Here is a 985,480-nt window from a genome sequence, read left to right as displayed (position 1 = left end):
AGGCTGCATACTAATTTGCTCTTTGCATTTTAAAAATTTTTATCTATTTTTTTGAAAAATATATTCATATATTTCAAAATTCAAAACACAGAAAAAGGAAACAATGAAGTTATTCCCACCCCTGAATCCAGTCATCCATTTCTCTCCCTAGCAGCAGCCACTGTTGCCAGTTCTTGTTTATCCTGCTCTTTAAGTGTGGGCATGGAGTGTATAGGTGGAAGGAACTCAGCTGTCATCCTCATTTTCACTGAGGAGACCCAGAGCCAGGCAGTGATGTGCCCAGGCTCCTGTAGCTGCCCCATGTGACTCCCAAGAGGTAAGTCCAGGCCTTGGGATGCTTGGGACCCACTGGCTGAACAGAGACATCAGGGCCGTCCAGTCACCTCTTACCATTTGGGCATCATTCATTGAGGCACGGGTGTAGCTGTCTTTTATGGGGTGCTGCTCTGTACTAGCCACTGCGTTAAGAACTGCTTAGTTATAATCTCATCGAATTCTCACAATAATTCTATGATGCAGATGTTATTACCCTAATTTACAGATGCAAAAACTGAGGCTCAGAGAGGTTAAGTCCCTCACCTAAATTACCTAGAAACAGCACTCAAGTCCAGGTCTATCTGCATGGCTGTGCCGTTGATCTCTACGTCACATCTCCCTCAGTTGTAAACTCTGCACAGTCACTCCCCTCCAGCCCTTCTCTCATGTCTCCTACTACCTTCTTTATTCTGACTTTTTTTCTCAACAACCCCAATTTCACCTTTAAGAAATGGCAGCATCTATATTGATCTAGGTACCAATCCTTTTCTTCCCTTCTCTCCTTGATAGAGCTGGAGTTCTTAAAGGTGAGTAACAAGTTAGTAAACATGTTGCTAATGGGTGCATAAGTCCCCCTCCCTGGTAGCACTTGCTGGTTATAGGGACAGACGGGAGCTTTTATTATTAACAAGGAGAGAAAATTAAATTGAAATAAATATAATATTTATTAACATTTTATGGAGCTACCTGAAGTTCAAAAGCCTTTTGAGCTGCGTCAGTCATTTCCCCCAGTACACTTAACTCCGGAGAAAATGATAAGCAAATTCTTAAGATCAGTGCAAACTGGGGGTGCTCAACTGGGTTTGCACTGATCTTAAGAACTTGCTTGGGGGTGCTCAACTGGGTTTGCCCTAATCTTAAGAATTTGCTTATAAAAAAATTAAGCTTATTGGCAGGGCGTGGTGGCTCACGCCTGTAATCCCAGCACTTTGGGAGGCCGAGGTGGGAGGATCACAAGGTCAGGAGATCGAGACCATCCTGACTAACACGGTGAAATCCATCTCTACTAAAATACAAAAAAGTTAGCCGGGCGTGGTGGCACATGCCAGAAAAATGCCAGCCTCCCATCCCAGCTACTTGAGAGACTGAGGCAGGAGAATTGCTTGAACCTGGGAGACAGAGGTTGCAGTGAGCCGAGATTGTGCCACTGCACTCCAGCCTGGAGACAGAGTGAGACTCCATCTCAAATAAATAAATAAATAAATAAATAAATAAATAATAAATAAATAAATAAATAATGTTTAAAAATTAGGCTTTTTAAAATAAAGGGGAAAATTCAGCCACTTGTGAAGGCCCCATACTTCACTAATTGAGGCACAAAGATGCCTCTTGTCTTCAGGGTCTCCAACATGATTCACTGTTGCTCTTGCCACTCTGTCCTTACCTATTCCTGGGGCCCAGCTCAGGGAGCCATGGGCATTGGGATGGCAGGAAATCCAGTGGACCCAGGGGCTGTCAACCTTGTTTCCCTTCCATTTTCTGCTTTCCTCATGGAAACCAAGGAGGGGCTTCACGAGCAGGACAACTGTGGGTCATTTCTGCCCTGCATGGGCAGGATGTGGGCTTCTGCTAAGGAGATCCAACACACATGCCCCAGGCTTCTCACTGCACTCCAGTCCTACACAGGGTCTCAGATCCCATTGTTAGGTCTTTTTCTTTGGGTTAGACCTAGGCTTCATTAGTTCTGCTTTTAAAATGAAAACTACTTTGGCATGGGGAGTAATTTGTTCCCTAACCTGCTGAACCAGTATTTATAGTGTACCTACTGAGCACAGCACTGCACTAAGGATTAGAGGTGAAGAGATGAAGACAGCACACACTGGGCACCTTCCAGGCCCGGTGTGAGGTATGTTATGGGTATTATCTCTAATCCTGCAATTCTGCAAGGTGCTATCACCCTACCTTACAGATGAACAAACAGGCTTGGATAAGGTAGGTAACTTGCCCCAAACCACACTGTAGGAAAGTAATGGAGCCAGGATTCAAAATCAGCTGCGCTAATTTCCCCATGAGGTTCCCTGACAAGCAAAAGACAACTGCACAGTAGCGTGTGGGAACTGTGTTGGGGGCCCAGGACAGCCGGGAGGAGGGAAGGCAAGTGGCCCTGTCTGGGAGAGTGGAGACACCTGGGTCAGGTTTTGTAGGGTGCGTGGGTGTTACATGGACTCCATGGGAGGGGTCATGGAGGAACAAAGGACCCCAGACCTTCTGAAGAACTGCAAGATGTCTTAGGTAGGCTGGGAATATGCTGGGGGAGACACAAGGCCTTGTTTCAAAACAATGTACTTATCATCTAGACACTGTCCTGGTTACTTCAGGGACACCATTCCAGTTAATCTTCCCAGCAATACTGGGCCCTATTTTACAGACGAGCTTATATGCTGTGTGAAAGTCACATGAACCCCAGAACTGGGATTTGAACCCAGGTCTCCCTTACGGCAGATGCTGTGTGCGTAATCTTCATATTACGTTGGAAGAAGCTACCTATTCAAGGCACATGCATAATGGCTCTTGCCTCAAAAGCCTCTTTGCTGATTATGTGTCCAAGCCTCAAACAGAGACACACAGCCTATCCACAGGGCAGAAAAGTGGCATCAGGCCTGTCCTGGAAAGGCTCAGACCTCTCTGGCCTCAGATCCCTCCTCTGCAAAGTGAGCAGGCAGCCTGGGTCTCAGGGATTTGGCCCCACTTCAGTGCGCCTGAAGCTCTCTGCCAAGTGCCTGAAGCTCTCTGCCAAGTGCTGAGAAAGGGCACTGGTGAAGAGAGGTCAGAGGAGATGTGTGACCGTGAGTGCCCTCATCCTTGCTCTGGGCATGAGAGTCAGCCTAGGATGAGGGAGTTTGGCACAGGGTTTTATCCTCCACTGTATTCTGCTCTTGATTCTGGGCAGAAGATAGCTCCTGCCTTGCCCTCAGTGCTGAGTGACCTTAAGAATCTCTGGGCTCAAAGCATCCCCTTTGAGAGTATTGTGTGTCTTCAGCATTGACTTCGATACCTGGCATGGGGTATGCGCCAGTGTTTGCTGAATGAACGAGAAGAGGTGGGGAGTGGAAGCAGGGATGCCTTCTACAGGCCTCTTCTGAAGCATCCTAGGCCTAGCCCACTCTTTGCAGGGCCTCTCTGCCCCATGTTGCCCCAACTCTGAACAGGGATCAAAAGAAAGCCTGGTGGTTCAGGTCTTCCCAGTACTCTGGGAGCTCCTGGGATGACAAGCATTCAGGGCAGAGTCTCACTGGGGCCCTCAAATATGGCATATGGACACAGATTCTCATGCCATTCCAGATTTCTGGTCATCCAAATTCTTCCTGTCCTTAAGTCCTAGCCCGGGGTCCACCTGCTCCAGGGGGTCTATTGGAAACTGAGCACCTGTTTTCTGACTTTCTAGTGCCCTGAGTGGGAACCACTTCATTGGTTCTTCATAAGGTAGGTAACTTGCCCCAAACCACACTGTAAGAAAGTAATGGAGCCAGGATTCAAAATCAGCTGCGCTAATTTCCCCATGAGGTTCCCTGACAAGCAAAAGACAACTGCACACTAGCGTGTGGGAACTGTGTTGGGGGCCCAGGACAGCCGGGAGGAGGGAAGGCAAGTGGCCCTGTCTGGGAGAGTGGAGACACCTGGGTCAGGTTTTTCCCATGCTGTTGTGTGTTGTTCTGTATGTAGGTATTGCCCTAGCTAATGGCCCCGAGGATCAGAAGTAAATGGTCTGTTTCCAGTCTCTCTCCTAGCAGTGGACTGGTCAAAGAGAGTAGGCAGGGGCAAAGTAGAAGACTAAGGATTTAAATGCAGTGTGCTGAAACATCAGTGGGTGATAAAAACAAGTGGGTAAAAAAAGGTATCAGAAACAACATTTACATAGCCTCAAAGTATACCCCCACAAGATACTTATACATTACAAAGGGAAAGTTAGTACTTTTATTATATAAGGAGAAACCTGGCAGATACCACCTTAACCAGGTGATCAAAGTTAGTGTCATCTGGAATGTAACATGTAACAAATGCTAGCATGGGCCTCCTGGTCAGATGTGCTCAAAAGGAGACTATCACTTATTCTTGCTGAGAATGCATAACCGGAATCTAATCATAAGGAAACAAGACAAACCCAAAATGTTCTAGGAAGTAAATGGCTTGTGCTCATTTAAAGAGATAAGACAACTAAATGCAACCTGTGATCCTGGGCCAGAATTTCTTTTTTTTTTTTTTTTTTTTTTTTTTGTTGTTTGTTTGTTTTTGGTTACAAAGGATATTAGTTCAACAACTGGCAATATTTAAATAAGATCAGGTACTGTGTCGGCATTAATTTCTTAATTTTGATACCTGTACTGTGGTTATAAAAGAGGCTGTCCCTGTTTAGGAAATATATGCTGAACTTTTTGGGGAAATAAGGGTATTAGGTCAGCAATTTACTCTCAAATGTTTCCAGAAAAAAGTAATAATACAGTATGTATATGTGTGTGAGAGAGTGTATGATAAAGCAAACAAGTTAAATGTTAACACTTGGGGAATATGAGTAAAGGGTATAAAATAATTCTTTGTATTATTTCTAAAAGTTCTCTGTAAGTCTAACTTCAAAATAAAATGTATGAAAAAAAAAATGGCTGGTGTGAACATTAGCTGGGTCAGCCTGGGGAGAGTGGTCAGTCATGTGGACCAGGCATTGCAGAGACCAGTCCCCACCCGCTTCCTTCCTTAGACAATGTGCTGGGTAACATGAAAGGAGAAACCCCCAAACATAGACATGGGAAGCTTGCAACCTCAGCAGTCCCAGCAGCATGATCAGGCCACCATGGTTTCTCCTCCAGCCCAGTAAAAAACACTAGCTATGGCTCAGAAACAATTGGGGATGCCCTTCCCACCCCATCCCCAGAAGCAGCCTGACTGGCCAAACAAGAAAATAATATCACTAGTTGTTCAGTTCGGAAGAAAGGGACAGATTTAGAAATACTAGAGGTGGAGGATGGAGGCTGGGGTGGGGAGTACAAGAAAGAAGGGCAGAAGTTACCCACAGGCACCCCTCATGGAGTCAGATGGCCATGTGGACCACAACTGAGGTCCCAACTCTGGAACGGCTCTCAGCTCTGCCTGATGCTGACACTCCTCAAGGCTGAGATCTGGAGAGCCAGGGCCATTGAGGCAGAGGCATCTTAAGAAGCCAGGACCTTGTATGGGGGATGAGGTTCTAGGCTGATGGGAGAAACAGAGGTAAATGACATTCTCAAACTGAGGCAAGTGTGGCAGTAGGGTGCCCTGCTGGAGGCACTGCCTGAGGTGGTGACAAGTGCGGGAGGCAGCGATGGTTGGGAGCTGGCAGGCCCAGCTTCCCAGCTCTGCCTGGCTATCATGGAATCCCCCACTCTCCATGCTTCAGAGGGGCCCACTGTTCCTTGCCAGTCTCCAGATAAATTACAGCCACCTGATATGTATAAAGAGGTTTGCAGTTGTTTACTCAGCAGGTGCATGAGCATCCTTTCATCAGATCCCCATAGATACTGTGCCAGGCAAGGCAGGCATGCATACATGTGCTCTCTATGTTTTGTAGACAGAGGCACTGAGTGGTGACGGGACTTGTGCAATGTCACACAGCTACAGAGAAAGAACTTAAACCTAAGCCTCTGATGGAACACTAAGTAAACTGCTGCCAAGGATTGCAGTCTGTGCAGGTCTCATGGGCCTATGCAAGCATGAGCCTTGCTGCTCCTCCAAGTTTAAACACCAAGCCTAGCATTCAAGGCTGTCCATGAGCTTACTACCTTGGGGTTCTTTTCTCCATGGCTTTGAACACAGTGCTCCTCCACTTGGGAAAATTCTGATGGAAGACCCTGACCCAGTGGTTACTGCTCAGGGCTCTGTGACTACACTGACCTCAGGGAACTCATAATTGCAGCTCAACTTGACCTTCTGCCTTATTGCCCTGTCCTTTGCTGGAAGTCTGGAGCTATGTTGCTGAACTTTGGCTAGCACATAGTGGACAGTCAGAAATGCTTCAGAATTCACCCAAGACCAGTGATTCCTGAATTTTTTTTGGATCACAGATCCCTCTGAGAATCTGGTGGAAGCTATGAATCTTCGGATCCAGGTGAGCTCTCAGGTGAAGACTGAGGTGAGGAGAGGGTGCTATATGCAGCGCAGCTCTCTGCCCAGACTGATGTTCCTGGCAGGGCTTTGATACCATGCGGAAAGACAGCTTCTCTTTCCAACAGAGCCCCACTCCCACACCCGTCCCTGGACAGGACAGCGCAGAGGGCCACTAGGATGCCCCATTTCTGTGCACAAAGGCTGTCCCTAAGCTCAGGTGGGAGATTGAGAGGATGCAACCACTCAATGCCTGTTCCTTCCATCTGGCTAAGAAGCAAGCAGAGAGGCAGGGAGAAGTTCTGCTTGTGATCACTGCTCCCAAGTCCGTTCTCAGACTCATCGCTGCTCAACTGCTTTTTTTTTCCCTCCAACACAGTAAATCTCATTCTATTATTCTCCAACTTGTAGTAAGCTGTGTCATTTTGAGAAGAAATACATAATGGTATATTAGAAGAATCATGGATCTTCTCATTCATGCTTAGAAAAAATTTATTACAATGTAAGAAAGTCTGAATAGCATGAATTTATTACAATGATTTAACACTTCTAGCACTTGAGTTAAAAATGCCCTTCCATAAATAACGGTCCCTGGAAAACATAGCAAATTTACACAGTTTACCATTTCCCAATGTTATATAAACCCAACAAGCTTAAATCACCTGCAGCTGAGAGGAGAACACAGGAAACTGGAGCTGTGAAGTTCATCCCATCCCAATGGACAGCAGTGAGGAGTGAGGGTCAGTCTCCCTTCCTCCGGCTCCCTCATCTCGGCATGGGACTGGCCAATCTCAGCACTTAAAGAATGGGGAGAAGAACAGGGTGGGGCAGCACCTGGAAGAATCAAGGAGGGCAAACACCAATCTTATAGGTGCAGAACAGGTGAAGGGCACGGGCCTAGGGCATCCTGGCAGAAGTCAGGCCATGGGCCATTGTTGGTGTGCTGGTGCCAGGAGGTGTCAGTTAAGGCTGCTCGACTTTGGCCTGCAAGGAAGAAGGGAGGGAGAGGCCAGCTCTGATGTCCTGGTTAGATCTCGAACAGTGCCTGTCCTCTGGCCAACCACCTCTTCTACTTTCTTACAAACACCAACACTGCTTCCTACTTCTGGGCCTTCTGGTTCCTCCGTGTTCCAAGGACCTCCCTCTCTGCACTCCCTCTGGCTCCACTGGACACCCTGCCTTGCCCTACTTTCATGGACACTGTGGCCTCATCATTCTTGTTTTCATCTGGGCTAGTTTCCAGGTCTACATCAGCATTCCAGGCACCAAACCTGTAAGGTAGAAATGGTCACTTCTCATCTTAACAAATATTTTTATGCATTATTATACACAAGGCTTAGAGAATATAGGCAACTTGCCGAAATCTACACAGCTCACAAGTGGTAAGGTTGGGTTCTCCAAAGTGAATATATGTTCTCTTTGAACACTTTACATTCTAATAGGGTATACAAACAGTGCACACAGCAATATGGGACAGATTGAGGTGGGCTATAACAAAGGCTCTACAGAGTTCTATGGGAACCAAGAGTATATACTGATGCCGGAGAGATTAGGAAACTTCCATGGAAGTGATAACTGAGCTAGGTCTGGAAAGATTCACCCGAGAGAGAGGGACCTGGAAAAGTCACATAGGCAGGAAACAGCAGTGTGTCCTTGGGAGACGGCCAAGGGCTGTGAGCTGCAGAGGGGAGAAGGGAGGGTAAGAGGCTGAGAGTTCCGATGTGCCACTCTAAGGGGTACACTCGTTTCCTGTAAGCAGTGGCGGACTTGTGGATTTTAAGCAGCAAAGTTACAAATCTTAGATTTGTAAGAAAGAAAATGCTAGTGAATGTGGAGATGGGACTGAAGAGGGAGCAATGGAGGTATCTCCCAGCCCCACCAGTCCTCTGAGTATGGCCCCTACTTTCTACTTTCTTTAGAGAGCTGCAAGAAGGCAGGCAGGAGTAGTCCAAAGGGTACCGGACTTTGGGGTCACAGAATTGTTATATTTTCTTCCTCCCTCCTATGTGCCTACCCATCCACCTATTCGATAAATAATGTTTGGGAGCCTATAACGTGCCAGGAGCCATGCTGAAATCTGAGGAATTAGTGATGAGTAAGACTGATCTTTTTCTGGCCATCCTGGGGCTTACAGACTGAAGGAGAAATCGCAAAAGTAAACAGGCCATTCCAGCACAGTAAGAATTGTGATAAAACATGTACAGAGGGCAGAGAAAGCTCCTAAGGTCAGGAAAAGGATATTTTTTTTTTTTTTTTTGAGGCGGAGTCTCGCTCTGTCGCCCGGACTGGAGTGCGGTGGCCAGATCTCAGCTCACTGCAAGCTCCGCCTCCCGGGTTTACGCCATTCTCCTGCCTCAGCCTCCCGAGTAGCTGGGACTACAGGCGCCCGCCACCTCGCCCAGCTAGTTTTTGTATTTTTAGTAGAGACGGGGTTTCACCGTGTTAGCCAGGATGGTCTCGATCTCCTGACCTCGTGATTCGCCCGTCTCGGCCTCCCAAAGTGCTGGGATTACAGGCTTGAGCCACCGCGCCCGGCCAAGGAAAAGGATATTACAGTGCCTTTAGGAACTACCGGAAGCTCAGGGTGGCTGAAGCATGGAAGTCAAGAGGAATAGAGTAGGAAAAGAGGGCTGGAGGTCTAAAGGCTGCAGTGGGCCATATCACCAACAGCCTTGTGCAGAAGTACAAACACAGAGGGCAGTGGGAAACTAACTAATGCTTTAGGCCAGGGTGTGACATGATATGGGTAGCTTTATGGAGAATAATAGGTTACCCTTACTGAGTGCTTATTATATCCTATGCTGAACACTCTACCTGCGTTAGTGCACTTAACCTTCACAATAACTTCATGAGGTAGGTTCTGCTGTGATCCCCATTTAAAGATGAGTGAGGCAGAGAGAGTCAAATGTTCTAGGATGAATCCAGGCCATCCGGCAGGAAGACCAATAAAGAAACTGTTGTACTAGAGAAGCATCAGCAAAGATAAGAGAGAAGTGGGTAAGTTTAAAAACAGGAAGTGAACTTGATACTTTTTTTTTTTTTTTTGAGATGGAGTCTTGCTCTATCACCCAGGCTGGAGTGCAGTGGCACGATCTTGGCTCACTGCAACCTCTGCCTCCCGGGTTCAAGTGATTCTCCTGCCTCAGCCTCCTGAGTAGCCAGGACTACAGGCACGTGCCACCATGCCCAGGTTTTTGTATTTTTACAAATACAAAATACAGAGACGGGGTTTCACCGCATTAGCCAGGATGGTCTCGATCTCCTGACCTCATGATCTGGCCGCCTCAGCCTCCCAAAGTCTGGGATTACAAGTGTAAGCCACCATGCTCAGACGGACTTGATACTTCTTGAACATTGACTAGAAATAGGAAAGAGAGGGGAAGAAGTGAAAAATGACCCTCCCACCCCACTTTCTGAGTTTGAATTCTATTTCTAGTTGGTGACCTTGGCAAGTTTTGCTAAACTTCATATTCATTATTGGTGCAAAAAATCACCCTCAAGTTTTAGGTGTGCATAGATGTATACCTGGCCTCATTACATAAAGGATATGATGTAGCTTACAAGAATAACCCATATAATGGGATAATTTTGAAAACTATGAGAAAAGGCTTCGTCTCATAAGGACCTGAATAAGATGTTGCACAGGGCCCAGCTGAGGATCTGGCGCACAGTTAAGTGCTTCAGGAGTTTTTGATGCTTGCCTGGCACCCACCGGCCTCCACTCTACATGCTCAACATTCTGGATTCCTCTCCTCCTCCCACAGGGTCTGGGTGTTCATCCTTCTTTTCTAACTCTATCACTTCCAGGTCATGACCCCACAAAGACATACAGGCATACCTCAGAGATATTGTGGGGCTAGTTCCAGATCACCACTATAAAGCATATATCACAACAAAGGGAGTCACACAAATTTTTTGTTTCCCAGTGCATATAAGTTATGTTCACGCAACTGTAGTCCACTGTAGTGTGCAACTGAATTGTGACTAAAAACAATCAACACATATTAACTTAAAATACTTTATTGCTAAGGATCATCTGAGCCTTCAGTGGGTTGTAATCTTTTTTTTTCTGAGATGGAATCTTGCTCTGTCTCCTAGGCTGGAGTGCAATGGTGCAATCTCAGCTCACTGCAACTTCCGCCTCCCGGGTTCAAGAGATTCTCCTGCCTCAGCCTCCTGAGTAGCTGGGATTACAGGTGCCTGCCACTGCACCCAGCTGATTTTTGTATTTTTTAGTAGAGACGGGGTTTCGCCATGTTGGCCAGGCTGGTCTTGAACTCCTGACCTAAGGTGATCCACCTGCCTTGGCCTCTCAAAGTGCTGGGATTACAAGCATGAGCCACCATGCCCGGCTGGGGGTTGTAATCTTTTTTGGCTCATGGAGGGTCTTGCCTTGATGTTGATGGCTACTGACTGATCAGTGTGGTTGTAGCAATTTCTTAAAATAAGACAACAATGAAGTTTGGCACATAATTGACCCTTCCTCTCAGGAAAATGTATCTGCAGCATGTGATGCTACTGGATAGCATTTTACCCACTGTAGAACATCTTTCAATATTGGAATCAATTCCCTCAAACCCTGATGCTGCTTTATTAAATTTATATAATATTCTAAGTCCTTTGTTGTCATTTCAATTATGTTCATAGCATCTTCACCAGAAGTAGATTCCATCTCAAGAAACCACTTTCTTTGCTCATCCAGAAGAACCAGCTCCTCATCCGTTCAAGTTTTATCATGAGATTGCAGCAATTCAGTCATAGCTTTAGCTTCACTTCTAATTCTAGTTCTCTTGCTATTTCCACCACATCTGCAGTGACCTCCTTCATTAAAGTCTTGAATCCCTCAAAGTCATCCATGAGGATTAGAATCAACTTCTTCCAAACTCCTGTTAATCTTGGCATTTTGACCTCCTCTCATGAATCACAGATGTTCTTAATGGCACCTAGGATGGTGAATCCTTTCCAGAAGGTTTTCAATTTACTTGGCAGAAATCCATCAGATAAATCATTATCTATGGTAGCAATAGCCTCAAAAATGTATTTCTCAAACAGTAAGATGTGGAAAGTTGAAATTACTCCTTGATCCATGGGCTGCAGAATGGATGCTGTGTTAGGAGGCATGAAAACAACATTCATCTTGTAAGTCTTCATCAAAGCTCTTGGGTGACCAAGTATATTGTAACAACAGTCATATTTTGAAAGAAATCTTTTAATCTGAGCAGTAGGCCTCAACAGTATGCTTAAAATATTCAGTAAACCATGCTGTAAACAGATGTGCTGCTATACAAGCTTTGTTGTTCCTTTTATAGAGCACGGGCAGAGTAGATTTAGCATCATTCTGAAGAGCCCTCGGATTTTCAGAATGGTAAATGAGCAATGGCTTTAACTTAAAGTCACTAACTACATTAGCCTCTAACAAGAGAGTCAGTCTGTCCTTTGACGCTTTGAAGCCAGGCATTGACTTCTCCTCTCTAGTTATGGAAGTCCTCAATGGCATCTTCATCCAACAGAAGGTTGTTTCATTTACATTGAAAATGCATTGTTTAGTGGAGCTACATTCATCAATGATCCTAGGTAGATCTTCTGGATAAATAACTTGCCATAGCTTCTACATCAGCACTTGCTGTTTCACATTATACTTTTATATTATGGAGATGGTCTCTTTCCTTAAACCTCTGCTAGCTGCAAGCTTTTCATCTACAAATTCCTCATCTAATGGAGATGGTCTCTTAACTTCCTCATCTCTCTCAGCCTTCACAGAATTGAAGAAAGTCAGGGCTTTGCTCTGGATTAGGCTTTGGTTTAAAGGAGTGTCCATACAAAAAAGTTTTGAATGGGCCAGGCACGGTGGCTCACGCCTGTAATCCCAGCACTATGAGAGGCCGAGGTGGGCGATCATCTGCGGTCAGGAGCTCGAGACCAGCCTGACCAACACGGAGAAACCCCGTCTCTACTAAAAATACAAAATTAGCTGGATGTGGTGGTGCATGCCTGTAATCCCAGCTACTGGGGAGACTGAGGCAGGAGAATTGCTTGAACCTGGGAGGTGGAGGTGTGGAGGTTGCGGTGAGCCGAGATTGCACCATTGCACTCCACCCTGGGCAACAAGAGTGAAACTCCGTCTCAAAAAAAACAAAAACAAAAACAAAGTTTTGCATGGATCTTCATAGCAGCATTCTTCATCATAACAACAACAACAATAACAAAATGGGGAACAACCCAAACGTCCATCAACTGATGAATGTATAAACAAAAATGTCATAAATTCACGATACCATATTAATTTGGCAATCAAAAGGAACCATGTATATGTGACAGCATGGATGAACCTTGAAAACAATATGCTGTGAAAGAAGCTGGTCACAGAAGACCACATAGAATATGATTTCATTAATATGATGTGTCCAGATATGCAAATGTATAGAGACAGCAAGTCAATGGTTGCCTAAGGCTGGCAGTATGGAGGGTGACTGCTAAAGGGTATGGGTTGCTCTTTGGGGTGATGAAAATTGATTTTCTAAAATTGATTGTGGTGATGGTGGCAACTCTGTGAATATACAAAGACCACTGAACTGTACACTTTAAATAGGTAGACTGTACAGTATTTGAATAAATCTTATAAGGCTATTACCAAAAAAAAAGTAAAAAAAGGAAGTAGTGTCTATAGGCTTTGGTTGCTGATTGGCCAGGAGTGCTGAAAAGTCAAGAGTAAAATCTTGACTTTGACTCACCTCTTTAAACTGGGCTTGGGTGAAAGCCAGTTTGTGAGGTATTAAGGGGCAATGAATCCAAGACTGCTCCCTTTAGAAGTCTTGTTGTAAAAGGAAAGAGAGAACCACAATAGTGGAAAGAAGGGATGAGAAAGTCAGATGAAAGTCTGGGCTATTCACAGGGTATTTTTTTCAAATTACAGGGGATCTTACAGTTGATTGAAGTCCCTTCATTTCCAGACTGGGTCTCCAGATTCCTAAACATCCAAATGGTGTTGCCAGTAATCTATGAGCAATTTTCATTTTCAGTTTGGGAGCTGTTTGAGTAATGATTCTGTTCCTGCTACCTGTGCCTTGGAGGGGCAGGTGTGAAGTCTCCTTATTCAGGTGCAGGTGCCAGCCTGGCTTTGTCTCTGTCTTAGTTGAATCCATAGGTGTGATCTCAGAATTGAGCATTTTAGGCACTGAAGCCCTCACATACATTCTTCCAGCAACTAAAGGCAACTAGGCAGGGCCATTTTTCTTGTCTTAAAGTGCTGTGATATTTCTTCTTGCTGAGCAGCTATGGGGCTAGGCACAGAGAAGAGACTTAGAGGTGCACATAGATTGAATATTCTGTTCCAACAAGCACACAATCTAGAGGCGGCTTGGTGTCCACATGATGTGAGTGAGCAGGGGCCACAGCAGAAAAACCTACTGGGATGTGACAAACCATTTCCTTTCTCTCAGTCGACCACAGGCTCCTGCTGTTTTAACAAGTACTGAGGAAAATAACATTTTGATAACCTGCAGCTCTGCACTAGCTTTCAAGCTATGCCTCACTGATCTGATGAGAGATGTTCAAGGGACAATTCAATATCAAACCCATATGGGGAAAATAGCCATAGAGATGATTTATTAACTTAAAATCTCATACGTACATAAACATTTGCCAACATTCAAAATACACTCTAAGCTGAGGATAAATTGTGAGTTGGAAGGAGTCTGCCACAGCCTCCATCTCTCTGCCCCATCAGGCCTCTCCTCTCCCCTGATTCTCTGGCCAGCAGATCTCTATTGTGAACTTGGTGCCAGAAGCAGAGACAAGTGAACAGTGGCTCTGAGGGAGAAGAAAGAGTCCCTCCCACCCCATGACATTTGGGGTGCTCTAGAAAATCCCCATCATGAGGATCAGGTTTGAATAAACACAAGTTTGCCTCCTGGAAAGCGGACTGTCAGCAAAAGCTTTTCTGTGATTCACTTTGGTTCTCTACATCAAGCACCGTGGGCCTTACTTAGGGCGTTCAAAGGACATGCTGTATCCTTTTCCATTTTGTAAACATTGACTGGTTTTTCCTTCTTAGGAGGTGGGCAGCAGGGTGGGCAATGCTGTGGCATTATCCGCAACACCCTCGGCATGTGTCCCGTCTTGCTTTGGGGAAGTGTCTAGAGGCTGGATGAGCAAATCCCAACCAGTCAAGGGTGGGGGACCTGACAGGGAGGAAAGGCAGATTCCTTTGTGCCAGATCCTTTCTCTTGGGATAGTCTGCAACAGCTTTGAGGCTCTACAACAACCTTTCATTCATATGTATGCATATATTTCAAAATAAATTTAAATCGATTAAAATGTTAACAGGTACTATTCAATTAATAATGAAGACATTAGATTATATACAAATTTACATCCTATTGCCCTTGCACCAACACCAACAAAATGTCCACAGCTTAGAAAAAGGCAACTGGTGAGGAGTTTGGCATGTGAAATATGTATTGGCTGATACTTTGCTGAAAGTCCATCTCTGCTTTTCCAAATTGGCCACTCATGGAGAGGCAAAGAAGCAATTAAACTTCACTCTGTGGCTGTGATCCCCAAAAAGCCTTTAGTTTAGACTATGTTTATTATTTTCCAAAGGCAAACAAGCTTCTTAAAGAAACTGTGATCCTTTTCTTGATCCTCTGGCATCTTCTCACTCCAGAGTTTTAAGGACACTGGAGTCTGAAATGGGTGACTGTGGGCATGGGAGTAGTCTATGGGAGTCAGGTACACTTAAGCTAGTCATGACACAGGGGGCAAAGAAAAGAAAGTTCTGGAAACCTAATTTTAACTGAAAAAATGGCTGAGGACTCTTAGTTTGCCATCCACCCATTTCTGCCATACCACAGAAAGCTCCACACTCCAAAGGCTTTATGATTTGGGATCAAACTGATTTGGTTACTCTCAGAGGTGAATTTTATAAAGAAATTTTAATCTGTAATGATTTTCCAACTTTTTAAGGGAATGACTACAACTAGTCAGTCCTGACTTTATGTTTATTTCAGAAGAAAAATATAATATTGGTGGGCTCCATTCTTTTCTCCTCCAAAGAATTAAAAAACCCAAGTGAAAGAAGGCTGGGTGGAGGTGACAGCACCAGGCTTAGCATGAAGAGACATGAGCTTTGGATCTATCTGGACAAGGAGGCTGCTTAACAAGGCTTTTCTAGATTGAAATAATCTAGTTTCAATTAAAATAATAATTCAGGGAAGCCACACAGACTCATTGCATGCAGGCTGCCCTGGGTGGTCTGACTTTATCTACCAACACTGACTAACAAAGTCTTGCTCCCAGTTTAAGTTGGGGTTGGTAAAAAGGAGAGAAAAAAAGTCACACCCTCCAGATCAAATAAAATTCCCAAGTAATACACATCTGGGAACACACTCTCCCCTTGCTTTCAATGACTGGAGAGTTTTGAACTCTGGCTAAACCACGCTCATCATCCCCATTAGCTTGAGAGGCTACTAGGGACCACTGCAAGCTGAAGGACCCATCTCAAGAGCTCTGTGGGAGAAAAGACAGCAGATAGGATGAGGTCTGCACTGCATAACTTCCATAGGCTTTCTCTGGGTCAAAACGAGGCCCAGTGGTGGAACATACTCTGGCAAGTTGAGATGGTTCTTTGGGGCCATGAGCAGAGCACTTGTGGGGCCTGGTCACCTTGTATCCTTTAATCCTCATGGAGGAAAAGGGAGGGCCAGAGGAAGCCCATCAGCTTGCAGCAGCTGGTGTCACTCTCTCTCTAGTGGCATTTTCCCTAGACACAACCATGGGAAGTTCACAGGAGCGCGTGTGATGGGGGGTGGGAGGTGGGGTGAATAAGCTGAACACTTGAGTCAACAAAAATACCTAGAGATTGATTGTTCTTATTCATTCTGGAATATTGGAGGGGTAGTCATCTGAACACTGGTAGAAGAGTGCTTCAGGTTTGTGCCTCCACTGAATTTCCCCAGGGCTAATCACTCCCTGACATGATTTAGTGCTGCTTGCTCCCAAGGATTGGCTGGGTCTCACCCTCTAGCCCATTGAGCTCTTTGGTTATGGGATGGGCAGCTGCCAGGCTGATGGCTACTGAGACTGACTCACAATTGGCCGTCAGTGTTGTTTGTGATGGCAGGGGCACCAACTCCAACTTCAGAATTAAAGGACCACTTATAGAGATGTAGTAGTGACAGAACAGGATGAGAAAGATGTGAGGGTTTGCCTTTCTGAAACTGCTTATGTTTCAAAGGGGTTACTTTTAGAGGGATCCTTCAAAGGAGAGGTTTTTTTTGTACATAAAAGTGAGTCAGCCTTTTCTAGCAGAAGTATGAGAAGGAAACACTCTTGAAATGAGGCTGAATATGCAATGGTTTCCACCAAACAGAAAGTATCCTATGTTAATTTTCTAATCTGTTTAGCATAAAACAGATACCATCTTCCATTCCTAGCCCCTTAGTGTGTTATCGAATGCCTGGTCTGATGGAAAACACCCTGGGTTGTTAGAATGATTTCTATATTCAATACATAACAGGATGCTAGTGAGATAGGTCCCTGTGAAAGGAGAGACACAATTACTTTGCAATGAAATAATTTAAAATGCTAGATTGGTATGTGGGGAAACCCATAAATTTCCTAAGAAAATTTTGCAATATGTCAAATGAAAAATATATCTTCCAGAATCTGATTCTCCTCCAGCTCTTCAGGGGTTCTGTGCATCCCCATCTTCTTCCAGGTTGATTTTGGAAGACTGAGTCGGAAAGTACCATGATTCCAGGCCCCAGCTTCTCTGGAGGGACAGCGCTGAGGTTTGGGAGCAGAGTTTGGGCTCAGAGACTGAACCAAATCCAACAAAGATGTCTCATACCTGTAAGACATATAACCCAGACAGGAAAGGATCAGATTATTAGAAAATGAGAATCCAAGCCCAGCAGAAATGGGCTGTCCAGGGCAAGAATCAGATCACAGACCACATTGTGTGTAAGATGCTGCTTAGGGGAGCTTTTGTGAAGGTAAACACCAGAAGGACTTGAAGAACCTAGGCCCTGCTGCCTGTCCTTAAGCTCTTCTCTTCTGCTGACCTCTAACATTCCTTTATAACTTATGAAGAGAGATTGTAGAGTGGGAAGAGGAGTCATGATAACAGTAATGATATTAACAGTGACATTTACTGTAGGCTGTCAGGCACTGTTCCTAACACTATAAATATTTAACCTTCTTATAACCCTCTAAAGAACCCTATGAAGTAGGTACTGTACTACTCTCATCTCCATTATAAACATGCCATGCAGAAATTAAAGCTCAGGGAAGTAACTCATCTAACAGAAAGAGTCTAGAATTGAACCCAGGTGGTTTGTCTTCAGCACTCTCATCCAGGACACTAAAGCTGCCTGTCGAAATCTTCACAGACAGACAGACTTGGTTCAAATCTCTGTTCCACCATTTGTAAGCTGTGTAATATTGGGGAAGTTATTCAGTCTCTCAGTTCAGTCTTTTCATGTGTAAGGGGCTAGCAAAACTCCAGGGAGGATTAAATGAATTAATTGATAATACATAATAGGCACTGAATAAATGTTAGTTCCTTCCTGTTAACCCCCTTCCACTTTCTCTAGAAGTTTGGGAAAAGATTCTAAATCTATAAAGACATCCCTCCAAAGAAAGACTGCCTTGTGTCCAGCATTCTTATCAGAAAGGGTAAGTGTGGAGCAGCTTTGAGGTAAAGAAACAGTCTGGGGGCCGGGCGAGGTGGCTCACACCTGTAATCCCAGCACTTTGGGAGGCCAAGGTGGGTGGATCACTTGAGGTCAGGAGTTCGAGACTAGCCTGGACAACATGGTGAAACTCTGTCTCTACTAAAAATATAAAAATTAGGTGGGCATGGTGGCATGTGCCTGTAGTCCCAGCTATTCAGGAGGCTAAGGCAGGAGAATCGCTTGAACCTGGGAAGTGGAGGCTGCAGTGAGCCGAGATTGTGCCACTGCACTCCAGCCTGGGCAATAGAGCAAACAAACAAACAAACAAACAACCCAACCAACCAACCAAACAAAAACAATCTGGGGTACCACATAGGGCCCTAAGGGGTAGCTGGGGCCAGAACCTAGCTCCAAATTAATGGTGGTGACAATGGCAGAAGCAGCAATGGTGGGAGGCTGGGTTGTCTGTTTCCCAAGCCCACCCCTGTGGCAAAAATGTCATCTTTCTGGCCTGAGAACTGGGATAGGAACTGCTAGCATTAAGGCTATAAATGCCAGTAAATTATTAGAAAATAAAAACATACACGTGGACATTACAATAAAGCATATCAGAGAGATATTAGAGTCCTTCAAAGAGTTTAGAATCTCTGGTTTTAAAAACTGCTACAACACTGCAAAGTGAATATCCACAGGCTTGGAAATAAAAATTAAGGATTGTTGTATTCGACAGGAAAACACCCATTATTCTCATAAGCAATTTCTAATGAACCAATTATTAATGAGGAATACAATTTTTAAATTTAATTTGTCTTTGTAATTGAAGATGCTGCCACAGAAAGCATAAACAGGCACTGTGAATTACAGACAAATCATTAAGTGATTTTTGGTTTCTTGTATGATCTCTATATGTTACAGGACATGCTAGGGAAAACATTAAAATTACATTGTATAGATTTGTATTTAAAATTAAATTTCAACATGTATGAAAAGAATGTGTATGAAGAGTTAATTCTTTTTAGAAAATCTGATTCCCAAAAATAATCACCTCTATATAAACTAAAATTCATATTTGGAAATACTTTATTAGAAATCTATCCAAATGTTGGCACAGCCTACAAAATACTCTTAGCAGCTCCACTGTCAGTTGCATCAACAGAAAGATCCTTCTCAAAATTAAAAATTACAAAAAATTGGGGGAAACAGTTCCAAGATGGCCAAATAGGAACAGATCTAGTCTGCAGCCCCCAGCGTGATTGACAAAGAAGACAGGTGATTTCTGCATTTCTAGCTGCGGCACCTGGTTCAACTCATTGGAACTGGCTGGACAGTGGATGCAGCCCACGGAGGGCGAGCTAAAGCAAGGCGGGGCATTGCTGCACCCAGGAAGTGCAAGGGGTCGGGGGATTTCCCTTTCCTAGCCAAGGGAAGCCGTCACTGACAGTACCTGGAAAATTGGGACACTGCCACCCAAATACTGTGCTTTTCCAACAGTCTTAGCAAACGGCACACCAGGAGATTATATCCCACACCTGGCTCAGCGGGTCCCAGACCACAGAGCCTTGCTCTCTGCAGTCTGAGATCAACCTGCGAGACAGCAGCCTGGCAGGGGTAGGGGCATCCGCCATTGCTGAGACTTGAGTAGGTAAACAAAGCAACCGGGAAGCTTGAACTGGGTGGAGCCCGCCACAGCTCAGCAAGGCCTGCCTGCCTCTGTAGACTCCACCTCTGGAGGAAGGTCACAGCTGAACAAAAGACAGCAGGAACTTCTGCAGACTTAAACATCCTTGACAGCTCTGAAGAGAGCAGTCGTTCTCCCAGCATGGGGTTTGAGCTGTGAGAATGGAGACTGCCTCCTCAAGAGGGTCCCTGACCCCCATGTAGCCTAACTGGGAGACACTTTCCAGTAGGAGCCCAGTTCTGCAATATTTGCTGTTCTGCAGCCATGCGCTGGTGATACCCAGGCAAACAGGGTCTGGAGTGGACCTCCAGCAAACTCTAACAGACCTGCAGCTGAGGGACCTGTTAGAAGGAAAACTAACAAAACAGAAAGGAATAGCAACATCAACAAAAAGGACATCCACACCAAAACCCCATCTGTAGGTCACCATCATCAGAGACCAAGGGTAGATAAAACCACAAAGATGGGGAGAAACTAGAGCAGAAAAGCTGAAAATTCTAAAAAACCAGAGCACCTCTTCTCCTCCAAAGGATCACGGCTCCTTGCCAGAAATGGAACAAAGCTGGACAGAGAATAACTTTGACGACTTGACAGAAGTAGGCTTCAGAAGGTTGGTAATAACAAACTTCTCCGAGCAAAAGGAGGATGTTCGAACCCATCGCAAGGAAGCTAAAAACCTTGAAAAAAGATTAGACGAATGGCTAACTGAAATAAACAGTGTAGAGAAGACCTTAAATGACCTGATGGAGCTGAAAACCATGGCAGGAGAACTACGTGATGCATGCAGAAGCTTCAGCAGCCGATTCGATCAAGTGGAAGAAAGGGTATCAGTGATTGAAGATCAAATGAATGAAATGAAGTGAGAAGTTTAGGGAAGAAAAGAGTAAAAAGAAATGAACAAAGCCTCCAAGAAATATGGGAATATGTGAAAAGACCAAATCTACATTTGATTGGTGTACCTGAAAGCGATGGGGAGACTAGAACCAAGCTGGAAAACACTCTTCAGGATATCATCCAGGAGAACGTCCCCAACCTAACAAGGCAGACCAACATTCAAATTCAGGAAATACAGAGAACACCACAAAGATTCTCCTCGAGAAGAGCAACCCCAAGACACATACTTGTCACATTTACCAAAGTTGAAATGAAGGAAAAAATGTTAAGGGGCAGCCAGAGAGAAAGGTTGGGTTACCCACAAAAGGAAGCCCATCACACTAACAGCAGATCTCTCGGCAGAAACTCTACAAGCCAGAAGAGAGTGGGGGCCAATATTCAACATTCTTAAAGAAAAGAATTTTCAACCCAGAATTTCATATCCAGCCAAACTAAGGTTCATAAGTGAAGGAGAAATAAAATCCTTTACAGACAAGCAAATGCTGAGAGATTTTGTCACCACCAGGCTTGCCTTATAAGAGCTCCTGAAGGAAGCAGTAAATATAGAAAGGAACAACCAGTACCAGCCACTGCAAAAACATTCCAAATTATAAAGAACATCGATGCTAGGAAGAAACTGCATCAACTAATGAGCAAAATAACCAGCTAACATCATAATGACAGGATTGAATTCACACATAACAATATTAATTTTAAATGTAAATGGGCTAAATGCCCACAATTAAAAGACACAGACTGGCAAATTGGATAAAGAGTCAAGCCCCATCTGTGTGCTGTATTCAGGAGACCCATCTTACGTGCAGAGACACACATAGGTTCAAAATAAAGGGATGGAGGAAGATCTACCAAGCAAATGGAAAGGAAAAAAAAAAAAAAAAAAAAAGCAGGGGTTGCAATCCTGGTCTCTGATAAAACAGATTTTAAACCAACAAAGATTAAAAAAAAAAAAAAGAGACAAAGAAGGCCATCACATAATGGTAAAGGGATCAATTCAACAGGAAGAGCTATCTTAAATATATATGCACCCAATATAGGAGCACCCAGATTCATAAAGCAAGTCCTTAGAGACCGACAAAGAGACTTAGACTCCCAAAAGATAATATTGGGAGACTATAACACTCCACTGTCAATGTTAGACAGATCAACAAGACAGAAGGTTAACAAGGATATCCAGGACTTTAACTCAGCTCTGCACCAAGTGGACCTAATAGACGTCTACAGAACTCTCCACCCCAAATCAACAGAATATACATTCTTCTCAGCACTGCATCACACTTATTCCAAAATTGAGCACATAGTTGGAAGTAAAGTACTCCTCAGCAAATGTAAAATAACATAAATCACAACAAACTGTCTCTCAGATCACAGTGCAATCAAATTAGAACTCAGAGTTAAGAAACTCACTCAAAACTGCACAACTACATGGAAACTGAACAATCTGCTCCTGAATGACTACTGGGTACATAATGAAATGAAGGCAGAAATAAAGATGTTCTTTGAAACCAATGAGAACAAAGACATGACGTACCAGAATCTCTGGGACACATTTAAAGCAGTGTGTAGAGGGAAATTTATAGCACTAAATGCCCACAAGAGAAAACAGGAAAGATCTAAAATCAACACTCTAACATCACAATTAAAAGAACTACAGAAGCAAGAGCAAACAAATTCAAAAGCTAGCAGAAGGTAAGAAATAACTAAGATCAGAGCAGAACTGAAGGAGATAGAGACACAAACCCTTAAAAAAATCAAGGAATCCAGGAGCTGTTTTTTTGAAAAGATAAACAAAATTGATAGACCACTAGCAAGACTAATAAAGAAAAAAGAGAGAAGAATCAAATAGATGCAATAAAAAATGATAAAAGGGATATCACCACCGATTCCACAGAAGTACAAACTACCATCAGAGAATACTATAAACACCTCTATGCAAATAAACTAGAAAATCTAGAAGAAATGGATACATTCCTGGACACATACACCCTCCCAAGACTAAACCAAGAAGAAACTGAATCCCTGAATACACCAATAACAGGCTCTGAAATTGGGGCAATAATTAATAGCCTACCAACCAAAAAAAGTCCAGGATCAGACAGATTCACAGCCGAATTCTACCAGAAGTACAAAGAGGAGCTGGTACCATTCCTTCTGAAACTATTCCAATGAATAGAAAAAGAGGGACTACTCCCTAACTCATTTTATGAGGCCAGCATTATCCTGATACCAAAGCCTGGCAGAGACACAACAAAAAAAGAGAATCTTAGACCAGTATCCCTGATGAACATCGATGCAAAAGTCCTCAATAAAATACTGGCAAACTGAATTCAGCAGCACATCAAAAAGCTTATCCACCACAATCAAGTTGGCTTCATCCCTGGGATGCAAAGGATGGTTCAACATACTCAAATCAATAAACGTAATCCATCACAAAACAGAACCAAAAACAAAAACCACAAGATTATCTCAATAGATGGAGAAAAGTCCTTGACAAAATTCAACAGTCCTTCAGGCTAAAAACTCTCAATAAACTAGGCACTAATGGAACGTATCTCAAAATAATAAGAGCTATTTATGACAAACCCACAGCCAATATCATACTGAATGGGCAAAAACTGGAAGCATTCCCTTTGAAAACTGGCACAAGACAGGGATGCCTTCTCTCACCACTCCTATTCAACATAGCGTTGGAAGTTCTGGCTAGGGCAATCAGGCAGAGAAAGAAATAAAGGGTATTCAATTAGGAAAAGAGGAAGTCAAATTGTCCCTGTTTGCAGATGACTTGATTGTATATTTAGAAAACCCCATTGTCTCAGCCCAAAATCTCCTTAAGCTGGTAAGCAACTTCAGCAAAGTCTCAGGATACAAAATCAATGTGCAAAAATCACAAGCATTCCTATACAGCAATAATGGACAAACAGAGAGTCAAATCATGAATGAACTCCCGTTCACAATTGCTACAAAGAGAATAAAATACCTAGGAATACAACTTACAAGGGACATGAAGGACCTCTTCAAGGAGAACTACAAACCACTGCTCAATGAAATAAAAGAGGATACAAACAAATGGAAGAACATTCCATGCTCATGGATAGGAAGAATCAATATTGTGAAAATGGCCATACTGCCCAAGGTAATTTATAGATTCAATGCCATCCCCATCAAACTACCAATGACTTTCTTCACAGAATTGGAAAAAACTACTTTAAAGTTCACATGGAACCAAAAAAGAGCCTGCATTGCTAAGACAATCCTAAGCCAAAAGAACAAAGCTGAAGGCATCACGCTACCTGACTTCAAACTATACTACAAAGCTACAATAACCAAAACAGCATGGTACTGGTACTAAAACAGAGATATAGACCAATGGAACAGAACAGAGGCCTCAGAAATAATGCCACACATCTACAACCATCTGATCTCTGACAAACCTGGCAAAAACAAGAAATGGGGAAAGGATTCCCTATTTAATAAATGATGCTGGGGAAACAGGCTAGCCATAAGTAGAAAGCTGAAACTGGATCCCTTCCTTACACCTTATACAAAAATTAATTCAAGATTGATTAAAGACTTAAATGTTAGACCTAAAACCATAAAAACCCTGGAAGAAAACCTAGGCAATACCATTCAGGACATAGGTAGGGGCAAGGACTTCATGTCTAAAACACCAAAAGCAATGGCAACAAAAGCCAAAATAGACAAATGAGATCTAATTAAACTAAAGAGCTTCTGCACAGCAAAAGAAACTACCATCAGAGTGAACAGGCAACCTACAGAATGGGAGAAAATTTTTGCAATCTGCCCATCTGACAAAGGGCTAATATACAGAATCTACAAATAACTTAAACAAATTTACATGAAAAAATCAAACAACCCTATCAAAAAGTGGGCAAAGGATATGAACACACACTTGTCCAAAGAAGACATTTATGCAGCCAACAGACACATGAAAAAATGCTCATCATCACTGGTCATCAGAGAAATGCAAATCAAAACCACAATGAGATATCATCTAACACCAATTAGAATAGCAATCACTAAAAAGTCAGGAAATAACGGGTGCTGGAGAGGATGTGGAGAAATAGGAAGACTTACACTGTTGGTGGGACTGTAAACTAGTTCAACCATTGTGGAAGACAGTGTGGTGATTCCTCAAGGATCCAGAACTAGAAATACCATTTGACCCAGCAATCCCATTACTGGGTATACACCCAAAGAATTATAAATCATGCTACTATAAAGACACATGCACACGTATGTTTATTGTGGCACTATTTACAATAGCAAAGACTTGGAACCAACCCAAATGTCCATCAGTGATAGACAGGATTAAGAAAATGTGGCACATATACACCATGGAATACTATGCAGCCATAAAAAAGGACGAGTTCATGTCCTTTGTAAGGACATGGATGAAGCTGGAAACCACCATTCTGAGCAAACTATCTCAAGTGCAGAAAACCAAACACTGCATGTTCTCACTCAAGTGGGAACCGTACAATGAGAACACTTGGACACCGGAAGAGGAACATCACACACTGGGGCCTGTCGTGGGGTGGGAGGAGGGGGGAGGGATAGCATTAGGAGATATACCTAATGTAAACGATGAGTTAATGGGTGCAGCACACCAACATGGCACATGTATACATATGTAACAAACCTGCACGTTGTGCACATGTACCCTAGAACTTAAAGTATAATAATAAAAAAAATTACAAAAAATTTTTGTAATCTCATTTGGTAAGAGTGACTGATGTTGCTTTTAAATATATCACCTAAAGTTGTTAAAACTGTAAATTCTGATGACTTAATAAATGAATTTGGGCTGGGCCCAGTGGTTCATGCAGTGTGTGCAGTGGCGCACGCCTGTAATTCCAGCACTTTGGGAAGCCGAGGTGGGTGGATCACTTGATGTCAGGAGTTTTGAGACCAGCCTGGCCAACATGGTGAAAAACCCCATGGCTACAAAAATACAAAAATTAACTGGGTGTGGTGGCTCGTGCCTGTAGTCCCAGCTATTCGGGAGGCTGAGGCAAGGGAATTGTTTGAACCCAGGAGGTGGAGGTTGCAGTGAGACAAGATTGTGCCACTGAAGCCTGGGTGACAGAGTGAAACTCTATCTCAAAAAATAATAAATAAATAAATAAATTTGAAGAAAAGTGAGTCAGAAAAACTTAAGGTTAATCAAGTTATCACATTAATAAAGTATTATTTTATCATATAAAATTATGATACCCAAAATATAATTTTTTCCTATCTGTAGTTTTTATCATTCATATATTACTATTACCCTTCATGCTTTATTGATGTCCTTTTAAAGAAAAAATCTTTGTATTCCAGCACCTTTAATTGCACTTTTTCCTTCTTTCTGAACAAGGGGCCCCACATTTTCATTTTACACTGGTCTGGCAAGTTATGTTGCTGGCCCTGCCCTCAAGTCCCAGGCAAGATTTGACTACTGTCTCAGGCATGGAAATGTCATGACATTTTCTATGGTATGAAAATCTGTAAATTCAAATCCTTTCTGGCAGATTTTTCTTTTGCAGCTTTTATTGTCACAGAATGAAGGCAATATTTCAATACAGTTATCTGTCATTCAAAACAGTGATTTCTGTGTTCAATCAACACATTCTTTGTTTAAGGTGTAAACCTATGACTGGAGTACTGCTTCTAGGAAATTTTTGCTTACGAGCAGGACAGACCTACTTCATGCTCAAGGAATGAGCTCTGTTTGAACTTTCCTTTGAGATACATGGTAATCTTGTGGTTATATCCATCTCAATATATAGATCATTAAATGTTTTTTAAAATCAAACAATGGAAAATCTACACTTTTCTATCCAATTTCATGCTTAAAATAGCTAAGGGGAGGATATTCTGAGTGAGAAAATAATCTGCTGCTTTCTCTATTAAAAAGTAGAGCCAAAATAATTGGGAAAGAGAAAATAGATCAGAAATAAACCTTTTAGAGATGCAAACTGAAATCCAGAGCAACAATAAGGATTTGTGTTTCGTCTAAAGACTGATTTAATAGGTACCAACATATTCAATCATTTGAAAGAAAACTGTGGGTTTCAAATTCTTTCAGAGTACTCATCACTACGAAATATAGTAACAAAAATTTAAAACATGGAAATAATGACCCACCATACTATAGAAACTTAGATCTGACATATTAGGATAAGTTATACAATAGCAAATTACTTTCGGAATTCCAATGGCTTAATACAATTCAATTATTCTTCATGCTCATCCTATACACTCAAAGTAGGTCCAGGCAGACAGTGGTTCCATCGCCTAGAATGTGGGTTTCTCAATTGTCTTGGCAGGAAAACAGACTGAAGAACTGTACACAGGCTTTCCATAGCATGCAAGTGACAAAACACTTCTTATATCTGACTGGCCAGAATCCAGTTATGTCTCTCCAGAAGGAGAGAACTGGATATTGGCAAACACTACTAATGCCTACCCATGGAGGAATGAGTCTTAACATAATCTGGAATAATTTTCTTATCTTATTGATGAGGAAACTGAGGCCCAGAGAGGTATAAGTGAACTGAATGGAGTCACAGGGCAAATGAGTGGCAGAGCCAAGTGGTTTTTAACCCAGGCCCCTTGACTTCCCAGACTAGTACATCTTTAATCTTTCCATCAAGATAAGTAAGAGGTGACACTAAAGCAAGAGCAAAAGAAGGTTGCAGTTACCAACTACATTTTATTTTAAAAGTATAGCATAATTAGTTGTAACTGAGCTATCTTTTCCTCCAACAAATTAATCTACTCAAGTACAAATGCTTATCTTTATGATTATGCTGTTACCATAAAAATTCTACTTCTCTCTCTAGGAGCCACATTCAATCATAGATTAGACTGCGGCAGAAGAATCAGAAAGTGTGTGGTAAGCAGGGCTCCGATTTCAGTTGTACCTCATAGCTAATTTTGTTCAATAAGTTTACTGACAGTACTTTTGCTATCAAGAAAAAACAAATGATTTGGCAATTAAGAAGCAACAATATACCCAAGATTATTCCAAAAAGCAAAGCTTGAGAAATGACCCAATTTAATACAAGAATTATATATGCAATAAATCAAAATAAAAAATGAATTCCTATGGGATTTTACACCAAATGTCAGAAAAGAGCAGTGTATTTATCAGCTGTGTTCTATGAGCAGTGTGTTTTAGGTTGCTAAGGAGACATGTGATAGGAGACTATAAAGGTTGATTAGCTTGGCCTGATCCTGCTGGGGCTCTGTGGTAGTCAAACAATTTAAAGGGACCTACAACTTATCCATATCCATAAAGTACCATCCCTTGAAAAACCCAGACGATGTTTTAGCCATAGGTATTAACTATATTGGCCTGTCTTACCTCTGAACTTCACAGAGCCGGTACGCATGAGTTACCTAGGCACACAGGCTGAATTTAATAGCCTCATTATGGAGAAGAGATAAACAAAAGGCTTATCTGATCTGCTCTGCCAGTCCCATCCTGGAGGTAATCTGGACCAAGCTGGAGTGGCATTAATTCCGTCTTCCTAGAGCTCTTTCGTTTGCCTCTGAACTAGCAAGATAACAAGACAAAATCCAGAGGAGGATGTAGCCTCTGCTGATTTGACTTGACTCCACGTTACCAACTCAAGAAAGGCCAGTCTGATGTGGTGTCCAAGAATAGTAGCACATGGCCTAGAAACAAACTGATTTTATGGTCCATCCATGGACTGCACCTGATGAGAAACTAACGATGTTACTGGACCTTTCCCCTCCCATTTCCTTTTTTGATTTTTTGTGATTTCAGTAGACATCTCCTGATTTTCCTTCCATATCACCAACATCCTCTTCCTTTCTTGCCTTTTACATGAAAGAATGCCCCAGGGCTCAGTCCTTTGCTCTCATATCCTAGGTGATGCTATTCATTATCATGGGATTTAATAACATCTATATGTTAATGACGGCTAAATGAAGAGCTCCAATATCAACCTTGTCCCTGAGTTCCAGACTCACATTCCCAACTGCTACTTGATATATTTACTTGGAAGTGTAATGGGCATCTCAAACTATCCAAAACAGAACTCTTTTTTTTTCTCTGAATCCCACTTCTCTCAATCAACCCAGTGGCTCAGGCCAAAAACCTGATGCTGTTCTCTATTCTTACCTCTGTGCCTTTGCATGTGTTTCACCCTCTGTGTCGGATGCCTTCTTTCAGATCTTTGCTTGCTCTCTCCATTCATCCACGCCTTCATTTAAATGTCACCTCCTCAAAGAGGTCTTCTTTAGCCACTCCATCCGAAATAGCTATCACTCCACAGTCACCTTATTGCTTTATGGTTTTTATTTTGTTTGTATCACTCAATACACACACACAGACACATAGACACACACACACACACACACACACACACACACACACACACACACACTATATATATATATCCTATTGCCCCAATGGTATGGGCTCCATAAGAGTAGGGTCATTATTTTATTTACTGCTGTTATCTCCATGCAAAGCATGGTATCTGGCACAAGGTAGGTGCTCAGTATTTGTTGGAAAAAAAAACAAAAACAAAAACAAAAAACCAATGGTCTTACGACTTAAGGTTCAGCACCTTTTTCCATGGGCAACTTTTAAAAAATCTTTAGACAGCTCATCAATTTATTTCAAACATTCTGGAAAGCATTACCCATCCATCAATTCTTTGTTTACAAAAAAAGGATGCTTACACATATGATTTGTGCAAATTACTTTTTTCACTTAATATATTGGGACCATTTGTCCATATGATATTTTACATTATCTTCAATGACTTCAGATTACTTTACCTCCTGGATGTGCTCTGATTTACATTAATACAACCAATGCCCTGGTAAAGAGTAATTAGGTTAGGTCCACAAGTCCTTCAAGACTAAATCAACTGTCTCTTGTTTCTTCAGCCAATACCCAGAAGGTACTTCCCATTCCAGTTCATCATAGGTTAGCAAGCTACTGCTATGATGTTCTGTAATATCTCTCCCTTTATTCCCAGCCCTCCTCCTCACTCCCATTGCTTCTGGAGCTTTTGCTTCACAATATACACTGCTATATTTTGCATTCTTTTTAGATTATACCTTCTATCTCCTAGTTTTAACTGAAACCTGGCTCTTTCTTCAGGTCAATGCTTCCTTTACATCCTTCTGAGTGGAAATCGTTTATATTCAACATGTGCTATATATTTTAGGGTCAAGAGGTAGGACTGGAATCATTTCTTTTGGCCCAGTCTCTCATTAAATTACTATTCCTTTGAGGATCCTGTCATCTGCTCTGTCATCCTCAACTGTGAACCCACTTGCCCCCAGTCACTGAAGATGTTAACACCTGATTCACAATATTCCCCTCCAATTCAACCCTGACCATCATCCCTGCTAATGTCAGCATCACAAGAATGACACTCAGTCAATATTCTGATGTCTTAGTTTTTCGACCTTCTCTCAATTCAAAAGACTTTAATGGCAAGCCTTTCCAATAGTCCTATCCTAGAACTTGTCATAAATTAAAAGTACATCTCTTCTGAATTCAGTAATTCAAATATCCCAGGTACTTTCTGATGCCCATAGATTACTCTTCAAGCTTGGGTTTTCAGCCATTCCTACTATCTCTGCCTGCTAGTCCCACCAGACCAATGTAGGGGGAGGAGGGAAGGTGGTAAAAAGAAAAGAAAGTTTTATCTGAGGTATGTGAGCTCCTTTAAATTTAAATTTTAAAAAGGTGAGTTCTGGCCAGGCGTGGTGGCTCACGCCCATAATCCCAGCACCTTGGGAGGCCGAGGCAGGAGAATTGCCTGAAGTTGGCAGTTCGAGACCAGCCTGGCCAACATGGTGAAACCCCATCTCTACTACAAATACAAAATTAGCTAGGCATGATGGCACATGTCTGTAATCCCAGCTACTTGGGAGGCTGAGGCAGGAGAATCGGTTGAACCCGTGAGTGGAGGTTGCAGTGAGGTGAGATCGCGCCACTGCACTCCAGCCTGGGCAATGAGCGAAACTCCATCTCAATAAATAAATAAATAAATAAATAAATAAATAAATAAATAAGTCCTCTTGCACCACAGGTGATTGCTCCCTCTGACCTATTCACGTGCTCCAGGTGACTGCAGAGTTTGCAGAGATGTTTGGGCTATAGCTTAGGATGTGAAGTGACCTCACAGGGCCTCACCAAAAGAACTTTTTTAGAGACTCCTCCCCATTGACTCCTCTAGATAGGTACAATATGAAGGTTTGGACCCTCATACCTCTGAGCATTCTGCTGCCACCTGGCAGTTACAGAAAACCCAAGACACATAAGAGAGCGATTTACAATTACTGGGTGACACCTAGAGGAGTGATACTCATAAGCAGGACACTTGGACCCAAAACATACATGGCCTTGGTCACTTTTGAAAAGTTCCTAAATTATGGGAAATCAAGCTTCAAAATCTGAGCACTCTTTTTAGAAACACTAGCTGGGTATATATATAACACTTACGGGATGTCATATTGTAAATATCTAGGAAAGTTAGGAACGACATAACCTGGGGTGGTCATAAGCTGCAACAGCCAAAATGGGGATCTTTTGAAATGGCTAAAACAATTTATTTGCATGCACAATTGGAAAAAAGGCTAGTTTCAGAAGCAGACAAATTGATGGGGGACGTACTTCCAATGTCATCTAGAAACTTCTCAAAGAAGTTTTGAGAAAATTGACTCAAGAGGTAAACAAAGAATACCTGAAACTATTTCTGAATTTAAAAAGACTTTAGAGGTTTTCTCCTTTTCACCTCCAACTACTCTTTCTCTTTCTACATTTTTGCCATCATATTCTCTCTTATCTGAACTCCCCTGTTCTGATTTGCCTTTTCACTTATCACCACTGCCTAAGGAAACTCTCCAGGTCTTTTCTAAAAATGTAGCTTGTAAGAGAATTCAGCATTGTACTAAAAGGCCAGATGAATCTGTACTTTATTATTTTCAAAGGTTTGAAAAAACCTTTAAGCAATATTCTAGATGGCTGGTGCTAGCCTCCAAGATCACCAGAATGATTTCTTTATAAATTCTATGTTCCTCAATGGCTTAAATGAAGACTTGGTTATCTTAGTTAAAAGACACCAGCTTTATTGGGTGAATATATAAATACCCATGAGTTTTTAAGCCTGGTCGATCAACTTTCTAAAACTCTTCAGAAAGAAGAAAACACTAAGGCCCCAGAGATTATGAATTTGCAACGACAACAACTGACTAGTCAAACGAGGCCTTTTAAGAAAAGATATGTGCCTCTTTCTAATGATCAAACAGGTGTTTGCTTCTATTACAAAATGCCTGGCCATTTCAAACAAGATTGCAGAAAACTTAAATGACAGCAGGAACAAAAAGACAGGACCCCCACAAGATGAATAGGGTTGCTCTCTGAGGATACAAAGGGGGCTTTTTGCATTTCTGACTAATACCTAGGAGAAACAGAAATTGTTATAAATGGAGAACAGGTATGTTCCCCATAGATACTACCATAGGGCTACTACTATAGGGCTACTCTTTCTGTCCTCAACTCTACCACCTTAAACTGTCCTCTTCCTCAGAGTAATGAAATTATACAAATGGCAGGGGTATCTACTCAATGTATGAGTACATACAAATCCCAGACCTTAGAATTCCAGGTAGGCTCACTCAGTGGTCTTCTTTCCTTTCTGCTTGTTCCCTTGGCTCCCAGATGTCTTTTAATTACAGATTTGTTTTGGAATTTCACAATGTACACATTTCCTTCTCTCAAAAGGGGGATTATATTTAAATTAGGAACAGAAGGAGCAAACAGAACAACTACAGAATGAGAATAAAGTTACTGAGAAATACAGATCCAACAAATATTCTTCTAAGCAAGGACTAAGGAATGATACTGATGATTTACTGCAAGCTTTGCCAGACCATTTATGGTCTCAATATTCCACTGAAATTGGTAACATACATTCAACCACCCCCATTGAAGTGGAAGTAAACCTGAGTAAACCTTTACCCAATATTAGACAATACCCTTTTAATGCCCTGCTGGACCTCATGGTCCCCTAGAGATGTAAATCTTAGCATGTCTTTGAAATGTTAACATTTGGGGAATTAGTTAAGCAGCATTCCAACTGAAATCAGATGGAAAACAGAATTAAAATTATTTAGGCCACCACAACATTCCTTCCCTCAGTGGATACCTTTAGTTCAAGAGAGAAACATTTATAACAATTAGCTTGCATTATTTGTTTTAAATTATTTGCATGACTCTTGACCTTTTGGAGTGCCTATCTGTGTCCTTTCTACAGAAGGAAACCGAACTGTTCCACTCTAAAGTATGCGGAATTATTGAGCTAAAAAAGTCGAAAATGCATGGGAACATTCTGTCCCCTACCTTGTATGTCTGATGGCAGGACAGAAATGTAGAAAGAAATGGGTTTTGTTGCCTGTCTTTTACCACCTAAAGAGAGATCCCTTTATAAGGCTTGCTTATTAGCTTAGAGGCAGCCTCAGATAATCTAGGAGCAGACTTTACTCTTCCCATAACTTACCTTCCCACATTTTCCCACCTTTGGCACTATCCCCATGGCAGCTTTTGCTTTCCTGTTTTACTGTCTCTTTCAGTCCTCCTTCTGGTCTTACTGTGTAGTCAATCAGCTGAGAAGGTGAGACCCTAGATGACATGGTTGGACAGAAATGTGGGTTGTACCCCATTTGTGACTAGTGAGACTGTTTTCTTTCAGCTGTCTTTGGGACCGTTTCTGGATCTGTTGAGGATTGAGGACTGCACTGCACCTCTTTGGAGATGCCTTGTGCGTCTTTGGTAAAGGAATAACCTTGGTTAAGGCTTATTGGTTTTGCTGAGTCTCTTGAGAAGGTGCCTTTGTTTTTTTTGTTTTTGTTTTTTTTTTTTGACTGAAACCCCTTTTTAATTATGTGTTTGGTCTCTCTGTTTGCTTCCTTTCATATTGACATGATTTTAGTGAAGAAAAAAATATAAAACTTCATTAGCCTTTTGGAAACCTTAAACTCTTTCTCTGTGCTTTGAATTACATAAGGTAAATTTACTACCTTATGCTCTAAAACAGTAAGGGCTTTGGCCATGTGAGACTTTAACCTGTTCCATTTACAAATGCACAGTTTGAATCCAACTATCCTTTTAAACCAGGGAGTTTTACCAGTTTTATGACTAAAAATTTATAATCAAAGCTATAAAGTCTTTGTATTTTTATGTATACCTGTGTACATGTCTGTTCGTATATTGTCTATGATACCAAATTGACTTATAAATAAGTGAACATTCATAAATAAGCCCAAATACTTTTCAAGTTCACATGAATTAGTAATCTTTGATAAATAAAACCAGTTTAAAAATTGTTAGAATAAAACAGGAATGTTTTCAGAATTGTCAGCATTAAATATAATTCAGACATTTTGCCAGAGTCTACTGGTTTGACAGGTTTAGGTTGTCTCGGCTAGATGTTTTAAGGTCATAAAACTCTTGCTTCTCTATTTGTAGATACTTCCTTGTCTGTAAGCTTATGTCTTAAAGCTCTCTTAGAATCTGGGTTCTAGGCAGGCAGCCATGGAAAGGCCTGGGGACATATGTATGACCACAGCACCTAGGCCAACAGCTGCAGGGCAAAAGCCAAACCAGTATGCCCTCCCTGGCCCGAATGTGCCTCCTGGCCATGCTGGGAAGGGTCATATATACCAGATGTTATCCTCACAGATCTATCTTTTGTCTTGGGCTCTGCACCTGGTACTTAACATTAACATTGCATACTTCCTAGGCTTTTCACTGAAAATTAGGGTTACTAGGAGTTAACCTTGTAATTAATATATGTAATTAAAACTACTAAAAAATAGAAACATTCGATATACAGAATATATAAGAAAAGTCAGATGTGTTTTTGGTAAGGAAGGTTTGTGTGGTCAGAGCTGACGGAGATTGGGTGGATCTGTTTATAAGGTTTTGTTAAAATTAGTTTTAATATTAACAATACGTTGACATAAAGGTAGAATTTAGTTTTCTCTTTTGAATAAGATTTTCATATAGTATTAATAAGATATAATAAAAGACTTTGGTTTACCTTTTGAGTGAACTTTGAAAAAAAAAGGAAAAGGGGGATGTCATGCTGTATTTATTAGATCTCTTGATTGTTTGGAAAACTGAGTCTCTTTTCTGTCCAAGAGTAAAGGATTTTGCTTTTTGAAATCTTTGAATTATAAGTTTGGCTAAATGAATACTCATTAATTTATAATGACCTGTGATCTTACTTTTGATATCAAATGTTTTAAACCTTTGATATTTGACATACTCCCCCAAATCAAATTTACATTAAAATCATGCAGGACACATTGTCAAATAATAATGGTGTTTAACCTTGAGTCATATTTATATAAATATGTTATTAATATGCATTCCAAAATTGTATGATATTCTTAAATTCTGATATCTTGGTATATGTCATCAATCATATTGGTGATTATTACGTTAAACTGTTGTTTGCCATAGAAATCATCAAATTTCCTTGTTAATTGTGTCTTTAACCACGGCTACTCTAAGTCTTTCATCATCCAGTGACAATTATTGTTTTACTATGATTCTTCCCAAAAAGTGGTTTACAGTTAGCTACAGTCCAAAATTTGCTTTTTCTTCAATGAAATTCATGGAAAAGACACTGACAAGTACTCTTGAATACAAGTTTGTGGTAACTTTGGAGATCATACCATGGGACCAGGTAAAACCCTTTAGAACTCTAAATAAAACAAACAAACAATAACTGCAACAGACTGATGGGTTATGAAGATTACCAACCCAATATAAAGCAGAAGAAGAATTAATTACATAGGATTGAACTGATAGAAGACTGAAATAATTTTGTTATAACCTTTCATTTGAAACACTTCTGATTCTTTTTATATATTTTTTTTTGGAATCAAGAAAATGTTCTTTTGAGCCATTCACAGCTTAAAGCAACTGGGTAAAGTATGCTTTTGTGAAAAAAATGGAAACATTTACCTTTCTCTAGGCCTGATTTCTCCAGAATTTAGAAAACATTCATCAGTATTCTTTTTTTTTTTTTTTTTTTTTTTGAGACGGAGTCTCGCTCTGTCGCCCGGGCTGGAGTGCAGTGGCCGGATCTCAGCTCACCGCAAGCTCCGCCTCCCGGGTTTACGCCATTCTCCCGCCTCAGCCTCCGGAGTAGCTGGGACTACAGGCGCCCGCCACCTCGCCCGGCTAGCTTTTTTGTATTTTTAGTAGAGACGGGGTTTCACCGTGTTAGCCAGGATGGTCTCGATCTCCTGACCTGGTGATCCGCCCGTCTCGGCCTCCCAAAGTGCTGGGATTACAGGCTTGAGCCACCGCGCCCGGCCAGTATTCTTATTTTATGGCAATATAGTTGTTCACATAAGTTCAGTCAGAATCTGTTCTCTTTTGTAACAGGATACAATTGGAAATGCTGGTTATTTCACCAAGGCTTTGATGAATATAATATTTTTAAATGTGACCAGACTGTTTTGAGGAAATGAGGTTCCTTTTAGAAAGCCACCAGACTTGGTAAAAGACTGGTCCAGTATCTTGTCAATACAGTTCCCTGATACAATACAGAACCCCTACGGGGTTCCTGACCTTGAGGTAAGTAAAGAATGTCACTTTCTGACAGGCCAGGAATCTCAAGATATTTTGGGACCTCAAGAAGAGTTCACCTATTTTGTACATGTATTACAGGCACAGTCTGATGGTGAATCCTTGGCTTTGCTTCTTAGACTTGAGAGGTTTTTTTAAAAGTCTAATCTAAAATTCCTTATTAAAAAGTTCCAGTAAAGCCAACTTAAAAGAATACTATATGGCCAACCACTATTCTTGCTGCCCTTTATGCAATCATACCAGCTATAGTAAAACTAAAACGTATTTTGCAAATAAGCTGGCCTTACTATGACTTCTCTTTGGTAAAAAAGGGGGAACTGGAGAGAGAAAAATTGTATTTCAGAAGAAAACTAACATACCTGCTATTAGATTCCAGCCCTGTTTTTATTATTTTTCTACAACTTATACTGAATCCTGAATTATTTCCTGGCTACAAGTCTCTAGAAAAAAAAGAACCTGATTTAAATTTTCTTTGCGATGTTTTTTTCGTTGGCACTCTAGTAGAATAGATTATTTTTCCATTATGCACACAGAGTTTCTTTTTGATTGTAACCTTGTGTGCAATGTATCTCTACTATTCAAATTACTGTTATGTATCTCTCATTGTTTTACTTTTGAGAAAACTATAATCGTGGAATTATAAAGACTAAAGATGATTCAACAAGCAAAGCCGCGATATAGATCAAAGATTTAACTAAGATCTTTTTGCCACTCTGTGATGTCATCCCCATTTAGATTTTGGGTGCTCCTAAAAATTCCTCACTGAGACATCTCTTCCTTCTCCCTTATGTTGGGATGGGACTCATCAGAAATGAGCCCTCTTGGCTACAAGAGACACCTTGATACTAATTTTTTGACCATCAATGCTTTCAAGGAGAAAGATTTTTGATCAAAAGGGGGAAATGTGGGTTGCGGCGAGGGAGAGGGAAAGAAGAAAAGAAATTTTTATCTGAGAAAGGACAGCTCCTTTTAATTATCAGGCCCAGAGAGGCACTGCAATGAAAGAGAAGTCATGTCACTGCCCCTTGGGCTAAATAATCATCTCTTAAAGCCACTTGCTATGTGGACTCTAATGGACACCAAGAAGCCACAAAATGCTATACACTGGATACCATAACTAATACTCTACAGTTCAACAATATACAGTAAATCACTATTCGATGTTATCAATGAGAATGTAAACCAGTGAGATTTCCTGTCAAACAACTTTGTATCAGCCCACTCATTGTTTCTTTTGCCTTTAAAAACCTTTTGGTAACAAATAATGATGGAGCATTCCCCAAGGCAACTTGGAGGTGTGTCATGGGCAGCTGTCCTCACTTGGCTCAAGTAAACTCTTCAAATTGTATGTTGTGCCTCAGCCTCTTCCTTTTAGGTTGGCAGTATTAATTCAAACAGAGATTGTTCTAAAAACTGGGAATAAACTGGTGAACAGGATATCCAAAATCTCTCCTACTGGGACATACTTTCTTCTCAACCCTTCATCCAACTTATCCCTTCTCTAACCTAAATTTCACTGTTCGGCATTCCAGTCATTCTTTTTTACAATGCTCTTAAAAACATGTCCTCCATGAAAAGACACTTCTCAAAAGAAGACATACATGTGGCCAACAATCATATGAAAAAAAGCTCAAATGACTGATCGTTAAAGAAATGCAAAATCAAAACCACAATGAGATGCCATCTCATACCAGTCAGAATGGCAATTATTAAAAAGTAAAAAAATAATAGATGCTGGTGAGGTTGTGGAGAGAAAGGAATGCTTTTACCCTGTTGGTGGAAGTGTAAATTATTTCAACCATTGTGGAAGACAGTGTGGCGATTTCTCAAAGACCTAGAGACAGAAATATCATTTGACCCAGCTGTGTCAAATATACCATTACTGGGTATATACCCAAAATAATATAAATCATTCTATTATAAAAACACATGCACATAGTTCATTACAGCACTATTCACAATAGCAAAGACATGGAATCAACCTAAATGCTCCTCAATGATAGACTGGAAAAAGAAAATGTGGTACATAAACACCATGGAATACTATACAACCATAAAAAAGAATGAGATAATGCCCTTTGCAGGAACACGGATGAAGCTGGAGGCCATTATCCTTGGCAAACTAATGCAGGAACAGAAAACTAAATTCTTCATGTTCTCACTTATAAGTGGGAGCTAAATGGTAACACATGGACACACAGAGGGGAACAACACACACTAGGGTCTACCAGAGGGCAGAGGGTGGCAGGAGGGAGAAGATGAGGAAAAATAGCTAATGGATACTAGGCTTCATACCGAGGGGATAAAATAATCTGTACAATAAACCCTCATGACACACGTTTACCTATGTAACAAACCTGTGCATCCTGCACATGTACCCCTGAACTTACAAGTTAAAAAACAAAAAACGTGTCCTCTGTCTTTTTGATCTCTCCCCACAAATATGGCAAAGACACAACACTGGAGAAATCCAAATATCTCTCTTTTTTGTGAATTATAGTTGGGTAAGTTAGTGCAGATAAAATGAAAACAAAAACAAAACAAGCAAACAAAATCAGGTCCAATATAGATACAAAGTCACCAATCTTATGTGTGTGTATGAAACAGCTTCAGACAAAGTGACTACATTTCTTGAATCAGCTGTTTTGGTCTCCTCATTTCCCCATTTCACTATTTACCCTAAACAGATGGCCTCGCTTCCCACTTCAGAGAAGACAGAGGTCATCAAACAGAACTTGCCTTTACACTATCAAATTTAAAAGTCTCTCATTTCGGCACTCATCATTTCTTCCTTTTACATTTAAGGACACGATCCTTCTCTTAGACAAGGGCAACCACTTTCTTTATGCTTCTTAGGAACCTTTTAGTAATGCATATTTGCTCTAGAACTTTCAATATTTTCTTGCTTACTGGATAACCAAGAGTACTTAAGAAGTACTCTCCTTTCCATAACCAAATCGTTTCTCAATTGATTCCAATCTGGCTTCTACCTTCTACCACTCCAATAAAACTGAAATTATCAAACTCACCAATGACCTGCCTGCTGCTAAATCCAATAGATTTTTTTGTAGTCCTTATCTTACATAATGACACTGCTGCATACAATGTGGCTGCATCACTTCTTTATTTTATGAACTTTAAACTGTTTTGTTGAAGTAAAACATACAGAAAAGCATATCTATTTAAAGTATGCAGCTTGGTGAGTTTTAGTTTATTTAGAGTTGTGCAACTATCACCATAATCTAATTTTAGAACATTTGCACTGTCCCCAGAAAGACACCTTGTACCCATCAACAGTCATTCCTTACTCCCAAGCCCCTCTCAGCCCTAGACAGTTACTAAACTACTAACTGTCTCCACAGATTGGCTGGACATTTCATATAAATAAATTCATATACTACATGCCCTTTGTGACTGGCTTCTTTCATTCAAGGTTTATCCATGTTGTAGAATGTATCATTACTTCATTCCTTTTTGTTGTCAAATAATATTCCACAGTATGAACATACCACATTTTATTATCCATTCATCACATGATAGACATTAAGTTGTGTCTACCTTTGTTCTATTATGAATTGTGCTGTTATGAACTTTCACATATAAGTTTCAGCATGGACATCTGTTTTCATTTCTCTTGGGTAGACATCTTGGGGTGGGATTGCTGGCCTACATTGTAACTCTATGTTTAGCCTTTTAAGGAACTTTCAGAGTGTTTTTCAAAGTGGCAGTACCACTTTACATTCTCAAGAGTAGTGTATGAGGGACCTATAAATGTCAGTATGTGGAAATGTTTTTCTTGGACGATTAAGCTTCTTTAGAAAAGAATCCTTCAATATTCTGCATGAGAGGAAGATGTGGTCTACTTCTGCAACAGGGAAGGAAGCTAACCTTTCGATTTGTAGACTTTGAATTAATCTCATTTTCAGCCCTCTCATCTTCCAAAGTACATAACACTACTGAGTCTTTTCTTCTCTGTTTCTCCAGGAAATTAATATTCTGCCTGGGACTAATATTCCATATATGGCATGGAATATGACCATAGTGGCAACAGTATTGGATTTTTTGATTCTTGTTTTAAATTTCCACTTCATACCATTTTTGCTTCTACCCCACACTTGCCATTGTTCATGTTGCTCCTAAGTAGAAGGAAAGAAATAATAAGGTCAGAGCAGAAATAAATGAAATTGAGACAAAAAACTTTTAAAGATCAACAAAACAAAAAGTAGGTTTTTAAAAAAGATACACAAAATCAACAAACCTTTACCTAGACTTAACTAACAAAAAAAGAGAAAAGACCTAAATAAATAAAATCAGAGACTGAAAAAAAAAAAAAAATTTTGCATCCCAGCAGGGCTCTGGGGGGGGGGGGGGGGAACAAACAACTGATACCACAGAAATATAAAAGACCATTACAAACAATTATGAATAACTATAGGCCAATAAACTAGAAAACCCAGAAGAAATAGAGAAATTCCTGGACACATACATCATGCCAAGATTAAACCATTTATAGAAAACCTGAACAGATCAATAATAATTAATGAGATTGGAGCCATATTTACATGGCTTTTTATAAGTCTCCCATCAAAGAAAAGCCAAGACTCTGATGCATTCACTGCTGAATTCTACCAAACATTTAAAGAAGAACTAATATCAATTCTATTCAAACTATTTCAAAACACTGAAGATGAGAAAATACTTACAGTAATTCTGCAAGACCAGCATTACTCTGATACCAAAACCAGACAAAGACACAACAAAAAAAGAAGACTACAGGCCAATATCCCTGATAAACATAGAAGCAAAACTCCTTAACAAACACTAGCAAACAGAATTCAGTAATACATTAAAAAGATCATTCACCATGATCAAGTGAAACTCATGCCAGGGGTGCAAGGACGGTTCAACATACTTGAATCAATAAATGTGATACATCACATCAACAGAATCAAGGATAAGAACCATACGATTATTTCAACAGACGCTGAAAAGGCATTCAATAAAATTCAACATTTCTTCATGGTAAAAACCCTCAACATATTAGGTGTCAAACATACCTCAAACTGATAAAGGGCATATATGACAAGTTCACAGCTAATATTGCTAATATCATACTGAATGGGAAAAACTGAAAGCCTTTCCATTAAGATTTGGAACAAGACAAGAATGCTCACTTTCACCAATTTTATTCAACACAGTATTGGAAGTCTTAGCCAGAGCAATTAGGCAAGAGAAAGAAAAGGCATCCAAATGGAAAAGGAAGAAATGAAATTCGTCTAGTTCACTGATGACATGTTCTTATATTTAGAAAAACTCAGAGACTTCACCAAAAACTCTTAGAATTGACAAACAAATTTAGTCAAATTGCAGAATACAAATTCAACATTCAAAAATCAGTAGTGTTTCCATACTATAATAGCGATCAATCTGAAAAAGAAACTAAGAAAGAAATCCCATTTACAATAGCTACAAAAAATACTTAAGAATAAATTTAACCCAAAAAAGAAAGATCTCTATAAGGAAAACTATAAAATACTGATAAAAGAAGTTGAAGAGAACATTAATAAATGGAAAGATATCCAATGCTCATAGATTGAAAGAATTAATACTGTTAAAATGTCTACATTACTAAATGTGACTTACAGATTCAATGCCATCCCTATCAAAGTATCAGTGGTATTCCTCACAGAAATTTTTAAAAATCCCAAAATTCATATGGAACCACAAAAGATCCCAAATAACTATAACAATCCTGAGCAAAACAAACAAAGCTGGAGGGATCACAACTAGCCAGTATCTAACTTTGAATCATACTAAAAACCTATAGTTATCAAAACAGCATGGTACTGGCATAAAAACAGACACATCGACTAATGGAACAGATAGCAAACCCAGAAATAAATCCACACACTTAACAGACACTCATTTTAGACACAGACATCAAGAACATATACTGGGGAAAGGACAGTCTCTTTAATAAACGGTGCTGGGAAAACTGGATATTCATGGGATCTCCATCTTTAACCATATACAAACATCAACTCAAAATAGGTTAAATACTTAACTGTAAGACCTGAAACTTGAAACTACTGGAAGAAAACATTAAGGAGACACTACGGGACATTGGTCTGGGTAAAAATTTTTTGGGCAAAACCTCAAAAGCATAGGGCAATAAAAGCAAAAATAGACAAATGTAATTACATAATGCTAAAGATCTTCCGCACAGCAAAGGAAACAACAAAGTGAAGGCTGGGAAGGGAAGACGGTGTAGCAGGATGAAGAGAAGTTTATTAATGGGTACAAAATTGCAGTTAGATAGAGGAATAAGTTCTAGTATTCAACAGCACAGTAGGGAAGTTATAGTTAACAATAATATATTTCAAACTAGCTAAAAGAAAAGAATTGGGAATTCTTTCCAAACACAAAGAAGAGATAAATGTTCGAGGTAATGGATATCCCATTACCCTGATTTGATCCTTATACATTGTATATATGTACCAAAATACCACATGTACCACCCAAATATGTACAACTATGATATATCAATAAAAAAGCAACCATAGGCTGGGTGCGGTGGCTCACGCCTGTAATCCCAGCACTTTGGGAGGCCAGGGCTGGTAGATCACGAGGTCAGGAGTTCGAGACCAACCGGACCAATATGGTGAAACCCCATCGCTACTAAAAATACAAAAATTAGCTGGGCGTGGTGGTGCACACCTGTAATCCCAGCTACTCAGGAGGCTGAGGTAGGAGAATCGCTTGAACCCAGGAGGTGGAGGTTGCAGTGAGCCAAGATTACATCACTGCACTCCAGCCCGGGCGACAGAGTGAGACTTTTTCTCAAAAAACAGAACAAAACAAAGCAACCATAACAAACTATTACAGGAATAGAAGAGTGAAATGATTAAAGAGAAATCTATAACCAGTTGAAAGATCTAAAAAATCATTTGTATGGGAGAATTTTCTGCATGGAAAAAATGCTACACAACCTATGTTAAAAGACTAAAAACAAGCTGGGAAAAACATTTTGACATATTACAAAAAGGATCACTTTTCTTCATATGTAACAAGCACCTATAAATAAAAAAGAAAAAGACTAATAACAGTGGAAAGTGGACCAAAAATAGAATTCTTTGTAGAAAATATAAATGACTCGAATATAAAAGTTTACTCTTTGCAATTGTAACTACAAGATACTATTTTCACTTTTCAGACTGGCAAAGTACCAAACTTTTTGATTACATTGTAAAAAGTGTCTGAAAATAGACACTTTCAAATATTGTAGATGATACATGAGTTGTATGGCCTCTATTAAAACAATCTGGCAATATCTATCAAAATTTAAAATGTACTTATCTATGATCCACAATTCCATTTTTAGGAATTTATCCTACAGATATCCTCACACATGTATAAATGATATATATAGGAATATTCATTGCAGCAGTGTTTGCAGTCACAAAAGAGTGGAAATAACTCAAATATCCATTCTAGTCGACTGGTTAATTGCATTGTAGTACATGCATATAATGGAACACTGTGCAGCAATTTAAAAGAATGAGGTACATGCATTCATATATACAGCTAAGACTGTATATGCATAAAGGACATGTGGGAAATTAGGAGTAGTTAAATCCAAGAAGTGTAGGAGGGTACTTGGTTGAGAGACTGGGATGTGAGGAAACCCACTCTTCACAAAATATACCCTACGAATTTGTCCTTCTTAAATAAGGCAATAATTTTGAAAACAATTCAGTTTTCTGTTTCTCGCAAGTGAGTATTTAACCCAGCTGGACATGAAATACCTTAATAGGTTCCTTCCATAATCTGTGTAGCCTAGCATTTTGTCTAGGAGAACAATATGAAGAAATGATTTGAAAGGAAGCAGATTTTTGTGGAGATTCCTGGGCTAGGAGTAAATAAATTAAAATGTCCATGGGTGGTTCAAGGATTAAATGGGTTGTTAATATTCATCTGAAATTATGAAACTGTAGAAGTTTTTCCTGAGTCTCAAAGTTTTTTCTTAACCTTTTTGGTAGCAACATTTGACCTAACTCAAATTTACATGGTGACAAAATCTGACCCGAACTGATGAGACTATATTCTTTGTTTATTCCATTTAATATGAATAATCATACATTATGCTGTACCTCATACGGTTTATGTACAATGTTGCCTTTTAAAAAATTGAATTCTGAAATATATTTCAAAATTAGACTAGAGACTAGAACTGATTGGCTCCAAGAGTTTTGGATGAGGGACTGTAGGCCTGTATCCTTTTTCACCCCTGGCTGTTAGTCCCAAGTTAAGTCTTCATACATATTATCATTAACAGAAATAACTTTCGAAAAGTTACTCTATCCTCTTCTTCAACAATGCCCACCAATCAAGGTTCATGGCATGCTTACTCTTGGCTTTTTTGTTGTTCTTTGGGAGGTTTGGTGAAAGGCTGTCACTGTGCAACAATGAACCTTTGATCTCAGAGATTTTGATATGAAAAGCAAATTTGGGCAAATTTGATAATTTGTACAGCTATAAAAATAAAATTATTTAAGAAGAATTTTTCTTCCTTTCATTTCTTTCTTTTCCTCCTGCATGCAGCTAAAGCTACAGATATATTTTTAAAAATTACCTCCTTTGATCTCCATGCCTGTACTTCCAAATACTGGGAAACTTAAGATATCTTAAGTTTTATGAAATTTTGATGTTAGATAATGGTCATTTAATATAAGATGTTCTATGGAATTGTAACTTCCTACTAATTGTTAATTAAAGCCTAATTAGTATGGCTGGAAGGCAGTATGATAAGTGAAATTTACAGACCCTAACCTTGATTGTATTGAGAGACAAGCACTGTTGGACATCTTGGAGTCAGAGAATATTACTTGCTAGGCTCCAGTAGGAAAAGCCGTAAGCTGACTGCTGGAGAACAGAATGCAGAAACCAAAACCAAGAGAAAGAAGTGCCTGCCTTGTAAATTCTACCAGGTCAAAATGATTGTAGTTACTCTGTTCATCAGTGTGCACTTTAGAAAGTTCAGGGTGCATATGGATATACATCCATTCCATTTTATGCTACACATTATTGAAAGCACATTCCATAACATAAATTATTCATGAGTGCATTGTTTGAAGTTTAAGATTACAAAATAGAATGGCAGTGTTCTACTTTACAATTTTTTATACTTTCAAAGAGAAAGACAATATGGATAGATGGACTTTATAACCTTTAACACAAACCTATCACAGAGAACAACCCAGCAGACAAGAAACACTCTTGCCCCTCCACACACAACACACACACACACACACACACACACACAAATTTCTTGTGTGTGCCACAGACTTATCTTTAGATGTAAGTAAAACCAGGTGTTCAGGGCTGTTTCAGTGGGGACAGGACGAGCTGTTTTGGAGGTTAAGGTGTTTTGCTTGGCCTTAGTACCACAGTTGAAGCTGGGAGACTAGGACTGATTTGTGAGCAAGCTGAAACCAGAGTTCTTCAGAAGAGACCTGAGATTCATCCAATTTAATACAGCACATTATACCGCACTGCCCTCTGGTCACAAGGAAGTTGACAGAGGTTGCCAAAGGGCAAAATAATGAAAGAGACACTAGTGAATACATAAAGAGCTCACCCACTTTGTTGATAAGTATAGATGGCTCCCAGAAGAGCCATTACTTAAAACAGTTGGTCAGGATTGTGAACTCAAGGACTGTTTCCTTAATTCTTGATACAGCTGTGTGTTTGGGTTAACATATGATTCCACTTAGTACATCAGATGAAAATTAGAGATGCGGGAACATCCAGCCTTTTGGGATAGATAAGATCAACCATATACAGGTCAGTCATATACAGTGTGTTTCCTGGAAAAGGCAGTCACCCAACTTCCCTATTCAATGAAAAATGGAAGACCGTGAGTGAAGCAGCTGATATACTATGAATGCAAGCCATGATGGATTGGCTTTACAGTAACCAGGATGTTCTCCCAAGGAATATGCCTCTGACTCAAATATGATAAAAGATGTGACTAGATTGTACCTAATGTTATTCCCAGGATACTTCATGACAGGGAGAGAGTAAGAATTAGTGCAGGCACATGTAAAAGAAGACTCTAAAGTGCTACTTGCTTGCCACTTTGACAAGAGTAGTATTTCAGTGAATGGATATGGTAAATACGATGTAACATATGTAATGAAGTGTTTAAATGCACATATATAAAAGAAGTTAGGTTTTTTTAAAAAAATAGTGCAAGAAACTAGACCTGATTTACTGTCCCTATTTCCTTCCATAGGCTTTACTGATGTTAAGAAAATTAGAATGATTCAGCAGACAGGGAGGAAGGGAATGGGAGTCAACAGAGAAACCAAGTGTAGCCACATAGGTAGAGATATTTTTATTGTTGTTAAACAAGAAATGAATAAAGCAGGAATGGATGGGAAAGAAACCAGAGTTTTAATGGAGCATTACCAAGACTGGGGACCAAGCAGGGTTTCTCCCAAGTGCTCCAGCAGTAAAAAGACCCAGACAGACTCACTATCTATCCCAGTTTGAAAGAATTTGAAACTTTCATAAAAAGGAAAAGCCCAATGACTTTGTTACTGACACACAAGAGGTGTCAATAGGAAGGACTGAATTTGATGAAGATCGATGGAGAGGCAAGGGTCTCCTGGCTCATTATAGTTGGCACTGGACCAGCAGAGTAATTAAACCTCGCATCCCTTGTTTGGGTCAAAATCAATGATAAATTGAAGGAAAGAGATAAAGAATGAATAAATGGGGTATGCTGAGATAAAAATCCAACATTATGTTGGTGTCTCACAAGAGGCTCAGAGAAAGAATAATAACTTTCTTTCTTTCTTAGCTCAAACTCTGGATCCCAGAAAGGTGAAGAAATGTGGTTTGCCAAAGCTGCCTGTGCTTCTGGAAACTGACAAAGTAGAATGACAACCGGAAAACTCGAGTAGCACCCTCCAGGAAATGCCTTTGTTCTGCATTACTCCTAGCCAGAAAGATTCCACTTAACCATTTCTTCCTCTACAAAGAAATTCATTCTAATTGCTTGATTTAAGTTTAATATATATTTTTCTCACCTCAAAAATACAGGTAGGAGTCATTTTTAGAATACAGCACATATTTTGTAGCAGTGATTTTTAATACAGACTAAATTTCTGTATAGATCCAATTGGAAATATATTCATATTGTAGCATTCCTCATGTAAGTTATGAGAGAAACATGTACATTCTCCTTCCAACAATTCAACCCTGGGGGACCAACTACAGTTTCTCCCAAGTGCTCTGGCAGTAAAAAGACCCAGACAGATCTGGTGAAAAGGCCAATCCAGGCAATTTTATTTAGCATACTGAATTCCTACCTACCTCTTTATTTATTCATAGAATGGCAAACATAAGGAAGAGTTTTTGCTTTTTTAGTTTCCAGATATTTCACAATTTAGGATAACTTTATCTAAAGAAAGAGAAGCGCATAAAAAGTGAAAGAAAAAATAACTGGAAGGAAATATACTAAATACTAAAATATTAACAGTGGTATATAAAGTGGATACAGTATATACAGTGTGGGGGGGTAGGATTACAGGTAACTTAAATGTTACTTAAAAAAAGTCTATAGTACCACTGCAATTATCCCAAAGAAATATAAGTGCTTAAGTGATTGCTAACAAATCACTGGTATCAGTTTCCTTAAAAACTCATTAGCAAACAGATTCTTGAATAAACCCTCCCTAACCCCTATAAATAGCCCTCTAAAGAGAGATTATAGTTGGTTTTATGAGGTGAATGCTGGGTACCCATGCCATAGCTAATTACTCTTATTCAGCAGTTTAAACCTAACTTTGGGACCATGGGCTGAAGTTGGTGGCAATAAAGTAAACTTGAAATAGTTTGTAATAGGCCATATACTATTTCATAATTTTTGTAAAGCCTACATGGATATATTCCTTAGAAATTAATGTTAAATAGCTTATAGTATTAAGTTATAATTTGAATTCTATACTATCTTCATCTTAAACCTCTGATATGAAAAACTCTGTATACAGGCATTTGATTTCATTTTAAAAATAATTTATTTTAACCAAATATCCAATTTAAATAATAAGGTCTGACTTTTTTCCCACCATGTTTGCTATTAACCTTTTCTAGACTTGTCCTTAAACTGATAGCTTGCCCTACTACATTAGATTCTCTCTTTCAAATAAATAGTTGTGTGAAGGAGAGACTACTTTTTATACCTAATACTTGAGGACATCTTGTGTTACAATCAAGAAATGTATAATCTGTGCTAATGAAACAGTCCTAGTAACCATGGTTAACAGAGAGGCGTTTTCTTCTTTTGAGCCTTGGGACTATCCTCACCCATACGGAAAGCCATATTAGCTGAAAAGAATTCTTTTTCTTCCTTCTTTAATAGCAGCTTTTGCCAACAGATTTTTACTTAACTCTAGAGATCTCAAATGGATCAAATTTACTTTCTTTCAATCTGAAATGAATGTGATACAGAGATTTACTCTTCATGCAACAACAGGAACAGAGACAGCATAAAGGACTGTGAAGTCTGCAGGGCGTGAAATTAAAATTTTCACATTGATACAAAAGATACTGCTGAAGTAATGATATAATGTTATAATCCTGCTATGAAATCTTCCAGTTTGGATAAAAGTCAATGCCATGTGACCTAACATTGATACAACAGTAGAAACATTTTGCTGTTCACAAAAATATTTATATCCTAAGATAAAAGACAGAATAATTAGGGAAACCTGTGGCGAGGACTGTGGTGAGGCATAAACTTACTGAAGGAGACAGTTCTGGAAAAGCGATGAAGCTCTAGCAGCGCTGAAGCGGGAACAAAGGGAAACTGTAATCCTGGCTAAGGAGGCCCCTCCAGGAGCATCACAGCAATTCCCAGTGACTCCTAACCCTCCCACCGTCCGCAGAGGTTCCACTGTTCCAGTGGTTTCAGGCCAGTTCCAGTCTTTGTTCTGCCACTAACTATCCTGTTAATTTGTTATCAGTGGTTTGTATTACAATTATGATCCATTCCTGAGATGATGCATCACTTCAGCTTTTACCAGAATCTGGTTCTTCCCCTACTAGTCTATTTCACCCAGAAGACAGGAGCTGGCTGTGGGGCATTATCAACTGGTCTAGAGAGAAGTTTTATTTTAGAGGCAGCACGTTTCTCAGTCATGAGCCAGACTGTGAAGACAGCAGACCCAGGCTGGATGGAATGAAGGGATGCTGACTAAGGACTCCCCTCTGAGCTATCTGGCACAGCACTTAGGCCTATCTCTGCCAAGACGGCATCACTTCATTAATGGAGAACACGTAAATGCATTCGAGTGAAAGTCCATACTTTCATTTGAAGCTCAAGGCCAATTGCTCTTCAGCTTCAAAACCAACTTGGAATCTTTCTTTTATGGGTAATCTATCTTACTTTCATTAGGATTTGTATACCAAGGAGCTCATTTATATTCTATAAACACCATTTGTGGTGAGTCCATTCAGTATCTGGTAGGGCATGTGTCCCAGGCAGATGCTTCCAGACTCCATTAGGTTACACCAAGCACTAAGTACTTCTGTAAGATAGACATCTTCCAGGGCATAGGAAAGAGATAGCCCCTGTTAAGAAACAAGTTGAACAGCCCTTTCCGAGGCAGGGACTGGCTTCCATCTTGGCTCTTAAAAATGCTTCATCAGGGTTGCTCACAGCCCAAGGGGGGTGGGGAAAAACCCTGAGGTACAATTCCTAGCATCCCTTTATTTATTCAAAGTAAAACATTAAAAAAATCCTCCTGGCAAGCCTTTTATCTTATCTTCCTTATTATATATTACTATTTAATATGAGCATTAATCCAGAATATCTTTCAACTGTCAAAATGTAAAAGGATGAATTATTCATGCATGTTAAGAAACACAACTGTATACAAGACTTGTACAAGACATGCAACTCTATACAAGTTTTGTCTGCTTTCTATATTGCTGTGCAGGTATTGGGCTTGAAATTTCCTTTTTCAATCTAATTATTGGCTCTGGGTTTCAAGTAGCCCATGTGGTGAGAAGAGCTTGATGCAGGGTCCTTATTCTAATACAAATCCCAACCCACCTCAGAATCTCTCAGCTTTCCCATAGGAAGAAACAGCTTCTCACGTACAACAGCAATCACTCTCCCCTTGTCTGCTAAGAGGCTTATGTTCCAACCAAGTTGATAATTTATTAGGATTTGGGGATGGATTCCAAGCAACACGACAATAAACTTTTTTTTTTGAGACAGAGTCTCACTCTGTCACCCAGGCTGGACTATAGTGGCATGATCTCGGCTCACTGCAATCTCTGCCTCCCGGGCTCAAGCGATTCTCCTGCCTCAGCCTCCTGAGTAGCTAAAACTACAGGTGCCCACACCACGCCCAGCTAATTTAGTAGAGACGGGGTTTTGCCATGTTGGCCAGAGTGGTCTCAAATTCCTGGCCTCAGGTGATCCGCCCACCTTGGCCTCCCAAAGTGCTGGGATTACAGGTGTGAGCCATCGTGCCTGGCTGATGATAGGCTTTTAATCTCAGTAATAGTCATACTTTTTTCAGTATGCACCCATGATAACAAGAAAATCAATGAAAGCCTTAATAAGCAAATAGAAAATGTGTTGGCCAATTGCTATTGAGCTTTGAAACCAACTTGAAATCTTTCTTTCATGGGTAATCATTCTTTCTTTCACTAGGATTTGTACACCAAAAAATTAATTTATATCCTCTAAAAAGGCATAGTAAAGATGATTTGGTGAGAACATAGATCCAGAAATCTTAAGCCTAATGAAAATAACAGTGTTCACGAATTTCCCTTTATTTATTTATTTATTTATTTTGATAGTGTTTCATTCTGTCACCCAGGCTGATGTGCAGTGGTGTGATCGTGGCTCACTGCACCTCTAACTCCTGGGCTCAAGTGATCCTCCCACCTCAGCTTCCTGAGTAGCTGGGGCTACAGGCGCACGCCAGCATGCCTGGCTAATTTTATAAATTTTTAGTAGCAACAAGGTCTCACTATGTTGCCCAGGCTGGTCTCAAACTCCTGAGTTCAAGTGATCCGCTCTCCTTGGCCTCCCAAAGTGTTGAGATTACAGGCGTGAGCCACTGCGCTCACCCTCCTGTTACGCTTACAAAGACAAAAATTAGGTGGGCATAGTGGTACACACCTGTAATACCAGCTACTCAGGAGGCTGAGGCAGGAGAATCCCTTGAACGTGGGAGGTGGAGGTTGCAGTGAGATTGTGCCACTGCACTCCAGCCTGGGGGACAGAGCAAGAACCTGTCTTTAAAAAAAAATAAAATAAAATGACACCCTTGAAGCCCAAATTGAGGTCATCAGTCACACTGAAAAATGTGACCGTATATTAATGTCAGCTACATGCTTTGCCTTGGGGAAAGAATGTTCAGAATTGTGCCTAATAGTATCAAGAATGCCATTAAACAAATAACTTTCATATATAACTGTTCAACGATAATTTTTATGGTTAAACTCATAAACAGTTACGGACAATATAAAATGCTAAAATGAATTTCCCCACAAGAAATAAAGAAAAAGTAAGCTGAAGGAGAAAAACAGACTGTCTTTTCTTTTGGGGGAAGGCATAGCCCATTAAGATGAAAATGTTAAATATATTAAAAGTGGTGTGTGTGTGTGCACGTGTGTGTGTGTGTGTGTGTATATATATATCAATAGGTATATATGTGTCTATATATTTAAAAATATCAACAGAGTATGCAAAAATGTCCAGCTGAGCTGAAGATACATTAGCCAATTACCACTAACTACTTGATTCTATGTCTTCTCCATTATAAGTAGTCTTGCTGATAGTCTTTGATTTACACAGTGGCATTCTTGATACTATTAGGCACAGTTCTGAACATTCCTTCCCCAAGGCAGAGCATGTAGCCTACATTAATATACGATTGTGTTTTTCAGTGTGACTGAAACTTCAATTTGAACTTCAAGGGTATTATCTTTTTCCTATGTCTTTCGGTTGGTGTCCTCCCTATAGTAAGATCTGATGTTTTCCAGACATGATTTTGTTCAAAATTTAAAAAGTAAACCTTCGGTATGTTCACAGAGCATGATCTCAAGACATGTAAACTGTACTGGGTCCCTTGTCAACAGGGCAGTGCTTCCCATGGAATTGCTCTATGACATGCTGTGAATGACATGGGGTCTCTAAATTACTGACCATCACGAAACCCAAATTTTTTTCTTTTTTTTGAGACAGAGTCTCACTCTGTCCCCCAGCCTGGAGTGCAGTGGTGCGATCTCGGCTTACTGCAAGCTCCGCCTCCGGGGTTCAAGCCATTCTCCTACCTCAGCCTCCCAAGTAGCTGGGACTACAGGTGCCCGCCACCACGCCCAGCTGATTTTTTGTATTTTTAGTAGAGACGGGATTTCACCATGTTAGCCAGGATGGTCTTGATCTCCTGAGCTTGTGATCTTCCTGTCTTAGCCTCCCAAAGTGCTGGGATTACAGGCGTGAACCACCAGGCTCGGCCAACCTAAACATTTTTAATGGGAAATTTAAACCATGTTATTCTGAAATACATTATTTAATTATTTTTGGAAATGTTCATTTCTTCATACTTTATTTTCCAAATGTGTAAATTACTCTGAAATCAAGAAACAGATGTACCTATTTTTGTGTTGATTTTTATATCTAAACAAAGGGTAAAGTTCAGACGGATAGGACAGAAGCCTGGAAAACTTAGGTTCCATGTGAAGGGACTTTTTCAAAGTTTTGCTGCTAGCAAGCTGTGGAGGCAGGATAAATCCAGATCTTCGGCCTTTAACTCTAATGCCCTTTCCTCTAAGCTCTGCTGCCTGTCAACATGCAAGGATTTTAACTTGAGAAAATGCAAACAATAAACTAGCTGCAGACCAAAGCAGAGGTTTAGGAAAAGCTCGCTGATATGGCTGAACATAAGACAATGAAATGGCTAAGCAAAGCATATCTGATATCCTCGTTGATACTGACATTATCTATGCAATTAACTCCCAATGCAAACAACATGTTGACACTACTCACACTCGGAAATCTGCTATTATCCCGTCTGGAAATACCCTGAAAGCCAAGATGTTTTCTAATCCTTACAAAATGGAAAAACCTTAAAATAGGAGAAAATGCAAGGAAGTTCTGGGATATAAAAGAAGTACAACTAGATGTATAAGGTGGGCAGAAACAATGGATTTTTTGGAGATATGGTGAAGACATAAAGCAAAAAGATGTCTACTGGAATGTCATGGATTGGTAAGTTAAAAAGAAACATTCACTTTGTTTGCGACCATTCACTAATTCATCCAGCCAACAAATATTTATTGAATGTCTATTATGAGCCAGGCTCTGCTCTGGTGCAGGGATGAAAAGAATAGAAAATAACAGAAAAAAATACTTGTGCTCATAAAGTCCACATCCTTTGTGATGCAGGAGAGGAAGGGGGAGAGACAAACAATAAATAAAATACACTAGTAAATTACATGGCATATTAGAAAGTGATTAAGTACTATGGAGAAAGATGAAGCACAGATGAGAAAGAGAGGTAAAAAGTATCAGGAATGTTTCCTTACAAAATTTTCTCTTAAAACTTGCTGAGGGTTCCCTCACAGATGATGGGTCCATCCAAGTTTTTTGTAGAGAAGACTGACACCAACAATATGTCTTAGTAATTAATCCCCAATTTCAACAATTTAAATTGATAAGTCAAGTTCTTTAAGGGCTTCTTAGTTTTTTTACTGCAGGCTTATTGATGTATTTTGATAATCCCTTGGGAGGAGGATAATGATGACTAATAAAAATTGCTAATGGAAAGAAGATGCCCTGGGCTTGGGTAGGGGACAGAAAAAAGAAAGGGAGAATGTTGGTGTGCTTGGGTTAAGAAGTAAGGAGATGTGCAGTTCCAGAGCAGGGGCTTCCAAACATGTGTCTTTAGACAAAGTGCATCAGAGTCTTTTTGAAAAATCAAAAATACACACCACTGGAGCCCATTATGGGCAATTCTGATTCAATGAATCTGGGATGAAACCTAGAAATAGGTATTTTTAAAAGATTCCTAGTGATTCTAATGTGCAGACAGATTTTAGAATCACTGCTCTGAAGGGAATTAAATCCTTTCAGAATCTTATGAAATGGCTAACTATGAGGACAAAATCAATGATCAGTAACTTCGGTCAGTCCTTGAGTGACCCTAGAAACAGATATCCTAAAAACACACACACACAAAATCTTAACCCTATCATCTATACAAGAATCTTACTTCCTACCCTCCTCTATTTAGAAGAAAAACAAATGGAGGGGAAGTCTCCAAACACTGGAAAATTTGCCAACATTGCATAAGGAAAATCCTTTGAATGCAGGGTCATTCATAAACACGTGGCTTGCTTCTAAGCCACATTTTGGCAGAGGCACTGTCACTCAGGGCATTTGGCAGAGGGGCCAGTATCACTCACATGTATTGTTTTAGATGCCCAAAGAAGTCTTGTTTCCCAGAGCACAGAAGAAACCTAACACTGAGTGCTCAATATGGACAAGCATCAAGTTAAAGGCTTTGCATACACAGTCAAATTTAATACTCTGAGCAAATTTATAAAATAGCTATTAATATTCATATTTTCACATAAGGAATTAGGTATATGGAGGTAAAGTAACAGGCATGTTTGCAAGGTCAATATAAAAAATACAATCAAACTGCCCACCTTTGAGATGAATCTAACTCTAATTCCTAACTCTGTTAGGGGATACACTCATAGTTTGGAATCACAAGAGCAAGGTCCAAATCCTAGCTTTTCCTAATTGCTTGAGTGACCCTGGGAAGTTCTATAATGACAACTACTATTTATGGAGCACTCAGTCATGCACTAGGCCTGTGCTACCTACTTTACATAAACTATCCTGCTTAATCATCATGACATGCCTATGAGGGAGATATTACTCCCATTTTATAGATTAAATTAAATGATTTGTTCAGAACCACATAGCTAGCATTCAAACCTAAGCCTATAAACCACAGAGTTATTACACCTGGGCTTTTAATTGTTCTGTAATGGTCTCTTGGAGCTTTACTTTCTTGTGATTTTAAGGATTACATCAGGTAACATATAAAATAATTCTTACAAAAGCATTAAAGCGCCTAAGGAAGAGACATTAAAAAATATTTCTTAAAGTTGAAATTAAGGGAATTTGATAACCTTGGACCAAATGAACAACTCTAAAATGGCAGTTCATGAGGCTAAAAGCTGTGAAATGACAGCAGGAACTGGCAATACTGAACAGATGTCACCAATCATAGCAGTTTTCAGAGTTCAGTACCCTGGAGAAGACCCAACAAGGAAGGATAATCCTCATCTATTGCTAGGTTGACAAAGGAAATCAGATATTTATGTTATACGGGCCAAAAGTAACTTTAGGGTTTTTGCAACTACTTGGAACTACTGAGTGTAAAATTTTGAAATGTGTTTGTCTACTATAAATGTGTTCCTTTTGTCTTCTTTTTAAAAATTGTTTCTAAACTTATGGAAGTAATACAACATTGTTGTAGAACATTTGAAAAATCGTGTGAAAAATAAAATAGCTATTACAACCTCCTCATCCAGAACTTAGGTCTTTAGAAAGATTTCCTGAAGCCAAGGAGTAGAATTCTGAATGAGGAGTAAATATAAGCTGTTGTAATGTACATTTTCCCAAGTACAATATATTCTTTCTATAGTAAGAATGTCTTGACAAGCTCCTTCAAGCTGAATTCACTTCTTGGAATTTGCTACATCATTATTATTTCTACCTAGCCTATTTGTCTTTATTTTCCTAACTTACACACTATAAACCAGTGTGTGTAAGAGGAATGGATTCTTATATTAACGGCTTTTAACAGTGGGAATTACAGTATTTTTAGCCCAACATCATGACTTAACTAAAAGCAATATCTTTTCATCAAACACCTAAGAATTTCCATGCATTCTATTGTTCTTGGTGGTACGGCAGTGGCCTGGAATTCCAAGTTTATCAACCCAACTAAATGAAAATCCTTTTGAATGGCTGGGATTTTTACCCTCTTGGTTAAACATGGTAGACAGGCAAGTTTATAGCTTCATATTTTCTTTTACATGCTCAATACATTATTTTCTGAAGTTTCCAGATTAGTCCTTTTTACTATAATCAATTTATGTGCATCGTTTCATTTGGTTTTAATTTTATTATTTACAAGATACTCAAAATGGAAAAGTTATGGTTAATGTCACTTTGTGTATAGTGAATACACTGTTACTCTGAGGGCAAGGAAAGCTAAAATCACAGTTCTCAGCCTTACAGCTCATACTTTAAAAAGTCATTTTGGAAAAATAAGAATAAATTCTATCTGATATTTTGAAGCTGAGCTTTAACAGTCATTAAAATCTTGACAATAATATGTAATTTGTATGGACATATATTACAAATGGGTATATCTGTATACGCCCAATGTAATACCTGATATATAACTGGCATTTAATCAATAATAGCCACTATCATCACATAGGGTCATCACTTATATGCTCTATTATATACACGCAGCGAGGTCTGCTATTCAAACCTACTATGAAAACCCCAGCAGAGGTTTGTGATCTTAGTTTAGCTTATCCCTCTCTCCTGCTGGGAGGATAACACATGATCATTTCCTCTGCTAGGAACATGAGAAAATCTGGTTGAGTATTTAAAACATTTAGGTAAATGTATAGGTGAGAAGATAGTCTCATTAAAAAAAAAAAACCGGTTTTGTTACTATTCTGGACACAAATGCAAGTAAATATTGCAATTTGGCTGCTATGCATAATCGAACCACAACACCTCCACTTCTCTGTGTAACTAAGTTTCTTTCTATCAAGTTATACAAACAAAATAAATTTCAATGTTAAAGTAAGTTTGTCTGATTCCTACCCCAAACTGGAATTTTATCAGCTCAGTGCTTATACTTCAGAATCGAATCCAAGTTTCAGCCACTGTGGGAGAATGAAAAAACTCTGAAATTTGTGATTAGAAAAGCTAGATTCATGTCTTCTTTTCTGCTTCCTACTATGTGACCTTGGTCAGTTACTCAGTCCCTTTAGTTCTTATCTCCTCATTGTCAAATGGCATACTACTACTACTTACCTCACAGGATTGTGGTGCAATTTAAATGAAATAATGTACCTAAAATCATTCTGCCAATGCTAAAGTACTATGCTAAGAATTGTGAACAGGCAATTATAAATTTCGGTATTGTATTTTTGTTCCCAGTATAAATATGTGTGTGTGTGTGTGTGTGTGTGTGTGTGTGTGGCTTTTGAATCACCTCACAGCTGTCAATCCAGAATTCTGTAGCTGAGATAAAATAGATCATTGTTACAATCAGGCAGAGCATATTTATATGATTTTCCCTTCTCTTCAGCTTGAATGGTTACTGGCAATGTGATATGGGAAATGAAATAGCGTCTGACTTGCTCACTGGGCTAAAGCCTTCGTTTATAACCTACAGAGAATGAAGAGGAAAATCTTCTTTCTGGCCCAGCAAAGGAACAAAACACCATCAGTTGTTCTGGTACTTTAAAGGCTGTGCCATCATATCTGGAGCTGGAAGCAACTGGATTTTCATGTTAAGTTACTTAAGATAACAATAAAGAGAAATAAATACTGTATTCACAACAGAGACAAGATTCCTTCCAGACTGGGATTGGTAGAGTACCAGGTTTCAGATACTTCTGAACCTAGTTCCTGGCTCTTAGTCTCAGTGGGCCAAAGATCACACAAGCCACCTTCTAGTCAGCTGTGTTTAAACAGCTGCCTTGTGAGCATGGCTGTGCACAGGCAACTGTACTACAGAAAGCTCAGCAAGGCATAAGCTTACAGCAACATTTTCAGAACACATTAAGTATATGGTTGACAGCAAAGGAAGGTTTTTAAAAAAACTCAAACTAAACTATTAACATAATAACATGGAAATAAATCTATGTACTCATAGCCAACTGATATTTGACAAAGGTGTGAAGAACATACAATGGAAAAAGGACAGTCTTTTGAAAACTGGATATCCACATGCAGACATGCAGAGAGTGAAACTAGACCCCCTATCTCTCATCAGATACAAAAAATCAAATCAAAATGGAATAAAGGCTTAAATGTAAGTCCTCCTGAAACTATGGAACTACTTGAAGAAAACAAAGAGGAAAAGTTCCATGACATTGGTCAGGAAAATGCTTTCCTGGATATAGCCTCAAAAGCACAGGCAACAAAAGCAAAAATAGACAAGTGGGATTACATCAAAGCTTCTGCACAGCAAAGGACACAAATAACAGAGTGACAAGACAACCTGCAGAATGGAAGAAAATATTTGCAAACTATCCATCTGATAAGGAGTTACTATGCAAAATATATAAGGAACTCAAACAACTCAATAGCAAGAAAACAAAGTGAGTAAAAAAATAGGTAAAAGACCTGAATAGACATTTCTCAAAGGAAAACATAAAAAAGGCTACTGGGTACATGAAAGAATTCTCAAAATCAATAATCATCAGGAAAATACAAATCAAAACCACAATGAAATATCACTTTACTCCGGTCAGAATGGCTGTTACCAAAAGGACAAGACAAGTGTTGGCAAGGATTGGAGAAAGAAAACTCTTGTATACTATCGGGTTGGAATGTAAATTAGTACAGCCATTATGAAAAATAGAATGGATGTTCCTCAAAAAATTACGAAAAGAACTACTACATGATCCAACCGTCCCACTGCTGGGTATATAGCCAAAGAAAATGAAACAAGTATGTCAAAGAGATATCCACTCCATGTTTACTGAAGCACTTACAATAGCCAAGATATGGAATCAACCTAAGTGTCCATAAATGGATGAATGGATAATGAAAATGTGGTATATATACACAGTGACTACTATTCAGCCATAAAAAAGAATGAAATCCTGTCATTTGTGGCAACATAGATGAACCCGAAGGATTTTATGTCAAGTGAAATAACCCAGGCACAAGAAACAAATACTGAACTGGTTTGTCTTGGCCTCAACTGCTTTCCAACAAGCAATCTCACTTGTATGTAGGATCTAAAAATGTTGATCTCATGGAAGTAGAGAGTATGATAGTGATTACTAGAGGCTAGGAAGAGTGGAAGGTGAAGACATGGGGAGAGAGGGGTCATTGGGTACAAAGTTACAGTTAGGAGGAATAACTTGTAATGTTCTATTACGCAGAAGGGTGACTATGGTTAACAATATTGCATTGTATTAGGTTGATGCAAAAGTAATTGCAATTTTTACCATTACATTTAATAGGAAAAAAACACAATTACTTTTGCACTAACCTAATCTATTTCAAAATAATTAGAAAAGAGGAGTTTGAATGTTCTCACCATAAAGAAATGATAAATGTATAAGGCAACGGATGTGCCAGATTCTCTGATTTGATCATTACACAACATATGCCTGTATTGAAACACCACAATGAATCTCATAAATATGTATAATTATGATGTATCAATAAAAATAAACTATTTTTTAAAAGCTCCCAAATAATTTATCAAGTCCCTCAAAGCACGTACTCAAGCATTCCCCAAATCCGGTCAAGAAAAAAGAAGCTTCACAAAATCAACACCTTTCCCCATCAGTAACTCAAAAAGAAACAAAACAAAGTAAAACAAAACAAAAACCTTTAACACTTTTCTGTTGTCATTAAAACTCATCTTAAAAAAAAAAAAAAAAAAGCTAAAAAAGTCAACAGTACATCCTAGAAATAGGCTAATTCCAGTTCCAGTTCTGAAAATTCACTAGCTGGGTATGATTTGGTGAAATCTCCCTTTCTTTCTTCACATCTTACACACAGACACACAAAGGCACAGGGAGAGCACCAGCGGTAACTGTTTGTAGAAGTCATAGAAGAATAGAGAGAAGTGACCTTAGTAACTTTTTACTTCAGGGACTGAGAATCTAATCCTGTTGCTGTAGGCCTGGTGTGCCTCTGTTTATCAGGGTCCAACAATCATCATGTTACCATATGACTGAAAAATATAAAGTCGACAAATATTTTTAAAGGTGACAAGATTTCTGTTGCATTGAGCAATCTCAGAAGATACTATCTTCATTTTAATATAAAATGTATCGGATCTACATGCCTGAACAGAAAAAGACACCAACATGTAAAGGATATACAGCTGTAATAGGCCTTCTTTCCCAGTCAAATTTGAAATAAAAGACCTGAAGATCCAAAGCTACATTAATGCAAATTCTGCCTGTTGCAAGTATACTTTTTGATTAAATTGGCATACATCAAGTACAATTAGAAAGGCTATTTATAACGAAGAAATACATAATTCTGCATCTTAATGTAGATGACAATTACAGCTGATGGTTGCTAATTATCATTACTTCTTTTGCTTTGAGTGTTAGATATTTCCTGTATGATCTTTATTGTTGGCAATGGACACACCTAATTCTGGAAGGCACAAAATGGTTAATTATCAGTTATATCTGTGCTCATAACACATTCATTTTAGGAGCAAATGGTAACTTGCCCAGCTCTGGTTTCACACTGGAGACTAAAGGATCAAGTAGACTTGGTAAACTCTGACTCATTCATTTGGTAGGAAAGGTATTTATTTAACTTTCTTTTAGAGTCAAGGCTCACCTACCCCGAGGTGTTCAGAATGACAGGGAGAGAGCCCCTCCACTCCTCTTTCCAGGTGGAGTGGTCTGTGGGGCATTGCTTGTTCCATTCAAGTAGAAATGAATGGTACATTTAATTCAGCTTCACCACCCTCTTATGCCAAGATGACCACTGTGCTTATTCTCTTAGGCAGCTTAGAGGGTGTGTGATCAGTGTGGAGAGCCAGAAGTGAAATGGAGAGAAAGAAACATTGCAGCTTTCAGCACAGAAAACTATAATGCTCCCTTTGCTTATGCTGTAAATTACATATTTATTTTGTTAGCATGAGATAGATGAATATTTCTACATATAAAGGTGCCCAGCTAAAATCCGTATAAGTGATATTAACGTCTTATGGTTAGTATTATTGAACCTTAAAAGCAATAAACTTTACGAGTCAATAAATATTACATTTGCAACATAGTTAACATTCCTTTACTGTCTCTAGCACTTATTACACATTGTAACTGCAAGTCTACAATACATTATTCATATTTGGGGTGTCACCAAGTGATGGATTGCTGTAGGAGAGGCTGTCCTTTAAATAAATCTACAAATAAAAATGCAAATGTTAACATTTTCAGGCACAACTTTTTCCATCTTGAATGGGGAATGAAAATTTTACATAGTATTGACAGCCGGCAGTGAGAACAATTAACAACTAACACTGTGAATGAGAAAGATACTCTGCCACACCTGTTTTTTTCACCAGGACATGGAATGAAATGGAACTTTGCTAGGTATTTTCAGAGAACAAAGGAAAACCCGTCTCCCACTGGCATCTGTCTCACCCCCATCCTTGTTTGCAGGTCTTGAAAAATCTTGGAATTTAAGGTGGACAGGGGAAGAGCTTTTACTCTCGTTCCCATTGGTACTTTCAAAGGTCTGTTGAGATAAAGAACAATAGGCTCTTCTCTTACATTAAGAGTTTGCATGTAACTGATATGTAGTCTATTAAAAAAATGCCTTTTCTACACTTTGAAATAAAAACAATTCAAATTATCCTGATTCTGAAATCTGGAAGGCCACCACTATGCCTTCTTGGTAACTGATTTTCATAGTACTGATTTTTTTTTTTTTTTAACTCTGAACTTCGTATAAGAGACTTACATGATGCCATCATGCATTTCTAAGGATAAAATCTGGTGTGCTACACGTTGTTTTATTAATACAAATGCTCATTACCTAGGAAGCTTCTCAGAATCTATATTTAGCTGATCTGCAGTATTAAGGACAAATAGATAATACTTTTTTAAAGTCTGTAAATATGACTCTTCAGAGCAGTTTTAACCTGGGCTTGTAAAACTCTACAATGTTGATATGGTCCATTCAAAAGGTATGTGCTGAGGATGTTTTATAAAACTCTTACTGGGGAAACATTGTATTTCATTTTTTCATACTTCCCTCTAAACTGAAATGCAACTATCAAAAACATTAATATATTAAAGTGGTGTTAAAGATCTCATTCTAATCTTTAACAACAGGAAAATTAACTCAGATTGAAAATCCAGATAATCTTCCTTCTTTACCTCTAATTCCTCCAAATGAATCCCTCAAGGTGAGCTAGGATGGAAACCCTCTGAGCACAAGCTTTCAGCCACAATGTTAAGGGATCCAAAGAGGAAGCCCCATCAACATTTCAGAACCACAACTTACTGTGGGTCTTTGGCAGAGTGTCAAAAACAGTAGCGTTAAAAATAAAAGAAAGCAGCTGGGCGTGGTGGCTTACACCTGTAATCCCAGCACTTTGGGAGGCCAACGCGGGCGGATCATGAGGTCAAGAGATCGAGACCATCCTGGCAAACATGGTGAAGCCCTGTCCCTATTTAAAAAAAAAAAAAAAAAAAAATTAGCCAGGCATGGTGATGGGCACCTGTAGTTCCAGCTACTTGGGAGGCTGAGGCAGAAGAATTGCTTGAACCCGGGAGGTGGAGGTTGCAGTGAGCCGAGATCGCAACACTGTACTCCAGCCTGGTGACAGAGGGAGACTCCATCTCAAAAAAAAAAAAAAAAGCAGCAACAGTGAAAGGATGTGGCAAACTAGTTAAATTCTCTTTTTGATTGTGTGTGGCCTCCAAAATAGAGAGGTTGTCATTCTCAACTATTACAATATTTAAGATTACAAGGTTTGGAGTCTGAAATGCTGACTTTGCCTGTTATTAGCTATGTGACCTTAGACTGTTTTTCAATGTCTATGAGCCTTAGTTTCCTAATTTTAAAAATGGGGATAATAGTACCACCTCATAAGGTTGTGAAGATTAAATCAGACAATGCATATAAAGGGCTTGGCAAGGTCCTGGGGGACATGGCAGATACTTAATAGATGGCAGCTACTGTTATTATCTTTTGTGTTGGGGTCATTTCTCAAAAGTTCTTTAAGATGCTTACCTTTCCAGCTCCAGAATTAAAGGAATGACAAAAAGAGCCAAAATAGGATGAACACACTGTTTCCTAGGTTTGGCTTCTGTGGAACAGCATATCTATAGGCACTGGTCTGGAATACAACTTTTTAGAGGAGGAATAAATAATCTTTCTCTTCCTTTTGAAATTACTTCAAACCAAAAGAATAAATTTTAGAGTACATCTTTAAAATCATCAGACTTGAGACCTGTAATTTAGGCATTTCTACTTTGCAAAGCCAGTGGACTTTAAATTAACTACAAATTAAGTCTTAACATTTATATTCAATTCATTGGATAAGCTGCTATGAATTTCAGTGCTTAAAACCAATCATATCCCTGAGGAAACATAAACCAAGCCCTTTTGGTATTGATGTTTATATATTCAGCCTTAATTGCATAATGTGGGAGTTGGTTTATTAGATATAAGAAATTTAAAATAATACATTTCTTTCCCTGACTCCAGAAAAGGCTGATCAAATGCTTAACCCCTCAAATGTGTCTGGTGTAAGTAAATGTTGGTATTCCTTTAACTAGTACAAAAGCCACTATCATGTTCAATATCAATGATTTCAGCTAGTTAAACTTATAGTCTAAGTGTATAACTCCTCTGTGATAAACTGGAAAAGACCTGCTGCTAAACAGACTTTCTGGTGAAGGATAGGTTTAGCTTTATTTAGGTTTCTATGGAAGCCCTTCCCATTACCATGATCAACTAACAAAGAGAATGTATAAAGAAAAGGACTCCATATGGTTCAAACTGGCCAAATCTAGATGCTTCAAAAGAAGGACCTCTCTTGAGAAAGAATCACTAAGAGTTGTCAAGATTTTTCCATTCCTTATTAAATAAACTTCAAAAAATACTCTCATAGGGAGAATATTAAAAACTAAAGAATCTCTGAAGCTTACCGGGAGGTGGTGTGCTGTAATGATGGTGAGGCTGTGGTGACAAAATCCTTTAGGCTTCCTGTTGGCATAGGAGATGTGGACGCATCTTTTCTAACTCCTGTCATTGTACCTATATGAACAATAAAGAAAATAATTTGGGCATTCGATAAAAGAAAATGGAAAAGTTCATTCTCAGTAAATATATAAGACATTATAGGAATGTCCAAGCTTCAAAGGTAAGCCACTTGTTTCCCTGAAATGTAACAATGGCATATGAAAAACTCTCTTCAGTTTTGCAAACATGGGAAATCTATAATGTACTTTAAGAAAATATATTTGTGCAGTGACAGACTAACCAGAGATTTTGTTTTTAAACCTGATTGCCTAGCAAACCCCTGCTGATCTTGATTTACTGTGAAAATGCCCAAGGAGGTAGGATGTTTTATTTTGTTCCCTTTAACTTTCATAAGAAAGATTCCAGCACTTTGTACCTCTAAACCCTCCAAATTGCATTGATCCTCTTTAAAACACTTTCAAGATATATATAACTCTGGAAAGTTTCTTTTAGAGAACTCAACATTGGCTAAAACACACATCTTAATTGGAAGATATGCTCAAGTAGTATTCATTCGAGTGCCATGGGAAAGTTCCTAAGCAATAGTTTATCCTCCCAGGAACTGCCTGACTTGGCCTCAATTCCTTTCCAACAAGCAATGTTCTGTTTGTAATTCCTTTTCTCTTCTGCAGTGCGAAATAAAAAGATGGTATGCACAGAAATATTATTTTTATTTTATTTTTCAGTTATTATTAGTTTCTAAACAACATAAAATACCGCTATATTTATCTTGGAAGACTATAAGACTCACATTCACAGTTCTTCTTTTGGTTCTTTGAAAACTGTTATCCGGGATGCGTGAAGTTATTTGGGAAGATCCACTCTCTGACAAAAGGGAGAGTATTCAAATAACCAAAACTTTGGAGTGCTGGGAATACCAGACCCTAAAATGCCAGGAGTACAGTATGCTAACTTTGGGAATGGCAACAGGTTGCGTGTAACCTGAAATCATCAGGCATAGAGAAGGCTAGAGTCTTATGGCTACAGCGATTAGCATCAAAACGATCACCATTATCCTTGACTTCAAAACCTATACTCTTTATGTCAACTATTCTCTACTCTGTTTGTTTGTCTGTTTATTGAGACAGGGTCTCGCTCCATCACTAGGTTGGAGTGTAGTGGTGCAATCACAGCTCACTGCAACCTTGACCTCCTGGGCCCAAGTAATCCTCTTGCCTCAGCCTCGTGAGTATCTGGGACCACAAATGTGTGCCACCATGCCAGGCTAATTTTTTATTTTTATTTTTGTAGAGATGGGGTCCCACTAATCTATTATGTGTAGATGTAAAAGACCAGCCTCTAAATGCACAATTCAGTCTTCTTTATATATAGAAATCTGTGGTACCCTCAACCCAAACAAGTACATATTAATACTGGCCAGTGCCAGGATTAAGCTCAGGCTTAGTTAATAGGGAGCGGAAGGAAGGTATGAGAGTAAGGACACAAGACACTCTTGACAATCACATAAAGAGACATAGAGGATGGGCTCAGTGGCTGACACCTGTAATCCGAGCACTTTGGGAGGCCAAGGCAGGAGGATCAGGCCAGGAGTTGGAGACCAGCCTGGGCAACATAGCAAGATCCTGTTTCTATAAGAAATAAAATTAGCCAGGTGTGGTGGCATGTGCCGGTAGTCCTAGTCCCAGCTACTCAGGACGTTGAGGCAGGAGGATCCCTTGAGCCCAGGAGGTTGAGGCTGCAGTGAGCTATGGTCATGCTACTGCATGCTAGCCTGGGCAACAGAGCAAGACTGTCTCAAGAAAAAAACAAAACCAAAACCACAGATAACACAAGGCAGTATAAGGTAATATACATACAATATGCTTAGTGTGTATATAAGTTTTATTGAGGTATAATTTGAGTATCATAAAATTTACTCATTTTAAATGTAGAGTTTGATAAATAGTAACTTTATATAGTTATGAAAGCATGGCTACAAACCATTTTTTTTTAATTTGCATGGTACTTACATATTTCTTTCTAAAATCCAGTTTTAGAATATTTCCTTGCTTCAGAAGGTTCCCTCTTGCCCATTTGTAGGTAATACTTGCTCCCGGCCTTAGTCTGGTACTAGCCCCCTCTCTATCTCTATTGTTTTACCTTTTCTAGAAATTATTTTTTATTTTCATAAAAACTTTTTGTGATAATATCTTTATAACAAATTTGCAGATAGGGAAAATAAGCAATAAAGAGCCTATGTGACCTGCCCAAGGTCACCGAGCTATAAGTGATGGAGCTAGTATCTATGTCCAAGATGACCCGAGAGCTTTGGCCATTATGTTATGCTGCTGTAATAAGTACTATGAAAAGTCTGAGGAATTAAGAAATGGGAGAGTTCACATTTGGCTATAGGATTTGGGGAACATTTGATGCAGGAGGTAGGATTCTTTGATAGGAAACAATGACAAGTATGAAATGGGAGACAGAGACTTACATTAGCAAAAGCATTAAATTGAAAACCTAAAGGCTTAATATTTCATTTAGTCAGGAAATATTTATGGAACATCACTATGTCCTTGACCCTGCTAATCACGTTCAATGCAGTATCTCATTAATCCTTACAACAGTCTTTAAATTATATTATTGTCCTTATTTTATAGATAAGGAAGTGGAAATTGTAAAAAGGTCAAGAAGCATGTCCGATATCACCCAGCTGGTAAGAGCAAAGCTGGATTTTGAATGCAATCAAGGTCTGTTTGGCTCTGTATGGTAAACTTGTAAGCATTATTTTAGAGGAACTCAAAAATAAAACAGTAACAACAATGATAAAAAAAAAACCAAACTGGTCCTTGGAGAGATTAATTTTGAGGCAGAATTTAGAATAGAGTGGAATAGATAGAACAAAGGCAGGCAAAGCAGTTCACTACTAATACAATTGTCTGGGTAGAATCCTGGGTGATTAAGAGGAAATTAAGATGGACAAATAGGGGTAGAAACAACTGAAAGGGATTTGTGAGTGAGGTGAAAGGGAAGAAGAAATGCTTGGTAGTGACAGAATATAAGTTATCTTTTTGGTCACTATCACAGAATACCTGGGGACAATTTAAAGAAGGAATTTAAAACAGACTTTTAAATTTTAACAGGAATTTAAAAGTCCAGGGACTTTTATAATTGAAGAATTATACCTCATAATTGTAGGCACAACAATGTATATACGTGTGCTCATTTATTTTTCTGAAGAAATAAACCATATATTTTACCAAATTCTGAAAGGGAATGGGACCCTGAAAAGGATAAGAATGATTGCTGTAAAGCACAGACCAAGTTTAACTGTTCTTTTTTCTTAATTCTCTAAGTTCTATTTCTTATTGCATTTCCACAAAGCTATATATCAGCTTTTAATTGTATTTGTTCCCTTTATAAATTTTATATAGTATTAAGTATACCAACAATTACAGTTATGCATATTCATGGAACTCTATATTCCCGTATATTTAAACACACACACACAAACACAGACACACACACACACACACACACACACAATAATAACATATGCTTAAAAAAAATAAAAATGCTGGCAGAGTGCAGTGGCTCAGGCCTGTAATCCCAGCACTTTGGGAGGCCATGGCGGGTAAATCATGAGGTCAGGTGTTTGAGACCAGCCTGGCCAACATAGTGAAACCCTATCTCTACTAAAAACACAAAAAATTAGCTGGGCCTGTTGGTGGGCACCTGTAATCCCAGTTACTCAGGAGTCTGAGGCTAAAGAATCGCTTGAACCTGGGAGGCAGAGGTTGCAGCGAGCCAAGATCGTGCCACTGCACTCCAGTCTGGGAGACAGTGCCAGACTCTGTCTCAAAAATAAATAAATAAATAAATAAATAAATAAATAAATAAATATAAAAATAAAAATGCTGGTAAGAATATTACTAGGCTGATTGATTTCATATATAAATGTGTATTTTATATACATGTAATATATGTGAATGCATTTACATAAACATGCACATATATTTTCACATGCACAGATGGAATTGATTATAATGGATCATGTTCTATTTAGATATAACTGGGTATATTTCATGGTAATTTTTTTTCTTAGAGCTCAATGTTTAAGAAAACTCTGTTTCTAGGCCCTTTGTTTTATTTTATATTTTTTAAACAGCTGAGCCATATTATCTATTCAGTTTAAACAAAACCAGTATAATCCATTCCCAGCTCAAGAAAGCAAGCCCTGGCAGCACTGCCACCCAGATACATCACCAATATCCATCCCCAGTCACAATTCCTTCTCGCCTCCGGGGACCCCAACTATTCTAATAATTATTTCCTTTCTATGCTTTATAGTTCTACCATTTATGTGTTTGGTTAAATATGTCATTTAGCTTTGTTGCTTTTGAACTTTATAAAAATAGAAACGTATTATATATATTATTTTTGAGACTTCTTTTGCTTAAATTGTTTGCAAAATTTACCTATGCTGATAATTTTTATGTACTGCAGTTTTGTTGTTTTATTTGCTAAGTACTATTCCATTGTATGCATTTGTGACTTTTTATCCATTCTGCTATTGAGGGACATTTGGAGTATTTCTGGTTTGGGGCTATTATGAAGAATGCTGTTGTGGCAGATACTGTCAGTTATCCACCAAAATGTACTCCTTCCTTCTTCCTAGGTACACAGCTAGATTATATTCCCCAGTCCTCCTTGTAATTATGTGTGGTCAGGTGGAAAGCCAGTGGGTATTATATGTGCTACTTCTGTTGTGTCCTATAACAACTTTTCATGTGTACTCTTCCAATACCTCTCCTTGTCCTTGGTGACCTACTATAGCAGAGTCAACAATTTCCTATACAGTTGGGCAGATATCATGAAAGAATGTTGGACTGTCACATGCTTTTTCTGTGTAAACTGAGATGATCATGAGGTTATTCCTTCATTCTATTAATGTGTATTACGTTCATTGATTTTTGTATGTTGAACTGCCTTTGTATTCTTGGGCTAAATCTCACTTAGTTATGATTTATAATCCTTTTAATATGCTGTATTTGGCTTGTTAGTATTTTGTTAACTATATTTTCATCCATATTCATAAAGAATATTGGTCTATAGTTTGCTTTTCTTGTGACATCTGTCTCTGGCTTTGATATCAGGGTAATGCTGGCCTCTTGAGGGGGGCAGGGAAGTGCAGGGAGGAAAAGGGCAGGGTTCCTGGTGAGGGTTCCACCATTGGGCCTGTGCCCATGGACCAAGGTGAGGACAAGCACTCCTGATTGGCACCCAAATGTTGCATTTTCCAAGACCACTCTGGCCTGCCACCCCCACATCCTGTGCCCATAAAAACCCCAAGACCCTAGTGGGAAGGGACAGAAGCTGGTGGATGTCAAGAGGAACACACCGGCAGAAGAGCACACAAGCAGCTGGACGTCGAGAGGAGCGTAAGAACATACCAACAGGCATCAGGCAGATACCACTGGCAGGCCACTGACTGGTGGAACGATGTAGACAGCAAGGGGAATTTGGCCAGAGCGGTTGGAAGAGAGTCCAGATGCTAAGCAGCCCAACTCCAGGGTAAAACTACCTTCCCACTCCATCCCCCTTCTGACTCCCCATCCATCTGCTGAGAGCTACTCCTATCACTAAATAAAACCTTGCATTCATTCTCCAAGCCCACATGTGATCCAGTTTTTCCCGTACACTAAGGCAAGAACCTGGGAAACAGAAAGCCCTCTGTCCTTGCGACAGGTAAAGGGTCTGATTGAGCTGGTTAACACAAGCCACCTATAGACGGCAAAACTAAAAAAGCACACGGCAGCATAAGCCCACTGGGGCTTCAGGAGCTGTAGACATTCACCCCCAGATGCTGCCATGGGGTGGGAGCCCCACAACCTGCCCGTCTGCATGCTCCCCCTAGAGGTTTGGGCAGCAGGGCACTGAAGAAGCGAGCCACTCCCCCGTTACAAACCCTGCGAGGGGGATAGGGGAACTTTTCCTGTTTCATTAGGATGTATTCCTTCCTCTTACATTTTTTAGAAGAGTCTGAGAAGAATCTGTGCTAATTGTTTAAATGTTTGGTAAAATTCATCAGTGAAGCCATCTGGTCATGGGTTTGTTTTGTTGGGAGGTTTTGATTACTGATTCAATCTTTTTACTTGTTATATAGGTCTATTCAGATCTTCTATTTATTCTAGATTATCTAACTTTTTGGTGTGTCTATTGTTTGCCTCATTGTTACTTTTTTAAACCCCAGGCGCCAGTGGTGTGTCCATCTGATTTTCAGTGTTTTCAAGGAATGTCCTATATGTAGCCACTCTCTGCCCAGAGAAAGTTTAGTCAAACAAAACAAAGGCAGGCTCCAGGTCTCAGCCCTTTAGGGAATCCACAGACAGGTTAAAACAGAGAAACAATCCCTTGAGAACAGGGTCTGCTGTGCTTCTCCAGAGGGCAGATACTAACACCTGGAACTCAGGCTGCCATCTTTTAGACTGCTGCCATGCTGGGAAGAGGGGAGGGCAGGGGCACCCAATCTTTTGGCTTCCCTAGTACACACTGAGAGAACTGTCTTGGACTACACATAAAATACACTAATGATAGCTGATGAGCTTTAAAAAATTGCAAAAAAAAAAATCTCATAATGTTTCAGGAAAGTTTACAAATTTGTGTTGGGCCGCATTCAGAGTTGTCCTGGGCCACATATGGCCCACGGGTTGTGGGTTGGGCAAGCTTGGGGTAGGGCAAGACTAAGTTAACTCTAGAAGAGTCCTCCTACAATGCTTCAGTAGCTTCTCTCCTAAGAATTGGTTTTGTTTCTGTAAATCTTTCACTATCCTCCAGAGTTCTAATAAGGTAGATTCTGACAGTGTTTGCAAGATTTTTCAGTGTTTCTTGGGAGAGATGAAGCCCTGAAGGTACCTACCACACCATTTCCACTGATGTCTTCCTGATGCATGTATGACACTAGCGTAACTCTGATACCCAAAGCTGACAAGGTCACTACCAAAAAAAAAAAAAAAATTACCACCCCAATATCTCCCAATCAGTGTAATCATTAAACTACCTTCTGAGAAGAAAAAAACATAACATGATCATAAGCACAGAAAAAAAATTTGATGAAATTCAACACCCCTTTATGATAAAGACTTTCAGCAAACTAGGAGGAAACTTTCACAGCCCGATAAAGAGCATTTTCAAAAAGCCTCCAGCTGCCCTGGCGTGGTGGCTACCTGAGGTCAGGAGTTTGAGACCAGCCTGACCAACATGGTGAAACCCTGTTGCTACTAAAAATACAAAAAATTATCTGGGCGTGGTGGTGGGCGCCTGTGGTCCCAGCTACTCGGGAGCCTGAGGCAGAATCGCTTGAACCCGGGAGGCGGAGGTTGTGGTGAGCCGAGATTGTGCCATTGCACTCCAGCCTAGGCAACAAGAGCAAAGACTCTTGTCACAAAAAAAAAAAAAAAAAAAAAAAAAAAAATTAGCCGGGTGTGGTAGTGCACACCTGTAATCCAAGCCACTCAGGAGGCTGAGGCAGAAGAACTGCTTGAACCCAGGAGGTGGAGGTTGCAGTGAACCGATATAGTGCCATTGCATTCCAGCCTGGGCAACTAGGGCAAGACTGCTTCTCAAAAAAAAAAAAAAAAAAAAAGCCTCCAGCTAAAATCATACTTAATGGTGAAAGACTATCTTTTCCCTACAAGGTTGGGAACAAGGCATGGAAGTCTACTTTTTTCATTGTATTCTATATTGTAATAAAACCCCTAAATGGTCTGATTAGATAAGAAAAAGAAAGAAAAGGCACAAAAATTGTAAAGAAAGTGGTTATGGACTTAGTTGTGCCTTCCCTAAGTAATCTGAAGTCCTAAAGTCCAGGACACCTCAGAATATGACTATATTTGGAGACAAGACCTTTAAAGAGGTAGTTAAGTTGAATGAGGTCATAGGGGTGGGCCTGAGAGTGGCTGGAAGCGGAAGCGTTTCCTGGGATGCACACACAGAAAAGGCCACGTGAGGACGCAGTGAGAAGGCAGCCATCAGCAACCCAAGAGGAAAGGCCTCAGGAGGATTGACTAGAAAAGAGGATGAGGATTTATTGAAAATGGAAATGTACTATATCTTAATTGGGGTAGTGGTTACACGGGTATATATAATTTTCAAAATTTATCACACTATACATTTTTTTAAAGCCTCTACAATTTAGCGTATATAAATTAAACTTCAATTAGAATACAAGACAATAGAACCCCCTCCCCCCATATTTTCTTGACTCCTAAGGCAGCACTTTTTTTTTTTTTTTAAGACAAGAGTCTTGCTCTGTCACCCAGGCTGGAGTGCAGTGGAGTGATCTCGGCTCACTGAAACCTCTGCCTCATGGGCTCAAGCAATTCTTCTGCCTCAGCCTCCTGAGTAGCTGGGACTACAGGTACACACCATCACACCAGGCTAATTTTTTCTATTTTTAGTAGAGATGGGATTTCACCATGTTGGCCAGGCTGCTCTCGAATTCCTGACCTCAGGTGATCCTCCTGCCTCAGCCTCCCAAAGTGCTGGGATTACAGGCATGACCCAGCACACCAGACCAGTACTATTTTTAAGAGCCCACTCTACTGATTTCTCTTTAACATTACCAATTGATCACCATAAGAACTTTGAAGAGAAAAGCATATATTTTGCTTAAATCAATATATCACTGCAGGTACTGAGGTGAAAAAGTCTACCTGAGTCACAGAATAAGGGCATTGAAAGAAAAATCAATATATACAATGTTATGTTAATTCATTCAACAAATGTATAATGAGTACCTACCACACCACAAGTTAAGCAGTGTTGTAGGAGATGGGGATACAACAGTGAACATATGGAACTTATATTCTGAGGGAGAAGATACAAAACATATATAATAAATAAGTAAACCACATAGTGTTTTGAGAAATTTCTTTCCATTTTAGAGAATGGGAAATGTAGACCCTCTGGTTTAGGTGATAATATTTCATATATATCAACATCAACTTTTAATACTAGTCTCCTACATTTGAATTCCTTTTTTTAGTGGACTGGCCAGGAAAATTTATTCTACATATCTGGGTTTATTCATAGCCCTCTATGATGCTTGCATTCTATGTGCTGTTGATAAAGACATCAACTTTTGGCGTATCTTCAGCTGAGATTTCTGGGTATCAGAAGTAGTATCTTAAGGTACCTTTATGGTTGAACAAAGAATAATGATCATGATTGTAATAATAAAAGAAACATGAGAAATGCTCCTTAGAGGCAAGATAGAAATGATTTCTGTACTTTGGACACTCCAATTGTTCATTTCTTTAAGCATGTCACCTACTTTAATCCACCTGGGGTTATGAAGAGTACTCACATCATTTTAAGCACAGGCTCACTTATAGGAACAACTAGGAGCTTCTGAGATTATTCTTTACTTCAGCTGAGTCTAGAATAATCATCGTCCAATGGGAAAAAAAAAAGTGTTTGGGAGTTACTAGGGGATCTCAACCAGTGGCAGCTGCTATATAAAATCATATAACCTAAGAAAACCCCAAAGGCAAAATGAAGGGCACAATCTATACCATCAGGTAAATCCAAATTATCCTAGGTTCAGCCTCTGCCAACATTTTAAGGGAATTTAAGAGTTTCACGAAGGAGGAATGAAAAGGAGGAAGGGAGCGGCCAAAGTCAGGTTTTACAGCCTGACTTAGGAAGGAGCAGTGCCAAGCTCAGAAGTTTAACATTTTAGTTCTGGAAATTACGCGCTCAGTGGCTTCACAGCCTCTGCTAGCCCATCACCATAACAAGAAAAAAATGCCCTCAGCTTTGAGGGTTCTGATAAAAGGGAATATCGATGATTGCTCAGGAAAGGGAAGTTCTAGGCACGCTGGTGGAAAATGTTTTGAGGCTGCAAGGGAGGAAAAAAGAGGAATGAAGATCGGGTGTTTCCAGATTTATGCCTTTTAAAAGTTCTTTATTCAAGTTTAGATTTTCCCAAGTATTATCTCCCTGTTTGACATTGCTCAATAAAAGCAACTAAAACTGATGAATGAACAAGTTTATATATCTTAAGTGTAATTTTGACAATACTGTACATATCTTTGCTATCATAAGGTTGTTTCTTGAGACAATAGTCTTTTTTTTTTTTTTTTTCCACGTGTTTAGCATCATAAAGCTGGCAGAATGGTGAGGAGGATAGGAGAGGTAAGGGAGTAAGAGACTGGTAATAAAGATTAATGGTCCTGTAGTAAATGTCCTATGTAGTACTTAATGAGTAAAGGATAACAGCAGAAGAAACAAAAGATATAAGACAGAAGAAAAGTGTATTAAAAAATTCACACACACTAAAAAGGGTAAAGCAATTAAGAAGGTGCTAAACCAAGCAGTGTAACTTAGGTGATTAGTGCTAGGTCATCGGCCTTATGATAAACAGGGTTTCCAAGTCTACTGCGCATCCATGGAAAGTTTATATCTCCCATTTGGTTGGGTGCCACAGCAAATGCCAATGTAATAACTTTGCCCTGTACTATAATCTGCATACACTAGCTGTGCAATGGGCAGAATGGCTCAAAGGGGGGCAACTTTAGCCTCTTTAATGGTCATGCAGATCATAATTTTGCTAACAGCTCCATATTAGAATAAAAGAGAAGGAAAATACAAGACGGTCTTCTTTATGAGTAGAAGAGTCAGTAGTTTCTGTGAATGCCTTAAAATAAAAACTCTTAAAAAGATGAAAAAGTTTCTATTCTTTTTTTTTTTTTTTTTTTTTTTTTTTTACTGCAACACTACAACCTTCCCCCACTCCCACAAAAAAAAAGGGGAAAAAAACCTAATGGAAGAAAAAATAAAACCATGAGTGAAAACTGTTCCTGAAAACTTTGCAGAATTGTAACAGCTTTCTCTTGGTTAAATTGATTGGTATAGCAACATTATAAAATGACTATTAGGATTCATTGTGCACAACAGAAAGTGCTGAAATGTCAGCAGACTATACAGCGAAAAGTAATGGGTTCTGAACCCCTGTTAGTCAAAAATGATTTTGTTTCAAATTAGAAATTGATTTTTTTTTGGACACAAGCCCTTTTCAGGCTTCTGGCTTCTGTAGCTAGGCCCAGGAGAGATTAACCTCCACCACAGCAAGGGCTGGCCTGATGATATCTTTCTCAAAGTGCCTTTTCAATTGCTGCTTTCTACTGTTGCTGTGGTCTTAACCAATAACACAAGTTATTTGTTCTTTTGCTATTACACTATATTTTTTATCATTTTGCCATTTTATCTTAGTGCTGCCACACAACACAAATTTGAAGACAAGTTAACCGAAGACTGTGTTAAGCTTTGCAGTGTAACCACCACACCAGTTGTGACTAGTTCTTCGCTCTCCAAAGTGCAATGACTAAGAACAGAGGAAGCTGAGGTAAGGGTTTTCCATTTCTGAAGGACTGCTAACAGAGAAAGTAAAGATTCTACCTCATAAAATTTCTTCAATTTAAGTTTTATTTTTGGAAGCAATGTCCAAAAAGAAACTTCTAAGTTGTTCTAAAGCAATGGAAGTCTACAAAACTTTTCTTTGCCTTATGTCAAACAAAACGTACTTTTGCTTTTATTTCAAATTGTGGATAGTCCTCCCTCCCAAAATTTGAACGAATTATCATCTCTCAATTATGTGGAATAGGATTAAACAATTTCTAGATTAATCATAATCAAACCGAAAAAGCATGACAGAGCTAGTAGCAGATGAAAAAAGGCAGGGAGATATACAACTGCAAGATATCACAAAGCACTGCCCAATTTCCAAATAAATAAATGTAAGAGTGGCTACAGAGATTATGAAAAGTAGGTTGCATGACACCAGAGGTAGAAAGGTGCTGGCCCAGTAGAAAAACAGGTAAGTAAGAAGGAAATCAGGATTAATGGTTGTGAGAAGGGAAAAAAGACACCTAGGAAAGAAGTGTGAGCAAGAGAGGGCTCAGACGTCTTTTTGGGCCTTTGTTTCCTGTACATCTTTTCTGTACAATAAAGCTCAGACTTGCTCCATTCTTTTCCAAAGTCGATCCTGTAAGGATGCCAGGATAGATTAAGCCAAAAGCTTCTCCTGGAACTGGGAAACAAATAAATTTGCTTCACTCAACATTTAACATACTTATTGATAATTGATTTCTTTAAAATCTACCACATATAATAGGAAGTGTTACTGACACTTAAAAAGACTGCTAGGCAAAATATGCTTTACACTTTTGAGATTTTGCTTTAGTCACAATATGGGGAGTTGTCCATGACCTCTCTTCCACCCTCCCCATGATTCTAGTCAACTGAGGATTAACTGTAGTTGTTAGCGTTTATGTTTCCAGGAGAGATTTATGTTCAGTATCTTACCCTTTTTACTCACTTGGAACATTATTTTAGTCTATGACCATACTTACTGCTGACTAATTCTTAACAGTTATTGCTTGCAAAAAGAGGGACAAGTTGGATACAGTTTTTCATTCCAGTATTCTAAGAAAAATGCAGATACAATTCACTAATCTAGTAAATGTGTTACCTGTGGCCTTGCAGGCACACTTCAGTGCGTAAACATTTGACTTTTGCTCAGCATTGTAGGAAATCTTCTGAAATTCACTGGCTAGCAACTACCTTCACCTACCAGCTTCTCATTTTGCCACTACAGTTGTTAAACTTACCTCTTTGGGGTCTATATGTATCTTTCTTTTGACATGACCACTGGGCATCATCTTTCATATGCGAATGAAACCCAACTGTCTTCTTCTCCTTCCTATTCTCTCCACTGTTTGGGGTGTCTTGGTACTTTTTAATGGATGATGATGTTCCAAGCAGCCAGCCATCGCAGTTTGACTTTAATAAACTGAAAGAACAACGATGAATGAACTGTTGAAGGCATAGAAAGGGACATAGAGCATACAGATATTTAAATTCAGTATGGGTTTAAATGCAATTCATTAAGAACTTTCTTTATCTTACTTTTTACTGAGGTGTAATTTAAATAATTTACTCAACATCTATTTTGTGTCCTGTCACAACAATTTTGGAAAAGAAATGGTCTTTATTCTCAAAAAGCTCACACTGGGAGTTGGGGAAATAAGATTCAAACTGATGAAACAGCTAATAAAGTCGCAGAGTATGACTAAGAACCAGGCTATCTATAGAAATAAAAAGTATGCTAAAACAAGACTTGCATATCTAAGATGTTTTCCAAGTACTAAAAATGAACACTAGGGATTAAAATATCACCAATGTGCCTCACACAAACGCATTTGTGTTTCTAATTTTCAATTGTTATCAGTATTTATTATGTACCCAGAGTATGTAAGAAGTAGTGTAACAGTGCATGTAGAAGAACTAGACTCCATACTTACATAATTTCATTGAAAGGTCAACAAGACAAATACACAATAGGTATTTTAATGAAAATGAACACATGTACATACTTTCTTCTCTATTAAACTGTGTTCCCACCATTAGCACATTTCCTCTTATATTTTCTTATTTTAGGGAGAAATATTCTAATGATGTGTTATCTCTCATTGTTCCCTCTTCATGTTTGTTCACAACAAACTCATGACACTTTGGTTTTGTCTTCCCCATGCCCATAAATAATGTGAAAATTAAAGAAAAAGACTTGGAAATGCATAGAGGCAGCTACTGAAAACACAAGATTCTAAAATTACAATGTTTAAACTCCTCAAAAGCAGAGGGAATCTCCAGACAAGAATAAGCTGAATGGAGTGTTGCCAGGTCTATCACTTATTCCAGGTGACCTTTGACCAGTATTCAAATCACATAATCTTAAATAAATGTCTCTGGTTTATACTGATCAGAATTTTTAGCAGTGTTTGCTCATATCATAATTTATTAATAAAAACCAAGAAAGTAAATGGTTTTATGTTCAGAATTATATAAAGAAAATAAAATCATTAGTTATATGGCTTAGTAAAGTAGGCACAAGGAAATGTATAAGTGATACTCTCTCCTTTTTTTTTTTTTAATCAGAACACAGAGATCATTTTCCTCTGCAGACCAACCAGAAGATGTGTAACTTAGGGTTATATAAATTGCACTCATGGAACAGGAAAATACAGAAAATAAAAGTACCTTATTGTGAATGTTATATAAATTTATGTCAACCCAGAGGCCCCAAACCCAGGCAAATCCAATGACTACATCTCTGCTTGTTCTTGTAGAAAAATTAATGTGACCCCAACCATTGGCTTCCCCAAAATTGATTCATTCTCAGCTCAGTCGAACTCCCAATACTGACTGCCTTCTGCTTCTTTACAGCATTTTCACAGAAGCTTGCATTTTCACAGAAGCTTTTCTGTACCTTTATTCAAAATTCCATCTTGGTAATCCTCCATCTCAACTGGGAACTTGGCTTCTAATTTCCCTAAAATAAAGATGACTACATGAAAAATTTCTTCCTTCATTTGTATTTATTTCCATATTCACCCATCCTCTTCTAATGTCTCAAAAAAAATTTACCTTTTATTTGCACTCTTGATACCATCTTGACCCATCCCCTCTGTGACTACGGCCTGTCAATCATCTCTTTTTCTTATAATTTACAAACTCCTCCTCTAAACTGGATTCTTAGGGCTACAAACAAGAGATCTTCCATTAATACCCCGTGTCAGTGAGCGTGTGGGAACAAGAGCACTTTAATACCTATTGCAGGAACTGCAAATGGGTATCACCTTTTTGTGAGTGACTTGTCAACACAAAATGAAAATGCATCTCTCCTTCAACAGTTCTACTTTTATCCCACACTTGAGGCCAGGAATTTGAGATTGGACTGGGCATCACAGCAAGACCCCATCATTAAAGAAAAAAAAATGTTTTAAATTAGCCAGGCATGGTGGCATGTGCCTATAGTTCCAGCTACTTGGGAAGCTGAGGCAGCAGGACAGCTTGAACACAGGAGTTTGAGCTTACAGTGAGCTATGATCATGTCACTGCACTCTAGTCTGGGAGAGAGAGTGAGACTCTGTCTCAGAAAAAAAAAGGAATTTCTCCTACGGAATTACATGAACAACAGCATGAGGATATTTGTTCAAGGATAATCACTGGAGAATTATTTGTAATAGTGAAAAATTGAAAGCAAATATTCAATAAGAGAATGAATAAATTATGGTACATATTCATCATAAAGAACACTATTCAGCCATTAAAAAGAATGAGGTAATTCTTTTTTTGTTTTTTTGAGATGGAGTCTCACCCTGTTGCCCACGCTCGAGTGCAGTGGCACGATCTTGGCTCACCACAACCTCCGCCTCCCAGGTCAAGCAATTCTCTTGCCTCAGCCTCCCGAGTAGCTGGGAATACAGGCGCACACTATCATGTTCGGCTAATTTTTGTATTTTTAGTAGGGATGGGGTTTCACTATGTTGGCCAGGCTGGTCTTGAACTCCTGACCTTGTGATCTGCCCGCTCGGCCTCCCAAAGTGCTGAGATTACAGGTGTGAGCCACTACGCCCGGCCCAGCCCTGGTTCCTGTTCTTAAAGAGATGTTAGTGGGGGAGATAGATGTGGAAACAATTTTTAATACCATATGCCAAATGCAGTAATTCAGGAATATGCTGGATGTTATGAGAGCGCAAGGGCTAGGCACCTAACTTTATTTGCATAACAGAAGGGAGATTCCTGAAATATTCAAACTTAACTTTGGAAGATAAGGAAAAACGTAAGAATGTTCTAGGTAAAAGAAAAGAGTATTAGCAAATATACCAACATATGAAACTTCAGCTCATATTTTGGGAAAGTTAAATAGCTAGGTATTGTCACAGCATTAAATTTTCAGTGTGTGATAGGGAGGAATGGAGATGAAGCAGGTGAGACAGTGCAGGTCAGATAATGAAAGGTTGTGTTTTCCATACTGAGGGGCTTGAACGCTATCTTGTGGCCAAGGTGGAGTCACTGAAAGGCTCTCAGGAGAAAAATGACATGATCCAACCTGAATTTATAAAAAATTATTCTGGCACCATTTAGAGAATGGGCTGCAGGAAACTGAATGAGGTAGAAGGCTGCTGAAAGAGCTCTGGTGAGAGATGAAGGTTTCCAATAGAGAAGCAGTAGTAGGAACGGAAAGACATCGTTCAAGAAATATTTAGGATTTACAAAGGACAGAACTTGATGTAAAAGAGAGGGAGAGAAAAGTCAAGAACGACTGGCAGAATTTTGGGTTGATAAGCAATACAGAGGAAGATTGGGGAAGGGTGGGAAAAATTAAGTGCAGCTTGAGGTGCTTATGGAACATCTGAGAAGATATTTCAAGAAAGTAATTTGATCAGTTACTCCATGGCTTTTTGCTATTGGCTGAGTGAGTTTAGAGGTGGTAGGGTTGAGGGAAACAGAGTTGAGAAAGAATATGCTTCAATTTCAATTTCCTTGGTGTAGGAGGAGATACAGTCATTCTTGTGAGTAAAGTGGGTATTGAGAAGACAGGTGAAGGTTTGGAGTTTGTATTGAGGGAATTTGAAATAGAAATGAAAAGAAAAAGATTTTCCTGAAATGTTGAGGCCCTAACAGAAATAGAAATCATCCATTTATAGCAGGGCTCAGGTGCAGAGATTAAAAAGCAGAGAAAATGGTGTGAGAGCTCGAACTAGGGTTAGGATTTCACTGGGACAATGCAGCTGACTGGGGATCAAGGGAAATAAATATACTAAAGTAGTTTAGGTCAACCATTCGGTCCAGGAAGAAAGTGAGGCAACAGGGACTGAAAGACTGGCAGAAAAATGAAGGGAAATAAATAATTTAGCTATCCCTTTAAGGTAAAGCAAAAATAAAACAGCAACAACACCACAAATAAAAAACCCTTGGTATGGTATATGTGAGAAACATGAGAACATAAGCTAAAAAGGAAGAGGCTGGGATGACAGACTCAATGATTTTTCTGATGAAACCATAGTGGGTGATAGCAAACTCTGGGTGTGGCCATGGATGACGCTGCAGTGAATTGAGGAAGGCAAAAATTCTTTAGCTATGGCAATAGATAGATCAACCATATGCATATTGGGATCTCACAGAATGATGGTAGGAGTTATGGGGGAGAAAGTGACTTTAAGTGGGATGTCAAGGTCCTAGTGAGACAATGATGGAAAACAAAGGATGGAAAAGGATGGACTGCTGCAGTCAAACTAGACATATATTTAGATTCACATAAATAAAGAGATTTGCAAGAAAAATGCTGGCACTCCTCTCTCTGTTGTTTATCAAATGTGACAGAAAGAATGGCCTCTATTAGAAGTGGTGCTCTCAGAAAAGATGCTGATTTTAGGCAGTGATTCACAGCTTGGCAATACATTTAAACAATCTAGAGAATTTTTAATAGGAATGGTGGACTGAGTCCCACCCACTTGTCAAAACTGAATTAATCAGTATAGGGTGGGACCTGGATATTGTTTGCTTTCCTCTCTCACTCTCCTTTCCTTTAAAAAAAGCTCTATAGGTGATTCCAATGTCCAGATAGGATTGAAAATTACTGAGTTATTGTGAAGAGTGGGAGAAAACATTCTTTTAGAAAAAGGCATGATGAAAAGAGTGCATTCCCTATGAAACAGGGATTCTCTAAGGCACCAGCAGGAAATCCTTGGGGGACACCAGGAGGGAAAGGGGTGTTAGTGATGTGAGGAAAACTAGGGGAGGAAAGGTAGACATTTAAGGGAATGAGAGTATAAGAAAAAATAGCACATGAAATACTCAAATTTTGGCATTTTTTTTTTTTTTTTTTTTTTAAGAAAAAGAACAAGTCCTTGATTTAGAAGACCATAAAATCTAGGTTGGAGAAACAGATAGGTACCTATTAATTCCTCTGTTAATTTCCAATGGCCTGATTCAGGTGCTGGCCATATCATACCTAAACAATTGCTATATTGTCCAGTTTCGGAACCAGCCCTGGAACCAGCCATTTCTTTGAAAAGGTCTGGTACCTTGTATTGGGGGGGGGGGGGGGGGGAAGCTATTGGATTACCACAGCTTCCAAGTCTTTGCTGTGGATATGGAAAGAGAATATATGTCTGTACCTATATAGTAATTTCTATATATAGGTATCTTATATTGAAAAACATGAGTTTATACAGAGTTTATACTAGTATCTTCAAAATTCCAACTCTAAACCAACAGGGTTCATTTTAGCTTCTTCTCTTTCCATAGAAATATCCCTTCTCCAACAATGGAAAAAACTGGCCATTTTCCATAATATAATTGAAGCGGCATCATTCATCTGGGGTAATACCCGAGGTTTGTTGCCCCAAGCCAAGGAAATCAAGGATGCAGACACACAAGGAATAAGTTTAAGAGCAGGAGTTTAATACGTGAGAGAAAGAGAAAAGCTCTCTCTCCTGCAGAGAGAGAGGGGCTCCTGAGTGGTTTTTCTGGTTCTGTGGTTAAATGCGTGGGGTTTTATAGACAAGCCTGAGGAGGCGGTGTCTGACTTACATAGGACTCAAAAGATTGGTCGGACCAAGTGTGCCATTTTCACAGTGCATGAAGAAGGTGGCCACCCCACCCTAATTTTTTATTATGGAGGTGGGTTCTCTACCTTGCCAGCAGCATGTTGCCTGTTCCTTTATGGTACATGTGGTTGACAAAGAAAAGGCAAGATGGAGCCTCCATGTTGAACATGCCTGGCTTCCAGGTAACCTTTTCCTATTGGCACAGCTGCCAGCATTCACCCATGTAAGCTTCCAGCTTGGTTATCTATGTCTGCAGCTCGATTTTTCAGGCTGCTCTTTGTTAGAAAAGAAATGATCTAGGGGCTGCTTTTTGTTAAAAGGGAAGCCTTACTGAGGACTCTCTTACCCTCTCTAACTGCTTAAATAATTTCCTTTCAGCTCCTGTACCATAATTACTTACTTAATACTTTTGTATTAAAATAATATTCTGTCACCACAGCTATTCATCCTTTACCAACCTACTCCTCTCACACCACATGCTTCTGGGCTGCTTCTGCCAGTGCGCCTCTGTATGGACACTGTGGACACTGCAGGAGACAAAATGTGCTACCCAACAAAATGAAGGATTGTTGGGCTCAGGACAATTAAGAAAAAGCAAACACAGGAAAGCTCTCTGCCCTCCCTTTAACTGCCTAAAAGGTGAACACAGATTTACAGAGACAAAAGGTACCCTGCTTGCCTTCTACTAGGGAGAACAAAGGTTAAACACTGAAGGAAACTTTAGATCCTCATCATCTGGAGATGACACCAGGGAATCTACATGAACAGGCTTTACCAACTAGCCTTTATCTGTCATTTAGTTTCCTTGACTCAATTTGCTACCTTTAGGAACTTAAAGTCCTTTATCTTTGTCTCGTTACTTTTCTAAAATTTTACTGTTCCTTGTTGAAGATGCTATAAAAGCTGGAATGAAAACTACCTCTTTGATAACTACTCATTTTCAGAGTTTCTTCCATGTACATATGAAACACACATGCTAATAAATGTACGTTCATTTTTCTCTTGTTAATCTTTTTTTTTTTTTTTTTTTTTTTTTTTTACATAGGTTCATTCCAACTAAGAGCCTATGAGGGTTGAAGAAAAAATTATTCTTCCCCTACAACCCATTCCCTACCCAGCCATGACTGGGCTACTCCTAAGGAAGCTCTCCTCATCCCTCTGGGTAACAAGACCCCATGCAAGGTCAAACTCCACATGGATACTTCCTTTTCATTCTGCTCAAGCTCCACCACACACCACCAGTGCAGTTCCCACAGGGAAGCCCTCCTCACCGTGCACAAGTTCTGATATTCTATGCCCAGCTGTCCTCTTCTATGGATGCCCTTCTCATACCACTCACATTCTAATGCCTCAAGATCAAATTATTTTCTGGCTAGGATGTGAGGTAGCAATCAAGGTTCATTTCTTCTCCATATTTATATCCAATATTTCTAGCATTACTTGTTTAAAAAACTTTCCTTTTTCTACTGAATTGCTTGGCACCACTGTCAAAAAACAGTTGAGCATATGAGTGTGTGGGTCTGTTTCTGGACTCCATTCTTTTCCATCAATCTATTTATGTATCTTAAGGTGAATACCAACCTGTATTTATTACATAACTTTAATTTACATACGTAAAATTAGGTAGCATAAGTCCTTCAATGTAATCTTCTAGAATAACTTAAAGACTGTCACTGCTATTCTAGTCTTTTCACATTTCCATATAAATTTCAGAATAAGTTTGCCAATTTCTATAAAACAGTATGTTGGTATTTTGACTGAAATTGCATTGAATCTAAGATTCAGTTTGGAAAAAAATTTTGACATTTATAACAATACCAACTGGTCAAATTCAAGAGCATATATTTCTTTCCATTTAGTTTTCTTAAATTTGTCTCAGCAGTATTTTGTGGTTATCATGTACAGATATGTTGCTTCTTTTGCTAAATTTATTCTTAATCATTTGATGGTTTTGATGCTACTATAAATGCTTTCTTTTATTTTCTATGCTAATTACTGCTATTATATAGAAATAAATTTTATTTTTATACATTGAATTTGTATTCTGTGATTGTGTTAAATTCACTTAATTCTAGTACTTGTCTCTGTAGCTTCCTTAGTATTTTTCCATGTATACAATCATGTTATCTCAGAATAAAGACAGTTTCGCTTACTTCTTACCAATCTTTTTGCAATATTTTTCATGCCTGATCACACTAGAATCTCCCATACAATGTTGAATAAAAGTGAACAAGAGTGGACATCTTTAACATGTTCCTAAAGGTGTTTATTATTAAAGAGATGTATCTCTGTTGACACTATCATTTTTCTAGCTTGATGCGAGGTCTTTTTTTTCTTCCTACAATGAATAGGCACTGGATGAGTTACGTCAAATGCTTTTTCTGCATCTGTTTGAGATGAAGTTTTTCTTTAATTTTTAAAACGGATTAAAATCTTTTTTATTGTGCTAATATAGCAAATTACATTGATTGATTTTCAAATGTTAAGCTGACTTTGCATTCCTGGGATAAAGCCTATTGAGTCAACCTGTATTACACTTTTTACATATTCCTGAACTTAAATTGCTGATATTTTGTTAAGGACTTTTTTGTGGGTTTTTTTTTCTTCCCGCATTTATGTCCATGAATTTATGTCCATGGGGAAGACTGGCCTGTCATTTTCTTTTCTTCTAATGCCTTTACAAGGTTCAGACCTCACAAAAGAAGTTGAGAAAAGTTCCCTCTTCCTATAGTCCAAGTGGTTCTCAAGTGTGGTAGGAGGAGAGAATGTTGCCACACAGAAGGCATATGGCAATGTCTGCAGAGGTGTTTGATTGTCACAACTCAGGGCTGCTATTGGCATCTAATAGGCAGAGGCCAGGGATGCTGCTTAACATCCTACAATGCACAGGACAGCCTCTCACAACAAATAATTATCTGGTTGAAACATCAATAGTACCAAGGCTGAGATGCCCTGTTCTAGTCTCTGAAATAATCTGTGTAAGACTGACATTATTTCTTCAATAGATACTAGGTAGAATTTGCAAGTGAAGTTTTGATAGGTGTATAGTTTACTTATGGGAAAGTTCTTAACTAGAAATTAAATTTCTTTAACAGATATAGCGTTATTCAAATTTTCTACTTTTTTGTACCAATCTGGGTATATTATTGACTTACAGGAATTTATATCATTTAAGTTGTCAAAAGTGCTTGCAAAAAATTGTTCACAACAATACTTAAAAATATAATTAAAACGTATAGTGATATACCCTTTTTCGGTCCTGATATTGGTAATCTTTTTTCTTTCATAGTAGGTTGATCATCTTGAAAAGGATTATTAATTTTATTTACAGTTTCAAAGAATCAACTTTTAGTGTTGTTGATTTCCTATTTGGTTTTCTGTTTCATTGCACGACTTACCAAAGAGTAGCTGCTACAAGGTTGAAAGCAGACATAAAAAAAAATTACCAGACATAAAAAGAAACAAAATGCTAACCATAGTCAAGGAAAAAAAATCAATAATTTAAAATCAATGAAAAGATGGCCCACATGTTGAACCTGGCAGGTAAGAACTTTATTTAAATTAATGATTATAAATATGTTACTGGACAGTCTTCGTCTGTTTTGTGTTGCTATAAAGGAATGCCTGAGACTCAGCAAATCTTAAAGTAAAAAGGTTTATTTGGCCCACAATTCTGAGGGCTGGAAAGTTTAAGATTGGGCATCTGCACCTGGTGAGTGCCTCAGTCTGTTTCCATTAATGGCAGAAGGCAAAGGGGAACTGTACTGTGCAGAGAGTACATGGTGAGAGAGGGGGAAAGAGAGGGGTGAGATGTCAGCTCTTCTGAACAACAAGCTTTCATGGGAACTAACAGAGTAAGAACTTACTCACTCCTGAGGGAGTTAATCTACTCATTAAGGTTCTACTCCTATGACACAAACACCTTCCATTAGGTCCCATCTCCAAAACTGGGGATCAGATTTCAACATGAGATTTGGAGGAGACAAACATCCAAACCACAGCAGACATAAAGAAAAACATGGTTTTAATGAGTGAATGGCCAGGCAATTTCAACAGAGATACCAAGTCTAAAAAAGAACCAGATGGATTTTCTAGGACTAAAAATTACATTGATTGAAAAAAAATTTAAAACGAAGATAGAAGAACAAAGGGAAAATAAATTATATGACCGAATCAATAGAAATGACCCAATTTGAAGAACAAAATGAGGAAAAGATTGAAGAAAAATGATTAAAGTCTCAGGTGTCTTAGAAACAATATTAAGCTGTCTAATAAATACAACTGGAGTACCAGAAAGAGAAGAGACAGAGAATGGAATAGAAAAAAATACCTGAAGAAATATATCTTAAAAAAAAATGGCAGAATTTTCCACAAATTTGATGAAAAACTTTGACCTACAGATCATAGTCAAACTGTTGAAAACCAAAATAAAAATAAAAAGAGAATCTTGGTGACAACCAGAGAAAAATGTCAATTACATAGAGAAAAATGATGATCAAGGACAGTCAATATGTCTTTAGAACAATTATGGCCGGAAGACATCGGTATCTTTAAAGCTCTGAAAGGAAATAAATAAACCTGTCAAACGAAATTCTACATCTCATGAAAAGATCTCTCTAAAATGAAGGAGAAATACCATTTCCCAAGGAAGAAAATCAGGGAAAAGTTGTTGCCAACAGACCTGTGTTATGAGAAATAATAAAATGTTTTTCATGTTGGAACCTGAATCTGTGCAAAGACATGAAGAGCATCAGAAATAGTGCATATGTAAATATAAAAGGCTGTATTTTCTTAGTCTTCTCTTAATTTCTTTAAAACAAATATAAATGTTTAAAGCAAAAACAGTATCACTGAGATTCCTAAAGTATTAAGACCTAATGTATATGACAATAATGTCACAAAGAATGGGGAAGTAAACATACGTTAGCAATAAAAAATGCCTTACATTCTACATAACATTGCACAGCATTAACACTACGTAGACTATAGTAAGTTAGGGAAACATATTGCCATCTCTACAGAAATCACCAAAGAAAACGCAAAGCCATATAGCTAATAAGATAATAGAGGAATTATCCTGAAGGAGCTAAAAACAGAACTACCATTCGACCCAGCAATCCCATTACTGTGTATACACCCAGAGGAATATGAATCATTCTACCATAAAGACACATGCATGCCAATATTCATTGCAGCACTATTCAAAATAGCAAAGATATGGAATCAACCTAAATGCCCATCAATGGATTAAAGAAATGTGGTACATATACACCACAGAATACTACACAGCCATAAAAGAAGAAGATCATGTCTTTTGAGGGAACATGGATGGAGCTGGAGGTCATTATCCTTAGCAACCTAATGCGGGAACAGAAAACCAAATACTGTATGTTCTCACTTATAAGTGGGAGCTAAATGATGAGAACACATGGACACAAAGAGGGGAACAATAGACACTGAGGCCTACTTGAGGGTGGAAGATGGCAGGAGGTAGAGGAGAAGAAAAAGTAACCATTGGGTACTAGGCTGAGTACCTGGGTGATAAAATAATCTGTAAAACAAACCCCCATGATACAAGTTTATCTATATAACAAACCTGCACACATATCCCTGAATGACAAAGTTTAAAAACTAAAAAAATAAAGTATTATCCTCCCCTTTCCCCAAAAAAAGGAGCAGAAAAGGAGAAACAGCAACAAACAAAAAAAGATAAACTAATAAATTGGGAGTGGGGGAAGAAAATGGTAGACCTAAGTTCAACAGTATCAATAATTAAGTTAAATTTAAATGAATTAAGCATTCAAATGTCAGACTAGAGAAAAATGCAGAACAAAATCATATGTTGTTTACAAGAGTTAACACTTTAAAAATAAAATAACAAATAGGTTAACATAAAAGGATGAAAAGAGATAGGCCATGAAAACAGTACACATGAAAGGTTGGAATGATTATAAAATAAATTAAATGTTAAGCAAGAATGTTACCAGAGACAAAGAGAAATACTTCATCATGATAAAATGGGCAAATAATCAGATAGACATAATAATCATAAATACATATGCATCTAGAACAATGCTTCAAAATACATATCGTGAAACTGATAAATCTGAAGGAAAAAGTAGAGAAATTAAAATCATATTTGGATATTTTAACATTTCTTTTTTATCAGTTGATAGTACCAAAAAATAAACCTCCGGAATTCAGCAGGCTAAAGAAGCAGTGAATAATACTATTAATTGATTTGATCGAAGTGACATGTACAGAACACTACACTCAACAGCACACTTACACATTTTTATAAGTGCATATGGAATACTGACCAAGATAGATCACACCTTGGGTTATAAAATAAAGTTCAATACATTTCTAAAGAATAAAAGCTTATAGAATATGTAATCTGACCACAATGGAGTTAAACTAAAAATAAAAAACATCTAGAAAAATCTTTCTAGTATTTGGAAATTATTTAACATACTTTTCTTTTTTCTTTCTTTATTTTTTGTGAGACTGATTCTCACACTGTTGCCCAGGTAGGAATGCAGTGGTGCGTTCATGGCTCACTGCAACCTCCACTTCCTTGGCTCAAGGGATCCTCCTACCTAAGTCTGCTGAGCAGCTAGGAATATAGGCATGTACCATCATGCCTGGCTACTTTTTGTATTTTTTGTAGAGATGGGTTTTCACCATGTTGCCCAGACTGGTCTCAAACTCCTGGGCTCAAGTCATCTACCGGCCTCAGCCTCTGAAAATGTTGAGATTACAGGCGTGAGCCACCACAACCGGCCTATTAAACACATTTTTACATAATCCATAGGTAAAGAAAATCACAGGATAAATTAGTAAATATTTTTTAAGGAATGACAAAAATATATAACATATTAAAATTTGAGGGATAAAGAAGCAGTTCTGGCTGGGTATGGTGGATCATGCCTGTAATCCCCACAATTGGGAGGTGGAGGCAGGAGGATCACTTCAAACCAGGAGTTCAAGACCAGTCTGGGCAACATGGTGAAACCCCATCTCTACAGAAAAATACAAAAATTAGCTGGGTGTGGTGGTGTGTGCCTGTAGTCCCAGCTACTCAGGAGGCCGAGGTGGAAGGACTACCTGAGTCAGGGGAGGTAGAGATCCAAGATCGTACCTCTGAACTCCATTCTGGGTGACAGACTTAGACCATGTCTCAACAACAACAAAAGAAGCAGTGCTTAGAGGAAAAACAATTTCAGTGCTGGTATTAGAAAAGAAGTTTAAAATCAGTGATGTAATATTCTATCATGTGAAGCAAGAAAAGGAAGAGCAAACCAGATACAAGGTAAGGAGAAAGAAGGAAACAATATAGAGTAGAAATCCATAAAATAGACAAATAAAAACACAAAAGAAACATAAAATTGGCCTCTTGAAAAGATTAATAAAATTGGTAAACCCCTGTACCAAGATAAACTAAGAAAAGGAGAAAACTCAAGTTAGGAATCAGAGGTGGTATCACCATAGAGCCTACACACAGTAAAAGGACATTAAGATTATATCATGAACAACTTTATGCCAATATATTTAATGAAATGAATACACACGTCTCTTAAAAAATATAACTTGTCAAAACCAACTCAAGAAGAAAATATAAGTAGCTTCATATCTGTTACAGAAATTGAATTCACAATCAAAGATGTTCCCACAAAGAAAACTGCCCAGATAGATTCATTGGTAAATTTTATCACATATAAGAAAGAAATATTGCCAACCTTACATAAACTTTCGGTATACAGAAGAGGAGGAAATACTTTGCAACATATTTTGTTACTGTGTAATACCCAAGATATTATGATAAAATAATATAAAATGGTACCATATCATGGCAAAGTTAGTATTTTTTTCAAAATATAACATTGATTTAACATTCAAAAATAAATCCAGGTAAGTGATACCACTGAAAGAAAAAAGGAGCAAAACCACAGATTATATCAATAAATGCGGAAAAAGCAGTTGACAGAGTTATGATTAAAAACTCTCAGTAAACTAGGAATAAAAGGAAACTTATTTCAATTTTATAGAGGACATCTACCAAAAACCTGTATTTAACATTTTACTTATTGGTTAATTACTGAAAATCTTTCCCCTAAGATTGGGAACAATGTAAGGATGTCTTCTTTAACACTTCCATATTGTTTTGAAAGTCTTAGACAATAAAATAAGGCAAAAAAAAAAAAAAAAAAAAAAAAAAAGAGAGAAACAAAAGGCATAAAGCTTGGAAAGGCATGAGTAAAGCTGTTATTATTCACAGGCAATGTGATTGTGAATTTCAATATCCTAAGGAATCTACAAAAACAAAACAAAAACATAAATACTGGTAGAATACGTCCATTTAACAAACTGCTATATATAAAGTAAGTCTTCAAAATAGTCTTTATATATCATTAAATTCCACAAAAAATGTGTAAGACTGGTAAACTGGAAACTATATGGCATTGCTGAATTAAATTTAAAAATATCTAAGTAGGCCAGGCATGGTGGCTCACACCTGTAATTCCAGCACTTTGGGAAGTCAGGGCAGGCACTTGAGGCCAGGAGTTCGAGACCAGCCTGACCAACATGGTGAAATCCCATTGCTACTAAAAATACAACAATTGGCCAACTGTGGTGGCACATGCCTGTAATCTCAGCTAGTGCAGAGGCTGAGGCGCGAGAATTGCTTAAGCCTGGGAGGCGGAGGTTGCGGTGAGCCAAGATCACACCACTGCATTCCAGACGGGGGGACACAGCAACACTCTGTCTTACCAAAAAAAAAAAAAAAAAAAAAAAAAAAATCAAAGTACACCCAGAAATAAACTATTTTCATGGAATGGAAAACTCAATATATTTTAGGATGTCAGTTCTCCCCAAATTGATTGAATCATAATTCAATTTCCTTAATAGAAATTGATAAACTACATCTAAAATGTAAAGAACCTAGAATAGAAAAATAATTTTTAATAAAAAAAGTAAGGCTTGAAGGTTTACTATACCTAATTTCAAGATTTACTATAAAGCTCAGGTAACCCAGAGTGTGTGGCACTGATATAAGAATGGACATACATATCAATGAAACAGAAGTCCACAAATCTGTGTGTGGGGTGTGTGTGTGTACACATTCAACTGACTTTTGAAAACTTTGGGAGGCTGAGGCGGGTGGATCACCTGAGGTCAAGAGTTCAAGACCAGCCTGGCCGACCTAGTGAAACCCCTTCTCTACTAAAAATACAAAAATTAGCCAGGTGTGGTGGTGTGCGCCTGTAATCCCAGCTACTCAAGAGGCTGAGGCAGAAGAACTGCTTGAACCTGGGAGGCAGAGGATGCAGTAAGCCGAGATCACGCCACTGCACTCCAGCTTGGGCGACAGAGTGAGACTGCATGCCCCCAAAAAACAAAAACAAAAACAAAAAAGAAAAAGAATGAACCTTAAATGTAAAAGTTAAAACTACATAACTTCTATAGCAAAACACAAGAGAAAATCTTTCTAACTTTCATCAATATTAAAAATTCCTGCTCTTCAAAAACACCATTAAGGAAACAAGAAGTTAAGTCACATACTGGGAGAAAATATTCACAATACATCTGTGAAGACTTTGCATCCAAAATATTAAAAGAACTCTATGTTCAATAATTGAGTTGTTTATCCAATTAAAACTGGTTAAAAGATCTGAACAAATATTTCACAAAAAGTTATATGAATGGGCAATAAACATCATCAGGAGAACTGCACACTGAAACCACAATGAGATGCTATTTCATACCCATTAAAATGTTTACAATTAAAGTGATAATACCAAGCTTGGCAACGACATGGAGCAACTGGAATTCTGCTGCTTTGCTGAGAGAATTGTTATATAGCTTTGGAAAACAGTTTGGCAGTTTCATGTACAGTTGAAAATAAACTTACAATATGATACAGTAATTTCACTCCTAGATATTTACTTAAGAGAAAGAAAACGTGTCCACTAAAGACATGTACACAAATGTTCACAGCAGCTCAGTTGTTTTTTGTTTTGCCAAAATTTGAAAACAATCCATATGTCCATCAACAGATGCACTGATAAACAAGTTGAAATATACAATGAATTACTTCTAAGGAATAAAAAAGTAATGGACTACTGAAACATGGAGCAATTTGGCTGTATCTCCAAAACATTACGGTGAGTAAAATATATCAGACTTATGCATATTGTATGATTCTATTTATATGAAGATTTAGAACACGCAAAAATATTTGAAGTGATATATATCAGATTATTGGTTGCATGGGTCAGGGACCTTCGGAGGGAAACTCATCAAAAAGTGGTATAAGGTGATTTGTGGGGTGATGAATACTTTCTGTCATAATTGGGGTTTGGTGTTAAATATACAAGTATATTCCTTTGTTAAAACACATCAAGCTTGATATGTGCATTTCAGTGAATGTAAGTTATATTTAAATAAAACTGATTAACAATAAAGTTGAAGACAAATGCAGAAAACCTTTCACCAAAGAACTTTTAAATATACTGAGATGTATCAAAATTAAGAACTATGTAAGTTATTTCTCAAACCAGAAGCACCCAGATAACACACTGAAGAAACATTCACTGATCATGTACTTTGAACCATTCACTGTGCTAGGCACCACAAGTCAAAACCTATTTGTCAGATGATCAGTGTTTCTTATCAGTTCACACAGTCTAGATAAAATGCATACGATGAATTATTGTTACTAGAACATCATTCCCTGATATGGATGGAATTATTAGAAATAGTTTTCTGTCATTCTTATTTAGCATCTGATGGAGCTGTTAAAAGTGATGAAAAAATAATCAAAATCAAGATAGCGGAAGAAAGTTTAAATCCTTAGCATTTAGGCTTGCTACACTGTAAGTCACCCTTAAGTTCCTAAGATTTTACTGAACTCTATTTCCATATTTTAATATTATAAAATACAAAATGAGAATCTTTGAGTAGCCCTGATTTAGGGTCGGGAAAGGAAAAACATTCTCAGTTCTTGAAGTTTAATGAAATTCTGGTAATTCAGAGCACCTTGAACTTTTCTTGCTATTTTGCCCAAATCTTATATCGTGATAGTCTGTCTGAGCTTGAATGGCAAATTTTAAATGTCATTCAGCACCAACTGAATACCATATGTATTTGCATTTCTTAAAAAGTAGAAAAAACATTAACCTTTTGTTTTATTGAATTAAAATGCCATGGAAATGCTGTTGTAGTCTTGGGGGAGACTGAAATACTTTTACAAAGAAGAATAGCTGTCATTTATTAAGACAACAATTCCTTGATAGGATGCCTTCTGACAAAAAGCAGATTGGTATTCTCATCATAGAAAAGGCATTATAAAAAAGAAATCTAGCCTAGACCTCTGAGACTTGAATAATTTAAAGCTGCATTTGGTGCAATTTGAATTTTTCTTTAGGGAGGCAAAGTTAAATACCTTTAATTTGTTCTAATTATTTCAAATTTGCAAGTTAATTATGGCTGATCATTAAATAACAAAAAGGACTATCATCTCCATAGAGTTTTACCTCCTACCCTCTGCATTACTTAAGCTAGATTTTAGTATGCATGAATTAACTTTCTAAATAATCACACGGTTTGACTAAATGGCTCAGTAAAATGAGCTCTGATCCTCCGAATAAGCATTAATGGACATTAGAAATGCTACTGGGACTCATGTTACTTACATTATAAGTATTTTTAATGGGGCCTTATTTACTAATCTTTATGTACTGTTCAAGTTAGAACACCATATAGATACATTATTCTGCTTTACTGGAGGAAAAAGTCTTATCTTTGAGACAATAAAATCAAATGTCCATTTAACACCAACTAAATTCACGTTAAAATTAATGCGGGGATGAGATGATGGGATTTAACTTGTTTTAGCTAGCTGCTCATCTCAATAAATCAATCTAGCAAAAATCGTCTGCTTGGTCTGTAAACGAAATATTACAGGTCTACTGATGTGCTAAGTGACTCAAGTAGCAAAGGCAGGTCCAATAATAACCATAAACTAGCATTTAAATTCCACGTGCTATTTGAAAGGAAGAATTCCTGATTTCTGATGTACTACTTTCTAGTTACCATTTCTGTGCATACTTGGCTGCCAATGAATACAAGCCAGATGTCACATACCATACTGCTTAGAATTCGTCTTAAAGGTAATTTTCCTAAACATCCCAACTAAATCTTCATATTTCTCAGCAATGGACCTGTGAATGAAGAAAAATTTTGAGACCAAGATGTTTAAAGAACAACATTTCGGCCGGGCGCGGTAGCTCACGCCTGTAATCCCAGCACTTTGGGAGGCCGAGGCAGGCGGATCAGGAGGTCAGGCTAACAAGGTGAAACCCCCGTCTCTACTAAAAATACAAAAAAAAAAAAAAAAAACAACAACAACAAAAAGCCGGGCGTGGTGGCAAGTGCCTGTAGTTTCAGCTACTCCGGAGGCTGAGGCAGAAGAATGGCGCGAACCTGGGAGGCGGAGCTTGCAGTGAGCTGAGATCACGCCACTGCACTCCAGCCTGGGGGACACAGGACTTTGGGACTCTGTCTCAAAAAAAAAAAAAAAAAAGGAACAAAATTTCATACATGAAATGTACTGTCAAATCTTTCTGCCTTGCCACTCCAAAATTATCAATATAAATTTTATTTCCATATATCCAATAATATCTGAGAGACTATTACGTGTCAGTTCTGTATTCAAGCATGGAGGTACGCAAAGGAGTAAGTGACTACCTTTGGATATTTACAGGTAAAAAGGGTGAAAGCCTGTAATCCCAGCACTTTGGGAGGCCGAGATGGGCGGATCACGAGGTCAGGAGATCCAGACCATCCTGGCTAACACGGTGAAACCCCATCTCTACTAAAAAAATACAAAAAACTAGCCCCGCGTTGTGGCGGGCGCCCCTGCAGTCCCAGCTACTCGGGAGGCTGAGGCAGGAGAATGGCATAAACCCGGGAGGCGGAGCTTGCAGTGAGCTGAGATCCAGCCACTGACCTCCAGCCTGGGCGACAGAGCGACACTCCGTCTCGGAAAAAAAAAAAAAGGGAGAAATAGGCAACTAAACAATGAATACATAATGTGGCAGGTGTTACGACGGCAGTATGCAAAGTGCTACATGAAGCAAGTAACAAAAACAGGAAGCTTGCAAGAAGAGGAGAATGGGGGCGGAGTCATGAAGGGAGTGAGGTACGAAAAGTTAGTAAAAAGGAATAATAATTTACTAATATTTACTATGCAAAGGCACTGGCATGGTCCCTGGCTTCAAAAGATGTGACCATCATAGTGATTAATTTACTTATGCCAAGTCTCTTAGGTGTACTGGCTAGAATAATGGTCTCTGGACAATAATAGATAGAAAGATGTAACTTAGATGTGTGGTGCAGCAAAGAGAAGAGTCTGACCCCGAGGAGCACTTAGGGCAGCAGAGTGGTCAAGAACATTAGCTTTGGTGTCAGACAGAACTGGATATTCTATAGCTATTTCTAAGTTCTGATAGATGTAATTTCCTAATCAAGTTACTTAACCTCTCTGGGCCTCATTTCTTCATTTATAAAACAATGTATTAATAGTATGTAACTCATAGGGTTGTTGTGAGGATTAAATGAATTAATAATAAGATATATAAAAGAATGCTCAACACCTATACACTACCTAAATGCTGGCTTCTATTATTATCATTATTTATGTTACTATTAAATGAGGAAACATTTAGAAGGCTTAGAGCAATATCTAGTATATAGAAGGTGTTCAATAAGTATTATAGACTAGCTGAAGAGATAGATGTTATAATTGCTGAGAATTATAGAGAAAAAGTAGGTCATGGGGGGGGTAGAGATAATTGGATTGGATCCGGAGATGTTGAATTTGAGGGATGTGTAAATCACTTTGGCTAGTTACATTATCACACAGTTATAAGGACAGGTTTGGACCTCAGGAGGGAAAAGCTGGAACCTGAGATAAAGATTGTAGAGTTATTGGCATAGAGATATGATCTAGTCATGGGAATGAATTAAGTATCCCACAGAGAAAGAGGTCTATTGAGAAGGGGAAAGAGGATGAAACTGTCAATATTTAAACAGTATGTAGAGGCAAAGGAAGCAAAATCCAACAGAGAAATAATCTCCAATAGGGAGATAAGCAGAGAAAGAAAGAATAGTATCAAGAAAACATGGGAATGAGAGAGATATCAGAAAGGTTAGCTATGTCACCTGCTATTGAGAAGTCAAGTACGATGAGGATCAAAAAGTAAAAAAGATTTGAGAATTCGGAGGATACTAGTGACCATGGAAGCATGGTTTTAGTTGAGTGATATAGTAGACCAGGAATAAATGGAAGGTGAAGAAACGGAAAATACAGCTTATGCTCTCAAGAAATATGGAAAAAAGAAAAACACAGCTCAATAGCAAGGCAAAAATGAGGTTTTTTTTGTTTGTTTGTTTTAAGGAGAAGGATCCTTGAGCAAGCTTATAGGCAAAGAGAAGGAATGAAAGTGGAGAGGAAGGGCCTGAAGATATAAGAGGTACTGATGCAGGAGACATTTGGATTTGAGATCTCTGGGGACCTCTAAGCAGTATTCCCTGATGGGCCCATTAAAATATGAACTCCAGAGAAAGACTGGTGCTTCACACAAAGATGTGATCCTGCTATATAATTAGAGATTAGAGCAGATCTCATTTTGAGTGAAGGAACACTTCATACTAGAAGGTGTTACTAGATTTTAATTTGCTCCTTTGCTAAAAAAGAAAAAGCTGGAATTTCATTAATTAAAATATCTTCAATTCTGTCCAGAAGCAGCAGCAACTGAGGGAAAGTTAAGAAAAAAGAGGATGATGATGAAGCTATACTAAATAAAACACTCTACTGTAGTGATCACTAAACAGCTAAATTGGCATTGTATTGCTGAAACCCTAGAAAGGCCTCGAGAATTTCTGTATGATCTTCAACAAATAAAATAGCTCTTTAAGTCAATTAATGTATATTTCAATGTAGAATAAGTCCTTTTAAGTTTTTAAAAAGGTAAACATATGGGAAGACAAAAATGTCAGTTCAATATAAACTAAGGAAGACAGGTATAAACCAAAGTATGAAGACTGTCCACCACATGATTAGTTTCCTAAGGGCAGAGACCAGGCCTTACTCTATCCTGAATCCCTGGCAATGCCTTCCATGTGGAGGTACACAGATAAGAGGCCCAACATACATATACTGATGAAACAAGTTTAATTTGGAGGACATTTATGGGATTAGAACAACAGAACTCTGAGTTAGTTGTTAGCTCTTTCTTGTATTGTGGACCGTTCTCAGTCATTCTTAGATTTATAATCCATATTTTAATTTCATTCAAGCATGTACTTATGCAGCTTCAAAGATCTGGCACAAGACAAGAAAGACATTATGAGCATATATTTACAGTATGCCAAAAATATCTTGCAAATGAACCATAACTATAATAACAAAATTTTAGAACTGAGAGTAGTCCAGTATATGGTACCAAAGGCCTATAAATTTATTGGAAATGTCAAAGAACCTCATGTTGGTCAGTTAAGGATTGTGGTTGAAATCTCCTTTAAGAAAACCAAGGTCCACTGGTGAATCAACACACAGCTAGAGTGTTACTGAAGATACAAGGTAAGGACCAGCCTACATGCCTATCTCAAAAGCAGTGTTTCTTAAAGTGTGGTACAAGAATGCAAAACGTATTTTCCCTTTTTTCTCACCAAACTTCAAAACATACTATAAGGTTACAGTAACCAAAACAGCATGGTCCTGGTACAAAACAGACACATAGACCAATGGAAAAGATAGAAAACCCAGAGATAAAGCCACATACCTACTGCCATCTGATCTTCAACAAAGTCAACAAAAATGAGCAATAGGGAAAGGACTTCTTGTTCAATAATGATGATGGGATACCTGGCTACCTTTTAACCATATACAAAAATTAACTCAAGACAGATGGAAGAAATATTTAAATGTAAGACCTCAAACTATAAGAATCTTAGAAGAAAACCTAGGAAATATCATTCTGGACATCGGCCTTGGGAAATAATTTATGATTGAGTCCTCAAAAGCAATTGCAACAGAACAGAAAATTGACAAGTGGGAACTAATTAAAGAGCTCCCGTACAGCAAAGGAAACTATCAACAGAGTAACCAGACAACCTACAGAACAGGAGAATATAGTCACAAACTATACATCTGACAAAGGTCTAATATGCAGAATCTACAGAGATCTAAAACAATTAACCAAGCAAAAATCAACCCCATTAAAAAGTGGGCAAAAGACAGGAACTGAAAAGAAGACAGACAGCAGCCCAAAAACATGAAAAAATGCTCTGTATCACTAATCATCAGAGAAATGCAAGTCAAAACTATAATGAGATACCATCTCACACTAGGCAGAATGGCTATTACTTTAAAAGTCAAAAACACAACAGTTGCTGGTGAGATTGCAGAGAAAAAGGAACACTTATACACTGCTATTGTGAATGTAAATTAGTTCAGCCACTGTGGAAAGCAGTCTGGAGATTTCTCAAAGAACTTAAAACAGAACTATCGTTCGACACAGCAATCCCATTATTAGGTATATATCCCAAAGAAAACAAATCATTCTACCAGAAAGACTCATGCACTCACATGCTCACTGCAACACTATTCACAATAGCGAAGGCATGGAATCGACCTAGATGTCCATCAGTGGTATACTGGACAAAGGAAATATGGCAAGTATACACCACGAAGTACTACACAGCCACAAAAAAGAATGAAATGATGTCCTTTGCGGCAACATGGATGCCACTGGAGGCCATTATCCTAAGCAAATTAATGCAGGAAAAGAAAACCAAATACTGCATGTTCTCACTTATAAGTGGGAACTAAACACTGGGTACTCTGTACATAAAGAAGGCAATAGACACTGGGAACTACTAGAAGGTGGGAGGAAGGGACAGGGCAAGGGTTGAAAAACTATTGGGTACTATTCTCAGTACCTGGGTGATAGGGTCATTTGTACCCCAAACCTCAGCATCAGAAGATATACCCAGGAAACAAACCTACACATGTGCCCCTGAATTTAAAATAAAAGTTAAAATTATTCTTAAAAATTTTAAAAATATTTTCACAATAATATGAAGGTGTTATTTGCCTTTTTCACTCTCATTCTCTCAGAGAATATAGCGAGATTTTCCAGGAGGTACACAACATGTGACATCACAGAAGAGTGAACGCAGAAGAAATGAGAATACAGCTATCTTATTTTAAGCCAGAGATTAAAAAGATTTGCAAAAATATAAAACAATGATATTTTTCTAAGTTTTTTTGTAGGAAATATTGCAATTTTTCATAAAATATATTGTTTATAATAGGTTTATTTTTACTTTTAAATCAATAAATACGTATGATAGTAAATATTAATAGATATGACATTAAATAGATATGACCTATATAAAACTTCTTTGGGGTCCTCAATAACATTTAAGAATGTAGCCAGGCATGGTGGCTCACACCTGTAATCCCAGCACTTTAGGAGGCTGAGGATGGCAGATCACGAGGTCAGGAGTTTGAGAGCAGCCAGAACAACATGGTGAAACCCTGTCTCTACTGAAAATACAAAATTAGCCAGGTGTGGTGGTGTGTGCCTGTAATCCCAGCTACTTGGGAGGCTGAGGCAGAAGAATCGCTTGTTCCTGGGAGGCGGAGATTGCAGTGAGCAGAGATCATGCCACTGCACTCCAGCCTGGGCGACAGAGCAAGACTCCATCTCAAAAAACAAAAAACAAAACAAACAAACAAAAGAATGTAAAGGGGTCCTGAGATCAGAATGCTTGAGAATTGCTACTCTATAGCATGATAAATGATAAGTTCATAGAAATAATTACCAATATGTTCTTTGGAAAATATAATATGGTATCAATATGAAAGATGCCAGAGATCAATGGCAATAAAAACTTTTCATGCAAATGTTTTTAATTTTAAAATTCAGCATACAGAGGCTGGGCGCCGTGGCTCATGACTGTAATCCCAGCACTTTGGGAGGTTGAGGCAGGTGGATCACCAGGTCAGGAGATTGAGACCATCCTGGCTAACAAGGTGAAACCCCATCTCTACTAAAAATACAAAAAATTAGCCAGGCATTGTGGCAGGCATCTACAGTTCCAGCTACTTGGGAGGCTGAGGCAGGAGAATGGCATGAACCTGGGAGGCGGAGCTTGCAGTGAGCTGAGATCATGCCACTGCACTCCAGCCTGGGCGACAGAGCGAGACTCCATCTCAAAAACAAACAAACAAAAATTTAGTATATAGAAAAATTGACTTTGGGGGGGGTATATAGTTTTATGAATTTTAACACATGTATAGATTCTTTTAACCATCACAATCAAGATACAACATAATCCCATCACCCTAAAAAACTCTACTATTCCAGTGTAGTCACAATATGACCCTATCACCCAGGTACTGAGAATAGTACCCAATAGTTTTTCAACCCTTGCCCTGTCCCTTCCTCCCACCTTCTAGTAGTTCCCAGTGTCTATTGCCTTCCCCTCCCTTACCCTAACACTTACAGCCACTATTTTCTCCATTGGTAGCTTTTTTTTTTTTTTCTTATTGCCTGGGCTGGAGTACAATGGCACGACCTCCACTCACTGCAACCTCCACCTCCCGGGTTCAAGCAATTCTCCTGCCTCAGCCTCCCAAGTAGCTGGGATTACAGGCATGCACCACCACACTTGTCTAATTTTGTATTTGTAGTAGAGATGGGGCTTCACCACGTTGGCCAGGCTGGTCTTGAACTCCTGACCTCATGATCCACCTGCCTTGGCCTCCCAAAGTGCTGGGATTACAGGTGTGAGCCACCACACCTGGCCACTATTGCTAGTTTTATCTTTTCTGGAATGCTATGCAAATGGAATCAAATAGGATAGAATATTCCAGACTGGCTTATTTTATTCAGCACAATGTCTGTAATATTCATTTAAGTTGTTGCATGCATCAATAGTTCCTTCCTTTTCATTGCTGAGTAGTATTCCATTGCATAAATTTACATAGTTTATTTCACCTTCACCCATTGAAGGACATTTGTATGGTTTCCAACTTGTGGCTACTGCAAATAAAGTTGCTATGAGTGTTCAATTAACTAAAGGAAACTCTTAACATTTCAGTCAAAGGTAAAGTAAGAAATCTTCCAGGCCTTACCACTGATAATAGCAGTTTGAAAAGGAGCCCTGTTCCTGTATTATCAATAAAAATTTTGTGATAAACTTTAAAAATACCATCCAAAGTTTCCTAAATCAGACTAAGTAATTTACCTTAAGGGAATGCATATTCCCCATTTACTGAAGAAAAATCAACTTACCTTCCAATATGCTCCTTGATAATTTATCAGGAGTTCCAATTCCAATTGGCCCCTCTCTTCTGCCCATGCAATAGATGGACATAAACCTCACCTGACCAACGTGCATTACAAAAATAACCCATTCTCTGGCATTTACAGAATAATGGTTTATGTTTTGACTACTAAATAAAGCAACCAGCAAGAGGATTCCTTGTCTCCTTGGACCAAACAGTACCAAAAGTCTCTCTCTAGGGCTTTTGTTATTACACTCGATAATGACAACCAAGCTGATAAAGTAATATGTATAATCAAATAAACTTCTGTAAAAATCCTGAATAAAGCATGCTACAAGACCTTTTGTTTTCCGACACACAATATGACCATGAGGATATACACACCATATTCCATCATAAGGGCCTCAAAACTGGCCCTAGGATAGAAGGCAGCTTTGGGTAAATAAACAGCAATTCTGAAATCCTTTTTTTTTTTTTTTTTTTTTTTTTTGCCAGTGGGTCCTATTCATAAAACCATCATCCACGAAAAGTAAGTAAGAATGTAATAGAAAGCAGGGCAAAAGTAAATTAATAGCATTTTAGAGAGATTTTAAGAAAACACTTAAAAGGACACATAATTAGAGCAGCCAGCTTTGAGCTGTAAAATCCTGGATTTCTTGTCATTTGTATGGGCTATGTATGCCCTGGCATTCATTTGACCCCAGAACCCTCCAACAGTATGAAAAGCCTCAGAGTATGAATTAGGATAAAATGGGAGTATTTAGTTACCCCAGAGTGTGACTAGTTTAAAGTAAATCAATCATGCTACCTTGATGTCTTAATGTTAACAGTTATACGTAATTTACATGATAGTCTTTTTTTTCTTATATAATGTTTGTTGCTACAGGCATTACTGCATAGTTGCCAAATGAACAATAGTTTTGAAATTCTGCAATTTGAAACTGTTAGCTGTTGAGCTGTGTTGTTGGGCAAAAAGGCTTGTGTGTCTGTGCAGCAAGTGTGTTTCACCAAAAAATGCTCACTATTAGGTGTGATGCTGGGTTGTTTATTGGGTAGATGCAGGGGATTGCTAAATATGAATATATATAATAATCATGCAGGCATCAAAAAACAAACTATGACTGCAGTTTATATAGTTCATTCATCTGGAGATGCAAACCTCTCTTACAGTGTTGAAAGGCGCTATAAACACAGAATCAAAGAATCACAAACTATGGTTCATAAGGTTGACTTCAGATGCACTACTCAGCCATCATTGGCACATACTTGCTTGAGAAAGCAAGGGAAATTTTGATACTTCTTTGAATCTCCAGTGGCCCTAAAGATAGGCAAAACTATTTGCTAAAGATAATGACAAAGCATTACAATAAAATGTTTACTGAACATAGTAATATGTTACAGAACACGCAAGTCTCATAAATTAATTCACACAAGTATAACTCAAGCATAGAAAGGATCTTGTCTTGTTGTTCCCAAACATTATTGGAATCACCCAGGGAGTTTTCTGAAAATACACATTCCCAGGCCCTACCCCTATTGTGATTTAATCTATTTTAAAATTTGATGTGATGAGTAAACGCAATTCGGAATGCAATAAAATTTTATATAAATTCATATTATTATTAATTACTCAATAAAATGATACTGAGGTTATGACAAATAGGACAGGATGGAGCACAAAGCCCTGGAACATATGGCCAAAACCAAGCCCCCAAACCCTAATAGGAAACCTAGAAAAAAATCAGTGTATCATTTGAGTCACGGGGTTCCAGAGATGAAATCTTCTAATTATATTACGAAAAGACACACACTCTTTTTTTCTTATCCATGGGGCATTTTAAGAGCTCTTGTTCAAAATGCCTTTATTTTATTTTTTGTTTTTGAGACGGAGTCTCGCTCTGTCACCCCAGCTGGAGTGCAGTGGCGCTATCTCAGCTCACTGCCAGCTCCGCCTGAAATCGGGATTATTTTTTTCTACCATATTTCTCTGATCTCCCAGTTCAGAAACCTTGTAAAAATGAACTAAGACTAGGCTAATATTTCTTTTTTCTTTGAAACGGAGTCTCACTCTGTCTCCAGGCTGGAGTGCAGTGGCGCAATCTTGGCTCACTGCAACCTCCGCCTCCCGGTTCAAGCCATTCTCCTGCCTCAGCCTCCTGAGTAGCTGGGATTACAGTCACGCACCACCATGCCCAGCTAATTTTTGTATTTTTAGTAGAGATGGGGGTTCACCATGTTGGTCAGCATGGTCTCGATCTCTTGACCTCGTGATCTGCCCGCCTCGGCCTCCCAAAGTGCTGGGATTACAGGCATGAGCCACCATGCCCAGCAGACTAGGCTAACATTTCTTCTGGTGGTAAATCATTTAAAAAATAAGTAATACATGTATATGATTAAAAACTTTTAATACCGCCCTATGCTCAGCACAGCATAAATGAAATTAACTTTCCTGCCCTATGCTCAATTTTATTCCCATTTGTTTCACTGTGAGTTCTTCCTGTGGTTATACTATATATTATACATAAAACCCACAATGCCATATATTATCCATAAACCTCTATTTCTTAATTAATCAGCTTAGGAGCCTTTCCATTTCTTTATAGGAAAGATGAATATTTAGCTCAGACCCCTCCCTCGTCTTGTATCTCACTTTACTAATTATATCATTTAAATTCTATTAGTTAACAAGACATACTTCAGTAACATACCGAACCCTTTATTTCTTATTTCACCAACTTTAATTGGTGAAATTCTCTCTTAATTCCGTACTAGGTAGGAGGAAGAAATTCGTTCTCCATACTTCCTTCCACCCTTCTTCACAGACTTCACCTCTGGCCTTCTGTCAGCTACAGCATCAACTCTACATTGTTGGTATTCACGTTGACTCTCCATTCTGCATACAATTCTCTCCTGTGTTTGTCTATAGACTAACTCTGAAACTAAAACCCAATAAATATCATTTGCCATATTATGATTATGTAAATATCCACTATGGAAGAAATTAGGGTGGCTAACTCTGAAAAGAAAATGTAATCAAATCTTCTCAATCTCTTCCACCGAAAGAAAGAAATCACAACCTTAGGGTCAAATAGGCTCTCTATTCCTACACTCCTTCAATTTCTCAGAATCATGCCACAAATTAAGTTGTTTCATACTTGTACACTTTTTTGTTTAAACTTTGTTTCCATTGGACTTACTAAATATTCATTTAAAAAGCAAAATGAAAATAACTATTGACTTTTTTCTTATCATGTATATCAGCTGGTGAAGAGCTATGCTGTTTGTTTTGCAGTAGTGGCTGCATTCCATAAAATGGACATACTGTAATTTATGCAGTCATTCTCCTAATGATGGAAATTCAGGTTCTTTTCAGGTGTTTTTTTTTTTTTTTTTCACTGCAATAATGCTGCCATAAAATATTTATCCACATATTTTGTTTTGATAATTTTACATCCAAGGGAAAAATTAAAGGAATGGAATTGAGGTCAATAAGCAGATTCATCTTTAGTTTTTTTAAAAAAATACTGAGGTATGGTATAATAAATTAATAAAATTTATCCTTTTAAAATACAAAGTTCAATAGTTTGACAAATGTATACAGTTATGTTACCAGCGTCACAATTAAGGTGCAAAATACTTCCATCACCTCAAAAGTGCCCTTAGGTCCCTTTGCAGTCATTTCCCTTACTCCATCCCCTGCTCCTAGCAAGCACTCATCTGTTTCCTGTCTGCATAGTTTTGCTTTTTCTAGAATTGCCAATAAATGGATCATACCATATATGGTCTTTTTTGTTGTCTTTTTTTCCCATTTAGCATAATGCTTCTGAGGTTCACCCATGTTGTTACACATATTATGTGTTTGTTCCTTTTTGATATAAAGAGTATTCTATTGTATGGATAAACCAGTCTATTATACGTTTGCCAGTTGATGGACATTTGGCTTGTTTCCAATTTTTGGCTGTTAGAAACAAAACTGCTATGAATATTCATGTACAGGTCTTTGTGTCCTTGTTTTTCCAATTGTCTTGGGGAAATACTTAGAAGAGAGATTGTTGGGTAGTAGGTGAGTATGTTTTATTTGATTAAAACTTCCTAAACTATTTTACATAGTGGCTGCACCATTTTGCATTCTCATCAGCAACATATGAGAGTTCCCATTGCTCCACATCCTCCTCAGCACGTGCTGTGGTATGATTAGTGGTTTTTGTTTGTTTGAGACAGGATCTTGCTCTGTCACCCAGGCTGGGGCGCAGTGGCATGATCTCGGCTCACTGCAACCTCCGCCTCTCAGGTTCAAGCATTTTCATGCTTCAGCCTCCCGAGAACCTGGGATTACAGGTGTGCACCACCACACCCAGCTAATCTTTTTGGTATTTTTTAAGTAAAATCAGGTTTTCTTCATGTTAGCCAGGCTGGTCTTGAACTCCTGGCCTCCAGTGATCCACCAACCTTGGCCTCCCAAAGTACTGGAATTATAGACATGAGTCACCAAGCGAGGCCTAAGTTGTGATTTTTGTGTTACAGAAAATCTCTGCATAACACAAGGTCACAAAGATTTTAAAAAATATTTTCTTCAACTATATTGTTATAGCTTTTAGCTTATATATTTAAGTGTGAGTTAAATATATGACTGTTACTTTTTGTATATTATGTCAGATAAGAGTCAACTTTTTTTCTTTTTTAATCCAATGATCCAATTGCTTCAGCATCATTTCTTTCCTCCACGGAATTACTATGGTACCTTTGTTTTAAAAAATATCAATTGACCATATATATGTGGGCCTATTTCTGAAATGTCCATTCTGCTCTACTGATCTATATGTTTACTGATATTTCAGTACTGACTTTATTACTGCAGTTTTATAGCAAGTCTTGAAATCATGTAGTGTGTTCTTCACAAAAAATTTATTTTGGGTGTTCTAAAGTCCTTTGTATTTCCACATAAATTTTAGAATAAGCTTTAAATTTCTGCAAAAGCCTGCTAGGAGTGTGATATGGATTGCATTGAATCTACATACCAATTTGGTAGAGAATTGACATCTTAATGACACTGGGTTTCTCATCCATGAACCTGACATTTCTCTCCATTTATTTAGGATTTCTTTTTCAATTTTTATTTTATATTATTTTTGTTGTTTGTAGAGGTGGGGTCTCCCTACATTGCCCAGGCTGGTCTTGAACTCCTGGGCTGAAGGGATTTTCCTGCCTCCATCTCCTAAAGTGATGGGATTATAGGTGTCAACCACTGCACCTGGTCATGGGTTTCCTTCATCTCAGCATTGATTTGTAATTTTCAGTGTACAGCTCTTGCACAGATGTTATTAGATTTATCTGTATGTATTTCATGTTCTTTAATGGTATTATAAAAGTGTGTGTTTTTTAAAAGATTGCAACTTCTCATTGTCCTTTGCCAGGACACAGAGATACAATTCATTTTTGTATATTCTTATATTCAAGGTTTTTTAGCTGCAACCTTGTTAAACTCACTTAGTAGTACTAGTAGCTTTTTTGCTGATTTCTTAGAATTTTCTAAGTAGATAATAACATCATATATGAACAAAGACGGTTCTACTTCCTTTCCAGTAATGTAGCCTTTTATTTCTTTTTCTTGCCTTTCCTTCTAGTGCAATGCTGAATAGAAGTCAATAGAGTGAACATCTCTGCCTTGTTTCCAGTCTTAATAGGGTACAGTGAAGTCTTTTACCACAAAATATTTTAACTGCAGGTTTTTTATAGATCAGTCTTACCAAGTTGATGAAGTTCCCTTCTATTACTAGTGTGTTGAGAGATTTTTTTTTTAAATCATGAATGGATGTCAATTTTTTGATTTGTTGAAACAATCATGTGGTTTTTCTCTTCTAGCCTGATGATATAGTAAGTCGTATGATTTTCAAATGGTAAGTTAACTTTGTATTCTTGGATAAAACCAACTTGGTCATAAAATATTATTCTTTGTGTAAAATGCTGGATTCGACTTATTAATATTTTGTTGAGGATTTTTGTGTCTATTTTCATGAGAGATATTGGTATGTAGTATTCTTTTCTTATAATCTTTGATTTTGGTATCAGAGTAACGAAGGCCTCAAAATGAGTTTGAAAGTATTCCTTCTTCCTTCATTTTTTTGCAAGAATTTTTATTATATGTTCCTTCAATGTTTGGTAGAATTCGACACTAAAGCCATCTGGGACCTAAGCCCTCTCGGACCTAAGTTTTCTTTGGGAGAAAGTTTTTTAAAACTATAAATTCAACTTCGTAGATATAATCTGATCAGACATTCACATTATCTATTTTTCCTTAGCTACTTTTGGTAGTTTTCATCTTTCAAGGAAATTTTCTGTTTCATCTAAGTTATTGAATTTATTGTCATAAAGTTGTTTATATGACAGGTTGAGTATCACTTATCTGAAATGTTTAAGACTAGAAGTGTTTGAGTTTTTTTAGATTTTGGAATATTTGCATACATATGAGATATCTTGGGATGGGATCCAAATAAAATTCATTTATGGTTCACATATACCTTATATACAAAGCCTAAAGGTAATTTTATACAATAATTTTACTAATTTTGCACACGAAACAAAATTTGTGTACACTGAACCATCAGAAAACAAAGGTGTCAGCCACTCATGAGGACAATCTGTGATTAACATCACTATCATTTCTGACTCTGAAATTTATATGCTACTGATAAGCAATCATTATTTGCACACATTCACACACAAGTACTTAACAGTAAAAAATATGACATATCATTAACACAGGGAAAAATTAATATGTTCACAGTAACTAAGCAGCACGGTAGCAACATCAGAACATCTGTACCAGCTGTTAAACAATAGCAACCGCAAGCTGTGTGTGCCTGTGTTTTGACTGCAACTTGTCACATGAGGTCAGATGTAAAATTTTCCACTTGACCTCATATCAGAGCTCACAAAGTTTCAAATTTTGGACCACTCTGTATTTCAGATGAGGGATGCCCAACCTGTATTTCCTTATTAACTTTTTAATATCTGTAGAAATGCCTCTGCTTTTGCTCTTGAGGTTGGTAATTTGTTGTCATCTTCCTCTTCTCTTGATTGTTCTGAGAATAGGTTTGCCAATTTTATTGACCTCTTTAGAGAACTACTTTTGGGTTTCATTGATTTCTCTATTATTATTCTGTTTTCTAATTCATTGATTTCTGCTCCTAACTTCATTATTTACTTCTGCTCACTTTTTGTGTAATTTGCTATTTTCTAGTTTTTTAAGGTAGAAGTTTAGATCACCAATTTAAAACCTTTTAAATTTTTGAATATAAGCATTAAATGCTATAAGATCCCCTCTAAACACTGTTTTAGCTGCACCCCACAGGGTTGTTTGTTTTTCGAGATGGGGTCTTACTCTGTCACCCAGGCTGGAGTGCAATGGTGTGATCATGGCTCACTGCAGCCTTGACTTCCCAGGCTCAGCTGATCCTCCTACTTTAGCCTCCTGAGTAACTGAGACTACAGGCATGTACCACCATGCCTGGCTAATTTTTTGTAGAAACAGCGTTTCACCATGTTGCCCAGGCTGATCTCAAACTCCTGAACTCATGCAGCTCACTCACCATGGCCTCCCATAATGCTGGGATTACAGGCATGAGCCACCACGTCCAGCCCACAAGTTTTTATGTGTTGTGTTTTCATCTTCATTAAGTCATATGTTTTCCATTTTAACTGTGGAGTCAGCTTGCTTTACAAAATATATTTTAACAGATAAACATCCTGCCATTTTTCCTGCCACTGTTTAATTTTTGTCAATATGAAGAATGAGAAGTGAAACTTCACTGCTTTTTTCCTTGATGCACAAGAAGCCAGTCATGTAAGAATCTAGGGATAGATCATTTCAGGGAGAGGAAACTACAAGCATGAGTGGACTGGAATGATAATAAGCTTAGCATATTAGAGGAACTGAAGGACCACTGTGGCCAGAACATCCTGAGCCAGAATGGCAGTTGAATAAAATCAGGTCAGATAGGTATGTAAAAGTCACAACACGTATGGATTTGTAAACTAGGGTAGAGTTCAGATTTCTATTTCAAGTATGTGAAATAGAGAAGTACATAAAACATACTTGAAATAGAAATAATCCTTGGAATTGACATGACTGTGATGTACATTTTATTTATTTATTTATTTATTTATTTATTTATTTATTTATTTATTTATTTGAGACAGAGTCTTGCTCTGTCGCCCAGGCTGGAGTGCAGTGGCTTGACCTTGGCTCACTGCAAGCTCCCCCTCCCGGGTTCACGCCATTCTCCTGCCTCAGCCTCCCAAGTAGCTGGGACTACAGGTGCCCGCCACCACGCCTGGCTAATGTTTTGTATTTTTAGTAGAGACGGGGCTTCACTGTGTTAGCCAGGATGGTGTCGATCTCCTGACCTCATGATCCGCCCGCCTGGGCCTCCCAAAGTGCTGGGATTACAGGCGTGAGCCACCGCGCCCGGCCCGTGATGTATGTTTTAAAATGACCATTCTGACTGTTTTGTCTAGCATGGCTTGTAGGAGTTACAAGGAGAAACAGGAAAATTGGTCAGCAGCAAACTACGATAATCTGGGTGGGAATGGTGGTAGTTTGGATTAGAATGGAAGTCATGATAATGGAAGGATGATGGAAACGATAATTTTGGAAATAGAATCAACAGGACTTACTATAAACTGTATGTAAGGGGTGAGGGAAGGAGAGAATTAAGTCAAGGTGGTTCATAAAATTATTTACTTGAGCAACTGGGTACAAATCTATTTGAAATGAGTGAGAAGAAAGGTATAAGTTTGGATTTTCCGAACATCTCTTTTAATTTTTTATTTTTGCCCACTAGTATTCCGTGTTTTTGTCTTAGCTTAGTATTTTGCAACCATAGTATTTAGTCAACCAGGTATTCTGGAGGAGAAAATGGTAACCATATGTGTTCAATATGCCTTCTCAGATCATAAATCATTTTATAACTAAGAATCATGTTTGGAATTAATGTCTACTTCATTGGCATATAGTATATAGAATCTCTCAAATTTATACATCTCTAGCCTCCTGGCACCTATATGTTTTTCCACAAATTTTCAAGGTTACTAATAAAGGATTAGCAAGCTTATTAACGGGAACTTTTACTATCCTGACATGTATGTAAACTAAGCTGCAAGAACTGAATTTATATATCTTATTTACATATGTGTGTATTTTAAATAAACACCTCACCTATTTTTTGCTTTAGTTTTCTTGTACAAACGGTTGTTCCAATCTTTCTAGACCAAAGATCATTTTCTCGAAAGAAAAGGAAAAACTGAGTACTGTTTCACTCTCTTTGACGCCTATCCTCAGTTTGTTCTTCATCCTTTAAACCAAATCACATACTCTATTTTAGCTATCCATGGCATATTTTAAAACCCTAAACTTATTTTGGGCTTTATTAAATTTAATGTATTCTTAACGGTTTTTTAAACTATCTCATGTCCACCCTTATGCACATCCTATTTGTATACCACAATCTAAATTTTTTCTCTTAATTTCTCAATAAATTGCATTTGCATGATTAGAATTACACTTTTGATAGTTTGTCAGCTCTCTTGACTTTTCTCCCTTTGAGTTGCAGGTCAGAAAATCAAGCTTCTCTTTTTTCTCACTTTTTAAAAAGTTTTGGTTACACATCTAATTATGATCAATTTTTAATTTGTCATAACTAGGCTGCACATGACAACTCTACCGGTTGCCCTCATCTCCTTTTAGAATGTGAAATGCTAACTAACAACAGGCAGTCAAGAATTCTTAAAAGTAGAATAAGACATTCAGTTTTTCTTCTCTCTTTGATTTTACTGAAATGCTCTCTAGTATACTAACAAGTGAGAATTCTTTCTCACCTAAGTCTCACAGCCATCCTGTGAAGTTTTCTTTACAAAGGCTGGGGAAACCAAGGGTTAGCAAGGTTACGTATTTGCCCAAGTTCTACAACTAGCTATTGGCAGAGCTGAGAGGTAATCCCAGGTCTCATTCCATAGCTTGAGCTATTAAATCATTGCACTGCACTGTCTTATAACATACATTACCACTTCAATACCCTAACAGGTCTGCTTTCTAAAGAGACAGTACAAATTCATTATTTCTAAAATCAGCCAGAAACACAAAATTATCAAGTATGTTTTCTGTGTCTTCCTGATCATCACTCTTTCCTTCACTTTTCAAGTTCTTCACAGAAGTTGTTTCAAACCTTCAACCTCACTATCCATCAGCCCTATATGTTCCTCACCTCCTGTACTATACTAAGCAGACCATCTCACCTCCAGATTCACAGAGAAAATTGAGAATACCACATGGAAATACACTTACTACCTGCTGGCAAACCCATCAACTGCAACATACTTGTCCTTTCCGCATTCCCTCCTATTACAGTAGTAAAGTCTCTTGACTAACGATAATTTTTCCACCTGTGATTCAGATTCTAGGTCCTATATCACTGGGATCTCCTTTGATCAATAATCCCCTCTCCTGTATTTCAACATCTTCATATTGCTTCCTTGCCATCTACATTTAAATATCTTTGTGACTTACTTTGCTTAACAAAACCCACCTTTGACTCTAAGTCTGCATGCAGCCACAACTCCCTGCTGCTTCTCCCCTTCATGGCTAAGTTCCATTACTACTTCCTCACCTCCTACTCAATCCAAAGCCCATTATCTTCCATTCTATCTCTGTTACTAAGTACAATGGACACATTTTCATCCTTATCACATAACCCTTTAAGCGTGACACAATAATTATTACTCCCTTCTCGAAATTCTTTTTCCCTTTGACTTTTATGACACCATTTTCTCTTGGTTTTCTACCAGTCTTTCTTACTGTTTGTGTTAGTCTCCATTGCAGACTCCTCTTTCACAGCAAATTCTTGAAATATCGCTATTATTTGGGATTCAATCTAGCCTCATGTCATGTCATCTAAATGCACTCAAATTCTAAATGTTTAAAAACATTGTGCCAACCAAATACTATGTACTATGTCTGTAAGTCTGATTTAGCCTGGAGGCCAGCGGTTTCAGTTTTCTGTAATAATCTCTCTTGGAGATTATTTGGGTATCCTTGGTTTCAATGGCCATTCACATGTTTTACACACACACAGACACACACACAGACACACACACACACGTTCTCTGTCAAACATCTCCTTCATTCATACATTCACCTAAATAACAAATAGGAGGCCTGCATCTCTTCAAAAAACTTAAGTTCTAGTGAAAGTGTTTTCACTTTATTTTCAACATGTCTACTATCCTAAGTAATATGTTCAGAGTTTTATCCTACTAGCTCTTCTATATTCACTTTAACATTCTCTTAATTAGGAAAGCTAGCTTTTGATGTTCTTTCCAGTCATTATATAAAGTAATTCACCTACAGCTAAAAATCATTTTTCTACTTGTCTGAGGACATGATCCTATACCTCAAATCTATGTTTGTGATATACAGTCACATCGTGATTCCCAGAGAATTATTTGATTTGAAGAGTCTCAACAGGTTTTTTGTAACAACAGATGGATGGATGGATGGACGGACGGACGGACAGATAGATAGATGTCCTAACATGATGGCACACTTTCTTTAGAATTATGTCAGATCTATATTAGATTATCTCCAAATGGATAAGCGAATCATCAACTAACCTGATGAATTCCTCTTATAGAAGACAATAGAGTTCCTTGATTTTACAATAACTTAGAAATTTTCTTTGCCGTTTTCGTGATTTTGAAATGGTTGGATATATACATAATGGTAATTGGATTTATTCCCTTTCTGTTCCTCCTCTTTTACATATGTTTATTTAGTTCACACATTCATAAAATGAGAGAGTTTGACTATATCTCTATAGGCTCTTTAAACTCTAAAACTTGAAAAATCCAACTTCATGGTTTTGGTTTTTATTCTTTTCATTACAATTTTTCAAAAAGCAAAATCTCTGTAAGTATGATAGAATAGAGCTTGTCTTTCCTCTCTTTAAGCTGTCATATTTTTCCACTTACCTCTTACCTGACAGTGCTTTCCTCCACTTAAGGAAGCCAGAAATTTCTAAAATCTAGATGCTTCTCAGAATCTTACAGTTTCCAGATTTCTTTTATATTAATTTTTTCATTCTCTCTAGAAGCTCTTCAAACTTTCTAATAAAGTGGAGCTTTATAAAGTATCCTTTTTTTTTGGTTTTCTCTGAAAGACACCTGCTTGCCCATAAACCACTTATGATTCAAAGACCAATACAGCAAAATTTCTGTAGTAATAGAAATCAGAATAGAAAACTACTTCACAGCTACGAATTTCAGTTTCAGGCAGAACTAGAGTCTCTCTGGCTCTCCTTGAGAGTTTCTGGGCTGGTTCTCTGGATGAACTACCAGATCTTCTTTGTCTTAAGTAAAATTGTTCATTTCTTACACCATCCAGCACTTCTTTACCACCTTTACTAACAAGGTGACAAAGATTATGTAACCTCTTTATCAAACTACCAGGAATTCTAAATAATTACTCATCTCTTCTCATCCCCCTTTCTTTGCTACAAGGTCAAGTTGCTTTTTTTTCCCCATTCCATCTCAGCCAAAGTAACTTCTGTGTATCATTTTACAAGGAAACAAATAACCAAATAAACGACAAAACACCTGACATTACTGTTCTCATGCAGGGCATTTTAGTAAATGTCACTGGGACTCAGCATAACTAAATTCTATTTACAATCCTATCTTTTCTTATTGCTAAAGTATTGTAGCTACCATTAGATCACACTGAGGAGTCACAGACTAATTGGTATGTTGTAAAATCAAAATGAAGTTTTTAAAATATCTATGCTTCCCCTGCCTCTGATTCAATTGCATGTTATTTTGTCTTTACACCTTTGGTTTTTGAAAATAAAGCGTTTATTTTGCAGGAGTTTTAGATTTCCAGGAAAGTTTCAAACATAATCAGAAGAGTTTCCATATACCCTTCATCCAGTTTCCCCTGAAGTCAATATCTTACAGTACTACATTTGTCAAAATTAATGACATTTTTTACAGGCTCATCTTTCCTTTTCTTTGTCCCATCCCTACAACAAACCATTTCTCTAAGAGCTTCTTTTATTGGAAAATGGTATTTAGAAACCAGTATCTGGGTGCTAGGTGAACTCACTGCAAGTGGGTATGACTGCTTATAGGCCATTTCAGCAGACAAAGGTAGGAAATACACATCATGTATATTAACACAAATCTATACTTATTGTTGTATATGATCACTGTCATTTTATACATACATTCACACACACCTAATCCAGTCTATCACTGATGGACATTTGGGTTGGTTCCAAGTCTTTGCTATTGTGAATAGTGCCGCAATAAACATACGTGTGCATGTGTCTTTATAGCAGCATGATTTATAATCCTTTGGGATGGCCGGGTCAAATGGTATTTCTAGTTCTCTAGATCCTTGAGGAATCACCACACTGTCTTCCACAATGGTTCAACTAGTTTACAGTTCCACTAACAGTGTAAAAGTGTTCCTATTTCTCCACATCCTGTCCAGAACCTGTTGTTTCCTGACTTTTTAATGATCGCCATTCTAACTGGTGTGAGATGGTATCTCATTGTGGTTTTGATTTGCATATCTTGGATGGCCAGTGATGATGAGCATTTTTTCATATGTCTGTTGGCTGCATAAATGTGTTATTTTGAGAAGTATCTGTTCACATCCTTTGCCCACTTTTTGATGGGGCTGTTTGATTTTTTTCTTGTAAATTTGTTTAAGTTCTTTGTAGATTCTGGATATTAGGTCTTTGTCAGATGAGTAGATAGCAAACATTTTCTCCCATTCTGTGGGTTGCCTGTTCACTCTGACGGTAGTTTCTTTTGCTGTGCAGAAGCTCTTTAGTTTAATTAGATCCCGTTTGTCAATTTTGGCTTTTGTTGCCCTTGCTTTTGGTGTTTTAGTTATAAAGTCCTTGCCCATGCCTATGTCCTGAATGGGATTGCCTAGGTTTTCTTCTAGGCTTTTTATGGTTTTAGGTCTAACATTTAAGTCTTTAATCAATCTTGAATTAATTTTTGTATAAGATGTAAGCAAGGGATCCAGTTTCAGCTTTCTACATATGGCTAGCCAGTTTTCCCAGCACCATTTATTAAATAGGGAATCCTTTCCCCATTGCTTGTTTTATCAGGTTTGTCAAAGATCAGATGGTTGTACACGTCTGGCATTATTTCTGAGCACTCTGTTCTGTTCCACTGGTCTATATCTCTGTTTTGGTACCAGTACTATGCTGTTTTGGTTACTGTAGCCTTGCAGTATAGCTTGAAGTCAGGTAGCGTGATGCCTCTAGCTTTGTTCTTTTTGCTTAGGATTGTCTTGGCAATGCGGGCTCTTTTTTGGTTCCATATGAACTTTAAAGTAGTTTTCTCCAATTCTGTGAAAAAAATCATTGGTAGCTTGATGGGTATGGCATTGAATCTATAAATTACCTTGGGCAGTATGGCCATTTTCACGATATTGATTCTTCCTATCCATGAGCACAGAATGTTCTTCCATTTGTTAGTCCTCTTTTATTTCGTTGAGCAGTGGTTTGTAGTTCTCCTTGAAGAGGTCCTTCACATCCCTTTAAGTTGTATTCCCATTTTATTCTCTTTGAAGCAATTGTGAATGGGAATTCACTCATGATTTGGCTGTTTGTCTGTTATTGGTGCATAGGAATGCTTGTGATTTCTGCACATTGATTTTGTATCCTGAGACTTTGCTGAAGTTGCTTACCAGCTTAAGGAGATTTTGGGCTGAGACGATGGGGTTTTCTAAATATACAATCAAGTCATCTGCAAACAGGGACAATTTGAATTCCTCTTTTCCTAACTGAATACTTTTATTTATTTCTCCTGCCTGATTGCCCTGGCCTGAACTTCCAACACTATGTTGAATAGGAGTGGTGAGAGAGGGCACCCCTGTCTTGTGCCAGTTTTTGCCCATTCAGTATTATATTGGCTGTGGATTTGTCATAAATAGCTCTTATTATTTTGAGATATGCCCCCATCAATACTTAGTTTATTGAGAGTTTTTAGCATGAAGGGCTGTTGAATTTTGTCGAAGGCCTTTTCTGCATCTATTGAGACAATCATGTGGTTTTTGTCATTAGTTCTGTTTATATGATGGATTACATTTATTGATTTGCATGTATTGAACCAGCCTTGTATCCAAGGGATGAAGCCAACTTGATCGTGGTGGATAAGCTTTTTGATGTGCTGCTGGATTCAGTTTGCCAGCATGTTATTGAGGATTTTTGCCTCAATGTTCATCAGGAATATTGGTCTAAAATACTTTTTGTTGTGTGTCTCTGCCAGGCTTTGGTATCAAGATGATGTTGGCCTCATGAAATGAGTTAGGGAGGAGTCCCTTTTTTACTATTCATTGGAATAGTTTCAGAGGGAATGGTACCAGCTCCTCTTTGTACCTCTGGTAGAATTCGGCTGTGAATCCGTGTGGTTCTGGACTTTTTTTGGTTGGTAGGCCATTAATTATTGTCTCAATTTCAGAGCCTGTTATTGGTCTATTCAAGGATTCAAATTCTTCCTGGTTTAGTCTTGGGAGTGTGACTGTGTCCTGGAATTTATCCATTTCTTCTAGATTGTCTTGTTTATTTGCGTAGAGGTGTTTATAGTATTCTCCGATGGTAGCTTGTAATTTTGTGGGGTTGGTGGTTTTTTTTTTTCTTGTGTCTATTTGATTTTTCTCTCTTTTCTTCTTTATTAGTCTTGCTAGTGGTCTATCAATTTTGTTGATCTTTTCAAAAAACCAACTCCTGGATTCATTGATTTTTTGAAGTGTTTTTTGTGTCTCTATCTCCTTCAGTTTTGCTCTGATCTCAGTTACTTCTTGCCTTCTGCTAGCTTTTGAATGTGTTTGTTCTTGCTTTTCTAGTTGTTTTAATTGTGATGTTAGGGTGTCAATTTTAGACCTTTCCTGCTTTCTCTTGTGAGCATTTAGTGCTATAAATTTCCCTCTACACACTGCTTTAAACGTGTCGCAGAGATTGTGGTATGTTGTCTTTGTTCTCAATGGTTTCAAAGAACATCTTTATTTCTGCCTTCATTTCGTTATGTACCCAGTAGTCATTCAGGAGCAGGTTGTTCAGTTTCCATGTAGTTGAGCGGTTTTGAGAGAGTTTCTTAATCCTGAATTCTAATTTGATTGCACTGTGGTCTGAGAGACAGTTTCTTATAATTTCTGTTCTTTTACACTTGCTCAGGAGTGCTTTACTTCCAACCATGTGGCCAGTTTTGGAATGAGTGTGATGTGGTGCTGAGAAGAATGTATATTCTGTTGATTTGGGGTGCAGAGTTCTGTAGATGTTTATTAGGTCTGCTTGGTGCAGAGCAGAGTTCAAGTCCTGGATATCCTTGTTAACTTTCTGTCTCGTTGATCTGTCTAACGTTGACAGTGTGGTGTTAAAGTCTCCCATTATTATTGTATGGGAGTCTAAGTCTCTTTGTAGTCTCTAAGGACTTGCTTTATGAATCTGGGTGCTCCTATATTGGGTGCATATATATTTAGGATAGTTAGCTCTTCTTGGTGAATTGATCCCTTTACCATTATGTAATGGCCTTCTTTGTCTCTTTTGATCTTTGTTGATTTAAAGGCAGCTTTATCAGAGACTAGGATTGCAACACCTGCTTTTTTTTGGTTTCCATTTGCTTGGTAGATCTTCCTCCATCCCTTTATTTTGAGCCTATGTGTGTCTCTGCACGTGAGATGGGTCTCCTGAATACAGCACACTGATGGGGCTTGACTCTTTATCCAATTTGCCAGTCTGTGTCTTTTAATTGGAGTATTTAGCACATTTACATTTAAGATTAATATTGTTATGTGTGAATTTGATCCTGCCATTATGATGTTAGCTGGTTATTTTGCTCGTTAGTTGATGCAGTTTCTTCCTAGCATCGATGGTCTTTACAATTTGGCATGTTTTTGTAGTGGCTGGTATCAGTTGTTCCTTTCCATGTTTAGTGCTTCCTTCAGGAGCTCTTGTAAGGCAGGCCTGGTGGTGATAAAGTCTCTCAGCATTTGCTTGTCTGTAAAGGATTTTATTTCTCCTTCACTTATGAACCTTAGTTTGGCTGGATATGAAATTCTGGGTTGAAAATTCTTTTCTTTAAGAATGTTGAATATTGGCCCCCACTCTCTTCTGGCTTGTAGAGTTTCCGCTGAGAATTCTGCTGTTAGTCTGATGGGCTTCCCTTTGTGGGTAACCTGCCCTTTCTCTCTGGCTGCCCTTAACATTTTTTCCTTCATTTCAACTTTGGTGAATGTGACAATTACGTGTCTTGGAGTTGCTCTTCTCAAGGAGTATCTTTGTGGCGTTCTCTGTATTTCCTGAATTTGAATGTTGGTCTTTGCTTTGCTAGGTTGGGGAAGTTCTGGATAATATCCTGAAGAGTGTTTTCCAACTTGGTTCCATTCTCCCCATCACTTTCAGGTACACCAATCAGATGTAGATTTGGTCTTTTCACATAGTCCCATATTTCTTGGAGGCTTTGTTCCTTTCTTTTTACTTTTTTTTCTCTAAACTTCTCTTCTCACTTCATTTCATTCATTTGATCTTCAATCACTGATATCCTTTCTTCCACTTGATCGAATCTAATACTGAAGTTTGTGCATGTGTCACGTAGTTCTCCTGCCATGGTTTTCAGCTCCACTGGGTCATTTAAGGTCTTCTCTATGCTGTTTATTCTAGTTATCCATTTGTCTAATCTTTTTTCAAGGTTTTTAGCTTCTTTGCTATGGGTTTGAACAACCTCCTTTAGCTCGGAGAAGTTTGTTATTACCGATCGTCTGAAGCCGCCTTCTCTCACCCTGTGAAAATCATTCTCCGCACAGCTTTGTTCTGTTGCTGGCAAGGAGCTGTGTTCCTTTAGAAGACAAGAGGCGCTCTGATTTTTAGAATTTTCAGCTTTTCTGCTCTGGTTTCTCCCCATCTTTGTGGTTTTATCTACCTTTGGTCTTTGATGTTGGTGATGTACAGATGGGGTTTTTATGTGGATGTCCTTTCTGGTTGTTAGTTTTCCTTCCAACAGTCAGGACCCTCAGCTGCAGGTCTGTTTAGACCGTTTGCCTGGGTATCACCAGCAGAGGCTACAGAACGGCAAATATTACAGAATAGCAAATGTTGCTGCCTGATCCTTACTCTAGAAGCTTCATCTCAGAAGGGCACCTGGCTGGATGAGGTGTCAGTCGGCCCCTACTGGGAGGTGCCTCCCAGTTAGGCTACTCGGGGTTCAGGGACCCACGTCAGGAGGCAGTCTGTCCGTTTTGAGACTTCAAACTCTGTGCTGAGAGAACTCCCTTCAAAGCTGTCACACAGGGAAGTTTAAGTCTGCAGAAGTTTCTCTGCCTTTTGTTCATCTATGCCCTGTCCCCAGAGGTGGAGCCTACAGAGGCAGGCAGGCCTCCTTGAGCTTCGGTGGGCTCCCCCCAGTTCGAACTTCCTGGCTGTTTTGTTTACCTACTCAAGTCTCAGAAATGGCGGATGCCCCTCCCCCAGCCTTGCTGCTGCCTTGCAGTTCTAACTCAGACTGCTCTGCTAGCAGTGAGCGAGGCTCCATGGCCAAGTGCGGAATAGAATCTCCTGGTGTGCTGTTTGCTAAGACTGTTGGAAAAGTGGGGTATTAGGGTGAGAGTGTTCCGATTTTCCAGGTACCCTCTGTCCAGGCTTCCCTTGGCTACAAATGGGAATTCCCCGACCCCTTGCATTCCCAGGTTAGGCAATGCCCCGCCCTGCTTTGGCTCTTACTCCATGGGCTGCACCCACTGTCCAACAAGCCCCAGTGAGATGAACCTGGTACCTCAGTTGGAAATGCAGAAATCACCCATCTTCTACATTATTCATGCTGGAAGCTGTAGACTGGAGCCGTTCCTATTCAGCCATCTTGGAACCTCCAATAATCGTTTTTAATGTTGTTATTTGAAGGGTAAGTATGGCTTAAGACGATGTGTATGAGTGCCAAGTTGACAAGGTGTGAGCTATGATGGTCTTCTTTATGTGTCAACTTGGCTGGACTAAAGTTCCCAGTTATCCAATCAAACACTAATCTAGGGGTCGCTGTGAAGGTATTCTGTAGATGTGATTAAAGTCCATAAAATCCTAGGTAATCAGGATGTGGCTGATTCAATTTCTTGAAAAACCTTAAAGGCAGACATGAAGCTTTCCTGAAAAATAAAAAATTCCCCCTGTGGATAGCAGCTTCAGCCTGTTCGTAAGTTCCAGTCTGAGCTTCCTGATAGCCTGCTTATGGATTTCAGGCATGCCTAGCCAGCATGGACAGCTGTATAACCTAATTCATTGCAATATATCTTACATTATTTATCTCCTACTGGTTCTTTTTTCTCAAGTTGACTTGGATTAATATGATACTCCACCATACCACATAACAAAGAAAGTCTCTCTTTCCATCCAATAGACCAGGACTCAGGTTCAAGGTTAAAGAATTAAGGTTTGCACACACCGACTACCAAAGGAGACAACGCCAAATAGCAAAAGTAACGTAGAACTCAATCCTCTTCACCACAGGAGCAATATGAAAGACAAATGAGTTGAGTTCAATGTAAAATTTTTTCTGTAGGATTATTAAAAATTAGCACTCTTTCGTATGTTATTCCAAGTTCTTCTGAGACGGCAACCACCTAAAACAAACCACCATAAACCAGTAAGATTGCACCCATGTTCTCAGACACTTTATAAACAAAATGTATGCTCAGAAACAGTCATTGTTTCTTTTCATTTATCTTCACATAAACTTTTGCCCATCTTATCTACCCAGAAAATTCCAAAAACAGAAGAATGTGTGTTAAATGTCTGTGTTTGTTTGTTCATCCTAAGTGTATCCAGTTGCGCTGAATCCCAAAATCAATTTAAAGAAACTATTTCCATGCAGTTAGAAAAGTAAATGGAAGCTATAGCTATCTAAAAATAAAAACTTTTCATGGCATCAAAAATTTTATATCCTTTCAGAGAGAATTTCTGGAATTTCTGAAAACAAGAATAAATTGACTTAATAATCACTTCTTAACCTTGCTACCTTCACTATTTACAGGCACATAAAAGTCTTATAGGCAAACGTGATGTTTTGATAAAATGCTTTTGGCTTCCATCTATTTTGCCTTATTCCTTAACTCTCACTTTCTACTGCAAAATACCTAATGTACAAATATTTCAGTAGTATAAATGAAACACTGAAATACATTTACAGATTTTTTTTCATTAAAAAAATCTTGGCCTAGACACATTTTATCAATTAGATCATAATATCCAGTAACAGTCTTTTGGATTCTACCAAAGATCTGATATAACAACTAAATATGCAGTTGTAGGCTGCAGACTAATCTCCATTTATTGGAGCCTGGAAAAGAATGTTGAAAAATAAGTGATTTTTCTTTTCTTTTCTTTTTTTTTTAACCAGCTGAAACCTTCAAGTCCACTGTTTTTCTCTATCTCCTGGGAAATAATGTTCACTATCTAAGATGCCACCTCTGGTCCACAGTGTGACAAGAGCTCATACGTTTCACATTGGAGCAGAATAAGCAGTTACTGTGTAGAAAGAAATCAAACTGCTCTCATTCCAAATAAATTTGGGAATGAGGTTATCAAAGCAAGCAGACTCCAGAGGCAATGAAACTTCCAATTCTCCAATCCCACCTATATTGTTTCTTCTAGGAAGAAAATTACTTTCAAAAAGATTTGTGTAAGTACATTAGAACAAAGGCTGAGAACCACCAGTACTCTATCTATTCATGTGCAGCAGATAAAGTGTAATGTTTACACAATTTATTAACCAACTTCTTGTATTTAACCAGTGGTAGCAGCAACATTTTTCAGGAAATTTCTCGAATTTCTATAGATAATGCTCTCTACCACCTACTTTCATACACATATAAGTCGTGCCCTAGGAAAAAAGAATGCAGTCAGATAATCTAATATCCTGAAAAAAATCTATGAATTGCCATTTGAGAAAATATTTATCCCACAAATTATGTACTAATATAACAAATATGATTGAAAAATTATCTAGAGCCAAGAACATGTAGTTATTACATACAAAAAAACAAATTCTTACCATATGCTATGCCATATATGAGGGTCAACATGTTTTATTTTTCCCTTTAACTGTCATCAATCTGCAATTAACAAATAATGTTTACACAACAGCTTGGGAGAACCCTAAGTAGTCTTACATTTCAGTCTATTAGCTATCATTTTAAAACCAGTATCTGCATATGTTTATTGCGGCACTATTCACAAAAGCAAAGACTTGGAACCAATCCAAATGTCCATCAGTGATAGACTGGATTAAGAAAATGTGGCACATATACACCATAGAATACTATGCAGCCATAAAAAAGGATGAGTTCATGTCCTTTGCACGGATATGGATGAAGCTGGAAACCAACGTTCTAAGCAAACTATCACAAGGACAGAAAACCAAACACCGCGTGTTCTCACTCATAGGTGGGAGTTCAACAATGAGAAACACATGGATACAGGGTGGGGAACATCACACACCAGGGCCTGTTGGGAGGTGGGGGGCTAGGGGAGGGATAGCATTAGGAGAAATACCTAATGTAAACGATGAGTTGATGGGTACAGCAAACCAACATGGCACATGTATACCTATGCAAGAAACCTGCACGTTGTGCACATGTACCCTAGAACTTAAAGTATAATAACAAAAACAAAACAAAACAAAAAACACCAGTGTCTGTGGCAAGGGTAGAGAAGTGAGGTGTCCTGGTATGGAATGTAAGAATTAAAGCTTTGCTCCTGAAGGCTATATAAGGCCATGCCAAGGCATGGAAAGAACAGGTACCAGATTGGTGATGTGCTAACCATCTCACTTATTGTTTACAATGAAAAAATGCATACGTTGATTTAATAACACAAATTTATTAGAAATTTAAACTGTTCATTACATATAATTTTTAATTTCAATTTTTATTTTAGATACAGAAGGTACATGTGCAGATTTGTTATATGGGAATATTGTGTAATGCTAAGGTTTGGAGTACAGATCCCATCACCTTCGTAGTGAGCATAATATCCAATAGGCAGTTTTTTAACTGCCTGCCCCCTCCCACCATAGAAGCCCACAGTGTCTGCTGTTCTCATATTTATGTCTATGTGTGCTCAATGCTTAGCTCCCACTTATACGTGAGAACATGCAGTATTTGGTTTTCTGTTCCTGTGTAAATTAGCTTAGGATAATAGCCTCCAGTTCCATCCATGTTACTGCAAAGGACATGACTTCATTCTTTTTTATGCATAGTATTCCCAGAAGTATATTTACCATATTTTCTTCATCCAATCTACCACTGGTAGGTACGTGGGTTCATTCTATGTCTCTGCTGTTGTGAATAGTGCAGTAATGAACGTATGAGTGCATATGTCTTTTTGGTAGGATATATACCCAGTAATAGGAGTGCTGGGTCAAATGCACTTCTAAGTTCTTTGATAAATCTCCAAATTGCTTTCTACAGTGGCTGCGTTTACATTCCCACTAACAGAGTACATGTGTTCCATTTTCTCCACAGGCTTGCCAGCATCTGTTTTTTTTTTTTTTTTTTTTTTTAACCTTTTAATAATAGCCATTCTGACTGGTGTGAGATGGCATCTCATTGTGGTTTTGATTTGCATTTGGTGATGATAAGTGATGATGAGCATTTTTTCATGTTTGTTGGCCACTTGCATGTCTTCTTTTGAGAAGTGTCTGTTCATGTCCTTTGCCCATTTTTAATGAGATTATTTGTTTTTGGCTTGTTGAACTGTTTAAGCTCCCTACAGATTCTAGATATTAGACTTCTGTTGGATGCATAGCTTGCGAATGTCTTCTCCCATTCTGTAGGTTATCTGTTTGCTCTGTTGATAGTTTCTTTTACTGTGCAGGCACTCTTTAGTTTAATTAGTTCCTACCTGTTTATTTTTGTTTAAGTTGCAATTGTTTTTGGGGACTTAGCTAAAAATTCGTTGCCAAGGTGGATGTCAAGAAGAGTATTTCCCAAGTCATCGTCCAGAATTTTTATACTTTGAAGTCTTACATGTAAATCATTCATCTACTTTGAGTTAATTTTTGAATATGGTAAAAGATAGGGGTCCAGCTTTAATCTTGTACAGATGGCTGGCCAGTTATCCCAGCACCATTTATTGAATAGGGAGTCCTTTCCCCATTGCTTGCTTTCGTTGGCCTTTTTGAAGATCAGATGGTTGTAAGCGTGTGGTTTTATTTCTGAGTTTTCAGTTATATTCCATTCATCTAAGTGTCTGTTTTTGTACCAGTATCAAGCTCTTTTGGTTACTGTGGCTTTATAGTATAGTTTGAAGTTGAGTAGTGTGATGCCTCCAGCCTTGTTCTTTTTGCATGGGATTGCTTTGGCTATTTGGGCTATTTTTTTTAGTTACATACGAACTTTAGAATAGGTTTTTCCAATTCTGTGAAGGATGCATACATTCTTGTCATCTGCATATGTAATATACTCTAAGATTGATGATATGCTTGGTCACAAAGTAAGCATGAATAAATTCAAAAAAATCGAAATCATACCAAGTACACTCTTGAACCACAGTGCAATAAAAATAGAAATCAATACAAAGAATATCTCTCAAAATGACACAAATATATAGAAATTAACTTACTCCTGAATAACTCCTGGGTAAACATCAAAACTAAGGCAGAAATAAAAAATTCTTTAAAATTAATGAAAACAGGCATACAACATATGAAAGTCTCTGGATGCAGCCAAAGATTGTTAAGAGGAAGGTTTTTAGTTCTAAATACCTTCATCAAGAAGTTAGAAAGGCCTCAAATTAACAATCTAACTTTGCACCTAAAGGAACTAGAAAAAAAAAAAAAAAAAAAAAAGAACATTCAACCCCAAAGCTAGCAGAAGAAAAGAAATAAATAAAACTAGAGAAGAACTTAACGAAACTGAGATGGAAAAATCCATACAAAAGATAAATGAAACCAAAAGTTGGTTTTTTGAAAAAATAAGATAGACACCCCTCCAGCTAGATTAACAAAGAAGAAAGACGATCCAAATAAGCACAATCAGGAATGACATATGTGATATCACAACTGATCCCACAGAAATATAAAAGAACCTCAGAGACTATTATGAACAACTCTATGTACACAAATTAGAAAATCTAGAGGAAATGGATAAATTCCTGGAAGCATATAATCTCCCAAGATTGAATCAGGAAGGGATTAAAAGGCTAAATAGACCAATGTCAACTTCTCGAATGGAATCAGTAACAAAGAACCTAGCAACCAAAAAAAGTTCTGGACCAGAAGGATTCACAGTTGAATTCTACTAGACATATAAGAAGAACTGATACCAACCCTACTAAAACTATTCCAAAAATATCAAGTACAAGGATCTCTTACATAACTCATTCTATGAAGCCAGCATCAGCCTGATACCAAAATCTGGCAGAGACACAACAACAACAAAAAAACAAACCTCAGACAAACAACAAAAAACAAACAAATCCTTCATGAACATAGATGCTAAAATCCTCAACAAAATACTAGCAAATCTAATCCAGCAGCACATCAAAGAGTTAATACACCATGATCAAGTAGACTTTCCTGGGATGAAAGGCTGGTTCAACATTTGCAAATCAAATATGATTCACCACATACACAGAAGCAAAAGCAAAATCCATATGATCATCTCAATAGACAAAGAAGTAGCTTTTGATAAAATCCAACATTCCTTCATGATGAAAACGCTCAAAGCCTAGGTATTGAAGGAATATACCTCAACATAGTAAGAGTCATCTATGACAAACCCACAGCCAACATCATACTGAATGAACAAAAAGTTCATACCATTCCCCTGGAGAACTGGAATAAGACAAGGATGCCCACTCTCATCATTTGTATTCAACATGGTACTGGAATTTCTAAGCAGAACAATCATGCAAGACAAAAAAATAAAAGGTATCCAAATACGAAAATAATAAGTCAAACTCTCCATCTTCACTGATGACATGATTCTATATCTAGAAAATCCTTAAGACTCTGCCAAAAGGTTTCTAGAATTGATGAGCAGCCTTAGTAAAGTTTCAGGATACAAAAATCCACGTGCAAATATTAGTGCCATTTCTATATACCAACAATATCCAGGCTAAAAATGAAATCAAGAACATAATCCCACTTACAATAGCCTCAAAGAAAAATGAAATACCTAGGAATGAATACATCTAACCAAGGAGGTGAAAGATACCTACAAGAACTACAAAACACTGGTGAAGGAAATCAGAGACAACACAAATAAATGGAAAAACATTCCATGTTCATGGACTGGAAGAATCAATATAGTAAAAATTGTCATACTGCCCAAAGCAATTTATAGATTCAGTGCTATTCCTATGAAACTACATATTATTTTAAAAAATTACATTACTAGTCACCAGGACATAGGTCTCATAAAGAGGATTTAGATAGTATTTACTCTCATTTGTTTTATCATTATATCTATTAGGAATACAGAAAGCGATTCTGGTAAGACATCTTAGAGAATTCAGTTTTGTTTGTCTGTTTCTTAAGAGAGACAGAGTCTTACTCTGTTGTCCAGGCTGGAGTACAGTGGCACAACCCTGGCCCACTGCAGCCTCTGCCTGAGCTCAAGCCATTCTCCTGTCTCAGCCACCCGAGTAGCTGGGATTACAGGTATGCACCACCATGCCTGGCATTTTTGTATTTTTAGTAGAGATGGGTTTCACCATGTTGGCCAGAATGGTCTTGAACTCCTGGCCTCAAATGATCCACCCGCCTCGGCCTCCCAAAGTGCTGGGATTACAAGCGTGAGCTACTGCGCCTAGTGTAAGGGGTAAGTAGGCAGGAAAATCTTGAGAAGAAAAGGGGAAAAGTTTATGTACTCTAAAAGTAAGCAAAGGTTTGTACCATTATTTTGTTCTTAGTGACATTTAATTCATTTTGAATTTTGAACAATACGAAACACAGGGAACAATTTTTAAAAAGTATTAGTGAGATATAATTTATGTATCATAAAATTCACCCATTTAGAGTGATTTTTAGGCCAGGCTCGGTGGCTTATGCCTGTAATCCCAGAACATTGGGAGGCCAAGGCAGGCTTGAGGTCAAGAGTTTGAGACCAGCCTGGCCAACATGGTGAAACCCAGTTTCTATCAAAAATACAAAAATTAGCTGGGCGTGGTGGGGCACACCTGTAGTTCCGGCTACTCAGGAGGCTGAAGCAGGAGAATTGTTTGAACTTGAGAGAGAAGTTGCAGTGAGCCAAGATCTCGCCACTGCACTCTAGCCTGGGAGACAGAGCAAGACTCTGTCTCAAAAAAAAAAAAAAAAAAAAAAAAAAAAAAGTGATTTTGAGTTAAGTTGACAGTTGTGCAAGTATCCTTACAACCTAATTTCAGATTATTTCTAATGCCCCTAAAAGAAACTTCATATCCATTGGCAGTTGCTCCCAGTTCCCACTCCTAGCACTACTAGGCAATCACTAATATACTTCCTTTATCTCTGTATTAGACTTTTCTGGACATTTCATACAAATGAAATCATAGCATGTTTTCAAGGTTTATCCATGTTGTAACATGCATTAGTACTTTTTTCTTTTTATTGACAAATATTTCATTGCATGGATAAATGACATTTTGTTTATCCATTCACCAGCTGCTGGACATTTTGGGTGTTTCCATTTTTCAGCTATTATAAATAGTGTTGCTATGAATATTCATATAGACATTTTTGTGTGGATGTATGTTACCTAGGAGTGGGATTGGTAGGTCACTTGGTAATTCCATGTTTAAGGGATAATTTTTTTTTAAAAAAACCTTTTTACACTATAATTCTTCTTTTTTTTTTTTTTTGAGACAGAGTCTTGCTCTGTCAGCCAGGCTGGAGTGCAGTGGAGCGATTTCTTTTCACTGCAGTTTCTATCTCCCAGGTTCAAATGATTCTTCTGCCTCAGCCTCCCAAGTAACTGGGATTATAGGTGCCTGCCACCAAGCCCAGCTAATTTTTGTATTTTTAGTAGAGATGGGGTTTCACCATGTTGGCCTCAAACTCCTGACCTCAAGAGATGTACCCAACTTGGCCTCCAAAATTGCTGGGTTTATAGGCACGAGCCACTGTGAACAACCTTTACACTATAATTCAAAAGACCCTGAGAGATATAGGACATTTCCAATCCTTGAAAACATCTCTATTATGGAAGTTACGTAACATTCAATTAATAACAAATACTTTTCTCCAGTAGTGCTCTGTTTTTTTTTTTTTTTTTTCTTTCTCTCCAAAAAGACAGCGTCTCATTCTATCATTGCCCAGGCTGGAGTAGAGTGCAGCATTCATAGCTTACTCTAACTTCAAAGTCCTGGGCTCAAGCAATCCTCCCATGTCAGCCTCCTTATTAGCTAGGACAACAGGCACACACCACCACATCCAGGTAACTTTTAGAGATAGGGTCTTGCTATGTTGCCCAGGCTGGTCTCAAATTCCTGAACTCAAGCAATCCTCATGCCTTGGCCTCTCACAGTTGTGGGATAACAGGCATGAACAACCACACCAGGCCTAGTCGTACTCTTACTGAACGTCTCGGGACACAATTTTACAATTTTACTGATGGTTTCTAGAGTGTGTAGGGTACACAACAACAATCCCCACTCATGTTAATCAGTCATGTTGTTGAAGAATTTTCAAAGGGACATTGGAAGAATTTTCTCTTTTTGCCTGAGCAATTCTTTAGGCAAAAAGGTTAGTTGTGGGTTACAAATTGCAAAGAATTAAAGAGAAGTCAGAAAGAAGGGGGAGATAACCGGAAGAGAGTTGCTATGCCAGTTTTTATTGATAATTAGAAATAATTGTAAAATGATACTGCCACACTGATCTCCAAAATGGCTCTAGTAATTTGCATTCCTAGCAAGAGTGTATGATACTCCTTCCCCACACTTTTTGATATGATTAAAATTTTCTATTTTGCCAATTTATTGAGAAATCTTCTTTCATTTTTTATTGTTACATATTAATCATACATATCTATGGGATACATATGATATCTTGATACATACATACAATGTGTAATAATTGAATCAGGGTATTTAGGATATCAATCACCTCAAATATTTATCATTTATCATTTCTTTACGGTGGGAAAATATCAAATCTTCTAGCTATTTTGAAATATAAATTATTGTTAACCATAGCCAGCTTCCTGTGCTATCGAACGCTAGAACTTATTCCTTCTGTATGTGTGTACCCATTCATCAATCACTCCTCACCTGCCTTCCACACCACCTTTCACAGCCTCTCATAGCTAGCATTCTACTCTCTACCTCAACTTTTATTTAGCTCTCACATGAATGATATCATGCAGTATTTCTCTTTGTGTGCCTGTCTTATTTCACCTAAAATAATTACCTCCAGTTCCATCTATGTTGCTGCAAATGACTCATTTTCATTCATTTTTTACAGCTTAACGGTATTTGTGTATACATACAGCACATTTTCTTTATCCATTCATATGATGATGGACCCAGGCTGATTCCATATATTGGTCATTGTGAATAGTGCTATAATAAACATGGGGGTGTATGTATCTCTTTGATAACTGATATCCTTTCCTTTGGATAAATATCCAATAGTGAGATGGCTGGATCACGTTGTAGTTCTATTTTTGCTTTTTTGAGAAATCTCCATATTGTTTTCCACAATAACTGCACTAATTTCCATTCCCACCAACAGTGTATGGGAGTTCCCTTTTCTCTACGTTCTTGCCAACATTTGTTATGTCTTGTCTTTTTGATAATAGCCCTGCTAACTGGGGTGAGATGATACCTCACTGTGGTTTTAATTTGCATTTCCCTGATGATTAGTGATGCTGAGTATTTTTCCATGTATCTGATGGCCATCTGTTTGTCTTCTTGAGAAATACCTACTCAGTTATTTGCCTTTTAGATGGGATTGTGTTTATGTGTGTGTGTGTGTATTTGCTATGGAACTGTTCCTTGTGTATTCAGGATATCAGTCCTTGTCTGATGAATACTTTGTAAATATTTTCTTCTACTATACAGGGTTTCTTTCCATTCTGTTGATTATTTCCTTTGCTATATGGAAACTTTTAGTTTAATACAACCCCATTTGCCTGTTTTTGTTTTGTTGTCTGTGATTTTAAACTCTTAGCCATAAAATCTTTACCAAGACCAATGTCCTAAAACGTTTTCCGTATATTTTCTTTTATCACTTTTATAATTTTAGGTATTATGTTTAACTCTTCAATCCACTGTGAGTTAATTTTTGCCTGTGGTGAGAGACAAGGGTCTAGTTTTATTCATCTGCATACAGACATCCAGTTTTCCCAGAATGGTTTATTGAAAAGACTGTCTTTCCCCAATGTATGCTCTTGGCACCCAGTCAAAAGAAAGATGGCTGTAAATATGTAGATTTATTTCTGGGGTCTCTATTCTATTCCATTGGTCTATATGTCTATTTTCATACTAAGACCATGCTGTTTTGGTTACTATAGCTTTGTAATATACCTTGAAGTCAGGTAGTGTGATGTAACCTTTTGCTTGGTATTACTTTGGCTATTTGGGATCTTTTGTGATTTCATATGAATTTTGAGATTTATATTTTATATATGTGAAGAATATCATTAATATTTTATAGGGATTGCATTGCTCTGAGTAGTGGAGTCATTTTAACAATATTCTTCCAGTCTGTGAGCATGGACATCTTCCCATTTATTTGTGTTCTTCTCCATTTCTTTCAGCTTGCATTGTATTTTCCTTGTTGAGGTCTTGAAACTCCTTGGTTAAATTTATATCTGGGTATTTTATTCTTTATTATAGTTACTGTAAATAGGATCACTTTCTTGATTTCTTTTTTAATGAATTCATTATAAGTATACAGTACTGTATTTATTTGTCAGTTCTAAGAGTTATTTTGGTGGCGTGTTTAGGTTTTTCTATAAATAAAGTCACATTGTCTACAGAGAGGGAATATTTGACTTCCTCTTTTCTAATTTGGATACACTTTATTTCTTTCTCTTGCTTGATTGCTCTGGCTAGCACTTCCAATACTATGTTGAATATGAGGGGTAAAAGCAAGCATCCTTGTTTTGTTCCAGGTTTAGTGGAAAGACTTTCAGCTTTTCCCCATTTGGTGTGATATTAGCTGTGGGTTTATCATATACGATCATTATCAAGTTGAGGTATGTTTCTTCTATGTTTAATTTGTTGAGGGTTTTTATAATAAAGGATATCGAATTTTATTAGATATTTTTTTCTCTGTCTATTGAGATGTCATATGGTCTGTATCCTTTGTTTTGTTGATGTGATATAGCACATTTTACTTTCCTTCAACTTTTAAGTTCAGGGGTACATGTGCAGGATGTGCAGGTTTGTTACATAGGCAAATGTGTGCCATGGTGGTTTGCTTCACAGATCATCCCATTACCCAGGCATTAAGCCCAGCATCCAATAGCTATTCTTCCTGTTGCTGCCCTCTCCCGACCCCCGCCTGACAGGTCCCAGTATGTTCTCTCCCACGTGTCCATGTGTTCTCAGTGTACCACATTTAATGAGTTGCATATGTTGAAGCATCTTTGCATTCCTGGCATAAATCCCACTTGATCATGGTGCATTATCTTTATGATGTGCTATTGGTTTTGTTTTGCTAGTATTTTGTTAAGAATTTTTACATCTATATTATCAAGATTAATGGCCTGTAATTTTCTTTTTCTGTTGTAGCTTCATCTGGTTTTGGTATCAGTAATACTGGCCTCATAGAATGAGTTAGGGAGAATTCCCTCCTCTTCAATTTGTTTTGAATATTTTTTAAAGAATTGGTGTTAGTTCTCCTTTATAAGATTGATAGAATACAGCAGTAAAGTTGCCCACTTTGGGCCTTCATTTTGTTTGGGAGACTTTTTATTACCAGTTCAATCTTGTAACTCATTATTGGTCTGTTCAAGTTTTCAATTTCTTTCTGGTTCAATTATGGTATATTGTGTATGTCCAGGAATTTATCTATTTCTTCCTTTCCAATTTGTTAGCATACAGTTTTTCGTAACAGTCTCTAATGATTCTTTGTATTTCTGTGATATCAGTTGTAATGTCTTTTTTGTTTTGATTTTATTTATTTGGGTCTTTTCTTTTTTCCTTGGTTAGTCTAGTTAGTTGTTTATCAATTTTATCTTTCCAAAAAATATAATTTTTTTATTTCATTGACCCTTTGTATTTTTTTTTCTAGCCCCTACTTAATTTAGTTTTGTTGTAATCTTTATTATTACCTTCCTTCCACTAATTTTGAGTTTGGTTAGTTCTTGCTTTTCTAGTTCCCTCTTAGCAGGGCTTTTGCTGTATCCATAGGTTTTGGTATGTTATGTTTCCATTTTCATTTGTTTCAATAATTTATTTCCTTCTTAATTTCCTCATTGACACAATGGCCATTTGGGAGCATGTTGTTTAATTTCTGTACATTTGTACAGTTTTTTAAAGTTCCTCTTGTTATTGATTTCTAGTTTTACTCCATTGTGGTGAGATAAAATATCTCATATGATGCTGATGCTGATATTTTTGAATGCTAAGATTTGTTTTGTGGCTTACTATATGGTCTATCCTGGAGAATGTTCTGTGTGCTGATGAGAAGAATGCATATTCTGTTCTGTAGTTGTTGGATAAAATGTTCTGTAAATGTCTGTTATGTCCATATGGTTTATAGTGCAGATTAAATCAGATGCTTCCTTGATGATTTTCTGCCTAGATGATCTGCCAATGCTGAAAGTGGAGTGTTGAAGTTCCCAACTATTGTTGTATTTAGGGCTATTTCTCTCTTTGCATCTAATAATGACTCTTTGTATGTCTTGATGCTACAGTGCAGGGTGTATATGTATTTACCATTGTTATATCCTCTTGCAGAATGGATGCCTACACCATTATACTAAACTAATGACCTTGTTTGTCTTTTGATTTTTTTTGACTTAAAGCCTATTTTGTCTGATATAACTATAGCTACCTCTGTATGCTTTTGGTTTGCATTTACATGAAATATGTTTTTCCATCCCTTCACTTTATTGTGTCTTTACAGGTGAAGTTACTTTCTTGTCGGCTGCATATAATTGAGTTTTGTTTTTTAATCTATTCAGCCAGTCTATAGCTTATAGAATTTAAACTGATTACATTAAAAGTTGTTAGTGAAGAGTGAGGAATTGCTCCTACAATTTTGTTATTTCTTTTCTGGCTGTTTTGTATACCCTTTGTTCTTCTCTTCCTTTTTTGTTATCATTACAACTTGGTGTTTTTTTTGTTTTGTTTTGTTTTTTTGTGGTAACATTTGGCACCTTTCTCTTTCTCATCAGTGCATATGTTTCATTAGTGACTGTTATACCTATGGATGTTTTCATGATGGTAGACATTGACCTTTCACTTCTAGATGTAGAACTCCGTTAAGCATGTGAATGAGAGTCATGAAAGATTCCCTCAGTTTTTGGTTGTCTGTGAAAGACTATTTCTCCTTCATTTTTGAAGGATAGCTTTGCTGGCTATAGTACTCTTGACTGACAGTTTTTTTTTTTTTTTTTTTTTTTTTTTTTTTTTTTTTCCCATCAGCACTGTGAATATATCATCCCATTCTCTCCTGGCCTCTAAGGCAGGGGTCCCCAGCCCCCAGGCTGTGGACCAGCACCAATCTCTGGCCTGTTAGCAACTGGGCCGCACAGCAGGAGGTGAGTGGCAGGCAAGTAAGCATTACTGCCTGAGCTCTGCCTCCTGTCAGATCAGTGGTGGCATTAGACTCTCATAGGAACGCAAACCCTATTGTGAACTGGGCATGCAAGGCATGTAGGTTGCGTACTTCTTATGATAACCTATGTAATGCCTGATGATCTAAGGTGGACAGTTTCATCCCAAAACCATTCTCCCCACACCCTGGTCTGTGGAAAAACTATCTTCCATGAAACCGTTCCCTCATGTCAAAATGGTTGAGACCGCTGCTCTAAGGTTTCCCTTGAGAAATTCACTGTTATTCTTATGAGGATTCCTTTATATGTGATTTGATGGTTTTCCTTGCTGGATTTTTAATTCTTTGCCTTTGCCTTTTGATAGTTTATAACATGCCTTGGGAAAAACCATTTTGGGTCAAATCTATTTGGGGAACTTTGGGCTTCCTAAATCTGGATGTCTAAATCTCTTGTAAGACTTGGGACATTTTCAGCTACTATTTCATTAAATAAGTTTTCTATACTTTTGCCCATCTCTTCTATTTCTGGAACTGCTAAAATTAGAATATTTGGTCCCATTACGTGGCCCTATACATCACATGGGCTTTCTTGTTTCTATTCTTTCTTTTTTGTCTGACTGGATTATTTCAATGACAGTTTTCAAGTTCAGAAATTCTTTCTTCTGCTTAATCTAGTTTATTGTTGAAGCTCTCAATTTTTAATGTCATTCATTGGATTCTTCAGTTCCGGGAACTCTACTTGGTTCTTTTTTTATGATACTGATCTCTTTGTTAAATTTCTCACTCATATCATCAGCTGTTTGATTTCTTTGTATTGTCTGTATTATTTTGTATCTCATTGAGTATCTTTAGTATCATTATTTTGAGTTCCCTTTTTGGCATTTCATAATTTCCTTTTCTTGGCATCTGTTCCTGAAGAATTATTAATTATTATTGTATAATAATTAACAATTATTGTTACATTATTGTAACATTCCTGAAGATGCTATGTTACCTTGCTTTTTCATACTTCTTGTGTCCTTATATTGATATCTGTGCATCTGGTCTTATAGTCATTTCTTCCAATTTTATGGGTTCACTTTTATAAGAAAAGGGTTTTTCCTATAAATGTATTTATAGTGGGGTTGGCTGAGTAGGGTGCTTTGGCTTTGATTCTGGGTGACTGCAGTAGTGTAGTCTTCGTATTTTTTAGCTGTAATTAGTGTCAGCAGTATCTGATAGTTCCTCAGTGGCTTAGGCTGTGGTTGTCAGTGTAAGCTGTGGCAAGGAATTAGTGTTCATGGTAGCTGGATGAGTGTGCCAGTCTCAGTCTCTCCAGTGATTTATGCAGGCACTGAGAGTGTCAGGTCTAAGCAGGCCATACCTTGAGCATCCAAGTGGCTTGTTCTGGCACTGACAGTGGCAATAGTTGTTTGGGCAGGTAGACAGGTCCTTGGGCCCCTGAGCAGCATGTCTGGCACTGGCAGTGGTAAGCCAATCCTCAGGCCCCTAAGTGTTGTGTGCAATAGCCACTGGTGTCAGTGATGGGCTGAGCAGGCCAGTCCTTGGGATTCTGGGATATGTGCACATTTGCCAGTGGTGAACAGGATGGGTCTGTCCTTATGCCACTGGATGACATTTGTGAGTGACAGTAGTGGTGAGTATATTAGACCAATCTCCAGACCCCTGGAGATTGTGTGCAGGTGGCGGATGGCAAAGAAAGCCCCATCCTCAGGTGCCCACAAGGTGTGCATGGGCATCAGTGGTGGCAAGTGGGGTGGGTCTATCTCCAAGTCTCCCAGATTGTGTGCACAAGTGCCATCAGCTGCAAGCAGAACAAGACTGCAAGACCCACAGTAGTAACACTGGCTTCAACTAGTGGGGTGGGTCAATCTACAGGCTGACAAATGGTATGCTAGAGTGCAAAGGTGGTAGATTGGGTGGATCTGTTCTTAGGCCCCTGGGTGTGAGTGTGGGCACCAGTGGCAGCAGGCAGGGTGGGCCTCTCATTAGGCCTTCCTATGGTGCACTTGGTTGTCGGTAGCAGTGAGCAGGGTGAATTAATCCCCAGGCCCCTAGAGAATGCACCTGTGTGCCAGCAGCAGTGGGCAGGGTGGGCATGTCCTCAGATCTCCCAATGGTGCATGTTGGCAACAGCTGTGACAGCTGGGTGGGTCAGCCCCCGGGCTACCAGATGGCATGCCTGGGCACTGCTGGTAGTGGGTGGAATGGGCCTATCCTAAGGTTTCAGATGACATATGAGTGGGCCACTCCCCGGGCTCCCTGAAGGAATGTGCTGTTCTGTGGTCCTGCTGCTGGAGGAAGCAAGGTTGCTGTCAGTGGCAGCATCCCTAGATAGGCAGCTCTCAGGCTATGGGGAGCACATGCTTTGGCTCCCTTTGTCCTGGGGCCAGCTTCCTTGGTGTGCTGAACTGCCTGTTCCCTAGGGTGTAGGACAATATGTGGACAACAGTGCTGGATATCTGGCTTCACTACTGGGTCCAGCCAGCATCATGACAATTTAGCCCTCTAGAAAGATGTGGAGGATGTCAGCAGGGCTCCAGAGATGTGAAGATGCAGGGGTTCTTGGGACCTAAGGCAGAATGTAGTTCGATGGAGGCTGATCTCCCAAAATGGCAGAGAGGTGCAGCTGCTTGAGTCTCGGGGATATGTGGGACCCAGTATCAACTGTCTCGCTGGAACAATGCTGTTGCATGGGCTCCAGGTAGCTGCCTATACTAGTCTCAATGCCCGTAAGAACTGAAGAGCTCTCCCATAGCTAGAATTATAGGAGCCCATGGTGGGAATGTAGACCACTGGATATCACTTGCTAACTCTTTCCCTATAATGAGGGCAGAACTTAAAGAACATGGTGGTGCTTTACTTCACTTTATTTTCCCTGTTATGAGCTGATCCTGGCCAGACTGGTGGCTTTGCTTCTCTCTCCTTCTGTGCCTCAGAGGTTCCCTGTGACTTCCCTGTTGAATTCCAGTGCTTCTCTCCAAGAAGCTCTATTTGACACTTAGTTATTTACTTACTGTTTTGATCCTTCTTTGTAGAGGAGATGAGTTCTGGTGACTCTAGGTATTCATTTTGAACTATTATTTTTTGCTTTGTTTTCCCTGATTAGTTGCAGAAGGTTTTACAGATTTATTATTTGGATTTACCTTTCTGAGAATTGCCTATTTAAGGTAGTTTATCTTATTGATTCAAGAGAATGTCTATATTCTGGATGTATTAGTTATTCATCATCTTCTGATGATTTCTTATTATACCTTCAACTGAGGCTATTTCAAGTTTATCAGCATCCTCCTCCCTGATGTTCTCCTCATTGCCATCTTTCTTAGGAGACTTCCTTTCATACTTAACTGAGAACGACTGAGATTTACAAAATTAGTGCTCCAGTCAAAGAGACAGACATGTTCTAAGGTTTAGGGGCATCTGGGCACATATGACCTAAATTTAAATAATTATGACAAAAATATAAGACTATACACAGCTTCCAAAAAAAGTCCTAAAATGCCTCTGAGAAGATCATATACCTTTCAAAATCACACATTATAAGGATTTCAAGAAACTCTGGCAAGTGCTTCCAAGTCTGACAGTCATTGGTAAGCCAAGAATTCTCACATGGCAGGCCTTAATTATTTAATCTAATGTGAGGTTGAAAGAAGTAAAGACAATGAATTTAATGTCTATTTGATTCCATTTGCTATGTAAATGATGTTGTCTCCACTAACACCAGGAACTGGTAGAGATACGTCAGGGGAGAATACTGTAGAGAATTGAGAAGGCTTTGTAGAATTATTAAACAAAAATGCCCACTAATTTTAGAAAATACAATCAAGAATGGTTATGAGAATGATTCACTTACTTTGTACCTTACAGGCTCTTCGGCTTTAACACTAGAACTCCCTAAATAAAATTTAATTTCAAGCAAATTTTATTTATTTGGATATTTAAATTATCTTAGTATTAGAAATACTCTGCTTTTAAAATATTAAACTTACTCAATTAAGAATTTGGGACTAAAATAAATGAGATAATGAGAAACTGAAAACTTTTTTTAAAATTAACAATTCATTTTGAGTTAATTATATACAATTACCAAAATCTAATTGCAATTTATTTCCTATTGTCTGTGGGAAGAATCACAGTCAAGGGAATTTACATTGCTGCCTTCCTGCATAAATGCTACAGAATGAAAATAAATAATACGTGAGGTCTTAACGACAAATAAGAGCAAATGGTAAGGCACAGCTGAGCTAAACCATTGGAAGATAATTATCACATTAAAGATGGTAATGATTTCAAAAGTCATAAGTTGTTTCTAAGTCCTCTGGTTTCTTTTTTAGTTAGTTTGTTTGATGTTAATGTATTGGTTATACAAAGATAACCCTTAAAAATGAACAGTTTTGTAATTTTGAATACTCCTATAAGATATGACCATTTTTGTACTTTTATATAATACTGAGCAATTCAACAAAAATTTTTATTGTTAAGAAAAGAAAAACTACCTTGCTAAGTGCTTTGGATGATATAAAAAGTCACTACCAGGCAGGTCTCAGTGGCTCATGACTGTAATCCCAGCACTTTGGGAGGCCGAGGTGGGTGCATCACCTGAAGTCAAGAGTTCAAGACCAGCCTGACCAACACGCTGAAACACTGTCTCTACTAAAAATATAAAAATTAGCTGGGCATGGCAGCATGCACCTGTAGTCCCAGCTACTCAGGAGTCCGAGACAGAAGAATTGCTTGAACCTGGGAGGTGGAGGTTGCAGTGAGCTGAGATTGTGACACTGCACTGCAGCCCAGGTGACGAGACTTCATTAAAAAAAAAAAAAAAAAAAAAGCCACTACACCTTCAAGTACCCTAATAGTAGAATAAGGTAAATATACAAATATCTATCATCTATACATAATATAAGGGCTATAAAAGAAACACAAAGAAAATATTTCTGGAAGAGGTAATATTTGAGATAAGTCACAAAAGACAGGATAGAATTTTGATAGGCTAGAGATAGGGACCTATCCTCCCTACCTCAAACACACAAATACACACATATATACGTACCCTCCCCCACCACACCCTCCTAGGAACTTATTAATAGAACATGGGTACCTTTGGGGCAGAATTACTATGTTTACTATAGCTCTGATAAATAACCATTATGTTCTGTTAAATGAGAAAAAAGTGTTCAATTTGATTTCCAAAATAAACATAGATGTTGTATATATTTGTAAGCATAAACAAAGGCTTAGAAGGATACATATTAGAGTGCTAACCCTAATTCAACCAAGACAGTCAGGACAGTCAACAGAATAGAAAATGAAAAATGACCGATATTTTCTTAATACGTCTGTGATGTTTTACTTTTTACAAGAGAAATGTTGATATTAAAACTTTTTTAAAGTTCAATTAAAAATTTTTAAGGTGGTTTATGAAACAAAATTTATAATATAAAATTATATATGTTCATGAATAAGAAATAATAATACATACAAAAATTACCTCCAGATGATGAGATTATAGGTACATTTTATTTTCTTCTTTAGTATTATCAGCATTTTATATTTTTTCTACCATAAGCAAGTAAGAAAGTAAATCAGTAAAGACACAGATAAACATGAATAGTATTAAAAATAAAAAAATTTAAATTAAAAAATACATATCAACTAAGGAAAAAGTATAATGTCCCTACATAAAAAATATGAACATAGGAAGGAAGTGAAAATTCCACAAAGAAACACAAAACATTAATAAACATAGAAAAGTATTCATTCGAATTGAATACAGAGTGACTGCAAATTACAAGATTCCATCTTTCTGCCTACTAAATTGTGAAATATAGTTTAAGTATACAAATAAACATTGGAGAGCTAATTCACATGACTGATTGAATACACATCTCTATTCTCTTCTAAAACCACTGAAAACTAATACTAAAAGAACAAAAAAGTTATAAAACCTATGAAGCTGCAAAGTGAAGACAGCACAACAGAGAAGAGATGTTAATAGAATTTTAGAAGGCTGGAAAGCAGGTGTATCAGTTGAAACTCAACTAGCCAAGCAGTAAAGTCAAAACTGAAATATCTGCTAGCTGGGGCTGAAAGATGCTATAAGCTGAAACATGTCAGAGAACTCCTGAAAGGCTCAGGGACTGGTGTAAGCAGGTAGAAATGCAGATGGTACTAAAAGCACAGCTGATTTAAAGTCTCTACAGCAGTGAAAAGCCAACGTGTCCTCCTCTATCCGTCCCCATTGTATGACGACGACTGGAGGTTTATCCCCCAGACGAGGCTCAAAAAGAATGACCTTGAACTTGGGGGCCTGAAATACATTGAGGGCAGAAATCCATATAGTTAAAAGGGAGATTAAGTGAAAGCCTATGTAACAAGTGATGAGCCCTTTTTTTTTTACTCCCCCTGGCTCCCCACATTGGCATGAAACTTAAATAATGCTTTGATCGCTTATTTTCACACCTGCAAGAGATTTATCCATAGGGAAACTGATCATCCCAAGAGAAGAAAATCTATGGATAGTAGCAAGAGCGCCCAACGTGCCTACCTGATCACGGTGAAGTCCATTAGCTGACAAGCACTGCTCATAATATACTTAGAGCTTTTCATAGTTTTTCATCGTTTTGCTTCACGGTATAGGTGGATCATCAGACATTTGTGGAAAAAAGCAATTTGAACTTGCTGAAAATAGACACAATTCACCAGGAAGAGATAAAACTTCAAAAATTATTACAAATATTCTCAGAGATAAGAAAAAAAATTGCATATGTAAAATGAGAATGGGTTTTATTTTAAAAAATGGCCTTTCTAAGAATAAGATGTTTTCAGAAATTAAGAATTATAACGCTGGGTGCAGTAGCTCATGCCTATAATCCCAGTTCTTTGGGAGGCTGAGGTAGGTAGATCACTTGAGCCCAGGAGTTTGAGACGAGCCTGGGTAACATGGTAAAACCCTGTCTCTAAAAAAAGCATACAAAAAAATTGGTTGGGTGTAGTGGCATGTAACATGGTAAAACCCTGTCTCTAAAAAAAGCATACAAAAAAATTGGTTGGGTGTAGTGGCATGCACCTGCAGTCCTAGCTACCTGGGAGGCTGAGTGGGGAGGATCATTGAGCCCAGGAGACCAAGGATGCAATGAGCTGTGATTGTGCCGCTGAACTTGAGCCTGGGCAACAGAGTGAAACCCTGTCTCAAAAAACAAACAAACAAAAAATCGATATGAAATATAGGAGAGAAAAATAAGAAAATCAGAGTTTATTCTAAGAGAGTCAACATCTCAGTAAGATGAGTTCTTGAAAAAGACAATACATTAGCAAAGAAAATTTCTCTAAATTGAAGAAAGCTTCCCAGTTAAAAGATTCTGCATGAATGGAAAAAGGTGTAACTTATGCATATCAGCATAAACTTTTAGAATTTTAGAGAAAGATAAGTCCTAATAGTTGTGATGGGGAATAGGTCACATAAAAAGATCAAGAATCAGACTGCAACACACTTCTTAATAGCAACACTAGAAACTAGAAGGTAATAGAATACAACCTTCAATCCTTTTTGAGGAAAACTATTAAGTCAGAATGCTATATAAAGTTAAACTATAAATTAAACATGAAGATTGACTAAAGACATTTTTTCAGAGGTGTGACACAAAAAAATTACTGCCTCTGTACTCCTACAGTAAGCTACTACAGGGCATGTTCTAGTAAGATGAAAGGGTATAAACCAAAAAGAGAATAGGATGCTATCTAGGAAAAAAGGAATATAAGATAGAAAAGAAAGAAAATTTCCAGGTTGATAGGTAAGGAAATTTCAGATGAAATCACTAGACAAAACACCTAGAGAATAATAAAGTTCATACTAGAGCAGGATTTTATGGAAGTCTCTAGGAAGGATATCTTGTAAACTCTAATTGGTAAACACTGTATATATTTATTGTATGCAAAATGATGTTTTGATATACTGTATGTATTCATTGCAAAATGATTAAATCGAGTTGGTTAACACATCCATCATCTTACATATTTATATATTTTTGTGGTGAGAACATTTAATATCTACTCTCTTAGCAATATTCAACTATACGATACGTTATTATAGCCATAGTCACCATTTTATACAACAGACCTCCAGAACATATTCATCCTCACTGAAACTTTGCAGTCTTTGAGCAATATCTTCCTATTCACCCCCTGCCCCTGCCCCTAACCCCCCAGGCCCTGGTGACCACTGATTCAACCTTTTTAGATTCTACATATAAGAGAGATCACACAGTATTTGTCTTTTTGTGCTGAATAAGGCATTTTTAAACTCCAGAGAAAATAATTATACAAAATTAAATTTAATAATAGTACATAGTTCAGCTGTGCATACAATATTTACAGTCATAAATATTTTGATATAGATATATTGAGAGGACAGAGGGAAGGAAATAGCACACATAGGGGTATGTTATATATGTAGAGAGAAATATGGAGAGAGGGAGGAGATGGAAAAAGGGAGAAAGAAAGGTAAAGAGAGGGAAGATAAAAGGGAGAAAAGGAGGGAGCAAATAGTTATCAGTGAGAGCTAAATCATCAACTTCCATAGCAGAAAGTCAATACTAATGACTACATAAGTCTGTTATTCAGAAATATGGATAAAAATACTAGAAGGAACAGATAAAAGAGGAAACATCTAAAACAGTCAAAACTGCTTGTTGGAAGAGGAACGTCAGCAAGATGGCAGAATAGGACTTTCAAGGACTTGTCCCTGCCCCTCCCATCTCCCCCATCAGAAATATCAATTTGAATAACCATCCACCTACAAAAATACCTTTATAAGAGCTATATAAACCAGATGAGAGATTATAGCACCAGGTTATAGCACAAAAATAAGAAGGAATGTATTGAAGAGGGTAGGAAGAACAGACTTACATTACTGGCAGTACCCTTTCCCCAAACTCTGGCAACACAGTAGACAGAGATACCCTCTGTTTGGGCAGGAAAGAGAGAGAAGTGAGAACCAGACTTTACCTCAGATGCTAACATCAGGCCCACCTCAGTAAAAGCTAGAGTTGGGCAGCCCCTCCTGGTCCCAGACTCCAGGCCAATACTACATAATGAGCATTCAGACCTGCCTCAGCACCAGGTGGGATCCTCCTATTCCAAATTCCAGCCCTGCCTCAGATTCCAGACCAGCCCAGAGCCAGGTCAGTCCACAAAACCCAAGTTTACCCCCGCCCCAGTCTAGATTGGCATCCCTGACCTCTGGTACCAGGCCTGCCCCATGCTAGGTCAGTCTTTATGGTCCCACCCTGAGGCAGACCCAGGCCTGACACCACAGAACCCAGTGCTGGGCTGGCTCCGCAGACCCAGGATCCAGGACCCAGTTTCAAGGCCTACCCTTTAGCTCCAGGATCCAGATTGGTTGTTGCGGACCTAGCCTCTAGGCCAGCAATCACACAAAACAATTTGGCAATGTGAATCAAGGATTGTAAAAAGATACATATATACTTTGTACTAGTAATTCCACTTACAGGAATCTATAACAAGGAAACAGGTAGAGATAAAGTTAAAACATTTATTTAGAGAAATGTTCTTCAAGGCAAAATTTATAATAGCAAAACCATGTATTATCTGATAACAGACTAATAGATATATATTGAGCACAGTTGCCAGGCAATACATATTTGTCGAATGAATTAATGTTTTCACAGAGTATATAATAAGACCAGAAAATATGATACAGTGAAAAAAGTAACATAAAATTCTGTATAAGCATAATCCTTAATACTCAACATAGACTATAATACCGCACCAAAAAAAAAAAAAAAGAAAGAAATAGAAAAGAGCTCAAAAGATTATCTCAAAGCTATAGGATTATGAATGATTTTTATTTTGTTTTTCATACTTTTCTATATTTTTCAAAAATTTATAACAGGAATGTACTTATTCATATGGTCACAAAACTGTATTAATCAATATAGAGCTATAAATGTATACCAAATATATCCTAAATATTTATGCCCTTAATATTCTTGTTTTCACTAAGACTTCAGGTTTACCTTGGTCCAGAGTCACTGCCATTCATATCCAGTTTGAGTTCTTGGGGTTTAGTAAGCTCTTTTTCAGCAACCACTTCTCTCGACTTAAACAGAGCCTGAGCTCTTAACCTGTAAAAATTAATTTTAAAAATTTCTAATCTTGTGAAGCCTGATAACCTGAATGATAAACTCTGGAAAACCATGCTCTTTCAGCTAGACCCCCAGAAATTATTTTCCAATTAAAACTCAGTCAAAAATAAATGAGTTAAAAATAAATGAGCAATTCTTAAATATACATAAACAAACACAAAATGATTTCATAGTAACTTAAATTTTCTTTATAGGAAAGGTAGGGAAGATTAAGTTGGTTAGAATATCATTTAAAAATTCAAAATTGTAGACACTTCAATAGGAGTACTTTAAATATCTGCTGTAGAAAGTTAATTCTTCTCTCTATTCATTGTAAGCAAGTATATTGCAATCACCAGTGTATCAATGTGAATTCTAGTAACTCTAATTATCACTGACCCTGACCAACACTTATATGGGAAGCACCCACTTCTCATACTGTCATTTCAAAGAATTAGGGGCACAGCTCACTAACCAACATATTTTCCCTGAGTCAAAGACGAATTCTTCCAAAAGAATTGGAAGACACTTTATCCATCAATGCTTACTTGGCCCTACATTGACATGTACTGAGGAGGGAAAGCCATTGAAAAACTCAGCAAAAAGGTCTTCTACTGGGAGTTTGAGTGTCAGTCACTGGTATCAAATATGTGACACTTATTTTCTTGTCTTTTAAGAAATGTTCTCTGGTTATCGTAAAAGTATATTCTTTAACTATGAAATCAAACTCCGAAGTGTAAAAACATTATTAAAACAATATTGTCATTTTCACCATTGTCAAAAGACATTCTTATAATTCCAACTAACTGGTTGGAATTAATGTACAAAGTACATGGATTAATTCCCTAAAGGAACTTACAGTTTAAGACTAATATTTGGTGGTGACACATAGGTAGGAAAATGTAGATGCAAAATGCCCAAATCAGGGAATTACGAGAAAAGTGAAAAAAAGCAGCAATAATATCAGTCACAGTAGCCTCTACAGCAGTAGAGATGATCTTGATGACAGCAACTACCTTTAAGGAGTGCATTTTATATATACTATTGTACTGATCCTTACAACCACTCTATAACACAGTTACTTTTACCATTATCTATTTATAAATTACTGAAGTGACGGCCGAGCCAGGCACATAACTCTCTCAAGGTGACATATTTTTCACTGGTGAACACTGAATTTTATCATAGCTAGGTAGAGAGTACATGTAATAAGGCATATTGTTAGAGTAGGAGACAAAGGTAAGTATTTATAATTAGCCTTGATTTTTATTCATTATACATACACTACTTTGCTCCAAAAATGACTTAAGGTGGTTCTTGGCACAATCATGAATAATATTCTGGATAAATCTTCTCTGATCAACCTGGAAAGTGCTCACAAAGATAATACCCTTTCGAAAGCTGTTACTGACAATCATGTAGTAGCAAGGTGGCAGAACAAATCATTAATTACAATTTAAGTAAATGTCAATGTCATGCCAAATTTATTCTAAAATGACAAGCTTGTCCCAAGATTCTCAACTACTGTAACAATTCTGTGCTACTCATTTGGTATTCGATTGGATTGCCTTCCCAATATTTTTCTTGAACATTCTGAGCACTATAAACAACGGCTTGTGTACAGAAGATATTAATTCATGAGTTTAGTTGAAGTGAAATTCCCTGGGGCCAGGCGTGGTGGCTCATGCCTATAAGCTCAGCACTTTGGGAGGCCGAGGTGGGTGGATCACCTGAGGTCAGGAGTTTGAGACCAGCCTGGCCAACATGGCAAAATCCCATTTCTACTAAAAATACAAAAATTAGCTGGGCGTGGTAGCAGGTGTCTGTAATCCCAGCCATTTGGGAGGCTGAGGCAGGAGAATCCCTTTGAACCCAGGAGACAGAGGTTGCAGTGAGCCAAAATCACACCACTGCATTTCAGCCAGGGCTACAGAGTGAGATGCTGTATCAAAAAAAAAAAAAAAAAAAAATTCCTTGGGGCAGGTAAATGACAAGCTCAGTAAAGATATATAAAAGTTAAAATTATATATATATATAATTATATATAACATATATATATATATAATTATATATAACATATATATATATATATATATATATATATATATATATATATATATATATATGAAAGAGTGAGATTGTGAGTAATATAGCAAGCCAAGGTCAAGTCTTGCGTATTTTAATACCCCTCACATAGAGTTTTGTGCAGAGTAGAGGGCTTAGTAAATATGTGCTCAGACAAGAAGAATGAAACTCAATTACAGAACACCATTACACATTAAACAATAAGGTGCTAATTTTGGACATATTCAATAACAAATTATTAGTTATGTGAAAAAGAAACCAGACCTAGAAATTTTAAGTAGTGGGATTTTGACTGTGTTATAATGAAAAGTCAGGGTGTGGATAAATGGAAAAGTAGGACAGAGATATTTAAATCAGAGGAAAACGTAGAGCTTGAGAAAGAAACATGAATGATATACTGAAAAGATCTCAAGGAAACAAATCTGCCTTTTGGAAAAAAAAATTTATTTCTCAGGAAAAGTGGGACAAATGGGTAGAGAGGTAGTTCCAAATTATAAAAGGCTTCAAATTCTAGGTTGAATAAACATAACCTAATACAAAATTATTAGGGGTTTTTAAAATTCAGAAGTGGCACAATAAAAGCAATGTCTTAGGAGGATTCATTTGAGATAGATATTCTTGTTATATGATACTAATGTGCAGAAGGTTGAATTTCAGAACCCAAAAGTGATAAAATTACATAAACCTAAAAAGTAGGCCAGAGAGTAGGGCAACTTTCAGCCTAGAAATATAAATTGTGATACCGATTAAATAAATGGATAGATTTATGGTCCTAGTTCTGGGTTGCACAAGCTAACTATGGTAAAACATGGTGGCAGTAAGCAGGAGAACTAGAGGTGAAAGCTGTTCAATTAAAAATGTCTTGGCGGGGTGCGGTGGCTCATGCCTGTAATCCCAGCACTTTGGGAGGCTGAGGTGGGCGGATCACTTGAGGTCAGGAGTTTGAGACCAGCCTGGCCAACATGGTGAAACCCTGTCTCTACTACAAATACAAAAATTAGCCTGGTTTGGTGGCGTGTGCCTGCAATCCCAGCTACTCGGGGAGGCTGAGGCAGGAGAATTGCTTGAACCTGGGAGGCAAGGGTTGCAGTGAGCCGAGATCGCACCACTGCACTCCAGCTTGGGTGACAGAACGAAACTCTGTCAATCAATCAATCAATCAATCAATAAATGTCTTGAGTCTCTGTTTCTCTGGGCATCTCACTTGGATTTGGATTTTTTTTTTTTTTTATTGTCTTGATTGGAAATAACTTTGTTTTAGGATGAGAGCAACATAAGGATACATGAAATGGCAGACCTACGACTGGGATGAACAAAGTCACCAGAAACCAGCATGACTAGTTCTTTTTTTTTTTGAGACAGAGTCTTGCTCTGTAACCCAGGCTGGAGTGAAGTGGCGTGATCTCAGCTCACTGCACTGCAACCTCTGCCTCCCGGGTTCAAGCAATTCTCCTGCCTCAGCCTCCCAAGTACCTGGGATTACAGGTGTCTGCCATCACGACTGGCTAAGTTTTATATTTTTGGTAGAGACGGGGTTTCACCATGTTAGCCAGGATGGTCTCAATCTCCGGACCTCGTGATCCACCTGCCTGGGCCTCCCAAAGTGCCGGAATTACAGGCGTGAGCCACTGCGCCTGGCCAAGCATGACTAGTTCTAAAGGTGGCCAGTGTTACAGCTGGGTACTGTCTGATAGTTTGGATATATTTCCTTCACAAAGGCTAACCAAGAAGACTGAAAATGACCCAAAGTAAATAAAGTAAAACATTGGGGCTCCTAAAGCCACAAAGCAAATAACTCTTTCCAAGGATAATACCCATCTAACCAAAAGGTTGCATTGTAGTCAAATGCCAACCACTTTCAAGTAAAGGAACTCAACACATGAGATGACAACATGGTCAGCTTAAACTGACAATTAGCATAAAGAGATCCGGGTTCCAGAAAGATCTCAAGCTATTTTATGTGAGTAGTTTTCCAGATGGTATACGTTTTTATAATTTAAAAAAAGTAACAAATTTCAAAGGTAATAACAGAAAACAGGCATTCTCTGCCTATCACCAGAGTATACTGTGAACCTTCCTGGTCATTTTGCTTTCTTAAGTACTTTTGTTCAATCCACAAAAATCTAATATTTGAATAAAAAATAATAAAATATAACTTGATAAAATGTAATTCACACAGTTTCTGGATAAATGAAATTGGAAGAAAATTAGAAACCATTAGACTTATTGAACTGTTTTTTTTTTTTTTTTTGAGGCAGAGTCTTGCTCTGTCACCAAGGGTGGAGGTGCAGTTGGTGCAATCTCAGCTCACTGCAACCTCCACTTCCCGCATTCAAGCAATTCTCATGCCTAAGCCTCCTGAGTAGCTAGGATTACAGGCGCCCACCACCATGCCTGGCTAATTTTTGTATTTTAGTACAGACAGGGTTTCACCATGTTGGTTAAGCTGGTCTCAAACTCCTGACCTCAGCTGATCCACCCGCCTTGGCCTCCCAAAATGCTGGAATTACAGGCGTGAGCCACCACGCCCAGCCTGAACTTTTACATATGTATTTGCTTTCCATTATTTAATAAAAATCTCTAGGGACTTACAGTTCTGAGACATGATGAAATAGCTGCACTTCTCTCTACCCCTGTACAACTAAAAATCTTAGACATTATACTTGAAACAAACAAAAGGATACTGTAAAAGGTAAGAAACGGAGGCCAGAAAAACAACAACATGGTGAGTTTCCTGGGCTTTGTTTTTACCTTAGAAATCTTGCATGCGGGAGAAGCTGGCAACCTAGAAACTCTAAAGTCACAGAGGAAAAAATAGACTGCACTCTCTGTCTAAAGGATCAGGAAAGGAGCAGTCTATATTGACAGAAAACTTTTAGACAATAACTGTCCTACTACAGCCAAACATCATGGGAAAAACTGTGGTCTCACTTCCCTCATTCCCACCAGCAAAGGTCCAGTGGGAGGCTAGACTTCCGTTTTCCAATGGTTCAATGAGACATCTTAAATCTTCACTGGGGTGGTGTTGGACAGCCAAGATCAGTATCTCACACCATAAACTGAAAATGTCCAGAATGCAATAAAAAATCACTCATCATGCCACAAATGAAGATAATCTCAACTAGAATAAAAAGACAACCAGCAGAAACTAGTGTCAAGATGACGTAAATGTTGGCATTATCTGATAAGAATAGTAAAGCATGCATCATAAAAATGCCTCAAAGGCACTTATGAATATGCTCTTTGAAAGGAAAAGAACAGAGGGCGGAGCAAGATGGCTGAATAGGAACAGCTCCAGTCTCCAACTCCCAGCGCCAGCGACACAGAAGACCGGTGATTTCTGCATTTTCAACTGAGGTACTGGGGTCATCTCACTAGGGAGGGCCGGACAATCGGTGCTGGTCAGCTGCTGCAGCCCAACCAGCGAGAGCTGAAGCAGGGCGAGGCATCGCCTCACCTGAGAAGCGCAAGGGGGAAGGGAATCCCTTTTCCTAGCCAGGGGAACTGAGACACACAACATCTGGAAAATCAGGTAACTCCCACCCCAATACTGCGCTTTAAGCAAACTGGCACACCAGGAGATTATATCCCACACCTGGCCGGGAGGGTCCCATGCCCACGGAGCCTCCCTCATTGCTAGCACAGCAGTCTGCGATCTAGCAGCGAGGCTGGGGGAGGGGCGCCCGCCATTGCTGAGGCTTAAGTAGGTAACCAAAGCCGCTGGGAAGCTCGAACTGGGTGGAGATCACAGCAGCTCAAGGAAGCCTGCCTGTCTCTGTAGACTCCACCTCTGGGGACAGGGCACAGCTAAACAACAACAACAACAACAAAAACAAAAAGCAGCAGAAACCTCTGCAGACCCAAACGACTCTGTCTGACAGCTTTGAAGAGAGCAGTGGATCTCCCAACACGGAGGTTGAGATCTGAGAAGGGACAGACTGCCTGCTCAAGTGGGTCCCTGACCCCTGAGTAGCCTAACTGGGAGACATCCCCCACTAGGGGCAGACTTACACCCCACACCTCACACGGTGGAGTACACCCCTGAGAGGAAGCTTCCAAAGTAAGAATCAGACAGGTACACTCGCTGTTCAGCAATATTCTATCTTCTGCAGCCTCTGCTACTGATACCCAGGCAAACAGGGTCTGGAGTGGACCTCAAGCAATCTCCAACAGACCTGCAGCTGAGGCTCCTGACTGTTAGAAGGAAAACTATTAAACAGGAAGGACACCTACACCAAAACCCCATCAGTACGTCACCATCATCAAAGACCAGAGGCAGATAAAACCACAAAGATGGGGAAAAAGCAGGGCAGAAAAGCTGGAAATTCAAAAAATAAGAGCGCATCTCCCCCCTGCAAAGGAGCGCAGCTCATCGCCAGCAACGGATCAAAGCTGGTCAGAGAATGACTTTGACGAGATGAGAGAAGAAGGCTTCAGTCCACCAAACTTCTCAGAGCTAAAGGAGGAATTATGTACACAGCGCAAAGAAACTAAAAATCTTGAAAAAAGAGTGGAAGAATTGATAGCTAGAGTAATTGATGCAGAGAAGGTCATAAACGAAATGACAGAGATGAAAACCATGACATGAGAAATACGTGACAAATGCACAAGCTTCAGTAACCGACTCGATCAACTGGAAGAAAGAGTACCAGTGATTGAGGATCAAATGAATGAAATGAAGCGAGAAGAGAAACCAAAAGAAAAAAGAAGAAAAAGAAATGAACAAAGCCTGCAAGAAGTATGGGATTATGTAAAAAGACCAAATCTACGTCTGATTGGGGTGCCTGAAAGTGAGGGGGAAAATGGAACCAAGTTGGAAAACACTCTTCAGGATCCAGGAGAACTTCCCCAACCTAGTAGGGCAGGCCAACATTCAAATTCAGGAAATACAGAGAACGCCACGAAGATACTCCTCGAGAAGAGCAACTCCAAGACACATAATTGCCAGATTCACCAAAGTTGAAATGAAGGAAAAATCTTAAGGGCAGCCAGAGAGAAAGGTCGGGTTACCTACAAAGGGAAGCCCATCAGACTAACAGCAGATCTCTCGGCAGAAACTCTACAAGCCAGAAGAGAGTGGGGGCCAATATTCAACATTCTTAAAGAAAAGAATTTTCAACCCAGAATTTCATATCCAGCCAAACTAAGTTTCATAAGTGAAGGAGAAATAAAATCCTTTATAGATAAGCAAGTGCTTAGAGATTCTGTCACCACCAGGCCTGCCTTACAAGAGACCCTGAAGGAAGCACTAAACATGGAAAGGAACAACCGGTACCAGACATTGCAAAAACATGCCAAAATGTAAAGACCATTGAGGCCAGGAAGAAACTGCATCAACTAACGAGCAAAATAACCAGTTAATATCATAATGGCATTATCAAGTTCACACATAACAATATTAACCTTAAATGTAAATGGACTAAATGCTCCAATTAAAAGACACAGACTGGCAAACTGGATAAAGAGTGAAGACCCATCAGTCTGCTGTATTCAGGAGACCCATCTCACATGCAGAGACATACACAGGCTCAAAATAAAGGGATGGAGGAAGATCTACCAAGCAAATGGACAACAAAAAAAAGCAGGGGTTGCAATCCTAGTCTCTGATAAAACAGACTTTAAACCATCAAAGATCAAAAGAGACAAAGAAGGCCATTACATAATGGTAAAGGGATCAATTCAACAGGAAGAGCTAACTATCCTAAATATATATGCACCCAATACAGGAGCACCCAGATTCATAAAGCAAGTCCTTAGAGACTTACAAAGAGACTTAGACTCCCATACAATAATAATGGGAGACTTCAACACCCCACTGTCAACATTAGACAGATCAATGACACAGAAAGTTAACAAGGATATCCAGGAATTGAACTCATCTCCGCAGCAAGCAGACCTAATAGACATCTATAGAACTCTCCACCCCAAATCAACAGAATATACATTCTTCTCAGCACCACATCACACTTATTCCAAAATTGACCACATAATTGGAAGTAAAGCACTCCTCAGCAAATGTACAAGAACAAAAATTATAACAAACTGTCTCTCAGATCACAGTGCAATCAAACTAGAACTCAGGACTAAGAAACTCAATCAAAACCGCTCAACTACATGGAAACTGAACAACCTACTCCTGAATGACTACTGGGTACATAACGAAATGAAGGCAGAAATAAAGATGTTCTTTGAAACCAATGAGAACAAAGATACAACATACCAGAATCTCTGGGACACTTTTAAAGCAGTGTGTAGAGGGAAATTTATAGCACTAAATGCCCACAAGAGAAAGCTAGAAAGATCTAAAATTGACACTCTAACATCACAATTAAAAGAACTAGAGAAGCAAGAGCAAACACATTCAAAAGCTAGCAGAAGGCAAGAAATAACTAAGATCAGAGCAGAACTGAAGGAGATAGAGACACAAAAAACCCTCCAAAAAATCCATGAATCCAGGAGTTGGTTTTTTGAAAAGATCAACAAAATTGACAGACCGCTAGCAAGACTAATAAAGAAGAAAAGAGAGAAGAATCAAATAGATGCAATAAAAAATGATAAAAGGGATATCACCACCGACCCCACAGAAATACAAACTACCATCAGAGAATACTATAAACACCTCTACGCAAATCAACTAGAAAATCTAGAAGAAATGGATAATTTCCTGGACACTTACACTCTCCCAAGACTAAACCAGGAAGAAGTTGAATCCCTGAATAGACCAATAGCAGGCTCTGAAATTGAGGCAATAATTAATAGCCTACCAACCAAAAAAAGTCCAGGACCAGATGGATTCACAGCTGAATTCTACCAGAGGTACAAGGAGGAGCTGGTACCATTCCTTCTGAAACTATTCCAATCAACAGAAAAAGAGGGAATCCTCCCTAACTCATTTCATGAGGCCAACATCATCCTGATACCAAAGCCTGGCAGAGACACAACAAAAAAAGAAAATTTTAGATCAATATCCCTGATGAACATCGATGCAAAAATCCTCAATAAAATATTGGCAAACTGGATTCAGCAGCATATCAAAAAGCTTATCCACCATGATCAAGTGGGCTTCATCCCTGGGATGCAAGGCTGGTTCAACATTCGCAAATCAATAAACGTATTCCAGCATATAAACAGAACCAAAGACAAGAACCACATGATTATCTCAATAGATGCAGAAAAGGCCTTTGACAAAATTCAACAGCCCTTCATGCTAAAGACGCTCAATAAATTCGGTATTGATGGAACGTATCTCAAAATAATAAGAGCTATTTATGACAAACCCACAGCCAATATCATACTGAATGGGCAAAAACTGGAAAAATTCCCTTTGAAAACTGGCACAAGACAGGGATGCCCTCTCTCACCACTCCTATTCAACATAGTGTTGGAAGTTCTGGCTAGGGCAATCAGGCAAGAGAAAGAAATCAAGGGTATTCAGTTAGGAAAAGAAGAAGTAAAATTGTCCCTGTTTGCAGATGATATGATTGTATATTTAGAAAACCCCATTGTCTCAGCCCAAAATCTCCTTAAGCTGATAAGAAACTTCAGCAAAGTCTCACGATAGAAAATTAATGTGCAAAAATCAAAAGCATTCTTATACACCAGTAACAGACAAACAGACAGCCAAATCATGAATGAACTTCCATTCACAATTGCTTCAAAGAGAATAAAATAAAAAAAGGTGGACCTAGGAATCCACCTTACAAGGGATGTAAAGGACCTCTTCAAGGAGAACTACAAACCACTGCTCAGTGAAATAAAAGAGGACACAAACAAATGGAAGAACATACCATCCTCATGGATAGGAAGAATCAATATCGTGAAAATGGCCATACTGCCCAAGGTTATTTATAGATTCAATGCCATCCCCATCAAGCTACCAATGAGTTTCTTCACAGAATTGGAAAAAACTGCTTTAAAGTTCATATGGAACCAAAAAAGAGCCCGTATTGCCAAGACAATCCTAAGTCAAAAGAACAAAGCTGGAGGCATCACGCTACCTGACTTCAAACTATACTACAAGGCTACAGTAACCAAAACAGCATGGTACTGGTATCAAACCAGAGATATAGACCAATGGAACAGAACAGAGCCCTCAGAAATAATACCACACATCTACAGACATCTGATCTTTGATAAATGTGAGAGAAACAAGAAATGGGGAAAGGATTCCCTATTTAATAAATGGTGCTGGGAAAATTGGCTAGCCATAAGTAGAAAGCTGAAACTGGATCCTTTCCTTACTCCTTATACGAAAATTAATTCAAGATGGATTAGAGACTTAAATGTTAGACCTAATACCATAAAAACCCTAGAAGAAAAGCGAGGTAATACCATTCAGGACATAGGCATGGGCAAGGACTTCATGTCTAAAACACCAAAAGCAACGGCAACAAAAGCCAAAATTGACAAATGGCATCTAATTAAACTAAAGAGCTTCTGCACAGCAAAAGAAACTACCATCAGAGTGAACAGGCAACCCACAGAATGGGACAAAATTTTTGCAATCTACTCATCAGACAAAGGGCTAATATCCAGAACCTACAAAGAACTCAAACAAATTTACAAGAAAAAAACAAACCCCATCAAAAAGTGGGCAAAGGATATGAACAGACATTTCTCAAAAGAAGACATTCATACAGCCAACAGACACATGAAATAATGCTCATCACCACTGGCCATCAGAGAAATGCAAATCAAAACCACAATGAGATATCATCTCACACCAGTTAGAACGGCAATCATTAAAAAGTCAGGAAACAACAAGTTCTGGAGAGGATGTGGAGAAATAGGAACACTTTTACACTGTTGGTGGGATTGTAAACTAGTTCAACCATTATGGAAAACAGTATGGCGATTCCTCAAGGATCTAGAACTAGATGTACCATATGACCCAGCCATCCCATTACTGGGTATATACCCAAAGGATCATAAATCATGCTGCTATAAAGACACATGCACACGTATGTTTATTGCAGCACTATTTACAATAGCAAAGACTTGGAATCAACCCAAATGTCCATCAGTGACAGACTGGATGAAGAAAATGTGGCACATATACACCATGGAATATTATGCAGCCATAAAAAAGGATGAGTTTGTGTCCTTTGTAGGGACATGGATGCAGCTGGAAACCATCATTCTCAGCAAACTATCACAAGAACAGAAAACCAAACACCGCATGTTCTCACTCATAGGTGGGAACTGAACAGTGAGATCACTTGGACTTGGGAAGGGGAACATGACACACCGGGGCCTATCATGGGGGGGGGAGGGATTGCCCTGGGAGTTATACCTGATGTAAATGACGAGTTGACAGGTGCTGACGAGTTGATGGGTGCAGCACACCAACATGGCACAAGTATACATATGTAACAAACCTGCACGTTATGCACATGTACCCTAGAACTTAAAGTATAATAGTAATAATAATAATAAAGAAAGGAAAAGAACAGAAAGTCTCTGAAAATAAAGAGAAAACATAAAGAAGAACTAAGTGGAAATTTTAGCTCTGGAAAAAAGATAACTGAAAAAGACAATAAGTAAAATTTAAAAACTCAATGGACTGGCTGAAAAACAGAATGAAGAGGACAAATGAAAGAACCAGAAATTTGAGAATAGAACAAGAGAAATTGCACAATCTGAACAACAAAGATAAATAGACTAAATACACACAAAAAAGCCTAAACAGAATGTCAGAGACATGTGGAACATTTTAATAGTTGCCATTCTGACTAGCGTGAGATGGTATCTCACTGTGGTTTTGATTTGCATTTCTCTAATAATCAGTGATATTGAGCTTTTTTTCATATGTTTGTTGGTCGCATAAATGTCTTCTTTTGAGAAGTATCTGTTCATATGCTTTGCCTACTTTTTGATGGAATTGTTTTTTCCTTGTAAATTTGTTTAAGTTCCTTGTAAATTCTGGATATTAGAAACTTTCTCAGATGGGTAGATTGCAAAAATTTTCTCCCATTCTGTAGGTTACCTGTTCACTCTGATGACAGTTTCTTTTGCTGTGCAGAAGCTCTTTAGTTTAATTTGATCCCATGTGTCAATTTTGGCTTCTGTTGCAATTGCTTTCAGCATTTTCATCATGAAGTCTTTGCCCATGCCTATATCGCAAATGGTATTGCCTAGGTTTTCTTCTAGGGTTTTTATGGTTTTGGGTTTTACATTAAGTCTTTCATCCATCTTGAGCTAATTTTTGTCTAAGGTGTAAGGAAGAGGTCCAGTTTCAGTTTTCTGCATATGGCTAGCCAGAGATCATGTCCTTTGCAGGAACATGGGTGAAGCTGGAAGCCATCATCTTCAGCAAACTAACACAGGAACAGAAAAGCAAATACCACATGTTCTCACTCATAAGTGGGAGTTGAACAATGAGAACACATGGACACAAGGAGGAGAACAACACACACCAGAGCCCGTTGGGGAGTCCGGGGCAAGGGGAAGGAACTTAGAAAATGGGTCAATAGGTGCAGCAAACCACTGTGGCACCCGTATACCTATGTAACAAACTTGTACACTCTGCACACATATCCCGGAACTTAAAGTAAAATTAAAAAAAAATGTGGAGCCATAACAAAAGATTGTAAATTTATGTCATTAGCTAGCCAGAGGAGGGCATGAGGTTCAAAAAGTATTAGAAAAAAATAATTAGAGAAAACTTCCTAAATTTGACAAAAGACACAAAACTATAAATCAAGAAGCTGATCAAAGTTTTTATAGGATAAAGAAATCCATGTGAAGACATATCACAGTGAAATTTCTTAAAACTAAAGACAAAAAAAACTTTAAAAAGCAAAAGAGAAATTATATTTTATGTATAGAGAAAAATAATGCAAATGACTGTGGAAAACATCAGGGGGCAGAAGAAAATGTCACATTTTTCAAGTGCTGATAGAAAAAAAAAAAAGCAACCCTGTCAACTCAGAATCCTATATTCAGCAATGGTAATAGCCTTTAGAAATGATGTAAAAATGAGAACGTTTTCATACGAAGCAAAACTACTGCAGGCTTACCCTAACGAACAGTTTAACAGAGCTCTAAAAACAAAACAACAAAACAAAAGATAAAAGAGGAAATCTTGGAACATCAGGAAGGAAGAACAATAGAAAAAAATAGAAATACAGATAAATATAATAGATTTTTTCTCTTCACTTTCCTAAATTACTCTGTAACTTATTTTAAATTTGATGATTTAAGCAAAAATTATAATATTTTATGATGTGGTTCTTAATGAAAGACTCTGTTTAGGTTTTTTTTGGTTTAGTCTATTTCTGTTGTTCAGATTGTAAAATTTCTCTTGTTCTATTCTCAATGAGAAACTCTTTAAGACAATTATAAATGGGGGAGGGTAAGGGAACTTAAAGGGAGATCAAATTTCTACATTTAATTTAAACTGATAAAATATGACACCAATAGACTTTGATAAGTTATATGTGTTTAACAGAATATTTAGAGCAACCAATAAAATAAATCTATTCAAAGAAATATACTCAAAAACACTACAGTGGTTTCTTGGTATCCTCAGGGTATTAGTCCCAGACCTTCTCCCATACCAAAATCCCACGGATTTACTCAAGTGATGTGTATGTATATATAATCTTTGCACATCCTCTGGTATAATTTAAATCATCTCTACATTACTTATAATACTGGTAATACCTACTATAATGTCAATGCTATGTAAATATTTGCTATACTATATTTTTTATTTATAATAGTTTTATTATTGCATTATTTATTGCCCCCAAATATTTTCAATCCACAGTTGGTTGACTCCAGGGATATGGAGGGCCAACTATATGGGAAATCATATACAATTTACATTAAAAGTAAGTGTCTGGGCCAGGTACAGTGTCTCATGCCTGTAATCCCAGCACTTTGGAAGGCTGAAGTAGGGAGACTGCTTGAGCCTAGCAGCTCAAGACCAGCTTGAGCAAAATGGCGAAACCCCATCTCTACAAAAAACAAAAATTAGCTTGGCATGGTGGCACACGCCTGTAGTTCCAGCTATTCAGGAAACTGAGGCAGGAGGATCACCTGAGCCCAGGAGGTCAAGGCTGCAGCAGTGAGCCATGATCATGTCACTGCACTCCAGCATGGGCAACAGAGTGAGAGCTTGTCAAACCAAAAAAAAAAAAAAAAAAAAGTAAATTTCTGAACATGACATACCAATTAAAAGAAACTGGCTGACTTAAATAAATGCTGTGTCTAAGAAACTGAATTCAAAATCACAACATATATATGGTGAAAGTAAAAGGATGGAAGAACACATACCTTGAAAACCTTAATAAAATGAAAGTAAGAATGGCTATATTAATATCGGGTAAAGGAGACTTTAGATAAAAAAAGATTACGAGGTAGGTGGATCACCTGAGGTTAGCAGTTAGAGACGAGCCTGGCCAACACGGTGAAACCCCATTTCTACTAAAAAAAAACATATATATACATATATATAAACTAGCCAGACATGGTAGTGGGCGCCTGTAATCCCAGCTATTTGGGAGGCTAAGGCAGGAGAATTGCTTGAACCCAGGAGACGGAGGTTGCAGTGAGCCAACACAGTGCCACTGCACTCCAGCCTCGGTGACAGAGTGAGACTCCATCACAAAAAACAAAAACAAAAACAACAAAAAAAATAGGAACCGAGAAAGACATTACATAGTGACAAGATGGCTGATCTGCCAAGAAGACACAGCAAATTTAAATGCGTAAGCAGCAAATAACAGAGGTATAAATATATAAAACAAATACTAATAGAACTAACAGGAAAAATAGATAATAGATATATCATAATTGCACCTGGAGATTTCAAAACCCCTCTGTCAATAAGTGATAGATGTAGGTAGAAAATCAGCCAGAATATAGAAGAATTCAACAATACTGTCAAATAATAGGATCTAATTTACAGAACACTCCACTCAACAGCAGAATATATATTCTTTTCAAACATCGTGGAACATATATCAAGACAGAACATACCCTAGGGTCCTTAAACAAACTTCAACGAGTCTGAAACAATGAAAATTATACAGTGTGTTATGTGAGCACAGTGGTGTCAAACTAAAAATCAGTAACAGAAATAAAACAGGAAAATCTTTAAGAACTTGGAAACTAAATATAGCACTTCTAAATAACCCATGAGTCAAATAGGAAGTTTCAAAAGATACCCCAAAAAAACACTGAATTGGATGAATATGAAAATGCAACATATCAAAATTTGTGGGACACAGCTGAATCAGTGCCGAGAAGGGAATTTAGAGCACTAAATGTTTCCAGTAGAAAAGTGAAAAAGTCTCAAATCAATATGCTTTCACCTTAACAAATTAGGAAAAAAGAAGAGCAAAGTAAATTTAAAGCAAGCAGAAGGAAGAAAATAATAAAGAGCAGAAACCAATGAAATTGAAAACAGAAAAATAACAAAAACTAAATGAAACAAAAAGCCAGTTATTTGAAAGATAATTAAAATAAACCTGTGGCAGGGTAGATTATCCAATAGATAATTTGAATAGCCTTGTAAGTATAAAGGAAATTAAACTTGGAATTTACAGTCTCAAAAAATAAATCTCCACGTCCAGATGGTTTCACTGGAGAATTCTACTAAACATTTATGGAAGAATTAACACCAATTCTACACAATCTCTTTCAGAAAGCAGAAGCAGAGCAAACATGTCCCAACTCATTTTATGAGGCCTGCGTTACCTTGATACCGAAACAAGACAAGGACAAAGGGGGAAAAAAAAAAACGGAAAACAACAGAACAATATCCCTCATCAAAACTAATGCAAATAGGCCAGACACAATGGCTCACGCCTGTAATTCCAGCTACTCAGGAGGCTGAGGCATGAGAATCTCTTGAACGCAGTAGGTAGAGGTTACAGTGGGCTAAGATCACACCACTGCACTCCAGCCTGGGTGACAGAGCAAGACTCTGTCTCAAAAAAAAAAAACAAAACAAAACTGATGCAAATATTCTCAACAAATATTAGTACATGGAATTCAGTAACATTTTTAAAATCATACATTATGACCGAGTGGGGTTTATTTCAGGGATGCAAGGCTGGTTTAATATTTAAAAATCTATGTAATTCACCATATTAACAGGGCAAATAAGAAAAGCATATAATCATAAAAGATACTTGACAAAATTCATAAAAGGTATTTGACAAAATTCAACATCTATCTATGATAAAACTTTACATAATCCATAACAGAAAAAGTGGATAAATTGGACTTTATTAAAATTAAAAATTTTTGCTCTGTGAAAGATCCTATTAAGCAATTGAAAAGGCAGAGTCAGGAGCAGTGGCTCAAACCTGTAATTCCAGGTTTAGGAGGCTGAGGCAGGAAAATTGTTTAAGTTCAAACCACCCTGGGCAACAGTGAGAACCTGTCTTTACCAAAAGAAAAAAAAATTAAAGATAAACAAGAACAGACAAGCTACAGACTGGGAGAAAATATTTGCTACTCACATATCTGACAAAGGACTTATATCTAGATATATGAAGAACTCTGCAAACAGCAAAACACCCAAATGATCCAATTAGAATATGGGCAAAACTGAAGAGAGAATTTACTGAAGAAGATAGGAGGACAAACAAGCACACACACAAAAAGATGTTCAACATCATTAGCCATTAGTGAAATGCAAATTAAGACTGCAATGAAATGTCACTATACACATATTAGAGGAGGTAAAATAAAAATTAATGACAATACCAAATGTCAATAAGGATGTGGAGAAAAGAAACACTATATAATAACAAATTAGCAATTCAGCTTTTCAAGCACTGTTCTTAGGAAGAACTGTTAAGGGAAGAACAGCCCACATGTGGATGGGTTTATGAGAATTCGTCATTCAACAGGTCATGCTTCACGGCCAGAAAGGGTTAAATTTAGAAGACTCCCATCACTTGTTATATTTTATATTATGGCAGGTAGACATAAATTTGGAATGATGACAGCTAATCTCACTGCTTTACAATCTAATTCCACACCCCGAAATCTCAAGCTTTTACTTAATGCCTAATATTGTCCACAATGATATCAAACAGCCAAGGATTCTGCATAATGGTAAGATCATTTTAAAATGTCTTTGGAACCCAGCAAAAATTACACCAGACTGCTCAGAAATAGATATTCTAAGCTATCAGTTTGGAAGGCAAGGTAATCTTTGAAGTCTTTCAAAGAATAAAGGGGAATTTACTTAGTAGACGTAACTGATACGCATCTTGAGCAAGCCAAGATCCAGAAGAACCTCTGGTTCTACACATCTGCTATAGTAATACAGCAATTTGACACTGTGTTCTTCAAACTACAGACGTTGCTAAAAGAAGAGGCAGGACTCGGCCAGGTGCGGTAGCTCACGCCTGTAATCCCAGCACTTTGGAAGTTCTAGGCGGGTAGGGTAGATCACGAGGTCAGGAGTTCAAGACCAGCCTGGCCAAGACGGTGAAACCCCGTCTCTACTAAAAATACGAAACTTAGCCATGTGTGGTAGCGGGCGCCTGTAATCCCAGCTACTCAGGAAGCTGAGACAGAGAACTGCTTGAACTTGGGAGGCGGAGGCTGCAGTGAGCTGAGATCGTGCCGCTGCACTCCAGCCTGGGCAATAGGGCAAGACTTCGTCTCAAAATAAAGAAAGAAAGAAAGAAAAAGAACAGGCAGTACTCACCAATTGTAATCCAGTCGAGACTGGTGAAGCTGTTGCTGTTTTAGAAGAAGCTTTGTCTCCTGCTGGGCCAGCAGATGCTGAAGGCGTTCCTTTTCAATTTCCAGCTCCATTTTCTGAAGCATCAGTTGCTGCTTTCTATCTTCTGAGATCTGCTTTTTCAAAGCTTCATTTGGTTGCAGCGCCCCTCCACCATGCAACAGAGATGCCCAAGACAGCCCACAATAACTGCATGATTCTGGATGTGTCTTAGGATGTTGAGGGGCCATGTTTGTAGAATGGCTCTCATGAACACGATCTGCAGCAAGTCTATGACCACAGCACTGACTAGGAGCAGGCTTAAGGTGTGGACATTCCTTCATGTGCAATTCTTCTTGTGGCATTTTCTCTGTTGGGACTGCATCTACTGGTTTTCTCCCTGGAGATTCGTAATTACATGTTGTGGTCTCTGATGGTATCTTACCTAGATCATCTTTGGGATGATGAAGGGTTACTGGTTTCAAAGAATTATTCCTAAATGCTATAAGGGATTCTGAAGCTGAATCCTGGATTGCAGACTTAGGTCTTTGCTTAGTTTGATAGTAGGTCTGCGGTCTGGCTACACTCAAGTAGGAACCATCCAGTTCCACAGATGAACACTGGAGAGTGCTTTTTCTATTGGATACCTAGAAAGAACCATAAGATCACCTGTCAAATAAGAACACAATATAACAAGTTCTTTCATTCAGTTTTTCAGAAATCAGTGATATATGTTTACCAAGCCAAAGTTGTTTTGTCTTAAATATTAAATTATAGCATTCACACAGTTAAACAGACTTGTGCCCCAAAGCTACATCCATTATCAAACAATCTACACTTCCGTAAATCCATATAAAGATAAGAAAAATAAGTTGCTGCTACATGTTGCTTAAGCAAGATCTTTGGTGATTTCAGGAGTTGCAAATAATGAGAGTTACATAAAATCAATTTTGAGAAGAGGTAAAAGCCTTAAACATTAACATCTTAAAATGTTTACTTTTGAATACTGAGCCAAGAAATCCATTCAGTCACCTTAAATATTCTTTGCCATTACACGGCATGAGATTTGATGTAAAACATTTCACCTTATACTGAATAGAATGTGACTTACTGGTAGAACTTTGATGAGGGTTTATAAATATCTTTACAGAACACAGATAAAAACAACCACTTTCAACAAAATAGGATTCTAACCAAAAGCAGTTAAATACAAAAAGTATTTAATTTCATCTACAAACGTAAGTGATTTTTCAATTAATCTATTCAAGTGATTAGTCTGATAGAATTTGGGCAGAAAGGAAGCAGTTGCAAATTATCTCTGACATGTCAATAAAGTCAGATTTTCCAACATTTTAGCTGTAAGTCTGTTCTATCGGTGAGAACAAAACTTAATCTATATCAGTGATTCTCAAACTTTAATGTGTAGCAGAATAACCTGGAGAGTGCTTGTTAAACATGAAACTATAGCTTAATCCCCAGAGTTTCCAAATCTTTCTGTCTGGAGCAGACTCAGAGAATTTGCTCATGTTGCTGATCTGGGACCACACTTTGAAAACTGTTGGTCTGTATCATGGAACATCTCCATCTCCCTTACTGTTGAGCTTAGCTTGGGAAGGTTGAGTTGTTATACTTAGCTCATCTGTGAACATCATTACTTAGTATGACTAAGCAGCTTTTCTTCACAGTGTATTTCAGAAACATGGTATATCTAGGTTCCAGGTTGTCCAAAATGAAATATTATAGTTTAATGTAAATGTTGTGTGTGTTACAGAAGAGCAACTTGCCCATGAAGGTGGACACTTGTAATTAACAAAATAATAATGAAAGATAATGATCAGACTCTTCCAAGGGTAGTCCTTTATAACATAATAACTTCCCCTCAATTTAGATCTGGAGCACAGCAAAAAAGGGCCTCCAAGTCCAATTACTTAACTAGCAAGATGGGTTGTTTGAAAATGTGTTATTCCTACCAGCTGTTATTTCTTTTGAGCAGTCAGAGTATAACCTTTAACACAAATCTGAAAGGAACAAATCCACTTATGGAGGGAGAGGCCTTGTTTTCCAAGGCCTTTTTACTCCAGATACATAGATTCAGTCTTTTTTTTTTTTTTTTTTGAATTTTAAAATTTGTTTTATTATGTCCCCAAAGTACCTGTACATAGTTTAAATAGCCAAAGAGTGCAAATACAATTATAAAACAATAAGTGAGAATCAACTTTCACTTATTCGCCACTTAGAAAGACAGTCAATTTTAATACCTTTTTTGGCATTTTTCTAGAGTTTCTTTATGCAAATACAAGCAAAATTATGTATTTTCTCCCCCCTTTTTAAAAATTTAATTTTATTATTATTAAACTTTAAGTTCTAGGGTACATGTGCGTAACGTGCAGGTTTGTTACATATGTATACTTGTGCCATGTTGGTGTGCTGCACCCATCAACTCGTCAGCACCCGTCAACTCATCATTTACATCAAGTAAAACTCTCAGTGCAATCCCTCCCCCCTCCACGCTCCCCATGATAGGCCCCGGTGTGTCATGTTCCCCTTCCCAAGTCCAAGTGATCTCACTGTTCAGTTCCCACCTGTGAGTGAGAACATGCGGTGTTTAGTTTTCTGTTCTTGCGATAGTTTGCTGAGAATGATGGTTTCCAGCTGCATCCATGTCCCTACAAAGGACACAAACTCATCCTTTTTTATGGCTGCATAGTATTCCATGGTGTGTATGTGCCACATTTTCTTCATCCAGTCTGTCACTGATGGACATTTGGGTTGATTCCAAGTGTTTGCTATTGTAAATAGTGCTGCAATAAACATACGTGTGCATGTGTCTTTATAGCAGCATGACTTATAATCGTTTGGGTATATACCCAGTAATGGGATGGCTGGGTCATATGGTACTTCTAGTTCTAGATCCTTGAGGAATCGCCATACTGTTTTCCATAATGGTTGAACTAGTTTACAATCCCACCAACAGTGTAAAAGTGTTCCTATTTCTCCACATCCTCTCCAGCACCTGTTGTTTCCTGACTTTTTAATGATTGCCATTCTAACTGGTGTGAGATGATATCTCATTGTGGTTTTGATTTGCATTTCTCTGATGGCCAGTGGTGATGAGCATTTTTTCATGTGTCTATTGGCTGTATGAATGTCTTCTTTTGAGAAATGTCTGTTCATATCCTTTGCCCACTTTTTGATGGGGTTGTTTGCTTTTTTCTTGTAAATTTGTTTGAGTTCTTTGTAGGTTCTGGATATTAGCCCTTTATCTGATGAGTAGATTGCAAAAATTTTGTCCCATTCTGTGGGTTGCCTGTTCACTCTGATGGTAGTTTCTTTTGCTGTGCAGAAGCTCTTTAGTTTAATTAGATGCCATTTGTCAATTTTGGCTTTTGTTGCCGTTGCTTTTGGTGTTTTAGACATGAAGTCCTTGCCCATGCCTATGTCCTGAATGGTATTACCTCGCTTTTCTTCTAGGGTTTTTATGGTATTAGGTCTAACATTTAAGTCTCTAATCCATCTTGAATTAATTTTCGTATAAGGAGTAAGGAAAGGATCCAGTTTCAGCTTTCTACTTATGGCTAGCCAATTTTCCCAGCATCATTTATTAAATAGGGAATCCTTTCCCCATTTCTTGTTTCTCTCACATTTGTCAAAGATCAGATGTCTGTAGATGTGTGGTATTATTTCTGAGGGCTCTGTTCTGTTCCATTGGTCTATATCTCTGTTTTGGTACCAGTACCATGCTGTTTTGGTTACTGTAGCCTTGTAGTATAGTTTGAAGTCAGGTAGCGTGATGCCTCCAGCTTTGTTCTTTTGACTTAGGATTGTCTTGGCAATACGGGCTCTTTTTTGGTTCCATATGAACTTTAAAGCAGTTTTTTCCAATTCTGTGAAGAAACTCATTGGTAGCTTGATGGGGATGGCATTGAATCTATAAATAACCTTGGGCAGTATGGCCATTTTCACGATATTGATTCTTCCTATCCATGAGCATGGTATGTTCTTCCATTTGTTTGTGTCCTCTCTTATTTCGCTGAGCAGTGGTTTGTAGTTCTCCTTGAAGAGGTCCTTTACATCCCTTGTACGTTGGATTCCTAGGTCTTTTATTCTCTTTGAAGCAATTGTGAATGGAAGTTCATTCATGATTTGGCTCTCTGTATGACTGTTACTAGTGTATAAGAATGCTTTTGATTTTTGCACATTAATTTTGTATCCTGAGAATGCTTTTGATTTTTGCACATTAATTTTGGATCTTGAGACTTTGCTGAAGTTTCTTATCAGCTTAAGGAGATTTTGGGCTGAGACAATGGGGTTTTCTAGATATACAATCATGTCATCTGCAAACAGGGACAATTTTACTTCTTCTTTTCCTAACTGAATACCCTTGATTTCTTTCTCTTGCCTGATTGCCCTAGCCAGAACTTCCAACACTATGTTGAATAGGAGTGGTGAGAGAGGGCATCCCTGTCTTGTGCCAGTTTTCAAAGGGAATTTTTCCAGTTTTTGCCCATTCAGTATGATATTGGCTGTGGGTTTGTCATAAATAGCTCTTATTATTTTGAGATACGTGAGATACGTTCCATCAATACCGAATTTATTGAGTGTTTTTAGCATGAAGGGCTGTTGAATTTTGTCAAAGGCCTTTTCTGCATGTATTGAGATAATCATGTGGTTTTGATTTAGTTTTTAGTGAAAGCTAAAGAGAAGATAAGAGAAAGAAACTAAGCAGACGTAAACAATTGAAATATCCGACAGCTTCCACTAACACTTCATCTTCCCTTAGGCTTTCATTCAAAGTCCATTTACGTTAACACTTTACTTTCTTGCCATTTTCTATTTCTATTCAAACAAATCCAAAAAATCTTCTGTGTACTGAACACTTATATTAACCAAAGAAGAAAAAATTCTTAATCTTCTATCCATATCCTCTGAAATAGTCTTTTTCACGCACAATTATTTGAATGCTAAGGGAAGCTTATTTGCTCAATGCTGCAACAGAAATACGACTTCTTCTGTAAACAAATATATTACAACTTCTGTATTAGTTTCCTACTGTGGCTATAACAACTTAGCACAAACTTTGTGGCTTACAATAACACAAATGTATTATCTTACAATTCTGGAGGTCAGAAATTAGAAATCTGTTTCACCGGGCTGAAGTCAAGATGTTGGGAAGGCTAATTCCTTTGGCTCAGAAGACAGAATCAGCCTCCTTGCCTTTTATAGCTTCTAGTGGCTACCTGTATTTCTCACTTTTTATAGCCCTTCCTCCATCTTCATGGTGTATCACTCCAACTCCTGCTTCCATCATCATCACACATTGCCTTCTCCTCTGACTTCTTCTGCTCCTTCTTAGAAGGACCGCTTGGATTTGATTGGGCCTACCTGGGTAATACAGTTAATCTCCCCCTCTCAAGAGCCTTAATCACATCTGCAAAGTCTCTTGCATTACAAAGTACCTTGTAACACATAATGTGACATTTGGGAATTAAGACATGGTCATATTTGGGGGGTGCGTATTTTCAGGCTACCATGCCTCCTGTCAAATAAAAAGTAATTTAAAACAATTGAAATGGCTAGCTACTCCACAGACATAAAACAAATGAATGAGAATAAATGAGATCCCTAGTATAAGGGGAGAAAAATCCCACCAATTTATTTCGCAATAGTTGCAAATGATGGACTGATGGGTAAAAAGTATCAACTAACAGAGATACACAGCTGACATCATGTTTCTTATCCTATGATAAAAGAATGAAGGCTATTACAGTGATTAAGATTGTAATTGAATGTAGTAATGCTAACGGATTTCTATCTAAATGAGAATGTGTCACATCTGAGAAGACTTGCTCTTCTTCAAAGAACACATGCGATCCCGTACAACAAACAGATGACAAGCAATAGAACGTGGACCAGTGCTGGGCAAAATTTCTAATATGCTACTTCATAAAAAAATTAATTTATTTTACATCTAAAGGGAATCTCTAGTCCACATTAATCTCTCCTACTCTGAACTTCTACAGTACTTACTGCCAGCACATACATTTAACATTTATCACCTGCTACTTAGTATGGTAAACTATCTTTTACTAGAAGGTCAGAAATTACTAGAGATATATATACACATTTCAAGTGACAGCTAAGTTTTTAAAAGGTCCAGGAATTAAAATATTTTATATTATATATTCAAATCCATATTTTATAGTCTCATTTTTGTTTCATAACATTATTTACATATGTCCATTTTTAGGTGCTGACATATTCTACACTTATTTTAATGGTACTAATTGTGAAATTATCCACAAAATCAAATATCTGGAATAATTTAAAATTTTTTTCAGGTAATGTTTCATGTTTTTGAGAGGTAGTACAGCTTAATTATTTTAATGCACGCTTTGCTCAGAGAGCAGTGCTCTGTCACTTACCTGCTGGGTTACTATGCATGTACAATAGGCAGAATTCTAAGATGCTGCCCATGATTCTCACTCCCTAGTGTATGCAATCTTTATTATTTTCTCTCCTTGCGTGTAGGGAGGACCTGTGAATATGACAGGATATAAATCCTGTGATTATATTACATTTTATGGCAAAACAGACTTCATATGTAACTAAGGTTCCTAATCAGTTGACTTTGAGTTAATAAAACGGGAGACTATCCTGGGTGCGCTTGATCTAATCAGGTAAGCCCTTTAAAAGAAGGTCTTATCCTGCTCCCTCATCCCAGGTTGGAGATTCTCCTGCTGGCCATGAAGAAATAAATTGCGATGCTGTGGGAGGGCCAATCAAGTGGCAAAAACACCCGGAGCAGAAAGCAGTCTCTGGTCAACAGCTAGTAAGTAAATGGGCCATCCATCATACAGATGTAAGAAATTAACTTCTGCCAACGACCATGTGAATTTGGAAGAAGACCTTGAGTGCCAGATAAGAATGCAGGCCAGCTGAACTTTAATTGCAGCATTGTTAAGAACCTAAGCAGAGGACCCAACTAAGTTGTGCCCATACTCATGACCCTCAGAAACTGTTGTGAGGTAATAAATCTGTGTAGCTTTAACTTACCAGGTTAGTGGTAATCTGTTACACAGCACTATAAAACTAATATAGCACCTTAATCAAATTGCCTAAGCCTCAGGTTCCTCACCAGTAAAACAGGGATTAAGAAAAGCATCTATTTCAAAACTGAATGTGGTGGTGAGAAAGATGGGCAGTTATCAAGGGCACCGATTTATAAAAGTCCAATTTACAAAAAAGAAAAAAACCCACTCACATTTCTTTGAAGGAGAGCATTGTATGTGGTGTGTAGATGAGGTGGGGGAGAAATCCCCAAAGGGCATGTTCAGTTACAACAGGTTATATCTAAACTTCTTCTAAAGTGAATGAGTTCAGTAACTTACCTTTATTATGCTAAAGTTGAGTTTGCAGGTCAGGCCAGAATTGAATTGCTTGAGATAACAGAGAAGTTATTCATTTTTCTCTTTCATACAAAAGATGTCACTCTTACACTAACATCTTGCACTGCCTCTTAGGGTTCTTGTAATGATTAAATGAAGTAATTCATACAAAGTGTTTGGACCATGTCTAGGTTAGTATTCAAAAGAATGTTTCCCATTATTATTAGTAGTAGTATGATTCTTGTCATTGAATTCTGACTCAACAATTTTGAAGGCAAGAGCTGTATTTATCCCTCTGTATGCATTGCACTGGGGCTTGCACACAGACATTCTCAATAAGCATAGTCTGCTATATAACCTTAACAGAAAAATTCAAGATGGGGTACGGGTCACAGTAACTAAAGGAAGAGGAAGAGAATAGAAATTGAAAACCCCCTGTAAGAATCTGAATATAAAAAGTGAAGCTATTTTATTAGTAGAGTTGAAGACAGATGTTAACTTTAGGACACAAGGAAGTAACAATGGTCCTGAATGAAAGAGATGTGTTTTTCTTTCTGGAGCTGCTCCAGGATTTCTGTACTTGCAAATATAACTTTTCTTAACTAAGGCTAAAACCAACGCAAACTCCCAAATGGCTGCCTCTGGCATATGGGTTTAATATGATTGTTTTCCGAGATATAACACTAACTTAGAAACCAAAATTTTTTTTTAAACATTGAGGCATAATTTACAATAAAATGCAAAGATCTTCAGTGTACAGCTTGACGAATTTTTATATTTGTATCTATCTGTGTAACCATCACCTAGATCCAGTTATAGAACATTTCCATTACCCCAGAAAGTTCCCTTGTGCCGTTTCTAGTCGATAGCACCTACTCAGACTCCCAGGGATAACCATCATTCTGACCTCTACGACCACAGATTCATTTTGCTTATGCTAAACCTCATATAAATGGAATCACAGAGTATGTCACTCTTTTGTGCCTGGTTTCTCTAGCTCAACCTAATTTTTTAGCTTCTTCTATGTTGTGTGTTTCAATAAACAGTGCATTCTTTTTATCACTGGGTAGTATTTTTCTTTTGTTTTTCTTTTCTTTCTTTCTTTTTTTTTTTTTTTTTGAGACGGACTCTCACTCTGTCACCCAGGCTGGAGTGCTGTGGCGCGATCTTGGCTCACTGCAACCACCGCCTCCCAGGTTCAGACGATTCTCCTGCTTCAGCCTCCTGAGTAGCTGGGACTACAGGTGCATGCCACCATGCCCGGCTAACTTTTGTATTTTAGTAGAGACAGGGCTTCACCATGTTGGCCAGTATGGTCGCGATCTCCTGACCTCATGATTCACCTGCCTCGAGCTCCCAAAGTGCTGGCATTACAGGCATGAGCCACAGTGCTCAGCCCGCTGCACAGTATTTCATTGTATGAATATATCACAACTTATTCACTCTTTTGTTGATGGATATAAAATTGTGTCTAGTTAGGGGTTATTATGAATAAAGCATGTATGAATAGCCTTGTATTAGGCTGGTGCAAAAGTAATTGCGTTTTTGCCATTAAAAGTAATGATAAAAGTCTTTGTTTTAGATATATGCATTTATTTATCTTGGCCATAGGGCAGGCATATGTTTAACTTTATTAGGCACTGCCAATCCAGTAAGTTTTCCGAAGTGGTAGTTTGATTTCACATCCCACGAGTGAAGTGTAAGAGTCCCAGTTGCTCTGCATTCACACGAACACTTGGTAGTGTGTTTTTATTTTTAGTCATTTGGTGTGTGTGCAGGGAAATCTCATTGTGGTCTTATTTTGCATTTCTCTTATATGTCATGATGTTGAACAACTTTACTTACGCTTTTTGGTCATGTGAATGTCTTCTTTTGTGAAGTGGTTGGTGAAAACAAGACCTTTAAATAATTCAAAATAAGTTTAAAAGAGATGGAAAATAAAAAAATGAAGGTCAAGGAAGAACTTTGTACAAATTATTTCTCTAAACAGTCATCTTCACTGACCACTGAATGCCCTACATTTTCCAAGAACAGCCTGTCATCACTTAGGCTATTTATTATTATTATTATTATTATACTTTAAGTTCTGGGATACATGCACAGAATGTGCAGGTTTGTTACACAGGTATACATGTGCTATGGTGGTTTGCTGCACCCATCAACCCATCATCTACATTAGGTATTTCTCCTAATACTATCCCTCCCCTAGTCCCCGTCCCCCAACAGGCCCCAGTGTGTGATGTTCCCCTCCCTGTGTGCATGTATTCTCATTGTTCAACTCCAACTTATGAGTGAGAACATGCAGTGTTTGGTTTTCTGTTCCTGTGTTAGTTTGCTGAGAATGATGGTTTCCAGCTTCATCCAGGTCCTTGCAAAGGATATTAACTCATCCTTTTTTATGGCTGTACAGCATTCCATGGTGTATATGTGCCACATTTTCTTCATCCAGTCTATCACTGATGGGCATTTGGGCTGGTTCCAAGTCTTTGCTATTGGGAATAGTGCCACAACAAACATACGTGTGCATGTGTCTTCATAGCAGAATGATTTCTAATCCTTTAGGTATATACCCAGTAATGGGACTGCTGGGACAAATGGCATTTCTGGTTCTAGATCCTTGAGGAACAACTCACTGTCTTCCACAATGGTTGAACTAATTTACATTCCCACCAACAGTGTAAAAGCATTCCCATTTCTCCACGTCCTCTCCAGCATCTGTTGTTTCCTCACTTTTTAATGATTGCCATTCTAACTGGTGTGAAATGGTATTTCATTGTGGTTTTCATTTGCATTTCTCTAATGATCAGTAAAGATGAGCTTTTTTTCTTATGTTTGTTGGCCACATAAATGTCTTCTTTTTATAAGTGTCTGTTCATATCCTTTGCCTACTTTTTGATGGGGTTGTTTAATTCTTGTAAATTTGTTTAAGTTCCTTGTAGATTGTGGATATTGGCCTTTTGTCAGATGGATAGATTGCAAAAATTTTCTCCCATTCTGTAAGTTGCACTTAGGCTATTCTTAACTCAGAGCTTACTATGTAGTATGCGAAATGTTTTTACATATTCAACCTTAATTCTGTAAGGTAGTTATTATAATTAGCATTTTACAGACTGGAAATGAGGTTCGATGAAGCAATACAACTTTACCAAGGTCACATCAACACTGCATGTGAGATATAGGAAATACCTCACTCTGTTACTAGTCTTCTGTTACTCTATACTGTTCCTTCTAAAAAAAAACCCAACTTCTTTAACGTGAAATATAATAAACAGAGAAATGTTTACAAAACAAATATGAACAGCTCAGTAAATAATCACAAGGCAATACCCGTGTAACCAGTATCCAAGAAAAAAAAAAAAAAGCACAACTTGCACACAAAAGACCCTCCCAGCCCCACACAGTTAGTACCCTCTACCTCTCCAGTCAAAGGGAACGACTATTCTGACTTTTAGGGGAGTTAACTTCTTTGCTTTGAACCTTTTGTGCTTAAACATTCATACTAGAGTTCAGTTTTACCTGTTTATTTATTTATTTATTTTATTAACTTTTTTTAAAGAGACAGAGTCTTGCTCTGTTACCCAGGCTGGAGTGCAGTGGCACGATCTTGGCTCACTGCAACCTCTGCCTCCGGGGTTCAAGCAATTCTCCTGCCTCAGCCTCCTGAGTAGCTGGGACTACAGGCGGACGTTGCCATACCTGGCTAAATTTTTGTATTTTAGTAGAGATAGAGTTTCACTGTGTTGCCCAGGTTGGTCTCAAACTCCTGAGTACAGGCAATCCGCCTGCCTTGGCCTCCCAAAGTGCTAGGATTACAGGCGTGAGCCACCGCGCCTGGCCTACTTGTTTATTTTTTAAGTATAGATGGAATCATATGATATATATTCTTTTCTGTCTGGCTTCTTTCATCTAACATTGTATTTGTGACCCTTATTTATGATGTTGCATGTAGCTAGAATTTATTCATTTTTATACCTATGTTACAGAGGAATGTGGAGTCCTGATAAGTAAGCAACAACGAGGAAGGCGTCTCAGGTGGGGGAAAACAATTGCTCTGAGACAGCTAATCACAAACAACCTGCTGGGCCAACCACATTACTCTGCACATAACCCAAGCAGCACAACCTCATTCCACATGTAGCCCCTATAGTATGACCCTAGAAAGCTTCCCTATAGTCCCTGCCTCTTTGCAGACAGCCCTTCTCTGTTGTGCTGTCTGTTGCACCCTTGCAACATATATCCATACCTTCTCTAATAAATCTGCCTCTCCTTACCTATGACTGTCTTGGTAAATTCCTTCACCACCTGTGATGCTGGCCTCAGCCAGTTGCAACCATGACAAGGTCGGCAAACTTTTTTTTCTAAAGGGCCATACAATAAACATTTTTGGCTTTGCAGGCCATGAGATCCTTGTCATAGCTGCACAACTCTGCTTTTGTAGTGCAAAAGCAAGAGAGATAATACATGGACAACAGTTGTAGCTGTGTTACAGTAAAACCTTATTTATGGGCACTGAAATTTAAATTTCATGCAGGCCGGGCGTGGTGGCTCACGCCTGTAATCCCAGCACTTTGGGAGGCCGAGGTGGGCGGATCATGAGGTCAGGAGATCGAGACCATCCTGGCTAACACAGTGAAACCCCGTCTCTACCAAAAATACAAAAAAAAAAAAAAAAAAAAAAAAAAAAAATTAGCCAGTCACGGTGGCGGGTGCCTGTAGTCCCAGCTACTCGGGAGGCTGAGGCAGGAATATGGCGTGAACCTGGGAGGTGGAGCTTGCAGTGAGCTGAGAGCACACCATTACACACCAGCCTGGGCGACAGAGCGATACTCTGTCTCAACAACAAAATATATAAATAAATAAATAAATAAATAAATAAATAAATAAATAAATAAAATAAATAAATTTCATGCAATTTTCCAATTTCATGAAATATCCTTTTCCCCCAACCACTCAAAAACATAAAAAAAAAACATAAAAATCATTCTTAGCTCATGGGTTGTACAAAATCATGCAGTGGGCTATATGTGACCTGCTGTATGTAGTTTGCCAACTGAACTTGATGATTATACTAAATATTCTTTCAACTGAAGAATTCTATGAATAGGCATTAAAGAATTCTATGAATATGCTCAAAACCCGGTAAGAAAAGTGAACAATATGACTTGAAATGTACTACATATTTACATTGTTTTCTGTGTAATAGAAATGAGCTAGATGAATGAACAAATGACATTTAGCAGAAAAGCATGTAGGGGGATATACATAGGCTACAAAAACAAACTGTATAATTAAAAAAATTTAGACAGGAAAACAATCTACAGATTATAACAGATAAAAAAGTTAAGTTCACAGTGATAGCATATTATAATTTGTCTTATATAGGCTGGGCGTGGTGGCTCATGCCTGTAATCCCAGCACTTTGCGAGGCCAAGGTGGGTGTATCACTTGAGGTCCGGAGTTTGAGACCAGCCTGGCCAACATAATGAAAATACATCTCCACTGAAAATACAAAAATTAGCTAGGCATGGTGGCACGTGCCTGTAATCCCAGCTACTTGGAAGACTGAGGTGGTAGAATTGCTTGAACCCAGGAGGTGGAGGTTGCAGTGAGCCGAGATCAAACCACTGCACTCTGGCCTGGGTGATAGAGGGAGACTCCATTTCAAAAAAAAAAAAAAAGAAAAGGATTTGTCTTATACAAAAGATACCACAATTCTTGGCTACTAAAAGTGACTTCTGCCAAAGGCGACTTCTAACATGGTGTGCTATGGAATCCACAGCATAAAATAAAGATGAGGAGAAAATTAAGATATCTTTGGTTTACGACAGAATTGAAGCATAATATCTCCTAACTTGGGTAAGCACAGGCTAATGACTAGATAAAAAACACCAATGACAAAAGAACAAGGATTAACAAAAAAAAACCTGTGAGAGAATTCGTTTGGATACAATGAAGGATTTTCTAATATTGAAGATAACTACATTGCTAAGTTAGAAAAAGATTTTCTAAATCTTTAAGATAATTTTAAAAATATAACATTTTATAAAGACTGCAGAGAAAATAACAATGCCTATTTATAAATATGTATACGGCTGCATATGTATGCACACATATACATGTACATAAACTCATACATGAACACACACCAAAAATCACATACTATTCTTATGATAAGCCAAGATTTTCTCGTGTTCTCACGTGTCAAAAAACAATTGCAGAATTACTTTGTGAAATCCCATCAACAAGTAAACAGTGATGTTCTATAAGATTCTGTATATCATTTTTATGGGTCTGGCTAGTCTCCTAAGGAAAGAGATGAACTAAACTGCAGTAGTGATTTCTTACAACAGGTTGTTATTAACTTTAGATGTTTAGGATGTGACTACTTCCAAAGCATTTATAAGCTGTTAACCACAGGATTACTCAATAATACCAACAGTTCTTATTGCTATTCATTCTCTGATGATAAATAATAATTTCCTATCCTAACAAGCACTCTATAACAATCCTCATATTACCACTTACAGCCTTACAAGAATGAAAAAAATCTAATTTTGTAACTTCAAAATTTCCCTCTCTGCTCTTTATTCTACTGAGAAGTCAGTAGTTCAAGACCTAAATAAATATTTCTAAACCTAAACTACCATGTGAGCCAGGTCATTTTATCTCCCAGAGCATATGGAGTTAATGTAAAATAAGGCACAGAATGACACAATGCATTTTTAACACTGGGCATACATGGACCAGTTATCAAGTTGACAGAAAATACGTAATGCAACAGCTGCACTGTGTGGTTTGCCAAAGTCTCATCCCAAATAAATGTTCATTTTCCTCCATGCAATTAACTCTCCTTTACTGGCAGATTTTGCTAGAAGATCATCAAGGTAGATTACCTTCTAGCATATGAACTAAATACTTACAGGTGTTATATCATCAGTTTAACTTATAAACTTTTGCATTTAGCAAGACATTCAAGCAAATGAATCATCTAATTCATGAATTATTTATAAGAAATTCACAGCATGCTCCTGGCATCATCCATGGCCTTTTCCAGGTCATATGACACCAATTAGAGCTGAATTTTAAATTATTCAATAACTTGAACTCTCTTGTCATTTAACATATAGATATCAATGCAGTAAACAAGTTAGATCTAATGGGCCCAGGAGGTTTAAGCGCCTTCACCACTCAGCAGTTGAAGCAGTACGCCATCAATGGAAGAGAAAATAACAGAATGGAGCAGTCAAAAACATTTTCAAGGCTCTCATAACTTATTCTAGTTCCCATAGGGATTGCAGCACAATTAAGGAATACTGAATCTAAAAGACATTAAAGTCAATAATTATGGAATTTAAAAGAATATAGGCACACAGAAGGCACACAATAAAGTGTAAATAACAGAATAGAACACTAGTAACACATACGAAATGTCAGAGCAGATGCTAGGATATTTGTACCATTGGTCTGTCATTATTTTTAACAGTAACTACCAGATTCAGAAAAGGCTAAATCTCATGATATTTTAAAAAAATACAGGAGGTTCATGTGCAAATACTTCGTGTTACATGGATGTATTGCATAATGCTGGGTTTTGGCTTCCAGTGAATCCATCACCCAAATAGTGGATATACTATCCCAGAGGCAGCTTTTACAACCCTTTTCCCCACTCTTCCACTCCCATTTTGGAGTCCCCAGTGTCTACTGTTTCCATCTTTATGTCCATGTGTACTCACTGTTTGGCTTCCAGTTAAAAGTGAGAACATGTGGTATTTGACTTTTTGTTTCTGTGTGAATTTGCATAGGATAACGACCTCCAGCTGCAACCATTTTCCGGCAAAGGCTGTGATTTCATTCTCTTCTACGGCTGCATACTATTTCATGGTGTATTTACACCAAATTTTCTTTGTCTAATCCACCATTGATGGACACTTAGGTTGATTCCACGTCTTTGCTATTGTGAATAGTGCTGCAATAAACATAAGAATGTAGGTGTCTTTCCTGATTAAAAGATTTCTTTTCCTTTGGGTAGATATCTAGTAGTGAGACTGCTAGGTAAAATGGTTGTTCCATTTTTACTTAAGAAATCTCCATACTGTTTTCCATAGGGGACAAACTAATTTACATCCCCACCAACAAGTTATAACTATTCCCTTTCCTCTGCATTCTCACCTATATCTGGGTTTTAATTTTTTTTACATTTTAATAATAGCTATTTTGACTGATGTGAGATGGTATCTCACTGTGCTTTTGATTTACATTTCTCTGATGACTGGTGATGTTGAGCATTTTTTCATGTTTCTTGGCCACTTACATATCTTCTTTTGAGAAGTGTCTGTTCGTGTCATTTGCCTACTTTTTAATGTCTTTTTGTTTGTTTTGTTTTTTTCTTGTTGATCTGATTAAGTTCCTTATAGGTTCTGGATACCAGACCTTTGTCAGATGCATACTTTGCAAATACTCTATTCTATTTGACATCTTCTGGCTCTGTGTAGCCAACCAAATCTCATCTTGAATTTTAATCTGAATTGTAATCCCCATGTGTTGGGGGAGGAGCCTCATGTGAGATGACTGGATCATGTGGGTGGTTACCCCCATGCTGTTCTTGTGATAGTGAGTTCTCACAAGATCGTGAAGAAGAATATGTTTGCTTCCCCTTCCACCATGACTGTAAGTTTCCTGAGGCCTACCAAGCCATGTGGAACTGTGAGTCAATTAAACCTCTTTCCTTTATAAATTACCCAGTCTTGGGTATTTCTTTATAGCAGTGTGAAAATGAACTAATACACTATTCTTTAGGCTGTCTTTTAACCCTGTTGACAGTTTCTTTTGCTGTGCAGAAGAAGCTCTTTCATTTAATTATGTCCCATTCATATATTTTTGTTTCTGTTACATTTGTTTATGAGGTCTTAGTCATAAATTCTTTGCATAGGCCAATATCCAGGTGTGTTTTCCTACATTTTCTTCTAATATTTTTATAGTTTTAAGTATCACATGTAAGTCTTTAATCCATCTTGAATGTATTTTTATATATGGTGAAAGATAAGAGTCCAGTTTCTTTCCTCTGCATATTGCTAGCCAATTTTCCCAGCACCATTTATTGAATATCCTCTCTCCATTGTTTACCGTTTTTGACTTTAGTGAAGATGAGTTGGTTATAGATGTGCAGCCTTATTTCTGGGTTCTGTTCCATTGGTCTGTGTGTCTATTTTTGTACTAGTATCATGCTATTCTGATTAGTATTTCCTTGTAGCATAGTTTCATATCAGGTAATGTGATACCTCCAGCTTTGTCCTTTTTGCTTAGGATTACTTTGGCTATTTGCACTCATTTGTGGTTCTATATGAATTTTAGAACTGCTTTTTCTAATTCTATGAAAAAGATGTTGGTAACTTGATAGGCTTTGCAGTGAATCTATAAATCGTTGTGGGCAGTATGGTCATTTTAATGATATTGATTCTTTCCATTAATGGGCATGGGATGCTTTTCCATCTGTTTTTGTCATCTGTTATGTTTCAGCATTGTTTTTCAGTTCGTGTAGAGATCTCACTTCCTTGGCTAGCTGCACTCCTAGGTATTTAATTTTTTTTTTGTGGCTATTGTAAATGGCATTGAGTTCTTGATTTGGTTCTCTGCTTGAACGTTATTGGGGTATAGAAATGCTATTGGATTTTTGAATGTTGATTCTGTATCCTGAAACCTTAGTGAATTTGTTTATTGATTCTAGAAGCCTTTTGGAGAAACCTTTAGGGTTTATTTATTTTATTTTTATTTTTTTTTCAGACGGAGTCTCGCTCTGTGGCCCAGGCTGGAGTGCAGTGGCGCGATCTCAGTTCACTGCAAGCTCCGCCTCCTGGGTTGACACCATTCTCCCACCTCAGCCTCCAGAGCAGATGGGATTACAGGCGCCCACCACACGCCCGGATAATTTTTTGTATTTTTACTAGAGACGGGGTTTCACCATGTTAGCCAGGATGGTCTCAATCTCCTGACCTCGTGATCTGCCCGCCTCGGCCTCCCAAAGTGCTAGGATTACAGGTGTGAGCCACTGCGCCCGGCGGTTTATTTTTTTAGGTATAGGATTATGTCATCAGTGAACAGAGATAATTTGACTTCCTCTTTTCCTGTTTGGATGTCTTTTATTTCTCTATCTTGTCAGATTGCTCTGGCTAGACTTCCAGTACTATGTTGAACAGGAATGGTGAGGTGAACATACTTGTCTTGTTCCAGTTATTAGGGGTAATGCTTTTAACTTTTCTCCAATTGGTAAGATGTTTGATGTGTATTTGTCATAAGTTGCTCTTTTTATTTTAAGGTATATTCTTTAACACCTAGTTTGTTGAGGGTTTTTATCATGAAGAGATGTTGGATTTTATCAAAAGTTTTTTCTGCATCTATTAAGGTGATCATATGGTTTTTAATTCTGTTTATGGAGTGTATCACATTTATTCATTTGCATATGTTGAACCATCCTTGCATCTCAGGAATAAAATCTACTTGATTGTGATAAATTATCCTTTTGATGTGTTGCTGGGTTTGGTTTTCTCATATTTTATTAAGAAAATTTCTACCAATTTAATCAGGGATACTGGCCTATAGTTTTTTTTTTGTTTGTTTTTTGTTTTTTGAGACATAGTCTTGCTGTGTCACCTAGTCCAAAGTACAGTGGTGTGATCTTGGCTGACTGCAACCTTCACCTCCTAGGATCAAGTGATTCTCCCACCTCAGCCTCCTGAATAGCTGGGATTACAGGCACCCACCACCACGCCTGGCTAATTTTTGTATTTTTAGTAGAGACGGGGTTTCACTGTGTTGGCCAGGCTGGTCTAGAACTCCTGACTTCAGTGATCTGCCTGCCTTGGCCTCCCAAAGTGCTGGGATTACAGTGGGAGCCACTGCACCCAGCCTGGCCTGTAGTCTTATTGTGCCTTTGCCAGATTTTGGTATCAGGAAGATAATGGTTTTGTAGAATGAGTTGGGGAGGAATTCCTCTTCCTTGATTTTTAAAAACAGTTTCAGTAAGATTGGTACCAGCTCTGCTTTGAACATCTGGTAGAATGTAGCTGTGAACCTATCTAGTACAGCGTTTTCTTTGGTAGATTTTTTATTACTGATTCAATTTCATAACTTGTTATCTGGTCTGTTTAGGATTTCAACTTCTTATTGGTTCAGTCGTTGGAGGGTGTGGGTTTCCAGGAATTTATCCATTTTCTCTAGGCTTTCTAGTTTGTATGTATAGAGATGTTCACAGTAGTCTCTGAGGATCATATGTATCTCTGTGGTATCAGCTGTAATGTCACCTTTGTCATTTCTGAGTGTGCTTATTTGAATATTCTCTCTTTTCTTTCCTTATTAACCTAGCAAGTGGTCTATCAATTTTGTTTATCCTTTCAAAGAGTCAACTGTTTCATTGATCCTTTTTATGTGTTTTTTTTTTCTTGGCTCTCAATTTCATTTAGTTCTGCTCTAATCTCTTATTTCTTTTTTTTTTTTTTTTTTTTTTTTTTTTTTTTTTTTTTTGAGACGGAGTCTCGCTCTGTCGCCCAGGCTGGAGTGCAGTGGCCAGATCTCAGCTCACTGCAAGCTCCGCCTCCCGGGTTCCCGCCATTCTCCTGCCTCAGCCTCCCGAGTAGCTGGGACTACAGGCGCCCGCCACCATGCCCGGCTAGTTTTTTTTTTTTTTGGATTTTTAGTAGAGACAGGGTTTCACCATGTTAGCCAGGATGGTCTCGATCTCCTGACCTCGTGATCCGCCCGCCTCGGCCTCCCAAAGTGCTGGGATTACAGGCTTGAGCCACCGCGCCCGGCCCTGTTATTTCTTTTAAACCTTATATTATTTAACCATTACTACATTTCATGAAAGTTGAAATTGGTTGAGTTGCATAAAAATGAAGAGACATCATGGAACAATTGACAGTATGCTCCACGTAGGGTCAAAAGACCTTGATTATAATTCTAATACTATTAGTTAGGAGTTCTGCTGTTTTAGGTAAGTCCCTTTACCTTTCTTAAGCAAGTTTAGTCATTTGTAAAAGAGAGGTTTGGTTTGATGATCTCTATGGTTTATGCTATGTTTAAGAGCTGAAAAACACCAGGATTAAGTTGCTGTACATCAAAGAAATGAAAGAAAAAAAAAAGGCTAGATGAGAAATCATACCAATCAGTAAACATTCAGCTATCAATGAACAGACCTAGAGCAAATTACTGAATGTGTCTTGGTTCTATTTCCCCTAACTCTGTTACTGCCTTATGTGATTCACATGCTGAATAACTTAAATCAGCATCTCAATTTATATATCTGGTCATTCAACCTGAAAGAGACACAACTGAAAGTTGAATAAGACAAATGAATAATTGTGAGGATATTTATTTTTGATAAATATATTGATGGGATTTAAAAGGGACAACCATTTACCACAGAAATATGTAACAATGGTACTGATCCAAATCACTTTCACATATATAAATGTAGTTGCTAAAAGAAAAAAAACAGTCTTATACATGGTTTTCTAAATGTATATGAGAAAGAAAAGCATAATGCTAGTTTGAATTATTTAATGCAGATCAGAAAAAGGTGAAATAATTTTAGAGAGAAAATGAGACATAGGCAAAGACAAGGGAACCCCATGGAAGAAATGGTGAGAACAATCTTCAGAGGTATAAAATAAAAACAAAACATGAAGAAGAATAAAGCCAACTAATACTAAGATTCATTTAAGGACACAGCATAAAAAAATGATCTATAAGAGGTATAGACCTTTTTTCTTTTTCTTTCTTTCTTTCTTTCTTTTTTTTTTTTTTTTTTGTGGTGCTACCCTCTTGGTTTTATGTTTATAGAGAGTATCCTGAGGCTACCAGGGACCATTCACTGACCTCTTTTATGTCCTCCAATAACAATCAGGCTCAGGAATAGAAACCAGAACTCAGTATAGACTGATGCTTCAATGGAGTTCTTTTAAATTCATTCAAAGACGAATTTGTGTCATATGAAGGCGAGTTTTAACAAACAATTCTTAAGACATTTTCTAGAAAACATAAAATTAACACTATCTGCACAAACCCAGCTGTCCCTGCAGGGGAGATCAGAGTTTATATTGCATTTATGCTACTGGTTAAGGAAAAAGTAGGTACACTGTATTTCTGAGACACACAAGTCTCTGAAAAACAGTATTTAGGAAATACCAAAAATATAACCCATACTCTATTTGTAGACAAGTAAGAGAGATGGAAGATGAAACTGTTATTATACCAAGATTTCCCAAGGTGAATCACAGCCTTATTACTAAAGATCAGAGTCTTTCTTAAGCCTGTATGTTCACTTTTTCCTTGTGTAGGTGGCTATAGACCAGGGATATTAAAGAGACTGAGTGAGAAGCATTTCTGAAGGTACAGAGAACTACCAAACCGAAGAGATTTAAGATGGCCGTCTTTGGAGGGTTAGCCTTTCCTTGGGGGTCTCAAGATTGTTTAGAAATCTTAGTCTTTTAATTAACATAGTGACAAATTCTGACTTTTAAAAATTTAGGGTATTGTTTATTAGTTAGTTTGGTTTACTGTAAAAAAACAAGAGAAGATACTTTATTTAGAAATAAAAATAAAATGAGTTTCCTAGTGCTCAAATGTCCTAACTTCTTTTTCTATTCTTTGAAGTTCTACTCATGATTCAATACTGAGTTGGCATCATTTCCCTCCATTGTGGTTTTCCTACGTCCTCAGTTCAGAGTAGTTGTGCCTTCCCAGGCACCACAAGAGCACTTCATTCCTTTATTGCTGAACTTATTTCACCCTGTTGCAAGATAGTTAAGTGTTAGCTGTTTTCACATCTCTAACTTTCCTTGTGATGTTTAAGTATTTATTTACAGTTCTCTTAAACTGTGAACTCTTTGAGGGCACAGACCATGTAGTTTTATTCATTGCTTTATCCTCAATAAGAGACAGCAAGTGCACAATACATAATAAATAATGGCTTTTGCATAGATTTTGGCGCCTCTCCAATATATTGTATGGAATTTGGGTGATAAAGAAAATGTTACTTTCAACCTCATATTTCAATAACACCATTCTTTACAATTAAAAGACACTTAAATTAATGAATATTTGTTGAATGAACCAACAAGCAGGAAGCAGGAGCAGCAACAGCTAAACGGACTAACTTGTATCCTAAGGAACTTAATAGGTAACTTAAAATGTATTTAGAATATTCCAGCAGCCACTCACAGTTTATAATTTCTCAGTCTAAGTGCTTAAAGACGGATAAAAAGTTCTATGAACACAAGGAAAATTTCAACTGTCTTAAACAGAGGCCATAAAAATAGTCTTTTTAGTTTAGATCAGTAAAATAGTAAATTACTAGGGGCAATTTTTGTTTTTGAGATGAGAATTTAAACATAAGGCACACATTATTATATTATCTTCTACAATGTTCCGTGAAAAGGGTTTAAAACTAGAGATTGTATTGGACAACTAAAAAAATATGTGCTGTATCAACCTAGAGTAAGGATAGGCAAATAGGTTATAAGACATAATACTTGAATAAAAGGCAACTGCCTCAGGACTCCTACTTTGATTGAGTTGTTAAAAAAAAATCAGCCTTAACATAAGTGACTCTCACATCATAAAGAAGGATAGAACATTTGGAGACATACAGCATTACATTCAGAAGAGAGATTTATGGAAATCTGGGACAAGCAGGGCTTTAGAAAATGTAAAGTTAATTGCATTTCCCCCAAATCCTTTTTCAGTTAATGTCGTTATCCAATGTGTGAAAAGATACTACCAAACAAATACAGTCTTACAGCTATTCAAAAATACTTAAAAATAAATATTTTCCTTCTGTTCACTGATTTGAGTGCTGCTCTAGGACTAAATAGGAAAAGAAAGGATTACAATGCTGGACATTTTGGAAGGAATGATTTTTTTCAAGTTATTAAATGGAAGGTACATAGGAATAGCCAAAAGTTTTACAGCCAAAGGCCAAATCTTGTCTATTTGGCTAACATTATAAGGGAGTAGTATGCATAATAAAAATATTACGAATAAACACATTCGGTGTTATTATACTCCCTCTTTAAAATTTTATCCAAAAGTACAGGTTGCCACCTTGAGATGAGCAGGCAGGATGGGGATCTGAAAGTATCTGCCGGATACTGTGTTAGGTGTCAGGCTTGGTAAATCAGAGTCCCAACCCTCACAGCCCTCAAATTTTGGCAAAATGGAAAAACCATGTTATGTGATAAAGTCTATCAAGAGTGCTACATGTAAAGAGCAGCAGTAGGGGAATTAGTTTTGCCTTAGTGAGGGCAGGGAAGTTGAAAAAGTTTCATAGTAGAGTTGACATTTATGCAAAATTTTGGAAGACAAATTGGGGTTAATAATAAAGGTATTTGTGAGGGTGTAAGGTGTAGGACATTTCTGGTAGAGTGGAAAATATTAGTTGAAGACAGGGATGATGAAAATAAATGTGTAGGGTGAACTCTAGGGAGTCCAGAGCTTAGTGAACAGGGCAATGGCAAATAGGTGCAGCCAAAATTTTAGGAAGGAGCCAGTATAAAAACGGTGTCAGTGCCATGGAAGAAGTTTCACTTTTAATTTCTTATGCCCACCTAATATAGCAGAGGGCCAATGAGCCAAGTGATGGGCAGTGGAAGGAAATGAAATAATAAAGGGCAAATTATCTCAGTACCCAAAGGAATCAAAACATGAAGTTTACATGGAGAGATAGTAGAAGACAAGAAGGAAGGTCTAAAATAGACCACAAAACTAACAGCCTAAACTGAAATAATTGTATTAAAATTAAAGTGTTTCAATCTGCAGGTTGTATTGAACAATTTTTGGAGATTCAGGAGATTAGGCAGATGGTAGATACCTTGCCAAGGCATAAAAAGGAACCACTCACTGCCTATCCAGGCTGGAGTGCAGTGGTGCAATCTCGGTTCAAGTGTTTCTCCTGCCTCAGCCTCCTGAGTAGCTGGGACTATAGGCATGTGCCATCATGCCCAGCTAATTTTTTGTATTTTTAGTAGAGATGGGTTTTCACCGTGTTGGCTACGCTGGTCTCGAACTACTGACCTCAGGTGATCCACCCGTCTTGGCCTTCCAAAGTGCTGGGATTACCTGTGTGAGCTACCGCGCCTGGCTGGAACTACCTTTTTATGTAAAAAGCAGGCACCAACAACCTTTCTAAAATTTGTTGATTAAGTACTCTATAGAATTTCTTCAGGGTCTAGAAGAGCAAAATTCTCAAAATGTTTAGGCAGAATCTATTGTGGATAAGAATGCAATTTTTGCATTCTTCCTGCAAGAATGAATGACAGGAAAAAAATTTTTTAAAAATTAGTTTGAAGGCACTGAAGTGTTACTAAGGTGTTGAGAACAGGAAACAGCCAAGATAAACAAAAAAAGATGACATTAACATTAGTTGTTGCTTTTCTGTTCAAGACATTTTAAATGAAATTTAATTTAAAATGTAAAAGAAGTGCTAGTGGAGGAGCCAAGAGGGGCTTTGGAAACAACATTTGGATTTCAGGGCTTACCAAGAAAGAGAGAACCTGTTCAAAAACCCAAGGCTTTCAGATGGGTCTCCTGAAAAGCCATCTAAGAATAAAATAAAAAAATAGAAAAGCCCTCATAAAAACTAACATCAAACATTAAATTCATTCAGTCCCTGACTGAGTTAGTCAGTTTTCTCAATGGTAACAGCCAAACTGTTTACTGAACTATAATTTATGGCTGTTGAAATTATTAATAAAAATTTTTACAAAAGTTTCAGTCCATGAAGATTATGAACAAACAAACAAAAAAACCCAAACATAGCCCTTCACCACAGACAAGTTAGTTTGGGATGCACTGACCTAAATTATCTAGAATACAGTCAGTTCAGGTGTAACATTGTTCTGAAAAGGTGGACCTGTTTCAACATGATTCACATATTCGGTAAAAATCTGAACACAATGCAAATTTCATGTTTGCTTAAACACAATTCTTTTTGTGCAAAACACTAGGTGAACACATAGACTTGCACCCACCTGATGTGAGCCACAGTGGAATTTACAAAAATGCACATCTGAAACAACCAACATTTATCTCGGTTCCTCACATGTCTTATACTACAAAGTCATATCATTCTATTCAACATTTGTGAACTTTGGAATATAAGAAAATACTCAATTAACATCTCCCAAATGCCTGAACATCCTGGTCAAAAGCATCAAACAGTACATGTAAAAGGAAAGCTTCAAATATTGAGAAGCCTGAAATAGTAAAGTATTCTGAAAGAAACAAGAGAATCTGGTATCTCTTGAGCAATAAACATTAAGGAATCTGCATTGAGGATTATCAGACAACTCAGCAAAAATTTGTTTTAAGATTATGACTGATATAACTTCAAGTGCTATAAAGTCAATAAGAAAACAGCCTATGAGATGATGGAAACTTGCAGAACAAAAAATTTTTTAAAAAAGAAAGCCTAAAGACAAAAAAAAAAAAAAGAAATGGAATGTTTGGTAAGCATTGGAAATGAAGACCAAAGAGCAAAATAACTGATTTCACAAAAAGGAAGCACTATTTATACAGAAAGATCTTAAATGTAAATCACTAATCTTGTAGAAGTGGCTCCTTTTCATGCTAGTAATAGCTAGACTACTGGTTTCAAACAGCACTACAGCTGCTTGGTACACCTACAAGTGTAGCTGAGAAGCTGCAAAAAATTTCTAGCAGTGATATAGGAGTTAATTGAAGAAGGCTACACATTGGATTAAATTTTCCATTTTGTTAAAACAGGTATTTATTATAAAGGTATACCTCAAAAGACCTCTATTTCAAATTCAAAAAAATATCCCTCAGGAATTAAGGACAAAAGAATTCTTACTGAGATTTTTAGTGCTAACTCCTAACCCAGGTCAATCTTCCCTATATGATATTATAAGTTTCCTTCTTCTTTCTGAAAACCCAACTTCTACTACTTGACAATAACTTACAAGATACAACTCTTATGATACCCACTTAAGAAAACTTAAAGTCTATTTCAAGGTGGACTGTCATACTGATAGTATACATATTTATTGTATTTATTTTTAACATTTAACAAGTGTGAAACTTTGCTGCTACTTTTTATGATTCTTATTTTTTTAAAGTGTTGTTTTTTGTTTTTGTTTTTTTTAGATGGAGTCTTACTCTGTTGCCCAGGTGGAGTGCAGTGGTGCAATCTCAGCTCACTGCAACCTCTGCCTCCGGGTTTAAGAAATTCTCTGCCTCAGCTTCCCAAATAGCTGGGATTACAGCTGTGTGCCACCATGCCCAGCTGAATTTTTTTGTATTTTTAGTAGAGACAAGGTTTCAGTATCTTGGCCAGGCTGGTCTTGAACTCCTGACCTCGTGATCCACCTGCCTTGGCCTCCCAAAGTGCTGGGATTACAGACATGAGCCACAGTGCCCAGCCTAAAATTTTGAGTTTTTTGGCCCAATATCATTTCCCACACAAGCCTTGTGGTTTTGCAGAGTTTGGTTATTTTTAGAAATACATATGTCATCTTACAGGAGACCTGAATATACTCCTTTCCTTTACCATGTTCCTGTGAGCTCCAACTCTGAATAAAGGAAGGGAGATGATGGATAGGATCCATAGTTACTGTTCTTGAAAAAAAAGTCTGCATTCCCCATAATTCCAGGAACTACCATTATAAATCTTAACAAAGATGAAAAGGAATACTCTCAATCAATAGTCTAAAATTCTCTAGAATTATAATAAAACAATTACATTATAATCAAACAATGATCTAGGAATTCCCTCAAACCCAACCTCAAAAAGTGAATGCTAAACAGAGCTTTAAGTAAAGTTGGGAAGCAAAAACTTGAAGTATTTGGTCCATGGTTTGTTAAATTAAAAATCAACACTATTACACTCGATGTTTGACATGTGAGATATCTTAAAATATGGTACTTTCCCCCACAAACCCTGAGTTTTTATTATGATTTTGCATACCATAGTTACTTTTAGGAATACATAAGTCACCTTATAGTAGAACTGACTGGATGGGGCAAGTAGGTGTTTGGCAGTCAGATATTTAACAAGGACACTGGGGAATGAGACAGCAACAGGGTGTCTTGATAAGCTTCCTATATACTAGGTGGCATAGAAGGAGGTATACATGTTCAAGTCTGTGCCCACATTCACTACAGACTAAAAGAGGGCCTTAATTATCTAAGTGTCTCTGTTTGAACATGGTATCTTGCTCAAATACAGAGAAGACATGAGAAGGAAGACCAGAAAGTAAAGGCATTGCTCAACTCACAGACAGGACCAGTGACAAAGGGTTGAAGCCAGAATGACTTGAGTTGTTAGAGCAAAACGTATTAACAATAATCATCTGTTTTCAAATTAAGCTATGCTGACTCAGGGCAATCCTCTATGAAGCTAGGCTTTAAAAAAAAGGTTGAGTAGTTACATCAGTGAACATATGTTGCAGGGGAGACAAACTGTACAGAATGAATCCAGGTGAGTCACTAAAACAACAAAACGACAGCAATAACAACTTTCAAGAGAAAGTATCAGAAGCCTAAGATGCCATAATATATTATATCAAATGTCCAGTTTTCAAATAAAAAATTAAAAGAAGTGCAAAGAAACAGAAAAGAGTGACCCAGGCTGGGGGGAAAAAAAGCCAATCGATAGAAACTGAAACTGTTTCTGAGGGAGCCCAAATACTGGACTTGTAAAGAAAAACTTCAAAGTAGCTATAATAAATGTGTTGAAAGACCTAAAAGAAAACATTTTAAGAATTAAAGGTAAGTATAACAATGGCCACAAACAATCTCAATAAAGAGACAGAATTTTTATTTTTACAACAAAGAACCAAATGGAAATGCTAGCATTGAAAAGTACAAAAAGTGCAAACTTCAGAAGGTGGTCTCAACAGCAGAAGAATCAGTGAACTTAAAAACAGATCAGTAGAGATTATTTAGTCTAAAGAGCAGAAAGAAAAAGAATGATAAAAGCTAACAGTCTCAGAGACCTGTGGGAGAAAAAGCATATCTAGATACATGAAATGGGAGTGCCAGAAGAAGAGGAGAGAGATAAAGTGTCAAACAAATATACAAGAAAAAAGCAAACAACCCCATCAAAAAGTGGGCAAAGGATATGAACAGACATTTCTCAAAAGAAGACATTCATACAGCCAACAGACACATGAAAAAATGCTTATCATCACTCGCCATCAGAGAAATGCAAATCAAAACCACAATGAGATACCATCTCACACCAGTTAGAATGGCAATCATTAAGAAGTCAGGAAACAACAGGTGTTGGAGAGGATGTGGAGAAATAGGAACACTTTTACACTGTTGGTGGGATTGTAAACTAGTTCAACCATTATGGAAAACAGTATGGCAATTCCTCAAGGATCTAGAACTAGATGTACCATATGACCCAGCCATCCCACTACTGGGTATATACCCAAAGGATTATAAATTATTCTACTACAAAGACACATGCACACGTATGTTTATTGCAGCACTATTCACAATAGCAAAGACTTGGAATCAACCCAAATGACCATCTGTGACAGACTGGATTAAGAAAATGTGGCACATATACACCATGGAATACTATGCAGCCATAAAAAAGGATGAGTTTGTGTCCTTTGTAGGGACATGGATGCAGCTGGAAACCATCATTCTTAGCAAACTATCACAAGAAGAGAAAACCAAACACCGCATGTTCTCACTCATAGGTGGGAACTGAACAATGAGATCACTTGGACTCGGGAAGGGGAACATCACACACTGGGGCCTATCCTGGGGAGGGGGGAGGAGGGAGGGATTGCTTTGGGGAGTTATACATGATATAAATGATGAATTGATGGGTGCTGACGAGTTGATGGGTGCAGCACACCAACATGGCATAAGTATACATATGTAACAAACCTGCACGTTATGCACATGTACCCTAGAACTTAAAGTATAATAAAAAAATAAAAATTAAAAAATGAAATGAATATTAAACTTCTGTGTTTGCCATAATTGTCTAGTTTAGAACACAGGAAAATTGAGGCTAAATTCCATCATGTTTAAAATAACTAAAAACAGTGTTTTAGTTTGTTTTGAAGGAAGATATAACTATTGAAGGGACATGAAATTCAGTAATCTGCCTTAGGATTCCTGATGTGTGTAGCTAATTGTGAAAAAAAATATTTTTGTTTAAAAATTGTGGGTTTTTTCATATTCAAATTTTTATTGATGTATAAATTGTTAAAATGTATTTGGAAGCATTTTAATCATAAACGTGGCAAATTAAAAATATATATATATATTTGGAAAAGTTATAGTCAAAAACATCCTAATTTTGACTAGAAAAACATTAATCGGCACATCCAAGAAGCTCAACAAATTGTAAATAGGATAAACACAAGGAGATCCACACCTAGATAAGTCCTGGTCAAACTATCTAAAGCTAAGACAATGAGAAATTCTCCAAAGGAGCAACGGAAATGCCTCTTTACACACAGAGAACATTATATTTAACAGCTAACATCTTACGAGAAACAATGAAGCCAAAAGGCAGTGGGATGACATATTCAAAGTTCTGAAAAAAATAAACTGTCAACTAAGAATTTTATATCCAGCAAAACGAATCTTCAAAAACGAAGGCCTGAAGGCAAAATAGACATCCGCATATCTAAAAACAAAATAAACTAATGACAAAAGACTGAAAGTGTAGCTGCTGGTAGACCTACCTTTATAAGAAACGCTGAACAAAATCTTTTAGGTTAGAAAGAAATTACACCAATTACTTGAGTCTACAGAAATAATGAATACCAGAAAACATCATCTTGTAGGGAAAGGTGTATATGTATTCTTAATTACTTTATAAGACAATTACATAAAATCATTAAGTATAAAACAGTATTGTTGGGATTAAAACATAAATATATGGCTAGGTGCAGTGGCTCATCCCTGCAATCCCAGAATTTTGGGAGGTAAAGGTGGGTGCATCACTCGAGCCCAGAAGTTCGAGACCAGCCTGGGCAACATGGCAAAAACCCAACTCTACAAAGAAAGAAAAAAAACTAGCTAGGTGTGGTGGTGCATGTCTGTAGTCCCACCTACTTGGAGGCTGAGGTGGCAGAATCACCTGACTCTGGGAAGTTGAAGCTGTGATTGCACTACTGCACCCCAGCCTGGGTGACAGAGCAAGACCCTATCTCAGAAAATAAAATAAACAAAACATAAAAATATTATCTGTATGAAGATAACAGCACAGCAAATAGAGGAGTAAATGTTACACTGGAACAAAGTTTGTAATTTTATTGGAATACTGTTGATATTCACCTTAAGAAGACTGTAATAGGTTAAGAAGCATATTGCAATCCCTAAAGCAATGATTTTTAGAAGCACCAAAAAACAGTCAAGGAATTTAAATGTTATACAAAATGTACACACACACACACACACACACACACACACACAAACACGAACACAAAAAAGGCAGTAAGGAAGGAGTACAAGAGTAAGACATCCATGGGCATATACAAAATAAAACAGCAAAATGGAGGACATAAATCCAACCATATCACAACTACATTGAAAGCAAATAAATTAAGTCATTCAACCAAAAGACAAAGATTGTCAAACTAGATAAAATAAGAAGGTCCAAATGTACATGGTCCATAATACATTTCAGATTCACACATAAATAACTTGAAGTAAAAGGATGGCGAAAGATACATCATTCAAATAGTAAATACAAGAAAAATGAAGTAGTTATACTAATATCAAACTTTAAGCTTGAAACATGATTATATACGAAGAAGGTGATTTCATACTGATAAAATAGTAAATTAATAAGAAAGACATAATAATTATATATAAGTCTAACAACTGAGTCCCAAGGCACAAGAAATAAAAATTGACAAAACTGAAAAAGAAACAATTTTATACTAACAAGCATCAGACTTCAATATACCATTTTCAATACTTGCTGGAACAACTGAACAAAAAATCAGCAAAGATATAAAAGATTTGAAGAATACTATTAATCAACTTGACTTAACTGACATCTACAGAATGCTCTACCCAACAATAGCAGAATACACATTCTTTTTAATAACATATAAAATAGTCTTTAAAATTTTTAATTTTTTTTAAATTAACAAATTTGTCAAAAATTAACAAATTTAAAAGAATTGAAATCACAGAAAATATATTCTCCAATCATTATAGATTTAAATCAGAAATCAACAACATCATTTTGGAAAAATCCCCAAATATTTAAAAATTAATATACATCTAAAATCATGGATTGAAAAGGAAGTCAAAGGGAAAGGAAGAAAATATTTTCACTGAGTAAAAATAAAAACAATGAATATCAAAATTAATATTTAGTGCAGCCAAAGCAGCAGATTTATAGCTTTAAACATCTATATCAGAAAAGGAATAAAAAAGACTCAAGTCAATAACATAAGCTTCTAAATTAAGAAGCTAGAAAAAGAAGAACAAAGTAAAACCAAAGCAAGCACGAGAGAAAATAAAAATTATTAGAGAAAACAAAAACAAAATTGGAAAAAAATCAATGAAATCCAAAGTTAGTTTTAGAAAAGATTAACACAGTTGACAAACTTTTAGTTACACTTATTAATAAAATAAAACAAGATAGGCCGGGCGCGGTGGCTCAAGCCTGTAATCCCAGCACTTTGGGAGGCCGAGACGGGCGGATCACGAGGTCAGGAGATCGAGACGATCCTGGCTAACATGGTGAAACCCCGTCTCTACTAAAAATACAAAAAACTAGCCGGGCGACGTGGCGGGCTCCTGTAGTCCCAGCTACTCGGGAGGCTGAGGCAGGAGAATGGCGTGAACCCAGGAGGCGGAGCTTGCAGGGAGCTGAGATCCGGCCACTGCACTCCAGCCTGGGCGGCAGAGCGAGACTCCGTCTCAAAAAAAAAAAATAAATAAATAAATAAAAAATAAATAAATAAATAAAACAAGATACAGATGACTAAAATCAGGAATTAAAGAGGAGACCATAAAGTCAGACTGCTGACCTTATTGAAATTAAAATAAATACTACAGAAAACACATGGCAACAGATCAGACAACTTAGATGAAACAGATTACTAATAGAAGATAAGTTACTGAAATTGACTCAAAAAATATAGAAAATCTGAATAGACTCGTAAGTAGTCAAAATTTTAAGATGGACTACATGCTCTTCACCTTTGGTGCTACTAACCATAATTACACTGCATCACATGGCAAAAAAAAGATCATTCAGAATGGCCTAATCACACAAGCCCTTAAAAGAAAAGTTTTCTAAGAGTGGTGGCAAAAGGGGAAGTCAATGAGATTTGAAGCATAAGAAGGATTTGACATGCTGTTGCTGGCTTGATGGTGGGGGCCAGGTGTGGAGAAATGTGTGCAGCCTCTATTAAGATGAGAGTGGCCCTTACATGGAAGACTGCAAGGAAAAGCAGACCTCAGCCCTACGTTGCAAGGAACTGAATTTTGCCGAAACCTGAATGAGCTTGGAGGCAGATTCTTCCCAAGAGTGTCCAAATAAGAGACCAGTCTAACAGACACCTACATTTCAGGTCTGTAAGTATCCAGTGGAGAACCCAGTGAAGCTCAACTGGACTTCTGACCTACAGAACTAGACAATTAACTGATAATATATGAAAAAGCTGCTAAGTTTGTTATAATCTGTTTCACATAAAAAACTAACAGGCCGGGTGCGGTGGCTCATGCCTGTAATCCCAATGCTTTGGGAGGCCGAGGCGGGTGGATCACAAGGTCAAGAGATTGAGACCATCCTGGCCGACATGGTGAAACCCCATCTCTACTAAAAATACAAAAATTAGCTGGGCGTGGTGGCGTGTGACTGTAGTCCCAGCTACTTGAGAGGCTGAGGCAGGAGAAGTGCTTGAACCCAGGAGGCGGAGGTTGCAGTGTGCCGAGATTGTGCCACTGCACTCCAGCCTGGCAACGGAGCGAGATTCCATCTCAAAAAAAATATTTAAAACAAAAACAAAACCAAAAAAAAAAAAACCTAATAGAACCTCAAAGAAAAAACTGAATTGGTATTGAAAAAACATTTCCACAAAAAAAAAACTCAGACCTAGTTGTCTTTACTAGTTAATTCTATCAAATATTTAAAGAATTAACAACAATCATTCATAACTTTGCAGAAAGTTGAGGAGGAAATACTGTTAAACATATTATATGAGACAACTATTACCGTAATACCAAAAATATACAAAGATCTCACATAAAAACAAGGACCAATATACTCCTAGGAATGTAGACCTAAAAACCGTCAACAAAATATTAGCAAATGAAATCCCATATAAGATAAAAGGACTTATATACAATGATCAAGTGAAGATTATACCAGAAATGTAAGGTTGGTTTATTATCAAACAACCAATTCATGCAATGTATAAGGAAAATGAAGAGCAAAACCCCAAAACCAAAAGATCATCTCCATGAAACAGAAAAAGCATCTAACAAAATTCAACATTTACTTATGATAAAGACTGTCAAAAAACTAGGAAGAAAGATAACCTTCTCAATTATAAGATAATCTATAAAAAATCTGCAGCTGTATGTTTCACTTAATGTACTTAATGGTGAAATGGTAAAAGACAATGCTTTTCCTCCAAGATCAGAAACAAAACACATATGTGTATTCTTGTGTCTTCTGGTCAACACTGTGCTAAAAGTTCTATTCAGTGCAATAAGGCAAGAAAAAAAAGACATATATTATGAAAAGAAGGTAAAACATTTTATTCACAGGTGCCATAACATATCCTTTATGTAGAAAATCCTAAGAAATCTACAAACAAAACGAAACTACTAAAATAATAAGTTCAGCAAGGTCACAGACTACAAGATCAATTACACAAACACCAATTATATTTTTATATACTAACTATAAGCAATCTTACACAAACATCCATTATATTTTAATATACTAACTATAAATGATCTGAAAATAAAATTAAGAAAATTACATTCAGAATAGCATCAAAATGAGTAACATTTATATGAATAAAGTGAACTAAAGAAGTGTAAGACTTCTGATACAAGAGTCAAAAAGAAATTATTTAGGCAGATAGTGAGGGTAAGAAAAGTCCTTGGTAAGGTTTCCTTTTTTATAAAAAGCAGCCCCAAGTCATTTCTTCCCAAACAAAAAGCAGCCTGAAAAATCAAGCTGCAAGCATAGATAAGCAAGCTAAAAGCTTGCATAGGTAAATTCCAGCAGCTGTGCCAACAGAAAAAGGCTACCTGTGGGCTAGGCATATTTGACATGGCAGCCATCTTCCCTTTTCTTTTCTTTCTTTTTTTTTTTTTGTTTTTGTTTTTGTTTTTTTGAGATGGAGTCTCACTCTGCCACCCAGGCTGGAGTGCAGTGGCACAATCTCACCTCACTGCAACCTCTGCCTCCTGGGTTCACGCCATTCTCCTGCCTCAGCCTCTCGAGTAGCTGGGACTATAGGGGTGTGTCACCACGCCAGGCTAATTTTTGTATTTTTAGTAGAGACCAGGTTTCACTGTGCTAGCCAGGATGGTCTCGATCTCCTGACGTCTCGTGATCAGTCCACCTCGGCCTCCCAAAGTGCTGGGATTACAGGTGTGAGCCACAGTGCCTGGCCCATCTTCCCTTTTCTCAACTATGTGTATAGTAAGGAGCAGACAACATGGTCTGGTCAGGTAGAAAACCCATTTGCATATTAAAAAGATTAGGGTGGAGGATGGAGATGGGGTTTCACCACATTGGCCAGGTTGGTCTCGATCTACTGACCTCAGGTGATCCACCTGCCTTGGCCTCCCAAAGTGCTGGGATTACAGGCATGAACCACCATGCCTGGCCAAAGACAACCTTCTTTCATATATTTAGTAATATTTATTGGATACTGATCATCTATGAAGTGTGTTCTAGGTATTGTGGAATCATCAGTGAAGACAAAGAGCCTGCTCTAATAAAAACCCATATTCTAGTGGAAAGAGACAAACAAGTAAAACACTAAATTACGAGGCCAATGGTAAGTAGTATAAAGACAATAAAAATAGAGCTATTTGATGAAAGGTAATTGGGGTGAATTATAGTAACTAAATGAACCCTTATGGCCTCTGGTACTTGCCTTAGGATTTCTTTCTGCCATTCTTATAAGATCCCACTTACTAAGATATGTAATCTGTCATTAATGTGAGAGATCAACCCTTCAACTTTATCTCATTTCAGATGGGCCTTTTAGAGTCGATTAGCTGAAAAGTCATTTGATTTGAGGAGAGATTTTTTAATACAAGTCCCTATATAATACTTATGGCAATATATAACCAATGAACAATAGAGTTTGTAGAAAACAGGTAAAAATAAATAACGTTATTAAGTTAACTAAAGACAACAGAAAATACAAGCACTTCAAATACTGGGCCAGATGTTGCTTTCTTTACTGCTAAGAGTGAGTGATGATGAAAATTCATAAAGCAAGAATATTTATAATATATGGTTTCTTAGGGTCTGTATATCATTGTGAGGTATAACTCTTCAGCATATTTTGGCTGATGTCATAATTATGATGATCAAGCTATTTTGTTATTTGCAACAGCTTGAAGAGCACAAAAAATAAACTAGTTCTTTAATCTAGACTAAATGTGAACCAGAAAATGGGGGCCCTGCTCATGGAAAACTGTCCTAAAATGTGACTTCAGGTGTATGTGTGTGTCTGTGTGTGTGTGTGTGTGTGTGTGTGCATGTAAACAACACAAAGCTGAACTCACTTTTCATGTGGAAAGAAGGTGGCCTTTGGGCATTTAAACTATGAGGACAGCCCAGGCAATGACCCCAAATAAAAAGAGCAGGTGACCATGAGCATGGACCAGGCTTATTGGCAACAGTCTTCATGTTTCTGCATGTCTCAACAAGAACTAATCAACTCAAATTGTGTAGAATAGCTGTGCATGCCAAAAAGTTATGATCTGTTTAATATAGACCATCTGTCCAAACGAGTTGTATGTAAAAGGCTTCTACCAATCAGTCTCACCTAGGTAGACTGGCACAACTTCAATAAAGATAGACAGCATTCAGGGTCTATATCAGGCTTAGTAGCTAAGTCCTAATGATACAGTGATTTAAATGAAACCCTAGTCCAGTCTTTTTTTTAAATTACTTTGTGAACAAAAACTTTCTCTTACAGAGAGAAGGTCAGGACAAACTGCTTCTTTCCTATAAGTCATTAAATTTGGATGTAACAACGTTACCTTTCAATGCTCCAGAAACAACTCAAACCAAGTGTGGTTTCTTTCAGAGCAGTTTTCTGAGCAAAGAAGCAAGGCAGCACCAAGAATATCTATAATCAAATGCTTACATAACAACGTGACCCTTTTTTGGCCATTACTGGGACAACAGAAGTGGCCACTACTGGGACAACAGAAGTAGCCATTCAGATAATACCTTTCTACTATTCTTAAATCTAAATCTGACTCTAAACATAGAATTATCTTTTCTGAAGGCATACTTTGATTTGAGGCAAAGGCAGGAGAGAAAGCTTAGGTGCCATAGAAAAGTAGTAAGGAATGAAAGAGAACAGTGAGAAGTAGAAGAAAGAAAGGAGGAGAGAGAAAAACAAAAGAGTAACAATTAAGTCAGAAAAAGTTGTATTGATAAAACATCTCACTTTAATACATTTCAAACTGGTTTTATAACCCTTTTAAGCTTAAAGACTCTTTTATTGTGTGTGCTGAAAACAGTGTATTTGATTATCTTAAACCAAACCAAAATTAGTTTAAATCCTATCAACATAGATCAAGCTCAGAAAAAAATCACATCATACAAGAATGGATGAAAGTATAATATGGGAAGACTTGTGGACATGAAGCTGAGTTTTGCTTATTTTCTATCTTGGAGACCCTTCTTTATTTTTTAGTGCTGTGTTATTTAAGCACACTGGTCATTTCTTTTTTTTTTTTTTTTTTTTGAGACGGAGTCTCGCGCTGTCGCCCAGGCTGGAGTGCAGTGGCCGGATCTCAGCTCACTGCAAGCTCCACCTCTCGGGTTTACACCATTCTCCTGCCTCAGCCTCCCAAGTAGCTGGGACTACAGGCGCCCGCCAACTCGCCCGGCTAGTTTTTTGTATTTTTAAGTAGAGACGGGGTTTCGCCGTGTTAGCTAGGTTGGTCTCGATCTCCTGACCTCGCGATCCACCCGTCTCGGCCTCCCAAAGTGCTGGGATTACAGGCTTGAGCCACCGCGCCCGGCCGGTCATTTCTTTTGATAGAAAATATTTCTTTTTTTTTTTTTTTTTTTTTTTTTATTATACTTTAAGTTCTAGGGTACATGTGCATAACGTGCAGGTTTGTTACATATGTATACTTATGCCATGTTGGTGTGCTGCACCCATCAACTCGTCAGCACCCATCAATTCATCATTTATATCATGTATAACTCCCCAATGCAATCCCTCCCTCCTCCCCCCTCCCCCCTCCCCCCTCCCCATGATAGACCCCAGTGTGTGATGTTCCCCTTCCCGAGTCCAAGTGATCTCATTGTTCAGTTCCCACCTATGAGTGAGAACATGCGGTGTTTGGTTTTCTCTTCTTGTGATAGTTTGCTAAGAATGATGGTTTCCAGCTGCATCCATGTCCCTACAAAGGACGCAATCTCATCCTTTTTTATGGCTGCATAGTATTCCATGGTGTATATGTGCCACATTTTCTTAATCCAGTCTGTCACAGATGGACATTTGGGTTGATTCCAAGTCATTGCTATTGTGAATAGTGCCGCAATAAACATACGTGTACATGTGTCTTTGTAGTAGACTAATTTATAATCCTTTGGGTATATACCCAGTAGTGGGATGGCTGGGTCATATGGTACATCTAGTTCTAGATCCTTGAGGAATTGCCATACTCTTTTCCATAATGGTTGAACTAGTTTACAATCCCACCAACAGTGTAAAAGTGTTCCTATTTCTCCACATCCTCTCCAACACCTGTTGTTTCCTGACTTCTTAATGATTGCCATTCTAACTGGTGTGAGATGGTATCTCATTGTGGTTTTGATTTGCATTTCTCTGATGGCCAGTGATGATGAGCATTTTTTCATGTGTCTGTTGGCTGTATGAATATCTTCTTTTGAGAAATGTCTGTTCATATCCTTTCCCCACTTTTTGATGGGGTTGTTTGTTTTTTTCTCGTATATTTGTTTGAGTTCTTTGTAGATTCTGGATATTAGCCCTTTGTCCCTATCTGCCCCAAGGAGATAGATAATTTTGGAAAATACATTCATAAAACTGCATGTAAAGGACTCACCAGCAATTTGAATAACAGATGACATCTCCATTACACTAGCACAGAGGTTCTCAAACTTTTGTGTTCATGAAACTCAGCTGGAAGGTTTGCTAAAATGCATATATCTGGGCTCCACCTCCAGACTTTCTAATTTAGTAGGTATGGAGTAGGGCCTGAGGATTTGCATTTTTCAAAAGTACCCAGGTGACGCTGATGCTGCTGGACTGGGGAACACATTTTGAGAACCATTGCACTAGCAAATACCTTCTGGCATCATGATGGATTCTACCTGGCTATGGGAGGTAAGCATTCACTTCAGATGTTTTCAGTTCCTCACCTGATACAATGAGGTGCACACAATTTCCTTTCCTGCTCTGGCCTCCTCCCCTATGACTGGTCTATATCTACATATCTATCACCAATTATCCTTTTGAGAATACTGGAACAAATAATTCTTTCCCATTAAGGTAAATATCCTCTGTCAATAAATTACCTTTTCCTTAAAGGTCTTATGTGGTGGTCTATAGGTAACTAATAAAAGAAAATCACATGGAGTCCTTTCTAATTCTTATGCTTTCCTCTCTATTCACATTTTGTATCCATTACTTTTCAATGTGCCTTTTAGTCCTGCACAGTACCACATTACCTCATATTGCTCTTTTGTTTTACAATATTGACCGAATGCTTTACTTCCTAGTTCATCTGAATTCGCTTTTATTTCAAGGCCAAATGTATTTACGAGAAGAATACAAAGAAACCATTTGAATGTAGAGCATTTTTAAACTGTTAGTAACTATCTTTCATATTTCTTTATTATTTAAGAGTATTAATAGATTTTTACAAAGCACTGTACCATAAAAAAAGCAAATGAGATATATCTGATAAAAGCACCTTCTACTGGGTGAACTCAAGGTTATTTGTATTAAGAGTTAACTCTAATTCAAATAAGGAAATGTTAAAAAGCTAAAGCAGTTGCCCAAAGGAACTTAACCTAGAGAAAACCATGAAGTTTGATTCCCAGCCTGACAGCCAATATTTCAGAAAACAAATCTGTTTCTGTAGTTCTTATTCAACTCTTAATTCCATTTTTTTTATTTTAGGCTCTCAAAATAAATACTTTACAAGACTCCTATTATATATCACTTTGGGCTGTCTTTAATTACAAGTTACAACAAATCTGATAAAAGTGTAGTTTCTCTTTCCCTAAATTTTCCCATTTAAGTACTTTTTGGCCCAGAAGATTATATACCTTGTTTTCCTATTATACCTTCTTTAAAACAGCAAAAACCATTTAATACTGAAATCTCTATAAGTTTTATTACTATGCACTTATTATGCCCATGATACACTTTCCTCTCCATAAAGCCTTTGTTTTCCTAAGAATACCACAAAATTTGTATGCTAAAATTCAACACATTTAAAAGATGGTTTCAGTTAGAATTATTATTTTGGAGTATTTTGGAGTAGCAGGAAACACACTTATCTACCCAGTAGAAAAAATTAGAAAGTTAGACAAAATATACAACTGGTCTGAACAATGTCTGAAACCAGTTGTTTTACATATTCTGACATTTTATACATTCAGATATTCAAGCAGTGTACGTATATGATCCTGAAAGATGGCAAACAAATGAGCTAAGTCCTAAAATGGAAATAAATTTGTGTTTAGATAAACAGTCCAGACTATGGTTCAGTGAGAAAAATCCTAAGCAGAACAAAGAAGTCTTGCTGCAGAGTTCAGGGAGGTTGAGGTGGCCAGAAATTGCATGACAGAATCCTTAGAAAAGAGAGTGCTACACAGAAAAACAGTTGAGTAATCAGCACAGAAGCCTTCTTGAGTTTTGCTAAGACTGCACATATGTAGAGTGAAACTCAAATTGTTTAGAAAATTGTTGTTACCAGGGAGTTGTAAATGAAACACTTCCCAGAAGTCACAAAGTACAAGGATATGTTCAAGTTTTGTCTCGTCAGAATGGTTGATCCCAGGACACTCAACCTTACTGAGAAACAGAAAGAGCTAAGCAGTTGTTAGAGAAAAGACTACCCTACAGACTAGCCTTAACAAAGCTTAAAAACAAGTCTTAAAAAGATCTGATCTACAAACAACTTAAATGCCTGTCAGAATTAACAATGTAAAGGAACACAATAAAATCAAGATAATCATTAATGTAACATCTATATTGATAAGCATCTAATAAAAACTTACAACATATATGATGAAATATGACTAGTAAGTCAACAGAAAAACACCTGGAGATGACAACTGATAGAATTAGCACATGAGGATTTCAAAAGTCCTATTATAAATAAGCTCATCATAATTAAGAATTTAAAGGAAAACATGAATGTAATGATAATAAAAGATATTAAAAATAACCAAATGGTATTTAATAGGTGAAAAGTAAAAATTTGACATTATAAACCCATGCAACATCAAGCACATCATTATCATATTTCTAAAAACTAGTGAAGAAAGATCGTAAGAGTAAGAAGGCTTAAAAAGACGTTGCATACAAAGGAACAAAATAAGAATGACAGCAGAATATCATTTATTTAAAAAACATGCAGAGGGGCACGATGGCTCATGCCTGTAATCCCAGCACTTTGGGAGGCCGAGGTGGGTGGATCACCTGAGGGCAGGAGTTCCAGACCAGCCTGACCAACATGGAGAAACCCCGTCTCCACTAAAAATGCAAAATTAGCTGGGCATGGTGCCACATGCCTGTAATCCCAGCTACTCAGGAGGCTGGGGCAGGAGAATTACTCGAATTCGGGAGGTGGAGGTTGCGGTGAACCAAGATCGTGCCATTGTACTCTGGCTTGGGGATCTGTCTCAAAAACAAAGAAACCAACCAACCAACCAACCATGAAAGCCATAATAAATGAAAAATGATACAATATTATGAAAGTGATGAATAGAAGCAAAAAAACCAAGTTGCTAAGTCAGAAACATTTCCTTTAAAAACTGAAAGTGAAATAGATACAAAAGATGAAAAAAATTATTCCAGAAGAACTGCATGACCATAAACAAACACCTATCTCCAGGTATAAGTAAAATGATATTAGATGAAAACTAGGATCAAAAAAAAAAAAGAATGCAAACCGCTAGAAATGGAAATACAAGCAATATTTTTCATATCAATTTAAAACGATTGTTAATTTAATGCAATAATAATAAACTTGTGGTGTACACAACACATGTAGAAGTAAATATGTGACAATAATAACAGAACAAATGGAAGTGGGAAATTGAAGCATTCTTTTATGCAGTTATACATTAGACATTACACATGATCTGGTAAATATTACTTGAAAGCAGACTTTTTGTTTTTGAGACAGGGTCTTGCTCTGTTGCCCTGGCTGGAATGCAGTGGTACAATCACAGATGACCGTAGCCTTGACCTCTTGGGCTCCAGAGATTCTCCTGCCTCAGCCTCCTCAGTAGCTGCGTCTACAGGAGTATGCTACCATAACCAGCTAGTATTTTTGTTTCTTTCTTTACAGAGTTGGAGTTTCACCATGTTGCCCAGGCTGGTCTTGAACTCCTGGGGTCAAGCGATCCACCTGCCTCAGTCTCCCACAGTGCTGGGAATACAGGTGTGAGCCACCACATCCAGCATGAAAATAGACTTCTAAGGGTTCATATTGCAAACCTGGAAAAACCACTAAAAAATTAAACAAATATAATGAGTACAGAATAGAAATAATAAACACCAAAACTACACAGTTATTTAAAAGAAGGTTAAAAAACCCTAAATATGAAATTGAAAAATAGAAAATAAATTAAAAGGTGATATAACTGACTCCATGAAGTTGATAATTGCCAGGGTAAAGGATCTAAATACTCCAGTGTTAAGTCCAGAGACTGTCAGGCTAGATTATAAATCAAAAGCAAACTATGCACTATCTATGAGAGCCCTCCTTTAATTATTAAAGACAAAGGTGGAGAAAAAGTAGAAGGACTGAAAAGGACATATTCCACAAATACTAATCATAAAAAAGCTGAAGTGGCTATATTAATAACGTATTAGGTATATTTCAAAAGAAGTCATAATAACAGGGATAAAGAGGCATGTTTCAAAGTGATAAGAAGTTAATGCACCAAGACTATATAACAATCCTAAATGTGAATGAATCTAATAGCTGAAATTTAAAATTCATGGTGGAAAGATGGAAAGGAAAAAAAAAAAAACACAATCATGGTTGGAAATTCCAAAGATCTCTCTTAGTAACTGATGGAAAAAGTGTACTAAAATTCAATAGGCATACAGAAGACCTGAACAACACTATAAGGGTATATACCCAAAGGATTATAAATCATGCTACCATAAAGTCACATGCACACATATGTTTATTGTGGCACTATTCACAATAGCAAAGACTTGGAACCAACCCAAATGTCCATCAGTGACAGATTAGACTAAGAAAATGTGGCAAATACACACCATGGAATACTATGCAGTCATAAAAAAGGATGAGTTCATATCCTTTGTAGGTACATGGATGCAGCTGGAAACCATCATTCTGAGCAAACTATCGCAAGGACAGAAAACCAAACACCACATGTTCCCACTCATAGGTGGGAACTGAACAACAAGAAGACTTGGACACAGGGTGGGGAACATCATACACTGGGGCCTGATGTAGGGTAGGGACAAGGGGGAGGGATAACATTAGGAGAAATACCTAATGTAAATGACGAGTTAATGGGTGCAGCAAACCAACATGGCACATGTATACCTATGTAACAAATCTGCACATTGTGCACATGTACCCTAGAACTTAAAGTTAAATAAATAAATAAATAAATAGAAAAATATTGACCCTGCTGATAAACAGAACACTGCATCCAATAACTGCTGATTAAATTATTTTTCATGCAGATGAAAGATTTATACCAAGATAGGCCATATCATATGATATGGTGAATACTTTCAAGCCTCAATAATTTCAAGATAATGAAATTGTGGAAGACACATTTTCTGACAATAAGGGAATTAAATTAGAAATATATTACAGAAAGCTGTCAGAGATTGGGCAATATCTGGAAATTAAGAATCTTATGACTATAAACTGTTCAAAGAGGAAATAACAAGAATACTTCAGAAATATTTTGAAATTAATCAAAATTAAAACACAATAAAATGTAGCTAATGGAGTTCGGAGGGAAATTTATAGCTTTAAATGTTTATATTAGAAAAGAAATTATGTTTCAAACCAATAATCTAAATTCTCATCCTAGCAAGTTAGTAAAAAAATGCAAACTAAAACTGGAAAATATATGAATGAAGGAAAAATAAACATAAGGGCAGAAACAAATGAAACAGAAAATAAACAACAGAGAAAATCTAATAAAAGATGTTTTGTTAAAAAAAATCAATGAAATTGGACGGGGGCGCCCAAGATGGCTGAAAAGGAACAGTTCCAGCCTCCAGCTCCCAGCCTGAGCGACACAAAAGATGGGTGATTTCTGCATTTTCAACTGAGGTACCAGATTCATCTCACTGGGGCATGTCGGACAGTCAGTGCTGGTCCACGGGTGCAGCGCCACCAGCGAGAGCTAAAGCAGGGCGAGGCATCGCCTCACCTGGGAAGTGCAAGGGGGAAGGGAATTCCTTTTCCTAGCCAAAGGAAATTGAGACCCACAACACCTGGAAAATCAGGTAACTCCCACCCTAATACTGTGCTTTACCAACGGTCTTAGCAAACGGCACACCAGGAGATTACATCCCACACCTGGCCTGGAGGGTCCCACACCCACAGAGCCTCCCTCATTGCTGGCACTGAGATCTAACTGCAAGGAGGCAGCGAGGCTGGGGGAGGGGCACCTGCCATTGCTGAAGCTTAAGTAGGTAAACAAAGCCTCTGGGAAGCTCGAATTGGGTGGAGAACACCGCAGCTCAAGGAAGCCTGCCTGCCTCTGTAGACTCCACCTCTGGGGACAGGGCATAGTTAAACAAAAAGCAGCAGAAACCTCTGCAGATGTAAATGTCCCTGTCTGACAGCTTTGAAGAGAGCAGTGGATCTCCCAGGACGGAGGCTGAGATCTGAGAATGGACAGACTGCCTGCTCAAGTGGGTCCCTGACCCCTGAGTAGCCTAACTGGCAGACATCCCCGACTAGGTGCAGACCGACACCTCACACCTCACACGGCTGGGTACACCCCTGAGATGAAGATTCCAGAGCAAGAATCAGAAAGCAACACTCCCTGTTCAGCAATATTCTATCTTCTGCAGCCTCCGCTGCTGCTACCCAGGCAAACAGAGTCTCGAGTGGACCTCAAGCAGACTCCAACAGACCTGCAGCTGAGGGTCCTGACTGTTAGAAGGAAAACTAACAAACAGAAAGGACACCCACACCAAAACCCCATCAGTACGTCACCATCATCAAAGACCAAAGGAAGATAAAACCAGAAAGATGGGGAAAAAGCAGTGCAGAAAAGCTGGAAATTCAAAAAATCAGAGTCCATCTCCACCTCCAAAGGAACGCAGCTCATCGCCAGCAACGGAACAAAGCTGGACAGAGAATCACTCTGACGAGTTGAGAGAAGAAGGCTTCAGTCGATCAAACTTCTCAGAGCTAAAGGAGGAACTATGTAACCAGCGCAAAGAAACTAAAAACCTTGAAAAAAGAATGGATGAATGGATAACTAGAATAATCAATGCAGAGAAGACCTTAAAAGAACTGATAGAGATGAAAACCATGACACGAGAACTACGTGACAAATGCACAAGCTTCAGTAACCGACTCGATCAACTGTAAGAAAGAGTATCAAATCAACAGAATACACATTCTTCTCAGCACCACATCACACTTATTCCAAAACTGACCACATAGTTGGAAGTAAAGCACTCCTCAGCAAATGTAAAAGAACAAAAATTATAACAAACTGTCTCTCAGACCACAGTGAAATCAAACTAGAACTCAGGACTAAGAAACTCAATCAAAACCGCTCAACTACAAGGAAACGGAACAAACTGCTCCTGAATGACTACTGGGTACATAACGAAATGAAGGCAGAAATAAAGATGTTCTTTGAAACCAATGAGAACAAAGATACGACATACCAGAATCTCTGGGACACATTTAAAGCAGTGTGTAGAGGGAAATTTACAGCACTAAATGCCCACAAGGGAAAGCAGGAAAGATCTAAAATTGACATCCTAACACCACAATTAAAAGAACTAGAGAAGCAAGAGCAAACACATTCAAAAGCTAGCAGAAGGCAAGAAATATCTAAGATCAGAGCAGAACTGAAGGAGATAGAGATACAAAAAACCCTCCAAAAAAATCAATGAATCCAGGAGATGGTTTTTTGAAAAGATCAACAAGATTGATAGACCGCTAGCAAGACTAATAAAGAAAAGAGAGAAGAATCAAATAGACACAATAAAAAAGGATAAAGGGGATATCACCACCGACCCCACAGAAATACAAACTACCATCAGAGAATACTATAAACACCTCTACGCAAATCAACTAGAAAACGTAGAAGAAATGGATAATTTCCTGGACACTTACACTCTCCCAAGACTAAACCAGGAAGACGTTGAATCCCTGAATAGACCAATAGCAGGCTCTGAAATTGAGGCAATAATTAACATCCTACCAACCAAAAAAAGTCCAGGACCAGACAGATTCACAGTCGAATTCTACCAGAGGTACAAGGAGGAGCTGGTACCATTCCTTCTGAAACTATTCCAATCAACAGAAAAAGAGGGAATCCTCCCTAACTCATTTTATGAGGCCAACATCATCCTGATACCAAATCCTAGCAGAGACACAACAAAAAAAGAGAATTTTAGACCAATGTCCCTGATGAACATCAATGCAAAAATCCTCAGTAAAATACCGGCAAACCGAATCCAGTAGTACATCAAAAAGCTTATCCACCATGATCAAGTGGGCTTCATCCCTGGGATGCAAGGCTGGTTCAACATTCGCAAATCAATAAACATAATCCAGCATATAAACAGAAGCAAAGACAAGAACCACATGATTATTTCAATAGATGCAGAAAAGGCCTTTGACAAAATTCAACAGGCCTTCCTGCTAAAAACTCTCAATAAATTCGGTATTGATGGAACGTATCTCAAAATAATAAGAGCTATTTATGACAAACCCACAGACAATATCATACTGAATGGGCAAAAACTGGAAGCATTCCCTTTGAAAACTGGCACAAGACAGGGATGCCCTCTCTCACTACTCCTATTCAACATAATGTTGGAAGTTCTGGCTAGGACAATCAGGCAACAGAAATAAATAAAGGGTATTCAGTTAGGAAAAGAAGGAGTCAAATTGTCCCTGTTTGCAGATGACATGATTGTATATTTAGAAAACCCCATCGTCTCAGCCCAAAATCTCCTTAAGCTGATAAGCAACTTCGGCAAAGTCTCAGGATACAAAATCAATGTGCAAAAATCACAAGCATTCTTATACACCAGTAACAGATAAACAGCCCAATCACGAATGAACTCCCATTCACAATAGCTTCAAAGAGAATAAAATACCTAGGAATACAACTTGCAAGGGACGTGAAGGATCTCTTCAAGGAGAACTACAAACCACTGCTCAGTGAAATAAAAGAGGACACACACAAATGGGAGAACATACCATGCTCACGGATAGGAGGAATCAATATCGTGAAAATGGCCATACTGCCCAAGGTCATTTATAGATTCAATGCCATCCCATTAAGCTACCAATGACTTTCTTCACAGAATTGGAAAAAACTGCTTTAAAGTTCATATGGAACCAAAAAAGACACCCCATTGCCAAGATAATCCTAAGCCAAAAGAACAAAACTGGAGGCATCACGCTACCTGACTTCAAACTATACTACAAGGCTACTGTAACCAAAACAGCAAGGTACTGGTACCAAAACAGAGATATAGACCAATAGAACAGAACAGAGCCCTCAGAAATAATACCACACATCTACAGCCATCTGATCTTTGACAAACCTGACAAAAACAAGAAATGGGGAAAGGATTCCCTATTTAATAAACGGTGCTGGGAAGACTGGCTAGCCAGAAGTAGAAAGCTGAAACTGGATCTTTTCCTTACTCCTTATACGAAAATTAATTCAAGATGGATTAGAGACTCAGATGTTAGACCCAAAACCATAAAAACCCTAGAAGAAAACCTAGGTAATACCATTCAGGACTTAGGCATGGGCAAGGACTTCATGTCTAAAACACCAAAAGCAACGGCAACAAAAGCCAAAATTGACAAACGGGATCTAATTAAACTAAAGAACTTCTGTACAGCAAAAGAAACTACCATCAGAGTGAACAGGCAACCCACAGAATGGGAGAAAATTTTTGCAATCTACTCATCTGACAAAGGCCTAATATCCAGAACCTACAAAGAACTCAAACAAATTTACAAGAAAAAAACAAACAACCCCATCAAAAAGTGGGCAAAGGATATGAACAGACACTTCTCAACAGAAGACATTCATACAGCCAACAGACACATGAAGAAATGCTCATCATCACTTGCCATCAGAGAAATGCAAATCAAAACCATAAAACCATAATGAGATACCATCTCACACCAGTTAGAGTGGCAATCATTAAAAAATCAGGAAACAACAGGTGCTGGTGAGGATGTGGAGAAATATCAACACTTTTACACTGTTGGTGGGAATGTAAACTAGTTCAACCATTGTGGAAAACAGTGTGGCGATTCCTCAAGGATCTAGAACTAGAAATACCATTTGACCCAGCCATCCCATTACTGGGGATATACCCAAAGGATTATAAATCATGCTGCTATAAAGACACATGCACACGTATGTTTACTGCAGCAGAATTCACAATAGCAAAGACTTGGAATCAACCCAAATGTCCATCAGTGACAGACTGGATTAAGAAAATGTGGCACATATGCACCACGGAATACTATGTAGCCATAAAAAAAGGATGAGTTTGTGTCCTTTGTTGGGACATGGATGCAGCTGGAAACCATTATTCTCAGCAAACTATCACAAGAACAGAAAACCAAACACCGCATGTTCTCACTCATAGGTGGGAATTGAACAATGGGATCACTTGGATACAGGAAGGGAAACATCACACACCGGGGCCTATTGTGGGGAGGGGGAGGGGGGAAGAGATGGCATTAGGAGATATACGTAATGTAAATGACGAGTTAATGAGTGCAGCACACCAACATGGCACATGTATACATGTGTAACGAACCTGCACGTTGTGCACATGTACCCTAGAACTTAAAGTACGATTAAAAAAAATCAATGAAGTTGATCCAGAAAAAAGATGTGAATAATAAAAATCAAAAATGAAAAAGTGGCAAATAGATACAAGTGCACAGACATTAAGACAATAAAGGAAATTTATGAATGTTGAATTTTACTACATATAACATCTAAAATGAAATGGACAAATTCCTTGAATGACAGAAACTACCAAATTGACTGAAGACAAAATGTAAAATCTTAATATCCCACATAAATTACAGAAATTAAAGTAGTAATTTAAAATATTCTCACAAAAAAGCCCACTCCTGAAGGCTTCAGTGGTGAATATCAATCATTTTTAAAAGAAAAGGTCATGGATCAACTGAGAATATAGAAAAAGAAGAAAACCGTTTCCAACAGATTTACCAAAGCCAGAATTACTCTCATCCCAAACCAGACAAAATTACCAAAAGAAAACAGAACTACAGAATAATATTCCTTATAAATATAGATGTCTGCACATGGTACATACTTTAAAACTGACCACACACTCAGACCTAAAACAATTCTCAAAAAACTTGAGACCAACCTGGCAACATGGTGAAACCCTGTCTCTACAAAAAATCAGCCAATCATGGTGGTGCTTGCCTGTGGTCCCAGATACTCAGGAGGCTGAGGTGGGAGGATACCTCAAGCTCAGGAGGAGGAAGTTGCAGTGAACTGAGATCATGCCACTGCACTCCAGCCTGGGTGACACAGTGAGACCTTGTCTCAATAACAATAAGTACAATCAGAAATGACGAGGCAGATATTGCCAGCCAACCCCAAACAAAACTCTCAGAGACTATTATAAACACCTCTAGGCACACAAATTAGAAAACCTAGAAGAAATGGATAAATTCCTGAAAATATACAACCTCTCAAGATTGAACCAGGAAGAAACTGAAACCCTGAAAAAAACAATATTGAGTTTCAAAATTAAATCATTAATAAAAAGCCTACCAACCAGAAAAAGCCCTGGGCAAGATGGATCCACAGGTGAATTCTATCAGACATACAAAGAAGAGCTAGTACCAATCCTACTGAAACTATTCCAAAAAATCAAGTAGGAGGGACTTTGACCCTAACTCATTCTATAAGGCTAATATAATTTTGATGTCAAAATCTGGCAGAGACACAACAACAAAACACTTCAGCAAAATATCCTTGATGAACATAGTTGCAAAAATCCTCAACAAAACACTAGCAAACCAAATCCAGCAGCATCTCAAAAAGCTAATCCACCAAAATCAAGTTGGCTTTATTACTGGCATACAAGGTTGGTTCAACATATGCAAATCAATACATGAGATTCATCACATAAACAGAACTAAAACCAAAAACCACATGATCATCTCATTAGACACAGAAAATATGTTCAATAAAATTTATCCCTTCATCTTTAAAACCCTCAACAACTAGGCATTGAAGGAACATACTTTGAAATAAAAAGAGCCATCTATGACAAACCCACAGCCAGCATCATACTAAATAGGAAAAAGTTGGAAACATTACCCTTGCAAACCAGAACAAGACAACGATGTCCACTTTCACCACTCCTATTCGACACAGTACTGCATGCACTAGCCAGAGCACTCAGGCAAGAAAAAAAAGAAAAAAAATACAAGGCATCTAAAAAGGAAGAGAGGAAGTCAAACTATCTCTCTTTGCAGACTATACGTTTTTACATCTAGAAAATCCTAGTTTCTGCCCTAAACCTCCTAGAAAAACAACTTCAACAAAGTTTCAGGATACAAATTCAATATAGAAAAATCAGTAGCATTTCTGTTCACCAACAATATCCAAGCTGAAGGCCAAATCAAGAATGCAATCCAATCACAAAAGCCATACACAAAAAATAAAATATTCAGGAAGGTAAAAGATCTCTATGAGAATGATAAAACACATGGATGGAGCTAGAGGTCATTATTCTAAATGAACATAATGCAGGAACAGAAAACCAAATACCACGTTCTCATGTACAAGTGGGAGTTAACATTGAGAACACATAGACACAAAGAAATGAATAACAGGCCAGGCATGGTGGCTCATGCCTGTAATTCCAGCATTTTGGGAGGCTGAGGTAGGAAGACTGCTTGACCCAAGAGTTCATTTGTTCGGGACCAGCCTGATCAACATAGCAGGACCCCATCTCCACAAAAATTTTAAAAAATCGGCAGGGCATGGTGGAATGTGTCTGTCCCAGCTACTGCGGAGGCTGAGGCAGGAGGATTGCTCAAACCCAGGAGGTTGAGGCTACAGTGAGCCGTGTTCATGCATCTGCACTCCAGCCTGGGCATCAGACCAAGACTTTGTCTCACACACAAAAAAGAAGGGAATAAGAGAAACAAGGACTTACTTGAGGGTGAAGGACTGGAGGAGAGTGAAGATTGAAAACTACCTATTGGGTACTATGCTTATTACCTGGGTGATGAAATAATCTGTACACCAAACCCCCGTTACATGCAATTTACCCATGTAAGAAAACTGTACATGTACTCTTGGAACCTAAAATATAAGTTGGAAAAATAAATAAATACAGATGACGTTCAACTGTTGTGGGGGGACATTGGAGAGATAATGAAGTAATTAGTTGCTTCTTGCCACTCTGCTGCCAAAGTGTCCATATACAATCCTTGTCAGCTGTACAGAAATTAAACCCAATGGTTGACAGGTCTTCCCAGATGTGAATAAAACAAAAATGAATCTTCTTTCAGAAATGTAATATTTAATAGCTTTGAGGTAGAACTAAGAACGGAAAAAGCTACAATCAAGTTTACTGCAATCTTACGCGGTAAAATGACAGAAAAACTCCAATACAGATTCTAACCAGTCTCTCAACCGTATGAAAAAATATGACGATCTTCTACATCTGCAATACAGAAGAGGAGCCTGGGCAACATAGTGAGACCTTGTCTCTTCTTTTTTTTTTTTTTTTTTTTTTTGAGACGGAGTCTTGCTCTATCGCCCAGGCTGGAGTGCGGTGGCCAGATCTCAGCTCACTGCAAGCTCCGCCTCATGGGTTTACGCCATTCTCCTGCCTCAGCCTCCTGAGTAGCTGGGACTACACACCCCACGGGCAGCTACTTTTTTGTATTTTTTAGTAGAGATGAGGTTTCACGGTGTTAGCCAGGATGGTCTCGATCTCCTGACCTCGTGATCCACCCGTCTCGGCCTCCCAAAGTGCTGGGATTACAGGCTTGAGCCACCGCGCCCGGCCGACCTTGTCTCTTCTAAAATTAAAAATATTAGCTGGGCATAGTGGCACATGTCTGCAGAAGTCCCAGCTACTTTGGGGGCTGAGGTGGGAGGATCGCTTGACTCCAGGAAGTCAAGGCTGTAGTGAGTCCTGCTCATGCAATAGCACACCAGCCTGGGCAACAGAGCAAGACCCTGTCCCAAAAAAATAAATAAAAATAAAAATAAAATACAGAAGAAGCCCAGGTGTGGTGGATCATGCCTGTAATCCCAGCACTTTGGGAGGCCAAGGCAGGAGGATCACTTGAGCCCAGAAAGTTGAAGCTACAGTGAGCCATGATTGTGCCACTGCACTGTAGCCTGGTCCACAGAGTGAGACTCTGTCTCTAAAAAATAAGAGGAGAAAAAATACAGACAAGGAGAGTGTGATTGTTTATAAGACATTAGCAGTGGTATTCAGTGACTGTAGAGTTTACTCATTTCCTGTAAGAGACTTGTATAGCAACATACTCAAATTACTTTCCTGATGGACTAAGGAAACTCTATCCTAAAGCCAACAGAACGTGTGATGGCTTAAACTGTCATAAATATTTTTTCATCTTAATATGATTCTCATCTGTTCATGCAACAATTTCTTAACAATTTAATGACAGCAAAACTGCAGTATGAGACTATCTCTATTTCTTATTTTCAGATTAAATATAAGAAACTGCAGAAGCTATGGGAGTAAATTTGAGACCGTGATAGGTCTCTAAATTCCTTAAACAGCCATATAAAATACAATGTATCAAGCAAAAGTAATTATAAAGTACTTTTTGGAGTTTTTTATTAGAAAATGTATGCAATTTAACACCCAAAGGTCTTTAGTTTCCAGGTCGTATTATTAAGTATCAGCCTTCTGTAAGGGAACTTTGCTGTCATACCAATAACAGAACAATGCACCAGCCTGTTCAGTTTTCCAAAAGGAACATGTAGGTCTCCTAAAAGTGTAATTCTATACTGAGACCTCAGACACTTTTCCTTCTAAAGTCATAATTCTAACACTTAAACTGGGAGTATAGTGGGTGACTAGGGTCTAAACCATGGCTCTAATCCTGGTGAGTTTTCTTATTATATGAGTTTTAAAATATTAAAATCTATACCTTCCTTATCTGAATACTACTCATTTTTCATCCATCAAGAAATTTATCCAGACACTCATCAGATTAAAAGAGAAATGGACAATTCTTATACTGCTGAGTGTTAACAGCAGGTCTGCCTTTCTTAAAATCTTCTCCCACTTTAATTTCAACAAGGCACATGCTAGGGGTCCTGCCAGGTCAAGTGCAAAGTTAATTCCTCAATTTGTTTGTGTATTGTGTTATATTGTGTTGTATTATATTGTATTGTATTGTATTGTATTTTGTTTTATTTATTTATGAGACGGAGTCTCACTCTGTTGTCCAGGCTGGAGTGCAGTGGCACTATCTTGACTCACTGCAAGCTCCGCCTCATGGGTTCACGCCATTCTCCTGCTTCAGCCTCCTGAGTAGCTGGGACTACAGGTGCCTGTCACCATGTGTGGCTAATTTTTTTTGTATTTGTTTTAGTAGAGACGGGGTTCCAACGTGTTAGCCAGGATGGTCTTGATCTCCTGACCTCGTGGGTCTCGATCTCCTGACCTTGTGATCCATCTGCCTCGGACTCCCAAAGTGCTGAGTAATTTTTTTTTGGTTTTAAGGAGCAGAAAGTTTAATAGACAAGAAAGAAGAGAGAAAAAAGTAGGAAGAAGCTCCCCTGTACAGAGACAGAGGGAGGGGGGCTCCAAAGCCAAGAGAGGAGACTCCAATTCCTCAATTAAAAAAACATCATTTAAGGAACATTCATGTTCTAACTGGTTCATGGTAACTTTCAAGAAACTATTTTAAATACCAAAACAAATGCAAAGAAATCCTAATACATAATTCATAGAAGCTGTGAAATGCCATATTGAGAATCAGAACTTGATTGTTATGCTAAGGGCATTTTCCTCTTTAAAAAGAAAAGTTTCTCATACAATAGGTTTCATTATAAGAACATATTGATTGAAACTAGTTTCATTGCCACTAATGTTCTGCTTAATTTTAAAGATAACATAATATTGAACAGAATAATGTGTTCTATTAATAACATTTTATTGAAAAGAATAAACTGATTTATGGCATTTGTTTGTCCAAATAAGCACACAGATCATATGCTATAAATCTTCTTGAGTCTAAACAGCAGGCTGAGATGCAACTTGATAAAAATAAAAAGTTATCATAAAACATAATGAAAAATCCAATTTGAAAATTAAACAGTGCACTGCCCAGCTTCATGCTTTGTTTAGGGTCTGAAGCTTGCAATGAAGATGAAAGAGCAGCTCTAGTATAGTTAAAATGGCTATTGTGAGTCTTCATTTGGGGAATCCTATACAAATAATTAAAATCTGTTAGGGAAAGTCTGGTCATTTCGTTTCTTAGGCAATTCACTCTAATCTCATTGAAGGTACACTTTAAAGTGAGGCAGCTTATTTTTTACTTAAAAATACTTTAAAAGTTGAATTTTTATTTTGTGGGGGTAATACGGGGCAGAAATTAACACAAGACTTGTGTTCACAGACTAAAGTATTTTTCCCTGAAGCTTTAGTTTTGAATGAGCCAACTCAAAGTCGTTCCTACGTGTGTATGTGCAAACAGAAACATGGACATACACAAACTATTTCGAGCAGATGATATCTGAAAGGATGCCATCAAGCCATTCCTCTAAAAGATGACCCATACACCTTCTGGAAAGCAATGTCTGCATTTCACAGCCAAGAGATAGGATATTTGCCACTGACTCTACATAAAATTGATCATTTATCTGTAGCTGATTTCCCTTACACAGAAAGCTGTTACAGTTCTCTTACATACTATTTACCATTCTGAAAAATTCCTGTTTGTCTAAATTTATATACAGTATTCTGAATATTAGGAAATCTAACATGCGCTGTAATCTTTCAAGTTAATTTTGCATGAGAGAAGTTATTTAACTATTTTTAAGAAATACTTATGTTTCGGCTGGGTGTGGTGGCTCACGCATGTAATAGCAGCACTTTGGAAGGCCAAGATGGGTAGATAACCTGAGGTCAAGAGTTCAAGACCAGCCTGGCCAATATAGTGAAACCCTGTCTCTACTAAAAATACAAAAATTAGCCAGGTGTGGTGGCGTGTGCCTGTAATCTCAGCTACTCGGGAGGCTGAGGCAGGAGGATTGCTTAACCCGGGAGGCAAACATTGCAGTGAGACGAGATCACACCACTGTACTCCAGCCTGGGTGACAGAGTGAGACTCTGTCTCCAAAAAAAAAAAAAAAAAAAAGAAAAGAAAAGAAAAAGAAATACCTATGTTTCACCTGCTTGCTGCATCCAGCAGCCTTAGTCATCCCACCCCACTCCACCTGTGCAGAGATCTTTGCGCAAAAGGCCCTCTGCTCCACGCTGAGGCAGATCTCCAGGCATTTGGAGCATCACTCACCTGGACCAGCAGACTGGCCCGCATCCCCCACCCTTCCTATGTGAACATCCTGGTACAGGAAGACCCTCTCTGCTTCATGCCCAGGCAAATCATCAGGCATTTGTTGTACCCACTCATCTCTTTCAGCAGCTTAAGCCACCCTACCTTTCCTGGACATAGATCATGGTATAGTGAAACCCTCTACACCCCATGCCCAGGCAGATCTCCAGGCATTCAAAGAAACTGCTTGCCTTGTCCAGCAGTCGGAGATACTCCACACCTCCTACGAAGAGATCCTGGTGCACAGGGCCTTCTCTGTTCCATGCCCAGGCGGATGGTCAAGACATCTGGAACACCCACTTGGATTAAAAGTGTAGGTTGCTGCCCATCCCCATGCAGAGAACTTGGAGCCAAGGAGGTTTCACAGTTCAATGCCTAGGCACACCTCTGGGCGCATGGTGGCCACCACCGTTGGCACTGGTGCTTGTGCCTGCCATAAGGCAATCTGCGATCTGTAGGTGTACCTGCCTGGTCCAGATCTGCTGTTTCTGGTTCTTGCCTCCCAGGCCCGCGGGTTAATCAGGGAGCTCACACCACTGTGCATTCCATGAACCAGCTCATTGCCTAAGGCAACAGAGAACTTCTGCCAGTAAACAAGGATCAAGTATATACTCAGTCATGTTGGCTGCAGTAAGCTCTGACCTATAAGTGCCATGTATCGGCTTATAGGATGAACTGCACAGCCAAATGGAAGTGCATAGGGCTACTGAAGCAAAGCCAAAAGCCAAAAGACCCTACCCAGCATTTTCTACAGTCACACTCCCAGGGAGCGGGGACAGGAAAAGGTAAAGAAAATAATAAAACAACAATAACACCATAGGGAAAAAGAAAATATCCTGCCTGCACAAAAATAATTACAAAAAATTAGAAGGGCCAGCATCATCAGATGAGAAGGAATCAGAGTGTGGATTCTGGCACAATAAAAATTTTGAATGTAGTGATACCACAAAAGTACTGAACTAACTCTACAGCAATGGTCTGTAACCAAAACACAAACTTAGAAATGGCAAATAAAGAATCCAAAGCAAGGCTTGCAAGGTAGCTCAATGAGATTCAAGACAAAGTTAAAAATGAAAACAAAGAAACTTCTAGAGCAATGTAGGAAATGAAGAAAGACATAAAAATCATATTAAAAAAATCAGTCAGTGCCTCTAGAATTGAAAACTTCACTTAAGAAATTTCAAAATACAAATGAAAGCTTTATCAATAGACTGGACCAAGCAGAAGAAACTGTTTCAGATATTGAGGACTGATCTTTCAAACTAACCTAGTCTGGCAAAAGTCTGTGAGAACCCTGGGATTATGTAAAGAAACCAAGCCTTCCAAGTATCAGCATTACTAAGGAGAAAAAGGAAAGAATCTGGAAAATATACTTGAGGAAACAGTTCAAAAAAACTTCTTTAATTATGCCAGAAAGGTAGACAGGCAGACAGAAGAAATCTAGAGATCACCTGGAAGATGCTATACTAAATAATCACCAAGGCATATAATAGTCAAAAGGTTCAAGGTCAATGCTAATGAAAAAAATCTTAAAGGCAGCTAGAGAAAAAGCATGAATCACAAAAAAAGGGAACCTCATCAGGCTAACAGTGGGCTTCTCTGCAGAAACCTTACAGGTCAGGAGAGATTGGGAGCCTATTTTCAGCATTCTTAAGGAAATAGAAAAATTCCAAGCAAGAATTTGACATCCCACCAAACTTAAGTTGTTGAGGTGAAGGAGAAATAAAATCTTTTCCAGACAAGTAAGCACTAAGGAAATTCATTACCACTAGACCAGCCTTCCAAGAGATCCTTAAAGTAGTTCTAAGGATGGAAACAAAAAATGATACCTGCGACCACAAAAACACACATAAGTACATAACCCATGAGACTAGAAAGCAAAAACACAATAGAAAGTACAAGGCAACCAGCTGAACAACTTCAAGATAGGATCAGAACCTCATATATCTATATTAACCTTGAATATAAATGGTCTAAATGACCCACTTAAAAGGCACAGAGTGGGAAAGCTGGAGAAAAATACAAGACCTATACATCTACTGTCTGCAAGAGATCCATCTCACACATAACGATACCAATAGGATCAAAGTAAAGGATTGGAGAAAGATGTACCGCATACATAGAAAACAAAAAAAGAGAAGGGATCACTATTCTAATACCAGATACAACAGACTTTAAACTAACAATCCTAAAAAAGGACACAGAAAGACATTACATAACGATAAAGGGTTCAATTAGATAAGTCTTACCTATCCTAAGTACAGACATACACAACATTGGAGCACCCAGATTCACAAAAACAAGTACTTCTAAACCTATGAAAAAACTTAAACAGTCACACAATAGTATTGAAGGACTTCAACATCATACTGACAGCATAAGACAGATCACTGAGGCAGAAAACTAACAAAGAAATTCTGGACTTAAACTTCACAGCTGAACAACTGGATGTAAGAGAAATATATAGAGTACATGACCCATCCACCACAGAATATACATTCTTCTCATCTGCACACAGAACATACTAAAAGACTGACTACATTCTTTACAAGAAAGCAAGTCTCAATAAATTAAAAAAAATTGAAATCATATCAACCATACTTTCAGACCACTGTGGAATGAAAATAGAAATTATTATAACATCAGAAGACCTCTCAAAACCACTCAATTACATAGAAATTAAACAACTTGCTCCTGAAGGACTTTTGGGTAAAAAGAAGACATACTTCTCAAAAGAAGACATACAAGTGACCAACAAACATAAAAAATTCACATCATCACTAATCATCAGAGAAATGAAAATCAAAACCACAATATCATCTCACACCAGTCAGAATGAGTATTAGTAAAAATGTTAACAAAACAACAGATGTGGGCAAGGATGCAGAGGAAAGGACTGTTTATACACTGTTGGTGTGAATGTAAATTAGCTCAGCCACTGTAGAAAGCAGTCTGGAGATTTCTCAAGAAACTTAAAACAGAATTGCCATTCAACCAACCAATCCCATTACTGGGTATGTATCCAAAAGAAAATAAGTCATTCTACCAAAAAGGCACATGTACCTGCATGTTCACCACAGAGCTATTCATAATAGCAAAGACATGGAATCAACCTAGATGCCTATCAATAGTGAATTAGATAAAGAAAATGTGGTACACATATGCCATGGGATACCTCACATCCATAAAAAGAATGGAATCATATCCTTTGTAGAAACATGAATGCAGTTGAAGGCCATTTTCCTAAGTGAATTAATGCAGGAACAGAAAACTACATGTTATCACTCATAAGTGGGAGCTAAATACAAGGTACTCATGGATATGGCAACAATAGACACTAGGGACTACTGTGGGGAGTGAGGGAGATGGGCAAGGTATGAAAAACTGTTAAGTACCATTCTCAGTATCTGGGTGACAGGATCATTTGTACCCCGAACCTCAGCATCATTTAATATATCCAGATAACAAACTTGCACGTGTACCCCATAAAAATAAAAGCTGAAAACAAAAAGCTCTATGTTCTATGTTGATTACCATTTTATACATGAGGAGCCTGAAGCCTATAGATTATTTAATTTTCCAAAGGTCATATAGGTGGTAAATTGTGGCACTACATATTATATCTAGGTGATTTAACTCCCTAGTTGAGCTCTTGTTCCTAATTCCAAATACTAGTGCCTCGCTACCCTATCCTGTCTCTGAAAGTTCACAGGACTGACCATCCAGGTGCTATTTTAATATGATGAAAGTATAATTTATTAACTAGCACCAAAATGGCCTTAAGATGTTAATGAAATTTCTAAATATATGTGATTGCCATCCAGGGAGTTATTAATGTCAGCAGAAATAAACAATATGGAGAACTACCTCTCTATTATTTTTACTCCATTTCTCATAATGTCATGAGCCTTTGATACTCCACTGAGCATAAAGCTGTCCCAAAAAGGGACATACACTTTTCAATTCTGAAACAATAAAACAGAAGTTTCAGGGAAATTAAAAGAAAGAAATAGCTATGCTTTTAGTGCAAATTTAAAATCAGTATTACAAAAACTGCAATATAGATTATTAGCTTTGGTAATAGGATACACTTAAGAGTTCAATGTTAAAATAACCAGAATTTATTAAACTACACTCCAGAGTGCAATTAGTCTCTAGCTTAAGGAACACCCACAGCCTGGTTAAATCATTCATCTACTGTGTAAGATACCATAATTTGTTTAAACAGTCACTTATTAATGCAAAGTTAGATACTGTGTTGACTATTGAGGCTTGGTTCAGTCTACTTCCCTCCATACAATTATAAAATTTGGGAATCTATAAATCACACATTCTACACTCCCTTGCAGTCAGAGCTCTATGGATGTCAATTAGGTTCTGCCTATTTCACATAATTGTGGAGGTTTCCTTTTTGTTACCACTGGCAAGGACAATGGTGAAAACACAAAAATTCTTCCCAACAGTGACATCCCAGGGAAAGTATTTTAGATTTCGGGGTTACAAGAAGCAGTTGTGGAAGCAGCAGAAACACCAATGACTTGTTGCTCTGGCCTCTAAACGCCTAGATTTCATGAATGGGAGTCTATGTCTCTAGTTTCCTGTGTGTTTGGAAACAGTTGTGACAGTGGCAAATAGATTGCTTCTGATTCCAACACAGCTCCAGTGTTGGTCTCAGAGAATTACTCTCTTAGTATATTAGTTTTATATTATTCTGAAGTCACTACTGGAAGTCTAACCTAGAATGCACTTCTTCAGTCCTTTCAAAGATTTAATATACTTATTTTCGAGTATTACATTCCTTCCTGTCAAAATACCTACAAAGGTAGTTTCTATTTCCCATCCTGAATCCTGACTGACAATCTTTTGATATTACTAAAAATGTGGTTTTTTTCTTTTTCTAAATTCAAGTACAATTTATACATGGTAACATTCATCTTTCTTACTGTATAATTTTTCAAGTTTTGAGAACTACAACTGGGTAATCATCACGAAAATTAAGGTAATTTCATCACACTAAAAATTACCCATGCTCCTTTGTAATCAACCTGTCCTCCAACTTCAGCCCAATTATTTATGTCTCTGTAGTTTTCCTTTACTGGGATGTCATACAAATGGATTCACACAGTATATAACCTTTTGAGCTTGGCTTCTTTCACTTAGCATTTGAGATTCATGTATGTATATTGTGCGTGCCAAGTTATTTCCCTTTATTGCTGTGTAGGATCATTTAAATTATTTCCTGTTTTTAGTGAGTATCAATAAAGCCATTATAAAGATTCACATACCGGCTTTCATGTGCGGATAGATTTTCATTTCATTTGGGTAAATACCTACAAGTTAATTCAGGTGAAAAGCAGACCTGGATTAGGATGAGGGCAGTGAAGTTGGTAAGAAATGGTAGGAATTGGGATTTATTTACAATGAAGAGTGCACTGGATTTGGTGATGGATGAGATCTGGAGTGTGAGAACAGAGAGAACTCCAAAGACTTTTTTTCCTTGAGAAATAGAAAGAATGGGAATGCCATTTACTGAGGTGGATAGGTAATGTAGTGGCAGGTTGGGGAGGAGAATCAGGAGTTCAATTTTAGCTATGCTATGTTTGAGATATTAGTGGACAGATCACATATGCACTGTTTCCTTAATTAGACTGAAACCCTTTAGGGCAGAATCTGTATCTTTTACTAACATACGGTTTCCTATAATAGCAAGGGAATAGAATTTAGATTAGAAGATTTGGGGGTGTTTTTCAGTCCCTAAATTTCTGCAGTGAGAGCTAGGCTGTCACAGTTGTAAATTTACAAGTGCACTAAGCTTCTTGTATCTCACAAATGGCTACTTCTAGGGTGGCTGTAATTTAAGTGAATATGGTACCACATGTATATAACCAAAAAAATGTACCACTTCCTTGAGAGCATGAAGAAATTTCATGGTTAGAAAATTTTTCTATGTTGAATATTTCATTTTTTTTTGTTTCTGTCAATTATTGCTATATATACCTCTATCCTCTTAAATCAGACAAACAACTTTAATTCCCTAAGTCACAGTATGGTAGAATCTCAGATGACAGTATCATTTTAATCAGGTTCCAAGGTTAGACATAATGTTTAGCTTTGACGTAGCCCCAGTAATCAGAAAGGATCTCCAAGAGCCCCAACAACATCATCTCTTATTCTTCCACAGTACAGACAATGCTTATCTCCATCACCTTCCCTTTAGTGGATCTGCAATGAAGACTAAAGCACTTTGTTAAATCCCTATGTGATCCAAGCTAACTACAGTGACCAAATTCTGGCACCAGAATGAATACATTTAATAGCAACAGAAAAGTGTCTCATTAAAGAGATCCACAAAATGGTATCAATTCCTTTTAGGATATCTTTTTTTTTTTTTTTTTTTTTTTTTTTTTTTTTTTTTTTTTTTTTTTTTTAAGATGGTGTCTCAATCTGTCGCCCAGGCTGGAGTGTAGTGTTGTGATCTCGGCTCACTGCAACCTCTACCTCCTGGGTTCAAGCGATTCTCCTGCCTCAGCCTCCTGAGTAGCTGGGACTACAGGTGCCTGCCACCATGCCCAGATAATCGTTGTATTTTTAGTAGATACGGGGTTTCACCATATTGGCCACACGGGTCTTGAACTCCTCACCTTGTTATCCGTCTGCTTTGGCCTCCCAAAGTGCTGGGATTACAGGCGTGAGCCACTGTGCCCAGCCTTAAGATATCTTTATTCTCTAAGCAAGAGGCAAATTTACTACTGTAGCCCAGGAATTCTGATATTTTGCAAGATGTTATGTTCTTCTACTCAGCAAATATATTTTCCGTGATATGCCTCTTTGCTCAGCTGTATCATGGTAAGCTTTTCCTTATTCTAATGCCTAAGGCCTTTTCATGACAATTTCGATTTCAGCTGCCTAATTTTTATGACTAACATTTTCTGAATATACACTCTCAGATAATTAGGAACTATATATGGGAAGAGAAACTCATTGGTTTAAACAAATTAGGTACAGGTATTTTCTTTTCCTTGTAATGAAGTCTCTAGAAGTACACAATCTGGGGCTATTTCAGCAGCCCTACAATGCCATCAGGGATTTCAGTTTCTTTTATCTTTTGGCTCATACACAGACTATCAACCTTATATTCATGAAATGGTTGCTCAATCTCCAACATTAGGACAACATTCCACAAAACAGAGGCTTTCAACTTGACCTGTTGATATTTGGACCAGATAATTCTTTGTTCTGTGGATGGTCTTGCACACTATAGGATGCTTAGCAGTATCCCTGGCCTGTACTTGCTAGGTGACAATAGTAACCCCCAGTTTAACCACCAAAAATGTCTCCAGATATTGCCAAATTTCTCCTGGGGGTCAAAATCACCCCTAGTTGAGAACTGCTGCCGGAGAAAAACTGAGAAGGGATGAAAGACAAAAAGAGGAATGACAGTGGTGCCTGCTATACCCACTCCCTCTTCCTGGCCCTCTATCCTCTTAATGAGATTTCCTAGAAGCCCTGTGGAACAACTTCTTACATCTCACTAGCCAGAACTGTACCTCAGTGCCACCCCATCTGCAAAGGAAGTTGAACAATGTAGGTTTTAACTAAGGACATTGTCATTTCCAGTAACAGTGGCATTAAGAAAGCAAGATAGTAAAGAAATGGATAATAGGTAAGATAATAGCAGTGTCTATCACAGAAAGTGTTTCAGTACCTTATTTTCAAGACAATTTTCTTCCACTCTTTAAACTGACATTCTTGACTATATGCTTGCAGATGCTCCTAAGATTTTTAAAAGAAGGTGTATCCTCATTTGTGTCTTATGAAGAACTTTTCAAGAGGACACTTTGCAGAAGTTGCCTTTTCCCTTGAGAACTGGTTATACTTTCCTAGTTCTGTTTATGTAATCTCTTTTTCCTCTCCTTCTAGGACTCCAATGACATAAAAGTTAGACCTCTGATATTATACCAAAGGTTCTTAAGGCTCTTGTGTAACTATTTTCCCTCTCTTTTTCCTGTTCTTAAGCCTGTATCCAGTTTCAAGTTTCTATTGACCTATCTTCAAATTTACTGACTCTCTCCTTTGTTACTCCATTCTGCCAATTAAATCACCACTGAATTTTTTAATTTTGGATATTGTATTTGACAGTTCCAAAATTTCCACTTAGTTCTTTTTTATAGTTTCTATTTCTCTGCTGAGAACTTCCATCCATTAATTTCAAGTGTATTTACCTTTATGCTATGGATAGTTGTTATAATAGATGCTTTAAAGCGTTTGCCTGATTATTCTAAAATCTGGTTGACTCTGGAGTTTACATTTCTTAATTATCTTTTCTCTAGAGAGATGGTTATAATTTTCTGGATGGTTTTTTTTTTTTTTTTTTTTTTTTTGTAGGTAGCACTATTTTGAATTATATCCTGGACATTTAAAATGTTATGTTGTGCAGACTGTGGGTCCTATGACTTGTTGTAATCCTATAGAGCATATTTTGTTGTTGTTTTAGCAGGAAAATCAAGTAAGTCTGGTTTACACCCCAAGTTCTTTCTCATGTCTGAGCAGTGGTTCTAATTTGAGTTCAGTTCAGTTCTCAAGGCATTGCCATAATGCTTTGGGTCTGCTTTGTGCATGCATAGCATAGTACTTGTGTTGGCCATACATAAAATGAGGGAACACCCTTCTCCAGAGCTTTCTTGTCTGACATTTCCCCCATACTCAGTGGCCCAAAGTACCCCTTTTCCTGGTTCCTCTTGTGGCAGTGCAGCTGCAGCTTGGCAACTGGGTCTGTCTTAGGTTAAAGCTGGTAAAGGGAGACAAAACTTGGAAACTGCCCCCAAACTCTTTGGAATGCTAAGCTCATTTACTTGGTTCCTGTGGTGCAAGAAAATAAGGTTTCTATCAGTTTTAGTTTCCAGTGCCACACTGCTACCTTCACAACTGAAGGCAAAACCATAAGAAAAAAAGAAAAGAACTTCCCAAACTAGGAAACTCGTTTCCATACAGGTTGCTCCTTTAAGTTTTGACTCCTCACCACCATCTGACTGCTTTTGTTTACTTATATAGTTGCTTTTATATTTTGTCCATAATTTTTAGTTTTAATCAGCAGAAAGGGGAGGCTATAGTGGGCTTATCCCATCTTGGCAGGAAGTTCTTCATGCATTATTTTGAATTATCTTTCTTACAGCCAAAAGCCTTTTGGTGGCTTCATTTAGTTAGAAGGTTTTATTGCTATTCTTACTTTTTAGAAACTAGTCTAGTTTTACTTCTCATCAGATTGGCTCATCTTCTATTTATATTATCATTGAATTTCTAAGAATTTTCCAGAAGTTATGACTTGGAAAACCACAGGCACTTTGAAATTTTAGAGTATATATTACCAGCACGCTTTCTTGCAAGCGTTCTCTCATTTATTTTATTCTTGCATTCATTTGCTCACTTAAATACTTGTTCTTTCAGTTGAACAACCAGAACCTTCACAAGCACTATACTGATATTAAAATAAGCATGAGTGATGACAACATTAAAAATGCCTCATGCCTTCTCAGTACACAATTGTGTATATAATGCCAGCAAGGAGGTATCTGCTGAGAGTAGCCACTCAACAAAATGATGTGTGGCCAGCTATCTTTGCCTTATCAGTTAAACCTCAAATGCAATTTTCCAGAATATATACAGTTTGAGGTGCCAAGAAGCCAAGAAAAAAGGATATGTTTACTCAAAGCAGCTTGATGTCCTCTTGTTCTGGACTACAAGTGTCCTTTCCTTAGGATTCAATGGCATGCCAGATGGAAGGTAATATTTAGAATTGAAAAAGGGAGACTAGTGGAGGAAGACAGCTGGTGCTGTTTTTAAAAAGTCCTAGCAACAGAGGCTAGTCTCAAGAAATCTTAACAAATAAATGAAGTAAATGATATGTAACTGCATCACCTAAACCAATGACTTTGACACTTTTGTTATTACTCAGGCATTGCTCTTTTGAGTTTTGTTGTGAGTCATAACAAAAACTGCATAAGCAACAGCCACCATTTGTTAAATAACTGTTAAATAAATGTTTTTGATGTGCCTGATTACAGAATAAAGACATTTTCACCTGAATGCCTCTTAAAATGAAGATTACAAATTTACAGAACTGAGAAGACACTTACAGAGTACCTTAAATTTTTAAAGCTTTAAAAATAATAGAAGAATGTTTAATATAACTTACTACAAATAATTTGTTTTAAATGTAACCTTTTTGGGGGTGTAAAATAATCTGAGCATTTTAGAAAGCTGATACTACTTAGCTATCTTTTATTGTTTTATGTGTAAAATTTTCTCCTTGATTAGCAGTTTGTGAGACTCAAACAAGTCTACTTTTCTTAATTCAGACCTGTTACTCTTGACTTTTAGGAAAAAAAAAAATGATATGTTTACACACTATATATCTTCACTACTAAAATCACATTTTGCAAAATAAATTTGATTTTCAGTTTTTTTAAGGAACTTTTTTATTTGTACAAATTTATGGCATACATGTGATACTTTATTATGCATATATAATGCCTAGTGTTCAAGTCAGGGTATTTAGGGTATCTGACACCTGATTACAATACATTTTCGTTAACTATAGTCACCTTACTCTGCTCTCAAACACTGAATTTATTCCTTCTAATTTAGTGTATTGTACCCTTTAACCAACTTCTCTTCATCCTCCCTCCTCCCCTCCACTCACCATTCCGTCTCTTATCCTTCTGCTCTCTACTTCCACGTGATCAAATTTTTTGGCTCCCACACATAAGTGAGAAGATGATGTGATATTTTTCCTTCTTTGCCTATCTTATTTCACTTAAGATAATGACTTCCAGTTCCATCCATGTTGCTGGAAATGACATGATTTCATTCTTTTTATGGCTGAATAGTATTCCATTATAGATATACTACATTTTCTTTACCCATTCATCTATTGATGAAAGATTAGGTTGATTCTAATATCTATGCTTTTGTGAATAGTGCTATCATTAACATGGGAACACATGTATTCCTTTGATATTTTTATTTCTTTTCCTTTGAACAGAGACCCAGTGGTGGGATTACTGGATCAAACAGTAATTCTATTTTTAGTTTTATAAGGAATCTCCATACTATTTTCCTTAGTGGCTATACTACTTCACATTCCCACCGACAGTATAAGAGTTCCCTTTTCTCTGTATCCTTGCCAATATCTGCTATTTGTTGTTTTCTTAAATAATAGCTATTCTGACTATGGTAAGATGGTATGACACTCTGGTTTTGATTTGCATTTATCTGATGATTAGTAATGCTGAGCACTTTTTCATACACCTGTTGGCCATTTTTCGGCCTTCTTTTGAGCAATGTCTACTCATGTCCTTTGCCCATGTCTTTTTTGAATTTCATATCATCTTCAAAATTTTTTATTTCCATAAGTTTTGGGAAAACGGGTAATTTGGTTACATGAGTAAGTGCTTTAGTGGTGATTTGTGAGATTTTGGTGCACTCATTACTCAAATAGTATACACTGAACCCAATTTGTAGTATTTTATACCTTACTCCCCTCCCACCCTTTCCCCCAGGTCCCAAAAGTCCATTGTATCATTTTTATGCCTTTGCATCCTCATAGCTTAGCCATCATTTATAAGTGAGAACATACAATATTTGGTTTTTCATTCCTGAGTTACTTCATTTAGAACAACAGTCTCCAGTTCCATCCAGGTTGCTGCAAATGCCATTAATTTGTTCCTTTTTATGGCTGAGTAGAATTCCATCATATATACATACCACAATTTCTTTATCCACTCATTGACCGATGGGCATCTGGGCTGGTTCCATATTTTTGCAATTGCGAACTGTGCTGTTGTAAACGTGCATGTGCAAGTATCTTTTTTGTATAATGACTTCTTTTCCTGTAGGTAGATACCTAGTAGTGGAGATTGCTGGATCACATGGTAGTTCTACTTTCATTTCTTTAAGGAATTGCCACACTGTTTTCCATAGTGGTTGTACCACTTTACATTCCCACCAACAGTATAGAAGTGTTTTCTTTTTACTGCATCCACACCAACATTCATTATTTCGTGATTATGGCCATTCTTGCAGGAGTGAGGCGGTATCTCACTGTGGTTTTGATTTGTGCTTCCCTGATCATTAGTGATGTTGAGCATTTTTTCATATGTTTGTTGGCCATTTGTATATCTTCTTTTGAGAATTGTCTATTCATGTCCTTAGCCCACTTCATGATGAGATTGTTTATATTTTTCTGGCTAATCTGTTTGAGTTCCCTGTAGATTCTGGATATTAGTCCTCTGTCAGATGTATAGATTGTTATATAGCTGGAAAAAAAAATACTTAGGAATATACCTAACCAAGGAAGTGAAAGACCTCTATAAGGAAAATTACAAAACACTGCTGAAAGAAATCATAGATGACACAAACAAATGGAAACACTTCCCATACTCATGGATGGGTAGAATCAATATTGTGAAAATGACCATAGTGCCAAAAGCAATCTACAAATTCAATGCAATTTCCATCAAAACACCACCATCATTCTTCACAGAACTAGAAAAAAAAATAATCCTAAAATTTATATGGAACCAAAAAAGAGCCCACATAGCCAAAGCAAGACTAAGCAAAAAACAAATCTGGAGGCATCACATTACCTGACTTCAAACTATACTATAGGGCCATAGTCACCAAAACAGCATGCTACTGGTATAAAAATGGGCACATAGACCAATGGAACAGAATGGAGAACACAGAAATAAACCCAAATACTTACAGACCACTAATCTTTGACAAAGCAAACAAAAAATAAAGTGGGGAAAGAACAGTGTATTCAACTAATGATGCTGGGATAACTGGCAAGCCACCTTTAAGAGAATGAAACTGGATACTCATTTCTCACCTGATATAAAAATCAACTCAAGACAGATCAAGGACTTAAATCTAAGACCTGAAATTATAAAACTTCTAGAAGAGCCGGGCACGGTGGCTCAAGCCTGTAATTCCAGCACTTTGGGAGGCCGAGGCGGGCAGATCATGAGGTCAGGAGATCGAGACCATCCTGGCTAACACGGTGAAACCCTGTCTCTACTAAAAAATACAAAAATCTGGCCAGGCGAGGTGGCGGGCACCTGTAGTCCCAGCTACTCCGGAGGCTGAGGCAGGAGAATGGCATAAACCCAGGAGGCGGAGCTTGCAGTGAGCCGAGATCCGGCCACTGCACTCCAGCCTGGGCGACAGAGCGAGACTCCGTCTCAAAAAACAAAAAAAAAACAAAAAAAAAACAAAAAAAAAAACTTCTAGAAGATAACATCAGAACACCTTTCTAGACATTGGCTTAGGCAAAGACTTCATGACCAACAACCCAAAAGCAAATGCAACAAAAACAAAGATAAACAGGTGGGACTTAATTAAGCTGAACAGCTTCTGCACAGCAAATGGAACAGTTAGCAGAGTAAACAACTCACAAAATGGGAGAAAACTTTTGCTCACTTTTTAATAAAAGTTCTTTTCTGTGGAGATGTTTGCATTCCTTGCACATCCTGGATATGAGTCCCTTGTCAGATGAACAGTTAGCAAATATTTTCTGTCATTCAGAAGGTTGTCTGATTACTCTGTTGATAACTCCTTTTGCTGTGCAGGTTCTTGGTTTAAGTCCCATTTGTCCATTTTTTATTTTGTTGCCTGTGCTTTTGAGTTCTTATTCATAAATTCTTTGTCTAGACAAATGTCCAAGAGAGTTCACCTCAGGTTCTCTTTTAGAGCTTTTTTATTTTGGCTTTGAAATTTAAGCCTTTAAACCACTTTGAGTTGATTTTTGTGCACGTTGAGAGATGGGGGTCCAGTTTCATTATTCTTCATGCAGTAATACAATTTTCCTGGCACTATTTTTGAAGAGAATGTTTTTTCCACAATGTAAGTTGTCAGCTTAGTTAAAAATTGGTTGTATACGTGGCTGATACTAATAAGTGGCTTATTATCTGGGTTCTCTATTGTGTGTCATTGATCTATATATCTATTTTTAAATCAACAGCATGCTATTTTGGTTCCGATGGTCTTACAATACATTTTTTTTTGTTGTTGTTGTTATTTAGTTTTTATTTCATAATCATAAACTTAACTCTGCAATCCAGCTAGGCATGGGAGAGAACAAGGAAAACATGGAACCCAAAGGGAACTGCAGCGAGAGCACAAAGATTCTAGGATACTGCGAGCAAATGGGGTGGAGGGGTGCTCTCCTGAGCTACAGAAGGAATGGTCTGGTGGTTAAGATAAAACACAAGTCAAACTTATTCGAGTTGTCCACAGTCAGCAATGGTGATCTTCTTGCTGGTCTTGCCATTCCTGGACCCAAAGCGCTCCATGGCCTCCACAATATTCATGCCTTCTTTCACTTTGCCAAAGACCACATGCTTGCCATCCAACCACTCAGTCTTGGCAGTGCAGATGAAAAACTGGGAACCATTTGTGTTGGGTCCAGCATTTGCCATGGACAAGATGCCAGGACCTGTATGCTTTAGGATGAAGTTCTCATCTTCAAATTTCTCCCCATAGATGGACTTGCCACCAGTGCCATTATGGCGTGTGAAGTCACCACCCTGACACATAAACCCTGGAATAATTCTGTGAAAGCAGGAACCCTTATAACCAAATCCTTTCTCTCCAGTGCTCAGAGCACGAAAATTTTCTGCTGTCTTTGGAACCTTGTCTGCAAACAGCTCGAAGGAGATGCGGCCTAAGGGCTCGCCGTCGACGGCAATGTCGAAGAACACGGTAGGGTTGACCATGGCTAGTACTACAAGAATTTCCTCGGCGGCAGCGTCTGCAAAAGCCTACAATACATTTTAAAGTCAGGTAACGTGACGCCTCTTTGATCTTTTTGCTCAGGATTGCTTTGGCTATTCTGGGCACTTTTGTGCTTTCATATGAATTATAGGATTGTCTCCTCTAATTCTTTGAAGAATGATGTTATTTTGATAGAAATTGCACTGTATCTATAGATTGCTTTGGGTAATATAGTCCACTTAATGACATTAATTCTTCCAATCCCAACTGTGGGATGTTTTTCATTTCTTGTGTAGTCTTCAATTGCTTTCATCAATATTTTACAGTTTCTCTTGTAGAGAACTTTCACATCCTAGGTTAAATTTATTCCTACATATATATTTTTTGGAGTTATTGTAAATAAGATTGCCTTATTTCTTTCTGGACTAGATCATTACTACTGTACAGAAATGCTACCTGCCAGGTGTAGTGGCTCATATCTATATACCCAAAACTTTGGGAAGCAAGGTGGTAGGATCACTAGAGACCAGGAGTTTGAGACCAGCCTGAGCAACACAGTGAGACTCCATCTCTACAACAACAACAACAACAACAACAACAAAAAACATTAAAAATTAACCAGACATGGTAGCACATGCCTATGATCCTAGTTCTTCAGGAGGAGGCGAGGTGGGAGGATCACCTGAGCCCAGGAATTTGAGGCTGCAGTGAGCTATGATCACAACAGAATGAGATCCTGTCTCAAAAAAAAATAAATAAATAAAAATAAAAAAGAAAAGAAAAAGAAATGCTAGTGGTTTCTGTACATCAATTTTGTGTCCTGTAATTTTACTGTATCCATTTATCAGCTCAAAGAGCTTTCTGGTGGAGTCTTCAGGTTGTTCTAGTTATAAGATCATATTATCAGCACTACCAAGGAACAATTTGATTTCTTCTTTTCCAATTTGGATGCCTTTTATTTCTTTCTCTTGTCTGAATGTTCTGGCTAGTACTTCCAGTACAACCTTGAGTAAGAGTGCTGAAAGTGGGCATCCTTGTTTTGTTCCAGTTCTTAGAGAAAAGGCTTTCAGCTTTTCTCCATTCAACATGATTTTAGCCTAGGGTTTGTCATATATGATCTTCATTATTTTGAATTATTTTACTTCTAGCCAAGTTTAATGAAAGTTTTTATCATGAAGGGATGTTGAATTTTACCAAATGCTTTTTCTTAATCTATTGAGATGATCATATACTTTTTGTCCTTCATTGTATTGATGTGATGGTCTACATTTCTTGATTTATGTATGTTGAACCATCTTTGCATTCCTCATGTAATCTCATTTAATCATGGTGTATTATGTTTTTCATGTACTGTTGGATTTGGTTTGCTAGTATAACGTTGAGGATTTTTGTATTTCTGTTCATCAGGGATACTAGCCTGTAATTTTCATTTTGTGTGTGTCTAGATTTGGTATCAGGGTAACACTGGCCTTGCAGAATGAATTAGGGAGAAATCTCTCCTTTTCCATTTTTTGGAATAGCTTGGGGAGAATTTATATTAGTTTTTCTTAATATGTTTGGTATAATTTGTCTGTGAATCTCTCCAGTCTTGGGCTTTTCTTTGTTGGGAGACTTTTTATTATTGACTCAGTCTTGCTCCACATTATAAGTCTGTTTAGGTTTTATATTTCTTCCTGATTCAATCTTGGTAGGATGTATGTTTCCAGCAATTTATCAATTTCCTATAGATTTTCAGCACATAGTTGTTAAAACTGGCCCTGATGATCCTTTGTATTTCTGTGGTATCCATTGTAATGTCTCCTTTTTCATTTCTGGCTTTGTTTATTTGGACCTTCTCTCATCTTTTCTTAGTTAATGTAGCTAGCGGTTTATCAATTTGGTTTACCTTTTTGAAAAATCCACTTTTCATCTTGTTGTTTTTTAAGTCTCTATTTCATTTAGGTCTGTTCTTATCTCTATTATATCTTTTCTGCTGATTTTGGATTTGGTTTATTTCTACTTTTCTAGTTCCTGCAAGAGGATTGGTTAATTCTTAATTTGTAATCATTCTACTTTTTGATATAGGCATTTATTTCTATAAAAGTCCCTCTTAGTGCTGCTTTTGCTGTATCCTCCAAGTTTTGATTTGTTGTTTTTCCATTTTCATTTGTTTCAAATCTTTTTAAAATTTCCATCTTAATTTATTCATTTTCATGATGGTCATTCAGGAGCATATTGTTTAATTTCCACGTATTTGTATAGTTTCCAGAGTTCCTCTTGGCATTGATTTCTAATTTTATTCCACTGTGGTCTAAGAAGATACTTGATTTCATTAAAAAATTTTTTTTTTAGTTTTTTTGTGGCCTAATGGTCTATCCTGGAGAATGGTCCTTGTGCTGATGAAAGCAATGTATATTCTGCAGTTGCTGGATAGAATGTTCTGTAAGTGTTAGGTCCACTTGATCTAAAGTCCAGTTTAAGATGAATGTTTATTTGTTCATTTTCTGTCTTGATGATACAATGCTGAGAGTGGAGTGCTGAAGTCCCCCACTATTACTGTATAGAAGTTTATCTCTTTCTTTAGAAGTAGTAATACTTGCTTTATGAATCTGAGTGCTCCAATGTTAGATACATACATATTCAGAATTGTTATATCCTCTCAGTGGATTGATCCTTTTATGATGGTAAAAAGACCTTCTTTGTCTTTTATTACTATTTTGACTTAACATCTGTTTTATCTGATACAAGTATAGCCACTCCTGCTCACTTTTGGTTTCTGTTTGCATGGAATATCTTTTTTTGTCCCTTTACTTTTAGGCTACCTGTTCTTTACAAGTTAGGTGAGTTTCTTGTATGCAGCATATGGTTGGATCATTTTTTTTATCTATTTAAATATTCTGTATATTCTGAGTAGAGAATTTAATTCATATAAGTTCAAGTTATAATTAATGTGATAGGCTTTGTTCCTGTCACTGTTAATGGTTTTCTGGTTGTCTTATATATTCTTTGTTCCCTTCCTCTCTCTTAGTGTTTTTCATTGTGGTTTGGTGGATTTCAGTGATGGTATCATTTGGTTCTTTTCTCTTTCTCTTTTGTATGATTGCTTTACCAGTGAGTTTTATACTTTCATGTGTTTTCATGATGATAAATGTTTGGTAAATGTTGGTCTGTCACTTCCAGGTTTATGACTCCCTTGAGCATTTCTTGTAGGTCTGGTCTAGTCGTACCAAATTTCCTCAGTGAAAGATTTTATTTCTCCTTCCTTTATGAAGACTAATTTTGCTGGATACAGCATTCCTAGCTGACAGGTTTCTGTTTTGTTTTGTTTGAGCCCTTGGAATATATCACCCCATTCTCTTTGAGCTTGGAATGTTTCTCTTGAGAAATCCACTGTTAGTCTATTGGGATTTCCTTTGTAAGTGAGCAAATGATTTTCACTTGCTGTTTTTAGGATTTGCTCTATTTTTGATTTCAGACAGTCTGACTTTAATATGTCATGAATACCTTTTTGCATTGTATGTGCCTGGCAATTGCTGAATCTCTTATATCTGAATATCTAAATCTCTTGCTAGACTCGGGATGTTGTCACTTATTGTCTCATCAAGTCGGTTTTCTAATCCTTTTCTGCTTTGCTTTTTAAAACACTGATAATTCAAATATTCAGTGGCTTTATGTCCCAAATATCCTGAAGGCTTTGTTCTTTCTTTTTATTCTCTTTTATTTTTATCTGACTAGATTATTTCAAAAGACTCATCTTTAAGTTCTGAGTTTGTTCCTTCTGCCTGATTTAGTCTATTTTTGAAGTTTTCAAATGTATTTTGTATTTCCTTCAATGAATTCTTTAGTTCCAGAATTTCTATTTGGTTCCTTTTAAAAATATCTTTTGCTTTCATAAGTCATTCATATCCTAAATTGTTTTTCTGATTTCTTTACATTGATTTTTATGATTTTCTTGTATTTACTGAGACTTTTTAAAATCAGTATTTTGAATTCTTTATCTGGGATTTTGATAACTTCTTTTTGATTGACATCAACTGCTCCACAAGTATTATAATCCTTCGAAGCTATCCTATTTCCTTGCTTTTTCATGTTTCCTGTCCTTACCTTGATATCTGTACTTTTAGTAGTTGCTTCTTCCTATTTTTGAATTTACTTTTCTAGGGGAGAACTTTTTCCTGAAGGTGTATCTATGAGGCTGGTTGGGTAGAGCACTTTGGCTTTGATTCTGGGTGCATGCAGTAATGCAGTTTCTGTATGATTTCTTTGGCTGTAAATGGTGTTAGCGGTATCTGATTTACTCAGGGGCTAGGGAGTGGTTATTATGGAAGCTGTGGTAAGGCTGTGATGAGGGAGGACTTGGATTCCAAGTGAGCCAGTCTTCAGGCCACAGTGGTGGCAGTGGTGGACTAAGCATACCTATCTTTATGCCATAGTACAATGTACACTGGCACCTGCATTGGTGGTTATCAGCAAGCCAATTTTTGGTCCTTCACATGGTTTGTTTGGATTCCAGCAGGAGCAGTGGTGTACTGGATAGGTAGGCCTGGGTGATTGCAGTAGCAGTGGCGAGACAATTCTGTGGTTCCTGAGTGGTATGCATTGATGGTGGTGGTGGCTGAAATTGGCTGAGCACACCAGTCACCAGGCCCACAAGTGGCACCTACAGGTTGGTACCATCTGAGGTGGTAACCGCTGGAGGCTTAGGCCTAATTTCTGGCTTCTAGGAGGAGTGCTTGGCTGCCTAAGGTGGTGGATTGGGTTGGGCAATCCCCAGGATCCTAAGCTATGTGTTCTGTCTTGGAGGGGGATGCAAAGTTGAGCTGAGTGGGCTTGTACTCAGGCTCTCCAATGATGAGAGCAGGCTATACCTATGGTGGGCAAGGTGGGGTGATCCTCAGGCCTAAGTCAGAGCACATGGGAGAGGAGAAGTAGGAGCCACACTGAGGCTTCTGTCACTGAATAAGATGAGGCCAGCCTTGGTGGCCACAGCCTAAGCCAGTGGGTGGGGAACGCACATCCTTCTCATACCCGAGTCCTGGTTGGGGTCACTCCCCAGCTCTGGTAGTGGTAGCCCATGCCCCGCTTACACCACAGTACCAGCTGCAGAAGCCCCACCCTATCTGACGACCAAGTCCCAATGGAAATTTGTGCTCTGCTCACTTACCAGCACTGGCTGCTGTGGCCCCCAGATTGCTCATTTTACAGCCCTGGCTATAGGAGCCCTCCCATCTACAGCCCGAGTCCCAGTAGCAACAGCCTGAGTTTCCCTAACACCTTGGTCCTGGCACTGCTGGACCCTAGGACAGCACGTAGTCTGCCAAAGCTATGTTTGAAACTGGTGCCTTGCTGTAGCCACTTTGGTCTCAGAAAGGGTGTGGGACCCAGTGCAAGCTGCCTCCCTAAAGCAGTTCCATCCCATGTTTACTGGCAGCTCCCCATGTCAGTTTCAGAGGTTTGGAGGATCAAGGGGCTCTCCTATAGCCAGGATTGCACAATTCCAGACTAGAGTTATGGGCTGCTGGAATTCTCTCACTCACCCTTTCCCTGTGTTGGAAAGTAACCCTTAGCTGCCTTTTATGAAAGTCATAGAAGCTAGCTGTACAAACCAAACCACAAAATCTTAATAAGAAAGGAAGAGAGGGAAGAAGGGAAGAATTAAATATACTCCTTCCTAAATCCCAAGTCTTAAAATAAATCATTAAAATGAAAAAGTAATTATTCACAGTTAAGTGTTTGAACTAATGAAGCCAGACTCAAATGGGTCATACCAGTTACAGAAAGACCAAAATATTTCCTGGAGGACTGTCTACTAGTCTTCCTTTAAAAGTAATTTTTTTTTCACAGGTGGGGGTGGAGAGGAGTGGAGAAAGAAGGAGGCAAACCTAGTAAGAAGCAAGTAGTTTAATACTAGAAAGTCAAAGCATCAATCAGAAACCTCAGAGTAGCTTCCTTCTATTTGAATGTCTCATGGTGTCACAGACACAGACAGAAAAACAAAACCAATGTGCATATCCACCTTAAAGACAGGCAGTGTTTTAACATATCAAAATGTTTAATTCTAGGCATAAGAAATTTTCTCCTAAAAACTTGCCAAGATAATACATGCTATCTTCAGCCTCCTTATACAGTGAAGACTAGATGAAATACATGTTATTTTCTCTCTTGAAATTAGAAACATTAAAGAAAAAGTACAGCAAAATAAAGAAAGTATTTTAGAGACAATTCTTTAGCTTTTCTCAATCTGCAAGTCTTAATGCCAGAACTCTAATACAGAAACAAAGTACACCCCCTTCCTCCTACTTCCCTCATCCCCATTTATTCACTTCCTCTTGGTAAGGGTTGGAATTCTAACTAGAAGCCTTAAACTATGGTAAGATGTTTATTTTTCATGTTATCTTCTCAGAGCTTTAAGGAAAAAAGAAAAAAAACTCAAATATTTACTTACCGTTTTTAAAATTTAGAGCCCTTTTAACAGACTCAGTAATCAATCAAAACAATCATAAACATTCTAATATACTTCAATAACAGCCAAACAGTGGTGTTGGAATCATGCCTCTACTCATTACAGCTGTAGTAATTGACTTTCAGCAAGTTATTTAATCTCTCTGGTCTCCATAAAAGAGATAATAATGGTGCCTACCTCATGAGGTTAAACTGAGAATGACATGTCTATATATAAAGAGCTTAAAACGGTATGTGGTATAGAATAAGTGCATATAAGTGTTGATTATTATTGTTGTACTGATGTTATTAAAATAATTATGAGTCTAACAAGGTAGACAGTGGGAAAAAATGAATTTTAGAGTCAGAGGTTTGAGGAGTATGACTAATAATACCTGTGTAATGTTGGGCAAGTTACTTAACCTTAGCAAAGCTATTTCATCATTTGTAAAAAGTAGACAACAATACCTACTTTTAACATTTTGAGGACTAATAGAAGATAATGTTTGTAAAGCAAGTGGCACAGAGAAGTGACCAATAAACAAAAGTAATCATTATTATTGCTGTCAGCCAACTTCTCCCTAGACAAGAAGGAAGTTCTTTTGTCCCTTGTAGAAGCTGTACACTTTACTTTGAGTTCCACAAGGGAACCTGGAAAAATGCAAATTTAATTTTACTAAAACTCACTAGTGAAAGGAGAACTTTCCTACACCCTAGAAAAGGAGGAATAGGAGAAAGGTATATTTATCTAGAGTTTTTCCCAATCCAATCATCTGACAAAGTACAAGAAATAGTTACCCCACTAGAGATTTGAGCAAAAACACATCAACATAGCAGTTCATTGTATATGCAATTTTAAGAGCAGTCATGTTATTTTGTTGTTTTACTACTGTGTCAGTAATTCTTCTCTATTGAATTTTTTTCTTTTGAAACTTGTAAAAAATAAAATCAGAGCTCTGATAAAATTGGTAAATTTTTACAGTAAAGGAATGGCAGAAAGGAATGTAAAAAAGTATAGACATGCAGGGATGGACCAAAAAATTGGGAATGATACCAACGAAACTTTGAATGTTAGAAAGTGGGTGAATGATGCACACGTGCATTTATTGCAGCACTATTCACAATAGCAAAGACTTGGAACCAACCCAAATGTCCATCATTTATAGACTGGATTAAGAAAACGTGTCACATATATACCATGGAATACTATGCAGCCATAAAAAGGGATGAGTTCATGTCCCTTGCAGGGACATGGATGAAGCTGAAAACCATCATTCTCAGCAAAATATTACAAGATCAGAAAACCAAACACTGCACGTTCTCACTCATAAGTAGGAGCTGAACAATGTGAACACATGGATACAGGATAGGGAACATCACACACTGGCGCCTGTTGGGGGGTAGGAGGCTAGGCGAGGGATAACCTAATGTAGGTGATGGGTTGATGGGTGCAGCTAGCCACCAGGGCACATGTATACCTATGTAACAAAACTGCACATTCTGCATATGTACCCCAGAACTTAAAGTATAATAAATAAATAAATAAAAAGAAAGGAAGTGGGTAAATGAATTGGTAACTCATTTAGCATGAACAAATCAGAAACCTAATTCACAAGTTGGCTAATTGCTATTGGCTCAGCAACTGGAAACACTGGGTATTACCAGAAATGAGAGTAGAGGCAAGGCTGAAAAGAGGTGGGATGATTAGAAGTCTATTTAAGAAGGAGACAGTATGTGTTAGAAAGAGGTAAGCCATTAAAAGGTCTTTAAAAGAGAAATATGTATAAGCTACAATAAGCAGAATGAGTAAGGAAAACACTCTAGACTATAAAAACTACATGAAGAATTAAACAGATCACAGGTTTTCAGAACTAGGGCATTAAAAAACATGTGATGCTAGGAGTCAACCTATGCTCTGCCACTAATTAGCTATGCAAACTACAGTGCTTAAGTTTTCACTTCTAAATGAAGTAGTTGGATGAGATGAGTGGTTCTCACCTAGGGTGTACATTAGGATCACCGAGGGAGGGAATATCTTCTAAAAAAACACATGGTTGGAGTCCTGTCCACTGAGATTATGACTCCTGGTTATGTGTGATAGAAAAAGCTCCCTTTCCACTGAAGATGATCTAAAAAATTCTTCCAAATTTCAATAGTTTATACTTCAAATATCAAAGAAAAATAGATATAATTGCATTCATTCAACAGAAACCATTGTGGGCTTTCCTTTAGACTAGCTTGCAGCACACCAGGGACAGGCACAGAGGAGTAACAATATGAGATTTATTCCATTAATCAATGTTTCTCAAATGAATGAATCTATGGTATTGTCATGAGTTTAATTTTCTAACTCAACTAGGTTCATTTTAATTAAACTACTACAGGGTATAAATTTTCTTGAAATGGAAAATATTCCTAAGTCTATCCTAGATGCCCAATCAACTGATATTCCTCAGTTTCTCACAATTGTTGTAATTCTTTCATCATAGAATCGTAGTTTCAGCTTTTCTTTTCTTTTCTTTTTTTTTTACTCTTCCATTTGTAGTATTTGAAAAGTAACAAATGAACACAGTACCAGAAATATAAACAGTTATGGAAGGAAATAAAACAGAAAATAAAACACCTGTTTGTTACTCCCAGTACCACTCCATAGAGATAATTAAACCCTCTTCTCCATTTCTAACTTTAATCATCTTAGTGTTACCCCCAAAACTTTAAATATGATTAGACTTTTCTTTCTTCAGTTACAATTACGTATTTATTAATCAAGATCCAGTGATTTCCTCCCAATGACAGAATTTGCCTCACTTATACTACATCCTTTAAAGTTTTTTATAGTTACATCTTTATATGTCTTTTATATCTTTATAGTTATGTCTTTATCTTTAGTTCTTAGATACATTACCTTTCAAACTTTGAATAAGTGTAATCTCTACTTGATCCATTACATTACACTATATTTCTTGAATTTCCTGTCTGTACAATGAGAAAATCAGTATGCCTTCCTTTCACTATCCAACTTTTAATAGCTATACCATTTATTTCCCACCATCAAGGTTTTAGCATTTGTATTATATCCAGATATTAGATCTTCCATGTTTGTTTACAGATTTATTCTGAAAACAAAAGTCTACAAACATAAAATATATAAATACTTGTCACTACAGAAACAGGGTATGTGATTAGAGCCATAGAATGTAAGACGTCAGACTGTGGTTACTAAAACAGATACTTGAAACAATGTTCTAAGTGTAGAGGCCAATGGAATTTCCTTTCTAACATTCAACTCCTTAGAATCATGCCTCATTTTAGCTTGCTTCATCTTGAACCATGACTTCCTTGTTCAGCTTTTCATTTTACTACTTTTTTTTTTTTGAGACAGGATCTCACTCTCTCACCCAGGTTGAAGTGCAGTGGTACGATCTCAGCTCAGGCAACCTCGGCCTCCTAAGCTCAAGTGATCCTTCAATCTTCGCCTCCTGAGGAGCTGGGACTACAGGTGCACACCTCACCACACAAGTAATTTTTCTGGTATTTTTTGTAGAGACAAAGTTTCACCATACTGCCCAGGCTAGTCTCAAGCTCCTGGGCTCAAGCGATCCACTTGCCTCGGCCTCCTAAAGTACCAGGATTACAGGCATGAGCTATTGAGCCTGGCCTGTTTTTATTAAATTTTAAGTACCACTTTCTTCCAGTTGTCAGGAACACCTGCTATACCCTCTGCCAGGAACATTCTTCCTCTGGCTGTTTATGTCGCTGGTTTCTAATATTTGAGGTCTCAGCTCAAATGTTATATCCTCACAGAAGAATTAGAGCTGTCTATCACATTATTTGTAAAAATGCTCAATTACATACTGATTTCTTCTTAAGTAGCTTCTTTCCAGAACTGCTGCATGGCTGTGCTCCAGCAAAATAAAAAAGGATCCAGGAAAGAGGAATATGTGACATTTAAGATACAGCAAAACTAAACCAAAAGTATAGTATAAAGAAAGGCCACATATAGAAAGAAAAAAAGAAAAAAAAGAAAAGAAAAGAAATTGGACCTTTGCCTCAGATCAATTCCCAAAATTAATTGCAAGTGAATTAGGAACTTACATGTAAAAGATAGAACTATAAACCATTTAGAAGACAATGTACAAGAATATTTTATGCGTTGGAGGAGAAAAAGACCCAAAAAATACAAACCACAAAATATGGGTAAATTCTACTACCATTAAATTAAAAATTCCATTGATCAAAAGCAGCATAAAGACAGCAAAAAAACTATAAATTGGTCAAAGATGGCTGTAACACACATAACCAACAAAGGATTAACATCTAGATTATATGAAGAACTGTTACAAATCAATATGAAAAGACAAATTACTAAAAAGTGGGCAAAAACTTGAAAAGACATTTCACAGAAAGGAAGATGACAAAATGCCTATGAAAAGATGTTCAGTTTCACTAATAATCTGAGAAATTCAAATTAAAATCACCATTAGATGCCATTTGTGATAGTCTGTTACAGTGGTGGCCCCCCAAACAACTACAACTCCCAGTAGTCCCTTCTGGCTAAGCTGTCCATTTTAACCCAGAGATACATTCCCAGCTCTGGGACCGATCTGTAAAAATACCTGGTAGCTTCAATTTTTGCACTCTGGGTAAGAAGTCTAGCTACTTTGTTGGATAAATCATGTGAAGACTCTACATGAGGAGAGAGGCCCTGAGCCAACATAGAGGCCCAGCCATGGTAGAGCCATAGTTAACATGTCAGCTCCATGTAGCCACATAAGTATGACCACAGGCACAATCAGCAGAAGAACCACAGAACTGAACCTAGCTCAAATTCAAGAATGGTGGTTGTCTAAGATTTGTGGTGGTTTGTTAAGCAGCAATAGATAACTGAAACTGAATTTATTTTATTGTTTTCATCTTCAAAAATCTGAAAGATGAAAAAACTGTCAAATATCCTGAGGAAAATAAATCTACCCAGTAAAGTCTCAAGGTTTTTGTGGTGGTGGTGTTTTGTTAGCATACAACTAGCAGGCACTTGTGGTTAGTTAACAGAATTCATAATATGTATTATTAACAAGTTCTTTGGCACATGGAAAAATTAATAAAGAAGAAAAATTTTGAAGACTCAAGTAATAAAAGGCAGAGTCTAAATCGTAATTTGCCAACTATAATGAAATGATTAAACAATGTTAAACCTAAAGGAACCCTATATAGCAATAAGAGAAAATGCAAAATAGGTTAAGTGACAAATACAGAATTCAAAATTGTAAGCACACAACTATAGGACTATGTTTTTCAAATACAGGTAAAAATAATAAGGGTTATGGATATTTTCCTTAATCTTTGTTTTTCAAGTTTTATACAATGTAACTTACTTTTATAATTTAAAATATTTACTTTTTAAAATAAATTAAGGACCAATAAATAAATAGAAATAACAGACAAGAATGAAGAGCAAGGAGAGCTATTAATTCTTTGGAAGATCTAGAAATCACAATTAACTGTTCATACAAAGAGCTATCTCAACTGAGTGCAAGGCAAACGCTGCCATTCCCATTAGTAATATGTTATAAATGTACAAGTGACTTTTTCTCTCAACATAGCACCTGTAATTCAAAATCTACCATTTAAAACACTTTTTTATATTATCTGAGTGTGCATTTCCATATTAGGGAATTTAACAAACAGAAATACAAATGTTCAAAATTACATGTACAGGGATGTTCACTGCTGTATTCTCTGTAATAGAAGAAAATTAGAAAAACACCAAATATAAATATAACTATATATATATATATATTTAGACGGAGTCTTGCTGTGTCACCCAGGCTGGAGTGCAGTGGTGAGATCTCAGCTCACTGCAGCCTCCACCTCCCGGGTTCAAGCAATTCTCCTGCCTCAGCCTCCTGAGTAGCTGGGATTACAGATGTGTGTCACCATGCCCAGTTAAGTTTTGTATTTTAGTAGAGATGGGGTTTCACCATGTTGACCAGGCTGGTGTTGAGCTCCTGACCTCAAGTGATCCGCCTGCCTCAGCCTCCCAAAGTGTTGGGATTACAGGCGTGAGCCACTGCGCCTGGCCCAAATATATATTAATGCATATATAAATTGATTAAAAAAATTTAGTAAGATTAAATAAAATATATCCACACACTAAAACACTGGGCATTAAAGAGAATGCAATTAATATATGTTATTCATGTACTCCTTGGGAAAGTAAATAATACATTTTATTAAGTAAGAAAATGAACTTGTAAAAATTATATGGATAGGATTAACCCATTTTTTCTTAAAGTATTGGACACTGTCTAGAAAAAAATATAGAATAATAAACGTTAATAGTAGTTATTGCTGAAGGAGAATATAGAAGACTTAGAATTAACACACTATATATTTCTGAATTCCTTCCTAAGACCAGAATGTATTAGTTTAACAATAATGAAGAAAAAATTGTCTTAAAAAGTAGTATCCTGGCTGGGTGCAGTGGCTCACACCTGTTAATCCCAGCACTTTGGGAGTCCGAGGCAGGCAGATCACGAGGTCAGGAGATCGAGACCGTCCTGGCTAACAGGTGAAACCTCATCTCTACTAAAAATATAAAAAATTAGCTGGGCGTGGTGGTGGGCGCCTGTAGTCCCAGCTACTCGGGAGGCTGAGGCAGGAGAATGGCGTGAACCCAGGAGGCGGAGCTTGCAGTGAGCCGAGATCGCACCACTGCACTCCAGCCTGGGTGACAGAGCTAGACTCCATCTCCAAAAAAGTAAAAGGGGGGAAAAAAAGTAGTATACTAACAACAGGTCATCTTAAAAAAGTATATCCTTTGTCTTCCTTGGCTCATGGTCACAATGACTAAAAATTTCTCCAGCTACTTCTGGCTTTCCTGGGGCTGAAGGTCTCTTCTTAATGATTTAAAAAACCAAAAAGCTATGTTGGATGGGAATAAAAGCAGAATAATTAAAAAAAAAAATGGAATCGGAGCTTCTGTTAGTTCCTCTACATTTACCTATGTTCTCTAACACACTGTCCTACCCAAGAGCAAATGCTAGTCCAGACAGGCCACAGCTCTAAGTTTATGCAGGAATTCTGATGAATCCAAATAACAGCTTAACATTGTAATCCACTTTATCAAATGTTTTTTCTCTTGTGCTTTTAAAGCAAATGAACACTGATGGCTACAAATTTTATTCTTACAAGATTTTAAAAAACCTTTTTTCCACCAACCTCATTTTTATCCTCAAAGGACCCAATTTTGGTGAATAGGTTACCCCAAGACAGAGAAATGAAAAACAAATGTGATAATTTCTTAATTGACAAAGTATTCAGGCTGAATGTCATAGGCATAAAAGACAAATAACTCAACATAAAGGTATTCTCAAATAGGCAATATTCTTGGTTTTCACCAGAATCTACTTCACAACATAGGTAAAATCAATTACAGCAATAGCATGATAATAATAGGGAAGTGAACTGTCATAAAGCATTTACCGCACGCTAGGTACTGTTCTTTTTACATTTATCAACTCACTCAATTCTAACTGATAATGTATTAGGTATATTCATCACATTTTTCCCATTTGCAGATGAGGAAATTGAGACTTAGCAGTGTTAACTAACCTGCCCAAGGTAACAGTAAGCAGTAGAAATTATATGTATAGGATGATACATGTATAGGTAACAGTAAGTTGTAAAAATTATATGTATAAAATTAACCTATTTTTCTTACTGATAGGAACCCAAGCATATTGGCTCTAAAGTCCATGCTCTTAACTGGCATTCTGAAAGAATCCTTGAGAAATGAGCAGAAAAACAACTTGTTCACTAAATAGCAAGCCCTAGAGCAAGACAATAATTGAAAATCAATACTACCAAGTATGGCTTAAGGAAGTAGAATAATGCAGCTTGCCAAATGGTCACTTATAAAATCTTTCACACACACAAAATGGTTTGTAAATAACTATGAATTGTATCTTAGAATACAGCCAAATGTCTAACATTTCCAAGTTACGGTGACAGTTGTCTATTTATTGATCTGGACGGTAGTAATTTATTGCAGAGTAAATCAATGAAGTTTGCACAATATCTACCTGCAGCGTAACAGGCATATTAAAAAGAGTTGAAACATGGAAATTTCAGGTTTTACAGCTGCTTCTTCAATCTATATACATTTATGCAAAGACGTCTCATCTGAAAACATTTAAATGTCAAATTATCTGGAGAAAATATTCATATAAAAATTATTTTCAGAAACTGTTATTTAGGCTAATGTCATTAGAGTTGATTGCTCGTATATGTGGACATCATTCCAGTTTCTGCAGGTTTCAAAATACAAAGAGTGACACTTAAAGCCTGTGTCATGTGCAATTAAAAATAAATTAAAATGGGAACATTTCCACTTTGTCAGGAATATACAATTTGTTAGGATAATGGCTATACTAACTGCTTACAAATTTCTTTTGTGAGTATTAAATATATCATGCACTGCCAAAATTTATTTTAGGAGAAAAGATAGAGCTGAACTAGGGCTGGACAATTGCTCTGATCACAGTAAGGCCAGGCAGCTAGAACCTTAAAGAAAAACCATGCAGTTTTTTCTTTTTTTAAAACAGCATTGCTGAGATATGATTGACATACAATCACCTGCACATAATTAAAGTGTACAAGTGGGTACGTTTTTGGCATATGTATCTATCCAGGAATCATCACCAGAGTCAAAACCAAGAACATATCCACTATCTCTAAAAGTCTCCTTCTGTCCCCTGTAATCCCTTCCACCCACTCCAGTACTCCTGAATCTGTCCAACTATGCAAGAACTAATCTACTTTCTATCATTGAAGATTACTTTGCTTTTTCTAGAGATTTATATTAATGGAATTATACAGTATATAGACTGCTAAGCCTAAATTTTTAAATTCAGCTGACTTTGATATTCATTCATGTTACTGTATCAGTAGTTGCTTTTCATTGCTGAGCAGTTTTGCTTTATATAGATATACCACAATTTATCAGTTCACCTGACGAACACTTGGGTTAAGTTTGAGGTTATAAAAAAAAAAAAAATAAAACCTGCTGTGAATACTAGTGTGTAACTATATGGTTTCACTTCTCTTGAGTAAATACCTAGTATAATGGTTGTACTGTATGGTAGGTGTATATTTTGCACTTTCTTAATAAGTTAAAATATTTTGCAGGGTAGTTGTACAATTTTACCTTCCTCTCAGCAGTGTGTAAGAGTTCCAGTTCCTCCACATTCTTGCTTGACAGGGGAAGCCTTTTTAATTTTGGTCATTCTAATAGCTATGTAGTGGTATATAATTGTGGTTTTATATTCATTTTCCAATAACTAACGTCGAGCATCTTTTCATGTGCTTTTCTCAATGGTTGTTTTATGGATTGTCCTTCTGGTATTGTATCTAATAATCTATGACTAATCCATGGCTGCAAAGATTTTTCCTGTTTTCTTTGGAGGGTTTAATAGTTTAGGTTTTATACTTAGGTCTATGATCCCTTATGAGTTAATTTTTGTTTACCAAGGTATATGGATCCACAGTAGTTTCTTTTTGCATATGCACATGAAACTGTGACATATCCATGAGGATATGGACTTGTTGAAGAGAATATTCTTCCTCTGTTGAAAGTCATTTGCATCTCTGCCAAAACATCAGTTAGGTATATTTCTTTGGGTCCGCTTTTGTATTCTCTACTCTGTTTTACTGAATTGTCTATCTTTATACCCATCCCATATTGTAGGTTTATAATAAGATTGATAAGTAGTATTAGCCCTTTGAATTTGTTCTTTTTCAACATTGCTTTGGGTTTTCTAGGGTTTTACCATTTCCATATAAATTACAGAATCAATTTGTCAATTTCTACAAAAAATGCTGGCTGAGAATGTGAATGGAATTGACGGAATCTTTATTTCTTGAGACAAGGTCTATCCCAGATGCACAGGTTGGAGCGCAGTGGTGCGATCCTGGCTCACTGTAGCCTTGAGCTCCTGGGCTCAAGCAATCCTCCTGCCTCAGCCTCCCAAGATTCTAGGACTACAGGCAATCACATCTTGGTAATTTTTTCAAAAAGTTTTTGCAGAGAAAGAGTCTGGCTGTGTTGCTCAAGCTGGTCTTGAACTCCCGCCCTCAAGCAATCCTCCTGCCTTGGCCTCCCAAATGCTAGAATTTTAGGTGTGAGACACTGTGCCCAGCCCGTCACTGAACATTTAGATTACTTTGGAGAAATAACACCTTAACAGTATTGCATGTCCTTAACCTCATGAATACACGATATCGCTTCCTTTTTTTTTTTTTGAGACAGAGTCTTGCTCTGTCTCCAGGCTGGAATGCAGTGGCGTGATCTCTGCTCCCTGCAACTTTGCCTCCTGGATTCAAGTGATTCTCCTGCCTCAGCCTCCTGAGTAGCTGGGACTACAGGCATGCACCACCACACCCAGCTATTTTTTGTATTTTTAGTAGAGATGGGGTTTCACCATGTTGGCCAGGATGGCCTCGGTCTCTTGACTTCATGATCTGCCTGCCTCGGCCTCCCAAAGTTCTGGGATTACAGGCATGAGCCACCACTCTTGGTCTTTTTATTTAGGTGCTCCTTAACTTCACACAGCAATATTTTGTAGTTTTCAAGTGTCTAGGTCTTTGAAATTGCCACATTTATTTCTATGTATGTAATGTTTTGTAAATGGTATTGTTTTAAATTTTTGATTTCTACCTGTTCATAGCCAGGACACAGAAATACTACTGATTTTAATACATTGATGTTGTATCCTGTAACTTTGTGAAATTCACTTATTAGTTCTTGTAACATTTTTTGCAGATTTCAATGCATCTCTATGTAAGATAGTCATGCAACTTATAAATAAAGAATATTTTGCTATTTGCTTCTCAATTTGGATGTCTTTTATTTATGTTTTCTTGACTTATTACATGGCCTGAAACTTCCAGTACGATGTTGAATAGTTGTGGTAAGGCTGAATATCCTTGTGTTGCTCCTGACCGCTGGGGGAAAGCATTCCGTCTTTCATCATTAAGTATGATGTTATTAATAGATGTAGAATTTTCATATAAGCTTTATCAGGTTGAAAAAGTATCCTCACATTTCTAGTTTGCCAAAGGTTTTTATCAGTAATATAAGTTAGATTTCATCTAAAAAATTTTGCCCCTATTGAGATGAACACATGGTTATTCTTTTTTAGCTTATTAACATGCTGAATTGTGTTAACTGGTTTCAAAATGCTAAATTAAACATGTATTCCTGAAGTAAATGGCACTAAATAAGGAAATATTGTTTCTAAAATATTGTTGCATTTGATTTACTAAAAATTTTGTTTATAATTTTTGCATGTAGGTTCATGAGGGATATGAATTTTTTTGTCTTTGGTTTTCATATGAGGGTATTACTGGCACCATGCAATGAATTGTTAAGTATTTTCTCTTCTCTAATTTTCTGGAAGACTATGTAGAAAATAGAATATTTCTTCCTTAAATATGTGGTAGAATTTACCAGTGATACCTCTGGGCTTTGAGTTTTCTTTGTGAGAAAGCTTTTTAACTACAAATTCAATTTCCTTAACAGATATAAAGCTATTTAGGTTATCCCTTTTTGTCTCTTAAGTATTCTCATAACGGCAATTACATCAAATTGGTTGATAGCATTTTTTAAGTGTTCTACATCCTTAGATTTTCCTTGTTGTATTAACCATTGAGAATGTGGTAATGAAATGAAGTATAATTGTGGATTAGTTGGCTTCTCTTTGAAGTTACATCAGTTTTGGCTTCAAGTATTTTAACTCTGTTTTTTAAGTATAGAAAAAACAGTAATACTGTTCCTAGTAATACTCCTTGTCTCACAATCTATTTTATTCTACATTCATACAGTTACTCCAGTTTTCGTTTGGTTACTATTAGTAGAGTACATACTTGTAAGTTATTTCTTTAAATTTCATGTGGGTTTCTTAGAGGCAATTTATATTTATGTCTTGCTTTTCCCCCTCTAAATACCATTTGACAGTCTCTGCTTTTTAACTGGGGTGCTTTGATCACTGACAAATAATGTGATTATTTATATATTAAGTTGAAATCTGTTATTTTGATTTCTATTTGTCCCATCTATTCCTTTTTTTCTCTCCTTTTCCACCTTTTCTTAATTTTTTAAAAAACCAGTATCATCCCCTTTATTGATCTATTTGTTATAATCCTGTTATTTTAGTGGTTGCTTTAAGGTTACTATTATATAGCTTTAGCTTATCACAGCCTATCTTCAACTGATATTACATCAGTTCACATATAGGATAAAAACCATACAACAAAATATCTTCATTTTTCCCTTAATGCAATATTTGTCATACACTTTACTTATATATATGTTAAAACCCCTAAAGTGAATATCGTTATTTCCTTTAAACAGGCAATTCCATTTAAAATGACTTACATAATAAAAAAAATTATATATTTACCCATTAGGTTATGTTTTGGTGCATGCCATTAGTTTATCTATATTTCCATCTGCTATAATTTTCCTTCTTTATGAAACACTTCCTTTAACATTTCTTCTAGTGTGGACTCCTGGTAATGATGTTTTTTGGCTTTTATATGTCTGAAAATCTCTACTTTGCTTTTGGCTTTCAATATTTTTTTTCTGGGTATAGAATTCTAGGTTGACAATTTTTTTAAAAGTACTTTTAAATGTTGCTCTAATGTGCTCTTCTTTGCACTGTTTCCTGAAAGAACCTGCTGTCATATTTATCTATTTTCCATTGTATATAATATGTATTTTTTTTCTGGCTGCTTTTAAGATACTTTTGTTCATCACTGATTTCAAGCAATTTACTTTTGGTGTGCTTCGGTATACATGTGCTTAGGTGCATCTTCTGCATGTGTCTGAGGTTCATTAAGGTACTTCAATCCATGGGTTAATAGTTTTCATCTTTGGAAAAATTTTGGCCATTATTTCTTCAAAAGTTTTCTGCTCACAACTCTCCTTCAGGAACTCCAGTTACATATATATATTTATATGTAAGTACATATATATTTTTATACATTATATATACATTAATTAGATCACTTAAAGTTGTCCAACTCAATGATTTTAGTTAAATTACTTTTTTCTGTCTAACTGCTATATCTCCAACTCACCCATTTTTTCTTCTGCAATGTCTAATCTCCCATTAATCCGATCTAGTGTATTTTTCTTATTGGATATAATGATTTTCATACAAAAATTCAATCTGCTGGGTGTGGTGGCTCATGCCTATAATCCCAGCACTTCTGGAGGTTGGGGTGGATCATTTGAGCCCAAGAGTTCAGGACCAGCCTGGGCAACAAAGTGAGACTCAATCTCTACTAAAAAAAATCAAACAATTAGCCAGGTGCCATGTTGTGTACCAGGAGTCCCAGTTACTTGGGAGGCTGAGGCAGGAGAATCTTTTGAGCCTAGGAGAAAGAGGCTGCACTGAGCCATGTTCACACTACTGCACTTCAGCCTGGGTGACTGAGCAAGATCCCATCTCAAAAAACAAAGAGAGTTCAATTTGTGTCTTTTTGGTACCTATATGGTACTATTTGTCTTTATAAACCAATGGAATATCAGTATAATAATGGTTTAATGATCCTTGCCTGTTAATTTTATCATCTGTGTCAATTCAACTGATTATTCTCCTGCATGGGGGCTGCATTTTACTGCTTCTTTGCAAGACCACTTTGAATTCCCAGTGTTGTGAATTTTATCTTCTTTGGTATTGTATACTTTTGTATTTCTATATTCTTGAGGTTTATTCTGTGACAGTTTGGTTACTTGGAAACAGCTTGATTCATTTAGATCTTTCTTTTCTGATTTGTTGAATGGGTGTGGAGAGGTGTTCAGCCTAGAGCTATGTATTTTCCATGACTAAGACAAAAATCTAACTGGAATATTCTACCCAATGCCCTATAAATTATGAATTTTTCTTTTGCTGATAGGAACAAGCACTATTCCCAAGCATTATTTTACTAATATGAATTCTAAAATAAATTCCATCTCTACAAGTTCCCATCATTTGTTCCTCACCAATTAAGTTTTCCTTGTTAGTCAGCATATTAGTCTGTTTATATGCTGCTGATAAACACATACCCAAGACTGGGCAATTCACAAAAGTAAGAGGTTTGATTGTGAGAACAATCATGGCAGAAGGTAAGGAGGAGCAAGTTCTATCTTACGTGGATGGTAGCAGGCAAAGAGAGCTTGTGCAGGGAAACTCTCCCTTATAATACTGTCAGAACTTGTGAGATTTATTCACTATCATGAGAACAGCACGGGAAAGATCAGCCCCCATAATTCAATCATCTCCCCTGGGTACCTCCTACAGCACATGGGAATTATGGGAGCTACAAGATGATATTTGCATGGGAACACAGAGTCAAACCATATCAGTTGGAATTAACTCCAGAATAATTATACTTCTTGTTACTTCCTTTCATTTCACTTAGGCCAGTCAAAAAAATCACCAAATATTCTAAAAGTACAACAGTGAGTCTTCGAGCATATGCCCAATTGTTGTGCAAGCAGCCATGCAACCTGCCACTGCTCTCTGGGATTGCTCAACCAGTAAACTGGACCTGGAACATTCTCTATACGGAAGCTGAGCTGTTGCATGGCCCCAAATTCTCTTTCCTTATGAAGAGAAACATCATATGGACCGTGACCAGCCCCACCAGTATATCTGTCCCTTGTGGAAAGGGAACTAGGTTTTCACCTGTAGCATGAGAAGGGTGCATGTAGTCTATTGCCCTGCATTGGCTATAAGGAGAGACTCACTGGGCATGAAAGACCAGCTGTCTTACTGTATGTGTGCTGCAATAAGAGAATACCACAAGCTGAATAATTTATAAAAAAGAGAAATTTATTTCTCATAGTTCAGGAGATGGAGAAATCCAAGATCAAGATGCCAGTTTTTGGTGAGGGCTGCTCTCTGCTTCTAAGATGGCACTTTGAATGCTGCCTCCACTGGTGAGGAGGAATGCTGTGTCTTCACATGGCAGAAGGCAGAAGAGCAATAAGGGAACTCACTCCTGCAAGTTATTTTTATAACAGCATTACTTTGTTCATGAGGGTGAGACCCTCATGACCTACATATAATACCTCCCATTAAGCCCCACCTCTCAATAATGTTGCATTGGGGATTAAGTTTCCAACACATGAATGTGTAGAACATAATCAGACCATAGCACTGGTATACACTATAGACAGTGATCTTGCTGAGTCTCTTCTCCTTTCTGTGAGTAAAGTATTGTTCCAATCAGTGACTTGTGGGTTGAGTCTTCCTTTGCAACTCTGAACCCACTGAAGATGCAGTGGACTGAGGTCTATGATCTCCAGTTTCTGGTGATTGGCATTGTTATTGCTGCTACCAAACTCCATTAATGGGAATCCTCACTTGGGACTGGTAGCTGGATCTTCCTGCTTGATACAAATATTATATATTGGAGTTCCTATTACTATAATCTCTTATTTCTATACCAGCCTTTATTCTGTTTTTTTTTTTTTTTTTTTTTTTTTTTTTTTTTTTTTTTTTTTTTTTTTTTTTAATGGCAGCATCATTTACTTCCTATTCAGTGGACTCCCACAGTTACATCACTTCCATATCTCTTTCCTATTATCTTCACCCAAATGCTTTTAACTGTGACCCTACCTGATGAATAAAAGTTTCTTTATTCTTAAATTACTCAGAAGTATGAGCTGACATTGATTTAGACTAGATTTAATGGTTAAATTTACTTCTCAGTCTGCCCATATAATCATCACAGTTTATATCTATAATAAACATAAAACCTTCTCTGAGGTGCTGGAGGCTCAACTTTAAGGTTTCTAAGACTTAAGAGGCATACCAATAGGTATTCATATAATCTTCTTTCTTTTTATTTTATTCATTTTATTTTTAAATTTTATTTTATTATTTTTAGAGATAGGGTCTCACTCTGTTGCCCAGGCTGGAGTGGTACAATGGTGCAATCATAGCTCACTGTAGCCTTGAACTCCTGGGCTCAAGTGATCCTCCCACCTCAGCCTCCTGAGTAGCTGGGAATACAGGTGTGTACCACCATGCCCAGCTATTTTTCAAATATTTGTAGAGATGGTGTCTGGCTATGTTGCCCAGGCTGGTGTTGAACTGGCTTCAAGTGATCCACCTGCCTCAGCCTTCTGAAGTGCTGAGATGATACACATGAGCCGCAATGCCCGGTTCATATAATGTTCTTTCAAGGCAAAACTAGTCTGCAGCTTTAAGGAAAAAATAAATCTGTCATTAAAAACTCAAATGCAACTATAAGACTACAATCTTGAAGTACTGGGCAAAGCAAATGCCAAAAGAAGAAAACATGGCAAGGAGAAATAGGAACAAAGATCTGGTGCTCTCGTGTACAAGAAACAGAAATGGCCACGTGAGGTGAAGGAATAGACAAACAGTATACTATATTTCTATTAATCTCCTAATGACAATAATGATCACCAAAAGAAGATAGTAAAGAGACTAGACATAAAGAAAGTTAAAAATATGTTAAAAGTTCCAAGTCTGAATGCCGACTGAGGCATTTCTCACGAGCAGAAAAGTTACCATAGCTGGCCTGAGCCTGCTACCCTTAGAAAGTCCTGCTTACACAGTTGGCTCTTGGCTGGCAATATGAAAACTGATTGATTTCTGAACTGTTTCCACAATTTCCTAACTGATATTCATATCTTACTATGCCTAACCAGTTTATACAAACAATGTGGTTCATGCTGAACATCTACTTTCCTTCTGAGAGTCTGGAAATTGACACACGTAGAGGGTGCCTATGTGACCAGCCCCCAACAGAAACTTTAGGTTCTGAGTCACCAGTGAGTCTCCTTGGTAGATTACATTTCACAGTAGTTGTCACAATTCACTGCTGGAGGAACAAAGCATATATTGTATGATTCCATTCAGAGATGATGTCTTATAAGATTGCACGGGCTTTCTTCCAGACTTTGCCTTTTCCCTTATTCCTTTCATAGTAATAAGTCTTGGCTAGGCACGGTGACTCACACCTGTAATTTCAGCACTTTGGGAGGCCGAGGCAGGCAGATCACTTGAGGCCAGGAGTTGGAGACCAGCCTGGGCAACATGGCAAAACCCCACCTCTACTAAAATTACAAACATTAGCCAGGCATGGTGGCACACACTTGTAATTCCAGCTACTTGAAAGGCTGAGGCATGAGAATCTCTTGAACCTGGAAGGCGGAGGTAGAAGTGAGCCGAGATTGCACCACTGCACTCCAGCCTGGGGGACAGAGTGAGTCTCTGTCTCATAAAATATAAAAATAACATAACATAACATAACATAACATAACATAACATAACATAACATAATATAAACCTTGACAGTGAGTATGACTATATGCAGAGCCTTGTGAGTCTTGTCAATCACCAAACCTGGGGGGTTGTCTTGAGAACCCTGAAACACCTTGTTTCTGGGTTTGATTAATGTGGTCCCACATCTTAAAAACAAACAAACAAAAATGACGTTAGGGTGGCACACAGTTCCAGTTGGGTGTCCTTCTGTAAGAGATAGCGCTCTCAGTACTCAGGCAAATTATCTGAGAAACAGGGCACCAAGTAAGAATAGCCATGTAAGAGTATCAGGAAAACAGCAGTCACTCAATCTCTCGAGCTGGCAAGAATTCATCAAACATTTATTTCACACCGAAAGCAGAGCTAAATGTTTAAGGCTACACATTTTTGAGAGCTCTGAACACTGTGTAAAGGTGTAAGCTGGACAGAGCAACAGACTGACAAAATCAAAAGAGCATTAAACTTAAAAAGTTAGTATCCTGACTCAGTCTGGAAGAACTGAAGCTACCAACACAGTTAAGCTAGCCAATGAACAGGATTACCTCATGATGCCAATTACAGGCCTTTAGGGATACACAGTGAAAGAATGAAGAACAGTGGATTAAGCCTTCAAGTTGCTCCTTTTGTGCATCAGTGCTAAACAGTGCTGTAATTGGGGAGGCACACAAGTTACCTTGTGTTTCTACTTATTTCTAGCCTATTCTCTAAACATGCTGCCTCCTTAAGTAGTATGTTTCTATCTGAATGATTAAAAAGCATGATTATCCTTGAAGAGGTCCTTCACATCCCTTGTAAGTTGGATTCCTAGGTATTTTATTCTCTTTGAAGCTATTGTGAATGGGAGTTCATTCACGATTTGGCTCTCTGTTTGTCTGTTATTGGTGTATAAGAATGCTTGTGATTTTTTCACATTGATTTTGTATCCTGAGACTTTGCCGAAGTTGCTTATCAGCTTAAGGAGATTTTGGGCTCAGACGATGGGGTTTTCTACATATACAATCATGTCATCTGCAAACAGGGACAATTTGACTCTTTCTTTTCCTAACTGAATACCTTTATTTCTTTCTCTTGCCTGATTGTCCTAGTCAGAACTTCCAACACTATGTTGAACAGGAGTGGTGAGAGAGGGCATCCCTGTCTTGTGCCAGTTTTTAAAGGGAATGCTTCCAGGTTTTGCCCATTCAGTATGATATTGGTTGTGGGTTTGTCATAAATAGTTCTTATTATTTTGAGATACGTTCCATCAATACCAAATTTATTGAGAGCTTTTAGCATGAAGGGCTGTTGAATTTTGTCAAAGGCCTTTTCTGCATCTATTGAGATAATTATGTGGTTTTTGTCTTTGGTTCTGTTTATATGCTGGATTATGTTTATTGATTTGCGTATGTTGAACCAGCCTTGCATCCCAGGGATGAAGCCCACTTGATCATGGTGGATAACCTTTTTGATGTGCTGCTGGATTCGGTTTGCCAGTATTTTAGAACTACAAACCACTGCTCAGTGAAATAAAAGAGGACACACACAAATGGAAGAAGATACTACGTTCATGGATAGGAAGAATCAATATCGTGAAAATGGCCATACTGTCCAAGGTCATTTATAGATTCAATGCCATCCCCATTAAGCTACCAATGACCTTTTTCACAGAATTGGAAAAAAACTGCTTTAAAGTTCATATGGAACCAAAAAAGACACCCCACTGCCAAGACAATCCTAAGCAAAAAGAACAAAGCTGGAGGCATCACGATACCTGACTTCAAACTATGCTACAAGGCTACAGTAACCAAAACAGCATGGTACTGGTTCCAAAACAGAGATACAGACCAATGGAACAGAACAGAGCCCTCCGAAATAATACCACACATCTACAGCCATCTGATCTTTGACAAACCTGACAAAAACAAGAAATGGGGAAAGGATTTCCTATTTAATAAATGGTGCTGGGAAAATTGGCTAGCCAGAAGTAGAAAGCTGAAACTGGATCCTTTCCTTACTTTTTATACGAAAATTAATTCAAGATGGATTAGAGACTTAAATGTTAGACCTAAAACCATAAAAACCCTAGAAGAAAACCTAGGTAATACCATTCAGGACATAGGCATGGGCAAGGACTTCATGTCTAAAACACCAAAAGCAACGGCAACAAAAGCCAAAATTGACAAATGGGATCTAATTAAACTAAAGAGCTTCTGCACAGCAAAAGAAACTACCTTCAGAGTGAACAGACAACCTGCAGAATGGGAGAAAATTTTTGCAATCTACTCATCTGACAAAGGGCTAATATCCAGAACTTATAAAGAACTCAAACAAATTTACAAGAAAAAAACAACCCCATCAAAAAGTAGGCAAAGGATATGAACAGACACTTCTCAACAGAAGACATTTATACAGCCAACAGACACATGAAAAAATGTTCATCATCACTCGCCATCAGAGAAATGCAAATCAAAACCACGATGAGATACCATCTCACACCAGTTAGAATGGCGATCATTAAAAAGTCAGGAAACAACAGGTGCTGGAGAGGATGTGGAGAAATAGGAACACTTTTACACTGTTGGTGGGAGTGTAAATTAGTTCAACCATTGTGGAAGACAGTGTGGCAATTCCTCAAGGTCTAGAACTAGAAATATCATTTGACCCAGCCATCCCATTACTGGGTATATACCCAAAGGATTATAAATCATGCTTCTATAAAGACACATGCACATGTACGTTTATTGCGGCACTATTCACAATAGCAAAGACTTGGAATCAACTCAAATGTCCATCAGTGACAGACTGGATTAAGAAAATGTGGCACATATACACCATGGAATACTATGCAGCCATAAAAAGGATGAGTTTGTGTCCTTTGTAGGGACATGTATGGAGCTGGAAGCCATCATTCTCAGCAAACTATCACAAGAACAGAAAACCAAACACTGCATGTTCTCACTCATAGGTGGGAATTGAAAAATGAGATCACTTGGACACAGGAAGGGGAACATCACACATCGGGGCCTATTGTGGGGAGAGGGGAGGGGGGAGGGATAGCATTAGGAGACATACATAATGTAAATGACGAGTTAATGGGTGCAGCACACCAACATGGCACATGTATACATACATAACAAATGTGCACGTTGTGCACATGTACCCTAGAACTTAAAGTATGAAAAAAAAAAAAAGCAAGATTATCACGCTTACAAAAGCTATCAGAGTAACCAGGAAGATACCACACTGTAGGGGGTATTTATCAGAGTTTTATTTTAATCAATACTCCGTATGAAATGAAATAAATTTACTTAGCAAAATTGAATCATTGATATGCCCTGGGAGACTGAGATCACATAAGAAGTCAAATAATAAATTCCAAATCCTAAATTAATCTGAAAGCTCCACTTTCAGAGATTTCCTTCTGCTCAGCATTCTTAAGATTTAGCATCACAAAGTTAGAGCCGGAAAGAATCTTAGATAACAGCAAATCTATGTAAGTATTTGAGAAAAGAAACAATGTACCACTCCTGTGTTATTTAGAATAAAATATAATACACTGTTTTGTCATCCATCCAACCATCCATCCTTCCTTTCTTCCCTCATTCTATGTATCTATCATATCTCTTTAATCAGGCTAAGTCACTAAAAAAGAAGACACGGATTTACTTTGAGATTTTGGTGGCTACTGCTGTAACTTGTAAAAAGCAGGAACACAATAATTTTATTTCATTTTGATATTGAAATTTATATTACATTTGTTTCACAATTATTCAACAACAAAACTGTCTACTAATGAAAAGGTAAAAACATACATAATATATCACCAATTCTTTCTGAAAAAGATCTCACCTGAGCTAATAAGCTCAGTCACGACTAGCTTATATCTCCTTAAAGAGTCAACATATTCATTATAGGAACTCATAAATTTCTTACATCCAGGCAGTAATTGCTGTTCCAGAACTACACTGTCCAATATTATAGCCACAGGTGTCTATTAATATTAAACAAAATTCAGTTCTCCTCAGTCTCATCAGTCATATATCAAGTGCTCAAGAGCCACACATGGTGAGTTGCTACCACACTGGACAATGCAGAGACAGGACAGTTACATCATCACAGAAAGTTCCGTTGTGCAGTACTGCTCTGAGAGATTTTTCTCTCAGGGTAGTTTGATTGGAATAGATTTCTGAGTCTTTCTCTGTTTTGCTTATATCCCATGACATACCTAATCCAGAGGCTTTCTATAATGGCAAGCTGTAAATATCTAAGATAGACATAAAGGTAAATCATAGGTACAAAATTAAACAATAGAGTATTTAAAGGAACTAGAGAGGAGGAAAAATAATTTTATCTCTATCCTTCATAGTTCTTAACTGGAATTCTCTGTAACAAAAGACAGACCAACAAGAGAAAAAGAAACACAAAGCTTTAATAATTAAGGGGAGAAATGATTTAGTATTCACTGAACAATAAAAGTTAAAAAATCAGTTGGCAAGAGGGTTTAAAATTTAACTTTGTTAACAGGCAGTTGAAGGAAGTTAACTTACGAGAAGACTTAACTCCCCAAGTAGAAGCACAGTCAAATATTACATTTCTGAGGTTTTATCTGTTTACCTGAAGTGTTCTTGGCAAATTGCTTTGTCAGCAATGCTCGATATATATGTCAGTATTTCCATCCAAAATAAGAGAAAAGGGTGTTTAGAATTATAGCTTGTACTTTGGTCCTTGGATCAATAACTTAGCTTTGAAAGAGTTCAATGGATACCAGTGACTGATATCAAATAATATCAAAGGATAACCCAATTCTCTCTCTTCTGCACTCAAGACTTTTTATCTCAGCACGGTGATACTAACTTTGCAAAATCCAGTACTACTAATCTGGCTATTTATATACCATAATCAATAGAACTGGTTCCAGATCAAGACTTGCTGTTCCAAGAGCAAAAATTCACTCATACTTTGTCTGAGACAATCTGCTTAGTACTAGATTATACTTCTTATCACATAATGCCCTATGACAGATGGCACAGTTTTAGAGCCAGAGTCCATTAGAAATAAACAAACAAAAGAAAAATCCTTTGTGATGCAGAGAAAGGGAAATGCTTATATACTGTTGATGGGAGTGTAAATAATTACAACCTGTATGGAAAACAGTACAGAGATTTCTCAAATAACTAAAAACAGAACAACAATTCAATCTAGCAATCCCACTACTGTGTATCTACCCAAAGGAAAAGAAATAATCACATAAAAAAGATACATTTACTTGTATGTTTATTCCAACACTATTCACAATAGCAAAGATATGGAATCAACATAAATGTCTATCAATGGATGATTAGAAAAAGAAAATGTGGTATATATACACAATGGAATACTATTCATCTGCAAAAAAAGAATGAAATTATGTCTGTTGCAGTAACATAAATGGAACTGGAGGCTTTTATCTTCATTGAAGCAACTCAGAAACTGAAAAATACCACATGTCCTCATTTAGAAATGAGAGCTAGATAATGTGGAATAATAGACACTGGAGACTCAGAAGAGTGGAGGCTATGAGGGGGGAGCAGATAATAAAAAAATTACTCAGTGAATATAATGTACATTATTCAGGTGATGGATACACTAAAAGCCCAGACTTCACTACCTACGTAATATAGCCATGTAACAAAACTATACTCAAAACCCTAAAATTTATACAAATCAAAAAAGAAAAAGCCTTCTTCTGAAATGGAGAATTGAGAACCAATGTCCAACAGATATAAGAGCAAACAACCCTGAGCCCAAAAAAGGTGAACATAAACCTAAATTTTTCAGTATGTTTTGACCATTGTGCCCAATCATATCTAATTTAGATAACATATAAGCTTTAATGTTATTAATATTACATTATCAGTTTAAATACTTTTCAGGTTTCATTTTGAATCTGTAACCTGCTAGTAGAAAGTATGTGTCTTCAGGTCAATAACCAGGTATTAAGGTCCAGATTACACTGAAGAATAGATGTTTTGAAGATATATATGTGTGTGTGTGTGCGCGCGCGCAATTATATATAAAACTGTCTCCCTGGTAGCAGTTATCAATCAATCAGAAACCACTAACTGGAAGACAATAGTAAATACATGTCTGTAATGTTGATTTGGTTTTCAACTATTTTGAGACTTGTGATATTTCACTAATTATTTATTATTATTCCATTTATCCTGACATGAGGATTCAGAATGGGTATGCACAATTTTAAATGGAGTGTACAGAGAACAATGCCTTCTCTCACATTAGTAGCATCTGGGCTATAATAACTTCTGTCATCTGAATAAATGGCCATAAAACATGCAATAATGAATAAAAATATGAAAAAGCAAAATATTTTAAAAATCCAATAAAAACAATCCATTCTGCAGATTAGTCAGCTACCACGACAGCATCTTCAACACAAAATTGATACACTCACATAGCAGACAAAACTTTAGATAACTGAAAATAAAGATATAAATGTCCACAAAACAGAGAATTTTAACTATCACCTTGTTGGTGATAGTGACTCAATGTGTGTTCGTCTGTACTGTTTAAGTGTGTGCACCAGTGGCCCTCAAGTATACTCCCAGCATTTAGTATTTTATACTAGAGGGGAGGAAGAGAAGTTCACTTACTGGGACAGGAATGGGACAGGAGAGACAGGCTGGCTGCCAGATAACCCACTGGATATAGGGGACACGCTATCCATGAAAGACCAATGCCATCATTGAAGCTGATCGTGCTGTTTCTTTTTTATGTGAGTTATCTGTTGTTCCATCCAGTGCTTGATTGTTTAGTGTTTTCCTTGGCTACTCTGACACCAAAAAAAGTAGGCAGAAGTTTTGGAACTTCCATTACCAATAGCTGGCATTGTGATGATCTTTGATCCTTCTATGGTTAGACCCCTCCCCTTCTGTGGTTAGACCCCTCCCCTGACATGGTAACCATATACATGATATTCTGCTCTTCCTCTGCATTAAAAGGCAATACTTCTGGCCACTACTAATTATAAAAGAGTAAATTATATAGTGTGATCTATTGTTGAAGTTCACATATAAAAAACACTGCACCCAAAGAAGACAAAAACTGGTGCTGAGAAAAATCATTAACTGAAGCTAGGTTTCACAAAAGGTATCCTGAATGATGGGTTAATGTTGAGCTTAATTTTTGTGCATGGTGTGAAGGGTCCAAATGTACTTCTTTTCGCATGTGTTCAATTGTCCCATCATCATTAGTTGAAAAGATTATTCTTTCTTCCCACTTAACTGCTTTAGCACTTTTGTCAATAATTAATTGACCATCATTATTAGGGTTTATTATTTGAATTTATAATTTTGTTCCACTGATTTATATATCCATCCTTATGGCAGTACTACACTGTCATGAATATTGCATGTATTTTCTTTTTAAACTTTTATTTTAGGTTCACGGTACATGTGCAGGTTTGTTATACAGGTAAACTTGTGTCACAGGGCTTTGATGTACAGATTATTTAATCACCCAGATAACAAGCATAGTACCCAGTAGCTATCTTTTTCTTCTCCTCTCCTTCCTCCCACCCTTTACCTTTTGATAGGCCTCAGTGTCTGTTGTTCCTCTCTTTGGGTCCATGTATTCTTAATTTAGCTCCCACTTACAAGTGAGAACATCTTGATTTTCTGTTCTTGTTAATTTGCTAAGGATAATGGCTTCGTGTTCAATCCATGTTTCTGCAAAGAACATGATCTTGTTGATTTTTATGGCTGCATAGTATTTCATGGTATATACGTACCACATTTCTTTTATTTATTTATTTTTTTGAGATGGAGTTTTGCTCTTGTTGTCCAGGTTAGAGTGCAATTGTGTGATCTCAGCTCACTGCAACCTCTGCCTCCTGGGTTCAAGTGATTCTCCTGCCTCAGCCTCCCGAGTAGCTGGGATTAAAGGCATCCACCACCATGCCTGGCTAATTTTGTATTTTTAGTAGAGACAGGGTTTCTTCATGTTGGTCAGGCTGGGCTCCAACTCCCGACCTCAGGTGATCCACCCATCTTGGCTTGCCAAAGTGCTGGGATTACAGGTGTGAGCCACAGCACCCAGTCTGTACCACATTTCTTTATCCAGTCTGCCATTAATGGGCATGCAGGTTGACTCCATGTCTTTGCTATTGTGAACAGTGCTGCAATGAACACATGTGTGATTGTGTCTTTATGACAGAGCAATTTGTATTCCATTGGGTATATACTCAGTAATGGGATTGTTGGGTCGCATGGCAGCTCTGTTTTTAGATCTTTGAGGAATCACCACACTACTTTCCACAATGATTGAACTAGTTTACATTCCCACCAACAGTGTATGAGTGTTCCCTTGTCTCCAAAATCTCGCCAGCATCTGTTATATTTTAACTTTTTACTAATACCATTCTGAGATGGTATCTCACTGTGGTTTTGATTTGCTTTCTCTAATGATCAGTAATACTGAACTTTTTTTTCTTATGCTTGCTTTAATAAGGTTGTTTTTTCTTTTAAGATTTTTAAGTTCCTTACAGATGCTGGATATTAGACCTTTGTCAGAGGCACAGTTTGCAAAATTTTTCTCCCATTCTGTAGTTTGTTCACTCTGTTGATAGATTCTTTTGCTGTGCAGAAGCTCTTTAGTTCAATCAGATCACATTTGTCAAATTTTGTTTTTGTTGCAATTGCTTTGGTGTCTTTGTCATGAAATATTTGCCAGTTCCTATGTCCAGAATGGTATTGCCTAGGTTATCTTCCAGGGTTTTTATAGTTTCGGGTTTTACTTTTTAAGCCTTTAATCAATTTTGAGTTGATTTTTGTATATTGTGTAAGAAAGGGGGCCAGTTTCAATCTTCTGCATATGGCTAGCCAGTATAAACCAGCACCATTTACTGAAAAGGGAGTCTTTTCCTCATCGTTTTTTTTTTTTTACCCCCAGCATTCTTGAAGATCAGATGGTTGTAGGTGTGTAGCTTCATTTATGGATTCTCTATTCCATTCCATTGGCCTATCTGTCTGGTTTTGTACAGTACCATGCCTTTTTGGTTACTGGAGCTCTTTAGCATAGCTGCAGTATGCTAGCGAAAGAACTTTGTTCTTTTCGCTTAGGATTGCCTTGGCTATTCAGGCTCTTTTTTTGGTTCCATATGAATTTTAAAATAGATTTTTTAGTTCTGTGAAGAATGTCATTGGTAGTTTTATAAGAATAGCACTAAATCTGTACATTGTTTTGGGAACTATGGCCATTTTAACAATATTTCTTCTTCCTCTCAATGAGCATGGAATGTTTTACCATTTGTTTATGCTCACATCTGACTTCTTTGAGAAGTGTTTTGTAATCCCCAACGTAGAAATGTTTCACCTCCCTGGCTATCTATATTCCTATGTATTTTATTGTTTTTGTCGTGATTGTGAATAAAATTGCATACCTGATTTGGCTCTTGGCTTGGTTGTTGTGGGTGTATACGAATGCTAGTGATTTTTGTACATTGATTTTTGTATTCTGAAATTTTGCTGAAGTTGTTTATCAGCTTAAGGACTTTTGTGCTAAGATTATGGAGTTTTTGAGATGTAGAATCAAGTCATCTGCAAGCAGGGATAGTTTGACTTCCTCTCTTCCTATTTGGATGCCTTTACTTCTTCTTCCTGCCTGATTGCTTTAGCCAGGACCTCCAATGCTATGTTGAACTGGAGTGGTGAGACAGGGCATTCTTGTCTTGTGCCAGTTTTCAAGAAGAATATTTCTAGCTTTTGCCAATTCACTAACATGTTGGCTGTGGGTATAACATAGATGGCCCTTATTATTTTCAAGTATGTTCCTTCAATGCCTAGTTTGTTGAGAGTTTTTAACATGAAGCGATATTGAATTTTATCAAAAGCCTTTTCTGCACCTATTTAGATGATCATATGGGTTTTGTCTTTAGTTCTGTTTATGTGATGAATCACATTTATTGCTTTGCATGTGTTGAACCATCCTTGCATCTTAGGAATAAAACCTATGTGATCATGTTGGATTAGCTTTTTGATGTGCAGCTAGATTTGATTTGTTAGTATTTTGTTAAGGATTTTTACACCAATATTCTTCAAGGATATTGGCCTGAAGTTTTCTTTTTTTTTTCTTTTTTATTATTATTATACTTTAAGTTCTGGGATACACGTGCAGAAAGTGCAGGTTTGTTACATAGGTATACACGTGCCATGGTGGTTTGCTGCACCCATCAAACCATCATCTACCTTAGGTATTTCTCCTAATGCTATCCTTCCCCGACACCCCTACCCCGCAACAGGCCCCAATGTGTGATATTCCCTTCCCTGTGTCCATGTCTCCTCATTGTTCAACTCCCACTTATGAGTGAAAACATGCAGTGTTTGGTTTTCTGTTGCTGTGTTAGTTTGCTGAGAATGATGATTTCCAGCATCATCCATGTCCCCGCAAAGGACATGAGCTCATCCTTTTTTATGGCTGCATAGCATTACATGGTATATATGTGCCACATTTTCTTAATCTAGTCTATCATGGATGGGCATTTGGGTTGGTTCCAAGTCTTTGTTATTGTGAATAGTGCTGCAGTAAACATACATGTGCATTTGTCTTGATAGCAGAATGATTTATAATCTTTTGGGCATATACCCAGTAATGGGATTGCTGGGTCAGATGGTACTTCTGGTTCAAGAAACTTGAGGAATCACCACACTGTCTTCCACAATGGTTGAACTAATTTACACTCCCACTAACAATGTAAAAGCATTCCTATTTCTCCACATCCTCCCCAGCATCTGTTTTTTCCTGACTTTTTAATGACCACCATTCTAACTGGCATGAGATGGTACCTCATTGTGGTTTTGATTTGCATTTCTCTAATGGCTGGTGATGATGAGCTTTTTTTCGTATGTTTCTTGGCCGCATAAATGTCTTCTTTTGAGAAGTGTCTGTTCATATTCTTCACCCACTTGTTGATGGTGTGGTTTGTTTTCTTCTTGTAAATTTAAGTTCCTTGTAGATTCTGGATATTGGCCCTTTGTCAGATGGGCAGACCAAAAATTTTCTCCCATTCTGTAGGTTGCCTGTTCACTCTGATGATATTTTCCATTGCTGTGCAGAAGTTCTTAAGGTTAATAAGATCTGATTTGTCAATTTTGGCTAATGTTGCCATTGCTTTTGGTGTTTCAGTCACAAAGTCTTTGCCCATGCCTATGTCATGAATGGTATTACCTAGGTTTTCTTCTAGGGTTTTTATGGTTTTAGGTCTTACATTTAAGCCTTTAATTCATCTTGAATTATTTTTTGTATAAGGTGTAAGGAAGAGGTCCAGTTTCAGTTTTCTGCATAGGGCTAGACAGTTTTCCAAATACCATTTATTTAATAGGGAATCCTTTCTCCATTGCTTGTTTTTGTCAGTATGTCAAAGATTAGATCGTTGTAGATGTGTGGTGTCATTTCTGAGGCCTCTGTTCTGTTCCACTGGTCTATTTATCTGCTTTAATACCAGTACCATGTTGCTTCGTACAAGGTACAGGTGACTGTAGCCTTGTAGTGTAGTTTGAAGTCAGGTAGCATGATGCATCCAGCTTTGTTCTTTTTGCTTAGGATTGTCTTGGCTATATGGGCTCTTTTTTGGTTCCATATGAAATTTAAAGTAGTTTTTTCTAACTCTGTGAAGAAAGTCAATGGTAGCTTGATGGGGATAGCATTGAGTCTATAAATTACTTTGGGCATTACGGCCATTTTCATGATATTGATTCTTCCCATCCATAAGCATGGAATGTTTTCCCATTTATTTGTGTCCTCTCTTATCTCCTTGAGCAGTGGTTTGTAGTTCTCCTTGAAGAGGTCCTTCACATCCCTTGTAAGTTGTATTCCTAGGTATTTTATTCTCTTTGTAGCAATTGTGAATGGGAGTTTACTCATGATTTGGCTCTCTGTTTGTATATTATTGGTGTATAGGAATGCTTGCAAATTTTGCACATTGATTTTGTATCCTGAGACTTTGCTGAAGTTGCTTATCAGCTTAAGGATATTTTAGGCTGAGACAATGGGGTTTTCTAAATATACACTCGTGTCATCTGCAGACAGAGACAATTTGACTTCCTCTCTTCTTATATGAATACTATTTATTTCTTTCTCTTGCCTGATTGCCCTGGCCAGAACTTCCAATACTATGTTGAGTAAGAGTGGTGAGAGAACATCCGTATCTTGTGCCGGTTTTCAAAGAGAATGCTTCTAGCTTTTCCCCAATCAGTATGATATTGGCTGTGGGTGTGTCATAAATAGCTGTTATTATTTTGAGATATGTTCCACCAATACCTAGTGTATTGAGAGACTGAAGTATAAAGGGGTGTTGATTATTATCAAAGGCCTTTACTGCATCTATTGAGATAATCATGTGGTTTTGTCATTGGTTCTGTTTCTGTGATGGATTACATTTATTGATTTGCATATATTAAATCAGCCTTGCACCCCAGGGATGAAGCCAACTTGATCGTGATGGATAAGCTTTTTAATGTGCTGTTGGATTCGGTTTGCCAGTATTTTATTGAGGATTTTCATATCAATGTTCATCAGTGATATTGGCCTGAAAGCCTGAAATTTTCATTTTTTTGTCGTGTCTCTGCCAGGTTTTGGTATCAGGATGATGCTGACCTCACAAAATGAGTTAGGAAAGAGTGCCTCTTTTTCTGTTGTTTGGAATAGTGTCAGAAGGAATGGTACCAGCTCCTACTTGTCATCTGGTAGAATTCAGCTGTGAATCTGTCTAGTCTTGAGATTTTTTGTTATGTCTCTAGCAGGTTTTGGTATCAGGATAATGTTGGCCTCATAGAAGGAGTTACGGAGGAGTTCTTACTTTTCAACTTTTTAGAATTGTTTCAGTAGGAATGCTACCAGCCCTTCTTTGTATATCTGGTATAATTTGTGAATTTATCTGGTCTTGACATTTTTTTGGTTGGTAGGTTATTACTGATTCAATTTTAGAGCACATTATTTACCAATAATGTTTAGAGATTCAATTTCTTCCTGGTTCAGCCTTGAGAGAGTGTATGTGCCCAGAATTTTATCAATTTCTTCTAGATTTTCTAGTTTGTATGCACAGAGGTGTTCATAATAGTCTCCGATGGTTATTTGCATTTCTGTGGGGTCAGTGGTAATATTCCCTTTTTCATTTCTGATTGTGTTTACTTGGATCTTCTCTCTTTTCTTCTTTATTTGTCTCCCTAGTCGTTTATCTAGCTTATTAATTTTTTTCAAAAGACCAGCTCCTGGCTTCATTTATCTTTTGAATGTTTTCTTTGTGTTTCAATCTACTTCAGTTAAGCTCTGATTTTGACTATTTCTTGTCACCTGCTTCCTTTGGGGTGGTTTACTCTTGCTTCTCTAGTTCTTTTAGTTGTTATGTTACGTTGCTAACTTGAGGTCTTTCTAACTTCCTATGTGGATGTTTAGTGCTATAAATTTCCCTCTTAACACTCCCTTAGCTGTGTCCCAGAGATTCTGGTATAGTGTATCTTTGTTCTCAATCATTTCAAAGGACTTCCTGTTTTCAGCCTTAATTTCATTATTTACTCAAAAGTCATTCACAAGCAGATTGTTTAATTTCCATGAAATTGTATAGTTTTCAGAGATTTTCTTAGTCTTGAATTCTATTTTTATTGTACTGTGGTCTGAGGGCTAATATATGCTTTTGGTTCTTTTGCATTTGCTGCAGATCGTTTTATGTCCAATTGTGTGACCAATTTTAGATTAATTTGTACTCAGTGCAGATGAGGAGAATATATATTGTGTTGTTTTGGGGTAGAGAGTTTCACAGATGTCCATCAGATCCATTTGGTCCAGTGTTCAGGTCCTGAATATCTTTGTTAATTTTCTGCCTCAATGCTCTAATACTCTCAGTGGGGTGTTGAAGTATCTCACTATTATTGTGTGGAAGTTTCTTTGAAGGTCTCTAAGAACTTGCTTTATGAATCTGGGTCCCCCTGTGTTGGATGCAAATATATTTAGGCTAATTAGGTTTTCATGTTGAATTAAAACCTTTGCCATTATGTAATAGCCTTCTTTGTCTTTTTTGATTTTTTTATTTTTCTGATACTAGACAAGATGTTTAAAGTCTGTTTTGTCTGATATTAGAATTGCAACCCTTACTTTTTTCTGTTTTTTATTTGCTTGGTAGATTTTTCTCCATCCCTTTATTTTTAGCCTATGGGTGTCACTACACTTGAGATGGGTCTCTCGAACACAGCATACCATTGGGTCTTGCTTCTTCATCCACTTTGATACTCTGTGCCTTTTAATTGGGGTATTTAGTTCGTTTACATTCAAGGTTAGTACTGATAAGTGTGGATTTGATCCTGTCATCATGTTGTTAGCTGTTTATTATGCTGATTTGTGTGGCTGCATTAAAGTTTCACTGGTCTGTATACTTAAGTGTGTTTTTGCAGTTGCTGGTCTTTCCTTTCCATATTTAGTGCTTCTTTCAGGAGTTCTTGTAAAGCAGGTCTGGTGGTACCAAATTCCCTCAGCATTTGCTTATCTGAAAATGATGTTATTTCTCCTTCACTTATGAAGCTTAGTTTGGTCAGATATGAAATTCTTGGCTGGAATTTCTTTTCTTTAAGAATGTTGAATATAGGCCTCCAATCTCGTCTGGCTTATAGAGTTTCTGCTAAGAGTTACACTGCTATTCTGACGGGCCTCCCTTTCTGGGTGACCTGTCCTTTCTAGCTGCCTTTAATATTTTTTCTTTCATTTTGACCTTGGAGAATCTGACGATTATGTGTCTTGGGGATGATATTCTTGTGAAGTATTTTGCAGGGGTTCTCTGCATTTCCTGAATTTGAATCTTGGTCTCTCTAGCTAGGCTGGGGAGGTTCTCATGAATGATATCCTGAAACATGTTTTCCCAATATGTTTTCCAAGTTATTTCTCCTCATCTTTTTCAAAGATGCCAATGAGTCATAGATTTGATCTCTTTACATAATCCCATATTTCTTGAAGATTTTGTTCATTCCTTTTCATTTTTTTTTTTTTTTTTTTTTTTTTTTTACTGTTATGTGACTGTCTTATTTCTAGGATTCCAGATGCCCATGAAGAGACTGAGTTGTTCCTTGCTTGTTCAACTCACCCACTCCACAGGAGTCACTGAAGGCCATGAACAAGTCCCAGTGTGCAGTGGCCCTGTGCAGGGCTCCCAGCTTCCTCCCCTTTTAGCCCAGCATCTGTTTCTTCCTTCTGCCCGCTCTCAATACCTTCCTTCTGAAGATCTGCTAGGAGTGTACCAGTTTTCCTGATGTCCTAGTCCTTTGGTGGGAAATGTTCCTCCTGCCTGGGTCTAGTTGGCCATCTTGGAGCCCTCTGTGTATATTCTTTCTCTATTTTTCCAAAAAAAGTTACCATAAATGCAACAGCTTAAAATAATCCAAATTCACTAACTCACAGTTATGTAGGTCAAAAGGCCAGACCAACTCGACTAGGTTCTACATTTAGTTTCTCACAAGACTGAATCCAGGTTGTCAGCTGAGCTGTGATCTAATTTGGAATATCTGAGGAGGAAACTGATTCCAAGCTCATTCAGGTTGCTGACAGAATGTAGCTCCTTGTGGTTGTAGGACTTAAATCCTCATTTTCTTGCTGTTAGCCATGAACAATCCTCAGCTTTGAGCCCCATTCATCTTTAAAGCTAGAAGTGGTGAGATGAATCCTTTCCATGTTTCAAATCTCTCTGATTTCATCTTTCACTCTCAGCTAAAGAAAACTCTCTGTTTTTCTTATTTATCATATTGGGCCTACCCAGATAATCTTTTTAAATATATAACATAACATAGTTGCAAGAGTGAAAGCATTTTGCCAGGGGGCCAAGGTCATGTGAGCCATCTTAAAATTCTACCTACTATACCATAGTTTTAGAACAAATTTTGAAACTGAAAAGATTAATCCTCCACTCTTCTCATCGTTCTCAAAATTGTTTTGGCTTTTCTTACCCCTTTGTGCTTCCATATAAATTTTAAGACTGTTTTACCAGTTTTTACAAAAAAGGAATTATCGAAATCTGCTGGCATTCTGATCAGGATTGCAACAAATCTGTAGATCAATTTGGGGAAAATGGCCAATCCATGACCATGGGACCCATTTCCATCTATTTAGATGTTCTTTAGTTTCTATCAGTCATGTTTTAATGTCTTCAGTGTTAAAGTCTTGCACTTCTTCTATTAAGTATATCCGTATTTTAATTGTTCATTGGTAATCAGCAGATATAAAACTGATTTTTACATATTGATCTTATATCCTGCATCCTCACTGAACTCATTTATTGATTCCATCACCATTTTTTTGTGGATTTCTTATGATTCTCTACATACAGTATCATATTTTTTATGAATAAAGATGGTTTTACTTCCTTTCCACTAACTTAATTCCAGGAGTATACAGAAAATTCACTCTAATATAGCTCCCTCCCTTCTCGTCTCCCTTGTGCAAATGTATACACACGTACACACACACACATGATCTTTATATCTTGTAAGCTCAATACAGGATTATTATTGTTTTATTCAGGTGTATAAAATTGTTTAAGAAAAGGGAAATACATATCTTAACTGGTGCTTTTTATTTCTTTGTGTGGATTTGAGTTACTGCTTCATGTCATTTTCCTTTCATATAAACAGACTTCTATATTGTAAGGCAGGTAAACTAGTACTCTTAGTCTTTGTTAATGTTGAAATGCCTTTATATCACCTTAAGTTTTGAAGAATAGTTTTGCTTGATTGTCACAGTTTCCTTTTCCCTCAGCTCTTTGAATAAGCTGTTGTACTGACTTTTCCTGCATTGTTTCTGATGAGAAGTCTGCTGTTATTCCTATTCTTGTTTTTTCTTTGTTTGTTGGTTTTTGTTCACCATGGCAGGCCTAGCAAGGAACAATTCTTGTTTTACCTACAGACCTTTTAGTCTGTGAGGAGTTTAATAGTATAAAGAGCTTCACATATTCTTTTTTTTTTTTTTTTTTTTTGTCAATTAGAAGTATGATGATGCTTCTGGATTGTCAATAAAATCTAGGCTTATAAGTGGTACTATAACTTGAAGATAGCCTAGTATTAGATAGAATTAAGACACATATTACACATTAAGTACACGTTAAAAAGAACAAAATAAAATTAGATAAAATTTTAACCAAAAGAATATACGAAAGTAGTTGCAGAATAGGAAGCAGTCATAAGACTGTGTGCCCGTAAGTACTATAAAACTTTTTTTTTTTTTTTTTTTTTTTTGGCCAGGCACAGTGGTTCATGCCTATAATCTCAGCACTTTGGGAGGCCAAGGTGGGTGGATCACCTGAGGTCAGGAATGTGAGACAAGCTTGACCAACATGATGAAACACCACCTCTACTAAAAATACAAAAATGAGCCGGGTGTGGTGGCACACACCACCATGCCTGGCTAATTCTCTTTTTTTGGTATTTTTAGTAGAGACAGGGTTTCATCATGTTGACCAGGCTGGTTTTGAACTTCTGATTGCCTTTTAATAACACTATAGAGACAATAGTGATAACAACCATCAATAGACATTAAATTTGTACTAAGCAATGATCCATCTTTAGTACACTTCAGATTCTTGACCAGTCTGTGACCCAGACCTACTAAGAAATATGGAACAAGTAATCACAGGGAAAATAAAGAAGTTTCTCTAACAAGCCTTTTACCAGATCAGAGGAACTGAAATACAATATCCATTGCCCATGGTTAAAAAGTAATCATTTTACCAATTTTAAGGAAAAAAAAAGAAATTCCAAGAAAATTATAAAGCTACTTTATATCTACCTGCCAAAGTAATGCAGAGTTAATAAAAATGGTAAAATAGGCTTACCTACCAACATTTTCAAAGTGGAGTAGGAGAAGCTATTCAAAATGCTGCCTACGCTTTATCTTATTACAAAGAGTACTGAGGAAATACGACAACTTTTGTAAAATGGTATAGGCTACAAATAAGACAAAAATGGAAGTTATGAGCATTATAAGTGAAGTAACACTAAGTTTAGATTTAAAAAAGAGTAACACTCTTCTATAACAAGAAAAGGCTATATTATAAAATGTACATTGACCAAAACTATGGTTATCAGACCCTACCATGTTCAGAACTAGGATTGTACTATAGCTATAAGTACTATAGGATTGTACTATTAAGATAATGGGTCAATATACACACATGAAATAAATACTACAACCTGAATAGAACAAGTGAAGAATCTCTCTAGAACCCACTATGAAGAACTTATAATGCTGAATAAATTACAAAAGAAATGTAGAATGCAGTTATCTTTAAGAAAAAGAGAAAGAGGATGGGGAGAAAACAAGAAAAAAAATCACCTTGTAAATAAAGCCAACTTCTTTTCAAGGAAATGGCAGATGTCAAAAACAAAAATCATAAGCTAGGGCATTCTTCTGGAGAACTGTGGATTTAATAAACTACAAGCAAAACCATAATATGCGAGAGAGTAACCAATACGAAGAAGAAACAGAACAAGTCTCTCAAAGTCAAATAAATGCCTCATGAAAAAGGATCTGCTGCCATCGCCATCATAAAATCTGAAGGTAAAATTTTTTAAATTTTAAGAATAAAATTTTATGTTTTATCTGACACTGTGGCTCCTTAACAAGGAAAGAAAATAGTTTCCCACCATCTCTCTAGCATATTTGTGCTCTAGAGTTTAACAATCTGTATGTCAGATTAAGAGCCAAGGAGAGTTAGTTACAGAAACAAGAATATCTAAAGCCAAATTTTAACAATTTTAGTTACCTCAAATTTTTCTTGTCTTTCCTTCTTCACAAACTATAGTGCCAGATTGGCTTGGTTCATATCTTGGCTTTGCCAACCTGTTAGCTGTATGACCTGGCCGATTCATTCATTCTGCCTCTGCGAGAGGCATAAAACAGAGATAATAACCTACCTTATTTCAATGAGTTAGGATTAAATGATTTAACATGTATTAACAAGTAGTATGTACTACATAAATGTTTGTTAAATACAAATTAATGAAAAATTAGTATTTCTTAAGCCAAGACCTTTGTTAGGCTCCGAGTGTACAAAAACCAATGCAACAAGATGCCTGTTTTCAAAAGCTGATAAGGGTGATAGATGAATGATGTAACAACGATTACAAAATAACAAAAAAGGTGACACTACAGAGATGGGCACAGTCTATTTGCAAGTACATAAATAGAACATGTAACTTCATGACAAGATAAGTGGGAGGTGGGAAGAGAATTAGGTCAGTGACATCACTGAGGTTTACAGTCTTCACAATGATGCCCTTACTGCAAGGAAATAGACTTATTGGGCAAAACCTCCAAGAAATCACTAGCTTAAATACAAATCAATAACACCTAAGAAAGTTTTATTTTCTTCCAATTTCAAAGTAAATAGAAAAAGGTCTCCTCTAGATGTCTTTAGGACTCCCTGGTGACTATTTCTTCACTATCAGCTCTGTATCCTTTTTTTTTTTTTTTTTTTTTTTTTTTTTTTTTTTTTTTTTTTTTTTTGAGACGGAGTCTCGCTCTGTTGCCCAGGCTGGAGTGCAGTGGCCAGATCTCAGCTCACTGCAAGCTCCGCCTCCCAGGTTCACGCCATTCTCCCGCCTCAGCCTCCCGAGTAACTGGGACTACAGGCGCCCGCCACCTCGCCCAGCTAGTTTTTTTGTATTTTTTTATTAGTAGAGACGGGGTTTCACCGGGTTAGCCAGGATGGTCTCGATCTCCTGACCTCGTGATCCACCCGTCTCGGCCTCCTAAAGTGCTGGGATTACAGGCTTGAGCCACCGCGCCCGGCCCAGCTCTGTATCCTTACGATAAGACTATTAATACTGGTAAATGAAAGATTCCTCCATCTCAACTCCCGTATCCTTGCCAAATGGATTGGCCTTCCACTTTGTGCCCTCGTCACACATTTATGTCATGAAGAAGCAGTAAGTAGAAACTAAAACCGAAGGTCTGAAATCTGATCTTCCAACTACCATTTTCTCTTACCCCTTGAAAAGCAGTAAGCAAAAGCCACCTTAAAAACTGCCTGACTTGTTTTCAGTGTAGCAGGGAAACTTCACATAAACAATCAAAAATAACTGCCACCTTCCTCTGCCTCTTTTCATCAGCTATGTTTTAAGAAAACAGAACAAAAGAAAATATTTCAGATCAAAATGCAAACAAACCATTTATACTTTGGCTATTTCAATTTTGTTGATCTTTTCAAAAACCCAGCTCCTGGATTTATTGATTTTTTGAAGGGTTTTTTGAGCCTCTATCTCCTTCAGTTTTACTCTGATCTTAGTTATTTCTTGCCTTCTGCTAGCTTTTGCATTTGTTTGCTCTTGCTTCTCTAGTTCTTTTAATTGTCAAGTTAGGGTGTCGATTTTAGATCTTTCCTGCTTTCTCTTGTGGGCAATTAGTGCTATAAATTTCCCTCTACACACTGCTTTAAATGTGTCCCAGAGATTCTGGTACGTTGTGTGTTTGTTACCATTGGTTTCAAAGAACATCTTTATTTCTGCCTTCATTTCGTTATTTACCCAGTAGTCATTCAGGAGCAGGTTGTTCAGTTTCCATGTAGTTGTATGGTTTTAAATGACTTTCTTAATCCTGAGTTCTAATTTGATTGCACTGTTGTCTGAGAGACAGTTGGTTGTGATTTCTGTTCTTTTACATTTGCTGAGGAGTCCTTTACTTCCAATTATGTGGTTAATTTCAGAATAAGCGCGATGTGGTGCTGAGAAGAATGTATATTCTGTTGATTTGGGGTGGAGAGTTCTGTAGATGTCTATTAGGTCCACTTGGTGCAGAGAGTTGAGTTCAATTCCTGGATATCCTTGTTAATCTTCTGTCTTGTTGATCTGTCTAATATTGACAGTGGGGTGTTAAATTCTCCCATTATTACTGTATGGGACTCTAAGTCCCTTTGTAGGTCTCTAAGGACTTGCTTTATGAATCTGGGTGCTCCTGTATTGGGTGCATTTATATTTAGGATAGTTAGCTTTTCTTGTTGAAATGATCCCTTTACCATTATGTAATGGCCTTCTTTCTCTCTTTTGATCTTTGTTAGTTTAAAGTCTGTTTCATCAGAGACTAGGATTGCAACCTCTGCTTTTTTTTTTGTTTTCCAATTGATTGGTAGATCTTCCTTCAGCCCTTTATTTTGAGCCTATGCTCTGCACATGAGATGGGTCTCCTGAATAGAGCACACTGATGGATCTTGACTCTCTATCCAATTTATCAGTCTGTGTCTTTTAATTGGGGCATTAAGCCCATTTACATTTAAGGGTAATAGTGTTATGTGTGAATTTGATCCTGTCATTATGATGTTAATCCCATTAATTGATGCAGTTTCTTCATAGCACTGATGGTCTTTATAACTGGGCATGTTTTTACAGTGGCTGGTACCAGTTGCTCCTTTCCATGTTTAGTGCTCCCTTCAGGAGTTCTTGTAAGGCAGGTCTGGTGGTGACAAAGTCTCTCAGCATTTACTTGTCTGTAAATGATTTTATTTCCCTTCACTTATGAAGCTTAGTTTGGCTGGATATGAAATTCTGGGTTAAAAATTCTTTTCTTTAAGAATGTTGAATATTGGCTCCCACTCTCTTCTGGCTTGTAGGGTTTCTGTCAAGGGATCTGCTGTTAGTCTGATGAGCTTCCCTTTATGGGTAACCCGACCTTTCTCTCTGGCTGCCCTTAATATTTTTTCCTTCATTTCAACCTTTGTGAATCTGACAATTATGTGTACTGGGGTTGCTCTTCTCGAGGAGTATCTTTGTGGTGTTCTCTGTATCTCCTGAATTTGAATGTTGGCCTGTCTTGCTAGGTTGGGAAAGTTCTCCTGGATAATATCCTGAAGAGTGTTTTCCAACTTGGTTCCATTCTCCCAATCACTTTCAGGTACACCAATCAAACTTTTCACATAGTCCCATATTTCTTGGAGGCTTTGTTCATTTCTTTTTACTCTTTTCTTCTCTAATCTTGTCTTCTCGCTTTATTTCATTAATTTGATCTTCAATCACTGATATCCTTTCTTCCACTGGATCAAATCGGCTATTGAAGCTTGTGCATGCATCACAAGGTTTTTGTGAGATGGTTTTCAGCTCCATCAGGTCATTTAAGGTCTTCTCTACAGTGTTTATTCTAGTTAGCCATTCATCTAACTTTTTTCAAGGTTTTTAGCTTCCTTGCAATGGGTTAGAACATCCTCCTCTAGCTTAAAGAAGTGTGTTATTACGGACCTTCTGAAACTTACTTCTGTCAACTCTTCAAAGTCATTCTGTCCAGCTATGTTCCATTGCTGGCGAGGAGCTGCAATTCTTGGAGGAGAAGGGGCGCTCTGGTTTTTAGAATTTTCAGCTTTTCTGCTCTGGTTTCTCCCCACCTTTGTGGTTTTATCTACCTTTGGTCTTTGATGTTGGTGACCTAGAGATGTGGTTTTGGTGTGGATGTCCTTCTTGTTGATGTTGATGCTATTCCTTTCTGTTTGTTAGTTTTCCTTCTAACAGTCAGGTCCCTCAGCTGCAGGTCTGTAGGAGTTTGCTGGAGGTCCACTCCAGACCCTGTTTGCCTGGGTATCACCAGCGGAGGCTGCAGAACAGCAAATATTGCAGAACAGCAAATATTGGTGCCTGGTCCTTCCTTGGGAAGCTTCGTCCCACAGGGGCACCTGCGTGTATGAGGTGTCTGTTGGCCCCTACTGGGAGGTGTCTCCTATTCACGCTACACGGTGGTCAGGGACACACTTGAGGAGGCAGTCTGTCCTTTCTCAGAGCTCAAATGCTGTGCTGGGAGAACCAGTGCTCTCTTCAGAGCTGTCAGATAGGGACGTTTAAGTCTGCAGAAGTTTCTGCTGCCTTTTGTTCAGCAATGCCCTGCCCACAGAGGTGGAGTCTGCAGAGGCAGTAGACCTTGCTGAGCTGCAGTGGGCTCTGCCCAGTTTGAGCTTCCCGGCCACTTTGTTTACCTACTGAAGCCTCAGCAATGGTGGACGCCCCTCCCTCTGCCAGGCTGCAGCCTCGCAGGTTGACCTCAGACTGCTGCGCTAGCAGTGAGCAAGGTTCTGTGGGAGTGGGACCCGCCGAGCCAGACATGGGAGAGAATCTCCTGGTCTGCTGGTTGCTGAGACCATGGGGAAAAGCCCAGTATTTGGGCGGAGTGTCCCGTTTTTCCAGGTACAGTCTGTCATGGCTTCCCTTCACTAGGAAAGGGAATCCCCCAACCAGAAGTGGGTCTTTAGGGCTTATTTCACATCACATCTGATAGGGCTCTGAGCATTCATTTAATTATATAACATATACCATTTGGCAATATGTATATAAATGTTTATATAAACACTCTCCTATATACTTATATGATCAATACATGTATGCAAGCATATGCAAAATATCCTAATATTCTCCAATTAAAGTTTTTCTAAGTCCACAATTAACTTTCATTATTCTAAAAAATAAACAAGTATTAAGAAAGGCTTATTTATGATTTCCATAGGGACAATAAGTAACAAACAGCCCACCTTATCTTCTTCATTAAGTAACAGAGCAGTGTTTTCTTTACCCTTCTGGCTGTGCTTTCATCCAACCAGAAGCTTCCCCACTGACCCACACAGACTTCTTCAAGTAATCATTCCTTACCTTTGGTCCCAGGAACAGGAGGAGAAAGGAAAGGGGGAGGGAAAGACATCAACTCAATCACATGCAGTAGCTACATGTTTTAAAACAATATTATATACTGTGAGGAAATTAACATAAAAAGCAAATGGCTCTTCTGACACCTTGCTGATCCACTGAAGACAAGCAAAGTAAAATTAAAGATGCTTACCTGCTGTTCCTGCATTCTAGCAGCACCAAGTTCTGAGAGAGACATGGTGAGCTTCTCTTGTTGTTCTGATAAATATTTCTGATACAGGCTTAGAAGTTCTTGGCATTCTCTATACTGTAGCTGAAGAGGTGAGGTTGCAAATTAAGGTGAAAAAATCAAAAAAATGATTCAAACTGCATCCATCAATGCTGCTTTTCATATTCCAATAAACAGAACAGAACCAGAAATGCAATCATATTTGGTGAGACAGTCATAAGCATACAGTCTTCGGATAAAAGTTACACGTATTCCTCCCCCAAAATCATAAAACAATATTTCAAAAAAAGAGTAGCAAAGAACATCCCATTTGAAAACATATTCCTTGATTCTTTAAATTTGAATAAAAACAAATGTAGATACATGCAAAGGAACCCTTACCTCACACCATATTAAAAAAGCAAAACAAGCTGAAAATGTACCATTGATCTAAACATAAGAGTTAAAACTATAAAACTCTTAGCAGAAAATACAAAAGTACATCTTTGTGACCTTGGATTAGGTGATGATCACTTAAAAGCACAAGTAACCAAATTAAAAAAAAAAAAAATAGATAAATTGGACTTCAAAATGTCAAATGACTGTGCTTCAAAGGGCATTATTTGAAAATTGAAAAAAATAACCCCCTGAGTGAGTGAAAATATTTGGAAACGATACAGTAAAAATTTGTGTCCAGAATATATAAACACCTTGTAAAACTACACAATAAAAAGATAATGAGTATAATTTAAAAGTGGGCAAAGGCTTTGAATAGACATTTCCCAAAACAAAATATGCAAATGGCCAAGAAGAATAAGAAGAGATACTCAACATAGCCATCAGGGAAAAGTAAATAAAAAACACACTGAGATACCATTTTGCATTCACTAAGATGACCATAACCAAAAAGACTAACAAGCACTGGCAAGGATATGAAGAAACTGGAACCCTCCTAAATAACTAATGGGAACATAAGACTGCGCTGCCACTTTGGAAAATAAGTTAGCTGTTTCACAATGTTAGAGATTTTTTTGACATATGACCCAGCAATTCTACTCCTAGGTATATACTCAAGAGAAGTGAAAATATGTCCTGAAGAATATTAAATATATAAGCAAAGACAACTTTTTAAAGAACATATGTCCACACAAAAACTTGTATATACATATTCAACATGGCATTATTCCTATGGTAGAAAAGTAAAAACAATCTCAATGTCCACAGATAAATAAACAAAATGTGGAATATTTATAAATGGAATATTATTCAGCCATCAAAAAGCAATGAAGTACTGCTACAAGCTACAACACGGATGATCCTTGAAAATATTATGCTAAGTAAAAGAAGCTAGACACAAAAGGCCATATATTGCATGATTTCATTTGTATAAAATGTTCAGAACAGGCAAATATATAGAGACAGAAATAGATTAGTGGTTGCTAAGGGTTAGGGGAGAAGAAATGGAGAGCAACTGCAAACAGGTATGAATTTTGGTGGAAAGGTAATAAACATGTTCATGAATTACAAAGTAGTTATGTTTGCACATTTTTGGAATATACTCAAAACCATTTAATTATATAGTTCAAAAGAGTGAATTTTATTTTACATGAATTATACACAATAAAGTTATTATTTGAAAAAATCAGTATGGGGTACAAATAGTAACACTGTTCTGATGAGAGTACTGACAATTTACACAGAAAGTTCCTAACTGTATTAAACATAAAGAGAGTATAATTTGGTATTTTTTGTGCAGTTTTTCAGTTAAGTCAACATTTCATTAATAAAACCATCACCAGGAAATATTCTGAACCCATATCTCCCTCCGTTTTTTATAATTTTATAATTTGGTATAAAGAACATGGCAATTTAACATGGGGTACCCTCTCTCACAACTCGTAAAACTTGCCAAGCGTTCAATATGAAAATACTGAATCAGAAAACGTCAGATAACTTTGTAGACCAGTGCCTGGGAGACAAATAGTTCTACCCAAGAGAGAGTTCTGTTCCTTATTTTTCTTTGTGGTAATTTCCTCCCCAGGCTCTTCATCCCTTCAGTACATTTTCAAATCTCCCCTTAACACTTACTTATGTATGCTATTGGTATAAGAATTACTATCCAATGAGATTTATTCTGTATAAATACTTTTACAACAGGTCATCATGATTAAGGGTCGAAATACTATTTTTTAAATGTCAAAATGGTGTCTGGTTTCAGTATTTCTTAACATTTTCATAACCTAATCATTGCTTCTGGGCAGATTCTTGTGCTAATAACTTTTGCCAATCATGACTGCATAAATAACCAATTGCTTCATTGTTCTCATTATTAACCTTTAACAAAAAAGGAGCCAGAGGTAGATGATAGAAGAGGAGCTGGTTCACAGGGAAAGGACAGGTTACTAAGCTTAGATAATACAATAATTAGAAGAGCTTGTTGAATCCTTGGCATCTTAAATAACAATAGTATAAATGGTAGTCTAAATAGGTTTTCAGAGTCAATGTACATTAGACTAGGCTGGTTTTACATTTCCATGGAAAGCAAGCTCTAAAAGATAGGAATGATTTGTGGTGGTCCCAGGAGTCTCTGCCAGCTATTATGTATATAAAAGGAGATTTTTATTCTTGCTGTTACCATAGGCAGTAATTTTTATAGTAGGTGAACATATTAGTCTGGTCACAGAATATGAATTTTACTCTAGAAAAATCAAGCACAATTATATAGCTTAGGAGTAAAATGTCAGCGTTTGAAACAAATTACAGGCAAATTCATTTACATACACGCTATGTGGGAGAATATGAAAACAGGTAGTCCTGCCTTTATCAATTTGTAATGTCTTTCTTGATATAGCAGATTTCAAAATGTACCCTCCCCCACCTTCCCTTCCTTCCTAGCACAATGAGACTTCAATCCTCCATCTGGAGAGAAAGATTTATGTTAGGAAAATGTGGACAAAATGCCTTCTCAATGATTTGGGGGGTACAGTGAAAAAGAAGACATATTTAACTCCATCCTGGCTGACTGACAGAAAAGGATGAACTAGATGTTGAAAACCAAACTTAAGGGAAAGTGTACACCAAACTATGACATGAATATAAAACTCTGTAGTCTGCCTAACTACTGTTGAAGAAGTGGAAGACACAGCAGTCATTGCAACCTCTTCAAAGAAATAAGGCTTCATTAGGTAACACAAATAAATAAATAAATATAAATTAGTATTAAGCAAGATTACATCAAAACCTAACCATCAAATTAATTAACTGAAATGGCTGTGGAAAATAATCATTTGGTAAAGCTTAAAATCTTAACACTAAAATGCATTAGATAGATAAGTAAAAGTAATGCTAAGAGCAGAATGAATAAGGGGATGAGTTAAAGAATAAAAACTGTGTGAGAGAAAAATCACAAGTAGAGAGCGGAAGGGTCGGAGATAGGATATACTACTAGGAGGCTGCCGAAGTAAAGAAAGATTATTTTAACTGAAATAATTCCCCTGGCCTACCAGCGTTCACCCCCACCACTTCACCTCACCCTTGTCTCTGACACCTGGGATGCTTCGACTGGTACTTAGTAATCTTGATCAGAACTAATGTTTACAGAACTAATCTTTACAGAACTAAATGTAGAGAGGCCTCTGTGAAAAGACAAAAGGTGAATCATTAAATTAAAAGAAAAAAAAAACATTCTCCTTTTTTGAAGCCAAGACTCCTTGGAAAAACGGTTGAACCCCATTTTGGGGTAGAGAAAATATAAAGTAAACTTGGAACATATTGTTGTGCTGTAAAATGCTAGAAAGTGTTCAAAGACAAATAGATGAGGGCTTATCACAAGAGTAGGAGATAGCAACCAGGTGCAGTGGCTCACGTCTGTAATCCCAGCACCTTGGGAGGCCGAGGCGGGCGGATCACGAGGTCAAGAGATTGACACCATCCTGGTCAACATGATGAAACCCTGTCTCTACTAAAAATACAAAAATTAGCTGAGTATGGTGGCAGGCACCTGTCATCCCAGCTACTCGAGAGGCTGAGGCAGGAGAATCGCTTGAACCCGGGAGACGGAGGTTGCAGTGAGCTGAGATCACTCACTGCACTCCAGCCTGGCAACAGAGTGAGACTCCATCTCACAAAAAAAAAAAAAACAAAAAAAAAACAAAACCAAGACAGTGAAAATCAGCCAGATGTGGTGGTGGGTGCCTGTAATCCCCGCTACTCGGCAGGCTGAGGCAGGAGAATCGCTTGAACCCGGGAAGTGGAGGTTGCACTGAGCTGAGATCATGCCATTGCACTCTAGCCTGGGTGATGAGAAACTCCATCTCAAAAAAAAAAAAAAAAAAAAAGTGAAGTCTTTCTTTACAGAAGAAAGCAAACTAATTAGAACAAATGGTCAAAATTTTAAATCACCATTTTAGAACTCCCAATGTAATAACTAATACAGGTAAGGATCATTAAAGGATACTAAAACCATTAGGTGAAAGGTTAATGAGTTAGATATTCTTAAGGAGTCATAATTACTTACAGTAAAGAACAAAATGCATCTTTCAACAGTACAATCTGGTGGTCAATACTCAAAGTAAATTAATTCAGGATCACTAATAAGTAGAAAACCAGAAATTATGTCCAATTGCAGGAAGCTTAAATGTCCATTTGGTAAAGCTTAAAATCTTAACACTAAAATGCATTAGATAGATAAGTAAAAGTAATGCTAAGAGCAGAATGAATAGTTCTAGGCATCATCACTTATGTTTTAATCTGAACCTAATCAAATTTGTAAACCTAACTTCCACTTCACAGAATTTAGAAGGAATAAAGGAACAAATTAAATGATACTGTAAGAAACAATCACACAAATCCAGTATATGGGAGATTTTGCAAAGCACTTGGCCTGAACTCTTCAAAAGGTCAGTGTCATAGGGGAAAAGGTTTGGGGCAGGAGGCTTATTTTAGATTAAGAGACCAAAGACACAACAAAATGCAACCCATGAAGCATGACTGAATCCTCATTCAGGGAGAAAAACAGAAAAGACATTATTGGAACAACTAGAAAAATTAGAATATGGACTCAATTACAATAAATATTATGGAATTACTACTAATTTTATCAGGTATCATAATCTGGTTTACAAAATAAAATGTTCTCATTCTTATGAGACAAGTCTGAGGTAGTTAGGAGTTACATGTGACATTTGCCACTTCATTTAGTTCTGTATTAGATCAAAATTACTAAGTACCAGTCCAAGCATCCCAGGTGTCAGAGACAAGTGGCATTTCCTATGACACACAGAAAAACAGGCAAATAAATTCTTATAAAATTTTATATCTGTAAGTAAATTTATAATTTATATAAAGTTCTATTACATAGGTATATATTTCTATATTTATATAGATCTATATACATTTATATACATATATTCAGTTGTTGGCATTGGCTATATCTGCTTTGCCCCCTCTGGTGTGTATTTTTATATAAATATAGATATATTTATATAGCATATAAATATATATTAAGTACATTATATTACAAATATAATAATTATATATTTATATACAATTATTTATAAATATTAAATATTTATATTATACACACACACACACACACACACACACACGAGAGGGGGCAAAGCAGATATAGCCAATGCCAACCACTGAAATCTATGTAGAAGGTACATAGTGTTTCAATGCCATATTGTCAACTGTCTATATATCTGAAAGTTATCATAATAAAACATTGCAGGAAAACTTTTTTTTTGTTATGGTTTTTGTTGTGTTTCTCTCTTTCTACTATTACTCAATCTCTTCTTGTCTTCCTACTTCTACCACAAGTTATCATGTGAGAAGCAGAAACTTTGAGCATCAAGTCAGCCTCCTAAGAGTTCTCTACAATCAGGTGTCCTTAGTCAGTAAGTCAGGTGACAAACTGTTACTATGATCCAAGGATATACTAACCAGAACTGTCCTTGGAGCCAGGAAGTCGCACATACAAGACAGCAAAAAGGCCATGCAAAAAAGACCTGCCAAGCTTTCTTCCAGTCATTTAACAAATGCTTTCTGAATACAATGTAACAGGCATAAGATGTACAAAGGCAGTGCTGTGGATTCAGTAAAAGCACAGACTTAGGTGTCAGCCCAACATTCTTGGCTCAAATCTTAACTCTGGTACTTAGCAACGATGTAACTTCTCTGACATCTCCATCTGGGGATAATATCTACCTCACCTCACAGGGCAACTGCAAATGTAAATGATATAAATAAACGAAGAACAGTTAGCACAGTGCAGGGCACAAAGTATATATTCAATACATTTTTTTTAAAAAAAGGACATCAAGGCTTAGAGAGAGGGAGATATTTAAACAAATAAGGATAACATGTTCCAGGAGAAATATTTATACACTAGAGTACAATGAAGATTTTAAAAAGGTGGGGTGAGTAGTTCACTTTGACCACACTGGAGGGAAATTAGGAAAGGCTCCAGAGAACATGTGACATTGAAAACAAATTTTGGAAAAGGAGTATACAGATGTACCAGGTAGGGAGGGTGTGCATTAGCCCTGGCTGAGAAATCACCAAGATCTAAGGAATGAAAAAAAAGATCAATATGTACATTAAGAGAACTGAAAGAAGCATGCCATGCATGGTTAACTGGTCCTGAGTGGGACAGAATGAGTGAAGAGGCTACAGAGATCAACAGGGGCTGGATGTCAAATGTTACCCTAAGTTATTTAGATTTTATCTCTATTTAACTCATTGATGTCTTACAGCTAATTTGCATTTCATAAAGATACCTCTGGTAGGAGACTAAAGGATGGATCAGAGGGCTGAAGACTAGAATCAAAGCAACCAATTAGAAAATCCCTATAGAAGTCTAAGCAAGAGATGAGAGGGGCATGAGCTGGAGTAACAATGATAGAAAATAGGGGATGGGGGTTATAAAGGGATATTTAAGGCAATGTCAGCTTACGAACTGGGTGACAAGATGTATGAGGAGATATGTGATTCCATTTATAAGACAGAGAACGCAGAATAAAGAAAAGGTCTGGGGAGAGTGCAACTTTACAACACAGAGTTAAAAATGCTCGGGAGAGTTTAGTGGAGGTAGCTAAGAAGGGACACTTGGATCCCTGGGCTTAAAATTCAGAAAAGAAGTCTGAGTAGAAATAGACATTTGGGAGTTAATCACTTTATATGTGGTGGCTAAAGACATGAGAGTGGGTAAAATTGTCCAGGGAATGTATAGATTTTGTTTGTTCATTTATTCACTCATTCATTCATTCTTTCACTCAACAAATAAGTCTATAAGGGCAGGAATTTTTGTTTTGTTTACCACTGAATTCCTTAGCCTACATAAGTGCTCAGTAAATATTTATTGAATAATAAATGAGTACATTAACATCTGAGACTGAATGAGATGCCAGACATACAATAATGAACAAGACTAACACTATCTCCTTTAGGGAGAAAGAATGGCAGGTAATCAAACACAAAGAAGAACAAATGAAGAGTAATGACAAGAACATTATGTAGTGTTGTAGGAACACTTTCTTTTTTTTTTTTTTTTTTTTTTTTTTTTTTTTTTTTTTTTTTTTGAGACAGAGTCTCGCTCTGTCGCCCGGGCTGGAGTGCAGTGGCCGGATCTCAGCTCACTGCAAGCTCCGCCTCCCGGGTTCACGCCATTCTCCTGCCTCAGCCTCCCGAGTAGCTGGGACTACAGGCGCCCGCCACCTCGCCCGGCTAGTTTTTTGTGTTTTTTTAAGTAGAGACGGGGTTTCACCGTGTTAGCCAGGATGGTGTTGATCTCCTGACCTCGTGATCCACCCGTCTCGGCCTCCCAAAGTGCTGGGATTACAGGCGTGAGCCACCGCGCCCGGCCAGGAACACTTTCTAAAAGGACCCAAATGGTCAAGGAGCCAGGGAAAGCCTCTTAAAGAAAGGAATGTTCCAACTGTGAGACGAGAAGGAGGCCGATGTAACAAGTAAAGGGCAGGTAGAGAAAAAAGGTAAATAACAAAGATAAATAAAAAGATGAAGTCAACTGTGTCCAGTGTTGAAGAGCAGCCACCCCAGTTAAAGACTGAGTTGAGAAGCTACTGGTGACCCTTGCAGAACATCAATTTGACATTACTTTGTTGTCCATCATCTCCCCCGACTGTTTTGTTAGATGAGCAGTTAGGCTATTTTCTTGTCAGGGAGGGAAGCTTTACGAAAGAGAGAGATGCTTTATTCAGGATCATCCTCGGGTAAGAATCTGAGGTAAGGCCATCTGGCTCCAGCTGTAAAGCAATCCATTACTCACAGACTTTTGGGGAAATACAGAGCCCAGAGGTTTTCACTATGGCAGGTACTTCCTCTACTCTGAATGCCTACAAACCATACATTAAGATGGCATATCATTCTAGGCATAACATTCTGCCTAGAATGTTTTGCCTGCCCCGAATCCTAGATTCCTACTTGTCCATTAAAACTTAATTTTTATGTCACCTCTTCCTCCAAGCTTTCACTGACCTCCCAGGCAGAGTTAAGCGCCTTTATCATAGTAAATACCATTAAGTTAAAATTATTTGACTATATCACTATCACCTGAAGCAGACTATGTTTTCCTGGAAATCATATTGTACTAATCTTGGTATCTCTTCAGCACATAGCAGGCACTTCAAAAATGTTAGAGGAATGAGTACAGAAATAAAAGCAAAGGAGCTCCTATCGAATTTTCATGTTGGTTTTGAGTTTGGAATGGAAACAAACTATAGATAGACAATGTGGCCTTTAACCTAGCCAAGAAGATGCTTAAAATATTGACTCATTAAAAACTAAAATTTTTTCTAACCTAGCAAGATTTTCCCATCTTAAATATGGTTTTTGATCATGTCAGATTCCTCACCTTACAATCATTTTCTTTTCTCCCTTTTGAAAAAAAGAGTACACATTTTCTGATATAAAAATTGAGGTCCAAATTATACATCTAGTTTAGTACTCACTGATAAAATATGCAACTGAAAATGGATTGTTTGTAAAAAGAAAAACTGATTCCAAGATCAAGTGGTTCACAGAGCTAGGTAAGAATTTCACATAAATATTTATACCTGTTTATGAAGTTGTGCTCTGTGCAGGAGTACAATCCACTGATACAAGTATGAAATCTTCCATTTAATTAAAAGAAAAATTTATGGCAAATTTGGTGTATGACCATGTTATTTTTCAATTTCCTGGTAACAGTTATCCATTGGGGAGGGTAACAAAGCACAAAACAGCAGAAAACTCAATGCCCTGGACACTTAAAGAGGGAAACAAGACTCAAGAGACCCACTCATACTCTTCTAGACTGTAATTCATTCTGTTTGATCACCTGAACAAAAACATAAGCCATGAAAAGATAGCTAATTAGAGTAAACTAGCTCCTTGAGAGTTATCTAAGTCCCTACCTTGTTTCTTGCAGAATTGCAAATCAAGAAGGGGGGGGGGCGGGGGCTGGTAGAAACAGACTTGAAATTGAGATGCTTTACATTCTGTCTTTTTTTCAGGTCATCAGACCCTATGGATTTTAGAAACTACCTACATAATGGAGACCCAAGGTTTATTTCTCCAACTTTAAAGGTAAAGACACTTATTTAAATCCAGACATCCTAAACAGCAGGCTATCAATGTGCCAGATGGACCAGAACTTTGATTTCATGTTTTTATAGTTTCCTTTTCACAAAATAAGAGAATATATATTTTCAAGCATTCACTGTAGACATTAAAGACAAGGTTGAGAAAATATTTCTATTGAAAACCATGCATTTTCTCTTGCTTCTAACATGCTTAAAAATTTATCTTTTGTTTAAAAGATCTATGTTTCAGCTGGACCCAAAGGAGAAATATTTTCCCCATTTGGAAAGGCTCCTTTAAAGCAATTCAGCCTTTCATGAGTTACAAGAACTACCTTAGAACTGTAGAAGAAAAAAAGCTATCATACCTCTCCCCCAAGAAGTTTCCTTATCAAGTGAATTGCACAACAATAACTAACACTTAAAAACTTCCAATTTCAGAAAGGGAAAATTCCTGACAATATAGACTATGGAAAATGGTCTGCACACTAAGCTCTCCAGACCCTGAAAGGCTGTTCAGTGAAGTTGTGTGAATAATGCTTTGTGAAGTATAGTGAAATATATCAGGCTGGGAACTACCAGTTTCAACCATGAGAAACAGTCATGTTGCAGAGGCTTATGCCTGTAATCCCAGCACTTTGGGAGGTTGAGGTGGGCGGATCAGCTGAGGTCGGAAGTTCAAGACCAGCTTGACCAACATGGAAAAACCCCGTCTCTACTAAAAATACAGAATTAGCTGGGCATTATGGTGCACACCTGTAATCTGAGTTACTCAGGAGGCTAAGGCAGGAGAATGGCTTGAACCCAGGAGGTGGAGGTTGCAGGAGCTGAGATTGTGCCATTGTACTCCAGCCTGGGCAACAGAGTGAGACTGTCTCAAAAAAAAAAAAAAGTGCAGTGGCTCACATCTGTAATCCCAGCACTTTGGGAGGCCAAGGCGGGCAGATCCCAAGGTCAGGAGATCAAGACCATCCTGGACAACATGGTGAAATTTCGTCTCTACTAAAAATACAAAAATCAGCCAGGCGTGGTGGCGCATGGCTGTAATCCCAGCGAGTCAGGAGGCTGAGGCAGGAGAATCAATTGAACCAAGGAGTTGCAGGTTGCAGTGAGCCGAGATCGCGCCACAGCACTCCAGCCTGGCGACAGAGCAAGACTGTCTCAAAAAAAAAAAAAAAAAAAAAAAGAGTCATGTCATTCTACTTCACATCTTCAAACAGAAGAGATTTGTTCTTGCCATTAAATTAAAACATTTCATGAGTTATCAATTTCAATACATATGATACCTCTCTTTCTTCATACTCCTACAAAAATAAAACTCTAAGCCCCTCAACTGACTGAATGAAGGCTGCTCTTGGCTGAGGGCATTCCAAAGTAAACCTGAAAACAAGTTCAGTCCATGATGGGAAGGGGAGGTCAGCCATGCTTCATTATACCCTCATCCCTTTGGAATTCAGGCCCAGTTGACCAATATTAACATTAAAACAGAGATTTTTAAGACTGGCAAAGCAGTCTCTTTGCAGCAATGAGATATCAAATTCCAACCTGACTCTAGTATAGCATCATATGATAGATATCAGGCACTGAAAAAATCAAAGTGTTTTACCCCAAAATATATTTCTTTGACTTATTTTGAAATGGTCCTGCAAAGCTGTCTCTTGTGGGGAGAATCTACATTATGTTGAGAATCCCCTTCCCTTTCCAGTTCTTCTGTTCCTGAAGAGATTAGTTGTGAGTCTAGAACCTTTTAAACATTTGAATAGAAAACACTTGCCATCTATTGCTTCTAAGGGTGGCCACCTATGAGGTATAATAAAAACCTGCACAATAAAAACCTTGGTCTCCACAATCCCAGACACTCCTTTCTATTGATTCCTAGTCTTAAGATAATAACTCTTTTGACCAACTGCGAATCAGAAAATCCTTGAATCCACTTATGACCAAAAGCCTGAGTTGTCCCACCTTTCCAGACCGAATCAACTGGTACACTTTACATGTATTGATTTATGTCTATCAGTAAGTTGTCCCCCTAAAATGTATAAAATCAAGCTGTAACCCAACCACATTGGGCACATGTTCTCAGGACACCCTGGGGCTGTGTCACAGGCCTTGGTCACCCATATTTGGCACAGAATAAGCCTCTTTAAATGTTTTACAGAATTTGACTCTTTTCATCAACATTCCTATATTTGTCTCTTCGAATTATTTTATCTTACTGTGTAATACAATTCATTTGTTTTTTTTTTTTTTTTTGGAGCGAGAGTCTTGCTCTGTCACCCAGGCTGGAATGCAGTGGCGTGATCTCGGCTCACTGCAACCTCCGCCTCCCAGGTTCAAGCGATTCTCCTGCTTCAGCCTCCCGAGTAGCTGGGATTGCAGGCGCCTGACAATTCATTTCTTAGCGGAAATGTAAACCGAGTTTAAGTGGTCCCTCAATCTTCTTTCTCCCACACGAAGCAATCCGGTGACATCAAGTGTTTCTTATACACAGTATTTGATCTTCCAGCACCATCATTTTTATGCTTGTCATCTTTCTCTTCTTCAGAGATTTCATCAGAGTTCTCTTTTAAGAATAAGATACTATCATCACTTATTTCACAATTAAACACCTATCACCAGGAACAGATGCCTGAACTAGAGTATCTTTGAATAGCTCAGTCAGTATAACCTCTACTTGAAGGTGGGGGACTTCTAAGTGCTTTAAAGATATTATATTTAATTCCTATCAAAAGAAAAAACCCATGATGTACTATTACTAATTTTATTTTACAAATAAATCTACAGCACAGAATGGTTAATAATTTATCCGAGGATAACCTAGCAGTGAGCTGGGATTTAGAATAAAGTCTTAGATCCACTAGAGCAGCATTCCTTAAAATGTAATGTACAAAACAATTACCTGTGGGTCTTGTTGGAAGGCAAATTCTGATCCAGTAGATCTGAGGTAGGGTCTAACAAACTTCTGCGTAATGCTGATGTTGCTGGTCCAGGGAACATACTTAGGGTATGCATATCATCTCTAAGAACCCTCTTTCATACCAGTAAGAGGAGGCCCATCCTTCACCTTTGTGTTTAAATGTAATACATTATTGGACTCATTTGCTTCCTCCCTTTAAGCCATTCTTGGTATATCTTTCTGAGTTTATTTTATCTGTTTTGGTCAACTATTTTTGTTTTGGAAGGAAACATATAGAAAATAAAATAAACGATGTAAAATAACCACTTTCTTCTTTAAAAGGACGCAGCATTCTGAATTTTTAGGGCAGTGTAACATTTCTATTTTGGCTAACTACTGAAGTATAGGTTGAATATCCCTAATCTGAAATCCAAAATTAGAAATACTGCAAACTCTGAAATGTTTTGGGCACCAACATAATGTCCAGAGGAAATGCTCATTGCAGCATTTTAGATTTACTGATTAGGGATGTTCAACTGGTAGGTATATTGTAAATACTGCAAGATCCGAAAAAATCCAAAATCTGAAACACTTCTGGCCTCAAGAATTTTGGATAAGGGATATTCAACCTGTAATATCAATTAGCAAATACCACCTGTAGTGCTTAAGAATTTATACTGGGGGAAGAGTCCATGAGAAGTAAACAACCACACCCTCTCTCTTCTATTTCCAAAAAGATATCCATCTTCTATATCACCCATCCACACTTTTAAACATAAGTTTACAGTATCATTTCTAAATTCAATTTAACATTGCTAGACCATTAGCTATGGCCTTGGGGAACAGCATTCTCACCAGAGTTGCAAGTACTCTGTAATGTAGTATGAAAATATCACCCAGTATTAATAATTCTAACTGAAAATCAAACACATTCAATAAAACTGTATTAACTAGAGTGAAAAAGGAGAGTTCTTACACAATGGAATCACAGTTATCATCTTAAGGTTAAAATTTTAAAAGTAGTAGGAATATCTCATTACTTGTCTCTTTGAAAATGACTGAGGCTATTGACCACACATGTAAATTACTGCTCAGAGAAAAATTAAGTAACTTCATGGGGAGGTTTATTGTCTAAACTCAGCAAATGCCACAAAGACTAAGGCAAAAAAAAACAAAAAAACAAAAAAAACAAAAAAACAAAACTTTATGAACAACTTCACTTCAATGGTTCTTAATATAATTAAGCTTGGACTGTTCAGCAGAATGATACTAAAAAACAGGTAAAAAAACCAGATTTTTTGTTTTACCCTCTATTCAAGAAATGTTATAGAGGAATAGCCCAAAAATACTCAAAGACAAAAGTCTCACAAGATCACTAAAATCAAGGAGCTAGGTTTTACTTTACTATTTTAATACTACATAAGTTAGCCCATAAACATTTAAAAGAACAATCCCTGAGCGAATAGCTTTTTGCTACTGTCCATAAGCATTCAAGTGTATCTTAAGAAAAGCCCTTCTCAAACAAAGCTTTCTTCTTAAGCTGCCAACATCTCTCTCTCTTCCTCATTATTACCAAAGCTCTCAAAAAATTCATCCAAATTCACAGTTTCTGTTTCCTCAGTTCCAGTTTAGTTTTTGGCCCAATACATTTTCTGTCACTCACTCTATTTAAACTGGATTATTGACAAGTATTCTCTAATCTATTAATTGCGAAATATAACAACCTAATTTGGGGTTTTATCCTCTTTGCTGGCCACTTCCTTCTTCAACAGATCTCCTCCCCTGGTTCCCCAGTTACTGGTTCATTCTGTTTCTTCCTTACTGATTGCCCCTTAAATCTCTTTCACTGATATCCTTTTCTTTATCCATCATTAAATGGACATATTCCCTAAAATACTGTCCAAGAACGTACTCTGTGCTACTTCCCCATGACCTTATTTTTTTTTTTTTTTTGAGACGGAGTCTCACTCTGTTGCTCAGGCTGGAGTGCAGTGGCGCAATCTCGGCTCACTGCAAGCTCCGCCTACCAGGTTCACGCCATTCTCCTGCCTCAGCCTCCCAGGTAGCTGGGACTATAGGCACCCGCCACCATCCCCAGCTAATTTTTTTGTATTTTTAGTAGAGACGGGGTTTCACCATGTTAGCCAGGATGGTCTCGATCTCCTGACCTCATGATCCACCTGCCTCATCCTCCCAAAGTGCTGGGATTACAGGCGTGAGCCACCACACCTGACCCCCATGACCTTATATTCTACCACAGCTTCAAATTCAATATAGAGGCTGGAAATCCCCAAATTTCTACTTCTTAGCTATTCAAGAAAAACAGTATGACATGAGGTTCTATAGCAGTCCCATTTTTACAAACATGATTATTATCCAGTAGAGTGTGTACACATATTAGGTACTATGTAGTTTATGAAGTGTAGGTAAGACAATTGATAAACATCCAATTCTTTCAATCATTTTCAGTATTTTCAAAGTATTATGTTGAATTTTTACATTTAAATAACAAGAGTTAATGCTCCAAGAAAGTTTATCATCCTACTACTGTTTACAGCATCATATTAAATGATGTCATTTTTTATCAGGAAAGTGCTAATACACACCAGTTACATTTGAAGGAAACATGAAATTTCCTTTACTAGAGAATAATATGTCATGATTAGTTCCTGACCTGAATACTCTTTGAAGTGAATCCAAAATTGCATATGGTATAATACAAATGAATTAAGTTAGGGTAACCTATATATAATAAAAGAGAAACCACACTGAATAAAATTAAGGACTATGTTATCCATCATAATAAAATATCTACTTTTTCTCCAACTGGCATCAATTAAATTACAGTACTATTCAGTTTTCCAACACCCAAATGACTTGTTTTCTAGTTCTATTTATACCACCTATGCAAAAATTGTTCAAAAATAACTTAAAAGCAATGAACAATGCTAAATAACTCCCCACTCTGGTTAAAAAGACTGATATGATCTACTTATATTAATGAAATAAAGATTACAGGCACTGCATGACTATTGGATTTAACATTATCAGTAATGAAGCAGTTTCTTTATCTGGCCCCTAGTTCAGGTAATGGCTCTGAAATATGTAAACCATGTAGAATGACAGACTGTGTTTTAAAACACACAGATCACCACTTGGGCATCAGCAGGTATCAGTGGTGAGCAGTCAACGCCATCAGCTAAGAAAGGTTTTATAATGAAAGTAGTTGTACACTTAAATAAAATACTACAAACAAAAACTTTGTTCCTTTATAAAAGGCAAATCTATTATTTCATAATAAATATGTAACAAAGTTGGATTACAGCAATCATTATAGCAAGGGTTAGGTACTATTTATAATATCTGACATTCCCTTTCAATATACATGCCCCAAACAAACAAGGAAGGCACTCTGCCCAGGTACACTGTTAGCTCCTTCAGCGCACACAAAGGATTTAATATAAAGATGTCCGATGGGCCCTAATTCCTATACACAGAGAGCAGTCTGCATAACACTGTAACAAATTCTAATAAGGCTAAGGGAAGTAAATTTGCTTTGGCATCATTTCTAGGGCTGCTTCCTGGAATAAAATTTGGGAATGTTCTGTCTCTACGAATTGGGAGAAGTTTTAAATTAACATTTGTGTCGATCAAGTCACCTGTTAAATCTCCCTTTTATTAAGTAGTAAGAGTCACAATAATGTAGCTAAAAACAGTCGCTCCCTAGTATACAGACATAATGTCTCAGCTATATGATAGCTAATTTCTACCATACACAAGAGATCAATTAAAAGTGAAATGCCAGGTCTAGTGGGTGGCACAAGACTAAGCCACAGAAAGGGTTACTCCTATTAAAAATTAATCTAGGTTTTGTTTTCTCATTAAAAAATACATTTAGGTTACAAAATTAAAACAAAAGCAACACTGCATACTTTAGCTGTCTTTTTCTACTAAATTGCTTGTAACAGTAACTATAAAATGATAATTTACCACACCTGTAGCTGCAAAACTAAGAAAAGCACTGGTCAGTGGTGCTGCGAATTGTGAACCTACTACTCCCCCTACTGCCTGTGGAACTGAATTGCAGTAAAATTAAAGGTTTGTTCTATTTCTCTAACAAAGCGTGAAATTTCATATATAGTCAGTTCTGCTATACCACTTGTTTAGAAAACCAAAATTCGTTCCTGTGCATTTGATGTATTTGGAAACAATTTGAGCGTAACTTGAATATCACTGTGAGAAACACGAGGTGCAGGTAGAAAACTACATCTAGCTGACCAAGCCCAGTAGAAATATTTAAAATATGTGCCAACAGGCCTCACATCTTAAACATCTTCAGTTCACTTTGTGTTATGAGCCATACCTACTAATAGATGGTGTTACAACTTTATGTTCCACTTCAGTAACCCTGCCTATACCATTTTAACATAACTCACAAGCTGCAACCCTTTCAATGTTAACTTCCACAAGCATACTTCAGTATTTTCAAGGCAAAGTATCATATTTATTGTAGTATTTATGAATTTCTTTATAACATAATGCATGTACAACTGTTCTATCATTTTTATTAGGGGCCTTTTTTTCTTAATGTTTTACTAAACAATTTTTTTTTATTGTTGTACCTCTAAACCTATTTTCCCCATAAGCTTCATGGGGTCTTGAGTAATGATTCTGCATGGTATGGTGATTTTTAGAAATGCAAATGTCTCCTAATAGTAGAACTGACCATACAGTAGTAAAATGTAAATGCCTCTTCTATATTTGTGAATAGGGTAAGAGTAATTATGAATAAATATCAAATTTTATAATTTTAAAAAATATGTTTTATAGGTCTATTTCCATGAGAGTATTACTGACTTTTTCCATCTCATTTAATTTATATTTATATAAATTCCACCTCCTGGGTTCAAGTGATTCTCCTGCCTCAGCCTCCTGAGTAGCTGGGATTGCAGGTACCCACCACCAGGCCTGGCTGATTTTTGTATTTTAGGTAGAGAGAGAATTTCACCATGTTGGCCACACTGGTCTCGAACTCCTGACCTCAAGTCAGCAATCCACCTCGACCTCCTAAAGTGCTGGGACTACAGGCATGAGCCACCACACCTGGCCTCTATCTCCTTTTAAAAAGGCTAAAAAGGCTCTCTCCCTCCTCAGGTACAGAGCTTTGTAATTATTCAGGAGAAAAAAAATTATACGTGTGTGTAGATATACATATTTTTAAATACGTTAAAATATATATATTGAAATCTGTCCCTTTTGCTATTCAAACTATTAATCATACCAAACGGTTTGTGTCCCTGCTCTAATTTGACAACCACGATCTTTCCAGAAGCCTGAGGTGAGTAAACGTCCAACTGACTCAAAAGACGGGATGATTCCTTATTTTGCGTTCATTTATCAATCAAAATCTGAACTGGTCAAAAGTCGCATAAGAAAAATGAGCACTCGGCTAGGCGTGGTGGCTCACGCCTATAATCCCAGCACTATGGGAGGCCGAGGCGGGCAGATCACGAGGTCAAGAGATCAAGACCATCCTGACAAACTTGGTGAAACCCCATCTCTACTAAAAATACAAAATTTAGCTGGTTGTGGTGGCACGTGCCTGTAATCCCAGGTACTTGGGAGGCTGAGGCAGGATAATCTGAACCCAGGAGGCAGAGGTTGCAGTGAACCGAGTTCGTACCACTACACTCCAGCCTGGTGACAGAGTGAGACTCTGTCTCAAAAAAAAAAGTAAAATGAGCACTCCATCTACCAATGATGAATGCAGTTTTTTATAGGCTGTCTTCTGAAAAATACATGCATTACATTCATATAAAAGGGAAGTCAGGATAAAACTTCAAGAATTCATAGCCCTTCACTTAGTTAATAGTCTTACATCAAATGCTTCACAACTACAGCAAGCTTTGTCAACGGCATACCTTTCTTATCAGAGTACACTTCATGAATAGTTTGTCTACATTCGGTTTAACCTTTCTATATAATCAACCTGCCATAAAAAGAGAAAAACTTACTGTCAGGAAGGAAGTCTAAAAGTGTGGTCCATGGACAGCAGCACTGGTATCATCTGGGAGCTTCTAAGACATGCAAAATCCTGAGCCCCACTCTAGATATGGATTCGATTTCGCTTTTTATCAAGCTGCCCAGGTGATTAACGTGTACCTTATAGCCTGAGGAGTACTGGTAACAAAGCACTGTCTAAACCACTATGACAAAATTCTAGGCTCCATTTCTGCTCATCTGGCACTTCTGATGTCAAGAAAAGCAGCTTTTCTGTCTCCAAAGTTGTATCTTTTTATAAGAAATTAACTGGAATACTCATTTTTTAAAATGTGCCATTTAGTCAGTCTTTCCCACCTTGTTAGAATACAGTGACTTTGGATCACAAAGGATAAAAAAAATTCAACCATTTCTCTTTCAAAAGACATCTGGGATAAAATTGACTAAATATGTCTAAATGTTAATTTCTAAAAAGACAGTTTCTTATACAAAATAGATATTTTTTCACATATACATGTAAAACAGCAGACATTTGTTCAAAGAAACCCTGGTGATCATCTCAATAGATGCAGAAAAGGCATTTGACAATATTCAACATCCTTTCATAATAAAAACTCTCAATAAATTAGGCACAGAAAACAGGTACCTCAACACAATAAAGGTCATATATGAAAAGCCCACAGCTAATATTATACTCAATGGTGAAAAATTAAATGCTTTTCCTCTAGGATCAGAAACAAGAAAAAGATTACTGCTACAGCACTTTTATTCAACATAGTGCTGGAAGTCATAGCCAGGGCAATTAGACAAGAAAAAAAAGTGAAAGGCATCCAAATAGAAAAGAAGTGAAATTGTTTGTTTGCTGATGACATAACCTTATATTTAGAAATCCCTTAAGACTCCATTAAGAAAAAATTAGAGCTGATAAATGGAATTCAGTAAAATTGCAGAACACAAAATCAATACGTAAAAATCAGTAACATTTCTTTATACTGACAACAAACTATCTAAAAAAGAAAATAAGAAACCAGTCTCATTCACAATAGCATAAAAAATAAAAAATAAAATAGGAATAAATTTAACCAAGAAGGTGAAATATCTGTTATACTGAAAATTATAAAACACTGATGAAATTGCTGATGATACAAATAAGTGGAAAGGTATTCCATGTTCATGGATTAGAATACTGTTAAAATATTCATACTACCCAAAGAGATCAACAGATTCAATGCCATCCTTATCAAAATTCCAATGTCATTTTTCTGAAAAACAGAAAAATAGGAAAAACAACCCTCAAATCTGTATTACAAAAGACCCCAAATAACCACAGCAATTTTTGAGCAACAAGAACAAAGCTGGAGGCATCACACTATATAACTTCAAATCTATTACAAAGCTAGAGTAATCAAAACAGCATGGTACTGGCATAAAAACAAAAACAAACATATTAATCAATGGAATAGGATAGAAAACCCAAAAAATAAACCCATGCATTTATGGTCAACTGATTTTCAGCAAAGGTGCCAAGAGTACGCTATGAGGAAAACACAGTCTCTTCGATAAAGGGTATTGGGAAAACTGGATATCCACATGCAGAAGAATGACACTAGACCCCCTATCTCTCACCATATACAAAGATCAAATTAAAATGGATTAAAGACTTAAATGTATATCCTAAAACTACAGAACTACTAGAAAAAACACAGAGGAAAGTCTCTATTGGTCAGGACAGTGAATTCCTGGATTTGACATCAAAAGCACAGGCAACAAAAGTAAAGATAGACAAATGGGATTACATCAAAGCTTCTGCACAGGAAAGGAAACAGAATAATGAGACTACCCACAGACTGGGAGAAAATAGTTGTAAACCATACATTTGATAAGAGGCAAATATCCAGAAAATAGAAGGTACTCAAACAACTCAATAGCAAGCAAACAATTCAATCAAAATATGGGCAAAGGACCTAAACAGACTTTCCTCAAAAGAAGACATACAGATGGCCAACAGATATATGACAAAATGCTCATCAACACTAATCATCAGGGAAATGCAAATTAAAATAAGGTATTGCCTCATTCCCCTCAGAATGGCTATTATCAAAAAGATGAAAGATAACAAGTGCTGGTAAGGATGTAGAGAATAGAGATCCTGTGTGAACTGTTCATGTGAATGTAAATTATACAACCATTAGGGAAAGCAGTACGGAAGTTTGTCAGAAAATTAAAAATAGAATTGCTATGTGTTCTAGTAATCCCACTTCTGGGTATATACCCAAAGGAACTGAAATCAGTGTGCTGAAGAGACACCTGTACACCCATGTTTATTAAAGCACTATTTACTACAATAGTCAAGACATAGAATTAACCTAAGTGACCAAAGAAAATGAGAAATATATATACAATGGAATATTGATCATCCATAAAAAAGAATGAAATCCTATCATTTGCAGCAACATAGATGAAACTGAAGGTCAATATGTTACGTGAAATAAGTCAAGAATGGAAAGACAATATTGCACATTCTCATATGTGTGAGCTCATATATGTGTAGATCTCATGAAGACAGAGAGTAGAATAGTGGTTATCAGAGGCCATGAAGGGTAGTGGGGAGGTGGGAATGAAGGCAAAAAAAGGATATATATGTAAGTACTACTACAGAACTATATACTTAAAAATGGAAAGGATGGTAAATGTGGTATGTATATATTACCTCAATTAAAAAATAAAAGGTATATGTAAGCATGCTTCTTAAACAATTATTTGTCAATTAAAAATTAAATAATTCATATGTTTGTTGGCCACATATGAATGTCTTCTTTTGAGAAGTATCTGTTAATATCCTTTGTCCACTTCTTGATGGGTTGTTTTCCTTCTTGTAAATTTAAGTTCCTTGTAAATTCTGGATATTAGACCTTTATCAGATGGGTAGATTGCAAAAATTTTCTCCCATTCTGTAGGCTGCTTGTTCACTCTGATGGTAGTTTCTTTTGCTGTGCAGAAGCTCTTTAGTTTAATTAGATCCCATGTGTCAATTTTGGCTTTAGTTGCAACGACTTTTGGAGTTTTTGTCATGAAGTCTTTGCCCATGCCTATGTCCTGAATGGTATTGCCTAGGTTTTCTTCTAGGGTTTTTATGATTTGGGGTTTTACATTTAAGTCTTTAATCTATCTTGAGTTAATTTTTGTATAGGGTATAAGCAAAATGGTTTCAGTTTTCCTGCAAATGGCTAGCCTGTTTTCCCATCACCATTTACTGATTAGGAGATCCTTTCCCCATTGATTGTTTTTGTCAGCTTTGTTGAAGATCAGATGGTTGTAGATGTGTGGTGTTATTTCTGAGGTTTCTGTTCTGCTCCATTGGTCTATATGTATGTTTTAGTACCAGTAGCATGCTGTTTTGGTTACTGTAGCCTTGTAGTATGTAGTTTGAAGTCAGGTAGCATGATGCCTCCAGCTTTGTTCTTTTTGCTTAGGATTATCTTGGCTATATGGTGTCTTCTTTGATTCCATATGAAATTTAAAAGAGAAATGCAAATCAAAACCACAATGAGATACCATCTCATGCCAGTCAGAACTGGGATTATTACAAAGGCAGGAAATGACAGACACTGGCAAGGCTGCGGAGAAATAGAAACACTTATATGCTGTTGGTAGGGATGCAAATTAGTTCAATCATGGTGAAAGACGGTATGGCGATTCCTCAAGGGTCTAGAACCAGAAATACCATTTGACCCAACAATCCCATTACTGGGTATATACCCAAAGGAATATAAATCATTCTACTATAAAGACACATGAACATGTTTACTGCAGCACTATTTATAATAGCAAAGACATGGAACCAACCCACATGCCCATCAATGATAGGGACTGTGGTATATATACACCATGAAATACTATGCATCCATAAAAAGGAACGAGATCATGTCCTTTTCAGGGACATGGATGGAGCTGGAAGCCATCATCCTCAGCAAACTAACACAGGAACAGAAAACCAAACACCACATGTTCTCACTTATAAGTGGGAGTTGCACAATGAGAACACATGGACACAGAGAGGGGAACAACACACACCAGGGTCCTGTTGGGGGGTGGGTGGTGAAGGGAGGGAACTTAGAGGATGGGTTGACAGGTGCAGCAAACCATCATGCCACATGTATACCTATGTAACAAACCTTCACATTCTGGACATAAATCCCATTTTTTTTACAAGAAATAAAGGGAAAAAATTAAACAATACAAAACAAAAGAAAAAACCCCAGCAATACAAATTTATGCCACATGCCTAGGGTATATTTGATTAATTAGATAAACATTTTTTTTAAAACTGTAGAGTTAACATTTTCTTCCCTAGTTATATATAAACACAACAAATTGAGTGTCCTGGCTATATTTAATTAAAATCCATAGAAGAAAGGTTTAATCATAGCATCTTCATAACAGTTGTGATAGGACTATTTATAACAGAGTTTTACCGATACCCATTATTATATCTCATTAATACATGCATATTGCCACATAATTTAAAATGCCAAGAACCTAGGAATTCTTTGATCAAATGACCTTTGTTCTTTCAAGTTACCTTTCCCAAACTCCTAATATGCACACACACACACACACAGTATATACTTAACACAGACTAGGTGGGCTGCTTAATTAGGACAAGCAGTGCAAAGTACTGAGGGACACATCCTTCTCCTTCCTAATCTGTTTCTCACAAATATGTCTGTATGATGAAGAATACTATGGAAGGATCACCACCCCGCACCCCCATAAAAACAACAATAACATCAAAAAGAGTGAAACAAAGACTAATATAAAGCCAAACCAAACAAAAAACAAAATCCCCACTATCGACTATATGGTTTTATGACAGCATAAGGCATTAATGGCCATATGATATCTGGAATGGCAAAAATGGCATAATTTGGGCAGCTTTTAACAAGACGGGGAAAATGCCCTTGTTACTTAAGACATAAGCTGAAAGGCTTATACCAAAGGAGGTCTATATTTGCTGTTTTATTAAGTGACTTCATATCAGGGTAAAAGGAGAAGAGGAAAAAGGGAGGACTTAGATATCTTATTTCCAGTGGATGATTTCTACTCAAAAGATTCTATCTGGGAAGATTTAGTAGGCCATCACATTCTGTAACCATTCAAGTCCACCACTGTAGTGCAAAGTAGCCAGAGACCATATGGTATCAAATAAATGTGGCTGTATTCCAAGAAAATTTTACTTACAAAATCAGGCAGTATCCTGGATAATTTGGCAAGCCTTGCCCTAGCTTACCTGAGAACTAAAAAGACTATGGCTGTAACTTTCCCAGGGTTTCCAAGAGAAATAGATTGAAGAAATGATGAGTAAGAATTACGTGGTCTCTGGAAAGACAATAGTGTCTAAGTTCACAGTGACTGGTTTTTAAAGTGATTTGCCCTTTGAGAACTAACTTGGACCAATATGTAAATAAAAGCACATATTTCTTATACATCTTCTTATACTGCCATAACAAATGAAAATGTAGAGGTAACATAGACAAAGCCACAATACTTTTCCTTTTTCCAAGCTTTGTCTTTGTCAATTCTAAACTTACATTTATTAAATTAAGAAACAATTATCCTTCAAAGAGTAAAAGTTAGTCTCACAAAAATGGTAATATGAAAAGAAAGACCACAAAAAAAATTTAGAGGAGAGGGAGAAGATGGCCAATGAGACAGAGCCAGGAAGCACTGCTCCCACTGAGGGAGACCAAAATATGGAGTAAACAAACATACTTTGAGCCAATTTCCAGAGAGGAAACATCAAGAGTTGAGAGGTGACACAGATATCAAGAGTGAGGAGGGAGGAAGCTGCCTGCACGGGGTTGTCAGATGCTAGTTCCCAGCCCTAAATGGCTCCTAAGGGGTAAGTGAAGGGAAAGATGGGCAGTCCACTCTTGCTGCAGACCTCTGGAATCCTAGCTGCAAGAGATCCCATGACACCCACAGACATTTGAACTGGTAGGGGGATCATCCTGGAGAGTTAGGCAGAGACAGAGGTACAACCTGTGCAAAATGTGGGGACTTTTACACACGGGGCAGCTACAGTGTAAAATGGCCATACGTGCCTATCCCCCAAAGTTCTCCATCTCCCTGGTTAGCTCTAGCTCTAGCCAACTGCAAGGCCAATAGAGAACAAAGTTGGCTTCCATTGGATTGGGGTTCATCTGTTCTGTAGGCTCTCCTGACTGACAGCCCTCTCAAGGCCCCTGCCTGGCTGCTTGACAGGATAGTGTGCACAATGCAGCCTCCCCTGTCCAGCCTGGATGCTTTACCTGCAGCTCTATCTAAGTACCTTCTCAGTGGCCAGGAAGCACCCTGGATCCCCTAGCACAGCTGGTGCCCGACCCAGAGGGTGTGGAGGACACAGCTACAGGCTGGTCCTGGCACCCCAGGGCTGCATTGTGCAGCTCAGAAGTGCCAAGCTGAGATCTGTGGCTGGGACTCAGTTACTTTCAGAACACTGTGAAGGGTGAAATGTGCAGGGAGGTGGGCTGGTACAGGAGGAGGGTGTGCCTCCAGGTGCAAGGCTGGTCTGAGAAATATGACCCATCTACTAGCCATGTTATCTACCCAAGGGGGCCCCGTGGCCTGGAACACCTAACAAAGGAAACTTGAGCACAGCACAGCATAGCACCACTGATTGGAGGGGGCTCCACCAAGGCCCGGAAGCAGATCTGGTTGGGGGGGTCATCTCTCTCTCCACCACCACCACCACAGAGCAGGGCTGCAAACATATGGAAAAATAAGAGCCACACAGTTAAGAAATAGATACATATACGTTTATGGAAATGTAGAAATGTATTTATATTTATATTTTAATATGTGTATATATTATTAACAAGAGATCTTCAATGTATTTGTTATTTGTTTTCCTTAGAAATTGGGTCAATATTCATTAGTCCTAGATATGTGTGTTGAATGCAAATCATTAAGGTGAGATTAGGGCTACAGAATTGACAAAGTATTTGGAAAAAAAGAAAGTCTCTTCTCAGAGCAATTCTTGGTACTAAAGCCAGAGTTTAAAAACCAGTAACTTTCAAAAACCGCCATCTTGTTGTATTTGTGTCCGCTAATTGTAAATTTTTCTGAAATCTGTGTTTTTATTATTTTTCTTACAACTACAATGAAGACAACACTGTTTACTAATATATAAACAGCTGAATAGATTAGGTACCTATGCCTATGGAGAAGTGATAGAAACCCCACTGTTCTGTGTCTTGTAATCCAAGTTTAAACCAAGCAGTGATGGATCTACTTTATAAAATAATAACAAATTGACAGGAAAATCGATCTTGAATAGTTGAGAGTTTTGGAGACTTCCTATGTAACTGAACAATGGGACTTTAGGATTTGCTATGGAGCAATCCAAAAAGAAGCTCCGAATATGCTACGGAGCTACCTTCCCACATTTACTGCTCAATTTCATTTCTCTTTCAGGGTAATTATAATAAATGTCAATTATGGAAATACTTAGATAAAATCTTGGCCAGGTACACAGGCTCACGTCTGTAATCCCAGCACTTTGGAAGGCTAAGGTGGGTGGATCGCTTAACCCCAGGAGTTTTCATGATCAGCTTTGAACAACATAACAAAACCCAGTCTCTACAAAAGAATACAAAAATTATCTGAGTGTGGTGGCATGTGCTTCTGGTCCCAGCAACTTGTGGGACTGAGGCGGGAGGACTGCTTGAGCCAGGGAGGTCGAGGCGCAGCCTGGGTGACAGAACGAGATCCATTTCAATAAAAACAAAATAAAAATCTCAAACTTTTTCATTTGAAAGATAGATTATTGGAAACGTTTATGATCACTGAGGTGTTTAATACAATCTTTGTCATAAAGACAAGAGCATTATAAGCTCACTTTCAATGAAAATTTACTTATTTTGTTCATATTATATATCTTTTCCTCTGTGCTCCCTTGAAGATGTAATATAAACTGATAGAAAGTATGGAAAAGGCCATTAAATATAAGTGCATACGGTTTACGTGTTTTATACCTGATTATATGTTAAATTATACATCATACTTTCTGTGAAATATACTATGCAAGGTAGAATTCTATGTGCAAAATCATTGTTACAGAGAATATATAAAAGCAAAAGTAAACTATTTAATGTTAAAACAAATAAAACTAAAAATTAAAAAAAAGAAATAGCGAAGCTTGGTAATTTTCAAAAACTTGCATCACAGTATATATTCCCTAAGGCAAAAAACAACAAAAATATTGTGAAATGTACATTACTGGCCACTTTATTTGTGGTTTAAAATATAAGTTGGAGAGTAAATTAATATTTCACATATCTAAAAGAGGAATAAAAAAATGAAAATACGTGATAGTGCTAAGCAATCTTAAGAATGAGGTTAACTAGAAATGTAAGTTCTCTCACTACTTGCAGAGAAAAAGGTCAAGATACCTAGATCAGTGGTCCCCATGCTTTTTGACACCAGAGACCGGTTTCATGGAAAACAATTTTTCCACTGACACTGCGGGGTGGTATGGTCAGGGGGAACGGTTTTGGGATGAAATTGTTCACCTCAGATCATCAGGCATTAGTTAGATTATCATAAGGAGCATGCAACCCAGATCCCTCGCATGCGCAGTTCACAATAGCGTTTGCACTCCTATGAGAATCTAATGCTGCCACTGATATGACAGGAGGCAAAGCTCACGCAGTAACGCTTGCTCACCAGTTGCTCATCTCCTGCTGTGCAGCCAGGTTCCTAACAGGTCACTGATGAGCAATGGTCTGCAGCCCAGGGGCTGGGGACCCTTGACCTAGATTCTCTTTATAAATTCAAATTGGAGCCAAAGATCTCTTTATGTTTGGCAGTTTTTTGCCTGTTTGTTTGCTTTTCATTGGATTGATGTTGGGTAAAAGCAAGAGGAAATCCACAGTGACAGTCCTAGTGACTGCCCTATGCACAATCAATGGAGGAATATACTGAATGACATAAAGACAGCTGGTAACAAAAACTGGAAACTAAGGCAAAAAGTAGAGCCCTAAGCTTGGAAAGAAAAATGTTCAGTCTAATCATTACAATTATTATTAGTTGCTATGGAATTATCACAGCACTAATGCCATACCATAATATTCAGATTCATGTTGGAATGATGTGCTCTTTTTTCATTTCATATTTAAATATAAGAAGAATTAAGGCAAAAAATGAGCGGCCATTACTTTTATCTAATTTAATCAAAGGACAGAACAATAATTACAAAGTAGATACTGTAACTAGGTACAGAGCACAATAGGAGACCAGCTCTTCTAATAATACAGAATCAAAGCATTATGATGTACAACTAGCCTATTACAACAGCACATTTTATAACCATCTTTGTAAGAATCAAAATGCCCATTAAAGAATATACTCCTATCCATTCATGTATTGCTACGATTATTTTTAAAACTACTATTGCTAAATTCAAAATGAGAAAAGACAGTTGTATACATATGAAGTATTTCTTCTTAGAACTATTTAACTCACCTATAAAAATATGTCATAAGAAGGGAGGTCTGTGCTGTTTAGAATATAGAAAGTCTCAAAAGAATATTGCTTCCACACTAACAATGAGAGCCAGATAATCTGCTAAATTACTAGTAACATTTTTGGACCTATAGGAAAGTTGTGGTTACAAGGCAATCAGGTGAACTGAATTCCAAAGGATGACATGCCGTTCTAAGGACAGAGAGACAGGACAGAATGCAGAATTTAGAATCTGAAACCCTGAGGAAGAAAAGGCCATTAAAGGCAGATATGAATAAAACAGCTGAAATTTTAAACTAATTCTTGAAGGCTAAGTGGGAGCTACTGTGACAGTTTATAGACATTTCTGGGAACAATAAACACAAGAGAAGTATGTAGTCTCTCACTAGATCTTTCTCACAGGTCTCTACCAGTGGCTTACAAGAAATAATGAAGGTATAACAAGAGGCCTGAGAGTCCTTCTCAGTAGTACATGTGTACAAAACTCTGCACACATCTTAGATCCTTCTCTCATAGAAAGCAAAGGCTGAAACTACTAAGGAAAGGTCAGAAAACACTATCACCCAACTGTCTTACACAGTTTGGACTGCTACAACAAACTACCATAGACTGAGTGGCTTACAAACAACAGATATTTATTTCTCACAGTTCTGGCAGCTGGAAGTCAGGGATCAGGGTGTCAGCATGGTTGGGTTCTGGTGAGGAGCCTCTTCCAGGTTGCAGACTGTTAACTTGGCCCTATATTTCCATGTCAGAGAAAGAGGGCTAGAGAGCTTCCCGGAGCCTCTTTTATAAGGACACTAATCCCATTCATGAGTGCTCCATCCTCAAGACCTAATTACCTCCCAAAAGGCCTACCTCCTAAAAAGACAATGGGGGATAAGATCCCAAAATATGAAATTTAGTGGGACACTACTATTCAGTGCATAACACCTACCTATGACCAGGGACAAAAACACTAGTAAAACTTGTCAGTACTCCAGGACCCACGCTAAGTACAAGATGGCAGACACCCACCACTAGAGAAATTTAAAGTCAGGCACATTGAAGGCAACTACAATTAACAATAAAACTGAAATTCACTTCAACTATTGACTAGAATAACTCAAACCACACACTAAATGCCTACCTGATAGAAGAGAGGGGCCCATTTCTGAGCATAAATATGACCTATCTCAGTGTGTGCAGTTCTTTAATACAACGTCAGACATTAAAGTAAATGTTAAGGAAAAAGAAACAAAAGCCGGGGTGGAGGGAGGGTGGAAATTCCATCAATACTCAAGAGATAAACTAGTCAACAAAAGTAGATTAAGATATGACTGAGACATTGGAATTAGCTAAAGGGAACTTTAAGATAATTAAAGTATTTAGTGAAAAAGATGAGCACATGCTCTAACAGATGGGGAATTTCAGCAAAAGGAAGCTTTATTAGTAAGAATCAAATGGAAATGCCTGAAATAAAGAACACAATATAAGAAATAAACATTTGATGGCCTTATCAGAAGCTGGATACAGTATGGGAAAGAATATAAGAACTTGAAACTAAGGCCGCAGAAATTAACCAAAATGAAACACAAAGAAAATAAGAATAACAGACTATCACAGTTCTGTGGAAATATATCAAACATGTATAGTTGGATTTTAAGAAAGACAGTGAGAGAAGGGAGCAGAAGGAATATCTGAAGAGAGAATGATTAAGAACTTTACAAAACTAATGAAACACAATAACACAGAACAAAGAAGTTCAAAGAACTTCAAGCAGGATAAATGCACATGCGCACACACGTGCGTGCACACACACACACATATTCTCTCTCTCTCTCTCTCTCACCCCTATACATACCATAGATTCTGAAAACCAAAGCCAAAGAGAAAATGTTGAAGACATTAAAAAATTTTTGAAGTACTGAAACAAGTGTATCCCGCCAATGGCAACAATATTCCACATTTGTCAGACTTAAAAACTACAAAAAATAAAAGCAACAACAGATATTGTACTTACTAACCACTAATATACTAGACACTGTTCTAAGTGTCACGAAAACCCAAGAGGTACAATTATTTTCATTTTACAGATGAAGAAACTGAGATACAATAAAGTTAAGTAAATTACGCAGGATTACAGAGTTGGAAGCCATAGAACCAGGACTTGAATTCCAGCAGTGTCACACCAGAGACCATACTCTTAATCACTAGACCATTCTGCCATTTCCACCCCAAAGGGGTCAATCTTCATCTCAATAAGGCACCACAGACAGCAACAATTAATATACTGCCAGCACTACCACCACCACCATACTCTCATACACATTCTGCCCAGTCAGTGCTCTTAAAACAGAAAGCAACACTGATAAAATAAAAAAACAGAAACTACTTATATCCATACTGGGGCTTGCAGTAAATATTAGCACAGGTGACACATTTCTTTCTAGATTAGATAAATGCTTCTACACCATAGAAAATCTGGGCTTTATTATATATATGTATTTCTGTGTTGAAATGCACCCACTTGTTCTTACGAGGGCACTCCCATCGGGAACAACTTCTCTCTTCCCTTTGTTTTTCTCCTTCTCTCTCTCTTTCTCTCTTTCTTTTTCTCTTTATTTCCTCTCTTTTTTCTTTCTTTCCCTTTCTGTGTTTCCTTGTTTCCTCCCTCCCTTCCTTCTTTCCTTTCTTTCTTTTTCTTTCCTCCCTCTCTCTCTTCCCTCCACCCCACTCATTTCTTTTTTTCTTTCTTTATTTGAGACAGGGTCTCGCTCTGTCACTAAGGCTGGAATGCAGTGGCATTATCACAGCTCAGCTCACTACAGCCTCAACCTCTCAGGTTCAGGTTAATTTTCCCACCTCAACCTCCCAAATAGCTGGGACTACAGGCACACACCACCTTGCCTAGCAATTTTTTTTTTTTTTTTTTTTTTGGTAGAGATGAGGTTTCGTCCTATTGCCCAGACTGGTCTTGAACACCTGAGCTCAAGTGATCTGCCTGTTGCTACCTTCCAAAGTATTGAAATTACAGGCGTGAGCCAGTGAATCTTGCTTCCTTCTTCCCTTAAATCACAGTGAAAATAATCATACCAAGGAAAAAGTTATTACTATTACCAAATTGTTCCTGCTCATTCTCCAAGTAACAATCATGCCATAGTGCTATGATCATTTTAATAAGCTTTTTATTTTAGAATTATTTTAGATACAACAAAAAAGTTGCAAAGATACTACAGACAGTTCCCATATACCCTTATTCAGTTTTCTCTATTATTAATATTTTACATTATCATGGTACATTTGTCACACCTAAAACACCAACATTGTTACATTACTGACCCTTTTACGCTGATATGGTTGGATATTTGTCCTCTCCAAATCTCAAGTTAAAATGTGATTCCCAATGTTGAAGGTGGAGCCTGGTGGGAGGTAACTGAATCATGGGGGCAGATCCCTCATAAATGGCTTAGCACCAATCCCCTTGGTGATGAGTTCTCTCTCAGTTTGCAGAGATTTGGTTGTTTAAAAGAGTTTGGGACCTTCCCATTGTCTCTCTTGCTTCTACTCTTGCCATGTGCCATCCTGGCTCCCCATCACCTTCTGCCATGACTGTAAGCTTCCTGAGGCCCTTAGAAGAAGCAGATGCCAGCACAATGATTCCTATAAAGCCTGCAGAACCATGCGCCAATTACACGTCTTTTCTTTACAAATTAAGTAGCCTCAAGTATTCCTTTAGAGTAATGCAAGAATGGTCTAACACATACACCTACTCTGTATTGAACAGTAGCTTAAAAATCAATTAGTAAAATGAAAGAGAAGATACAAATGTTGTATGGAAGAATTTCAAATATATATGTACATTCTCCACCTTTAGGAGATGGACCTTAATTCCCATCTTCTACTCCAGAGAGTGATTTAGACTTAGTTACTTCACCTGAAGAGTAAAATATGGAAAGGGAAAAATAATACTACAGTGGAGAAACATGGAAAATACTACTTAAACCAAGTGATCAAAGCATCACCAATACTTTGTGGGTCATGTGTCCCTGATACGATGTGTGAGAATGGCAGTGCACTTCTGTGGTGTTCTTTCCAAAAACAATAATTTAAAAGAGAGAGAGAGAGAGAGAAAGAAAAAGGAAGAAAGTGAGTGAAACCAGTTTTTCTCATTCCTGTTAATAATACAACGTTGCCTGGTGCTGCCATCTGCTATTACAGATTACATCTCTAGAGTCTGAGGAAGGCATGACAGCCAGGTATGTAGAAATAAGAATGATAAATTATTCTTGCTTAGACTACAAACATTTCCCATTTCTCAGATAATCTATCCTTCCTCCAATCAACTAGCACCCAAAAAACTTAACCCTTTTGAACAAGAAGCTTGCCTCATGGTAAACTAAACATGAAAATGTCTATAAAGCCCCACTCTCAGAAGACCTGTACTCAACAACAAAACAATACTAAGGAAAAAAAAAAGTTGAGATAACTCATAAGAAAAGATGAAATCAACGTGGAAAGGGGGTTGGAGAAGAGAGGAGGAGAAAGAGAAGAAACTAGATGAAATAAATACTATCTGCAAAACTAAGCATTCCAAAGAAGTCATTTGTACGAAACATATAAGGAGACCCAGGCTGGGCACGATGGCTTACGCCTGTAATCCAAGCACTGCGAAGCTGAGGTAGGAGGATCACTTGTGGCCAAGAGAGTCTGAGATCAGTCTAGGCAAAAGACAGAGGCCCCATCTCTTAAAAAAAAAAATTAAAAATTGGCCAGGCATGGTGGCATGCACCTGTAGTCCCAGCTGCTCAGCAGGCTGAGGTGTGAGGATCGCTTGAGCTCAGGAGGTTGAAGTTGCAATGAGCCATTGACGGCACCACTGCACTCCAGCCTGGGCAACAGAGTGAGATCCTATCTAAAAAAAAAAAAAAAAAAAAAAAAAAAAAAGAACCAACTTTTTTGAAGAAGGCTAAAATGTAACTAATGTAATTAGTTTCAACAACAATGATCTATTTGTACTGTACAAAAAAAGAAAAAAAGGTTCCAGATTTGTTTAGTGTATTCTAGATCTCCCCAGGAAGAAGATATTCAATTCATGGTCTGCAAAACACCAATATTCTATTTCTTTTCCTCAGTCAGCTCAGCCCTTCTTCTTTCTTGCCTCGTATCTCCACTGTTCATATAATTCCAATGGGTCCTCTAGAATCCCTAGTATTCTGCCATCATTTATCTTTATTATCTTCTGTTTTTACCTAAAATCCTCCCTCCCCTTTCCTTATCTTAAATTATATATAGATTTCACAAAAAACTAATCATAATTCTGTAAACTTCCAAAAAACTTTATAGAGTTGGCAAAATACTTTCTCTCATATTGCCGTAAGTATCTTTATAATAAAAATACCATGGTGTATTATAATTTCACATATGAAACAAGTATAACTCACATGTGTGAAGGCCGCGTCAGTTCTCCCAAAGGGTATGCCCTTTACAAATTCACCGCAGCGTGAAGGTCTGAATTTGCTGGGTGTTTCAGAATACTTCGTAAAGGTCCCAAATGACTTCCTGTTCAACAAATCCAATATATGCTTATGGGTCTTTTATATGACTTCTCTGAACCAGCAACCCTCCTTGAAATGTTACCTTCTTTGGGCTCTTTTGGGAACCACCCTTTATTTTTCTTCTCTAGTTACTCATTTTCATTCTTATTCTAAGGCTCTATCTTTCTACACCTAATAAATATTGGGGTGTGTCCTTGGCTTTGATTTCTACATGCTGTATGTTCTCTCTGGGCAATCTTATCCAAATTCAAAGCTTCAAAAAGCCAACTATATTCTGGTGATGCCCAAAAGCACATATCTGATCCTGAGTTTTATCAACTCCAGACTCTTAATTAAATTGGGCCTATCTTTAAAGTTAATGTGGTCAAATTTATAGTCATACTCGTTTTCCCTTTTCAAAGTCCCCACCTAAGTCCTATCTTGTTTCCATATGCTTTTCCCCACATAAGTCCTATCTTGTCTCTATATGCTCAATCCAGAAATCAGGGTCATTCAGATTTTGTTAGCTCCCACACCAAATCCTCCTATCTTTTTTCCTCTAAATAGCAGTCAAATGTCTCCTCCCTTATATGCTCATTGTCTCATTATAGCTCAGCCCTTACCACCACTCTCATCTGGACTAGTTGTCTGTTAGAGAGTGAGCTCATAAATACTGATTTCACCCCTCAAATCTACCTTTTATCCTGCCCCCAGAAATATTATTTTAAAACACAAATCAGATCAATTCACCAGCATCTACCCACACTAATCAAAACCAAACAAACACAAATCAGATCAACTCAACAGCACTTACCATCACTAATCAAAACCAAAAACCACCTCTCCACCCTAGCTGGTGTCCCCTAGGGTAAATCCAAACACCAATGCCATTGAAGACATTCAATGGTTTGGACTCAGTTTGCCCTTCCAGCATAATTCCCTTCCAACTTGCCTTTGCCACTTCCGTCTCACCACTGCAACCTACACTCTCATCAAATCAGAACTCCTTAAGTTTCCTAAACACATTATGATGGCTCTGTCCAACAGAACTTTGTTGAAGTGAATGTTATTTATGTTCTACGTAATACCAGTCACATGTAGGTAAGTGATAACTTAAAATGTGGCAAATGTGACAGGCACAAAATTTATTTTACTGAATTACAATTAATTTAAATTTAAATTGTCACATGTAGCTAGTGGCTACCATATTATACAGTGTAGCTCTATGCTTGGTATTTCTGTGTATCTTGGGATATGTCTCTCTGTCTAGAATGTTCTTTTCTTTACCCTTCGCTTGCTGGTTTTTAAGTACAAATACAATTTGTTTAATGATATACAGATATTCAACTTATCTACTTGTCCCTTTCATGTAAATTGTAAAGCTTGTATGTACAAAGTTACTTATAATAATCCCTTTTTTTTTTGAGATCTGTAGAATCTGTAGAGATGAGACCTCTGTCATTACTAATTTGGTAATTTGTCTTCTCTCTTCTTTTGACTGATTAATATGACAGAATTTTAACAATATTATTATCTTCTCAAATAGCCAGGTTGACTTCATTGTCTTTATTGCTTTTCTGTTGTCTGTTTCATTGATTTCCTCCATGATCTTTATTATAATCCTTCTGTAAACTTCTGGTTTCATTTGTTTTGCTTTTACTAGTTTAAGGTGAAAGCCGATTTTACTGATTTGAGACCTTTCTTCTTTTCTAATGTAGGTTTTCAGTGGTAAAATTTCCCCTTAAGTACTGCTTTAGATACATCTAAGTAATTTTAATAGGTTGTGTCATGTTTTCATTTTCATTTAGTTCAAAATACTCTCTAATTTCAGTCTGGGTTTCTTCTTTGATACATGAAGTCAAGAAGTGAAAAGTAAGAAAAATTAAAGGAAAAAACAATCATAAACATCTTCAACACTTCTTGACATGGAGGAATACTATATATAATATTAAAGTATATCAATATATTGCAATACCTTGTAAACATTACGTATTGCAATACTTTAATAACAAAAGGCACCAAGACTCTTCTCAAGGCAGTATGTAAAATGACCCCCAAATAATCCCCACTATGAAAAAAAAATCTAACCTAAGTAACTTGAAAAATGAAACTCGTATATGCTCATATGCTCATTACCTCAACACTTGTATTCCCCATTAAATACTAAATGGTCCACCTTCTTGAGAATTCTGTTGAGTTAAAAAGTTTTTTATTTTTAAAAAGGTACTCATAAAAGGAAAGAAAAAATTATCTGCCCAGGTCTAAATATAGACATTTTAAAATGTAACCAATTTAGAATGGCATTCGCAGGCCAGTCAAGTAAATCAGAATCAATTTAAAAAAAGCATCCTACGATAAAAGCACACAAACCCCTGTGGCAAAATATAAACAAACTTTTCAATAACTGAATCAGAAAGAATGATTAATATGATGGATATTAAATTATTAAATAATTATTAAATTATTCATGAATAATTTTCCATGATGATGTGGGAATATCCAAATATAAAATCTACTACTGAAAAAAATCAGCATATCAACTACATGCTTCAGTTAAAGAGCCAGACCAAGTTGCCAACTGAGAGATGGTATTGGCAAAGGTGGATAGATATGTTTGAATCAAGTTAAAGTATGGAACCATACATACAATAAAAGGAAGACAAGGCAGAGCCTACCTACTTAAGAACTGTATGGTCAGGAGGGAGACAACTACATTCCAGACACAGCAAACGACAATGGCATTAATACTTGGAAAAACCTAAGAATAGTATTAAACGCTATTCCTATCCTGCTAAAATCTAGGTAATCTTCAAGAGAAAATTAAAAGGGAGTGCCATGACTTGACTAGCTACATATACGTTGTCTTTGTTTAAAAAAAAAGTATTCTCGGGAGGCTGAGGCAGGAGAATCGCTTGAAGTCGGGAGGCGGAGGTTTCAGTGAGGCAAGATCGTGCCATTGCACTCTGGCCTAGGGGACAAGAACAAGACTCTGTCTCAAAAAAAAAAAAAAGTATATTCAAAAATTCCCAAACCACTTCTGAAATAAGTACTTTAAAATATGAGAATAAGGGAAAGCAAGTACTAGGGGTGGGTTCTTAGAATAAAACACAACCATAACTAGGGAGCTTGACAAAATTCAGTAACTTATATGAATCTTGGAAGATTCTGATAGTGAAAAGAATGAACCACACAAGTCATAGCAAATCTGTAAATTGGATGTCTGTTAAAAATGTAAAGAAAAGGCCAGGCGCTGGGCTCATGCCTGTAATCCCAGCACTTTGGGAGGCCAAGGAGGGCAGATCATGAGGTCAGGAGATCAAGACCATCCTGGCTAACACAGTGAAACCCCATCTCTATTAAAAATACAAAAAAGGCCGGGCGCGGTGGCTCAAGCCTGTAATCCCAGCACTTTGAGAGGCCGAGACGGGCGGATCACGAGTTCAGGAGATCGAGACCATCCTGGCTAATACGGTGAAACCCCGTCTCTACTAAAAAATACAACAACAAAAAAAACTAGCCAGGCGAGGTGGCGGGCGCCTGTAGTCCCAGCTACTTGGGAGGCTGAGGCAGGAGAATGGCGTAAACCCGGGGGGCGGAGCTTGCAATGAGCTGAGATCCGGCCACGGCACTCCAGCCTGGGCGACAGAGCGAGACTCCGTCTCAAACAAAACAAAACAAAACAAAACAAAACAAAACAAAATAAAAAAATTAGCTGGGCGTGATGGTGGGCGCCTGTAGTCCCAGCTACTCTACTCGGGAGGCTGAGGCAGCAGAATGGCATGAACCCAGGAGGCGGAGCTTGCAGTGAGCCGAGATCACGCCACTGTACTCCAGCCTGGGTGACAGAGCGAGACTCCGTCTCAAAAAAAAAAAAAAAAAAAAAAAAAGTAAAGAAAATTATAACCCCTAATTTTATAGGCTATTTTTCTTCTCTAATTCATTTTCTATTGCTAAATTTATGAAATTTAAAATCAAAGATGGCTTAAAGTAAAAATATATCTAGAATTTCATTCAACCTGATCTACAAAAAATTAAATAAAATAAAAAATAACCCTCTGGTAATCATGACCATAAATACTGTCTTTTCAGGAGCTTCTGCTTCTACCCAAGATTAATAAACTGGGACAAAATCGTCCTCATGCTATAAACAACTAGAAAAATGAAAAAAAAAATGTATGAAACAACAGTTTCAGACATTGGAGAAAGGACAGAGGAGGATATGCTGCCAGAGAAAAAGTAAAAAAATTGGGTGACTCCTACAATCATCCCAGCTTGTTGCCTTCAGACAGTTGCCAGGCCACAGCACAGTGAAAGGGAATACTAATGGAACCTGGTGGTCTTGCTGAGTTACGCAGAGAGACTGGCATGCATGGAATCTAAGGATGCTAGCTAGACTTCACAGGGCAGAGTACTAGAGAGGAGAAAGCTGCACAGAGAGCTCTGGGGGTCTGCGAAGGGATGCTCTGATCTTTGGCTGAGTATTAATCCATATACTTATGGAATGAAATACCCGTGGCCAGTGGAAAAAAAACACTGGAAAGCAGAAGGCTGAACAACTGCCAGAGTTCACACAGGGCCAAAACCAGGTAGCACTGTCATCAGCCAGAATACAAAAACTATATAACACACAAGATATTTGATACGGTCCTCAGAGAGGCCATATCTTAGTAATGGGGCTAAATTAGCCCCAAGAGAAAGGTTGACCTGGACACATTCTAATAAAGCTTTAATGCAAGACCCACATTGATTCCAAGTAATTGTATGAACAAAGACTAAAACTTTGCAATCCTAAGCAAAAAGAGCAAAGCCAGAGGCATCACACTACCTGACTTCAAACTACACTACAAGGCTATAGTAACCAAAATGGCACAGTTCTGGCACACACACACACACACACACACAAATGACACATAGACCAATGGAACAGAACAGAGAACCCAGAAATAAAGCTTCACACTTAAAACCTCTAATCTTCCACAACGCTGACAATAATAAGCAATGGGGAAAGGACTCTCTACTCAATAAATGGTGTTGGGATAACTGGCTAGCCACATGCAGGAGAATGAACCTAGGTCCCTGTCTTCTACCATATACAAAAATTAACTCAAGATGGATTAAAGACTTATAAGATCTCAAACTATAAAAATCCTAGATAAAAACCTAGGAAATACCATTCTGGATATTGGCCTTGGCAGAAAAATTATGACTGAGTTCCTAAAAGCAATTGCAACAAAAACAAAAATTGACAAGTAGGACCTCTGCCCAGTGAAAGAAACTATCAACAGAGTAAATAGATAACCTACAGAACGGGAGAAGATATCACAAACTACGCATCCAACAAAGGTCTAATATCTAGAATCTATAAGGAACTTAAAAAGTTAAACAAGCAAAAGCCAACTAACCCCATTTTAAAAAATGGGCAAAGGACATGAACAGATACTTCTCAAAGGAAGACATAGATGCAGCCAACAAATATATAAAAAAAAAGTTCAACATCACTAATCATTAGAGAAATGCAAATCAAAACCACAATGTATCATTTCACTCTAGTCAGAATGGCTATCAATAAAAATAAAAAATAAAAGATGTTGGTGAGATTGTGGAGAAAAGGGAATGCTTATACACTGCTGGTGGGAAGGTAAATTAGTTCAGCCACTGTGGAAGGCAGTTTGGAGACTTATCGAAGAACTTAAAGCAGAACTAACATTCGCCTCAGCAATCCCATCACTAGGTATATACCCAAAGGAAAATAAATCATTCTAACAAAAAGACATGTACTTGCAACACTATATGTTCCTTGCAACACTATTCACAGTAGCAAAGACATGGAATCAACAGTGGACTGGATGAAGAAAATGTGGTACAAAAGTGTAACAGACTAAAAAATCATGATCACAAGACAGGAATTGTTAGACTGTATAAAAAAGCAAGACCCCTCCCCCAGTAAAATACACACACACATACATACATACAGCAAAATGTAACTACATGCTATAAGAGATATACTGAAAATAAAACAGACAAGCTGCAAGTATAGAGAATGAAACTAGGCATAATGTACAAACAATAACCATAAGAGAGTTTTGTGACCATATTACTATCAAACAAAATGGATTTCATGAGAAGTATTAACAGGTATGAAGGAAAATTTCATGATGATAAAACCGATCATGCATGTATACTAATAATAAAGGAATAAAACCCTAGTAACATTGTTTTAAATAACACCGTCAAGTACCTTAATGCAACTGACAATTAAATTAAGAAAACCCTACCCCAACAGCTGTAAAATATACAAGTGCACAGAGAATATTCATCAAGACACACTACATACTGGGACAGAACACAAGTTTCTCTAAATTTTAAAAGGCTAAAATTACACAGAGTATTCTCTCTAAACACAAAGAAATGTCAATAACAGTAAGAAATCAATAAGAATATACTTCAGAATAACTTATATCAAAGAAGGAATAAATCACCTGTTAAAATAATTCAAACCGAATGATAATGCAAATATAGTACTTCATAATTTGTGAGATATAGATAAAACAAAGCTTAAATGGATATTTATATCTTCAAATGCTTATTAAAAATATAGAAAGGTGGACACAGTGGCTCACACATGTAATCCCAGCACTTTGGGAGGCCAAGGCAGGAGGATCACTTGAGGTCGGAAGTTCAAAACCAGCCTGGCCCACATGATGAAACCCCATCTCTACTAAAAATACAAAACAGTTAGCCAGGCATGGTGGTGCCCGCCTGTAATCACAGCTACTTGGGAGGCTGAGGCAGAAGAACTGCTTGAACCCAGGAGGTGGAGGTTGCAGTGAGCCAAGATCACACCACTGCACTCCAGCCTGGCTGACATAGCAAGACTCCGTCCCCCCCCCAAAAAAAAGGCTTAAAAACAATGATCTTCATTTCCATCTTAAGATGCTATAAAAAGATGAGCAAATTAAGACCAAAGTAAATGGAAGGAAGGAAATAAATACTAGAGCACATATCAAAAAAGTAAAAAACAAACATGAAGGAAAAGTAAGAAAGTCAAAAGAAGGCTTTTTGAATATAAATAAAACTGATAATACTCTACAAGACTGATGAAAAAGGGGAAAAATCAGAGACTGATTAGATGCAAAAAAAGGGGGGTATATTTATTACCAGTATAAGGCAAAAAGAGGATGTGTTACTACAGATATGACACAAATCCAAAGAACAATTAACAGGAGTCCAACTTCCTGTAATGAAGTTGTCTCACAATATTGGAACCAATCCTCCCATAAAAAACAACTTAGAGCTCTAGACATAAAAACTCCAAAAATAAATAAATAAATAAATAAATAAATAAACCCACAACTATCTAAAATCACTGGAGATGAGCCAGAAACAGGAAAAAGGGAGGGGAGTTGCCAACTAGAAGGGACTGACAGTGGGTGAATTTTCTGTTCTTACGACTTTTGCCTGAGTGTAGGCCTCAGTCAATCCTGAGCAGAAAGGCTAAATCTCCGATAAAAATAATCTGTTGTTAAATCAGAGAACAGAGTTAAGGATGACAACGTCAGATGGAAACTGACGAGGAATATTGAAGGAAGGAGAAAGGAACTGCACAAATCCTACATATTAAATTATGTCTAAATCTCTGTCTGGCATATACACACACAGAGAAGTCTCCAGGCAGCTCCGTTAGGACTAAATGAACTAATAAAAGATTTCAGCTACTGCCCAATCTCAGAAAACAGAGTTTGGAGTCTGAATTGAGGCAAAACAAAATTCAAAACTCCTCAGAGGCTTGACACTGTGGTTTGCGCCTATAATCACAGCTACTCAGGAGGCTGAGGCAGGAGGACTGCCTGAGGCCACAAGTTCAAGACTGACCTGAGCAACATAGTGAGACCCCATCTCTAAAAAGAAATTTTTTTTTAAGTAGCTGGGAGTGGTGGCACACAGCTGTAGTCCCAGCTACTCGGGAAGCTGAGGCAGGAGGATTGCTTGAGCTGCCAGGATGACATATCAAGACCCTGCCTCTTAAAAACAAACAAGACAAAACAAGAAAATCCTCCTCAGAGGACTACAACAGAATATAAACTGTCTACAATATGTCATTCATAATATGGAGGAGATATTCCAAACTACAAGAAAATGTGACCCATGAAGGAAATCAATGGAAACTAAGCCTAAAATGACCCAGATTGTTCTTTTCCAGCTGGCTATTTTGACTTTGTTATAAAAATGCTCTGATCTTCCATCCATTCTAGAAGGAGGATGTTATGAGCAGGGATTTTTGATTCTCATTATTTTTAACCCAGTGGACTCTGATGCTAAGGATTTTTTGTTTTTGCTTTTTTAACCCAGGGAATTTTTTGTTTGTTTTCTTTTTAATAGTGGACCTTTTGACTCCATTACTTTTCTTTAAAAAATAAATAAATAAATAAAGTGAGCTGAGTACAGTAGTACATGCCTGTAGTCTCAGCTACTTGAGAGGCTGAGGTGGGAGGATCACTTGAGCACAGGAGTTTAAGGCCAGCAAGGGCAACATAGTAAGACTCCGCCTCTAAACAAACAAACAAATAAAAATGGCAGCTGTTTTAACAAATACGTAATAAACCACATTCATTAACTGTTGTCAGGAAAGAATACTCCTCTCTGTACCTCCTTACTTATCTGTACGATGGAGATGATAATAGCTCCTGACCCACATGTAAGGATTAAATGGGTTTATTTCTATAAATCGCTTGGGACAATGACTGGTACAAGTGATCAGTAAATGGTAGCAGAATTTAAAAAATAAAAAACAACAACAAAAAAAAATGACCCAGATTTTGGAGTTATCTAAAAGGGATTAAAAATAGCTACTATAATTATATTCATAAAGAATAAAAAAGAGAAACTATAAAAATAGTAAAATGGATATTTTTAAATTGAAACATTCAGTATCTGAAGTGAAAAATTTCACTGACAAAGTTTTAAAAAGAAAATGGAAGATGTCAGAAGATTGAGTCAGTAAGCTTTAAGACAGATCAATATGCATCACGTAATCTAAGAAACCGAAAGACAAAGGATTTTAAAAATAAAGAGATTCAATGAATTTTGCAACAACATTAGCAGATATATATACACACACACACACACACATATATATATATATAAATTGGAATCCCAGTGTGAGAAAAGCAAAAAAAAAAGTTGGAAAATATACTGAAAGAAATAACAGCTGAAATTACTTCAAATAGTGGAAATATATAAATGTTTATGTTCAAAAAGCTCAGGGAACCCCTATAAAGAAAACAAAACTACATTTAGACACATACACTGAAAAGACAAAGAACACTACACACGAGTGAAAAATGATATGATAAATTCTAATGGGACATACTTATCAGAAACAAGGGATCTACCAGTTTGTATTCACTCACTCACTGAAAGACATTTGAGTTGTTTTAGTTGTTGGCAATTATGCATAGTGCTGCTACATACATGTTTCTACAGTATGTTGTGTGATCATAACTTTTCATTTCGGTAGGATGAATGCCTAGGAGTGGGATTGCTGAGCTAAAAAACTAAGTTTAACTTTTATAAGAAACTGCCAAATGTTTTATTAAAATGCTATACGATTTTGTATATGTATGCCATGAGCAACATATGAGAATTTCAGTTCCTCTGCATCCCTGACAGCATTTAATATTGTCAATATTGTTTTTCACTTTACCTATTCTAGAAGGTGTGTAAGATAATACTATCTCACTGTAGTTTTCATTTGCATTTCCCTAATGAGTAAAGATTTTGGATATGTTTTCATGTGTTTATTGCCGTATCTATGCTGTCCTTGGTGAAGTGTCACTTAAAACCTTTGCCTTTTTGTTAGATTGTTTTCTTAATGTTGAGTTTTCAGACTTCTTTAGATACTCTGAATATACCTCTGAATATTAATTTGCAAAATTCTTTTTCCCCAACCTATGGGAGAATAGTTTTTTTTCCCCATTCTCTTTAACAATGTCTTTCAAAGATAAAACTTTTAAAACTAAATCCAATTAATCATGTTTTTTCTTTTATGTATCATACTTTTGGTATCATATTAGAAAATATTCCGTAACCCAGGTCACCACTGCAATTTTGTCAAAACCACTGACCATACTTGCATGGGTCCAGTTCTGGAATCTCGGTTTTGCTCCATTAATCTTTGGATCTGTTCTTTCACCAGTACTGTACTGGATTACTATAGTGTTACAGTATGCCTTACAATTGGTTAGTGTGAGTTTTCTTTTTTCATCTTTTAAAAAATTATTTTAGCATTCTAGTTCCTTTAACTTTCCATATAGATTTTAGAATCATCTTGTGAATAGCTGCAAAGAATCTTGCTAGAATTTTGACTGGGATCTCCTTACCAATCCAGAATAATTAACATCTTCACTATGTTGAATCCTCTACTCCACAAATATGGTCAATCTGTTCATTTCTTTCATAAGTATTTTGTAGCTTTCAGCATACAGATTCTGTGTATATTTAATACCTGTTTCATTTTGAGGTAAAGTATCATAAATAGTGCTATTTTTAAATTTTCAGTTTCCAATTTTTCCTTGTGATATTTGTATGTTTTTCTTAGATCCTATCTTATTATTATTATTTAATTTTTTTTTGAGACAGAGTTTCCCTCTTTTGCCTAGGCTGGAGTGCAGTGGCATGATCTCAGCTCACTGCAACCTCTGCCTTCTGGTTTCAAGCAATTCTCCTGACTCAGCCTCCTGAGTAGCTGGGATTATAGACGCCCACCACCACACCTGGCCAAATTTTATATTTTTAATAGAGATGGGATTTCATCATGTTAGCCAGGCTGGTCTTGAACTCCTGACCTTGTGATCCACCCATCTCGGCCTCCCAAAGTGCTGGGATTACAGGCATGAGCCACCACGCCCAGCCCTGGATCTTGTAATAGTATTAAACTCACTTAGTTCTAGGAGGTTTTCTGATTTTTGTTTTATAAAATTCCTTGAGGGTTTTATTAAGATAATCAAAACTTAAAGCTAATACCTAATCCTCTTCTCCCACCAGGCCCAAGATTTTCTGCTGTCTTATCACAGCGCCTTCCCTTATGGAACACATGTTTATATGCTTTGGCACACAAAAAAGAGATAGATTTAGCTGAGCAGGCTTTGTTTCTCGCAATTCTTCACTCCATCTGTATTATATTTACAGATACTATGGTAAGAAAATGAAAAACTAAAGTGGCTACACAAATCACCCTAAGAATTTGTTATCATGAGACTTTCTTCTTATATATTTTCAGGTAAAATTTATACCACTTACAAGGTACAAGATGACAATCGAGATTACAGAGATTACCACATGACAGCATCCACAAGGTACACGAAAAAAACTCAAATCTACTTTGGATAAACCTACCTTAATCACAAGCCTCAAAAAATCCAAAAGATAAAATCACAAAGCACACAAGCAATTCACAGTCAAAAATTCAGTAAAAACACAGGAAAACACTGATTGTGATCTTCTTTCAGATTCCACTTCTGACACCACCTGTCAACTTAAGTAACAGAAAGAGGCGCTCTAAAAGAAAATGATATATATTTGGGAATAGGGCATTGCAATGGGAATACACATGTCATAGTAAACTATGTGCATATTCACAGAGGTAAAGGAAAAAAGATTTTTAAAGGAAAAATGATCAGGATTACATAATTGTTTTGAGAGAATAATCCTTGGCTACAAAGATCAATAACAAGGATGACTACTAGTCCAAGGTTGGGCAGTTGCTTTCCTCTAAGTAGTGTATTTTGTGTGTGTGTGTGTGTGTAAGGTTGTAATTGCCTTTGATCATCCAGGAAAGATTTATGGAAGAGCCTCTTCTCAAAAAAAATAAAATAAAATAAAATGAATCCCCAACATACACAGAAAATCTACAAGGTTCTTAAAGAGAAAACTTCTTTTGTAGAGACAGGGTTTCACTATGTTGTCCAAGCTGGTCTCAAACTCCTGGCCTCAAGTGATCCTCCCACCTTGGCCTCCCAAAGCACCGGGATTTACAGGTATGAGCCACTATACTCGGCCCCAAAGGTTCTTCGGAACATTATATAAACAGAAACACTGCCAGCTTAAATTGAAAGGGGGAAAGAGAAGACGAAATTTTAAATAAAATTTCAAAAAAGACTCTCAGACTCCCAAAATACCACAGGCAGGAAACGGGCTGATGATACTGCTCAGCCACAAACATGTGCCACCTTTCATGAAAAAGGAAGGATGATCTAAAGGTCAGAGCCCTGAGCCCACAAGGGTGGAGCCTCAAATCACAGAGGATGTTTTTCCCAGGCTGGATTACGAAATTGACTACAACGGGTAACTCCATTTCTCCTATTTTCTCCTTTTTTGAACGGGAATGCTTATAATTTCTATCCCATCGTTGCCCCACCATTTTGGGAGCAAATAACTTGTCTGAATTTCAGAACTTCACAGATAGATAGGAACTGTACTTTAGGAAAGATCACTCTCAGACTTTCACCCATGCCTAATCTAGATGACTGAATTCATAAGGGTTGAAACTATTGAGCTGATAAGATTTAAAAGAGATGTTGGATATTGAAATGATGCTGCAATGGGAATGCAGCATTAAACTTTGGGAATGTTGGGATGGGGTGAATATATTTTGCACGTGGAACAGACATAAATCTCTGGGGGCCAGAAGGCAGACTGTGGTAGGTAGGCAGAGTAACAGTACACCCACAGATGTCTACATCCTAATCCCCAAAACCTGCAAATATGCTACATTACTTGGCAAAAGGGACTTTGCAGATGTGATTAAATTAGGAATGAGAAGATTATCCAGGTAAGCCCAATGTAATCACAGGAGTCCTTATAATAAGAAGAAAAGAGAGTCAGAAAAGGAGATGTGACAATGTTAGATGTTGAAGTGATACAGAGCCAGGAGCCAAGGAATATGGGCAGCCTGAAGACAGAAAGGAATTTTCAAACCAGACATCTTTCCTAGAGCCTCCAGAAGGGTAACAGCTTTGCTGACACCTTGATTTTAACCCATTGAGATTGATTTTGGATTTCTGACCACCAGAACTGTAAGATAAGAATTTCTTTTGTGTTAAGCCACTAAGTTTGTGGTAATTGATACTGTAATAGGAAATGAATACACATACTTTCAAGAATGCATATAAACAGAAAATTTTAACTTGAAGATTAACAGAGATTTGAAGGGAAAAAAGGTGTTTCAAGGTCTTAGCAATAATCAACTAAAGAATATTAAACTTTAAAACATATAGAACCACGGAGAAAGAATAAGTAGTTTTTTCTCACTCAGGCCTTCAAAAATTGCTTGGATTTTCCTATTCCCAGTAAAATATTTAATAGTAACAGTAATAATTTTGATAATGATAATGTTAAGGAGCTCTTTCTGAGTGCTTACTCTGCACCAGGCACTGTGCTAAGCTTCTACATGCATTTGTTATAGCATATAATCTCAACTGTATAAGGTCGAAGCTGTTACATATCCACAGACCATAAAGGGATAAACTGTGGCTTGAAAGTAATTTGATAAAGTTCATGTAGCTAAAAAGGAATATATAGTTGCGTTGAATCTAAGTATGTCTTGTACTTTTTTCCACCACTATACTACACGGCTTCATAGTATGTCTTTCATTGAGTCTGTTTCTTGTCCCAATGCTTTAGAAAGCAGATGGCTTACTCCGTAAGAAAGTGAAGTAGTTCAAAAAAGGAGGTACTCTACATGGAATGCTTTTGTACAAGGTTACACTGAGGTAGTAGAAAGTTAAACCTAAAGAGAAAATAGAAATCTGGTTAATTGATATGTAACCAAGGCATTTTTTTTATTTAAACACTCATTAGTATTCTCTCCTGCCTTGGAAAGCCAAGTATTTTAGAGTAAAGAATGTCATGCCTATTCGATGGCTTACAAGAATTCATAGTCACAATTTGAATTCCTAATTAGAGTATTCTCATAGAAGAGGTAGAATAGCAGGCTAAAAATGCCAAGACCTTAGGAATTACTGTAAGGTGATTCTAGTAATTTTTATAAACTAAACCTAGGCATTGTTTATTGTCTTAAAACATTATCTTTTCATCATAAGATAGTGTATAAAAACTAAGGGGGCCTTTGGTAGATCTGGGCAGCTTCTAGCATAAGGCTAATTTTCCCTCAGAATTTCTGCCAAACACTAAGGATGTGAAAGGGAAGAGGGTAAAATGTAATCTGTGGTTCGTAAGTCAGGAAAGCCACCATTGGAGGGTGGCAGTGATTGAAAGGAGGTACAAGGGGAGCTTTGGGGTACTGATAATATATGGCACATATCTACAGTGGGCAGCTAGGGGGTGGATTAGTTTCAGACTCTTCATTCTTTTCCTGGGTATATTTCTCATGATGATGACAGAAAAGCAAGAGGGCAAGCAGAAATACTCAATGCCTCCTGTTGAAGCACAGGTTTGAAAACAGCATATTAGCTATCACTTCAGCCTTATTCTATTTGGTCAGGGTAAGTTACTTGACTATACTCAAAGTCAACAGAAGGGTAGATATATGTATCTTCAAAGCCATATGGAAAATTTGATATAGGAAGCAGAAAAAGCACTGGGACCAAATCTACCATACAGACTGTGATTCAATTCTGGCACAACTAAGTAAGCCTAGGTGGATAAGAAAGCTTACTCCAATTTGGCTTTGAACACAGGGATTCTTCTGTGAACTTAAACTATAAATAAAGTTCATTTCACAATGCTGTACATTATAAAAAGGGGGAGAACTGCTCAATTAACATAAAATTTATTATAAATAATTCACAATTTGATGTTTGTATACAAATAATCAGTAATATATATTCTAGACTCACACAGCTGCAAATTCTGCTCTGCAATCCTAAATAAATATATTCACACTGGTCACACAGTTTCCCAAGTTAGTTTGCAAAAACTTGGTAATAATTAGTTATTAAAAATCTTCATGGACCAGGTGCGGATCCCAGCACATTGAGGCCAAGGGGGATACTGCTTGAGCCCAAAAGTTCAACCAGCCTGGGCAACACAGCAAGACCTTTCTTTCCACACACAAAAAAATTTAAATTAGTCAGATGTGGTGACACGCCAACTGTAGTCCTAGCTACTTGGGAGGCTGAGGTGAGAGGATTGCTTGAGCCAATGAGCTCGAATTACAGTGAGTTATGATTGTGCCACTGCACTCCAGCCTGGGTGACAAGGCAAGACCCTGTCAAGAAAACAACAAAAAAAAAAATTTATAGGTTCCAGACAGTCGAATTATCTGTAAGTTGCTAAAATAAATAAAAATAAATTACTTTAGCATCTTAAGAGCAATGTCTTCCTCAAGTCAACTATAATGACAAACAGCCATTCCTCCATAAGGAGAAAACAACTAAGTTTTACATATTCCTTTTTTAAGTTAGAAAGAAATTTGCTGTTTTTATTGTAAGTTAGTTAAAATTGATATAATTTAATGAACCAATTCAGTTAATTCTTAAATTCCTCTATTACTCCAACTTGAGACATATAAATAAAAACAATGATAAAATTTTAAAAATTTCTTGAAAGACAAACTACCAAAGCTTACTCAAGAAGAAATGGGTAATCTGAGTGGTTCCATATGGATTAATTCCATATAGGGCCTATAAGAAATCGAATTTGTAGTTAAAAATGCTTCCAACAGACAGGGGAAAAAACTCACTCCAGGCTCAGAGAGCTTCTTAGTAAATTTTAACACGCATTTAAGAGAAGAGATTAAAACTCATTCTATACAAACTCTTGCAGGAAATTGAAGAGGGGGAAATGCTTCCCAACTCATTCCTTCAGGCCAGCACTATGATGCTACAAAACTAGATGAAATCATTCCAAGAAAACTAATGACTGTCTCTCATTAAGCAAAAATTCTTAACAACATATTAACTAATAAAATCCAGTAACACATAAAAGGATAACATTTCACATCAAGTGGGCTTCAGCCCAGAAATGCAAAGCTGGTTAATATTCAAAAATTAATCATTAGCAAAACTATATGATCACATCAACTGACACAAAAAGAGCTTTCAAGAAAATTCAACATCCATTTGTAACTAAAAACTATCAGCATACTAGGAATAGAAAAGAACTTCCTTAACCTAAATAAAGGTATCTATGTTAAACTTATAGCTAAAAATCACACTTAATGGTAAGAGAGTAATTTGCTTTTCCACTAAGATCCAGAACAAGAAGAGGATCCCCTTTACCACAGCTTTTACTCAACACTGTACTGGAAGTTCTAGTTAGTGCAACGAGGCAAGAAAAAGAAATAAAACGCATACAGATTAGAAAGGAAAAGATGAAACTGTCCTTATTTACAGATAACACGATTGCTCACATAAAAACTGCAAAGAATCTACACACACACACAAAAAAAACCTCATAAAACTAAAAAAATGAGTTTAGCAGTCATTGGACACTTTATTCCTTTATACCAGAAATGAAAATTTTGGGTCTGAAATCTTCAAAAACTACCAAAATAATAATAATAATAATAAAGCATGACAACAGATGCATGATCTGCAAGCAGAAAACTACAAAAGACAGAAGAAACTTTTTACATCTAAGTAACTTGAGAGATGTACCACGATCATGAATTGCAAAGCTCAATATTAAATTCAATTCTCCCTAATTGATATATACATTCAACACAATCTCAATCAAAATTTTACAGCCTCTTACAAAACTAAATACAGTGTTACCATACACTCCTGCTATCATGCCCCTAGGTATTTACCTAACTGATTTGAAAACTTACGTCCACACAAAAACTTGCACATGAATGCTTATAGTAGCTCTTCCATAATTACCAAAAGCCAAAAGCAACCAAGATGTGCTTTAATAAATGAGTGGATTATTACACACTGCATGCTTATATCAAAATATCTCATGTACCCCATAAATATATATACCTACTAATGTACTACAAAAATTAAAAGTTAAAAAAAGTAGATTAACAAACTATGGTATATCCATATAATGGACTATTATTCACTCTTAAAAACAAATGAAATATTAGGCAATGAAAAAATATAGATGGATTTTAAATGCATATTGCTAACTTTAAAAAGCCAGTCTGAAAAGGCTAAACACTGTATGATTCTACTTATATAGCATTCTTCAAAAAGCAAAAACTATACAGATTCCAAATAAATCAGAGGTTGACTGAGGCTTGGGGAGAAGGCAGAGTTAAATAGCTGAAGCACAGAATATATTGTAAGGTGGTAGATTAGTTCTGTATGATACTGTATGGTGAATACATAACACTTTGCATTTGTCAAAACTCTACAGCAAAAAAGTAAATCTTAGCGTAGGAAAATATTTTTAAAATCATTTAGGAGATTGGAGGATTCTAGGATGGAATACAAACTACTAGCTATATTACAAATGTATGGTATGTAATAATCTCATTGAAAGAGGGAAGGAAAGCTGTTTACCTAAGTTAACTTTAAAAATGAATGGTGATAGAGAGTAAGACTAAAGGTAGAAGGAAGTATACATTAGCACCGTAGTTTATAAGTTGTTTCCCACGGAAATATGAGTTAATAATTCTAAAATCACTATAAATCTATACTGGGACTGAGCAATTAAATAGATGGCAGAAATTGGGAGGCAGGGTTCTCACTGAATGAGAAGTTATAGACAAGAAAGGCAAGAAAGCTAGAATAATCCATGTCAAAATTAATTGGCATTGAAGACATCAATCTGAGCTCATGTTTAGCTGACAACTTAACACTGTGGTCCTCAATCTCCATCTGCCATCATGATAACCTGAGTACCTGTCAGCACTATGAGATGTTACCCAATAATTTCCAGATATAGAAGACAGTGGATGGGCTGTATCTTGAGGCAAAAAGGAAGGTGGTCAGTAGAACAAAGGGTAACCGCATTCATTGGTAGAAATGACAGTATAATGACAGTGGAGAAACATATTTTAAAAAATTGAACAGAAAAATACAACTTGCAAAATAAAGACATTTTTGTAAATTCAAAGACAATGAATTCAAAACTACAATAACTATTAATGAAAGTCTGCCAGATAGAAGGAAGTAATAACAAAAATGTGGACTATACGAAGTCACGCAGAGCACAGGAAGTAAATTTATTTTCCTTATTTAAATATCCTTACAAGGCCAGGCATGGTGGCTCACGCCTGCAATCCCAGCACGTCGGGAGACGAGGTGGGTGAATCACTTGAGGTCAGGAATTCGAGACAAGCCTGGCCAATATGGTGAAACTTGTCTCTACTAGAAATACAAAACTTAGCCATGCCATTGTGGTGGATGCCTGTAGTCCCAGCTATTTGGGAGGCTGAGGCAGGAAAATCGCTTGAACCCGGGAGGCAGAGGTTGCAATGAGCCAAAATCACGCCACTGCACTCCAGCCTGGGAGACTGAGCAAGACTCCGTCTCAATAAATAAACAAATAAATAAACAAATAAATATCTCCTTAAAAGATAATTATTTAACAAAAATAAAAATAAAATGTGGGTATAAAATTAAAATGTATTTTGATAATAGCACAATGATCAGAAAGAGAAAATAGTATTATACTATAATAAAGTAGCTAAAGTAGTATAAGCCATCACTGGAAGGTTGATTTGTTAAAGGTGTATAGACACACCTTACAGCAACCACTAAATACAGAACAAAGCCACAGCTAACAAGCCAACAAAAGAGATAAAATAGAAATTTTAAAATATTCAATTGATCCAAAAGAACACAGAAAAAAAGGAAAAGAGGAACAAAGGTCAAATGGAACAAACTGTAAAACAAACTCAAACCTAACTGTATCAATAATCAAACAAAATGTAAGTGTTCTAAATATCCAAATTAAAAGTACAGATGTCAGATTGGAATAAAAAGCAAGAATCACATATGATCTGGCTATAAAAAATGCACACTAAATACAAAGGCACAATTAGTTTAAAAGTTATAGCATATAAAAAGATACACCATAATAACACGGATCAAAAGAAGCTAGAGTAGGTCCATAAACATTAGGTAATATAGATTTTAGGGCAAAGAATATTACCAGGAATAAACAAGGTCATTTCATAATGATAAAGGGGTCAATTCATTAGGAGAAGACAATAATCTCAAACTTTGTGCATCTAAAAGTGGAATTTCAAAATATAAGGAGACAGAACTGTGAAGAGAATAGATAAATCCACAAATATATTATACTCAGAGATCTTAATACCCCTTTCTCAATAGCTGATACAAGTAGGTGAAAATCAATATGCATATAGAAGCTTTGAACCACACTTCTGACAATTTCAGGATAATCCACTTATATTAATAATATTATGCTATGTTAATATAGCAGCAAATATAAAGCTATGATAATAATAGTAGTAATAGCAGTAATATGCATGTTAATAGACTCCACATTCCATCATCGTCCAAAGCTACAAATTTGTGAGATCTTAGAAAAGAAAGCAAAAGCGAAAGCATATATTTAGCTACTGCCCATGTCTTTTACATTGTTTTTTGCAAGAAATGAGTACAAACAGTGCTTTAATGTACAGATCACCTGGGGATCTTATTAAAACACAGATTCTGAAAAAGTGAAGTCTGGCATGAGGCCTAAGCATCTGCATTTCTAACAAGCTCCCTATATTGTTGGTGATGCTGACACTGCAAACCCATAGACTCAGCTTGTAATAGCAAGGAACTAGAAGATGGGAAGAAAAAGAGTAAAGATGCCAGGGTCACTTTAGCTTTGCATACCTCTGGAGATTCAATGACAGAAAATAAATAACACTTTTTGAATGATTCTAATGTGCTCAGTCATGGTACAAAGCATTTAATATGCATTCTTTCATTTAATCTCCACAATAAACCTGCTGGAATGAGTACTATTATTTACTCCTCATTTTGCAGAGAAGAAACTAGAATTTTAGCGAGGTCAGTGATTTGTACACAATACAGAGTTCTTTACCTGCCTTAGCAGAGCACAGGTGTTGAAGCACTAAATGAACTCCATGGAAATTTTCTATTTCCAACATTTCCCCTTAAGTCACCTCAATTTTACATTTCCCTTTCTTTTCGGTCCTTCTTCCCTTCCCCACTGGAAAGACCTAATCATTTAACCACAAAACCGAGCAGAGAACTTTCACAATCGAACTGGCAAGAATTATGTTAAATATATGGCATTAAACTTCTTTTGGCTGATTTTTTCCATTGTATTTTAAAGAGATACTTAATATTCTGCCTTAAATAAAATATAATTGATACAAAATTCAAGGCAAGATATCTGAAAACTTCTAACTTTCACTGTAATGTCAAATGAGACCTACTGTTATTCATCTAGCTATTACAGTGATGATTAAGTGACAAACATGAATATGCCACACACACTGATGATTTTGGAATGAAGCAATATTCTATATTATTCTAAAATATTCCATAATAAACATGTATTGTTTTTAAAGTCAGGAAAACATGTTAAAATTTTTTAATTGAATACGGCATTAATTATCAAGTAGTCCCTAATCTCCCATGTCCTTAAATACTAGCACTAGGCATAGAGTTAAGGAAAAATTAAGAGATATATATTTGTAAACATCTCCAGAAGCTACAGAATTCTAAGGGTAATTATCCTAACAATGGAAAAAATAAAGAATATATTTGGTGAAAAATCAAACATTCAAATTAAAGTTTCCGTGAAAAGATGCAACACAGAGGATGCCAAAGAGTCCCCACAGCCTTGTAGAACAGGTGGAGCTCAGGCATCTAAGGGTGCTGGAGGTTTATTTCTAAGTACTTTCATCACCTCTAAAAAAGAGGTGGTAATTGTGTTTCCCTGGTTATAAAAGAGGAAATAAATATAACCAAGCAGGTAAAGTTCTCCCAATTGGTTGATATCTTATGGATAATACCTGACTTTGTCTAGAATATTTAACTTTACAAAAAACATACAGAGAAGCTATCATAAAACATAATGTAGAATTATTTTTCCTTCTGAGATCAACAATTGAAAACCAATGGCATAGCACTTAAAACACACCTCCTTTGCTGTCTTGAAGGTGGTAAAGTGTTACAGCAACAGAGATATTCAGGGACATGCTGTTAGACTAAATATCACGGCACCTTAATACTAAAAAGGCAAATGAAATCTTCATTTCAATGTTAAACGTTTTTCCAGAAAAAGAAGAAATCTGTAAAGGGAGAAAAAATGTAAATGGTATTTTTTGGTGACAGAATGTGTTTCTTCAGTTTTGTGGCAAACTGCCCCTACCACCACCCGCTGCCTCAAAAAAAAATTGTTGGTGAAGAATGCAACCACAAATAGCTTTATAAAGAGATGAAAATATTGCCTCACTTCTAAGTGAGGCTGGATTTTCAGAATTTTTTTTTTTAACTTTCATATGATGTCTGGTCTGGCAACACATGTGGTAACAATGAAGGCTACATTTTTCCCTACATAGAAGAGCATGTCCAGTGTTTCCAACATGATAGTTCAAAAGATTCAACCACTGTGAAAAGTGCTAATGTCAGACTATTTTAAGAGATTATAGAGAAAAAATGAAAAATCTGGAATAAAAATAAACAGCTATGAAACTCCACCTCTATAGTAGTTTCTTCAAAATCCTTACCATATTTCTTTCCTGGCAACTCCTCAAGAAACAGAAGTCACTGCAAAAATTTTGTTGCCTCCTGACCTGCTAAGCCAAATAACACTTCTATCCAAATAATCCTTTTATGCTGTATCAGTTTTATGCTATATCAGTTCTAATATATTTTTAGCAAGTAATTTGGGGCAGGAACTCCTCTCAAAGCTGCTTCTTTACTCGATCTTTCTAGACTGCCAACCTTGCATTTTGAACTGTGCAGACTCAGCTCTAGCACTGCAGGTCCATTAAGAGTCAACAGTAAAATGCCGCCCTGAGCTGTCAGACACAAGAAAGGAAGAGGACCATAAAGACCAAAAACTGGCAGTGACTTCATGTTCACCCTCTCACTGCCAAAAAGATCTGAAACAACTCTCAAAACAATTCTTTAGTTGGTGGCTCATGTTTAAAATTTTCCAGACATCTGACTGACAGCATTCACAAAAGCATCCACAAGTGTTGAAGAAACAAAAGCTAACAGTGCACATGGACAAACTGATAGTGCTCCAAAAGGCAGAAAGTTTTGCCATAAATCTGTCCTTCCATATTAGTTCTGCTGTCACATTTGACATGCCTCCTCAACCAAGTGACTCATAATTTTACAATAAACATTTTTAAAATGTAAACAAAAAGCTAAGATGTCCAAGAACATTAACATAACAGCTTCCACCATAAGGTATTACAATCAGGGTTAAGTGACTAAAGAAACAAAAACATAGAGAATACCTTAAGAACTAACATCGTGGCCAGACATATTCAAAGCCACTGAAAAACTCGCATCTAAAGATAAACATTTTAGAAGCAGAACTCTAAATATTCATAAGGAACATGATATTTATCAAGATTCACTTCTTCATTCAAGACAACAAAACCAAACCTAGTCAGATATATAGTTACTCATAATGAAGCATTTTGAAGAGACAATCAGATTATAACATTTAATCCTGAAAGTTTTATTTCATAAACCTATTTATATAGAGACAGGCTCTGTATCTAAAAGTGCGAATTTTTAAAAATTTTCTTTGCCATTTGGGGGATGGAAAAGCATCCCTGATTTGTATATTAAAGCACAAGCATCTGTCCTACTGATGATATTCTAGGGAAGCACATTAGCATAAAATTTAACGATGTCAAATAAGTGGATGTGAAATAGGGACTGCGTAAAGACACTATTTCCAAGGCTGACAGAAACATCACTGTTTAGAAATGCAAATGAAACCATTATGTTCAATAATTATATGAAAATATGAACAGTTCAGCATGTTTTCCAGCCCTGATGGCGGTTAATGGGATGTACGCTTATGTAAATAACTACTATTAAAGCTAATGCTGAAAAAAACTAATAAATTCATACTAAAGCAACTGATTTAGTATGCTTTTAAACCCCAGCAGTGCTCACTTATTAGAAAAGAGTGCATTATTATGTTTAGAACTCATTACTGCTACAAGTCACTGCAACTCCATCAATTACCATGTATTAATAAAAATGGGACACAAACAAAAAAAATTATTGCCTCTCAGCAGTTTTCTTTAAAGACAAAATCTAGGGGCATTACCATCATGGGGCCTTGTAGGTAACTTATCCACATGATAATCTTTATTACTAAAACAGTACTTCCAACACTATCATCTCAGGGTATTTTGATCATAAGAAGGGCTAACCTTTATGTAAAATTATCAACATTTTACAATATTGACCATTTTAACAACAATAAGAAAATTTTAATATTTGAATTGCATCTCTAAAAACTTAAAATATATTTGGCACATGGTCTGTTTTTTCAGAGGGAGGCTAAGAAATGAAAATATGTAGTGGTAATCATAACAGTGTAGATGATAGATGATTTCATTCCAAGAAACTGTCTAACAGAAATCCCATTCCATTCTACACTTAAATCTCAGTGAATTCTGTGTAACCAAAGGATTGAATTTTTAAGAACAAGCATTAAATTTCACTCTTGGCCACAAGCTGGATTTTCTTGCAATATATTAAATATTTAATACAAGATATTAAGAACTTAAAAATTCTCATTCTTTAAAATTCAAATTTAGCTGGCACCTTGCAGCAAGAAAATGCCGACAGAGCAGGAATTCAAATATAGAAAATATGCCTTTGCTCTTACTCGACTTCTGCCAACTTTCCCAATTTATTCTATTTTTTTTTAACATATGTAATTTAACTGATCCTTCATTCTTTCCTAGCAGTCAGGAAAACAGAAAACATTTCAGCATCTTTTAAATGTGAACTACATTTGCTAAATCTCAAATGCAGACCTGATACATATCATGAGTATATGTATATTTTTAAATGATAATTGCCACATCAGTCCAATCATTTGCAGTTTTTAGCTCACATGTTTATTCATCTCGAGACGCTTTTATTGCAATTTAGATATACTATCACCAGGTGGCAGTAGAGTGCTAGATTATGCAGATTCAGCAATAAAGGGCAAGTTTTCTCTTGAATCAGATCTTTTCTGATCAAGTAACTCTGATTTAATAATTCATTCATGCAGCATTTATTTATTTATTTATTGACTACATACTATGCATAAGGTAGTGTATTAGAGTCTCAGTATACAATAGTGTACAAGACAGAAATAATGCCTTATGAAGGAAACAGACAATAAACATATAGCAAAAGTCAAGTACTATAAATAATCGTGTCCATTCATGATTAGTAAAAGCAAAAAAACAAGAACAAAAATTCCTGGCAAACTAAGAATAAAAGAGAAATTATTCAGTGTGATATAAAAGTCATCTACCAAAACCCGAAAACCTAAATGTGACATCAAACTTAAGGATGAAATATGTATTTCTTCCTAAGATACAGAACAAGACAAAGATGTTCTCTTCTCATCACTTTCAGTTAAGACCTAACTGGAGGTGTTGCAAGAAGGCAAGAAAAACAAAGGGCATAAAGATTTAAAAGAACTAAAATTCTTTTCATTTGCAGATGATGTGACTGCAAATAAAACCCTAAGAAATGTATAAAACAACTATTAGAATTAGTAAGTGAGAACTTAGCACGGTCAAAAGATATAAAATCAACATATAAAACTTAATTGTATTTCTAAGTTCAACAATGGAAAAACAAAATTAAAACCACAGTTAGAAGAAACTTTCCAAAATTAACAGAATCTGCTAACTAGAATCTGCAAATCATGGTGGAAGCTTGGAATGCCAAGATTTAAGAAAAGTGTGGCTCCTATAATCCGTGGAGTCACTACACCGGCCTAAAATTGCTGGCACCAGATGAGTTTTATATGAATAAAAAATAAACATATATCTTGTTTTGAATATTGTCACTTTGGCCGTTCCTGTTATCTGTGCAAGGAAGATTGATCCTGATATAGCTTCATAAAACATTCTCAAGTAGGTTCCATCTAATCAGAGCCTTCTCAGCTTGATTTCTGCATTATTGTCCTTGAGATCTCTTCAATGCCTTGTCAGAACACATGATGCTAAGACTCTTTAGCAATTCCTAGCTGACTTATTTTTAGCAACAAACATCCTTACAACTGCTTCAAAAATTCAAAGGGATGCTCCTCACATAATCAAAAAAATTTTTTGCTTCAAAAAGCATATTATCTCTTCAAAAACCAGAAAGCTACTTACTTTTCAGGCAAAAGAAATCTGAATGAGGACTCTAAAGGCAAAACAAAAAAATATTCAAATAGAAGATAACATCTGAAATAAAAGATAACATTTGAAAGATATATATCAATTATGTCTTCACATCCATTTTTTATGCTATAAATTTTTTCAGGCCAAGAAAATATTTTGTAGTCTTTATATATTTTCATAGAACTTCCTAATTCTAAACCAGTTACATATTTTAGATCATTTGATAATCCTGTGTGATAAATAGTTGAGTTTCCAAAATACTATTGTGCTTCTTATTTGAGATAAGTCATATTTGAGACATCAATTTGTAATTAACTAAAGATTTACCAACAGGGCTTTCCATGTAATTGTTTTTAATTTAATAAGTGGGGGAAAAAAGCTCCCTTAGCAATATATCAAATTACTTCTCTGCCATGCCAAGTCACTATATAATGTTATACAAAGAATATACTTCTAAATGTTGTGACACCTCTCAATGATTAAGTTCACTATCATATTAAAGCCTCCTCTCACCCCCTTTTCCTCTACACTGCTGAACTAGTCCTTGTGCTTTTAGCCTGGTTCACTGATGCCTTGGGAATATTAATGTGAGACAGAGGTGGCTACTTGGAAACTTTTCTCTGAACTCACTAGTAACCATTCTCTTGTGCCACCATATCATAGGTTGTGCTTATTGTCAACTTTTCTCCCATGCAAATTTCTCACTAGGGCAATTACTATATCTAACCTCCACTTCCGTTGGTTTTCTCTCTCTCTCTTGTCTTTTTTCCTCCTTTGCCTCTTGACACTTTTCCTGTGTTTATCAGTTTTGTGTGGAACAAAGTCTCATAGGTACAACTAAAAAAATAAAACACACACATTATAACAACTATTTGAAAAACTGACCGGTTTAACTGAAACACAGTCTTGTCTTTAGATGCCTGGATTTTCCAGGCCACATTTATTTACAAATTCAAAAACTGCTTGGGGCTGTTTTGACAGGAAGAACTCTTTCTCCATTTGGCTCTGCTCTTCATAAGCCTGAGGGTTCAAGAAAATAAGATGCTCAATAGCCTGGTAATCTGTATTAAGAAAAGATAATAAAACTGGGGGAAGGTGATAATCCTTACCATCCTCTATAGGAAGATACAATTCAGATATTCTGTTGACTTCTAATTATTTCATGAGAATACCATAATTATATTTACTATTTCTAAAAAATTAGTTTTGAAATGCAAAATCTTGAGTACAATTTTTTTTTAAGTTATTGCATCAGTCTGTAACTGAAGTGAGAGTATTACCATCTAAATCATTTATTCATAAGTTAAGGCCATCCTAAGGTTAAGAATACTAAGACGAATTTGCTACTGATTAATAATAAAGTCATTCTTTATATTCTTCAAATGTAAAGCAATTACAAGCTGTGGTATGGCAAATAGATTTAGCTGAAAAGAGTACATCAGATAGCCCTTTAAGGAAAATCAGTAATGTAAAAGGCTAAACAATAATCCTAAATAATACCCTGAATGATAATTATGAGATTGATTTACTGATTTATTTAAAGTCTATTTCTTCATACAAGAACTGTTGAAACTTTCCAAAGTAATTTTAAATGATGCTATACAGGTTTAGTACCATTTACCCAGAACAGAACCATCACTGAAAAAAGATAATTAAACAAAGATGTAGCAAATAAATGTATTTTGAATTTCAGTTTGCTGAGCTTATTTATATGTGAGTATCAAAAAGAAATGAAATCCGTAGCCACTAGAGCCAGCTGAGAAGTTCCAATCCACATTTATTTGAATTGCAGTATCACTCACTATAAAGCAACATAGAAGTTGCTCTGTGAGGATGTTAAGGTTCCACGTCTGGGGCCTTCAGTAAATCGAAGACATCAAAACCAAAGCAAAATCAAGCTTGGAAAGTTAAGCTATTTTTTAATTATAAAATGAGTACATCATATATATTAAAAGGGTCTCAGAAAATAAGGCAACGAGATTGCCAAAAATCAAATCTCATCAAAAAATAATATAAAATATTTAAAAATTATTGTTCAAAAATGTATTAACACCCAACCAAGAAAATAAAGTAAAATGATCAGAGAACGGTATCTGAAAATACACTAATACTAGAAACACTACCCTCCACAAATACACTGAAAAGCCTTTTAAGTTGATACTTAGAATAAAAATTACCAAAGAACTAAGTACATATTACGTACTGTCTTAGTCTGCTCAGACTGCCATAACAAAATACCACAGACCGGGAGGCTTAAACAACAGAAATTTATTTTCTCACAGTTTTGGAGGCTGGAAGTCCAAAATAAGGTTTGATCAGGTTTGGTTTCTGGTGAGGGCTCTCTTAGCCTTCAGGCTGCTACCTTCTTGCTGTGGCCTCACACAGGACAACGTGGGGGTGTGGTGTGTGACAGAGATCTCTCTACTCTTCTTATAGGACAACAGTCATTGGATTAGGGCTCTACCATTATGACCTCATTTAACCTTAACTGCCTCCTAAAAACCCTGTCTTCAGCTATAGTCTCACTGGGGGTCAGAGCTTCAACATATGAATTTTGAAGGGACATAATTCAGTCCACAGCGAATACTTAAGTAACAAATACATAAGCAAACAAACCTTGCTAAGCCCAGAATAGCAGGCAAAGGGGCTGAAAAGTACAATCTCTTCTCACACTACTCCAAAAAATACATGTTTAGCAGTTACATAAACTTATTAGAATTTTAAAAAAATATTTGTCTCATTTTTACAGAAGAAAAACTGAAAATCAGAAAAGGTGCTAGATGAAGCAGATCTTTAAAATCTCTTCCAGCCTTAAAACAAACCCCAAAACATCCCTTCACATAGATGCCCTTTGGCATGAGAGTATCTCCTTTTCTTCATGGCCTTCACTTTCTCACTCCTACTCTAGCAAAGCAGCTTATTATTCTAAAATGTCATTGAAATGCTCCTGCATTTAATGATTTATCAAAGTCACAAAGGCATAAAGTAGCTGATCCAAGATCTCTTACAAGTTTTCTTACTAAAAATTCAGGGCTGTTTCAAGTACACTACAGTGCCCAAAGAACTGTAAGAAGATATACAAGTTAGGGCAGCTGGTACAGGTATGAATGCTGAGAGCCAAATACTATTTTTAAAAATGTATTGGGGAAGATGACTTTAAACATTTTTGAAGAAGGAAATTAGTAAAATGAGCAATGACAAAGAAACAGAAATTAGATGTAATAAGTAGGAAAATCCAATGAGCCTTTCTTAGCTGGTATGTGGGGGCTATAACAATGAAGGTCACACATGTTACTTGACACCAGTAATGGAGGGCTTGAATGTCAAAATCAAGACTATGTATTTGGTCCTTCAGGCCATTAGAAGCTATGGAATGGTATGAAAAAGCCAAGAGATGTAATAAAAACAGAACTTAAAGCCAGACACAGTGGCTCACGTCTGTAATCCCAGTACTTTAGGATGCTGAGGTGAGAGGATCACTTGAGCCCAGAAGTTCGAGACCAGCCTGAGCAACATAGGGAGACCCCATCTCTACAAAAATTAGCCAGGTGGCCAGGCGCGGTGGCTCAAGCCTGTAATCCCAGCACTTTGGGAGGCCGAGACGGGCGGATCACAAGGTCAGGAGATCGAGACCATCCTGGCTAACACGGTGAAACCCCGTCTCTACTAAAAAATACAAAAAACTAGCCGGGCGAGGTGGCGGGTGCCTGTAGTCCCAGCTACTCGGGAGGCTGAGGCAGGAGAATGGCGTAAACCCGGGAGGCAGAGCTTGCAGTGAGCTGAGATCTGGCCACTGCACTCCAGCCTGGGCGACAGAGCGAGACTCCGTCTCAAAAAAAAAAAAAAAAGAAAAAATTAGCCAGGCATGGTGATGCATGCCTCTGGTCCCAGTTACTTGAGAGGGCTGAGGTGGGAGGACTGCTTGGGCCTGGGAGTTAAAGGCTGCAGTGAGCCATGACTGCACCACTGCACTCCAACTAGATGACCTAGTATGACTCTGTCTCAAAGAAAAAAAAAAAAAGAAAGAAAGAAAAGTAGTCCTTAAGAAAAATTAATCTGGCAACAGTAATGGAATGAATTCTTTCAAAGGACAGTTGGAAACAATGGAGGCAAGCACACAAGGACACTATACAGTAACAGAGGAATGAAGTGAGGTAGCAGTGAAAATAGCAAGGAATAAGGTTTCAAGGGAAAATGAGTAGGATGTGGTGACTGAATGGAGATGTCAAAATACAAGAAAACTGCTGAAACATTCTATGTATCTGGATTTTCTGGTAACTTAAGGTATATGCTTTTGAGTACCAAAAAATTTTTTAACCAACTTTGAATAAAAAGCACCACAAAATATATTACACATTTTTATAAAATTGTGCTTTAAAAAGTAAGGTTTATTGATATTTGTATCATTCACTGCTGCAGAGATAATTTGGTACAGTGAAAAAAGCAGAACACTTGGGGTCAAGAAATTTCAGTCTTAGCTCTGCAATGGGCTGTTTCATTACCTTTCCAGACCTGTAAAATGACAGTAAGAGTATCTGCCTCATCTAAGTTAACCAGGTTATTATGAAGATTAAAAATGCATAAGTGAAAGTGCTCTGTAAATAGAAAAGCAATATAAGAATGCAAGATGTCTTAGTAATAAAAGCACTACTAGTTCTAAAAGAATAAAAACAATTTAACATTGTCCTGCCTCTAAATACTAAGTTGTATTTAATATATGATGTCCTTGAGATATATCTAAGTGGGCAGAGTTCTATAGGCTGCTGTGTATTTTTAGTTCTTATGTGCTTTTTAGTAGTTTTTCTATCAACTCCTCTGTCAACTTCAATAGTCTCATTGCAGCTCCATTCTCTACTTATAATTTTCTGCTTTAAATCTGCAATTAGCTTTAAAACTAGATACCAAATAATAAGTTTATTATTATCCATATGACAGCTTTAAAAATTCTCATATAAGAAAAGTTCTACTGGGTGTGGTGGCTCATGTCTGTAGTATCAGCACTTTGGGAGGCCAAGATGGGAGGATCACTTGAGCCCAGAGGTTTTAGCCCAGCCTAGGCAACGTAATGAGACCCTTGTCTCTCTCTCTCTCTCTCTCTCTCTCTCTCTCTCTCTCTCTCTCTCTCTCTCTCTCTCTCTCTCTCTCTCACACACACACACACACACACACACACACACACAAACAGCTAGGTGGGGTAGGGTACACCTGTAGTTCCAGTGACTATGATGGCTGAGGTGGGAGGACTACTAGAGCCCACGAGATCCAGGCTGCAGTGAGTCCTGATCACACCACTCCAGCCTAGGCGACACAGCAAGATTCTATCTCAAAAGAAAAAAAAAAAAAGTTAGAGAGAGAGAGAGAAAAACAGAGAGAAAGTAAGTTCATACATTCATACATAGGGGGCTAGAGTGGGTGAGGAGTGCCTCTTTCTAATTCTTATTTCCTGGATGAATTCCAAAAAAGTAAAGTGTAAATATAACTCATTATTAAAGAGTAACTTAACCCCTAGAGACTCTTATTGGGATGAATTTTAGTATAGGGTTACATTTATATAATTTTTAAAAATAATTCCGACTTTTATTTTAGATTCAGGGATACATGTGCAGGTTTGTTACGTGGGTATATTCATGATGCTGAAGTTAGGGGTATGGTCACCCAGGTAAGTACATAGTACCCAATAGTGAACATATAATTTATTTACTTTCTACAAACTTTTGTCACAATTTCTTCCTGTGGTTAGCATTAATAACTAAATATTTTTAAGAGAACAAAAATAATCTTTAAGAATGGTTTAGACAACAATAAAATAACTAACAATCAGTTCTTTCTTTAAGAATGCTTATTTCTCTGTAATACAAATGGAAAGAATCATTCAAACTGTTAGTTTTATATAAAATGTCATTCCAGGACAATTTATAATAACAATGGTCCAAAATCTGCTAAATTTATACAGCAACATAGAGTAAATAAAATGGCCTCAAGAAATACAACTTCTGTAGTATTCAAGATGATTATCAGATCAGTAAAACAGTATTTTCTAGGGCTTGTTAAATGGAACAAAATGGCCCTATCCAAGTACACAATATATTCTTTCACTAAATAATTCAATTTGTAAACAAACAAACAAAAAAAAACCAAATACTTATTCAAAACAAAAGGTCAAGATTCATCAAAATTGATAAGGTGTTTATATCAGTATACCACACTGCCAAACACCAAAATACCCTTTCTTCTTCCATATCCCTTCTCTTCTACTTAGTTTTCTTCATTTTAAGAACTTTAGGTTTTTTATTTTCCCAAAACTATTTCAAAGACTAGAACATCTGCCTTCTCTTCTGAAGGGCCAGAAAGATACATTAAAAAGGAGAGACCTTTTCTCTTGACACATTTTTTTTGTGTGAAAATTTTTTCTACCTCTCCTCACATACCACTCCACTGAGATCTATGATACAGCCTCGTGCAGTATGGTTCCTATCCTTGTTAAAAGTCTAACAGATGATGGTGACAAATCAAGATAGTCTGGCTCCTATGCAGGGATGAGTTAAATACAAAGTTTTGGATAGCTCCAGGGTATTACTGTTATTAGCAACCAATGATTTCTTTCACAGAATCATATAAAAATCTTATGAATTTTCTCTTACCTATTTTCAGCACAGACACTGTGGGATCTTTGGCTCATTCTTAATACAGTCCTCGGAAAGATTAAAGCTAGTTCCTTTAATGTAAACTAGTTCAACTATTATGGAAAACATTATGGAGATTCCTTAAAGAACTAAATGTAGAACTAATATTTGATCCAGCAATCCCACTACTGGGTATCCACCCAAAGGAAAACAAGTCATTATATGAAAAGGACACATGCACATGGATGTTTATAGCAGTACAATTCATAATAGCAAAAATATGGGCCCAACCTAAGTGGCCACCAACCAACAAGTGGATAAAGAAAATGTGGTATATATACACCATGGAATACTGCTAAGCCAGAAAACAGAATGGAATAATGACCCTTGCTGCCACTTAGATGGAGCTGGAGGCCATTATTCTAAATGAAGTAACTCTGGAATGGAAAACCAAACATCGGTATGTTCTCATTTATAAGTGAGAGCTAAGTTATGAGGATGCAAAGGCATAAGAATGATATAATGGACTTTGGGGACTCAGCAGAGGGGGGAAGAGTGAAAGTGGGTGAGGGATAAAAGACTAAATATTGGGTACAATGTACACTGCTCCAGTGACAGGTGCACCAAAATCTCAGAAATCAGTTATTAAAATAACTTATCCATGTAACCAAAAGCCATCTGTACCTCAAAAACTACTGAAATAAAATAATTAAAACAATTTTTAAAATTATATGTATTTCTTGAATTTCAGATATGTGTACATAATTCATATTTTCACTTTTTGGACTTCTGATTCTTAGGGTTTATTCTGGTGTATGGTATGAGGCGTGAGCTCCAATTTTATCTCTTTCCAAATGACTCTCCAGTTGTCACAATACTATTTATTACAAAGTTCATCCTGCTGTCACAGTTGTGAAATGCTATCTCAATTATATTCTTAATTTGCGTATGTAATTGAATTTACATTTAAACTTTCTATTCTTCTATAGTAGTCTGGTTGTTTATTCATGTACCATGTTTTGATAGAGAGCTAATCACTTCCTTCTTGGCTCTTCTTTATAAGAGGCTGATTAGTTAATTTTGCATATTTCTCTACATGGATTTCATAGCCAACTTGTCTAGCTCCAGAAAAAATCTCATTCATATATACATTTTTGGAAAATCACATTACACATATATGAATTAGGAGAATATCTGATATCATTTTTTGTTGAGTCATCCAAATGAACAACAAGGGCTGTCTTTCCATTCATTCAACTCTGCTTTTGTCTTTCAGGAGTCTTTGAAATGTTCCTCCTAAAGGTTTTGTACATTACTGTTAGGTTTATTTTATTACTGAGACGGAGCCTCACTTTGTCACCTATGCTGGAATTCAGTGGCACAATCTCAGCTCTCTGCAACCTCTGCCTCCCAGGTTCAAGTGATTCTCATGCTTCAGCCTCCCAAGTAGCTGGGACCACAGGCATGCACCACCTTGCCCGGCTAATTTTTGTATTTTTAGTAGAGACAGGGTTTCACCATGTTGGCCAGGTTGGTCTTGAATTCCTGATCTCAGGTGATCCGCCTGCCTTGGCCTCCCAAAGTGCTGGGATTACAAGAGTAAGCCACGGTGCCCAGCCATATTTTGTTGTTGACATTTTAAACTTCTTTTTCTGCCATTTTAATCTTCTGACTGGTTATTACTTTTACATAGATAGTATCATTGATTTGGATTTGCCAAATTAAGTTTCATACCATATGCAAATAAAGGTGATTTTGCTTGAAAGAAAGAAAGAAAAGAAAGAAAGAAAGAAAGAAAGAAAGAAAGAAAGAAAGAAAGAAAGAAAGAAAGAAAGAAAGAAAGAAAGAAAGCAAGCAAGCAAGCAAGCAAGCAAGCAAGCGAGCGAGCTAGTTCCTTTAAAATTCTTTCTTTGAAGAGCAGTTTCTAAAATGACGACCCATGAAATGAGCTCAAGGATGTGAGCTACAAGCACCTCTAAAGCCCTTCAGTTTACTAAGTCCTAGTCAGAGAGGTAACAGAAACAAACCAAAATGTGGGGCGGGGGAAGAAAAAAAACAACACAACTCAGTTTGATTTCTGGGAGAGGAAACTAAAACTTGGTTTCCTCCCAGTGAGCACTCAACAGGTGCTAGTGGTATAGAGAGGTTTTTCCTTCCAGAGAGATCAGAAGATAAAGCAGATAAAGCAGAAGACAAAGCATTCTTCTACTGGGCTACTAAGCAGCCCAACCCTTGCATAATCTAATGAAAATCAACAAAATCCCAATGAAGAAAGGCACAGAAATGAGAAACCTGGGCTAGTCATCTCATCCCTGCTCCGTATTAATAATAGTAGAAATGAGAATTGCTATTTTTTTTATTCAGTGGCTACTTAGACTAGGTCCTTTACACATATAATGTAAAGAATCTATCAAATTCCAATAGGCCTGCAAAAAAGGCATGTTAGTTATCTACATATTATAGATGAAAGACTCAGAGAAGTTGAGTAACTTTCCCAAGGGATCAGATAGCTAGTCAGTGCTAAAATGGGATTATGACTCTAAATCCCACTGTGCTTTCTTTGCTGTCACTTTCCTTTGCTATGCCAGTTAAAACAGTGAAGTCAGCAAACATTAGACTTTAATACTTTTCTAATATAAGCTTTTAATACCACTGCTCACCACTGATCTGAGTCATATGTTCTAGAAATACAATTAGCTTAAATATTAATCAAATTTTATAATGGCTACATCCTCTGTGTCTTACACTATTACATGCTAACATGTTTCAGAATTATTGTGATTGTACATATTTCTCTTTAAGTTTCAGATTTATCTTTCTTTTCATACTCATCCAGCCAGGCAAAAACCTACTAAGTTCATCAGACTGCTTGGCTTTGTAAATGGCACATTCATTTATATGGTTAAGTTATCCAGAAATAAACTTCCTTTGCTTAAAGACTGAACGTTACTAAGACTTTTTATGTTTTAATAATAAATGCACAATTTTCTACGAGAACAAACCCTTCAACAGGCTGATCCTGATGCACACACGTAAAATATGTTTTCCTTTTTACTAAGGCACTGGTCTGTGTTTGTACAGTTGATCAATAAATCAAGTTACTCAAACTTTTAAAATAAAAATCCCATAAATGTTGGTAAAATACATCTTTAAAATGCCAAAAATCAGAATTAATGGATATAGTTTCTCACACAGAAACAGACTTTAAAATGATCTGAAATTATCTGATTTCATGTATACGTTAAGAGTCTGAATCATTCATACATGATAGGTAAATGTATCCGTAGTTAGAATTATATTATTTTAAATTATAATCTTGTTTTATGTTTCTAAGTTTTATAGAGGTTTATGTACTATAAAATCATCTATATTAACCTTTGACAGGTTTATTCTGGTTAAAGGAGATTTGCACCTGAGTGATCTACTCAGAATAAAAACCATAAATATCATTTTAAAAAAATCATGTCTTCCTTTCTTCCTTCTTGATAATAAAGTTTTATAAATACTACCTATATTTTAGTGCTTAAAAAAAAAAAACCTTAAACCAGTTAGACCAACTAAAACATTTTAATTTTTGACAATGGTATAACATTTACTCCAATTCTTATTCACAATAATAAAGAAATGCCTATTTTACTATATGTAAAATAAATCTGACTATGCCACATGACTAAAAGTCTTTGAGTTTACTCATATATCTTTTCCTTTCCTTTCTTAGCTTGTAAGATAAATCATGAACCAGCAAACCTTTACTGTAGAGTCAAATAATAAATATTTTAGGTTAGGAAAGGCATAGGGTGTTTGCTGCAATTACTCTGCTGTTGTTGCACAATAGCAGCCACGGACAATACATAAAGCAATGGGTATGGCTGGAATTAGCTGGCACCCTACTGGATGTGGCCCATGGTAGTAGTGTGTTCACCCCTGAGTTAAATCATGAGGAAAACATGAAAAATAGTGTCACTACAATCACCCAGGTATCATAACATTTAGCTTGACAAAAGAAACCATTCACAGCCATGCAAAGTATAGACTGGTTTAGCACTGAATAGAATTAATCCTGACCCAGAAAGTGCTAAATATAACAGTCTACTTGAGTTAGATTCTACTTTTCCAGATAACCACAAAATTTTCTTAAGTATTTTACCAAACAAGGGCCCACTCTAACTGTGGCCAGGTTTTCTAAACTGTCTACTACCAACCTCTCTCACCTTTCCCCAACTCATCCCAATTCCACTGTATGCTACAGATTTTTTGTACCAGGAAGGTTAAAGTATCACCACCTCCTCTCCATACAAAGAGTGAATTGTATTTCCCTTACCTCTGCTACCAGAGTTGGGGGCTGACTTCATTTCCAGTCTTCTGCAGTGCTGCCTTCTACTACGTAAGTTGGACAAGTTAAATGCTCACTTTCTTAGCCTCCTTTGCAGCCTACCATGGCCACATCATAAAATGCAGGACCTTTATAAATATCATATAAAAGACCACTGGGTGGGGAGTAGAGAGTGCTCTCATAAAGTTGTTATGTTTTTTAAAGGAGGGAGAGGGAGTCATAATTACCAGGACCTCTTCCCCTTTTCTGACTGCCTTAATGGAAATGTAATGCCTAGAATCTGAGCAACCATTAAAAAAACCTGAGAGAATTGTAAAGATGCCAGCACTGAAAATATTAAACCACTGAATCTTCCATGATCTCCAGAGTTATTGTTATGTGAGAAATAAAGGAGTTTGTAAATTGAATTTTTTTTTTTGCAAATGAAAGCATTTCTAACCTACCATCTCTAGAAAATGCTAGGACCTGGAGTACTACTCCTCATGAGAAGCAGAAGAGTAAATAAAACTGGCTGAGCACTTTGTTATGAATTCTGACTAAACAGCATTCCTTTAAATCTGGAGAAAAAAGTAGCAGGAAGAAAAACACAAAAGACAATCTACCTGGAGGGTCAATAACCAATGGCAATGAAGTCAAAGTGGGCAAAAAAAAAAAAAAAGAGAAGGTGGGAGATGATTATCCAAATGCTACAGATGTAGAAAAAAATAATAACTGAAAAAGCACTGATCTAGAATTGTGGGGCCAACACGCCTTCTTAATGTTATACTCAGCAAATCAATTCTGAGAATTCTGATTATATTATTTTTCTATCATGAACTTCCACTGATTGGAAAATAAAAGTTCAGGACTCTGTTTTTGTAGCTACAGTCTTGTGTTTTTCAAGCTAATTATTATAATTTATCTTTATGCTTCCATTTCTCTGGTATTCACAAAGGCATAGTTACTGTCAGTACATGACCATTTTTGACATTTGCAGAATCTTTGAAACAATTATTAACAATCAAGTTAATGATGATACTGCCAATAAAAACAATGGTTGTTTCATGCACTCACACACTAGTTTAGCTGACAGCTCCATCACTCTAACTTTAGGGACTTCTCTTCTACATGAGTATTGCTGCATACAATACCCAAAAGATAAGTAATTCTAACTATTCAAAAGAAATTTCAGAAATAGCTTATTTTAACACATCCCTAAAATATGTTTTTACTTATAAATAATGCTATACACACGCACACACACACACACCCCTCTAGGTCTAAACCCAATAGTTTTCTGCTCCATAAGAAGGATTTGGCAGCTTTATGTTGCCATGTAGACACTTATCAATTACAACATCTTCACAGTAAAAAGAATTTTTTTTTAATTTTTATGATTTCAGAGAATTCCTAGGACTGTCAAAGCTTTAACTAGAAAGAATACTAAACACAAAGAGGCTCCAGCTCAATTACAGCAGAGGAACAGAATTTAATAAAGTTCCAACACTATATTTAAATGACCAAATTTCTTATTGTCCTTTTTAGTTGATAAGTATGTGCTTAGCAGCATAACAGCAGCAGCAAAACAGCTGGAGGGCATTATCAGGCACAAAGGAAGCCAGAGCACATACTGGTAAGTGTCGTTCTGATTGCCTAGAAACAGCAGCACATGCAGATTTACTCCCTGTTACAAATTAGAACAACTATTTCTCTGGAGTTTACATTGTCTTCATGAAATAGTCAAACTTCCTGCACGTTAAAAAAGAAGACTTTCAAAAGGATATCTTCCCTTTCTTTGATGATCAGTTCATTCTGTTCTTCCAACTGCCTGATCTTCTTCTCAAATGACTCCTGCTCAGCTTTCAGTCTTTCCTCCGTCACTTCCTTTTCCTCACTTACTCTGAAAGAAATAATAGAAAAAAATTTTAACATCTATCAGAATAAAATTAAATATGTGCCTATAGCTGCAGTGTACAAAAACCAGACTTATTCCAAAGGTATGAAGAATTCTTCAGGAACACTCTGTTCTGTTTTTGTTGTTGCTTTTTAAAAAACTTAATCTCTCATAAGGCAATCTTTTTCACCTTTGTAATAAAAGACGCATGTAACTTTTACATTAAAAATGTTTTCAATCATCAGAGACATCTTAAATATGGAAAGTCCTACAAAGGACGCAGGTGCCAAATTATAATCCAGGACAGAAATATATTCCAATTTTTAAAACATGGGTTTCATTTTTTTTTGTTACCAAAACAGGTACAATCAATGGATTTTGATTTACATTTTGTATACGTTTGTTTAAATCCTATTAATAAAATAAACAAAATATGTACTTTAAATATTTTACTAAATATACACGGGCAATTTTACTTTTTCCTGGTACCAATACTCTGCATTCTTTAGTAGCATATAAATAGTATGATTAAATAAAAAGATGACAGTAACGTAAAGGAAGGTTTGCAGTACATGTTATTCTTAGTCCAAAAAAAATTATAAAGTTAAAAACATTAACTAAGAAAATGTTTAACTCTGAAAACGATTCCAACTTAATCAAACCAGAAAGGGATGATTTCTGACAAGAGCACAGACAGAAAAAACAAACATCTAGGAACAAACAAACATGAACAACACCAACACTTTATTTGCAATTCACTGACGTATGTATTGGGACAACCCTAATTTTCATTCTACTCTGTGTGCAGAGACATTAACCCCAAATTTCTGTTACTGGTACTTATTTCTCCAAAGCTCATAGAATGCCACATATCCTATAAGATAACAGGAATAGGTGTAAGTGAAGCCCACAGGGAATCTAAACCTTTTCTTTGAGCTACTAAATGTACTTCTGCCCAGAACCCTACACTACTAGAGCAACTTCTGTATAACATGAATCCCATAGGTTTTCCTTCTTGCCTGCCCTCTGGTAGAGATACTGTAATCAACCGGATAACTGAAAACTAGAATCATGAATGTTCAAGAGTTGATTGTATCTTGTCTTTGAAATAATTTGTGTGAAAGCACATGGCACATAGTACTGCTCAATAAATAGGTTTATTTCTTCTTACTTATCATAGCATTCAAGTCATTTTCTCTGGCCTATATATTATTTATGTTTACCATACAGCACTAGGCCCATGAATGAGACCCAGGCCCTTCTTTCAAAGAGGGTAATCTCAAAGACTGATATATTTACAAAGAATTCAGACAACTAAACAAATATATACACACAAAGAGACTTTATGCTCTGTTAGCAGGTTATCCTGCTTCCTTTGTTCCCATCTCTTTACAATGCCTTCCCTTTTCCTGTTATTACTCTGAAGCCCACTTGCAATAACATCTTTCAAAGTAACTTTGACAAAGTCTGCTTATCTCTCTGGGCATTATTAATCTCACTAAGAAAGAAAAAAGGCTAGACTAGACAATTTTAAAAATCCTTTCCCACTGAAGTTCCAGAACTTCTTTCACTATATTATAAATATTTGACTCTGTGTGTGTGTGTGTGTGTGTGTGTGTGTGTATCCTTTATAAATATGGAAACCATTTGTAAAGAAGGAAAATGTTACCAAACATTTGGTCATGGAACAAGACATATAATACTATGGTTTAGGTAAAAGCTATGCCGATAGCATGACAGAGTAATAAGTAGATTAGAGAAATATTAAAAAGTATAAGGACGTGAAATTTGGCATGAGACTACAGAAATGCAAAACAAAGTAATGAATCTGTAGGACGATGCATAAAACAAAGAAATGAGTGATGCTGTATACAGGTTGAGTGGCCCTTATCTAAAATACTTGTGACCAGAAGTGTTTCAGATTTGAAATAGTTTCCAATTTGGGAATATGGACATTACCTGATGGGTATGATGTAGGCCTTTTTTTTTTTTTTTTTTTTTTTTTTTTTTTTAACATTTTAAACAGTATCTTTAAATCACAGAGCATAGAATAAGCAAACAAACAGTGAGTAATGCAAGGAGGTCTTGTTCCCACGTGGGACACTGTGAGGGGCCTGCTGTTGGCATGCCCAGCCTGCTCAGATGCCTCTGTAGGATTGCTGGCGCGAGAGAATCTGGGCAGGCTCAAAAATGCTCTATCACAGCTACAGGGGTTTTGGGAGAGTCTTTTTTCCCTTGTGGAGGTACACTAAATAAACTGTGTGCTGTATGCCTGTGTTTTGACTGTGACCTGTCACATAAGGCGTGGTGTGAAATTTTCCACTTTTAGCATCACGCCAGTGCTAAAAAAATTTCAAATTTTGAAGCATTTCAGATTTCGAATTTTTGTATTAGGGATACCCAATCCGTATTGTGAGCAAAGAATAAACACTGTCAAGGTAAGAAAATATGTAACAAAATCCCTCCCAGTTTAGACTGGTAAAATCTTGAAGACACAATGAAAGAGGAAAATCTATAAGTAGATATTGAAACATTTATTTTCATTTATTTATTAAAAGGTATTTAGTGAACACCTACTAAAGGAAAATGTAATCACAATAATTTTGTTCAGTAAAGAGTTTCCAAAAGGGATCTAAAAAATGGCTTTCTGTAGTTTCAATCCCATTCATAAAAGCCATTAGATATATGAAGAATGTCCCAAAGATTAGTTTCTTCAACAAACAATGCTCCATGGTCATAGAAAACAGTAACAGAAAAGCAGATCGCAGGTTTACCTTAACATTAATCTAAATGCACAGATTATCTCTAGAGTCCAGCCAGGTCAGAAATTCCCTAATGTCAGAGTCTGTGATGAGCTCTTCCCAAAATGTATTCTATCCAGATAAAATCATTCTTTTCTAAATTTAGTTTCTGGAGTATATTTGAAATATTTGTTGCTATGTTATTAAGCAGGGCTTTTTCTTTTTAATCTCTTCTGTTATGCTGCTATGATTTGACTATCCTATAGCAATTATTAAGCCCTAGAAGGCTATAAAATTAACAAGCTGTATTAAGAAAAAAGAGCAACATTTTTTTGATAGGCCTATCTAAAGATATGCATGGCTTCTTTGTGGTCCATTAGCATACTTAATATGAGCTAGTATATTAATATAGATTTTCAATGTAGAAGACCTGCCAATAAAGCAACCTCAAGATTTGATATTCATTATGAAATCTGTCTTATGTTCAACAGTATTTCCAATGAAGTATATGTAACAAGAAACTATTTGGTATCATGGTCATATTTTTCATCTAAGTATTCTCAGACCACAAAGTAAAATAAAAAGACCTAATTCTGTATCACATTTTAAAGTACAATAGTTAGTCCTCACTTCTCCATAGTTTCACTTTCTGTGGTTTCTGTTACCTAATGTCAACAGTGGTCCAAAAACATTAAATGGCAAATAGCAGAAATAAATAATTCTTAAGTTTTAAACTGTGCACCCTTCTTAGTAGCATGATGAAATCTTCAGCCAGTCCACTTATGTCCCACCTGGAACATGAATCATCCCTTTGTTCAGCATATCCACACTGTGTACGATTCCCGCCTGTGAGTAGCCATATGGGTTATCAGACTGACTGCTGAGGTATATCAGTGCTAGTGTTCAAGTAACCCTTATTTTACTTTCATTACAGTACATTGTTACATTCATTCTATTTACTAGTAGTTACTGATGTTAATCTCTTACTATGCCTAATTTAGAAATTAAATTTTATCATCAGTATGTGCATATAGGAAAAAGCATAATATATACAGAGTTTCAGGGGGTCTTGTAACATATCTCCTGCAAATAAGGGAGGACTACTGTACAGCAAAGAGCTACTTAACACAATGAAAATCTAAATATATAAAAGTGAACTATTTGACTAATAGGATAAAATACATCTCCTTCCAGACAGAAGGAAATGTAGTGTTGATTTGTTAATTATCTACAAGAAGGGCAATAACCTGGTCATAAAGAAATCATCATTGTTGGTAATACCTCAGAGTAGTTCTCAAAAACTTCCACAAAATGTACTCTTATCTAACAGGTAGGAGAACTGGGTGGTTGGGCTGAAAATCAGGCCAAAGTACTGAATTTATTTGAAGTCTTATGCTTTACCTTAAACATTCATGCATATTTTGTATTCCTCGCCATAAAACTATTCTATTTTAATATAAAAAGTTTCCCCATACTCACCTATTCTAAATTTTTTAATAAAACTAATGTTTTAGAAAGGGATTTATTTTATGACTTTGCACACTCCTGATATTCTTCCAAATACTCCAGAAATTGGTACTTTTAAACGAATGTGAAAGACAACTTCAAGTCAGCAAACCTATCTCAAAGAGAATTCTAGCTCACCTAATAGTCAAACAGATAAGTTTCTTCCTTATTTAAATATCTACCATTTGGGAGCTGGGTATGTTGCTTGTATTTTGTAAATTATGATGATCAACTTAGTGGGTAAGATTTGGAAAAGGAAGGAACAGATTTCAGAGTATGCCTAACAAATAGAAAAAAATTAAATTGTTTTCAAGCAAAAATAATTGCATTGATAAAGAAGGGATCTCTCATTACAAAGAAATATTTCAGTGAAATCAATTTAACTCCCTCTTTACAAATTTTAATGTTTGGCTGTTATTTAAAATGTACTGCCTAAAGTAACATAAGTGCTTTCAGGTTCAAAGATACAGCAATACATGTGTAAAAGGGCTCTATGAACTACAAACCAATATCTCTTATGAATACAGACACAAAATTCCTTAACAAAATACTAGCAAACAGAATCTAGGTAGATAAAAATAATTCTACATGATTACAAATTAGGATTTATCCCAAGAATGCAAAGTAGTTTTAATATCCAAAAGCCAATTAATGTAATATACAATATCAATAGAATAAAAGACAAAAATCACATGATCATTTAAATAGATGTAGAAAAGCATTTGAAAAAAATCCAGGATCAATTTATAATTTTAAAAAACTCAATAAAGAGAAGAGAAGGTAACCTCCTCAATCTGATAAAAGCCATCTATGCAATAACCCACACCTAATGTTATCTTAATAGTGAAAGACTGAATGCTTTCCTCCATGTTCAGGAACAAAATAAGGATACCTGCCATCATTGTTTCAATTCAACACAGTGCTACAGTGATAGTAAAAATATTAAAGAAAATAATGAACAATTCTTAACAATTACATTAGGGGGAAAAAGGAAAGACATCCAGATTCCAAAGGAAGACATAAAACCATCACTATTTCATATGATGTGATTGTGCATAGAAAAAGTGAGGAAACTCACTAAAAAAACTATTAGAACTAACGAGGGAGTTTGGCAATGTTACAGGATCCCAGAAAAATGTATATTCATATTCTAGCAGAGAATAATCCCAAAATGAAATTAAGGAAACAATTCCATTTACAATTTCATCAAGAATAAAGTTCAAAGGAACAAAAATCATACCTGAGAGTAACTAAACACTTGAAACAAATTAAGACCTAATTAAATAAAAACCACATTCATTATTGGAAGACAATATTGTTAAAACAGCAGTCTCAAAGTTGATGTACAGATTAAGTGTAAAAATCTCAACTGGCTTCTCTGCAGAAAGTGATCCCAAAATTCATATGGAAATGAAAGGGACACATAATATCCAGAACACTCTTGAGGAAGGGAGAACACAAAAGATTTGCAATTCCCAATTTCAAAACTTACTGCAAACTACAGTAATCAAAACGGTGTGGTACTGGCATGAAGACTTAACACATGGATCAGTGGAACAGAACTGAGAGACCCAAAATAAACCTTCATATTTCTAGTAAACTGATTTTCAATGAAGGTACCAAGAAAATTGAAGAAAAAATAATAACCTTTCAAAAAAAATGCTGAGGTAACTTGATGTCTACATGCAAAGGAATAAAGTTGGACCCCTACATCACACTATATACAAAAATTAACTCAAAATTAATCAAAGACCAAAATGTAAGAGCTAAAACTATATACTCTAGAAGAAAACAAAGGCATATATCTTGAAGGGACTGGTGTATGAAATAGATTAAGCCTGAAAAACTCAACAATAAAAAAATCCCATTGAAAAGGATATAAACAGACACTTCTTCAAAGTAGAAACACAAATGGCCAACAAGCACATAAAAATATGTTCAACATCATTAGCCATTAGGTAAATCCAAATCAAACCAACAATTAGATACCACTTCGTACCTACTAGGATAACTATAATTAAAAAAAAGACAGATAATAACAAATGTTGACAAAGCTGCAGAAAAACAAAAACCCTTGTACAGTGCTAGTAGGGATGTAAAATGGCACAATCACTTTAAGTCTGGCAGTTCTTCAAAAAGTTAAACACAGAGTTACCATACAACCCAGCAATTCTACTCCTAGGTAGATACTCAAGAGAAATGAAAACATATGTCCACATAAAAACTTGTACATATATGTTCATAGCAGTATTATCCACAATAAAAGTACAACAACCTGATATCTATCAATGGATGAATAGATAAACAAAGTGTGTCATTGTCTATACAATGGAATGTTATTCAGCAACAAAGAGAAATTAGGTAGTAATACATGCTACCTACCATGTGAATAAACCTTGAAATCACTATGCTGAGTTTTAAAAACTAGTTTTAAAAGATCACATGTGGCCGGGCGCGGTGGCTCAAGCCTGTAATCCCAGCACTTTGGGAGGCCGAGACGGGAGGATCACGAGGTCAGGAGATCGAGACCATCCTGGCTAACACAGTGAAACCCCGTCTCTACTAAAAATACAAAAAATTAGCCGGGCGAGGTGGCGGGCGCCTGTGGTCCCAGCTACTCAGGAGGCTGAGGCGGGAGAATGGCATAAACCCGGGAGGCGGAGGTTGCAGTGAGCTGAGATCCGGCCACTGCACTCCAGCCTGGGCGACAGAGCACGACTCCGTCTCAAAAAAAAAAAAAAAAAAAAAAAAAAAGATCACATGTATGATTCCATTTACATAAGATATCTAGAACGGGCAAATTCACTGAGAAAGAAATCAGAGCGGTGGTAGTCTGGGGCTAGGAAGGATTGGTGGGAAGTGTGCAGTGAGTGCTAATGCATATAGGGTTTCATTTTGGTGTGATGAAAACATACTAAAACTGATTGTGGTGATGGGTACACAACTGTGAATATGCTGTTTAATAAATGGAATTATACATTTTATTCCTACTAAGGAATGACCTTCTTCTTTCCTTTTAAGTAAAGTTTAAGTAGTTAAAAACTCTAAATGAAATAAGAATTTTTAGATGAAAAGTGAAATACATAAATTTCTATACAATGAATATGGTAGATTCGATATGAAAAATGGAAATAACAAAAATAAATGTAAATACAGGAAAAAGATTAGATATAAAGAAAACTGATCTAAGTACATACTGTTTTAAAAACTCTAAGAATAGGGTCAGGTGCGGTGGCTCACGCCTGTAATCCCAGCACTCTGGGAGGCTGAGGCGGGCGGATCACGAGGTCATGAGATCGAGATCATCCTGGCTAACACGGTGAAACCCCATCTCTGCTAAAAAATAGCTGGGCATGGTGGTGGGCACCTGTAGTCCCAGCTACTCGGGAGGATGAGGCAGGAGAGTGGCATGAAACCACGAGGCGGAGCTTGCAGTGAGCTGACATCGCACCACTGCACTCCAGCCTGGGTGACAGAGCAAGACTCCATCTCAAAAAAAAAAAAAAAAAAAAAAAAACTCTAAGAATAAAACTCATTTTTCAAGAAACAAACGATAAGAGGTAGTATGATAACAGTACTTAAAGCTGATCAGATATTTGATTATTTACATGCTTAAGTTGGTAACCAAGAAAAAAATGTTAACTTTCTAATACTTACTGGTCATCACTTTTAGTTCATACGTACTCATTTTATAATGCAGCCATACCTTGATACCAAAATTTGACTAGGGTATTATGAAAAACAAAAATTATAATCCAATCTATCTGATAAGTATAGCTGAAAAATATTCTAAAAAACAATTCACAAGATGAATCCAGATACATAAAAAAAGATAATATGTCTAACGTGGGTTTACTCCAGGAAGGCAAGATTTAACAGTTGAAAATTAATTTATGTATTTTGCTATGTTAACAGAATAAAGGAAAAACCTCATATGCTCATCTATAATAGTAGAAAAGGCATTTGTCAAAATTCAATCTATTTACAATAAAAACTCAACAACCTAGAAACAGAAGAAACTACCTCAATCTAATAAAAAGAATCTTTAAAAATGAAAAATCCTACAGTTAACATATGTCTGAGGGTAAAACAAAAATTTGTCCCTCCCTACCTTTGCACTTCAGGAATAAGGCAAAAATGTCAGTTATTACTATCTCCCTCTGTTCATTATTGACTGGATGTCATAGCCAGCACAATAACACAAGAAAATAAAATGCCTATAGACCAAGAAAAAGTAAAATTTTTATGTGCTGATGAAATGATTGTATAGAAAATATTAAGAAATCTCCAGGCAAGATGGCCAAACAGAAACAGCTCTGGTCTGCAGCTCCAGTGAGACCAACACAGAAGGTGGGGGATTTCTGCATTTCGAACTGAGGTACCTGGTTCATCTCATTGGACTGGTTAGACAGTAGGTGCACCCCACGCATGGCGAGCAGACGCAGGATGGTGCACTACCTCACCCAGAAGCACAAGGGGTTGGGGAACTCCCTCCACTAGCAAAGGGAAGCCCTGAGGGACTGTGCCATGAAGGATGGTGCTATCTGGCGCAGACACTACGCTTATCCAACGGTCTTCACAACCCACAGACCAGGAGATTCCCTCGGGTGCCTACACCACCAGGGCCCTGGGTTTCAAGCACAAAACTGGGCGGCGATCTGAGCAGACACCAAGCTAGCTACAGGAGTTTTTTCATACGCCAGTGGTACCTGGAACACCAGCAAGACAGAACAATTCACTCCCCTGGAAAGGGGGCTGAAGCCTGGGAGTTGAGTGGCCTTGCTCAGTAGATCCCACACACACACAGAGCCCAACAAGCTAAGATCCACCGGCTTGAAATTCTCGCTGCCAGCACAGCACTCTGAAGTCAACCTGGGACTCTCCAGCTTGGTGGGGGAAGGGGCACCCACCATTACTGAGGCTTGAGTAGGCAATTTTCTCCTCAGAATGTAAACAAAGCCACTGGGAAGTTCGAACTGGGTGAGGAACCCACCACAACACAGCAAAGCCGCTGTAGCCAGACTGCCTCTCTGGATTCTTCCTCTCTGGGCAGGGCATCTCTGAAAGAAAGCAGCAGCCCCAGCCAAGGACTTGCAGATAACACTCCCATCTCCCTGTGTCAGAGCACCTGGGGGAAGGAGTGGCTGTGGGCACAGCTTTGGCAGACTTAAACATTCCTGCCTGCTGGCTCTGAAAAGAGGAGCGGATTTCCCAGCACAGTGCTCAAGCTCTGCTAAGGGACAGACTGCCTCTTCAAGTGGGTCTCTGACCCCCATGCCTCCTGACCAAGAGATACCTCCCAGCAGGCATTGATAGACACCTCATACAGAAGAGCTGCAGCTGGCATCTGGTGGCTGCCCCTCTGGGAGGAAGCTTCCAGAGGAAGGAGCAGGTAGCACTCTTTGCTGTTCTGCAGCCCCCACTGGTGATACTCAGACAAATAGGGTCTAGAATGGACCTCAAGCAAACTCCAGCAGACCTGCGGAAGAGGGGCCTGACTGTTAGGAGGAAAACTAACAAACAGAAAGCAATAGCATCAACATCAACGAAAAGGACATCCATGAAAAAAACCCATTCAAAGGTTACTAACATCAAAGACTAAAGGTAGATAAATCCACGAAGGTGGGGAAAAACCAGCACACAAAGACTGAAAATTCCAAAAACCAGAATGCCTCTTTTCTTCCAAAGGATCACAACTCCTCACCAGCAAGGGAAAAAAACTGGACAAAGAATGAGTTTGACGAATTGACAGAAGTAGGCTTCAGAAGGTGGGTAATAACAAACTCCTCCGAGCTAAAGGAGCATGTTCTAACCCAATGCAAGGAAGCTAAGAACCTTGATAAAAGGTTACAGGAACTGCTAACTAGAATAACCAGTTTAGAGAAGAACATAAATGACCTGATGGAGTTGAAAAACACAGCACGAGAATGTCGTGAAGCATACACAAGTATCAATAGCCGAGTTGATCAACCGGAAGAAAGGCTATCAGAGATTGAAGATCAACTTAATGAAACAAAGCGTGAAGACAAGATTAGAGAAAAAGGAATGAAAAGAAATGAACAAAGCCTCCAAGAAATATGGGACTATGTGAAAAAACCAAGCCTATGTTTGATTGGTGTACCTGAAAGTGAGGGGGAAAATGGAACCAAGCTGGAAAACATACTTTAGGATATTATCCAGGAGAACTTCCCCAACTTAGCAGGACAGGCCAACATTCAAGTTCAGAAAAACAGAGAACACAACAAAGATAATTCCTCGAGAAGAGCAACCCCAAGACACATAATTGTCAGATTCATCAAGGTTGAAATGAAGGAAAAAATGTTAAGGGCAGCCAGAGAGAAAGGTCGGGTTGCCCACAAAAAGAAGCCCACCAGACTAACAACGGATCTTTCTGCAGAAACCCTACAAGCCAGAGGAGAGTAGGGGCCAATATTCAACATTCTTAAAAGAATTTTCAACCCAGAATTTCATATCCAGCCAAACTAAGCATCATAAGCAAAGGAGAAATAAAATCCTTTACAGACAAGCAAATGCTGAGAGATTCTGGCACCACCAGGCCTGTCTTACAAGAGCCCCCAGGAAGCACGAAACATGGAAAGGAAAAACTGGTATCAACCAACGCAAAACTCTTCGGTATGCAAAAACATACCAAAATGTGAAGACCATTGACACTATGAAGAAATTGCATCAACTAATAGGCAAAATAACCATCTAACATCATAATGACAGGATCAAATTCACACATAACAATATTAACCTTAAATGTAAATGGGCTAAATGCCCCAATTAAAAGACACAGACTGACAAATTGGATAAAGAGTCAAGACCCATCGGTGTGCTGTATTCAGAACACCCAACTCATGTGCAAAGACACAGAGGCTCAAAATAAAGGGATGGAGGAATATTTACCAAGCAAGTAGAAAGCAAAACAAACAAAAACAAAAACAAAAACAAACCAAAAAAACAGGGGTTGCAATCCTATTCTCTGATAAAACAGACTTTAAACCAACAAAGGTCAAAAAAGACAAAGAAGGGCATTACATAATGGTAAAGGGATCAATGCAACAAGAGCTAACTATCCTAAATATATATGTACCCAATACAGGAGCACCCAGATTCATAAAGAAAGTTCTTGGAGACCTACAAAGAGACTTAGACTCCCACACAATAATAGTGGGAGACTTAACACCCCACTTTCAAAATCAGATCAATGAGAGAGAAAACTGACATGGATATTCAGGACTTGAACTCAGCTCTGGACCAAGCAGACCTAATAGACATCTACAGAACTCTCCATGCCAAATCAACAGAATATATATTCTTCTCAGCACCACATAGCACTTATTCTAAAATTGACCACATAATTGGAAGTAAAACACTCCCCAGCAAACACAAAAGAACGGAAATCATAATAAACAGTCTCATAGACCACAGGGCAATCTAATTAGAACTCAGGATTAAGAAACTCACTCAAAACCACATAAGTACTTGGAAACTGAACAATCTGCTTCTGAATGACTACTGGGTAAATAATGAAATGAAGACAGAAATAAATAAGTTCTTTGAAACCAATGAGAATAATTACACAACGTACCAGAATCTCTGGGATACAGCTATAGCAGTGCTTAGAGGGAAATTCATAGAACTAAATGCCTACATGAGAAAGTGGGAAAGATCTAAAATCATCATCTTAACATCACAGTTAAAAGAACTAGAGAAGCAAAAGCAAACAAATTCAAAAGCTAGCTGAAGACAAGAAATAACTAACATCAGAGCAGAACGAAGGAGATAGAGACGTGAAAAACCCTTCAAAAAAAAAAAGCAGTGAATCCAGGAGCTGGTGTTTTGAAAAGATCAACAAAATAGACAGACTGCTAGCCAGATTAATAAAGAAGAAAAAAGAGAAGAATGAAATAGACACAGCAAAAAATGATAAAGGGGATATCACCACTGATCCCACAGAAATACAAATTACCATCAGAGAATACTATAAACACCTCTACGCAAATAAACTAGAAAATCTAGAAGAAATGGATAAATTCCTAGACACATACACCTTCCCAAGACTAAACCAGAAAGAAGTTGAATCTCTGAATAGACCAATAACAACTCCTGAAATTGAGGCAGTAATTAATAGCCTGCCAACCAAAAAATGCCCAGGACCAGATGGATTCACAGCCGAATTCTACCAGAGGTACAAAGAGGAGCTGGTATCATTCTTTCTGAAACTATTCCAAACAACAGAAAAACAGGGATTCCTCCCTAACGCATTTTATGAGGCCAGTATCATCCTGATACCAAAACTCGGCAGAGACACAACAAAAAAAGAAAATTCTAGCCCAATATCCCTGATGAATATCGATGGGAAAATCCTCAATAAAATACTGGAAAACTGAATCCAGCAGCACATTAAAAAGCTTACCTACCACGATCAAGTCAGCTTCATCCCTGGGATGCAAGGCTGGTTCAGCATACACAAATCAATAAACGTAATCCATCACAAAACAGAACCAATGACAAAAACCACATGATTATCTCAATAGATGCCGAAAAGGCCTTGGATAAAATTCAACACCTTTTCATGCTAAAAACACTTAATATACTAGGTATTGATGAAACATATCTCAAAATTAAGACCTATTTATGACAAACCCACAGCCAATATCATACTGATTGGGGAAAAGCTGGAAGCATTCCCTTTGAAAACTTGCACAAGATAAGGATTCCCTCTCTCACTGTTCCTATTCAACATAGTATTGGAATTTCTGGCCACAGCAATCAGAGAAGAGAAAGAAATAAAGGGTATTCGAAGAGGAAAAGAGGAAGTCAAATTGTCTCTGTTTGCAGATGACATGATTGCATATTTATAAAACCCCATCGTCTCAGCCCAAAAGCTCCTTAAGCTGATAAGCAACTTCAGCAAAGTCTCAGGATACAAAATCAATGTGCAAAAATCACCAGCATTCCTATACACCAATAATAGACAAAAAAGAGCCAAACCATGAGTGAACTCCCATTCACCATTGCTATAAAGAGAATAAAATACCTAGGAATATAATTTACAAGGGTTGTGAGGGACCTCTTCAAGGAGAACTACAAACCACTACTCAAGGAAATAAGAGAGAGCACAAACAGAAAAACATTCCATGCTCAAAGATAGAATCAATATTGCGAAAATGGCCATACTGCCCAAAGTAATTTATAGATTCATTGCTATTCCCTTCAAGCTACAATTGACTTTCTTCACAGAATTAGAAAAAACTACTTTAAATTTCATATGAAACCTAAAAGAGCCCATATAGCCAAGACAATCCTACGCAAAAAGAACAAAGCTGAAGGCATCATGCTACCTGACTTCAAACTATACTAGAAGGCTACAGTAACCAAAACAGCATGGTACTGCTACCAAAACAGATACACAGGCCAATGAAACAGAACAGAGGCCTCAGAAATAATACCACACATCTACAACCATCTAATATTTGACAAACCTGACAAAAACAAGCAATGGGGAAAGAATTCCCTATTAAATAGTGTTGCGAAAACTGGCTAGTCATATGCAGAAAACTGAAACTGGACCCCTTCCTTATACCTTATACAAAAATTAACTCAAGATGGATTAAAGACTTAAACGTAAGATCTAAAATCATAAAAACCCTAGAAGAAACCCTAAGAAATACCATTCAGGACATAGGCATGGGCAAAAGCTTCATGACTAAAACACCAAAAGCAATGGCAAACAAAAGCCAAAATTTACAAATGGGATCTAATTAAACTAAAGAGCTTCTGCACCATAAAAGAAACTATCATCAGAGTGAACAGGCAACCTACAGAATGGGAGAAATTTTTGCAATCTATCCATCTGAGAAAGGACTAATATCCAGAATCTACAAGGAACTTAAACTTACAAGAAAAAAAACCCCATCAAAAAGTGGGTGAAGGATATGAACAGACACTTCTCAAAAGAAGACATTTATGGGGCCAGCAAACATAAGATAAAAGGCTCATCATCACTGGTCATTAGAGAAATGCAAATCAAAACCACAATGAGACACCATCTCACGTCAGTTAGAATGGCGATCATTAAAAAGTCAGGAAACAGATGCTGGAGAGGATGTGGAGAAATAGGAACACTTTTATACCACTGGTGGGAGGGTAAATTAGTTCAACTACTGTGGAAGACAGTGTGGCGATTCCTCAAGGATCTAGAACCAGAAATAATATCTGACCCAGCAATCCCATTACTGGGTATATGCCCAAAGGATAATAAATTGTTCTACTATAAAGACACATACACACATATGTTTATTACAGCACTATTCACAATAGCAATGACTTGGAACCAACCCAAATGCTGATCAATGATAGACTGGATAAAGAAAATGTGACACATTTATACAATGTAATACTATGCAACCATAAAAAAGGAGGAGTTCATGCCCTTTGCAGGGACATGGATGAAGCTGGAAACCATCATTCTCAGCAAACTAACACAGGAACAGAAAACCAAACACTGCATGTTCTCACTCGTAAGTAGGAACTGAACCATGAGAACATATGGGCACAGGGAGGGGAACATCACACACTGGGGCCAGTAGGGGGATTGAGGGACAAGGGGAAGGATAGCATTAGGAGAAATACCTAATGTAGATGACTGTTGATGGGTGCAGCAAACTACCATGGCACATGTATATTTATGTAACAAACCTGCACGTTCTGCACATGTATCCCAGAACTTAAAGTATAATAAAAAATAAAACAGAAAAAAAAATTAATTAAGGAATCTACAGAAAATATATTAAAACAAGCAAATTAAGGAAGATCAGTTATTGTGGTAGGCAACCTCTGCAATACAAACCAATGATCCCTGTTTCCTGGTATCATGTCCTTGTTTAATACCCTATCCTCAAGTATAGCCTTGATCTAGTGACTCTCAAAATTGATGAGATGTCACATCTGAGATTAGTTTACAAAAAGATAGGGACTGCTGTCTTGTTTACTCTTGCTCATTCTGATGGAAGCCAGCTGCCATGTTGTAAGCCACCACAAGGAGAGGCCCTGGAAACATGTTTCTAGAAATTGCAGGAAGGGTAATCATTGCATGTGGTAGCACAATGTTTACCAACACTATCATGTTTAACAACGTGTAGAGTAGGAAATATGCCAAATGATCTGGGTGACTTATTTACTTAAGGAGATTTCCAAGTACCTGCTGAAGATGCCACCTGGTTTCTTTTTGGTGCTTATAGTAAACTGGGAGAAGAAAGAGATAAATTGAAGGAAAGATATTAAACCAAAATGAGCCAGGACTTCACACTCAGCCTGCCCATAGCAAAAAACATGCTAAAATTAAGAAATGTCTTCTGAGAAAATTCCAAATCCAGGAGAATACCTGGAAAAACATGCTCTAGAGATAAAACCAAGGGTGAATCTTTCATTAAGACCTCAGAAAGATCAAAGTTGATGCCTCAATACAGTCACACAAAAGACACTTTAACGTTATTAAAGTTGGGCCTCACAAAACCTTTCAATCAAACAATAGGGCCTCCAGAAAGCTTACCAGGGTTTTAAGTTGCTAAATTTTGTGATAATGTATTAGGCAGCCATAAATAACTAATACAGATTTTAGCATATTAATCAGTTATTTTAAATTCCTCATCAGACTGTTCCAACATTTATGCCATAACTGCACCAGTGTCTGTTGCTCTCTTTGTGTACATGTTGTTTTCTCTACGTTTTCATATGTCTCATATTTTATTGCTATCTGGACACCTTGGGTAGGAAGTAGAGACTGAAGTAAATAATTTCTATTCTTGGTAATGGGGAGACTTTCACTTTGGCTTGGTTTTCAGTGTATGGGTTGTGTTACTTTAACAGATGTTAGGCTGGTTTGAGGTTTATTGTTGCCATAGTTACCCACAGTGCACCACAAGTTTCAAATTCCTTCAGGGATAACTTCCCTTCAGGTGGGCCAGGTATTCCTTCTCAATGTCTGTTCCATGTTCAGCTTTATGAGTTCCCTCTTAGAGGGTCCATCTAATGAGTTTCTCATCAGTATTTATCTACTACTTTTACTAGATACTTGTTAGTCTGATGGTGGGGGTCTGGGTTGGGGTGATATTTTCTGTTATTCTAATCAGGCCTGTGCTAATCAGACTCGTATGCCTAGGGTCTTAGAAGTGCTACTGTTCCTCTTCCATAGTTCTCGGACCAGCATATAACTCTGCCCTCCCCACAGGTTATTTTTTGCCTCCCCGTGGACCCTCCACCCAGCCCCACCACCACCCAGTGGTTTTTACGAGTATCCTAAGGATAACAGTTTATGTTGCTCATCTTCCTGAAGTTATGTTTTTTGGTCGCATAGGGCAGATAGAGGAGAAGGACTCAGGAGTTTTGTTTCTTTTCCACGGCAACTACTGTTCCCCTCCCCAAGGCCTGGACCAAGAGAGATGCTTTAGCAGGGCTCTCACCAAGTGGGGCCTAAGGAGAAAAAGCCTGCAAGAGAGTTCAAGCTCTCCCATATTTGCTGCCCATGGGGCTCTCCACTCTTACTTGCCCACATGTGGCCTCCATCAAGCTGAAATCTTACCCATTTCCAGTTGTGTCTGCTGCAGTTTAGCTGGGACTCACACCTGTCTTTCGCTCTCAGCATAAGTTTCCTTAGATTTCTGCTTGATTGGTTGCCCTTCAACCTTAGCTCTCTGATCGTTTCAAGAAATGTCCTGGGTTTTCAGTCTCTTCCACCTTCTTTTTAAACTGTAATACTGGCAGCAATGTTCTTTACTGTCACTCAGACATACCTACATAATTATTTACACATACCTACCTACTTGCTTACATATTCAATTGTTTTCACTCTTATGTTCCTAACATTTCCTATTTCCAAAGCTGGAACAATTTTAACAACAAAATAAATAACAATATTAGATTATAATCAATAGAACTGTATTAATTATTAAAAAAAATAATTTCACAGTGGAGAAACCTGCAGACACCACCTTAATCAGGTAATCAAGTTTAACATCATCAGCAAAAAGGCATGTCAATTTCAGGTAGCCCCTGATATGACCTATTGAAAAGGCACATCACTTCTGTTGTTATCTTGCCAAAAAATATATAATCTGAAGTAGAGATGGAAGTAAATTAATTTCCATACTTGATAGCAAGCAGACTTTTCCTTTGGCTAGCCTAGATTTTTAGTGTAGGAGTTGAGTTACTCTAACAGATATTAGGCTGATTTGAGGTATATAGTTGATGTAAGTCACCCACAGTGCACTATAGGTTTCAGATTCCTCTAGGCACAACTTCCCTTCCCGTGGGCCAGATATTCCTTCTCAATTTCCAATTGAGAGCTAAGGTTGAAGGGCAACCAACCAACCAGAAATCTAAGGAGACTTACATTGACGGGAAAATACAGGTGTGAGCCCCAGCTAACCTAGGGCAGCCACACTGGAAATGCGTAAGACAATTTCAGCTTTATGGAGGCCAAATGTAGGCAGGTAAGAGTGGGGAGCCCCTTGGGCATTCTAACACCCATTTGAATCTAATCTAGAGAGAACATCACATAAATCTGTATTAAAGAACATTCTACAAAACACGTAAGCGTCAAGGTTATGAAAGACCGAATTGAAGAAGACTAAGGAGATGTGACAACTATATACAACTTGAGATCTTGAGTTGACTATTGAATCAAAAAAGTGACATTAGTCAAATGACACTGGTGAGATATGAGTTTAGTTAAAAATACTGCACCAATGTTAATTTCTTAGTTTTGATCACTGTACTTCTGTAATGCAAAATGTATGCAAAGCTGGGTGAACCTTTCCATAAGTTCTAAATTACTTCAAATAAAAAGTTAAAAATAAATAAATCCCACCCAAACATAATATGGAGCGTACCTATGGGGAGGATAGGAAGGGATGCATTGTCAAAGAGGAATTTTACTTCATCTGCCACTATTTTATTTTAGTTTTATTTTTTAATGGAATAATTTTAATATGTATATTACCATAAATAAAATTAGAAGAAAAGTCATATTTCAGAATAAATAAAGATGCAATGTTTTGGCCTCTTCAAGAGCTAACATAAAATGTCACTCAAGTGTATATAGGTATCTTAAATTAATCAATTACTCTAAAAACTACCAAAACAAATTCAGTATTACTTGACAAAAACTGATTATCTCTTCCACAAATGCTTTGAAACATCAGATCACAGAGCAAAGGATCAATAATTGTTTTTCAATCAAAACCTGAAAATTAATATGGTAAGAATAAACACTTTCAGGCGGGGCACAGTGGCTCATGCCTGTAATCCCAGCACTTTGGGAGGCTGAGGTGGGCAGATCATGAGGTCAAGAGATCGAGACCATCTGGGCCAACATGGTGAAATTCTGTCTCTACCAAAAAATACAAAAATCAGCTGGACGTGGTGGTGCACACCTATAATCCCAGATACTTGGGAGGCTGAGGCAGGAGAATCGCTTGAACCCAGGAGGCGGAGGATGCAGTGAGCCCAGATCACGCCATTGCACTCCAGCCTGGTGACAGAGTGAGACTCTGGTCTCAAAAAAAAAGAATAAACACTTTCAATTATCAAGTACTAACATGAGAATACTCAATTCTCAAATGTCTTAAATTCAAGCCATAGTTCCAATTTTGAGGTAGCAACTTAAATAAGTGCCATATATATATTTCTGGTTACCTCTTCTCTTCTCCCTTCCCTTAGCTCAGTGCTACTTCCGTTCTTCTGTTTATTTCAGGTCTAAGAAACCTAAATTCACTACAAGAGGCATATAAAAAGTAAACTATGAAAGAGAAAAACATGCACATGAACATGAAAACTGCCTGAGAATAGCTATAGCATATACTTGCATATCAGATGTACCTGTAGTGGTAGCCTTTCAGCTTTTCATAACCAAAATTTGACCCGAGCATAATTCTGAGTAGATCTAGCAAGGTCACAGGAAATTATTCACATTCATATGGCACTGTACATGTTTCCAGATACTATGTAAAAGAAAAAAAATGCTATAGAAAACTAACTTCTTTTAGGAGGTAGGGTCTGGTTAGAACCAGAAGAAAGAATGTTGCGTGTACATTAGTTACTCAAAAGATGTTCTTTTGATTACAGAGCTCAGAACAGACCACCTGAAAATGGATTTTGACATACTGCCTATAGTATAAATTCCACTAAAATTCAGAGAATGCCTTTCTACCTAAAACAAATTCAAGGTTCAAGGTTCCTTTTCTTAAAATTTTCTATGTAATCCATTATAAAGACCATTGTATACTACCCCCTTGACCCCAAACAAAATCCATAAAGGCTTCTGATGGGAAGACAAAAAAAAAAAAAAAAAAGAAAGAAAGAAACCCGAGTCACTGAAAACTTAAGCCCCCTAATTTTCATACTGTACTGCAATCAATGCACATTTAATTTCAACAAAAAATTTACAATCAATTTAAAAAAATAAAGACCAGAATAAATATAAAATAATAATGATTTACTCATTTTACAATGGGAAACTAATGGTGCTACACTTTCTATTTTTCTTCTGAGAAATGTCAAGTACAAATAGCAAACTGTCCTCTGGGAAAAATCAAAGTATCTGTGTCTAAAAAAGAAACATGTCCTCAAATGAGTTAGTGCCCAAGTATTCACTGGGGAACAATGCATTACTTGACAGTATGGGCTTAGAACATGAAATACTGTAGAGTTTTTTTAAGGCCTCTTAGAGCATAGCTCATATACATCAAAAATTGCAATTGTGGCCTACATTGTTCTACAACTTTGAAACTTTTTTCCTTTAAAGACCAGGTCTACAGTACAATCTGTGCAGTAGTCTATGGTATCCCTCCCTATCTTAAAAAGTCTCAGTAACAAAATGCAAATGAATATATAGAGAATTATAAGCATCTTTCAACACAAACTGTAGTATTTTGCAAAGCCATTCATTTTTCAAGTCTCCAAAAATGACAGTGCTTTCCCCAGCTATGCAAACAATTCATTAATTTTATTGAAAAAGACTTTCTGAGGTCACTTAATTTTGCAATCTTGAACAAAAAGAATTCTTTCTATCTTAATACCTCCTAGAAAGATCAATCAATATTCCACTTATCCTTCTGCAAATGTAAATCAATGCTGGACACCTCAGGGAAACCCCTTCATTTACTTGAAACCCATATATCAACTCATCCCTTAGCACTCTCTTCTACAAGCTAAATAATTCACTATACCCCTAATTTATCTTTGTGGCTTCTGTCTTTCATTAGCCCATAAATTCAGACTCACATTTGTATTCTATTCTTTTATTAGCATGGCTAAAACAAGCAAAAAAGTTTCCTGAGCATATACAGATTGTTAAGGAGATATCCATAGATTACAGAAAACCATACCAGGCATTTTCATGTTTTCTTGTCAAATAGCACAAATGGCTGAATCACATTCAAGTGAAATTTAACTATGAACCAGAGATTTCTTTATGTTAGTCTATGGGGCCTAACCAGTAAGTCTTTCTTTAATATAAATTTCTAATTTGTTTTTATTCTTAGACACATAATATCCTGCACTTGTTACTAATGTCTTTCACCCTGTTTGAATGAATCAATTATTCCGTCTATTATAGCAATTCTAAAATTTATATATTTTATTCACTTTTATTTTCACTTTTATTCACATTTATATAGGCATCTTTACTGTTCTTTCATACATTGTATCAATAAAGATACTAACTAAAGAGGACCTCACAGAGAGGGCTTCAATTAAACCCTCCAAGATACATGAAAGCCACTCTTGGCCATGCTCTTGTAAGAATGCTTCAAAGTTCACACCATTAAAAAGAAGTTATAGTTTTTGCTTTGACTTTATACTGCATGTCACTCTGTAATTGAAAAGCATGCTATATTAGGCCATTCTTGCACTGCTATGAAGAAATACCTGAGACTAGGTAACGTATAACAAAAGAAGTGTCATTGGCTCCTGGTTTTGCAGGCTATACAGAAAACACAGTGCTGGCATCTGCTTCTGGGGAGGCCTCAGAAAGCTTTTACTCACAGCAGAAGGCAAACTGGCATTTCACATGGTGAAAGCAAGAGCAAGATGGTGGGGGAGGTGCCACATACTTTTAAACAATGAGATTCTGTTGTTGTTTAAAAGCTAAACCATTCATTTCTCATGTGCTCTCTGTGCTGTTCTTGTGATAGTGAGTTCAGTATCACAACAGCACAGAGAGGATGGTGCTAAGCCATTCATAAGAAATCCACCCCCATGATCCAATCACCCCCCGCCAGGGCCCACCTCCAACACTGGGAATCACATTTCAACATGAGATTTGGGAAGGGACAAATATCCAAACTATATCACATGTTATTTGTTTTATATGTTGTGTTGAGAGCTGCTGAATATTATCTCCTTCTGAAAATGTGCTTGTCAATAGACTGTGTTGGGTACCAAGCACTCTCAGTGACTTCTCCTCCAAAATAATGTTAGTGGATGTGCCTAAGTGTTGAAACTCTTTAAGTATGCTATACTTGAATATGTCATACCGATACATAAGTTTTTTTAAATCTTCTGACATTTTTCTCCCACTTGGTTTGACCTTTAATATAAATTAAACATCCTTCATGCCTCACAGCTATTATTTTCTAAAAAGATGTAAATCAAGACAACTTTTAAAACTTCAGCCTCCTAGTCATTCTCTATTAATACTTTCTTACTATTCTCTATTTATCCAAAAGTTGACTGATTAAAAACCCAACATATCAGGCAAGATAGGCAGAATACAAAAGAAGCAGAGGGTTTGTCTTATTTTATATGACATAATTGGGAAAAAAGTATATAATGTGCTTATTCATTAACAAGGAAATACACTTAATGTCTTTACTCAAAGAGATAACTTTTTTCTCATCTGAAAGTTGAGCTTTCATTCCTTTTTTTTTTCATTTATTTTCCACTTTCCTTTTCCTTCCTGAACAATTAAATCCTAAGACCATAATGACAAGTAGAGTCAGAATCTGAGTGGGATAAAGAGAACATCTGTACAGAAGAGTTTCCTGGGGTGGGGTGTCGGGGCTCAAGCATCCCTTGGCTGACAAGGGCATCCACATATGGGGGTGATCTAATACCAGCCCAGTGTTAGAACCTAAGTAAGAGAAGAAGGACATCCATGTGGAGAAGCAGCCAAGCGCAATGTGGCAGAACCAAAGTAAGGTGAGGTGGGTGTCCTTGCAGGAGGACTGGGGTGACTGAGCATGGAGATTCAGAGCCCAAGTATGGGGAGGAGTGGATCTATGTAGGGGTTGGTAGTGGGTACTGGTGAAGATTAGCCAACAAAGGCTTAACCTGAAACAGGGTATTAGAGCTCAAAGAGGATGAGGACATATACTCAGGGGGGCAGCCCCATGTGTAGCATCAGAGCCAGGCAGACAGCAGGGTTATCCTCAAAAAGGGGCAGTCTGATGTGGAATGACAAAGTCTGAGGTGGGTAAAGAGGACATCCACACAAGGGAGCAGACCAACAGGCAGAGTCAGAGCCAGAAAAAGTGTAAGGAGGACATGACCACAAAACAGTGGCCTGGTGTGGGATATGACAGCATAAAGTGAGTGGATGATCTAACATGAAGAGTCAGAACCAGAAAGGTATAAGGAGGGCATTCAGGCAGCATGTATCCTGAACTGGTGTGCTGCAACACAAGCAGGGAGAAGAGGGCATCCACCAGGGGGTGATGGACTGAAACAGGAGTCAGAGTTTCAGCAAAATAAAGATGACTTAAGTGCAGCAGAGGGAGTAGCAGCACAGATGAAAAGATTAGTTACATATAGGATTACTAAACAAACCAAAAACAGGAGAGGGAGAATATATTAAAGCTAACAGGAAGCAGATCTCTCAAAGTCACTCAAGAGAGTTACAATTATAAATGTTTTCTTCAAGCACTCATGAACATTCACCAAGATCAACTATATACTACATCATAAAACAAGGCTCAAAAACATTTTACAAGTTATTCTCTATTCATAATAGAACTAAACTAGAAATCAGTGATAGAAAGATGAGAAAAATCTCCATACGATTGGAAATTACATGGCATGACTTAAAAAACTGACGGATCAAAGAAGTCTCAAGGGAAATTTAAAAAAATGCATAGAATTGAATGAAAATAAAATCAAAGAAGAATGAAATAAAAATGAAAACAATGAATTAAAATAGCTAGGGTACAGTAAAAGCAGTGCTGAGAAGAAGGTGTATAGCATTAAATGCTTACACTGAAAAAGAATGATCTCTAAGTTCCTACTATAAGACATAAAAAAAAAAAAAGAAGAGGAAAATAAGTCCAAAGCAATGAGAAGGAAGGAAATAATAGAGGTAAGAGTAAAAAAAAAAAAAAAAAAAAAAAAAAAAGAGAACAAAAATTGAGAAAAATCAACAAAATAAAAAGCTAGTTCTTTGAAGAAAACGTCAATAAACTAAATCTAGCAAAACAAACGTAAAAAAATTAAACAAATCACTAATGTCAGAAATGAAAGTGCAGATCCTGAAGTCATTAACTTAGAAACTAGCTTAAAAAAAAAAAAGAAACAATTGTTGAAAACCACAAGCTCCTAAAGTTCAACCAAGATGAAATAGACAACTTGAATAATCTTAAAGCCATTAAAGAAATTGAATTTTTTAACTAAAACGTTATATTAAATCTCCAAGCCTAGATGGTTTCACTGAATATTTAAATAAGAATTAGCAACATTTTTCCACAGTTTATTCCAGAAAATAGAAGAGGGAACACTTCCTAACTCATTTTGAGACTAGTATTACTATAATACCAAAAACAGACCAAGACAGTACCAAAAAAAAAAAAAAAAAAACCTACAGACCACTTTGATATAAAAATTACCAACAAAATCATAGAAAATCAAATCCTGCAACACATAAAAACAATTATAACAAGTGAGGCACTACAGGTATGCAAGGCTGATTCAACTTTCAAAAATCAATCAATGTAATCTACCATATCAATAGGCTAAAGAAGAAAACTCGTGATCATATCAATTGACAGAGAAAAAGCATTTAACAAAATTCAGCATGCAATCATAATAAAAATCTTATAAAACTAGGAATAATGGTGATAAGTTGAATGCCTTCCACCTAAAATCAAGAACACAACAAGGATGTCCTCTCTCATTATTCTTACTCACAGAGCACTGGAACTCCTACTTAGGACCAGAAGTTTAGAAAAAGAAATAAAAGAGATACCCATTGGAAAGGAAGTCAAAAAACTGTCCCTATTTGCAAATGACATGATAGTCTACAGAAAAGAATCCCAAAGAATAAACAGCAAAACTCCTAGAATTAATAAGTGAGTTCAGCAAGGTTGTAGGAGTCAAGATCAACAGACAAAATTCAATCATATTTCTATACACTGTCAACAAAATGTGAACAGCAGAATTAAAAATTTAATACCTTTTACAATTGCTCCAAAGAAAATTAAATATTTAGATATAAGAAAACACGTACAGTATCTGTATCCCGAAAATTACGAAAAGCTATTGTAAGAAATCAAAGACCTAAATAATTGGAGCAATATACCATGTTCATAGATGAGAAGACCCAATACAGCAAAGGCAGCGATTCTTCCCAAATTTGATCTATAGTTTAACGTAACACCTATTAATGTAACAGCAGAATTTTTTGTAGACATTAATAAGCTTATTCCAAAACTATTATGGAAAGGCACAGGATGAGAAGAGTTAAAATAATTTTGAAAAAGAAGAATAATATAGGAAAAGTCATTCTACTTAGTATTAAGGCTTACTATATAGTTATAGTAATCAAAGCAGTTGGCAAAGAAATAGACACATAGGCCAGTGGAACAGAAAAAAGAACCCAGACAAAGACCCATATGAATATGCCAATTTCTGACAAAAGTGCAAAAAAGATTTCAACAAATGGTGCTGGAATAACTGCACATCAATCGGAAAAAAAATAAAGAACCGCAACCTCACGTTATTCAAAAGTTAACTTGAAATGGTCATGGGCTTAAAAAGGAAAAAAAACTGGACCTGGTTAAATTAAAAACTTTTGTTCTAGGAAAAATCCAGTCAAGGGGGATGAAAGGCAAGCTACTGACTAGATAAAAGTATTCGCAAAGTACATATCCAATAAAGGATTTTTATCTAGAACATATAAAGAACTCTCAAAATTCAAAAGTTACAACAACAAAAAAAATTCCAATAAGAAATGGGGCAAAAGGAATGAATAGACATTTCACTGAAGAAGATACAGAAGGAAATAATAAGCACATGAAACAATGTCCAACATCACTGCCCATTAGAGAAATGCAAATTAAAATCGAGATGGGATATCCCTAAGCACCTACCAGAATGACTAGACTAGAAATTAATTATAACAAATGTTAGCAAGAATGCAAGAAGACCTCTTGCATTGCTGTTGGGAATGTAAAATGGTGTAATAATTCTGGAAAATAGTTCAGTAGTTTCTTACGAAACTAAACATTAGTTACAGTATCCCAAAGAAATTAAAATGTGATGTTCACACAAAAACCTACATATGAATGTTCATAGCAGCTTCATTTATAACACTGGAGACAACATAAATGTCTTTCAACAGGTGAATGATCAAACAAACTGCGGGACATCTGTATCATGGAATATCGGTCAGCAGTAAAAAGGAACAAATTATTGATACACGCAACAACATGAATGGACCTAAAGAGAATTACGCTGAGTTAGAAAAAAAAGTCAGTCACAAAATGTTACATACTGTATGATTCCACTTACATAGCTTTCTTGAAATGACAAAATCATAGAGACAGCCGATTAGTGGTTTCTAGAGATTAGAGAAGGCAGATAGGAAAGAAAGTATCTGTGTCTACAAAAAGGTAACATAAGTAATCCTTGTAAAAAAAAACAAAAACAAAAAAACGGTTTCATATCTTGACTATGACAATGGTACACAAATCTACACATGAAAAAATTGCACTGAATTAAAGACATACACAAATAAACACATGTAAAATTGGCGAAATCTGTACACAATTGATGAATTCTATCAATGTCAATTTCCTGTGATATTGTACCGTAATCAAAACATTACCATTGGTAAAAGGTACCTGGGCTTTCTCTATGTTATGTCTAACAACTGCAGGTGAATCTACAATTATCTCAAAATAAAAAGTTGTTTCTTTTTTAATGTAACATCTTATTATTTCATTTTTGTCTTTGTGAGTCCTGGGTTAGAATAAAATAAATGGGACTGGGCACAGTGACTCATGCCTGTAATCCCAGCACTTTTTGAGGGCCAAGGTTGGTAGATGGCGTGAGCTCAGGAGTTCAAGACCAGCCTGGGCAACACGATGAAACCCCATATGTACAAAAGAATAAAAAAATTAGTTGAGCGTGATGATGCAGGCCTGTAGTCTCAGCTACTTGGGAAGCTAAGATGGGAGGACTGCTTGGCCCAGGAGGTTGAGGCTGCATTAGGCCATAATCACATCACTACTTTAGCCTGGGCAACAGAGCAAGATCCTGTCTAAACAGAAAAAAAGAAAATAAATGTCCATGAGTTTGATACTGATAAAAATAAATAAAATAAATACTGTAACAAATAAAGAAATAATAATAAGGGAGAGTTCATCCTTAAATATGAATTCCAATTAATAAATGCAAAACAAAGGAAATATAAAGTAACCATTAGAACATCACTGTAATAATTGCAGGCAAGTTTCTTGGATGGATGTTTATAGTGGTGGGTAAAGGTTTCAGAACAAACAGTATATTTGAATAGTCTCAATGGATCTCCCCCAGGATATTAATTAATTACACAGAGAAAAATAATAACTTTTCAGGGGAGAAACCTAGCACACTATACACTGGCCAAGTGACAAAAGTTAAAACCACCAGTGATAAGACATATCAACACATCAACTTCATGTACCCCCTGACATAATGTATCGGAAAACAATATAATCATGAGAAAAAACTAAATCGAAGGAATTACTACAAAACATCTTACTAGTACTCTTCAAAAGTGCCAAGACTTGGAAGTCAAGAAAAAACTAAGGAATTGCCACAAACAAGAGGAGACTAAAGAAACATGAAAACTGAATGCAAAACAGAATACTAGAAAAGAACATAGTTGTTTAAAAAAAAAAAAAAAAACTAGTAAAATCTGAATAAACCCTCTAGCAATTAATGCTACAGTACCAAGGTTAATTTTTTATAATTTCACCATGATTATTCGGGATGTTATCATTAGAGAAAGCTAGGGGAAGGGAAGAGAACCCTCTGTACTATTTTTTTTTAAAAACAGCTTTATTGAGATATTTTTTCCATATCATAAAGTTCACCCATTTAGAATATCCAATTAAATGGCTTTTAGTATATTTTATGGAGTTCTGTAATCATCACCATAACCTAATTTTAAACATTTTCATTCTGCCAAAAAGTTTTGTACATATTAGGAGTTCATTTCCTATTCTCCCACCCTGTGATATTTTTACTTTTCTATAAGCTTAAAATTATTTTAAAATGTTACAAAGAGCAGTGATATTATGCTGAGTTAAAATTTAAATATACATATAAACGCACAGAACTGTAACATGTAACATAATATATACCAAGAAAGGAAAATGTAGCTCTTGTGTTCTAAAGTTCTTGCACTGTTTAGAAAAGCTAAAAGTGCCAATTAATATTCAAGGACTGTGATTAGTCAAGAATGTGTACTACAAATCTCCAGGGTAACCAGAGGTTCATTTAACAACAATGAAAAAAAAAGCAAACTATAATTGTATAAAACTAATAAATATAGAGTCAAACACACAAGGCAAAATTGATAAAACTAAGAGAAATAAGACTCAAATCACAGTGGGAAACTTTAAAACATCTTTCTCAGAAATTTATAAGTTAAAAAAATCACTAAGTAAATAGAAGATTTGAACATAATCAAGATGACTTAATGAATATAAAAAGAACGACGCCCTCAACAAGCAAAAACATGTATTGTTTTAAACATATATGAACATATTCAAAATACGACCATATGGTAGGCTAGTAAAGCAAGTTCCAAGATTTTTTCAAACTAGTAAAATCACGTAAAATACATTCTTTTCACAATTCAATTCAGATAGCTATCAAATATACACAGATCCCCAATTTGTTTACAAATTAAGAAGCATTTAAATAAAACATGTCAAAAATTAAAGAAAATTTTAAATGGTAAAATAGCAAAATATACAGATCAAATATGTATATTTGTAAAATATAATATTAGTAAAATATTACATATCAAAATATGTGGAATAAGAAAACGTTTAGAGGGAAATACAGTGTTATAAGCATACATTAAAAAAGAAAAAAGGAAATGAAAATCAATGAGTTACATATCCATTATAAAAAGTTACGGATAGAAGAATAAATTCAACTACTGTAAAAAAAAAAAAAAGGACAGTAAAGATAGAATAAATTCCACTCCTGTAAAAAAAAAAAAAAAAAAGACAAGAATAATAAAGAGCAGAATTTTTCAAAGCAAAAAATACAAGAAGGCAGAGTGCAGTGGCTCACACCTATAATCCCAACACTGTGGGAGGCTGAGGCAGGAGGAGAGCTTGAGCCCAGGGGTTCAAGACTAGCCTGGGCAACACAGCAAGGCACTGTCCCCAAAGAGAGAAAGAGAAAGAGAGTGAGAGAGTGAGACAGAGGGAGAAAGGGAGAGAGGGAGGGAGGGAGGGAGGGATAGATGGAGGAAAAGAAGGGAGGGAGGCAGAGAGTGAGGGAGGGAATTAATCATTTTTTTTTAAAGGCACATCATTTACACAATAACTCTGAACAACTTCATGCCAATATATATGAAAATTGAAATAAATTAATCCAATAATAAGATTGAGAACAGAAAAAAGAACTCAACAAACATAAATTTATTAAAATAAGAAAACAAAACAAAGTCATCAGAACGCTTCAGGTGATGAAAGAAAACTAAAAAATAAAAGAGACATATTGAAACAAGAATAGAGAGGAAACTGCACTTGTTAAAACGAACAATGAAGGTGGGGAGGAGTATAAAGATACACACAAATATTAAGATATAATAAAAATAGTTCAATACTGGCATGCAAATGGATAGAATTATAAACATACAAGATTCAATTGCTTATGGAACATATTATAAAAACATAGATTTAATTGCTCATGAAGTTGTATGTACAAAAAAAGACTGTATCTCAATCCAAGGGGAAAAAATGAAAAATTTAATAAGTGGTACTAGAATTCTTGGAAAGTCATATAAAAAAATTAAATCCATTCACTAGGAAAAATTACAAATGGATCAGAGATTTAAGTGTAAAAAAAGGCAACCATAAAATACTTACTAAAAGTATTAAGAGAAAACATGTGTTAATCAAGCATACTAGGTCATGCTGGTATCATATGCTGATGATGCATCATGTGGGATAAAAAGGGAACTTAACCTCTGTGGAATTCTTCCCAAAAACCCAGTCTAGTCCTAGAAGATATCAAATTCCAAATTAAGGAGCAGTCTACAAAAAAACTGACCAGTATTTTTCAAAAGTGTCAAGGTCATGAAAAATAAGGAAAGCTGTATATAATGGGGAAGATTAAGAAGATATGACAACTAAATGCAATGTGGCATACTGAATTGGATCCTGGAATGGAAATAGGTTAAGAGTTAAAAACCAGGAAAACCCAAACAAAGTTGACAGGCTAATTAACAGTACTATACCAGTGTTAACTTCTTAGTTTTAATAAATATACTATAGCTATATGAGCTGTAGATACTAGAGAAAGCTGAATGAAAGCTAAATGGGAACTCTCTGAACTATCTGTTACTCATGTGTAAGTCTAAAATTATTTCAAGATAAAATGCTTAAAGAAAAAAATAAAGTATACCATGCAAATGCTAATTTAAAAAAAAAAAGCTGCCATGGATATATTAATATCAGAAAAAGCAGACTACAGGACCACTAATATTAGCAGGGATAAAGGGGGGCATATGATGATAAAATAGTCTATCAGGAAAATATAATAATTGTAAAAGTACATTAATCTATTATTACAAGTTCAATATAACTGAAGCAAAACCGACAAAAATGAAAGGAGAAACAGACAAATCTACAAGTACAGCTGGAGATAACGGCATTCCTTTTTTGGTAATATGAATACCATATACAAAGAGAAAAAAAATCACTATAAATAATGAAAACTTGAATAAAACTATCACTCAACTTGACCTAATTGGCAACCATAGACCACTATAAACAATGATAGAACAAACATTATTTTCAAAAGCACATGAAACGTTTTTCAAAATTGGTCATAGCCTAGCACTATAAAACAAGTTTCAATAAATATAGAAAGGCCAAAATCATATAAAGAATAGTCTCTGACCATAAAATAATTAAATTAGAAACAAATTTTTTAAAAAATTTTCTGGAAAATCCCAAAGTATTTAAAACCACCACCATGGAAGGGTAACATCGCAAAACATAGCAGAGTAGGGAGCTCCAAAAATTTCTCTCTCCACTGAAGTGACTGTTAAGCTGGCGAAAACTAACCAAATCAACTTTTTCAGAACTCTGAAAGCTAATCAAAACTCATAGTAACCATGGGAGCTCTTAATGAGGAAAGAGGCTGGGAAATTTTGGTAAAAGTATGGTATGGTGTTTTCACTTGTCCACCTACCATTCATCCCCCATTCCCCAGATCAATGGTGGCCGCCAGGATGATGGCTCAATCTTGGTGAGGATTGCTGGTACTAATGGGACAATATGGACCTTGTTATCAAATATTTGTGGTTATTTATTTTGACCTGACAGATTGGAAGAGACGCTTGCTTTTGTGTCAGCTCCTTCAGGCTAGAGCTGATTTCCAAGCACTGTCTGTCAAAATCATTTAAAGACATATACTACTCACACATACCTGGCAAAAGAGACAGCAGGTGGGGCAAGTAGATGGACCAAAAACCTTAGGAAAGAGAAGAATGAAAAAGAAGATATTTGGTAAAATAAGGACTTTGAGTGACTTCCGCATATACCAGGGAATCCAGAGTGTAATGCATATGCTGATAGCCATACGCATGCTCAGAAAAAACCTTAGAAAAGGTACACACCTCTGGCTGATCTTTAGGCTCAGTGCAAGCAGTAGCTGGAGGCTAATGCACAGTTGTAGACTAACTGGCTGACTATTGAAGGAATACACCTGATTAGAGCCAATCTAAAATGATTGGGAGAGTATGTTTTTCTCTTTTTGGCTTCAGTGGTTCAAGGTCAAGTCACTGGCTGACATTGAAATAACAAAACAAAGACCTCAGAGACTCTACATGACAAGGAAGTCTTTGTAAAAATACTCTGGAAAAGTCACTAAGCAAACAGGAAACAGCAAACCTCAACAAGCAACAAGTGCAAACTCTGGGAAGGTGAAGGAAATCTAGTTCCACAATCACCATATTATAACATTCACGATGCTAGTTGTGAATAAAAACTACAAGGCATAAAAAGAAATAAGAATTTTTTACCCATTAATAGGAGAACAAGAAGTTAATAGAAAGCTACATTGAGATAGCTTAATATTGGATTTATTAGGCAAAGACTGGAAATCAGCTATCCTGAATATACTCAAAGAACTAAAAGAACTATGATCAAGAAACTAAGGAAAACCAGGAAAACAACACCTGAACAAATAGAGAATATCAGTAAAGAGAACAAAATTATAAAAAGGAACCACCTAGAAATTCACGAGCTGAAAAGTATAATACTCAAAATTTTAAAATGACTAGAGGAGTGCAACAGCAGATGTGAGAAAGAAAGCACAAGAAACAGTCAGCAAACTTGAAGGTAGGACAATAGAAATTATTCAATCTAAGCAGTAGAAAGAAAAAGTGAAGAGAGTTTAATGGACCTGTGGAATGACATCGAGGGTATCAACATGCATATAATGGAAGTCACAAAGGAAGAAGAAAGAAACAGGCAAAAAGGCATGCCTGAAGAAATAATGTCCAAAAAACTTCCCAAATTAGATAAAAGACATGACTACACATCCAAAAATGTCAACAAACTCCAAGGAGGATAAAGAAATCTGCACCAACGCATATTACAATAAAACTGTCTAGAATCAGACAAGAGAAAATCTTAAAAACAACAAGAGGGAAATGATTCATCATACACAAGCAATCTTCAGTAAGAGAGTCAATTCCTAATGAGAAATGATGAAGGCCAGAAGATGACAAAATGATATATTTTAAATCCTGAAAGAAAAAAAAAAAAAACCTGTTAACCAAGAATCCAATATCTGGAAAAATTATCCTTCAAAAATGAAAGGAGAGCTGGGACAACTGGGTATCTTCATGCGAAAGAAAGACAGTGGATGCCTCCATCACATCATATATAAAAATTAACTCAAAATGAATTAACTACTTAAATATAACAGTTAAAACCATAAATCTCTCAGAAGAAAACACAGGGATGTAAATCTTCACGACTTTAGATTTAGCAACAGATTCTTACATCTGACACTAGAAACACAAGCAACAAAATAAAAAATTAAGAATTTAGACTTAATCAAAATTTAAAACTTTTGTACTTCAAAGGACACCACCAAGAAACTGAAAAGAAAACTCAAAAGAATTGGCAGAAAATATCTGTAAGTCATATAATCTGATAAAAGTCTAGTAACCAAACATACAAAGAAATCTTACAACTCAACAACAACAAACAATCCAATTTAAAAATGGAGAAAGGACTTGAACAGATATTTCTTCAAGGGAGATACACAAATGGATAACGAGCACATGAAAAGACCCTCAACATAAACAGTCATTAAAGAAATACAAATCAAAACTACTATAAGATATCATTTAAATCTATCATTTAATATAATAAATGGAAAATAACAAGTGTTGGCAAGCATATGAAGAGACCCAGAATCCTTGTACATTGATGGTAGGACTATTAAAACACTCTGCAGCTGCAGAAAACATTTTCACAGCTCTTCACAAACTTCAACATAGAATTACCATGCAATCCAGCAATCCCATTCCTAGGTATATACCCACAGGAATTTGAAAATGTACTCAAAATACATCCTTGTACATAAATATTCATAGCTGCACTATATACAATAGTCAAAAAGTGAAAACAAGCAAAAAAGGCTATCAACAGATGAATAAATCATAAATTGTGGTAAAACTTTACAATAGAATCTGATTTAGCATAAAAAGAAATGAAGTACTGCTACATATTACAACACAGATTCACCTTGAAAACATTGCGAAAGAAGCTAGACACAAAAGATCACACCATATAATTACATTTATATAAAATATCAAGAATAGGTAATCAATAGAAACAGTAAACTAGTGGTTGCCAGGGGTTGAAGGGAGGAGATATAAATATAGTAACTGTTAAATGAGTATGAAGATTTTTTTGGAGTGATGAAAATGTTCTCAAACTAGATAAAGATTGTAGTTGCACAACACTGTGTATATACTAAATGCCACTGCCTTGTGTACTTAAAATGAATGATTTAACATTACGTGAACTTAACTCTCAAAATTAAAAAAAAAGGGAGGGGATGGGAAAATTAAGACATTCCCAATGGAACAAAAGCTGAGTGGGTTCATCACCAGTAGACCCATCCTACAAGAAATGCTAACAGCGGTCCTTCAGGCTAAAATGAACAAACATTAAACAATAACTCACAGCCATTCAAAGAAATAAAGAAAACTGGTAAAGGTAACTAGATAAGTAAATACAAAAGTCAGTAGTATTGTATTTTTGATATGGAACTTCTCTTATTTTGAATATGATTCAAAAGACAACTTAAACAATAATCATCAATCCAAGTTAATGAGCACCATATTAATTCGTTCGGGCTGCCATACAAAGTGTGACCACAGACTGAGTAGCTTGAACAACTGAAACTTATTTCCTCACATTTCTGGAGGCTAGAAGTCCAAGATCAAGGTATCAGCAGGATTAGTTTCTTGTGAAGTCTCTCCCAGATGGCTGGCAGATGGCTGCCTTCTTGCTGTGTCCTCACATAGTCTTTCTACTGCATACATGCATGTCTGGGTTCTAATCTACTCTTCTTACACAGGTTAACAGTTATGTTGGATTAAGGCTCACCCATATTATCTCACATCACCTTAATAACCATTTTGAAGGACCTGTCTCCAAACACAATTACCTTCTGAAATATTGAGGATTAACACTTCAACATATGAATTTAGGGAGGACACAATTCAGCCCATAAAAAGCACACAGTGGGCCAGGCACGGTGGCTAACGCCTGTAATCCCAGTACTTTGGGAAGCTGAGGTGGGTGGATCACCTGAGGTCAGGAGTTCGAGACCAGCCTGGCTAACCTGGTGAAACCCTGTCTCTATTAAAAATACAAAAAAATTAGCTGGGCTTGGTGGCAGGCGCCTGTAACAGCTACCCGGGAGGCTGAGGCAGGAGAATCACTTGAACCCAGGAGGCAGAGGTTGCAGTGAGCTGGGATTGCGCCACTGCCCTCCAGCCTGGGTGACAGAGCAAGACTTTGTCTCAAAAAAAAAAAAAAAAAAAGCACACAGTGTATAAAAATGTAACTAATGACAATAACAACATGGGATAGAAGATACAGCTGTGTAAAGGCAGAGTTTTTAATGTGCCACTGAAGCTAAATTGGTAAAAATTCAAATTAGAGTGTCACAAATTTACTGTGTTAACTGTAATCCCCAGGGTAATCACTAATAAAATAACTTAAAAAATATATAGAAAAAGAAATGAAGAGGGAATCAAAATGACACATTAGAAAAAAATCAAACAAATGACAGCACTACTGGGGTAACTGAGGAACAAATAAAGAAATGTCTTTTCATACACATATGCAAAATAGTAATTCCTTCTAAGTAATTACTTTAAATGTAAATGGGTTATACTCAACAAATAAAAGGTGGAGATAAATCTTTAAAAATCATAATCTAACTATAGGATCTTTAAAAATCATAATCTAACTACAGGTTTGTATTCCCCAGAAGACAATCACTTTAAATTGAAAGACATAAAGGTTGAAAGTTAAAAGATGAAAAAATGTATTCCATACAACATGCAAATATTAACCAAGACAGTTTAGTTTGCTATATTAATATCAAACAAATAGCCTTTAAAACAAAGAATGCCATAATAGGCAGAGATAGTCAATTCCTTAAGAAGATACAAAAATTATAAAAATATACACCAAACAGCACCTCAAAATATATGAAGAAAATATTAACATAGCTGAAGATAAAATAAACAGTTCTAGAATAATAGAGAGTTCAATAACACACTTTCAATAACATATAGAACATCTAGACAGAAGAAGAATAACAAAGTATGGCAGACTGCCACAATTACTATTGCGGACCTTCATTACAGCTGCTCCTACTGTTACTGTTTGAGACCATCATTACAGCAGTTACTACTGTTACTGTTTGAGACCATCATTACAGCAGTTACTACGGTTACTGCTTGAGACTGTCATTACTAGACTAAACAAAGAGATGAACATAGAAATGATAACAAAAAAACAAAGAAACTGTTTTAAAGAAAGTTCCAGGGGAAAAAAAGAGCTCCCTGCTTCTAGTGAGCAAAGGCAGCCCCTGAGCTTCCACAGCCCTTCCTATTTATTGGGTAGCAAGGGCAGGGAAGAGGAGGTAACGATTGGTCAGCTGCTTCATTGATCACAGGTTCAAGTTATTGCTAACAGGCTTCAGATTTGCCTAATCACAAGAAACACTTGTGCCTCAGTCGTGACTGCCCTCAGCATTCCTTCTGGGCAGCAGACGCAGTTTGTCAGATTGCCAACATTCTGCATTTCAAGATACTTTCTAATTTTCCTTGTGATTTCTTCTTTGACCTATTGATTGTTTAAAAGAATCATTCTGCATTTATGAGAAGCAGTTTGCTGTTTACTCATATAGCCTCCAGTGGCATACTGAGTTGATCACAACCCTCATTCTTTCGGCCTGTAACAAGAAAGGACTTGAACAACACTATAACCAACTAGACCTAAAAGACATATACAGAACGCTCGACCAAGTAACAGCTAAATACATACTATTCCCAAGTGCACATAGAACATTCTCCAGGATAAACCATATGTTAGGTCATAAAACAAGTCTCAATATGTTTTAAAAACTGAAAACATACAAAGTACCTTTTCCACCATAATAGAATAAAATTCTAAATCAATAACAAAAGAAAAAACAAAAAAAATGCACAAATATGTGGAAATTAATACACTTTTAAACAATCAATAGGTCAAAGAAGAAATCACAAGGAAAATTAGAAAGTATCTTGAAATGAATGAAAACAAAAACACAACATACCAAAACTATGGGATGAAGCAAAAGCAGTGCTCAGAGGAAAATTTATGGCTATAAATTCCTACCCTAAATTAAAAAAGAGATCTCAAATCAGTAACTTAACTTTACCCCTTAAGGAACTAGAAACCAAAAGCAAACTAAATAAAAACCTAGCAAAAGGAAGAAAATAAAGATTAGAATAAAGACAGAGAACTAAAAAAAATACAATATATAAAAACAAAACTTGGTTCTTTGAAAATATCAACAAAACAGACAATTTTTTAGCTAGGCTTATGAAGAAAATAAGAGATAATGCAAATAAAATTAGAAATAAAAGTGGAGACATTATTACCAACTTTACAGAAATTAAAAAGTATTATAACAGAATACTATGAACAAGTGTATGTCAACAAATTAGATAACCTACATAACAAGGACAAATTTCTTAAAAAAAAAATTAAATAACCAAAACTGCGTCAAGAACAAACAGAACATCTGAATGGACCTATACCAAGTAAAATGATTGACTCAGTAATCAGAACCTTCCCAACAAAGACAATCCAGGGACCAGACGGCTTCACTGATCAATTCTACCAAACACTTAAAGAATTAACAGCAATCCATCTCGATCTCTTCCAAAAAAACATAAAGTGAGGAAATACTTTCTAATTCATGTTATGAGGCCAGCATTACCTGATGCCAAAGCCAGATAACGACGTTATGAGAAAAGAAAACTACAGACAATATCCTTTATGAACACAGATTCAAAAATCCCCAACAAAATGCCAGGAAACCAAATCCAAAAGCGTATTAAGTGATTTTATAACATAACCAATTGGTGTTTATCTCAGGAATACAAGGATGATTCAACACAAGAAAATTAATCAATGTAATACAGCATATCAGCAGGAAAAACAAAAAACAAAAACATGACCACATCAATTGATGCAGAAAAGCTTTTGACAAAATCTAAAACCCTTTCATGACAAAAAACACTCAAACTAAAAAAAGCATGAGTTTCTTAACATGGTAAAGGGCACTTACGAAAAACCCACAGCTAACATGTTATTCCACTGATGAAAAACAGAGCTTTCCCACTTAGATCAGGAAAAAGATGCCTGCTTCTGCCACTCCACTCATCCATGTACTAGAAATTCTAGGCAGAGCACTAAGGTAAGAAAGAGAAATAATGAATGCTGGTGCAGCCCAACTCAGTCCTGCCTGGGACATGATTCATCCTTTGGCCAGCACATCCACAGTGTATAGGCGTTAGTCATGTAGTATCCCTCTCGGTTATCAGATTGAGGTAGGACGGTGCTTGTGGTTAAGTAACTCTTATTTTAGTAAATAATGGCTCCACAGCACAAGAATAGTGATGTTGGCATATTGTGCTTATTGATCTATTTGATTATTAGTTATTGTTGTTAATCCCCTATTGTGCCTAACTCATAAATTAAACTTTATTATAGGTATGTAAGTATAGGAAAAAATATATATAGGACTTGGTACTATCAGCAGTTTCAGGCATCCACTGAAGGTCTTGGAACATATTCCCCAATAAGGGGAGACTACTGTATTTAGAAAACCCTAGAGAATCCTCAATAAATAAATAAATAAGACTATTACTGCTAATAAACAAATTCAGTAAAGTTTCAGAGTATAAGATCAACACACAATAGCCATTTGTGTTCCTCTACATCAGCAATGAACAATCTGAAAGGATATTAAGAAAACCATCTCATTTACAAAAGCATCAAAATGAATAAAATACTTACAAATAAATTTAACCAAAAAGATAAAAAACTTATACACTGAAAACTATAAACACTGCTAAAAGAAATTACACAAGACCTAAATATCGAAGACATTCCATGCTTACAGACAGGAAGACTGAATATTGTTAAGGTGACATTGACAGGTTTAACACAATCCTATCAAAATGCCAACTGCCTTTTTTGCAGAAATGGAAAAGCTGATTTTAAAATTAACATGGCAATGTAAGGGATTCCGAATAGCCAAAACAATCTTGAAAAGGACAAAGTTGGAGGTCTTGTACTTCTTGATTTCAGTGCTTACTACAAAGCTATACTAATTAAAACAGTCCATTAATGGCATAAGGACAGATATGCAGATCAATGTAATAGATCTGAGAGTCCAGAAATAAACTTGTACACCTCTAGTAGGTCAATTTTTGACAAGAATGTCAAGACCATTAAATGGGAAAAGAATAGTCTCTTAAATAAATGGTGATGAAACAAATGAATTTCCACATGCAATAGAATAAAGTTGGAACACTATGTCTCACCATATACAAAAATGAACTCAAAATGGACCGAAGTTCTACATATGGGATCTAAAACCATGAAATTCTTAGAAGAAAACATGAAGGTAAATCTTCATGACCTTTGATTTAGCAGTAGTTTCTTACACATGATACCAAAAGCAATTATCAACAAAATAAAAGTTAGAGAATTTAGATTTCTCTACCTTTTCTTTTGTACTTCAAAGAACACCACTGAGAAAATGAAAAGACAACCCACAGAATGGGAGAAATATCTGTAAATCATACATCTGATAATGATCTATCATCCAGAATATCTAAAAAACCAGTTACAATAACAAAAAAGAAAAACACCCCCAATTTTTTTTAAGTGGGCAAAAGATTTGAATAGACATTTATTCAAAGAGGATATATACAAATGGCCAAAAAGCACATGGAAAGATTTTTCAGCATCACTGGCCACCTTGGAAATGTAAATCAAAACCACACAATACCACTGCATATCTACTAGGATGGCCATAATCCAAAAAATGGTGGCAAGAATGTGGAGAAACTAGAATCCTCACACATTGATAGGAATGCAAGATGGTTTGGCTGTTGTAAAAATACTTTGGCATTTCCTCAAAAAGTTCAACATAGAATTACCATAAGACTCAACAATTCCGCTCCTGGGTATATACAAAACAACTGAAACACATTCTCAAACAAAACTTGTATTCAAATATTCATGTAGTTTAAATAGCCAAAAGGTGGAAACAACCCAAATGACCATCAAAGTATAAATGGATAAACAAAATGTGGCATATCCACACAATGAACTGTTACTCAGTCAACCTTGAAATTATGCTAATAGAAAGAAGCTGGACATATTAGGCCTCATATTCTATAATTCCAGTTAGAGAGAATAACCAGAGTCAGCAAATCCTTAGAGACAGAAAACAAATTAGAAGCTGCCAGAGTCACAGGGGAATAGGAAAATGGGGAGTAACTGGTGAACAGTTTCCTTTGGGATTATGGAAAATGTTCTAGAACTACAAAATGGTGATGGTTGTATAAAACTGTAAGTATACTAAACGTCACTAATTATCAATTTATGTCATGTGTATTTTACCACATTAAAAATACATACATACTATTTTCACTTAAATGATGAGGTAAAATTCCTGGCTATACAAAGTAGAACAGTGGTTACTAGGGGCTGGTGAGAGGAGTAATGAGAAGTTGTTTAATGGACATTGAGTTTTACAGCAGATGAGGAAGTTCTGAAGACTGGTTGCACAACAATGTGAATGCACTTACCACTACCGAACTGTACACTAAAACACTGGTTAGAATAGTAAATTTTATGTATATCTCACTGTAATTTTAAAAATTAAATTAAAATATAGTAAGACATTTCATGAACACTACAAATATTTCTGATGATACAAATATATTTAACAAAATAACAGGTAATCAATTCAACAGAGTAAAAATAAAAATAAACAAAACATGACCAAATGAGGCTTAAGCCAGGAACACAAGGTAAATTAAACATTCAAAAATCAATCAATGTAGTTTACCTCATTAATGGAAAAAAGGAATAAAAAAATTACATGTTCAGCAATAAAAGATAAAAAAAATTGACAAAATTCTACTCCAATTTATGACTAAAGATAAAAACTCTCAATAAACTAGAAACAAAACTAAATTTTCTCAATTTGATAAAGAACATCTATTAAAAAATCTACAGCTTACATTGTACCTAATAGTGAAAATAGTGAAAGCTTTAAGATCAAGAACAAGAAAAGGCAAAGATGTCTACTCACCCCTTTCATTCAACATTGTACTGGAAGTACTACCCAATGCAAAAGGGCAAAAAAAAAAAAAAAAAAAAAAAAAAAGCATCTATGGATTGGAAAGGAAAAAAGCAAAACTGTTTTTATTTGTAGATGACATCTTTTATGTGCAAAATCCAAAGGATTCTACCAAAAAGTGACTGTAACAAGCAAATTTTAAAAGGTTGAAGGATACCAAGTCAATATATGTTTAAAAATCTATTTTTTCAAATGAGCAATCAAAAAATTGAAAATTGAATGTATAATAAAATTTTAAATAACACCCTTTACAACAGTATAAAAGCCACAAAAAAAACTTTAGGATACATATAACAAAACCTGTAACCTGAAAATTACATATCTCTGCCTAGAAAAATTAAAGAAAATTTAAATAAATAACTTTTTGTGAACTGGAAGACTCAATAATGTTAGTTTTCTTCAAATTGATCTGTATGTCCAAAACACTTCATCTAAAACTCCAGGAAACAATTTTCTGTTAGAAATTGACAAGCTGATTCTAAAATTTACAATGAAATGCAAAGGACCTCAAAGAGTCAAAACAATTTTCAAAAATAAGAACAAAGCTAAAGGATTTACCTGATTCTAAGACACTACAAAATTAATCAAGTTAGTACAGTGTTGGCATAAGAATAGACATACACATCAGTGAATGAAACAAAGTCCAGAAATAAACCATGCATATATGTTCAATTGAGTTTGACAAGGAGGCTAAGGTAATTCTGTAGGAAGTCTTTTCTAACATAGAAAAAAAAAATCTTTGCAATTTGTGATGGGCAGGATTTCATACACAGAGCACTAAAAACACGGACCACGAAAGGAAAAAATTGATAAATCGAACTTTGTCAAGATCCAAAATTTTATCGAAAACATTAAGATAATTATAAAGGAAGCTGCAGACTGAGAATAAAATGCATATTTGACAACTCACGTACAGAACATATAAAGAACTCTAATACCTCAATATTAAGAAGAGAATATGATGGGTGAAAAATAGGGGAAAAAGATTTGACAGACACTTCACAAAGGAAGAATGACACATTAGTCACATTATTATAATGTGATTATCACACCAATAATCACATTAGTTACCAGGGAAACAGTAATTAATTCTACAAGGAGAAACCACTATACTCATTCGAAGGGCTAAAATTTAAAATGACAATACCAAGAGTTGATGAGTATACAGCATAATGGAATTCACGTAAGTTGCTAGTGGAAATGCGAATTGGCACAATCACATTGGGAAGCGGTTTGGAAGTTTCTTACAAAGTTATAGACATACTTAACATATAATTCAGTATTTACTGAAGAAAAATAATTATGTTCATGCAAAAACTTGTACATGAATGTTTATGGAAGCTTCATTCATAAAAGGCAACAATCTAAACAACCCAAATGCCCATTAATAGATGAAGAGATAAACAAATTAAAGTATGGGCATATGATGAAATACTATTCAACAATAAAAAATGAACACTCATACACAACAACTTGAAAACAACTAAAAACATTATGCTGTAAAATAAGCCAGACACAGAGGTCAAATATTGTATGATTTCACTTACATGAGTTACCTAGATTACTCAAATTTATAGAGACACACAGAGAAGTTATTACTAGGGGCAAGAAGGAAAGGAGAAGGAGGAGGTATTATTGAATGGGTACAGTTTCAGTTTGTGATGATAAAGTTCTGGAGATGGATGGTAGAGATGGTTGCACAGCACTGTGAATGTACTTAATGCCATGAACTGTACACTTAAAAACGGTTATGATGGTAAATTTTACGCTAGGTGTATTTTACCACCCCCCATCCAAACCATTAGGTAGAGGGAAAAAAGACAGTAAAAGAGTATATACTGTGTGGCCATTTATGTGGTGTACCAGAACATGTAAAACTAAACTATAATAATGGAAACTATATTAATGGTTGCCTGGGATGGGGGAGAAAGGGAAAACTAACTGGGATGGGGGAGAAAGGGAAAACAGACTATAAAAGGTCTAGAGGAAACTATTTGGAGTAACATAAATGCTGTATATCATGAAAAGGAAATCTTGTATATCTTACATTTGTCAAAACTCATTGAAATCTACACTTAAAATTGGTTCATGTTATTGCATGCAATTTGCACTTTGACATATTTATAAATAAACAGATTGATAAGCAAGCAAGTATGCTTGATAAAAAAATAAAATGCAACAGAGTAGAAAATAATATAGACTATTCTTTCTAGAAAAAAGGTTATGTCTTGTAATGCAAAGAAGGCAGTGACTAGGGGGAAATATATAAGGAAAGGAGCACTTTTAAGATAAAAGAGATATAAGTATATTTAACTATTTCAAACCAGATTGAAAATTCAGAGGGAAAAGAATATAAAAACTGGAAATGTTTTGTTGCCACTGCTTTATATGAGATTCTGTTCTCTACAGTCCCACGTCAATCGAACAGTCTTACAAATAAAAAAACAAAAAAGCGAAGAAAACATTTCAAAGTATGAGTAGACAAAAGTAGACAAAGTAGACTGAAATATCCAATAGAGGAAACTCAGCAAATTTTAAGAAATCAAGAACACATTATTCCCATATACTTGTATGTTAACAGTAAATATAGTAATAATGGGATTCTTTAGCAGTATAAGCAGATTTTTACTAACACTGAACTTGTATTAACACACTGACCTTCTACAAAGAAATTACAAAAAAAGAAAACCTAGTATATTTTATAGGAAGTAGAGGGTTATTAAATACCAAAATGACATGCTCTAATATTTCAGGTATTCTCCAAGCTTGGCAGCTCAAACAAAATGGGTCAGCAGGACAATAATGGCAACTTAGGACCATTAACAAACAGAGTCAAACAAATAGCAATAGCTTTTCAATACCATCAAAACATATTTAATAACTCCTCATCAAAGGACTTGTTATGTATTAAATAGCCTCACAAGAACATCATCTTCAAATACTGAGGATAACAATGAAATGTTTTCCCAATAAAAGAACACTGAAGTTAATGAAAACTCTACTTTAGAAAGTAGGACAGCCAAAGAATTCTAATGAAAGAGATCACTACTTATCTCAGGTAGCATATCAAATTCAGACTAAGGCATGTACTTTGAATTCTCACACCATATATTCTGGCTTCCAAAACATCACTTTTTTATAGTCATCTTTGATACTCATGATTCTATGATTTAGAGTAAGGTAATTTTTTAACTTCAGTCTTTTTAAAAGCCTCTACAAACTTTATGTCAAGGCTTCAACACAAAATACATTCAAAACATACCTAATATTGTTATCTTTATTTGCAATTCAATGACAAAAAGTAGTACTATTTTATCAACTTTTATGGTCTCTCCATAAATTTAACTTTTACAATTTATTTTCATCCATTTCTCTACAGATACCTTCATTTATTAAGTACTTTTTAAGACCCCCCAAAACTGGGGATGTATATCTGACAAAGAAATTACACGTACAAAGTAGATGTGTCTCATACACATCATTAATAAACTGGAATAGTACTCCCAAAGAGGTAAGAAATATCATTATCAAAATTCAAAATCCATTAATTGAAAAGCATTAGGAGTTAGCAAGGCAACAACAGATAGTCTTGGGAGTGAAATATTTTTTCTTCAGGTGCCGACGAAAAATCAAAGGTAACTGCTATGCCTCTGGTTACAACAATATCAACCTACTTCAACAGTAGTTTCCAAAACTTCCCTTAATAGAGGACTGCTACAAATCTTTGCATCAAAAAATTTGGAAAGTTAAGTAAATAAGAAAATGTAAATTGGAAAGTAGTTTGCTTTTGATGCTTGTTTTTTAACCTTTTTGGGGGGATTCTGGCATCACAGAATGTCTTTTTTCTAAAACTCTTTGCTACCATAAGATCAAAGATATTACGTCATCAAAATACATTTGCAATTTTCTGTTTTCAATCAGAATTGTCTTTTGTATAATAAGTCATTTCATATAAAGTTTTATCTCACCTGGCCAATTCTTTAATTAAGTTTGCAATGCGTCTTTTGTCTTCAAGACATAAATCCTTCAGTGATGCACTCTTTATTTCTCCCCTGCAGGAATTCTTAAAAAAAAAAAAAAAAAATTTAGTTACACTTTTTCTAAAGCCAATTTTTAAAGTCTTTTCGAGAAACCTAGGTTCAAGGTGAAATTTCTTAGATATCTTTTATCTGGTGGAACACTATCTACCTGTTTCAATTTAAACCTACTGTGAACTAAAAACAGGCTAAGGAACTGACTGTCCACTAGGACACTTCATGAGATTTACACAGAGAAGCAAACAGAAAGAAACTAAACGCAGATGTCCCCCACTTAAATACTAGGGTGTATTAGGGAAACAACTTTCCCTTTGTGAATGTCATAGAAACAAACACTCAACAGAAGATACTGAGAACTGTTATTACGCCATAGTCCCCACGCTGCTTAAGGGTATACTAACAGCAGCAGAGGCACCAGTTACTAAGCATTCAAAATATCCTAATGTTCACCCCAAAGACTACTAAACCAAAGAGTAATAATAGCAATAGCTAACAATTACATCTAGTGCTCACTGCATGCCAGGAATGTCGTTAAGTACTTTGTACTTACTATTCCATTTTATTTGCATAACAATGCTATTGAGTATTAATAGTTACTATTCCTATTCTACTTTAAGGGTACGTATCCAGGATTATAGCAATTACACAGCAGAATCAAGACTCAAACACAGGTTCCAGAGTCTATGCTCTTTAAACGCCATATTATTCTAATCTTTTGTGCTACAAAAAGTTTTCCCCGGTACCTCAGCATCATTAAGAGGAGTCCTTAAAGAGACATAAACTCAGGAAGTCATGAAGGAATCGTAGGTAACATGTAAAAGGAAGGAGCTACAATCCTTGGCATTTGCACAACCACCAAAGTTAAGTTAGTCCAATTACCTCAAGTAGCCAAGAATAACTGAAAATCCCTAAAGTGAATTCTGGAAATATTAATAGCCGAAGGTGGGAAAGAGAGTAGGAAAAAAATGGAGAAAAGAAGATAAAATAAGTTCAGTTTTAGAAATGCTCAATGTAAGATGCCAGCAAGCCATTCATGTGGAAATGTCTAGGCAGGAAGCTGGAAAGGTAGGTCTAGCTTTCAAGCTAGAGAAAATCATAAAGATTTAAAAGTCAGTTGTATGGTATTATGGACAATGTTGAGATTTTTTTATTATTCTTTATACTTTTCTATGTTTTAAATTTTTCATTAATAACTATGTATTTAAAATTAAGAAAACAGTATTTTAAAAATCATCTACAAGTCCAAGAAAATTGGCATTTGATTTTAATTTCAATTTAAGTAATTGGATTTTAATTTAATTTAAAGTGGCATTTGAAAGGACAAGTGGAGAATCAGAAGCATATAACATTGTAGGAGAAAACAAGAAAGAAAAAGTTTCAAGAACGGTGTGGGTTCAACAGTGCTAATGATCAAAAAAGACAGATAGACTGGAGGAAGAAGGCAATGGATTTGGCAATGGAAGAAGTTGCCGATAACCCATGAAAAGGCATTTCATTAGTGATGCACTGAGTAAAAGAACAAAAGAGAAATCTTTGTACCTAGGCAAAAAAAATTAGCGGCATTGTGTTTACAACAGCAAAAATCTGAAAACACAAATGTCTATTAACCAGAGAATAGTAAAACTGTGGCTGGCATATTGATACAATGAAAATCTAGAGGTACTAGCAGCTACGCTACTAACTTTCCCCCTCAAAACTACCCTTCCATCCTCTGCTTTGAGTGTTAAGGCTAAGACTCTGGAAACACCATTTCTCCTTTGCCACCTGGTGCTCTCTTGAACCTACCAACACAAAGAACTAGATGAAGACCAGGAAGAAAGAATGAAGGATATTTCCTTCCTGTTACTGACAGTGTCACCCCTGAGTTCCTTACCCTGGCAAGTACTGCTGATTCCAGTTTGCAATTTTTTCCAGCCCTTACAGAACCAGCCTTTATCAGGCCTCCTCAGGAATGTCAGTACCAGCCAGGTTAGTGTCCCATCACCAGAGGTCCAAGTTGCAGCTTTAAGGGGCCCCTCCTCTAAGCTTTTAAGTTTCAATAATTCCAACTTATTCTGCCCTCTCATCCAGTTCTAGAGATTGTGGTTGTTTCTTACAGTTACTACTTTCATGCTACCTTAATGTTCCCTTTTTGCCTTTTTGGTTCTCTAGCACTATTCAATAATTTTTTCTTTAAAATATTCTAAGTTAAAATAACTGACTAAACCCTGAGACATCAGTGAAAAGAAATGAAATATAACTACATACAACATAAAGAAATCTCACATAACATTGGAAGAGCCATAGAGGGGGGAAAAAAAAAAAAAAAAACAAGAAATCTCATAAACATAATATGAAATAAAAAAGCAAATCACACAATACAAATGGACATGAGCTCATTTATATAAAGTTCCAAATATATATGAAATTAAACACTGTTTCAAAAAAAATATATTTACACTATAGGATAGGGCTTGGTAAACCATGGCTGCAAGCCCAATCTGGCCCACTGCCTGTTTTTGTAAACAAAGGTTTATTAAAACACAGCCATGCTCATTCATTTGCATATTGCTCATGGCTCTTTTAATGCTACTGTGGCAGAGTTGAGTTGTTGAGACAAATATTATGGCCTGCAAAAGCTAAAGTATTTACTTTAAAGTAAAGTAAAGTAAAGTAAAGTATTACTTACTATCTGTCCAATTTACAGAAAAAGTCTGCCAACCCCTGATATAGAAAAACAAAAGAATTATAAACATAAAGTTCAGAATAGGAATTACCAAAGAAGAAGACATGATAAGGAAAGGCCACATATCTACAGTCACTTGACTGAGAACAACGGCATCATCGCAATTCAGAGGAGAAAAAGAATCCTCTTCCCAATAGATGGTGTTGGGCCAAAACTGACAGTCTATTGACCCAGTACTGGCAGTCTATGGGCCCAACACCATCTATTGGGAAGAAGATTTTTTTCTCCTCTGAATTGCAATGAACTGTGACCCTTACTTTACACTACACGTGCATATTACTTCCTGATGAATAGTAGGCTTAACTGTGAAAAATAAAGCAATATGGCCACAAAAGAGAGGAACTTGCTGCAGAGTATAATCAGCTAACAGTCTCCAGTTGCCAAACCTCTGGGATCCACTGCAGTGTTCATGCCAATGCCAATGACTGGGAACAGTAGAGACATTAGAACTGAGCTATTTCTGATCCAAATGGCACCCTCAAAAGTCAGTACTTGCTCTGGGGTTCCTCACTAGCAAAATGGACACTATCTCAGATTGCACGGCAATCTGAAGTCTGAGGTTCTTCCTAGTCAATCTTCCTTCTTTTCCTCTCCTGTCACAGGTGCCGGACTGTAGTGAAATCTGAAAACTCCCCTTTTCTATTCCTGTTCATTCTACTCTTTATGCTTTATAGGCTTTTCCTTCATTAAATGTCTTCCATTTCTAATTCCATCTTGCGGTCTGCTTCCCAGAAGACTTGAACTGACCTAATTACCACTGTGAAATCCTAATGAATTAAGGATACTGAACATCAATACCAACAAAGACTACATGCAGAAAAAATCACAAGATGGCCAGGCGTGGTGGCTCACGCCTGTAATCCCAGCACTTTGGGAGGCCGACGTGGGTGGATCACGAGGTCAGGAGTTCAAGACCAGCCTGGTCAACATGGTGAAACCCTGTCTCTATTTATACAAAAATCAGCTGGGCATGGTGGTGCATTCCTGTAATCCCAGCTAGTTGGGAAGCTGAGGCATGAAAATTGCTTGAATCAGAACCCGGGAGGCAGAGGTTGCAGTGAGCCGAGATCGCACCACTTCACCTAGGCTATAAAGCGAGACTCTGTCAAAAAAAAAAAAGAAAATCTCAAGACATGCTCTTCAATGAAAAAAAGGGAAAAAAATGCACATCACCATTTCTAGTCTTAAGAAAAAGCATACACAGACACACATACCCCCTATGTAAGACATCCTCTTCTAGCCCCGATGGAATAACAGGAACCAGATTTACCCTAGTTTCAGAAAACAAAACAAAAACCTGACAAAAGACAGGAAACAATAGTTTTCATTGGATAGCAGGCAACACAGAATTATGATCACTGGAACTGCAGAGCCAAACAAGGTGAGCCCTACAACTGTCCCAGCTAACTGCTGTGAAGAGTTTTCAGGGCTAAGGTCAGTAAACCCAGACAGAGCCCAGCAATCTTCCTGAGTTGAAAAGATACAGCTGGGAGTCCAGGAAAGCCAAGGTTTCTAGCGTTTGCAGGGCAAAGTAATGGCAAGGATAGAGCTGTATAGGAGAGCTCCAGGGATCTGCATAATCCCTTTGCATCAGCTACTGAGCACTGACCAGCATATGTATGTGAGAAAACTACTCATCCCAGGGAAAAAGTCGAAAATGAACAGTGGAAACAATGTCTGTAGCTAATACAGCATAGGAGAACAGTCTGTTCCCACCAACCAGAGTGGAAAACCTTGTAATTTAAGGGGCATCAGGAAGAGTATTCAAAAGGGTATGCCCTACAATGGGCAAAATTACCCCTATACTAAAAGCTGCTCTGGCACCACCTTTAAAAGCTCAAAACCAAGCTTGGAAAGAATCAAATTACTTCCAAATAACTTATCACTGTCTCAGAACCCAAAAAGGCAAAATGCACACTGTCTTGTGACATCTAATAAAAAACAACCAAGCAGGCAAAGAAGCAGAAAAATACAGCCTATAATTAGGAGAAAAATTGCTCAATTGAAACCTACCCACAAATGACTTGGATGATAGAACTCATAGTCAAGAATATTGAAACAATTATTATAACTGTGTTTCATATGTTCAAGAACCTAGAAGAAAGCATGTCAAATGCGACATGGAAGGTGTAAATAAAAATAAGAGACCAAAACTGAATTTCTAGAGATAAAACTACATTGTTTCATATGAAAAATACACTGGATGACATTAGTGGCAGGTTAGACATTGCAGAAGGTTAATGAATTTGAAGACACAGCAACAGCAATACAAACTATCCAAGGATAAAAAAAAAATTTAATGAAAAAAATATGAACAGAGGATCAGAGAGCTGAGAGGGTAACTTCAAAAGGCCTAATATTTTGTAACTAAGGTCACTAGAAAGAGAGGGAAGCACAAAAATATCTGGAGAAACAATGGCTGAAACATTTCTCAATTTGATGAAAACTATAAACCCACAGTTCCAAAAAGCTCAACAAACCTCAAACAAAACAGATACTTAAAAAATTACTCCAAGTTAGGTTGGGCATGATGGCTCATGCCTGTAATTCCAGCACTTTGGGAGGCCGAGGCAGGGCAGATAACGAGGTCAGGAGTTCAAGATCAGCCTGACCAACATGGTGAAACCCCATCTCTACTAAAAATACAAAAATTAGCCGGGTGTGGTGGTGCGTGCCTATAATCCCAGCTACTCAGGAGGCTGAGGTAGGAGAATCACTTGAACCTGGGAAGCGGAGGTTGCACTCTAGCCTGGGCAACAGAGCAACATTCTATCTCAAAAAAGAAAAAAAAATTACTCCAGTGTATACTGTAACCAAATTGCTCAAAACCAGTGATAAGAAAAAAATCTGAAAAGCAGCCAAATTTAAACACACACATACACAAAAATAAAGAGGAATAAAAATGACAGCCAACTTCTCAAAAACAATACAAGCCAGGAAACAGTGCAACAACATCTTTAAAGCACTAAATGAATAAAACTATCAACTCAGAATTTTATAACCAGTAAAAATATCTTTTAAAAAGAAAAGAGAAATAAAGACTTTTCAGGCATACATGAGCTAAAAAAATTATTTCCTAGTATACCTGAACCAATGTTAAAGGAAGTCTTTTAGGAAATCTGGATACATGCAAAAGAATGAAATCACGAGATTTCTAATTGTAACTACATGAGTAGATTTAAAAGACTTCTGGTGCATTTGTAAAATTTCTTTAAAAGGCAATTAAAATAAAATGCATCCAAAATGGAATAAAGGCATCCAATAAGAATATGTAAACTATCTCTATTCACAGACAACTTCATCTTATATAGAGAAAATGGTAAGGAATTCACAAAAGAACTATTGGATTAGAAATAGTTTGATAAAGTTGCAGGATACAAGATCAATTCACAAATCAACTGAATTCTATACACTAGCAATAAACAATCCAATAGGGAAATTCAAAAACAACTGTGTTTCTAATAACATCAAAAAGTATAAAACATTTCCTGACTCTATAATGCCTACGGAAACAGAGGGACCCAAAATAGCCAAAACAATCTGGAAAAAGAAGAAGTTGGAGGACTTATACTTCCTAATTCCAAAAATAAAAATATAAATCAATGGAACAGAATACAGAGAGTCCAGAAATAAACCCTTGCACTTATGGTCAACAGATATTTGACAAGGGTGCTGAGAAATGCAAAGGGGAAAGGACAGTTTTTTTAACAAATGCTGGGACAACTGGATAGCTACATGCAAAGGAATAAAGTTAAGCTACCACCTCACACCATATATAAAAATTAACTCAAAATGGAATGAGAACTAAATACAGGAGCTAAACCTTTAAAACTCTTAGAAAAAAATGTAGGCACAAATATTTGTGACCTTGGATTAGGCAACAATTTCTCAGATATGACACCAAAGCAAAGGAGACAAAACACTAGATAAATTGATGAAGTTTTCATCAAAATTTTAAACTTCTGTGCTTCAAAGAACAACAATAAAAAAGTGAAAAGGCAATGCATAGAATGAGAAAAAATATTAGCACATAATGTATCTGATAAGGGACTTGTAGATGGAATTTAGAAAGAACTCATAATTTAACAGAGCAAAGACAAGTAACCCAGTTAAAAAAGGACATGACTAGATACTTGTCTGAAGAAGATATACAAATAGCCAAGAAGCACATAAAAACATGCTCATCATCATTTAGTCACTAGGGAAATGCAAATCAAAATCACACTGAAATACCACTTCACATCCACTAGGATGGCCATCCTCAAAAAACACAGACATAAATGTTGGCAAGAATGTGAAGAAATCTGAATCCTCATACAGTGCTAGTCAAATGTAACATGGTGTAACCACTTTAAAAAATAGTTTGGAATTTTGTCAAAAGGTTAAACATAAAATTACATGACACAGCAATTTACTTATAGGTATATACACAAGAGAACTGAAAACATATGTCTACACAAAAATGTGTATATGCATGTTCATGGCAGAATTATTCATAACAGCTAAAAAGTTGAACATGTCCACTGACTGATAAATTGATAAACAAAATGTATATTCAGACATAAAAAGGAATAAAGTAATGATACAGCATAGATAAACCTTGAAATCATTACGCTAAATCAAAGAAGCCAGTCACAAAAGGCAACATATTATATGATTTCCTTTTATATGCAACATCAATAACAAGCAAATCTACAGAGACTGAAAGCAGATTAGTGTTTGCTAGGGGCTGAAATGACTAGGTAATGAGGAGTGCCTGCTAATTGGTATAGGGGTTCTTCCTAGAGTGATAAAAATGTTTTGAAAATAGACTGTGGTGATGGAGCCACAACTCTGTGAATATAAACACACACAAAATCAAAATAATAAATCGTACACTTAAAAGGGTGAATTTTATATGCAAATTACATCTCAATTTGAAAAAAAAAGACAGTTAACTATTTAAAGCAAAAGTAATACATGTTTTGGGGTCTGTGCATACAAGTAAAATGTATGACAACAATATCAAAAAAGTCAGGAGGGGAGAAATAAAGTACAATGTTGAAAGGTCCTTAAACTATAGGTGATGTGGGAAAGTATCACTTGATAATAGGCTATGATAAATTAAAGATGTATACTATAATCTCTAAAGAAGCCACTGAAATAATCCAATCCAAAGTTACAGCCAATAGGACAAAAACATGAACTTAATCTAAAAGAAGGCTATTGTTCAATGTAAAACAAATCAATCATTATGTGAAAAAACATTTTTAACTTTTTTTGATAAAAACTTGCAAATTCAACTATTCACACCCTAGTGTGAAGTGAGTACACTGGTACAAGTAACATAAAGTAGGCCTTTTGACTCAATCACAGTAAAATCCCGTAGTAATAAAAGACACACTGGAAATATCTTTGAGAACATAATTCACAGACTAAAAAAAGTTTTCTATAAAAGGTCTGATAGCAAATGTTTTTAGCTTGTTGGCACGCAGTCTCTGTAGCAACTCTGCCATTGTAACACAAAAGCAGCCATAGACAATTATGTAAAACAATGAGCACAGTTGTATTCCAAAAAAACAGTTATTTATAAAACAGGCAGGAGAAGGATTTGGTCCACAGGTTATAGATTCCAGAACATTTATATACATGTTTTGTGTAGACATCCTAGTGAGTGTGAAGTGGTACTGAACAACTCTGGTTGCAGAGGGTAAACATAACAAAAATTAAAGTAAAATAAACTGGTCAGATAGGACATGTGCCAAAGGAATGCACCGATACTATTAATATGCCCAGACATTGATTTGTCCCTCATCTTTACAAGGGATAAATCAATAATGTGGCATAGTAATAGTAAGAAAGATAAAGATATCATAAAGATTCAAAAGTAATAATCTTTATGATACTATTTTCCAACTGAGGGAAATAATAAGGGCTAATTTTCTTTAATAATGTATCTTTCTTATGTAAAAGGGTTCATCCATCAAATAAATTCACAAGAATAAAAATCAAAAAGGATGCCTAATTAAAAAAGCAATTCTTGTCAGTTTGATTTACTAACGCCACACAGATCAGAAGGTAGTTCTTTTGAGACATATCAAGATAATACATCATCATGGCTAATGCTTAAAGCAAGTCATATGTTTTAGAGCAAAACCCTTGAGTAATCTAGATAATTTAGGCTCAAACTTGGCATCATCAAAGGATCCTGGAATCCCCTTTTTAAGAATGTTTGTTTATCACCTAGTATACTTCCAAAGGTTCTTCTACCCTTTTTGGTCAGCACTCATAAAGACTGGAGAACAAGGAAAAAAAAGACTAAAAAAATACTAACCTGTTCATCTACTGAATCTCCTGTGCCTTTTAAGGACTCCATAGAGATTGAAGCATCAGTCGCCCTGGAAGTCTTAAGTTTAACATCAGCTTTTGGACTTGTCAGCTTGTGTCTTGATCTGACATTTCCTTCAGTAGAAATGCCTAAGGATTTCCATTAAACAAGATTTCAAAATTATATCTTATTATCTTAAAGCCTCCCCCATCACCTGCTTCCTTGGAATCCTCTACTTTAAGGGACGTGATGGAAGAAACTCTCCTTATACTTTATAAACTTAATTTTAAAGCTCTTACTATATGAATCATAAAAAGAATATGTTTTAAAGAAATATACTAAAGATTGAATTGAAATTTGTTTTTATTTTTATTTTTTTAAAGAGACAGGGTCTTCCTATGTTTATCCAGGCTGGACTCGAATTCCTGGGCTCAAGCAATCCTCCCACCTCAGCCTCTGGAGTAGCTGGAACTACAGGATCAAGCAACCATGTCCAGCTTAACTGAAATATTTGTAAAGGGTACTGTTAATGTTCATAAGTCACATTAAAACCAATAAATTACAATATGCCAAATATACGTTAACTTAGAGGGAAATCTATATTTTTCACCCTATATAATGAGGGTGCCTTCAATAGTTGCTTTACTACCATCTAGTTACAACCATTAAACTCAAAGTGTCTCTTACATATACCCTGTATCAAGCAGCGGTCATACTTTTCTTTGAAATATTAAATTTGGCTATTATTTGTAAAAGAAAAAATAAGAGAAGAATCTTTGCCCCTTACCACATGAAATGTTCTACAAGTTCGTTAAAAGCTGATTGGGCCAGCCAATCCCAAAGATAAGCCAGTATTTCAAACCTCAATAGGGCTATGCCAAATATTCAAAAAACAAATTTTAGGTTTTGATGTACTGCTCTGCATCCAGTTAGTTATACCTGCAACACTGTTCTAATAGCTTTATTTTCTTCTAACATTTAAGGACCAAAGTGAGCTTCCCAAATTTTAACATAGAAAATCATACCTGGAACATACACTACTGATTGTTCTTCATCAGAAACTATGCAGGAGAACATGAAGGAAAATACAATATTATCCAGCATCCAAATGCCATTTCTGTTCTGTATAACTCTTATAATTCATAATTTCTTTTGACCTGGGAATTTATAACTAACTTTTAAAAACAAAGTTAGAAAGCAAAGTAATTGAATTAAAAACAAAGTTAGAAAGCAAAGTAATTGAATTAAATGTAACAAAATTAATATTCTCTAAAAATTCACCTTTATATATTTACAACTACACATCTTATAAAAATCTTGGAAGGTCTTGTTCCATGAAACTTTTATCCACTCTCAAGTGGGTTACCCTGCAATATATACTCTACTATTAGGTTCCTTTTCTTTGCCTTTCCTTTTGTAAACAAAAAGTTAAGTGCACCAGTTTGGTCATATTGGGGAACTGACAATTCTGAAGAGTAAATAATTTCAAGATGGTTTTTAGCTTTGAAGAAAAAATGCTGAGGGCAAGTCAATCATGCAAACACAAAGACATTATTCAATCTTCTACAGTGCATTCATAAAATATCCCAAGAAGCCCTACTATTTAAAAAGTAGAAGAAATTTAAGACAAAAAGAACCATTATGAGTTTCAAAGGGAGAAATTTAGAAAGGCTATGATTGTAACACACCATTTTCAACTGTCACCTTGATCCAACTCAACTCTTCCTCTCCCAGAATTATTGCAATAAGCTCCTAACTGCTCTCTGTCACTTCTGGGCATGTTCCCTTAACAGCCTATTTTTTTACACAGTGGTTAGAATGATCATTTTAATACTTACGTCATTTCTAATTTAGATTAAAAGCCAAAGTATTAACAACAGCCTACCATGCTCAAGATCTGATGCCTATAACTTGTTACGTCTCTGATCTCACTCCCTACTACTATTCCTCTCACTCATTCCTGGCTTTCTTAAAATTGTTAACGAGCTATGCAAGCTCCTACCTTATAGCTTCTGCATGTATGATTTATTCTACCCAGGAAGCTCTTTCCCCAAATATCTTCATGGCTCACTTTAGGACTTAATGTCACATGTCATGTCATGTCACCTTCTGATTGAAGCTTTCACTTCCTAACCATATAGGTACCTGAAATTGCAAAACTCTCTCTTCCCACAACCTACCTACCTCCCCTACTAACTGTCTCTTTCCTGCTTTATTTTTTCTCCACAGCACCAATAATCACTGAACATGTATTTTCCTTATCCATGACCTAATCTCATCTCACTAAAATGTAAGCACCAAGAAGGTGATGACTTATGTTTTATTTTGTTCAGTGTTGTACTCTCAAACATAAAAGAATGTCTGGCTCCATCTATGAAAGAATAAAATTAGTATTTATTTAATTTTATGAGGCATTGTCCAACAACCTTCAATGTTATTTTTCTCTGATTCAAAATATGCAAACAAAACTTTTTTTTTTTTTTGAGACAGAGTCTTGCTGTGTTGCTCAGGCTGGAGTGTAGTGGTGTGATCTCAGCTCACCGCAACCTCCACCTCCCAGGTTCAAGCAATTCTCTGCCTCAGCCTCCCAAGCAGCTGGAATTACAGGCACCCGCCACCATGCCCAGCTAATTTTTTTGTAGTTTTAGTAGAGACGGGAGTTTCATCACGTTGGCCAGACTGGTCTTGAACTAATGACCTCGTGATCCACCTGCCTTGGCTTCCCAAAGTGTTGGTATTACAGGTGTGAGCCACCGCAACCGGCCAACAAAATCTTTTACTTTCAGCTACATCCATGCCAAACTTCTTTTCGACTATATAAAACTCTAAATACACAACTTCAATTTTTTAAAATAAGGATATCTGAAATTGCCTCTATCCTTTCTAATAATTTGTAATGTATTTTCATCTCATTATATTAAGAACCCAAATATTCACCTCCTTCAAATGTAGAATTTCCCAACAAATGTATATTTTATGGGGAAGTCAGACACATTATATACCAAATGTATAGTGGCCCTACTAGTGGGTCATTTCTAGATTATTTATAATACCTAAAACAATGTACATGCTATATAAATAGTTAAATTGTATAGTTTAATTTGGTTTTTGTTGTTGTTGTTGTGCTATTTCTTTTTTTTTTCTTAAATATTTTCCATCCACATTTCAATGAATCAGCAGATACAGAGGGCTAACTGTAATTAGAAACCCAGGCAGAAGTGGTAGAGAGGAAGATGTACCTCTATTCCAGACCTCCAGGATTTGAAGGAAATAAGCTCAGTACGGCCCATTCTACTCTTAATTTGCTGAGTTTTACCAGCAATACATGTATATGTAATTACTTTCAACCAGAGACTTTCTGGGTATTATTTTTACCACAACATAAAGTCTTTGTTTCCATTTGAAAACTCAACAGTAGAGATTATATTGTTATGTTTTGACCAAGTAACTTGCAGTTCATATTTTTTAATATCAAGTCCCTGATATTGCTAATGGTAATACACTTGAGTGCATTTAAGCAGTCAAATTTAGGTACTGCTGAAACACTAACTCATTCTGACATTACTAGGAACTGTAACGAAGGTCAAAGGCAACTTAAACTGAAGGAGCATATTTTGCTGGAAGATTTAACCCATAAAATGACAACCCCACACACTCATTGTTTACACATGAGGTACTAAAACATACCTTATGCAAAACAGCACTGCTGAATCACACTGTGCATAACTCACAAGCACAACAGTTAAAAAAAAAGCGGGGGGGCATTCAGTCACAGATGATCTGTCCTCTCATAATGGAAACATCAAGGACTAAGAAATCTCTCCATCACATTTCTCTATTTGTTTACGTGAAGTATTGAAAATCTTTTTTCAATAATGTGAAAAGAATACCAGATTATAGGTACATACTTTTTGGTCTTTTTCTATTGAAAATTCTACTATAAAGGCTCTAGGGTGGTCTGGGAAATAATCAATATGACAAAGGGATCAAGATCCAAAGACATGTAGCTAAATCAAATGATGAATAACTATCACTATGCTTTTCAGCAAATAGTAACAAATTTACATTTGACATTGCTTACAGTGACATTCTCTAGGGAGATTTAAAATGAAAATATCTGAGGCTCGCTGTTAACTGGTCATTATGTGGAACAGACTGGGGGAAAAGGTGACACTAGTAACCTTGCAATTCCTTTCATACATCTGAATTAGATCTTATAGGATATAATCACCACCATTTTTCCCCTGTACAATTTCAATTCCTCACTATCAATGAGAAGACAAATATTTTACATTAAATGTTGGGAGTCAGAATACAGGAGATAAGGGGGTATATACGACTTCTACATAAAACAGGGAGTGATATAACTACATGAGTAAGTGAAAGTACTGGGTGCGAAGACCAAGAGCATAAGTTCAGTCCATATATCTATTAATTAACTTATTCAGTCCCACTGCAATAGCTTGTTCCCCCCAACCATTGATTCTATATTTGAACAATACCATAGGATGCTATAAGCTAATAATCTTCAAGTATCTCCTCCATCACAAAATCCTGTCAATGCAGAAGCAGCGTTTCTTGAGAAAAGACTTATCCCAATTTCCTAACTTCCTAATTCAGCCCAGTTGTCCACAGTGTACATATTCTCTTCTGATAGGTAAAGGAAAAAATGTTTAATTTGCACACTGCACTAGTATGCTCTCATCCACAGTGTATGTACATGATTTCATTTCCTTTTCACCAACCTATCAGAGACAAATGGTAAGTAAGTGCAACGGTCTAGTAAGTGCAAACACTAAACACGAGCAGCACAGAATACAAACATATCCCTCTCTCTACACAAGACACTAATCCTAGTAACTCAACAGAGGAGTTGATAACACAGTTTTGGAAGTTTCACCGGGAGCTAAGAAGAATGCCCAAAGAGTGATTCTACCAAAGGTGACAGCAACGCCTCAAATAAAGCCATCACCAATCCTAACCAACAGAAAAAGAGCTGCCTCTGCAAGCGCTCAGTAACACTGACTGCCCTCCCTCTCTCCAGTAACCCCTCTAAGGAACGTGAAGTAAATTATCAGGACCAAAGCTCAAGCGATAAGTCTACCTATTCCAGGGAAAAAAACACTCCTGTCACACAAACATCTCATCACTGCCGCTGAACTGGTAATACTACCACCGGACTAAAAAGTTCCACTGCTTCTCCACCTCACAACGATCCAAGAACTTCAATGACTGCCAGTGACCCACACCCTACACGTAAGTCAGCAATACTTGCAGACACAATGATTCCCATCTTACGCAGTAACCAGCACCACCAGACCACATCCCAGTAACCAAGCTCCAAACCTCTCCTAAAATCCCAGTATTAAAATATATCATCACTGGAGGGCCTTTGAAGTCCGACAAGGTCCTGACTTGTTCCTACCAACGCAGACTAAACAAAAAGGCTCCCTGTCCAGCCAACACCCACTCCTCCCTTAACCTCGAGCTCGTTTCGCACAGTCAGCGTGGGGGCACTCTGAGAGGGTGGGCAGAGGGATCTCGGAGGGCCCTCCCAGCTCCAGGCTGAGCCTGGACTCTAGGCTATCTTTCTCGAGCTCACCGCTAGTGAGGGCTGGGAAGCATCTGCGCCGTGTCCCCGCACCTGGAGACAGTACCAGTCTCTCGGCCACCTAACACCCAAGCAAGGGGAAAGCCCAGCACCTAGACTGAGGCCGAGCAGCACGTCCTCGTCCCCGGGGTTAGTTCGGAGCTTCTCCTCCGCTCTCAGACTGCCACGCGACGGCTCGCCGCTCGCCGCCCCGTGGAGGGCGCCGGCGCCCCCTGTCAGGCGGGCAAAGGATACAGTCCCGGCTCCAGAACGCCGCGGCACCGGGGCGGGAGGGGCCCGCCACGTCCGCCATCTTGAAACAACCGCCACTCGGGGCGTCGAGCCGGGGCCGCCACGCCTCGGCCTGCAGGCTCGGTCCCGATTGGCCGCACCACGCAGAGGCCCGCCCCCTCCTGCGCGGCCGGCCCTTGCGAGGCGAGAGGGTCGGAGCGAAAGGGAAGCTGCGTCCCGGAGGTGCGGTGTGGGGCACCGGGCGGGGCCGCGGGAATCGGCGCCCCGCGGAGCTGCTGCTGTCAGACCAACCCCGGGCCCCTATCATCACTGCGCCGCGCTCTCAGGCGCCGAGAACTACAGTTCCCGGCATGCCATGAACTTGGCCTCGGCGCTGAGGCGGGGTCCGGTCCTCTACCCGCTCCCGCCGCGCGCGGATCGGGTTCGCGAGCCATGGAGGAGGAAGCGTCGCCCCCGGGGCTGGGCTGCAGCAAGCCGCACCTGGAGAAGCTCACCCTGGGCATCACGCGCATCCTAGGTGAGGGGTGGGGGCACGGTGCCGAGAGGGTGTGGAGGAGAAGGAAGGAGGAGTGGAGGGATGAGGTGTGGGGTGGACGGCGCGACGCTGGCCCCTGAACAGGAGTGGACATCGCTGTTGTGACTTCCGTTGTTACGGAGGAAAATGGGGGACCTGGGTTTGTGATTAGGCCTTGGAAGTGTTTGCCAGGAGTGTTCGGAAGCAAAACTGGGAAGCCTGAAGGTTCCTCCACTTACCGCCACCCAAGGTCCCACCCTGGAAGGACGTACAAAGTCGTGCAAAGGGAACACAGCAAGCACCTGACGGCTGGGAGGTTGGATCTCCCCCTAGGAGGCATTCTCAGCCAGGGCATTCTCCCCGAGACCCAAGCCCTTTCTCTGAGAGAAGTGATGCACCCGACCTGCCAGGGCGACAACTACTTCGGGTCTGAAAGGATTCCAGCCTTGCACCACTGAATGACTTAGAGTGTTTCTTTTATCGAACATTTCTTTGTTTGTTTTTTGAGACAGTTTTGCTCTTGTGGGCCAGGCTGGAGTGCAATGGCGCGATCTCGGCTCACTGCAACCTGCGCCTCCCTGGTTCAAGCAATTCTCCTGCCTCGCCCGGCTAATTTTTTGTATTTTTAGTAGAGACGGGGGTTCCACCATGTTGGCCAGGCTGGTCTCGAACTCCTGACCTCAGGTGATCCACCCGCCTCGACCTCCCAAAGTGCTGGGATTACAGGTGTGAGCCACCGCGCTTGGCCTATCAAACGTTTCTTTAGTACTCACCACTATGTTAGACTGTGAGGTTAAAATATGAAAAAACACAGTTCTGTGAAAAAATAAACAAATGAGGGCCCTAGGAGTGTGAAGAGAGATCAGTAATCTGCTGTTACTCAGAGATGTCACAGAGGAAGGGACTGATCTTATCAGGGATGTTAAAGAACATGTCACAGAGGAGATGATGCTAGATTTTGAGAGACATATGGGAGTTTAGCCAGAAAACCAAGGAGGAGAAAGGTCTTTTAAGAAGGCTGAAAACCATGCTTCAGTGCCTTCCCATCACAATTACAATAAATCCAAATGTCTGTACCATGACCTGCAAGCCCCTGTATGAGCTGCTCTAATCTCTTTCTGACTTTATTTCCACTCTTTTGCCCACATGGCCTTCTAGCTGTATCTTAAACACACTAAGAGGGTTCCTGCTTCAAGGCTTTTGCAATTTGCTAGTCCTTGCACCTGGAATTATCTTTCTCTGAATGTCTCACTTCTTCAGGTCATTCAGATCTCTGATCAAATGTCATCGCTTCAGAGAAACCTTCCCTGAATATAGTTTGAATAACCACCGTCTTTCTTGCTCTCTCTTTCCTTACCCTGCTTTTTCTTTTATTCCTATAGCACTTTAACTACTTGAAATTATGTATTTGTTCGGTTGATTTTTAAAATGTGTGTCTCTTTTAATAGAAGAAGTCCAAGACCAAGTGTGATTTAGGAATGCGTGGTTTTAACATACGAAAATCAATTAATAGCTGGGCAGGGCAGCCCATATCTTTAGTTCTAGCTACTGGGGAGGCTGTGGTGGGAGGGTCACTAGAGTCCAGTACAAGTGCAGCTGGGCAACATAGCAAGACTGTGTCACTAAAAAAAAAGAAACTTAAAAAAAAAATCAATTAATATAATACAACTTACGAATGGAATAAGACAAAAACTGCATAATCATCTTAAAGAAAAAGCACTTGACAAAATCTAACATCCTTTCTTGATTAAAAAAAAAAACCAAACTAGAAATAGGATAGGATAAAGGACCTAGACAACCTGATAAAGGACGTCTATGAAAAGCCCACATCTAACATCATATGTAATGGTGAAAGACTGGCAGCTTTCCCCTTAAAATCAGGAACAAAAATTGTATTAGGGTTCCCCAAGATCACACCAGATTCAATGATTTGATGCAAGGATTACAGGACTCAGGAGATAGTCCTACTCATGGCTATGATTCATTACAACAAAAGGATTTTGGCAGCCTGATTGGCAGGCCTTTCTAAGGATTATTGTCTCAGGCCTGCTATGTTCACTCTTTTATGCACAGCAAGAATTCCACTTTTATCACTTCTCTTCAACATTGTACTGGAGTTTCTAGCTAGGGCATTAGGCAAGAAAATGAAATAAAGACATCCAGTTGAAAAGGAAGAAATTAAACTATCTGTTTGCCGATGACATGATCTCGTATATAAAAAGTCCTAAAGAATCCACAAAAAAAGAAAAAACCTATACACCAGCAATGAACAATACAAAAATAAAACTAAGAGAACAATTTAATTTATAATAGTATCAAAAAGAATAAGATGTAGCTGGCACAGTGGCTTACACCTGTAATCCCAACACTGGGAGGCCAAAGTGAGAGGATTGCTTGAAACCAGGAGTTGCAGACCAGCCTGGGCAACATAGTCTTTATAAAATATTTTTAAATTAGCCATGTGTAGTGGTGCATGCCTTAGTCCTAGCTACTCAGGAGGCTGAGACAGGAGGATCACTTGAGCCCAGGAGTTTGAAGCTACAGTGAACTATGATCATATCACAGCACTCCAGCCCAGGCGACAAGAGTGAGACCCTATCTCAAAAATAAATAAATAAAATAAAATAGGAATAAATTAACACAAGATGTCCATGAAAAGTACATAAGACTGTGGAAAGAAATTGAAGAAGACCAAAATAAATAAGAAGGCATACCATGCTTATGGATTGGAAGAGTTAATATTGTTAAAATCTGTTACTCCCCAAATTGATCTACAAATCTCAGATCTACAGTTTCCATCAAAATCTCAACTGTCTGTTTTGTAGAAATCGAGAAGCTGATTTAATCCTAAAATATAATATAGAAATGCAAGAGACCCAGAGTAGCCAAAACAAACTTTTCTTTCCAAAACAGGAAAAAAGTTCCTCTTACTCACATTTCCCTATACTATATTTGAGATGATGGAAAAGTTCTGGTGATGTTTGTACAACCGTGTGAATGTACTTTATGCCACTTAACTGTACACTTAAAATTGACCAAAATGATGGATTTTATGTTATGTGTATTTTACTACAATTTTAAAAATTTAAAACCACAGTTGTCTTCAGAGTGGTTGTGGCATAAAAATAGAAATCTAGATGGATGAAATAAGATTGAAAGTCCAAAAATAAACATCATATTTATGATTCATTGATTTTTTTTTTTTTTTTTGAGACGGAGTCTCGCTCTGTTGCCCAGGCTGGAGTGCAGTGGCATGATCTCAGCTTACTGCAAGCTCTGCCTCCTGGGTTCTGGCCATTCTCCTGCTTCAGCCTCCTGAGCAGCTGGGACTCCAGGTGCCTGCCACCACACCCGGCGAATTTTTTGTATTTTTGTTAGAGACGGGGTTTCACCAGGTTGTTAGCCAGGATGGTCTTGATCTCCGGACCTCATGATCCACCTGCCTCGGCCTCCCAAAGTGCTAGGATTACAGGTGTGAGGCACTGCACTCAGCCTAATTCATTGATTTTTGACAAATATGTTAAGACTTCTCAATGGGAAAAAATAGTTTTCCAACAAATGGTTCTAGATTTCCACATGTAAAATAATGAAATTGGACCTCTACCTCAAATGATATACAAAAATTAACTCCAAAAGTATCTTAGACCTACATGTAACAGCCAAAACCATAAGACTCTTGGAAGAAAACAGGCCTTAGGTTACTTTTTAAAGTGACCTTGAATTAGGCACTGAATTCTTACATATCACAAAAGCATAAGCGACAAAAGAAAAAGGGCTTAATCAAAATTTAAAATGTGCTTTTAAGGATACAGTCAAGACAGTGACAAAACAATCCAAAAAAATAGGAGAGGATATTTGTAAATCATATATATGAAAAGGGACTTACAGATCTGCAAAGAACTCTTACAACTCAATAAAAGACAAATAATTCAATTTTAAAGGATCAGGGTAGACATTTCTCCAAAGATACACAAATGGCCAGTGAGCACACATAAAGATGATTATCACCATTAGCCATTAGGTAAATACAAATCAAAACCATAATGAGATTTCACTTCATACCCACTAAGATCGTTATAGTCAAAAAGACAGATACAGCAATTGTTGGTGAGGGTATGGAGATATTATATACTGCTGGTGGGGATGTAAAATGTAAAATGGCACAGCAGCTTTGAAAACTAGTCTGGCACTTCCTCAAAAGATTAGAGTTACCATATGTCCCAGCAATTCCATTTTTGGATTCCTTTTCTGGATTTCATTTCTCCAAGAGAAATGAAAAGATATTTACATGAAAACACTTGCAGACAAATGTTCATAGCTGCATTATTCATAATTGTCGAAAGTGAAAACAACTCAACGTCCATCAATTGATGATATATAAAATGTGATATATCCATATAACAAAAAAAAAATTTATCCATAAAAAGGAATGAAGTACTGATCCTGCAACATGGATGATCTTGAAATCAAAGTGAGAGAAGCCAGTTGCAAAAGCCACGTGTATGATTCCATTTATATGAAATGTCCAGAGTAGACCAATCTGTAGAAACTGAAAGTAGATTAGTGGTTGCCAGAGGCTGGTAGGAAAGGGGACTGCTAATATAATAGGTATGGGTTTCTTTTGGGGGAAAGGATGCATAACTGAATATAGAAGTCACTTTATAAGGGTGAATTATGGTATGCGAATTATATCTCAGTAAAGCTATTTTTAAAAAGGAATTCTAAACACGGTACTATTAGAATTCCTACTCTAATCCACAGGACTGTGAAGATGATGAGACACCACACCTCAATTATGTTACATTAAATGGCAAAAGCAAGATTATCCAGGTAGGCCCGATCTAATCACATAAGCCCTTTAAAACAAGCTGTTAACAGGGAAGTCAAAGAGATTTGAGGCAGGAAAAGAATTTGTTAGGCTGTTGCTGACTTGAAGATGGATGGGACCTTTTAACAAGAAATACAGGTGGCCTCTGCAAGCCGAGAGTGGCCCCAGCTGACAACAAGCAAGGAAATAGAAACTTCAGTCCTGCAACCAAAAGGAATTGAATTCTGTCAATAACAGAAATGAGTTTCCAAGATGACCCCAAGATCCAGATGAAAATAGAACAGTTAAAATACCTGTCAGCGCACCTGGTGTAAAGAAAGACCAGTGATTTCAGCCTAAGCAGAGAATCCAATCATGCCATGCCAGACTTGTGAGCTACAGAACCGTGACTTAATAAAAGGGTGTTGTTTAAAGCTGCTAATTCGTGGTAATTTATTACTCAGCAATAGAAAACGTTCCCCCAAGTGTTTGAAAGAAAAGAGCAAATGATGTGCACGTCAAAAAGAAACACAAGTGTAATACAGCACACATAATTATGAACTATTATGATAGCGTTTAGACCAAACATATCTGTCATAACAATAAATATAAATGGTCATGGCTGGACACGGCGGCTCATGCCTGTAATCACAGTGCTTTGGGAGGCCAAGGTGGGAAGATCACTTGAGACCAGAAGTTCAAGACAAGCCTGGGCAACATAGTGAGACCCCTGTCTCTACAAAAAAAAAAAAAAGAAATTTAAAATTAGCCCAGTGTGGTGGTGTGCACCTGTAGTCCCAGCTACTTGGGAGGCTAAGATGGGAGGATCACTTGAGTCCAGAAGTTTGAGGCTGAAGTGAGCTATGATTACATCACAGCACTCCAGCCTGGGTGACAGCAAGACCCTGTCTCTTAAGTATATACATATAGGTTTATGTCACCTACTAATAGAAAAAGATTTAAACCTGACTCACAAAACCCAGTTATTTGCTGTTTTCAAAAACATACCTAAATCAAACTAAATCAGAAATGTTAAATATAAAAAGATGGATGCATGTTTCTGGGATCCCACAACCACCCACACATTTAGATCCACCAGATCCACTGCAAAGACTCACAGGACTCAGAAACAGTTTTAATCCCAAGTATAATTTATTACATTGATTAGCAGGAGGAAAAGACATAGAATCTAGAGGAATCCATGCACAATCTTCTGAAGTGTTCCATCTTGTTGGTGGTCACATACAATACACTTCTTCCTTAAATAGTGAAATTCAACAATATATGTGCAGTGTTTCTTCCCTGGAAAGCCTGTTTAAGCCTCAACTTCCAGGGGTTTATTGAATGCTGTTCACATTGGCAAAACAACCAGCCACAGCTCTCAAAATTTCAGACTCCCAGAAGGATAGCTGCAGAATCAAAAACTGTTAATGCTTTTGCTGCCACAGCCACCGCTACAACTTCCAGCCCTCTGAGACCAAAACACCTGTGAAACTATGCTTGCAAGAAGACCTGGTCTCCCCATTTTTTCTCTTTCTCGTCTACTGATTCCCTTCTTCCAGGTTTTATGAGTGTATGTTTCCATGCAGGCATCCCAGTCACCAGAGGGAGTCTTAACTGCAATGGAATCTAGGAAATGAAGTCTTTAGCTAACGAGTCTAAAATAAAGGAAAGCACGCCAGCGGGGAACAGGAGGAGGTGTTAATTGAGCCGGTCTGCAGTAACTGCCACATCATCCTTCAAGGCCCAGATCAGCTGTGTGCAGTTTCTGATGTTTTCTATCACTTGTTCAGTCTTTGTCAACCTCCCTCTGCCTTCAACTCCTGTGGCCCTGACAGTCAGTATCACCTAGTTTAACACATAATTACATATTATCTTGAGTTTTCACTTTTGTTTCATGTTTGCCTTATTTATCTAACTAAGCAATAAGTTTCTTCAAACAGTATCTCCTACTTAAATTCCTAATCTCTGGTAGTAATTTCCCAAAGCTTAGGACATAGCAGGTCCTCATTAAATACCTCAGAGAGACTGTTTTTCACTAGAAAATATATTCCAGTTATCAATAACTGAATAACAAATCATCCCAAAACATAGTTTGCTTGAAACAACAATTAACCATCTCTCCCAGCTCTGTGGATTGACTGAATCAGCTGGGGTAGTTCTCATTTGGGGTCTCTCAAGTGGTCACAGTTAGATAGCAGCTGGGACTGGGATCATCAAATGGCTTCTGCACTCGAATGTCTGCCCCCCTCAATACTTCTCAGTATGCCCTCTGTCTCCAGTAGAGTAGCTTGGATTTAGCATGTGATGGCTCAGGAATCAAAGAAAGGCAAAGGGAAACTGCCAGTTCTCTTAAATTTTAAGTCCAAAACTGGCCCACCATTTCTTCACCATATTTTATAGGGCAAGGCACTCTCAGGCCAACTCCAAACTCAAGAAGTTGGAGAAATAGACTCAGTTCTCAATAAGAAGTGCTATGGGCATGCAGGGAAGGAAGGAATTGATAGCACCCACCTTTGGAGTAAGCTACCACAGAGAGTTTTAATCCACGGCATATCACACAGTTACTTAGAGTGGACTGTGCTGAGTCTAAAGATCTGAGTTTCGTATCTCTTACTCTTGCCATGCAGGTTATTCCAGCCAGGCTGCTGACAAATGCTTGTCATTGGTCACAAAGGCAGGACAGGGAGAATGGCTATGCGTATTCAGATATTGCTTCTCATATATGGCATCCTGATAGGCCAAGGACAATGTATAATTTCTTTTGCTTTCCAGTACATCCGCAAATGTTTTTAGTTATCTCACCAAAATGATAGGCTACTAAGACAACATGATAAAAACAGCATTAGGCTTGGTGTCCACAACTTTGGTCAGATATTTCATTTTATGAATTATTTCACACCCTTGAACCTCAGTTTCCTTATCTTTTAAAACGAGGGTAAGGATACCTGCTTCACAAGATTGTTGAAAGATTAAATGGGATAATTTATGCCAATTTCCTGTAACAGAGCATTATACAAATGGAATTTACTGCATGCCTTTCTCTTCCATATCCCCAATACCTTCTCCTCACCAATTCCGAAGTACTATATTGGATACAGGAGTCTCTACAATGGATACTTCCTAAGCAACTTACTATCTGAAAGTTATTAAAGTCAATATGTTGGCCAATTACCTTATCATGAGAGTATTCCAAGCTTAACTATGATATGACCCCATCTGCAGTAGCATCACAGTAGTTTTGTCTGAACCTATAAGCCTTCCACGTAGGCCTGTTATAAACAGTAAATAATTGTATGTGTCCTCTTTCAAACCTAAGATCTCTTGTGACTTACTGAAGGTGAAGGGAAGTGAAGACCCATCTAAGGTCATACAACTAGTAAATGTATAAAGCAAGACTAGAATAGGTAGAGTCTAGAATTCTTAGTTCCTATATTGGGCTATTGCTGCATCCCAAGATTTGAGTTTCTGGCAACTTGGAGGAAATTGTATATGCATGAAAAGGGCACTGGCTTAATTATAGGATCAGTGAACCACATAAAATGATTAGAAGTCTCTGTCATAGTCCTAGAGATTTTAAAAACTCAAGCTACCCTCCTGTGTCAGCCTCCCGAGTAGCTGGGAGTACACGTATGCACTGCCATACCTAGCTACATGTTGTCCTGTTTATGAGGGCACCAATGACTGGACTAGGGGTCTACTCTACTTCACTATGACCTCATCTAAACTAATCATGTCTGCAGTAACTCTATTTCCAAATAAGGTCATATTCTGAGGTACTGGGGGTTAGGACTTCGACATCTTTTTTTGTGGGGGTGGGGACAGAATTCAAGTCATAACAGCGTTTATGACAAATTTTAAGTCTTGGATTAAGGACTTCAGAATCTTGAGTCTGCATGGCCACAGACAAATGGAGAATGTTGTTGGAGGTATTGAACTCTGTAGTATTCCCAGGTGGCTTCTGCTGTCCCTCAGAGTGAATGATAGAACACAGCTCCACAAAGAGAAGCAGACCAGATTATTTGGAGACCTTTTCCTACTTCAAGGATTTAGAAATATGACTTACTTTTTTTCTTAGTATATTTTTGGATAGAATCTATTTTTTATGTTAACCCAGCTTTGAAATCCTAGACCTCATAGAGTAGAAGGTTATGTTCAAGATGAGTTTTATTTAGAAGAAAAGTTAATAAACAAGTTTTATGTCTTATAAAAGTTAGTGGGTTGCTATTCTTCATTTCTTTTCACTTTATCCTGAGTATATAGATTTAGCTCACTGAGAATTTCAGTGTAAAATCACTAGGAATCTACAATCTCTGTTTTTTGTTCAATAAGATTAATGACTGAGCAATGACAGTATAGAGCACAGTCTGTGCATATCCTTTCTATCAGGTAGACTACATTGCCCTGGGTTATGGGACCATGCCTTTCAGAGGCCAACCAGTTCTCTGCTTTGATCACAGAGGTAATAAGTGTTTATGAGAAGGATTGGGTGTTCTTAGAGCAGTCATCAACAGTTAGTCAATATCTAACATAGAAATGTATAACAGTGGACCAGCTGCAACTCTACAGACTCTTTTTTCTCCTCCAGAATCTTCCCCAGGTGTGACAGAGGTGACCATCATAGAAAAGCCTCCTGCTGAACGTCATATGATTTCTTCCTGGGAACAAGTAAGTGTTGCCATGTGAAGTCTTTACCTCCCAACAAAGAGAGGTCAATGTAAATGTCCCTGAGAAGGAAAGATTAGGGGAGGAAAAGTACTTATCTCAGACCACAGCTGCTTTCAACATAGAGTTTACCTTTTCTATGTTTCTGTCCAGCCCACTTAACAGTTCCTTTCGTTCTATGCCACTTACCCAGCATGGAGTGTCTCCCCTGAGCCCTACTCTCCTATAGAAGCAGTGGACATTCAAAGTTGTATAGAACAAAGCTAAAAATCAATTAAGGAAAGAAAAGGATATATATTAATAAGTGTCATACTGTCCAGAACATGGTTAAGTGTTGCACATAACTACTAAGCAGATTAAAAGCTAATGCTTTCCAATTTTCCTCTGAACTTCAATTCATTTATTCAATAAAAGTTTTAAGCTTCTACAATGGGCCAGACGTTGTGCTTGGTGTTGAGCTGTGGGGATTAAATGGTAATTTTTTTAAAAGGCACTGTTTTTACCTCTTGATCTTACTGCCAAAGACATAGTATAGATTGTTATGAATGTAATTACAAACTGGCCTGAGTACGTGAAAGACAGGTAAAGGAAGCATTGCCTGGAGACCTGCTCTAGTCTAGAGGTTGAGAAAAGTTTTCCCAAAGAAGCAATAAGAAGTTGTTAACCAGGTATATGGGATCTAGGAAGATGAGACTTTCAACCTCTATGAAGGCTTCAAGATGAGAAGGATTACATTGTTCTGAGATCACGAAGAAGGAGCATAGGAGAGCAAGGGAGAGAGAGCTCACCAAAGACCAGGAAATCCGGGGCTTCATAGGTTTTCAGCAGTTTGCTCTTTATCTTAGAAGCAAAGGGGAGTCATTGAAATGTTTCAAATAGGGAACTATGAAGTTAGATTTATACTTTGGAAAGACCACTGTGGCTGTAGAGTAACAAATGGATTTGACTGGGGCAAGTGGCAACAAATTGCCCTACCATTTAATAAGTACCTGCTAACACTTACCCCATAAGTCATTCCATACTAAATAAATAAAAACCCTGCAAGGTAGGTATTGGTATCTCCATTTTATAGATGAAGAAACTGAGGCTGAAAGAGTTTAAAGAATTTGGCTGGCACAGTGGCTTACACGTGTAATCCCAGTGTTTTGGAAGGCCAGGGCAGAGGATTGCTTGAGGCCAGGAGTTCAAGAAAAGCCTGGACAACATGGCAAGACTCCAACTCTACAAAACAATAATGTTAATTAGCCAGGTATGGTAGCACACACCTTTACTCCCAGCTACTGGGGAGGCTGAGGTGGGAGGATCCTGTGACCCCAGGAGGTTGAGGCTGCAGTGAGCTATGATCACAGCACTGCACTCTAGCCTGAACAACAGGGCGAGACCTTGTTTCGTTGAAAGAAAGAAAGAGAGAAAGAGAAAGAGAGAGAAAGAGAGAAAGAAAGAAAGAAGGAAGGAAGGAAGGAAGGAAGGAAGGAAGGAAGGAAAGAAAGAAAGATTTGTTCCGAGTCACATAGCGAAAGAAAGAGAGAGAGAGAGAGAGAGAGAGAAAAAGAAAGGAAGATTTGTTCCGAGTCACATAGCGAAAGAAAGAAAGAAAGAGAGAGACAGAAAGAAAGAAAGAAAGAAAGAAAGAAAGAAAGAAAGAAAGAAAGAAAGAAAGAAAGAAAGAAAAGAAAGAAAGATTTGTTCCCAGTCACATAGCGAAAGAAAGAAAGAAAGAAAAAGAGAGAGAGAGAAAGGAAGGAAGGAAGGAAGGAAGGAAGGAAGGAAGGAGGGAGGGAGGGAGGGAGGGAGGGAGGGAGGAGGGAGGAAGGAAGGAAGGAAGGAGGGAAGGAGGGAGGGAGGGAGGGAGGGAGGGAGGGAGGGAAGGAAGGAAGGAAGATGTGTTCCGAGTAACATAGCGACCAAGTGGCAGAGCCTGAATTTGAACTTACAGTTGCCTGCCTCTAAGAACATGTCCTTTCTGCTCTGCCAGGCTGCCGCTCTGACAGAGGACAACACCATGGGAGTCTTGCCCTCAGCAGGCAAGCAGTCCTACCAGCCTGACTCCCCTCCCTGGGCTGAGCCAGCAGCAGCTTTTCTGGCAGCTCAGTAACTGGGAGTTGATCCAGGACCTCAGCTCAGCAGCATCCCAACTCTTCTCGTTCAGCCCCCACCTCCATTTCTACTCACAGCCCATCATAGGAAAAGGGAATTCCAGAACAGTGTCTATGAAACTCTTATTGGCTGATTCTGTCAACACCTGTTCCTGATACTTCTGTGACTATGCCATTGTGGCCTCGTTGACGTTTTGTTTGTTATAAATAACAGTAAGAGAAAAGATATGATGGAGGACATTCCTCTTGATTCTTTTTGGGCTTAAGTCAGCCCTTTAGGTATTAGTAGAACTGCCAGGCCGGCGCGGTGGCTCACGCCTGTAATCCCAGCACTTTGGGAAGCTGAGGCAGGCAGATCACGAGGTCAGGAGTTCGAGACCAGCCTGGCCAATATGGTGAAACCCCGTCTCTACTAAAAATACAAAAATTAGCCAGGTGTGGTGGTGCACGCCTGTAGTCCTAGCTACTTGGGAGGTTGAGGCAGAAGAATCGCTTGAACCCGGGAGGCAGAGGTTGTAGTGAGCTGACATTGCGCCACTGCACTCCAGCCTGGGCGACAGAGCAAGACTCCATCTCACAAAAAAAAAAGAACTGCCTTAGGGCTCTTTTGTGAGAGTCAGATCCTGGTGTTTTCGTGTCTGCTGAGGACCTGCATTGGAAGATGAGAGGACAGGAATGCCTTGTCTAGGGTGGAACACTATTAAGTTTCTTTGGAATAAAGTGATTCCTGAGGCATATTCTTCCTTGTGTCTTGTACCATACAGTCCTTAGAACTCTTTAAGGAGAAGACATTACCCATTTGTCCCAGTTTTACTTATACTGTAGTTTCTTCATTTGGAGCTGCCTTCCATAGCTGTGTTTCAGGGATAGAGTCTGCAGGGGATCTCTTGGGGTCTAATCTGCCTCCTGGACAATGCAACTTTATTGGGTTCCCTTTTAGCTTAGACTGACACTTAGGGAAATGCAGTTGTAGTGCTAGATAAATAGCCATCAGAGATCTAAAAGGATTAAGGGGTAAGCGTGAGAGAAAGAGATTTTTAACTAACTGAGACAGTTTAATGGAACATTTTCTTCAGACATATTCAGTTGGGAGAATACCTATGAAGGTACCTAAAATTATCAGATATATAGATTTGGAATTTTCCTTTGAGTTCTTTAGTTAAAGTATCTCAGATCTAAGTTCAAATATGCCAAATCTAATACACAAGCTAGGTGTGGTGGTGCACACCTGCAGTCCCAGCTGCTTGGGAGGCCAAGGTAGGAGGATAGCTTGAGGCCAGGAGTTCAAGAACAGCCTGGGCAACATAATGAGACAACTCCTCAACCCCTGTCTCTTGAAAAGTAAATAAGTAATAAAAATTTTTAAAATAAGATACGAACAGCATCCGGATCAGTAATGTAAAAACGTTTCTTTCACCTGAGTTCAGCATGTCTGGGCTTGTAAAGGCCTGTGGGATGCTTGGAAGATAGCCTTTGGGGTGTGTACTTTTGTTTTAAGATTCAGTTTTTATGTAACACTATTTTTTTCTGATTATGCTAAACAAAACAGTCAAAAAGGTGTATTGAAAATAAAAAAAAAATTTTTTTAAATATCTTCTAGGATTTTATCACCTAGACATAACCACAGTTGGTGTATTTTTGGTTATGTGTGTGGGTGGAGGGTAGGCAATGGGATCCTTACAAGTCCATGAATGGGAAGTGGTCCATGGACTCCTTGAAATGTATGTCAGATATGTTTTTTGGGGGAAGTGGGAGGAAAAGGCTTTTTCAGATTCTCAAAGGAACTCATAACCCCAAAAGTTTAAAACAAGTTTTTGTATAATGTTTTCATTCAAAATGGGGCAATACTCGATGTGCTATTTTCTTACCTACTTTTATCTCCTAAGCAGTGGAGGGTAGAAGTTTTGGACTGCTCTGAAACTCCCTTGTCTCACTTTCTCACCCTAGAGGTTACTAAAGAGCATGTTGCCACAGGAGCAGGCTTGATAAGCCACCCCTGCTGTGTGCCTGCTTCCAGAAGTGCTTGTACCAGAGAAGCAGGAGGATCCCAAGGGGTTGATAATTCCTGCTTCTTTAGAGAACTGACCCTAGAGACCCATCTCCTTGGAGACACCTCATTTAGAGCCCAGCCTCCCTCTGGTGTACCTGGTAACCACAGCTGCATAAATACCTTCAGATAAAGCTCCCCGAGAAGGGGCCCTCTGCCCCTTTAGGCAAATATAACTCTGTGGGAAGCTCACAGATACATTATACTAGTAAGGATATGGAAGCATTTTGATGTGGGAAAACCAGACTAGAGTAGAAGTCTTATGCCAGCTCTGGACCCTTGGCTAAGTCATGTAACTTCTCTGGATCTCATGTTCATCATGTATGAAATAAGTAATTTGAAATCAGTGTTATTGAAGGACTCGTCCAGCTGTAATCTAGTCTTTCATGATTCTGTACTACAAATCCAGTAAGAAAAGTTGACAACTGAAACCTAAATGATCATATACCTGCTGTAATCCCCTGAGGTTGGAGGGAAATGTGAACAACCTTTTTCCATTTTTATATATTTCACCATTTTTTCTTCTTAAATACACAATTTCAGTTTGCCTGCCTCTGTGCAGCTGTATGATTCATGTTCATTGTGCCTGCTACCTGCCTTTTGTCGTGATGGTCCATAGTAAGGCCCAGTGCCTACACTGAGCTTTTCATCTTTCAAGCACCAGGAAAGCATCTGCCTCTTAGTTCTAATGGCATCCTGATGCCAGGAGAGTTCTGTTATTATTAAGCATTTCAGTGACATTTCATAGTTGCAGATGGCTTTACAATTCTTGATTGGTTACACCCACCAATCCCCAGATAAAAATTCAGTTTACTGATAGTGAAACCATGGTCCACAGAAACCAAACGATTTAGCAGAATATCTCCTTTTTTTCAGGCTCAGTTTTTCTACAGTCTGCAGAGTGGGTTCTGAACCTTCTTGAAGAGCTGTTCCTTACATGCCCCACTGTGAATTTATGATAAGCATTTCCAGTAGAAGAAATCACCCTGCGACACCATGTCACTAGTGACCCCCTCACCTCATGCTCTTATTCTGCCTGGGAGATTCTCTATATTCTCCACCAGTCAACCCTTCTCTCTAGCACTTCTCTTCTTTCTGCTGGCAGCTTCCCCATAGGGGCATCCCATCTCTTTAAAATTAAAAACAAAAAACCTTCAACGTATGTCTCCTTCTAGCTATTTAGCTATTTGTTCCTTTTCATGCCAAGTGTGTAGAAAAATTGTCTACACCAGGGGTTGGGAAATGTTTTCTTTAGAGGACCAGATAGTTTATGCTCTGGTGTTACAGTCTCTGTCACAGCTACTCATTTCTGCCATTGTAGCTGTGAAAGCAGCCATCAGAAGTACTGATACGCATGAGTGTGACTGTGTTCAAATGAAACATTTTTACAAAAACAAGTGACAGGGTAGATCCAGTGGCCATGGTTTACGAATTACCATCCTTCCTTCATTTCTCAATTATTCATCCTGCCACAGCCTCTCTTTAGTCAGCACCATTCTTGGATACCATTCTGTCAAAATCACTAGGACCTCTCCATGGCTAAAGACTGACTTCATCTCACTTGGTATCGCTCCTGCATGCCTCCCAGTTAGCCAGTCCCTTCTCTGCTAGCCTCTCCTCCCTTGGATGCAGAAGCACAACTCTGATTCTTTCCTTCCTCGCAGACTTTTCCCTCCTAGTTCTCTTTGCCCCTTCAGCTCCACAACACTTACCTGTTCAACATTTGTCTCTATATAAATAGGATTATGTTTGATTTAAGGAAAGATAAACTAGCAATAGCTTAAGCAAATAGGAATTGATACTTTTCATGTAACAAGTCCTGAGGTAGACAGTTGCAGTTGGTTCATCAGCCCTGATAATGTTAAGCTGTTATCTCTGTAATTCTTTTGTCCTTTTTCTTTATGGTGCCTCTGAGTAGAGGAAACACACACTGTTTTTCCTCTCCTGTTATTCCGCAACAATCAACACAGAAAATTTCCATGACCAAATGTGTGTGTGTTGCAAGGGGGAATTCTCAAACACATCAACAAGCAATCAGTTCTGCAGTGAATGCCAGCTGGGTGTCCTCCAATTCAATTCCGACACTGTCTCCCTGGAGATAGTGTCAGATCCCGTAGGTTAAGGGCTCAGTCTCACAGGACTGCCCCTCACTTCCAATGCCAACTGCAAGTCCCAGGTTGTTTTACCTGTGCTGCTGACCCACCAGCTATCAATTGGGGTTCCTATGACCCCCTCCTCAGGTTCAGCTAATTTGCTGGAGTGGCTCACAGAACTCAGAGGAACACTTACTTAACATTTACAGGTTTATTACAAAGTAAACGATGAAGAGATGCACAGGGCAAGGTGTGGTGGGAGGGCGGGGAACTTCCCTGCCATCCGAGAGCATGCCACCCTACAGGAACTTCCATGTGCTCAGTTGTCCGGAAGCTCTTCAAACTCTGTCTTTTGCCATTTTATGGAGGATTCATTATGTAGACATGATTGATTAAACCATTGGCCATTGATGATCAACTTACCCTTCAGCCCCTCTTCCCTCCCTGAGGTTAGGGGGTGGGGCTGAAAGTTCCAACCCACTCCCTGCCTTGGTGGTTCTGGTGAGAATCCCCCATCCTGCAGCTACCTTGGAGATGCCAGTCATTTGTGAAAAAAGATATCACTTTGGAGATTCCAAGGATTTTAGAAATTGTATGCCAGGAATCTGGGACAGAGACCAAATATGTATTTCACAATATCATAGTGGCAAAATAACTGCTAAAGTCTCAGCTCTCATTTCCAAGCTCAAAAAACAAAAAAGAGGTAAGGGATGTTCCTAGGCACATCTGTCACCTTTTAACAGGACAGTGAAAGTTTTCTTAGAAACCTTGTCTTTTGGACTTGTGTTTACATTTTTTAATGTCCAGCACTAATTGCAGGAGATTCTGCAACCTAAGCAAAACAAAAGGGTTCAGTTAACGAAGCCCTCCACCTCCCCTAAGGTGGAAGTTTGAGAATATATTCGGGAATTCTCTTGGGGATCTCACACCATCCCTCCACAGCTCATCCAGGTTTTCCTCTTTGTGGAGTGTCCTCCCTCAGAAGAGTTTCAGGAGGTGCCGTCGTGCTCACTGCCACAATTTCCAGCAGTGTTCTCATGCTTCTTGATGGATGTCCTGGGCAGCTCTTCAGCCCTGACCCTGGTTGCAGACCAGCCAGAGAGCCAGCTCAGCGAGGACCAGTACCTATAGAAACATTGATTTCTGTCCTGTGGCCCCTATGCTGACCTGATCCTGCATCTGCTCCCAAGCTGGGAAGTGGCCTCTAAAAGTAAGGGGAACAATGGGGTGCAGGATTGTCCAGGAGTAGAAAAGGTGAGTAGAAGGCAATGGACAGCCCCTAGCCCTTCCCTTAAGGCCCAGTGCTATTGATTGTCTGGAGTCTTGTTGATAGCTCCCAAAACAAAAAAGTGGCTCAGGTCCTTCATCCAATGAAGGAGTAACAGAGCTTGTGGTGGACTCTTTCTAAAGTAGCTTAAAGAAACCATTGTAGATTGTCTCAGGAGAAGAAAGATTAAAAATTAGGAACTATGGGACAGAATCACCATTGGGCTAGAGATTGCAGATACCATCTTGATGCAATCAGCTGTTATTTCAGACACCAGTTGGTGTTATTCTTCCTTGTTGGCTTTCTCCCCGGACCCTCCCTCCAACCCTGATAATACCCTTGTCCATTCACTTTCTGCCAGTCTTCCTCCTCCCCACCCTCCTATTACAGCCCCCAAAATATAGACTGAGCATGAATCTGTGCAGGAAGAAGCCCTCTGATGTGGGCAGATTGCCCCCTGTGGAAAAGCAAACTCTTTTCAGGTTGGTTAGAGGAGAAATTTTAAAATGGCAGTAACTGAGTCACTGGCCAGAAAAAAAAAAATGGTGAAATACCTTAAAATTAGGAGAGGTTGTTTATGTTTCTCTCCATCCTGAAAGGACTAAAGCAGGTATGTGGTCATTTAAGTTTTGGTTGTGAACCTTTCTTCCTGGATTTGCCCCACTCGGAAGAGCTACATGCAGTAGGGAGGCTGGAGCACTGCAGACCCAGCAACTGTCCCAGGGGTGCTTGGGGCAGAAGGGTCTGCAGCAAAGAGCAGCAGAGCCAAGGCCATTAGTCATTTAAATTAGAATGACAGTGAGGGATTGATGTTTTTCATGAAGTTGGTTTACTTGAAAATGTTTATGTATATTAGTATGTGAAATGTGTATTAAATATTGGATTTCACAGATTTTTTTCTATTTGTATGAATTTTGAATAATTGTAAAAATTACTGGTATAAAATAATACCAAAATCTCTTTCTTGGGTGAAATAAATACCATAACAAGTGTTACAATTACTATTACTGAAATTATTCAGCCTGACTTACATATGAAATATGCCAAATAGTCCACCAGCCCTCAGCCTGGATCTCATGGAATCCCCATTAAGACAGGCTGACAGACAGTAGTTTCCTCGTCTTCACCACTAGATGGCACTAGTGATCAAAATGTCAGAGGGATGCTGGCCTTTTGGAGTGACAAGAGGAGCAAGGACCTCGTCAGAACACTGGTAACTGTAGGCTTCCTGTACCAGGGTTTTAGGGGTGGGAGAAAGGCATTCTGCAAGTGCATTTTTTCTGCTGAAAGCACAGATAATGTGGCCACACAGGAGGCAATAGGAGCAAGCCCCTAACTCCAAATAGTAGGAAAACAAATTAGTCCAAGGAGTCTGAGAGTCTCTTAAATTTCACATCTGTGAGACTGGGTACTAAATAGTGGACACAGAAAAAACAAAACTTGATCAGAACATACATTTTAGTTCATAAATAAAGGAAATTTAAAACGTTTCATTAAAATGACAGCTGTTGTCCATTTAATAATCTAAAAACACTGCTTAAAATCTCTGGCAAGCTTGAAGCTTTCTCTTTATCTATAGTTCCTGAAGATGCTGTGGCTGTGAATAATAATAATTTCCTAGTCTCCTCTCTTCCTGTCAAACTCACACCCCCTCGTACTGCCAGTGTTCTGTATATTAAGTCTTAGAGTTTATTCTTGAACATAGATTCACAGAGTGACATGTTCAAGGTCACTCAGCTGCTGGCAGAGTTGGGAAGTGAACTCAGATCATCCTACATGATGCTTTCCCACGCGTTGGGTACCTAGAACTGACTGACAGGATGACCTAATGCAATCCTGACATAAGCAGTTGTCAGTATCACATCTCAGAAGGGTCCAGTAAGCCACAAGCTTGGATAGTTATTAACATGTTGCCTCTTTGCCTCTATAACTACATCAAGAAGTCACTCTACGGGGCCTAGGAAATGAATTGGAGAACTCATCCTTTGCACACTCCAGGGATTTGAGTTGGCTAGGGAAGACTGGTCATACACACACACAGATGTGAGTTACTTAGAATATAGGGCTTGTTCCTGGTAGCTCCTGAAAGGATACTGAGCTCCTTCTTTGTTCTCTCCGCCAACAGTTTGGATGATTTCGTGTCCATGGATATGTGAAATATTTGAGTATATATGGTTACCTTCTAAGAGCTGTCAGAACTTAGACATTGCATAAGTTTTCTGGGAATGATATACTCTTCACTTTTAAGATGCTCTTATTTGTCCAATAATTTGTTTCAGAAAATAATATATGAGCATGGGTCTGAAATATATGGCATTGATTGCTTTGCTTGAACATTGTCAGACTTTACCTAGGACTTGCCCTCTCACCATGTTCCCCTGTCTCCTCTTCAGCTTGATCCCTTTGAGCTCCGTTGCCAGGTGGCTGCCCATTGAGGCATAATCATGGCAGAGCAGATACCTGGTTTGCTTTAGCTGCTGAAGGAAAAAAAAAAGGCAAACTGGAACTCTGCTTGCAAGACCCCAAGTGCCTCTCTAATAGAGTTTTGTAGGTAACTATCAGAGCCTTCCTATTTCAGGGACCTATAACATGGTAAACATGTCTCCAGTGCCTTGAGGCATGGCCCTGTAGCCTCTTTCCCAGCCCTGACCTGACACTTAGATGCTTTATGATTCTAGAAGAATAACTGTGTGATGCCTGAAGATGTGAAGAACTTTTACCTGATGACCAATGGCTTCCACATGACATGGAGTGTGAAGTTGGATGGTGAGTCAGTCTCCTTGCTGTAGGGGAACATTTCCCTGGCTGAGAGATTGAATGGGACAACTCTGAGGGCCGTTTGATTTTTGAGTCTTTGAATCTGGATGGTTTTCATGGGTACTCCTCAAGTGTCATGTCCAGAAGCTGTGATTATGTCACAAAACTAACAGATACCATCATTGCTTCACCCACCACAAGCCCCATGACAGTCTAGCAGTATGGAACTGGATGTTCAATTTAGAGTCTACCTGTAGGAATAGGGTGGAGAAAATCATTAATTACTACATAAAAAACCCTAGCCCCCTCACACATAAAGCCTCAGAAGACTCCACCTTGGAGCAAACCCCTCTGGGTAGGCTGCATTGACGGTCTCTAGTGTTTATGATGGGGGCCACTTAATCTCTTTCAGGCTCCTTCCTTTATTCCCACCATCATAAAGAACTCAGGGCCCTAACCCTCAAACCAGAATCTTTGCTTCTCTCCTTCACATCACCTCAGCCTAAGTCACCAGCTATCTCAATTCACAGGCTGCCATCTTTATCCTTTAATGTGTCTAGGACAAAACATGTGTGAGGATGTGGGAACTCACAAGTTTGTACATGTCAGATTGTTAAGTACTACGTAGGCATGAAAGGCAGTGCTGAACATTTAGGTGAAAACTCTTGAAAACATTTCATAGGCTAGAAAGCCCTGTCCAGCCACAGGAGCCCAGCCCATTCCTGGCACAGATTCCCCAGTCCCTCCCCTCCAGTCCATTATTGTCTCTGACTCCAACCAAATCTACTTTGGCCTTGGGAAGTACCCTACATTTCCCCACTGTGACTTCTGTTGCACTGCATATCTACAGAGCAGACCTCTCCCCTTCGTTGCCTCGGCCTTCTACCTACACACCTGAGTTCCCTGTTTGGGTGATTTCCAAAGCCTTCCTGTCTGTCATGCACTACTGGGAGGTACTTTTTTTTGTTTTGTTTTGTTTTTTGTTTTGAGATGGAGTCTCCCTCTGTTGCCCAAGCTGGAGTGCAGTGGTGCGATCTCTGCTCACTGCAACCTCCGCCTCCTGGGTTCAAGAGATTCTCCTGCCTCAGCCTCCTGAGTAGCTGGGATTACAGGCATGTGCCACCACACCTGGCTAATTTTTGAATTTTTAGTAGAGACAGGGTTTCACCATGTTGGTCAGACTGGTCTTGAACTCCTGAACTCATGATCTGCCCACCTCGGCCTCCCAAAGTGCTGGGATTACAGGTGTGAGGCACCGTGCCCAGCCTGAGGTACTTTTTTATAGCTTGCTAGTGAATATTGAACATTAGCTTTTATCTTAGAATCATTTCCTCCAATGGCTTAGAAACCATCCTTGTCACCAGCATCAGAACATGGCTGTGGCTTTTGGTATCTGGAGCAACACAGAGGGGACAGAGACTAAGCCAACTGGCGGACTCTCCCTGGCCCACATCCTTGGAACAGGCTAGCCCCTTCACAAGCCTGCTTCAGAGAATAAACGTTTCATGAATGAGTCCCAGTTCATTGTTGTAAAACCTTCTCTAATTTAATCTCCCCAAGCCCAGTCCTCTTATCCCATTACCATAACCATTATATACTGAACAGCCTAAGTCAGTGACAGAAAAGGCAACAGAGGCATCTTCTGCTGTTTGCCTGTTTAGTGGTCTTTTCTTCTTATATATTCCATGGTCTATATACAGGTTGTTTTATTGCTTTAAGCCATTCCAGTTTTTTCAGCAGTCAAATAAAGAAAATATGCAGCTTCCTAGTCCATATGTACACCCTAATCACAGAAGACTAGAACCAAGCAAGAAGGCTGCCAAATTCTTATCACTGAGTAAGGGAAAATGATAAAGAGAAGGGAGGAAATTTTTTATCATGAAAGCTTATAACAAGAAGAATAGAAGGGGTCCATTATATAATCAAAGGTATTACTCCTTCAGAAAATGTTTATGCAGAATACTTCCTAAACAAAGGAGAAAGGAAGCAAAAACATTTTAAAGTCCTTTACCCTTCAGATGTCCCTAAGCTCAGATTTCCCAGTTCTTTGTTGGTATTCCTTTTGAAAATTTTCTTCAACTCTACCCTAATACATACAATGGGGGCTCTTCATCACCCATGGCCCCCACTTCCTTTTTTGTATGAAAGGTTGGTACTTTGGAATATGCAGTGAGTAATCCTCTTCTTCCCACCTTCCATCAGATTCCTCAGCCATGGGGCCAAACAATACCTGGGCTTAGGTTATTCAAGCAGAATCTTGTGATAACCATTGTAACTAGGCTGTTACTCCATGTAATTTTCCTTACACATGTTCCCCTAGAGCACATCATTCCACTGGGCAGCATGGCAATTAACAGCATCTCAAAACTGACTCAGCTCACCCAGTCTTCCATGTATTCACTTCCTAATGCACCCACTCTGGCAGACCTGGAGGACGATACACATGAAGGTAAGAAGAAGATGCCAGGGTTGGTATCTTTGTTTTGTTTCCAGCATCCAGCTCCATGCCTGGCACATAGTAGGTACTTAATGAATCTTGGTGCATGAATGGCACATAGTAGGTACTTAATGAATCTTGGTGCATGAATGAATGTTAAAGATTAAACTTCACTCAACATTTCAGTATCAGGAGGATTCAGAGAACACAGCAATCTAAATACAGCTCCTTTCCTCTCCATTCTTACCTCCAGGCTCTTTGCCACTTCTCAGTGAAATGGCTCATAAGTCAAGTGGCTGCTAAAACCTAGGAGCAGCTGGGTATAAGTGAGGACTTAGAGTTGTTTTAGTCGTATATAACAGATGTAGTTACAATGTTTAAATAGAAATTTATTTTTCTCATAACAAGATATCTGGAACTAGGCTGATGTAGCTGCTTGAGAAAGTCAGTGATAAAGTCTCCCTCTGGCACTGTGCTGCACCAGCCTTTGGATTTGGTTTTCATCCTTATGGTTGAGGAAGGTGGGCTTTTCCTGTCAGGAAAAAGACCAGTAAAAGGCAAAGGGCAAAATACCAGGCTGTTTGCAGAATCTCTCCCTTTTGATCAAGAAAACAATAGTTTTCTCCACAGCACCTCCTGATAGCTATTAGAAGAGTCAAATGGCAACCCAGGTTGCCAGGGGTCTGAGAAGGTAAATACTTTTAGTTGTGCAGTATGGCTTCCTTGAACAGAACTGGGCTTTCATTAAGAAAGAAAGGAGAAACAAACAGTGAATAGTCAACTAATGTCTCCAATACTGACCTGGGGGTTCACTAAGCCCTGGCAGAGAAAATTGGTGTAAGGCTTTCTCCTCTGATTGGATGAGCAATTGAAGAATAGTACCAGAGGAGTTCAGGGGCAGAGGCTGGACAGTGATGGGTCCTGGAAAGAGCCTGTCACACAAAGATCTGTGGAATTTCCAGGGGTAGGAAAAAGGTCTCACTGTCTTTATATGTGTGGGGTGGGCTTCTCTAAAAGGTGAAGAAGTAGTCAAACAGGTGGGCTAAGTCTTCCCTGCTCTTGAGGCTGGAAGAGAAGTGGTAGAGTAGATAACAGAGAGGCTTCCTGGGATCACATTGTTCCACATACAATTGGAGATAAAAACCACTTGGCCTTCTGACACCTGCTAGATTCATGCATTTTAGGATAGTGCAACAAGTATACCTAAGTCTCATTAAACCTAAATGGAAAAACAGTGGCTTTTCTCAGGGGACTCAGCAGTCAGAGAGAGGATGATCGGGAAAAAATAGAATACACAATCAGCTGGGTGCAGTGGTATGAGCCTATATTCCTAGCTACCTGTAAGGCTGAGGCAAGAGGTTCACTGGATCCCAGGAGATTGAGGCTGTAGTGTGCTATCATCACATCTGTAAATCACCACTGATCGTTTGAGCCCACGAGTTTGAGGCTGTAGCATGCTGTGATCACACCTGTGAATAGCCACCACACTCTAGCCTGGGCAAAATAGTGAGATCCCATCACTATTTTAAAAAATATATACAACCAGAGAAATAAAACTGCTAGAGGACACAGATAAAAATATAAATAAGAACAAGAATACTTAAGGAGATTTAAGACAACATAAAGTGTTCTATGGATAAAAACAAAGATTATCAAACAATTGACTACATGAATTGTAGAAGAGTGTATGTATTTTATTGAGACCTGAGTTAGCCTGAAAAATCAAGTGCAAGAATATCTTAAAGCATAGATGAATAAATTTAAAAGAGGGGAATTATGAGGGAAAAGGTAGGAATTAAGAGAAGTGGAAAATAGATTCAGGATACTTTCCATTGGAATTATAGGTGCTCAAAAAAGAGAGAATGGATGGAAAGGTAGTAAATACATACTAATAAAAAAAAACCTCTCTGCAGATGGAAAGGGCTCACCTAGACCCAAGTTGAGCAGATGAGAAAACACAGACACCTATGCATATCCTGATATGGAGAAAATTACAAGCTTCTAGGCAAAAATAACAAATTACTTGTGAGGGAATAATAAGCAGACTGACATTAACTCAGCAGATGAGGACACACAACCCCATGAATGAGAACCAGCACAGAGAACATGTAACACATCAGCAGTGGTTACCAGAGGCTTGGGGTGGGGAGACTGGACAAGGAAAGGGGAAACGTTGGTCAACAGGCACAGTTTCAGTGAGACAGGAGGAATAAGTTCTGGTGATCTATTGCACAGCATAATGACTATAGCTAATAATGTGTATTTCAAAATAGCTAAAAGAAAGGATTTTAAATGTTCTCACCACAAAGAAATGATAAATACTAGTGGTGGGTGTGCTAATTAGCCCAATGTGATCTTTCAACAATGCATAGACGTCTTAAAATAGCATGTTGTTCTCCATCAATATATACAATTATTATTTGTCAATTAAAAATAAAACTTTAAAAAAATTAATTAAGAAAAAAAAAGAGGGCCAGGTGCGGTAGCTCACACCTGCAATCCCAGCACTTTGGGAGGCCAAGGTGGGCAAATCATGAGGTCAGGAGATCAAGACCATCCTGGCCAACATGGTAAAACCCCGATTCTACTGAAAATACAAAACTTAGCCAGGTGTGGTGGCGTGCACCTGTAATCCCAGCTACTCGGGAGGCAGAGGTTGCAGTGAGTCAAGATCATGCCACTGCAGTCCAGCCCGGCAACAGAGCAAGACTCCATCTCAAAAAAAAAAAAAAAAAGCAAGAGAGATCCATTGGTACTACTAAGAGTGACGTCATTAGATATGGAGTACAAAACGATAGGCTTATATGCCCCCATGGAGGTAAAACCAAACTAAAATTTCAGGGAGGAACTGAAAAAAAACAGTGACATTATAGATTTGAAGAAAAAAAAATTCAAATATTGACATTGGGTTTATAATATGGCAGAATCTCTTTTACCAGAGCAAGGCTTCTGCAGATAATACTCTGCACTCTTGAAGGAGTTTAAAAACATGTGTCTTAAAAGACTGGAGAGTAGTCAAAAGCAGGCAGAAGCTGAAGTGGTGTCTACAGTTGGCAGAAAGGAGCCACACTGAGTTTTCTGTTCTTACGACTTTTCACCTAAGGGCAGACAGACCTCAGTCAGCACCAGGCAGGGCTGCTAAAACTTGGTGGGAACACATCAACTGGACTTTTTATTTCATCCAAGATGGAGTAACAGAACAGATTTATCTACCCACCTGGAGCAACAGTGACAAAGAACACAGACAAAATACATAAAACAGTGATTTTCAAGCACTGGCAATCAGGCAACAAAGGACAGTGAGCCCTGAGAGATGGGAAACAAATAAGGTGAGCCCTACAATTTCCCTAAAGAGAGATTCCAATCCACAGCATAAAGAGGGAGACCTGGACGGCGCAGTGGCTCACACTTGTAATCCTAGCACTTTGGGAGGCCAAGGTGGGCAGATCACCAGGTCAGGAGATCGAGACCATCCTGGTCAACACGGTGAAACCCCATCTCTACGAAAAATACAAAAATTAACTGGGCATGGTGGCATGTGCCTGCAATCCCAGCTACTCGGGAGGCTGAGGCAGGAGAATTGCTTGAACCAGGGAGTCAGAGGTTGCAGTGAGCTGAGATCATGCCACTGCACTCCAGCCTGGCGACAGAACAAGACTCCCTCTCTAAATAAATAAATAAATAAATAAATAAATAAATAAATAAATAAATAAATAGACCCAGCAGGACCCATAGCACTCCCTGAGTTAGAAGACAGAGCTGAGAGTCTAGACATCTAGAGTTCACAGGACAAAGTAACAGATAGGTGAATGCTGCATAAAGGGAAAACCCTAGAGATCTGCAATATTTGGAAAAGAATTGATAAGCACATGTATGCGAAGAAACTGTCCAAGGCCAGAGGACAAAACCACTCATGGTGATTAGGAGGAATAATGCCCAGTGCTCACACAGGACCAGGAATAGTGCCTGCGTCAGCCAGACAGGCTAAGACACCTCATGATTTGGACAGCATTAGATAGAGTACTCAAAAGAATGTTGCCGCAGCAATGGAAAATAATTAGCCCTAAGTAAATATTGCCCTAGTCCTGCCCGACAGATCTTAAGAGGGGTTTCTTGTTATCATTTGTGTTTCTTGATTACGCCTGTAATCCCAGCACTTTAGGAGGCCGAGGCCAGAGGATCACTAGAGCCCAGGAGTTTGAGATCAGCCTAGGCACCATAGTGAAACTCCATCTCTACAAAAAATTTAAAAATTACCCAGGTGTGGTGGCCACGCCTGTGGTCCCCAGCTACTTGGGAGTGTGAGGCAGAAGGATTGCTTGAACCCAGGAGGTCAAGGCTAAGAAGGAGGAGGGCCTAAAGTATCTGTTTCCAAGTAACTTAACTGTGTCAGAGAACAAAGCTCAAGAATATTTACAGAAATATAAAAATATCCAACACTCAGCAATGCATATATAGTAATAGTTACTGTAACTATATTCTCTGTGTCAAAAAAATAAGAACAGACATGGAAGATACGTGTGTGTATGTATTTGTATGTGTATATAGAGAGAATATATACCCCCAAATTATATCCATCCCAAATTTAACTTTTAGAGATGGAAACTAGTTTCTGATATGAAAAATGCAGTGGATTGGATTATTAGTGGCTAAGACATTGCAGAAGAAAAGACTAGAGAACTTCAACACATAATAGAAGCTATCTAAAGTTACACAGAAAAAAAAAGTATTTATAATGAAAAGAGTATCAGTGACCTGAGGGATAACACATGGTATAACGTATGTGTAATTGAAGTCTTTGAGAAGAGGGGTCAGGGGCTAGAAAATATTTGAAGAAATAATGGCTCAAAAGCTTACCAATTTCATGGTAACTATAAATCAACATATCCAATAACCTTCATAAGCAAGGAACAAGAAACGTAAATGGTAACAAGAAACACCATAATCAGATTTTTCAAAATCAAAGATAAAGAGAAAATCATAAATGCAGCCAAAAGGAAAAGACAAATTACATACAAAAGAACAAAGATAAGGATAACAGCATATTTCTCCTTAAAAGCAATTCAAGTGAGATCAAATACTCAAAGGAAAAAATAGGTTGGTCAGTGGTTCACACCTGTAATCCCAGCACTTTAGGAGGCCGAGGCCAGAGGATCACTAGAGCCTAGGAGCTTGAGATCAGCCTAGGCACCATAGCAAAACTCCATCTCTACAAAAAAATTTAAAAATTACCCGGGTGTGGTGGCCACGCCTGTGGTCCCCAGCTACTTGGGAGTCTGAGGCAGGAGGATTGCTTGAACCCAGGAGGTCGAGGCTACAATGAACCATGTTCACATGCCACTGCACTCCAGCCCAGGTGACAGAGTGAAGACCCTGTCTCAAAATAAAATAAAATTAAATTAAATTAAATTAAATTAAAAAATCAACCCACAATTCTATACCCATTGAAAATATCTTTCAAAAACAAAGGACTTCCAGTCTGTCTCCCTGGATCTTAAAAAGGTCTTTTTGAAAAACAATCTGGCAACATCTATTCTTTTGCAGGGAATCTGTCCCATATAATGAAAGCACAAGAATATAAGGGCATGTACCGAGATTATTGTAGCATTCACAACCAAGTAATGGTAGGTAAGTGCCTATCAATAGAGGACTGGTGGAATAAATGAGGGTACTTCACTCCCACAGATTATGAAATAGTCATTTAAAAAGAATGAATTAGTTATACCACATGACTTAGAGGGCTTTTCCATGACTGGCCAGGCGTGGTGGCTCTTGCCTGTAATCCCAGCACTTTGGGAGGCTGAGACGGGCGGATCACTTGGGGTCAGGAGTTCGAGACCAGTCTGGCCAACATGCTGAAACCCCGTCTCTACTAAAAAGACAAAAATTAGCCAGGCGTGGTGGCACACACCGGTAGTCCCAGCTTCTCAGGAGGCTGAGGTGGGAGAATTGCTTCAACCCGGGAGGCGGAGGTTGCAGTGAGCCGAGATCACCCCATTACACTCCAGCCTGGGCAACAGAGCAAGACTCCATCTCAGAAAAAAAAAAAAGAAAGAAAGATTCAGATAATGTGTTTGCAATCCCACTTTTATAGAATAAACAATCTCAGGAAAGGAAATGAAGTTATGTCAGCATCAAGCCATTCAGATTGCTCTGTGGTCCCACTTCCAAGAAGTTAAGTTTGGTTTTCTCATGCCTTCTTTTCCCAGATTCCCTGACATTGTCTGTTGCTGATAGAAAAACCCAGACAGAAGGCCTAGTCCATGAATGAGATCAGGGCTTTAATTCAAATACAGAATTTATTTGAAAATACTACTTAAGTATATGTCTGAGATAAGGCTTTTTCCTTCGCTTTTTTCCACCTGGCAAAGTTGGATATATAAATATGTGTTTGAGTTGAGTTTGTTTGAACATTACCATTAACTTCTGGGTTTGCAGCCAGTGATGATCAGCCAGAGAAGCCTCACTTTGACTCTCGCAGTGTGATATTTGAGCTGGATTCATGCAATGGCAATGGGAAAGTTTGCCTTGTCTACAAAAGTGGGAAACCAGGTAAGAATCATTTACAAGTGTGGTCCTGTAGTTTGGCTAGGGTCTTGTCTGACCTTGCTTGTCAGCCATGGCTCAGGAGACACATACCTCCTTGGCCTCTTGAGATGCTTCCAGGTTCCTTGTGTGTCCCAAACCCAGAAACCCCTTTGGTTCTCTCTGAGCATCTCCCTCTGGGCTAATTACTAGACCTTTTATCCATCTTCATTTGTGAGTTATTGCCAAATAGTTGATGAGATTAGGATAATATGGGAGTAAAAACTAAAAGAAATAGACATTTTGTTTATAGACTCCTATAGCAAGTTCGTGCACTAGATAAGCATTCAGAAAACACATTATCTTTTATCTTTCTTTTATACTTCTCTGTGTAGGCCAATTAACAGCAATAAAAACCTGAATTACTAGACCAAAGACCCCAGATAGGAATGCCCTCAAGCAGCAGCTGCCACCTAGCCCCCTAACAGCACTTCAGACCCTAGCCTAGGGACTGTGAAACTACAGAGCTGGACAATGGCAAGCCCTCTTCAGCTAGCTGTCTGGTAGGGGTGACAGGATGCAGACACTAGGATTTACCTCTAGGGGAAGGAGAAATCATCCAGCTGGAGGAATTGTTGCAAAGTAGTCTTGGAGCTTGCATCTTGAACTTGGGGTAGGAATTAGATACTGGGTGGGGAGGAGGATTTGGTGGAGTAAAAGAGACAAGGGAGCATCCAAGCAAAGGGACAAATGGGTAAAAGCCAAGACATGGGAAAATACAACTGATTTGTGGGGAATGACAAATAATTCCAATTCAGTGGACCACATGGTTCATGTAGGGGATGAGGAGGAGATTAAGCCAGAAGGCCAATTGCTGTCTCTCAGGCACAGCTTTGAAAGCCAAGCAAAGGAGTTTGGACATAATGTGGAAGACAGTGGGGAGTCAATGAAGGCTGTTTAGTAAAATGGCAGGGATCATGACCACCAGCAGTTTTGACAAAGAAAGAGACTGGATGGATAATGGAGGGCACTTAGGGAGATGTTACAGCTATCTAGAGAGCAGAGGAAGTAGGATAGGCTTGAAGTAGTGAGAATGGAAAGTCAGAAACTGTGAGGCAGGACATCACACCACAGTATTGGCAAGACTCCCAGGAGTGAACTGGGCTAGGCTCCTTCATGGTGGTTTTTTGTGGCGCTTTTTGTTTTTCATGGCACTGATAGAGACCTCTTCCAAAAAAACCCAAGCCATTCAATGTTTTTCTCTGTCAGGAAAGCTGAGACCACAGTATTCCGCCCCCCTACCAGGGGAGGGGAGTGCTGATGACACACAGAAAAGGAGCAGCTGCCTGGGTAGCCTGACTGGACTTCCAGATGGTCAGAGACCAGCAGATAGATCAATCTACCAATCTAGCAAAAATTTGTAAGAGTATCAAAGGAACTGGTAAAGTGGCCACTAGAGAAGGAGACTGGAGGGTTAGAAGTGGGGCAGAAGGGGAACTTTTACTTTACATTTTCCATTCTCTCTGTTGGGATTTATTTTTTTAGACCATGAATATAACCTTTTATAGTTAAAAAGAAAACACTGTAAAGCTATTCCTTATCTTTTACTTCCTTTGTCTTCTAATTCAGCATTAGCAGAAGACACCGAGATCTGGTTCCTGGACAGAGCGTTATACTGGCATTTTCTCACAGACACCTTTACTGCCTATTACCGCCTGCTCATCACCCACCTGGGCCTGCCCCAGTGGCAGTATGCCTTCACCAGCTATGGCATTAGCCCACAGGCCAAGGTAAGGGAGGAACACCTGCCATTGCAAACTATGGTATATAACAAAATCTACTGAGGAAATGGTTATGTTGCAGGTTCCCAACTTCCCCATCTGATTCAGGAGATCTAGGGTGGGGCCCAGGAACCTGCATTTTCAATAAGCAAGACAGGTCATTCCAATGGACAGCCTCACTTTATACTCATCTAGTTAAGTGGTTCCCAAATTTGACTGATCCTCAGAATTAACTCGGGAGTTTTATTTTCAATAAATTCTATTGGATAATTTATGTCCCATGGCTTGTTCTGGGTTGGCAGTACATGCACCCAGGAAGAGTCAAAAGTCAGACTCTCACTCCCCTGTTCTCCAAGTATGCTTCCCTAGTGGCAGCTACTATTACGAGTTCCCTGTATACCCTTCCCAAGATACTCATTGCACATAAAGCATGCACGCACGCTTTTGTTGTTCATTTTTTCTAAATCTCAAATGATGTACTGTCCACATGATTCTGCATCTTGTTCTTTTCACATAACCCTCCATCTTGGGGCTTATTCCCTTTCAGTGCATTTAGAGCACTTGTCCTCCTCAGTGGCTACAGGGTAGTCCATTGTGTGGGTGTGCCTCATTTATATTACAGGTCTGGTCACCATTTCAGACACAGAGATGCAAGGTATACAACCTGGTTTGAAAACACCAAGTGTGGCTGTAAAAACTTTTGACTAGAGTGAGCTTATCTGGGCTCCTTCATGGTGGTTTCTTGCAGCTGTAAATTAGCAACAAATTAGGAACTCAGCTTCAGCTCACCTTACTATGTATATATTCATCTAGTAGGCTTCATTTTCTTCAAACGTCACATAATTATAACATTTATCCGGTCAACATTGGGAGGCGACTGTGATTTAAAAGGTAAATAAATGTGGATGCCCTTTGCCCTTGGCTGCCTAAGAAAACAGTAGGAAACAGAACATCAACAAGATATAACATCCCTCAGCAGAGGCCCACACTGGCCTCTGTCTTCTGCCTTTCCTGGGGAAATTATGCTGCCAGAATCCACCTGATGGGGAGTAGCTGGTTTGAGGACAGAACAATAGACGCTGTCCTCTAGTGCTTTTGGATCTAGCATCCCAGGCTCAGGACTCACTAAATCAGAAGAAAGTATACTCAGATTCTTAGTTCTCATGCTGCATTTGTCTTAAAGGTCATGTGACCTCAAAGCAATGTGTGTATCTTACCAGAGGTTGATGGGATCTGTTATCACTTCCACTTAAAGGAAGAGCAAATAGATTTTTAGGCAGTTTTTCATGAAAATGTGCCTCTACCTCCTGTTCCCAGCTCTCCTGCATCCCCCAAAAAGAGCATACAGAATGGCATTTCTCCTTTGAATTGTGACCTTCTCTTCCAATTCTGCCTTACAGCAATGGTTCAGCATGTATAAACCTATCACCTACAACACAAACCTGCTCACAGAAGAGACCGACTCCTTTGTGAATAAGCTAGATCCCAGCAAAGTGTTTAAGAGCAAGAACAAGATCGTAATCCCAACAAAGAAAGGGCCCCTGCAGCCTGCAGGTGGCCAGAAAGGGCCCTCAGGACCCTCCGGTCCCTCCACTTCCTCTACTTCTAAATCCTCCTCTGGCTCTGGAAACCCCATCCGGAAGTGAGCACCCCTCCCTCCAGCTCTCTACCAGCTCCAGAGTGGTGGTTTCCATGCACAGATGGCCCTAGGGGTGACCTCCAGTTTTGCGTGTGAACCATAGGCCTTTTTCCAGCTGAATGACCAAAATTGTAAGCCTTTTAGTCCCACTGACATTAGCCAGACTCCTAGTGAGGCCTTCATGGCACATTGTGCTGTCCCCTGCCTCTGGAAGCAATGGGGAATTTGGGATCTTGTTTAAGTGCCCAAATAAGAGTGTTCTCCTCTTCTTCAACACTCAACCCTCAATCCCTTAGCACTGATTAGAGAAGTCCCCCAAAAAGAAACTACTGGTTTTGACCCATGAAGCATTAGAACTGCATCATTCATTCAGGAGCCACTAGTCACATATGACTATTTAAATTTAAATTAAATTATATGAAAAATTCATTTCTTCAGTTGCATTAGCCACATTTCGAGAATTCATGTGGCTGGTAGATTCTGTATTAGCACAGAGATATGGAACATTTCCATCGCCACAGAAAGTTCTGTTGGACAGCACTGCATTAATATTTGCACACTGCTCTTCCTCAGATCAATTAATTTTTGTTGTTAAATAATGTTGATGTCTTCATCTGATGGGTCATAATGTTCCATGAAACCTCTCAAATACACAGTTGTATGTTCTCTGTATCCCTTACCACGAATATCTCGCTCTGCTCATTTCTTTTGTAGCTTCCTATAAAGTTTGTCTTCCTCATCAGTTTGCAGTGAAGTTTCTTGCTTCCAGTTTTGTGTTATGTTGTTTATACATGTTCCACAATTATCTTCCTTATTAACTTTTTTAAAAAGGTGTACTTCTGCTGCGCTCTATTCTTACCATTTAAAAACAAAAAATTCCCAAGCATTGCTTTGCGCAACTCTTCATAAAGAAAAAGTTTTAATGGTGCCTGTCACTATTAACAGAAGCTTTCCACCTGCTCTGCCTAACTCTCCACAGCTCTGAGTTGTCCAGCGTCACTTTGCCTGGTCCCTGGCCATCCTTAGGACAAGCAGTCTCCTGCTTAGCACAGGGTGGGCTTCCAAGAGTTCTTTTGGAAGCAAGTTGCCTGTAATTCGGAAATCACTTTCCCATTGACATATGGGGGTACTAGACCTCTAGCCTACATATGCTTAATATTTGACACAAGATAAATCTGACATACCTACTACATTTAGTGAAATTTTTACAGAGAAGGTTGCTCAGATTTTCAATTAGGAATGCCTATTTATTGCCTCCCTCTACAGTCCTGGCTGTGGGCAGAAGCAAGGCCTTCACCCTACTTCCCAACAGGGAAAGTGGGGAGTCACCCACTTAGCCCCAAGTTCTTGGGGTGGCTGCAGTTTTTGTACTGAAGTCCCAGAGGTTAGAGAATTAGGAGTTTTGAGGAATGAGGTGCAGGGGCCTGTACCATCTGCACACTTCAGTCCCAGCTGGCTCACTCGCTCTTTCCTGACTTCTCTCTACCCCAGTGATTGGCCAGGCTTCCTTCCTTTGCACTGTGTCTATCTGCTAATCAACCCAGGGTTTCCCTCTTCCAAACCCACTGGGGAACTAAGAGCAGTCCGCAGGATTCTCCACATGCACTTTCGCTCTGAAACATGTTTATTTTGATTGTTGACAATAATGATAGATGTTCATGAGAAAGAGGCTTCGATATCTCCTCCACCTACCACTTTCCATGGCCCCTGAGGAAAACCAAGGTGAAAAGTTAGGCTTCAAGGATCAGGGCAAGCTCTAACTGGCTGCTTCCCCATTCTTGTAATAGTTCAAAGTCTTGAAATATTAGTGCTTGAAAGTCTTTGGGAGCATAAACTGAGCTTCGTATTAACAGCTTATTCATTTGCTTTAAAATAGCGAGACTTCTTACGTTTGCAATCCCAAAACTAACCACTTATAATTCAGTGTGGTCATTTAAACGTGTGTGTGTGTGTGTGTGTGTGTGTGTGTGTGTGTGTGTGTGTGTGTGTGTGTGTGTTTTAACCATAACATGACTCTGTCACATATTCTCTAGGAGACATTTTGACCCTTTTAATTGTTTAGGTTATTATACTTCAAGGATTTATAAATGTGCAACAATTCATAGAGTGGCAGAAAAGGATATAGAGAGACCAAGTTGTTGAGGACAAGAGCTGGAGTTTAGTCTTCCAGAAGTATTTTTCTTGCCAGAACTGATCAAAGGAAGAGCCACCAGCACCGGATAAGAGATTCTAGCATTTGGCTGCTTCTCCAAGGCAAGCGAGGTTAGAAGGGAGTTGAGAAGTTATGTCATCTTCCACTGCAGCAGATACCCTTTTTTTTTTTTAGTACTTGAGGATCCCCTGAATCACAGAATTTCTAAATCAGTCCTGGATTCCACAAGTGAAGCAGCGGAGGAACCAGGAGGTCAGTGGTGCCCCTCAAATCCGTGGCAATCAAGTGGGAGTTCTCAAAAGGCTATCAAAGGAAGGGGGTTATGATAAGGAAAGGCTCAAGACCTGCCTGAGAAGGATTGAGCAGGGAAAAGCAGAACTGACTCCATGATATGCAGGATCCAGTACAAAATGAACATGTGGGGCTTTTGTGCATACAGCAGGAAAACATTGCCTTTACAGGTACTAAAATGTAATGTTTTTCCTTTCTTCCATAGTGTCTTTCTCAACTTGTTATGGCGGTGTTTTTTATTTGCTACTTAATGCTGTTCTAACTAAAAACGTAAATGTTAAATTCCTATCATGCATTTTACTATTCATCTTTATATTATGCAATTCCAGTTTTAAATGAAAATGAGCATTTATTTAACTCATGCAGAATCACCAAAATTACACAATTTGTATTTTATAGCTTATGTTTACATACCGTATGCATAATTATTTCATTCTTACCACAACAGTAGAAACACTGTACAAAACTAACTCAACTGTTAGTTTCACTTCTTGGTATTTTCAGCATAAGTGGTTGACTAACATAGGAATGTACATGAGTAAAAAAGGATATGATAGGGCTCCTTGGTCATTCGTGTTTCTTAGAATGCCATTGCCTTCTTTCTGTGTTTGAAGCCAGTCTGGTTCAGATGGGAAGTGCAGCCTTTTGGGGCTCTCAGCATCCCCCACTTACTCAGTTGTAGATATAAGATGCTTACTTTGTACTCACTTTGAATCTCTTCGAGCTCTGACACATCATGGGTCCAGTGGAGTTCTCTGCTCACAGGGGATCACAAAGGCTACATGTGAATGGGGCAGTAAGGAACACTGGATATGTGTTGCACATGTCTCCTCTGCTCATGCGTATATTCCGTTGTCCCATCAGACTTCACTTACAGAACACAGGTTCAAAGATAAAATAGGGCCAGAAGAGAACTAAACTAAGTGTGAGGCCCTTCTGAGTATGGGCCCTGTGTGACTGCACAGGTGGCCCACCCATGAAGCTGGCTCTGGTAAAGGAGGAAGGGAGCACTTCTGGCAAAAGACCCAACAACAGGAGGTTGAGTGGGTTAAATTGGGAAAAAATACCCATGAAATTTATGTTTTGAAACTAAAGCTATTAAAATGGAAATGGGCTGTATTATAAATCAACTGCCCAGGAAAAAGAAAGTATGCTGCAGTCACAAAATGAGAATAAATGGCAGAATGCCTTATGATGCATCGAAGTAGTTAAGATTATACATAAAATGCTACATCATCATGCTGCTGGCAGGGAAGTAACTAAGCCAAAGATAGGAATGAAAAGGGGCAGCCTGCACCTGATAATCCATAGAATCTAGCCCTTAAAGCTGACATGCACCAGTGCCACTAGAATCATGTGTAGAAAGTAAGATACCCAGATTCCCCTCCAGACCTACTAAATCAAAATTGCCAGGAAAGGGTCCAGCCATCAAGATTTTTAATCAACTGAAGTGGTGACAGTGATGCTTACCGAGACTGAAATTTGTTACTTAATGGGTCTGGGTGGTTTTGCTTTTATTGCATGAAGAATAATTCAAAATCTGTCTTTATATATGCTATAGTAAAGCATATATAATGACTAGAATGGAAGGACCAAGGGACCTTTATAGTTTCTGCATAAATGCATGTGTTTTTCTAAACCTTTTATTATGGAGAGTTTTTAATGTTTACAAAGATAGAAGAGCATAATGAATCCCCCTGTATCCATCATCCAGTTTCATCAATTATCAACTCATGACCAGGCATGCCGTAGGTAGACCCATATTTACTCCTTCAGTTTTGTTTAAATAATTCTGTTCAATTTATCTATTGGTTTTTACACAACACTGCTTTATGTTTTAGCAATTGCTCCATAAGTTTTTTCTCTCCAGTAGGCACTCCCAGAGTCCCTGGTAGCTATATTTGTCCAGTAAAGTCTGGCTCCTTCATTACAGTTGATTGAACACCAGGTGGGTTTCCAATCCAAGTTGACTGTGCTCTTACCCTTGGGATCTTGAGATGAATTTGCCTATTTCTTTTCTTTTCTTTTCTTTTTTTCTGGAAACAGGGTCTCACTCTGTTGCCCAGGCTGGAGTGCAGTGGTGCAATCATGGCTCACTGCAGCCTTGACTTCCTGGGCTCAAGCAATCCTCCCACCTCAGTTTCTCAAGTACCTGGGACCAGAGGCATACACCACCTGATTAATTTTTTATTATCATTTATAGAGATGCAGTCTCCTTATGTTGCCCAGACTCGTCTCAAATTCCTGGGCTCAAGCAATCCTCCCACCTCAGCTTCCCAAAATGCTGGGATTAGAGGCATTAGCCACCACACCAAGCCAGATTTCCTTCTTTGGCTTAAGCAACCAGACTGGATTCTGGTTTTCCAGCCATGCATTATCTTGTTAATACATATGACCTCCATTATGGAGTTAACTGTGACCATTAAAAGAGCTAATATATAGTTGAGAATTCAGAAAGGTTAGCTCCTCTTTTGCCCCTTCTTTTATAATGTTATCCCAACCTTTGTTTCCAGCCATTGACTTTCTATATTACCTATCTGGCCCTGCTCTCCTGAACCACTCACTCTCTCCAAAACTCCAGCTTGGTCTCTTTCTGTGCCTTTACACCTAGAGTTTCCTCCCAAGGTCCAGCTGCAGTCTACCTCCACCTCAGAGGCCTCTGGGAAACCCTAGCCCACAAGGAGAACCCTCCTTGAGGTGAAGTGCTTCATGCCAGTACCACTCAATTAACTTTTGGTCACCTTGCCTATGTCCTCTGTGTCTTCAGTGTTGAGATGGTATATTAATCCGTTCTCACACTGCTATAAAGAACTGCCTAAAGCTGGGTAATTTATAAAGAAGAGAGGTTTAATTGACTTGAAGTTCTGCAGGCTGTACAAGAAGCACAGCTGGGGAGGCCTCAGGAAACTTACAATCACAGCAGAAGGCAAAGAGGAAGCAAGCACGTCTTACATGGCTGGAGGAGGAGGAATAGAGTGAACGGGGAGGTGCTACACACTATTAAGCACCCAGATCTCATGAGAACTCACTATCACAAGAATGGCAAGGCAGAAATCACCCCCATGATTCAATCACCTCCCACCAGGCCCCTCCTCCAACACCGGGGATTACAATTTGACATGAGATTTGGGCAGGGACACAAATCCAGACCATATCAGGTAGGGACTTTATGTTACGCTAGAAAATCCATTGCTACTTAGTATGGAACCCTGTGAACCATTAATAAACCTAAAATCAGTTAATATATAATCTTGTGCTAAATCAAGAACTGCTTCATACTTCAGGATAGACCAGTAGGAACAGACAACAAGCAAAATTGAGAAAAAAACAAAAAAAGTAAAAATGCTGTTAATTTAAATGTTTATGCAAATTATAAAAAGACAGTCACTATTTTAAAGGCAGGATACCTTAGTTCAGCCCACAGACCATCCCTGTCATAAAACTGTGCCATAATGAAAGATGTTAGCAATGTTCCAATGTCTTGGCATCCAAACATTGTCTCCCAGACTGCCTCTTGCCACTCACTAGCTGTGGCTCAAAACTCTTATCTGACAGTGTACCTCTGTGGTTCTGAAAATGGGATCTTTGTAATCTCACATCCTTATGTTCCCTATAGCTCTTAGCACCCAGGCCTTGTCCAATACCATCCTTGATAAATGTAGCGAGCATTATGAAAGAAACCATCTATCTGGATGATTTCAGTATCCAACCAACTACATAGTCTCACATGGATAAAATATTTTGTGAACAGAATTCCCAGGTGACAAGGGTGAAATGCAGTAGTGAAGACCAGCCACAGTGTGACGGTGAAAACACATACCACCACCACAATAACTGAAATGCTGCTTTTTAAAGCATTATTGTAAGGTGGATTTAGCTGTTAAAGATGTGCGTTCTGCCATGGCATGTATTATAATCACAGGGTTATACTCACAGGTCTGATGTGGACTCTGCTGAGGAGAGATTGCATCTTCTAGGTGGGATATGTCAAGAGAGGAGTGTATGTTTGATAGTATTGACTTCACATAGAATTCTCCTTTGTGGATAAGAATTCCCAAGACTCAGAACACAATGTAGGCAGAGGGTGGACATAGTGTATTAGTCCATTTTCATGCTGCTGATAAAGACATACCCAAGACAGGGTAATTTTTTAAGAAAAAGGTTTAATGGACTCACAGTTCCACGTGGCTGGGGAGGCCTCACAATCATGGTAGAAGGCAAAAGGCACATCTTACATGGCGGCAGGCAAAAGAGAGAATGAGAGCCAGGTGAAAGAGGAAACCCCTTATAAAATCATCAGACCTTGTGAGACTTATTCACTACCACAAGAACAGTATGGCAGAAACCACCCCCATGATTCAGTTATCTCCCACTGGGTCCCTCCCACAACATACGGGAATTATGGGAGCTACAATTCAATATGAGATTTGGGTAGGGACACAGCCAAACCATATCATATAGTTTCTTAGCCATTGTTTCATGTGCATGATGGAGGAAACTGCAGTCCAAAGCTATTTTATACAAAATTAAATTTAACATAAAAACTTCCTGTGTATAAAAGGAATAAATAGCAATAAAGTACATATAAAGGTATGTATTCTCTCAGACCTGTGCTAATACATAGCCATAAACTAAAATAAAAATTTTAAATTCGTTCCTCAATCTCCAGCCACATTTCAAGTATTAAGTAATCACATATGTCTAGTGGCTACCATATTAGATAGTTATATATAGAACATTTCCATCATCACAGAACGTTACACTGGGCAGCCCTAGTCAGAGCAAGCATGGCTTGCTTTATATTATAATTTTCAGAATAACTCTGAAAATGCAGAAAAGCCATTTTATACTATGCTATAGTCAACAAAGAATAAGGATATTTACCTAATCTTAAGACTTTTTTTTTTTTTTTTTTTTTTTTTTTACCTAAAACACAACATCCTTTTCTACTTCACATATTACTTTTGCAGCCCGTGGCTCATAGGAAAAGCCAAGGATGAGTTAGCCTGCTGCTACCCATTTTAGCTGCAGAGTGGGCTGTGCAGGTTCTGAGCTTTCCCCATGTGATAGTCAAAGACCCCAAGGCAGCCCCAGTCTCTCTGGGTCTCTGCACAGTCTCCAGTATGGAAAGCTGTGGGAAAGTAAGGAGCAGGTTCTAGGTCTTCAGGATTTTCTGCATCTTAAAGCAGCTCATTTCCTTTGCCCTCCTAGGGAGCAGAGGGGGCTAGGTTTGGGATCATCCTCCTAGCCTCAGAAATAATTGTCCAAGAAATAATATTTCTCACAGAAAGGATAAATGCTTGAGGGGATGGATACCCCATCTTCCATGATTTGATTATTACACATTGCATGCCTGTTATCAAAATATCTCATATATACACCTACTATGTACCCACAAAAATTTAAAATTAAAAAAAAAAAAAAAAACATGTTTTGCGGTAACTGGTACTCCTCTGAAGACCAGCTAGGTTAATTTTTCTTCCCCAGCATAAAGACTAGAAAAGAATGTGTCCCTAGGGCAGGGACACAAACAGCCTGAGCATAGTTGAGTGTAAAGGAGAAACCCCATCCCTCAAGCAAAAGCTTTAAGTGTAGAACACACTAAGGACAAGATTAAACCTCTGGAAAAACAGCTCACCTTTACCAAGGCCCCAGCGCCCAGCTTTATACTTTCCAATTTCATTTTGAAAACAAGGCCATCTCATGGGATAGAGACGGCGATATGGGTGGTGCTTGAGGGTTAAGTGCCTGGCGGTTCCAGGCCACATCTGCTACCACAGGTGGTTCTAGATCCTGGCTACACAGGTTCTGGGACATGACGCTGGGGCTCTAGAATGTATGTTTATTGAGCAACTCAGTGCTCATCAGAAAAACTCAATTTTCCTTTGAAAATTAGATTCTAAAATAGATGACTGTGGCCTTAATAACTATCTTCACAAATCAGGTTTTTAGGCCATTAAAAAATGGTAATCCATCTTCAATATATCAGAAACAGAATTCAAGCACAAGACAAATTCAAACATCTGTCTTACATTTGTTCACAAACACAAGTCCATATAGTTTCATTTAACCCAACAGTTAGTGAACTTCTATATGTGTATACACTTGCACACACACACACACACACACGTAGATTGATCGATAGACAGATAGGTTGAGAAAGTTCTAAACTACCACAACCCTTAGAATTTCAGGCAATTTTTTCTTCCAAAGACATGTGATTTTTTCATACCACCTGCTCATAGAGGGACAGCTAGCTGGATTAGAGCTCATTTCCTTCTATTGAGGCCGCATTTCTGAGGATGTGCTGCATCTCTGTGAATGAGCTCCTTTATTCTCACAACATTCCTAATCGCATGCCTAATCATCTAAGCCAAGAAGCCTCTGAAGTTGACTGAATTGCTCTATTCTGTAGCCAGTTTACCACCTGCTGCTGTGTGCTGAGTTCCAGTAAAATCACCTTGTCTAAATAAGTGTATCATCAAGGATCCCTCTTTACAGGGACTGGATAAAATGGCTACAAGAACTGTCCCAGGCAGCCAGCTCTTCCTGTATAACTACCACATTTTTATTCAGTTCTTATTTGAAAATTGGAATTTAAAAAACTATAATTATTCCCTTGAGTACATGACAAGTGTTTTTTGGAAAGGCAGCTTTATCTGTTTCCTAGCCCATTGCCCTGCCCAAAAGCATCTGGCTGTTCCCCAATGGGATCGCTCTCCCCAAAGAGCAGTGAGGACTTAAAAGCATTTTTAGGCAGGTACTATTAGGGGTGGAGTCTCTCTCTGAAGGGAAACAAAATTTCTGGTTAGTTTTCTTAAAGTGAAAAAGCCAAATCCTCTGCTTAGCTGGGCCAACTGAATAGTCCACGTACTGCAGTGACCTCTCATAGTTCAGGAAAACTGCTGCTGACACAGAGGAACACAAGGCCCTCTATTACCTTGTGGCTGATTTAATGTGCTACCTGTAACATGCTATGCATGCTATGCATGACTCTGGAATATCTTCAAATTCTGCACCAAGACCCACGTATTCCTATTTCCACCTACACCAGATAACTTACAATATCAAAATGAATAGAAGAAAATGTGTTCACTGGAAACTGGCTGTTGAGTCCCTCCAATGGGAACTGAGGAGCTGTATCTCTGCAGGCATGGGGACTGGCCACAAGCAAAGAGCCAGTGGCACGAAGCCCTGGAGCTGCAGTGTGTGCAGCAGGCACCAATCCAACGGCATGGGAACAGCAGTGTTGCAATCATTCCTCAGTTATGGCAAGAATGTGCTATTTTTCACTGTTAGGTGTTGCTTCTGAGAACTACAAATAAAACTCTCCAAAAAAGCGAACAGACTCTCTGTTGGCCAAGGGGACTCTAGAGAGCCTTACAAACTGAGTTCCTGACCATAACAGGATGGGAGGTCAGACACACCTCATCATACCCCCTCCCTTTTGTGGTTTTAGACACAACAACTGATCAGCATTGATTTTAAAATAGACATCATAAGACTGATGGAACAACTCTGAAAATAAGATACCAAATAATAAACAGGACCTAAGGCCATGTCAGCCAAGGGTTAAGTCATGCACCCTCCCTACACTTAAAGAATAAAACAATTGGCCGGGCACGGTGGCTCAGGCCTGTAATCCCAGCACTTCGGGAGGCCGAGGCGGGTAGATCACAAGGTCAGGAGATCAAGACCATCCTGGCTAAGATGGTGAAACCCCGTCTCTACTAAAAATACAAACAAATTAGCCTGGCGTGGTGGTGGGCACCTGTAGTCCCAGCTACTCAGGAGGCTGAGGCAGGAGAATGGCTTGAACCCGGGAGGCAGAGGTTACAGTGAGCCGAGATTGCACCACTGCACTCTAGCCTGGGTGACAGAGCACCACCAGATGCTAACTGACCCCTTATTCTATCAGCCATAACTATGCTTTGATTGGACAAGCCATTTATTTCTGTAACTTTCTCTTGGTAAAAGACCACCAACCATGGACTGGTCCTGGCCAGTTTCACAGAGGCTGCACACTTGAGTGCCTTCGTGTCTCTGCTTCATCTTTTGATGTATAGGGCTTAATTGTAATACATTTAAAAGTCTCCACCCCTCAGTGAACATGGGCCATATGTAACACATGTTTATTCAGTACATATGCATCAGGACCACCTTCGTGAATATTCATAGCTTCTCCTGTAACCGTTGAGTATGTATACTTGGCCAACCCATTCAGCATAAATCCCTGATCTACCCTCCTCTCCCTCAAAGTGCCTGTCTTTTGGTTGACCCTTTATAAGAAATAGTTTCCTCTCCAGAGTTACAGATCCTATTCTTTTTGTTGACACTTCTAATTATCCAGCCTATTTAATTTTCCTGTACATATAATGCTGTAGTTTTAAATGTCAAAACATTCTGGAATCATTGTCACTAATCCAGTAATTAGGAACAGTCTCTATTGTCAACAACTGAACTGTGTTTGAACTACAAATCCCCCAAAATCCTAAATCTTAACTTCCTCAAGTGAATCCTCTTAAACAAAAATTATTCTTAAAGACATTAAGTAGTGCTTATTAGGAGAATAAAATGGGCTTGGTCCTCCCTCAGGCAAGTCTCAGCAATCCAAATAACCTCTCACCATATCCATTCACCAATCAGAGTGGGAATGACTCTATCATCAAAGCACAAAAAAATATTTTCTACTTCTGAACCTTCCGACTGGTGCTGAACCTACATAGATGGAGCAATGGCTGGATGTGGGATGGATTACCAATTAAGTATAATTGATGTGAAATTTGTACATGATTGCCAACCTTGAACAAAATTTTCAGTGTTCAGGAAATTTTTTTTTTTTTGAGACAGAATTTCGCTCTTGTTACCCAGATTGGAGTGCAATGGCGCAATCTCAGCTCACTGCAACCTCCACCTCCCCGGTTCAAGCGATTCTCCTGTCTCAGCCTCCTGAGTAACTGGGATTACAGGCACATGCCACACGCCCAGCTAATTTTTGTATTTTTAGTAGAGATGGGGTTTCATCATATTGTTCAGGCTGGTCTCGAACTCCTGACCTCAGGTGATCCGCCCACCTTGGCCTCCCAAAGTGCTGGGATTACAGGCGTGAGCCACCGCGCCTGGCCAGGAAAATTTTAAGGTACAGTGCTTCCACCCTGTACACGACTAGGCCTCCACGACTTTTCAGCTTGGTCAAGGTAGAACTGGCTGGCTCCCCACCCACCAGGCCCACCCCAGTTCAGACTGGGCTGCATATTTTGTGCCCCAAAGCATAGCTGACTATTGATATTAAACTAGCAGCTGTCTTAAGATTTCTAAAAGAACAAGAAAATAAGCAGGTACTAGTGAGACAAGCCAGGATATATCACTTCTTATTGTCTGTCCTTGGAGAGTTATTCAGTATGTCTCATCCTCAGTTTCTTTATATGAAAAATGAAAATGCAGAGTGGCTATAAGGATTCTATTAAATAATACATTATGAAGTGCTCACACAGAGATGCCTTCAATAAACAACATTTTAGCTATTTTTAGAAATCACTCAGAAAGTCCATTTTCCCTCCACAAATTGTCTAGCAAACACAACTGATTTTTCTACCAAATAGACCACCTTTTTTGACAAACTGAATGGTGCATTTTAATATCATATACCTTCACTGCATTTGCAAAGGCATTTCATCCCCTATCTTAGGCAATTTGGTGTTATTTGTAGTTCTCTCTCTGATAAAATGATTTCTGATTTTAAAAATCTAGATATGGCTACAGAGTGGTAGATGAATTAAAATTTTAATTTCAGTAGATGACTCCTTCCCAGGCCCCAGGAAAGGGCCCTAAGGGGAAGGACCATGACTCTCCTTTTTCCCAGATGAATCCCAAGTGCCTGGCGCACAGTTACCTCCGTAACGGGCGCGCAGTGCACATTTGGGGTGGTTGTATTGTTTCTTAGAGGATACCGTGAGGAATCACCACAAACTTGGTGGTTTAGGACAACAGAAATTTATTTTATCATATTTCTGGAGGCTAGCGGTTCAATATTAGTTTTATTGAGCCAAAATCAAGGTGTCGAGCAGGCTGTGCTGTTCCTGGAGGCTCCAGGGCAGCACCTGTTCCTTGCCTTTTACAGCTGTTCCTTGCTTTTTACCGCTCTTAGTGGCTGCCAGCGTTTCATGGTTTGTGGCCAGGTCACTCCAGTCTCCACATCTGTCTTCATGTTGCCTTTAGTGTGTATCAAATCTCACTCTGCCTTTCTCTTATAAGGATACTCATCACTGAGTTTAGGGAATACCCGGATGATCCAAGATAATCCCCATATATCAGGATCCTTAATTTAATCACATTTGCAAAGACCTTCCTCAGAAGGTAACATTTCTAGGTTCCAGGGATTAGGACCTGCTACTGTTAGATGGCCGTCATTCAACCTGTTACAGTGCTATTTGGTGATACACCATCTTACGTGTATCCATGAACACAGAAATAGTGGATTTGGGAGCCATGGACAATGTAGAGGCCACTCACAGACCAGGAGCCTAGAAACCAAGTCTCCTACTCCTGGCCTCTGTTCTTCCCCACTGCACTGTGTTAACAATGGACTTGGAAGAAAACTAAACTGGGTCATCAGCCCTCCAAGGCCCTGTGCACCCTCCCACTCCATCCCCAGATCCTTAAGTTATTTTTTAAACAGAAAGAAAAAAAACCTTAATATTCCAAAGAAACCCAAATCCAAACACCTTTGAAAAGTGTTTACCTTTTTTTTCTGGCAGTTTTGTAATTTCAATACATACTAGGACATAGGTGCTAAGACACAGGGGCAAGAACATCTATGGTCATTACCAGGCAGATGAGGAATAGCATCTTATAAGTGTAAGGTACTATTCACTTTCATGCTTCTTGAAGGTCTTTTAGAAAAATTTAACATCCTGAATTAAGAATTGCTCATAGAGGCCGTCAGAATGAGTGGCATCAAGAGAGGGGAAACAAGCAATAGGAAACACCCCTTAGTTTCACTAAAAACTAATGAACCACTAAGTTTAGCAACACAAATTGATTTTTCTTATCGGCTCTTCTAGGCCTTTTTTGATGGATCTAGTCCCCCAGTGGATTTGAATAATCCAAGAGGAAGAGCAGGAATCTGGAGCAGAAGGTTCTAGAGCTCCCAGGACTTGCTGGCACACCCTGACTGCTCCTTGATATTTGTGGACAGGGCTCTGGGTTCACCTCTGTCTCAGCATGTCTGTCCTGCCACTGAGCTGGCAGGCATTTCTGTAGGGGAAGAAAAAAGAGAGGTGGCAAGAGCTGGCCTTCCGATGTTCCTCCCATGTTACTGGGGATTTTTCCAATGTTCATTTCATTTCCAAATGTTTAGTGAGGGACTCAGTTGCCACTGCCTCCTGGCTTTCGGGGCAGGCAAGGAAGCAGCAGAGATCTCTGGGCACACAGTGTGAGGGCAGCTTTGCTCAAACATGTCCTAGCTGATCAGTTACCTGATAGTGATTAAAAACCAGTCCTGTCTTGGGGGGGAATTATTATTGGTTTTGCAAAGTTCTCAAAAACATCATCTTCAGTCTCTAACTCCCACTCCATCTCCCCCCAACAAAAAAGAGAGAGAAAAATTCCCAGTGAGTTCCACATCTATCTTCTTATTAGAATTGGGGGGAAGGAGATGATAAGATCTTTTAAATGTTCCAAAGTCCAGGCCACACTTCACACCAATTAAACCACAATCTCTGGTAGAGGGACAGAAATATCAGTAGTGCTCAAAGCACCCAGATCAGTCCGATGTGTAGACTGGGCTGGGAACCACCACCCTATCTTATTCCCATACTACAGTGGCACTATTCAAGCTGCTGGGCCCAATAAAAGAGATCCTATTTACTTAGCTGTAAGCAAGAAATTAGTTGACCTTGCTTGCTGCTTCTGAGAACTTTTTGATCCCTAAAACAAAATTAAATTAGGTTTATTTAATCACTTCCTTCTAAATGTGACCTTCCATTCTAAAGCAACAATTCAGCAGAATACCAAGGACTCTCAGGAGGACATTGACATATTTGTTCACTAAACAGTGTGAAAAAATGCAGCTTCCTTTTGTCTGTGCATCATTATCTCATGTCATACAAATATTCCAAATCTGCATTCAGTGCCAAGCAATAGGCGAACACTCTCACAAACTATTAAACCATAAGCGGAATATTGGACCTGTTATTTAGAAGCATATGGAAAATGACTATTACTACCCTATGTATTCTTTTCAGTAAGGTGATTAAACTCAACAGTCTATAATGTACAGACCCAACTCTTGCAAGTTCTAGCCTCTCCTGGGGTGTTCACATCCATCATGTACTATTTGACAAATGTCTGCTTCAACAAGCTCCCTGTCTCCATAAGAGGGGTTAGAGCAGAGAGGGGAACACAGGCACAGAGGCCTATGGGGAAAATATATTATCTTTGGCTTGTTAAGCAATGCTACTGCACATTGCCTATAAATCACATATCCCCAGATTCAGGAATGCAGACTCACAGAGGCTTTTTCTTTTTTTTCTTTTGAGACAGAGTCTCACTATGTCACCAGCTGGAGTGCAGTGGTGTTATCCTACAACCTCTGACTCCCTGGTTCAAACAATTCTCCTGCTTCAGCCTCCTGAGGGGCTGGGATTATAGGGATGCGCCACCACACCTGGCTAATTTTTGTACTTTTAGTAGAGACGGGGTTTCACCATGTTGCCCAGGATGGTCTCGATCTCCTGACCTCGTGATCCACCTGCCTTGGCCTCCCAAAGTGCTGGGATTACAGGTGTGAGCCACCGTACCTGGCCTACAGAGGTTTTAAAAGTGGGGCAAAGATGGAATTAGTGACCTGATGATTTTTCAGCCCCTCAAAATACCTGCTGCAATGGTTTACCTTTCCCTGTTTTCAGAGGCAGAGGTTCCTCATAGGGGACCATGTGACCCCAGGCCAAGGGGCTTGTGGAGGGTATGACCACCACCTGGGCCTCAGCCCCCTCAGTATTGCTCTACAGTTGCTTAGAGTCTCTCCTGGTGCCTTCCCCTCTGAACTTAGCTGTTGATGACCTGCACTTGAGAAGCATGCATAGTCATGTGCCACAGAGCAGTGATTTGGTTCACTATAGACCACATATATGCCAGTGGTCCCGTAAGATTATAATGGAGATGAAAAATTCCTATCACCAGTGACAATGTAGCCGTCATAATGTCATAGTGCACTGCAGTACTCACGCGTTTGTGGTGATGCTGGTGTAAACAAACCTATTATGCTGCCAGATGGATAAAAGTGCACAGTAATGTACCAGGCCTTCACATTCACTCACCACTCACCTGCCCAGAGCAGCTTCCAGTTCTGCAAGCTCTATTCATAGTAAGTGCCCTATAGAGGTGCACCTTTTATCTTTGATACTGTATTTTTACTGTACCTTTTCTATGTTTAGGTATATTTACAAACACAAATACCACTATTACAACTGCCTACAGTATTCAGTCAGTCACATGCTGTATGGATTTGTGACTTAGGAGCAACAGACTGTATCAAATAGCCTAGGTACATAATAGGCTGTACCATCTAGGTTTGTGTAAGTATGGTCTATAATATTTGCACAATGATGAAATTGCCTAACAACACATTTCTCAGAACATATCTCCATCGTTAAGTGGTGCATGACTATACTAAGTATGCGATTCTGCGGCTCTCTGTACACAAAGCTTTACATTTCCATTTTGTTTTGGTGATTTAGTAAATTTTTTGAGAAAATGAATTTTGACATAAGAGGCCAGTGAGTGAGTTGTGGCATAGTTCAGATTTGTAAACTGCTACTCTCATTTTTGCTTTCACATCATGATGGGGCAAAAAAAACTACACAGGTAAGGTGATAGATGTTAGGTTAACAACAGCTAACATGTCCCATAACAAGAACTTAGGCCCAATTATAAAAGGAGTTCCAAAGAGCACACTGTTGATGCTACTCACTCTATTAACAAAATATAGCCCAAAGGATCTGAAGGCCGTTCCAAGTGAGGGTGCTTCTGATGACACTGATAAGAGTTTTGCCATTCTGAAGAGGCGAGCCTGCGGAACTGTTTAAGGTCCTGTTCCCAGGAGAATAGAAGTTTCTCATTATGGCATTAAACTCTATTTATTTAGTATTTGAAACATGGTGTACATTTATGTATTTGTATAAACATTTGGTACATCTAAAATCCACAACTGGTAAACAATCTGTGCTTTCTTTTGTGTACAAGTTTGGGGTTTACATCTGGATATTTTGGTGTTGTGGAGACTCAGTCTGTGAAGCTAATCAGATTGCCTCATATTATTGTAATAACTGTGACAGAAGTGATTTGCTCCTTAAAGGGGCTGTTCCTTGCCCAGAAAAGGTGTCACACTTTGGAACTAATAAAACCGGGTGTCATGGAATCAAGAAAAACACAGCTGACACGATGGAGAAGGTATGTGCAGGGGACTCCTGGAGATCCAAGTCAATGCGTAGCAGGCAACACAAGCCATGGGGTGACACTGGGAATTGAGCTCTCCCTTTTCAAACTGTTGGATGTTAATGTCAAGTCTCCCCAACCCCACCTGGAGAGGTTTCATCCAGCAAGAGCTTGCCTTCTGCTCAGCACACTCCTGGGAGTACCCCATGAGTGTCACAGCTGCAACTCTGAGGTGCCAACCAAGCCCAGGGCTCTGGCTTCTTCCGGGGTCAGGCCGCTCTTCAGGGTTCTTCGCACTGCAGTGGTGGCGCAGGCCGCAGCCAAAGGGATGAAAAGAAAAGGAAGTATGAGCAGCAAGGCACGGGACAGTCAACACCCCAGTCCCCCCTTCTCCCCAGGGACTTCCAGAGAAGCCGGAGGGTTCACACTGCACCTTCCTGCTCTTGCTGAAGTGCCCTGCCATCTGTCTGCCAGGGCAAACGTTTGGGGCTACACAGGCTGGCCTACCAATGCCACAGGTGCTGATCTGGAGGGCCGCAAGGAGTGGTGGGGCACTTATAAAGAGGAGAGAAAGGAGGGGCTCACCCTCACGAGGCTTCTGAGAAAGTGGTACAAACTGCACAAGTGCAGAAGGCAGGAGAGACCTCAGCATCTGCACCATATGAGGAGTGTATCAGAGCTGGGAAGGTGATTCCAGAGAGGAAAATGCAAGCTCCACTAATATAAATGAGGTGAGGCAACCAGTGCACAGCGGGGGGTTCTGCAAGACCCAGCAACCTCACAAATCCAAGGGAGGACCAGCGATAGCTGGGGACATGCTCAAGAACCATGTCCCCACAGAGCAAGTTCACGAAGCCAGGGCAAGGGGCAGCAGTGAGGACGGATCTCTCCATGAGTACTGTGGGTCTTAGCCTTAACTCATTAAAAGGCCTCTAGAGACAGTAATTAAAATAACCAGTGGCTCCTCGAGGAATGGAGGCTAAGGAGCAAACTGCCAAACTTATTCTGGGTGGAATTGGTCACTGTTTTCTATGGAACACACAAGACTCAAGAAGGGCCTATGATCACTCTCACTGGGGGGTTGCAGTTGGCAACTGGAGGGATGCTCATACTTAACTGACTTAGAATTGGCTTGTGTTTAGCTTGGCATGATGGTATTCCCATTGTTCAGTATTTCAATTTCAACATCAAAATAAAGGCTGGATAAGGGTGAATGAGGAGGTAGCTGCCTCACCCAAGACAAGTCTTCATTTGAAAGGGTGGCTGATTACATTTTCCTTAATTTACAAATTGTATTTGACCCACTGTGCATTTCTTTAAAGGTCACACAGAGTTTGGGGTATTCATTTTCAGAAGAGAAATGTTATGGATCTGCCTTCACTCTAAATCCCAAATCAGCCAGAGTTCCTGAGATGACCAGGGCAGGCTGTTGATCAAAGTTCAGAGAAAGTAAGCTCACCTTAATGTCTCCCCATTTCCTTTGACAACTCCCCTCATCCACTTCCCAGAGGCCAGGGCCCACCTCATGCATCTGCAGGCCACACCACGTGGTCTATGCCTCCCCATCATCCCCTAAACAAAGGTTCACTCAGCCTGTGGACAAAAGATCTGAAAGACCTATGTCCATGGCAGAATCAATGGGGACTGATATCTGTTATGAAAATAAAGGGCTCCTTCTCTTCCAGGAATCAGCACTTGGAACAGGGGTCAACATCATATCCATCAGTTGGTCAATCAACAAGTGATTTATTGAGAACTCATTGTGTGCTCAGCATTTAACTCAAAGAATCAAAACACAGACATCAAGTATGGATTTTTAGAGGGGATATGTGGTGAGAGGTTCTCTCAAATCGTGTCACTGCAACTACTGTATTTCCAAGCCTAGCTTTGGGCCCCAGAGCCATCTATCTGTAGCTGTTCTTGCACTAGCTACTACTTCCCCCACCCCTGATCTCTTGGCCTCCAGACTGAATGTCTGGCTCAACAAGACAAAATGCTTGGCTCCTAAGTCTCAGCTGGAGGCAGATTACATTCAGCTGAGTAAAAGAATTTGTTCTATGGGGCAGCAGTAAAAATACTAGTTTGTAATAACCTTTTACATTCTTTAAAGACTCCTTAGAGTGTTTGTTAAAGAAAGATAATTTTAACAACAGTAAGTAAGATAAAATATCTCTCTTGACAAGGAAGACCTCTTGCTGAGACTTCTTAACCAAGATACAAAATAATTCCTAAAGAAGTCCATGCTGACTGGGCACGGTGGCTCACACCTGTAATCCTAGCACTTTGGGAGGCTGAGGCAGGTGGATCACTTGAGGTCAGCAGTTTGAGACCAACATGGTGAAGCTCCATCTCTACTAAAAATACAAAAATTAGCCAGACATGGTGGCACACGTCTCTGTAGTCCCAGCTACTCGCAAGGCTGAGGCAGAGAATTGCTTGAACCTGGGAGGTGGAGGTTGCAGTGAGCTGAGATCGTGCCACTGCACTCCAGCCTGGGTGACAGAGTGAGGCCCCATCTCAAAAAAAAAAAAAAAAGAAGTTCATGCTGCACTAGCTGGGCATCTTAAATTTCACCAGCCACAGAAGGTGGTGTGGACATCAGTCTATGAATCTTTGTCTGTTTAGGTATATATTTTGGCCAAATGACTACAGAAGACCCCACAGACATTTTACCCCTGAAGGTATTTAGAGATGCTCAACACTTCTGTTTGCATTTGCTTTAGTCCTGTAACTGCTCAGTTCAGTTGATATAAATATGAATACTTGAATAAGGGCCCTGTCACCTTACAGCTCATGTAACAGTCTTTTAATAGCTTTGGGCATTGGGCCAGCCTATCTGGGACAGGCTCAGGGAACAGAACTAAATGGTACCTGCATGGGCCTTGCTGCCTGACAGCACAGAGCCTGTGCCCTCTCCCTCGTGGGTCTACTCATGGTTTGGATATTCCAGACCCCTTGGGACCCTCCTTCACGCTCTGGTCGGGGCTCATGTGTCCTCTGCTGTGAGAGAAAAGCCAACATAGGCTTCATTCCCTTAGCTTACCAGATGTATCCCTGAAAAGCGAGTATTCACGGAAAAGTCTTCCCCATTTATGAAATCCTACTTTCTACGGACCTCCATGGCAATGTGAAAAATAAATTCTCTTAGATATCTGTTAGCCCCTTGGTATAATGAAAAATACCTTGAGAATCTGAACCCTTCCTTTGTTAACCAAAGTTAATTCACCTTACCACTTGAAAGACCACGTGAAAAAAAGTAATCAGCTGAAATCAGTCTTGCACCCAATTCAAGTCACGTGCAACAAGGGCCCCCTTGGGTGTCTGGTCAACCATCTGTCTGCTGAGCAGTTCCTTTGCCATTCATCAAACATCATGTGCATATGAACCCTGAGCCTCTGCAATGCGAGCCTCTGCGGAGAAAGGCAAGGGCCTGACACGGATACAGTGTGGGGAGAAACACTCAGGGCAGTAGACCGGGTCCAGACAGGGAGCTGGCTCTCAGAAAGTTTCCAGAAAGCAAAAAAAAAAAAGGCTGGGGACATAAGAGAACAAAAGAAGGGGGCTAGCAAACAGGTGCTGGCAAGGTATGAAATGGTACCCAGCAAACTTCCACAGCAGAAATAACTCTGCCACCCAGTAGAGAGGCTTCTCCAGCACTGCGGCAAGGTGGGCCGGCTGCGGTCTGATGACACCTGGGCCTCCCCCAACTCATTTCTGCTTCCCACTCAAATGCTCCAGCTGAATCAAAGCTGCTCTCCAGCCTTTCCCACGGGACGGCCTCCCCCGAAAGCTCATAACAGAGAACAGACTGGAAATGTTTATCCCTGTCTGTCTCGCAACTCTGCCATAGATGGCATGGGTCACTCTGAAGGCACCAGCAGCCACCCTGCACCCCAGGCCCTGGTGACAGTTCTCACAGTGTCAGTGATGGTGGACGAATCTGATGCGGGGTGCCTCTGCTGCCAGCATGCAGCACAGGACTGTCTGGGAACTCAGGAAAAAAACACCCAAGTTCTTTTTCTTCCTCCCTAGAAATGAAAACATTAAAAAAATCCCACAAAGGGTTCGCAGGTGATTCTACTAAGATGGGTCGCATCCGAGAACAATGGCAATGGCAGCCGCCATTTGCTGAGTGTTTACATGGGTTGTTCCACCTAATCTTTATAGAAACACTATGAGATGCGAACTCTTGTTTTATCTTCAATAAGCAAGCAAACCCGGACCAGAGAACCTGGTCACTGGCCCGCAGGCTCACAAGTAAGTGGTAGAGAAGGGTGTGAGTCGACTTTGGATCACAGCCCACATTGGAAACAGCTGTGCACTGCCGATGCTTGGCAGGACCGTTCCTGACCATCTTTCACATCAACAGGAAATCGACCCAACTTTACTTTCAGGTGACAGAAATCCATCTGTGCGCTTTCACCTTTGCAGCACTGGCAGATGTTATTTCTGGGTTTTTTGCACATAATTGTCAAGTGTAATTTGAAAATCAGTTTTTTGGGTTTTTTTAATCCCTAAGATCCCAAAGATTTTCTACCAGGTATATTGGGAGCAATGTGTCTAGGATTCTAGTTGACTAATGTCGGAACTTAAAGATGCCTTAAATGTCCATGTCTTGTGGCTGGGAGGTCCCTGGCTCGGCCACTGTTCACACCATCCATTCACACCCGCCTTGTTCTGAGTGGAGGTAAAATGGTAGGGCCAGATGTGCTCCCTGGGACTTCCTTTTTTTTCACATAAAATCCTGTTCATCATATGCACAGCTTCCCAAATGGAAAGACATTCTACAAAATAACTGACCGGCACTTTTCAAAAACACCAAGGTCACAAACTGTCCCTACAGATTAGAGGAGACTAAGCAGACATGAGGGCTAAATGCAATGTGGAATCCTGGGTAGGATCATGGAGCAAAAATAGGACCTTCGTGGAGAAACGGGTGAAATCTGAATAAAGCCTACAGTTCGGTTAATAGTACTGTACCAAAAATTGTCCTACTATTTTTGTAACTTTTCTGTAAGTCTAATATTTTTTCAGAATAAAAAGTTGAAGCAATAAAACCCAGGACAACAACAAAAAGCAGGCATTCCCAAATCTAGTTGACTGAAATTCAATTTCTTGGACTCACCAAGAGTCTCCTGGAGAGGTTCAGGCACTGCATTTGAACCTTCCCTGGGTAACCAGAAGACCAGGTTTGGGGCCCCTGACTTAAATCACTGTCATCTGAGATGCAGGAAGAGGTGGGGTTTTCAGGACAGTGACAGTCTGTGGTGACAAGGTTGAAGTCTCCTAGTTCCATCTAACCCAAAATGAAGTTCACTCAGGCTGAGATAGCACTCAGAAATACTCGTTCTGCCGTCACTGGTCTGGCTGTGGCTTCCTTGGCCTTGCAGAGCCCAGCCCATGCCCTCCTCCTGTACCTGTGGCTACATTAGCATCCTGTACTCCTGAAGAGTCTTTTTGGTTCCTAGGTAGGAACAGAACAGAAAGCTGTTGGGTAAAATGCGAGCACCAACTGCCTCCTCCTGTGAGTCATGTTGGGGCTGGGCAAAGGGAGAGTTTGGCCTGAAAGGAAAAATAAGTTCTGCCCATTGTTTTCTGGGAGAATTTACCTAAACTAAGGATAGAAAGGAAAGGCAGCTCAGAAAACTACAGACTCAGAGTTTTCCACAATATTTTAAGTTCTGGGCAGGACAAAACTGCCTTTCCCCTTCCCAGATTGAGAGTGTCAGCCCTCTGCCTGGGTATCTCAACAGTGCTAGCCAAGTGCTATGGCTGACAATGCAGCCTTTATGTGCACAGGCGCAAGCATTCTGGGGGTAAAAAGTGGTGAAGATCGGTCTAGGCTATTAACTGCAGCAGGCCAGAGTGAAGTGGACGGTGTGGTGGGGAGTGAGGTGGGTGAAAGGAGCAGACAGTTGGGTCAGGATGTGCACAGCAGACCCTAAGCACCTTCAGGCAGCAACGAATTCACATCAGCAACCTGTCCCTTGGGCAGCAGTGAGACACAGCCTGGAAGGGAAGAAAGGTGGTGGGAATCTGTCATAGATGCCTCACTTAACCCCACAACCGCCTTGGGAAGCTGGCACTACTGCCTTCATCGTACAAAAGATGACTGATACTCGGTAAGGCCAAGTCGCTCACATGAGACCCAGGCCCCATCCCTGCTGTGGGCATGTGTGCATTCCTGAGCATGGAAATGGATTCCATTTGAACTTGGAGTAAAATGTTTCAAATCGTCCAGGTGATCTCTAGCCTGTGAAATGGCTGATCCAGCTTACTTCAGGTGCCCCCCTCCCTGCCCCCACTGCCCAGATTCTACCCGCAGATCTCCAGTAGCACCTAATGATTTCTAGAGCTGATTAAAGATGGACTGGCTCCTCCTGTAAAGACAGCGGAGGGTCTGTCATTTTTACTCAGGAAAAATGATGAAACACTGTAACATCCATTGGTCAGGTGTATGACACCTCCCTAAGTACCACCATGGGAACCCTATGCCTCCCCTCAAAAACGCTCTCAGAGGCAGGAAAGACAGGTTCTTGGATTCGTCTTTTTATTGCTCCTTCATCCTTTTGAACGTGGCACTCAGATGGACACTGCCGGGGGGACTTATAGACAAACCTCCTCTTTAATGTCCCAGTTCCCCTTGTTTGGGAGGGTGATTTATCTAAAAGTGAAACCACCAGAGAGCCATGTAATGCAGTGAAACACTTCAAAACTCTTCCTGCATCCGCCTCACTAACCCCGAGGCTTCCACCCGAGCCCCGACTTTCTGACTTAGCATATCAGTGTCCTGGCCTCCAGCCTGGCCCTGCTCTGCAGCAAGGGATGCCCTCTAAAAGGCAGTGACTCTCCACCTGGGTTTAGGGAAGAGACCTCAGTTCTCTCTTGAACTTGCTCTGTTTATCCTCTTGTCCCATGTCTTGTGCTCATGCACAGGCACCCTCTGCTGTCATTACAGGAGGGGCTAGTCCATCTTTAATCAGCTCTAGAAATCATTAGGTGCTACTGGAGATCCTCGGGTAGAATCCGGTGCGGCGGGGGGGGGGGGGGGGGGGGGGGGGGCGGGGGGAGAGGGTAGTGGGGGGAGAGGGCGGGGGGCGCCCGAGATAAGCTGGATCAGCCATTTCACAGGCTAGAGATCACCTGGACGATTTGAAACATTTTACTCAATGTGCCCCTGATTGGCACCAGCTGGGAGAGCAGATGACGTGAGCCATGGGAACCTGTGAATCGATTATGATGCCCTTGGCTATCCCAGCTGACTGCAAAGTTCAGGCTTCAGGGACGTTCAGCACATGTGGGCCCAGTCACCAGCATCAAACATGAAAGCAGACATTTAATTATCTCTGATCCTTGAGTGGCTTGCCTTGCGGGCCATAAATTTCAAGGTTATGGGATGGATTCTGTTTCGTTTCCTGCAAGAGCAGAACTATTATTGTCTTTAGCCAAATGAGTTATGGCCCAAATATGTTGGTTATGCATTATCCACTTGCCTCATTGCCATCATTAAACAAATCAAATACAGCACTGTTTCAGCATGAGGCCCAAACCGCTAAACTTCACATTGATTTTGCAAATTGCTTTTTCTTGTTCCTTTAACCTCTGTGAAAAGCTGGAGTTTATCATCCCTTTATAACAAATCAAAGTCTAACTTCTCCCTTCTTAAATTTCTGTTGATAATGCCATTACTAATAAACCCATTACAGATAAACACATACATTCTGTGCTGTACTTGTTATAGTAACTGTATCACAGGAAAAATGTGTTTGGCTAAATAAAAAGAGTATATGGCTGTTTTGCATAAAATTGAAATGGCAATGATACCACAGGAAATTATTTTATGTCAGCCACAAAAACAGGCAAAACATCTCTCTGGCCAGATTGAAGAGGAAAATTAATTATGACTGCGTTATTGTGCCCAGTGAAATTAGGAGCCTAAGAATTTGGATCTCTGTAGACCAGAGGATGGGGCCATGCAGGCTTGGAGGAGAACATGCTCTGGGCCTCCAGGGACCAGCCAGTCCAATGTCCTATGCTGTCTCCTGTCTGAGGTCCCTGATCCAAACCTTCCAACCCTCTGTCAGGGTGCCATGCACCTGACAAATGGGATGTCTCTGTCTTCACAGCCTTAGTCCAACCCTCTCCCTTGGCCCACCTCTCCATGGCTCTTTCCAGCTCCTCCCCCATGGTGAGCCCTGCAATGAGGTTGCCCACACCAGAAAGACCAGAAGTTAACTGGTGTGCAGGTTCCTGCCATGTGATGACCTTGAAGTAGCCATTGGCCTCCTTGAATGAACAGGAGGCCAATAAAGGGCAACTACTGAAGATAACCTACTTAAGACCTCAAAAAGTCTTTTGGAAGTTTCATTTCAAAAGCTATTTAAGGAGATTTCCTATCACAAAAAAATGAGCCAATGATATAGACAAACCATACACAAAAGGAGAGATGGATGTAAATGGTAATAAGCTCAACCTCCTTAAAGTGAAGGGAAATGTAAATTAAAACCACAGGAAATATTATTTCACACCCTGCAGACAGGCAAAAATGGAAGCGTTGCCTTGGCCTAGAGCAACTGAGATGCAGCTGAGAGTGTGAGTGGATTAGCCTCGCCCCTTCGGAGAAGAGTTTCCACTCCTGGTCTCACGCCCCAGTGCTGTCCATCTTATTATGAACTTGAATCACCTGGGGATCTCATTAAATGCAGATTTGAATCAGTTGCCCTGGAAAGAGGGCCCCCCCCCCCCCATAAATCTGCAATTCCAACAAGCCTCCAGGAGATACTCATATTGTCTGAGGTCCAACTTTGAGTTGCAAGCCCCTAGCCAAGTTCTTACAAGTGCACCAGGAGACAAGCAAAAAATTCATAGTAGCACTGAGAATATAGGAAAATATCAGAAGAAAGAAATGTAAATGCCTTAGATATTGATGTTGGAATCTATAAACATATTCTTGAATACGTACAAGCCAGTCTCCCTGAATGATAGTTCTCCATTTAAAAAATGAAATAAACGTAGTGGAGAGCAGAGGAAGGCATACAGTAAAGAGAAAGCCCACACCTAATGCCACTAATCCAAGGGGCAGGGACCCACACCTCAAGGCCTCACGCCTGAGGTTCTGAAGTAGTGGGTGTGGGTGCAGCCCAAATATCAGGAATTGAAGCATCTCCGCAGAACATTCTAATGTGCATCCAGGGTTGAGAACCACAGCTCAAGAACCTTGTTACTCAGTGTGTACCAAGGGCCAGAGGCATTCACCTCATCTAGGAGCTTGTCAGAAACAGACGCTCAGTCCACCTGTCTTACTGAATGAGAATCCCATTCCCCGCTCCCCATCCCATTCCCATCTGCACTCCCACCCTCAACTCCAGTGTTATTTTCCTTTCTGGGGAAAAATTCTCATCAGAAACTAAAGCAGATCATAGGAAAGGAGCAGGAGACGACAGGAATGTGGGTTAGTGTTCTGTATCCTGGAAACGTTTGTAAATGGGTCAAGCAGAACCACTGGGTCCAACATACACAGGCCACACCCTGGTCACCTCCTGTGTGAATCTCAAGGGTGGAACATGTTCGGGGCTCTCTGAATTTGAGTCCTTACTCAACTCCCTGCCTAGCTGGACTCACACTCATTTCACTTTTGGGAGAAAACAGGAGGAAGCCACTGGTTTTCTTTCCTTGTCACTAGCCCTTATTCTCAGAGGCAAAGCCAGTGGAGACTAAAGCAGCCTCTAGAGTGGCCCAGCAGCGCGCTGAGCACTCTTCTGAAACACTCAAGGCCACAGCTCATGCAGGGAGATGTCAAAGGATCCACAGGATCCTGTTTCCCTATGGAGCACTGTCCCTGAGAGGGTCAGACAGAGGCAACCCCACACCCATGAGCTGGGTGAGCAGGAGCAGGCAGTAGGTTCAGACCAAAAAGGAAAATCAGTCACTCTGATTTAGTTGAATCCTCTATTTCGTGGGAAAAGGAAAAAATGGTCAACCTAGGCCACGTCAAATGTTTCAAGCATCCCAGTGACCATCAAATCACTTGCTACCCCTGATTTTTGCCTTCAACATGCTTGTGGGCAGCGATGAACCCAGGAGGGCCAGTCTCCAGCCCCACAAGCGCCCCCTGGTGCTGGGTGCAAGGCAGAAACACAGCCTCCAGCAGAGCATCTTGGCTGGACTGAACGATGGGCTCCACTAGTGCTCACTCCTATACCCCACAGACACTTAAGGACTTTTCATACCTTCCTGGGAACAAAGTATGCATTGAGAGAGGCCTAGCCACCAATGGCAGATACAGTGAATAGGTGTGACTGCAGCTCCCCTCCTCCACAATGGCCAACGTTGACAGCCAACCCTGAAACCTTCTGTGGAGGAGTGCAAGTAGGCACTCTGGGAGCCACTGACAATTCACTGGAGCTGTGTCTCCACCTTTCCCAGTTCACATAGAATGGGAGGGCAGATCCCTGTAGGGGTGAACACTCACGCCTCCTTTAATGCACTCACAAGATTTCCGGTTGGCCCGGGATCGTTTCCTCTCCCTCGGCACCACTCGCTGACTAGGCACTTGGGTGGCCGACTTGACGATGCGGTCCATGATCTCATCAGCTGCATCGTCTGTGACATTGGGCGAGTCATCAGTTCCCATAGTCCAGGAACTAGTGGATCCTAAGAATTAAACAGCCAGAGTGCACAACATACTCAGAAGGAAAACACGAAAGATGATGCGCAGCACTATTCCTCCAAGCAACTGAGTTCTTTCAGCAACAGATCACAGGGAAGGCCACAGTTAGAGCCCCAGAGCTAATGATAGATCCAGAGGGCTAACCTGTCCCCACTGCAGGGAGCACTCTACCCTGCAGGCCCTGTGACTGCTACCCCACAGGCTCTGATCAAACCCATACACGGGGCACTTATTTCATACCACCCTGTAACACAGCTGTGTTCTTGTTTCTCATTATTATTTAACTCTCCAACCCAAGTGTGTTGTCTTTACCTGCCAGGTCCTGTGATCATCTGAGGGCAGATGACCCAAGCCACACCCTGCTGCACAGTCATCAATATCTGGTGGTGCACACCCAGTAATGTAGAGACCCACTGAAGGTCTTATTGAGACAGCTCTCTATCCGTGGTTGTATGTGCCTAGTCAATGTCAGCTGACCCTAAATTCTCACTAAGTAGAAAGCAATAGATTTTTATAATCCACAGTTTATCTTTGAATTATCTAGCCTTTAATAGACAACTGTAACAGGATTCCCCTCTCTAAACAGCAAAGGGGTTGTTAACTTAAATTTTCTCTGGTACATAAATCTCCTCCCTCAACCACATTTTCTGTAGTTTATAAATAACTACATATTAAAACAAGTCAGAAGAAAGCATCACCAGTCATCCCTCAGTATACAGAGGGATTGGTTCCAGCACCCCCAAGTATGTCCAAATCTGTGCATAATCAAGTTCCACAGTCAACCCTGCAGAACTTGAGTTTACAGCCCTTTATATACATGGGCTTCACATCCTGTAAATACTCTATTTTTGATCTGTATTGTTGGAAAAAATCTGCATGTAGGTAGATGTGCTCCATCAAATCCAAGTTGTTCAAAGGTCAACTGCAATGTTAAACAGTTAGAAATTAATGCTAATGTAATATATCCAGAACTACATCTTTGTAATTGACCAGCCTTCTTGTGAAATCTCTTCTATACGATAGTGAATATATGTTGCTACAAGAGGAAAGGTGTACAATATGCTCAAAATTGTTCATTTCTACCACCTACACTTCATTTTATAGTAGATGCACAACAACTTCAGAAACCTGTAGGTGAGAATTCTCAGAATCATTGCCTATGGCACAAAAGTACCCCCAGCCTGACTAAAGTATAACACAGGCTAGGGAACTGCCAGCTTTTCCCAACTTGGAGGAAAAAAGGGTTAATAAATAGTTAAAATGTTTGAGTTCTCCCACACTAATTTTTTTTAAGTGCATACAACCACCTGACTGGTAATGAATGAACCAAGAAAAATAGGTATCAATGGAAATGGTTGGGAACAGTGGATCACAGTTCAATGGACTGTGATTTTCGTGTGTGTGTGTGTGTGTGTGTTAGTTGAAATATTGCTGCAAATACATACTGTGCTATAAAGTAGTCATAATTTCTAATAGTAAAATTCATGACTGAACTAAATACATAAATATTTCACACTTTGCAAAAGGAGAGCCAGGATACCAGGTGCCCTGTCACCTGCATGTATGTCAAACCTGTGGCTATAGAACAATGATGTTTTCAAATGGTAAGATTTATGTTGGTTGGGCACGGTGGCTCACACCTGTAATCTCAGCATTTTGGGAGGCTGAGGCGGGCAGATCACTTGATGTCAGGAGTTCGAGAACAGCCTGGCCAACACAGTGAAACCCCGTCTCTACTAAAAATACAAAAATTCGCTGAGCTTGATGGCGTGCACCCACAGTCCCAGCTACTCAGGAGGCTGAGACAGGAGAATCGCTTGAACCCAGGAGGCAGAAGTTGCAGTGAGCTGAGATCACGCCACTATGTTCCAGCCTAGGCAACAAAGTGAGACTCTGATTTCTGTTATTATTGATACAGGTTTTTTTTTTTTTAATTTGTTTTGGTTAGCTTTTATTATTATTATTTTTTAAATGATAGCATACCTACAGCATGGGCACATGCAAAAACAGTAAATTGTACTTTTTGTGCTTATACCCAAGGGAATTTGATCTACTTCCCTTTAAAAATTAGGTCAGTTTTTTCAGCATTATAAACCCTTTAAAAAATAGACTCTTTTCAAAAATAAACTGTTGAAATTGCTGCTGAATGCGTCTGCATTCTCAGAATGGTCGAGGTATTCTAATTGGAAGTAAAAGTCCTTATAATGCCACAGCTTTTAGACCGGGCCTCTGCAGATCCTCTGAACAATGGTCCTCCTCAGAGTAGAGCAATCAATCGTGCAATTGTGTTTTACCCCGCAATTTCCTGTGTTCCCTTTTACCTACTGATGTATAATTCTGTCTTACTTTAAAATGCCAAACTACCTTCTAAAAACATGCAAAGCTCAATAAATTGTCTTTGCTCATAATACATTATCAGAGCACTGGGCCAGAAATGAAGGCATCATCTAATCTTCCCTCTGAGAATTACCTATACTTTTCCATCTTACACAACCCTAAGGATCTTCTGTCAGTGTAACGTGTCAGGAGATGCTGAAAGGAAACATCTTGCCATAGGTCCAAGATTGTCAAACTCAATTTTATGATGACTTCATTCTCTTAAGACTTCATTCCTGGTTCTACTTTATGTCCGCTCCTGTTGGTTACTTTCCCACTGCCTGATTACCATTTATTTCCATTCTTCTTAGTCATGTATACATTCCTCTTCCTGGAACCCTTGCACCCACACCGTAGCCATCAGGGTAATACTGCACACACATTTTACATACCCAAGGGGACCATGTTAGTTAGTAAGTGTTAGCAAGACATTTGAGATGTGGTGGAGAGGATAAAGCATTCTAGACCATAATAGCACACTATCGCTTTATTTTTATATTTCTAAAACATGAAGACTGAGATTTGAAAGCACTGAAATTTGTTTTTCCCTTTATAGAAATCTAATCTAAAGAGTCTACAAGGAAAACACTTAAGTCAAAATAGATATTGTACTGTTTTAATGTAAAAAGTTTGCTTTCATTTCTGAAAGATAATTTCTCTGAAGACAGACTTCTGTAGTTGAAGTTATTTCTTCTGGCAGTTTAAAGGTATCATTCCTTTTTTTTCTGGCTTCTATAGTTCCTTTTGAAAATTGAGCCATCATTATTACCATTGCTCCATAGGAGGTAATGTATCTTTCTTTTCTGTTTTCAAGATTTTATCTTTATTTATTTTAGCACTTTGTTTATGGTATGGTTCTCCTTGTACTTACTCTTCTTGGATTTGCTAAGTTTCTTAAATATGTTGGTTGACATTTATCATCAGTTTTGGTAAATTCTCAGCCATCTCTTCAAATCTATTCAATCTCTTCAAATACTGCTTCTGATCCATCTTTTTCCAGTATTCCAATTACACGTTAGACCATTCAACGGTGTCCCTCAGATCTTACATTTTATTCTATTCTTTCCATTTTTTCTCACTATGCTTCTGTTTGTACATTTTCTATTAACCTGCCTTTGGATTCATTTTTCCTCTTTTGCTGTGACCAATCTCTATTAAGCCCATCCAATGAGTTTCTTATTTCAGATATTTTGTAGTTCTGGAATATCCATTTTATTCTTATTTATAGAGTCCAATTTGCTATTGAAATTATCTATCCTTTTACCCATCTGTCTATGTTTCCTTTTAGTTTTTAACATTTATAATGGTCACTTAAAGTCCTTGACTGTAGATTTCAACATCTGAATCACTTATGGGTCTGCTGCTATTATCTATTTTTCTTCTTGATTTTCAGTCATATTTTCATATTATTCCTCTGGCTTGTAATTTTTACTACACTGGACTTTGTGTATAGAAGGACGTAGAGACTGAAGACAGCGTTATTTTCCTCCAGAGAGTCTTTTCTCTTCTGTTAACAGATACAGTGAGGTACTGAGCTGGGTTTAGGCCAGACAGCAGCTTTAGTTCACAAGCAGTCCACTTCCCACCTCTCTTTTTCTTGAGGCCAAGATCAGTGAGTATCTGTTCAAGGTGCTTACTCTAGCCTATCTTTGTCTCCTCAGTTTAAAGACTGCAGGACATCTCCTTCAACCTTTCTAGCCCAGGATCACCCACTGACCTTCCTCCCTCCAACCCCCATTCCGCAGTGCTGCATTTAGCAAATTTCTCATGAGAAAATCATCTGCATTTTGGTCTCCTCTCAATTTCAATCTCTTATACCAGTTCACACAGCTACTACAAATTCTGCTGGCTTCTCTTTCCCATTTGAGTCACTCCATCACCGTAAGCCCAATCCTCAGCTTGTGCCCAGATTTGGCAAATGCTCACAGAGAGGCAATGTCAGCTCACCTCCAATTCTAGTTTGTCTAGTCCTCTTTCCTTTTACAGTTCTATAATGTTTTTTAAAAGAAGGCTTGATTATTTTTATTTCTAGTTGTTGTAGCAGGTGGGTGACTTGTCTACTCCGTAACACATGACACATGAAAGCAGAAGTCTCCCTTGAGATGGGCATTAATGTGCAGAGAAACTGAACAGCCTCCCATTCTAATCCCTTTCATATGCAAAGATGACCCCATGTTGTACAAACCCAGCAACATCTTTTCTCTTCATCCTTTCTGGTCAGGATAAGATGTTTCTTTTCCTTTAAAATTGGTACAACCTGTTTATGTTCCGTTACTGAGATCCACCCCCTAAGAAGGCTTCAACCGCACTCCTCTTGCATCCACCAAGGCACAGGGGCTCAAGACTCCGTCCTGATGGCTGGGGTCACCATGATGCAGGCATTAATGTTCTCCTTCACATCCCTGTTGGCCATGTTTAGCCTAGCATACAAAGCCTGCAAGAGCTGCTGGGCACAGAGAGGCTTATAACATGGGATGTCTTAGGCCTTTTTGGGTGCCACGGGGTGTGGAGGTGAATGGAGGTGAATGGAACAGGACAGGCAGAGGAGCGGGCATCCTGAACTGAGGGAGCAGCATGAGAAGAGTGGGGACTCCGGGACATGCAGGGTGCCGAGAAGCGCTGCGGTGACCATGCAGGGTGAAGGAAAGCCAAGCCTGGGAGACAGGACAAGACCTGCCTACAGGAGCCTCCAAGAACAGTGTGAATAGTGTGGGCTTCACCCTGCAGGCAGTGAGGAAACCCAGGAGGGTAAACGGGTTATCAGGCCAGACCAAGGAAACACAAGGAAACATTCACAGATGTCAAATGCATCTTAATCCCTTCTAATGATAAAAACAAATCTGGAAACTCGAATCTGGCCACCATTTTGAAGTTTCAGTTTTTGTCTCTGCCTAAGGATGTAAAAAAAGGGACCAAGGGGTAGTGCTGTATGGAGGGGTTGGCAACCTCGTCCTGTGTAGTAGATGTTTTAGGCTCTGTGGGTCCTACAGTGTCTGTCACAGTGGCTCAACTCTGCCAAAGTAGCCACAGACACTACACAAATGAGTAAGTATGGCTGTGTCCCAACAAAACTTTATTTCTAGAAGCAGGGGGAAGGCTGGAGTTGGCTTGCAGGTCGCAGTCTGCCCACCCCAGCTCTCCCTCGGGAGATCACCCCCATAAGGATTCCCTCTGTGTGAAGTGAGGTACTCTCGTGGGAATGTTTGTTTTGGAGATGAAGCTATTGAAGGTGGGTCAGGAAGACGCTAGTGAAGGAATGTGTGTGGTTAGGTTGGCACTGGAGCTGAGGGCAGTCACAGCCATGGCCACAGCCTGCCATGGAGACTGGACGCCCCTGGAGTGGCCAACCTGAGAAGACAAGATGAGCCCCACGCAGCCAGGAGTTACCTCGGCTTGCTCGGCTGCGTGTGCGGACGCCCAGCGCGGGGGTGGCGTCCTCCATGGCGGGGGACGAGGTTTTCAGCACAGCCTTCATGTTCTCGTGCTCAGCCGCATCCTCCGCATAGCTCAGACCCTGCGGCTGGCTTGGGGGCGCTGGAGAACTGCCGGAAAACTTGCCAGACTGCAAAACCAAGGGGAAGTTAGCAGGTAAGGGAGACTCCCCAAAAAGACAACTCAAGCTTCTAAAACCCATGGTTGAGGAAAACCTCCTCTCCTCTGTCTTGTTTTGTTTGCAGACACATTGATTACGGCAGTCACTGAAATTGTTAACTAATGACAAAACATCTGTGCCTACAGGAAGATCTAATATGAGACAGAAAAGCCCCCAGCCCCCAGAAGGACCACCACCCATTCATCCATTGTAGTGGTCTCTCTCACTCACTCAGATCCCCTCAAAGGGTGGCTACCAGGAGCGACTGGCATTGGTTCTGGGAAAGTCTAAAGCCAAATGTATTTCTAACACCAAAGCCCTGATACGAGAATTGAAATGAAATATGCATTGTTAACCAAGCATATTGGGCTTTATTTTTTTACTTAGTGCCAGAAAGCAGTTACATTTTTCTTAAGTATCACTTATGATGGTAGAATTACAAAAGTGGGATTTAGTCACAGAATTCTAGCATGTTAAGAGTTGGGAAGAATTCTTCTAGACCTAGTCCCACCTTGCTTTTATGGAAAAGGAAACTGAGGTCCTTCAAGAATACATGGCTTGCCAGGGACCCCAAAAGAATTAGTGTCAGGGCACAGAACAAGACACAGAAATTCATGCTGATTTTCTCTAACTGAACAAAAGGTCAGGACATACATATTTTAAAAGAGGTATGCTGGAATACGATACGTACGCAATGCCAAACACCTGGATGAAGAACAAAAAGTCAGATTAACATTTGCAAAGAATAGCTCTACAGATTGCTGGCTTCCTTTGTCACCCAGTGTCTCAGCCATAGCAACAGGGTTGGGGACATATCTGTGGCTTGTAGCATCTACACAGCTCTCTCCTCATTTTCCAGGGCCAATTAGCCCCCCGTGGTCTCTGGTTCTCGCACCTGCATCCAGGGTCTGGTGAGGAGCCCCTGCCATCTATCACTGCATGGACATTGGCCCATGGGAGCCATTAACACCAGCAGAGGAAATGGGCACACATCAGAGGCTGCCTACTGGCTAGGGGCTGAGACTCTAGCCTGGCCCTTGGCCACTGCCCCACTTCCTCTTTGATTTCAGGCCTCTTCATGTGGTTATTCCGGAATCTAGTTCTCATATTTAAGTTGCCAAAGGAAAATTCTCTGTCTACTTTTCCAGCAGCAGGGAGAGACCTGCTAAACCTGCCACTTGTGACATGGTTACTGATTAGCTAGGCCTCAGGGACAGCTCAGAAAATGCATTTAACCCTTCAGTCCTTGGCACACATGGCATGATGAGGGCCCCTGTCAGGTGGTTAGTGATCACATGAAAACCAACCAGAAAAATGTCCATGCATTGTTTAAAGCACTGAATGGTGCTGACACTTCATGCTGATTATGTTAGGTTAGACCAGAGCATACATGAGGTGGTCAAATGTGGCATTCTTCATGTTCATAAACAGTCATACCTCAACTTCCTCCTCGTCATCAGTCTACCCGAGAGGACAGGACAGGACAGGACAGAAAAGACAGAAGGGATTCTTAGAAGGCACAGAAGTCAGCAAAAAGATCATCTCAATGGCACATAAAATTCCAAGTAAATAAACTGTCACCACAACCAGGATACATCCTCTTGAGTTGGGAGCTGCCAGGCCCCACCCTCTTGTCCTCATCTGAACACTCCTTGCGTGAACTCCAAGATCACCTGTGACCAGAGAGCCTTACAGGGCTCCAGGTCAATCTTCTGGGGCTGTCCCTGAGGTCAACAGTCAGCTTATTCGGTTCCCTGACCAGCACCGACCTCACTTGCAGCTCTGCATCCTGCTGAGAGTGTCCTGCTCTGTGAACCATATGGCATGGCTGTCCACATCCTTATGAATCCATCACTGCCTGACAGTCACCAAGGTCTCTCTAAGTGGACTGGCTTCCATTTGCTTGGCTCTGCCTGTCAGCTGCCGGCCCTCCCCTCCCATCCCATCCCAAGCGCAGGATCCCTCCCTGCCCAGGCTGCCGGTCTGGGCTACCGCTAGTCCTTCCACATGCAGGCCAGCCAGGACAAGTGGGACAACTGCTCCAGCAGCATGCTCAGATTACTCTCTCCTCAGGAGCATGAAATTAATTCCTTTTTAACATCTCACCTGTTTCTCATGGTGGCCACCTGAACTGACTCTCCATACTTTTAATGATGTTAGCACTAAACTGCTTTAAGTTACTTTAAATAAAATATCCCTCTTCTAAAATAAATTGAGAGTGAAAAGTCATGTCAATCTCTTGATCACAAATTAAACACACTTTAAATTTAGGAGTGTCCATGAGGTTACAGGGCCAGGCCAGCAAATCAGATTAAAGTGTTTTGAGAATGAACTACGCTTTTGGAAGTTAAAATGACAAACCACTTCCAGTCCATCACAATCCACACTGCCTCACCCAAATGGCATTGTGACAAGAGACAATAGCCCTGTTCCATTACTCTTTTTAAAAAAATCTTATTTATATAACCTGGGAAGGCTGGCATTTTTCCAGAAATTCACATATGTTCAAGGTGCTACATATATAAAATCTTGGCCCTCTCAACATCCCTAAAAGTAATCATCATTCCCTTTCTATAAAAGAGGAAGCTGAGATAAGTTAAGGGTCTCTCCCAGGATTACCGCTCCCTCCAACATGGGAGGCCTGGGATTGACCAGCCTGGGTTCTCACAGCCCACATCGGGAGTGTGAATGCGGCAGAAAGGCTGTAGTTGCCTCGTGTTGCCTTGTCTGTCACCATTTGCTCTAGGGACAACTTTGTACACAGGATGAGGAATTAGTTGCTCACTGATCCTGGCCTGGCAAGACCCCTGGATGATGAGAAAGGAAGCCTTCTGAATACCCAGAACAGGGAGAGAAGAAGAGAGGTAGGTACTCAGGAGCTGGTGCTTGGGGGCTGCAGATTTTACCCTCAGACCTCTCATCTCTAAATGCTACCACTTGCATCCTCGTTTTATTCAGCATGTACATTCAAGGTGACTTATTACAAACAGTTTTCTTTAAAATCTCTTCTAGCTCCAACTTTCAGGGGGTCTGTGATTCTAAGTCTATAGTCTGGCTTTGTTTTCAGTGGTTTAAGTTGTGTGTATGCCATTTTTAACCAGGTTATGATGTCTTTGGGATATATAAGCTTTTCTTTATACTCATATCTTCCTTGGTTTCCCAGGCACTGCTGGGTGCACAATGAGCTCTTAATAATTGAGTTGCAAAAACCCGAGGCTGTACACTTTTCCTTAATGGACAATATCCTAATCTTCCAGCAGAGGGCAATCTTTCTACATGAATGATGCCACTTTGGCCATTAAAAACATGGACCAGGCTGGGAATGATTCCTGATGGAAGCCTGTCCTGTCCAGATTTTAATGGGAATTTAAATATTTTTCAATCAAACTCCAGAAACATTCACCTCTGTTTATGATTGGGAAAGCCACATGTTTTCAGAGACAGAATGTAAAAATTAGTGGGATCTGTAAAAAATCTCAAGAATTTAGCAAGAAATTTTGATGTATCCACATAACTATAAGCATATTCGGCTTGTGTTTTTCACCCTCCAATGTGTCTCATAGCCACAAAAATAAGCGATCCCTGTTTTTAAACTTTAAAAAATAATACTATGAATAAAACGTGGGCTACAGTTTGCCCTAGTCGATCCAACACGCTTCCTGGGTTGCTGTCCTCCAAGAGGCTAAGGATCCCTACTGAACTGAGATTTCAGGAGAGGAGACAGAAGACTCTTGGCTGATGTTACTGGAATTCAGAACTGCTTGGGTCAGGGGTAGAGCTGTAGAAAGGGCTCCTTCTGCAGAAAAGTGACCTGAGCACTTCCTAAAGGTCTAGAAAATTCCAAGAAAACAAGGAGCTTACGTAAGAGAAATGATTATCCCATGGTTCTTAAAATAACAACAAAATTGGTAAGTTAATGCATCTGGCCTTCCATGTAAGTCAGACCCTCAGGAATGTGAACTTCCAGAGAGCAGTAACCAAGTGCCCTCTGTTTGACTGACTACATATACACATGTCTGTGCACATAGGGCGGCCTCAGTGAGGTCTTCCTAATTGGTTTTCTTCCTCCCCCCCAAAAAATCTGCCTGACTAGGGTTCAGCTGAAGTGTGTAATTGCCCAGATGATGGCACGCCCTGTGGCTTAATCCTTTCCTCATTCCATTCCCTCTATTGCCAGAAGTCCATGTGCTACTCAAATGCATGCACAGATGGGAGAAATCCATGGGCATCAATCCAAACGATGAAAAAAAATCACACTCTAGAGTCCTTCAACAAGTTCCAAATATGACCTGTCAATATCAAAAAAGATGACTTTATTATCGTTGAGTCTGTTCAAGAAAGAATAAATAGTGACTAAAGGAGGATTCCCAGAAAATTTCAGCCTTTTGCCTGGAACTGACCTTACAGTAATGGATGAGGTAAGTGAGATACTAGCCTGGTTTTTATGCTTTGTGAAGGCAGATTAAGAAAAAGGAACCTGCGTTATGTATCTCCGTTGGTCTCTGGCATCTTCAAGTATCCTTCACACTCCACTTTACTGAGCATCTGTCATCTGAATATGCACTGCCCCCCAAGACCTGGGTGGGCTTGGGGCTGAGACGGCAGAGATGGGGAAAGAGCCCAAGAGCAGGGGAGGCATGTAAGTGTGCAGGGGCTCCCCAGGGTGCTATAGGGAAACTCCTACTGGATTCGCTGTCCTCTGGGATCTCTTTCCACCCTGATGTCCCATGATTCAAGGGACTGGCGAGAGCCCATTAGATTATATCTTTGAGCAATCACATCAATTTATTCAGATGCCCAAAATGGGTGGTCCATGTGTCAACTGATTGGTTACATAGCACCGTTATGATGATTAAAATCCTGACTCAATTCCCCAATCAGTACATTTGTCTTTCTATGATAAGTGCCATTATCTTTTATATTTTACTTGTCTTCATCCAACTTTACCCACATCACACAGGTAAAAATAGAACCAAACATTTAATGTCATCAGCAACATGCAACACACCAAAATGGGTTCCATGTTCCTATTCCAGCCACACGTTCTGAACTTTACATCTCCTAGGTCCTTGTTTGTTATATAGCAGATTTTCACAGAAATGGTGGATGAGTACTTTAAGAGCACTTTTTCAAAGAAAGAATTTTTTTTATAGTCAAAAAAAAAAAAAAAAAAAAAAGCACAGCTTTTAACTGTGGGGAGAATTCCTGATTGATCTTACTTTGAAAATGAATGACATAAGGAGAGAGACTGTGTGAAACTCACATCAGTGATCATCTTCCCTCTGGTCTTATTTCTCTCTCTGTGGTTGGCCCGTTTCTGTTTCTGCTGCAAAACCCTTTCCCTGGTTGTGCGATACTCCAGTGCAAATTCACTAATGATCCTGCAGAATTTGTTTATGTTCACTTCCCGAATTGCGTAAGGTGGATGGCCCATAAAGAGTAAAAAGGAGTGGAATCTGCAAGGAAAAAAACAGTAATGGCAATGACTTCAGTTTTCAGAAACAAAAATTACTTGTCTAAAATGTCTCAGTAAGAAACCAATGTCAGAACTTAAAATAAATACTGCTACTACTACTACTACTAATAAAGAAACCAACAAGCCACACTCTCAGTAAGAAGACACTGTCCTTCATTCCTGGGGCTTTGAATTTTAAGACTCTTCTCAAATGAAAATGCAAACAGAAGTTCAACTCACTTTCCCAGTGATGGAGGTTATATCTAGGTGGTAGGACTTCAACAGATTACTTTTTCATTTTGCATACCTGTGTTTTAACATTTTTCTAAAATGGATATATGTAAAACTTCTGTAAGAAAAATGTTAAAGTGGTATTTTAGAAAAATATTGCACCATTTCTAGATGATATGAGAATTGAATAGGAATAAATAAATGTTGCTTAGAAATTCTTTTAATGAACACTTAAAATTGACGTGAACTTATGAATAACATGTTAATCCATAGTTTGTAAATAGATGCTGTTTTCCGAGTAAATACTTTTAAACATTTCTTGCGATATTACATATAATCTTAATTTAATTAGGAAACACCAAAGAAGCAGAAAATAAACTTATTTTACCGACTTAATTTGTAAACAAAAATAATTAGACATTGTTTTAAAATGTTGTAAAAGAAATTACGTAAGCAAATGAGCACCCAATTTTTAGTTATTAGGAAATGAGAAAGAACACAGTAGGAGACAGAGGGAAAGCTTTCTGTGGAGCAAACAATATTATGTAAATGATACCACTATTTATAGACAAAAAATTTTGATCACTCTAATTTGTGCAGTTTGAATATGGATTTTTTAAAATAAGGGACACTGGCTTACTCTTTTTGAGAATAATGAAGTAAACATATAACTTGTATTTAAAGTAAAGGGCCTAAAAAATGATAGCCAAAACTACATAACTCTTAGAAGAAAACAAAGTAGAAATCTTTATGACTTTGGATTGATGGTTTTAGATATGACAACCAAAGCATAAGTGACTAAAGTAGATAAACAGGACTTCATTAAACTTAAAAACTTTTGTGTTTCAAAGGATATTATCAAGACTAAAAAGACAATCTAAAAGATAGGAGAAAATATTTGCAAGTCATGTGTCTAATAAGGGACTTGTGTCAGAATATATAAAGGAATCTTACAATGCAACACTAAAAAGACAAATAAAAAATGGACAAAGGATTTGAATAGACATTTCTACTAAAAAGATATGCACACAGCCAAGAGATACATGAAAAGCTTCTCAACATCACTAAGGAATGCACATCAGAACCATAAGGAGACACCACATACACCCACCAGGATGGCTGTAATAAAAGAGACAGGCTAGAACAAATGTTAGTGAGGATGTGGAAAAATTGGACCCTTTCCACAGTGCTGGTAGGAACATAAAATGGTCTAGCAGCCATAGAAAATGATCTGGCAGTTCTTCAAAAAAATAAACAGAGTTATTATATGACTTAGCAATTTTTCTCCTTTGCATAAAAAGAAATGAAAATATGTGTACACACAAAACTTTCTGCATGAAAGTTCATAGGAGCATTATTCATAATAGCTGAAAGTGGAAACAACCCAAATGTCCATGGACAGATACACTAAATATAGCATTGGATGGATATAATGAATATAATGCATGGATAAACTAAATATAGCATTTCCAAATAAGGCCATGGATGACTGGCCCCATCACCTCTCTGACTTCATCTCTTGTGACTCCAGCTACACTGGACTCCTGGTTATTCCCTGAAAAAGCCCACCTCAGGGCCCCAGATACCATGTGTAGTGTACAGGAGCCCTGGAGGGACACAGAGGTCAAGGAGCTGAAAGCCTGCAGGGCCTGTGGGGAGGGGTGAGGAGGCCACTCCACAGGGTAGGACCATAGGTTTGACAAGGTATCCAGTACCAGCTGTTCTCCATGTCTAGAACGTTTTTCCCACTGACAGCTGCACGGATGGCTCTCACTCATCCTACAGGTATCTGCCCAAAATACCACCTCCTCCGAGAAGCCTTCCCTGACCACCCTGCGTCAGGTTACTACCTAACCATTTATACTCTTATTTTTTCTTCCTGGCTCTTATTACCACTTGATATTATATATTAAATATATGATATGATATTAGGATTGGATAGTACAATATAACAACTATTCAAGATCTGTATGCAGGAAGATTTGAGGGGAGAATCCATCAGCCCACAGCTAGTTAACCACTTCACCTCATTCTAATATATTAATGTTCTGGGTCCTACTTTATACATAGATACAACCCAAGATTCTTTATCCTACACTTTCTAGAGCATTGTTTTTAGATGCACAGGGGATCCAAACTTAACATATAAATTGGAAATGTTATTTAAGCATATATTTTACAAACAAGGAGAGTAACAACAAACAAGTAAAGGTCTGAAAAAGATCCAGATACACATTTAAAAAGAGAGAGATTATAGGATTCCTTCAGAAGAACAAAAGGGATATGACTTTGAGGCCGTAAAACTTTTAAGGAATTTTTTTCAGTTTAGTTTGTAACTTTTAGAATACATGACATGAAGATCGTATGGTTATGGGCAGGCTGGCCCCCCTAACCAGTACTCCAAAGCACAAGTCAAACATCTTTGATCTGTTCCATCATCTGCCTCTTACTCAAGCCTGCCACTGAGTAGTGTGTCTAGCCCAGAATGGGGAGGGGTGGACTTTGGGCAATGGCACACCAGTCTTGGTGTTTACTTGTCTTCTGCCTGTCTTTCCCCCTTGAATGGCGGTCCATTGCTGTAGTTTGCTAGGCCTCCCAGGAAGGCTTTTGATGTGGTTTGACTGTGTCTCCACCCAAATCTCATCTCAAATTGCAGTTCCCATAATTCCCATGTATCGTTTAGGGATCAGGTAGAGATAATTGAATCATAGGGGCAGTATCCCGCATCCTGTTCTTGTGATAGTGAGTGAGTTCTCACGAAATCTGATGGTTTTATAAGGACTTTCCTGCTTTGCTCGGCACTTCTCCTTGCTGTCGTTATGTGAGGAAGGACATGTTTGGTTTCCCTTCCACCGTGATTGTAAGTTTCCTGAGGCCTCCCCAGCGGTGCAGAACTGTGAGTTAATTAACCCTCTTTCCTTTATAAATTACCCAGTCTCAGATATGTCTTTATTAGCGGCATGAGAATGGACTAATAACAGTTTTCTTCTCCTCCTCTCCCCTGGTCCCTCTCTGTGCCTTTCACAGTGCAACTGTACCTAATGGATCTACAGGAGTGAGTGGGTGGGTCTGCACATCCAGAGAGTACAAAAGGATAAAAGGAAAGGTTAATATGCACGTTTAAGAATTAAAGACAAAACTCACATGATTATCTCAATAGACACAGAAAAGACCTTCAATAAAATTCGACACCCTTCATGTTAAAAACACTCAATAAACTAGGTATTAAAGGAATATACCTCAAAATATAATAATAAGAGCCATCTATGACAAATCCACAGCCAATCATACTGAGTGGGCAAAAGCTGGAAGCGTTCCTCTTGAAAACCAGCACAAGACACGGATGCCCTCTCTCACCACTTATATTCAACATAATGTTGGAAGTTCTGGTCAGGGCAGTCAGGCAAGAGAAATAAAGGGCATTCAAATAGGATGAGAGAAAGTCAAACTATCTTTGCTTGCAAATAACATAATTCTATATCCAGAAAACTCCATCATCTCAGCCCAAAAGCTCCTTCAGCTGATAACTTCAGCAAAGTTCCAGATACAAAATCAATGTACAAAAATCACTAGCTTTCCTATACACCAACAACAGTCAAGCTGAGAGCCAAATCAGAAAGGCAATCTCATTCACAATTGCCACGAAAAGAATAAAATACCTAGGAATACAGCTAACCAGGGAGGTGAAAGATCTCTACAATGAGAATTACAAAACACTGCTCAAAGAAATCAGAGACGACACAAACAAATGGAAAATATCCCATGCTCATGAACTGGAAGAACTAATATCATTAAAATGGCCATACTGCCCAAAGCAGTTTACAGATTCAATGCTATTCCTATCAAACTACCAAAGACATTCTTCACAAAACTAGAAAAAAACTTTTAAAATTCATATGGGACAAAAAAAGATCCTGGATTACCAAGGCAATCCTAAGCAAAAAGAACAAAGTTGGAGGCATCACACTACCCAACTTTATAATATAGGGCTACAGTAATTGCAACAGCTTGGTACTAGTACAAAAACAGACCCATATACCAACGGAACAGAATAGAAAGCCCAGAAATAAGGTCGCACACCTATGACTATCTGATCTTTGACAAAGCTGACAAAACAAGCAATGGGGAAAAGACTCTGTATTCAATAGATGGTGCTGGGATAACTGGCTAGTCAAATGCTGAAGATTGGACCCCTTCCTTACACTACATACAAAAGTCATCTCTAGATGGATTAAAGACTTAAATGTAAAACCCAAAACTATAAAAACCCTAGAAGACAACCTAGGCAATACCATCCTGGACATAGGAACAGGCTGACAAAGATACCAAAAGCAATCACAACAAAAGCAAATATTGACTAATGGGATCTAATTAAATTTAAGAGGTTCTGCACAGCAAAGGAAACTATCAACAGAGTAAACAGACAACCTATAGAGTGGGTGAAAATTTTTGCACACTATGCATCTGACAAAGGTCTAATGTCGAGCATCTTTAAGGAACTTAAACAAATGTACAAGAGAAAAATGAACAACCCCACTAAAAGTGGGCAAAGGACATACATGAACAGACACTTTTTTTTTTTTTTTGAGATGGAGTATCACTGTCACCAGACTGGAATACAGTGGCACCATCTCAGCTCACTGCAAGCTCCACCTCCCGGGTTCACGCCATTCTCCTGTCTCAGCCTCCCAAGTAGCTGGGACTACAGGTGCCTGCTGCCATGCTCGGCTAATTTTTTTTTATTTTATTTTTAGTAGAGACAAGGTTTCACCGTGTTAGCCAGGATGATCTCGATCTCCTGACCTCGTGATCCACCCGCCTCGGCCCCCCAAAGTGCTGGGATTACAGGCTTGAGCCACCACGCCCGGCCCTGAAACGACACTTTTTAAAAGAAGATATACATATGACCAAAAAGCTCAACATCACTGATCACTAGAGAAATGCAAATCTAAACCACAATGATATACCATCTCACATCAGTCAAAATGGTTACTAAAACGTCAAAAAATAACAGATGTTGGTGAAGTTGTGGAAAAAAAGGAACACTTATACACCGTTGGAGTAAATTAATTCAACCATTGTGGAAAGCAGTATGGTGATTCTTCAAAGAGCTAAAAGCAGAACTTCCATTCGACCCAGCAATCCCATTACTGGGTATATACCCAGAGGAATATAAATTATTCTATCAGAAAGACACACGCACACGAATGTTCATTGTAGCACTAATCACAATAGCAAAGACATGAAATCAACCTCAATGCCCATCAATAACAGATTGGATAAAGAAAATGTGGTACATATGCACCATGAAACACTGTACATCCATAAGAAAGAACGAGATCATGTCTTTTGTGAGAACATGGATGGAGCTGGAGGCCATTATCCTTAGCAAACCAACACAGGAACAGAAAACCAAATATCGCATGCTCTCATTTATAAATGGGAGCTAAATTATAAGAACTTATGGACACAAAGAAGGAAACAACAGACACGGGGTCTACATGAGGGTGGAGGGTGGGAGGAGGGAGAGAAGCAGAAAAGACAACTATTGGATACTGGCCTTAATACCTGGGTGATGAAATAATCTGTACAATAACCCCCCTTGACACGAGTTTACCTATGTAACAAACCTTAACATGTATCCCTGAATCTAAAATAAAAGTTAAAACAAATGCAGGTTTGAACATCCAAAACAAAATTTTCTTAGCCAGGAAACAGTTTTGAAAACTAGGTTTTACCTAAAGAGACAGCTTTTTGAAACTTTTTTATCTGAAGTCAAAATATAAGTATTTAGGCTCATTTGCATGACTAAGATGATCCCACTGGTTGGTTACCAGCTGTAAGGCCCTGAACTAGGGTTCTTCTCCTTTCTGTGCCTCAGTTTCTCAATGTGCTAAGTTAAAAAAAAAAAATCACAGCTGTCCTCAGCTATGATCCTGAGGACTGTTGGTGGGAGGGGGAAGGAAAAATGAGGCACAGTCCTTGGGGCTGTCAGTCCTCCATCTCAATTTCAACAAGAGAGTCCTGCTTTAATCAGTTCTACATGCAGGGCTCCAGCTAAAGATTTCATTTGAACCCAGGGTTCTACGGTTTAGATAGTTTGGATTGGCCACTTCCTGGTACCACTTCCCTTTAGTCACGCCCCTTTTACTACCCACACCAAAACCACAGTGAACTTCTGGCTCCTCCTGGTCATCCACAATGGGATGTAGACAGGTGAGGCAGGAGCAGCCATCATCTGGGTGACCAGCTTACCAAGGAGAATGGGACAATCACAGCAAATACTTTATAGCTTAAGAAACAGACATACCACCAAACTGAGTTTTTAATCTGTCTCGGATAAAATGGTTAACGTAACCAAGCTCAACAGCTTTATAAAACGTTCAAAAAATTACTCCAGTTTCATGACATTCCAAATAATAGTTGGTGTTCTCTCTCTCTCTCTCTCTCTCCCCCCTCTTTCTCTCTCTCTCTCTCTCTCTCTCTCTGTGTTTGTGTTTGTGTGTGTGTGTGTGTGTGTGTGTGTGTGTGTGTGTGTGTGTGTGTTTTAAATGGGGAATTGCTTGCATAATACAAAGCACGGAGGGCCAAACCAGATCGCATTCCCTGCCTCTTTGATTTCAGTAAGAAATCTGACAAAATCTCTTAAAAGTTCCCTTGAGGAAGGAAGGACAGCCAGAAGGTCTAGATAGAGCACAGTCAGGGAGATTTATAGTTGAACAATTAAATTCCAAATGAACTGATTAACAGATAGTTGTCAACCTGGAGGGAAGATTCTGCTCCTTATTTTTGTCCTGTCCAACATTTAAAAACTACTTGCCATTTTCTCAGTGGTCTGGATGAAGACCCTGGGAGCATGATTATCAAAGCAGAAACTGACACAAGCTGGGAGAGGGTTCATGTGCAGATAAAAGTATCAGGTTCTTAAAAAGTTCTGTATAGGCTTAAGAAAGGTGAAAGAAGGAGATGAGGAAAGAAGGGAAAGGCAGGGAGGGAGGGAGGAAGGAAGAATGGGTGAGGGTCCCTCAACTGTGTTCTGTGACAAAGCAAAGGAGAAGAGAGTGGTAGCCATGGTAGGAAAGGCCCTGGCGTGGGAAGTTAGAAGATCCATGTTCTAGTCTTCGGGCTGCCACTGCTTTCTGGTGGCACAGCCCTGGACAGCCATGGGTAGCTCCAGACCCCATTCTCCTTGTGGGAAAAACAAGGTCGGACACCTTACTGCTGTGTCTCCAGGGTCTTCTGGGATCCTGTGACTCTGAGGAGGGCTGGTCTCGAGGACAGTGCTGTGATGGAGCCTGGACCTCACTCAGGTAGGCTGTGGCATAGAGCAGCTGTTGGAGGATCCATTACTGGAAGGTCCTCTGAAGGCCAGCTGCAGATCAGGTAAAAGAGGAACTTTTCTAACACAGAGAGTTGCCTTGAAAGGGAGTGTCCTCTCTATAGGTGAAATTCTTCCAGCAGACCCAGAGATGCAGGGTTCAATTTGTTAGGAATCTTACAGATGCAGTTCCTGATAGATAGGATTTTTGGATCAAATTATTTCTGAGATTCCTTCCAACTTTGAGATTTGATGGCATTATATTATTGTGTAAGAAAAATTAATTAGCCATGAAACTGTTAAACATCTGTATCATCAATGTACTTGCTATGTACCAAGAATGTGCAAAAATCTGTAAATTTAACCATCAGCTCTTAATTTGCAGCACAAATTTTTCAATATGCCACTGTACTGATTTTCTATAAGTTCCTCAATCCACTTACCTGTTGATTATCCTTCTATGGACAATCTTTAAAATTATAATTCGCTCTGCACAGTCTTTCAGGAACTCTGACATCCGTTGTTTTAAAACTGGTTTCATTTCATGTTTTGCAATTGCCTTGAGGTGATCCCATGAAGCCTTGCATCTTCTCTCCATCTGACATAAATTATCCTGAAGTTGATCAAAGTCAACCTGAAAATCAGAGCGAGAACATTGCAAACACTGAAACCGCCAAACACCAACCTGAATTGGGAGACCAAACTGCCTCTGGGGAGAAACAAACATCAAAACCAAATTCACATCTTGAAATACAAACATATTTGCAGGCTAAAAATTATTCACATGTGTATTTGTCATTATCTTGACATCACATTATTTAGTGATAAAACTGTTCTCCAAATGAACTCAATACATGTGTCACCTTTTTTGGCCATATTTGGAAATAAATCTTTGGGAACTATAAATTAAAACATGATATCAAGGAACCCTAGTACAAGATGAACTAAGAAGATGTCTCATAAATTTTTTTCAAAGCACTCTTATTCTTCAGCAATAATATTTCTCTTAAAGTTGAGAAATGCACCCTAGTCTGACGAGGATGGCTCTGCTATGCTGGGGACCAACTAATGGGCAACCACCTTCTCTTCGTGATGATATCCTTTATAGTGTGAGTGACAAGTTGTTTTATTCACCTAACCACTCATTCATTCCACCAACACTCACGGAGAAACTACACCAGTCTCTATGCCAGGCACTGAACATAAACACAAATGCTGAATGAGACAACTTCCTGTTCTCAAGGAGGCTGACTGCACACACAGGTGATTCCCAAACTCTGAAGGACACATAGCCCCAGCCAGGCCCGTGTGTGTGCCTGTGTGTGGGTGTGAGGGTTGCCAGCAGATGCACCTCACACATGCAAGGGACAGATGTGACAGAGCGCTGGCTGTGAATTCAGGGACGTGCAGACAGGCTGGGTTGCCTGAAGGAGGCTGAGATGAAGTTTTCTAAGGTGATGATTTTATAGAATTTCCAGACTAAAAATTACATAAATCAGAGAGATTTTTAGTCATTAAAAAAATACATCAGAGGGCCACATTTAATAGAGGGATGGGAAAGAAATTGAGAAGGACAAGAGCGGAGGAAGAAATAGATAAATAGTGGGTGAGCTGACAGGAGGGGCCTGAGGTGGATGGAAAGTAGCTAAGATGGGAAAGGCTGTGTCCAGCAAGCAAAAGCCAGAGCAGCAGGAGGTGCGCGGGGGTGAGCAGGAGGTGCGCGGAGGGTGCGGGGGTGAGGGATGAATGGGAGGTGCGAGGAGGGTGTGGCGGGGGGTGTTGAGTGGGAGGTGCGAGGAGGGTGAGGGTAGGGGATGAGTGGGAGGTACGCGGAGGGTGTGGCGGGGGGCTGAGCGGGAGGTGCGTGGAGGTGAGCAGGTGCGCGGAGGTAGGGAGCCACTGACAGAGGCAATGCGCAGGGCCTGCTGAAGCCCACAGGGGACTTGCTGGAGTGACCTCAGACCTCCAGGCCCATCCTTAGAAGGACAGTGTAGGGGAAAGAGTCCGCAAAGATGGATTTTGTGAGAGGATCTGTGGCACCAACAGGATGAAGACACGCAGTGTGGTGTCTGGTGTGAGGCAGGGAGGCGTGCAAGACACCGTATGTACTTGACTTCCTGATGCTATTGCATCAAAAAGAGAAGGCGAGTTTAGGCAGAGCCCCTGGGATTCAAGTATGCAGGGTTTCATGGCACTTTGAGGAAAATGATTTGTCTGAAACCAAAGGAATCCTGAGTCCAGAAAGGAAAGGCTTCGATTTCTCATGATACAATGAGGCTTAGAAAAAAATTCTGATAGGCCAGTTCAGGGTCCCCTGCTCGGTGCACCTGGCAGACGCCAGCCTGTGGCTCTGGAGGTAGGTGGAGGAGGCCCTCGGCCACCAGGTCCCCACAAGCCAGGGCTGTGGCAGAAGGCAGACAGAGAGGAAGGGCCCCTTGAAGCAGGCCTCAGCAGCCAACCCACATCCTTCCCCACCTTTGCCCACCACTCTCTCTCTTCCTCTCATGCTGGATTCCAACACACCCCAGTACTGCCAGCTCTCATGCTTCAGCCAGGGGTGTTTCTAGAAGGTTCCTTCACACTGGCCTGGTTGCTGTACCCTATTTAATGGTGTCTTTCACCCCTGCCCCCTACCCTAGTGAGTTTCCTGTGCTCCTAAGACCTTCACATCTCCCAGTTCTGGTGTGTTTGGGATCCCTCCAGGAGTTGGTCAGCCTCAGTGACCCCCTGCACTAGAGGCAGCCAGGTGTCCACATACTGCGACTGTCTCTTTTCTAATGAAGCATAAGTTCATGAAGATATTAACTCTGCACTTGCTTTAAGAGCTTACAGCTGAGGGCCAAGGCCATATACTGTTTACAGCCCTATAAAAATGTTCTCTTTGGGTAAGATCATAGGGACTGCCGATCTCTGGTGAGCGGGGGCCAGAAGGGCCCTGCTTTCTGGCTCCACACCTCACTGCAATGTCCTATGGACATCTCAGGAAGAGCCAAATTGCATCTTTTTGACATGGTTGCCCACCTAAGACAAGCTGTGCTGTTTCAGTGTTCTGGAGAATCCACCCTGGTGAGTAACAGTGCTCAACAGTGGACACAGGGTTTAGGAATGGGATGGCAGGCTTGCCTTGCATACCTCAGTAGGAAAGAATCTGACCGAGAACCAGAGATAGGAAAAAAAATCTTAAAATTCATTAGAAATGCCACAAAACAAATCATATTCACAAACTCTAGAGCAGAGAATGCAGGCAGCACTTGGGCATTTTACTTAATAGGGCACGTGTTCCCCGAGGATGACCGATAAAGACCCTGTGGCTGTGGCGAGACCAGGCCCACTCCTCGGCATCCGCAGACCTACCTTGGCTGACCTGGTGATGGCCCCAATCTCCGAGTACAGATCGGAGCTGTCTGGGAAGTTTTCCACCACCATGGTGCACACGTGGTGGAGAAGCGACTGCTTGTGCACTGTGTCTTTGACTTCTGGAACCTTCTCGAGGTAGCTTAACTCAAACGCTTTGGCCTGTTGCGCAAACATCAATATAAAAGACAAGTTTCACGCACGCTCTTAGAGAACAGCACAGATGGTTAGAATCAATTCCCAGCTGCAGTCGCCCCAACATTCAGTTTCTCTGTGACTGAAGCTCCTGGGGCCACATGTTCCATGAACTAGGGCTGATCACACGTGGGCCAGCCACACTGAGAATGAGGGAGCCTCTAGCCCTTTCCCACCACAGCCATGAGCCATGTCCCAGGGCTCACCCCTAAATCAGGGTGCTGTGGGACTAGCCTCTTACATCTGTTTATCTACTTCCTCCTCCCTTTGCCTGCTGTCACCTACTTCCTGGCCAAAGCTGGGTCAATTTTAAAAAGTTGCTTTTCTTAATAGCTAATGCATGTTGGGCTTAATACCTAGGTGATGGGTTGATAGGTACAGCAAACTACCAGGGCACATGTTCACCAGTGTAACAAACCTGTACATCCTGCAAATGTATCCCGGAACTTAAAAATATTTTTTTAAAGTTGTTTTTCTTTAAGCATCAAAATGCATGTAAGCGTGAATATTTGAGTGATAAGCTCAGGGGAAAAAATGGGGCAGAAGAAAGTTTTCCAATGTCAAATTTGAGAGTAGTTACACTTCATAAAGAATCATGTGTGTGTTTTCTGTTTTCTTATTGATAGCAAGACACTGGTTGTAATCTTGAGACGGAATCTTGCTCTGTCACCCAGGCTGGAGTGCAGTGGCAAGATCTCAGTTCACTGCAACCTCCACTTTCCAGGTTCAAGCGATTCTCCTGCCTCAGCATCCTGAGTAGCCTGGACTACAGGCACGTGCAGCCATGCCTGGCTAATCTTTTGTATTTTTAGTAGAGATGGAGTTTCACCATGTCAGTCAGGATGGTTTCGATCTCCTGACCTCGTGATCTCAGCCTCACAAAGTGCTGAGATTACAGGCGTGAGCCACTGCACCCAGCCCAGGCCCTGATATCTTAAGAACAAAATTCCTTCTAGATTTTCAGCAAGAAGACACAAAAGTCATTTGTTCTACTGTGTTTTGGGGGACCTGAGGTACAACTTTCATCAGCAATTGCTGGGCAGGGATTTTGTGGCAAGGGGGGGGCTGCAGGATGAGGGATGGGGACGACTTACATTAGTTCCATTTAGAAAGTTTCCAATGGCTAAGAGAGTAGACAGGATAAAGCCCAAGGTTTTATTGTTCTCCAACTGGTCTATTCCTTCCTTCAGGTCCAGGAGTGGTTCTGCTACTTCCTTTCAGTTAAAAAAAAATTAGACGATAAAAAAATGTACAATTTGGCTTTACTTTGTTTTTTTTGACTTTCTGTATAAGGGAACACGTGGTGCTCTCCCCAGCACGAGGCAATCCCCCACAATGGGCATTGTTCCTAGGTATGGAAACGTGTGGCAGGGAGAGCCTCTACTCCCCAGACCCTGCAGTGGAGACCAAAAGGATCTTGTGCTGGGGTGACAAGGGTTCTGGACTCCCCGTTCCTGCCTCAGGGAATGCCCTCCTCTTACTCTCCTTCCTGGCTGTGGCGGACTTCTGGGAAACTCTTCCTTCCCATCTTCCTTCAGCTTCTAGACCAGAGTCTTCTTCTTTGCTTTTTCTCGTTCCAGGCAGATTGGCAATGAAAGTTGTGGCCTCGATGTCCCTGAACTGCCCCAGGCCTCCTCCTCCCTTCAAGGCACTCTATGGCTAGCCACCTCTCAGCCTGGGCTGCTCACCAGAAGGCTACTGCCCTCACTACCCCACTGCCTTCATGATCCCCCTCCCTCAGACCTCCAGCCCACCCTGTAACCTCATGGCCTCCATCTCCCCCACCCTCTCTGCTGCTGTTCTGTGGCCCCCACTCCTTTGTCTTGACTAAGGCTCTCCCCCAGACTATATCCCAAAGCCAGGAGATCCAGCTTCAGTTTCTCCAGCCCAGGTCCTGCCAGACTGACCGAGTGATCTGTTTTCTCCATGATGTTACCTCCCTTAGCTAAAGAAAGTCACCTGAGCATGCTGGCTGGTCTTGTGACCCAGTCATAGCAGTCACCTCAGCAGTCCTAGGTGTCTTTCTCTCTGCTTGACTTCCTGATGAATTCAAATACTGTAGTTCCCTCCTGAAGTCCCCCAAACCCACCACCACCTATCTGGCCCTCAGTATAGGACCTTGCTCCTTCCTTTGCCAGAAGATGGAGACCACATAGCCTCTCCACTTGGCTTTATGTTTTTAGAGATGGGGGTCTCACTCTGTTGCCCAGGCTGGAGTACAGTAAGGTGATTATAGCCTACTACAGCCTTGAACTCCTGGCCCCAAGTGATCCTCCTGCTACAGCCTCCTGAGTAGCTGGGACTACAAGTGCATGCCACCACACCTGGCTAAGTTTTTAAAATTTTTGTAGAGACAGGGTCTCACTATGATGCTCAGGTTGGTCTTGAACTCCTGACTTCAAGTCATCCTCTTGCCTCAGCCTCCCAAAGTGCTGGGATTACAGGTGTGAGCCACTGCACCTGGCCCACTTGGCCTATAGAATCTGTCTCTTCTGGGGACTTCCTCTCAACTAAGATCCCACACAGTTCACTTTCCATCTCTCCCTTTTCTTCTCCACTGGCTCCTTCTGTTCAGCCTGCATCAAACTCCCACTGCCCTATTCCAGAGAGGATGCCCATGTCCTCTGCTTTCTACTCAGGAGGAGCCTCCTCAAGCTTTCTCCATTAAGGCCCCTTTCCTTCTATTCTCCTCCCAAACTCTTGCAATAGGCATCATCTTCAACTTTCTACCAGGGATCCTCTCTCAAAGGGACCCAAAGACCTGCTAATTGCCATAGTCACTGGCAGTTTAGGCGATTATTATCAGGCGGAAGGATTATAGGAAATTTTCTGTATTGTGCTTTTCTGTATTTTCCACATTTTCTACAATGAGAATATAGGACCTGAAAAAAAAATTAACTGTTTTGCTTTGTAATCAATCACCTGGTGCCCACAATCTAGTGTCTGAGGCTGGCACCAGGCAGACACTTTAGAATCAGCCTCCATTGGCCAGCTGCTGATCACTTGGTATACACACGATCTGCTCATTGTCAACTCACCCTCCACACCCTATGCCAAGAATGACATTTCACTGCCTTAATATTGATCAATGAAAAACTGCCTTTCTCAACCCTGTGGATGTGGGATCAGCTGCCTCTCTTACTGAGAGCTTACCTTTTCTGTAGTTTCATAATCCATTTTGAATGCCCAGAGGTGAAGTCGTGCAGAGAGCTCGCTGATGGAGGAGAGGGTGAGGAGGAACTGCTCTGCACTGCCCAAGGGGATTTCAGGGTTGGCCAGCTGAGCTTCCTGGATTTTCTGCTTCTCCTCGTCGGTGGGAATCATCGTTAGAATTTTCTGGAAATATGAGATGATATATTTTCTCTTAGTGATGGACCCTCCCCTGCCCCTTCAATGTTATAAAATTCATATTATAATTTTCCAACCAGGTAATAGAGGTATCTACAGGTGTTATATTATCATAAACCGAATATACTTGAAGCAACTTGACCCAAAATTTCAGGGTTTTGCACACAAAGGACATTCTAGGCAAGAAAGGGAGATGGGAGGTGAGAAAAAGATGAAAAACAAGATACAAGATTAGAGAACAGCTCCCCATTCCCTAGGAAGTAGAGTAAGACATGTCAAAAATATGCTTTGTAGCACTTCTGGATTAACTTAAAAGCTTACAAAAATGAATCATTTTCAAGTAACTCAGATTGACTTTTGTTCATGTGACATATAACTATTTTAACTTACATAGAAATGATAGTACCTTAAGTAATACTAAAGTCTGATTACAGAAAAAATTATGATGGTATCTAGAAATACAAGCTAATAAAAGAAGTATATCTTTTTACTTCTATTTGTTTCTGGTAAAAATCAGTTGTGGAAGGCAGAGAAGGCAAAAAGGCACCAGAATACATACAATTCTCATACACTCAAATTCCTTTGTGATTACATTTTTTAAAGTAAAAATTCTCATGTCTACTCTTACTATTCCTATTGAACATCACATGGAAACCTTAGCCAGGTACATAAAAGAAATAAAAGGCATACAGACTGGAAAGGAAAAAACTGCTCATACACACAGATGTCATAATTGTCTGTATAAAAACTATAAGGAATCTACAAAAAATTTCTAAAACAAAAAAAGTGAGTTTAACAATGTATGATGCCTACAAAAAACACAAAACACAAAACACAAAAATCCATCTTATTAGTTCATTATCTGCACATTTATAATAAACTAAGTTTTAAAAAAATGCTATTTGCAATGAAACACATAGGTATAACTCTAACAAATCCTGTTAAGTATCTTTATGCTAGAAACTAGAAAATGCTGATGAAAGCAATCAAAGAAGATAGAAACAATAAATACATGGAGAGACATACTATATTCATGGACTGAAAGACACAACACAGACAAGATGTTCTATAAATTGATCTATAGATTTAATTCAATTCCAATCAAAACACCAGGATGATTTTTTTGTAGATATATGATGCAGGACAGGCGAGCCCCAAAATTGGGGCTTAGCCTGGGATGGTTTTTGGCTTTAACCAGGAAATAATTCAAGGGCAAACTGGTAGTGATAGACTGAAATTTTTTTTTGAACAGTACTGCTCCTTCTGGAGCAGGGCTAACTCCTAGGCAGTGTGCCCAGGGTTAGCAAAGTATGGGCTCTTGGCAACAGTATTTATACTCATGTAAATCTATTTTCAATTATATGCAAATTAAAGGTCAGGTCAACACAAATTGAGGGGTGGGTTGTTTAGAACTTTCTAGGAAAGGGACAGTAAGTTTTGGGTCTTGCCCTGGAAAGGGGTGGTAACTTGTGGGTTGTTGCCATGGCATTTACAAATTGTCGTGGCTCTAGTGGGAGTAGCTTATACTTATGAGCAATGAGGGCAGCTAAGGATTGCTTTTGTCTCTGTCTGTGGTTTGCATCAGTTTTTTTGCTTTATCCCATCTGAACCAGATCTTGTTTTGGTCATCAGGGTTGGGACCAGAAAACAAGTCCTGCTGGTCTCCTACCTTACACAGACAAGCTGATTCTAAAAGTTACATGGTAAAGCAGAAGAACTAGAACAACTAAATTTGAAAAAGAGTAATCTTGGAGAAATCATATAACCTGACTTTAATAAATAAAAAGCTATGGTAATTAAGACAGTGTGTCATTGGTAAAAGGATAGACACCTAGATCGATGGGACAGAGCAGACAGTTCAGAACAGGACACACAAATGTGGCCCATTGATTTTGAAAAAGGTGCAAGGCAATTCAATAGAGACAGGATATTATTTTCATCAAATGGTGTTAGAACAACTAGACTCCATATGCAGAAAAATGCAACCTCAAGTTAAACCTTACAGTATACATAAACAAACTCAAAATGGATGACAGATCTGAAAATAAAATGGAATACTACGAAACTTTCAGAAGACAACATAGGAGAAAACTTTTATAACCTATGTTAGGCAAAAATTTCTTAGACATGATCCCAAAAAAGAATAAGTTAATAAACTAAACTTCATCCAAATTAAAAACTTTTGCTTTGTGATAGACACTGTTAAGAGAATAGAGGACAAGCTATAGTTCCTCAAAATATTAAATATAGAATTATCATACAACCCAGCAATTCCATTCTTGGGTATTTATCCTAGAAAAATGGAAACTTACTTTCACACAAACGCTTGTACATGAATATTTGTAGTAGCTTTATTCATAATTGCCAAAAACTGGACCAAGCTAAATATTCTTGAGTGGTGAATATACAAATTGTAGTAGATTCCCTGCAATGCAATAGCACTCGGCAACAAAAGGAACAAACTATAGATATGTACAATGATTTGAATGAATCTCAAAGGCATCATGATGAGTGAAAGAAGCCAGTCTCAAAAGGTTACATGCTATTTGCAGGACATTTTTGAAAGGACAAAACCATAGCGATGGGGAATACATAAGTGGTCACCAGGTGCCAGAGGTGGGTTGAGGGCACAACCACAAAACGGCAACACAAGAGTTTTGTTGGAAGATGGGACTGTTTTAAATCCTGATTGCAGTGGTCATTGCATGAATTTATATGCTTTAAAACTCACAGAACCATATACCAAAAAGTCGACTGCACTCCATATGAGTTCAAAAACTAAGAAAATAAATAACAAAATGAGAAACAGGACTCTTGACACCACAGTCCCTACATATGCAGATGTTTACACAAGTGTGCATCAGGATGTATCTGGCTGGGATAGATGTAGTCCTGGGCTTGATGAGGGTGTTAACCGGCAGGCCTGCCTTAGTTTATCAGAAACCAACGATGCAAAACTGCATTGCAGTTGTGCATTCAGGCTGTAGTCAGTGTAAAGTTACCAAAGGTGAGCCTGAGACACCTCCCTTTCCAACTTTCCTTTCACTGGCTCTCCAATCACTGAGGCTTTGGGTGGAATTTGAGCATCTGGAGAGATATGTGGTGGCAGTGCTCCTTGCTTTCCCACAACCTGGCACATGTCCCACCTGTTCACGCAGATAGCATTAAGAGACAGCCAAGACACTTCAAGCAGATGTTGCCTCTTTAAAAACATGCATGATTTAAATTCAATTAGTTTTCAAAATAAATGCTTCACTAAAATTTGTATTTTAATTTCCTTAGCACTGCCATTGTTTTTGGCAGGACCAAAATTCCAAAATGAAAAACTATCAACACTTTGTACAACCTTCAGAAGACGTCTTCCTGTAATGAATTTTGTTGCTTTGTTCCTTTGAGAAAGCAATTACTCTTCTTTTTGTTTTTAATTTATCTAATTTATACTACTTGGTCAACGTTGAAGATTTATGAGGTTGCCACCTGCCAGTTTATTTTATTTTTTTTACACATCACTGACAATAAGAATAGTTGTAAGACAGTGGAATGGTAGGTTAAAGCCACCTCCTATGAGCCCCTCCTATGAGCTGATGGCCCTTGTTTTTTGTGAGCAGATGATAATGTGATGATTATGAGGTAGTATTTTTAATTTGCTTTTCTAAGTCAGTAGATTTATTGATAATTTCATGATCATCGTATCATTTCACAGGAAAGCAAACATCAAACAAGACCAATATGTTGATAGGGATAGGAAGCAGAGAAATTCTAGACAGAAAAGGGTAGGGTCCCTGGCAAAGGCCCCACCCTCAAGTCTGAAACTGTGGCCCAAAGTGAGAACTTTACATCCCCGTTTTCCCACCTTTTCCAAAACCACCCCTGGTCTGCCCCACCCCCATCCTGTACCCATAAAAACCCCAGGCTCCACTGGCAGAGAGCAGAGAAGGGGAGAAGAGGAGAAGCAGCAGGACATCAGAAATTGTGGTTTGATGTCAGAGAGAGGCAGCTTGACTTCAGAGGGATGGCTTGACAGAGTTGCTTCCAAGAGGAGTACAGCTGGGGATGGCCAGACTCTGGGGGAAGATCGCTTTCCCATTCCATCCCCTTTCCAGCTCCCCTTCTTGCTGAGAGCCATTTTCATTGGCAATAAAACCCTCTATATTCACCATCCTTCAATTCATTTATGTGACCTGATTTTTTTCTGGACGCCAAACAAGAGCTCTGGTGTCACAGATGTGGGTGCTAAAGGCTGTCACACTGACCCTCTGCCCTCACTGGTGGAGAGCAACCACCTCACACAAAAAGGCAGAGGGTCAACTGAGTTAACACTTAAGCCATCCACGATGGCAAAGCTAAAAGTCGTACTGTACACATGCCCTCTGGGGTTTCAGGGGTTGCGGGTACTCCCCACCAGACACTGCTGCAGGGCCCACATGGAGTTTTGCTCCTGCCGGTGCCCAGAAGCACATGCCCCGGCTCCTGCACTCACTCACCTGTGTGCTCCCACTCCTTAGAGGAATTGAGAGCTATGAGCTGAGTAAGCAAGGCACTCCCATCACAAGGCCTGTGAAGGGGTCAGGGAAAATGTCCTGTTTCAGTGTGATAACCTCCATGTTTTTAGCTTTTGCCTAGACAGCGTCCCTCTAGCACTGCTCTAAGTATATTTGCTTTTGTATCAGAAAGTCATGTATTTTGGAGAAAAATGCAGAAATCTCCTTTTTTTTAAAATAGACCCCAATACTATTGGGTTCGGCCATTTCATTTACCTGCACATGAAACCATAATGAGTAATTCTTTTGCCCTGGGAGTTTTAAACAGAACCCTGGCTACAGCTTTGGATAAGCATCTGCCACAAGGATTTTGGTGACTGCAGTAGAAAGTTGAAGCCCTGAGGGCTATGCCTGGTTTGCATACAGTGTGCATATTTGCATGAGAAAATAGTGTTCTATCCATGTACTTACATTCCTATAGCAACTTAAAAAAAAAAACAAAAAAACTTCAAAGCATCTTGATAGTATCTTCTTTCATCCCTAGATTACTCATTGAGGCACATTAGGGCAGAAATTACTGTATCAAACTCACAGACAAAATGATTTGCCTGAAGCTAAGCTGGATCAACCAAGGCAGAGCTAGAGAAGAATCCAGGGGCTACCTCTAGTTTCTAGCACTAGCCCCATAGTTCATAGGGATTCAAATTAATAGTGAATAAATTCAGCCATAAATGCAAATTAGCAGTGCAGCTAAGCCACTCAGTCATCAAGATATTCTGGTTCCCTGGCACTGCTGAGTCAACTGTGGCTCTCTGTGGTCAGGTTCGTCTGCATATGTCCGGCACCCACGCAGCTGGGCACCTGTGGACAGGCACTGTGCAGGGTAAACTGCTTTCAAAGATGCTGTCATTTTTTATCTGTGGCCAAAGAAAATTTCTGTTTCTAGGATGCCGATTGGATTGGCAGCCAAGTTGGGCCAAGTTAAATGTTGTTTGGGACCATTCAATTGTGCTACCCTCTGAGTGGACACAGACTCTACAAAAATTAGAGAAGAAAGAAAAAGAAAATAAAAATCGTCATACTTCCATTTATGATAATTTGATGCCATTTTACTTGGGGAAATATCATTAATGCTACTTAAAGATGGCTGCAAAATGATTTTCTGAAGTTTAATATTCTTATGAAAAATGACTTCCTTAATGAAGTTAACTACTCCTTCAAGTTTTCATGACAAACCTGGATACATATCATTAGGTTGCTAAGCAAAGCCATGGGATGAAAACATTCTAATTATATTTAGGTACACAGAGCTTTCAAACAACCCCATTAAGCCATGGTGCCAAGCTACAGTGCTTGCATCCGAGAAGCAGACAGTTTGGCTAAAGGCCCTCTGGGTGCAAGCCGGAAATCTCATTAACAAAGATCTGTATGTACCCAATTGCATGTCTTCTCAGTCCTGATTTAACTCTTGAACAAGCCTAGAGAACAAGCTCTGGGTATTGGTTTGGCACAGGGATCTAGATCATCTATCTCTACCTCTCAGGTCCCTGAGATCAATGGCCCAAGATAGGAGGTGATGCCTGAGAGTGCCCTGGATTCCATGTTCTCCAAGAGGGCTGTTTCGACTGGAGTCGTCTCAGCTGTAACTGGGAAGTGCTGAGGGATCTACATAGTCTCTGGATTCACACAGACAGCCTTTAGATCAGGGGCTCTCAACCGGGGTGATTTTGCTCCTAGGGGGTACGTGACAATGTATGGAGACAGTTTTGGTTGTGGGGGGAGGGTAGGTGTTACTGACATCTAATGGGTAGAGGCCAGGGATGTGCTAAACATCCCATAATGCACAGCACAGCCTCCTACAACAAAGCACTGTCTAACCCAAAATGTCAGTAGCACTGAAGTTGAGAAACCCACCTTAGAAGAGAACATAAAAATGTAACTCTCTGTCAGTTGTGACTATGAATTTACTGAGGACTCCCAATGCAATAAAATCTCAGTAAGGGCTACCAGTGTTTGCTATGGCTGTGTCTCCTCACTTCAAATTGCTCCGTAAGTCAGTTACTCCTGGGTAGCAAATGTAGGCAGCACAGTGTAAAGGGCTGCGCTGCTGCGTACATGTCTCTCCCTCTCCTTTCAGATTCCCTCTTATTCTCTGAGGCACACAAACCCAGGCTTGGAGGGCCCCTTCAGGGCCAGCCACCCCGCAAAACCACAGCCTGCATTCTGGATTCTAGCTTCAGAGCTTGCATCCTGGCTCCCCGGCTCTCTGGCACACTGGCTTGGGAGCCTGGGCACACCCTAATGCTAGGACTCCCGTTCTTCATTTTCACATTGGGGAGCATATGTACCTCATAAGCTTTGATGAGAATCTGTGGCAGGTGCCTACCTGGTGCCTGGCCCACAGTAAAAATCCTATGAAAGTCAGATTTGGTGCTGTGCTGCTACTCCCATATCCATCAGCATCATAGATGTAATTATTCCTTCCTGGATCAAAAGGGTATTCAACTGGAAACCAGCCAGACAGGAAAAAATAATAATTTGGTTCATTCTAGAATCTGAGTAACTTATTGTATCTGAAACTTTCCCCACCTGGGGAAAGTTGCATTTCAGGAAAGAACAAAGGCAAAATCAAAGGAATAAATTTCTCCTGAGGGACTTTCAAGTTCTCATGACACGGAGGAGAAATATTTTTAAAGGGTCAGTTGTCCTTTTATTCTTTTAATCAGGCTGGCTCTGGCTATCTTTGTAGCCTCTCTCTGTATGAATCTGAAGCGTTTGTGCTCTCTGAAGGATCTTGTTGTGTAAATAGGATGGCCCAAGAGCCACTGCCTTGTCTCCCCTAGAGGACAGATGTGGGATTCAGTCAGGGCGGTGGGAAAAATTTTAAGAGGATATTATAGGAAAGAGAAGCAAACCTTCTTGGAAGGCCGGGGGGTTTGCATAGCTTTAGTAAAAGATTTGACTGAAAGCAGCCTAACCCTCTTTACCTTGAGTTGATACCAAAAGAGCAAATAACAAGGGAATGTTGGGGAGTTTATCTAAATAGCTTGTTTACTCATGTGGTCCTAAGACTAACCTTTGATTATCCGCAGGTGCATGATTGCTCTCTACTGGGGGGTTGGCAGTGTTAATTTCCCTCTAGTGGTGTTTACTCAAGACCTTTGTCATTTAATCTGTACTAAATAAATGTGAACTTCACTAGCTTATCAGGGCGGATGCTGCAGATTCAGGAGCAGAAGCCCCTTAGCCACACTGACAGACAAAATATCTGTCAGTGTATGTCTCTCATCTGTCACTGGGTTAGGGTCTGCAGGTCGGACCCCGCAGACAGACACTTTGCACTTGGTACATCCAGGTCCACCCAACAGCACGCCACTGCCCTGCTCCTCCCTTGTTCCTCTAGGAGGGTCCCAGAGTGGGATGCATCACACTGAGGCCTGGCCTGCCCCTTCCTGCGATCTGGCAACTGCCTCAGTCTCTCACTCTGTATCTCCCAGCTGTCGCCCACTCACTCCTTCATGTCCCCTGCTCCGGTCTGCTGTGTGCCCTTACTCCCTCAATAGGTCGGATTCCTGGATTTGAGTGGGCCCTAAATCCAATGACTGGTATCCTTATAAGAAGAAGGAAGTATGAACACAGAGGAGAATGCTGTTTGAAGACAGAGAATACACCTGGATATGCTGACCGGCTTTGCTGCCTGGCCTGGCTCCAGAGCTCAGGGCACAACTTCTTCTGCCAGGAAAGAAGTGCATTTCCCTTATTGTACTTGTTCCTGGAAAAGGAAGTGTATGTTTCTCAGAGTAGAGCTGCCTGGGCCTTATATAGGTTTTCTAGGGGTGCCATAATAAAATATCACAAACTGGGTGGCTTAAACAACAGAAATGTATTCTCCCACAGTTCTAGAATGTGGAAGTCCAAAATCAAGGTGTTAGAGACCATACTGTCTCTGAAGGCCCCAGGGGATGAACTTTGCTTTTTTTCAGTGCTGGTGGTTGTCCACAATCCTTGGTATTCTTTGACTTTTAAAGACATCACTCTGATTTCCATCTCCGTCATCACAAGGCATTCTGTATATCTCTCTGTGTGTTCTCTGTCTTCAAATAGCACTTTCCTCTCTGTATTCAAACTTCCCTCTTCTTATAAGGATACCAGTCACTGGATTGAGAGCCCACCTGAATCCAGTATGACCTCATCTTAACTTGATTACATGCACAAGACCCTTTTTCCAAATAAGGTCACATCCTGGGTGGGCACGAATTTGGGGGTCCACTTACTAGAGCCTACAGTTCAGGCCTCTAGTAATGGCTTTTCCTGTGAAGGTCCCTTCCTTCCAAAGCATGAAAGCATGCCCAGTGGGCTGGGTGCAGACCCCTCTGCGTACTGTGTGTACACTGCTCCCTCCCATTCCCAGGGCCATGGGTGATTCTGGCCAGAGGCCTAGGCCCTTCCTTACTCTCAACTTTTCTGTAGAAGGCTTGCTCTCCCACTCTGGAGTCAGATATCACAGGTTCCATCCACGCCCAAGTGTCTCAAACAAGAAGATGAACCCCAGTCACAGAGAGGCTTTAAAGGAGTCTGGGGTTCCCTGCCAATAGGAGGATGGGTTAGGTGCCACCCAATGCCACAAAGCAGTGTCCCCAGATCCCCACTCTGACCCAGTGGGCCCCCAAGCTATAACACCCTTCTGTAGCAATTGGTGGGTGGGACACATCGGCTCTGCTCACTCTTTTTTTTATAATAAGAGATTTAACCTGCTAAACTGGCAGCAACCCACAGCGGAGGGAGAGCGTGGCCTGTGGAAGAACACAAACCCAGGCCCCACAGGCGAACCCTGTCTCCAGCTCCAGCTGTGTGGCCACAGCCACGCCACCCAATGTCGCTCCACTTTGTGACATTCAGATCAATAAATGCTAAAGCTTCAGCTGACTTGAGCTCTCTGGCTTATCAAATGAAACACGTCTCTCTGAACCCCAACAAATGCCAAGAGATAAAGCTCTTACATGGATGTGCGCATGTTCTGAAAACCTACCTTTGAAAGTGTTAAATGTTATGTGGTTCAAAATGACATGGGAAAAAAAAACCCTAGTGGCCTCCCAAGGAGTTTATCTACTCTTCTTCCATTCTGAGGTAGGCAGAGTGTGGTCAGAGGGAGATTGGTAAATGAACCTGAGTGAAGATTGCTGAACTTCATAGGCAAAGTGAGACTTCCCCTCCCCTCAAAAAGTTTAACACATGTAAGAATTATTAACCTTATTCACAGTCTAGCTGAGCACAGAAAGGCGTATCTTTTGAAATGTGGACATGCAGCATATTATACGTGCAGTATATGATAAAATACAAATAATGCTTAATAGAGCTTCCCTCACCTCGATTCCTTCTTTGTTTAAGGCATACTCATCAAAATTCAAAATGGCGATCTTAATGGTCCTTGGAGGGGGCAGCACCGTCAGACCAATATTGATGGCGTTACTCCTCTTGGAATCCAGAACAATGATCTCTTGCCTTTTTCCATCTGCAGCAGTTTTCTTAGTGATAAAAAAAGGAGAATCCAAGATTAATGCACCATCTTGGGTCCTTTCTGCATTTCAGTATTAAAAGCACTCACTACTTAGAGATGAAAACAAATGGCCCTAGTTCGGCTCAGAGGACTGGCTACTGTTCAGCACAGAAAGGATCAGGGATTAGTTCTGAGAGGCTGCCAAGCCTGGGTCAGCAACAGAACTTCAAGAGTCAGACACATACAAAAATAAAATGGATTTTCCTTCAATTGGGAAAATGTGATATTTTGCAAGGGAAAAAAATCTGTTTTTCCATAGAAGCAGTGAAAACAATATTAAAACCTTTCAGAGTTCCTTTCTTGTGGGCTTTGAGGTGTCAGAATGTCTTGGTTGGCCTTCATACATACGGTGTGTGCCCAGAGACAGCTGATTTACATGCTGAGAAGAGGATCAATAAGGAGAATACAGCACCACTGGCCTGTCAGCCTCTCCAGATCTACAGCTATACTGTCTCAAAGCCCTCACCTTGTCATTCAAACATTCCATGCCCCTTATACCAGAGCACCTCTACCTTTCCTGTGAACTGAGGCCTCTGTGCAGCTGCCTGGTGGATGAATGAAGAGGGGTCTTCCAATGAAAAGAAAGGAAAAGGCATGCACTGGTGAGGATGAATAGGGGACGAACTGACTTAGAGGCCTAGGAGGGGAGCAGGGAATAAGAAGTGTCCTGGCATTCTCAAAGTCCTTGTATGTGTGGCTTCCCAGTTGGCCTGCGTGGTCCTCAGAGGCAGGTCCTAGGCTTCACTCATCTCTGCAGCCAGCCCAGAATTAGACAAGATGGGAGCTTGGCAAGCAGGTGTTATGAGCCGAATGTTTATGTCCCCTCAAAATTCCTAAGTTGAAGCCCTCACACGCAAAGTGATGATATTTAGAGGTAGGGCCTTTGGAGCTAGAGCTACTTAGGTTTAGATGAGGTCATGAGGGTGAGAGCCTCATGATGGGACTGGTGTCATTATAAGAAAAGACCAGAGTGCAACTAGTTCTCTCCCTCTGCTACTTGAAGACACAGCAAGAAGGTGGCTGCTTATAAGCCAAGAAAAGCACCCTCACTAGAAACCTAACTGGCCAGCACCTTGATCTGGAGTTCCCAGCCTCCAGAACTGTAGGAAATAAATTTCTGCTCTTTAGGTCACCTGTGTGTGGTATTTTATTATGGTAGTCTTAGCGAACTAAGACAGTATGTGTGGGGTGATGAGTCAACCCTGTCACTGGCCAGAGCTGTGACCACAAGGCCCCTAGCTTTCCTCTTCAGCTCTCAGGAAGTTGGGTGCAGGTGGCACTGGGGGCAGGTGGAAGAAGACTTGGCTCCACAAGCTCCCTGCTCTTGCTCAGGTTTCCCCTGAGGCAAACACACCTGGGAGGATGGCTATTTTGACTCATGTAACAAGTCTAGAGTAACAAAGATGAATGAGGCACTGTGGCTCTCCTGAAGATACATTCAGCACAGTAATGGGGTGTGCTGCGCCCTCTGTTGTTGAGGGAGCTCAACAGCAGAGCAACTGTAACTCACCTGGTGGTGGAGGGGCTCAGGGTCTGGAAGGGCTGACCCTTGGACTAGGCCCTAAAGAATGTCTAGGATCTAGTCTGGGGAGAGAAGACCTTCAGGAGATAAGAAGTGGCTTTGTCTAGATTGTTAAAAACTGCCAGGGATGAGGCTGGAAGTTTGATGGGGCCACATCCCAGAGGACCTGCTGACCCAGCCAAGCGGCTCCGACCACACTGTGCAGGCAGGTTCCCACTGAGCAACTAACTGCCACTCATCATCCAATCTCCTACACTGAAGCCTCACCTTGTTCTCTAAAGCAGGGACCCTGGCTGGGCCTGGGAGCAGCCAAGCCAGCTAGAGAAGCTGGTCTGCTGTAGCCCCAGGGACCGTGAGGCATCAAGGAGAAACAGGCTCAAGTCCAACTTAAGTCCTCCTGGAACCTTCCAGACTTAGTTGCTAAATTTCTATTTTAGATCCTTAAATATGCAGTTGGGAATAAACTCAAACTTCTTCATAACAAAAACACAATACAAAAAACCAACAACAACTACTGAAAACATCCCAGCTGCTTTGGGTCCTGGTGACCAGGAGGGGCAATTCCTGTGGGTAGGGTTGTCAGCTTTGAACACTGGGCTCCCAGGGACACGTGGCATATATACATGCCTCCCCACTCTTCAGGGAAAGTGTTCTGTTCTACGTAGTTAACCTAAGAAACTTATCCGGAGTCTCCGGAAATCCTCAATTTAGCTTTTAAATCTAATTGTATGTTGTGTGTGGAATGCTAAAGGAATGAGAAAAGTTCGACAAAATGTCGAATACAGACAACAAAGAAGGATGTTACAACTAGCAATGCCAACACTGTGGTGCTGAGGCCTGTTTCTCTGGGCACTGCTGGGCACCTACCCCAAATCCATGCCCTCTTCCCCACTCAGCCACAGGACTCTGGTTTTTTTCAGGCTGATTTTTTTCAGACACATTTGTCGGTTAAATCAATTCCCTCCCTGGACCCTCTGCGACTGAAGCTGGCCCCGTGACTTGGTTCTGGCTTTTGTTTTCCTGATTAAAAAGCAACAGACCTGGTGGGCCATGCCTTCTGCTCTTCCCCCTTCTTCCTGCCTAGAATGGAGATATGGGTCTGGAGACGCAGTGGCAGATGTCTCGTGAGCACAGGATGGCAGCAGGGATTCCCTGGGAACCAGTAGCCCTTAACCCCTCATCCACACAGTCCCCATCACTCTAGGAGCCTGGAGAGAGCCAGAGCAGGCCCAGCCAGCTCACCCAGAGGCTTTATGCAAAATGAAGCCCCTTGCCATCACCCTGAGACTCAGTCCCATGGCAAACAGCTTGGGAGAGAAGCACTACTCAGATTCCAGCCTCATCCCTGGCAGCCAGTGTCCACGTGTAGCAAGCAATTTACACAGACCTACGTGGTGGCCCTGAGCCTGACATGCCCTTGGCCCCATTCTCAGTAGAGCTCAACTTACAGCAACATACATGCCCACACACACCCCTGTAAGTCAGGGAGGGGTGAGCCACTGAGCACCCCGAGATCATGGGAGAGCTGTCCCCACAGAAGATTCTGCACATTTGCAGAGCACTTCCACCCATATCATGAAAGAAAGAATAAGCATTAAAGAAATACCTGAAATGGAATTATGCAAACTCTAGATTTTAGCAAAAAGGTGCTTTAAGTGCTGTTCTTTATAATCACAATAAACCTCCACCAGATGCTACTAAACACTCACGTGTCATCTGGTTAGTACTGCCTGAGATGAGGGAGTGGGTTGGGTAAGGCCGTCCAACTCTCTCCTTCCCTCTGACAGTAATCTAAAGCAGCACTTACAAGAACAAGCCAGAGCTCTCTGTGCCCACGTCCATGTCCAAGGATTGGCAGTCATCTATTCTGATCCATTTGAATTGTCCTTCTGAGCCAAAGCCTCAAATCAGCAATAGTGAACTTCACTAGGTCCTCCACATGGTCCTATGACAGAGCAACTATCGTCCACTCTTCCTTCCCAAAGTGTCTCATCACCATCCGTCCTCCATTCCCACCTCTCCACCCTGGGCCTGACCACCCAGAACCCCACTTCTCAGAGCAGCCCAGCACTCGCCTCCTGCTTCTGGTCTCTTCTCTCCCTAACCCATCCATCCTACTCTTGCTAAAAGGAACTTTTCTGGCCAGGCACAGTGGCTCTAGCCTCTAATCCCAGCACTTTGGGAGGCCGAGGTGGGCAGATCACAAGGTCAAGAGATTGAGACCATTCTGGCCAACGTGGCGAAACCCTGTCTCTACTAAAAATACAAAAATTAGCTGGGTGTGGTGGCACGTGCCTGTAGTCCCAGCTACTCGGGAGGCTGAGGCAGGAGAATCACTTGAACCCGGGAGGTGAGGTTGCAGTGAGCAGACATCACACCACTGCACTCCAGCCTGGTGACAGAGGGAGACACCATCTCAAAAAAAAAAAAAAAAGAAAAAAGAAAAAAAGAAAAAAAGAGGCACTTTTGCTTAGTGCATTTCTTTGGCCAGTAAGCCACAGTTTGCCCATGATTTAAAATTTGAAAATAAGGAAATTGGTCATTGATGGGAAGGGGATATAAAGCAGAGGTCAGAGAAGAGTGGTCCTTGTGAAGGTTAGAAAATGTAAATGCCCTTCTTGAAAGGGACAGCATCTAGAAGGAGGGGGTGAGCTGTGATGGGGCAGAGGTCAGACAGGTATCAGGAACAGGAGAGGAAGCAATGCTTCTAAGTAGGAAATCAGAAAGTTGTTCTGCAATTGATAAGAAACCAGACACCCCCCAAAAATACCTAAACAAGGAAATAAAGCAAAAACCCTCTTGTATCTTCTATCTGAAGAAAATGCCAACATTTTCTTGAGAGTAATAAACGAAGACTTGGATAAATGAGAAACTTCATGTTCCTAGATAGGAAGTTTCAATATCATAAGTGTGCTTTAGTTATCTCTTATCTAATTATATATATTTATATATGTAACATGTATATTTATATATAAAACATAAATATATATAGAAGTAATATATATATTGGCTGTCCAGTAGATATATTACATTTATTTTCCGTATATGTAAACCTATCAAAATTCCCATAAGATTTGTTTTTGGAATTAGAAAAAAATGTCTAAAGTGAACATGAAAGAATATTGTATGAAAGTGTCAAACAGGTTCTTAAAATGTAGAGTTATACATAATATCTACCCAATCAGCTATCAGCTGTGTAGCACTGGCCCTAGAATAGTTGGAATAATAGAACAGAATAGAATAATAGTACAGAAAAAGCTCTTATACAATGGTCCAGGACATTCTAACAAAGACACTAAGATTAGTGACCCAGAATCTAACATAAAAAGATCCATTTTTAATATGGAATCAGAAAAACTAACTTTAAGCCAAACAAACTGATATGGCGAATGAACATTGTTTGACAGGCTGGATTGACTGACATGGTCCTTCTTGGGAAGGGAAATGGCCAAGAGAAAGCAGGAACTCAGGCTGGTGTGGGAACAGCCAAGTGTTAGCATGGCATGAGTACACCATAGGCAGGAGATCACCTTGCTGACTAGGGTATGACACCACCCTGCTGCCTGGAGTCTCAAGACATTCTCAGTGATGGTCCATGATGCTGAACCCTGCACAGGTGCAGAAGAGGCTGAGAAACAAGCGCAGTCCCTGATGGTCTCTTTCTGATTGACTGTGAAGCTTCCCTATATTTATTGCCTCTCTTTGATATATAATCCATTTCCTTAAACAGGTATTTCCTGAGTGCCTGCTGTGAGGTGCCTGGTTCTCAAGCGGGAATATTTCCATGCAGACTAACAAAAAATGCATACCTGTGGAGGGCCAGGATGTCCCCAACACCCATGGTCAGTTCTGGAGCAACAGGACATTGGGGGTTTTGTCTTAGTTTGTTGATAAAAGAACAACTAGCCAAAGCTCTGCCCTCTTCCTCAGCAAGTTCCAAGAACTATCAGGGAGGAAGTGATGATGGAAGGAGGTGCCTGAGCCCAGGCTCCAGGTACAGGATGCTAGACTAGGAGTTGGCTGGATGTGAAAACAGGAACAACTATCTTTGGGTGGTCAGCAAAAAGGCAGACATGAGACAGTGTGCGGGAAACCATGGCAGGGCCATCTCTGAACATGCTGCTTTCCCAAATACGTCCAGAAGTGCTCAAGGAAAGAGAGGAACTTGCTTTTTTAAGGAAGTAGGGGGAAGCCTGGGAAGCAGCCAGGTTCTGTTTTCGTTCCAGAAAGCCTAGTTAAGCTGAACTCCCATGGCAGAGCTCCTCCTTCAGATCTCCAACTACCAGGAGCCTCCAACATGCCCATAGTAGCCCGTCTCCCCTGGAGGAAAGACAGTCTCTGGATGAATGCCATGTAAGGCTTTTATTTGTTTTTGTTTTTGACTTGGCTAAGAACAGTGCAGGGAGAGGGAGCAGGGGTGTGCACAGCCAAGATAAGGGAGAGGCAGAGGTTACCCTTTGTGGAAAGAGAGGCTGTCTAGGCCAGCAGGAAACTCAAAGGGAGTGGGGGGACGGTCATTAAGGCAACTCAGGGAGAGGATCCAGCTTCTAGGAAGATGCAGGTGAGCCCCTCTAGGATGAGGCTTCAAACAGACACACTCAAGGCTAGAAGGGTCACAAGATTCCTGAGAAGGGGAGGTAGCGACTGTCAACTGCCAAAGCTTCGGGGAAGGGCTATGCCTGTTCTCAGATTCAGCTGGTGAGCCGCTGCCTGGGTTGGGAGTCCGCTTTCTAGAACCAGCAACCCCAGGAGGTAGGACCCTGCAAACTCAGCCACTCCATGAGGCACAAAGTCACATATGGTAATAGGAATATTTTCTAGAACCGCTAAGCCAGATATTTAGGCTCGGCTGTATATAAGCACTGCAGAGCCACAAGTCCACCCAGGTGGATCCTTGGTGAGACACTAATCCTTGATGCAGAGAAGGATGGCAAAATGCCCATGTGGAGGAGATGCCCAAGTCAGGCTTTCGGATAGAACAAAGTATTGCCTCCAAGGAAAAGTATTTAAGAATCTGCAAGTAAAGACTCAAACTTGATTCGGAATGGTTATTGGAAAAGAGTGACCATCATACAAGAGTGACCACAACCTAGTTTCAGTCGGCATCCTGGGAAAGAAAAAGATCTAACTTCCCCCTCACAGACATTCCATTTTGGAAAAAGAAGAGTGAGGATTCAGGTAGCAGTTAGGAAAAAAAAATTTAAATCGTTAATAGTATTCATTAAGCTTAAGGCTTCCTGAAATGTTGCCACATCACATTGCCCCTTTGCAATTTTAAAGAGTATTTTACTATAACAGAGGATGCAATATTTAAAAAGTGGATATTTAACATAGAACATACCACCCCAGAAGGTGCTGCAATTGACAATAGACACTGGGCTGAGGACATGGTTTATTAAAAGAACGGCAGGAGGTTTGGGGAGTGCTGGTGAGTCTGAGAGTGCGTCCATGAAAGGCGACAGACCTTTGCAAATGTTTCTCTGCATCACTGTTGGAGACCCTGGGTTGGGCTCAGAGAGGCAGAAGTTCTAGAAATGGTAAATCATCCCTCCTCGCTCCCTGCCAAAAGAGTGACACCACAGGATATTTTCAAAACTGTCTGTTGAGAAAGTGACAGTTACAAGGATGCAATGACACAGATGTCACAAAGATGTGACAACTATGGAATTTTCCCGAAGTCTTGAAACAAGGGAGACAGGGAGGTGTATAGGAAAGCATTAAGGCAAACAGCCCCCCATCTACACCCCCACCAACACACACACCCTAACATGAAAAACAAAAACAAAAGCTAAGCCCAAGCAAAGGTGGAGGAATCCTTAGAAACAAAATGTCTTGCCAGGTAAGGTTTGCCTTATTGTCAAGGAAAGAGTATTAATGTCTCATATGTGCCCTTTGGGTTGTCTAGAGTAGAGGTCAACTGTTAAACAGACTTCCTGCGTGAATTCAGTTTATTTGTTATCCTAATCCAGAGACCCAGGAGAATAGAAGGGAGTCTCCATGCCCTCCAGGGACTTCTGGCCCTGACATCTTTCTCTGGGGTTATTTTATTCTCCTATAGGATTCACCACATCCTATAGGATCAGCAGGCACACACCAGAACTGTCTGGGCACACAAGGATGTATGAGTGCCCTGCTGAAGTCCCAGAGCTGTGTTCAGAGATTCTAGGTAGAATTCAGATTTCTGAGGGTAATGTTAAATAACTTCTTATGTCCTGAACCTGAATATAGCGTAGGAAGATTTCTATCTACTCTCAGGAAAATCAAAAGGGTCAGGGAGTGTCAATGTGGAGAGTGGTTGTGGGGAACACAGTGCTCCTTCAGTGCCTCATTTTTCACCAGAAATCAGAGTGGCTCACAGCCTTGGTTGTACTTGAGAATCCCTGAAGAGCTTTTAAAAATATACTTGGGAAACTGAGGTGGGAGGATCGTTTGACCCCAGGAGTTTGAGGCTACAGTGAGCTATGATTGTGCCACTGCACTCCAGTCTAGGTGACAGAGTGACACCTTGTCTCTAAGAAATAAAAATAAGAAAAATAACCCAGGCCAAGGCTCAACGTGACCTAATTTTTCTTTAAAAGTTGCTGCTACCAGTTCAAATAGATTTAGAAACTTCAAGGTAAATAAACATCTCCAGATACATTCTGGACTCCCTCCCTGTGATAAACCTAATGAATGCAAGAGAGTAAGACAACATCAGGTCCCCAAAGTGGAAACTGAGTCCCACTCCATGTCTGTTTTGGTCTGGCTGTAACTTGGGGCATAGAAGCTGCCCTTTGAGAGCAGGAGGGATTTTGCTGCCCCTGGTTAGGTACAAGGGTTGGAAAGTCACTTTCCTGGGCCTCCCAAGGGTGATGTCAAGCCCAAGAAAGTCCCAGGGCTTTCTGCTCTGACATCTTTTTCCGGGGTCACCTTATCTCCTATGGGGCTCATCACATCTTAGAGCAGCAGTCAGAACATAATGAAATTCAGCACAGGATTTCTACCTTTCACCATAAAACACAGTATGATTCATCTTATTAAAACACCATATAATTCCAGCCGATAGAGAACAATTGATCCAATTCCAAAAACTATTTTGAAATAAAATTAAAAAGTGCATCTTTTCAGTCTTAACATTTTTTTCATTAGGTGGTCACCCCAGCCTTAGATCTGGCTCAGGAATCTTTGTTTTTGGGTGGCTTAGTCACAGCCATGCCCAATAACTCTGGTCTAATGTTAGATTTTTTGATGAAACCTAAAACGAATTTGCTTTGTTTTGTGCTGTCTTGTGAAGTCTATTTCACTCTATTTTTGTTGCATTTTATTTATTGTACTTAATTTAAAAATTTCGGAGCCAGAAATCAGAAGTGGCTGTTTACATTGTGATTTATGAAAACCACAGTCAAGGATTGGAAACAGAAATGAGATTGGTTACATCTGTAGTAGTAACATATGCAAAATGGATTCAACTCTCCAATGTAATGTGGGTTTTTTTGTTGTTGTTTTTTGATTTTTGAGACAGAGTCTTGCTCTGTCACCCAGATTGGAGTGCAGTGGTGTGATCACAGCTCAATGCAGCCTTGACCTTCCCAGGCTCAGGCGATCTTCCCATCTCGTCCTCCCAAGTGGCTGGGACTACAGGCATGTACTGCCATGCCTGCTGTGTGTGTGTGTGTGTGTGTGTGTGTGTATGTGTGTGTGTGTATATATATATACACGTATATATATAAACCCCATCTCTACTATATATATATATGGGGTTTCACCATGTTGTCCAGGCTGGTCTCCTGAGCTCAAGCCATCTACCTGCCTTGGCCACCTAAAGCGCTGGAATTACCAGCATGAGCCACCCATCATGGCCAAACACAGTGATGTGTTTAATCCTAACTTGCATTCTTAACTTTTGTAACATTTTGTAAACTAGCTCCTGTTCACATTTCCTATCCCAAAAACAAAGGTAGGGGTTTTGGGGTCTCATTATAGAACATTCTGGAATCAGTTTGGTAAACTTTTCATTTAATATATCACTTTCTTCTTATACTCCTACTTGATAAAAACTATACAAACGTTTGTCTATTAGCTAGGCAATACATTGTTCTAGAGGTCACTACCTGCTTCAGGCAATCGTGCAACTTTGGGCTGAGACGGCAGAGGCTAGAATATTATCACCGACCAAATTGGCTGCAGTGGGACCAAGAGAAGGAAGGAGGTAGGTGAAGCATTCATTTTGGGCCTACTTGAGGAAACTTTTAATTTTGTAAAAATGAAGCTAGGAGTGCCTTCATCTCCGTACTTTTATTTCATTTTATTCCTCCCAATACTGAGTCAAGGGGCAGCCCCTGCCCAGCAACCTGACAGGGAACCACAAGAAGCCTAGAGGTACAGCCAGCCAAGTGGGCAACGAGGGGAGGAAGAGGAGGAGAGGGAGAAGAAGGAGGGAGAGGAGGAGTATTCTGTCCAATTAGGTCAGTGGATTGGAGGGTGGTGTCAGTAAGTCAGGTCATGGGTAACTTCTAGCAACCACAGACTGCTGTGTTAATCGCAACTGGTCTTCTCCTAAATGTCAGGCTGCCTATGAGAATTGGAAGGGGGAGGCTGGGCGCAGTGGCTCACTCCTGTAATCCCAGCACTTGGGGAGGCCGAGGCAGGTGGATCACCTGAGGTTTAGAGTTTGAGACCAGCCTGGCCAACATGGTGAAACCCCATCTCTACTAAAAATACAAAAATTAACTGGGCGTAGCAGTGGGCACCTGTAATCCCAGCTACTCAGGAGGCAGAGGCAGGAGAATCTCTTGAACCTGGGAGGTGGAGGTTGCAGTGAGCCAAGATCACACCACTGCACTCCATCCTGGGCAACAGAGTAAGACTCTGCCTCAAAAAAACAAAACAAAACAAAAAAAGAATTGGAATGGGGCATGTGCTCGGCACCACTTGGTACCAGTCCTAGGAAGTCAGGACACACATACAACAAAAGTGGGTGTCTGGCAACCCCTTCTTAGGTGTTATTTTCTGGAGGGGACAAAAGCTGGGTCTACTTTCAACTGAAGGACAGGACTGATTGGGCATGATTTTTTACACTGGATCCTAACAGTGTAGATTTGTAAATGAGAAAACTGTAATTCTGATTTGAGGAGATTCCTGAGGCTGGAAATGATTTAGACTCATGGGGTCACTGAGAAACACACACTGGGGTAAATGCCAACCAGTGAAGGGCAGCAAGCAGCTTAAGAATCCCAGCATGCTTTGAAAGGAAGCTGACCAACTACAGCTCCCCTGGCTGGCCTGTCAGCATCCCACAGCAGTGACAGGCGCTAACTCTGTCACTGTGCTCCTCATCTGAAGGGCTCACTCATTCCAAGGATCCTCCATGTAATTTTTGATACAGAATTGGTGTCCAACTGGCAGGGCTGGGAACCTGACTCAGACAGTTTCATACTCACCCAAAAAGATACATGCATGCAGCAACACAGGGAGTTAAAATTAATTCATGATTATAATCTCTTGCATGTTTATTCTAAATTATACTTTACAAAGTGCTTTCTCCTACCCCTAGTACCTGGAAAGAGGAGATAGACTTAAACCTGTTTTAAAACTGGAAAATACCCAGAATGGGTTTTTAAAAGTCAGTTAAGATATGCGAAGGAGACTCTACTAATGTAGGGAATCATTAGATATAAAATCTGTGATCAATATCTTGCAGTTTATCGTGTAAATTAACCATGACTTAGCCTTTGGTGCCCAGTAACTATGTACAGTGTTTCCCATTGATAAAAGTGGTATAACATCTTTGTTACTATCACAGCGGCAGTGCCTATAGGATTCTCAAACATTTATCCAAAATACTAAATCTAGATGCATGTGTAATATTGACAGGATGCCAAATATACAGCTCCTGGAAAACTAGATAGCTGCAGAATGCTGGCTTGATCAGGCACCAAGTCAAAGAAATGTCAGTTGGATTATTGCCTTTGAGCTTATTGGGTGGTTACAGATAAAGTTCAAACTACTACTATCAGTCATAATCAATGAAGGTAAGATTAAATAAGCATAGCCCATGTTTGGTGAGTCAGCAAGTCCACTTTCTCTAGTTAACATCAACATCTGCTATTGGGCTATGATGACTTTCCTTAGTTGACCATTTTTGTCTTTTCCTCAGGGCTATCTGGTTCTTTGAAAGCTCCTTTGCCTAATATAAGTAAGCTGGTGACTATGTTAGCTAATAAGGGTCTCTGACTCATGTAGCCTACACCTAGCACGTGGCAGAAGGAACACTATATTAAAGATCAGATTTTTATAGCAATGGACTTTTTACCAAATAGCAAAAGCAATGCAAAATAGTATTTTATACAGAACAAATCTCATCAGCCCTACCCAACTTCCAATCAAGAAGCATGCTGAAGACTAGCAGTACCTTTGAGACAGACAGTTCCTTGGATTTAGACTCAAACAGGTGCTCCAGTCTGGAAGTGTCCACCTTAATGGGTTCCAGTTTTGACCACAGGAATTCTCTGCAGCGTCGGTTGTTTTTACATGGCCAGTCAAAAGGCCGAACTTCATTCCAGAACAAACGGATGGTCTTCTTTTTCTTAGTGAATGTGGGCTGACCCCTGGGTACCTGGGACCACCCTAAGCCCTGAGGAGCGTTGAACACTGGAGGAGGAGGAGCCAATAAATTACCAGGGACAGGAGGGGGAGGGATGCTGTCCAACAGGGGTGGAGGGGGTGGGGGCGGCAAACCCAGAAAGGTGGGTGGGGGTGGGGGAGGTGGCCCAGGAGCCTCCCTGTGACCTAGGTCCACATCTAGGACGTCAATGTCATCCTCCTCCCCCAGGTCAGTGAAATCCATGTCTTGGATTCTGAGTTCTCTTGGATTGGCCATGAGTTGGTCCCAGATGTAATCAGACTCTGTCTTTGGCTGCACCAGCGCTGTTTCTGGGACCTTGTCATTGGGTTCAGCATCAGGGGAGATGGAACCTCTCCCAAGGTCCCCGCTGTTGAATTTCTCAGCAAATGCTTTCACACTGCCTCGATTGTCCAAACAGCCGACGTCCACCCTCCTGACGTTCTCATCCTGGGTCTGAGAGTTGGCCTGCAGGGTGGATATTCTGGTAGAAAGGCTGGCTACCGCCTCTGCCTCCTGCTGGGTCCTCCCGGCCTCCCCATCCCCCTTCTCCTCATCACCCGGAGTCTTCCTGTTATGGGCATACAGCATGTCAAGCATGAACCGTTTGTTGGTGAGGATGTCGCCACACTGTCCATTTACACTTGCATCCTGGACACCTGCAGGCCACAAACCTGAAAGTACACGGGAGAGAAAAATGAGAAAGTGGCAAGGGGGCCTCGCTTCCATGAGAAAACCGATTAGACAATAAGTGAGCTTGACACATGGGAGTGACTTCAAAGAAGACACTGCACGAACAGTCAAAACCATGGCCAACAAGATGCTCTTGGGCAAGAAGAAATGCTGCTTTACAGTCCCAAAGACCCACACGAGGACCCAAGACTTTTCCAGGCATGATGCTGCTGGCTCCTACCTGGGCTCACGGGAGAAATTTTCCTCCTTTTTCCTGCCCACCCAAGGCAGCAGGTCAGGACCCACTCAGCCACAGGTAACTAAGGAGCCTCTGCCCTAACTTGAGATAGAGAGGCAAGAAGCCACTCCCTGGCCCCAGCAGGTGTTGGAGAGCCTGGAAGATTACCTCTGTTTCTCTCCCCTACTCCAAATCTACACTAGTGTAGCTCAAAGTGCCTCAAAAACACACAAACTGTGCCACTGGTCACTCTTTAGGTTCATTCCTTATCATGGTCCCTAGTCTCCAGGGGACTGAATGCTGCCTGACAATCTCACTCACTCCTCTCCAAGGTGACTTTCCATAGCCCTCTCTTCTCTAACCTCCTGCCCCATCTCATCCTCAGAGATAACCTTGCCTCCAAGTTCACGGACTTAACAGATGAAGCCAGAAGGAATCTTCCAGAGCCTCCCTTCTACCTCTACTCTCCCACCTGCACTGACCCTTAGAACACAGTCTTCCTCCTGTGACTGCCTCATAAACATACCTCTTAGCAGGGGTCGAGTGCCCACTTGTGCATAAGTAATCCACTCCAGAAATTATCTGTCCTGCATTTCCCATGGCCCTCCCACTATAGTCTTCCTTCTGGCACATTAACATACATATATATATAATTTCCCCCATCTTAAAAAAGCAAAATCACCCTTGGCCCCACTCATCCCTCTAGCTATCACCTAACTTTAACTTTTCTCCTTTCCTCTAAAGTAAAGCTGCTCATAAGAGTTGCTTTGCCCACTGCCTCCAATTTCTTTTTTCCTTTTCTCTTGGACCCAGTCAGAGGGAGCTATTGCTCCCACTACCCTTCTCAGCTGCTGCTTTCAGGTACCAGTGACTTTTGTGTTGCACTAGACACAGTCAACCACTCCGTCCTCCCTCACAGGGGTCCCAAGATATGATGTATGACACAGGGCTCCCAGGACATCTGGCTACTCCTTCTCAGTCTCCTTTGCTGGTTCCTCCTTATCATTAACCTTTAAATGTCCTTGGACCTCTTCTCTCCATCTGCACTCTTTCAGTCTCATCTAGTTTCAAGGCATTAAATGCCATCCATAAAACACCACCTTCTCCACCCATGCAGTCCCCAACCTAAAGTGCTTCTCCTGCAATCCTTTGCTGTCTCAGCTACGGCAACTACATCCATCTTGCTGGCAATTCCAAAAACTTCAGAGTCATTCTTGACTCCTTTTCTTTCATCCTCCACATCCAGTGTTGCTGGGCATCCTGTTGGCTACACCTTCATGTCATATCCAGAATCCAGCTGCTTTTCTCAGCACCTCTGCTACCACAACCAAGGGCCAGGCTAGCATGGATTCCTGCCTACAGTACTGCACGGGCATCCCTGCTGGACTCTCTGCTTCTAGTCACGTCCCTTGATAGCCAGTTCTTACCCCAACAGCCACATGATGTTTATAAAAATGTCTGATCCTATCTCTCTGCTCGAAGTCTTTTAACAGCACCATCTTTTACTGTGAGAAAAAGCCATGACACAATGTTCACAAGGCCTTCCATGATCCTTCCTTACTTTTCATTCATCGCCCACCACCAACAAGACTCCCCGACCCCCAGACACACACGCCCATAAACCTTGTTAGCTATAGCAACTTCTTCCCATTCCTAGAACTCACCAAGTACGATCTGGCCTCAGGGTGTCAGCCCCTCCTGGGATAAACTACACCTAGTGAATCACACAATTTTTATCTTTGACCTCTTATCTTTACTCAAACCATATCTTCTCAGTGAAGTCTTCCCTGACCACTTAGTGAAAACTGTGCAATCCTCCCCCAACACTGTTGATCATCCTTTCCTGCTTTATTTTTCATCACAGCTCTTATGACTGCCAAATCTGTCATGTTTTACTTATTTTATTGTCTGCCTCTGCCCTATCACTGGAATGATTATAATTACTCATTAAATTGCCTTTGTCATGGGATGTAAACTCTATGAGAACAGGATTTGGGTTTGTTTTGTTTACTGTTGTTTCTGCAACATCTGGAACAACTGAATGAATGAATGAATGATCAGGAATGTTATTCCTCTGGGTTTGCCTCTTTGGGGCTTGTATTAGTCTGTTCTCATGCTGCTATAAAGGGCTGCCCAAGACCGGGTAATTTATAAAGAAAAGAGGTTTAATTGACTCACAGTTCATCATGGCTGGGGAGGCCTTAGGAAACTTACAATCATGGCAGAAGGGGAAGAAAACATGCCCTTCTTCACGTGGTGGCAGGAGAGAGAAAAGTGAGTGCCCAACGAAGGGGGAGGCCCCTTATAAAACAATCAGATCTTGTGAGAATTCACTACCACAAGAACAGAATGGGGGAAACCGCCCCCATGATTCAATTATCTTCACCACGTCCCTCCCGTGACACATGGGGGATATGGCAACTATAATTCAAGATGAGTTTTGGGTGAGGACACAGCCAAACCATATCAGAGCTGGCAGGGCCAGGTGGTGAGTGCTTCAGGAGGTGAGTTCCATCAGCTTTCCAGGACCTCAGTGGATTCTGGTGTTGAGATGTGGCAGGAGACCCAGGCCTGGGAGGTCAGCACTGGGAGCTTCATTCAGCCAAAGGAGCATCCCCACTCAAACAGGCTGAGGGTGGGCCCTGGCTTGAGGAGGCATTGACCAGGGGAGCACAAGGTCCCCCAGGATTTCCAGTGTAGCTTTATTCTCTGTCCTCGGTGCAACAATGGCTTAACCTGACCAGGGGACCTTAGGCCATCTCAACACCAGAACAAGGAGCTCTTGAACCCTCTTTTAGGTTTTACAAACAAAATATACTTAGAAAATAATCATCATCAAAAGGAGATGAGATGCCATTTGAAGAGCAAAAAATGTGGTTAGCTGGAGTTCCAACAAGTGGTCAGACACTCTTGCGAACAGAGTCCACTTTGATGCCAGGAGGCTGCAGCAGATAAAGCAGCTGAGCCTTTCTCAAGAGACGGCCTCGCTCTTTCTCCATTTCTTGGGAAATGTGAGCATTTTCTTATTTTGGCAACAAGGAAAAGAATTTTTTTTTCTTTGAGACGGAGTCTCACTCTTGCCCAGACTGGAGTGCAGTGGTGTGATCTTGGCTTACTGCAGCCTCCACCTCCAGAGTTCAAGCAATTCTCATGTCTCAGCCTCCCAAGTAGCTGTGACTACAGGTGTGGACCACCACATCCAGCTAATTTTTGTATTTTTAGTAGAGATGGGAGTTTCACCATGTTGGCAAGACTGATCTCAAACTCCTGACTTCAAGTGATCCACCCGCCTCGGCCTCCCAGAGTGCTGGGATTACATGTGTAAGCCACTGCACCCAGGCAAACAGGTAATATATTTTAAATGCCAGTTTCCTTGCTTATTCTCTTCATTCATGACTCCTTTTATCATTCTGTACTATCCCTCTTTGTCCTTAGTAATTTCCTTTGCTCTGAAGTCTACTTTATCTGATGTAGTCATTCCTGCTTTTCTCTGATTTAATGTTTGCATAATATATCTTCTCTCAACTTTTTTTCTTTTCTTTTTTCTTCCTTTTATACCTAGTCCTACAAATTTTTTCCCCAACTTTTAACTTACAATCTACCTGTGTCATTATGTTTGAAAAGAGTTTTCTATACATAACATAAAATTGGGTTTTTATCCACTCTGCCATCTATCTTTTAATTTAAAGGAATTATTGCTATGTTAGAGCTTAAGTCTGCCATTTTATTTGTCATATTTGTTCCATTTGTTTTAGTTCCTGTTTCTCCTTTCTTGGTCTCCTATGGGTTACTTGAATACTTTTACTTTAACAAATTTTTCAATTGATACATAATAGATATACATATTTTCAGGGTACACGTGATAATTTAATAAGTTCATATAATTTGTAAAGATCAAATCAATGTAACTGGGATATCCATCACCTTAAATAGTCTTTTCTTTTTTTTACAACATTTAAAGTATTCTCTTGTAGCTATTTTGAAATATACACAACACATTATTGTAAACCATAATTTCCCTACTAATCCTATAGAACACTAGGTCTTATTTTCTCCATTGGATTGTATACTTGTACCCATTAGTCAATCTTTCTTGATCCCCTTTGAATATTCTTTAGAATTTCATTTTGATTTATTTATAGTGTTTTCAAGTACATTGTTTCATCTGGTTTCTGTAGTGGTTTCTCTAGGTATTACAATATACACACTAACCACAGTAAACTAGTATTGCTGTTTAACCACTTTGAAGTGTGGAAAACGTACTTCCATTTAGATATCTTTAGCTTCCCCACTCTGAAAGTATAGTTGTCCTAAGTATTCCTCTACCTACACAGAGCACTACATCAAATGATGTTATAATTTTTGCTTCAACCATCAAGTATGATTTAAGAACTCATAAGCAGAAAGTATTTATTTATCCGTGTTTTCACCCATTCCTTTCCTTCCTGAAGTTCCAAGACTTCTGTCACCATTTTCTTTCTGTTTGGAGAACCTCCGGTAGTAATTCTTTGAGGGTAGGTCTGTTAGGGACCCACTCTTTTAGTTTTTCTTTATCTGAGAATGTCTTATTTTCCCTTCATTCTTAAAGGATACATATGCGGGATATAGAATTTATAGTTGATAGTTCTTTTGTTTTAGCACTAGCAAAATATTGTGCCCCTTCCTGCTAGCCTCCATGGTTTCAGATGAGCAATGTGCTGTCACTTGGACTGGTGTTCCCCTATGGGTAAAACGTTTCTTTCTAGCCTCTTAGAAAACTTTGTTTGCTTGTTTTTGGTCTTCAGTTTTCGTAAGTTTGACTATCATTTGTCTTGGTGTAAATGTCTTTAAATTTGTCTTGTTTAGGGTTTGCTCAGCTTCCTGACAAATTTGAGAAGTTTTGGGCCATTATTTCTTCAAATAATTTTTCAGCATTACACCCTCTCTCCCCTCCAGATTCCAATGAATTGGTGTTAGATCGAGTCTTACTGTCTCACAGGTCCCTGAGTTCATGTTTTTCAGTCTGTTTTTTTCTGTCATTCAGAGTTCATAATTTCCACTGATTTGTTTTTGAGTTGACTAATCATTTCTTTTGTTGTCTCTAATCTACTATTAAGACCATCCAGTAAGTATTTTATTTTGGTTACTGTGTTTTTCAGGTCCTACAATTGCCCTTTGGTTCTTTTTAATATCTTTTATTTCTTTGCTGAGATATTTTATTTTTTATGTATTCCCTAAGTGTTTGTAACTGCTCACGGAAGCGGTATCATGATGGCTGCTTCAAAATCTCCGTCACATCCACAGAACTCTCCACCCCAAATCAACAGAATATACATTCTTCTCAGCACCACATCGCACTTCTTCCAAAATTCACCACATAATTGGAAGTAAAGCACTCCTCAGCAAATGTACAAGAACAGAAATTATAACAAACTGTCTCTCAGACCACAGTGCAATCAAACTAGAACTCAGGACTAAGAAACTCAATCAAAACCGCTCAACTACATGGAAACTGAACAACCTGCTCCTGAATGACTACTGGGTACATAACGAAATGAAAGCAGAAATAAAGATGTTCTTTGAAACCAATGAGAACAAAGATACAACATACCAGAATCTCTGGGACACATTTAAAGCAGTGTGTAGAGGGAAATTTATAGCACTAAATGCCCACAAGAGAAAGCTGGAAAGATCTAAAATTGACACTCTAACATCACAATTAAAAGAACTAGAGAGGCAAGAGCAAACACATTCAAAAGCTAGCAGAAGGCAAGAAATAACTAAGATCAGAGCAGAACTGAAGGTGATAGAGACACAAAAAACCCTCCAAAAAATCAATGAATCCAGGAGTTGGTTTTTTGAAAAGATCAACAAAATTGACAGACCGCTAGCAAGACTAATAAAGAAGAAAAGAGAGAGGAATCAAATAGATGCAATAAAAAATGATAAAGGGGATATCACCACCGACCCCACAGAAATACAAACTACCATCAGAGAATACTATAAACACCTCTACGCAAATCAACTAGAAAATCTAGAAGAAATGGATAATTTCCTGGACACTTACACTCTCCCAAGACTAAACCAGGAAGAAGTTGAATCCCTGAATAGACCAATAGCAGGCTCTGAAATTGAGGCAACAATTAATAGCCTACCCACCAAAAAAAGTCCAGGACCAGATGGATTCACAGCTGAATTCTACCAGAGGTACAAGGAGGAGCTGGTACCATTCCTTCTGAAACTATTCCAATCAATAGAAAAAGAGGGAATCCTCCCTAACTCATTTGATGAGGCCAACATCATCCTGATACCAAAGCCTGGCAGAGACACAACAAAAAAAGAGAATTTTAGACCAATATCCCTGATGAACATCGATGCAAAAATCCTCAATAAAATACTGGCAAACCGGATTCAGCAGCACATCAAAAAGCTTATCCACCATGATCAAGTGGGCTTCATCCCTGGGATGCAAGGCTGGTTCAACATTTGCAAATCAATAAACGGAATCCAGCATATAAACAGAACCAAAGTCAAGAACCACATGATTATCTCAATAGATGCAGAAAAGGCATTTGACAAAATTCAACAGCCCTTCATGCTAAAAACGCTCAATAAATTAGGTATTGATGGAACGTACCTCAAAATAATAAGAGCTATTTATGACAAACCCACAGCTAATATCATACTGAATGGGCAAAAACTGGAAAAATTCCCTTTGAAAACTGGCACAAGACAGGGATGCCCTCTCTCACCACTCCTATTCAACATAGTGTTGGAAGTTCTGGCTACGGCAATCAGGCAAGAGAAAGAAATCAAGGGTATTCAGTTAGGAAAAGAAGAAGTAAAAGTGTCCCTGTTTGCAGATGACATGATTGTATATTTAGAAAACCCCATCGTCTCAGCCCAAAATCTCCTTAAGCTGATAAGCAACTTCAGCAAAGTCTCAGGATACAAAATTAATGTGCAAAAATCACAAGCATTCTTATACACCAGTAACAGACAAGCAGAGAGCCAAATCAGGAATGAACTTCCATTCACAATTGCTTCAAAGAGAATAAAATACCTAGGAATCCAACTTACAAGGGATGTAAAGGACCTCTTCAAGGAGAACTACAAACCACTGCTTAGTGAAATCAAAGAGGACACAAACAAATGGAAGAACATACCATGCTCATGGATAGGAAGAATCAATATCGTGAAAATGGCCATACTGCCCAAGGTTATTTATAGATTCAATGCCATCCCCATCAAGCTACCAATGAGTTTCTTCACAGAATTGGAAAAAACGGCTTTAAGGTTCATATGGAACCAAAAAAGAGCCCGCATTGCCAAGACAATCCTAAGTCAAAAGGACAAAGCTGGAGGCGTCACGCTACCTGACTTCAAACTATACTACAAGGCTACAGTAACCAAAACAGCATGGTACTGGTACCAAAACAGAGCTATAGACCAATGGAACAGAACAGAGTCCTCAGAAATAATACCACACATCTATAGCCATCTGATCTTTGACAAACCTGAGAGAAACAAGAAATGGGGAAAGGATTCCCTATTTAATAAATGGTGCTGGGAAAATTGGCTAGCCATAAGTAGCAAGCTGAAACTGGATCCTTTCCTTACTCCTTATACGAAGATTAATTCAAGATGGATTAGAGACTTAAATGTTAGACCTAATACCATAAAAACCCTAGAAGAAAATCTAGGTAGTACCATTCAGGACATAGGCATGGGCAAGGAATTCATGTCTAAAACACCAAAAGCAACGGCAGCAAAAGCCAAAATTGACAAATGGGATCTAATTAAACTAAAGAGCTTTTGCACAGCAAAAGAAACTACCATCAGAGTGAACAGGCAACCTACAGAATGGGAGAAAATTTTTGCAATCTACTCATCTGACAAAGGGCTAATATCCAGAATCTACAAAGAACTCAAACAAATATACAAGAAAAAAACAAACAACCTCATCAAAAAGTGGGGAAAGGATATGAACAGACATTTCTCAAAAGAAGACATTCATACAGCCAACAGACACATGAAATAATGCTCATCATCACTCGCCATCAGAGAAATGCAAATCAAAACCACAATGAGATACCATCTCACACCAGTTAGAATGGCAATCATTAAAAAATCAGGAAACAACAGGTGTTGGAGAGGATGTGGAGAAATAGGAACACTTTTACACTGTTGGTGGGATTGTAAACTAGTTCAACCATTATGGAAAACAGTATGGCAATTCCTCAAGGATCTAGAACTAGATGTACCATATGACCCAGCCATCCCACTACTGGGTATATACCCAAAGGATTATAAATTATTCTACTACAAAGACACATGCACACGTATGTTTATTGCAGCACTATTCACAATAGCAAAGACTTGGAATCAACCCAAATGTCCATCTGTGACAGACTGGATTAAGAAAATGTGGCACATATACACCATGGAATACTATGCAGCCATAAAAAAGGATGAGTTTGCGTCCTTTGTAGGGACATGGATGCAGCTGGAAACCATCATTCTTAGCAAACTATCACAAGAAGAGAAAACCAAACACCGCATGTTCTCACTCACAGGCGGGAACTGAACAATGAGATCACTTGGACTCGGGAAGGGGAACATCACACACTGGGGCATATCATGGGGAGGGGGAGTTATACATGATATAAATGATGAATTGATGGGTGCTGACGAGTTGATGGGGGCAGCACACCAACATGGCACAAATATACATATGTAACAAACCTGCACGTTATGCACATGTACCCTAGAACTTAAAGTATAATAAAAATAAAAAAAATTAAAAAAAAAAAAATCTCCGTCACATAATTCCAACGTCTGGCTCATCTCAGTGTTGGCATTTGTTTATTGCATTTTCCCATTCAAGATGCGATTGCCTTAGCTCTTGAAATGATGAGTGATTTTTCCATTATGTCTTGGATATTTTGTGCATTATTAGACTTTGGATCCTATCTTATCTGTTAGTAGGTAGTCAGCCTTTTTAGGTATAGCATACAGATGCTGGTGGAGGGAGATGTTCAGCTCCCTGCTGGATCCTGCTGTCACCACCCCAGCAAGAGTGCTGACTCACACAGGCTCATTGCAGATGAGGAGGGTCGAAGGTCAGTGCCCCCTCCCTTGGCCCCACTACCTTCCCAGGGAAATTAAATCACTGACTCACATTGCCGTATCGCCTCCAAATGAAGCCAGAGGTTCAGCTCCCTATCAGTCTCCATTGACTCTGGGTCAGGTTTTTCATTAGTGCCTGTCTAGGGTACAACAAGTATTAATAAGTAAAAAGCCTGTGTTCCGTTCTGTTAGGCAATCCTTTTCCCAGTCCTTTGGCTAGGGAAATAAGCTTTACTTGGAACTTCACTGTCATGTAATTTAAGTCTAGAGCTTCCTAGGCTGTCTGCATTCTTCTTTCCACATTTCACAGTCCTCCTCTGATGGATTGTTCTGGTATTCTCAGGGTGTTGCTATGTTGGTTGTAAGAGGGGAGAACCCAGGAGCAATGAAGCTTCCCCATCTTAGCCAGACTCCTCTTCATTTATTCATCGATTGTTTTGTGAGACCCTGCTAGGAAGTGAGCACTCACAATGAATAGACAGACATCCCCATCCTCACAAAGCTGACATTCAAGTGGAGACAAAGGACAATTATACAAGTAATTATAAAAAAGCATAATTCATGCTATGATAAAGCTTCTCACATGCATGCCCTAGAGTAGAAGACATGAAACAAAGAAAAATTGAACCACATAACTGGAATGAGACTTTTTCAAGTCCTACAAATTCATTTTTGACATAGTCATTAGAAATACGTTTGGGAATCATTTTAATTATCTCTAAGGTTGCTCTGTGATTTGACAGCACTCTGAAAAGCAAGAGCTATAATGACATAGCTGCCCTGACTCCACAGTGGCCAATGATGCCTGTGAACAGTGAGATATTTTAGGATCCAATAAGCTACAGTAAATAAACATGACGAAATCTCTTAACAGCACCGGAGCAAAGCAGAAAAATCATTGCAAAGCCCTAATTCCTGCTTCTAAACACTTGGACACTGCCCACTTTTGGCAGAAAGTCAATGGTTCTTCACTGGGAGCACTTTCCATTTTTGGAAAATTGTCCTTATTTGGAAGAATACTGGACAATCTGACCCAAGAAAGCTCTGTAGCCTGGTATATTTTTACTAATCCAATTTCTTGATATATTTTAGGCCTGCTAAACCCAGTTATGATGAATAATTCTTAAAGCTATTCCTAATAAATAAAACATGATTTAAGACCAATCTGACCAGTAAGACTTACCCTACATCCAGTATTACCACAATAATTACAGTAATATGAATAAGAAGTAGAATTTGGGGGACTAACTGTATCTGACTTTGAAAGAAACTAAGTAAATATCAGTATATATAATACCTTTTGACACATACATATTCAACCAAATGAAGACACTGGATTTTCAATGCAATAATTCCTAATATGTAAACTAATAGTCTTTTATCTTCTCTTTTTTACTGCATCATAGTGACCAGCAATATAAAGTATAAAATCTAGTAGTATATTCTAACTGGGAAAAATCCAAATAGTAACTATTTTAGACTATGCCATTGATTGACAGGTCTATTGGAAGACATTCTGGTTTCATTCATTCGTTCATCCACGCTTCTGAGACAATGTATTTTTAATCTGGGAATTAATAAGCTATTCATGGGTCATGGCACTGGCTGGCAGGCCTTGGTAGAGGCGTCATATTGTCCTTTGGGCCTAAGACATTGACTTGAGTGGGTACCACTCATATGCAGCTTAACGAAGGCTGGTCCATTAGACCTGACTCCACTGGTTAGGAGTGTTTGTTGAAAAGGAGGCATTCTACCACCTTGATAGCACGTAAGTCATGGGTAGGAAAAGTAACCCTCTGATGTCACAGATCGTATGAATTATTTATAATTCCTATAACCCTCTATGGCGCCCTCCTCAAGTCCTTGGTGAGGTTCTTTCAAGCTAAACCAAACCTATAATCTAACATTCCATTTGGTCCCTAATTCTAAAGTTACCATTCACAGGAGAACTGAATGAGTATTACGCGTAACACCAAAAAGATATACTTCCATAAGGAAAAGCTTGTTCTTTATACAAAGAAAAGAATGGTTATGAGTATAATGTAGAAAACAAATTATCCATATTCCAGGACATCAAATTGACCTCAGTACACTGCGTACCACAATTTTTTGGAAACACTCATTCAATCCATTTAAACAAATCTTTTCCAGTCTGAAATGTCCAGTCAAAATGATTAACACTCTTCAGTAATCACATTTTTAAAGGAATAGACGACAATGTGACAGTTTCTAAACTTCTATCAAAACTGGAAAAAGCCTTACTATTATCAACCTTACTATTATTCACAATGGAACAGTCAGGGGAAGTGAGAGGTTTCTCTTCTGGGGCTTATTCCTCAGGAAAAGCCCTCACTTATCGGGGCCCTTTTCCTCAGGTGTGGAGGTAATGAATGTGATGGTGTGGCAGAGGGTTTGGGGGCCGTCTTTCTACAGGGCAGAAAGCTGCTGGCTGGCTGCCAGCATGGCCACACGCCTCGTCCCCAGACACTGGGTGACACAGCCGCATGAGTGGGTTGACCTAGGTCACCTCAGAGACCAGCTTGCGGACAGGCTCTTAGCGAACCAGCCCCTGCACCCCAGGCCTCCCTGGCACATGCCGACTGAAACAAGGGGCTTCATTTACCAGTCGTCCTGTCCCCGGAGAGCTTGTCCTCCTTCTCCTCCCTCTCCAATGTGCTGCTGGAGGACGAGACGCTGGAGGCAGAGCAGTTGTCCCTTTCGTTCACCCCCTCGTTCTGCCTCTCTTTTTCACTGAGGGAGGCTCTTTCTTCCGGCTCTTGCTCTAGTGCCCGCTCCACTTCGGTCTCTGCACCCTCGTGGGCAGAGGCTATGTCCTGGCCAGCTTCATCAGCAATCTGCCCTGCCCCTGCCTCTGGTTCCGGTTCTGCCTCTGATTCAGGCTCAGGATCCCCGGCACTTGCTGGTGGAGACAACAATGGAGATTATATTGACAACAGATTTCTTGGAAGGGTGATGTGAGGTGAGAATGGATGTGAGGTTGATTTCTCTGTTGTGGGCAGATGTCCAAAGACAGCCCCTAAGAGACCTATCCCCTGGCTATTCAAACACTCACGGAGGCCATGCCGTGAAGGGATTGTGCAGATGACAGGAAAGTCCCAGTCAGTGACCTTACGATATGGAGAGTAACTAGATGAGTTGGATCCAATCAGGAAAGCCTTTTAAAGGCAGACAGTTTTCCAACTGGCAGCAGAAAAGGAAGTCAGAGATTCGAAGCAGGAGAAGGATCTGCCACATCACTACTGCTTGACTGACAGGGAATGCAGGTGGCCTCTAGAAACTGAGAACCACCTCTGGTCAGCAGCCTACCAGAACAGGGACCTCAGTTCTGCAGGCACAGGGACCTGGATGTTGCTATCACCCTCAGCGAGGCTGGAGGTGGACTGTTCCCAGAGTCTCCTAGTAAGAGCTCAGCCAGCCGCAGCCTTAATTTCAGCCTTGTGGCAGTGGACAGCCAAGGTCAAGAGCTCAGTTGAGCTGTGCTAAACTTCTGACAGATGGAAACTGTGAGATAATAAACGAGTGTTGTTTCCAATCGCTATGTCTGTGGAAACTTGTTACACAGCAATACGAAACTAATATGTAACCCTATTGCCTGTTTGGGGAAAGAGAAACAAAATCCATGGTGGATCAAGCTGATGAAAATCAGCTAACGTGTTCTGAAATCAGTTGGCTGAACCAGTGAGGTTCATCACCCTTCTCTTGGGTTATGTTTGCTCATAATGTGAAGTTAGTTTGATTTTGAAAGCAGTTTGGAAGAATCACTCATGGTCACAGTCTATTTGCAAACCTATCAAGGCTGGAGATCTGATGCTGTCACTGAGGTAAGATGATCATGTTCTCACTCACGTGACACTCTAGGGAACAGGGAAATGGCACAATCTGGTTTATGCATTTTTTTTTTTTTTTTTTTTTTTTTTTTTTTTTTTGCTGAGCAAAGCTCTCAGCTATGAGCTGTGGATATGTAGCAAAATGATTGAGAATACACAAAATTCTGAGCCAACTGCCACACATGAAGGCTGGAGGAGGGCGGCTCACTCTTAAAGGAACTGCCCTCAGGCTGAGCAAAGCCACTCCTCTGGAACCCTGGCAACGGACTCTAAGGGCGTGTGCTTGAACCCTCGGTACACACTGCTCAAAGCAACACAGAAATTCTGGCAGGGTCTGCACATGGCAGGGGATGAGAGGGACCTGCCCAGACTCCATGAGAACATGCAGATCAGGGCAGCTCTCTGTGGAGGCATCCTGCTGCACCAGGTAATGGGCACGGCTGGCCATGGGGCACACAGAACCAGCCCCTCAGCAGGCTGGGCATGGGCATTACTAAGGGGGAGGGACATTCAGACCTTACGAGGCATGGGGTCCAGCTAACCCCAGCTTCCCAGCAACTCATTCTTCAGGACCCACAAGGCCATCACCCCCAATCCTTCATCTGCTCTCAGGTTGCCATCCTCTGAGGATGAGTAAGGGAGTTAGCTGGGCAGGGAAGATGCAGTGGAGAGGATGAAATACCACCTTTCCTTATGTTCCTGGGCAACTTCCAAATCCCACTCCTCTGTGGGAATGTCCCTGAGTGCCAGGTAGGAATTTGGGGGTAGAGGAGTAAATTTCTCTCCTCTGATTACAGGTTGTAGTTGTGCATCTTCTACTGGGAACTCCAGCCTGGGGCAGGAACCTGCTTCCCGGGAAGGCTGGAGAACATGGGGAGGGGCAGCAAAGTCCTTTCTGCAGCTGAGGGGCTGTCCCTCCTGGGCATCCCAAGAGGGGAACTGGAGATCTGAGGGCACAGTTTCCAGACAGAGAGGCATGGGTGGCAGTCACAGAAGGAAACCAGTGGGCACACAGCTGTGAGGCTGCGCGCCTGAGAATGAGAGCATCATACACTCTTCCTTAAAAGTAAAAACTGTGTTGGGTCATGGGATGGAGTGAACAGCCCTTTTAGAAACATTCCCTTTGGTACTGAAGGAATTTTTATGGTAATTTCTTTTTCATCTGATAATAGAGTATTTAGGAGAGATACAAAACCCCATTAGTTTTACAAGCATGGCAAGAGCACGGCCTCAGCGGCGGCAGCGTCATCATTTGGTTGACAGAAAGCACATGTTTTTGCACACATGGACTTCAAAATAGCCACATCAAAATAAAAATGTGTTTCCAACAGCCCAGCATGTGGCATGGACTGAAGTTTTAATTGGTAAGCATATGGTGAAAACCAGCAAGGGCCCCTCCTGGTGGTTTCATCACAGACAGGGACGTGGGGTCAGTTGGCTGCCATAAGCCTGTGTCTACTCACCACCCCCAGGGGTCTGGGCAGAGTAGGGAGGCTCTGTGATTGATGGCTGTTTGACTTCAGCCTGTGTGTGTGCACTGCCGTGTTCCATTCCACTGAACATGCAGGACTCTACCCAAGCAGCGGCTCTGGCCCTGAGCAGGTGAGCTAACAGACACACAAGATCTGGAAAAGCCACGCTCTTGCGGGGGAGCAGTACAATTTCATTCCAATACACTAGGGCCTAACTTCTTGGAATCACATATTTCAATCTGTGATTTCAACCACTGGGGTGGTTTCTTTTTGTCATGACTGCTGGGGAGGTAGTAATTGGCAAAGTCATCTCCTGCCCAGAATACATGACTCAGTGTCTACAAGGTCTGATTGCAAATCTGAGGCCGTCCTAATGATGAACAAATTAAATAACTGTCACACACGTTCAAGTCAAGCAAAACTGCCAGGGTCCATGGCAGAGCCCTTCTCCAGCTGTCTTAACCAAACACAGGAAAGTTGCCTGAGGGCCAAGACCCTGCCTTCCTCTCCTGCTGGAGAGCCCCAGCGTGGTCCTGGGGCCAGCGTCTGCTCACAGCATTCTTGTTGATATTCAGAAAGCACCCAGGACAGCTCTGAGACTCCACACCGAACTCCGGAACATTTCTCCTCCCCTTTCCCATTATCTTTCAGCAGGATTTCCTTCACTCATACTTCCTTCCGTGCGCGTGCACAGACACACACACGCGCGCAGACACACACACACCCAGCTCCTTCTGAGTTAGTGTCTCTAAGCCAGGTCTGCTGCCCGCTGGGTGGATGCAGGAGAAAGTCTCATTTATACCCACCAAGTCCCCAGGAAACAGGAGAAGCCATATAATCCTGTAGGAAAAGTCCTAAAGGGAGCTACGACCTTTGGCAACAACTAGGGAGGAAAGGTGTTTGTTTCCCTCCTAGGAACTTCTCACTGTTACCAGTCCCAGAATTTAATGAGCCTTTCTCTGGCCAGACAATGTGGTGTTGGTGGTAAAAGACAGACACAGCGACCCATGAGACTGACCCAGCTGTGTCACAGAGGCTAGAGAGAAGCAGATTAGAGAGATCCTGAACAACCTGCCGTGACATCAATGTGGCAAAAGTGAGCGAGCTCTGCCACTAGTGGGCACAGGGAAACCCCCACCTCTCAACTATCAGCAGACACAATAACAAAAATACGTTTGTAAGAGTGATGGATGTGTAAGATAAAATGCACGGTGCCCTGGGAACGCATGGCAAGGGTCTTTGGCCAGGCCTGGGACATAAGTCTCTGTGGCAAAATAACGTTTAAGTAGAGTCTCAAGGGATAAAAATGAATTAAAAGAGGGGAAACACTGAGAGTGTCCTGGGCAGAGGGAAGTGCACATGCAGGGACCCAGAGCCCATTGCGTGCCAGAGGGAACGAAAGCTGTGTGGCCTGGCAGGAGGAGTGAGAGGAGGTTTGGGTGGCTGTCGGGGCCAGGGCAACCAGCCCTGTGTATTGATGGAGGGATCTGGGACTTTACCCTAAGGGCAGTGATGGTTGTTCTGGGTTTCATTTAGTCTGAGGTGAGCCCTGTCTCCACCTGCATCACAGGCAAGCGAGGCTTCCTGCTGGAAACAGCTTGGGTGTGCCTGCGAGCTGTGGGGTGAGGCCCCTAGTCAGTGTGGAGTCAAGAGTCCACGAAGCGGCTGGGCGCGGTGGCTCAAGCCTGTAATCCCAGCACTTTGGGAGGCCGAGACGGGCAGATCACAAGGTCAGGAGATCGAGAACATCCTGGCTAACACGGTGAAACCCCGTCTCTACTAAAAAAAATACAAAAAACTAGCCGGGCGAGGTGGCGGGCGCCTGTAGTCCCAGCTACTCAGGAGGCTGAGGCAGGTGAATGGCGTGAACCCGGGAGGCGGAGCTTGCAGTGAGCTGAGATCTGGCCACTGCACTCCAGCCTGGGTGACAGAGCGAGACTCCGTCTCAAAAAAAAAAAAAAAAAAGAGTCCACGAAGCAAACCCTTAGAGAGAGAGAGACAGAGGAGGAAGAGGGGAATGGCAATCAGTGGAGCTCAAGAGAAAAAGAAAATAAAAACACAGCACCACTGGAAGAACACATGGGAAAGGGATTAAGACTCTGAACAGCAGGAGGTTTTTCCATCCCAGACATCAGCTGGGGGAGGAACTCTGTTCACACAGGAGCAGGGCAGGGAGTTAGCAGGGCTGCTGGCTCCCTTTGAGGAATGGTTACTGAGCACTTCACAGGAACCGCCTTCCAAAGCCCTCACAGCCTTTCTATGGGGAGGGCTCTGGTATTGCCCTCAGAAACCTGAGGCCAGGAGAGAACAGTGAAGGCCCGTGCCAGGGTGGTCAGGTTGCAAGGAGCAGAGTGTCCCTTCCCCAGCATGTAATGCCTCTAAGAACTCTGCAGCAGCATCTTCAAGGGAGGCTCAGGAGTGACAGTGATACCCCAGACCCGGCAGGTCAGGAGATGCCAGGGCTTGCCATGCTTTTCCATAACTACCTTGGATGGAGGAGGGACACAAAGATCTGACTGCATCTCCTGGGCTGTGCAAGGCGGGAGGGGAACTGCAGGAAGGACTTGGGTCAGGTGCCCAGGCAATCCTTCTCCTAGCAGTGGATGTGCATTTGGAAATAAAAGGAAGACATAGCAAGGAATGCCTGGTAACATTACAGGCATCCAAAACCGGGATCCATCTTCCTGGATCACAGCCCAAGAGTGCAGACCGATGGGATCTCAGCATTGCCAGGATGCATTTAGCAAAGACCAGAAAAATGTGTTTGGCCAGAGCCTGTGCTGACCTGGCTCTGAGGGCTTGCAGCTAGATTTGAAGGTTGGGGTAGGGGGAAATACAAGGGCCAAATAAAAAAATCAACACTAAACTGCATAAAAGGATGAGGTAATGGATACTTTTTGCAAGGAGGAAGAAATAATAGAAAAGAAGGGGTCCAGGGTATCCTCAAAGTGACATAACAGGGAACTAGGCTGTCATCAGCTTGTAGGGAAGAACCCATAACCAGAACACAGCCACTAAAAGGAATTCTTCACACCAAAGAAACAGACATTACTGGAGTGAGAGAAGCTGGGAAACCAGGATGGGAATCTATCAACATGAGAACCCCACAGCATGGGGGAGAAGCTAAGTGCTTGTCTTAGGTATGAGAATGTAAAGGCTGCCCCATCAGATGGAGAATGTGACCATGCTTTCCTCAGGCAGATCACAAAATGGGGAGAGAAATGAGGAACGAGTCGGCCTGAGGACTTCAGCCAGCTGGTCCCTGTGCAAAGTCAGCCAGGGCAGACCATCGCTCACTCACACAATCTCGTTTTCTTTCTCCCTCCCAAATCCCAACATCAACTCCTCATCTGGTCCCCAAAACCTCACTGGACATCAGGTCCTGCTTGCCTAGTGCAGTAAAAATCAAACTCACTACATATTGAGCACCTTCTATACCCGGGTGCTGTGCTAGGAATCATATTACATCATCTTTAGTTCCCATACCTACAATATGAAGTGAAGATTGATGTCCCCACGTGAGAAATAAGGAAACACGTTCAGAGAGGTTAAGCAACTTGCCCAGAGCTACACAGCAGGCTGGCTACTCTCTGACTGTTTGATCCATGCTCTGTTCTGCTCTGCGCCTGAGGATGCTGACCCCCGCAGAGAACACCACCTGTATTTGCTCTCCCTCTCCCTGGCTAGGCCCCTGGAGGTTCTAGCAAAGGTAGGAAGAAGGAAGCTGGGATATTAACACCCCTGCTTCCTTCACGTAGGGCCCTAGTTTGGCAGAGGTTGTCAGGCCACTGTTTCTGTCCCTTGGTCTCTCTCCTCTGGCCACAGCTCTTACCAAGTCCTAGTCATTCACCAAGTTCCGTCAGGCCTGAAGGTGAGAACAGTGTCCCATTACTGCCTAGTCTTTGGGTGAAGCATCACCACAGTTTCATGGTCTCATGACCTCCCTATACCTCTGTAAACAGTCCCTTCACTGAATATCTTCAGTAATCCTCTGACCAACAGGACCTCACTGCTAAGCAGAGCTCATGCTAACGGAGCTTGGATTTGAACCTGGATCAGCTGGACTACAAAGCTTGGGATGTTAATCACAGGGTTATACTGTGTGGTGGTGACTTAAGCAATCAAGGAGAAAGATCTAATCATTCCTGAACACGCGCACGCGCACACACACACACACACACACACACACACACGGCAGGAATGTTTTAATTCTGCTTTCATCCATGTCCCTCACAGCTGAGTTTAGAGTGTCCAATTAGAATTTCTGGTCATGCAACTTTTCTTTGAAGAGATAAATTGATGGTAGAGTTTTGAACTTGATACATCTCTGGGTGGCTTCAGTTGATTTCAATCTGTGGTAGTGCCTTGATGACTTTGCCAGGACTTGGCTTTCTGGCAGGTCTTATGAAACCAAGGGCTGGGCCAGCCAGTTCTATAATAGTTGCTCCAAACTGTGTAGATTCCAGGGACCTCCCCAGCTCAGAGCTAATAACTAACACGATTGACTACAGACGTGTGTTCTAATCACAGAAATCTGAAAAAGGTCCCAAGAGAAAAAAGCTTACAACTTTGAAAATCCTTTAGACTTTGCCTTTGGTGTTAGACCAGTTCTTGCTAGGTTGTTCACTTGGATTCACTCTAGAGCAAGGTTTCTCAGCCTGGCTACCTGGGTATTCTAGGTTGAATAACTCCTTCTTCTGGGAGACTGCCTCATGAGCCGTAGGATGTTTAGCAGAATCCCTGGTTTCTACTCACTAGAGGCTTCAGCACCAACCCTCCACTTCTCCTCTGCTATTGTGGCAACTGAAAATGTCTCCAGACACTGCCAAATGTCCCCCAGAAGAGCAAAATCACCCCTGGTTGAGAATCACTGCTCTACAGGAATAGTTGCACGACGATAGGCACAAACTCAGCTTCACAAAAGAAACTCTACTCAAGCCTCACAAAAGAAACAGCTCATCACTTGCAAAATACTGATTTCAATAGCCTAATTTTTATGCCTTAAAAGTTAAGCCATGTTTTGTCCTCAAGTTTCAGAGTTTGGTTTTCCAAAGAGCTTCAGATCTAAGCCCCTCTGAAGATGGATAGTTTTCATCTTCAGAGATGGCTTAGGCCTGAACCTGTTTGACCTGAACAATTTTGACCACGTAGAGTCAAAATTACCTTCAAAAGTCCCTTTGGACAGTGCCACCTTATAGATCCCATAACTTCTCCATAGTTTCGACAATCACGGTTTTAATTCAGTGTCAGTGGAACTCCTTAAGTGCTGGGATTGCATTCATGGGCCATATTACCCCCAAATACAAATCTGTAAACTCTAAAGCAGCAAATTGTTCATACTACAAGGGGCATGTTGGAATCAGGAATGGTTCAAAGAAAAGAAGAAAAGATCCATGTTCCTTGTGGTCATGCTCCCTCAGGGACATACACTTGATATGAATATTAGACAGGATTTAAAGCACTATTTAAATTAGAATTTCCACTTCCCACTCTCTTGCCCCTCAGATTACACTTCTGATAGTGTTCACTTGCTTAATATGTATATAACGCCACTGTAGTATCATATAGGATAAAAAAGAAGACAATTTCAGGCTCAATTATTCTCATATTGCTAACATATAGTGTGACTATTCTACTAAAGTTAGATCCTCAGAAAGAAATGGCCCAGATATGTCAACTCTCTGTAAAAGTTTCCTCTCTATTAATTACACCAACATCATTTATTCAGTCCTTATGGAGTGGCCTGCATAGTCAAAGATGTGTCCTCCACCCATGGCTCATGTAATAAATTTCTTCCTGGGTACACAGGAAACAGCTGTCTCTGCAGATTCGTGTGTCTGCTTTCTTTTGTCATGCTTGACTATTTGCCAACTCATAACCCATGTACTGAATACCTGGGAATATTCCAAGCACTGGGAATAACAAAGGTGGGCACAGGCACGTGCCCTGCCCTAGGCGCACATAGACACTTGGGAGGAACAAATTATCACATGGACAGTGAAGTAAGCCCTGCATCCCAACTGTGCACAAGATGCAAGGGAAACATAAGAGAAGAACCAAGGAAGGCTTTAGAGAAGAGAAGGTGCCTCAGCTTGATGAACAGTCCAGGGGGCACCCAATGAAAGAGTGTACTCCAAGCACAGAGCATGGCATTTTCAGGTACTGATTGTGGTTTGGTGTGGATGGAGTGTAACATTTGTTGGGGGGTGGCTGTGGTGGTTGGTATGAGTAACAAACAGTCTTGAATGTCACGTAAGATCTGAATTTATGTGGTAGATAATGAAGAGCCACCTGATAATTTTAAGAAAAGGTACACAGATCTTTGTTTTTAATTGGGTTGCTGAGAAGAACCTGGAAGAAGTGAGACCTATCAGAAGTGATTGAAATGGCCCAGATCAGAGATGGTTGAGCCCAGGCCTAAGGCACTGGCAATGAAGAGAAAAGAAAGAGGGCTGATTTGAGAGAAAACAACACAAAAGACACTTGGGGACTGATTGGATGTAAGGTACATGTTGAAGGAGGAATAAAAAATTATATGTATGTTCCAGCTTCAATGGTTGGGCCAAGAGAGATGGCCTTACCCAGGTGGGGCCTAGAAAATACAAGCAGGTTTGGGGTGGGGGTTTCTGGATGAGAGAAGACATCACCTCCCATCTGAATAGCCCTCAGCCTGGCACCTGGTGGGTCTGAAGGGTCGGAGGGGCATTCAATGGAGATGGCTGGGGAAGTGCAATACACACACCCTGAGCTCAGGGAGGCCAAGGCTGGCGGTACAGACCTTGGGAATTTAAAGCATATGGGAGGTAGGTAAAAATCACAGGTGGAATGCGAGGGCCCAGTGACAGGATGTGGCATGAAAAGAGAGGGGAGCTGTGGAGGAACTTCACAAAAACCCACCACTTAGTAAAAAGGCAGAAGAGGAGTCCATGAGAGGATTGCGACCAAATGATGAGAAAAGACTGAGATGAAATGGTGAGAAAACAATGAGAAATGTACACGACACAAAAGGCAACTATCCTGTTTAGCCTGGAGATTATCTAGAGGACACAGAGGCATCTGGAGGGGGATGGATCCAGAAAGTGAACCAAAAGTGACTTGAACTTCCTGATGTATCTGGCAGAGGCAGCCTTCTCACAGAAGTCAGAACTTCAAAAGGCTCCAAAGATGCACATCACGTCCAGAGGCAGACAAGACACACCACATAGTCACTGAACCCAGAGGTTCTCCTGAAAAAGTGTATTTCAGTTACCAGAAAATCAACGCGAGTGTGTCTTGCTATACTGCAGGTGTTGTCTCATTTTGAACAAATGTGTTCCAGAGATGGATGGGGGAAAGCAGGGCTGCTGGAGGGAAAGTGAGAGTGATGGAGATGGCAGAGTAGTGATTAAGAAATTGAGGATGGACAAGGATGCTAGAAGGAGCCCCAGAGTTATTCTTCTTTGCTAATTTCACTGGTCTCAGTCATTGTCTGGAAATTCAAAGTACCATGGTGGCTCAAGAATCCTCATTGTCCTGATACGTGGAGCCTCCTGACTGCACCTGGAAGCACTGATCCAAGGCTTCCACCTGGGATGAAAGGCGCTGATGTCTCACCCAGCCAACAACCCAGATTCTCTGTGAGTGTCTCCAGATGCAGCAAACTTGTTCATCCCAAGCGCCTGCTCAAGGCAGGGTCTTGCAGCTCCCGAGGCACTTACTTTTTGGTTAAATAAGAATAAGCTAATTGCTGTTCAAAACTTGAATTTTTTGTTTACACTAAACAGACTTTAGGATACAAATTTCAGAGTAAAGGTTGATTTAAAACCATTATAATCTAATATTGGGAAACAATTCTCTACAGCTCTCCCATGTTTCTTCAGTCTTGCAAGCAAAGACACTGATAGCCTTTTTTCTGCACTATCTTTCTAAGGATGTGTGCATAGCAAAGAGCCTTAGAAGACAGAAATAGGGTCTCTCTAGAGCAAAGATGTAGTTGGTTTACTGCCCCCTGTAATAAAGACAATGTCTCCCTCTGGGACAAACGGAAGGCATGTTTACTGCCCATTATAAAAGAGTTCAGGTCCCCAAGGCTCAGGGTTCCTTTCCCCACAATGTGCCTGCAGGTTTTACTGGGCCCTATTCACATCACCCTGTGGGAACTGGGGCTTGGGGAAATGGCACAAATGTTGATACTCTGGTTATTGCTATCACTAGAAGTAATGAAGTCCTTTGTCTCTGACCCAGGAATTTTGTGTCTTCTGCCAGCATCCACGGAATTGTGGCAAGGCAGCATATTAGCTTACAATTAGGGTAATGTTTCAGTCCCTTCACAGCTCTTGACACCTAATAGCTGCCTAGGAAATAATCATTTTGATCAGGTAATATCCACCTCCTCTTCTCTTTTTTTTTTTTTTTTTGGAGTTGGGGTCTTGCTCTGTTACCCAGGCTGGAGTGCTGTGGCAAGACCATAGCTCACCGTAGCCTTGAACTCCTGGGTTCAAGCTATCCTCTTGCCTTATAAATAATGCTCTTCTTTACCACCTTTCCCAGTGCTATTCTATGCCTATCTTTACTTAAGGTTTATACCTTGTCTACTTCAGAAGGATTCAATCCTGATTAATGTTTCCAAATATGATGCAAGAAGATACACTGCAGACAAAGTTCACTTCTATGAGGAGAAAAAGGGAAATTTTTAGAGACTGAGAAATGGCAAGGCAGAAAAACTTGATGATTTGCAAAGGCTGCCCACAGCAGGTGTAGCAGGTAGGGCCTCGGCCTTGGGTAGAATTGATGAAAGATTTTGTCCAATTGACAAAATGGCATCAAGTAGCAGCAGTCAGGTGAGGCAGGGAGGGGGGTAGCCCTGAGTCAAAGAACCACAAGGAATCTAGTTTCCTGCCAATTCATGAAACACTGAACTGGAGGCATCCAAAAGGTTTATGCAAGAGAAGTAGCATGCAGTGTTAGGCTGATGATGGACAATATTCCATTGCTACCGTGCCAGTTGGAAACAGGACACCAGATGTTTCTGATTTCTGCTGTGTGGATTAGATAACCTCAGAGAGTGCCTACACCTGAAGGAGTACTCAAAACATCTTACACAACGAAGATGACAAAGGCAGTCAATGCTAATAATGATGACAGCCAAAAATGACAAATGGATGCCCACAGGAAAAATCATTTAGACAAACTAAACATTTCATGATACTCTATGTCTAAATTTTATTTCCAGGTTTGAGGATCAGGAGGCTACAGGAATCACCATATTTACCCATACTTTAAATGCCTGGATCTGTGAGAGGAAGTATTGTTAACCTTTGTCAATAATTTATGTAAGTGCTGCTGGTGAGTAGGCCATGGCCATATAGGCCATATATATCTCCAGGGCCAAACAATCAGACATTTGGAAATACCCTGGAATCCAATTACAGGTAGAGAAAAAAAATCACTGTCAAACATATTTTTCCCTGACATAAATAAAAATAATACAGTGTGGCATGATTTTCAAATGCATCTCTGATGTATTATCTCTGTGTGCAATATGGAGAGTATCAAGCTCATAATAAAATAATGTAGACACAATTTTGCTTTCCTGGCTAAGTTAGTGGGTGAAAGCCACTTCTAAATTCTTGACAGCTGCTTCCTTCCACTGGGAAATGTCATTTATCTCCATCTGGCCTCAGGAGGGACTCGTGTACAAGAGGGAGCAAGGAGGGAGCACAGTTCTAGCTCTCCAGAGAAGGCAGCTCAACCCTGGGACACCCTTCCAGGGACCACCATCAACATCTGGTTTTCAGATGAGTAGTTTCTCTGTACTCTGTTTCCATGAAATAGGTTACCTGGATCTGACACAAATTGGGATAAGAGGTTACTTGGCTATCTTGACTTTACTTGTGGGTACACAGATTATTATTACTATTTTTCATCCTCAGAGCAACTTGCTCAAGAATTATGTTGAAGAACTCTATCCTAATAAGAACACTGTACCTTTTCTGATCATGAGAATCACTTAGGTGCTTTCAGAATCATCTATGAGTTTCTAAAATTAATAGGAAATAAGCTTACTAAGTAGATATTCTGATGTCTACCCCCAGGGATCAGTGAAAATAAGGAAAGGATATCAAAGCAACAAATGAAGAGATGCCTTTCCATGTTTGCCCAAACTTTGGGCTGATTGCCTCCATTAATTCCAACACAGCGCAAATGGGAACATGTATATATATATGCCTTTCCCTCCCTTGGGCTGGTACTTTTAGAAAAAAGGAAAATACTTAGACCATCATCACCAAGTCTAGGCAGTATAGGGACATACATCTGCTAAGCCACAAGAGGGTCAGACAGAAAAATAATTCAAGTATATATTGACTTGGTGGTGGGGGTTAGTGGTATCATTCATACAAAAGTTATAGCAGATTTAGTTGGGAAAGCTTTTGACTGAGAGATCTCACTAGATGGCATATCATGCTACCAGTATTTATCACTAGCTTTTCCCTTTTAAAAAGTACGTTTTGTAAGACAAAAGGAAAAGGAGTTTTTAATGTTTTCATATCTTCTTCTTTTGAAAGTTCTTCAGAATCTGAAACAGGAGTTATAAAAGAAAGAACCCATAAAGGGACCTGTACTCCTGAGGCATAGAAAAGTCAATAACAAATATTAGTTTTTCCTTTTCTTGTAAACATAATTCTGAAATGTAGGCTGCAATTTTTGCAGATATTGGTGAGAAGGTTAGCAAAGGGATGGTGTGGCATTAATAGGAACAGCAGTGCAAACATGGTCGAGCCATGACTCCATGACAAATGGCTGAGATGGGCATCAGAACACTAATTACACTCCCAGCACTGTGCCAGGATGGTCTGAAGCACAGCTTTCCATCTATTCGGGCCTCAGTAAAACGTGGATAATAACATCTCCCCTACCTACCCAGATACGTTTGAGAAAAAGGGACAGAGCACTACCAAAATGTAAAGCATATTACGATTGCATGATCCCACAAGGGTAAAGAGTGAAAAGGCAAGGCAATCCCTGGCACGTTTGGACATCACGCCAGGTGTTGGTGCAGGACCAACATCTGGATGTGTGATTATATTTTTGATTCTTCCTCCAGATGTTGGGATACTGGAAATACTAGGGATAAGCAAAAGGTTACTTTTGGACATTTGAAAATGGGACTTGGTAAAAAGAATATACTATTATTTGGATGCTAACAGAATGCTTCAAAGAATAAACTAGGCTGAGAACAACTCGGTTATACCAACTTTGCATTTCTGTCATAAGGGCAAATGTCTACAAAGCAAAAGGAAACCTCTGTGGTTCTTTCTGAGACCACCATCTTTTCATACACTTGAGATTTCCAATTTTATAAATCAATTACGTATCAGGAAAAGGAAGACTGTGTGTTCTTGCTGATTTGGATCCTGATTACTTAACATACAATGGACAGCTCTTATAGATCTCACAGGAGCCAGTACTTTTGATGTTTTTCCAGAAAAAAAAGCAAACAACATCAAATGATGCTAGTTTATGAATTCTTGATTATGTGCAGATTCAAGCCCGGTATTCCTCTTTGAGAAGCAGTTATCATTTATTGTGTAATTCTGGTCAAACATTCTCTCAGTCTCTATTAATCCCTTCTCTGAAGAGAAAATAACACTTGCAAATGTTATTTATTTATTATTTATTTATTTTTGAGATGATGTCTCGCTCTGTCACCCAGGCTGGAGTGCAATGGCACCATCTTGGCTCACTGCAACCTCCACCTCCCGGGTTCAAGCGATTCTCCTGTCAGCCTCTGAGTAACTGGGATTACAGGCATGGGCCACCAAGCCTGGCAAATTTTTTTGTTTTTTTTTTTTAGTAGAGACCAGTTTTCTCCATGTTGGTCAGGCTGGTCTCAAACACCCAAATTCAGGTGATCCACCCATCTTGGCCTCCCAAAGTGCTGGGATTACAGGCATGAGCCACCACACCCAGCTGCAAATATTCTTTTGAAAGCACACTGACATAAGTTATTTTCCCCAAATGCATACTACACATATACACACACACAATGACTATTTTCTGTATTCTTACTGAAGCTGAAATATTCTTTTGCATTGGCTAGAATGGTCTCGAGTTAAACTGTAATTCAATCAAACACTTAAGAAATTGTCTTTTGCCACAAACATCAAGGAGATTAAAAATATGAGGACAAATGACATTTACAGATACTGACAATTCCCTCTCAGCTCGGGGCTGTTCTATACTTCACAGTTTAGACAATCATTCTGTAAACGACTGGAGGTACAACTTTTAGTTAAAAGTCCCAGGATAAAGTGCTGAACCACAACTCTGCAGGAGGGTATCTCTCATATTGCCTCTAGAAATACCACAATGTATATATAGCAATGATATGAGGCAGGGTTTGGAAAATACACGGCGGTTATAGGACAGTCTGTTGTCTTGACTCTCAGCGTCTCAATATTTTAAGACCGACATTACTCATCCATGACTGAGCCATCTGCCTGGGACAATCTTCCATGGCTCAGGGATCAGGAGTAACGGGACATCATGGGAAGCTGTGGAGGAGCCAACCTGGTCCAGCAGAATGAGCCAAGGCTAGGAGAGCCAGCAAAGAATTGGACAGACAATATCGTTCTGCTATATCCAGTTCTGCTAAGGTCATGGAGTCTGGCCTTGCTTAAATTAAACTTTACGCCATATTTAGTCAACTCTCCTAGAATTAAAAGCCTCTGCTGTCTTCGATTGGCTAAGTCTACATCAGGCTCTAAGCCATAACACTTGACTAAACCAAACAGTGCTAGCAGTAGGGTTAATCAACACACACTGTGTAAACGCTGGTGCCTGCGAACCGTCCCTGTGTTAATGTGAAAGAAAACGGTCCCACAGTGTGCAGAGCAGGCAGGAAAACAGCTGATGCTCAAGGCTGCAGTGTACAATATCATCGTGCCTCTCCAAATAAAGCAAAGACAAGAGTATCTCCTGGGAGAGCTTGCCTGTCCGTACATAAGCACGTACACACACACCCACACACCCACACCCAACCGTGTACCAGTAATTTTTACAATTTGAATTATTTTCCTAAAGAATATTACCTTCTATTTTCACTAGGTCTACATTTTTCTTTGCTTGCTGTAATTAATTTTATTCTCCTTCAGTTTAATTTAAACCAGACTAACAGTTCCTCGGGTAAGAACATTCAAATGTGGTCGCTTGATTGGGCAGACCCACATCTCCAAATGATAAAGTATTAAATGAATATCCCAGTGTTTAAGATTAAATGTCAAAGTAAAGCTTATTTTCCATATTCTCCTTTTTCCACGGCCATACATTGACAACTTTGATGAATCATTTTACTTTGAGACTCTGAAGATGTCTAGTTTGTTAGTGACCACGCAGTTGCAGTCACCACCACCCCCAGCCCCCATCAACAAAGTGTACCCATAGTTGCTGTCTCAATATTAGTCTGCAGGTTGAAATCATCACTACTGCCCCCAAGGAAGCCCATCTGATGTTAACCCGTTCATTTTCCCTCTACTCTCCCTGTACTCACCTTGGGGATGGTGAGGGGTTCCTGGGGAGGAGAGAGACACTGTGAGAGCCTCTTGAGAGTCTAAAGATGAGGGGCTATGGCTCAGAGGAGCCGGGCAGGCTGGGGCTGCCGGCGAGGTCAGGTCCAAGGAGAGGTCGGCTCTGCCCCGGCTCACACTCCGGCTTCTCAGCTCCTTCTCGTGTTCCTCAGCTGCCAACTGTTCCAAGTATTTGTATCTGAAAGTTAAATTCCAAAGGGTTTCCGTCAAACGAAAGAGGAGCCCGTGGCTGATGCTTGTTTATGGATGAAACACCTGCAGAATGAGCCGGTTTCCTGATGCACACAGCACAGTGCAGGGCTGGCTGGAGGGTCAGCCTGCCAAAAACACCCAGCAAAGCCAAGATGCTAATGATTAAAAATCCCACATCACTCATAACCAAGCAAATTGGGGGAAATGGCAGCATCACACAGCCCGTAGATATTGGATCACTGCTGCAGAATCCTATCTTGCTCTTTTAGGGAACATTTGTAAATAAGCAAAACAGCAATAATCACCATCAAAAAGCCACAAGAGCGATGGCTGAAAATCAAACCCCTCAGAGCTCACAGCTGTGAAATGGGTGGGTGGCTTGGTGTGGCAGAGAGAAAAAAAATGCCCCCCAAATACCAAACGGGGTTGCTTGGATGAAGGCCTGCCTCTCTGAATTTCTGAACCTGCTTCAATGCTAACAGCAATGCAACTGGAATTTACTTTGTTCTCTCAGTGCTGACCATGGAAACTTTTTTTATATTCTAAAATATTTCTGAGTAGGAATCAGACATCCAATAGCTTGAACCTGACGTCACATATAGTTTATTCATCAAAGTCAGTTTAAAAGAACAAAGATACATCTGTTTTGCATTTCAGGCAGGCAGAACCCACTAACTGTTTATTAAGACCAGCTACCAATCATATTCCTCATAGTGCACTTTATAGATCAGACCAAAATAACTTTGAAATGTGTGCCTCTTCCAGATGTCTGCTAATTTTACTCACCATTATCTTTTTCAGAAATAAATGTATGCATTCAGCTGTAGCAGGTTACTTACTATCTTACCCACCACTAAACTTTGGAACAGCTTACTCAAGACCCTCACTTTGCATCTATCCAATTCACTGCTTCAGTTCCTCACAATGGGCATTAGACAGGGTGTTGTTCATTTACCCAGATAAAGCAGAGCACATATTTAAAATATTTTAAAACAATGCAGTTAGAAAGCATGCACTTTTTGCATCCCATCTTCAAGGTGGGTGTGGTTTCCCCGTCTGTAATCCTCACCCCTTCTCTCTGCCAGTCCAAAGGCAGTCCACCCTTCGGACCATGCTTGCATGCGCATCTCCCTCCAGGAGGTCTGCCTTGACCACCACAGGTGAAAGTGATCTTGGCCTTGCCTCTGAACTCATGTCGGATATGTAGTCCCTTCAGCTCAGATGGCATTTTGCATTTACTGCCTGGCATATTTAGTCATCTTTTCACATGTGTACGTACGTCTGTTTTCAAAAAGCAGATAATAGGATTTTCGTGAACAGGATGATTACCATCCTTTGTTCTTTCCCTCAGTGCCTTGCTATGGGTTGATGAAAAGCAGGCAGAGCCTGCAGGGAAAAGCCTGCAGAGTGGCACCCCACCTGCAGAGGCCCACCTGAAGCCCAGGATGCCGAGGGGGCGAATGCATCCCATTTCATTTTTGTGGGGAATGAACTTGCATTCACGGTGAATCTCTGATAAAAGGTGTGCAGTGAGTGTATATGTAGATACAAACACTTGAAGCTTGGCCAACAGCACCACCTCTTGAGGGATAAGAGAGGCAACAAAAGGAACATGTTTCTGGACTTAATTCAGGCCAGCAAGAAAAAGCCACTTGGCTGTGGAAGTAACAACCACCTTGAAAGAAAACAGTTTTAAGGATAAGACGCAGGGCCTCCGGCAGGTATGTGTTAAATGGGATGGTGGCAAGTTCAAGGCCAGGAATGCCTAAGTCCAGGAGGAGTTGTGAGCACAGGTATTCCCACGCTGCTGCAACAGGATAAAGGGGCAGACAAGAAATGAGTGCAAATAAGAGAATCTGGACAGATCCAGGAGTTCAGGAGGTCAGAATCCCAGGGCAAGAAATCAAATGAGTCCGGGGTGGGTGGTGGTGACGAAGCCCTGTGAAAGGCTTCCAGCCAGGAGGACAACCCACTTACTGTGTTCATTTTTGCTGGCTCATTCCTGGTCCTGGCCTTCCGCACACTTCCCTGTGGGCAGCCAGGTAGGCAGGAGCTTGCCGGCAGCCAAAGGGTTTAACCCACTTTCTGGGAGTCTCCAGGGGCCACTCATCCCAGAGCCTGGATAGATTTGACTCAAGTGCTATTCCTGTGCACCCCTCGGCCTCACAGATGCCATCACTGAAGATCCATAAGACATGGGAAGAGTTAAAGGTTTAATCTGAATTGTCCTGAAAAATGATGTTTATGTGTTAGACAAAAATGGTAGAAGCAGAGGTAGAGGGATGGTGAGTTGTGGTTTCATGGAGAAAGAGGTTCAGTTGTATAAAATGAGAAGAGTCTAGAGACTCGTTACACAACAATGTGAATGCGCTTAATGCTACTGAAAAACACATTTAAAATGGTTAAGATGGTCAATTTCATGTGATGTGCATTTGATCATAATTAAAATTTTTTTTTACACGGCAGGGACAGAGAGGCATGGAGGTCAAGAGCACTAAACCTTTCTGAAAAAGCATCAGCAGTGTTCATCCGCAGTGGCCAGAGTGGTGAAGGTGGTGGGCTGGTACACGGGGATGGCCATGTCACAGGCATTTACGGTGTTACAGCTTAGCGACCCCTCCTGCCCTACATGAACCTCCAGCAGTTCTTGGGGAGGAAGCTGGACCTATGTCATAACCTTCTCCTAAACAATGACTGTAAGTGCTATGGGGCCCAACAGTACTTGATCTGAGGACCCACCGGCCCATGCAATGACTGTCACGTATCCCTGCTGCCACGCGAAGTCACACTCAATCCACAGACCGACGGAGCCTCCTCTGTGGGAAGCACCAGGCTTTCTATCCACAAACCACAGCCCCAAGAAAAGACTTCCTACTTTTGCTGCCTTCATCCAAACATTCCCGTTTATCCTCCGCCTAGATCATTTGTTTCTTCACTCATCTTTCCATTTATTTATTGAACATCTGTCAAGTACTGTCATGTGCTAAGAACTGTAGTGGGCACTCAAGATTTAATAATAAACAAGGAAAAATCCCACCCTCACAGAGCTCACAGTTCAGTGGAAGAGAGAGACAAATAAACCACTGGGATGAACTCCAACATCCACCAGGACTCAGTGGCAGGGCTGGTATTGCGGCTCAGTCTCTTTTCACAGGGCCCTACAGAAACTCTGCTTGACTTTAGATTAACCTAGACCTACTTACTGATGACTTTTCCTGCCACACTTCTATTTGGAAATTCTCATTTACATTAAGCTAAAATCTGGCTCCTTCTAACTTCTGCCCTGTTCTCAGTCCTTCTAAGCAAGGCTCAGAATCCTTTCTTCCTGCTTCATTGATCATTTTCATGCACAATTTCCAAAACCCTAGCCCAGTTCCAACCTTTTCTTTGCACTTTGTTCCCATAGCCCCTGTTTGCTCTAAACCTTTTCCTCTCCATGCCCTGCTGTCTCCCTCAGACCAACAAACCCACACTGAAGTATCCTCCTGTGCTACCCCCCAACACACCCCCAGCCTGGTCTCATTCCTTACTACACACACTTCTTTTTTCTCCTTTAAATTATGTGTGAATGTCATTTTAATCAATCATTATCCTATAAAGCCTTTCTTCTAATACTTAAAAAGATGAGAAGTAGCATCTCAACAGAAATTTAGTCCTGGTCTGCACCATTGCCAATAACATAGTTTGTCTGAAATTATGGAGTGAGATGATATGAAATAATGTAACAGGTATCCAGATGGTCACTACACCTTAAAATAAGATGACAGTCATCTTGTTACAGTTACATGATACAAATCTCAAAAACCATCTGCTGTGACTCTGTCTTTTTCCGAGTCTTGCGTTAAGGGTAAGAGATGTGGGACTTGACGAACACACATCGCTCTATCTGGAAGAGCTACTTTTCCTTATTTCTGTTCTCCCTCCCACCTCTGATCTCTACTAGTTTCCATTTCCAAATTCCATCACACTTGGAAATCTTACTTTTTCCTGGCTTACTAGGAACTCTCAACAGCTTTCGAAACAGGGATGAAAGTCTATTTCCCCTCCCATCTTCACCAGGTTATTCAAGAAGAAAACAAACAAGAAAAATGGCTGGGCCAAACCAAAGGAAACCTCATGGCTGCTTCCCCAGGCCTCTGTGTAAACAGAGAGGTGTCTTTGAGGAAAGAATCCCACAGTGGGCCTGGAGAGCACACTCCTGTGTTCAGGCTGATGGGCAGCCTGGGAGCAGACTAAGCGCAGAACCAGAGGAGACAGGAGAAGCAGCAACCTCCTCTTACAAGTTTGCCAGACATTAGTGAAGGCTTGTTTGGAAAAAAAGAGCAGTAAATAATATCCAGAAAGAGCTGGACTTCTGTGGTTTGGGGAAATTTTTAAGTCAGCCTGAGCCAGTTCAGAGACACAGCACCTAAACCATCTCCCCAGGAGCTGCCAAGCCTTGTCTGTGTGGACATAACCTAACAGTCAAGTTGTTGAAAGCTCAAAGAAGTACAGAATCTGGGGGGAGAACTGAAAAATAAAATTGAGTTCCTCATGCCTGGGCAGGAAGTCAACAGCATTTTCAGTGAAAGTATATGTGATGTCCTCTGATGTAAAAAACAGGTACTAGTGAGAAATATAAGTTTCCCATTTCTTTAGCAGCATCTTTCACTCTCGATTCGCCACCACAACTGGTTATTAGGATGATAATAATCAAATAGAATGTTGGAATCAAAGCAATGCCATCATTTTATTTAAGAGGCTAATCTAAGCATCTAATTCTTAAATTGAAGATAGGCAGTCTCTACTCTTGCCTACCTCAGACTGTCCTGATGTATTTAGGTGGTGTTTAGAAAATTAGCACAACTCTACTTCTTATTGGCCCAGTCCAGAAACTGTTAGGTCCCCAGCTGGTTCCAGCATAGAAAGTGTAAAATCAGCCTTTCCATCTCTCCATGCAGTCACCCCACCTGGTGGTAGAGGGGACAACTGCAGGCTGTAAAGAGCTGGGGGTAAAAACTTGCCTTTTGCCAGTCTACTTGTAAAACCAGTTTCCACTGTTTATCTGCATTTATTAGACACTGAACATCTTTGTATCTTTTATTGAGATTCGAAGCATGTTGCCATTGAAATATACTACTGATCAACACCAGAGTTTTGAGCTGTTCCTTTATATGACCTAGGCTGGTTTGAATATTACAGCAACATTTTAATAACATACTTCTTAATCTTATAAAGTAATGTATCTCATATATGTTTTTCTTACAAAATTGCATATAACTATTCTGTGGACAGAAATTTAAAAATGTATTCATGCCTTTGCTGGTTAGCATCACAAACCACAAAGATTTGTATCATAAATAAAGTAGTTTTTAAAATGAAAAAAGAAAGTACCTTACAGCTTGAATATTTTAAATAAAGTTGTTGGTTCATTTACTCATTTACTGATTCCATATATTATTCCTAAGTCCCAACTACATGCCAAGCACTGTGGTGGGTACTGGGGAAATAAAGGAAATCCAGGCATTGTCCCTGCCATTGAGGAGCTGAGTACAGTTCAGTAGGGAGACAGGTAAGTGACCAGTCACACCCAGAAAGAGTCTCAGGTATATTTAGTGCCCCCAGCCACTGCCTGGCACAGTGTGTATACTAAAATATTTGTTGAAGGAGTGCTGATCATGTGACATGAAAGCACGTAGTAGGAACACCTACTCTGGGCTTAGTAGCAGTGGTGCAGGGTATTTCAAATATACGCCCTATATCAATTACGCTAACATTAATGTGCTCATTTGAAGGAGAATTTTGAAGGAACAGACACACTTAACCATGCTGGCACCAAATGACAAATCCAAACTTTTATTGGAAAATTTAGGTAACTAGTACACTCTGTTCTGCAAAATGTCAGCTATGCAAGGTTTTAAGTGAAACAGTTATATTTTAATCAACACTCTCTCTGCATGCTAGGTTAACAGTGCAAAGTCACATGCAATTTGTTACAATGGGAAAGAAGAAATACACAAACCTTTCTTCTCTTGCTTGCCTTTGCTCCTCTCTTTTGTCTAAATAATCTCGGCTAATGGAAATATGTAGAACAAATAAACAGGAAAAGAAAATAACAGAATTAGATGCTCAGATAATTACCAATAAATTATAAACAGTATATCATGAAAGACCGCCACTGCCTCAGAAATGTAAAATAGTTGTAGCTAAATTTTTAAAACTTTAAAGGCTGTACTCCCAAATTATTAAATACAATTGATTTTCAATACAATCACAGGGATTGCAGAAAACATAGGATTATTGGATTCACCCAGAAACCCTACTAATTACTTGTTGGAAAGAATGTAAGCATCTGAGGAAAGAGAAGTTTTTTAAAAATCCAAAACTAAAATATGGCAATAACAAGCAAGCAATAGCTTTTGGAGGTGATTAGCATCCAGTTGAGCTCTGGTAGCTCCATTACAGCCATCTTAAAAATTAAATCTAAATGCCTTGGTCATTTTATGCTGCACTCCACGAACTGAATATTCCTTCCACAATCCAGGAGTTTTTTTTTTTTTTTTTTAATTTCTGGGATACATGTGGGGTGTGCAGGTCTGTTACATAGGTAAATGTGTGCCAGGGTGGTTTGCTGCACTTAGCAACCCATCACCTAAGTATTAAGCCCAGCATGCCTTAGCTACTTATCCTGATGCTCTCCCTCCCCCATCCCCCTACTGACAGGCCCCAGTCTGTGTTTTTCCCCTCCCTATGTCCATGTGTTCTCATTGTTCAGCTCCCACTTACGAGTGAGAACATGTGGTGTTTGGTTTTCTGTTCCTGCATTAGTTTGCTGAGAATGATGGCTTCCAGTGCCATCCATGTCCCTGTGAAGGACGTGATCTCATTCCATTCTATGGCTGCATAGCATTCCATGGTGTATATGTACCACATTTTCTTTATCCAGTCTATCAACTGATGGGCATTTGGGTTGACTCCATGTCTTTACTATTGTGAATAGTGCTGTAATGAACATACGTGTGCATATGTCTTTATGATAGAATGATTTATATTCCTTTGGGTACATACACAGTAATCAGATTGCTGGGTCAAATGGTATTTCTGGTTCTAGGTCTTTGAGGAATCGCCACACTCTCATCCACAGTGACAACCCAGGATTCCTTCTCCTCATCCATTACACTCTCAGTTTCTATTGTGGGATCACTGAAGCTCCTCCTTCGTTCCTTCTCTTTTGTCTGTACCCACAGATGCCCAAATCTGATTAATTTTAATGTTTTGTTTTTCTGTTCCTGCTGGTTAGGTTCCAAATTGAATCTAAGTTTAAGACTATGTGGTTAGTCATCTCTCACTGGACTGTTTACTTTCTTGAAGAATCCTAACATCATGGTTTTCAACACTGGACCTCACAATATAGTTTAAATATTCTATTTCTTGGTGTACTGGTAACTGGATATAAAGGGACAGTAAGTTAGACTACAGCAGTATAGGACCGGGAGAAAAATGCAACAAGGACTCAGATTTGTCATCATTTATAAACATCCAACCTCATCACTTTCCACACTAGAACTAAAATTTCCTATAACTCAGAAGGCTTAAGACCATATTCAACAAAAATGACAATAAAGAACAACTTTCAGATGTTTTACAAGAAGTACCAGGAGCATAAACAATTTAAATCAATGAAATGGCTGATAAAAGGTCAGCCATTTGGGTAATCTCGGGGACTACTTTAGAAAGCTTTTCCTATATATTTTTTGAATTTCTTTCCATTCACATCCTGAGAAATATGGAACTGCAGTCACCACAATTAATAGTTGCCTATGGTCTGTCCTTGATTAGCAGTCATTACTGGATGAGGGCCATTTTGCCAAGGTCTCTCTGTGTTTTTAAATGACAAGTTAGAATCACTAGAAATCAAGAGCAAATGGTTAACAGTTACGAGCATGGCCTCTGACGACAACCTGCCTAGGCCTAACTCTTACTCTGCCAACATACACATATGAATAACATAATTCTGAATATATATTATAATGCATGGCCAGGTGCAATGGCTCATGCCTATAAGTCTAGCACTTTAAGAGGCTGAGGATCACTTGAGCCCAAGAGTTCAAAACCAGCCTGAGCAACACAGCGAAACCCCATCTCTATAAAAAAAAATACAAAAATTAGCCAGTAGTCCCAGGCACATGCCTGTAGTCCCAGCTACTTGGGAGGCTGAGGTAGGAGGATCACCTGAGCCTGGGAGGTCGAGGCTGCAGTAAGCCAAGATCGTGACACTGCACTCCAGCCTTGGCAAAAGAGTGACACCCTGTCTCAAGAAAGAAAGAAACAAAAAAAGCCAATGCACTCTTGTCCTATTCTACTATACTTCTGGGACTCTGCTGATAGGAATGCTAGACCATTTTGATGTTATTATGCAGGTCCCTATGGCTTTGTTCATTTTTCTTTCAATTTTTGTTTGTTTTGCTTAGTTTTCAGGAGGAAAATTTCTGTTGTTCTATCTTCAGTTTCACTCATAGCAATGAGTTCACTTTCTTCTCTCATAGCAATTATATTTGGCCCATCTGACAAATTTTCTATTTTAATTTTCCTGTATTATATTTGGATCTTTATATCCTTTATTTTTTTTTTTTACAGAGACATCTTTTCATTGTTTCAAGAGTATTTGCCCTTACTTCTTAAAGCATATTTATAATAGCTACTTTAAAATCTTTAAATGTATAATATCTATGTCCTTTGTGGTTAGCCACCTTTTAATTCTCTTTTTCCTTCGAGTTAACATTTTCCTAATTATTTTTATGATAAGTTATTTGGATTGTATTCTGTACATTTTACTTATTTTGTAATGAGATTTGGGGTCTTATTTAAATTCTACAAAGAATCTTGATTTTTGTTTTATTTTGTATTAGCAGGTAATCAACCAGGTCAAGTTCAGTCTGCAAGTTGTAACCTGCCTTCAGACATTGGTTCCAATATTAATTCAGTTTTCTGGGATCTGGGTGGTCACCCACTCCCACTCTGTACTTAGTTCTTAAAGGCTATGGCATGCCGTGTAGGTTTGAAGCCACATGTGCACAAATCAGACATGCATTCAGGAGTGCTCTCTTGATGTCCTTGCTCTCTGTGGCTTTCCTAACTAACACCTTCTGGCTCCTTGGGTTTCCTTTTATGGTCCTCCAGACAGAAGGCTTGGGCTTTATTTTCCCCGTCCTGCCACATACTTTTGGTAACTGCATCTGCATCCAGGACAATACAGCAGGAGGAGAGCAAAGTGATACGCCTAGTGATCATGGGGTTGTAGCTCTTATGGTCAGAGCAAGAGTTCCCCTCCCATTTCAGGCACCTGCCTGGACACTGCTGCCATTGCTGTGCTTCTGTAGCAATATTGCTTGGGAGGCTACAGTAGGAGATAAAGAAATAAGAGGAATTCTCTACACTTTTATCTTTAGAAATTCCCTTTGCTGTGCCTCGGTCTGGAAAAAGAGGACTTCTTCTGGGGCTCTTTTGGTCCAGATTTGGCATACACTTCTAGGTTTGGGTGCCTTTGAGTACATGCCAAGTAATATTGAAGGCAAAAAATGGTAAATTCTCACTGGTTTTGTAAAACTTAATTTTACTCTCCCTTCCTAATTCACCTGCTCTCTTTTACATTTCAGAGTTTTCAGAGCTCCACACATTCTCTCCATGGTTTATGATTGCATTCAGCAATGCAGAAGAAGAGACAGGATGGAGTGAACGAATTCCATTTTCCCCAGAACCAGCACCCTGTTTCAAGAGGTTTTCAATAAAAAACTTTGGATGTAAGCTAATCTCTGAATTTTCCATGTATTTCACTCAGATTCTCTGCTGCTATTTGGTGGTAAAATATGCAAATCTCCCAGAAAACCATAAATCAGGAAACATTTAACCTGTTCCAGAGATTTAAAGAACTGGTCTTTCTAAAAGTGACAACTTCCAGAACTACCCTCATGAAAAATGGTGCATACAGAACTGGCATTTCCACATATCATTTGGTAGAAATGTAACAGCTCAGGGTGTGCTACACAATCTTGAAGGGAAATGATGTTGGTTTACTTCATGCAGCCCATTCACCCAGTCTTAGAAAAATGAGGATTAGCATTTCACAGACTTGGCATTTGTTTTCATGAAGTAGTGACTTATACTTAAGCAACTTCACAACTCTGCTCATATTTTGATCATTTTTACAATTACACATACACTTCTTGGCTTCAAAAAAGCACAAGTTATTGGCCGAGCATGGTGGCTCATGCCTACAATCCCAGCACTTTGGGATGCTAAGGCAGGCAGATCACTTGAGGTCAGGAGTTTAACAGTCTGGCCATCACGGTAAAACCCCATCTCTACTAAAATTACAAAAATTAGCTGGGCGTGGTGCTGTGGCCTGTAATCCCAGCTACTTGGGAGGCTAAGGCAGAAGAATCACTTGAACCCGGGAGGCAGAGGTTGCTGGGAGCCAAGATCGCACCACTGCACTCCACCTGGGCAACAAAGTGAGACTCTGTCTCAAACAAAACAAAACAAAACAAAACAAAAACAAACAAACAAACAAAAAACACATATTATTAAATCTCTAAATCTTCATTGACAATGCCTTATATTCCTTGTAGATTTAATGGGGAATAATTGATGGTAATATTGTTTGAAAAAGAAACTGAGCTAAGGAAACAGGAGGTAGAGACGGGGAGATAAATGAAAGGAAAGAATGTAGAAGCTATAGAAATGACTTGGAAGGATTAAGAAGGAAGAGAACGTATAGGAGGAGGAGGTGGGGAAGAAATGGGAAAAATGGAAAAAGGAGATAAGGAAGAGTAGAAGGAAGTAATATGTAAGGAGAGACATAGCAACTGTTTTTCATTCCATAAAGCACAGCACAGCATTAAGCCCAGGGGATGGGTGTGAAGGAGGATGACCTGGAGAATGTGGAGAACAGGTGGACTGGCTGAAGGAGAAGCCAAGGCACACTGGGATCGGTGGGGACAGCCAGGCCAAGAGATGGCACCTGGAATGAGCTAAATCCAGGAACACATCCTTGGAGCTGTACAGAGACCAGGAGATCAGGGGGAAATGGGCTGAGAGTAATCAACACAATGACTTTTCCCCCCACATAGCAAGATATTATTGTTTAAAAAAATATATTGATGATTGTTACAGGGATCAAAAGGCGAACCAGAAAGTGGGAAAAGTATTTCCTTTTGGGCATTGATGGAGCATGAATAAAACATGAGGACCATTAGGAAGAGATGGCAAATTAAGTTAAGATAATTAGGCTCTCTGTCATCGGGAAGGCCTGGATAGGACCACTGCAGACAATGAAGGACTCAAGAATACATGAGTTCCTAATTGTATTTGGCTGACTGTACTTCCTGCCATATGGTTAGAGAAACAAAGGCCATAACAAACCAGATCCAGCCTATTTCAGGTATGTCTTTCTCTTCCTTAAAAATACAGACAGAACTTTCATTACTTCCTTTAATACCAATAGTAAATGTATACAGCTGTAAAGTCACGTGCTTTAATTTTTAACTCATTATTTAAAAAAAAATCTTAAGATCCTTCTTACCTGAATTTGTTTCTTTCTTCCCGCTCTATTCTCTGCAACCTTTCTTCTCTCTCCTGCCGCCGCCTCTCTCTCTCAGCTGCCAGTGACTCTTGGTGCTGCCTGAAGGATGATGTGAGAAGACCACTCGGTGATGACCTGCAGATACAATGAGTTAATGTTTCAGTTGCTTGGCCTTTGATTAAAAGTACTGAAGTAAGCATCAGTCAGACCTTGGTTAGAACTGAGGGTCTGCTGGTACCTAGGCAGTGCTTGGGGGAAATCACTGAATGCCTCGAGTCTTCTTGTTTCATGATTTTTGTGTGTAGATGGGGAAAAGCAATATGCTGCGAATGTGCTAGTAGGAAAAAAGGTGGTAACAGACAGAAAATACCAAGCAACATGCTTGACATGTAAGCAGCTCTCAAAAATGGGTATCATAGAAGTATTCCAGGAATGTATATACATTCTACATACATTTTACGGTTGGTCTATGTTCAGACGTAGATAAGTTAGAACCAGCTTTCAATCTAAAACTATTTTCTAACCAGCTATCAGGTAATACATTCATTATTTGGGTAACGGGATCATTAGAAGCTTAAACCTCAGCATCATGAAAGACACCGATTAACAAACCAGCACATGTACCACCAAATCTAAGATTTTTTAAAAAGTGATTTTAGAAAACTATTTTCTATTACACATGCACTAAAAATATTTTACTGTATATCAATTTCACAATACACTTCTTTAGAATAATTGAACAAGGCAATGAGATGACAGATGAGGACAAAAAAACTTGCAATTGGCTGAAATGTGAATAGAATTAAGGAAATTTCATTCTATGACATTGTATGTTAAGAAGCATCCAAGGACTCAGCATGGTCAAAGGACAGGCAGTGGTATTAGTAACATCACACAAACAGTCTGGACTGTTTACTGAAAATGTGTGTGAAGGCCTCAGACAGAAACCACAGGGTGAGTATTACAGGAAATGTTAAATCAGAGAATGAGTGGGAGAAGATAAAATCAAGTAGACTGTATGACATATAAGGAAAGGGGTTAGCTATGTAAAGGAGTCTGATGGATCTCTGGAGAATAAAATCTGTTATGGACAATTGGGGACTTCACTTATGGGAAAAAACCTCAAAAACAAAGAGACAAATATTTATGAAATATATTTTGCCAATTTATTTATCCAAGGATATAGCGTGGATAAAATCCTACCTGGATTCAGTGAAAAATATACCTGCAAGGTGGGGAACACAGGTCTCAGTGCAGGAGAAAGATGTGACTCTCATAATACACAGACTGCCATGAGTCCCACAAATGTTCTTCCTAGAAAAGGTGAGTCACCTGTGGCTATCAGTCATAGGTGGCAGGGAACATGGAGGGAAGAAACCACAATCCCTGATAGCTACAGGGAAGGAGTAACCAAATTCTACAGTCCAGGCTCACTATGGAATTATTTTCATCATCTCTGGACACTAAGGCATAGATAGAGTTTATTTATCTTTCTCAGAAAAGAAGTTCAGACCAACTTCTAACTTTTGTAAGCTATTATTATTTTGTGGGAATTTTTCCCTGTTTGTATCCAGCCAAATCTAATCAACAGAGTAAAGAGGTTTGTAATACCTCTTGCACAGTAATTGATAAAATTGTTATGTATATAATAGATTCATTTAACCCAATTATTAAGTTTTATCTAATAGATTAACATCTATATAACCTGGTGCCCAAACTGGAGAAAACATATTCTTTCAAATATATAAGGACTACTCAAAAATTGACAATCAATTCTGCCACGAAGCTCAAGAATGAACGCCACAAACTGGTTTCACACGAGCTACCTTCCTGATCATAATGCAACTGAATTGAAAAATAAATAACAAGGAGATACATTTGAAAAAAATCCATATAATTGGAAAAACTAAAACATGTCTAATAACTTAGGTCAAAAAAATAAAAACACAGACAATTAGAATACATTTAAAGGGTGCCATAATGAAAAAGTTAAATATGAAGTTTTGTAGAATACTTCTAAAGTAGTATTTAGAAGGAAATTTATTCTTAAGTATTTATATTTGAAGAAAAGAAAGAGTAAAAATTAATGAGCGATCAGCTCAACAATTGGAAAGGCAACAGTAGAATAAATTCAAAGAAGATAAAAGAAAAAAATAAAGAGCAAAGACTAATGAAAAAGGAAAACAAAGGTATATAGACAAAAATCAACAAAACTAAAAGTTGGTTTATAATTGTGAAAAACCTAATAGACAAGTTCTATCAAAATTGTTTGAGAAAAAGGGCCACAAATGAGCATATTCAGGAATGACAGATAAATACAATTATAGATACAGTGACCAAAACACATTACAAAAATAAGGGGAAATTTTTATCATACACTTGAAAAATCAAAGAAACGGATGATTTTCTAAAAACATATAATTTACCAAATCTGACTGAGGAAGAAATAGAAATCTTGAATAGCTCTGTTAACCTAACAAAAGAAATTGAGTTAATTAATTACAAATATATTCACACCCATGAAAAAAATCCATGAGAGTCAGATGTTTAATGTGATTTCTAGCACTGAAGGAAGAGTTCAAGTTAGACATATGGAAAGTTCCAGAAAACACAAAGAAAAAAAAAAAAAACTCCACAACCCATTTTACATGATTCATATCACTCTGACACTAAAGCCAGATAAGAACAGTGTGAGGAGAGCAACTTCTATACTATTTGCAATTATGAACACCACTACAAAAATCTGAAACAAAATCACATTGTGTTTGTCCAATGAATGTAAGGGTAATTTGAGATGATAGTATCAATGAATATAACTTACCACGTTAATAGTTTATTGGAGAAAACCCATGGCTACCTCTGCAAATGCAGAAAAAACTTTAAATTCAACAACCATTTGTTATTTTTTAAAAACCCCTTTTAGTACACTTAGTAACAGAAGGAAACTTTCTTAATCTGACAGTGGGTATTTGGCAAGGAAAATTTTAAAAACTAGAGTTAAGTATCTTTTTTTCTTTTCCCTTTTTTTTTTTTTTTTTTTTTTTTTTTGAGACAGGGTCTCATTGTCACTCAGGTTGGAGTGATCATGGCTCACTGCATCCTTGACCTCTTGGGCTTAAGTGATCCTCCCACCTCAGCCTCCTGAGTAGCTGGGACCACAGGCATGCACCACCATGCCCCATTTAATTTTTGTGTTTTCTGTAGAGTCGGGGTTTTGCCTATGTTGCCCAGGCTGGTCTCAAACTCTTGGGCTCAAGCAATCCTGCCTTGGCCTCCCAAAGTGCTGGGATTACAGGCATGAGCCACTATACCCAGCCAGTATCATTCTTTTTTTTTTTTTTTTTTTTTTTTTTTGAGACGGAGTCTGGCTCTGTCGCCCAGGCTGGAGTGCAGTGGCCGGATCTCAGCTCGCTGCAAGCTCCGCCTCCCGGGTTCACGCCATTCTCCTGCCTCAGCCTCCCGAGTAGCTGGGACTACAGGCGCCCGCCACCTCGCCCGGCTAGTTTTTGTATTTTTAGTAGAGACGGGGTTTCACCGTGTTAGCCAGGATGGTCTCGATCTCCTGACCTCGTGATCCGCCCGTCTCGGCCTCCCAAAGTGCTGGGATTACAGGCTTGAGCCACCGCGCCCGGCCCGCCAGTATCATTCTTAATGCTGAAATATTAAGAACAGTTTACTGTTAAAAATAATATAAGGATGTTTCCATCATTGCTTATATTTGACATTATTTTGGTGGTTCGAGCCAGAATACTAAGAAAAGTAAAAAGCATAAGGAAAGGAAAGAAATACAATGCCACTATTTACAGATAATCTGACCATCTTATAAAGATAATCCAAGAAAACCTGTGTTATTTTATTAAGAGTCTAGCAAAGCTTCTATATATAAAACATAGAAATAGCAATTGCATTTTTACATGTCAGCAAAAATTTACCAAGTTAATCATAAGCTAACTATCAAACTACTTAACTAGTAATATGACAGACCTTTATAAAATCTTATTAAAAGACTCTAAAGAAGGCTATATCACATTTATGTATTGAAAAAATCAATGCAGTCAAGATGCCAATTCTTTTCTTTTTTCCAATTAATACAATTTCAAATCAATATCCCAAAATGATTTTTCATGAAATTTTACAAGCTGAGTCCAAAATTTTTACACAGGATCTGAGGTTTTAAGGATAACCAAGACAATTTTGACTAAGAACAAAGCAGAGCACTGGCCACATTCGATATGAAGCCCATTCTGAAACCACAATGATTGCCCGTGAAAGTGGTCTTGGTGCACGAATGAAAACATGGATGAATGGAGTGAGACGGTGAGCCATGACACAGACTCATACACAGACAGAATCCTGATTCATGTCGAATGTGTTATTACATATCAGTGGGGAAGTAATGGACTGTTTAACAAATGTAATCCCAGCTACTTGGGAGGCTGAGGCAGGAGAATCACTTGAACCTGGGAGGTGGAGGTTGTGGTGAGACAGGATCGCACCACTGCACTCTAGCCTGGGCAACAAGAGCAAAACTCCATCTCAAAAAATAATAATAATAATAATAATAATACAGCTAGTCCCACCTCATACCAAATATAAAAATAAATTCTAGATAGTTTAAGTGAAAAATGTAAAATACAAAACTTTACAACATTCAGATCTCAAGATACAGAAGTTTTTTTAGACCAAAAACCAAAAAGAGTAACCAAAAAGGAAATATTTGATAAATCTGCATATATTAAAATTTAAAATTTGTGCACATTGAAAGACTACATAAGAGTAAAGAAGAGCAATAACCTGGGAGAAACTACTTGTAACATATATAAACTACAAAGGATTAGTATACATTATACAAAAAGAACCCCTTCAAATTAGTAAGCAAAAGACAAACTACCCAGAGGAAAATGGGCAAAGGGTAATGAGCATTTCACTGAAGAAAGTTAAATGGCCAAATACATATATGAGTGATGCTCATCTTCACTAGAAATCAGGGAAAAGGAATGCAAGCAAAACCCACAGTGATATACTGTTTCACACCTATCAGATTAAAAATTGACAAAAATTAATGGCTGATGAGACTAACCCATTGGCACAGAATAACTCTCATACACTGCTTCTAGAAGTCTAAATTAATATAATCATTTTGAAAAAAACACTTAATGCATTTGAAGATGTATATATCCTAAAACCTAGCAATTCCACTTCTAGGTTTATCTAGAAAGTAACTTTTGTGTGCATAAAGAAGACAGACATGTATGGTAAAGAATTCTATATGTTGCAGTGTTTTTATTACTTGCTAGTGGTTAATCAGAAATAACATAAATACCTACAAATAAACAAAATATAGCTTGTTTTTAGAAAGGAACACTCTACATCTGTGAAAATTCATAACTAGACTGATATGAACATAGGCAATTCCCAAAAGCAAAATATATAGTGAAAAGTAGACTGAATAAAAGAAATCGTATTTTATCATTTCTATGAAGTTTAAATACACGCATGGCAAATCTACATACTAGTGATACACGTACATTTCGTAAAAACAAAAACATATATGAGAATAATAAACACCAAATTCAGTGGAATGATCATCTCTGAGGAAGAAGGGAAATCAAAGGGATAAGGGTTTCAATTTTATATCTGATACTCTTTATTGCTCTACAACTTTCCAGATTTATCTAAAATTTTCTGTAAGCCCTGAATATATATTTTAAAGCCATTCTATTTCTCGTAAATAAATAAAAGTCCTTCTTAGGTATATAAATAACTTGTATATCAAATGTCTTTGAAACCCCAAGCTAACTGAACATCAATAGTTATATCCAGTTCTAGAATTCAGAAACACAACAAAAAATAGGGTTGTTTATTTATACAGAAGAATTATTTTAGGAGCCAAATAATTTCCCTTAAGTGAGGACTTTGATTCAGTCCAGTTTTAAAGCCTGCCCTGTGTGTTGTTCTCCAGCACTAGGAGCCTCACCTTCTGAGTTCTCTTTCCAGAGGGGAGAGAGAGGAGCAACATTGCTGGTCTACGCTCTTAAGTGAGGAGCAAAATGAGGTCCTTGCTATTCTCCTTACACTTGTGACTTCAGCTCATTCTTCTAAATATCTCAACCTTTATAATAGGCCATTAGTAGCTAAACCTGGTCACAATGAAGCCTCTTTATATAAGATCTTAACACCATTTCCTTATTTAAAAATGAGAACAATAGAGCTTGTTTAAAATTGTTTAGAATTGGACAAGTATTAGAACTTGAGAAACTTAAGTAGGGTTCAATTTAGTCAAGTAAAAGCTGTCATTCCTTATTGGGAGCCTCTAAAAAAAGGATAGGCAGTTCATCCTCCTGCACACTTGGACCTTGCAAAAGCAGATCCCATCTTGGCTCTTAGGCCAGAGTTCACCTGTGAACACAACAGCAGGCAGCATTAACAACACCTGGAGGCCCTTTCTTTAATCATTTCAGTACTGAGAGAATGGAAATGTGAGCTTCTAACTAGAAGTAATGAGGAACAGTTCTTCTTTTCCTGAAATAAAGTAAAATGCCATGAGTAATGAAAGATTAATTCTCTTGCCTAAATAACAGATAACTGTAGCAGGAGGAGAATTCCTAGGTGAATCTAAGCAACTTTGCTTCTATTAGAAGATGGACATCCCAAATTGTCATTAAAAAGATACGCACCAAAATTCATGCTGGCATGGTAAACTCTTTTCTTTAAAAAGGCATATTTAACAGATTTTTATCTTTCATATTCTTCCAGGAAAATACCTACAATGATTGGAAGTTGTTACAATCATGACATAAAGGAATGAGCACAGGGCTTGGGATGAGAAAATTTGAGTGTGGCTGCTCACTGAATCTCTCCAAACCTCAGTTTACTTATTTGTAAAATGAGGATAATCATTTTACATAAATGATTTTTCATAAAGTACTAAAGTTTAAATGAGAATGTAAATGAGAATTTGATTAGAATAGCATCTAGGCCATAGTAAGCACTCAATAGCTATTACTTTATGTTGGGTGTTGAAAATTTGCAGAAAGCAAGAGTGGGATAGGATGGGGGTTTGTGCTGTGGTCCCCAAGGCCAGGTCTGGAGAATGACACTGGCAGTTCCCAAACTGATGGACTCCAGTGGGCCAGGGGTTTCAGCTGAGGCTTCCCGTCATGGCTACCCAGGTAGGTCAGTCATCAGGACTACATGCCATGCTCAGCGTGCACCTGGAAGGCTAAAGTCATCTGCAGTTATGCCCAACACAGCTGCAACCTAGTGAAGTCACATGGGAATGCAGGTGGCAAGAGGCCAGAGAGATTTTATAAGAGAGTGGATAATATACTCTAAAGGAGAGGAATTATAATATTTAATCTTCACTTTGCCAGGCCCCAGGGTGTGCTCCAAAAATCGCACCTGGTGAGAGCCTCCCATTCTGGGACATCTGGAACAGGAGCTCTATGCTACTGAAATATGGTTGGTAATTGTTGGTAATAATAGTTAATATTTCTGGAAATGATATGGTGTACCAGTTACTTTGCACCTATTAATAATACATGGATTAAAAGAGCTAAGTTTGTGAATTATCCTCTTCTTTATATATGAGGAAACAGAGGCACAGAGAAATTATATTAGGACACAGCAGAGCTGGGCTTTTAAACCAGTTGTCAGGCCAGAGTCCCAGGCTGACTGATGCCCCCTCCCCTCTCCACACCTTTGGTACTTAGTGAAGCACCATTCCAGCAGCATTTGTCACAGTACATGTTCATTTCTTCCCTAGAGATGGCCACTACCCTGAATTCAGTCTTTATTCTTTCCATATATGTGTCACATTTTTTCTTAGCAGCTTACATTTCGGGGTCAGATCTTATTTTCTCATTCATCTCTACCCTGGCACACAGAAGAGCCTCACTGTCTGATGAATCAACTAATGATTGAATAAACAGGATGCATGAAGTCAGAATAATATGTATATGCTAGTCTCACTGCTCCCGGACCCCCAGCCTATTCTCTATGGGAACATGTATGATAAGGACCTACAGAGAAGGAGTTTTTTGCACTAGACCCTGCCCACTGGCAACAGCTGAGTGAATGCAGGGTGGGTGCCTGCCCCAAAGGCAGCCCATCAAAAGGCAGGTTATCCAGTGGCATGCAAGGCTCCTGGCACAGAAGGCTGAGCTAATCATAGTCATGTCTCAGGGCTGTGCACTGAGAGAGAGAATGTGCATTTGACAGAAGTAAAAGCAAAAGGGCCTGGAGGTGGGGAGACCCTTGGTGACCCTGTATAAGACCAAAGCATGAGAGGACAAAGTAGAGAAGGAGCCAAAGTTGTAGGGAGAAAAAAAATGATGCTGACTCTATGAAGAGAGAAAGGGGCTGGTAGCAGGAAGCAAAGGAACAGAGGAGACCACGTGGGAAGGAACTGAGACACTGTGAGTGGCAGAGCATCAGAGGACACAGCTAAGAACTTGCATGGCCAGGGACACCTGGCTGACCCTGATTTCTGGTGCAGGGAGGTGGCCATGGAGGGTAGGTACATGACTAGCCAGCCTTCCCTAGGTGTGCAGGAGGCCTCTCCCATGGCTGACAACCCAGTGTGCTGAAAATCATGGTAGTTCTTCCCTAGCCTCCCATCGCTGGTAAGACACTGAGCTCACAGGGGCCTAAGATTCCAGGAAAAGGAAATGCAAGTCAACAAAAAATTGTATTGGCATTCAAAAATCCCCAGAAGTAACAGTAAATTTCAAGTTCAATTTTTTGAGGAAAAAAATGTTACTAGAAGGGTCAAATCCAGAGCAGTGTGCATCATATTCTCAAATCTTCCTCTTTGCATGAGAGTTTGTGACATCTTATCCCAGAGCTTACTCCCAGGGCAGGTGCTTGCATGTGACAGCTTCACATGTTTGTCTTCATGTGAAGTCTCTTAGCTGCCCCAAGACGCTCCCCTCACTGTCTCAGTTAATGTCATTTGTACTCATATTCTCCTAGCCAAGTGACAGGGATTCCAGGAACTGCAGCTCTCACTCAGCAAGTCACTGAAACTGTGCTCATCCAGAAAGTTTCACTGACCTCCATTTTAAGAATGCAAGAAGAACCACAAAGGGAATTTAAAGTCCAACCAGACACCTAGTTGCTGAATAAATAACATCAAAATTGACAAGCATCTTCACCAGTGAACAGGAAGGGCCATGGGAAGGTGAAACAAGAAGACTGCTCAAGGCCAGGAGTTCAAGGTCACAGTGAGCTAAGATCATGCCACTGCACTCCAGCCTGGGTGACAGAGCAAGACTCTGTCTCTCAAAAAAAATAAAAAGAATTTTTTTTTTTTTTTTGAGACGAAGTCTCGCTCTGTCTCCCAAGCTGGAGTGCAGTGGCGCGATCTCCACTCACTGCAAGCTTCATCGCCTCCCGGGTTCACGCCATTCTCCTGCCTCAGCCTCCCAAGAAGCTGGGACTACAGGCGCCCGCCACCTCACCCGGCTAATTTTTTTGTATTCTTAGTAGAGAGGGGGTTTCACCATGTTCGCCAGGATGGTCTCGATCTCCTGACCTCGTGATCCGCCTGCCTTGGCCTCCCAAAGTGCTGGGATTATAGGCATGAGCCACCGTGCCCGGCCTAAAAATAAATTTTTAAAAGAAGGCCCTCAAGACTGTCACAAAATTGAGGGTGGAAGATCTGCATTCCCTGGTGTATAAATCTGGATTCACCCCTCAGCACTGTTTCTAGTCATGAGGCTGTCACTGCACCGGGGCTGTGAGAGAAAACACAGGTGCATCATAAGGCATGTGAACTTGAAAGCCAGGGCGTCAGTGTCACCAAAACTCAGGGTTCATTGTTCAGAGTTCACCACAGAAGCAATAGAAAGTTGCCTAAAACCAGTATCAGAATTTTTGACTTTCCTTCCTTTTGAAAATATACTCTGAAATCGTAGTGGAAATCAATGGCAGACTGAAATTTTAGATCCAAATATTAGTTTAACACATATGTGAGGGGGAGAGGTAAAGTTAATGACTTACATTGTTTTTCTCATAGGAATTCAGCATTTCCATGCTGAATAAAACACAATATTTTATTATTGAATAAAAAAAGGATTAGTTTCAGAAAGAACTAAAATATATATCAGAGGGATATACATATCCCTTAAATATGTGTTAAACTAATATTTAATATATATCCCTCTAACATATGTATCTCAGAGAGGGATTTCTGTCCATGAAGCAATGGAATGGAAAGAGAGCAGGATGCAACAGAAGAAAGGAGTCCTAAGGCAGCTGTGGCTACTCACTCCCCACCTGACTTTGGGTTAGCTTCAGGAATGCCCTGCAGTTCCCTCCTTGCCACTGAGTGTGGAGGGCAGATCGAGGAACCCCTGTCCAGGCTAAATTCACACATGGTCTCCAGCCATTTCTTTGTGCCTCTCCCTCTGCCTGCTTTGTGAGAGCGTTCACTCTTGTCAGGGACCCAGAAAACCTACTAAGTGGTGATTAGGAATACTTAACTCAGGTTCCCACTTCTCTTGAGGGGGAGAGGTAAAGTACATGACTTACATTGTTTTTTCCATAGGAATTCAACATTATTTCCATTATACAAACTTGAATCATAAAAGGGCTCGTTTCAGAAAGAACCAAAATTATATACTTGATAATGAGAAGAACTTCTTAGATTCGGAAACAAACAGTTCATCTGTTCCATAACACCATGAGGTTTTTAAATGCATCAACAGTAACCTCTCCTTTTTCTAAGACTTCTTGCCTTTTTAATAGAAAAGTGATTTGCCAGAAGAACAACGCAAAACAACTAGTCCTATCTCCATCTTAAGTAGTTTGGAATGTCTCTTGGCTCTTAACAGAACAAACCCACTGCCCAGGCTGAGCAAAGACAACAGAGCGAGATGACCAAAAGCTGAGGGGGAGATTTTCTGTCAATGACGGTCTTTCTTTTTCGATGATGAGTTGGCATGTTGTTTAACTAATTACCTGCAAATAGACTAAACATAAAACAGGAAATCTTTATAAAGATAAGGCTAAGACAAATAGGAGAGATTAAAATATACTAGATTTTTCAGTTGAGCTAAGCCCAGAAAAAAAGGATTAAAAAACGAGAAAGTACACTAGTTTCACTTTTTAAAACACTTAAGAACCATTCAAAATATAATTTAAGTCTGTCAGATAGCCTGTAATTACTTTTTGAACAAAGTGAGTAACTTTAAACTCAACAGTCAGCGGGTCACTCTTCTATTTGTTTATTACACAATAAATTTTTAGCAGACACACAGTATCTTATAAAAATGGACACAGAACATTGCAGCAACTCCTTTAAAGAAAAAGCAGTCTTTCTCCATTCCCTTGAATCTAGGCTGAACATGTGACTGGCTTTGGCCAATGTAGCAATCAGAAATATGATTCAATTCAAGCAGAGGCTTGAAAAGTGTCTGCACACCGGGGCTTGCTCCCTTGTTGCCCTTGGGAACCCTACACCACTGCCATCTGAACAAGTCTGGGCGAGGTGGCTGGGCCATGAGGCATGGTGCCAAGCTGCCCCATCAAGTCAGCTGATAGCCAGACAATTGCTAGATATCAAGTGAGACGATCAACAACCGGCTGTCTGCAAACACCTCAGTTAACCCAGCTGAGACCAGAGTAATTGTTCAAGGTGAGCCTGGCCAAAATTACCAACCCATAAAATCATGAGGTAAATGCATGGTTGTTGTTTTAAACCACTATATTTTGGTGATTTCTTATGTAGTTAAAAGCTGACTGAAACAGGATGGGTTTTGAAAATATTTTCTCTATTTCAGTCTGAGGAAGTTGACACTTCATTGGTGGACTCCAATAAAATCTGAAATGTTGCAGCAATTAAAATCATCTAGAATATGACCTATTAGCTAAACTCATATCCCACTGTACCCTAAAATGTCCCCTAAAATGACCTCCATGCCAATCAAGCCATTCACCATCTTGGTCCCCAAAGAAGTCTAGTTCCTTTGCCTAGTGGTATCTCACTTCCTCTCTACCCAAGTTCTTCAAGACACCTCCCTTGATGACCACAGTGGACACTGCTCTTTATTTCTCCAGACTCCTGGATGTGTCCTTTCGGCATATCATCACAAATGATTGGTTCGTTCCTTCACTGTTTTGTGAATGAACATTGTTTCCAGCATGGCTTACTCCCTTGTTTCCTTTGGGAGCACATCAGAAACAGTCCCTGTCGCCAGCTTCTCCTCCTTCCCCCACAGTAATTGTGTCTGAGTGCCATCAATACTCACTGACTGAATTTTGTTGTCTACTTCAGTGATGTGAGCAATGCCACAAAAACACATGTAGCAAGTGGACAAATTTATGGACAATGAAACCTATCATTTTCATGATGCTTTTTTTCTTTTGTCTCTTTACGGAAATTAGCTTTTCTAATAAAAGTTTCCCTATAAAGTAAAAGTTGGCACACTGAACCCATCCAACTTTCTACATCTAATTGGAGTCGATTTCAGTGGTGAAAAAAGGAAAGCTCTTGGACTTCTACTTTCAGTCCATTTAGAGTAATGGGAACCAGATTTACCTGTACCTGAAACAACTAAAAACCAGACAAAATCCATGAAACAGCAGCACTGAAAAAACTGGTGATGAAGGTCAGTGATTCCTGACAGGTGAAAAGCAAAGGAGGTGATCCTCATGATAGCCCTAGCTTACTGATTAGAGAACATTTGCAGGTTGTGGTACATAAAGGGAAAACTCAGGCAGAGCCTGGAAGTCTCCATGAGTAGAGGGGACAAAGTTGGCATCTGGAGAGGCCAGTGGGGCTAACAGTGGCAGGGTAACATACCAGAAATGGTCTATACAGAGAGAGAGACACAAACACACACACGCCTCTGTACATCTGCAGATGGTTTTCCTCAAGTAACTAGGTGAGGATTGTTCAGCATATGCGTGTAAAAAGTAATCTGTGGCCAGTGAAAGAACTATCCAAGTGAATTAGAGCAAACAGTGCCTGGAAATTATATAAGGCAGAGAGTACTGCCTGTTCCCAACAGTTACAGAGAAAAACCTCATAATTCAGAAGGAACTGGTTAAAGTTTTAACAAGTGTCTTGCCTCAGTAGTGGAAACATATTGGACTAAACATAGCTCTGGTCCTGCCTAACAAAGCTAAATATGCAAGACCTACAAGGATCAAACTTTGAGTTAAGCCCGTCCCAGAACAAAGCTCAAAAATATTTATAAGAATACAAAGACATCCAGCACCCAGCAAGATCAAATTTACAAAATATGGTATCCAATAACAAATGACCAAACATGCAAAGAAGTATGAAAATACAAGCCATAATCAGAAGAAAAAAGTAAATTATCTGAAACCAATCCAGAAATGACATAGATGATAGAATTAGTTGGGAAGAATGAAAAAACAGTTATTATGACTATAGTCCACATATTCAAGAAGCTAGAGAAAATATTTAACATGTTAAACTATGAAAGGTATTAAGAAAGAGCCCAGTTGAAACAGTAGATTGTCACCGCAGAAAATTAATTAGCGAACTTGAAGATAAAGCAACATAATTATTCAAAATGAAACACATTCAAAATGAAGCAAAATGAAAAAAATACTGAAAAAAATTAACAGACCACCAGTGAACTTTGCAAAAACTTCGAATGACCCAATATACATGCAATTGGAGTTATCAAAAGAAAGGGGAGGTAAAAAGTACCAAAAAGTTTTGAAGAAATAAGCATTAAGATTTTTCCCAATTTGATGAAAACTGTAAACACACAGATTCAAGAATCTCAAGTCCCAAGCACAAGAAATTGAAAAAACTATGCCAAGCCATATCAAAATCAAACTGCAAAAACCAATGAGAGAATTAACCTTAAAAGCAGCCGAAGGAAAAAAAAATGACACATTGAATGCAGAGGTACGAAAATAAAAACAGAAGATTTATCATCAAAAACAATGTAAGGTAGAACAAAGCGATGCAACATCTTTAGAGTACTGAAAGAATAAAAAAACCTATCAACTTATCATTCTTTTCCTAGCAATAACTATCTTTCAAAAATTCAGGTGAAATAAAGATTTTTTTCCAGACATATAAAAACAGGGATAATTCATTATCTAGACCTGCACTACAAGAAATGTTGGCAGAAGATAAATAATACCACATGGCCATCTTGATTTACACAAAAATAAAAGAGAATTAGAAAAGATAATGACACAAGTAAATATAAGCCTTATTTTATATTTAAATATATTTAAAAGATAATCAGTTGCTTACAGCAGACATAATAACAGTGTACTGCGGAGTTTACAATATTATAAAAGTAAAATCCATGATCACCGTAGCATAAAGGCTGGGAGAAAAAAGTGAAGGTGTGTTGTTGCAGGGTTGTTATGCTATGCATGAAATACATAGTATCACTTAAAGGTAGACTATGATAAGCTAAAATGTATACTATAAACCCCAATGCAATCACTAAAATAATACATTTATTGCTGTTGAGGCAACAAAAGAGATAAAATGAACTAATAAAGAATACACAACCCCCCAAAAGGAAGAAAGAATAAAAAAGGAAAAAAACAGGGAACAAATAAAAAGTATAAACTCAAACAAATCAATAATCACAATAAATGGTTCAAATAGTCCAATTAAAAGGTAGAGATTATCAGAATGGATTAAAAAAAAAAACAAGATTCAACACTATGTTGCCTACAAGAAACATAAAACCTAATTTAAGTTCAAATAATACAAAAGATATACCATATTAATACTATTTTTTAAAGGTGAAGCTATATTAATATCAGTTAAAGTAGACCTAAGAATCAAGTATGTTACTAGATATAAAGGTCATTTCAAATGAAAAGAGTCAAGCCATCAGTAGGATATAACAATTGTAAAGGTTTATGCACCTAATAAAAGAGCTTCAAGATACATGAGGGAAAACTAATAGAACAGCAATATATTTTAAAATATCAAAATTACAGAATGCAATTTATTATTCTCTCAGTAACAGAATAAGACAGACAAGCACTAAGGATACAGAATACTAGAACAATACCAACAACCAAATAGACATCTACAGAACATTTCACCCCAAAACATCAGGATACATATTCTTTTCAAGGGTACACAGTATATTTGCCACAGCAGATCCTATTCTGGGCTGTAAAACAAATATCAATAAACTTCAAAGTATCCAAGAACATAACCTATGTTCTCTGACCACAATTTTATTAAATTAGAAATCAGTAACAGAAAGACAGTTGGAATATCCACAAATACTTATAAGCTAAATAAATACTTTAAAATAACCCATGGGGTAAAGACTTTTAAAATTGACAGAGAAATTAAGAAGCATGTTAAGTGAAGATAAAAACACAACATATGAAACTTTGTGGAACGCAGCAAAAGCAATACTTAGAGGAAAATTTGTAACACTGAAAGACTATATTAGAAAAGACAAAAAGTCTCAAATCAATGACCTCATCTCCTAACCAAAAAAAAGAGCAAATTTTACCCAAAGTGAGCAGAAGAAAGAAAATAAAACAAAGAAACAGAAAAAATAGGATAAAAATTAAATGAAACCAAAAACTGGTTGTTTGTAGTAAAAAAAAAAATTGATAAATCTCTAGCCAGACTGATTGGAAAGAAGAGAGAGAAGACACAAATTACCAATATTAAGAACGAGAAGTACGATCACTGCAGATTTTACAGATACTAAAAAAAAAACAAGGGACTATTCTGAACAATGATATTCCATTAACTTTGACAACTTAGATGAAATGGAAGAATTTCTTGAAAGACAAAAACTACTAAAACTCACTCAAGATGAAATGGATGATCTGATATGAATTAATATAAGATAAATATCTATTAGAGGCATTGAATTTGTGGTTTTAAACTTTCCCATGAAGAAAGCTCCAGTTCCAGATGTCCTCACTGGTGAATTCTATCAAATATTTAAGAAAGAAGTAGTACTAATTCTATGCAGCCTCTTCTAGAAAGCTGAAGAGGAAGGAGTACGTTTCCTCTCATTTTGTGAGCATTACTCTGGTGTACAGCCATTTTGGAAGACAGGCAATTTCTTAAAAGCTAAACATCCACCTGCCATAAAACTTGGTGATTCTACTTTTAGTAACAATCATGCACTATTTAACATTTCAGTCAACAATGGACCACAAGATAGTGGTTCCATAGATTACAATGAAGCTGAAAATGTGCTATCACCTAGTGATGTTATAACCACCATAACACTGTAGCACAACTACTTTTCTTTTATAATTAAGTTAGTGTAGCCTAAGTATACAGTGTTTATAAAGTCTACAGTGATGTACAGTAATGTCCTAGGCTTTCATGTTCATGCTTCCATTCCTGTAAGCTTCGTTCATGGTGAGTACCCTATATAGATATACCATTTTTCTCCCTTTCATATTGTATTTTTACCATACCTTTTCTACGTTTAGATATGCAAATACTTCTCATTGTGTTACAACCACCTACAGTATTTGGTACAGTTACATGCTGTAAGGTTTGCAGTCTAGGAGTAACAGGCTATATCATATAGCCTAGGAGGACATCTGGGACTGGAACTTTCTTCATGGGAAAGTTTAAAACTACCAATTCAATGTCTTTATCTTTGTTTATCTTATATTAATTCATACCAGATTATCTATTTCATCTTGAGTGAGTGTTGGTAGTTTTTGTCTTTCAAGAAATTCTTCCATTTCATCTAAGTTGTCAAAGTTATTGGAATATAATTGTTCAGAATAGTCCCTTATTATTTTTGTACAACAAAATTGCCCAACACTGCATTTCTCAGAACATATCCCCATCATTAAGTGATGAATGACTATATTTACTCAAGAGAAATGAAAGCACATATATATACAAAGACAACCCAAATGTCTATCAACAGGTAAACAGAGAAACAAATTATGGTTTATGTACACAATGGTATACTAATCAAAATAAATGGACTATTGAAACACACAACAAAATGAAGGAATCTCAAAACAATTACGCGAACTGAAAGAAGTCAACTCCCCTCAAAGAGTATATACTGCCTGATTACACTTATATAAAATGCTAAAAACACAAATGCAGGTCGGGCGCGGTGGCTCAAGCCTGTAATCCCAGCACTTTGGGAGGCCGAGACGGGCGGATCACGAGGTCAGGAGATCGAGACCATCCTGGCTAACGCAGTGAAACCCCGTCTCTACTAAAAATACAAAAACTAGCCGGGCGAGGTGGCGGGCGCCTGTAGTCCCAGCTACTCGGGAGGCTGAGGCAGGAGAATGGCGCAAACCCGGGAGGCGGAGCTTGCAGTGAGCTGAGATCGGGCCACTGCACTCCAGTCCGGGTGACAGAGCGAGACTCCGCCTCAAAAAAAAAAAAAAAAAAAAACACACAAATGCAAATGAATCTACAATGAAGAAGCAGATCAGTGGTTGCTTAGGGATGGGGAAGGGCAGCAATAATCACAAAAAGGCAGGAGAAGATTTTTGGGTGATGGATATGCACACCTCCACTGTGGTCATGGTTTCACTGGCGTACACAAATGCCAAAACTTAGGTGCTGTTTCTTGCATGTCCATTTTACTGCAAAAGCTGTTTTAAAAAACATCCCTTGGTAAGTTCAAGTTAAGTGAAGTTGTATTTGTGAAATACAATTTGTGAAAGATGCAAACCTTTGATGTTTCCTATTTAAAAAGTAAATATTAACAAAAGTAAAAACTAAGTTCAGAAAGTATCTGATATTTGAAATTAGCACTGAATTAGCACAAGTAGATAATTTAATATGAAGACTTAGAGGTAAAAAATAATAATAAAATGGCATTGAAATGATGCTAAGCAATGAGATTGTCCTCACAACATGGTTATGAAACTGAGGATCACCTTGTCTAATGATACAGGAGAAGAGATAACTGTAAGTTATGCCCAGCTGTAAAAGGCATATGCTTGCCCTGAAACAAGGAAACTTTTTTTTTTTTTTTTGAGACGGAGTCTTGCTCTGTTGCCCAGGCTGGAGTGCAGTGGCCGGATCTCAGCTCACTGCAACCTTCGCCTCCCGGATTTACGCCATTCTCCTGCCTCAGCCTCCCGAGTAGCTGGGACCACAGGCGCCTGCCACCTCGCCCGGCTAATTTTTTGTATTTTTAGTAGAGATGGGGTTTCACCATGTTAGCCAGGATGGTCTTGATCTCCTGACCTCGTGATCCGTCCATCTCGGCCTCCCAAAGTGCTGGGATTACAGGCTTGAGCCACCGCGCCCGGCCTAAACAAGGAAACTTAAGAATCTTCCTCCATAGCTTCAGGGTCATATCCTAGCTTTCATGATGAAACCAGCAAGCCTCAGAGGCATCTCCAACAAACAGGTAGCTTTTTCCATCACCACTGCTACAATCCTGAAGACAGCCATCATCAGAGACTGGATGTACATTTCAGTCTCCCTCTTGCTTTCTCTTCTCCAGCCTGTTGCACACACTGCTTCAGTGCAGATCTGAGGTCCTTCGCCATGGGAAGGAATAGCAGGGCTCACACAGTGTGCTGTGGAGGCTGGTCCCACGTGGAGTCTCACATTACTGTGCTGGCTCACATCTAGAGCGTGAAGCCATTTCTCCAGGCCCTGGCTGTTGTCATGCTTCAGCCTGTCCACTGGCCCCTTTGTAGGCCCTGACTTTGGCATACAGCAATTCTTGCCCGTTCTCTCATTCCCTCTTAATTTCCACCCTCTAAGACCAAGTAAGTCCTCCGGCCCAAAGGAGGTCAGTCCTCTCCTGTCACAGCCCCAGGTCCACCCGTTTGGCTTCACAATTTGCCAATCTCCTGGCAGCTTCCCAAAGCACTGACTACCACCAGCATCTCCTGCGTTCCATGGCTCCCAGGCCTTCTTGGCCAGTACTGAGGCCCATTCTTTCTTCTAATCTCCTCTCTGTTTCTTCACTCCAGGCCAGCTCCCTCTTCTTTTGCACACTTGCCTCTTCTCTAAATGCTAAATTGATCCCAAGTGGTCTCCCATCTTTCCCAGATTTGCAAAATCCTGTTTTGAAGGAAGATAGGGACTCACTCCGTTTTCTTAACCCCCTCTTAACCTCCCCTCCCCTACCCCAGCAGGCCAATCTCAGAGCAAATAGTAATTTGCTTTACATTAGTGACTCAGTTTCCCAGACCTTTTGCTAGGGGTATCCCCCGCAACAACAGAGCACCTGTGCTAGGCCCCCAGTTTGACGGCCTCTCTCTTTTCAGCTCTTCTATGAAGGTTCATTTTCTTCACAGCATTCACTCCAGTAGTAACTCTTTATTTGCATATGGTTTGTTTATCTTCTGCTTCGACCACTGAAGTGTAAGCCCTGTGAAGTCAGGGACTGGATCTGATTCAATCAATACACTCAATAAATACTTGTTGAATGAAATATATGAGTATGTAAGACTTGTGTATCTCATATACACAATTTCTAAAATTAACTGGAAACTCAGTCTCCTTTCATTATAACAATAAAGCTTATTTAGTCCTCATTACTGGGCTTTGAGGGAAGGAATGCGGAAAGAGATAAGGCAACAAACATTCAGTGACCTAGCAATACACATTTTGTCTTTTGAGACAGGGTCTCACTGTGTCACCCAGGCTGGAATGCAGTGGCATGATCTTAGCTCACTGTAGCTGCCAACTCCTGAGCTCAAGTGATCCTTCTGCCTCAACCTCCTGAGTAGCTGTTACCATGGGCATAAGCCACCATACCTGGGGTCTCACTTTGTTGCCCAGGCTGGTCTCAAGCAATCCTTCCACCTCAGCCTCCCAAAGTGCTGAGATTACAGGCATGAGCTTCTGCGCCCAGCCCAGGAATACATATTTCTGAAGGAGAAATCTCAATCTCAATTTCTCTCTCTCTCTCTCTCTCTCTCACACACACACACACACATACCCCTTTTTGCTCTGTGATCTTTGTACAATAATGGTACAAAACCACTGTAGCAAGTGACAACTGGAAACCATGGCAAAGATAGGAGTAGGGATGGTGGTAAAAAGTCAAGTCAGATCTAAAATGTATGTGGAAGAAAGAATCTCTAGTACCTGCTGAGGACCCAGAGTCCTGCAGCACAGCACAGCCCAGGTCCCCTAGTGTCCACAGTCACCTTGGGAAGCTACCATTAGTGAGACAGACCCCACTCTGAACTTACTCCCTCAGTAGAACTGGTGCTTCTCCTCTTGTGCACTTTGGGTGTAATGCAATCAATTAATAAGGACCATATTTTTGCCTTACAGGGTCTCTTTTTGTTTGTAACAAGACTGCTGTCAGGAACTAGCAGCAGGCAAGTGAGAAAACTGCTTCTGCACAGTCCAAGGAGAACGCAGCGTCTTTGAATGGTGGGGAATCAGGCCACATTGGTACTGCTTGTTTCCTACTGGCATTTGTGGACTGGGTACCATAAACTGTGTCACATAGAAAGACAATGTCCTTTATCCCATTATTTTACATTCTATTTGGGATGTTCTCAGAGAAGTTTGTTTTTTAAAAATGTACTTTAATCAACCAACTTAATTTTTTTAAAAAACTAGAACCCCATTGCACAGTGGGGCTCTCAATTCCACTGACAATTTTTTTTTTTTTTTAAGTATTGGGTTGACCAAGTGATAGAACAGAGCCAGCAAGCATTTGGGATCCAGGAAAACACCCAGATCACATATCCACAAAAAACAGTGATTCAAAAACTCAAGTAGAACTTTAAGGCACATGTAGCTGACTAGTGAGGTCAGGGCAGGAAATGATCAAAGCCAAAGCAGACAAGAATGGGAAGACACAAGCATGCGGATTCATAGGGAATAGACAGTCCACTTGGAATTGGCAACAAAGATGAAGAAGGCACAGGTACCCACAAGTTACACACAGGGTAGTAGTCCAAAGGCATGCCTGGCAGGCCATCACTGGAAGAACTACGGTAACTGCAAAGAGGCAGGAAATGCATGGAAACAGAGACCTGAATTCTGATGGAGGAGTCTCCATAAACATGGTGGAGATAGGTGTTCAAGGGGATCACAGCAAGTGAGATTCCCATAAGAGAGAGCTTAAGCTGGGAGGAGCAGCCACCGCAGAAGCACAGAAGGCTTCCACTTTCCCAGTTTCCTAAAACATGACTGTGTTCTTTACCATAGCACTGTCAATCACTGTACACAACCTCCTAAAAGCAGATGATGCAATAATAGGACTGTTTCATGGCAGCACATGACACTCCCAATGACCAGGAAGAAAGTGGTAAAGCCAAAAACTGGGAGGAAGAGCTCCTGAGAGGTCAGCATGGCTGATCAGGGAAGGCAGACAGCACAAAGAGAGGGGAGATGCTCCTAAGAACAGTTCGAACACACTGACACATAAACAAACAACCTTCATTCCTGTTAGTATCTGACACATGGCAGGGAAACAGAGGGTTATTCAATGAATGGTGTTGAATGTACGAACAAGCTGAAGTTGGACCTCTGCCTCATACTATTTGTTAAAATAATTTCCAGATAGATAAAACATTTAAATGTGATAAAATGTAGCTACAGAAGTACTAGAAGACATCAGGAGAGAAAAGGCCTTCCTCAGTAGGAACACAAAACTCTGAAAATAGAAAAGATTAACTCATGAAATTGAATGTTTCTATATGGTAAAAACACAATAAATGAAGTAAAAAGAACAATGAGAAAAATGATTGCACTCTTATCACAGTTTATAAAGAACTTCTATAATACAATGAGAAAAAACAACTCAATGACTCTCATGTGAGGCATCTAAAATTGTCAAAGATATAGAAGTAGACAATAGAATGACGGTTACCAGGGGATCGAGGAAAGAGGGATGTAAGGAGTTATTATCTGATGAGCATAAAGCTACAATTATATAAGATGAATAAGTTCCAGAGCGCTCCTACATAACATAGTGCCTATAGTTAATAATAACGTATTGCCTAAACATTTGCTAAGAGGGTATATCTCATGTTAAGTATTCTTACTATATACAAAAACAGGTTATGTCCTTTATCCATCCTTTATTATCCATTCTTACTTCCTAACAAGATGTCGTTACTTATATCTGGGTTTATAATCTTACAGGAAGTAGGAAGAACTCTGCTGGGACAACTCTATGAGAAAGACCATTCTCAAGATCTTCTAAGGGCTCTTGACATTAATCTGAAAAACAGGCAGGTCAGTGTCATTTTTAGCAAACAATGGCACTATTACCAGTGGAAAAGAGAACAGAATGCGTGGTTAAAGTGCATATGATCATTTGGGTTTTAGCACAGCATGTCCACAGAGAAATCCTCTCTGGTGCCCTGTGTATGGGCCTGAGGTTCCTACAATGTCTTCCCAGTGAGCACTCACAGTGCAGCATAGGCTTACTCTAGGTGGCCTCTCTAGTCCCAGCACAAGGACTGTCTTAGCGCACCTTCAGTCCCAGGGCTTGGACGTACTGTTTCCTCACATTGACAAGGCAAGCTTCCAGCCGCCATTTATGAGAAAGTCCACAAGATGGAGATGTCACTACAGGGAAGGGAAGAGGATGGGCCCGGCCTTTCCCAAAGCCCCACAACTACATACACGCTTGAGGTGTGGTTGTTCGTTTGTTTGTTTCATTTGAATACTTGAACACAGATGGTTAAATATTCCTGTTGTTTAATTTTCTTTCACAAAGAAAATATTTAGAAATTCTCTGCTCAAAAAGTACATTTTCAAAAAGTGAAGTGTTTTAAAAGTCTGCTTTCATTAAACAGTTGCATCTTGTATTCCTGAGGGCCTTTGCAAATAGTTCTGGTTTTCTTGTTCTGTTTTTTGTTTCTCTTAAGTTCCAATTTCATGAAAATGTTACTCTATTTCTAAAAGACTGCCCTATTAACAAAGCTATAATAGGAGATACAGAGATGGATTCATTTTAATATCCTTGACTTGACTTAATTTTCCATATTGTTTCTTTAGCACTTTCTTTCTATGTCAATTTATCATTCCAAGTTTTATCAACATCTAACACGTTAATATACTTGTGGGGGAAGAAATGGAAAACTCCAAGCTCATGACGATGTCCACTTGCATTTCCAAAGTGGGCAGAGGTGCCTGAAGGGTGTTTTAGTTGGCCTGATTATCCCAGGACCTCAGTGAAGTAGTCTTTTTTCCAAATCAAGGGAATGAAGTTCTAGAACTTTCTAGTATTATATGGGGCTCAGGCACAATGTTTACTAGTCAGGGGTATGATCACAGAAGATGTGGATCCTCATTGCAGAAATGCAACTATTCATAATATAGTACGTTTTTGGTTTTAAAAATATATGTATACATAAAACATACCAAACACAAATCTTACAAATTCTGCTAAAGTATACATATCTCAGTAAAAATAATCATACATTTTAATAGGGCAAAAAATACTTGCATAGGTGAAATTAGATTATGGGTGATATCCAAAGAATTCAGTTGTCAAATATGAAAAAAAAAAATCAAACTATATAAAAATGTCTAAAATCATAAGTGCAACTGATGTAATATTCTTGGGTGATGGTGTACAAGTATGATTTGGAGTTAGAAGATCCTCTTACTTTTCTTTTTCTTTTTCCACTTACAAAACATAAGTAAAGTGGCAATATAGCCAGGTCCAGTGGCTTCCTGGTCTTAATAAAACTGTACATCTGATATGTCAAATGATTCATCATATGGTTTTTCAGAGCCACACAAGGTGACAGTGAAAAAGACAAGCAAATGTAAAGGAGGTGATAGACTCTTAGAAGCTACCTTACTTGCCCATGGATAGAGTAGATGATAAAGAAAACCAAGCTCCTACAGCGATAGCGTACTGTAAGAAGGAAAGGAACTTAGAAGAGTCACCCCACCACTGCTGTTCCCCAGTGACCCCATCTCAATGCCAGGCTCTCTCAGAGGGATTTAACTCCAGAGCCTTCTTCAAGCCAAGGACTGGTGAGTCCACACCTCCCCAGGACCTCTGGAACATCTTCCTGGATGTCGGACAGGCTCCTTAGACCTCGCATGCACGAGGTTGGAAGTCTCCACCCAATTTGCTTTTCTTCCAGTATCGTCCCAGTTCCTTGTTTCTAACATCCACACATTCGTGCAAACCTGAACTTCACTCATTTTGCATCTCCTGCTCTTACCCTCCAGGCAGTTGCTCCCGGCAAGTCCCACAGTCACTGACATGTTGAGCATGGTCTTCTCTTTTGGACTCTGACACTGCCTCGCAGCAGCCCTTGTTCCTGCAGCCTCACCCCAGTGGCTTGTTCTATGTTACTAACAAATTAGAATTGGTCACCTCCTATCTCCTGTTTTCAAACTTGGACTGCTCCAGTGGTCTCAGAATAAAGTCCAGCCTCTTCCCCAGGATGTTCAAGGCACTCTGGGATTCAAGTCTTTATTTTTGAGATGGAGTCTTGCTGTCACCCAGGCTGGAGTGCAGTGGCATAATCTCAGCTCACTGCAACTTCCACCTCCCAGGTTCAAGCAATTCTCCTGTCTCAGCCTCCTGAGTAGCTGGGATAACAGGTGCACACCACCACACCAGGCTAATTTTTGTATTTTTAGTAGAGACGGGGGTTCACCATGTTGGACGGGCTGGTCTCAAACTCCTGACCTCGTGATCCGCCCACCTCAGCCTCCCAAAGTGTTGGGATTACAGGTGTGAGCCACCGCGCCCAGGCCCCAGGATCCAATTCTACCATTCCTGGTTTAACTGCCCACCCTCTTTATCCCCAGGGGCACTTCAGCCAGTCCAGGCAAAGAAGGAGACACAGACAGGAGTCCTTCAGGATCCTGGATCTTCTAGCTCAAACCTGGACCTGGGTTTCCAGTGGTAGAGAAGCAGGCAGAGGCTGGGGCTTCCCTTTTAGAACCTGGGAAGAACACCTCAAAAGCCCAGGGCTTTGGTAATCTTGTGGGCCAAATGAACCCCTGTCTGTATAACTTTATAACTTCATAGACCTCCAAAATGTTCCCAAGCAGTGAGCAGCTAAATCACCCCATCCTTCCATCAGTGTTTACCATGGCTCTACTATTGCCAGGCTCCAGGCACTGTAGGGAACACAACAATGAACAGAACCTGGTTCTAGTCCCTGAGGAGCTGGCAGCCTGGCAGGTGCAAAATGTGCAACGTCTTATCAGTCACACTCCAGTATTACTCACTTCGGCCCCAAATCTTACATCCCATTTGACAAGGGTCATCTGTATGGTGACCTCTTCAGGACTACAGGTAATTTTGGCTAATTCCAACAGGAGGTGCCCTAGGGTAAAGGATAGAACTACAGACAGGTAAGGGTGTCTTCGGGGTAATCAAATGGTTACCTTATTATCAAGACCTAACTTAGCCCGAGTGTGCTCAGTCCAGGGCCATGCTGGACTGTGGAATATGAGAGCTTGACACCGTAGGATCTACATGCCATCTGAGAAGTTAACAGTGACATGTGACTAGGCAAACCCCACTGGCCATCCCTTCCTCCCGGCTTAAGGTCTTGCCTGCTCTCAACCCAACCAAACCCCCAATCACCAGCAGCACTCAGCAAAACACACTTCAGAATACACATAGAAGAGGATCTAAACGTGGAACACAGGTCATTTGTTTTACATTTGGGATTTGAGGTAAGTGATCTCTGATGTCGCTCATGTCTAGATTCCTGACGAATGAGGAGCTGCTGGAAGTTACATGCCATCATCTCCTACACTACCCCCTCCCACCAGATACACATGGTGGTCTTCACACAGCACTCCCGAGTAGACTATTGTTTGCTCATCAAAATCACCCTCTAAGGTAAGGGTTGGTGTAATTGGCATTTACCCTCAGGGATCAAATAACTTCCAAGTGAGTGAGCTGGAATCCTAACCAGTCTTCTCTAACTCAGCACTCTTGCCATGTAAGGGTAACTTTCTAACTGTTCTAAAATTATAGGTCTTACCTTTCCCTTGTAAACACATCCTTGGGCAATCATTTGCTTCTGGGAGTCATAATCAGTTAATTTCTGGTGGTCTAATACTCTTGCCAAGTTAAATTCCTTCCATGTACCCATACAATTCTTTCTCTTCTGGTAGGTCCTGGATTAATTATACAGCACCTTAATGGGCCCACTAATTTCTGATTTACATAGATTTAATCATTCAACGGTGAAAACTGATGTGTATATAACAAATTGCAGAGCTTACATAAAATCTAGAACAATTTTTAAGGAATGGAATCAAAACATTCACACAAATATTTTAGAAGATATTTTTATACTTTCTACGGAAAGTGTGTAGGGGGATGAGACAATAATATTAAAATATCACCTTTAATAAAATATTTGCTTAGTAAATAGTGGGAAAGAAAGAGAAAATATTCCTGGCTTTGGACAACGTTCTGTAAAGGAAAATACTTCATGTTATGTCTTTTATTTATATTTTTCCTTTAACCACACTTAATCAAATTGATTCCCCTCACTTGAGGACTGTGAAGGCATTAGCATGCTTGTCAAACTCACCTTTCCAACCTGGCCTCCTGTGGGGGTGAGACGGATGATGTGGGGGTGGTAGGCACACTGGATCCAGATGAGGGTCTTGAGGAGTGAAGAGAGTTGTTGCCAAAATTGCTGTATCTAAGAAGTGCAGACGTTTAAGGCGGTGGAAAAAGGATAGAGAAATAAGTACAAGTCAGTAAATAAGACTTAGCAAACCATTTTAATTTTTGTAAGATAAACAGGTCTGGAAATGCTACCACTGTTAGTGATAATTCTACCTAAAGAGGTTTGTTCCCTGTTTTGTTCTGATAATTTCTTATAAGAAGAGTTTCCCAAAGTCCAAAACCGTTAGGCAGCAAGATTTATGACAAAGGTTTTAAATAAAACCCTAACATTTCCTGTCTTTTAAAATGTACATTAAAATTATTTGCTAACATAAATTAAAAATCCAAATCATTTTCACTTGAACCATGAAGATTTTTCTTGCCTCAGATGGTGGCACAATTAGTGTTAATTCCATCACAGGTCTGTAAGAAATACCATATGGTTGGCTAAAGAAACATCTTATTTAAAATTCCACTTTAGTATTTCCATATCAATTTCATTCATTAAATGTAATCCCATCGCATGTTCAGTGATTGAGGAGAAACTGTCCCCAGGCCTCCTGGACTGGCCTGCTCCTTAGAGGTGCATGTATTTATGTTTTCATCCAACATTTCCCCTGAACCAAAACTATAGCCATGAGGTTTACATGAGATTTGATTATTTTCCAGACATGTCTGACAAGTTAAATTTCAAGATTTGTAAAATTTTAGATTTCTGTTTTTCAGAATAGATGTCCTTCAGCAGACCGTATTTAGCTATCATCACTCAGAGCACTCCCAGAAAACAAATCATCATTTGACGCCCTTGCATGGGCTCAGACACTCAGGATTACTTACAAATAATGAGGCTCAGAGAGCTTTGCCTCACAAACCTACCCAGCCACAGAGCAGGACCCACCCCTTCCACTAAACTGGTTAGGGACACTGTATTAGAATGTGTGGGACCCCAATAGTCATATGATATAAGTACACAAAGAGCTTCTTGCACATGGAAAATCCAGTCCAAACGCCCATCAACAGAGGTCGGAATCCCTTCTGGAAAGCAAACGGACTTCAAAATCAGTGTATCCTTTGACAAAGTAAGTCAACCTTTAGGAAGATAACATAAGGAAATAATCTTATAGTTATTTATATACTGAAAATGTCATACAGGAAGATACTTATTGGAGCATTATTAATCCTTTTTTTCTTTTTCTCTCAAGGAAGCTCCTGCAAATAGTGGAGCGTTATTTAGCTCATGGTAGAAAACTAAAAACTACTCAACCAGGTAACAATGTGGAAATGGCTAAGAAAGTATGATATAGTATTTGTCAATGGACTATTACACAACCATTAAAAATGATTGCCAATTTTGTAAGTGACAACATGAAAAATTATAATATAGGCTAAATGAAAACATCAGTATATAATATACACAGTTTGATCACAAATGTGCAAAAATATTCTCAAAAGTGAAAAACTAAGTGTAGGAAAAACTCTAAAAATGGGCTATTTTTTAAAAAAGAACAGAGAGATGAAATTTCAGTTTTCAATAAGAAATTTCATTATTATAATGGAAAATAAAATATTGATATGACCCACATCTATCCTGTGCTGCTAATTCTGGTCAGTTTGGCTGTTGCTGTCCTTATTTGTTTATTTAGTGTCACACGGCTGGCATGTTCTGAGTGCCAGACAGAGAGAGGCTCAGAGTATAACCCTCTATCCCATCATCTTCTATGAACACATCATCTTTGTGGGACTTGGTTTCTGAGTACCCGTTTTCTCTTTAAAAACCCAACATTTCAAACAGGTTAATTGCTTCTCCAAGTGAGAGTTGGTTTAATTTTTCAAGAGCGCTCCCAAACCACAGGCCACATAGGAAGCACAAAAGCAAAGGATGAAAGGAATATACAAAGGCAGAAATAGAGAAGGGAGAGAAAGCCAATGAGCAAACAGGGAAAGAAACCAGGCTGTAAGCACGGCAATGAGGGAGAGGAAGGAGGCTGCCCCCCACGACACCAAGTGCTCTCTGAGACGAGACCCCGATGCAGCCTGTTCCTCACAGGCTCCACACCTGTGTCAGCAGCTGCCTGGACACTCAGCTTGTCATCATACTTCAGCAGCTAAAACAATTCCCTTCCCACCACAAGTGGACATCCTGCAGAATGTTTTAACAGGATCATTTTGCTAAAATTGTGTTTAAATGATGCTATGGAAATAAGGAGAATGTGTTTTTCCCTCCTTTGGTTTTCCTAATGACTAAGCAATTAATTCAAACGCCTCACAGTCTAGTTTTGCTTCTCAATTTCAGCCAAACTAACTAGATCAGACAACTCGCTATTCAGCATTTGTGTGTGTGTGTGTGTGTGTGTGTGTGTGTGTGTGTGTGTGTGTGTGGAGGGTGAGGGTTCTTTTTAATGACTAACTGGTTGGTCTTTATTATAACCCATTCAATTGCAGTCAACCACTGAGTAGTCCATCTGCGGACACACAGACCCATGAAAACCACAGCAAGTGAACATCACAAAAATCAATAGGAACAAACAATATTTATACAGTATCCAAGTTCCTGTTGGACAAGTGATTTTAAAAGTTTACAAACTTCACTCAGTTAAATCAAAGTCAACCTTCATTCACAAGCAAGCAGCTTTTCTCCCCCCCCCCACCCCCCAATTTGCGTGTATCTTCAACTGGACAGCTTATATATTTCCATTGCTCCCACCCTCAGGACTATAAGTAGTGCTGAAGCTTGCAGACCAAATGGGAAGGATCTGGGGCCCAAGAAAGCCCCAACTAGGGCCAAGACCATCACCAGAAAGACCAGGATCACCACCATGGGCTAACACACTCTCTGGGAAAGATGAGATCGCCAACATATTTTTGTTCCAGTCAAATGTTCAGCTCCTAACTTGCACATAGATATTGTTCTTGGAAGGTGTAAGAGTCATGTTGGATTCATTCCACAAAACTTGTGTGAAAGATAACAACAATCCCGGAACTATAGACCTGGAAGAGACCTGCAGAGAACTTGCAGTTTCAAGGAATTCAAATTTGGTTCACTGGGATAATACAACTGGGATACAAAAAAAAAAAAAAAAAAAAAAAAAAAAAAAAAAAAAAAAAAGAAACAGAAGGAAAAAAAAAAAGCTCAGTTTACAACTCCTGGAGGTATACAAAGCCATTCTGGAAATGAGAAAATTAATTTTCAGATCCTGAAGTTCCACATCTGTTCTTCTCAAAAATGGATCTTCCCATGCTGCTCCTAGGGCCTCCCAGTCCTTTCCAGCTTCTCCTTCCAAAATCACCTTCCATTTTTAGAAAGAAAAGAAACCCTTGAGCAGGTGAAATCAGTGTGGGGCACTGGCTTGTGCTATAAAATCTCCAGGGTACAAGCAAAGGAAAACATCACTCCTGAGGGAATTCCTTAAGAAGTATGCTGGAGGGAGAAGATGGAGCTTTATTTATCCAAGGAAAAACTAGAAGCAAGGTCTCACGCCTCATCTCTGTCTACCTGCCCACCTGAGAATCGGCCCCAGAAATTAGACTGCTGTCAAGGATGCATATGAGCTCACTTACTTGAACTGAAACATGAAATCAGGCTTCTTCTGACAGAAGATAAGTCATACTTGACTAAGGACTGGCTTTGCCAAGTAGGTATACATAGGTATTTTCCAGAATTAAATCGGTTAAATCTGAAGCCCCAAGGTTTTGAAAAAAATATAAAGCATATATACAACAGACAAATTACATCAACGATTTAAACGTATAATAAAAATAAAACTGTAGACAGGCTTCTTAAAACTTGGAGGGAAACTTCAAAATTCTTTCAGGTTATATGTAAGCAAACATTGTTAATGATCATAGTTTAGATTAGCCCTCCTATGTATTAGATGAAAGGTCTGATACCCATAAAGACTGGTCATTTTCATGGTATGAAGGAGCTCCCTTCAAGGTTCAGGTCCTATAAGCCTTCATTTAAAACATGGTGCAGCTTCATGTTGACTAGGGCACCCAGGCTGGGGTCCCCCAAACACAGGTTCTGGCAAAAGCATCTTGCTGTCAAGGACTTGCCTTGGCAGGGTGTGGCAAGTGCAGTAAGGAGAGAAAGTGACCGACTGCCCAAATGACAGACAGCAGCACCAGGTATGGGTCAGGAAACGACTCTGGAACAGGCTCCCTGGGGTTGAAACCTCCCTCCAACATACTAGCTGAGTGACTCTGTTCCAGGTACTTAGCCTTTCTGTGCCTCAGTTTCCTCACTGTAATAAGGGTTTGTAATAGAACCTACCTCTCAAGGGCAAAGTAATACTTTAAAGTACTAATTTCATGGAAAATACAGGGCATGACTCAAAAAAAAGCTCAATAAATGTCAGCTATTATTATAATTAAGATGAAATGGTCATTAGAATGATCAACTATTGATTTTTGGACAACTGATTGTTCAAAATATGCCAACTCTATTTCTAGTTCCCCACTCTGTCAGAGAGTTCATAATGCAGGCAAGAGGGAAAGATATTCATACAGGCAGACACCTATTAAACATTCTCAGGGGAGTTCTGATTTGCACACCTCCCTCTGCCCCATCTCCATTTTTTATAATATTTAAGTGCTCACAGTAAAATAATGTAATTATATTAATACCTATAAAGTGGTTCAGACTGTAATTGTGTGTCACGTTATGGGAAGATATTAGCATTCTTTGAAAAGAAAAATGCATACATTAGAATATAAAACAAAGCTATAGAAAAGGGAAAGAAAATAGACACCCACCTATTAGAAGAGAAAGATCGGAAGTGGTAAGGCTCAGAGGCAGAATATGTGCTCAAAGAGACAGAATCAGAGGAACTGTCAAAGGAAGAAAAGCCTGCTCACAATGTGGCACAGAAAGACAGCAAAGGACTTTGATACATTCTTCAGGGTCAAAAAGACTTCATGCCACATGGCTTGGTACAAGATGTACAAATTTGGACACATTATACATATGTAAAACCTTACATTAAAAAACCCATTATTAGTAATCATATTTTAACAAATAATCCCCTTAATTCAAACAGATGGCAATTTTCTCTGCATCTTATGTAAACACTGGTCATTATTTAGTCAGGGGTCAGCAACTTAGTTTATGCCACAGCTGCTCCCTCCTTGGGCTGAAATCCACAAAAAACATGGCAGAAGCCAAGCCAAGGGGTGCAGTTAACACACTGTGTTCTCCTCCCCGAATTAATCTCAAACAAGGCTCCAGGTGAGCAAATCTACCTGCTTTCCTTCTGGGACTCTGCTTCCTTCTCCTTGGTGGACAGCGGGGAGTCCTCAAAGTCATAGGAGAAGAGGTGGAAAGGGCTGTGGGGCACGTAGGGCAGCTTGTCTATGGTTGGTGACACCTTCAGGGAGCCGGGTGTGGCAGAGGAGGGCCGAGCAGCTGAGGCAGGGGGTGATAGGAGGGCAGATGGGATGGCCTCAGGCCCAGAGGACCCACTGCACCGGGTGGTCCCGCCTGCCATGCCAGCCAGAAGCGGCTTTCCCTGCGAGCTGGCATTCGAGACAGCAGGGAGGGCAGAGCTCTTGGGAGCGGCATCCTTTCCAGTGGGGCTCTGCCCTGGGGCAGGGCTGACCTTGCTGTTGGGCCAGCAGGGAGGAGGAGGAAGAAGAAAAAAGATTTGGGAGAGAGGGAGCAAAGGTTAGGAAAAAGAGAAAGACAGGCAAAAAGCCACTTCTGTACCGTTATCACTCACTTCAGAGTCCAGCTGTGTTTCTCGAACTGCAGCATAAAAGCCTGTCACCAGAAGTTTTGGTTGCCCCAGCAATCCTGACACACTGAGTTTGTCAAACCGGGAGGTAAGACTTATAGAGGGCAAGGAGGTGGCTCTCAGGCCAACCTGGCCTCTAGGCCTAAGAGACTTTGGGAATTTACTGGAGGCCCAAAGACTCTTCTGTACCCGGCCCTTCCCATGTGTCTCCCTGCTGCTTGTGTTGGCATCTGAATTTCCACGATTGGAACTTCATCTCTGTCTTGCTCAAATAGCAGATCTGTCCTCCTGCTAAAAAGCCCAACCTTGAGGAAGAGGTATCTCACAAAGCCATACACTTCAGTAACTGCTTCCAGAATCTTTCATGAAAGCAGGTATGGCTAAGAGAAAAGGAGAAAAAATGCCAGTGAGGAACGCAAAGAGCTAAAAAGAGGCGCCAGGACAATAAAGACAAATTTTGCCCATTTCATACTTTCTCCAGGACCTCCCACTACATCGGTGACATTCAGACTCCTTCAGACAGGCCTGATTCTGCCACAGTTCCAGGTATAAAATCCTGACCTCAGCACTTCCACACACAGTAACTATGGGAGGTGATAGATGTATTTACTGATTGTGGTCATCATTACACAATGTATACATATATCAAATCATCGCTTTGTAAATCTTAAATGTATACAATTTTTTTTTTTGAGACAGAGTTTTGCTCTTGTTGCTCTAGGCAACAATGCATGCAATGGCATGATCTTGGCTCACTGCAACCTTTGCCTCCCAGGTTCAAGCAACCCTCCTGCCTCAGCCTCCCAAGTAGCTGGGATTACAGGCATGTGCTATCACACCTGGCTAATTTTGTATTTTTAGGACAGATGAGGTTTCACCATGTTGGTTAAGCTGGACTCGAACTCCTGACCTCAAGTGATCCACCTGCCTTGGCCTCCCAAAGCGCTGGGATTACAGGCATGAGCCACCAAGCCTAGCATTATATACAATTTTTAATTTGTCAGTTAAATATCATAAAACTAAAAAAAAGAGCTTTCCATCTTCACGGGGCTGGATTTAGACACTTGGATATTTTAACACATACATTTATAACCTGGGAATCTACGTTAAACTTTGCATTTTTCCAGTCCTCTCCCAGAGAAGTTGACTCCTAGCCATGTTCGCATGAACATGGAATGTGAGCCGTCTTCTTTCCCACCTCACTTTCCCACCTCAAATTCAGAGCTCTACCTGTACGCAAGAGCAGGAACACACCAGTTTCCCTGAATTGATGGAAAGATGGCTATGCTGTAGTGAGCCGAGGGCAGTGCCTCCGGCGGGGAGCACACATTAAGCAGAAGCCAGCAGAAGCAGGGCAGCAGAGACACCAACCCAATATAAGGAAGGGGAAGTCCTTTACAGTCTCAGAAGTTTACGCCAGAGAACAAATAACATCCAGATGAAGGTTAATGAATACCTAGGTACTATCAAGATCAAGCTCTGGTATTTAACATGCACATGTTTATTTCCTAAAACTGAAAGCCCAATCCTCTCTGGTAAAGGATGCCCTCCGGCATCACTTTGTGGAGTCAGAGACTCTTACGGGCATAAGATAAACAATCATCTGCCTGTATAAACAACAATCCTAGGCAGAGACAGCACACCATTAATGGGGATGCCTTTGAAGGCCACCTTTTCCAGCCAGATTCTTCCATCTGGTCTGAAGGTGCAGAGAAGCCTGTGCATACCTGAGGGTTTAAGGGTTAGTGTGGGTGGGACAGAACATGCACCTTTCAGCAGATAGGGAGGCATATCCCTGTTTCAGTGATAGTCTACAGAATTTCCTACAGCTCATTTTCAACTGAAGGTGGGATGGCAACCAACATCCTCCCTTCCCAGAACACCTCTAAGTAATCAATCACTAGCTCTAAGCACAGCAGGGGCTCTGTTTCATGCTGATCTTTCCTGAAATGTGTGGCTAATTATCATCAGCTCATTCCTTTCCTCTCCACGTCCTGCTGGCTTCTTCTCAGTCATTTCCAAATAGGGGCAAGCAGTCATCAGTTTGTCAGTTCAGAGAAGATTCTATGACCCCGGGCATGGCAGGAGTCTGAGTGTCAAATAAGCCCATTTGAGAACTTGCGTGCCGCGCACTGCTAGCCTGGCAGATGAGACATCCGTAGCAAAGACTCCATTAAATCTAAAGTTGGCAAAGATTTTACTTGGATTCATCCAAGATCCTTTCGATTTTGCTTATTTGTTGGAAAAAAAAAAAAAAAACACAGTAAAAATGTTCATTTGCAGTGGCAATCAATTAAGTGAAGAAAACCATTCAATTTTAGAATTATTTCTGAATACTGGAAAAAGATACTACCCGTGAGCAGTTTTTATTGTTTTATACAGACATCATTTGGCGAAAATAGCTACAGAATCTAAAAAAATCTGCAAGGTGCCCATGGCTGTCAGCATTGCCTGAGGATAGAAAGAAAGCACCGTGCGGAGGAGGTGAGTAGAGGACAGCAAACTCCCCAAAGGGCTACGGAGTTCTATGTTAGTTGTCTTGGGTGCAAAAATAAATACTGGGAAATTTTGCTACGATGCATGGGGTGAAAGTGCTCCTGTTTGTTCCAATAAAAAACAAACCTGAATCATTAATATAGTAGTTATCCACACATTTTAGCTAATATTGTAACTGGTAGAATCAAGAAGAAGGGAACACGTGGAATTCTTCTTACTACAATGCTGAAAGGGTGAGACTCTTCTTAGGGGAGATGAGCCTTTTTAGTCACCATCAATCTGGTTGAGCTAAAGCATTCAATGAGGGAGGGAATGGTGAGGAGAAAAGCAGTGATTTTTCCATGAAGTGTGGTTAGGAAGGCAGGATTTCAATAAAAAGTGCAGTTCTCTAATGAAAACATGCTCAGGTATTTCTACAAAACCAGTGGTTCTGTGGCTCTGTGAACAGGGTAAGTTAAGAGTTTGGAAGTGGGAGTCAATGAGGAAGGGAGGTGGCCACTAGAAGGTGGTGAACTATCATTAGGAAGGAGTCTCCCATTTTTAGTGTGAGCTTGGGAGGCTCCAGTCCTAGGTACCTGTCCTTGCCCTGACAGGAAGCATCATCCTCTCGCTCTTCTTCGGAATTGGGCTCCGTGATTGGCTGCTCCTCTTCCTCCTCCTCCTCCCTGAGACAAAGCCAGGAAAAGAGAAATGCACAGAGACAAGATGGAAAAGTGAGATGAGCATTACAAACAGGAAGATGAAGCAAAAAACAGACAAAAAACAATGAAATAATAATAATTAAAAAAAAAAAAAAACAGCTGCCTGAAATGAAGAAAAGCACACTCAGTCTGTTAGGAGGCAAGAGACAGTTCTGAGATGTGGGACTTTAAATGTAGAGTGGAGATGTAAGAAACCAGAAGAGGCCAAATATCTTTGTCAAGCTGGCTAGATGCCACTATCGTGCACCCCCTACACGCAATTCAGAGAAGCTTCTGGCTGTGGGCAGACCTCCTCTGTGGTCTTCCTCCTCCACACAGAATCATCCAGTAAAGGTTTTTGGTGATGACCAGCTGCTGCAGCAACCAGAGTCCTCACATCTTTACTGCATCCCTCTTGATTAGAAATCACCAGGGGTCAGGTCAATTTGGCACGGACTAACCTCCATGGTGGACCTATGGTTTCGGCATGCCACCCCTCATTCTCCACGAATGGCCATCCCAGATTCTCAATGAGTGTGTTTCAGGGGTGCAGTTCCACTCCCACTTCAAGGGTAGCACAGTCCAAGGGGGGCCAATTCATTTCACACCTGGGGTTTCTCCTGGTACCATCAGGGATGACTCACTATAAGGACACCCTGAGTCCAACAAAAACATAGTTGAAACTGGGAGAAAAGGAGAGGAAAGCAGTCCCCCTGACCATTTTAATGCCTGTATGCAGCAATTCTGGAGCTCCACCCTAGCCTTTCACCAATGGAAGATAATAAATTCTCGTTGTTGCGTAGGGTAGTTTCAACTGGGTTTTGTCCTTGCAGCTAAGTACAGACTAAAAACTTTAATAACTGCGACATTCTCTTTCTCTGGCCTCTAAGTCCTGTCAACATCTGACTTATGTGGTCATGGTCCACATGGAACACCTGGTCAATGCACTGCTGGGCTTCTCAATCTCTTGCCTTGCTGAACTCACAGTGACTTCCACCTTTAGCCCCTCCCGCTCCAGACCTCACTATCATACAGAACTAGTCCAATTTGGAAATCTTACATCCAATCTTCCCACCCCTGACCACAAGCTCCCATTCACCCAAATCTCTCATTCCTTTCCTCCCACCCAAATTCTTCAACTTCCTAATGCATGTGCAGCTTCTTCTTTCTCAATGTCCTTAACACCTTCTTGCTTTCAGTCCTTACGGATCCACCATGTCTCAATCCAGGCATCATCTACCAGGATCTTTAACTCTGTCATCCCACTGTCCTTCATATGTGTTTTTTCCTTTTTACCAACATATAAAATACACACAGAAAAGTATACAAACCACTGAATTTTCACAAAACAAACACCTATCTAACCAGCACCCCCTTAATGCTCCTTTCCAATTGGTTCCCTCTCCCACCCCACATCAAACAGTGTAAGTTAGCTTTGCCTCATTTTATTCTCCATCTAAAAGGAATCATAATCTGCCTAGCTTTTGCTCGACATTACACCTGTGGGATTCATCGAAATAGTTACATATACTTGAAGGTCATTCTTTCTTATTGCTGTATTTCAGTAGTTTACCTATTCTATTTCTGATGACACTTGGGTACCCTTCAATTTGGGGCTATTTTGAATAGTGCTGTCATAAACAGTGTAGTACATGTCTTCTGGTGAACATATGTATATATTACTGTGTACTATATCTTGGGATGAAATTTTTGGGTCGTAAGATACGCTTGAGTCCATCTTTATTAAAAGCTGCCATTTAAAAAAATGATGGGACTAATTACCATCCCCATTAAGTAGTAGATGAGCATTCTGGTTGTTTTACATTCTTGCCGATTCTTGCCAAGATGTGATAATTTTGTCTATTTTAGCCATTGATCTGTATGTAGTGATGTCTCACCGTGCTTTTAGTTTGCTTTCTCTGATGGCTAATGAAGTTGGGCACACTGTCAGTCTTTTAATCTCCATTTGGATATGCTCTTCTTTGAAGTGTCCAAGTAATTTTTTGCCCATTAAAAGAAATGAATTGCCTTTTTTCTTTATTTGAAGAAGTGTTTTTTTGGAGACCAAGTTTTGCTCTTGTTGTCCAGGCTGGAGTGCAGTGGCACGATCTTGGCTCACTGCAACCTCTGCCTCCTGGGTTCAAGCAATCCTCCTGTCTCAGCCTCCTAAGTAGCTAGGATTACAGGCACCCACCATCATGCCCAGCTAATTTTTTGTATTTTTTTTTTTTTTTTTTTTTTTAGTAGAGACAGGGTTTCATCGTGTTGGCCAGGCTGGTCTCAAAATCCCGACCTCAGGTGATCCACCCACCTTGGCCTCCCAAAGTGCTGGGATTACAGGCATGAGCCACCACACCTGGCTTAGGAAGTGTTTTTAGTATCATTTGCCCTTTGTCATTTATATGTGCTGTAAACATCTTTCCCTTCTCTGTGTATTGTCTTTCATTCACTTCATGTCATCTTTTAATAAACAGAAGTTCTTAATAAGGTCCTGTTTATCTTTGTTTGATGGCTAGTGCCTTTGTGTGTTGTTTTAATTTTTTTTGTTGTTTACACCAGGTCTTAAAGATAGCCTCTATGTGTCCTTCTAAAAGCTTTACTTCACTAACTTTCACATTTACATTTGTAGAGTCCATCTCTAATTGATTTTTGTTATCATGTAAGATAGGGGTCAGATACATTTTTTTCCCTACATCGATATGTAATTGACCCAGAACCATTTAGTAAAGGGCCTTCTCTCCGCTTCAGTACCTTGTTCACAAATCAGGTAAATATATATTAAAATATATATTTGTAGATTTCTGGACTTTTTCCTACAAGTCAACTTGTCTTTTGCTGTACTATTGATAGGGATTATGTTGAATATATATACAAATTTGAAGAACTGACATCTTTGCTATGTTTTTTAATCTATGGTTGTGATATAGCCTTTATTTAGATTTAATCTTACTGCTATTTTAATTTTTCTTAGTAGTGTTTACATTTTTACAGAGGTCTTAGGTATCTTTAAATTTATTTTTAGGTATAAATTTGGATGATACTGTACATATTATCGAACTCTAAATTTTATTTTCTATTTGTTGATGTTATATAGAAATAAAATTAACTTTTTATAAATTTTGCTTGTATCCAGCAATTTTTCTAAATTAATTATACTGTTTCTAGAGTTTCTTTTAGATTTCCTCTGTAGACAATCATTTCATCACTAAATAATGATGGCTTTACTTCATTCCAATTCGTCTGTACTTCCTTTTCCTTGCCCTAGTCCACTTGCTAGGATCTCCAACATTATGATGAAATGGAGACAGTGATGCTTCCTTTTCTTGTTCCAAATCTCAGGGAAAAGTATAAGGTTTGTCATACATTTTTTTGGTAGATAGTCTTCATTAAAAAATTTCCTTCTACTCCTAGTTTGCTAAAAATCTTTGTTATAAACAAGTATTAAAGTTCTGCCAAACGTCTTTCCTGCATTTTTTTAAGATAATCATATGATTTTTCCTTTTTTCCATTAAAGAGTTAAAAAGACTGTTTTTTTAAAAAAGTGTTAAACCAACCTTGCATACCATAAATAAAAATAAAGATAATACATTTTGTTGTAATGTATTATCTTTTTATATACAGCTAGATTCTATTTCTTAATAATTTAAGAATTCTTTTTTTTTTTTAACCTATTTTGGAAAGAGATTGATCTGTAATTCCCCTTTCTATAATGTGCTTGTCAGATTTTGAAATCAAGGTTATGCAGGCCTTACAAAGAGGTAGGTAGAGGGATTGAGAGTTATGTAACTAAGAAGGGAGAAATGGATCTGGACTCGGGGTGGCTCTAACAGAAACAAAGAGAACAGTGAGATAGTATCCCTCCTGTCACGGCAGAAGCCACAAACAAGCACATCTAAGCCATCTTTCCTTCTTTTTTTTTTTTTTTTTTGAGACCAAGTCTCACTCTGTCACCCAGGCTAAGACACAGTGGTGCGATCTTGCCATCTCGGCTCACTGCAGCCTCTGCCTCCTGAGTTCAAGCGATGCTCGTGCCTCATGAGTAGACGGGACTACAGGCATATGCCACCGTGGCTGGATAATTTTTGTATTTTTAGTAGAGATGAGTTTTTACCATGTTTGCCAGGCTGGTCTCGAATTCCTCACCTCAAGTGATCCACCCACTTCAGCCTCCCAAAGCCCTGGGATTACAGGCATGAGCCACCATGCCCAGACTAGCTATCCTTCTGCGCTTGGCATAGTACACCCTCATACACCACCCCCCACCAGCCTCAGTCTTCTTTTTCTCCATTTGCTCCCACAGCCACCAAACTATACCTACAACCTCCATCATGAGGCCACCTTCCCTCAGCTTGATCAGGAGTTTGCAGGTGTTATTACTTCTGGTCCACACAGAACACCCTCCACCTTGCCAACCCATGGGCCTCTCCTCTTTAAAACAAAACACTGAGCCCCTCCCTCCAAAATTTCTTGATTCCATTTACTCTCCCAGGTAGAGTTGGGGACGTTCTGGAGCCAGATTGCCTGGGTCTGGTCTTCAGCTAAAGCACTTTTGAGCCCTGTGACCTTGGACCCCACTTTACTCATCCCTACATGGGGAGCAACAGTACCTATCTCCTAGGACGAATGCATTAATATGTAAAAGCACTTTGTCTTTTTGATCCATCTCTTTTTCAAATGGCTGTCTCACAGATATTTAAAGACAGCTATCTGAACCTACATCCCAAGCTGTCTTCTCTTTGGGTTCAACATCCTCACATCCCACAATAAATTTTCATATGATGTGTGTGTTGTAGCTTTGCTATCACAAGTGGCAGGGCAGGACCAAGGGTGGACAGCACAATGACCCACTTGGAGGGCCTACATCCAGGATGCCCTGTGACCAGAGCACTGGCCTTGCCTATAATGCAAAGGGGTGGAGAAGGAAATACCCTCTCTTAGGGCAGGGGACTTTTGAGGCTTGATTTTATTTAGTTCCAGTCTATGATAGAATCAGTCAAATGAAATGATTTTTATGCCAATAATATTTAAGACTGAATAATTAATTCTGACAACTTTGCTTTTTCTCAAGCTAGATTTTCTTATAAAGGATAACTTAATTGTGTTCATATTGTGCTAAGGAATTCTGGGCGTGTGGCCTTTGACTTTCCAATACCTCCACAGGTCTTTTGCTTGTGATTGATAAGGAGTTACTCCAGGGCACAGGCCTGTTCCAAATCCATTAGGTATTTTCCTTTTCACTGCAAACAGTCCCAGACTTGAGGTCACCTTTTCAAGTTAGAAAAGCAACCCAGAGGCCTGCAGCCTGACCAGTTCTTCGGGGCATAGTTTCCAATAAAGACAATTTAATGTCTCGGATTTGAGTCTCAGGCTAATGGGTCATGTTTCTCAGGCTTCGAAATACCAAAAGGAAAATGAATGTTGCTGAGCTCTTTCAGAAACACAATACAAACATTCAAAATAATGTTAAAGTATGTTCTAAGACCAAAGCAATCAGAATGAGGAAAAGTTGAGCAATACACTGGGAGTAGACATTGCAATATATCTAATAGACAAACTCAAATCAAGAATATATGAAAATATACTTTAAACTTCAAAAGCACAACTATAAAATGAATGAAATACATGAACACAGCCAACAAACTTGTATGAAGAGGTATTTTATCCTGATTATCAATCAGGGCACTATAAATTAAGGCCACAATGAGATACCATTTTCTATCTACTTGGTAAAATTAGAAGTCTAATGATAGCAAGAGATGAAAAGAATGCAAGTCAACTAACTCATATATTGTTGATACGAGGATATCTAGGTATAACGTGGCAAAATAATTAACACTATCTTGTAAAATTAAAAATATCATGACCTAAAAGTGGCATTGCTATACCCTAGGGCAGTGATTCTGAACCAGGGTTATTCTGCTCCCACCCCCAGGGGACATTTGTCAATATCTGGAGACATTTTTAGTTGCCACAACAGGAGTGGAGGGCAGGGAGTACTATTGCCATCTAGTGGGCTGACACAAGTATGCTATAAAACATCCCACAATGCACAGAATAGCCCCCATGACAAAGAATTATTCTGTTCAAAACGTCAACAGTGCTGAGGTTGAGAAATCTTCCCTAGGGATACTGAAGCACCAGTGTACTAGGATGAGAGTCCAAGAATGTTCTCAGCAGCACTATCTGTAATTGTCAAAAGCTGGGGAAATGACCCAAATGCCCACCAAAGAGAAAAAATATATAAAGACTGTGGTAAATTCCAGGCAGTGAAAATCCATATTGCCAGCTTCACATGACAGTATGGACGACCACCAGAAACATAATGCTTAGTGACCAAAACAAGTCCAAGAAAGAACATACATTTACAACGAAGTGCAGAAAATCAGAATTATATAATGTGTCATATGTGTGTAGTAATACTTAAAAAATACAACCATTGAAGTAGAGGAAAAAAAGTAAAAAAAATACTGAAAAAAAAAATACCCACAATAAAACCCCATAAGACAGTGATAAACACATATTTAAGTGCTGGTTACCCAGGCCTAGGGATGGGAGAGTGGGAAGCACAGAGATGGAACTTAGAAGTAACACCTTGCTTTTTAAGTCAAGTCATAGTCTCCTTGATGTTCTATTATATTCATAAATATTATATAAAATAAACCAGAAGATAGTCGTGCACAGACCAGTGATGACAATGTGTCATGAACCAAGGATATAATTAACCCAACTCTGTACAATTAGGATTTTTAAAATATGTAATGAAACAGTTTTTTTAAACTTTTATTTTAGCTTCAGGGACACATATGTATGAGTGTTACATAGGTAAACTACATCCCAAGGGTTATACAGATTTCTTCACCCAGGTACTAAGCCTAGTATCCAATAGTTATTTTTTTCTCTTCCTCTCGCTCCTCCCATCCTTTGCCCTCAGGTAGGTCCTAGTATCTGTTGTCCCCCTCTCTGTGTCCATGTGTTCTCATCATTCAGCTCCCATTTATAAGTGAGAAGATGCAGTATTTGGTTTTCTGTTCCTGCATTAGTTTACTAAAAAGGCAGTGTAATTATGGGCCAAGGGCTTTATCTCCTTCTATTTAACTTTTTTTTTTTTTTTTTGAGACTGAGTTTTGCTATGTTACTCAGGCTGGAGTGCAGTGGTGCGATCTTGGTTCCCAGCAACCTCCACCCCCCCGCGCCCCCCGGGTTGAAGCGATTCTCTTGCCTCAGCCTCAGTAGCTGGGATAACAGGCATGCACCACCACACTCGGGTAATTTTTGTAATTTTAGTAGAGACAGGGTTTCACCATGTTGGCCAGGCTGGTCTCAAACTCCTGACCTCAAGTGATCCACCCGCCTCAGTCTCCCAAAGTGCTGGGATTACAGACATAAGCCACTGCGCCCGGCTTAACAAACTTTATTGAGCACTTATGTGCAAAGATGCTGGCGTGCAGTAGCTAAACGAAGTCCCCACCCTTGGATTACAGACCAGTGAGGGAAGAGACACTAAACAACTCACTGTAGCAGGAAGTATTCAACCCATAGGGCCCAAGTTACTCGAAAAGATTCTACCATGCTGTTGAAGCAAAACTTGGCTGTTTAAAGCCAAAGAGGACCTGAGTAAGGGACAAGATGGAATTCTGCACATGACATTCCCTTGTGAAACATGTCTACTGACCTAGGATCAAGTCTAATTTGCCTCGCTAATCTCTAATCCCTTATCAGCTCTCCAACTTCATCTTCCATTCTCCCTTTGTGAACCTCCCACCCCAGTCTTACACAGTCTACTGATATGTCAAGCTTCCACTGAACACCAAGGGCATTTCATTCTTGGAGTCCTTACAAGAGCCATTCTTCCTGAGTAGAGTTACTTTTCCTGCTCTGTTTCTCCAGGAGACCCTGCCCAGAGCCCTGGCTCCGAGGGACATCCAATAAGTATTTGCTGCCTGCTGCAGTTCCATGGCCCTGAGGACTTGCACAGCATTCAGCACAGAGGCTCTTGCTATGGATGATCCAAGGGAAAGACTGACAATTACTTGGAGATGACCTCAGAGATCTCCCCATGTTGCAGAGATGAAGGATGGGGTCTAGAGAAGGCGAGATCAAACAAGTTGCCAGTAAGAACTCTGATCTCCTAACGTCCAGGCCAGACTCCTTTATGCCATGCCAGGCTACCCCATGAAACTAAAGCAGAATCTAAACTGTTTTCATCATTGCACGGTTCCTTCTAAGCAATAGTCTCCTGAACCGTGCCTGTCAATCCTTCTTTCACACAGTACAGAGAAAAATAACACCTTGTATTGGACAAGGCTGCGTACGGCTCCCAGAAGATCAGCCCAGAGTCTAGTCACCCTAGACTTGCCTAGTTGTCCTGAAAGCCTGGAGGAGCAGTGTCTTATGACCCATTTGTGGCAACTAGTCAAAAAGCTGTCTTAAGGTTTAGATAAAATGCAGACATTTAAACTGTCCCATTTAGTTCCATAAAATACATAGGACATATAAGCTATTTATAGAAATATTTTGCTACATTTTTGGTAAAGAACGTGGCCCTCTGGTCTTGGTCTGCAGCCTTCTGTGTTACTGAATCCTCAAATTGCAGTTTGATCTTGGCCTCACAGTGACTCACACTTTGTTAACTTTAAGGCTGTTTCTAGGTCACCAAGGGCCCAAGGTAACATTTGAAAACTTCTAATTAGCAATCGTAATCAGTTAAGACAAATACCTGGCCAGCTTGAATCAGTGATTTCACTTAAAAGGTTTTGTTAGCCATCAAGTTTTTTAAAAAGTTTCTGCAAAAGATTTTTACCAGCCAAGAGAATGAAAAGACATCTAACAGAGCCCAGCTGTTGCTCCAATGTTTCCATGGTGAGAACCCAAAGTTAGACAGGAAAGTATTTATTGTCCCTGTAGCAAGCAAAGTTTAAGAGGAGTATCAAGTATAGCTCATGGATCCCAAATATACCCAAGAAGCTGGACTATGGGCTAGTACCTTAATACATAAGCCATTATTTTGCTATTTTGTTTTAGAATCAAATAACTATTAAAGGGTCAAGTACATTATTTCTGCTGAAACATGGAGTAGTTTAACATAATGGAATTCAAGTCTGCAGAGTATAAACATCAACAGAAAAAAAAACCCAATTAGTAACTGGGGTTACAGATTTGTTCAGGTGTAAAACAAATGGATCTAGTGATAACTACAGACTATGAGGCTTCTCAGGAGTTTTTGTGTATACCTTGATTTTGTGTTTTAAAAAAAAAAAACTTTATTCTAAGCCACAGATATTCGTTGCTTTAAATGTCCCTCAGAAGTTGACAGAGCAGAAGTTGACAGAGAAACTAGGATGAAGGTAGGCTGCATTTTTCTAAGAACTTTGGAAAGAGCAGGAACTAAGCATAGTCCCCTCCTGAGATTTCAGGAAGGCAGCCTTCAGAGGCAAAACAACAGCCCTGCTCAGGGTCTGGTTTGGATCTGTCCTGAGACCTTGGTGGATCCAGGTCTTATTTCACTCTTAAAATGAAGGGAAATACACTGGAATGGAAGACTCCAGTTCTGGCTGTTATGACTAAACAATCCAATTGTGTGGACTTGAGACATGTTTTGTCACTTCCAGAAGTTGTACAATGACTAATCTCATGTGTGTTTTTCACATATGGAAAGAGACCACCCTCCTAAACCAGGACAAGCTCAAGGCTGTTGAGGGTGACCTTGGGAGGTCCAGCAATGGGGGCGACTGACACTCTCTCTAATGCATGCCTCAACGCTTCATGCCTCTCCACACCACGGGCAACCTCCAGCCTAGAGATTTGCATCCTTAAGGCATATTCTTTTAAAATGTGAATGGTCAGGCCCTCCTTTCAGAAACTGCATTCAACTGTTCTGGGGTAGAACCTGAACATGGGTTATTTTAGATGCCTGGTAGGGTTGAGACTACCCTGGTCTAAGTTATCAATGTTTCTTACAGTAGCTTGGCATGAATAGCCACGACCCATGTCCCTGCTGCCACCCTTCCTCGCCTCCAATCCTATCCCCACCAGGCCGGCCGGCAGGCAGACAGGCAGCTTTTCAGATGGGCACAACTGAGCCTCACATGCTGACTAATAACTGGACTCTGTGCTGTGGTTTCCCAGGCCCTGCAGGACCTGGTCTGCTGCTCACCGTGCAACCTCATCTCCACCCTGTGCCACCTGTCTCCGGCCACACACTACAGCCTCACCTCCTGAGATGCCTATTAAGATACCCAGCTATACCAAGCCCTTTTCTCCCTTTGCCACTGCACATGGCATGCCCTTGGCCTGGGGAGCTCTTCTCTGACTCTTCTTATCCTTGGGACTCAACCTAAATGCATGAGGAGGTTTTCTGGATCAGCCCCATCACCCTTTTCTGTTTTCTAAAGAGTTTTTGTTATTTTTAATGAATATTTACTTACAGGAATTCATACTCCCTTTGAGAAAGGAAGTATGCTTATACTACTACTGATAACAGTTAAATCCCCTTTGACCAGAAATAACCACTGTTATACATTTGGTGGGTAAACTTTTAGATTTAAAAAAAACCATATTATTCTACAATCTTTTTACACAGCAAATGATTTGACAACTATGTTAGCACTTCTGGTATTGGTATTGTGCATTTCTTCTACCTGCTGGTGGTATCTACCACATAAATCATCCAAAAGTAGTAGACGTTTTACTGACCTGGCTAGTCCCCAATTGTTCGCCATGCTGTACCACAGGGATGCAGTAATGCCTCTTCCTGTCCACGTCCTTGTGCACTTCTGGAGGGCCTCCTCGAGGATATATTCTTATATCCCTGTAACCCTCTGCCACATGGCCCTGTTGGCTTGCTTCAAAAGCCCTCTTCCAAAGCTACTCGTATTTACTTGCTATAATATTTGCACTCTGTCTTATGAAACTGTATGTTTTGTAAGGTTCATGTTCACCACTGTATCCTCAGATCCAAGAACATGGGAGGTACAAGGAAACAGAAGTTGGGGTCTGGTGTGGTGGCTCACACCTGTAATTCCAGCACTTTGGGAGGCTGAGGCAGGAGGGTCACATGAGGTCAAGAGTTCAAGACCAGCCTCGCCAACGTGGTAAAATCCCATCTCTACTAAAAATACAAAAAATTAGCTGGATGTGCTCACTTGAACCCAGGAGGCAGAGGTTGCAGTGAGCTGAGATTGTGCCTCTGCACTCCAGCCTGGGTTACAGGGCAAGACTCTGTCTCAAAAAAAAAAAAAAAAAAAAAAAAAAAAAAAAAACCCAAAACAAACAAAAACAAAAAAGAAATAGGAGTTAGATGAATAAATGAATATGATTTTGTTCCTTTAGTCCCAGAAGACAGTATTCCTGTCTCAACAAAATCACTAACTATAATATCAAAGGTCATAAGATGTCACTACTGACGAAGGAGTCTTTTAATGTAAGGCTAGTCTGAAATAACACACCTAGTACTGGGGGCTTCTCTTCTGGAGAGCTGGTGGCCTGTTCGTTTACTTATAGACATGAGCTACCATGGATGTGGACCCAAGTCCATAAATGCAAACAAAAACAAAGGTACAGTTCAAGGTACTCCATCGTTGTTTTTTCCTGATTTCCTGATCAAAATTATTTGACCCTCCATTTGGAAGGCAGTTCTGCAAAGCTTGTTATGGATGCAAAAATATATAGAAAAAGAAAAAATAGCTTCTGAAGTCTGGTAATTCAGTATGTATTCCATACCGGAAGGCCTGCATACATGCATGCAGTCATGACATGCCTGACCCCACCATCCCTGCTCCATCCAAGGATCCCTGGGAGACAAATACCTGCACCCCACAAGCCCTGACCGGCCACTTCCTTATGAGGGCTCATCTCTAGTCAGTTTTTAATCTCATGTTTATAAAACCAGAACCACATGGCTGTGAAAAAAAAAAAAAAAAAAAAAAAACCTCAGGAATGAAATTATTTCTCTGGGGCCATGTGGATACTGTAATTGAGTACTTGTGAAGTGTGATATAATAGTCTCTGGATTCCTCACTGAGCTATCATGTCTTCGGGAAGAGAGAGCTATGCTCTCTCGGGACAATCAAAGGCATTTCGGCTACAGAGAATCATCCCAAATGTGCCCAGGCTTTCTTGAGTTCTGCAGGGCACTTTCATTTTTTGTTTGCTTTTTGTTTTGCTTTTTTGTTTCTTGAGACACTCACTCTGTCACCCAGGCTGGAGTGCAGTGGTGCAATCTTGGCTCACTATGACCTCTGCCTCCCAGGATCAAGCAATCCTCCCACCTCAGCCTCCCAAGCATCTGGGACTACAGGTGTGCACCATCATGCCTGGCTAATTTTTGTTTTTGTTTTTGTTTTGTAGAGAGATGATGTTTTGCCATGTTGCCCATGCTGGTCTTGAACTCCTAGGCTCAAGTGGTTCACCTGCCTTGACCTCCCAAAGTGCTGAGATTACAGGCGTGACCCACCATGCCCAGCCTCTGCAGGGCACTTTCTGAGGGCCAGGAACTGGCTTCCCTATCCTTTGTCTTTCTCTGCCTCCCAAGGATCTCTCTGGGGAAGGCAGGCTTTCCTTGGGATAGGCTGTAGTCACTCACTTATTCTATTTACTTAACAACCTCTGTGCCAGGTGTACTTATGCTAAGCAGTTCATATGGTTCCCTCCTTCAGTACTCACAGGAACCTCTGTGGTAGGGACTATGAATATCCCCATCCACAGATGAGGAGCTGAGGCACAGGGAGGTTCAGAAATTTGCCCAGGATCACAGCTAGTAAGCCAGAATTGAACCTATGAAGTCCAGCTCTAGTGTTCATGCTTCTAACCACTCTACTGTGCTACCTCTGTCTATGATAAATTCTTTGTGGCTGGAAAAAAAATGCCTCTTCTTTTTAAGGACTGGAAGAAGCTATTAATCCTTCCATCTTTAGATTACTTCCTGAACACCATCAGCTCATCTGATGATATTCATGTGCACAGGATGTCCACTACTTCTCATCCCTTGTCCTGCCACTCTCCCTGCCCATCTCACCAAAGCCCCATTCCCACTAGGAAATTGATGAAACCATGATATAGGGTACCACGAGACATATTTGGATCATGATTACAGCCTGTGTTAATTCCAATTAGTCGCTGAAACATAAAAATTACCTCATTTAGAAACAATAAATATTTTTTCAACATGAATATGATGCTTCTGTCATCACCATCAGCCCATTAGGTACAAGCTGGGCACAAGCATGACCTTCTCCAGGTCTAACTGGGCCTTCTTCAATTTCCAAAGCCTAGTCCCAGAAGACTCCCTTGCAAAATGATTCACACCAGCATCACCTCTGCCCAGATGGACTTTCTGGCTGTCAAATTTGGCCTCTTCAACCTACATGTTCAGGGTTTCATTTCCCTATTTGTTCAACCTTCATCAATGAAGAGTTACCACCAGGCTGCCTCCACAGGCTCTTATCAAGCAAAAATAATCTCATTTCTCTTTCCATGGCTGGATTTGATCAATCCAGCTTAGTACTCCTTAGATAGCCTCTGCTCCATCTCCAAAGGGATCCTGGGAGTTGCAGAGGGCTATATATAGAGAGATGCTTATTCTCTAGCTGGATGATGCACACCAATGCCTGTGTGGACTGCCAGCAAAAATCGAGCCTTAGAAAGTGCTGTGAACATTCAAAACACAGATGAGAAGGTGCATATTACAGGAGATGTGGGGTTTGGACAGGTCAAAGGGAAGCTTGGCACTAAAAGAAAATTCCCAAAGCAAGTAAAACATTCAACTAGAAACTTGAACATTTCTGTCTGAGGTATGTTCACCTCCATTCCCAAAGTAAACAGCTTGTTTCTTCCAGAGCCCTCATACCACCTAAGTTCACTCTAGCCTGAGAAACAGTCACACTTGATGATAAATGATGTCAAGGTTCATTGACTTGAAATGTGGGTGATGGTCTCAGTTTCTTCATTTCATGAGACGAAAGTTCTGTACATTCTCTTGCAGGTTTTCCTTACCACTTCTCTGCTCACGCAGTTTATTTTTCCTGGGTTAGGGCCTCTAAACCAGAGCTTCAACCATCACCTACAGGTACTGGAGTTCCAGAAGTGCCTATCCAACTGACTATGGGAATTTCCACCTGCCTGACCCACAGATACATCCCAGAGCTTACTGACTGGTCTGGGTTACTGATTGCCGGAGAATCACCTCAAGCCTCTTTGTCTTTGTCACCATGCAATCTAGTTACTGTCCTACAAACCACAGCCTCCTGCATTCTCATCATCTCCCTGTACTTTCCCTTCTCTCTGCCCCTGCTTCAGTCAGGCCCCCTCCACTCCTTCCTGACCAGCAAAAGCCCTGCACCAATCTCCTTGTGCAGCCTGCTCTCCCCCAGTGAGCTCCCCACACTGTGCCCAGAATGCTCCTGCAGAAACACTACCCTGATTTTCACTTAATCATTTGAAATTCATCAGTAGCTCCACTTGGCCTTAAGGATAAAATTTTGCCAATTTCTTCAGAACCTAGAAAGATCCTCAGATTCAATTTAGGAAAGTTCAAACCCACAAGAAATTTGCAATCTGGTCACAGTGAATATTTGAGCAACCAATCCTTCCCCAGATATTGGGAGCATTGCAAAGTAACTTCTTCCTCATGCTCCAGTGCCTCTGCCTCTATTCATTACAGTTTCTCCCATTTCCAAGCCCACTCTCCCAGCCTTCCCAGACCTCTTCTCTCCAGGCCACCCTTTGCTATTGAACACTCAGCATGAATCTCTTGGACACTGCTGAATCACTGGCTGTATTCCAAACATACTTTTTTCAGGAGGTCACCACCCTTGTCAGTGAATCCCATTTATAACACGTCACTTACCATCAGATAAATCTTCCCAAGTAGCTACTTGCCACTCATGGTACCAGTGGTTGCTAATCTGGCTGTTGTGAAATCCTCTAGCATGTTTATGCGAGTGCACAAAATATTTTCTCCAATTCATGCCCATATGCATTTAACAATTATCTTCTTTAACAGAGTAATATCCGTGAATGCTCCAGGGCATGGATTGATGATAATGACAGCACTGGGCAAAGCACATATTTGTGTTAACTCTCCCACCACCGTATCAAGGAGTACAGGCACCATCATCCCGAGTTTACACACAACCATGCCTATGCCCCCCGCCCCCACCTCACCTGCTGCTCTTTCACTGCACACGGCCAGCCTTCCTCCAGGAGCCAGGGCTGAGCAGGTCACCTGAGCTGCAGATTTTGTAGATTAACGTTGTATAACACCTCATCTCACAGTATGTCTTTTGCTTGCAAATAGATTGCTCATTGCCAACTGCTTCCAAGAAAGAGATAGGGCTGCTCTACTATTCTGCTATTCTACTGTAGACCCAGGATGAATTCTCTAATCCTGGCAATGAAGTTTTGTGGACAAAGCATGGGAAACTGTGCTGCCCTAAAACTTAGACATGTAAACACGCCTCCTTCCTGTCAAAACATGGGAAGATGAGCTCACCCCCCAGCACAATTCCATAATTAGGCTCCCCGATTTGCCCACTACTTCCTGTGGCTGGTGGAGAGATGCCAAAACTCTTCTTCACTCCTGCAGGAAAACAGAAAACAACACCCCTCCAATTGCCTCCCTCCAGCTCTCACCCCAGAGGCATAGCCCCAAGGCTTGGCTACCCGCATCCTACCACCTGCTAGGCCACTAATTGGTATGCATCAGCTAGGAGCCCTCAAAAAGTGAGGATGGCTTAGGTCTCTGCCCCTCCACAGCCTCCCGATAATTGATAGTTAACTGTGGCTTCCTTTTAAGTATGAGTTTCCGTTCTCTATATCTTTCCTTACTCTATCGCCAAAGTAGTGGTTACTCATGACTAACTGGAAAGCCTTGTTCCAGTGTTGCAGCTATTGCTCTGAACATTTTCAGAAGTCCCCTCTATAAAATGTCTTCAATGTCCATTCACGAGAAAAACAAGCAAATCTGTATGATTTCGGGATCAAAATCAAACAGTGACTAAAAAACAATACAGCTTGCTAACATTACCAAGTTCCAATAAAACAATTGCTGAGTGATTTTTTGCTTTCTCAACAAATCTAACTCGTCCTCAAAAGATAAAACATTCTCATTACTGAACACATTCTATAGACTCAGAGAGTAGTTTCAGGTATGTTAGGTTTTGAGTGCAGGCTATGGAACCTGACTGCCTGGGTCCCAACCCAGCAGAGCCTCTGTAATCTGAGGACAAGCTCCTTAATCTGTGTCTCGGTTTCCTCACCTGTAAAATGGGGATGATACTCCTACCTTGTTCATGGAATTTACAACACATGTAAAATTGTTTAGTCCAATAGCCAGCACAAACCTAATCCTCCATAAATGCTGATGTTAGAGTACGTAGTTAGGCAGATATAACTAGGGAAGGAGAGTGTCCCCCCACTCCAGGAATGTCAGGTGACCATCAAGTGATGGTCTGGCAGTTGTTAAACTGTCTCTTTAAAATAATAATTGGTCACAGCTGGTGCTAGGGAATGGCCGTCTCCTAAGAGACAGAAAGTCAGTGATCAGCAGCTTCCTGTTAAGATCTCAGGAGTTCGGTGATTGGGCTCAAGCACGTGCACTAAGAGGCAAAATGGCAGAGTTTAACTGGTATATGACCTTCCTCTAGGACCTCTAGGAGCACTGCAAGATAAGGGGAAAATGCCTCAAGTGAACATGCACACCATTTCAGTAAACACAGTGCACATGCAGCCCCTCCCAAGTGCCAGCAGGGCACTGCGCATGCAGACAGCCCACCCCAAGGGCAGAATCAGGGGAGAAGAGACACAAACCCTGGAACCACATCAATGTATAAAACCCCAAGTCAAAGGCCAAAGAGTGCACCTGGATCTCTTAAGGCGCCTGCTTGGCCCTCTTCCAAGTGTATTTTGCTTTCCTTTGTTCCTGTTCTGAAACTTTTTAACAAACTCTCACTCCTGCTCAAAAACTTGTCTTGGTCTCTCACTCTGTCTTTTGCCCCTCAGACAAATTCTTTCTTTCGAGGAGGCAAAAATTGAGTTGATGCAGACCGGTACAGATTCGCCACTGCTAACATTGGCTCCATCCCTACCTCTTCCATTGCTTACCTCCTAGGCATTGAAGGAAGAATAGCATAGCATTTTCCCAGGACAATGCAGAGGCTACAGTTAAAAAGAGGACACACATTGCTGAGCAAGCATGATGCCTAAAAACCACATAGGACAGGACTCACCAACTGGACACCATAACAAATGTATTTAGTGCATATGATGAGAGGTATCAGAAATTCAGCTAAAAGACATTTGAGAGACAGAAAAAATGGTCAAAATATTAATTCTAAAATGCATAAAGAATACTTATATTCTACTTTTGAATGTGAAGGTTTCCATATTAAAAATAAAGACTGGTTGTAGGTCAATTAAAATAGGCAAACCAGGAGAAAAATGAGCAAAGAATATTTACAGGCAACACTAAGAAAATGAAATGTTAATAGCTAATGAAGCAATTAAAGTTGTACAGCCTCAGTAGTAATAAAAAATGCAAATTACAATGCTGAGGCACATTTCACTTTTCAGTACTATAAAAATTCTGAAAATCTCCTAACATTAAGTGATGGTGTGGGAAAATGGTGAGTCATATGCTGATGGATAGTAAACCCATACAGCCTTTGTGGAGAGCAATAAGGCAATATCAATATTTAAAATGTAAATGTCCATAGTCTAGAATTCTACTTCTAAGAATCTAAGAGTGCTAATGCTAACATATATACACAAACATGTGTATGTGCACCAGTGTGTTTGTTCATTACAGCAAGTTTGGTATGAGAAAAAAAATGGAACCAAGCCACAGCAAAATGAATGACAGCATCATGGTATTATGGTATATCTATATATTGGAACATTAGGCAATAATTTTTTAATGTACCATTAAGCAATAATTTTTAATGTACTGACATGAAAAATATAGATCCAATAATAAATAGTGAATGCAATTAATGCATTTACTAATTGCCAAGTACTCAGCATATATTTATTTCCACAGAATAACAGAAATAAGGGTTATTTAGGACAATGGTGAGGACATGGACTCTGGAGCTAGACTGCCTGAACTCTAGAACCAGCTCCACCATATATTAGCCTTGGGACCTTGGGCATGGTACTTCAACTCCCCATGCCTCAGCTTCCCCTCCTGTCACACAGCAATAACAGTACTTATATCATGATGTAAGAGCAAAAATGGAGTTTATACACTTGAAGTGCTTAATGTAATGCCTGGCAAATGATTAAGTGCTCTATAAAGGCTATCTGTTGTTGTAGCTGTTATTGTCATATTCATCTTTGCACTATATGGTACAGCTCTCTTCATTTTACATCACATAGGTGGCATCACATCTTTAAATCCTATCATTTTTATTTAAAAATATAAAGAGGCCGGGTGTGGTGGCTCACGCCTGCAATCCCAGCACTTTGGGAGGCTGAGGTGGGCGGGTCACGAGGTCAAGAGATGGAGACCATTCTGGCTAACACGGTGAAATCCCGTCTGTACTAAAAATACAACAAATTAGCCGGACATGGTGGCAGGCGCCTGTAGTCCCAGCTACTCAGGAGGCTGAGGCTGAGGCAGGAGAATGGCGTGAACCCGGGAGGTGGAGCTGGCAGGGAGCCGAGATCACGCCACTGCCCTCTAACCTGGACCTGGATGACGGAGCGAGACTCCATCTCAAAATAAATAAATAAATAAATACATACATACATAAAGAGTTGCTATTTATTCAGTGATTACTATGAGCCAATGGCCATATATAAATTGACACACAGCTATTTTGGGAGAGCTGGGTTCTGAACTTGCCCTCCCGTGCTTCAATACCTCCATCCTATGCCCAAGACCACAGTGATTCTAAACACCCCTCTGGTGAGGATTTGTGAAGACTGAGTGCTCCCCACTTCTTAGGAGCAGTGGTGTGCTCTCTGCCAGGTGCAGGCTGAGCTTCCAGTGCTGGTCTCTGCACCCTGCCCCACACCAAACCCCTGCCAGACTTCTCCCTGCAGCTCAAGTAGGCTCTCCACTGCCGTATCAGTACTCCTGGCCTGCAGTCCACCTGAGCGTGGTCTCTCCTGCTCCTGGAACCAGCTGAGGCCAGGCCACATCTTCTCTCTGCTGCTCAAGGGTCAAGTATGTCTGTAGGTCAGACTGCTGTGCTCCCGATTACAAGGTCAAGGCTTGGTCACAACTCCTGACTCCCACAAGACCCATTTATATATCCTTATCACTTTGCATTTATTAGAATGAGGACTTCTGTGCAACATACATTAGTCAATTTTTCTGTAACCCTAGTTTAACTTACATGGAAAAAAATTAGCAATTCTTATATGTAACTTTTTTCCTTCTTGACTATCAGTTTAAAATATTGGCAGCCTAGAGGAGAGCTGCCCACTGCTGCTTCTCAGTGCTGATTCCTCGGCTCCACTTGAACATTTCTAGTGAGACCGTGCTGGGTTCCTCTTCCTCTGAACAGGTTCGTGAAGCCTGGCTGTAGACTGTCACACCTCTCTTATACAATCATTGTTCTCTCTTGCCAAGTTGTTTTATGCTGGTGTCACATTCCATTATGTCAATTTTTTGGAGTGATGGATGTGAGTGAAGCCAATTAGAACTGGATATGTTGGCATTTCAGTTACTGAGAGTAACATGAGATTCAGTCAAGTTTTGGTCCCCTAAAAGTGTTCAAGCATATTTCCTGAGAATTTGAAATGCAAAACTTTGCTAAATGGACTTAAAATCAAAAAAAGACTCTGTTGTAAACCATGTAGTAGCCCAGAGTAACCAGTCAGCTGTGAAAGACAATTCCTATCTCCTTTGAGAAATACTGTTTCCATGACATGTGTTTGTAAAATACCAATGGATTTTCTTTAAAACTAGAAACATATTCTATAGATCTGTGTTTTAGCTGATTATATTCTCTGAAAAAGAGTGAATTTTGACCCATGCACATGAACATTTAAAGTAGGTGCGGAGTTCCAAATGCTTCTAAGAAAACTGCCCTTTCCAATGGCCAAAACACTATCTCAGCATCATGTGGATTATATAACCAACGATCCACCTTCCCCTAAGGCAGAATTTCCCAGATTCAACACTACTGACATTTTAAAACAGATAATTATTTGTTTGGCAGGGGGCTATCCTGCACTTAGCAGAACAGCATTCCTGGACTCGATCCACTAGATGCCAGTAGCACTACCCTGTCCCAGCTATAACAACCAAAAATGTGTCTAGATGTCTCCTAGGTGGCAAAATCATCCCTGGTCAAGAACCACTGCCACTGCCCGAAGGGACCACTGAGACGAGTCCTGGCCTGCACAGTCCAACCTTCCCTGGACTTATCACACAGTCCCCTCCTCTCCATATGTCCCTCAATCTGGCTTATCTCCTGCCCTTCTCCAACGCCTCAATCTTCAGCCTCTGTGCTTTGGGAACTCATGATTAGCCATCAGCAAAGTCCCATATAGTCTCAATCTCTTCACAGAATTTTCCTTTGACTTCCTTGCTCTAACAGCAAATCTAAGAATACTGTTCCCCATAGCCCTTACACATAACACGGTGGATTTTTCTCTCATATGCCACATACTCCCCTTTGCCAATTAAAGGTCAATTTCCTCCAACCTCCCTCTAGAAACCCAGACCCCGGGACAGAGGTTGGCAAACTACAGCCTGTGGGCTACATCTGGCCTACCACCTGTTTTTATATGGCCTGTGAGCTAAGAGTGGTTTTTTCACATATTTAATGGTTGAAAAAAAATCAAAAGAATCATATTTCATGACATGTAAAATTCAAATATCAGTGTCCATAAATAAAATGTCACTGGAATGCAGCCATGCTCATGCCGGTACCAGTGGCTGATGGCTGTTGACATGCTACAGAGGCAGAATTCAGTTGAGTAGTTGCAATAGAGACTGTCTGGTACTCCAAGTTTAACATATTACTTGGCCCTTGACAGAGAAAGTTTGCAGACCCTGCTGCTGAGGCATGTGGCACTAGTCTGGACCCTCCACTCCCTAACCAGTTGTCAATATCCACTATCTGCCAGGTCACTCTTCCATGTATATTAAAATATACACATGACTGAAAGCTGCATGGCACAACTGTTAACATTAGTGACTAAATGAAGTTCAAAATTACTTCTATAGTTCGGAATGTTGTGTGGAAATCAGCAGGATGAAACTGAAAGTTCACGTGTTAAGTCCCATGCAGTGTTTGATATCAGAAAGACTGACACACAGAGCAGGAAACAGCCCTGTTTTTGTCAACAGAGGAAGAACCAGGATAAACAGAATAGTTCAAGGGCAGATGGGGTGCCTCAGGAAAAGAGAGCACCCATGCCTGGAAGTGTACCCCATCTCTTGGGAACATGACAGAAAGGGCTCCTGCTTTGGGCTAGATAAATTTTAAGAACTTTCTAGTTGGCCGGGTGCGGTGGCTCAAGCCTGTAATCCCAGCACTTTGGGAGGCCGAGACGGGCGGATCACGAGGTCAGGAGATCGAGACCATCCTGGCTAACACAGTGAAACCCCGTCTCTACTAAAAACTACAAAAAACTAGCCGGGCGAGGTGGCGGCGCCTGTAGTCGCAGCTACTCGGGAAGGCTAAGACAGGAGAATGGCGTGAACCCGGGAGGCGGAGCTTGCAGTGAGCTGAGATCCGGCCACAGCACTCCAGCCTGGGTGACAGAGCGAGACTCTGTCTCAAAAAAAAAAAAAAAAAAAAAAAAAAAAAAAAAAAAAAAAAAAAAAAAAAAAAAAAAAAAGAACTTTCTAGTATTAAGACTGTTTTCCCCTTCCAATGAAATTTGTAAATTGTAAGTGCAAAGATGAAACTCATTATGACACACACGGTCCCATAAAGATGTTTTTAGTTGACCAGTGACCAATACACTTGTACCTTATTGGGCAAATGCTCAGTGTGGAGTTCAGTTTCTTAAGAAACCAAACCAAACAAAGCTGCGTTCAGGCTCTTATTAGTCTTCATTAGAATTAAAGCACATAGCTAGCTTAAGTCTACGGGGAGACTAAGCATTTCTCCTTTTCAAGTCTTGAATTTTTGTATTTACCTCAAACAAAAAAAATACCTACAAGGTATGTAAATCAAATTGTCTCTCTAATCATGTCGCTTGAGGAATATGTTTAGGAGTGGTTGGCTAGGATGTGGTTGCCTGGGAAGGAGTCTGCATACTTTGGACATTGAGAGCCAAGGGCCCAACCCTTGGTCATAGCCCTTAGTCCTATGATTTGGAATAGGCACTTAGCCCCATCTGTTTTCTCACTTGTACAATGAGAATAATAAAACCTGTCCTGTCTGAATCTTACAGAGGATGGTCATGAGAGTTAAATTCAAATGATACAAAAGGGCCATCTGAGTGGAGACTGCCCTATATTTTTTTAGAGCAATATGAACCCCTTTCTAAAACATATTTCTCCCTTCTTTACAAAAGTTGGCATCACTTGGGTCACTGAGTTATAAAATCTAGCACCAAATCCTTCATATGTGGCAGCTGCAGGCATGTTGCTACAAGCTAGCGTTAGGTGCAGTCAGGGCGTTTGCAGAGATGAAGAGCAATGTGCATATATGTACATGAGGCAGCTTCTGTGTCTTTCAAAGTATGCAGGGGACAGAACATAACGAGCCACTTGACTCTGAGGTAGTTTTGAGGCACAGATGTTGAGCAGGTGACTAAGCTATGCAGGAAGAAATCATTTCCCATTCTGCATTTCACCACCCCTTCCCACTATCTCACTCCTGGCTCATCAAAATCATGCCATCACTTTGGGGCCACAGGCAAAACCACTCCAACAGGCTTCATAAAAGAAGTCACTTCATAATCATCAATCTAGATAGACAAAACGTCACCTGTCCTTACCAGCTGCAAAGTATATTTTGCTCGAATGCCACTAAATTAATACTGAAGTAATAATTCCAGTAAAATGAAATTCCAAAAAGAATGAAGGAAACAGCATTCAGAGTGGCCATCTCTGGCCTCCTGTTTCAGATCCTACCGAGCCCAGCACTTCAAGACTGTGAACCGTGCCCAGGATGTTCCACTTCCATATCATCATACTTACCAGCCTATTGCAAAGCATTGTCGTCTGAACTCACAACACAGGAATCCTCAAAAAGTGTAACAGCAAGAAACAGACAAGGAACAAACATGACGGAGCAGGAGAACACCAAGTACTACTGACAAGGTCCACCTAGGTCCTGCCCTCAGCATCTTGGGTGGTTTTATAAATAGACTTTTTTTCAGATAATTGTGTACAGTTTCCTCAACTCTCTTCATGTTAACTTTTCCAGCCAGCTGGAAGAGAGCTTCAAGGGCTTTTTCTTTGAAAACTGGCTGAGTTTAAGATTCTAGATCACAAGATGCAACGCTCATGGTAAAGATTGTTGTTCCTTAATATGTTTAAAAGTTTAGGTCTTCTTTTCACTAAAATAGAGCTTGTTTTACACAGACTTTCAAACATAAAAACCTGTAGAGAGAGGGCATCTGGGGTTACGAGGTAGAAGAGGGGTGTCAACACGGACCTGGTTGCACATCTATCTCAGACCAATGCCTTCCTCCTCCTCTTGGGATAACAGGCATCTGAAGGCATGGCCTGGGTCCTGCTCAAATGATTCCATGGGTATCAGATTGTTTGGGGCACCTCTTGGTGCTGGTGGGGTATTCCCTTAGAGATGGAGAGGAGGGATATATCTTGATCACTCTTTCTTAAGGTCATCTAACTTATTCTGAGTGGTTTTCTTCTTCATAATGTAGCCTGGTGACCCAAATTTGACTCCGAGGAGGATCTCTATGGTGGGGGAGGATGATCCAGCCAAGTGATATGAGCACTTCCTGCTTCCAGACTATCAGCAGCAGGATGGGAATGTGTCAGTCAGCCCCTGTGGATTTGGCTGGCAGGGACTGGACCCTGAAGTCCCTCATCCCAGTGACCTCAGAGCATTAATTTGGGAAGATACAACTGGATCCAGACCCTGGAGCAGGCAGGCCAGCCTTTTGTTGTACCTCTATACTATAGAACCACTCTGGGTTTGGCAGATTTTGTCAAACTGTATACTTTAAATACATATAATATCTCACAGGATTGCCAATCGTTCCATTTTATTCCATCTTACCATTCTCATTCTTCCTCCCAGCCCAAAGGTGAGGCTCATAGGGACAGAGATCATACCTTTCTATTTATATATCTTCATGGCTTCGAGTAGTCCTGGCCTCTAACGCACACTCAATAAAAATGTTTCAGACTAAATGATGGAATTAGTATGTACTGAAATATATAGAGACCACTATTTGGAAACCCCTATGGGTTTTTTTCTGTTTAACTAAAACCAACCCAGAGATACCCCTGTAATGTCAGGAGTGTTGCGAGACTCTTCCAACCTCACATTCCTACAGTGGCATACCATTTATTTCTAGGCCAAAGTTTTGTGTTTGAAGTCTTTTCCATTTGATAAAACACAGCTTTTTTGAACAGATATTAACTGAGATAGTAAATAATACTTTTTAAAAACAGGTAGCCGAAAAACAGTTCCTGGGACTAATAAGATCAAGTCTGTGAAAGTCGCCAGGGGCCACCCTGTGTGGGAAATGCCCTGAGATGTTTGGCTGGTGATTTAATGGTTGAGAAGAGGTAGGGAGCGATGCTGGGGTGGGGGTTGGTGGGGGACAAACTGGCCAGCGGGGAAGGGAGAGTGGCAGGCACCTGTGGGCTCTCTTTTGGATGGCATCCTTGCACCCCTCTCCACTGCCAAGTTAATGCTTACTTTTCACACAGATCTCGCACTTGGCTGGGCTTGAAGCTGGGAGCTGACTGGGAGCAGGGACTGGTGGGGGCCGACAGGGTGCTCTTGATGCTCTGCACTGAGTGCCTGCGGCTCCTTCTGCGGTCCAGGCCCCGGTGCTCGCCCCCGCCACTGGAACACACGCTGGCCCTCCTCCGGTCCCGGCACCCACTGGGGGGTGGCTCCGCGGTCTCATCGCCATCCTCGTGCCTGAGCGCCACCTGGAAAAGCAGAGCATGCCCAGTGCAAGGTCAGGCTTGGCATCCTTTCACAGACCTTGGGTGTGACTCCTTTTCAGGATTGCCCTAATAGGGATTTTTAACTCTGCCTTCCCAAACTGTACGCCTCAGCTTTCCTGCCAGGTCTTCACAACCACATGTGTCCAAGCCAAACTGGACTTGCCTGGAAGGCAATGGAAGATGCCTGCCACTGTGGGTTCTTCCCATCACAGACATGAAAGGGGCAGCTAATATGACCAGTGAGTCTGAGAAATATTTTTGTAATCGGATGGGACCTAACTAACTCTGTACCCCAGCATTTCCATTTCCCGGGCCTTCATCTCTCCTTGCCCACGCTTGTCTCTTGTCTGTTCCATGAGCCTGAATCCCTCCTGAAGCCTAGTGGTGGTCGGTTACCAATCAGTCTTGAGCTCGCTTTCCCAAAGAAGGTGCTCAGAAGTGGCCAGAGCCACAAGATCCAGGTGAATGGGAACTGGCCTCACCCATAAATCTTTCTAAGAGGACTAGTGCAAGATCAGGTACTGTTTAATTTCAAAATCTTGGCTGACAGCTGCTGTACGATCAGGCTATCTCAGCAGCCTGGGTCAGGATTTGGGGTGGAGCCTGTAGTTTTACCAGAAGCTTGCACACACAAGTCACAAAGACACACAATAGAAAAAGACGACTCCTAGAATAAAGATTTGTTTTAAAGTTTCCTAAGAGTTATGCATATTTGTGCAGAAAAATAACTGTCTTGCACTTTGCCACTCCGGCTTACATGGGGAAACGTGAGCCAACTGGCCCATGGTACTCTTTCTTACCCTTTGCCTTTCTCCAAGGGATATTTTTAGCTCTGTGTCTACATGGTGCCCTCTGCAGAAGATCAGCTTTTCCATCTCTTAATCTCACTCTGTCCTGGATCTTACTCCATGGCTTTCTCACCTCACATTAAAACTGTCCTTCTGAATAACTCTCCTCCACCTCTCTTCTAGCATGCAGCTCTGCTCCTTATCCATGATCACTCTTCCTAGCCACGGACTCTATCTCTGGCCTCTAATTTTCATGCCTATGCCTACATTCTCTAAAACTGGACGGTAGAAACAATACAAGTTTTGGTGTCAACTAGACCTTGGTGTGCATGCTGGCTGTGCCACTAATGAACCAATGTGCCCTGTCATAAATTACTTGCACCCTTTCTGGCTCACCAAATGAAGGTAATAGAATTGCCCTTGCAGGTTTGTGATGAGAATCACTTACATAAAGGTAACTTGTGTAAAGCATCTAGGGTAGGGCCTTCTCTGTGGTACACAATGAATATGGCTGCCTTCCCCTATCCATGCTCTCACAGGAAGTGACCTAATATGCCCATACATTCCCTAATCACACAGAACTGGTGGGTTGGGCCACCTCACAGCCCAGATGGGCCAGGCTCAACTCAGTCCAGCAATCTCTCTGACTTGGCAACCATGGAATCACACAGTTTCAAGTCCCCAAGCATGCAAGTTCTCCAGCCTTGTGGGTGTTCTTAGTCACATTTCACAACCCAGTCCTTCCATGTGAGAGAATGGAGAATATAAAGACTCAGATAGCTAACCATAGTATATGGCTTTAACATCACCTATCTGCAGAAAACCTGGCTATTGCAAAATCAGTTGCCCTCATGTGAGCTTGGCTGAGGCAAGGCCAGGTTAGCCACTGTCATCTCAGTTCACAGGGACATATCAGCACCTGAGATACACAAACTGTTTACCAGGAGTGTATCCACCCTTATCTGCCCTACCCTGTTTCCACCAGCTCAAGCTTTCACAAAATCTCTTCTGTCTACATGCCAGATAGATCTTATAACAAACTCTTATACGTGAAGATTATTTAACAAACTTTTGACTGTTTTATTCCCCTAGAATTCACCGAACATAATTTTTTGGGAGGTTTGAGGCAAGAATTGATAAAAGTTAATCTAAAGCTCTATCTTTACAAAATCTCATTGGGAATTCTGTTTCCTAGGAGTCTCCTTCTGCACTGTAACCACAAGAACTAAAAAGAAATTAAGCATTTAGTTAAGCACGTATGTCATCTCAACTTTAAAACTTTAAATGACATTCTCTGGGGAAAAGTTTGAGAACAACCACATACCTAACAAAGGACAGCATTTTTAAGTGTTTCTAGCCAATGTTTTTTTCATTTCTATATATAAAAATTCTAGACCATTTGAACTTATTCTGACCTGATGTGTTGATTCTGCTTCTTATTAAGCACACATTTGGAATGATAAGATTAGGGGCTAGAGTTCAGATATTTCTAATTCCTTGTCTAACCTCAGAGATCCAAGGATCAAGTAACGTTCTACTCACAAGTCCTTTCAGAGAGGCACACAGCGTGCATGAAGTGAAATCCACTTTAACAGCCCTTTGTCAACGAAGGTGGAGATCACCAGAAAGTTTGAAGGACAAGAAAAATCGGGAAAAATTATCAAGGCAACACCATAACATGGAATGCAGTTAGGGCTTTCTGAAGTTCAGATAATTGACAAAACACCAAGCTACTTAAAACAAAAAGAGTGCATGGAGGGAGCAAATGGGCCACAGAATCTTGGTAGACCCAAGGGTAGCCCTCATGCTTGGCAGTCATGGACAACGTAACAAGAAATTGGAGGCTGCTGTTCACTCATGGTTTTGTTTTTATAATAAGAATTCTAGAGTCACCAACGCCCAGTGATGACAAAAAGAGAGACTTTGTTTACACATGCAAGGCTACGGTGGCATTTCGGCATTTCCAAATGCTTTGAGTTCTAGTGAGTACTACTGCTTAGAGTCAGGAACACTGGGAGCTAGAAAACACCTAGAGAGTATGGCTTTTAACCCAAGGCTTATTCAGGATCTGTGGTAAGAGTCAGACCTAATCAAATACAGCACAATGAGTAACCTCTGTGGGAACACAAAGTAAGATAGAGCCAGTCCTGAAAGCCCTCTAACGCTGTCCCAAGTGATGGAGTGATTCATTTGTTGGACCTCTCATCAAATACCTCTAACTCTTTTAATTAAATGTAGAATGCTGTTTGTAAACTAAAAACTTGGGCAAGGAGCAAGTAGGGTCCAGAATCCAGCCCTGACGGCTTACACATCCCCAAGTAACCAAGAAAGCAGTTAGGGGCAACTTAAGGTGACATCTATAACCACTTCTACCAGTCTTTGAGGCCACTGAATGATCTGAACATTCTTAAGAAATGTTTTCTTTTTATTTATTATAGTAAAAACATTCAACATGAGATCTATTCTTTTATCAGATTCTAAGTGTACGATACAATATTGTTAACTAGAGGGATGATGTGGTATAGCACATTTCTACAACTTATTCATCTTGCATTACTAAAACTTTACGCTTGCTGATAGGCAACTCTCCTTCACCCCCTCTCCTCAGCCCCTGGTAATGGCCATCTTACTCTCTGCTTCTGTGAGTCTACTTTAGATACCTCATATAAGTGAAAACATACAGTATTTGACCTTCTGTGACTGGCCCATTTCACTTAGCAAAATGTCCTCAAAGTTCATCCAAGTTGTAGGAAATGTCAAGATTTCCTTCTTAAGACTGAATAATATTCCACTGCATGTATATACCACATTTTCTTTATTGATTCATCCATCATTAGACATTTCAGTTGGTTCCACACCTTGGCTATTGTGACTAGTGCTGCAACAAACATGGGAGTACCAGTATCTCTCCAAAATCCTGATTTCAATTCTTTTTGATGAATATCCAGAAGCGGGACTGCTGGATCATATGGTAATGCTTGAACAGTTTTTTTTTTTTTAACTTTGTACTGTGGAAATTCTCAAACATACACAAAATATAGAGAAGAATACAGGCTGTGATGTGCTCATTCCCCATGAAAGTTCAACAATGTGGCCTGCTTTGGCCAATGGAACATCAACAAACATGATGCACACAGAAGCTTGAAAAGTGTTTATGCATTGGGACTTGCCTTTTTGAAATACTGCTATCATGGGAAGAAATGTGGGCTAGGCTGTTGAAGACACACGACCCAGCCAATAGCCAGTACCAAATGCCAGGCCAAGTAGATAAACTAAGGCCATCTTAGACCACTCAGCTCACTCAAACCACTAGATAACTGCAGCTGAGTGAAAACTTCCCATTTGAATAAGGCTCAAATTCCTAACCCACAGAATCATGAGCAGGGATTGTTGTTTTACACTACTAAGTTCTGGGGTGTTCTGTTATGCAGCAAGCGATAACTGATACATACTTTCAAGCACCTCTGACAAGGAAGAATCTTCAGAGACTGGACCTATTAATTTCTCTGAACAGTAATAGTTATTTCTTGTCCTCTCCAGTCTTCAGCCTTAAGATGCCTGACCCCTTACAGGGACACATTTTCAGAACCCAAAGTTAGAATACATAATCTGACAAAATATTTTCTTTTTCATTTTGTCCATTTAAGTATGTGAAAAATCATATGAAACTATAAAAATTCAAATGAATTTAATTAAACATGGATCAAATCACCTTTCTGAAATGGAGTTCAATTACATGAAATTGGGCCTGATTCCAGCAAGTCCAAGACATAATAGCCACCAGATGTCCTTCTCTATTAGGAAGAATTCTAGAAGCCTAACCAAACTCTCTGCAATTGCTTAAGAACATTCAGTCTTTTGTGAAAAAAAATATATTGGTTCTGCTTGTAGGATTTGTTGCTGCCCTTGCATATAGTGATGTTGGTTGTCTTTTGGCAGTGAATATATTTTTTAGATGCATTAACTTTCAGAAAGAAATAAAAATCCCAACTCTGCCAGCTATCTAAAGGATTCAGTTGTCACAGCTTGAGTTATTACGCAGGGCATCTGCCCCTTAAAGTGACTGCTTTCCAACTGAATAGCATCCTTCCTTCATTCAACTCAGCACCTGATAGACACTATCATGAAATGTGTGACATTTGAAGGAGACCTCCATTCAAGCACCTACTGAACTTCTACTGTGGGCAGCTGTGCTGCTGGGCCTTGGGGCTAGACAGAGGTATGAGACATATGGCTTAGAGTAGCTCAAAGGGAAACAGGTCGCACGTCCTGAGGAGTGTTAAATCAGAGGTGTGAACACAAGGCAGCACCCTCTCATCAGTTATGAATGGCAGTAAGGGGACAAGCAGCAGAAGTCCCTTTCATCTTGCCAAGGAGCCTTAGGGAAAGAGATGACATCTGAAGTGACTGCAGCAGGAGGAGTAGGAGTTTGATAACTTGAGAACAGGAAGGAAAAACATTCCAGACAAAGAAATGGAATGGACAAAGAAAAGTTCCCCAAAGAACCTGACTTTCATGTTCAAAAACAGGAGAAGTTGAGTGTGATTGAAACTTCAGACATATCTTGGGAATGGTGGAGACGAGGCCACAGAGGCATGAAGGCCTCAGATTATGGAGGGCCCTTGTACCAACTCAAGGAATTTTGGTTTCATCTTGCTGGTCATGAAAAGCTCAGTCATTCATTCATTCGTTTTCTTAAAGGAGAGAACAGCATAATGAGATTTGACTTTCAGGAGGATCACCTTGCTTGCAGCTGGTGGGAGTTTGGAACGAGGAGATGGCCCTCATGGGATCTCAATGGCCCCAGGCTCTGAACACGCTGCTCTCCAGGCCCCACCCCTGCAGTCACCCAGCCTCCTTTCAACCCCTGACACCTGCCATGCTTGACCTCCTCCAATGCTCTCCCTCATTCACTGTCTTTCGTCAGGCCATCATCTCAGATAGGCCTTCCTCCCTTGCTGCTGCCTCACTTTCTGGCCCCCACCTCATACCATCTCTTTTCTTCATAGACATGTTTGCAATCTCAGATCCTCTGCTTATGAACGTTCTTGATCACTGTCTGCACCTCATTAGAGTATGTGTCCCCTCAGGGCAATGGTCTTGTCTGATGTGCTGGGTCACCAGGGCTAGAATAGTACCTGGCATACAGCAGATACTCAATGAACTTTTGTTGAATGAACAAAGTAATAGACAAGCAAATGAATAGGAAGATTGTGCAATACTTCAGGCAAGAAACAATGAGGGCCAGAGCTAAGGAAATGATCACAGGAATGGAGAAAAAGCACAGTTTTCAGCAATCAAACTCCTAAATACAGGGACACAGCAAAGAGAAAGGAGTCCAGTATAGCTCTGGGCTTGTAACTTGGGAAACTCCACTGTTTGCAGAGGTGGAGACATGAAGAGTCCGTTCAGAATTTTTGTTTTTGTTGTGGAAGGAAAATAAAGGGTTCATTTGGGGCTGGTTGCATTTCATGTGTGGTTTTCAGGTGGTCATGTTAGATCTAGTCAGAGCTTCCTTGGCACGTTCTAAGTCCTCTGCACCATCCTCTGCTAGGGGAATCGGCTACCTACTTGCCTTAGACTAAAGAATGGAGGTTCTTTGGGGGCAGGTACAGATCTTTTATCTCTGTATTTAGACCCCTAGCAGAATATGTCACATATAGTGGTCTCCCAGTACATGAATGAAATACAAGATGGCAAGCAGGCATAGAAAAAGGAAGGTAGAGAGGCAACCAGCCATGGGGCCCAGAAGAAAGCATGGAGTCAAGATAGTGATGAGCCCCCAAGGCTGCTGACTTCACTGGGACGAATATAGGAAGACAACACAGACAGAGAGGAGGGCTGATAAGGACACGTCAACACTGAAAGGGAGGTGTGAGAAACAGGATCCAGGGAGGACACTAAGGGGGAGCCATCAGAGAGACACCCTGGAGACATCTGGACACACAGCAACAAAGCACAATGTGCAGGAGTGGTCAGGAATTCTTTTATGATGCTAGTATAACAGTGATGCCCAAACTGACAAACACAGCATACAACAAAGGAAGAGGAAGGGGAGGTGGCAGGGATGGAATGCGGAGGAGCTGGCTGCTACACACCAATCTTACTTACGAATACTAACACAAACATTTTCAATAAATTAGTACCAACCAGAATTCCAACAGCACCTTTTTAAAAAGAACACATCACTGGCCAGGCGCAGTGGCTCATGCCTGTAATCCTAGCACTTAGAGAGTGAGGTAGGCAGATCACCTGAGGCTGGGAGTGCCAGACCAGCCTGACCAACACGGAGAAACCCTGTCTCTACTAAAAATACAAAATTAGCCAGGCGTGGTAGCGCATGCCTATAATCCCAGCTACTCGGGAGGCTATGGCAAGAGAATCGCTTGAACCCGGGAGGCGGAGGTTGCAGTGAGCCGAGATCACGCCATTGCACTCCAGCCTGGGCAACAGTGAAACTCTGTCTCAAAAAATAAAATAAAATAGGCCGGGCGCGGTGGCTCAAGCCTGTAATCCCAGCACTTTGGGAGGCCAAGGTGGGCGGATCACAAGGTCAGGAGATCAAGACCATCCTGGCTAACACAGTGAAACCCCGTCTCTACTAAAAAAATACAAAAAACCAGCCGGGCGAGGTGGCGGGCGCCTATAGTCCCAGCTACTCCGGAGGCTGAGGCAGGAGAATGGCGTAAACCCGGGAGGCGGAGCTTGCAGTGAGCTGAGATCTGGCCACTGCACTCCAGCCTGGGTGACAGAGCGAGACTCCGTCTCAAAAAAATAAATAAATAAAAATAAAATAAAATAAAATAAAAAAATAAATCATTACCAAATGGATTGTATTACAGGAATGCAATGATGGTTAAAAGATGAAAAGAAATCAATTACTCAACTCAAAAATCCAGAAAAACAACAAGGTAAACTCAAAGAAAATAAAAGGAATTTATAAAGATAACACAAAACATTGAGTTACAGAACAGAAAAGCAGTGCAATTCATATAAAAATCAGAATTATTGCTTGAAAAAAATCAACAAAATAGACAAACCATTAGTTAATCTGGAGGAGAAAAGAAGGAGAAGTCACAAACACACAAAGTAAGAATAACAAAAGGAAGATTACTGAAAGAGAAGAAATTTAAAATATTTGTAACAGACTAATAAAAATTCCTTTACTAAGGAATTTTAAAATCCAGATGAAATGGATAATTTCCTAGAAAATGTAATTTAGCAAAATTGATCCTGTAACAATAGGAAGTTTAAACAGACCAGTTTCCATAGAAAAAAATATAGTTACCAAAAATCTTCCCTCACTGTCCTCACCACACACACACATATATATTTAACATCACAGGCGCACCTAATTTCTCAAGGGAATTCTAATAAGCCATAAAACACCAGAATATGAAATGTCACTTAAACATTTCCAGGGCTTAGAGAAAGAAGAAAAACTTCTAAATATTTTGATGAAGCATGAATAAAACTGAAACCTAAACATCTTAACTACTGCATGCATGCACGCACACACACACACACACGCGCGCGCACACACACACACACACGCGCACACACGTGCACACACACACGCGCGCACACACACACACACACACACACACAAAAGGAAGTACAAGAACTCTCGCAGTAGCATTGTTTGTCAAGGCAACAAAAATATAAACCATCTAACATCTGTTCAGAGCAGAGCAGATAAATAAATTGTGATACATTCACCAGCAGCGAAAATGAACAAACTGTTACCCACATATCAACATGGAACATGTCTCAAAACTGTTGAGCAAAAGGGCATATTCTAGAAAGAGTCAAAAGATATGATTCTGTTTATAAAAAGTTTGAAAACAGACAAAATTCAATAATACATTGTTTAGGGGCAGACTGAGAAGAAGGAGCTAAAGCATCTGGCCGATGATGCTTTCACTCATCTTACAAGAAAGGTGTTTCTGGGGAAAGAATACAAGCATGTGAGGACCTGCCTCACCTGCCATAAATATACGAATTAACTAGACTATCTAATAAATAGACTAAAGATATTTGCTGAGAGTGCTTATTTCTGGAATACCCTTAGCAGGATGTCCCTGGCTATGGATTACTTACAGTAAGTAAACCCAGAATTATGGATTTGTGAGCCATGACTCTCTGGGACATGAAGTAGAGACGTTTCCTAACTAAATGCTCCTTGCTGGGTGAGATGACCTTGTGAACCTCACTTAGAGACTTTGTCTGTTGTTCCGGGTCAGAAAGCACATGTCTGAATCAGGAAGAAAGGACCTGGGGAGTCACAAGGGATGTACCAGACCTCTCTCTGATCCATCTACACCTCTATTGGCTGTATTCTTGAAATTATTAGTACAGCCAGATAACTGGGAAAGATCTCTGATTGTCCAACTCTGATTTAGTAAAATGATTCTTTGTTAGCTCACAGAATAAGTAGTTTTCAGATTAAATTATTGTTAAGGAAAGCAAGAGAATACTGGGGGTAAGAATAGTAGGATGACAATAAAGGGGCTGTCAGGACACTTCTGAGTTGTAATGTTTTAGTTCTTAAAGCTAGTACATGGTATTTGTTTTAATGCTCTTTAAATGACACAAATATGCTTCATTTGTGAATGATATACACTTGATGCTCAAATATTAAGCACATGTAATTCAACAAAAGAAAGAGGTTGAACATAGGATAATTTCTTAAAAGTTTCGCATGAAGGGAAAGAAGGTGATGAGGAGGTGGCTAAGAGGCGGGTAGGCTGGAGAGAAAATGTGCCCTGAAGCAGAGGATAGTTTTTAGATTCCTAGAGTTGGTATCAAGGTGATTCTTCAATACTCTCTCCCAGTTGGTTCACTGATGGGCAATTCACCTGCATCATGCTGGCTTCTGAATATACAGTGACCCTATGGAATCCAAATCTGTGGTCATCTGAGCCCCTGGTTGAACAGAATCTAACAGATGGAAGGTTCTGATCGTGGTGGTGAGGGGGCTAAGGGAAGGAAATATCTGTGCTGTCAAAAATCCACCTTCTACCTTTATTTAAGCCAACTCTCTTGAGCTCTCTTCCTCTTCCATCTTCAGTATTCTTACCTTATTCTCCATTCTATATCTGAGGAGCCATGAGAACATACTCCTTCATCACCTGCTGGCCTCCCAGGGCCTCAGGTCAATAACAATGAAAAACTGAGGGAGTGAGGCAGGGCTGGAAGAGAAGATGCCCAGAGCAGGGCACAAAGAGCTGGCCAGCGGGTGGCTATGGGCAGCTTCAGGTGCTGCCAGCAAATATGTTGGGCCCAGTTTCCTCTCTACCAAGATCATATAAAGATAATTCTGTTCTATTCCTCAACTTGTCACTTATTATGACAGTAACTTATAGGAAATAGTGAGTTATACATCATTCTCTCCATTTCTACCTAGTGAACACCATAACAGAAAATATCTTCCCTAGAGCTCTAGCTGTGCAGAAAAATTTATGAATGAATTATCTTCCTCATAACAGCATTTGCAATTGTGAAAACCTTGAAAATAATCTAAATCTGAAAAAATAGGGACTAGTTATATGTATTAAGGTATACACACAGATAGAATATTGTACACCTAAAATACTAAATTCTTAAACATGTAATGTCAAGGGAAAATGTTTCCAACGTGTTTGCTAATAAGATTCAATACGCAACACTGTATGTAGACTACTATGTCCCTCATCATGAACACACACCCACATATACAAAAAAGACTAGAAGAAAAGACCAAAATGTTAAAAATGGTTAGTAATAAAATCATGGGGGATTTTTTTTCCTTGTACGCTTTTTCGTATACCAAAAATGCTTTCTGTTATGCCAAATTTTCATCAATGAGTGCATATTATAAGTGGAAAAAGGAAATATTTTTAAAATGTATTACTATTAATAAGACTGATCAGTTAGGTCAGAAGTGGAAAAATACAATCCATAGAATGGGAGAAAATATTTTCAAATTATGTATCTTATAAGGATCTAATATCCAGAATATATAAATAATTCCTAAAACTCAACAATAAAAAAATCAAGGCTGGGTGCGGTGGCTCATGCCTTTAATCCCAACACTTTGGGAGGCCAAGGCAGGTGGATCACCTGAGGTCGGGAGTTCGATACCAGCCTGACCAACATGGAAAAACCCCATCTCTACTAAAAATGCAAAATTAGCTGGGTGTGGTGGTGCATGCCTGTAATCCCAGCTACCCAGGAGGCTGAGGCAGGGGAATTGCTTGAACCTGGGAGGCGCAGGTTGCAGTAAGCCGAGATTGCACCATCATGCTCCAGTCTCAGCAACAAGAGAAAAACTCCGTCTCAAAAAAAAAAAAAAAAAAAAAAAAAAAAAAAAATCAATTAAAAAATGAGCAAAGGGTCGGAATAAATATTTCTCCACAGAAACTATACAAACAGCCAATATGCACTTGGAAAGAGGCTAAACATCATCAGTCTTAAGGGAAAAGCAAGACAAAACCACAGTAAGATACCACTTCACACCTACTAGCTGGTTTTAATGAAAGTGGTGGACAATAATAAGTGTTGACAAAGGTGTAGAGTAATTGGAATCCTTATACAGTGCTGGTAGAAATGTAAAATGGGATAGCCACTTTAGAAACCAATCTAGCAATTCCTCAATCAGTTAGAGATAGTCACCATATGACCAGCAATTTCACTTCTAGGAATAAACCCAAGAGAACTGAAAACGTATGTACACAAACTTCAATTCAAAACAAATGTTCAGAACAGCATTATTCATAATAGCCAAAAGGTAGAAATAACTCAAGTATTCACTAACTGATAAATGGATAAACAAAATATGGTATATCCATATAATAGAATACTGTCAGCACAACTAGGAGCAAAGTAGTGATTCTGCCAACGTGGGTGAACCTTGAAAACATGCTAAGTGAAAGCTAGCCACAAAGACCACATTTTGTATGGATCCATTTGTATGAAACGTCCAAAACAAGTAAATCCAGAGAGAGTGAAAGTAGATTACCGGTTTGGGGCCATGGGGGACAGGGAAGAATGTGAAGTGTCTGCTAATGGGTGTGGGGGTTTCTTTTGGAGTGACAAAAGCAGTCTGAAATATGATAGTGGTGATGATTGTACACCATCTTGTGTATATGCTAAACACATATACACCACTTGTGAATATGCTAAAAACTATTAAATTGTACACTTTAAAATGGAGAATTTTGTGGAATGTGAAGGATGGCTGGAGGGCAAAACAAAACAAAACAACCAAGGTTGGGCACAGTGGCTCATGCCTATAATCCCAGCACTTTGGGAAGCCGAAGCAAGTAGATCACTTGAGGTCAGTAGTTCAAGATCAATCTGGCCAATATGGTGAAACCTTGTCTCTACTAAAATATAAAAATTAGCCAGGCATGATGGTGGATGCTGGTAATCCCAGCTACTCAGAAGGCTGAGGCAGGAGAATCACTTGAACCCAGGAGGCAGAGGTTGCAGTGAGCTGAGATCACACCACTGCACTCCAGCCTGGGCAGCAAAGAGAGAGACCCCGTCTCAACAAATAAACAACCAACCAGAGGTGGAAGGTTATACAGGCCCCAAAGGCTCTTGCAATGACAGACACACAGAATGTCACTGATGGGACGTCCTCAGGGATTGCCTGGGTCACTGTATTCTTTGAGTGAGTTTGGGCCTAGAGGCATTCACTTTCCTGGTTCAGGTCATACCACCCAAGAGAAAACACATCTTCAGATCTGCCCCTAACTGGCCATGGCAGGACACTGGGATGATGAGGATCAGCAAGAAAGAGTGTCATTTCAACACTCTCACAATTAAGTACTTTTAATACCATGGGGGTATGTGACCTAAAATTAACCCACAGGAAACAGTCTGAACTCAAGTCAACAGGGTCCAAAGCCCTGATGTGTAGTCCAAAGCAGAACCGGCATCATGGGTGAGTGACCTGTGCAGTTGCATGAGCAGAGCAGAGAGGTACAACATGCATGTCTGCCATTCCTTGCTGCTCATGTGCACAGATTCTGGTAGACTCGTGATAGGCAGGAGTTCCACGGGACCGGAAGTGAGTACAAGGTAAGTATGTTACACCTACAATTGGGGAGGCGGGGCACTGACAGCCCTGGGGGCCGTGCTTCCCTTCAAGATGGATTTGAGTGCAGACATAAGACAACCCATGGAGCCTCTCATATTCGTTCTTACCCTGTTACCTTCCCAGGTTAGACAACAACTTATGCTGAAATGACAACATAAAAGAAAGGAAAAGACAGGGCAGCTCCTAGATCCTTTTTCTTTCAGCCCTTTCTTACTCTTCCGTAAGTTGCAGGCAGAGTGTTGGTAGAATGCACACACCTCAGGAAGTGACGTAAAAACAGTGCAGTCAGTTTTGTACTGTTTCTGCTGTTCTGGTAAGAATAAAATACACGTGCATGTGGGAGCTACAAAATATGATTTAGGTAATTTGGCTGATTCTGCCTACAAGTTAAAGGCTCTTATATTTGCATTCGAAACTGACATTTCATAATATAAAGATGAATGGTAAAATTCATGGTAATAATTTTAAATTTTAATTTTTCTTTCCTTATAACATTACATACCAAATTAGAAAATCACCACAAGGTGGAAGAAACCACAGAAGAAAGTGAAGAGTTGTTTTAGTATCTTCAACAGCACTTTTGCTCCAGTGTTCCATAAATGGTCCTTCATTTCCATTTTGCATTGGTTCCTACAAATCATGTATCTGGCCCCGCCTGAACTTCCATCTCCCTCAGGTGTAAGAAGCACGATTTCTGCCTCTGTTTCTTTCTCTCCCTGTCTCCTTGAGTGAAGGTGCTGCTGACAGACGGCATGTTCTTTAAAGGAAAATAGCTAACCAATTTCCCCTATATCAAGGGTTCTTGAGCATGAATACACATCAGACTCTCCTGGAAGGCTTGTCATAACACGGTCTGCTGGGCCCTCAGAGTTTCTGATTCAGCAGCTCTGGGGTGAAGCCTGTGATCCTGAATTTCTAATAAGCTGGTGGTGCTCATGTGCTACACATGTGGTCTAAAGTGGCGCCATCTCAGCCTTTGACAATTGCCAAAGCTGTATGATACCTTACAAAAGGCATGGTCTGGTACCTCATAAATGTTGAGTTGCTCCACTAAGTCCAGGTCAGTCCCTTTCTTGTTCAAGTGCCTCTGGGACACAGCAGCAATGCCCAGCTCCTCCAGGCAGTCCACAACATCGTAGAAGGTGTCTTGGTCTGGCAGTCCTGATAACGTCTGGAAGAAGAGAAGAACCAGCTACAGACACACCATAGAAGACTGCCTTGAGGCTCTCAAGGCATTTTCCAATGCCTAATCCAGGCATATTGTTATAATCATGGCCACTAATCAATCCAGATAGATGACAAATTTATCTGAGCAAAAGCCTCTTCAGTGTGGCAGGCAAAATGAACCCCAATATTCTCCCCTCTGGTGTACATGTGCTACATAATCTCCTCGGCTTGAGTGTGGACTGGGCACTCCCATGATTAGGTTACATTAGGTGGCAAAGGTGAGGGGATTTTGCAGATGTAATGAAGGTCCAAAATCAGTTGATTTTGAGTTAATCAAAGAGGTGACTCTCCTAGGTGATAATCAAGTAGGCCCTTTAAAAGAAGGCTTAGCTCTTCTCTGAGCTCTGGACTGGAAAGAGATTATCCCACTGGCCTCGAGGCAGGAGCAAAAACCACGACTTTCACAGAAGCAAGGAAATGAATTCTGCCAACTACATAGACCTGGAAGAGGACCCCAAGCCTCAGATGAGACTCCAGCCCTGGGTGACACCTCGGCTGCAGCCTTGTGAGACCCTGGGTAGAGGACCTACTAAGGCCATGCTTGGACTTCCTGCCCCATGGAAGCTGTGAGATGATACATGAGTGTTGTTTGAAGTGGCTAAGTTTGCGGCAATTTGTTACACAGCAATAGTAAACTAACGTACTTTGTAATTACAAACTCCTGTTAAGATCCATACACTAACAACTGGAGTTGTAACAACTTAATTTTATTAAATTGTATGTAAATTCAACAGGGCCTCCCCGTGGTCTATGAAGTTTAGAAAAGCATGAGAAATTTCAAGGCAGCATAAGAGTCAAAAAGAGAACCCAAGAAAGAAAAAGCTGACTTCTCTTTGAATTCTACCTCTCTTAAGAGAAGGAGGGTATCTGAGACAAGGCCCTGGCTCAGAGCTGGAAGGAGCCTGAGATTTACTGCAAGCCCCTTATCTTATATAGGAGGCAGAGAAGGATAAACGCCTGAGGCAACAGGAAGTGACTGAAGACATTGGGATAAAACCCTGGGCTCAGAGCTGCCATTCCAGTCTCAGCCTTTAGTCCCTACTTACTTCACTATCTTTGCATTTCTAAGAACAAGACAAACATTCCAAAATTATTCTAAACATGATAACTTGCCTAGGAAGGAATAAGACCAACACTTCTGTAAAGACCATTTCATAGCACCAGCTTCTCTAACACTTCTATCTTGGGGCTATCAATGTTGGAAAGAAGGCCTCTATTCATAACTTGAATAATGGCTTTTTCCTATTTAAGCTGAGCAAAGAGGGCACAAGTCACTGCTGTTGAGATCAGAAATTAATGAAAACCAACTGTGATGTGATAGCCTAATTATTCAAGGCCCCAGTAAGGACACAAGGCAGGAGGCTGTGAATCTGAAGCCATCATAAATAGGTGTTCACACTTGGGCTGCCATGTATGACAGCACACACCAGTGTCTACAGGCACCAGGCCAACCACATCTCAATGACAGGCAATAACGGTCATCAGGGCTGCCCTCTGCTTCCAACATTGATTAAAAACTTGCACATCATTCAAAGAATCCTATCATCCTTTGTTTTTAGTGAAAACTCTAGAACTTATTAAAAGATGAGAGGGAAATAGCAATACCAGGCCTGGGCAGGGTGAACAATTAGAGATGCCCTAACTGCCAGGTGACTGCAAAATGCACAGCCTGAGGGATGCAGGTGAAGGGACGTCTAGTGTCAGAATTAAAACTTCCTACACAGCAGCGTGGGGGCCAGCCCCAGGCACAGAGTGAGACTGCTGGTAGTCTCCTCACCTCTCTGTTCCCCCACCTTCCTCTTCCGCTTTCTCCTTGCTGGGAGCCCACTGAGGTTCTTTCACTCAGAAGTTTCCAGGAGGTTAAACTGCTAAACCTAATCCCCATTGCTTTAGCAAGTCCAGCCATAAAGGGTGAGGGAACCATTAGTAAATAATTTAAAAATTAGAACTATAGAAGTAAGCAGGGGCCAGGCACAGTGGCTCAGACTTGTAACTCCAGCACTTTGGGGGGTTGAGGCAGGTGGATAACTTGAGGCTAGGAGCTCAAGACCAGCCTGACCAACATGGCAAAACCCAGTCTCTACTAAAAATACACATTTGCAGGATGTAGTGGCACATGCTTGTAATCCCAGCTATTTAGGAGGCTGAGACACAAGAATCACTTGAACCCAGGAGACGGAGATTGCAGAGAGCCGAGATCGTGTCACTGCACTCCAGCCTGGACGACAGAGCAAGACTCTGTCTCAAAAAAAAAAAAAAAAAAAAAAAAAAGAACTAAAAAGACTCGGGAAACTCTTGCCCCTTGCTCAGTAATAAGCCCTGAACTGAGGGTATCAGCAGGTCATTTGTCATTTCCGCAGTGAAAATATGGGCTTAAGCCAACCCTGCGTACTATCACCTTTCATGCAGGCTGCAGGGGAGACGATGGCCTTCTGCCACTCACAAATGCAGCTTCTTTTTCCAGCTGTGCAAGAGGGTGCTATACATCTTTTTAAAAATTCATTTTTTTTTGGTTGGTTCTCTAATAGGCTCAGCAAATTCTACCACACTCCCACCTGTCCCCTGGGCCTCCCCTCCCAGTTCCACCCTGCAGCCACCCTGCTGCTAAGTTGTCCACTTCTGACAAAAATGGCAGCTTCACCAGAAAAGTCTGCGAGGTAAAGGTTTGCTGATGCATTCTCCCTCAGACACTAAAGGTGCCGAGTGTAGCTGCCTGACACTTGGTATCCCTCCTCCTGTTTTTTCTTAGACTTTGTCTTGACAAAGCCTGTGACAAGTAAATCTTCACAGGTCTCTCTCAGAGGGGGAAATTCTTCCTGAAGGACATTCTTCCCCCTCCCTGGGTTTTCATTGATTCCACCAAGTCTTTCTTATAGGATAAAACCATTGTGGCAAAGCCGGTATGCGAATGTTCATAGCAGCGCTGTCTGTGGAAGCCAAAAGCTATATACACACAAATCTCCTTCAACAGGTGAGTGGGTAAGCACATATGCATCTCTACAAGGAATACTACATGGCAGTGGAAAGGAGTTAATTAATATATTGCATATATTAATATATGCAATAAAAGATGAATCTCAAAAGGCATTATACTGACAGAAGCCAGCCTCAAAGGGTTACTTACTGTATGATTCCATCTGACATTCTTGAAAAGACAAAATTACAGTGATAAGAGAATAAATCAGTGGTTTCTCAGGATTACATACAGGAGGTCAGAATGTCACTATAAAAGGATAACATGGGGGAATACTATGTTATTATTAGTCTGTATTCTAATTGTGAAGGTGATCCATCTTCATGTATGTGTTAAAACTCATATAGCTATATTCTAAAAGGTACATTGTTATGGTTTGAATGTGCCCCCCACCAAAACTTACACCCCAATACAGCAGTGTTGGAAGGGAGAACCTTAAAGTAGTGATCAGGTAATGAATGGATTAGTCCTGTTATCTCAGGACTGGGGTAATTATTGTGGGAGTTGTTTCCCAGTAAAAGGATGAGTTCAGCCATCTTATCTTCCCTACAACCCTTGTCACCCTCTGTATCCCACTATGGGATAGCACAGAAAGAAGGGCCTGGCCAGATGCCAGCACCTTGATATTGGACTCCCAGCCTCAAGAACCGTGAGTATTTCTTTCCTCTATAAATTACCCAGCCTGTGGTATTCTGTTATAGCAACACCAAACAAAGACATAAAACTGATACAGAGAAGTGGGCTGTTGCTATAACAAATAACTGAAAATGTGAAAGCAGCTTTGAAATTGGGTAATAGGTAGAGGCCAGAAAGATTTGGAGAAGCAAGCTAGAAAAAGCCTAGATTGCCTAGAGCATCATCCGGTTGACTCCGGTGGGAGCTCAGAAGAAGAGAATAGTTGTAGGAAAAGTCAGAGCCTTCTTAGAGACTGCTGACGTGGTTGGTAGAAATACAAATGGTAAAGCCAGTTCTGAAGACGTCTCAGATGGAAATGAGAATCAAGGTATTAGAAACTGCAATAAAAATCATCCTTGTTTTTAAGTGGCAAGAACTTTGCTGAACTATGCCCATGTCCTAGGGCTCTAATGAAAGATAGAATTTAAGAGCAATGAACTAGGATATCTGGTGAAAAAAAATTCTAAGCAAAATATTGGAGGAGTTGTATGGTTACTTCTAATTGCATATAGGAAGATGCAAGAGGATAGGAGTGATATAAATATGGAGTTTATTAAAAGGAAAGTAGAGTAGAAAAATTTGAAAAAGTCACAGCTTGGCCATGTAAAGAGTGAAAAGACATCTTTTGGAAAGCAAACCAAAGGGATGACCAAGTGACCATTTGTTAAAAGGATTATAGTATGGATAGAAGGGAGCCAGTGTTATTCCCCAAGATGATGGGAGAAAAACTCCAAAGGCATTTCAGAGACCTTCTAAGCAAGCTAGGACCTTGAGGACCAGGTTTCTGGACAAGCACCAGCAGTACCTCAGCATTCACTGCTCAGGGCCACTCAGGATCCTGCTCCCAGAATTCTGGTGCAGGATTTTTTGGCCACCCCAGCTGTGACTCAAGCAGGCCTTGCTGCTCTGGAAGGTACAAGCCATAAAACACACGGTGCTAATTCTGCAGGTGTGGAAAATATAAGAGCTGTGGAGCTGTGGTGACCTCAACCTAGATCTAAAAGAAGGTTGTGGACAGCCTCAGGTCCCAGGAAGAGACTGGTCATGGGGTGAAGCCACTGTGGAGAGTCCCCAGTAGGGCAATGCTTAGTGGAGCCATGGGAGCACAGTAGCCCTCAAGACCCTAGAACTGTAGAGCTACCAGTGTGCAATCCAGCCCAGGAAAGCTGTAGGCAAAAGCTCCAACCTAGGAGAGCTGAAGTGTGGGCTGAGCCCAGCAAAGCCATAGGGATGGGACTGCCTGAGGCCTTGTGGACCCAACCCCAAGGTGCCCAGGATATGGGACATGGAGTCAAAAGAGACTATTCTAGAGTCTTAAGATTTAATATTGTCCTTTTCTCTCTTGGGGTTTGGACTTGGAACTAGTTACCCTTTTCTTCTTGCCTGTTTCTGCCTTTTGGAATGTGAACATCTATGCCAGTTCAACAATGTATTTTGGAAGTAGGTAATTTGTTTGATTTCAGACTCACAGCTAAAGGGAAATTTGCCTCAGGATGAATCGTGCCTTGAGTCTTACCTATACCTGATTCAGATGAGACTCTGGATTTGGGACTTTGAGTTTGTACTGGAATTCATTAAGACTTTGGAGCTATTGGGATGGAATGGATATATCTTGCACATGAGGAGGACATGAATTTTGGGGACCGGGGGCAGGATGCTATGGTTTTCATATGTCCCCCAAAGTTCATGCATTAGAAACATAATCCCCAAAGCAAAGTGTTGAAAGGAGGTAAATTGGATGAATGCCATTATCTCAGGAGTGGATTACTTACTGCAGGAATAGGTTCCTAACAGAGCATAAGTTTCACCCCCTTCTCCTCTCTTCCCCTACAACCCCTTGCCCTCTACCATGGATGGCACAGCAAAGAGGTCCTCACAAGACGCCAGTTCCCTGATACCTTGATATTGAACTTCCCAGTCTCCAAAACTGTGAGAAATCGATTTCTTTATAAATTACCCAGTCTGTGGTATTCAGTTACAGCAACACAAAATGGACTAAGACATTAATTTTAAAACAATAAAAGTAAATGTAAAAACAAAGGCAACTACTCAGCATGTACCATCCAGGTTAGTTATCCCCTAGCCCCACTGAACAACTCCTCTTCCCATGGCTCCCTGGGGTCCTGCTTTCCCTGAATACCCTAAGCCGGCCTCACGGTAACCCCTCTTGTTACTCATTCTACCTCCCATCCCCAGTCTGCTTCATCCTATTTCACAAGGTAATCAGTTTTAGAACAGTAACCAGGATAGGACTTAGTGTCATTGTTTTGTCATGGAAATGTCCATTTTTAAAAATTCTATCTTATTAAGGGCCTTTATTTTGTTGAAATCAATAGTTAGAAACGACCCAACTTGCAATATAATTTCCCAGATTTCACAGTTGAATGTTTTCCAGACCCAGATTAACATTTTATTTTGTTTGGTATCTCAGAGGAGTTTACTCATTGGGCAATATGCATTACTACAATATAACAAAACAAAACAAACGTGGCATGAGCGCTGGTGGTCTGTTGACTTGTTTAACCCATTTATGCCAGACGTTGCAAATTTTTTTGTGTGAAAAACCAGACCTTGGCGATGACGTTGAGAAGTAGGATATAAATAAATCACACAAGCTTAGCGTTCCAATAATGGAACACTAGGCATAAGTTAGTTAAGGAAAGGATTACATTTGAATGAATGACCTCAAGGATCTTTCTGGATGTCTCCTTGGCTAGAACTAACAAAGGATGAGAAAGAACTGCCAGATGAGAAAGAGCAAGTGAGGGATTCCTGGACATCAAATGCCACAAAATGTCAAGCAGAGGGTGATAGGCACTGGGTCCCTGCCAGTGAATAGCAACAAAGTACCCACATTGTGTGGGTACTGGTATGATCATAAGAACATGTGCGAATGGCCTTATCAATAAAATAATGTTACAACAGGGAACACTGTGCCAGCGTGAAAATTCCATTTTTGCTGAATTCAGTGTTTTCCAGTGCAATGTCAATGACTAAAAAGGACAGGAAATAGATGACCTTAAACCTTAGAAACCAACAGAAAATTGCTTCAAATCAAATGGTAAAATGAGCTCACAAAAAGATTTGAAAATAAAAGCAGAATTCTTAGGATTATACTTCAGAAAAGTTGTGCCCATTTCCCACCAGGGTTATAGGAGTTTCCTAGGCGTTCATCAACAAATGATATTTCATTAAAAGACAATCATTGCCAATGTGACCTGGGAAATATGTCTTCTTGTTTTCTTATGTATTTCTTTTGTTCTTAGTTGGTTTAATGTATTTCATTTTTCTACTGAATTCAAAATATATTTAGGATAATACCATTTTTTACCTTTCTTTTTGTAAATAATCTCCCAGTTTGTCATTTGCATTTAGTTATAATTTGTGATTTTCATTTTATAAATAAGATCTTTTAAAATTTTATGCAGTAAAATAGTTAAATCTCTTCCTCTGGAACCTTTTTCACTGGTTTTATTATTAAAATAAACGTTACCAACCAGAGACTAATTAGTCTTCATCTCTCTTTTTCTCCCTGCAGTTTGATATGTTCCATTAAATGCCTTAAGCTCTCCAGGGCTTACTGTGGTATATGGTCAAAGGATGTTTTTGTTTACTTCCATTTAACAACGCCTCTCCAATCAGTAGCCAACCCGTCCCCACCAATGTTAACTGTACAGTGAGTTGTTCTATACACTGAGGTCTCTTTCAGAGCTCCTCTGCGCCAATCATCTGTCTGCTGAGGAAAGGGCCAGACCACATTGTTGTAATCCTCAGAGTTTGCACATTTTACTATCTAGTAGGAGAAGCTGCTCTTCATAATTATACTGCTTTCTACAGATTTATCCCCAGTTTATCAGGGAAAGTGTTTCTCCACTTGTATTTCAGGAAGGGACTCTGAATCTTTCTAAAGCCCTAATCATCACTGCAGATGGTCCCGCAGGCTCACACGCAGCGTGAGCGTGTACGGAGAGTACAAGGAAGGTCCATGTGGGGGGGGGGGGGGGGGCGCTGGTGAGGTACCTGTGCTCTAAGGCATGGTGATCCAAATGGAGAAACTCCACACCTGAGTCTGGGCCTGTCCTGGGTCAGCATGGGCCCCATTGTTTCAGAGCAGCACCTCTGGGGGTGGGCACCAAAGACCAATACTGCCCTACAAGGTGGTGATCGGGGAGGGATGCGACAGCAGGAATGAGAGCACCAAGTGTGGTCACCATCACATGAGACAAGTGGGACCTACTCCCAGGATTCCTTATCTCAGCCCAAGAGTCCAACTTCAATATGCAGTGGAACACGTGTACCTCGTGTCTTCCTGACATGTGAACTATTTTCTTAGAGTAAAACTTCATAATTTATATTCCCTCAAGGAAAAATGATTTTAAAAAATAATTTTGTCTGGGAGTGGTGGCTCATGCCTGTAATCCCAACACTTTGGGAGGCTGAGGCGGGTGGATCACCTGAGGTCAGGAGTTCAAGACCAGCCTAGCCAACATGGTGAAATCCCGTTTCTACTAAAAATACAAAAATTAGCCAGGCTACTTGTAATCCCAGCTACTAGGGGACTAAGGCAGGAGGATCTCTTGAACCTGGGAGGCGGAGGCTGCAGTGAGCCGAGATCGTGCCACTGCACTTCAGCCTGGGCAAGAAAGTGAGACTCCGTCTCAAATAATAATAATAATAATAATAATATAATAATAAAAATTATTATTATATTATTATTATTTTTAAATTTAGTAAAATCTTTCTGGTTTTACTAGAAAAGACCAAAGCATGAACACATGTAGGCACCCACAGGCCTTCACAAGCAGGCACACCTGCACACATCCACCCCACAGGTTGCATAAAGGATTTTCTCCTGTAGTGCACACTGCAGCCATGGTTCCAGCCACCATGATGGGTGTCCACATGATGTGGCTCTTATTCAGAGAGAAAATTTTAGATTTTCACAATGTATTAGTTCCCTATGGCTACTGTAAGAAAGTATCACAAACTAGGTGGCTTAAAATAACAGAAACTTATTCTCTCACAGTTTGAAAGACTAGAAGTCTGATATTAAAGTGTCAGCAGGGCCATGCTTTCCCTGAAGGCTCTACAGGAAGTCTGTCTTTGCCTCATCCTCAATTGGCAGCCAGCAATCTGTAGCGTTCCCTGGCTTGTAGATGCATCTGCCTGTCCTCACGTGGCTGTCTTCCTTGCATGTTCACATCGTCTTTCCTCTGTGTCTCTTCTCCTCTTATAAGGACACAGTCATGCTGCATCAGAGCCCACCCTCATGACTGGATTACGTCTGCTAGGACACGATTTCCAAATAAGGCCACAAGCACAGATATCAGGGGTCAGGGCTTTAACATATCTTTTTAGATAATGTTAAATATATCTAAACATATCCATAACACAGTCAACCAACCTTGTTCACCAAAGTCATTGCATAAACCAGTAGCTCTGTATCAACTCCATCTTTTTCCTCCAGGATTTCCATGATATTTGACCAAGGTTTGACCCCTATGAGTAAAGCAAAAATCATTAGAAACAGCAATTCATCAACACTCTTTATCTAACTCACATCATAGTTTATTATCCAAGGATGTATCCAGTGACGGCAGCTTCTTTCAGTCGTCAAATTTCAATGTGTGACATTATCCTTAGGATGGATTTGAGTATGCTTCTAATTGAGAATATTTCTTAGTCGGGAACCCTATCTCACATCACCCTTGTCCTTTTGACAAGAGCATTGTATACCCTTCAGTGTCTGGATGCCTACGTACTTAAAAATTTCTTCGTATTAAAGATGGAATTTTTAAAAACCCAATCACTGCAACTCTGTAGGCCATACATTTCCCCCAGGGCAGAAAACTCTTGGTAAGTATTCTCTGAATATCCTTCAGCACCGAAGAAAAGGGGATGTGGAAGATCTTAACATCCCTCTAGCAGTGACTCCAAGAAATAAGTGACATGCCCGTCTAGCAAATATCTCAAGAACAGAAACATATTACATCTACTCCATCAGGGCACAAATACTGTTTAAGTATCAGCTAGGTACAAGGTCTATTGGGCAGTTGCCCTCAATAGATTTATAATCGAATGGAGCAGCTAGGCATAAGCCCAAGAACAGACACCACCAGCACAGAGCAATGGCTGAGAAGTGTCCAAGCATGCAGCTAAGCCTGTCACTGTGCAAGTGAGGTCTCTTGCAGCAGGGATGATTGCAGAGGACTTGGCACAAGAGGTGGCTTCTGCCTGGGCTCTGCAGGAGAAGGCTTATGGGTGGCTATTTCCAGGCTCTAGGAGTGACAGGAGATATTCCACATTCACATTCAGGACCACTAAGCCAAGGGCAAGACCAAAAAGGGGCACACAACACCTTGACATGGTTTTCTAGGCCCAAGATGAATATTTGAAGTGAAGTGAAATGAGAATTGCCTTGCCCTTGGCTTGGTGGTTTGCAACATGAAGCTCTTTCCTGCTTTCTCTATACAGATCTCAAAGGGATATTGCTTATTTTTGCTTGAGAGAAGTAAACTTGGAAATAACCTAAATGTGGTGGTTTCCAAATGCTGGTCCTTGGATGGGCTATGTCAGAGCTGATTTTGGCCTTGAAAACAAAAGTTTCCCAAGGACCATGATAGGATCTGTCTTATTGATCTCCGTGCTCTTAGGACAGTGCCTGGCATACCGTACATGTTCAGTAAAATGTCTGCTGAATAATGAATGGAGATCTCTGAGAAGGCATGAAGTAGGTTAAGCTGAAGCAATTTTAAAAGAACCAGGAAGCAGATGCACACAGTAAGGAAAGCAGAGAAGACGGGATTTAAGGGGATTTGTTTAAGAGGATTAAACAAAGAATAGGTACCTACATACTACAAGATGTAAAAGACACAAATGTAGCTCAATGTGGAGATCTTCTGGCTTTCCTAAGTGAACAGAAAGCCTTTTGCTTTGGCTAAGTTGCCCAGCCAGTCAGAACTGGGCAATCTTCTATGACCCTTGCTAACTGAGCACAAAGACATGTTCTTTCACCTCTTTCACCTGCTAACTACTGAATTATCTCCTTGCTGATACTGATTATCAAACTACTTTGAAGTCCACACCACAGTGTAGTTGTTTTTCCAACCCCCACAAAGTAACCATCTCAGCCCTCAAGACAGTCAATCAATCTGATCAGCAGGCCTTGGGTCTCACTGTCCAGTTTCAGACATCTGGATGCCGCCGCTTGTGTTTATAACAGGGGCAGCTTCTAACATTCACATTTTGTATAAAACCGTGGCATAAAACACAAGTTCTAGTGAGTTGCCCACGCATGGTTCAAAGGAAGAATGTGCAGGGGAGAAAGTATCGAAACTAAGACTTTCTAGTGGTGCTAATGGACCCAGAACTCCTTTTGGTTGCTTACTCTGGAGCCAAAGATGCAAAACAGGTCCTGGGGGAGCAAAGGCCAAGGAACAATGGCAGGCAGCCCAGAGAGAGAGGGAGAGGTAGCCAGACTACATCCGTACTCCCCTTAAACAGACAGATGCACTTGTGTGCATCTACTCCTTTATAATAAGAACAAACACTGGCTTAATTTAACTGAAAAATGTGTTTTTCAGCTGTGTTATCTGAGTCTCTTATTACCATTTAAGGATTTTAAGTCTGGAAATGTGCATCTATTTGTACACTCTTAGGATGGATGTTCATTCTTTTTATTGTTTTGGGGCAGAAAATCGGAAATATTTACAAGAATGAAGGTGAAAGGGAAGAAACATTTGGTTCAACAAAAATAGCCATGGCAGACTTCAGGCTAGGCCTGTGTTCAACACCAGCACTTGCATGTTTTCTAGGAGCTCCTGTCAGAATTATGGGGTCCACTCACTCCCCTCATTGCCTTTGCTAACTCCCTACAATGTGTGTATGTGTCATATGTGTGTGTGTGTGTGTGTGTGTGTGTGTGTGTTTTGTGGGGGACAGGGTTCCTGTACTGGAATCATAAACCATATAATGCTAGCCCTTCATATAACAGAGAAAGAAACTGGACCCCAAAGGAGTGGAATGGAGGGGCTCAGGAAGCTCATCTAGAGTTCCTAAGGTCTCTGGGGTGACTGTACTTACTTTATAGGATTACTGAGAATTGTCATTGAAATAAAGCACTTTGTCTTTTTTCCTTAATGCTGCTGGAGTATATTAGAAGACAATACTTAATCATTGTCATCTGTCTCTCTCCAACTCCACTGCCCCCCACCCCCACCCCAAATACTAGAGTACAGGTTCTGTGACAGCCTTTTTTCCTGATGACTGCAAGCACACAACAGATACTCAAATATGTGCCGAAAAAATGGGTCTTACGTGAAAAATGTTTAGAGTTGTGTCTGTTACATGATAGATACCCAAATATCAGTAGCTGTAATTGTAATGGGTGGTGGTTGGTGGAGACACCCAGTTTACCCCCGGGCGGACCAGCTGCACTAACTCCCCAGCCAGTCCTCTCTTAACCCAGATAAATAAATACACATAGAATCAATTGCTCAATACTTCTCCCCTCTTACTTTCCTAAATCTCCACATTAAATCCAAAGGAAAATGAGATATTTAGCTCAGTGCCTCAGACATGGGTTGGTCTAACACTCAAACAGAAGTTCCTCCCAGCACATTCCATGTCTTTCCACATACTACATAAACACACTCAATGTAGATGCTTCTGCTATAAATAATGGTGGAAAGAGAGCTTGAGTTCTGTCAACCTGTAGCTTCCACTACACTTTACACGATCTTCACAGATCAATATACTCTTAAGCAGAAAGCAGAGACGGGATCGCTTGAAAGGATGAATTTTTTCTCTGCTAATCATGTGTAATACATATGTTTAAGAATGATCAAATGAAAAATTGAACTACTTCAAGAGCTATGCTGAGCCAAATTAGTGAGACTCAAGATTTAGGACAAATTTCAACATGCGTTATCCTCTCTGGTCACTTGCCTCACCCTCTGTGAGACAGGCAAACCTGTTCACTTAGAAGGAAGGACTCCATATCCAGACAGCAGAGGGGTGTCAATCAATTTCCTGTCAACCACCACAGGGAAGACCTCAAGGAAAGGGAGTCTCTGATATGGCTAAATGACAAAGCAAGGCTCTCTAAGGGCTCCCATGAGCCTTTCTCTCTTCCTGCCAGGCCCTGGCCATGAGAAAGGGAAAGTGACCTAAAGATGCAAGCAAAGAGAAGAAGATCCAGTGGTCTGATATTAATACCATATCATGCCCCACAGATGAACTTGAATGTACCCTTTTATCTTAGGCCCTGAGCAAAAGTGCAATTGCCTGGTTCCAATGGAGCATTTTAAATTTTCCTTCTTCATAAACACTGATCACTCCTTATGATGGACTTTAACCCCTTTGGTTTCTATCCCTGCTAACTGGCCCACTCTTGGCCACAGACCAAATTGCCCACACTGCAGAATGAAGCCTTCTGGTTAGCCCACGTGCAGCATGCATAATGCAACCAAAGGAATTTGTTCTGGACAACTTCATTTGCTTTAGGTAGTAATGATTTTTGAGGACTGGTAGTTTGTTGGTTTTCTTGCTGATTCCTTAACTCTGACAGTTTTCATTATCCAAAAGAAACTATTCAAAAAGACAACTGCTTATATGTCCATTCGTCCCTGCTGAGGAATGAGTCTAAAGCCACTTTGAGAAGTAAAATTTATGATTTATAAACCTGTGCACAAATGGCTATGCTCAGTTTACCCTAACTCACCTCTGGCACCTGTCTGCTCTCTCACCCAGTTGAGAGGGAACTGGAGAGCTGCTTCTAAACCCACTAGGTGGAAACACACCTGGAAGTCATGTTGCTCTCTGCAGAACACCATGGCACATTTATACGTTTAATACCATCATAGGATTCAGGAACAATTTTACTAGCAGTAAAATAGGATGATGTTATATGTATGCATTATAAAATCACAGCCAAGACCACACATGTCCATAAAGAAACATGCTATTGAGCCACACATGATAAGCTATTTCTGAGTTTTTCCATTAGTGCCATTCCTTTTCTTTTTTTTCGGCTGCTAGTGCTCAGTGGCAGACAGACAACAGCAGTTGCCAAAGGTTTAAGAAATTATTATTATTATTATTTTTGAGGACAGAGTCTCTCTCTGTTACCTAGGCTGGAGTGCAGTGGCACGATCTCAGCTCACTGCAAGCTCGGCCTTCAGGGTTCACGCCATTCTCCTGCCTCAGCCTCCCGAGTAGCTGGGACTACAGTCGCCCGCCACCGCGCCCGGCTAATTTTTTGTATTTTTAGTAGAGATGGGGTTTCACCATGGTCTCGATCTCCTGACCTCATGATCCGCCCACCTCGGCCTCCCAAAGTGCTGGGATTACAGGCATGAGCCACCGCGCCCGGCAAGAAATTTTATAGACAAAATCCATAAAGCTGGCCGGGCGTAGTGGCTCATGCCTGTAATCCTAGCACTTTGGGAGGCCAAGGCGGGCACATCACAAGGTCAGGAGATCAAGACCATTCTAGTTAACACGCTGAAACCCTGTCTCTACTAAAAATACAAAAAATTAGCCGGGCGTGGTAGTGGACACCTGTAGTCTCAGCTACTCAGGAGGCTGAGGCAGGAGAATGGCGTGAACCTGGGAGGCAGAGCTTGCAGTGAGCCGAGATCATGCCACTGCACTCCAGCCTGGGCAACAGAGCGAGACTCTGTCTCAAAACAAAAAACAAAACAAAACAAAACAACAACAACAACAACAACCCATAAAGCTAAGAAGACAATTCATTAGCTTTTTAAAAAATTATTTTTACTAATCAGGAAAAGGTGGCCATTGTTTTATCTCGATGGAGAGACTTGGTCTGGCAGATGAGAATCTCTGGCCGGGGCTATGGATGGAGTCTTGGATATGGTATACAAAGGCCTGGGTTCATTTCAGGATCACTCCCTCATCCATCACAACATTCCCTTTATGGGATATGAAGTTCAAGGAAGGGAACTCAGAGCTGCCGGCTCAGCAAAGCCAAAGGAGAACCCGGGTCATGAGAAGTTGGCCCTCTAACTCACACCCATAGCAAGGGCCCTGGGGTTACCTGAAGCTTAGGACAGGAAGATGAAGAGTTTGTTAGTTGTCCTAAAGTAACCGCCAGAGTTAAGGGATGAAATACAAATCCTCTAAGGATGAAGGAGAGGAGCTGCTGCCTACCAGCTGCCAAAACACACACTGCTGGCCTTAAACCTAATTGACTAGCCTTGGAAAAGCTAGATGTGGTTTCTGTGCCATCGGCATTCCTTATCAAGGATTCTAGACTGGCCCCATGATCTACTCTTGGCCATGAGGGTCTTTCTACCTAGCAGCAGAGGGCAACATGCTGTGGCAGAAGAAACTTGCCTCAGCCTGGGAAACACCTTCCAGACTCACAGCCCCTGACCATGTACTAGAGTTTGTCTCCCTCACATACCCGCAACGAAGAGACCTCAAGTTACCTCCTGGCCTGCCATCAGCCATACCTAGTGCTGACATCTGCCTGCGTGTTCACGGGTATAGGAGTCCCAGTTAAAGGTCCTGGATGCTTTTCATTAACTTTCATTTAAACTTCTAAAATAACTCAAGCTACTTTCTTTCACATTTGGATTCAGCATTCAAAGGTGGGTCTGAGTAATGCTAAATCACAGACACAACTGGTTTGAATCAAAAGTACAATTTAGGCCGCCCGTTTCTTCCTGACACATCCTAGCTGGTTTATGCATAAGTGTGCATGCACACACACACAACTATAAGGAAATATACCAACAGGTTAACAGTGATAATCTTTGTTGAGATTAGAGGTGAATTTTTTTTGTCTTCTTTAACCTTTTCCCAAGTTTTTATAACAGTAGTATTACAATTATAATCATAAAAAGAAAAAGGATTGTCAAGTTTTTGTTCTTGAGTCTTTGTGGGGATGATAATAATACATGGGTCTTACTGGGGAAGAAAACAAACAACAAAAGACAAAAGGATAAATATCATTTAAATTGGGAAGTATTTTAATTCCAGGCTTCCCAATATCACAGGGTCCACAGCATGTTACACAGTAAACCAGAGCAGAAGCTCATTCTTCGCCACGTGTTTGTGGCATGCCTGCTGGCTCTGGGCCAGTTAGGGTGCTGGGACACCATGCTGGGAGACAGAGACCCCATCCTTGAGCAGGCAACCTCAACTTGGAGAGACAGGGATGGGCAACACCACCACAGCAGAGAAGAGGTGCATACATGGGCTTTAAAAGCACATGCCCAAGGCAAGGGGGTGGGGGTGCAGCCGAGGTGGGAGAAGGGGGTGGCAGGTGGGCAGTTGAAGGGTGAAGGGTCCCCTTAGCCAGGGGACTGACTTTATGCTACAGGCACTGGGAAGCCACTGGCAGGTTTTGGATGTGACCGAACTGTTTTGGAGGGTGGCCAGGAGCACAGGTTCAACATAGTGAGGGCCTGAGTCAGGCAAGGCAGGGGATGGAAGAGAGGAAGGGAGGTTCTTTTTTATCTTGTTTTGTTTTTAATTATACTTTACGTTCTAGGGTACATGTGCACAACGTACAGGTTTGTTACATATGTATACATGTGCCATGTTGGTGTGCTGCACCCATTAACTCGTCATTTACATTAGCTATCTCCTAATGCTATCCCTCCCCGTTCCCCCCAACCCATGACAGGCACCGGTGTGTGGTGTTCCCCTTCCTGTGTCCAAGTGTTCTCATTGTTCAATTCCCACCTATGAGTGAGAAAACGCGGTGTTTGGTTTTTATGTCCTTGCGATAGTTTGCTAAGAATGATGCACACGTATGTTTACTAGGGAGAAGGTTCTAGAAACATCTGGGGGTCTTAAGCAATGAAGTATAGAGGGGAGGGGAGGAAGGAGCCAGGGCAACCTTGAACAACACAAGAACAACAGGAGGAGGAGCTGGACTTCTGTGTTTCGGTGGCAGGAGCTAGGTAGAGGCAAAGACAAGCTCAGCATCTGACCTCTCCCAGGTAAGCCCATGAGTGCTTTTCTTTCATTATCAAACCCCATTCTGGCCTAAGCTTTGTGTGCTTACTATCCTAAAAAATGTTTCTTGCAGTGGGAAGTCCACATCTCAGGAATTCTGTTAATTCTTAAATCTGTCTCAAACACGTACAACGCGGAAACCTCCCTATATTAGACACCTTCACCTTCACGACATAAGGGGGCAGGGACTACTCACCTCTTTTCGTGTCAACAGCAGTGACAGCCTGAATTAGGAGAGGCGCGTTGGACTCCGAGTACTCTACAAAGACGAGCAGCAGCTTCAGGGCTGTCTTCACCACCAGGCGGAACTGGCAGAAGAGATAAAACCATCACATCGCTGCCCAAGGCCCTGTGCACCTGAGAGCATCTTCCTAACCGCAGCTGGCACCCAGCATTTCCCAGACGAGATGCTCTCAGCGATTAAACGGATTGCTTCACAGATCCTCACAGTCCCTCATTAGACGCCTCAGAAGGCAGGTGTTAGTACTATCCCCATTGTGCAGATCAGGAAACTGAGGTACAAAGTTCCCTGTATGCAGTCACGCAGTAAAAAAACAGAACCAGGATGTGAACCCAGGACGCATAGCTCCAGAACTCACACCTGGCAACTCTCAAAACACGAGCATTTGCTGAATCAATTATATCTTCATTTTACCCCAACTATATAACATTGTAAGGTAGGCATAAGCACAGTCCTTACTTTTCCAGTTGAAGCAGAAATAGCAGGTTAAACAATTCATCCAAAGTCACAACAGCCAGCTTAGGTGGAAGGGAACTGGAACCAAGTCCCCCATTCTTAAAGCCAAGTAGAGAAGGCCTGGAGCCGGAGAACCCCTACTCCCTGGATCCAGGGCTCAGCATTTGCCAGGAGCCACATGAAGCCCAGAGGCCTTCCCTCACACAGGCAGAAGCCCCTCCCTCAGGGAGGTCACAGGTTATTCACCTACAGAAAACCCCAAACCTCCCAACTGAAGCGGCCACAGATTCCTAATCCCAGCTTTACCAGCCCCAGGGCTGCAGCCTTGGGGTTTCTGGGTCAGCCTCCGGGGCCCCTTAGGTGCTGGTGCAGGGACTTGCCCACAGTCTTGCCCTTGACTCCACTTCCTTCCAAAGCCTCCTCCTAAAGGAACCTGCACACCAACTACCTCAATCTTGCCCTTGACTCCACTTCCTTCCAAAAGCCTCCTCCTAAAGGAACTTGCACACCAACTACCTCCTCCAAATGGGTTCAAACTGTGCAGCTGAGAAACAGCAAGGTTGCCTTGGGCTGTACATTCCACCCCAAGCTGCTGGCTTGTTAGCGGCCCCATCCCGCTATGGGCAAAATGCACTTTCAAGGGTAGAGGGAGCTTATTTGCACTGTGGCTGCAGGACCTGGAACTGCACTTGGCGCAGAGAGAGCTGGAAGGTGTTTGCTGACTGAATAAATCCGTCAGTGTCCAGATCAATCAATCCATGACCTCTCGCCCACCCCTTGAGCCTGTATCACTGGTTGTGGCAAATCAGCTCCAGCTTCTTCCTGTGTTCTGTAGCCCAAGGAAGATTCTGTGCCTCTTGGACGCATCTGCCCACATCACAGTGTTAGGGAACATGGGTAGAATTTATAGGTAAATTTGGGGGAGCCCAAAGAGGGAACTGCGTTGTGCAGTCCACAGGGAATAGCTTAAAAACACCACTCACCCCAAGTCATTCATCCATATTCATGCAACCCTTTTACCCCCTTGCTTCCCTCTCCGCTGCTGTCATACCTACCAAGCACACCATTTGTCTTTTCCTCAATTCCACATCTCTTCCAGCCAGTGCCCAGGTGCACAGCTCCCCTTTATAAGGAAACTTCTTCAAAGAGGTGCTACAGCCCCTGGCTCTACCTCCTAACTTCCCTCTGACTCTTCACCTCAATTTGATAGGACTTCCATCACCACCTTGACAGATTACTCGTCAAGGTCACCAGTGGCCTCCATGGTATCAAATCCAGTGGTTACTTCTCTGCCCATTTTTTTTTTTTTTTTTTTTTTTTTGAGACGGAGTCTCACTCTGTCGCCCAGGCTGGAGTGCAGTGGCCGGATCTCAGCTCACTGCAAGCTCCGCCTCCCGGGTTTACGCCATTCTCCTGCCTCAGCCTCCCGAGTAGCTGGGACTACAGGCGCCCGCCACCTCGCCCGGCTAGTTTTTTGTATTTTTTAGTAGAGACGGGGTTTCACCGTGTTAGCCAGGATGGCCTTGATCTCCTGACCTCGTGATCCGCCCGTCTCAGCCTCCCAAAGTGCTGGGATTACAGGCTTGAGCCACCGCGCCCGGCCTTCTCTGCCCATTTTTACTCAACTCTCAGCACCATGTGACAACTAACTGGTCTCTCCAGAAACAACTTCCTCTCCCTCTGGGCAACCAAAGTCTCCTGAGTGGCTCCTTTTTCATTGGTTCCTTTTGGGTGCTCAGTCTCTCAGTGTGGGAAGACCTCTGAGTTCACTCTTCTTTACTCTCCTTCTCTTTCCACACTCTCTCTAGGTGAGTTCATCCAGTGCCCTGGTTTGAAAGTCCATCTAAGATCAGATGCTAAATATTGCATTCCAGCCCTGACCAAACACCTGAGCAGGCATCATATAATCTCCTGACATTTCCACTCAGATGCTAACAGATTCACTGTGGCCAAAACAGAACTCTCAGTTTTCATTCATGCTTACCCCCTTCCACCTACCACTCCTAGCCTGCTCCCTCCAAAGCCCCCACCTCAGGACAAGGCCCCACCACCTTGAGCACAGGAAGGGGTTCACCTGTACTTCCCTCACCCCATCTCCACAGCAAATCCACCGCCAGTGCTGCAAGAGCTCCCTTCAAACTCTATCCCAAACTTGCCCCTTTACATTCTCTTTGTCTATCACCCTGGACCACCACAATAGCCTAAGTGGTCTGGCCTTGTCCTTCTGAAGTCCGTTCTCCAAACTGCAGCCAGAGTGATCACTGCACCCTCCTTCTCTCAAGCCTCAATCACTCCCCATCATGACCAGGGTGCTGCCTGTCCCGGCAGGCTTTCTGTGCTGGCCTCCGCCAAGCCCTCTGATCTCCTTTCTTGACACCCCCTCTCCGGCCCAGTGCGCTTCACATGCTAAGCTCTATAGTTGTGTGAGTGTTTTTCACACAGCAAAGTTCATCCATGATTCAGGGTCTTCTCATTGGTTATTCCTTCTACCTGAAAGCCACCTGGAACCAGTCATCACAGGACTGACCTCATCCTTCAGGTCAGAGAAATTTTCATTATAGAAAATGCCTTCCTGACTCCTTTACCTAAAGGAGCCCCTTGGTCACCATCACATCTCCCTGTTCCATTTTTATTTATCTATTCTGAGATGGAGTCTCGCTCTGTTGCCCAGGCTAGAGTGAAGTGGTGCAATCTTGGTTCACTGCAACCTCCACCTCCCAGGTTCAAGTGATTCTCCTGCCTCAGCCTCCTGAGTAGCTGGGACTACAGGTGCACACCACCATGCGTGGCTGATTTTTGTATTTTAAGTAGAGAAGGTGTTTCATCATGTTGGCCAGGCTGGTCCTGAACTCCTGACTCCAGGTGATCTGCCTGCCTCGGCCTCTCAAAGTGCTGGGATTAGAGGCATGAGCCATCGTGCCCAGCCACCTCGTTTCATTCTTTTGAGACAGGGTCTCATTCTGTCAGCCAGGCTGGAATGTGGTAGTGCAAGCACAGCTCACTGCAGCCTCAAACTCCTGGGCTGAAGTCATCCTCCCACCTCAGCCTCTCGAGTAACTGGGACTATAGGTGCGTGACACCACACCTGGCTAATTTTCTTTAACACTTTGTGTAAAGATAGTGTCTCTCTATGTTGCCCAGGCTGGTCTTAAACTCCTGGAATCCAGCAAACCTCCCACCTCGGCCTCCCAAAGTGCTAGGATTTCAGGCATGAGCCACTATACTCGGTCTTTTTTATCCACATCCTTTATCATGACCTGAAATTGCCAAAGACACTTGTTCACCTATTATGCCTCTGTTACCCCTAAGAACGTAAGCTTCACAGCAGCAGAGAGGCTTTATCTGCCCCATGAGAAGGTGTTCAGTCAGCATATGTGTGAAGGGTAGGCCAGCCTGTCCCCCAGTCCATCCCCCTATGCTGTGTGGAGTGAGCCCTCCCAGCCCCCAGCCTCCCCTTCTCACCTTGTAGTAGCCCCCAGCAAAGCCAAGCCTCCCCACCCCAACCGTTGCACTGAGGGCAAGCCATGCCCTGGGCTGTTATTCTCAAGGTAACCTCCTCCCCACACAGGGAGCTGAGTACTTCAGAGTGTTGGGAAGTCTTCAGAGAGTGTCTGCCCTCATAACTTGAGGCCCACAATTGCTCCTCTGCTTCTATTCTGTAGGAAGAGACTACATTCCAGTGTATTTTTCTCAACTACATGGTTGGAGGTTGAAGGGGAAGGTATGGCATAATGAGTTGCGCTTTGTACATTTGGGGCTGAAGAAATTTCTTCAAGTAAATAAAAAGACCTAGCAAGTTCAGGCTTGGCAACTTCCTCAGTGGGTGGACTATTATTATGTGGTTTAAGCCTCTAAATGCCTTCCCAGGAAAGAACCTGGCTGCTGCCCAACCCACTCCCCCCATTAGCTGGTCTCAGCAGGGCCCCTTAGCCCACCTCACAGAGGCTCCCTCTGAGTATCTCTGTGGTCAAGGGGCCTTGACCGATACGGTCTCAGGCACCCAGAATCCCTAAGCCATTCTCCTCTGTGTGGCTCTCTAATTAAGAAACCACTGTTTTCTAGCAAAGCCTCCTTTTTCTATTGGCCTCAGCATGCCTGTTCCTGTCTTTCTCTCCTCTGTGACACAGGCTCTGTTTGGAGCTCTTTTGGCACTCTAATTTGTTTTTTAAAAAAAATCCCCAAACATCTTCTGATTCATAACTTTGGGTTTCTATGAATTTGGCTTCTATTGAGTTTAAGTTTATTGTGGATGTACTTTTGGAAGCTTTACTATGTAAATTAATAATAAGCATATTAGTTAAATCACGTTAGGAAAAAAAGAACACTAGAACATGAATTTTGTAGAAATGCATGGTACTAATTGCAAGCATGTACTAACTCATTGTCAAAATATGTCCTGCAGGATCCTCCTCAGAAATACCTTACTAGCATTACTGCATTGACTTGAAAGTAAAAAAGGTACATTCTATCAAAAGAACTCTATGAGCCAACCTCATTTATCCAGAAATCATTTACTCTGATGCCCTCATGTATCTGGAATGCAGTCAAAACCCTTGACAGCTTGAAACAACCACAGTGGAGGCCACACACCATCTCTTTCAAGTCCAAAGACACTGCTCACCCCGTAGCTCTTAAAAATCCACCCCTAGTGCCCCTTGCACTTATGTTAGACACATTTTATAATAAGTGGAGTGGATATTAAGATTCACAGCCCACATCTGCTGAGAAGAGGCAAATCGGAGAGGACAATGACAGAGAAGGAGAGGCAGGCCCGGTGTGGCAGCAAGAGAGAGTGTCACAAACTAGGAGAATGGATTAAGTTGCAAGGATGCCAGAGCACACACCACGGTGTGGCCCAGACATGTCAGCAAAGCATCACTCCAATCTGAACTGTCTGATTTTCATCTCTGCCTGGCATGCCTTCACGTGGTAATGAAGGGTTTCACTACGACTTATAGGCTCAAGCACCTGCCCATTTGTCCAGCACCGAGAGAAATCAATCAGAATTGATTCTCGATCTTATGGAGCATCCAAGGCCATGGAAGATACAGCAGTCACAAAGCAGTTACACAGGATTATAGGGCAACAAGCAGGCAGTGTCAGCATCAGCATTCTCAAGACAACCAAGCTGGCAGGGAGGGAGTAGTTTCCTTGCCTCTGGAGGCTCTGCATGGCCACTTACTAAGGCCTTTGCAGAAGGAATTCAGAGCCTGCAGCGGGTGGACTGGCTGACCCCACGGGTAAGGTCCCTTCAAATCCAAGATTCTCTGCTTCTACTTTCAACAACATCTTGAGTACGGGGTTGCTGAGGACAGATGAAAACAGCCAGTTTTCTCAGAGGACAGCTCTAGCATTATAGATGAGAGCAAGGCCCAGAACTGGATCCAGCCAGCCCTTTCCAGCTTCCATGGAGCTAAAGAACCATGTGATGGCTTTTGGGCTCCTGTTCACACAAACAACCCCACTCTCATTGGGCTGGAGAAACACACCAGAGCTCTAGATCCAGGCTTTGGGCTTTCTGTTACCTACATTTTCTTTAATTACAATCTAGGAAATACTAGTATTCTGTTTTTAGTTGTCCGTTATAATAAAGACTATGTTTGTGTTGTTCTAAAGCACGCAGCTAAATCACAGTATATAACAGAAATCTGAAATAATCCCCTTGCATAAGCGGGGTGCAAAAGCAGGAACATACAGATGGCTGTGAATTACTGCACATTTCATAATGATTTAGCACATTTTTGGTGTTACTGAGCTGAGCTTTACTTTCTGTTGCAGCTATCATTTTGCACTCTCAAAATCAAGGCTAAAAGCCTTCAGAGGACCAGAGATTCCCCTTGACCCAAGGAAGTGACATTTTCAAGTCAAGCCTCAGTCCAGGGACTGAACCTCCATATTCCATAAATAACTCAGGGCTCAATGTCAGCTCCACGACAGGGAGGCTGGGTTGGAGCCAAGGGTAGCAGGATGGTGTCAACAAAGAGCCTTGTTGCTGTTGTTTTATTTTCCAGGTCAATCCACAGGAAGAGTGTGGAGTTGCCTGTACAGAACCTATGTATCTAGATTTCAGATAAAACGTAATCACCAAATATGTGGGAGGGTAATAAAAAACAGTTTCTTAATACTTTTACACATAAAAACAAACTGGAAGTCCCTTCATCTTTTATTGCACTTACAGAAATGCAAGAACTATACTTAGCAGGTCAAATATGCTGCTCGTTAAGCAAAAATAAAAGAATTCCAAAAAATTTTCAAATTCCTAATTTTTCTTCTAAAAATTCAACAGCCATAAAAAGAAAGCAATTTCCAAACCTCAAGATTGAAATTACAAAGGGGGTTGGAAAACCATGCTTCATTTTATTTGTTTCATTTTCCACTAAAACATCATAAATATATGCTATATAAATGGATGCTGGTTATTAAAACTGAATTCGAAAGTGGTAAGATAACTTGATCTATAAAGCTTTACCACATTGTTTACAAGCTCACTAGCACTTTAGAACATACTAGTATTACTATAAAGAAAAAAAGATCTCAAGTGACTTAGGACACAAACTCTTTATTTAAACATTGTATCCCAATGCCATATACTTAAGCTCAGAATTTCTGAGCAAGCAGCTCAGAGTGCGCCCTAAAGTCTTCCTAACTGGTTATCAAACAATCCAACAGACATCCCAGACTCCAAATCTCTCCCTTCCCGACCTCTAACAGGTTATCTGCAACATGAGGTGGGTATTACCAGAAATAAAGAATAGGCATAAACATATTAACTAAGTACAGAACTCTGGGTCTTGGTTTGCAGGTGTCCTTCAAGGGACAGTGTGGAGACCAGGGTTGGCACATCTACCAGAACAGGAAGTCATGTGCACCAAACCCACATGGTCCAGCCTCAGGGCCTGATGGCCAACCTGCTTATGACACAATGCAATTTGCAGAAGGTATATTAGCCAAGTATAAGGCTGGGTAGCCCTTAGGATTTTACTAGTGAACAGGAAATCTTACAGAATGTAAAATAAAGCAGACAACACAAAATAATTAAAAATAACAATAAATAGTACTACAAATTAGCATTTTATCTCTCTCTCTCTCTCTTTTTTTTCTTTTTTTTTTCCAGCGCCAGGCTGGAGTGCAATGGCACCATCTCGTCTCGCTGCAACCTTCACCTCCCAGGTTCAAGCAATTCTCCTGCCTCAGTCTCCGGAGTAGCTAGGATTACAGGCATGCACCACCAAGTCCAGCTAATTTTGTATTTTTAGTATCTAAAATAATGTTTATTTAAATAACTATTTTAAAATAATCTAAAATAATCGTCTAATATGTTGGTCAGGCTGGTCTCGAACTCCCAACCTCAGGTGATCCACCCTCCTCGGCCTCCCAAAGTGCTGGTATTACAGGCGTGAGCCACCACACCTGGCTGGCATTTTCTCTATTGAGATAAAATTCTGGGGCTTAGATGAAGGTTTTATTACCGCAGAAAAGGCCTATATGACCAAGTGAATTTCTATCCTACCTTAACTCTGCTTATCTTTGGGAAATAGGATGCCTGAGGTCAGAAGTTTCCCCTCCTGACTAAACAGGGTCCAACTGCTGGGATCCAGGGTGGCCTCTCACTTGGCCTCTGAAGAGTTTCTAACTTCATTATCATCTAATTCTCATGCAAAAAGATACTTCCACCAGCACCCTGACAGTTGATAATCACCATGACAACAATCAGAAGAAACCATAAATGGACAAAAAGAAAAGTTGCATTCCAGTTTCAGAAGCTCCCCCCACTACCATTTCCAGAAAAGACATGACTATTCCTTCCCTTGCTTTTAACGCCCCAACCCCTTCATTAAAGATGCCCTGTATCTGTGACTTCCCTTGAACTGAGGAACTGATTTGTGAACCATGCTTCCACTTCTCAATTCCACAGCCATCGAATAAAGCCTGCACTGCTTGGTGCTCACTTTTGGTTTTGTGTATTCGCTTCACAGCACAATCAGAGAAACACTCCCTTTTGCAGGGACTGGCTTTGTCAGTAAGAACTTCTTTAAAGAACCATTAATAAAAGTGGACAAGAATCAGAAAACATCCACTTGGTTAACTTTCCCTTAAGACATTCAAGGTAATTATGAATAACTGACAAAAAGTAACATGCGGCTGGGCATGGTGGCTCGTGCCTGTATCCCAGCACTTTGGGAGGCCGAGGTGGGCAGATCACGAAGTCAGGAGTTCGAGACCAGCCTGACCAACATGATGAAACCCTGTCTCTACTAAAAATACAAAAACTAGCTGGGCGTGGTGGCACGCACCTGTAATCCCAGCTATTCAGGTGGCTGAGGCAGGAGAATCGCTTGAACCCAGGAGGTGAGGTTGCAGTGAGCCGAGATGGTGCCACCACACTCCAGCCTGGGCGACAGAGTGAGACTCTGTCTTAAAAAAAAAACCAAAAAACAAAAAAAAAAAAAACAAAATGCACATCTTTTATTGTCTACTTAGGAATACCAAAATCCCTGCACTAACATATTGCCTGAAGGAGCACCTTGGTACACCAAATGAAATTCTTGGTTGAGGGAAATCAACAAGATTGGGTACTTTCTAGTTGGCAGCATTCCCATTTTCAAATGCAAAACTTCACATTCTAAGGAGGCTATGTAACTTGTCGCATAGCTCATTTCTGGAAGAAGTTAAAGAAAAACCCAGGTCAATCTGATTCTTTCCACTATACTATGGAGGTTTCCATCTTTCACTGTGGTGCAAAAACTTAAGCCTTGGGAAAAATGTGAGTAATATTATCTTCTGAGTAACAATAAAGGTTAAAGAACTCTCTTAAGTAAATAACCAGCCCTGGAAACATGACAATGAACAGCTAAATCCCAGGTCTGGCAAACGTGCTGTTAGAAGAGTGTGGCAGGCAGCTCACATCTCTTTGGAGTAGGGGGAGAAGGGCTGGCAGACGGGGGCTGGAGTGGAGAGTGGCAGAATCCTGCAGGCTCCCAGAAGTCTATGCTGCTTCTGGTTCTCTTGCCCATCCAACTCTCCTAGAAAAGGGTAGAACATCTCTCTGGGAGGAACAGCATGCTGCCTACTTTGTTGTTTTTGCATTTCCCTAAATGTTCTTGCAGATTGAAGCCACCCACTTCTACTCTTCCTCCAACTGCTAAAACTCAGCTGGTTGCCCTGGGCTACAAGGACAGAAGAGTCAAAGCTGTACCCTTAGTTTCAGCTTCTTGCATTCACAAGGATAATGTCTTTGTAAGTTAAAATTTGGGTTTATCAGCAAGCCTATTAAGAATTGAGGAACCACAGTCAGCTCCCTGAAGAGGATCATCTCAGAGTGAATGGAAGAAACTGCTGTTTAGCCCTGTGTCTGGAGACCCGTCTGGACAGGGGGGCCTCTTCAGCCTGCTGCCCTCTTTGAGGCCTGGCCTGAATCACTTCTCTCTCACTCTGAGATCTTCCTAAAACAATAACTAGTGAAACTTGCTTTTTCCCTTTTTTCTCCTACTGAGATTATTCTCACATGGGGGCCTCTAATATATCAAATCAGTGAGAATGAGTGTTCTGGGTATGCACAGCCAAGTGGCCGGCAGAAGAGCAACAGCCCTAAGGGAGAAGCTGGCACTTTATACCCACAATGACTCCAACACAAATATTACATGACTATGCCATTAAAACCCACAGAATTTTAGAAATCTCATCTAATATAATGTTGATAAACATGCAAAAATTCAAACACAACCTCATTCACTAAACTATTCTTATGCCATTAGAAACAAGGCTCTTTAAATACAGCATAGCATTGGAAACAATTCAATTAACAAGATGAGAAAAGTCAAAGGAATAATAGTACATTCATATGACTGTACATTATGTAGGCATTAAACACTGCAGTTTAAAAATGTTGTAGTAACACAGGAAATGCTTAAAATATACTTAGAGTTAACTTTGTAAGAAAAATTCAAAGAAAAATCAGAAGAAAAGGTACCAAAAAATGATGACCTTTATGTGGTAGTGTTTCCAGGTAATTTTTATTTTACATTTTTTGTATTTCTAAAGTTTTATACAAAGAGAATATGTTACTTTTATAATCACAAAAAATTCAGTAAATGTTTTAAAAAGTTATTTTTTACCATCAAGATTTCCATACTACACCAGTAAACTTTGGCTATTTTAGTTTTTTGAGATGGGGTCTATGTGTTATTCAAGCTGATCATGAACTGGGATCCAGGGATCTTCCTGTCTCAGCCTCCCCATAGCTGGGACTACAGGCCAACATGCCCACTTGCCATATTTTTTCTTTAATCTGTTATCTTTAACTGCATTATTAAAAGAATTAGTCTTAATCAAATTTCTATTAATGAAACATATTTCAATTCAATTAATGTGGGAATTATAAACACAACATCCAATATTAAGGATGGATTTAAGACAATAGTACAATTCAAGGAACTAACTAAATGTTCTAGTAACTCCCTTTACCTGGACCATATGGAATTTTCTGGCTGAGTATATCTCACGTTATTGGAGTGTATTTACAGTGTTTTTATAATATTAACAATTGGACTTCTGGCTTCCAGCTGGAAAGATGTCGAGTGTCACTCCCAACCTAATAATAAGAGAGACAAACAATCTTTCACACCATAACTTTTCTTGAGCCCATCATATAGCTGGGGTTGCAGGAAAACCAAGTAGCCTGAAATCTAGGGAGGGAGTGTGTTCTCTACACCCAGAAAGGGTGAGAGGCCAGCAATGGACTATCTGAGGCAGGGTAGGGGAGGAAAATGAAGCCATTTATACAAAGCAGTCGGAAAAACTCAGGCCAGGCACTGTGGCTCATGCCTGTATTCTCAGCACTTTGGGAAGCCAAGGTGGGAGAATCACTTAAGCTCCGGAGTTTGAGACCAGACTGGGCAACACGGTGAAACCCCATCTCCATCCAAAACACAGAAAATTAGCTGGGTGTGGTGGTGTGTGCCCTGTAGTCCCAGCGACTCAGGAGGCCGAGGTGGGAGGATTGCTTGAGCCTGGGCTGTCGAGGCTGCAGTGAGCCGAGACTGTGCCACCGTACTCCAGAATGGGTGACAGAGCGAGACCCCATCTCAAAAAATAATAATAATTAAAACAATATAACCTCAGATAATAGTTTTAGCAAATCGTCAAATGTCAACTGTGGGCTACCATGAGAGCATAAACCCCTTTGAACTGCAGACACAAAGGGATTTGGCACCCACCAGTAGGCTGCTCTCCATGGCATTCACAAAGAAGCAGGGGGCAGGGCTGGGACCAAGAAACTTTCCCAATAGTGCAGGCTTGGCGGTACACAGTCACACAGCAGGCAGAACAGCAGCAACCCTAAAGGAGGAAGGGAGCAGCCAGCACTGTGAAAAGACGGGAAACCCCAGCCAGAGCCTTCTCCCCATTGAGACAAAAGCCTTAAGCCACAGGGAAGGTCGACAAGGTGATGGAGGAGAAGGGAAAAGAATAAAACCCTGTACTCCTGAGGGCAGGGACAGGAAACCATACTGGGCATCTCTTGTTGCTTAGTGTTTCACATCTTCTTCACTATTATAACTCCCATTTTAAAGATGAAAAAGCAACCCACCCCAAGGATGGTGCAGGCATGTGTGACTCCAGAGATCTGGCACTGACTGTCAGATGCAGCATATCTTGATTCCAGGAAGGCCTTGTGAACGCAGTGAAGAAACACAGCTGGATGGTCAGAGTTCAGCAGCTTCCCACTAATTGCACAATGACCCTAAAATGCTCTGACTGATCAGTGTCAACCTGCAGGCTGCACTGGTTTATGCATTCCTTGTCTCTGTCCCACTACATTTTCATCAATGGCATGGAAGATCTGCTTATTCATTTTTTGTTAAATAAAATTAGCACTAACAATTAATAAGAGAAAGAGGCAAAACAGAATTCTTAATTATCTTGAGGCTGGAACTCTGGCCTACAATCAATGGGGGAAAAATGCAAGCCCTGTATTTAAATGTGAATCAATCAATCACAGACATGCAGAATGGAAGAAACTGGCAGATAAAAATGTGTGACAAAAATCCGGAAGGCTTAGTGGATTGCCAGTTCAAACTTGAGGCAATACCCAGGGCTGCTGCTAAAAGATGTAATAAATCAGAGGGGGGATTTGCGGAAGAATGATATCGTATCCCACCTACCATATTACTATTCTTTGTACTACATGAACAGAAGAGTTGGTAACCAGTATGATGAGGAGCTGAAAATTATGTACCCAGGTACTATCTGTAGCAGCCATCAAGTTTAGCTTGGACAGGGTTCATTCACATCGTGACTGCCTTTAAATACTCAATGAGCTTCCACAGCAAGTCAGAGTGTCTTGTTCAAGAAAGCAATGCACAAGCATTTGGTTAATGACAGGTAATGCATGTCCCAAAAAGGAAGGCTTTCCACCAATTCCAGCATGCAACAGTATCCATGGGCAACCTAGGCAAATGATTTGATGGTCCCTCTGCCTCTAGCAATATCAGGAATGGGATTGAAGATGTCAGGAACACCTTTAACATGACATTGCCATTTGTTCAAGGCTAGGATTCCATTATTTACATTAAGTAACTTACAAAGGTCTTCAGTTCTCACCCCCACATTTGGGTCATCTGAGCAGATCACACAACAGTGCCATGCCAGTGGCTCCAAGACCAGAGGGCTCACCGCATCTCCTCTCCTCGTCCAACAGCCAGATCTCCTGGGGCACATGGAGCACCAGGCTCTATGGCACTTAACTCTCTTTGGAAATACATCCTTCATCTCCAAACCAGTGTGTCCAACGTTTTCTTGCCAACAAACCCCAATGTCCAACTCTTCAACTGCCAGAGGCACTGCCGTATTTATAGCTGCAGAGTCAAACTGTGACCCCCACCTTTGGTTCCTTTTATTTTCTTATATCTAGAAATCTCCTCCTAGAAGGCTAGTCCTTAAAATGTCTCCATTTTTTCATTATTCTGTTTCTACTGCTACTCTCATCTCACAGCTGTGATACTGAGTTAACCCTTCCCACCCAGCTTTCCCATCCCTGTCAATTTCCCCTCCTCCACCACTTTCTAGACAACATTCTACACACCATGTTACTTCTCTTCATTTTGCAGTCCTAAAGAAACTTTCAGCAATGTCCCCAGTGTTGGGGGGTGGGGTGGCGGGCAGGCACATAGGCTCTCTAATGTGTATGACCGAGAGAGAGAGAGAGAGCAAGCAAGCGAGTGTGCATGTGTGTGTGTGTGTGTGTGTCTGTGTGTGTGTGTGTGTGTTCATGCATGCAAGGAGGGCCTTGGCCAGGGCTCCTCCAGCTAGGGCTACACAGGAGTAGCGAGGCCTGCTCACCCTCACACAAGTAGAAGGAAGTCTGGAGACCTGTGATCAGCAATGTGGGGCACAGACGGAAGGATGAGATTCAATGGGGCTGGTGGGAATGTAGAGAGAGGAGGGCAAGCTAACCTGAAGAGCAATGCAGACAGGGAAGCTTCCAAGCCAGTACCCCGAGGCACCCCTAAGAGGCAGCAAGGAGGTGAGAGTTTGTCAGGCTCAGGGCCCTAAGGCCTTCCCTATGGGCCAAAAGAGGATCCATAGAGATAGACAGACTTTCCATGCTGGGTGACAAAAGGGCCATGCTGTATATAGACTGAATCATCTTAACTCAATTAATTAGAATTCCAGATTTATGAAGAGAAAAAAATCCACATCCTGTGATAAGTCATGGGCCTGGCATCTGCCTCTTACCCCTGACTGGGGAGTTTAAAGATGGGCTCTTGTAAATAGAAAGAAACACTTTATTGAAAACACTTTTTTCTTTCTTTTAAAAAGTCATTATTTGGCTACGAATGCATCATTTTCTCCCCTGGCTATGAGTCTCAAATATCTGCAAATATGCATTGCATAATGAGCCTCTGGCAGGCTGCAAAATCACATCTTGTTGCCTTTCATGGAAGAAAAATGAAGAATTATGAAAACACAATGACAAGATTTTTCTACTCCAGTATTTCCTTTATCAACTCTGTGACTGTATAAGGCAAAGGCAACTGGATGTCAAGGTAAACTTTCCAGGTTAAGATAAATCTGACTCTGTCAAAACAAAATGCTAGGGCCCCTGGCTTTCCTGATTTCCTAATTTGAATTGGGGAAAACCTATTGCAGCTGTATTGACCTAACTGTATGTTTAAGGAGGAGACTGAGGCTTCATTCTCAAAACCTAAGGGTCTTGGGTTGATGTATCTGTTGTTCTTTTCAATTTCTCACTACTCAGATGGGGATGAGGGAAGAGTGTCAGCAGACACTCTATTGGTTTTGTAAATAAGAAGTGATCTCATTAGAACTATGTAGACTAGAAATAAACTTGGCAGCTACTGCCTTTGTTAAGTTTCAGCAACTTGCCTAGAGCAGAGCACACCCTGAAGAGTGGCAGGAGACCTTCATGTGACATCACAGTTAGTGGGACAGGCTGCAGCGTCACTGTTCCCCAGAATTCTCCTTTCCAACAACACAGTGAACTCCAAGATACAGGCTGACTCTTGGCTCCACTCTCTTGTCCTCATTGTGACCAGCACAGTGCAGAACATAGGAGCCAGCGACTATTATAGACCTTCCTTTGGGAAAATAAAATATGGAGACAGAAATCCACACAGATCCAGTGCTGATGGCCCAAATGGCTGGGGAGGAGGCGAGTGTGCCACCTCAGACAGAGGCCCTGAGGAGGCGGCCCAGAGTCCTGAACCACTGCTGAGGAAGCACACACCGAGTGCACAGTGTAGGAGGGGGAGGCTGGGAAAGCACAATTCCTTGAAATGTATTTTTGAAACTTTTTAATTGTATAATTTTTCCATGTTATTTACAAATGCAATAAAGATTTTCCTGTGTGTTCATTCCTTCCTGATTGCTTATTTTCCTTACAGAATGATTCCAAAGTAAAATTAATATGATGTTGTTGCAACACCAGAGACTCTGAGCCACGGCATGCATTTCTGTTATTTCTGGGTTTTTTTCTCTGCTTTTCTTCTTCTTTTCCTCCTCTGTGGTCCTTCTCCTCCCTCTTTTCTATCCCTCTCTCTTCTTTTCTTTGCGCCTTTCCTCTCTTAGTCTATATGTGCTGCTATAAAAAGAAATACTTGAGACTGGGTAATTTCTGAAGAACAGAAATTTATTTCTCACAGTTCTGGAGGCTGGGAAGTCCCAGATCAAGGCACTGGCTGTGAGGGGCCCAGTCCCTCTGCATCCAAGATGGTGCCTGTTGCAGTATCTTCTGGAGGGGAGGAAGATTGTGTTCTCACATGGCAGAGAATCAAAAGAGAAAAAATGCACTCCTTCCACAAATCCTTCTTATAATGGCATTAATCCATTCATGATGGCAGAGCCTTCATGACCTAAACACCTCTTAACACTGCTGCATTGGGGATCACGTTTACAACACAAAAATTTAGGGGGCACATTCGGACCACAGCATTCTCTATGTCATCTCTCCCTGCTCACAGTGCTTCTTCCCCATACCCATCCCACCTTCCCTAACTTTGCCCTCACTCTATTCTCTGCCTGATGATGAGCTATTAGACTGTCAGTTTTTCTATTGTAAGCATGTTAGGTTTTGTTTCCTTTTAGAAACTAGGGCAAGTTGTTGGTGTTTTATCATGGCCATCATAAAACCATAAAGATATCTTAATTCAGCTGTGTCATGTACAAAAAGTCATCTTTCTTGCAAAATCTCTTCCCGTCTCCCTAGCTTTTAGGTCCTCGAGACCATTTAGAGTGCCTTGGGGAGGCAGCCGGTTCCAAATGAACATGAAAGTCAGGGAGGGTTCCCAGCACAAGCAAGGAAAAAGGAGAAGAAACTGAAATAGGATATGAGATATAAATCTTCCCTTGGCCAGGCTGAAGCAACCTAGAAGGCCCAGCATTCCACTCAGCGTCCAAGGTCACCTATATCAATTTCAAAATAGAGTCACTTCCATTTTCCATAGAAAACAAAGCCAAAACATTCTTTTAAAAGATTTTCAGTCTTCCTAGGGAAACCATAGCTGTATCTAATATGAAATGGGGAAAAATTTTCTCATCAATACGTACTAGAAAAAGGAAAACTGAGGGGAAGATGTGAAGGCCACCCACAAACGTGGGACCCCATGGGGATCTGCACGCCAACACCAGCTACAGAGAAAAGGCCCTTTCCACCACACAAGGACACAATCACCAGGATTTTGAGAAGTCTGAGAAGGAGATACAGCCTAAAACTAGAACCATGCTCCTCCCCAAATCAAACCAGGGCTGAGTGCTCCCAAAGGACAGTAGAATCCTTGGGAGGCAGGTGACTCCAGGGGCAGGGCCAGGGGATGGGCTCCCCAGCAGAGCACAGCATTGTGCACAGCAGCCTGGAAAGGCTCACTCTAGTGGGGGTGGGCAGTGAACACAGGGATGGGGGACAGTCTGGGCAGACCACATGTGATATGGTTTGGTTCTCTGTACCCACCCAAATCTCACCTTGAATTGTAATAATTTCCACATGTTGCAGGAGGGACCCAGTGGGAGGTAAATGAATCATGAGGGCATGTTTTTCCCATGCTGTTCTCATGACAGTGAATAAGTCTCATGAGACCTGATGGTTTTATAAAGGGCAGTTCCCTTGCACACACTCTCTTGCCTGCCACCATGTAAGATGTGCCTTTGCTCCTCCTCCACCTTCTGCCACGATTGGGAGGCCTCCCCAGCCATGTGGAACTGTGAGTCCATTAAACCTCTTTCCTTTATAAATTACCCAGTCTCGAGTATGTCTTTATTAGCAGTGTGAGAACAGATTAATCCAATATGCTCTTCAGGGCCCCTACAAAGCTATGCTGATTCTGTGATCTGTTTAAGTCAGGTTCAAATTCTGTATCCAGGCCCTCAAGATCCCCCACTCCATCTGAATGCCCACTACAGCCACTCAGATCTCCACAACATGCTACCCACACAGCACTTTAACCTTGGTGCATCTGCACCTGCTCAGGACAGGGTCCCTTTTACTACTTCTCCCAAATCCCCCTGCAGTCAAGTCCCTAACACATGCTCCTCCACACGCCAGCAGAACCCAGAGAAGACCATGCCAGAGGCTTGCCCAGCGTTTGGCACACCTGAAGTGATGGAGTAGATCTGCTTCCTTGACAGGACTTTCAGAGACCTCAGGGACCTTGCAGCCAAGGCATGGCTGGTGGTGATGTGCCAAAATGCATGGGGAAACCAGCTACGCTTTCATAATCAAGCATTGTTTCCTCAACTACCAAATAGGAATTATATTACTTACCTGATAGTGGCCTCATGAGGATTAAATGAGATCATGCTTATAAAACACCTAGGATGTTTTATGGGTCGGATGTGGTGGCTCATGCCTGTAACCCCAGCACTTTGAGAGGCCGAGGCAGGTGGATCATTTGAGGCCAGGAGTTCAAGACCAGACTGGCCAACATGGTGAAACTGTGTCTCTACTAAAATCACAAAAATGAGCCCAGGGTGGTGGGTCATGCCTTTAATCCCACCTACTTGGGAGACTGAGGCATGGGATTTGCTTGAACTCAGGAGGTGGAAGTTACAGGGAGCCGAGATCATGCTACTGCACTCCAGTCTGGCAACAGAGTAAGACTCTGTCTCAATAAATAAAAAATAAAATACCTAGTTTGGTGCCTGGTAAATCTGTAATAAACATTGATTACTTTTATAATTGATGTTAGAGCTGAAAGGTAATCCCAGATTCTTTCATCCATATAGGAATATGCATATACATGTGTACAACACAGCAATATATATGTACATATGAACATGAAATACAGGTGGTTCACAGATCTTACATCTATGGTATAACTTTTTTTTGGAGACAGAGTCTCAAAATATACTGTTTATTGTGTCAAAGATATGTCCAAATAATTCTTTAAATTTTTGAGTTCTTACATATTTAGGAGCATAGTTTTTCTCAGAATAATGTGGTTTTCTTTTTTTTTTTTTTTTTTTTTTTTGAGACAGAGTGTTGCTCCATCACCCAGGCTGGAGTGCAATGGCATGATCTCAGCTCACTGCAACCTCCTGCCTCAGCCTCCCGAGTAGCTGGGACTACAGGTGTGCACCACCATGCCCAGCTAATTTTTGTATTTTAAGTAGAGACAGGGTTTCACCATGTTGTCTAGGCTGGTCTCGATCTCCTGACCTTGTGATCCACCCGCCTCGGCCTTGCCAAGTGTTGGGATTACAGGCGTGAGCCACCATGCCAGGCCCTACGGTATAACATTTAACTAAATATTAAAAACCAAAGGTTCCAAAGGCACTTGATTAAAGCTTAAGAGAAGAGAAAATAGAAATGCATTAAAATTTCATGAGCTACTTGCCATTTAAGTGTATCTTAACATCTATAGAGCAGTAGTCCTCATTTATACTGTAATGGCTTGAAAAAAGCTGAATAAAATTTCTTTCTGCAAAACTGACTCAAAGAAAAAAGAAAGGCAAGTGATATGACAATTGAACAAAAGAGTCAACCATAACTTCCCCTTACCTTTGACCCAATGAGAGTGTACAGCCACTGAATGGTTTCATTGTGGTTTATTACTCCATTCATTCCATCCACATACAACATAATCTGGCCCAAAGCTACAGAAAACGAGAAAAAGGAGACATTAAAGATTTATATAGAAATACAATCTTCAGTGATCATAATACCAATCAAGATTTTCACACTTTAAGTACATAGCATGTTAAGAATCAAATCTGAGGAGAATTCCTGAGCTCTGAAATTAGCTAAATCTCATTTCAGAGAGAAAGTGTCGAACACTAGAAGAAACAAGGGCTATTCCAGGCTCCTAGAAGATGCAATTAAGGCACGAATCCAGTGATTGTTGTTTCTGTGTGCCTTGATGTATAAATGCATGTTTTTCTGTTTCTATATCTGTGTGTAGCCCCAGACAGGAAAAAGATATTCATGAGATGGTGTCTGGGTTGTGGCCTCCCACGGGGGCCACAAGGACAAACGAAGTTTCCAAAAGCAACCTGTCCAGTGCCCCAGTCTGTGGTCAGCAAGTCTCAGATTCTGTGGGATCATCCTGAATTAATCCAATTTTATTCCAATAGGTCAGCAATAAATGTGTAGTTAAATATTATGAGCAATTCCCCTCAAAGATTTTCAAGTAAAAAACATCAGGTATCATGAAAATACATGATATCACACATTCATCACATATCAAATCCTAAATTCTTAGTTTAGGAAAATACAGTCACCACATACTATCATTGTTCTCCCAATAGAAAATACTGGCTATGTTTTTTTAAGTAAACATTAAACTCAGGTTTTCAACTCCATTAGTACAAAGATAATCTGAACGATAGATAATGAACAAACAGAAGTTACCTAAAGGAAGAAGGATTCCTTCAATCACATCTAACCTCCTAATCATATTTCACCCAAAACTAATTGCAGGGCATTGACATTTTTCTAAACAACATTTTTTTTAATGCTAGTAACAGGACAGCTCATTTTAGAAAAATACAGAAGAATAAAGTGAAAATAATTCATATTCCCATAAATTAAAGATAACCATTCTTAAAATATTGATGTATTTTCTTACTTTTTTTTTATGCATTACACACACATACAAAGTTTATATGTGGGTTGTAAGAAATATTCTACACAAAATATGTTGATTAAAAAGAGCAAAACACAAAACAATATACACAAATTCTAAGTATACAAATATATATGTAATATTAGAAAACTCATCCTATCCAACAGAAGATCAAATAAGAAAACCATGTTAGCGGCCAGGCGCAGCGGCTCACGCTTGTAATCCCAACACTTCGGGAGGCCAAGGCAGGTGGATCACATGAGGTGAGGAGTTCAAGACCAGCCTTACCAACATGGCAAAACCTCGCCTCTACTAAAAACACAAAAATTAGATGGGTGTGGTGGCGTACACCTGTAATCCCAGATACTCAAGAGGCTGAGGCAGGAAAATTGCTTGAACCCAGGAGGTGGAGGTTGCCGTGAGCCAAGATCGTGCCACTGCACTCCAGCCTGGGTGACAGAGCAAGACTTTGTCTCAAAAAAAAAGAAAAAGAAAAAGAAAAGAAAAGGAAAAGAAAAGCAAAAGAAAGAAAGAAAAAGTAAAAGAAAACCACGTTATTCTGAGAAAAACTATGCTCCTAAATATGTAAGAATTCAAAAATTTTAAAAATTATTTGGACATATCCTTGACACAATAAGCAGTATATTTTGAGAAATAACAGATTCATATTATATTTAATGGTAGAACACTAGAGATATTCCTACTAATCAGAAAATATGTTTTAAATGATGCTCATTAAACCTATGGATTATTTAACACTGCTATAGAATTTCAGACAAATTTAATAAGACATGAAAAACAATAAGATACAAAATTGCTGGAAATACATATTGTCATAATTTGCAAGTAACATTATAGATACAATAAAAAAATTCACAGAATTACAAAGAGATTACAATTATAATCACATTTCTCATCCTAATGAGAAATCTGTATGTAGCATTTGAATGTAGCATACAAAAGTTTGATATAAAATTATACTAAATAAGTGGATCTATAACAAATATGTTAAAGAATAATTTCTTTTTAAAATAGTTAATACAGCTAGTAAAATATTAAATACCAACAGAAAAAAGGCAAATATATTTTATATGAGACAACAAACTTGTTTATAATAGCATGCAAAATTGTTCACTCTCACTATAATAAAACAAATGCAAATTAAAACAATAATAAGGTAGTGTTTTCACTCAAATTGGCAAAGGTATTTTAAAAAGAAATGATTATGTATCAAACACTAGAGAAGTTAAATCACTTCATGCATTGGTAGTGGTAGGGCAAACTGGTAGAAACCTGCAATAAGGCTATCTAGGGCTATAATTATTTTGTAAAGTTACCATGTATTTAGCGCTCACTGTGTGCCAAGTTCTCTGGAGGGATTTTATAGGTATTATTAATAGAAGAGCCATATGTAGTAGATATTTTCACCTCCATTTGGCAGAGGAAAAACCTGAGGCTCTGAGAAGTGAAGGGATGTGTCCAAAATCTCCATCACTGCCTAAGTAGCAGAGCCCACTTCCAGCCAGGGTGGGAGAACATGTATGTGTTTATACTAAGAACCTTAAAGTCCTCTTCAAGCCTTTCCCCAGTCATCATGATTTGGGAAACCTATTCTAAGGAAACAGCTCTAAGTTTAAACAAACAAAATAAAAAAGGAAGCAAAGGTGTTCACTGAAGCATTATTTAACATACCAAAATAATAACTAAAACACAAACATCTATCATGGTTCTAGAACTCAGCATACACAGTCATTTACCAAAGCTATGTACTAACTTGTAAAATGTTTCTCATAAAATAAGTAAAAAGCCAGTATAAGTAAAAAGCAACATCACATAATTAAATAAGTAAAAAGCAACATCATATAATTAAACAAAACACTCAAATCTTCTTTTAGTTGAGATAAGGTCTCACTCGATCGCCCAGGCTGGAGCAGTGGTGCCATCATGGCTCACTGAAGCCTTAACTTCCCAGGCTCAAATGATCCTCCCATCTCAGCCTCCTGAGTAGCTGGGACCACAGACACATGCCACCACATCCAGCTTTTTTTTTTTTTTTTTTTTTTCTGTAGAGACAGGGTCTCCTTATGTTATCCAAGCTGGTTTCAAACTCCTGGGCTCAAGTGATCCACCAGCCTTGGAATCCCAAAGTGCTGGGATTACAGGCATAAGCCACCGTGTCTAGTCATAACACTCAAATCTTCACGCATACAAAGAAGAAAAGGAAATCCATAAAATATTAACCATTGTGATTGAATATATGCTCTTTGGATGTATTTTTCGTATTTTTTCTATTTTCCCAGTTTTCTAATATGAGCATCGGTTACTTCTGTAACGGAAAAGTAAAAACTGAATAATGTAAGGTGCTACATGCTTTTGTCTTTAGAATTTTTTACTAGTGCACCCACCCCTCCCCCGCACCCTGCACCCTCCTGCAGAAAGACGCAGCCCCTACCTCACCGAAGAGCTCCAAGAATTCGGCACATTCTGCCCTAATTTTTTTCCCATTTTTTCCCTCCTTCCCTTCGCAAACAAACTGGCAAGTCTCCATGGAAGGGGAGTTTGCTCCACTGTCCTTTTCCCATTCTGAGTTCCACTGCTGAAGAGGCCAATCCTGAGGTACATTTTGGCACCTCCCTTTAAATCAGCCTAACCACACAGGGAGAGAGAAGGTAGACTCTTTAGCCTTCTGGAAGGTATATCCACAGGGAAGACTCTCTCCTCAAGGCTGATAAAGTGGGACTGAAGGCCTCCACCCTAAGAGCTCAGGACCTCTGGTACTGGCCAAGGGCCCAGGAAGCCAGGACACTATTACAATGGGAGAAGGCAAACTAAGATTTAAAAGCTGATTTGATCTGTTCCCTGCAACATTCTATTAACTGATGACACTGGAAGAGGTGCGTCACTAGAAAGTTCATGTCTAATGGAATTCAAGTGTCTGATCACACGAATTTTTCATATTTTGGTAATCAAATCTTTCCCATCACATCTTTTCTGTACCCTACCCGCTGCCACTAAAGCAATCCCGCCTGTAAACCACTCCAGACACAAGATGGCGCTAAAGAGATTCATGTGGGTTAATACTGCACTATGAGCAGCAAAAACCCAACAACCTTAAACGTGGGCCTGAGAATAAAACCCACACAGAAGAACAACACAGATGCCTTGAAAACACACGTCTGGGTCACAGGAGCCATGAAAATTCATGATTTGTGTTTTCAAGAAGGATGTGGAGGCTGAGACTGTCTATCAGAACACAAAGGTAGATGGCACCACAGGTCTAGGAAGAGAGGATTTCCTGTTCTGCCACTCATGGAACTTATGACACTGGAGGCATATTTATTCATCTTTCTGTGCGTCAGTTTCTTCATCTCAAAAATGACACAGTTATACCATACTATCTATTTTGCAGGGGTGTGGTGAGGAATGAGTTAGAATAGTGCCTCCATTGAACAGAAGCACACGCTGAACAACTCTCAAAAACGGAAGACAGGGAGCAAGCTCTCCAGGCTAACCTTACCCAGCTGTGGGTCATGAGAAGTGGTGGAAGAACTCCTTGCCTAACTAGAAATCACAAAGATCTTCTCTTATGCATTCTCCTAAAAATGTATAGTTTTCCTCTTTATATGTAGCTGTATGATCCAATTTGACATAACTGTTGTACAAAGAAGCGTAGATTGAAGTTCATTTTTTTCATACGTCCAACTGCTATAACGCCATTTGTTTTTCTATTTCCAAAAATCAACTGGTTGTGTTTGTACAGGTCTGTTTCTGTTCCATTGGTCTGTCCATCCCGTTGCCAATACCACACAATCTGGATCACCATAGCTTTACAGTAAATGTTAAAATCGGGTAGTGTGATTCTTCCTATTCATTCTTCTTTTTCAAAATTGGTTCAGCCATTCTTGTTCTTTTACCTTTTAACACAAATTCTGCAAGCAGCTTGTCTAAATCAACAACAACAACAAAATCTTTCTGGAAATAATGTATAAATTCTAGGAGAACTGACATCTTTACTATGCTGAATCTTCTAATCTATAAACCTGTTACGTCTATTTATTATACATCTTTGCAGATTGCTTTTATCAGTGTTCTATAGTTTTCAACTATAAATGCAATGTTTGTTTGTTTGGGATGGTATTTTTTGCCAAATTTATAAGTAGCTCACATTCTTCGGAGCTATTACAAATGGTGTTTTAAAAACTTTTCCATTCCTAATTGTTTATTGTTAGCATATAGAAACAAAGTTGAATTTGTATATTGGCCTTATATCCTACAATTTTGTTAAACTTAATTCTAGGAGTGTTTGATTTTTTGTTTTGTTTTTGTAGATTTCCTGGAATTTTGTACATAGACAATAATGTTGTCTGTGAAAAAGAACAATTTTGTTTCTTCCTTCCCAATCTATATCCCTCTTCCCATCCCTATTGCACTAGTGAAGACTTTCAGTATAATATTCAGTGGGCGTGGTGAGAGTGAACATCCTTGCCTTGTTCCTAATATTAGGGAGAAAGCATTAATAATCATTTACCATTAATTATGATGTAAGACATATGTTTTTATAAATTGTCTTTTATCAAGATGAGGAAGTTTCTCCAATTTCTAGTCTGCTAAGAGCTTTCTGTAAATCATGAAGGAATGAATTTTGTCAAATGCTTCTTCTACATCAACTGATACGATTATGGTTTTTCTTCTTCAGATTATTAATGCAGTAGGTTACACTAACTGAATTTGAAATACTGAATAAGCCTTGCATCCTTTTTGACCATGGTATATTATTCTTCTCATATATTGCTGGATTTGATTTACTAATATTTGTTGAGGATTTTTTGCATCTTTGTTCATAATAAATATTGTTCTGTGTATTTTATGTCTGGTTTTCATACCATGGTAACGCCAACCTCATAAAATGAATTGGGAAGTGTTTCCTCCTCTTCTGTTTTCTGGAAGAGATTTTGTAAAATGGTTTTATTTTATCGTTAAATGTTTGGTGGAATTCACCAGGAAACCATTTGGGGCTGTAGATATTTTGTTCAGAAGGTTAACTGCAAATTAAATCTCTTTAATAGTTACAGTAATGGGGCTAGTCAGGTTATCATTTCATCTTGGGTGGGTTTTGGTAGTTTGTGATTTTTAAGGAAATGATCCATTTAAGGAATTGATCCATTTCATCTAATGTATCAATTTTATGTGCTTAGAGTTGTTCATAGTATTCTGTTATAATTCATTTAAGTGAAGTTTTATCTCCTTTCATTCCTAATGTTAGCAATGCATGCCTTCTCTCTCTTTTTTCATTTGTCATTCTTGTTGGTCAACTTTATTTTTCTTTTCATGGAATCAGCTTTTTGTTTCATTTATTTTCTCTATTTTTTCTCTGCTTTCAACTTCATCAATTTCTACTTTTATTATTTTCTTCATTCTACATATTTGGTTTTATTTTACTTTTCTTACTCTAGTTTCTTAAGGAAGGTGCTTATATTATTTCCCTCTTTTCTAATATACGCAGGTAATGCTAGAAATTTCCCTCATGCATTGCTTCAACCACATCCCACAAATCTGATGTGTTGTATTTTCATTTTCATTTAGTACAAAATGTTTGCTACTTTCCATTGAGAATTCCTCTTCAACACATGGATTATTTAGAAGTGTGTTAATTTCTAAGAGTTTGGACATATTCATGTTATCCTTCTGTTACTGATTTACAGTTTAATTTTATTCCAGTCAGAAATCACATTATATCAATTCTTTTAAATTGGTTATGGTTTGTTTTATGACCCAAGATATGATTTATATTGGTGAATGTTTTATGCATATTTGAAAGTAATATGTATTCCCTGTAGTTGAGTAGCATTTTCTAAAATGTCAATTAGAACTATTTGGTTGATGGTGCCATTCAGTTCCTTCATAGACTTGCTGATTTTCAGTCTGTCAATTCTATTGATTACCAAAAGAGAAGTATTGAAGTCTCCAACTACAATAGAATTTTTTCTATTTCTTATTTCAGTTCTGTTTTTGCTTTATGAATTCTGAAGCTCTACTTTTCTGGGTGACCTGATTCTTTTGTCATTATAATGTCTGCTTTACCTCCAATTATTTTCTTTGCTCTGAAGCCTACTTCTTCTAATAATTAATATAGTCACTTCACCTTCTTTTGATTAGTGTTTGCATGTTTTTTTTTTCTGCATCCTTTTGCTCAACTATAGCATTATAATTAAAGTGGGTTTCTTGTAAGCAGCATTTAGTTGGGTCTTGTTTTATTTATTCATTAATGTCTGTCTTTTAATTACTGTGATTAGACCAGTCATATTTAAGTACTAATGTGTTTTAATTAAGGTCTATGATTTCCAATCTGCTACTGAGCCCATCTGGTAAGCTTTTTACTTTGGTTATTGTATCTTTCATTTCTAAATTTTCCATTGGGTTCTTTATATCTTGTTTCTTGCTGAGACTTTCCATCTTTCTATTCATTTCAATAATGTTCACTCTTACTTCCTGAAGCATTTTCAGAATGGCTACATTACAAACTGACAAATCCAGTATCTGTATCAATGTGGCCCTGGGGTGGTGATCTATCTTTTCCCATGCAAGCTGGGATTTTCCTAGTTTATTGTGTGCCAAGTAATTTTGGCTTACCTCCTGGATATTTTTTAAATAATGTTATGAAACTCTGGGTTTTGTTTAAATATTACAGAAAAATGTTGACATTTTTGTTTAAGCAGGCAATTAACCTGGTTCAGTTTGAGTCACAAGTTCTGACCTGTCTTCTGTGGTTCCAATATCAGTTCAGTTTTCAGAGCCCTTGCTGTGCCATTTGGTTCAGGTCCGTATGTGCACCACAAAGAAGACAGTCTGGGGCCTGGGCAGTATCTGCCTTGTTCAGTTCTCAGTCATTGCTATGCTGTTTAGGGTTAGATTCATGCATGCAGTCTGTGTGGAGCTCAGAGGTTCACATAAAACTTTCGCATTCCTGAGATTCTCCTTCTCCTTTATATTTCTGATACTTTCAGGTTCCCTGAGGCTCCCTCTACCACTTTTTTTTTTTTTTTTTTTTTTTTTTTGAGACAGAGTCTTGCTATGTCACCCAGGCTGGAGTGCAGTGGCGTCATCTCAGTTCACTGCAAACTCTGCCTCCCCAGTTCAAGTGATTCTGGTGCCTCAGCCTCCCGAGTAGCTGGAATTACAGATGAGCACCACCATGCCTGGCGAATTTTTTTTTTTTTTTTTTTGGAGTTTTAGTAGAGATAGGATTTTGCCCGGTTGGCCAGGCTGGTCTCAAATCCTGACCTCAAGTAATCCACCTGCCTCAGCCTCCCAAAGTGCTGGGATTACAGGCATGAGCCATCGCACCAGCTGAGGCTTCCCCTTCTTAGCCCTTCAGCCAGAGAGCTGGGGCATTATTTAACCTGTTCAGCCACTTAATTTCTATGACTATAGCCACAACTGTGGCCAAGCAGAAGAACAGAGAAGGAAAAAGCAGACTTCTGTGAGCTTCCACTCCACTCCTCAGAGTTCTAGGTGCCCGTAGACCCTGCTGTTCTCACCATGGGATTACCTGGGGGAGAGGGGGCAAGATAACAGAGTGAGAAACGGGAGGCTTCTGCACTGAGTCCGTTTTCCTCCTACTCAAGCCAGAAATAGAAAGATCTTGAATTCTCTCTGTCCACACCCAAGTCCACTTCTGGGTTTTGTGCTAATTTGAGTCCAGATCAGAGAATACCAGAAGAAAATTGTTAAAAGCACCGTCAGTTCAATATTTCAAGTTCTAGTCTTCTTCCCCAATCTGCCTCCTACGATTTACTCTTCAGAGTCTTCAAATAGTTGCTCTGAGTATTTTATCCTTGAATTTATTGGAAAGACAATTGAATAGTTGTCTTTATAGGTTTTACAGTTGAATTCATTAGGAAAGACAGGGTCCTGTGTACTTACTCCATCTCACTCCAAACCAAAACTCCCCCTTGCTCTGATTTTACAATAAGAAATCTAGCAGCAACATGGAAGGTGGCCTGGATCGAGCAACTCCTGGGGCCAGGGTCCATTCACAATTCTGTCTCAGCATGCTAAGCCCATGGTTTTCAATCCTTTCTCTTCTTTTTCCCTTCCTCTACCTCTTCCTCCCTTCTTGCCTTCTTTCTTTTCTTCTTCCCTTCCTTTTTAAAGCTAGTAGCTCTTTACTGCAAGGAACCATTAAAAGGAAGCCCCACAGACAATGGCTAACTCCCAGATGCTTTGCTGGAAGCAGGACTGAAGGGTTTTGACTGCTCTTCCCCCTCAGCACGCGACACTCCCCACCCCACCTACCTCAGTAGGTCCTAAGGGGCCCTGATAATAAGACACATCACCCAGTAACCCAGGCTAGACACTGGAGCTCACTGTATACCTGCATTTTCAAATACCGCTACAAAGTTGTAAAGTCAATCTAATAAGAGCAGCAATGCATATTTTTCAATAAATGAAATAGAAGAGAAAATGGAGTACACTGCACTTATTAAGGGAAACATTGTTCTTATTTTCTTTTTATAGAAATATAATTTTTCTTTTCCTGTAGGTCTCCAACCAAAAAGTTTGGATTCTGCTATTCCAGACTCCTTCCCTTTCCTCATCCTCCACCTTCAGTGAGTCACCCAATTCCCTTAAGTGTTCCTCTGAGACAGGTCTTCTCTTCTTCTCCACTACTGCCCCAGGTTCAAATTCTATGATCTCTCCTGGACTATAGCAACTGCAGGTCCTGGCTGGTCTCTCGCCTTTGATGCCCACTCCTTTTCAAATACATAATAGATGTTCTTACCGGTGACTTTTCCAAGGCATTGAATATGTCAGCCGAAGCTGGAACACCTTCTGGTTCCCTCTTGCTCGGGACAGGGCCCAGGGACCCCCTACATCTCCAGCCAACCCTCTAGCCCTTTAGTTTGTTGCCCAGACCATCTGGGCTCCTTTGTCTCTGAACCTTTTGCTACCATCTCAAGGCTTTAACTCGAAACCTATGAATTTTCAGTGAGTTAAACATGCTTTACATTTAAGAGAAGTCCTTACAAATAAAATATACATTTATTCCACAAACAGAGCTAGACTTGATTTTTTAAACATGTTTTCTTACACACTGCAGACATATAAGGATCCGATACCAAATCAGTTATTTGCCTGCTTGTTCATGTCCTGTCCTTCAGCCAAAGATACCAAAAATGCCATTGATGAAGTTGAAAGATGATCTCTTCCTGGCAAAATCATCTGACTTTTTGCACAAACAGCTCTTAAATATTGCTGCTCTGTGTAATCTTTTAATCAATCCCTCATCCATTCTTCCTTTTTCTATATGACAGTGAAATTAAGGTTGCATGTATTCTATAAATGGGCACAGAGATATAATCCTGTTTAAGGGGGTTATCTAGTTTAGGTCTAAGTATTTTAAATGCATTTTTTAAAGCATTATTGTAACTATAGATATATCACAACTTTTACCACAAACCAGCCCTTTTTATGTATGAGACAAGGCTTTGGTTTTAAAAACCAAGTGTCCACTTGCATATTTGAGGCCACAGAGTTCCACCATGAAATGTGAGATTCCTCTCACTGATGTGTGAGTATTTTGGCTTGTCTGTCTTCCCAGTCCTCCCACTCTTGATTTTCTTTTACAGAAGCAGTATAAAGAAAATACTTTGCTGTTGCCATTCAATAAGATATTTTGCCATTTGAGAATGTGACTGGAAATAATTCCTATTTATTTCTACCAAAAGCACAGAAAAAAAATAAGTGAATAGTATGAAACATTAAAGAAACTTACTTTACCACGGGGCAACATTCTGCTATAAGCAAATATCAGTGGTAACTAGGGTTTTATTTTGTTTTGGAATGATCTGTGATTTGCACATTGAAAATGAAGATGGGGAAACTGTAGGGTACAATCAGTTCTTCCAGAGCTCAGCACTAAGCACCAAGATAGGCACTGCTTTCTTCAATTAGAACAGAGGAGCTCTGAAAATGTGCAGTGAGTTTTTAAATCAAAGTAATCTCCAGAGAGAAAAATAAAACAAAACTATTAGTATCACTCACCCCTTATCTTCTGGGAAGGGTTAATTCATCTTAAAGAAGGGATTTCAATTAATTTTAATCAGACCATTAAAATTCACTGTTCTTAACTCTGAACTAGATTTGTCTACCCCTAATTTCCATGATTCACCAGAGCCTGCAGTAAATATTAAAAAGAGGTTGATATTGTTGACATTCTTGGAACTAAATGAAGACCTTGGAGTCTAGTTATTATTCTTTTCCACTGAATTGTCTGCCCTAAATAACAAGCTCCGGTCCAGTTTTCCCCAAGGGCAACTGTCAAAGAAATACTCTTTTAATACCTATTACAGCATGAAAATTAAGGAGAATAAGCTGCCAATTCTAGGCTGGAGACAAGAATTTAATCAGCACAAAGAGCTCCAACAAGGTGTCAAAGTTTTGAGTCCCTTGCTGACATTTAGCAGCATTTGCAATGCAAATTTTTCTAAAGCAGTCTTAGATTACTACCCTCTCTCTACCTTAGAATGACCATTTCCTAAAAAAGGGCCCCCAAAAAAGTTGTTAAATAAATCAGGCCTAATATTCTCCCCTAACACTTACAAGCTTAACTCTTAGTAACTCTCAAAGGAGGGAGGGCCCATCCCCCGTTCCCTCCACCCAGGCCTTCCAAAGAGAATCAATGACATTGATGTACTTCTTTCTGATAGACCTTCCTTCCTAGCAGGACATTATGTAGCTAAGCTCTTTGCATCTTCTCCCATCTAATGCACACAGAAGACTGGTTTGTTTCTGGCCTATTCATTCGTCTTCCCAATAGCAGCCAAGTTTATATCCCAGATTCCCATGCTAAAGTTTAAAAGAAGCCCTCATCAGCCACCTGTACAGAAACAGGTGCTTCATTACTGCTGGGCTATAGCAGCCTCAGTTACACCTATGCTCCTCAACCTCTCCCAGTTTTTCCTGTTCTACAGTTCCCCATATTTTAGATAAGGAGACACCAAAGGAATGAAGGAAAGTATAACAGATTAGCAAGTTTTGAACCTCTAAAAATTTTTGGCAGACTTCTAGGTTCTCTATGGAAAGAAAAACAGTCATTTTAATGATCTGTTCTATAATGATCTTCTAAGACTTACAACCAAGGAAATACCAGTGGAAGCACACAGCCTCTCCAAAGCAGGTCAGAGCCACAGGTGGAATGAACCAGAAATGGTCTCTGCAGCAGGGTCAGCAGTGACTGGAGTGTCTCATTCACTCTCATGTGCTCACACTCACTCTGGCTCTTCCCACTGGGACCTGGAGTGACACTGAGTCAGTGACAAGGGTTTGGCCAGTGACCCTGGGAAAAGCAGCTCCTCCTGGCCTAGTGAAGGTTCACGCAGGACACATACACTTAGGGCATCTGTCCCTGACTGACATGCCTGCTCACTAGGTGACAGAAACAATGGACACGAGGTGTAGAGATGAGTAATTAAGCCCAAGCAGAGTGGAATGCAGTTCATAAACACCCAGATTCAGAGAAGGGTGAGGCTGATATGAGCCTGAGTAATCAGAGGAGGATTCATGGAGAGGTTGACAAGAAACATACCTTAAAGGATGGGGCACACATAGCTGGGAGAAGACATATGAGTTTCCAGGGCATGAGAAAATAAAAGGTACCAGAATAGTTCCCCTGATTTTTGCTTCTAGGACAGTACCACATCAAGAAAACTCATGGGACTTAAACCCACGGAGAAGCTGGTTTACATGTAATCTCCACCATTTCCTACTTCCAAAAACTATGTAGCATACGCAGTCATAAGATGGAAGACAAGTCCAACCTGGATCCCTTATGGTTAGGATGAAATATGCTGATGTATTAACACAGCATGTGGCTGATGGTTGGCCGTTCTTGTTGATGCTGTTATGCTAATTAACCTCTCTGGACTTCAATGGTATCATTTAAGAGACAAAACGGTTTAACCCAAAGACCTCCAAAACTCCCAGCTCCAAGGTAACATTACTCGAAAGCCCCTGCGGGGGTGTAATATGAAGTGTCTGGCACTAGGGAGCTTCGACTAGGTATTTCTATCTGCAGTCTGAGGTTTCAGACATAATTCCACAAACCTGCCTTATTAATATACAACCCTTCAAAAATCAGTGCTCTGTAAAAATCAGAAATATGTTTTTGGATGTTATGTAAAACAATAAGAGTATATGCAGCATATTAATTCTGTACTTCTCTCTATTTAGGATTTCAACACTCTTAGAATTTTAACTTTAAAACCCCTCAATTTACTCAACTTCCTCACTAAAATTTCACCAACCACGAAGACTCTGTGTCTAGAAACACGTACCTGAGGGGACTGGCTGCTGGGCCCCTGCAAAGGCCACAGAACCTGTGTCCTGCGCTTACCTGATGGCTGGCATCTCAGGCCCTGACTGACAGGCTTGGGGTTCCCAGGCCTGGCCACAGAGGAGAATCATCACATCAGAGCCTTAAACCACTGCCCCTCCCCTCCCCGCCCCTTGGATCTCACTTCCAGCACCTGACGGACCTGGGCATATGCACAGACCCGGCATTGGTGTTGGTCAGGGCCCCATAGGTGAGTCTCCTGTACAGCTAGGGATATGAGCCACTGCTCAATGCTAAACCAAACTATTACTTTAAAGGCTGTGCTTGAGTTATGGCTCTCCCCAGCAGGCTCGGCATCAACACCTGGGTCTCACCAAAACCAAGCTCAAAGGCAAACTCAGAATAACCTCAGTTCCCACATCCTGTTCTCCAATGAGGCAGAGAACTGTGGATAAGGAAGAGGTAGGAGGCGCTGGTCCCCTTCAGCCCAGCAGGCTCCAGATGACTGGAAACGGCATCTGAATGTCATCCATGTTTGCTAAGCTGCACAGCTGCATGTTTGATAGACACGGTTTCAAAATTTCAACTCTTAAACATTTTAAAATCATATCATGCAATACAGTAAATAATGTTTTTAAACAAGACAGTCCCTTACTTTCTTCTCAGAGGACTTTATTCCTTTATTATAGACCTCTACAATGGGACTTTTTAAAAATGAAGATCCAGTGTAGTAGTCATGGCCGGGTGCAGTGGCTCACATCAGCACTTTGGGAGGCCAAGGCAGGTGGATCATCTGAGGTCAGGAGTTCAAGACCAGACTGGCCAACATAGTGAAACCCTGTCTCTATGAACAATACAAAAATTAGCCAGGAGTGATGGTGGGTGCCTGTAATCCCAGCTACTTGGGAGGCTGAGGCAGGAGAATCGCTTGAATCCGGGAGGCAGAGGTTGCAGTGAGCCAAGATTGCACCACTGCACTCCAGCCTGGATAACAGAGTGAGACTCCATCTCAAAAAATAAAATAAAATAAATAAAATAAAGTAAAATAAAATAAAATAAACAGTATAGTAGTAGTCACTTGCCTACCATTTAGCAAAATCTAAATTCTTGGGAAGTATTACAAGCCTGCCCAATGTATTTTTAATCATATTGGTTTTGTGTATTTTATGGCCTAGAACAATACCAACACAAGCATAATGGTCAAAGAACCAGAAATCTTCCTATTGTGACCACACTCAATCATCTCTGTCAGCTCTAAATTGATAGTGTACAAAGAACAAAGATGGAGTGGGGGTAAGGAAGATTGAGGAGCTACTGCCTAACGGGTATATAATTTCTGTTTGGGGTGATAAACAGTTTTAGAAATAGATAGTGGTGATGGTGGCACAACATTATGAAGATATTTAATGTCACTGAATTGTACAAAAATGGTTAACGTGTTTTTATGATATATCCACAATAAAAAAGTCAAAATGAAATCATATCAAAAATACTACTTCTCAAAAACTAGCAGCCTAATAGCCACAGCAGAAAATCATAAATGCAACTCAGGCCTCCTGACCTGGACGTGTGCTCTAACAGTCCTGGGAGGTGTTTCCTGTAAGACTAGCCTGGCCTTACAGAGCTGACCCATGTGACAAGGCTGAGTGTCCCCAGACCTCACCATCACCATCCTGTCTCCTGGGCCAACAACACATTAGATTCCATTTATTTCATAGCTATTCCCCAGCAGCTGTAATTACGTGTTCATTAGAACAGAATTGTTTTGCCATCCTAATAGTGATTACTGGCTGTCAATCAATGACTAGTATTTTGTTTTCATTTCTGTAATTATATAAGTATTTCTCATGTTATCGGCTACTGAAATGGAATAAATACTTCAGACCATCAATTCTTAATAGGAGCTAGAAACATGAAAATTGATTCTTGGGAGCAAAGACATCTTAGATATCACAAATGTGTACAGCCCTCCACAGGGGCAGAATACATAAACAGAATGTCTGCAGAATTTAAATTTCATGAGAGTTGGGGTGATTCAGAAAAAAATATATTAAAAGGCTCCTTAGGGGGATGATTCTGAACAGAAGGTTGACAAACACTGCTTTATACACTATAATTAAATATTTCCTTAAACAAACAAACAAACAAAAACAAAGAGAAAAAAACAGCTGCTCTTCACACACACACACAAAGCTATGAAAGAAAGTGTTAATGAAAAGCTATTGCAAGGCTGTGCTGCAGGCCTCTCTCCATCTTTCAACCCAAACTGTGGCGATCTATGAGAGGTGTTAGCCTCCATTTGGCCCAAACTCTCTTAGCTTTTCTAAAGTCTGACATACACACCCACTCATGCAAACAGTTGCAGCATTTGTTAAGCACCAGGCACTCTGCTAGGGCCATTTGGCAGGAATCACCTCAGCCAAATGGACAGAGCACTGCAATGGTCAGGAATGGAGAATGATCAGACCCGTTACTCCACAAGAGCTCTGAAGGGAAGACATGGGAGGTAGGCCAGGCAAGTGGTGGCAAGTGCAGGCTCCAAAGCCAAAGAAACTTGCATTTGAGGCCATCCCTACTGCCTCTTGCCAAACAAGCAATGTTGTACAAGTGATTTGACCTCTGGTACTTAAATTCCACCAATGGAAACTGTTTACCAACATCCTCAACAGTCCTCATTCCAAGGCCCCGCAACTATGTTTTGGGGAAGCTCTGGCTTTAGTATAAGCTTGCTTGAGAATGGGCTCCAGCAGGTTAGATGCAAGGCCCAGCCTAACTACCCTCAGACAGAAAGGAGCATCAGTAAGCAGCTATCTAAGTCAAAGGACGAACTTAGGCAAGGTGTAACCCTGTTTTTTATGCTAATTCATCTACCCAAGAAGGGGTACACACTCACTCACTCACTCTGGGTGCCCAAGGACAGTTCCTGAAAATTTGGACAAGCAAGCAGGTGAAAAAGTCTGCTGCATGTGGAGTTTGATTTTAAGGACCCTAGAAATAACACACCTTCCAAAAGTATGCCTCTCTCAGCTTGCTGCAACTGTCTTTCCCAGTGGATACCTGCCACAGAGAAAGGTAAGGGTCTAAAGTGGCAGTTAACATAATTCATGCTGTAGGACCGGGGTGCTAACAAAGCTTATCCTTCAGAGTCCCTCACTCCAACAGGCCCCTTCCCAGACTTTGGGAGGGGCACTAGCAATGTGTTCTCATGGTCCTATATTTTTATACAACTTGCACAGGGAAGTTATTTTAACAGCAATCACTTAAGGCCACGGGCTCTATCTAAGCTGATTTCATCACTCTCTCTCAGGTCAGGATATGATAATGATGAAAACCAAAATAGACACATCCTCAGGGAGGCACAAACCTTACACAAGGAAGGAAAAATAATCACTGTGCAGCTCTGTTTAAACAGCTTGTGTGTCCTGTCCAGGCAAGATGCTAAAATGTAGTACAGAGGGGTATGGAAGAAGTAACATTGGTGGGGGGCTGCAGGTGAATGGTAGGTAATTAGTAAACAATAATCACATGCAAATGAAGCCTATTATTCAGAAAGGAGGAAAGGGCAAAGTCAGCTTGTCCTATTTTAACAGCTTCCTTCCGAGTGGAGGAGGACTGATGTCACCGGCCCTGCTGCTCAGTTCATCTTTAACTCATTCCTCTTTCTGCTAAGCCAAGAGAAGCAGCCAGAGAGGACTCTAGGAGGACAAACGACACTACTGAGTAGTCAGTTGTGGGTCGTCTTTCAATAGCAAGGTGACCAAACACTGCTATTTGAAACCTTTGGGGCTTTTCCACATCATCCCGCCCTGAAAACCTGAATAAGCCCCAAAAGAATCCAACTCAAGGATACAGTTAAGGACCATGAGTAAGTGATGGCTGACAGTGGTCTAAGCAGAAGGTCAGGAGAGAGAAGATATTACAATAGGTGAAGATGACCAAGTTGGATGGAGCCAGGTGATTCTTCCTGCACTGTGAAAACACTGCTGACAATAGAATAGCTTGCCAGAGGAGGCAGGACTGAGAGCTGAGCAGAGCACAGAGGTCTGAATTGTGGGTGTGAGTGCAGGCGGGAAGCATTGTGACTCAGCAGTGACACCACTGAGACGAAGGCAGCCCGTTCTGAGTTTTCAATCCATAAGAATGTGTACACTTTTATCAAGTTCCAATGATGACATACCATGGGCTATTTTAATATATTTTTAATAAATTTAGTATTAATGTTTTAAATATTGAAAATCTTAAAAATTGACATTTAAAATAAACCACTAATATTTCACTGTATAGATATGCCTTGATCTTAACCCCTCTCCTTTTTGATAAACATTGATTCCTTCTAATTTCTCATTACAAACAATGCTATACAGAATGGTGTATGTAACATCTGTTTCCCTTTTGGAAATATTTCAGATATATTCCCAGAGGTAGGATTATTAGATCAAAAAGCTTTATAGTTTTTGTAAATCACTTGTACACTGTCAATATATTTTAAATATAAATGTTTGCAAGACTTCCGCTTCTAGCCAAAAGAGGAATAGAGATCAAATTTCCCCTTCTGCCTGGAACATATAAAAAGCTAGACTAAATATAACTCTTTTCAAGACACTGGACAGCAAGCAATAACAGATTATATTCTAGGGAGTTGGAAAACAATGGAGGTGAGCCCTCCAGTGGCCCAGCTTACTACTATTCCTTGAGAAGATTCCCACATCATCACACAGGGAGGCGGAACCCTGGCATAGCTCATCCAAACCTCCAAGTTGGGAGACCTAAGAAAGCAAAGTAGATAGAACTCCCCAAACAGACTAAGACAGAACCACCTAGGAAAAAGAACTTGAAAATCTACCGAGGGTTCCCCTTTTAGGTAGTCAACAGAGTACTACTCAGTGCAGGAATGTATTTCAGTCAGGGAAAGAACCTTTCCAAAAGGATTGGAAAGAAAATTACCCAGCATTCATACACAGCTATTCCCACCAGCCAGACAAGAAAATCTCACAATTCATGGGGCATAGGGCACAACAATCAGAAGGATCTTGTTTTAGTCACTGGGAATAGTTAGCCCTAGATTCAATGTTTCTGTGGTTCCACCTAACGAATCTTAAAAATAATACCTTAAACGATCAAAGTGTTTACAAGTAACTGGGCCTTAGAACAAATGTGACAAATATTTATAAAGAATACGAAAATATCAGCATGTAATAAGTACAAGTCACAGTGTGGGAAATTCAATATAAAATTGCCACACATGCAAAGAAGTAGGAAAATATGAAACTAGTTTGAAGAAAAATTAATTGATTAAAACATATTGGAATTATCAGACAAGAACATTGAAATAATGATTATAAAGTATTCTGTATATTTGAAAAGTTAAGTAGGTACATGAAAGATAGTAAAGACACTGAAACTGAACTTTTAGGTGAAATTTCTAAGATGAAAATTACACTGGATGAGATTAAAAGAAGATTAAACATGGAAGAAAAGATTCAGAAAATTGAAGATGTAGCAATAGAAACAAACCAAAATAAAAACAAAGAAAAAAAGATTTTAAAATAAATAGCATCAGTAAACCGTAGCACATATTGGTTACTGGATTTCCTGAAGGAGAGAATATGGAGGTGGTGATAAAAAAAAATTTGTAGATATAATGCTGAATATTCTCAAAATTTGTTCAAAATTGTAAACCAACAGATCCAAGAGGAATAACAAACCACAATCAGAAGAAACATGAAGAAAATCATACAGGCCGGGCGCGGTGGCTCAAGCCTGTAATCTCAGCACTTTGGGAGGCCGAGACAGGTGGATCACGAGGTCAGGAGATCGAGACCATCCTGGCTAACACGATGAAACCCCGTCTCTACTAAAAAATACAAAAAACTAGCCGGGCGAGGTGGCGGGCGCCTGTAGTCCCAGCTACTCGGGAGGCTGAGGCAGGAGAATGGCGTAAACCCGGGAGGCGGAGCTTGCAGTGAGCTGAGATCCGGCCACTGCACTCCCGCCTGGGCGACAGAGTGAGACTCTGTCTCAAAAAAAAAAAAAATTAAAAAAAAAAAAAAAAAAAGAAAATCATACCAATTCAGCTCATAATCAAATTGATCAAAACCATTGATACAGAAGTAAAGAACAGAAAATAGACACATATGTAACAAAACAAAAAGATATAAGAATGGCAGCAAATTTCCTACTGAAGACAATACAAGTAAGAGGAAAATGGATCAACATATTTACAGTACTGGAGAAAAAAATCTGTCATCCTAGAATTTTATACCAGGTGAAAAAATATTTGAAAAACAAAGGTGAAATAAAGACCTTTTCAGATACACAAAGGTAAAATAATCCATCAACAGCAGACCTTCACTACAAGAAAATCATTTGGGTATATGGAAAATGGTACCAGGTAGAAATATAAATCTCTAAAAAGGAATAAAGAGCACTGGAAGCACTGGAAAAGATGACTACAAAGGTAAATACATGAGTTTTTTCCCCTTATTTTAAAAATCTCTTTAAAAGGTCACTGGCTACTCAAACAGAAAAATAACAGTATTATTTTAACACTCGCAAATGTAAGAGGTATGACAAAAGGCACAAAGACTGGGAAGGAATACATGACACTCTTATTATAAGTTTCTTATACTATACACAAAGAGGTATAACATCATCTAAAGAAAGCCTGTGATGAGTTAAAGATATAAACAGTTGTGCCTCAGTATTCTTGGGGGATTGGTTCTCTGACCACCCATGGATGCCAAAATCTGTGCATACTCAAGTTCCATTGTTGCGTCTGCTAAACCACCAGAACAAAAAGTTGACCCTCTCTCCACATGGGTTTCATATCCAGCAAATACTATATTTCTGATCCAAGTTTGGTTGGAGACGAGGAACCTGCTGATATGGAGGGTCACCTGTATTTACTGAAAAAAAAAAAATAATGTATAAGTGAACCACACATCTCACAGTTCAAATTCATATTGTTCAAGGGTCAACTGTACTATAAACCCTAAAACAATCATGAAATTAACAGAATTACAGCTAAAAAGAGATTTTAAAATCCTACAAAATAAATAATCAAAAAAAGGCAGAAAAAGAGGAAAGTGTAACAAAGTACAGATGAGACAAATAGCAAAGAAATAGTAAAATGACAGGTTTCAACCTAACCACATCATTAGTCACAGTACATATAAATGATCTAAACAGACCAATTTAAAATGAGATTGGATAAAAAACCAAGACACGATTAAATGAGTCCTACAAAAGTCATCTTTTCATATAAAAAGAAAAAAATCAGCTAAAATTAAAAGGATTAAAAAAAGAATATACCATGTTAATGCTAATCAAAAGAAAGTTGGAATGATTGTATTAATACCACGCAAAATAGATTTCAGAGAAATGAATATTGCCAGAGATGAAGAATGTCATTTCATAATGATAAAGGGGTCAATTTGACAAGAGGAAATGACAAATGTAAACCTTAAGCTCTGTTTATAACAACAAAGCTTCAAAGTACCTGAAGCAGAAATTGATAGAACTAAAGGAGAAATAGTAAAATCTACAATTATGGTTGAAAATATCAACAATAATTTCAGAGTAATCTACATAGATTACAGAAAGGAGACAGAAAATAAGTATATAGAAGACTGGAACAAACCTATCCATCAACTTGACCTAATTGACATTTATAGGCTATTCCACACAAGAACAATAGAACGTACATTCTACTCAAGTGCTCATAGACCAGATTCTGACCCACAGAAACACTCTCGATATATTTAAAGGATTCAAGTCATATAAAGCATGTTTTCTGACCACAACGGAATTAAGGAATCAAGTTATAAATGAATAAAAAAAATCTCTGGTATATCCTCAAATATTTTTATAGTAAGTAACACACTTCTAAATAACCCAGGGTTAAAGAACAAACCAAAAGAGAAATTAAAAAGATTGTGAAATGAATAAAATGAAAATACAATATATTAAAATGTATGGGATGCTTCTAAAGAGAAGTACTTAGAAGGAAATTTACAGTACTCTAAGTCTATAACAAAGGTCTCAAATCAATGAATGCAGCTTTCACTTTAAGAAATTAGAAAAATAAGAGCAGGCAATCCCATAGTACACAAAATACAGGTAATAATAAATATTAGAAGAGAAATCAGTGAAATTAAAAAAAGAAAATACAGAAAATCAATTTGGTTCTTAGAAAAGATCGATGAAATTGATATATATATATATATATATATAGTCAGATTAATAAAAAGAGAAGAAACAAATTACAAATACTAGAAATGAGATTATTATAACTATAGATTCCGCAGATTTATTTAAAATAAGAAAATCTGAACTTTATGCCAAAATATTTGACTACTTAGATGAAATGCTTAAATTCCTTAGAGAGGTACAAACTAACACAGCCTCATTCAAGAACAAACAGATAACCTGAATTGTCCAACATCTATTAAAGAAATAGAATCTGTAGCTAAATTTTTACCAGAAAGGGATGGCTACGATCAGATGGCTGCATTGGTGAATTATAATAAATGTTCAACGATGAAACAATACCAATTTTTTAAATTACACTTTAAGTTCTAGGGTACATGTGCACAATGTGCACAACATGTAGGTTTGTTACATAGGTATACATGTGCCATGTTGGTGTGCTGCACCCATTAACTCATCATTTACATTAGGTATATCTCCTAACGCTATCCCTCCCCACTCCCCCCACCCCACGACAGGCCCTGGTGTGTCATGTTCCCCACCTTGTGTACAAGTGTTCTCATTGTTCAATTCCCACCTATGAGTGAGAACATGTGGTGTTTGGTTTTCTGTCCTTGCGACAGTTTGCTCAGAATGGTTTCCAGCTTCATCCATGTCCCTACAAAGGACATGAACTCACACTTTTTCATGGCTGCATAGTATTCCATGGTGTATATGTGCCACATTTTCTTAATACAGACTATCATTCATGGACATTTGGGTTGGTTCTAAGTCTTTGCTATTGTGAATACTACAGCAATAAACATACGTGTGCATGCGTCTTTATAGCAGCATGATTTGTAATCCTTTGGGTATATACCCAGTAATGGGATGGCTGGATCAAATCGTATTTCTAGTTCAAGATCCTTGAGGAATCGCCACACTGTCTTCCACAATGGTTGAACTAGTTTACAGTCCCACTAACAGTGTAAAAGTGTTCCTATTTCTCCACATCCTCTCCAGCACCTGTTGTTTCCTGACTTTTTAATGATCGCCATTCTGACTGGTGTGAGATGGTATATCATTGTGATTTTGACTTGCATTTCTGTGATGGCCAGTGGTGATGAGCATTTTTTCATGTGTCTGTTGGCTGCATAAATGTCTTCTTTTGAGAAGTGTTTGTTCATATCCTTTGCCCACTTTTTCATGGGGTTGTTTGATTTTTTCATGTAAATTTGTTTAAGTTCTTTGTAGATTCTGAATATTAACCCTTTGTCAGATGGGTAGATTGCAAAAATTTTCTCCCATTCTGTAGGTTGCGTGTTCACTCTGATGGTAGTTTCTTATTCTGTGCAGAAGCCAATCCCACAGAACTACAAACTACCATCAGAGAATACTATAAACACCTCTACGCAAATAAACTAGAAAATCTAGAAGAAATGGATAAATTCCCGGACACATACACCCTCCCAAGACTAAACCAGGAAGAAGTTGAATCCTTGAATAGACCAATAACAGGCTCTGAAATTGAGGCAATAATTAATAGCCTACCAACCAAAAAAAATCAGGGTCAGACGAATTCACAGCCGAATTCTACCAGTGGTACAAACAGGAGCTGGTACCATTCCTTCTGAAACTACTCCAATCAATAGAAAAAGAGGGAATCCTCCCTAACTCATTTTATGAGGCCAGCATCATCTTGATACCAAAGCCTGGTAGAGACACAACAACAAAAAAGAGAATTTTAGACCAATATCCCTGATGAACATTGATGCAAAAATCCTCAATAAAATACTGGCAAACCGAATCCAGCAGCACATCAAACAGCTTACCCACCATGATCAAGTCGGCTTCATCCCTGGGATGCAAGGCTGTTCAACATACACAAATCAATAAATATAATCCATCATATAAACAGAACCAAAGACAAAAACCGCATGATTATCTCAATAGATGCAGAAAAGGCCTTTGACAAAATTCAACAGCCCTTTATGCTAAAAACTCTCAATAAACTAGGTACTGATGGAACGTATCTCAAAATAATAAGAGCTATTTATGACAAACCCACAGCCAATATCATACCAAATGGGCAAAAACTGGAAGCATTCCCTTTGAAAACTGGCACAAGACAGGGATGCCCTCTCTCACCACTCCTATTCAATGTAGTGTTGGAAGTTCTGGCTAGGGCAAACAGGCAGGAGAAAGAAATAAAGGGTATTAAATTAGGAAAACAGGAAGTCAAATTGTCCCTGTTTGCAGATGACACAATTGTATATTTAGAAAACCCCATCATCTCAGCCCAAAATCTCAAGCTGATAAGCAACTTCAGCAAAGTCTCAGGTTACAAAATCAATGTGCAAAAATCACAAGCATTCCTATACACCAACAGCAGACAGAGAACCAAATCATGAGTGAACTCCCATTCACAATTGCTTCAAGGAGAATAAAATACCTAGGAATCCAACTTACAAGGGATGTGAAGGACCTCTTCAAGGAGAACTACAAACCACTGCTCAACGAAATAAAAGAGGACACACACAAATCGAAGAATATTCATTCCATGCTCATGGATAGGAAGAATCAATATCGTGAAAATGGCTATACTGCCCAAGGTAATTTATAGATTCAATGCCATCCCCATCAAGTTACCAGTGACTTTCTTCACAGAATTGGAAAAAACTACTTTAAAGTTCATATGGAACCAAAAAAGAGCCCGCATTGCCAAGACAATTCTAAGTCAAAAGAACAAAGCTGGAGGCATCGTGCTACCTGACTCCAAACTATGCTACAAGGCTACAGTAACCAAAACAGCATGGTACTGGTACCAAAGCAGAGATATAGATCAATGAAACAGAACAGAGCCCTCAGAAATAATACCACAGATCTACAACCATCTGATCTCTAACATACCTGACAAAAACAAGCAATGGGGAAAGGATTCCCCATTTAATAAATGGTGCTGGGAAAACTGGCTAGCTATATGTAGAAAGCTGAAACTGGATCCCTTCCTTACATCTTATACAAAAAGTAATTCAAGATGGATTAAAGACTTAAATGTTAGACCTAAAACCCTAAACTATAAAACCCTAGAAGAAAACCTAGGCAATACCATTCAGGACATAGGCATGGGCAAGGTCTTCATGACTAAAACACCAAAAGCAATGGCGACAAAAGCCAAAATTGACAAATGGGATCTAATTAAACTAAAGAAATAATACCAACTCTACACAAACTCTTCCAGAAAACTGAAGAGGGGCAAATATTTCCCAACTCATCCAATAAGACCAGCACTGCCACAATAACAAAATCATTAGAGAAAAGAAAACTATACACCAATCCCTCTCAGGAACATACATGGAAGAAAAAAATTTAGCCAACCAAATCTAACAATGTATTAAAAGGAAAATACAGCATGACCAAGTAGAGTTTACTCCAGTTTAACAGTTTTAAAATAAACAATGTGGTTCACTATATCAACGAACAAAAAATGATCATTTCAGTATATGCAGGAAAATTATTTAACAGAATCTAACTTGCATTCCTATTATCAGCAAACAAGAAATAAAAGGAAACTTCCTCAACTTGATAAAGGACATATCAAAAACCCCTGCAGATAACATCATACTTAATGGTGAAACACTGAATGCTTTTCTCTTAGGATGGGGAATAAGACAAAGATTTCTATTCTTATCACTTCTATTCAACAGTATTCCAAATTATAGCCAGCCAGAGCAATAAAAGAAAAGAAAGAAAAAGTAGTTTCGATTGTAAAGGAGAAGGTAAAGCTGGCTTTATTCACAGATGACATAATCATCTGAGAAGATCCTATAGAATCTACAGAAAAGCTAGTAGAACTAAGAAGTTAGTTTAACAAGGTTGTATGATACTAGATTAATACACAAAATTAAGTTATATGTCTAAAAATACAAATGAGCAATTTGAAATTGGAATTTTAAAAGATATATAAAAATATGAAATACTTATTGATGAATTGCATGAAAGATAAGTAATGTCTGTGTGCTGAAAACTATAAAACATTGCTGAGAGAAATTAGTTACCCAAATAGAGATATATCATGTCATAGATTAAAAGAATCAATATTTTGAAGTTATCAGTTTTCCCCAAATTGATCTGTGAATTTAATGCATCCCCAATCAAAGTCTAAGCAGGCTTTTTTCCCCTAGAAATTGACAGAAAAAAAACACAAAATTCTTACAGAAATGCAAAGGACCTCATATAGGTCTTTGAAAGAGAAGAACAGAACTGGAAAACTTACACTACCTACTTTAGGAGTTATTATAAAATGACAGTAATCAAAACAGTGTGGTATTGGCAATATCACAGACAAATAGATCAATGGTATGGCATGAAAAGTTCAGAAATAGACCCATATATATCATCTACCACTGGTCTATATATATATAGACAAGTGATTTTTAGCAAAGATGTACAGATAATTCAGTCTCTGAGAAAAGGCACTTTTCTCCAGATACTAAGAAAACTAAAGAAGTTTTCTCTAGGCCGGGCACGGTGGCTCAAGCCTGTAATCCCAGCACTTTGGGAGGCCGAGACGGGCAGATCTCGAGGACAGGAGATCGAGACCATCCTGGCTAACACGGTGAAACCCCGTCTCTACTAAAAAATACAAAAAACTAGCCGGGCGAGGTGGCGGGTGCCTGTAGTCCCAGCTACTCGGGAGGCTGAGGCAGGAGAATGGCGTGAACCCGGGAGGCGGAGCTTGCAGTGAGCTGAGATCCGGCCACTGCACTCCAGCCTGGGTGACAGAGCGAGACTCCCTCTCAAAAAAAAAAAAAAAAAAAAAAAAAAGGTTTTCTCTAATAAGAGACAGAAGAAAAGATCATTTTTTTCTGTAGTTGGTGCTGGAACCGTTGTTTACACATAGGCCAACAAAAATGAACTACATAAAACTTTGATCCAGACTACATGCAAAGATTAACTCAAAATAGATCACAGCTATAAATTTAAAACCTAAAACTAAAACCTTCTAGAAAAAAACATGGGAGTAAATTTTTGTGACCTTAAGTTAGATAAAGATTTCATAGATCGGCCGGGCGCGGTGGCTCAAGCCTGTAATCCCAGCACTTTGGGAGGCCGAGACGGGCAGATCACGAGGTCAGGAGATCAAGACCATCCTGGCTAACACGGTGAAACCCCGTCTCTACTAAAAATACAAAAAACTAGCCGGGCGAGGTGGCGGGTGCCTGTAGTCCCAGCTACTGGGGAGGCTGAGGCAGGAGAATGGCGTGAACCCGGGAGGCGGAGCTTGCAGTGAGCTCAGATCCGGCCACTGCACTCCAGCCCAGGCAACAGAGCAAGACTCCGTCTCAAAAAAAAAAAAAAAAAAAAAAAAAAAAACGATTTCATAGATCTGATACCAATAGTATGGTCCATAAAAGAAAAAAAAATGATAAACTGAACTTCTTCAAAATTAAGAATGTGTGCTCTTTGAAACACATTAAGAGAATGAAACTGCTAAGAGAATGAAAAAATAAGCTACAGACTGGGGGAAATATTTGCATTCACATATCTGATAAAAGGCTTATATCTAGAACAGTAAAGAACTCAAAACCCAATAATAAAGAAATATTTAAAAAATAATATCAAATAAGAAACAGAAAGCCCAATTAAAAATTGGCAAAAGAGTAGAACAAACAGTTCACCCAATGATGATGGATGGATAGCAAATAAGCACATAAAAAAGATGTTCAACATCATTAGTCATTAGGCAAATGCCAATTAAAACCCCAGTAAAATACCACTACTCACCTAGTAGAATGGCTAAAATTAAACAGACTAACCACACCAAGTGTTGGAAAAAATGTAGACGAACTAGACTCTCATACACCACGGTGTGGATACAAACTAGAACAACTCCTTTGGAAGTTGTTTGGCAGTTATTTTTTAAAGCTAAACATATACCTAGCTTATGACTCAACAATTTCATCTTAGGTATTTACCACAGAGAAATAAAAGCACATCTTCACACAAAATTTGTATGCTGATGTTCACAAAGGCTTTATTTTGAATAGTCTAAAACTGGAAACACCCAAATGTCCACCAACACGTGTATGGATAAAGAAATTGTGGTATATCCAGATGATGGAAAGCTACCCAGCAATGAAAAGGAATGAACTATTAAGACCATGTGACATCTAAAAGAAGTATGCTGCGTGAAAGAAGCCAGACTATAAAAGGACATGTACTGTATGATCCAATTCATATACCATTCTAGAAAATACAGTCTAATCCATGGTGACAGAAGGTAGATCAGTGGTTGCCTGGGGAAGGGATGGGTGGCACTGGGGATAAAAGAGAATCCCAAGTAGTCTTGAGTACTGGATGCAGTCACTATCTTGGTTGTGATGATGGTGGCAACTGTGTATACATATGTCCAAACATATCAAGATTTTATGCCTTAAGTAGGTACAGATTATTATTGTCAATTATGCCTCAAAGGCACATTCACCCACAGATCAGAGGCATCTGTTTTAAAATATCAATGGCTGAACCTAACAAAAGAGAAAAATAAGTCCCCTACAAAAACTAACAGGAAATATCACCATAACAAACCGATAAATTGCTGACTCTCCTATCTTTGCACTCCCAGAGCTAAACAGGATGCCTGGCAAGTTGTTGATTATCAACCAGTGTTTGCTGAGTGAGTGAATGTACAGAATTTTATTTATTTATTTATTTTGAAATATGGTTTCACTCTGTTGCCCAGGCTGGAGTACAGTGGCACGATCTCGGCTCACTGCTACCTCTGCCTCCTGGGTTCCAGCAATTCTCCTGCCTCAGTCTCCCAAGTAACTGAGGTAACAGGCATGCACCATCACAACTGACTAATTTTTGTATTTTTAGTAGAGATGGGGTTTTACCATGTTGGCCAGGCTGGTCTCGAACTCCTGACTTCAGGTAATCTGCTTGCCTTGGCCTCCCAAAGTGTTAGGATTACAAGCATGAGCCACTATGCCAGGCCCAAAATTGTTTTGTGTTAAACATTCATCAAATCCAATCTTATTCCTCTGCTTTAATCCTGTTTTCCTCCCAGGCTTAGTTCAAAACAACCAATCTCACGAAGAGCTGGCTAGCCAGGCACCTCACAGTGGCAGCAGACAAGGTAGCTGCGGGGTATGAAGAACACAGGCTGCCTCCAACGATCTGCAGGTGAGCATCTCCCACAGGCACTGCGACGTTCCTTCCTGAATTTCTCTAAGGTTTCCTCCCTCCTGTGTTCTGTTCCCTTTTGTCTTATTGTATTTCTGGAGATAAATGCTTATGTTCCTTGTCCTTGGTTTTAAAATGAGATGGTTACAGCTGGGTGCGGTGGCTCATGCCTATATCTCAGCACTTCAGGAGGCCAGGGAAGGTGGATCTCCTAAGGTCCGGAGTTCGAGACCAGCCTAGCCAACATGGTGAAACCTCTTCTCTACACTAAAAATATAAAATGAGATGGTTTAACCTGTGACAAATCTACCTCATAGAAAAACAAGAAGTTTTTTTGTTTTTTCTTTTCAAAAAAGAGGAAAAATAAAACAAAACCCTTTTCTGCCTTTGGTGGCTCTCCTGTGAGTCTTGGCTGTGGTGATCTGCAATCATGGCCTTGGAGAGAGATGGGAAGGAGAAACTTTCCACTCAAGTCAGTGCCTCAAACCTGGGAATGCACCTGGGAACTGGCCGGCCTGATTCTGCCAGGAGCTTGGCCTCTCCTCACCCACACTTTCATGTGTCCTTCGTCTCAACCAGGATGCCACTCAGGAGCACAGGGCCCAGCTCCAACCTGCCCCTGAAGGCGGGAGGACACAGGGCCAGGATGCAGGCCCTTCCCAGGGAGCGGCTTAGGGCGGATGGAGCCAACTCCACCCTCCGCGGGGTCAGCACTGTGAGGCAGTGTGAAATGATGCTCTAGTCTGAAGCCATATGTCATGGGCACATTGACTTTCAAGCCCTTAGATCTCACTGCTTGCTTCGAGATTCTATGCTGATTACCCATAAATGAAAAAAGAATGGATGATTTGAGGGAGTCAACACTGAAGACTGTAAAGCAGCGTGAAGTGAGTACTCTATGTTACCATGAAATTCCTGCTAAATTCTTCACGCCGCCTATGCTGTGTCCCCTCACAGCCTCAGTAACATCACTCCAAATGCATGATGTGCAGTGGGAATGCCAGAACATGACCAAAGCACCCATCCATCTGAGTACGCTTGAGATCCCAGAGTGCAAGTAAAAACATTTGCCTCATCTTGCGACAGACAAACCTGAACTCTCGTTAATTACCATTCCAGCCTGACACCCTCCCTTCCTGGTACTGGATACGGAACAAGGGGAACTTCCTAGAGTCGCTCATTAACACCACTGTCTCTGAAGAAAACAAAAGACTAACACCTGAAAAATTAATATGCTGCTAAGATAGCCATTCTCTGTTGATTACACTAAAGCTTAAACTAACCAAATACTGCAAACATACATAAAGTCCCTTTAAGGTGACCCAGGTCAACCTTTTAAATGAAATATCAAAACTCTAAAGCACACATGTCATGAACTGCTACAAAGAAAGGAACTGTGAGTCAAAACACAGATGTGGAATAAAAAAGGCCAAGGTGCTACTAAGTACCTTAGTGGTTAGTACACACCAGGGGTGGTAAACAGTCCCTATTCATAGTAGCACTGAAAACAGAGGTTTGCCAGAAACATCTCAAGATGAACTGCTGTGGAACGCAACGCCAGCCACAGCCAATGCAGGCTGACAGGATTTCTTCTTCCTATACACCTATGAAAAAGGGTTTCCCTTAAAGCACCAGCACTTACTTCTCCATGAGGAAAAGCCTGCCTTGGCACACCCACAGATTCGAGAAGGATTTCACACTGGTTGTTTTCCAAATGGCAAGCCGTACATTACATGTGGAGGGTTCTCTCTAGGAAAGAAGTTTCCAAGGCAACTCCTTACAAACTGCTAGCTGTTAGCTGCATTTCTGATACTTGTAGGAGTATAAGCTGAGTTTTTAAACAGCATTTTTTATATCAAAGTAGATTTTCTTTAAAGACCAAGAGATACATAAGGTTTTTACTCATTTCCACGTGTCAAAGAAGCAACAATTCAACAGTTCAATTCCTACTTAATGGAAATCAACCATCAGTATCATTCAAATGTCTACTTTCCACTTATGCTCTGCTAAATTGAGCTGAGCTTCTCTCAACAGTGTTCTCATAGAGAGAGATAAATCATAATCCATGCTGAGGAAAATGCACTTTCCCTGCATATAACACACACACACACAGATTTAGAAATTCTGTCTAGAACTTAAAAAGTTTCATGATGATCATCCCTCAGCTGGTAACACCGATATGTTATCAGCAGTATTCCTGAGGATTCAGAAACTGCTTCGAATGCCTTAATCTATTGCTGTTTACATTTTGGATGCAGATTTACCTCCAGCTGGCTCCACTCTTTGGGTGAAATATTATGTCTTCAAAGAGGTCTTCCTCATCCACTCTGTATAAATAGTATCTGCTCACCTCATACATGCCACCCTCTAGAAGCCTCACCCCCGCTTTATTTTTCTTCACAGCAGTTATCACCAGCCATCATTATTACATATATTCTTTATTGTTCCTTGTCTATCATCTTGGCCAGAATGGAAAGTTCCATAGGGCAGAGCCATGTGTGTCTTGTTCACCACTGTATGCCCAGTCCTGGCTCACGGGGCACAAAATGAATTTTTGTTGACTTAGATCAAAGGTGAGGAGACAGGGAGAGAGGGGGAGAGAGAAACAAGGAGAAGGAGAGAGGGTGAGCATGGATAAATTTTTAAATTCTGAAGTTTGCACTACCAATCTACAAGAAGATAATCTACAAGCATTGCCTCATTGAATCTTCATGGCAACACCAGGTAGTCAGTATTATTACCCTAGTTTTAGAGATGTAAAAACTCATGGCAAAATATTTAATTTTCCCAGGATTTTAATATAAGAAATTCCAACTTCTGAAATTAGGCTGTTTTTTGTTTAATTTTTCAAAAGTTAATATCATCTGTAAAATTTCTCTGTTCAAAGCTTTTTATATTGCTGGAAAAGTACCCATTGCTCTGTTCAAAGGAACACCTGGGGAAGATGTTAAGAGAGGAGGAGGAGATGTCCCTGAGCAGTCCCACCAGAGGGTGGCATCTGGCAGCCAAGCCCCAGCTTGTCCACACACACTCACCTGGTTTGTATGTTTCCTCCAAAGTACACTGACTGCTCCGCATCCCAGGGTGGTTCTCCTTAATGCTTTCAGCCTGTGGCGATCTCTCCACCTCACCAAAATTTTGGCAAGTCCAGAGGCAGTGAGGGAGCCGACTGCCGTGATAGGCTTCTGCAGCCACCCAGCCCAGTGACTCACGTGCCCAGGCACCTCATACCGTGGGCTCCCTGGAGACGCAGCCTGATTCATTAGGCCCGGAGAATGCCTGGGCTTTGGCCCCAACTAATAAAGCATTTACCCACAGACCAGAGGCAATTAGGTAACAAACAAAAAGTAAAAAGGAAAGTCAACACAAAGCAAGCAAACAGCGTGTGCTCTTCACCGTTGACCACACTGACTGGGCCAAGTGTGGCCCTGCATGAGACACTTGTACAGGGAGATAGGGTGGGGAGGTAGCACCAGTTCCCGGCACTAACTCTGCAGAGAGCACCTCTCCTGCCAGGCATCTGCCCAGAAGCCCTGCCTTCCTTTCTAACCTGCAGCTGCTCTAATATTCAACGATGATACTGCCGAGAAACACATACACTCAGCCACCTCTCTAGGGCACACTCCAAGAAGCTCTCACTCATGTGACATATTTAATAACACATATCTTGTGCCAGAAGCCTATATAAGGCGTTAAAATCATCTTACGTGTTTTGTTTGAAGATTTAACTTGCTACAGCTACATTCAATCTCTACTGTCTGCCCCACTCCAAGGGCAATTAATCTGGGTTTTCAGATACGAAGTACCCAGCTTCTACCACAGAAATAACTGAAAGAGATTAGAAGTATGATCTTTTCTCCATAAACATTTTTATTTTAAGAAGTGGAACTGTTCTTGAAACACTCAGCACTGGCACTGGCAGTAGTACCAAATGCTGATTTGAAGAGTAAAAAGAACAAGTTTTAGGGAAAACAGCACTTTGTCCCATTTTGGAGCTCAACTGGGCCTCAGTATGAGGCCAGTACATGGGGCTTGCTTCTATACCTCACATCCCCAGTGGGTGACAGGGATCCTACGTCTGCAGGACCTCAGGTCAGCTGAGTTTAAAAGGCTTTTCAGCATCTGGAAACTTCAAGAATGTTCTATTTTGTTCAACGTAGGTGGACTGATTAGGGTTTCTTCTTGGGTGTTCCTCCTGACTGTCCAACACTATCTTTTCTGGACAAAAGAAGGGGACATATATGACAGTGTATGGTCCAACCAGGCCATCAAGGAAAACACCATGCAATTATATTTCTTGACCAAAAATTTCTCTGCTAGTGGATCTCTCTGAAAGGGGAGTGTATTAGTCAAGATTTTCCAGAGAAATAGAACCCATAGGAAATGTATGTATAATGTATATATAAAAAATATATACACTTACATTTATATAAAATACATTGACATACATATAGTAGATATATATACACACATTATATATCAATTTAAGAAACTGGCTTACACAATTATAAAGGCTGGCAAGTCTAAGATCTGCAGGGTAGGCTGGCTGGCTGAAGATCCAGGAAAGAACTGATACCGCAGTTGGAGTTGAAGCCTGTCAGGCTGGATGCTCAGGAAGGACCCAATGTTGCAGTCTAAGCACCATATTTTGCAAAATTCCTTCTGATTGATTGGATGTGGTTCACCCACATAACGAAAGGCAACCTGCTTTCCTTACATTTATCAACTTAAATGTAATCTCATCCAAAAACACCCCCACAGAAATATTTGGAATAATGTTTGACCACATATTTAGGGACATTGGTCCAGCTGAGTTGATACATAAAAATAACCCTCACGGGGAGCTGATGCACCCCACTTTCCCTTAGTCATTTTTTTTGTGTGTGCTTCCAAATACACTAGGTGTTTTCAAAATAACATGTCTCTTAGCAAATACAGGTGTCCCAGCAAGTCAGACACTGTAAACCATCTTTGGCAATTTGCAAATTCAACCCCTTTAAAAGGAAACCACATGAAGTTCCAGTTTAAGAATTTGTTGTTTAAATACGACATTTTTTCTTGGAGAAAGCAATTAGCAAACTTTTGAAAACAGAAAGTGTTTTAAGATAGTAAATGTTTTCCAACATAGTTCCCTTTCAGCAAGTTGATTCTGGGAAATAATAAAAAGATAATTCAGAGAATACCCTATATATTTAGCCAGCAAAAGCTTAAATGCTGGAGCCAAGAAACCTAATACAGAATACTCAATGAAATTGAGTGGCCTTTCCTTTAATTTTTTGTTTTTACTTGTAGAAAACATTAGTATTAAAAGGCCATCTACTGTTATTATTAGAATTTTACTCAAATTAATGCTAATTTTTTAAATCCCTAAAAATAAAGATAAATTGAAGGGATTTGAATTCATAACAGAGATGAAGGCATCTCCCCCAACCCTGACATCCATGACATGAAAAGCACATTAACCGTGGACATCATGATGGGTGATGTTTCCTGTACGGGATCTAGCTCTGATCCATTTAATTTGCCCAAGACATTTGCCTTCATAAAAAGACAAGGATGGTACTCACTCTACAATGAGCTGTGGGGAATACATTAAAGTCATCTACATTATAAATAGCTATATCCTTGGTAGGCTGGCCTTTTAATTCCGTTGTTATAAACTGGGATCCAAATTCCCATTTGTAAAACAGCTTTGATGTGGGGCTAGTGAAGACTGGACTGGCAAGGGTGAATATTTCCTGGGAGCCTTAGATGCTGGCACCAGTCTACCTCTCCCTGGGGCTAGTATACCAGCAAAGAGTATTTTAAAAGCATAAAGCATTGTTATCTGAAGATCTGAGTACTTAGAAGAAAGGGCATTAACTTCTCAGAATTCTCAAGGGGGATAAGCTGGAGATTTAGTTCAGTTCCATTCTGAGGTTCATTCCAATTCTGCCCCATAAAGAAGCATGTTAGATTAAATGCCAATTTTTAAAAGGTTGAACTTTTAAAAGGTTATAGGAAATCATGGACCCAGAATCTCAACTGCCTAACAACCTCCCTGTTATCCTAACATCCTGGGGCTCGTTCCACATTTTACTGACTACTCACTTCCCACTTTATTTGGAAGGAGTAAACACACACATTTATATCTTGTTCTAGATTTTTGATTGCTAAAATCGAAAGCAAAAAAATAAACTTATAGCATCATTTCTTTTCCATTTTTTGTAGAGATAAGGTCTTGCTTGGTGGCCCAGGCTAGAGCAGTGACAGGATTATGCTCAAGGGATCCTGGTGCCTCAGCATCCTGAGTAAGCTGGGACCACATTTTATTTTTTGTAGAGACATGGTCTCATTTTGTTACCCAAGCTTGTCTCAAACTCTTAGCCTCAAGAAATCCTCCCATCTTGGCCTCTGAAAGTGCTGGGATTACAGGCGTGAGGCACCGCACCCTGCCAACCTTTTTTTTTTTTTTTTTTTTGAGACAGAGTCTCACTCTGTCGCCAGGCTAGAGTGCAGTGGAGTGATCTCGGCTCACTGCAACCTCCGCCTCCCGGGTTCAAGTGATTCTCCTTCCTCGGTCTCCGGAGTAACTGAGATTACAGGCGCACGCCACCAGGCCCGGCTAATTTTTGTATATTTAGTAGAGACAGGATTTAGCCATGTTGACCAGGCTGGTCTGTAACTCCTGATCTCCAGTGATCCGCCTGCCTCGGCCTTCTAAAGTGCTGGGATTACAGGCATGAGCCACCACGCCTGGTCCAACATTTCTTTTAAAAATCTCCTTTTGAGGCTATGTTAACAGGAAAATAAACAAAACAGAACCAAACACATTTGCTGTTGTTGCGGATACACCACTATGGAGAAGAGGATTAGGGGAAGTCAAGACTAATGGGAGCATGAATGGGATTAGGTGTGCTCTGTCCCACAAGGTAGGCCCTTGAAGCAGGGATGCCAGGTGGATTAACCACAGGCCCAGGAATTGGGATGAGGGACTTTTTTCAGCCAATCAGCCCTTCCTTTTCCCATTTTGTACAACTCTCCCTTCTCCCCCTACACTCTTCTATCCCATCCTTTCCCAAATCCCACTTAAATCACTGGGTGCCACTGAGTTAAATAAAACCTGGTCAGGAAGAAGCAGACCTGGATGTAGCAGCACTGTCACATATATCACTTCAAATGCATTAATTTAAATACAAAGTCCCCTAGGAGTGCTAAATAGCATTTGGCACCATGAGCATTCTTCTCCCCAACTGCACCTCCAAACTGTCTATGAAAGCCCTAGCTCCAGCTTAAGCAAGCCCAGCTTCTAGGCACAAGGATGTCTGACATGGAAACACATCATCTTTGTTCATGGAGGTATTTACTCTACTAACTTTCAGCCACCACAGTTCTGAGAGTCATTCCAAAAAGAAATGCTGAAGGAATTACATTTGGCTGCTCTGTGTGCTGACAAATATAAATAAGGTAAATAATTAGACATCACTGCTTTGACACGTGATATTACCACCATAACTGGAACCTGGCTGAATTGGGCATTCTTGAGATGCAGAATTTTCCCCTCTTAAAGGCCTTACAAACCTGCCTAATATCTCATGTCACCTCCACCCCACGCCTACATTTCTTAAATGTGTCATCGAGGAATCTGCTTTGATCTCTGGAAAGTATGCTTGTTGGAGCAACATGATGAAAGGGATTATGATTTAAATACGGGCGACACGAAGCCAGAGGCAGCAGAGAGCCCACTTGATTCTTCAGGGCCTCTCTTTGTTGAGTCCAAGGCTTCACAGGGATGTGTGGTGTGTTCCTTCAGGCTACTCCCCTACTGCCACATCAGAACCAGGCCTCTTCCAGGAGTTGCCTATTCTGAATAATCACTGCTGTCCATTCTGGGGGACTTTAATGAGCACATCAACCTCCAATCCTGCACTTCCTACCCTGGAAATCATACTCATAATGGGTTCAAAAATAGTCTCAGAAAATCTTGCTTTGGTTTTATTTTTCTCAAAATGGTGATGATAAACAGCCCCAAACAGGGTTTTGTCACCTCTGATTTGCCCACCTGGTGCTGAATTTCGTTCATCACAACTTGGTCAAGAGCCTGGGTCTGTCATTGAAAGGTGCCACTGAGTCCCCATTTTTGCCACTGCAGTGCCCACCTCCACAGCAGGTGTTCACTCAGTTTCTGCTCACCACTCCAGGCACGTCTGAACAATGGAAGAACCATGGCCTGCTTTCCTCTCTGGACAGTGACTGGACCCCCATCTCACTCTAGATACTTTCTACTCAATGGCCTTGGTTTTGGCGTCTGCACCTTCACCCAGAATAACTCCATCTCTTCTATACATGTGAATTTTTCAAATAGTTAAAGTCACAGCATGCCCTGTCTAGCAAATCTTGCCCAAGTTCCCCTACCTACTTATTATGTCCTGGATTCCAGCCAGCTCAGTCTGTAGAACATAGTATGTAGTACTGAATACAGAATGAATTCAAAAGTGGATCTGATCACCATAAAAAACACAAAGACTATGATATTACTTTGTTGAACATAACAAATGTAATAATCCAGCTATGCTAATTTTGGATTGGGGATGGATAGTGTTCTTATAGAAGTGAAGCAACAGAAGATGCCTACTGATATTTTTACTTTTTATGTTGAAATATAAATATACAGGAAATTACAAAGGTAGTATGGTGAGATCCCAGGCACTCTTTACCAGTTTCCCTCAGTGATTATATCTTAGTTAGCTATAGCACTATATCAAGACCAAGCATTTCACTTTGGTAAAATGTGCATGGATAGTTCCATATCATTTTTTCACAGGCAGATTCATGTAACGACCACCCCAGTCAAAACAAAGAAAATACTCCATCACCACAAAGAACCCTCTCATGCTATTCCTCATAATCACATGCATTTCCCTATCCCACCACTGCCATCACTAACCCCTAGCAACTCCTGTTTTTCATCTCTATAATACTATTGCTCCAAGAATGTCCTATAAATAGCATAATGCCTTGGAGATTCATTCAAGTTGTGTGTGCCAGTAATTCATTCCATTTCATTGCTGAGTTGTATTCCATAGTATGGATGTACTGCAGTTTAATCATTAACCTACCAAGGGACAGTTGGTACATTCCATTAAAGTAGTCAAAGTTATATGTGTAGAGTTCTTTTATTAACCATTTGATACTGCAGAATCTGTAGAAATATACTCTATCCCAAAATATTCCCTTACATTAATGATTTGTGTCTTTCTTTGTGATTCTTGCTACAGGTCGATTCATTTTATTAATCTTTTCAAACAATCAACTTCGTTTGATTTTCTCTATCATCGTTGTTTTCAATGTCAGTGATTTCTGTTCTTATCTTGATTACTCCTTTTTTTCTGCTTATTTTAGGTTTGTTTCACTCTCCTTTTTCAAGTTTCTGGAGGTGGCAGCTTCTTCATTTGAGACTTACTTTCTAATATAGACATTTAATTCTATAAAATTTCCCCTCAGCACTGCTTTTGCTGCATCCCATAAGTTGTGATATGTTGTATTTTCACTCAATTCTATATTTTTCCCCTCTGGAGACTTCCTGTTTGACCCATGGATTATTTAGAAGGGTGTTTTTCTATTTGTTTGTTTGTTTCCAAATGATTGGGGACTTTCCTCTTATCTTTCTGGTATTGATTTACAGTTTGTTTCTCATGGTTGAAGAACACATTCTGTATGAGTTTAGTTATTTTAAATTCATTGAGGTTTATTTTTACAGCCCAGTATATCGTCTATCTTGGTATATATTCCATGGGCCCTTTAAAAGAATGTGTGACTCTGCTATTGAGTGAAGTATTCTGTAAATGGTGATTAGATCCTGGTTAATGATGTTACTGACTTATACTATATCCTTACTGATTTTCTAATTATTCTACCAACTGTTTAGAGTGTTAAAGTCTCATGCTATAACTATGGATTTGTTGTTTATCCCTTCAGTTCTATCAGTTTTTGCTTCACGTATTTTGCAGCTCTATTGTTTGGTTCATATACACTTAGGATTGTTGTACTTTTTAAGTGGCCACAACTTTTCATCATTATGTAATGTCCTTCTCTGTTTCTGGTAATTTTCTTCACCTTGTTTCAAACGAGCAGGCGTGAAGGTCCTCACTGCCTATTTGGCTTTCTCTGACACCCACCCAGCAAGGAGAAGGAACGGTAACCATTACCACCAGGTGGAAGTAGAAGTCCAGGTTCCCCATGTGGTCTCCACTGGCTCCTGGGCAAAGGGGGTGCCCTTACCACCAGACAGGAATGAAAGTCCCAGCTCCCCATCTGAGAACAGCATGGAGAACTGTTAGGGAGTGACCAAAAATGGTAACAGAAAATCCCAGAATAACAGTCTGACATGATGGTGACAAATAGGAATGCCAAGAAAGCTGGAAAATTGGAGTATGTAAAACAGCAAGGAAGTGATGGGATGTCTGCAAAGACTTCATAGGCCTTTCACCCTGGTGTAAAAATACAATAATCAGGGAGTCAGGGAGTTGGTGTTCCATCTGGAGTGGAGACAGGCCATCCTGACCATCTGGAAGCTACACCTGAAGCTACCCACGCTAAGCCTGATGCAACAGACAAGCAAAGCAAGTGAGAGCTTTGGTTTTGTAACAAAAGCAAAGTGAACGACCCTGGACTTAGGGGAAACCAAGATCACATCAGATTTCAGTCAGGTTAGGACATCTGAATCAAGCTCTACTGATTCTATACGTGTATTTTTCTCTACCTTTTTCTTTCCTTTTTGTCATTTCTAGAGAAGTTTCCTTTTGAAAAAATATAGTATTTCAGCTGAACTTAAGCGAAAAAAAGGAATATTCTTTGGGCATTTGTATTGGTGCCAGGAATGCTAGCAGAATTAGTGTGTCCCGACTGGCTGGGTGTGATGCAGCCACTGCCTGTCACCCCTTGGGAAGCCTCCCTGCAGCAAAAAAAAGCAGACAGAAGTGTGGGAACAAGCCCTTCCCTACTCTCCTCCCTCCTTTGATCCTAACCAGATGCTGTTCAGGCCCACTCTGCCTCGGTGGGGAGTCTCTGTGCTCAGGGCAGCTTCTCTGGCAGGTGGCTGCAGCAGCAAGGAAGGGCATGTGCACATGTGCAGAGCCAGCACAGAGCTCAGATGAAGAAAACCTGCAGAGGGGAGCTGTGTGCAGAGCACAAGGAGTACAGCAATGTGACCCCTGTCCACAGCCAACTACAGGATGCCTAAATGGGCACAGTGGGCGCTGACTTCTTAAATCCATTTTTGTTAATGACAGGAAGTCACCAAGACTTCTTTATAAAATTACGCAAATACACAGAGCAGTGGTTTAAAATCAAAGTGTCACAAAGTTCTAAATACTAAGAGACTGTTAAATTGAGATGAAATTGTATTTGTATAGGACCAGACAGTTTACCTTGGCCCCATCCATGGGGAGGAGGGATGAATTTTCTAAACAAATCATTTGTATAATTTGTGAAACATAATCAAGGGTTGGTAAACCACAGCCCATAAGCCAAGTCCGATTCATAACTTGTTTTTGCACAGCCAGCGAGCTAAGAATGGCTTTTTAGAGATAAACTTTTATAATCAATTTGATGACAGAAAACAGTAACTTTAGACCCCAATTAAGTGAAATGTTATTTTCTCCCACCAAAATTTCATCCATATCATTGGTAAATCTGAGTTATAAAAACATTGTACTCAATTATTACTATTATAGTTTGAATTTAGTCATTAAAAAATCTGCAAATTTTCTTTCTCTCTTATCATAGAAGTACCTACTCAATAATCTGTTTTGCCTCTTGGACGAAAACGCCTAAAATATTCACCTTTTGGCTCTCTACAGGAAAAGTTTGCCAGCCTTCAACATAATAATATAAATAAACTGGCAAAAAAGTTTATTGAATTAATATAAATATTTAGTAGTATTAAATACTGTTAAAATGATCACATAAAATTTTTTAAAATATTTTAAGTAATTATTGTTCATTAAAGCACAACTAAGCCAGCACTCAACGTGCCTACATGGTAACTACAACGTAAAAGTTACAGGCACATTTATTTTTATTTTAAAGTATACTCCAAGTCAGACTTTCTGCTGTTGGATGGGTCTTCCTCTCCAAAGTGCTTCTGGCTTCACGCAAATCAAATAACACTGGACCTGATTAAAGGATTCCTGCTGAATGCTTCCCTTAGTGGCCCAGCTTTTCACTGTTGATGAGCTTCCAGTCTTTAGACCTGAGCTTCACCCTTTACTTCTTGCATAAGAAACTAGGAAGTGACTGTTAGGGGAAGGGCTAGGAACCAGGGAAAGTGACGGAAGCTTTGCCCAGCCCGTGGGATACCAACATGGGCTCGCAGCTCCAGGGGCACACAGGGTGGAGAACCCCAGTCTAAGGACTCACTCTGGATCTTCCAATCTAGGATGATGCTGTTAGTCTAGAGCATGCTATTTTCACTCTTAGAGAAAAACTGCACATTTCACCTAAGCAACTGACCAAGCCATGGGGCCCTGCATATTAGCTCACAGCCTAGGCAATACTGTTTGGTAGTGCTACTTTTTTTGTTAATAACAGCAATATTTCTTAATCTGAAAATATGTGTTTCCTGGGATGGGGTGGCATGGGGTTTGAAGGAACAAATGGGACAAGTTAGTAAAACAAGAAACAGAAGAAGAAAAACATTATAAAGACATCAAAGTGGCCCAGACTGGCCCAGTAGGGCCTCTGTGCTTCCCTCTGCCCCCATGGTGGGGTAAACTTAGGCAGATGTTCCTGAGTGTTTTGAATGGCCTTCTAAGCAAAGCAAATTTATGGAGTCAAGTAAAAGCTAGACCTGGAGTTTGCAAGTTAGCACCAGGGGAACAAGCTTCTCTTTTGCTGGAGTGTCTCTCCAGAGCCACCTGGTTCAGTAGCACTTTGTAAAACAGGGGAAAGGTGAGCCAAGCAGAACAGACTCAGTCCTCTACATCTTCTGAATACACTGATCAACAATACTAACTGAAGGCAATTACATAGGCAGATGCTGGACTTAATGAGCTACCCTTATAAAATCCCACCTCCTGGGAGGATTGCTTGAGCCCGGGAGGTGGAGGTTGCAGTGAGCTGAGATCGCGACACTGCACTCCAGCCTGGGCGACAGAGTGCAACCCTGTCTCAAAAAATAAAATAAAATAAAATAAAGTTCCACCTCTGCCAGTCAGCCTTGTTGGGGACCAGTTTCTCTCAGGACCAGCTGCAGGAACAGCCCTTGCTCCTCATCAGCCCATCCTCTCAGGCTCACCCTGTCCCAACCACAGCTGGCCATGAGACAGTCTTTTCTCACTCTTTAGAAACAACAGCATGGAGTTACCCAGAGGCAGGCAAGGAGACCACACCCTTGACTTAGCTGTGGTTTTATGCTCCCCTAAACCACACAGGAGAAGCAGCAGCAGGGCTGTGATCAGTTTTTTCAGGCATGTGAAGGGCTTTCACTGCAACAGGAATTGGAGTTGGCTGCATGTCCCACATTCAGGGCCAAGACGAGGAAGTTAGGATGATGTGGACTCTGGAAAGGGAGGACTTTTGTGGGTGAGAAGTGTCCACAAACAGGATGGGTCATCACCACTCTAAGGGCAGTAAGCTTCTTATCATTGGAGGCAGGAGGTCTGCTTGTGTAGGAGAGAAGGAGCCATGGATGGGAAGTTAGTCCAGATGGCCTTCACACTGCCCTGCAATCCTGGCACACTCTGATTCTTAACTCTAATGCAGAAGATATTTCTCAAAAACACACAGGCATTTTAGACATCATATTCCACTATTACATTTTCTCCTTCCCTACTCCTGTCCTCAAACAATTACAGACACACCTCAGGGAGCCTCTTTCATCAGGTTTTCTTACCTCCTGATGTGTCAGCAGGTCTTGGAGGTCAGGGCAGGTTGCGCCATGGTTTCCTCAGTAGCTAAGACATAAGTCATCTTCCCAGAAGGCCTTCAGATTCCACAGTTCCACCCACCTGCCCAGTTATCAAAGTCGTTAATCCTTACGAAGCTCATCTGGAGACCATTAAAAAGGCCCTCAGACCTTCTCAAGAGCAGCTGGGCATATAACAGCAGTCAGCCCCTCTGAGTCCATTCCATGCCACCTACAGCACCACAACTCACCATCCACTTTGAGGACAAGCACTTCCGGAGAAGGGCTGCTTCTGCAGCATGCCCCTTGAAGAGCATGTGCTCAGGACATAGTGGAGGAAGGCCTCTAGGACCTGGCCAGCACTGCCTTCTCCGTCCCAGCCCTGTCCCTTCTGGCCATGTCAGTAGGAGCCCTCACTACAAGCTGTGATGCATCCAAGTGCATTGCACATGCTCATCTATTTAACCCTACACCAAACTATCAGGATACTTTCATCATCCCTGATTTGTAGATGAGGAAACTGTGCCTCTGAGAATTTTGAGTTCCAAGCACTAACATCTGGCTGCCTATCTTCTATAAATAGCTCGACTCAAGTTCTAGGGTCCTCCAGATGTTGAAGCCCCTGTAGACCCACCATGTCTGTGGCCTTGAGGAAGCATAATACTGTGCAGAGGGCAAAGGGGCTCAGCTTCACCTGGGATCCTTACAAAGCCCCTCCCACTGTGGGAAGCCCAGGCAGGCAGGCCACCCAACGGGGCATCACACTGGGGACAGCAAGTCAATCAAACATGGTAGAGACCACGTTAGGAAGGGCCTTGAACGACACAAGGAGACACTGTATTTCATCTCCTCTAACAATGGTTTATTGCCTTTAAATGTTTTATTTTAATGGAAACTCTCTCAAAAGAACTATCTGTGCAATCCTGAAATATCAAACAGGTAAAACTGGAAGCTCTGCGGCTGAGGTTAGAGGGTGATTTCTCTGCTTCCGGGTGTGGGTGGGACCCGGTGGGTCTCCGAGGGACCCCAGGATTTGCGGAACAACACGTGGTAACTACCGGTTCTTCACACAAAGAGGGTTGGAAAGGATCCGAGATGACTCGCAAGGGTTCTTGGAAGAGTTCTGGTTTCCATTCTCCTGCCAAGAGTAGAGTAGGCAGGAGACTCAGAAACATTCCTGATGGGGAAGGAAACCAGAAGCACCCTCTGCCAGGCTAAGCACAAGTACCAGTAGCCACAGCAGCTCTTTCTATGTGCATGACACCCCAAAGATGCCTGCATTGGTTCCCCCGTCCCCTAGGTGCCACAGAAGCCACTATGGATGTCCCTTTTCTTCCTTCTCTCTTCCAGGGAGGGTGAGACTGGAGGGAAGTGGCCAGGGAAGAGGAGCGTGTAGGTCCTGGAGTTTCCTAAACACACAGACCAAGACTAGCGACTCTGGATCATGACAATCACTGCCCTGTGTTCCCCAAACACTCACTGAGAAAGAGATACTCCATACTTTCTTGGTGTACTCCAAGTCTAGAAATCACAGAGCCTTGCTGATGTTCCAAATTATAGTTATGGAGAATAAACATTAAGAGGCACACCTTGAGGCCTGGGAGGAACTTAGGGTTTTCCCCCAATGGCAGCATGAAAGCTACGCCACAGGGAGATTTTCTCCAGAGGCAGCTGTGCAGAGAACAGAAGCGGGCCAGCAGTCAGGCTGAGGGCAGGCACGAGAGCAGAGGGAAAGAAATGGAAATGAGCAATATTTCAACAAGAAAGTACAAGACTTGGCAAAAGGATAAAGGGAATGCAGAGGTGCTGGGCTGGGCAGGGCAGGGCAGGGCAGGGCAGGGGAGGGGAGACCGTGACACGCACAGGAATAGCCCAGGCAGGAGCCAACCCGCCTGTGGGCAAACTGCTCTGGTGTCAGGTATCCTGCCTCCAAGAGGACCGCAGGCTGCAGACAGCTAAAAACAGGACAGGAGCTGGAGGAAGAGCCAGTCCCAGAGAGTTCCACTTTGGAGACAGTTTTCCAGACTTATTCAGTCTATGAGCTGTTCCTATAAGTTCTGCTGTAACCACAGGGCATTAAAGCAACCTTTGTTTATATCAAACACACTCCTTTGAAATGAGGGAGTCCATGTAATCTTAGGTGCTGCAAATGCATCCTAGAGGCATTCTGTCCCTCCAGATGAGAACAGCTGAGCTTTTCTGTGATTTAGGAAGGGAGGCGAGATGGGGCCAGCCGGCAGAACATGGAAGGGCAGCCCAGGATGGGGGAAGGGTCTCAACCACCAGAGTGTTTTGGAAAGGAATGGCTATGACTGTGAGGGCTGAAATAAGGGTGACAGTTGAAAGAAAAAGCAAAGAGAAGCCAAGGTTACCAAAGGGAAAAGAAGAGCATCCCTCGGGAGGGAGCAGGGGCGGGTTGCAGGCACTGGGCCATGGACATGTGGCAGGCCCAGTGATGCACAGATGGAGACAGTGACTGCTTGCATCCTTCACAGATGGGTCTTCCTTCTGTTCATGATGCAGAAAGCACTCTGGCTGGGTTACATCCACAGCTCGATCACTGTCCAGCCGCAAAACCACCAGCAAGTGTCACCAGAGCCCTCCAGACCTCAATTTCCCTATGTGTAAAATGAGGTTAGAGTAGGAGGCCTCTAAGGCACCTTCTGGCTCTAACATCCTGTGTCCAGCCAGGCCAGTCATTGGACACTGAACCAATACAATCATGGCCACAGAGGCAAGACCCTTGGGGACCAGTGGAAATAGGCCAAGGAAAAGTCTTTTTCCAGCCCAGTCTCCAGTCATCTCAGTCACACAGTCACTCACTGCAGGGGCCTCGGGGAGAACAAGACTCAGAACAAAAGCCTCAGCTACTAAGAAGCAACCCAGGATGAATGCAAGACTCCTGTGTTCAGAAGTAGCAGTTCTGACCCGGGCTGGAAAATACACAGAATATTATTAGAACATTACGAATAACCCTTTGACCAGCAATTCTACCCCTAGGTGTATCCTAGAGAAATTCACATGGATGCACAAGGAAATACAACAAGAATGTGCACGCTGGCATTGTCTGCAACTCAAAAAAAACACAAACAAAAAAACTAGATATTACCTAAATGTGGACCAACCAGAGAACTAATAAATAATTGCAGTACATCCATACAACAGAATACTACCCAGTAGTGAAAATGGACAGGCGAGAGCCATGATACCAGCATGGATGGATCTCACATCATTACACTCACTCATTCTCTCAACAAGCACTTACAAACACGAGTCCTCTGTGCCAAGGTAGTGTTCTAGGCAGCAAGGACATTCAATTTAATAGATGATACCCCTGCCCTAGTGGGGGTAGAGAGAAAAGAAACCACCATCAAGTAACACACACAGCATGACAGACTATGTTGAGCCCTATAGAGAAGCATCAAGCAAGGAGAAGCCAGGTGGGGAAAAGGTGCTATTCATTGTTCAAGCAGTGGTCAGGAAAGGTCAAATCACACATTGGTCATGCTTCTTATTTTAAGCTGAGTGGCAGGTGCACAAGGATTCACTTTATTACTCTTTATACCATTTTCTAAGTCTGACATATTTCAAAATAATTTTCATTACAAACACAACTGATAAGGGAAGTCATTAACAGATGAGAGTATACATAGTCTTCCACCTCGAACGTAAATGTATCCCATGTTCACGAGCCTGATTCATGTGTCCGCACCCCTCATGACCAAACCCCTAACCTTGGAAGGCTGGTCCCTCTCAAGCAAGGTTTTCAACATCGAGCAATGTTCCTGGAACCCTCACAGAGCCTGTTGCTACCAAGCCCATCAGGGAACCTTGTCAGAGATCTGACTTTTGATGCCGAATGATGGGATTCTACTCCAAATTAAGTGGTCTTTTCAAGGTTCAGACCACCTTACCCTTTTTAATTTTAATTTTTATTTTTTGAGACAGAGTTTCATTCTTTCACCCAGGCTGCAGTCCAGTGGCGCAATCTCAGCTCACTGCAACCTCTGCCTCCCAGGTTCAAGCAATTCTCCTGCCTCAGCCTCCGGAGTAGCTGGTATTACAGGTGCCCACCACCATGCCCAGCTAACTTTTTTATTTTTAGTAGAGACAGGGTTTCACCATGTTGGCCAGGCTGGTCTCAAACTCCTGACCTCAAGTTTGAGGTGGGTGATCCACCCACCTCGGCCTCCCAAAGTGCTATGATTACAGGCGTGAGGCACTGCGCCCAGCCACCTTAACCTTTTTACATCTGTAAAACATATATGAAAAAAAAAATCTGTAGAACCCTGTGCCCATTTAGGTTTTTATATTAAAGAAAAAATCAGAGAGCAAGATACACTTATTCAATGAAGCCTCTCTTCTGTGGAAATATGAAGTTGCTCAAGGAGACTGTTCCAAAATCTTAATCTAGAAACTGGAAAGAGACTTGGCCACTGCCTTGCTATATACACAAGCAGGCAGCTAAGCGAAGAGCATCAGACAAAATCACCATCAAACCCTATCAGTTTGATAAGGAATTTGCACTTACACCCATCTATCCCTGAATGCTGCTGTGTTTCCTGAACAACCACAGGAATGCCCCATCAATAGCATATTCAAGTTAAACATGTCGGCGTTTAGCTGCATCTGCAGAGGCAATATCCACAACCAGTATGCGCATTACCAACAGCTACATCTATTTATACAACTCCAAGGGAAAAAGCTGCCATCTGCCTCTCCAGACACCCTCTTTATAGCAAATGATAGTGATATCTGCTTGGGGTCAGAATCCTCTCCCAAGAGCATGAGCAGCTAGCTATGTCGTGTGGCATTCTGTCCAGCTAATGCCAACCCATCCCCAGGGCAATGAGTGTGCGAGAAACGAGATGGATGGTGATGTGGCACGGACCATCAGCACAGAAGCCCATGTGAGAATAGGTGAGGTGGTGTGCACTGGTCCCGTTTTCTAAAAGGGCAGAGCTGTACAATGAAGGTCCTTCAGCACTCAAAACCGATCTAAAAGCCATGTTCTTCTTTTAATGCCATAAGGTTAATTAACAAAACAAAAGCCAGTGGCATTTCGTTGTGCATGCAGTGCTGGCATTGTGTAAACCCTAAGCAGATGAAATTGCCCAGTATCCAGAGGGCCACAGGGTTGAACCTACTACATTATCTGATGCCAAAAGGGAAAGCCACAAGGAGACACAGGACACCAACTCAGACGTATCCAGGTTGTCACCTTGAAGTGACAGACAAGGACATCATGAAATTGCCCTTTGGATCTCTCAGATGGTGCCCTTTATACAGGAAAAGGAAGGTGAGCCATAGAAAGACAGGCTTTATTTCTGAGAAACACAGGGCTCTCTGATCAGCACTGCTTCCAGCAAACCATTCCAGATTCCCAGAGCCAGGCCAACTATTTCAGGTCCCATTATAGAGTATGGCAGCCTGGATGGGACAAGCCAAGAATGTCAAAGTTCCATCTAATCATCCACACATGCACAGATAGCTTCTGGCTATGCTCAATATCTTATCTTGTGGGGCTTTCCTTCTAGCTTTTGATTCTAAGACTTCTCTGTCTTATCCTAGTGCCACAGGTTTGTTCTCCCCCTACACCTTCAGGACAACCATCCCCAGCTGATTCCTTTATTGAAGGGCCTACCACACACCAGGCACTGTAAGAGGTGCCTGCTTCTGCAGGAAACACAAGATCCAGGTGCAAATACGTGTGTGGTCCTCAGGGAGAACACTACCTAGTCAGGGAGAAGGGCAAGGGACAAACAGTTATGGATACTCTGTGAGGGAAGATCACATGCAGAGAGGGCATTTATGAAGGACTCACCAGGAGATGTGTCATGGAAAGGGTAGGACAAAGGGTAAAGTCCTGCAGTGAGCTGAGACGGTGGAGGGCTCAACACAGACAGAGATCAAGTGCACAGCAAATTCAGACAATTCCATGTCACTCAGCCTTATATCCACCCAAACACAGATCCGGAATAGAGGGTGTTCTACCACACTGATGGTATATCTTATCAATTCCATTGCCACGTGCCAGGTTCAAGAACCTCCCCATGGCCAGCCTACATACTGCAGCTCGAAGGTGCTCAGGATGGCAACTTTCAGGAGAAGCCATTGCACCCCAGGGTCTCAGACCCAGAAGCTGTCAGATAACAGTAGCCCTGAGGGCCCACCACCCTTGCTGTCAGCATGGTGAAGAAATGATACAAAACATGGAGAAGAAATGATACAAAACCATTTCTCCCTGCAGTGTCTTGCTGCCCAGTCATACATCTGCAAAGACAAAAAGTGAAGACAGAAGAACCAGCTTTGTTATTCGAGGAGCCCATTCAGTTAGATGACAAGATGCACTGCTACTATCTCTCATGATATGGTAGATTGGAGAGCACTCACAAAGCACATAGGATGCTTTTTAATTAAACCCCTTCTTCAGAGAAATTACGCTTTTTTCTCATTGCCTGATTAGTCAGAAAATCAAATTTAGACCAGATGATTCAGATGATGATGTGCCTCTCTCCCTTGGCTTTAAAGAGCAATACTACAACAGCATTGCCCACAAGTTGACCAGGCACAGCTCCAGAGAAGGTAGTCAGAGGGGCTCCTGATGGATGAGACTCCCAGGGCTTCTCCACCAGGCATCAGAAGAACAGCCAGCCAGCCAGTGTTCCCCGGGCCACAGCCTCCAGATGCAGCTTCCAAGGAATACCTGCTTGTCCAAGAAGGTGGGAAAACTGACTGTGCTTCTTCTTGAGAAGGTTAACATCTCAACTGGAATTTACAAAAGGTTCAGCCACTCTTGGTTCCAAGCACCTTTCACATGAGACTTGGACTGATACAGAGGGAGCCTGTAATCCACGTGATTGCAGAAACAAATCACCAAGTTACATATCTCCTTTATTTTCAAGCCTGTTAATGCCTAGATACCTTTGTGCTGCCGTTTGCTTACATGAGAATGAGTACTTGATTCAAGTATCACATTTCATGTTTTATGAAATTCCCATGAAACATGATATATTAAGCTGATTCTATTTTTTAGAAAGCTGAATTATGGGCCATCATGGTGGCTCATGTCTGTAATCTCAGCACTTTGGGAGGCTGAGGCAGGTGGATCACCTGAGGTCAGGAGTTTGAGACCAGACTGGCCAACATGGTAAAACTCCATCTCTACTAAAATAAGCACAAAAATTAGCCAGATGTGGTGGTGAGGCCGAGGCAGGAGAATCGCTGGAACGCAGGAAGCGGAGGTTGCAGTGAGCAAAGATTGTGCCACTGCACTCCAGCTGGGGCAACAGAGCAAGACTCAGTCTCAAAAAAAAAAAAAAAAAAAAAAAAGCTGAATTATGAAAAGCAAACATCTTGAGTGACTAAGCAAAGAATAACTATCTTTGAAATAAATGATATAGGATTGAACTACTTAAAATTTATCAACCACCTTTAGAAACATAATGCTGATGCAAACAAAATTGAGAGGGGGAAAAAAAAAGAATGATTTCAGGATTTTCATTCCATGCCTAACAAATACAGTGTTTCTGTGTCTATCCACTCTTACTTAGATGGCTCCTATGCTAAGCCACTGCCAAGTTCCTTATGCTGAGGGGCCTTGGCCGAGCCCTTGGATCTCCCACTGCAGTCATCCGCAGAGCATCTCCTGGATGAGTCAATGAGTAAACTGGAGATGCAGAGGACACTAAGATAAGAGCATCTCTGATGAATAACAATGGTGGCCCAGTGCCCATGCCTGTCTTCATAGGTGAGATCATCCCAAGATCACCCAAGTGATCATCTTTTCCTAAAACTCAGCCGAATCTTGATAAGGCTACCATGTTCTCTCATGACACTGGCATATTAGAAAACACTAAATTTTCTTATAAATTGCCTTCTCCATTAGTCACTCATTTGCATGTGGCAGAGAGTCCTTTATTTCAGTGGTCGTAGACATTATCAACAGTTGGGAGACCCACATGAGAGGTCTGTACAGACTGTGTGAGAAGATCATGCAAGAAGAGGCAGGGGACCAAGGGGAAATCAGCTTGAATGGATGGCATGTGGTTGCCTAAGAAGCACAGAAAGACAATAAAAAGTTGCTGCCCTCATGATACCTTCCCTGATTCCCCTACAAAAGACCTCTGAGGTTACAAAGTATTCTGTACCAAATTTAGCAAGTCCAGATGGTTTCATGTTGTGATTCTTTGTATGTAACTGTATTCATTTCCTAACTCTGTATAACAAATTGCTTGGCCGCTTAAAACAACATACATTTATCAACTCAGAGTTTGCATGGTGCAGGAGTCCGGGCATGGCCTGACTGGGTCTTCCGCTGGGGGTCTCACAAGGCTGCAATCAAGGTATCAGCTATGGTCTGATCTGAGGCTGGGGGTCCTCCTCCAAGCTCACGTGGTTGTTGGCAGAATTCATTTCCTTGCAGCTGTAGAACTCATGACAACTTGCTTCTTCAAGGTCAGCAGAAGTCTTTGACTTCTAGACTTTCTTTTCAGGGATTCATCTATTTAGGCTCATCCTACCTAGAATAATCTCCCCTCTGACTGATTCAAAAATCCAAAGATTTGGGACCTTAATTATATCTGCAAAACGCTTTCACCTTTGCAATGTAACCTAATCATGGTTCCATAATATTTACACATCCATTATACTCACAGGACTGGCCTAAACTCAAGGGAAGGGAATTATACAGGGTCTAAACTGGGGGAAAGAATCTTCTGGGCCACCTTAGAATTCTGCCTACCACAGGATTCATGTCACTTCCCCTACTATATTGTAAATCCCCTCTCTTTACACTTTATTCTTGGCTTGATGGCACAATTTCTAATTGTTTAGTTTGCATTGTTCTCTGCTACCCTTTACTCAGCCCTCAAAGTGACTGACTCATATAAAGTAATAAAGTAACACTTGGTGATAAATGAATGAACCAGTCAGCTGATCTTTATTCAGAAGCCCCCAGCCATAGAAAAACCAGGGCCCACAAACTGACAAAAAACAATGAAATCTAAATTTAGGGAGAGACCAATGTTTATTCAACCCTCCAGATTAAGATCTGGAAGATCTGGGAAAAGACAGACAGAAAGGCAGGTGTGGACCAACAGGATACACACATGAACGGAAACTGTGTAGGCCGTGTTGAGAATGTGGGTAGATATGAGAGAAGCCAGTGAGTCAGCAAAGCAAGGGTGGGCTGCCTATGCGCACTCTCCTCATGGGTACCAATCTGCCTTACCAGCCCTGGTTTGGTCTGATCAATGAGTCCAACTCCCTGATGTTTCTGCGAGCCCTCCTGGCTTCCAGTCCTCAGACTCTGGAGAAGCAGTAAGCCCACCATTGTCTCCCATGCCCCTGGCCTCACTACGTACATATGGAATTCCTGAATATAAACTAACACTAGCCCTGCCAATCCTTCAAAATTCTGTAGATCACATGAATGCTAGGCACCCCCAACTTTTTTTTTTTTTTTTAGGTAGAGTCTCACTCTGTCACCCATGCTAGAGTGCAGTGGCACAATCTCGGCTCACTGCAACCTCCGCCTCCTGAGTTTAAGCGATTCTCCTGCCTCAGCCTCCTGAGTCGCTGGGATTATAGGTATGCACTACCTCACCCAGCTAATTTTTGCATTTTTAGTAGAAATGGGGTTTCACCACATTGGTCAGGCTGGTGGTCTCAAACTCCTGACCTCAAGTGATCTGCCAGCGTCAGCCTCCCAAAGTGCTGGGATTACAGGTGTGAGCCACCACTCCAGCTGAACACTAGCCTCTTAATGAGTAAAGATAGTTCACCGTTGTTTTCAGTGAATTGGCTGGGGGCTATGTCATGTAACCAGATGGCCTTCTTTGAAGCTGAAAGAGGACATGTGCTTGGTAACAGCCTGGGAATCCTACAGCAATTAATACAGAGCACGTCAAGAGGGAAAGCAGTGCTTTCATCCCTTCTGCTTTTTATATTTTACTTAGAACCAATCACAGAATCTCAGAGCTGGAAGGGATCTAACAGATCATCCAGCACCACCTGACCCCAAGCCTAGCAGCCCTAACAGATCATGTGGCTTCTGCTGTAGCGCTTCCAGTACAAAGTGATATATTCTGTTGTTGGAAACGTTATTGCCACACACCTGTTTGAAATCAACTCAAGAAACATGCTTAAAGTGCCTAGTATTTTCCAGAAGAACCAAATCATGTCTAGTATTCCTGCCCTCACTCCTCAGCTCTGAAGCTATTGACAGACTTCCCTAATCAGCTGTGGCGCTCTTTCCTGCTGATGCTGGATGTGGCCTCAGAATCCTCAGCAGACTGCTCCAGAAAGGCACCGCTGATCAATTTATGTTGGCAAGAGAAATAAACTAATTTTCCAACTCTGTTCTTGGAGTTTGTCTTCAGTCAAAAACCACTCTCTTTTAACTCCTACTTACTGCTTTTAATCTGATTTAAAGGACAACAGTTTTGCCCCCTCCTCCAAAAACAACCCCTTATTTATCTAATGACATTTAACCTCTTCCCTCACTTAAGCCTTGCACACTCAAGCCCAACCCCAAGGCCAACGTTACCTGAAAGGAGAAAAAAGTAGAGCTATAATTCTAGGAGCATCAGCCCCAGCAAATTCTGGCTCTCTCCAATTATTAGTACAAATCAGCAGCTTTCTCACAAGTAGTGACTTCCCTTTCTCTGCAGATATTCTATCATTCATCTATTCCTTCTGTCAGCCCATTTTCACTGAGCTCTTAAAACATGCCTGGCATCAAGAATCTCACAGAACAAGGATGGAACCTGACATGCGTGAAGGCTAATATGATGCAGGGAATTAGCCTTGGGTTCCTGATCCATAGTGTATGTTCACAAATATTTATTATCAGTGAGTCAAGACCAGAGTACACATAGAGGGCCAAAACACTCGGGAGCTAGGGAAGATCTCCTGGAGATTACAGTATCTGAGCTCCAATCTAAGGATGAGCAGGAAGCAAAAGATAATGTGTGAACCAGATGAAGATGGGTGAGCAAGGTCTTGTAGGCAGATGCCAAGGTCTGCAGAACAGAACATCACCCTCCCTGGGATGGCAGGGAGTGGCTGCAGTGGACTGCACAGACACACGAAGGCAGGACAAAAGTGGGCTCTACCCACATGGAAAGCCTGGGATTTCACCCTGAGGATGAGAAGAGCCACTGAAGGAGCTGAACCAAGGACTAACGAGAACAGATCATGGTGCATGGTGAACTCATGCAGCAGAGGGCAAAATGGGCCAAAGGGAGGCAGGACTAAAAGCGGAGAGACCCATGAGGTGGCTGGTAGAACAAGTTAGGAAGGAACAAATGATTATCTGAACTCAAAAACTGGGAACAGACAGAGATGGAAGGACTTGAAAGGGAGTCAAGGGTAGAGAAGCCCTAATTTAGTGGCTGATGATTACAAAGGATAAATGAGAGAAAGGGGTTAGGAGGACCCTAGGGTGGCTGAACTGAATGTGATGAATGATTATGCTTTGTTGGGATGATGAACAGAGCTGCGGAGGAACTGACTAGGGTACAAAAACATTGGTTTTGGGCTTGGGCATGGTGCAATGGAGATGGAAATACCCAGGGCATGGCTGGCTCCACAGACCTGAGGCATTGGAGAGTAGCCAGGGCTGGAGGTCTTGTGCACATTAATGGCAGGGGAAATCACAGGGTTAGAAAAGGCGTGGTGCCCTGCCAGGAGGCTGGCCCAATCTACCAAGAGCCCTCGAGGCCCCAAAATGCAGAAATCTATGAACACACCAACTGCTATTTCCTCAGAAAATCTTAGCTCCTCCCCACTCCCCGCCACAAAAAGTTTTAATCCATGCTTAGGGCTAGGTTTAAATCTTGCTTTTGACATTTTGTTCTATCATAAACCTGGATTCACAAATAGAAACCTTATAAAAGAAGACCATGTGTGAGATAAAATTAGAGCCAAGGAACTAACGATTGTGCCTTGAAAGGCATACCTAGCCAGCAGCTCCTCTGGAAAAGTCTACTGAGCAAGAAGAGGACAGAGTGAGGAGGCACATCTTTGGTATGAATAAAGTGGAAAAATTCCTGATGAACACAGCAGTGAGATTTGGTCGTGGAAAATTCCACACTCTCTGTGTAGGAATGGCCAAATAACTTTTTCTTTCTTCCTTCTCATATCAGATAAAAGGAAAAAGAGAGAGACTTCTAGTAGAAACTAAAATTCTGGAGAAATCTCTCTGGCCAAGACTGAGACAGCAACGGCTCTTTAAGCTGAAGCACTCAGAGGTATGATTGCAGGACATTGCCAGGGCTTTTTTTTTTTTGGTTTGCAAAGTGGCCAGAATTTCTGGAGAAATGTGATTCCAGATTGAATGCAGGATGAACTTTAAGAAGCATCTAATCAACCTAAGAAGGAGTCAGATTAAGATTAAATTATGACACTAATATTAAGTTAAACCATACAATTTTGCCCTTTCTGTAGGTAAAAAGTGGTCAAATATCAGCAACTTCACATGGTTCGTCCTAATGATGCTCCAGCTGGAGATAATGTTTGCCAGGGCTACCTAGCTGTGTATTTCTTTAGGAACACTGCTCTACATGAAGTACTTGTTACAACTGAATGCTTGCTATATTCAACAGTATTCATAATTAACTTGTACTTTAGAAAAATTACAACTTGAAAGAGGCTGGGTATGGTGGCTCATGTTTGTAAGCCTAGCACTTTGGGAAGCCAAGGCAGGAGAACCTCTCGAGGCCAGGAGTTTGAGACCAGCCTGGGAAACATAGTAAAACCTCATCTTTACAAAAAATAAAAAATATTAGCCAGCCATGGTGGTACATGCCTGTGGTTCCAGCTATTAGAGAGGCTGAGGCAGAAGGATCACATGAACCCAGGAGTTTGAGGCTGCAGTGAGCTATGATTGCAATAGTGCATTTCAGCCAGGGTGATAGACCGAAATTACATCTCTCAAAAAAAAAAAAGAAAGATAAAGGCCGGGCGCGGTGGCTCAAGCCTGTAATCCCAGCACTTTGGGAGGCCGAGACGGGCGGATCACGAGGTCAGGAGATCGAAACCATCCTGGCTAATACGATGAAACCCCGTGTCTACTAAAAAATACAAAAAACTAGCCGGGCAAGGTGGCGGGCGCCTGTAGTCTCAGCTACTCGGGAGGCTGAGGCAGGAGAATGGCGTAAACCCGGGAGGCGGAGCTTGCAGTGAGCTGAGATCCGGCCACTGCACTCCAGCCTGGGCAACAGAGCGAGACTCCATCTCAAAAAAAAAAAAAAAAAAAAGGAAAGAAAAGCCTTACTCATCATAAACTAAAGTTACCCAGAGACAAGCAAGCATTCTCTAATCACAGGAAAAAATACCTTGGAAGAGAGTAAGAGGGAAAACCAAAATCAACCTTAGAGCCGAAGTACTTAGGTAGAGTTAGAAGCTGATGGCAAATTTGCTGCCCGATGAGGTGAAGGGCTCAGGATCGTGGATGCTGTTTGCCCCACCCGTGGAATAGCCCAGCTTCCCTCTCTCACCTCAGAACGGAGAGTGTACAAAGGACACTTTGTCCCACCAAAGGTCAGGATCTGGCCCTGGCCTTGCCTTGCTTCCCCTGGCAGGAGCTCCTCGCCCACTTGACCCATGGTACTCCTGCACACAGCACCGGGGGCGGACAGGCCATCAGGCCACAGACCACAGCAATGACGACTCAGATCATTCAGCACTTGCAGAAGAAGCACGGCGAGGAGCCTCCGAACCATCCTCCTCCAAATCTACCCAAATGACCAATGAGACATGGACAAGACAGTCCCCAATCCCTGAGACTAGGGGTAGGCCAACCACACCCCACTGACCTTGGCAGATCCATCCAGAAACACCAGAGAGACTGCGGCTGACCCGGGGGAATGGTGGGGCCAGCACCCAGCTCTCTCCTGTGAGAAACGCAGCACTGCAGAAAGGCAGAAAAGCTAGACAAGGACACAGTATCCTGTGGCCTGTCAGGCCAGGGGAGAGCCACGAACTGCCCAGTTTGAGTCCATTTGGGGTCCTCTGTGCCTGTAGAGGCTGGAAAGAGGAGGACACAAATGCAGGTCTCAGCTACTCTCCAGCCCAGTTTCTTAAGAGGGTGCAGGCCTGAAGGACAGTGACAGTGGATGGCAAGAAGAGCCACAGATGGGACATGCAGAGTACTCCAGGGAAGCATGTGTCATCATGTATCAACAGCAACAGGGTGACTTGGCCTCTCTTCCCCTCCCAAGGAGTTACAGGCTACAGCTTCCTTGCCCCTGACCATACTCCTGGGCAGTGTGGCTGCTTCACCCTGGAGGCCACATCCCTAAGAGTGTGCCAAGGAGACATGAAAGAGAGGCCAAACGGAGGTCAGACCCAGCCAGGGCCCCAAGACACCTAAAGCAGAGGTTTCAACAACTACAGGAGGAAGAAAAAGCAAACACTACATAGTGATTGCATCTTTCTGCTGCAAGAGCCAGCTTCTCCAGCCCTCCCCAGTTCACATCCCACAGGCCCTGGGTTGGCTTAAGTTTTCAGTATTTCAAGAAAAGCTAGTATTTCAAAGAAAAGCTGTATTTTTATGTCATATCTCCCAATTTTTAAAAGTTCATAATTCAAAATCTTTAAACCTGTTAAACAGGGCACACAAAACACCCACAGGTTCCATTTAGCCCCACGGGCTGCCAGTCTGCTCATGCCACATTGATTTTTTTATTGGAAATAGTCGTGTTGCACCACTCGGCAAGAGGAGAGACATCAAATGAGGAAGGATTCCATTCTCAACACCGGCCTCAACCCACCTGGAGCTGAAGACACCTCCAGGACTCCTGGGTCATCCACATCAAAGCCTAGCTGTGCAGCTACCATGATAATCTCTGAAGTCCAGAACCAAAGCAGAAAACCCTGCTGGCAGGAGACAGGAAAGAGCTTCCTCCAAGCCAGCTGCGTGGGACACAGCAACAGTGTCATGAGGTTGCGGAGAGTCAGGCTGGGCTGTTCAGTGGAAAATACAGTAGCCAAGGACCTAACCTTAGTTCAGGAAGCAAGAAACTCTTCCCCTTTGCTCCTGTTTCCTCACCTTGGGGCTAGTTTGGTGCCTTCCCTATAGTCTGAACCCAACCTCTCCTCTTCTTTTTGGCATTTTGTAAAGTGCCAACATATTAACTTCAGTTTTTCTGACATGGAGGACGTTAGTTTAATTACCACGTGATCATTTTGTGCCACTGCCTTCTTACATCATAAAATCTCTTTCCATGCTATCTATGATATTTCCATTTCGGTAGCATCAATGCCAACAAACACCATCTGACCATACATCCTGATTCTCATTAAGGGATCCCCTAATATGCATGGCATTTGGGGATTTTTTCCCATAATGGAATATAGTCAACTCTGGGACAGTTTTTCCAAAGAAACCTGAAATCTGGATTTTTAAAAAAATATCAAATCTCCCAATTTTTAAATGTTGACAACCATTAAAACATTTCAAAATGTATGAGTGCAAACAAAATATATCTGCAATTTTCTTCTAAAATGAAAAGATTGAGTTAAATGAGTTTTAAGATCTTATCCAGCTTTTAAAATAACTGATACCGACTGAGGTGTTTTATGATTAACTGGTATTTTGGTTTAGATGAAATGACCAAATTAAATTTCTCCATGTAAAGCTAGCCCGACCAGGTAGTTTCTCTTGAGTTACAGCCAGAAAGCGCAGCTGGTCTTACCGTTTCTACTTCTCTCTCTCTTCTCTCCTCCAAAGCATATCACATATGTGCAATTTCCAAACATACAAGACACATGCAACTCAGCATATAAAACATGCCATGCAGGGGACCCCACAGGGACCTGCTTCAAGACAGTGTATATCTTGGTTTCATCGTCACAACCCCAGGGCCTGACATGGTGCATGGCCCATAGAGAAGGCTCAGTAACGTGTGCAGAAAGTTTAAGTTCCCAGGAATATACCACTCTAGGTCTTCCTTCCATAAGAATTATTATGAGGTACAAAATTCCACAGTAGACTTAAATTAAATACTGGCTATCCCAAAAAACTTTAGATTGTTAGCTACAACCATCCAGGAATAATAAGTGAGATAAATATTATTCCTCCATGTTGTACAGTTAAGACCTCTTCCCAGCAGCTGGCTCACAGCTTTGGACAGCACTTGCCTACACCGTAACTAAACCTATCTCTGCCTCTTAGCAGACACATCCTTAAAGGAAAGCAGCGGATTCCCGGGCCTTAAAAAAAAATGCTGACAGGGGGCTGTGTATGCAAATTAGGATAAATAAAGAGTTCTAAAAGCAGATCCGGGAAAGTCCTGGATTTTCCACATGCTTTGGTTTCTCCTGGGGCTGTAGGACTCCTATGTAGCCACACAGAGCAGAGCTCCTGAGGTGGCTTCATGAGGGCACACTTCTCGAGACACTGGACAATTAACCCACCTTATGGTTTGCAATATCATTTTTAAAAATGCTATCTTGACACAGCTTTTTTAAAACAGGGTCTTGCTCTGTTAATCAGATTGGAGTGCAGTGGTGCAATCATAGCTCACTATAACTGCAAATTCCTAGGCTCAAGTGATCCTCCAGCCTCAGCCTCCAAGTAGCTGAGATGACAGGCATGTGCCATGGTATCCAGCTTAACCCAGTTTTGAGGCCCTGGCTAGAGACCAGCCAGTTCGCCTTCTCCAGCAGCACATTAAGTCTACACCCAACCTTTTCTCACACTGGGGTATCACACCTGGACCACTATACACAGGCCCTCGCCACTCCAGGGCCACCCTGAGCCTCGGGGCCAATCCTCAGCCGACCTGCCTGTCCCTTGGAAGCCACAATGCAGATGTTTGCCCACAGTCCGCCTCTCCCTCCACCTCATGGCCGACCTCTGTGCTTCCTGAGTGGCCCTGCGTGGGTGCCATGTCTTCTCCTCAGGGAACTGTGAATGAAATAACTGCAAAACTTTTCCCAGCCTCTTCTTGTGATCTGCATCTGTCCTCACCAGTCCTCACCCAAGACAACATGGTTAAAACATGGGTGTACAAATAAAGAGGCAATTCAAAGGTTGTTCTTGATTGTGAACATCAAGTGGCTGCCAGCAGTTATCATAACCTTAAAAAAAAGCCTACATGAGAAATTGTTCAAAGTCACAAAGGAGTGACTCCATGTATGAGCTAGGGAAAAATCACAGCTTCCCTGTAGGAAAATGCAAATGTCACATTGCAAGAAATGTGTCATTTCCATCCCTCAGAAGTTACTTTCCCGGTATGGGCTTTGGTCAGATACATCAAAATGTGGTGACAAGTGGGCACAGTGCCCTGGTGACCAAGTCTTCTGAGACGTAGGCATGCAAAGGCACCTCTGTTCTGTGGAAAGAAGGATGTCTTGCAGTAGCCTGAGTGGAGTGCTCATCGTTCAGATAACGCATGGGGAGCCTTCTGGTCGCCAGTAAAGGGACACTATTGGAAAGGAAAATAGGCAGGCAAGGCTTTGGTGGCGGCAATGGAAATATAGGGTCTCCTCACATTTTTGGAAGAGCTGTCTGCAGCTACGACCTCACCTTCCTGGCATTTCATAGGACAGGCAGAAAAGCTGGAAAACAGTAGCAGGTGGTTGACTGGGGCTCTCTACCGGTCACGAGTGGGTGTTCTGAGACTTAAACATTCAGGAATTACCTCTGGCACCTTTCTGATTCAGGTCAGAACCCTGCAAAATAAACGGCTGTGGCCAGGCGTGGTGGCTCACGCCTGTAATCCCAGCACTTTGTGAGGCTGAGGGGGGTGGATCACAAGGTCAGGAAATCAAGACCATCCTGGCTAATACAGTGAAACCCCGTCTCTACTAAAAATACAAAAAAAATTAGCCAGGCATGGTGGCAGGCACCTGTAGTCCCAGCTACTCAGGAGGCTGAGGCAGGAGAATGGCGTGAACCTGGGAGGTGGAGCTTCTAGTGAGCCGAGATGGCTCCACTGCACTCCAACCTGGGTGACAGAGCGAGACTCCGTCTCAAAAATAAATAAATAAATAAAATAAACGGCTGCAAGCTTCATGGTAAATATTCACTAATGTAGAGGATGTGGATGAAGTTCCCTGTATCAACACCATCTTTCATTGCCAGCAAGTACAATTCACACCCCTCACCACCAGGACCTGTGTTTAACCTGCACATGCACAAGGATTCCCTCAACAGCCTGCAGGCCGCTGGTGGGAGGGGCCTCACTGTTGCTCACCAGAGAAGGCTTTCTCAGCTGTGCTGAATTTTCTTTTCGAACTCCCTCTATGTGGCTGGGACTCATAACCCTCAAGCCCACATCTTTCTCTTTGTTGCTTACCCTGTGCAGTCTAGGAAGACACTCATTTTGCCAGCTTCCCCTGCAACTACAGGGGGTCATGTAATCCAGTTCTAATACACGTGAGGTCTAAAGAATGGGTGAGTTCTGACCACAGAGGGCAGAGCTGGCCCCCTTGTCTGGGCTTGGATGTAAACTCTCGTACTGATGATCACGTGATAGAAACACACAAATACGCTCCTAGGTAAGGGTCAGGAGAATGGGGATAAACATGAAGATGGTTGTAACATTAGCTCTCTAGAGGTGTGTTTGTGTGTTGAGCATAACTTATTTTTTGGTAAAGTTAAAATGATGTACACTTTAAACATGAACAAAAAATATATTGTCGGTTGTGGACCCACTATTCAGAATTTGGTAATTACATGTGGTTCAGCATATGGGCATCCATATTATACCTGGAAAATAAACTAGAGGAAGCTCTCCCACCCTTATCTCTGCACCTTCCTCCTGTCTAGGTATTAGACCAAAGTGAAGAGACACACAAGGGTGAGAATCCAGGCCTGCACTCATCTCTTTAGACACACAGACAGCTGCGTTTGGATGCAACATAGCACAACAGCTTTGATATAAATGTTTATATTATTAAGAATAGAGGCCAGGCACAGTGGCTCACTCCTGTAATCTCACCACTTTGGGAGGCCGAAGCAGGCAGATCATGAGGTCAGGAGATCGAGACCATCCTGGCTAACATGGCGAAACCCCATCTCTACTAAAAATAGAAAAAAATCAGCCAGGCGTAAACTAGCCGGGCGTGGTGGCGGGTGCCTGTAGTCCCAGCTACTCTGGAGGCTGAGGCAGGAGAATCGCATGAACCCGGGAGGCGGAGCTTGCAGTGAGCTGAGATCGCGCCACTGTACTCCAGCCTGGGTGACAGAGCAAGACTCCGTCTAAAAAAAAAAAAAAAATTCAGCAAAAAAGCATATCTACTGATAACTTGGAGGATCTACTACAAGCCCAGGAAAAGACTAAAGGTGAACAAAAAGAGCCAACTCCACAGCCCCACAAACACTGCTGCACACACACCATGGGTCAGCCAAGTGAGAGGCTCAGGAACTTTCACACACATTTGCCATTTATCAAAATGAACAAAAACAACACTGACTTGAAAAGACAACCTTATTATTATTATTATTATTTTTAATGAGCCCTACGTTCTCTCTGTTGCTTTTCATTGCAGTGGCTCTACAGAAGAGGGGAAAGAGGGACGGACTGAGAGCTCTGATTGGCTGAAAAATGCCACAGACGATAAGGAAGCATTCTCAGGGCAAAATAAAACAGCTGAGATGACTGTGTCAGTTTGCTTGTCTCACTCAACTTCAAACACGGACATCTGATATCAAATCACACTTTTCATGTATGATTTTCATTCTTTCTTTACCCAAGAAGAAAAGAAAGGAAGGTTTGGCAGCTTTATTTTCTCCTATGAGCGCTGAACATGCAGTCTGTGGGGTCACAGGCATAGATATAGAGGGGATGGCAGAACCCTGACCAGCCTGACATGCCTCAGTGCCTGGGCACAGCTGCTGCCTGGCGCACTATGCAAATTGGCTTTATTAGGTAAAAAGCTTGACTTTGAGTTTCAATTTTTTTTCAACTGGAAAATGTAGATAATAGTGAGGCATACAAAATTCTTTTGTAAGTCAAAACTGTTGATAGCAGCAGTTTCATACAGTTTAACCTAATCATTCTGTCTCTGCCTATGCACAGGTGTTTTTTTTTTTTTTTTTTTTACAGGATCAAATGAAATTATTTACATGAAGGTGCACAAAAAAAAAAACCTATGACTATAAAAATACCATTAACTTTATAAACTGGAACAGGAATTAGCGCTTCAAACTCTAATTCGCATCGCTTTATAAATGAAATCAGAATCGCTCTCTAAAAGGCAAATCCCGGACCCACTCAAAACTATCGAATCAGAAACAGGAAGACAAGGTGAGAAATACGCACTTTGACAAGAGCCCCAGGTGATAATTCAAATTGGGAGAAAAAATTTTTTCCCAAGAAATAAATTGCCCCCTTTGGTTTGGGGTGGCTTTCTGCTAAGATGCAGGCTTTACCCAAGCCCATTTAGTATGTCTCCTTCCTCGACAAATAAGAGACATTATAAAGAACCCAGTGAGTGGTAGTTTTCCTAATAAGCTGGCAAAATAACTCCAGGTGAAAGTCAGTAAAAATTAGCACAGTCACTAATTACTAGGAACTGATAAAACCTGATGCAGATGTTTTTTGCCATAGGGTGTAAAGCTCTCAGTAGTTAAGTCCTGAAGGTGAACCCAGATCCCCCCTGCAGCTGGGGCAGCTGCTGCATGCCCAGTCATGACTTACCCCTTAAGATGTAGTTCTGATAGTTCTGATCAGCCTCAGCTCCCACCTTGATCAAACATGTCAGACCTTCAGCCACTACAAATTCATGTACCAAATCCTTGTCATCCTGGCAGGAAAGAAAAAAAAAATACTTTAAATATTGTCCCTGTCCACCTTCCATCCCAGCTGTGCTGCTAAAAGTATGTACAAGCCTTTAAAGCCAGAATGGCCCCTACAGATTGCTCTACTCTATTCAAATGAAGCATCTCAACTGTTGCCAAAAGAATTTTACAACCAGTCCTCACATTGTCCTTTGCCAAAGACCAGTTATTGCCTTCTGGGCAATCTAATAAAGATAAGGCAGGCCAGGCGCGGTGGCTCAAGCCTGTAATCCCAGCACTTTGGGAGGCCGAGACGGGCGGATCACGAGGTCAGGAGATCGAGACCATCCTGGCTAACACAGTGAAACCCCGTCTCTACTAAAAAAAAATACAAAAAACTAGCCGGGCGAGGTGGTGGGCATCTGTAGTCCCAGCTACTCAGAAGGCTGAGGCAGGAGAATGGCGTGAACCCGGGAGGCGGAGCTTGCAGTGAGCTGAGATCCGCCACTGCACTCCAGCCTGGGTGACAGAGCGAGACTCCGTCTCAAAAAAAAAATAAATAAATAAATAAAAGATAAGGCAAATGAATCTCCTCACTGCCAGAAATATGGTGTCTTGTTTTTCACTCCTAAAGAAACACCAGGCTGTACTCTTCCATGGGTCCCAAGGGTCTGGCCATGTGAAGCTTGCTGGTTTTTAACTACAGGAAACATTTGATTGCAGCAAAGACTATCAGGTGAGGAACTCAAAGCCACTCCTGTATTCCAAAGACAGTCCCTGGGACAGCAGTTACAGAAAAGGCTCTTGCAAGGGCTGAGAACCATGGAAAGCAGTTTATCCAACCTCCAGTAGTTGTACTGCCTGCAGGACAAGCATGGAAGCAGGGTGCAGGATTGGCCATTAACCTGCAGCAACCATGCCATCCCTCGAAAGGACCGCCTTGGCCGGCTTGCAGACCTGATCACAGAAGGCATGACATGAAAGAAACCTCATGGGTCATCTCATCCAGTGGTTCTCAGACAGAAGTCTCCAGACCTATCAGCCAACAGAGACTGGCAGCAAGCGCACCACCTGGGAACTTGTTAGGCCCCACTCCTGCCCTCCTGATTAGGAATCTCCACAGGAAGGCCCTGTTTCTCAAGCTCAGAAGCAGGTGATTCTGAAGAGCTCAGACGGTTCTCACATTAGAATCATCTGGAGAGCTTTAAGAAGGACTAGAAAGCAGGACCTTACCCAGATGGATTTAATCCAAATTTCTGGGGTGGGGCCCAGGCTCTGCTATTAAATTCCCTAGGAAATCCTCAAGGGTTGCCTATTCAAGAACCACTGATTTAATGCTAGCTTTTCTTTACAGATAAAGACACTAAGACTCAGGAGAGGCAAAAAGAAAAAAAAAGATGTGGGCAAGATCACTTAACTCCATTCAGCCAGATCCAAGCCCAGTCATTTTTTCGTAGTACCAAGCTCTCTGAGAGAGATCTTTCCACCATTGTTTTCCTCAATTGAGACTGGGAGATTTCCTCAATTGGACAGTGCCTTGTCTCAAAGGCATCTAGGATAAAGCTGAAACATTCATCTTAAATGATCACAACAGAGCAAAAATAAAAAACCTCAGTGATGTAAATGGTAGAAAGCTTAATGGAATAATGAAAGGTTATTGTTAGAGGAAAAGCCAGCAACCAAAAGAGAAAATGTAGATGAACCGGCATAATTCTCCTGTTCCTACATGAAATCAGCCCCTTATTTTGATTTTTATGGCATTTTCCAATTATATGGATGGGGGACCAGGTAAATGTGGGCAGGCTCAGCAAAGGTTCCCTTTGACCCAGAAAAGAGCTCTTCAGGGTCAGAGCTGACTTGGGGGGAAGGGTGGGTGAGTGATGCCTGCGCCCTGAACGTAATGAAAGACAGCTGTGTTAACTCAGACTTCAAGATAATCATGGCTTTGGAAGAAAGAAAATGGGACAATATCATGAGTTTTTGGAAAATTACTTTACGCTCATATGTATAAAGGAAATAAAAAATAATTCTCTCTCCATCCATATCCTTTTCCACCAGCATATGTGAAAAGTGAACATTTAGATGAGCTCATGTCTAGTCAGAAAGTTTTTCCAAGCACGTAACAAATGTTTATTACTTTAACTAAGACTAGATTCACACATGACTTCATGGTGAAAAAGTGAGAACAAGCTCTCAAGAACCACTCAAGCTAATCACTAATATTAATATACCAGAGAATTGACTGTCTGGCAAAGGCACTTGGAAAAAACACTGGACAGGCGAGACAGTGTTTATAAAAATCATTCAGAACTGAAATGTATGCACATATGTAGATAAGGCACTCAGGAAAGAGAAATTTATTGATAATTAATTTGGGAAAAATCTTCCAAATTGGCAATGTGCTAGATTTTACACATATATCCTAAAATATATGAGCATTAAGAAATGACTTTCAAAACACTGGTTTCAGAATAGAGTGAAATCAAAATGTTAACACTGATAGGTGCTTATTGCTGCATTTCAGAATTTTCTGTAATGTCATATATTAAACTGTGATCATTTTTTAAATGCCTATTGGTCAAGGAATATTCAACCCAAAGAGATGACCAATGCCTCTGCTTTTCAGACACTTACAACCTAGTTTGGAAAAGAACGTCCACACCTAGAAAACACAAGAGATGATGGAGACACCGACCCACAGGTATGGAAGGTGGTGATCCATGCTCAGACAGCACCGCTGCCTATGTAATCCAGTTAATCCCCCCATGCATCGCTGCCCTGTGGTCGAGTGCTGTTTTGTGCACCCGTGTGTGGTCTTCCAAACAGACTATAAACTTCTAGTAACAAGCAACTTCTTCCTTGCCTACACGGTGCCAACGAGGCTGTTCAGAAATATTTGTTTAATGATGGTCCTGGAATTCAGAGAACAAACACTACAGAGTAAACTTGGTTGAAAGGATCTACAAGAGTCCAAGCATGTTTATTTTTTAATGTTTTCAATTGAGAGAACTTTAAACATATACAAAAGACAACAGAATAATCTCGTGAACTCCAGGTGCCAATCAACGCACACCAACCCTGTTTCATTGATCATCCTACCCCTTCCCCTGCCACATTAATCTGAAGTGAGTCCCATACATCACATCATTTAATACATAAACATTCCAATATGTATCTCTAAACTACAGGAACTCTTCTTAAAAATATGTACTCACAATAAAATATACTTTTCATTATGAAATGTCTGGTCAGTGGCCACATATCCAACTGTCTCATAAATATTGTTCTTTTCTTTTTTTTTTTTTTTTTTTTTTTGAGACAGAGTCTCGCTCTGTGGCCCAGGCTGGAGTGCAGTGGCGCGATCTCTGCTCACAGGAAGCTCTGCCTCCCTGGTTCATGCCATTCTCCTGCCTCAGCCTCCCGAGTAGCTGGGACTACAGGCACTTGCCACCATGCCTGGCTAATTTCTTTTTGCATAAATACTGTTTTTCACAGTTTTATTAGGATCCAAGTAAGACTCATACATGGCAGTTAGTTGATATGACTCTTGAACATCTTTTAATTCAATGAGTTTTTTCTTTCCCACTAGAATTTGTGTGTTGAAGAAACTGGATCATTTGTCCTGTAGAGTAGCCCACAGTCCGGATTTTGTTGGTTACACCCCTGTGGTATGGTTTAACGTGTGCCTCTGTCTTGGATCATTTACAAATAGTTTATTGCATATACAGGCATGCAGATCCAGAGGTGATTTGTTTGGCTTGACCACATCATTGATGGTAGTTTGTATTTCCATTGGGAGGCACGTAATACCTGGCTGAATCTCATGCTCATCATGTCAGCAGCTCTTGGGGCTCACCACATAGATCCATTAAATCATTCATTAGGGGCTGAAGGGTGGTAATATTCTCATTCTGTTACTCCCTCTTGCTTATTAGGTAGAATATTTCTACAAAAAAGACTTCCCCTCAACTATTCGATCATCCTAAAATCCATAAGTGACAAGGCAAAATAAATGTGAGATACTAAAACTTAATTCATCTGCCAAATAGTAACCTAGTTCACTAGCATCTTTCACCTGGGTCTTTTTTTTTTTTTTTTTTTTTTTTTTTTTTTTTTTTGGTCAATCCATTGTTATTTTGTAGCATCATTATGAACTCATTAATACAAACTTAGTGTGTTTTGATCCAGTGTAATTATCACCCTTATTGATGCTCACTGTCCCATCTTTGGCCAGCCAGTGGGAGACCCTTCAACTTGCTTCTGGGTTCTTTCGGAAATAATCCTAGACTATTTGATAGCTTTCTTTCTCTCTGTATAAGATGTTCCAAATTAGTTTATTTTATTACATTTCCTACTCCAGACTTAGAATCAGCCACTTCTCCAAGTTGTTCTGGTTCCTTTTGGTGTTTCAGACCACAATCTCATTGCTAGTGGTACTTTTTGCTAATGAATTATTGCTTCTAGCTTTTTTTAAAAAAAATTATTATTTGCTTAAGATAATATACATAGGTTCATTCTGATATTTCCAATTAAAATCAGGAACACAGAGTTGTTAAACTTAAGAATCCTAATGTTTAAGAATGCATAGAATGACAATTAGAATCTCACACACACATCAGTCTCAGAATAGTAATATCAACACCATCATCACCAATAGGATTATTGTAAACAGTTTCGTTGTGGTTGTGGATTTTTTGGTGGTTCTTTTTGTTCTTAGGGTATATCTAACTAACACTGAACAAATTACAGTGTTTTTAAGTCATTTGGAATAGCTATTAGCTGTGTGGCTCTGCCACCAGCTCTCTATCAGGTGTGAGAGAAGTCAAAGCTGAAGAATGGAGACAAGAGGCAGGCTGATAGACTAAATGAGGAAAGTGGAGGAGTGCTGTGAGCATGGCCCTCTGGTGGCATGGAAACAGTCTAGCCCAACTGCAGTTGGGGATCATAATGGAGGGTGAAGTTTTGTGGTGTTCAGCTATGTATCAGGAAGACACACGTGGATACTCTGAAGTGGAGTTTTGGGAAATTAATTAGTTAGCACAGAAATTAGAGACAGGAAAGACTGAAGACAGAGACATCTGCTAGAAGACAATTCAAGTTACCCAGTCCATTCATTTATAGTTTAAGTGGTACCAGATACTATGCTAGGCACAAAAGGCGTGGCGATGAACCCCAGTGAGCTCACAGACTACCAGACTCAAGACAAGCGCTCTGAAGTATCTTAAGTTCTATACAGTTTGAGTATCCCTTATCCAAAATGTCTGGGACCAGCAGTGTTTCAGAGAACATTTACATGTACATAATGACATATCTTGAGGATGGAACCCAAGTCTGAACATGAGATTCATTTAGGTTTCATACAGGTTTACATATAGCATAAGTTAATTTTGTACAATAGTTTAAATAATTTTGTGCTTGAAACAAAGTTTGTGTGAATACTGAACCATGAGAAAGCAAAGGTGTCACTATCTTAGCCACCCACATGGGTGATCTGTGCTAGTTTGGCATCACCACCATTCCTGACTCTGAATTTATATGGTACCAATATGCAACCATTTTCTTACACTTATTCACACGTAAGTACTTAAGGGGAAAAAAGATGACATGCCACTTATACAACGAAAAAACATAACATGTTCCGGATAACTAAGTAGTACAGTGGAATCACCAGAATGCCTGTCTCATCTGCTACAGTCTCCCCCTACAACGTTGTGTTTTGATTAAAAGGCTACTATACACTATATTTTATTTTGGGGGGTGAGAATAAACATCAAAAGTAGTTGAGGGACAAGAAGTGGGTCCTCTAGGGATGAGGAGGCATTCTTCTGGATGGGCTTTTAAAAATGTTTTCTCCACAATCATCTGCCTCATTAACAAGAGTTTTTGTCTTAGAAATATTTGCTTTTATAAACTAACATGATTTCTTCAAAACATGTTCTGTTTTGAATGCGCACTGATCTACACTTCAGTAAGCCCATCACATATTTTTGCCATGTCATCTCTAGGCACTTATTCTACAGTGTGATCTTCATCATCATTTACACAAGATCACCTTGATTCAGAAACATTTTAGCTATTTCAATTCACCATTAGTTCACGAATGAACAACTGGGGCCTCTTCATCAATGTTAAAAACTTCAATATCCACTTCTTCCAGCTCACTGATGGACTCTGAAGATAAACATGCAAACAATTTTTGTATTTATAAGGAGGTCAGATATCATTTTCTTCTCACTTGACATACAGAATCCTTCAAAGTCACCACTTGTTCACCATCATCACTAAACACAGTCACAGGTTAGAGGTTGTGCCAGGCATGCACAGCTGTGTCTTTAGTCACTGTGTTTCCAGTGTTGGCAGCAGTATATCCTTCATGCTAAACATCCTTCATGCTAAACTGCTTTTGAAAACTTCAGTGCTGCTAGCACGCTGTTCAAAAAAAGTGTTTTTAACATGTATTCCTCATTGATCTAAGAATATTCTTTATTAATGGATCTAAGAATTGATTCCTCATTGATCTAAGAATATCCTAAATTAATGAAATTACATTTGAGGGAAAGTACATGGCACAATCATTATTTTTTTGAGAATTTCAGCTGGAAGATGAGCAGAACAGTCAAGGAAAACAAAATTTTGCCATCATCATCTAGTCCAGCTTCCCTGAAGTGAGCACAAGTCCCCGGTACAAAATGTTTATGAAACTAATCAGAAAAGATGATATAGTGATCCATGGCTTTTTGTTAGCATAATAATGAAATGGTAAGAAATGCATTCCTTTGAAACAGTGAGGATGCATTTGCTTAGCACAGCAAAATTTCATTTATGTGTGCCTGCGACATTAGCACAGCCCAGCATGGTTATTCTGTCCTTGGCACCCGTAATTCCCATAGGAGCTATCTCCTCAGCTCTAGGCAGTGTCTTTCAGGGCCTGTAACCACAAACAGTAATGTTTTTTCATTCACATTATAGACATGTTCTGGCATCAAATTTTCATCAGCAGTGACCCTGGCAAACTTGTCAATGAATTTCTCCACAGCTTTGTGGTCAGCAGAGCTTTATCATCACGAATCTTTAAAAATTTAATGTTGTGTCTTTTCTTAAATTTCTTCAATCAGCCTGTTGGAAATATGCAGCTCCCTTCCATTTTCAGTTTATGATAGATCTTTGCTTGTTATGTGATCAGCATACCATTAAGTGGCATGTGTTCACTGCATCAATGATGGATCCACTCTATACACGACTGAGATCTTCACTTTTAGCTTCATGCCATGTTCTCCTATTTTTCAGTAACTTCTGCTCATTGCTTTTCCCACAGAACTTCAACAGTTTATCCTTCTGTTTCTTCAGGTCATCTATGGTGATCATTCTAACACCATAACCTTCTGTAAGACAGTTCACACTTACACCACTGCCCAGTTTCTCCAACAGCTTCACTCCGTGTTATAGATAAACAGATATGACTTCTCGTTTTTATCACTGTTACCCAAGGAGGTATCTGCATGCCTTTTGGACATTTTCAACAATACCTTTATACCACAGAGCACAGAATAAGCAAACATACACAATGAGTAATGCATATACGTCTTGGACCATGTGGGCATTGTGGGGAACCTCCCATTGGTGTGTCCAGCCTTCACACATGCCATGTTATTGCCCTTTGTGGGCATGCTTGCATGGAGGAATCTGGGCATGGGTAGAAAATATATATCACAGCTGAAAGCTGGCGGGAAGGTCTTTTTCCCTTGGGAATGCTGAATAAATCGTGTGTTGTGAGCCTGCACTTTGACTGTGACCGTCACATGAGATCAAGTGTGAAATCTTCTGCTTGTGGCATCATGTCAGGACTCAAAATTTTTCAAATTTTGGAGCATTTCTAATGGATTTTCAAATTAGGATCTCAACCTGTACAACAGGTAAGCACAGGATACTTTTAATGGTATTTGGTGGAACCCTAACTAGGGTGAGTGATCATTCTGAGAGGGCATCCCTGAGAGGGCATCCCTAGCAGGAAGATATCAGAAGGAAAACTGAGAAACATATAGAGTGGGTGTGGGGTAGCAAAACATTCTGGGATAGAAGTTGTAGGTCCAGGCCAGGTGTGGTGGATCACACCTATAATCGCAACACTTTGGGAGGCCTAGGTGGGTGAACCACCTGAGGTCAGGAGTTTGAGACCAGCCTGGCCAATATGGTGAAACTCCATCTCTACTAAAAATATACACATTAGCCAAGCGTGGTGGTAGATGCCTGTAATCCCAATTATTCAGGAGGCTGGGGCAGGAGAATCACTTGAATCTGGGAAGTTGAGGTTGCAATAAGCCAACATCACACCATTTTACTCCAGCCTGGGTGACAGAGCAAGACTCCATCTCAATCAATCAATCAACAAGTTGTAGGTCCAGGGTGAAGGTGTAGAACAGAAAGGGCATGCCTTACTTTTGGAGTACAACTTCAGGAGGAATTCAGGTTGTAGCCAAGGACAGAAAGGTGGGCAGCAGAGGCCAGATCAAGAAGGACTTCCATGTTATGCTGAGAAATTCAGATGTAACCCAGAAGGCAGCATGGAACCAAGAAGACAGTAACTCCCTCTGGTGGGAAGCTAAGAATGGACTGAGTTAGGGAGGACCAAACACACGCAGCATCATGAACAGATGCTGCAATTTTCCAGGAGTGAACCAAGGCAGACCTCTAAACCCCGAGGCATTTCTGAGGTATGCAGTGTGGTGAAGCAAGGGTGCACCAGGTTCAAACCCATGGCTGTTGGAAGAAAACAAAGAGGACTTGTCTCCAGAAATGTCAACACACAGAAGGGACTCTGTGGTATGACTGAACACAGTGAAATAAGAATGTGACAAGAATGTGTGGATGGGACAGATATGTGGCCTGTCCTTTTGCCTATTCCCTCTCAAACAGGTAGAAATCCACTCTGGCTCTCACTGACAACTATCACTGACAATGATAATCTTTTAAGGATGTAGATGAGATGGGAACTGAAAAGAAGTAGAATGTAAACTAGAATCCAAAATCCTAACAGAAGGAAAACAATGAACCTAGACAGACGCAAGCTCAATGCAAAGGCCATCTTCTCCACGAATCCATCTCCTGAGACGCAAGCTCAATGCAAAGGCCATCTTCTCCGCGAATCCATCTCCTGACCCTGCCCTCACACGGCTGATCATCTTGGATATTGTCTGCACACCTGTCCTAGTCTTCTTCATTATGCTGGTGACTTTCTCAGGGGAGGAATGGAGGGAAGGCTTAGGAGGCAAGGATACTATGGAATCCAAGACAGATTTGCACAGGTACACAAAGGGGCATAGCCACAATAGCATGGTTTATAACAGCAGAACACTGGACATTAACCAAACCATCTGCCAATAGAAGAATGAACAAAACAACTTGTGTTTTATTCATCCAATGCAATCCTCAATCAGAGCTACATCAGCTATGCCTATACCTATCCCATTCTCAGTAAGCAGAAGTAGGATATATGCAACATGATCACATATGTATACAGTTCATACAAAAGAATATCACATATTGTTGGTTAACATTTACCATTAGAAAACATGCATGTGGGGGTAGGGTGGAAAGAGGTTGGTTAGGATGGGGGAGCAGAACACAAGTCTTCAGTTGTACCTCGAATAGGCTTTGCACACATATGTTTACTGCAGCACTATTCACAATAGCAAAGACTTGGAACCAATCCAAATGCCCATCAATGATAGACTGGATAAAGAAAATGTGGCACATATACACCATGGAACACTATGCAGTCATAAAAAAGAACGTCATGTCCTTTGCAGGGACATGGATGAAGCTGGAAACCATCATTCTCAGCAAACACAGGAAGAGAAAACCAAACACCACATGTTCTCACTCGTAAGTGAGAGCTGAACAATGAGAACACATGGACACAGGGAGGGGAACATCACACACCAGGGCTTGTCAGTGGGTGGGAGTCTAGGGGAGGGATAGCATTAGGAGAAATACCTAATGTAGATTATGGGTTGATGGGTGCAGCAAACCACCGTGGCACATGTATACCTGTGTAACAAACCTGCACATTCTGTACATGTACCCCAGAACTTAAATAATGAAAAAAAAAAAAAAAACTAGAAGTAAATATGGAAAAATATGTGATAAAGTTGCCTTTACTTTTACTTATGTTTGAAATATTTGACATGATAAAAATTATCAACTGATATTATGACCTAATTTATATTGTAATCTAAAGACAAACATTGTAATCTAAATTTGTCCTTCCTTTTCATAATAAGTACAGGTAGAAGCTTGCCTGTATCTAATTTCACAGCAATGTAAAAACAGGTAAGTACTTATCTTTTTTCCTATTTACCTGAAATATCTGCTTCAGGGAGAAAAGGGCCCTTCTCAAATCTCGTCCACTGGAGTTGTATAGTTTTTCTGAAATAAAGAATATAACATATAAATTAATTAAACTGACTCAATTGACAGTGAAAACACAGAGAAGATATGAATGATAACAAAACTACCCCTGGAAAGGTAATGAAAGCCAATTCATTTCACTCAGGATACAGACCTTATCCCCAACCATAAGGAGAATGTTGCATATACATACCTGGTGTGGGACAGGTGGCACGAAAGAATGTGTGGATGGGACAGATTTTGGGCCCGCCCTTTTGCCTATTCCCTCTCAAACAGGTAGAAATCCACTCTGGCTATCACTGACAACTATCACCTAGAATTTTCACCCTCATCTTCCATCCTTCCTCTCTCCAGATCTCTATTTCCAGCTGTTTGCAGATTCTATTTTCCAGTTTATAGACTATTTCCATTTGATGGCCAACTATACCCAGAAAAATCCATGCAGCTGGAACAGAATCCATCCTTCTACCTCATGCCTCCCTTGCCTTACAGGCCCTGCACCCCGATGCTTTCTGCATCTCCTGTTTCTAGAGTGTGCTGGCTGCCTTGAGCACTCCTCAAGTCCTAGAGTTCCCTAGGCAGCACAGGAGACCCAAGGGCAGCATGGTAGCTCTATGGACTAGCTGGCTCCTTCTAGGTGCATGAGGGCCTCTGGGCAGGAAGCCAGCCTTAGCTCTGCCTGGGCCTGAGTTCTCACTCATGTTCAAGGATGGTCCTGGCCACGAGCAAGGCAGATGAAAGATCCCAGTCTTAGAATTCTCCAGGCTGAAGATTTGGGCTGACTTCCATAAGCCCACTGTTGAGCAGTCACATTTCAAATATACGAGTTAGACCAGGCCTCATGAAGAAGGAGGTGAGCTAAACACCGGGCCTACCCTCCAGAGGTCACCACACAGCTGGAGAGACAGACTAGTATGCCACAATTACTAGCTGGTCAGAGTGAGGGTGCTGCAAGGTGCTGAAGACACACAGGAGGGAGTCCTGCTCTGGTATATAGGACACCAGGGAGCACAGATCCTGCTCAGCCTCCCAGCACCCACACTTGAACCTGATCCAGGTAGCTCAGGTGTGCATAGGGTTGCATTCCTAACCCCCAGTGCCAGACTTTTCCAATAGAATCACACAATGCAGGTTTACTGAGCACCTGCTGGGCACAGTTCTAGGCACTAGGATACCACAGCGAAGAATGGAATTATCAGGAGCAAAGGTTGAGTAATCAGACTGCCTGCATTCCAAACCTGGTATCACCACTTACTAGCTATGTGACCTTGAACAAAAACACTTTACGTCTCTAAGCCTTGGATTCTCCATCTGTAAAATGGGAACAGAGAATATTAAAGGAAAATGGGTTCTGTGTTAAATTAAGCATGTATATTATGGAGTGGAATGCAAAATACCATTTAAAATGCTTAGATAGAATAAAAGCATTCAAAGCAATGTCACGTTGTTGGCCAACCACCTTGGGCTTCAATTCTAGCCTAAAGGGATACAGGACAGAGCCACATTCCCCTCTTGTGCAAGTGGCATGGAATAAATGGCCCCACAAGAATTTGCAGACATCTAGTGACAGAAAGGATATGCTGATTTTTCACAGTGGCCCAGGAAGTGGATAGGCCCCCATCTGAGAGAGATTTGAAAGGACACAGTTAGGTAAAGTTCAGTGTTTGCTTGGCAGTCATTTCTTCAAAGGCCTCCCTACCAGACATATTGCCTTCTGGCAAAGAACACAAGGGTCCTGTGGACACTCCCACTTGATAACATCACTTCCCCGTTTAAACTCTTCAGTGGCTGCCCACTGCAGCCAGAAAGAAATCCAAAATCCTTTGCATGGTCTGCCAAGCCCTCGGTCACACAGCCCCTTCCTTTGCTGTATTACAGACACTGTGGTTTTCTCTTACATCCTGGGACAGTCCAGGCTCCTCCAAACTCACAACTTAATACATATTGCTGCTAAGTGGCAGGGGCAAGATGCTGTGGGGTGGGAGTCTGGGGGGTGGTATGTGACTCCAAAGATTCCTGTTGTTTGACCACTATGGAATCTACCACCTCTAAACACAATATGCAGCCCACAAACACTTGCTAATTATGAGTTCTGATTAAGAGAAAAATGCATCACCTTCCTAAAAAGTAGGAGGATAGAAAGCTCCAGAGGAATCAACCATCCCCAATCTGAACATCTCATTCATCTCTCATTCTAAGAAACAAGGCCCTGGTGACTCTCAGGCTGACCTCTGAAGAGTTTGTGTGGCCTCAACATATGAGTAATAAATAGAGTAAGTTTCCCACTGCATCACGCCTGGAGTAGAACACTGGTCTCTGGGGAGATCTCACTTCTTCCAGCTTTCACAGCTAACATCTGAGAATCCCCAAATCCCAGAGAAACAGACTTTGTTTTTTGCCAATACTACTTCTAATAAATAAGAATAAAACTATCAAGTGAAAGCATGGGCCATATACACCACCAAAGAAGTGGACCACATTGATCCTATCCAGGAAGAACATCAGTAGAAAAGAGTCAATTCCAGGTAACTCTTAAGGCAATAGGCTGCCAGGCACTGTGGCTCAGGCCTGTGATCCCAGCACTTTGGGAGGCCGAGGCAGGCGGATCACTTGAGGTCAGGAGTTCAAGACCAGTCTGGCCAACATGGTGAAACCCTGTCTCTATTAAAAATACAAAAATTAGCCAGGCATGGTGGCACAGGCCTGTAATCCCAGCTCCTTGGGAAGCTGAGATGGGAGAATCTCGTGAATGTGGGAGGTGGGGATTGCAGTGAGCTGAGATCACATCACTGCACTCCAGCCTAGGTGACAGGGCAAGAACCTGTCTCAAAACAAAAACAAAACAAAACAAAACAAAACAAACAGCAACAGGCTCGCATGAGACCTTCTTACTTGTCAGCAGATGACAAGAAGAAATATGTCATAAGTAGACTCAAAATATCACAGTTAAAGTCTCCTTTAGTTACTAGTGACATATTATCATTTCTGATTCATCTAAATGAAGATCATCATTAGTTGTGTTCTGATCGTTAAGGTTTTACTACTTGGTGCTGTAGTCAAAATAATCAGTTTTTAAAATACAAATTAAATATTAGTAGAAAAAAATCAGCTGAGAATGACTGCTAATATTTTGTTGAAGATTTCTGCATTTACAGTCATAAGAAACACTGGTTTATAGTTTTTCTTACAGTGGTGTTGACATTGAGACAGTGCTAATCTCGTGAGCTGAGAGTACTCCCTCCCCTTCTGCTTTCAGAAAGGATTTGTATAGACCTAGTGTTATTTATTCAATTTCTTCATTAATATAGGGCTATTCTGATTATCTCTTTCTTCTTCAATAAAGTTTGTTAATTTGTGTCTTTCAAGGAATTTGTCCATTTAAGTTGTTAAATGTATGGGCATTTACATCTAGCATATCACTTTACATTCAGTGGTCATGACATCTTAGCTGCCTCTTGGTTGTGACAGTTTCTCAGAGTTTCCTTGTTTTTGATTATCTTGACAGTTATGAGGAGTATTGCTTAGGTATTTTGTAAAATGTGCCTCAGTTGGGATTTGTCTGAGCTTTTCTCATGAGTAGATTGGGGTTATTGGATTTGAGAGAAAGACCACGGAAATAAAGGGCCATTTTAATCATGTCATACCACAAAATGAATACTATCAACATGACTTACCACTGTAAATGCTGGTCTTGATCACCTGGCTAAGGTAGTGCTTGTCAGGTTTTTCTAAAGTTATTCTTTTTCTTCCTCTTAGTAGGCTTTCTTTGGAAGGAAAAGCTCATAGTTAAGGAATAGGGGATTCTGTTTCATCTCCTTGAGGTTCGAGTGACTACATAATTTATTTGGAATTCTTCTGCATGTGAGATTTGTTTATTCTTTCCCATCTCAATTTATGTGTTTATATTAGTATGGATTTATGAAAATTCATTTTATAATTTGGGTTCTAATACACTACCAATAAAATTCTTTACTTTATTGCTCAAAAATAAATAAATAAATAAATAAATGTATGGGCATAAATTGTTCATATACTCTCTCATCCTTTTATTAACTGTAGCAATGTTCTTTTATACCTGAAATTGGTAATTTGTGTCTTTTATTTTACTCCATCAGTCTGACTAGAAATCTATCAATTTTATATTAGCCTTTTTCAAGTCTCAGCTATTGATTTCATTCGAGGTTTTTTCCTACTGTTCTTCTGATTTCTATTTCATTATTTTCTTTCTTCTGGTTGCTTTGAGTTTAGTTTGTTCTTCTAGCTTCTTCAGGTAGAAATTTAAATGATTTGAGACCTGTCTTGTTTCTAATAGAAGCATTTAGTGCTACAAGTTCATCTCTAAGTACTGCTTCAGCTGCTTCCTGTAAATTTTGATATATTGTGTTTTCATTTTCATTTGAAAATTTTATTAACATTGAATTCAGAGGGGAATAACTTAACCTTGTGATTTTTTTTGACCCATGATTTATTAAAGTGTATAGTTTCCAAATATTTAGAGATGTTCCAGATATCTTTCTGTTATTAATTTCTAATTTAATTTCTTTGTGGTCAGAACATATACTTTATCAAATCTTTTAGATTTATTAAGGCTTATTTTATGGCCCAGAATATGGCTTATCCTGGTGAATGTCTCATGTACACTTTAAAAGAACATGTATTCTGCTGTTATTGAGTGGCTGTTCTATAAATATCAAATATCCACTAGATCAAATTTAATAATAGTGGTGTCCAGGTCTTCTATATTCTTACAGACTTTCCATTTACTTGTTCCATAGATAGTGTGAAAGGAGAGTTGAAGTCTCCAACTATTATAGTGGATTTGCATATTTCCTGTTTCATCTGTATGAGTTCCTGCTTTAGGTGCTTTGAAGTTCTATTGTTAGGTATGCTTACATTTGGGATTGTTGTGGCTTCTTGGTGTATTGACCTTTTATTGCTATGTAATCTCTCTCTTCATCCCTGTCAATATTCCTTGTTTTAAAGTCTACTTTTCTGATATGAATATGGCCGTCTTGGGTTAATGAATGGTGTATCTTTTTCCATCCTTTTATTTGTAACCTATCTATGTAGAATTTCTTATAGTCATACTTGCATCTGGCTTATATGCAATCTGACCATTGTCTTCTAATTGCTGTGCATTCACTGCATTTTTAACCTCTATGACATCACAACTTACTCTTCAGTGGCACTAGAACTAAAGACCTCATGGAGGTTCTGATGTCATCTCAAACTCTTTGATAAAAAGCATTCTTCTACAAATGCCAAAGATATCTCCCAGTGGTGCCAAAAACCCCTCCTCTTTTTTGCCAAGTGTCATTTAATTAAAATAAACTATAATTTCTAATCGAGGAGTAAGTACTCTTCATTCCAAATATCTTTAATTTTCAAAACAAACCCTTTACAGTCATTTGTTTATACTGTCTATTTCAAAGAAAACTGAGTAAGAAAATAGTACTGTTCCCAAATAATGATTTTGTTGTTTGAAGCAAGAGAATTCTCACTACAGACTTTAGAGATTCACAAATGTTAATGTAGTTTTGTTTTTCAAAATTGAAGCTCAAAAGAACAGTTAATCTATATGAAAATATTATCTATTTTGGCTGAAATGTTCCTTAAAATGCTTTTCCTTTTAATTCCCTATGGTACAAAGCACCAGACAAGGTCTGGATTAGAAATCCTACCATGTGGCGTCTGTTATACTGTAACTTTTTTTAATCCTTCATACAAATGGCTGGCAGTGATATTTCATTTTTTTAACAGATACCTTCTCCTGAGCTACTGCAAACCTTTGATATTTATAAGCATTCAATATTTTAACAAATGCTATTCATTAGTCTTTATATCACATGAGAGCAATACTAGAGTCATCATTATGAAATAAAAATAACAAAATATTTATTTAAAGGAATATTACTCTGGAGTACCGTCTTTGGAAAGACAATTCCATAATACATTCTCTCTCTACAAAGAACAATACTGTGGTGTAAAATGAAATCATAGTGCTTTATTGAAACTCAAAGTTGCCTGTTATGTTTAAAACAGTGGTACCCAAAAGCCTCTCTGCCTAACCTATCTTACTCTGTTGATTCATAACATACATTTTAAGAGACACCTCAGTCTACCTAGAGACTTAGGAAGGATTAAGATGCAAGGATGTTTGTAAATGACATATAATTTGTCATTTTACAAAAGGTACAATTTCTGCTGGTAGAAGAGAATCCAGCAGACATTTCACTATGTCAGACATCATGCCCAAACCAGCAACTTTGATGTGACAGCCCTTTGATGTGGTTCAAGAGAGGCCCACACAGGCCAAAGGAGAAGCACTTCCTCCCACAACTCAGTCCTGGGTTCCTTGCTGCAGGACTAACAATGCCATGGGAGGTGTTGTCTGGAGTTTTATCTGCTGGGTAACATTCCACGTTCAAGAAACCAAGCATTCCATTTGTGTTGCATCCAAGTTTCACCACACAGAAACTTCACCAAGGCTGTGCAGGCCTCTCCTTCAGCTGAGATTAGAATGTGAAGGGCTCACCCAGGAACAGGTACCTGGCCTGCCAAATTCCCAAGGATATTCTCTACATCACTCTTGGATCCATATCCTATGGAACTCCAATCACCACTTCTGTAGAAGCAGCCTGTCTATGTGGATTCAGGTATTTTCAGTCTGGGTTATGCAAGTGTGTGCAAGGATTCCTCGAGGTAGGATGACTGACAGATGTCATGCTCCCTAGTTCTGCAATCCAGTTCTCTACACTGCAGGCTGTGCTCGCTGTGTGGGTCTTCCACATGGGTATGTGTGTCTGTGTGTATGCAGATGCATGTGCACATATGACTTCAATCTGTGGTTGGCACAGGCTAGTTGCAGGTCCACTGACCCTCCAGCTACATGCAATACACTGTATAGACTGTCCTAACAGCTCCTGAATCTCACGGAAAGGAGTTCAAGTGTGCCCACTGCCTGAAAATCAGGCAAAGCAAAATGAAGTAGATTCCACATGTGGTGCAGAAGGGGGCTGGAGACTACCCTAAGCCAGCAGGAGGGCAGCTGCAGAGGCTTCACCTATATGTGAATCTCAAACTTTTCCCATGAGCTTACAGAGATTCTCCTTACTCCTCTTTGCTCACCTTGGCCATGATCACATGTCAGTGAGGGTGGTATGGCTCCAATCAGGGGAGGCTGCAGGGGAACAGATGGTTCCTGCCATCCCAGACTCAGCTGGAGAGCTCTAAATCACAGCATCAAGGAAAAAGAGGTGCCTGAGCAACCAAGAGATTACACGTGGGTCCCTTCCTGGTGAATGTCAAAAAAGCATAAAAAGGCCGGGCACAGTGGCTCACACCTGTAATCCCAGCACTTAGCGAGGCCAGGGCCAGCAGATCACTTGAGCCAAGAAATCTGAGACTCGACTGAGCAACCTGGCAAAATCCTGCCTCTACAAAAAAAAAAAAAAAAAAAAAAAATACAAAAATTAGCCAGATGTGGTGGCTCGCGCCTATAGCCCCAGCTACTCAGGAGGCTGAGTGGGAGGACTGCTTGAACTCAGGCAGTCAAGGCTGCAGTGAGCCATGATCATGCCACTGTACTCCAGCCTTGGCGACACAGCAGAGGTGACAGGGCTGTCACATCAAAGTTGCTGGTTTGGGCATGATGTCTGACATAGTGAAATGCCTACTGGATCATCTTCTACCAGCAGAAATTGTATTTCTTTCTCAAAAAAAAAAAAAAAAAAGTTTAACTGTAAAACTCAAAGCAGAAATGTGGAGCTGAGATCAAACTGGAGTCATTAAGATTTGCCTTTCTCCTGAAGCTCTGGGACTGCCAGGTGGGAGGTGTGCAAAGAGGTCCCCCCAGCACAGCCCCAAGGGGTGGCCAGTAGCCAATGAGAGCTAAGGCTGCAGAAGGTCCTGGGGAAGAAGTAGTGCTGACTGCTGATTCCAGCAGCTGGGGAGAAGCTGGGAGCAGGCTGATTATACATCCCTTACTTTTAGGTTAAGTACAGTTTGCATTTGGCCAATAAATAAATGAAGAAATATGTGCATTTATTCTCCCACCACTTCCAAATTAAATCTGCCTGGGGTATAATCATTTGGGTAGCATTAGCCTTTGAGTAAATGCAATTAGAAGCCTATCTTTGGTAACGACAAGAAAGTGTAATCAGAACATTATTTGTGGAAGTCTTTGGAACTGCCCCTCTATCCTTTCTTGCCATGTTTTTTGCCTTTTAAAATGAACTATGTCCCTTTAATAGTTGCAATCATGTATTATACTGTAAACTAGCTTGTAATAACAAGAGTAGAGGGCAAAGCATAGGAGACCCCTGGGGACCATTCGTGCCTTGTCTCAAAACCCCTGTGTGACCCACAAAGATCGGTGCTGAAAAGTACAGCCAGAGGGTTGCTATGTTCCCTGTTCAGCCAAGAGCACAATGAAGAAAACTTCAGTGTGTGAGGAAAGAAAGACCAGAACATTAATTAGAAGGGCCCAGTGAGAAAAATGAGAACCAATTTACATCAGTGAAAGAATATATAGGGGGAGGAACCAAAATCCCCTTTAAGAAGGGAAGCAGGGGAGTGAAAGATACATCTACAGTATCATGCTTTGGGGCCTACAAAAATCGCTGACTATGAGACTAATAATTACAGCACATGCTTCTCTCATCAGGTGTCAAACACATTAACCAAGCTCCCAGTGGGAAAGCCTGGACCAGGGCCCCAGAGCCTCTCCTCTGCTCAGGGGGGACAATAACTTTCCTTTTTCCCCTGGGCTGCTGCAAAGTATACCACATTTCAAGAGGAGATTTATTCACAGGCGCAATGTCCGGGCCTACATTGAAAGTCTGTTGGCAGCAGCTACTGACGATACAACCATCATGGTTTTTCAGGTGCAGCCATGAGAAATTAGCTCGTTATCTGCCAGGCATTTAGCTGTGTGCCATCTGCTCTTCAGACACCAGTCAGAGAGAGCCAGGAAGCACACAACCCAAGTTACTATCAGCACTAAGTGAGGCAAGAGAATTGGACTCTAGACCTTCTTCTCATCAACTCAAATGTGCCACGTGACAAACGAATCCCCAGGAAGCATGGCTCATTTCAACCTGCAGCCTCACTCCATTAGTACCTGCTGATGTTTTCAAGAGAAAATGTGGCATTGTGAAAACTTTATTTTACAGTGAAAAAACTGCTTGGTCAGACTTTGAAAATCTTATTTTCCAGTGATTTTGAAGCTTGTTGGAGTTATGGCCTCCATATACAAGCGGTAAAAAAAAAAAGTTCAGATACACAAGATTTTAATACAGTTTCAGGGCTATGGATGCCCAGAAACTTCCTGTGGTCTTTCAGGACATTCTATGAACTGCAGGGTAAAAATCATTTATCTAACCCAACATCTTCATTGAACAGGTGAAGAATGTAGGCAGAGAGGTGCCACAGATGCTGGCCCCAGAGCTGGGACTGGAGGCTCAAGGAAATGCGGAAGAGTAACTGAAAATGGCTAACAGAAATTGAATTGGCTATATGATGTGATTGTACAATAAAAATAAGGTAAACAACCGAGCCACTGAAACTCACTCACATCCTAGCCATGACATCTATGCCACCGTGTAAATTCAGAGACAAAACACACACATGCCAAAGCAAAGGCTTTGCTTTTGAGAAGTCTGACTCATCCCTTTTGTCTGTGGGGATGACTGTGAGTAGTGGAGGCTTGAGGTACCCCCCAGTTAGCCTGAGGATGAGGAGGCTACACATGAACAATGGCAAGGTCATGAGACCTGGTAAGACATAAGACTGCTTAAGAACTTATTGAAATCCCAATTCCCTTGATTACAATCACATTTTAAATACTTATGAGTACATAAACCCTACAATAGTCTTAATGATTATCTACTAAGTAGGTGCTATGCTGAGCATGAGGTTATAATTGTAAATGAAGACAGTCTCAGTCATTGGTTTATCAATTGTAACAAATGTACCACATTCATGCAAGATTGTACTAATGGGAAATTGGGGGAGGTTGAGGGGATATATGAGAACAAATTTTTGCCCAATATTTTTTTCCGTAAAAGTTGGCCTATTTGGGGAGACAGACATGTCCCCAAACCATGGCAATGTCATGTGAGAAGGTGATGGTAACACTAAGGGTTCCCAGAGGAAGGAGTGGCAGAACCCGTGAGCCTGGGGCTGGAGAGTGGAGGTTCAGATGAGGTGACATGGAACAAAATGAACCACAGTGAGAAATGCTGTGCAAAGAGGGAAATGGAGGAAGAGAAAATAGTGTCCCCAGCATCTAATATTTCAATAAGTGATTTAAGTTTTAAGACGATGTGGAGGACTGGAAAGAACACGGGAGGATCAGATATCATCCAGATTCCCAACTCCCTCAACATCTGGCCTGGTCACAGCTTTACAGGTTAGCCGAACCCAAGAACATTCTGGAGTCTTGCTTTCTGTAAATAGGCCCGGCCTCCCAAACACACAGCCCTACTCTACCATGTTAATTTGGACACACTGTCAAAGAAGATATGAAAATCATATCCATATTCATAAATGCCAAAACTTCAAAGCATCCAAGATGCTCCCCCCCGTAGGTGAAGATACACAAACTAGTACATCTACACAATTGAGTGTTTATTATTCATCAATAAAAAGAAATGAGTTGTCAAGCCACAAAAAGACAAAGAAGAAATGTAAATGCATACTGACAAGTGAAAGAAGCCAGTCTGAAAAAGGCTACATACTACACATACATAGTCAGTTGACATTCTGTAATACTTACATGACATTCTGTAAGTAGCATAACCGTGGAGACTGTAAAAAGATCAGTGGTTGCCTGGGGTTTGGAGGGGGGAGGGAAGGATGAACAAATGTTCCACAGGGGATTGTTCGGGCAGTGAAACTCTTATTCTGTATGATACTGTAATGGCGGATAGTACCATTATACATTTGTCAAAACCCACAGAATATACACCATGAAGAGTGAACTCTAATGTAAACTATGGACTGCACTTAATAACTATCTACCAATATTGGTTTATCAATTGTAACAAATGTATCACATTCATGCAAGATGTTACTAATGGGAAATTGGAGAAGGTTGAGCGGGTATATGGGAACAAATTTTTGCCCAATATTTTTTTTCTGTAAAATTTAAACTACTCTTCCCCAAAATGAAGTCTGCTTAAAAAATTATATCCAAAGGCAAGCCCACAGGAAGTGGGAGAGCCCCCAGGCTCACGGAGGGCACAACTCTTTACAACCCCTTCTGCAAACACATGCAGCCCCAGGCCTGGGACTTGGCATTTTCTGCCATGAATCATTGCTCATCTGTTCATGCACACTTCTGTGATCTCCCCACACCAGGGCCAGCTCTCATCCACAGTGGTTTCCCTCCAGCCCCTGGCAGTGTCTGGCTGGGGTAGGTCCTTGGTGTTCGTAACTGATGGGCAAGTGCATGTGTTCTAAGGCCTGGGTTAACCCGGGATTCCATAGATGAGTTTCAGACACATCTGTGTCGACTCTGAGTTCCTAAAGGGAAGGGCACAAGTAATTTTTAGGACATTGGACATTCCAGATGCTTCTTTGTCATCTTCAGCAGGCACTCCTAACTTCTCCTGTCTTTCCTTCTTTCAAATAATCAGTGACCATTTATTCTGCAACAAGGGCTATGCCAGACAGGAGAATAAAATGATGTATGGGACAGAGCACAAGTTTCCAGGAAGCTTAGAGTTGGCAGAGAAGATGATTTATTAACAATGAGGATAGCCCAGTATTGCAGGAGCTGGAACCCAGAAAGGTGCCAAATGAAGGAGCCCTCTCCACTTATTGTAGGAGGCAAACGGCCTTCAAAGAGCTACTCACCAAGAGGCTGCAAAAGACTTTAAGTCATAAAATTATGTATGTGGTTGCTTGGCTCTCATAACCATCTGCTGAGCCCCACCCAGCTCCACACCCATTTGGGTCTGGTTACCTTGGGACCCACTAGCCCCATCCTCATCTTCACCGACGAAGAAAGCCCAAGCAAAGCCATTTATACCTCTATTCTGAATTAGTTCATAGGAAACTATTTTTTCCTCTGAATTGGAGGGAGTGGGTCAGCTTTGGGGCCCCAGCAAAGTCCACCTCCCATTTGTTCCCATCTTTGCATTTCCAAAATTGTCCCTTTGTGGAAGCAAAAGGGCCCAAGTCAGCTGATGAAGGCCACTTAATAGATCCAAATGCTGTTTCAAACCTGCCATTTTCCCTCCCAGAATCAAAGAATGGTAGAGAGTAAAGGGTCCTCGGAGACCTCCCTCTGCAGAGTTGAACTGCTCACCCAAGCCATGGAAGACCTGTGCACAGGTGCCCGGAGGAGGCAGCACCGTGAAGACCTGTGCACAGGTGCCCAGAGGAGGCAGCACCGTGATGCTGTTCCTCTAAAAAGGCTGCTGACCTAGGTAATCAGATCAGTGGCATCTCAAACGCAGTACAACTGCCCCGAGGCAGCCAGCAGTGTGAAAAACAGGTGACCAGGGATTTACTTCCGGTCTCCCTCTTCCATCTCTGTCTCAGGGATGTCTCTCTGGGGTCCTGAAAATGGCTTGGCCAACCGCCCTCCTCCCTTCTCCCTCTCTTTCTTTCTACATTTCTTTCTTTCTTTGTTCTCTTCTCACATAATTAGGGATCTGGAGAACCTTAAGGTATTTTCTTTAGTGATGGACTTTTATAATTCTTTTTCTTAATATCCATATTAAGTTGAAATATTCGAATTACACATTTTCTCAAGACTCATGTATTCCTTTTTCTAGTTCTATTTTTAACATTATTTACTTTTTGAGATAGGGTCTCACTCTGTCACCCAGGCTGAAGTGTGGTAGTATGAACATGGCTCACTGCAGCCTCCACCTCCCGGGCTCAAGTGATCCTCCCAGTTTAGTGTCCCAAGTAGCTGGGACCACAGATGTCCACCACCATGCCTGGCTAATTTTTAAATTTTCTGTAGAGACAGGATCTCGCTACGTTGCCAGGCTACTCTCAAACCACTTGGCTTGTGCTGTGATTACAGGAGTGAGCCGCCGCACCCATCCTGGTTCTCTTTTAAAAACAACAAAGAGCACACACCCCTGAGTTGGTTTTGTTTGTGAACAGGGCATCCCTCTCCTGAGATGGCCATGGCACAATGGCTGTCACTGCCCTGCAGCTGGCCCTACTCACCCCCTACTGGCAGGGCACAAAAAGAAAGGAGGCTTCCTAAACAAACAAACCCATTCTCTCACACTCTTCTAGAAGCACCCAGGGCTCCTGGTAGCATCCACAGGAAACCATCCCTTCCAGCTGAGTGTGAGGCCCACCTCTCTGGGGAGAACATTTAGGAGACAAAAACCACCCTAGCACAAGGGCTGGAAACCACAACCACGTACCACCCAGCCAGCCCCACACAGCAAAAACTACTTAGCCCTCTTATGGAGGCACCCACTGCAGCCAGGACTGATCCAGTGTTGGCCTCTACTAAGCATCCCATTCTCCAATCTCAGCTCAAAGGACCTGCCACCCTCGGCCCCTGACCCTGTCTCCCACCTGCTCTTGAGGGGGCGCATTTTCTCCACTTCACCTATGGCACCAGCTGTCAAAGTCCTCACCCTGACACCGTACCTGTGCCTGTTTTGCACTTTGACTTCAGGAACCATTGTGCCATGGCCTTGGACAATACCACCATCCAGACTCCTAAATTCATATTTGCATTTCAGAAGAAATTCCTCTCTGCATCTCAGTTTTCTGATCAGTAAAACAGGATTTAAAATACACATTCCAACATTCTGAAGCCATGTGATGATGAACATGATCATGTTGGAAATGCATCTGGCACAAGCTAGGTACTCAGTAAAGACTACTTTTCTCTCTCTTCAGCCCCTAAGGCCTCAATGACATTTCCAAAAAATACCTAATGCCCTCCACACAGTGAATAGTCAGTCCCTTACTGGGCACTGCACTCAGGGCTATGACATGCCTCCTGTTATCTGTCAGGTCTTCCTAACCAGGTGGTGAGACAGTCTCCTGAGCTCAGACAGCCCCAGCTGGGCCCTGGGGGTCCCTCTCCAAGGCACAGTCACCCCCCCAAAGAGAGTACCTCTTCCTTCCTGTGGTCAATGCCTGTTGACAGGGAAGATGTTCATCCTCTCTGCCCTAAACACTTTGAGAAAAAAGAAATGAGTATCTACCCCTTGGAGAGAAGATAAGGATCATTAGCTGGGGTCAAAAGGGAACAACTCAGCATCAATCATGTCACTGTGCAGAGATGGTAAAACTCAGCAGTTCACCTGCCCCACCCCATGGGGCCAGGGTTCTTCCTTTAAATATTCTTCAAGATGGAAATAGTCACAAATCTATGGCAAGTATCCTATAAAGCAAAGAAAATTGCATCAGAAAAAAGAATAGGTATTTAAAACAACTGTTTTGATGGGAGTTTATTCAGTAACGAATGCGGAAAAGAACAACAGTAAAAGAATGTATAGTGGCATTTTTACAAGCTCGGTACAGCTTAAATAGTGGTTTTGTCTCATAACAAATTCACACCTAGCCTAAGGTTTGTACACATTAAACGAACAAGCTGCATGTGGATCCTCCATGGCCTCCTGACACTCTCCTCTGTATTTACTTCCAGGCTGTGTGTCCTGTGGTAAGGAAGGCTAAGCCAAGAGTGACATGCAGTTCCAGCAAGTTGTCTCAGTGAAAACAAAAAAAATGCAAAAAAATACACAAGGTCTCTTCCCCTTTGTTGTGACAGTTTGGTGAGTCCAACACATTTGAGAAACTCACTAGGAAACAATGTGGATGTAGCTTCAAAGTTCTGCCAGACTTCAATTGCAGAAAAGAAAGAGAACGTGGGGTTGGAACCTCAGCTAAATAAGTCTTTTTGAGCCTAATACCTAATCAGAGTATATTTCCTGATGAAACTGACCATTTCCCTCTGTCGTCTCCCATGGAATAACAGAATTACAGAAGGGCCCATACAGAGAATTGGGCAGGGCGCAGTGGGAGGACCACCAGCAGCAGGCTTAGGGTACAGTGGGGTGACCATAGCTCAGGCACTTACTGCCTGTGTGCTTGTAGGCAAGAACCTTAGTATCTCTCGGCGACGTTTTGCACTGTTACAATGTTAGAATGGCTAACCTTAAAAAGAATGGTCATACAAGCTTATGGAGAACCTGGAACAACTGGAACCTCATGCTCTGCTGGTGGGATGTGAGATGCTGCAACTTCTCTAGAAAGCAGTTTGATAGTTGCTTATCAAGTGAAATATACACCTACTGTTTGACCCAGCAATTCTACTTCTAGGTCTTTTCCCAAGAAAAATGAAAATTTACACACACAAAAACATTTCACCAAGATTCAAGGAGGCTTTATTCAGAATGATTTTTAGAAACACCCTACTGGAAACAACTCAACTGTCCATCAGTTGGCAAACAGATAAACAAACTGTGGTACATTCATACAAGGGTGCACTAATCAGCAATACAGACTACTGACACATGCAGCCTAGATGAATTTTAACAATATTATGCTAAATGAAATAAGCCAGACACAAAAGAACAGATACTGCATGATTCCATTCACATGAAGTTTTAGAAAAGACAAATCTGATCTATAGTGACAAAGCAGACCAGTGCTTGCATGGATTGGGAATAGCAGAGATTGATAGGGAAAATGCATGAAGGAACCTATGGGAAAATATTTTTTGTCTTGCTTGAGATAGAGTATATAGCTGTCAAAAGTTGAACTGGATTTAAAATGTGTGCATTTTATTGCACGTTAATTATTCCTCAATAAGGTTGATAAAGAAAAGGAAGGTTGATTCTAGAGGGTCCATAATTCAGTTTTAGTTCTAACTCTTAAATATTGACCTTAAATAACTTAAATATTGGCCTTCATTAACTTTCTAGATAATACCATTCATAAGATGTTATACAAACTTACAAAGGGATCACTATAAAACATTCTTTGGGCTGGGCACAGTGGCACACACCTTTAGTCCCAGCTACTCAGGAGGTTGAGTTGGGAGAATGGCTTGAGCCCAAGAGATTGAGGCTGCAGTAAGCTCTAATTGCACTACTGCACTCCAGGCTGGGAGACAGAGCAAGACCCTGTTTCAAGAAACAAAAACGAAAACATTCTATGAATATAACACAACACAAAAATCATTACTGACCATGAATGCATTGAGATAGAGTACAGATAACATGAGCTGGTGACACAGAAACTGAACACCAAGTGTAGCCCCCGTGTGTTGTGATTGGGAGAGGAGAAGCCAGTGGGGGCCAAAGCAGTGGATGTAGACAGAACCATCCAGGAGAGAGCCAGTGCTGCACTCTGTGGCCAATGGGAAAATGGAGGAAGTTCTGTCGTGTTCACTACCAGCTGCTAAGTATACAAAGATGAGCAAAAAATGTGGTGGTGTTGAGGAACTTAGAGTCTAACAGGAAAGACAGAGTCCCAGGTAGATACATGCAGCCTAAAGCAGGAAGTGATGGAACACAGCAAGGCCCTAGTCATTTGGGTAAACTCTGGGGAAATGAGTTAGTTATTCAGGTGAATAAAGGCAGGTGCAGTTTTCCAGGCTGAGGGAACACATACAGTAGACACCAAAGAGTGAGACAGCCTGGTATTGCTGGGAACCTTTGCGGTCCTATGATGGGCAGCATCATTTCTTTCCTCTGCATGAGACGCAGGCTGACTCCTGGAATAGTTAATAATCACCCTCATGGTAGGTCGGCTCAGCAATGCTTTCCTGATGTTTCCTCAACCAACACAATGTTGCCCATTGTGTATCATGCTCTGTGCTAGGTTTCAGGTTCATCTAGCATGTGGTGTCTTGACATGATAATGCCACTTGTCACTAAAAGGACAAACACCAAGGGTGCTCTTCTCACAAGTTCCACTGGTACTCCATTGGGGTCTACTTGTTTCACCTGAGTCAGTTCACAGAGAAAACTGCTGGGGCAACCCCTGGACTTTCATGGAATGATGGGGAGCAGGGGCTGGGAGCTGCTAAGAGAAACCACCACAGGCCCTAAGGGTGGGCGCATGCTCACAGGCTTGCTGGCACACATGCTCACCCTCCCTCCCTCCCTTTCTGAGTGGCTTCATCAATTCACACTGAGGTCTAAGCCAAGTGAGCCTTTGCAAGAAAGACTCACAACCACAGGCCACTGACAGGAGAAGACAAGCAAAAGAGCACACCATTCTAACACCATGATCACCATGGATCCCAGCAGGCTCATCACTGCCTGCTGGAAGAACTATTTCAGGGAGGGAATGTGAACCAACCTCTGACTGGTACATGATAAGAGCCGGGACACATATGGGTGGGAAAGGGGAACTTAAGTTGCATTCACAAGAGATGAAGTTCTTGTTGGCTGTGAAGACCTACCACCCACCCACTCCCAAATGCTCAAGCAGCAGCCCCCACACCCCCACTCCTTCCCAGGTCATTGTGGAGCAGATAGAAGCATGCGATCACCGGGAATGAGGGTGGCTTGACCACACCCTCTGTGCGGGCCACAATCTTGGTGGCAACTCAGCTGCAGAACCCTGAGGGTGGGGGGCACAGTAACAGACCAGGAACAGGAAGCCGGCCAGGGACGGTGCCTTCGCTGCCCCAGTGAGTTCTCCCTTAGGCTTCCCCTTCCTCCGCACACACCAGAGCCACAGGCATGGAAAATGTCCTCAGTAATCTTTGTGGTCCGACAGCAGGGCCCCAGCCTTCACCACACCCCCCGGGGGGCTGGAGCTTTTCCTGTGTCTACATATGGCCTCAGGAAGAGACATGCACACCCGTCATTATACCATACTTAGAGGCTCCCTCAAACATCGACTGCAGAGAAAGGTGCCATTAGGACTAAACCAAGCACCCAAACTGTTGCTTTGCTTTGCAAGGAAGCAGAGTTTTGTTTTTTCCTAGTCTGAAAATTATGACGAGGCCTGTTTTTATATTCTCATTGAGACGTAAGGCTACTAGATTTTTAGTTTTATTTTACCAGTTAATACCATATTTAGAGAATATTTAAGCAAAGTCATCCTAAGTCAGAGAAGCACCTTTAGCATCTCCATGAATCAAATAGGAATTTCTAGAGCAGCTTCTCCTTGGCCAGTCTTGTATGTGGCATGGAAGAGACATAGAAGGAGTCCAGGCACATCCTACCTTCAACTGCAAAGCAGGTCATCGAAGGTTTGGGCTACACATTTTCTGAGACATATATTAAAAGAACTAGACAACTGAACAGAAAAAGATGTCAAGAAGTCAACAAAAGGGAAGCAACAAGTGGCACAGGTTGCCTATATGAAGGAGCCCTCACAGCTAAGAATTACCCACAGCTGGGACTGTCACATAGGATTTTTAAATAGTCCAGCATAAGTATAATAGTTGATGTATGTGATATCTTTAATCATCTCACACTTGAATGTGTACAGCAATCACCTGGGGAACTTGACAAGAACGATTTTGTTTCAGCAGATCTAGGGTAGGGCCTGGGATTCTGCATTTCTACCAGACTCACAGTTGGTGCCCCCATGGCTGGTGAATGGTCCTGGGAGGACACTCAGAGAACCACTGGCCCCGGGGCATGTAGTTAACACCTGCAGTGCTTGAAGGGGTGGCCAGTTTGAATGTGAAGCAGTTCATGACAGGGGTGGCTATTACATGTGCTTCTAAGCCTGCTATCGACGTCTGCTTCAGAGGGCTCATTAACCAGTGTCAGAGATAACAAAATGCTTCTCCAATGGCGAAATGTATGGCATTCAAGATATGTCATTGGCCAAAAAGGTTGCAGAGGTACATCCAACCTTTAACGACAATTAATCTCTCTGCACTATTAACCCATGTGAAAATGGGTTAATATAAAACCTAACCTGTTCATGTGAGAATACTTGGTAATGTGTTTTACTAGCATTAATTATGGTTTTGTTCACCTTGGAATAAAACATAAAGAGCCAGCGGAGTGCAGACTCCTCTGACATATACATATTCTTCAATACCCAGTAGATGGATATAGACAGCAATACACAAAAAGATAGTGGGCTAGCAAGAGTAAAGAGTGGGTGGGATCTTAGTACCACTTCTCCTTTCCCTCCTTGGTTCCAGGACAGTAGTAGGCTGCGCTGAGTAGAGCATCTGGCTGAGCCCGACTGGTTGCCTGGGAGCTTTGCCATCCATCTGTCAGTGCCAACCAACACTGATCCTGTCTCTCCATCAGCCACACTTTTCTGCTGGCTTAGTCCTGGGCTCGGGACATACCATAAGACCTGGGTCATTTCCAGATTATCTTACAAAGTAGAATCTTTGTGACTGGCCTTCGAGCACCAGAGGTTAAACCATCTGGCAAAATTCACCAAAATCCCAAATTCTTCCAGTCCTCTCACTCACAAAGCAGTCTTCCTGGCTGCTCCAGAGCCAGGATGGGGAGCCTTGGAGCTGCATTTGAAGTGAAATTCCATCTCTCTTCCCAGTATTCTAAGCCCACGCATGCATGGATCTGGTTGGCTCAGAAAAGATTTCATCACGGCCCTTGGCTATCATTTCTAACTGCAGTTGAGTCATGCATTGTAAACCTGGCAGGTAGTCCACAATGTTCTTGTTCTCTCTCTCTGTCTCTCTCTCTCTCTCTCTCTCTCTCTCTCTCTCTCTGTGTGTGTGTGTGTGTGTGTGTGTGTGTGTGTTCGTTTACAGGATAATCTCGGAATAGACTCAATTCCATTCAAGTCAAACAAACATTTACTGGACTCCATGAAGTGTGACAGAAAGATAAAAGGCTTGCTGCTCTCTGGGTTTGCAAACTGGTGTGAAAGCAATTACACAAAGCATAAGACAGGACAAACCAAAAAGTCCTGGTGACTCTGCTTTGGAGATCCACAGCAGAGGAACCACAGGGTCTGCATCAGTTGCTCAGGGTAGAACCCTGTGGCCAGGCTTCTTGCCTCTCCCTACTATACCCCCAGTCTCATCTGGCAAGGAATCCCACATCCAACCCTTTATTACCACTGCCCTGGTACACTCCTGGCCTAAGCAATCATCCCTCGGCGGGGGGGGTGGGGGCGGTCATGTAGTGGCCTCCTCCCTGGTCACCCTGCTTCTCCCCTCATCCTCATATAACCCTCATCCTCCAGATCCTTCTGGGTGAGACTTCCCTGGCTATGTAAAATCTTAGATGTGCACCCAAATATACACTCTTCTTTCAGAAGCATGTGACTGTTTTTTTCTCATAGCACTTATAATTATCACACTGTGTATTTTACTGATTTACCTTATGTGCTGTCTCCCCCACTGAAATGTAGACTGCACAAAAACAGGGATTTGCATCTGCTTTACACACTGCTGTATCCCCAGGACCTTACACAGTGACTGACACATAATAGGTAGAGTGAATGAAAGAACCAGTACCCTCCCCCTCCTTCCCTCTTCCTCTTATCTTATGAATAGGGTGTTTGAAGTCTGTTTCCGCCACCTTCTTTTTTTACAATTTGAGAGCATGAAATAATTTTCAAGATCTTTAAGACATAAGGTGTCAGACATACACACCTTCTGCCTAATTCCTTAAAACTCTAACCCATAACAAGCTCCCTTTACATCATTGTTCAGAGTTGAGGAAACATGAATTAATTTGTTCTCACTTTCAACTAGATCAACTAGATTAATGGCAGAAGTCACAGTTTCAGAAAGACTGTCTCTGATTCAACAGTGCGAAGACTTTTTTCTTAACTGGGTAGGAGGCAAAGGAATGTCTTTTAAAATGTCAGCCATGAGAGAAAAATATCTTTGTCTTTGATGGTTCATACAAAAATTGTGTTTAGCCTACTTCCAACATTAATTACCATGGTAATAAAAGCCAAATTTTTGTCATTTGCATTTTGTTTATTTCAAGGTGAGACGCTATCTCAAAATACGAAGAGAGAAAAATGGCTGCATGGTATCTGTCCATGGTACCAATGGAACCCACTGTCCCCGTTTTCAGAACCAACTAAGAAAACTGTTGCAACCGACTTGGGTGAGGAGGGGATGAAAAGAGAAAGAGGAAAGAAGGGAGGGTGGTGACTGCTGTCCTGCAAAAAAAAAAAAAAAAAAAAAGGAGTTTTCTGCCTTTTCCCCAGCCCCCCTTTACAGCAACCTAAGGAAATTTTGCAATCCCACTAGAAGGACCATATGGTAATACTCCCTTTCTTTTCATTGTCTTCTCCCAAACCCTGCAGTCTTAGGGAGAGTTTTGGCTCACTTGAAGAGCTTGGTCCAAAAGGAGGCCTTTCAAGAGTAGATTATAGCCGCCTGCAGAAATTCCTGAGGCAATTTACTAAGAAAAGAGATGCAAAGAACAAACACAGAAAGCAACAATGACTCCACCGCTCCCCTCCTTCCTTTAGTCCTGTTGCTTTTCTCCTTCAGTGAAAGAGAAAAGCTGAGGGAAATTAAGGTTTATTTCCAACACCAGCTGAAGAATGCCTTAAAAGCTTCTTTTAAAATGAGTTATGCTCTTTAAGGGGGGGCGGGGGCGGGGAACACCTCCCAATATGCCCAGCCTGGCCTACAGCACTGCATAAGAAAACTGTGGTTGGAAATGGCTTGAGTTTCCAGAAAACATGAATGCTTTCTTAATGCCATGAAGAAGGAAGGGCTCAAGACAAGGGAAAAGCTCCTGGAATCCCCATCTGGAGACAAAAGCAAGAAGAATGTGGAGGCAACTCATGGTGTGGTGATGAACCTTAATTGAGATCATTACTGAAGCCTGCAATGAACATGCAATACAAATCATTTACTAATATTGAGGTTGGTCTATTCTACTGCATCAGGCCGCTACATAGAATAAATTAAGGACCAAATGCTCTTTGCTGGCTACAATTAGTTTTGTACATAATATCTTAGTGACAACAGTGGGCAATATGACTAAAGTTACTTTCCTGCTTTTCTAGAGCCTTACAGAAACTGCAAACCTCCAGAACAAAGCTTAAAAAACTGTAAGTGGAAAAGGCCTCTGAATAACTAAAATATTTGTCAATGTCAATAATGCCCTTGAAGGTGTAGGCAAGAGCCTCGTGCTGCATATTCCTAGGCCAGAAGGACTGAAACTGAGTTTGCATTCCCTCTTCTGGGTGGACTTTTCAGCTACCCCCAATTTCCCACTAGGGAACCCTTAGATGGATACTGGACAATGGCCTTTTCCCTGTATGTGTGCAAATATTTCTGTACAGATTCAAATCTAATTTTGTCCATGATTCTAATGTGCCTGGGGAACGGATGCTCCAACACAGCAAATGAAAAGCAGCAGACGAGGCAAGTGTGAGATGGGCATGGTAGGGGCCCCTAGAGCAGCACTGAGGAGGAAAAGGCATGTGGACACTAGACCTCAGAACTGGCTGAGGCTAAGGGATAAACCATCTTATATGGGGCTATCAAGGGCCACTGCATAGAAGCAGGCCAGTTTGCAGAAAGTGCATTTGCCTAAACCCAGTTTGCAGAATTAATTTACTTGTTCCTCTTTACAATGCACAAAATCTCAACAATTTGGCTGGCTGTAATTAACAGCTAGTTCTGCCTAGTTCTGGGTGGCCAGTATTTAGAAATGGTTGATTCGTTTCTGATTCTGCCTCCGGAAGCTACAGCTGAGGAAGAACTGTGGGAAGAATAGGTTGCAGGAGGAGGGGACCCTTTTCTCAGGGAAAATGCAGGGCAGGGCATCAGTGCCAGCCTACCCAGGCAGTAGCATGGAGGGTAAAGCAGAATGGGATTTGTCAGTTCATTTTACACATTTGTGGATCTACTGATTACAGACATTCCCTCCTGACATAAGCTTTCTCCAAACAAAGAAATATATCTAATATATTCATTCTACATTGTCAAAGAGTTCTTAATATATGTCTAAGAATAATGGCTATTCATATTCATCATATATTAATATATTCCTTTAGAATATATACATATACTTTATAGTATACATTCCTAAAATGGCCCTGAGCAACTGAATATTCCTTAAATGATACTATTAGGACAAATGCAAGGTAACTACAATGTGGCAGAAATTTTCAAAAGCTGTAAACTTATGACACTACCAACATAGATGGCTACGCACTTAATTTTAAGCAAGCAAGGAAATCTGGACAACTGATCACTGGACAAAAAGGATGAGAGCTCTACTGTACTGCAGCTCACTCTGGGACCCGGGTTTACCCTGATGACCCATAAAGGGTTGTATTACGAATAGGTTCAGTGTCCTTTAACAAACAAAAAGGCAATGTATAGTACCTGTCAGATTTACACCCAAGTCAGATAAACTTCTTTAAAATTTTTCATATTTAAGGGAAAATCTTTCATTTTCTTGAGCATTATTTCATGCATATGGCTCATTCCCATCTCTGTAAAACAGAGGTTACCTAGTTTATCTGTAATACATGTGAACAACTGAACAAAATGAAGACACACAGCAATGACCACTGGAAAGGGACACACAGGAAGTGAAGAGATCCAAAAGAACATGGCATGCTTGTTATTTGCACTTGACTACCTGAAGTTGATAAAAGTCCATCAAACCTTGTCTTTATATATGTTATATAAGCTATATCTAGAATTCTCGCTTTGATATTTATACTTTGGGTGGAGGGAGAAGAAAATAAGAATTCAAGTCTTAGTCTAGTAGACCAGAATAACAAAATATCTTCAATAGTCTGAAGGAGTCAAGGGGCGGAGGTGGGGGGTATTGGGGTGAGTAGCAAGAGTTAAGAGTGGGAGATTACCAGGAGTAACTTGGTTGGACTAATGGGTAACAAAAAGGAGAAGAGAGGATAAATGTAACAGAAAGCCACCAAGCAATTTTAAGTAGAGAAGTGGGATACAATCCAATGTACCTTTTAGAATGATCACTCTGGCTACATTCAATGTGGAGACCATTTGGAGGGATTCAAGGTCCTTGATAAATATCTGTTAAGTGGACAGAAGGATGCAGACCTGTTTAAGGAGAGGCTACATTGGCGGGGGGAGTGGGGATGGTTAATGGGTACAAAAAAAATAGAAATAATGAATAAGATCTGGTATTTCATAGCACAACAAGGGGACTATAGTCAATAATAATTGTACATTTAAAAATAACTAGAAGAGTATGATTGGATTGTTTGTAACACAAAGGATAGATGGTTGAGGTGACAGATACCCCATTTACCATGATGTGATTATTATACATTGTATGCCTGTATCAAAATATCCCATGTATACCCCATAAATATATACCCCTACTGTGTACTCACAAAAATTAAAAATTATTTTAAAAGTGCTGCATTCATCAAAAAAAGATGTGACAATGGCCTGGATTAAGGTATTTTGCCAACATCACAGGTGACAGATAGAAAAATAACATTAAAAATCTTTAAATATTTCATTAACACTCATACATTAAGACAACCAATTACTGCTCACCTTTCAGAATCCTCTGCTCAAATGACACCCCCACTACCATCAGTCACTGCCACTTGAACAGACCCTGCTATCTAAGGTGCCATGTTTTGTCTCCTGGGGCCTCCTGCCTCCCTTCCCAGAGCTCTGTACTTTCAGTCTGTCAAAATCTTGCCCACCTGTCAAGAGGCAGAGAACGCACATGTTGGGCCAGGACATCTCTGCAGTCATTTCAGCACTGCATGCCATGGTTCTTTGTTTTCCATGACCATCCCAGTCCAGAGACTCTGCCATCTTTGCTCCCTTACTTCCTGTGCCAAGAACCACACCCTGCCAAGTGAGCTCACTGTCTCGTGTTGCCCACTTGTCATACACTTGTACCTTTAATTGGATTGTAGCATCTCAGGGCTATCAGGGATTTAAGACTTGTACTTTTATGCCTCCCATAACACCTGGTACAGTACCTAGTCCTAGTACATTCCTTTTACTATTCCATGTATTTTTCCACAGACTGGTGAGATGATAGACAGATATAGGTATGTAGGTAGGTAGGTAGATAGGTAGGTGGATTGACAGATGGATGGATTTATACACACACACGAGTTTTGGCTATTTCCCTGTCACAGGAAAAATCACTTGACTTCTTGGGTCTCAGTTATCTTCCCTTGAGCTTTAAGCCTAAGATTCAATGAAAAGTGATTAATATTCAATACCAAGTTAATCTCTAATATTTGTTTCATCAGATTATCCCCACTTTATAAACCATCATTGACTCTGTTTCCTGCCCCAGTCTAAATGCTTCCATCCAGCTTCAGGAACTGTACCATCCCAACCTCATCTCCCTCCTGCCCCAACTGAGGAGACAGGTCTGAGCACCCTTGTGCACACCCCACATGTCACCTCCTTCCTCACCTTCTCCTTGATGCCCCTGTCCTCCCTCCTTATCTCTCCAAACTGGACACACCTTCGAGGACCTGCCATGAAATCCACCCTCACCAGATAACTCCTGCCCACACGGTCTTCCTCCTCTTTGAGGTCTCACAGCACACCAAGTTCTATCACCCCATTTACCATTTAATTATGACACCGTATGATAGTTTTACTGTGTGCAGGTCTTACTTCTTCAATTCATGGTTAGTACTTTTCTGACAAAACCTTCATCCTATGCTTCTTCCATATTCCAGCAGCTCCAAGAACATTCCTTGGTAAAGAAAGTGCTCAAAGAGTCCCTTGGCTTAACTGACCTTCATGCCCCCACACTGAATTGACTACATCCACTTTGGATCTTTACACTTAAGAACAGTTGATCTGGGGAGGAAGAAAGGTCAAGAGATTGCTTTCCTTTGATGTATAATTCAATTTGCTTCCAGATTCCTAATTTTTCCCATGACTTGCTTTGAAGTAGCTAATCGACGTGAAATTACTGCCTTTGATCGTGAGGATTCAGTGACTCATACTGGCTTAAGAGCTGACTTCAACATAATGAGCACCGAGTATCCTACGGCCCTTTCCTGACTATGGGGGACCATAAGACAGAGAACTTGCACCCACAGGTCTCAGGGTGGTGGGATGCCTTCCCTGCCTCCCAGCTCACTCATTCACTCTGCTGCCCTGCCTGCCCTCTGTGGGCATGAGGAGCTTGCCTGGTAAAACCTAACAAGCCCTATCCCACATTCCTGAACCCTGTAGCCAAGGGATGTAAGTTGGTAGAATAAAGAGATTCCTTCCTGCCTCCTGATGGCATCGCCTTCCATGCTCCCGGGAAAGATGGTCCTGCTTCTCAGCCCCTCTGGCAGCCTGTGAGACGTTCCTTACAGCAGCACCCAGTGGAAGAGGAGCTGTCGCAGTCAGCAAAACCATACGCCATGGGAGGCCAGGCACCACGGCCAGGGCACTTCAGCATCCCTGGGACACACTCAGCACTGTGACTGGCAAAAGTCAGGGCTCAGCAGAGGAGTAATGGGTTGATGGAATGAATGAGTAAACAAATGAACAAGCTTCATAAACTCAATATAATAATAATCACTATATTAGTGAAATGCTTTTAAAAATATATTTCTTGACCAATCTTTGGGTCATACTTTTCCTAAAATACCTAGTAATTGTACATTTTGTCAACCTTTTTTACAGCTCATAGGTTTTAGATAACATTTTCTAGAGCATTATTTTATATGTGTAGCTATTCTTGATTACAAAAGAAATTCATTCCCACTGTGAAAAAATGCTGCAATTTCTAGAAAAAACAATAAAGGACTACAATTATGTATGTATGTATGCATGCATGCGTGTGTGTGTATGTTTCTATATATGAAGTAAAAGTCTCCAGTAATCCCAGCTCTATAGATTTTGGTATACATTGCCCTATTTGTTAAATGACTAAATTAATATCACATATACATTTAAACTAAGCAGTATGAATAACAGTTTCTGTACCTAATTATTTTAGGGAATGCTTATCAGAAACTGCTTTATTGGTCTTGATTTTGATGGCAGGTCCTTCCCATTAGAATTCTCAATTCCTTTTGTGTTTATTGACCACTGCGCCCCGTATCCCACCCCACATCCAACCCCTCCACAGGGAGCTTCAGACTGTTTGACCTGCTTTTTTAAAAAGCCAGTAGCCAGTGAGGAATGGCAGTCACAGCCAACAATACCCCTGGTGGAGACCTCCAAAGGAAACACAGGATAGCCAAAAATGTCAGCAACCAAGCTACAGAGTCCTGCAGGACACCATCTCTGCATGTGGTAGCCATTAGGGTGACACCAAGCTGCTAAGAGCCCCAAGGACAGGTGAGCACCCAAGTCCATCAAAACAATGGGCAAAGCCACATCTGGGCTGAGTGGGGAGATGAACCACCCTGGGGGCTGCTGGTGTAGGCGGTGACACTGTCAGGAAATACACAATCTTCCTCTCGTTCTGCAAGCAAGAATAATTTACAGATAAAACAAGTCAAGAAAGAAATAGTGCAAGCTCTTCCATTCTCCAAATAGAAGGCATTAAATTTTGCAGGTGTGTGCATGCGTACGCGTGTGTGTGTGTGTATGTGTGTATGTGTGTGTCTTTTCAACCTCTTCAAAAGACCCTGAAAACTAGCTGAGCCCAAAACTAGCAAAAAGTCACCTGTAGCCCCAGGCAGCTTTGACTTCAGCTTAGAGGGAACCCAGCCAAACTTTCAAAAGTCCAGAGGGCTCATTTCAGCCAGAGGTCCCCAGGCCTCAGGAATTTATTCCCAGCCAAAGCCAAGGGACTTCTTGGTTCTGTGAACTGTTCCTACCTCAGAATCTCAGCCTGCATCAGTCTAAGGCAAAGGTGATCTAAGATGTGTGGTTGTTGAACCAAATGAGCTAGACCCTAGTCACCCACGTTTCTTCCCGGGGTTTCCAAGGCATGCCGCCACCCTACCCCACTCTCTATCCCACCACTCCTCAAATATGGACCTTTCCAGTTTCAGCCCTCCTTATCCCTCCTTTGATTCTAGGGACTGCCGGGCTCTAAGCCTCCAGCTGTGGGGAAACAGCTCCATCCCTCAGTTTGCAGTTTGCCTCTAACTCTAAAAACTCAACATCGCAGCTATTAGAGCATGGCCCAAACAGGAGCCAGAACAGGATAAGAACTGTCTTGAAAGTATTTGCCAAAATCTATAGATGTAGCATTGACGTCCAAATCCTTATCCTCTCCCTTCCATTCCATAATGCCACCATCATGCGCATATCCCTCCTGTAGGCACTGAATCAACTTATGGGACAAAAAGAAGACAGCATGTTCCTGTGCACGTGGTGGAGGAGTCAGTAAAATAAAAGGACAGGAAAATCTTTTGGAATCTACTTATCCCTGGTTTGTAACATCAACCCCAAATCAAGGTACTTTAAGGATCTGAGTCCCTTCCAGGTCTTCTTACTGTTCTGTGATGCATAAGTATTAGAAGGAATGTTGTTTTCTAAATTCCAACTTTAACTGTTCAAGGTCAATGGAAAAAGAAAGCCAGGAGTAAAAGAACCAACTACTTAGAGAACCTGGATGCCATATAAGCATATCCTACAGGAAGGGTGGGATGTGGGATCAGCAATGCTGGGATCACGTTTGTTTCCCCAAACATGTTCCAAGTATATCACTAATACCAAAGGATGCTTCCCAAAAGCATGTTCAGGAGTGAAAAGCTTCCTTTGCCAAGGTTTTCTCAAAGCCACTGATACATTCCTATGGAAATGTTGCAGATTAAGCACAGCTGGCACAGGGGACCTGAGGGCTTAGTAACATACTCCGAGAATGATGAAGAATGATGTGAAAATATCTTCCTTTCAGTTTCTTCTCTTATACTGAGTCAGTGTGGAAAGGCTATTGGCATCTCCATATTTCATGCTTTGATGCAGTGAGGAAGTTATTGTATGTTACTAAAATTTTATAGAAAAATGCATTCTGAACGTGTTCAGAAGTGATACTGAGGAATAAAAATTTCCCTCAACTTGAAGTTGGGGATCAGGGCTCTAGCCCTAGCTGTGTGACTCACTAGCAGTGCTCAAACTTTAATGAGTAAACTTTAGAGCTTACTCATCACCCAGGGATCTGGAATAGGGTGACAAAGGCAGGTTCTGATTTGGCAGGTCTCAGGTGCTGCATTTCATTTGTTTGTTTGTTTGAGATGGAGTCTCACTCTGTGGCCCAGACTGGAGTGCAGTGGCACCATCTCGGTTCACTGCAATCTCCACCTCCTGGGTTCAAGCGATTCTCCTGCCTTAGTCTCCCAAGCAGCTGGGATTACAGGCATGTGCCACCATACCCAGATAATTTTTTGTATTTTTAGTAGAGACAGGGTTTCACCATGTTGGCCAGGCTGGTCTCCAACTCCTGACCTCAGGTGATCTGCCAGCCTCAGCCTCCCAAAGTGCTGGGATTATGGACAGGTGGTGCATTTCTAACAAACTCCCAGGAGAAGCTGGTGGTGCCGGCCCAAGGACCACACGTGGAGTAGCCAAGACTAAAACATCTCATTTCATTTCATTGGGCTTGTGTTTTGCCTTCAAATAAAGGAGGCTAAGGACAGGCTTCGGTCATGTCAAAGGAGTTGCTATAGAATCTTACCTGTTGTAAAATTCTACCTCTCTTTGGAGTGGATGCAAAGTGCTCACAACAATCACATGCAGACAGCAGAGAGGTTCAAATTCCAGCTCCTTACGCCCCTTCAATGTTCACAGCAGTGTTATAATAGCCAAAAAGTGAAAACAACCCAAATGTCCATCAACTGATGAATGGAGAGATGCAATGTGGCATATACATGCACTGGAATATTACGCAGCAGTAGAAAAAAAGAAGTACTGATACATGTTACAACGTGGATGAAGCTCAAAACACTAGGTTAAGTGGAAGAAGCCAGTCCCCAAATACCACATATTATATGATTCTGTATATATGAATTGTCCAGCACAGACAAAATCACAGAGACAGAAGTAGATCAGTGGCTACCCAGGGCTGAGAAGGAAAATATGTGGATGAGGAGTGAGTGCTAATGGGTATGAGGTTTTTATTTGGGGTGATGAAAATGTTCCGAAATTAGATACTGGCAATGGCTGCAAAATTTGGTGAATCTACTAAAAATCACTGAATTGTACACTTTAAAAGGGAGAATTCTGTGGTATGTAAATTATATCTCAATAAGCTGTTTAAAAATTCTAACTCCTTCACATACTAAATATGTGATCTTAGACAAGTTGATTTTTTCTCATCCATAAAACAGGGATAACACAAGAGTATTCTGAAAGGAACTATTGTGTGAGAGAGGTTGCCATTACCCTAACAGGCTTCCTCACACAAAGCCTTCAGAAGCATTCATTGAAAACACCACCAGATGCTAATTCATACTTGAAAGTTTATAAAAGCTGCATCTTAATAGAAATCATGTAGGCCAAGTAACTTATATATTTAAGATTACAGCAAAGTATGCACTATGGAGAAGTGGAATTTGCAATTAATACTCTTTTCAGTTTTGGTTAGAGACCTCCATTTTTTCAAGCAACATCATTATCTGAGTTGGAGGATTTTATCCTCTCAGCCAGTATTTGCTGACCTTCTGGGAACCCTGGGAACTAAAACGGTTGGAAATAACAATTGGTTCTCCATCTGGATTGGATTCTTTCACAGGTATTTTGTCATTGTCCACAAACACTATGAAAATCATTACTCATATCATCTCATTTATATAAAACATCCCCGGGATAGAAACAAAATTGTGCCCTGAAAGCTGCATCCCTGAAACAAATAACCTTTCCGTGTGCTGCAAAGAAAATATCACTTATTCTGTGGATAGACAGACAAGCGTTTGTGTGAGTAGCAGAAAACCAACTACCTTTAAAAGGGGTTATTTTCCCACAGGGAAGTTCTCTTTTACTGTCTTTGTCCTGGTGATTCTAATTTCCTACACCAAAACCTCAAGAAGAACTTTCCAAAGTCAGCACTCTGGACAAAAGGAGTCTTTGCTTGGAGAAGTGCTGAATAGACCATTGTTCTGATCCTAATTGCCTGGGCTTCTCTTTGTTTTAAGTGAGCCCAGCACTCAGGAGAAGTCCAGGGGCCACCAGGGCAGGGCAGTCGGTCGACAACCACTTGCTGTGGACACAGGGTAACCAAGGAAAACAAAGGGTGATATCCACGCATAACAATTTTGAAGCATTCTGGGAGGAGGTGCAGCATCAGGAAACCTCAGGAAGGCAGAAAGTAAAGCAGGATGCAAGCTGGCTCAGGTCAGGCAGGACCCAGAACTGGGGCGTGGGGCCTCAGGGAAAGACTGCACCTCAGGGAGGTGGCAGCATGGTGTTCACCAGGTCAGGACACTCCTATCAGCAACCCCACTGCAGGGGTTCATGCTCCTCTGCCTTGTGGGCTGGGCAGAGTACCAGCAGGAGCATCCTCACCTTCCCAAATGCATACCCTCTCCAAAGTGCATACCCGCTGCCTTTTGTTTTAGGGCACAGCTGCATTTGCATCATTAACTCTGGGACACTGCAATCCCTAAGCCATGTGGGAGTACTTGTGGGCGTTCAAAGCTAGGAATGAAAGCCCTGGGGTCTCTGCTCTGGAGGAGTAAAGCAGGCCACCCACATGGGTGCCATCATGTCCCTGTTCAGCTGGGAGCAAAGACCCCACGGAGGGTACCATCAGTCCGGGGGCGAAGCTGCCGGCTACTTACCATTAACTCACCATTGCTGCCACCTGCCAGCTCCCTGCCTGTTATTTCATTTCCAACTCCATTGCCTCTGCCCTTTTATCTCTTATTGCCAGTGAGAATGTCAACATCCCAGGGCAGAGCGGGAATCTGAGCTGAGCCTGGACTAAATTTGTCTGCTTTTCGCCCCTCAGAGGCAGAGTGGCTACTATCATTTTGCTCACCAGGGAACAAACAAAGCCACTGAATGGATCCAGTATCTGTAGAGACTATCAAGCTCCATACCAGCTAAAACTCTCTCAGAAGGATACAATTATACATATACTGTATAATTATACAACCATATAGGTTTTAGTGAGCACAAGGACGTGAGAAAGTCCTATTAGGGAGAACTCTAAGTGTATCCTATTCCACTCCCTCCCCCAATTCCATGCCAAATCTTGGCTTCAGAAACATCTCAACAAAGCTCTCCTGTCACTACAAGACAACCGTCATAGACGTGAATGGTAAAATCCTTTGCCTCTGAGCTAATCCAGTTCCTTCACATTATGTCTGGGGAAACTGAGGCCAGGGAGACTACAGGATGCTCATTCATGTCACTAATATTTATTGAGCATCTTCATGTGACAGGCATCTATTCAGCATTGAGCAGACAATGGTGAGCAAACCAGGTGGGGGTCTGCTCAGTGACAGAAGAGAACCCCCCCACCAAGTCTCCTGACTTTACAAGGGTATGCTAATTGCCACAAACTAGGACCTGCTCCACAGGACAAAACAGCCCAGGCATGGCCCCTGCCTGCCTCGGGTGCCCCCCTCTCCTACCATCTAGAATTCCTGCCAGCTCTCTGCTACAGAATTTCCTCATGAACCAATTTCCTAAACTTCCAGGTCAGCCTCTTGATGAAGAACAGGAACCGGTTTTCCAAAGACTCCTTCCCACACATATGCATTCCATAATTACACATATCAGGACACAAGGGGAACTCTGCACGAACATGGCTTGATTTGTGGAAATAATAATGCTTATCCTGGCTTAGCCACAGAGGACTGGAGCTTCCCCCTCAGACCCGCCACCACCCCCTTAACCCTCCAACAACTTCCCTAGGGCTTGCTAAAGCCCACAACTCCGGAACAACTTTGAACGCCCTTAAATCCTGGTCAGAGCACCAACTGGTTTCACATTAAGATCTGACCAAAGGTGATGAGGCCTCACAACCCCCTGCCGAGCCTGACATGCCTGCCAAGTTATTTTTGCACCAGCATCAGCTGCCTCTTGGTCGAGTGAAAGCTGATGTCAAAGGGTTTGATTTCTGAGAGCTTATGAAGCAGTTGGGTTTTCATGTCCTAAACATGCCACTTTGGAACTCCCACTACCAAAGGATATGGTGAACACCTTGAAGAGAGCCCAGCCAGCCTGCTGTGCATGGGATCAGGGGAGGAACAAATGCTCTGCAGCCCCCACCCTACCTCCCAGTTGTAGCACTGGGCAGGACAAATGTCTACACTGCAGTGGGCAGTTCAGCGATGAAAGCTACAAATTTGGCCTAGGATCTCTGAGTGTGGCTTACACGTGCCCCTTAATTTGTACCCAAATCCACCATAGGGAAAATGTTTCCTTAAGTTTCATAAAGAAAGAGTAAACAGTAATCATCAGGCCCTGAGAGGGTCAATATTTGCTTACTGTGTATAGCTCTACACCTGGTGATGGGATGGGGGCTGGGGTTTAGGATGAAGAGGGTATACGTAAAACAGAAAATTTCACCCCTATTCTCAACAGGCATCAGAGTGGTCAGTTCTAAGGGGAAAGACCCCCAAGTATGGCAAGGGAAACTTCCTGATCAAGCCTTGTGTTACTCAGTTTCCTTCCTAGCACTTGTCACAATTTGAAACTGACACAAGTGTTTGTTTGTTTACTTGTTAACTGTCCATCTCCTCGCCTTGCCCGAGCTCCAGGAAGGCTCAGCCTTGTCTTTTGTATTTCCCAGACCTGCCACCTCGAAGGTGCTCAGTGTCTGTCGGTGGGATTACTACTGCCTGCACCCTTGCTAGCTCTCAGCTGGAGGTGGCTTGCACTCCCAGGTGTGGAGCAGAAGCCCACAAGGTGGCAGCCACAGCAGGGCCTGGGGTGGTGGCAGAAGGAAACCTGTGGAAGAGGCAGAAGATCTGGGGATGGACTGAGCTCTGCCACCAACCTTGAAGTGGCCCCTTCACATCTCAAAGCCACAGATTCCTCCTCATCTAAAGTACTAGGGGTGGGTGGAGGTAAAAGCCAGGATCACTAAAATCCCACTGCCCCTGAAATTCCCTGATTGATTTGCTCACGCAGGCACTTGTCTTCCCTTCCACTGGCTCACACCCACAGGGCACAGCCAGGAGGAGCTCCGGGCAGCTCCCTCGCCCACGGCAGACTCCTGTGGCCCATCTCCAGAGCCCCAGCTGTGCATTCCTGTGTCGCCGCCCCTATCTTATCACCCTCTTCTTTCTCCACCACCTCCGCCTTCCCTGTCCCTAGCTGACATCCCTGGCCATCTGGGTCCTTATCACCACGTCTAGCTGGCTATTCTTAGTGCCACATTTTTTTGTAACAGCCCTGTCCTCCAGTCTGCATTACCCAGGCAAGGGGAGAGGTAGCCACTTATCCCTGTGGCTTCAGCACTGCGGAGTCATTAAGGTGGAAGGCACATCAGAGACTAGCCAGCAGCTTGGGTCCCAGGTGCGGGGATGCACCTGGCTGCCACCAGGTCAGCATTCAAACTCCAACCCTTGCTGGTTCTCACTGCTTGTCTTCCCTTTTCGGCTCCCAGAAGCGTCCCACGGGAGCACCTGACTTCAGGTCACAATAGAGAGGAAGTGGGAAGTACCTGGGAACCCCGAGGGCCACCCAACTATCCTGCTGTGGGGACAGACCTACCGTCTGCCTTCAGACTGTGCAAATCATTCGGGCTTTCTTGGAACTTGGTTTCTTAGCATTTGGACCCCCTTCTGGAGGTCTGCAGTGCAGGCACCCATGCCACAGGCAGCACTTACCCGCAGGACACCTGGAACCACCTCTGCCCACAGCACAGGAGCACCCACGTCAAGGGCTGAAAGTTAAATAAACAGAGCCCATCTCTGGGGCAGGGCAATGCCCACCCCACAGTGCAAAAGTCAGCCCTAAGCACTGCTAGGATGCCGCATGTGTGCCAAGCACTTCACAAGTGCTCTTCAACGGTCCTAGGGTGGGGAAGGGTGTTTTCTTGGTTCTATAAATGAGCAAATGCAGTTAGAAAGCTCATGTGACCTTTCACCCAGCTCTCACCTGAGCCGGCATTTGAGTCCAGGCTGTCGAGGCCTTTGCCCTTGACCCCCTTCGCTCCCTCACAGCACCCTCCTGGAGTGACGCTGGCTCATGCTGGACCAGTCTCCTGCCTCTGCCCTGGAAGGGAAGAAGGGGTCCCCAAGCTGGAGAGCTTCTAGGGTAACCACAGGGCGGTGGTAATGGCTCTCTGGCCTGCCTGGATGGTTCGCTCTCCCTCAGGAGCACAGAGTTGGAGGGAGAGGACCCTTCTAGCTTTAAATGTTGAAGATGTTCTTCATACAATGGCTTTCTAACTTCTCCAGAAGAAAAATTACGCTGAGGAGGGGCTGAAAGTCTGTCAGAATTACTAGGAGGTGACTGGAAGAGAGCAAATGAAAACCAAGGAGGGCACGTGAGGCTCCTAAGACGAAGGTGAAGGGTGGTGCACTCAGCCCTTACCTTCCCAGGGTCTCTCTCAAGGAGTGCACCACCCTTTCCACCTGTTGTAAAGAACTGGCGACTCGCTGGTCAGCAGGAGCGGTCAGGGCCTGAAGAAACCAGCCCAGGACTGGTGTCCAAACTGAGATGGGGCAGGGATCCCCTCTTAGGGGCCTGCAGGTCCTCCCAAACATAACTTTTTTTAATCTAGGGTCCTTTCAAGGGGAATTCCAGGTACCCAGCTAGCCTTGAGAAGTTAATAAGCAACTTGATAAGCAAGGTAATAGTAGCCTAAAACAATAGCAAAAAAAAAAAAAAAAAAGCTAAAATCACAAAATGTTTGGTTCCCCTCTAAAAATTAAAGATAACACCTTACTTAACATATGTCGCTGAGTTGTTCTTCAGAAACTCTGACTCCCACCAAATGCACCTGCCGGCGCACAGGCCTCGGATAAGGAGGCTGACCTCTCACCACTGTTCTTATTCTAAATTTCTTCCTGAGGGGCCTGGAGAAAGCCACACCCACGAGGCGGAGGTCACATTCTTTCCTGCTGACCCCAACTTTTTAAACAAAGGTTCCCTTCTTTAACCAACTGCAAATCAGAAAATCTTTAAATCTACCAATGATCTAAAAGCCCTCTGCTTCAAGATATTCCCCCCTTTTAAAAGGCCAAAACCAATGTGTAACCTCCACGTATTACTGATGTATGATTTTGCCTATAACTTCTGCTTTCCTGAAATATACCCCTGCCTTTAAAAGCCCTGACCTGCAAGCCATGGAGGAGGTCAGTATTTGAGCAACAGCTGCCTTGTCCTCCTTGCTTGTCTCCTGCAGAGAAATCTCTCCCTTTCTCCTGCTGCGAATCTCAGTATAGATATCTGTCTTACTGAGTCAGATGAGTGGAACCCCATTTGGTTTCATAGCAAAACCTAGACAAAGGCTCATCCAGGGCTTGAATGCAAATTCACCCATTTTTAGCAAGCCATGTCTCTGCAGGGGTAGCCTGAGAGTCTCCCTCCCTCTGGGATAACATGGACTGAAGTCATTCACCCAGGGGTATGGGCAGCTCCTCTGCAGGCAAGTAACATGTATTTATTTATTCAGCAATGTCAGGATCACATGAGATTTGATCTCATGCATTGCAGGTGGGGGAGAGGGCAGAGAGCGGAAAAGGGCATACAAGGAGGTAAGAAAGCCAGATTGTGGTCAAGCTACTTCAAGGACTTGCTCCAATTTTATGCTTTAGAATTGAGGTCAGATCTAATCTCGGACTCAGTCTGAGTAGGCAACATGTCCCTATGCATTAAGAAGAGAGGGAGGAGAATCTAAGGTTAATGTAATTCAGAAGGATTTAGATTACGGAGGGAAAAACCACCTCTCTCTGCCATGACCCTCATGGCAAGTAGTACAAACTGAACCCACCACACCTACACACAGCCTCAGATCACCCTAAACCCAGCATTTCAGAAATCTAGTATCAATCAACAGGTTTGGTCCTTGAAAGAAAACCTACTTAGAATCCTTGGTTTAAATCAATGTGTGGGTGATCAATCTCTCACAAACGTCTGATGATCCTAGAATCATTAGGAAGCCATCAGCCAAGCCTTCCGCCATCACACCCCTGGAAGCAGTGTCAGGGCAGAGCAATGGACTAGAAAGGCCTTCCACAAGGGCAGGTGGGCAGCACTGCTCCTCCTGTGCCAACCCCTGGCTCCCACCCCTGCGCTTTGCAGAAGCCAGTCCAGGCCATAGCCTCAGCCCTTGCCAGCCCAGGCCCAGGGCATTTCAGACTCATGGTTCTGGAGGCAGCCACAAACATAATTGCTTGTGCTCCTCTTAGGGTATGAGATCTGGATCTAACATTTTTTTTTTTTTTGGACAGAGTCTTGCTCTGTCACCTAGGCTGGAGTGCAATGGCATGATCTTGGCTCACTGCAATTTCCACCTCCTGAGTTCAAGCAATTCTCCTGTCTCAGCCTCCTGAGTAGCTGGGATTACAGGTGCCCACCACCATGCCCAGCTAATTTTTGTATTTTTAGTAGAGACGAGGTTTCATCATGTTGGCCAGGCTGGTCTCGAACTCTTGACCTGAAGTGATCCACCCTCCTTAGCCTCCCGAAGTGCTGGGATCACAGGCATGGTCTAACATTGTGCCCAGCCCTGTCTAACATTTTGCCTAAGATTGTCGTATCAATTTTTGTATTTCTATTTTACTTTTATTTAAAAAGTTGGAAACATCCCATGGCAGTTTGCCTCTGTGTGTGTGTGTGTGTGTGTGTGTGTGTGTGTGTGTGTGTGTGTGTCACAGAAAAAGACAGACACTGAAAGGCAGCTATTCCTGTGTGTCTGGGGCCTATGGTACACAAGAAAGAAGGAAGAAAGAGGAAGGGAGAGACAGAGGGTAGGAGCAAGAAGAGTGCTGAGAGATGAGTCTTCGTTCTGATTTCCTCTGAAACCAACCCTCCCCTCCTCCTCCCAGGACCTCCCTCCCCCTTTGCCTCCTCCTGGGCCTCCTTCCCTCCTAAGGACTCAGCCTGGTCTCCCTCTCTGACTGTGTCTCTGGCACTCCCTCTCTTTCCCCACTTGCACACAGATCCTTTCGTCTTCTGTAAGTTATCACACTGGCAGTCACCAAAGGAAAAGAAGTGCAATGTCTCTTAAGTGTTAGTTGATGGAATTTTTATCTTCTTGACCCAAGTTTCCTTGACTGGGCTTGACTCACTCCACAGGAGCCAATCCATCCTGGCCTGAGCCTCCTGGGTGCTGGAGTCCAAGCTGTATGGCAGCATCACCCAGTACAATGCATACCAAGTCTTAGAAGTATCCAGAGGTCTGCCCTGCTGCACATCTCAAATAGCAGTAAGCATTTTCTGGAATAATTTTAAGGGCAACAAAATGTCCTTAGGAACTGCTCAAATGTTACTAATGAAAGGAATGTTTATTGCTTTAACTGACTTGTCCTTTGCTAATCCTTTCACCAGATACCTTTTATCAGAGAGGCACGCAGTTCATTTCTTTGACACGTCAGTATTGACACAATCATCTGAAAACTCAAGTACAGTGGCATGTTTCCCAAAAGAATTATCAACCTGGCCACAGATATGGTCCAAGTTGAATGTCAGCTATTGGAAGCATAAGGTTCTTTTGATTAAATAAAATTAAAGATGGTTGTGTTCTCCTATTTAATCTCATTGCAAAAACTACTTGTTTTATTATTGAGAACAATTCTAGCAATATTTTTTAGCTTAAGCAGTTTTCTGAATGAATTTTATGTTTGAGTATTTTATTATTTAACAGTGACCCAAATAAGAAAAAAAAGTTTTAAAGAAAAATAATTAGATTTTAATTTCTCCAACTTCTAGTATCTCCTAAGCTTAAAAACACCAAGAAAGCGCTGAGAACATTTATATCTTCTGCAAATAAATTGGCACTTGGGCCAGGTGTGTTGGCTCATGCCTGTAATCCCAGTACTGGGAGGCTAAGGCGGGCAGATTGCTTAAGCCCAGGAGTTCGAGACCAGCCTGGGCAACATAGTGAAACCCTATCTCTATAGAAAATACAAAAATCAGCTGGGCATGGTGGTGCACACCTGTAGTCCCAGCTCAGGGGAGGCTGAGGTGGGAGGACTGCTTGAGGCAGGGAGACAGAGGTTGCAGTAAGCCGAGATAGCACCACTGCACTCCAGCCTGGGGTGACATGTCAAGACTCTGTCTCAAAAAATATTTTTTTTAATAAAAAATATATATTTTTAAATAAAACATATTTTTTAAATAAAAAATGAGATTTTTAATTTAAAAAATGTGTTTCGTTTAAAAAATGCTATTTGAGATGTATAGCAGGGCAGACCTCTGGATACTTCTAAGGCTTGGTGTGTGTTGTACTGGGTGATGCTGCCATATAGCTTGGACTCCAGCACCCAGGAGGCTCAGGCCGGGGATGGATTGGCTCCTGTGGAGTGAGTCAAGCCCAGTCAAGGAAACTTGGGTCAAGAAGATAAAAATATTTATTTTTTAAATAAAAAATATATATATTTTTAGTGGCACTTGGGCTAAATGCATCTCACAGCCTACAAGGCTATCAGAAAGGAATTCCTATTTATTCAATTCTAACTGAACAGAGACAATGGAAATGGAAGACAACCACCTAATTTGGATTTTACTAAAATTTTAAATCTAAATTAGTTGATATGTGGTGATAAAATTTCCATTAACATAGTTGTCAATCTTTTAAAAAATTGAGAAATCATGCAAATCAGAGTTGCAATGGGTTGGTATACAACTGGAGACATTACTATTTATTGCTAGTGATTACTATTTGTTGCTAGACATTACTATTTGTCTTTAAACTACTGAGAACCTTCTAGATTCAGTAATTTCATATAAATTATTTTAGTCAGCCAATACATCAAGATCAGAAAACTGGGTCGGGTACGTGGCTCACATCTCAAATCTGTAATCCCAGCATTTTGGGAGGTCAAGGAAGTCAGATCACTTAGGAGTTCAAGATTAATCTGGGTAATATAGGCAGATCCCATCTCTATGAAATATATTAAAAAATTAGCTCTAAATAGTGGCACACACAAGTAGCCCTAGCTACACAGGTGGTTGAGGCAAGAGGTTCACTTGTGCCTAGGAGTTCAAGGCTGCAGTAAGCTATGATCACACAGTAAGCTATGACTGCGCCACTGCACTCTAGCTTGGGTGACAGAGCGAGACCCTGTCTAAAAAACAAACAAACAGCCTGTAATCCCAGCACTTTGGAGGCCAAGATGGACAGATCACGAGGTCAGGAGATGGAGACCATCCTGGCTAACACGGTGAAACCCCTTCTCTACTAAAAATACAAAAAAAAAACTAGCCGGGCAAGGTGGCGGGCGCCTGTAGTCCCAGTTACTCGGGAGGCTGATGCACAAGAATGGCGTGAACCCGGGAGGTGGAGCTTGCAGTGAGCAGAGATAGCGCCACTGCACTACAACCTGGGTGACAGAGCGAGACTCCATCTCAAAAACAAACAAACAAACAAAAAACCAACACACACATACCAGAGAACTGAAGGAAGGTAGCTGGAGGGAAATCTACTTGCACTCAAACTGGCTTCACCAAAGCCACAAGGATGTCTCCCCCTGTTCCTGGTCAGTGAACAATGCCCCTGGTGGGTAAGTCTACTCACCCTCACCGTGAGCCATGGTATAGGAAAAGTTAAGGCAGCTCAGCACTTTCTACTTAAAAAAAATTCATAAAGCATCTGTAATGATAACAGATTTATATAAAACAAAATTTACCACAACTACTTTCACTTTTGCATATTATTCTACAGTGGATACTATGTTCTTAGACCTGAAAGTTATCTTCAAGATCTTCCTGTCCAACTTAATTTTATTGAAAAAGAAATGAAAACCTCAAGCTTAGAAGGGGCTGGCTCAGGATCACAGTAATTGTGACAGGTCTATGACTAAGGCATAGGTCTTCCAACTTCTAGTGCCATACTCTTTCCACTACATCACCCCCTTCCTTGCTGGAATCCTGCTTGGTCTTACACAACAGACAGGCAGAACCCCAATTCTGCAAGGCAAGCTACCTACCCTACATTCCAAGAATTTATTGGTAAGTTAGTTACTTGAAATTGAAAAGAAATTTCCCTATGAAAGCAACGTTGCCTATGTTGGATGAGTTCCCAGGCTAGCCCACAAAAGCAAATTTAGAAGCTATGAGAAGCAGAAGCGGGTAATCTTTAAACCCTCTGAGATTCTTGAAGTCCTCAAATACCTCTAATTGAGATTCCAATGCCAGCAATTCCATGAGCCAAGTCACTGTCAACCATGAGGGCAAAGAGGGTAAATTCAAAGGCTTTGGGTGGGGGGGGGGAACAGCCTGAGCTCAAATTCAGGTTCCCCTAACCTTCACAGATAGTTAAAAACTTTTTTCCCAGTAACAATCTAATAGAAAAGGGTGAGGATGGAATGAAGAAAATCCTTTCACTCTTCAGGTATGTGCCTACCATTACTGGTGAGTTCCTTCTCCCTTCAGGAACAAGTGAGGAAACAGCAATGGAAAGAAGGTGCTGTGTTGCCAGAGGAAGGACAGCAGCCTTTCTCAGAAGCAGTGGCTGATGGCAATGGAATAGGAGTGAGCAGGCTGGCCCCAGGGCATGGCACAGAAGCAGAGGAGTATCTGAGGACCAGCAGCAAAGTCCCTTCTCAGCCCTGCCCTCCCTTACTCTGCAAGGGAGCCCCTGCTGCGAGCTGTTCAGTCCCCCCATTCTCAACCCGTATCCTGTGCACCACTCCGAAGGTCTTGGCCCCCATAATTACCACTGCCAACAACTTTCATCTGCTATGCCCAGGGGTCAGCATCGGCATTGATTCCAGGGAGATCTCACTTTCAACAGGTGAAGGGGGAGCAGGAGCATGTAGGAAACCTAATAATCATCTCCTCTGTGCCAGTCACTTCACAGGCACCTCTGTATTCACTTCTCTCAACAACCCTCTGTCACAGGTCTTTTTTTTTTTTTTTTTTTTTTGAGACGGAGTCTTGCTCTGTCACCCAGGCTGGAGTGCAGTGGCGCGATCTCGGCTCACTGCAAGCTCCACCTCCCGGGTTTACGCCATTCTCCTGCCTCAGCCTCCCGAGTAGCTGGGACTACAGGCGCCCGCCATCTCGCCCAGCTAATTTTGTTTTTGTATTTTTTTTAGTAGAGACGGGGTTTCACCGTGTTAGCCAGGATGGTCTCGATCTCCTGACCTCGTGATCCACCCGTCTCAGCCTCCCAAAGTGCTGGGATTACAGGCTTGAGCCACCGCGCCCGGCCTGTCACAAGTCTTAATGTCCCAATTTGACCTATTAGAAAGTGATGTTTAGTGACTTACTATGTGGTCATTAGCATATAAATAATGGGGCAATCAGGATTCAACACTACAATGAGTGACCCCATAGCAGCAGTGGGACAGGGTCTTGTCCATCAACTGGCACTCTACACACCTGTTCCCATAAACTGAGCACACAGGTTAGGAGCTACTGAATTCCACTGCCCATGCAGTGTGTTGCACAGCTTTGGGGCCTCTTCAGGAAGAGCTTACAGTAATGCTCCATGGAAAAAGGACCTCCGGGCTAGCACATCACCCAATGATTGTATTAGTGCCTCACATCTGCATGGTGACATGTGGCTTACCAAGCCCCTGCTTAAAACAGCATTAGATTACAATCTGAAATATAAAATAGTCACAAGTCTTTACTGATATAAACAGATGACTCAATAAATACATACAAGGGGAAGAATAGACAAATCTCCCATTCTGCCCTCAAATAAGAGAGGGATAACTCCCATCCCTTGATTTTGGGCTGCGTATGGTGACTTCCTTGCAACAAGTGCAGCATAGAAAGGGTAGAGAAAGAGTAGCAGAACAGTGGGGGAAAGGGTGACAAATGCTACCTCAGCCAGGTGCTTAAGGTTAACATCAAGTCATAAGTCACGCACATCAAGTACAAGTCCTTGATGGGATGTGGTGAGAATGGCACATTAGAAAGCATATAACCCCACTCTAATGATGAGAAAGACATGAGACAAATCACCATCGAGGGACACTTCACTTAATACCTGACCGGCACTGAACAAAACTGGCAAGGTCATCAAAAACAAGGAAAGTCTGAGAAACTGTCACAGCCGAGAAGAGCCTTAAAAATGTCCATTAACAGACAGTGCTGGAGAGTATAGGAAAAAGAAACACAGTGTGGGAAGGACAAGAACTAAAGAAGAACCTTCTCACAAGGCAGAAGCCTTAAACAGCGAGGAGACTTTCACTAAACTCCAGGCTGCCAATTAGGAACACTGCCCTGAAAGCCACCCCTGGGCAAAGCAGGGGTCACAGCAAAAGGCAACATAATCAAACAATACTCAGTAACAGCAGTGTCTGAAAAAAACGTGTGAGAGGATATGTGCAGAAATAATTACACAGCTCAAAAATAGGTCAAGTTCCATGGAGAGACTGATTTTTCTTCTAGGCTGGAAAGTACTAAAATATATTTGAAAATTAAAAGAAAAGGGAAGTAGGAAAGATTCATGAAAGTTAGTTTGGCTAAGTCACCCCAATGGTTCAACAGAGCCACTTTGAGATTTCATTGGAGGAAAGTTTAAATTTTTCAAAAAAAAAAAAAAAAAAACTAACAGAAAGCCATGAATCTACTTTGTTAAAACATGTGAGCCTGTCCCCTCATTGTAGCAGAAGATCCACAGGCCAATAGAGGGGCAGAGAAGAGGCCCCAGCTGAGGCAAGCACCTATTTTAATCCAGAGACACTCCCAATCCTTGGTTCTGGTTTTTAATCATCTCTGTGGCAACCCACGCTAAGTACACACACTTGTAGAGGTGAGGAAAGGTAGGTAAGTGGTTGGAAGTACATGCTGTCAAAAATAAATTTTAATAACTGTTAGGATCTCTTTTGTGCTACTCCTTATGGGAATATAAAGGGGGGAAGGGAGATATCAAAAACGCAGCCAGAGGGAACCGCAAGTCCACTGTCATCACCTCTACTGCTCAAACTAATTACTGATAAGTTTCCATGTCCCTCTTCCTTCCTTCACCAACCAGAGTCATTCCAGTGAGTTTATGAGTTTCCTTTGAACCTCCAAATGCCCCCAGAGGAAATTTCTATTGATCACTGACACCACACTTGCTTTAATCCAGAATCCTTTCTGATATAGGTGGGTGGGAAGAGAAGGAACAGAAGAGGGGAAGGAAGTCACCTATTCCTCTGCTCTCTGCTTCCTTCTTTCTCTACCTTTATATGGACTCTCAAGTGTTCTCTTCCTTCTTGGGGACTCCAGAATTTGCCCCTCAGTATAGCTCAGAGTGCTTTCTATGTCATCTGAGTGTTAAGAATAGTTGCAGTATTCATGAAATAAATAGCATGTAGATTATGAGGCTATAATCAGTCTACTGAGATTTTGGCCTACTATGTAACATCCAATTCAGCGAAACTATTCTGCCTTAGACTATTTCCAGGCTGTGACATCCTGAGCTAAGCGAAGTCTACTAAGCTCTGGGGATCTCTCTCAGAGAATTCAAGAAAGAGCAGGTACTGACTAAGAGAAAAAAACACTTCAGGAGTGGACACACAACTCTTCACCTGTTACAGCTGCTACTGTGGTTGCCTTCATTCTCACACCGTCAGGCAAGACTGGTCCCCTCTTAAGGAAACAGTTTCAGCTCTACCAATAAAAGCAAATTACAAAAGCTGCTCCTTTCTCTTTTTTTTTTCTTTTTGAAGATTGCCTTTTTACTGTTAGATTCAGATACCCTTAGTATTTGAATGTAAAACAAAATTTTTGCAAAAGCCAGATGTTCTGTACAGAGGCTTGTGTGTGCTACAGAGCTTGGTACCATATCGGAAGGCATTCTTCCCAGTGAACAATCCACCAATACTGATGGTGACCACTTTCACCAGGGTGCCTGGTGGCCCATCACAGGATGATCCTAACCCAGCTAAGTGATGTGCCCAGCTGCGCTTCAGCATATTACATTTATTAAAAAACGCAAGTTCAGTATTAAATCACTCCTCATTGGCATTTTAAAATCCATATTGAAGTCTTCTGAGCAGGCATCAACACACAGCAAAACATCCTCAAGGTTCTCCTCACCTGTCTCTCTCAGCCAAGGCACATGCATCTCAGCAGCTGTTCCCTTAAAACCTCTTTCCTCCCAAAACATTCTGGGCTTTTCCTCTCACTTCTCACCTTCTCACCTGCTGGAACCCAACTAGAGCTACACCCTCCACAGAGCCTTTCTCACATCTTCCCAAGCCTTCTCTTCATGGTCCCACAAAACAAAGATGCAGGTGCTAAGCAGGAAAACACAGAATCCTCCTTAATTAAAAGGGAGATCCCTTAAAAGGTGAATACTTAGACATCAATGTTTCTCTTCTCAGACTCACATTTAGTCAGCACTAAATGGCACTCTGGCAAGTCACCCCATGACACAGGGAGGATGACAGTCTTAGCTGTGTAGTCCTGCTTTACACGGGCAGGCAAGAGCTGAGGTGTGTACAAGCAAGGCTCTCTCCAGAAGCTTGGTGCAGTCCCCAGAGCTCAACCAGGAAGGCAGTAGAAGTGAGTCCCTCTCTGACCTCATCACTGACACTGCTGCTCCTGGGGGACCCACAGGCTGGAACTCCTCCTTCCCCACCCCCATCCAGTAGTGCCCCAAGAACACCGAGGGCCTTGACGAGCAGTTTGAAAACTGCAGGTAGATGATTTCTACAGCCCCATCCCCTATTCCATTCTTACCCATGACATAGGAACACATACTGTTTTATAAGAAATGACCATTTCTTTTCCACTAATATTCTAATCCATTACAACCAACTGTCCTTTTCTTCCTCTATCTCTCAAGAAGATAAGGAAAACCATCACCATATCCAGGCTACAAACCCCTAAGCTGGTGCTGCTGATAAAGTCTACAGCCAGACCCCAGTTCTCTAGGCAATCTTTTGCATTTGTTAGAAAACTACTCCCTTACAATCAATGTCAGAAGTTGATTTGTCACAGACCATCAAAGGTCATGCAAAGATGAAAAATCATGCATAAAGGATTTGTTTGAGGCCCATGGTTAATTGTAATTGCACCAGGGCCCAGGGAGCCTGGCTTACCTGTCACTGTTCACTGCGCAGGACAAAAGGAGTTCAAAGGAACAGAAGCCCCATTAACTCCACAGGGGGTCTGGAAAACATCGGAAAAGTACAAGCCCTAGGGGATGGTAGATGTAAATTTCAGGGGACATGTGAGGTGCACACTCGGGGTGCACATGGCCTTGACAGTATCTACAGGCAGACCTTCTGCACTAGAGGGCAGCATCCAAGAGATTCATGTCTGCCAAGTGGTTCCAGCCATTGACATGGCACCCGCTGAAAGACCAGGAAGGGAAGGAGGAACCAAATTTCAGGAGAAAACAAAAACGGATGAATTTATGCCACTCTTCTGAAAGCCACAGCCCAACCTGTTTATAAATTCTCCACTTAGGGTAGCTGCAGCCAGAATCAAAGCATGTGCAGTAAAGACTGAAATGTATGCTCCAATGACAGTTAACTCACCTCAAAGCCTGAGGAAGGCAGGGCCCACAGCATGGTTTATATCTTTAACTATTTTTTTGAAAATTTTTTTTGGCTCTTTCCCATATGAAATACATTTATTTACCTTTGATCCCTAGACAGCTTTATTTTATTTTATTTTATTTATTTATTTTTTTTTTTTTTGAGACGGAGTCTCGCTCTGTCGCCCAGGCTGGAGTGCAGTGGCCGGATCTCAGCTCACTGCAAGCTCCGCCTCCCAGGTTTACGCCATTCTCCTGCCTCAGCCTCCCGAGTAGCTGGGACTACAAGCGCCCGCCACCTCGCCCGGCTAGTTTTTTATATTTTTTTAGTAGAGACGGGGTTTCACCGGGTTAGCCAGGATGGTCTCGATCTCCTGACCTTGTGATCCGCCCGTCTCGGCCTCCCAGAGTGCTGGGATTACAGGCTTGAGCCACCGCGCCCGGCCTATTTTATTTTTTTTTAATAAAGGTTTAACGAACATTGCCGGCACCTGTCTAAATGGAAAATAAATCTCTCTTAATAAAATTGTGCTAAAAAGTTTTCTTTTGAAACAATCATAATAGATAGACTGCCATAATATACAGATAGGATTAAAGCAAAAGAAAAGTCTATTGTGAAACAATGAAAATGTTTCCCGCTTTTGTTGTTCCTATCCCATCCCAGAACTCATCCCTAACACATTTAACTATTTTATTGATCAAATTCATACAATCCAGGACAATAGACTCTTGCTAGGATCAAGGTTGATAAGGCTGGAGGTAAGCCAGCATCTTGCCAGAAGCCCAGAGGAAGGTTTGCTGCAGAATATCTGCAGAGTGGAAAGGTATGGAGTAATTACTGTAAGTATATGCTGTAAAATTGATGAAAAACTGAAGTAACTTTGAGCTTAACATGGCAGACTGGACACATGCACTCCAATTTCAGAAACGTTGCTGACACCTCTGGCCAGCTGTCATTTCCTCTCCAGCTTTCTTTGTTCTTGCAGGTTTCTGCCTTTGTTTGTTCTGTAAAGAGTCAACCTCGTATTAGCTGGTTTGAAGAGCAAACAAAGATACATGGGCATGTGTTCGGACTCGGCAGATGAGAGAAAGGTGAAATCTAAGTGGGAGCAAAAGCAGCAAGTCAGTTATGGTGCAGACCTCCAAAGGGCTCAAGAACATGAAAACGGGTGTCTCTGAAAGCTGGGTGTAGGTGGCAGCTGAATACAGAACACCTGGTTGAAAGTTTTAAAAGGTGCAGTTAGATGCTGGAATATCCTCCCCTGTGCCAAAGAGCCAGGATCAATCACAAGGCTAAAAAGGGGTCAGGGGAGATGAAGCCCAGACAGATAGGTTGGAGGGGTGGGCTCCAGGATAAATGTCTATGAGAAAAAAAAAAAAAAAAAAATGGAACTGACAGAATTTCTAGTGCATCCAAACAAATTGAGAAAAAAATATTTAGCTGTCTCAGAGTCCAGGGATAAATTCATCAATAGGTACACAAGGCACATGAAAAATAAGGTAATTATTAGTTCCAAGAAAACAGGTTCTACAAGAAAAGAAATCTAATCATATGAGGCTTGGCTGTGAGCAATACTGACATCATCTTAATAATGTGAACACTAGATTTGTAACTATATTGAGAGCGTGAGGGAAGGGTGATGAATGCCTGTGTGTGTGCTCCTGTGTGCGTTCATGTGTGTGCTCCTGTGTGCACTTATGTGTGCACAACCCTGTATGTGTGGCCCCATGTGTGGCCCTGTGTGTGCTCCTGTGTGTACCCTCTTGTGTGTGTGCCCGTGTGTGCCCTCCTGTGTGTGTGTGTGCCAGTTCTCCACTTCCTTTCCTTCCCAGCCATGTGAGGGTCGACCTCAGGACCTGGAATGTCCCGAGGCCAAAGGTGGGAGCTGCCTGCTTGTCTCAGCATTAGAACACTGCCCGAGCTCTCATGATCCATATGCAAAATATATTGGATTTTAAAATGTGGTGGGGAAGAATAAAATAAAGAGCGCCATCTTGGAATTCAACCACAATAATTTTTTTATTTAAATTATTAAAGAACAGGCCACGCGCGGTGGCTCAAGCCTGTAATCCCAGCACTTTGGGAGGCCGAGACGGGTGGATCACGAGGTCAGGACATCGAGACCATCCTGGCTAACACGGTCTCTACTAAAAAACACAAAAAACTAGCAGGGCGAGGTGGCGGGCGCCTGTTGTCCCAGCTACTCGGGAGGCTGAGGCAGGAGAATGGCGTGAACCCGGGAGGCGGAGCTTGCAGTGAGCTGAGATCCGGCCACTGCACTCCAGCCTGGATGACAGAGCGAGACTCCGTCTCAAAATAAATAAATAAATAAAATAAAATATTAAAGAACAGAACAAGAACAGGACAATAAGAATTGCTCAAACCAGTAATAAGAGGACCTGTATATGAATCTTCAGAATAAAACTTCCATAGTCATGTCACAAAACTGAGCCTACATTTCCAATCCCATCTCTTCTCTTGCTTATCCCACAAAAGCTCTGGACTCCAGCCCTGGCCCTGAGGACCCCTGCCACATTCCCATGCCCAGCCTCTGCCTGTGCTATGCCAGCTTCTTTGCTCCCAGCCTCTGCCTGTGCTGTGCCAGCTTCTTTGCTCCCAGCCTCTGGCCTCATTCAAAGCCTGGCCTCCCCTGACTCCCAGTCCCAGCCATCCCTGAGCCCCTCCATCATGCCTTGGACTCTGGACCCCGGCTTCAAGGCTGTGGGCAGTTGGCAAATGCGTGTGACATTCACATCCCCACAGGGGTGTACCTGCTCCATGAAAGCAAAAACTGGGTCTGAAGCCTCTCCTGGAGGCTGCATTGCACAGAGCACGTAGGGGCGTATGCCCACTGCAAAAGCCACATGCAGCAAGAGGCAGATTTGATTTGATTTGGAATTAGCTGCAGGACTCCAGCTGCTGGATTTTGAAGATCCAGTTCCTCCTTTCTAACTAGCTGTGTGTTCTCAGAGCTGACTCTTGGAGCCTCTTTTCTCAATTCTCACCTGGCTCACTTTAGTCTTGGGGAACCAAAACTGTCATGTGAATTAAAATCTTTGCCAAACTCAAGAAATTTTTATATCTGGAGATGCATTAAGCCAATCCCTTTACCCTAACGCCTCCATGGCAACTGACCAGACACAGTAATAGTATGTGATCAGAAAATTAGTATGTGATCAGAGCAACACCAAGCTAGAATTAGTTTGATCAAGAAGAACTCTGGCAAGTATCTAGTATCTAGTCTGTATTTTTAACTTTTTGAGGAACCTTCATACAGTTTTCCCTAGTATCCAACTTCTGGGTGTTTATCCAGAATTCAAAGCTGGACCTCAAAGAGATGTCTATGTAGCAGACATTGTAAACGATGAGATGTTTACAATAGCCACGATGTCAAAAAAACTTCAGTGCTCAAAAATGGGTGAATGGATAAAGAAAATATGGTGTGCATATATATACACACATACATATACATACATACACATAGACACATACACACACAATGAATTACTATTCAGCCTTAAAAAAAGAAAATCCTGTTATATGCAACAACGTGGATGAACCTAGAGGACATTATGCCAAGTGAAGTGAGCCAGTCACAGAAGGACAAACACTGCCTGCCTCCACTTCTATGAAGTATCTGAAGTAGCCAGACTCTGAGAAACAGAGAGCAGAATGCTGGCTGCCAGGGGCTGGAGGGCAGGGAAATTGGGAGCTGCTACTCAGCTGACATAAAAGTTTCAGGTGTGCAGGATGAATAGGTTCTAAAGCTCTGCTGTACTATGCCTATAGTTAACACCACTGTACTATACACAGAAAAAATTTGTTAAAAGGATAGATCTTATGTTAAATGATCTTACAATTGTTTTAAAAGTGTGTAGTCTGCAAATATTAAGATAAAGGGATAGCTATTCTGTTTTTCTTTTGACTTCTCAAATTTTTTGGCTTCTTTTCTTGACTCACACCGACAACAAATGAATAATTCCAAGCCAGACAGGCCTGCTTTGTGGGTAGACTCATCATTAATTCTCCAAGAAAAACTACTGTTAGATTCTACAGTCCTGGAAAGTGGTATAAGTATGGAAAAGGCTTCTGAGATGCTTTTAAAAGTCTTAAGGTCCCTAGCATTTGTGGCACCAAAAAAATGCCAAGAGGCACCCTCATAATTCTCACAACTCGTGATGACAATGAGCTGTGATCCCAGCTTATGATGTGGCCAGTCACTGGGTGGGGAGATCCCTCATCCCCAGGAGCCCGGCTTGAAAGACACTGCAAGCAAATGGGTTGCTGCTTGTAGAGGACAAAGTGGGCACAAAAAGGGCAAATTTGAAAAAAGGAGCCACAGAGGCAGGAAAAGGAACTAGGGGAGCAGGACAGCAGTCCAGAAGGCGGCTGGCATCTGTGCTGAGCCAATGCACCAGACCCCTCAAAACCCATCTCTTCTTAACCAGTCAAATTCATTCTGCATCCATGACATGACTGACAAACAGGAGCTCCACGCAGGATGGGACACCCCTGTTAGCCAGTAAGCTTGAGGGGTCCTGCTTCCCTCCCTCCCACCTCAGAGAAGCTGATTTCATCCTGCGGGACTTCTCTTGCCTTGTCCTGGAGCAGGGGCTCTGTTCCTGCCAGGTTGCCCTTCTGAATACTGCAGGTATGCAGAACCCAGGACACCGGAGAAGGAAGAGGAGGGAGGCAAAATGCTGAGGAATCACCAGACTGGCTGAGTCAATCTGGATAAAGAGGGTCACACCCAGGCAGAGGCTGGGAGGAAGGGCAAGCAGTCTGGATGTTGCCCTCTGGCAGCTTTGAGTTCTGATAGACATGGATAGAGAGAAAGGGGGATTTATGACCACTTCCAAGAAAGCAAATTACCAGTGTGAGTCCTTTTGAAATGACTTTTGGCCATTGGATTCTTTCTTTAACTGGTACTGGTTTCATAAGGCTATCCACAACACAGGAGTGAATCAACTCTAGTCTGTGACATCAGCTATTTTAACTTTATGTACCAAGTAGTTCTGTCTTTCCTGTATCTGTCATATTACAATTAGTGATGACCACCATGGAGCCATGAGGTATTCATTAGATTGATTTGGGATCAGTCATAACAAAGTCATCAATATTTAGCTTTTCAACTGATTTTGCCATTATCTATTTTCTCTGGAAGTAAAGAGAAGAAATAAAAGTCATTTGCTAAGAAAATTAACAATGTAAATATTAACAATGTAAATGCATGCTATGGTTGGCTTGAAAAAAGAAATGAAATTGAAAGACTACTGTAGTAGGAATAAATAATGAACAGAAGTGATTACCGATTATTCTTATGTAAGACCTCAGAGACTGGAAGCCAGCTGCAGCTTTCCTGGGTTCGCTGCTCAGTAAGCAGTTGCTTCACATACTTAATTTTAAAAATTTAAAAAATAAAATAAAAACAAATGCATGCTTTTGAAAAAGTCTCTGACACAGTCAGGCTTTTTTGATTTTGGTTTTTTGTTTGTTTGTTTTGTTTTAAGAGGCAGGGTCCTGCTCTGTCGCCCAGGCTGGAATGCAGTGGTGCAATCATAGTGCACTGCAGCCTCAAACTCCTGGCCTCAGGGGATCCTCCCACCTCAGTTTCCCAAGTAGCTGGGACTACAGGTGTGCACCACCGTGCCCAGCTAATTATTTTTATTCTACTTAGAGACAGGGTCTCACCATGTTGCCCAGGCTGGTCTCGAACTCCTGACCTCAAGAAATCCTCCCACCTTGGGCTCCCAAAGTGTTAGGATTACAGGCTTGAGCCCCGTGCCCGGCCTCAGGGAGTTTTCTTTAAAAATAAAAATTAAAAATTAAAAACAAAAAAATTGGTCATAAATGATACTGGTCTAACACTCATCCTATCTTAACCACTTCCCTTTAAAACCCCAGGAATGGTCTGACCTCAGAGCTCCTGCATGCAGCCCCAGTCTTCTCCTTCCCACCAGGGAGCTCCGCTGGCTGCCTTCCCTCTCACATTAATTCTGCTCCTTATTATTGGCTGCTCATCAAAGGTAGAACTTTATTTCCTTTATCAAACTGTAAGAAAAATACAATTCAACTATTCTAAGTGAAGTAACTCAGGAAGGGAAAACCAAACATTGTATGTTCTCGCTCAGAGGTGAGCGCTAAGCTATGAGGATACAAAGATATAAGAATGATACAATGGACTTTGGGGACTCAGGGAAAGGGTGAGACTGGGGTGAGGGATGAAAGATTACACATTGGCTACAGTGTATACTGCTCCAGTGATGGGTGCACCAAAATCCCAGAAATCACCACTAAAGAACTTATTCATGTAACTAAACACTACCTGTTCCCCAAAAACCTATTGAATTTTTTTTTAATTTAAATGAAAAACAAGGTTCAAAAATTCCAGAAAAAGAAATACGGTCATTTTCATCATCATTATCATCATATTGTAATCTTTAGTGTTCAGTGAACCAACCTGGGTGCCCATTTAATAAGTCAATCATCAAAATGAACTTGGAAAGCATCTTTCCCTAAATAATTCATATTTTAAGATATATATATCGAGAAAAATTTACTGAACAAACTAATTATTATGTATATCAGAACAAGAGGAACGGAATGCCATTTTTTAAATTCCAAGAATCCTTGCCAAGCATAAAACACTAAAAGTTGCTTTAGGCTGTATATTTTGCTGCTATTTTAGAAGGCATTTAGTTATCTCCTAGAGTAAAACTCTGTGGAATAAGCTGGGGAAGAAGTGAGTAAAAGTGAGGAAAGCAGTTAATATGGGGACCAAAGTTCTGTGGTCAGATGGACCTGGGTTCCAATTCTGCTTTCTGTCTCTCAGACATTAAGGCAGGTACCCTTAAGCCTTGAAGTCTCAACCCCACACGAATAACATACGGATGACAAGGGCATATGCAGCATGGATGCCGAGGAAATGTAACAAAATTAGAATAATACTCAAAATTATTCAAGCCATATACTTAATATTTTGTGCCTTCCCTATGTTTTACTTCATAAGAATAACAAATATTTAAAACATACATGTACCATTTCAATTATCTAGTAGTCAAACCAGAATTGCCTTTAAACACAGGAAGTACAGGCAGCTTCTAAGGTGGAGTGATTTGAGAGCCACTGACAGGCACACTGTGCCCCCAGATAGCTCCACTGTATCCTTGCTGTACAACCTGAAGCTCTACTATTAGGGATTAACTGCTTTGGTTAAAACCATGTATTTTTCAAGCATCTTTGGAATGCAAATAACACTGTAAAGCGTCAGAGTAAAAGAGTCCTTTCCATCACTCCCCAAAAAAGGGGACACGGAGAAATGGCTGTCCTGAAAAGGAACGTAGGGAGGGGGAGGAAAGGAGAACTGGGGGGCTCTGGATTCAGTAAAGGAGGACAGACAGAGGCTGCATGTTTGGTCACAAGAGAGTGCAAGGAGAGAAGTCTCCAGAGGAGGCAGAGAGGCACAGCAAGAAAAGGCCAAAAGGACAAATTTCTCAACCACAAGACCAGCTGTGGGTGGCCCCTCAGGGACAGCCAGAGGCCCAGGCTCCTTTTCAGCATCTCAGCAGGCTCCCCGTCCTGAGTTGTCCCACACAACTGGACTCTCACTGGCCCAGCAAGAAGGAGAAGGAGGAAGAGTAATTTGAGGTCCTGTCCCCCATTCTGGGCCCCAGGGGAAAAGGCTGTCCAAACAAAACCCTCCCTCACACAGAGGGAGGCAGGGAGCCTTGTGCATAAAACGTTTGGGAAGCCAAGTCAGCCTGGCCCCAGAGAGCCGTGTGGGAGAGACACAGCCCATCACTGTCCACTGCGTGGCCAGTTGCATGCAGACAGGTCCACAGAGAGAAGAGTGGGGCAGGGCAGGGCTGACTGGGGCCTGCAGAATAGGGCTTGATGATTAAAATAAATGTGTGACCCTGAAACAAATTTTAAAAATACAATCCGAAGTCCCAAAGAAATGATAGTTATACATCCATTGTTTTGGACAATCTCTGGGATGGCTTCTACCCTACCCTTTATGAACCTACACAGAAAATACTGAGTGGACTCTGTCTAGTTTCCTCAACATTTTAATAATTTCAGGGAGAGTCTTCCTATCACATGTGTACTGACACTTGCCTTTTAAATTCAAAATACTACCAATTCCTTCTTCTTCTTATGAGAAGCTTAGAGTGAAACGAAAATATTCTTCACAGCACCACCTAATACCACCATTATCATCCTTTTGTTGTGTTTCCTTTCAGTTTTTATACATTTGTTTCATCTTTTTGTTATTTATTTTTGAAAAGGAAATACATTCAATTCACATTGTTCAAAGGTGCAAAAGCACAAAAGTCTACACAATGTTCTCTCCCCAGTCCTCCTGTCTCTGGTCCCTCCAGCTGCCTGACTGCCCTCCTCAGTGAAAGCAAAGTAACCGGTTTCTTGTTCATATGCATTTTAATGTGCTTATAAGGCAATTTTGAAACCTGCTTTTATTTAACAACAGCCCTTTTCCAGGTCGCTACACTGTTAATGTTAACCATTAGATAATATTCCATGAAGTTGATAATTTACTTAAACTTATCATGTTGCAGTTAAACATTAAGGTTGCTTTCAGATTTTCATTAGAAATAATGTTGCAATCGCCATTTTGGGCACTGACTAGCTTTTGTCTGATTTGGAGGCTGGAACCTCCAATCTCCCCCAGCCCTTTTGATAGCTGTGCTTAAGATGAAGAGAAACCCACGGTCCACACCACACAAAGCTCTTTGGTACAGTCAACACCAGCCTTGCCACCCTACTGGGGGAAAACACACACACACAAACACAAAAACAAAAACAAAAACAGCTCATGCAGGAAAAACAAAACCCAACCAATTAGGCAAAGTCAAGCTGATGATACCCAGATAGTATTGTCACATGCCAGGCCCAATCACACATCACGTCCCCAAATCCAGCACAAAGTCATCTTGAGAGATCCCCTGGCCTGGACCCCTCAGACACACACTCACATCCCAGGGGATTTGCAGTGACACAAGGTTGACCCACAGAGTTAATGTGGTCTGTCCAGAACATCAGTTTTACACAAAGGCCTGGGGAATGAGATACTGCGTTTACAGTAATCACAGATACAGAGGCAGGCAGTTAGGGCCCTGCCCCAACTCTTCCTGGAAGTTGTGGTTTGAGGAATACCGCATCCCTTATCTCTGGACTCTAAAGACACTTTGGTGTTTGATATAAGATCCATCTCAAATCTAGAAGAAAAGGAGTTGCCGGGGTGCCATTTGCAAGCATCTTTCAAGTGATCACAGCAGGTCCTAGGCAAAATTCCAAGGGCTATTGGCCTCACCCTCAACCTCCCCAGCAAGGGACGTGCAGGGTGGCCTTTCCCCTCCCCACTGCCACCCCAGTCAACCCTCCTCTTACTCATTTTAGAAGTTTTGGCCAGGCGCGGTGGCTCAAGCCTGTAATCCCAGCACTTTGGGAGGCCGAGACGGGCGGATCACGAGGTCAGGAGATCGAGACCATCCTGGCTAACACGGTGAAACCCCGTCTCTACTAAAAAGTACAAAAAACTAGCCGGGCGAGGTGGCGGGCGCCTGTAGTCCCAGCTATTCAGGAGGCTGAGGCAGGGGAATGGCGTGAACCCGGGAGGCGGAGCTTGCAGTGAGCTGAGATCCAGCCACTGCACTCCAGCTTGGGCCACAGAGCGAGACTCCGTCTCAAAAAAAAAAAAAAAAAAAAAAAAAAAAAAAAGAAGTTTTTAGTGAAGGAGATTAAAGGCCAGACACTAGATAAATAGATGAGTAAGACAGACCACCTTTCAATAACTCATTCTAATGCAGAGAGATGCATACATTTAACAACTATTAAAGCACTGATTTGCACTAAGAGCTCAGGGAGCACTGGGGACAGGTGGGGGTGGGGGATAACAAGAACGCGAGCCAAGTTTGTGTATGAACTGGACAGTGCGAACCAGGCCGCTTTCCTCCAGGACCAACCTTGGACAGGATGCGATTCTGTGACCTCCCCAGCTGGGGCTCCTCCCGTAATTCCCTCTACTTGTTTGCAGACCCTTACTGACTTGCAAAGCCTTTCCATTCAAAAAGAGTTCAATCTGGGACATGCAGATTAAAGTGTGGCAAAACTTGCCAATGAGGAATTAGGCCTGACCTCTCTGGGAGCAGTCTCCAATGCTGACGAGACAGAGCATTGGAAAAGGAAAAAAAAAAAAAGCCCACAGAGGCTTAGGCTGCTGAGTAGGAGAAATTAATACATAGATCTAAAGTAGTTAAAAGCCAGCCTGACTCCATGGCTGGCTCCTCACACTGCTGGTGATTTCACTGCGACTAATGATGACCTGTCATTCTGAGAGCCCCCAGGGCCCTTCCACATTGAGGAAGGCCAGATTGCCAGTTCTCAGTATCCCTGAGCGCCAGCCACAGGGGACCACACCCTACCGCAAGGTCTGGTCTTCAAACACCTTGCTCACTCCTTGGGGAAGAGCCCTGTATTCACAGCACAATTAACTGTGGACAATTTCTCGGGTGACCTTAAATCCTTTTCTATCTGCCGTCCTGGCAACAAGTTCCTGTCTTCAAAGCCTAACCCAGGACAGGGGCCAGGGAATCCATTCATCAACGGAGACCTGGAAGGAAGCCCTGTTGATTTGGATGCAACAAAAAACCCTGGAGAATCCTGGAGTACGGTCAAGGTTTCTCAATGAATTTATTTAGAAGAAAATGGCAACTTCCACTTCAACCTTACTTATGGTAAAGATCCAGGAAACTGTAACCCTGATGGCTGTGGCTGACCAGAGGGAGCCTCGCTGCAACTACCTGGACATGCCCATGATTTCTGGAACCCACCAATGGGGTAACCTCAAATGGAAAGAAAAACTCAAATGAGACAGAGGCCCAAACCTTCATAATCCCACCCTTAGCCAGTCCTTAGAGAAATGGCTGATTTCAGGATTGGTCAGGGAAAATACAAAATAAGCATGAAACTTCTTGAGATGCCAGAAAATACAAACATTCAAAATATGTGATGAGGGAATGTCTAAGTGACACAAGAATCAACTTTAAAGATCTACCAATGGTCAAATCTGGAATAATTTGAGCAACAAAACAAGTGACGATAGTACTGGGTTATAATCCATAGAATAAAACAAATATCCATGAGTTCATACTGATACAAATAAATAGAGATGAGAAGCTCTGCCTTACAGAATTCTAATTAATAAGTACAGATGGAATCACAGAAACAGAAAATTACCATTTGGCAAACACTACAGGAATGATTGTCACAGGCAAGAATTATTAAGGGTTGTAAAAGCATGATGAGCAGGACGTTTACATAATTTTAGAGTATCGTATTGATTACAAAGGGAAAAACAGTAATTTTTTTGTGGAGAAACCACTATCCCAAGTAATCAAAGTTATCATCAGCGGTAATGAGAAACATTGGCAACACATACCTCCACATACAATGAGCTGAGAAGGGCATGAAAATTCTGTGGCATTTTGTCAAAAATGTATAACTTGAAATCAATCACAAGGAAACACAAACCAAGCTTGAGGGCCATTCTACAAAATAATTAGCAGGTATTCTTCATAAGTGTCAAAGTCATGAAATAAAAAGACTGAGGAACTGCCTACAAACCAGAGACTAGGGAGAGATGTGACAACTGAAACAAAATGTGTGATCCTGGATTGGATACTAAACTGGACCTTGGAATAGGAAAAAGGGCATTAGTAAAAAAAATGGACAAAATTTTAATAAAGTCTGTATAATATTTAATGGAAATGCATCAATGTTAATGTCTTGACTTTACTGCTTGTACTATGGTTTAAAAGACGTGAACATCTGGGGAAACTGAGTGAAGGGTATACAGAAGTCTACGTATTATTTTTGCAGTTTTTTGGGGAGCTCTGCAATTACCTCAAATGCAAAGCTAAAACATAAAAATAAACTTAAAAAATAAAATGATTCCACCAAATCCTCACTGCTTAAAAATTTGCCTGTATTTTTCTGTGCAACCATATAAAGAAACAAATAGATAATAGGAAAAATGTGCGTGTCAATCCTAAGAAGTCCAAATGCCAGTATCTTAAAGGCCAGTATTTTTAATAATTTTTTTAAATCTCACAGAAAATACTTATTTATGAAGAGCTAAGGAATCAAATCCACTAGTTTTGAGCTAAATATGGAAATTATCTTAACTTCTGTATGATAAACATTATCAAGAATATACCTTGAAAGGAAAAAGAAATCAACTGTTAGCCTGCATAGGCTATTTTCAGCTCAAAGAATGTCACATACTTAAAGGAAGTTTGAGCCACAACCTTGCAAACACATTACATGAAACAGAGCAATGGGGAAAGGGAATCTGGGAGAAGGGGAGCAGGGAGGGGGCATTCCCAGAACACATGGAATGTCCAGTGTCTGGAAGTTCCTAAGTATTCCAGTCTCTGGCAATGACACTTGTAAATTGTGAAAAATAATGACACTCTCTCACTATGACTCATAGTGGAACCAGTCTGTAATCAGTAATTTATTATTCTATTCCGAAGCTTTGTTCACGGACTTTCACGAACTAAAGTCAGAAATCCTAACTTAGCATAATTTGACTTGACTTTTCTCATTTTGTTTTTTGGGCTTTTAAAAAAAATCATGCAACGTGTCACTGTAACTTGAGCAAGGTTCCTTCTAGAACTACCAACCAAATTCAACCATTCCATGAGGAGGTACATTGTGTTCCACGGGGCAGGCACGGCATCTAAAATGTGATGGAGAGATAGTGTTTGGCTGTGATGTCTATAATTAAGGAGCATCAGGGCAATTACACAGCTGTTTGTGCGAAGCTTCCCCGTAACATGTGGTTTCCCAATGTATCATCTCTATCATAAGCTTAAAAATAAGAAGGAGCCTACCAGCAGACAAAAAGCTAAGAATTCTGCCAGCATGGACTCTGCCCACTACAACAGCCAAGGAGACGTACAGCAGTCTGCAGCAGGCCTCCTAGGAAACATCCTGGAGCCTCCTGGACCTAATTCTGGCCTCCCTGTCTCCAGGCACACTTCCTGTAGACCCCAGTCTCAGCCTGGTCCTCATCCTCTATGTTCCCGTAGAATTCTGAGCTTCCACATTTTCTGGCACTTAACACATTAAAGTAGAATTGGCCATTGACCATCCCTTTCTCCTCTGAAAGCAGGGTTCATGCCCACCATTCTGAATTTGCCCAGGGTCTGACAATGCCTGGCTCATGCAGGTCCTCACCTCGTGTTGGTGGGCAGGTGCAGCCTGTGGGAAGCACATCTAAGCATCCAGCTCTGGGGCGCATACCTGCTCATCTCACCCATTTTACTGAGCTCCTGCTTGCTGGGCAATATTCTAGCTGATAAGAATGTTGCAAAGACAAAGAGAGAAAAGAAGAGACTATCCTCCTGGAACTGAGGAATCTATAAGAGACACTGACCTTACACACAACAACCATGCAATTGGGGAAAATATTATTAAAAAGCAAAAAGTATAGCAGGCTATAAGACCATGTAACTGGGTGTCCTGCCAATTGCAAAAGCTTACCCAAGGCAATAGCAGGGCAGGAGGGTGGGGGTGGAGATAATCTCAGCAGATAGTCACAGCCCCACCATTTAAAATACAAGAGGTAAAAAAAAATAGAGATGGGCCAAGTGCCCAGCCTCAGAGGAATGGCTACACACGGCCTATCCAGGCAAGCTAAGGGAATGCAACTACTGAGCCATTTAAAAATGAAAAAATGACAAGTATGTGAACTATGTTGATTATGTGGGGAGATATTAATAGAGTTTATTATGTATTGGGCTTTTTCTACCATAAAGGTGCTTAGGTTCATTAAGAAAAATTTCAAAGCTTGGCCTCCACCACTGCTGCCTCAAGATAATCTTCAGAGTCCTGGAGCAGCACTGGTGGCCCTTGGGGGCTTGGTAGTCAGAGGTGCAGGAACAGGTGGCAGAATATGAGCAGTGGGAGGTCTGTGGAGGCCCGGAGGAGCCCCTTTATTTGACCAATGCAGACTCAGAGTAAGCAGGGCAGTGCATGCAGCTGGGACAGTGCCCCACGCCCTTTCCCTCCCACGTGTGGCCCTTTCAAGGAGCTCCTCAAATAAGGACGGATAGTAGGAGATCAGCAGCCACATCCTCTGTCAGGAAGAGAAGGCTCTCCCCGGGCAGATGTGGAAAGGCTTCCTGAAGGGCCCTGCGCCTGCTTCTGCTGCAGAAGATGACAGCTGTGCCAGCACTCATGGGAATGGCTGCTCGAGCTTGAGTGCTCCCCTTGTGTTTTCGGTAGTTTAATCCTTAGCTATCCAAAGGATGGTCCCTGGCCCAGCAGCATCAGCATCACTTGGGAGCTTATTTGAAACAAAGAACCTCGGTCCTACCAGTACAGATCTACTAAAACATCACCTACATTTTAACAGGATCCCCAGAAGAGTCACCAAAATGGTGGGGTTTAAGTGTCAACTTGACTGGGTTAAGGGATACCCAGTCAGCTAGTAGCTAGTAAGACATTATTTCTGGGTGTGTCTGTGAGGGCATTTCTAAAAAGATTCACATTTAAATCTGTAGACTAAGTAAAGAAGATCCCCCTCACCATTGTGGAGAGGAAGCATCATCTAATTAATCTAATAATCATCTAATCTAATCATTGAGGGACCATACAGAACAAAAGAATCAAAGAGGGCAAATGCTTTCTCTGCTGGAGCATCCATCTTTTCCTGCACTGGGATATCAGAGCTCCAGGTTCTCAAGCCTCTGGATTCTAGGACTTAACACCAGCTACCTCTCAGGTTCTCAGGCTTATAGCCTCATACTGAGAGTTACACTGCCCAGTCCCCGGGTTCTTGGCCTTTAAACTCAGTGATATCACTGGCTTTCCTGAGTCTCCAGCTTGCAGACAGCAGATCATGAGACTTCTTGGGCTTCATAATTACATGAGCCAATTTCCATAAAACGTCTCCCCTTATGTAACTACATATATATATATACACATATACACACACACACACACACACACACACACACATCCTATTGGTTTTGTTTCTCCAGAGAGCCCTGACTAATACAGTCACACGCACATTAAGATTTGACAAGTACTGATTTAGTCCTAGAGTGTGGGAGGATTCATTTATTCATTACCCAAACAGTCATTGACTCCTCTGCTAAATCCTGGGGCAGAGCCAAAGTTCTGACAACACACCTTGAGGGTCCTCTACAAAAGAAAGCCAGGTCGGCAAGTAATACAGCTGCCTTTCTACAGCCCTACGGAGAAAAAATTCATGGCTGAAAAGCTTAAGATTTTTTGAGAAGGAAACCAGAGGGTTGGGGATAGAACTTTGAAAGTCCTTTTAGAAAACTATATATTAACTACAACAATGAAGGAGCATTCAGTAAAAATCAAGGGCCTTTTTCATAACTGCCTTCAGTAATAAGATGCTGTACTGGTTTCTTTTTCCATTTAGCATCTCCTGCTAGCTAGAAGCTTTCACATTCTCTCGTGTCCAGAGTTTCCATGAGATGCCGGTAGATTAATTTTGTTTTGCTGCCTTCCTAAATGGCCTGTGTCTGCAACTGCCTGTGTTCAGCACAATTTCAGGTGTGAGGGAGACAGAGTTGTCCCAGATAAGCCCAGTTGCTCAGGCCAACTGTACTACTGTATTTTAGTAAATGTAATCTGAAAATATATAACTTGCAGAAAAAGAAAAGAATTACACAATACAAACATAACAAAAGCAAGCATAGGGCAATTGATATAGAAGATCACTATTATTCTCATAATGATTTTTGTTGCAGCACAAGCAAAAAGCTAATACTTGGCCAGGCATGGTGAAACCCCATCTCTACAAAAATGCAAAGGGTCTAGGTCTCACCCTGAGGCCACACAGATGTCAGTCCAGGATCAGAACTGGTTTTCTGAGTGAAAGCTCAAGTGCCAATGGGAAGATGAGCTAGAGGAGTGAGCCTGAAGACAGGAGAAGAGCAGTGTCATACAGTGGTGCAAAGGAGAGTAAGAGGGCCTGAGCCAAGGCAAGGCACGGACAGAGAGCACTGGGACAGCAGACACCAGGCACAGGTCTCCATACCTGAGCGATGTACAGGGAAGACAGATGGTCAGGCCTCTGGGTCGGGTGACTGCCCACAGAGTTTGCCAACAACAGACACACCTAGCAGTGGCCATGCTGAGTTCGAGGAGCTGCTAGATTTGACATCTCATGGACTGACAGAAGTACAGGCAGGAGGGGAGGGCCTGGGATCTAGGCAGAAGTGCTACTGAGGCCACAGCCAGAGAAGCTGCCAGAAAGAGAGAGGGAGAAAGCAGGCGAGCCGGTGGGAGAGGGAAGTTTTTAAATGACTGATGGTGAATGCCCTCCACTGCCCAAGAGAAGGGGAGAAGACGGCAAGGAAAAGCTCCCTGTGTTTGGCAAGGAGGAGGTTGCAGGTGACCTGTGAGCACACCCCACTGCTGGTAGAGTCAGCGAAGAAATGCAGAGAGCTGAGGGGGCTGCTGGCTGCTCAGAATGAAGGTAAAAGTAGTCTCTAAAAACAACCAACATGCTGGCCAGCTTGAGACTAAGATAAATAATATTCCTGGATAATACCCTCTACTGTCAAGTTTTCTTTGTGGAGCAATTTGAGGTCTTCATGGAGGTTCCCAACAGCCTTGCTGTGGAAACTGCTTGGAACAGATTCAGAGGCATCCCCTGCAGGCAGCCTCTGGAGGAGTGTGTGGGAGGGCAGTGCAGGAGATGCCACCAAAATAAAACTCCCAAAAAGAAACCAAAAACTCAGCCGGGTGCAGTGGCTCATGCCTGTAATCCCAGCACTTTGGGAGGCCGAGGCAGATGGATCACGAGGTCAGGAGATCAAGACCATCCTGGCCAACATAGTGAAATCCCATCTCTGCTAAAAATATAAAAATTAGTTGGACCTGGTGGCGTGTGCCTGTAATCCCAGCTACTCAGGAGGTTGAGGCAGGAGAATCCCTTGAACCAGGGAGTCGGAGGTTGCAGTGAGCCAACATCGTGCCACTGCACTCCAGCCTGGTGACAGAGCAAGACTCTGTCTTAAAAAAAAAAAAAAGAAAAAGAAAGAAAAAAGAAAAAAGAAACCAAAAACTCAATGCAGTGCTTCTCAACTATTAGTGTGGAAGGACACTTCAAGTCCACTGCTGACCAATGTTTTTGTAAAAAACCATAAAAATGAATTGCCAGCAAAGGAAATAAAAAAGGATGTGTAAGTATATGCCAAATATTTTAACATTTTAGACCCAATACACAAAATTGTATTTTAGTAAATATGATCTGAAAAATATAACTTGCAGAAAAAGGAAAGAATTACACAATACAAACATAACAAAAGCAAGCATAGGGCAATCGATATAGAAGATCACTATTACTCTCATAATGATTTTTGTTGCAGCACAAGCAAAAAGCTAATACTTGGCCAGGCATGGTAAAATCCCCTCTCTACAAAAATACAAAAATTAGCCAGGTGTGGTGGCCCACCCCTGTAGTCCTAGCTACTTGGGAGGCTTGGGTAGGAGGATCTCTTGAGTCCAGGAGGCGAAGGATGCAGCGAACTGAGAAGGCACCACTACACTCCAGCCTGGTGACAGAGTTAGACCCTGTCTCAAAAAAAAAAAAAAAAAAAAAAAGCAAAAGAGCTAATACTTATACAATATCATATACCAATATTCAAAGTTTTTAATAGGACAAGTTAGCTTACCTTTTGCTTGTTAACTTATCCATTTTAGGTTGGATAAAGCAAGCTACTTACAGGGGCTAAGATATGTCTAAGTTGTTTCGATATTTCATTTTAGTAACACTCCTAAGTACAGAAAGGAGTCTCAAAGAGGTATGTTGATGGAAATAGGGAGTTTTTGGCATAATTTTGGCAAGCTCAGAACATTAATTTTCAACTTTTATCCAAAATGAAAGCAAATGCTATATTCTCAAAACACATCTTGAATCTTTCAGTAGCTGCCAGTTCCACAATTTATCCTGTGCAGTTATGGTTAAATTTAAATTATCTTTGGTTGAAATAAGTAGCTACTAGATCCATACATTTCCTAAACATAGATCATTTTTGGTAAAAAATAAAATTCAAAATGCTTGACCAAATTTATAAGGTATTTGGTGACAATGTTTCATATATGTGCAACATTAAGATCATCACATCACAAATCGCTGTAGTTAAATCATGGGACATAACATAGCAATCTGGAGAATTTCTGTGCTTGTTAAACTTATAACTTTTTTTTCTGCCCACTGATCTTTTCTCCCATTAAAAAAAAGTATTGCATTCCTTTGTGCATGGAGGTTTTAATACCTCAGATAACAAACAAATAAGCAAATCTGGCTGTCTAATTCATATCTTTAAGGAACTGAGAACAAGCTGGTTCCTTGCCTTCAAGAAATACTAAGAACTTATTTCACAGTTTATTTTCCACAGAACTTTTCCATAGGTAACTGTCATACCTCAGCATGCAATATCAGTTTATAATTAGCTTCCATATTAGCATATAAAAGGAAGGATAATTTTTAACACCTTTGCCTGTATATAGTTTACAATTCTTACGTCAGCACTAAGCAAACTGTTTAGTTCGAATGACGTTTTTTTCATACCCAAACTTTCTCACCGAAGGAAGGAGTGCACTGATTTGCATTCTGTTAAAAGCTCTTTAATCCGTGGGGCTTCTCTAGAATATTTTTCTGTCATTGCAATGATGCTGTCAGAACACACTCTCCTGTACAAAACTTAAACTGCAGAGTACTCTTGTTGAAAATGTAATTCTTCATAGTTTTATTTCAGAGCTAGCTGTGTTTATCAGTAATAAAGCTGAAAAGACTTCTTCCATCATATCAACATGATGAAATTACACACTTACTAGAAGAATTGCCACTTAGCAAATCTGTGCATTCTTCAACCTATAATGAAAAATTCCTTACTGACTCCATTTGTTCTATGGGTTGCTTTTCATATATCATTCTATATCATTAGCCAGTTTCTGAATATATCATTGGAAATGATGACTGAGGTATCTCCTTTGCCATAGATTTACCCAACATTTCCACACAAACATTTTTGATGTAGTCTTACATTACTGTCTTGATCATTTGAATATTGGCTTTTTATTCTTAGCAAACCGAACTGTTACTTAGTAAGAAACCCACAAAATACTAATGTTGATATATGAAATAGTGAACACTGGCATCAGTCAGCTCTTTAACTGGATTCTTTCAAAGAATTACTTTCGTTTTCAATAATTTGTTTTACACGTAAACACTATTTACATACAGATGGTCTTCTCCCTTCATTAACACTAAATTCTCACAGAATAACATACACAGTGGTTTTAGCAGTTTCTTTGGCTAATTATAGCCACAAAAATGAATATCTGAATACTTCCAGGTATAACTAATATAAAATATTTTGCTCTTGAAATGACTTCCATTGTCACCATTTAGTTTACAACCCACTACTGCCTATTCAAGGAAAGGGGTCTTTTCTGGACCAGAAAAAAAAAAAAAGTCCAGTGAAATTTGTTTTGCCCTTTGCCATCAGTAAATTAAGGTTACAAATAAATTAATATCCATTGCCCAAATAATATTCAACTAATAATATTAAGCATTAAATTAAGCTGCTGACTTTATTTACATATGATGTGATTATATATACAGAAAATCCTAGGAAATCTATTTATTAAAGCTACTAGAGATAATAAGTTTAGCAAAATTGCAGGCTATAAGGTTAATGTAAAAATATCAATTTCATTTCTATATATGAGCAATAAAATTTGGAAATTTAAATTTATAATAGCATCAAAAAATAGCATCCTAAGAATAAATTTAACAAAGTATTTGCAAGACCTATATCCTGAAAATTATAAAACTTTGCAGGGAGAAACTGAGAAAGGCCTAAGTAAATGAAGATATACACGTGAATAAATACAAGACTCAATATTATTAAGATGTCAGTTCTCCTCAAATTGATCTACAGATTCACTTTCACTGCAATCCCAATAAAACTCCCAGATATTTTAAATTTAAAAATCCACAATCTGATTATTAAAATGTATATAGAAATACGAAGGGCACTGAATAATCAAAATAATTTTGGCAAAGAATTTGAACTTGAGGACTTGTACTATTTAATCTCAAAATGTACAATACAACAATGGTAATCAAGAGTGTATAGCATCAGCCTAAGCATGAACACACAGAGCAATAGAATAGAATATGGAATCCATGCCTAGAACCACACATACATAGTCAACTGATTTTCAACCTAAGTGCCAACATAAATCAACAGGAAAAGACAGTACTTTGAACAACCATTAATAGATATCCATATCTTACCTCATTCACAAAAATTAAGTCAAATTGGATCACAGACCAAAATAGAAAAACTGAAATTATTAAATGTCTACCAGAAAACAGAAGATAAAATCTTTGTGATCTTGAGATAAGCAAACATAAAACATAACATAACGTAAAAGAGTACATAGTGAATTAGTTCATTGATGTGAAACTCTAGAAAAGAGAAATCTAATCTATAGTGGCAGAAAGCATATCAGTAATCACCAGTGGCTTGGAAGCTATAGGTGGGGAGTGGAGAGGGTCTAGAGTGATTGAGAAGGGGTACAAGGAAACTTTTGAAAACATGAGCATGTTCTAAACCTTGATTGTGGTAGTGGTAGATACACGGGTCTATACATTTTTCTAAGCTCATCACACTGTCAAAGTGGGCGCATTTTTCTGAAGGTAAAGTATGCCTCAATAAGGTTGATTAAAAATAAAACCCTACCTTCTAACCTATTTCTAAAACACAGGATCAACACACAGATCACACCATATGTAACTCATCACATGAGTCCAGCAGTACCAAACCTGTCCTGTATTTTGGTCAAAAAGATGTGCTTATTGATCACTGGCTTAGATACTGCAACAGTATTAAATTGCTATAAATGTTTCTAAATGCTTACTCTCACTTTCTGTTCGTATCTCACTGTGATACGTACAGTTCTCCAATCAGCAGTGATTTATAGATCACACTTTGAGTAGCCTTGCACTAGACCACAAGCCCAGAATATTCTAGATCGAATAAAATCCTAATGTGTTTAATTGAATAAATTTGTTAACCTATTTTCTTCTGCTAAAACTGGTCCTGAAGCTCATTTCCATACAGGGAGTTTGGTGAAATTCATAATAAAGTACTAAGTGAGTGAACTTGAGGTGGAAAGGAATTTAAGCTCTGTAAGGAAAATTGTTACTGACTAATCCTGTGTAATTCTTTGAGGCTTAAATGAGTAAATGTTTATAGGAGTATGGTAGACCGAATCCTAAAATGGCCCCCAAGACTCCCTTCCCTGCTGTACCCACTGTATAATCTGGGTTAGACTCATGAATGTGATGAGATATCATCATTGTGACTAGGTTAAACTATGTGACAACAATGAGGGAATTTTGCAGATGTAATTAAGTTTCCAAATCAGTTTACTCTGAATTAATCAAAGGAGACATTATCCCAGGTGAGCCTGACCTAATCAGGGGAGCCCATTAATAGAGACTCTGAAAGAACTGTACTTCCAGGGCAAGACCAGAGTTTGAGCACATCCACCTCCTGATGTTCTACCAAGCCGGGGTCACAGAAATGATCATGAACAAGATTCAATGTGTTGGCTAAAGACATTAAGACATTTGAATAACTGAAGGAAATGGGAAACAGAAAGATATGGCTTTACACTTAAAAGGCAGAAAATCATAAAACCAAAAATAAAAGCTACCCTCTCCCTTGCCCCCAAATCAAGTCCAAACATGTGAGAAAGAGCAGTGAGCAAAAGTCAAGACACAGCCATTATTAGATACGAGGTAAGCATCTGCTTTTCAAAACCAGCAAGAAGGAGCCATTTACTGTCCTCTGCAGTTGACAGCGACCCATGTGCTCAAGCACAGTCTTGGTCCTGCCTGTCTGCTTCCTCCCTTCCACGTGTGATCCCAACATGATCCCAGCATACACACAAGGGTTCCCTGAGTCACAGCTGCCAGGCTGCCATTATAGGCCCATTCTGGAAGCCTGCTGGTCCTTCCCTCCTCCATGTGAGATTGTTAGCTGAGTCATCCCTGTCCACTTTTCTAGGAAAAAAGACCCCTCGAACAGTCTTCCACTGGTGATTTTGTTTCTGATATCTTAGTCCACTGAAGTTAAGGAAACAGAAAGCTGCATCTCACCAATATCTTAACAGCAAACACCAAAATGTACAGTCCTATTTAAAATTTTTTTTAAAAGAAAGAGCAAAAGAAAAAACCTTTAAACTAGCATCCAGTTGGCATTCTGTGGACTCTTTGTATAGTAGATTTTAAATTACAGATCAGAGTAAAACAACATGGGCAAAAATAAAGAGTAATCAGGGCCTCTTTCTGAGGAAAATCTCCAAGATGGCATGGCCCTGAAGGTCCTTGGCTGCCCATGCCAGCTGTAATAACTGCTCTCTGTTCCCTGAGAGGCAGCGCTAGCTTGATCAAACAAAGCTATGATTACTGAAAAGCAGAAATGCTCAAAAAGAATCACCAAAGGGAAAAAGGACTTTTTCTTTAAATCTTCATATCTATGTGATAGAATTCACCTTCGGATTAAATGCAAACTGCATTACTGGGGACAGATACCACATGTGATGTGCTTCCTTTGCACTCTCTTCAGTCACAGTATATTTTTCAAGGAACAACTGTATTTTCTCATCACAATTACATTCAACAAAACTCACTCTTTGCAAACAGTCATGGTTACTCTTGGTTCTCTGGAAACTTCCTTGGGCCTTCCCACTTAAAGGATGGTCATATCACAGTTTCCTTTTATAGTATTACATAACCCAAATTATAGTGATAAACCCATCTCTAAACCATATGTTAGTGGCTTTAAAATTACAACAAAATGTAGATTGTTCAAGCACTGCAAAATCTAAGATTTGGAAGGGACCTCGGAGGCCACTAAATTCAGCTCTCCACCCACTGAAGATATAGCTTCAATGCAGCCATCAAGTCTGCTCATACCCAAGTCAAATCTGTCCACCAGCAGCCTCTACCCACAAAGGCAGTACTGCCCTCAGGAGCTACCTAGAATAGGCCTGCTCCTTCCTCAGGACAGACTTCACCGATGGAAACAGGCTTGCACATCCGTGTGTCGGGTTTTCAGGCCAGGCTTTCCAATCCCTCTTACCATTCAATACTTTCCTCCTGCATCCTTTCCAGGACATCCTCCGGTCAGGGCCCTACTGAGATATGGCTTACAGAGCATCACAGCTGTGGGCACTCTATGTCCCTCTAACAGAATATATAGCTTTATAGGCCATATTCTCCTATAAAGCTTTATATTCTATAAATGTAGTCAACTAAAACACATAGATCTTTTATATAAATGTATGTTCAACTTTCTTTCCATACTCACATAATAAAATTTTTAGCCCAAAAGGCAGGACATGTATTTCCCTTATGTTTAGCCTTTTTAGTTGATTTCAATTTATCAAGATCTCAACTTTGTGATATATAACATATCAAGTATTTCTACCAACTTTGTCATACAACATGTTAGCTATTCCTATCAGCTTTGTATCGCTTGAAATTGTATTGAGTATGCCTTCTAGACAGAGGACACTGATTTTTTTTAAATGAAAACATGGCAGCTTTTTGGCATCCAGTTGCTCTGCCCATTCCATTTTGATAACTCAAAACAATAACAACAGATTGTTTTTAAACAAATAGTGACTCCATCTAATTCATGCTAATGTCTAGCCCACACAGATATTTACAAGAGTCTCTTGCAAATCTATTCCACAAAACTAAATCTACCAGCCCAATATTATCCTCAATATGAGGTTGGCTTAGCAATGCTCACTCCTAGCTAACCCATATTCATTTCTGGTTAATTCCGCAATCATTTAGAAATGCTCATGATTTTTCTGATTCAATTTTTTAAAATTACTATCTACTATGTAATAGACTGTATAGATTTTACTAGAGATCACTGTCAGACTTCCAGGAATTACACATTTTTAACCTTGTTTTTAAAAACTCGTTTGGCCAGGCGCGGTGGCTCACGCCTGTAATCCCAGCACTTTGGGAGGTCAAGGTGGGTGGATCACCTGAGGTCGGAATTCCACACCAGCCTGACCAACATGGAGAAACCCCATCTCTACTAAAAATACAAAATTTGCTGGGCGTGGTGGTGGGCACCTGTAATACTAGCTACTCGGGAGGCTGAGGCAGTCTCAATCACTTGAATTCAGGAGGCGGAGGTTGTGGTGAGCCAAGATCGCACCACTGCACTGCAGCCTGGGCAGTAAGCGCAAAATTCCATCTAAAAAAACAAAAACTGGCTTATTTGCCCAACCTTAGTCTTGTGGCAAATGGAGATCATGCACAATGAAATAACCTGTAATTTAGATCATTAACACCAAGGGGCTGGCATAGTCCTATATCTTTATTCTGTTTCAAATGAAGACCCTTCAACTGCAAGAAGAGATGAAAATGTATCATTCTGAATCTTCAGCTTCACACCCAGAACCACAAGATCTCTAGAGAGAAGCACAGAGGTTTGGTGCCCACATGAGGCAACAGGCGCCCATTCCCATCAGTGAGCTTGCAAAGTCTGGTCGAACACTCCACCGCAACTTGAGAACAAGCCCCGGAAGTCCACCCACAGACCTGCCCGCAGATCTGCTCTCACCAGGACTGCTTCTCACTTTTTCTTGCTGCAAAACAAGATTCCGCCCTAGTGCCAGCAATTTCGTGCTACCTTCTGGGTGTTGCAAGGAACAGCAGAGGCCTCTCCCACAAGAAGTGCTTCACGTCTTCACACAGTTCCATGGGTGTGGAGCTGCTCCTCCTTCTGGCCTGCAGTTCTGCCATGTCTTCTTTCTGCCCTCTGCATGTTCATTTCCTTTTCACCTTGATCTCCTGATTAGTACTCCAATCCTAAGAATTCCTTATCTGTGCTAACAAGCTAAAAATGTTTTAAAAGCTGTTCCTTTGCCTCTCCCATGGCAAAGGAATGAGCTTTGCTTGTAGCAAATAAAAATAAATACTGCTTCAAAAAGGCAGATGGAGGCTCCTCTGTGACATACTAGTTGTCCATAAGAACTAAGAGTCCCACATGCCCCCACCCCTACCTGGAGCCTTCCATAGGAAACTAGGCGTTTTCTACACCCATTGCTGGGGTTCTAAATCTCATTAATTATAAGTCTACTTAGTTCTTCACTTCTCTTTTCCTACTGAAGTTTACTAATTTAAGACTGGCAGCAATCATATTATACAAGGTATCACTCCATCCCCCTCACACAGACAGACACAGCAGACACACACAACATTGTAAGGAAGTCCAGCGTCTCACTCTCACAGCACAGTAAGCCACAAAGGACACTCAGTCCGCCATGCTACTCTGCCAGATCTCCTGGTGGCAGGGACTTCTGGGGAAAACAATCCTCAATTTCTCATTGGACCTCAAGACCCTTCACAAGATACCACTCCCTAGGCCAAAGCTTCATGGGGCAGTAGAGGGTACCTCTATCTTTACTCCAAGCAATGACGACTGTGGCCCCTTAATTAACATTCCCGACTGACTGCTGCTGAAACATACTTCAAGTTTCATTCCAGAAGCTTGGCGTGCCTAGCCAGCCCACACTGTCATCTGAAGATGTGTTTCCATAATCCTGCTTAAAAACGTTGACACCCAGTGACCTCATCTCTCTGGCCACAGCTGACTGGACCAGGAAGAACACCTGACCTCAGGGAACCAATCAAATTCCTCCTCTGAGGAAACAGATTGAAGTTGGAAAAAATAGTCAGTGATGGTCCCTGGAATGACCACTCTGCTGTCAAGTTCAAGGAGCAATAAGTTCATAGAGAGCCCAGTCAGCAGAGAAAGTCAGGAGGTGTGGCATTTGCCCTAGGAAAAGAAGGGATGAGAGACCATGTGACAAGACAGGCAGACAGACACAGATGCCTGGCTCTCAAGAACTTCTGTTTCACATCCCGCCCCCAGCCCCGCTCTCAGGAGCCTCGTTGCTCTTCTGGCTCCTCTTTTCCACAACACTCCTGCATCCTTGCAGTAAACCTCCCATACACTTCACAGGCCGGAGCGGGGCTGTGTTCCTCACAAGAGAGTATGAACCTTCATTCTTCCTCCAAAGATGGAGAAAGGGGGCATTTTGCAATTTGTCAAAACAAAACAAGAAAGTAATGGCCTCATCAACGAAAAATCCTTTAATGCTTACTACACAGACATGTCCACCACTTTAGAAATGCTAGAGGGTTCAGGGAGAGTATAAATACGATTCCTGCCCTCTGAGAATTTATCATCTGCTTGGGGAGTCAAGGTCAAGAGTAATCCAATGAATAATGAAAATTTTAAGGCATAATACATGCCTTAGAGGCGAGATACAGAATAACCAAGAACCACAGCTCTTGATGTTCCCAGCAGAGGCTAGCCAAGAGGACAGAGAAGGTGAGCAGAGAATGCTTCACTCAGGACCTAGGAGAATGCCTAGAATGTGGAAAGTCAGGAAAGCTAATGCATAAAGTGTTAACATTTCCTAACTGCAAGCCAAGGAAGATACATATCTACAATATGCCTTGTTAAAAACCTATTTTGTATCCTAATTTCTAAGAATTTTAAGAAACAATTTTTTAAAACTAGCAATTACATTCATTATGGATAAAAAATATATCCAGTGACAGTGCCTGCAACAGTTCCTAATTTGCAATGACTTATTACCCACATAGCACATTTTTATGGAATCATTTACATATCCATTCATCCATCTGTCTACCCATTTCATAAACACTGACTGAGTATACCAGGCTCTGAGACAGGCACCAGGAGCGCAGACATGAATAAAACATAGTCTCTGGATCCATGAAGAACCCTTGAGCCATTTGGAGAGTGATCCATAGCAGCCAGTGGTTGCAACTCAAGTACTAAATCCTTAAGAGTGAAACTGATAAAGATCTGGGAAACAGAAATGAAGCAACTCGGTTTTGTCTGAGGGATCTGGAGAAGTCTTCCCCAAGGTAATAAAACTTAAACTGGATTTCGCCAGAAAGAAAGAGGTTCTCCCCTTGGGAAGAGGGATGAACAATGCTATGTTATTATATGAAAACACACAGCATTCAGGGATGGAGAGGGGGCCGCCTGTAGGAGTGGCCTGAGAGGTGATGAGAGACTGGCCACAAGAGAGGACATGCCAAGATTCATATTCTGCAGACAGTGGGAACCAAGAAGGATTATTTTATTTAGAGACGCAAGATCAGCTCTAGTTTTAAGATGAACTCCTCTGCTGGCAGTGTGATCTTCCTCGTCTCTTGGTTACCATATTTAAAATCTATGGCTCCTATCTTCTGTGACTAATGGCTATTCAACTTGCTAACTGCTTTTCTTTTAAATATAAGATCTCCATTATTCTAAGTACATATTGATTTTGGTTAAGTCTTAGAAGAACTTAATCACTGTCTCAAATCTTCTATTTTTCTTAGAAACACACCTCAACTCAATGTTTGCCTTATTTAAAATGGAAAAAGCAAAGGCTGTGAAGACAGCCCTGAATTGAAATCTTAACAGTACCACTCCCTGGTTGTGTGTGCTAACTTCTAAGAATAATTCCTATCTCACTGGTTGGTGGTGATGATTAAACAAAACCATTTATAACTATGTGACTTTGGGCACATTCTTTGAGTTTTATGAAAAATGAAGATAATAACAGAACCAGTCACAGGAGGATTGTAAAGATTAAATGAGACAGAACAAGTAAAGACACTTACACAAAGCTCACATCTGACAACTTCAGTTACTAATACAGTGTATGAGAAGCGACTAGCCCAGTGCTTACAACAAGGTAGGAATTGAATGAACTTTAGTTCCTTCCTTCATGCACATGTCTATGTTTTTTGCTTTTGGGGTATTTGGGGCTCATTTCAATGTATGCAGGCACTTCCAAAGCATCTAGTTAATGGATGGGGAGCCCACCACACAAGGCAGTTATGCACCTGCTCCCCTAGTCCCCGCAATTCCTCAGGCTCTGCTGGCTTGTGTACCAATCCCATGGTTTTTTTCCACTTACATCTCCAAGGCTTCTGGCAGGGGACAAATCTTCTTAACGGGTATCACCAAGACCTAGTTAAATGCTCTCAGCACCCATGAAGGCATGGACTCTGCACCCACAGTCCCAGGTTCACCGATTACCAGCTGCATCATCCCCATTACGTTACTTAGCCTATCTGTGCCCCAGTTTCCTTATTTGAAAGATGAGAAAAATAACATCCCCTACCATGCAGAGCTGCTGTGAGGATGAAATGAAGTAGTGTGTGAAGGCCAGGTGCCGTGGCTCACGCCTGTAATCCCAGCACTTTTGGAGGCCGAGGCGAGCAGATCACGAGGTCAGGAGATAGAGACCATCCTGGCTAACATGGTGAAACCCTGTCTCTACTAAAAATACAAAAAATTAGCTGGGTGTGGTGGCGGGCGCCTGTAGTCCCAGCTACTCGGGAGGGAGGCTGAGGCAGGAGAATGGCATGAACCTGGGAGGCGCAGCTTGCAGTGAGCCGAGATTGCGCCACTGCACTCCAGCCTGGGCTACAGAGTGAGACTCTGTCTCAAAAATTAAAAAAGGGAATAGTGTGTGAAGTGCTTCCCAGAGTTGCAGCACAAAGTCACACGCATATAAGTGTGTGTCTATGTACATGTATATATCTATAATTTCAACTACCAATTACAGGTACACACTCAACACATGCCCTCATTTACTCATCATCTTTATACACTTTTTACGTTTATTTCTCCTACATTAAATTATTTTGGAGTCAAGCACCATTGTTGGGCTTTTTTTTCCCACTATCTTTACTAAATGAACATAATCTTATATTCATGGATCTGGCCACTTTTGCTATTATTCTGATTGTTCTTACTTTTAATCAGCTTTGAATTAAAGGTCGTTAGAACATAAAGCTTTTCTTAAATACAAATTTTAAAAAGCCGGATGATCTACATTCCACATTTCCATCCCTCCCCTTCCATGATAAGCTATGTTAGCCATTCTATGTGCCTTAACTATAATATAGTGGTCCCTCTTTATCCATAGGAATGTATTCCAAGACCTCCAATGGATGCCTGAATCCTTGGATACTATCTATGCTATATTTTTTGTATACATGCATACCTATGATAAAGTTTAATTTATAAGTTAGGCACAATAAGAGATTAGCAACAATAACTAATAAAATAGAACAATTGTAACAATATACTGTAATAATGGTTATGTGAATGTGGTCTCTCTCTCAAAATATCTTATGTACTGTAGATCTCAGCAACCTCAACATACAATTTTTTTCTTTCCTTATTAAGTCAAGAATTTTCACCTTTTCCCTAGGGGAAGTACTTTACCGCTTCTCTTTGGCATATCTGAATTGCCAGCATTACTAGTCTTGTGTTTTGGGGCCATTATGAAGTCAGATAAGAGTTACATGAAACAAGCACTGCTGTACCACAATGGCTCCGACGTGCTGACATGGCCACTGGGTGACTAATGGCCAGGTAGTGTATGCTGCAAATAAATGCTGAACAAAGGGATGACTTCAGCCTAGGGACGAGGGCAAGAGATTTCATCACGCTGCTCAGAACAATAGACAATTGGAAATTTATTGTTTATGTCTGGAATTTTCTGTTTAATATTTTTGGACTATAGTTGACCACAGATAACTGAAAGCAAAACTATAAATAATTCTTTATTAGAGAACATTAATTTACAACAGAATATAGTTAGAGTGCTATTTCCAGTAAATTATCTGATGATTCATTCATTCAACAAATGTTTATCAAGCCTTGCTTTGTGCCAGACACTGTTCTAGGTGCTGAGGACACCACAGTGAGTGACCCATCAAAAGGCTCTGCCCTCACATACTGACATTCTACCAGGGAAGGAGGAGGAGAGGGGACAAGACAATAAACATGAACAATAAACTCAAGTCAATCACAGTCAGGCAGTTCTGTTATAACACAACATACACGTTGCTAAAAAAAAAAAATCTCACAATTACACCAGAGGGCATATGGGGAAAAAAAGAGAGGAGCCTAATAAAAACTACAGCGCAGTTTTATACCCACAAAGTGGCTTAGAAATACCTAAATACTACAAAAAATATGGCACTGTACTGTGAAGAAACCAAAGCGTGCTTGTGCAAGTGGGCATCGGAAAGGCTTGTAATTGTGGGATGGATGGAGGATTATCAGGAAGCAGAAAATTGGAACTCCACATGTGGATGGGTGTGGCTCAAAAATGAGACATGACCTGAGGTAGGTGGGAGATGCTTGAGGTATGTGTGGGTGTGTGTTTTGTGTATTCCTGTGTGGCTTGGTTCAGCTGAGGGCAGTTTTCTGCATTGACCTAGAGCTTCTGCAGACAAAATTATACCAGCAAATGTGAAATCCATGTGATGCTCAAATTGTTCCCTAATATGTCAATCATGTTGAAACAAATACAGGTTTCAAAAACAAGTGTTATACAGAACTGAGTGTATAAGGTGATGATTGCCGTGGAAAACAACAGCAGGATAAGGAAACAGAATAGGGATTTTTGTTTTAGTTTTAAATGTGTTATTCTATATCACTGTATTCATTCTATACCACTGTTAATTAAAAACCCACGTGTCAGTTGCATTTATGTAAGAGCCTGCAATCATTTCGCTTTCTTGTTCTCATGTCATTCTTCTTCCATCTTCAGAATTGTGTGCTGTTGTCACATGGTGCCTCGACACTATGCTCACTGCACACAGCCCCTCTATGGAGCCTCCAGGTACTTCTACTATTGTTCACTATTATAAGGCAAGGTGGCTCGATGCATTGAAATGGCAGCAGAAGTTTTCCAATGCAGACCCCCTCTGCAGCATCCACCTTCTTTCTGTTCTCAGAGTGTACTTAGGAATTCTCATCAGATTCACCGTGACAAAATGTTGTTAGATGACCTTGCTTTTGTAGTGAAACAACATGCTGAGATGACATCAGCTGTTCCACGTACTTTGAGAACTTCACCCAAATTCAACTCAGACCATTTCCAACTTCCTTTTCCACACCTGTTCATTTTCTAGTCGAACCCAATCTGATCTCCAGTGAGATCCCAAAATTGTAATCATGGCATCAAATCATAAAAATTACAGCTTTTTAAAAATCATAAATGTATATTTGCTCTTATCAAAGTTTTCATTACTTAAAAATTTTGAATTCATAGCAGAATAACATAGCATAGCAGAATGAGGATTTGAACATGAAGTTTGAGGGGGTGTGAATCGAGGGCAGGGGAGGAATCAAGGGTGAGGGGGACATGTGTACCTCCAGGAAGCAGAGCGCCAGGAATGGCAGAGAAACTGAAGCCACAAAGGGGAATGACCCAGGAAGGAGGCAACAGGAGCACTCTGGTCTGTCCTTTCTTGCTGGGTGGTTTCCTTTCTCACGTTAAAATGGTGACATGGTAAAATGTCAACCCTTTTCTGCTTAGTTTCAAAAATACTCAAATTTTCAGCTGATTACTCATCTTCTTGATATACTCTTCCTACAGGTTTGATAAAAATGGCTTCAGTCAATGCTTAAATTAATCAGATTTAATTTAGCAAATGTTTACTTAAGGACACTAATTTGTTTGCGAAAATAAATTGAATCCTTTGTTTCTCAAAAAGGCTTTTGCAGCCAGGGCCGCTGCTGGGGTACTAGAGAAAAGCAGCCCCTCAGGTCAGCCTGCAGAGTGACGTGGACCTCAGGCCTGCTGTTGCTCCACTGGGTGTGTGCCCTTGAGCATGGACAACAAGCACTACTGCACAGGGTTCACCTGTCTTACACAATAGCAGGACTTACTAAAACCCCTGCACCATCAGGAAGCAGTGAGGTCACATTTTGGAACAGTGCACTTCAGACTTGCATGTAAAACACACTTTTTATATCACTATTCGGTGTCCTAAGAGGCATTCCAGAACATTCACATTGATTGGCTGCAAATTGCTGGTGGGAAAAGGAATTAGAATAAGCCCTATGGAAGGCAATTTGACAATATCTATCAAAATTGCAAGTACACAGACCATTTGACCCAGCGATCCCACCTCCAGAAATTTATCCTCCAGGTAAACTTACACATGTGTAAAATGTCATACATGCAACGTTATTCACTGCAGCATTGTTTACCATGGCCAAGAATAGATAGCAAACCAACTATCCCTCAATAGGGGAGAGGTTAAATAGGATTCCTATGTACATGGAAGTGAATATTATTCAGCTGTTAAGAAAAAGGAAGGCCTTTATTTAGTAGTATAGGAAGAGCCCCAAGAAATAGTAAATGAAAAAAAAAAGTATATATGGTATGTTACTTGTATTTTTAAAAGGGGGAGTGTAAATTACATACATTTGTCTTCCTCCACAAAAACATGTGGATATTAATAACAATGATTACATGTGGCGGCCAACTGGGAAATTTGAGGTAAGGAAGCAGAGAGCAAAGTCAGAGGTGAGACGGAATAGTAATGTGAGATATTTTACTATAAATCATTGTATACTTCTCAAAGTTGCACCCATGTGAACGTGCCACCTTTTCAAAAAAATTAAATATGGAGTTTAATTAAATAGCTTTTTAAAATTAGAATAAGGTTTGTATATCTTGTTGAAACACCACTGCCACTCCAAAAGTTATGACAGTCTCCCAATCCAGGAGAGAGGTCTTTGGGGTGCTATGCTGACTCCTTTACAGTTCTCTTTCTTCAGGTACCCGCTCCTCCACACTATAGACTGCCTATCCACACAGGGGCTGCCACCCGGACCAGCATGGACCTGCTGTCCCCTAGAACCGGCATGTGATCCCAAACTACCACAAACATTCATGGCAGTCCTGGCTGGATTTCCAGGTTGCAAGTCACTGTTCTTTCCTTGTTGACTGCTGATTCTGGAGAATTATTTCAAAAAATCTGCCAGCAACACCCCTGGACCCAGAGCTACATTTACACGTTTTCAACAATATGTATCACCTTTACTGCTATGAAACATTTTCTAAAGAGAGAAAAAAAAAATTAAGCCAATCATTATTGTGTTTTTCATTCTAAAATTTAAGCCATAAAAACCAATCATATGCAACCTCAGTTTTGTTTTAGGTTGCAAAGTTCAACATCCTTGAAATATCAAGTCAAACTCTTGGATCAACTGAAGTAAAGTCTTCAGAGCCAACTAACTTTATAAGAATAAGAACAGTCTTACAAAAGAAGCTATCCAGATGCCTCATTGGTGACTGCTTGAATGAATATTTGGTAAATTCGAAAGTATCTTTTTGTTATCTAAGCATAAAAGTTAGACTTAGTTCAATTTGTGTGTATTTCCCTACACATGACTATCATTGTGGCAAGCTACCCTAATCTATATTTCCATTTTAAAAAATGTTTTTGTTTTTGAAACACACCCAGGAGCACATTGTTCTCAGCTTATTACCAGAATAAGTTCAACCAGAATAGTTTCAACCTTAGTGAAAACTAAAAACAGTTGAAGGGCCCAAGTGCCAAATCTAAGACCTCTGACACTCTTTCCTGATGGCTACCACTAGACTTTGGCTGAGTCATGGCCAAATTTAACCTCACCATTTGTCTTCTGGGTAAGAGAGGGTGGGGGTGAAAGAGACAGTGATAAACATAAAAAATCCAGCACTACTGAGGAGTCAACAGCTGAAATGAAAGACTAGCAAGAGACATCTCCATTTACTATTTACACTCTTCAGATCATAAGGCTTCCTACCTACTATCCTGCACTGCACCAGACAGTCCCTGATGGTCAGAAAGCTGCCAGAATGGGCAAGGAATTTATCAACCATCTAAGTGAAACATAGATAAGCTAAAAGACACTGGCCAAAAACTAGCGTTCCCACCTGACCCCTCTCCCAGAAGATGGTTCTTACTTTAGGCAAACACTGCTCTTAAAAAATCCTGTAATATGGGAGTGAGAAACACTTAACATCAAATTTCTGCCCAGTGTCATCTAAGAGCTGGTTGTTAAACCAGCTATCCCGAGCCAACTAGGGCTAGCCATATGCAAAACTATTCGCTTATATTATATAAGATCCTCATATCCCACAGTCACCTCCCAAGGCAGCACACAGACACTGGTGCATCACCAGGTGTGGGCAGGCTGGCACTTAGAAGTTCTTCAATCACACCAGAAGGGGTGCTACAGTGTCAGGTGGCAAGTGAGAGAGAAGACTGCAGATTGGCTCAGATGGAACGATTCATTTCCTGGGTGTTCGCAGCTGGTTTATGACTCCAAGGTTGTAAGTTTTGGCCCACATGACATCTGACTGTATCTGATAGCCACAGACTATACCCTCAACTGTAGCTCATCTGCTAACAAGTGTACACCATCAATTAATTCAACAGTGACATGTGCCTGGCGCTGTCACAGAGGCCCGAGAGAGTGTGGACAGATCAGTATGAATCCAGTACAACTTTAAGGAATGCCCAGGGCACACTTCCTCCCTTTCCAGGCTCCACATTCCAAGAGAAGCTCAGCTTCATAAAACATTGAGTCCGAGAGGAGACAGAAAAGTTAATCAAGTGTAACTTAGCAGGGTAGCCGGTTGGGAGGCATCAGATGCCTCCAGAAGTCATGGAAGCCAATACAGTATCTTCCTCCAGGAAGGGGCAAAGCTTTTGTCAGTCCTACTTTAGGTCTCCCCAGTAGACCATGCTCCAGAGCTAGCGCTCCTCAGCAGGATAACTCCCTGACTCAAGAATCCACTCTTCTTGATATGGAAAGAAAGGCAAGAGAGAGTGTACTTCCTTCCCCTCGGCTGTGTTCCTCCCTGGCCACATGTGGCCACATGAGACAATGCTGGCCCAAAGAATCCCTCCAGTCTCTGAGGTCTGTCAGACACACTAACTCACTATTTATAGATGCTCCATTCACCCACTACTTAGGCACTTAAAAGAGCATGGGTTAGTCCCAACCCAGTGTCAGCACAGATGCAGGTTTGCTTTCTGCGTTTGCTCTTACAGTCAACCTAAAAATTACAAGTAACAAGTTGCTACAAGGTTCCTATTGAATATCAGCATTCTTTCCTTCCATGGTTTATATAAATTCATGAAAACATGTGTGAAGCATCTGCCTTTTTATTTAAACAGAAAGCAAGAGCTCAGATTGCTGTGCTGTGGCATTTTATGTACAAACCCAACAGCTAAATTGGGAGCCCCATCCTTGGGAGGGGCACACTAGAGTTGGGTCACTACAGCTGCCCTGGCCACCAGCTGTCCAGGAGGCCTCCACTTGAACTCAAGAGGAATAGTCAACAACAGAGCAAGCCAAATAGAGAAAAGTGGAATAATTCCTTTTGCCTGCACAGCTCAAAGTAAGATTCCAAAGTACCCTCTGACCAAGGAGAAGACAGCAAATTATAATTATTTTAAAATTCCTTTGAATGCATCCAATGTTGTTTCACAACATTTTCCTTGAATTTGATACTGGGTAAAAATTTAACATGTTTATAGCCAGACCTACTATAAAAGTAATAGACCAAGATTTTAACATTGTAAGTTCTTTTTAGAGCCATACACTTTTTTTTACTCTTCCCCTCCTGCTGTGTTAATTACCCCCAGACCACTATTTTAGTCGTATTTATGAAAATAAAATTCCCATTTATAGAAAGAACATGCAGGTTTATTTTCTTTTATTAATTTTATTTTTAGACAGGGTCTCACTTTGTCGCCCAGGCTCGAGTGCAACAGCACAATCTCGGCTCGTTGCAACCTCTGCCTCCCAGGCTCAAGCAATCCTCCCACCTTAGCCTCCTAAGTAGACAGGGCTACAGGCACACACCACAATGCCCAGCTAATTTTCTGTGTTTTTAGTAGAGACAGGGTTTCACCTTATTTCCCAGGCTGGTCTCAAACACCTGGGCTCAAGAGATGCTCCTGCCTCTCAGCCTCCCAAAATGCTGGGGTTATAGGTGTGAGCCACCACACCCGGCAAGAACATGCAGATTTTGATAAAAAGTACTCAACCTGTGACTTACCAGAAAAACTGAGCAGCAAAAGTCAACGTTTTGCCACATGCCTTCCACACACACTTTCATCATCATAAACCTAAACTCCCATTACCTCAATTGCACAGAAGTACTCCCAAACCCTAAACATTCTAATTCTTCAATACAAAGCATTCAAACTAATGTGGAATATCTTCAAATTGCTTTTGCAAAAGCAACCCATGAGCTTCCTACAAAACTTCAACGAGAGAATAAAGCATTGTATTCAAACTTTCCACCCCTAAACTCTTCACTTGGAATTAGACATTTTAAATAAAAACCTCTATAAAATTCCTTTTCAGAGTACATGAAAATGTGAAGCTGTTATGGACATCCATACTCAGATCACCACCACCACTCTGAACCTAATCAGACATGGATATGTTTGTCTAAATGAATTGAAGCCACGGCATTTCCAAATTCCAAATGGCAACCCACCCTGAAGGGGCAAGAGCATCAGCAAATCAAAGTGAGAACTGACAAATGTCATTTTTGCTCCGAAAACCAAACACTATGATGGCACCTTGTGATATGCAAAATTATACGCATTAATATGCCTAAGACATTTCCTTTTTATTAAAAGTAACATTTTCAGCCTAAATTTCTTAAATTAGTGGTAACCCTTACTTTAAAAACAAAAAGCTCTGTAAACCAAAATATTTTCCAGGACAGTTAATAGAAGTTGATTAGATGCATTTCAAGAAACGGAAAGTTGGTAAAACAAATTAAGGCCAACATTATAATCTTCTCTAAGGCAGTTCATTTACTGAGTGGCTTAATTGTTTTTTAAATTTCTGGGGAGGGGAAGTCGGCTAAAGGCTTCATATTTGCTATCGTCCTTTCTTAACAATCCCTCACTAGCACAGAAATTTATGGAAGAGCAATATCAACAACAAAGTGTGTGATTGTAGAAAGACGCTTCTAAGGTACATGGTCTCATGAAATAAAGCCACATATACATATTCTGATTTCCTACCATTCAACCCAGCAATCCCATTACTGGGTATATACCCAAAGGAATATAAGTCATTCTATTATAAAGACACATGCACACGTTCATTGCAGCACTATTAACAATAGCAAAGACATGGAATCAACCTAAATGCCCATGAATGGTAGACTGGATAAAGAGAAAGTGGTATATACACACCACGGAATACCATGCAGCCATAATAAAGAATGAGATCGTGTCCTTTGCAGGGACATGGAAGGAGCTGGAAGCCATCATCCTCAGCAAACTAATGCAGGAACAGAAAACCAAACACCACACGTTCTCACTAATAAGTAGGAGCTAAACGAGAACACATGGACACACAGAGGGGAACAACAGACACTGGGGCCTATCAGTGGGTGGATGATGGGAGGAGGGAGAGGATCAAGAAAAATAACTAATGGATACTAGGCTTAATACCTGGGTGATGAAATAATCTGTACAACAAATCTCTATGACATAAGTTTACCTATATAACAAACTTGCACACATACCCCTGAACTTAAAAGTTAAATTTTAAAAATTATAAATATGTGTATATATACAAAAAAGTATGTGTGTGTGTATATATATATAAATATATATATAATGAATATATATCTATATATTCTGATTTCCTTCAGTACTTCTCACCCAAGGGCCAGGGTGGAAGTGGTGGGTAGGAATGAAGTAGAATTGAAGAAATAGATGCCTTTGGCTTTGAACTGCTTGGAAAAAGCAGACTGGGCTGGCAGGAAGAGGTGCTTGTACACTCTTCTAAGGACACAGAGGTGCTTTGAAGGCAAGGGAGCAGGGCTGAAAGGTTTTAAGCGACAAAGTATCCCAATCAGATCTGCATTTCAGAAAGATCACCCTGCAAAGCATATGGAGGAAGGGAGAGCTGGCAGAGAATCCATAGGAAGAGTGATGCAAAAGTCCAACACAGAGGTGCCAAAAGCCCCAGGTTAAGCTGACAGCAACTAGAATGGAGAAAGGACTCATGGGCATAACCTCACAAATCAAAATTACACATCCTTAATAAGCAGAGAGTAGAAACTGAACAAAGTAAGTGCTATTGACCCAATGGCTGTGGAGGGTGTGCTAATGAGTGGATCATGGCTCATTCAGGCAACTGTGTCTGAGGCACAGGCCACAGTTCCAGGATGTGAATCAAGATGCCCACATGACAGGACTTACAGACTCATCACACTTCCTAAATAATGTCCAAGCCACCTTTCCATATTTCAGTGTAATCATAGACGGTTAAGAAATCACACCCGGCCGGGCATGGTGGCTCATGCCTGTAATCCCAGCACTTTGGAAGGCTGAGACAGGCAGATTATGAGGTCAAGAGATTGAGATTCTCCTGGCTAACACGGTGGAATCCTGTCTCTACTAAAAACACAAAAAAATTAGCCAGGCGTGATGGCACACGCCTATACTCCCAGCTACTCGCATGGCTGAGGCAGGAGAATCGCTTGAACCCCAGAGGCGGAGGTTGCAGTGAGTAGAGATCACGCCACTGTACTCCAGCCTGGCAACAGAGTGAGACTCCATCTCAAAAAGAAAAGAAAAGAAAAGAAATAACACTTATGTATATGATATTCAGCTACTCAATGTGCTTGAAATATGTTTGAAAATCAAATTCGTTTCCAGCTGATTTGAGAGTTAAGCAGTCTGGAAGAGAAAGACAGTCATCTGGTTAGGTCACCAAAACTCATCAATCAAAGAGACCAAATTTCTCTCTCTCTTGCAGGGCTGCTGCAGCATGGAAAGGAAAAATGTCACCATTATTATGTAGTCTTGGAAAAAGAATCACATGCCGATGGAATGAAAATGTCTGCCTGAAATTAAGAATGCAAAACTGAACATAGTCTAGAGTTTGGCATTTAAGATTTGAGAAACATGCTGATAATTTTAATCCTACTGGAAATGACTTACCGTATGACTTGGGTTTCTGCTAAATATAGATTTACTGCAGCCTGGTAAATTTTAAAATAATCAACTAATTAAGTATTTATTGCCTGAATAAAACAGTTCAAACAAAATGCAGCTAAAATGGAACCATTTGTCCTCAGTGACAGACCAAATCATGTAATTTAAATTTTAATGATGTATGAATAAATCCTTGTGAGCTGACAAGGTTTTAAGAAGTCACATTTTCTTTTCAGAATCTCTTTTCCTCCCCTTTCTCTTGCTCTCTGACAGCCTAATCAATTCTCACCCTACACCCTATCTCAGCCTCACTGCTCCCTCCTAAATGAATTTTGCTGATTTGTTGTGAAGAACAAAATGAGATCGTAAACCTGACAGATATATATGCAAAATGTGATTGAACAGACATCAAGGACAGGCCTCTCCTTTGAGTGAATTAGCACTAACCACAGAATTCTGGCAGTGGACTCACCTTTATTCTCTTATGGCCCTAGTCATCGGGGTCTTGCCCCACCTCAGCCTGCACTGTCCATGAAAAATGGGCACTCGGCAGAGGCCTCACACTTTCCTGAAACACTGTGAGGCCCTCCCGGCCAGGAGACTCAGAAGTGGAGGTGTCCAATAATCTCCCCCTGTGGTCCCTGCTCCCCAGTTCCCAAACTCACCGCCCCCTCCTGCTAGCCAGGTCCCTTGGCTACTGAGGTGTCCATGTCTTGCCCAAGAAAATGGCTTAGAGAAAAGGGGCTCTGCTCACCCACCACAGAGGGTAGGCTAGAAATCAGACAGCCCTGCAGGAACCCCTCCTGCTGCCACCAGCCAAGTGATCTCTTGACAGCTTCAATCTGACCTTTGTGAGTTTCCACTCCCTGTGCCCCCAGAAACCCACTGCCACCTGTCTGGCAGGCTGTGAGGGTTAAAACTCCTGAAACACCCTACCCAGGCTCAGCCCACAGAATGTGCTCAATAAACAATGGGGATAGTGGCTTCCACTGTCACCATTGTTGCCATCATCATCACAGGCATCACAGCCACCAGGGGCCACGGGCTCATCCCCCAAGGTCTGGCATGTAACTGGCACCAATTAATGATGGGATGAGTTGATGTGGGTGGATGGACAAGTGGCTGGGTGGCTGGAGCCTGAAGGTAAGACTGGAGCTTCTGTGGCATGATGGGCAGCAGCTCTCCTTGGTATTGCTGCCACCTTTGGCTCTGGAACTCACTCTGCTAAATGTAATAATGGATGGAAATGCACACTCCACCCCTTACGTGTCCTTTGTGCACTCTGGATGAAGCAGTAAGTAATAGGAAGACATGGACATCTGAGGTCAGTAGGATTTGGTTTTCAATCTCAACTTTTAATAGGACTTTTATGTGAATGAGCTTCACTTTCTTCATCCTGAAACAGAAATAACTTGCTCACTTAGGCTGTCATGAGGAGCAGCTGAAGTCAGGCACATTCATGCAGCTACTCCTGTGCTTGATACACGACAGGTCCTCAAGAATTCAGTCATCTTTCTTTCCATCTCGTTCATCTCTCCTAGCAGCTGTCTAGTGTGCCAAATAAGGTGGACCTGCTGAGTTAAATGTGCTCAGCTGAAAAACTATAAAACCTCAAGTCCTCTTTCGAAACTCTGAAACTCTTCTGTAAACCTTGCTTCTATGAGCCCAACTTAAAATAAATTTTAAAAATAAAATTTAAAAATGATATAGGCAGATCCATACAGACATAAGGTAGATTAGAGGTTACATGGGCTGTGGGTGAGGGTAGAATGGGAAGTTATTGCTCAATAGTTACAGTGTCTGTTAGAGAAGATGAAAAGGTTTTGAAGATACTTTTTGGTGATGGTTGCACAAAATGGTGAATGGAAGTAATGACAGTGAAATGTACACTTAAAATGGTTAAAATGGAAATTCTTGTATTATGTATATTTTACTACACCAAGACAATGTTTAAGTTATATGTAGGGCATTGTGAATTCTGGAGAATAAGGGGAACATAGGTATTTTGGTAACTCTAAATTGTGTGCCTTAGCATTGCCACGAATGAAGCACATAAATCCAGGCTGCCTAACATGAGGGGTGCAGCTGTGCTTGATAAATAGCGATCTGGTGTGGGACAGTCAATCTTACCTCCAGAAGCAACTTGCCATCCACAAGGAAAGCCATGGTCGTGCCAGGCCTGCTGAGCAGCATGGGCACCCTCCTCCCTTCAGCAGGCCTGACCTCCACTCACAGCCCAAAAAAAAACTGGCTGCCATATTCCTAGGTCCCAAATCCAGTGTGCCATGCTTTCAACTTTTTTACTAGAGGAAATACTAAACCTCTGGGAGGGGCCACAGACTCATGGGGGTGTCCACGTGTATGTTCTAGAGACAGAGCTGAACACAGGCAAGGTTGAGCTGCGTACCTGGAAAATCTGCTTGTTCCCCTGGGGGCGGGGGGTGGTGATAGCGCTGTCCACTCATCACCAAGACATCTTTTCTTAAGGTTTCTTTTTCCAAACACAATCTGACAACAGCATTGGACTTATGTTGGAAAACATAAGGAACAGTCCATCTTTTTGACAAATTTCTGATGCCTATTGCTGAAAACCAGGGTGCCTAAATTACACAATTGTGTTTCTGGGAAAGGTGCAGTTCTCTGCTCTGGCCCCGCCCGTTGCCAGATCTTCAGTTGTGTCTTTTCGTTGAACAAAGGTTCACCATGTGCCCACGGTAGGCAGCGGCCCTGTGCAGGCTCCTGGGAGATCTCACAGGTAGTTGTGTAGGACACCAGTTCCAAGGCAACAATATGGCCTCTGTGGGCTTCCATCCCCACCTCTTCCTGCCCCCAGAAACCCACTGCAACGTGCTGCTAGGAAGACGAGAAAATTCTCGTATCATTCATTCTTCATTATATATTGACTTTTTGTGCTATTTTCAACATTAGACTTCTACACCTAACATTTTTAACCTTAATTTTATTCAACAGCAAATATCCTTTAATCAAAACAAAAAAAAGTCTGAAATGATTGTAGCAAAAAGCATTATGACTTTTATAAAATTGCTTCAAGAGCAAATTCTCTTTACCTTAAGTCTTGCTTTAAGGGAAGAATAGGCTCATCTGGGCAACTCTTCTCTAGAATCAATTTTACTTTAACATGGGGAAAATGGCACAATATCTTTCTGAAACACATGGATAGCTTTCCCAGCTGTTCAAGAATAAATCTGATTTTAGTCCTTGTCACTTGCCAATCACGCTGATTTTAAATTATGTGCATTGCAGCAACATTTTTGTGTTTTAAAATTGGTATCACTTTTTCCCCTTAGAGTAAGCTATATGTCTATAAATTTTAGTTTAATTTTAAATACTAGAACTAAAGTAGTTTTAATTATCTTGGTAAGGAGCTTTTTCTCAAATTGTTCTTCAAATGCAGATGTGAACTTATATACAGAAGGGACTTGCATTCATATGGATTCCCTCATCACACTTGTGCTTGCTAAAGAAAGAGCAGTAAGTTTGAGCAGCTTTTCAATCGCCTGCAACCCATCCCCTAAAGCAATGACCCTGAGCATTATTCACTGCCCTCCAGCCCCGCCCCTTGCTGCCTATGTGGGATGGGGGGTTGCAGGGAACAGTTCTGGTTATAATTAGGCAAGCATAGAGCCCTTACACAAAGGGCTCAGATCCTACTCACCACTTCAGTGGTTTGTTGCTCTGCAGATGGGCCACCAGGAAAAGTCTATTTTAGGAGCATCTGGTTGGGGGTGAGAGAAGAAAGGCCAACAGAGGCATCATTGCTTGGAGCAGTGGCTACCCAACAGGAGAAAGCCAGTGGGCACGTCAATCTCCCAAATGGCCAAATGGTGGCCTTGTTTTAGAAACAGAGGCAGGAGAGTGCCAAATGGCACTGGAATAAGTTAGGGGGCTTTCATTTTAAAAACAGGAATCAGAATCTTGGTTCTTAACCCTTTTTGAAAATTAATAACTACAGCATTCTCCTGGGCCACTCAGGCCAGGTGGTAGAGACAAACCCACAGGATCAGTTGCTCTATTTTGTGCTCCAAACATTTTAAATGTGGGTGTTCTATATTATACTGACAAAAATAAAAAGCAAATAAGGCAGTTAACATAAAAAATAAATGAAGTAAACTAAGATGAAATGCAACCACCAAAAAATAGGAACAAAAAGGTGTTTCGAAGCCAGATTCTATTGTCTTAGGAGCCAGAATTCAATGGCTAAATATCCTTTTATGAATGTTAGTTTCAAATATAGACAGATATGAAATCAATTGATTCCTCATTCAGGATCACATAGTAACAAATGATAACCTTTGAGGAATTATTTTGATAATTTTCTTCACAACAGATCCCAAAGAAATTTACAAAAGCACTTAAAAGTTTTAAAAGTGAAATTTAAAATACATTTATTAACATCAAAAATATATGAGGATGGTCTTTTCAACAAATGCTACAATAACTGGATATCTATACGCAATACAATTAAGTTGGACGCCCACCTCACACTAAATACAAAATGGATCACAGACCTAAATGTAAGAGCTAAAATGATAAAAGAGAAAATAGAAGTCTTTGAGAAAAATAGAAGTAAACCTTCATGACCTTGGATTAGGCAATGATTTCTTAGATATAAAGCTAAAATACAAGCAAAAATAAGAAGAAAAAAACTAGGTAAATTAGATTGCATCAAAATTTAAAATTTTCTGCTTAAAAGAACATCATCAAGAACACAAAAAGGCAACCCAGAGAATGGGAGAAAATATTTGCAAAGCATTATTTGATAAGGGACTTGTATCCACAATATATAAAGAACTCCTACAAAATTTAACAGTAAAAAAAAAAGCCAAATAACCCAATTTTTTAAGTGCCAAGGATTCGAAGAACATTTCTCCAAAGGTGATATACCCAATAGGCACAGGAGAAGATGCTCAATGCCATTAGCCACACGGGAAATGCAAATCAAAATCATGCCAAGATGTCATTTCAAATTCACTAAAACAGTTATAATCAATGAGACAGACAAACAAATTCTTACCATGTTGATAAGAATGTGGAAAAACTGGAACCCTCATACATTACCAGCGGGAATGTAAATGGGGCAGCTGCTTTGGAAAATAATGTGGCAGCTCCTTAAAACGCTAAATGTCGAGTTACTAACTGATCTAACCATCCTATTCTAGGTACGTGCCCAGGCAATGTAAAAACACATGTCAACACAAAAACTTGTACATAAATGTCATTCCAGTGTTATTCATAATAGACAAAAAGTAGAAACAACTAAAATGTCCATCTGCTGGTGAATGGACAAGCAACATGTAGTGTATCCATACAATGGAATATTAGCCGCAAAAAGGAATGAAGTACCAATGAATACTGCAATATGGATGAATCTTGAAAAGTTATGCTAAGTGAATGAAGCCAGACACAAAAGGCTATATATGATTTTATTTAAAATGATATGTCTAGAATAGGCAAATCCACAGAGACAGAAAGTGGATTCATGGTTACCAGAGATTGGAGACGTCGGGGGGGGGGAGGGGGGGGAAATTGGGTGTGACTGCGAATAGGTGTGGCATTTCTTTTGAGGATGATTAAAAGGTCCTAAAATTGTGGTGCTGGTTGCATAACTCTGTGACAATATTAAATACCACTGAATCAGACACTTTAGGTGAGTGAATTGTATAGTATGTGAATTACAGCTTGTAAAGCCCTTCTACTTCTGGGAGGTTCACAGCACCATGACAGGACAGGCATGCGGCACCCGGGCAACACCCTGTCCTCTGATCATCTCCCGCGTGGACATTATTGCCCTGTTTTCTCCAACAGCAACATATCAGGTCAACAGAGGGGCAGAAGGGATGGTTAAGAGTGGAATGAGCCACCCCGAAGCCACCTTCAGGACAGAGCTTCTTCCTCAAGCAGCCACTGTGCTGCTAGAGCAACCACCCAGGCCACACCCCCAGAGCTCTGGGGCCAAAGCTCTAGCTTTTCCACAGACCAGTCTGTATCTGATGGTCAACCCTAAAGACTCACTGAAAACTACATCCTCTTTATTCATTCACTGAACTTTTATTGAGCACCTCCTGTATACCAGGCCCTGAAATGGGCATAATGCCTGGTACTGAGAACACAGACGTGAGAGAACACAGACATGAGAGAAAAGGTCAATGGACTCTGAGCCCAGTAGAGGGGAAAGTGAGTCAACAATAACACGCAAAGTTTCCTGGGAACACAAACCCTGGGCTCCCAGACCAGGGAGATAAAATAAAGGTTTGCTGGGGGAAGGAGCACTGAGGTGAATAGTGCAAGACAGCAAGGAGCTAGCCAGGTGAGGAAGGTGGGGAAGGGTGATCAGACATGACAGCCAACAGCATGGATGAAGAGCTTCCGCCACTGCTTGGAACTCCTAGACTGTGCTATCACAGTCTTAGAAGAGCTGTTTCTTTTCTCTATATGGGTATCACACCTGCATGCTTCAGACCAGCAGCTTAATTCTTACAAGGCAGGTGCTGAAGGAGATGTGCATGTCCCTTCATCTTGCTCAGAGAGAATTACCCCCAAGAAGGTTTCCCATGGTCAGCGGAGGATGGTGGTTCTGGTGGTCTCTCCTGGAAAGGGAAGGAATTTGCCGGGCTGCAAGGTTCAGCCCAGTGAGAAGCACTGGTCCAAAGTCCAAAGGCCCTAGTTCAAGTCTTTGCCCTTTAACTTGTGGAGCCACTGATGCTCGCAGGCCCAGCTCCCCAGCAGGGGGAGTCAGCCCCTCCCCGCAATAAGAATGAGTGATTCCATGACCAGGTCAACCTATTGCCATTGTGACCACTTGCCTCAATCATCGCTCACACACTTACTCACACGGCCATAAATCAGCCCATTCATGGTAGAGCCATGCAGCCCACCTGCTCCTGGGAGGTGATCCACCACATGCCCCAGCCTTGGCTCCCGGGCTCTAGACATCCTTGTGCTTCCCTTTATGGATACCCTTTAGCCCTGGCCAAATCCCAACACTTCTAGCCCTGGATCCTTCCTGCCAACTCCTTGGCTATGCTTGTGCCCATAACTGGCTGTTCGACCCCTGCTCCAAGTAACCACTGGCACCATGTCCTGGGTATGGGCCAACTCACTACATTGGTCTTTTTTTTTTTTTTTTTTTTTATTATTATTATACTTTAAGTTCTAGGGTACATGTGCATAGCGTGCAGGTTTGTTACATATGTATACTTGTGCCATGTTGGTGTGCTGCACCCATCAACTCGTCAGCACCCATCAATTCATCATTTATATCAGGTATAACTTCCAATGCAATCCCTCCCCCCTCCCCCCTCCCCATGATAGGCCCCAGTGTGTGATGTTCCCCTTCCCGAGTCCAAGTGATCTCATTGTTCAGTTCCCACCTATGAGTGAGAACATGCGGAGTTTGGTTTTCTGTTCTTGTGATAGTTTGCTAAGAATGATGGTTTCCAGCTGCATCCATGTCCCTACAAAGGACGCAAACTCATCCTTTTTTATGGCTGCATAGTATTCCATGGTGTATATGTGCCACATTTTCTTAATCCAGTCTGTCACAGATGGACATTTGGGTTGATTCCAAGTCTTTACTATTGTGAATACTGCTGCAATAAACATACATGTGCATGTGTCTTTATAGCAGCATGATTTATAGTCCTTTGGGTATATACCCAGTAGTGGGATGGCTGGATCATTTGGTACATCTAGTTCTAGATCCTTGAGGAATTGCCATACTGTTTTCCATAATGGTTGAACTAGTTTACAATCCCACCAACAGTGTAAAAGGTTCCTATTTCTCCACATCCTCTCCAACACCTGTTGTTGCCTGACTTTTTAATGATTGCCATTCTAACTGGTGTGAGATGGTATCTCATTGTGGTTTTGATTTGCATTTCTCTGATGGCCAGTGATGATGAGCATTTTTTCATGTGTCTGTTGGCTGTGTGAATGTCTTCTTTTGAGAAATGTCTGTTCATATCCTTTGCCCACTTTTTGATGGGGTTGTTTGTTTTTTTCTTGTATATTTGTTTGAGTTCTTTGTAGATTCTGGATATTAGCCCTTTGTCAGATGAGTAGATTGCAAAAATTTTCTCCCATTCTGTAGGTTGCCTGTTCACTCTGATGGTAGTTTCTTTTGCTGTGCAGAAGCTCCTTAGTTTAATTAGATCCCATTTGTCGATTTTGGCTTTTGATGCCGTTGCTTTTGGTGTTTTAGACATGAAGTCCTTGCCCATGCCTATGTCCTGAATGGTACTACCTAGGTTTTCTTCTAGGGTTTTTATGGTATTAGGTCTAACATTTAAGTCTCTAATCCATCTTGAATTAATTTTCGTATAAGGAGTAAGGAAAGGATCCAGTTTCAGCTTTCTACTTATGGCTAGCCAATTTTCCCAGCACCATTTATTAAATAGGGAATCCTTTCCCCATTTCTTGTTTCTCTCAGGTTTGTCAAAGATCAGATGGTTGTAGATGTGTGGTATTATTTCCGAGGACTCTGTTCTGTTCCATTGGTCTATAGCTCTGTTTTGGTACCAGTACCATGCTGTTTTGGTTACTGTAGCCTTGTAGTATAGTTTGAAGTCAGGTAGCGTGACGCCTCCAGCTTTGTCCTTTTGACTTAGGATTGTCTTGGCAATGCGGGCTCTTTTTTGGTTCCATATGAACTTTAAAGCCGTTTTTTCCAATTCTGTGAAGAAACTCATTGGTAGCTTGATGGGGATGGCATTGAATCTATAAATAACCTTGGGCAGTATGGCCATTTTCACGATATTGATTCTTCCTATCCATGAGCATGGTATGTTCTTCCATTTGTTTGTGTCCTCTTTTATTTCACTGAGCAGTGGTTTGTAGTTCTCCTTGAAGAGGTCCTTTACATCCCTTGTAAGTTGGATTCCTAGGTATTTTATTCTCTTTGAAGCAATTGTGAATGGAAGTTCATTCATGATTTGGCTCTCTGTATGTCTGTTACTGGTGTATAAGAATGCTTGTGATTTTTGCACATTAATTTTGTATCCTGAGACTTTGCTGAAGTTGCTTATCAGCTTAAGGAGATTTTGGGCTGAGATGATGGGGTTTTCTAAATATACAATCATGTCATCTGCAAACAGGGACAATTTGACTTCTTCTTTTCCTAACTGAATACCCTTGATTTCTTTCTCTTGCCTGATTGCCCTAGCCAGAACTTCCAACACTATGTTGAATAGGAGTGGTGAGAGAGGGTATCCCTGTCTTGTGCCAGTTTTCAAAGGGAATTTTTCCAGTTTTTGCCCATTCAGTATGATATTAGCTGTGGGTTTGTCATAAATAGCTCTTATTATTTTGAGGTACGTTCCATCAATACCGAATTTATTGAGCGTTTTTAGCATGAAGGGCTGTTGAATTTTGTCAAATGCCTTTTCTGCATCTATTGAGATAATCATGTGGTTCTTGTCTTTGGTTCTGTTTATATGCTGGATTACGTTTATTGATTTGCGAATGTTGAACCAGCCTTCCATCCCAGGGATGAAGCCCACTTGATCATGGTGGATAAGCTTTTTGATGTGCTGCTGAATCCGGTTTGCCAGTATTTTATTGAGGATTTTTGCATCGATGTTCATCAGGGATATTGGTCTAAAATTCTCTTTTTTTGTTGTGTCTCTGCCAGGCTTTGGTATCAGGATGATGTTGGCCTCATCAAATGAGTTAGGGAGGATTCCCTCTTTTTCTATTGATTGGAATAGTTTCAGAAGGAATGGTACCAGCTCCTCCTTGTACATCTGGTAGAATTCAGCTGTGAATCCATCTGGTCCTGGACTTTTTTTGGTTGGTAGGCTATTAATTATTGCCTCAATTTCAGAGCCTGTTATTGGTCTATTCAGGGATTCAAATTCTTCCTGGTTTAGTCTTGGAACAGTGTAAGTGTCCAGGAAATTATCCATTTCTTCTAGATTTTCTAGTTTATTTGCGTAGAGGTGTTTATAGTATTCTCTGATGGTAGTTTGTATTTCTGTGGGGTCAGTGGTGATATCCCCTTTATCATTTTTTATTGCCTCTATTTGATTCCTCTCTCTTTTCTTCTTTATTAGTCTTGCTAGCGGTCTGTCAATTTTGTTGATCTTTTCAAAAAACCAACTCCTGGATTCATTGATTTTTTGGAGGGTTTTTTGTGTCTCTATCTCCTTCAGGTCTGCTCTGATCTTAGTTATTTCTTGCCTTCTGCTAGCTTTTGAATGTGTTTGCTCTTGCCTCTCTAGTTCTTTTAATTGTGATGTTAGAGTGTCAATTTTAGATCTTTCCTGCTTTCTCTTGTGGGCATTTAGTGCTATAAGTTTCCCTCTACACACTGCTTTAAAAGTGTCCCAGAGATTCTGGTATGTTGTATCTTTGTTCTCATTGGTTTCAAAGAACATCTTTATTTCTGCCTTCATTTCGTTATGTACCCAGTAGTCATTCAGGAGCAGGTTGTTCAGTTTCCATGTAGTTGAGCGGTTTTGATTGAGTTTCTTAGTCCTGAGTTCTAGTTTGATTGCACTGTGGTCTGAGAGACAGTTTGTTATAATTTCTGTTCTTTTACATTTGCTGAGAAGTGCTTTACTTCCAATTATGTGGTCAATTTTGGAATAAGTGTGATGTGGTGCTGAGAAGAATGTATATTCTGTTGATTTGGGGTGGGGAGTTCTATAGATGTCTATTAGGTCTGCTTGGTGCAGAGATGAGTTCAATTCCTGGATATCCTTGTTAACTTTCTGTCTCGTTGATCTGTCTAATGTTGACAGTGGAGTGTTGAAGTCTCCCATTATTATTGTATGGGAGTCTAAGTCTCTTTGTAAGTCTCTAAGGACTTGCTTTATGAATCTGGGTGCTCCTGTATTGGGTGCATATATATTTAGGATAGTTAGCTCTTCCTGATGAATTGATCCCTTTACCATTATGTAATGGCCTTCTTTGTCTCTTTTGATCTTTGATGGTTTAAAGTCTGTTTTATCAGAGACTAGGATTGCAACCCCTGCTTTTTTTTTGTTCTCCATTTGCTTGGTAGATCTTCCTCCATCCCTGTATTCTTCTCCATCTGCTGTATTCTCCTGAATACAGCAGACTGATGGGTCTTGACTCTTTATCCAGTTTGCCAGTCTGTGTCTTTTAATTGGACCATTTAGTCCATTTACATTTAAGGTTAATATTGTTATGTGTGAACTTGATCCTGCCATTATGATATTAACTGGTTATTTTGCTCGTTAGTTGATGCAGTTTCTTCCTAGCCTCGATGGTCTTTACATTTTGGCATGTTTTTGCAATGGCTGGTACCGGTTGTTCCTTTCCATGTTTAGGGCTTCCTTCAGGGTCACTTGTAAGGCAGGCCTGGTGGTGACAAAATTTCTAAGCATTTGCTTATCTGTAAAGGATTTTATTTCTCCTTCACTTATGAAACTTAGTTTGGCTGGATATGAAATTCTGGGTTTAAAATTCTTTTCTTTAAGAATGTTGAATATTGGCCCCCACTCTCTACTGGCTTGTAGAGTTTCTGCCGAGAGATCTGCTGTTAGTCTGATGGGCTTCCCTTTGTGGGTAACCCGACCTTTCTCTCTGGCTGCCCTTAACATTTTTTCCTTCATTTCAACTTTGGTGAATCTGGCAATTATGTGTCTTGGAGTTGCTCTTCTCGTGGAGTATCTTTGTGGCGTTCTCTGTATTTCCTGAATTTGAATGTTGGCCTGCCCTACTAGGTTGGGGAAGTTCTCCTGGATGATATCCTGAAGAGTGTTTTCCAACTTGGTTCCATTTTCCCCCTCACTTTCAGGCACCCCAATCAGACGTAGATTTGGTCTTTTTACATAATCCCATACTTCTTGCAGGCTTTGTCCATTTCTTTTTCTTCTTTCTTTTGGTTTCTCTTCTCACTTCATTTCATTCTTTTGATCCTCAATTGCTGATACTTTTTCTTCCAGTTGATCGAGTCGGTTACTGAAGCTTGTGCATTTGTCACGTATTTCTCGTGTCATGGTTTTCATCTCTGTCGTTTCGTTTATGACCTTCTCTGCATTAATTAGTCTAGCTGTCAATTCTTCCCCTCTTTTTTCAAGATTTTTAGTTTCTTTGCGCTGGGTACGTAATTCCTCCTTTACCTCTGAGAAGTTTGATGGACTGAAGCCTTCTTCTCTCATCTCGTCAAAGTCATTCTCTGACCAGCTTTGATCCGTTGCTGGCGATGCTGGCGATGGGCTGCGCTCCTTTGCAGGGGGAGATGCGCTCTTATTTTTTTGAATTTCCAGCTTTTCTGCCCTGCTTTTTCCCCATCTTTGTGGTTTTATCTGCCTCTGGTCTTTGATGATGGTGACGTACTGATGGGGTTTTGGTATAGGTGTCCTTCCTGCTTGATAGTTTTCCTTCTAACAGTCAGGACCCTCAGCTGTAGGTCTGTTGGAGATTGCTTGAGGTCCACTCCAGACCCTGTTTGCCTGGGTATCAGCAGCAGAGGTTGCAGAAGATGGAATAATGCTGAACAGCGAGTGTACCTGTCTGATTCTTACTTTGGAAGCTTCCTCTCAGGGGTGTACTCCACCGTGTGAGATGTGGGGTGTCAGACTGCCCCTAGTGGGGGATGTCTCCCAGTTAGGCTACTCAGGGATCAGGGACCCACTTGAGCAGGCAGTCTGTCCATTCTCAGATCTCAACCTCCGTGTTGGGAGATCCACTGCTCTCTTCAAAGCTGTCAGACAGAGTCGTTTGCGTCTGCATGGGTTTCTGCTGCTTTTTTTGTTGTTGTTATTTAGCTGTGCCCTGTCCCCAGAGGTGGAGTCTACAGAGACAGGCAGGTTTCCTTGGGCTGCTGTGAGCTCCACCCAGTTCGAGCTTCCCAGTGGCTTTCTTTACCTACTTAAGCCTCAGCAATGGCGGGCGCCCCTCCCCGAGCCTTGCTGCTGCCTTGCGGTTAGATCGCCGCAGACTGCTGTGTTAGCAATGAGGGAGGCTCCGTGGGTGTGGGACCCTCTCGGCCAGGTGTGGGATATATTCTCCTGGTGTGCCCGTTTGCTTAAAGCACAGTATTGGGATGGGAGTTACCCGATTTTCCAGGTGTTGTGTGTCTCAGTTCCCCTGGCTAGGAAAAGGGATTCCCTTCTCCCTTGCGCTTCCCAGGTGAGGCGATGCCTCGCCCTGCTTCAGCTCTCGCTGGTCGGGCTGCAGCAGCTGACCAGTACTGATTGTCCGGCACTCCCTAGTGAGATGACCCCAGTACCTCAGTTGAAAATGCAGAAATCACCCGTCTTCTGTGTCGCTCACGCTGGGAGTTGGAGACTGGAGCTGTTCCTATTCGGCCATCTTGCTCCGCCCCCGGGACTACATTGGTCTTCAGCTTCATTCCTCGGTGATGGTGCCACCTCTGTTTGCTAAGAAGTCTCTGGAAGGCATCCTCCCACTCGGTGCCATGAGACATCCCTTCCCCTGTACCCCTCATGCCCTTCACACCTCCTTCAGCTGCCCTATAACACCCATCAGCCTGGCCCACACCACTGCCACCTCAGGGCATTAACCCTTAGCTTCTCAAACACCCCTCCCCATGGGGCATGCAGATCTTCCTGCCAATGCAGGACCTGCCCTACACACCCCACTGAGACTGTGTCTCACTAGGCTGATGGACATTCCTCTTTATGATCAAGACCATCATGGAGATACCACATTAATATCGCCACATTCTTGCATACACTTCAGTCTTTTCTTTCCTCCACAGCTGACCTTAATAATTAAGAAGTAAATTATGTTATTAGTTTGAAAAGCTGGTGAATGGACAGGACAGAGGATTCATGCTAATGTGGCTCCTGGAGAAGGTGTCCTCCAGTGTAGCCGCAAGGACTCTGGAAGGTAGTCTCAGGGGCGCAGGGGTCTCTGCCCACAGGAAGCTGAGCAGCCAAGGCCACATGATCCTCAGCCTCAGCCAAACAGTTCCAATATCATCTACCTGCCTTACATCTCTGCTCCCCATATCATATGAGAAAGGATCGTGCAGCTTGAAAACTATTTAACAATCGTTGATCATCTACCAGCTCTCACTCAGTTCACCACAACCCTACAAGTAGTACTATAAATATCACTATTTTTCAGATGAGGACACTGAGGCACAGAAGTTAAGTAGGATATTCAAAGTACCAACCATTGAGTGGCAGAACCAGGATTCAAACCCAGGCAGCTCAGGAATGCACAGTCTGTATCCTACCCTACATTGGACAGATTCATATAGGGTGTCTGCAGAAGCTCACAGTAGAGTTTAAAGAAGCAGCCTGACATATGGGAAAATGTGTCTTCGGAGTCAGACTTCAATTCAAATTCTTACTCTATCACGTATGCTCGAGTCTTTGATATCTGGGAATCTTTTTGAACCTCAGTTTTCTTATCTGTAAAGTGGAATGATGACACCTATTTTGCAAGCCTCTTGGACTTGGGTTAAACTGAAATAATGAGTGTGAGGGTCCTTACAAGGTGCAGAGTCCCTGGCAGATGTGCAACCAAAGCAGTAGGGCTGTTACCACCACCATTAGTGCTCATGAGCACTGGCAGACAGCAGGGAGCATGCTGGTGGGGAAATGTACATTAGGGAGGATCAATGAATTGGAAGAGACTGGAGCAAACAGAGTTTGTAAAGTATTACGTTTTAATTTGGCTGCAGGTTGGAATCACCCAAAAAAGCTCTGTGGCCTTACAAAGCCCCCTCAAGCCCGCTCTACATTTGCCTGTTTAAAAAGCTTCACATGTGACTCTGGACCACATTCCTATGTGGTGGGGAAAGGGGAACAAGAGTAGTCCTTGGAGGAGGAAACTGAGAGGTGAGCAAAGACAGACAGGGGAACGCAGAGTACAGCAGGCATGTCTTTACCACTGATCAGTTGGTCCAGACACATGAAGCGATTACACTGGATACTAATGGACCCTGAAGCCCTTCTCTGTGCACAGCACTGGACTCAGGCATGACCTCATCCCACAGCAGGCACAGAAGCAGGTGCACCTGGTCAACGTTTACTGGAGGGTGGGTGGGTAGGTAAGTAGGTGGACAGATGGGTGACGTGGTAAGCCAGGTGAGAACACACACATGGTCTGATCACACACAGACAGTACCCTAGTGGGGTCTGCCATTATGGGCTCCTGCCAACAGCCTCTTCTCTTTACCAGTCCATGAAAGTGGTTTACAGACTGTTCTGACTCAAGCTGACAGCCAGAATATGCGCTATCAGTAACTCCAAAATTCCGCAATAACCTTCTAAATATAAGAGCTCCCAGTCCCCAAGGGCAGCTCATCTCAGATCAAATTCATTCATTCCAAAGTGAAGATGACTGATAGGCCAGGGGGGCAGATTTTCAAAAAGAGTTTGCTAACCCAAATGCACACTTTTTCAATGTCACCTGTAAAAGGTATTTGCATCCCTCTCTCCCCACCCCCAACCACTCCTAATTCTATGCCAGAAGGTCCTGACAAATGCACCATCTTCATTCCCACACATGCCAAGGCTGTTTTGAGGCCCATGTAGAAACGCTGAGAGGAAAACTCTTACAAAGTTATAAAATCTAGCTCTCAAAAACATAAGAGTAATAAAAATGAGGCAAGAGGACCAGTATATTTGTGAGCTGTCTCACTCAGCTCAAATCAGTATCTTTGTGGCAGGCCACATTTCAGCAGCTGTATTTGTAGCAGCAATGCCTATTAAATGCCATATCAGTGTGACAGGTGACCCAGCACCAGCATTACGAGCATTCCATGAAAACTGGTCCCCATTTCTCATTGCCTCTAAAATCATTTGCAGGTGCCACCTTGCTTTAAAAAAAAAAAAACACAGACAAGACCACAATGTGAACTTAGGGCAGATCAAAGCTCATCAAAGTCCACACTACCGAAATGAATTTGACATCTCACCATTATCAAAAACCTACTAAATGCTTAGCACTGCTGGGCACAGACCACTGAGCAGCTGATTCAACTTCTGGAACCCGCAGGGCAAACTTGAAATGCCACGTTTTAAATAGAAACAGAGCCTCGCTTCATTTAACCAACAAAGGGTGGAAAAAAGGAAAATAATTATTATGCAATTCCCAGTATACATGAACCTTACAGCCACAAACAAGACTTATTCCTCCATGTGGACAAGAATCACATCTGTTCCATGTTTTGGCATGTTCACAGTCATATAAACATGTCCTCACAGCTAGCTCTTCGGGAAACTTATGAAGCATAAATTCTTTGTTCGTCACGAGTTCTATAAAGACTGGTCCTTAGCTTTATTCCATTACTGGTTTTTTTGTTGTTGTTGTTGTTACCCTGTTTCCACCTGTATTTTACATATTCAAAAAATCCTACCTTAAGATGTCACACATCCATAAAATAATGTAGGCCAAAAAATAAAAACTTGAAAATTTAAATTGCATCCTGCAAGCCTTCCATGACAATCAGTTTGGCTCACACGAGCCTGACACTTACCTCTACCTCCAAAGAAAGTGGAAAGGAAAGAAGAAGATCTCCATAGCTTTAAAATACGACTTGATCTTTGAACTGAATCCTTCTGCAATTGTAAATGTTAATATAACTAGACGAATTGGTGGAATGAAACCTCTTCATCATTTCCATTGAATAACCCAGTGCTGTGAGTGTTGTGAGGCCCATCTCACAGATGTACAAATGCAGGGTTGGAGAAATCAAAGAAAACCACTACTAACTGGAAGAGACAGGGATTTAATCCTGAATTTTCAGCTACATGTCCATTTCTCTTTCTACCTGACGGAGCTGATGTTTTATAAATAAGGAATGAATAGTAATGACTCACAAAAGTCAGAGTATGAAGAGAGCATTAGCGGTATTATCATTTATTAGCTCATTGGTTTCACAGCAAAGTATAAATGTGTAACTGATTTTACACTTCTAGTGATTGCTAACTAAAAGAACTGAAAAAAATTCTAGACACGAAAGCTAGACGCACTCACAGTTACACCATAAGAACAGCAAGTATGGCAGCCCTCAGATCCAGGGATGGAGGAACAATACCGCAAGGACACAACTGCTCAGCTAACCAGTGCATTTCCCTTGAGCCCCCCAGTAGCCACTGAACTGGGTGCATGAGAATTGCACGAACTGACAACTCAGGCCTTGGCATCACCTCAGGGCTTGTCAGAAATTCAGGATCTCAGGCCCTGCCCAAGACCTACCAAATCTGGGTCCCCAGGTGACACACCTGCACACTGGCATTTGAAAATCTGCCCTGAAGGCATTTGGAACCTAGCATGGGGTCAGGTCATATGCACACGTACTATTCTACAACAGCAACTTGCCTCCTTTTAGGTGCCAGCTGCTGGGCCAAGTCTTTCACACTTTCACCTCATTTCATTCCCCTTATCAACTCCATAAGGAGAACACCACAATCCCTGATTCATGGATAAGGAAGCAGATACCTGGAGAGGTCACCTGAGGTCACAGAGCAGCAAGAGGCCAGGTCTGGAGGTGAACCAACATCCCGGGGGATATGTCACCAACACCCAAAGCAGGCAACACCTCAGCAGATGGCTGACCTGGAGCTGGCTGTCCAGAAGAGCTTGTAGACTGAGAGAATCCTTACAGGAGGGCAGGGCCAAGAGACAGGAAAGCCCAGGAGGTCACAGAGGCCTGGGCCAGTGGCCAGTGCTCAGGGAGAAGATTGCGGGAGGGAAGAGAGGAGAACGTAAGTTACCTAACCCAGGGAAGTTCAGTGTCTGCCTATGTATGCAGGGGATATCAAAACCTCCCTGCTAATGAGGTAGAAATATGATCCCATAAGTAAAGCCTTCACACAAAGCAAGGCCCCAGCTATGGATACCCCAAGGGCACTGGGGCTTGCCTTAGCTCAGTGGTTCTCAGCCCTGGTCACCTGGTAGGATCACCTGAAAAAACTTTTAAAGGACACCAATGCCCACTCTACCTCCAGCAAGTCAGATCCCACTGGGCTGCCGCAGGGTCCAGGTACCAGTTCTTTTTAGAAATTGCTCAGGTATCCCAATAAAGGTACTAATATTCCCACCTTAGATTGAAATGTCTTTGACTCATAGTTGCTGGCCAGACTCTGGAACAATTTCTAATGAAATCTGTAATTACTTGGCTAACCTTTTCTTACGATTTTATGTTTTTGTGGTTTTTTTACTAAAATCTCCAGTGTTTTTATGATGACCGAGGGTTAAAATTCTGCATGGAGTATATTTGCTTGGGGAAGATCAACAGTAAGATCCCTAAGTGATCAGTTCCATTCTGAGAATCTGTATGGGTCAAGTAACCCCGGCACACAGGAGGCCTTCTCAGGTTCCAATCTTAGTAGGTGACACAAAAGGAGGACTTGCCACTCATCTTGCAGTTAATGCCAGACATTTCTTTAAAAGTGGGAACAGAATTAGGGAACCTTGTGAACTAACTAGTTTTCTTCATTTTATTTGACACTCCTAATAAGCATGCAGATTCAGTTTATGCAGTGTCTTACTCTATTCTACCAGTACCATTCCAAAAGGTGGGTGGGTTGGGAGACGGCAGGGAAGCTGCAGAGGACAGAACACACCCTAGGCCAGTCCCCTAGGGAAGAGAGGAAGGAGACACTCCTAGCTCCCTCAACTAGTCTGGGGCTTTCCTGGCGGGGCTGGGGCCTGCTCCAGCTCTGGTCTTAGAGGATTTTCACTGAGCAGCTCTGAGGAGCACTGGATTCTGCACCCCCATGGCCCCTTCCCAACAAAACTGTCCTCGAAGATTTTCACTTCATTGTCATGACTTAGCAACGTCTAACCAAGGAGAACTTTCCTATGGCCTTGCCAGCTTGAGTGTCTAACTTGCGTCACCGTTGGCCACAGCTCCAGCTCAGGCAAACACGCCTTTCAGCAGATGTGAAACAAAAGATGCTGCTATGTGTAAACCTTTGGTTTTCTGCAGCTGATGGAAACTCACTGTGGTTCTAGTTCAGATAATCTGAAAAATGGAACATATTTGTTAAGGCCTTAAAAATCAGAAAGATATAAAATTCTATTCCACTCTGCACAAAGCCTTTTGTGACATAAGGGAAGGGAAGGGCTCAAAAGGATCACACAATGTCACATCAAACAAGCAGCAATGGATGTCAGGGAAAGAGCACCGGACTAAAGCCGTGGAAAAGTGGACTGTAGTGCTGACCCGAAAGTTGCTAGCTGTGTGACCTTGGACACGTCTCTTTTCCTCTCTGGGGTGTTTTCGTATATACGTGTGTGTATATGTGCATGTGTGTGTATAATTGCATATTATATATCACTAAAAATATAAATTATCATAATTTTTATATTGCATATTACATACTAGGATAAAAATATATACTACGTATTTCACACATATATTATACATGAGAAAATACTCCAGAGAGATAGTGGCATGGGTTATGTGTGTATAAGGGATATAGATCAAGACGAGCACTCAGGTTCTTTGCTGTCATCAGAGTATTAATCTATAATGAGCCAGTTGTGCTCAAGAAGGTCTCTTTGCTGCCATGTGAAAAGAAGAACAAGCAGTGATTGGCCTTCCTCGCTCCTGGAGCTTCATCATGTTTTCTGCTTTTAAAAACAAAAGGACCAAGCCCAGGCAACTCATTACTTCTCTCCCACCTTGCCTGCCCCAAAGGCCACCGCTCCCTCTTGGCTTATCCTGTTCTCAGGGCTATAATTGAACAATCACAATTTTAAAAGCACCACATTTAAGTTTCCTGCCTTAAAAACAAAATGGAATTTTTAAAATGAATATAAGAAAGAGAAGTGAAGACATATGTCCACACAAACGCATGTATACAAGGGTTCGTTACAGCATTATTTATAACAGCCAAAAAGAAAAACACAGAGGATGTGAGCAACCTTTCTCACATTTCTCACCTTTACGTATTTCTACTTGTAAATCAATAAACTGGTAAAATGGTCCTTCAGGTCTGCTTAGCCAGTAATGATGGCCACCCTGTGCTATATACCGTGTGAGGCATAGAACATGAGGGGCCAGGTTAAGCACTGCCCTCACAGGTTTTCAACAGGTGATAGCTCAGAACACTTTGACTTCCTTGATTGCATCTAATCCTCCCAAAAGCCCAGAGAGCATAGAATGTTGTTGTACCTGTTTTATACATTGGGAAAGTGAGGCTCAGAGAGGTGCAGTAACCCAACCAAAGCCACATACCGGCTGGAGCTGATACACAGAGCAAGAACCTGGGAATCAGCCTCTTGGTCTAGTGATGTCTGAAGACACTTGCCCACCTCTCCTTCTCACGATCTTGGCAGTTGATAAAGGCATCTTTGCCAATGGCAGGCTGTCTTAGTTCATTCAGGCTGCTATAACAAAATACTTTAGGCTGGGTAATTTTTAAACAATAGAAATTTACTGCTCACTGTTCTGAAGGCTGGGAAGGCCAAGATCAAGGTAACAGCAGATTCAGTGTCTAGTGAGGTCTTGTTCCTCATAGGTAGCACTGTGTATGTGTCCTCACAGGGTGGAAGGGGCAAGGAGTTAACAAGCTTCCTTGGGCCTCTTCTATAAGAGCATAACAATCCCATTCGTGGTGGTGGAACCTTCACCTCCCAAAGCCCCTACCTTTTGATACCAGTGCTTTGGTGATTTGATTTCATCACATGAATCTGGGGGGACGACACCAATATTCAGACCACAGCACGCCATGCATCACATCCTGCAAAATGCTAGCCAAACTGCTCCTTCTCCCTAACTAGTGTCCATTGGCTCCCTGGAATGCAAGAGTGATCCACTCCTCCCTCCAGAGCAACAGGTCAGCCTTGCACTTTCACACAGAAGGCACAGAGAGTGAAGCCAGCACCCCACACTTCCCTCCATCTCTCTTCTATAACTCTCCTTCCTTGATGTCAAATGTCTTCACCATCCTGATCCTTTTTTTCTTTCGTGACCATGTGTTCTGCTTGCAGGATAGGTCCTCTCCTCCTCTGTCCATGAAGAGAAAAGGAGGATGCCATCCCAAAGGAGATGGCTGTGGGCACTCACTTCCTGATTGCCTTTGGTTAGACCTCTGCTCCCAGCCTCCATCCTCATCCCAGGGCAAGGCCTGCTCTTGGCTCTGGTGGATGCACTGAGTGAGAAGAATCCCACCCTCTTGGTCCCTTCCCCAGGTCACAGCTCCCACTGTCCCAGTCTCATAGAGGACTCCTTCAAACCAACCACAGTCTCCTTCTCAGACTGCTCATAATTCACCTGGTTCACCTGGAGATCCAGGGAAAATTCAGCCTCTGGGTGGGGTCTGGGATTCTGCATTTCTAACCAGGTAATGTCAATGCTGCTGGCCTGGGACCACACTTTAGTGGAAAGTCCTAGATGCCTCCAATAAAGAGCTGTGGGGGTAGGGGTGGACAGGAACCAATTGGACTTACAAGAAAACTGTCCTCCCCATTTAGAAGAGGAACATGAAAGAACAGCGTTTCTATTTTTCTTGTGGTACAATTTATTGGAGTAATTACTTTTTTCACTCTATAATTATTTTTAAGGTCTTGCTTAAATACTGAGCTCTTCTAGAATGTAAAATTATCATTTATTCCAAAGCATATTTCATTTCCAGTTCATTTTTTTCCATGGCTCTATAAACATACAAAAATAAACCTTGGAAACTAATTAAAATTATCCACAAACTCTATTGTTGAGAATCAGAGCTGGAGAAATACATTTCAGCTCATAGAAATATGGGTGGACAGCTGAGAGGTGACTGACATCTGCGGACGGGATCCACACCTCACACCTTCTTCCTGTCCAGCTTTCGGGAACATTCCTACATTTTTATTTTCTCCAGGTGACTGAAGAAACTCTGTGATTCAGAAGGAGCAAAATCAAATTCTGCCTGAGCCCTCAGGCCTGGCCTGTTGGGCCATCAGTCATCTTGTGCCTCTAAACTCAAAACTGTCCTCTAATTGTGTACTCGCTTGGTCTTCCTCCCAGCGAGATGGGAGCTCAGAGCATCTTCCTAGCTGTGGTTATAAACAATTGATCCTGGATTCCCAGCAATAGCTTTTTGTAGTGTTCTAAAACCAAATGAGCCTTCCACAGCAGGGTCATCAAGACTAAATGTGGAGCAAGAAGAAAAGCAGAGGGGGCTAGAAGGGCCTAGAGCACCCTGGAGCACAAGGATGGCCAAACCAGCAAGGTGCATGCCCTGAGCCCCAAGGGCAGCCTGGGGTGGAGAAAATGCCTCCAGGAGCCACTTCCCCAGGGTCATCCAGCAAAACAAGAGGGGAGCTCTGGGACCAGATGGGGACATCAAAGACAGACGGCTACAGGATCTCCTAAGGGAGCTTTCAAATGGCAAAACAAAAGACACACATAACATCTGTGTGTGGACACTTAGGATTAATCCACATCAGAAAACTCAAATACGTCTCTAGTCATACCCAAGTGAGACAGCTCACAGACCCATAGGTGCAGGCTGGGAAGGGCAACGCCTTGCATGCCCTCGTTTGGAGTTGAAATAACGAGTCATAGCCTGTCCCAGATGCTTGCCCTCCTTGGGACAAATGAACAGGACACTGAAATTGGGCCAGGCCAGCAATCTGGGGCCATGGAAAGGAGAAGCACCTGACCTACACCTTCCAGTGCCCCATTATCAACACTAAGGAATGTGATGGGCCTGTTTTCAGAACAGCAGTGTCCCATTCCTGGAAGGGTGGCGTAGATCTCTGTTTGCTTGGTGTCAAATACAAGGCCCCCAAACTCTCCTCCAATCCTGGAAAATAGGCAGCTTTGGACAAATAAGTCCTAGATTACAAAAATCTCACACTGTCTCCCAGGAGAATGAGTTCAGAGCTAGTCTCAACACCAGTCAGACCAAAAGACAGGAGATCTCAGCCTTCCCACATGCCACACATATTTCTCCTCAGATGTCCCCCATCCCAGTCCTATACCTCCCTCCTCACAACCCACTGAAATGTACCCAAAAACATCCCTTTAAAGGGGATCACAATGTCACAGACATACAATGTACCTGCAACATGGAAAATAGGCAGACTTTTACCTATTTTGGTAAATAGGAACTTGGAACAAAGGTTGAAGGGAATACAAAGCACATGTGCATGAGTGGGATTACACTGACCACTGGCTTAAAGTTCTGCCCAAGCATGCACAGGGCACCAACCACACAGCAGGCACTCACCTGCCCTGGCTTGTTCCTGATGTGCCCTGACCATCATAATGGAACAAACCATTGAAACTACACAATAGCTCCACTCCCCTCAGGCTCTGAGCACCTATTGCAACTGGAATCCTAACCAATATTGAATGCCTGCATTTTCTTTCTCAAAAAAGTGGTTATAGAATTACAACATGATCCAGCAATTCCATGCTTGGGTATATATCCAAAAGACCTGAAAGCAGGTTATTACCACACTTAAAAGACAGTATCTTAGGAAGCATTGCTAGAAAGGCAGGAAGGAGAAACATCTCTCTCCACCTACTGCTACTGCCAAGAGACTAAAGATCTGCACTGAGATGCCATCAGCATCCCAAGATATGATGCAAATAGTTCAATTCATAGCACTGAATTGTTTTCATTTGCAGAACAGCATAAATGTAATGAGAAAAAATATGTTAAGATTAAAATCATACTCAAAATATCCTTTTAACTTTCTGAATATTTATTCACATTTGTGTTCAAGAACACAGCAGGAAAAACCCATTCATTTCTGGGTTGCCTATTAAAATACCCACTCTCTCCTTCTTACTAGAAGAACCCCAGTGTTTCCTTGGGTAGCCTAGTAGCCAGATAAAACAATTCAGTTCCATGACTCCTTAGCAGCTACCTGTAGCCACATGACTAAATTCTGTCCAATAACATGTAAACAGAAATGTTTCCAGAAACTTCCAGAAAGCCTCTTAAGAGCATAGGACAAGCCCTTCATCAACCCTCCCTCTTTTCTGCTGCCCAGAATGCAGAAGTAATGACTAGAACTCAAGTAGTCAATCTGATCTCCCTGGAACAACCATACTAGCCCTAGAGTACGGACCCCTAGTCTTCTAATTTTACATGATAGGAAAGGGCACTTCTCTCTTGAAGGCATTTCCTTTGTTTTGGGAGTTCATTATATAAAAGCAAACTGAATTTTAAGTAACAATTTCTAGGAAATTATCTTAAAAATCACCAATAAAGACAGGATTCTATAAAGATGGAGGCAGTGACATACTATTTGAATCTCTATACAAATCTACATTAAAAACACAACAATAGGTGAAGAGCATATGGAGTCTCTATACTACTTCTCACAACTGTGTATGAATCTCAAAATACAGTTTTTTAGTATCTAAAACCCATGCTTTAAGAAAGCAACCAGAAAGCAAAACAAAAGCACCGTAAGCAATATTTACACTAAAATGAAAAACGTCAAAATACAAATGCGTAAAAACAAATTCTACAAACACTAAAATAAAAGGGTAAAAGAACAAACCACCAACAGCCTGAGATACGCATGGTATTATTATCTGTTCAGCAGAGAGGAGAGGGAAGCAATGAGACATCTGACAGATCTGAAAACAGGAGAAGCCAAAATAACCAGTAGATATTCACTGGAGAGTATATGAGGCTCATTTGAGAACAGCAGCTTAAACTGAGATGGGAATTGACCAATACAATGCTAGGCAAGTCAATGGTCCCATGGTTTGGACTAAAAGATCTGCAGCAATCTAGCTTCTATGAATTCTTAAAACTGGCCCCCAGGGATTACTTCCAGGCTAGGAGAAACTGCTGGGAGTGGAATTAAAACTGAGAAATACTGGAATAGTAATATAAAGGAAAGAAATGCTCAGAATAAAAGTGAGAGACAAGAGTAGAGACAAGAAATCTCAGAATGCAATCAGTCATGTTTCTAAACCCTATACTAAAACAACAGATGTCTGTGAAGTTAAAAAAAATGTGAACAAAGCCTCCTTCTAAAAGTTCAAGAAAACTGATTTTATATAAAAATGAGCAACATATAAATACTAAGGTCAAATTTCATACAGGATTATTATAAGGAAGAAGAGAATAAGGAGTTGAATAACATCTATACAGACAACGAAAGCATGACAAAAAGTCATAGCTAAAGTGCCTAAAATCACACCTAAATTGTACCTGAAGTCATACCTAAAATCAAATATATAACCTACTTTTTCAAAATAAAAGAGATACAAGCTAAGAAAGAACATAAGTCAGAATGAGAAAAACAGAAATGAACAGAACTCAAGAATATCATTTGAATTTAAATAAATGAAAAGTCATTTAAGAAATGACAAACTAGGACAGAAAAGTAAATAAACACAAAAATAATAATGCTTCAAGAGATGCAGAAAGTTAAAGGGGAATATTTTTTCAAAAAAAGAAATCAGAAAAGTGACTCAAAAGAAATAGAAACACTGCAGGTAGGCAAAGAACGTCTAACACACACCTAACAGGGGTCCCTGAAATGAGGTGAACTAAAGCAAAGGAATAGAATATTGAAAACTATAATACAAGAAAACTTTCCTAAAATGTTATATATGACCTGAAACCACATAAAAGATCCCCATATGTATTTGAGAATACTGACTCAGAAAGACCTATACCAAGACACAGTCTAATTACCGGACTTTACAGAAAAAAAAAGTCTTTTAGGCAAAAATAACAAGTGACATAAAAGATTATTATCATCAGACTTTTCAAAAGTAATACTTTATATACACAAAAATGCAGTAACAAGGACGTAAAATGTTGGCCAAGGATATTATACATAGCAAAAATCTTATAAAGTGTACCAATAAACTGTTAATGTGCAAAACCTCAGAGCCCTTTTTAAAGAATCTACTAGAAGGAGGGTCCTCAAATTTGTTCTGACTCCTTACCCTCTTCAATTTATTTAGGATCCCAAAGAGCTATGTTTATGTGGGTAATATCTACAGACAAATTACCTCTTAGAAGTTGAAACAAAATTTTTAATTCCTTATGAATTAATCAAAAATAGCAAACCCAGTATGCGCTAATGTACATCTAACATATTTTAGAAAAATAACTATTTTCCCAAACAGAAAAAAATTTGTAAGAGTAACATTGCTTTTATTTTTGTAAATCCCTTTAATATTTCTCTTAGTAACAGCCAGACTCACATATCTGCTATACACTTAATTTGTTGTGATATCACAAGTCACACAGGTTCTAGAAAACTCTTCCATGCACTCATGTGAGAATGAAAGAGGTAAATAAATAAAAGGAAAATACCATCTTAGAATTATTAAGAAAACATTTTTTTACATCAAAGACTCCCCAACTCTAGAATGAGTTTCAGACACACAAAATGACTAGAAAGATATCAACATAAAGATTGATGGTGAACTTTAAACATGAAGGAACCTGCAGAACTAAGAGAAAATGACAGCTAAAGTGAAGTGAGTATAGTTTACAATGGCTATGCATTCTGACAATGTAGATACAGATTTTTTTTTTTTTTTTTTTTTTTTGAGATGGAGTCTCGCTCTGTCACCCAGACTGGAGTGCAGTGGCACAATCTCGGTTCACTGCAAGCTCCGCCTCCCAGGTTCACACCATTCTCCTGCCTCAGCCTCCTGAAATACAGATATTTTTAAAGGAGAAGAGCAAATACAAAAAAAAAAAAAAAAAAAAGAACCTCAACTCTTCTCAGTAGTTATATTGATGGTGGTAATATTGTTATTCTGATATTTCTGTGAGTGTGATATAAATTTAAGTGGGTAAATATAGGATATTCTAATTCTATCCACTCTTGTGTTCTTGATAACATGGACACGGAGGGGTAGAGAAACAAGATGAGGATGTAATATAGAAGAAACTATGTAAAAACCTTGTAGCACAGAACTTGAATCTGAAGTGTCAGTATGCTCTTATGAGCTACTTTATCCTAGGTAAATAAACACACACGTGTACAACACATATCTCCCAGCTTCTTCCACTGAGGAGGCTCAGAAACTATGACAATCCAGTAGCAGTGAACATCGGCAGCACTCAAATTGCAGTTTTGAAATATTTTCTATTAACAACAATAACAACAACAAACTGGGCTTCCTAGAGAAATAGTTGATTCCAGACCTGGGGCAAGTAATGCATAAGATTAACTGAAACATCTTGCTTTACCACTAAGAGAGGAAGCTAAAGAGAATACCAGTGATGATTCAGAAGCCTCCTTGGGTTCCAGTGGCCAAAAATGGGACAACTTAAACTTCAAGTACATTAAGTGCAACTAATTGAAACCCAACAAATACATTTAGATCTGTAAGTTCACAGTAAAAATCCTAGGTTTTCAAAACAAGCATGGTGGGTGGTCCCTTTCTAGTGCTGCGGGGTGGGGATGGTTGTTGGCCAGCTATACCACTCTTTCCTCTTGGCTCCTTCCCATCCAATTAATTCTATATGCCATTTCCAGAATATTCTCCCCTGCTCAAAATCTGATGTCAATGATTCCTTACTTTCTATTTTGCAAAGTAAAAATCTCAATGTCTGTTTGTGAAGACTGTCTATGTGATGACCTTAATAATGACTTTCATTTGGGAAGCCCAATATTTAAATTGATATTATCTTGTTTGACCATAACAATGAATCCATAAGACAGATTGCATGCTCCCCCAGAGACAGCTCAGAAAATCCAGGTCTCCCTCACTCAGCCTGATATTTCTCACTCCCCTACTCTCATACCAGTGTTCTTTCCTTCCTTGATCTTCTGCCCAAGTAGGTTGGATTTGCTTTGTTAGCAAATTCACTCTGATGCTGCTCACGCTCATCTGTGTGTCTTTTCTCCAGTGGTTCCCTCAGCCCCTCCTTGTTATTTAAATAAACCCTTCTAAATTTTAATCAAGCCACTCACTTTCCAAGTCCCTTCCTAAGACTAACATATCTGTAGTCCCCAGGCCTGTGGATCCAAGTGGATTAACTAGCTCCCTGCCCTCACATAGAATACCATCAGAACCCAGCGTTTTCTGAAGTTTGGGACCCTAAAATCAACCCTGCAGTAGGATCAGTTAGTATGATTTAAGAGAAAGCCTTCTGGCCTCAGTCGAAACACCCATTTCCTTAAGCTGCTTAGAGAACTAGGTTCATTTCACTCCCCTTCATATTCTCCAGGTCTAGTTGGGCACACAACTGAGACTCCAAGAGAATGGTTTCCTGGGGAAATGAATGACTGATAGACTTTGTGTAGCCCAATACCCTGTATTGGTGGGGATTACGGACAGCTTCTTAGTCACTCTGTGACTGTCTTGTGGCCAGCTCTAGAGCAGCAGTTCTCAACTGCAACAACTTTTGCCCCCAAAGGGAAATTCGGCAATGTCTAGGAGTGTCTTTTGCTGTCACAATTAGGGGCATTGCAACTGGCATCTAGTGGGTAAAAGCCAGGGATGCCACCAAGAGTCCTACATTTCACAGGACAACCCTCCTAATAAAGAAGTGTTGGCCCCAAATGTCAAGTGTGTCAAGGTGGAGAAACCTTGGAGAGACCAATACAAGGAAAGAGAAAGCGTCCAGAAGATCTGGACCCCTAAATGTAGTGATGGAAATATGCCACACCAGATTCAGAGCCACCATAAATGCTTTCGCCATTACGTTTGTTTAATTCTAAAATTAAGCAGGCAGCCTTCTGCCCTGCAGCCGTCCCAGAAGCATGTGGCCAGCATGGCAGACACTCTGGAATGACCACATCACAAACTAACTGGAGCTGGCTGCAGCATTTCTGCCTACTAATTTTAATCTTTCTTTCTCAAAGGTCATGAATATTTTCAGACCTCTAAGCACAGGCATATTGTGGGCAGACTTAATATATGTTGCTTCCAGTTGGCAAAGCACTTCACTCACCAACACCCTAAGCTGAGTTACAGGCTTCACTTTGGCCATGTCATCCAAGAGACTTTCTCAGTCCATTATCCTAATTGGCAAACGATATGTAAGTACCAGAAGGCTGTGTGTCAGCAGTTATATTTATAATGAAAGCTTAATCTCCAAAAGAAAACACTAATTCATTAAAACCTCCTTTCCCATCTGCCATGACAGTAGCCAAAGGAAAAAGAATCTGTGAGGTACAAATTAGCTGCCTGAGCATGAAACACAGACAAGACCAGACAAAGGGGAAGCAGGAGATACACCATGCTTGGCCCCAGGAAAGCCCTGTCCTCATTCTACACAGCCTTGCCATGTCTCTAGGTCTCTAAGAGACAGCAGCTTGAGGATCAGAGCCTGGGAGGGCAGGAAGTAGTCTTTCCTCTGTCCCCTACTCAAGGAGGTCTTTCTTAGCAGACACAGTTCAGCTTTAACCACTATTAAGTTATCAGGCCTTCAGAGAAACTTGAGAGGGTTTTGGGAAGAAAAGGAAGATGACTCCACAGTCTGATATTTCAGCTCGGCTCTAATCCCACACTCTGCTGCCCTTATTATTCATATAGATATATTAAGACCCATCATGTGTTATGCATTGTGCTAGCAAAGCCAGTAATAGCTACCCCATGCACAGTGCTTACTCTGTGCTAGGTGGGGGTTCTCAGCACCTGGCATGAATTCACTCATTTAACCCCCACAATCCCTGACTGTCTCATTTTACAGGTAAGAAAATGGAGCTAGTGAGAAATTGCCTGCTCAAGGTCAAGTCGTGGTGCCAGGGTGTGAACCAGGAGGGCCAGCTCCGAAGTCCACCCTGCTACACAAGGGTCCAGCGCCACTGGGAAGGACAGCCAGAGCTCACATGTGCAGAGAGCACAGCATGCCACAGGGACGATGACAAGTGCTTCATATGCCCCATCTCATCTGTGGGGGACAAGACCACAAGCCATTTTCCCTGTGGCATGGGGAGACATTTGAGCAGAGCCTAAGAATTGAGTAGGAGTCAGCAGACACAGGGGAGGCACCAACACAGTCATGGGGCTACATGGCTTGTCTGGAAAGCCACCAGCAGGACGAAAGCTGGAGGGGCAGGAGGTGTGTCATCATCTCATCCAGGTCTCCAACCCACCCTCTAAGGTGTACACACGATAACCAACCATGCCCTTTCCAAGAGTCACCTGAGGCCTGGGGAGACTAAGGGTCCTACTTAAGGTCACACAGCTGCTGAGTGGTAAACCCAGGGCTCAGCCAGGCATGTCTGGCTACAAAGCCCAGGCTTCCAGGACCTTGCTAAGATTCAGTATGTGCCTTGCCCACAGGAGTTGTAGGTCTTGAATTTCCTGAGCTCTAATTCCCTGAACTTACCATTGTCTATGGCATATCCCCTGTAGGACCCTCCTACCATCGAGAAGAAATTCTCATGAACAAGGCAAGCCCCGACCAGGCCAAGGGATCCCTATCTGGACTCCAGGCACCTGCAAGCACCCCTGCAGAAACAGGGATCCTGGCATCTGTCCAGGAATAGACCAATCCTAAGAAAAATGGCCTCTCCCTGTTCCATTAGCCACCCCCTTTAAAAGTGGGTACACTTTGCCCCCCAGACACTAGGTGGCCCATGGTCCCTCCATGGAATGGCTCTGACCCCTCAGCACACTGCAGGTCTGCACCTGGTGACAGTGAAGTGTGCCCTTCACACAGTGTTGGCAGCATCAGATGAAACTTGGCCTTATGCTTGTGAAGAGATGCTCCAGCAAGAGAAGCAGAATTCTGACTGGTGCCTACAGTTGGAGTGCTGGGCTTTCTGCCCCTCCAATCCTAACTTCCCAGCACAGAGACAGCAATCACTTTCTGGTGAATATTCATGGACTATCTGGGGCAAGATGAAAGAAAACTAAGGCAGTGCACACCTGTCCATACAGCTGAATACTCGATCTTTCCAAGTTAGATTCATTCATGGATTACAGGTGATTGACCCATGTGGACCACTCATTATTTCTCCTCACCCCCAAGAGTTTGCCAGTTTAATAACTTACTACTTCCCCTTCAAGGGAGTGGAGAATCACTCCAGGCGTAACAGGACCATCATCATGTGGTAAGTGTGGGTCTGTTAGATCAGTCACTCAGGTAGGAAGTTTTCTTAAAGCAAGTTTGCTGCAAATACACACATCTCAAAACCATCACTTGTTCACACCTTGACACGCCAAGTCACAGAGGTTAGAGTGTGAGGTCCTAAATTGCCTCACGTTTGTTATATTATTCAAAAGAAGTGTTTTCTGAAAAAAAAAAAAAATCCAGGTACAGAATGTGCTTGCAGAAAATCAAAACCAGCAGAGCTCAGCACAAGGACAGGGTGCATGCCAGAGCAGGACCCAGCACCAGAACAGGCTCTGTCTCCTCCAGAACAGCAGGCACCAACGAGGCATCTGGCTGCACACCCCAAACAGAGTCACATTTTATTTTAGACTCACTCCTATCTTTAACCTGGAATACTATGGCCTTAAAAAGAACAAAGCTCAGGGCACCTCCAGTTTTAATTTAGCTCGGCACAGCCATGCTCCTCCAAGCCAGAATCACTTGCTGCATAGGGAAGAAAAGCAGGAGCAGCTGCCTGTCACCTGCCCCCTGGACACGTCCCCCTATCAGGGCCCCCTCATCCTGCCTAGGGTGCCCCCCAGAGGGAGCTGGCCCAGTCTAGGGAGGATCTCTCTGTGGGGCTTCCTGGGTCCACAGATAACACTGATTTTTGCCTCCTGAGTTAGAAGCAGATGGGAAAACAGGCAGAGCAGATGGATAAAGCCTTACCACTGAGACAGCTCATGAAAGAACCTGCCTTGCATCTGCAGCCTGAAGGGCTCCAGGCAGTTCCAAGAATGGCCACTGGCCTACCACAGGGGCAGGTGACCTTGAGGGTCCTCAGAATAGGACACTCATTGAAAAAGGAAGGGCTGAGCCTGCCCTATTCATTGCCTTCTCCCAGATTCACCCGTCTGTCCTCAGAAAGCAGTCCAGGGGGAGTGCAAAGAAGACACACGTTCTCCTGGGGATCTGAGGGGAATTCCCTGCTCTCTCTGGAATAGGAAGAGCAGGGCGTAGGGTTTCCTTGAGATGCACCCACCGCAGAGGAAAATGAAAATCCCTATCACATCATTTTAGGGTTTATACAAGGAGAGAGCACATATTTAAAAAAAAAAAAAAAAAACAATGCTCCAGGAAAGGACAATAATTATGTACGTCCACTGAGAAATGGAAGTGGGGAGCATGCAGGACTGGCACTAAGTCCAGCCCAAAAGCCCAGTCACAGCTGTATGATTGCAGAAAAGAATGAATTATAGGACTATGATTATTTATGACCATTAACACTGAAAATCACATGTGACACTGTCTGCGGAAGAACCCTGTGCATTCTCCACAAGTCAACTGACACAGGTCGAGTGATGGGAATCCCAGAATAAGAGGCACCACAGTGGCGGGGTGGGAGGAATATGAAGGTGAGTTCTTCAATGTTGGGGTCTGGGAGTGTTGACCTAAGGGATAAGAAAGGAAAAAAAGAAATGTACTTTCAGGCTACCTGCCCCACTCTTTTTTTTTTTTTTTTTTAAGCATCAATGTATCTTTATTCACAAATAAAAGCTGCAGCAATATGTCATCTACACATTTGTACAAAGATTCAGATGTCCTATATCATCATGATCCTCAAAAAACACAAATCTGTCATGCAGGGATGTCGCAAACACTGGCAGGCTCACCCCTCATCTGCATTTGGCAAGAAGCACCTATCGGGGCCCCCTCATCCTGCCTAGGGTGCCCCCCAGAGGGAGCTGGCTTCCCAAAGCTAGAGACAGCCCAGCCCCCAGGACACCTTCCCTAGAAAACCATAAACACATAGATCATTTGTCTTCAAATTCCCATGGCAAATACCACATTTATAGGCAAAAAGATACAAAAATATGAACCTAACAGAAAATTTTAAAAACCCTTATTCCCCATCTTCATTGTTGGTGGTGGTGGTCTATTTTGTTTTTTGCTTGTGGTTTTGGTATAAATTCCTTCTGTGGAAGAGGCAACATGTGCCTGGGCTCTGCCCTCAGGACAGAGCAAGGTTCTCTTGGGAGGGGAAGGGACTTGGCCATCCCCACCCAGGAGACCCTGGGGATGGATCTGCATTGGGAACACCACACAGATCCTCCACATCCCAGGCTCTGCCAAGAGGAAACCACTATAAAAGTAATCCTGAATCCTGGCCGGGCGTGATGGCTCAAGCCTGTAATCCCAGCACTTTGGGAGGCCGAGACGGGCGGATCACAAGGTCAGGAGATCGAGACCATCCTGGCTAACCCGGTGAAACCCCGTCTCTACTATAAAAAAATACAAAAAACTAGCCGGGCGAGGTGGCGGGTGCCTGTGGTCCCAGCTACTCGGGAGGCTGAGGCAGGAGAATGGCGGGAACCCAAGAGGCAGAGCTTGCAGTGAGCTGAGATCAAGCCACTGCACTCCAGCCTGGGGGACAGAGCGAGACTCCGTCTCAAAAAAAAAAAAAAAAAAAAAAAACAACAACAAAAAAAGTAATCCTGAATCCTAAAAGACCCCTGGGGCATGCAGGTAAGTCCTGCTGCACAAAACTGCTTGGCTGCAAAAAAGGCAAGATGGACATAAACACAACTGGCGCTAGCCGCAGCCCAGATAGTCACAGTGGGACCGGGCTGGCCCTCTGACTCCTAGGTCTTCTCATGGGACTGGGCTACAGTCCCAGGAACACATTTTACCCATTTTCTGTTATGTCTGAAAAACAGCAGACCTGGGGAGACCGGTGGGGGCTCCCGGTGTTTCGCTTTTCCTGTTTAGCTTGGGCCCTGTGTCTCGTTCAATTTAAGAATCAGGGCAATGTCAGAAAGACATGATATGCTATAGAATCAGAAGCAGAGGAATGAGGAGTATAATTAGTATTTTATGAACAAATATCCTTGGAGAAAAATCACACCAAAAAGGCAAAAAGGCAAAGATTAAAGTAACATACTTTCAAAGACACACACAAATGCTTCTTAAGTTTATATAGAGAATTCTCCAATTTTTAAATAAACTATGTCCCCAAAGTTCAGTTAGGGAAACTAAGGCTCAGAGCAGTTCCATGATTAACTCCTAGAAACCCCAAATTCCTTCCTTAAGGCCCTCTTACCCTCCAACCTCTCCCCAAGAGAAGAATAGCCTCCACTCCTGCCTGTAATGGTCACACAGTCTCATTGGGAAGCAGGAGTAGACACATCACACCATGGGCGAAGCAAGGGGCAATGACAGCACATGGCAGCACTAGAAGCCCAGGAGACATCCAGAGCGGGTGGGCCGAGCCCTGCCAATGCGGGGTGGAGGAGCGGCGGGGAGATAGATGTGGGATGAGGTTCAGGTATCTAGCACACATTTCAACAACAGGTCTAGAACTCAGGGAAAGTGAGAAACTTCGAGTACGCAGCTGCTAGTTAGAATCATGAAAGTGGATGGAACTGCTTCATATATGTACTGCATTCACTTATGTGTCTATTTATTTCCTTTACAGCACTCAACATAATAGTTACACCCACAGGCACTGAATAAAGATTGATGTGTTATTTTGAGTCAGGTGGAAATGTGGGAACATCTCACATTACAGTAACATAAATGACAGTGATGCTTTCAAGCTTACCTATAAGAAACTGTGAATTTTGAGAGTAATAACAACAAAGCTCACATTAATGAAAATCCTGCAGGGCTACCACATGCCAGGTTCTTGACCTAAGACACCCTCATGGCTCATCAGTCCTTTCCGCAGCACACAAGGGAAGTGTGAGAGTCCCCCATTTTTGGAAAAAGTATCACGTCCCAAGTCTAGCAACCTGATGATGCTAGCTCCAGAATTAGAATGCTACTTCTCCCAAACCCACCATCTCCCCTCAAGCAGGATACCCCTGAGGGGGAACCAACACCTTCTGCCCATAGTCTGGGCTCCTGACTGAGCAGGACCTCACCCAGGACACAGGCCAGGGCACTTGCCTTTTTTGGGGTGGGGAGAGTATTTGTGGCTCCTGAGCCATTTGTTTAAGAAAGAAAAATAGATATCCCAAAGGAAGGCTGCCTTAAAAAACTGCTACATTTTGAAAAATTAATCTTAGATTCTAGGTACACAATGTCATTTGGCGGTGACATCAGAAGTTCTGCCCACAAGGCCCAGGTCAGTTGTCTTTTGCCTGGGCCATGAATGGGGTGCTGCACTCAAACCCCACCTTCTCCAATCCTCCCAAGCTAGATCCCACAGCCTAGAGGCCCTATGAGTCCTGATGAAGGCCAGGCCTCAAGTAAGACCCCAGAAAGGATTGAACCTCAAACCTTGGGGACAGTCAACGGGAGGCAGGGCTGCACCTAGAACTCACAGCCGAGGTGCCCTCTGAGTATCGCCACCACGGCAGTGCTGCCCTCCAGGAGCCTGGCGCGGGCTGTTCCAGGCAATCTGTGCACCATCTCAATGCACATGCCCACACTGATCCCACTCTTCCAAGATTCTACCATCTTCCAAGACAAGCCACAGCACACACAGGTGACTCACACTGGCCTGGGTAATTCCAAGCCAAGACAGCTCCATGTGGTTCCCTTCAATGTCTCCAACGGGCACAGAAATTGCTCATTGTTTTTATGGCTTTCTGCAAAGTGATGCGTGGCACTCTATTTCTTCCCAGAAGCCTCTCAGGCCCCTGAGCCACCACCTGGTAAAGAGAAGTGCCTGGTCAGCCCACCGTTGGCCACCCACATCACCCTTGCCAACCCCAGCACCCATGCCCAGCACCCAGGATGCCGAGCCACCCATCAATGCAGGGAGATGAGGCAGAGGACGGACAGCTTCTAAGGTACCCCAGGGCCAAATAAGTCATAAAAAGCTGTCCAGATACTGGGTCATCTGAGAAATGTATTGCCATAGGTATAGTGAAAGTTTGCCATCGCTAACATGTTTCTTGTTGGAAAGACAAACATATGGATTGTATTTTTGGTGCAATTTGAATAGCTTATTACTTTGAACAGTTTGTGAATGTCAACTCATACAGAATATTTGGACTACTTTTATAATGCTTAGAGCATAATGTTTCAACTTTAAAGTATTATAGCTATAACTAAGCACTTTGTGTCATGTTGTGGTGTTTTCGTTCCTTTTCATGCGTTTGTCTGCCTGGTCACGTGCACTCAGGAGCTTCCTCCGCCATGCCAACAGCCCCTTCCATCAGGAGAACATGATCCAGGAACACCACCAGGATGGTGGGAAGTTGCCTTCATGGTCACGAAACTTACTTCATTTCCATGAAGATGAGAGCTTTTCAGTAAACATGCTGACTGTTCAGTGCTTGCCAAAACTACAACATTCTAAAATGTATCAAAAACAGGATAACTGGAGGCCAGGTGCAGTGGCTCACGCCTGTAATCTCAGCACTTTGGGAGGCTGAGGCAGGCAGATCACCTGAGGCCAGGAGTTTGAGACCAGCCTAGCCTGGTCACTATGGTGAAACTCGGTCTCTACGAAAAATATGAAAATTAGCCAGACATGGCGGTGGGCACCCATAATGCCAGCTACTCACAAGGCTGAGGCAGGAGAATCACTCAAACTTGGGAGGTGGAGGTTACAGTGAACCAAGATCTCACCACCACACTCCAGCCTGGGCAACAGAGCAAGACTCTGTCTCAATAAAAACACAAAAAAACAAAACAGGATAATTGAAGAGAACCATAAAAATAACCCCAATGCCGGTAGCTAAGCAGGAATCATGGGGTCAGGACAACCCTCAGGCCTCAGGTTGGCCAACTCCAGTTTGTAAGAACAAATAAAATTTTAATAGAAATTTATTGACCTACAGTTTCAAATCTGTCAGTTGCCCAAAAAAGGATAGTAGCTAAAACATACTTTAAACACATTAATTGGGCGTTACTTGGTTTTCACATTTAAGAGTTCCACAATGTATTTCCCCAGTTTAATAGTTAATACAATTCTGTGATCCAGTTCTGGTTATGGAAGATAGGCTCCTTCAAGAATTGGAGGCAAGATACACGTTTCAGTCCAGATCAGCTCTAATTCTAGGAATAGATCAGACACTCTAAAGTCACATTCCTTTACAGGAACTGGATAATCACATTTTGATTTTGTTCTAATAGTTTGTAAGGCAACAAAACACAAAACCTTGTGGTGGTGGTGGTGGTGGTGGTGGTATCTGCCACCACTTGCCAAGGGCTTAGCCTGGACCTGCACACTCACTGTCTCCTTGAGCATTTGCATCACCACCAGGAGAGAGGCACTAGGTCCCCTGTTCTCACTGTTACAAACAACAGACAGGTCTCCAATGGGTAACGTGCTCATGGACACACAGAGGCAGGTCTAGGACTTGAACCCCAGTTTGTCTGATTCTAAAACACATATTAGCTTATTCTGCCCATTGTTTCAGCACACAAATCAATACTCAATATATGACTTTATTTTTAAAAATTGGATCTAGCACCCATGAAATACTTATTTAATCCTCACTTTTTTTTTCTTTTCTTTCTTTTTTTTTTTTTTTTTTTTTTTTTTTTTGAGACACAGTTTTGCTCTTGTTGCCTAGGCTGGAGTGCAATGGCATGATCTCAACTCACTGTAACCTCTGCCTCCTGGTTCAAGCGATTCTCCTTCTTTAGCCTCCCAAGTAGCTGGGATTATAGGCATCCACCACCATGCCCCCCACTAATTTTGTGTGTGTTTTGTTTTTCTGTTTTCTAGGGTTTTTTTTTTTTTTTTTTTTTTTTTTTTTTTTTTTTTTTTTTTTGAGACAGTCTCACTGTGTCGCCCAGGCTGGAGTGCAGTGGTGCAATCTCAGCTCACTGCAAGCTCCTCCTCCTGGGTTCACGCCATTCTCCTGCCTCAGTCTCCCAAGTAGCTGGGACTACAGGTGCCCGCCACCACTCCTGGCTAATATTTTCTATTTTTAGTAGAGACGGAGTTTCACCGTGTTAGCCAGGATGGTCTCCATCTCCTGACCTCAGGTGATCCACCCACCTAGGCCTCCCAAAGTGCTGGGGTTGCAGGTGTGAGCCACCACACCCAGCCTAATCCTCACAATTTTTAAAGGCAATATTAGCATCCCCTTTTGACAAATGAAGACATTGAAGTCAGAGCTGTGAGGTCACTTTTCCAAGGTCACACTGCTTCTCAGGGACAGGTCTGATTCTAGAGCCTGAGTTCTCTCATCAGCCCAGAGCTGTGCTAGTCAAGGGCTCGGATACCTGAAGCACAGTAAGTTCCCCGTCAAGGGGCAAGAGCACTCGTGTTACTGGAGGTACCAGAGCACAGAGGTTGAATACAACACCCTGCAGTCAGGCAGACAGACATGGGTGCAAATCTCAGCTGTCATATGCTCCTCGTGGGACCTTGGCCAAGTGATTAGACCACTGCGTGCCTCAGTTTTCTCCTCTATTAAGTGGAAACAGGAATTCTGATTCATAGGTTACTGTTTGGATTAAAGGAGATATACTTGTCAAGTGCTTTGCCCAGTGCCTGGAAGGAAGTACAAGCACTAAGTGCTTAGTAGAAATTTCCCTTTCCGCTTTTATAAAAAGAAACTATTTTTAAAAGTACATTGCCCATCATAATAAACCAGAACTTTTCCATTTAACAATTAGACAGATGGGGATGTGAATCCGAGCTCTGCTGTTTAGCTCTGTGTCCCTGGGCAAGCTCCCAAGCCTATTTGAATCTAGTTTTCTCCTCCTGTAAAGTAAGGATAATGTATGTGTCAGGAAGATAGATGGAACCACCTCTGTTAAGCACCTTTCTCATAGCAAGTGCTTAATAACAGTAGCCAGTGGGGCCTGAACCTAACTCAGCTGCAGCACAGCACCCCAAGAACTCCCCCAGCCTCAGATGTCCATGGCATGACAGCACCGTGATGTAGGACAGCGCCAACTCTACTTTCAGACAGAATCCTCAGACCTAAATTCCCATGCCCCTTCCATTCACCCATTCCTAGGTGACATCCCAGGCCACACAAGTCACCCACCGAGGAGGAAGCCTGCCCAAGAACAGAACACAGCAGGGCCGGAAGGGCTGGCCAATGCCATCCCATAACAGTGTGGAAACAGCCGCCTGCACAGGTCACCACCCTGTGAATAATTAGAAGGGGCACTTCCCATGAAAGTGTGGCAGGCCAAGTCTCCCTGACAATCGCACACAGACAGACCTGTATAACAGTCACACAGACAGGGCAGCATAGCACTCCAGTTACAGACATTTCCGCAGCACTGCCTTGACATTGAGCAAACAGTTAAACCTGGGGAAATCGGTGCCCAAACATCAAAGCTAGAAATGAATCATATGGTCAGTAAGAGCCTTGCATAGGCTTCTCCCTAACCTGGAACAAGTCAAAATAATAGAGACAGTCTTACATTCCTAGACAGGACCCGTCTCGGGTTGACAGAATCTGAGACAAGTCAAGGTAACAGAGGCAGCTGTTTGAATAGATTCATTGGAAAGTCTGAGGCAGCTCTCCAGACAAAGCTGTAAAGGAGATAAGATAGAAATAATCACTCTGGTACCACAGTAGACAGGCCTTGAGGGTACTGGGGCCCTTTTAATCAGACTTAGCAAGCATTTTTTGCCTCTGACCTTCTAGTTGAAACAAAATTAGTTACCAATAGACTTAGGCAAATGCTATACTGCACATGAGCACATAACCCCAACTTATGTAAGGACAAAGAAAATTGTAACACTTTGAGTTGGTCTGGTGGAATTATCCCCAGCCTTCTCCCTGTATTTGTTTACAGCAATAAATTCCCTTCTTCCCTATTTTGTCTGCTTCTCGTTATTGGGCCTCGAAAATGCAGCCGGAACTTGGTTCTGGGAACAGAAGTGCTCTGGTGGGCAGTCACAGGAAGAGCCACAGCCCATCCCTAATGAAGCACCTACCTCTTCTTCACGTGCTCGTCAAAGTCTGCCATCGACTTGTTACATTTAGGGACAAGAGAATCCCACTCCATTCCCCAAAAGATGTGAAGCACATACTGCAATGGAAAGGCCACAAAAGCTGTTCCACGGAACAGTCTTGCATCAGGTCACTATCCCAGACCACCATCATCTCACCTCCAACCTCCCAGAGACCAGGGCCCCACTGCGATAGCCGGCACCACAGAGCCCTGCCTGGCACATGCGCAGGCCACAAACACACAGCGCGATTCCAGGCTCACATAACACTGCCCAGAGCCTTCCTTGACATGCTCCTCAAAACAACAGTCTACTCACTGCCACAGCTTTGTAACTCTATTTACTCTCACATTCTTCCTACTCCTCTGAGGTGCTCCCATGGCGTCATCTGTTAGCACATGGTACTTAAATCTACTGCCTTGTATTCTTCTGAGAACATAGCAAAGGAATCCATTTCTGAAGTAAACAAATCAAACCTAAGAAACACTGTCAGTACCTTGACCCTTTTAGCTTCTTTCTTTAACAAAAAATAATTTCGGGTCTCCTTCTGAGGGTGAGACAATATGCTGCGTCCGGCACAATAGGGTCCACACCTTCACATGCTCAAGAACAAGCTGCTACCCCACACAGAATCCAGACCTCACAGAGCTCAAACCAGGACCAAGGTACCAAACCCAGAACAAGGAGGACTCGCACCTTCACGTGCTCAAGAGCAAGTTGCCATCCCGCACAGAATCCAGAGCTCAGATCAGGACCAAAGCACCAAACTCAGAACAGGGACTCGCAGCATCTGCCCGGCACACTCATCCTCCTCTCAGGCAGCTCCTACAGTCAGCAGGGACAGAGTGCAGTTCTGATCAGGTGAGAGACCCTATTTCCAGGGACTTCCCAACATAAAGCCAGAACCACAGACCAGGTGTCCAGCTGATCAGAGTAGAAGCCTGGAAGGGATGTGGAAGCCCCAGCTCCATCTCCCAGGCATCTGCAGCCTGGCTCAGAAGGAATTTTAGCTGCATTCCTAAACATAGTCCGCTCTTTAAGGATGAAGTCCATTTCTCTGCTGATTTACTTTCCTCTAAGGCAATCTGTGAACCACACTGGAACTCAGTCAGAACACCATCCTTTGAAGCCTGCTGAAACTTCACTTAGGCAAACGTTTCTAACGACATTTATTTAGACATTTTGGCAGCACTTCCCAGACTTCTCAAACCAGAAGGGCTGCATTGGTCTCAGCAATTGTATCTATAGAGAAGGGCTGAAGACGATTTCAAAGGCCTAAAAAGAGGAACACAAGGCCAGTGCAAAGAACCTGGCCAGGGAATCGAGAGACTACAGCCCTAGTCCTATGGTGTCCCAGCCCTGTGGCCATGAGGAAATGCCTTGCCATTGGTAGACCCCCTTTCTAAGCTCCTGCCATGGCTCAGGATGGGTGGCGAGGGCTCCTGAACCTGTGGGTGGCAAAGAACCAAGCTGCAAATGTGCCAGTCAGTGAACGGGGCTCACATGACTTTTTTAAATGGCTGAGGCAGACAGCATTTCTTTTTCAGCTTTCTCATAGAGTTTATCTCAAACTAATAAACTTTGCAGCATTTTACATCTTTTGAAGTACTCGTAAATACATTATCTAAATTTAAGAGTGTTATTAAACTGACCATTGACTCTTAAAAGAAAGAAAAAGAGAGAGAGAGGAGAGGGAGGAAGGGAAAAAGGAGGCAGGGAGGGAAGGGAGTGAGAGGTGGGAGGGGAAGAGGAGGGGAAGGAGGGAGGGAGGGAGGGAGATAGATGACTGAAGTATTGACTGGAAACGTGGCTCTATCCCTTGCCCCAACAATTTCTCTACATCCTAGTAAGATAGCGCCTCTTCCTGCGACACGCCCATAATCCAGTTACTGGGATTACAGATAAGTCATGTTACTTCTGGGAACAATTAATAGAATCTGTTTTCTTTTTTACAATTATGCTAAAATAATGAACAGAACCTACTAATTTTTCTTCTTCTTCTGTTGCTATTACTCCAGTATATAGGCTTGAGATGACAGCACTTGTAACAATTCTCCAGTGCCTTTCTTTCCTTCTTTAAAGTAAACCTTGAACTGGTAGCAGTTTTGCTGAACTATGAATGCTTTCTATATGGTTTTTTTCCCAAGTTAAAATACTTCCCATTAGGTATTTCTAATACAACAGAAATGTTGAGATGTGAAAACTCCATTGACATGCACCCACTCTTCAAATAACTTTCTTCAGCAAGACATTTTTGAACCATCCATCCTCCTTTTCAACTCCCACACCCTCTGGATACCAACATTTCTAGAAATAAGACAAAGCATTTTGTTTCCTGACATAAATTTTGATTGTCCAGTGCCAAAAATAAAGTTGTCTCTTCATGGGGAGAGCCAAAAGCACTCAGAGCTGGTCATTAGAGCTCACATCACACCCCAGAAGCAGGCCAGACCTGTGAGAGGAAAGTATTTATGCAGACACTGTAGTCAAAACCAGGGTGGTTTCCCTATCAGAAATTGTTTTCTGGATATATCTGGCGTTTTACTGGATAGGAACTTTGGAGTCTAACTGCCAGCGCATGATTTAAACTTATCTGGTAACACCTGCTACAGGCATCCCTATCAATGGGACTTCATTCTCCATTATCAGTTTTGTTTGCCAGATTTTCATGTTCCTTGTTAAGTGACCAACCAGGATATAAACAATTACATGGACAGTGCAGAGTAAACACTGATAATGGCTCCACAGCAATGCTTAAATTTCATTATCCAACACCTCGAGATCCTTAGAGATGAAAGGTAACCAAGTCCTAAAGAAGCAATATATAATTTAAGTAAAATGGGGAAAAGGTCAAATACAAATACGAAATGAAGCTGTCATAAGAGACCCTGAGATGTCTGCTTTCTTTCCTGTGATTCCATTCACATTGTTCCTGTCCATTTTCCCTTTCTCGGTGCCGCATAATTCCCACAGCTGACCTGAGCTTCCAGCCCTATCCAGAAGTTTCCACGCTACCTCTCTCTCACAAGTGTGTGTCTCCTCTTTATTCATCCTCTGTATTTCTGTTTATCTTCATGTCTGTAGATGGTAAAGCCACTCTTTAAATTCATTCTTTAATTGCTCTTTCCATTTTGGTGAGAAATCAATCTCGACCTATATATCATATGAATGTAACGTTCGTGTGGAAAGACGTGTGACAGAACTGAATGGTTCCCAGCATTTAAAGACTAGACTTGGCCAGACATGGGTGGCTCATGCCTATAATCTCAGCACTTTGGGAGACCGAGGTGGGCAGATCACCTGAGGTCAGGAATTCAAGACCAGCCTGGCCAACACAGTGAAACCCCACCTCTACTAAAGATACAAAAAAAATAGCTGGGCATGGTGGTGCATGCCTATACTTCCAGCTACTTGGGAGGCTGAGGCAGGAGAATCGCTTGAACCCAGGAAGGCGGAGGTTGCAATGAGCTGAGATCATGCCACTGCACCAAAAAAAAAAACAAACAAAAAAAAACAACTAAAAACAACTACCCTCTCATGTATGTTAATAAACCTAACCTGACAGTGTGCTTTACATCCTTCCTATTTCTCTTCTTCTTTTTTTTCTTCTTTTGTGGCAGAGAGGGCAGGAGGGACAGGGGTTGGACACAACTGTCAATTCCAGTCTGATGGAAGGCCCCTTAGAGGCAGCTACCCACACAGAGTGCAGAGGCTGACAGGCTGACCTGCCTAAGAAATCTCCCTCATCCCAGACCTACGGGCCTTCTAGACACATGCACACTCTGTGGGGTCTGCCTCCTGGGAGCTGTGACAGATTAATGGGAAACAGATGATGGGAGGTACTTATCTGATTAACTCACAGAGCTCGTTTTCACCTAGAAAACAGAACCACAGGCAGAAACAGGTCACAGACTTGGGGTGTAAAAGAGAGGAGGTTTTTTATCTTTATTTTTAAAGGACCAAGCACTGGGAGTCTCCTGCTGCAAGGGGAGACTCAGTGTCAAACCCATCTCATGCTGAAGCTGCAGTTGGCCACTCACGAGCCTTTGGAAGAAGATGAACATCTTTGGAAGAATGAGAGATGGTTTCCAGGGCTTCTGGAGAATCAGAGGATCCCGGCATCAAAGAACAGAAAATAGGAAATGTGATGACTCAATGCACCTGATGCCACCAGGGAGAAGAACAGCCAGGACACTGTGAGCTTGGCCACCATGATGTCCAGGGACAGGGCAAAGAGGATGTACCACCCACAGCTCCAAACCAAAGCTGCATGGTAGAGGCAGGACAGGAGCAGAAGCAGCCTCTTGTGGAATGCAGGATAGAGCCAGCCAGAAGCCCAGGTCCAGGGCCTGGAGTCAATGAAGGCAGGGCAGGTGGGCAGAGGGGAACAGATGGCCAGGGGGTGGGACAGGGGTGTCTCCCAGTCAGGGAACAGCCAGCTTTATTCCCTTTCTGCAGCATACAGCAGACATGTGGGGAGTCTGCCATGGAGTAGACCACAGAGGGCCAGCTGCATCTGTGTGGATCCTACAGCAAGCACCCAGAGGAGCCAGGTGCCCAAGCACACACACATCACCATTCAGGCCTCATGTCTCTCAGCACAGAGTACTCCATGAGCCTCATCCTTATTAGCTAGCACAGAAACAGCACCTGAGTGCTGTCAGGCCAAGAATGTCAAAAAGACAATTTGCTGTTTCCCATAGGAAACCTCTAGTTTTTATGGAAATTCCAAACTGACACAGAGCCAAGAAGCAGTAAGGACCACATGAGAATCCAGCTAATTTTCCAAAGGCCAACCTAGGGGCTAGTGAAATGTCAGAAAAGGAAGCTAGAGAGGGGCCTCCCTGCAAGCCAGGAGGGCTCAGCTATGAGAAACCAGCTCAAATTGATTAGAGGGAAAGACACCCAGAGGTGGAAGAAGGTGGTACCTGGGCTGGTCACAAAACACAATGACGTGGGAGAGAAGCCATGCTCAGATTCACAGACTGAAGAAGAAAGGCAGAACCTGGAAAGGGACTGGAAAGAAAGGAGAGGGGACAGGTGTTGGAGGTCATGAATTACAGCTCATTTTCCACCTTTCGAATATAGAAGCCCAGGGACCCGTATACTGTAGCTACAGGAGGCTCAAGCACTGGACAAAACCTGTACCTCACCGGAACTGCTACCCAATGGCACACATACGTACACCACCTCCATCACCACCAGTAGAAGCGGGTACCGATGCAGGATCCTTTCCCATTAAGACTGCACACAGCCTCAGGACCTTGCTCAACACAGCGCCCCAGGGGCCAACGCTCCTAAATCGGCTGGCTATGAGATGAATCCCCTTCATTACTATTGCACTAGAAGGTTCTTCTTGAGGAAATGTTGCACTGTTCATAATTCATCTCTTTGCTATAACAATATAGTGTAAAGCACGTGGCTGCATGATAGGGCCTGCAAGAGAAAAATGCCTTGCAAATTATACATTGATGGCTTTTTCTGTTGATGTTTCTGTTGCTGGAAACTGGCATTAATGGATGAAGTAGCCTTCTCTCATATCATTTTCTTGCCTTTAAAAGTTGCCTTTGTCCCTGTGACTTGACCATCTGAGTAATTAGATGCATCTTATGCAGAGATCAGTCACTTCAGCCCCCTTGGCAGCCTCTGCCTGACTCATCTCTGTCCCTCACAAGCAGACCTCATCATCTCATAGGATTCTCAAATGCCTCTAAAGGCCCTTTGTGCCAGGGTTCTTTCACAGCTGCAAGTATAAATGACATTTTGGAAGCTTCGTCCAAATTTTACACTTTTGTTTAACTCAATGTTGGACACTTGAAAGGACAGGCCTCCTGGAACCCAGAGAATCAATAGCCAGGGTTTTACTTTCTTAATGGGAAGACAGGATCTGCTTCAGAAAATTGAAGCCCAGAGGTTTTTGACCCAACAAAATGCCTTCAAAGCCAGCCAGTAAAAAACACTCACATATTAACTTTAGGGTCCTAACAACTTCAAACCTTATTTTTTTAAAATCCTAGATACCATTCCTTACCCACAATTTTTTAGTTCCTTTCTTTTCATGATGAGATTTAGTTATCAGAGCCAGTTGGCCCTCTGAACATTTTTCTGGTGTCTGGAAATAGGATCACTTTTCAGGGACCAAAAAATTTATTTTCTCTAGCTAACCTCATAAAATACAGACTTCTCATGTCTATCATACATGTCTTAATTCTTATCTGTAAGTGTATGCCCACGATATGACCGTCAAAATTTTCATTTCTTTGAAAGATCGAAGCTAGATTAAGAAGGCAAGTGCTGCAGCATTCACTGCAATATCAAGTGGTCATACCAAAAATGCACAAAGAAATAAAAATTACAGTGGAGATAAGCACAGAGGTACAAAAGCTTGAGGCCTCTCTCTATACCAAAATCTCATTCCACCTCCTGCCAAATGCTTCAGAGCCGCTACACTATCAGAAAAGACCTGCTTCAGCTGCTAGCTGTAACCATCAAAGCAGAGCCCTGTGGCCTTCATTTTTCGTGAGGGTTGCTGGGCTGCTAACCATAAAGGCTCACCCACCACACACTCATCCCAATGGGTGCTGGGTTCCAAAGTGAACACTAGAGAATTCCAAAAGCATGTCACCTCTAACTCGTTAACATACAATCCTGGATTCTAAACATTCCTCTACTTAATGAAAACAGGAATGAAGGAGAAGAGAATGTAGGGTGAAGAAAGCATTATTTTAGAGGCATTTACTTGATAGCATTTTAGGCCCAGGAGACAAAAGCTGGTCCTGCATCCTTCCAGGCCAATCGTGGGTGGAAGGAACGTCTTCAGGGGAGTTGCATGCGGCGCTAGGCTGAGACAGCAGCCACTGTGCCCCACACCTATAGCATTACTATTTCAACTATTTCTTCTACGGCAAAGAGGGAAATAACCTTAAGAAGAAACAAGGACTAAAACAACTGAAGTGAAAAAGGTTTATTTTCTCCTTGTCATATTTCCCATTGTCATTTTGACGCAAAATTGTTCCAGGTATTGTTTTCTTTATCCCTAAGAAATCTCAACGAACACTGCCATTCAGAAAGGGCAAGAATATGTCACAACAGGGGAAGGTACTTCATGAACATGATGCACACGTTCCATTTTCTATACATAACCAAAGGATAATATTTAGTGCTATTATAATAACTCTATTCCAGATCTTGCTAATAGTAGGAAATGGAATTTTAAGGCTTTTAATACAAAGGAAAAACTTTTCCTTTTTGGGTGCTGCTGTTAGTTTATTGAGCCAAATCCTCTCATCTGACATAATCAGGCCTGAGGCAATTAATGGTAAAAGCTGATTAAAGCAGAAAATCCTTTTGAAAACAATACATAAAAATTAAATAAACATATATAAGACCTTAAAACATTTTGCACTCGTAGCTATTACAGCGAAACATGCCAGTCTACCTGTGATGAGGCACAAATAGTTCTCTGAATAAGGATCTACCCATTGGAATTCCACGTAGACCTTCTTTTATAATTCACTCCAATAACAAGGTCTGATTTCCAGTCTCAGTTTCTTTGAAGTCTAACAGAGCTCAAGATGCTTATGAAGAGTAGAATCCTCTTAGATTTTTATAATATTCCCCCTCACCTTTTATAGTTATCATAACACATTTACATTGACAGAAATGCTTCTGTAGTGACTAATTTTGAGTCTTTTCCAAAATAGTGAACTTTCAAAGAAGCAGTGACCTTTAGGTAGTCATATTTAATTAGTGTATGAAATATTTGGTACTATTTCATTAAATTACATAATTTGATAACCCAGTGCAATTGGCATAAGGAGGTATGTGAGCAAGCACCCCGACTCCGCCAGCCCCAGGTCAACCCCTAGAGCAGGGAGCACATGTATCCTGGGTTGACTGCGGGCTTGAGGGGCTGTCAGTCTCAGTATGCCACAGGATAAGATGTCACACATCTTACACCTATCACATGGGACGACAGGATACGGAAGTTCATAAGACAAGTCAATAACACAAAGCTGTTTTTTAAAAATCGTGTAACTGAAATTTTTGAGTACATATGGCAAAGGAGTTTCCTTAAAATCATTTGGATTTGGATTGAGCTCATTTTCGTACAAGTCTGCTTTCTGCCGCCTTACTATTCCTAGGAAAAACCAATTCATATTCATGTCCCAAATTTCTGGTAGTTATCAACTGTGTTTCAACAGTGTTCAGTACATGTTTCGTGCCTGGATTTGTTCTAGATCTGGGATGAGTGTAAGGGGGAAGTTTATCCAAAGTCATGTCACAGACCTTTCCTATAGATACACATGATTTATACATATGACATCACTGGGAAAACATGAAGTGGGTAATAAAAAAGCCACTGATTTAATATAAGTGCCCATATACATCGTACATTTACTCAGTGCTACAAGCAGTTGAGAAGCAGAATAGTCAATGTTGGCTGGAGGTCCTACGGGTCTTACCTTGTTTCCAACAAGATTACCAATACTCCTGACACCCTGACACAATTATTCTCTGGCTGCAGAGTCAGGCAAAGGTTGTTACCCAAGACACTTGCAACCTCACCACCCTCCACACCAAATCAAGTGAAATGACATGGATTTCCCTCCATCTCCAGCCCTGGGTCCCCCCATCCCTGGGTCTCCAATAGAGAAGCAGAGTGAAGGAGGGACCAGAAATAATTTCCTCCACTCCACCCATGAATACGTTGAGGCTGCAGACTAGGTCTCAACAGGATGATCTATGCTCTTTCGATTAGAGGATTAAATGAAGACCACACCATATATTAAACAAAAGCAAAATTACTCAGATACTAAAAACTTCTAGGCATAAAGTGAAATTTAGTTCTTTTTTCCTTTTTATGACATTATATTCTTCCCGCAACTTGGCCCAATACAAGGAGGAAACTGGGCCTCCCACAGCAAGCCATTCTGAACCACAAATACATTTGCTCGCTGAAGAGCATCTTGCCCTGTATCCGCATGTACCCTCATCCTGTACTGACCCAAGATTTTCCTTTTAGTCATCTGATAACCACCTGGAGCCCCAGACTCCAATTCCCCACAGGCACTCCTCACAGAGCCACCAGGAGGCACCTGAAGAGCAGGTCAATGCACCAGAGGTTCACAATGGCACAGTCCCCAGAAGAACATCTCCCCCAGCACTGCCAAAAGGAACCTCACCAGCAAGCTGTCTTACCTCACGCTCCAGTCACTAACCAAACAGCAGAGGAAGCTGGAATGAATCACTGCTGGAAATTGTTTCACTAAAACTCTAAGAACTAATGATAGGGGCTAGTGCAAACAGATAGAATAACAGTTAATCTTTATTTTATTCCCATAAGTCGCGTTTTTCATCATGCGTTTAGTTCCTGAGGGCAGATGTCACTCACCGATGCAGGCATGGACCCTCACCGACAGCTGCGTCCTTAGGATGATGCTGTGCTTCTTGCCCCGCCTAACGAGACAGGAGACAAAACAGGGGCATCAGAGGAGTCAGCAGAGACACCTCACGTGCTGTCAATCCACGTGAAGGTTCTGACATACCCACCTAAGTGGGGATCCAGAGAAGCAGAGACCCACACTGAACAAGAATCTATCCTGAAATGATGTTGACATAGCAGGCCTTTCACAAAAATAAAATAAAGAATTCTGACTTTGTTGGTTTGGCACATGCATCTCACTGCCAAGCTCCATCAACTCATTCCATCCACAGATTCTGCACATAGTCGTGCTTGACCATGTTGGGAAAATTTTAAAATCTGTGTCCATGAAGTAAAATTCCTGGAATGTAACAACACAGATCTGCTTGATCATTCTCATGGCTATTTTTACCTTTTGGTGGGGGTGAGGGCAGATATAGGAAAAGGGAACACATCATGGGGTAATCAGAACTGCTTTACTGTGTATCAATTCAAGACTGTTGGCTTTTCTCTTATACTTTTACAGGAAAATGGGAATCTACAAAAGAAGGCTTACAGACTACTTATTATCAGAAATGCCAATTTACCCCACACCCCATCTCACCTCTGCTTCCTTCTCACTGCATTTCTCATAAGGAAGAAAAAGGGCAGACCTCCCCAGTTCCACTCCCACTAGGGCCCATCCTGCTTTATGCAGAGAGGAACCAAAGCACAGAGCAGTTGGTAGAAGGAGATAAACGGGAGAAAACATAAGTCCTGGCTACCCAGCAGGAACAAAGACTTTGAAGTTTGGAGAAAGAGGAAGGCAGTGGACAAAGGAAAAGCAGAGCCAGCCAACAGCACGGCAGCAGGTAGTATGGCAGGGCTCTTGGAAGTGAGATTCCCTGTCCATCCTCACCTCTCCCCACCAGGGCTTAATGTATAACAGAATCTGGAAGTGCTTTCCTGCCTCCTGGTGTGTGGTTGTGTTGGACAGAAGGGAACACAGATCTCACCAAGGCACGCTACTAATACTGTGATTATGAATTCACAGTAATGACTACATCAATTACATTTTTTATTCTTCCAACCAGGTAAGAGACAGAAGTATGGTTTAAACAATGGTTTGTTGATTCTGATATGATTTGGTTGCGTCTCCACTGAAATATCATCTGGAATTGTAGCTCCCATAATCCTCACAAGTCATGGGAAGTAATTGAATTATGGGGACATTCTCATGAGAGTGAATAACTCTCATGAGATCTGATGGTTTGATAAAGGGTAGTTCCCCTGCACACACTCTCTTGCCTGCTACCATGCAAGATGTGCCTTTGCTCCTCCTTCACCTTCCACCATAATTGTGAGGCCTCCCCAGCAATGAGGAACTGTGAGTCCATTAAACCTCTTTTTCTTTATAACTTACCCAGTCTCAAGTATGTCTTTATCAGCAGCATGAGAACAGACTAATATAGATTCTTTTAAAGAAAAAAGGAAACCCAGCTGCATAATTGCAAAGCATGCAGTAGCCTCCAGCTGAGCAGCTGCTTCAGGTAGAGAGTCTGCATTCAGAGTCCCCTCAAAATTCAGTGAGCCCCTCCATTTTCCTTTGTTCATTTGTTTGTTTTACATTTTTTATATGCAAGGCGTTAGTCTCAAGAAGCTTGTAGCCAACAAACAATGTCTACAGAAGACAAGTTCAAGATTCCTGTAAACACGGATATCTGCAAAAACATATTCTTCACAAAAAAACTCTCACTCTCAAAAACCCTGGTATGAACACTCCTCTAACTCTTCTGACCAGACCAGAAGAAAGTTTTGATTTAAGTGCACCGAATTGAATTATAGACAGCTTTTTGTTTAACTTGCCAAGAAAGGTTTTCTGGGGTAGCAGGGACAGCAGCCAGGAGCAGAAAATCAGTGAACCCCTGCCAGGAGATGGGCTCTAACTGTTAGAAACAGTAAATCCTAGTCTTCCAATCTCAAGGATTTTCTGTAATTTGCATTACCAGCAGTTATAAGTCAATGGTAAATGTCAAATGAATAGGAGACAAAGGACATGCTATTGATGCCCACAGAGAGAAAAAGCATGAGTTGGCTAGGGAAGACATTTCAGAATGCCCCAAGTTCTGGAGAATTTCAGAAAGGGTCCATTCTGTATCTTCTTGTATCTTCAAACAATTGCAAAGTTGCACTTTGAGTGTGTTTCCCCACATAATTCTCTAGACCCACGGTGAGCATGTAGGGTGGTCGCTCTGGGATTCCAGGCCCCTCAGTGAAAACTATGACTGCCAAGACACAGCAAGCCCACCATCTTTTCCAGGTGCTGAGAAACCAGGCAATTGGTTTGTTAAGCTAAACCCTAATGGAATTTAAGAAAGCATAGAAGAAAAAAAAAAGTCCTTTTTTTTAGAAGTTTAATCACAATTCCTCTGCTTCAATATTCTACCTCCTACCTTATCTGCTGCTGTACACAAAATCCTATACATGAAGAAACCTGCATGGAACTGGGAGCCAACGATGGTGGAAGCAGGCTGAGGCAGGGAGGAGGCCCCAGATCTCAGGTTCAGAGAAAAGGAGGGGACCACCTAAGGAAGAGGCAAGTGGGTGAAGAGTGTAGCCAGATTCAGCCAGGTTCACAGGTGGGCATCTGTGACCTCTCACCCTTCCCTATCCCTGCTTCCACCCACCTTTGATGTAGGTACTACTTCTGTGTCCATTTTGTAGATGAGGAAAACAAAGCTTGCAGAAATGGTGTAACTTGCATAAGAGGCTGGTGGAAACAGAAGCAGGGCTGAAAGCACAGAATCTGACTCCACAGTCACCTGCACCATCCTGCCTTTCACTACACAACTGCCTCACTGTATAACCTTCTCTAAGGCTTACAAAGGATAAAAAGAGTCCCTGGGTTTTAGGGAACTGGTGTAACCTTAGTACTAAAACCTAACCAAAAAGACACACTGAAAATCTAAGATGCAAAAATCTAAGAAAACATTGGGAAATCAAATTACATCATATGTAAAAATAATACAACAGGACCATATAAGACTTATCCTAAGAGTTCAAGAATTAGAGTCCAATATAACAGTTTTACATATATATAACATATATATTATATACACATATATATGTAATTCTTCTTGACTTCTTAGGAAAAACCTTATTTGATCTTGTATTTTCACATATTGCTTGCTCTCTCTCTATGTGTGTGTGTGTGTGTGTGTGTGTGTGTGTGTGTGTGTGTGTGTGTGTATTTAAATAAAATAAAACAAAGGACATCCACCATAAGGTACCTTTAAATTTGGTAGCTTCCCTCCACCACTATATTTTCTAATTAGTTAAAACTGATATATTGGAGAAAGTTTCATTTTTATGTATTTCTTTTACATATGGCCATTTTCCTACTACCACTGATTCTAAAAATCTTTGTGCTAAGTCCTTTGGCTTCTTTTAGGGAAATAATCATATCTGTTTAAAGATAATCATTTTATCCCTGCCTTTCCAGTAAATATACCCTTTTCTTCTTTCATGGCTAAAACTTTCAAAGGAAAATTAAAGAATCATAGGCATCTCCCTTCCCCACTATGGGACACTATGTCAGTTTGGGTTCAGAAATAATAGTAGTCGTTAACATTTATGGAATGCTTATCATGTGCCAGAAGAGGTTCTAAGTACTTAATACAGATTTAGTCTTCAGAAAATGTCTATAACGGGCCGGGCGCGGTGGCTCAAGCCTGTAATCCCAGCACTTTGGGAGGCCGAGACGGGCGGATCACGAGGTCAGGAGATCGAGACCATCCTGGCTAATACGGTGAAACCCCGTCTCTACTAAAAAAATACAAAAAACTAGCCGGGCGCGGTGGCGGGCGCCTGTAGTCCCAGCTACTCGGGAGGCTGAGGCACGAGAATGGCGGGAACCCAGGAGGCGGAGCTTGCAGTGAGCTGAGATCCGGCCACTGCACTCCAGACTCCAGCCTGGGCGACAGCGCAAGACTCCGTCTCAAAAAAAAAAAAAAAAAAAAAAAAAAAAAAGAAAATGTCTATAACGTAGTGATATGGTTAGGCTTTGTGTCTCCACCCAAATCTCATCTTGACTTATAATCCCCGGGTGTGAGGGAGGGACCTGGTGGGAGGTGATCGGATCATGGGGGTGGTTTCCCCCATGCTGTCCTTGTGATAGTGAGTGAGTTCTCATAAGATCGATGGTTTTATAACGGGCTTTTCCCACTTTGCTTTCTCACTCACTCTTACCTGCCACCATGTAAGATGTGCCTTTGCTTCTCCTTCACCTTCTGCCACGATTGTAAGTTTCCTGAGGCCTCCCCAGCCATGCAGAACAGTGAGTCAATTAAACCTCTTTCCTTTATAAATTACCCAGCCTCGGGTACATCTTTATAGTAGTGTGAAAATGGACAAATACAGGTAGATAACATGACATTCTAAAGATAAGGAAATCGAGACCCAGAAAAGTTAAGCGATGGAGCTGAAGTCACAGAGCTAGAAAGAGACAGAGCTCAGACTCAACCCAGGCAGTCTGACCCTAGAGTCAGTGCCCCTATCACCTCCGCAGAGCTGCCCCCGAGATGTGCACTCCTCTTATTCATTCCTTCATTCCACTGGTGCCAGTATCAGGGAGAAAAGGATGCTAAGCTGCTTACAGTGAATTCACACTGACAGTCTCTCAAGATTTATATCTTTGGACTATTATTTTCTTAACTCATACATACATATGAGATGTACTCTATGAGATGCACAAAGTATATGGAGCTTTAAGACAGGAATATAGAAACCCCACCTGCATTTCCAGCCTGCTAGCCTGCCCTACAGATTTCAGATTTGCCAGTCCCCACAACTGCATGAGCCAATTCCTTAAAAATAAATATTTCGAGATAGATTACACAGATGACAGAGAGAGAATTGGTCCGTTTCACACTGCTCTAAAGAACTGCCTGAGACTGGCTAATTTACAAGGAAAGAGGTTCAATTGACTTACCAAACAGGTCACCTCTCTAGACACCTTCTCAGAGAGGCCAGTCTGGTTATCTCATCTTCCAGTTTCCTTCACCCTTGATTCAACAAGACATGAGGCAGACGGAATGAACTTTCTCAGTCCACTTCCACTAAGCTAGTGACCACTCATCACAGAAGCTTCTCCCCGTACCTAGCCAGGCCATCACCAGCTCAGTGTCTCTCTTCCATAGTCATTCCCTGACACATTTTTTTATAAGCTTTAATGAGGTATAATGTAGGTACCATAAAACCCACCTGCTTTATGGATATAATTCAGTATGTACTCCCCACATGGCTGGGGAGGCCTCAGTATGTACTCCCCACATGGCTGTGGAGGCCTCAGGAAATTTACAATCATGGTGGAAGGTAAAGGGAAAGAAGCACCTTCTTCACAAGCTGGATGTGAAGAAAGCAAGCTGGGGGGGGGGGTAGGCGGGGGGCAGGGGGACTGCCAAACACTTTTAAAGCATACGCTTTCATGAAAATTCACTCACTATCATGAGAACAGCATGGGGGAAACTGCCCCCATGAATCAATCACCTCCCACCAGGTCCCTCCCTCCACACGTGAGGATTACAATTTGAGATGAGGTTCAGTTGGGGACACAGAGCCAATCCATATGAGATAGGTAGATATTCTCTCGGTTCTGTGTCTCTGGAGATCCCTGACTAATACAAAATTTGATATCTGCCTTCATAGGGCTTCCACATTTCAAAGAGAGACTGTCAGTATGTACTCACCTTAACCATCCTTTTCTCCCTGATACCAGCATTCTGGGTTAGTTTTACAGCTGCCACGCCTTTTGAGTCTGTGTTTTTGCAGCAAGATGAAGTGCAATGCACCAAGTACCCAGAATTCCAGTGACCCAGAAGGCAAGGCGGCTCAGCTTGACCTTATTCTCCCCAGGGAGACTCAGATTCTTTTCCTATCAACACAGCCACTGCCAGGGAAACATCATCAGCTTCTGAACAGCCACTCTTTAGAGGAGGCAGCCACAACCAATGGGCTGCTCACAACCAAGGCTAAGGCCAAGGCTACCCAAGTGCCAAGGGGACTATCTAAAATAGATAAGCAACTCAAGGAAACCCCTGTTGAGGCACACACACCAGGGACATGACGGTGCTACTGCTAAAATAACTTTCTGAAACGTCCCGCCTTCTCAGAATACACAGATTTCTGCTACAATAATATCAGTGGCCTTGGGAAAAGTCTAGTTTAACCAACTAAGGCTCACAGAAACCTGTGTGTTTCAGTTCCGACCCTGTGTCTCGAGGGAGCCTTTTTACAAGAGTAACATATAAAGCCCTTTGTGACTACAAGAAGTGCTTACATTATTTTATTGAGTGGTATAGAACCAGAAGCTTGATGACTTTCTCTAGCAACCAACAGTGGAATCAATGTTCCCAAGTACTCCTCCACTTAAATTAGAAGAAATAAACTATAGTTTCAGTCAAGGATAGAAACAGATGTTTCACCATCTGGCAAAAGTAGGGACAAGGGCCCCCTCAACAGTTGCCCCAGGAGTAAAAAGCTCTTAGTAAGCTTCTGGGGCTGTGGGGCTCAACTGGCACTCCATCTCAGGGATAAAGAGATGGAGGAGGATTTGAACCAGTCATCAGCTAGTAAAAGGACAGAGATCGCTAAGATTAACTTGCCCAGAAGCTCAAAGTTTAAGCAAGAGAGGCAGTTGCCACTACATTAATCTCCAGGTGTGTTCTGTTCTCCCCTGGCAGACTGTAGAGGTAGAAAAACAGCGACTCTGAAGCCAGCTGTGTGATCTTGGACAAGTTACTTCACTTCTCTGAGGCTTGGCTTTATTGTCTGTAAAATAAGATAATAATGTCTACCTTCTGAGGGTGTGAGAATTCAATCAATCAATGCAAGTAACATACTGTGGACATGGCTGGCATGTAATAAATGCTGAATAATGTTAAGTAATCCCCTTGTCGATATTACTGTTCTTTCAGCCACTTCCCCTCCCTCGTTCCATTTGTCTTAATATCTGGATATTCTCTCACTTTCTGTATGTCTCTTGCTTCATTTTTGTCTGCCTCTTCTCATTCCTCCCACCTCTCTTATCATTCCTTTTTCTCGTTCTCTCTTCACTGCCCTTTCAAGAATTGACAATAATAATTTATTTGTTATTATTTGATGCTTTTTCCTGTTCTTCATTAAAGTTCCAGTGATGCAGCCTTGTAATTTTCTCAAGGGATGATACTAATGTCTGTGCCTCCTGTGTAAGCAACCCTGAGTGTGTCAGCCTCTGAGGAATGAGTCATCTACTTTAACTGGAAGGTGTGAGGAGTCCGAGACACACAGGGAATCCAGGTGGAAGCACCCTGGGCAACACGTCCTATGACCAAAATGTGAAGTTTGTGCAGTTGGGGAAAAGGGATCTACCAAAACAAGTAACCTCTCTAGACACCTTCTCGGAGAGGCCAGTCTGGTTATCTCATCTTCCAGTTTCCTTCACCCTTGATTCAACAAGACATGAGGCAGACGGAATGAACTTTCTCAGTCCACTTCCACTAAGCTAGTGACCACTCATCACAGAAGCTTCTCCCCGCACCTAGCCAGGCCATCACCAGCTCAGTGTCTCTCTTCCATAGTCATTCCCTGACACGTTTTTTATAAGCTTTAATGAGGTATAATGTAGGTACCATAAAATCCACCTGCTTTATGGATATAATTCCCTGATTATTAGTATCTTCGTGGAGTTGTAAAGTCATTACAATCTAACTTTTTTAACTTTTTCATCAATGCAAAAACAACCCCAAACCCTCTTACCCATCTGCAATTGCTCCCTGTCCCCATACTCAGCAAGAGGCAACCACCAATATACTCTGCCTCTCTAGAGATGTGTCTTTTCTGTCCATCTCATACACATGAAATTAAACAGTATGTCACCTTTTTGTGTTTGGCTTATTTCACATGGCCTAATGTCTCCAAGGTCATCAGATACCAGATATATGATATACAAACATTTTCTCCCATTCTGTGGCTTGTGTTTTCACTTTACCAATTATCTCTTTTGGGGGTGCAAAAGGCTTTAATTTTGATGAAGTCCAAACTTGTTTTTTTTCTCTTGTCACTTATGCTTTTGTCATATCTAAGACATGGAAAGCACATGTGGCAGGAACCATGACTTTGCCTAACCCAGTCATGGAGACTTGCTTGTGTTTTCCTCTGGGAGTTTGTTTTGGCTCTTACATTTAGGACTATGGTCTGTTTTTAGTTCATCTTTGTGTCTGGTATGAGGTCCTTGACATCCTGATTAGCTCATTCTTTTGTCTTCCACCCTCATGTACCCTGTGATGGGACAGAGCCCTTGTCCAAGCTGTTCACAGATTTCAGCTCCTGGGAAATCCTGCTTTCCCTTCTGCTTCTCCTTCTTCAGGATACCCTGAATCTCCTGCTCACCACTCCCGGCCTTGCCTTGCCCCTCTCACAACTTGCCTTTGTGACACAGTGTACTCAACTGCCCATTCTTTGAAATGTCATCTCTCCTTGCAGAGGCAGATGCTGCTGGTTACCCACTCAATGCCTATTTCCCTTTCTGCCTTATAATGGGAATCCAATTGTGTTTGGAGTGACAATGTATATTCCACAATGTGGCACAGTTCTCATCGTTGAACTATAGGTGGAAGTCGCTGGTGGAGCTTCTGGAAAGCTCTTTAAAAGCAGTACACCCAGCCAGCACCAACACTACACTTCACTCTTCTCACCTAAGGCAGGGACCATCAGCTGTCACCTAATATTCACAGTGACAGCAGAGGAAGGTTAGCTGGATACAGCCCACAATTCATACTGTGACCTTCAGCCTCTGGCCAAAATCATGTGAGTGAAAGCCATGTGCACACAGAAATAGGCATACACTCCCTTCGTCCCTTTCCTTCTTTCTAGGGGCTGAGATGCAGATGAGATGGTAAGAGTGGAAGCAGCCACCCGGACCCAGAGATGGAATCCTTGCGCTGAGGATGCTATAGCTATTTTACTCTTCCAAAGAGGACTGCCTATATTTGGAATCTTATACAAGAAAAAAACTTTTATTTTATTTAAATTGCCATATTGGGGGATTTCTTGGTTGCAACAGAGAACACTGCATCCTAACCAATACATGCCTCCCTGTCTTGATATGACAAGGGTGTGGGGCGGCTGCTTTGTAACTATGATGAAACACGAAAGACAAAAGCCAGATCCTAAGGATGGTAGGGCAAAAAGATAAAACAAGCCCGGGTTCCTAAGAATGTCATGGAATCAACATATTGTCCTTGAAACTGTATAATTATCCACTGATTTTCTTAGAGTGGCTTTTGTTTTGTAGAAAAATTTCACAGAAAGTAGAGAATGTTCCCATATATCCACACTGCCCCTCCCCACCCACCTGTTTCTCCTAGTAACATCTTGCATTAGTGTGCAAGATGTTAATCTGTTACAACAGATTAACCGATATTGAACATTATTAACAAGTCTGTAGTTTATAATTCACTGTGTTGAACAGTTCTATGGGTTTTCACAAACACATAACGTTCTGGATCCAACATTACAACAACATACAGAGTGTTGACACTGTCCTAAAGATCCCCTGTGCTCCATCCCTCCCTACCCATCTCCCAACCTCAACTCCTACCCCTGGCAACAGGATCTTTTCACTGTCACCATAGCTTTTTGCCTTTCTTGGAATGTCATATAGCTGGACTCACAGTATGTAGCTTTTTCAGACTGGTTTAACTTCACAATGTGCATTTAAGGTTCCCCCATGTCTTTTCTAGCTTGATTGCTCATTTCTTTTTATTGCTAAATAAAAATTACTTCATGGAATGGACGAATACTATGGTTTGTTTACCCATTCAACTACAGAAGGACATCTTGCTTCCAAATTTTGGCAATTATGAATAAAGCTGCTGCAAAAATGTGTGCAGGCTTTTGCATGGACATAAGTTTTCAACTCATTTGAGTAAATACCCAGAAGCATGATTGCCAAATTGTATGGTAAGCCTATGTTTAGCTTTGTAAGAAACTACCAGACTGTCTTCCAAAGTGGCTGTGTCATTTTGCATTCCCACCAGCAATGAATGAGAGTTCCTGTTGCTCCACATCTTTGCCAGCATTTGGTGATATCAGTGTTTTCTTTAGTTTAGTCATTCTAAGGGGTATAGTGATATCTCATTTTTTTAATTTACATTTTACATTATACTGACATGTCATATTGGATCTTTCTATATGCTTATTTACCATCTGAATGTCTTTAGTGACATACCTGTTCAGATCTTTTGCCCATTTTTTAATCAGGTTGTTTTCTTATTAAGTTTTAAGAGTGCTTTGTATATTTTGGATACATGTACTCCATCAGATACATTTTGCAAATATTTTCTCCCAGTCTGTGACTTGTCTTTTCATTGTCTTAATATCCACTTTTTTTCATGATAAAAAATATAGTCAAAAATTTTAAGCCACTGTTACCTGGGTTCTTTGTCACATGCGGCTAAACCTGAGTCTCTTACTGATGTACAACACCTGGGTTATGGTTTCAGTGGATCATCTGGGTACTGCCACCTGGGTGACTACTAACTTTCTAGTCCCTACAGCCAGGGCCTGGTCCTCTCCTCACCTGCATCCTATGGTTGGCCCTCCGGGACAAGACCTCCAGACTCTGTAGCTCCCTCCAAGGAAGCACCCCCAGCCTCTCCAGTACTCCAGCCTTCTCACCTGGGTCCCCAGCCAACATTTCTCACTAGCCATCCCACACCTTGTGTGTGGCTTGCCATAACCTCAGACTAATAGGTATAAACCCCTCTTCCCCTTTCAAAATTGCCTCCACTCTATCCTCTCACTATTTCCCTAACTAGTCCACCATTCTGTGCACTATTCCTCTAATGATACATGTCCACTCCATTCTCCTGTCCTGCTCTACACGAGCTGGCCCCATGGCTCCAGATTCCCAGCCCCCTCCCTCCCCAACCCTGGGTGAAGCCCCAATTCACTCACCTCCCTTGGCTACCAGGTTTAGGTTAATTAGGCCACTCCTTGCTTGTCCCCAAAGGGGGTTACATCTGACCAAGGCCTCCCACTCCAAGTTCTTCCCGCTCACCCCCACCCATAGTCCCCTCATCACTTAAGGAGTTCTGTGGGGGGCTCTCTTTGCAGGTCATTTTTCTTCTGACTCCAACCCACACACCTACCTGACACCATCTTTGCCCTCATACATCCTGGCATTTAAAGGCATTTAGAACCTTTGATTTCAGTGTCCATTCAGCATGGGAATTACTTCATTCTTGCCTGACTTACTGCAGCCTTTTCAGGAATGCCAGTGTTCCTCACACAGTGATTCTCAACTTTGACTGCACACTGAAATCACCTGGGAGATTTGAAAATCACCGCTGCCTGGGCCCTGGGCCCTGGGCCCACCCCTGAGTTCTGCTTTCATGAACCTGAGGCTAGGCGTGGCAGGGAAGGTTCTAAAGTTCTACAGGGGGTGGGAATATTCTCTAAGACTGAGAACCTATGCTGCAGGTTCCCAAACAAATATCCAACAATCTGGACAGCTTTTTTTTTTTTTTTTTTTTTGAGACGGTGTCTTGCTCTGTCACCCAGGCTTGAGTATAGTTGTATGATCTAGGCTCACTGCAACCTCCACCTCCCAGGTTCAAGCAATTCTCCTGCCTCAGTCCTGCTGGGACTACAGGTGTGAGCCACCATGCCCGGCTACTTTTTTGTATTTTTAGTAGAGACAGAGTTTCTCCATGTTGGCCAGGCTGGTCTCGAACTCCTAACCTCAAGTGATCCACCCACCTTGGCCTCCCAAAGTGCTGGGATTATAGGCATGAGCCACCGTGCCCGGCCTGGACAGCTTTTTTAAAAAAGGCAAGATTCTGAACCTCACTCCAAACCTTCTGAAGCCAGAACCTAGAGATCAGCAGTTCTGGCACCTGGAGCTGGTATGCAGCGCCTCTGGGTTACCCACTCAACCCAGCTGAACTCACCCCTAATGGCTCCTTCGGTTTTAAAGGGCCAGTTTTCTCCCCCACTGAGAGCAGAGGCAGAACTTGATGGCCTGCACTTTGAGCCTTGCATAGCACTATGAAGACAGGAGCTCCTTCAAACCTGTCACTGATTAGCCACAAGGCTTCAGCCAACACACCTGCACCCTCCGCTCAGGATAACTACCCTAAGAGGGGGGAAAAAAAAATCAGGGAATGTCTACCTTTCCTCCCTTCCACACCCTCACCAGAATCTCTCTCTTAACATGGGGGTTTTGTTGGTTGCTTGTTTCGGTTTGGTTTTTTAGGTTCAGTAGATTTTTATACTTATGTTCAAAGTCTATTCCATGATTTCCCATTCCCCCCCATCTAAAATGCAGAGGAAACTTGGACAAATGTGTGAAAGGGTGAGGTTGACTTTTGTATTATACCATAAGAAGAAGAAACTGCTTTTTATTCCTTCAAATCTGATATTTTGAGACGCAAAGACCTCTTTGAGAATCTGATGAAGGCTTTGAAATACCTCCCCACCAAAATCCCACAAACCCACAAATTGTACAGAAACCTCAGAGGTTCATGAGCCTCAGGGCCCATGCTCTGCAGGCTGAGAAGTCAGGTGTCCAAGAATAAAAGCAGAGCCAGTCCCAAATCCCTGGGTTCCCCTAAACAGGTTGGTCACAAAGCTGGTGGGACCCATGTACCCCTGCAGATGGGCCTCTGCACGGCCCTTCTTACCCTTTCCCAGATGCACATCCAGCCATGATTTCTAAGCCACCAACCTCACATAGACACGTGGGCCCAGGGTGGGAGGACTACCAGCCCCCTTGGCAAATGAGAGAAAGTGAACAGCATGACACAGGCAGTAAGCACCAGCCATTTTCACAGCCAACCCTGTGGCACAGGCCTGAAGGGAGTCATGCTGAGGAAAAGGTGAACGCCCCAAGTTACCCGAAGTTAGGAGCACCTGTGAATGTGTATGCCATGTCCAGCCACCACACTGGTCCTCATGATGTCCCTCATGAGAACATTGTGGTTCTCAGGTCCACTCTTGGGTCAAGTCACACTCCCACCTGCTGCACCTTCCAAATACCCAAAGCCACTATCTCCTCCAGGGCTTGCCTAAAAGCCCACCTTCTCCACGACAGTGCCCTGTGGACCCAGGCTGGCACTGGTTTCCTTTCAGAGACACGGAGGGTAGCAACAGGCAAAAGAGTAGAGGTTCTGGCCCAGCTCAGCCCTGTGGGCAAACCTCCATCGAGGTCTCTTAACTAAAAGTGGAGATCTCAGGGCACCTGACCTGCATAGAATCCTCTGGGTCTAAATTCCAGTGGTTCCCATTTCAATGTATCATCTTCCCAGAACTGGACTGTAATTATAACAGAAGCTAACAGTTTTGAGTGTGTATTATGTATCAAGAAATAGTTAATGTTTTAGATACATTATTATATTTTACTTCAAAACAACCCAAAGAGGCAGTATTGATAATATTGCCCCGAATTATAAGGAAATTGAGGTTCAGAGAGGTGAAGTTACATCCCCAAGGTCAAACAACCATGAGACTAACCGTAAAGCCTGTGTCCCTAACCATTAAGCTACACTGCTCTCCTCAGGTGCCAGAGACCCCATCAGGACCCCTCTTCATACAGAAAGGGAAATGGGATTGGGCCATATTTTCCTTATTCTGTAAATAAATGTTATAAGTGTCCTCATTTTATAAACTCCTATCAGAGGTAAAGTGGCTTGCCCAAGGCCACACAATGACAATGTCAGGAAAAATAACCTGGAGGCTGCAGGCTTCTGTGTCTGCTGCACCATGTCATGCTTGCTAATTTCCCTGGCCTCAGAAGGCGATGAACAGTGAACAGACCTGGTTCTGTTTTGTTAGCATAATAATTGCTTTGTCCTTCCACTTTTGAAGGTCTTTCGCCTATTCTCTGACTAGCTAGAGCCTGAGTGATAATTCTAAACAAGTTAATCTTGGCATAAAAGTGCAGGGTAATGGACAAGAACAAAGAAGCAAAATCCTCCAGCAAGGAAACTCAGAACACACGGTATGAAAAACATCACAATTTTCACACAGATTCATACATATTCATTAGATGGCTGCAATATTAGCAGACATTTTACTATAACTGACACAAATAAATCAAGAGAAAAAAATGGTATTTGCCATTTTCATACCTCCAAAGGGCAAATCTTAACCGGGAAGCAATTATATTTTAACTCCCACTCATGAGAGACACACAGACTTTGTCAAATGCCACACATCTAGGAGAGGACCTAAAAGGTCTATTTCAAAGATACAAAACCTCACTCTGGGGTGATCTGGGGGCACACTTGTCAAACGCGTAGCTACGCATGCCTATAATTCCAACTCTTTGAGAGGCTAAGACAGGAGGATTGTTTTGAGTCCAGGAGCTCCAGACCAGCCTGGGCAACATAGGGAGACCCCGTCTCTACAAAAAAAATACAAAACTTAGCCAGAGCAGGAGAATCATTTGAGCCTGGCAGATGGAGGCTGCAGTGAGCTGTGACTGCACCACTGCACTCCAGCCTGGGTGACAAAGAAAGACCCTATCAAAAATAATTTAAAATTTAAATTTTTCTAAACAAATTTTAAATGTGTAACTATCCAATATCTTTTGGGCTACCTTCCTCTGTTTGCAGGTTCCCAAGTCTCGAGTCCCACCTTCTCATCTTGCCATAACACATTTTCCCAGCAACCCTAGCTACTAGAGTACAGAAATGGCATTCGACCTCTACCTATTCAATGGACTCATGGCCAAGTGATGATTTAGAGGGAACAAAGTGAGAATACAAGCACCAGGATCTACTCTGGGGAGCTTACAGCAGGATGCCCTGGCTCTTTAGGAACAGCTGTGGAGGAACTGCCAGCATCTGGAGACAGGTGTTGCCCAGGCAAACTGTAGCGTCAGTGATGGATGATGGCAACAAAGCTGTTTCAACTGGAGACAGTGTTTTAGACCAGGACCAATTGTCCTTGCAGGAACCAATCTCATGCCACCAAAGGCGCAAATGTACATGCTGCATAGAACCTAAATTGGGATGGCAGAAGAGCATAGTCTTGGGAATTGGTCACACCTGTGTTCAAACCTGGCTTTGCCACCCCAGACATGTAATTTAACTCCTGACCCTTGGTTTTCTCAGATGAAAAACTGAGACAATAAAATCCAATTACTTGACTAGTATGATAATTAATTATTAAAAAGCCTGTGAATAGGGAGCCTAATATAGTATCTGGCATAGTAGCTGATCCAAAAATATTACTCTTCTCCCACACCCTTTATTCTTATTGCTTTTATCAATACATTAGCACTTTTTTTCTCAGCTGCCATCTCCAAATCATTCAAGTTTTGATAAAAAAGAAGAAAACAAAAATGAGAACAAAGTCATCAAGCATAACACCACTAGAGACATTTTTCAAGCTGACAATGATCTATTCATAACATTCCCGGGGTCTGTTTGATCAATGAACCATGAAGTCATTCAATTACACTATCATCTAGCCTGCATTCTGACAACTTACATGAAAGGATGTCACTGTCAAATACTTGATAAAAACTATTGCAACGGAACTTCCCCAAGTCTGTCAGCCTAATAGTGTTAATTTTAAATATAGCAGTAAGTAGAATCTGGTGTGACTTAAGATACCCCTCTCATATGCCCAGCCTATAGTGGTTTCCAGGATCCTTTCTCACATACTATTGGTGTGCCCCTTACTACTACCACTCTGGAGACAAGAAGGGTATCCTCAGAGCACCCTGCTGAATCCTAACAAGGACCTTGGTCTTTTTGGTGCATGTGGCCATGCTATTCAGGAATCCATTCTGGCAATGGGCCATTCACCTGGCCACCAGTATTTGCTAAGTGCCTGAAACATGCTGAGAAAATGCCAAGTACTGGACATTCAGACAGGCATGGTTCTGGCCTAGTGGAGTGTTAGCAGTAGAGAAGAGGGGCAACTAGCAGCATAATCAATGATCATAAATTGTGAAGGGTGTTAAAACAGGGGAAACCCAGGAAGCCATCAGTACATACTAAAGTCAAACAGCTACATGAAACTAAGAAGGTTCCAATTTTTCTCCATTAATTGAGCTATTTGTGAAAAATGAGAACTCCCAGATAGTATCCAGTGGACCATATTTTTAACTCAGACAAAGTGGTTTCAAACAACTTTTGGGGGCTCCTGGACAACAGATTAAGATAGCTGAGCATTATTTGGAAAGTATCAGGGAACCTCTTAAGTTTCCTGAAGAGGAGGGTGATGAAATCAGAGATACACTTGGTTCGAGATGGATAAGAAGTAGGCTGGGCATGGTGACTCACACCTGTAATCCCAGCACTTAGGGAAGCTGAGGGTGAATTGCTTGAGTTCAGGAGTTCAAGACCAGCCTGGGCAACATGACAAAACCCCATATCTACTAAAACATACAAAAATTAGCCAGGCATGGTGGTGCGTGCCTGTAGTCCCAGCTACTTGGGAGGCTGAGGCAGGAGAATCACTGGAACCTGGGAGGCAGAGGTTGCAGTAAGCCAAGATCACACCACTGCACTCCAGCCTGGGCAACACAACAAGATTCCATCTCAAAAATAACATACACATACACACACACACACACACACACACACACACACACACACACGCACAATTAGCTGGGCACAGTGGCACGTGTCTGCAGTCCCAGCTACTCGAGAGGCTGCAGTGAGCTGAGATCATGCCACTGCACTCCAACCTGGACAGCTGGAGTGAGACCCTGTCTCAAAAAATAAATAAATAAAAATAAGAAGGAGAAAGGTGGGGCCCTATCAGAGGCTATTTCAGTAATCTAGCAAATATAAGAATGGCTACTTACATGGGTATATTCCTAGAGAGGTTTCACTTTCTGTGCACATCTCTGATTTTTTATGAGCATATTGCTTTATTTGGACTCAGAGTATTTCTTTATTCAGCAAGCGTATTAAGCAATTCTAGGTATGGGCAAAAAGTAAGTTGACATTAACATAATTAATTATTTTTTCCACAGTAATGAGTTTAAAAGATGATACCATATAAAACTATCTTCTAGAGCATCTGCTAAGAAAATATCCAGTAAATTATCATTGAATACAATATCTAAAATAGTTGCGAATCCACTAAAATCTGGAAAATATCTATTTATTTATTCATTTTTAGAGACAAGGTCTTGCCCTTTTATCCAAGCTGGAGTGCAGTGGCACAATTATGACTCACTGCAGCCTCGGCCTCCCAGGCTCAAGCGATCCTCCCACCTCAGCCTCCCGAGTAGCTGGGACTACAGGTGTGAGCCACCACAGCTGGCTGGAAAATACCTATTTAATTGTGATATGTGATTTTAAAATAACTTAGAATATAAATACCATGTGCTTGATTACCACAAATGTTCCTAGGAAAGGCTACTCCCGAGCACCCATCAAGAAAAGTTACTCAAAATGGAAACAGGTCTGCAGTCACCACTGATGAGTCACTTACATCTCCCTCATGTGTGATTGAGAATTAAGAGAAGGTCAAAGCCATGGTAGTTCCTCCTAAATATTTTAAGGCCTCAATGTACCCCCATTTCCTGGTAGGTGGGGACCAGTCAGCAGGGTCAACAGTTGCTCTTACCCAGCGTCATCCTGGAAGCCTTCCAACTCATCCCGCTGCTCTGCCAGGGTGGCCTCCAAATCCAGGTAGGCGCCATTGTGAGAGAGCTGCAGAGTACAGTCATCCAGCTGCAAGAGAAAGAGCCTGTTATACCCAACCTGCTCCTCAGATGGAGACTACATATGGAGAAATCGCATCATATTGCCCTCATGTGTTTTGTAAAATCAAGCAATATTCTGAAATGTGGATCATAACTCGAAAAGCTAGTATGTTAGTGCAAATAGATCAGGAACGATCTGAGTACCGAGTGGATAGATGAGGCATCTCTTAACAGAGTGACATCGACAGCATCCCCTGGGCCCTAGGCCACTGAAGGAGCCCTTTTGGTCCTGGGCCTGCACCTTTTTCCACTCTCAGGGGCCCAGATGAGACCTGGCATTTCAAGAGAGGAAATCGAGATCACGACGCTGATGTGACCATGGATTGAGTCACAGAACTTAAAAGGCAAATTTGGTGGGGAAAATATGCTGTTTCCTTTGATTCAGTGACGAGTCTGCTTATTCAGATTCTATGGTCGTACTCTGCACATTACAAATAATGTTGCTCAATAAAGTATTTTTACAGTTGAACTGAAACATCCTCCAACTGAATGGCAATATACCCAAATTACAACATAGCACACGGGAAATTAAGTCTCTTTGTTACTAATCTCATTTTTTTTAATTTTTATTTTATTTTTACTTTTTTTGAGAGGGAGTCTCGCTCTGTCACCCAGGCTGGAGTGCAGTGGCTCAATCTCAGCTCACTGCAACCTCCACCTCCCGGGTTCAAGTGATTCTCCTGCCTCAGCCTCCCAAGTAGCTGGGATTATAGGCACACGCACAGATCTCATTTTTCAAAATATTTATTTTTTGTTTTTTTGGCGACAGAGTCGCACCCAGGCTGGAGCGCAATGGCATGATCTCGGCTCACTGCAACCTCTGCCTCCCCGGTTCAAGCAATTCTTCTGCCTCAGTCTCCCAAGTAGCTGGGATGATAGGCACCCACCACCATGCCCCCTTAATTTTTTGTATTTTTTAGTAGAGACGGGCTTTTGCCATGTTGGCCAACCTGGTCTTGACCTCAGGTGATCCACCCACCTTGGCCTCCCAAGGTGCTGGGATTACAGGCGTGAGCCACCCCATCCAGCCAAACATTTTGTTTTACAAACATTTATATTTTGTTCATTATATTCTGGGCACTGTTCTAAACATTTGTACATGGAAAGTCAGTTGATTCTCTCACAAACTCTATACGTTCTACTATTTTCCTCATTTTACAGAGGAGGACCCTGAGGCACAGAGAGAGGCTATGTTACTTGCCCAATTCACCAACTAGTAAATGGTAGAGATGGAATTTGGATACCAGCAGTTTGATTTGAGGACACGGTCTCAACCACTACACTCTGCATCCTCTCTATAGCCCAAGACCACAAAGAACTTGAAAATTTTGTCATGGTGCAAAATTGACCGAACAAATGTGTTTACCAATGCCATTCCCTTTTCTCCCCAGGCACACAGCCTTGCCTTAGAGTTGGGCTCTGGCTTCATAACTGAGTATTGATCAACAGAATGTGGGTGAAAGTGAAAAGAAGGCCCCCAACAAGCTTGGCCATAACACCTCTGCACAACTGTCCACTTTTCTTTTCTTGCCTATGGCCAGATGCAGAGGAGCCAGAGGAGACTTTGAAACCTAGAAAACAGCAGAGCCCCAAATGCAAGGAGTTTGGGTTCCTGAGTCACTACATGGAAGAGAGCACTTTGCTGCCCAGATCCACTGACCCATCCTGAACTGTGACAGGATCAAGAAACGTGCCTTTGCTGTGCTAACTCATTAAGGTTTTGTGGTTGCTACAGGTAGCAATTAGAGTTATATTACATACAGAATGATTACTCTTAAAAATAGAGGAAAATAATTTTACCAAAGAAGATTGAGATTAATATTACGAGGAAATCTAAACTCATACCCTCCTGCTTGATTTATTGAGCTATAAGAGTGACTCAATTCATCTTCTTGCTGAGTTAGGCTATTATTCCAAAATGACAGCTTGGGGAAAAGTGGAGACAAATATGTGGTTACTTGAAATCATCTAGATAAATGCTTGATAATCTGCTATAAGTGAGATTTCAAATAAGGGATTAGTTTTTGGTTTTAATGGGAAAGTTTTGCTATTATCCTCAACAAGAGAAATGCAAACTGTCATCATGTTTAGAAGCAGCATCTATAACAGGCTGTTAATTATTGTTAGAAACCCCGCAGTTCCTTGTTTCTGGTTATCCGCAACAGAATGAAAGGAATTTCTTCTTTATTACTTGTGAGAAATACCTAGTTAAGTCATTTGAAGGGGTTAATCCTATTTGATTCACTTGTTTTATTTCTCTAATAGCAGACCGTACCTCATAATTACTAAAGGCTTGCTGGTGAATTTCAGTGTTCTTGAGCAGCATCTTACAGATGGATCATCTGATTTGAGAAGGCATTTAATACAAACTGGCCAACCTCTCTGTACTGTAGTGTCAAAGGTGTGCCCAGGGTTTTGGGGAAACACGCAGGAGCTGCCTCCCCTACTCTGTGGAAGCAGCAGGCAGGAAGAGTTTCCTGCAGAAGGTGTCTCCTGAGCCAATGATCACCAGTGGACTGAAATCAGACTTTATCATTCTAGGTGGAAAATTCCAGTGGAAATTGGACCTGTTGACACGTACAGTGAACCATGTGTCTGGCTGTAATCACTGGCAGCTCATTCTCGCTTTAATTTCTACTGCTGTTATTAACTAAGAAAGCTGATTTAGTGTGTTCAGCTGATAGTATCAACACATTGCTTATTTTTAATCCCACATATAATCAACAGACTGAAAGATGGAATGACGAAAGCTCTTTAAGCCATCACAATGACTTTTCCTCAACCCGTGGAAACATACGAGCTTAAAGAGAGAAGCACTGGGATAAAGAGTTTCTGCTTCTCCTCAAGGAGGTCTGAGTCATTCTGAGCCTGTGGTCCACACTCAGCCAGAGGGAGAGAACCAAGAGCAAGAAGAAGTGCTGTCTGGAGAGAAGCCAAGCATATGCATGAATGTGGCACAAATACTCCCACCAGAGCCTGTTTCAAGCTACCAATGCATAGTCGCCGAGCATGGGGTTAGAAAGAGGTGTGCAGAAGCTCACCAGTATACAGAATTTCTACCACACAGATCTGTAAGATCTAAATAACTGGGAGAGCAGAGGTAGCAGAATGGAGGAAAATAATTAGGAAGTGAAACACTTGGAATGTCTATAACCTTTGTTTTTAATATAATCTGCTCAATTGTGAGTTTCTATAATTCTTATTTAAAATTTATTTTATTTTTATTTATTATTATCATTGCTTTTTTGTAGGAGGGGTCTCACTGTTGCTCAGGCTGGTCTTGAACTCCTGGCGTCAAGCAATCCTCCCGCCCCGGCCTCCCAAAGTGTTAAGATTAAAGATGTGGTGGGGTGCGGTGGCTCATGCCTGTAATCCCAGCACTTTGGGAGGCCCAGGCAGGTGGATCACAAGGACAGGAGATCAAGATCATCCCAGCTAACACAGTGAAACCCTGTCTCTACTAAAAATACAAAAAAATTAGCCGGGCCTGGTGGCGGGCCCCTGTAGTCCCAGCTACTCAGGAGGCTGAGGCAGGAGAAAGGCATGAACCCAGGAGGCGGAGCTTGCAGTGAGCTGAGATCGTGCCACTGCACTCCAGCCTGGGTGACAGAGCAAGACTCCGTCTCAAAAAAAAAAAAAGATTAAAGATGTGAACTGCTGTGCCTAGCCAATTTAATTTTTAGCAAAAGCTATGTTTGACAAGTGGCTCACAAAATTCCTGAGAATTTGACAATCAATCTTGCAGGTCACCCAGGCCGGCACCAGCACATACTGCTCTTGGCCATTCAGCTGAGGTACCTAAAGCAGAGATAACAGAGATGAAAAGACAGAGACCCTTATCCAGGCTTATCAGTCTCCACCAGCCCTGCCTACGCCCTAAGCTCTTCTCCTTAGACTGGGAGGAGGTGGGGAGGTACTAGTGGCTGGCAGATGTAGCCCCATCTGGGCTCTTTTGCATATCATTTCCATCTCACATCTTCAGATTTTATTCCCAGTAGCCCAAGACAAATATCTCACCTTTCTGGACACTTACCCTGGCCTGCCAGGTATCTGCCTCAAGGTGCTTCGTGCCTGCCCCAGATTGTAACAGGAAGCCCCATAATCTCCCCAGCCTCTGACAGCAGAATCCCCAAATCTTAGCAAAATAGCCTGTTCTCACCATTCCTCTTCTCACATTCTGGGCAGCATAACTACTACTATTTCCACAGTTCAATTTTAACAAAATTATATGTCAGGCACAGGCAGGGCACCAAGGAACACATAATCACTTCCTTCCCTCAAAAAGATCGTTTAAGTATAACACACAAATCAAGCACAGAAGAGAATAAAACACCAACTAAATCAACTGTCAAAATGGGTGGACGTTCATCCTCAGTTATATTCATTCTGCTATCATTAGCAGAGAGCTAAGCATCCTCCATGGAACTGCCCGAGTCCCCCGTTCAGGATAGAGGCTGCCATTACCTCCTATGCCAGATATCACAACCCCGATCCCTAATGAATGGGTGGGCAGGCCCATCCCTTTTGTGTTACTGAGTCCCTCAACTGAAAAAGAAAATAATTTGCCTCTCTTGATCTCTCAGGAACTTCATGTGGAGTCCTCACAGCGGGGTTATAGGAAGAGGAGCTGCCCTTTGGGAGACAAGATATGCGTGTGCAAAGGGGATCCTAACAACACAGGGGCTGTGAAGACAGCAAACAAGTCAACACACACCAACCGAGCCACTCCACCACACAAACCCCACCCATCATTATACCCGAGACACAGGAGGTTAATATTTAAACCATCACATGAGCAAAGGAGGAAGAATACAGTGCTTCCTGGCTGGACTGATACATTGAAAACAGCAGAAGTCCCTAAATTTGTGGGGATGGGGTCATGTTTAGCAATTATTTTAATAAGCAAATTAATAGGTACACTAAATGAATTCCTCAATTTTGTCAGTGATAACGAAGTAACAGTTATAAACATTCCGAAGAATTAAAAACAATATGAATAGACAGTGAGTGTTGATTAATTCCAATCCAGTTATTATACAGACTTAGATATATCGAAACTTTCCCTACAGAGTGGAAAACTCAGACACCTCCCTGTCAGACCAGTCCCCGCCGGGGAATCTCAATTCTTACTTACACAGAGGCAATCTGATCCCATTCCTTGGCCTTTCCTGTCAAATGTCTTCCCAAATGACTTAAGGGACCTGGAATTTCCTGACTCTGACAATTTTCATGTCAACCCTGATCCCCTGGCAGCATGTCCCCTGCAGTCCTTTCTTGGCTCTAGGTTTGGTGGCCAGGACATTGCCGGGCACTTCAGGACATAAGACAAAGCCAGGAGCCATGGGGGAAGATAACATTACAGGGCTATTATAGAAGTCTGGTGATTAAGGAAATTTAGGGGCAATGACAGCGGTGCAACAGAAGGACTTCAGATTGGGTTGCAGGCTCACACAGTTAGGGCTGCAAACCTGTGGCCAGGATTCTGGTGAGAGGCAGGGTGCTCAGCAGGCAGCCAGTCTCAGATCCACAGTAAGTGTCCGTCTAAATATCCAGGATTTTGTGCCACTCTGCCTGGGTTAAAACACACCAATAAAGCAGAACCTCATTCCCTGGAGACATAGAAAGAGCCTTCCACTCCTTGTAGAGACACTATGCAAAGTCACTCTGGGGTTCTTTTAACTGTTCCTGCAGAGATAGTACAGTCAAAAAGGAAGGGCAAGTCAGGCATGGTGCCTCATGCCTGTAATCCCAGAACTTCAGGAGGCCAAGGCAGGCAGATCACTTGAGGTCAGGAGTTTGAGACCAGCCTGGCTAAAATGATGAAACACCATCTCTACCAAAACAAACAAACAAACAAAAATTAGCTGGTATGATGGTGCCACACCTGTAATCCCAGCTACTCAGGAGGCTCAGGCAGGAGAATCATTAGACCCGGGGAGGAGGAGGTTGCAGTGAGCCAAAATTGCGCCACTGTACTCCAACAGAGTGAGACTGTCATCTAAAGAAAAAACAGAAAGGGCAGACTCACCATCCTGAAAAAAAAAAAAAAAAAAACCCCAAACATCTCAAAGAAGGCTGATGTCATGTCTCGATTTATGTATTCTTTCTTTTTCTTAGTCCAGTGAACTAGCATGTTAGTGGGGTAGCTTAATGATTATCTAGGTTTTGGCAGCAGGTCCACAGTGATCCATAGCCCAGGCAATAAAATTTCTGTGTAATCCTGAAATAGATTTGCACAGAACCGTTCTATAAATATATATACTAGAGCTACTCTTTAAACTAATTTTAATTAGAGTTTAGAAGTGGAAAAACATTCTATCTTAAAAAGAAAAAAGTAAACTTAATGGAAAGCGCAAGTGATCCTGGGACTTCACTGGTTCCCCCATCCCTGCATCTACATCCTCCCAATGTGATTTTGCAACAACTTCCCTCTAGAGGCAGATTCTTCCTCTACTCCTGGAATCTGGGTGGCCTGTGTCTTGCTTTGGCTAATGGACAGTGTCACATGTGACCTGGCAGAGACCTGGAAGGCACCTGCTCACTGGGGCTGTCCTCTCTTGCTGCTCTTGGAGCTCTGCCTCTACCTGAAGATGTTGGGGTTCCCTGCTGGAGGGTGAAAGACTTGGGCCTGGCTGCTCCTGCCACCCCTGCTCACAGCCTGCCAACTGCCACATGTCACACAAGGCCAGCCTGGATGGTCAAGCCTCCAGATGACCCACATGACAGACACATGAGACAGCCCAGGAGAAATTGGCCAAACTGGCCCAAACCAGAAGTTTCCAATTGACTCATAGGCTCAGGAGCAACTTTAGGGTTCTGACTTTATGTCACCCTCCTCTTTCCATGAGCTTGCCACCTCAACCCACAGCCGACAGGGAGAACAACTTTCACACTCCATGTGCTCTGCACCTTGATGGCAGGTTGGTGAGAGGTTTGCCCCCTTCAAGTTGCCCACTGAATGCACCACAACACTGCAGGCTCAAGGCAGCGCTGGTCACTACCTGCCCAGCCCCGACATGCCACAGAGCAAGGACATGCCTGAGCCCAAAGTCCTGCTTCCCTGACCTTCCCTGAGCCCAAAGTCCTGCTTCCCTGACCTTCCCTGAGCCCAAAGTCCTGCTTCCCTGACCTTCCCTGAGCCCAAAGTCCTGCTTCCCTGACCTTCCCTTCCCTGAGCCCAAAGTCCTGCTTCCCTGACCTTCCCTGAGCCCAAAGTCCTGCTTCCCTGACCTTCCCTGAGCCCAAAGTCCTGCTTCCCTGACCTTCCCTGAGCCCAAAGTCCTGCTTCCCTGACCTTCCCTGAGCCCAAAGTCCTGCTTCCCTGACCTTCCCTGAGCCCAAAGTCCTGCTTCCCTGACCTTCCCTGAGCCCAAAGTCCTGCTTCCCTGACCTTCCCTGAGCCCAAAGTCCTGCTTCCCTGACCTTCCCTGAGCCCAAAGTCCTGCTTGGGCAGAGGACAGCAGCAGCACTTGCTGGGTAAAAGCAAGGAAGGGGAACCCAAACAGAGCCTGGAGCACCGGGGAGTGAGGGAGCAGTCAGCTAAGGACCCTCCCAGGGAGGAGAGGAGACAGCAGGAGGCTAGACCACACGAAGCCCCAAACCCCTAGAGCGTGCTCCATGGACCCATGGAACTTCACTTTCAAAATGCAAATGGAAAGATAAAACTCAGAAGAATTTCAAGATAGCAACCTTAAGCACGGGGCCCTTCTGACTCCATCAGTCACATGCCCACAAAGCCAGCCCCACTCCTGGCTCATAAATGAAGTGTTGCTGCCGGCCCCACCTCTCTCCAGGGCCAGGTTGACTATGGGTCCCCTGACTGCTCCACTTCAGGCACATACAGCTTTAAGAGCAGCCCAAAAGCAGTCAGCATGTTCCATCTGGTCAGTTGCAATACAGCTACGCCTGTTTCCTCCTTCAAATGGTACTTTTGTTGCTAGGCAGCCATGAAGCTTGTGGCTTCCTTGGATTTTGTGGTTCCTTCTAAATGGAGCAGAGACAAGAAACTGGACTTAAAGGACAAGCAAAAAATGTCAGGAAAGACAGCTTTCCAACAAGCAGTGCCACGTGTCCCTTTCACAAGTCTTAATAAAACCAACACAAAACTCGGTTCAATCATTCTAGCTTTTACGGACTGTGATTCCCCCTTAACCCGTAACAGCCACTGCAAAGGGACAAGACACAGGGCACACACTCTGGGGTTGTCCTCTGCTATGTCCTAAGGTTATAGTGAGAATGTGGTATTCATTTCATTAACCTTCAAACTATGCATACTCCTCACATGTATTCCTTTGTATGTATAATGCATTTCACATAAAAAATGTAATTACATTTACATGTTTTAAAAATACAAGTAATGCTTGGTCAATTTTCTTAAGAGAAAGACTACATGAAATCAATTCACATAATATCAGAAGAAAGCAGTTCCTGTTGGCTAACCCCAACAGATCATTTTTAAACTTTTAAGTTCTTAGGGGCCCATTTGGCCTTTTCTAAATGAGCACATCATAGTTACTCTAATAAATGTTTTAGGATGAAGTACAAGGATATTTTTGACGACCCAGCATACATGGGTTATGAAATAACATAAATGTATTTACTTTGAAAGCAGTTGGACTTTACTTTCTCAGAAACATTCAATAAGTTACGTTCTTTGCGGCCACCAAGCAAGAGAAGCAATGTCTTGAAACTGACTTAAGCAGTTTCCCAATAAACCCCAGATTTCTATTTAAGTCAACAAAAGAGTCCAGCTCACCAACCAAAGGCAAGGGCCTCTATCAAATTCTGCAAGAAAGACAAAGGTCACGCATCTCCCACTCAGAGCTTAAAATTAGAGAGAGTGATAGTCTGGTAAATAGGTAAGTATTTGAATTATTTTAAAATATTTTACTATCATTAAATAGCCAAAAACACATCACAATTTCCCTTGAAAAAAGCTGGAATATATTTTTTACTTATGTCTATAGGCACCTTTTGCCATTTTCCGTTTCACTTTATTCAAGTTGAAAATCGTATCAACACTATGTTTCAGGATTATTATGACCACTGGTTTGTTAACTCATTCAGATTAATAGTCCTTTCCTGTTCTTCTCCATGCCACACACTACACTGTGTCCTGGGGAGACAGACAGCCCCAAGCAAGACAGACTAGGTCCTCGGGAGCACTCGGGGCTGTGGACAGGACTGATCACCCAAGGCAGTTGAGGAAGTGAGGAGGCATAATGAGTTAGTTGTCTGTGTTGTTTCTGTTCTTGTTTTCTTCAGGAGGGGATGTGGGATGCAGGGACTGAAGCACAGTAGATGCAAAAGTCCTGTCACAGAGTGTGAGCAGTTAAGTCAGCGAAGGGAGGCAGGCCACCAGCCATGGAGGGGGAGCCTCTCTGGCCAAAGCAGACTAGCCTTGTTTCTAGGGCAATAAGAAGCCATGAAATGGAATGGCTGTGAGCAGGTATGTGCAGAACCAGCTTTGCAGTGTGGGGATGAAAGAGGGAAGACAAATGGAGAAGCCACCACTAGGATCAGAGGCAATTTGAATGTGGCTTGGACAATGGTGAATCCAGTGGAAATGGAGAGAAGGAAAGGGAGAGGGGTGGTATAGGGAAGGAGGGCATGAAAGAGAGAAAGGAAAAGTTAGAGGATTGAGTGACTGGTTGGATATGGTGGTGTCCAACATAGAGAGGCAAAATATTGAGTTTCTTACTTGAGCAAATTAGTTAACTGGCAGTACCATTTACCATTTGCATTAACATGGCAAACACTGGACTAACAGCTGTTTGGGGGCAGGGAGATAGGATACAATGAGGATTTGGTTTTTGGTTTTTCGGTTTTGTTTTTGGTTTTGAGGCAGGGTCTCACTCTATCACCCATATTGGAGTACAGTGGCATGAACACAGCTCACCACATCCTTGACCTCCCAGGCTCAAGTGACCCTCCTGCCTCAGCCCCCCGAGTAGCTGGGACTACAGATGTGTATCACCACGCCTGGCTGATTTTTTAACTTTTAGTAAAAATGAGGTCTCGCCATGTTGCCCAGGCTGGTCTTGAACTCCTGGGCTCAGGCAATTCTCCTTCCTCACCTTCCTAAAGTGCTGGGATTACAGGCATGAGCCACTGTGCCAGGCCACAACTGGGATTTGTTTTTTACATGTTTGTCTATAAAAGGTGGTGAATAAAGAAATAGATTCAGGGCGCTGGGTGTTAATAAAAATATGATGGTTGAAATCCCACAGATGCATTGGCGTGCCTAAAGATAACTGCTTACTTCATGTGTCTTGAGAATCAGTAGTGGTAGTCCCTTTTTAAATTTCTGATATTGCTAACTGTGCTGTCTGAATATTTTCTCTAATGATTTAGGAGAAGTTCTTTATTAATGTCTTTTTAAAGAACTATTGATTATACTGCTTTTCCTCTATAAGTTTGTTTTCTAGCTCACTAATTGCTATTCTTATCTTTATTATTTTCTTCTGTGTTCGACATGTTGTTTTTCCCTAACCTTTGAAAACTTAAGATTTTTCAGCCTTTCTTCTTTTCAGTTATGTGCATTTAAGACTATAATTTTCACAAGACCTCATCTCTACTAAAATTTTTTTTTTTAAATAGCTGGATGTGGTGGTGCACACCTGTAGTCCCAGCTACTCAGAAGATGAAGGCAGAAGGATCACTTTAGTCCAGAAGTTCAAGGTTACAGTGAGCTATGATCGTGCCACTGCACTCTAGCCTGGGCAACAGAGCGAGACACTGTCTCAATACATAAATAAATACGAAAAAGACTACAATTTTCCTCTATGTAAATTTGAGTTATAGTCCACAGGATCTGATGTGCTATATTTTCATTATGTTCAATTCAAAATAGTTTCTACATTTCACCGGGATTTCTTCTTTGATCCAAAAATTATTTAAAAGTGTATTAAATAATTTCCAAATATTTAGGAATTTTCTAGTAGCTTCTCTTATTGTAGATTTCTTGCTTAACTTCACCATGATCAAAACACACACACACACACACACACACACACACACACACACACTCTGTATGATTGCAATTCTTTGAAATTTCTTGAGACTTGTGTTATGGCCCAATACAAGAAAATAATGTATCCTAACAGTTGCAGTGTTTGTTAAATGAGATACTTAAATCTCTATCCTCACTGCTCTTTACCTGCTTGTTCTATAGAGAGGCATACAACCGTGAATTTTTCTATTTTTCCTTTTCATTCTGTCAATATTGGATTTATTTCAGTTATTAGGTGCAGACAAATACTTCCTAGTGGACTCTTTTACCACTATGAGATTTCCTCCTTATCTCTAGTAATGTTTCCTGCCTGAAGAGCACGTCTGTTATTAATACAGGCATGCCACTTTCTTTTGGTTAGTGTTGCATGGATAGTCTTCTTTTAGTCTTTTACTTACAATATTTGGTACCCATATATTTTAGATGTATCTCTTGTAAGTAGAATATGGTTTTTTAATCTAATCTGATAATTTTTAATAAAAATACATCAAAGACTGTTAATTTAAAATGACTGCTGATGTTTGGGTTCAAATCTGCATGTTTAGTGTTTAATCTGCATATTCTAGTTTCCTTTTTCCTCTTTTCCACCATATTTGGTTTAATCTACTATTCTTTATTCTTCTATATTCCTTTCTAGTATTCTTTTTATTCCCAGGTACACATTCTTTTATTAAGCCTTTTAGTGATTTATCCTATAGATAATATGCCTTCCTGACTCAGCAAAAAAAATTAGTGCCATCACTTCTCAGACAATGTAAGGGCACTAGACCACTTTAACATGATTTATACCTTTTTTTTGAGACAAGGTTTCACTATTTTGCTCAGGCTGGTCTCAAACTCCTGGGCTCAAACAATCCTCCTGCCTCCGTCTCCTGAGTAGCTGGAAGTATAGATGTATGCCATCGTGTCAGCTATACCTTTTGAGATATTGAGAAAAGTATTTTAAATCCCATGAAGTAGCATTGTTTTGGGCAGTCAATATTCACTTAGATTTACCTTGTTTATTGCACTTCATTCCTTCCTGCATTTCTGTGCTTCTATCTATAATAATTTCCTTTTGCTGCCCGGGCGCGGTGGCTCAAGCCTGTAATCCCAGCACTTTGGGAGGCCGAGACGGGCGGATCACGAGGTCAGGAGATCGAGACCATCCTGGCTAACACAGTGAAACCCCGTCTCTACTAAAAAATACAAAAAACTAGCCGGGCGTGGCGGCGGGCGCCTGTAGTCCCAGCTACTCGGGAAGCTGAGGCAGGAGAATGGCGTAAACCCGGGAGGCGGAGCTTGCAGTGAGCTGAGATCCGGCCACTGCACTCCAGCCTGCGCGACACAGCGAGACTCCGTCTTAAAAAAAAAAAAAAAAAAAAAAAAAAAAAAAAAAAAAATTTCCTTTTGCCTGAAGAACTCTCTTTAGTATTTCTTTAGTGAGAGTCCACTGACAATAAAATTGGTCAGTTTCTGTTTTCTAGAAACATTTTTATTTCACCCCCACTTTGGGGATAACAGCTTTATTGAGATATAATTTATACCACATAATTCACCTATTTCCAGTGCCTAATTCTCTGGCTCATAGTATATTCACAGAGTTGTGTATCCATCACCACAGTGAATTTCAGAATACTTTCATCACCCCCAAAATAAACCACAAACCCATTAGAAGTCACTCCTCATTCCCCCACACATATACCTACCAGCCCCTGACAACCACTAATCTCCTTTCTGTCTCTACAGATTTGCCTATTTTAGATACTTCATGTAAGTGGAATCATACAATATGTGGTTGTCTTAGTCTGTTTTGTGTTGTTATAAAGGAATACTTGAGACTGGGTCATTGATAACTTTAAAAGGGTTATCTGGCTCACAATCCTGCTGGCTGAAAGACTGGGCATGTGGTGAAAGCCTCAGGCTGCTTCCACTCATGGCAAAAGGCAAAGGGGAAGCCAGCATGTGCAGAGATCATATGGTGAGACAGGAAGCAAAAGAGGTAGGATGGAGGTACCAGGCTCTTTTTTAACAGCCAGCTCTTGCATGGAAAAAATATGGGTAAGAACTCACTCTCCCCCAACCATAGGCATTAATCTGTTCATGAAGGATGTATCCCCATGACCCAAACACCTCACCTTATGCCCACTCTCAACACTAGGAATCAAATTTTGACATAAGATTTGGAGGGGACAACATCCGAACTATAGCAGTGGTCTTTTGTGACTGGTTTCTTTCACTAAGTGTAATGTTTTATGAGCTTCATCTATGCTGTAGCATTTATTGGTATTTCACTCCTTTTATTTCTGAATAATATTTCAAAGCATGGATATATCACATTTTATTTATCTATTCCTCAGTTGATGGACATTTGGACTGTTTCCACTTTTTGGCTATTATGAATAATACTACTATTACATTTGTCTGTGTACAAGTTTTTATGTAGACATACGCTTTCACTTCTCTTGGGTATATACCTAGGAGCAGAAATGCTGGGTCATTAACATTCTAAGAAAATGTCAGACCGTCTTCCAAAGTGGCTGTATCATTTTACATTCCTACCAGCAATGTTTGAAGTTTCCAATTTCTCTACAATCTCACCAACACTAGTTGTTGTTTGCCTTTTTTATTATGGCAATCCTAATAAATGTGAACTGATATCTCATGGTTTTGATTTGCATTTTCCTGATGGCTAACGGTTTTGATCATCTTGTCATGTATTAATTGGGCATGTGTATATCTTTTCTGAAGAAATAGCTATTAAAATCTTTTGCCCATTTTAAAATTGTGTTATTTGTCTTTGTTGTTCAGTTGTAAGAGCTTCTTACATATTCTAATACAAGTCTTCTATCGGATACGTGATTTGCAAAAATCTCCCATTGCATGGATTGTTTTTGACTTTCTTCATGATGCCCTTTGAGGCACAGAAGTTTTTAACTTTGATGAAGTACAATTTACCTATTTTCTCTTGTTCTTTGTGCTTTCTGTGTCATATCACCTTCATTTTGAAGGATGTTTTTGCTATATAAAGAATGCTAGGTTAGCAGTTATTTTCTTAGAGTAGTCTAAAACTTATTCCATTGCTTTCTAGCTTACATCATTTTGGTTTAAACATCAGCTAAGTCTGATATATCTCTTTTGAAGATAATCTATTTTTCTCTAGCTGCATTTAATGCTTTCATTGCCTTTAATTCCCATAAGTTTTAATATAACGTGCTTGTGTGCAGATTACCTTGTAATTTTCCTATCTAGTATCACAGCACTTCTTGAACTTATGGTTTGACATCATTTGTTGATTTTAGAAAACTGGCCATTACCTTTTCAAATATTGCTGTTGTTCATTCTCCTTCTTTTCCCATTCTGTTATTTTAATACATACATTTTAGACCCATGACTCATATGCTTCTTATGCTCCTTTCTGCATTTTCCATTTTCTGCTCTTCATAAATTGGTCTTAATATCTTCTACTGACCTATATTCCAGATCATTAATTCTCCCTCCATCTGTGTCTAATTTTCTGTTGAACCATTTACTCCATACTTAATTTTTGTATTTGTTGTTTCTAAAATTTCCATTTGATTATTTATATTGTATATCTCTATTTTGTTTTGTTAAAATTCTTTATCTTAATCTATTTTCTAGTATGTATTTATCACGAGATCATATCTGATCATTCTGTTATCTGGATCACATAGATGTTTCTATGGTCTTTTTTATTCTTGGTCATGTCTCTGGATATATCAAATAAATCTTTATTGAATGTAGTCATTGTTTATTAAAACATTTAGAGGCTCTGGATAATGTTCTCCTTCAGAGAGGATTTTCCTTAGCTTCTCGCAAGCCATAGGATAGATCTCCTTAATCCAAACAAGGATTAAACTCACTCAAAACTGGGTTTCAGTATTTGTATGGCCTATTATGTGTTCGGTTAGCCCTTATTTCAATGGTGTAATCTTTAGGGGTCCCAACTGAATGACTGGAATGTTGAACAGAATCCGTCTATCTTGGTGAACCCCATCTCCATTTTTTTCTCCCCAGCAGAATGAAACTATTAGCTCTGCTTAACTTCTCAACCTCCTCAGTCACTTTCTACTTGCCTTCATAGACTCTGCACCTGCCACTCATGAACAGGTAAATACATCAAGATGAAAAGCAACTTAGAATATCAGACTTAATTAGTCTGACCTGACTGAGTCTCCTTTTTCTCTGGGGTTTTGGCCACCTTTCTCCAGAGCCTTCAAACAAATGTTTTTGGTCCTCTGGCTAGCTTCTCCATTGTTCTGGATAGAATATTGGTCTGCTACAAGCTAGTTCATTATAGTCAAAAGCAGAAGCCCAAACTTCTAACTTTTAATAGCTAAAAATATTTACTATTCAATTAACACAAGTTAACATGAATTATTTAATCTTCACACAAGCCTATGAGGATGGCACTATTATTATTTCATCTTTAATTGATATAAAACTGTAGCACAAGCTCACAGAACACTGTACTTTGGCCAAATAACTTGCCCAAAATTGACACAATTAGTAGGAACTGAATCCAAATGACATGGCTCATGAGACGTTGTTCTTAGCTGCTGTGCAAGAGAATATAAGGAAGAGGAAGAAGAAGAAATGAATGAGAAAGAAAGGAAGGCAAGGGACTAAGTCATCAGCAAACAACATTTACAGGCTGCATCAAAGAAAAGGAGACTAAGCAGCAGCAGCCAGAGAGAATCAGAGAAAAAAACAAGAAAAAGCTGTCATACGAACCAAGGGAAGAGTGCTTCAAATAGAACATGGTCAACCGGAAAATGCCGATGAGAGGTCAAGTGAGACACAGACTACAACATCTGGAATAATTAGGTCTAGTGTTACCAGCTGCTCAACCTTCAAACAATAAAAACCTTTGCCAAAATATGTATGCTCCAATCCCCACCTCCTATTCTTCTGCAAACATTCACAGAGCACACAGCGGGTCCCAAGCATATCCTGCTTATTTATTATTATCCTGCCTAACAAAGTGAGGCAATGCAAACCACTCCTAGATGACTAAACTACATAACCAAATTCACGCAGTTAAAAATTGAACAATTATTGGATAAACCACATAAATAGGATAACTCTTACTGATTCTCTTTAAATTGTCAAAGCTCTTGCTTAAAGTTCACAAGGACTTTTAATATGTTATTGCTTTATATTTAAAAATCCCTGTTGTTCACATTCATTCAAACAAAGATACTACAATATATAAAGAAACTTACAAACATATGAAAGACTTTCAGTATGATCAGAATGAAGAGTTGGTGAAAGGGAGAGAAAGCAAAAACCTAGGGGAAGGGGCGCATTATTTCATTAATGTGAGCCACTAATAAAGTAGATCCAATAAGAACAGGGTTTATGCATAGGATCACTCAGATCAGCTACACAATTTGTAGCTACACCAAAACTGTGGGGCCTAATGTTCAAAAAGCAAAAAAAAAAAAAAAAAAAAATCATTCTCCTTTCGTCAACAGTCTCTTTTGACCTCCCATGGTGTTTTTTAAAATCTGCTATTTACTATTGCACTTCCTCAGGCATGGGGATACTCACTGGACATATGTAGAGTTTCACAGGTACCCACAGCCCCAGCTCCACCACTCTCCACATGAGGAACATGCCCAACCCCAACCTTCTCTGCACCTGCACCCAGGCCCCTGCTGGATGAAGAGCAGCAGAAGTCCCTGGGCAGGGTATGGAGTGGGCAGCAGACCACCCATCACAGGGAATAGGGAGGCAGAAGCACCAAGCCCCCGGCACCTGCTCCACTGTCCCACTGGCGTTTGCTTAAAAGACACAACTTCAGAAATAAAATTAAGAATTTCAAGACTATAGCCACATTGCATTAAATTCCAAGTGCAGAGCCCCCTTCTGCATATGGGGCCCTGTGCAACTGCACTCGTTACACACCCATGGAGTCGTTCCCAGAGCAGGCCACCACTCAACACTTCCTGTTGGATTCTGGGCTGTGAGTCCAGAGCGGCCAGTTGACTGCTGCCTCCCCTCATCTGCTTGCATTCCTGGATGGTGGGGCCCATAGAATATGACTTGGAATCACAAGACACTACTGCCCAGTGCCCTGCCATCCCTCCATCAACCTCCCAGGAGCATTTAAAATGCAGATTCCCGGAACATACCCCAATTTCCTAATTCTGTGGATCTGAGCAGGTGGGGCCTGGGACATGTCACATTTTCTACCACCCATAGGTGACCTGATGCAGGAACCTGGGGCCCCACCCTGAGAAAAGGTGCCAGAGACACCACCACTTCAGCTCCCCTGGGCACGGGGAGAGCAGAAGTCTCAGGTTGCGCTGAAAACCAAAAGCAGAAACTCATGATTCCCAATCTGTTCAGAACTTTCCCCTCTGTAGCCAGTGCCCAGCTCTCCTTCCTACTTTGTCACATTTATCCACACGGTACCCTTCAGGCTGAGTGAGTATGTCCCGGGGTCCAAGGGTAGGCCCACTGAGATCCAGGTAAAACACACAAATGGGCCAAGAATCTAGCTCCACCTGGCATCTGTGATACGAAGGAGCAGAAGCCACACTTCAGGGAAGTCCAGCTGGCCATGACTGCAGACTTCTAGGAAAAGCTTTTAAGAATACTAGAGGGTAAGCTGCCAGGTGGCCAGGAAAACCCAGAACTCACAAGCCACTCCATACCATCCCCAGAAAACAGCCCTTAAGGGATAAAGAAAGCCAGCCTCAGAGCCAAGCCGGCAGCAGAATATTGGGCCGGCCTGTTATCTATCACAGCTGTGAAACGATGGGGGCCTGCGGGACATCAGCGTTCTACAACTGGCAGAACACTGCCACACTCAGTGTGACCCACATGGCATTTTAGAATACTTTTGGTTAGCTGCCAACAGTTAAAAGTAAAGGCATAGTACATAAAAAGCCAGGTTTCCAGCTTCTCTTGAAGGTTGGAAACATCCAGAAACCCTGGGCTGTCCTTTACAGCAGCCCCAGGGAGGCTGGGCTGAGCAGTACTGCCCTTCATTCCAAGCACATGCTACCAAGTACCCAGAGCCACCTGCCTGCCTGGCTATTTCTACTACATATCTGGACCCTGGCTCAGGTGACTCAAAGGTCTTTTTCCTCAGATGTGATACGATTAAATGTGCAGTTTCTTCATTTAGTTTCAACTGTACATAATACTAATGTTCTCTACCTGCCACCTTCTCAATAACCAGAGGATTTCAAGGTCAGCAGCATGAAACCAGCAGTGTAACTGACTCTACTCCATTCCCTTAGTAATTCATTAACTGTGTGACCAGACAGCCCTGGTTTAGTGATCAGCTGAAACCCCTCAACCAAACACCTCTACTCATTGAGGGCTGTGCTGCCTTTAGTATCCCCAGAGTCCCAGATACCCAAGTCAGCATCCACTGCCTCCCCTCTGTTTCCTCCATTCTGTCTCCAGAACAAACAGAAAGCCCCACTGTGAGATGCCTGAGATGCAGATTACGGGAGTCCTGTTCAGTGGTGATGCCTCCCCCCACCTGGCATCACAAAGTATAGGGTTAGTGTGAGCTGTAATTAAAGACTGGTCCCTGTACTCCCTGCCACAACTTTTAAAATCCAATTTTAAAATCCACAGGCATCCATGTATTTCTAAATTACAACTTGTACACTTTTAATTGGAAGAGAAAAACAGAAAAAAACAAGCATGGTCCTTGCTCATGAGCAGAAGATCACAAGTCTTTAGAACTTGTCTCCCCTGGAGCTCCAGGATGCGGAAGGATGGCCTTTCCAAAGAGCCACATGCAGGGGACAGCAAAAGTGAAATGCTGCCATTTGTAATGTCACATGCCCCAGGTAAATATTCCCTGAAAACCCCCACACATATTGTCATCTTCAATTTGTGTTTGAGAAATGTTCAGAGAGAAAAAGTTCACTCCTGTTCCAGGATTATTCACATTATATACCAGCCCAGAGCAGGGCTATCACTGTGACCAGCTCTGGTGTGTTTGGGGATCGCATTCACTTTGCAGGAAGTGCATTTCTATAACAAAAAATACAAATGGTCAGTACATGACTCTGAGAATGTTCCAAGTTAGTTCGTCTGAGAGTCGGGAGGATCTGACCTTTAATATAAAAATTAACTTTCTTTTCTTTTTCTTTTTCTTTTTTTCTTTTTTTTTTTTTTTGAGACGGAGTCTCAGTCTTTCACCCAGGCTGGAGTGCAGTGGCACAATCTCAGCTCACTGCAACCTCCACCTCCCAGGTTCAAGCGATTCTCTGCCTCAGCCTCCCCAGTAGCTAGGACTACAGGCATGCGTCACGATGCCAATCTAATTTTTATATTTTTTATAGAGATGGGGTTTGGCCAAGCTGGTCTCAAACTCCTGGCCTCAAGTAGATCCAGTCACTTTGGCCTCCCAAAGTGCTGGGATTACAGGTGTGAGCCACCGTGCTCAACACAGAAATTAATTTCCTTTTTTTTTTATATGGAGTTTCACTCTTGCTGCCCAGGCTGGAGTGCAATGGTGCAATCTTGGCTCACTGCAACCTCCACCTCCCAGGTTCAAGCAATTCTCCCAGCTCAGCCTCCCAAGTAGCTGGGATTACAGGTGCATGCCACCATGCCTGGCTAATTTTTTTTTTTTTTTTTTTTTTTTTTTTTTTTTTTTTTTTGGTATTTTTAGTAGAAACAGGGTTTCACCATGTTGGCCAGGCTGGTCTCGAACTCCTGACCTCAGGTGATCTGCCCACCTCGGCCTCCCACAGTGCTGGGATTATGGGGGGCGGGTGGTGAGCCACCACGCTCAGCTGAAATTAATTTTCAATCTAAGGTTGCTGAGGATGGTCAATGAACATTTTAAACATAGTCTATTTTCTAGTGAGAATACACTGTGAAATCTGAATTTACTAGATTATCATCTGTGAGATTCAGATCTGTCATCAGTCACCATCCTATTGGGATCTAGAGATACTCTACAGCTAAAAAGCATACTATAATGATGGCTTTTAAAATGTCAAAATCAAAATTTTCTTCAGGCCCCAGAAATGGTTCAAGTGCTTTTGGTCACAGGCAGTGATACGTTTGCGACAGGACTCAACTCAGGTTCCTTTCCAGTTCAGCACTCAAGGTGAAAGGACTTGAGATTTTCTGGAAAACAATTCATACCCGTCATCCTCATGGAGGTGCACACATGAGCACCACCGCCTGCTTACTTTATAACTTGCTTAAACATGCAGTTTCTTATGGCCCACATGGTTTGGTTTTAGGCAGACAGTAATCCTTCCTAGATATTGAGAAATGCTCTGGCCAAGCAGACACTGCAGCACCAGATGTGTGTGGTGTAAGAACACGTCATACATATGTCCTAAAAGGTTGCCACAACGTTCATGCTATTCTCCCAGTGAGATGCCCGTGCTGTCATGTGCACGAGTATAACCTGGTTTTCATACAGCCTCATGCACCCTTGTGGAAAGTAATGACTGAACAGGCAGGAACCATTCAGGCTTTAGTTCCTCTGTGCCTACTGTTCAGAGCCACCCCTGTCTAGCAACAGAGGCACGTGAGGAGCACAGGGGCACTCAAGTTCCTGCACACTTGGAGGCCAGGAACAAAGATGTGGCAGCAGCATCCACATAAGGCAAGCTGGACACTTCCTTCAGGCAGCAAAGCTGGATAATGGGGAATGCTGGACAGGTCTAGAAGTTTATGACTCCAAGGTTACAGCCATTTCTACTAGGCCAAGCTTGTCCAACCCATGGCCCATGGGCTCCATGCCATCCAGGACAGCTTTGAATGTGGCCCAACATAAATTCATAAACTTTCTTAAAACATTATGAGATTTTTTTGAAGTTTTTTTTTTTTTAAGCTTATCAGCTATCCTTAGTGTTAGTGTATTTTATGTGTGGCCCAAGACAATTCTTCATTTGCCAGTGTCGCCCAAGGAAGCCAAAAGATTAGACGCCCCTGTTCTAGGCAACTGCCATGTGCATCCATGAGCCTAGAGCCTAGCCCAGGCCCTGAAGATTTGCAGCTGCTCCCAAGGCCAAGAGGAGTAGGGATAGGCCTCAGGCACACCTGCTAAAAGAAAGGGGCACACAGCCAGGGTGCTGAGCTGAAGGTGGCCCCTGGAGCACTTCAGAACACCTCTCACCAGCTGCCAGGCCTCCTTACAGGAATAAATTAGTCCCTTATCTTTGAGTCAGAGGGGCAGACAGGACGATTCCCTCTTTCCCCCTACCCTCTCTCAGTCACACTTTCATTCCACTAAAACCTAAATCAGGTTACCCATTAGTTTTCCCAGTAAGTCAGAAAGTCAGTTTTCTGGTACAGAGCAGTCTTGGCCGGGAATGAGAGATACATGCAATAGTTTTTCATCAAGCTTCACTGTCCCTCAGGAAAGCCAACCACGGAGATTCCAGACGGAGACATTCTGATCACGGAATCAAGACTGAGCTCAGCCCAAAATACCCTTGACCTACCTCATTAATATTCGGGACACTCCAACCTCCAGAAAGAGACAATACCCTTACAGGAGCAGTGAATGCTTAAAACCCCCTCTTTGTGTCCTTATATAGTTATTGAACATCTGTTCTGTGTAAGACATGGCGTTAGCTATTGTTGAAAGGATGGCTTCTGTCTCAAAAACAGGTCATCTGAATAGCACTCCTCCTAGAACAAAAGTGAGACAGGCACTTAATAAGGATACCCAGAGAGGCTGCTCATGCCAGCGTCTATGGAAAGAGCTGCCTCTCCTTAACTTGGGTGCCTTTGCTTCTTGGGCTCTTCTGTATGTCCCATTTTTTCCTAATGAATAAGTATTACTAAAAATGTAATCCATAAAAAACTGACTTATTTTAACACAATCAGAGTGGTTTCATCAGTGCTTGCTAACCTTTAAAGTGGATAGAAACTACTACAGAGCTGGGGCAGGGCCAGGATTTTATGTTTCTAAACAAGATCCTAGTGCTGCTGATGTTGGGGGACCATTTGCGACAGGGGTCAGAGAGAGAATGCAAGAGCTTGAGCAGACTTGCTGGAGGACAGGGGTCAGTCACGGCCTCACTAAGGCAGCACATCTGACCTTGGCCAGGAATACGGATCTGATTCAAAAGGTACACATGGAGAGTAGACGGCTGAATACAGATAAAGCACTGGGGGTTATAAAAGAAAAGAGAAAAAGTACAAATGAAACTGTGATGTGCTAAGGTGTCCATCCAGGTTGACTACTGGATAGAGAAGCAGTTCTCAAACCTAAGCATGGATAAGTCACTGGAGGGCTTCTTACAATAGAGTGCTGGGTCCCACTCCCAGAGTTTCAGGATTAACAGGTTGGGAGGGGTGGGAGTGCGGTCAAAAGTCTGCATTTCTAATAAGTACCTAGGTGCCACTGAAGCTGCTGGTCCAGGAACCACACTTTGAGAGCTGTGGTTAAACAAAGATGGATGACTCTGCTCCATCCACACCCCACTGCAGGGAGGACAACTGGATTGTGTAAACGTGGTGGACTGTTCACATCTGGAAATGGCCATGATAGCTCACGTTAGATCCTGCCAAGGCAAAAATGGTTATAAATGCAAAAGGGCAGAATCGTACATTCCTCTGGATTAGCTTTACAATGGTTTGGATCCTTTCCACCAAATTAAGTGAAGACTACATGGAATCCTTGCAGTTTGTAAATAAACTCCTGGAGAAGAATTCCAGTTGTCAAACAACCACCCCTCCATGTCAGCAGGTCAAGTCTTCCAAGACAAAGGTAGCCAGCAGCAGCTGTCTTTGCCTGACAGCCATCCTCTCTGAGACTAAATTTCCTCACTCCCTCCTTTGACGAGTAAAAATTAGAACCTGATAAAGTCTAGAAAGTCATATCTCCCAGTGGAGGAAGTGAGTTTCTATGTCAGTTATGGTATAAATCTGGAGGCACCATCAACTCCACTGCTCCAGGGAACCGAGGCTGGAGGGTGCAGTGTAAGTTCGAGTCTGCCATTGGCTAAGGGCAGTGTGGGAGACAGATGTGCAAAGAGAATGAAAACAATCTTTGCTCTCACAATGTTCATCACAAACATGAATGAGGCACACAAGTAAACAGAAGAGTACACAAGCCAAGAGGTGGCCTGCCCCAGGGGGCAGAGTCTGACTCAAATCAGGACTCCCCACCTTGGCTGCACTTTAAAACCACGTGGCAGGGGGTGAGGGATTGGGGAGATGATGCCACAACCCTGATTCTCATCAACTAAGTCAGAATTTCTATGGCTGGGGCCCAGGCAGGGGGAGACTAAGCAAAACTAACCCTGGCATGCCCACCCACTGCAACCCGAGCCAGGGAGTTCATAGAGACAGGCACAGAACCTGCCCAGCAGGTGCACCAATAAGAAGCATTCCTTCCAGGAACTCCTCAAGCTGTGATGGGACCAGTTGTCTAGGACACAGAAACACACATCTGTCAAGTGTTTCACCTGTATTGGCTTGAAAAGAATGCATCCTCTGTGAGCCAGAGTTGACACTGCCAGAACCAAAATGGGTCAAGTTCCTCAAGTCACACACATCTCTAGCAGGAGCACCTGCCTCCTCCAGCTCAGTTCCTTTCACCTGGAGCTGTTAGCAGACCTGTGAGAGAGAAGCATGTCTCCTTCCTCTAGGCCTCTGTCCTTAAGGCAAAGCCTTAAAGAGAAGCCTTGCAAGGAGAGCCAGCCCCTATGTGAGCCACACTCTGAAAGAAATAGGGCCACCTAGAGGAAGGGGCAGCCCACATCCCCACAGACATCCTGGGGCCACAGGTGCTGCAGGGAAGGCAACCCAGGTATGCCAGTTAGCAAGGTATGCCAGTTAGCAAGGTAAATTCACCCTTCAATACATGCTTTGCAATAATGGAAGGAGTTCCTTCAAGCATTTCTCCTTTACAGTGAGCACAGTGTTAAGCTTTCTCAGAAGAGGACTCTGGCTGAAGGGAACACTGCAGGAGGAAGGGACTGGTGGGGAGGACAGGAGGACATCCAGGCAGGGCTGTTCTCCAGCCCCACACCCAGAAGGTGCCCTCTTCCAGCAACCTCATGGCCCCTGAACAGCCCAGCAATCACCTCTCAGTATGCACAACTGGTGCTCTAGTCCTCCCGCCCACCAGCACATTGATTCCCTCTGCTCACTCATCCCCTGCTCCCAGGTTTGTCTCCTATGATCCTCCTATCCGTGTGCACTCCAGGCTTCTTCCCGCACCAGTGCCCCACTCCCCTGCATGGCCACACATCAGCACCAGCTGCAGCTCCCCCAACCCTCCTGAGCTCTGGGAAGTTGCTTCCTGTTTGTCCCATGACTGCCGACTGGCTAAATCAGCGAACTTCCCTGCCATCCTCACCCAACAAGAACTGAACCCCTTCCAAGGTTGTCCTTCCTTTGGTACCCTCAGCCCTAGAGGACCATAAACTTTTCTTTGATCCTATAGTTACTCTTCTAGCATAGGTTAATGATTCTTCGTATTAAACTTCCCCGTTTAGATCACTGTGTGGTTTCTCACTCCCGACTGGCTCCAGACTGCTGTAGCAGAACTTCCCCTAACATCCACCCCACAGAAGCCCTACAGTTACAGTGGGGAGCTCAGGCCAGCAAACTCTGCCACATTTATCTACTGACATCAGTATTCTCAGAAGAACAAGAGGCCTCATATAAAGCAGAAAGACTCACTTTTAGTGCACTTTCTGACAATCAATCCAGTTCTTTTGTCAATTAAGTATATACAAAACCTAAGACAGTGACTAAAACCCTCCTCTTGAATATTCTTAAATTATTAGTCAATCCAAACCTTTTTTGAATGCCAGAATATTTTGTAGCCTGTTTCAAACGCCAGCAGAGAAAGTTATTTGTACCTTATTGTTTAGAGTTTCACTCATTTACAAAAGAAAATGAGAAAGATTTGGATACATACCTCTTTGGAGGAAATCAGAACAAGCAAAATCTTACAAAGAGATTCGCGCCCAGAAGCAGGTGGGATCTGGCTATCATCAGAACAGGAATGGCAGGAGAGGAGCCTGGGGGAGCAGCAAGGAATGTCTCATCTAAAGGCAGGGGCAGGGCAGGGCAGGGCAGGCCAGCTCCCAAATGAGCACGCTCACTCTGGGCCACAGAGGTCCATGTGCTTTCCACTGATCTGATTCCATGCTCACTCACTCACTCGCTCGCTCACTCACTCATTCACTCATCAGAAAAGGATTCCAGCTCTGGAGCTGCCTTCACCAAGGCCCCCTAACCTTGATGTGGCTTCCCAAGAAGTTCTTCCTCCTGGGAAAAGACTGTGCCCATAAACAGCAGGCTGCACAAGAGGAAAGTGACTATCTTGGCCTCCCTGCATGAAGCCAAGTCACCCTGCCTACTTCGGGAGGCAGCAGCCAGCTTTTCACGGGCTGGATCCCTTCCCGGATACACCAGGCAGCAAAACGATGGATGGTCAGCCCTGCACGCCACGGTCCCCTGCCTTCCGCCTGCGCTCACCAGCAGGGAGCTACCCATTTGGGCAAAGCCCATCCTCAGAGAGTCTCTTCACATTCCAAGAGAAGAAACTTAATTGTAGGAAGGAAAAGTAACAAGGCAAGTCTCTCCGGTAACTGTGAGCATTATGGCTGAGCAGTTCTCCTCAGGCAACGTACAATAAGTCCTTACATTTATAGAGCACTTGACAGTGCTCAGAATGCTTTCACAAATGTTATTTCCTTTTGGTGAAATCTCCTGCTACTTTAGTTATCTTTTCTCTCAGATGCTTTGTTTTCACATGTCAAGAAGCTTACGTGTTATTCACTCCATGATGTTAGACATAGACATAATGTTAGGGGTCACTACCAAAGAACAAGGAGAAAACCTGTGACTTTTGCCCTACTCCATTTTAGAAAAACAGATATATCTGGTTAGTTTGTAGTTAAGTTGGTTAATTTCAAGCTAGATGTGCAATTCACACAACATGATTCCCTCCCAGGTGTATGGGGGTATGCTAAGCCCTCCTAAACTCAGTAGGGACAGCTCTCAGTCAGTTCACAATGGCCAACACTTGGCCCCATACCTTCCCTGGTAGACCTGACTCATCAATCACTGCATTCTTTCTTCAGAGACCTCACCTCCAGATGGCACGCCAGGCAGGCAATATCAATTGATTTGACTTAGCATATGCAAGTAAAAGCTATTTGCCCTTTCTAAGTCTCAGGTTGATGGCAATGGGCCCAATGGTGCCCTGCGTACCCTGCCTTAGTTCTCTCTTGGAATTTCCTCTCCTGTTGGGATGTGGCTCTTGGGTCCATGCAGGCATCCTCAAGACATCTGTTGCATTGCTGGGAACCTGCTCACTACTAGGCAGGGCTACAGTACCAGCTGGCCTCATCCTTTCTTTGAGCCAGTTCTTCACAGCTGAAACTCATATACTCCCTCTTTCTGCATCCCCCCCAGTCACATCTTGCATCACCACCCCACCCACCCCATCACTGCAGCCCCCAGACCAAGAGGGCCATAGTAGGCCTGTGACTATACCCCCAACACCTTCTTCATCATCCTGAGAGAATCTCTTTAAAAGACATAAGTCTACATGACAATGACTCCACTATAGGCTCTTTGAAGTCTTTGGCACAGTGGCTAATGCCATTACATACTGTTGGGTAAGGGAGTGGGTTCCAGGTGAGAACAGCCATGAAGACCAGGACAGGCAGCGAGAGCAACAGTACTTCACTTTGCTTTGCTCAGAGGCAGAATTTGGGGGTGGGGGTACAAGAGTGGTTGGCTGGGCAGACTGGAACAAATCACATGAGACAGAGGTGATTATGTACCCTTTTGCGGGTGGTGCAGACATACCAGAGGTTTCAGTGGGGAGGGACACAGCTGGTATTGCACTCCATGGTTCCCTCGTAGCTATGTGGATAACTCACTTGAAAGGAAGCAATGGAAGTCGGTTTTAGGTAAGAGCCTTGGGGCGTGAAATCAGCAGAAGTGGGGGATTCCAGGCAAGAATCCCCCAATCTTTCCCACACTTTCTCTGTACTCACTCCCTGGGCAATGCCAGCCAGTCCTGGCTTTAAAGACCAAGACCATCTATGCCTTGCTCATTCCCCACTGTGTGACTCCAGCCTGAACTCCCAACTTGAAAATCCATGGCCTATTTGACATCTGCACTTGGAAGTCCAACTGACAACCCCAGCTTAACCACACAAAATGAGGTCCTCGATAGTCCCCATAAACCTGATCTCCCACAGCCTCCCAACTCAGTGAAGGGCAGCTCTGTCCTTCCAGCTGCTTCAGCCAAAACCTCAAGTCAGCCTTGACCCCTCTCTTCCCACTTTCTACTGCAATCCATTGAGAAAGCATGTGGCTCTGTCTTCATGATACATTCAGGAATCTCTGGGCTTCTCCCAACATCATCTGCTTAGTGAGGCTCCCGGCAGCCACCCCAATCACCCTACAGGCTCTCTCCACCCAACAGCCAGAGGGATCCCTTGTGGTATGAGTCAGATCAGGACACTCTGCTGCTCAAAACTCCCCTGTGACTGCCCCCAATAAGCCCTACAAGGACACACAGACCCTACAGACTTCCCCTTCACGGTCTGACTCCCTTGCACAGCTCCTGTTTCTGCTTGCTGCACTCCAGCCACTCTGGATTCCCAGCTGTGTCTCAAACATTCTAGGCACACTCCCACCTCAGGACCTTTGCACTTGCTGTGCCCCCCACCCAGAATGCTCCTCACCCAGAGCCATGTGGTCTCCTCTCTCCCCTCCTGTAGGACTCTGCTCCATTGCCCTGTCTTCAGAGTCCTTCCTGGGCTACGCCACATGAAAAAGGATCCCTATCACTCTCTATCCCCTTCACCTATTCTTTTTATCTTCACCACCTGCCAAACACTTGTCTCCCACCAGATACCAGGTCCATGCAGTCAGGAACTTTGTACTGGCTATTGCCCTCTCCCCAGCGCCCAGCACATGGTAGCTCTCAAATATTAGTAGAGGGTGCGACTTTGACATTTGAACAGATAAAGTGGAAAGCTTCCAGGAAGACAGGCAGTGATGCTGTTAACAGAGAAGTAGAAGCACCTAAGGATGTGGGGGGCTTGAAGAGAACAGAACTACAACCCATGGGCCAAATCTCACCCATAGCCTAATTCTATAAACAAAGCTTTATTGGAACACAGGCATACACACTGGTTTAAGTATTGCCTGTGGTGCTTTCCCACTACAATGGCAGAGTTGAGTCACTGCAACAGAGACTGTATGGCCCACAAAGCCTAAAATACTATGTGGCCCTTTGTAGAAAGTATTTGTCAACCTCTAGCACAAAGAAGTATTTTTCACACTGTAAAAGTCATGCCACCCCTCCATCCCCCAAGAAAACTGCTATAACCCTTCCAGGAGGTTCAAATCCCAATTTGAGAAAGAGATGATGGCAGTGGGGAGGAAAGACTTGGGTTCAGTGCCCAACACTACTGTTCACCAGCTGTGTGACCTTACCCAAATTACTTAACTTCTCTGATGCTCTTCTTCTTTATCAGTGAAATGAGAAATACTACCAACCACCTTGCAGAGTCATTGTGAGGAGTTGAGGTTTTGTAGGTAAAACATCTGGCATTGGCTCACAATATACTAGGTGGGTACAAAAGTAATTGCAGTTTTTGCCATTGAGAGTAACGGCAAAGACCACACATTTGCACCAAGCTAATACCTATACAATAAGCCATTTTTTGATAACTTATTGCATTCCAAGCATCAGTCTAGATGCCATTCCTGGATTAATTCATCTAATCTTCGCAAAAAACTCAAATGCGGCTCTGCCAGCACTCCAGTGAGTTTTATCTTTGACGAATACAATTTTTAACAATCGAAACAAAGGTGATAAAGTCAATGATTTCAGTATTGTTGAGTGGAAAGATTCACTTCTGGGGAATTGGAGAAACTTCTGAGCTGCCTTGGAGAGCCTCCTCAGCTGCTTCGTAAATTAGCAGGAAAATCTCCCAATTCAAAGAAACCTCATGATGTACTTTACAGAGATATCACTGAAAGCAACTGATTTTGTGCCTATTTTTGTCTGGTTCAAAGATAACCGGTCCCGGCAAGGGCAAAACTCTTGAATCACTGGATGTAAAATGCCAAAGTCTGAGCTGAGAAAACACAGAGTGTAACACAGGCAGCTGGGCTGGGTATCTACTCCTGGTGAGTCTCTCTTTTCTAAGCCAGCAACATTCTTTGGACTTTTTCACAAACCAATTAATTCAGTATTATTTTCTCAAGAAGTATAGCAATTTGAAGGACCTTTTAAATTTTGTATATTTTAAAAATAAAAAAGACAAGGTCTCACCCTGTTGCCCAGGCTGGAGTGCAGTGGTGCTATCATAGCTCACTGCAGCCTCAAACTTGGCACAAGTGATCCTCCCACCTCGGCCTCCAACCATCTGCAACTACTAATTTTTTTTAATTATGTTTTTGTAGAGACAGGGTCTCATTCTGTTGCCTAGGCTAGTCTCAAAGTACTGGGCCTCAGAGATCCTCCCGCCTCAGCCTCCCAAAGTGCTGGGCTTACAAGGCGTGAGCAACTGCGCCTGGCCTGAAGTACTTTATAAGCATGAAATATGTGGCGAAAAGTCTACACCATTTAAACATATTGCCTGTTAATTCAGTGAATAGAATTTTCAGTTCTGACTTCATACATGAGAAACAGCACTAAAAAAGAATCAAGAGCAAGTTCTATTAGGACAGCGTTTTTAAGAGTAAATAAGTTTTTAACATATCTAGTTAGCCTGAAAACAAGGAAAATATAAAATAAAATTAGAAGTCAATCTAATTATGCCACTGGCAGGCATATTTGAATCTTTCTATACCCATCAACTCAATGGTTTCTTGTTATTTCTTTCCTTGACTTTCCCATTACCAAGAAGGGGCCAGACTGAAAACCCCAGGGCTTACAAAAGACTTTTTTTTATATTGACTTTACCACCATGCTCACAAAAGCTGGACATGGCTTGACTGCTGGGTGCTCCCAGCCAATACCACCGCATAGATAAACACCCTCATGGAGGAGTCGATTATGCCCTGGCATGCAGGGATCAGTGCTGTTAAACCAGATGAGGTTTTCTTTCCCTGAAGAAAGTTTTTAAAACTTCTTGTTCAGATTCTGACAATGGAATTCTTACCTGCTCAAAGAAGCCTTCTGCACTGCCCACTGGGTTTAGGTTCTACAACATTCTGAAGTCTTAGCATTTGTGCCTTAGTACACTAATTGACATCTGTCCTTTAAGTAAATGTCCTTTTGTCTTTTAATCTGTGGGTGTAAGCTGCCTAGCAAAAATTCTTACTCTTTGCAACAGAGTAAGAAGAAAAGATAGGGAAGGAAGAGAAGGAGAAAGAGAGAGGAAACGGAGCTTTTGGATTCCTTCTTCCAGTCCACAGCACCCTGCCCACTGCTAGCACCATCTGTTATGGATAAAGCAAGATAGTGGAGCTCTAGTGCAACCGAAGGAAAGAAAGGGCCACAGAAATGGCTATTCTGCTGCTTCCTGGTCCTCAGTCTCCTCAGAGACCACAGTGCTAAAGCACTCACTGCACTCAGGGACAAGGATAAACCTGCCTCTGTCTAACCTTCAAGTTAAAGTATCTGAAAAACTTCTGGGACTTTCTCATTACCTCTCCTCTTCCAGATAGCAAATTCCCAAACTACAAAAGCCAAGGTATTCTATACCAATAGCTTCCATCTATTTTTTAAGTAAACTTTAAGTATAACACATGTAGAAAGCTATATAAATCAATGAATTTCACACTGAACACATTCATATAACTACCACTCAGATAAGGAAATGTTCTGCTTGCATTACTAGCACCCAGAGACCCCCACCAGTCCCTGCCAGTCAAAACCCCCTCCTCTCCAAAGGTAAACTGCTATCTTGACTTAGAAAATTACAAATTAGTTTTCCCTATACTAGAACTTGATATATCAATGTGCATTATGTACTCTTCTGTGTCTAGATTCTTTCTTGCAACTATATATCTGTGAGATTCATCCATGAAGTTGCAGGGATGTAACTGTACATTCATTTTCAGGGCTGTACAGTATTCTATTCTATGAATATTCTATAAGTATCAATTCCACTATTGAGCATTGCATTGTTTCAGTTTTTTTGGTATCACACAGACTGCTCTGTTTTGTATATGTCTTTTGGGGCACATATATATATACATAGCTGTGGAGTTTTTATTTACGTGTGGAATTGCTAGGTCATAGACCATGCATATGTTCAGCTTCATAACTGCCTAATAGTTTTTAAAAGTGGGTATGTGGGTGTTCTTTTTGTTCCACAGCTTTTCCAACCCTTAAAATTATCACGCTTTTACATTTTAACCATTCTGGTGGGTATGCAGTAGTATCACTATAGTTTTAATTTGCATTCCCTGATGAATAAAGATTACTGGTCATTTGGGACCATCTTGAATGGAGTACCTATTCAAGTCTCTTCCCCATTTTTCTATTCGACTGTCATTTTCTTATTTAAGAAGCCTTTTATATATTTTGAATATGAGTCCTTTGTTGAATATTTACACACACAAAGAGAGATAACACATAAATATTTTCTCCTATTTTGTGACTTGCCTTTTCACTTACATGGGTATCTCTGGATGAACAGAAGATCTTAATTTTAATGTACTCCAAATGATCTTATTTATTCCTTTATGGCTAGTGTTTTTCTGTCCTATATTGAAATCTTTGCCTTCTCAAAGTTGTAAATATATTTTCCTTTGTTGTCTTCTAGGGACTTTATTGTTTTACCTTTCACCTTTAAGTCAATGATTCATCTGGAATTGAGTTTTGTACATACTACAAGATAAGGGTCAAGATGCATTTATTTCCACATGGATATCCCACTGACCTAGTACCATTTAGTAAAAGGACAAATCTTTTCCCATTGCATGTGTGTGGTTATGCTTTGGGACTCTATGCTGTTCCACTGGTCTATTTGTCTATCCTTGTGGGAATACTATAAATTTAAAGCAGGCTTTGCTACTTAGGAATCAACAAATTCCTCAAATGGAAAATCATCAGAGAATGCTGGGCTCACTTCAAATAATTTCCCCTTTTTTCAGGGTCTTGACCCCACAAGTTCTGGCTAGCTGTTTAAATGTCTTCTTACATATTATTTAGAGTCCACTCAGCTTCTTCCAGTTGTTTTCAGAAGTAGGATTGGTCTACCATAAGCTAGTACTTTACAGCAAAAAGCTGAAGGGGGCTATGTTCCCCTGTGGGCATCAAACTGAAGTAGTCGAGGATGGTCTTGAGAAAGAGGCAGGATTTAGTGAAGTCTGGGGACAAGAGGTGAGATTAGGTGTGTGGCAACAGGGAGAGCAGTCTTGGTGACAGAAGTGCATCACTTCCTGGTGCTCACTCCCCACCTTCTGTGGCCTTGGCAGTTTGTGCTCTGGAGAGAACAGTGTTGAACTGAGCTGAGAACTGAAAGGTAGTCTGGTGAGATGCCCTCTGTCCCTGGGATCAAGTGCTTCACGTCACCCAACCACAAGGAAACCCAGGGAGTATGGGAAGGGGTGGGTAAAGGCATCCTGATGCCTGATGTGCCTGGGGCTATGACCCCCCCAGCGAGCAAGGGCCACAGCATTCCAGAAAATGTGCTGCATTTGGTAAGCAAAAGATGCTATTTGAAGCCTCTCCTCAAGATCTGCACTCTTGCCTTACAAATATTGCATCTAGTGCAGTCTTAAAAACAAAAACCAAAAAAACAAGTGTCTTCTTTGCCCTGGTGTTACATGGAGGAATTTGATGGTGTTCCCTGTTGCTGGCCTTTGCGTTCCCAACTTCCCCTGTCAGAGACTCCCAGCCCTGATATAACACACAGAGGAGGAGCAGCAGCCGCTGGGCGCCCCCTTTCTGAGTGGGCCAAGCCCTGGGCTAGACATTTCCCCAGTCAAAGCACATCAGGCTCGCAGCCACCCTCTCAGGCAGATGTGATCATCCCCACCTTACAGATGCAGAAACTGAAGCTCAGGGAGATTGCAAGCATGTCCGTGGGATTCAAAGGCCATTTTTGAGCCATTATGCTGCATAGAACAGGCAGCCAAAGGGGCACCCATGAGGGTCACTCTCCAGCCTGAGGGTTGGCAGGTGGCAGTGCCCAGCAGCCACTCCTGGCACTCAACAGGCAGCAATAAGTGTCAGTAGAATGAATAAGTGAGTGAATTAATGCCAGATCTGTTAAGATGAGGATGACCCTACCAGGGGAAGTGGGGAGGAGGAGGTAGAGGGATGACAAAGCCAGCAAGCACAAAGCAGCCAGGAATACAAGGAGTTAAGGCGGACAGCAGGGAGGGACAAGACTGGACAGAAAGGACACCACCAGGTCACTAGCAGCTAAGAATGCTTCATGCTTTATGAAGGGGCACCAGGTTCCAGGTGCAGGTGATGAGCAGCAGCAGAAGGAATGACTGGAATGACTGGCTGGATCTTGCAGCTCCAACCCACTGTGCCCACCAATCCCCCATGGAACCTACCAACCCCGGCCCCCAAACCTGCTCTTTCTTTTGGGGCCACAGGCTCCAGGATTGCCCTTGCTCCCTACTGGTGTACCTGCTCCCACCTTACCCCTTCACCCACCCCCACAACAGAAGGAGCCTTACCTGAGTGAGATTCAGCAGCAAAGAAAACAGACAACATACTGCCGTTCTGGAGATCCCCAAGAATGTTCCTCCCCCCATAACCCCCTTGAGAGGAGGTGACTGTTCTCTGGCCTGTTCTGGCTCAGTGTAACACAGGGCCAAAAGGGACACCTCCAGGCCTCCTGCTGCTCTTCCACCTTCTGGGGCTATGCCATCTAGCTCTGCCCTTCCTCCTCACACCTGATCGCAAGACCTGGCACCTGCTCACAGTCATCCCTCTACTCCAATTTCTCCCACCATCACAGAAGACACCACTCTTCCAACCCACCCTCCACCTCGGTGGCCTTGCTGGTTCCTCAGCCAGAGAGGGAGGTGAGAGGAGTCACGCTCACACTCCATCCCAGCTACCAACCACACAAATTCATACTCCAAAGCCACCAAGAGATAGTGTCCTACAGGCAGGTGGCCCTGCCTCTGGCCATTGTCACATGGACAGCAAAGTTTCCCTGTCTCTTGGCATTCCAACGGAGGAGGCATCTGAGAGCACAGGGCATCATCTGCAGCCTCACGCCCTCCTCATGACTCATGGGACTCAGCAGAGTGAATGCAGGAGACAGAAAAGCAAGTCCTCTCCTCTGTGGATGGGAAGTGCCCCCCCTCCACCCACATATTTACCATTTGTTTCTCCAGCTGCTACTAATAGCACCATGCACAGAGGGCTCACAGCCCTGGTCACCACTCCTAAGCACCGGGCAAACACCTAACCAGCCAACTGCAAGTCCCCCAAAGGAGCGTCTGCCACTCCCTCTCCCTCACATTCCCTGCACCTGGCCCAGTGACTGGCATTTTGTGGGTACTCATTAGTTGATTTAAACCCAGGGGAAAGCAACACTCTATATACTCCAAAAGCACAACACATATCACTGAAGATCAGCAGCAGTCCCATTTGCAGAAAGCTCCAAGCCAGGAGAGAAAAAACAGAAATCACTTTACAGTCCCATTATCCAGAAGTTGTGCAAGCTGAGCTGTGTCCTGGGAAGAACTGGGTCCCTTCCATCTCCCCATTCCTGTCAACCTCCATACACATTACAGAGAGGAGACCCCCATCTCATTATTGACCTGACTACCTTCCTATAGCCCACACATGGGAGCACTGGGCTCAGCAAGCCCCCAAGAGCACGGATGGGCCCTGGCCTCATCCTAGATAGACTATGGATGACACCACATCCTGCTGTGCACCTGGGAGACACAATCACTGTCACCAGAAGAATGATGCAGAACCACACTGTTGGAAACATTTCTGTGTTCCCATTAAGAATATCTGCAGGTAAAAGAGACTACTGGATTTCGTTATGAAGTGATGCAAAAAAGAAAAAAGATCACAGGAAATCTTGAGAAGAGGTGGAAGGAAGAAATACTGGAGGTGTGGCCCCATTTTCTCATTTTGCAGATGAGGAAACTGAGGCTGAGGGAGATGGGCACTGGTCACCTCCCAACATGGCACATACCTTGCCAATTCATTTTATTTATCCTCTCTCCCACTTGAATCTAAGTTCCCTGAAGTTCAGGATTTCTGCCTGTTTTGTTCACTGTTATTTCTTCAGTGCTTAAAAGAGTCCAGTGCTTAGCAGGTACTCAATGAAAATGTGTTGAGTGAACAAAAAAAAAAATGAACACCACAGGTAATTACTCAGGTTCAGGAGCAATGCACTTTGAAGGTATCACACTGCTCCTTGACAGGTATTGATTCCAGAAAGATAAACCAGGAACCCAGTCTTAAAAAGTGAAGCCCCTGCCAGGCTTTGGTATCATGATGATGCTGGCCTCATAAAACGAGTTAGGGAAGATTCCCTCTTTTTCTGTTGCTTGGAATAGTTTCAGAATGAATGATAACCAGCTCCTCTTTTTACCTCTGATAGAATTTGGCTGTGAATTCATCTGGTCCTAGACTTCTTTTGGTTGGTAGGCTATTAATTATTGCCTCAATTTCAGAACCTGTACTGGTCTATTCAGAGCTTCGACTTCTTCCTAGTTTAGTCATGGGAGGGTGTATGTGTCCAGGAATTTATCCATTTCTTCTAGATTCTCTAGTTTATTTGCACAGAGGTGTGTTTATAGTATTCTCTGATGGTAGTTTGTATTTCTGTGGGATCGGTGGTGATATCCCCTTTACCATTTTTTATTGCATCTATTTGATTCTTCTCTCTTTTCTTCTTTATTAGTCTTACTAACAGTCTATCTATTTTGCTGATCTTTTAAAAAACCCAGCTCCTGGATTCACTGATTTTTTTGAGGGTTTTTTGTCTCTATCTCCTTCAGTTCTGCTCTGATCTTAGTCCTTTTTTTTTTTTTTTTTTTTTTTTTTTTTTTTTTTTTGTCTTCTGCGAGCTTTTGAATTTGTTTGCTCTTACTTCTCTAGTTCTTTTAATTGTGACGTTAGGGTGTTGATTTTAGATCTTTCCTGCTTTCTCTTGTGGGCATTTAGTGTTATAAATTTCCTTCTACATACTGCTTTAAATGTGTCCCAGAGATTCTGGTACATTGTGTCTTTGTTCTCATTGGTTTCAAAGAACACCTTTATTTCTGCCTTCATTTCGTTCTTTACCCAGTAGTCATTCAGGAGCAGGTTGTTCAGTTCCATGTAGTTGAGCAGTTTTGAGTGAGTTTCTTAATCCTGAGTTCTAATTTGATTGCACTGTGGTCTGAGAGACAGTTTGTTGTGATTTCTGTTCTTTTACATTTGCTGAGGAGTGTTTTACTTCCAATTATGTGGTCAATTTTAGAATAAGTGTGATGTGGTGCTGAGAAGAATGTATATTCTGTTGATTTGGGGTAGAGAGTTCTGTAGATGTCTATTAAGTCTGCTTGGTCCAGAGCTGCATTCAATTCCTGGATACCCTTGTTAACTTTCTGTCTCGTTGACCTGTCTAATGTTGACAGTGGGGTGTTAAAGTCTCCCTTTATTATTGTGTGAAAGTCTAAGTCTCTGTGTAGGTCTCTAAGAACTTGCTTTATTAATCTGGGTGCTACTGTATTGGGTGCATATATATTTAAGATAGTTAGCTCTTCTTGTTGAATTGATCCCTTCACTATTATGTAATAGCCTTCTTTGTCTCTTTTGATCTTTGTTGGTTTAAAGTCTGTTTTATCAGAGACTAGCTTTCCATTTGCTTGGCAGATCTTCCTCCATCCCTTTATTTTGAGCCTATGTGTGTCTTTTCACATGAGATGTGTCTCCTGAAATCAGCACACCAATGGGTCTTCACTCTTTATCCAGTTTTAGGCCAATATCCCTGATGAACATCGATGTGAAAATCCTCAATAAAATACTGGCAAACCGAATCCAGTAGCACATCAAAAAGTGTATCCACCATGATCAAGTCAGCTTCATCCCTGGGATGCAAGGCTGGTTCAACATACACAAATCAATAAATGTAATCCATCACATAAACAGAACCAACAACAAAAACCACAGGATTATATCAACAGATGCAGAAAAGGACTTTGACAAAATTCAACAGCCCTCATGCTAAAAACTCTCAATAAACTAGGTATTGATGGAACATATCTCAAAATAACAAGGGCTATTTATGACAAACCCACAGCCAGTGTCATACTGAATGGGCAAAATGGAAGCATTCCCTTTGAAAACTGGCACAAGACAAGGATGCCCTCTCTCACCACTCCTATTCAACATAGTATTGGAAGTTCTGGCTAGGGCAATCAGGCAAGAGAAAGAAATAAAGGAATTTCAATTAGGAAAAGAGGAAGTCAAAGTGTCCCTGTTTGCAGATGACACAATTGTATATTTAGAAAACCCCATCATCTCAGCCCAAAATCTCCTTAAGCTGATAAGTAACTTCACCAAAGTCTCAGGATACAAAATTAATGTGCAAAAATCACAGGCATTCCTATACACCAATAATAGAGAGCCAAATCATGAGTGAACTCCCATTCAAAATTACTGCAAAGAGAATAAAATACCTAGGAATCCAACTTACAAGGGATGTAAAGGACCTCTTCAAGGAGAACTACAAACCACTGCTCAACGAAATAAAACAGGACACAAACAAATGGAAGAACATTCCATGCTCATGGATAGGAAGAATCAATATTCTGAAAATGGCCATACTGGCCAAACTAATGTATAGATTTAATGCTATCCCCATCAAGCTACCAATGCCTTTCTTCACAGAATTGGAAAAAACTACTTTAAATTTCATATGGAACCAAAAAAAGAGCCTGTATAGCCAAGACAATGCTAAGCAAAAATAACAAAGCTGGAGGCATCACGCAACCTGACTTCAAACTATACTACAAGGGTACAGTAACCAAAACAGCATGGTACTGGTACCAAAACAGATATATAGACCAATGAAATAACACCACACATCTACAGCCATCTGATATTTGATAAACCTGACAAAAACAAGATATGAGGAAAGGATTCCCTATTTAATAAATGGTGCTGGGAAAACTGGCTAGCCATATGCAGAAAGCTGAAACTGGATCCCTTCCTTACACCTTATACAAAAATTAACTCAAGATTGATTAAAGACTTAAATGTAAGGCCTAAAACTATAGAAACCTTAGGCAATACCATTCAGGACATAGGCATGGGCAAAGACTTCATGACTAAAACACCGAAAGCAATGGCAACAAAAGCCAAAATTGACAAATGGGATCTAATTAAACTAAAGAGATTCTGCACAGCAAAAGAAACTATCAGCAGAGTGCAACCTACAGAATGGGAGAAAATTTTTGTAATCTATCCATCTGACAAAGGGCTAATATCCAGAATCTACAAAGAACTTAAACAAATTTACAAGGAAAAAAACAAACAACCCCATCAAACAGTGGGCAAAGGATATGAGTAGACACTTTTCAGAAGAAGACAGTTATGTAACCAACAGACACATGAAAAAATGTTCATCATTGGTCATTAGAAAAATGCAAATCAAAACCACAATGCAAATCATAACTCATGCCGGTTAGAATGACAATCATTAAAAAGCCAGGAAAGGACAGATGCTGGAGAGGACGTGGAGAAATAGAAATGCTTTTACACTGTTGGTGGGAGTGTAAATTAGTTCAACCATTGTGGAAGACAGTGTGGTGATTCCTCAAGGATCTAGAACTAGAAATACCATTTGACCCACTGATCCCATTATTGAGTATACACCCAAAGGATTATAAATCATGCTACTATAAAGACACATGCACATGTATGTTTAATGTGACACTATTCACAATAGCAAAGACTTGGAACGAATCCAAATGTCCATCAATAATAGACTAAAGAAAATGTGGCACATATACACCATGGAATACTATGGAGCCATAAAAAAAGGATGAGTTCATGTTCTTTGCAGGGACATGGATGAAGCTGGAAACCATCATTCTCAGCAAACTGTCACAAGGACAGAAAACCAAACACCGCATGTTCTCGCTCATAAGTGGGAGTTGAACAATGAGAACACATAGACACAGGGAGGAGAACATCACACACTGGGACCTGTCGGGGGTGAGGGGCTGGGGGAGGGATAGCATTAGGAGATAGCTAATGTAAATGATGAGTTGATAGATGCAGCAAACCAACATGGCACATGTATACCTATGTAACAAACCTGCACGTTGTGCACATGTACCCCAGAACTTAAAGTATAATAAAAAAAAAGTGAAGTCCACCCCTGAAAGGAACAGAGCTGCAGAACAACGGGTGCTGGGGTGGGCTCATATAGTTTGCCTCATCGGGTCCATCCTCAAGCTACTGATTATTCTGAGCCCTATACAAACTGATTGGAAACTAGTAAAACACTAATAACACCAAAGGCCCTTCAATCAATAATGACCAATCAAAATGACCAAGATATATTTTAGAATATATATAAACAGCTCAAAAGGACAAGAGGTGACCTTGCTATCCATCTGAGGGATTTTTAACCCCAGTGACTCATGTAGTAGAATTTGGGCAATGCCCTTTTTGCTGGTGAACAAAAGGTGGTGAAATGTGGTAGACCCTCTTGAGGAGCTCCAGTTTTCTCCCCCACACACCCTATGAGGCAGAAGCAAAGCATCATCCTGGGCATGCATGGGGCTAAACTTCTTGTCCCCTCACAGATTTCCCCTGCTTTGGCAGCCCAACAAATACTGCCTAAAATAATGAAATTTAAACTGTTTAGACTTTGTAGAACTACATATGTTAATTTAATGGAGTTGATGCGTTCTGCTTTAGGGAACAGGCTGGTCAAGGAACTTTTTTTTTTTTTTTTTTTAATGAGAGCAATGGCTCTCCGAGAAAGTGGGGGAAGAAAAGAGGCTTAAAGATACCAGAGCCCTGAGACACAAAGAAATCTCAGGCCCGGGGCCGCCCCTCCTTCTCCCCTCCCACTCCCCGAGGATTAGTTCTGGTCTTACTCATGGCTGTCTCAGCCACAGAACAGTGCATGCAGTGACAGCAGCGGGCAGAGAGCTGCCACTTCAGGGACTAGCAAATCACAGCACTCACGAGGGCGCACCAAGCAGGAGTCACAGACACCAATCAGGAAACCAAAATTACATTTTCAAAAGTCGGGTCTGTGAGCACACATAATGAGGTGTCTGAGTACTCAGCACTGCTGGGGTTCACTGGGACATCACAGATCTGGGGTCCTCTCTCCAGGCCTGGTGCAAGGCAGGCTGCCAGAGGAATTGACCGGGTGGGCATGTGAGCACGCAGGTTCTGGGCTTTGATCTAAGTCCTCCCTTATTGCTGCTGTGAGGCCAGGCCTTAACCTTAACCAAAGCACTGTTCACATACTCTAATGTTACAAGCAATATTCAAAATCTCAGGATGTTCCAGAGGCCCCCAGGACTCCTTAACCCCCACATGCCCTCTGCAGGAGCCCCCCAGTTTTATCCAAAAGGGAACCTGATAAAAACTTCTATACACTGGGTAGAACAAGAGACTCAAGAGTCTTGGGATGAGGGTGTCATATCAGAGGGTAAAGACTTTGGTCACAGGGAGATCTGGGATCCAGAGCTCTTGGGTGACCAAGGAGGCAGGCTGAGGCCAGGAAAGGCCTGGAAATGGAGAGAGACTTAGGTCAATGTCCTGAATATCTCCATGTAAACTAGTTTCTAATGAAACTCACTAAACATAAGCCAGTCACAATTTCCTGCAAAAGCACAGTCCCCACCTTATGCACAGGTGTCTTTCAAAAGTTCAATATGAATTGACTATTTGGAACTCTTGAGTGCATTTTTCATACAAATAAAGTGATGCATATTAGGAGAGTAGGCTAAGAGACCAGGCCAACCTGACACCATCATGGCCTATCAGTTCCTGGAGATGAGGCCCATGCTTTATTCTTCTCTGATTTCCAAGTGCTCTGCAGAGAACCTGACTTAGAATCAGAACTCACAGAGTTGTGCTCTGTGAGTCAGTGAAAGACTTCCTCGGACGTCAAGCACGATTGTACGTTTAACTTCCCTGTGTGTTCCTCAGGAATGCAAGTGCTAACATCCTCGATTTTTAAAGGCACTTGGAGAACCACATAGATCTCCCCAATTTAGGCCTTGACCTAATGTACTCTAATATCCTAAGGAAAGTCAGGATCCCTAGACAAGGAGGCAGAATAGAAACAAAGCTGAAAGATGGGCTCTGGTTTTTCATTTGAGGCAGGTCCCCAGGCTGCATGCACTGAAAGTAAAAGATGCCCTGATGAGGGGGCTCCTTGGAGGGTCACCTGGAGGCCTTGGCAACCTTAGGACCCTTACTTTCCCTCAGCAAAGAGAAGATAAAACTCATTCAAAAACCAGACATCTAATACTCTAGACCCTGAACTTCTTAAATATCTGCCCCCCTCCCATTGTTCCCACCACCTCCTCCTCTAAAGCTCTATTCTCTGATGTGACAGAGAAAGCCACATGTACTCAGCCACGTTCTTCCATTACTGCTCATGTCACCTCCGAGTGCAATGATCACAGTGCACCTTTCACACTCTAATTTCTCTAGTGCCACTTGCTGCTTTGCTTGTTTACACCATTTTGCTAATTGATAAAATGGCTGGTGATTTGTGCTCCATGGGGATTGAGAAGTGATTCTCACATAGCTCTGTCATAGGCGTTGTCCCTGTGTAAAGTTGTGAAATGAGAGTTTTGAGCCAGGGTGACGTCAGAGCCCAGAATGATGAGGCCATGAGGCAGGGGACACCAGTACTTTGCCTCACAATTCATCCACAACAGGGCTTTGGGAGGCATAAAAATTAAGAACAAACAAGGATATCTAAATTAATTATCTTTTTTGTGGGCAGTGTTTTGAAAAGTGCTTACATTCTAAAGTTCAGAGACCCAAATAACAAATTCTTCTGACAGGCCAGGTGCAGTGGCTCCTGCCTGTAGCCCCAGCTACTCAGGAGACAGAGGCTGGAGGATCACTTGAGCCTAAGAGGTCAAGGCTGCATGGACCGTGATCATGCCACTGCACTCCAGCCTGCGCAACAGAGTGCAACTCTGTCTAAAAAAAAAAGACAAATTCTTCAGACAAAAGATAACCTGCCGGCCGGGCGCGGTGGCTCAAGCCTGTAATCCCAGCACTTTGGGAGGCCGAGACAGGCGGATCACGAGGTCAGGAGATCGAGACCATCCTGGCTAACACGGTGAAACCCTGTCTCTACTAAAAAAAAAAAATACAAAACAAACTAGCCGGGCGAGGTGGCGGGCGCCTGTAGTCCCAGCTACTCGGGAGGCTGAGGCAGGAGAATGGCCTAAACCCGGGAGGCGGAGCTTGCAGTGAGCCAAGATCCGGCCACTGCACTCCAGCCTGGGCGACAGAGCGAGACTCCGTCTCAAAAAAAAAAAAAAAAAATAACCTGCCATATAAGAAACCTCCTTACTGTCCTGCTAAGGACAGAGCCAGGTAATTATCTGCTGAATAAAGAGTCTAGGTACTTACCACAGAAAAATGAAAACAGGTTCACACAAAATCTCTACACAAATGTTTAGAGCAGCTTTATTCACAATCACCAAAAACCAGAAACAACTCAGGTGTCCTTCAGTGAGTGAATGGATGAACAAACTGTGGGATATCCACACTGTGGGAAACTGCTCCACAATCAAAAGGAAGGAACTCCTGAAGCACCCAACAACTTGGATCTCAAGGGCACTGTGCAGAGTGAAGAAGCCAGTCTCAAAAGGCTACACACGAAATGATTCTATTCATACAGCATTCTGGAAAAAAAAAAACTACGGAGAAAGAAAACAGATCAGTGGCCTCTGAGAATGCATGACTACAAAAGGGTGGCCCGAGAGAATTCTTCAGGCTGCTGGAATTGTTCTGTGTCCTGTTAGTGGTGGCAGTTACAAAAACGTATGCATATATGAAAACTCACAGGACTGTGCACCAAAAATAAAAGTGATTTTTACCAAATATAAAGGTTTTTTTTTTTTAAGTTCACAAATTCTTTGGCAATTCTCCCATAAAACAATGATATCTAATTCCCTCTAGCCCTTGAATGAGGGCCAGCCCTGGTGATTCACTTCTAACCAGTAGAGTACAGCGAGAGCATGTGGCTAGAAAGGGTGAGCAGGCACCCACCTGGCCCTCTTGCTTTGGAGCCTGGAGCTGCCTTATAAGAAGTCCACCTACCCCGAGGACACCATATTAGACAGACCTTGGGGAGAGACCATTGACAGATGAAGAGAGATGCCCAAGGAGCTCCCAGCTATTGGCACTTCCCAGCCCAGGCACTGGGCATATGACTGAAGAAATCTGAGATGATACCAGGGCCAGCCACGATCCAGCTGCAGCCTCATGACAGACCCTGAGCCAGAACCCCCAGGGACTGCTTTCAAATTCATGGCCCAAGGAAACCATGAGAGATAATAAATATGATTGTTTGAAGCCACTATGTTTGAGCTGATTTATTCATAGCCATAGATAACTAATGTAGGCACCCACATTTTCTGAGCAATCCCCATGTGACTGATACTGTCTCAAACAACTTATTTTCCATTCATTCACTAAATATTTATTGAGCACTTTCCATATGCCATGGACAACACATGGACCAGAGGGATAGACTCCAGGTAGACTCCAAGAGGCAGGATAATCAACAGAATGTGATTCTGACAGAGGGGGGATTGCTGCCAGGGAGAGGTTCTCAGTTGGTTTGGGCAACTGGCTGGCAACTCAGCTCCTTGCTGAGGCAGTACAGGTCTGTGGGAAGATGACAAGATCTGATCTAGAAGCAGGGCAGGTTCAATGCCTGTGGGACGTCCGGGAGGAGCTGTCCAAAGGGCAGCTGGGTATTTGGCCTCAGAGCCAAGAGAGAGTTGAGCCAGAGATATGAACTAGGGAGTTATCAGAAAGCCCTCAAACCCACCCAGGACAAAGAGGGTGACTGTGAGGAGGAGGTGCAGTCTGGACAGAAACCTGAGAAAGGCCAACATTCAAAAAGTCAGAGGGAGCAGAAAGATTGAGAATGACTAGACAGGGCAGGTGAATATCACACCATCAAACAGAATGGCAAGCATTCCTCAAAGGGGACCATCAGAAACAGCAATTGCTGCTATGAGGTTCTATAAGTCAAGGATGGAAAAGTGTCTACTAGATTTAAAGACAAGTACCTTATCAAGAGTAGTTTTATTGCAGTGACAGGAGCTGGGAGGGAATGGGGCCGGGGGAAGGTAAGACAGTGGGGCTTAGACAGGTCTAGGAGGCTTGAAGGGTGAAGAGCAGAAGAAAGACAGCTGGGCCCAGGGCCAGGGAGGAGGGACTTTCTGGACAAAAGAGGCTTTAGCCCACCTAAATGCTAATGGGAGGATCTCAGAGGGAAGGAGAGGGTGAAGACACAGTGGAAAAGGGCTGGCATGGCCAGAAGAAGGGGTGCACCTGCCCCTTCCCCCCATCAGCAATGAGGGCAGGGCACATAGGTGCAGGTGGAGGTTGAGGCAGGCAGGGGCCAGGGCTGCATCTGAGTGGTCTGCTTTGTCTTTGCAGTCAAAGGTGAGGACCCATGCTGGGAGTGGGGACACTGTGGTGGGGGCGCAGGTGTGGGATGGTGAGAGGAGATCTCATAGCACAGCTGCAGGGAAGGGACTACGATGCTGGGGAAGGAACATGGCTCACCATTGCACATGGCACCTGGGGCTGGAGGCCATGCATGTTCCTGTGACATACAAAAAAATATGAGGACCTTGTGTTTGTCCACAACAGCCCATGAGGGAGGTGCTACTGTCTGAAGATTTCATTAGAAACACGGAGCTCAGGCATGTCTGACATGGAGCCCAGCACCATTTTGCCAGCCCTTGGTGTCATTTATTTGTGTTACTCTGTGGACCAATGGAGTCTGACATGAAGCAGACACGCATGAACATCTGTGAAAGGGAGGAAGGAGGGAAAGCTCCCAGAAAGGGTCACATCATAAGCCCTCACTGGCTAACACTTGATAATCCGCTCACCAGGAATTAGCAGTGGCTGGGACTATGTACAGCAGGCGGCCCCGCCCTCCCTGCCCAGAAGCATCCTGTGGCTTGTCCCTGTCTTTCTGCCTCCCATGCTATCTACATAGGTGGCCTTTCAGTGACTCCCCATCCATCCATCTCCTTTCTTCTTTGCCCCAATTCTCTTTCTCTCACCTTTTTTGTAATTACTTTCTTCCTGTCTGTCTTTCCTCTTCCTTTCCTTTTCTGTCATGTTTCTATTACATGAAATGAAAATAATTTCTCATTCGGTTTGTGGTCCTTGACAACAGCCCCTGCTCCCCAGTCAAGCCTATATATTAGTTTAGCCCCCGGGCCCACTGCTGCAGGTCACATCCCTCCAGGGGGCTATCTTCACCCACCTAGAGCCTTGGAGCCTGATCCTGACTCCCACAACCTATCTGTGTCTCACCTGTACCAGGTGCCCTTTACCTCCCTTTCACCTATTCAAACCCCATTCTCCTTCTCCACAAGGCTTTCCAGGCCATGCAGTTCATGTGGATTTTTCCCAAGTTGACATTTCCTTTTTGTTCTTTGTTTTTTGTTTTGAGACGGAGTCTTACTCTTGTTGCCCAGGCTGGAGTGCAGTGGCATGATCTCAGCTCACTGCAACCTCCACCTCCCAAGTTCAAGCAATTCTCCTGCCTCAGCCTCCTGCATAATTAGAATTACAGGCACCCGCCACCATGCCCAGCTAATTTTTGTACTTTTTAGTAGAGACAGGGTTTTGTCATTTTGGCCAGGCTAGTCTCAAACTCCTGAACTCAGGTGATCTGCCCACCTCAACCTCCCAATGTGGTGGGATTACAGGTGTGAGCTACTGCACCCGGCCCCAAGTTGACATTTCTATAGCCCCACAGGCCTATGTCACACTTTGACATGAGTCATATGCTGCCTTCAGTTGTTACTTCACTTTGCATTATGTTTACACTTTACTTCTCCAGCCCATCATCATAATAAAGATCATTTTCACATTCCTGGAATCAGTAGCATTGATAGAAATAAACATAGCCAAGCTCTGCTCCCCAGCCTGTGTAAAACTAAGCACCAACTTGTTCCATTTAATGTCATGTCAACTCAGCTTACATTTTTCTCTGATTGTGTTCACTCTGCACACTTCTTTGGGTGTCAACACACATCCTTCAGGCTTATCTCTGACAGAGGGAGACAGGGAGCCGGGCCCGAACAACAGAAGCCATATGCTGAATTCATTTTTCCACCCTGTGAGGGGTGGTTACCGTGCATCAGTCATGAACCAACCTGATTTTTCATTTTCTCACCTTTGAGATGGAGGCTCAAATGCCCCACTCGCCCTCTTTTAGGGTTGTGTGAGAATTAGCCAGGCTAACCTATGTCCCAGTGCCTGGTAAACTGCACAGACATGCTGTGGTTCTAGTACTGGCATATTCTGTAATGAATCACTGTCCACAAAAATGCACTCAGTTCTGGGAACAAAAAACCACTCGTATCCTTGACTATTGTTCTGGACAGGACTGCCCAACAGCTCTCCTTTCCCTGCTCCCAGACACATGGTGCTGCTGAGCTTGGATGGAGGAGCCACAGGAAGACTGGATAACCTCTCCCACTTCCGGGCACTGGCAGCCTAGACGCTAGCCTCTCCTGGACTGCTGGTCCCTGGTGATTCATGGAAGCTGCGGTCAGGAGCCTGCCTGAACCCTCCTGCAGCCTGACGCTATGATCTGATACAGGAAGGAGTAACAGATCCCTCCAAGGTGAGCATCATCACCTGAAATAAAATCTCCTACCCAGAGCCTCCACGGTTGGCAAAAGGCAGAATCTCTGTGTGGGAAGAAGGGCAGTTGGACTCTGTGGCCACCACTCCTTTCTCCTCAGGTCTATCTTCCTCTTGGAATTTCCCACTAATCAGAGCTGCTGCAGTCACTGTGGCCACATTTGCCTCAGGGACCCTCCCCCTCACACAAGCTCACAACGCTCTTCCCCCTCCCCTTGGCTCAGCATGGGCAGGAACAGAAAACAAGGCTTAGGAACAGTGCAGGTGAGAGCACCCGTCTCACGAGCTGGTACTTCTCCATCGTGAACTACAGTCCTTAAGTCTAGCCTGGTCTCCCTCCATAAGAGAGACCCCAGTACCCATTCCACCCACGAGAGCCCCCAGGCATGTCCACACCCTCCAGACAGCATGCCTTCTCTTGCCAACACAGGGCTTCCTTGCAAGCTGTACTTTCCTTTTGGAGGACCTAGCATGGACTCTGTAGGGAGAAGGCCAGAAACAAGTTTTTGATACACTGAAGAGTTGGTTCTCCCACACTCACCTACAGTGCCCATGGGGGAGGAGTTGTAACATCCACAAATCATGGCGACATATTAGGGATCTGAAAACTAAGGGTCCACCCTTCAGACACTTTCCTATTGCTGCAATCATCAAGTATGTTAAGATATACTGCACTTTTTCCATTTAACATTCTTGCAAATATTCAAAAAAGTATTTTTGTGGTTTACCATGTAACAGACCCTCTCCTAGGAACTCTGAAATGAAAGGTAAGTTAATGTGCTTCCTGCTACTGGGGCTTTACATCTGGTGGAGGGACGCAGCCACAGGATGAAGTGAGATCCACAGTGTCCTGGGTCCGAATGTGCTCAGTGCACAGCCTGGGTATGTCTGGAGGATGGCCAGGAAAGCCTAGAATGAGTTTTGCTCTTCAAAATAGGTAGAGACAATGGGATACATACACATAATTTATTCACAGTTTTAACAATCATCTCTGAATCCCACCTGGTGGTATTCTGAGTTCAAGTATCAGTCTTGGAGGTGGCACCAGCTGCACAAAGAAAGGAAGAAGTCAGGTTGGAGCTGGGCTTCATAACTTGGCCTGGCTCTTCACCTGCCCCAAATGGATTTAGAGACCATCTTTCCAGCTACCTCCAATGCTTAAAATGAGGGAAACTGCTCCTATCCAAGATGAAATCTTTATCCTTCAACTCAGCAACTAAACATTGAGAATTCCATCTTAAGGAGGTAATCAAATATAAGAAAAAAAATTTATTTTTCTGCAAGTATGTATTATAGCACTATCTGTATTTTCCTTATTGGTAACTACCTAAACCTCCAATAGTTCAATCATTCATGCATTCATTTAACGAATATGTATTAAGTACCAAGCATGGACAAATTTAACATTCAAGAAGAAAGAGCACTTTCCCTCATGGAACCTGGGAACAATGGTTACATGGATCATGGCACATAGATAGACTGGATTACCAAATTGTCATTAAAGATGATGGCTCCAAGAATATTTAATGACTTAGGAAAGTATTCAGATATTATTATGAATAGATGTTAAAATTCTGGCAAGACACAAAAGTGTTAAAAGTGGTTCCCTTCGGGTGGTGAGAAGAGTGATTTGTATTTCTTCAATGTGCTTTTCTGTAGTCTCTGAATGTATCCTTGCATTCATTCTGTGATGGGAACAGATGCTTTGTTGTATAAGGAAGAAATCCTTCTTTGTTAGTCTTTCCTTCCCTAAGCCTAACTTTGTCAGTAGTAACCTCTCTCCAGCAATGTCATCCTGAATACACACACACAGCTTAAGTGGACAGCTGCATGGACCAACACTGTGAAGATGCTCCAGAGTACAAGACACATGCACATCAATAAACACATACTGATCTGAGTAATAAAAACAGTCCATATTACACAGCTTTCTCATGGGCATAAAACAGCTCTTTACTTCTGCCACCACAGGGGAAGGTAACAGGTGTGGTACTTCCAGCAGCCCCCTGTAGACACCATCTGCAGGTTGTAGGTCCCAGATCACACCTTGACCAAACCCTGGGGTCATGGTTCTTGTGGCTTTACCCTATTTTCATCCTCTTGGGCACATCCAATTAATTTTCAAGGGCCATGTCCATCTCCATCTGTGGGGATATGAGGACACATCTCTCCAAGTACAAATTAGGGAGAAATGGTCTTCTAAAAAATAAAGCTCAGGCCGGGTGCAGTGGCTCACGTCTTAATCCCAGCACTTTGGGAGGCCAAGGTGGGCAGATCATGAGGTCAAGAGTTCGAGATCAGTCTGGCCAACATGGTGAAACCCCATCTCTACTAAAAGTACAAAAATTAGCCAGGCATGGTGGCATGTGCCTGTAATCCCAGCTACTTGGGAGGCTGAGGCAGGGGAATTGTTTGAATCTGGGAAGTGGAGGTTGCAGTGACCCGAGACTACACCACCGCATGCCAGCCTGGGCGACAGAGCAAGACTCCGTCTCGGAAAAATAAAAAATAAAGTTCAAAAATTGGAAAGGCTACACTCGAAGGCCAGGGGACAACTGGTCACTATGATACATGAAGAAGTCAGGAGGTGCTCCTAGCAGAGGCTTTACACAAGAGACTTCTGCCAGGAGATGGCTGTGATGAGCAGACTATTCTTCCTCCCTTCTAACTCTAAATCATGGTTATCCACTCACTCAGTAAATATTTACTTTACATTCACTATGTGCCAGACACTGTTCTAGGCTCCTGGGCTACACCAGTAAACAAAACAGATTTAAAAAAACAAAAGCAAAACAAAAAAACTCTGCCCTCATGAAGAAGTGGACCAACTACTCAAGGACTTTGGGGTTTGCCCTGAATGGCAGCAGGGCTAAGGAAGGTTTGGAGCAGAGGAGTGATATGACCTGACTCTCATTTTTTTTTTATATATATACTTTAAGTTCTAGGGTACATGTGCACAATGTGCAGGTTTGTTACCTATGTATACATGTGCCATGTTGGTGTGCTGTACCCATTAACTCGTCATTTACATTAGGTATATCTCCTAATGTTATCCCTCCTCCCACCCCTCCCGACAATAGGACCCGGTGTGTGATGTTCCCCTTCCTGTGTCCAAGTGATCTCATTGTTCAATTCCCACCTATGAGTAAGAACATGTGGTATTTGGTTTTCTGTTCTTGCGATAGTTTGCTGAGAATGATGGTTTCCAGCTGCATCCATATCCCTACAAAGGACACAAACTCATCCTTTTTTATGGCTGCAGAGTATTCCATGGAGTATATGTGCCACATTTTCTTAATCCAGTCTGTCACTGATGGACATTTGGGTTGATTCCAAGTCTTTGCTATTGCGAATAGTGCCGCAATAAACACACGTATACACGTGTCTTTATAGCAGCATGACTTATAATCCTTTGGGTATATCCCCAGAAATGGGATGGCTGGGTCAAATGGTTTTCTAGATCCTTGAGGAATCGCCACACTGTTTTCCACAATGGTTGAACTAGTTTACAGTCCCACCAACAGTGTAAAAGTCTTCCTATTTCTCCGCATCCTCTCCAGCACCTGTTGTTTCCTGATTTTTTAATGATTGCCATTCTAACTGGTGTGAGATGGTATCTCATTGTGGTTTTGATTTGCATTTCTCTGATGGCCAGTGATGATGAGCATTTTTTCATGTGTCTGTTGGCTGTGTGAATGTCTTCTTTTGAGAAGTGTCTGTTCATATCCCGTGCCCACTTTTTGATGGGGTTGTTTGTTTTTTCTTGTAAATTTGATTGAGTTCTTTATAGGTTCTGGATATTAGCCCTTTGTCAGATGAGTAGATTGCAAAAATTTTCTCCCATTCTGTAGGTTGCCTGTTCACTCTGATGGTAGTTTCTTTTGCTGTGCAGAAGCTCTTTAGTTTAATTAGATCCCATGTGTCAATTTTGGCTTTTGTTGCTGTTGCTTTTGGTGTTTTAGACATGAAGTCCTTGCCCATGCCTATGTCCTGAATGGTATTACCTAGGTTTTCTCCTAGGGATTTTATGGTTTTAGGTCTAACATTTAAGTCTCTAATCCATCTTGAATTAATTTTCGTATAAGGAGTAAGGAAAGGATCCAGTTTCAGCTTTCTACTTATGGCTAGCCAATTTTCCCAGCACTGTTTATTAAACAGGGAATCCTTTCCCCATTTCTTGTTTTTGTCAGGTTTGTCAAAGATCAGATGGCTGTAGATGTGTGGTATTATTTCTGAGGGATCTGTTCTGTTCCATTGGTCTATATCTCTGTTTTGGTATCAGTACCATGCTGTTTGGGTTACTGTAGCCTTGTAGTATAGTTTGAAGTCAGGTAGCATGATGCCTCCAGCTTTGTTCTGTTGGCTTAGGATTGTCTTGGCAATGCAGGGTCTTTTTTGGTTCCATATGAACTTTAAAGCAGTTTTTTCCAATTCTGTGAAGAAAGTCATTGGTAGCTTAATGGAGATGGCATTGAATCTATAAATTACCTTGGGCAGTATGGCCATTTTCACAATATTGATTCTTCCTATCCATGAGCATGGTATGTTCTTCCATTTGTTTGTGTTCTCTTTTATTTCACTGAGCGGTGGTTTGTAGTTCTCCTTGAAGAGGTCCTTTACATCCCTTGTAAGTTGGATTCCTAGGTATTTTATTCTCTTTAAAGCTATAGTGAATGGGAGTTCATTCATGATTTGGCTCTCTGTCTGTCTGTTACTGGTGTATAAGAATGCTTGTGATTTTTGGTCTAAAATTTTCTTTTTTTGTTGTGTCTCTGCCAGGCTTTGGTATCAGGATGATGTTGGCCTCATAAAATGAGTTAGGGAGGATTCCCTCTTTTTCTATTGATTGGAATAGTTTCAGAAGGAATGGTACCAACTCCTCCTTGTAACTCTGGTACAATTCGGCTGTGAATCCATCTGGTCCTGGACTTTTTTTGGTTGGTAGGCTATTAATTATTGCCTCAATTTCAGAGCCTGCTATTGGTCTATTCAGGGATTCAACTTCTTCCTGGTTTAGTCTTCCGAGAGTGTAAGTGTCCAGGAAATTATCCATTTCTTCTAGGTTTTCTAGTTTATTTGCATAGAGGTATTTATAGTATTCTCTGACGGTAGTCTGTATTTCTGTGGGGTCAGCGGTGATATCCCCTTTATCATTTTTCATTGCTTCTATTTGATTCTTCTCTCTTTTCTTCTTTATTAGTCTTGCTAGCAGTCTATCAATTTTCTTGATCTTTTCAAAAAACCAGCTCCTGAATTCATTGATTTTTTTGGAGGGTTTTTTGTGTCTCTATCTCCTTCAGTTCTGCTCTGATCTTAGTTATTTCTTGCCCTCTGCTAGCTTTTGAATGTGTTTGCTCTTGCTTCACTAGTTCTTTTAATTGTGATGTTAGGATGTCAATTTTAGATCATTCCTGCTTTCTCTTGTGGGTATTTAGTGCTATAAATTTCCCTCTACACACTGCTTTAAATGTGTCTCAGAGATTCTGGTATGTTGTATCTTTGTTCTCATTGGTTTCAAAGAACATCTTTATTTCTGCCTTCATTTTGTTATGTACCCAGTAGTCATTCAGGAGCAGGTTATTCAGTTTCCATGTAGTTGAGTGATTTTGACTGAGTTTCTTAGTCCTGAGTTCTAGTTTGATTGCCCTGTGGTCTGAGAGACAATTTGTTATAATTTCTGTTCTTTTACATTTGCTGAGGAGTCCTTTACTTGCAACTATGTGGTCAATTTTGGAATAAGTGTGATGTGGTGCTGAGAAGAATGTATATTCTGTTGATTTGGGGTGGAGAGTTCTATAGAGGTCTATTAGGTCTGCTTGGTGCAGAGTTGAGTTCAATTCCTGGATATCCTTGTTAACTTTCTGTCTCATTGATCTATCTAATGTTGACAGTGGGGTGTTAAAGTCTCCCATTATTATTGTATGGGAGTCTAAGTCTCTTTGTAAGTCTAAGGACTTGCTTTATGAATCTGAGTGCTCCTGTATTGGGTGCATATATATTTAGGATAGTTAGCTCTTCCTGATGAATTGATCCCTTTACCATTATGGAATAGCCTTCTTTGTCTCTTTTGATCTTTGATGGTTTAAAGTCTGTTTTATCAGAGACTAGGATTGCAACCCCTGCTTTTCTTTTCTTGTTTTCCATTTGCTTGGTAGATCTTCCTCCATCCCTTTATTTTGAGCCTATGTGTGTCTCTGCATGTGAGATGGGTCTCCTGAACACAGCAAACTGATGGGTCTTGACTCTTTATCCAATTTGACAGTCTGTGTCTTTTAATTGGACCATTTAGTCCATTTACATTTAAGGTTAATATTGTGATGTGTGAACTTGATCCTGTTATTATGATATTAGCTGGTTATTTTGCTCGCTAGTTGATGCAGTTTCTTCCTAGCATTGATGGACTTTATATTTTGACATGTTTTTGCAATGGCTGGTACCTGTTGTTCCTTTCCATGTTTAGTTCTTCCTTCAGGATCTCTCGTAAGGCAGGCCTGGTGGTGACAAAATCTCTAAGCATTTGCTTTTCTGTAAAGGATTTTACTTCTCCTTCACTTATGAAACTTAGTTTGGCTGGATATGAAATTCTGGGTTTAAAATTCTTTTCTTTAAGAATGTTGAATATTGGCCCCCACTCTCCTCTGACTTGGAGAGTTTCTGCCGAGAGATCTGCTGTTAGTCTGATGGGCTTCCCTCTGTGTGTAACCCGACCTTTCTCTCTGGCTGCCCTTAACATTTTTTCCTTCATTTCAACTTTGGTGAATCTGACAATTATGTGTCTTGGAGTTCCTCTTCTCGAGGAGTATCTTTGTGGCATTCTCTGTATTTCCTGAATTTGAATGTTGACCTGCCTTACTAGGTTGGGGAAGTTCTCCTGGGGGATATCCTGCAGAGTGTTTTCCAACTTGGTTCCATTTTCCCCATCACTTTCAGGCACACCAATCAGACGTAGATTTGGTCTTTTCACATAATCCCATATTTCTTGGAGGCTTTGTTCATTTCTTTTTACTCTTTTTTCTGTACACTTCTTGCTTCATTTTTCATTTGATCTTCAATCGCTGATACTCTTTCTTCCAGCTGATCGAGTTGGTTACTGAAGCTTGTGCATTTGTCACCTAGTTCTCATGTTATGATTTGCATCTCTATCAGTTCTTTTAAGGTCTTCTCTGCAATGATTATTCTAGTTATTCATTCATCCATTCTTTTTTCAAGGTTTTTAGTTTCTTTGCGCTGGTTACATAGTTCCTCCTTTAGCTCTGAGAAGTTTGATCGACTGAAGCCTTCTTCTCTCAACTCCTCAAAGTCATTCTCCATCCAGCTTTGTTCTGTTGCTGGCGATGAGCTGCGTTCCTTTGGAGGGAGCGATGCACACTGATTTTTTGAATTTCCAGCTTTTCTGCACTGCTTTTTCCCCATCTTTGTGGTTTTATCTGCCTTTGGTCTTTGATGCTGGTGATGTACTGATGGGGTTTTGGTGCGGGTGTCCTTTCTGTTTGTTAGTTTTCCTTCTAACAGTCAGGACCCTCAGCTGTAGGTCTGTTGGAGTTTGCTTGAGGTCCACTCCAGACCCTGTTTGCCTGGGTATCAGCAGCGGAGGCTGCAGAAGATAGAATATTGCTGCACAGTGAGTGTTGCTCTGATCAAGCAGTCAGAAGATGCCTTGGTTATCTTCTATTCTGAGAACTTAAAAAAAATCTTGGGCTTGTCCCACACACTCTGGTTACAGCTCTGGCATTTCATTCTCTGCTATAAAAATTAGTGCATGATGAGGCATCTCAGCACCAAAGGAGTTTCCTTCTTGGTTTTCTCTTTTTCAAGAATGTTAAAGATATTCAATGAGAAACTAATTTGTTTCATTTTTGCCAAGGCTAGGAATACCATTCTATATTGAACTGCAAGTTGTTTAACATTTTCCCTTTTTTCAAGTTGAACAAAAATTTTAAGATTTTCTTTTCTAACATTAAATCCTAAACATTTTTCCTTGGAGTCTAACATTTTAATTTCTAGATTACAAAACTAACTGGTGAAGAGGAGTTGGATGTTTCCAGTTTGTAAACAGATACAATGTAGATTCCATTTGTTACTATGTGTCTCTAAAGACAGAGAAACTTCTGGGTATATATTTTTTTGCTGATTGGTGATAATTTTTTTTTTCAAAAAATAATTGTTCTTCCTCCCTCCTTAATAGTTAATTCATAAATAAGTTTATCTGCCCATAGAAAATCAATGTTGACTATAATTATAAGGGTGCCAAGGTATACAATCAACTTACATTTTCATGTACATTACAGCATCACTGCCATTCACTGTAAACTGAGATCCTCTTCTGAGGCATACTGCAGGTGGAGGTAGAGCTGGCTCATTGGGAACTGGGCAACACTCCAGTGTGGCTACGCAGGCATGTCATGGGCATCAACAGCCTTGGGAAACTGAGTGCCTTTATATATTGGTATCATTTATTATGGCCTTAACAACTTCACAGCTTAGTGATAAAAATTGAGGAGCATATACTGAAACCACAGGTATAATATCTGTACCTTAGCATTTCGCTTGCTAAGCTAATAGTTCATGTAACTGACAATTGTTTACTTCATCATGGGAATTGATTGAGCCTAGAAAGACACTCTGAACATAAAAAGACAGATGTTCTACACTTGTTTTTCTAAGATTCTAAGGAGAACACAACAATCAGCGCGGGAAGCAAAGCATCAATAGAGGTATGAAAAAAAAATCCACTGATGGTTAGCCATCTCAGCCATAGAAAACACACTCAGATCATACAGTAACACTTATTGAAAGAGCTCTGATCCCAAGGGGACTATTGGAATTGTAACCTAATTTTTTTAGCTCTTTTATAAAAATATTTCAGTATATGCATAAGTATAGAAAGTAGTATCATGACCCCTCCCCACATATCTATAATGCAACTTTAACTCACAGTCTATCCTGTTCCACCTATATACTGACTCACCTACTTGTCTCTTATCTGGAATTATTCTTAAGCAAATTCTAGACATGATATAATTTCAGTATGTATCTCTGAAAGCCATAAACTGTTATTTAAACCTAACCACAATACTATTATCACACTTTAAAATTAATAATTTTAATATTAAATATCACTGCTCAAATGTTCAAGTGATCTGAAATATTTATTTACAATGTATTTGAATCAGCATTCAATCACAGCCACATATTGCCTTTGGTTGATGTATCTCTTCAGTCTCTTTTCATCTAAGGTTTCCTTCCATCTTTTTCTTTCTTTTGCAATTTATCTGTTGGAGAAACTGTAATTTTTCACAATCTGGATTTTGCTGATTGCATCCCTGTGTCAAAGCTTAACATTCACTGTAACTTAATGTTCCCCATTCTTTCTAACTTAGTTCAGAACAAAGCTCAGAAACAGTCCCCCAGCTCCCCCTCCACCCCAAAAAACTTCCGATTGTCTCTCTAATGGAGCAGATGCTGACAAACCCAAGACTCTGAAAATGGCCACCAGAGGAAGATCCAGCTATGCCTCTAAGCCAGCCACAGGCAACAGCAGTGTCATTGAGAGATGAGGTGCGGGGGTTGCCTGGAGCAGGTGATTGCTGTCTTCTGAAGACAGAAAAGTTCCCAAGTGTTCAAAAGTATCATCTTCAGAGAGAGATAAACTATAGAGAGAAAAGGAGGGTGGGGGAGGGCTGTTCCTGAGTTGGCCTCAGCATGTTAATCAGTTTTAAGGTCGACACTATTAAGAACTAACATTTCAGAGTCCAGAACGGGAGGGCAATGGCAGTCCTGTTGTTTTCCAGAGGGATTCAGGTTGGACTCCGAGGACAAAAGGCATAGACACAGAGCATCAACCCTGGGAGGGCTTGCCAGAGCACAACCACTTAAATCACAGCACTGTGACAGGCAGCCGCATGCAAGGGCAATGCAGTCAACCCTACCCCACCCCCACCTGCACAGAGAGCATGGGCTATGCTGGTTTTCTAATAATGGGACACAGTTAACAACAGGATTTGGAGGAAGAAAAAAAAAAGACCTTAAATCTCAGCTCCTTCACTTAAACACAGTATAGCCTTAGGCAACCTGCTTAACCTCCTGTGCCTCAGTTTCCCCATCTGTTAAATGAGGATTCCTCATCTGCCTCCCTGCTAGAGTTGTTGTGAGGATAAATAAAGCTATACATGGAGGCCTACAGTGCAGCCTGAAGCATAAGTTCATGACATAATAGCCCCTTCCTTCCCAAAGATTGATGCCAGTCTATTCCAACCCAGATCCTTGCAAGGGGCCATGACAGCACCTGCTGGATGTCTGGCTAGGTTACCAATATGGTCTGTGGCCATGCATGAAACAAAGCCAACTGACCCATGAAGGGTTCAATCCCATGATCCTGATCTCAATAGCGAGGCTCCAACCAACTGAGCTAATTACAGTGGAGTCAGATTCGACTCTGCTTACACGGAGACACTCTTAGCTGTTCATACAACATTCTTAAACAGTGTTGTCCTAAGATACTATGACACAACACATTTGCCAAGTTTACTAATGATCTCATCTTTTTAAAATCTTAATGTAATGTAGCAAACAAATGTGTCCCTTAAGAGGATTAAGGTGGAAATTCATTAGTGCAATAATACCAGTGGATTTGTGTTCTAAAACTAACACCAATCAATCAACTTAGTGCACATTCTATCTTAGCACTACTCGGCCTTTGAGGGAAACACCAGAGGACTGAACAGCCAGATCTTCTCCCTCAGGGAAGTTATCAGAGAACAGGGGAGACAGTGAGAAACCCCATGTACTGAGAGCCTGACCTAAATCACCTGTAATCCACGTTGTTCAGACTGTAGTGTGCACAAAAATCACCAGGGCATCTCGGTGAAATGCATGTCCTGATTCAGCAGGTTGGGGGAGGCCTGAAAGTGTGCATTCCTAATATAGCCCAGGTGATACACAGCTCACACTTGGAGTAGCTAGATTCTAATCCTCACTGTAATCAGCTGTTTACAGATGGGATAGCTGAGGCTGCAAGGCAACCACAAAGACAAAGGTAGTGAAAAAGGAATGAACACAGTACACTCAAGGCTAATCCAATAAGAGGATGCACGCTGAAATGTGGACAGGCTACCTGGAAGGAGAACATTCAGGACACAAAAGTGGAGTCCTTAAGAGCCTAGACCTGCTGTCACATGCCAACTCGGAACTTCTCACTTGTGTGACCAGGTGATTTCCTTCCAATCTTGGTCTCTCCTTCTATGAGTTGCAACAGTATCAGTACTTGGCCCTGGAATGGCCATGGGCTTGGTGAGCTGATATCCCTCTAGGATGGTTCTCAGCTCAGGCAAATGCCTAGGACATGACAGCTATTATAACTCCACTCTGTCCAGCTCACTCTGGGCAACAAAACATTTCCTGAATTAAATCATGAAGTAATAATTGTCATTTTAACATGTACACTAAAAAAGTCATCACTTTTTTGTAAAAATATTCTACAGTTCCAGTGCGGTCTATCAAAGTGAAAAAAGAATCTTTAGATCATTAAAGGCCAGCAGCATAAATCAATCCAAACACATTTTAAGCTTTAAAAGGTCTAAGATTCTATGAATGCTACTGCAGAGGTTTTTCTAAATTAGAACTCCTATAATTACCATTTTTCTTTTAAAATATTAAGCCAGAAATAAACATCTACTTTTGCAGCATTTGAAAACAAAACCTAAATGTCTTGCTTAGCCCAACCTAGAACATATAACCACCAAAATGAACATCTCCCCAATGAGAATATGGCACCTGATTTGAACTTTTTGTTAGAAAACTAACGTTTATTTAATCATATTCCCTAGAACTACTATAAGCAGATGAAGGTTTTTTAAAATAATGTATCAGTTTAAGAAATAAAAAATGATACAGTATAATAATCACAATCTCTTATTTTCGCATGAGATGACAATTTTGTTAAATGAACAACTTCAACTTCTAACGGAGTCAGCAGACGTGAACTAAATTAATACATCATTAGGTTAAGAAAAGATGTCCACACTCAAGTTTCAGCCAGGAAAGGCCTGACAGGTTGTCCAGTTCAAAGGTTGCCAGTACAGGAGAATCCCTAGGAGAACTTCAAAAATTAGGACCCTCTGAGGGGGCCTTCTCAGCGCTGCCTACACAGGTACATTTACTTTAAGAAGATTCACCCAACTGTACACTTACACCCTGTACACTTTTTTGTATATGTGACCTACTTCAGCCAAAAGTTTACTCCCAGCCGGTCATGGTGGCTCACACCTAGAATCCCAGAATTTTGGGAGGCCAAGGTGGGCAGATCACTTTGAGCTTAGGAGTTTAAGACCAGCCTGGGTAACATGGTGAAATCCCATGTCTATTAAAAAAAAAAAAAAAATTAGCAAGGTGTGGTGGTGCATGCCTACAGTCCCAGCAACCCGGGAGGTGGGAGGGATCACCTGAGCCCAGGGAAGTCAAGGTTGCAGTGAGCCGTGATCACACCACTGCACTCCAGCCTGGATGACAAGAGTGAGACCCCATCACAAAAAAAAAAAAAAAAAAAAATGAGTCCCTCAGGGACTTGAATGTGCAGGCAAGCTGAGAGCACTCTGAGTGTCTGCCTGTCCCACGCTCACACTTCTCCCCTCTTTGTCCCACTAAGAATGCACTCTCTGCACAGAACTCCACTTCTGGGCTATCCCAGGCTCTGTGGGACCTGGAAGAAGCACACCCTGTGGCCCAAAAAGCCTCGCTGGTGGCTGGGTCCTGGGATGATAGCTCACCCAGGTCAACGCACCCCCAATAGCTAATTCACAGCAGAGTTGATAACTACATGTTCCCAATTCTGACTATGCACTCTGTGTCAGGCCAGGAATTCTGCCTCAAGGCTTTCAGTCACTTACAACATTCACCTGTCCCCAGGCCTAAAAGTGCTTGGCCCTTGAAGGTGTCAGGGTGAACCCCTCCAGTGAATGGAAGACGCACAGGAGGCATGGCTTCTGTCCACAGCCATATACCTGGTTCCCAGAACAGAACCACACCGATGCCCTGAGTCACACAAGGCTGGTTTGAATCTCAGTTCCCCACTTCTAGCACAAAAAGTGGGTTAGCCACTCTGCCTCACTTTCCTCGTCTCTAAAATAGGGACAATCCAAGTCCCTACTTTATGGAGCTGTGTAGTGTGAAAGGAAACCATGCACTGAGAGCCTGGGTGGGGCATACACTACATGTCAAGTGCTTGAAACTCCAGCTGTTTCTATCACAGGTGGATCATCCAATTTTAAGATTCTCTGATGGAAGCTAATATCATCTTAACAATATGAATGTATACCTAGGCACATAAATGCCCTGGTTTCTGCTTTACAGAACCCTCATCAATAAAGTCAGTTACTCACTTTGCTGTAGATGGGAAAAACAATGCCAGACATCTAAATATACTGCAGGGGTCTTGGGGCAAAAGATTCTGAGACTGAGGCTGGCTGGCCCCCAAAACAAAAGTCAAGGGTCTCTGTAGAACTTCTTCTGGTTCTGTTCATTCCACAAGGAACACCTTAGAAAGTTCTGCAAGCCAGTGTAACTTCTGGGGCTTCTAGTTGGGGGTGAGGAGGAGGGGGGCAGTGGAGGAGCATCAGGATTTTCTCCTACCAGACCAGGATCAAGACTGTGGGACTGTTCCATGGAAACATGAAAACATACTACAGCTCCCAGCTTGAAAGGTTAACCCATGTATATAGGGTTTGAAATCCAAGGAAACCACTTCAAGGTCACAGGGTCACAATTATGAGCCTTTGGTGGTTTCAACAAAAGATCACTGTAATCAGAGACCGTAGTGGCTCGAATAATCATGATGTAGAAGAAGCTCTTCCAAAACTTTTCACTGAATCAACTAATTGAGAAGAACCAAATAATTTACAAAAGTGATTCTGATCAGCTGAATCCAGAATACATCACTCTGGATGATGATGACCCTCTGTCTCCCAATCAAATGTGCTCTTGTGGCCAGAGAGGTTTCCACGACTGTATCTGTCCTGAACCAACCAGGAGAGAATTAGATGGAAATGCCCCATTTCTTATTCCTGAAAATGTTACTAATTAAGTAGAGGAGGAAAGCACTGATACACTAATAGAGAGGAAACTACCACTGCCAAAGTCCACCAGTTTCCTCACACAACCAACCTCCTCCTCTACTTGCAAAGCAGTTCAACATCATACAGAAATCCGAAGATTTCTTTTTTAAATCAATTTTGTTATTTGGGGTATCAACCCTTATCTCTTCCAAATATGTGTCAGTGTCGACCCTCAAGAAATAAATCATCTCCAAGCTTTAATATGAATCCTAGGCAGAAAACATACTGGGAAGGTAATTCTGCAAGCTGCATTCAATCTGTTTAAGTGAGAGGAAGGGTTTTCCTGGGTAACAAAATGATTAGCTTTCAATACCCAGCTCTTTGCAACAAATACTTTGCAAGAGGCCTATCCTCCTGCAAAAGGTTACACACACACACACACACACACACACACACACACACACACACACACACACAAAAAAAACAGCCTCTCTAACGGGTAGACTGAGAAGCCATTCTTCCCAGGGGACACTCATTTCGGGCTGCCAGGCTGAGGCTTTGTGAGCGCGCCGCCCCTCCGCGCCCCCGCCCCTCCTCCCACAGCGACTGCTCCAAGGTTCCCAAGGCCACCTGCTTCTCAGAAGAAAAGGGGGATACCCTAAGCGCTATCGCCGTGCGCCGCCGGCGTCCTCGGCGGCGTCTCAGGGGGAAGGAGGAGGCGGTGTCGCCGGGAAGCGTGCTTTGTCGCGAGGGTCGCGTGGCCGCCCGCAGCGACCCCAGAGGCCTGAGAGAGGTTTTGTCCCGGCCGTCGCTCAGAGCTCTCCTCCAAGGGACCTGAGTCTCGCGGCACCCCGCTTCTTCCCGCGTCCCGCTTGGTGCCTGCCCGAGTGCCGAGGCCGACAGCCCGCGTTCTAGCCCCACCCCGCCCACCCGGCGGAGCTAACGGCGCGGCTCCGGGAACCCTTCTCCATCCCGCCTCGGGCCGGCACGGCACCTGCTCTGCCACGCCCGCCCCCGGCTCTGGCCGTTCCTTCCCGCCCGCCCCGGAGGGTCCTGCGCCAACCGGCGGGTGCCCCGAGCCCCTCTGTCCAACGGGGAGGGGGATTTGCCCTGGAGCGATGGTCCCCTGGGGCCGCGCCCAGCCCAGCCCAGGGGGCCCGCGAAACCCCGGGCCTCGGCGCCCCCACCGCGGCGCGCACCGCAGCACCGGGCTGCGTCCAGGAGGCCCAGCCCACCCCGCCGGGCAGTACCTTGTGCGGCGCCCGCAGCAGTCGATGGACCCCCGCCAGCTGGGTGCCGAGCGCGAGGTCCTCGCGGAACGTGAACAGCGGCGGCCGGCTGGGCTCGGGGAAGTTGGTGCTGTTGAAAGGGTCCGTGTCGTCCAAGAACTGCACCCGGCAAGCCAGCGTGGCCATGATGCATCCCTGCCGCGGGGCCGCGGGCCCCGGGGTTAGCGGGGCCGCGGGCCGGGACGCTCGGGTAGCTGCGCGCAGGGGAGGCCGCAGCCGCCGCTCGCTGGCTCGCGGGCTCTCAGGCTCCGGCGCGCCCGGCTGCAGCCCGGGCTCCGGCCGCTGGGGGCGGGGCGGGGGCGGGGCCGACGGGCCCCCTCCTTCTCCTCTTCCACCGGCTCCTCCCTTCCTCCGGGTCCTCTAACCCCGGCCTGTCTGCCCCGACCGACGGGACCGCCGCCGGGAAAGTGCAAAGGAGACGGCTCGCGCCGCATCCGCAGCCCTGCGCCAAAGGCCGGCGGCGGCAGCGGCGGGGCGGGGAGGCCCGGCGGCCGGACTCGACTGCACGTGCGCTGCGCGGCCCCGGGCCGAGCTGCATCCCTCGGAGCCTGGAGGACCGAGGTGGGGGTTTGGGAGACTGGGAGACAGGCGGCCTTCTGACTTCTTCCCCACCGGGAGAGGGCTTAAGCCTTTCCAGATGAAGGCGGCGGCGGCCGGCTCCTGCTGCCCAGATTTGGAATATCCCGGCAGGGCACCAGGAGGACAGGGAGCCGGCTCCGGCAGCAAGGGGGGTGGTGGCAGCAACCAGGAGCCCCACCTAAGGGTATGGGGAGGTTTCCCTTAGGAAAAGAAAGAAGCTAAGAAAGAGGAGGGTGCGCCAGGGAACCCAGGCCGCTCTTAGGCACAAGCCTAAAGACTAGAGGCGTGGGGGCTGCGAGGTTTCGCTGCGGTACTCCAGCGCCAGGCCTGGCCCCCGGGGCGCCCGGCGGGTGCTGGTTAAACCTCTGCATCACCACGGCCTCTCCCCAGTTAGGCCTTCAAAAGCCCTAACTGGACCTTGTGGGGCCGCGGGGGCTTGGGGAGGTGGGAGCCCTTCTGGCAAGGTCCCCGAATTGCGGAGAGCCGGGGATGCCCTGGTAACCGAGGGACTGGGAGGGAAGGTTTGCATCCTGCCCGCCCCTGCCAGGCGGGAGCGGCGAGACTCCACATTGCCTCCCACCGCTCTCCTCGCCGCTCACGGGCGACCCCCTTCGTTTCCAAGAAAAATTCACGATTCTCCCCATTCCTAGACCAAGGCCAAGTTCCTGGTTCCTCCCCACTCATATAGATCGCCCTCATAACACTGAGTCTATCTTAACATCCGAGTCTTTTCAAGGCGACTCTATAACACGTCTCTCTCCCTTTCCTCTGGTTTCAAGGGAAAAGAAACTCTTATCCCTACTTAGCAGCCTCACCCACATCTTTAACCTGTCCGTCTCCATGATCTCTTTCCCTGCCACACATACACACTTATGCCTGGTCTTAAAATAATAATTCCACGACACTTCTGCTCCTTCCAGACGAACTTCTAGTTCTACTTGCTTTGTTATTTAACTCTTTGAATGAATCCTCTAGACTAGCCGTCCCCAATCTTTTTGGCACCAGGGACCAGTTTTGTGAAAGACGATTTTTCCACGGACAGTGGCGGGGGTAGGTGGGGAGCGTTGGGGGGAGGGAGGGCAGATGGTTTCAGAATGAAACTGTTCCACCTCAGATCATCAAGAATTAGATTCTCATACATGCGCGCTACCTTGATCCCTCGCATGCGCAGTTCACAGTAAGGCTGTCGCTCCCATGAGGATCTAATGCCTCCGCTGATCTGACAGGAGGCGGAGCTCAGCGGTAATGCTTGCTCACCCGCCGCTCACCTCCTGCTGTGTGGCCCGCTCCAACAGGCCACGGACCAGTACCGGTATGCGGCCGCGGGGTTAGGGACCCCTGCTCTAGACTGGACCTACACCAATTTCCGCATCTCACGGCCAGAATGCTAAACGCACAAATTCTTCCCCTCCGAGAGGGGCCTCCTGCACTTCCATCTTCATGTCCACCTCCCTCCTCACTGAAAGAGCCCTCAGGTCCTGGCCACCCCATTTCTTATCACTTTCCCAACCCGAATCCCAGTCCATCCTCTCAGGGGCCTCCTCTCCACACCCCTCTTTCAGTCCCACCTGTCCTTTGGGTACCTGGCTTGCTCCTGCCCCATCTACCAAGTGCCTGCTGCTAGTGGGACCACTCAGTGCCCCACTTCCTCCCCAAAGCCTCTCAACCTCTTACTCCACTGATGCTGCTGCAAGCTTCTGCCACTTTCCTCCACCCAGAAATTAGTCAATAAGGAAAACAATTTCTCCAGAATGACTTCCAGCACCGTCTCCTCTTCATCTTTCATCTTATTTTCCATCTCCTTTCCATCTTCCATCTCCCACTTCTCAGAAGGTGACCAAAGTCCTACTTTTCCTCCCATTCAAGGCTCTGCCCCCACCTGGACCCCAGGTCCCTCTCATCCCACTTGCTCTTGCCCGGGACTCTATCAGTGATCCACCCACTTCCACCTTCCTCCCCTGGCTCCTTACCCTGAGAAGCAGGGCCTGCTTCCTGATGTGCGACTCATGAAGCCACACAGGGCCCTACATTTTAAAGGGTCCCAAATTGGTTTAACGTTTAGCTGTTGTTGTCTTGAATTTTTTAAATACTTTTTAAGGAGTCCCGGCATTTTTGTTGTGCACTGGGCCCCATAAGTTATGTACTCAATCCTAATGAGAATAAATACTCAAGTGTTTTCCATCTTAAAAGCTGCATCTTTATGAAGCCCACTTCTCACTCTAGCTCCCTGGCTTATCTCATCATCACTTCCTAACCAATTTCTGAGAGAGAGCATATTCATTTCTCAGCATCCTCATCACCTTTTCTCCATCCCCCGTGACATCTGGAGGGCAACCCCTTCCTGCCATTCTAAGATCATCAATGCCAGCTTAATTTTCTTACCTGGAGGACACCTTAGCCCTGCTACCCACTTTCTTGGCAGCATCTGTCACCATGGCACCATGGATGATTCTTTTCTCAGACTCTTATCCCCTCAGCTCAATAGCTCTACCCACTGTAGGTTCTCCTCCTCATTTGACAGCTTCTTCTCAAGTCTTTCTGGGCTTCATCCTCCTCTTGGTCCTGTTCACGTTTCCTCTAGATTTTCCTGGCTTCAACCCTCCTCAACCTGCATGCATATGGCATCCAACTCTATACTCACAGAGGAGTCCCTCTCCTCACTTCTAGGCTCTGATTTTCGCTGGGCAACTCAACATCCCTATCCTAGTTACCACATCATACTCAATTACACATTCAACCCAACACCCCAACCTGGTTGCCCATCCAGAACCTCTTCTGCAAGGTTGTCGACAGTCTGCCAGACTACTTTACCTGCCTGTCTGCTGATTCCGATGTTCTCCAAGCCCTTGGAGCATAGAACACCACAGCTATGGTTACTGTTAATTTATTCTGTGTTGTCACTAAATAAAAAGCTCCTCTGGGACAACAACCATGCCATATTCAGTTCTATGCCTACCACAGAGAAGACATACAATAAATGTCTAATGAATGTGTGAACATCAAAGTCATTTTCATTTTTGACTCCTACATCTTGCAATTGGTAACTATGACTTGTTACTGAATCAGCCTCTAAAATATTTCTCAATTCTTCCCTTCTCTCTAGCCCTCACTTTCTTTTTTTTTTTTTAGGCAGAGTCTCGCTGTGTGGCCCAGGCTGGAATGCAGCAGCCGGATCTCAGCTCACTGCAAGCTCCACCTCCCGGGTTTGCGCCATTCTCCTGCCTCAGCCTCCTGAATAGCTGGGACTACAAGTGCCTGCCACCTCAGCCGGCTAGTTTTTTTTATTTTTTAGTAAAGACGGGGTTTCACCGTGTTAGCCAGGATGGTCTCCATCTCCTGACCTCGTAATCCGCCTATCTCGGCCTCCCAAAGTGCTGGGATTACAGGCTTGAGCCACCGCGCCCGGCCTTTTTTTTTTTTTTTTTTTTTATGAGAGGGAGTCTTGCTCTGTCACCCAGGCTGGAGTGCAGCGGCGCGGTCTCAGCTCCCTGCCAGCTTCTAGCCCTCACTTTCTATGCTAGTCTTCTGATGACTTCCCCAGACTTGCATCCTGCATTTGGTCTTCCACTGGCTTCCCCAGAGCTAGTGATCATTCTACGATGTGTGTTTGACATGTCACACCACAGGGTAAAATCCTTACATTCCAAACCCTTTAGCACAACTCCCAAAGCCCTCTAAGACCTACCTCAGTCTACCACTCCAGGCATACGGTTGGTCATTCCCAGCTTCACGGCCTGCTTTCAAGCCATGCCAAACTTATTACTCTTTCCCAGACATGCTGAGCTTTTTCATGGTGAGCATCTCAACCTAGAATGTGCTTTCCTATCTAGTCAGCTGAACCCACTAATCTTTCAAATCTCATTTCTAATGTCAACTCTTCTGGAGAGCCATCTCCAACTCTACCCCAAACAAGGATTGTCTGTCTTTCTTCTGTGGTCTCAAATTATATATGCCCTTACTGTAGCACTTTTCATGTTACATTGTAAACTTATGCTTGTATATGCCTACTCCACTAACTATAAGACTTTCAGGATTGGAATTTGCCTTACTGAATTTTAATCTGAAAACTTCAGGGATTGGCACCTAAAATGACTTTTCAATTATATAGGCTATCCTTAATTTTTTAAGGATTTTTGCCTTGGCAAAAATTTACTAATTACTAATAATTTTTTCCTCTAACAGCCAATTTTTTTCTCAGACTGCTTTTTAAATTATTTCTTTTTAGTAATGTAATGATTTATCTTAATTTAAAAGGCTAAGAGTAATAAAAAGTTATAACAAGATATCAGAAACAGACATCTGATCCCAGTTTACGACACCCCCCATTAACGTACACACTTTCCAGAGCCACTTGTTTCTAAATAATATGAGTACACTGCTATACTTTGACCTATCAATTTTAGATAATACACTGATCTTCTATCACACTACCTGAGGATTTCAGCTTCTTTTATAGTCCATTTCCTTTTCCAGTATTGATTTGTCACAATTTTAGTCAAATTCTTATTCAGTGATTTTAAAATTTACGATGTTAATATTGTTCATATCTGTGCCAAGTCGTGTACATGATTACATGCCCTTTCTTGTACAACTTTTTATTTTTCCTCAAGTTAATGTTTGCCTCAATTTTTTTTCATTTGATTTTTTTCTTGAACAGCTGGCTAAATCATCTCATATCCTGTATCCGTCCTACAAATGCCTCTCTCAATATTGTCAAACAAGCTTTCAGTTCTATTCCATCCTCCTACTCCAATTTGAAATGTGGCTCCCTCAGCCCTATCCTTCTGGATATTTTCTTGACTTTTCTCTTGTGCAGGTGCCCCTGGTTCCCAGCTCACTTATCTTATTCTTTCTGAGTTTACACTCCCATTTTTTGTAAGTACATACTCCAGTAACTTTCTGAGAATGAATAAAGTTTTGAAAAATTTTATGTCTCAAACAATCTTAATTCATTGTCCTAGCACTTGCCTTGGTGTGGCAGTTTGGCTGACAAAGAGGGCTACAATAATTCCTCCCATCCCTTGTATTCCCACCATTTTCCAATATGACTTTGCCACTTCTCCTGTCGCAAAGTGAAGTCTATCTCTCCACTCCTTGAGTTGGGGAGGCTTTGTGACTTGCTTTGACCAATAGAATATGGTGGAAGTGACATTGTGTGACTTCTGAAACTAGGCCTCAAGAGACAATACAGCATCTCCTTTCACCTTCTTGGAATGCTGGCCTGAGACTACCACGTGAAGAGGCCAGGTCTGGCCTAGAAAACCTGGTAAAGAAATTGCTACTGAAGACTAGAAAAAATGGTTACCTGAGTTATGCAGCAATTAAACAATTAACAAGACAATTGCCTAGAGTAATTTGGAAGATAGAAAATGTATCTAATGAGCTTATAAACTTGGCTCAGGAGATCTTTAGACAGTATGCTGGAAGTATGTGTTGGGTACTTGTAGCTGCATATTATAATGAATTCTGTTTGCAAGCAGAGTGAGTAGTTAAAATTTACTGGGTTATAAAATAAACAATTTCTCATCCCCAGTTTGTCCAGTTAGAAAAAGACCTTCAAAGTAAGAGATAACCTTGGTAAAGATCAGTTTAAAAATGTGGTTGTAGGCTGGATGCAGTGACTTACACCTGTAATTCCCAGTGTGGGGAATTCCCAGTGTGGGGAATTCAACCACATTTTTGAGGCAGGAGGATTGCTTGAGCCCAGCAGTTCAAGATTATAGTGGGCTACTATCATACCACTGCACTCCAGCCTGGGAGACAGAGCAAGACCAGATAGCTATGGAAAACCAAAAAAATGTTACAATTCAGTTGTAAGACACTTTGTTACAGTCTCAGAGAGATTTAAGGTAGTACCTAGCAGATCTTCTCATTTATACAAAAGGGCTTCTAAGAATCTTAAGGGTGGTGTTCCATAACAGCATGACAGGCCCAGAGGAGGAAGAATTATGGGTACAGTGTTTGGCATGTGGAGTAAACCCTAATAAGATTCATAGAAAATCCACAACATTTTTCAGATAGTTGTATTTACGAAAGCACTGTCGGCTTAGGCTAAAAGGGACTGAGATTGTTCAAAATAAAAAGAAACTTCTGGAACTCCAACCTGAAATGGATAAGAAGCAGACAAACATAAAGAAGAATGAAAACATGTCCTTTGCAGCAACTTAGATTGAGCTGGAGGCCATTATCCTAAGTGAAATAACCCAGAAAAAGAAAATCAAATACCACATATTCTCACTTACAAATGAGAGCTAAATAATGGGCATTCATGGATATAAAGATGGAAATAATAGGTACTGGGGACTCTAAAAGGGGAAGAGGAAGGAAGCAAGGTTGAAAAACTACCTATTATGTTTACTGAATACCGTCTCAATACTGTATTCACTATTTGGATGATGGTTTCACTAGAATCCCAAACCCCAGCATTACGCAATATACCCATATAACAAAACTGTAACTGAATTCATAATGAAATAAAACTAAAATTAATTTTTTTAAAAAAAGCTAAGGTAAGAAAGTTTCTCAGCTGCAACCACGCAGCCATTTCTTTTGGAAAAGGAAGGTTCTATCAGAGCATGGGAACTAAGGATCATGGAGAACCAAAAACTTGGAAACCATCCCAATAAGCAGAACTGGGCCGTAGTCTCCTGGAGTAGGAGAAACTGGCAACATATGTCTGGCTAGAATTCAGCATTGCTATGAATCAATGACTGCTGTGTGTCTTCCAATCTATTTTATATTTATTTTATTATATTATTATTATTATTATTGTTATTGTTATTATTGAGATGGGGTCTCACTCTGTCACCCAGGCTGGAGTGCAGTGGCACGATCTTGGCTCACAGCAACCTTCGCCTCCTGGAGATTCTCATGCCTCAGTCTCCCAAGTCACTGGGATTACAGGCACACACCACTACATCCATCTAAATTTTGTATTTTTAGTAGAGACAGGATTTCACTGTGTTGGCCAGGCTGGTCTCGAACTCCTGGGCTCAAACAATCCACCCACCTCAGCCTCCCAAAGTGCTATAGTTACATACGTAAGCCACCACACCTGACCCCAGTCTGTCTATTTTTAAATGTGAGTGCCTCTTGAAGTTATTCTGTCCCAATTTCACCATTGTATATTGAGTGTGAAAGGGCCATACACTTTGTCTTTTTAGGTAACAGGTCTCTGCATCAGAGCAGTTATATCTGAGGATAAAGTCCTCATCTGCATGCAGATTCAAATAATGGTTTCCTCACCACTTTCCCAGCCTCTGCCCCTTGCCCAGTTCTAAAACCAATGTCATACAGTTTAGGGGTTTGTTATGGTAGCACTCTACTTCTAGGCACCAATTTCTGTTTTATTTAGTCTTTTTTGTATAAGAAACCGCCCCAAAATGTAGTAGCTTAAAATAACAACCGTTTTATTTTCTGTTGATTCTGTAGGTCAGCAATTTGAGCTGGTCTTAGCTGGGATCACCCATGTAGTTGCAGTCATCCAGAAACTTGACTGGGGCAGATGGAACTAAAATAGCCTCCTTCCATGCCTGGTAATGTATGCTGGCTATCAGCTGGTTGGTCTAGGTGGGGGTTTCAGTTAGAATGGTTCATCTCTCCTCCTTGAGTTTCTCATCTAATAGGTTAGATCTGGCTTCTTCACACTGGTAAACTTAGGATAGCCTTCTAAGAGATCAAGAGTGGAAGCTACAAGATCTCTTGAACCCTGGGCTTAGAAATTATGCTGTATCAACTTTACTACTTTTTTTGGTTGAAGTAAGTCAAAGCCAGCTTAGATTCAAGAAGTGAGGAAATAGATTTCACTCCCTGATGGAAGAAGTGAAATCACATTGCAAAGAGGTACAAGTACCCAGATATGAAGAAATGTTGTAGTCATCTCTGCAACAATATAACACATGCTATATAATTCTAGGTTAGAATGATTTTTACTCAGAATTTTGAGGCATTACTTCATTGTCTTCTAATTTTTCTTGTTGCTATTGAGACTATGTGTGCTGTGTTATAGCTGGCCCTCTGTATCTGTAGGCTCTGCATCCATGGATTCAACCAATGCAGATTGGAAATATTCAAAAACAGAACAGATGCTCGCATCTGTACTAAACATGTACAGACTTTTTTTTTCCTTGTCATTCTTTCCTAAACAACACAACAGCTATTTACATAGTATTTACATGGTATTAGATATTATAAGTAATCTACAGATGGTTTAAAGTATGCAGGAGGATGTGCATAGGTTATATCAAATACGACACCTACACCATTTTATGTGAAGGACTTGAGCACCCATGGATTTTGGTATCCAAGGGAGGTCCTGGAACCAAACAACCATGAATATCAAGGGGCAACTGTATAGGTAACTCTACATTGTATAGGTAACCTTTTTTTCCTCTCCCTTTGGAAGCTTTTTGAACCTTCTCATTATTCCCAATATACTGAAATTCCATGATGATGAGGTGCCCTGGTGTGGGTTCTTTTTCATTCATCCTGTTGTCATTGTATGGATGTTATTTAATCCAAGATCCTGCCCTTTGATGTAGAAATGTTCTTATATCTTGTTTTCAATCATTTCCTCTCCACAGTGTTCTCTGCTTGCTCTTCCTAGAACACCTATTATTCAGATGTTGGACCACTAAGAAGATTCTCTAATTTTCTCAACTTTTCTGCCCTGTTAGTCTCTCTGATTATTTTCTTCTACTTTTTGGGAGATTTCCTAAACTGTATTTCCTTTTCTTCTACTGAATATTGTATTGTAGCATTCATGTTTTTACTTTTCAAGAACTCTGTCTTGTTCTTTGATTTTTCTTTTTTTTTAAATATATTGTTATTTCCAGGATTTCCCTGATATTATTAACTACATTTTCTTTGACATTTTCTTGTTTTTGCTGCACTGTTTCTGTTTCTGTGCACTTTGGGTTCTTCCTTTCTTCTTTTTCTTTCTTTCGTTTTTTTTTTTTCTTTTATAGTAGACATTTTCCTCAAATGGCATGAACCTTGGCTGTTCATCATATTGAAAGCCAATTGGGAGGCTGGGCAATGTGGCCCACGTCTGTAATCCCAGCACTTTGGGAGGATGAAGCAGGCAGATCACTTGAGGTCAGGAGTTTGAGGCCAGCCTGACCAACATGGTGAAACCCTGTCTCTACTAAAACTACAAAAATTAGCTGGGTGTGGTGACAGGTGCCTGTAATCCCAGCTACTTGGGAGGCTGAGGCAGGAAAATTGATTGAACCTGGGAGGCAGAGGTTGCAGTGAGCCAGGATTGCACCACTGCACTCCAGCCTGGGCAACAGACTAAGACTCTGTCTCAAAAAAAAAAAAAAAGAAAGAAAGAAAAAGAAATGAAAAGAAAGAGAGAAAGCTGACTGGAAACTCTCAGGGATAATAGAGGCACTTTGCCTGGTGGACTTCATTGCAGACCAAACCAGTGAACAAATGGCTCATTTCTTGACTATCTTTAGGTCTTTCCTCTGGGGTAGTTTACTTTCTCCAGAAAAAATTTAACAACACTGCCCTTAGCCCAGAACAAAAGAGGTCCCTGCCTTGGGCTCCATGCTTTAGAGGGCCTCACCCTGGCCCTGCTCCTGCCATCCTTCCCTATAGGGCAAGTCCACAGGACCAGGATGTTATGCCCACCCCAAGCTGCTCCCTAGACTATTCTCCAGGCACCAGCACCTCAGAATTCCCTGCCCACATGGCTCTGAACGTGTTCCCTTTATGCCTGTATGTGTGTGTCTTCTCCAGAGCATCTGTAGGGATGCACCCCTAAGCCTAAAAAGGGGCTAAATGGCAGCTGATTGCAGGGGAGGGTATGGACAGAGTTTGAATGTATAGTTTTTAGTGTCTACACATCTGGGTTTCATGGCTCAGGGGTGGGAACAAAATGGCTATAGGCTATGGCTGGCAAAGAGGAGCTGGACCAGCTCTTCACATGGCATTGTGCTCCTATGCAGAGTGCCAAGGATTTTGTCAGAGTAGGAGGCTGGCACATATTTTACTTAATATTTCTTATGTTTAATTTATGAATGTGAAATATTTAGACATATGACATATGGGTATGCATTTGAACTTTTGTCCTGGGCCCCACTGGTGCTGAGACTGGGCCTGCATCTTTCAGCCTTCCAGCCTACCTAGAACTGGGTGGGGAAAAAAGCAGGGTCACTCTGTCCACTCCTCAGTTCCTGTTACTCTCCCCGCATTCTTGTTGTCAGGCACACTTCTACCTTCTCTAAATCCTGAAGCCACTCTGGTTCATTTTCTCTAGAGACTGTACATGCTGCCTCCTTGGTCCTACGAAGGTACTATAAACACAATGGGCTACACCAGGGAAGAACTAGAGTGTATGTTCCTTATAATATGCTTGAAAGCCCGACTCCAGGGAACCTGAACATGTGGATCTGCATGCTAGTGAAACACTGCACACTTTATATTGCACATTTCTACTGGAAAATACTATGACTGTACCTGGCAATATTTTCATAAATATTATCCTGGAATTCCATTCATAATCTTAGAAAATCATTTAGCAAGAGCAAAAAAAATGAATAAGTAAATAAATAACCATGTTCAAAAACAAGGTTTATTGTAGTATTAACTGTAAAATAAAAAACTAGAAATTTATATGTCTATCAATACGGGGTATATTTTTATTACTTATAATACATGAACACAACCATGCATTATTTAAATGTACTTAGGAAGACCACGTTGAAGTACACAAAATCTTCAGAGTAAAACAGAATACAAATAGTGTACCTTGACTTTAGCCACTGAAAAGCAATTGTGTGGGGGTAGAAGGGTCTTGGGTGTCCAATTTTCAATTATTTTTTGTAAGGTAACATTACCTTTTCTGGCTAAAAAGTTTTAGCTAGTTATCTATTTAGAAAAAAAAAAAAAAGCAAAGCTATTTTACCAAACTGTGGATAAACATGACATAATATTTGCTGTGCCCCAGGAGGAAATAGAATAATATCTATTTTTTTCTTTGAGGAGTTTTGCTCTTGTCACCCAGGCTGGAGTGCAGTGGCACGATCTCAGCTCACCGCAACCTCCGCCTCCCAGGTTCAAGCAATTCTCCTGCCTCAGTCTCCCAAGTAGCTGTGATTACAGGCACCCACCACCATGCCCAGCTAATTTTTGTATTTTTAGTAGAGACGGGGTTTTACCATGTTGCTCAGACTGGTCTCGAACTCCCGACCTCAGGTGAACCGCCCACCTTGGCCTTCCAAAGTGCTGGGATTACAGGTGTGAGCCACCGTGCCCAGCTGAGGATAATAATTTTTGATAACCAGACATGCTTCCTGCAACAGACAGCTTCAGCACCCAGGTGGAAAGGAAGTCCCCAGGTCTCAATGGAGGACTCTGTCCTGTCTGCAGCAAGTAGTGTCTCAGAGTGATGTCAAAACAATTTGTTTGCACCCATAAGTTGAAGAGAAAAGACCAGGACAGGTCTTCATGGGACCCTTTAGAAAGTTAACAAAAAGTGCTTCACTCTGTAAACTGCAAAAAGCACAATAAAAGTAACCCTGGAGAGGTTGGGGGGCACTTAGATGGACAAGGAAAGGAGGCAGTGAGAAATCAGGCAGAGGGAGATTTGTTACAAAGGTAACAAGGTTTCAGCTCAGGTCTATTACTGTGCAGACTTCTTCCAAAGCCCCTTCTCTTCTCATGCAAGTCAATCTTTTTGTATCTAATTTTTATTTCATGGTTTTGTATTCTTTGTTTGTTTGTTTGGGGTTGGGTTTTTATTGGTTTTTGGTTTGTTTTTTGTTTTGCAGGGGTTTTTTTTCTTTTTTTCTTTTTTCTTTTTTTTTTTTTTTTTTTTTGAGACAGCGTCTTGCTGTGTCACTCAGGCTGGCTCACTGCAACCTCCACCTCCCTGGCTCGAGCAATCCTCTCACCTCAGCCTCCAGAGTAGCTGAAACCACAGGTGCATGTGGCCACACTCAGATAATTTTTAATATTTTATAGAAATGAAGTCTCACTATATTGCCCAGGCTGGTCTCAAACTCCTGGCCTCAAGTGATGCTCCTGCCTCAGCCTCCTAAAGTTCTGGGATTACAGGTATGAGTCACCGCACCTGGCCTGATTTTGTATTCTTTTCCTTAAAGATGACTTTAAAATTGCATAAATTTTAGGCTCACAAAACCTAGATCTGCTGCTGAGAATGGGTACTATATATTAGAGCTCTCTCAATGCACACACACTCTCTACATAGATACATTAAAATACTCTGTATGTGTGTGTATATATATATACATCTCTATACATATTAAAACGTTTTCTATATGTACATATATTTATATATTTGTGCATACAGTCACACACCCACTCAGAGAGAGAGAGAAAGAGAGAGACTCTACCTAATGAAATCACCAATTCAAAGCAGCATCCTTAAAGAATTCGAAGAAAAATAGAGAACCCCAAAAGAATGGTCAATGTAAAGTAGGTTTAAGTAATCTGATCAAGAAATAATTCAGAAACCAACTTTTAAAAGACACCAACATCAATACTGAAAATTATCTCAAATCTGGTCCGTTCAGTAAGCCGGGCAGAGGGCCAGAGATGCGATCATGTTGGTCATTCTTCTCTTCAGCATTTGCTATACCAATTTGCAGTTTTTAGCCTCTTGAAGAAACAAATTCTGCACTTACCTAATGCTGCCAGCAGGTGGTAGACTTGGATTACTCAGGCATAATTATTTTGCGGCATTGAGCTAAAACACAAACTGGCTCGTTCGATCTCGATTTTATAAGATAGATCCTGTGGTTTTCCTCACTTTTCGGATGAGACTTAGTAAGACTTAGAGATGTTCAATAACTTGCTCATATGGTATGATGTTTTCCATGATTTTTATTTGGAGATTTGCAAGGTGTTATGCAGAAGTTAATTCTGTCTGCACAAAGAGGAGAATAGGAAAAAGACTAAAAACAAGGAAAGACAGGCTGCCAGGTGGATGGATCCTAGCTTTCCTTCTGCTACCAAGGGCGTCCCGAACTCTTCCCTTGACAAGAAGAGCCTCAGCCTTTCTTGGAGATCCGAGGTCCTGGGAACACTTCCTGCCCAGTGAAGGTTTCTGCTGCTTCCAGTGTCCTTGCATGGCTCTTGGTATCAGCACCCTCTTCAAGTGCTAGCCAGCGTTCAGCCCTAGCAGTGGATCTCTGGATCCGCTGGATCCCTGTAGCCTGTGCTGTCCTCAGCATCTTACCCCTCCCTCCCGGATAAAGGAGAGCTGAGAAGGATGGGACACAGTTGGTCCAGATGGCTTCTTCTGATCAGAGGGTCACTCCAAAGAACAAATGCCACTCACTGGAGCCAGCCTTCCAGTGCCTAGCGTCTCTCATCACAGCTGAAAAGTTGTGACACGCTCCAAACACCTTTTCCTCTCTTTGCTTGCTGAAGGCCCTGGGGGCCAGAGGTCGTTGTTTGTGGAAATGGACATGGCAGCTTCTGCATGGACAGCCTTTTTTTTTTTTTTTTTTTTTTTGAGATGGAATCTCATTTTGTCACCCAGGCTAGAGTGCAGTGGTGTAATCTCAGCTTACTGCAACCTCTGCCTCCCGGGTTCAAGTGATTCTCCTGCCTCAGCTTCCTGAGTAGATGGGATTACAGGTGCCTGCCACCATGCCCAGCTAATTTTTTTGTATTTTTAGTAGAGACACGGTTTCACCATGTTGGCCAGGATGGTCTCAATCTCCTGCCCTCGTGATCTGCCCACTTCGGCCTCCCAAAGTGTAGGGATTACAGGCGTGAGCCACTGCACCCAGCTCATGGACAGCTTTCTGTCATCCCAAGGAGATGGCACTGCTCTGACCATCTGCGGGACTTCGCTTTCAATCTCGCAGGCCAGCCTGCTCCCTGCTAGATGTACACCTGGCTCCTGAACCTCCGTGAAAGCACCATTGTCTTTGTGATCATCTGATAAGAGCCATCTAGCTCACTGAACACAAGAACTGTGGGACCATGCCCATGCCTTAAGCATGTAATCCCAGTATTTTGGGAGGCTAGGGCGGGAGGATGACTTGAGCCAGGAGTGTGAGGTTACAGTGAGCTATGATCTTACCACTGCACTCCAGCCTGGGTGACAGAGTGAGATGCTGCTTTATAAAAAGGAACTGTGGTCTTTTATTTTCTCACAATCACCATCCAGTGCAATGGGAGGCGCACAGTGGCCATCAGAGCTCATGAACAAATCACTTGCTAATGCTTATTTTTTAAATATTTTATGTGTATCAAAAAGCAGTTTGTTTAATAAACAATAATGACTTTCCTTGAGTGAGATGAGCAGAAAATGGATGCTTGAGTTAGAGGCCTGGGTTCAAAACCTAGCCCCACTACTTACTAGTTCAGGGACCTAGGGCAAGTGACTTACTCTCTCTCTGTGCCTCTGTTCCCTCATTTCTAAAATAGAGGTGGTAATAGTCATAGATTTCTCATAAACTTGTTAAAGAGGATTAAGTAATTTAATACCTGTGAAGTGCTTACAATGGTGCTCACAATGACCATTATTCAGCAGTTTATCACAATGGTGAAGAGGCAGACCTAGGTTCAAATCTTCTCCTTGCTCTATATAAGTCCTCTGATCTTGATTGGGTCGTTTAATCCCTCTAAGCCTCAGTTTCCTCATTTGAAAACTGTAAATATAAATACCTACCCTTAGGGTTTTTTTTTTTTTTTTTTTTAGACAGTCTCCTCGCTCTGTCACCCAGGCTGGACACTGCGCAATCTCGGCTCGCTGCAAGCTCCGCCTCCCAGGTTCATGCCATTCTCCTGCCTCAGCCTCCCGAGTAGCTGGGACTACAGGCGCCCGCCACCGCGCCTGGATACTTTTTGTTGTTGTTGTTGTATTTTTAGTGGAGATGAGGTTTCACCATGTTAGGCAGGTAGCCTCAATCTCCAGACCTCATGATCCGCCCACCTCGGCCTCCCAAAGTGCTGGGATTACAGGGATTACAGGCATGAGCCACCGCACCCGGCCACCCTTAGGGTTTTTGTGAGAATTAAATAAAATAAAAGTGAGTGGCTCTGTATGCATAATATTTGTATTAATAAATTTATTTAATAAGAAATCGATTTTAATGTGCAAAAAAGTATGATCTCAATAACCCTACTCATCTTCAGTTACTGCAGTCAAAATTCCAACATACTACTCTGCCACTAAGTCACTAAATGAGTTGTTTTCCTCCATGTTTTATGAGAAAAGTCATCACGCTTCCACTGGTAAAAACTAATTATTGCTGAGTGAATGATTAATTCAGCATCATTAAGCAACTGTGTTTTTTAAAAAAGCTAATTTGAGCTATAAGCAAAACATGTAGAAAGGGTACAGCTACCATAAATTCAACATTTTGAATAGATTTCTCATAAATCTGCTGCTGTAAATGTTAAATAAACATTTAAAATTCATTGGGACTTCTTAGCTAAAGCCATGTTTTAATAGGATTTATCAGTTTTTTCTTAAATTGGGGACAAAACTCTGTATGTGAAATCACTTTTAAATGCTTCCCTCATGGGAACAATGTTGAAATTAGTGACTAGATTATTTTAGTGGTTTCTGCTCATACATTGGTTCTACCCACTAGATCCTCGGTCAGCTCCTTAAGAGCAGGGACTATGCAAAATGCATCTTTGTGCCCCCAGCACCAAGCACAGTGCTCGGCATTATGATCCATCAAGTTTCATTAACCAGAGCTGGTGAAGAAGGCCAGGAGAGGAGGGTAGTGATGCCAAGGGTGGCATCCAGCCAAGATCTCAAAGGGACGATAAAAGGTGTTTTAAACTCCCCATAAGCTGATCAGAAAGCCCAGGGCTGAGTTGTTTTCAAGAATCCTGGAGAGCCACCACATGTGGCTCAATGCAAAGAACAGAGTCACAGGAGCATTAACAGAAGCTACACAGAAGGGCACGAGTTATTGGTGGCACAGGGGAAAGTCTGGAATCCTATTCACCAAAGCATTCAGGGTTAAATGCGTCTCTGATAGGGTGGTAGGATGAGAGGTTATTTCTTTTTGCTCATCTCTATTTTTACTTTTCCCACAATAAGCTTATATTTCTGCATCAGTTCATTGCTCTCGGTGACTCTTAGATCCATCCTCTGAAAGGTCTTTTCTTCTCCATAACACTCCTTGGGTTATGTCCTTCTAAAGTGCCCTTCTGAAAAGGGCACTTTTGAGAATGTGCACTTTTTGGTGGCTGAATAGCCTTATCCTTTTTCTTTCTTTTCATTTGAAGTCGGAAGCTTAGAAGTTTTTTTATATCTTGAATAATCAGTCCCCTTTAGTCCAGACTGGTGGTGCTTTTGCTAACACAGATCTTTCAAAAATAAATGGAAGGTTTTTATTTTTGTCCACTCTATTTATTAAAATTCACACAACAATTCTAATGAGGAATTATTGACAAGAATTGAGCACATCGGGCTTTTATGGTACTACACTGTTTAAAACTTTCTAGAAGCCCAAAAGTGTACCTTAATTATTTAAGAGTTCTTGACTAATTATGTGATGGCCATGATTTTGATGTAGTCCCCTCCTAGCCCGAGCCTGAGTTTATTTCTCTTCTTTAGAACTTTGCTGAACTCTGCAAAAACGAGCCCCAGTGCTGTGATTTTTTTTCTGTATTTCTTCTAACATATGCCATATGGTTGGCATATGGCCAATGTCTCAAAAGACGACAGGCAACAGTTTGGTAAATATTTTGCCACAATATAATAAAGGTTATCAACCTTCCAATTTGAAACATTTGGGTCCTTACTATTCACTGATGTGGTACACATCAGGCACCACATTTTCTATCAGTCAGAATTCTTAGTCGGAAACAATAGAAACTAATTCTCACAAACTAAGCAGAAAATATGTGTAATAAAAGACATTGTGTAGCTTGCAGACGCCCCAGAGAGCCAAAGAATCAGCTTCAGAGATTGCATAGCTACTCCAAGATAGATACCACTATAGGCTCTGCCAGGCATCTCACCACAGATCGTACCACCATGCTCACTGCCTCCATCATTACCACCAGTAAGCCATGGAGATTTTTGCTTTGCTTGTTAGAGCAGTGAGTATTATTTACACTAATATTTCTTCTACTTGCTAAAAGATGTGTTTAATTACAAGTGAATGTTGAATTTCTATCAAAATTGTTCTCTTCATTTACTGAGACAATTTGACTTGCTCCTTTAATCTCTTGTTTTCTAGAATTAAACCTTGGCATCCTTGAAATTAATACAACATGGTCATAATACATAATCTTTGCAGATATTACTGAAGTAAGTTTGCTACTTCTTAAAGAATTTCTGAATTTATGTTCATAAGTGAGAGGAGCTCATAATCCTCAGAAATGGCTATATGAATATTAGATAAATTGGACTGAAGAGCAAAGAAAATTTCTGAGGACAAAGAATATTACACATCAATAAAGGAATAAGGGTAAATGCACCAAATAACATAGCTCCAAAACACGTGAAGCAAAAACTGATGCGGCAGAAAGAAAAATACTAATAAGACAAATACACATTGTATTTAGAGATTTTAGCAACCAGACAAAGACAGTGCAAGAAAAGAAATTACAGACCAGTATCCCTCATGAGCTTAGATCCTCAACAAAATATTAGCAATCAAACACAGGAATATATGAAAAAAATAAAATACCAGGATCAATGGAGTTTATCCAGGAATAGCAAGACTATTTCAATATTTGGAAACCAATCAGTACAGTCCACCATAATAACCACAGAAGAAAAATCACATGATCATATCAATTGATACAGTAAAATCATTTAACAAAATTCAAATCCATCCATAATAAAAGTTATCAGCAGCCTAGGAATAAGAAGGCAACTTTCTCAACCTCATAAAATACACCGACAAAAACCTTATAGCGAAATCATACAAAATGGTGAAAGATTGAAAGCCTTATTCCTGAAATCAGGAAGAAAGCAAAGATATCTACACAATACACATTCTTTTCAAGCACACAGAGTATCTATAAAAACTGACCATTTTTCATGAACCCAGAAGTGCATCTTGCAGTGAGCAGAGATAGCGCCACCGCACTCCAGCCTGGGCGACAGAGCGAGACTCTTTCTCAAAAAAAAAAAAAAAAAAAAAAAAAATTGACCATTTTTATGATGACCATAAACCATGAACCATTTTTTTGGACAAGGCTATAAAGCAAGTTTCAACAAATTTCAACAATTGAAATCTTACAAAGTGTGTATTCTGACTATAATGCCACTGAGCTAGAAATAACCAAAAAGTACCTAGAGAAACCCCATATGTTTGGAAATGAATAAAAACACACTTTTAAATAACCTGTGTATAAAAGACAAAATCTGGCCGGGCGCGGTGGCTCAAGCCTGTAATCCCAGCACTTTGGGAGGCCGAGACGGGCGGATCATGAGGTCAGGAGATCGAGACCATCCTGGCTAACACGGTGAAACCCCGTCTTTACTAAAAAAATACAAAAATCTAGCCGGGCGAGGTGGCGGGCGCCTGTAGTCCCAGCTACTCCGGAGGCTGAGGCAGGAGAATGGCGTAAACCCGGGAGGTGGAGCTTGCCGTGAGCTGAGATCCGCCCACTGCACTCCAGCCCGGGCGACAGAGCGAGACTCCGTCTCAAAAAAAAAAAATAAAAATAAAAAATAAAAATAAAAAATAAATAAATAAATAAAAGACAAAATCACAGTGGAATATTAGAAAACATTTTTATCAGAATGGTAACAAAAATACTATGTATCAAAATCTGTGAGATCAAGCCAAAATAGTACTTAAAAGAAAATGTATAGCCTTGTAAGAATATATTAGGAAAAATGAGAATAAATTAATTAAGCATTCATTCCAAAAGTTAGTAAAACAACAACAACGGCAGTAAATTAAATCCAAAATATTAAGAGAGGAGCAGGTGCTGAGGAGAGAACCCCTCACTAGCTACCACCATATGTTCCAGCCAGATACCACACATCTCTATCCCTCAGAGAACCCTGACCAGCCTCTGGTGCAGTGGTACCCCTAAGTGAACTCGCTCTTTTGGAAGTTCACCTGATTACTCTCTATCAGCCTGTCAGGCAGACATCTGGAGCCGGACCTATGAATTGAAGTTCTGTGAGCTAGTGTGGGCTAAGCAACATTCCAAGGATATGGACAAGAGATTGAAAGAGGTGTCAGGGGCAAGTCAGCATTTGCTATCCACTTCATTCAGTCCTATTTTGTCCTAAAGTGTGATCCAACCATTGAAGATTTGTACATAGAGACATGTGTAACTGCTAGCAGTGCAGCAATGTGTGATCCATCAAGAGCAACATGGATATACTAAACATTTTTATCAGAATGGTAACAACAATACCATACTTCAGCATTCTGTATGTTTACTAAGCCACATTTGTTAAACACATTGCTCAAATCTTTTATAGTTTTATTAATTTTTTGAAGGCTGTTTCTGTCAATAACTGAAAAAGATGTATTCAAATTTCCCTCTTGTAATTATAGAATTGTTTATTTCTCTTCTTAATTCTTCCTGTTATTTTTCTAGCGTTAGTTTCTTGTTGGATTAGAATGTTCTTCCCATTTTGCTTTATATCTCTTGAGAGTTTGTTTTGAAGAACATGAAAATTTAGAAGTCTTTCTTACAATTTTTAAAAATTTAGGCTGAATTTGTTGTATGTTTCCTTTTTTAGTCCTAATAATGTTCGTGCTTTTTCTTGCAGGGGTTTGTAGTATTTTTTAGGTTTTTAAATTACGTTTGCTGCCCTTTTGTTCTATGTTTCATTAATTTGTTTTCTGTTAGTTTCTTCTTCCATTTTCTCAGAATTTATTTTGCTACAATTTCTCTAACTTTTTAAGATGAAGTTTTTAGGTTTCTCCTTATATAAGCATTTTAGGATATAACACTTGTTCTTTGTATTATTTTAGCGTAATTTGCAAATTTTTATGTATGATATTTTAATATTGGTATATCCTAAATGTTTTCTAACTTCTATGATTTTCTTTCACTTATGAGCTATTCAAAAGTGTTTTTAAAATATTTTATATATGTATCCTAGTTGTTATTTTTGATTTATAATTTGATTTTGGTGTAGTCAGAGAACGTGGTCTGTATGATACCTATTCTTTGAAATTTGCCCTAGGTCTAGGTAACGCATGGTCAATTTTCACAAATATTCCACGTAAAAACGTGTATTTGCTCATTGTTTGGTTAAGGAATTTATGTGTATTCACTGCATGAAGATTCCTTTACCATTTGTGTTCTTTAGCTGTATCATGGCCTTACTAAATTTTGTCTGATTTACATATTGTTCACGGAGAGAATTTTCCCATCATAATTGTGGATTTCTCAATTTCTTATAATTCAGTCATGTTTGGTTTCATTGTTGCATGGGCCTTAAGACTCTGGTATTATGTTCCTATTGGTTTAAACTGTTGTGTGTTCCTGGAGAATTTAACCCTTTATCATTATGTGGTGACTTTATCCCTAAACATGATTTTTGCCTTAAAGCCAAATATTAAACAGGTAATAATTAAAATATCATCTGTTCTAATGTACCTATACCAGCTTTCTTTTGATTAGTATTTGCCTGGAACATCTTTTTCCATTCTTTTACTTTCATCTTTTTTGCTTCCTTGGTTTGTCTCCTTTCTGCAGCATATGGATTTTTTTATATTCAATTTAACCATAATGCTTTGAGGGGTCAAAACATGCCATTAGTTGCTTACATTTGTTGATATTACTAATATACTTGGATTTATATCTTCCATATGATTATTTTTATTTACTGTGCTTTATCTACGATTTTTTCTCTTCCTGTCTTCTTTTGACAGGATCAAGTTTTTTTTTTTTTTGGTTTTTTTTTTTTTTTTTTTGAGATGGAGTTTTGCTCTTTTGTTGTTGTTGTTGTTGTTGTTGTTGTTGTTGTTGAGACGGAGTCTCGCTCTGTCACCCAGGCTGGAGTGCAGTGGCCAGATCTCAGCTCACTGCAAGCTCCGCCTCCCGGGTTTACGCCATTCTCCTGCCTCAGCCTCCCGAGTAGCTGGGACTACAGGCGCCCGCCACCTCGCCCGGCTAGTTTTTTTTTTGTATTTTTAGTAGAGACGGGGTTTCACCGTGTTAGCCAGGATGGTCTCGATCTCCTGACATCGTGATCCGCCCGTCTCAGCCTCCCAAAGCGCTGGGATTACAGGCTTGAGCCACCGCGCCCGGCCGGAGTTTTGCTCTTGTTGCCCAGGCTGGAGTGCAATGGCATGATCTCGACTCACCGCAACCTCCACCTCCCAGGTTCAAGCGAATCTCCTGCCTCAGCCTCCCTAGTAGCTGGGATTACAGGCATGTGCCACCATGCCCGGCTAATTTTGTATTTTTAGTAGAGACAGGGTTTCTCCATGTTGGTCAGGCTGGTCTCGAACTCCCGACCTCAGGTGATCCACCTGCCTCGGCCTCCCAAAGTGCTGGGATTACAGGCATGAGCCACCATGCCTGACAGGATCAAGTATTTTTAATTCCATTTTTGCTCAATTGATTTAGAAACTATAAACTCTGTTTCTGTTCTTTTAGTGCTTCTCATAAAATGCTGACCCACTTCTTAACAAAGTATCAATTTAACATTGCCATGGTTAGGAAGACCTGCTCAGAACCTGACTGTGCCAGTTTGACTCAAGACTCAGCCACACCCCACTGTGTCCCTTGGGAAGTCACTTTTGGCCTCCCGAGGGCCAGTTTTCCCCTTGGGTAAAATAGTGATGATAATAATATCAAACTTACAGAGCTGTTCTGGGGAATGAGTTAATTACATAAAAAGGCTTAAGACCATGCCATGCATAGAGTAGGCTTTTAAATTAATTGTAGTCATTGTTACTGCTGCTGTATTACTCTCACCCTCCTTCTAAGAACTTTAAAATTCTTTAGCATGACCAATGACAAAATGTTACTTTTTGATAATTTGATTCTTTTTCTTTACTCTTTAATTAGTCATTAGTGTTACTATCATTCTGTATTTTTACAATTACTCTTTTATCTATTTCTTTACTCATTATTTCTCTTTCCTTAATCAGTCCTTGATTCTAAGTTCAACTTTCTTCTCCCTGAATTAACGAACTTTAGAAGTTCTTTCAGAGAAGATCTACTTTGGGTAAACTATCTCAGTTTTGAGAGTCTTGGCCGGGTTCGGTGGCTCATGCCTGTAATCCCAGCACTTTGGGAGGCGGAGGCAGGCAGATCACTTAAGGTCAGGAGTTCAAGACTGGCCTGGGCAACATGGTGAAACCCTGTCTCTACCAAAAAATACAGGAGTCTTGGTGCACGCCTGTAATCCCAGCTACTTGGGAGGCTGAGGTGGAAGAATTGCTTGAACCCTGGAAGTGGAGGTTGCAGTGAGCTGAGATCACACCACTGCACTCCAGCCTGGGTGACAGAATGAGAACCTCTCTCCCTCAAAAAAAAAAAAAAGAAAGAAAGAAAGAAAAGAAAAAGAAAAAGAAAAAAGAAAGAAAAGAAAAGAAAATATGTATTTTCCCCTTGTTCTTGTCTGATTGATAGCTTAGCTTCACTGAGCAGAAAACCCTAGAAGGACTATGATTTTTCTCTCAGCACTTTGGACAGAGTCAATGTTCTGTCTTCTGGTCTATTGTTGCTTTGTAGGAATTTATCTCTTTGCTGTGGCTGCAACTTCAGATGCTGTCTTTGTCTTTTGGGTTTCTATGGTTGCATACACTGTGCCCATCATGGATTTATTTTTATGTGTCGTGCTCAGGACTGTGTTTCCTAAAGTTGAGAATTCATGATTTTCCTTAATTCTTAAAAATTCGAATGTTATCTTTGCCCTGTTTTCTCTATTTTCTCCCTCTGGGATTGATTTGAACAGTTAGTCCTGGTCGAGTTTCCCGCTTTTCATTCCCTTTCTTTGTCTCCTCCATGCCTTGTGGACGTCCTCTTTAGGTCTGTTTTCCAGACCCCTCTTCAGATGTGTCTCAACTGAAGCTCCCAGTCCCTGAGTGTTGAAATTCAATCATTAATGTTTTATTTCATGTTAGCTTTGATACTTTTTCAACTTGCCTAATATCATGTTCTTTTCTTATGTCTTTAATTACTTATTTAATTTCTTCATTTCAACATTTGTTTTATGTTTGTTTGTTTGTTTGAGACGGAGTCTCACTCTGTTGCCCAGGCTGGGTGTCACGATCTCGGCTCACTGCAACCTCTGCCTCCCGGATTCAAGCGATTCTCCTGCATCAGCCTCCTGAGTAGCTGGGATTACAGGTGCCCACCACCACACCTGGCTAATTTTTGTATTTTAGTAGAAACAGGGTTTCACCGTGTTGGCCAGGCTGGTCTTAAACTCCTGACCTCAAGTGATCCGCTTATAATGCAAGAACTAACATTTACGCACTTGTTCATTTCCCCACTGTAGACTCAGTAAAAATGGAGTCTGTTGCAAAAACAAACTTGAATTTGTCCATCCTCTCGACCCAGTCCCCAGGTTTGTATGCAGGCCCTGTCAGTCCCAGCTGAACTAACGGGGACAGCCAGTCAGTCAGCATGATCTGGTTAGACCCACTGAGTGTCTGCAGTGCTTTGATGAGGATGCTCTCTTTAATACCAAACATGGAAGTCCTTCTTAGGAAAGCAGACAACCACGTATGGTTTCAGACCAAGATCCCTGGGCAGCCCCGCCAGCCCACGATCCAAGAGTCCCATGGGGCACTGGCACCAACCCCAGGGGTCTCAGGGACAATGAGTGTTGGGTGCTGTTGCACTCATGGTTGAGGAATCACAGCTTGTCATAGATCATTTCCAGAAACTGTGCATAGATGTCTGGGATGCATTCCCTTCTAGGGTTGAATAGGAATTTGTAGTAGCCACTGTCTGCACAAATCACAGTGACTGCATTTGGCTCTGCTCCAAGGGCACAAATGCATGGAGAGCCCAAGGGAACCTGAAACTTGGAGAAACCCCTTTGGAACTAAAGGATTTTGGAAGGAAACTAGCTGACACCAAGTTGGACTGTTCATTCCTTTCTGGGTCCTCAGCTGCAAAAATGTACACTGTGCTGTGGTCACTGGATATGCAAATGAAGGACACATCTTGATTGAAGCTAATGCAGAAAACATTAGCTGCTTGAGATCCTCTTCATAGTTCCTGGATTAAATGTCCTGATGACGTATCAAATATTCTTATAAGCGTCCCCTTTTCAGGTGTGGTTGCAATTCTTTTCCCTGCAGGTTAAGTGTGATGCAGCTCAGGATGCCCTCGGGAGCGGGAATGTCCACAGGTGGCTTCTCAGTGCTGGCCTGGTCCACGAGCTGCACATGGCCTGTGTGCCTGCCTGGCAAGGCCAGAAGAGAGTTGTTGCTATTAGGACAGAGGACACAGCAGCCTTTAGGGTTACAGGAGGTTTCAAAGATGTACAGCTGATGGGGGTTCTGTGTGAGTGTGAACACCTTAATCATGGAGTCCAAAACAATCACAATTCTATCTCACTGCAATTTAACTGCCTTGATTTCTGTAGCAAATCCTATTTCATTAACAGTCTCCTTTTTCAGTCATCTCAGATCATCACTTTGTTGGGAAGGTATTTTGGTTTTTTTCCACCAACAACTAAAGCTAAATAGTTGCAGCAAAATAACATTTCATTGTGACCAACTCTTCCTCCTAGAAATTTTTGTTTCTCTTTTTCTTTTAATGGATTGGTGTTATAGACTCAGAATCCGTTTTCCATCCCGCAAGCAAGGCAGCCGTGGTCCTGGCTGTAGAGCAGCTGGTGTAGAGCAGCTAGTTACTGTGGGAGTTACATGGTAAGAGGATCATGGCGCCACTGGGCTGGCCCACCCATTCTCAGCGAGCTGGCTGGGGAGGCTGGCTGGCTGCTCCCACCATGCAGGTGCTAAGGCCACCCCAGGAATGGAAGTTTTATAGTATTCTCTTTATGAAGACAACTTTCTCTCAAGCCTGAGCACCACTTGCCCTGAACAAACGTGTTTGCCTTTATCATCTGGAAATTGTGAATTTAGTGGCTGTATGTTTCCCCCTTTTGAAGATACCAGCATGCTCAGATTCAAATTTTAGGTCCACCTCTGACAAAATGCCTAGAATGGTATCACGTGACCCCACTCTGTGTATTGTATACATATTTTCCCTCCCCTCAAATGTTGTTTCTCCCTATTAAGGTATTGTTATACTCCCAATAATATATAAACCTACTACATACCCACAAAAATTAAAAAATAAAAATTTAGAGGAAAAAAGATATTGTTATAGTACTAGATACACTTTTGCAGGCCCATATTTAAAAAATGGAATAAAGGTGAGAATAACTCAAAATATAGTAGCTGTAATAAGAGAAAAAAATAGCTTGCTTTCTGCAAAAGCTAAAAGGAAAATGCAATTCATAAGTTCCAGACAACTCCACCTGCTACCAACATAACGAATCTTTCAGCCTAAGTGCAGTTCCCTTCTCTCATCCACCTGCCTTTGGCTTAGTTACAAGGACAGAGATGGTACCTCAGCAGGCTGGCACCTTTTCTTGCTCAATGTTTGCTCTTAATTTTTATTTCATTTTTTTTAAAGTTTTATTTTTTTGAGATGGAGTCTCACTCCGTCACCCAGGCTGCTATGCAGTGGCAGGATCTCCATTTACTTCAACCTCCACCTCCCAGGTTCAAGTAATTCTCCTGCCTCAGCCTCCTGAGTAGCTGGGATTACTAGTGCCATCACCATGCCTGGTTAATTTTTGTATTTTTAGTAGAGATGGGGTTTCACCATGTTGGCAAGGCTGGTCTCAAACTCCTGACCTCAAGTGATCCACCCACCTTGGCCTCCCAAAGTCCTGGGATTATAGGCATGAGCCACCACACCTGGCCTATGTTTGCTTTTTGAACAAAGAAAAGAAAATTGAGATGAATTGTTCCAAAACTTTTTAATTATCATGAATATCATAAGTCATACAAAAAATAAAGAATAACACAACCAAAACTCATGCACCTGCCATCCTATAGCTTAAACATACTATATCACATCTGACTATTATCTAGTCTGTCTTTCCCCAAATAGTGATGACTCTATAGTGAGATCTATACATGTTGGTTCTGCTTCTTTTGTTTCTGAAACTCTAGAATCTGTTCAGTACATATTGAATTAAAAAAGCAACTTTTCACTGAAAGAGAAGGAGAAGCAGACATCTTTCAACATGAGAAAATAATCACTGCCTGTCTTTCTCCATCCACAAGGCTGAAGAGGGGATGAGGCTGACTCTCAATGGCGACAAGTCAGCACTGCCACCCTCCTTAAAGGATT

General features: G+C 40.5%; 4 protein-coding genes and 1 pseudogene across 19 annotated transcripts; 1 reads left to right on the top strand and 4 right to left on the bottom strand.

Moving 5' to 3' along the window:
• Positions 1 to 13,966: 13,966 nt before the first annotated feature.
• KIAA1328 (KIAA1328 ortholog) lies at positions 13,967 to 411,487 on the bottom strand. Of its 4 annotated transcripts, XM_030925946.1 has the most exons (11): positions 411,108 to 411,487; positions 406,288 to 406,323; positions 405,269 to 405,411; positions 396,162 to 396,256; positions 351,357 to 351,472; positions 279,835 to 279,962; positions 162,819 to 163,480; positions 144,950 to 145,057; positions 77,003 to 77,184; positions 64,298 to 64,406; positions 13,967 to 17,236 (listed from the first exon to the last, which is right to left on the bottom strand). In XM_030925946.1, exons 1-11 carry the CDS (start codon positions 411,409 to 411,411, stop codon positions 17,026 to 17,028), a joined length of 2,094 nt encoding a protein of 697 aa, XP_030781806.1. In that variant the 5' UTR covers positions 411,412 to 411,487; the 3' UTR covers positions 13,967 to 17,025. The 4 variants fall into 4 exon arrangements, with proteins under 4 accessions (XP_030781806.1, XP_010383677.2, XP_030781808.1 ...); XM_010385375.2 differs by lacking the exon at positions 144,950 to 145,057; XM_030925948.1 differs by lacking the exons at positions 406,288 to 406,323; positions 411,108 to 411,487 and adding an exon at positions 410,966 to 411,083.
• LOC104679695 (peptidyl-prolyl cis-trans isomerase A) lies at positions 231,766 to 232,293 on the bottom strand. The gene is made up of 2 exons (XM_030925952.1): positions 232,034 to 232,293; positions 231,766 to 231,925 (listed from the first exon to the last, which is right to left on the bottom strand). Exons 1-2 carry the CDS (start codon positions 232,261 to 232,263, stop codon positions 231,766 to 231,768), a joined length of 390 nt encoding a protein of 129 aa, XP_030781812.1. The 5' UTR covers positions 232,264 to 232,293.
• On the top strand, positions 411,088 to 458,241 carry TPGS2 (tubulin polyglutamylase complex subunit 2). 5 transcript variants are annotated; one of them, XM_030925951.1, is made up of 8 exons: positions 411,088 to 411,621; positions 421,014 to 421,093; positions 431,272 to 431,359; positions 433,671 to 433,799; positions 440,226 to 440,339; positions 441,942 to 442,102; positions 444,056 to 444,064; positions 457,239 to 458,241. In XM_030925951.1, exons 1-8 carry the CDS (start codon positions 411,537 to 411,539, stop codon positions 457,317 to 457,319), a joined length of 747 nt encoding a protein of 248 aa, XP_030781811.1. In that variant the 5' UTR covers positions 411,088 to 411,536; the 3' UTR covers positions 457,320 to 458,241. The 5 variants fall into 5 exon arrangements, with proteins under 5 accessions (XP_030781811.1, XP_030781810.1, XP_010383699.1 ...); XM_030925949.1 differs by lacking the exon at positions 457,239 to 458,241 and adding an exon at positions 416,380 to 416,448 and having other exon boundaries at positions 411,484 to 411,621; positions 443,494 to 444,474; XM_030925950.1 differs by lacking the exons at positions 444,056 to 444,064; positions 457,239 to 458,241 and adding an exon at positions 446,059 to 446,457.
• A 2,053-nt stretch (positions 458,242 to 460,294) lies between these two features.
• FHOD3 (formin homology 2 domain containing 3) lies at positions 460,295 to 958,890 on the bottom strand. 9 transcript variants are annotated; one of them, XM_030925939.1, is made up of 29 exons: positions 958,592 to 958,890; positions 896,362 to 896,468; positions 878,722 to 878,786; positions 744,153 to 744,220; positions 733,716 to 733,821; positions 670,405 to 670,499; positions 651,393 to 651,504; positions 643,611 to 643,705; positions 634,358 to 634,501; positions 620,201 to 620,439; positions 595,293 to 595,382; positions 591,731 to 592,090; positions 591,245 to 591,319; positions 586,413 to 586,526; positions 559,965 to 560,099; positions 554,406 to 554,456; positions 548,176 to 548,390; positions 531,951 to 532,247; positions 519,100 to 519,983; positions 506,997 to 507,155; positions 496,955 to 497,137; positions 494,896 to 495,015; positions 493,607 to 493,768; positions 490,696 to 490,886; positions 482,512 to 482,704; positions 478,686 to 478,709; positions 477,044 to 477,218; positions 471,103 to 471,264; positions 460,295 to 460,907 (listed from the first exon to the last, which is right to left on the bottom strand). In XM_030925939.1, the coding sequence occupies exons 1-29, from the start codon at positions 958,754 to 958,756 to the stop codon at positions 460,825 to 460,827; spliced, it is 4,869 nt and encodes a 1,622-aa protein (XP_030781799.1). In that variant the 5' UTR covers positions 958,757 to 958,890; the 3' UTR covers positions 460,295 to 460,824. The 9 variants fall into 9 exon arrangements, with proteins under 9 accessions (XP_030781799.1, XP_030781800.1, XP_030781801.1 ...); XM_030925940.1 differs by lacking the exon at positions 478,686 to 478,709; XM_030925941.1 differs by lacking the exon at positions 554,406 to 554,456.
• Positions 958,891 to 982,958: 24,068 nt separating this feature from the next.
• On the bottom strand, positions 982,959 to 983,998 carry LOC104661880 (annotated as a pseudogene).
• Positions 983,999 to 985,480: the final 1,482 nt, after the last annotated feature.

This window comes from Rhinopithecus roxellana, chromosome 21 (assembly GCF_007565055.1).
Source record: "Rhinopithecus roxellana isolate Shanxi Qingling chromosome 21, ASM756505v1, whole genome shotgun sequence".
In the NCBI taxonomy this organism is placed as follows: Eukaryota; Metazoa; Chordata; class Mammalia; order Primates; family Cercopithecidae; genus Rhinopithecus; species Rhinopithecus roxellana.
The sequence above is the reverse complement of the archived record's forward strand: the minus strand, read 5'-3'. Positions and strand labels throughout refer to the sequence as shown.

What these genes read in the sequence shown, in the direction of transcription:
- LOC104679695 (XM_030925952.1), bottom strand. Translation starts at nt 232,263, where the DNA reads ATGGTCAACCCTACCGTGTTCTTCGACATTGCCGTCGACGGCGAGCCC. An exon ending in AATGGCACTGGTGGCAAGTC is followed by an intron (nt 231,926 to 232,033) that starts CATCTATGGGGA and finishes TTCCCAGTTTTT; the next exon opens with CATCTGCACTGCCAAGACTG.
- KIAA1328 (XM_030925946.1), bottom strand. Translation starts at nt 411,411, where the DNA reads ATGATAGGGGCCCGGGGTTGGTCTGACAGCAGCAGCTCCGCGGGGCGC. An exon ending in GGCAGTGACTCTGGACCAAG is followed by an intron (nt 77,185 to 144,949) that starts GTAAACCTGAAG and finishes TTGTTCTTTCAG; the next exon opens with TTTATTAAAGTCAAACTGCG. An exon ending in TTACAGCACACCACCTCCCG is followed by an intron (nt 17,237 to 64,297) that starts GTAAGCTTCAGA and finishes TATGTCTTACAG; the next exon opens with GTATGAGACATCTTTGTTGG.
- TPGS2 (XM_010385388.2), top strand. Translation starts at nt 411,537, where the DNA reads ATGGAGGAGGAAGCGTCGCCCCCGGGGCTGGGCTGCAGCAAGCCGCAC. An exon ending in ATGGAGTGTGAAGTTGGATG is followed by an intron (nt 431,360 to 433,670) that starts GTGAGTCAGTCT and finishes ATGTTCCCCTAG; the next exon opens with AGCACATCATTCCACTGGGC. An exon ending in GCATTAGCCCACAGGCCAAG is followed by an intron (nt 442,103 to 453,229) that starts GTAAGGGAGGAA and finishes CACCTACACCAG; the next exon opens with ATAACTTACAATATCAAAAT.
- FHOD3 (XM_030925939.1), bottom strand. Translation starts at nt 958,756, where the DNA reads ATGGCCACGCTGGCTTGCCGGGTGCAGTTCTTGGACGACACGGACCCT. An exon ending in GAGGGTCCATGCCTGCATCG is followed by an intron (nt 744,221 to 878,721) that starts GTGAGTGACATC and finishes TCTTTATTTCAG; the next exon opens with AAAAACTATACAACTCCAGT. An exon ending in CATAGAAGGATAATCAACAG is followed by an intron (nt 482,705 to 490,695) that starts GTAAGTGGATTG and finishes TTTTCCTTGCAG; the next exon opens with ATTCCACTCCTTTTTACTCT.